General features: G+C 43.6%; 14 protein-coding genes, 3 long non-coding RNA genes, 1 other non-coding gene and 1 pseudogene across 121 annotated transcripts; 9 read left to right on the top strand and 10 right to left on the bottom strand.

Annotated features, from left to right (window-relative positions):
• Positions 1–80,273: 80,273 nt before the first annotated feature.
• Positions 80,274–88,061, top strand: SPP1 (secreted phosphoprotein 1). 4 transcript variants are annotated; one of them, XM_005667005.4, is made up of 7 exons: positions 80,274–80,357; positions 81,505–81,571; positions 81,684–81,722; positions 84,472–84,552; positions 84,839–84,880; positions 85,950–86,258; positions 87,256–88,061. In XM_005667005.4, exons 2-7 carry the CDS (start codon positions 81,518–81,520, stop codon positions 87,637–87,639), a joined length of 909 nt encoding a protein of 302 aa, XP_005667062.1. In that variant the 5' UTR covers positions 80,274–80,357; positions 81,505–81,517; the 3' UTR covers positions 87,640–88,061. The 4 variants fall into 4 exon arrangements, with proteins under 4 accessions (XP_005667062.1, XP_005667061.1, NP_999188.1 ...); XM_005667004.4 differs by having other exon boundaries at positions 81,469–81,571; positions 87,253–88,061; NM_214023.1 differs by having other exon boundaries at positions 87,253–88,060.
• An 18,198-nt stretch (positions 88,062–106,259) lies between these two features.
• Positions 106,260–162,903, top strand: PKD2 (polycystin 2, transient receptor potential cation channel). 4 transcript variants are annotated; one of them, XM_084971081.1, is made up of 15 exons: positions 106,260–106,481; positions 114,323–114,436; positions 126,669–126,802; positions 128,526–128,776; positions 132,829–133,053; positions 135,670–135,898; positions 140,603–140,770; positions 144,181–144,362; positions 145,714–145,834; positions 149,088–149,186; positions 152,705–152,826; positions 153,066–153,183; positions 154,794–154,957; positions 159,485–159,632; positions 159,965–162,903. In XM_084971081.1, the coding sequence occupies exons 2-15, from the start codon at positions 114,343–114,345 to the stop codon at positions 160,199–160,201; spliced, it is 2,292 nt and encodes a 763-aa protein (XP_084827207.1). In that variant the 5' UTR covers positions 106,260–106,481; positions 114,323–114,342; the 3' UTR covers positions 160,202–162,903.
• On the bottom strand, positions 132,704–134,126 carry LOC146401082 (uncharacterized). The gene is made up of 2 exons (XR_014813426.1): positions 133,877–134,126; positions 132,704–133,757 (listed from the first exon to the last, which is right to left on the bottom strand). It is a non-coding gene; the product is annotated as an uncharacterized LOC146401082 (long non-coding RNA).
• A 4,280-nt stretch (positions 162,904–167,183) lies between the features above and the next one.
• ABCG2B (ATP binding cassette subfamily G member 2B) lies at positions 167,184–218,006 on the bottom strand. 16 transcript variants are annotated; one of them, XR_014813409.1, is made up of 19 exons: positions 213,627–213,692; positions 212,980–213,040; positions 212,368–212,444; positions 200,948–201,169; positions 197,873–197,932; positions 196,856–196,970; positions 195,888–196,040; positions 192,059–192,216; positions 186,021–186,172; positions 184,651–184,755; positions 183,070–183,320; positions 179,760–179,826; positions 179,158–179,240; positions 177,093–177,182; positions 175,665–175,789; positions 173,721–173,875; positions 170,970–171,059; positions 168,735–168,817; positions 167,211–167,414 (listed from the first exon to the last, which is right to left on the bottom strand). XR_014813409.1 is itself a non-coding variant. In XM_084973486.1 (18 exons), exons 3-18 carry the CDS (start codon positions 212,376–212,378, stop codon positions 167,267–167,269), a joined length of 2,001 nt encoding a protein of 666 aa, XP_084829612.1. In that variant the 5' UTR covers positions 212,379–212,444; positions 212,980–213,040; positions 213,627–215,111; the 3' UTR covers positions 167,211–167,266. The 16 variants fall into 16 exon arrangements, 9 of the variants coding, with proteins under 9 accessions (XP_084829614.1, XP_084829612.1, XP_084829611.1 ...); XM_084973486.1 differs by lacking the exon at positions 179,760–179,826 and having other exon boundaries at positions 213,627–215,111; XR_014813410.1 differs by having other exon boundaries at positions 173,721–173,923; positions 212,368–215,111.
• Positions 218,007–220,546: 2,540 nt separating this feature from the next.
• ABCG2A (ATP binding cassette subfamily G member 2A) lies at positions 220,547–358,972 on the bottom strand. 26 transcript variants are annotated; one of them, XR_014811940.1, is made up of 18 exons: positions 358,525–358,972; positions 357,703–357,901; positions 344,034–344,394; positions 260,306–260,527; positions 253,542–253,601; positions 252,505–252,619; positions 251,538–251,690; positions 247,395–247,552; positions 241,055–241,206; positions 238,074–238,178; positions 236,490–236,740; positions 231,581–231,663; positions 229,778–229,867; positions 228,349–228,473; positions 226,406–226,608; positions 223,713–223,802; positions 222,767–222,849; positions 220,547–220,750 (listed from the first exon to the last, which is right to left on the bottom strand). XR_014811940.1 is itself a non-coding variant. In XM_084970952.1 (18 exons), exons 8-18 carry the CDS (start codon positions 247,490–247,492, stop codon positions 220,603–220,605), a joined length of 1,380 nt encoding a protein of 459 aa, XP_084827078.1. In that variant the 5' UTR covers positions 247,493–247,849; positions 249,942–251,690; positions 252,505–252,619; positions 253,542–253,601; positions 260,306–260,527; positions 344,034–344,394; positions 357,703–357,901; positions 358,525–358,972; the 3' UTR covers positions 220,547–220,602.
• Positions 298,892–303,454, top strand: LOC146401081 (uncharacterized). The gene is made up of 2 exons (XR_014813428.1): positions 298,892–300,223; positions 302,728–303,454. It is a non-coding gene; the product is annotated as an uncharacterized LOC146401081 (long non-coding RNA).
• A 2,594-nt stretch (positions 358,973–361,566) lies between the features above and the next one.
• Positions 361,567–386,216, bottom strand: PPM1K (protein phosphatase, Mg2+/Mn2+ dependent 1K). 9 transcript variants are annotated; one of them, XR_014811929.1, is made up of 9 exons: positions 386,064–386,194; positions 378,751–379,265; positions 378,003–378,103; positions 375,237–375,350; positions 373,042–373,232; positions 370,029–370,194; positions 369,728–369,872; positions 368,273–368,407; positions 361,567–365,681 (listed from the first exon to the last, which is right to left on the bottom strand). XR_014811929.1 is itself a non-coding variant. In XM_084970827.1 (8 exons), the coding sequence occupies exons 2-8, from the start codon at positions 379,191–379,193 to the stop codon at positions 365,550–365,552; spliced, it is 1,290 nt and encodes a 429-aa protein (XP_084826953.1). In that variant the 5' UTR covers positions 379,194–379,265; positions 386,064–386,194; the 3' UTR covers positions 361,573–365,549.
• Positions 386,217–386,545: 329 nt separating this feature from the next.
• HERC6 (HECT and RLD domain containing E3 ubiquitin protein ligase family member 6) lies at positions 386,546–539,253 on the top strand. 24 transcript variants are annotated; one of them, XM_084973482.1, is made up of 27 exons: positions 386,546–386,873; positions 393,869–393,945; positions 405,877–405,953; positions 444,145–444,250; positions 458,320–458,405; positions 474,268–474,427; positions 476,581–476,654; positions 479,199–479,426; positions 482,021–482,115; positions 483,881–484,008; positions 484,824–484,960; positions 485,840–485,907; positions 499,666–499,787; positions 500,367–500,426; positions 504,753–504,846; positions 509,565–509,754; positions 513,352–513,506; positions 516,463–516,576; positions 517,148–517,255; positions 523,601–523,771; positions 526,860–527,003; positions 530,864–531,030; positions 532,644–532,710; positions 533,735–533,805; positions 535,418–535,601; positions 535,684–535,786; positions 537,701–539,253. In XM_084973482.1, exons 13-27 carry the CDS (start codon positions 499,744–499,746, stop codon positions 537,922–537,924), a joined length of 1,896 nt encoding a protein of 631 aa, XP_084829608.1. In that variant the 5' UTR covers positions 386,546–386,873; positions 393,869–393,945; positions 405,877–405,953; positions 444,145–444,250; positions 458,320–458,405; positions 474,268–474,427; positions 476,581–476,654; positions 479,199–479,426; positions 482,021–482,115; positions 483,881–484,008; positions 484,824–484,960; positions 485,840–485,907; positions 499,666–499,743; the 3' UTR covers positions 537,925–539,253. The 24 variants fall into 24 exon arrangements, 20 of the variants coding, with proteins under 20 accessions (XP_084829608.1, XP_084829601.1, XP_084829605.1 ...); XM_084973475.1 differs by having other exon boundaries at positions 499,663–499,787; XM_084973479.1 differs by lacking the exon at positions 405,877–405,953.
• Positions 434,065–434,194, top strand: LOC146401080 (small nucleolar RNA SNORA11). The gene has a single exon (XR_014813935.1). It is a non-coding gene; the product is annotated as a small nucleolar RNA SNORA11 (small nucleolar RNA).
• A 3,845-nt stretch (positions 539,254–543,098) lies between the features above and the next one.
• HERC5 (HECT and RLD domain containing E3 ubiquitin protein ligase 5) lies at positions 543,099–600,378 on the top strand. 6 transcript variants are annotated; one of them, XM_084973465.1, is made up of 23 exons: positions 543,099–543,624; positions 546,076–546,196; positions 547,133–547,209; positions 550,061–550,282; positions 551,408–551,499; positions 551,754–551,884; positions 555,363–555,508; positions 556,655–556,731; positions 557,565–557,668; positions 558,875–558,934; positions 560,990–561,083; positions 564,485–564,674; positions 565,976–566,130; positions 571,535–571,648; positions 573,323–573,433; positions 575,281–575,448; positions 578,622–578,765; positions 579,636–579,802; positions 585,147–585,213; positions 586,791–586,861; positions 588,461–588,644; positions 588,727–588,829; positions 599,843–600,378. In XM_084973465.1, exons 1-23 carry the CDS (start codon positions 543,285–543,287, stop codon positions 600,046–600,048), a joined length of 3,144 nt encoding a protein of 1,047 aa, XP_084829591.1. In that variant the 5' UTR covers positions 543,099–543,284; the 3' UTR covers positions 600,049–600,378. The 6 variants fall into 6 exon arrangements, with proteins under 6 accessions (XP_084829591.1, XP_084829589.1, XP_084829590.1 ...); XM_084973463.1 differs by having other exon boundaries at positions 575,278–575,448; XM_084973464.1 differs by having other exon boundaries at positions 560,990–561,086.
• Positions 600,379–604,258: 3,880 nt separating this feature from the next.
• Positions 604,259–606,672, bottom strand: PIGY (phosphatidylinositol glycan anchor biosynthesis class Y). The gene is given in 2 exon segments (NM_001271967.1): positions 604,259–605,298; positions 606,398–606,672. A coding segment is annotated over 1 exon segment (216 nt). The 5' UTR covers positions 605,068–605,298; positions 606,398–606,672; the 3' UTR covers positions 604,259–604,851.
• PYURF (PIGY upstream open reading frame) lies at positions 604,259–606,672 on the bottom strand. Its single transcript, NM_001271968.1, is given in 2 exon segments — positions 604,259–605,298; positions 606,398–606,672. Coding segments are annotated over 2 exon segments (345 nt in total). The 5' UTR covers positions 606,601–606,672; the 3' UTR covers positions 604,259–605,156.
• Positions 606,673–606,773: 101 nt separating this feature from the next.
• HERC3 (HECT and RLD domain containing E3 ubiquitin protein ligase 3) lies at positions 606,774–787,976 on the top strand. 22 transcript variants are annotated; one of them, XM_084973460.1, is made up of 32 exons: positions 606,774–607,018; positions 613,298–613,366; positions 646,647–646,703; positions 660,963–661,049; positions 661,854–661,995; positions 663,725–663,868; positions 663,959–664,105; positions 678,016–678,080; positions 679,256–679,521; positions 712,932–713,091; positions 716,906–716,982; positions 717,959–718,180; positions 719,379–719,470; positions 720,490–720,620; positions 721,702–721,862; positions 724,003–724,079; positions 728,729–728,853; positions 731,208–731,267; positions 733,857–733,968; positions 734,562–734,751; positions 736,559–736,722; positions 737,072–737,185; positions 748,419–748,442; positions 748,534–748,623; positions 750,745–750,915; positions 752,584–752,727; positions 753,869–754,035; positions 757,195–757,261; positions 758,362–758,444; positions 783,335–783,518; positions 783,757–783,859; positions 786,225–787,976. In XM_084973460.1, exons 9-32 carry the CDS (start codon positions 679,296–679,298, stop codon positions 786,431–786,433), a joined length of 3,153 nt encoding a protein of 1,050 aa, XP_084829586.1. In that variant the 5' UTR covers positions 606,774–607,018; positions 613,298–613,366; positions 646,647–646,703; positions 660,963–661,049; positions 661,854–661,995; positions 663,725–663,868; positions 663,959–664,105; positions 678,016–678,080; positions 679,256–679,295; the 3' UTR covers positions 786,434–787,976. The 22 variants fall into 22 exon arrangements, 17 of the variants coding, with proteins under 17 accessions (XP_084829586.1, XP_084829584.1, XP_084829582.1 ...); XM_084973458.1 differs by lacking the exon at positions 661,854–661,995 and adding an exon at positions 616,172–616,386 and having other exon boundaries at positions 646,647–646,689; positions 663,944–664,105; XM_084973456.1 differs by lacking the exon at positions 661,854–661,995 and adding an exon at positions 616,172–616,386 and having other exon boundaries at positions 663,944–664,105.
• Positions 660,345–668,105, bottom strand: LOC102166545 (uncharacterized). The gene is made up of 5 exons (XM_084971138.1): positions 668,014–668,105; positions 667,793–667,824; positions 666,607–667,642; positions 665,907–666,118; positions 660,345–663,857 (listed from the first exon to the last, which is right to left on the bottom strand). The coding sequence occupies exons 1-3, from the start codon at positions 668,103–668,105 to the stop codon at positions 666,726–666,728; spliced, it is 1,041 nt and encodes a 346-aa protein (XP_084827264.1). The 3' UTR covers positions 660,345–663,857; positions 665,907–666,118; positions 666,607–666,725.
• On the top strand, positions 689,402–691,249 carry LOC146401079 (uncharacterized). The gene is made up of 2 exons (XM_084973498.1): positions 689,402–689,789; positions 690,792–691,249. Exons 1-2 carry the CDS (start codon positions 689,550–689,552, stop codon positions 691,116–691,118), a joined length of 567 nt encoding a protein of 188 aa, XP_084829624.1. The 5' UTR covers positions 689,402–689,549; the 3' UTR covers positions 691,119–691,249.
• NAP1L5 (nucleosome assembly protein 1 like 5) lies at positions 768,694–769,585 on the bottom strand. The gene is given in 1 exon segment (NM_001206893.1): positions 768,694–769,585. A coding segment is annotated over 1 exon segment (579 nt). The 3' UTR covers positions 768,694–769,006.
• Positions 787,977–806,483: 18,507 nt separating the features above from the next.
• Positions 806,484–1,114,082, bottom strand: FAM13A (family with sequence similarity 13 member A). Its single transcript, NM_001441946.2, is given in 23 exon segments — positions 806,484–811,239; positions 813,998–814,099; positions 814,689–814,885; positions 822,799–822,894; positions 831,800–831,883; positions 832,432–832,652; positions 833,777–833,858; positions 834,850–834,988; positions 835,494–835,707; positions 846,331–846,478; positions 855,635–855,677; positions 856,339–856,415; positions 869,840–870,026; positions 876,413–876,592; positions 879,502–879,543; positions 895,578–895,619; positions 942,326–942,489; positions 982,132–982,212; positions 1,016,611–1,016,764; positions 1,068,982–1,069,159; positions 1,092,240–1,092,449; positions 1,099,877–1,100,066; positions 1,113,848–1,114,082. Coding segments are annotated over 23 exon segments (2,985 nt in total). The 5' UTR covers positions 1,113,875–1,114,082; the 3' UTR covers positions 806,484–811,112.
• On the top strand, positions 860,848–865,976 carry LOC146401078 (uncharacterized). Its single transcript, XR_014813427.1, has 2 exons — positions 860,848–862,910; positions 863,736–865,976. It is a non-coding gene; the product is annotated as an uncharacterized LOC146401078 (long non-coding RNA).
• LOC146401077 (U6 spliceosomal RNA) lies at positions 926,960–927,050 on the bottom strand (annotated as a pseudogene).
• Positions 1,114,083–1,114,767: the final 685 nt, after the last annotated feature.

Here is a 1,114,767-nt window from a genome sequence, read left to right as displayed (position 1 = left end):
CTATTAATAATTGTCCCCTGGTGAAATCTGGAAGGTTGACAAGAATAACGAGAACAATGGGACCAGTGATTAAGCTTTATTTTATTGATTTTTTTTTCAAAGTATCCTCCTTTGATCAAGCTTTCAGGGACTTCCTTAAGGTGACAACCACAGCAGCCCACCAGAGAGGAAATGATTTGGAAAAATAACAAACCCAGTGCTAGGGAGGATAATTTGCAGTTAAGTATAATAAGTATGTATCTAAAATTACTCTGAACATACTTGAAAAAATATTAATAGCTAAACAAACTAATCAACTAACCATTTGTTGGCCTTGGAGTAAACATAGAGCCTTTCAATACTCTTTTTTTTTTTTTAATTTAGGTTTTACTTTGGGGACACAGAGTAAAATCACAGATGGAGGAGAAATATTATCCCTTTGAAGGATTCAGCAAACACTTCCTGTGTGTGCCGAATGTGAGTCCCCACTGCAAGAATCTGCCAGGGGCTCTGGCAATAGGTCTTGTGTTCACAAAGCAGATGCCCCAGAAAAACGTCAGAAAGATGTACATACAGGTGCACCACGATTGCGCCCTGTCGTTTAAAATCGAGGAAGGTGAGTTGACCATAAACTCAAGGTGAATCAAAGAGGGGACATGTCTTAAAGGCTGTGGGATCTGAAATGTAACACAAGTGAACTCATTTACAAGATAGACATAGAAAACAAACTTAGGGTTACAAAAGAGATAGCCGGGTTGGGGGGCACGTGAGGAGAGGGAAGTAATTTAGGATTTGGGGATTAACACGTACACACTACTGTATATAAAAGAGATAACTAACAAGGACCTACTGTGTCGTACAGGGACCCATACTCAATACTCTCTAATAAGCTGTATGGGAAAAGAATCTGAACGAGAATGTATATAGAGATACGTATAACTGATTCACTTTGCTATACATCTGAAACTAACAAAACATTGTAAATCAACTTATACCCAAATAAAATTAAATTATCCCATTAAACGTATACCTCTGGTCGGATTATACCTATTTCAAAAATATGAAAAGCTAATATGCATCAGGAATAGACATTATCTATTTTTAGGTAGAATTCAGCACTTGTAAGTGGAAATTAGAAGAAAGATTTCAGCCCAATAAAAGGAAGAACTTTTCAATTAAAGTAGAATTTGCTCTCATAAATTGGTAAATTCCTCCATGTCTCTCTCTATATATATAGGTTTATTTTATTTAATATTTTGGCCTTGTAAGTGGAAGTTCCCAGGTCAGGAATTGAACCTGTACCACCGCAGTGGCCAGAGCCACTGCAGTGACAATGCTGGATCCTTAACCCATTGTGCCACAAGAGAACTCCTCTGTAAGTTTAAACAAAGAATGTATGCTTCTCAGGAAATGCCAGAGGGATGATGCAAAGTTACAGCAAAAGAGGTGCTAAGGATCTGAAACTGCAAGCAAGAAAAAAATTGTATATTCTCACTAAGTTTGGTGAACACAATCTAAAACTTTCAATTCAGGTGAAGTTGCTGGAACTTACAGAAATGGAGAAAATTCAATTCAGGCTCATGGGAGAGTAGAAATCTTGCAGGAAATTGAAAATACTTACTACACTAGTTCCTCGATTTGAAATGTTTGTAATCCAATAGAAAGTACTGAATATACACATAATCATATTTACTGGCTGGATTATTTCAAAAAGTACATTATTCTGTCATTCTTTGGAAATCTAAAAATACCTGCCCCTTGAATGAATAAAATATTTTACTGAGACATAATAGTGAGGGAACCTATAGGCTTGACTTTGGTTTAAAAAGCAAAACAAACAAAAAATTTTGCTTTTGTCGGTTACAAAATATGGAAAATTGTAAGCAGTGCTGTTGGTTGCACGAATCATAAGACTAAGTGTTTCGGTTTTTCCCCTTCTCTGCACACTGCTTAGACTTGTTGCTTTGCTTTGCTAAATATAGCTGGCTTCCTGCTATTTTCACAGCCAACTGGAGAATTTCATTAGGAAGGTGGAAAGCTAACACTGTCATTCCGATGAATAAAGTGGTCAGCTGATAACTCTCCTTGCTTTAGTGGAAAAATTTACAATGACTACAGGGGCTGAAAGTCAGATGGAGTTTCATTAAAATAGGAAATTAGCGCAATAAGCAAAAGGCCTCCTTGTCCCTGTTCTTCCTTGGCAGGCAGGTGTTTAAAGCTCCTGTTAGTTGAAGGTACAAAAGGGCATAGTCTGTCTTCTTGCTCAACCCTGGTCTCAAGGATGATCTCATGCCTGCCGTGGTATGATTAGTGAGCACTCCTCCCTGATTCCATGCAGGTCAGTCTTTCCTCCTCGGATCAACCCTGTACATTTTCAGAGACTTCCTGTTTCCTTAGAAGAAAGACCACACCCCCAAACCAGGCTTCAAGGTCCAGATACAGCTTTCTAACCACACCTGCATTTCTCCCCTACACGAACTCTTCACGCCATCCAGGGTCGTCTGCTCGCCTTTGCCAGGCACACTGTTCCATCTTTGTCAGCTTCGTCTAGAATGCCAGTCTCTCCTGTCTGGTCCATGCCCATGTACCAAAGGCAAGGTCCAATCTCCCTTCTCGTCTCGGATCCTCCTGCAGCTCAAACTCACTGGGGCCTCTATCCTACTTCATATCATGCCTTAGCCCTCTGACCTCCTTCCGACTCACATGAATCAATACGAATCCCATCAATTAAGCTCCCTAATTAGTTCCCATTGTCGCCGGATAATTACGCTCAGGATTAAAAATGAGACTATCCCTCAGGATTTAACAGTTGCCACCCATCGAGGATTCTGCATGTGAATTAAATGTCCTCACAGAAATACGGCACTGACAGCAAATTCCTTTACCCCGTCTTATCTAAAGCTGTAGATTATTTTATTAGATTTTATTTTTATTAAAAGATAATATTTTCATTTTTTAAAAATTGGAAGATTGTATACAGTGCATAGTAATAAAATGCCATTTCCTGCCACGCCACACACACAGAGTTCAGACTGTAAACTCTCAATATTCGTACATAGAGATCTACTTAGTACTCTTTGTAAAAATGTCGTAGCAGTTCATCTACTATGAATATAAAATTAATCCGTATTCTGCTAATGGAAATTGAGAGTTGGCCCTCAATTTTCAAATTATAAGTAGTATTTTAATGAACAATTTGTTTATATATCTTCGGAAATTTATGGACATTTTCTATGGGATAAATTACTTAGAATCGGATTTCTAGGTCATAGGGCTTTATGCACTTTTAATTTTGAGAGATCTTGCCAAATCACACTTTAAAAAAACACCCGCTCCCTAACCAAGAGTTGCTTTCACGCTTACTCTTTGAATTGAGTAATTTGTAAGTTTTTCTTATGACTTAAAAATAACAATGCACCACATTATTAAGAAATATACTGCTTTGATTCTTGTACTTCAGGAACATAGGACATTAATTCTAAACTGAAGTTGATGGGTCAGGGAACTTGGTAAAAGTCTATGAACATTAACTCCAAGTTGTCCTGTGAAAACTTGAGAATTTCCTAGTGGAAACATGAAAAAGTCCTTGATTCTGGTCGGGAGAGGGAAGAGCGGGATGTGGGCCATTTACTGCCAAAGGGAGATTAAAGGTCACTGAAATAAATATAACATCACCATTCTGCAAGCCTAATGAATTAATAGATCTCGATAATGATCATTAATACTTGTTAGCCTTGCTAGCCAAGAGAGACAGCCAGATAACATGTGCCTCTTGATGAAACTACTTATAGAAGGATATCGTGAAATATTTATACATGAAACGGCATCATGCCCAGGATTTGCCTCAAAACACCCTGGTGGGGAGAGAATGCAGAAGAAATGAGATTGGCTAAAAGTTGTTCATTGCTGAAGCTGGTTGAGAGGTACATGGAGGTTCGCCGTCCTTCCCTCTGTGTGTCCTACACGTTTGAAATGTTCCACAGTCAAATAGTTAAAAACAGAAAGGTTTTGCATTAAAAGGTTCTGGAATATCCCTCCCTAACTACTAAGATACATTTAAAGAGGGTGGCTCTAGGAAAAGTGTATGCTCCCATATGATGGCCACAAGCTCACTACATGTTCAGCGGCTCGCTTCCAAGCCTGTGATTTTAGGCAAGAGCAGGAACGGGAGCCGGATGGTATGGAAAACATACAAACGAGGTGGTTCATAAGCCAAAAGAAGACTGTAATTTAAGGGCAGGAACCCACTGTCCTCTTTAGCTTTCAAAATGTTTTTGAACTCAGAAAGGAGCATGTATAGTGCTGCAGCACAAACATGTAATCTTTGGCCCAGACAAATGGATGCTTCTGTGGACAATGATAATGTAGAATTTGTCATCTCCTTCACATGGCATTTCTTGAGTTACACCATCTCACCACATCCTTCCTCGGGGTCCTCTTTTTCCTCTTCCACTTTATGCATTCTCCACCCCCCCAAACCTGTGCCAAAGGAAGGAAAACGCGCTATTTTCTTTGCCCAGCTATACACATATATCAGAAATTACCTTTTAAATGCATCAAACACTGGATAACTTCTGACTAGTCTTGTTGTTAATCCAATCTTTCCTCAAAGCCCAAATGGACTAGTTTATCAGAAGGCTGAAAACAGTGTCTCCCTAGAAGGTTACCAGAACAGCCACAGTTTCTTGGTTTTGTTTTTGTTTTAAAACTGAAACTCAATGTAAAATGACTTTCGAATATGCGTTTATTTTCCATTCAGTCATCATGTTACTCCTTCCACTTCTCTGTTTCATTAATTATAGGTAGGGGGTCTTTAAGGAGTCTTGGAAGTAGAGCCCAGAAAGTGTGATAGAAATTTATGAAAACGAATAAGATATTCCAAAGATAGGGATGGGGTCAGGGAATGTAACCCGGAATGGGACATGTTGGTCTCATCAAAGACTCTTTCCACAGAGCGACATAAAATCTCTTTCATGCATTTTAACATATACTTTTGCCTCTTGGTGGGTAGGGTGGAAATGCGATTTTAATCTTAATGCAACATTTTTTACAATGATACTTTACTCAGTTATCTATATTATTACATATACCACCAGCAACCTGTTCTTCTAAATAACAAATCTACCCATTTATTCCCCTGTTCGGGAATCGATTACCTCGGAAAAGTTGGAATGTACAGGAACATATAAGAAGCCCTCAGAAATTCAGTAGAAAACGGTTCAGCGCAGCTTTCCTAAACTTAGCTGCCTTTTCGCTTGCGAGATTTACTAACATCCTAAGAACACCTTTTAGACTTTGGAATTCCATCTCAATCACTTTAGGAATGCTACCAAGGATTAAGGAAAAATGGATTGAAAGAGGCCGCATAAATGAGTAAGTTATATCTTGAACCCCTTTCATGGGCCTTTTACTTTAAAGACGAATACATGCATATGGTCTCTGCTGGGAAGATGGAATAGTCATGCTTTCCATACTCTTCTCACTAAGGACAGCTTAAAACTTTGGGTATTGTATACAAGATAAACACAAGAAGATTGAAGGGCAGACTGGCTGGGGACCTGGGGACCTGGGGACCTGAAAACCACACAGTGAGTGGAAAGTTCCCTGGTTTGGGTTTGTTCTTTGTTTGTCTTTCTCATACACACCAGCCTCGGAGCTGAAGAATCCAGCCATCTGGAAAGGCCAGTGGGAGCAGACTAATAAGCTCCAAAAGGATCCCCCGTTCTTTAACCAACGTATGAAGACAACTTTTAGATAAGAACCCCTCGGCTCCAACCCGGCACCACAGAAGAACTGATGCCCTATCCCCTTCCACACCAGCAAAGACTCACTAGGATGCCTAGGCGTCCACCCTTAAGAAGCTGTAACAAGGCATGCTAAGCCCTCCACAGGGTGGTGTCAGAGAAGGTTGGGGTGGGGGGAGCCAGGGGTCAGTGGAGACTCTGTGGGGCATCTAGATTTCTACCCCCACCCAGCAGTGGTGAAGCATGACTCCTTCACCCAGGGGAGCCCCGTGGGTCCTGATGCCACCCACCGTTGATCACCTGAAACCTGTCAGAACGGCTAGTGTCAAAAAGACAGCAGAGGAGTTCCCGTTGTGACGCAGTGGTTAACGAATCCGACTAGGAACCATGAGGTTGCGGGTTCGGTCCCTGCCCTTGCTCAGTGGGTTAAGGATCTGGCGTTGCCGTGAGCTGAGGTGTAGGTTGCAGACGCGGCTCGGATCCCGCATTGCTGTGGCTCTGGCGTAGGCGGGTGGCTACAGCTCCAATTCAACCCCTAGCCTGGGAACCTCCATATGCTGTGGGAGCGGCCCAAGAAATAGCAACAACAACAACAACAAAAAGACAAAAGACAAAAAAAAAAAAAAAAAAAAAAAGACAGCAGATAGCACTTGTTGGTGAGGATGTGGAGAAAAGGGAAGCACTGTGCACCGTTGGTCAGAATGTATTTGGTGTGAAACACAGTGTGCAGGTTCCTTAAAAAATAAAACATAAAATGACCATAGGATTGATCAATTCCTCCCCTGGGTATTTTTCTGAAGGAAAAAAATATACCAATTTGGAAATGTATAATCACCCCCATGTTCACAGCAGCGTTATTTACAATAGCTAAGATACGGAAGTAAAGTTTCCATCAGTAGATGAATGGATAAAGATGTGAGATATATGTATATCTGAGATACACACACACACACGTGTGTGTATATATATATACAATGAAATATTACTCATCCATGAAAAAAGAAGGAAATCTTGCCATTTGTGACAACATTGATGGACCTACAGGGGCTAAGGCTAAGTGAAAGAAGTCAGACAGAAAAAGATATATGCTGTATGATTAGACTTACATGTGGAATCTAAAAAAAACAAAATAAATGAACAAACACAGAGCAGAGCAAAACAGATCAGACTCATATATTCAGAAAACAAAATGGTCATCACAACAAAATGAGCAGGTTGGGGTATGCATGAAATAAATAAGGGAGATTAAGAGGTACAAATATTTAGTTGTAAAATAAATGCGTGGAAAGGATGAAATGTACAACATGGAAAATATAGTCAATTACCTTGTAATATCTTTGTATGTTGAAAAATGGTAACTATATGTAACATAGCCATTATTCTGCAACATATAGACATACTGTAACATGGGCACTGGGAACTAACAGTGGTGTAGGTCAATTATTCGTCAGTTAAAAAAAAATACAGTCACTGGGAGGAAACGCATCGAAATGCATCAAAATGCTAATGATGGTTATATCTGGGGTGGGGATTATGGGATGATCGTTAATTTTTGCTTTATGCTTTATGTATTTGTAATTTTCTGCAATGAACATATATTATTATTGAAATTTTAAGAAACAATAAAATATTCAAAAATAAAATGTAGAACACGATACATGGAGATAAGTTTAAATGAAAAAATAAAGCTTGGAAAAGGTGGAAAATTTTTTCATTTTTAGAAAGTTATAAGAAGCTGAAGTTAATGATAATTTTGAGGAGCTCTCTCGTGGCACAGCAGATTAAGGATCAGGTGTCGTCACTGCGGTGATTTGGGTCTCTGCTGTGTTGTAGGTTCATTCCCTGGCCCAGGAACTTCCACATGCCATGGTGTAGCCACATAAATAAATACATAAAGGTAATTTTGAGACAGTAATCAGAAAACAAAATTTATTCTATGTTACTATTGGCTAAGGGGGGGAATGAATTTTAACTCAAGGAATTTTTGTTCCTATCAAATGGAGCACAAAATGTAGCAATTTCATAAGACCTGTTTTTTCCATGTTCCTTGGGAAGGAGTTAAAATATAACCATGAATTCTTAATCTATTAAATAATATATTCCACTGATATTAACTTCTATTACTAGGAGTATGCTTAAAACCTAAAAGTTAATGTTTATATTAGTAGAATATTAAAGTAAACAGAGGAGGCGGACTAGATTAATAATAACATTTGCATTTTAAATAGAAACACGTTAGATCAGTATAGAATACTAGTTTAGTACTTAAGCACACTTTTACTAAAAGGTTCCTGTGTGTCACTCATTATGTTAGGATCTGGAGGCAACCCATGAGTCATTAAATGGATCACCTTCTCAGGATGTATTTATAGAACTGTCTTATGAGTAAGGTTGTTATACATGTATTATTATATAGTGTGCGCAATATGTGTTATATCTATCCATCACTCAAGAGCTACAGATACACACAAAACACATCACATGCACAGACATGTTTATTTTTTTGTCATTTTTAATTTTTTTAATTTATTTTTAAAAATTTTTATTATAGTTGATTTACAATGTTCTGCCGATTTCGGCTGTACTGCAAAGTGAGTTATTTATTACAAAACATTTATTAGTTATTACTATTATTATTAAAATTATTATTTATTACAAAATAAATGAGTCGAAAGGAGGAAATGTACAACATGGAAAATATAGTCAATTATACATTCTTTTTTTTTTTTTTTTGTCTTTTTGCCATTTCTTGGGCCGCTCCTGCGGCATATGGAGGTTCCCAGGCTAGGGGTTGAATCGGAGCTGTAGCTGCCAGCCTACGCCAGAGCCACAGCAACGCAGGATCCGAGCCACGTCTGCAACCTACACCACAGCTCACGGCAACGCCAGACCCTTAGCCCACTGAGCAAGGGCAAGGACCGAACCCGCAACCTCATGGTTCCTAGTCAGATTCGTTAACCACTGCACCAACGGGAACTCTTATACATTCTTTATACATTCAATATACATTCTTTTTTCTCATATTATCTTCCGTCATGTTCTACCCACATAGACATTTAAATAGTAATGTATTTATATATCGAGTAAACACATATACTTAAGAAATCCCAGGAAGCATGAAGTGGCTTTATAAATATATTTTTATATGTATGTATAAATAAATAAATATGTATATATATATTTACATATAAATATATGCATATACATATATACATGCACATCCACATACATATAATTCTGAAAAAGGAATAAGAAATACTCTATATCATACCTACACATAGCTTAGTAAATCAAATATGAAGAAGGGAAAAGGCTTATTTTGGAGTTCCCGTCTTGGCGCAGCAGAAATGAATCTGACTAGGAACCAGGAGGTTGTGGGTTCGATCCCTGGCCTCACTCACAGGGTTGAAGATCCGGCGTTGCCCTGAGCTGTGGTGTAGGTCGCAGACGCAGCTCGGATCCTGTGGTGCTGTGGCTGTGGTGTAGGCCGGCAGCTACAGCTCCGATTAGATCCCTAGCCTGGGAACCTCTCTATATGCCACGGGTGTGGGCCTAAAAAGGACAAAAGGCAAAAAAAAGGGGGAAAGCTTATTTAAATAAAAACCTGGATACAGTCACTAAAGAAAAAGAAAAGCCACTATTTTGTAGAAATTTTATTCCATGTAATACCCACGACCACCCTAAAAGATCATCATGTCTATTCACCAAGGAGGAAAATGAGACTCGAAGAAGGAAGGGACGGACCCAAGATCACACAGTCAGACGGTATCAGCTCTAAAATTAGACAGCAGTTCTTTCATTCTCCAAGATCCTGCTTTCTTCATCACACTAAACTGCAGCACACAGGCACATAATAATATTTTAAATGCGCGAAGGTATCCGCGTATGTTGAGTTAACGAAATTTTCAAAATGATCCCACGAGTTCAGAGGGGCAGACGTCACTCTCTGTACTTTACACTTTTATTAACTGAAGTGGCAAAAATATAATGACTTGCCCAAGGTCAACTGACAAATCCGGGCTGAAGTCAGGGCCAGAAGCCAAAGTCCCAGTTTCCTGGGCTGGAGCTATGTTTCACAACATCGTACTCCCTCTGGCATCCCTTTCAAATGACAAGGTCATTGCAGGGCCAGGCGCTGTAGGGGGAAAATCCTCACCAGCCTCAGGAAGTGGCGTGGGGCTGGAAAGAGGGGGTGACACAGCGGTGACTCAGCGCTGACTGGAGCCCAGGAGCGCAGGGAAACCCACCCTTCAGGTGAGGTAAGAAGCCACATCCTGGACTATTTCTGTGAACATGTACAAGAGGTCCCCTAGGACCTTCCTCAGGAGTTTTTCTTTGACCTAAACTTGTCATTTTAGGTCAAAGAAAAACACCTGTCCGAGAACTTAAACCAGGTACCCTTTTCTTGACTTCTTGACCCGCAAGTGTCTCTCAGCCCTACACACTTTTCCTTGTCTCTGTAGCCGGAAGAGGTGGTGCTTTCAGAATATTGACACTATTCCCAGCAGTAGAAGTCTGGTAATCAGAATAGTAACAAAATGAAGAAAATGAACAGAGGAGGAGCTGATGTTTGAGGGCTGACTGTGCCAGGCGTTATGCCAAGTTCTTTTCATAGATCACCTACCTCAATGAATCCTCACAACACATTGCGAGGTAGGGGCCGTTAGCATCCTCATTTTGCAGATGGGGAAACTGAGGCTTCGAGAGGCTGGGTCAACTGCCTGAAATTACACAGCTTGCACGTGGTAGAAGGGAGATGTGAAGCCAGGAGACTCAAAAACCTTAACTCTGTTGGATGTGACATCATTTGATCACATAGCAGTGACATTCTCGCTGAGAGAAGAGACAAGTGATGACCCCTATTGGCTGAAACTAGTTCTAATATTACTCATACCAATACTCATGGTCAACATAGCTTGAGTATTTTTTGCGTGTGAAGTGCTGGGTAAAAGCCCTGCACCTACTATTTAAGCCTGGCAGCAATTCTATGAGGCAGGTATTAATGTCACGGTCGAGGAGCAAGCAAGAAAATTGAGAGGCAAAGAGCTTAATGTGCTCAGGGTTATACGGTAAACAATTAGTTTGAATCCAAGAAAATATAATACGGTACTATCGATTTTTCAAAAAATTTTTTAAGGAGACTCTGTGGTCAGGTAGCAGAACCAAGCTTATTCATTCAAGAATCACTCACATATGTGTTTTAAGAGTATGGTGTTCTCGGACTTGTGATTGCCAAGGAGGAGGGGGAGGGAGTGGGATGGACTAGGAGTTTGGGGTTAGTAGATGCAAATTACTGTATTTGGAGTGGATAAGCAATGAGATCCTGCTGCATAGCACAAGGAGCTATATCTAGTCACTTGTGATGGAACATGATGGAGGATAATGTTAGAAAAAGAATGTATATATACAAATATATGTGTGTGTGTGTGTATATATATATGTATGATTGGGTCACTTTGCTATACAGCTGAAATTGACAGAACATGGTTAATAAACTATAATAAAAAATAAATAGTATGGTGTTCTCACATGGAAGTTTTCCTAAGGTATTTATTTAGCAGTGAAGTCATTTATAGGCTGTGTGCACCACTTCAACTTTGTTAGATACTATTTATAGTTTTCGAAGACTATTATATCAATTTACATGCTTATTAGTTATATATGACAGTTTCTTCTCATTGCTCAATATACTTGTCAGCACTTGATACTGTCAGATTCTTTAGTTTTAGCCAAACTGGTAATGTGGTGCTATCACCCTGCGATCTTAATTTGCATCTTCCTAATTACTGATGAGGCTGAGCATCTTTTCATGTGTTTATTGAGCATCCGTGTTTCTCTGTGAACATTAAAACCTGGTTTCCTCAAAAACAAGGAGAATTGTGTTCTTGTGAGCTAAGTGACATAGCTCTTGACAAATCCCGAAGACAAATCTAATGGCAATCATTTATGAAACATTTCAACAAGAAACTGTCCATGTTCCATATGCAACCGAGTTCCAAGACCTCTACAAAGTACCCATCGCTGGCAAATTTTGCATATCTCCCCCTTGGTATGTCACATTCCACACTGTAATATGCTCTTTACTTAAAAATACTAGAAACTTATCACATCTACTCGGAGACAAAATCAAATCACCTGGATCTCTCATAACGTATTACAACTCAAGCATTAACCTTGCCTAAAGGAGTATCAAAGAAAAACAGATTTTCAGTTGTCTTTGGGTATTGAGATATCTCTGAGCTAGGACCTCCATATTCTTATATTGTAAAGAAAGCAGAAGGTTGAACTGTACCAGTAGTTTTCTGTTGCTCTTAGAGGTGGGACACTTTCTCTTTGGGGAGAGACTGGATTTGGCACAAAATAATAATAGTAATGAGTCTTCCAGCCGTGCAAAAGTGAATGTCGAGCTTTCTGCTTGAGGGCGAGGTGAGGGGATGAGGAACCAAACAGCTCTAAGTCTTTGGGCAGAAAGTGGTTTTCAGTGTGGGCTCTGTTACTCAGGAGTGTTCGCAATGAGGAGGAAGGTGCTAACTCGAGGGCAGGCATGCAGTCAACGTTTCCCCGGGGGATGGATAACCTGGACCACGGAAACAGAGGCGTAGCCATCTGGAATGGCACCTGGCCTGCCGCAGCAAGTGTGTGCAGCCTAGAAATAGATGCCTTTCCACGAAGGTATGAGGCTGGTAGATGTTACAGATGTCTTGGGTGGACTTGTATCTGTTGGTCTAACATAGATTTTCACGGTTTTCTTTCTTTTCACACCACCATTCTCTCTGGAATTCATGAGCCTTTAGAAAATTTACTCAATGCAACTCCCTAAATGATAGTTATGCTTTGGGGAAATGAGGAAGTGGCTCACATCCACATTGGGGGAAAATCTTTAAAGGGACAAAAAGAGAAGACTGGAAAGTCAGTTATCAGATGGTAAGAGGTGACCTAGGGGAAATGGCCAATGACCAACAATGGAGAGAGTCAGAGAAAAAGAATCTGATAAACTGACTGTATTCCTATGATCATGCCGGAGAGACTTGGATTTTTAGAGTTTTAAACAGGAGATTCCTGAAGGAACCTTGGATTGGTTTACCTTTTTTTAAAATCTTAACAGATTCCAAATTGACTATGAGCAAATAGTCACTAACGGCTCTACTCGATACACACAGTAGCCCTGAGGAAACAGGATAGAAGATAGCCGTGAGAGCATATGGTACAGGGTCAGAAAGACCTGGGTTCAAGTCCCAGCTTCGTCCTGCATTTATCCTCTCAGAACCTCCGTTTCAACCTCAGCGTGATATGGATAATCAGACCCAGTTTTATATGGTCGTTGGGATGAAAGCAAGTAATTACATAATCAATATATTAAGTGACCGAGGTTTTTTAAAAACTAGAAATGGAAAAAAAGATCTAAACAACAGGCAAAGAAAAGTGTTTTAAAAAGGAAGGGTTAGCTGAGGAAGTTCATGCAGTCAATCATCAGTGCCATGGCAAGTCCATTAGCATATGGTATTTACCATATCTCAGGAGAAACAATACCGGAAAACCTAATTTTCTTTGACAATGACTGTCCTGTGCAGTTTTTCATTTTTTCCAAAATGTGTGTGATGTACCCTGTGACTATTTCCCAGGAAACACTAGGAAAAGAACAGTCTTTCCCACGAATAAAGAACAGTCACGTGTTCCTTTCTTCTTTGTTCTACCAACGCAAGAGGAAGCATAGTTCTCTTTTAGGAAAAAAAAGCTTCAAATGATTAAGGAAAAGGGGAAAATGAGGTGACCAGGAATCTTACCTTGGTCAGGCACACCTGCTTAGATATCTAACTCTTATTTTTTTCATTAATCTTCTTATCTGAGCTCCCCAACACCACCTACACACACACACACAAAAATCTATCTTCCATTGATACAATTTTGAAAAAAAAAAAAAAACCTTTAGATCACTCACCAAAACAAAAAAACAAAAAACAACAAAAAACATTTTTTTTAAATGACTTCATTGCCACAAGCCATCACTTCATTTTGGATACATCTCATAGGATACAGAGTGGCAACCAAAACTACCTTCTTATTTAGGAACTGAACTGTGTACAAAATGAAAATAATGTAGGAGCAGGAGCTTTTCCCTTCTCATGCTCATTTTTTTTTTAAACTGTTGGTAAGGTCTTGCCTGGCCTAAACTCTTTCCAAAGGAGACAGTTAGCTGCCCACACATAAAACCAACAATTTAAAATTCCTACCTCCTCTTTCCTCATTCAAGCTTAAAAATTTACCAGTATTAATTTCAGTGCTCTGCCTGGTTATTAAATCACAAACCACACAGGCTGGTGAGAAACAAAGAAAGAAAAGAGCCATTATTCCAGGCAAACCAGACAGGCCCACAAATAGCTCCATAAAAGTCAACGACGTTATGAGTTTTCCCGCCTTCGTGAGTCAGAAGAGAAAGATTCTAACTATCCAACTCTGTGAGTTTGGGGTGGCAATTAATTAGATAAGCAAACAGTATATGTGAGGGAGATAAAAGATTAGCAGAGAAAGGAGGGTTGGGTAGGGAAAGATGTGCCACCTTCTCTTCTGCTGAGAAGGCAGCACGAGCCCGGCGAGCCAGGGAGCAGACGGGGCTCCCAGGCTTGTCTCCCACCCACTTGACCACTGCGTGGCTCTGCCCTACCTTGGGGTCACCGTGTCTTTCTTTCTGCTTCACCCTCCTCCCTCATCCCATCTGCTCTCTACCTCCTCTCCTTCCTTCCCCCAGAAACTCCCCACCCCTACCCTCCTTCAGCCTCAATGGACAGCTCCCTCTGCAGTTCTCCCAGAACTAAATCAATTGTATCACTTACCCTCATTCTTCTATCTGAACAGTCTTCTATTCATCTAGCTGGGGCATCTTCCCCCCCAGACGACAGCAAAGTCTGTGAAAATGATGAACTTGTCTTTTTTTTTTTTTTTTTTTTTTTTAGGGCTGCACCTGCAGCATGTGGAAGTCCCCAGGTTAGGGCTTGAATTGGAGCTCCAGCTTCCAGCCACAGCCACAGCAGCACAGGATCCAAGCTGCATCTTTAACTTATACCGCAGCTCAGGGCAACACCGGATCCTTAACCCACTGAACAAGGCCAGGGATGGAACCAGCATCTCATGGATACTAGTCAGGCTTGTTACCACTGAGCCACAATGGGAACTCCTGAACCTGTTTTGTTGTTGTTGTTGTTGTTTGCTTGATCCCTCATGTACTTTGAACATGAAACAGATATTAAAACAGATATGTTCTAACTTTTTTCCAGTGTATGTTCTCTTATTAGTAGGCTAGGTTTCTGCCCCAGCCCGTCATACTCCAGGTATTTTCAAAGCCCAGAGTAAGGCAGGAGTAGGAAAGATGAAATGAGAAGACAAATGTGTAGTGACCCATGGCAGGCAGAGAGAGGAAGAGGGCAAGAAGGAAGAATCCAGAAAGAGGAACAAGGACACAGGAGGCCAGAGATGTCTGGTCCAGACTCTCCTGAACTGCAGCCCAGGAGGCAAAAAGCTAGAAAACCTGGAGAAGTTTCATGCCAGGATGGAGCGTTCCTGGAGCAGAAGCAACACGTGCCTGGTTCTCCAGGGACCAACCAAGAAGATATAAAGACTCACAGGGAAACACGACCTCCAGAAAAGCCCTCCCTAGAAGTTGCAGAAAGATGGTGGTGTGCCATCAATGGCTGGCGGCTGCAGCTCCGATTAGACCCCTAGCCTGGGAACCTCCATATGCTGTGGGTACGGCCCTAGAAAACGCAAAAAAAAAAAAAAAAAAAAAAGGTTAAGTAATTTACCCAGAATGGATTATTAATACATAATGATAGAGACGCCCAACCACAAGTCTGTTTAACTTCTCATCTGTGAAATGGGGATAATAGTTCCTACCCTCCAGTATTGCTGTCAGGATTAAATTAAATTAGCTAATGGAGCATACAGAAGTCACTTAATATGTTTTCATTTTCCCCTCCCTTTCTGCGTTTATGTAATCCCTGCCTTTTGCATTCCTTCCCATTACATAAAAATTTATTAATGTTATTCCTTACTATTGCTACCTCCAAAAAGCTCCACCTTTTGCCAAGGAATTTTCTTGAGTAGAACTATTCACATTCTCCTAGAAAATGTTAACACGTAACTGCAGTATTGCCATATTTCCTGAAACACACCAAGGTAAAGGTAACTCCCCAAGTTTACCATTACCTTATGACCGTAACAGATATTCAGATCGTAAACCAAGAAACAATTCACTGGATTTATTTAGAGTCAACATACTTCTAAAAAATAGTAATTCACAGACAGAAAAATATCAAGATTGATTTATTCTTTGGAATTACTTTATAGGGCTCACTTTTCATTTTTAACCATTACAAAATGAATACATTTTAAACTTCCCCCAACCCCCAGGCAATTCCCAGGCTCTTGTTGAATTTCTCTTCTCCTAAAGCATCTTTCTGTTCTGAGGTCAGGCCTATTCCTTATTCATAAATCTGCAATGGTTTCCTGCTATCTATTAAATTACTTAAAAAATCTTTAATCTGACATTCAAAGCCATCCATGACCTTGCTCAAAACAGATTGTTCTGCCTTCATCTCACTCCCAGTTGTATGTATCTCAACCTGGACCAAACTATTTCCTAAAAATGCCGCCTACTGTCTCCCTTTATCTACAAGGTCTTCCCTCCCCAACCCATGGAAAGGCATTCCAATAGACCATCTCTGTATTTTTCCAAAAATTCTCCGTAAACATTTTACACATTTTTATTAACTCTATTCCTTTTGTTGCTATTTTGAATTGTATCATTTCTTTCTAACACATTTTCAAATAGATCACTGCCGGATAAAGGAGAATTATCGATTTTTTTTATGTGTTGATCTTGTGTCTAGCAAGTGTCTCAAACTCTTTAATGGGTCTCTTGCCAGTTTACTATAGAGTATACATTATTTTTATAATAAATTAAAAAAAAATAGCAAGCATTTGCATCCAGTCAACCCAAGCTGTTCTACATGCTTCATGTAGGTAAACTCAGTTAATCTTACTAAAGCCACACTTTAATTTTTAACCCTGGTTCACAGATAAAGAAAGGGATGCATTTAAAAAATGAAACGATTTGTAAGAAGTTCCCTGGAGTTCCCACTGTGGTGCAGCGGTAATGAACCCAACTAGTATCCATGAAGATGCAGGTTAGATCCTTGGCCTCTCTCAGTGGATTAAGAATCTGGCGTGGCTATGGCTGTGGCATAGGCTGGCAGCTACAGCTCCTATTTGACCCTTAGCCTGGGAACTTCCATATGCCTCAGGTGTGGCCCTAAAAATACAAGAAGGGAAGAAAAGAAAAGAAAAGAAAAGAAAAGAAAGGAATTCCTAATCCAGGAAGTAATGGAATTGTGATTCAATTCCAGTTAGTTTGGCTCAAGCCTCCATATTCTTAACTTTAGGGCGTATGGTCTGCTCTTAGGAAAAAGGACCACGGAGTCAGAGAGACCTGGGTTTAGGTCCAGGGTCATCTGATTTGGGAACGTCTCCACTTCTCCGTGGTTAGTTTACTCATCAGGAGGATAAAGTGAACAATAGCTACCTACAGAGTTTTTCTAAAGACTCAATGATTGTTGTGCACCTATAAATGTAATAAAATTCATTAAGCAATTTAAAAAAAAAGACTCAATGAGAAAGTAAGTGAAAGCATCATGTACAGTGTAGCATAGAAATACTGGCTATAATACCATCATTCTTTTCTCCCCAAAGATCCTTGTCCATTTTTTTCTGTTGAAATTCTACACACCTGTCTCCGAAGGCCCCAGGACTCTATGCTTCTCTTAGTGGTTATCATGTACTTTCTTGCCCACCACCTCTTTGGTACCAGTGTGACTCTCCCCGTTAGCCTGCCTCCTCCTCGGGGACAGAAACGGCACCTTATTTCCCTTGGGTTCCCCACAACAATGGTGCCTTGTCTTATGCATGGAGTTCGCTCAGCACATACTTGTAGCTGAAAGACTTTTCAAGTCATTTGCACATTCACTGTTTGTCAGACATGTCCTTGTATCTGAGTGTGGCTTGTACCAGCTTGTTTACAAAACGGTGTGTTCGTCTCAGAAACGTCCACATAGGTAGGAAAAATCCCCCAAGAAAACCAGCTTGCTTTCCTTTTACACAGCACAGGTCTTCACATGGCCTAATGCTGACAAAACATTTGTATGTTTAAATACAAATTACCAATTAGCTTCCAGGTTAAAAAAAAAAAAAATGTCCCTGGTTATTTTATGCAAAAGTGGGTGAATCACAGTCACCTGCCTGGTTTTCATGTGCAGGAGGCAGTGGTTGGTGGAGGGAAATGAAAACAGGGAAGCTGTGTGGAAACCACCGTCAGGGGAAGAGAAGCCTTCTCGGAGGGGGCAGCTGCACCGCAAGCCCAGGGAGCTTGATTCACTTCCTCCCCTCCCCTCTGCCACCCTGGCCACCTTCTCTCCTGCCTTCACCTTTCCCTGAACCCCACCACCCTTGTCACCCACTCAGTGAATCACAGAGACCTCACCCACCCAACCAGGAAGGACACCTAAGGAGGAGAAAAAAATATGCTTCCTTTTTTGTTTTTGCTGTTTTGTTTTTGTTTTCATTGTTTGTTTGGTTGGTTGGGTTTTGTCTCCTTTTGGGATGCACCTGCAGAATATGGAAGTTTCCCAGGCTAGGGGTCAAATCAGAGCTACAGCTGCTGGCCTATGCCACAGCCACAGCCACAGCCACATGGATCCAAGCTGTGTCTATGACCTACACCACAGCTCACGGCAACTCCGTATCCTTAACTCACTGAGCGAGGCCAGGGATCAAACCCAATGAACACTAGTCAGGTACATTCCCACTGAGTCACAACAGGAGCTCCTGTTTTCTTTTCTAATCAGAGCCACGTAAAGGGAACCGTCCATGGGGAAGTATCTACAATGATTAATAGAGTTGATTACACTATGCGATATAAAGATTATATTATTTTTTAAAATCTCCTTATTGGAGTATAACGCATGTACCATAAAGGGCACAAATGCTAAGTATGCAACTCAGTGAATGTTTACACATACACATAGTTCCTCCGTGTGTGTGCATGTGTGTAAAAACCATGTAATCCCACCCAGACAAAAAGATAAAATATTTCCAAAACGCGGAAGACTCATGCCCCTTCCTAGTCAATAAGCACCATCTGCCCCCACCGAGGCAAACATTCTGTCTTCTCTCACCGCAGGTTTGTCTCCCCTGTTCTCGAACTTCCTACCCCTGGAATCCAGTCCATACGCTTCCACGTCTGGCTTCTTTCACTCAGCCTGATGTCCGTGGGATGCATTCGTAGCCGTGTGCATCGCTGCGGTTTGTTCCCTGTGGTTCCTCACGATTCCATTCTAAGGATTTAATGAGTAAGCCTGCTCTGAGGAAGGAAGTACCATAAACGTTCTCGCACGTCTTCTGGTGGGTGTACAAAAACGATGTAATAGCCTTTGTCCTAATCTCCGACTTCTGCTTCTCTCCCTCGTCCCCAGCATCCCAGGAATCTCCCTAAATCTGCTCAGACCCTGGTTCCCTACAGAGTCCTCCTTCAATCCTCACTGTCTATGGAGTTGGTTAAAACTCCAGAGCAAGGCTTCCAGGCCCTCCGTAATTTGGCAACTTCCTACCTCTCCAGGCTTATTTCCTGTATAATTTCAAGATTTATTGCCCTCCCACGGCGTCCAGTCAAAACACACAACTTGCTTTTCTCCACACACGCCCCAAATTTTATTTGTGAACATACCCATCCCTCCCTATTCAGAAAGTATTTTTCTCACCAATTATAAATTAAGAATAAATATTTGAATTTTTACAAAATTGTTTGCCCCCAGATTATTTAGAAGACACCTTCCTGATAGGACAGAGAGGTTCTAAAAAGTAACAAATAACTTCAATGGAATTTTCCATTTAGTTTGGAGGAAGCTGAGAGCATACACCTGGGATGGTTTTGCACTCAGGTTAAGGTTAGGGACTGTGGGGAATGCAGGTTCCGCCACTTCCTAGCTTCGTGACCTTGGGTAAGGTATTTAACTTTTCAAAGCCTGAGTTTTCACATCTGAAAACTAGAAGCAAAAATCTTCCTCAAGGGTTGTTTTGAAGAATAAGTGAAATACTGCCTGTATCTGGCACACAATAAATAGTCCCTAAGACTCCGCCACTTATGGAGCTGCCATTATTTTTATCAACACTATTATAACTCATATCATTGATAGAACACTATAATTCCTGTGCATTTGGAGTCTTGATAGACAAGAAAAAGACTAAAGGAGATTAATCTAGAGAGATTTTTGAGAAGCGTCATTCCAAAGGAGAGAAAATTCTGTAAAGGCAGAATAGTGGACCCCAAAGCAGCAACTGTTTGACCAGAGTATGGCCAAGGAAACATGGGAACTCATTCCAGTGTCCAGGATGAATAAATGATCAGAAATGGGCATCTTTGAGAGTCCTCGGTTCTCACCGACTAGCAGAACTGCCCATTGTGCAACAGGCAAAAGGTAGGGTGCCTAGTAATTCCCACTGATGCCATCTCTGCATCTTCAGACTCATTACCAACCTCAGACTTTACAGCTGGACCATCTAGGAAAGGAGCTCCCTACCACTAGCTTCTAAATTGTTCCAGAGTGAGCCATGCTTTCGGGAGACAGGTAACAAATTAATGAGATGGAAGCTAGAGTTCAGTGCCTATGGTGGGAATATGATTCCTTATTTTATTCCAATTTCACAGATAAATCAACTGAGGGAGGAGCAAGTGAAGTAAATTGCCTATGACCAAAGAGTTCAGAAGAAACAAAGACAGGATAGAAATCCATAATCTTGAATTCAGAGCTTATGCAATTCCAACATTAAAAGCAAACCTTAAGGAGTTCCCATCGTGGCACAGTGGTTAACGAATCCAACTAGGAACTGTGAGGTTGCGGGTTCAATCCCTGGCCTTGCTCAGTGAGTTAAGGATCCGGCGTTGCCGTGAGCTGTGGTAGAGTTTGCAGGCGTAGCTTGGATCCCGCGTTGCTGTGGCTCTGGTGTAGGCCGGTGGCTACAGCTCCGATTCAGCCCCTAGCCTGGGACCCTCCATATGCCACAGGAGCAGCCCTAGAAAAGGCAAAAAGACAAAAAAAAAAAAAAAAAAAAGCAAACCTTGAAAATGTTCTATTGCTGAGGATGTGCTATTAGTAACTCTCAACAGAACTCCATAGAAAGGTAAGTTCAGATGAGAAATTCCTCCACTTTACAGTCAGGGAAAGAACCTTGGGGGCTTTCCTTTCTGTGCATTTCTCTAGGGGAGAGCTTGCTGGCTAAACAGAAACGGACAGTGGAGCAACCTTTGTCCTGCCTTCCACAGAAACAGAGTTTACTGATGCGAGGAAACAAATGACATCTCCGTGCTGAGGAACACAGATGTCGGGGGTCACTGAGATCTCTAGGTGATGTGTAGGGAGTCTCGGGGTCCTACTGTCACAGCGGTGCCCTTGGAATCTTCCCAAGTTCCTTTACTCCCCAGTGTCCTCTGCTTCACCAAATTGTTCGCTTCTCCCGAATGATTTTTTTGTCACCCTACTCAAACACTCTGAGATGTTTGAGTTGGTAATAAGATTTGAAAAGTCTGTTTTGTTTTGTTTTTTTTAAAGATGACACCAGTATTCGACTTCAGGGTTGGACACTTCCTCAATCAGCCCTGCTGTGACTTATAAATGTGAAAATGAAACGGCCACAGAAACAGACTCAGACACGGGGAACAGACTTTTGGTTGCCAAGGCGGGAGGGAGTGGGATGGACTGGGAGTTTGGGGTTAGTAGATGCAAACCTTTACATGTAGAATGGATAAGTAATGAGATCCTGTTGTACAGCACAGGGGACTCTGTCCAATCTCTCGTGATAGAACACGATGGAAGATAACATGAGAAAAAGAATATACATATGTGTGGGTACGTGTGTGTGGGACTGGGTCACTTTGCTGTACAGCAGAAATTGTACAACATTGTGAATCAACTCCACTTTGAAGATAAAAAATAAAATTAAGAAAGAAACTCCCCCTTAAATGTCTCAGTCTCTCTTACGTATGCCCAATTTCCAATCGCGAACTGAAGCGATAATGTACTTAACAGATGCTGTGTTACATATTGTTTCGAGCTCATGACTGTCTTGGGCAGAAGCTTGAATACAGAAGACAAAGAGGAGAGATGGCTAAACGGAAGTATCACATGAACTACCCCCGCCCCCCCCCCCACCATATTGTACTGTGTTCAAGAGAAGAGGTAGGAGCATCTTGTGTGCTGGGGAGTGAAGGGAATGCAGGATGTGCCTTGTTCCATCAGTCACTGGTCGAGGGAGAAGCCTCATCACCACCTCTCTGGTTTAGTAGGAGATGCTTCAGGGAGGGACGTGGGGTTTGAGGGAGGAAGGGAAGGGTTGGCAGAGACCTAGCCAAGAAGTAGAGTGTCACTGCCAAGTTTCAAGAAGACAGAAGACGATTATTATTCTGTAGAAGGGAAAGTCTAAAGTCACTTCAGAAAACAAAGTGATGGGACAAGTTTTGTGTGGGTGCGTCACCTCTCCGTGGGACCTCATTCCTCCGCACTGGCTGTTCCTAACCCAGGGCTTTAACCCTTTCAGGATATTGGTATTTTATGCATAGTGATTTCATTTCCACTGGCCATTATTCCACAACCCATCCCTGAACTTAACTGTGTTTAAACTCAAAGAATGACCATTTCAGGCTAAATTAAAATCTCTCCCAAATTGCCATTTTCCGTACACATGCAGGCAACGCCAGCTGTATCATTTTCTATTATCCCATTTTCATGCCCTCTCTTCCCAACAATGTGAATTCAGTGAAGCCAAAGAACCACAATGGTACTTCTCTGTCGAATCCATGTAACACCTGTTCTAAGCACACGGCACTTGATAAATATTGGTTAGAATAGATGCATAAATCCAAATGGCACATGTATGTCCTCCAGCAGAAACCCTAATGTTTTGTAGTCTATTTTTATGTGCTTCATATTTCAACCTATTGTTCTGAAGCCCAGACTATACAGAAATGCATGAATGTACCGAAGGAGGAAGTAAAGTATCTAAACCTAAAACATCCCTGTTTGGGGTTAACACATCAAACTTTGTGAGTATCTAACTAGGTTATATGTAGTATGGAAAATATTTCAATTTCCTTCTGCAAAGATATTTTTCCGCTGAGGAAAGAAAAATTGTGGTGTAATTTCGAAACGGGGAAGTCAAAATTTGCTAGAATGGGGCCAGAATATTGCAGAATGTTCACTACCTATTCAGATGTTGTAAGGATGACCAGGAAGCAGAGATTCTGAGCTATAAATATTCTCAAAGAACCATGAAGCATCTGCTTTTAATTTGCGCTTGGGTGGCTTATACATCAGACAGGAAAACATCCCTGGGTTTAAGAGGTTTGAACAGATGCCATAGAGTAAGTTCCCATTTCCGAGTGTTTGTTGTCATTTTGGCTAGTGAACTCCACCTACCGAAACAAAAATGAACACGATGCTCCAGTGGCTGCCCTGAAGCCCTGGGTTTTAACATTTAAAGAAAGAGAAAGGGGAGCAAATTTTTTTGCCTGTCCTGTCATGCTGATGTGTTTTTTACTAGTGATGCAGAAAGAACGGGCAACGTTTTATATGTGCAAACGATGCCATCTCTATACAGAGTTTTCATCGTGGAGTTAATTCAACCTTATTTTCATGGCTGCCATGGTTACTGTTCGATTCCAGATCTGCCTATTTTGTATTTCACTTCACCCAACACCCATTAATCTGATTAATGTTCCATTTGATCATTTTTATGAGTCATGCCCTAACAGCTTAAGAAAAGAGGGTAACTAGGGTTGGCTCTAAAAACTAGGCAGCACTTACTGTAAGAAAATTGGGTCAAATTACGAGAGATCCACTAAGCAGATTGGCAAAGCCTCTCTCAGCCCTTTCGCTCTTCAATTCTGCCCCATTTATGTCTTCCCACATTCACATTCTGTAAGTTCTAAATGATGCAAGAACCAAATCTTTGATAGGATTTCAGAGAATACAAATATTAACGTGAGCCAACACAAAGAGAGTCTTGGGAGGGCTGGGAATTGATCGGGACCATAAAGAATGGAGTGGTTTGGGAAGGTAAAAGAAGGTTGAAAGACAGGTGCTTTGGATGTAAAGGCAAAGAACAGGAAATGAGCTGGTTTTATCAGAAAAAATGGGGAGAGGCAGGGCTAAAGGGATGAATTTTCTGAGATAAGGTTCAGGTTCCTGAGATCCTTATCTCTGAAAGCTCTTTTGTTGCCTAGTTTAACTTCTCAATTCTTTTTTTTTTTTCTTTTTGCCTTTTTTTCCATTTTTCAGCTGCCTCACAGCACACAGAGTTCCTGGGTCAGGAATCAGATCCAAGCCACAGGTGCAAGCAATGCCAGATCTCCAACCCACCGTGCTGGGTTGGGGATCGAACCTGTGACTCAGCACTCCAGAGATGCCACTGATCCCATTACATCACAGCAGGAACGCCTTTAACCTCTTGATTCTTGCAGGAGGACCCCCATATGTTTTTCACTAGGGCAAGAAACAACTCTCAATGGGCTGCATGAGAAGGTAAAATGACGGAGGAGTTAGGTTGCCTGGATAGCTACCAGCCAATGAACATTTTGAACATTGTAGCCCCTTGTCTAATCTTTAAGGTGCACTATGTTGGGGGGAAGGGCAGGGAGGTTGGGAAGGGAGGGAAGGAAGAAAGAGGGAAGGATGGCCGTACCTGCGTAGTTAGTGATGACAAATCAACTTTTATTTCAGATATGAAAGATAATTGCACAGAATGTAGAAGACATGGCTACAGAGTCATGTATGTGATTCTTTTCTCAGCTTGCGGACCCTTCCCTGCCTAAATTGCTGCATCTCCCTTTGATCTGCTCCTGTCTTATTGATTAGTTCCATCCCTGTCCCAGCCTTCAGGAAATACAGGAGAGAGGCAAAGGATACATGGCTTAAATCTAGAGAGATACACTAAATTATGACACAAGAAGAATACAAAGCAGTGAAATAGAGAGAGGCTGGAGACATGATTTGATTACTGAAAGGAGTAATCAAAACCACCACCACAATTAAAAAATACTTTTGCAATGAATGGATACTCAGGATACCATGGGAAATGAATAGAACACATGGCAAACACAGGGAAAGCAGTATAGACACTAAAACCTGTGGTGGGAGATATTAGAATCATAAACTAAACATAAAAATATTGATAAGTTCCAAAAGATACATGCAACCTAATGTTCATAGCAGCACTGCTTACAATAGCCAAGCTATGGAAGCAACCTGAGTGTCCATCAACCAATGAATGGGTTATGAATGAAGATGTGGTACATATAAACAATGGAATATGACTCAGTCATAAAAAAAGAATAAAATAATGCCATTTGCAGCAACATGGATAGACCCAGAGAGCACCACACTATGCAAAGTAAGTCAGAAAGAGAAAGACAGATACTTTATGGCATGATGTATATGTGGAATCTAAAATATGGCACAAATGACCTTACAAAAGAGAAACACAGACCCACAGACATAGAAAACAAATTTATGGTTACCAAAGGGGATAGTGGGGGTAGGGGGGAAACAAATTAGGAGTTGGGATAACACATAAATATTGCTCTGTATAAAATAGGTAAACAACAAGGAACTACTATATAGCACAAGGAACTATATTCAGTATCTTGTGATAAGACATAATGGAAAAAATAGACATATGTGTATGTATAAGTGAATCACTTGCTGTACACTTGAAACTACTCCAACACTGTAAATCAACCAGACTTCAATTTGAGAGATATTGATAAGGACATGTTCAGATTCTTCTTTCAGATTCTTCTTTCTCCTCGCCCCTCAAAAATTGCCCGTGGATTCCTGATTTATCAGACCAATTTCTATGCACTTTCTCTGAAGCAGTCTGTCTCAGCCAAATCCTTTTCTAGGCTTCTGGAATGCAGAACTGGAGGACAGACAGAATACTACAGAACCCGAGAGCCAAGAGGAAAGGAAAGGCTTAGTAAGAGAGTGGGAACTGGAGTTGGCAAATGAGAATCTGGCGTGTCAAAGAGAAGGAAACGTGGAGGCACAGGGATCCGAGAAAGAGCCCAAAAGGACCATAAATTCTACGCACCTTAACGCTTTTCAAAATGATCAATTAATAATTGAACACCCGTCAAACAGGCTTGAGTGTGGACTGTGCTCCGTGAAGGGAACACCACTCTGAGACATGACCACGTGTGATGGCATCAATAAAGTCACATAAAACAGATACACCTGCTACCCTGCCCCAGGCATGTCAGTTCAGAGGTACCCACGTGTGCTTTCCCCCAGGGCGGGCCGGCAAGGGGTGTTGCAACTGGCCTGGCATGGTGTTACCCAGGCCTTGAGAGCAGGCTGACAACCATGAGTAGGCACAAACAATCCTCAGAGGCCAAAGGTGCTTTGCAGTCTATGGAAACCCCCAGGGCAGGACCTAGGACGAAAGACTGTAGAAACAAGGCACCAAGTCACTCCTCAGTCAACCTCGGTGGAGGAAAATCCATTCACACACAAGCCTGCTTTGCTGAGCCTCTCATCACCCTCACGCCCAACCCCTTCCTCTGCTCCTAGGAGAAATGAAGGGAATTTACTCGCTGAAGCCAGCAGGCCTCGAGGAGGCGGGGACCTTGACACTTCTCATTTGTCTCATTACAACCCTGAGCTGGCTGTCACATCATCCATCATGACCAAGAGGCAGAACTCTAAAGTACTAAGGATATTTTTTCACTTATCAAATTATAAGTGGAAGTAAATGTGTTCTTTCCAAAAGGTCATCACGGGTGATTTTATGTTGAATCCAAATATGCTGAGCTTGTTCCAACTGCTTCTGAAATAATGTTTGGAAGTACCATTCAGAGCTACGGTAGGCGCTCACAAGAAAGTGTCATTTTGTACTCACACCTCATTCATTATGTCTGGTGGCTACTGACTTTTAGTCGTTTTCAATATCATATTCGGCCCCAGAGGATGAAAACTGGCCATCGAAGAGTATGTGCAAAGAATAAGAAATAGCTCGGCAGTCAAGTGAGAAGGGGGACTTCAATCCCATTTTAGATACTGATCTAGTTGAAAGGACTGAATCCACTCCCTTGATGACTGATTCTAAAGGAGAAAATACTAATTTTGAAAGTCTATATTTTGGAGAGGGAGGAGACTTTTTAAATATATTTTCATTGAGATCTAATTCATATACCATGAATACTTCTTAAAAGTATACCATGTTTAGTATATTCACAGAGCTGGTCAACCATCCCAACTACCCAACTCTAGAATATTTTCATCACCCCAAAAAGAAAACTTGTCCCCCTAGCCATCACCCCCCCCCCCCATTTCCCCTCCCTCTGGCCCCAGTAGCCACTAAGGTACTTTCCGCCTCAACAGATTTTTCCTATCTGGATATTTCATTTTAATAAGCCATGATGTCCTGCTACATAGCACAGGGAACTATATCCAATCTCTTTGGATAGAACATGATGGAAGATCGTATGAGAAAAAAAGAATATAGGAATTCCTGTCATGGCTCAGCAGTTAAAGAACCCGACTAAGATCCATGAGGACGCGGGTTCGATCCCTGGCCTCGCTCAGTGTGCCAGGGATCTGGCATTGCCGTGAACTGTGGCGTAAGCCGTAGACGCGGATCTGATCTGCTCTTGCTGTGGCTGTGGTGTAGGTCAGCAGCTGTAGCTCCAATTGGACCTCTAGCCTGGAAATGGGCGCAGCCCTAAAAAGCGAAAAAGAAAAAGAATATATGTGTGTGAGTGTGTGTGTGTGTGTGTGTGTGTGTGTGTATAACTGGGTCACCATGCTGTACTGCAGAAATTAACACAACACTGTAAATCAAATATACTTCAATTTTTAAAAATGTTTTAATTGAATAAATAAATAAATATGACCATAAAATATGTGGGCCTGTGCTCTCCGAAAATCCCAGTCTCCAGTGGAGAATGTCAATGCCAGTTTTTTCTTTCAATGACAAGAAGAAACAATCTCCTCTGTAAGTTTTTATTGGGAAATGTAAGTAATAGAGCATTTTGCAATCAGACAGAAATTTTTATTCCTAGATGTCCATAACATTTCAGAGAAGTCATCAAGGAATCAGTGCAAAATAGTTATTGAGAGTTTGGGTTTTAAAGAAAAAAAACTGATAAAGAAAAAAAAAACTGATGAAGAGTTTTATTCAGTGTCAAAGCATCTCACTGGCAGAATGAAAATCATTTTCCTGAGTCTCAAACTGAAATGTATTCTCTACACGTTCCTTAAATCTGACAAAGAACCTATAGCTTATTAGAAGATTTGTTTAAATTATTTCTTGTTTACACGTATTTTCCACCATATCTCGCTTGTGGTGACACTTACAAGAGAGTCGGCCAGAGGAGTGAATAAGGAAGGGGATACAACGTTCAAAAAACAAAATAAAGAGGCTAAGATCATTGAAGACTAAAATTCTAAAGGAGGGATCCCAGTACAGGCTCTCAACCTCCTTCTGAGAAAATAAAAATATCTTAATTTCCAGAAAGTAAAAGAGAACTTTTTTTTCCCACCATACAGCGTGGGGACCCAGTTAGATGTACGTAATTTTTCCTCCCATTGTTGTGTCGCGATGTGAGTATCCAGACGTAGTTCTCAATGCTGCACAGCAAGACCTCATTGTCAATCCATTCCAAGAGCAATAGTGTGCATCCGTTAACCCCAAGCCACAAGTCTCTTCTCCAAGTCTACGATTTTCTTTTCTGTGGAGATGTTCATTTGTGCTGGATATTAGATTCCAGTTATAAGCGATACCATATGGTATTTGCCTTAAAAGAGAACTTTTAAATGGGATTCCGTATTAAGTTTTAAACGGAATTAGAGTTCAAATGCTGCCCGTACACTGCGGTGGAATGATGAGGACATTGTCGTTCGATTCTTCTGGCACCTTCAGCACCGCAGGGAAGCTGCATCATCAACTAGTTTCAAGTCTGACACATATAATGGAAAGGAAGTAGAGAGAAACTGATGTTTCACCCAAATGACATAAGTAAGCTTAGTGTTGAGTGATTATTAAGATCGACAGTCTCAGAGGTCCTGCTGTGGCACAATGGGATAGGCAGGGTCTCTGGAGCACTGGGACATGGGTTCGATCCCTGGCCCAGCACAGTGGGTTAAGGATCTGGCTGTTGCCACAGCTGCAGCATAAGTCGCAACTGCAGCTCGAATCTGATCCCTGGCCTGGGAACTTCATATACTGTGGGGCAGCTGGAAAACAAACAAACAAACAAACCACCAGTCTCTGCACCTTATATTAAAAATATCCCATCTTTTCTTCTGAGATGGCATCTAATGGCCAACAAGCATATTTAGAAAAAATTCTTGCAGATATAATCCAAGAATGATACCACTAGCCTGAAGGCAAATTTTATTTAGTGGGAGTTTTCAGTCTTTTTGAATCTTCATTCTTCTAAGAGCCAAGCTCATCTTTTTCCATCCAAACCAGAAATATTTAAAATTTTCGAACTTTCTTTAACTTCGGAGCTGTTAACATATTCTTTCTTTCTGAAATATTTCAAGTCAAAAAAGATTTGGTAGCATGATTTACCAGTATACATTGGATAAGCCCCTACGTTGTTTTCCTAGGGCTTCCATGAGTGATTTGGAGCAAGAGAAATGTCCTATCTAACAGTTTTGGAGGCCAGAAGCCTGGAATCAAGGTGTAGGGAGGGCCACGCTCCCCCTGGAACCTGCAGGGGAGGACTCTTACTGGCCTCTTCCCAGAGTCTGCTGGTTTGATGGCAAATCTTTATTCTCCCTTTTTAAAAATTTTTTTAAAAAATCTAAGTTTCAGCGATAGTTAGAGAGGCATCATTCCAGTCATCCATCTTCACGAGGCCATTTTTCCTCTACACAGACTTGTCTCTGTGTCCCCTCTTCCCCTTTTTGTAAGGACGCCAGTCCTAGTGGGTTAGGGTCCAATGCGTTCCTTTTGATTACCTCTATGTAGAGACCCTGTCTCCGCTAAGGTCACCTTGACTCCAACCGGTAATGGCCCCCAAGCAAACTGATGTATTTTTCATTGACAGTTATGTTAAATAACTAGCCTATTGAACCCACTCCACTCTGTACTGTGTAAATCACTTTGGGGGAAGGGGTTTAGAATGTCTAAGAGTCAATCTAAAAATTCCACAACTACAACTTTTCTCCATTGTTCATGAAGGGGAGCCCTAAAGAGATTAAACACAAGCTCTTAGGTCAAGTTATTGAAAAAGTTCGTGGGAATTTCCATCACGTTGAAAAGAACCTGACAACAGTGGGAGATTAATAAAGGAACATGAGTACAGCACAGAACTCAATTTTTTTTTTTTTTCTTAACATGACCTGTGCCTGTATACCCAAGTGACTTCAGCACCTAGTTTTGATGAGAAAGGTACAGTAAGACACTGGGAAATATGAGGTCAGCTCCACCAAGAGGAAGAATAATGGTAAATAGTTGAGTTCAACAAATATTTATCAAGTGCAGCTATGTGTAGCTACTAAACCAGGCAGAATGAAAATGCTAAGTTGACTGTGACATGAGCCTAACTTTAAGGAGTTTATCTCCCTAAAAGAAGAAATAAGAGAAATATTAAGATAGTTTTACCCCAAATACTTTTAAAAAACAGAGGAGTTAAAAGATTGATTCTGAGGCGAAGATTGATTCCAGTGGAGAAAAAGAGAAAATCAAACAGAACTATTAAATAGAGTATATTTCCAACAATCAAAAATAGAAGACTGGTGATTCAAATGCCTGTTTTAAATGACCCATGGTGTTTTTAAGTATTGAAATGGTAGTACTTTTGTGGTATAATACTGTAACTTAGATTTTTTTTTTTAATTTTTAAACTGAAGTCTTAATCTTTCAAAGCTTTAGGAGTAACCAAATGATTAAAATTTTAAATTGAACCAAGCACTCATTTTTTAAAGAAGTTCCATTTGATTCTCAGGAGGACAAAGAAAATGACAGTACACAAAGCAAACCTTCTATGGCAAAACCATTTTCACTCTAGCTCAAGAACTAGAAGGTAAATATGGTAGCATTTAAATTTATATAAGTAATTATGAATCAGAATTTACATCTGTATGTAACGAACCAACAAGATAAAGACCACCCAGAATATTTTCTTGGAAACAAAGACTAGCATTGACTATCATTTGAAACATCTTCAAACACACACTGGCATACAGCCACACAGATACAAAAGTTGTTCACAAAGTTGTTTTTAAACTTATTAAACAAGAGATGGAGTTAACAGACAATGTCTGTCTGGAGTTAGCATATAACTAGAGCCTCGCTATTTCCCACTAGTGCAAGGTCAGAAAGAACTTTGCACATGTACACCATTGGGAGTTCCCATCATGGCGCAGTGGAAACGAATCCAACTAGGAACCATGAGATTGCGGGTTCAATCCCTGGACTCGCTCAGTGGGTTAAGGATCTGGCATTGCTGTGACCCTGGTGTAGGCTGGCAGCTACAGCTCTAATTTGACCCCTAGCCTGGGAACCTCCATATGCTTCGGGTGCAGCCCTAGAAAAGACAAAAAAAAAATTTAACTTCTGTATATCACTGGACTCTCAGATTCCACATGTCTAGAAGCAACCCACTGCTTTAACTCACAGCCTATCCACACACTCACTATTCCTCCTGATTCCCCATCTCACCTATGACAGCTCCATCCTCCACAGCACTCAAAGGAAATGTCAGACTCTCCTTGGCCTTATTAGGTGGTCACCAAGTCCAGGATAATCCACCTTCTAAGAATCTCTAGAAACCTCCCTCTGTCCATTCCCACTGGCAATCAAAACTCTTGCCTGGACAGTATGATCATTCTCAACAGATCTCCCTGCTTCTCTGGATCTTCTACCTTCTCCCAACAATCCACTTTTCATCCTGCTACCAAAAAGGCTTTTCTAAAATGTAAATATGAGTTCATGTCTGGCCCTGTTTTAAATCACTGAAGGTAATTTTTTTTTTTTTTCTTTTTGACTGCACCTGCAGCATGTGGAAGTTCCCGGGCCAGGGATAGAACCCAAGTCACAGTAGCAACAGGAGCCACAGCAGGGACCATGCAAGATCCAGCCACCAGGAAGTCCCAAGTCATTGACTATATTTTCCATGTCTTCAAGATGGAAGAAAAGCTCCTAGGACTGAGGGGTTTCCCAGTCAAAACCAGGCCTGGGCTTTCCATGCTAAAACCAGAAAACGACCAGGCAAAAATCAGGATGAGTCAGTTACCCCAAGCCCTCACTTTTCTTCCCATACCACACTCTATTTAGCACTCATCATGCCGGAGGATAACTTATAATTCTCAGTTCTCCAGTCTTTCTCTCTTGCTAGACTATGGGCAGCAATGTACCTCTATTCTGCAGAGTCTCCTGCCTCGGTCTCTGGCACACAGCAGATAATGTGAGTGATTTTTAATGGAGCTGTTTGTGGCACAGCCCTGTGCCAGCAGCCGATCTAGGCAAAATAGAAATTTTCCATCCTGTGACCCAAACAAAAACAAAACAGAAGAGGACCCTAGACACCGGTATGGTGTGCCACATTCTCTTGGCTATGTTTTCTTCTCTCATCGGCACTCACAGACTTGAGTCAAACTAGACACTGTTTTTGCAAGAATCCACTATTCGCCATGCTTTGTGGGACACACTGTCTCCCAGCAAACCAGGCTCCACTATTTATAGCTGATTGCTTTCTGGTCTTGCCTGTTTCTTAAGTGCCCCTTGTCATAAACAAAGCAGAGGGAAAAGAGATTTTTCTGGGCATCCTATAATGTTTCTTTCTTCTCTTAAATGCTGAAGATTGACCCATTCTGAGAACTGACATATCCTGAATGTCAGCAGGAGCACCAGACCTTGACGCGCTGTGATCTCACTTCTCCTTACCTGCAGCCAACTCTGTTTACCTCCACTTCAGGGTCCTTGGGGAAGGTGCCCTGTATCGCTGCCAGAGGTCTTGGAAATGTCACTGAGGTCAGCACTAAGCAGGAAGATTCAGACAAAGGCATTGCCTAGCCGGAGCCACTAGTTCCACAGTCCCTGTTGGGAAAAAAGTCATCTCTGGTACAGAGTAAGGGACATATGTAGATGTGTGTACACACACACACACACACACACACACACACACACACGCCCTGATACCAAACATGACTACAACTATATGAATGGAAACCCTGGACAGAGCAAGAGAATGGAGACAAAAAAGAATGAAATACACATTTCTGTTGCCCATATAGATATGTGTGTGTGTGTGTGTGTGTATATATATGTATATATATATATATATTGCTTTTTAGGGCCACACCTGCGGCATATGGAGGTTCCCAGGCTAGGGGGTCTAACTGGAGCCGTAGCCACCAGCCTACACCAGAGCCACAGCAAGATGGGTTCCCAGCCACGTCTGCAACCTACACCACAGCTCACGGCAACGCCGGATCCTTAACCCACCAAGCGAGGCCAGGGATTGAACCCGAAACGTCATGGTTCCTAGTCAGATTCGTTTCCTCTGTGCCAGCATGGAAACTTTGCCCATATTTTTAAAAAAGAGAAAAAGTAGAAAATTACAACCTATTTGTGTTGCACATATGCAAACACAGAGGCTGTATAAGAAGTAGAGGAGTTCCCATAGTGGCTCAGCTGGTTAAGACCCCAACTAGACTCCGTGAGGATGTGGGTTGGATCTGGCGTGGTAAAAAGAGAAAAAAAGTTGAGACATTCTTGGGGAATGAGAAAATGAACCTTGGAGCTTTGAAATGAAGACTGACTATATTTTATCAATACATACCCAGATCTACAATGACAAGCTATGCCTTTTATATGAAATTGAGTCACATCAGAAAAGTGAAGAATTTGGTACCAATTAGAGGGCAATATTTGGAAGATTCCCCCAAATATAACACTAGGGAAAAGCAGATGCATTTCAATTTGGAAAAAATATCTTAAACTCTACTTAAGGTTTACAAGCCTATTCTTTAATGTACAATAAGGGAAGAAATCTTTTAATGAGTTTCCTCAAGAATAGTATAGCTAAATGAATTAGTTTGACTTCTCCCTGACCAGTGATAATTCGTAAGGAATTATGACGGACGAGTGACTGAGCTGCCCAAATGTATCCGAGGAAGCCCCGATTTAAATCCTGGTTGCACAGCCCTTTAAGCTCACCTATAATTTGCCTACAAATAAGTCGCTATGGTTACTGTTTTGCCTCCACAACCACGGAAGGGTCACTACCAATCAGTTTTTACTACCTCCTGAGCTGCAAGGCTGAATTTTAAAACCAGCCATATAGGGAAAACCAGGTTTTTCCAGCAGTTTGTGTTGTCACTATATGGTAATACGAAGCTACTCAAAAGGAAAAGGAAACATGCCCTCTCTTTTTCAAGGGAGTCTGGCTTTGCTACCCTGCTCCGGCAGATTAAAACTGAACGTTGAGATTAGTGAAGCTGGTTTAGAGCATCGCTTTTATCTAACCATGAAATAAACTGGAAGGCTCGACTAAGGTCATGTTAAAAGTTAACTTCTACCAGGAATTGAGGCTGAGAAGTTCTCCAGCAGAACAGGGAAGTTATGCGGTATGAGCCTAGTCACGGGCCTCTATTCTGTTTACAGGATACAGCGTAGCATTAAGAATCCAAAATGGCTAAAAATCCACAAATAATTTCTTTCTTTGTCTTCATCATATTTTGTGTGTGGGGGGGGTTCATTTCTAAATCTCTAATTAGATGAGTATTTTATGTCTCTAAGAGGTCCTAACATCTTATCTGAGAGCTTCAGATTTTTAGTTAGTAGGGATTATCTAAGGCAGTTACTCCCAGATTTTTAAATTAAACTAACTAGTTAACATTTCCCAAATGTAGTAATTGGTTTAAAGTTGCCAACTTTGTATGTTGTCTTGGTACATCCAACACAAGACACAACACACAACTACCAACTATCATCAGCATCACTTCAGAAAAGGAAAAACATTTTCACTCCAAAAGAGAATAGAAGGCTATACACTCTTGGGGGAAGGGCAAGGAGAGAGAAAAATATACTTGAATAAATGTGGTTTTATATAAAATTTATTTTAAGGACTTGGCTTATATGAGGAATGGCAAGTCCAAAATCTGTCCCATAGGTCAGCAGGTTGGAGTTAAAATGTTCAAAACTCAGGCAGAATTTCTATGGCACAGTCTTGAGGCAGAATTCACCCTTCTTTAGGAAACCTCAGCCTTTGTTTTTAAGGCCTTCAACTGATTAAATGAGGTCCGCCCATATGATGGAGAGAAATCTGCTTTACTTAAAGCCAACTGGTTGTAGGAGTCCCCTGGTGGCCTTGTGGTTAAGAACTCAGTCTTGTCACCGCTCTGGCTTGGGTGTGATCCCAGGCCTAGGGGCGTCTATATGCCGTAAGCACAGTCCCCCCCACTACTCCCCACCAAAAAGTCAACTAATTATAAATGTTAACAGATATTTTTAAAAAATGCTTTTACAGTAACATCTAGACTCGTGTTTGATCAAACAACTGGTCACTATAGTCCAGCAAAGTTGATATAAAAAAAGGATTCATCACAGCCACAGAGTTGATTAGTTTTGGGGTGGCCAGGTCTCCTGACTTCCTTTGCAGTGTATTTTATCCCACTTCTCAGCCCCACCCCTCTCCAGGGGGCCAACTTCTAATTCTTTTTATATGCCATTTTAAAGTAATTTAGAGAATTAAATGCTATTTTTTATATGTTCAAACCTGATAATACCAAGTATATAATAAGACTATAAAAATTAAGACTTTATTCTAGATCTGTAATGATTACACTTTACAATTATAGTGCTATGGTTTTGTACATCCCTATATTCAAAAGGAAAGTAATTTCAGGCAATAAACTAATTTATGAAAATGACAGATGATGCAAAATCAATGTTTTAAAATATTTTATAATAAACTTATTTTAAAAGTATTATGCAGAGTTCCAATTGTGGCTCAGTGGTAACAAATCCAACTAGTATTCATGAGGACGCAGGTTCGATCCCTGGCCTCGCTCAGGGGGTTAAGGATCCAGCATTTCTGTGAGCTGCTCAAGACGCCACTCAAATCTGACATTGCTGTGGCTGTGGTGTAGGTTGGCAGCTACAGCTCCAATTTGACTCCTAGTCTGGGAACTTCCATACACCATGGTCGGGGACCTAAAAAGACCAAAAAAAAAAAAAAAAAAGTATTATGCAAAATTGTATGAACATATCTCAAAAAAAAAAAAAAAACCTGTATCTTGCTACAAGGTATAAAAACATTATTCCAAAATAACAATGGGTTATATCTGATAGCAACATTATGGATACTTTTTACCTTTTTGAATTTTCCTATGGTTTTTAGACTTTTTAACAATGTTCATGTATCTACTTTTTGTAATCATAAGACTCCACTACACTTTTAAACCCAAAGAATAAAAATCAGTCCAACATTGTGTTTGCGTCAGTATGTTATGCCACCCTGCTCTTAAATCTTTTCTAAATAATGCAGCTGTATCCATCCAAATATGTTGGCATTTTCCTTTGGGTTTCATCTCGGTGGCCTGGTCTGATCAAAGTCCAAAGCACATGCTGCTGAGTCAGCTCGCTGACCCACAGGACCCTGCTCTGAAAAAAACAAAAAATTATTTTTTCAACTGTATAGTTGTGTTTTCACTAACACTGAGGAACATCAACTTTGGGAAGGGGGGAGCAACATTCTTCAACCAACATTTGTGTAAAATGCACATGCCAGAAATTACAACAACAAGAAAAGCTTATTATTATAAGGACCTGATGTCCAACATCTCAGCAAAGGACCCTCTGCTCTAGAAACCCTTCCACTGAGAGGAGACCATCCTTTTGGGTAGATGTGTGTTTTCTGTTTTTACAACTCAATGCAGGCAGATTGGAAAATAATAAAATAATAAAATAAATATAATAAATAAAAATAAATAAATAAATAAAATAAATAAAATAATAAGAAATAAATAAAAAATAAATAAAATAATAAGAAATAAAAATAAATAAATAAAAATAAAATAATAAAATAAAATAAAATAAAAAAATAAAATAATAAATGTGCAACTGTGTGAGCTTTTAGTGTTTAAAGATGAATAGACAGCATCGAGCTTGTTTGTAAGTTAATGGAACTTAGAAATAAGATACAAAATCAGGCCTCTTACTTCACGTCCCATGAGTTCGTCTGAAAGAGAAAATGAAAAGCTCAAACAAGTGAAGATTTTATAGGGAAGAAAAATGGAATCAAATTCTATTCTGTGTCAAATTCTATTCTGACTCGATCTCATATTAAAGAGCAAACAGATGCCTGGCTCTGTTAATAGAACTTTGGATCCCAGGCACGAACAGCCTCCATGAGGGTGAAGTGGGTTGTTTTTTGTTTGTTTTTAGTATTATTCATTTTTAATTTTCTCACAAAATCATAAAAAGATAGACCAAGAACCTAAGAGTAGAGAGGAAGGGTACAGTATAGTGACAATTGGGATTATTTGCTTTGCAGATTTTTAAAACTTAATCCAAGTTGGCTTCAGGAAAAGGAGAATTCATTGCTTCATGGGACTGAACAATCAAAGGGAGTTCTGGCTTCAGTGGTGGCTGGATTCAGACACCCATGTGATGTCACAAAGGCCTAGTCTCTGTCCATCTCCTGGCTTTGCCCTTCTCCATTTTAAATTGTGACTCAAAGCTCTCATTTGAAAACAGCAGAAGCTAACTACGGCTATTTTAGGCAGAAGACGTTATTAAAGGGTTTTAACTAGCTCACAGCATCATCAAAAAGACTTGAGAACCAGATCTGGAAACATGTAGCCAGAAACACCCCCCAAATTACATTCAAACCCAGGCCACCAGAGACGTCACTGCCAACACTGGACCCAGCAGTTCTAATCCCACCCCCTGGATGCTCCTGGTAGAACCATTACTCCTGATGCTTCTAGAAACAGGAGAAGGCAGCTATTATCCTCTCAGAATATAATCTTCCTTGCTTCATTGGCTTCTGTGTGAAAGTCTTTCAGAAGTGGGTCCCATTGGCAGAGCCTAGAACACGCATCTCTTTGGGCCAAAAAAAAGACTCGGAAGGTAAGAATCCAGCTCTTAAAAAATGTAAGTGGTCTCAAAAATCGGAATGTTCTTCCACGTAGGAAAGTTGTTCAAAGATGCTTAACGGCCCCAAAGAGGAACAAGCATATGCCCCACCCTTTTCCCCATAGGTATCACGTGCCGCCAAATGGCTTCCAGCAGCTCCAGAATTACCTCTCCTCAGGTTCATATCCTACAAAGAAAATGCCTGTGCTGTTAGGAGGAGATACGGCAAAACACTGTCTCCACTGCCTCTGATAATGTTTCCTGCCCAACTCTGAGCCCATCACATGGTCAGGGGAATGGGCTGTTTCATTGGCCAGAACAGAGTCCTCTGCTCTCCCCTGGAGCTGGAGACAAGTCAGCTCCACTTGAGGCATTAGAAATACTTGTTCTGAGAGCAGAAAGGCTGTGGTTCCCCAGAGGGAAGTTGCTAGATGGTTTCCAGAAGGGTGAGTGGATGAAAAAAAGAAGGAGGGTAAAAGCAACAGATGCTTTCTACAAATACTTTGATATCCAATTTAATCCTTTTTTTTTTTTTTTTTTTTGCTTTTTAGGGCCACGCTCGAGGCACATGGAGATTCCCAGGCTAGGGGTCCAATCGGAGCTACAGCCAACCTACACCACAGGCACAGCAATGCAGGACCAGAGCCTCATCTGCGACCTATACCACAGCTCACGGCAATGCCAGATCCTTAACCCACTGAGCGAGGCCAGGGATCCAACCTGCAACCTCTTGGTTCCTAGTTGGATTTGTTTCTGCTGCCCCATGACAGGAACTCCTAGATACATATATTTAAAACTACCATTTTTTTAAATTAAAGCATAGTTGATTTACAATATCATACCAATTTCTGCTGTACAGCAAATGACCCAGTCTCTCTCTCTCTCCCTCTCTCTCTCTCCCTCTCTCTCTCTCTCACACACACACACACACACACACACACACACACACACACACTCCCTTTCTTATATTAGCTTCCATCATGGTCTATCCCAAGAGACTGGGTATAGCTTCCTGTGCTGGACAGCAGGACCCCACTGCTTCTTCATTCTAAATGTAATAGTTCGCATCTACCTACCCCAAACTCCCAGCCCATCCCACTCCCTCCAAACTACGTACGTATTCCTCTCGGCAACTTTATGCTGTATATTTTCTCCATTTCACGAACGAAGGGACTGAGGCACAGGATGTTAAATAATTGGATCCAGGTCAGATGGTGGTTTGAATAGAAAAGCTGGGATGTGACTCTCTAGAATCTATTTTCTTACCCACATTCTGGAGGTTCTAGAAAGTGATACCTGGTGATAGATTTTTTTTTTCTTTTTAGGGCCAAAAGTGCAGCCTATGGAAGTGCCTGGGCTAGGGGTTGAATCAGAGCTGCAGCTGCCAGCCTACACCACGGCCACAGCAACGCAGGATCCAAGTCGCATCTTCGACCTACACTGCAGCTTGCAGCAATGCCGGATCCTTAACTCACTGAGCGGGGCCAAGGAGTGAATCCGAATCTTCGTGGACACTATGTCAGGTTCTTAACCCATTGAGCCACAATGGGAACTCCTACCATAGGTGATATTTAATACGATTCTGGGGATCTTCTAGTGAGGGAGATGTGAAAGATATTTTGCTATTTCCAAAAGTGATTGATCATTTTTCTCGCCTCCTCCCAGTCGGCTATATGCACTATAGGCAGACAAGGGCTCCATGAAGCACTTGCAGTCACCCCTCTGCAGCCACCACCGCAGGTTCTGGCGCACGGTGGCAGGTCAGGCAGAGGACACTGTGTTTCTCAGCCTGGCCTGGTTTGTCAATTTGTTCTAGGCTCCTGCACTGAGAGCCACCTGTGGAAGTTGAATGGCCCGCCTCGGTGTTCGCAGTTACCCCCCACTCCAAAAACTGCCCTGCAATGCCTGACCTTCAGCCAAGAGATAAATATTCTACATTTCCAAGCAGCTCCCACAGTCTAGGGCTGCTCACAGATCTGCTGTCTCTAGACAAAAGTGCTTTGCTAACCTGATTAACTCACTAACCTCTCTCACAGCCACGTGAGGCCAAGGAGGGGCCACAGAGCCTCCCCAAGCCCCTCACACAAATCTATTAGTCAGAGCACAAGTTGTGCTTGAAAGACAATCTAATGATTGTCCGTCTTCCCTTTGGGCTCTAGCAATTTTCACTTTTTTCTAAACCATTCTCATCCTGTTAAACACTGAAGCTGTGGCGGCAAAGTTGATTACAGTCTTATGTGCTATGACACACACATTGCTGTCCCCCACCCCAAAACCACTGTCAAGCGCCTTGAGTGGGGAACTGTTGTATGCAGCTGGTACGCATCAGTGAACAAACAGAAAAAGATTCCAGCTCTCCGGGGGCATGTATTCCAGGAAGGAAGGAAGGATGATATGCAACGATTTCAGAAATTATGCTATGAATTGAGTTAGCAGAACCCAACCGAGCCAGGGCATGGAATCCAATATCTTCAACAGTTTATAAGTCTGATTCTCAAAACCTATTAAGCGATTCTTGTGGCTGAATATTATTCTGAGTTACTGCCAGTGAAGGAGTTGCCAAGATTGCTTATAAGTAACTAAAAGGATCCGTCTTTCCAGTCCATCTGATTACTCACTGCTCACTGAAATTCTGCAAAGTGAAAAATCCCTCCAGATACCTACTCATTAATTAATTAATAGGCCCCTCCTTCATAAGCCTTGAAGAGAAAGATACATATGACATCACGTGTACGTGGAATCTAATAAAAAATGATGCAAATGAACGTGCTTGTAGGACAGAAACAGACTCAAAGATTTCAAGGTCAAACAGGATTTCCAAAGGGGAAACCTTGGTGGGAAGGCATAAATTGGGAGGATGGGGTTGACATATGCACACTACTAAGTAAAGGGTGGATAACCAACAAGGACTTATTGCGTAGCACAGGGAGGTCTAGGCAACGTTCTGGAATAGCCTATATGGGAAAAAAGAATAGATATACGTATATGCATATCCGATTCGCTTTGCTGTAGACCTAAAACTAAATCAACTATACCCCAGTAAATTTTTTTCTTTAAAAAAATAAAAATAAAGTTCAAAACAATTCAAAAAAAATAAGACCTTCTTTCGGATATTCTGATTACTGTGCAGCCCGAAGGAGTTTCTTATGAAGTAGAAGATCTTATGCATGAAACTTTGAACAGTTTTCCAATTCTTATTGTCCTCTATAACTAATAACACGTATTAAACTATATGTACTGCAAGGGGGCCAGGCTTGCCTTTTTGCTACCATACTGCCGTAGTAGGACCGGCATTTAGGTTGTTGCCAAGAAATGCAAACACTTCATAGCATTTGTTCAACTATCTGTGGCATCTGTTCTCAATCCCTGATGCTAATAACAGGGAGATCTATTTCCATTCGATCAGCTTTTAAAGAAATGGAGCCTTACTCTTTAAAGAGGTGAAGAACCAGGTTGATATATCAGTGTTTTCTATTTTATTTTGCAGTAGTAATGACATTATCACTGCTTTTAAGAGAAGAATTCTTAGCCTAGTAAATGCAATAACTTCTTGATGAAAGAAGTGGCTTAATAAACTACTGAAAAGCCATCACACTATTTTTGCAAATAGACAAAATAACTAGCCAAATAAAAACCAGTCTAGCACCCTGAGCGTCTTCATGGATGTCTTTGACAGCTCTGCTTGTGTTTCTTTTCTTGATTTTGATTGATCTTTGAGGCTAACCAAGAAAAATAAAACAGACATTTCTTGAAGGATGAGCGTTTTCACTATTGGCTACAATACGTCCACATTTTTAGGAATGCATTTGGTTACACACAATTTTGATCAGAAATATCACTCAAAAGCAGTGGAAGTTGTTTTTCATATGACAAGAAATATTTTGTCTTATATGTGTTGGGTTAAAATACTCCTCTAAAAAGATGAAGGAAACAGTGGAGGATTCTTGACTCCTGAATATATGATTAGATGAGTTTGGTTATTCAAGTTCGATAGCAGAGGCTAGAGAGATTTGAGTTGTTCTGCATAACAGAAATTTTTATTTGAAAAAAAAAAAGAGGACATGAGAAGCAAAGAGAGGTGGATGGAAGAGGATCAAGTGTGATGAAGAAATCTCTAGCAATGGGAGAGCCAGGAGGACTTATTTTTTAAACTGCTTTTTAAAATTGTGTCTTTGGAGTTCCCATTGTGGCTTAGCAGTAACGAACCCAACTAGTATCCATGAGGAGGCAGGTTCGGTCCCTGGCCTCCCTCAGTGGGTTATAGATCCGGTGTTGCCATGAGCTGTGGTGCAAGTCGCAGAATTAGCTCAGATCCCGCATTGCTGTGGCTGTGGTATAGGCGGCATCAGCAGCTCTGATTCAACCCCTAGACTGGGAACTTCCATAGGCTGGCTGCAGGTGCAGCCCTAAAAAGACCAAAAGAGAAAAAGAAAATTGTGTCTTTAACACACATAGCAAGTGTGAAATATAAATGTAAAATTCAGTGAATAATTCCAAAATAAATTCCCATATAACCACCACCTGAATCAAGAAATGTATTATTGGAGTTCCCGTTGTGGCACAGTGGTTAACGAATCCGACTAGGAACCATGAGGTTGTGGGTTCCATCTCTGGCCTTGCTCAGTGGATTGGGGATCTGAGCTGTGGTGTAGGTTGCAGACATGGCTCGGATCCTGCGTTGCTGTGGCTCTGGCGTAGGTCAGTGGCCGCAGCTCCAATTGGACCCCTAATCTGGGAACCTCCATGTGCTGCGAGAACAGCCCAAGAAATGGCAAAAAGACAAAAAAAAAAGGAAAAAAGAAAAAAAAAGAAATGTATTATGAAACTGATGTAGGTTTCATAAAGAACTGATATTTTCAAAATATCAACAACATTGACACACCCCTACCTAGACTAACTAAACTCCAAAAATTGGAAAGAAAATGGAGTCATTACAGAAAAGGACTGTGTCTACTGTAAACAATTATTTGCCAACAAATTGGATAACCCAGAATAAATTACTAGAATCAAGAAATTAAAAATTGGGGCAGACCTATAGCCAGTAAAATTTATCCAAGCAGTCTTCCTAGAAACATAACTCATGTTACAGCAGAACAGACTACAAAGTACGGCAGTGCAGACAGTCTTGGAAGTAGACAACTGCCTATCAACTCCTTTAGAAATTGTCTGGATCAGAAGACATCCATAACAGACTTAAAAATGTTTCAACACTTTCTACCAGAATACTTAGACTGTCAGAAATAATGTGTGGTTTGACCAGAGAAATAAAAGTTTGGCAGACACCTACTTGAAAAAATCAAATAAGACTTTCACAAAACCGAATAAGCCATACATAAGGACAAAATTTAGAAGATGCCAATACAAACATACTTCCTTCTCTCAATACGAAATAATTCTTTAAGAAATTTCTCTTTGTCTTGAGATGGTTCTGCCAACACCACGTCTCTCTTTATTCAGTGTTTGTTTACCCACTGTGTTCCAGGAAATGCATGTTCTGTGAGATGCTAATAGGATTCTCATAAAAGTATTTTCTATGCTAATTCTTTTGGGTAGCTACACATCTGCCTCTTGGAAATTTGCAATGTACGGATAAGGGCTCTGGGAATTCCTACGGTAAAGAGAAGTGCTTAACTCAGCATTTAACTAGTTATTCTGGCCACTGAATCATGAGGGCACTTCTAATATTTTACTGAATTGTTCAGCAGAATGTTTTTTTGGAGGGAGATGGTAATTTAATATCCAGAAACAATTCATTTCCAGACCCACAATGGGTTAAGGAGATAGAGGGCCCAGAACAATTTTTCCAGGAGTTGTGAATCTGACATTAGCTGTGAATGTACTCACTACCCCCTGTCTCATAGCATTTTTGCATTCCGTAAATCTGATGGAGAAGGCACCCTGCCTTACGATTAGCAGAGGTCACAGGTGTTGATTCTGTCACTAATGATCATGAATCCGTGAGGATTTTTAAAACCTCTGAACTAGTTATTTTATCAATAGAACAGAGTTAATCCCTGCTTTTTTTATTCAATATCAATAAACATTAAACCTAGTTTGGAAGAAATTTACATTTTTTAAAAGAGGGAGAATGATTAGATATATAGATAGATAGATAGATAGATAGATAGATAGATAGATAGATAGATAGATATTGATGGATAGATATTGGTAGATTGATTGATTTTATAAATGCAAAAATAAATAAGAAAATATCAGCAAGTGATATGAGAAGAGTTAATATAAGATGATGTGATAATGTTGGGACAACTACCTTTGATTGAATGGTTATGGGAAGACTCTCCAAGGAGATGAAATTTCAATTACAGGCAAGCAAGTCTTTGGGATGAGGCTCTCAGGAGCAAGAGCAGGACGGGGTCTTTCTCTGGAGAAAGTGCAGTGGGGATGAGGCAGAGTGATAAGAGATCCGTGTGGAGAAGGAGACAGAAACCAGGTCAAGGGTGGCTTTGTAAGCCATGTGGTTTGGGTTTTATTTCAAGTCCAGTGAAAAGCCATTGGAACTTTCCAATGACAGAAGTGACAGGATCTACCCAACCTATGTCATAGAGTGAGCATAAAGATTAAATGAAGCATTGTATATGAATCAGTCAGGGGCCCAGCAGGACACACTGAATCCAGGTGACCCAAGGGGAATTTTTAAAAGAGACTATTTGCCATGAGGTAGGTTTTAGAGAACCCACCAGAAAGAGTTCAGTACCCATGGGCTATTAACAAGAGAATCCAAAGCCTGAAAAAAGTGGCTATCCAAACCCACAGGAGGTAGTTGTGTGGAGAATATCAGCTGAAAAGAGCTTCATGACCTTACGGAATTGGACAGAGCCAACCTGTAGCACCACAAAAGGGAAGGAGCCACCACTCACTGGCGCAACCAATCAGGAGCCAGAGGCAAAGGGGGCTATTGATGAAGATCCACACGGAGAATGATGGGCAAGGATAGAGAGGGTACCCAGCACGCTCTGGTCCTCCTGCCTCTCAGCATCCGCCTTCATCCTTTGCCTGGGTGAAAAACTTGTGTTGCCCATCAGCTACTCTATCATCAAGGTCAATTCAGTCTTGTCACCACGTGCAGCCTAACATGGTAACCAGGAGCAGAGCTCTTCATAAAAGGCATGGGAAGCAGCATGGAGAAAAGAAACCATTACTACAAGGTAAAGCTGTACAATCTCTGCTTCTGGACACTAGACCTAGTTGTTAACATCCTGGCTTCCTTTCCAATCCCCATTCCAAGTCTTCCTTATCTTCTTAAAACACACTGGTTGGATGGATTCTTAATCTGATTGCTGAGTCAAGCTTTCCAACCTAGAGGAGCTGAGTCTTTTTGTGGTTCTATCTTTATGGCATTGCCACAGTTTTCTACTGCCAAGGGGCGTGAGGGTAATAAGAGTCTTAAGTAGCTTAGAGTCTCACTTGGGTCCCAAAAATAGTCCTCCTCACCCCCAAATGTATATCTGTGGCTCAATTTCCCCTTGATAATAAGATCATCACCCCAGATAATACAATAACCTCTTCTCCATCTCTTGCTTCCTTAGCCTACAATGGCCAGTGGGCCATCTTCATTTCTAATTCAATGGAACTACTTTGAATTCCTTCGTGGATGCATTCTTCCCTCCATTTCTGTAAACCCATTGAGACCGAGGTTGCATGGATGGGAAGAAAAAAGTTCCCCAAATTATACATTTGGTATAGTAGTTGGAAAGTCCTTCCAGCTCCTAGATACATGGAGACATGGAAGATGGTACCTTATGTTGGCCCTGGTTAAAGGTGTTTACGGAATCTCATACGTGGCATCCCGTCCTTACAGGATTTTACTCCGGATGGTGCCAAAAGTGGGCCTTCAGATGCCATCACACAATTCTATGAGCCTGATATGAATACCATGAGGGGTGTCAGACTGAGAGCTCAGCAATGGTCTTTGCCACAGGAGGATTGGACGCACGGTGGCGGTGCTGATAAATCAGTCTAGATGAGCGTGTACCCATGTTGCTGAGCCCACACACAGTTCCGTTCCTGCCACCATACCCACTGAATATACACTCGTTGACCAAGCACATCAAAGGCTAGGGGAAGAGGCTGACGGACCTTCAAGTGGAGACAGCCTCTTATCCACTTAGTCACTGAAAGCATTCACTCCCTACTGGGATACCCTCTCATGGGCATTTACATGGAACACAAATTTCCTCCCACGCGGCGCGATGCCGAGAGGCCCATACCTCATCGCTCTCCCCGAGACCCTGTAACAACTTTCCTGTTTTTCCTTCCAAAGCCTTAACCGGTGGTCTATGCAGTTTACTGATCCATGCTGTGGACTCTCTCTCCTTCCATGTTAACTGGACAAAAAGATGATTGTCCCAAGTTCTGCCCCCAGAAACTTTTTTTTTCGTGGCTGTCTTCCCGTGCCTCGGCTAAGTGAGGCTCTGTATGGTGCTACCCGTTTCTGTTTGAGGCCCACAACCTATCTGTTCATAAGCCATCCTCTTTCCTCCCATGTCAGCTGATCATAGAGAATCCCCCCGTTAGTCTGCAGGTGTCGTCTGAGGGGTGGCAGGAAAGCAGTAGAGCAGTGACCCTGGGAGCCTAAGCTACTCGTTCATGCCACTTATTTGTGCCTTCGGACTTGCCTTGGCCTGGGCTTGCATGCACCATTTTCATGTTCTATTGGAACGGTAGGCACATGTCTACATCTATGGCGCAAGGGACTCGATAACACCCAGCTCACAAGAGGCAGTTTGGGTCATATCCACTTACGTTCAAAGATCAGTTGTTCCATCTTTGCCAGGCCCAGGAACAAGTTACGAGGTGTTTTCCAAGTGGAGAATGCTGTCAGATGAAGTCAGGTTTTCCAAACACCTAGGGTTCTGCACTGTGAGCTTGTCAGAAGCTCTGTACATCTTGGAGAGTTCCCATCGTGGCTCAGCGGTTAACAAATCTGACTAGCATCCATGAGGACGCAGGTTTGATCCCTGGCTCTGCTCAGTGGGTCGAGGATCTGGCATTGTCATGAGCTGTGGTGTAGGTTGCAGATGTGGCTTAGATCCTGCGTTGCTGTGGCTGTGGCGTAAGCCAGCAGCTGCAGCTCTGATTCAACCCCTGGGAACCTCCGTATGCCCCAGGTGCAGCCCTAAAAAAAGCAAAAAAGAAGCAGCAGCAGCTCTGTACATCTCTGTCTGAAACAAATGCTTAACATTATTGGGTCGAACGGGCCATGGATGTGAGCAGCACAGGCCTGCTAAAGCGCTTTTCTTGCTTTTCTTGCTCCAAGCTCTGCTCCAAAACAGCAGCATCACAGATTTTCCAACGATTACCGAGACCAGAATCTCTATATATAGTATTTGCAGCCTCCCAGATCCAAAGAGGCTCATGAAATGTCATGCTTCTTCTTTGCAGGGGGCCATACCAGGTGCAGAGACTTAGATCTCATTTAGAAGAGATATTCCAACATTCCCAAGATGACTGGATACGTAGACATTCTGCTTGTGTAGCACATCTCGGAGAGTTCCCATGCTGGCTCAGTGATATGATCCTGGAAATCAGCAGGGTTTGTCACTCCCCCTCTGACACATATCTGTCTTACGAAGGCATGTAGGGGCTTGAGAGTTCATGCTCACTAGGTCCAATAAGCATAATTTCCTCAAAGGAATGCACTGCCATAATGTGCTATAGCGCTTCAAAATGATCAAGCTCCCTCCGAACCACGTTAAAACAGGGATGAAGTGGGCTGGCATCGATTAAACAGCCCTTAGGCAAGAGAGTATTCTGTTTTGCCTGCTACTAGAAAGCAAATGACATCTTGCGAATTTAGCTGCCAGAGATGCCCAAGAGCATGTACTAGGTCAACAACGGTGCACCAGGCTTGGAGTTATGTTTATCTCCTCTTCCAGGGAAGAAAGCATGTCCAGAATCGCAGTGGCAACGACACGGCCACCTTATTATGTCTGTGATCATCTACAGCCATTAGTAAATGGTAAGATATAAAATAAAATCTCCATGAATTTCCCCCACGGCTAACTGAGATCATTAGTAAAAGAATGGAAAGGTCATTTCCTCAAACGGAAGTAATACCTGGCTTCTCTTTTGGGAATGCTGGGTGCTCAGGCCCCGGGGAGGTGTTGATGGTTTGTGGAGTTCAAGGCTAGGGCAGGAAGGAAGTATGTTGCCCAGTGAGTGGTGGAGAGGGGATCTTGGGCTTTGGGGTCAAAGGGAGGTCTGATCTCACCCCAGAAAAGCATTGGAGTCCTTAAGTTTGAAGGGATGGTTAAGTGATAGTTTCCTTAAAGGCCAGAAATCTGTATTCTATCCAGGGTAGCTCCCCTGGGAATTGCCAGACCTCTGGGGAGTGGTGACATGGATCTGGAAAAAAAGCCACTACACACACCCTTAGGTCATTCGGTGAAAGTGCTGATGGCCACGCTCAGCACAGGGAAGCCAGTAGTTACCCCCGGAGAATGATGGTGAGAACGGGGACAAGAATAGACCCAAACCAGAGGCCAGGTCTTGGGTAATCCCAAGGGACAAGAAAAACTAAGGTCCATGAAAAAAAATGAGTGGATTTGAAGGTGCCGTTCTTTGGCAGCCTGCAGCCGAGACAAATTGCATTTATTCAGTAAGATTCTAAAAAGCATGTTGTTTTGTGCCAGAGGCCAGCTCCATTAAGTTGGATATGAATAGGGGAAAGTCCTTCAGGGTGAAATTCTTCTTATATGATTGTTGTGATTTTGTGCAATCACAAATCACCACAGGAAAATAAGAATGGGAAATAAGAATAAGAAGCAAATAATCAGGAAAGACTGGGGAAAACGGAATAGCAAGTGAAAAACAGAAAAGACTAAGGCATCCATGGAACAACCCCCACTCAGCAACACAAAATGGCAATTATTTTCTGGGAAGTTTAGTTTTCCACCCATGTCAGCAGGCGAGCCTTATTGTCTTCTGGGGCCTGTCCTCAGAATTGTGCCATGCAGGCAGGCAGCCCCTTGTTTAGGAAGCTGCCCTCGGAATTGCACGGTTCAGGCAGGCCCTTTTTCCTGATTATGAGCTTGCCCTCGGAATTGCACCATTCAGGCAAGCTCCCTTTCTGAGCTCCTTGTATCTTCTCGGGTCCCAGCATCTCCCGCTTTTTTATTTTTTAAAATGAAGGTATGAAGTTCAGTTGAAAGCTGTCAAACATTACGACCTATAAGTTTAAAGAGAACTGGGAGAGACAGCAACAGCAGAATTAGAAGTAAAGCAGACACAGCAAGATTAATGAGCATAGAGGTGAGAGATTTGTGACTCACAAAACTGTTTATGTTGTTAAATAGATCTGATGTTATATTTTGAGCCCCCTGATTTATATCCACTATCTCCTGATGTAATTTAGAAAATTCCAATCCAAAGTCAGAGGGATTCCAAACTCCTTCGAGATGATGTTTAATTTTATCCCAGGTATAACGAGATGATTTTACCTGGAGAGGAGTGACACAAATCCGTTTGAAATCTGAATGGCAACAAAGAGCCAATTTAACTTTAAGAGATATTATTTCCTCTTCCATTGCCATAACTGCTTCTCCCAAAGCATCAACCTTGTCAATTTTTTATCAATAATCTCTTGTGTAATTAAAGCTAAAGTAATATTTTTAGATAATTGATCGGCAAAAGTTGCAGTATGTACCTGTTTTGTTAAACCAACAGCCGATACTATTAAGGAAGAAATTATAGAAATCAAGGCAGTAATTCCTAATATAAGAGCAGCAACAAATCATTCGGTTTTAGTTAACTGATTGTTAAGCAGCTGTAATGCTCTTAATCCCTGATTATCATACCAGTCATCAGAAATGTTTACAGGAATCATTACATATGGAGGCTGTTTTATAATAAGCATAAATTTATAATTACCAACATTAGAACTAATACAATTTGTCAAAGTACAATTATCACATTGCATTGTAAAAACATCATTTTTTTATTAATTTTTATATTAAAAATTTTGAAAGAAGAAAAGCATAAGGAACTTGTAAACAAGCCTTTACAAAATAAGTATTTTAGCCAGGGACATTCCTTGGTCTAGGACTATAAGGAGTTAACGGCAAGGCAAGACAAATCGGCAATGTCTGAGCTTTTGAGGAATGAATAATTAAAGGAACTGGCTGTAGGAATTTCAAAAAGAGGGGGAGGAAGCCCTGGTCCCCCTAACAGGTCAGACTGATTTATATGTACTTTAATTATTTTATTTTCCCAAGTAACAGGCTGAAGACTGGGTGCATTAGGAAAAAAGGCCCAATATGAATGAGCAAACATATTACTTGTTTGACAAGCAAGAATTGTAAGCATAGTAACGAACATAGTTGTAGGATTTAAATGTTGATTTTGAGCTCTCACCAACCCCTCAGCATTTTTAGCAAGTCTCTCTATCTGGCCCCAAGTAGGTGGCAGACAGGATGGGGTGGTTGTAACCCGACCTTGGCGGCAAGACAGCCGAGTTGACTGCAGCCTCGGAGATTTGCCAAGAGAGGTTTTTCTTTCTTACTCGGGCTCAGGCGGTTTTGTTGCTGCTTCAGGAAGTTGAGAGAAGGCAGGGGAGGCAGACCGGACTTGTTTGATCAAAAGGTCAGGAATCCAAATAGGTGATGATGAGTCCTGGAGAAAAGCATAAACACATCCTCTCCCCCGTGTTAAAAGGATATCAAGCCCTTCCCATTTACCTGTAAGGAAGTCCTTCCAGTTTACCTGAGGTTTAAGCGTGTTTTTAGGATTCCGATGTCTTGACATCGGTGAGCTTCCGCAGGAATCAACATTTAGGTGATTAATAACAAACATTGTATGATTAACAATATGATGAGGAGAGCTATACTTAAAATTTTTTCCCTGTAGTTTAGTTATTTAATTTTTAATATTTGGCCTGCCCTTTTTACTATTGTTTGTCCTTGAGGATTTTAAGGAGTCCCCGTAGAATGAGATATGAAACTGGGCACAAAATGGCTGGAAGAATTAAGATGTATAAGCTGGAGCATTATTTGTTTTCAGTTGTTTAGGTATTTTTAACTGTAGAAAACAGAAAAACAAATGGTGAATAACATCTTTCTATGTCTTATCTGTTTGGGCTGAGGCTCAAATGACATAAGCAAAACTGGAAAAAAATGAGTAGCATCCATTTGTCAAAGAACATTTAGTTTGAGTCCCCATCAAAAATCACTGAGAAACACAAAGAGAGAGACTTATCACCCTCAACTTGAAAGGGGCAGGGGTTAATAGCGAAGTATTTTCTCCTGGTTCCCGTTTAGCTTTAAGGGGCATTTTATCAATATCTTGTTGAAGACCTAATACTTCTCTAATGATATACCATAATGCAAAAGCATCTACAGGCACCTCTTCTGGACCGTGATGAGTGTAATAAAGCTCTAACTGTTCCCCTACTTTGGTCCAAGTTTTAAGATTAATGGTGCCTTCTTTTAGGAACCAGGGGCATCGTTCTTGTACAAGATGTAGAAATCCAGCAATCTGAGAGTTTGTAAGTTTTACATGTCGTTTATTTAGCACACATAACAAAATATCAATAAACAGTCGTCTCTCTTGACTCCTGACCCATGGTCGTTACAATATTTTTACAGTTATTTTACAGATTACCTATCTATACAATATCTCTACAGTTACTTTAGAGATTATCTCTACAATATCTTTACAGTCATTTTACAGAGTACTTATCTTTACAATATCTTTACAGTCGTTTCAGTGAGTAATTATCTTTACAATATCTCTACAGTCGTTTCACTGAGTAATTATCTTTATAATATCTCTACAGTCGTTTCACTGAGTAATTATCTTTACAATATCTTTATAGTCGTTTCACTGAGTAATTATCTTTACAATATCTTTATAGTTGTTTCACTGAGTACTTATCTTTACATTCTTGCACAATTACTCACCCCTACTCTCCCTGCCTCTCTCTACAGGGGGGTCCTGGGCACCCCAGGTGAGATCCTAGCCGTCCCGATACTTACTTTTAATGATTACTCCTTTGGATCCCTGTTCGGGCACCACTTGCCGGAGCCCAGCTCCAACAACCGGGTCCGGCAGCCGGGGTATATACATCCTGATCAGAGAGGGATGGCGTCGGCGATGAAACGGAGACAGCTTCTTTGTCCCTTCTTCCAGGGCGCTGGACTGCTCAAGCTTTATTAGCATAAGTGGTTGATTATATAGACAGTTTTTCACTACAGATTGCATCTTAGTGTTAAAAGTACATTGGTTAACTATTAGGCTTTGTTGTTTGATCACATGGTACAGTAGCAATACATTACATTCTAAAATCTTCAACTTCACTAAATTCAATGAGTACAGTTCAAGGACAAACAGGTGCAGCATATCATGTGGGAAAGAGGAGACCCAGCACAAACCATCTCATGGCCAGCCAATTCCCACAAGCTGAAGAAGTTACAAACACAGAAAATCCTGTCTTTAGACTAGTGTCCATCTTTAAAGTGTCCTTGGCAGGGAGACAGAGTGAGAAAATACAAATCAACTTAGCCAGCTACCACTACAAGTTTCTAAAATCAAGGACAAGACTCACAGCTGGGTTTCTTTTGATCAAGAATAATATATGTCTAACCTCTATAGACCTCAGTAAAATCCTAACTCTAAAGTTTATTGTATAACTACTTCGTAGATAAACACTCTGTTTTAATTAAGTTGGATATGAATAAGGGAAAGTCCTTCAGGATGAAATGCTTCTTATATGATTGTTGTGATTTTGTGCAATCACAAATCACCACAGGAAAATAAGAATGGGAAATAAGAATAAGAAGCAAATAATCAGGAAAGACTGGGGAAAACGGAATAGCAAGTGAAAAACTGAAAAGACTAAGGCATCCATGGAACAACCCCCACTCAGCAACACAAAATGGCAATTATTTTCTGGGAAGTTTAGTTTTCCACCCATGTCAGCAGGCGAGCCTTATTGTCTCCTGGGGCCTGTCCTCGGAATTGTGCCGTGCAGGCAGGCAGCCCCTTGTTTAGGAAGCTGCCCTTGGAATTGCACCGTTCAGACAGGCCCTTTTTCCTGATTATGAGCTTGCCCTCGGAATTGCACCATTCAGGCAAGCTCCCTTCCTGAGCTCCTTGTTTCTTCTCGGCTCCCCGCAGTTTTGGAGTCTTATTTATAAGGCCCATTGACATCTTGATATAAAAATACATGGAGAGCGGACAGCTAACCATCTTCCAGCAATGAGAGCAAACCCATGGATGAAGAGGCAGAAGTGAGCTTCTAGCCAAGGGACCCCCGTTTACTTCCCTCACTGCAGGTTTGTCCTTCTCACTCTCAATGCTGCTTCCTCTCAAGTCTTTTCATAGCAGTCTTAAGGCATGCCAACATAGTGAAACTGCCAGTATGAAGGGCCTGAACCCAGACAGAACACAGATTGGAACTTGAACCCAAGGTTTTAAATTAGAATCCCTCACCCTGTGTCTGGACCCCCTGGGGCTCACGTTCTTCGTGTCTCTGCGCAGAAGGAAATCAGCGAGAGACAAAGGGATAAGCAAGAAATAGATTTATCGGGACAGGTCTATGTGAGATGCAAGCGGGCAGGCATGGAAGCTCTGCCGGAGGATCCAGTGGGCTACAGTTTTCTCACCCTAGGGAGTGGGAGTTGGCAAAGCCCGGCTCTTCCTTTCTGGGAGTAGTAGCTCCTCCTTGGTATCCAGTAAGGAGTGTTCAAATCCGCAGAAGGGTGGTTCTTAAACTCTTGCCCTTGGTCTGAATATGAATGCAGGTCTCATCCCATCCAAAGACCCAATCAATGACCTGAGGCAAATCTCAAGGCTCCACCAATGAAGCAGACCTGCCCTGCTCTGATGGTTTTTTGAGCAATGTGTTTACGTAGCGAGATCTCCCGATGTCCCCTAAGTTTCCCTCTTTAAATATGGGCCCTTATCGGGACTTCTACAACCACCTGTGTCTCCTCCATCTCTATCAACAGCACTTTGAAAATATTGTTTCAGGGGCACCAGTATTGGAAGACTGTGGTCAAGCAGGCGTTGTTGCCACATCCCTCCAGAGAGGAAGTCAATAAAATTTTATTTGAACAAGGACTAAAACTAAAATATTTCATGTCATATTTTCACAAGGAATATTTTTTAAATCACCCTCGCTATAAAAATAGTGCTGCTCACTCCATTAGGTCTTAATTTAGGGCAGACTTCTCTGCACACTTTGAGAAGTAATTTGCCCAAGCTCTGTGGCTTTCTACGTTCTTTTAGCTTCAGCACAAAAAAAAAAGGGCTCTCTCCTTGCTTTCTTCCCAGTTGCATAATGGCTAAAAAATGAGCAAGAGAATTTTTTTTTTCAGCCTGAAGTTGCAAACTATGTTCTATGGGATTTTTAAAAACACCCAAGCATTACACCTTTTTGACAAAGTCAGTGACTCCTCTTCAGTGAGCAAAACAAATGGCACCGTATTTAACTCAATAGATGTTACCCTTGAATTCTACCTGCCAGTTCACACTCTCTTCTGGGGGTCTGAAAGGATACATATCCCTAGAGAAGTTTTCTTGTTCCAGACCAAGGAATACTTACCACGAGCATATTTTAAAAACTGCAGAATTGTGCCAAAAGTAATTATATAACAAGCAGTTTTCAAATTCTACTGCAAGATAGTCATGGGAGGCCAAGAATATTTAAATCATGGCCATAAACTATCCAAGAGCCATGGCCTTCCCACCCCACCCCACCCCCCAAAAAAAGGAAAGAAAAGAAAAAGAAAATCTAGCATCCAGGTCATTACTGGGTCCATGCTGGGAAATTCAAAGGTTAAAGGGTAAAAGGAAGACTGAAAATATCCCCACTTCTGGGAGTGCTTTTTTTTTGTCTTTTTGCCATTTCTAGGGCCGCTCCCCCGGCTTGTGGAGGTTCCCAGGCGAGGGGTCCAATCAGAGCTGTAGCCACTGGCCTACAGTAGAGCTACAGCAACTCGGGATCCAAGCCAAGCCGCGTCTGTAACCTACACCACCAGCTCACAGCAACGCTGGATCCTTAATCCACTGAGCGAGGCCAGGGATGGAACGTGCAACCTCATGGTTCCTAGTCAGATTTGTTAACCACTGCGCCACAACGGGAACTCCTGTAAGTGCACTTTTGCAAGTTATTCCAATTAGTTTTTGCTTCTTTACTTGTGCCCTAATAATGATGGGATAGGTTCTGGATGTATTATTCAATAAGAGGAAGAATTCCTTTCATGGCTCAGTGCTTCATGAATCCGACTAGGATCCACGAGGATGCTGGTTTGATCCCTGGCCTCGCTCAGTGGGTTAGGGATCCGGAATGGCAGTGAGCTGTGGTGTAGGTCGCAGATGCAGCTCAGATCTGGCGTGGCTGTGGCTGTGGTGTAGGCTGGCAGCCATAGCTCTGATTCGACCCCTGGCCTGGGACCATCCATATGCCACAGATGCAGCCCTAAAAAGAAAAAGAAACTTAAAAAAAACCTATGAGAATATTATCCTCTGGTGTATTCTTCAGATCATGAATGTTCAAGACACGTGGAAACCGTGTGCTCTAGCGTGTTTTCCAGAACAGCCAGAAGTCCAATCCTGATCCCCCCACCCTCTCCACCCCCCGCCCCCTGCCAGGAGTTTGTTTCTTCTCATGTACATTTACAGCTTTTGGAAGGAGTCAATAGTCTGGGATTGCCCACGTAAGAGCTGTGGTTCAAAAGCAGGTCAAAAAAAAGATGATTTCTCCCAGAATCCACATCACTGTTCAAAAGGGTTTTTTTTTTTTTTTCTTTCCTTCAGCCAAAATTCAAAGGACTTGATAGACCTTTAAATGTTGCAAATGGAAAAGTACCACTAAAAATAGCACGATGGGGAGCATGGGTAGAGGAGCTTTTAAATCTACTACCAATAAGGCAACTCGGTAAATAGAGATAAAACGTGACCTGTGAAGTCTCTTCTATAATTACTCTAATTAAATGCTGTCCTAAATGAACCTTCAATTCGTGAAAAGAGTGTTAGAATCAGTACCAGATGCATCATCCTTAGATTATTGACCAAGGACTGAGATCCTTTAAGTGTATGTTGATGATAATCATATAAAATGCGCCTTCAGGAGGATAAAGGCTTCTTTTCAGGGTGTATCTTCTCTGTTGTACTCTTGTTGGCAAGTACACTATGTTGCAGGTTTTTGGACGGTTCCTTTGCAAAGAATAAGACTTTAGTGGCAATGGTGGGTAGTTGATGAGTTTCTTAGAGAGTGTTCTCTTATCTCCCCATGAATGGCGATGTTGAATCAAGTTTGATGACTCACAATAACCCCATGTTAGCAAATATTTTATGAGTCAAAGGAAACCACGTAGACTTTATTTCTGAGTTGAAGATGTAATCCTCTGAAATTAAAAAAAAAATGCAAAGAACGAAATTTCAGATGCTAGTTCCGGGCAACCATACCCCTGCTTTGGTCCACTGACAAGTGCCTGCAATCTCTCATGTCCCCAAAAGGGACTATAAGGCTTGCAGTTACTGCACCAAGAAATGCTAACTTGCTTCCTCTCGTTCTCCATCTCTAACCACACTTGCTCTCGTTGTGTCTGATTCCTGTTGTTACACAAGAAATATAATCACACTCAACTGTGGGTCTGACTGTGTAGTGGTGGAAGGAAGGGTGAGTTAGGGGTGCTTCTTCTTACCAGTCCGTCGCCAGCTGGAAAAGTTTGTCAGTTGATTGGCTGGATTGTTGGTTTTATCATAAAAGATGTATTAAAAGAAAAATAGGAGTTCCCGCTATGGCACAGTGGGTTAAGGATACAGCTTTGCTGCAACTGTGGCTCAGATTCAGTCCCTGGCCTAGGAACTTCTATATGCAGCAAGTGCAGCCCCCTCCCAAAAAAGGGGGGGGAAATCAAATATGTTTCCAAAGTCAAATAGTGTTATGGGTTGGAGAAGCCTGGTCTACATTTGCAATCCACTTGAGCTAGAACAGCATTCCTTTGAGAAAGAGCTCTGCTACTTTCTTCAGTTATGTCCATGCGGTTCTAAGAACAGATGCATATGACCCATCCTCCAAACTGGCAAAGCAAGTCTGAATTAAATCAAAAGAGGTCGGAGTTCCCGTGGTGACTCAGTGGTTAACAACTCTGACTAGGAACCATGAGGTTGCGGGTTCGATCCCTGCCCTTGCTCAGTGGGTTAAGGATCCGGCGTTGCCGTGAGCTGTGGTGTAGGTCACAGACGTGGCTTGGATCCCACATTGCTGTGGCTCTGGCATAGACAGGCGGATACAGCTCTGATTGGACCCTTAGCCTGGGAACCTCCATATGCCAGGGGAGCAGCCCAAGACAAGGCAAAAAGACAAAAAAACAAAAAAACAAACAAACAAAAAAATCAAAAGAGGTCCTCTCATATGTGCTTCCCAAATAATACAACTGATTTAATCAAGCCAAGTGCAGAAGGAAGTGCAAGTATAACCAAACCCAGGAGTCAAACAACTTCCTGGAATGGGTCGTTTTGGGAGATCTATTAAAATACATCAGATTAAAGACTTATCTTCTTTCTCTTCCCAAACTCACTACCATGGCCACAAAAATAGCAAAGCCTGTAAATTCAGAGAGAAAATCAACGAGGAAACGACGGTGAACCAAAGATATCAACACGACCGAAGGCTTTGTTCTTAAACCCACCTTCAACCTGCCAGGGTTGATTTCCTTTGGACTCTGGCCCTCTTGTTTTATTCTCTTGCTTCTCCTGCTGGGCTTTTCATCCTGATTCACCTTTTGAACTGTGTCTTGCTTCATGAATGTTGCATTTCTTTCCCAAAACTTTCACTAGCTTGCAGCTTCCTGGAACAGTGTCTCATTATTTACTGTCGTTTGGCCCTGATTCAGGACGCCTTCCCTTCAGGGCCTCCCCCCCAACCGCTGTGCCCCTCCTCCTGCTGTGGGGGGCCTGACTGGCACAGCTCCCCTCTCCCTGCCCAAGCCGGGAGGAGCCAGCCAACACTGCTCACCAGGACGGTGGGAAAGTAAATGCAAAACAAATAAGAGCAATCTTCGGGGATGGTGAGATGAGTGATATTCCTTCCCCGTATTCTTCAATTTTTTAAAAAAAGGCACAGGGAACATACACTTGGATAGACCTTACAGGATTCCAACATCGAAGACAAGACTAAGGGTGTTGGGAATTCGGACGTCTTGCGAGAGTTTGAAAGTAGAAGTCTCTCCTTTCTGTTATCTTTGTGCAGTGAAAGCAGAGACAGTAGGACCTGGCAGACACAGGACAAATTCAGATTCTGTTGCTAAATAGATAAGACTGAGACCTTGACCTATTAACTCTCATCTGTTATAAAGATTAAAGACAATATAGACCAACTGCTCAATTAAGATTTCTTGAGAGATGAGAGCTGAGGGTCCCCTTGAATTAAAGGGGAGTCTCTAAAACGGCAGAATTGAAGGAGAAGCTGTCGGGATGGGAGGGACTGGGGTGGGGTGGGGTTTATAGATGCTTTGGTACATTCTTTCGGCTTTTTTTTTTTTTTTTTTTTTTTGGTCTTTTTAGGGCCGCACCTGCGGCACCTGGAAGTTCCCACGCTAGAGGTTGAATCAGAGCTGTAGCTACCAGCCTACACCACAGCAACACCAGATCCAAGCCACATCTGTGAACTATACCACGGCTCACAGCAACATGGGATCCTTAAACCACTGAGCAAGGCCAGGGATCGAACCCACATCCTCATGGATACTCGTCAGGTTCATTACGGATGAGCCACAACAGGAACTCCTATTTTGGCTTATTGATGATAAGTCACAGTTATGCGATAGATAACATTTTGTTTAAAAAAAAAAATCCTGAGACCAATATATTAGCATCTGACAAGATATTTCCTTTTCTCCCTCGTATAATTTTTACAAGTTCATTTTATACCTTAAGTAACTAAATTCAGGAGAAAATACAAGGTCACTGCTGTATAGCAACAATTGGCACGACATTGTAAATCAATTATACTTTAAAAATTTCTAAAATAAGGAGTTCCCGCTGTGCCTCATTGGGTTACTAACCCAACTAGTATCCATGAGGATGTAGGTTAAAGCCCTGGCCTTCCTCAGTGGGTTAAGGATCTGGTGTTGTTGTGAGCTTGGTGTAGGTCACAGACGCAGCTCAGACCTGGCGTTGCTGTGGCTGTGGTGCAGGCTGGCCGCTGCAGCTCTGATTTGACCCCTAGCCTGGGAAACTTCCATGTGCTGCAGGTGTGGCCCTAAAAATTGAAAGAAAGAAAAAAAGAAAGGTGAAAGAAGGAAGAAAGATGAATGAAAGAAAGAAAAGGAAGGAAGGAAAAAGAAAAGAACAACATTCTAAAATTAAATAAAAATAATACTGCGGAGAGAAAGGTGAGAAAAAAAAAAAAAGATTTTAGGGTAGAAATTAGGTTGGACAGATAATGTTGAAAAATGAAAAGGTGCTACTATTGGTACCCAAAGGAAAACAAGGAATAAATTAGATAGTAATTCTCATTTTGTTTTAAGATTACCTGTAAGAATGGAAAACTAAATTTGGTGCCAAGTGCGTGCATTTTGCCCATGTAGTAAAGAGTGTCAAAGAAAAAAAAAGAGAAAGTTCGAAGAGGGAAAAACCAAGCATGTCAACCACCTCCCTCCCATTCAGTGGCCCTGAGGAAACTTGGGAACAAGGCGAATAAACCATCTTTGTCTGTCTTTGCACAAAAACTGGTGGAGTCCTGCCTTGGAACTTATTTATATTATAAGAGAAACTGTAAAACTTTCACTCTGCTGCGTGTTACTAAAAAAAACAAAGCTTTAACGTAGACATCATTTTATTTCAAACATATGGAGAGGTATTCCATGGAGAATAACATTGTTCTGCTTTGGAAAAGGAAAGGAGGCATTCCCATCATGGCTCAGCGGTTAAGGAATCTGACTAGCATCCATGAGGACGCAGGTTCGATCCCTGGCCTCGCTCAGTGGGTTAAGGGCCCGGCGTGGCTGTGAGCTGTGGGGTAGGTCCCAGACGCAGCTCAGAGCCTGTGTCGCTGTGGCTACAGCTCTAAAGCCCACACAGTTAAACAACCGTCTTGTGGAGTTCCTGCTGTGGGTCAACAAGCTCAGTGGCGCTGGGACGCGGGTTCGATCCTGCAGGTTAAGGATCCTGCGTTGCCACAGCGGCAGTTTAAGTCTCATCTGCAGCTCAGATCTGATCCCTGGCCCTGGAACTTCATATGCTGCAGGGCGGCCAAAAATGAAACAAAACAAAAACCTGTCTTGTTTAACATGTAAAACAAAGTATTATGGAACAGACTACTTATTCTAACATTTTAGTTTATTTTTCCAGCCATTAGAGGAGCATTGCTATGCAGGAATAGACCTTTCCAACAAGTGACTAGTTTTTGAAGAAAATTTTTCTTATTGAATTGCCACTAGTAATTACGATTCCAAACAACTGACCTTGGGGAGAGGGGAGCCTCAATACCGACCTTGTTTGAGGTTTCGTCTTTGTCAGTTTCAGTTAGGTTTTCCAGGGTGATTCCTAACTTCTAAGATTAGGATTTGGAGTGTGTAATTTTTGTCAAGTCAGCAAAACGTACACATGTGCTGCGGTGAAGGTTTCATCTTCCCAAGGCTATGCTTATGGGCAGGAAAAAAAACAAAGTTTGCTGATGAATAAACTGTCATTATCCCTTGGTCATAGTAGGCCTTCCTAGACTTCTGTTTTACCATTTTAACAGGAAGTTAAAGAGACAAGAGCTTTCTTCACAAACCTAACTTCTCAGACTTGAAAAAAAAAAAAAAAAAAAAAAAAACAAACCTGCATAAACTGGAACCAAAAATAACTCCTTGAACCTTCTTATTTAGCTCCAAGTGACTCCAAAGTATTAGACTTCATAACAGGAGGCAAACTCTGTTGATTACATTTTACAAAAGAGTGTGCTTTCCATGACTTTCCAAAAAAGACAAAGTTTTCAGAGCTTTCCATGACTTTCTAAAAAAGACAAAAATTTTTCAGAGCAGCCAAATTTGACTTTAGCCACTTTGATAATTAACACAATGAACACAATCCACTATTTTAATACATTTATCATTACACAATGTAAATTGTGTATTTATTTGTTAATTGTGTATTTATTTATTGTTATTCGCCATCGTTAGCCTTGCCATTAGAATTCAAACTCCTTGAAGGCAGAGGCTTTGAATGGTTCGCTGCAGTTTTGTTAATGGAATGAATGAATTCCTGAGAGTTATGGGTCTGTGCTTAGGTAGCACATTTCTTTTGCTCTAGAAAAATAATGCAATTAATCCCACCATAAAATTAAGACACAAAATAAAACACTTCGGTTACTTCATGGCTATAAATCTTAACAGAGTGAATCAAAAGATACTTTGTGCCGGCATTCCCATCATGGCTCAGTGGAAACGAATCTGACTAGCATCCATGAGGCTGCAGGTTTGATCCCTGGCCTCCCTCGGTGGCTTAAGGATCCAGCATTGCCATGAGCTGTGTCGAAGGTCGCAGATGCTGCTCAGATCTGACGTTGCTGTGGCTCTGGTGTAGGCCGGTGGCTACAGCTCTGATTCAGCCCCTAGCCTGGGAACCTCCATATGCTGCAGGTGTGGGCCTAAAAACCAAAAGAAAAAAAAAGATATTTTGGTGAGTACCTCGCTTACTACTTTCCTCTCTAGTTTTGGTGTTCCATGATTTTCAAATACAAAGGCAAAAGCATAGAAGGTGTAAATCATTAAGGTGCTTCGTAGGATCATATTTCTCTCGAGATGAGACACCAAAAGATGTGTTTTTCGAAAGTCAGTGACGCTCTTTACATATATGTTTAAGTGGAAATGCATTCATAAATTTCCATGTGCATCATAAACAAAACCAGATCAATGGATTCACTATGAAGAAGCTGCTCAAGGCTGCTGAGCTCAAAATCACAGATATGCTGCTGCTTCTCCCAGGTGATCCGTGGGGCCATTCCACTCACTGTCCCAGCCACATGAGTTCAGCGAGATGGGCACACCAGCTTATTTGAGCCAACAGTTATGGACTCTGCTCTGGAAGGGGAAGTTATGATCATAAACTCCCTGAAAGGCTGTGCGTGGCTATCTACACTTTCCGAACACTAAACGCATTTGCAAATGGCGCCACTTAGCTCTTTGCAATTGCGTCTTTCCTTTCCAGAGTCCCCACATGGGAAATCAAGCGTGGCTCCAACCACCACTGGCGTTAGCCTAGCAGGACCTCATCAGAACCCGCTACAGAACTGGTGTTTCCACAACGATGTGGACGGCATCCATGTCCACGCAAAATGCAGAGAGCAGCACTCATTGCTGGGCTGATGTTTATTCATAGGAAGGTGGGGACAACCACCCATCAGAAAGGAAGAGAGAAGGAGAGAGACAGGGACAGAGCGAGGGAGAAAGGGAAAAAGAGAAGGAGGACAAGAGAGAGACAACATTCCTATCCATTGCTTTCTGTCTAAACCTTTTTTTAAAGTTTCCATTTTCATGGAAAAGGCGATGTGGTCCAATTAAGACATGTGCTTATTTCCCTAAACAGCTCATAAGTTTCCATCTGTTAAAAAAATGTCATTTGACTTCAGTAAGCTAAAAATTCTCAAGACGCAGAGGGAACCCAGGCTGAATGCTAAGCACAGTTTCAGACCCAGTATTTCCCAATATACTGTCCGTCTAAAAATGCAGTGACTGTTCTGGTGGAGATTCCCCAACCCCAGCTATTCTGCTTTCTTTGCTACCATAACACACAGTCACTTTTCTCTTCATTGTATGTGTAGAATGAGTCTGAAGACAGGAATTTCATTTTTAATGTTTTAAATGTTTTTCTACTGTTGCCTATTTCTCAAATCTCCCAGCAGCCCCTAGAAGTGCTTTTTTTCTTCTCCTTTGGCTTGGAAGATAGAAGTCACACACCATGTGATTTCTTATATGGAATATGGTGTGTAATGTTAGGCACTTGTCTAAAGTGTGCTTCCCATGCTTTGAAGTTAACACAGTTTTAAAATCGCAGGTATCATTTCTGAGCGATAGGAACACGTAACCTTTGTTGAGTGCTTACCGAGTTCCAGGTCTAACTGCTGGTCTAACCCATGTGTGTATGCACACGTTTAATCCTCTATTTTACAAAAGAGACCCAGAGAGGTTAAGTAACTTGCTTGAGATGTCTCAGTTAGGACGTGACCAAAGCAGCCTCAGCCCTCGTTCTTGAGGCTGTGGTACACTTGAGAGCAAGAACGCCTCGGGACATTTCAGAAAGACCTTGTCTTCTTTATATTTGACGCCAAAAAGCAGTGAGTGGATCTGTGATGTACACAATTTTTGTTCTTTCTTGTTTTGTTCTTTTTAGGGCCCCACCCGTGGCATACGGAGGTTCCCAGACTAGGGGTCGAATTGGAGCTGCAGCTGCTGGCCTACACCACAGCCACAGCAAGGTGGGGTCTGAGCTGCGTCTGTGACCTACACCCCAGCTCACGGCAACACCGGATCCTTAACCCACTGAGTGAAGCCCGGGATTGAACCTGTAAACCTCATGGTTCCTAGTCGGATGTGTTTCTGCTGCGCCACAACGGAAACTCCGTACTCACACAAATTCTAATTCAAGGTTTGACCTTGCCTAACAGGTCAGCTAATGAGGCCCTTAGCTCATAAGAGTGAAGGTAAATTTTCGGGAGTGAGGTGTCTTACGCCGACACAATCCAAGGCTGCGTGACTGCTCTCCCTGTGTCAGGCGTGTGCTATTGCTGCCCACTTGTCAAGCTCACTGCAATCAGTGTGAGAGAGTTTCCTTTCCTTTGCCACTGAGAGGTAGTGATGACGAGTATTTATAATGTATACAGCAAACACTGTCCATGGCTTACGATGTCATGCAAACATCTGAAAGGTGTAAATGAACTTCAGGGTTCTGAGTAACATCTCTGAGAAAATAGATTTTTTTTAACCCCCTTTTGATCAAAGCTATTGCCTTCCTCTCCAAGAGGAGAGTTGTATTCTCTGATTGCCTGTCATCTTCCTGGTTTTTTTCCCTTAGCTCTAAACTCCCTTTTTTCCCCCATTTCCCTCTGCCTTTCTTTATTTTCTTTTCCCTTACATATTCGTTTTAAGAATTATTGGTCCTGGAGTTCCCACTGTGGTGCAAGAGGACTGGTGGGGTCTCTGCAGCGCCAGGACGCAGGTTTGATCCTCGCCCAGCAGAGTGGGTTAAAGGATCTGGCGTTGCCACAGCTGTGGTGTAGGTCACAACTGTGGCTTGGATTCAGTTCCCGGCCCAGGAACTCCTTCAGCTGTGGGGTGGCCAAAAAAAAGAATGGTCCAGAAATGATGGTGTCTCCCCTCCATTAAAAAAAAAAAAAAAAAAAAAAAAAAAAAAAAAAGGAAATTGTCTGTCTTCCCTAGAAAACGACAGAAACCTTGGTTTGAGGCAAGGCACAGGATCATGCTCTCCTAGTCAAACCTTCTTAGCAATTCTCTCTGCTCTGGAAGGCCCTGAGTGGCTTCGGATCCTTGAAACAGAAAGCATTGGTGCTAAAGGAACAGCTGTTCATTTGTTTACTTGAAATTCCCTGAAAAAGAACATGGATGCTTTTCTGACATTCTCCTAAAAATTCCCACATTCCCTGTATCAGGCAAGGTCTCTCCAGAAAATCAGAAACCAAGACCTAGAACAGAAAGGTCTTAACACAAGGAATGGGTACGGCAGAAGATCTGAGATGCCAGTGGGCTCCGTGAGACAGCATCATGAGGGGCCACTGCTCTCCCTGAGCCAGAGGAGAGAATGGGAGTCGGTCATAGCCCAGGACCTGGGGGCACCAGGTTGGCACAGCATTGTCTGAGAGGCTGCTGGGGGCAGAGAGAGAGAGAGGAGGAAGCCCCGGCTGCTACCTTCTTCCTGCCCTTCATTGACTGAAACCAGCCAAGGTGAGATGACCTGGCGACTTGGGAATGCATCCTTCAGGGCCATTCCCTCTGATCCCTCACCGAGCCCCCGAGGAGACAAGAGACTGGAGCTGACAGCAATCAGGCCCCGGAAGGCACACTTCCATTCTCTCCTCCACTTCTCTGTGGCTACACACAGTCATCTTTCCCCACCCAAGAGCTGTTACTCAATCTGAACACACGGAACTTTAGAACTCATGTGGTAATGTGTCACTCATCCAATAACACTACATCATCAGGAGAAACGTCAAGGAATAATGTGCTGAAAACTGGAAAAAAAAAAAAAACAAAAAAAAACAAAAAACCTACCAAATCGCTACGCAGAAGACTGTGATACAAAGCTCCATCTCTGGAACATTTATCGGAAATTCAGTTGCAAATTATTTCCTTATTGAGTTTTGCTTTTCTCTTTTCCTAGAATATAGACATAAAGTCAAATTTGGCAAATTTCTCCGGGTAAATCACATTCTGCAAAATTACATTACTTCTTTATACGGCCACAGAGAGGTTTCAGTGACTATTTCAGTACAGTAGGCTAGATGAAGGCGCAAAGAAAATAAGGCAACGTCTGAATTCTTTAAAACTTTTTAAAAAATTCACTCAGTTTTCAAAAAATATTCTTGTCTTAAGCATGCATTATAACTTTTAATTTTAAAAGCCTTAAGGTAAGTTAAAAACCACCCCCAAAACACTAAAGTGTAAGAGCTAAGAGACATTCACAAGAATTTGATCTGGTTTTAACCAGATTTGGCACATTCTTCCCTGCAGTCGCCTCCCAAAAAATCCTGCAACAAGTACCAGCAGAAGAAGCTTTTGAGCTTCTTGCAGAAGAAGATGGAAATGTGTTTGATTTTAAATCCCCAGCAGCTGATGCAGGGCCTCACACCAAGCAGGCATCCGTAAATATTTGTTGAATAGTCCCTGGGTCAGAAAAAGATCTTGCAGTATCTAGATGCTGATGAAGCAGGGATTGTTCCTTTTAAAATTCCACTTTACTATGGAATCCTTCTGCTCAGGAAACTACACTGCTTTTTTCATTGCCCGTAGGCTAGGGTTCCATATAAAATACAGGATACCTAGTTAAATGTCAGTTTCAGATAAACAATGAACAATATGTGTGTCCCACATATTGTATGGATAAAAACGTTTGCATACTTGAGACACATTTATACTAAAATATTATTCATTGCAGGTCTGAAATTCACATTTAACTAGGCATCTTATATTTTCATTTGCTAAATCTGGCAAACTTACCATAGAATTAAATACAGATTTCTGTTTTATCATGGTTTAAAAATGGCTTAATTGGAGTTCCTGTTGTGGTGCAGCAGAAACAAATCCGACTAGAAACCATAAGGATGTGGGTTCAATCCCTGGCCTTGCTCAGTGGGTTAAGGATCCGGCGTTGCCGTGAGCTGTGGTGTAGGTTGCAGACATGGCTTGGATCTGGCGTTGCTGTGGCTGTGGTGTAGGCCGGCAGCTACAGCTCCGATTAGACCCCTAGCCTGGGAAGCTCCATATGCTGTAGGTGGGGCCCTAAAAAGAAAAAAAAAAATGGTTTAATTACCAGATATATTGAGTAGAGATGGCCACCCAGTGATGTTAGCCAGGTATCAGCAGACAAACTCATAGCTATCATTCTCATAAATAATTTTTAATAATTTTCTGAATAAAAAACTTTAGCTATAAAGAAACAATCCAACAAATAAACAGGAAAAAAAACTATGACGTTTAGGCAAACTGTGTTTTAAGTCCTGATTCTACAATTAAGTGCGCATATGCCCCTGGAAAGCCATTTATCCTCTATAACTTTATAAAATTATCCTAATTCCTTTTTCTTCATATTGAGAAGAAAGTAAGGACCTAGATTAACCTATTAAAGTTCCTTTATACCCATTTCTCTTCACTCCTTTCCAGAGATAATCACTGCTATCGTCTGAATGATTCTGTTTTGGGTTTTTGGGTGTTGTTGGGTTTTTTTTGTTTTTTGTTTTTTGTTTCTTTTTAGGGCTGCACCCGAGGTGGCAAATGGAAGTTCCCAGGCTAGGGGTCACATCAGATCTGCAGCTGCTGGCCTACACCACAGCCACAGCAACGCATATTCGGAGCTGCATCTGCTAACTACACCACAGCTCATGGCAATGCTGGATCCTTAACCTGCTGAGTGAGGCCAGGGATCGAACCCACGTCCTCACGGATATTAGTTGGATTTGTTTCTGCAGCACTACAATGGGAACTGCAGTCGGAATGTTTCTCAACATTCTCTCAAAACTCAAATGTCAAAACCTAATCCCCAATGTGTAGGTATTAGAAGGCAGAGTTTTGGGAGGCGCTTAGGTCAGAAGGGTGGATCCCTCATAAATGGAACTGGTGCCTTGTAAGAGACCCCAGAGAGCTCCCTCGCCCCTTCTGCCATGTAAAGACCTAACAAAAAGAAGGCTCTCTACGAACAAGGACGAGGCTCTCACCAGACATCTAATCTGCCAGGGCCTTATCTTGGACTTTCCAGTCTCTTAAACTGTGAGAAATAAATCTCCACTGTTTATAAGCCATTCAATCTATGGTATCCTGTTAACACACCTTGAGCAAAGACACTAACCATTTGATCTGTATCGTTCCCATTATTTTGTATGCATTTATAGACAGACATGTATTTATGCACCTGTCCTCTTTTATTTATAAAAAGGAAGCCATATTTCACATATGATACTTTCATTTTAATCTAAATCTCAAATGCCTAAAATTAGGTATTTCATTTTACTAAATAGATCACACACACTGTTGTGACAAGCCAACTCTAAAAGGACCTCTCTATGATCCCCAGCTCCTGATACTCACGCCCTCACATAAATCCCTACCCTTGAGTGTGGGATGGTCTAATGACTTGTTCTAACAAACAGAAAAAGGCAAAAGTGATGAGATGTCCCACGAAAGTGTAGGACATAAAATTCTGACTTCCATTTTGCTGGCAGACTCCTTCTACTGCCTTCTCAGCTTGCATGCTGTGATGAAGTAAGCTGTCACCTTGGAGAGGAACAGAGGCATTATTTCGTTCTTTTTTATGGCTGAGTAATATTCCATCACACACACACACACACACACACACACACACACACACACACAGCCCAGAAGATATCTTCTTTATTTGAACTAAAATTGCTGCTCTGATCTCCATTTTTAGTGATTCTCTTCCCATCTAGAACCAAAGTTGTCCTAGAGCTAAAAGAGAGCCTCAGGTTCAGATCACCCGTCCCTTCCTCAATGCCCTGTCTTCTTGCCATCCTTCTTCCAGCTGGTTGGCAGATTCTAGGGCTAGAACCGTAATGGTAGATTGGGAAATGTTATCTTTAATAGAAATCTCCTTTTTATCTTTTGGGATTCCTACCACCAGCTTTTCTTTCAAAGATATTTTTGATTAGCCAAACAGCCACATACAATCCATATTTTTAATTTATATTGACTGAAATTAGTGATTTTAAGCATTTGTTACTAGATTATGTCAAGGCAACTAAAATTAATGTTTATAAGCCCATATATAGCCTAGACATTTTTCTATTTTTGTGCTAAATTTACTAAAACACTTAATAAGTTTTATTGGTTTCATAGCATTCTTTCCCCAAATCTCTCAACTATTGATGGTGTATTTTTATGTTGCATAGATTTTTGTTGTTTCTTTTTTTTAAAAAACAGCTCCAATCCTTCATACAAGAGAAAGAGCTACACACAGATGTGTGCGTGTTCACACATAGCTGGTACCATGGGATAAAATTTAACTGGGTTTATTTCCCAGTCTTAGTTCTCCTGCTCACATGGCTAACACCCCAGGATAGAAGATGGAGCCACAAGAAATAAACCAGTTGCCCAGTTTTACGAAAATACCATGAAAGTAAATTCTCTTTTAGAAAAATGGACTCCCTGCATGTAAGAGTATTATTCTCCTTCTTAAAAAGAACAAGGAACATGTTTCCATTAATTTACATCCCCAAACTTTCAAAGATAGGAGACTTCCCTGAAAATGTGTCACTTCCGTCTTTCTAAATTCAGAGTGCCATGGCCTCTACAATACAAACTGGATTCTTAAGTGACCAAGCTGGATGAAGCGAGATGTATATTTGAAATCTTACTAGAGGTTGAGACACCACAATTTGACTCGTGTCTGAACCAACTCCACATGAACAAAAATAAAATGAAGCCCCAGCCTGAGACGCTTTGGCCCTGGCTACAAGCGGGAAGAGGCTGCTTTCCTGACCCCAGCCTCCACTTCCTCCCAGCCCAGACGAGTGGGAGGCCCAGCTCTGCTGATGTGCCATCCAGGACCTCTTTCCCGGCCTCACGGAGAATGCTGGCTAACCCGCTGGCCAAGCTATGATCCACAAACCAAAAGCCCACTACCATGTGGGGAATCTCAATGAAATATACAGGAAAGGGTCAAAATGCCAGCTCCCATCATAAACAGTTTCTAACTTCACCTACTGCTACCTCTAATTATGGTCATCTCCATATTGGGAACCATGGTGAAATGTTTTAAAACTCTTCAAGTTTCCTAGAATTTGCCGCTTACACAATATTTGATCTGGTAAACGGCAACTAAAACTAAAATTAACCTGTAAAAGCATTCCTCGCAGGAAAGAGAAGTCATTCAAAACATTCAGAGAACATGATTTCAAGTTTTCAAATGTAACTAGATAAACTGATTTTAACTTCATCTCTACCTGCCCGTTGGCCCCTTGGTGAATAGGCCAAAAGACAAAAGGTACCCAAAAGACAGGTGGTCTAAATTAAGAAGTAAAAGCAGGAGTTCCCTTTGTGACTCAGCAGGTTAAGGACCTGGCATAGTCTCCGTGAGGACGCAGGTTTGATCCCCAGCCTCACTCAGTGGGTTAAGGATCCGGCGTTGCTGCAAGCTGTGGCCTAGGTTGCAGATGCAGCCTAGATCTGGTGTTGCTATGGCTGTGGCACAGGCTGGCAGCTGCAGTTCCAATGCAACCCTTAGCCTGGGAACGTCCATATGCCTCAAGAGGAGAGAGAGAAAAAAAAAAAAGAAGATGTAAAAGCAAATGATGCTGTGTGAACAAGCAGAAGTTGCAAGATCAGTTTATTATTTATTGGGAGGTAACTGTAGCCTCTCAAGATCAGTTTATTATTTATTGGGAGGTAATTGTAGCTTCTCTCTTCTCACAGGCAAACTAACTTAACCATATTTAACAGAACTTGCAGTATAATCACGAAAGACCTTGGGTTCCCTGGTTTCCCATACTGGACATGGTGCACTGACACCTGTACCAAAGCTAATTCTCTTCTGGTAAAAGTGGGAAAAACAAAAACAGATGATGAAGACAAAGCTGCTCTCCTAATCACTTAAAATATCTACTGACACTACACATCATCTCCTATCGCAACTGAGTGATATGGTTATTGTATACAACAAGCAACACCAATTTCAACATGTTCGTAATTTCACAAGGACTAATTCAGTGCTTTAGAAATGGAGAAGAAAAATGAATAGAAAAGATGTGATACAGATAACACCTATATAGATACAGATGTTATAATATAGAAATAGAGACATGTTATAATATAGAAATCATATACATAACACACATACACATATATGCAACTTACATGTACCTGTATACATATATGTAACTTACATGTACGCACATATATAACTTGTGTGTACACACACACATATGTAAGTTATGGCGCCAAAATTTAAATCCAATCTCATGTGTCTAATGATCTGGCACACAGATGCTAACATTCAGAAACGATGGATTGAGCATTATTATGTGTACAAAGTTGGCTTACTTAAGGTGACACCTGTTACTGTAACCGAGAACAGGGATGAAAGGCAGCAGAAGCATGTTTCTGGTTCATAAAATATCCAGTACCAGGGTTCCTGGTCAGCAGACTGTTCAAGCTACCTCCTCCTTGGACTTCTGCCCTCAAAACCCTTCGGCATCCTCTCCATCCACCCAAATGGGGAGAAGAAGTCTAGGGAGGAGATACCCTTCGTTTTTAGGCACTTTTGGCCTAGACGTGGAACACATGACCTCACTGGCAAGAACCAGTCACGTGGCCACACCCAGGTGCAAGAGAGCCTGGGAAATGTAGTTCAGCTGGGCAGCTGCTTCCCAGCAACTCCTCTGCAGAAGATGAGTCTTTGGTGTACAACAGTCACGACGGTAGGTACTACAAGGAATTCAAAGTAGTAAGACAAGGCTAACTATGAATACACGGCTTTGTCCAGCTTTGTCCTGTTAAAATATGAGGAGCAATTCACTCAAAATTTAGCTAATCAAGATAACTAATATTTAAGGTCATTATATTGTTGGGGTTTTTTTTGGTTTTTTGGGGGTTTTTTTTGTCTTTTTGCCTTTTCTAGGGCCGCTTTTGAGGCATATGGAGATTCCCAGGCTAGGGGTCTAATCGGTACCGTAGCCACCGACCTATACCAGAGCAACACGGGATCTTAGCCACATCTGCAAACTATACCACAACTCACGGCAACGCCGGATCCTTAACCCACTGAGCAAGGCCAGGGATCGAACCCGAAACCTCATGTTTCCTAGTCGGATTCGTTAACCACTGCACCATAACGGGAACTCCTATGTTTTTTTTGTTTGTTTGTTTGTTTTTTATTATATTGTTTAAGTATGAGGCTCACACTGTTAACCCCCAATCAGCAATCACGTGTTTTGAGTTGGTGATTCACAGGCATGTGAGATTAGCGGGGATGTATTTACCTTGTCTCATACTGTGTGGCCAACGACCACACCATGACATGGCTGCATGGCATATGTGGAAACATAAAGCTTTGCATTTTACTAGATTTGAACCTACTAGAGATAAGGCTGGTCACTCTCTTTACTCATCCATGTTGCTGTAGCTTATAGCTTTTTCGGCATGCTTACTTGGTTTTTGTTTTTTTCCACAAAGTTTGGTCAAAGTTGGATGCTTGCAATTTTGATTTACATCTTAGATGTTAGTCTCTAAAATCAATTCCTCTGTATTGTATTTCAGAATCCTCTTGGAAGTCTCCCATACCTATAACAGTAGAACTAAGCACTCCCTCTTCTGGGCCTCCTCTCTCCCTGAACATATGTGTATATATATTCAAGGGTTTTTCAAAGAGTGACTATAAGGACATATACAGAAGTGACTGCATGATAGTTGGCTTCTATTAAACTTAACCGAAAAATTAAGATCATGATACTGAATACATATAGTTGTCAAGCATATTAGACATAATTCATACTTTCCAGTCTAGTATATTATAGGTGCTCCCCGAAAACATATAATTTCCATGAATATTGTTATTATTTTGAATAGCTCTCCTTTTAATAAGCAAAGGCAAAACCTGGCTTTACCATAGAAAAGGCAAATTACAAGGAAGTATTTCTTCTTATTATTTTTTGTCTTTTTGCCTTTTTCTAGGGCCGCTCCCACGGCATATGGAGGTACCCAGGCTAGGGGTCAAATCGGAGCTGTAGCCGCCAGCCTACACCACAGCCATAGCAACGTGGGATCCGAGCCGCATCTGCCACCTACACCACAGCTCACGGCAACACCGGATCCCCAACCCACTGAGCAAGGCCAGGGACCGAACCCGCAACCTCATGGTTCCTAGTCGGATTCGTTAACCACTGCGCCATGACGGGAACTCCAAGGAAGTATTCCTTACAGAAAAAAACAAGCGGTAGAAATTTGTAAAGCATGAAATGGGTGAAAAGAGGAGAGAATCTGCTCACAAACTTTGATTCTTGAATAATTTCATCACATACAGAGTGAAATTAATAGGTTTCCTTGAGCGGTCCCATCCACAGATGCTGCAAATAAAAGGACATCAAGTGTGAGAAAACAAAATCTAAAAACATCTCCGGATTACAGAAAGCCTGATGTTCCTGATCTGTTTGGCAATGAAAGTGCCTCCTAAAACCACAGGCAGCAATTTCCAGGAAAGAAACAAGCCAACCTTTTCAGTTACTGTGTCCTTGATCTCATATTTTTGGTGTAACAGAATCTGAAAGAAAGTGATGGGACCCACGCTGAGAAAATGATTCTACAAAATGCATTTTTGGGGGAGGTAAGATTACAAAATTCTCAGAACATCAAAGATTAACTTATTAGTGTCATATCTTGGGAGTGATTTCCCACCATTAAAAAAAAAAAAGGTTTATTTTTGTTAATATTATTATAATAACGTACACTAATTTTTAACCATGACTTCAATATGGCCAAAAACAAACAAACAAACAAACAAAAAACCCATATGACCATTTACTCAAAAACATCTTAAAGACTGCAACTTTTCATATTAGAGATTCTTTGTGTTCACATCTTCTCTTTCTGGTTTTTAATCTGAACTTCTTTTACCATCTTGATGCCATTTCTACTTCTATACCTGGTTGCTCTTCCTGTTGTAATAGCAATACTTTATGACTCATGGGTTTACAAAGACATAATAACATTGCAGACTTTTGCAGTTGAAACTGACATCAAAAAAATTAATCTAGACTAACTCTATCAAGAAACCTCAGATCCAAACAAGTTAAAGTGCTTGCCAGAATCCCCTAGAGAAGGAAAGAAGGTCCTGGTCCTTCAAATTCTGCAAGAGCATTTTTTAAAATGTATGTATTAATTGTGGTGAGAACCCGGCAGTTGCTTCAGCTCCCTGGAGCTAATCCTAAATGCAAGTGTTACCTACAGCCTCAAACAGGCTGAAGCATGATTAAGGCAGTACTGCTTCATTCACTTGTTGCCCATTCATTTACTGAGTCCTAGTAGGAACCTATGGATGTAAACATGAAAAAGATGCAGCCCCTGCTGGAGAGAGTTGCCCTGAGCTTTGGGTAGGTCGCAGACACGGCTCAGGACTGATGTTGCTGCAGCTGTGGTATAGGACGGCAGCTGCAGATCAGATTCGACCCCTAGCCTGGGAAATTCCATATGCAGTGGGAGAGGCCCTAAAAAGCTATATATATTTTTTTAAATGAACACTGAAGACAGCAGAATAGTAGGACTGGAGCTCAACTTCTCTCTAAAAACAACAAAATCACAACCAAATGCTGATCAATCTTCAACCAAATGAACCAAAAACTTTCAAAAAGCTATCCTACTCCAGAGGACAAAGAAGAGGCCACATCAAGAAGAAGCTAACATCTATCCTTCTAAAACTATTCCAAAAAATCGCAGAGGAAGGGACACTCCCAAACTCATGCTATGAGGCCTCCATCACCCTGATATCCAAACCAGACAAAGAGACCACAAAAAAAGAAAACTACAGGCCAATTTCACTGATGAACATAGATGCAAAAATCCTCAACAAAATACTAGCAAACTGCATCCAACAATAGAGTGATCAAGTGGGATTTATCACAGGGATGCAAGGATTCTTCAATATCTACAAATCCATCAGTGTGATACACCACATTAACAAACTGGAGAATAAAAACCATATGATCCTCTCAATAGACTCAGAAAAAGCCTTTGACAAAATCCAACACCCATTTCTGATAAAAACCCTTCAGAAAGTGGGCATAGTGGGAACCTACCTCAACATAATAAAGGCCGCATATGACAAACCCAGAACTAATATCATTCCCAATGGTGAAAAGCTGAAAGAATTCCCACTGAGATCAGGAACAAGACAAGAATGTCCACTCTCGCCACTACTCTTCAACATAGTTTGGAAAGTCCTAGCCATGGCAATCAGAGAAGCAAAAGAAATAAAAGGAATCCAAATTGGAAAGGAAGAAGTAAAACTATCCCTCTTTGCAGATGACATGATACTATACCTAAAGAATCCTAAAGACTCTACCAGAAAAATGTTAGAGCTCATCCATGAATTTGGTAAAGTCACAGGATACAAAATTAATACACAGAAATCGATGTCATTTCTATACACTAACAATGAAATATCAGAAAGAGAAATTAGGGAAGCAACCCCATTTACCATCACATCCAAAAGAATAAAATACCTAGGAGTAAACCTACCTAAAGAAGCACAAGACCTGTACTCTGAAAACTACAAGACACTGATGAAAGAAATCAAAGATGATACAAATAGATGGAAAGACATCCCATGCTCTTGGATTGGAAGAGGCAATATTACCAAAATGACTATACTACCTAAGGCAATCTACAGATTCAATGCAATCCCTATCAAATCACCAAGGACATTTTTCACAGAACTCAAACACAGTATTTTAAAGTTTGTTTGGGAGCACAAAAGACCCAGAATAGCCAAAGACATCCTGAAAAAGAAAAATGGAGCTGGAGGAATCAGGCTTTCTGACTTCAGGCTACACTACAAAGCAACAGTCATCAAAACCATATGGTACTGGCACAAAGACAGAAATATAGAGCAGTGGAACAGGATAGAAAGCCCAGAATTAAACCCATGCACCTACAGCCAACTAATCTATGACAAAGGAGGCAAGAATATACAATGGAGAAAGGACAGCTTGTTCAATAAGTGGTGCTGGGAAAACTAGACAGCCACATGGAAAAGAATGAAATTAGATCACTCTCTAACACCATACACAAAAATAAACTCAAAATGGATTAAAGACCTAGACATAAGACCAGATACTATAAAACTATTAGAGGAAAACATAGACCAAACACTCTCTGACATAAACAACAGCAAGATCTTCTCAGATCCACCTCTTAGAGTAATGACAGCAAAAACAAAAATAAACAAATGGGACCTAATCGAACTTATAAGTTTCTGCACAGCAAAGGAAACCCTAAACAAAACGAAAAGACAACCCACAGAATGGGAGAAAATCTTTGCAAATGAATCGACTGACAAGGGAATACTCTCTAAAATTTATAAACACCTTCTACTGCTCAATACCAAAAAACCAAACAACCCCATCAAAAAATGGGCAGAAGATCTAAACAGACAATTCTCCAAAGAAGACATACAGATGGCCGAGAAACACATGAAAAGATGTTCAACATCACTCATCATTAGAGAGATGCACATCAAAACCACTCTCTGGTACCGCCTTACACCAGCCAGAATGGCCATCATCAAAAAGTCTACAAACAATAAGTGCTGGAGAGGGTGTGGAGAAAAAGGAACCTCTTACACTGTTGGTGGGATTGTAAGTTGGTGCAACCACTGTAGAAAGCAGTATGGAGATGCCTCAGAAAACTAAAAATAGAACTACTGTTTGATCCAGCAATCCCACTCCTGGGCATGTATCCAGAGAAAACCATGACTTGAAAAGACACATGTTCTCCAGTGTTCATTGCAGCGCTATATACAATAGCCAAGACATGGAAACAACCTAAATGTCCATTGACAGAGGAGTGGATTAAGAAGATGTGGTACATAAACACAATGGAATATTACTCAGCCATTAAAAGGAATGAAATACCGGCATTTTTAGCAACATGGATGGACCTAGAAATTATCAGGCTAAGTGAGGTCAGTCAGACAATGAGACACCAACATCAAATGCTATCACTGCCATGTGGAATCTGAAAAAAAGATACAGTGAAGTGCTTTGCAGAACAGATACTGACTCACGGACTTTGAAAAACTATGGTTTCCAAAGGAGAGAGGTTTCAGGGTGGGAGGATGTGCTTGGGGTGTGGGATGGAAATCCTATAAACCTGGATTGTGATGACCATTGTACAACTATAAATGCAACAAATTCACTGAGTAATAAAAAAAAATTTTTTAATTAAAAAAAAGAAATACTGCTAGATTCTTGAGTACTGGCAAATATTAGCTATCAATATATGATATACAGACTCAAGCATTTTGCCCATGCATTGTATTGACAAGCAAGAACTATATACCCACAATCAGTTGTTATGGATAGAGATGTGGGTGGTTAATTAACAATTGGTTGAATACTTATTAACTCTGTAACAATTATATGGGTCTAAAATGAAACCTTTTTCTTTTGTTTCAAGTGAAACTAATGTTTTCTGATAGTAAGACCATTTTTTCAGGAGCTAGATTTAGTTGACTCATTTATCAAGCAATGGGATAAAAGTTTTATATATTTCTTTTTCTGTATTTCTGAAATGTTCTAATATCATGTCTGAACTAAAAACACAACAAAACCAAACCAGCCTCTTATCTTCAGCCCTTGTTACCCTCCCCTGGTAATAATGCCATCTGCAAATGATGAGTAGTAGGCTTCTGATTAGATATAATTCCCAACTTCTCTGTGACAGATCTAAGATATCAGCTTTTTATCTGAACTTTGACTCAAGTGAAAAATAATTATTTAGAGCTGAAAGAGTTGAAATAGTTGATTTTAATTAGTAAAATACGATTAGAGATATCCAAATAAACTGGAAGTCCATATAATAAGTCCACCAAAACAGCTGGACACTTAAATTTTCCTATCATATGAGAACTTCCATGTCATTCGAGAAAGAAAATTGTTCTTTATGTTTCCATAGGTCATCTTCTAATGTCTATGTTTTATGGTCACAACCCACTTTTCATTCCAGTTTAACAACTAAACTTCCTTTCCACAAACAAGATTTACAAGGAATTTGATCATTTTGACCTTTTGCTTCTAATGACCATCAGCCTAGTCTAGAATGGAAAGGCTACAGATTCAGCCTCTGATTTAACACGCTCATTCTGACCACTGGAAAATCCTACTTTAAAAAAAAAAAAAATGTGTTGGCAGCATGTTTGATTACAAAAAAAAGCAAGAAGCCTGAGCTTCTTCAAAAATCCAACCCATGCTTGACAGACCTGCCTCTGTGACAAATCACTTTTTATCTCCTCATCTCCGAAGCATCCCAGACACATTCTTTGACCATGAATTCACTCGTCTTTCCTTTGAGGGAGACCAGCTCTTGAGCGAGTGTGGGAAGCGGGGAAGGAGCCCATCACGTCCACCTGCGGTTGCTAAAGACAACAGAGCAGAAAAGAACGCTCTGCTTCTCTTGGCCTCCGTGTTCCCTGTTAATGTGTAGCGCGTCGTTGTTGGGAAATAGTTCCTCACCTGACTTTCCAAGAAATGGAGGGCCTCACAGTTGTTTGATGGCTCGGTCATTAAATGCATGATCGTTCCGTCCTGCCGGAGTCACTGACGGAACCAGACCGTGGTCTCAGGTCCTTCTCCGAAATGCTGCCATCGTGTGGCACCTCGGAGCCATGACCGGAAGAGCCCTATGGGTCATATGGTTCAGCGCAGGGTGGCTGGACTCCAGCAGAATCTATTCCTATAACTGTCTACGTTCATATTAGACCATTCCCGTGGGCACAGAGTAAACCATAGTGAATCCTGCGGAAATCTTGGCTGTTTTTAGAATTTGTGAACTTCCCTCCACGACACTGACAATATGACAAACTTAAGTGAGTAATGTGTTTAAAGGGAAAAAACAGTTTTTAAGAGCAGAAATGAGAAATCTGGTTTTGCAACCTGATAACCTGTGTACTTTATATTTTATAGAGACAGCTGCCATCCGAATTATTAAAATGTGTGCTTAGCACTCACAAAGCAACAATATCAATTCATTTGAAATGCATCCAATTTGAAAGTGACATTTCCACCCAACAAATCTATGGATTAATTATACTAGCACTGCAAAAAAATTGCTTAACCTGTATTTATGTTAAAATGAATATTTGGTAAATAGGAACTGACTCCTTAGGACTAATAATAAATAGGACCATTTATCTTCAGTCTCATCTTACACGTGAGTCTTACAGTGGAGGTGTGAGATAAATGACTACTGCAAGCTCCTTTCACAACTGAGAAAGGGAGATGAAGAGGGTAAGTAACGTCAAACAATATTAAATGTTTCAAATGGGCTCAGAGCTCTACTACCCTGAACTTTGTTCCAATATTCAACTTTCATCTCCAGTTTTCTTTCAAACACTTTTTCAATACCCAGTAAAGTTTTTTAATATAAAATTTTATATTTAATTTTCATTTAAGTAACCAACTTTATATATCCTGGGAAAAAACACTAGAAAAAGACAGTTCAGAAACCTAATCCATTCCCGCAGATGTGTGCCAATTAGCCTGTTGATGTGCACAGTTTAAAAACGCTACATCTGGAGTTCCCATTTGTGGCTCAGCGATAATGCATCTGACTACTATCCATGAGGACACAGGTTCGATCTCTGGCCTCCATCAGTGGGTTAAGGATTCAGCATTGCTATGACCTATGGTGTAGTTCGCAGACATGGCTCCAATCTGGCGTGGCTGTGGCTGTGGTGCAGGCCAGCAGGTGCAGCTCCGATTCAACCCCTAGCCTGGGAACTTCCATGTGAAGCATGTGCAGCCCTTAAAAAAAAAACAACCAAAAAACCTTACATCTGGTCGCATTTTAATAGCCTATTCCATTTAAAGATTCACAAATCATGACTACCTGTTCCTCCTAAAAATTTTAATAATAATTAACACATTATACAGTTTAAAATATGCAAGGCATTTGCATATATGTGCCAAGTATCATTAGTTTTACACACACTAATTCACTTAAACCTCTCAAAACCTCCATGAACAAGGTAATAGCATGCATATTTGACAGATGAAGAAACTGGTATAGAAAGGCTCAGTGATTTGCCCAAAGTTACAGGGCTAATTAGCAGCAGGATGGCAGGCAAAGCCACGTCTTGTTTCTGAAGCATCACTTTCAAGCAGTAACCCTGCCCTCAGTCAGAAACTGCTTGACTTCTGCCACATTGAGAATAAATTACCATTCTTCTGTCTGACATAGCAATTATCAGATTCATCACCTCCAAACCATTCAAAAATCCATGTCCTTGAAAGGTCTCGGATTTACAATGGTAAATCCGATTTAATAGACATGAACGTGGATTTGAACGTGACCAATGCCACTTGTCTAAATGACAAGCTGCTGCACATTTGGAATCACAAAACAGAGCTTTAGTCGAAATGGAGAGAAGCTGGCAGAACTCTTTGTGTGCCTGAACAATATAGCCTTGTCGCCAGAAATAAGTACAACTGTAAGGCAAACTTGGTTGCATATATTACCTTAATCTGTTATTTCAACCAAAAGAAACAAAAATCCATCCTATTTAATTCTATTTAGGACTGATTTCTGTAATATTTTTTCTTCTAATTCAGAGTTAATATAGTCTTTGTAAGAACTAGTCATTTCTCTCCCCGCCCCCCGCTTTTTTAGGGGACCCAGAGATGCCCTTCCAGGATGCTGAGAGCCAATCCTATTCACGAAAAAGCTAGTTAATGACATTGTACATAAGTAATGTTTTAACTGCAGAGGGCGTGTGTGTGTGTGTGTGTGTGTGTGTGTGTGTGTGTGTGTGTGTTGTAACCACAAAACCAGAGGGGGAAGTGTGGGAGCAAGTGGGTTGGGCAGTGGCACAAACCTCATGACACATCTCTCCGCCCCCTGTGTTGGTGGCGGATGTCTGGTGCAGCCTTTAAATTCAGGGGAGGTCCAGGCTGTCAGCAGCGAGCGGAGGCCAGAGGGCAGCACTGACAGCCGCATCAGCATTGCTCCCGGGACTGGACTCTTCGCGGGGCTGCAGACCAAGGTAAGCCTACAGCCCGCTGATGGTTGCTGTCGTAGGTAGGCACTGTTTCATTTCACGGGGAAGGTCAAGTTGTCAGGAGAAGGGTTTAACCGCAAACGCTGGTAATCAGACTTAAAATTGTTCTAAGAGTCTTTCCAACAAGCATGTCAGATCCAGGGCAGATCTCCTGCGGGAAAGGTGACTGGCTATTTTGAAAGACAGTCAAATATAAAACTTAAAAATATGTCCACGGAGTCCTCAAAAGAATTATAACTACTTCTTGCCATCAGAAAAAAAATAAAATTCTATGCCTATGTATTATATGTAGCTACGATGGTATCTGCATCATTTTAAATGGACAGTTGATGGTGGAGACATTTAGAAGGAAAATAATATTTAGTGGTAATGTTAAGCTGGTGATAATGCTAATTTTTAATGACTTGACTTACCTGTTTTCAAGGGAAAGAAACCCTTTCTGAATATTTTCACCCCTGTATTTAGCTGTTAACATTTTCACCAAAATACCCACATGACATTATGAAGACTTACAAATAGAAAGGCTGTGAACTGCTCTCAGTGTTTAATTTTTCATTTCAAATTTTAGAACACCTTACTTAAATTACTAACTCTAGAGACAGCTTCATTTCACTTAAGTAGCACCTTTTAAATAATTTAAGCTGAAAAATCGCCCTTGAAATGCATGCTGGAAAATGGAGACAGCAAGTTTCTTTCTCTCTTTCCTTTTATTTTCCCTCTTTCTCTTTGTATTTTTCGTCTTTGAAAAAAAATGTGTTCCCCTTCTAGCTTATTATTTTAATTAAATTACTGTTGATCTGTTTTTAGGTTTAGATGGCTGGAGATATCGGGTAGTGATGGCATATCTCTGAAACTCTACATTTTAAAGGGGACTAAATAAGACTTGTATGTAATCCCCCTCTCTCTTGCCTAACAGTAAGAGATGGAAAATAGAGGTGCCCTAACAAATATTAACTCAAAGGATCATAAAATTAAAAAGAAAAAATTTTTCTCTAAGTAGTAGAGAGTATTTCTATAGGAAAAATATATATATATATATTTTTCGTGATTATTTTGTAATGTGGTGGCTTGAAAAGATGTCATTGTTTTAACCTAGGAGAAGATCAAATATTTCTTACAAAATATTTTGCAGGAAAATCATTACCATGAGAATTGCAGTGATAGCCTTCTGCCTCTGGGGCTTCGCCTCTGCCCTTCCAGTGAGTACAGCTGAATCTTAAACAGAATTCCCCCAAATAAATGAATTGTGTGCTTCAGTGTGCCAGGAACTCATTCTCACTGTAATCTTTCTTCCCATGTTCTATTTCAAAGGTTAAACAGACTAATTCTGGCAGCTCGGAGGAAAAGCTGGTGAGTATCTTTAAGGTTTATCATCTGGTTAAATTGTCGATGCCACTGGTGCAAGATATACTACAAACATACGGCAATTTTACTTATTTCATAGTTAAACAAAATAAGTTAGAAGTATGTATTGAATGCCTGCTACGGTTCTAGGCCAGTACCACGCACAGGATTGCTTTTAATTACTGTCATCTCCTAAAACCAAACTAAATATTTTAATAGAATAAAATCTTGCTCTGGGCCATTATCATTTACGTAAAATGAGTTCTATGAACTTGTGTGGTTTTTTGTTCCCATGAGTCAACACACTGTTCCAGTAGCACGAAATTCCATCTTTTGCTGTACTTGGGGGCAGGTCAAGTTTAAAATTCACCTCACACATTGGTGAGTTGGTATAACCAGAACAGTCCCAAGAGCTCCTAAGATATTTGCTGAGAAGGCCATCATAAAAAGAAAATCTATAGGCAGCAAGGTCCTACTGCAGAGCAAAGGGAACTATATCCAATCTCCTGGGATAGACCATGATGGAAAATCATATTTTAAAAGAATTTACTGAGTCCTTTGCAGTACAGCAGAAATTGGCACAACATCATAAACCAACTATACATTAATTTTTTAAAGAGAACAAAAGGAATGATATAAAATTTCTATTGATTATAGGGAAAAAAGGAAGTCTATTTATGCTGTTTATATCCGCTGTGCTTGTCAGATGACTTCAGATCACATTTTTCTCACCAGGCATAAAACCAAGGCAAACTCTTGATTACAATGATTTGTAGCGCCATTGATGTACTGCCCCTCCCACCAGAGGGGAAACCGTGCCAGCCAGGCAACAGGCGGGCATTGTCCCAGGGAGCTTGGACAAAAAGGCACACAGAGTTCAATTCCAGAAGAACAGAATAAAGGCCGGTAGAGAGCTGCCTGGGGTCACACCGCAGTGAGATGGCTTAAAGAAGATGTTAGGAGACGTATCGCTGTGTGTGTTTGGGCGTGCAAGTGGGTGTGTGTGAGTGTGTCTGTTTTCCAAACTGAGTTAAGAGCACAAGTACTGAATCACAGTAAGAAGCCAGAAAAGTAATATTTGCAGAGAAGACAGGGGTCACGCTCTTTAAGGCAGGACTTTGTGCCTTTTTAATAGACTAAACTATGGCCCAGGAAGCCGTGGCAGTGTCAGTTGTTCACTGACACTTGGGAGATAAGTAAAGAGTTGAGCCTTCTAGAATCCTAGAAATCTAGAGCCGGTAGGAAATATGGAAAGTCTCTAAAGAGAACCTCCAAAGAGGAACACTGGTTACCTATGAGTGATTTTAGTTTGTTTTTCTTATCCATATATTCTTTCTTTCTGTCATTTTAGGGCTGCACCAGCAGCATAGGGAGGCTCCCAAGCTAGGGGTCGAATCAGAGCTGCAGCAGCTGACCTACACCACAGCCACACAATGCCAGATCCAAGTTGTATGTGCAGTCTCCACTGCAGCTCATGGCAATGCCGGATCCTTGACCCACTGAGTGAGGCCAGGGATCAAACCTGCATCCTCGTGGATACTAGTCGGGTTTGTTACCACTAAGTCACAGTGGGAACTCCGGTTCTATTTAAAATTATACATTTATCCTATAAATATAGAAAAGCCTGTATTACACCTATCATCCAAATATGTATAAAATACATCGAAGATAACATATTTATGCATATAGCATTTACGTAAATCTATATTTTAAAGAAAAGAAAGAGGGAACTTGTAAACTCAACTAGGCCAGTAGGTTTCACATCTTTTAATTCCAGGAGCCCCTTCTTTGAGCAAGAGCTTTCACAGAGGCCTGATATGAAGCTGCTCTGATTGAAGCCAGCCATGGGAAACCCAAAGGGCTACCGACTGGTTTCCTTCCTGCTTGTCCCCTCCTTGGTGGCTCTGAAGGAGCTCTTGGAAACCCCGGGTAATCGTTTTCAGTGGCAGAAATGTGAAGTGATTACCCTGGGCCATGCAGCCTGCCCGATGACACCTGTTCATTGCAATTTCCGTTCCTAGCATATTATTGCCATGTTCCAGAAAAACGACTTGTCTACATAAAAGGCCTTCCCATTCATGCCTTTGGCACCTTAAAGCAGTAAAATATTAGATTTCTGACTGTCCACTGGGGTGCCACTAGACCCATGTGACCAGCGAACACTCAAAATGTAGGCTGTGCCGTGGAGGAACTAAATTTGTTTAAATCAACTTCAATTTAAAGAGCCATATGTTTCGTGGCCACCAAAGCCATGGAGAGTTTCTTCCTTGTTCCATAGAGAAAGAAAACAAGGAAGAGCAGGGCTAAATGAGGGCACCTCCGCTTCAGTTTGGCCTCATCTGAGAGGAATTTCAGCTGCCACACAGAGCACAGGAAAGCAGTGTTAGCACCAGTGTGAAGAGCCCCTGGGTTTGAACCCCGGCTCTGCCACTGACTCTCACTTGACTTCACTGTGGCTGAATGTCTCCTGATCTGCAAGATGGGATTGAGAATAATGAGGATGACACCTACTCCAGGATTAAGAGAAGGAATATTTATAAATAGTTTTGAAAGTATGCCTGGCTCACAGTCAGTGCTAAGTAAGAGTTTATTAAAGGAATGTTCCGGAAAGAAGACCTTATGACAGGTATATCTAAGGCTCTCTTTGACTGTGTCATGCTTGTTATGCTTATCCTAAGTTTTCAGGTTATCACTTAGAGATCCTTGCTTCTTTTTTCTAGAATGACAAATGTGCAACTCTTTTGTTTTTTTGTAGCTTTCCAACAAATACACAGATGCTGTAGCCACATTGCTAAAGCCTGACCCATCTCAGAAGCAGACTTTCCTAGCGCCACAGGTACTTTTGATTTTAACTTATTTTAAATATTAAAATTCTCATGGTTAAAGAACCACCACCACAAATTGTAACTACCAAGCAGGTCATTTAGCCTGATGAAATGGCTCTTTCCTGCTGGTTGGTAAACATGAACTTCGAGCAACTGATCTGCCATGTGGTCTTCCCTGCAAAGCCATCCACCAATGAGGCTAAAAAATAAGACCTGCTGTGGATGGAAAAGGCTACCTTCTGAATTTAAAAATTAAGCATGTATGATGTACACTGATCTGTGCCCTTCCTTCTTCAGAATACTATTTCCTCGGAGGAAACGGACGACTTCAAACAAGAGGTGAGTTTCACTCTGAATCCAAGGTCCGGCATGTCACAGAGGGACCAAGGAAGCCATTCTTTCTCCTAGTGACACTGCCAGGGCTCAACTCCGGCAAAATTACGTTAGCAAATGATCCAGTAAATATCACGTCTAAAATTTGCTCACCAAAAGCGCAAGTATTTCCTAAATGTCAAAAATACCAGGTTTCTACAAATACGTTTACTGTGGCAGGAAGTGTTGACTCATGTCTGTTTGAAATACTAAGCCTTTTGCAGTTATTTAAGGTATGTGGTTGATGTCATCTAATACCTAATAAGTATCTAAATAATGCCTACCAAAAACAAGATTTTGCCTCCAGGAACTTTTCTGTTCCTAACATTATAGTTTTTTAATAGCTCTTCTTTTTATTGGGACTATTCATATATTTCCTAAGCAAAGGGATAAGGTAAAGCTGTCTTCCTTAAGATTCCATTTGAAGGTGCTAAGAATCTCTAATAAGGAAAGGTAGATAAATAGCCCAGTATATTTGCTAATCAGATGTTTAATAGACACGAACTGATTTTGAGCTGCAGTATATATATATATATATATATATATATGGATAACAGAGTCACTTTTAATTATCCGGACTAATAGGGAAGGGATTTTGGGTGGGGGGGTACACATTACTGATATATGAATGCTCTGATGGCCTGAGAATTCTCATTTCAAATAGAAAAAGAAATTCCACAGTTAGTATCTGTATTTATTACATTATTGAATTCAGGAAATTGAATAATGTCTAATGTGAACAAGGAAAAACAGTGTTATTACGTACGTATCGTACTCAGATATTTGGCTTGAAAATACCAATGAAAATAATTTTTGTGAGAAAGTCAGAAAAAATGCCTGAATATGATGCCACTTATCATTGCGTTAAAAGAGAAATCAGAAGATGCTGGCTTTAGCGCCTAAGGGCCACGGAGTGCATTGTCCTGACTGCAAAGATTCTCACACGAAAGGAAGATAGTAAGCGGCAGATGCACTGTCGAGCTAAGGGGAAATTAAAAACTCTCACACCCATGTTTCTGGCCATCTCGATATTTAGACCCTGCCAAGCAAGTCCAACGAAAGCCCTGAGCAAACAGACGATGTGGACGACGACGACGACGAAGACCACGTGGACAGCAGGGACACGGACTCCGAGGAAGCTGATCACGCTGACGACGCTGACCGATCCGACGAGTCTCATCACTCCGATGAATCCGATGAGCTGGTCACCGATTTCCCCACCGACACCCCAGCAACCGACGTCACTCCGGCTGTCCCCACGGGAGACCCCAATGATGGCCGCGGGGATAGTGTGGTCTATGGACTGAGGTCAAAATCTAAGAAGTTCCGCAGATCCGAAGCCCAGGTAAATCCTGAAACAGACGCAGCCGATGGTTCCGAGGAGAGCCCTGTCCTAGGAAACCAGAATCGGCAGGCTCATGTATTCGCTCATTCAGCCAGCATGACTACTTGAACACAAAACCTGTGTTTAAATCCACATAATTTCTCCCTAATTTTGTCTCTCAATCACGAGGCAGTTTTTCCAAACCCTGGCTATAAAGCACTTATTCTATTCACTGTTTTAAATTTAAAAAGGACTTCCGAAAAGAGTAATTCTTTTTCATGCTATCATGGTCACATTTTGAAATTCAATGCAGAAGAAGACTTGGAGAGGTGCAAATTACACTGACTCCACAGTCAAAGGATCTGAATTTGGCACATGGCTTTGCCATTTACTACTCACATTACTTTTTAACTTCTTTTTTTTTTTTTTTTTTTTTTTTTTTTTTTTTTTTTTTGGTCTTTTGTCTTTTTTGTTGTTGTTGTTGCTATTTCTTGGGCCGCTCCCGCGGCATATGGAGGTTCCCAGGCTAGGGGTCTAATCGGAGCTGTAGCCACCGGCCTACACCAGAGCCACAGCAACTCGGGATCCGAGCCGTGTCTGCAACCTACACCACAGCTCACGGCAACGCCGGATCGTTAACCCACTGAGCAAGGGCAGGGACCGAACCCGCAACCTCATGGTTCCTAGTCGGATTCGTTAACCACTGCGCCACGATGGGAACTCCTACTTTTTAACTTCTGATTCCGTTTCCCTTTATGTAAAACAGACGAGACCCGCCTCGTAGATTTCCTTGCATAGATAATGGATGTGCCTATTAAAGTAAAGGAGATGACAGAGTAAAAGGACCTGGTGAAAAAAAAAAAAGTAACACACTGGTATTATTATTATTACTTCAGCCACATTTAGACATTTCTGTAGAATACACTGGCCTGAAAGTTAGAAAGCAGAAAAGAGCTACAGTGTTCCCATCCCTGGCTGTTCATTTAATTCTTCTCCCATTTTTGCTGTGATTCAGCAGCTGGATGCCACAGAGGAAGACCTCACGTCACATGTGGAAAGTGAGGAGACGGATGGTACCCCCAAGGCCATCCTCGTTGCCCAGCGCCTGCACGTGGCTTCTGACTTGGACAGCCAAGAGAAGGACAGTCAGGAGACGAGTCAGCCGGATGACCGCAGTGTGGAAACCCGCAGCCAGGAGCAGTCCAAAGAATACACGATCAAGACCTATGATGGGAGCAATGAGCATTCCAATGTGATTGAGAGTCAGGAAAATCCCAAAGTCAGCCAAGAATTCCACAGCCATGAAGACAAGCTGGTCCCAGACTCTAAGAGCGAAGAAGACAAACACCTGAAACTTCGAGTTTCTCATGAATTAGAGAGTGCGTCTTCTGAGATCAACTGAGAGAAATACAATGTCTTACTTTGCTTTTAGTAAAAAGAAAAAAAAACACATTGTAGCGAGGTGGGAGAAAATATGAAAGGCTTATTTCTCAGCTTAGTTGGTGAATGTATATGTGTGTGGCTCTGGAAACAAATAATATTTTTGATCATTAGTTTAGTGTGTGGCTTCATGGTAACACCCTTGTCAACTAAAAGCTTCAGGGTTTAGTCGACGGTCTTTCCGTATAAGAAATACAAGCCGTCACTGATTTGTAATGTTTGCTATCCTTTTATGAATAGAAATTTATGTAGAAGCAAACAAAACACTGACACACTTATAAGAGAGGATATAAAATTTCATGTCACTCTGATCTTTTGTTTTTTAAATTAGTGTATATTTTGTTGATTATTTTTGTTGGTGTGAATAAAATATCTCGAATGTAATGAGCGTTTGGTGGTGTCATTTGTGTTTCTTATTTGGTTTCCCACAGTTGTCTAGCAATTAATAATGTAACCATTTTCATGAATGTGCTGGACTTAGTAGAGAGCAATCTATGACCTGCTGGATCAACCATAGAGCCTCTGGCTGATCTTAAGCTCCTAGTCAAGGAAACAGGAGCCAAGTGATGGGTGATATTCAGCCAGATACCCTCCAATCATGCAGGGATCTGTAGACCACTTTTGCTCAGTGGGAGCAACCTTTTCTAATTTTTACCAAGCTGATATAAAAGCTAAGCAAAGCCTAGATGCAGTCACAGATCAATTTTATTGTTTCTTATCATTATGTATTCATTTTCTCCATAAATCTCTTGCTTTGTTGCCCTTGGATGGCAGAAGTTCTGAAAAAGAATTAAAGTGAAAACATAAAATCAATAGCATACAGGTAAACCAGTGATCACAGAAAATCCATAACCTTAACTTCTTGCAGCAACAACAAAATAAAAGAATACAAAGGAATATACTGAGCTCCCCTCAGAGTGAAGCAAGATAGGTGAAGGGAAAAAAGAAAGAATCATGAGCAAATAATAAAGTGTTACATACCCCTTGACAAATTTCAACACTTGTTCCTAATTTCATAATAATAGAACAAAAATTAAGGGAAACTTCCTTACCACGATGAAATATTTTATATCTTAGCCTAAAAACTATCATCATACTTAAGAAACATTATAGACATTCCCATTAAAATCAAGGACAAAGCAAGTATATCCATTCTCTCCTCCGCTATGTAACATAGTTTTGGAGATATAAGCTAATAATCACAAGCATGTAGGTGCATAAGACTGAGAAATAATTTCTTTTTTTAATAATGATTTTTATTTTTTTCCATTATAGCTGATTTACAGTGTTCTGTCAATTTTCTACTGCACAGCGAGAAGCCCCAGTCACACATAAATGTATACATTCTTTTTTCTTACATTATCATGCTCCATCACCAGTAACAGATGCAAACTATTGCCTTTGCAATGGATAAGCAATGGGATCCTACTGTATAGAACTGGGAACTATGTCTGGTCACTTGAGAAATAAGTTATTTCTTTATGTAGATTATGTAGTACTACACTTAGAAAACAGAGAATCAGTACTAAAAACAATAAGTAACTAGTTCTGATGGGTAGCATGATATGAAACTTAGCTAAGAACATACACACAAAAACTACTAGCAAGGTTACTAGGGAATTAAATAAAAACCTACAGAAAACTCTACCCAGTATTATGTGATAATCTAGGTAGGAAAAGAATCTGAAAGGGAATGAATGTATGTACAGGCACAACTGAATTCACTTGGTTGCACAGCCGAAATTATCAAACATTGTGAACAGCTGCACTTTGATAAAACTTTAAAAAATGAAAATTTTAATTAAAACATTAAAAATACTAACGGTGACGCTTTAAAATATTTAGTGTTATTTAATACAGAAACAAGAAGAAGATAAAATACTTACAGGAAATGAGCCAAAACTATTTTGGAAAACCATGAAACATTCCTGTAAGCCAAAAAACAGCCTTAACCAAATGGAAAGATACTGTTTGTTCTCATACAGGAAAATGCAACGTCATAAAGATGTGACTTCTCCCTCAATAATACATAAATGTGGTGTAATCCCCAATAAAAATTAAAGTAAAAATTTTCCCCTGGAACAATGCAAGCTAATTTTACAGTTCATATAGAAAAATAAACATAACCACAATACGAAGGAAAATCCTAAAAAAAATAAAAGCCATGGGGGAGGAGTAGTCCTAACAAATATTAAATCAGACTGCAAAGCCTCTCTAATAAAAAACACTCTGGTGCCAGCTAATAAATAGAGTAAACCAGGAGTTCCTGTCGTGGCTCAGTGGTTAATGAATCCGACTAGGAACCACAAGGTTGCGGGTTCGATTCCTGGCCTTGCTCAGGGGGTTAAGGATCAGGCGTTGCCGTGAGCTGTGGTGTAAGTTGCAGACGCGGCTCCGATCCCACATTGCTGTGGCTCTGGCATAGGCTGGCAGCTACAGCTCCAATTAGACCCCTAGCCTGGGAACCTCCATGTGCCGCAGGAGCAGCCCTAGAAAAGGCAAAAAGACCAAAAAAAAGTAAACCAAAACGCAAGTCTTCATTAGACCCCAAATCTACTGATGCTTTCATCTTGGCTGTTAGAAAGAAAGGTTTGTTTATAAGGTTCCCAGTCTTCAGCAGCCCTAAGAGACCAAGCTACCACCATCCTTGTCGTCATCATTAGTCAAGTGCACTGGGCTCCAAAGGCACTTGCTTTTGTTGGCATTTTATCACAACCAAACACAGGTGATAGCTTTGTTAATTGCGTTGTCAGCTGCCGTAGAACACACGCATCCCACTTCCCACTGGCAAGTGACTCAGCACTGTGCTCAAATCCAAGGGCATGACCAAGCTCATCCTGAAATTGCATCTTTGAATGGAGCTACCGTTAAAGAACGGTACTCTGTCAGTCACTCAGAAGGCAGGAAACACACCAGTAGTTTGAACAGGGAAAATTTTTTATATAAAGAATCATTAACTGGAAACGAAGTTAACCAGAGCAGATAAAAAGAAGAAGAAGAAACTTAACGACGCCATAGGATTGAGAGTACTCAAACAAGGGGCAATTTGGAAAGGGGGGCCCTCTCCCCAAAGCTGAGATTCGGACTTCATTAAGGAGGGTGGAGCTACAGCCCAGAGGATGACAGAGAAGTGTGCAGTGTCATCCTGGGCCCCACCTGTCTAGAGCTGGTGGGCTCAGGTTGCCAAACAGGGCACATCCCACTGCAGCACCAGTAGACTGAGGCTGGCAAGCAGGCAATGGAAACTGCCTGCCAGGGTGCCAGCAAAACCAGCTGAAGAGTCACCCCCAACACACACCCCGCACCCCTCTTTGGCTCTTTGAGCTGTTGATGGGGGCTCTGTAGGAACAAGAAGCCCAAAAAGGCTGCAGTGTCCTTCCAGCGCCCTCTGCTGACAAAGCGTGCCAGTGTGCCAGCTGGCAAAGGAAACACCTTCACTTTACAGGGTTCAAGTCCAGTACCACTAAGTGGGGAGGAGGCAACAGACTTTGAGAAGGACAACAGTAATCGGAGAGATGTCACAGGCTCTTAGAGAAGAAGCTTATTCCTGTTCTTGGGCAAAATGAATTAAAAAATGAATGTGGCAGACCTGTTTAAGCAAGGAAGCACTCAAAGATGAAATGGAGTCATGACCAAGGAACCAAAGAGCAGACTTGAAGGGGGCTTCCATTAGCCAAAACTGGAGTAATTTGAGAATAAAAAGAATAATGGCAGTAATAAATGATAACAAATTGAATTAAATTCCATGTCTATATAGTGATACTCTAGGAGAGGGTATTTAAAAAGGTTTTCTTTGCAGATGAATTCCAGCTCATAATAACTGTTGAAGAAATAACAAAATGACAAGATCATTTTGCAACTCACAGCGTAATATTGACTCAGGAAATGATCCCTAATGAATGTTAAAATCATCGCACAGATGGTTATTGGGACAAGGATAGTCACCTGGCCTCAGAACACCACCCTACTAATTGCTCATTTCAAAGGAAGAAGATGATTTTGCTTTTTTGGAGGGAAAGGGGGTGATGTCCACAGCATATGGGAAGTTCCAGGACCAGGGATTGCATCCACACGGCAGCTGCAGCCTACACCACAGCTGTACCAGCACTGGATCCTTAACTCGTTTTGCCATAGCAGGAACTCCCAGGAAGAAGATGTTTTTAACTAGAGAGATTTAGAACTCACCCTCTTCAGCCAGAGTCAAACAGCTTCACTCATGGGACTACCAGATGTGTGCCACCCACTGTGACACAGTAAGAAGTCGCACCATCACCTATGAAATGTTTTTTTAAAGATGTTTAACGGATTCAGGAGTTCCTGTTGTGGTGCATCGGAAGCAAATCCGACTAAGAACCATGAGGTTGCAGGTTCAATCCCTGGCCTTGCTCAGTGGGTTAAGGATCCCGGGTTGTGAGCTGTGGTGTAGGTCGCAGATGTGGCTCAGATTCCACAGCTTCTATTTGACCCCTAGCCTCAGGTGTGGCCCGGAAAAGACAAACAGAATAAAACAAACAAAAAAGTTTAATGGATTCAAATCAGAAGAAAACAAACGAATCTAGACATCAAACTATTCTGCGATATAACAGACCTGAACTTTCCAAAAAGTAGGGTTGCCACATAAAATACAGGACACTCAAATTTGAATTTCAGATGAACAACAAATCAGCTTTTAGTGTAAGCAAGGGGCATAGGATAGTAAAAAATGATTCATTGTTTATCTGACATTCAAATTAACTGAGCATCTGGGAAAGTTTTTATTTCCTAAATCTTTCAGTCCTACAAAAAAGTCAATGTGATGAGAGCAAAAGGGAGGGGAGTTTCTAGATTAAAAGCTTAAACAGAGCAACCAAGGGTAAAACAGGGACTTTGACTCCTGGATTAAGAAAGAAAATGATAAAAAACACTTGAGGGAGAGTTATGGTCATTTGAATTTACACAATACTTTAGATGATATTAGGGAATTATTAATAATTTCCTTAGGTGTGGTCCTTACACTATGTTTATGAAAGTGAATCAGTCCTTATTCTTAAGAGACGTGCAATAAAGTATTTAGGAATGCTTATGGGAAAACCTCTCACAGCAATCCTGAGAAAGAAAAAATAAAGCTGGAAGCATCACTTCCTGATTTCAGATTATACTACAGTACTGGCATAAAAAGTCACAGAGACCAATGGATCAGAATTAGGAGCTACAAAATAAATCCATATATATATGGTCAACTTGCCTTTGACAAGGGCACCAAAAATATTCAACAGGGAAAGGATAATCTCTTCCAAAAACAATGCTGGGAAAACAACGTGCACATGCAAAAGAAAAATCAGCCCCGAATCTTATACCATACTCAAAAATTAACTCAAAGTGCATTATACAGTGTTGGTAGAAATGTAAATTGGCACAGCCTTTATGAAAAACAGTTTGGAGCTTCCTAAAAATTTTAAAATAGAATTTCTGGAGTGCCCTTGTGACTCATCGGGTTAAGAACCCGACTATTAGCCATGAGAATGGGGGTTTGATCCTGGTTAAGGATGCGGTGTTGCCACAAGTTGCAGAGTCGGTTGAAGACACAGCTCCGATCTGGCATTGCTGTGGCTGTGATGTTGGCTGGCAGCTGCGGCTCTGATTTGACCCCTAGCCCGGGAATCTCCATATGCCACAGGTATGGCCCTAAAAAGAAAAAAGAAAAAAAACACAAAAACAAAACCTGCTGTATGAGCCAACAATCCCACTTCTAGATGTAGATACCCAGAGGAAATGAGATGAGTGTCTTGAAGAGATAGCTGCACGTCCATGTGCATTGCAACAGTACCCACAGCCACCAAACACGGAGCCATCTAAGTTCATCGACAGATGAATGGAGAAGGATGTGATATATGTGTATATATATATACATATATATTATTCAGCCGTAAAAACAACAAGGCAATCCTGTTGTTGGCAGCAACGTGGATGAACCTAGAGGACATAATGCTAAGTGAAATAAGCCAGACTCAGAAAGACAAATACTTAGTGATCACACCTATATGCGGAATCTAAAAAATTCAGACTCATAGAACTGGAGAGTAGAACAGTCATTCCCAAGGCTGGGTGTGACAGAAATGAGATGTTGGTCAAGGGTACCAACTTTCGGTAACAAGGTCAATTAGTTCTGGAAATCTAATGTACGGCATGGCGATTATAGTTAATCATACTGTATTTACGTGAAATTTGCTAAGAGAGTAGGTCTTAAGTGGTCTCAACACAACACCACACACACAAACACACGGTAACCATGTGAAGCGATGAATGTGTTAATTAACTTGATTTTGGTAATCATTGCACAATACGTATGTACATTAAATCACAATATAGTACAAATTTTTTTTAAATCACACCATACAACCTAATTATATAAAAATTTTATATGTAAATCATATCGCAATAATGCCAGAAAAAAAAATGTAAATAGATGAAGCCCCTCTGTTCAAAAGCATACTCATATAATGATAAAATAATAATTACAATAAATCTTACATCATTTTTATTCCTCTTTGTTATAAGTGTTTCCCTTATAAACAGATGCATTTTTTAAAGAATTGCAACATTACTGTCAAAGTAGAATTAAAAAGCAAATAGCATGCAATGCATCTACGAGTTTATTCTATATTGTTAAAAGTCCAATAAATATATAACTATTACGAATGATTATAGGCCAAATAACCAGGCAGCAAAATGTTACATAGCAAAAACTACTACAATCACAATAAATAATTGATGAAAACATAATAAAAGGAAAGTCTAGATGAACTGGGGTATAATGATGGTTTTTTTAGATATGATACCAAAGGCAGGATCCATGAAAGAATTTGTAAGCTAGGCTTCATTATAATTTAAAACTTCTGCTCTTCAATAACAATGTCAAAAGAATGAGAAGACAAGCTACAAACGGGGAGAAAATATTTTGAAAAAACATATTTAATAAAGGACCGTCATCCAAAATATACAAGAACTCTTAAAGCAATAATAAGAAAGTAAACAACATGGTTAAAAAATGAAGCAAAGGCCTTAACAGACATCTTGGCTGTTAGAATGGCCAAAATCCAGAATGCAGACAACATCAAGTGTTGACAAGGGTCATGGCTGATGCAAATGCAAAATAGTACAGCCTCTTTGGAAGACGGTCAGTCTTAGAAAACTAAACATACACTGACCACAGGATACAGTAATCACAGCCCTTGGTATTTACCCAAAGAAGCTGAAGACATATCCACACAAAAACATTGCACATGGATTTTTATAGCAACTCTATTCATAATTGTCAAAACTTGGAAGAAACCAAGATATCAGGTAGTAGGTGAATGGCTCAATAAACTATAGTGTTTTCAGCCAACAGCCATGAAAAGACATGGAAAACTTTCAAGCATATTACTAAGTGAAAGAGCCAATCTGAAGAGGTTACATACAATACCACTCCAACTAGATGACATTCTAGAAAAGGCAAAACTATGGAGACAGTCAAAAGGTCCGTGGTTGCCAGAGGCTAGGGATGAGAGAGGGGTGAGTAGGCAGAACTCAGAGGATTTTTATGGTAGAGATACTCTCCCTTATAGACCAGAGTAACGGAGAGATCTCATTACAAATTTGTTCAAAACCATAGAATGTACAACACCAGAACTAAACCCTAATGTAAACTAGGGTTTACATTAGTTTTGAGGGATAATATTGTGTCAATATAGATTCGTCAATTGTAATAAACGTATCACTCTGATCAGGATGCTAATTACGGGGGAAGCCATGCATAAGAGGAGGCAGGGGTTATATGGGACTTCTTGGCATTTTCTTCTCAACTGTGCTGTGAAGCTGAAACAGATCTAAAACACAGGCTTTAAATATGGGGGAAAGAACATAATAGTGGTGAAAATTTTAACACGGCACTTAAAATCACCTAGACTCACTTCGGAAAAAGACGACATACTCAACAGGCTATTTTGACGGGGAGTTACACCGAAAAGAGCAGCTTTCATTCTAGGCTAATTCAACCCCACTCCTGAGGCATTACCTTTAGGAGGTTCCTATTCAACATTCCATGTTTTACAAGGTTTTTCTACTTTCTTTTCTTTTCTTTTTTTTTTTTTTTTTTTTTTTGCTTTTTCGGGCCTCACATGCAGTATATGGAAGTTCCCAGGGGCCCCTAGGGGTCCAATTGGAGCTGCTGCTCTGGAACTACACCACAGCTCACAGCAACACTGGACCCTTCACACACTGAACGAGGCCAGGGATCAAACCCGAGTCCTCACGGATACGAGTCGGGTTCATTTCTGCTGAGCCACAATGGGAACTCTCGGGTTTTCTACTTTGGATGTTAAGAATTTAAAAAATTTTCCACCCTGTGAGAGCATCAAGAATTTTTCCACCTGCTCCTTTCTGGTAATTCTTCCTCTTTCCTCAGACAAATTCTTCAAATGCCTTGAGGACTGAAGGGCAACACCCTGGAGAATTCTGGAGCTCTTTCCTTGTGCAGCTTTCTCCTCTCTGGGGCTTTGTGAATTCTACCCACCTTGGCTTCCCCACACTCTCAACTTATTCTGTCTTCTCAACTGAGGCAGACTGCTTTGTAACCTGCAGTCATTGTCTTGAGAATTACTGGAGAAGCCATAAGACGCACATTGTTTGTTTATATTTTTTCAAAGTTTACTATTCACTGCCTGTTGTCCAGTGTTTGAAAACATTCTTCATAAATTTTTAGTTTTTTTTTTCAATTTATTTAAGGTAAGTGGTAATTATGTTTCTGCTGCTCCATCCGGACTAGAAATAGACATCCTTTAAAAATAATGTAACTTTTAAAAAATGAAAAAGACCAAATGAAATATATAACCATGCAGGAGTGAAAAGTGAGCTGGCATAATTCACAGGAGGAATTAAAGATGTTAAAGAAATAATTAGAGAAATAAAAGCCACATTTAAAACTTCCAAAACATAAAAGGTACAGTAACACGGGGGACAAGATTTGTAAAAATCCTATTAAAAGCAAAACTAGAAAAGGACAAAAAGAGAAATCATTAGAAATAAGGTCATATGGAAATTAAACAGTAGTTCCAACATAAGCATAATTGGTATTCCTGGATTAAGAAAACAAAACAAGTGAAACAGAATATTTCAAAATTATAAAAGTAGAAAGCTTTTCTGAAATTAATGAAAATTTTAATTTGCTGATTAAACCTGTACAATACTTCCCAGAAAAACTACTACGTATTCTTGGAATAGGATTTTTAAAAACTCACTAAGCAGGTAACTTTTAGACAGAAAAATGAAGTCATCAGCTAGGGCTCGGAGAAAAAAATGTGGACTTAATTGGCCCTCCTCCTTCTCCATAGCAACATTTAATGACAGAGGAAGGTGGAGAAATGTTTCCAGAATACTGAAAACAAGAGGGGAAAAAAAAAGATTGAGCCAAAAATATTGTGCCCAGCCCATTTGTTTTATGTTTATGGCAACAGAAAGGCATTCTCAATTTTGTACAGATTCTAGGAACAATGAGGCGTTAGTGAGTCCTTCTTAAAAAACAAAAACAAAAACTGCTTAACAAAAGAACATCTATCCCAAAAGCATTAAATCAATAGAGAGAACTCGGGAAAGGGCAGTTCCTATTTTAAAAGTACTTGTAATGAGTTTAAATATACAAAATAAATACATTTATTATTTTAGGAAAAATGAAAGTTTATAGGCTTTGGCTACATAAAATTTATTATTAATTTTTAAAAGTGTTTCAAGTGGAGAGTATATATTTGCTAATATCCTTAGCTTTCAGAAGAAGAGTTATAAGGCTACTGAAAAAAAAACTGATGAATTAATTATGTAATTTAAAACATTGACATTGATATTCAAATTTACATTTGTAAATTATTTCAAAATATCTTTCAAACGGAAACCTGACATAAGCTCGATACAGCTCTATGATAAAACGATGCGTACCCCTTTATGGGTCGGACCAAAGTAGAGAATGGGACCAGAAAGAATCATTGAACAAAACCATTAAAATTCACAAAATATCTTGTATAGCCAATGAGGAAGAGTGGGAGGGGAGCTACTGTAACCAAAGCAGGAAGGTAGTAGTAAAAGATTAAATACGCAAATCAAAGGAACAGAACAGACCGTCTAGAAATAAAGTCAAATGTCAATTGATTTTCAATAATGGTACAAAGATGATTTAATACAGAAAGGACCGTCTTTTCAACTAATAGTGCTGGAGCAGTTGGATATCCATGTGTAAAAAAAAAAAAAAGAAAAGCCATCTATCCATACCTCACACCATATACAAAAATTATCTCAAAATGGACTATATGCCGAAATGTAAAATCTGAAATAATAAAACTTCTAGAAGAAAATATAGACGGAAATGTTTATGGCCTTAAGTGAAGCAAAGTTTTGTTAAGTATTACACAAAATTCACAATCCATAGGAAAAAATTTTCTTAAATTGGACCTTGTCCTTACAGAGTTGTTTAGCCTACTAGCCACCCTGTATGCCCTATTTAGCCTACTCAGCTCAGATAAGGGGGCCGAATCCTGTATTGAGGTAGCATCTCATGCATATTATTAACATAACTCTTACCAGGCTGTACGATTCACTTCTATTCCAATCTATTAGTCAGTCCTACTTCAACTGCAAGAGACAGAAACTCTAACCTAAAATAAATTAATCGAAAAAGAATCCTTGGCTATCAAAGTCCAAGGATAGATAGAGATTCAATTAGTGCCAGTTTCAGGGGCTCAAATGATTGCATCAGAATCTGGTCATTCTCCATCTCCTAGGACCCACCTGACACACAGTGAATCAGAATCCTCAGGACCTAGACTCCAGACTCTTATTAAACAGCAACCAAAATCACGTCAACCACCATAACAATAAAAACCTTCCCAGATGAGTACCATATAACACTCATGGGGTAATTGCTTTATGTGAGTATGGCTTGTGTTTACAAGCTAATGACAAGCATCTTTCAGGCAAGGACAACTCCTTTTGCACCCTAATTGTATCTGAGATTATGCTAGAGGTATATAAAGCAGATATGCGATAAAGCCTGGTAGATCCTGGGAAAGCTGTAAACATCATCTACGTTGGCATCAAAGGCTTTGGGAAAAACTCTGATGTCCTTTTGGAAATCTGGGCTAGTGAAAGTAGAGTTGTAGTCAAAATGTTCGAACAACTATACCCAATTGGCGATAGTGAAGACGCTTGAGTTCGTGAAGAGAAAAGCCTCACAGAGTGTTCCAAAGAGCTCTATTCTTTGCCCTATATGATGCAAAATTCTTTTGAACGTGGATAAAGACATATGCCTGAATCTGACAAAACTGGAATATGGCAAATCTTCAAAATGTATTTCACAACGTTCTCGAATAACATGGCCCCTCAAACATCACCACCAGTTCAACTTGGGTCTTCGTCCCCTCTCCACACTATACAGGCTTTTCTTCATATATATATTGTTGGCTTCATTTTTTCCTTCAGCATAAATATTGTGGCTGCCAACTTGTCTAGACTTACATCCTTATAACTCCAAATCTAGTGCGAAGAAAAGCTTTTCCTTTCCAAGAACTCAGAAAAGACATTCTGTCCTGACTTCCATGGGACAGAACCAACTTCCACGCCTGTTCTTAAGGACCATTCACAGGTGCTCAGGGGACACGATACTCTCGTTGGCTAAGCCTGGCATCCATGCCCACCACGTGGGAGCTTAGTGGGGGTGTTGGCCACATCTGAGGCCCTCATGGACTCAGGATGGGGGAGGGGTGGTTTCCTGAGACAGTGTCATTACTGTTATAAGAAAGGGAAGTGGCTGCTAGGCTGCTAAACAAAACCCAGGTCTTACATGCCGACTCAGGAAAACCATTGCAGTAATGATGGTAAATGCTAGGCTAAGTGTTTACAAGGTAGAGGGGTAAGTTAATTCAAGCAGAGGGGCCAGGATTGTGGCTAAGCAAGTTTCCAAAAGGAGATGATACCTGTCCGGAGAGACTCACTAGTCTTTGCGAGGGCTTGGAAATGATGAAAAGATGTTTCCAGGCATCCTTTTTCATTTGTGTGTTTGTTTTATTCAGGTATAGTTGGTTTACAATATTGGTTTCAGGCGTGAGCGGCATGCTTGACTGAAAAGACTTGAAGGTGGGAATTATGTCTTATCTTTGACATCCCAGAATTCCACATGGGGCCTGGCATCTTGAGGATACTCTATAAGTGTTTGGTGAATTTATTAATATTCCCTCATTGTGTCGTCAACAAAAATTCCGTGGGATGAGTTCTCTGGTGGCCTAGAAGTTAAGGATCTGGCTCAGGTCACTGCTGTGACGTGGGTTCAATCCCTGGCCCAGGAACTTCTGCAAGCCAAAGGCCCAGCCCAAAAAAATAAATTCTGTGGGAATTTGGAAGATTCACATTTAACCTTATTATTCAGAGAAGGAGACTGAGAGAGAGGGATTAGGTCATCAAAAGCACAGTGCCAACCAACGATGGTGCCAAGGTAACCCCCCAGAAGCAGGGACATATCCAAACCAAATTCCAGACATGAAGACTACTACAGATCCTAACTTTGCATGATTAGAGCAGTAAAGTGAGAAATAAAACAAATGTTTTTGTATGGCTGGCAGTTCTTATAAAGCCCCAAACACCAAATTTTCTCCTGTTGAGTTCAGATGTCCAGTGTTAAGAATTCTATGATACAATGTGCTTGAATAAATAAGGACTGAGAAAAAAACTGCAAGGGAAACATGTTTGTTTGGGTGGGTTGCTAAGCAACACCACACATGCCAGAGATTCCTTTTGGATTTCCCCCTGGAAGGTGGAATCTGTGGGTATCCGTGGGTACTTCAGCTTGCATCTGCTTGACTGGTTCACCACGGAAAATACAAGCAAAACAGGAAACAACACAGGCAATTTTAACAACGCATAAGTCAGAAGTGTGGAGCACACCATGCATTCAATCAGACCAGACTGTTCGAAGGCTGCCTTTTCCGTGGCTCCGCTGAGTGTCCTCGGTGGCACTGAGACTAAGGGGTGAGGGTTTACAGTGTGTCCCCAGAAGAACCTACCATACAGATGAAATAAAAGCAGAATAGCAACCAGGCTATGTTATCAATCCCACACAGTATCTCAGGCCCTACAAACGACTGAAATGTGTCATAGGGCCATGAGACATAACAACCAGATAAAGAAAAATACAAGTTTGTGTACCTCGCTTATTGAATAAGAGAGAACGTCTCATGAGAAATTGCGATTTTTTCGTTTTTTGTTTTTTGGGGTTTTTTTTGTCTTTTTGCCATTTCTTGGGCTGCTCCCATGGCATATGGAGGTTCCCAGGCTAGAGGTTGAATAGGAGCTATAGCTGCCAGCCTACACCACAACCACAGCCACACCAGATCCTGGCCTCATCTGCAACCTATACCACAGCTCACGGCAACGCCGGATCCTTAACCCACTGAGCAAAGCCAGGGATCGAACCGGCAACCTCATGGTTCCTAGTTGGGTTCGTTAACCACTGCACCACGACGGGAATTCCAAGAAATTGCATTTTAAGATGGGTACTAAAGGGAAGAATCTGAGGGAAGGGAGAGAAATTTATAGGACCTGCTTGAGCAAAAGCTAGGTTCTCTGAAGCGGAAAAACCTGTCCAGGTGAAAGCAGAAAACAGAACAGCGTGAACCAGAGAGAGTGAATAAGGATTTGAACAGGATACATATTAAACAGCTGGTGAAGAATTTATGAAGTCTAGCATGGAAATTATTAGTGAAACTTCCAGAACATAGTATTTGAAGTTGCTATGGATCCAGAGTTCCCTGGTGACCTAGCAGTTAAGAATCTAGCATTGGAATTCCCGTCATGGCCCAGTGGTTAACGAATCCGACTAGGAACCATGAGGTTGCAGTTTCGATCCCTGGCCTTGCTCAGTGGGTTAAAGATCTGGCGTTGCCATGAGCTGTGGTGTAGGTCACAGATGCAGCTCGGATCCCACGTTGCTCTGGCTCTGGCTTAAGCTGGTGTCTACAGCTCTGATTAGACCCCTGGCCTGGGAGCCTCCATTTGCTATGGGTGCAGCCCTAGAAAAAGACCCCCAAAAATAAATAAATTAAATTAAATTAAATTAAAAATAAATAGGCCTTTAAAAAAAAAAAAGAGCGAGAATATGGCATTGTTGGAATTCCTGCTGTGGCGCAGCGGAAACAAATCTGACTAGGAACCATGAGGTTGCGGGTGTGATCCCTGGCCTTGCTCAGTGGGTTAAGGATCCAGCATTGCCATGAGCTGTGGTATAGTTCACAGATGTGGCTCGGATCTGGTGTTGCTGTGGCTGTGGTGTAGACTGGCAGCTACAGCTCCGATTCAACCCTTAGCCTGGGAATTTTCATATGCTGTAGGCCCTAAAAAGCAAAAAAAAAAGAATATGGCATTGTCACTGGTGAGGCTCAGATCACTGCTGTGGCACAGGTTCAATCCCTGGCTGGAGAACTTCTGCATGTCATGAGCACCGCCAAAAAATGAAGCAATGACTCAACTACTATCCAAGTTACATTACACAAATATTGCTGTGCATTTTTAAAAATCACATTTCTTTCCATGATTTATGATTCAAATTTCAGGTAAGCACACATCTGAGTCTGAACCATGTATGTGTGGACACATTTTCAATCCATGTACATTCTTTGGGGACAGGAGTTACAGTCTTCGAAAGAATATTTCATATTTGAAGTCAACGACACTGTAAAAGGGGGCATTTTATTATTATTCATTGCAGAACAAAGTCTGTCCCCCTTGCCGCGCATCTGAGACTTTCCACCATCTGGCCCTGCCTACCTTTCTCTCCCATGCCAGTCTGAGTAGGCGCTCCTTTCAACCCCTTCTCATGCTGAGAACCTTCACTACCGACTCAATGCTAAATTATTATTATATTATTATTATTATTATTTTGCCTTTTCTAGGGCTGTTCCTGCGGCATATGGAGGTTCCCAGGCTAGGGGTCTAATCAGAGCTGTAGCCACTGGCCTACACCAGAGCCACAGCAACTCGGGATCCGAGCTATGTCTGCAACCTACACCACAGCTCACGGCAACGCCGGATCCTTAACCCACTGAGCAAGGCCAGCAATCAAACCCGTGTCCTCATGGATACTGGTTGGGTTTGTTAACCACTGCGCCACAACAGGAACTCCTGCTAAATTATATTCTCCCATCTATTGTTACTTAGACTCCAAGTATGAATCTCAATGAGCAATAACTCCCTAAGGGATCTATTCACATAGTATTTTTGTTTTGCATATTCTGTCTAAAATAATAATATTATTTCCTATGCATGGTAAATGCACAGAATTTAAAGCCAATCCATGGTTAGCAATTTAGTTAATGTATTTGCTATTCCTTGGAATTGTTTTCCCACTCAGCATTCTCTTCTTCATGTCTTTGGACTCTAGGTCAGCTAGCAGAAGACAGTAAGAACAAACAAACAAAAAAAAAATGAATAAGCAGAAATCAATTGTCTTCTAAACCTTGAACTCTAGAAAATCAAAATATCCTTGGGGAACAAATAGCACAAAATTGAAAAGAGCACTTTGAGCAGTGACTATAATAGCCTCCTGAGGGCATAAGCTATACCAAGGGCGCTTGGAGACCGAGGAGAAGTGGCAGTAAAAAATTAAGTAAGTTAAAAAGAGTTCTATGTGAGGAATTAAGTCAGCAGTCTAGCTGTGTGCTTTAAAATGGTCACACCATGGAGTTCCTGTTGTGGCTCAGCAGGTAAAGAACCCAACACCTGTATCCTTTTGAGGATGTGGGTTCCATCCCTGGCCTTGCTGAGTGGGTTAAGGATCTGGCATTGCCATGAGCTATGGTGTAGGGAACAGATGCAGCTCGGATCTGGCATTGCTGTGGCTGTGGTGTTGGCTGGCAGCTACAGCTCCAATTCACCCCCTAGACTGGGAGCTCCCATGTGCCATAGGTACTGCCCTCAAAAGAAAAAAATAACTGATTGCCCCTGACTAGATCCATTCATTCTTCCAACAAATCCACGGGGCATGCAAGCTCTTTAAGGGCAGGCATTTCCCCTGTGTCACTGCTTGCACTCTCTCCTGGTGTTATGCCTGGCACCTAGTAGGTGCTCAGTATTTGTTGTGGCATCGTCTGTCCTGGTCATCAGAGTGTCCGTCCTCAAAGAGTTCACAGTTTGGCAGGACATACTTCCAAATATGCAATTATAATAGATGAAAAAAAAATTTTTTAAAGAGTACTTCTTTTTTTTTTTTTTTTTGTCTTTTTGCCTTTTCTAGGGCTGCATCCTTGGCATGTGGAGGTTCCCAGGCTAGGGGGCTAATCAGAGCTGTAGCCACCAGCCTACACCAGAGCCACAGCAATGCGGCATCCGAGCCACGTTTGTGACCTACACCACAGCTCACGGCAACGCTGGATCCTTAACCCACTGAGTGGTGCCAGAGATCAAACCTGCAACCTCATGGTTCCTAGTTGGATTCGTTAAGTACTGCACCATAACGGGAACTCCTAGATGAAAATATTTATCATAAGTAAGATACAAGAGCTAATAATGAGCACTTACCATGTGCCAGGCAGGGTTCCGATGCCCTACATGTATGTATTCACCTGATCTTCGCAACAACCCTGTGCAGGGAACACTATTATTAGCTCCATTTTCACAGGCACAACTTGGGAAAGCCACTCACCCCAGGTCACACCGCTGGGACGTGGCTCAGAGTTAGCACAGTGGCAGGCACAAGACAAAGCGCTAGTCGGACTCAAGGACCACAGACGTTTCTTCCAGACCTGGGGTTGAAGGCAATGGCATCATGGGTGACCATTAAGTGCTAGGAGTATGGCAGAAAGGTTTTATGAAACCCCATTCATTCGGAACATATTGGAGCCTCGCAAACCTAGGCTGCCCCAGAATCCTCTGAGAAGATTCAGAATTTTAGGCCTGAAATCCTGGAATTTCTAAATCTATAAGGTTGCAGTGGGGACTTGGAGTGGAATCTATTTTTTTTTTTTTTATTAGCAAGTGTCATGCATGATGCAGATAATCACATGATTAAAATACTGCACTAGGCCTACTGTTCAACAGAACCCTTTGGCTGGGATTCTGCTCTCTGTTCTCGAGCCTGGCTCTCCTGTGGCCGGGTGTCTCTTGGGAAGTCTTTGACTATGCCCTCTAGTATTGCTCTCTTGGGGGCACTGGCATCCTTAGAGGTTCCTTGGATGACAGGCATCACCCAGGACAGTTATTTCTGGTTGGTCTGTCTCTTCTTGAGGGCAGAGGCCACGTCATACTCCGCTCTACACACCAGCTCCCAATCCAGTGCATAGGAAATGTCTTCCGAAGGAATTGATGGATGGCAGGAGCCAGGCCTATGCCTCAGCCCCACCAGCTCCACCCTTGAGAAGCTCGCTGTTAAATGAAGGACACAGATACCCCAACAGGTAAATTGCATGATCAGGTGACGAGCGGCCATAATAATAATCAGGTGACAAGCAGCGCATGTTCTGAGTGCCCAGGGAACCGGTGACAGGTGCTACACATATGGATGTGCGGGATAGGAAACCAGGCAAGAAAACTAAAATTTGGGTGGTTATGGGCTGAACTGTGTCCCCATCAGAAATTCATATTTTGAGGTCCAACACCCCCATCCCACCCCATCAGAGTACCCCAGAATGTACTGAGGTAGGGTCTTTGAAAAGGTCATGAAGTTATAAGTGAGATCATTAGCGTGGGCCCTAAACAAACCTGACTGGTGTCCTCGTAAGAAGAGGAAACTGGGACACAGACACAGAGGGAAGATGACATGAAGACAGAGTGAAGGCTGTATCCCATCTACAAGCCCAGGAGCAACGCCTCAGAAGAAACCAACCCTGCCGACACCTTGATCTTAGACTTCCAGCCTCTAGAATTGTGAGAAAAATTAATGTCTGTGGTTAGAGACACCCAGTCTGTGGTACCCCATTATGACAGCCCTAGAAGAAAAAAATGTATACACACACACATATGTGTGTGTGTGCGCATATATATATTTATAAATATGTATACATATAAAAATATATATACCTTATACACACACACATAGAAGAAGGTTTTGAAAATTCACTAAATCAAGATACGGACATTAAATGTTAACCTTTAAGCTGGCAGAAGCCTCCACAGGTGTCGAAGCATCAACGTGACACAAGCAGGTTTGGTTCTGGAAACACAATTTGGAAACAGTGGGGACCCCAAAGTGAAGGATGATGGTGGAACTGACAGACTAAAACAAGCCATCGGGGTTCTGGGCTACATTACTGCCAATGGGAATAAGCAACAGAGGTCCTATCAGGGAGACATTTGTGGGGCAGAAGTAACACAAGTCGGGGGAAATGATGTGGAGGAGAAGAGGAGAAAGGTGAGGCAACCCTGCAGAAGTGGGAGTGAGGATGCCTCAGATCTCACCTGGGGATACAGGAGGTGAGGCAGGCTGGAAAGAAGAGGGGGAAGGATAAATTTAGTTTGGGATGGGTGCAGTTGGAGACAGCTGCCAAGCATCGAGCTGGATGTGCTCCACAGAGCGGGAATTAAGCGCCGGAGCTCGGACCTGGCATGCGATTCTGTTACTCCCAGGTCAGTCCCGGCTGCAGCAGATGCGGTGGTGGGAAGGGGACGGCTGAGATCACGCGGAGCACCAGCGATCCGAGAGCCCCAAGGCCGAATCCTTGCGGTTCCCACAATGTGTGGAGAGAGGAGCCAACCAAAGATTAAAGAAACCATCCGAAAGGCAGCAGAGTCGGGACGAGGAGGGCCGCCAAGCGCCAAGTTAGTCAGCGTTAGGGGCTAGTTGGTCGTTTTCAAGTCAAAGCTTTCCTTTGCCTCCGCTGCAGACCAGCGCAGGCTGGGTTTCGCCTGTTCGCACCACCGTCCCCTAAAATGGTTCACCCCTCTCCCCGCACTTTGGTAAATCGAGGCAGAAGTGGCTGGGTGGGGGGAACGGAGACCCAAGCCTTATTTCAGGGTCGCGCAGCCAGGGACAGCTCCAGAAGCCCTTGGCTCGCGGGTGGACGGACGGCTCGGCGAGTCCCTCCCCGCCCGAGCCCTTCCACCCGAAAGGAATGCGGCCGCCCGCGCCCGGGCTCAGGCTGCACTTGGAACGCGGACCCGGGCGCCGCGCGCCGAGCGCGCGGACCACGGGGGCGGCTGCCTTGCGCCTCCCCCTGCAGCGCGCGGCGGCCGCCGGGCGAGGCGAGGCGAGGGGGAGGCGGGCCGAGGGGGCGGGCGAGGGACGCGGGACCGCGGGGAGGTCGGGGGCGGGGAGCAGGAGCCGCGGGCCCCGGGAAGAAAAGAACATGGCTCCTGCAGCGGGCAGCGCCGAGCGGGGCACCGGGCGAGGGCGCGCCTGCAGCCAGTGACCGCGATGGTGAACTCGAGCCGCGTGCAGCCGCAGCAGCCCGGGGACGCCCAGCGGCCGGCGGCGCCCCGAACGGCGGGCCCCGGGCGGCTGATGGCGGGCGGCGGGACCGCGGGCGCTGGCCTCGCGGCCCCGGGCGGCCTCCGCGAGCAAAGGGGCCTGGAGATCGAGATGGAGCGCATCCGGCAGGCGGCCGCGCGGGACCCTCCGGCCGGAGCCTCGGCCTCTCCCTCTCCTCCGCTCTCGTCGTGCTCGCGGCAGGCGTGGAGCCGCGACAACCCCGGCTTCGAGGCCGAGGAGGAGGAGGAGGAAGACGAGGTGGAGGGAGAAGAAGGGGGCATGGTAGTGGAGATGGACGTGGAGTGGCGCCCGGGCAGCCGGAGGTCCGCAGCCTCTTCGGCCGTGAGCTCCGCGGGCGCCCGGGGCCGGGGGCTGGGGAGCTTCCACGGCGCCGGCCATCCGAGCGGGAGGCGGCGCCGGCGAGAGGACCAGGGCCCGCCGAGCCCCAGCCCGGCCGGCGGCGGGGACCCGCTGCACCGCCACCTCCCCCTGGATGGGCAACCGCCCCGAGTGGCCTGGGCCGAGAGGCTGGTTCGCGGGCTGCGAGGTAAGCGCGCGGGACCCGCAGCGGCTGATGCACGAACCAGAACCGCGGGCGCCGCGGGAGCCATCGCCCGCCGGGGCAGCTTTCCGGGGGCTCCACCTCGCGTACCCATTGCGTCCCCGCCTCCCCTGGAAGCGCCTTCCCCACCTCTGCTAAAGCTGCTCTATTTCCGGTGCCCATCGCTGAATTCCAGGGCGCCCTTGTTGGTGCAAACTTATTGGATACCTCCTTCTTCTAAAGGAAGACGTGCCTGCTTATCTTTACCTTTGGAAATAGTGAAAGCCGTAGTAGAGTGAAAGGGTACATCTGGAGATTTTTTTTTTTTTTTCTTGTTAGGGAAAAGAAAAACAGACTAATACAGATGGTGGTTGCAAGCACATATTTGCTCATTTTACCTAATTTTCTACCTAGTAGAAAAATTTGTCCTAGTACCCATGGTCTTCCGCCGGCCTGGATGCCCTAGTGCCCCTTATCCGATTCTGGAAAGGGTAGGCAGTTCAGCGGGAGGAGGGCCATTGAGTAGTTATTGATGGTTTGGTGTTGTGTACGGTTGTTTGCGGGAGAGGGAGCTGTTTTTTGAGAACACCACGAATAGGATAAAATAATGTCTGTTATTTGGCCTGCAATTCTAATTCTTTGTCTAAAATAGTTGCAAAGTGAATGTTAACGTTGTTAAGGATGTTTTTCAATAACTGACGTTCTTTGAAATTCCGGTGAAACAGTGACGTCATCAGATACCACCTGTGGGTAGATGTGTCGAGTTCAGTGCACCCAACCCGCCAAAAGGCAGCAGAGGCATTTTGGAATTTACCAGTGCCTGTTAACAGGACACAGTTTTTCCAAGAGCAGATGGGAGCCTGTTTTTGCAAAGTTTTGTCAGAGGCATCCTTGGAAACGAGTTGCATTGGCTCTTTCCATCCAAATGACTGTCATCTCCACTTTTAATACTTGACCATTCTCAGTTCTTTTGAAATTTCCCCTTCTCTTCTCCTGTCAGTTTTGAAAGTCTTGCACAAAAGACAATCCTGGTGTTTTTATAGACATGTGATTAACCCCAAGTCCCTCCGATACCCAAATCCCAGTTCTACCACGCGGTCGCTGAGACGTCAGGCAAACTGCCTAACCTCTCTGATCCCCAGTTTTTGGATTTTTTTCAAAAAGGGATAATCATAATACTTAGTTCTTCATTTGGGAGATTAAATAAAAGGAGCCGTTATATGTAAAGCAAGTCTCTGCCATGTTGTGAATGCTGCATAAATATAAACTCATAGATTGTGAAATGTACATTTGGGTACTTTTTTAACACGAGTGATTATGCTGGTTAATTTGATCCAGAGCATGGTAAGAACAAAAGATTCCTTTTGGGTAATCTGAGTGAATAGATTTGTAGAAAAGTTTCCTTTTTTAAGGTTTGAAATTGTATTCAAACAAATTATGTATTTTACATGGTGTTGATTGTACTTTTAAATATAGTCATTCAAATGAGAGAAGTTTCTTGTAAGTTAATACATAATGGTCAATCTTGATCCTTTTAATTTAATTGCATATATTGGTTTATTAAGGAAAAATTTCAGAAAACTTAGAATGAATACGCTAATAATAAAACTTTTGGTCAAACCTTATCAATAGTCTAGTTGGTAGGAGAGCAGACTCACGAAAATCTTTTATATAGAAAATCTTAGAATAAATTTTGTTTTATTACTGTCTTTTCTGAAGACGTAAAATTGATCTTCTTGTCACTTATGAAATAAGTAACATTTAAAAATAATTAGCACCTCCTGTGAAAATAGACTGTGCTAGGTAACACACACACACACACACACACACACACACAAAGAACTAAAATAGCACATCACCATTCTCCTATGGACAGAAACCCAGAAAAATGAAATGAATAACCATGAATGAGATGTGATTTTTCCCCCCTCTTGGGATACCAATGATAAAAACCTCATGTGCAAAAAAGAAAGAAAAGAAAAGAAAAAAATCTTACGTGCATTATCTAAGTAGTGTCCTGGCTCTAAAGAGAGAGTACCTTGAAATTTCTAAATGTAGAGCAAGTAGAAAAACTAGAGTGGTCAGGAGCTGCCTTGGAGGTCTCCCACCTTGATGCCTTAATGTAACTCACTCAAATATCCTGGCTTCCCTTCCTTGTTTATAGAGTGGATGGGTTGACCTTAATGTTCAAGGTCATTTCCTGGCTTCAACCTACAGTGTGCTGTGTAATGATATGAATCTGAGCTGGACAACAAATGATCATTTTTCTCCTTAGCAGGAGTGAGAGAGCAAAGAAGAAATATTTGAGGTCTGGTTGTGGGCAGCATTCTGTCTAACCAAGGAATTAAAAACTTATCCCAAAATATTAGGAAGCAGTCGAAAGTTTTTGAGCAGGAGCAGAACATGCTGAAAGGGAGTATGAGTCAGGCAGTGTGCTGTGCAGGAGAGATTGCAGAGGAAGATAGGGAGGTAGGAGGTAGCCAGCCAAGGGGTGAGGAAGGCCTGGACCAGAGGCTGCGAAGGATGCCCAAAAGACTGCTCCAGTCTTAAAGGTATCCCTACCCAATAATCGTGCTTACTTTTCCCTAGCAAACTTTTTAGCATGAGAGAAAATTTAACATTCTACTCCAATTTTCTGAAGTTCCAGAGTCGAACGTGTTTTATGGATGTATCAATTTATTAAAGTCACTTTCTGTTTGTTATTTCAAACATATATGCCTGAGGGGTTTTTTGTTTTCCTGGAGAAATCATAAAGAACTAGCTGTAATGGGCAGGGTGGGTGAAGTTGCTGTAACAAATAGATACCTCTTCTCCTCTTCACTATACCATATCATCGCTTTTTCATCACCCCAAATATAAGCTCTGCCCATTAAATAATAACTCCCCACATCCCCTGCTCTTCCCCGCCCCCACCTCTCTTCTGCTTTGTGTCTCCATGAATTTTCCTATTGTCGATACCTCATTCGTGGAATCATGCCGTATTTGTCCTTTCATGTCTGGCTTATTTCACTTAATGTTTTCAAGGTTCACCTATGTTGTAGCACATATCTGAACTTCATTCCTTTTATTAACCAAGTAGTAGTCCCTTGTATGTAGGTACCACATTTTGTTTATCCAATTATCAGATGCTGAACCCTTGGATTGTTTCTGTGTTTTGGCTCTTTTCCCTTTATTTTTAATTCAAACCTCACTCTATCATTTCTTCCTTTTCCCCTTTTATTTGCACTACAATTCTGAACAAATGAGATTTTATATTTTCATTGCAGTGGGGATTTTTTTTTGAGAGAGAGGTGCTACTCTGGGCGGTGTGATAAGGCTATGCTAGTAACAGAATTGGTACACCCACAAACATTTATTGAGCCTCTCCCTTGTGGTAGGTACTAGAGATTCAGAAATGAATAAGACAAGATCCCAACTCTTAAGGAGCTCAGCGTTTAGTAGGGGAATCAGAGATGTCAGTAAATAATTGTAGGGCCCGGTCCCAGGCATGAGAGGGACCCGAAGAAGAGAGGACCGGCTCTCCCTGGGGAGGTTAGAGGAAGTGAAACTTGATTATGGTTTGAGATATTAACCGATGAGATGATGCGATTACTGGGATTCATTTCAGAATAATCGAGGAGTGGGTGAGGGTTTCGATGAATCAGAGCTGGTGTTGAGTTGATTGTTGTTGAAGCTGGGCGCGGGACCCCTGCGAGGTCTTTTATGTCCTTCCTCTTTGTAATTTTTTTATGTATTGCAAAATAAGGTTTTGGAAGCATTTGGATAAAAGTTGCAAAATGGCATTTTTTTCAAGTTAATGATTAATGTTTTGAGACACCTTTGGTGTTTTGGATTATCCATGTCAAAATTCCGCCATATTCATCGTAGTAAGTAATGTTGTTTAGGTGATGTCCTCTGACTCTGGGCTTTGGCGATGCCTAAGCTGCCTCTTATACAGGAAGGAAGGTGGATATTGTCCAGTATCCTCTCCTATCACCGTCTCCTAACAGGTGGAGACATGTACTGAACAGAGGGGCTGGGGTGCTGGAAGCTATTCCCTTCACACTTGGGACAATTGCAGGAAAAGAACCGTTGCTTTTGAAGAATCCTGCCATCTTGGACGTGAGCTCCACTCTTAACCATTCTTACTTTCCTGTATCATCCCTGCTCCACATGGGACTTGGTGGGCTACAGGACAGCTGTTTTTTCTATTTGTGGATGCAGCCATTCCTCACCCATTGGGATGTGAGAGTCCCTGTACCCTAAGACTGAGCCTTACATACACCCCCACGTAGGGAAACCAAATGAAAATTTTAGAGCCATAAATACTTGAGAAGGTAGCTAGAATAACTTAGAAAAAGTAAATGCATAAAAATAAGTTTCTGTAAAATATATATAGAAGGACTTGTTCCTTTTCATTTGAAATGTTTTATTCAAGGGCTAGCATTAAGCTGCCCTAGACCGTTGACTCGAATTTGATAGGAGTGTGGTTGTTCTCTTTATAGGTCAAGCAAAACCATTTGTTAATATTAAGGACCATGACTTTTCCTTCATGCACAATTGTTTATAAACCATGGGACAGAGTGACATCCCTGACCAAGGGAGGCAGGGCAGTCTCTCCTGATGGTAAAGGGACTAGCAGTTTCCACCCCTCTGTGTATGTTTTCGGCCCAGCCTCCAAAAGAAATAGACCCACAGAAATGGTCTGGTTGTGTCCAGGGCTACTGAGCCTCATACTTGGCTGCCTCTGTGTTATTCTGAGTTGTAATTTTCCATGTCATCTAGATTTGTAATAATTCTTTAATATGATGGCGTTTCAGCGAACAAACATTCTGCTTGCTGCATTTCTTCTGAGTGAGTAATTCCCTGACAACTACCAGATCTTGGCAGGAGCCAGCCTGGTCATAAGTTTTGCTCCACTTTCAGCGTGGTGAAACCTAGCATGCGTAACACAGGGTCTTTGAATGCAGATGCTGATTTTCCTACAGGAAATTTGGGAGGGAAATGAAAGACCCCAATTTGGGCGTAGAACTAATGTGTGATGCTGAGACTTTAGAAGTACGTAAACACTGCAGATGAGGTCATTTCTTCCAAGTGGAAGACCATATACCATTTCCCCCCTCTTCTCTGTGTGGCTTGACTGTGGCACAAGTGGCTCTGTGCGTTTCTGCGATGGAAGGGGTTAAAGCCTGTGGACCAGAAGCGCAAGGTCATTTGCCATTAACAGCCAACCTAAGCTAATAGAAAAGATGGAGAGGTTTGTCTTTTTTGGAAGCTGTTAAGGATCTTCCAAGTAGCCAGCAATGTGACTTGACCACACTGTTCACTAGTGGGGGTTTGGACAGCCACCACGTCTGTCTGCTGGCCGCGTCCAAAACTGTGGGATCTCTCTCCAGCCAGCTCACCAAGGCTTATGTCATCTTTGCCCAGCGGGCCCAACACTTTTTCCATCTGCTGAGCTACAGAGCATGATTGCTGATCTTACTCTTTCTGCAAAGAGAGAGAGAGGTCGCATGATTCGTTGCTTTTAATTTAAACATCGTATGTTGGAGTTCCCATCGTGGCTCAGCAGGTTCCTGAGCTAGTATCCATGAGGATGCTAGGTTTGATCCCTGCCCTTGCTTTGTGGGTTAAGGATCCTGCGTTGCCATAAGTGTGGTGTAGGTCACAGACGCGGCTCGGATCCCAAGATGCTGTGGCTGTGGTGGAGGCCAGCAGCTGCAGCTCTTATTGGACCCTTAGCCTGGGAACTTCCATATACCTCAGGTGTGGCCCCTAAAAAGCAAACAAACAAATAAATAAATCAACATTATATGTGAATTGGCATTTTAAAAATCTGCTCAGCTAAGCGTGTCTAGTATAATCAGGCAGCATTGAATTTCGTAAAGGTCAAAAGAGGAGTTCTTGCTGTGGGGCAACAGGATCAGCAGCACCTCTGTAGCACCAGGACGCAGGTTCGGTCTCCAGCCTGGCACAGTAGGTTCAGGATCCGGTGTTGCCACAGCTGCGATGTAAGTCACAACTGTGGCTCAGATCTGATCCCTGGCCAGGGAACCCCATGTGCCAAAAAAAAAAAAAAAAAAAAAAATGAGTAGAGAGCAGAGGTTTTACACTAGTGGGTTGGAAACATGATAGAAGTTTCCATAATGAAATGATGCCCCAATCAGGACGTCTTTTCATCCGGGGTGACTTAAAAGGTACCATGTGCCATGTAGTTTCATCATGTACTAACAACGATAATTAATAAGCGCCATCATTCCTCCCGCTTGTACGAAGAACTGGTGCGTATGCAGAATAATTTAACCTTCTCTTATAGGCTGCCTGGCTTTCTCGTCTCTTTCTAAATTTTTACTAAGGTATTTTCAAAGGAGGTTGGGAGTTGGACAATGATCAGTTCGTTGCCCTGTGTTCTGTACCTCTAGGGGAACAGGAGAAGCTGATGTATTCCTAAGTTAAAGGTCCTTCTGCTAAAAGAATGTCTCAGTTGCGTTTAGAGCATGCGAATACATATATATTACATACAACATATAATATATATACATGTAATAGCATGATACATACATGCAGGAGACGCTTCCTTAAAGGTATGCTAATTTTTTAATGTTGTTTTCCTTTTCCATTCATAAGACTTTTTTAAATAAAATGACATCTTCTTTTCTTATTATTCCAAAGGTCTCTGGGGAACAAGACTCATGGAGGAAAGCAGCACCGACCGTGAGAGATACCTTAAAAGTGTTTTACGGGAACTGGCCACGTACCTCCTTTTCCTCATCGTCTTGTGTGTCTGTAAGTAAACAATTTCCTTCCACCAGAGGAAACGTTTTGAAAATATGTGACCTGTCCGATCTCGATTAAAAGGAATGGGAGCTGCACCAGAAGGGTTTTTTTTTTTTTTTTGCTATTTCTTTGGGCCGCTCCCTCGGCATATGGAGGTTCCCAGGCTAGGGGTCTAATCGGAGCTGTAGCCACCGGCCTACACCAGAGCCACAGCAACGCGGGATCCGAGCCGCGTCTGCAACCTACACCACAGCTCACGGCAACGCTGGATCGTTCACCCACTGAGCAAGGCCAGGGACTGAACCCGCAACCTCATGGTTTCTAGTTGGGTTCGTTAACCACTGCGCCACGACGGGAACTCCAGCACCAGAAGGGTTAATGCAGACATGCTCTCTCCTCTGTTATCAATTCTGAGTTAAATTTGGTGAGGCTCTCCTCTCTTCTCTGGTACATGCTGATCAAAATCCGGCGTTACCTGATTGGCCAGTTCAGTGTCACTTGTGACCATTTTCGCTGTGAGATGCCTGAGGCAACCTGCCAGACCCAAGGAAACCGAGCAAAAAGGTTACCGTGTTAGATTTTTTTTAACGATAATTACAGTGTTACTGTTCTACATAAGTATGTGTAGCAAAATGACTTTCCAAGTTTAACTTTCGGAAAATACAAATAGTGTCACCTCACGGTGCTTTTATGACAATATATGTGTAAAAGTCCTCTTCTTTTGGATTTGGATATATGGTGTGGATGCTTTCATCCTAATTCATCATTTCTTCCAAATCTTCAATAACTGTGGATTTTTACTTTACAGACAACTTACTGCAGGCTCATCTCTTTCTTTTTTCTTCTTTCTTTTTTTTTTTTTTTTTCGGTCTTTGGTCTTTTTAGGGCTGCACCTGAAACATATGGAGGTTCCCAGGCTAGGGGTCTAATCGGAGCTGTTGCTGCAGATGCCACAACAACGCCAGATCCAAGCCGCTTCTGCGACTTACACCACAGCTCATGGCAACACTGGATCCTTAACCCACTGAGCGAAGCCAGGGATCGAACCCTCAACCTCATGATTCCTAGTCGGATTTGTTCCCACTGCACCACAATGGGAACTCCTCTTTCTTCTTTCAATACATCCCTGTATCCTCTGGGAGGGTTGGGAAGCCAGAAGCAAGTCTTGGAATCCATTTGCCTCAGGTCAAGAAAGTCACAGGCAATGGATTTGTCTTCTGAATCAAAGGATGTTGGATGATGGAGTTTCCGCTGTGTCCTCTCTAAAGCCCTTTATAAGAAAAGACAGGAAGCAGACTTAGGACCACCAGGACTTCTTACCATATTCCTCGGGGAAAGGACTTTATTCTTGCAGTGAACACTTAGAAATGCCTAGCAGTTAACACTGACCTTGGAAACAGTTCCCTTGGTAATGGACAGAACTGTGATTTAATAATGCCATTCTTTTTCTTTTTTTTCTTTGTACAGCCGCATCCATGGCAGGTGGAGGTTCCCAGGCTAGGAATCTCTCATAACTTTTAAAAGCATGTTATCTAAGGCGTTCTCTTGTGGCACAGTGGGTTAAGGATCCGGCGTTGTCACTATAGCTACCTGGGTCACTGCCGTGGTGCAGGTTCAATCCCTGGCCTGGGAACCTCCATATTCACAGGTGTGGCCAAAAAAGAAATGCCAAAAGGCTAGAAGAGATCTGTTCAGTGCATTAAAAGTAATAAAGCCAGAGATGTGATATTTTTAACTTTTATGTTTCTAAGCTGTTAGAGCTTAGAAAAAATACTGAAGTGGGAGTTCCCATCGCGGCTCGCAGAAATGAATTTGACTAGCATCCATGAGGACACGGGTTCGATCCCTGGCCTCACTCAGTGGGTTAAGGACCTGGTATTGCCGTGAGCTGAGGTGTAGATCACAGACACCACGTGGATCCACGTGGCTGCGGCTGTGGTGTAGGCCAGCAGCTACAACTCCAATTTGATCCCTAGCCTGGGAACCTCCATGTGCCTCAGGTGCGGCCCTGAAAAGACAAGAAAAAAAAAATAAGTGAAGTTTGCTTCCAGCATAGAAACGGTGCTTAAATATTAAACTACAGTGGCCTTAAATTTAATAGATAAATCAGAATCTTTATTATAACTAAGGGTTTTCAAGCATGACATATGTATTCATACGTTTATGTTAGACCAAATGTAAGCATTCCTATAAGATGTCTAAAATTTCTGTGTTCCTGAAAACTGCCTGGACATCAAAATCACCCACAGGATTTTTCAAGTAATTATAGTTTTGCCCAAATCTGCTAAATCAAGGCCTTCCAGATGCGGCCCAGAGCAGCGAGTGGTCAGGTGCGCTGACAGGGTTTGGGAATTCGGCCAGCTAAATAAACTGAACGGCTAGAGTTTTAGAGAACAAGCTTAAATCATATAACTAATTAGTGTTTTCTTGTTTATGTTAGAATTCTTAAGCTTTTTGTTCTTGTTCACACTACATTTTTCTTATAGCAGCTGCACTTTTTATTATAGTTGATTTACCGTGTTCTGTCAATTTCTGCTATAAAGTGACCCACTTATGCATTTATATACAATCTTTTTCGCACATTATCCTCCATCACATTCCATTACAAATGACTCGATATGGTTCCAGGAGCTCTACAGCATGATTTAATTGCTTATCCAGTCCAGATGCAAGAGTTTGCATCTACTCACCCCCAACTCCCAGTCCCTCCCAGTCCCTCCCCCTCCCTGTTGGCAACCACACGTCTGTTCTCCATGCATGAGTTTGTTTCTCTTCTGTAAGTAGGTTCATTTGTCCTATTAGATTCCAGATATAAGTGATATCATACGGAATTTCTCTTTCTGACTTACTTCACTTAGTAGGAGAGTCTTTGGTTCCACATAAGCTACATTTTTTTTTTCCCTAGGCAAAGTTTTATTTTCAGAATATTCTAGAATCTCTGGGTAAGATGGCGTCTTGGCAGTCAATGGCTCAAACCTCCATCAAATGCTGACATTGCTCCTGCAGCATCCTTTCCGAATGGTTAGTCATCTTGCCTCTGGGCAAGAGTCCCAAGTTAAGGGACTGATGCCTTTGAAGTAGCGCATTTTATGTTTCTTTGCCTGTTTGAGGACCGTCTTCCTTGTGTGAGGCCAAGGTCTGTCCTCATCTAACGTCCCCTCTTAGTCTGCTGCTGTTGTCCCTGTTTTTAACCTTTGTCCTCTCTATCCTGGATGATTCATTTGCTGGGTCAATGATCTGTTTTTAGGGATTTAGCGAAAAACATGTAGGAGTTCCCATTTGGCTCAGAGGGTTAAGAACCCAACGCGTATCCATGAGGTTCGATCCCTGGCCTCGCTCCGTGGGGTAAGGATCCGGTGATGCCGTGAGCTGTGGTGTAGGTCGAAGAGGCGGCTTGGATCCCATGTTGCTGTGGCTGAGGGGTAGGCCGGCAGCTGCGGCTCCAGTTCGACTCCTAGCCTGGGAACTTCCAGGTGGGGAGGGCTTGGCCCCAAAAAGAAAAAAAAACAGTGTGTAGGCCCTGCCCTTGGAGGCGGTAGGTGAAGACAAAGAACACAGTTGGGGAGGAGGATTCTCCTGCAGGGAAGGCCTCTAAGGCGCGAAGCAGGAGTGGAACCTGCGGGTCGAAGAGGGGGCTGAGCCAGTGAACATTCTGAGGCAGGAAAGAGCTCAGAACATCCCAGAAGCTGCGAGCAGAGAGTGACTGGAGGGAGGCATCCGATGAGGGTGCAGAGGTCGTCAGAGGTCCGAGCCTGCAGGTCTGGTCAGCTTTGGTAAGCGGAAGCCAGGGTTATTCCTTGGGGTGAGGCGGGGGGTGATAAGATTTACTTAAATGTTAATCAAACGGTTCTGAATGCCTTTGGGATCCAGTGTCTGGACTTTGGGACTCCCAGGCACTGCCTCCAGATTGCCATTTCTCTCTTTGTTTTGCTTTTTCAAGTACAATAAATTCTTTTCATGGGAGGTTTACAGAGAGGATGATTTTTTCTTGTGCCAGCTGACAGCCAGCTTCCCTGCCTTGGGTCTCCCGGGGGTGTACAGCCCCAGTGGAAGCTAGGACGTTACTCTGACCGTGGGTTCAGCCCTTCTAGGGATCCAGAGATGTGTCTTTTTTTTTTTTTTTTTTTTTTTTATTTATTTATTTTTTGTCTTTTTGCTGTTTCTTGGGCCGCTCCCTCGGCATATGGAGGTTCCCAGGCTAGGGGTCCAATCGGAGCTGTAGCCACGGGCCTATGCCACAGCCACAGCAACTCGGGATCCGAGCTGCGTCTGCGACCTACACCACAGCTCACAGCAACGCTCGGATCGTTAACTCACTGAGCAAGGGCAGGGACCGAACCCGCAACCTCATGGTTCCTAGTCGGATTCTTTAACCACTGCACCACGACGGGAACTCCTAGAGATGTGTCTTAACATCAGGAGACTGACGTTGGCTGGCAGCCAGTCCAAAGTCAAACGATGAAACCAGGTCACGCTTCCATCGAACATGCTATAATCACCTCACCTTCAACATGAAGTTTAAAATCCTTAGCAATAGGCTGGCATGTCACTGTATGGTCTCTGCTTACTTCTGACCTACTACTCGCCCTGACTAGCTGGGACTTCGACCACATTAGACCCCTTAGGAGTCTCCAAAAAGCCTTTGACCACGCTCTCTGCTTCCTGTCGGTCTGTTTAGCTCCTCCTCGTCCTTCGAGATCAGCTCAACAGCCAGATCCAGAGGTTCCCTTTAGGCGAAACGGATCAAGGATCTGGCATTGTCACTGCATCACCTTGGGTCACTGCAGCGGCTTGGATCACCGCCTGTGGTGTGGGTTTGATCCCTGGCCTGGGAGCTTCTGCATGCTGTGAGTGCAACCAAAAAAAAAAAAAAAAAAAAAAAGCCAGATCCATGGAAAAGCCTTTACCAACGAGCCCCTTCCCCGAGTGTGCTGATGTCTGGCCATCTCTGGTCACGGGCGCCCCACCTGTCACACTGGATTGCAGATGAGTTCACGCATCTGCCTCCCTGGATGTGGGGAGGGAGCCAAGGATGCTGGGAGCCCTGACTGTGGGCAGCCTGGGCCCTTTTCAGCCGCTTGTTCACTCCCACAGCATTTTCCCGATAAGACACCTAACACAGCCCAACCTTCCCGTGATCACTGTATGGCACTTCGCATTTACATAAATATCTGTTCTTATTTTATCTCCACCGCCTCCCCGCGAGGATGTGGCACCCTCAGAGCCAGCCGGGAGGTCAGGTTTCCTATTCAAGGCGACCGTGTCCCTCGGTGTCAGGTGGCCTGGAATACGGGGACCAAGGCCCCGTGGTCCTCGTGTCCCTTTATATTTGTGCGGCAGCTTTCCATCTCTTTGGCCTGAGAGTTATTAAGCGGAATAAAAATCCTTTTGATTTCTAACTGGTTTGCCCTTGTCTGTTATCTTGATCCTTTTAAAATCATTTTCTGCCTTTGTGGTTTAAAAAGTGTTGTTCCGTTGGTTGGTTGGTTTTCGTGGAGGAGATTTCGTTTTGGGAAGTTTGGCTTTGTTGGGGGTTTTGGCTTCAAACAACGGAAGTGTATTTTCTCACCGTGCTGGTGGGTGGAAGTCTGAAGTTAAGGTGCCCGCAGGGCCAGGCTCCCCGCGACACCCCTTCCTTGCCTTTCCCTAGCTTGTGCCAGCTTGTCCTAGCTTGTCTGCAATCTTTGGTCTCCTAGGCGTGTAGCTGTATCCTTCCCAGGGCCGTCTCCCTGCGTCCATCTCCTTTTAAGGACATCTGCCTGGTTGAGTCTTAATTTTAGGGACCTAACTAGTGTTGTCTTTGCAGCTTCGAATATTACTTGAAATGTTTGAAAAAGAATGTGAGTGATTTTCTTTGATACACTGTAGAGTTTGATGTATGTACATGTTCTTTTTTTTTTTTTTTTTTTTGGTCTTTTTGTCTTTTAGGGCCACACCCGAGGCATATGGAGGTTCCCAGGCTAGGGGTCCAATTGGAGCTGTTGCTGCCAGCCACAGCCCCAGCCCCAGCCCCAGCCACGCCAGATCTGAACCGTGTCTGCGACCTACACCACAGCTCACGGCAACGCCAAATCCTCAACCCACTGGGCAAGGCCAGGGATTGAACCCGAAACCTCATGGTTCCTAGTCGGATTGGTTTCTGCTGCGCCACGTCGGGAACCCCCCATGGTCGCATATTCCGTTAAAATTCCTCATATCCCTAGATCATCTTTGTGTTCTTACTCTGTCGAAGAGTGCGAGACATAAATTTAAGTTTCCAGCTACTATTGTGGTTTTGGTAATTCTCCTTCTTCTCCTAGAAGGCATTGCTTTATATACCTTGATGTTATTATTTGATATGAAAGTTCATTCTAATTAAATCACTGTGTTAGTTATCATTTATCAATATAAAATAACCTTTTTCTGTAACACTTTACTCACCTTAAAATCTCCTGTCAGGTGATTGAAATACCACTGAACACCCATTGCATGTTAATGTACATTTTCTCACCCCTTTATTTTTGACTTCATTTTGAATGGGTCTCATAAAAATTCTAAAGATACATTTAAAATTTTTTTCTTCTCTTTTTTCTTTTTTCGGGCAGCACCTGCAGCACATGGAAGGTCCCAGGCTAGGGGGCAGAATTGGAGCTAGAGCTGCAGGCCTGCACCACACTCATGGCACCACTGGACCCAAGCCACATCTGTGACCTATGCCACAGCTTGGGGTGACACTGGATCCTTAACCCCCTGGGTGAGGCCAGGGATTGAACCTGCTTCCTCACAGACCTATGTCAAGTTCTGAGCCACTGAGCCAAAATGGGAACTCCCATTTAAAAAAATTTTAACCAATGTTTAAGACTTTGTCATCTAGTAAGTCTAATCTCCTCACATGTCATGCTTTTGTCAAATTTCTGCCACTGGAGTTCCCGCTGTGGTGCAGTGAGTTAAGAAGCAACTGCAGCAGCTTGGGTCGCTGCAGAGGCGTGAATTCGATCTCTGGTCCTGGAACTTATATATGCCAGGAGTGCGGTAATTTAAATAAACAAAAAGACAAATTTCTATCTTATTTTTTCCTCTTTTTAGGCATTCCGTTTATTTTTCATTTTTTTTTTTTTTGTTACATTGGAAATTCCATGTTTTTATTCCATGATTTGGAGTTGATATAGACCCCTTTACATAGTTTTTAATATTTCTGAGATTACATTTTTTCAACCATCATAAGAATTAGGGTGTCTGTAGCCTATTTTGAAATGAGACCATGTTTTTAAAACAGCTTTACTTCGTTCACATGGCGATTAGTTTGTGGTGCTGCGAGAATATTTTTTTATTCTGGCTTATTTTATGGAAAATCGAATTTGAGAGTTAAGACAAGGACTAACGAGCAGGAAAATATGTGTCCTTCACCTTATATTTTTAAAATATTTTTCTCTCCTTTCTGATCCTCATTTATGGTTCCCTGTTTCTCGTATTGGAACTTCTTTTCTTTACAATTCAGTTCAGTAAAAGAGGGAGTTTTACCTTCCAAGTGGGCTTTATCCATCAGGGACTGGAAGGAAAAATAATGTAACAGTCTGACGTTTCTAGCGCATTTATCAGTATACAGAATGTGCGTTCACATACATCTCTCCAGGTGAACTACACAAAAGCCCTAGATGCTATTCCCTTTTCTGGATAATGAAACTCAAGCTCAGAAAAGTTAAATAGTTGTCAGAGATCCCAGAACACTAAGACCCACCATTAGGAACCAGACTTAAGGGTGAAGCAAAGCTGAAATTCAGACTGGAATCCTCCTGACCCCAAATCCCAGGGGTCCTCTAGCTACAGCCTAAAGGACGATGCAGCTGACCCCCGGAGTGTTTGGAGCTGTCACTTGAAGATATCCAGTGGACCAGCCCATTCCCTTGCACAAGGAAGGGATGGACTGAGTTAAAGTTTGCTGATTGAGGGGAGTTCCCGTCGTGGCGCAGTGGTTAACGAATCCGACTAGGAACCATGAGGTTGCGGGTTCGGTCCCTGCCCTTGCTCAGCGGGGTTAAGGATCCGCCGTTGCCATGAGCTGTGGTGTAGGTCACAGATGCGGCTCGGATCCCGCGTTGCTGTGGCTCTGGCGTAGGCCGGTGGCTACAGCTCCGATTCAATCCCTAGCCTGGGAACCTCCACATGCCGCAGGAGCGGCCCAAGAAATAGCAAAAAGACAAAAAAAAAAAAAAAAAAGTTTTCTGATTGAATGCATGTGTTAGAATAATCACCTTCAATGCCAGACAGCATTATTACTCGGAATGTCCAGCAGGTGGTGCTGCACAGCCAAGAGCATATTATCGCTTCCCTTTTAGTGAAGCCATGAAATTCCATGTAGCTCCTAAGAGTGTCAAAAGCAGTCAAGTATTAAAAATAGAGGACACTGAGATCCTGCTTATAGCACTGGGAACTATGTTTGGTCACTTAGGATGGAGCATGATAATGTGAGAGAGAAGTGTGTGCATGCAGGTGTGGCTGGGTCACCTTGCTGTGCACTAGAGAATCGACGGAACACCGTAAACCAGCTATAATGGAAAAAATAAACATCATTATTTAAAAAAAAAAAAAAAGAGGACAAGGAGTAACTGTTGTGGCGCAGAAGTAATGAGCCTGACTAGTATCCATGAGGACGTGGGTTCGATCCCTGGGCTCATTCAGTGGTTAAGGATCCGGTGTTGTTGTGAGCTGTGGTGTAGTTAGCAGATGTGGCTTGGATCCTTCGTGGCTGTGGCTGTGGTGTAGGCCAGCAGTTCCAGCTCCAATTCGACCCTTAGCCTGGGAACTTCCATAGGCTGAAGGTGTGGCCTTAAAAAGCAAAAAAAAATTTTAATTAAAACTAGGGAGTTCCCAGAGTTCCTGTCGTGGCGCAGTGGTTAACGAATCTGACTAGGAACCATGAGGATGTGGGTTCGATCCCTGGCCTTGCTCAGTGGGTTAAGGATCCGGTGTTGTCGTGAGCTGTGGTGTAGGTCTCAGACACGGCTTGGATCTGGCATTGCTGTGGCTCTGGTGTAGGCCGGTGGCTACAGCTCCATTTCGACCCCTGGCCTGGGAACCTCCACATGCTGTGGGAGTAGCCCTAGAAATGGCAAAAAAAAAAAAAAATAGGGAGTTCCCGTCATGGCTCAGAAGAAATGAAACTGACTGGCATCTGTGAGGACACAGGTTCGTAGATCCCTGGCCTCGCTCAGTGGGTTAAGGATCCGGTGTTGCCGTGAGCTGTGGTGTAGGCCGCAGACATGACCCCGCATTGCTGTGGCTGTGGTGTAGGCCGGCAGCTGTAGCTCTGATTGGACCCCTAGCCTGGGAACCTCCATATGCCGCGGGTGCAGCCCTAAAAGGACAAGACAAAAAAAAATTAAAAATAGAGCACAATAAAGGAGATATACCTTCAAATCTATGGCTAAAATACATGTATATATGTATACGTATATATGTATAGCATATTTATAGATCAAAAAATGTACATAATTTGTCACAATGCTTTTTTAACAACAAAAAAACCCACAGGTGAAAAATTGAAGAGCAATCCACATTAATCAACCAATCCATAGCAAATTCTAATGAAGTTAATTGAAAAATCAGTTTAATAACAGTCAGCTTTGAGGAGCTGTCACTACTACGCTTGAGCATGGTGTCAGCTTTGGATCTGAAGGAGGCCTCTGCAGAGTACCCTATATGCTGGCAGCCCTCTGCGGGAGCTGGCAGGCAGCGCCCCCGACCCCAGACGCTGTGAGCGCCTCCTGAGGACAGAGGTCGCAGCTTGTTCATCTTCATGTGCAGCATCTTGCCCTTAGGTGTGAATGGCTCGAATCTGATCCCCGGCCCGGGGGCTCCATATGCCTCGGGGTGGCCAAAAAAAATTGATTCTCTTGCAGGGTACTTTTTTTTTTTTTTTTTTTTTTTTTTTTTGTCTTTTTGTCTTTCTGTCATTTCCTGAGCTGCTCCCGCGGCAGATGGAGGTTCCCAGGCGAGGGGTTGAACCAGAGCCATAGCTGCCAGTCTACACCACAGCCACAGCAAGGCGGGATCCGAGCCGTGTCTGCGACCTACACCACAGCTCACGGTAATGCCGGATCCTTAACCCACTGAGCAAGGCCAGGGATCGAACCTGCAACCTCATGGTTCCTAGTCGGATTCGTTAACCACTGAGCCAGGACAGGAACTCCTGGAGGGTACTAATTTATCTTTAAGTGATATGCATGTACCAGTATTTTTGGATTTAGACAGTATTGGCTGGGGTCGAATCAGAGCTTCAACTGCTGGCCTACACCACAACCACAGCGACGCAGGATCTGAGCCACATCTGCGACCTACACCACAGCTCAGGGCAACACCGGATCCCCCACCCACTGAGTGAGGCCAGGGATCGAACCTGCATCCTCAGGGATAGAGTTGGAAGCACCACAAATGGGAACGCCCTCTAGTGGTTATTTTTATACTTTTACATATTTAAAGTTCTACATCTTAATTCATCACATTTAGGCAGAATCTATTGAATTTCCTTTACATGAAATGAGAAGTTAGCCCCATACATGTTCCTCCGCCTCACCTCATGCCAGCCTCCAGCTGCTGTCATTCTTACAATTTCACATTCTAAGGGGTTAATTAACTTAAATCATTCTATGACTATAATAAAAAGTTCTCTGACTTTTGATAATAAGTTAACGCTAAAAGTTATAAACTATAAACTAAAGCCAGCAATAATTATCATAATTATAAAACATTATTCACTGATGATTCAAGTTGTGTGATTTACCATACAGTTCTTATCACTGTGCTGCTCAAAATTAGCTGTTTTAAGATTATGTTAAATGGGGATGGTTCTTACCGAACATAAATTAGTTACTGAAAATTACGCCACATTTTTTATTCTCATTCAATATCAGGTTTTGAAATGCATTTTATGATGCCTGAAGATTATTACAGAATTAGCGTAGCATTCATTGCTTGCTGCGTGTTGAGAACTATGGTCAAAAGAAGTTTCCTTCCTCTTGAAGATTTTTGTCAGCTCATTATAGGTATTAGAGCCTATATACCAGCAGTCATTAGAATTCAGCATAAGACAGTGCATATTAAAGTGCTGAGATTTATAATAGATGCCGTAGCGGTCTGATTAAGTGTGATGAACCGCCATTAGTGGACGTTTAAATGTCACCTCCTCTATTGGATAATTTTTCATTATTATTTTTTAAATACCAAAAATCCTTATAGCTAATTATCCCCACCTTACAGAAGAGGAAACTGAAGCTCAGAAAGTGTGAGCGACTTGCACAAGTCACAAAGCAAGTACGAGGCATGACCCAGCCTCCAACCTGTGACGTACTAAGCCTATAAATTATCTCCCCACCTTTCTCTGGGATCCCGCAGAACAGGCTGGTATGGTCAGCACGTCGTCACGGCAGGGTGTGGCTTGAGTTTAGCGTGCGCCTCAAGGTCGGATAGGTGGCAGGCAGATGTGTGTTTCAGCTGGCATCCCGGAAGGAAAGAGATGGGAAACTCAAAATGGTAACTAAAGTTTAATGAGGGCCCTGTTTACAGAGGTGTGGCAGGGTGACAGGAGCCAACAAGGGGACCTGAGGCCCTCGAGAAAGACTCCCACCTCCAGGCTTGAGAGGCGAGGTGGGGGATGCTGCGACGTGAAGCCCATGCGGCTGGGAGAGAAGAGATTCCCCAGCAGCTGTGGCCGCGGTTAGAGGGTCCCCCCTAAACCGTGTCCAGACTGTGTGGGAGCGGGAGGACCAAGCAAACGCGATTCTCACCTCCGCCCCCATCACCTGTTCCACCTCCTATTGGCTGAATGCACTGAAAACTGGAAGGCAGGGGAGCCCGGGGCGGGGTTGGTAGGGATTGGCCCCGGGGTAGCGAAGGGTAGAGAGTTGATCCAGGAGCTCCCTGGGGATGGCCTACCGTGCTCCCTAAGGGAGAGCGGGCAGCCGGAGGACGCGGAGCATCGGGCTCCCTGGCGAAGAGGGTCTATTCCGGGAGGTGGTGGGCGGTGAAGTTGGAGGCCGTGTTGAAACTCCCAAGTGTCAAGACGAGGTGCCTGATCTGAATCTGACACTCGGTAGCAAACCAGCTTTGTTGCACATTGAGCTTCATTTCTTTCGTTTATGAGCCAGAGAGCGGAGGGGCGGGGGTTATCGGGGAAGAAGGGTGCAGGAAGCGGGAGCATCCGCCGGGATGGTGAGCGGGGGTGCAGGGTCCCTTGCGAGCTCGCCCGGCTCCTTCTGTCTTCCAGTGACCTACGGGATGATGAGCTCCAGTGTGTACTACTACACCCGGATCATGTCGCAGCTCTTCCTGGACACCCCCGTGTCCAGAACGGAGAAAACCAACTTTAAAACGCTTTCTTCAGTGGAAGACTTCTGGAAGGTATTTGCAAGTGACTTCTGTATCCCTGAAACTTGTTCATTGGCCTTTGTAAATTCAGTTCAGCGGTATCTCCAGGTCCTGGTTCTACTCACTTAACATGGGGGCAGATGCTCTGGTGAGTTGTTGGTGCTTCCAGCGAGAACCCGGCAGGTGCTTTGTTTCATAGCTTACCTTATTTAACCTCCACTGTCACTTAATCAGGTGAGTACCAATATTCTGCCCCAGGTTGTAAATGAAGAAGTTAAGATGCAGAGTGCCTACCATGCCTAAAGAATAAGGAAAATGGACTTTTAGCCTGACAGATACGCCCTCACCCTAGTTTATCCTGCATTCAGTCACTCATGGCCCAATAAATGTTTGTCACGTAACTCCTAGGATGTAAGGTCCATGAGGGCAGAATATGGTTGTTTTGTCTTGCTTTGTTTCTGTCTCTTTGTTGATGGTGGCATGTACCCAAGAGCAGTACCTGATGCAAGGCAGGCACATTCTTTCAAAGACCTCTAATGTAAAATTCAGCCCAGTCCCTTTCCAAATTGTCACAAATGCCAACAGAATAATAGAGAAACGGCAGTGAGAGATACCATAGGAGAAATATTCAGCTGATCGGGGAGATAGGCTCAGAATCTAAAAAAATGGGGAGAGAAGCTGGAAATGATTGCTTCTTCCTGGGGAAATTCCTTCTGAAATTTTTATTAAACCCTGAGGTCAGAGCTGTTGTTTTTAAAGTCCGAGGAACTGGATTACAAGAACCTCAATATACCAACGAATGCCTGAAAATACTTGGCATCCAAAACCACACTTGCAGAATATGAATTTTTCCCACCCCAAGGGGACAGATCACTATTGATCATCTCATCAGGATGAAGCGCTGAGAAACAGCTGGGTCTGTTTTCCCCCTTAGACCAATGAAGGAGAGACTTCTCCCACCCACACGGCTCCGTGATAGCGTGCCACGCTGTGTAAATGGAGGGGCAGAGGGGATAGAGCATTCACCGTGGGAAAAAATAGTCCAGACAGTGGAAAGATCCAGCAGGAGTTCCTGTTGAGGCGCAGCAGAAACGAATTTGACCAGCAATCCATGAGGATGTAGGTTCCATCTCTGGCTTCACTCAGGGAGTTAAGGCTCTGGCTTTGCGGTGAGCTGTGGTGTAGGTGGCGGGCGCATCTCGGATCCGGTGTTGCTCTGGCATAGGCCGGCAGCTGCAGTTCCGATTCATCCTCTAGCCTGGGAACTTCCATGTGCCACAGATGCAGCCCTAAAAAGACCACACACACACACACACACACACAAATCCACCAGATAGCAGATGGGTCATCAAAACTATATAGTCTTTTCTTCTCTAATGGTCGCGAGCCATGACTGTGAGGGCTGCTGTTTTAATGAGGGAAGGTGAAATTGATCATGGTTATGGATTTATGCAAACGGCACCCTCTCCCCAGCCTTTAGAACCAGACTGAAAATCAGAGTTACCATTTATGAAGCCCCCACACTGTGTCAGGAGTAACAACCCTACAAAGGATAGACACTGCAGATGCTCAGGGCCTCCCAGCTACCAAGACAATGACGGGGCAGGATCCACCCACACCTCTGACAGCAAGACCCACCCTTGTCATGCTACCAGGTTCACGCAGTTGCTGAGCTCTTGGTGACACAGACCTTCCAGGAAGGAGCAAGGCGGCCTCTGAGCTGGGAGCCTCTCAAAAATGTTTCCTTTGCTTTTAGTTCGCAGAAGGCGCCTTGTTGGACGGGCTCTACTGGAAGACACAGCCCAGCAACGGAACGGAAGCCCATAACCGAAGCTTCATCTACTACGAGAACCTTCTGTTAGGGGTTCCTCGTATACGGCAGCTGAGAGTCAGAAATGGATCCTGTTCCATCCCCCAGGACTTGAGAGATGAGATTAAAGAGTGCTACGACGTCTACTCCGTCAGCAGTGAGGACAGGGCTCCATTTGGTCCAAGAAATGGAACCGCGTAAGTGTCGGTGGCTCTGGCCGCGGGCCCTGGCCTCTCAGAGATGCTCCGACCTTTCATTCTCCAGCCCCTTCCCCAGGGAGGAGATGCTGCCAGTGCTTATTGTTAAGGCTCTGGCCAAACGTCAGTGTCCCAGGTTTTCTACACCGTCTACCCCCTTTCAGCTTCTGCGTACGTATTTTGCAAAAGGCTAAATCATTGCCTCTGTGACCCGTAGGAAAGAAGCTTCTTGAGCTTTCGAAGGTTTGAAGGTTTACGAGGCCTCCATCCTGTTTCTATAGATGCAGTCACATGGTTCGCTAGGTTGTCACTGGAAAAGTTTCTGGGACAGAAATTCTTTTTTATCGGCGCTTAGAAAGAAATTTTGTGTTCAGAGTCCAGTTATTTAAAGTGTATGGTAAGCGTGTGAGGCAGGCGTCACTGTCTGGTTTAACGTCTGTCCTCAGACGTGTGTTTGTGATTTTTGAGCGCGCATCTGCTTTGTGCGTGTTGGCAGGCATTTGGGCTGCTCTTTGGTAACCATACTTAAAACATCTTGTGTGTGAAGGAAGACAGTCATTATTTCTGGAGTGACTATAGTTATTATAAAAAAATGAGACCATCTCTCAGGCTGTCCCAAGGAGGACCTTTCAGGCACCTGTCCCGAAGGAGTCACTGTGGTTAGAACTGTCTTTTAAGCTTGGCTGAGCCAGTTCTTTCACCTCTAGATCCCTTTCTCGGGAACTGAGACATGGGAATCCAGATTGGTGAACACACGGTGGGGGGCAAACCCTTTTTCTGATTCAGATTCTTTGCCTGCCATCCAGGACACACCCTTTTTAGTACGCAGCCCTATAAGAAACAAACTTCGTAAACATCAGAAGGTTTAGAGTAAAGAAGCTGAGTCTCAAAAGACGTTTTTTCCAGGTCATGATAGTGATTTTGGTCTCTTGTGCTCCTTTTTCTAGTTTCAGCAAAGCAGTAGCTTGCGCTTATCTCTTAGCGTGTCACCAAAAAGAGATTTATGCAGCCTCTGCGCCCTGCCGGATGCTATTTAAGAACTGAATCTCCTCTACTTTTCATAAAACAACTGTGAAAGGGATCTCAGCTCCGTGTTATAGATGAAAAACAGAGGCTCACTTACCCAAAGTGTCACTGCTAGAAAAGCGAACCAGGCTGGGATGTAACCCGCCTGACTCCAAAACCCCTATTTCTTCTATGTTACTTCTTCCATATGAATTATGTCGCTGGGGTGGCTGCTTCTGCCCTCCGCTTCCCATCAGAATTCAGGATTCTCGAGGGCGGGGACCCTGCTTTGTTCACTGCTGTATTTCTGAGGCTTCGAACAATGCCTGGAACATCCACTATCTGTTGGATGCACAGTGAGTAAGTGATTCCTTCTGCAGGCTGGGCTGCAAAAGGGATTCTTCCAGTGTGTATCTAAAGCATCCCTGGTCTTGCCAGGCTCTGAGGTACTCCCATTTCGCCTTCCCTTCAACCCCAGACCTCTCAAAGCATAGTCTTCACTGGCCACCGCCCTACCGTCAATTCACCCCTTCAAGCTTAAGCCCTGGCTGTCGACATCTCTCTTGGAAGCTGCCAGCAGTTTTGTTCAGTTTGCTGATCCGAGGAATGATCGGCCTTCCCAGCCTCCTCCTCCTCAGCCTCTCTGCAGGATGCAGCTGTCGATTGCTTGTGCTTTTGTCTCTGATGAGTGACCCTGAACTTGGAGTTCTCTTAATTCTGCCACCTCCTCCTTCTCTTTTGTGCCCTGATTCCATCAGATCCCTGTCTTGTCTTTCTTTTTTGCGGGGGGGAGGGAGACAAACCTGCAGCATATGGAAGTGCCTGGGGCAGGGATCGAATCCAAGCCTCAGCTGCGACCTGTGCCACAGCTGTAGCAATGCTGGGCTTTTAACCCACTGCCCTGGGCTGGGGATCAAACCGGTGCCTCAGCAGCAACCCAGTCCACCGCAGAGACAACACTAGATCCTTAACCCACTGCACCACAGTGGGAACTCCCTATCTTGTCTTTCTTTATACTCTTTCCCTTGACATGGAGAAGACCCCACCCTCATCTCTGATGATTCATTTCCTCAACGGATATACCGAGTGTTAACAGGAGCCAGGCATGTTCCTAGGGAGGTCTCCGTTTCTGGAAAATGCCCTTGGCACTGGCTGGGGTGAGAAAACAGCAGTAATCAAAGCAGAAGCAAATGCTCTGTCTTGGCAGAGCTTATGGTCTAGTGACAGAAGATAAGTCTGTACGCTACCTGCACATCCCACTGGCTCCCACAATGCACTGTGCCCCGGGCTGACCTCATCCCCTTCCTATTGGATCTGCTCTTCCTGTGTCCATGGTGCCCCCATCTTTGCAGTACCCAAAAAGAGACTGGAGACGTTTTTCAGAGGTTCCCCCCTTCCTTGCCCCAGCTTCCAGATCAGTGCCCAGCTCTGTGGACAGCCACCGAAGTGGCCCTGTCCCCACCCCCCCTTTCCCATCCCGCCTCGCTGCTCTAGTTCAGGCCTCATCACCCCTTGGTTCCTGCAGGAACGCGAACTCTGTTGAGTCGGGGTACCCAGGACCACCCCCAGGTTCAGCGATCCACTCACAGGGCTCCCGGACTCAGCACGTATGTACCCGGCTAAGGTTTACTGCAGTGAAAGAATAGATGCAAACGCAGCGGAAGTGACAGCCACGTGGGGCAAAGTCTGGAGGAGACCAAGTGCCAAAGGTCCCCTCCCAGTGGAGTCACACAGGACATGCTTTGTTCCTCCAGTCACAAGCTGTGACAACACGTAGGAAGTGTTACCTGCCGGAGGAGCTCATCAGAGACTCGGTGCCTGCTGGGTGTATGGGCTGCTGTCGCAGGCGGCCTCTGTGAGCTGTCCCCAGATCCCTGACTCCCAGGAGGGAAGCAGGCGTGTGGCACAAGCCGCCGTGTTTGTGCAGACAGCCTGGGCCAGTGAGCGCTCTGTCCAGCCCGGGCAAGTTTTATATCAGCAGAGGGAGCCGTTTATCACCCACATTCCTGATGCCAGCCACGGTCCCACCTCGCAAGCAGGCCCTCTTGAGGGAAGGTGGTCTCAGACCCGCTGTGTTTCTCCTTCCCACCCAGAAGGAAGCGTTCTCACCACTCCAGCCCTCCCCGCAGCCAGCAGAGTAACCCCGCTCTCTGCCTTCCACAAACCTTCCCTCGGGGACCGTCAGGCCCGCCCCTGGCCCTCTGACCACAGTCCACCTTCCAGCGGTCTTTCCTTCGTCACACGGGAGCCACATCAAGCTCCCTCACTAGTAGGGCCTTGGACTCCTCTGGTCCTGCTTGGCTCTGGCCCTCCTGGCCACCTGTGCCAGGCTCGCCCTGCTTCCCAGGTCCGACCCGGCTTCTTCCCAAAGCCTTCTCTGACTGCCCTTTGCCATCGCTGGACACGCCAAGAAGGCTGACTTTCCTCGGATCAGCCCGAGCAGTGTTGCTGTGTCTCCCTGCACTTCTTTGCATTTACCTCGTATTTTCACTGTTCAATTACAACTTTTCTCTCGCCGCGTATTATAAATCTGCGAGGGAAAGGGCCTTGGTTCATCTTTATAGCCTCATTAATGCCAAAGAGATATCTGGTTCCTGAGAGCTTCTGTACGTGTTTGGATTATAGTCCCAAATGCTGGAGTTCCCGTCGTGGCACAGTGGTTAACGAATCCGACTAGTAGCCATGGGGTTTCGGGTTCGATCCCTGGCCTGGCTCAGTGGGTTGAGGATCCGGCGCTGCCATGAGCTGTGGTATAGGTCACAGACACGGCTTGGATCCCACATTGCTGTGGCTCTGGCATAAGCCAGTGGCTACAGCTCCAATTCGACCCCTAGCCTGGGAACCTCTACATGCCGCAGGTGCGGCCCTAAAAAGACAAGACAAAAAAAAAAAAAAAAGAAAGAAAGAAAAATACTCACATTACCCAGCTTGATGGGAATTTATTTATTCCATACTCTTATCTTACCAGGAACCAGTTGTCTTTGTAATAGCCCCCGGCTTCCTTGATTTTATCCGTTTGGTTTGTTCTCGTTCTGTTTTTTCGTTAGTTGGATCTACACAAGCGAAAAAGACTTGAATGGGAGTAGCCACTGGGGAATGCTCACGACGTACAGCGGAGCTGGCTATTACCTGGATTTGTCGAGAACAAGAGAGGAAACGGCCGCTCAGCTGGCTCACCTCAGGAAACACGCCTGGCTGGACCGAGGAACCCGTGCAATGTTTATTGACTTTTCCGTGTACAACGCCAACATCAACCTGTTCTGTGTGATCAGGTGTGTACAAGGCCACACGCATCCTTCCCACTTCTGTGTGTTTGTGTATCCATCCTAGGGTGGAAATAGGCCAGAGCACGGCTGCCTGCTGTTGGCTAAATGAGAACGTCGCGGATCAGAGCTGACAGCAAGGCGGGGCGGAAACCAGAGCTTCCCAGGATAGGGATGTCTGGCGGAAGGAAGTTAGGATCCTTGAATATTCTAAGTTGGGAGGAACCTTAGGTCTGGTCCAGGTGCATCCCAAAGCTGGAACATTCCCAGATAAAGCACTGTGTTTGGCTAACATCTACCCTTTCCCACGTGAAGGATGATTGGTGCTCCGTGCTCTGTCACCGAGGCCCCCAGCCATCAAATCTTGATTCCGCTCCCTCAGTTTCCCACTCTCCGATGAAGCACATGCTATTAGAACACAGGTGCAGTAGGCAGGAGCGATGCCTGGGTTCCTATTCGAGGATCTGCTCGTGTTCGAGATCTACCAAGAGCGGGTCACGTTCCTTCTACAGACCCCATGACGTTGCGATCAGGACTGCTCCGGTGATAGGACGCTGGCAAAGACCCCACTGGCTTGCCTGGGGCTTCTTGTTCATGCATTCATTCAGCGAGCATTTAGTGGCCATTCAGTATGTGCCAGGCGCTGTTCAAGACTCTTGGGAGGCATCGGTGAACAGAATAAAGATCCCTGCCCTTGTAGAGTTCACATTCAACTAGATAAGAGAGGTAAGAGAGAAAAACAATAAAAACAAATGAATTAAATGGCATATTAGAAGGTAAAACATGCTCTAAAAAAGTAGGACGAGACAAGAGGAATCCTGAGTTCACCCACTTTAATCCTCCAGGTGAACGTGGCGGCAACATCCAAACGTCGCCATGAATTACTTCCGCCAAACAAGAAGGATAAATTCTCGTGATGTCCTTATTTGGTGACTATTTTTGAGGCTAAACTCAACTCTGCATTACAGAGCTCGTTGGATTTTCCCAGTCTGTAACAACTTTGGTAGAAAATAATATCATATTAAATCAAGTAAGAGTTATCACTAAAAAATGTATGAAAATCTACTGCAATTATGAATGATTCCAGGGAGCACAGGAAGAGGATTAAAAAGCAGGCAGGACGCGCTGACATTTAAGGAAATATCTATTTATAGAAGGTATAAACGAGTATGTCTTTCACTTCCTCCACATGCTTTCCGAGTGACTGTTGTCCAGGCAGTTGCTTCATTTCTCTTAACTGTTGCTTCAGTTTCTGGAGGGGGTGACAGTGCAGAATCAGACTGGAGCTGGGAGAGTGACTCAGCACACAGCAGCCACTTCCTGTCTTGCACGTTCACACAGCGGCTGTCACGAGACTCTTTGTTTCAGTGTTGCTGTCCTGAGTGTGTGGTTCTCAGCCCCGCTCTCCAGCACATCCAATAGGAAGAAGCCAGCAGGCGGATAGTGCAAAGGAAGGAAGGTGGCTCGTGCTTTGACCAGCTCTCACTGGCCATGGTCCCTACCTGTACTTGATTATTGCTCATGCTTGAACCCTAGACACTCAGCTTCTAGGAGTGGCCACCTGTCCCGCCCGTCCTGTCATGGGAGAGATGGTGACGCCTGCGTGGACTAGAGGTTTTGCAGATGTCCTAAAATTAGGGAGCTAGAGATTCTATTTCCAGTGCGATGGGGAGATTGTACCATTAAGTGGATCATGTAACTTTCTCTGTGACATCTACGAATGACAATTCGCATCTCTGTGACAATGCGAATTTGGCAAGAAACATCTTCAGTTCTGATAAAGCGCTGAAGACCGGTGCCAAGGCTATGAATGTGAAAACGTAGGTTACTGGGTCAGACAGTCAGACATTTACCAAACACCGATTGACTATAAGGCTCTAAGTCTCAATAGCCAAAGTACCCCCTAGGCAAATTATCCCGTGCTCCTTTGTTGTTACCAAGTGCATGAATGAGAAACTCAGTCGCTATCTCTATATGTATATGAAATTCTCATCCTACTTCTCATCCTATTTATGAAGATGATGTATATTTATGTTTTTCATTGCCTACTTGAATGACTGGCATTTAATAGAAGTCCTAGAAAGGCTTGTTTGTTGATTAACTTCTGCATTTAAAAAACAAGTATACGGAGTCCCCATAGTGGCTCGGTGGAAACGAAACTGACTCGTATCCATGAGCATACGAGTTTGATCCCTGGCCCTGCTCGGTGGGTTAAGGATCTGGCGTTGCTGTGCGCTGTGGTGTAGACCGGCAGCTGCAGCTCTTATTTGACTCTTAGCCTGAGAACTTCCATATGCCACAGGTGCGGCCCTAAAAAGAAAAAAAAAAAGTACATACAACATTTTGAGTGGTATAAATTTGAGAAAAGTGAATGGGAGACTGAGAAGGAAGGATCTCTTTAATCTGAGAGGCCCCAGGAAGTCTTATTCCTTTTGTGACACAGAATTCTACAAGGATGGAGTTCCTGTCATAAAAATAGTTTGCCACTCATTTGGGGTGAGTTGCGGTTGCGGTTTTATTACCTTCTCATGCAGGGACAGAATAGATGGTGTCCTTTCCTGGCTGCCTCCACGTGTTGTCAGTGCTGATGCGGCTATTGTTTTAATTGTTCTTGTTGCAACGCAGGTTATTGGTCGAGTTCCCAGCCACAGGCGGAGTGATTCCATCTTGGCAATTTCAGCCTGTAAAGCTGATCCAGTATGTCACAACTTTCGACTTCTTCCTGGCAGCCTGCGAGATTATCTTTTGCTTCTTTATCCTTTACTATGTGGTGGAAGAGATACTGGAAATCCGCATTCACAAGCTGCACTATTTCAGGAGTTTCTGGAATTGCCTGGATGTTGTGATCATTGTGGTAGGTTTGAGAACAGCACCAAACCCCCTGCTCTGTTACGAACACATGTGAATGAGTCTTTGCTTTTCTCAGTGTTGTGGATCTTGATGTTCCCGAAGGAGACTCTGAAGGCTCTTCGCTGTGACAGTAACTTCGGTGTTACTGATCATTGCCTCGTTTTGCATGTGTAACCCTTCTGCACGTGGAAGTGAAGGGACATTTGCAATAAGCTCTCATTTGGCCTTACTAAGAACAAGAATTATTCACTAATTCATATTTGGCGTTAGCATGCCCTATGCGATGTGGGGCTGAAAAGAATGTTTTCTTATTCTGTTTTTTGGTGGAGGGGGGGTGGTCTTATGGAGGTTCCCAGGCTAGGGGTCCAATCGGAGCTATAGCCACTGGCCTACACCACAGCCACAGCAACGCGAGATCTGAGCCGCATCTGCAGGCTACATCACAGCTCATGGCAACGCCGGATCCTCAACCCACTGAGCAAGGGCAGGGATCGAACCCGCAACCTCATGGTTCCTAGTCGGGTTCGTTAACCACTGCGCCACAATGGGAACTCCCCATTACCCTACTTCTTAACCCACAGTCTTCCTCCTCAACCCCGAATTCGTTTGGCTTTGTGAAGCCTTTGCATCAACTCATTATCAAAGCCTCACTAGAGTCAGTTGGTAAAATACAGAAAATATGTGATTTGATATGTTTTAATATGTTATTAAGTATAAAAATGTGTTTAAAATATATAAAAATGTGTTATTTATATGTAAGTAAAATAATGCTTAAGACATAAAAATACGTGTAAACTCATGGCCATAACAATATTAATGGGAGCAGTAATAATACTAACACTTGCTAACACTTTAGAAACCAGCTGTGCTCGGCACAGTTCCAAGCGCTTTTCCTACACGGAGGCTCATTTAATCCTCACAATAGATGAGTTCCCATTGTGGCTCAGTGGAAACAAACCTGCCCGGTATCCATGAGGACACGGGTTCAGTCCCTGGCCTCTCTCGGTGGGTTAAGGATCCCCTGTTGCTGTGGCTGTGGTGTAGGCCGGCAGCTACAGTTCCGATTTGACCCTTAGCCTGGGAACCTCCATAGGCCGCGGGAAGCAGCCCTAAAAAAAGAATAAATTCTCACAATAACCTAACCACTCTGCCACCGCCTCTCAAGCCACACCCGTGTCCACTTCAGAAATACCTTCCGCATGAAACGAACCTTCCTACAGGCTGTTCAGCGTGGAACCCACTTGACTCTGATGCAGCTGGAACTGCATCCCTTCTTTCACGATGGCTGCGTGACACCACACACTTCCTGGAGCTAAACTCTTCTTTTTTCTTTTTCTTTTTAGGGCCACACCTGCAGCATATGGAGGTTCCAAGGCTAGGGGTCAAATCAGAGCTACAGCAGCAGGCCTGCACCACAGCCACAGCAATGCTAGATCCAAGCCACGTCTGCGACCTACACCACAGCTCACGGCAACACCGGCTCCTTAACCCACTGAGCGAGGCCAAGGATCAAACCCACAACCTCATGGATGTTAGTCGGGTTCACTAACCACTGAGCCTAATATGGAAACTCCTGTATTTTGATTTATAAAGTGTGTGTGTGTGTGTGTGTGTGTGTGTAGAGGTGTAATAGGTACATTTGTAACACAACATGGAATTTGAAATATTGGGATAAAAATACATCCGAATTGAATTCTGCCACTTTCCTTTCCCTGCCTAGAAGCTTTCTTTTCTTCCCGCCCTCTGGAAACCTCTGGAAAAAATAGCTGGTGATGTTATGGACGTTGAAGTTAGTGTCTTGGCTCAGGAGCCACAGGATTTTGCAAGTATTTCTTTGAAAACGTGTTTCACTGTACTATGGTTCTTTTTTTTTTTTTTTTTTAAATCTTCCTACTGACAAGACAACAGTTCCGACAGTGTCCTTTTGTGTAGAACAAGGAAAGGCTTCTAGAATCCTCCTTCTCCTTTAGCCTTCTCTGACCCTGTAAAAATGAAATATGCTTTCTGCTCATCCCCCCAAACAAGCCCTAAGCCCCGCTAGACCTTGAAGCCTGTGAAAAGAACCGGGGCTTTTTTGGTTTTTTTTCCTGGCCCAGATGTGCTGAAGTACACCTGTAAGTTGTAAAGAAATTATACCCTAAATATAAATATTAACATCATGGGAATCACTTTGAAATTAAAAGCTTACTTAAGCATCAATCATTTGTCCTTACAGTAGCCTCTCAAAACTAGCAGAATTATTGAAAAAAAGATGACAGAAGTCTAAATTCAAATCATTTTGTGGGTGGATTTCACAGGGTGAAAATGAGTAATTCATTTAGTTAACAAATATTTTCTGAGCACCTGCTATGTGCCTGGCATTGTTCTAGGCACTGGGGATACAGGAATGAATGAAACAACCAACTCCTGCCCTCCTGAAGCTTATATCAAGGAAAGAAATTTGTTTTATAGATAAGGACAAAAATCCCAAAGAAAACTCAGAGCGTTCAAAAAAAAACCAAGTGTTCAAAAAAAAAAAATCTCTTTTCTCATCTCTTTCTCATCTCTTTTCTCTCATTCTCTATTTTGAAGAGAAAGTCTCAAGGAAATTTAGTGTGTTTATACCATGTTGATATGGCACAAATGACCATATATTCCAAATTTTTATAAACATTTGCCCTGGGCAGAGCACAAACAGGGTGCCTAGCAAGAGATGGATAAAGGGTTATTTTTTGGTTTGTTGTTGTTTTTATGTGCTTTTTTTTTTTTCTCATTTTTTTAAGTTTTATTAACGTGCAGTTGGTTTACAATGTTGGGATAATTTCTGTCCAGCAAACTGATTCAGTTATACGTAAACACACCTCCATTATTTTTCAGATTCTTTTCTAAATGATTATTTGGGGAAGTTTTCTAGTGGTGCAGTGAGTTAAGAATCTGGTGTGGCCAAAGTTGCAGCTATGGCACAGGTCACAACTGTGGCACAGATTTGAGCCCTGGCCCAGGACCTTCTGTATGCTGTAGGTGAGGCCAAAATAAATAGATAAAGGGTTATCTTTGGATGACAGTCAGCCCTTTTCTGTCAGCTAAGTCCATTAGAAAAAGCATTTTCAGGAATTCCTGTTGTGGCTCAACCACAGGACCCAACTCATATCCATGAGGATTCAGATTCGATCCCTGGCCTTGCTCACTGGGTTAAGGATCCAGCATTGCTGTGGCTGTGGTGTAGGCCGGTGGCTACAGCTCCGATTGGACCCCTGGCCTGGGAACCTCCATATGCTGCCGGTGCAGCCCTAAAAAGACCAGAAAAAAGAAAAACATCAGTGCCTTCCAGAGAATACACTGAAAGGAAATATTCCTTCCACTGGTGCGAAAATACAAGTTTCAGTCTGGAAGTGCTTCCCAGCGAAGAAAGGAAGGCCGTGAGTTTGGCTCTGGCCGTTGCGGTCAGGGGCCAGGCAGGTCTCTGCTCTGATCATCGCTGGGACAGTGAAGTGGCCTTTAATCATCATCCGTGAGAAGAGAGGTCGAATGGACAGCAAAGGTCACGGCACCTGCCACAGCCCACCTGCCTCCACGAGGCCAGGGGGCTGTGACCAACCCCTAGCCCTTTCCACACGCACACATTAATCCAGTGGGGGTGGTGCAGGTAGAGCCCCGTGTTTCCTCCAACCTGCCCAGAACCAGAGCAGACTGGAAAGCTAGCCTCTCGTGAGTTCAGGGACAGAAGCAGCCAGAGGGAGACCCTTGGCTCACATCTCAAGCCTCCGTGTCGTCATTCCCACCTTCTTTGAAGACCCAGCTCCTTCTTTGCTCTTGGGAGCCCTTCTTCCAGTACATTCTTCTTGCACCCTTCACCTGTGTCGCATGATGCCCGCTCCGTAGAAGCTCTCTGTATTATTTGTCTTTGTGCGTTTATCTGCTCTCGAACCAGAGGGTAAGTCTGAGAAGGTGCACACTGCTAACCTCTGTTTGTCCCTCCCCAGCCCCTAGCACAATGCTGTGTCCACAGATCGCCCTGTGTATTTATTGAGTAAAGGAAAGAGATGGCTGGAAAGGGGGAGAAAACCCCCAAACAAAAGCGGAGAGGAAGAGGCCTGGGGAAGAGGGGACGGTGATTGGAATGGGGGGCAGGGAGAGCAGAAGGCGCCCCTGTTTGAGTTTCAGCTTGCGATGTAGTGACATCTCTCCTGTCGGTGCGTGAGGGTGTGTATTACACACTCACACCAGTGCACATGCGCTCGCTCTGGATTTCTATTCCTCACTAAGGAAATGCAAGCCGTGCACTGTTTGACTTTTTTACGCAGGGCTCACGACTTTCCACCCGTGTGAGTGACCTTTGTGTGTGCCATTGGGTGAGTCGAATGGTGAGCCCTAGAATGAATACTGCCCAAGAAAAGTAGACCAGTCTTTTTTTGGTCTTTTTAGAGCCACATCTGCAGCACATGGAGGTGCCCAGGCTAGGGGTCTAATCGGAGCTACGGCTGCCGGCCTACACCACAGCCACAGCAATGCCAGATCCGAGCCTCGTCTGCAACCTACACCACAGCTCAGGGCAATGCCGGATCCTTAACCCACTGAGCAAGGCCAAGGATCGAACCTGCAATGTCATAGTTCCTAGTTAGATTTGTTGCTGCTGCGCCGTGACGGGAACTCCAGTAGACAAGTTGTTTTAAGGTAAGTTATATATTTCTGAGACACTGGAATAACACATACATCTTTTGTTTTCCAGCTATCAGTGGCCGCTATAGGAATTAACATCCACAGAACATCAAATGTGGAGATGCTGCTACAGTTTCTCGAAGATCAAAATACTTACCCCAACTTTGAGAATCTGGCATACTGGCAAATCCAGTTCAACAACATAGCTGCTGTCATAGTATTTTTTGTCTGGATTAAGGTAATTTGTGCATTTCCTGTTCAGATTTTTCATATTGTGTTTCTTCTTTTTATTAACGTGAGTCGCACCAAAATGTCAGAGGACTTGAATTTGTTCCTGTGGCCAAGTTTAAGAAGCCACCCCGAACTGCTCTGTGTTTCACACGTAAACTAGCGGGATGCACATGACCTGTCTTCTCGCCATGAAGGAGGCTGCCTGCTCCCTGCACTCTTGCAAGACCTGTCTTTGTAGGTTTGGTTTAACAGATGCATCAAGAGACCTTTTGGGTGTGTCCGCTGGGCCTGGGGCCCCTGCCTGTGCTACAGAAGAGACAGGTCCGAGTTTCATCTGATGGGGGGTGAGCAGGTGAAGGAAAAGGAACAAAGGGAAAGACGGGGAGAGGGAAGGCAGAGATCCTTGGAAATGTTCTCTGCAAAGATTGGCTCCTTTCTAGCCGGAGGCTGTAGGGAAGCTTTACCTAGAACTGAGATTGGAACAGACCGCTCGTTGGAAGGTACTTGATGACTCATTTCCCTCTTTTCCGAGGCATCGTGGGCATTTCCTTGTATGGGAAAGCCTAGGTCATTTCGTATACAGTGAGCCTCAATTCTGGAGATCCGGGAAATTTCAGTAATTCCAAAGCAGCTGCCAGCCTGTCACACCAGTTAAGTAATGTGACATCCAGATGGTGGCTGTGTGCCCCAAGGGACTCTTCGGATTTTAATTAAAATTACATACAATTAGACATTCGGTGCCTCTGTCACTCTGGCCCCATGTTAAGTGTTCAGTGTCTCTGTGTGTGGCTAGTGGCTCCTGTGCTAGAGCATGGAAATAGAGAGCATTTCCATTGGACAGCATCGTTCTAGAAGGTAATTTCCAACAGTTATTTCTTTTCCAGAATTGGTATTCACAGCTGGAAAGCCTGAGATTTATCTCTTGTGCTAAGTATTCAGTTACATGTTTGTTCAAGAGAAACCATCACTGGGAGTTCCCATCATGCTCGGTGGTAATGAACCTGACTAGTATCCATGAGAATGCTGGTTCGATCCCTGGCCTCGCTCAGGGGGTTAAGGATCCAGCGTTGCCGTGAGCTGAGGTGGCGGTTGCAGATGCAGCTCGGATCTGGCGTTGTGTGGCTGTGGTGTAGGCCGCCTGGCTCAGATCCCGAGTTACTGTGGCTGTGGTGTAGGCTGGCAGCTTTAGCTCCGATTCAGCCCCTAGCCTGGGAATTTCCATGGGTGGCAGGTTCAGCCCTAAAAAACAAAAGCAGAGAGAGAGAAACTGTCATTGGAAGCCCCTCATGACTCAGCAAGTTAATGATCCAGCGATGTCACCGCCGTGACCTGGTTACTGCCGTGGCAAGGGCTCAGCCCCCGGCCCCAGAACTTCCTCAAGCCTCGGATGCAGCAAAAAAGAGAGAGAAACCATCATTCATGTACCAAACCTTTATCACAAAGCAGAAATAATGATCAATATCTCAGAGAAGTGCTGCTGGGAATTGTATTACCTAATGTGATTAGACCACAGCCCTTTTTCTTATGGCCAGAAACAGCGTACAAATGTATGTAAGTAAAATTCTGGAGATTTCTTTACTCAGCTCAGGCTGAGTATTTTTTTTAGTGCTTTGCTCATAAATATCTTGCCCCCAAGACCTTGGGAAGCATTAAGTTCTCGGAGGCAGGGATGGGAACTCTGGCTTCTCAGGGTCTCCCCGTGTTCTTCCACCCCGGCTCCCTCCCAGCGAGAGCCGTTGGGGCTGCCCTGCTCTCTGGGCAGGAGCCACCCAACCCCAGCAGCATCTTCCCCGGCTCTTGTCCACGGAAGTGCGCCCTGTGGCTTTGCAGTCAGACAGAGCTGGTTCAAACCGCCCGCCTAGCCCTGCTGACTCCATAGAATATCCATATTTTGTGAAGATGGAAGGCCAGTGCCTGGCACATAGTTGATGCACGATTAAATGACAATTAATAATATACAAGAAGTTTTTTATGCATTTTTTAAAGCCATTTTTAACTAACTTTTTTGTGTTAACTCTTTGTTTTTATTGAAGTGTGGTTAATTCACCATGTTGTGTTAGTTTCAGGTGTACAGCCGAGTGATTCAGTTACATACACACACATACACACACACACATATATATATTCTTTTCCAGGTTAATTTCAATTATGGGTTATTGTAAGATACTGAGTATACAGTTCCCTGTCCTATATAGTAAGGTCCTTGTTGTTACCCTAACTAGTTTTCATTTGTGGGGTTTTTGTTTTGGTTTTATTTTAACCTTCCTTAGGGTAAAAATATCAACGGTCATCTTAATTATAATTAAAACTGTCTTCACTGTATTTTTGACCATTGTTTGTAAAATACGAGAGACATAAGGTCAGGAGCTTTGCTCTGTTCACTGCTGTATTCCAGCTCCAAGAACAGTGCCTAGCACATGGGGAGTCTCTCAACAAATAAGTTGTGAATGAGATTAAGGATCCAACACTGGCATTCAGAAGTTCCTGGGCCAAGGATGAGACCTGCACCACGGGCAGTGACAGTGCCATATCCTAACCCACTAGGCCACCAGGGAACTCCTCTCCCTTTTTCTCTTTGTTATAAAAATATGCACAACACCATTTACCATTTTAACTACTTTTTTTCTTTCTTTATTTTTTTTGTTTTGTTTTTTTGTTTCCAGCCTCCCCCATGGCATATGGAAGTTCTTGGTCTGGGGATCGAACCCGCACTGCCACAGAGACAAAGCTGGATCCTTAACCCGCTGCAACACAGTGGGGCTCTACTTGAACTACTTTTAAGTGAACAATTCAGTGGCATCAAGTCCCCTCACAATGCTGTGAAGCCTTCACTGCTGTGCATTTTCAGAACTTTTTTTCTTAATCATCCTAGCTGTAATTTTTTGCCTTTTCTAGGGCCACTCCCGCGGCATATGGAGGTTCCCAGGCTAGGGGTCTAATTGGAGCTATAGCTGCTGGCCTACACCAGAGCCACAGCAACGTGGGATCCGAGCCGCCGCGTCTGCGACCACAGCTCCGGGCAGCACTGGATCCTTAACCTACTGAACGAGGCCAGGGATCAAACCCGCAACCTCGTGGTTCCTAGTCGGATTCATTAACCACTGAGCCACAACGGCAACTCCTTTCCTAGCTGTAACTTTGTTATCCATTTCCTCCTCCTTGCAACTCCTGGTAACCTCCACTTTACTTTCTGTCTCTGTGAATTTCTCTTCTCTAGGTGCTTCATATAATTGAAGTCATGGCAGTATCTGTCTTTTTGTCTCTGGCTTACTTCACTTCGTACAGTGTTTTCAGGGTTCATTCATGCCGTAGCATGAATCCGAATTTCATTCATGGGGCTGAATAATGTTCCGGCGTGTGTATATGCTACGTTTTGTTTACCCAATCACCTGCACACATCTTCCCTCTCCTTTGCAGCTCTTCAAATTCATCAGCTTTAACAGGACCATGAGTCAGCTCTCCACAACCATGTCTCGGTGTGCCAAAGACCTCTTTGGCTTTGCAATTATGTTCTTCATTATTTTCTTAGCATATGCCCAGTTGGCATACCTTGTCTTTGGCACTCAGGTTGATGACTTCAGCACCTTCCAAGAGTGTATGTAAGTATACGTGAAATTAAGAAGAAAACTTAATCAGAGCTATCGCTGCCTTCTCCGGGTTAAAGAGCTCTTTATGGTTGCAGTTTAACTACCAAGAGTTTAAAACTAGTTGTGTAAAATGCGAATTAGGCGTTTCTGTCGTGGCGCAGCGGAAACGAATCCGACTAGGAACCATGAGGTTGCAGGTTCGATCCCTGGCCTCACTCCGTGGGTTAAGGAACCAGCGTTGCTGTGAGCTGTGGTGTAGGTCGCAGACACCGCTCAGATCTGGTGTTGCTGGGGCTGTGGTGTTGGCTGGCAGCTGCAGCTGCAGTTCACCCCTTAGCCCGGGAACTTCCATGTGCCGCGGGTGCAGCCCTCAAAAGACAAAACCCAAATAAATAAATAAAATGAGAATTCATTCTCTTTCTGAGAAACATGCACCAATGCAAAGATGACAGTATGTTCTAAAATGCTAATGTTTCAGATACAGCCCTAAAGTAATAAGATATAAAAGAACAGCAACAGTAAACCAGTTCTGTTCCAGATGCAGATGCTAACAGTTAAGGGACCATTTGCTATGTTTTTATTCCTATCAAACATGGGTTGCCACACATTTCAAACTTCAGCTTATTTTCTAAGGGAAAAAAAAGGTCCTTCTCATGTTCTAGGAGGAAGTCAAACCAATACAGGAATTTTCAGCCCTTTCTCGAATATATTAAAAACAGCTGAAAGAGCCAGAATTTTCATGCCTCTCAGAAAGTCAGTTAGCAGAGCAGATGATGATGATAGAAGGAATTAAAAGGCTTTTGTGCATGAGGATCCCTATTTAACATTTTGCTGTTGCATAAAAGTCAGTAACGGAAACAGTTTTATTGATTAAGATCCAGCATCTGGCAACATGCAGCACCCTGACCCCACTTTAAGTGCATTGAGAATATGGATCTTCAAATACACACAATTTGGGCTATCCTTCGAAAAATCTTAAGAGATTTTAAATTCAGACCCAGGATCTGGGTCTGAAGTTTGAGTTACCATTTTTTTACCCAGATTATGTATTAAATTCTTACAGCTCATGGCTTTATAACTCAGATAATAATAATAATTATATTTTCTTTTTAACCAAAGGGAAATACCATATTTAGCATGAAAGCCTATTACTTTCATTCTAGAAAGGCTTCGATTGCTCCTATTAGTAGCAGGAGTTTTCCAAAGGGATTGACAGTTTTCGAGGACTTGACCACTTTCTCCATTGATTTTTAAAAAAGGTGCAAAAGTATGCAATCACCTTTTACGAAATGTTGTGTCAAAAGAATGCTGGACGGTCTTTGTTTTTGTATTGTGGTGTTGTGTTTTTGTTTTGTTTTTATAGCTTCACTCAATTCCGTATCATTTTGGGTGATATCAACTTCGCAGAGATTGAGGAAGCTAATCGCGTTTTGGGACCAATTTATTTCACTACATTTGTGTTCTTTACGTTCTTCATTCTCTTGGTATGTACGCTTTTGTTTACAGTGCGGTGACTGAACCTTCATGAGTCACCATCATAAATCATCAGCTGTTCTCTCACGCTTCTCTCCCTGTCAGGTTTCAAAAGACGCCGGCAGTAGAAAAAGTGATGTAGATATGAGAAAATGTATTTTGTTTTACTTCTCATGCGTTCACAGTTTTAAGTCTTCAGCACCTATCACTTCCCTGATCTTTCACAGATATATATGGACTCGGCACAAACAAAAAGTGGATTGCGTGCCAATTGCTAGTTACCTAAAAGGGTGCTTTGCCCAAAAAGTAGACTCTGCGTCTGTCCTTTTTAACACTGATGTCAGCACTTTCATGATGACTTGGTTGCCTGACTTTTCTTTTCTCTTGTTCTTCTTTTCTTTTTAAAAAATAGCAACTGACAAAGCAAGCCGGATGCAGAGGGTCGGGAGTGACATTTGAGCGAATTATTGCTTGTCAAGATCCAGATAGCCTGTTTTAATGTACTCAAACTTAATATATCTAGAGACTACTTACAAAGAATACTTACATTTTAATTTAAAGCTAAATCTAATAATGAATGGAAATGCATTCAAGGTTATGTTCAAAAATAATTCTTTATTCTCTGAAAAATGAAAAAAAAAAAAGGGGGGGAGTTTCCATCGTGGCTCAGTGGTTAACGAACCTGACTAGGAACCATGAGGTTTTGGGTTCGATCCCCGGCCTCACTCAGTGGGTTAAGGATCCAGCATTGCCATGAACTGTGGTGTAGGTCACAGGTGTGGCTTCGATCCCGAGTTGCTGTGGCTGTGGTGTAGGCCGGCAGCTAGAGCTCTGATGCGACCCCTCGCCTGGGAACCTCCGTATACTGTGGGTGCATGCCTAAAAAGACAAAAAAAAAGAAAAATAGAGGCAAGAGTAAGGCTTTGTTACTCTCTGACATTGGTAGTGCTTTGAATTCTGGAGCATCCGAGTCCCTGAAACTCTCCTAGGACAACAAAGACCAGGAGCTGAGGGTTCTGCTGTGGACTCTTTAGTTGACTCCAGGCCACTTGTTTTCTTGCCGTGTGCTTCTGCCAGGGGAGGGTGGTCATCGGGAAGTGCTCAGAGGCAGACCTGTTTGAGGGTTGCCCTCTAGTAGGCGGGGCCTCCGAAATTATGCAGTCATCTTATCAGATCAGTCAGGGGAACATGAAAAGCTCTTAGTTTTTGTCTTCAGACTGAGATATTTGTTTGCACTACCGCACTGCACAAAAAGGAATTGTTCTCCCTGCGCCCTCCGGAGAGAGGAGAGGTGACATCAATACACATCGTTTTTTTTTATTTATTTATTTTTTGGAAATGGCAGGTGGAGGGCTGGCCCCCGTTCTGAGATGACTGCCAGGTGTTGATTTACTGCCCCCACTTCGAAAGCCATCCCAGTGTGTGAGGTGGCTCAGATGAGCCAGGAAGCAAAAGCCCGGCCCTCCACAGGCCATGACCCGCATTCCTCGGTCCATCCCGCAGTGAAGTGATGCGGGCGAGAGAGGATGCAGAGGAGGAGGAATTTCCGCTTCCCCGAACCCTCGAAAGCCATTCTCAGCCGCCTTCTATTTTTTGAAATCTCTTCAGAGGACACACACTTTAATCCATTTCCACAAAGGCACCTGCAGGCGTAGGTGACAATCATTTGGAAACAGAAATACAACCAGAGACCTGCGTTGGATCAGAGAGGGTGGGAGACGTGCCACCGACTGCGCCTGCCTGCCCTTAGCGTAGAGCATTGAGCCCGGACCTTTCGTGTACTTGACCTTCGGTTCTCGTTTCTGCCACAGAAGCATAAACAATACCGCTCCTTGCTGCATAGAGATTTGGCAGCTCCTTAAAATCATCGCGCTCTCATTTGTTCATTCATCCATCATTCCATCAGTATTTAGCGAGCCAGTCTATTCCAGGCAAAGTGCTGAGTGCGGAGTTGCACATGGTGAGGAAAATAGATACCAACCCTCCTTTCAGGAAGATTTCACAGACGTGGGGGGGGGGGGAACAGACATAATCAGATACGCAACTGTATAGTCACAAACTATAGGTACACGCCCAAAACGGAGAACTGGTGGCAGAGCATGTTAAAGCAGCCCTGATGGGTTGGGTGCGGTGCTTTGAGAAAGCCTGTTGGAAACAAGTGTTGGAAATACAAACCATTGCAGTGGGAAAGGAAGAGTCAGGAAGGTGAACTCACCATTACTGAGTAGTCGTAATAGCTTATCAATCATGTAGCACCTGCTCTCCATTAGGCCCTGGCCTGAGAGCTTTACACAGATTATCTCAATTCATACAGCAAATTTGTGGGAGAGGTACTAGGATTGCTCCCATTTCATAAATGCAAAACCAAAATTTTTTTGGTCTCTTTTTTAGGGCCGCGCCTGCGGCATATGGAGGTTCCCAGGCTAAGGGTCCAATCCAGAGCTACAGCTGCTGGCCTACACCACAGCAACACCAGATCCAAGCCGCAGCTGCGAGCTATACACCACAGTTCATGGCAATGCCGGATCCTTAACCCACTGAGCGAGGCCGGGGATCGAACCTAAAACCTCATGGTTCCTAGTCAGGTTCGTTAACCACTGAGCCACGACGGGAACTCCAAAAACAAATGTTACAATGAGGAGCAGAAGATTATACAACATGGTCTTGGCAGTGGCAGGACAGAACCCCAAGTTTCTTTGACTCCAGAATCTGTGTCTTTTCCACTAAGCTTTTCTGGACTGTCTTTCCACCAGGCTTGCCATGTTTCTGTTTGCAGAGGTCTTCTTAACTCCTTAACGTAGGTTGTATAAACCTCAACTATTATCATACAATAGTATTTGGAATAAGTGTACAATTCTGGTTGTCTCCGTGGACTATTGAAAGTTGAGCTATTTAGAGTTCTGTACCCCTAATAATTTATGTCAAATGAGGAAAATGTAGATGACACAGATAAGCAAAAATAATGAAATAATCCCATCACTCACAGGTAAATACATTAACACTCTGTTGTGTTTCATTCTTGTCTCTCACAAAATATATTGCAATATATGGTTTTGTAAGTGAGAATGTATATTGCATTTTCTTTTGCCATGACAATGGAAAAACTAATTTTCCCAATGACTGTGGTGGCAAAACTATTAATTGATGACTTCTTTTAACATTTCACTTGGGAAAAATTTAGATGTGTGTCAAACTTTGGATTGGTGTTTACAAAATACATTGAGGTTTCTTCTTTAATCTTTACATTCTTTGATTTACAAACAGAATATGTTTTTGGCCATCATCAATGATACTTACTCTGAAGTTAAATCTGATTTGGCCCAGCAGAAAGCTGAAATGGAACTCTCAGATCTTATCAGAAAGGTATGACAAGCCCTAATTCTCAGAATTGCTTTATTTTCTGCATAAAATGAGCATGTTGCAACCAGATGGCCAAATCAACATGGATCCATTGACACTGTTTAAAATGAGGAGTAGATTGCTATGTTCCAGGAATAATTTACATATTCTGTCCCTTGGAGCTACTTGGATATACTGCTAGCTTGGACTTAAATTCTGGGACTCCTTTCATGCCCTAGAATTCAATTTTCCATAATCTCTTTTGCCCCTGAAGAGCTGAGCTGCTTGTTTCATCCCCTTTGTTTATTTTGACACCTCCTCTAGTTGGTTTTCACTTCCAGATCCAGAGTTCAGAATAAACGGGAATAGGAAGTTCTTGTCATGGCGCAGCAGAAACGAATCCAACTAGGAACGATGAGATTGTGGGTTCAATCCCTGGCCTCGCTCAGTGGGTTAAGGATCCCGAGTTGCCGTGAGCTGTGGTGTAGGTCTCAGATGCAGCTTGGATCCTGTGTTGCTGTGCCTGCGGTGCAGGCCAGCAGCCGTAGTAGCTCCGATTCGACCCCTAGCCTGGGAAACTCCATATGCCACGGGTGCGGCCCTGAAATGCAAAAAAAAAAAAAAAAAAAAAAAAAAGAATAAATGGGAAGGGAAGATTATATAAAGACATTTCCACTTCTTCTATATCAATTGCAATTTTTAAAAAAGGGGGTGGGGCGATCCCTGGTGGTCCAGTGGTTAGCACTCGGTGCTGTCCCCACTGTAGCTTGGATTTGATCCCTGGTCTAGCAGCTGAGATCCCACATCAAGCTACTGCACGCCACAGCCAAGTGAATTAATTAATGAATTAGTTAATTAAAAGGAAAAAAAAGTTTTAGAGGCAAATATGTTGTGGTTCCCTCCTTACCCCGGACTTACCAGGGACGTTTTAAAATAGCCAAAGGAAAAGTCCCTGGAGCAAGTCCACAGCCTAAGAGCCTGAGAACTTTCACTTACGCCCCTTCTCAGGAAGTGTTTGATTGTTCGGTGGAAGGGCAGGACAGGAAAGCTGCCCAACTTTGTTCTTCGCAATGTGACTTCTCTCTTTGGTCTGACGTCTAAAATTCAAGCAACAACAAATAACTGCATCTGAAGTACACAGCTTGTTCTTTAAACATCATTCTGCTGAAGATGCAGTGTGGCTCCTTGACCGTAATATTTTTCTATTTGGTTCAAACCATCGGACAATGTTGTCTGTGAATCAGGTTGTGACAGAGAACGTCCACTTTGGAGAACAAAGTCCCTTGCACAGGACCTAGCGTTTATGTTATCCTGAGCGTTGCGTAACAGGTGATTACATTCTAGCAAATCCCCAGGGTGTCTACAAGCAGCCCTCACTTTGCACTTTGCTTCCAATGTGTCCAAACTCCAGTTATTTCAGTGAAATAACACCAGCCTCTCAACACAGGTCATGTTTCGGTTATCACAGTATCTTGGCTGTTGAGGGATAACAAAGTACAAAGGTCACCTTCGGTTACCGCAGTCTATTGCCTGTGACTAATAGCACGAAGGGCAGACCTCACTCCTATCGCTACAGATCGTTACATAAATAACAGGTGTGCAGCATAACCACTGGCTGATCGCGTCACTTCTTCCAAGTCAAGGCTTGGTCACTGCGCATCTGCCAGTCAGTTTCCACACAGAGCGCAGCTGTGTTCAGACACCTCATCTCCCCGTGATAAACCCAAGTGGCATTTTACAAACACCCAAAATTAAAAGAGACAATAGGCCAGGAAAGAAGAAAGTTTGGCAAAGGAACCAAGAATGATGACATCGGAAGAGAAATTCGAAATGAGTGTAATGCATTTATTGACTCTGTAGCTGGCTGTGGGAGTGGGGACCCCGCCAGCATTCCAGAGTTAGACGGCAGCCAGACGAACCCAGGGAAGCAAATTTACCATAAACGAGGAACGTGATTGTGACACATAGGATGAAGAGCTCTCAGAGAGAATGACACTGGCCACAAACTTCACATCAAAGGAACTTAGTGACATTTCACCACTTTGAAAGTGCCAGGGATAAAATGTTGGAAGCTGATCCAGATTAAGAAAGGATTATGAGGGAGTTCCCGTCGTGGCGCAGCAGAAACGAATCTGACTAGGATCCTTGAGGTTGCAGGTTCGATCCCTGGCCTCGCTCAGTGGGTTGAGGCTCCGGCGTTACCCTGAGCTGTGGTGTGGGTCGCAGATGTGGCTCGGATCTGGCCAGCAGCTACAGGTCCGATTCGACCCCTAGCTTGGGAACCTCCAAATGCCTCAAGCGTGGCCCTTAAAACAAACAAACAAAAAGGATTATGAAATAGAAAAGATGCCCACTCTCTATCATAAATTATACAAGAAGAAGAAAGCAAGCACTCTTCAAACTACTCTGGTTAAGTTTTTTACAAAGAAGTGAAACTTTAATTTTGAATGTTTCTACTATTTAAAATTTCAATTTTCATCTTAATATTTTAAAAATTGCCAGAGTCTCCACTGTGTGGCACAGTGGATTAAGGATCCGGCGTTGGCACAGCTGTGGCCTAGGTCACAGCTGAAGCTTTGGATTCAGTCCCTGGCCGGGAAACTTTCATATGCCCTGAGTGTGGCCAAAAAAGAAAAAAAAAAAACAATTCCCTGTAAATTTATAACCAACCCTAAGGGAATTTTTAATTTTTAACAGAAAGTTTTAAAGTTCATAGGCCAGTGGTAATTTTTTCCTTTGATTATCAACATCGCGTCACACAGTTGTCATTTGTACAGCCCCGTGCCACCAGGCATAATAGGCTCTGCCTCTAGTCCATTAGTGAACAGTACTCATCTCTGTGTCACTGAAATTCTTTTTTTTTTTTTTTTTTTTGTCTTTTTGCTATTTCTAGGGCCGTTCCCGCGGCATATGGAGGTTCCCAGGCTAGGGGTTGAATCGGAGCTGTAGCCGCCGGTCTACGCCAGAGCCACAGCAACACGGGATCCGAGCCGCGTCTGCAACCTACACCGCAGCTCACGGCAACACCAGATCCCCAACCCACTGAGCAAGGACAGGGACCAAACCCGCAACCTCATGGTTCCTAGTCAGATTCGTTAACCACCAAGCCACGACAGGAACTCCTGAAATTCTTTTATGCACGTGACATACGTAAGGAATTCCAGCTATGAGATGTATGGAAAATAATTAATCCGTTTCTGTTTTCTCAAGAACTCTGGCACATTCCTGCGTAGCCAGAGGCAGACAGCCATGGAACACATTTGTGCTTTTTCAGTCCTGTAAGCCGAGCTTGAATATAAGCCAGAGGTCCCTAGGTCTTCTTGATTTACTGAAAGACCTTAACTCTTCCCATATAATTCCCTCTCGGGAGCTTCCTGGAAAACACAGGATGCCTTCATCATTCATCCAACACATGCTTGTTGAGTGGCCCACGTATGTCAGGCACTGTTCTGGTCACTGGCTTTGCAGTAGTTACCTCTGTAGGTAGAAGGCAGCGCAGATGCAAAAGGAGGACAGATTCAATGATGGCTTTTCTTCCCCAGGGCTACCATAAAGCCTTGGTCAAGCTAAAACTGAAAAAAAACACCGTGGATGACATTTCAGAGAGTCTGCGTCAAGGGGGCGGCAAGTTAAATTTCGATGAGCTTCGACAAGATCTCAAAGGGTAAGACCCCACTCGTCCTACGGCCCCGGGAAATTCTTTATATAAAGATAAATCCCTGGTGAAAAGTCTGTCCTGGCCCAGGTACCCATAGAGACACTTGATTTTCAGAGGGGGTGTCTTTCTGGAATGTATTGCAAGAGGCCTGGCCCTGCCTCCATTCCTCCAGCGTGTCGATGTCTTATGTTTGGGTTGGACCGTGTGCATGCGTGAGTTCATCTGTAACCTGTCAATCATTTCAGGAAGGGCCATACGGATGCCGAGATTGAGGCAATATTCACAAAGTATGACCAAGACGGAGACCAAGAACTGACTGAACGTGAGCATCAGCAGATGCGAGACGACTTGGAAAAAGAGAGGGTGGGTCTAGTTTAGGAGAACATGATGGATTCTGCACCTGCGACGTTTCAAACACTATACTAAGTGGTGGGTTATTGGGAGGGGGGGTGTGTGTCTCCATTTATGTAATAGTCCCCTGCTTCCTCCAAAAAATACATATGATACAATCATGTCTTAAAATGCAATGAGTTCGCATAAATGTAAAAAAAAGGAAGAGGAAGGCAAAACAGAACTGAAACATACAATAGGACGTGAATGAAACTGAAAAATGCGTTCCAGGAGTTGAGGTTGTGGTGCAGCGGGTTGGGGATCCGCATTGTCTCTGGCAGTGTAGGCTGGATCCCTGCCGGATGCAGTGGGTTAAGGATCTGGCATTGTCCCATCTGTGGCATGGGTCGCAGCTGCAACTCAGATTCTATCCCTGGCCCAGGAATTTCGGGTGAGGCAAAAAAAAAAATGCATTCCACAAAAATACCTAAGCTTCATAAGATTGAGCAACGCCTTTGGCCCTGAGCTTTTTTGTGACTCACTTGAGGAGAAACGTGAGTAGTTAACATACATCACGATGTCCACGAGAATGGGGAAAAAAAGCTTTCTCAAAAGAGATAAGATTTGTTAACTGCTTTGTAATTATAATTCATGATAAAATGAAACTAACAGCTGCCTTCTATTGGAATACTTATTATGAAGCTATTAAAAATAAACTTGCCTGAGCTTTTGTAATGAGAAAAAAATAATTTAATATCAACTTGCAAAATAAATGGTTGAACACACCAAGGAAAAAAATCTTGGTAATTTAGGTACGGAGAATACAAAAGAATGGCACACGAAAAGTCAGTTCCCTATGAGGCAATGGTATGGGAACAGTGGTTTCTAAATACTGCTCCTACACCCCAGCTCATGACAACGCCGGATCCTGAACCCACTGAACAAGGCCAGGGATTAAACGTGCGTCCTCATGGATGCTCATCAGATTCATCGCCACCGAGCCATGATGGAACTCCTTTAGTCAAAATTCTTCTTCTGAGATTATAGCCTGCCTTCCTTTGTAGCTATGATATGTGTCAGCTGTCATGAAAGGAAGATAATATATTTCTTCATTTACTTTTTTCTTTGCTTTCCTGTGTTTTTAATGTCCTTTCTTTTCTTTTTTTTTTTTTTTTTTTTTTTTTTTTGGTCTTTTTGCCATTTCTTGAGCTGCACCTGCGTCACATGGAGGTTCCCAGCCTACACCAGAGCCACAGCAACTTGGGATCCGAACCGTGTCTGCAACCTACACCACAGCTCACAGCAACGCCGGATCCCCAACCCACTGAGCAAGGCCAGGGACCGAACCCACAACCCCATGGTTCCCTGTCGGGTTCATCAACCACCGAGCCACGACGGGAGCTCCCTTAATGTCCTTTCTTGCCCAAACAAAAAGCAAGCAACTTCTTGCTGGTCATTCAAATCCATTTTGAAAATGTGCCCATCTGTGAAAATGGAAAAGTGAGAAGCGCAGCCGGGGTTAGTGTCGCGGAAATCCCACAGGGAAAGGGCACACACGCAATTCTGCTTTCCCACGCCCTCTGTGACGCGCCCGTGGGCTCCCGGGCTGCTGGCGCAGCCCCCAGTGATCTCATGTTCTTCAGGAGGACCTGGACTTGGAGCACAGCTCTTTACCACGTCCCATGAGCAGCCGAAGCTTCCCCCGCAGCCTGGACGACTCTGAGGAGGACGATGACGACGACAGCGGTCACAGCTCCAGGAGGAGGGGGAGCATCTCCAGCGGGGTTTCTTACGAAGAGTTTCAAGTGTAAGTATCAAGAAAGGGGCAGAACTTGTGTTGACAGGCGTCAGAAGGACACCAGGTAGTTTCTCCCACCTCTCTCAGCTCATCTTTTCCATTACGAATCATCAGTTCTTCCCAATAACTGCTACTGATGTTTTTCCTCTTCATAAATAAAATAGTAGTATGTTTAGGAGTTGCCATCGTGGCACAGCAGAAGCAAATCCAACCAGGAACCATGGGGTTGTGGGTTCGATCCCTGGCCTCGCTCAGTGTTGGTCAAGGATCCAGCACTGCCGTGAGCTGTGGTGTAGGTCACAGATTCGGCTCAGATCTGGCATGGCTGTGGCTGTGGTGTAGGCTGGCAGCTGCAGCTCCGATTTAACCCCTAGCCTGGGAACCTCCGTATGCTGATGGTGTAGCCCTAAAAAGAAAAAAGGGAAAAAAAAAATAGTATGTTCTTTGTGGGAAAATTAGCTCATAATGACAAGTAAAAGAAAACATTAAAAGCTCTCACGTTCTCACCAACCCCAGATGTCACTTAACAGTTTGGTATTTGTGTCTCCATTTGCATGTGTTTATTTATTTATCTATTTTATGTTTTTATGGCCTAACACATGGTATATCCTGGAGAATGTTCCATGTGCCCCTGAGGTATGTTCTGTTGTTGAGTGGAGCGTTATAGATGTTTGCTTGTTAGGTCTACTTGGTTTATATGGTTATTCAGTTCTTTTATTTCCTTATTGTTCTACCTAGTTCTGTCCACTTTTTGAAAGTGGGATATTAAATTGTCTGCTCTTTCATTTCTGTAAGGTTTTACTTTATGTATGTTGGAACTCTGTTGTTAGGTGCCTATGTGTTTATGATGGGTGTATCTTCCTAATGGATTGAATGGTTTTCATTATAAAATGTCCTACTTTATCTCTAGTAAAGTTTTTTGTTTTAAGGTCTTTTCTGCCTGGTATGACTATAGCAGTTCCAACTTTCTCATGGTTGCTTTTCATCATGACAGTGCCTTTTTCCATCCTTCTACTTTCAGCCTGTTTGTATCTTTGAATCTAAAGTGTGTTTCCTGTGGACAGCATGTAGTTGGATTTGGTCTTTTTATCCAGTCTCATAATCTCTGCCTTTTGATTAGAATGTTTACTCCATTTGCTTTTAATGTTATTATTGAGATAGTTGGATTTACTTTTACCATTTTATTTTTTGTTTTCTGTTAATCTCATGTCTCTCTTGTTCCTCTGTTCCTCTTTTGCTGCTTTCTTTTATATAAAGTGAATATTTTCTAGTGTAACATTTTAATTCCTTTAATGACTTTTGCACCATATTTTTTAGGTATTTTCTGAGTGGTTCTAGGACTTAACATATATAAATCAACTTATCAAAAAAACAAACCCAAATCAATTTATCAGAATCTACTTCATATTTATACTAACTAAATTAACCCAATGAGATAGATCATTTCTATATAACTATTAATTCCTCTCCCTTTTTGTGCCATTACTATGCATATTTACCTGTATGTATTACAAACCTAACATTACAGGTTATAATTATCACTTTAAAAATTTTTCTGGGTCTTAATGAAATAAGCGAAAGTGTATATTTATAGTTTGTTATGTTAACCTTCTACTTGCCATTTCTAGTTCTCTTATTTTGTCCCTGTGGATTCGAGTTACGCTCCGATGTCATTTCGATTCCAGTACAACTTTGCTCTTACCCACCTCATTTGTGCCATTATTACCGAATACATCCTTAGGTTTCTATATGCTGTAGACCCATTAAGACAGGACTGTACATATTATCTTCCACAGTTGCTTCTTAGATCAATTAAGAGGCAAAAGAGAGAAGAAATATGCACTTATACCATCCATTACGGGGAAATAATCCTCTTTACCAGTGCTCCTTGTTTTCTCATGTGGATTCCAATTACTGTCTGGGATCACTTACTTTCAGCCTGAAGAACTTCCCTTATCATCTCTTCTAAGGTGGCCCAACTAGCATGAATCCTCTGTTTTTCTTTATCTGGGATTTTTTTTTTTTTTTCTTTTTTAGGGCCACACCTGAAGCATACGGAGGTTTCCAGGCTAGACATCGGGTCCGATTGGAGCTGCAGCTGCTTGCCTACGCCATAGCCACAGCAATGCCAGGTTTGAGCCTCATCTGCAACTTATACCAGGGCTTGTGGTAACACCACATTCTTTAACCCATTGAATGAGGCCAGGGATCAAACCCATGTCCACTAGTCAAGTTCTTAACCTGCGAGGCCACAACAGGAATTTCCTGTCTAGGAATGTTTTTATTTCACTCTCATTTCCTTCTGACTCCCATTGTTTCCAGTTAAAAGACAGATATTAATTTTCCTGAGATATCCTTGAATGTGACAAGTCATTTTTCTCTTGCTACTTTCAAGATTTTTTTTCTTTGTCTTTGTTTTTAGTATGGATTTCTTTGCAGTTATCCTACTTGGAGTTCATTAAATGTGTTGTTTGTCAAATATAGGAAGTTTTCAGCCATTATAGCCTCAAATATTTTCTTACTCCTTTCTCTCCTTTCCTCCTGGGACTCTCATTGTGGGTATGTTGGGGTGCTTTAATGGTATTCCACATTTCTCTTAGGTTCTGTTCATTTTTCTTTATTCTTTTTTCCTTCTGTTCCGCTGATTGCATAGCTTCTGTCCATCTATCTTCAAGTTTGCTGATTCTTCTGCTGCCTCATAGCTACTCTTAAGAACCTCTATGAATTTTTAATTTCATTTATTTTTCTTTTCAACTCTGAATTTCTATTTGGTTCTTTTTTTTTTTTTTTTCTTCCTTTGTCTTTCTAGGCCTGCATCCATGGCATATGGACGTTCCCAGGCCAGGGGTCTAATCGGAGGTGTAGCCACTGGCCTACACCACAGCCACAACAACACAGGATCTGAGCCGCATCTTTGACCTATACCACAGTTCATGGCACACCGAATCCTTAACCCACAGAGAGAAGCCAGGAATCAAACCTGCATCCTCATGGATGCCAGTCAGATTCATTTCTGTTGAGCCACGATAGGAACTCCAGAAAATTTTTAAAAATAAATAATCTTCAACAGTTATGGCTGTTTCCATGGGGAGAGGGCCTCCAGGGCCCTCATGCCACCATTCCAGAAGTTGTCTCCTATTAAATGTTTTTAAAGTATTTATGTAAGATTTTGTTTATTCAAAATAATGAGATCTTAAGTGAGTAAGCTGTTTTCTCACTGCTTGATTTACATTATAATATTCTATTTCATCATTAGAAAGTGAACATCATTTTATTTCATTAAATATTAAATGTCACAATATAATTTCTGATATCAAAATTTTATTGTGTAGATGAACAATAATATATTTAGACCAACTTCTATTAATTTTAATGTACTCATTCTTCAATGAACCACTGTTAATGAGCAGAACCCTAATGAATATCCTTGTAGCCAAAAATTACACATATACTTCTTTCCTTTAAAATTTTTCAAAAAAAGGGAGTTCCCGTCGTGGTGCAGTGGTTAACGAATCCGACTAGGAACCATAAGGTTTCAGGTTCGATCCCTGCCCTTGCTCAGTGGGTTAACGATCCGGCATTGCCATGAGCTGTGGTGTAGGTTGCAGACGCGTTCTGTGGCTCTGGCGTAGGCCGGTGGCTACAGCTCCGATTAGACCCCTAGCCTGGGAACCTCCATATGCCATGGGAGCGGCCCAAGAAATAGCAAAAAGATTAAAAAAATAAATAAATAAATAAAAAATTTCCCCAAAAATAGGAGTTCCTGCTGTGGCTCAGCGGGTTAAGAACCCAGCTAGTATCCATGAAGATGCAGTTCGGTCCCTGTCCTCACTCGGTGGGTGAAGGATCCGGTGTTGCCATGAGCTGTGGTGTAGGCCAGCAACTGCAGCTCTGATTCTGTCCCTAGCCTGGGAACCTCCATATGCCAAGGGTGCAGCCCTTAAAAAAAAAAAAAAAAGAAGAAGAAAAGAAAAAACAAACCAAAAAATTTGCAAAAAAAAAAAAAGATAGAAAAACTGAATGAAAAGATAGGCATACCTTTCTAAGATTTCTGATCCAATATTGACTTAAGTCATCAAAAGGTTGTGCCAGTTGGCATTTGCACCAGTAGGGTATGAGAGTTTCTAAAGTTTGAGACTATTTGGAAAGTATTTTAGGAGATCCCTTCATGGCCCAATGGTTAACGAACCCGACTAGTATCCATGAGGACTCTGGTTCGATTCCTGTCCTTGGAATCCTTCAGTGGGTTAAAGGATCGAGCGTTGCCATGAGCTGTGGTGTAGGTTGCAGACATGGCTCAGGCCTGGCATTGCTGTGGCTGTGATGTAGGTTGGCAGCTGTAGCTCCAATTCAACCCCTAGCCTGGGAATTTCCGTGTGCTGCAGGTGTGGCCCAAAAAAGAAAAAAAATAAGTGGTTTTGATTGTAATATTGTTTTAAGAAACAATTTTTTAGCATCTCCATTTGACAAGCCAGCTGGGCTGAAAAGCCAGCAAGACCACGTGGCTTTGCCCCTCTCACCCTCGGTTTCCTGCAGCCTGGTGAGACGGGTGGACCGGATGGAGCACTCCATTGGCAGCATCGTGTCCAAGATTGATGCAGTGATAGTGAAGCTGGAGATCATGGAGCGGAACAAACTGAAGAGAAGAGAGGTGCTGGGGAGGCTGCTGGACGGCGTGGCCGAGGTCAGTGGTCATCAGAAGCAGGGCCACCCTGATCCTATGGACCAGACGGGAGGTCATAGTGGGTAACCCTTCATCTGAGCGCTTCTTTATTCCTGCAGATCAGTGCAGATAATTCGATCATCCAGAGGTGTCACTTTCTTAATACGCCTCACACTGATGATCCTGCCTTCACTGGACTCTAGAATTAAACACAAACCTTCCTCCAGTGACTCTGAGAAGGGCTCTTACGTTTCGTCTCCAGCCTGTGCTAGTTAAAGTGACTGGTCCCAGTTGCTAAGTACAAGGTATGCATCACTCTGCCTCAACATCTTGGTCTCTCCTTCCTTTATTAGGATGAAAGGCTGGGTCGTGACAGTGAAATCCACAGGGAACAGATGGAACGGCTGGTACGAGAAGAGTTGGAGCGCTGGGAATCCGATGATGCGGCTTCCCAAATAAGTCATGGTTTGGGCACACCCGTGGGACTCAATGGTCAGCCTCGCCCCAGAAGCTCCCGCCCTTCTTCCTCCCAGTCTACAGAAGGAATGGAAGGTGGAGGTGGAAATGGCAGTGCCGATATCCACGTGTAGGACATGTGCTTTTAACGGTTTAGAAGGTGGGCGCGGTGGTTAACGAATCCGACTAGGAACCACGAGGTTGCGGGTTCGATCCCTGGCCTCGCTCAGGGGGTTAAGGATCCGGCGTTGCTGTGAGCTGTGGTGTAGGTCGCAGATGCGGCTCGGATCTGGTGTAGCCGGGGCTGTGGTGTAGGCTGGAGGCTACAGCTCCGAATGGACCCCTAGCCTGGGAACCTCCATATGCCACGGGCGCTGCCCTAGAAAAGATGCAAAAGCCAAAAAAAAAAAAAAAAAAATAGGTTAGAAGGTGAATGTCCCAAATTGCCATGACAAGTACGCTATTTATATGCCCTGACCACCGTATGAGGCTGGTCTTTGGGACCAACCATCATTTCTTCTGCACTTTAATTTATTTTAGATAAACTTTGCCCATGGATCAAAAAAGTCTTTTTTTTTTTTTTCTTTTCTCATATAAGAAATCTAGGTGTAAATATTGAGTACAGGAAAAAAAAGATCTCTGTAAAGTCTATTGAGTGGTACACCCACTTGCTTCCATGACTGAGTCTCCTCAGTCGACGATGAAGTAGCCTTTGAAGGCTAGAACTGTCAAAAGGCTTCTGAGTTTATTTCCAATCACCAAAAAAAATCAGGATTGTCATTTTTGCCGAGTGTGTGAAGGGAAAATAGGGGCATTCCTTTCCACTCAGGCTTAGCTCATGGGCTGAATGCATAGCTTTCTTTTAAGAAAGGAGCCTTGTATTTCAACTACCTTCCTGGGGTACCCTTTTCTAAAAGATGAGCTAGAAAAGAACCCCAGACCCTAGAATGGGTACGTAGTCATTATGCTAGCATTTGTATGAATGGTTACGATAAATGTTGAACACTATGCTTTTTTCTTGTCATATCTAATGCCTGTGGGATATTTTGCTTAGTTTTTATACTATTTTCACTCTCACTTGAAATGAGCTGCATAAAACTACCAAAGAGTATGGGTTAAAATGTCATTTCTGGAGAGTTCCCGTTGTGGTGCAGCAAAAGCGAATCCAACTAGCATCCCTGAGGATGCAGGTTTGATCCCTGGCCTCGCTCAGTGGGCCCGGGTTCAAGCGTTGTTGTGAGCTGTGCTATAGGTCAGCAGCTGTAGCTCTGATTCGACCCCTAGCCTGGGAACTTCCATATGCTGTGGGTGTGGCCCTAAAAGAAAAAAAGAAAAATCTCTGGCCATCATATAGGAGAACTGGAAGGAGCCAAATCACTAAATTTGACTTTTTCTAACAGTTCGTTCTGTATAAAGATTTATTCCATATATTATTTTCTCATGTGGTTGAATCTATTTGCAACTGAATTTAATGTTGTAACTAATCTAGGAAGACAACTTACTAAAATTTTTAGCATGTCCTGCAAGGTTTAACTCAGCCCTCATGTTCCTTTTAAAATAAAAATTTAAGGAAGTTTTGAAATTCATATAAAATATTATAAAACTACAGTTTGAGTTTTATACAGTTTTAAGAAAACAGAACTCAGACTTCCTGTCGTGGTTTAGTGGTTAATGAATCCTACTAGTATCCATGAGGATACAGGTTCCGACCCCTGGCCTCAGTCAGTAGGTTAAAGATCCGGGGTTGCCATGACCTGTGGTGTAGGTTGCAGACATGGCTTGGATCTGGCATTGCTGTGGCTGTGGTGTAGGCCAGCAGCTGCAGCTCCGATTCCACCCCTAGCCTGGGAACCTCCATATGTCGAGGGTGCAACCCTAAAAAGACAAAAGACCAAAAAAAAGAATACAGAACTCAAATACTCTTAATGCTGCATTTCAAAACTAGAAATTATAACCTGGGTGGAACTCAATTTAACAAAAAAGGAATTCTGATTATTGAGGGTTCCATCATTACCAGAAGGTATCAGCCAAAATCTGAGTTTGTAGCAATTGTTGTTGTTGTTGTTTTCCCAGTTGGGAGAGGGGCTCACCAAATTTATGGGGAAGAAATCTATTGTGCAACAAAACCCCCAAAATCTTATTTTTCCAAAACCATTGATTGACTAAGCTGACCTTTTGAGAGTTGATGGGACAAGTAAAAGAGACTGCAGTGGTGGTGAGTCACTGTCGCGTGGAAAACAAAAAACTCACCTAGTTGTCCATTTAATCAGTAGACTAGATCAGTCAAATCTTCAGTGGAAACATGAGCAAACAAACCTTTCTGAGCTGGTTTCTTATACACATCCGGCTTCTTTAACAGGTGTTTCCCGTGCTTTCAGCTCCATTTTTACTTTGTCTTGAATATGCTACCCAGCGTTCTTGGGTACTGAAGTTTGCCTTCCAGGGATGTCGAGTGTACATATGTGTGTATGTGTCCCATGTTACGTGTCAACAAACTTCGATTTGAAGTGCAGCCATTATGTGGTATCCATGTGTACTGACCCTGTGCCATAGATCCATATGGTCACTGGAAAGTCATTTTATGATGCTTATTATTATACTGTTTTTCATTTCACCTGTAAAATTTTGCGAAATTCTCTCTACCTACAAGTTACATATTTTTTCCTCCTTGGTAATGGAGAATCTTCTCCTTCTTATTCCTCCCCTATCATCTCCCCTCTGTGTGGTATTATTAGGAAACTGTTAGATACACAAGTCTCTCTCGACAATCAAGAATTTGATTAATGTGTAATACTGAGCACTTTACTTCTTAATAAAGACTTGATATACTAGCAGATGTAAGAGTTGTGTATTTCTTAAGTGGAAGCAGTTGGGTGATTTGTATGAAGAGACTGAAAGGAAAGGCTTAGACTTTGAAAAAAAGCATCTTTCCGTGCTCAAAGACAGTTGACATTACTTTTTCTGCAGTATGTACTGCTGGTGAATTAGTCTATGATCATGTAGTAGTTCCTGGTATACAGCCTCCACATTGTCCTCGGGCATTCCTAGAGCGAATGGTTGACTTTAGTATTTCTGCCTTTTCAAATATCTTTTATATAATTTCCTTGCTGACTTCTTATGAGTTCTCCATGGGTATGTAACAAGAGCTGGAGGACTGGGTGCCACATACATAAAGTTAGTTTTACCCAGAACTGTCAGGCAGCCCTCCAGTGTGACTGGAGCAGTCTGCAATTCCGCTAGATGCATGAAAGTACCAGGTCTACCCAGGCCCTCACGCGCACTGGTACCTCACAACCAGCTTCCTAGTCTTTGTAATGGAATGTGATTTGGGGGTTTGTTTTGTTTGTTTGTTTGTTTGTTTTTGCTTTTTAGCGCTGCACTAGCAGCATATGGAGGTTCCCAGGCTGGGGGTCCAATCAGAGCTGTGGCCTATGTCACAGCCACAACAATGCAGGATCCGGGCTGAATTTGCTACCTACACCACAGCTCACGGCAATGCCGGATCCTTAACCCACTGAGCAAGGCCAGGGATTGAACCTGCATCTTCAGGGATGCTAGTCAGATTTGTTAACCGCTGAGCCACGATGGGAACTCCAGTAATGGAATGGTTTTGAAGTGGGGTCTCATTTTACCTTATATCGTACAGTTGTTCAGCACTGGGTTCCCTTTTGGCATATTGCCCATTCAAGTCTTTAAAATGCTACACTTTGATCTAATGGGAAACAAATGTGTTCACTGTCTACTTCGCCACAGGGTCAAGGTCTTTTTTGGCTGGTTTGCGAAGTTCCTTGTGTGGTCTATTTATTTATTAGTCCCTCACCAGTTTTGGACTCTTAATATCGCTCATCCAACTGATAATGTGGTCAGTCTTTCCTTAGTTTTTACATAGCAAGGTCCATCCTTTTTTTTTTTTTTTTTAATTGTGTTTGGGGATTTTAAAGAGACTTTCATAAGGTCACAAATTTTAATTATTAAACTTACAGCTTTGGAGTTCCCATCGTGGCTCAGTGGTTAACGAATCCGACTAGGAACCATGAAGTTGCGAGTTTGATCCCTGGCCTTGCTCAGTGGGTTAAGGACCCAGCGTTGCCGTGAGCTGTGGTGTAGGTTGCAGACGTGGCTTGGATCTGGCATTGCTGTGGCTCTGGTGTGGCTGTGGCTCTGGCGTAGGCCGGCAGCTACAGCTCCATTTAGACCCCTAGCCTGGGAACCTCCATATGCCACAGGAGTGGCCCAAGAAAAGGCAAAAAGACAAAAAACAAACAAATAAATAAACTTACACAGTTTTACTTTCACACCTGATATGTCTTAAAAGTAACTGTGCATGAGGTCCACAGGTACTGTTTGCCATATAACTGAGCCAGTTTTGTAAACACTATTAGAATCAGTCATTTTTCCTTAAGAGTTCGTGGCGTCACTGATGCATTCCAGGTTCCCGTACACACGTGTCTAGACATGAGCGCTTTAGTCTTTACGCTGCTCTGTCAAGCTTCCTACACAGCGATTTTTATTATCATGACTCTGTAATGTGTCTCCATTTGTGCCAAGGTCTTCGTATGTGTCCTCCTCTTTGGCCTCCTTTGATTGACTAGGCTGTTTTTGTGAACCTTTATTTTTCCATATAAATGTTAGAACAAGTTTAATGGCCTCCTGGGTGTGAGGGGGGCAGAGGGAGGGAGAGAGAGGGAAGAAGTCGTGCTAAAATTTAATTGGAATTACACGGAATTTACTGATTAGTTTGGGGTGAACTAACATCGTTACAACTTATTCAGAACCTCCTTAATTGTCCTTCAAGTATTTCTCCAAATCTCTTAAAGATGTTATGTATTCTTTAATGTGGCTTTAGTGCTACTATGAGCAGTATCTTGTCTTCCATTATATTTTCTAGTTCCTGATTGCTAATCAAAAGGAAAGTCTCTTATTTTTTATATTAATCTTACACATATCAGACTTGCTGAACTCCTTGACTAGCGCTAAGGGATTCTGCACTGATTCTTCGGGTTTTCTCTGCAGAAGACCAGCTCATTCGTAAACAAGAACAGCAGGGAGGATGAAGCTGGGACGGAGGGAGGGAGGAAGGAAGGAAAAAAGGCCACTCACGGGTCCAAGAGTCTGGCTTCTTTTATCTTAAACCAAAGTCATCTATTTATCCTTTCCGTTGTCAATTAGTTCTTCCAATATCCAAGAAAATAAAATCAAGATTCAAAAGAATAGAGACATATGCTGAAGTAACTTTTTATAAACCAAATTTTTCTTTTCTCCTTTTAGGACTTTAACTTGCAATGTTTAAAAAAAAAAAAAAAGTTCCCAAAGTTAAAAATGGTTAAGATGGTAAATTTTATGTTATGTGTTTCTTACCATAATAATTTCTGAAAGAATTATGTAAAAAGATAATTGTGATACAAAGAGAGGATCCATATGATAGTATATACTTAAACTCTTACTAACTTTAAAAGCAGATATTAGGAGTTCCTGCCGTGGCTCAGCGGTAACAACCTGACGAGTATCCATGAGGACTCGGCTTTGATCCCTGCCTCGCTCAGTGGATGAATGATCCTGTGTTGCCGTGAACTGTGGTGTAGTTTGAAGAGGCAGCTCAGATCCTACGTGTCTGTGGCTGTGGTGTAGACCAGCAGCTGCAGCTCTGATTGGACCCCTAGCCTGGGAACTACCCTATGCTGCAGGTACATCCTCAAAATAAAATAAAATAAAAAAGTGGGTATTAATATTTTGGGCTTTACTGTTTTTTGGAAAGTATAATTTGTGTGTAAAACGCACATATTGTCCATATTGTATGTACACAGAGAACTTGTGACATAGTTCTTCCTGTGTAAGGAAGAGTATATCCAGGGAACTGTGAGTACACCTGCGTTATGTAAAAAGAAGGAACTGTCCTGAGAACAGGAAAGACTCACTAACCCTGATGGTCACAGAAAATAATCAGGTAAAAAGAAGGTGTGACAAGAGGATGCGTTAATCCACTCTCATAAAGCAAGAAGAAAGCTCCTGAAAGCCCCAAGGTGAAAACATCACGCTGTGGCCCTGGACTGGCGCTGCAACAACACGGCAGGGCAGCCGCAGATAACCCTTGATGTTCCAAGACGACCCGGCGGCTCATCTACACTCGGCTTCGGCCGCCCCCTTAAGTCCTCCGACACCGGAAAGTATGTACTTTGAAAAAGGAAATAAACTGGAGTTCCCTGGTGGTGTAGCAGTTAAGGATCCGGCATTGTCACTGCTGTGGCTCGGGTCACTACTGTGGCGCCAGTTCGATCCCTGGCCCCAGAAACCGCTGCATGCGGCAGTCACGGCCTAAGTAAGTAAGTCAGGGAGTCTGTTAAGTGGGGTCTCCTGAACCGCATCCTAGAACAATAAAGGAACGTGAACGGCAAAGCAGTGACATCTGGAAAAAGTGTACAGTTTAACAGTATTGCACCAATGCTGGAGTTCCTGTCCTAGCTCAGTGGTTAAAAAACGGGAGGAGGACCCATGAGGACGAGGGTTCGATCCGTGGCCTCGCTCAGTGGGTTAAGGATCCGGTGTTGCCGTGAGCTCTGGTGTAGGCTGACAGCTGTAGCTCCGATTCCACCCCCTAGCCTGGGAACCTCCATATGACACAGGTGCGGCCCTAAAAAGCAAAAATCCATCATCAATAAAAATAAAAGCTAAAAAAAACGTTTTGAAAAGCTTTTTCTAGCACAATGGCTTTTTCACTCCGTAAACAACACTGGGCTTTTTCACCACGGCTTGGATTTCACTCTCCTACGGCACCAGCGTACATGTTATTTAGTAGATACTGGCAGAGTCATATAATAACGAACACTGAAGATGGAGGGCAACTTACTCATCCTTTGAAAGGTTAAGGAAACCAACGCCAGAGCTATGAGTAACCTGTCACACTTCTACAGAACCCAGTTCTTCTCAGGTCAATCATTAAACTGGCTTTCTTCCCCGTGGTGGTTACTGGCGGACCAGGCGAGTGTGTCGGGCACAGTACCACTACAGCTCAGGACCGGGCTTCTCGCATACGTAACCCGGTTCACCCCGATGTCTATAAACGTCCCCACGGACAATAATCCTTGCTGAACAGCAGTCTGGTGGCAAAGGGAAATGAAGACGGACAAAACGACGTCACTCGACATGGAAACCAGAATGCTTTCTCTTTAATGGGGGGTAAGTGGTGTAACCTAGAGGGGAATTTAGGAGTATTTTTTGAGGAGTAACAGTTTCAGGTAGGCGATCGTCAGGAAAATGACCATCATGCACGCCAAGGCCACGTGATTCTGCCACAGGCCCCAAGCGGAGAGACTGATGCCCTGGTTTTCCAAATACTCGGCGCCAGTACATCTGCAATTCAACACAAAAACAGGATGACTTTATCCTCAGCGTCTGACAAATTTCATTCCACGGATCACTGATCCCCAAAGAAGCCTAGGGAACCTACAGGTAAACTATAGGTTACTAAGTCTAATTTTTCTTTATTTGGTTTTTAGGGCTGCTCCCCGGCACATGGAAGTTGCCAGGCTAGGGGTCGAATCAGAGCCACAGCTGCCAGCCAACACCACAGCTCACTGCAATGCAGGATCCAAGCCATGTCTGCAACCTACACCATAGCTCAAGGCAATGCCGGATCCTTGACCCATTGAGTGAAGCCAGGAATCAAACCTGAAGCCTCATGGTTCTTAGCCAGATTTGTTCCCACTGGGCCACAACGGGAACTCTGTACAGTGACCCAGTCTTGAATAACCATCCCTTCATTTGTAGTGGAAAGCAGTCATCCAGTGCTTACAATTCTGCCAGATGCTACGAAGCAACCTGCATATAACAGTTGAGTTAATCCCTAAAACAACCCAAATTTAAGAGTTCCCTTTTGGGGCAGCAGATTAAGGATCTGGTGCTGGCACTGCAGTGGCTCTCACGAATTAATCGTATCGAGAGCAAACCTCTAACAACGATCATTGAAAAGGAAAGTGATATTCAATTTTAAAACACTTCTAATTAAATCTGCATTTTTTTGACAGTTTTACTGACATTACACAACAATTCCTACTCAGCTCACTGAAATACGTGTTTCTCTTTAGAGGATACACCTTTCGAGAGGGAGTATTCCAAGTCTGCTTAAAAAAAAAACAAAAAAAAAATGAAAAGAAACCGGCAGACTTTGATTTCGGGATGTCTCTTAAATGCAGGAGGAAGCAGTGAGAGCCAGGACTGTGGCAGGAAAACACCCACTCCCTTTCCGCTCCCGCTGCCCTTTCAGCTCTTATTTTTGGCCCTGGGTCGGGCTCAGAGGAAGCCCTGAGATGAGGGACCCCTGCCCCTCATACTATCCATACAGTTCTGATACTGTGCCGCCTTGCTGAAACACCGAAGCGGTTCATGCAAACTCAAATGTTCGGAGAGGTACAAAATCAAACCTCCCATGCAAACAGCCAAAGGCCCTTTTAAAGGGCCCCCAACAAACAAGCCACACAAAAGAAGCCTTTCAACAACTAAAACACGATTGTGCCCATAGCAGGGTACCCGGGAGTGACAGCACCTCCAGCTGCCTGCGAGCATGACGGCTCCCTTCACAGACGAGACCATTTAGGCTCAGAGACCTCAGGGGCCCTGAAGAGACTTCGCAGCTCTAGGCAAACTCTTTTGCGACGCTGAGTGCAAACTTACATTGCGAAGCTACAGGTATTGTTTGTTGTGACGTTGAGTCCCGGGCAGAAGTTTTGTCCCAAAAACTCATTATACTGCAAAGCCTGTAACACAAGGAGGAGCAGGGCAAGGAAAAGCGTTTGACATTTCAAAGGGTCTCCAAAGAATCATCCCCATCCTGTTTTCCGAGTTTCATCTTTGCTGCCATCTCTGAAAACAAACCAGGCTTGATGTCCACAGTCTTTGTCACACCAGAGCAACTCAAATGATTTTCCCTGGCGGTCAAGAAGCCTGGGCTTGGGATTGTGGCTTCTGGGACAAAAGAAGGAAAGCGTTTGGCCAGGAGGGGAGACCTCTGGCTAAATTATCCCGTAGCTCTTTCCTTCCCTCCCCAGTTTTATAATCCCCCCCCACACACAGGCAATCATTAAAGTAACAGAGTGGCACTCAATGATCACTGCTAATTTAGGGTAACAATCTTTTTACTGTTCTTGTTTGTTCTCATCAAAACCAGTTCTAAGAAAAGACAGCCTGTTTAATAAGTAGTGCTGGGAACACTAAACAGCCACATGGAAAAGAATGAAATTAGAACACTCCCTAACACCATACACAAAAATAAATTCAAAATGGATTAAAGACCTAGACATAAGACCAGATACTATCAAACTCTTAGAGGAACACATAGGCCAAACACTCTCTGACATAAACGACAGCAACATCTTCTCAGATCTACCTCTTAGAGTAATGACAGCAAAAACAAAAATAAACAAATGGGACCTGATTGAACTTATAAGTTTCTGCACAGAAAAGGAAACCCTAAACAAAACGAAAAGACAACCCACAGAATAGGAGAAACTCTTTGCAAATCAATCAACTGACAAGGGATTAATCTCTAAAATTTATAAACACCTCCTACCACTCAGTACCAAAAAACCAAACATCCCCATCAAAAAATGGGCAGAAGATCTAAACAGACAGTTCTCCAAAGAAGACATACAGACGGCCAAAAAACACATGAAAAGATGTTCAGCATCACTCATCATTAGAGAGATGCACATCAAAACCACTATGAGGTACCGCCTTACACCAGCCAGAATGGCCATCATCAAAAAGTCTACAAACAATAAGTGCTGGAGAGGGTGTGGAGAAAAAGGAACCCTAATACACTGTTGGTGGGATTGTAAATTGGTGCAACCACTGTGGAAAACAGTATGGAGATTCCTCAGAAACTAAAAATAGAATGACCATTTGATCCAGCAATCCCACTCCTGGGCATGTATCCAGAGAAAACCATGACTTGAAAAGACACATGTTCTCCAGTGTTCATTGCAGCACTATATACAATAGCCAAGATATGGAAACAATCTAAATCTCCATCAACAGAGGAGTGGATCAAGAAGATGTGATACATGTACACAATGGAATATTACTCGGCCATTAAAAGGAATGAAATATCAGCATTTTTAGCAACATGGATGGACCTAGAAATCATCATGCTAAGTGAAGCCAGTCAGACAATAAGAGGTCAACATCAAATGCTTTCACTGACATGTGGAATCTGAAAAAAGGACAGAATGAACTTCTTTGCAGAACAGATACTGACTCACGGACTTTGAAAAACTTATGGTTTCCAAAGGAGAGAGGTTGGGGGGTGGGGGATGCGCTAGGGTTGTGGGATGGAAATCCTGTAAAATTGGACTATGATGATCACTGTACAACTATAAATGTAATAAATTCACTGAGTAATAAAAAAGCAAAAAAATTAAATAAAAATAAAAATTAAAACAACAACAAAAACAAGTTCTAATTCTTGGGAGTTAGAAACTTAATCATCCTACATTAAAGCGCAGTATTTTCTGGAGTGGGTTAGCTTTGCAAAGCCAGTAGTGGCTGTGTTATACAGTCTTTACTTTCCTCTTGCAATTTCCCTTTCAATTTAGACTACGTACGCTAGGCTCCCATCCTCTCAGGGTTCCCCTTACTGAACTGAAACACTGTTCTTTTTCTCTGCATCACGCAGTCCGTCTCTGGCCTTCACTGTGGGTTTTCTTCAGCCCCCCCACCCTCAACAGCAGGGTGACTGAGAACATCCTTGGTGATTATCGAGGTGCCCCAAGGCTTGATGGGAAACTCTCCCTCATTCTCCCAGAGCTGGCCCGACTCCGAGCTAGGGACACGAGGGGGTCAGGCTTCATGCTGGTTGTCCCCAGCCTGGGAACAATGACCCCGCCACAGGGACAGACGAGGCGAACGTACCGAAAAGCCGTATCGAGGAATGCTGAAGTACTGTAACCACGAGAGCCAAGGCACGACCGTTTTGAGATTCACCAACAGCCCCGAAAAGATCTACAAGAAGAAAATACCCGGACTCAGAACGCGTGCGGCGATTTCATGGGAATTCGAGCAGACGGCTTCCTCAGGTCCCCACAGCCTTGGTAACACATCCACCAAGGCCGCCTCTTCCTTGAATCCCGTCCCCTACTCGGAAGACCTACCCTCCCCTCGTTTTTTCGTTTGTTTTGTTTGGCCACCGCACAGCATGTGGCGCTCCCAGCTCAGGGGTCAGATCTGAGCCACAGTGCTGACCTAAGCCAGAGCTGTGGCAACGCCGGATCCCTAACCCACTCTGCCCGGACGGGGACCGAACCTGCGTCCCAGCGCTCCTAAGATGCCACCGATCCCGATGCACCACAGTGGGAACTCCTCCCTCTCCTCTTTGAACGTGTTTCTCTCCCTAGAGCTGAGGCTGTTCACACTTCTAAGGAAATGACAATCTATCTGCAGTGTGCACGCATTTGAGCCGCAGGTCTTTCACTGTCGAGGCTTCTGCTTTCTCTGTCACTGCACGCAAAGGAAGGTCACTAAGCACTGACGATTCCAGTGATACAACCAGGGTATGTTCCCACCAATAAACACACAGGAACATATCCCGAGCAGCTCATGCCCCTGTTGCCATGTTACAGTAATATTTCTTATTTACAAGGGCTTGCAGTCTGTCTCCGGATGATCTTGGGAATAATTTTGGCTTCAGGATGCATGCTTAAAATAACCCACAGCCTGGAACTGGTACATAGCACAATGCGGTGGAGCACAGCATAAAACATGGTCAATCCCTTCAGGTAAAGCTACCGAGCAGCAGCACTGCGATGGGGATCCCAGGCAGGACGGCTCCAGCAAGAGATGGCTAGTGAGAAGAGAGTCATATAAACTTCTAACTGGGCAGTTCCCATCATGACTCAGCGGTGAACTAACCTGACCTGCATGCATGAGGATGAGGGTTCGATCCCTGGCCTTGCTCAGTGGGTTAAGGACCCAGCATTTCAGTGAGCTGTGGTGTAGGTCACAGACACAGCTCGGATCCTGCCTTGCTGGTGCTTTGGCATAGGCTGGTATCTACAGCTCCGATATGAACCCTAGCCTGGGAACTTCCACATGCCCCAGGTGCAGCCCTAAAAAGACGAAATAAATGCATAAACATCTACATACAAACCTTAAATAACAACACATCAAAGCATCTAATATATCAAAAGAAACATTTTTATATTTGAAGAACAACTGATTGAGGATATCACAGAAAATATACAAGTTTCCCACTTTCTCCGTAAGGCTTAGATGGGTAGTCTTCAAACTCAGAACTGGAAGAATTAAACTTCGGCAACCGTTAGTGCAGCCTTTTCAAGATGTGGCCTCCTGTCTAACAGGAAGGGCATGTGCATTAAGTCAACAGGCCACACCGGCCGGTTCGCGTGATGTTCGTGGGGAAATGTGGGAGCTGGCTGCCTTCACCTACTGATACATCTCTGTGTCTGCGAAATGTAGGGCCGGGTCAGGTTAGGGTCAGCAGCCACTGTAAGAAGCGAGCAGAAATAGATGGACACAAGGGAGTGTCAGGAACTCGGAAGGGAGGGGATCCAGAACGGACGTTTTTCAGGATCTTTAAAACACTCCTTTGCAAAACAGAGGAGGGACCCAAGGGAGACCAGGCTACATGCTGCTCTGTTCTCATGAGCTTCTTTAGCTTCTTCCCTGGAGAGTCGTGGATCCAACCAGCATGTCTCCAGCAGTCCTCACCCGCCAGCCCCAAGTCAGACAACGAACCTATCATTTTTATGATTTTTTTTACAATTTGAAAAATCAAAATTTTTCTGGATTTTGAACTTCCAGTGGATCAAGCTTTCACCATATGTGACCAAGAAGCATCTTTTTAAAGCTCATCTATAACAACACAGTAACTAAGGTTTTGCTGCTTTTTTTTTTTTTTTTTTTTTTTTTTGCTTTTTAGGGCGGCACCTGTGGCATATGGAGGTTCCCAGGCTAGGGGTCAAATAGGAGCCATGGAGCTGCCGGCCTACACCACAGCCACAGGAACATCACATCCAAGCCGTGTCTGTGACCTACACCACAGCTCATGGCAACGCCAGATCCTTAACCCACAGAGTAGGGCCAGGGATTGAACCTGCAACCTTATGGTCCTTAGATTTGTTTCCACTGTGTCCCAATGGGAACTCCTAGGGTTTTAATAACTGTATTCGAACAGTGGCCAAAAGACTGGGTAAGATCAAAAAAGGCTGGTGGGGGAGTTCCTGCTGTAGCTCAGTGGTTAAGGAACCCAACCAGGATCCATGAGGATGCAGGTTCCATATCTGCCCTCACTCAGTGGATTAAGGATCCAGTACTATCAAGAGCTGTGGCGTATGTCACAGAGGCAGCTCAGCTCTGGCATTGCTGTGGCTGTGGTTTAGGCTGGCAGCTACAGCTCCAATTCCACCCCTAGCCTGGGAACTTCCACAGGTGCGACCGTAAGAAGAAAAAAGGAAAAAGAAAAAAACCAAAAAAGAACAAGCTAGTTCATTCTCTAATAACATAAGCTATCCTTCAATAGAAGTCCTCCTTAAAGTAAAGAGCCCAACATATAGAATCTTCAAAGCAGATTTTATATGACAGGTGATGTGTGGGGAGGAACGAGGCGGGTGCGGATAGGTCTCAGGGAAGCAGGATCCTACTCACCATCATGAACACAAACGAGATGTTCGCGAGAAGTGTTGCCACGGAGACCACGCTCTGACCGGCGGCTATGGCCAGGGCCATGGAACTGGCCGAGTACGCCACCATCATCAGGGTAAACATCATGATGAAGAAGGACCCCACCGCGGGCTTCAGTCCTTGTCAGGAAGCAGACGGGGGGTTAATCCAGCTGTCCTCGTCACCGGCTACCAGGAGGGATTTATCGTGCAAGCAACACTCAGATACTAGAGAAACTAGCATCGGAACGACGATAAAGTCCCTCTCTACACAACTACCATGGCTCATCAAGGTCACTGCGCCCCTCGGGGTAACTGTGCAAAGTTATACACAGGTCTCCTTTTTCGTCTCACTGCACAAGCACTTTTCCATGGGACGCTTGTGCTTCTCTATTGGAATTATTACCAATTTCTGAGTGTCTGAGATGGAGAGCTGCAGGCGACACAACTGGCCTAAACTCTACTGCCTTCCTTTCTAAGAAGGAACCTGCCAAGAGCACATTCATTTTACCCAGACCTCATCCGTCGCTGACGGCCGTCACCGAGTTAGTGAAGATGCTGGGAAGACCCGGTGGACTTAAAATCTGGGAGTGTGTCCACAATCCAAGCCTCCCAAGACAAATCACCCTGTAACTCTGGGCTGAGGAGGGGGTTAATTGTTTTCTTTGTTTGTTTTCTAGGGCTGCACTCTCTGCATATGGAGGTGCCCAGACTAGGGGTCTAATCAGAGCTACAGCTGCCAGCCAATGCCACAGCTGTAGCAACGCCAGATCCGAGGCACATCTACAACCCACACTAAAGCTCAAGGCAACGCCGAATCCTTAACCCACTGAGCGAGGCTAGGAATTGAACCCGCAACCTCATGCTTCCTAGCCGGATTCGTTTCTGCTGCACCATGGCGGGAACTCTGGATGGAATTAAATTAAGTTTCATAAAACTGCTTCATAAACTAAAATGGGATAATATTATGGGTCACACAAAAAGCTGAAGATTTTGGAATAGCCATGAGAACACCAGTTAAGAGTTTAAGGATCTAGATTCTAGCTCTAATTCTTTATGACATGACTCTTATTTGTAAAACAGGAAGTTTAAAGCTAAATAAGCAGTGCTCTCTCAAAAGCATTTATTTCATGCACATGTGCGTATCTCTGTGTGTATGTGGGAGAGAGAGAGGATGTGGAAATTCTGATGCAATGAGTCTGGGGTGTAGTCTAAACATGATACATAAATCAATCCATCTACATCTGTCAAACAAATACTTTTATTAAGCCAAAAAGCCTCAAAAGTCACTCTTCACCATCTTTGTACACACACAAATAAAAATATAAAATTACATAAGTAATAAATCTCCCAGCCCCTCCAACATAGTGTCAAATAGCTTTCTGAATTATTTCCATATTTATATAAGACTCATAATACCTCTTCTTATACAATATGGGTTTTTGGGATTTTTATTCTTTTTTTTTTGTCTTTTGTCCTTTGCAGGGCAGCAACCATGGCATAAGGAGGTTCCCCGGCCAGGGGTCCAATTGGAGCTTCAGCTGCCGGCCTACACCACAGCCACAAAAACATGGGATCTGAGCCGTGTCTGTGACCTACATCACAACTCACAGCAATGCCGGATCCTTAACCCACTGAGCGAGGCCAGGGATCGAACCCATGTCCTCATGGATGCTAGTCAGATTTGATAACCACTGAGCCACAACGGCAACTCGGACATAAAATACAGTTTCATAAATAGATTTGAAAGTTACTTTGGGAAAAATCTGGACAACAATCTCCTTGGAGAACAGTTATTTCAGAGCATGCATAATGACAGACGCTTCTTTACCTCATGAGTTCATTTATGGTTTTGAGAATCAAAGCATGCTTAGGAAAAGCCCCCTCATACCCAAGACTAGAGACACATACCTCTGGTCTTACTGCTTACCTAACAAGAAGTACGTTATACAAGTAAAGATAATGCTTGGTAACATCCTCATGGGTAGTAAATCCGATAACAGTTTTCCGAAGAAATAAGATGACACTCTGTAGTATCCACTGATATATTCATGTCTAAAACCAAAAAGCCACATCATGCACCCTACGTTAGCTTGTTAACAAGGCACAGAGCAGAAGATTAAACCACCTGCTACACAGATGTCTGCGGCTGCCAAGGGTCGAACAAGCACAGCTCCCACAGCTGCGAGGTTACCCCACCACCTTCACCCCTGCCAGCAGCGGGCGCGACTTAGGCACGCGCGGCCGAGGGACCTCATTCCCCAGGGCCTGTGTCCTCCTCACTACAGACCCCTCTGGAAGTCCTCCCGTCTGCCCTCTGAGCGCCCACTCCGGGCACACAGTCTGCATCACCTCCCTCTCCTCCCACGTGGGCTCTCCTCCAAGGCCAGCGCGGCAGGAGCGGATCTCAGTGGCCACAGGGCCTTTCTTTCTCCCTGCTTCTTCTTTTTCTTTTATGGCCACACCTGCAGCACATGGCGGTGCCCGGGCTAGGGCTCAAATCAGACCTGCAGCTGCTGACCTATGCCACACTCAGAACAACACCAGATCCTTAACCCACTGAGCGAGACCAGGGATCAAACTCCCATCCTCACAGAGAAATGCTGGGTCCTCAACCCATGAACCACAGCGGGAACTCCCCCTCCTTCCAGTGAAGGTGCTTATTCTCCAACCTCAAATGCAGCTTTGGATCCCTAACCTCTTCTCACTTCTTCCACTCTCAGGATAAAGACAAGAAAACGGCACTTCTGCCCACGATCACGCCTGCCAACCCTTCACGCCTCCCAACCCTACACCCCTGCTGGCTATCCAGGCCTATTTTCTCCTCTCCAAAGTTTGAGACCCCTCTTCTCCTGAGATCTTCCTCCTGTAGTTCCAAACTATTCCTCCAACAGCTTCATTTGCATGGAATTATGCAAGAACTGGCCCAGCCCACCTCAGGTCAGGGCTGCCCTGTGGCTCCTTCCAGTCCTCTTGGCATTGAGAGCGGGCTCATTCTACATTCTTGGTCAGCTTTGCCTCCTCACCTTGAATTCACTGTTCAACCCACGACCCTCCCTCGACCAAGCCCTCCCTCTACCAAGCCTTCTTCCTTGCTAAGAGCAAGAGGTCCTCTTCACCCTCTTTAGCGCCTGCCTCCTCGGCAGCACTTGCATTTGGGGGCTGTGCCCTCATCTTCACACTCCTTTTCCCTTCCCATCAGGCCCCAGTGTGCTCCAGATTCCCCCCACACCCACCCCCCGCCCTTGGCTGCTCTGCCTCAGGCCACACCAGTCATCCCCAGGAGCCAAACCAAGGCCTGATTCTGGATGGGCCCCGGCTGACCAACAGCCCCTTCCAGGAACAGAGACCCACTCACATAAAGAGTTTCTTCTCCACCACAAGGAGCTCCACGGCCGAGACGCTGCTGAAACACTGGTCAATTGTCAGGAAGAAGAGCACCCCAGCTCTGCAGTGAGAGGAAGGGAAGAAAGCAATGCAGACAAACAGGCTTAGATATTTTTCTACCTGCAAAACCACCCCCACAAATGCCATCTGAACACAGTAAACAAACTACTGCTCTGGTTCAATCAGAGGGGGCTGTGTGAGCCCCATCAGGTTTCTCTCCACTGGTGTCTCCAGAGTGGGACCCCTGGGACTCCACGTAGCACACTTGGAAATTCAAGGTCCTGGTTCGCTATGGTTTGAACCACATTCTCCTGAAATTCCTGTGTGGACACCCTAACTCTCAATGCAATGGCCCTCAGAGACAGAGACTTTGGGAGGTTGTGAGGTCTGGACCAGGTCATGAGGGTGGGGCCCCCACAACGGATTAGGGCCCTTCAAAGACAAGAAAAGAGAGGTAAGAGAGCTCTCTCTCTGCCAGCAAGGACATGCAAGAAGGCACCAAATCTGAGTTCCCATTGTGGCTCAGTGGAAACGAACACGACTAGGATCCATGGGGATGTCGGTTTGATCCCTGGCCTTGTTCAGTGGGTTAAGGATCTGGCATTGCCACAAGCGGTGGTGTAGGTTACAGACACGGCTCAGATCCTGAGTTGCTGTGCCTGTGATGGAGGCCAGCACCTGCAGCTCCAATTCGACCCCTAGCCGGGGAACTTCCGTATGTCACAGGTGCGGCCCAAAAGAGCAGGAAAAAAACAAAAGACAAAAAAAAAACAAAAAATAATACAATAATCATTAGAGAAATGCAAATCAAAACCACAAGGAGAGATGGATATTACATAGGTTAAAAAAAAAAAAAAAAAACAAACACGTATTGGTGAGGCTGGAGAGAACCTGAAACCCTGGGCACTGCTGGCAGAAATGCATGATGGCACAGCTGCTGCTGAAGACAACACGGCAGGTCCTCACAAAATTAACAGAAGTACCAAATGATCCAAACATTCCACGTCTGGGTATAATTCAAAAGAATTTAAAGCTGGAGTTCCTGTCGTGGCGCAGTGGTTAACGAATCCGACTAGGAACCATGAGGTTGCGGGTTCGGTCCCTGCCCTTGCTCAGTGGGTTAACGATCCGGCATTGCTGTGAGCTGCGGTGTAGGTTGCAGACGCGGCTCGGATCCTGCGTTGCTGTGGCTCTGGTGTAGGCCGGTGGCTACAGCTCCGATTAGACCCCTAGCCTGGGAACCTCCATAGGCCGCAGGAGCGGCCCAAGAAATAGCAACAACAACAACAACAACAACAAAAAAAAAAAAAAAAAAAGAATTTAAAGCAGAGACGCAACCCGATTTTTGCTCGTACGCTCATGTTCATAGCAGCACTGTTGGTAACAGCCAACAGGCGGAAACGATCCAGGTGTCCGTGGACAGATAAACTGAGACACCCAAGGTGGTGTGGCCATACCGTGGAGTATTACGCAGCCTTTAAAAAGAAAGAAATTCTGACACATGCTGCAACACGGATGATGCTAAGGGACACAGCCAGTCACCAAAGAACAAATGCTCTGATGCCACTGATACGAGGTACCGAGAACAGTCAGCATCAGAGACGGAAGACAGTGGCGGTTTCCAGGGGCTGGTCAAAGGTGGAGGGCACGACTGCTGTTTGATGGGTACAGACATTCGGTCTGGAAGCCGAAAAAAATTCTGGGGTCGGAGGGCGAGGTTTTTATGGCTGCATCATAATGTGAATGTGATTAATGCCACTGAACTGTACTCGAACCTGGGCAACGGGGTAAACTTTATGTTCTCTGTATTTTACTACTATATGTGTGTGTGTGTGTGTGTGTGTGTGTGTGTGTGTGTGTGTGTGTGTGTGTGTGTGTGTGAATGTGAAAATTAACTCTTCCATCCAACTTTCTATTCGCTGACTTATCTGCAGTTTACCCTGTGCTTGTCTCAAATTCAAATTCGTAATGGATTTCCTTAAGCTTGAAAACAAAGTAATAGCACCTTCTCAAAATCAAGATCCAAACTGACTTACCTGTTCTGGATTCCTGAGGGATCATTTTTCAGATCATAGAAAAAGGCACCTATAACCAGGCCCAGGGTGATTGTTACAATTATCTTTTCAAAAAGAAAAAAAAAATTTCAATTAAAGATAAAAACATATCATTTAATACTAAAATACATCTGGCCACATAATCAAATTTCTTTGTTGACATAGATATTTTAAATGGCTTGGCCATAGTTCTTGGGAAAATATAAAACAATGTATATTATTAGGATGCATTTTTTTTCTCTGTTTTTTTTCCTAGGGCCGCATCTGCGGCATATGGAGGTTCCCAGGCTAGGGGTGGAATCGGAGCTACAGCTGCTAGCCTATGCCAGAGCCCCAGCAACGCTGAATCCTTAACCCACTGAGCGAGGCCAGGGATAGAACCCGCAACCTCGTGGCTCCTCGTCAGATTCATTAACCACTGAGCCACGACAGGAACTCCTGGATTCATTTTTTCAATGGCAGCCATCCCTCAGAATTCACCTTGAGAAAGGATGATAAATACATCTGAACAAAGATAGAATAACATATTTAGGAAATTTCCTTTTGTCCCCTCTATTCAAAGAAGCCAGCTGTGCAGAACTCACAGAAGAGTCTCTTTGCTCCATCGAGCAATCTTTGGATTGCAGCAGTTTCCCTGTTTATTTTCTTTTCCTAAATACAAGAAGGAGTAACATAAATGTACCTTGTAAAAGCATATAATTACCAGATTAATCATTTTGTCATGTTTGAAAACTTTGGAAACATTTTTCGAACTTTGAAACCTTTAGGAAACTTCCTAATGATAAAACTGACAGTCTTTTAATGTAAGTTATTAAGTTTGAACACAAAAGAAACAAAGCTTATGGAGTGGCCAATGTTCAAGTCTGAACATTCAGAGTTATGCGGTGTGAAAGTATAGGCTTGTATAGGTGAGCTTGCCCACATGCTGATGGGGACGTTTTTATTTATTTGGAAGCTTGGTCTGTTGACATGAAGTATATAGTATATGTGGAAGGTAATTAAAACATGCCAGGGTGAAAACTCTTTATTCCAAATTTCTGACTGTCTTTTTAGCAAGGCAACTTTTAAGGACATCTCAAATCATATTCTTCAGAGACGGTGGTGTTCACAAACTAGTCTTCACAGATCAGAATCCTGTTTTCCAATTCTGTTTGCTTCTAGCCAAGATGTCTTGACAAATACCTCAGATCTTGATACCACTGCACTATAGTAGTACTGATATTTTTTTAAATTTTATTTATTTTTCATATCGAAGGGTCCAGGGTACCTTGGTGTGCTAGTTTATTTTTTTTAGATTATCATTTCTTATATTTTTAATACATTTAATAAAATTTAATTAAAAAGTACAATAAGTAGAATTTCCTTAAATCAATTATAACATTATCCTTAACCCTAGAAGTGAAGTGTCCTTAAGAAACATTTTATCAAACTTAAAAATGACAGTGATGTTTATCCAGGCTCTTAGGCACGTCAAACAGACCGAGTGAGTAAAGGTAGGTAGGAGTGGCTAGGAATTGGCCACTCAGTGCTGCAGTGGCTGGTAGGCTTTCTGGGCTGAGGTTGCCCAGGAAGCAGTGGCAGGAAGGTGAGTAAGGGAAGCCCCTGAGTGCCCTTAGAGACAGCTCTGTGAATGCCTTGGTGACAGTGCACTTTTCCAGAGCAGACATGAACTCTCCCCAGGTCAGATGGGCGTACCCCAGCTTACCCTGCTTCCTTATTATGCACAATTTCATTGTTGGAATTTGTGTGTTTTAAAATTTTTATTTACTTTTCTTTTTTTTATCTTTCTTTTCTTTCTTTCTTTTTTAATTTTTTTTGCATTTTTAGGGCCACACTTGTGGCATATGGGGGTTCCCAGGCCAGGAGTCTGGTTGGAGTGACAGCTGCGGGCCTATCCAACAGCCACAGCAACGCCAGATCTGAGCCGAGTCTGTGACCTACACCACAGTTCACGGCAACGCCGGATCCTTAACCCACTGAGCAAGGCCAGGAATCAACCCGCAACCTCATGGTTCCTAGTCAGATTTGTTAACCACTGAGCCACGATAGGAACTCCGGTTTTTACTATTCTTTTAATGGTTGGGAAAAAAGAGAGAAGAGTAATGTTGCTTGCCACATGAAATTCATATTGCAGCATCCATGAATAAAGTTTCATCGGAACACAGCTATGTTCACTTTTTAATCAATTATTTACAGCTGCGTTCTTGACACAACGGCAGAAGCGACTACGTGAATCAAAGACCACATGACATGCAAAGCCTCAAGTATTTACTCTCTGACCCTTTGGAAAAGAGGTCTGCCCTCTCCTGCCTTAGCTGATTAAACCTTGTATCTCCCTGAGCATCTGCCTGCGGGGGACACCTCTTCAGATGTGTCAGTACTGGAATGCCAGCTTAAGGCAGGAGTCCACTCTGCTGACCGCTGTTGCGGACTCCTCCTCAACGTAGGTCTCTTGGCATTAAGACTTAAAAGGCAGCAGCACTGAGATGGGACAATGACAGCATGTGTGGTAAGAAGTCAGTAATACTTCCTTAGAGCCAACACCATGCCATCTTTTAGGACTGGGCAGAAATTCAAGGCTAAGAAGATCAGGGGTGCCCTTCGTGGCTCATTGCTGAAGGAACCCAACTAGGATCCATGAGGAGGTGGGTTTGAGTCCCTGGCCTCGCCCAGTGGGTTAAGGATCTGGTGCTGCTGGTGAGGCCATGAACTCTGGTGGAGGCTGCAGATTCGGCTCAGATCTGGCGTGGCTGTGGCTGTGGCTGTGACGTAGGCCAGTGGCTACGGCTCCGATTCGACCCCTAGCCCAGGAACCTCCATATGCCGCGTGGGTGCAGCCCTACAAAGCAAAACAAACAAAAAAACCAACAAATAAAAACCACCACCCCCAAAATAACTGGCTACACCGATTTTTTTTTTTTTTTTTTGGAAAAGATGGTCCAATGACGTGGGAATACAAGGGTTCTGAATGGCCGAGGGCTTGAGAAAAATGGGAAAATCATGAAAGAGTCATCACCAACAACTATGAACAGAATCTACCAAAAAGACAAAGGACAGCATTTTCCATCCTAGGAGAAGAGAACTCAAGTCTGCTTATCACCGTTGTGCTAACTCTATACCGTGCCAGGGGTCCAGTGCTCTCCCACGATTAGAGCCCCTCCCTGAGAAAGGTGCACTTTTCTAAGGAGCAGCATGCCCAGGCAGGCTTTTCCTGCAGACGGTGGCTGCCTCTCCTGCCTTCGGGAGCGCCCAGTGGACCCCGAGCTGAACGCTTTGCTGCCTACGTGATGCAAGACGCAAGCCAACCCCTTTCCCTTCTCTCGCTCTCCCCTCTTCCTTCCTTTCTCTCTTCCTTTCTCCACTTTGCGGGTTATACTCTCTTCCTTGCCCCTTGACCATCTGACATGCCCTGAATTTTATTCCTGTGGGACTTTGTCATCCGTCTCTCCTCATAAGGAGCCACCCTCCCCAAGAACAGGGACCTTGTTTCTTCCCACTCATTCACTGCTGTATACAAGCTCCAGAATGCGGCATAAGATCGAGGACAACTTGGTGAACGCAGCGGGAAATGAACGTGTGTAGAAAACCCACAATGTGGCTGAACAGTAACTAAATGCGTCAACATTTTTGAAAAAAACTTTTTTCTACAAAAATTATCTATTACAGCATGTCTGAATCAACAACAATTCTGAATGAGGTACTCCAAAACCCCACTCAGAAACAAGTTCTCTGCAAGTGAAAACTGAGCTGGGTTTCCCTTGTTTCTATATGCCCAGTGCAATGGGCATAGTGAAGGAGCGTGGGTGGGAGGTAAGCACCTCCCAGGATAGACGACATCGGAGCCCGGGTCCCACACGCACAGTTCACAGCATAACCAGAAGACCCGCCGGGTACCTGGGCTACGGATGCCTGGGGATTACCCAGTAAGTTTTTGAAGGAACGCCTGGAAATCCATCGGAGCTGATGACAGAAGGAGGTGGTGTAGGTGACCTCCTTGTACACCGAACTCTTCTTCTTCTTCCGACCCCCTGAGAACTGATCTAACTCAACCTTCGTGTCCTTGAAGAAGGAGGAGTTGGTATAAAACGCAGCAAGTTTGTCTATGAGGGGAGTATCTTTCTCGGGAGGCTCTTCGGGCTCTTGGGCTGCGCAACACAAGTGGATGAAGAAGGGAAACGTCATTAACAAAATAACGGCTGATTTTGTCCATTTTTCTGTACCCCTCCTCTTAGAGTCCTCCCTAGCACCATCGTTCTAGGCCTGAGTATAAACTATTAGGAGAGCTGTGGTCACTGCTTTACAAATCAGAAAAATGCATTGGCTTGCTTGCATAAGCTTGCAGATGCAGTAAACCCAGTGACCTTTGCCGAACTATACCATTTGAACCCTGATTCTCTTTTTTGGCCCTTGGCCCCCACAGCATGCATGGAAGTCCCTGGGCCAGAGACTGAATCTCAGCCGGAGCTGTGACCACCATGCAGTTGCAGCAACACCAGATCCTTAAGCCACTGCACCAGGCTGGGGATTGAACCGGTGCCTCCAGACACGAGCCAGATCCACAGTGGGAACTCCAGACCCTAGCTCTTTTCAAATACACTTCTCATCGTATGCAGTTATAACTCATCATTAAAACCAAGACGACTCCAAAAAAATCTGGTCTTTGCTTTTCCAACACGCAAATGCTCAACTGCCAACTTGCTCATTTCAGAACATTATACAGGTGGCCCTCGGTATCTGTGGACATGGAACCCATGGATACCAAGGCCCTATTGGAAGGGACTTGAGCATCCTTGAAGCTTCTATCTGCAAGGAGGGTCCTAGGACCAATCCCCTGAGGATACCGTGGGGCCTCTGGGTAAATGAGGGATGTTTTTAAAAATGGCAACTCCCCTTGGAACTGACACTGTCACACAAATGCTCACGGACCAGTTAAATGAAAAACACGGCTCTCCCGGGGATGACAAGTTCTGTGTGGCCTGATGCCATGCGACTGAATGTTTGTGTGCCTCCAAAATGCACATGCTCAAACCCACTCCCCACTGGGACCCAATCTGAAAGCAAGGCCAGGCCTTGGAGGGATGATCAGGTCACGAGGGGGGAGCCCTCACGAGCTGGGTTGGCGCCCTTACCAAAGCGGAACCAGAGAGCGCCCTCCCCGCGCCCCCATGGGAGGAGGCAAAGAGACGGCTGCCCATCGATGAATCACAAGCAGGTCCCCAAAAGACACAGAATCTGCTGGACCTTGATCCTTGATCTTAGGCCTCCAGCCTATAGAACTGTAAGAAATGCTTGCTGCTGAAACCAGCCAGTCCACGGTGTTTTTGCAGTAGAGGCTGAATACAGGAGGACACGTGGTGCCAGAAGACGGCCGGCACGAACATAAATTCACGCAGCCACGTCGGCAGGAGCTGCCACGTTGCTAAACTTCAGCCAAAGCAACCGGGCAATCCGCTGCCATTCACCCAACGGGCTCACCTCCCTCGTCTCTGTCCGCTCTGCTTAACACCACAGCGGAGGAGTCGCCGTTAATGACGTCCAGGAAGAAGTCTGCGGGGTTGTTGTAGGGCTCACAGTTGTAACCTACAAAAGAAAGGAAGGCAGCTACACAGACTTGACAGTCTTGGGCAGTACAGAGTCCGGACGTGAGGGAGGTGTGCCTGGCAGAGACGGCATCCAACAGTTTCCCCCTCACCTTCCGGCCCTCGTCCCCCCTCACCAATTTACTCTCTCCTTTGATATAGTCCGTCATCAAATGTTTCCACACTGCTCTGCCCTGGCAACACAACAGACGCTGAACCAACCTCGGACTCTCAGAAAGTCTTCCTCTAGTGCTTGGTCCTCACGCATCATAATCCGGGAGACCTGAAACAGCTGTCAGTACGCTCTGGTGCTTATCAGAAAGGACGTCTCCAAAATCGAAAGACAGGTCCAAGGAAAAAAGCAAGCTGGGGAGTTCCCATCGTGGTACGGCGGAAACAAATCGGACTAGGACCATGAGGTTGCCCGCTGGATCCCTGCCCTGGCTCAGAGGGTTAAGGATCCGGCGTTGCCATGAGCTGTGGTGTGAGTCGCAGACACGGCTTTGATCCTGTGTTGCTGTGGCTGTGGTGTAGGCCGGCGGCTACAGCTCTGATTCGACCCCTAGCTCGGGAACCTCCATATGCTGGGGGAGTGGCTCAAGAAAAGGCAAAAAGACAAAAAAAAAAAAAAAAAAAAAAGGCAAAAAATAATACCAGTACTACTAATACAATAAATCCATAGAACCAGGCAGTCCGGAACTGACAGAAATGTTGGCCCACTGAAGTCAGACTTAGGACTAGCCACTAGGTTGACAGGTAAATCACACACATCCTATGTCTGCAATCTAATTTTACTGGAAAATCAAGCAGCATCTTCTTGAGCCCCCAACCAAGGTAGATCAACACCCATGTAAGGGAAAACCATGATAACGCCTGATGGGTATGGTCATAAGACAGAGAACTTGGCCACATTAGGCCTTTCTCAAAATACTCAACTGACAGGTAACTGGCTCTGAGGCTAATGTATGTACTGAACTGTTCCAGAAAGGTCACCAGAACCAGCAGCAGGGACAATGGATACAGACCCAGAGGAAACACACACACACACACACACACACACACACACAGGGGCAGAAAGAGAGACCAAAATACCAAGCGGGCAGGGCAAGGTGAAGAACGATCCTAGCACCAAATCAGCCAAAGACATGCTGAAGGGGTGGAACCAAGCCCATCACTTCAAAGATAAACAGCACCGCCCTCGAGCCCTCGTTCTCTTTCAGGAGCCTACGAAAGAAGGCTGCTACCGCACGAAAAAGTCAACCGTACCGATGGAGGCAAAGTATCCCAAGGCCTCCCGAGCAGGTCCATGGAACATGAGTCTTCCTGAGGCCAACAAGGTGAGGCTATCAAACAACTTAAAGATGGAGTAACGAGGCTGATGAATGGAGAAGATGATGGTCCGTCCTTGTTTAGACATCCTACGTCAAACGTAAGAAGACGAGGCATTAAACAGCTGAAACTTGCATTTCTCGGCAACATACTTAGTATCCCTGCCTTTAGAGCACCGAGTGAGAAAAAATCGCTTTGCTTTTCCCACACTTCTCAGCTCATATGATCTCTCTGATAGTTAGGGAACCTTAAAGCCAAGGCTCTCATGAAAAGCTAGGGTCTCTAAAGTGGGTTCTATGGGCAGTCTACAATCAACCAGAATATTAATCAGAAATGCAGATCTGGAGTTCCCATTGTGGCACCACAGCAGGAATGAACCCGACTAGTACCCACGAGGATGCAGGTTCAATCCCTGGCCTTGCTTGGTGGGTCAAGAATCTGGCATAAGCTGTGGTGTAGATTACAGTTACAGCTCGGGTCCGGTGTTGCTGTGGCTGGGGTGTAGGCTGGTAGCTGTGGCCCCAATTAGACCCCTAGCCTGGGAACCTCCATGTGCTGCAGGCACAACCCAAGAAAAACATAATTATAATTTTCTTAACATGCAGGAGTTCCCGTCGTGGCCCAAAGGAAAAGAATCCGACTAGGACCCATGAGGTTGCACGTTTGATCCCTGGCCTCGCTCAGTGGGTTGAGGATCTGGCGTTGCTGTGGCTGCGGTGTAGGCTGGCAGCTATAGCTTTGAATAGACCCCTAGCCTGGGAACCTCCATATGCTGTGGGTGCGGCCCTAAAAAGAAAAAGAAGTGCAGCTCCCTGGACAGTTTTCTCATACCTATTGGGTCGAGGGAATCCCTATATCTTTAACAAGCACCCAGGTCATTTGCAAGTACACTCAAGTTTGAAAACTTACTACGGATTAAATTTAAAATCGTAGTCATATGTCCCATCCCCACTGATCATTTACTTAACTCTTCTGGATCTTTAGGAACTATTTTTCATTCTCCTGCCCTAATAATATAGTGAACATTACTTGGTACTCACTATATCTTTGCTAAATACTTTATAGAAAATTTATCGTGAAATAAATTTTCACCATATTGTTATAAGGCAGGGCCAATTATTCTTACTTTTATATAACAGGTAAGGCTTCAATAATGAAGCAATGGCCCAAAGTATCAGAATTAGAAGGGGCAGGGCTGGGATTGGATCCCTGGGCTATTTCCATGGCCAAAATTACCTTCACACAGGAGTTACTACTGAATGGGGAGAAGACACAAAGGTCGAAACTCACCGTTCAAAAGCTGTTATTTAGGAAACAGTTTATGAGAAGAATCACATCAATTTAAGCATTTTCTAATCACTTACTGTATGATGACCCTGGGTACACATTTGTTCTGTCTCCAAGATGACAGGCCAGTCGATCAGTCATTTCAAAACAATGTGGAACAGAAGTAGCAATGTGGAACAGAATGTGCAAGCCAAACAGGACCTTATAACCCAGTCTGAAGATGATATAAGCAGCGTAGTAAGAGGCCAACAGGACTAAGCCAGGAAGAGAAAGGGCAGTGAAGGCGGGGGAAACTACAGGTATTTCAGTGTCACTGCAGAGCTGAGGTGACATATAGAGGCAGGCACTCAGGGACTGCATCAAAAAACAGGCCCATCAGACTTCCCGTCGTGGCTTAGCAAAAAGGAATATGACTAGCATCCTGGAGGACGCAGGCTCAATCCCTGGCCTCGCTCAGTGGCTTAAGTATCCAGCGTTGCCGTGAGCTGTGCTGTAGGGTGCAGACTCGGCTCGGATCTTGCGTTGCTGCGGCTCTGACAAAGGCCAGAAGCTGTAGCTCTGATTCAACCCCTAGCCTGCGAACCTCCATATGCCACAGGTGCAGCCCTAAAACGCCAAAAACCCCCCAAAATATATGATGGATGTAGTCTCTAACTGAAACTGAACCCCAGACTGATTACTTGACATCTTCACTTCTGTGTACAACTGACATCTCAAGCATCTTCCCGTTTCTTCTTATCTGAGCAAACAGACTTGCTTCTGAGGGCAGGGGCATCAGGGGATGCACGGTAATGATAAGGCAGGGGTGCCACATGGTTTGTCTGGCAGCTTTTTTTTTTTTTTTTTTTTTTATGGTCGCAGCCCTGACATATGAGGTTCCCTGGTCAGGGATTGAATCTGAGCCACAGCTGCAGCAATGCCAGACCCCTTAACCTACAAAGGATCAAACCCCTGCCTTCACAGCAACCCGAGCCACTGCAGTCAAGATTCTTAACCCGCAGTGTCACAGCAGGAACTCCATGTGGCAGCTTTTAAGAAATGGAAACAGGGGGTTATCCCAGAGGTGGCAGGCAGAGGGAATGGCCAGAGTGATTAGAGATTGATTACACTGAAGGATCATGTTATTTGACTAAGCAAGTAAGTAAACATATTGCCATACTGGGAGCCAAGTTTCTCACTATCTGAAAATTTAAAAACTTGGAGGGAGTGCCTACCAAGGCTCAGCGGTAACAAACCTGAGGATGCAGATCCAATCCCTTGCCCTGACCAGTGGGTTAAGTATTCAGCACTGCCATGAGCTGTGGTGTAGGTCGCAGACATAGCTCTGATCTGGACTTGCTGGCGCTGTCATGTTGGCTAGCAGCTGCAGCCACACGTCGACCCCTAGCCTGGGAACTTCCATACACTGTGGGTGTGGCCCAAAAAAGGGAAAAAAAGAAAAAGAAAAGAAAAACATGGAAACGATGAAGACTAAAAAAAACTCAAGTATTAGATCAGAATTGGAAATAGTATGACGTCATGAGCTCATGATTTTTATTTATTTATTTATTTACTTATTTATTTTTTGTCTTTTTGCCATTTCTTGGGCCACTCCCACGGCATATGGAGGTTCCCAGGTTAAGGGTCGAATCAGAGCTGTAGCCACTGGCCTATGCCAGAGCCACAGAAACATGGGATCTGAGCCTCATCTGCAAACTACACCACAGCTCAAAGAAACACCGGATCCAAAACCCACTGAGCGAGGCCAGGGATTGAACCCGAAACCTCATGGTTCCTGGTCAGATTTGCTAACCACTGATGGAAACTCCCCATATTTTTTTAATATATGTACTAACACAGCAATAGTTACAAATCCATTTACTTGTATCATTCTAGTCATATGCTATATATACACACACACAAAATATATATTTATAGTAAATACATATTTCCAAATAAAACATAGATATGTATTTCTGTTATTTATGTACACATACACATGTGCTTCTTAGCTCTGTCTGCTGAGCGGCTCTAGAAGCACTGACACTCCTGTAGAACTGAGCACACTTGAGTAACCAGATTTTGGTGTCTAAATCCTAACTACACCAGAAGGAACCAGGGGGCTCTGTGGAGAAACATCTGACACAGGAAAAGCACAAAATGAGTCTGAATCATCTTGCTCACCATAAAGTAAACACATGCCTGAGGAGTGATTCCAAACACGTCAAAAGGACACAAAAGCAGACCAAAGGGACACACGTGCTCTGGCCAAATCGGGGTGAATTTAGTCATAAAAATAAATAAGAACAACCCAAATTATAACCCTTGGAATAAAAGAAAAGTACGAACAAATACAAATGAACAGAGAAGGAGGAAAACTCCTTTACCCTAATACGGGTAGAAAGAATGACGTCAAGAGACAATCACCACTTGGCAAGCAACACACGAGCAGCTGACAGTGGCCGAAGCTGTGAGTACCGGCCACCACCGGTGCATGGAGACTTGACAGGGAACAGGAGGTCTGATCATCTTCCCTGACAAACTACGACAAAGGGGACAACACTTATGTCACCGCAGACAAAGGCACCACACACCAACAGGACCGCTGATGAAGGTTCCCATCCGCCACGACGGGAGACGCCAGAATCACGCAGCCCCTCGTGTCTCGCACTGAGAACACAGCCCCACTTCTGCGGTGTCCCTGCCAAGAGTCCACGGCCTGCGTCTGCACGTGAGGAAGCACTGGACGGGCCCGGCTTAAGGGCCTCCCTAGGAAATGTGCTGTCCACTGTGTGTGAGGACGTGAGAGGTGGGGAAAGGGTACAGAACTGCTCAGGATGAGAAAAGATAGAGTGTTTCTGCAGAGAATCCTGAGCCAAAAGGAAAAAAAGGCACTTTCTGGGGCAGATGGTGAGGTCTGACGGAGCTTACGGATCGGATGGCAGCAACGGCCCCAACGCCAACTCCCTGGCTGCCAGGCACGTGAGGTGGTAACGTGGGAACAGTGGCCAGGGCACCCAGGGATGACGGTACACGGTGTCAGAAAAAGACTATGTGGGGGAGGGCGGGGGGCAAAGAGCGTCAAAAGGCAGCAGCTGGGGAATCAAGGCAAGGGGACGTGGGACTCCTGGGCATTCCTTTAACTGTTTGGCAAAAACCATTGAAATTTTGTAAAAAGTGGCCCCAGAAAAGGCAAAAGACAAAAAAAAAAGTTTTTTTAATAAATAAAAAGATGTCCACAACTTAGCTTTTGTGGTTTCTCCTATAACCACGTTTCGCCCACCATCCTCTTTCCTCATAGAAGTAAACGGCCCTCTTGACTCCACTCTTCCGTCTCTCAGGCCCCAAACCTTAGGCATGGGTTTTTCGGGTGTAATCACACCCTGCATCCCATTCCCGAGCTAATCCTGTTGGTTCTACCCACGAAACGGAGAGAATCCACCCACCTCACACCACCACCCCAGTCAGAGCCGACGGCCTCACGTCTCAACGGAGCCAATGCAGACAGCGCCTCCTCACCGCGTCCCTGCCACTCACCCTGGCCCAACCACACAGCCTTTCCTCTAGACAGCTGCCAGGCCCTTGTTCTAAAAGGCTCTGAACTCCTCCCATGTCCCCCAGGGACCATCAAAGCCGTAGTGCTTACAGTGGCCCACGGTCGACAGAACCTGCCACTCTCAATGCCACCTCAGGTACTATCCTATTATGGGCAGAACTGCGTGCCCCCATATTCAAGTTGAAGTCCTACCTCCCAGCACCTTAGAATACACTGTATTTGGCTATTCGGTCTTTTTTTGCTTTTTTTATTATACTTGATTTTGGAGATTGGGTCTTTCAACAGGTAATTCTGGTTACATAAGGCCATGTGGGTGCCACCATCCAATAAGGACCACTGTCCTTATAAGAAGAGGAGAACTCGGGGAGTTCCCGCCGTGGCTCAGCGGAAGTGGATCTGATTACGAACCATGAGGTTGTGGCTTTGATCCCTGGCCTTGCTCAGTGGGTTGAGGATCTGGTGTTTCCGAGAGCTGCGGTGTGGGCCGCAGATGCGGCTTGGATCCTGCATTGCTGTGGCTCTGGCGTAGGCCGGTGGCTACAGTCTGATTAGACCCCTAGCCTGGGAACCAACCGCGGGAGTGGCTCAAGAAAACATGCAAAAAGATGGAAAAAAAAAAGAATCTGGCATTTTCATGAGCTGTGGTGTAGGCTGAAGATGTGGCTCTGATTTGATGTGCTGTGGCTGTGGCATCGGCCAGCAGCTGTAGCTCTGATTGGACCCTTAGCCTGGAAACCTCCATATGCCACGGGTGCAGCCCTAAAAAACAAAAAACAAAAAAAACAACGAAAAAAGAGGAGAACAGGACACAGACACACCAAGGGAAAAATGAAGCGAGGACACAGAGAGAAGACAGGCACCCACAAGCCAAGGAGAAAGGACTCAGAAGAACCAGCCCTGCCGATTTCCTGATCCTGGACTTCTAACCTCCAGGAATGTGAAAAGCCACAGTTCTGTTTTAAGCCACCCAGTGTGTTTCATTTTTCATGAGCCACTTCTCCCTGTTAGTTGACTGTTTCCCTCCAACAAAGAAGGGAGAAGTCTGTGTCTGTCGTGCTTACTACTAGATCCCCTGCACTAAGAATAACACCTCGTACAGAGCAGGTGAACAGATACTGGATGCATGAAAGCATCACAGTCGCAGAGCCTTTACCTCTTCAGGAGCAAAAGGACAGCATTTGCTGTGCTGGAGTCTAAGCCAGTCGTGGGCTCATCCAGGAACAAGATGGACGGGTCAGTAATAAGCTCCATTGCAATACTAGTCCGTTTTCTTTCTCCTCCAGACACACCACGGATAAACTGGGTTCCCACCTAAAGCACAAATGTTATCGTTATGAACAGTAACAATCAGAGCCACGATTGCTCGTGCAGCTCCTGACACGTGCCAACCCTAGCAGGGGCACTTTCTCTCATCAGCCTCGCTGATTCTGAACAGCAAATAAATGACTATGTGGGAGAAGAGCTAAGGTTGCTCTTTAATTTGAAGAATACACTGAGGCTCAGCTCAGAGCTGGGAAGTGGTTAATCCCAATAGGAAACCCACGCTTTGAACAGCTCCGTATGTTTCTTATCCCATCAAATATTTAGTTTTAAGACAGTTAAGCTCGAACACTAATAGATAAGGTTCTGACATGGTGAAATCAAGACTAAAAAGGGAGATGGGGAGAGGAGACGAAAGCTGAAAGCATTTATTATAATTTGTTAGTTTCTCATACCCTCCCCATCACCCTCCCACTGCCCAACCCCCCCAAAAAAAAGTCCAAAGTGTGGCTTGGCAGCTGGGAAAGTTCACTTTCGAAGGCAGCTATGCTAACCACTATGCCACTGACGCCAAGAACGTTCACTTGGCACAACATCACACTGGCACCTCTGAAACCACCAAAGCTTCCCTCATTGAACCCCCCTACACCCTAACTCACTGCAGAATGCCTCACTCACTCCTTCTGACAAAACCAGGAGGCAGAGTTTCTACGGGGCAACTGGCTGGGTGTTTCCAACGAGTCATGTCACTGTGTGGTGGGGGACCAGAAAGGCTTAGGGGGAGGTAAGAATTCTCCTTTTCTTCTTCTTTTTGGCCACACCCACAGCGTGCAGAAGTCCCCAGGCCAGCGACCGAACCCACACCACAGCAGCAACCCAAGCCACAGCAGTGACAACACTGGATCCTTAACCTGCTGAGCCACCAGGGAATTCCCTAGGAAACAAGTCCTACATTAAGAGTCTGCAAAGAGACACGAGCAAGTGCTACCCCTGCCCTTTACTGGTGTTACAACACCTGAGCTGGCAGGGACGCTTGGGTCACAGCTGGGGAAATGCAAATAGATAGGACCTGGGCATAGACGATAGCAAGACACCATTAATTTGGTTAGTTGATAATGGTGCTGCGGAAATGCAGGCAAAGTTCTTTTCTTGAAGATGCGGAAGTAGGATCAGGAGCGACATACCATGATACGCCTAGTTTCCTTAAAATGCTTCCGAAAACATAAGCTGAGGCGATTACGAGGTAAGATGAACACCTGGGAAATCTAGTTGTTATAATTACTAAACGTTATTAGTAATCGTACCATTACATCAATTACCTGATGGTCACGTCATCACTATGTAACAAAGACCAAATCTGTCTCCAGACGGAGTCTGTTCCTAGAGCTCTCATCTTCGGGCGCCACTGCCTGTGCTTAGTCACGCTGGCTCTGCACTGTTTGTGAAAGACTGTTGCCGAAGGCCTGAAATATACAGGGCAGCCCATTCTCTAGACCTCGACCTTTAAAGGTATACCACTGTCACTCATACGGAGTAAAAAGCTGTGGGACAGAGAGTAGCCTTTGTCTGGTTGGAGGATTATAGGAACACGGCGACCAGAGCCACAGGGACGGCTGCAAGAACAAAGGATTCTGGCACCAAGAGGCCTGCAACAACCAACCACACCTCGCCTCCTCTTTTAGTATAAAAGAAGCCTGAGTTCTTACTTGGGTGAGTTGGTTCTTTGGGACAAGAGTCCACCGTCTTCTCCATTTGCTGGCTTTCCAAATAAAGTCACTCTCCCCGACCCCAAGGACACATCTCTCAATTTACTGTCCTGTCATGCAGCGAGCCTTACAAGTTTGGACTCAGTAACAAGTAATCAGACTATTCTAATTGTTATGCTTAAATTTTAGTTAAAAGTTTAAAGATTCTGGAGTTCCTGTTGTGGCTCAGTGGGTTAAGAACCCGACTCATATCCATGAGGATGTGGGTTCGATCCTTGGCTTCACTCAATGGGTTAAGGATCTGGTGCTGCCACAAGCTTCGGCATAGGTCACAGGTGTGGCTCAAAGCTGGCATTGCTGTGGCTGTGGTGTAGGCCTGCAGCTGCAGCTCCGATTCAACTCCTAGTCTCGGAACTGCCATGTGCCGCGGGTGCAGCCCTAAAAGGAAAAAAAAAAAAAGTTAAAAAATTTTAATGTATTATTTCAACTAATTAGATAAGTAAGTTCTAAGTCAATCATACCCTTCAGCTTATTTTCCCTGGAAATCCACGCATCAAACGTTGGGCAATGACTGTCTATCAGGAGAGAACTTTTACCTAAAGGTGAAGAATGGTAAATGCCTACTGGAAAAACAAAATTAAAGAAACAGAGCCAACACAATCAAAACCTAATCACTCATAAAATGAAAATAAGTGGAAGTGGTGGCATCTCAGAGTTATTCTTCCAAACAAAATAAGCAATATATTTAAAGAATGTCAGAAAGTATCATATGAAGCACCACTCAGCTGAATATCGCCATTCTTTGTAAATCTAAGTAAAGGATATCACAGGTGGATTGAACTACCGCCATCACAATCTAAAAAGTTCATTCTCATCCAAAGTTTTAGACGTATTCCCAGCCAAAAAGCTTTAGCTGTCTTCCTGGCAAATTTTTCATACCTAGCCATCGACTGTAAAGTTTTACTCACTCATCACATTTCTTCTCTTTGAGTCTCCATAACCCACAAAAGGAATTACTTTCCTCTCTCGTGCCTACAGCTGTTATTTCTACATCCTAAAAGAGCCCAGCACATCACAGTCTGTAAGTAAACACTGGCAGAAGAAAGGGAGAGGGGAGGGGAGGGAGGGAGGGATGGGAGACAAAACTGCCATAGAACGGCTCCAGAAAAGCAATTTGGATGTACTCAAATTAGAAATACACCCTAGGAGTTCCCGCTGTGGAGAAGCGGAAACTAATCCAACTAGAAACCATGAGGTTGCGGGTTCAATCCCTGGCTTCGCTCAGCGGGTTAAGGATCTGGCATTGCTGTGAGCTGTGGTGTAGAGACGCGGCTCGGGTCCTGCATGGCTGTGGCTGTGGCATAGGCTAGCAGCTGCAGCTCCAATTAGACCCCTAGCCTGGGAACCTCCATGTGCCGCGGGTACGGCCCTCAAAAGAAAAAAGACAAAAAAAAAAAAAAGAAAAGAAAAGAAAGAAATACACCCTAATACTACTGAATATAATTTTAGAAGTCAAATTACAGCAAAGGGGAGCATACAGAGCAGGAGCCCCTGGAGGTTCACCATTTGTGAATGCCAGACGTATACCTCTCAAAAGTGATGGACCAAAGTCCCCTGGAGGAAGAGAAGCACAGCTAAAAGGGGAAAAGAAAACAGGAAGAAGGAAGGTTAGTGTGACGACACGACAGGAGGGGTGACGACACGACACGAGGCATGACAAACAGTTGGCGTGGGCGAGAAGCCAGAGCTGCATCACTGGAAAGACCACGGATGCTTTGCCAAAGAACACTCACACGCTAGAGCACACGGCCACACGGCTTTTCCAGGGTTCAATCATGCCTAGTTTCTTAAACTGGTTCACTCCCATCTTCAGGCTAGATAACCCATCGCTTTTCTCACGGTTCCAGAGAGCAGCCACTCGGGACCACGCATGTGCCAGAAAACCGCTGAAGAAGTTCCACTATCCACACAGGGCCCACTTGGCCAGCTATGACACTCTCCGTTGCTCTACATTACCTTGGAATCGGCCACTTTATCCAGACCCAACTCTTGAATGACCATGTTAATCCGCTCATTTTTTTCATGATTTGTCATGGTGGTCGGAAGCCGAAGAGCTGCCGAGAACTGTAAGTTTTCTCTCACTGTCAGCGTTCCCATCACGACGTCATCCTTAAAGCAAAATGGCATTTTCACAAGACCATCGCTCTGTAGTGCATGTACCCTATTCATAAAAACAACATACCCCGAGTTCCCGTCCCGCCTCAGCGGTTAACGAACCGGACGGGTATCCATGAGGACGCAGGATCAATCCCTGGCCTCGCTCAGTGGGTTCACGATCCAGTGTTACCGTGAGTTGTGGTCTAGGTTACAGACACAGCTCGGACATGGCTTTGCTGCGGCTGTGGTGGAGGCTGGCAACTGTAGCTCCGATTGGACCCCTAGCCTGGCAGCTTCCATGTGCCGTGGGTGCGGCCCTAAAAAGACCAAAAAAAAAAGAAAGAAAGAAAATACCCAAGTTCTAGCTAATAACAAGCTTGCAATTAGACAATTTACAATAGCTCCAGGATGCAGACTGCTGCAAAGCCTGATGAAATCCTTCTCATCCCCAATCTGCTCGCCCAGAGAGGACACAGGGGATTACCAGCACTACATTTCCAGACTGTTTAACACAAAGATCTGCCAAACACAGTTCTAAGCTCGAGGATGGAGAGAAGTGAAGTGAAGAAAGCAGAAAACAGTCATGTCCTTTAGAAATGATACGACAACAAGAATTGATATCACTGCCCTTACAGGAGTCATATTCCAGATTCTTTCCACTGAATCCTGTGCTGAATCTTATGGGAGATTATGAAAAGCTGACATAAAGAAAAACTGTTTCTATAAGGATGTCCCACAGTCAATTAGAAACACACTCCCTTGGGAGCCAAGGCACTCGCCCAGTACAGAAACAGAGAAACCCATAGTGCAAGTCCACAAATACTTACCTGTACCACGTAACCTGAGTTACATTTAAAATTGGCAGGTCGAGGTGCTCCATTGATCAAAACATCTCCAGATAATCCATGCGGATCTTTCCTTGCAGCTAAGACATCTAACAACCTGTTTAAAAAAAATGCGTTGTTCCGGGTTTTTTTCCATCCAACCTGGGTTTTCGCTCTCAGCTCACCTGAATCCAAATTCTGCTCAAGTTAGAATATTAACTTTTCAAGACTCATATTGTTTTATGTGTATATAAAGATACACAGCTCTTTCAAGGCTCACCTCTTTTCTCTTTTCTTTTCTTTTTTTTTTTAACTACATGCTACAATAAAGCCCAAAAACGTGAACGCAAGCAAAGCGCTGCGGGCTGATCCGGCACGGAGCACCCAAACTGCCTCCAGGCTGTGCGATATCCGGTCCTGAGGTCCCGAGGCAGGCCCTGTGCCCCTCGGTCTAAGACTCAAGCCCTCCCTTTCGCCTCGGGCTCCGCCTCCCCACTCTCCACTGTACCCCTTCCCTTCCCTGTCCACAGCACAAACCACGGCTGACAGCTGCATGCCAATCGCCTGATCATGTCCTGTTAGGAAGGCTGACCTAGCAAGACGTCCCCAACCTCAGGACAGAACCACTACCCAGCACAACTGGACCCAGACCTGGACCAGACGCCCAGACAAAGCGCAACGAGCACCTGCTCACATAAAGCTGATCTTTAAAGGCACACTGAAACTCGGGGTGGGGAACAGGAAGGAGACCAAGAGCTTCAAAGCTCCAGTTATACAGTCAGTGAGCCACGGGGATGTAAGACACGGCCTGAGGAGCACGGGCAGTGATGCTCCAGTAACTCTGTATCGGCACAGAGGGCTAGACGGACCACGGGGATCATGGCACCATGGGTGCCAGTGTCGAATCGCTGTGTGGCACACCTGCAACTGATGTAAGATTGCATGCCAACCCTAGCTCCATTTTCAAAAGCCACACATTAAAACTACCAAGAGAAAGCTTACTTATACTGCTATACTCACGAAGATTTGCCTCCACCTGTGGGTCCCAGAATGGCATTGAGGCCAGGTTTCATGATCCCACTGCAAATGCAAAACACACCAAGTTACTGACCCACTTTAAAAGCAAGTCTATTGTTTAGGGTTGGCATTTAACACACTCAGTGAAAACCGATGAAATTGCCGACAAGGGGGAGAAAAAAAGGCACCAATCAACTCTCAAAGGAAAAAGATACTCAATTGTTGGTTAACAGAAATCTAGCACACAAAAAATGTCAATATGTCAATCACTACTGAGGACTTAGAAGAAAACCGCCTTGGGTCTTAATTCCTTTCACCTCTTTTTTTTTTTTTTTTTTTTTTTTTGGTCTTTTTGTTTTCTTGCCTTTTCTAGGGCCACTCCTGCAGCATGTGGAGGTTCCCAGGCTAGGGATCGAATTGGAGCTGTAGCCACCAGAGCCACAGCAACGCGGGATCTGAGCCGCGTCTACGACCTACACCATAGCTCGTGGCAACGCCAGATCCTTAACCCACTGAGCAAGGCCAGGGATCAAACTCGCAATCTCAGGGTTCCTAGTCGGATTCGTTAACCACTGCGCCCCCACGGGAACTCCTCTTTCGCTTCTCTTCTACTACATTTAAATTGTTTTGGAAAAGGACACAAGAACTTTCTAGGTTCCTTGATGTCGCAGACGCTGGCGAAGCCCTTTGCTCCCCTCACTCCTCCCTCGCAGTGTAAAGTGCAGAACAGTCCTGGGTGATGCCTGATGAGAATCAGCTTCACGCCACCTCATGTGCTACCTAAGCAGCATTCCCACTGCTCCAATCCAGTCACACAAGAATCAATATAACTGAAACAAAAAGTCAGTGGCCGGGCGTTCCGGTCGGGGCTCAGCGGTAAGGAAGCCAACGAGTGCCCATGAGGATGTGGGTTCGATCCCTGGCTCTGCTCAGTGAGTTAAGGATCCTGGGTTGTTGGGGCTGTGGCACAGGCCAGCATCGATAGCTCTGATTCGACCCCTAGCCTGGGAACATCCATACGTCGCCGGTACAGCCGACAACATAAAAAAAAAAAAAGAAGAAGAAACCCAATGGCTGGAAAAAAAGCACCTCGAGGCGTTACAAAGAAAATATCCCCAATTCTTCACCCACATCAAATTCTTCATCAAATTAGAAAAGTAAAACATATACCCTCAAGATAATCTTGTCTTCTTCCTTGTAAAGTATCAGGAAAAAATGGACTGGGACATCCTTGGTTTAGAAGTAGTGGATGCCACTTTCTATTGGAGAGAGCCTTGAAGGATATATAACCATGGTGTACACACAGTATGTTGCAAACAGACGAGCAGACGTTTGAGGGTAGTGAATATCCAGATAGAAGGGGGAGTCCCCGGCCTAGCGCAGCAGAAAGGAATCTGACTAGTATCTGTGAGGATGCAGGTTCGATCCCTCGCAGTGTAGAGTGCAGGACAGTCCTGGGTGATGCCTGATGAGAATCAGCTCAGTGGGTTCAGAATCTGGCGTTGCTGTGAGCTCTGGTGTAAGTCACAGATGCAGCTAGGATCCCCCATGGCTGTGGCTGTGGCTGTGGTGTAGGCCAGCAGCTGCAGCTACAATTTGACTTCTAGCCTATGAACCTCCATATGCTGTGGGTGCGGCCCTAAAAAAATAAACAAGTAAACAAACAAATAAATAAATAAGATAAATGAGAGCACCCTTTGCCCATCCTAGACAAACTCAGTTGAAACCAGCAAATAGGAAAAAGAAACACCACTGCCTACACCAGAAATGTGAGTAAGCAAGAAAAACAACCCCTGGCATCCTCTTAATTACTAAAATTTGAAATGATTACAAGATTTGACTGAGTTTTTATGAACCTAGAAAAGCGTGTAAGGATGAACTCACCTGTTGCTGAAATGCATACCACTCAACCATAAAAACACTGTAAAGCCTTGAGCAGATGACACCTTTAGTGTTAGCAAGTTAACACACTACTAGCTTTAAAACATAAGCAGGGGAGTTCCCATCGTGGCTCAGTGGGTAATGAATCCAACTAGGAACCATGAGATTGCGGGTTCGATCCCCGTCCTTGCTCAGTGGGCTGTGGTGTAGGCCGGCGGCTGCAGTTCTGATTGGACTTTAAAACATAAGCAAGGGAGTTCCCATCGTGCCTCAGTGGGTAATGAATCCGACTAGGAACCATGAGATTGCGGGTTCGATCCCCGTCCTTGCTCAGTGGGCTGTGGTGTAGGCCGGCGGCTGCAGTTCTGATTGGACTTTAAAACATAAGCAAGGGAGTTCCCATCGTGCCTCAGTGGGTAATGAATCCGACTAGGAACCATGAGATTGCGGGTTCGATCCCCGTCCTTGCTCAGTGGGCTGTGGTGTAGGCCAGCGGCTGCAGTTCTGATTGGACCCCTGGCCTGGGAACCTCTATACGCCTCGGGTGCAGCCCCAGAAATGGCAAAAAAGACAAACAAACAAACAAACAAAACATAAGCAAGACAAATATACCCTCGAGCAGTAATATATTCAATTTACTCAACCTGCACATATTGCAAATCATTTGCTAACTTCCATTTAGCAGCAAAACATCTCAAGTGACCAGCACTTTTCTTCATTCTTTGCTCCACAAATAACCTGGCAGCTTTTCAGAAAGGTCGGTCGATGCTAGTCTGGGCATATGCAGCAAAAGATAAAAGCTTTTCACCTCCCATTCCTCTCCTTATTCTCACACTCAGGGGTCCCTCTATCGCCCACGCCACCACCATGTGATGAGTCAGTTGCTGGATGGCGGGAAGAAAAATCATAGTTTTGTACGGACTTGAATTCTGTAAGACAACCGAGTGTGTTACTTTGGGTCCTAAACTCTCTTCCGTCTCTTAGACGTGAGCTAAGCTCCAGTTGTCTTACATGTACATACATACACCCAACATCTCATCCAACTGGCTCACCGCTCAGCTCGTTTAGCCGAAAGCAATGAAGAGCGTGTGTCTGTCTACCTGTGCAGACCGGTACCTTGATCTGCACTAAGCAAAACCTGAGACGCGCACTGCACGACAATGAACCTGTTTCAGTAAAAGTTCATGGACGACGTACTTGATGTTCGTCAGTATTTCCTTCTCAACCGTTTTCCGACAAAAAAGAAAGCCACTCTTCACTTTCACTCGATAGCAGATGTCATGAAAGCTTAACACAGCTCCCCCAGCAGACGTCTTCAGCTCATTGGAGCTGGACCCCGGCAGGCCATTGGTGTTCCTTTTTGACATCGGGATTGAAACTTGGTAACTATTGGAGGACATCTGGAGTGTTTCTGCCTTTCTGCAGAGGGAAAAGCAACAGTAAGTTGATGGTCCAGGTAAATGAGCCTGCAAACAGCAGTTAACAATCAACTGAAAACAAGCTTGTTGAGAGTTCCCGTTGTGGCCCAGTGGAAACAAACCTGACCGCTACCCATGAGGATGTGGGTTCGATCCCTGGCATCAGCGGGGCGGGGATCTGGCCTTGCTGTGGCTGTGGTGTAGGCCAGCAGCTGTAGCACCAATTCGACCCCTAGCCTGGGAACCTCCACATGCCGCAAAAAGCAAAACAGAACAAGTCCACTGTGGTACAAACTTCCAGTTATAAAATGAGTAAGTCCTGGGGATATAACGCATAACATGGTGACTACAGCTAATGATACCGTATTATGTATTTGGAAGTTGCTAAGAGAGATCTTAGAAGTTCTCATCATTAAAAAGAAAAAAACTAAAAACGGTGACTTTTGTGTGTGGTGGATGTTGACTAGACTTACTGTGGCGAACATTTCACAACATATAACATCATTATGTTGCAGTTCCCGTCGTGGCGCAGTGGTTAACGAATCCGACTAGGGACCATGAGGTTGCAGGTTTGATCCTTGGCCTTGCTCAGTGGGTTAAGGATCTGGCGTTGATGTGGCTATAGTGTAGGCCGGTGGCTACAGCTCCAATTAGACCCCTAGCCTGGGAACCTCCATATGCTGTGGGATCAGCCCAAGAAAAGACAAAAAGACCAAAAAAAAAAAAAAAAAAAAAAAAAAAACACATTATGTTATGCACCTGAAACTAACACAATGTTATACATCAATTATATCTCAATTTTTAAAAATTTTAAAGAGACATCAAAAAACTTAATGCAAAATGCCTCATCAGTCACTTTTATATTGACTGCATGTTTAAGTAAAAATAGTATGGCTATACTGGATTCAGTGAACTACATTAAAAAAAACTTTAGAAGTTTCCATATTGTGGCTCACTAAGAACCCACCATAGTGTCCGTGAGAATGCGAGTTCGATCCCTGGCCTCCCTCATTTGGTTAAGGATTGGTCCTGCCCCAAGCTGCAATGTAGGTCGCAGATGGGGCTCAGATCCCGTATTGCCATTTCTGTGGCATAAGCTGGCAGCTGCAGCTCTGATTCAACCCGTAGCCTGGGAACTTCCATGTGCCATAGGTTCAGCTGTAAAAAGAAAAGAATTTAAACAAGTCCATTTAAAACTGCAGTGAAATAAACAGCTGCACTTCCAATGAACAGGTCATATCACAGCAATAACAACAACCCTGGAACTTTTATTAGGGAGGCAGACACAACTCTGAATACATAAACTCCAATCAGATGGCAACAGAACATTGCATAATAGGGATGTTTACTTCTTAGATATAAAACTACTTAAAACTCACGAAGCAGGAAAAAATGGAGTGGAGTTAGATCTGACTTGAAAAGTGTATTTTGCTACAATTCAAGATCACGGACAGACCAAGTGACCACGAATACCCCGGTTTTTTTGTTTGTTTGTTTTGTTGTTGTTTTTGTTTGTTTTTTGTCTTTTTGCCATTTCTTGGGCCGCTCCTGTAGCATATGGAGGTTCCCAGGCTAGGGGTCGAATCGGAGCTGTAGCCGCCGGCCACAGCCACAGCCACAGCAACTCGGGATCCAAGCCGCGTCTGCAACCTACACCACAGCTCACAGCCACGCTGGATCCTTAACCCACTGCGCAAGGCCAGGGATGGAACCTGCAACCTCACGGTTCCTAGTCGGATTCGTTAACCACCGAGCCACGACGGGAACTCCACTATGACCCTGTTTTTGTTTGACTCTATGACAGAATTACTACAAAAAGGGAATTGGCAAGGCAGTCAGGGACAAGAGAGATTTCTTTGAATTTAAAGCTCCAGATTTCGCATCCCTGGTGGCTATGTTCCTTCAATCCACTAAGAGGATAAACTCCAAAATCTTTGGAAAGACAAGATCATTTCCTTAATGGGTGAACAGATTTAAATTCTAGGAAGGTTTAGAATTATGTACAAAAATGAATAAGAAATCAAACCAGTAGTTAAGCAGCTAAATAATTTAAAACACAAAGGGAGTATTAGGAGCTTCCCCTGTGGTACAACAGGATCTGTGGCGTCTTGGTCTTGTTGGAACACGGGTTCAACCCCCAGCCCGACACAGTGGGTTTAGGATCCAGCACTGCTGCAGCTGCGGCTTAGGTTGTGACTGTGATTCAGCCCTGAACCCTGGCCCTGGAACTCAGTGGGGTGGCCAAAAGCGGAAAAAAAAAAGTGAGGTTAAATTTGAAATGAAGCTTAAAATATTTCAATTAACAAGTTACGAAAGGCCCCTTTAAAGGATTTAGAGGAAGACCTTAAGGTGAATTTAACAGCTTGTGAAATAGGTTTGAAATGTGAAACATCCATAAACCCAGTTTTAATTTTTAAAAATCAAAATAACTTATAAAGAACTTTCTGCCTGTATCTGGTCCAAACCAATCATCCTCCTAAAATCAACTATAGAAGCACACAATTAAAAGAACCAACTCTTGGAGTTCCCGTTGTGGCTCAGTGGGCCGTGAACCCAACTTCTATCCATGAGGACATGGGTTTGATCCCGGGCCCTACTCAGTGGGTTAAGCATCTTGCCTTGCCGTAAACTATGGGGTAGGTCACAGATGCAATTCTGATCTGGTGAGGCTGTGGCTGTGGCAAAGGCTGGCAGCTGCTGCTCTGATTCAACCCCTAACCTGGGAACCTCCATGTGCAGTGGATGGGGCCCTTAAAAGCAAAAAAAAAAAAAAAAAAAAAAGGAAGAGGTCCCTTAGTTTGAAATAAACAACAATAGCAACAAAAATGGGTTTGGAACGCTACATTTGTAGTCTCAGTTTCCCCTCAGTGGGTCTTAGAGATGCTAATAAAAACATTAGATCAGGAGTTCCCTTGCGGTGCAGTGGGTTAAGGATCCTGCACTGTCGCTCTGCAGCTCAGGTCACTGCTGTGGTGTGGGTTTGATTCCTACCCTGGAAGCTTCCCATGCCGCAGCTGAGGCCAAAAAAAACGAACACCCCCCCCGCCCCCCCCCCCGCCAGTTGGGTCAGCTGCTAACGAGATTGATTAATAGGGGAACAACAACAACAACAAAAAAAACTGAGGGGAAAGGCTAGAGACTTCTTCCCAAAAAGACGGAATTTTTTTTTCTTTTCTTTTTAGGGCCTCACCAAGGCATGTGGCAAGGCCTAGGGGTCGAATCAGATCTATAGCTGCCGGCCACAGCCACGAAGTCCACTCTATTTACCCCAGTTTAAAGCACAGACATATTTAAAGGCTGCTAGAAAATTACACTGAGCTACCTGAGCAGTGATTGCCTGGGGCACCAACTGATCAAATTAAAAAATTGACAAAAGGGCCTGAGTTCCTTGGCTCAACCTCTCCTTGGGGACCCCAAAACCATTTATACAAAGATATATTAAGTGGATTTCCCCTTGTGGTTGCAGCTCCGACTCAACCCCTAGCCTGCAAGCTAGGGGTGCAGCCCTGAAAAGACCAAAACGTCACCTAGCATGGGACTTCCCACTGTGGTGTAATGGGATTTGAAGTGTCTCTGCAGCACAAAGACGTGGGTTCAATACCTGGCTCCGCATAGTAGGTTAAGGGTCTGCTGTAACCTAAGAGCTGTGGTGTAGGTCTCAGATGTGGCTCAGATCTGGTGTTGCTGTAGCTGCAGCTCCAATTAGACCCCTAGCCTAGGGACCTCCAGATTCCTTGGATGTGGCCCTAAAAAGAAAAAAGACCAAAAAAAAAAAATTGTTTTTCCAGATGTTTGGTGACTTAAGACTGTAGAGTTTTGCTAAGTTAAATTAAATAATGGAAATTTATTAAGTGTCTAGATCATTCCCAAATAAAATAACACTGAAACATTAAGTATTCATCGTAGGAATGTGCCCTGAGGGACTCCCGGGCACACAAGCCTTTCTGGGCCCCCCATTGCTTGTTTTTAGGGGCTAAGCTTCAGCCTCCACAACCTTCCCTGGGTTCCAAAGGGCAGGTTCAAACAGCTGCTAATCGGGGAAGGGAGGGGATGCAGACAGAAAGGAGGAGCAGTCTGGAAACAATGGGGCAGCCTTGGGGCAGGGTCCTGGTTCCCCCTCAAGGGATACACATAATGATGGAGGCATCAGGAACAGACGGAAATGAATACTTGCCAGCCCTTGCTTGTGATTCTCCCCTGCTTGATCGCACCCTGCACACCACTGCTGACAATTAAAGATCAGGCACCCTGAACACAATTGCCTGTGGGTTCAAGACGGCTAAGCACCTGATGTTGTTCAGCAACTCTCCTAGTTTGTCCTAATCTCTGATCTACATGCCTTTCCTTTGTGTCATTATTCTAGGAAAGGTCAAGACTGAATCACCCAGAAGACCACCAGCAGGATCACAGGGAGATCTCTCCATGCCAGCTTCCACGACCAAGATTCCCCCGAAAGAAAGGGGAGTGCATGTTTGGACCAACCTTGATTCTTATCTGATACCCTGATTATCTCCTCTTAGACTATAAAACGCCCCCCAGTTTTTCCCCAAGCCCAAAAGGGCAAGGTTTTAGGGCATCAGCACTGGTGGACAGAGGCTGAGTTTCTGCAACAATGACACACGGAAAATTTTTCTAGAAAAAAAAGCACACGATTTGAGCTCCCTGGTGGCCTAGTGGTTAAGGATCCAGCATTGTCACTGCTGTGGCGGTGGTTCAACCCCTGGCCTAGGAACTTCCACATCCCTCAGGTACAGTGGGAAAAAAAAAAGCACATGTTTTCTAGAAATCATCAACAGTATTTGTGATTTTGCCAATCTACAGAATAATAAGAAGAAAGACAATTTATAATTGCTTACTTCTTAGTTTTTACTAAAATTAAGGTTTTAAGAAGATAGGAATTCTTGGAGTTCCCATCATGGTGCAGCAGAAACAAATCTGACTAGGATCCATGAGGTTGTAGGTTGGATCCCTGGCCTCCCTCAGTGAGTTAAGGATCTGGCTTTGCCGTGAGCTGTGCTGTAGGTCACAGACGCAGCTTAGATCTAGCATTGCTGTGGCTGTGGTGTAGGTTGGCAGCTGCAGCTCCGATTAGACCCCTAGCCAGGGAACCTCCATATGCCAAGAGTGGGACCCTAAAAAGACAAAAGATAAAAAAAAAAAAAGAGGACAGGAATTGTAGTTAATACATTAATTCTAGTTAATGCAATTGACACAACAACAGCTTGTAAGGCAAACATCTTTTATCAAAGGAAAAAGGAGAGAAAAAAAAAGGAATAGGATAAAATAGAAAGTTACGAAAGCTTGGTTTGTGAAAACAGAACCTTGTAAAGAGTTCTGTACAGATTCAGGACTGGCTAAGATTAAATAAAGTTAAATTGAGTAAATGAATTTCACTATTAAAAAAGTAAACTAGGAATTCCCACTGTGACTCAGCAGTAATGAACCTGACTAGAATCCATGAGGACACAGGTTCAATCCCTGGCCTTGATCAGTTCGTTAAGGATCGGTGTTGCTGTCAGCTATGGTGTAGGTCCCCGACGAGGCTCTGATCTGGTGTGGCTGTGGCGTAGGCCAGAAGCTGCAACTCCAATTTGACCCCTACCCTGGGAACTTTCATGTGCCTCAGGTATGGCCCTAAAAAGACAAAAAAAAAAAAAGAAAGAAAAAAAGAAAAGTAAGCTAGCATGGGAGTTCCCACTGTGGTGTGATGGGATCCAAAGTGTCTCAGAAGCACCAAGACCTGGGTTCAATCCATGGTACCGCTTAGTGGGTTAAGGATCTTGCGTTGCCTGTGAGTTGTGGTGTAGGTCTCAGATGTGGCTGTGATCTGGCGTTCCTGTGACTGCAGCTCCAATTCGACCCCTAGGCTGGGAACTTCCACATGCCAAGGGAAAGGCCCTAAGAAAAAAAAAAAATCCTACTTTCTTATTAGAGCCTGAATAAATAAAAATTAATGTGATCATTCTGTTTGTTTCGCAAGCACTTAGGGTCATCATTTGAGAAAAACTGGGATCTTTTCAAATTCTAAGCCCATGGAGTTCCCATCTTAGCTCAGTGGTTAACGAATCTGACCAGGAACATGAGGTTTCAGGTTTGATCCCTGGCCTCCCTCAGTGGGTTAAGGATCTGGCTTTGCCGTGAGCTGTGGTGTAGGTCGCTGACAGGACTCGGATCTCACTTTGCTGTGGCTGTGGTGTAGGCTGGCTGGCGGCAACAGCTCAGGTTCGACCCCCAGCCTGGGAACCTCCATATGCCATGGAGCGGCCCTAGAAAGACAAAAAGACAGAAACAAACAAATCAATACATAGTTAAATTCTAAGCCCTGCCAATTGAATTCCTTTCTGATGAGAGACTGAACCCAAACTGACACTCTAATCTGGGCCTCTAGAGTGTTTGAAATTTAAGGTGTTGCTCACCTTTGTACAGAAGCATTTGCTAGGTCACAGGTCTATTAAACCTAAGAAGCTCCAGGGAACGCCTGCAACATACCCCGTACCCAGATCTGGACTTCTTCTAACAGCCTCTCAAAAAGGGAACCGACGGTCTTGGAGAAATGGCTGGTTCCAGAGCTGGGGCATGGAAGACACAAAAACGAACCTGGAGCATTTTGTAATACCAGGAAGTAAGGAAATGCCTTTTGGGGGTGGGGTGTCACTTTCTGGGTTTTTGTTTTTTTTTAGGGCCGCACCCTCGGGGCATCGAAGTTCCCAGCCTAGGGGCTGAGTTGGAGCTGCAGCTGCCAGGCTATACCTCAGCCACAGCAGCACGGGATCCGAGCCATGTCTGTGGCCTATACCACAGCTCAGGGCAATGCTGGATCCTTAACCCACTGAGTGGGGCTAGGGATCGAACCCACAACCTCACGGATACTGGCTGGGTTCGTCATCGCTGAGCCACAACACGAACTCCCAGCAATTTTATTCTTGTTGAAAAATTCAAGCCCCTTGCATTTACCTCTGGGTTGGGGTGGCATTTTAGGAGCCAAGATAGAACACATCTTGCTGGGGGAGAGAAGAGACAGATCTAAGTAGGAAACGAGAACACAATGAGTAGTTTGTAGCTTCAGGAAACAGCCAAGCCGCAAGGATGGATCTCTACTGCAGCAACCAGGTGAGTCGGTGGGCCCTGGGGTGCTGCCTCTGTATCTGGGCGGGCCCTGGGATGCTGCCTCTGTATCTGGGGGGGCCCTGGGGTGCTGGCTCTGTATCTGGGCGTGTGTAAACACTGCTCGGGTCTGCTCGCAGCTTCCATTCTCCACGGCAGCGGTGAACAGGCTGGCATGGCAGTAACAGAACTATTCGATTTAGGTACGACGGAAATGCTACCAATGGATTTTTAACTACACTTAGCCTCCTGCTTTCCAGTGTCGGAAGCGCACGTTTCGTTGGAGGTAACTATGGCCTGAGGTCTTCTGGAAGGACATACAACAGTACCTCCACGCTATGAAACAGGACAAATGGATCAGAAAGGCTATAAATCAAAGTGGATGACAGTTTGCTGAACGCTTCACTTCTGAGTCACATAAGAAACCCAAGTATTTTCAGCACGCACTTAACACTCTGTGCTCTTACCCTGGCACTTTCGACTCCATGAATCAAACCAGATCCTTCCCATCCAAACTCCTATCGTCTCCAGTCCCTGGAAGAAACTGTCATCCAGAGGGATGAAGGGACTTCAGCAAAAACAGAAAATGAGGAGTTCCCGTCGTGGCACAGCGGAAACAAAGCCGACTAGAAACCATGAGGTCGCAGGTTCGGTCCCTGGCCTTGCTCAGCGGGTTAAGGATCCAGTGTTGCTGTGAGCTGTGGTGTAGGCCGGCGGCTGTATGTGCGATCTGACCCCTAGCCTGGGAACCCCCATATGCCTCGAGTGTGGCCCTAAAAAGCAAAAAAAAAAAAAAGGTAGAAAATGAAGAAACGGCAGCATTTATTAAAACCAAGTTAAGCCCAGACTCCCCTACTCCCTATCAACACACACTCTCTTCACGTCTCTGCCTTTACAGTGAGCTGCTCTGTGAACAGGGAGGGAAAATGTGAGACAAGTGGGATGGAGGGGCGAGGGAGAAGGAAAAAAAAATTAAACTTCAATAAAGTTCAATGTGGTCTTTTTGCCCCAGCTATTTTTAATTTATTTTTGTGAATTCTCAGCCTCTTCCTCTACAAATACGAAACCCAGGTACAACCACGAAGCAAAACAGGATGGAGAGTCCTAGAGAACTAAATACAGAACTACCTTATAAGCCAGCAATCCCACTCCTGGGCCTATGTTCAGAAAAAAAACTTTAAGTCCAAAAGATACATGCACCCCGACGTTCTCAGCACTACTGTTCACAATAACCAAGACACAGAAACAACCCAAGGGTCCCTCAGCAGATGAACGGATTAAAAAGACGTGGCACATTTGTAAAGGGGAATACTATCCACCATAAAGAGAAGAAGAATGGCACTTGCAGCCGCGTGGATGGACCCAGAGACTCTCTACTAAGTGAAGTAAGTCAGAAAGAGAAAGGCAAATACCACGTGATCTCACTTACATGTGGAATCTAAAATACGGCACAAATGAACCTGTCTACAGAACAGAGACAGACTCACAGACCTAGAGGACGAGGGCGGAGGGGGCGGGACTGGGACAGACGAGCGTTTGGGGTCAGAAGACGCAAACCATCGTTCTCAGCACGATAAACAACAAGGTCCGCCTGTCCGGCCCAGGGAACCCCGGCCCGTCTCCTGGGATAGACCATGACGGAAAGGACAGAAAAGAAGAATGTGTGTGTACACCTGACTGAGCCCCTTTACTGCACAGCAGAGCCTGGAACGATAAAACTGTAAGTCAACTATAATTAAAAACAGAGGCAACTCCAGTCTCCCAGCCCCAGCCCCACCCCACAAGGTTCAGGGTGAGCATCAAATGAGACTGCAGGTAAAAGCAAGCCCCTTGCACACAGCAAGCACTTACCACGGTTAATGGCCATGTCCCTTTATTACGCTGCGGACCTGAACACCTTGTCTTAAGGCATTCCAAACGAATACGGCATGGTGGCGGGAAAAGGGTAAAATGAGACACTTTCTGCTCCCTTTCTAAGGATTCTACGGCCCGGTAACTTCTCTCTCCCCTCTTCCCCACTAGGGTCAGGTCCGGGTGGGGCCAGGGCCAGGCTGTGCAGGACAGGGAGACAGGGGACCTACCTCCCTCGAAAAGGTGTCCCACGTGGGGGTACCTCTCAGGCAGTCTTTCCTCTCTCCTTGTAAGACCCTCAGCTCAAGCGTCCTCCGAGGGAGATCACAGGGCTTGCTGCTCTCTAGAGACTCCCAATCTTATCCTCCCACTTATGAACTCAGCGCCCCTGTAATCACAGAACTACCTAAAGCTACCTGCCCCAAACACTACCTTCCAGCCAATCACTGCTCTGAAGAGTAACCAGTCTTTTCAGCTGCAAGCCCAAGGGACTGAGATAGGGATCAGCATTGTCCACGGGGCTTCTGATCTCGCCAAGACTTCACCCCAGGCTGCTTGCCGAAAACAAAACTTCTTCACTGAAATCAGGGCCAGGGCAGCGCCTCTGCTTTGCCCGCACCCACCCACCCCAGTCTACACCCCAGAACACCCCCAACTTTCAATGCTGCGGTTCTCTGTATGTTTCCTTTCTTCCTACAAACAACCTAACTATGTGGCTCGAGACACGGTCTCCCAGTGAAGCAGAATACCTGCTTCCAAAACACTGCAGGGGGCGAGGGGACTATCATGAGAAGGGGGAGTGAGAGGGAATGGGTTTTTAGGGGAGAGGATCATGCACATGTGACGGCCGAACAAACTGACCACTCTGAATAGGTGTGAACTGTACAATGCGTGAATTCTAAGTCATGAAGCTGCTGTTGGGGAAAAACATGAGGCCCAGATCATCCAGACACTCTGTCAATATTGGTGAACTGGGAACTGATTTTTTACGGGATAGACTTCAGCTTCCTACAGGTCTAGATATCCTATCACCTCCAGAGAAGATGGCCATTCAGGTCCTTTAATTTGCACCAAAAGATCTCAACCCTCACCTCTCGCCCCAGTAGGCAACACAGAATAAAGCGTCCCACTTGACAGAACCTTCACCTGCTGCCAAACTTCTGTCAAACACACCTGAGAGAAATACCGGGTGTCTGTCCAAAGAGCCCGAGGTCCACCCACTCCGCTACACAAATCTCGATTTCGTCCCCAGCAAGCCCCAAACCATCCAACGGCAGCCTCAGCAGCCAACAAGGGCCTCTCATAGGACACAGCGAGGAAAGCGACCACCACAGCAAGCTGTCCTAGAACACGTGCCACTGCGTGGTCTATGGGGCAGGCACCCAGGAGGCGCTCCCACCGCCATCCTTCAGTCTCCTCTGCATCCTGCTGTGACGCCAGACTTGCTGGGAGAAGCTTCTCCAAGGACATGGTATATTTCCTGCCTGAATTCTCCTCTTCCCTTTTTATTTTAGCCTCCAGGATGTAATTTGACCTGCTCCCCACATCCGTTCCAATGTGCTCCCCCACAGTGACTCTAGAGGTATTTTATTTTCCATTTCTTGAGACTTATGCTCGCCTCTAAGCTTCATGAATACTTAATAAAAATAAATGCCGAGGAGTTTCTATTGAGGCTTAGAGGTAACAAACCTGACTAGTATCCATGAAGACGAAGGTTCAATATCCGGCCCTGCTCAGTGGGTTAAGCATCAGGCATGGCCATGAGCTTCAGTGTAGGTCAAAGATGCGGCTGGGATCCAGTGTTGCTATGGCTGTGATGTGGGCTGGCAGCTGTAGCTCCAATTTTACCCCTAGCCTGGGAACTTTCATATGCCACAGATGTGGCCCTAAAAGAAAAAATAAATAAATGCATGAATCCATTTTGGATGTAAGTGTATTTTAATACCGTTTGGATGCAAAAAAAAAAAAAAAAATGTGTTTCTCAAGGGAACTCTTGCTGAATACCCAGGATCTGGAACAAAGATGACCAATAAATATTTGTTACTGTGAATCTTTTTTTTTTTCTGAAAGTGGCATGAGCTTTTACATTTCTACTTTAAGCAAGAAATATAATGCGCCCTTTATAGGTATTTTTTAACTGTTTGTTAGATTTACAATCTAATTTCTTTTGTTATATATATTCCAGTTAATTTTTATTTGATTTGATTTGATTTGATTTGATTGATTGTCTTTTTATGGCCTTACCTGCGGCACATGGAAGCGATGCCAGAAGGATGTTACTGGAATCCGGGTTCTTGTTCACCCAGCTGAAGAATGAACTCCTGGAACACACAGGCAGCAAGCAAGCAAAGTCTTTATTACAGGAAAGCAAATAGCTCCAGGGCTGCTGGGAGGGGGGAGAAGAGCCCCCCCCACCACCACCATTGTCCAATAGGGGGGTTTATGCCTAGAGGCCTAGGTGCGGTGGCCTGAGCTTGGGGGCATTCCCATTTAAAGTGTCCTCTTTTCCACAGAGGAACAGAGGAAACAGGCTCCTGGCTCAGGTCTCTGCCCTAGTCCTCTGGCCTTGGAAGCTCCCCGCTGACTCCCTGTAGCTGCAAACTGGAGCCTCAGGCTTTTCTCTGTGCCTCCTCTGGTTCTCCTTTCCTTCTTCCTGGTCCCGACTATGATGTAGTTGCTGCTCTAAGGAGGTGCTGCCGGTCCTGATCAGGACCAAGAGCCAATTTTTGGAGCTTTCTCTGTATATCTGGTGCTGACTGAGTGATAAATTTGTCTTTACCATGTGGCATCTGAAAAAAGGACACAAAGAACTTCTTTGCAGAACAGATACTGACTCACAGACTTTGAAAAACTTACGGTTTCCAAAGGAGACGGTTCGGAGAGTGGGGGCATGAGCTGGGGTTGTGGGATGGAAATCCTATAAAATTGGATTGTGATGATCATTGTACAACTATAAAAGTAATAAATTCATTGAGTAATAATAAAAAATGTTTGAAAAACAAAAAATAAATAAATTTGTCTTTAAGAATTATCTGGCCCTCCGCTGATTCTGGGTCCATTGGTGTTATGTTTTCTCAGTGCCTCTGAGCCTAAGAAAGTTCTCTCTTTCCCCTTGACAAACCTCCAACAGTTTGGAGCAGTGAACAGGCTTTACCCGTGTAGCTTTTAGCCCCTCAACTATACAAGTAATAAAGTGATTTCTATGCCAATTCTTTATTCCCTCACCGGCAGACCAGTTAGGATCGCTCATAGGAACTGCCTGACACCCTCTGGGGACTCTCCTTCGTTCCTCCTCTGATCTGCCTCTGGCATTTACAGCACACCCGTCATCTCCCCAGCTCTGAGCATCTCCTAAGACTTTTTTTCCACTTATACTCAATGTCTGGTCTAGCAATAACATGACGTCCTTTCAGGCTAACTCAGAGGACTGCGCGAGACCCTGAAAGACCTCAATACGTCTATCTGGGTCATCAGCAAACTTCCCCAAATCTGTTTTTATCTACCTTAAGTCCTGAAGCGAAAAAGGCACATGGACCCGTATTGGTCCCCATTCTCCGTTAGCTACCTCCTGCAAGGGGAGCAAAGAGGGATAGAACTTTGGCACTGGAGCAGGCAGAGGAGGAGCCGTGGGCAGTACTGGAGAAGGCTGATTAACTTCGGGAGGGTCTGACCCAATCGGGCCAGGACATGGTGGGCATCCAGGTCCTGGGGGAGCTGGCATCACGCACTGAGGAAATCCACAAGCCCTCCTCAGTTCGGCGTCTTCCCTTGTTGCAAAGAAGATCTGAACATAAGGCACCTCTGAGCATTTCCCTTCTCGTCTACAAAGCAGGTCTAATTGGAGAGCAGCATTATAACCTAGAGAGCCCTGAGACGGCCCTTGCTCCCCGTCCAACAGGTTATACAGGGGCCAGGCTTTCAGGCAAAAGAAAACAAGACATTTCTGTCCCAGAGTTCGAGAGTCAAAACTTTTCCGTCTCTCAAGGCACATGTCAGAAGAGTTGCTACTGAGCCATGCACCAGGCCCCCAGGATGTGGCTCCCACCGGAAAAACAGACAAGACCGGCGTCCAGCACCTACTGTCCTTTCTCGGTTATGTGAGGGGTCCCCTCTCTTGTACGGAGCAGCTAGGCATTAGTGGGGAAACGTCCCATCCAACCTCAGTTAATCCGACTGGGATTAACCACTCTCTACCAGTGGAGCTCGTCTCCCGCTGTCCCTGCCCATTGCCTGTCTCTGGACAGAGGTGAAGAAAACCCAGGCATACAGGCCCTGTCCTGAGTTTCCGAATCCTAAGATGCTCGTGCTGACATGCCCTCTGTTAATATTAGGGAAGCGCCTACGCCACAGTTAACGGGTAAATTGGATGAACCAGCTGTCGGTTTCTTCAGCCACGGAGAAAGTAACGAGCAAAATGCAAAGCTGACCATGCCCGGGCTCTGAGACGAAACCCTCGGCCTACGTTGGATGTATATTAGTTATCAACTCCTTCTCCCCCACAGGCATGGTCTCAACTTCTAGAGGTCTGTTTCCTCTGCCCCTACAGCTCCATTCGAGGTAATAGCAAAGGAAAAAGGATTAGACAAGTCGAGCCCCTTACAGGACTCCTAAGGAGATCGGGCATCCCTTGGGAAGAAGGCAACAGTGACCAGGCCAGCAGAGGGACAAGGCCGAAGTCTATGAGCGGTGGCATCAACTGGCCTAAAGCCCAAGGGGTGTGAACTGGCTAAAAACAGCGAGGGGTGGAAGACTGGAAGGAGAAGGTAAAGAATGGATTTCTACTTCCAGGGAGCTCCCTAAACTTACAGAACTGGAAGAGGACTTTTGTCTATGGAGCCCTTAATGGTTTTTTGTCTTTTGTTTTGCTTTTTTTTTGTCCACAGGCCAGGTGGTCTCCTTGCGTCTTGTCCTCTCAGGGACGCCACTAAAAGATTTCCATCAAAATGTGGACCCCGGGAGATCCCGTCGTGGCGCAGTGGTTAACGAATCCGACTAGGAACCATGAGGTTGAGGGTTCGGTCCCTGCCCTTGCTCAGTGGGTTAATGATCCGGCGTTGCTGTGAGCTGTGGTGTAGGTTGCAGATGCGGCTTGGATCCTGCGTTGCTGTGGCTCTGGCGTAGGCCGGTGGCTACAGCTCCGATTCAACCCCTAGCCTGGGAACCTCCATATGCCGCGGGAGCGGCCCAAAGAAAGAGCAAAAAGACAAAAAAAAAAAAAATGAGGACCCTGGCTACTCTACTAACATCATTTACTGTAAAACGCTGGCTCCTAACACACTGGGGGAGGCAGGAAGGTGGAGTGAGAGGCTCTGGGAGGTCAGGGACGGCTACTTTAAATCCTTCATCTCCCTTTGAGAATTCACAAAACTACGTTTTTGCTTCTCATGTGGTCTTTCAACAATCACGAAGCTGCAGCAATACCGTACCCTGTGATTCCGCAAATGCTTTCCCAACAGTACTGCACAGAGAGGAGACGGCGGGGTGGGGGGAACGGGAAGGAACGTTTGCCTCGGGACCTGCTCCGGCCGTCTCTGGCCGTCTCCCTCTCGGGACACCCCATTTGGTGCCTCTTGGCGTGTGGCCAGACGGTATCAACCCCTGACTGGACTCCTGGCCTGACTGGACTCCGGAGGGCTGCCTTTAAGCCATATGAGGTCGCCCAGGAGCTTAAACAGAACTGCGGGTCAGGACTCGGCCCTCGCTTCGCGCCCAGGACACGTCTCAGGTTCGCACGCCCATGCACACATTCCCCTCCTTTCAGAGGCAAACGAAACCGAATAAAGTAGAAAGGGCAGGCTTGCTGCTACTTACCTGGTGAGTGCTGGTGTATTGGCTTGGATCCCAGACGAGCCCCCAAAAGATGATGCCAGAAAGATGTTACCAGAATCCAGGTTCCTGTTCACGCAGCCAAAGAATGAACTTTGCGAACACACAGGCAGAAAGCAAGCAACGTCTTTATTAAAGGAAAGCAAACAGCTCCCAGGGCTGCCGGGAGGGGGAGAAGAGCCCCCACTCTCTATTGTCCTATGGGGGTTTTTATCTTTTAAAGATGGGAGGGAACCAACGTGGGGTCCATAAATATGGTTTTCTCCCATTGGCTTTGTCCTAGACCACATTTATGGTCTGTGTTGGTCCTTGGCCAATAGGGATCTTAGGGGTGGAAATGCCCCGTAAGTCTCATGGCTTCTTTGCCCTTTTCTTGCTGTAAACTGAATCACGGGGGGTTAGGGATTAACGTCCACCTGGGCCCCGAAGATACACTCCCTATAGTCAACAAGGCCTGTGGGGGTGTTACTCTCTGGACACTTAAGCCACAAATAGTAATCAATGGCCATATCAAAGAATGAACCGGAGCCCATGCTCCTACACTGGCTATCTGAGTTACGCATCTGTCTCAGAAGAATGTTTCCAGAATACTGAAAACAAGAGAGAAAAAAAAAAAAAGATTGCGCCAAAAATATTGTGCCCAGCCCATTTGTTTGATGTTTATGGCAAAAGAGAGGCATTCTCAATTTTGTACAGATTCTAGGAACAATGAGGCATTTAGTGAGTCCTTCTTAAAAAACAAAAACAAAAACTACTTGACAAAAGAACATCTATCCCAAAAGCATTAAATCAAGAGAGAGAACTCGGGAAAGGGGAGTTCATATCTTAAAAGTACTGGCAAGGAGTACTGAAAACATTTAAATATACAAAATAAATACATTTATTATTTTAGGAAAAATGAAAGTTTATAGACTGGCTACATAAAATTTATCATTAATTTTTAAAAGTGTTTGTTAGTGGAGAGTATACATTGGCTAATATCCTTAGCCTTCAGAAGAAGAGTCAAAGGCTACAGAAGAAAAACTGATGAATTAATAAAATAATCGCTTGCTTCATTTAAAACACTGACGTTGATATTCAAATTTACATTTGTAAATTATTTCAAAATATCTTTCAAACGGAAACCTGACATAAGCTCGATACAGCTCTATGATAAAACGATGCGTACCCCTTTATGGGTCGGACCAAAGTAGAGAATGGGACCAGAAAGAGTCATTGAACAAAACCATTAAAATTCACAAAATATCTTGTATAGCCAATGAGGAAGAGTGGGAGGGAAGCTACTGTAACCAAAGCAGGAAGGTAGTAATAAAAGATTAAATACACAAATCAAAGGAACAGAACAGACCGTCTAGAAATAAACTCAAACGTTTATGATCAGGAGTTCCTGTTGTGGCTCAGTGGTTAGCAAATCTGACTAGTAACCATGAGGCTGCAGGTTCAATCCCTGGCCTCGCTCAGTGGGTTAAGGATCCGGTGTTGCCGTGAGCTATGGTGGAGGTCACAGATGCGTCTCGGATCTGGCGTGGCTGTAGCTGTGGTGTGGGCAGGCAACTGCAGCTCCAATTAGACTCCTAGCCTGGGAACCTCCATATGCTGCAGGTGCGGCCCTAGAAAAGACAAGACAAAAAAAAAAAAAAAAATTGGGGCTTTACTGTTTTTTGGAAAGTATAATTTGTGTGTAAAACACACATATTGTCCATATTGTATGTACACAGAGAACTTGTGACGTAGTTCTTCCTGTGTAAGGAAGAGTATATCCAGGGAACTGTTGAGTACGCCTGCGTTATGTAAAAAGAAGGAACTGTCCCGAGAACAGGAAAGACTCACTAACCCTGATGGTCACAGAAAATAATCAGGTAAAAAGAAGGTGTGACAAGAGGATGCGTTAATCCACTCTCATAAAGCAAGAAGAAAGCTCCTGAAAGCCCCAGGGTGAAAACATCATGCTGTGGCCCTGGACTGGCGCTGCAACAACACGGCAGGGCAGCTGCAGATAACCCTCGATGTTCCAAGACGACCCGGCGGCTCATCTACACTCGGCTTCGGCCGCCCCCTTAAGTCCTCCGACACCGGAAAGTATGTACTTTGAAAAAGGAAATAAATTGGAGTTCCCTGGTGGTGTAGCAGTTAAGGATCCGGCATTGTCACTGCTGTGGCTCGGGTCACTACTGTGGCGCCAGTTCGATCCCTGGCCCCAGAAACCGCTGCATGCGGCAGTCACGGCCTAAGTAAGTAAGTCAGGGAGTCTGTTAAGTGGGGTCTCCTGAACCGCATCCTAGAACAATAAAGGAACGTGAACGGCAAAGCAGTGACATCTGGAAAAAGTGTACAGTTTAACAGTATTGCACCAATGTTGGAGTTCCTGTCCTAGCTCAGTGGTTAAAAAACGGGAGGAATACCCATGAGGACGAGGGTTCGATCCGTGGCCTTGCTCAGTGGGTTAAGGATCCAGCGTTGCCATGAGCTCTGGTGTAGGTCAGAGACACGGCTGAGATCCCATGTTGCTGTGGCTGTGGAGTAGGCCGGCAGCAGTAGCTCCAATTGGACTCCTAGCCTGGGAACCTCCATATGCCTCACGTGTGGCCCTAAACAGACAAAAGAGAAAACAAACAAACAACAGTAAGGTACCACTGTTAATTTCCTAGTTTTGACATGTACCAGGGCAGGTGAAACACTCACACTAACGGAAGCGGGGCACAGGATATATGGGAACTTTGCACATGATTTTTACAATTCTTCTATAAATCTAAAATTATTCCAAAATGAAGTTTATTAAAGGGTTGGGGAACTTCATAATTAAGGATGTGCCAATGTGCACAGCAACACAAAACGGAGCTGGAATGATGTTCTGATGGTAGCAACAGAGGGAAGTATACAAGTGTCATTTCAAAAATAACCCAGGAGTTCCCTGGTGGCTTAGCAGTTAAGGATCCAGCACCGTCACTGCTGTGGCTCAGGTTATCGCTGTGGCACAGGGTCTATCCCCGGCCTGGGAACTTCTGCATGACACAGATGTGGTCAAAAATTTAAAAAAAGGAGTTCTTGCCTTGGCACGCTGCATTAAGAATCCGACTACAGTGGCTTGGATTGCTGCAGAAGTGTGGGTTCTAGACCCGGCCCAGAGCAGTAGGTCAAAGAATCTGGTGTTGCTGCCAGCTGCAGTGTGGGTCACAGCTGTGGCTCAGATCAGTCCCCGGCCTGGGAAGGTCCATATGTCAAAGGTGCGGCCATAAAGTTATAAATAAGTAAATAAATAACCCAGGGAGAAGGCAGGAAGCAGGTTTGGGAAGAGGAGCCTGAAGGGGGTTTCTATGCCCTGATAATGTCCTATTTCTTGACCTGGATTGGTGGCTGCACAGGTGTATTCCTTTTATAATTCACGGGACTGTACTTTTCCCTACATTACCCTTCAGTAAAAAGTTTAAAAACACTTCCCTATTACTGGTTAAAGGCTGGAATGAAGAGAAGTTGTATAAATCCATGAGATATAGATATATATATAGATATGTATATATATATATAAAAAAAAAAAAACCTGTGTAGGGCCAGTTATAACAGTTACTATATCCTAAGTCTCAAATTTGCAGAGCTGCGAAGGATCTAGGAAATGACCCAATCCTGCTGTGGACAGTGCTCTGGCCAGGTAGCCCTGGACATACTGCTGCAGTGGGGCTCGTGGAGCCCAGGGGTCTGTACTGGAGAAAAATTCCACAGGAGATGGCAACGCACACTGAGATCCAAACCACGGAACTTGGACAGAAGGTAAGTCGCCAGGTTTCCGGCCGTCGACACCTGTGCTCCAAACCCCCAGGGAGACCCCTAGATCTTGTAATTCTACTAAGGGAAACCTCAGGGAGTTCTAATGACCTCAGAACAGCTCATCAAAGGTTTCGCTATCATGGAGTTCCAATTGTGGCGCAATGGAAATGAATCCGACTAGGGTCCACGAGGATGTGGGTTCAATCCCTGGCCTCGCTTAGTCAGGAAACCAGAGTTGCCGTGAGCTGTGTTGTAGGCTGACAGCTGTAGCTCCGATTCCACCCCCTAGCCTGGGAACCTCCATATGACACAGGTGCGGCCCTAAAAAGCAAAAATCCATCATCAATAAAAATAAAAGCTAAAAAAAACTTTTGAAAAGCTTTTTCTAGCACAATGGCTTTTTCACTCCATAAACAACACTGGGCTTTTTCACCACGGCTTGGATTTCACTCTCCTACGGCACCAGTGTACATGTTATTTAGTAGATACTGGCAGAGTCATATAATAACGAACACTGAAGATGGAGGGCAACTTACTCATCCTTTGAAAGGTTAAGGAAACCAACGCCAGAGCTATGAGTAACCTGTCACACTTCTACAGAACCCAGTTCTTCTCAGGTCAATCATTAAACTGGCTTTCTTCCCCGTGGTGGTTACTGGCGGACCAGGCGAGTGTGTCGGGCACAGTACCACTACAGCTCAGGACCGGGCTTCTCGCATACGTAACCCGGTTCACCCCGATGTCTATAAACGTCCCCACGGACAATAATCCTTGCTGAACAGCAGTCTGGTGGCAAAGGGAAATGAAGACGGACAAAACGACGTCACTCGACATGGAAACCAGAATGCTTTCTCTTTAATGGGGGGTAAGTGGTGTAACCTAGAGGGGAATTTAGGAGTATTTTTTGAGGAGTAGCAGTTTCAGGTAGGCGATCGTCAGGAAAATGACCATCATGCACGCCAAGGCCACGTGATTCTGCCACAGGCCCCAAGCGGAGAGACTGATGCCCTGGTTTTCCAAATACTCGGCGCCAGTACATCTGCAATTCAACACAAAAACAGGATGACTTTATCCTCAGCGTCTGACAAATTTCATTCCACGGATCACTGATCCCTAAAGAAGCCTAGGGAACCTAGAGCGACCCAGTCTTGAATAACCATCCCTTCATTTGTAGTGGAAAGCAGTCATCCAGTGCTTACAATTCTGCCGGATGCTACGAAGCAACCTGCATATAACAGTTGAGTTAATCCCTAAAACAACCCAAATTTAAGAGTTCCCTTTTGAGGCAGCAGATTAAGGACCTGGTGTTGTCACTGCAGTGGCTCGGGTCACTGCTGTAGCATGGGTTCGACTCCTGGCCCAAGAATTTCTGTGGTTGCAGCCATCCCCCCCGACCCCCATTCAAAGATGAGGAGACTAATGTCAAACTCCTCTGTTTCCAAGTCTATGATGCCACTCTCTTCAGAGGCCAGACATACTAACCAGGTCATTTTCACTTACTCCTAGTGGGGAAAGTCTCCATTTTAGCACGTGACACCAAGGCCCTTCCTCATAGAGACGATCAGAGCTCACTCTTGAGAGAGCTTATTACCCACAAACCAGCCACACATAAGACACAGGAGGAGAATTCCAAAACTAAGGAAGAGGGTAATGACGGGCTTCCTGCCAACGGTGTACAGACTGGAATGAGCCTCGGAGATGCTGTGCTGCAAGCCAACACTGGCAGGTCCAGTGACCAGGTAAGCCTTTGTGGGGGCTGGAGCAGAGCAGGATGGAGGAGCCCTGCCACAGTTTAGAAAAGTACCTGGGGAGTTCCTGTCATGGCTCAGCAGAAATGAATTTGACTAGTATCCGTGCGGACGCAGGTTCGATCCCTGGCCTCGCTCCGTGAGTTAAGGATCTGGCGTTGCTGTGAGCTGTGGTGTAGGCTGCAGATGTAGCTTGGATCTGGCATTGCTGTGGCTGTGGTGTAGGCCGATGGCTACAGCTCCTATTCCACCCCTAGCCTGGGAACTTCCATATGCCGTGGGTGCACCCCCACCCCCCAGAAAGAAAAGCACCTGGCAGTAAAAATACTGGCACAAACACAATTATTGCCTGTACCATTTCTGTGTGACTCTTGGAACGCAGCAGTTCCCCAAAAAGGTTAGACCCAGATCAAAAGGAAGGGAGCGGAAAGGGGAAGAAACCTTCACCGAGGGTTTCTGGCCACACTTCAGACCAGCAGTTCGTCCTCCTACCAAGAACCCTCTCTCTCCAACTCGGGTGTTCACGAGCTTCAGGACACCAGCATTCTCTTTCCTCTCACTAATGAACTGTATCGAGAGCAAACCTCTAACAACAATCATTGAAAAGGAAAGTGATATTCAATTTTAAAACACTTCTAATTAAATCTGCATTTTTTGGACAGTTTTATTGACATTACACAACAATTCCTGCTCAGCTCACTGAAATACGTGCCTCTCTTTAGAGGATACACCTTTCGAGAGGGAGTATTCCAAGTCTGCTTTAAAAAAAAAATGAAAAGAAACCAAAGAAACCGGCAGACTTTGATTTCGGGATGTCTCTTAAATGCAGGAGGAAGCAGTGAGAGCCAGGACTGTGGCAGGAAAATACCCACTCCCTTTCCGCTCCCGCTGCCCTTTCAGCTCTTATTTTTGGCCCTGGGTCGGGCTCAGAGGAAGCCCTGAGATGAGGGACCCCTGCCCCTCACACTATCCATACAGTTCTGATACTGTGCCGCCTTGCTGAAACACCGAAGCGGTTCATGCAAACTCAAATGTTCGGAGAGGTACAAAATCAAACCTCCCATGCAAACAGCCAAAGGCCCTTTTAAAGGGCCCCCAACAAACAAGCCACACAAAAGAAGCCTTTCAACAACTAAAACACGATTTTGCCCATAGCAGGGTACCCGGGAGTGACAGCACCTCCAGCTGCCTGCGAGCATGACGGCTCCCTTCACAGACGAGACCATTTAGGCTCAGAGACCTCAGGGGCCCTGAAGAGACTTCGCAGCTCTAGGCAAACTCTTTTGCGACGCTGAGTGCAAACTTACATTGCGAAGCTACAGGTATTGTTTGTTGTGACGTTGAGTCCCGGGCAGAAGTTTTGTCCCAAAAACTCATTATACTGCAAAGCCTGTAACACAAGGAGGAGCAGGGCAAGGAAAAGCGTTTGACATTTCAAAGGGTCTCCAAAGAATCATCCCCATCCTGTTTTCCGAGTTTCATCTTTGCTGCCATCTCTGAAAACAAACCAGGCTTGATGTCCACAGTCTTTGTCACACCAGAGCAACTCAAATGATTTTCCCTGGCGGTCAAGAAGCCTGGGCTTGGGATTGTGGCTTCTGGGACAAAAGAAGGAAAGCGTTTGGCCAGGAGGGGAGACCTCTGGCTAAATTATGCCGTAGCTCTTTCCTTCCCTCCCCAGTTTTATAATCCCCCCCCACACACAGGCAATCATTAAAGTAATAGAGTGGCACTCAATGATCACTGCTAATTTAGGGTAACAATCTTTTTATTGTTCTTGTTTGTTCTCATCAAAACCAGTTCTAATTCTGGGGAGTTAGAAACTTAATCATCCTACATTAAAGCGCAGTATTTTCTGGAGTGGGTTAGCTTTGCAAAGCCAGTAGTGGCTGTGTTATACAGTCTTTACTTTCCTTGCAATTTCCCTTTCAATTTAGACTACGTACGCTAGGCTCCCATCCTCTCAGGGTTCCCCTTACTGAACTGAAACACTGTTCTTTTTCTCTGCATCACGCAGTCCGTCTCTGGCCTTCACTGTGGGTTTTCTTCAGCCCCCCCACCCTCAACAGCAGGGTGACTGAGAACATCCTTGGTGATTATCGAGGTGCCCCAAGGCTTGATGGGAAACTCTCCCTCATTCTCCCAGAGCTGGCCCGACTCCGAGCTAGGGACACGAGGGGGTCAGGCTTCATGCTGGTTGTCCCCAGCCTGGGAACAATGACCCCGCCACAGGGACAGACGAGGCGAACGTACCGAAAAGCCGTATCGAGGAATGCTGAAGTACTGTAACCACGAGAGCCAAGGCACGACCGTTTTGAGATTCACCAACAGCCCCGAAAAGATCTACAAGAAGAAAATACCCGGACTCAGAACGCGTGCGGCGATTTCATGGGAATTCGAGCAGACGGCTTCCTCGGGTCCCCACAGCCTTGGTAACACATCCACCAAGGCCGCCTCTTCCTTGAATCCCGTCCCCTACTCGGAAGACCTACCCTCCCCTCGTTTTTTCGTTTGTTTTGTTTGGCCACCGCACAGCATGTGGCGCTCCCAGCTCAGGGGTCAGATCTGAGCCACAGTGCTGACCTAAGCCAGAGCTGTGGCAACGCCGGATCCCTAACCCACTCTGCCCGGACGGGGACCGAACCTGCGTCCCAGCGCTCCTAAGATGCCACCGATCCCGATGCACCACAGTGGGAACTCCTCCCTCTCCTCTTTGAACGTGTTTCTCTCCCTAGAGCTGAGGCTGTTCACACTTCTAAGGAAATGACAATCTATCTGCAGTGTGCACGCATTTGAGCCGCAGGTCTTTCACTGTCGAGGCTTCTGCTTTCTCTGTCACTGCACGCAAAGGAAGGTCACTAAGCACTGACGATTCCAGTGATACAACCATGGTATGTTCCCACCAATAAACACACAGGAACATATTCCAAGCAGCTCATGCCCCTGTTTCCATGTTACAGTAATATTTCTTATTTACAAGGGCTTGCAGTCTGCCTCTGGATGACCTTGGGAATAATTTTGGCTTCAGGATGCATGCTTAAAATAACCCACAGCCTGGAACTGGTACATAGCACAATGCGGTGGAGCACAGCATAAAACATGGTCAATCCCTTCAGGTAAAGCTACCGAGCAGCAGCACTGCGATGGGGACCCAGGCAGGATGGCTCCAGCAAGAGATGGCTAGTGAGAAGAGAGTCATATAAACTTCTAACTGGCACAAGGCCGTGACAATGGTCCCAGTGTGACGACATATTTTTAAATGTGGCCTAACAGTAAGAGCCATACATGATTATTACATGTATTACAGAGTAATATATAAGTAACATTCCATATAGTAATACATGACTAATACAATGTATCACAGCAAGTAATACTTAACTCACAGTATCTGTGAGTAAAATACAGTCTTAGGACTGTTTTTAAAGGTCTATATAGTGGTTCCCATCATGACTCAGTGGAAATGAGCCCTCAAGTGTCTGTGAGGACTTGGATTAGATCCCAAGCCTATTCAGTGGGTTAAGGATCTGGCATTGTGGTGAGCTGTGGTACTGATCACAGACACAGCTTGGATTCGTCTTTCCGTGGCTGTGGCATAGGCTGGCATCTACAGCTCTGATTGGACCCCTAGCCTGGGAACTTCCATGTGCTGCAGGAAAAGACAAAATGATGCCCTAAAAAGACAAAATAAATCAATGAATGCATAAACATCTACATACAAACCTTAAATAACACATCAAAGCATCTAATATATCAAACGAAACATTTTTATATTTGAAGAACAACTGATTGAGGCTATTACAGAAAATATACAAGTTTCCCACTTTCTCCGTAAGGCTTAGATGGGTAGTCTTCAAACTCAGAACTGGAAGAATTAACCTTCGGCAACCGTTAGTGCAGCCTTTTCAAGACGTGGCCTCCTGTCTAGCAGGAAGGGCATGTGCATTAAGTCAACAGGCCACACCGGCCGGTTCGCGTGATGTTCGTGGGGAAATGTGGGAGCTGGCTGCCTTCACCTACTGATACATCTCTGTGTCTGCGAAATGTAGGGCCGGGTCAGGTTAGGGTCAGCAGCCACTGTAAGAAGCGAGCAGAAATAGATGGACACAAGGGAGTGTCAGGAACTCGGAAGGGAGGGGATCCAGAACGGACGTTTTTCAGGATCTTTAAAACACTCCTTTGCAAAACAGAAGAGGGACCCAAGGGAGACCAGGCTACATGTCGCTCTGTTCTCATGAGCTTCTTTAGCTTCTTCCCTGGAGAGTCGTGGATCCAACCAGCGTGTCTCAGCTGCTGGTTAAACACGCCAGCAGTCCTCGCCCGCCAGCCCCAAGTCAGACAACGAACCTGTCATTTTTATGATTTTTTTACAATTTGAAAAATCAAAATTTTTCTGGATTTTGAAGTTCCAGTGGATCAAGCTTTCACCATATGTGACCAAGAAGCATCTTTTTAAAGCTGATATGTAACAACACATTAACTAAGGTTGTAATAACCATATTAAAAGAGTGGCTGGAGTTCCCGTCGTGGCTCAGTGGTTAAGGAACCTCATTAGGATCCATGAGGATGTGGGTTCGATACCTGGGCCCACTCAGTGGGTTAGGTAAAGATCCAGTGATACTGAGAGCTGTGGCGTAGGTGGAAGAGGCGGCTCAGCTCTGGCATTGCTGTGGCTGTGGTTTAGGCTGGCAGCTACAGCTCCAATTCCACCCCTAGCCTGGGAACTTCCACAGGTTCGACCGTAAGAAGAAAAAAGGAAAAAGAAAAAAACCAAAAAAGAACAAGCTAGTTCATTCTCTAATAACATAAGCTATCCTTCAATAGAAGTCCTCCTTAAAGGAAAGAGCCCAACATATAGAATCTTCAAAGTAGATTTTATATGACAGGTGATGTGTGGGGAGGAACGAGGCGGGTGGGGATAGGTCTCAGGGAAGCAGGATCCTACTCACCATCATGAACACAAACGAGATGGTCATGAGAAGTGTTGCCACGGAGACCACGCTCTGACCGGCGGCTATGGCCAGGGCCATGGAACTGGCTGAGTACGCCACCATCATCAGGGTAAACATCATGATGAAGAAGGACCCCACCGCGGGCTTCAGTCCTTGTCAGGAAGCAGACGGGGGGTTAATCCAGCTGTCCTCGTCACCGGCTACCAGGAGGGATTTATCGTGCAAGCAACACTCAGATACTAGAGAAACTAGCATCGGAACGACGATAAAGTCCCTCTCTACACAACTACCGTGGCTCATCAAGGTCACTGTGCCCCTCGGGGTAACTGTGCAAAGTTATACACAGGTCTCCTTTTTCGTCTCACTGCACAAGCACTTTTCCATGGAACGCTTGTGCTTCTCTATTGGAATTATTACCAATTTCTGCGTGTCTGAGATGGAGAGCTGCAGGCGACACAACTGGCCTAAACTCTACTGCCTTCCTTTCTAAGAAGGAACCTGCCAAGAGCACATTCATTTCACCCAGACCTCATCCGTCGCTGACGGCCGTCACCGCGTTAGTGAAGATGCTGGGAAGACCCGGTGGACTTAAAATCTGGGAGTGTGTCCACAATCCAAGCCTCCCAAGACAAATCACCCTGTAACTATGGGCGGAGGAGGGGGTTAATTTTTTTTTTCTTTCTTTCTAGGGCCGCACTCTCTGCATATGGAGGTGCCCAGGCTAGAGGTCTAATCAGAGCTATAGTTGCAGACCTACACCACAGCCACAGCAAACACCAAATCTGAGCCCCGTCTATGACCTACACCACAGCTCACAGCAATGCCGGATCCCTAACCACTGAGCGAGGCCAGGAATTGAACCCGCAACCTCATGCTTCCTAGTCGGATTCGTTTCTGCTGCACCATGGCGGGAACTCTGGATGGAATTAAATTAAGTTTCATAAAACTGCTTCATAAACTAAAACGGGATAATATTATGGGTCACACAAAAAGCTGAAGATTTTGGAATAGCCATGAGAACACCAGTTAAGAGTTTGAGGATCTAGATTCTAGCTCTAATTCTTTATGACACGACTCTTATTTGTAAAACAGGAAGTTTAAAGCTAAATAAGCAGTGCTCTCTCAAAAGCATTTATTTCATGCACATGTGCGTATCTCTGTGTGTATGTGGGAGAGAGAGAGGATGTGGAAATTCTGATGCAATGAGTCTGGGGTGTAGTCTAAACATGATGCATAAATCAATCGATCTACATCTGTCAAACAAATACTTTTATTAAGCCAAAAAGCCTCAAAAGTCACTCTTCACCATCTTTGTACACACACAAATAAAAATATAAAATTATATAAGTAATAAAACTCCCAGCCCCTCCAACATAGTGTCAAATAGCTTTCCGAATTATTTCCATATTTATATAAGACTCATAATACCTCTTCTTATACAATATGGGTTTTTGGGATTTTTTTTTCTTTTTTTTTTGTCTTTTGTCCTTTGCAGGGCAGCAACCATGGCATATGGAGGTTCCCCGGCAAGGGGTCCAATTGGAGCTGCAGCTGCCGGCCTACACCACAGCCACAAAAACATGGGATCTAGGCCGTGTCTGTGACCTACATCACAACTCACAGCAATGCCGGATCCTTAACCCACTGAGCGAGGCCAGGGATCGAACCCATGTCCTCAAGGATGCTAGTCAGATTTGTTAACCACTGAGCCACGACGGCAACTCGGACATAAAATACAGTTTCATAAATAGATTTGAAAGTTACTTTGGGAAAAATCTGGACAACAATCTCCTTGGAGAACAGTTATTTCAGAGCATGCATAATGACAGACGCTTCTTTACCTCATGAGTTCATTTATGGTTTTGAGAATCAAAGCATGCTTAGGAAAAGCCCCCTCATACCCAAGACTAGAGACACATACCTCTGGTCTTACTGCTTACCTAACAAGAAGTACGTTATACAAGTAAAGATAATGCTTGGTAACATCCTCATGGGTAGTAAATCCGATAACAGTTTTCCGAAGAAATAAGATGACACTCTGTAGTATCCACTGATATATTCATGTCTAAAACCAAAAAGCCACATCATGCACCCTACGTTAGCTTAGTAACAAGGCACAGAGCAGAAGATTAAACCACCTGCTACACAGATGTCTGCGGCTGCCAAGGGTCGAACAAGCACAGCTCCCACAGCTGCGAGGTTACCCCACCACCTTCACCCCTGCCGGCAGCGGGCGCGACTTAGGCACGCGCGGCCGAGGGACCTCATTCCCCAGGGCCTGTGTCCTCCTCACTACAGACCCCTCTGGAAGTCCTCCCGTCTGCCCTCTGAGCGCCCACTCCGGGCACACAGTCTGCATCACCTCCCTCTCCTCCCACGTGGGCTCTCCTCCAAGGCCAGCGCGGCAGGAGCGGATCTCAGTGGCCACAGGGCCTTTCTTTCTCCCTGCTTCTTCTTTTTCTTTTATGGCCACACCTGCAGCACATGGCGGTGCCCGGGCTAGGGCTCAAATCAGACCTGCAGCTGCTGACCTATGCCACACTCAGAACAACACCAGATCCTTAACCCACTGGGCGAGACCAGGGATCAAACCCCCATCCTCCCAGAGAAATGCTGGGTCCTCAACCCATGAACCACAACGGGAACTCCCCCTCCTTCCAGTGAAGGTGCTTATTCTCCAACCTCAAATGCAGCTTTGGATCCCTAACCTCTTCTTACTTCTTCCACTCTCAGGATAAAGACAAGAAAACGGCACTTCTGCCCACGATCACGCCTGCCAACCCTTCACGCCTCCCAACCCTACACCCCTGCTGGCTATCCAGGCCTATTTTCTCCTCTCCAAAGTTTGAGACCCCTCTTCTCCTGAGATCTTCCTCCTGTAATTCCAAACTATTCCTCCAACAGCTTCATTTGCATGGAATTATGCAAGAACCAGCCCAGCCCACCTCAGGTCAGGGCTGCCCTGTGGCTCCTTCCAGTCCTCTTGGCATTGAGAGCGGGCTCATTCTACATTCTTGGTCAGCTTTACCTCCTCACCTTGAATTCACTGTTCAACCCATGACCCTCCCTCGACCAAGCCCTCCCTCTACCAAGCCTTCTTCCTTGCTAAGAGCAAAAGGTCCTCTTCACCCTCTTTAGCGCCTGCCTCCTCGGCAGCACTTGCATTTGGGGGCTGTGTCCTCATCTTCACACTCCTTTTTCCCTTCCCATCAGGCCCCAGTGTGCTCCGGATTCCCCCCACACCCACCCCCCGCCCTTGGCTGCTCTGCCTCAGGCCACACCAGTCATCCCCAGGAGCCAAACCAAGGCCTGATTCTGGATGGGCCCCGGCTGACCAACAGCCCCTTCCAGGAACAGAGACCCACTCACATAAAGAGTTTCTTCTCCACCACAAGGAGCTCCACGGCCGAGACGCTGCTGAAACACTGGTTGGTTGTCAGGAAGAAGAGCACTCCGGCTCTGCAGTGAGAGGAAGGGAAAAAAGCAATGCAGACAAACAGGCTTAGATATTTTTCTACCTGCAACCCCCCCCCCAACAAATGCCATCTGAACACAGTAAACAAACTACTGCTCTGGTTCAATCAGAGGGGGCTGTATGAGCCCATCAGGTTTCTCTCCACTGGTGTCTCCAGAGTGGGACCCCTGGGACTCCACGTAGCACACTTGGAAATTCAAGGTCCTGGTTCGCTATGGTTTGAACTGCATTCTCCTGAAATTCCTGTGTGGACACCCTAACTCTCAATGCAATGGCCCTCAGAGACAGAGACTTTGGGAGGTTGTGAGGTCTGGACCAGGTCATGAGGGTGGGGCCCCCACAACGGATTAGGGCCCTTCAAAGACAAGAAAAGAGAGGTAAGAGAGCTCTCTCTCTGCCAGCAAGGACATGCAAGAAGGCACCAAATCTGAGTTCCCATTGTGGCTCGGTGGAAACGAACATGACTAGGATCCATGGGGATGTCGGTTTGATCCCTGGCCTTGTTCAGTGGGTTAAGGATCTGGCATTGCCACAAGCGGTGGTGTAGGTTACAGACACGGCTCAGATCCTGAGTTGCTGTGCCTGTGATGGAGGCCAGCACCTGCAGCTCCAATTCGACCCCTAGCCGGGGAACTTCTGTATGTCACAGGTGTGGCCCAAAAGAGCAGGAAAAAAACAAAAGACAAAAAAAAAAACAAAAAATAATACAATAATCATTAGAGAAATGCAAATCAAAACCACAAGGAGAGATGGCTATTACATAGGGAAAAACAAAAAAACAAAAAACCAAAAAACAACAACAACAACAACAAAAACCAACACGTATTGGTGAGGCTGGAGAGAACCTGAAACCCTGGGCACTGCTGGCAGAAATGCATGACGGTACAGCTGCTGCTGAAGGCAACATGGCAGGTCCTCGCAAAATTAACAGAAGTACCAAATGATCCAAACATTCCACGTCTGGGTATAATTCAAAAGAATTTAAAGCAGAGACGCAACCCGATTTTTGCTCGTACACTCATGTTCATAGCAGCACTGTTGGTAACAGCCAACAGGCGGAAACGACCCAGGTGTCCGTGGACAGATAAACTGAGACACCCAAGGTGGTGTGGCCATACCGTGGAGTATTACGCAGCCTTTAAAAAGAAAGAAATTCTGACACATGCTGCAACACGGATGATGCTAAGGGACACAGCCAGTCACCAAAGAACAAATGCTCTGATGCCACTGATACGAGGTACCGAGAACAGTCAGCATCAGAGACGGAAGACAGTGGCGGTTTCCAGGGGCTGGTCAAAGGTGGAGGGCACGACTGCTGTTTGATGGGTACAGACATTCAGTCTGGAAGATGAAAAAAATTCTGGGGTCGGAGGCCGAGGTTTTTACAGCTGCATCATAATGTGAATGTGATTAATGCCACTGAACTGTACTCGAACCTGGTCAACGGGGTAAACTTTATGTTCTCTGTATTTTACTACTGTATATATGTGTGTGTGTGTGTGTGTGTGTGTGTTTGTGTGTGTGTGTGTGTGTGTGTGTGTGAATGTGAAAATTAACTCTTCCATCCAACTTTCTATTCGCTGACTTATCTGCAGTTTACCCGGTGCTTGTCTCAAATTCAAATTTGTAATGGATTTCCTTAAGCTTGAAAACAAAGTAATAGAACCTTCTCAAAATCAAGATCTAAATTGACTTACCTGTTCTGGATTCCTGAGGGATCATTTTTCAGATCATAGAAAATGGCACCTATAACCAGGCCCAGGATGATCGTCACAATTATCTTTTCAAAAAGAAAAAAAATGTTTTCAATTAAAGGTAAAAACTTAAGATATTTATTACTAAAATACATCTGGCTACATAATAAATCTCTCCGTTGATATAGATATCTTAAATGGCTTGGCCGTAGTTCTTGGGCAAAAATATAAAATAATGTGTGTTATGAGACTGCTTTTTAAATTAAAATAAAAGTATTACAGACGTTTCCGCTGTGCCGCAGAAGGTTATGAACTGGACTAGTGTCCATAAGGATGCGGGTTTAATCCCTACCCTGCTCAGTGGGTTAAGGATCCAGTGTTGCCATAAGCTGCAGCAAAGGTTGCAGAAGTGGCTTGGATCCAGTGTGGCTATGGCTGTGGCTGTGGCCAGGACCTGTAGCTCCAATTCAATCCCTAGCCTGGGAACTTCTATATTTCTCAGGTGTGGCCCTAAAAAAAAATAATAAAAAAATAATTACCTGTGTGCTGGGGAGACTAACAGGAGAACAAAGCAGAAAAGCTAAAGATTCCTCCCAGGTTTTCCAGGCACTGCCAGTTCACGGTCCAGTTCAGGCTACTGGGCCTGGGAATGCCGTGTAACATGCAGAACAATGCAAGTACCTAGCAAGGTAGTTTAGGGGTAAAATAAAACCCAAGTGGTAAGAGTTCTGGCCTGAACTCTCAACCTTTGTCCTAGTGAACATGCAGAGTCTGACAGTTCAAGAGACTCCAGTAAAAACAAGATATCTTTACTCTTAACATGAAAATTAAATAAAAATCTTAAAAACACACATAAAAATTCCAACAATGAAATTGTGCATAATAAGGAAGTAGGGTAAGCTGGGGTACGCCCATCTGACCTGGGGAGAGTTCATGTCTGCTCTGGAAAAGTGCACTGTCACCAAAGCATTCACAGAGCTGTCTCTAAGGGCACTCAGGGGCTTCCCTTACTCACCCTCCTGCCACTGCTTCTTGGGCAACCTCAGCCCAGAAAGCCTACCAGCCACAGCAACACTGAGGGGCCAATTCCTAGCCACTCCTACCTACCTTTACTCACTCAGTCTGTTTGACGACGCCTAAGAGCCTGGATAAACATCACTGTCATTTTTAAGTTTGATAAAATGTTCCTTAAGGACACTTCACTTCCAGGGGCAAAATGCTAAGGGTTATGCAGAGTGTTAAGGGTTATGCTATAATTGATTGAAGAAAATTCTACTTATTGTACTTTTCTTTTTCTTTTTCCTTTTAGGGCCTCCACAACTGCATATGGAAGTTCCCAGGCTACGGGGTAAATCGGAACTACAGCTGCTGGCCTACACTACAGCTCACAGCAATGCCGGATCCTTAACCCAAGGGATTAACCCTGCAACCTCATGGTTCCTAGTCAGATTTGTTTCCCCTGAGCCACAACGGGAACTTCTACTTATTGTACTTTTTAATTAAATTTTATTAAATGTACTAAAAATATAAGAAATGATAATCTAAAGAAAATAAACTATTCCACCAAGGTTCCCTGGAACCTTCAATGTGAAAAATAAATAAATTTTTTAAAAAGTCAGTACTGCATAGTGCAGTGGCATCAAGGTTTGAAGTAAGTTGTCAAGACACTTTGGCTGGAAGCCAACAAAATTGGAAAACAGGATCCTGATCTGCCAAGACTCTTTGTGAAGACCAGCGTCTGTAAACAATACGATTTGAGGAGTTCCCATGTGGCTCAGTGGTCAATGAATCCAACTAGGAACCATGAGTTGCACGTTTGATCCCTGGCCTTGCTCAGTGGGTTAAGGATCCGGCGTTGCCATGAGCTATGGTGTAGGTCAGCAGCTGTAGCTCTGATTTGATCCCTAGCCTGGGAACCTCCATATGCCGCGTGAGTGAGGCCATAGAAAAAATAAAAAGAAAAAAGAATATGATTTGAGATGTCCTTAAAAATTGCCTTGCTAAAAAGACAGTCAGAAATTTGGAATGAAGAGTTTTCACCCTGGCATGTTTTAATTACCTTCCACATATACTATATACTTCATGTCAACAGACCAAGCTTCCAAATAAATAAAAACGACCCCATCAGCATGTGGGCAAGCTCACCTATACAAGCCTATACTTTCACACCGCATAACTCTGAATGTTCAGACTTGAACATTGGCCACTCCATAAGCTTTGTTTCTTTTGTGCTCAAACTTAATAACTTACATTAAAAGACTGTCAGTTTTACCTTAGGAAGTTTCCTAAAGGTTTCAAAGTTCAAAAAATATTTCCAAAGTTTTCAAACATTATGACAAAATGATTAATCTCACAATTTTGTTGTTTTCATAAGGTGCATCTTCTTGTACTGAGGAAAAGAAAATAAACGGGGAAACTAAAGATTGCTCAATGGAGCAAGGAGACTCTTCTGTGAGTACTGCACAGCTGGCTTCTCTGAATAGAGGGGACAAAAAGAAATTTCCCAAATATGTCATTCCATCTTTGTTCTAATGTCTTTATCAACATTTCTCGGCGCTCCCGTCATGCTGCAGCTGAAACAAATCCCACTAAGAACCATGAGGTTGCGGGTTCGATCCCTGGCCTCGCTCAGTGGATTAAGGATCCAGCGTTGCTGTGGCTGTGGTGTAGGCCGGCAGCTGCAGCTCCAAATAGACACCTAGCCCAAGAAGCTCCAGATGCCGCAGGGTCAGCCATAAAAGCAAACAAATAAACAAACAAAAAACATTTATCAAGATGAATTCTGAGGGATGGTTATGACTGCCTTTGAAAAAATGAATCCATGGTCAAATGGTCAACTATGCTTATGGGAACAATGAATCCCCAAGAGATATGACAGCGTTTCCCATCTTGTGTAAGATGACCTACCCAAGATTGATCAACACGAAGCCATAAAAGATTTTAATAGCTCCACATTCCAACACTCAAAGAAGTAAAAGACACACTAGCAAAATTAAAAATATTAAAAGACGCTAAACCTGAAGCCAGTAAGCTATGGCCCCCAGGCCTATTTCTGTTCAGTACATGAGGTAAAAACAATTTTTAAGTATTCTTTTAACGGTTGGGAAGAAAGAGAGAAGAGTAATGTTGCTTGCCACATGAAATTCATATTGCAGCATCCATGAATAAAGTTTCATCGGAACACAGCTATGTTCACTTTTTAATCAATTATTTACGGCTGCGTTCTTGCCACAACGGCAGAAGCGACTACTTGAAACAAAGACCACATGACATGCAAAGCCTCAAGTATTTACTCTCTGACCCTTTGGAAAAGAGGTCTGCCCTCTCCTGCCTTAGCTGATTAAACCTTGTATCTCCCTGAGCATCTGCCTGCGGGGGACACCTCTTCAGATGTGTCAGTACTGGAATGCCAGCTTAAGGCAGGAGTCCACTCTGCTGACCGCTGTTGCGGACTCCTCCTCAACGTAGGTCTCTTGGCATTAAGACTTAAAAGGCAGCAGCACTGAGATGGGACAATGACAGCATGTGTGGTAAGAAGTCAGTAATACTTCCTTAGAGCCAACACCATGCCATCTTTTAGGACTGGGCAGAAATTCAAGGCTAAGAAGATCAGGGGTGCCCTTCGTGGCTCATTGCTGAAGGAACCCAACTAGGATCCATGAGGAGGTGGGTTTGAGTCCCCGGCCTCGCCCAGTGGGTTAAGGATCTGGTGCTGCTGGTGAGGCCATGAACTCTGGTGTAGGCTGCAGATTCGGCTCAGATCTGGCGTGGCTGTGGCTGTGGCTGTGACGTAGGCCAGTGGCTACGGCTCCGATTCGACCCCTAGCCCAGGAACCTCCATATGCCGCGTGGGTGCAGCCCTAAAAAGCAAAACAAACAAAAAACCCAACAAATAAAAACCACACCCCCAAAATAATTGGCTACACCGATTTTTTTTTTTTTTTTGGAAAAGATGGTCCAATGACGTGGGAATACAAGGGTTCTGAATGGCCGAGGGCTTGAGAAAAATGGGAAAATCATGAAAGAGTCATCACCAACAACTATGAACAGAATCTACCAAAAAGACAAAGGACAGCATTTTCCATCCTAGGAGAAGAGAACTCAAGTCTGCTTATCACCGTTGTGCTAACTCTATACCGTGCCAGGGGTCCAGTGCTCTCCCACGATTAGAGCCCCTCCCTGAGAAAGGTGCACTTTTCTAAGGAGCAGCATGCCCAGGCAGGCTTTTCCTGCAGACGGTGGCTGCCTCTCCTGCCTTCGGGAGCGCCCAGTGGACCCCGAGCTGAACGCTTTGCTGCCTACGTGATGCAAGACGCAAACCAACCCCTTTCCCTTCTCTCGCTCTCCCCTCTTCCTTCCTTTCTCTCTTCCTTTCTCCACTTTGCGGGTTATACTCTCTTCCTTGCCCCTTGACCATCTGACATGCCCTGAATTTTATTCCTGTGGGACTTTGTCATCCGTCTCTCCTCATAAGGAGCCACCCTCCACAAGAACAGGGACCTTGTTTCTTCCCACTCATTCACTGCTGTATACAAGCTCCAGAATGCGGCATAAGATCGAGGACAACTTGGTGAACGCAGCGGGAAATGAACGTGTGTAGAAAACCCACAATGTGGCTGAACAGTAACTAAATGCGTCAACATTTTTGAAAAAAACTTTTTTCTACAAAAATTATCTATTACACCATGTCTGAATCGACAACAATTCTGAATGAGGTACTCCAAAACCCCACTCAGAAACAAGTTCTCTGCAAGTGAAAACTGAGCTGGGTTCCCCTTGTTTCTATATGCCCAGTGCAACGGGCATAGTGAAGGAGCGTGGGTGGGAGGTAAGCACCTCCCAGGATAGACGACATCGGAGCCCGGGTCCCCCACGCACAGTTCACGGCATAACCAGAAGACCCGCCGGGTACCTGGGCTACGGACGCCTGGGGATTACCCAGTAAGTTTTTGAAGGAACGCCTGGAAATCCATCGGAGCTGATGACAGAAGGAGGTGGTGTAGGTGACCTCCTTGTACACCGAGCTCTTCTTCTTCTTCCGACCCCCTGAGAACTGATCTAACTCAACCTTCGTGTCCTTGAAGAAGGAGGAGTTGGTATAAAACGCAGCAAGTTTGTCTATGAGGGGAGTATCTTTCTCGGGAGGCTCTTCGGGCTCTTGGGCTGCGCAACAGAAGTGGATGAAGAAGGGAAACGTCATTAACAAAATAACGGCTGATTTTGTCCATTTTTCTGTACCCTCCTCTTAGAGTCCTCCCTAGCACCATCGTTCTAGGGCTTGAGTATGAACTATTAGGAGAGCTGTGGTCACTGCTTTACAAATCAGAAAAATGCATTGGCTTGCTTGCATAAGCTTGGGCAGATGCAGTAAACCCAGTGACCTTTGCCGAACTATACCATTTGAACCCTGATTCTCTTTTTTGGCCCTTGGCCCCCACAGCATGTATGGAAGTCCCTGGGCCAGAGACTGAATCTCAGCCGGAGCTGTGACCACCGATGCAGTTGCAGCAACACCAGATCCTTAAGCCACTGCACCAGGCTGGGGATTGAACCCGTGCCTCCAGACACGAGCCAGATCCACAGTGGGAACTCCAGACCCTAGCTCGTTTCAAATACACTTCTCATCATATGCAGTTATAACCCATCATTAAAACCAAGACGACTCCAAAAAAATCTGGTCTTTGCTTTTCCAACACGCAAATGCTCAACTGCCAACTTGCTCATTTCAGAACATTATACAGGTGGCCCTCGGTATCTGTGGACATGGAACCCATGGATACCAAGGCCCTACTGGAAGGGACTTGAGCATCCTTGAAGTTTCTATCTGCAAGGAGGGTCCTAGGACCAATCCCCTGAGGATACCGTGGGGCCTCTGGGTAAATGAGGGATGTTTTTAAAAATGGCAACTCCCCTTGGAACTGACACTGTCACACAAATGCTCACGGACCAGTTAAATGGAAAACACGGCTCTCCCGGGGATGACAAGTTCTGTGTGGCCTGATGCCATGCGACTGAATGTTTGTGTGCCTCCAAAATGCACATGCTCAAACCCACTCCCCACTGGGACCCAATCTGAAAGCAAGGCCAGGCCTTGCAGGGATGATCAGGTCACGAGGGGGGAGCCCTCACGAGCTGGGTTGGCGCCCTTACCAAAGCGGAACCAGAGAGCGCCCTCCCCACGCCCCCATGGGAGGAGGCAAAGAGACGGATGCCCATCGATGAATCACAAGCAGGTCCCCAAAAGACACAGAATCTGCTGGACCTTGATCCTTGATCTTAGGCCTCCAGCCTACAGAACTGTAAGAAATGCTTGCTGCTGAAACCAGCCAGTCCACGGTGTTTTTGCAGTAGAGGCTGAATACAGGAGGACACGTGGTGCCAGAAGACGGCCGGCACGAACATAAATTCACGCAGCCACGTCGGCAGGAGCTGCCACGTTGCTAAACTTCAGCCAAAGCAACCGGGCAATCCGCTGCCATTCACCCAACGGGCTCACCTCCCTCGTCTCTGTCCGCTCTGCTTAACACCACAGCGGAGGAGTCGCCGTTAATGACGTCCAGGAAGAAGTCTGCGGGGTTGTTGTAGGGCTCACAGTTGTAACCTACAAAAGAAAGGAAGGCAGCTACACAGACTTGACAGTCTTGGGCAGTACACAGTCCGGACGTGAGGGAGGTGTGCCTGGCAGAGACGGCATCCAACAGTTTCCCCCTCACCTTCTGGCCCTCGTCTCCCCTCACTAATTTACTCTCTCCTTTGATATAGTCCGTCATCAAATGTTTCCACACTGCTCTGCCCTGGCAACACAACAGACGCTGAACCAACCTCGGACTCTCAGAAAGTCTTCCTCTAGTGCTTGGTCCTCACGCATCATAATCCAGGAGACCTGAAACAGCTGTCAGTACGCTCTGGTGCTTATCAGAAAGGACGTCTCCAAAATCGAAAGACAGGTCCAAGGAAAAAAGCAAGCTGGGGAGTTCCCATCTTGGTACGGCAGAAACAAATCGGACTAGGACCATGAGGTAGCCCGCTGGATCCCTGCCCTGGCTCAGAGGGTTAAGGATCCGGCGTTGCCATGAGCTGTGGTGAAGGTCGCAGACACGGCTTTGATCCTGTGTTGCTGTGGCTGTGGTCTAGGCCGGCAGCAACAGCTCCGACTAGACCCCTAGCCTGGGAACCTCCACATGCCGTGGGTGCAGCTCTAAATAGGACAGAAGACCAAAAAAAAAAAAAAAAAGTTCGTTGGAAAAAAAAAAGAAAAAAAAACTATAGCAAGACTACTGCTCCTTAAAGCAAGGCGATAAGCAAATCCGGCTAAGGCACAGCAGGACTGTGTTCGGGGGAGGCCTGGGCTAGTTCTGCTCTCCAAGTTCACCTGGGGACTGCCAGAATGCCAATACCCACTTTAGAATGACTGCTTCTGCCCCTACGAAATTCAGGTCCCAAGTGATCATCTGCTGTTCGGCTGCCCTAATTCCAACACAGTGAACACATCACCAGAACAGCATTCTCAGGAGGACGGGGCTGGCCCAGCCCAGCACAGCTGAATGCTTACTGGACTTGCTGTGGCGAGGTAACTGGGAAGGACAAATCTGACTCCCTGTTGGATCGGCTCCTTCTGTTTTACCCTTTCTGTTCTGTTGCATTTGCTACCAGTTAGGAATGTTGCCTCTAGCCTGCAATACACAGGACAGCCGTTCTCAGGGCTCTGACCTTTAAAGGTGTACCGTTTGCGATACAAGGTTGCAGAACCGAGGATAAATTCCTCTTGTCGGAGGTTTACAGGAACATCGTACCCTAACCTAGTGGACAGCTGTAAGAACAGAGGATTCTAAAACCAAGACTTCTGCAACAGTTAACTAACCCCTCTCCTGCTAAAATTAAAGACGCTTGAATCCCAAGCTGGGGAAGACGGTTGCTCGGGACAGCCAGTGCACCATCCTCTCCTGCTGGCTTTCTGAACAAAGCCACTCTCCCTTGCCTCGCCAACTCAGCTCTCAGTTTACTGGCCTGGCATACGGCCAGGAGTATGAGCTGGGACTCAGCGACAACACCATCAGCTTGGCCTGACGTCTGACCTCCCCTAAACTCCCTAGACTCACGTGTACTTCGTAAATGAAGAAGTTTCATTTTAAATGATGGGGGAGAAAGCAATTGTTCTAAGATAAGGCCAGCAAATGTTTAAAACCATATCTGAGTTCATGGAGCATCATCTATAATCGTATCCAAGTATCTCTAAACGAAAACAAAGCGCACAAGTCTAAAAAAAGTTTTGTATTTCCTTTTGCTGTTGTTGTTTTGGTTTTGTTTTTGTTTTGCTTTTTAGGGCTGCACCTGCAGCATGTGGAAGTTCCCGGGCTAGGGGTCAAAGTGCAGCTACAGCTGCAGGCCTTCATCCCAAACACAGCAACATCAGATCCGAGCCGAGTCTGTGACCTTCGCCACAGATCACGGCAACACTGGATCCCTGACCCACCGAGCGAGGTCCGGATCAAACTCACATCCTCATGGATACTAGTTGGATGTGTTTCTGCTGCACCACAATGGGAACTCCCATTTCCGTTTAAATAGAATCAGGCAGAAGTTCCCATCGGGGCTCAGCAGAAACACATCCAACTAGTATCCATGAGGATGTGAGTTCAATCCTTGGCCTTGCTCAGTGGGTTAAGGATCCGGCGCTGCCATGAGCTGTGGTGTGAGTCGCAGACACGGCTTTGATCCTGTGTTGCTGTGGCTGTGGTGTAGGCCGGCGGCTACAGCTCTGATTCGACCCCTAGCTCGGGAACCTCCATATGCTGCAGGAGTGGCTCAAGAAAAGGCAAAAAGACAAAAAAAAAAAAAAAGGCAAAAAATAATACCAGTACTACTAATACAATAAATCCATAGAACCAGGCACTCCGGAACTGACAGAAATGTTGGCCCATTGAAGTCAGACTTAGGACTAGCCACTAGGTTGACAGGTAAATCACACACATCCTATGTCTGCAATCTAATTTTACTGGAAAATCCAGCAGCATCTTCTTGAGCCCCCAACCAAGGTAGATCAACATCCCATGTAAGGGAAAACCATGATAAAGCCTGATGGGTATGGTCAAGAAGACAGAGAACTTGGCCACATTAGGCCTTTCTCAAAATACTCAACTGACAGGTAACTGGCTCTGAGGCTAATATATATACTGAACTGTTCCAGAAAGGTCACCAGAACCAGCAGCCGGGACAATGGATACAGACCCAGGGGAAACACACACACACACACACACACACACACACACACACACACAGGGGCAGAAAAAGAGACCAAAATACCAAGCGGGCAGGGCAAGGTGAAGAACGATCCTAGCACCAAACCAGCCAAAGACATGCTGAAGGGGTGGAACCAAGCCCATCACTTCAAAGACAAACAGCACCGCCCTCGACCCCTTGTTCTCTTTCAGGAGCCTACGAAAGAAGGCTGCTACCGAACGAAAAAGTCAACCGTACCGATGGAGGCAAAGTATCCCAAGGCCTCCCGAGCAGGTCCATGGAACATGAGTCTTCCTGAGGCCAACAAGGTGAGGCTATCAAACAACTTAAAGATGGAGTAACGAGGCTGATGAATGGAGAAGATGATGGTCCGTCCTTGTTTAGACATCCTACGTCAAACAAGAAGACGACAAGGCATTAAACAGCTGAAACTTGCATTTCTCGGCAACATACTTAGTATCCCTGCCTTTAGAGCACCGAGTGAGAAAAACTCGCTTTGCTTTTCCCACACTTCTCAGCTCATATGATCTCTCTGATAGTTAGGGAACCTTAAAGCCAAGGCTCTCATGAAAAGCTAGGGTCTCTAAAGTGGGTTCTATGGGCAGTCTACAATCAACCAGAATATTAATCAGAAATGCAGATCTGGAGTTCCCGTTGTGGCGCCACAGCAGGAATGAACCCGACTAGTACCCACGAGGATGCAGGTTCAACCCCTGGCCTTGCTCGGTGGGTCAAGAATCTGGCATAAGCTGTGGTGTAGATTACAGTTACAGCTCGGGTCCGGTGTTGCTGTGGCTGGGGTGTAGGCTGGTAGCTGTGGCTCCAATTAGACCCCTAGCCTGGGAACCTCCATGTGCTGCAGGCAAAACCCAAGAAAAACATAATTATAATTTTCTTAACATGCAGGAGTTCCCGTCGTGGCGCAAAGGAAAAGAATCCGACTAGGACCCATGAGGTTGCACGTTTGATCCCTGCCTCGCTCAGTGGGTTGAGGATCTGGCGTTGCTGTGGCTGCGGTGTAGGCTGGCAGCTATAGCTTTGAATAGACCCCTAGCCTGGGAACCTCCATCTGCTGCGGGTGCGGCCCTAAAAAGAAAAAAAAATAAGTGCAGCTCCCTGGACAGTTTTCTCATACCTATTGGGTCGAAGGAATCCCTATATCTTTAACAAGCACCCAGGTCATTTGCAAGTACACTCAAGTTTGAAAACTTACTACGGATTAAATTTAAAATCGTAGTCATATGTCCCATCCCCACTGATCATTTACTTAACGCTTCTGGATCTTCAGGAACTATTTTTCATTCTTCTGCCCTAATAATATAGTGAACATTACTTGGTACTCACTATATCTTTGCTAAATACTTTATAGAAAATTTATCGTGAAATAAATTTTCACCATACTGTTATAAGGCAGGGCCAATTATTCTTACTTTTATATAACAGGTAAGGCTGAGATAATGAAGCAATGGCTCAAAGTATCAGAATTAGAAGGGGCAGGGCTGGGATTGGATCCCTGGGCTATTTCCATGGCCAAAATTACCTTCACACAGGAGTTACTACTGAATGGGGAGAAGACACAAAGGTCGAAACTCACCGTTCAAAAGCTGTTATTTAGGAAACAGTTTATGAGAAGAATCACATCAATTTAAGCATTTTCTAATCACTTACTGTATGATGACCCTGGGTACACATTTGTTCTGTCTCCAAGATGACAGGCCAGTCGATCAGTCATTTCAAAACAATGTGGAACAGAAGTAGCAATGTGGAACAGAATGTGCAAGCCAAACAGGACCTTATAACCCAGTCTGAAGATGATATAAGCAGCATAGTAAGAGGCCAACCGGACTAAGCCAGGAAGAGAAAGGGCAGTGAAGGCGGGGGAAACTACAGGTATTTCAGTGTCACTGCAGAGCTGAGGTGACATATAGAGGCAGGCACTGAGGGACTGCATCAAAAAACAGGCCCATCAGACTTCCCGTCGTGGCTTAGCAAAAAGGAATATGACTAGCATCCTGGAGGACGCAGGCTCAATCCCTGGCCTCGCTCAGTGGGTTAAGTATCCAGCGTTGCCGTGAGCTGTGCTGTAGGGTGCAGACTCGGCTCGGATCTTGCGTTGCTGCGGCTCTGACAAAGGCCAGAAGCTGTAGCTCTGATTCAACCCCTAGCCTGCGAACCTCCATATGCCACAGGTGCAGCCCTAAAACGCCAAAAACCCCCCAAAATATATGATGCATGTAGTCTCTAACTGAAACTGAACCCCAGACTGATTACTTGACATCTTCACTTCTGTGTACAACTGACATCTCAAGCATCTTCCCGTTTCTTCTTGTCTGAGCAAACAGACTTGCTTCTGAGGGCAGGGCATCAGGGGATGCACGGTAATGATAAGGCAGGGGTGCCACATGGTTTGTTTGGCAGCTTTTTTTTTTTTTTTTATGGTCGCAGCCCTGACATGTGAGGTTCCCTGGTCAGGGATTGAATCTGAGCCACAGCTGCAGCAATGCCAGCCCCCTTAACCTACAAAGGATCAAACCCCTGCCTCCACAGCAACCCGAGCCACTGCAGTCAAGATTCTTAACCCGCAGAGTCACAGCAGGAACTCCATGTGGCAGCTTTTAAGAAATGGAAACAGGGGGTTATCCCAGAGGTGGCAGGCAGAGGGAATGGCCAGAGTGATGAGAGATTGATTACACTGAAGGATCATGTTATTTGACTAAGCAAGTAAGTAAACATATTGCCATACTGGGAGCCAAGTTTCTCACTATCTGAAAGTTTAAAAACTTGGAGGGAGTGCCTACCAAGGCTCAGCAGTAACGAACCTGAGGATGCAGATCCAATCCCTTGCCCTGACCAGTGGGTTAAGTATTCAGCACTGCGACGAGCTGTGGTGTAGGTCGCAGACATAGCTCGGATCTGGACTTGCTGGTGCTGTCATGTTGGCTAGCAGCTGCAGCCACACTTCGACCCCTAGCCTGGGAACTTCCATACGCTGTGGGTGTGGCCCAAAAAAGGGAAAAAAAAAAAAAGAAAAGACAAACATGGAAAGGATGAAGACTAAAAAAAACTCAAGTATTAGATCAGAATTGGAAATAGTATGACGTCATGAGCTCATGATTTTTATTTATTTACTTATTTACTTATTTATTTTTTGTCTTTTTGCCATTTCTTGGGCCACTCCTGCGGCATATGGAGGTTCCCAGGTTAAGGGTCGAATCAGAGCTGTAGCCACTGGCCTATGCCAGAGCCACAGAAACACGGGATCTGAGCCTCATCTGCAAACTACACCACAGCTCAAAGAAACACCGGATCCAAAACCCACTGAGCGAGGCCAGGGATTGAACCCGAAACCTCATGGTTCCTGGTCAGATTTGCTAACCACTGACGGAAACTCCACATGTTTTTTTATTATTATTATTATTTTTTTTTTTTTTTTGTCTTTTGTCTTTTCTTGTTGTTGTTGTTGCTATTTCTTGGGCCGCTCCTGCAGCATATGGAGGTTCCCAGGCTAGGGGTTGAACCGGAGCTGTAGCCACCGGCCTACACCAGAGCCACAGCAACGCGGGATCCGAGCCGCGTCTGCAACCTACACCACAGCTCACGGCAACGCCGGATCGTTAACCCACTGAGCAAGGGCAGGGACCGAACCCGAAACCTCATGGTTCCTAGTCGGATTCGTTAACCACTGTGCCACGACGGGAACTCCCATGTTTTTTTAATATATGTACTAACACAGCAATAGTTACAAATCCATTTACTTGCATCATTCTAGTCATATGCTATATATACACACACACAAAATATATATTTATAGTAAATACATATTTCCAAATAAAACATAGATATGTATTTCTGTTATTTATGTACACATACACATGTCCTTCTTAGCTCTGTCTGCTGAGCGGCTCTAGAAGCACTGACACTCCTGTAGCACTGAGCACACTTGAGTAACCAGATTTTGGTGTCTAAATCCTAACTACACCACAAGGAACCAGGGGGCTCTGTGGAGAACATCTCACGCAGGAAAAGCACAAAATGAGTCTGAATCATCTTGCTCACCATAAAGTAAAGACATGCCTGAGGAGTGACTCCAAACACGTCAAAAGGACACAAAAGCAGACCAAAGGGACACACGTGCTCTGGCCAAATCGGGGTGAATTTAGTCATAAAAATAAATACGAACAACCCAAATTATAACCCTTGGAATAAAAGAAAAGTACGAACAAATACAAAGGAACAGAGAAGGAGGAAAACTCCTTTACCCTAATACGGGTAGAAAGAATGACGTCAAGAGACAATCACCACTTGGCAAGCAACACACGAGCAGCTGACAGTGGCCGGAGCTGTGAGTACCGGCCACCACCGGTGCATGGAGACTTGACAGGGAACAGGAGGTCTGACCATCTTCCCTGACAAACTACGACAAAGGGGACAACACTTATGTCACCGCAGACAAAGGCACCACACACCAACAGGACCGCTGATGAAGGTTCCCATCCGCCACGACGGGAGACGCCAGAATCACGCAGCCCCTCGTGTCTTGCACTGAGAACACAGCCCCACTTCTGCGGTGTCCCTGCCAAGAGTCCACGGCCTGCGTCTGCACGTGAGGAAGCACTGGACGGGCCCGGCTTAAGGGCCTCCCTAGGAAATGTGCTGTCCACTGTGTGTGAGGACGTGAGAGGTGGGGAAAGGGTACAGAACTGCTCAGGATGAGAAAAGATAGAGTGTTTCTGCAGAGAATCCTGAGCCAAAAGGAAAAAAAGGCACTTTCTGGGGCAGATGGTGAGGTCTGACGGAGCTTACGGATCGGATGGTAGCAACGGCCCCAACGCCAACTCCCTGGCTGCCAGGCACGTGAGGTGGTAACGTGGGAACAGTGGCCAGGGCACCCAAGGATGACGGTACACGGTGTCAGAAAAAGACTATGTGGGGGAGGGCGGGGGGCAAAGAGAGTCAAAAGGCAGCAGCTGGGGAATCAAGGCAAGGGGACGTGGGACTCCTGGGCATTCCTTTAACTGTTTGGTAAAAACTGTTGAAATTTTTAAAAAAGTGGCCCCAGAAAAGGCAAAAAGAGGAAAAAAAAGGTTTTTTAATAAATAAAAAGATGTCCACAACTTAGCTTTTGTGGTTTCTCCTATAACCACGTTTCGCCCACCATCCTCTTTCCTAATAGAAGTAAACGGCCCTCTTGATTCCACTCTTCCGCCTCTCAGGCCCCAAATCTTAGGCATGGGTTTTTCAGGTGTAATCACACCCTGCATCCCATTCCCGAGCTAATCCTGTTGGTTCCACCTACGAAACGGAGAGAATCCACCCACCTCACACCACCACCCCAGTCACAGCCGACGGCCTCACGTCTCAACGGAGCCAATGCAGACATCGCCTCCGCACCGCGTCCCTGCCACTCACCCTGGCCCGACCACACAGCCTTTCCTCTAGACAGCTGCCAGGCCTTTGTTCTAAAAGGCTCGGAACTCCTCCCACGTCCCCCAGGGACCATCAAAGCCGTAGTGCTTACTGTGGCCCACGGTCGACAGAACCTGCCACTCTCAATGCCACCTCAGGCACTATCCTATTATGGACGGAACTGCGTGCCCCCGAATTCAAGTTGAAGTCCTACCTCCCAGCACCTTAGAATACACTGTATTTGGCTATTCGGTCTTTCTTTGCTTTTTTTATTATACTTGATTTTGGAGATTGGGTCTTTCAACAGGTAATTCTGGTTACATAAGGCCATGTGGGTGCCACCATCCAATAAGGACCACTGTCCTCATAAGAAGAGGAGAACTCGGGGAGTTCCCGCCGTGGCTCAGCAGAAGTGGATCTGATTACGAACCATGAGGTTGTGGCTTTGATCCCTGGCCTTGCTCAGTGGGTTAAGGATCTGGTGTTTCCGAGAGCTGCGGTGTGGGCCGCAGATGCGGCTTGGATCCTGCATTGCTGTGGCTCTGGCGTAGGCCGGTGGCTACAGTCTGATTAGACCCCTAGCCTGGGAACCAACCGCGGGAGTGGCTCAAGAAAACATGCAAAAAGATGAAAAAAAAGGAATCTGGCATTTTCATGAGCTGTGGTGTAGGCTGAAGATGTGGCTCTGATTTGATGTGCTGTGGCTGTGGCGGCGGCCAGCAGCTGTAGCTCTGATTGGACCCTTAGCCTAGAAACCTCCATATGCCACGGGTGCAGCCCTAAAAAACAAAAAACAAAAAAAACAACGAAAAAAGAGGAGAACAGGACACAGACACACCAAGGGAAAATGAAGCGAGGACGCAGAGAGAAGACAGGCACCCACAAGCCAAGGAGAAAGGACGCAGAAGAACCAGCCCTGCTGATCTCCTGATCCTGGACTTCTAACCTCCAGGAATGTGAAAAGCCACAGTTCTGTTTTAAGCCACCCAGTGTGTTTCATTTTCATGAGCCACTTCTCCCTGTTAGTTGACTGTTTCCCTCCAACAAAGAAGGGAGAAGTTTGTGTCTGTCGTGCTTACTACTAGATCCCCTGCACTAAGAATAACACCTCGTACAGAGCAGGTGAACAGATACTGGATGCATGAAAGCATCACAGTCGCAGAGCCTTTACCTCTTCAGGAGCAAAAGGACAGCATTTGCTGTGCTGGAGTCTAAGCCAGTCGTGGGCTCATCCAGGAACAAGATGGACGGGTCAGTAATAAGCTCCATTGCAATACTAGTCCGTTTTCTTTCTCCTCCAGACACACCACGGATAAACTGGGTTCCCACCTAAAGCACAAATATTATCGTTATGAACAGTAACAACCAGAGCCACGATTGCTCGTGCAGCTCCTGACACGTGCCAACCCTAGCAGGGGCACTTTCTCTCATCAGCCTCGCTGATTCTGAACAGCAAATAAATGACTATGTGGGAGAAGAGCTAAGGTTGCTCTTTTTTTTTTTTTTTTTTTTTGTCTTTTGTCTTTTGTCTTTTTTGTTGTTGTTTTGTTGTTGTTGTGGTGGTTGCTATTTCTTGGGCCGCTCCCGCGGCATATGGAGGTTCCCAGGCTAGGGGTTGAATCGGAGCTGTAGCCACCGGCCTACGCCAGAGCCACAGCAACTCAGGATCCGAGCCGCGTCTGCAACCTACACCACAGTTCACGGCAACGCCAGATCGTTAACCCACTGAGCAAGGGCAGGGACCGAACCCGCAACCTCATGGTTCCTAGTCGGATTCGTTAACCACTGCGCCACGACGGGAACTCCAAAGGTTGCTCTTTAATTTGAAGAATACACTGAGGCTCAGCTCAGAGCTGGGAAGTGGTTAATCCCAAAAGGAAACCCACGCTTTGAACAGTTCCGTATGTTTCTGATCCCATCAAATATTTAGTTTTAAGACAGTTAAGCTAGAACACTAATAGATACAGTTCTGACATGGTGAAATCAAGACTAAAAAGGGAGATGGGGAGAGGAGACGAAAGCTGAAAGCATTTATTATAATTTGTTAGTTTCTCATACCCTCCCCATCACCCTCCCACTGCCCACCCCAAAAAGTCCAAAGTGTGGCCTGGCAGCTGGGAAAGTTCACTTTCGAAGGCAGCTATGCTAACCACTATGCCACTGACGCCAAGAACGTTCACTTGACACAACATCACACTGGCACCTCTGAAACCACCAAAGCTTCCCTCATTGAACCCCCCTACACCCTAACTCACTGCAGAATGCCTCACTCACTCCTTCTGACAAATTCAGGAGGCAGAGTTTCTACGGGGCAACTGGCTGGGTGTTTCCAACGAGTCATGTCACTGTGTGGTGGGGGACCAGAAAGGCTTAGGGGGAGGTAAGAATTCTCCTTTTCTTCTTCTTTTTGGCCACACCCACAGCGTGCAGAAGTCCCCAGGCCAGCGACGGAACCCTCACCACAGCAGCAACCCAAGCCACAGCAGTGACAACGCTGGATCCTTAACCCGCTGAGCCACCAGGGAATTCCCTAGGAAACAACTCCTACATTAAGAGTCTGCAAAGAGACACGAGCAAGTGCTACCCCTGCCCTTTACTGGTGTTATAACACCTGAGCTGGCAGGGACGCTTGGGTCACAGCTGGGGAAATGCGAATAGATAGGACCTGGGCATAGCCGATAGCAAGACACCGTTAATTTGGTTAGTTGATAATGGTGCTGCGGAAATGCAGGCAAAGTTCTTCTCTTGAAGATGCGGAAGTAGGATCAGGAGCGACATACCATGATACGCCTAAGTTTCCTTAAAATGCTTCCGAAAACATAAACTGAGGCGATTACGAGGTAAGATGAACACCTGGGAAATCTAGTTGTTATAATTACTAAATGTTATTAGTAATCGTACCATTACATCAATTACCTGATGGTCACGTCATCACTATGTAACAAAGACCAAATCTGTCTCCAGACGGAGTCTGTTCCTAGAGCTCTCATCTTCGGGCGCCACTGCCTGTGCTTAGTCACGCTGGCTCTGCACTTTTTGTGAAAGACTGTTGCCGAAGGCCTGAAATATACAGGGCAGCCCATTCTCTAGACCTCGACCTTTAAAGGTATACCACTGTCACTCATACGGAGTAAAAGGCTGTGGGACAGAGAGTAGCCTTTGTCTGCTTGGAGGATTATAGGAACACGGCGACCAGAGCCACAGGGATGGCTGCAAGAACAAAGGATTCTGGCCCCAAGAGGGCTGCAACAACCAACCACACCTCGCCTCCTCTTTTAGTATAAAAGAAGCCTGAGTTCGTACTTGGGTGAGTTGGTTCTTTGGGACAAGAGTCCACCGTCTTCTCCATTTGCTGGCTTTCCAAATAAAGTCACTCTCCCTGACCCCAAGGACACATCTCTCAATTTACTGCCCTGTCATGCAGCGAGACTTACAAGTTTGGACTCAGTAACAAGTAATCAGACTACTCTAATTGTTATCCTTAAATTTTAGTTAAAAGTTTAAAGATTTTGGAGTTCCTGTTGTGGCTCAGTGGGTTAAGAACCTGACTCATATCCATGAGGATGTGGGTTCGATCCTTGGCTTCACTCAATGGGTTAAGGATCTGGTGCTGCCACAAGCTTCGGCATAGGTCACAGGTGTGGCTCAAAGCTGGCATTGCTGTGGCTGTGGTGTAGGCCTGCAGCTGCAGCTCCGATTCAACTCCTAGTCTCGGAACTGCCATGTGCCGCAGGTGCAGCCCTAAAAGGAAAAAAATAAAAGTTAAAAAATTTTAATGTATTATTTCAACTAATTAGATTAGTAAGTTCTAAGTCAATCATACCCTTCAGCTTATTTTCCCTAGAAATCCACGCATCGAACGTTGGGCAATGACTGTCTATCAGGAGAGAACTTTTACCTAAAGGTGAAGAATGGTAAATGCCTACTGGAAAAACAAAATTAAAGAAACAGAGCCAACATAATCAAAACCTAATCACTCATAAAATGAAAATAAGTGGAAGTAGTGGCATCTCAGAGTTATTCCTCCAAACAAAATAAGCAATATATTTAAAGAATGTCAGAAAGTATCATATGAAGCACCACTCAGCTGAATATCGCCATTCTTTGTAAATCTAAGTAAAGGATATCACAGGTGGATTGAACTACCGCCATCACAATCTAAAAAGTTCATTCTCATCCAAAGTTTTAGACGTCTTCCCAGCCAAAAAGCTTTAGCTGTCTTCCTGGCAAATTTTTCATACCTAGCCATCGACTGTAAAGTTGTACTCATTCATCACATTTCTTCTTTTGAGTCTCCATAACCCACAAAAGGAATTACTTTCCTCTCTCGTGCCTACAGCTGTTATTTCTACATCCTAAAAGAGCCCAGCACATCACAGTCTGTAAGTAAACACTGGCAGAAGAAAGGGAGAGGGGAGGGGAGGGAGGGAGGGACGGGAGACAAAAGTGCCAAAAGAACAGCTCCAGAAAAGCAATTTGGATGTACTCAAATTAGAAATACACCCTAGAAGTTCCCAATGTGGAGAAGCGGAAACTAATCCAACTAGAAACCATGAGGTTGCGGGTTCAATCCCTGGCTTCGCTCAGCGGGTTAAGGATCTGGCATTGCTGTGAGCTGTGGTGTAGAGATGTGGCTCGGGTCCTGTTTGGCTGTGGCTGTGGCATAGGCTAGCAGCTGCAGCTCCAATTAGACCCCTAGCCTGGGAACCTCCATATGCTGCGGGTACGGCCCTCAAAAGAAAAAAGACAAAAAAAAAAAAAAAAGAAAGAAAGAAATACACCCTAATACTACTGAATATAATTTTAGAAGCCAAATTACAGCAAAGGGAAGCATACAGAGCAGGAGCCCCTGGAAGTTCACCATTTGTGAATGCCAGACGTATACCTCTCAAAAGTGATGGACCAAAGTCCCCTGGAGGAAGAGAAGCACAGCTAAAAGGGGAAAAGAAAACAGGAAGAAGGAAGGTTAGTGTGACGACACGACAGGAGGGGTGACGACACGACACGAGGCATGACAAACAGTCGGCGTGGGCGAGAAGCCAGAGCTGCATCACGTGGAAAGACCACGGATGCTTTGCCAAAGAACACTCACACGCTAGAGCACACGGCCACACTGCTTTTCCAGGGTTCAATCATGCCTAGTTTCTTAAACTGGTTCACTCCCATCTTCAGGCTAGATAACCCGTCGCTTTTCTCACGGTTCCAGAGAGCAGCCACTCGGGACCACACATGTGCCAGAAAACCGCTGAAGAAGTTCCACTATCCACACAGGGCCCACTTGGCCAGCTATGACACTCTCGTTGCTCTACATTACCTTGGAATCGGCCACTTTATCCAGACCCAACTCTTGAATGACCATGTTAATCCGCTCATTTTTTTCATGATTTGTCATGGTGGTCGGAAGCCGAAGAGCTGCCGAGAACTGTAAGTTTTCTCTCACTGTCAGCGTTCCCATCACGACGTCATCCTTAAAGCAAAATGGCATTTTCACAAGACCATCGCTCTGTAGTGCACGTACCTTATTCATAAAAACAACATACCCCGAGTTCCCGTCCCGCCTCAGTGGTTAACGAACCGGACGGGTATCCATGAGGACGCAGGATCAATCCCTGGCCTCGCTCAGTGGGTTCACGATCCAGTGTTACCGTGAGTTGTGGTCAGGGTTACAGACACAGCTCGGACATGGCTTTGCTGCGGCTGTGGTGGAGGCTGGCAACTGTAGCTCCGATTGGACCCCTAGCCTGGCAGCTTCCATGTGCCGTGGGTGCAGCCCTAAAAAGACCAAAAAAAAAGAAAGAAAGAAAATACCCAAGTTCTAGCTAATAACAAGCTTGCAATTAGACAATTTACAATAGCTCCAGGATGCAGACTGCTGCAAAGCCTGATGAAATCCTTCTCGTCCCCAATCTGCTCGCCCAGAGAGAACACAGGGGATTACCAGCACTACATTTCCAGACTGTTTAACACAAAGATCTGCCAAACACAGTTCTAAGCTCGAGGATGGAGAGAAGTGAAGTGAAGAAAGCAGAAAACAGTCATGTCCTTTAGAAATGATACGACAACAAGAATTGATATCACTGCCCTTACAGGAGGCATATTCCAGATTCTTTCCACTGAATCCTGTGCTGAATCTTATGGGAGATTATGAAAAGCTGACATAAAGAAAAACTGTTTCTATAAGGATGTCCCACAGTCAATTAGAAACACACTCCCCTGTGAGCCAAGGCACTCGCCCAGTACAGAAACAGAGAAACCCATAATGCAAGTCCACAAATACTTACCTGTACCACGTAACCTGAGTTACATTTAAAATTGGCAGGTCGAGGTGCTCCATTGATCAAAACATCTCCAGATAATCCATGCGGATCTTTCCTTGCAGCTAAGACATCTAACAACCTGTTCAAAAAAAAATGCGTTGTTGCGGCTTTTTTTCCATCCAACCTGGGTTTTCGCTCTCAGCTCACCTGAATCCAAATTCTGCTCAAGTTAGAATATTAACTTTTCAAGACTCATATTGTTTTATGTGTATATAAAGATATACAGCTCTTTCAAGGCTCACCTCTTTTCTCTTTTCTTTTCTTTTTTTTTTTTTTTTAACTACATGCTACAATAAAGCCCAAAAACGTGAATGCAAGCAAAGCGCTGCGGGCTGATCCGGCACAGAGCACCCAAACTGCCTCCAGGCTGTGCGATATCCGGTCCTGAGGTCCCGAGGCAGGCCCTGTGCCCCTCGGTCTAAGACTCAAGCCCTCCCTTTCGCCTCGGGCTCCGCCTCCCCACTCTCCATTGTACCCCTTCCCTTCCCTGTCCACAGCACAAACCACGGCTGACAGCTGCATGCCAATCGCCTGATCATGTCCTGTTAGGAAGGCTGACCTAGCAAGACGTCCCCAACCTCAGGACAGAACCACAACCCAGCACAACTGCACGCTCCCCACCGCACCCAGACCTGGACCAGACGCCCAGACAAAGCGCAACGAGCACCTGCTCACATAAAGCTGATCTTTAAAGGCACACTGAAACTCGGGGTGGGGAACAGGAAGGAGACCAAGAGCTACAAAGCTCCACTTATACAGTCAGTGAGCCACGGGGATGTAAGACACAGTGTGAGGAGCACGGGCAGTGATGCTCCAGTAACTCTGTATCGGCACAGAGGGCTAGACGGACCACGGGGATCATGGCACCATGGGTGCCAGTGTCGAATCGCTGTGTGGCACACCTGCAACTGATGTAAGATTGCATGCCAACTCTAGCTCCATTTTCAAAAGCCACACATTAAAACTACCAAGAGAAAGCTTACTTATACTGCTATACTCACGAAGATTTGCCTCCACCTGTGGGTCCCAGAATGGCATTGAGGCCAGGTTTCATGATCCCACTGCAAATGCAAAAACACACCAAGTTACTGACCCACTTTAAAAGCAAGTCTATTATTTAGGGTTGGCATTTAACACACTCAGTGAAAACCGATGAAATTGCCGACAAGGGGGAGAAAAAAAGGCACCAATCAACTCTCAAAGGAAAAAGATACTCAATTGTTGGTTAACAGAAATCTAGCACACAAAAAATGTCAATCACTACTGAGGACTTAGAAGAAAACCGCCTTGGGTCTTAATTCCTTTCACCTCTTTTTTTTTTTTTTTTTTTTTTTGGGTCTTTTTGTTTTCTTGCCTTTTCTAGGGCCACTCCTGCGGCATGTGGAGGTTCCAGGCTAGGGATCGAATTGGAGCTGTAGCCACCAGAGCCACAGCAACGCGGGATCTGAGCCGCGTCTACGACCTACACCATAGCTCGTGGCAACGCCAGATCCTTAACCCACTGAGCAAGGCCAGGGATCAAACCCGCAATCTCAGGGTTCCTAGTCGGATTCGTTAACCACTGGGCCCCCACGGGAACTCCTCTTTCACTTCTCTTCTACTACATTTAAATTGTTTTGGAAAAGGACACAAGAACTTTCTAGGTTCCTTGATGTCGCAGACGCTGGCGAAGCCCTTTGCTCCCCTCACTCCTCCCTCGCAGTGTAAAGTGCAGAACAGTCCTGGGTGATGCCTGATGAGAATCAGCTTCACGCCACCTCATGTGCTACCTAAGCAGCATTCCCACTGCTCCAATCCAGTCACACAAGAAACAATATATCTGAAACAGAAATTCAGTGGCTGGGCGTTCCGGTCGGGGCTCAGCGGTAAGGAAGCCAACGAGTGCCCATGAGGATGTGGGTTCGATCCCTGGCTCTGCTCAGTGAGTTAAGGATCCTGGGTTGCTGGGGCTGTGGCACAGGCCAGCATCGATAGCTCTGATTCGACCCCTAGCCTGGGAACATCCATACGTCGCCGGTACAGCCCTAAATAGACAACATAAAAAAAAAAAGAAGAAGAAACCCAATGGCTGGAAAAAAAGCACCTCGAGGCGTACAAAGAAAATATCCCCAATTCTTCACCCACATCAAATTCTTAATCAAATTAGAAAAGTAAAACATATACCCTCAGGATAATCTTGTCTTCTTCCTTGTACAGTATCAGAAAAAAATGGACTGGGACATTCTCGGTTTAGAAGTAGTGGATGCCACTTTCTATTGGAGAGAGCCTTGAAGGATATATAGACTAAGCACAGACGTTTGAGGGTAGTGAACATCCAGACAGAAAGGGGAGTTCCCGTTGTGGCTCAGTGGAAAGGAATCTGACTAGTATCCATGAGGATGCAGGTTCCATTCCTGGCCTTGCTCTGTGGGTTCAGGATCTGGCATTGCTGTGAGCTGCAGTGGAGGTCACAGACGCGGCTCAGATCCCCAGTTGCTGTGGCTATGGTGTAGGCCAGCAGCTGCAGCTGCAATTTGACCTCTAGCCTACGAAGCTCCATATGCTGTGGGTGCGGCCCTAAAAAGAAAAAAATTTAAGGCAGGGTTGACTGTGCTGAGACTCAAGAAGACGGCAAATACTTTGATCTGAGTGTAGAATGGTTGCTGGGTAGAATGGTTAAGGAGGATGGGCTGGACCAAAGAGAATGACGGGCAGGCTCTGCAGTTACATCCGCCTGATGAAACCGAGGAATTCCAGGCCCTTTCAAAACCCTGGTTACCAAGTCCAGCCTCTCTTTGGAACTGGCAGGTAAGTCAAAGTTATTCCATGGAATTCCCGTGTGGTGCAGTGGGTTAAGGATCTGCTGTTTTCACTGCAGTGGCTTGGGTCGCTGCTATGGCTCAGGTTCAATCCCTGGCCTGGGAACTTCCTCATATTGTGGGCATTGCCAGAAAAAAAGAAAAAAAGTAGTCCACAGAGAAAACACTACCCATTCCAAATGGAAGGTTTAAAGTCAAAGGCTATTTCACTCTCAGATAATTCCTGCAGAAGCCAATTGCCATGATCACAGAATTGCCGTGACTGATAAACTTTTCCATGTACCCCAGTGTTTCCATCAGGAGGCCTCCGCATATACGGACCACTGTGCGTGCACTGTCACAGCTGTGAAATGGCTGGTGCTAGGGTGACATGTACTTTTCACTTTGCTCATCAGCCGGAGTGACTCTCACTGAAACACTGGACAAATAAATGAGTTCGGTAAACCAGGAACAAGCTGTAAAACAGACAAATCTCTTATTCTTTCAGTGACCTTCCCCCACAGATGTAAAAAGACATGCTAGTGGTGAGTGAATGCTCAAGATGCATTTAGCCAAAGCGCGGTATGTACCTTCTTTATTAACAGCATTCAAGGAAGAGCTTCTGAAATAATGAGGAATAAGCTTGTTATCCACTAAGATATCATTGCCAGAAAACCATTCTAGGTTTCCAAAATACCTCCTCAAATCAAGACAAAGCAATCAGAAATGACTAACCCCAAACAGAATCTAAGTATTCTAAGACCAAGGGTTTTACAGATCCTTGAGTTGGGCTCCATGAGGCACTAAGCTCTAACACTGCAGAAAACAACAATAATGTACAATCACCATGGCAACAGTTCCAGTTTGGAGCAGTGGCTAATTCTCCCTCCATTCATTCAGCATGATTATCCAGTGTCTACTATGTCTAACAAGACACTCTTCTAGAACATGGGACAGAGCTGAGAATAAAATCAAGTCCTGGGCCTCAGAGGATTTTCATTCTTGTCTAGGGATCAGCAGTCTACAGCTGTCACCTGGTTTCTGTTTTCATAAACAAAGTGTTATTGGGATGGAGCTTTACCCACTCCTCTACGGATGTCTATGGCTGCTTTCATGCCGTAACAGCCGGCATGGGCAGTTGCAACACCAATGGCGGCCTCCAAAGCTGAACAGATTTACTCACAGGCCCTTCACAGAAAAATCTGCTGACTCCTGCTCTAGTCCATGCCAACAATTCCTTTGGTTCCCTACCCTACCCTATGCCCTACTCTCATCCCTTGAAATCAGTTCCCCACCCTTATTTATTGCTTTACAGCATTTACTTGCAGCAAAGTCCCCCTCACTACCCTGTAAAACCTTTCCAATAAGAATTATGTCAGGGAGTTCCCTTGGTGGCTCATTAGGATAAGGATCCAGTGTTGTCACTGCTGTGGCACAAATCTGATCCCTGGCCCAGGAATTTCCACATGCCTCGGGTGTGGCCAAGAAAGAGAATTATGTCATCTTGCCTTACCTCCTACCCCAACAGCATGGAGCTCAGTGGACTACTGAGTATAGAATACACATAAAGAAACCCGGTGAAAGAAGTCACATCACATGTATTACTTCTTAGTGGGTAATGGTTAATCCTTCGGTCTCGGTTTATAAAAGAGTTGTCAATGCCACTCTCAGTGCTCAGAGCACGGCCCCTCCCTACCTGCCCTACACAATCCTGCCCTACCCAGACACACACAATCTTCATTTCCTTCCTCCCCACACCCCTGAACCTCGATTTAGGGTTGAGGACATGCGCGGTGTCTCCTAATCCTTCTTCACAGTAGGATGACACAGTGAGGTACTCTAGTCCTAATCCCCCACTAGACTAGACGGTTTCTGAGGACAGAGGGCTTATCTGTGTCATCAGCATCTTGCACAATGTCAAGCACCTAGCAGACATTCAAAATTTGTGGAATAAGTGAGTATCAACACTTCTATAAATGACAAGCACTTCTGAGAAAACCAAAAGAAATGTTTTCAATAAAAACAAGTGTCGAGAAGTAGGGAAAACTTAGGGAAAAACAGGTATAGACTGATCGGAAAGAAAATCTGCATCCCCTACTTGTCACTTCATGTTCAAATATTAATACGACAGTCATTTCTATTAGCCTTCCCCTTCCCTCCTAAGGGGAAGGTGACTGAAGCGGGCAGAGGTGTAGCAATGCCAGCACCTAAGAACACAGGCTGCAAAGGGAGGTGGGAGGAAGAGAAGGCACAGCTGGAGTGACAGAAGACCATTTATGCTGAGGAATAAGAAAACTGATGGAGAAAGTCAAAGACAATGAGAATCAGGTTTTTCACTTTTTTCTCACTTTTTATGACCTTGGAAATGTGGAAAGAAGCTGAGAGTGTTAGATCTACACTGGAGGACATAGTAATGAGAAGTCACAGGTTTTAATCTGTATACACAGATAGATATAGAAAGTTCTAGATATACCGAAACACACATACCTTCCCTAGGTCTGTTCCCTGAGAAGCTATAATATCCTAAGAGCAATGAACATTCCAAACACACAGATCTTGATTTGTAAAATACGACCCTCCACAAAAAAGAAAAAAGCTGATTCCAGGTCTGACACAGGGTAAGCACACAGTCTGAACCTTCTTGCCATGCCAACAAAACATTCAAAGAATGAGAGACTATATCCAAAGAATAAGCTAAAAACACAAACAAACAAAACTAACCAGAACTACCTTGAAAGTCTCCCACTGACCAAATCAGGACTAGAAGAGCATCAAGGTGGATAATGACCATAAGGTGCAACTGACAAAAGACAAACCCATGGGCCTACACTGGTGGAAATAAATGGGTGAGAATAAGAATCTCATTTCCCTCTGTGGGGAATAAAGAGATGACGAATCAAGTTTTTCCTTTTATTAGAGTACAAACAAGTACATACAGAAGAAATGGGTGAAAATTTTAAAAATCACCTTTTTAACTACCAAATCAGATGGTTACTGCTGTTTCGGGCAGGAGTCATCAATGGGGGTTAGTGCGAGTGGGTTGAAGTTTAATGAGAAAGAGGATTTTTTTTTTTTTTTTGAGAAATAGGATTTTGGAATAATGGAATAATGTTAGAGTATCTCCCTTCATAATATTTATCAATTACAAAGGGGATGATGGTGACATTATACTAAAGAAGGCTGGCAGACCCCAACCTGGGCAGGTAATCAAGGTTAAGGGATGGGACAGAAAAACGACAGCGTGGATGAGACTGAAGAGACACAACGTGCTGAGAAGCGTGGCTGAGCAGCAGCCCCCCAGGACCCGCCCCTATGTTCAGGCTGAGGCCACCCCTGGACTGCTCCCAGGCAATGACTGAGTGGTTATATAAGGGAGAGTCCCTGTCTCTAGAAATATTTACTGGAGGAGGTGGTGATAATGGAACATCATATGGGCAGCCTGTTCTCACATGGTCCAGAAAAATATCAACAGCAGTGAGCACATAAAGAAACAAAGTGACGGAGCTCCTGCTATAGCTCAGTGGGTTACAAACCCAACTAGTATCCATGAGGATGGAGGTTCGATTCCTGGCCTCGCTCAGTGGGTTAAGGATCTAGCATTGCCATGAGTTTCAACGAAGGTTGCAGATAGGGCTTGGATCCATGTGGCTGTGGTTCTGATTTGACCTCTAGCCTGGGAACTTCCATATGCCTCAGTTGCACTCCTAAAAAAATAAACAAATAAACAAGATAAATGAGAGCACCCTTTGCCCATCCTAGACAAACTCAGTTGAAACCAGCAAATAGGAAAAAGAAACACCACTGCCTACACCAGAAATGTGAGTAAGCAAGAAAAACAATCCCTGGCATCCTCTTAATTACTAAAATTTGAAATGATTACAAGATTTGACTGAGTTTTTATGAACCTAGAAATGCGTGTAAGGATGAACTCACCTGTTGCTGAAATGCATACCACTCAACCATAAAAACACTGTAAAGCCTTGAGCAGACGACACCATTAGTGTTAGCAAGTTAACACACTACTAGCTTTAAAACATAAGCAAGGGAGTTCCCATCGTGGCTCAGTGGGTAATGAATCCGACTAGGAACCATGAGATTGCGGGTTCGATCCCCGTCCTTGCTCAGTGGGCTGTGGTGTAGGCCGGCGGCTGCAGTTCTGATTGGACTTTAAAACATAAGCAAGGGAGTTCCCATCGTGCCTCAGTGGGTAATGAATCCGACTAGGAACCATGAGATTGCGGGTTCGATCCCCGTCCTTGCTCAGTGGGCTGTGGTGTAGGCCAGCGGCTGCAGTTCTGATTGGACCCCTGGCCTGGGAACCTCTATACGCCTCGGGTGCAGCCCCAGAAATGGCAAAAAAGACAAACAAACAAACAAACAAAACATAAGCAAGACAAATATACCCTCGAGCAGTAATATATTCAATTTACTCAACCTGCACATATTGCAAATCATTTGCTAACTTCCATTTAGCAGCAAAACATCTCAAGTGACCAGCACTTTTCTTCATTCTTTGCTCCACAAATAACCTGGCAGCTTTTCAGAAAGGTCAGTCGATGCTAGTCTGGGCATATGCAGCAAAAGATAAAAGCTTTTCACCTCCCATTCCTCTCCTTATTCTCACACTCAGGGGTCCCTCTATCGCCCACGCCACCACCATGTGATGAGTCAGTTGCTGGATGGCGGGAAGAAAAATCATAGTTTTGTACGGACTTGAATTCTGTAAGACAACCGAGTGTGTTACTTTGGGTCCTAAACTCTCTTCCGTCTCTTAGACGTGAGCTAAGCTCCAGTTGTCTTACATGTACATACATACACCCAACATCTCATCCAACTGGCTCACCGCTCAGCTCGTTTAGCCGAAAGCAATGAAGAGCGTGTGTCTGTCTACCTGTGCAGACCGGTACCTTGATCTGCACTAAGCAAAACCTGAGACGCGCACTGCACGACAATGAACCTGTTTCAGTAAAAGTTCATGGACGACGTACTTGATGTTCGTCAGTATTTCCTTCTCAACCGTTTTCCGACAAAAAAGAAAGCCACTCTTCACTTTCACTCGATAGCAGATGTCATGAAAGCTTAACACAGCTCCCCCAGCAGACGTCTTCAGCTCATTGGAGCTGGACCCCGGCAGGCCATTGGTGTTCCTTTTTGACATCGGGATTGAAACTTGGTAACTATTGGAGGACATCTGGAGTGTTTCTGCCTTTCTGCAGAGGGAAAAGCAACAGTAAGTTGATGGTCCAGGTAAATGAGCCTGCAAACAGCAGTTAACAATCAACTGAAAACAAGCTTGTTGAGAGTTCCCGTTGTGGCCCAGTGGAAACAAACCTGACCGCTACCCATGAGGATGTGGGTTCGATCCCTGGCATCAGCGGGGCGGGGATCTGGCCTTGCTGTGGCTGTGGTGTAGGCCAGCAGCTGTAGCACCAATTCGACCCCTAGCCTGGGAACCTCCACATGCCGCAAAAAGCAAAACAGAACAAGTCCACTGTGGTACAAACTTCCAGTTATAAAATGAGTAAGTCCTGGGGATATAACGCATAACATGGTGACTACAGCTAATGATACCGTATTATGTATTTGGAAGTTGCTAAGAGAGATCTTAGAAGTTCTCATCATAAAAAGAAAAAAACTAAAAACGGTGACTTTTGTGTGTGGTGGATGTTGACTAGACTTACTGTGGCGAACATTTCACAACATATAACATCATTTTGGGGCAAAGCCTCCTTGTCTGCCCGCTTGCATTTCTTACAAGCATCATATGTTAATAAATCTATGTCTCGCCTATCACTTTGGCTCTCGCTAAATTCCTTCTGCGCAGAGACATGAAGAACCTGGACCTCAGTGAGACCAGACACCAGGACAGAAAGAGATATATGATGAATTTTGCTAGCTCTTCATTTGAGAGAGCAACGAAAGAAGACAGAAAACATATTAGTGCTTCAAGAAGCCATAGCAGAAGTTCCCGTCGTGGCTCAGTGGTTAGCGAGTCCGACTAGGAACCATGAGGTTGCGGGTGTGATCCCTGGCCTTGCTCAGTGGGTTAAGGATCCGGCGTTGCCGTGAGGTGTGGTGTAGGTTGCAAACGCGGCTCGGATCCCGTGTTGCTGTGGCTCTGGTTGTAGGCCAGCGGCTATAGCTCCGATTCAACCCCTAGCCTGGGAACCTCCATATGCTGCAGGAGCAACCCAAGAAAATGGCAAAAAGACAAAAAAAAAGAAGAAGAAGAAGAAGAAGCCGTAGCTTCTGGCAGATGTTGCAAGAATGAATGAGCTCATTGACCTTTTTTTCTTTTTCTTTTTTGGAGACTTGTGTCAACTTTTGAGTGGTTTCCAATTGCACAATGAGCATCTGGACAGTTCTGACATCTTTATTACACTCTCTGAATTCTTAAAACGTTACCATTTTGTTCGAAGATGATTTCTTTCAAGATTAAAACAATTATTGAACTGCTCCAAAACTAAAATAAAATCATTATGTTATATACCTGAAATAACACAATGTTATATGCCAATTATATCTCAATTTAAAAAAAAATTTAAACAGACATCAAAAAATTTTAATGTAAAATGCCACATTAGTCATTTTTATACTGATTATATGTTTAAGTAAAAATATTATGGATATACTGGATCCAATGAACTACCTTAAGAAAACTTTTAGAAGTTCCCAAAACGTGGCTCAGTGGGTTAAGAACCCCACAGAGCATCCGTGAGAATGCGGGTTTGATTCCTGGCCTGCCTCACTGGGTTGAGGATCTGGCCTTGCCCCAAGCCGAAGTGTAGGTTACTGACGGGGCTGGGATCTGGTGCTGTAGCTGTGCCATAGGCTCTCAGCTGCAGCTCTGATTCAACCTCTAGCCTGGGAACTTTCATACGCCACAGGTTTAGTCGTAAAAAAAAAAAAAAAATTAAACAAGTCCATTTAAAACTGCAATGAAATAAACACCTGCACTTCCAATGAACAGGCCGTATTGCAGCAATAACAACAACCCTGGAACTTTTATTAGGGAGGCAGACACAACTCTGAATACATAAACTCCAATCAGATGGCAACAGAACATTGCATAATAGGGATGTTTACTCCTTAGATATAAAACTACTTAAAACTCATGAAGCAGGAAAAAATAAGGTGGAGTCAGATCTGACTTGAAAAGTATATTATGATACAATTCAAGATCACGGACAGACCAGGTAATCACGATGACCCCGTTTTTGTTTTCATCTATGACAGAGTTATTACAAAAAGGGAATTGGCCAGGCAGTCAGAGACAAGAGAGATTTCTTTGAATTTAAACTCTAGGCTTTTTTCTTTTTTTTTTTTTTTTTTTGTCTTTTTAGGGCCGCATCCTAGGCATATGGAGGTTCCCAGGCTGGGGGCTAATCAGACCTACAGCTGCCGGTCCACATCACAGCCACAGCATCTCGGGATCTGAGCCGTGTCTTCAACCTACACCACAGCTCATGGCAAAGCCGGATCCTTAACCCTCTGGAGCAAGGCCAGGGATCAAACCTGCAACCTCATGGATCCTGGTCAGGTTTGTTTCCATTGTGCCACAATAGGAACTCCCAAGAATCTTTTTTTTTTTTTTTTAAATCCATAGATAAGTTTACTAGCAGTTTAAACAGATTAGGAAAGAATTAGTGAACTGAAACTACTATGTAGAAAACATCGAGATTGAAGGGTGTATGAAAATTATCACCATGGAAAAGAAACAAAAACAGTCCAGACTGAAAAGATTGGAAAAAAAATAGGCTTTTTTAAAACTACATAAAAGAGCTAAGAAACACAGGAGGCTGCTGATGAAAAAGGTCTGGCATACGTGTAAGTGGAGACCTGGGAGGGAGAAAAAAAATGGAGCAGAATCAATATTTGAACAAATACCGTCCCAAAAATGGAGCAATGGTATCAAGCCACCGACTGAAGAAGCTCCAGGAACACCTAAACAGGACACAACACGAAAGCTACACCTGAGTGTATCAGAGTAGAAGTGCCCCAAACCAAAATAACTTGTAATTGATTCTGTACCCCCAAACTTCTCTAGTATTATCGCATTTGAAACACTATTCAATTTTGGAAACTGCAAAAGCAGAAAACCTCTTAGAAAGTGGCACCCAGGAAGTTAAAAGAGCTTAGTTTTAATCTGTGAACATGAAGAATGATATTGAAATCCTACTCTCTTAGAGCAGTAAGAGCGAAGGCTCAAGGAACAAGTCATCCAGAGGCCTGACACTTTGACCTATGGAGCTTCCAGGCCAAGGATCAGATCTGAGCAGCTGTTGAGACCTACCCTGCAGCAGCAGCGGCAGCAGCAACACTGGATACTTTCTTTTTTCTTTCTTTCTTTCTTTTTTTTTTTTTCCCCGGTCTTTTTGCCTTTTCTAGGACCGCTCCCACGGCACATAGAGGTTCTCAGGCTAGGGGTCTAATCGGAACTGTAGCCGCCGACCTACGCCACAGCCACAGCAACATGGGATCCGAGCCTCGTCTTCGACCTACACCACAGCTCACAGCAACGCCGGATCCGGAACCCACTGAGCAAGGCCAGGGATCGAACCCACAACCTCATGGTTCCTAGTCGGATTCGTTAACCACTTCACCACGACGGGAACTCCAACACTGGATCCTTTAACCCACTGCGCCCAGCTGGGGATCAAACCTGCAGATTGAACCTGCATCCAGGTGCTGCAGAGACGCTGCCGATCCACTTCACCACCGCGGGGATGCCTTGACTTTCTTAACTAAGCCAGCTTCCGCGTCTTCAAAGGCCAAACTCTGCTAGCCTGACCCGAGCAATCACTTCTCCTGCTGTGACTCCCTTTTGATACTGAGCCACTGAGGACACTTCCTAACCCTCCCCAAGGCTCATGAGGAGACTCGAATATGACACTGCTTGAATTGAAACAGGTCATTGGCTCAAGACAGACATCTATGCAGACTTTGGGGGTATTTTCTGCTAAATATAAGGCACTCATTGGAATTAAAGTAGCCAAGAAAGATCATCCATGCCCACCCCTCCATACATCCAAGACAGAGGGCTAAAACGCATAAACACAACCACGTTTTTAGAAACGTGCCACTGAGCAATACTGAAATCCCACTCTCTTACAGCAGTGAGAGACGAGGTTCAAGGGACAAGTCATCCAGAGGCCCGACACCTTCACATACATGGTTTCCAGGCCAAGGATCAAATCTGTCACATTGCCTTCACCGTGACAGGATTTCAGTCTGTAATTCACACTGTAATTGTAATTCAACTGCTAGGAGGTGCTTGATTCCTGCCTAGAATTCTAATACTCTTGCTCAGAGAGACAGCAGGGCCTTAGAAGTTCAAGTATCACAAAATCAAGAGGCTGAACAGGCACAACGAAAGTACACCACCCAGCTGAAGCACCACAAGCTTTGTTTCATACCCGAGAAAACAAACTTATTTCTAACACCACTACGGAACAATAAATTACTACAAGATCAAAGAAAAGCCATATAGTAATGACTACAAAATGAAGAAAATACATCTCAGCACCCTGTTCACCTCAAAGCACTCAGCCTCTCCTTAAGACCACATCCTGGGTTTAGATGAGTCACTAAAGTAATCACCTCCAAGTAAATGTTAATCTTGACCTAAGGTCAGAAGCTTTCTGCCCACTCAGGTTGCTTCAATTAGATTTGCATTATCTTTCTATATTACAAAACAACAACAACAACAACAAAACACCCAAACCACATCTAAATTCCTTCATAAGGAAAATCAACTTTCTACCTTGTGGCTGCTTCCCTTCCAGAGCATCTGCTAGGTCACCTTCCGCGTCCTAGAACCATTTCAAAACCCTTTAGTCCTTCGATAAAAGAAGCATCCACGTCATTACACAACTCACCTGCACTCTGTCCTCTCTGTTAACTGGCCTGATTATCTTTTCACCAGCTGCAATACTCTTTCTGAACATGACTGAGGGGCTGGAACAATGAGATTCTTTCCCGCTTTCCAGCTGTTCTGCCTCTGTCACCTTTCGTCTCGTTGCTTTCTAACCAGTAAGGCCACATTTTTACTTTTTTGAAACATTTGAACAATCTTCTTTCATAGATGCTGGTTATCTATCATAAGAATGATAACCTGCATTTAAAAATACTTTGGGAGTTCCTGCCATGGCACAGTGGTTAACGAATCCAACCAGGAACCATGAGGTGGCGGGTTTGATCCCTGGCCTCCTCAGTGGGTTAAGGATCCGGCGTTGCCGTGAGCTGTGGTGTAGGTCGCAGACGCGGCTCGGATCCCGCGTTGCTGTGGCTCTGGCGTAGGCCGGTGGCTACAGCTCCGATTCAACCCCTAGCCTGGGAACCTCCATATGCCGTGGGTGCCGCCCTAGAAAAGGCAAAAAGAAAAAAATAAAATAAAAATACCACTTTTGGAGTTCCCACTATGGCTCACTGGAACCGATCCTGACTAGGATCCAAGAAGATTTGGGTTTGATCTTTGGCCCCACTCAGTGGGTTAAGGATCCAGCGTTGCCATGAGCTGTGGTGTAGGTTGCATCTGGTGCTACTATGACTGTGGCATAAGCCGGCAGCTGTAGCTCCAACTGGATGCCTAGCCTAGGAACTTCCATATGCCTTGGGTGCAGCCGTGAAAAAAATAAATAAATAAATAAACAAACCACTTTTAGGAGTTCCCTGGTGGCCTAGCAGTAAGGACCTGGTGTTGTCATTGCTGTGCTTGGATCACTGTTGTAGTACGGGTTTCAATCCCTGGCCTGGAAACTTCTGCAAAAAACAATAAACCCAAAAAACACCACTTTTTTCTATTTCACTCTTTACCGTGCCTTAATCTGAGAGTCTACTATAAATGGAGTACATAGTACAATGAAAACTGCACGTAGGTAATAAAAGCACAGGCGTCAATTCCAAAGTCCTCAGCCAGGGACCTGTCCACAGCTGTAGGTACTGCAGCTGTTGGCAGAAGCCAGAGCCGCCCCAGGTCTAGAGTCTGGGCCTTGCTCTTCCGTTTTTTTCCCCAGGGCTAATAGAGCAGAGGGAGAGTCCGCCCTGCCTTGTGGCCGTGAGGACGTGCTGTATAAGTGCATACGTCCTTCAGCTATTTCCTGTGATGCCCAGAGATCGCAATCCTGACAGGGAGTCAGGGTTCACAGGTCATGTCAGGCTTAAAAAGATCACAACCGCTCGAGGGTGGGGGCGTGGAGCAGAGCAGGGAGACCACCTGGAGGCTACTGTGATGTAAGAGCCAAGACGGGCTCCCTGTCTTCCTCCCAGCCTGTGAGGGCGAACACAAGGCAAGTGCTCAGAAACTGCGAAGCAGACAACAGTACCTGGTTTCTAAGGAAGAGTGTATTCAGATCAATACCTGAGGCCAACACACCGCCGTCTGCAGCCCTCTCCTTTACCCGTAAGAAGGCAGGGCTAGGACGGTGCGGAAGGCCCAGGGCTCCAGCAGGCAGAAGACACCTTATTCCCACAGCAAGGTCACAGCCAGCAGAGGTTTTCCTAAGGATTCTCTGCGGTTTGACCACCTCCGCCCACCCCCGCAACCCCATCCAATCCGGGAAAAACAAGGGCAAGTATAGCGAGTCCAGCTTCAGGCCCAGGAAAAGTCACTGACATCTGCACCCATTGCACAATGATCTTTACACGCAGCACGCTCAAGAGGAAACTTCGAGAGAAGGAATGTTACCTGCCATTCCAGTAAACAAAGACTGCTGCCTATCTTTCCAGTAAGTGGGGATGGAGCCATCACCCCCTGCAGCCACAGCCCCACCCCCAGGGTGCAGGCCGAGGGAGCGTACAGAAAAGGGAGGCTTTCTGTGCTCCAGGCACCGGCCCCAGAGTTAGGATGCGTATCTAAGGAATAACGTTCAATGAGCCCAGATTCTTGCATCTTCTCCAAGAGAGAAAAGCTCTAAAATCATGAACTGGAGGGGTCTGTTTTTGTGACGAGCAGTCATCTTTGATGTTCAACTACATTTTTTTTTAACAAAAGCTCCCCTATATCCTGACTCCTCCCCTAACTCTTTGGAGCGGTTCCTCAGAGCGATCTGAGAGGCTGTCTCCCGGCTTAGGTCCTCAGTAAGGTCCCCAAATAAAATTGAACTTGCAGCTTTCAGGTTGTGTGTTTTCCTTCAGCCCACCGTTCTGGACATCAACAAAGGGACCCAGAGCCAACGTCCGTCCTCGCTTGAACTCTACCAGGATCTGCAGCCGTGGTACCAGCAGGGCCCCCTTGGGTCCCACCGCCTCCGCAGAGGGTCCAGAGGAATTTAGCTGCATCTCTTCTGGTCTTGGATTTCCCGTTATTGGCTGATGATCCTAAGTTTTATTTGGTAGTGAGTAACGTCCTCACTGGAGGTGGAGGTTTTCCTTGAACTTAGTTTCTAGAAGCCGGACCTGGGTCACCCAGATGAACAACACTGGGAAGATTTTGCTCAGGAGAAAAACACTGGTGTGGAATCCTTCAAATTAGAGAGGCTTCTAAATTGGTAAATTTTTAGAGAGGTCTCATTATAAACAGGTATTTTATTTGTACCTATGAAAAGACCAAAGTAGAAGGTGGATACAAAAAAATATAACAGCTAAATTTATTTAGAACTCCCTTAGTTTAAAATAAATAAACAATGGCAACAAAAATGGTTTGGGACGCTACATTTGTAGTCTCAGTTTCCCCTCAGTGGGTCTTAGAGATGCTAATAAAAACATTAGATCAGGAGTTCCCTTGCGGTGAAGTGGGTTAAGGATCCTGCACTGTCGCTCTGTGGCTCAGGTCACTGCTGTGGTGTGGGTTTGAGCCCTGCTGCAGGTGAGGCCAAAAAAACAAACCAAAAAAAAAAACCCATTAGATCAGTTGTCAATTAGGTTAATTAACAGATGAACTAGAAAAAAAAAAACTAAAGGGAAAGTCTAGAGACTTCTTCCCAAAAGAGGGTAATTTTTATTTTCTTTTTGCATTTAGAAATTCCCAGGCTAGGGGTTGAATCAGAGCTACAGCTGCCACCCTGTGTATGCCACATCCACAGCAACGCTGGATCCCCAAAACACTGAGTGAAGCCAGGGGTTGAACCTGCATCCTCATGGATACTGGTCAGATTCATTTCCACTGTGCCACAATGGGAACTCTCAAAAAGCCGGCTATTTTAAAGAGACTTGTCCCACAAGGATAAAAATCTTGAGGTGGTTAAGAAATAGGATAGATAAAACAGATATTAATGGAGTTAAAACAAAAGTTTTGATACAATACTACCTAAGGTTGGCTGGTCAAAGGGGGACCCTCTACAATTTCCCAATATTAAAGAACCGCAAACAAGTCCACCCTATTTACCCCAGTTTAAAGTACATACATACTTAAAGACTGCTAGGGAGTTCCCGTCATGGCTCAGTGGTTAATGAATAAGACTGGGAACCATGAGGTTGTGTGTTCGATCCCTGGCCTCGCTCAGTGGGTTAAGGATGTGGCGTTGCCACGAGCTGTGGTTTAGGTCCCAGACATGGCTCGGATCCCTCATTGTTGTGGCTGTGGTGTAGGCCGGCGGCTACAGCTCCAATTCAACCCCTAGCCTGGGATCCTGCATATGCCAAGGGAGAGGCCCTAGAAAAGGGAAAAAGACCAAAAAAAAAAAGGCTGCTGGAAAATTTCACTGAGATACCTGAGCAGCAACTGCTTGGGGCAACAGGCCAGTTAATCAAATTAAAAAATTGAGAAAAAGTCCTGAATCCCTTGGCTTATTAACCACTCCTTGGGGACCCCAAAACCTTTTATGCAAAAGTGCATTAAATGGAGGTCCCCTTGTGGTGCAGCGGAAACAAATGTGACCGGTATCCATGACAATGCCTGTTCAATCCCTGGCCTCGCTCAATGGGTCGGGGATCCAGCATTGTTATGGCTGCGGCTGTGGTGTAGGCTGGCAGCTGCAGCTCAGATTCTGCCCCTTGCCTGGGAACCTCCATATGCCTCGGGTGTGAAAAAAGGAAAAAGAAAAAAAGATTTCTCAGACTCCCTGTAACATCAAGATTGGTTGATGAGATCCCAACAGAGGCTAAAGTTAAAGGTATAACAGCTAACAGAATTGAGATGAAAATTTATAAAAATTGATATATTTGAATGGGTTTTATATAAGATGGTAACCTCTCTTTCACCAATTACATCATGGGATGAGCACGTGGTCTCACTGGGGAATGCTTCCCCTGCCTGGTATAAGACAGGGCACATAGGAGTTCCCGTCCTGGCGCAGTGGTTAACGAATTCTACTAGGAACCATGAGGTTGCGGGTTCAGTCCCTGCCCTTGCTCAGTGGGTTAACGATCCGGCATTGCCGTGAGCTGTGGTGTAGGTTGTAGACGCGGCTCGGATCCCGCGTTGCTGTGGCTCTGGCATAGGCTGGCAGCTACAGCTCCGATTAGACCCCTAGCCTGGGAACCTCCATATGCCGCGGGAGCGGCCCAAAAAATAGCAAAAAGACAAAAAAAAAAAAAAAAAAAAAAAAAAAAAAAAGACAGGGCACATAAATCTGCTCCTCGGGCAATAGTGACTAAACTTACCAAGGGATATCAATAGGGTTACCTGAGCCCACACAATAAGAAATAAAACTGGGAGATAATATTCAGGGGCCAATACAAACAATAATGGACATTTTTTGCCCCTAGGGTTAATGGGTTTAATTTACACTCAGAAAGAGGGCCTTTGTTGAATGCCTTGTGCAAACTTCTAAAGGCGTGATAAACTGAATCCTAAAGTTCTAGAACATATAACTCTTTATTCCAGTGTAGCTGGAAATATTAATGATTTTTTAAAAAAGCAAATAAGGAGTTCCCATTGTGGCGCAATGGTTAAGGAATCCGACTAGGAACCATGAGGTTGAGGGTTCGATCCCTGGCCTTGCTCAGTGGGTTAAGGATCCAGCGTTGCTGTGAGCTGTGGTGTAGGTCACAGACGTGGCTCGGATCCCACGTTGCTGTGGCTCTGGCCTAGGCCGGTGGCTACAGCTCTGATTGGACCCCTAGCCTGGGAACCTCCATATGCCAAGGGAGAGGCCCTAGAAAAGGGAAAAAGACAAAAAAAAAAGCAAATTAAAGAAAATGTACTTGGACAAATCAATCTTCCAGTATCATTTAGGTGGCAGACCAAGTTCTCTGGGGAATTAAAAGCAACTGCCTTTGTCTTGCAAACCTCCACAAATCAGGTACAGAAATAGAGCCCAAGAGGACCTGAGACTGAGGCCAACTGGCTCAGTCAGATAGAACCTGAACTGTCCTCTCCACAAGAGAGAAAAAGAGGCTTTCTAAAAACTCAATCTGCTACAAAGGCTCTCTCACCAAAGCTAATTCACAGCTTCCTTAAGGAATGAGCAAGGACAAATACCAATCTTAAAAGTCTTTTCTGCAAATAGTGGAACGCTTCAGTCATCTGAACAAATAAATTTAAATTATTTCAATCATTATCTACAAACTAGTAAATTTATAATGCAATAGTTGATTCACGGCTGTTTTGAAATGAACCTATGAGAACTTTAGTTATGTCTATGTGTACATTATACATATGATGCCTTTTTTTTTTTTTTTTTTTTTTTTCTTTTTAGGGCCGAATGTGCGACAATATGGAGGTTCCCAGGCTAGGAGTCAAATCAGAGCTACAGCTGCCTGCCTACACCACAGCCACAGCAACGCAGGATCTAAGCCTTGCCGGTGACCTCACCACAGCTCACCGCAGCACTGGATCCTTAACCCACTGAACGAGGCCAGGGATCAAACCCACATCCTCATGATCCCAGCCAGGTTCCTTACCTCTGAACCACAATGGGAACTCCAACATAGGTTGTCTTAACTCCAGATATTATCAAAATTACACTGACAGTTTACTTTAATAGAGCACTTAATTTAACTGACTTAAAAGTAAGCACAAATTGAATACTCTTAAATATAATAAAAACTAACCACCCCCCAAAAAAACACCTAAACCCAAAAATTTCAAGCTCATGTGATCTGGGAAAATATCCAATATTAAATTAATATTTGGTACTAAAGTTTAAATTTGTTGGTTTAATTAATAGACATGTCTTGCTTTTATTGACCTAGGTTTAATGAAAGTTAAATAGGTTACATTATCTTACACCATTCATTAAGAAAACTAGCTTGAAATGACGGCTGACTTGGTCTAAAGTCCCAAGGAGTTTTCAAGAGTAATCTTAAACTGCAGTAACAATACTGGAGCCTTAGCCAGTTGCATCATAAAGGAATTCCTCATGAGTAATCTAAACACAATTTTAATTCAAAGGATACAAATGGGGCAAGAACTTTTAGATAAACTGTTTAGGAACAATTATGTTTTATGGTATATTTACTTAAAAATAGTTTCTCTACCAAAACTTACAAACAACTCAACAAATAACCCAAACGGGAAAAAAAAAACAACCAAACAACTCAAGTGAAAAATGGGCAGAAGACTTAAACAGAAATTCTTCCAAAGAAAACACAGGGATAGCCAATAGGCACAAGAGGAAATGCTCAACATCACTAATTATTAGGGAAATGCAAATCAAAACTACAGGGAGGTACCACCTCACAGCAGTGAGAATGGCCATCATTAACAAGTCTATAAATAACAAAGGCTAGAGAGGTGGTGGAGAAAAGGAAACACAACTTCACTACTGGTGGGAATGTAAATGGTACAACCACTATAGGGAGGTCCCTCAGAAAACTAAATAAAGAACTACTGTATGATCCAGCAATCCCACTCCTGGGCATATATCTGAACAAACTATAATTCAAAGAGATACATGCACCCCTACGTTTATAGCAGCACTATTCACAATAGCCAAGACATGGAAACAACCTAAATGTCCATTAACAGATAAGAAGATGTGGTACAGGAGTTCCAGACGTGGCTCAGTGGTTAACGAATCCGACTAGGAACCATGAGGTTGGGAGTTCGATCCCTGGCCTTACTCAGTGGGTTAAGGATCTAGCGAAGCTGTGAGCTGTGGTGTATGTTACAGATGGGGCTTAGATCCCAAGATGCTGTGGCTGTGGCGTGGACCTGCGGCTGTAGCTCCAATCCAACCCCTGGCCTGGGAAACTCCATATGCCCCAGGTACAGCCCTAAAAAGCCCTCAAAAGACAAAAGAGGAGTTCCCGTCGTGGCTCAGTTAACGAGTCCGACTAGGAACCATGAGGTTGGGGGTTCCATCCCTGCCCTTCCTCCGTGGGTTAACAATTTGGCGTTGCCCTGAGCTGTGGTGTAGGTTGCAGATGCAACTCAGATCCCGTGTTGCTATGGCTCTGGTTGTAGGCCAGTGGCTACAGCTCCGATTCGACCCCTAGCCTGGGAACCTCCATATGCTGTGGGAGCGGCCCAAGAAATGGCAAAAAGACAAAAAAATTTAAAAATTAAAAAAAATAAAATAAAAAGACAAAAGACCAAAAAAAATTAAAAATAAAAAATAAAAATAGCATCTCCAAATGTTTGGTGACTTAAGACTGTAGAGTTTTGCTAAGTTAAATTAAGTAATGGAAATTTATTAAGTGTCTAGATCATTCCCAAATAAAATAACACTGAAACATTAAGTATTCATCGTAGGAATGTGCCCTGAGGGACTCCCGGGCACACAAGCCTTTCTGGGCCCCCCATTGCTTGTTTTTAGGGGCTAAGCTTCAGCCTCCACGACCTTCCCTGGGTTCCAAAGGGCAGGTTCAAACAGCTGCTAATCGGGGAAGGGAGGGGATGCAGACAGAAAGGAGGAGCAGTCTGGAAACAATGGGGCAGCCTTGGGGCAGGGTCCTGGTTCCCCCTCAAGGGATACACATAATGATGGAGGCATCAGGAACAGACGGAAATGAATACTTGCCAGCCCTTGCTTGTGATTCTCCCCTGCTTGATCGCACCCTGCACACCACTGCTGACAATTAAAGATCAGGCACCCTGAACACAATTGCCTGTGGGTTCAAGACGGCTAAGCACCTGATGTTGTTCAGCAACTCTCCTAGTTTGTCCTAATCTCTGATCTACATGCCTTTCCTTTGTGTCATTATTCTAGGAAAGGTCAAGACTGAATCACCCAGAAGACCACCAGCAGGATCACAGGGAGATCTCTCCATGCCAGCTTCCACGACCAAGATTCCCCCGAAAGAAAGGGGAGTGCATGTTTGTACCAACCTTGATTCTTATCTGATACCCTGATTGTCTCCTCTTAGACTATAAAACTCCCCCCAGTTTTTCCCCAAGCCCAAAAGGGCAAGGTTTTAGGGCATCAGCACTGGTGGACAGAGGCTGAGTTTCTGCAACAATGACACACGGAAAATTTTTCTAGAAAAAAAAGCACACGTTTTGAGTTCCCTGGTGGCCTAGTGGTTAAGGATCCAGCATTGTCACTGCTGTGGCGGTGGTTCAATCCCTGGCCTAGGAACTTCCACATCCCTCAGGTACAGTGGGAAAAAAAAAAGCACACGTTTTCTAGAAATCATCAAGAGTATTTGTGATTTTGCCAATCTACAGAATAATAATATGAAAGACAATTTATAATTGCTTACTTCTTAGTTTTTACTAAAATTAAGGTTTTAAGAAGACAGGAATCCTTGGAGTCCCCATCATGGCGCAGCAGAAACAAATCTGACTAGGATCCATGAGGTTGTAGGTTGGATCCCTGGCCTCCCTCAGTGAGTTAAGGATCTGGCTTTGCCATGAGCTGTGCTGTAGGTCACAGACGCAGCTTAGATCTAGCATTGCTGTGGCTGTGGTGTAGGCCGGCAGCTGCAGCTCCGATTAGACCCCTAGCCTGGGAACCTCCATGTGCCAAGAGTGGGACCCTAAAAAGACAAAAGATTAAAAAAAAAAAAAAAAAAAAAAAAAAGAGGACAGGAATTGTAGTTAATACATTAATTCTAGTTAATGCAATTGACACAACAACAGCTTGTAAGGCAAACATCTTTTATCAAAGGAAAAGGAGAGGAAAAAAAGAAAAAAAAAGCAATAGGATAAAATAGAAAGTTACAAAAGCTTGCTCTGTGGAAACAGAACCTTGTAAAGAGTTCTGTACAGATTCAGGACTGGCTAAGATTAAATAAAGTTAAATTGAGTAAATGAATTTCACTATTAAAAGTAAGCTAGGAATTCCCATTGTGACTCAGCAGTAATGAACCTGACTAGAATCCATGAGGACACAGGTTCAATCCCTGGCCTTGATCAGTTCGTTAAGGATCGGTGTTGCTGTCAGCTATGGTGTAGGTCTCCGACGAGGCTCTGATCTGGTGTGGCTGTGGCGTAGGCCAGAAGCTGCAACTCCAATTTGACCCCTAGCCTGGGAACTTTCATGTGCCTCAGGTATGGCCCTAAAAAGACAAAAAAAAAAAAAAAGAAAGAAAGAAAGAAAGAAAGAAAAAAAAAAGTAAGCTAGCATGGGAGTTCCCACTGTGGTGCGATGGGATCCAAAGTGTCTCAGAAGCACCAAGACCTGGGTTCAATCCATGGTACCGCTTAGTGGGTTAAGGATCTTGTGTTGCCTGTGAGTTGTGGTGTAGGTCTCAGAGGTGGCTGTGATCTGGCGTTCCTGTGACTGCAGCTCCAATTCGACCCCTAGGCTGGGAACTTCCACATGCCAAGGGAAAGGCCCTAAGAAAAAAAAAAAATCCTACTTTCTTATTAGAGCCTGAATAAATAAAAATTAATGTGATCATTCTGTTTGTTTCGCAAGCACTTAGGGTCATCATTTGAGAAAAACTGGGATCTTTTCAAATTCTAAGCCCATGGAGTTCCCATCTTAGCTCAGTGGTTAACGAATCTGACCAGGAACATGAGGTTTCAGGTTTGATCCCTGGCCTCCCTCAGTGGGTTAAGGATCTGGCTTTGCCGTGAGCTGTGGTGTAGGTCGCTGACAGGACTCGGATCTCACTTTGCTGTGGCTGTGGTGTAGGCTGGCGGCAACAGCTCAGGTTCGACCCCCAGCCTGGGAACCTCCATATGCCATGGAGCGGCCCTAGAAAGACAAAAAGACAGAAACAAACAAATCAATACATAGTTAAATTCTAAGCCCTGCCAATTGAATTCCTTTCTGATGAGAGACTGAACCCAAACTGACACTCTAATCTGGGCCTCTAGAGTGTTTGAAATTTAAGGTGTTGCTCACCTTTGTACAGAAGCATTTGCTAGGTCACAGGTCTATTAAACCTAAGAAGCTCCAGGGAACACCTGCAACATACCCCGTACCCAGATCTGGACTTCTTCTAACAGCCTCTCAAAAAGGGAACCGACGGTCTTGGAGAAATGGCTGGTTCCAGAGCTGGGGCATGGAAGACACAAAAACGAACCTAGAGCATTTTCCAATACCAGGAAGTAAGGAAATGCCTGTTGGGGGTGGGGTGTCACTTTCTGGGTTTTTGTTTTTTTTAGGGCCGCACCCTCGGGGCATCGAAGTTCCCAGCCTAGGGGCTGAGTTGGAGCTGCAGCTGCCAGGCTATACCTCAGCCACAGCAGCACGGGATCCGAGCCATGTCTGTGGCCTATACCACAGCTCAGGGCAATGCTGGATCCTTAACCCGCTGAGTGGGGCTAGGGATCGAACCCACAACCTCACGGATACTGGCTGGGTTCGTCATCGCTGAGCCACAACACGAACTCCCAGCAATTTTATTCTTGTTGAAAAATTCAAGCCCCTTGAATTTACCTCTGGGTTGGGGTGGCATTTTAGGAGCCAAGATAGAACACATCTTGCTGGGGGAGAGAAAAGACACAGATCTAAGTAGGAAACGAGAACACAATGAGTAGTTTGTAGCTTCAGGAAACAGCCAAGCCGCAAGGATGGATCTCTACTGCAGCAACCAGGTGAGTCGGTGGGCCCTGGGGTGCTGCCTCTGTATCTGGGGAGGCCCTGGGATGCTGGCTCTGTATCTGGGCGAGCCCTGGGATGCTGGCTCTGTATCTGGGAGGGCCCTGGGGTGCTGGCTCTGTATCTGGGCGTGTGTAAACACTGCTCGGGTCTGCTCGCAGCTTCCATTCTCCACGGCAGCGGTGAACAGGCTGGCATGGCAGTAACAGAACTATTCGATTTGGGTACGATGGAAATGCTACCAATGGATTTTTAACTACACTTAGCCTCCTGCTTTCCAGTGTCGGACGCGCACGTTTCGTTGGAGGTAACTATGGCCTGAGGTCTTCTGGAAGGACATACAACAGTACCTCCACGCTATGAAACAGGACAAATGGATCAGAAAGGCTATAAATCAAAGTGGATGACAGTTTGCGGAACGCTTCACTTCTGAGTCACATAAGAAACCCAAGTATTCTCAGCACGCACTTAACACTCTGTGCTCTTACCCTGGCACTTTCGACTCGATGAATCAAACCAGATCCTTCCCATCCAAACTCCTATCGTCTCCAGTCCCTGGAAGAAACTGTCATCCAGAGGGATGAAGGGACTTCAGCAAAAACAGAAAATGAGGAGTTCCCGTCGTGGCACAGCGGAAACAAAGCCGGCTAGAAACCATGAGGTTGCAGGTTCGGTCCCTGGCCTTGCTCAGCGGGTTAAGGATCCAGCGTTGCTGTGAGCTGTCGTGTAGGCCGGCAGCTGTAGGTCCGATTTGACCCCTAGTCTGGGAACCCCCATATGCCTCGAGCATGGCCCTAAAAAGCAAAAAAAAAAAAAAAAAAAAAAAAAAAAAGTAGAAAATGAAGAAACGGCAGCGTTTATTACAACCAAGTTAAGCCCAGACTCCTCTACTCCCTATCAACACACACACTCTCTTCACGTCTCTGCCTTTACAGTGAGCTGCTCTGTGAACAGGGAGGGAAAATGTGAGACAAGTGGGATGGAGCGGGGAGGGAGAGGAAAAAAAAATTAAACTTCAATAAAGTTCAATGTGGTCTTTTTGCCCCAGCTATTTTTAATTTATTTTTGTGAATTCTCAGCCTCTTCCTCTACAAATACGAAACCCAGGTACAACCACGATGCAAAACAGGATGGAGAGTCCTAGAGAACTAAATACAGAACTACCTTATAAGCCAGCAATCCCACTCCTGGGCATATGTTCAGACAAAAAACTTTAAGTCCAAAAGACACATGTACCCCGACGTTCACAGCACTACTGTTCACAATAACCAAGACACAGAAACAACCCAAGGGTCCCTCAGCAGATGAACGGATTAAAAAGACATGGCACATTTGTAAAGGGGAATACTATCCGCCATAAAGAGAAGAAGAATGGCACTTGCAGCCGCGTGGATGGACCCAGAGACTCTCTACTAAGTGAAGTAAGTCAGGAAGAGAAAGGCAAATACTACGTGATCTCACTTACATGTGGAATCTAAAATACGGCACAAATGAACCTGTCTACAGAACAGAGACAGACTCACAGACCTAGAGGACGAGGGCGGAGGGGGCGGGACTGGGACAGACGAGCGTTTGGGGTCAGAAGACGCAAACCATCGTTCTCAGCACGATAAACAACAAGGTCCTCCTGTCCAGCCCAGGGAACCCCGGCCCGTCTCCTGGGATAGACCATGACGGAAAGGACAGAAAAGAAGAATGTGTGTGTACACCTGACTGAGTCCCTTTACTGCACAGCAGAGCCTGGAACGATAAAACTGTAAGTCAACTATAATTAAAAACAGAGGCAACTCCAGTCTCCCAGCCCCAGCCCCACCCCACAAGGTTCAGGGTGAGCATCAAATGAGACTGCAGGTAAAAGCAAGCCCCTTGCACACAGCAAGCACTTACCACGGTTAATGGCCATGTCCCTTTATTACGCTGCGGACCTGAACACCTTGTCTTAAGGCATTCCAAACGAATACGGCATGGTGGCGGGAAAAGGGTAAAATGAGACACTTCCTGCTCCCTTTCTAAGGATTTTTCTACGGCCCGGTAACTTCTCTCTCCCCTCTTTCCCCCTAGGGTCAGGTCCGGGTGGGGCCAGGGCCAGGCTGTGCAGGACAGGGAGACAGGGGACCTACCTCCCTCGAAAAGGTGTCCCACGTGGGGGTACCTCTCAGGCAGTCTTTCCTCTCTCCTTGTAAGACCCTCAGCTCAAGCGTCCTCCGAGGGAGATCACAGGGCTTGCTGCTCTCTAGAGACTCCCAATCTTATCCTCCCACTTATGAACTCAGCGCCCCTGTAATCACAGAACTACCTAAAGCTACCTGCCCCAAACACTACCTTCCAGCCAATCACTGCTCTGAAGAGTAACCAGTCTTTTCAGCTGCAAGCCCAAGGGACTGAGATAGGGATCAGCATTGTCCACGGGGCTTCTGATCTCGCCAAGACTTCACCCCAGGCTGCTTGCCGAAAACAAAACTTCTTCACTGAAATCAGGGCCAGGGCAGTGCCTCTGCTTTGCCCACACCCCCCCCCCCCCAGTCTACACCGCAGAACACCCCCAACTTTCAATGCTGCGGTTCTCTGTATATTTCCTTTCTTCCTACAAACAACCTAACTATGTGGCTCGAGACACGGTCTCCCAGTGAAGCAGAATACCTGCTTCCAAAACACTGCAGGGGGCGAGGGGACTATCATGAGAAGGGGGAGTGAGAGGGAATGGGTTTTTAGGGGAGAGGATCATGCACATGTGACGGCCGAACAAACTGTCCACTCTGAATAGGTGTGAACTGTACAATGCGTGAATTCTAAGTCATGAAGCTGCTGTTGGGGAAAAACATGAGGCCCAGATCATCCAGACACTCTGTCAATATTGGTGAACTGGGAACTGATTTTTTACGGGATAGACTTCAGCTTCCTACAGGTCTAGATATCCTATCACCTCCAGAGAAGATGGCCATTCAGGTTCTTTAATTTGCACCAAAAGATCTCAACCCTCACCTCTCACCCCAGTAGGCAACACAGAATAAAGCGTCCCGCTTGACAGAACCTTCACCTGCTGCCAAACACACCTGAGAGAAATACCGGGTGTCTGTCCAAAGAGCCCGAGGTCCACCCACTCCGCTACACAAATCTCGATTTCGTCCCCAGCAAGCCCCAAACCATCCAACGGCAGCCTCAGCAGCCAACAAGGGCCTCTCATAGGACACAGCGAGGAAAGCGACCACCACAGCAAGCTGTCCTAGAACACGTGCCACTGCATGGTCTATGGGGCGGGCACCCAGGAGGCGCTCCCACCGCCATTCTTCAGTCTCCTCTGCATCCTGCTGTGATGCCAGACTTGCCAGCAGAAGCAGGCGCTGGGAGAAGCTTCTCCAAGGACATGGTATATTTCCTGCCTGAATTCTCCTCTTCCCTTTTTATTTTAGCCTCCAGGATGTAATTTAACCTGCTCCCCACATCCGTTCCAATGTGCTCCCCCACAGGGACTCTAGAGGTATTTTATTTTCCATCTCTTCTCCTCAAAGCTTCATGAATGCTTAATAAATATAAATGCTGAGGAGTTCCCATTGCGCCTCAGGGGTAACAAACCCAACTAGTATTCATGACGATGAGGGTTCGATACCTGGCCCTGCCCAGTGGGTTAAGGATCCGGCATTGCTGTGGCTGTTGTGCAGGGATCTGACTCCTAGCCTGGGAACTTCCACATGGCACACATGTGAAAAAATAAATAAATAAATGCAGAAATCCATTTTGGATGTAAGTGCATTTTAATACCATTTGGATGCAAAAAAAAAAAGTGTTTTTCAAGGGAACTCTTGCTGAATGCCCAGGATGGAACAAAGATGACCAATAAATATTTGTTACTATGAATATGCTTTTTTTTTCTGAAAGTGGAATGAGCTTTTATAGTTCTACTATTAAGCAAGAAATGTAATTCACCTTTACCAGTATTTTTTTAACTGTTTGCTAGATTTAAAATCTCATTTCTTTTGCCATATAGTTTCTGTATTCTCATGTCTTCAGTATTATCTTAAACAAATATTGTAATAAGCCAGTTAATTTTTGTAGTTAGTTATTAAAAGTCAACTACCCACAGAAAAATTACAAAAGGGAGCTCAGTAACTTTAGCAAAACATCCAAAGTTGTGGACAAACTTTATGTCCTGGGGAGAAGAAAAAGACGTAGAATATATTGGTTAATCCCTTTAAAAGTATTAACATCAACAAATTTCTCTCCCACTTCCATCCTCAGTAAGTTTTTATCCATCCAATATCAACTGTAGCTTTACACAATTGGGAAAAAGCCAGAGTTTTACCAACCAGCTCTTTACATACACCCTACCAGACATGGAATCAGCTGCCCCAAGGCATTGTTTCCTGAGAAAGAGTCAAAATTTTCGGTCTGGGACCCCTAGACTGGGAACATCCATGTGCCACGGGTGCAGCCCTAAAAAAAAAAAAGACAAAGAGACCAAAAAAAAAAAAAAAAAAAAATGTGTTATCTGGAGTTCCCTCTGTGGCACAAGGGGATCTGAGCACTGGGATGCTGGTTTGATCCCCTCCAGCACAGTGGGTTGTGAATCCTGTGTTGCTGCAGCTGCAGCTTAGGAAGCAAGTGCAGCTCAGATCCGATCCCTGAACCAGAACTCTGTGTGCCTCGTGGTGGCCAAGAAAAAGAACACAAAATGAAACGAAAAAAAATTTTTTTCAGTCTGTTTCAGACTCACTTTCAAGTGAAACTGGAAGGAACTAATGAAAACCTAATCATTTCAGTAGTACAGTTTCCTATTGTCCACCAAATGAACACGCAATACCCACGGACCTCTCAAGCCACACACATCCCAATCGGCTTTCACAATATACTTACTCAGCTTAATAACGGTTCAGTTCAACCAAGGGCTCCAATCTCAGGAACTCTTATGCTCAGAGGCAGAGCACTAACAATCATTTATATAAACGCTGAGATGAGTCAGCGGGACCAAACATACCCTGCGGAAGCAGGTCCCACTTACAACGACATCAAGCACCTGTGCTGTGCTCTCTAAACGGTGAAGACCTTTTCCAAAAACTCCCCGGCTGCTTTCCAGGCTGCCTCCGTCCAGCGTCTCCCCAGCCAGGGAGTCCGACCGCCGGGGACTCCCTCTCCGGTCTCACGCGCTTGGGACTCGGTCTGCACCGGCGCAGGACTCAGGACACAGCCCGCGCCCGGGGCAAAGTCCGGCGGGGGCGACCCTCCCCGACCGGCGCCCACGGCCCAGCCCGAAGCCCACCCCCGCGCCCGCGCGCTCCCCGCACTCACAGGCGCAGCGGCCGGCCTGGGAAAGGGCCAGCTCCGCGTTACAATCACGGTCTAGGGCGGCGGCAGCAACCCGCGCGGTCGGGGCGGCGAGGGACGAGCGCAGGGAGCCCCGACGCCGGCTTCACTTCGCACGCTTCGGGCAGTGGGCGGTGAGTGCGCAGGACCGCGGCCCCTCCCTCGCGCCCCTGGTCCTCCAGGTCAGTGCCCGCAGGCCAGCGGAAGGCGTAGCGCCGCCTGCCCGGGGCGATAAGCGCCCGGCGCCCGGGCGGAGCGCATGCAAGTGTTGTGATCGGATCCAGCTGGGCGCTGAACCGGACTGTCTCCTGCCCGCGGGGCCCGGGTCACAGAAATGAGTATCCCAGAGCATGCAGGGACAAAGCAGAAACTCCCGCCTCGAGAGCCTGTATGAAATGGACAGTGGCGATTAGCCCTGGAAACCCCAGGACGCTACCTGGGCTGATGAACACCTGGATGGATTGGGTCGCTGCTGGTGTTCTACGCCTCTAAGCACAAGGGGACGCTGACCCCAAGGGTTTTTTTCTGTAAATATTACTATGAACAGTGTGTCTCAATCTACCTATATGTATATTTTGTCTTTTTAGGGTCGCACCCGCAGCATGTGTTGGTTCCCAGGTTAGGGGTCAAATGGGAGCTGCAGCTGGTGGCCTACACCACAGCCACAGCAAGCCAGCCTTGCCTGTGATCTTCGCCACAGCTCACGGCAAGGCAGGATCCCTGATCTACTGAGCGAGGCCAGGGATGGAACCTGCATCCTCATGGATACTAGTCAGATTCGTTTCTGCTGGGCCACTCCAGAAACTCCACTATGTACAGGTTAAATGTGTTCTTCCCACTCTTGTAATAAGTACTTCTGTTTAGTACACTGATGTGTGGAAAAACTGGAAAGCGATTGTGCAGATTCATAAAAAGGGTTCCTAACCTCATCTTAATACTTTCTCAAGCTGATCACTGCTATCGAATTCTGTCTGAAAAATTCTGACTAAAGTCAGCATTTCATAAATGTATTGTAAAGAAATGAGTCATTTTAGCTTATAAGTTAGCATTTATTTTGGGCTAATTATTTTCAAATGCTGTTTCCTCATTGAATGTTTGGGTATTTTAGGCAACAGACTATTAGGAAGGGTAGAATCTAGAGACAGCCTTCCTAATTTTATGGGTGAGTCATCGGGCCCAGAGGGGACCATTCTGCACAAGGTCAAAAGTTAGGAGGATAATGGGTGACTCACAGTTTCTCAGGCCACTCTGCTCTCTAGCTCATGACTTCTCTGAACAGAGTAACCGCCCAGTGTTTATAGAGCCTGGTTATATTGGGACTCCCACCAAATGTATTCTTAATCTGGCACTTTTCCCTTCCCATTTAACTAAACTTCTTTTTCTCTCATTACATATTAAGAAAGAATAAAATGAAAATCACCTGTAATCAATTAGTCACGTACCTTTTGCTTTAGGAGTTCCCGTTGTGGCTCAGTGGTTAGCAAACCCAACTAGCATCCATGAGGACGTGGGTTCGATCCCTGGGCTCACTCAGTGGGTTGAGCATCTGTCATTGCTGCAAGCTGTGAGGTACATAGCAGACGTGGCTCGGATTTCAAGTTGCTGTGGCTGCGATGTAGGCCGGTGGCTACAGTTCTGTTTGGACCCCTAGCCTGGGAACCTCAATATGCTGTGGGTTCGGCCCTAAAAAGACAAAACAACAACAACAACAAAAATTTTCTTTTGGTGTTTTTATATGCACGCACATTTTCTTAAAAAACAAAAACAGGCTTATATACAAAGTACAGAGATGAAAGTCATCTCTGCAGTCAGATAGGCTGTGTCTGAATCCTGGTTCTTCCAAACCCTGGAGATTTGAACTACTTATTAGTCTTTAGGTGGCTACTGGTAATAGGGGAAATCTTGCAAGGTAGTTATTACAATGATTAAATGAGATAATGTATATATAAAGCACTGATGCTGTGTATAAAGTCATTATCATTGGTTAGCACTCAAAAGATGGTAGCTATTTTTTTGTAAAACTGCTATATTGCAAACATGGTTCCCTGTCACTCATTATCTTTCTAAAACTTTTTTTTGCTTTTTGCTTTTTAGGGCCATACTCACAGCATATGGAGGTTCCCAGGCTAGGGGTTGAATCAGAGCTGTAGCTGCTGGCCTACACCACAGCCACAGCCACACCATATCTGAGCTGCATCTGCGACCTACACCCCAGCTCACGGCAACGCCAGATCCTTAACCCACTGAGCAAGGCCAGGGATCGAACCCACCACCTCATGGTTACTAGTCGGATTCATTTCCCTTATGCCACAATGGGAACTCCTCTTTCTACAACTGAACAGTATTCAGTCATTTGTTATGTACCATAATTAGTTTAAACAATCTTCCTATTATTCACAAAACATCCTTGCATGAATGTCATTGCATATACCCAGATAAATTCCAGATAGGGAATTGCTGAGGCAAAAAGTACACTCATTTAAAAAAATGTAATACACAGAGCCAAATTTTCCACAAAAAATTTGTGCCAAATTAAGTGTTCAAACAATTTATTTTTTGTTTGTTTTTTGTCTTTTTGCCTTTTCTAGGGCCACTTCCCATGGCATATGGAGGTTCCCAGGCTAGGGGTCTAATGGGAGCTGTAGGTGCCGGCCTATGCCAGAGCCACAGCAACTCAAGATCTGAGCCACGTCTGCAACCTGCACCACAGCTCATGGAAACACCAGATCCTTAACCCACTGAACAAGGCCAGGGATTGAACCTGCAACCTCATGGTTACTAGTTGGATTCCTTAACCACTGCACCACGACAGGAACTCCATGTCCAAACAATTTAAAAGATGGCTTATTGAAAAAAAAATCATTATATAAAAATACCCCACAGCTATAACGAAAAAAGAAAATAAAAATCATTACATAAAAAATAAAAATTAAAATAAAAGATGGCTTGTTCCCCTAATTCTCACAAATACTGGACAGAATACTTTTTTTCAATTTGATAACAAACGACCTATCAGTGTTTTATATTTCTTTGACTTAGCAGAGTAAGCTTTTTTAATGTTTACTGATCTCTTGTGGCTTATTTGTAAATTCTCAAATAAAAAATTTTCCCTATTTCTTTCTATTAATTTCTTAGACGGCAGATTCAGTAAACAGAGCCTGGATCTGTGGTGCTATCCTTGATCTGCTGGATTGTCTCCAAGCTGGCTGACATCACAGTCATGTTTTCTGTAGCTTGCAGTCAAACCACAGAATTGTCAAAATTAAGATCTTTTTTACAATCCTAACTGAAAAACTTTGGGGCCCTCTAGAGTCCATGCCCTTAACGCACACGTTAGAAAGCTTAAGTGGGCACTGGAAGGCGTGAGATGGCATCAGGTGCTGTGGTAGGCAGGGCACATGGACTTCACTAGACGAAACAGAAGATGCCTTCCGGTAAAGGAAACAGATTCGTTCAGGAAATCACTTTAGCCTCACTTTTGAAAAGTACTAACACAACTAGGAGGCTGTTTCAGAGGGAAGAGAGGGACCAATATTCCTTTCCAATAATCACACCAGTGAGAGTCTTGCTTATAGGGTTTTCACAAGGGTTATCAGTGCTTGATGGGATGTCAAGCACAGGGAGAGGTTACAAGTTCATTTAGTGTTGATAAAGGACATGATTTGTACAGAATGGCAACCAACGCACAATCAAAAACAGTCTTCTCATTAAAGGAATAAACTTCCTGGGCCTACAACTCCATCAGTCAGGCACCCTATTATCAAAGCTCTTCGATGGAGTTCTCTTCATCCTCTCATAGGATTTTTAATATCCTCCAAGCCTCTCCCTGCTGCCCTGAGCTCTCAGTCTATTTGCCTGTTTGGCCACCAAGTGCAAAGAGCTTGCAAGGACCCAGTCGCTTCCTTAATGCTTACCCCAAGTAGTAAACTCAGGGTCAATTTCCCCCAGCAAGTTCGGGTTTCAGGCAGGCTTACTATGAGCCTGGTGCCATGTGGGTTACATATAAAATATCTGTATTGGATACCAGCCTGTTTATTTTCATTACTGCTTAACTGAAGCAAATAAAAGGCAGTGCAAGATGCTGTATGCACCATGACCTCCCCGGCTCTGCTTACGGCTACCGGGGCCTCTGATGAAACTGGCGGGAGAACCATCAGTCTGTAATGGTTTGAGCACTGAAATGTACGTGAAGAAACAAACAGGGTGTAGACAGTTCTTCCCAAAGGTCTCATTATAAAAGGAAAGTGAGACAAAAGAGTATACCGAAAGGCTATCTTGGGGTTCAGAGAAAATATTTGTTTGGTTTAAATTAGGCCAGAGTAAGTGTGCATGTCAAGAGGACAGGCCAAAAGAAGAGGCGGTGAATTGGTATAATCAGGTATCTTGGAAAGCAGAATGGAATGAGAATTCAGAGGAATCAATATTAGAAAAGAAAAGCAAGAGGGAGTTCCCATGATGGCTCAGTGGTAACGAACCCGACTACTATCTATGAAGTTTCGGGTTCGATCCCTGCCTCACTCAGTGGGTTAAGGATCCGGCATTGCCATGAGCTGTGGTGTAGGTCTCAGGCACAGCTGGGATCTGACGTTGCTGTGGCTGTGGTGTAGGCCAGCAGCTGTAGCTCTGATTCCACCTGGGAACTTCCACATGCCTCAGGTGCAGCCCCTAAAAACCAAAGAAAGAAGGAAAGAAAGATGGAGAGGGAGGGAGGAAGGAAGGGAAAAAAATACATAAGTAAATAAAAATTTTAAAAATTGTGTCAAGAAAGAAGTCTTTCTGCAGCCTCCCTTATCTGATTAAAGGCAGAGCCCTCAGACAGTAAAGCTGGTATAAATCCCCTCTCGAGGGAACTTCACTGCTGAGTAGAAGACCAACCACTCACACCTGGATGAAAAATTGCGTAAACAACACACTGTCATCCTTTGCTTCTTTCCCCGAAAGCCATTTGTCTTTCCTAAAAATCCTTTGTTTTCCAATAGAGTCCCTTTCTCTCCACCCCTCTTTCTCCTATTAAGCTGGCAGAGAAACCCTAGGACCTTATCTTTTCTCTTTTATTTCTTTTTTCTATTTATTTATTTATTGTCTTTTTGCCTTTTCTACGGGCGCTTCCCACAGCTTCCCAGGTTAGGGGTCTAATCGGAGCTCTAGCTTCCGGCCTATACCACAGCCACAGAAACACGGGATCCTTAACCCACTGAGCAAGGCCAGGGATCAAACCTGCAACCTCATGGTTACTAGTCGGATTCGTTAACCACAGAGCCACGATGGGAACTCCATCTTTTCTTTTTTAATCTGTCTTTTCCTTTTCCTTTTTTTTTTTTTTTTTTTGTCTTTTTAGGGTTGAATCTGAGGCATACGGAGGTTCTCAGGCTAGGGGTCTAATTGGAGCTGTAGCCTCCGGCCTACACCACAGCCACAGCCACGCCAGATCCAAGCGGTGTCTGAGACCTATACCACAGCTCACGGCAATGCCAGATCCTTAACCCACTGAGCAACAGCAGGGATCGAACTGGCAACCTCATGGTTCCTAGTCAGATTCATTAACCACTGAGCCTCGTCGGGAACTCCTAATCTGTTTTTTCTCAATTAACTTTCAGCTCCTCTCCCCACTGCCCCCAGCCTAAATTGGTAGAGAAAGTTTTTCCTCCAAAGGACCTAGAGAGAGATTGCACAGCAGCACCAACAACCCCTAAGACTGGACTCTATAAACATGGTAGAATCAAAGGCACAAATGGCATGGATTTCCCAATCGCAAGGAAGGAAAGATAGAGCAGATTAGAAAGCTGAATAAATTCTAGGATGTGGCTTTGCTGGGCAGGTAAGGCAAGAGAAAAATGGAGCAAAAGATTGAGTGGGTGAAGTGATTCATCATAAGAAAGTAAGGCCAGGGAGTTCCTGCTGTGGCACAGTGGGTTAAGGATCCAGCGTTGCCACAGCTGTGGCTCAGACTGGATCCCTGGACTGGGAAGAAGAGGTAGAAAGAGAGCCTAGAGAGGGGTCACTGGAGGCTGAAGAGCTGAAACAGGAGGATGAAATTACTGAATAGGAAATTGGCATTTATTTTTACATTCCAGGGTTTTTGTGTTTTTGTTTCTGTTTTTTTTTTCCTTTTTAGGGCTGCATCTGGCACCTCAGGCATATGGAAGTTTCCAGGCTAGGGGTCAAATCAGAGCTGTAGCTGCCAGCTTATGCCACAGCCACAGCAACACCAGATCCAAGCCATATCTGCAGCCTACACCACAGTCCACAACCATGCTAGATCCTTAACCCACTGGGAGAGGCCAGGGATTGAACTGGCATCCTCATGGATACTAATCGGGTTCGTTACTGCTGAGTCACCATGGGCACTTGAGCACTGCAGGTTTTGTCAAGGTCCCAAGGTCCGAATGTGACAGTAGTATTATGAATATGGAATATTTATCTTCTGCTGAGTAAGAAATTGCCATTAGTTTAGCATTTTAAAACAATACTCGGAGTTCCCGTCGTGGCGCAGTGGCTAACGAATCCGACTAGGAACCATGAGGTTGCGGGTTCGGTCCCTGCTCTTGTTCGGTGGGTTAACGATCCGGCGTTGCCGTGAGCTGTGGTGTAGGTTGCAGACGCGGCTCGGATCCCGCGTTGCTGTGCCTCTGGCATAGGCCGGTGGCTGCAGCTCCGATTCAACCCCTAGCCTGGGAACCTCCATATGCCGCGGGAGCGGCCCAAGAAATAGCAACAACAACAACAAAAGACCAAAAAGACAAAAGACAAAAAAAAAAAAAAAATAAAAAATAAAATAAAACAATACTCATGTACTCTTCTGCAATCTGGAGGGCAGGAATCTAAGCGGGCTTGGCGGGGCTCTGCTCTGGATAGGTATCACAGGATCAAATCAAAGTATCGGCCAGCTGGGCTCTTATCTGAAGATTCTTATCTGAAGAATCTGCTTCCAAGGGCAGGTTTGGCAGAACCCAAGTCCTTGCAGTCTTGGGACGGAGGTCCCTACCCCTTTGCTGACTGTCAGTCAACCAGCTCCTGCGGGCTGCCCACCCCCTCTCCAGTGACTCCTCTCCATCTTCAAAGCAGTTCCTTCTCAAACTTCTAATCTCTTGGATCTCCTCTCTCCCACTGCCGCCCCCTCCCCTTTTTATTGTGGGGCGCTGTGGCTTGCCGTGGGATCTCATTTCCCAGACCAGGCCACAGCAGGGTCCTACAACTCCACCACCTGGGAACTGCCCTTCCCTTCCTCCTGATGTGATGACATCAGGCCCACAGTGATAATCTCCCGTTTTGGAGTAAGGTTACTTGGGACTTTGAATTACAACTGCAAAATTCCTCAGATTAGCCCCTAGATTAACATTTGGTTAAATAACCAGTGGATGAACTGGAATTTGGGGCCCTGGGGGAGAACGGGATCTTTAGAATTCTGCCTACCCCGAAGGTTAAGTCGGAACACAGAAGCTAGGGCAATGGGTTAGTCATCCAAATGAACACAGACCCTGCCAAGATAGTGACTGTCTTGGAAAGAAGAGATGTACCGACAACCAGCTGTCAATGTCTTTAATAGATATGAAGGGAAGGAGGCATGAACACAGAGAAAGACAGCACACTGTGGTTGGGGGCGCAGGAAGTGGTGGAGGTGTTGAGGCCAGATGTAGAGCTAGACTGCCTTGATTCATATAAATTTCTTTATATAGTAGACAAAAAGACCAAATAAATAATTCATTTGGTTATACAATTCACATGGTATAAATACCATTTTTAGTCAAGCCCTAAAAAATGAGCATAGCAGGGAGAAAAAATTTTATAGTTACGTACAGATGATTAGCCTGCAAAGTCAGAAAGTAGGGTAGAGGATGTAACATTTGTCCCTGCAAAACAGATTGAAAGGTTAAGTCTTGAGAGTCCACCAAACGAAATTTCACTTACCTCTAATGTCTTTTGTTTAAGTAAACTTTTTTTTTTTTTTTTTTTTTGGTCTTTTTAGGGCTGTACCTGTGGCGCATGGAAGTTCCCAGGCTAGGGGACAAATTAGCGTTTTAGTTGCCAGGCTACACCCCAGCCACAGCAATGCAGGATCCAAGCTGCATCTGCAACCTACACTACACAGCAACGCCAGATCTTTAACCCACTGTTCGAGGCCAGTGATCAAACCTTCATCATCATGGATACTAATTGAGTTCATTTCCACTGAGCCATGAGAGGAACTCCCTGTTTAAGTAAACTTTTAAAATAAGTATAACACATACATAGACAAAGTACAGAAAAATTTAAGTAAACAGCTTGATGTTTATTTCCAAAGTAAACACATCTGTATATTTGTTTATATATATACATGTGTGTCTGTGTATTTCTCATAGGTCAATTATATTTCAAAAAAAATAAACAAGCCAGGAGTTCCCATCATGGCTCAGTGGTTAATGAACCCAACTAGGATCCATGAGGTTGCAGGTTCTATCCCTGGCCTTGCTCAGTGGGTTAAGGATCCGGTGTTGCCGTGAGTTGTGGTGGACACAGCTCGGACCCTACATTGCTGTGGCTGTGGCGTAGGTGGTGGCTGCAGCAGAGGCTGGCAGCTGTAGTTTCGATTCAACCCCTAGCCTGGGAACTTCCATATAACTGGGGTAGAGCCCTAAAAAGCAAGTAAATAAATAAACAAGCCAAAAAACCAAAATAGGCAAAACTCATGTAAAGCAACAGAAGTGAGATGAGTGGTTATCTTTGGAAGGGACAATGACTAGGGAGGAACATGAGGGAGACTTCTGGGGTGTTGATAATAAACAAATATACATGTATATTTTAGAATATGTACAAACGGAGTTCCCATCGTCGCTCAGCAGTTAACGAATCTGACTAGAATCCATGAAGATGCAGGTTCAATCCCTGGCCTTGCTCAGTGGGTTAAGGATCCTGCATTGCTGTGGCTGTGGTGTAGGCCAGCAGCTACAGCTCTGATTCGACACCTAGTCTAGGAACTTCCATTACGCCGTGGGTGCAGCCCTAAAAAGTAAAAAAATAAAATAAAATATGTACATATAAAATATATATGTATATGTGGGTCCGGATGGCAGATCTACAAGTGTATTCACTTTGTAAATATACAGCAAATCGTTTACTTAGCTCTTTTTCTGTACGTATGTTATACTGCAATTTAAAAGTTTACTTAAACAAATGACTTTATGGATACGTGTTATGTGGAGAAGAGAGATGGGAGCATGCTAGATTAAAATAAGTTTATTAATTAGGTTTCATCATTGCAAAATATGTGTAGCACAGTGTTTATGGAACCTCTTCACCAAGAAACAGATCAAAGGCTGTGTATTCTCAGTAAAACACCGGCAGAATGAGGAAGTCTTGAATGCTAAACCAAGGAATGTAGCTTGATCTTGAGAGTGAGAAACCATTAAAAGTTTAGTGTAGGGGGATGACATTGTCAACAGGTGTTTTAGAAAGATTGGTCTGTTTATATATAGAATGGATGGGGGATGGGCCAATCTTGAAATGAAAAAAGTAAAGACTGAACTAGAGCAGCAGTGGAAGAAATTGGTGAGAAAAGGGACACGAAAGGAATACGGTAAAGGAAGAATTTGCAGTCCTGGTATCAGACAGAACATTGAAAGTGTGAGACAAAGGACAGAGCTGACTTACAAGGTCACAAACCTGAGAAGCTGAACGCCTTGTGGGCCATGAATGAGAATTACTAGGGTAGAAAGCATGTCCTTGTCCTCAGTGTGTTTCTTAAATATTGCCTCGCTCAAGGCCTTGAACACAGCAGATAACTGAGAAATGTTTATTGTCCAAATAGTAAAACCGAGTTTATCTTATGTAATTCAGGGGCTTATCCACCCTTACCTGTATCTGCTATGTTGTAAAAATGGAAGAGGGTTTTATCGAGACTGACCTCTTTCATATGATACATTACTGACTACTATAAACATTTTATGGTCTGTAGGGATAAACGTTTATTCATGGGAGCTGGAGTTAAAGTGTAATAGCGCTCAATGACATGTGATTCATTATAAGATGTCTTCAAATTTTTTTCACTTCTGTCAGGCTTAATATATGAGACGATGTCAACAAAGCCAAGCATGTACAGCCTCACCCAGAATTATATTTTCGTTTTCCCTATGTCATCACCCATATTAAAAACACACATTCATTATTCAATACGTAACAAAACCAACATCCAGTCTAGACGTACCCAAGATTCGCCCAACCTACAGTTTTTGCTATTTGACTCATGGGTGCCTCAATTTCTTACCTCAAATTAAGGGTGATAACACCTATGTCACAGGGTTGAATAAAGATTAAAAAATAATGTACATTTGGAAAACATAAGGGAACCTCAATTTTTACCCAATACCCATAATAACAGTTAATATTTATCGAGTACTTGCTACTTGCCAGGCAGTGTTCTAAGAGCCTTTAGGTTTTACGGGTTTTTTAAAACCTCATTTAATCTTCACAACAATGCCCTTAGGTGGGTTCTATTAAAATTGCTGTCTTGCGGAGGATGAAACTGCAACTTGCTCACGGTCATACAGACAATAAACAACTTATGGCCTTATTTTGGCTGTTTACATTAGTGCTGATGAAATAAGAAATAATGGGAGTTCCCATCATGGCACATCGGAAGCAAATCTGACTAGGAACCATGAGGCTTCGGGTTCCATCCCTGGCCTCGTCTAGTGGGTTAAGGATCTGGCATTGCCGTGAGCTGGAGTATAGATCGCAGATGTGCTCAGATCTGGCGTTGCTGTGGCTGTGGTATAGGCTGGCAGCTGTAGCTCCCATTACACCCGTAGCCTGGGAACCTCCATATGCCAGAGGTGTGGCCCTAAAAAGGAAAGGAAGAAAAGAAAGAAAAAAAGAAAGAAAGAAAGAGAGAGAGAGAGAGAGAGAAAGAAAGAAAGAGAGAAAGAAAGAAAGAAAAAGAAAGAAGAAATAATGACACTATTATTTCTTGTAAAATCTGCTTTAAAAAATTCTTTAAAGAGAGAATGTAGAATGAATGTGTTCACCTTCAAAATCGCCCCTCAGCCACAATGGATCCAAATAAAAGAAGAAAAGCAAGAAAATCTAGGCAATTGCAAAACCATGATAAATACCTCCATGAAAGAAACTCACAATAGTAAGAATGACTAGGTTTCTGGGTTGAAGGCCTTGAGTCTAGAAACAAGTAATAGTGATAAGGAATGTGGTTAAATAAAGGGAACTCAAGCCCCAGGGATGGGGCTGCCCACTTATAAAGGGTGGAGTTAGTGGGAGAAAGTGCTGCCAGCTCTGCCTAGGGTATATGGATGGGGATGATGAGGCAGAGTCACAGCACCTGGGTGGTGATGCCCCCCCTCCCCAGTCTCCAGCTCATCGTGCCTCCCTGGTGCCTCTAGGGACTTCTGTGCCTCCCTAAAGGGGCGCAGTGGACACTGGGAGCCACTGAAGTGGCCCTCTGCCTGTGAAAGACCTGCTCTCACCTGCTGCCTCTGGATAACTGCTGGATAACCTGGGGCTCCTCGTCCACTGCTCTCTGCTCAACAACAGGGCTTCCCAAATCAGGCTGTTCCTTAACAGAATGTGTGAGATTCAAGCTACAATCCTGGCCTTGCTAACCTCAGCAATTTGTAAGATTGATCATGAAATAAATCACGTTCATAAAAAAAAAAAAGTACTGCTAAGCTCTGGCTAGGGATTTAGCCAATGGACTGCTCTGTCCGCGGGAACCAGGGAGACACATATACAGTCTGATGGGTCTTCTTCCTTCTCCTCCTCTTAATCTTCCTTACATTCTTCTACATCCCCCCACCCCAAACTACACCTGGGATAATTTGCTCACATTTATCTTCCAGGTCACTAATTCTCCATGCAGTTAAATTAATTTTTCATTTAACTTTCTATACACTGGAATTCTTAATTTCAGTAAGGTTGGTTTTTTTTTAATTCCTCAAAGTAATATTTTGTTCTTCGAATTGACCTGATCATTAGACAGTCTGCTATTCTCACTCATGTTTTCAATGCTTGTTTCATTTTTTTATTTTTTATTTTTGTCTTTTTAGGGCCGCACCACAGCATATCAAAGTTCCCAGGCTAGGGGTCGAACTGGAGCTACAGCTGCCAGCCTACGCCACAGCAACATGGGATCCTACACCACAGCTCATGACAACGCTGGATCCTTAACCCACTGAGTGAGGCCAGGGATCAAACCCACATCCTCGTGGATACTAGTCCAGTTCATTACCACTGAGCCATGATGGGAACTCCTCAAGGCCTTTTTTAAATCTGGAAAAACCTCATGCAGAATTAATTTTAATTCTGCTAATTAATTATAAAGCAGAACTCTCTGCTTGATTTTTGTTTTATAATTTTTCCTTGTGACTTTTTATTGGCTGTGTCTAGAATTGAGGCCTGGTTGAGGGTATGTTCCCATCTGGGGAAGACTGTTTTCGCTTCTCTCAGACACTTGGGATACTCTTTTTTTTTTTCTTTTTTCTTTTTTTTTTTTAATGGCTTTACCCTCACATATGGAAGTTCTTGGGCCAGGGATTGAATCCAAGCCATACTGGCAACCTACATACACCACAGCTGCAGCAATGCAGGATCCTTAACCCGCTGCATCAGGCCAGGGATTGAACCCACACCTCTGTAGTGATGCAAGCTGCTGCAGTTGGATTCTTAACCCACTGCCCCAGGGTGGGAACTCCAACCTGTCCTGGTACTCCTTAAATTACAGGCTTGTGTTTTTGGACCATGGAAAGAATGTGGACTTGGTTCCAAACTACAGATCTGGCCAGTGGCTACAATTTCTCAGGGCAACACATTTTTTTCCTCCTTTAAAATGTCTTCATTCATAGCCCAGCCCAAGAAAAACTGTGTTCTTGTGGTTCACCTTTGCAGGGTGGGTTTCCTGTCCAGTCTGTCCTTTCTGAGCGTGTACCTCTCCTGGGCCTGGGCATTATGTTTCTCTTTTACGTGAGCTCAGGCTTTGTCCTCATCCCCTCTGCAATGCAATTCAGAGTCTCAACAAAGAAGACTGCAAGTCTCAGGAAACCCAAGGCTTTAAAACTTAGTTTACCTGGGAGTTCCCATCACGGCTCAGTGGAAACAATTCTGACTAGTATCCAGGAGGATGCAGGTTCAATCCCTGGCCTCACTCGGTGGGTTAAGGATCCAGTGTTGCCGTGAGCTGTGGTGCAGGTGGCAGAGGTGGCTTGGATCCCAAGTTGCTGTGGCTGTGGCTGGCAGCTGTAGCTCCGATTCTACCCATGGCCTGAGAACTTACATATGCCGCAGATGTGGCCCTAAAAAGACAAAACAAACAAACAAAAGACAACTTAGTTTACCTGCCTAGTCTCTACTCCATTCTGACCTTAGGGAACTCATCCAATCATTTGAGTGGTTTTAATATTTTATCAAGCATCTTTAGATTTTATGTAGCTGGGGAATTCCCGTCGTGGCGCAGTGGTTAACGAATCCGACTAGGAACCATGAGGTTGCGGGTTCGGTCCCTGGCCTGGCTCAGTGGGTTATGGATCTGGCATTGCCATGAGCTGTGGTGTAGGTTGCAGATGCAGCTCAGATCCCGCGTTGCTGTGGCTCTGGCGTAGGCCGGTGGCTACAGCTCTGATTCGACCCCTAGCCTGGGAACCTCCATATGCCGCGGGAGCGGCCTAAGAAATGGCAAAAAGACAAAAAAAAAAAAAAAAAAAAGATTTTATGTAGCTGGTCATTTCAGGGCCTTTAACTCTGCAATACTGCTGAAAATAGAAGTCCTCAAATGTATGTCATCTTGTTCCCTTTTTCTTGCTACTATGGAAATTTCCAAACATTTCACAAATAGAACAGTATGATGAAGCCTATGTGCTGATCTCAACTAGTGGTCAACTGTTGTTTCACTGATGCTCCCCTTTACTCCCTCTTTCCTACAGGTTATTTTGAAATAAATTTCAGAGAGCAAATAATTTTATTCATAAATATTTTAATATGTATTTCATAAATTTTTCATATGTGCAAAGATATGGACTCTATCTTGGTAATTAATTTTCATATTTATCTCATATGTCATCTTTAACCAATAGTTTAAGCTATTTACTTCTTTATATAGGCAGATTATAAATATTATAATTAAATCAAAGAGTACTGTAGAAAGTTTAAAGTAAACTTAATTTAATTTAACTTTTTCTTAATTTGTTTTATTTTTTTGTCTTTTTAGGGCCAAACCTGTGGTATATGGAGGTTCCCAGGCTAGGGGTCTAATGGGAGCTACAGCTGCCAGCCTATGCCACAGCTACAGCAATGCCAGATCTGAGCCACATCTGTGACCTACACCACAGCTCACAGCAACGCTGGATCCTTAACCCACAGATCAAGGACAGGGATTGAACCTGCGTCCTCATGAATACTAGTCAGATTCGTTTCTGCTGAGTCACAAGGGGTACTCCTAAATCTCATTTTAAATCTCACACCTTCCCTAATAATGAATTGTACTTATTCTACACCTAATTTTCTTGGAGTCACAGTATTTCTCCATGTGCCTTATCAACTGTGCCAAGTGATGGCAAACATCCTTGACCATAAAAGAAGTCAGAGCAGATAGGATCCAGGAATGAGTTTATTTTTCTATATGAGATGAGAAAGTAGTCCAGTTTAATTTTTGGATGTAGCTGTCTAGTTTTCCCAACACCATTTATTGAAGAGGTTGTCTTTTCTCCTTTGTTGTAGACTAATTCACTATATTTATTTCTAGGTTTATTCCTGGGCTTTCCATTCTGTTTTCTGCCAGTAGCATACTGTTTGGATTACTGTAGCTTTGTAGTACATTTTGACGTCAAGGACCCAACACCATTTCTTGAAAAAGACTTTTCTTTTCCCATTGAATGGAAGCCTTTGTTAAACATCAATGCCCAAGTACACAAGTGTTTATTCCTGGGCTCTCTAGTCTCTTCCACTAGGTTCTATATCTGTTCTTATGCCAACACTGTAATGTTTTGTTTTGTAAACTGTATTACAAATTACAAATTACTTTTAGACATCAATACAGTCATAGTGCATAGTTTCTATATACTTAAAAAAAATTTTTCTTTTTTTTTTTTTGCCTTTTCTGGGGCCACTCCTGCGGCATATGGAGATTCCCAGGCTAGGGGTCTAATTGGAGCCATAGCCACCGGCCTATGCCAGAGCCACAGCAATGCAGGATCCTTAACCCGCTGAGCAAGGCCAGGGATCAAACCCACAACCTCATGGTTCCTAGTCAGATTCGTAAACCACTGCGCCACAACGGGAACTCCTATATACTTAAAAATTTTTGATGACATATAGTTGACTTACAATATTATATGTTTCAAATGTACAACAGGATAATTAATATTTTTATGGATTATACTCCATTCAAAGTTATTGTAAAACACTGACAACATTCTCTGTGTTGTACATTATATCCTTGTATTTTATTTATTTTATACCCAGTAGTTTGTACCTCTTGGTCACCTTCACCTGTCCTCCCCTCTCCCTACTCCTCTCCCCTCTGGTAACCAACCACTAGTTTGTTCTCTGTATCTGTTAGTCTGTTTCTGTTTTATTATCACTCTTCATTTATTTTTTAGATTCCACATATGAATGAAATATTATTGTCTTTGTCTGACTTCACATAATAAATATAGTATCCTCAAGGTCCATCCATGTTATCACAAATGGCAAGGTGTCATCTTTTTGTGGCTGAGTAAAATTCCCTTGTATATATATATACACCATATCTTCTTTATCCATTCATCAACTGATGGGCATTTAGGTTGTTTCCATATCGTGGCTATTGTAAATAATGCTGCAATGAACATAGGGATAGGGGTGCATGTATCTTTTAAAATTAGTGTTTTCACATTCTTTGAATAATACCCAGAAGTGGAATAACTGGATCATATGGCAGTTCCATTCTTAATTTTTTGAGGAACCTCCATACTGTTTTCCATAGTGTCTGCACAAATTTAATTTGGTTGCTAATATTTTGCTGAGGATTTTTTTCATATATGTCATCAGAAATACTGGCCTGAAATTTTTTGTGTGTGTTGTCCTTGTCCAGTTTCAGCATCAGGGTAATGCTGGCCTCACAAAATGAGTTAGGAAGTGTTTCTTCCCCTTTAATTTTCTGGAAGAGTCCGAGAAGAACAGGTATTAAGTGCTCTTTGAATGTTTAGTAGAATTTCCCAATGAGGCTGTCTGATCCTGGAATTTTGTTTTGGGGAAGGTTTTGATTACTGTTTCAATCTCACTAGTGATTGATCTATTTGGATTTTTCATTTCTTCATGATTCAGTCTTGGAAGGTTGTACAATTCTAAGAATTTATCCATTTCTTCTAGGTTGTTCAATTTGTTGGTGGCTAGCTATTCACGGTCGTCTCTTACAATACTTTGTATTTCTGCAGTCTTCATTGTAATTTCTCCTCTTTCATTCCTGCTTTTATGTATTTGAGCCTTCTCTCTTTTTTCTTACTGAGTCTAGCTAAAGGTTCGTCAATTTTGTTTCTCTTCAAAGGGCCAGCTCTTCATTGATCTTTTCTATTGTCTTTTTAGTCCCTATACCATTTATTTCTGCTTTAACTTTTTTTTCCAGGCACATGGAAGTTCCTGGGCCATGGAATGAATCCAAGCTGCATCTGCTACCTACACCACAGCTGCAGCAACATCAGGTCCTAACCCACTGTGCAGGGCCAGGGATTGAAACTGCACTGCCTCAGAGACAATGCTGGATCTTCAACCCACTACATTATAGCAGGTACTCCTCTGTTCTGATTTTTATTATTTCCTTCTTTCTACTGACTTTGGGCTTCATTTGTTCTTTTTTCTGGTTCCTTTAGGTTAATTTGAGATTTTTCTTGATTCCTTTTTTCCCCATTTTTTAAAGTTTTATTGAAATATAGTTGATTTAAAATCTTGTGATTTCTGCTGTACAACATAGTGATTCAGTTATACATATACCTATTCTTTTTCTTTTCTTTCTTTTTTTTTTTGTCTTTTCTAGGGCCACACCTGAGGCATGTGGAGGTTCCCAGGCTAGGGCTCAAATCCGAGCTGTAGCCGCCGGCCTACGCCACAGCCACAGCAGCGCAGGATCTGAGCTGTGTCTGCAACCTACACCACAGCTCATGACAACACCAGATCCTTAACCCACTGAGCGAGGCCAGGGATGGAACCCGCAACTTCGTGTTTCCTAGTCAGATTCATTAACCATTGAGCCATGGCGGGAACTCCTACATATACCTATTCTTTTTCAGATTCTTTTCCCACATAGGTTATCACAGAACATTGGGGAAGACTACCCTGTGCGATGTAGCAGGTCCCCACTGACCATCTATTCTGTATGTAACAGCGCGCACATGCCTGTCCCAAACCCCCGATCATCTCTCTCTCCCCACCTGTCCCTTTGGTAACCATAACTTTGTTTTTAAAGTCTGTGAGTCTGTTTCTGTTTAGTAAATAAGTTCATTTGTATCATTTTTTTTTTAGATTCCACATGTAAGTAATACCATATGATGTCTGTTTTTCTCTGATTTCACTTACTACGATAATGAGATGTTACTTGTTTGTTGAGGTAGGCTTGTGTTACTATAAACTTCCTCCTTAGTATCAATTTTGCTGAATCCCATAAACTTGGGTATGTCAAATTTTCATTTTCATTCTTCTTCAGGTGCTTTTTGATTTCTCCTTTGATTTCTTTGTTGACCAAGTAGGACCTTACTCTTTATCCACTCCATGTTTAATAGCTTGCATCTGCTAATCCCAAACTCCTAATCCTTCTCTCCCTGACCTCCTCTCCCCTTTTGCAACCACAAGTCTATTCTCTGTATCTATAAATCTGTTTCATACATATGTTTAGATAATCCATATTTTCGATTCACGTATAAGTGATATCATACAGCACTTGTCTTTCTCTGTCTGACTTTTTCATTTATCATAATACTCTCCAAATCCATCCATGCTGTTGCAGCAAATGGCAAATTTTCTTTTTTTTTTTTATGGCTGAGTAGTAAGCCATTGTATACCTATATCACATTACCACATCCTTTTTTTTTTTTTTTTTTAGGGCTGCAGGGGCAGCATATGAAAGTTTCCAGGCCAGGGTGGAATTGCAGCTGCAGTGGCCAGGCTACACCACAGCAACAACAGCTGCAACCTACAGCGCAGCTCATGGCAATGCCGGATCCTTAACCCACTGAGTGGGGCCAGGGATCAAACCCGCATCCTCATGGATACAGTCGGGTTTGTTTCCACTGCACCACAATGGGAACTCCAGTCACATCTTCTTTATCCATTCTTCTGTTGATGGACACTTAGGTGGCTTCCATATCTTAGCAATTGTAAATAATGCTGCTATGAACATTTGGGTGCACATATCTTTGCAAATGGGTTTTCATTTTTTCCATCTATATACCCAGGAGTGGAATTTCTGGATCATATGGTAGTTCTGCTGGTAGTTTTTTTTAATATATACATATAAATTTCCATTCTGTTTTTCACACCGATTGCATCAATTTACATTCCCACCAACAGTGTGCAAGGGTTCCTCTTTCTCTACACTGGGTGACAGTTTTTATCTTTTAATATTCTGAGTATGTCATTCTACTCTCTTCTGGTTTGTAGCATTTCTGCTAAGAAATCTGCTGATAGCTTAATGGAGGTATTTAGGTTACTATCTTTTGTCCTCTGGCTGTCTTGAAAATTCTTTCTTTATTAACTTTGACAGTTTAATATAATGTGTTTTGAAGATGGTCTTTATTTTATTTATCTTTTCTCCTTTTTTTAGGGCCACACCCGTGGCATATGGAGGTTCCCAGACTAGGGATCTAATCGGAGCTGTAGCTGCCAGCTTACACCACAGCCGTAGCAATGCCAGATGCAAGCCACGTCTGCGACCTACACCACAGCTCACAGCAACGCTGGATCCTTAACCCATTAAGTGAGGCCAGGGATTGAACCTACAACCTCATGGTTCCTAGACAGATTTGTTTCCACTACACTACAACGGGAACTCCTTTTATTTTATTTTATTTTATTTTTTGGCTTGAGGAAGGTCTTTTTGCATTGAGATAATTAAGTATTCTATTAGCTTCACGGACCTATATCCAGTTCCTTCCCCAGTTTGGGGAAGTTCCCAGGTATTATTTCTTTACATAAGTTATCTTGGAGTTCCCTTGTGGTGCAGCAGTTTAAGGATCTGGTATTGTCAGGAGGAAGGGGAGAATGGGAGAATTTGGGGTCATAGGTACCTACACCACATCTGGTGTCGTCAGGTTTTCAGGCACCACCATGGGCAGGGTGGCAAGAGACATAGCTGCCTGCCACAGCAGAGGGTCTGGGATCATGGGCCCTGTAACTACTGCCCAGTTCCCCATGTCTGTGGCCACCACTGTGGCCAGGAGGCCAGAGTCATGTGCACTGCCTCCACTACTGCTACCTGATTCTCTGGGGCTGCAGGCTCAGCTGCTAAAGGAGAGGCGCTGGGATTGCAGGCAATGCCTCTACTGTTACCCCAGTTCCACCTCCCCCATGTGTTCCAAACCACTCATCTTCAGATGTACAGACTGTAGACCTCTCCAACATCCTGGTGTTTTGGGGCAGAGGAACCTCTGTTGAGTTATGTTTTTCCTTTTTTTTTTTTTTTTTTTTTGTCTTTTTAGGGCTGCACCCATGGCATATGGAGGTTCCCAGGCTAGGGGGCCAATCGGAGCTATAGGTGCCAGCCTACACCACAGCCACAGCAATGTGGGAACTGAGCCTTGTCTGCGACCTACACCACAGCTCACAGCAACACTGGATCCACTGAGCATGGCCAGGGATTGAATGCTAGTCGGGTTCATTAACCACTGCAATGACAACGGGAACTCCCGAGTTATGTTTTATTAGTTGTAGACCGAAGGGGGGGACAAAGCATCTTGCTGGCATGACATTAATGTCACTCTTCAGTAATTTTAGAAATCAGAAAGTGTAAGACCTCCAACTCTGTTCTTCATTTTCAATCTTTGGGTATTTGGGGCGAAAGAGGGGGGTGGTCCCTTGAGCCACTACAGTCAAGATACATAACCTACTATACCACAGTGGGAACTCCAATATTTTATTCTTTTTGATGCTATTTTAATGAGTACATAAGGTACTCAACACATTCACTGTTAAGTGGATGAATAAAGATTAAAGGGTTATACAGAAAAGACCTGTACATAAATCACAAATGCAAAGGAGGCATGGGTGGTTTGACGTAAGTGTGCAAAGCTAACTCTAAAATACTGAACACAATACCGTTCCCTTAACAGCATCAGTTTTATTTCTTTATTAGTATTTACAACAGTCATTGAGGTGTATTTCTAATTTTAAAGCCTGGTTTCTACAGAGTTCAGAGTTCTTCCTAACTCCTCTTTTATGCTTAAACTTTTTTTTTTAATCATGAGCCAGCAGAAAAATCTCTCTTCTTATCAGGAAGCACTGATTTTTTCACTCTGTACTCCTGCCTTAGCTGACCTGATGGCTCCTGATGCTTTGTCCTCAAGTACAAGGCATACTTCTAGTGCTCTGTAAAACCTTGGCATTGCATTTAAGCTATTCAAACACTGAGGAGTTTATTTACAAAATTAGAAGGGCATTTGGTTAATTGTAAGGTCCTTTCCGACTCCATCAGTCCATGATTCTGCTGAAGATGAGTTTAAATGCCACTGAAATACTTACTAGCAGTAAGTTTCCAATTATGGTCTGATAATCCTAGGGTACCAAGGAGAGGCTTCAGGACTCCACAAACCTTTTATATAAATATTGTTTTTAAATTATTTTAACCATTAAGAAAATGAGTGGACAAGTCACAAACTGATAGAAAATATTTGCAAATCTAAGAATTTCTACTTATAACATAGATTTCCCCACCAAAATAAATAAATTAGTAACATTTATGTGTTTTGATTCCATTCTATAAATGAAATAAAAAATGTAAATATTGCATATGCCTTTTAAAAAATGTATAGGATAGAGGAATAACTTCTATTCAGAATATATAAAGAATTTTTACAACTCAATAGCAAGAAGATAAATAACTCAATTTAAAATTGGGCAAAAGAGAGGAGTTCCCGTCATGGCGCACTGGTCAACGAATCGGACTAGGAACCATGAGGTTGCAGGTTCAATCCCTGCCCTTGCTCAGTGGGTTAAGGATCTGGCGTTGCCATGAGCTGTGGTGTAGGTTGCAGACATGGCTCAGATCCCGAGTTGCTGTGGCTGTGGCTGGCATAGGCTAGTGGCTACAGCTCCGATTAGACCCCTAGCCTGGGAACCTCCATATGCCATGGGAGCGGCCCTAGAAATGGCAAAAAGACCAAAAAAAAAAAAAAAAAAAAAAGGCAAGAGGATTAATAATTTAAAAATGGGCAAAAGATTTAAATAGACATTTCATCAAAGATCTGCAAATAGCTAATAGGCACACAAAAATATACTTGCTAGTCATTAGGCAAATAACAAATTAAAATCACAATGAGATACTACATCATTGTAAACCAGCTATAATGGAAAAAATAAAAATCATTATAAAAAAATACTACATCATGCCACTAGAACAGCTATATGCAAAAGACAACGCAACACTGTAAATCAACTATATCCTTCAATAAAAAAAAGAAAGACACAATAGTGTTTAGTGTTGGTGAGAGAATCTGAGGAAACTGGAATCCTCTCATATTGCTAGTGGGAACGTGAAGCGGTACAATTACTTGGGAAGACAGTGTGATAGTTTCTTTAAAAATTAGGAAAGCCTGAGTTCCCATCGTGGCACAGCAGAAACAAATCCAACTAGGAACAATGAGGTTGTGGGTTCGCTCCCTGGCCTCGCTCAGTAGGTTGGGGATCCGGCATTGCTGTGAGCTGTGGTGACAGGTAGCAGATGCGGCTCAGATCTGGCGTTGCTGTGGCTCTGGCGTAGGTCAGTAGCTACAGCTCCAATTAGACCCCTACCCTGGGAACCTCCATATACCAAGGGTACAGCCCTAAAAAGGACAAAAAGACCAAAAAAAAAAAAAAAGGAAAGTCACTCCTAAGACTCAATCAAGAGAAATAACAACAAACATCCACACAAAGGCCTGTAAGCAAATGCAGCATTATTTATAATAACCCCAAACTGGAAACAACCTGAATGTGCGACAACCAGTGCATAAACAACATTTAGCATATCCATAGAGCAGAGTGCCACTCGGCCATAAAAGTTAATCATTCATGTTATATGATGGGGGAGCTTCAAGAACCTGGAGGTGAAAGAAGTCAAGCAAAGAAGATTTCAGAACTCAATTTAATGAGATGCCCAGAGAAAGCAAAGCTATTCAGTCCAAAATAGATTAGTGCACAGGGTGGGAAAGAGGAAAGACTGCACATAAGCAAGAAGAATTAAAAAAAAAAAAAAAACACAACTTTTGCTCTAGTGCATTCAGCAGTTATCTGTTACAGCACCTTGTGTAACTGGCTCAGAAGAGCCCACCCTTATATTCTTATCAGTCCGTAATCCATTTGAAGATTTGTTTCTGCATTCAAAGTAACTTTTTGACTTTGCTGATGAATTTTCTAGGAATTTTCTAGGTCTGACAGGTTTGACGAATTTAAGTGCCATCAAGTTCCCAGCATACTTGGACCAATGCATAAGTCCTCTGGTTCCAGTTAGAAATGGAGGAGCCTCAACCCCTGCCCTGGGCCTGCTGCTTCCTGACAGAAGAAGAGGAGGTGGTGCTGAATGGCGATGTAAGCATCAGTCCACACCGCACAGATCTCAGCAGGGGACCTGGTCCTCTTGCTCCTCCTCCTGTTTCAGCAATAGGGTGAGCCACAGAGAACTGTGTGAGCAAAGCTGGCAGGGCAGCCTCATTTGCTAGTCAAGGAAGAAGCCTCTATAGTCTCATCAGGCTTTTGTCCACACCCAGCCTTTCTATCACGTCTTTCCAACGTATTCCAAGAAGAGACCTTAGTACATTTCGTTGTATCTGACTATCCCTTGTCACCCCTTTATCAGTGAGGTCTGCTTCTCTCCCCTAGGACCTGTTCCATACCTGCTTGGTCCACTAGGTAGGTCTCACCTGTATTTTTTTTCAAAAAAGTATTGTCACCTTATCAGCTTAAAAAAAGAGGGGGGGAGGTTTAATTCCATGGAGTCAATCTGCCAAAACAGGTTGGGGTAATGTCCTGTGTAGTGTTGCCACTTTTACTGAGGGACAAGCAGGCCAACTTTGATAGCAGTTTTGTAGGAGCTACAAGTTCTCAGAAACAGACAGAGACAACAGTTTGCAAAAGACAGCAGTTCTCCGGCTACACGCAGTAGTGAACCCGCTCACATAACGTCCAGTGTCATCATCTGGCAAGCGTGGCCTCCGTTTTGTGGGGTGTTGTAAATGTGCCTTCTGGGAGGCATCCAAGGCCACAGAGAATGTCATCTGCAGCTGGCCCCTCCGCAAGACGGCACTCCGCAGTGAGACCTCTGGACGTCAGAAGAGCTGTCCTCTGATACCCCGCACATTCCAGTTCCACACACAGCGCGCACGTCAGTACGGACTCTGCAGGACTACACAGCACACAAACCAGTCGGCCCACAGGCCTCTTAATGACAAAATCACCGTTTTATCATGAGTTTTATAGCTATATTCAGACTTCTATTTGCAGGAACAGAGATCGCAGGTCTTTTTGTACAGACACTGGCACACTGGCTTCCAGACCATCCACTCCTCCCAGCTGGAAGGTCGGGAAATACAGGAGAGAAGGCCCAGGCTCTGCACCTGGTACCAGTAAGCAAACATTTACTGTGAGCTATCTGAGGTGGTAGAAAAGGGGTACACAACTCTACAAATTTACTAAAATTCATTGACTTGTACACTTAAAATGTATGGTATATAATTTTCAAGGAAGCAATTTTAAAGTAGTTTAAAGCCAATAAACAAAATATATGTGTGTGTGTATACACACATACATATGCACATATCTATTCATTTAAGACTTTTAAGAAACTGCATAAAATTATAGGTAGTGTGCCCTCTCATACATCACACTGGAAGCCTATGTGTTAACTTGGGTCACTGTAATTTATTTTCTTTTTCTTTTTTTTTTAATTTTTGCTTTTTTAGGGCCCCACCTGAGGCACATGGAAGTTCCCAGGCTAGGGATCAAATCAGAGCTGTAGCCGCCAGCCTACTCCACAGCCACAGCAACGCCAGATCCTTAACGCACTGAGCGAGGCCAGGGATCAAACCCGCATCTTCATTAACCACTGAGACACAAAGGGAACTCCAACTTGGGTCATTTTTATATGTATCTCAGAATAAATCTTCTCTTGTCATCTCTGTTTAATCAGAGAAAAATCATAAAATTGTAAGATGAACAAAACAATACAAAAACCTGAACTATCTCCAACTACTCATCTGAATCAGATTTTTCTCAATACTGTATGACCAAATGCAGAAATAAATTTATTTCAGAGGCTTTCTGCAACTATAATAAACCCTTCTCACAATATTTCTGTGCTCATCAAAAATACTGTTTTTATTGACTGACTTCCTAATAGTAAATGTGTACATTTTAATATATAAATATTAATAAATATATTTTAATATATTGGAGTTGTGCATTTATTTTATTTTTATTTTTTTTTATTTTTGTCTTTTTGCTATTTCTTGGGCTGCTCCCGCGGCATATGGAGGTTCCCAGGCTAGGGGTCGAATCAGAGCTACAGCCACCAGCCTATGCCAGAGCCACAGCAATGCTGGATCCGAGCCCGCGTCTGCGACCTACACCACAGCTCACGGCAACGCCGGATCGTCAACCCACTGAGCAAGGGCAGGGACCGAACCTGCAACCTCATGGTTCCTAGTCGGATTTGCTAACCACTGTGCCACGACGGGAACTCCATGTGCATTTATTTAAAAAAAAATTTAACTGTTTCTGGTGTGAAGAAAAAAAAAAATCTAGGGATTTCCCATCACGGCTCAGCATGTTATGAACCCGGCTAGTATTCATGAGGACGCACACAGGTTCAATCCCTGGCCTCACTCAGTGGGTTAAGGATCTGGCATTGCTGTGAGCTGTGGTGTAGGTCCCAGTTGCATCTGGGATCTGGTGTGGCTTTGGCTGTGGTGTAAGCCGGCAGCTATTCAACCCCTAGCCTGGGAAATTCCATATGCCGCAGGTGTGACCCTAAAAAAAGCAAAAGCAAAAAAAAAAAAAAAATCTAATTCTCCTGGGCAACAGGTGTTACAAAAAGATTAAGCTTAACTACATTTTTACTAGTAGGATGTTTAGAAATACATTTGGTTTAAAGTAGCACTTTATTATCATTCCCTGAGGCTCCCATGAAGGTAGATGGGATTTTACTTAGACAGCAAACGTTTATCTTCAAAAAACCATTTTTTAAAAAATCAGATGTTCCATTTCCTCTTTTACCCAACATTTCATAGAAACATAGAGTGTTCTTTCTCTCTTCCTCTTTCCTGTTGGCTGGAATCCAAACATGACTGGAGTTCCCATCACTATTTTGGAGCACGAGATGACTGAGCATAGAAGCTACATGTGGCAAAGCAACAACATAGAAGGAATGAGAGTTCCTGAAACCCTGGAATTACTACACTGTCTCTGGAATGTCTACCTCTGGGTTTCTTGAACAAGAGAGATAAACACCCATCCTGTTTTATATCACGGTCTTACAACTAAACTTAACTGTAATGAGTAGACTGAGATCACAGTAGTGCTACAGAGGGAGCAGTAGGCCAAATCTCTGAGTTTGGAAGTGCTTGGCATCTTCAGGGCGCAGCAAGGTAATCGAGCTAAGGTATCAGTAATGAGAGGGAGACAGGGAGGAGACTGGGAGGTAAATGCGGAGGCAGATGGTATAGGGTTCGTTGATACTTTGAGCTTTTGTTTGTTTGTTTTTCTTTTTATGGCCATACTTTCAGCACATGGAAGTTCCCGTGTAAGGGGTTGAATCAGAGCTGCAGCTGCTGGCCTGTGCCACAGTCATAGCAACAGGGGATCTGAGCCACATCTTTGACCTATGCCACAGATAAGGCAATGCCAGATACTTAACCCGCTGAGCAAGGCCAGGGATCAAACCCGAATCCTCACGGATACTAGTCACATTTTTAACCCACTGAACCACAATGGGAACGCTTGAGCATGTATTTGGATGTAGAAAACCAGTGGAGGGCTTTGAGAAGAAAAGTGACTTGATTGATTTATATTTTAAAAGAATTCCTTGGCAGAGAATAGACTGATGCTAATATATTAAATCCATACAATGGGAACATAACTATTACAGTATTCTCTATACTTCTTTTATGTGTTTAAAATATTCTAGTGTTGATCTTAAAAATGAAAGTCAGCTATTTTACTGGCAAAATAAATGGACTTACCTGGGAATAGCAGAGAATTATAAAACAAAATGGACCAAAATGGCAAATACCATAGGCAAGTCCAATGAACAGAGGAAAGGAACATTATTTTACATAGAAAATAGGAGAAGTTGGGAGAGGTAGTTTAGAATCAAAGTCCATTGAAGAAAAGTGAGAATTTGAAGTGATGACATTTTCTCATTGGCTGAGTCACTAGTGTAGTGGGTTTTTTTTTTTTTAATATTTATTTATTTATTTTGTCATGTTAGGGCCACACCTGCTGCACATGGAAGTTCCCAGGCTAGGGGTCGAATCAGAGCTGCAGCTGCCAGCCTACACCACAGCCACAGCAATGTGGGATTCAAGCCACGTCTATGGCCACAGGTCACAGCAATTCTAGATCCCCAACCCACTGAATGAGGCCAGGGATTGAACGCACGTCCTCATGGATACTAGTCGGGTTTGTTACCCCTGAGCCACAACAGAAACTCCTTAATTTTTATTTATTTAGTTAGTTTTTTAGGGCCACACCCAAGGCATATGGAGGTTCCCCGGCTAGGGGTCGAATCAGAGATGTAGCTGCTGGCGTACACCACAGCCATAACACCAGATTCTAGCCGCATTTTCGACCTACACCATAGCTCCAGGCAACACCAGATCCTTAACCCACTGAACAAGGCCAGGGATCGAACCCGCCACCTCATGGTTCCTAGTCAGATTTGTTTTCGCCATGCCACAAAGGGAACTCCTTAATTTTTAATTTTATCTTTTTCTTTTTATGGCCAAACCTGCAACATGTGGAAGTTCCTGGGCCAGGGGTGGAATCGGCGCTGCAGCTGCAGGCCTACAACCACAGCTCACAGCAACATCAGATTCTTAACCTGCTAAGCAAGGCCAGGGATCAAACCTGCATCCTCACAGAGACATTAGAGTCTTAACCCATTGAGCCACAAGGGGAACTCTGAGGGTGGGTTTCTTAGAGGAAGATGCAATGTACACCTTCTCCTATTGGGGACAGTAATTGATTCTTTGGGGCTCTGTAAACAATTCTTCCTATAATCGATGTGCAGTTGTACTGCGTGACAGCTCCCCCTTCTGGCCTCCCAGCTCCATTTTAGTGAGGTTTTGCTTTATTAATTTTCACACTAGGTTATAAAATTTCATGGAAAATCTTTCACAGTCGCCGTTATTAACTGGCCAAAACTAAAACCAAATCACTCCTAACTAGTTTTAGAGTAACCTATCCGGAAAACTAAGGTGTTAACACAAGGATTTGGTCTATAAAGAACCTTAAAAAAGGTCTAAGAATGGCTAAGAGTCCATAGAGTGTATGGTGGTCTCAGAGAATACTCAGTTTGAACCCTGCCTCTGGGTTTTACTAATTGTGTGGGTGAGCACGACTCAAATCATTTAACCTCCCTAAGCTACCAAAATGTAATCATCTTTATCTCTGATGATTCTGTGAGGATCAAGTCCTTAGCACAGTCCCGGCACAAGAAGAATCGGCCCATAAATGGTGCCTTTATTCTTACTAATCACGATTACTAGAGTTTGAAAATACCTCATTACACTTTTAACACGGGACTAAGGCAATATGACAATACCAGCCCCTAAAGAGGTTTTTCTCTGTTGGCGGTTGAGACAGCTCACACAAGCATTTTCCATTATATGGATGAAAAAACTCTCAAGTGTATATACTTCTTTACTCTGATACCAGAAGCGCTGCATGTATGACTTGAGTACCTCGGTCATAGAAAGGAATGTCCCATAAGAAAATCAATTCATTATCATTGTGACTCATACCTCAATTTCTTGAGTTTAATTGTCATGAGTCAGCAACGATGAGCTCCAACAGCACAAGTGCACTGAAAAAAAATCCAGTTTCTGGGCCCACATAAGCGAGGCCAACCTCTTTACTAAGTTAATCTCATCTCAGTACTGCTTACTGCTAGGGCTCAGCGCAGGCTATCCTCCTTGGTTCAATGGCATAATGATTATTTTGAATTAAAGTTACCTGAAAAACAGCTGTTGAGGTAAAAAATGATATTAAAAGAAAGTACCCAGGCCCTCTTTCTCCCTAAAAGTAGGAAATAAATCTCTGCTTGTGAAGGTAGCATCCCTATACCAGGAGGCTAGAAAGCATCCTTATCAAGAGACTTAGAGAGGAGTTCCCACCGCAGCACAGCGATAACAAAACTGGCTATTGGAGTTCCCGTCGTGGCGCAGTGGTTAACGAATCCGACTAGGAACCATGAGGTTGCGGGTTCGGTCCCTGCCCTCGCTCAGTGGGTTAAGGATCTGGCATTGCCATGAGCTGTGGTGTAGCTTGCAGATGCAGCTCAGATCCTGCGTTGCTGTGGCTCTGGCGTAGGCCAGTGACTACAGCTCCGATTCGACCCCTGGCCTGGGAACCTCCATATGCCGCGGGAGCGGCCCAAGAAATAGCAAAAAGACAAAAAACAAAAACAAAAAACAAAAAACAAAACAAACAAACAAAAAAAACTGGCTATTATCCATGAGGTTTCGAGTTCAATCCCTGGCCTCACTTGACAGGTTAAGGATCTGGCATCACCATGAGCTGTGGTGTAGGTCACAGATGCAGCTTGGATCTGGTGTTGCTGTGGCTGTGGTGTAGGCCAGCAGTTGCAGCTCTGATTCAGCCCCTAGCCTGGGAACTGCTATATGCCATGCGTGTGGCCCTAAAAAGAAAAAAAGAAAAAAAAAAAAAAAAAAAAGAGAGAGAGAGAGAGAGGGAATTCAAGGCTAAGAAAGCTGTATAAGCCTTGTTACTTCTTCATTAGTTTGCTGCCCCAAAAACAAGCCTCTTTGTTTTGTTAAATCTTTGCAAATAGTCATTTCTTGGTCTAAAAATTGATAGATAAATAGCCTGCTTTAGTTGCTTTGGGGTCCTTTCCATGAGGCCTTCTGCATACGAATTGAATTGGTTTTTTTCCTCATGTTCATCCACCTTGCGTCAATTCAGTTATTAAACCAGCCAAAAGAACTCAAGACAGGTAAGGGGGAAATGTCCCCTCCCCGGCAGCTGGCACAGTTGACAAGACACGGGCTGGACAGCTGGATGTGCTGTGTCCTCTCACCCTGCCCCAAGGCTGAGGCAGAGAAATCCTGGGATCTTTTGACAAAGGCCAGAGGAAGGTAAGAGTTCTCACATCAGCCGCCCAGATCTCTGCCTGCAGGGCCCATCGGAAGAAAAAGTAGTGAGAGTCTTTTTTCTCGTTCTAAACGTAGATTCAGAGGAGAAAATAGTCATGGAACTGCTTCCTCAGGACACAGCACCTCCGGTATCTGGTAATTGAGTACTTTGATCTTCACTGATCCTTTCCTCCCAGAGATGGTCACTCTTTTTGTCTCTGTTGAGTCGTCTGTCAAAAGGACAAACCAGAGGACAAACTAACAGGCAGAGGCCCTCTGTGAGCCAGCTGTTTGGCCTCACAGCCTGGTGAGTTGACAGTCCTCATCAGACCAGAGTCTGTGTAGACAAACTTTGCTCTGGGTCCCCGTGTAAAAACTGGATGGGCTTTTCTTCCATCTTATTCTCTGTCCTGAGAGCCTGGCTTTCTAACCAGTGAGCATATTCTCTCTGGCCCCACCATCTCCCAGTGTACTCGCTGGGGGTGCAACAGCCAGTTGACTATTCCGGGGTTCCAAGACACAAAGTCATACGCAGCTCTCTCTACAGCCATGACAGCTCTCAGGGGAACTGATCACAAGGGACCCTAGTCCATAAGGGGCCTGCGTTGTCTCAGCCTTCACTGCTGTGGTGTAAGCTGGCAGCGACAGCTCGGATTCCACCCCAAGCCTGGAAACTTCCATATGCTGCAGGTGTGGCCTGAAAAATGGGGAAAAAAAAAAAGGAGTTCCCTGATGGCCTGGCAGGCTAAGCACCCAGCACTGTTGCATGGCAAAAAAAAAAAGAAAAAAGAAAGAAAAAAAAAAAGACACTCAAGTCTTTTAGATATTAAGAGTTAAGGCCTTTTGAAACAATTGAACTTGCTGTACTAGTCTAAAATATCTTTGTCATTTTGACTAAATGGATAACTATTGATTCACAGTGACCTATGACCCTATTTGATTTTTTTGTTTTGTTTGTTTTTTCTTTTTACAGGTGTATCTGCAGCATGTAGAAGTTCTCCGACTAGGGGTCGAATCAGAGCTGCAGCTGCAGGCCTATGCCATAGCCATGGCAACACTGGATACGAGCTGCATCTGCAACCTACAACCTATGCCAAACCTTGTGGCAACAATGGATCCTTAACCCACTTAGCAAGGCCGGAGATGGAACCCACGTCCTCATAGACACTATGTTGGATTCTTAACCTGCTAAGCCATAGAGAACTCCCTATAATCCAATTTGACCAAGTGCTTTATTTAATTATTTTGTTTATTTATTTATTTTAAGGCCACACCTGCAGCATATAGAAAGTTCCCAGGTTAAGGGTCAGATCAGAGCTACAGCTACTGGCCTATGCCACAGCCACGCCAGATCCGAGCCACATCTGCGACCTACACAGCAGCTCGTTTGTGGCAATGCTGGATCCTCAACTCACTGGAAAAGACCAGGGATCGAACACACATCCTCATGGATACTAGTCAAGTTTCTTTCTGCTGAGCCACAAAGGGAACTCCTTCACCAAGTGTTTTAAAACCTTTTTGATTTTTTGACAAACTTTCCAAATGTCATAATTCTAAATGAAGTCTTATTGACCTAAGAATAATTTTGGAGTTTTCCAAAGAGTCCTTGGAACACCCCAAAATATTTCTTTTCTCTTCTTATAAAAGAGATTTAAACTTAGGTTTATTTGGTGTGATACATCACACGGGAAACAGTCAAATAAATGATGTTCAACCTGCTTAGGTTATAATGTGTGGGTAAATGTTACTAACATAGGCGCTCCAAAAATTATAAGAAACTCCTAAAATTTGGACATGTCTTAATGTCATCAGTCATAGTGCTAGTTACTAGCTTAAAAAGTTGTGTCACAGAGATAAACAAACCTCCTTGTCAATTCCACTACAGTGAATCAGATCTTTAATAATAGACATTTAAAAGTCTTTTACTATTTGTAGACTGCTATTGTTTTACTCAAATGCTTTTATAAAAGCTTCCTGCAAATGTGCTTCATCTTTATAAAGATATTCATGCAAAGGAAGTTAACAAATTTTCTAGAATACAAGTTTCTGGTGATTGTCAAGTCATACACTGAATTGGATAAGAATTTACAGAATAGAGAAACTGATAACTTCATAAAGTGTCTAACAAAAGATCAAGCAAAATAACAATTACATGATTACATGAAATGAGGAAGATTATTATGATTTTTTATGATTTTAAGAATATGACAAGATGGGATTAAGATGGCAGAAAAGAAGGACTAGAGCTCAACTTCTCTCCTAAAAATAACAAAATTTACAAATAAATGCTGAGCAATCTTCACCCAAACAGACCAGAAACCTTCAAAAAGATATCCTACTCCAGAAGACGAGGCTACATCAAGAGGTAGGACATTTTAGGGGACAAGGAAGGTCACAACCTAATGATCAAAAGATCAATCCAAGAAGAAGATATAACAATTTTAAATATCTACACACCCAACATAGGTTCACCACAATACATAAGGCAACTGCTAACAACCTTAAAAGGACAAACCAACAATAACACAATCATAGTGGGGGACTTTAATACCCCACTTACAGCAATGGACAGATCATCCAGACATAAAATCAATAAGGAAACACAGGCCCTGAATGAAGCATTAGACCAGATGGACTTAATAGATATTTATAAAACATTCCATCCAAAGGCAAAAGAATACACATTCTGTTCAAGTGCACATGGAACATTCTCTAAGACTGATCACATCCTGGGCTACAAATCAAACTTTGGTAACTTTAAGAAAACTGAAATCATATCAAGCATCTTTTCCGATCGCAACGCTATACTACTGGAAATGAACACCAAGAAAAAAACCGCAAAAAACACAAACACGTGGAGACTAAACAACGTGCTACTAAACAACCAATGGATCACTGAATAAATCAAAGCGGAAGTTAAAAAATACCTAGAAGCAAATAACAACAAAGATACGACACTCCAAAACCTGTGAGATGCAGCAAAAGCCATTCTAAGAAGAAAGTTTATAGCAATACAAGCCCACCTCAGGAAACAAGAAAAAGCTCAAATAAACAAGCTAACTTGTCCACCACTGAGGTGGTATATTGAAAATCTGCTGGGGTCTCTGGGAGACTTTTCAACCATTTTGTAGAGAAGAGCCCAAGACACAAATAGCTTTGGTGACTGTGCTTCAGGAAACAGGGCAGGCTGTCAAGCTCTCTGCCAGGGCAAGTCGAAGGAAACAGAACTAAAGGAATTTTTTGGCCATTTCCTTATGTGTTCTCACTGGTAGACGTGCTTCAGGAAAGGGAGAACAGCTCCTGGCCAAGGAGGAAGCACCTTTAAGAAAGCAAAGCCAAAACGAAGAATTGGCATCCTCTTAAGAAGCTGGGTAGCATTGTTCAGGCAGCCTGGCCTTCCTGTTCTGTGGGATCACAAACATATTTTGTAGGGAACTGACAAATACTGAAGCAGCTTAACACCTGGATTTCAAGTCTGTTTCCATGCAGAACCAACTACTCCTAAAAATTATGAAATCAAATATTCTTTTTTTGTTGTTGTTGTTGTTGTTGCTATTTCTTGGGCCGCTCCCGCGGCATATGGAGGTTCCCAGGCTAGGGCTCGAATCGGAGCTGTAGCCACCGGCCTACACCAGAGCCACAGCAACGCCAGATCCGAGCCGCGTCTGCAACCTACACCACAGCTCACGGCAACGCCGGATCCTTAACCCACTGAGCAAGGGCAGGGACCGAACCCGCAACCTCACGGTTCCTAGTCGGATTCGTTAACCACTGCGCCACGACGGGAACTCCCAAATATTCTTATTAGCACTCTAATCTTCACAGCCAATGCCTCTAAAACAATGCAGTTAATCTTTCTCTGATGGAGACAATAACCAACCTCTTGCCACCAGAAGCAACAAAATGCTCTGCTCCTTCTACTGTCAACTACCCCCTTTATTTGTAGGCAAGAGAACAAATAAAACAATACCGAATTTTCTTGCTCTGCCAAATGAGGTCATCTGATCCAGAACCCCAAACGTGCTAAATATGCACAAAACTGTTACAAACGCATGCACCCCTCTGGCGATAGTGGGTGAGCAACCTTATGCCCACATTTGCTATTGAACATCTATAGCAAAGTCATTCTCTGGACCCAAATAGGACACTAAGCAAACACAGTCAATATCCCACATCTGCTCCTCTTGCAGGAGGGGACTGCACTGCTTGAGTTCTTTCTAGGTAGAGTATGTTCACTCTTTCAGAAGCAAACAAAATTCTTTCCTACTTGAAGAGAAGATTACAGAAAAAGAGAAGTCTGCAAAGTGATTAAAAGGAAATACGTAATTTTATTTAGAAGGTTGGTTATTTTCTCTTTACATGTTTAGAACAGAAACACCTTTGGTCCAGCTTCTGCTTTAAGGCTTTCTGGTACAATAAATATGTGTTTATTGAATGTCGCCTATGCAAAATACAGTGCTGTTATGTGCAAGTTATGGTACTATTTCTCCTGATTAAACAAAAATAAAATAGATAATTCTGCACTTAAAAAAAAAAAAAGACTTTCTGGTACAAAAAGAGAAAGTAACGTATCTCTGGGTAATCTGTAACAATTAACCTAGTGCCACTGGGATCATTTTATTTTGATCCCACCAATGACATTCAGTTACCCTTTTTCTTTATGAAGTCTAAAGAAAGCCTAGTTCCTCCGGTTAGCTGTTAAGTCGTTTTGGAGTTCCATATCGGAATGCTAATTAAGCCACTTTGAAGAAATCATCCTACCATTTGTTAAGGATGATTTTCTTTGAAAACCAGCCATGGCAGTCACTTAGAGCAGCTCTGGATCATTGAATTCAGTGGCCAGAATCCAGCTGTCATTAATAGTTTCACAAAAACCAAAAAGAACAAGCAAGTATTTACTTTTTCTGGTCTTCCAGTTTTTTCATTTCTTTACCTCCTCCTCACTTCCATCCCCCCCGTTCTGTTCCCATCTCTTCAGTTCCTATATATATTCCTATATATAATCTGCCATAAAATCTTTTGAATCACCTTGTATTTTCATTGGTTATGAATGGAGTCTCATTTTGCTGAATATCAAACAGTTTGGGGTTTGTTTTCCGTTTCGTTTTATTTTGTATTTTTACAGCCGTATCCACGGCATATGGAAGTTCCCAGGCTAGGGGTCAAATTGGAGTTGCCGCTGCTGGCCTACACCACAGCCACAGCAACACCAGATCTGAGCCACATCTGTGACCTACACCTTAGCTTGCAGCAATGCTGGATCCTTAACCCACTGAGCAAGGCCAGGGATCAAACCCACATCCTCATGGACACTAGCAGTATTCTTAACCCGCTGAGCCACATAAGTCACTCCCAAATGGTTTTTTTTTGTTTGTTTGGCCACACTTGAGGCATGTGGAAGTTCCTGGGCCAGGGATCAAACCTGTGCTACAGCTGCAACCAGAGCCAAGCAGTAACCCAGTGAGCCACGAGGGAACTCTGACTAATTTTATTATAGACATATTTGAATGGAAACCTACCCTCCTAGGGTAAGGAATCTGGGTGGGACTGAAAGAGAAAAGAGAAACTGAGGAGAGTTTTATGTTACTAAACAATTGAAATAAATAATTCTCTATATATGATCTCTTTACATTGTTGAGGGGCATTAATGGATATTTCCCCATTAGTACCATGTTGGGGGCAGCCCACAGAATACTGCAGTTGATGAAGACCCTCTGAGCTAAACATGATAGTACTGTACCCAGATTCATGATAGTACTGCACCGTGGCTTTTAAGATCTCTTTTCAAATTTAGCTAAAATTTAAATAGCCTGGGGAGCTTTTAAAAACTCCAATGTCCAAGCTAAATCCACACAATTAAGTCATAATCTCTCCTAGAGGATTCTAACCTGCAGATAGGTCGAGAACTAATGCTGCTCAACACTTCGTGTGCATATGACACCACAAGGGATCCTGATACAAATGCAGACTCTGACTCTGTAGATCTGGGAGCTGGGGCACAAGAGTCTACATTTCTTTTGGGGGGGATATTATTATTTTTTTTATTTTATTTATTTATTTATTTATTTTGTCTTTTTTAGCTATTTCTTGGGCCGCTTCCGCAGCATATGGAGGTTCCCAGGCTAGGGGTCGAATCAGAGCTGTAGCCTCCGGCCTATACCACAGCCACAGCAATGCCAGATCTGAGCCGCGTCTGCGACCTACACCACAGCTCATGGCAACGCCAGATCCTTAACCCACTGAGCCAGGGCAGAGACCGAACCCGCAACCTCATGGTTCCTAGTCAGATTCGTTAACCACTGCGCCATTATTTTTTTTAAATAGTTATTTCCCCAACACGATTTTTTTTTTCTACTGTACAGCATGGTGACCCAGTTACACGTACAAATACCATATGATATTACTTATATCTGGAATTTAATATAAGGCACGAATGAACCTTTCCACAGGAAAGAAAACCACGGACTTGCAGAATAGACTCTACATTTCTAACCCGCTCTTAGCTGATGTTCATGCTGTTCCTTCCTGGCCCTGAAGCAGCAAGGAAAAGATCAAACTTTGGTCCTTATCGCAATGACCTGGGAAATTTGGTAAAAATACAAAAACCCAGACCCATTCCTGCTTCAAGGAACCACTTAGTAGCATCAAGACACAAGAACCACTGGTCTAGACCATGTATCACTCTGCCCTGCCTGCTGTAGCTTTGTTGTTGCCTCTTTTGCTTCCTTCTCTATACCTTCTGAATTCCTAGAACACAAATATCAGAAGAAAATAACAAATGAAAACAATAGAGTCTTAATATGGTTCTTAACGTTGGATGTACCAAATACATTACTCGGAGTTCCCGTCGTGGCACAGAAGAAACAAATCCAACTAGGAACCAGGAGGTTGAGGGTTCGATCCTTGGCCTTGCTCAGTGGGTTAAGGATCCAGCATTGCCGTGAGCTATGGTGTAGGTTGCAGATGCGGCTCAGATCTGGCATTGCTGTGGCTGTGGCATAGGCCGGAGGCTACAGCTCTGATTCGACCCCTAGCCTGGGAAACTCCATATGCCAAGGGTGCGGCCCTAAAAAGACAAACAAAACAAAATACACTACTCAATCCCCACCCCACAAAAAACAAACAGTTCATAGAGCAGATATATCCTACCAAACAACCCAGTACAAGGCTCTCTGAACTAATATGGTGTTTGACGTTTTCTTTGCAAAATCTCCCTTTGGTTCATGTTGTCCAATAATCTTTATCTCCCTCAATTTTCATAATTGTGCACCTCCTTAACCTGAATCTCATATATGATGTTTTTGCTTTTTTTTTTTTTTTTGTCTTTTTTGGGCTGCACCCGAGGCATATGGAGGGTCCCAGGCTAGGGATAAAATTGGAGCTACAGCTGCCAGCCTACACCACAGCCTCAGCCACAGCCACACAGGATCTGAGACTTGTCTGTGACCTATACCACAGCTCACGGCAATGCCGGATCCTTAACCCACTGAGCAAGGCCAGGGATCGAACCTGTGTCCTCTTGGATATTAGTCGGATTCACTTCCTCTGAGCCACGACAGGAACTCCCTGGTTTTGCATACTTTAAGGATCACTTGGCTTAAAACTATGACAGTGTTGCCAAGTAGCCTTATTTATTAATTAAGTATCTCAGAAGAGACTATCCGATCTATGGACCATATTTTGTCATAATATGTATCTTCTACCATACTTCAGGGCCTACACTTGTGATATACTAAGAAAATGTGTACCTTTTTTTCCCAACAGACAGATATGATGTCTCCTGGCATGATAAACTTTACAAAATGCTGTGCTGGTTTTCTTCTTTTAATATTAATGATAACAGCTAACATTTATGATGTGCTACTAACTGCCAGACATGTTTCTAAACACTTGGCATGGTTTAACTCACTTTGTGCTTCCCACACCCTAGAAGATTGTCTCTTAGAAGATAGGAGGCTCCTTTATGACCGATGAAGAAACAGCAACTGGTCAAGGTGACAAATTACGATGTAGGAGAACCAGGATCTAAATAAAGCCTGGCATTCTAGTGAATTATTAAGTTCATAATTTCTGTGTCATGCTGGTTTGGGTGGTGTTGTTTACATGTATATACCTCGTCAATAAATGCATGTATGTTTTCTTTTTTTCTTTTAAATAGACTTTATTTTTTGGAGCACTTTTAGGTTCACAGCAACACTGGACAGAGCTCTCACCCTCTGCCCTCCATAGGCACAGCCCAATCCACCATCAGCATAATGCTCTGGAGTGAACACCTCTTACAATTAATGAACACGTTTTGACACATCGTTATCACCCCAAGTCCAAGGTTTACATCAGGGTTTACTCCTGGTGATGTACGGCCTATGGACCTGCGGGTTTTGACAAATGTGTCTGCCACTATGATGCCACACAGAGGCGTTGTGCTGCCCTAAAAATCCTGAGCGCCACGTTCTTCCCTTTCACATTCAACTTGGCAACTACTGACTTTTTTTTTAAACTGTTGGCATAGTTTCACCTTTCCCTGAATGTCAGGTGGTTGGAGTCATACAACATGTAGCCTTTCCAGATCGGCTTCTTTCACTAATATGCATTTAAGTTCCCTTCATGTCTTTTCATGGCTTGATAGCGCATTTCTTTTGACACTGAAAAATATTCCATTGTCTGGATGTACCGCAGCTTATGCATTCACCCACTGACGGACATCGTGCTTGCTGCCAGGTTGTGGCAATTTTTTTTTTTGTCTTTTGTCTTTTGTTGTTGTTGTTGTTGTTGTTGCTATTTCTTGGGCCGCTCCTGCAGCATATGGAGGTTCCCAGGCTAGGGGTTCAATCAGAGCTGTAGCCACCGGCCTACGCCAGAGCCACAGCAACGCGGGATCCGAGCCGCGTCTGCAACCTACACCACAGCTCACGGCAACGCCGGATCGTTAACCCACTGAGCAAGGGCAGGGACCGAACCCGCAACCTCATGGTTCCTAGTCGGATTTGTTAACCACTGCGCCACGACGGGAACTCCAAGGTTCTGGCAATTATGAATAGAGTTGCTACAAACATCTGTGTTCAGGTTTTGGTAAGGACGTAATGTTCCAACTCATTTGGGTAAATGACAAATGTCACTACTAAATCCTGTGGTAAGTGTATGTATAGTTTTGTAAGAAACTATGAAACTGACTTTCCAAGTATCTGTACCAATTTGAATTCCCACCAGCAATGAATGAAAGTTCCTGGAAAACTTTTCATGTTGTCAGTGTTTTAGAGCTTGGTCTACTACATTCTTGTTTTAATTTGAAACTCCAAGAGTTCCTGCTGTGGTGCAGTGGGTTAAGAATCTGATTATAGTGGCCTGGGTCGCTGCGAAAGTGCAGGTTTGATCCCCGCCTTGGCACAGTGGGTTAAAGGATCCAGCATTGCCACTTGGATTCAATCCCTGGCCCAGGAGCTTCCATATGCCGCAGGTATGGCCATTAAAAAAAAAGAAAAAAATTGCAGAGTTTCCGTTGTGGCCAAGCGGAAACAAATCTGACTAGTATCCATGAGGATGGAGGACTAGGGTCCTGGCCTTGCTCAGTGAGTTAAAGACCTGGCGTTGCCACAGCTGTGGTGTAGGCCAGCAGCTCCAGCTCCGATTTGCCCCCCAGGCTGAGAACCTCCATATGCCATGGGTGTGGCCCTAAAAAGACAAAAAGAAAAAAAAGAAATTCATTAATTTTTGTTAAGGGATATAAGTTTTGCATCTTAGATTTTTTTTTTTTTTTTTTTTTTTTTTTGCATGTGGCCGTCAATTTGTTCTACCACCATTTGTCCAAGACCACCTTTACTCCACGGTATGCCTTTGCTCCTCGGCCAAAGATCAGTGAACTAGATCTACGCAGGTCTTTCCCTTGGATCTCTATTCTGCTCTATGATTTGCCTATTCTTCCACTATTATCATACTAATATAAAGCTGATTCCTGCAGCTTTACAACAAGTCTTGACATCAGGTAGTCTCAGTCTTCCAACGTTGTCCCTCTCCTTCAACAGTATGTTGGCTATTCTAGGTCTTTTGCCTCTCCATATAAACTTTAGAATCAGTATGTCAGTATTCATAAAATAACTTGCTGGATTTTTGTATAGGGATTTCATTGAATCTACAGATCAAGTTGATAAAAACTGACATCTTGACAATAATGAATCTTCCTATAAACATGGAATATCTGCATTTATCTAGTTATTCATAGATTTCTTTCATCAGAGTTGCATAGCTTTCATCATTCAGATGTATTCATGTTCTGTTAGATTGATACCATATTTCACATTTGGGGATTTAATAGCAAATGGTATTGTGTTTTTAATTTCAAATTCCACTTGCTCACTGCTAATATATAGGAAAATGTATATTAACCTTGCATCATGAAATCATGTATTAGTTCCAGGAGCTTTTGTTGTTTTTGTTGATTCTTTGGGATTTTGTATATAGACAATCATTCCATCTGCAACCAAAAACCATTTTATTTCTCCCTCAACTGGCATGACTTTTATTTCATTTCCTTTTCTTAGCTTAATGCATTGCTAGGACTTCTAGTGTGGTATTTAAAAGGAACACTGGGAGTTCCTGTTGTGGCGCAGCGGAAACAAATCCGACTAGGAACCATGAGGCTGCGGGTTTGATCCCTGGCCTCACTCAGTGGGTTAAGGATCAGGCGTTGCCATGAGCTGTGGTGTAGGCCACAGACGTGGCTGGGATCCCATGTTGCTGTGGCTGTGATTTATGCTGGCAGCTGTAGCTCCAATTTGACCTCCAGCCTGGGACCCTCCGTATGTCGCAGGTGAGGCCCTAAAAAGCAAAAAAAAAAAAAAAAAAAAAAAAAAAAAAAAAAAAAAAAATTAAAAATTTTAAAAAACAAAAAAGAATATTGAGAGCATTCTTGCCTTGTTTGTGATCTTGATGGGAAAGCTCCTAGTTTCTCACCATTAAGTATGACGTTGGCTACAGGCTTTTTGTAGATATTCTACAACATGTTGAGGGAGTTCTCCTCTATTCCTTGTTTGATGAGAGGGTTTTTTTAAAACCGTAAATGAGTATTGCATTTTATCAAAAATTTTTAGCATCTATTGATATATGATCATGTGATTTTTCTTCTTTAGCCTCTTAATGTGATAGGTTACAATAATTTAGTACAAATGTTGAACCAGCCTTGCATACCTGAAATATGCCATGTTGTATACAATTTTTGGTGTATAATCCCACATAGTATATAATTCTTTTCATGCATTGTTGGGTTCAATTTGCTAATATTTCATTGAGGATTTCTCTATATTACAGGAGATACTGGTCTGTAGCTTATTCTTTTCTCATAATGCCTTTATCCAGTTTTGGTATTAGGATAATGCTCATAGGAGTTCCCGATGTGGCTGAGTGGCAATGAACTCAACTAGAATCCATGAGAATGCAGGTTCTATCCCTGGCCTTGATCAGTGGGTTAAAGATCTGGTATTGCCATGAGCTGTGGTGTAGGTCGAAGATGCGGTTTGGACCTGGTGTTGCTGTGGCTGTGGTACAGGCTGGCAGCTATAGCTCCAATTTGATCTCTAGTCTGGGAACTTCCATATGCTACAGGTGAGGCCCTAAAAAGAAAAAAAAAAAAAAGGATAATGCGGATAATGCTCATGGAAGTATTCCCTTGTCTTCTACCTTCTGAGACTGTAGAGAGCTGGTAGAATTTTTCCTTAAATGTTTGGTGGCAATCCCCAGTGAACTCACCTGGGGATTAACTATTTTTTTTCTTTCCATTCTTTTTATGGCCGCACCTGCAGCATGCGGAAGTTTCCAGGGTTGAATCAGAGCTGCAGCTGCCAGCCTATGCCATAACCATGGTGGCACCAGATCTGAGCTGCATCTGCGACCTACACCACAGCTTGTGGCAATGACAGATCCTTAACGCCCTGAGTGAGGCCAGGGATTGAATCCATATCCTTACAGACACTATTTTGGGTTCTTAACCTGTTGAGCCAAAATGGGAACTCCCAGGAAGGTTTTAATTACTGATTCAAATACTTTAAGACATAGGTCTATTCAATTGTTTGTTAGCCCTTTTTCTTTTTTTAAAGAAGGCAATTTTATTGCTTTGAGTGACATCAATATACATAGTCTTAACTCCTTATTTAAAGAGGAAATTTTTTTTTTTTTTTTGTCTTTTTAGGGCCATGCTTGCAGCATATGGAGGTTACCAGGCTAGTGGTTCAATCAGGAGCTGCAGCTGCAGGCCTATGCCACAGCCACAGCAACACCAGATCCAAGCAGCATCCTCGACCTATGCCACAACTTGGGTCAACACCCATTGAGTAAGGCCAGGGGTCAACCCTGCATCCTCAAATATACTTGTCAGGTTCTTAAACCACTGAGCCACAATGGGAGCTCCATGAGAGGAATTCTTAATATTGTCATAAAATTAAAATTGTTATCTTAGACATCTAAAAAATCTAATTTTTGCCTAGTAACTGAATAAGCTAGAACTAATAACTAATTATGGCTAATATAGTAGACATTAATTAGACATGAATTCATATATATTCCTTTTGCTGATCATTCAGTTTTTAAGTTCACTACCATGCTGCAATGTTTTAAATTAAAGTTAAAACAGATCATTATAGAGCTGTTTCCATCGACCCAGAAGTTAACAGAGCCAGCTTGGAAAAAACATCGCTAGATCAAAATCTCCTGGGGTGTATTCTTTGGCTCTTTTGTCAGGTCTTGAATATAGCTATCAATACACTATAAACTTAAGCTGATACAACTAATTACAAAACCATGACAGCTTGTTTAGGATACATCAGAATAACTTGGTGCTTTTTAGAAATACTCTTACTAAACACACACACACAAACAAGATTCTGATTCAGTAGATAAGAAGCCAGGAATCTGGACTTCAAAAAAATATCACCAGGTGATTCTGACTCTGACACAGGTGGACTGTGGTCAACACGAGGAACAATGTGTTTGAGGTTAGATAAGGTAGATTTGATCATTTTTGTCTTTCCCTGCTTTTACCATGCTCAAATGAACCCATAATTTAATCTGAAGAAAGTATCTGGCTTTGCTTTGTAAGGCCTTGTTACCTTAACATCCCTAAAAGGACTTCAACATTACATAGTGAATATCTGTGGCCCACGTAGTGAGGAGAATTTAAATTTCCTCTTAACGGCAATGAATGAAGAGAAAAACCATCTCTGTGTTGGTCAGGAAAAGGTAGAATGGGGGAAGCAGAAACAATGCAGTAGGCCATGCTTTCACTGGTAGAGGAATGCCAACTGCTAGGATGCCGTTAATGAGTCATGTTCATTTGGGCCTAGTTAGTACGCCTATGGCTAGATCTAAAGATCCAGGTGCAATTTTCCAAAGCATTTGCCAGCATGAAATGAAAATGAATCTATTTGCACTAGTAGTTCTTTTTTTTTTTCTTTTTTGTCTTTTCTAGGGCCGCACCTGCAGCATATGGAGGTTCCCAGGCCAGGGGTCCAATCGGAGCTGTAGCCACTGGCCTACACCAGAGCCACAGCAACGCGGGATCGGAGCCGTGTCTGTGACCTACACCACAGCCCTTGGCAAAGCCAGATCCTTAACCCACTGAGCGAGGCCAGGGATCGAACCTGCAACCTCATGGCTCCTAGTCGGATTTGTTAACCACCGAGCCACAACAGGAACTCCTGCACTAGTAATTCTTCAAGTTGAGCCTTTTCAAAGGCACCCTCTAGAGAAGAAACTATTAATAAATGTACACATTTAATGACTGACTACAAGTGTTTTTCAGTAATGTTATATAAATTCTAACTACAGTAGGAGGGAGAAAACACCCCCATAACTTTGTGTTTCATTTCCAAAATAATTCACTCTTAAACAGGTTGTCTCCTTGATAGTCTATGGACACTATACTCCAGATTAAAGCCTCTCTTAATTTAACAAAGTAAAACCACTACTCTGAAAAGAAATACTACTGGTTTGCTACAAGTGGTCCTTACAGTCCTTGTCCTAGCCCCTCAGTCTTTCCACGTGCCCATACAGCCACGTACCGTTTGCTCAGTAATCCATTTCGGAATTCTGAGAAGCCAGCTCACCACCTGTGTCTCTTGGGCCATGTACTCTTGGCTATTGGTATAACTTTGAAATTTCTCTAAGAAGCACCAGCTTGGGGGGGTACGTGTGAGGCTACAGGGATGGTGATTATCTGAATTTCACTGACGGATGCCTCTCTCTCCATGACGCAGGACCTCCAGCTTCCAACTAGTTTCTGGGATCGCACTCTGACACACATCTTCCAAAGCCCTTCTACTGTGTCCCCTCCCATGTCTGATGTCCACAAGGCACGTGACATGCTGCTTTGTTACTGCAGCTGACTTACACGGAAACACTAACATTCCCTGGCAGGGTGCTTGTCTTTCAGGGCTTCAGAATCTGAATGAATGCCCCAAAGGATCAGGAGGAGGCTCCATTTGCTTTAGTCCCGATATACTGGAAAGCTCTGGGTGGCCCACGGAAGCTCAGAGATACAGCACGCCTTGCTTGTTACCACATCTGAACTGCTTTTACTCACAATCTTCTGACACCAAATACCTGGGGGTTTTCTTACACCAACCAATTCTCCAAGTGGCAGCAGTCCAGACACCAACTGGAGGTGCTACAATTCAATTCAATTCTGATATCAACTTCCCAGAATTAACATAGGTTGCACAGGTTAAGGGTCGATCTTGCAAAACTGCTCTCACTTCTGACACCAGTTGCAAGTCCTACATCACCAGCTACAAATCAGGTGTTCCCAAGGTCCCCTCCAGTTGGACAACTTGCTAGAACAGCTCACAGAACTTGGGCAAACAAGTTACTAGTTCTGGTTTATTATAAAGGATACAACTCGGAGTTCCCGTCATGGCTCAGTGGTTAACGAATCCGACTAAGAACCATGAGGTTGCGGGTTCAATCCCTGGCCTTGCTCAGTGGGTTAAGGATCCAGCGTTGCCGTGAGCTGTGGTGTAGGTGGCGGACGAGTCTCAGATCCCATGTTGCTGTGGCTCTGGCGTAGGCCAGTGACTACAGCTCCGATTCGACCCCTAGCCTGGGAACCTCCATATGCTGCGGGAAGCAGCCCTAGAAATGGCAAAAAGACAAAAATAATAATAATAATATAAAGGATACAACTCAAGTACAGCCAAATAGAAGAGATACATAGGGCCAGGATGGAAGAAGTGGCTTGGAATTCCATGCCCTCTCTGGGGACACCACCCTCTCAGCACCCTGACGTGTTCAACCCTGAAACTCTCTGAACCCCATCATTTAGAGGGTTTTATGGAGGTTCCATTATGTAAGGCATGATTGATTATATATTTGGTCACTGCTGATGAACCCAACTTCTAGTCCTCTCCCCTCCCTGGAGGTTGGGGGGTGAGGCTGAAAGTTCAACCTTCCAATCATATGGTTGGTTTCTCAGGCAACCAACCCCCATCCTCAGATTCTCCAGGTGCCTAGAAGCTGATGGTCTGTTTTCAAGAGTGACATGTGAAATACAGTAAGAAATATATATTTGGTCTTTGTCCTCGGTTCCTGACACAGCTTCTAAAACTCTTGTAATGTCTTGAGTGACAGGAGCATCTTTTGTTATTTACAACCATCCCCTTTCAACCATACTCGAGCTTATGATAATAAGATGACTCCTGAATCTTGTACCCATTTGAGATGATAAACTTTTTGTCATAACACTTCATGATGTATGTAAATCAAACCACTATGCTGTAAACCTCAGACATACAGTGCTAGATGTCAGTAATATCTCAATAAAACTAGAAGAAGAAAAAAAAATAGCCGTTTTCTTTCTTTTTTTGCGGGAGGGGGGGAAGGGGAGCGGGGGCCTGCCTCTGTGGCATATGGAAGTTCCCAGGCTAGGGGTCAAATCACAGTTGCAGCTGCCACCCTACGCCACAGCCACAGCAACGCCAGATCTGAGCTGCATCTGCAACCTGCATCACAGCTCAAGGCAACGTCAGATCCTTACTCACTTAGTGAGGAGGGGGATCAAACACAGCTCCTCATGGACACCAGGTCAGGTTCCTAACCTGCTGAGGCACAACAGGAACTCCCCACCCCCGCCAAAAAAAAGAGCCATCTTTACTATCTGTATTTTAATCTCCTCAGCGTGTAAATCATGTCTAAAAGAAGAAATAAAACAAGTATAGGAATAATTATCATATAATATAGAAGATAAAAGATAGGCAGAAAAGAACTATGGGAATTCAAAGAACAGTATTAGACCACTTTCAAATGACCAAGAGATATTACTTATTCTGAGGAATAAAGCAATTCTCTTGAAGATATAGTCAAACCAGGATTGCACTGAGGGGAAAAACAGGATGGACAATACAAATCACTAGGGAAGTGGGTGGAGGAGAAAGTCTTTCTTGATCTCCAAGATAAAAGCCAGCTGGGTCACTTTTCTCCTTCTACTCTGTGTCATGATTTGAGGGAATGAGAGCCTTTGGCGTAGAGCTAGATCATAATTAACCTGGCTGTGCTCTATTGTGCCAGGCAGCGTGTGAGCTCGTGTCCCGGTTTGCAGAGGAGGAGTCCAGCTTAAACGTATTGCTCCAAGTATCTTTTAATTGTGCTCCTCTCATCCTCCGAAGTAAAGATGGTTGCCCCCGCTTGAGATGAAAAACAAAAACAATCCTTTGCCAGAGGCTGGTGCCCTCTTGTGACGAGAGTACGAAAAGCCATTCTAGAAACAAGAGTCTTCCTTCAGGTTCCACTGGGGAACTTCACGTTGCTTATTCTGAGAGAAGAAACCGCCGCAAGATGCGAACATCCCAAGTGGATCATCTACCAACTGGCCTCCTCATCTCCGCGTGGCGTCAGACTGGATCGCCGACTGCTCTTCGTGGGTGCTGCTTTCTGCGGACTCCAGGACCTCTTCTCCCGTTTATCAGTAGCTGGCACACTGTCACTCTCTCTAACTCTCCCCCGTCTCACTTCCTGTGAGTTCACTATACACACAGGTTATTTTTCCAGCCCACTGGCTTCTGCCAACCTTGAACTTCTCCCGTCCGATCTTCCTGTTCTTCGCTCTGCCTCAGCTATGCCCTCCCAGCTCATGCCACAGACGCTGTCATCACCCATCTCATCTCTGACCCCCTTTTCCCATCTTTCCACCTCGCTACCTCTGGGAATCCAACTCCCACAACCCCCCACCCCAAAGCCCTATAATCATTACCTTGACTAATAGTTCACTATGCCCTGTCCCCTACTGCATCCTTTCATCTCCTTATCAGCTGAAATTCCATGATCACTTCTTATGCTAACACCCTTGCAAACACCTTCGACTCCCTTGCCCCTCTTCTGCATTGCCACTTGCTGGGCAAAACCAGAATCTCTAGTTAAATTCAAATCTCCCCTACTCTGCGCCTACATCCTTGCAGCTGAATGTGGGTGGAGAAAAACACATAAAAACAATTATGGTAAAAAATCAGATATCTGATTTTTTAAATTCATGATCAGGAATCTTTTTTTTTTTTTTTTGCGTTTTAGGGCCACATTCGAGGCATATGGAGGTTCCCAGGCTAGGGAACTACAGCTACCAGCCTAGATCACAGCCACAGCAATGTGGAATCCAAGCCACATCTGCAATCTACACCACAGCTCACGGTAATGCTGGATCCTGAACCCACTGAGCAAGGCCAGGGGTCAAACCTGTGACCTCATGGATGCTAGTCAGGTTTGTTAACCACTGAGCCACGACGGGAACTCCATGATCTCAAATCTTAATGCTGGGAGCCCAAGTGGTGCCTCGCAGCTCACACTATGTTTCCCTAGCCCATTCACTTCTCTATTTTCCTATTTCAACAAGTCCTGGTTTCTTCTGTCTCCTCACCTATAGTCATTCTCAGCTGGTAACCTTATTTCCTGTTTAACTAAGAAAAGAGAAGTAGGAGTGACATCAGAAACATGGTAGAGTGAAAAACAACATTTGTCTCTTCCCTTCAATCTACAACCAATAAAACACCCACGACTCAACAAAGGTGCCTCTGCCCAACACAACAGGACACCAGAGGATGCCACACATTTGCACACCTAAAGCTGAGTAGGCTGGAAACAGAGGCATAACTGAGGGAACAGAAGGGTCATGCCTGCAATCCCGTCTTCTGATTGTGGCAGCAGAGCCCACAGCTTCAGAGAACTGAGTAGCAGGACAGGACCTGACACATGTGACTCCAGCCTCCCAACAGCACTGGTACCCATGGCCACAGGTAACTGGGCAGCAGTGACAGTGGTACCTGTGACCCTGTTTCTCTAGCTGCTGAAGCTCCCAAGACCCACCTCCATCCGCGGTGGCAGAGCCCCCAAACCTTATACCACACATGGCAGAGATGCCTGTGGGACCCTGGCTCCCCCTACACTGTTCCCCTCCCCCCACTGCAAAGCCTGTGTCTCAGGGATCCTGGACGCAAGGAAAGAGCCCACCATCCGAGGAACAATGGCTCCGGCAGAAGCAAGGCAGCAATCACCCCGGAGCAACAAGAAGCGACAATGAAGGCGCAGACAAATCCCTAGTACAGAGACCGGGACAGTACTTAAAAAGCTCCCCACGACAAAAGTCCAGGACCAGGTGGCAGATTAATTCTATCAAACATTCAAAGAAGATTTAATACCTATCTTTTTCAAAATATTCCCCAAACTGAAGAGAAGGCAAGACTTCCTAACTCATCTTGAGCCCACCACCCTGACAGCAAAAGAAAAGACGCCACAAAAGGAGAAAATTAAAGGCTAATATCCCTGATGAATAGGGATATAAAAATTCTCAGCAAAATGTTAGCAAACCCGGAGTTCCCGCTGTGCCTCAGAGGTAACAAACTCTAGTTATGGACTGGTAGCCATGGAGGACACTGGTTTGATCCCTGGCCTCGCTCAGGGGGTTAAGGATCTGGTGTTGCCATGAACTGTGGTATAGGTTGCAGACTCAGCTTGGATCCTGCCTTGCTCTGGCTGTGGCGTAGGCCAGCAGCTATAGCTCAGATTCAACCACTAGCCTGGGGACTTCCATATGCCACAGGTGGGGCCCTAAAAAGACAAAAATAAGTTAGCAAACCAAATTCAACAATATATCAAAAGGATCATACATCATGACGAAATGGGGTTCTAGGGACTCGAGGATGATTCAACATTTGCAAATCAATCAATGCAATATACCACATTAACCAAATGAAGGATTAAACCATATGATCATCTCAACGGATACAGAAAAAGCTTTTGACAAGACAATACCTATTTATGATTTTAAAAAAACCTCTCAATAAAATTGGTATAGAAGGGACATACCTTAATGTAACACAGGCCACATATGACAAACCCATAGCTAACATCATATTCCATGCTGAAAAATTGAAAGCTATCCCTCTAACATCAGGAATAAGCAAAGGATGCCCACTCTTTGGACCCCTATTCAACGTAGTAGTGGAAGTCACAGCCAGAGCAATTAAAAAGTGATAACAGGTAGTCAGTTTGGAAAGGAAGACATAAAACTGTCACTACTTAGAGATGACATAAAACTTATATAGAATATCCTAAAAATATACTGGAATATAAAAAGCTAATAAATGCCCCAAAACAAGATAAGCGCAACAGACAAAACACACATACAGGGTCCAGAGTAGAAGTTCCCAGGGGGAAAGGCTGAGGGGGAGGGAGAAACGGGTAAAGAGGATCAGCTGCACAGTGATGGTCAGAAACTGTATTTTTGGTGGTGAGCATGTTGTAGAGTGTATAGAAGTAAAAATATACTGTTGTACACATGAAACTTTTACAAGTCAAAGTTAAGTGAATTCAAAAAAGAAAAGAAAAGGAGTTCCCATCATGGCTCAGTGGTTGGCGAATCCAACTAAGAACCATGAGGTTGAGGGCTCGATCCCTGGCCTTGCTCAGTGGGTTAAGGACCGGCGTTGCCCTGAGCTGTGGTGTAGGTCACAGGCACAGCTCAGATCCTGAGTTGCTGTGGCTCTGGTGTAGGCCAGTGGCTACAGCTCTGATCAGACCCCTAGCCTGGGAACCTCCTTATGCTGCAGGTGCGGCCCTAGAAAAGACAAAAAAAAAAAAGAAAGAAAGAAAGAAAAAAGAAAAACTACAGCAATCAAAAAAGAAACTTCTAGATTCCTTCCACCACACCTGCCTACCTACCAGCACATTCTGCCTTCCCTTCTCTTACTCTGGCCTTGACGAATGTTCCATGCGCCTATCTAAGGCCTAAGGCATCATCTCCACTTTGAAGAAAATCCCATCCCTTTTTCTGCAACTCAACAACAGGCTTTCGGAAATTTCTGAAATTTTTCTTCCAAATATTTTTTTTATCTGAGATTGGTTGAACAGGTGCTGAATCCACAGATACAGAAGGCTGTATGTATGTTTATGTTCATGTCCCAGGGCCACGTTCTGTCTCCTGCCATCATAAAAACAGTTAGGAGGAACTTGATCATCTTGCTGTTTCACAAGACATCATACTGGTCTTGTATATTAATGTTGCTATACCAACTGGCTCTGGTAAGCAAAAATACCTTACAGGAAAAAAGCATCAAAAATACCTGCAGCTCAGTGGGTTAAGAATCCAACATGGAGTTTTTGTTGTGGCTCAGTAGTAACCAACCCGACTAGTATCCACAAGGACACGAATTCAACCCTGGCCTTGCTCAGTGGGTTAATGATCTGGTGTTGCCGTGAGCTGTGATATAAGTCACAGACGTGGCTCAGATTCCATGTTGCTACGGCTGTGGCGCAGGCCTGCAGCTGCAGTGCCGATTCAGCTCCTAGCCTGGGAACTTCCATATGCCACACATGTGGACCTAAAAAGAAAAAGAAATACCTTACATATATGAGTACCGAGGGGAGGGGAGTTAAACCCTGTAAAATTTAATAGGTCTATGGCATCTGTGCCATTTGTAGAGGCTTCGTCATCTGGCGTGTTAGGATAGCCCTTCTAAATGAGATACAAGTTGCTGTACCTTGTGCTCCCCGCCATGAAGGAAAAAACCCCACCATACTTTGTGGGTCTCTGTTAAATCTGGAGGTGACATTTGCAGTATTTGAGTATACTGCTCCAACCCATTCATTTGATAAGTTTACAAAGCTATCCTTTTTGAGTGTGGCAAGTATACAAGAAAGCCTTCCAGGCTTCAAGAGAAGCTGCCCCAATACTTGGGCCCGGAAACCCAGCAGACCACATGGTATTAGAAGTGTCTGTTGCAGAAAGAGATTATGTGTATGGCTTGAGTCAAGCTCCAACAGGATCATCACGGCACAGACATCCTCCTCTGATAACTCTCCTCTCATAACAAACATTCTCCCCTTGAAAAGCAGCTCCTGGCTTGCTACTGGTCCTAATGTTTAAGACCAAACACATGGCACCAAGTGACCATGCATCAGGAACCACAACAGCACCATTTTTCCCCCCTGTGGCATATGGAGCTCCCAGGCCAAGGATCAGATCTGAGCCACAGCCTCGAACCAAGCCACAGATGCAGCAACCCTAGATCCTTAACCTACTTTGCCAGACCAGGGATCAAACTGTCGTCCCAGTGCTCCCAAGATGCTGCCGATTCCACTGTGCTACAGCAGAAGCTCCAAAAGCAACACTTATATTGTAACACGGAAGCAGTATAAAGGAGACTGAGCCCCAGCAGGTGCAGAAGGCACAAGTAATATGTACGACTAGTGACATGTGTGTACCTTCCAAGATACCTTTTCCTACCACTTCTCTACCCTTCTCTCAAACCTACAGGGTATCCTGTTGGAGAATTTCCAATGAGCAGTTTATGGAGAGAATAAAGCACAAGGCTTGCTCTCAGAGAGACTGACAAAAGGAGATGTCCCCTGAACAACCCACTCAGGCATCACCAGGAAGGACCACGATGAAGGAAACCCTCCAGGTGGACAGAACTGTGAGGGGTATATCTGGGTGTTTATTCCATGGCCCGGGGTACAAAGATCTATAATGACTTATGGGCAGGGGCTACTGGATTGGCTGGCTGGTTGGGGACTTAGAAGGAACTGAAAAAGCGGTGACAAGATGGACCATGTGTGGGCCTCGTGGCGTGGACTCGAAGTGTGAGAATCTCTGTGTGTCATGTACATACCCAGGAGAGGGTATCTATGACGGTGGGGATGGTCAAAAAACCAGACGACTGGAGTTCCCACTGTGGCTCAGTGGCAACGAACCTGACTAGGATCTGCTGAGGATGCAGGTTCAATCCCTGGCCTCACCATGAGCAGCATTATGGATCACAGACACGGCTCGGATCTGGTGTTTCCAAGGCTGTGGCCAGCAACCTCTAGTGTGGGAATTTTCATATGCTGCAGGTGCAGCACTGGGAAAAAAAAAAAAAAGGAAAAAAGAATCAGATGATTGAGTAGATCTATTTTGTGAATGTCGGGAAGCCTCCTCCTCCAGGCATGCCAGTGCTTGCTCAACAGGTCCATATACAAAGTGGCCGTGGCAGCACAGAAGAACGTGAGAGCTAACGGCCCAGTTTTCACTTCCCCGAAGGCTGGTCTGGCTATAACTACTGCTAGGTGCCCAATGTATCAACAGCAGAGGCCAGTACTAGGCCACTGATATGGCACCAGGGTCCAGGGTGACAGGTGACTGTTCCAATAGCAGCGGATGTGCTGGACTCCTTCCACCATAAAGAGAACAGCTTTTTATGCCTTCAGGGATGGCTGCATATTCTGGGTAAGTCTGCTTCACTGCCTGCAGAGCTTCTGAGAACACTACTCTCACGACGTCACAGAATGTCTCGTCCACGGTCATGATGTCCCACACAACACTGACTCTGACCCTGGGCGTGTTTATGGTCACAAAGATTTGGAAATGGGCTTAGGCTCTAAAACTCCACTACACACCCCTGCCATGAAGAAGCAGCTGGCTTGACAAGAGTGAACTGGCGTGATGAAAGCTCAATGACAGTGCCAGCTGGGACATCATGCAAGGCTGGGATGCGACCCTACGGCGTGGGGTATGTGCCTTAAACCAGCAGCCAATATTATACAGAGCCAGAAAGCATAGGTGTGGGGACCTCAGAGAGGAATAATTCCTCCATCCACAGCATTCTAGACTTACTCCTGAGTCCATTCTCTCTATCTAAATGCTTTCTCCTGCTCTCTTTAAAACTGCAAAATCTCCCTTGGCCTTCCTGATAACCCTTTCCTTCACCATGCCTTTCTCTCTAGCATTCCTCACCCTCTAATGTACTATACTATACAGATTTAGTTACTGTTTATTATGTCTTCTCCCACTAGAAGGTGAGCTTTATTTTATTTTATTTATTTCATTTATTCTATTCTATTTGGCGGTCTCATGGCCGTCCCAGGCCAGGGATCAGATCCAAGCTGAAGCTACGACCTACACAGCAGATACAGCAATGCTGGATCCTTTAACCCACCATGCCAGGTCCGGGATCAAACCTGCCTCCTGGTGCTATGGAGACACTGCCAATCCCGTTTTATGCCACAGCAGGAACTCCTAGAAGGTGAATTTTATAAGAGCAGGGTTCTATTTCATTCACTGCTCTAGCTCCAGTGCCTAAGATACTGCCTGAAACAGAGTAGGTGCTCAATACATATTTCTAGACTCACTTGAATGAGTATCATTAAAGTTCGTGGAGAAGAGTAAACAAATGTCTCTTGTCTATCATCTTTATCTACACAAGGGACTGGTTGGTAGGCTTTTTCCGTAACAGGCTAGATAGTAAATATTTGGGGCTGTGGGCCATACCCTTGCTGTCACAACCGCTCCACTCTGGCAGTGAAGCACGAAAGCAGCACAGGCAGCAGGTAAATGATGGATGACACATGGAGAGACAGGAGCTAGCGAAGTCCCAGATGGAAGGAAGTCCACGTGAAAAGTCGGCGAAGGGAAATGCTTTGCGCAAGGATGTTGCATTGATTTCTCCTTCATTCCTCTCGCTCCACCATCACCACTAATACTACTGACGCTGAATGTTTAGTCTGACTTCGGCTTTTGAATATTGTGTATTTCCCACTCCACGGAGTACAATTACTAATACAACCTCCAGGTGGAGCCCTGTCTCTTCTCCTCACTAAGCTGTTTTTATTAGCTTATTTAACTGCAGAAGAGTGAAAAAAGTTTCCTCTACTGTCCTAGGTTCTTCTAGGTATTAAATTGGCATGACAGATTAACAGGAGAAAAATCAAATTTAATTATGTATGTAAGAATATGGGGAGTTTCTGCAATGGCACACTGGGTTGAGACTCCAACTGCAGGAGTTCCCGTTGTGGCTCAGTGGTTAATGAATCCCACTAGGAACCATGAGGTTGTGGGTTCAATCCCTGGCCTTGCTCAGTGGGTTGGGGATCCGGCATTGCTGTGAGCTGTGGTGTAGGTCGCAGATGTGGCTTGGATCCCGAGTTGCTGTGGCTGTGGTGTAGGCCAGCAGCTGCAGCTTCGATTGGACCCCTAGCCTGGGAATCTCCATGTGCCGTGGGTGCGGCCCTAGAAAAGACCAAAAAAAAAAAAAAAAAAGAATCCAACTGCAGCCAGTCAGGTCACTGTGGAGGTGCAGGCTCCATGGGCGCAGGTCGCAGCTGTGGCTCAAATTAAATCTCGGGCCCTGGAAATTCCATGTGCCACAAGTGTGGCCATACAAAAAAAAAAAAAAAAAAAAAAAAAAAAGAATGAGGCTGGAGTTCTCATCGTGGCTCAGTGGTTAACGAATCCGACTAGGAACCATGAGGTTGCGGGTTCGGTCCCTGGCCTTGCTCAGTGGGTTGAGGATCTGGCGTTGCCGTGAGCTATGGTGTAGGTCACAGATGCGGCTCGGATCCCGAGTTACTGTGGCTCTGGCATAGGCCAGCAGCTGCAGCTCCGATTCAACCCCTGGCCTGGGAACCTCCATATGCCACGGGAGCGGCCCAAGAAAATGGCAAAAAGACAAAAAAAAAAAAAAAAAAAAAAGAAGAAGAAGAAGGCCAAAGGACAAGTCAAGCAATTGAAGCTTTCTGTCATCTGAGAGGTGAAGGGGAGGGTTGGGACTTCAAAGGGGCAGAAGGCAATTCACATGGAGATGGAGAACCAAGGGTTTGGTAGCCTCACCTACCTACGTATCTGCGCCCCACAGAGACAAGAGAGTGCAGAGCAAACCTTGGTCTCCAGGCCTTGCCAAGTCCCCCATCACCTCTAGCCCATATTCTTTTTCTTTCTTTTTTTTTTTTTTCTTTTTTGTCTGCCCTGAGGCATACAGAGTTCCTGGGCCAGGGATCAGAGCTGAGCCATAGCTGAATTTGACTGCTATGGGTACTGCATATAAGTGAAATCACACCATATTTGTTCTCTGATGTCTGGTATATTTCACTTAGCATAATGTCATCATAGTTCATCCGTGTTGCAGAACGTCAGAATTTTTAAGGCAGAATACTCTCCCATCGTATGCCTATGCCACATTTGATAATCTTCATCTGTCAATGGACATTTGGTTTGCTTCTACTGAAAGCAATACGACTACTGTGAATAATGCTGCTATGAATATGGGTGTACAAATATCGGTTTGAGGGTCTGCTTTCAATTCTTTTGGTATAGACCCAGAGTGGAATTAAACATAGGAATCCTATGTTTAATTTTTTGAGGAAACACCAAATTATTTTCCATAGCAGCTACACCATTTTACAGTCCTACCAGGAAAGCACAAAAGGTTCCAGTTTTTCCACATCTATGCCAATACTTGTTGTTTTCCTTCTCTCTCTCTCTTTCTTTTTACGGCCATACTAGCGGGTATGAAGCGGTATCTCACTGCGGTTTTGAATTGCTTTTTTTTTTTTTTTTTTTTTTTTTTTTTTTTTTTTTTTTTTTTTTGGTGTGTGTGTGTGTGTCTTTTTGCCTTTTCTAGGGCCACTCCCTCGGTACATGGAGGTTTCCAGGCTAGGGGTCGAATCAGAGCTGTAGCCATTGGCCTACACCACAGCCACAGCAACGAAGGATCAGAGCCGCTTCTGTGACCCATACCACAGCTCCCGGCAACTCCGGATCCTTAACCCACTGAGCAAGGCCAGGGATCAAACCTGCAACCTCATGGTTCCTACTTGGAGCCATTAACCGTTGAGCTACCATGGGAACTCCAACTTACATTTCTAAAGATTAGTGATGTTGAACATCTTTTTAGGTGCCTCTTGGCCATTTGTATCTCCTCTTGGGAAAAATATCTATTCAAGTTCTTTGCCCCTTTTTAACTGGATTGTTTGGCTTTTATTGTTGTTGAGCTATAAGAGTTGTTTATATATTCTAGATACTAACCTCTCATTACACATACGATTTACAAATATTTTCTCCATTCTGTGAGTTGTCTTTTTACTCAAAATTTTAATAATAATGTCTTTTTGGAGTTCCCGTCGTGGCTCAGTGGTTAGTAAATCCGACTAGGAACCATGAGGTTGCAGGTTCGATCCCTGGCCTTGCTCAGTGGGTTAAGGATCCAGTGTTGCTGTAAGCTGTGGTGTAGGTCGCAGACGTGGCTCAGATCCCGTGTTGCTGTGGCTCTGGCGTAGGCTGGCAGCTATAGCTCCGATTTGACCCCTAACCTAGGAACCTCCATTTGCTGCGGGTTCGGCCCAAGAAATGGCAAAAAGACAAAATAAATAAATAAATAATGTCTTTTGATGCATAAAACCTTAAAATGCTGATGAAGTCCAGTTTATCTAGTTTTTTCTTTTGTTGCCTATAATTTTGGTGTCATATCCAAGAAATCACTGCCAATCTAATTCATGAGTTTCCATCAATGTACTCATCTAAGAATTTTATACTTTAAGCTCTTACATTTCTGTCTTTGGTTTTTGTTTTTTTTTTTTTGCCTTTTTCTAGGGCTGCACCAACCGCATATGGAGGTTCCCAGGCTAGGAGTTGAATAGGAGCTGTAGCCATTGGCCTATGCCACAGCCACAGCAACCCAGTATCCGAGCAACATCTGCGACCTACACCACAGCTCAGGGCAACGCCGGATCCTTAACCCACTGAGCAAGGCCGGGGATCAAACCCGCAACCCTACGGTTCCTAGTTGGATTTGTTAACCACTGAGCCATGAAGGGAACTCCTCTTTGATCAATTTAACTTCATTTTTGTATATGGTATAAGATAAGGGTCTAACTTATTAATTCTTTCGCATGCGGATATCCAGTTTTCCCAGCACCATCTGCTGAAAAGATGTCTTTTCCTCATTGGATGGTTTTAGTACCCTTGTAGAAAATCTTCTGGCCATACATATATGAGTTTAATTCTGGGCTTTCTAGTCTATTCCATTAGTCTGTCTTTATGCCAATACCATAGTTTCAATTACTGTAGCTTTGTTGATGGTAGAGTTTTTGGAAGTTTATTTTTTTGGTTTTTTATTTTCGGGGTCACACCTGCAGCATATGGAAGTTCCCAGGCTAGGGGTCAAATCAGAGCTGCAGCTGCCAAGCTATGCCAAAGCCACAGCAACACGGGTTCAGAGTACATCTGTGACCTACACCACAGCTCATGGCAATGCCAGATCTTTAACACACTGAGCAAGACCAGGGATCAAACCCAAAACCCCATGGATACAAGTCAATTTGTTTCTGTTGTGCCACAATGGGAACTCCCAATGGTAGAGCAGTAAATCAGCAATCACAACAATCCCAAGGAACGAGAGCAAAGAATTAGCAAACTTTTTCTGTAGAAGGTCAGACAATAAACATTGTGGGTTTCATAAGTCAGTTACTCTACCCTGTATTAAGCACTAAAGTAGCCATAGATAATACATAATCAAATGGGCGTGCCTGTGTTCTAATAAAACTTTATAAAAATAGGCAGCAAGAGATGCTCAACATCATCAGGGAAACGCAAATCAAAACCAACATGAAATATCACCTCACACCTGGCAGAATGGCCATCCTCAAAAAGAACACAAGAGTTCCCATGTGGCTCAGGGGGTTAAGTAACCAGCATTGTCACTGCAGTGGCTTGGGTCACTGCTATGGTGTGGGTTCAATCCCTGGCCCGGGAACTTCCACAGGCCTCAGGTACAGCCCAAAAAAAAGAACACACATAATAAATGTTGGCAAGGATGTGGAAAAAAAGAGAATCCCTCTACTCTGTTGGCAGGACTATAAATTAGTGTGGAAAACAGCATGGCGATTGCTCAAAAAACTAAAAATAGAACTACCATATGATCCAAAAATTCTACTCCTGGATACATATCTGAAAAAAAACAGAACACTAACTGAAACAGATACATGCGCCTCATGTTCATGGCAACATTATTTGTAATTGCCAAGACAGGAAAACGACCTAAGGGTCTGTCGGCAGATGAATGAGTAGAGAAGATGTGATACACACATACATATAATGGTTACTACTCAGCCATAAAAAAGAATGAAATTTCTGGCACAGCTAGAGTTGATTTGTAAATCAATTATATTTTAATAAAATTTTTTAATGTATTTTTTAAAAGAATGAAATTTTGTCATATGCAGCAACATGGATGGACTCGGAGGGCATTCTGCCAAGTGAAATAAGTCAGACAGAGAAAGACAAATACTGTATGCTATCACTTATATGTGGAATGTAAAAATTACAACAAACTAGTGAATATACCAAAAAAGAGGCAGACTCACAGATATAGACAACATACTCGTAATTACTAGTGGGGGGAGGGGAGGAGAGAGGGGCAATATAGAAGGAGAGGATTCTTTTCTTAAAAGGAGTTATTACGGGATTATATATTATATTATGGGATTATATATATAAAGTTTCATATGTGAAACTTTTGAAAATTATAAAGCACTATAGAATTTAAAGAATCATTCAATTATAAAAAATAGGTAGCAAGACAAATTTGGCCTAAGGGCAGTAATTCGACACCCCCTGGACTAGAGGTGACAGCTGGACATTTTCAAAGGCCTAAAGGAAAGCCAGTGTGATAAGAACAAAGATGAGAGAGATGGGATGAGGTTGGGGAGAGACACAGGGGGCAGATCACATAGGCACCTGTACCCACAAGGAGGACCTGATTTATTCCCCCTCAGCCCGACTCACCCAACATCCATCACGGACCTGCTAGGCATTAGGGGCTGGGACCACAGAGGAAGGCTCAGTCCTCAGCTCCCTGGAGCTTTGATGAAGAGAAGAGGCATAAGGTAAGGGGTCTGAATACAATATCACTTTTCCTTTCTGAGTTACATCGTGAGCTCCCTTCCATCACCTGAACCACGGTATCCCTGCTCGGAGCTTTCTGCTCCTGCCTTTGTTTGAGCCTTTGTTAATTCTCTCAGGATGACTGCAGCTGTCTATTCAAACAGCTCTCTGCCTCTAGTCTCACCTTCCAAACTGGCCTCCACACTGCAGCAGGAGACACTTCTAAAATCTCGAGAGTTCCCATTGTGGCTCAGTGGAAAACAAACCCCACTGGTATCCATGAGGATGCGGGTTCCATCCCTGGCCTCGCTCAGCGGGTTAAGGATCCGGCACTGCAGTGAACTGCGCTTTAGGTTGCCGACTCGGCTCAGATCCTGCATTGCTGTGGCTGTGGTGTAGGCTGGCAGCTGTAGCTTTAATTTGACCCCTAGCCTGGGAACCTCCATATGTCATAGGTGCAGCCCTGAAAAACAAAACAAAACAAAACAAAATGCAAATCTGATTGGATTCCGCAGCTTCCAACTCTGTCGATGGCTTTCATCACTGTCAGAATTAAGTCCAAGCTTTTAAGATGATACATAAAGCCCTGCGTGACCAGGTCATCATCTACTGTCTCTCCCCTCAGTGGAAAGAGCTAGCTCACAGCCCAGGACATCTACTCACACACACATAGGAACATGCTTAACTTATGATTAAGCCCTGGGGAACATCTACATCAAAAAAGAACATTCGATACCTGTGTGAATTCTTCATGGTGGTGTTAAAGTGTAATTATGAATTGAGCAAGGCTCAGTAACAATAACAGCAAACACAGAGAGGGATAGTCTGTGCCTGGCACTGTTAAGTCATTTCATCCTCACACACACCACATGAGGTAGATGGTATCATTGTTCCCATTTTACAGATTAGGAAACAAAGGCACAGACTGTTTAACTTCCTCAGGAGAGTAGAGCTTATATGTGTGATGGCATCAATACTCAAACCCAGGAATTCTGCCCCTATACTCTGCGTTATTAAGCCCACAAAGCCTGTTCACTAAACCATAAATACGTTATATTAAAATACTGACTGAAGCCGTGCCTGTAGTCTAAAGGCATGGTTGCTGGATGGTAGCATTAAAATTACCTGGGAGCTGTCAGATTCTCAAATTCTCAGGCCTGGGCCCTGGCCTACTGAATCAGACTGCTGGAGAGGGGCCCAGAAATCTGAGTTTTAGTAAGTTCCTCAGGTGATTTTTTTTTTTTTTCGCCATTCCCACAGCATATAAAAGTTCCCGGGTCACAGATGGAAACCCACACCACAGCTGTGACAACGCTGGATCCTTAACTACTAGGCCATCAGGAAACTCCTCCGTAGGAGATTTTTAATCATAACAAAGCTTGAGAAACCCCGCTCTCAAATATTTATTCTTGGGGAGTAAAGGCCTTAATGGATGCAAAGGTTATGACGAACGCGTGAATAATGCTGCCCAAAGAAACAGAATTAGGATCCTTTTTAATGCACAAAGGTTTCAAACTTTGACATAAAAAGCAAACAAATGCCAGAAGAGAACAGTAAGGGTTGTCACAGGTCTGAGGAGGATGCTTGAGAGGATGAAGAAAAGTACAGGAGAAACCTGAACTTAGCGCAAACAGGCAACTTAAACCCGGCTAACTAGCAGTCTGACATTTCACAGGCTGCTTAACCAGAGCCTCAGGTGCTTCACTGACGGGTTAAAATAATACTCCTCTTGACCTGTACCCCTTGATGAGGGAGAAAAATCAAGCAGGGTCACGATGCTTTGCACGCAAGGATGGAGTGGTTGACCGTTCCAGTTTCTGCTGTAATTCTTTTCTAAAGAATACACGCATTTGCCCTTCTACTCAGGTAGGATTCCGAGTCACCTGCAGTGATGTAAGAGAACTCGAGGGAAGGCTGCAGAAGCTACACAGCCAGAAGGAGGGGATGCTCTGGGCCTGAAAAGACAGCGAAGTGGCCTCACCTGAGAGAAGGGGCCCAAGCGCTGACTTCAGTGAGAGGAATACGATGATGTGATGACATGTCATCTGTACTTTACGGTTTCTGCTCCTACAAAGGTTCATGAAAACCTGAGACGGTTTAGGCTGACATTCAGCCCCGAGCACTTCTTACAGCCCACCAGGAGTTTGCTGTTACGCGGGCTATTTACAGTAGCTTCTGTTCTGACCGGTCAGTGTTTGTGCCACATCGGTTGTTAAATTTTTTTTTCTTTTTTGGCTGCCCCAGGGCATATGGAGTTCCTGGGCCAGGGATCAGATCCAGCTGCAGTTGTGACCTACACTGCAGCTTCAGCAACACCAGATCCTTTAACCCACTGTGCTGGGCCAGGGATCGAACCCGTATTCCGGCACTGCAGCGATGCCACCGATCCCGCTGCGCCACAGCAGGAACTCCAGGTTGTTAAAATTTTAAGTAACACCTCTATTATCCTCCATGACAGAAAAGAATGTTATATGAAGTTTATTTCAAACAGAAGGAACTCCCCTCTGTCTGGGATGGCTGAAAGGGTTCACCCAAGGCCTCACCAGGCTCGTTGACACCACTGACCTTTGATTACTGATTGTCCTTGACTCAGCCACAAATAGTTTCAGTACGTTCACTGAGACAACACAATTTTTATTTTTTATTATTTATTTATTTTTGCTTTTTAGGGCTGCACCCACAGCATATGGAGGTTCCCAGGCTAGGGGTCTAATCGGAGCTGTAGCCACCGGCCTACGCCACAGCCACAGCAACGCCAGATCCTTAACCCACTGAGCAAGGCCAGAGATTGAACCTGCAACCTCAGGTTCAATCAGATTCGTTTCTGTTGCACCACGATGGGAACTCCAAAACAACCCAATTTTTAATTGACTTATTCTGTCCCAAGCACATGGCTCTAGCTGAGGAAGACACAAGCTACTTTTGTAGAAAAACTCCCATGCCTGATGAATCCCATCAGGCTGCGGCTTCTTTTATTCATTTTGCAAAGCTGTGACTTCCTGGGCCACCTCTCTCCTCCTTCTCCCTTTCTCCTCCCGTGGCTGTTTTTTCCCACAGAACAGATACACTTCCCATCACTCTTTTATTTTTTCCCTCTTTGCTTGTCGCTTTTGGATTAAAAGTGGCTTTCAGAAAAACAGGGAGCATCTAGAACAGGGACGTACTCAAGTGAAAGAGCAGCACTCTCTCGGCCCTCTTTCCACAAGGTAAACAGACGGCCTACCTTCCTCACTTGAACTGACTTTCAATCGTGTCTTAGAGTCACATGCCTCACAATCTTTCCCCAAATGGCAGGAGGCAGACACCAGCTATTTTTCTAGATGCATAATTTTCACCTGAAGCGGAAATGTTCAAGTGACCACGGCTACACTAGCTGTGTTCAAGCTGAGGCATGAACGGCTCCTTAACCCCCCACATGATGAAAATACTTCTGGCTCCGCTCCAAGTGGCCCACGCGATCTAAGAGCAGCCCGACATCCTCTTCACGTGCGAGACGCGGCTTACCACAACTAGGAACTAGTTAACACAAACCCCAAACTCCAAGATGATCCATCACAGGAGGTACAACCAGGGCAGGGATGACGTCTGATTTTTCTCCCAGGCTCACTACATAAATCATGTGCCCAGCCAAATACCTTCATTCTGCCAGCATCCCCTGCCCCCTTCCCCCCCATAAAGCCATAAACCCAGAGGGTTTAAGCCCTTGTTACTCGCGTGTCACGGACCTGCAGCACCGAGGTCACCTTGGAACTCATCAGAAATGCAGAACCCCAGGCCCACCCCACACCTCCTGAATTCTGCTGCCTTTTAACAAGATCTCCAGGTGATTCATACTTATGGTCCAGCATGAGATGTGCCAATTTAACCAACCCACTTGTGAAAGCACACACCAAAAAAGAGTCAAGATTCTCAGTATGAACTTTAGGAAAAAACAACTCACCTCAGTTATGATCCGTGGCACTGGAAGGACAACAGCCCCCACCTTGCCAGCTTCCCCATAAAGACATCAACCAAGATCCACGTCTATTAAGGTCCAGGAGCTTCTCTTCATGACAGCTCTCCAGGCGCCAGAGAAAGCACCAGAGAGCAAACTTCTCGGGCCCAGGCCCTAGTCCAGCAGCTACCAGCAAGACAGAGGCTCTCCAAACAAGCTGGCCCTGGGGAGATGTCCAGGTCTCACAGCTCCCCGGGGTCCTTTTTTCTCCACCAAAAGCTGGTTATGACCAGATTTCCTTCTCGATCACTGGGCTTCACACGGATAACCAATGTCTGAAATCGGCTGGGATCCTTTTCCGGCGCTCCTGGCAAGGGGGTGGGAAAGGAAGACATTCACATGTCGGAGAGAGATTTTTATATCTTTCTCTTAGTGCAACAGAATCCTGACCCACAGTATCTCCAACTCTAACGGCAACTTCAGTAAAGATCAAAACCAGTTCTAGCAAATGGTTTTGCTCTGTGTAAACTTCCTGTCTTGGGCTGGAGATGACAAAACAGGGGTCTCCTCTCAAGCCCTGCCTTCTAGCAAGAGTACAAGCCGGAAGACAGCACAGATTTGGAGAGGAAGTGAAAGAATCCCCAGTACAGTCAGCATCAGGTTTCAGTGCAAAGACCCACTAGAGATTTGAAGGGGGAGCTGTATTTGAACCATGCTGTCCTGCTAATGTTCTCTTTGCTAAACCAGAAGTAGAATCGGAAGTTAAGTCTGTATTCAATAGGCAGGTTATAGTCTGAAAACATGAAGGATGTCAAGTGACAGAACAGGACATCTGCTAAGAGCTTCTGGCTCCACTCTTCACCAGCCTTGACAAGTTGTTTCATCCAAACCTCCCCAGCAGACAACGGAAGCAACCATAATGCCTTCCTTACAGAGCTGTCATGATGATAAAGCGAGATGAGTGAAATGCCCATTACTTTTCTTTTCTTTTTGGCTACATCCACAGCAAGTGGAAGTTCCTGGGCCAGGGATGGAACCTGAAACACAGCAGCAACCTGAGCTGCTGCAGTGACAACGGGGGATCCTTAACCCACTGTGCCACAGGGTAACTCTGAAGGGCTGATTACTGAACTTGCCTTGCTGTTCAGTTCTCTTTACAGTCACATCACTGTCCTGATTCTTCCTCCTCTTACGCCCACTGAGGCATGTATCAGGCGTTCAATATTGAATGAAGTGAAAGATGAAAAAATTTGGACATTGTTAAGAAGTTCTTTTTTCTGGGGGGGGGGGCGCTTTTTAGGGCTGCACACATCTAGGTTCCCAGCCCAAGGGCTGAACCAGAGCTGTAGCTGCTGGCCTATACCACAGCCACAGCAACACAAGATCCGAGCCACCTCTGAGACCTAAACCACAGCTCACAGCAATGCCGGATCCTTAACCCACTGAGCAAGGCCAGGGATGAAACCCGCGTCCTCATGAATGCTAGTCGGGTTCGTTAACCACTGAGCCACAATGGGAACGCCTTTATCATTCTTTATTGTGGTAAAATATACATAAAATAACTTTTGTCGTTTAAGCCTTTTGTTTTTTTCGCTGTGCCTGCAGCATACAAAAATTCCCGGGCCTGGGATCAAACATGCATGACAGCAGTGACAATGCCAGATTCTTAACCTGCTAGGCCACTAGGGAACTCCGATTTTAGTCATTTTTAAGTGTCTGATTCAGTGGCATTAATTATATTCACAATGTTATGTGGCCATCACCACCAGCCCTTTCTAAAACTTTTTCGTCACCCCAAAAAGAAACTCTAATCATTAAGAAGTAACTCCTCCAGGGTTTTTTTAAAAATGTGAGGATCACTTTTTAATTTAGGGGGATCCCTTTTCCCTCATGGTTGCACTTTAAGTACCCCGAAGAGAAAATACATAACACCAAGAATAACATAGATAGCTTTTTAAAATAAATCTGCATTTTAATCTTATAACACAACAAATCTCTGCACATCTGAAATAAGTGTGACAGTATTCTTTTTCTTTTTTTGCTTTTGAGGGCTGCACCTGTGGCATATGGAGGTTCCCAGGCTAGGGGTCAAATCAGAGCTACAGCTGCCGGCCTACACCACAGCCACAACAACACGGGATCCAAGCCTCATTTGCAACCTACACCACAGCTCATGGCAATGCTGATCCTTAACCCACTGAGTGAGGCCAGGGATCAACCTGCATCCTCACGGATACTAGTCAGGTTCGTTACCACTGAACCACGGCAGGAAACTCCTGGGTAAGAATATTCTTTACTCCAGCTAGTTAAAAGGTTTAGAACAAACCCTGGAATAAAATTCCTGCCATCTCTGTGAATATACCCGAACTTCTTTAAACTGGTCTCCCTTTTAAATTCATAAGCCTAATTATTTCCTTCCAAAGGGAGAGGACAGCAACTAGCATTTACTGACAGCCACTGGGTACTAGTAAGGATTCAAATCTCATCTCATTCTTTATCATACACATAAATAAATGCGAAATTATTTATATGATATTACCGTGATAATTTTCCAGTTATTGCACAGTTGACCATTTTGCTGTGATGTAAGCATGGGCAAAGCAGGGTTACCTGTCTTCTGCCTGGTATTTAAGTGAACAAAGCATGTGTGTACTATGCTAGCAGTGCAAAGCCTGGGTGTGAAAAAAAACAGACCAGTGAAAAATGGCAAACTTAAAAGAAGTGCCGATATTCCATGGCAGAAATTTTAACCCAAGCTTTGTTCTAAACCAAATAAAATTTACTTGGCAAATACAATTTTAAAGATAATTAAAACATACATTAAAAATAACGTGAGTTCCCACTGCGGCTCAGCGGTAACAAACCCGACTAGTATCCATGAGGTTATGGGTTCAATTCCTGGCCTTGATCAGTGGGTTAAGGATCTGGCGTTGCCCTGAGCTGTGGTGTAGGTCATAGAAATGGCTCCAATCTGGTGTTGCTGTGGCTGTGGTGTAGGCAGGCAACTGCAGCTCTGATTAGACCCCTAGCCTGGGAACTTCCATATGCCATGGGTGCAGCCCGAAAAAGATTAAAAAAAAAAAAAAAAAAATGATCCTAGGGCTCAGCTGATCAGCTGGACACTTTGGGAGAAAAAGGAGTGTAAGACATGGTCCCTGCCCCCAGAGGCAGACATCAAGGTTGGGAAGACAAGACTCACACACATGAGCCAGCAACAGAGCTGGCTGAACGGTGTACAGGTGCAGGCTATAGGCAGTCATAAAAAAGAGAGCCCAGCATAGAAGAAGCAGATCGCGGATGCTGGTTCCTCACTTTCTACTGACATTGACCTATGGCTAAAGACCTGAGTGTACTCTCAGCAAAGCTCAGAGTAACTGGGCTCCAGCTCTTATGATTCCCATGGATTCCTGAACAGTAAACGTTAGACAAGTCCTTGCCTAGGAAGTCATTGAAGCCTCTTTTCCATTGAGATAAATCTAAGTGATTCCAATTTAGGAAACATATATTGCTTTTCTGACAGAAGGCAATATAAACTTTTTTTTTTGCATATGGAAATTCCCAGATTAGTAGTCAAATCAGACCTACAGCTGCCAGCCTACACCACAGCCACAGCAATGCAGGATTAGAGCCACGTCTGTGACCTATACCATAGCTCATGGCAACCCCTGATCTCTGACCCACTGAGTGAGGCCAGGGATCAAACCCAAATCCTCATGGATATTAGCCAGATTTGTTTTCACTGCGCCACAATGGGAACTCCAATTTTTTTTTTTTTTTTTTTTTTTTTTTTTGTAGGGCTGTACCTGCAGCATATGGAAGTTCCCAGGCTACAGGTCAAATCAGCTGCAGCTGCCTACCTACCTACCACAGCAACCATATCTGGACAAGTCTGCGGCTTACACCAGATCCTTAGCCCTGTGAGCAAGGCCAGGGATTGAACCTGCATCCTCATGGATACTAGTCGGGTTCTTAACCAGCTCACCCACAATGGGAACTTCCAAACTTTAATTTTTGTCCTTTTGTCCTTTTTAGGGCCACACTGGGTGCGGCACATTGAGGTTCCCAGGCTAGGGGTCTAATTGGCGCTGTAGCGGCCAGCCTACGCCACAGCCACAGCAACACCGGATCCTTAACCCACTGATCAAGGCCAGGGATGGAATCTGCAACCTCATGGTTCCTAGTTGGATTCGTTTCCGCTGCACCACGACGGGAACTCCTAAACTTTATTTTATTTTGGGGGTTCTTTTTGTCTTTTTAGGGCCACACATGCAGCATATGGAGGTTCCCAGGGGAAGGGAGGATTCAGAGCTACAGCTGCCGGCCCATGCCACAGCCACAAGAGCTCAGGATCTGAGCTGCGTCTGTGACCTACCCCACAGCTCATGGCAACGCCAGGTCTTTAACCCACTGAGCAAGGCCAAGGATCGAACCTGTGTCCTCATGGATGCTAGTCAGATTTGTTTCCTCTGAGCCACAACGAGAACTCCTAAACTTTAATTTTTTAATTTCCTTCCATGTCTCATGTAACATTTAACTTTATGTTATTAAATATAGATTAAGACAATAATAATTCAATATGGAAAGGAGGGAGGAGAGAAATTAGAATCTAAATACTTATCAATAAGGATATAGTTAAACAAAATGTAGCCTATGCATAAAATGAAATATTATGCAATAGTTAAAATGAATGAGATAGAAATATATGTACTGTCTTGACAAAGAAAGTTATCCAAGACATATTAATAATAAAAAGCAAGTTGCTAATTAACACAGGGCATGTAAGTTCATTTATGTTAACATGCATGCATGTAGACAGACAGACACACAAGCCCTCATAAAACAAAACCATGTATTTCTATACGTACCCATGTATGTATGAAATCACAAAGAAAAACCTTTGGAAAGGTGAGACCCAAACTGATAGCAATACCTGGGAAGCCTAGGATCAGGAAGTGGGGATACTCTGTTGAAAATATACACGTCTCATGTTTAAAGACTTCCCAGCATGTATTCATCTATTTTGTATTTCTCTTAGAGCAAAAGCTCAAGGCCTTTCCAATCTGAAGGTCCCACTCCTACTTCTCTGATGTCAAGTCCCCCTTTACTATTGGGATGTAGCAACATCTACCTCCGTGTTATACCTCATACCTACACTGACCCACCTCATGGCCTTTGCCCTAGTTGCTCCTTTTGCCTAGAAAGTTCTTCCTCTATTTTTCTATTTGGCTCATTCTTTCAGTTCCTTCAAGTTTTTCCTAAAATGGTAACTTCTTATGAGGCCTACTGAACCTCCCAACTTAACACTGCGGCTCCTCCTCCTAGCATTCTTCATCTGCCACATCTCATTTTTGTTGATAGCAACTATCACGTTATAATATAGTATGCAATGTCCTTATTAGGTTTGTTTTTCTCCTTCCAGTAGAATATAAGCTATAAAAGGGCACAAATTTTTATTTGCTTTGTTCACTGATATAATCTTAGACCTTAGAATTACATCTGATATACCAGTAGGTACTTGATAAAATGTATTAATTAACAAATCTTCATAAAAATATGTTCATGGTTTGGGGGGGGTTGGTTTTTTTAGGGCTACACCTGTAGCATATGGAAGTTCCCAGGCTAGCGGTGGAATCAGAGCTACAGCTGCCAGCCTACACCACAGCCACAGCAACAGAGGATCCAAGCCTCATCTTAACCTACACCACAGCTCACGGCAACACCAGATCCTTAGCCCACTGAGCAAGGCCAGAGATCGAACCCACATCCTCATGGATACTAATCAGGTTCATTACTGCTGAGCCACGACGAGAACTCCCGGAAGGAAGCTTTTTGACTGGAAGCCTTTCTACTAACTTAGGCATGTTAACTAACAATGCATATTATCTTATCCTGAAACATCTAAGTTTCAAACCACTAGGAATAAACCAAAGAAATTCTGTGAAATCCCTAGCTACTTCTTTACAAAGGAAAAGAGCCAGTGAAGATCCCTTATTTCTTATAAGGGAAGCTTGTGCCTGAGTAAAGAGTTGTAGCAAAACTCATGTTTATTAATTCTTAGAGGTCTCAAACTTTGCTTTTCAAATATGTCCCGGAGTTTCCACTGTGGCTCAGCAGTAAGGAACCCGATTAGTATCCATGAGGACACAGGTTCCATCCCTGGCCTCGCTCAGTGGGTTAAGGATCTGGCATTGCCGTGAGCTGCAGTGTAGGTTATAGACATAGCTCGGATCTGGCGTTGCTGTGGCTGTGGTGTAGACCAGCAGCGACAGCTCCAAAGCGACCCTGGGAACTTCGAGATGCTGTGGGTGCAGGCCTAAAAAGACAAAAAAAAAACAAAAAAACAAACAAACAAAAAAAAACACCTCCCAACTAACACAACATTGTAAATCAACTGTACTTCAATTAAAAAATAAAACAGAGGAGCTCCTGTTGTGGCTCAGCGGTAATGAACCCGACTAGGATCTATGAGGATATGGGTTGGATCCCTAACTTTTATCGGAACCCACAGCATGGAGTTAGGAGGATGCCAATCCAACCTCTCAAGGTCGGGGGGTGGGGAGGACGGTCCTCAGGCATATATGTTACCAGTCCTGCTTTCTCCCTGACTTTACTTCTTAGCTTAGCCATCTAAAAAATGATGGGAGGGCCTCTGATATTATCCCCAACTTGTTTTCCAGCCTGTACTGGTTTATAATGGAATCTTCAGAATTCTCTAGAATGAACTTAGGAAAATTTATTATAATATATTCTTATGCTCCAGAGTATGGAAAAGTGGCTCCAAATTTTCTTTTAGGTTTAGAAGCAAACTCAAGGCTTAGCAATTGTCTACAAAGAGTCAAAAATTTTATGTTGCATTTCTTTACTATTAAGACTACGTGTCTTCCTCAGCTAGAGCCATGTGCTTGGAACAGAATAGGTAAATTAAAAATTGGATTGTTTCAGAGTTCCCGTCGTGGCGCAGCGGAAACAAATCCGGCTAGGAACCATGAGGTTGCAGGTTTGATCCCTGGCCTTGCTCAGTGGGTTAAGGATCCGGCGTTGCCGTGACCTGTGGCGTAGGTCGCAGACGCCGCTCGGATCCCTCGTTGCTGTGGCTCTGGTGTAGGCCAGTGGCTACAGCTCCAACTGGACCCCTAGCCTGGGAACCTCCATATGCCATGGGAACGGCCCTAGAAAAGGCAAAAAGACAAAAAAAAAAAAAAAAGGCACACTATGATTTACAAGTCCCTCAGCACTCACGGTTTGGGTTTCTCACTTAACTAACTGTGTTATAAATTTCTCAGAGTTGAGGGCCACACCTTGGGCTTTTGTAGCCCCATGGTCCAGTGCTGCTCACATGGTAATTATTGAGCCAAGGTTTATAACCATCATTACGAACCAAATGATAATATAAACTGATCCAATAAACATTAGCTTATGGAACCACACTTAATGGAAAAACTCTGAAATGCTAAATCTCCTTTAAAATTTGGCTGCTTCCAAAATTTAAAAGCCAAACACCACAACAGAAACAAAGTAATGGTGACAGATTTTCCTTATAAATTCTTCTGGATTCTGTATGTACTGAACCAGTGACAAAAGAAGCTCCAGGAGAGGGAAACTCAAATCAAAGCGAGCATTTTTTACTGGTCAGACCAACCCCAACCCCACCTCTCTTTACTGCCCTGCCGGTTTCCGTGGCTGTTAAGAAATGATTAGAGTTTAAGAACTCCAAGTACAATAGTTTATGACTGGTACCTCGATCAGCTCTTTAGAGAAAAGAGACTCTCAGGAGAGCAGCACTGCCTGGTTTTACTTTTTTTCCACAAGACTGAAGATCGAGACAACAAATGCAGCAAATTTCATATATTTACATGATTATGCTTGCACGTGTTTGTATATACCTTATGGAGCAGGGAAGGTAAAGCAAAGTGTCATGAAGGAAGGAGATATTTTAAGAGTAAAATATTAGATACAAGGAGGGAAGGTGACAAACTGTGGTACATGACACCATCATCGTAAAAATTAACAAGCACTGGAGTTCCCATCGTGGTGCAGTGGTTAACGAATCCAACTAGGAATCATGAGGTTGTGGGTTCAGTCCCTGGCCTTGCTCAGTGGGTTAAGGATCCAGCGTTGCCGTGAGCTGTGCTGTAGGTTGCAGACACGGCTCGGATCCAGCTCGGATCCCGCACTGCTGTGGCTCTGGCGTAAGCCAGGGGCTACAGCTCCAATTAGACCCCCTAGCCTGGGAACCTCCATATGCCGAGGGAGCGGCCCAAAGAAATAGCAAAAAGACAAAAAAAAAAAAAAAAAAAAAAATTAACAAGCATATGGTCTACCTTGATCATGGCTTATGAACTACGTGGGAAGGAAAAAAACTTTTGCTCCACCCTCTTAGGTTTAGTTCCTGGGGATTAAAGTGACAAAAGACAAATTAACACAAGAAAAAAGCCTTATTCATACTTAGGAAGTAGCTAGTAGCTAACTGGTTCCTAAGAGGTTAGAGGCTTATCTACCTAACTTATTAGGGGAAAGAGGGAGATGAGAAAAGCCTTCTATGGAGTTCCCGTTGTGACGCAGCAGAAACAAATCCAACTAGGAACCATGAGGTTGCGGGTTTGATCCCTGGCCTCGCTCATTGGGTTAAGGAGCAGGCATTGCTGTGACTCGGATCTCGCGTTGCTGTGGCTGTGGTGTAAGGCTGGAGGCTACGGCTCCGATTAGACGCCTAGCCTGGGAACCTCCATAAGCCTCGGGCGTGCCCTTAAAAAAGACAAAAAAAGACAAAAAAAAAAAAAAAAAAAAAAAAGCCTTCTATGGAAAGAACAAGTAAGCTTCTTTAGGAAAAACAAACACATTTTTAGGAGAATAAACTTGATATGAAAAAAAGTATGTAAAAATAGAAACAGACTCAAAGATTTCGAAACCAAATTTATGGTTGCCAAAGGGGAAATGCTGGGGCTTGGGATTAACATATCCACACCACTGTATATAAAACTAAGGACCTACTGTATAGCACAGGGAAATCTACTCAGTACTGTGTAATAACCTATATGGGAGAAGAATCTGAAAAAGAATGGACATACGTATATAAGCATAACTGAATTGCTTTGCTGTACACCTGAAACGAACACTGCATTGTAAACCACCTACACTCCAATACTCCAGTGGAATTTATTTTTCTTTTTTTTTGTCTTTTTAGGGCCTCACCTACCACTTACGGAGGTTCCCAGGCTAGGGGTCCAATCGGAGCTGTAGCCACCGGCCTACACCAGAGCCACAGCAACACGGGATCCGAGCCAAGTCTTTGACCTACTCCACAGCTCTTGGCAACCCTGGATCCTTAACCCACTGAGCGAGGCCAAGAATTGAACCTGCGTCCTCATGGATACTAGCCAGATTCGTTTCCGCTGTGCCATGTCGAGAACTCCTCCAGTGGAATTTTTGTAAAAGTTTGTGATAATATTAGTTTATAAATATGCAAGTGATCTTTGCTGTCTTCTTCATGGCCATGAAACTCCCAGAGAGGGGATTTACGCTCCCTTTGCTTTTGGTCTCTTGTCTAAGAGTTAAGCCCATGCTGAGGAGAGAATTTATGACAGCCTCATTTCTCAGAAGTCTCTGCTCTCAGTCAGATAAAGGGAAATGCCAAGAAGGCTACTTTCTACATCTGTTGATTCTTAATTGCCTTCAGCTTAAAATAGTCCTCATGCCAAAAGAGCATACGGGGGCGGGGTAGGGGGGACCTTCTGAACCCCTTCAGTATAAAGTTAGATGATGGGGAAGAAAAGCAGAACTAAATCAACATGAATATATTCACTGATCTATAAATATTTTTTAAAATATGCAAAAATATGGCAGAGGCCAGAAATCAGTTTGGAAAAAGGAAAACAGGGTTTTAGTAGTTACTATTAAGTTTATTTTGTAATTTTTGCTACATTTGTAAATTTACTAAATTCATAGTCATTAGTCATTTTTAAGCATGTGAGGAAGAAGTATGAGAATATTAAGAAGAAATTCAGTCAGGCAGGGAGAGAGAGAGAGTTAAAAAAAAGTAGAGAAAGACAAAAGAGGGAAAAAGGCACGGAAGAGGAGGGGAAAAAAACACAGAAAAAAATATTTACCAAAAAGTAAATTGACACCTAGAGAGATAGTAATTGGTGGCAAGAAAAGAGATATACTACTTTGAAGGTTGTATATTAACTATTCATGTCTCTCAACAACCCTAGTTGTATTATCACCCCCATTTTACAGATGGCAAAACTGAGTCATTTGTTAAATGACTGGGTCAAATACTTTGCTCAGCTATTCGGGTAGGAAGGGCAACTCCAAACTCCACACGGAACCATTCTGCCCTAACACCTCTTATGCCAACATTTCAGAAAAAAATGCGCCATCGTCCTCCGAAACAGCGACTGCTGATTCAGCAACTCGACAGAGATCTTTCTGATATCCAAAACATTTTTTTGGCTTTTTGTTGTTGTTGTTGATAAGGTTTACTTCCGAAGTAAATACAGATTCCCCCAAGAAATTCTAAAGCATTCCATCCTCGGAGAAATGCACGTCCTCCCCTCTCACTGACCCCCCTGTGGTAAAGCAGGTGCCCTCCTTCCTTCATTCTAATGCTCATTGCCCACTGTGGCAGGACCACGACCCGTGCTGTGTGTGTGAGACTAAGTAAAACCACCAGGCCCTGTCCTCAAAAACCACACAGCGACCTATGGCGTGCAGCGCGTGGAACAACTCCCGGCTTGACATCTAACAAACGGTGTGACCTCGGAAACGAGCTTTTACTGTTAGAAACCCGAAGCCACTCTTCGCAAACAAACTCTGGGGCAAAGATTCCCTTTCATGAACTTGGCTTCAGGCTTTGGCAGGGGACAACCTTTCCCTTGTCTTTGGTCCTTATGAGTATGTTTCACGTTAGGGAAACATCACAGTGTAAAGATGTTTGTGGCAGGACCTAGAGAGACCCTCACACTTGGACCTTCTTACAACGTTATCATCGTTTCCTACTTCGAGATCACTGTCACGCTTTCTCAGCAGTGCCAGCCTAACTTGCTAGAACCGACTGAACAAGATCTTAACACAGTGATGCTGGGCCCACCTGCCCACTTTGGTTGTAACTAAAAAATCTGGGGCTTCATTTCTCTTAGTAACACAGTGACTCTTATTCTATGATTTATCATCTGGGACGGGTGTACTTTCAAGGGCTGGACAAGGCTCAGGAACGAGATAATCACGTCTCTATTTTAAGCACATCATTCATGCATTCCAAACTTTACTGAATGCCCACCGCTGTGTTCGAATTACCTAGAAAAAAAAAAGCCCTAATCCCTGCCCTCAAGGAATTCACAGTTTAAGGTGAAGAAAGGGAAAGAAACAGCACGTTATGATACAGGGTGATAAGTGTTAGCAGAGAAGGAAGTATTGAACATCACAGGAATAAATACAAGGGAGACTTAACCTAGCCTGGAGGAATGTCAGAATAAACATCCCATGAGAAGCTTGGGGTAAACAGAGGAAGAATGTTGCCTTCGGGATGGATTCGCAATGGGATCCAGCTGTGTGGCACTGGGAACTCTGTCTAGTCGATTATGACAGAACACATAACGTGAGAAAAAAGAATGTATACATGGGAGTTCCCGTCGTGGCGCAGTGGTTAACGAATCCGACTAGGAACCATGAGGTTGTGGGTTCGGTCCCTGGCCTTGCTCAGTGGGTGAACGATCCGGCGTTGCCGTGAGCTGTGGTGTAGGTTGCAGACGCGGCTCGGATCCCGCGTTGCTGTGGCTCTGGCGTAGGCTGGTGGCTACAGCTCCAATTCGACCCCTAGCCTGGGAACCTCCATATGCCGCGGGAGCGGCCCAAGAAATAGCAACAACAACAACAACAACAAAAGAATGTATACATGTATGTGTAACTGGGTCACCATGCTGTGCAATGGAAAAAATATATATATAAAGAAATAATAATAATAAAATCCTGTGAGAAGTGACACCTGAGCTTTAAAGTCTGCCTGGGAAAGAAATGGGGAGACGTGTTACAGGGAGAGAAAAACGTACCCAGGCTGGGAGAGAGCTTAAGAAGGAACGTTACACGTGGGGAAAATGACCCTGGAGTAGAGACAGGGAAGAGACCAGGAAGGAAGGGTCTTTTATGCAATGCGAGAGTTCACCTCATCTAGGCGGGGAGATTCAAAGAACACAAACATGAGTGTGTGATCAGCAAGTGCGGAAGGGACGAGGGGTGACCCTGAAAGCAAGGAAAGCAGTCGGGAAGCCGCAGCATCAGTTGGATCTAAGGAAATGGCAGTGAGGATGGAGCAGAGAAGAAAACTGCAGACGTGAAGGAGGAAAGGGGTCTGAGTGGGAGGCACTGCCATCCATCAAGATGCTCGGAGTTCCCGTCGTGGTGCAGCGGAAATGAATCCGACTAGGAACCATGAAGTTGCAGGTTCCATCCCTGGCCTGGCTCAGTGGATTAAGGATCTGCCATTGCCGTGAGTCGTGGTGTAGGTCACAGACACAGCTTGGATCTGGTGTTGCTGTGGCTGTGGCATAGGCCAACAGCTGTAGCTCCGGTTCAACCCCAGCCTGGGGTTGAATATGCCACGCATGCAGCCCTAAAACGCAAAAAACAAACAAAAAAACCAAACGGGGACTAGAAAGACTGGTTTGGGTGGAAATCCCACTTGGGATATATCCACTTGAGTTGAGGTGCCTACGGGACCTCTGAGTGGTCACTTCCAGCCCACATTTGGAGATTTGAGTGTGGAGCTCAGGAGAGAAATCTGGACTCAGGACAGTCAGAAGTCATCAGTATAAAGCTGATGGGTGAAGTCATGAGCATGCAGTGGCTTCAGCGAGGACCGTACAGAGAGAGGAGGGTTGGGTTTTTGTTTGGTTTGTCTTTGATGAAGAAGTACAAATTACTGATTTGATTAAATGTGGACTCCAGAGTACATGTTTTTCAATATTCCACGTGAGGAAATGAAAGCACTTTGCTGCTGCCTGAGTTTGATGGTTGTTTCTTTTGTTTCTTTCTTTTTTATACTTGTCTCCAACTTTATACCATGGTTGTTGTTAGGAAAAACACCTAAAGGAGTGGAAAGGGGGGAGGTGGTTATTGCTTCAGCTGCAAGCTGAATTAGTTGGGTTTTTCCCCCCAGAGGTTTAGTGGATCATAACAGACCCAGGAAACACCAACAATCAAAAGGCTGGAGACTAATAAGCAGGTGCTGAATAGTTAGACAGAAAACCAGAAAAGAGGTGACAGGAAAGCCTGAAGAGATTGTTTCAAAGAGAGAGAAGTAGCCAGGAATCTTGAATGCAGAAGAGAGGTCAAGTAAGATAAAAACTAAAAAGAATCACTATGTTTTGCCAACAGGTCGTGGTGCATCTCTGAGCTACCTGTTGTGCTGGTGTGGTGTAGTCGAGTGGCAGAATGCAATACATGAGAGATGGGGAAGCAGGAGCCTCAAACGTGGTCAGGAATGTGGTCTAGGAGTTTGGTTACCTTCTGTCTTCGTCTGGATCTTAGTCCCGAGGTGCTTTTACTACCTCCTTTCCTTCCCCCATCACATTTTGCAATTATTCTCTGGTTTCCAACCAATAGCTGCCGTGTTCTCAGTTTCCCGCTAGTATTTTTTTCCCCACCTAACTATTAATGTATAAGTACTCATTAACCTTACCTGACCCCTGCAATGGAAATGAATCAGCTTTGGGATGAAACAAGGCTGGGGTTGAATCTCTAGCCAGCAGCACATCCAGGCTCTTTGCATGTCGTCAATCTGCAAGCGTTTGGGTCTGTACCAAAATTCTCTCGAGCTACGGGGATGGAGGCAGCTCTTCCCTCCACTTTTCTGTTACTCTCTGGGACCTAGCTCCACTCTGCAAAGTCAAAAGTGTGCACATTATATAGAAATGGCCTTGCCGGCTGACCTGATCGCTCCAACTTGGCTCCTCCCATTATACAACAGGCGCGCCCCTTCATCCCTGAGCAGGGATATTTAAGAGAAAAACCTGGTTGTTTACGAGGTTGGCTCAATTTCTGTCGTCCAACCAGGGCATCTGGGACACACGTGGCCACCAAGGGCGAATATTTAAGCCACAACCAGGGCAGTTCCTGGGAAGGAGGGTCCGAGCTGGGACCTCAGACAAATCGCTCGATCTTTTCAGTCTTGTCTGCAAAGGGGAATTAAGAATTAACTCCTAGGAGTTCCCCTCGTGGCTCAGCGGTTAAACCTGACTAGTATCCATGAGGTGGCAGGTTCCATCCCTGGCCTTGCTCCGTGGGTTACAGATGCAGCGTTCCCGTGAGCTGTGCTGTGGGTCACAGGCCCGGCTTGGATCCAGCGTTGCTGTGGCTGTGGTGTAGACCGGTGACTACAGCTCCAATTCGCATCCTAGCCTGGGAACCTCCATATGCCACCGGGGCGGCCCTAAAAAAAGAAAAAGGAAAGAAAGAGAGGATTAACTCCTAGCAAGGCTGCGTTGTGCTGCCCAGAACCTACCTCCAGGACGGAAGGAACTACAGCATCCTCCCGGCTGCGGGGACATTGCCAGGGGACAGCGCCCATCTGCTCTCCTCGCCAGGATCTCTCCGAGCAGAAGAGCGACTTCCTCTGTCCAAGGACAGCCGGCCTCCAACGACCGCCGGGCTCTGGGGGCGGGGGTGGGTGGCCAAGGCCGGTGCCCCGAGCCCACCGCGGGCGCACAGAGGAAGACGAGCCCAGAGGAGCCCAGCGGCGGCGGGGCCCGCGGCGGCTCGGCGGGCAGTGCTCTCAGCCCGGGTGTTCCAGACGTTTCTGCCGCCGCCGCCGCCGCCGCCGCGGTTGGGGGGCGGGAGGAAGGAACGAGAGAGGAAAATAAGGAAAATAAGCGAGAAAGAGGGACGCGAGGGCAAGGAGCCGCGCGGACCTGCTTTCGGGTGCCACAGCGCCGGGTCTCCGGCGGCTCCTCCGGAGGCGCAGCAGCCGCGCGAACGGCGCGGGGTCGCCGGGCGGGGGCCGCAGGGTCTCGGCGCAGCCCCGCCCCCGCCCCCTCCCGAGAGCGCGGAGGGCTCCGCCCCCCGCTTTCCCCACCGAGGCCAGTGGGGCGGGGGCGCCAGGCGGCTGGGAGACCCAGCGCCAGGCTGCATCTTATTCCAGATGTGCGGCCAGCACGGGGGAGAGGCTTTAGCAGGGCGGGGGATGGGCCCCCTTCTTTTTTCTGTGCGCTGCATTAACTTGCAGCGTTTGCTCTGAGAGTGTCTTCCCCCTGGGTAGGGGTGCAAGACCTGCAAAGCTGCCCAGGCCCCAGCTCTTAGAGGCCCAGTATTTGGTTTAGTGCTCAGCAGTTGCTGTCTTGAATAAGGTCCTGGCATTTTCGTTTGGCACCGTATGTAACGAGTCCTGCCTTTGGCTGTCTGCTTCCTGAGACATGACATAGGTCTTCTGGTCCTTGATAGGAACCTACCCTTGCCATGTAAACAAAGGCTCAGGGACTTCACTGGTTCGATCTCTTCTGGTCCCAAACGTCGTTGCTCACTCGTCCAGGTGAATACTGATACCTGGTATGACTCACTTTCCTCTGTCTCCTGGCAAAGTTCTAGGGAGATATTAACCACTACCCCGTGCCCCGCTAGACCCACCCTAGTGTCCTTTACAGACATGCATAAAGTTCTCCAAAAATGCTTATCGTTGGTAAACTGACCTCAGGGGCGTCCGTAAGGGATCCTCTAACCCCTGTACTGTTGAAAACATCTCTCTTCATTGATTCACACTTGATCCCCAGTTACACTTTTTGCTTGGACATAATTTTAGTTTCACGACTCTAGTTTTAGGTGACAAATGCTTGGTTACTATGTTTAATCCTCTGCTCAGTTCCTGGATCATATCCAAATGACTCCGAATGACTCCTTTTTCATGTCTACCAGAGAGCCTTCTGGTAGACATGAATATTAATAGATGGATATTAATAGATGATATTCAATAGCAATGAGTTGCTTTTGCTGTTACATAAGGGAGGTGTGGCAAGATAGCAACATAGACTTTTAGGTCAAAGGGTCTGAATTGGATCTTGCTATTATTAGCTACTGAAAGGCTCCAATTTTCTCATCTATAAAAACAATAACTAAAAAGGCTTCCCTGCATACAGTTGAGATTAAATGATATCTACAAAGGGCAAAGCACATAAGAGACCCCTTATGTTTATTTCCCTTTCTCCACCTTCTAAAGAAGCAAGGTCAGTCATTCCATGCAACACTGCTCTTTAGGTTTTGTTCAAAACTAAGTTCTGAATCATATTTATACTAACTTGTTCTTTACAAGGCATAACTGGTCATTGTCTTAGAAAACACCAAGAGGTGAAATACTCTTCCTTCACCATTAAATACTCTGTTTGGCTTTATGTTTAAAATATTTAATACCCATTTCCCCACTAACATAAAATTAATAAGTATCATTTAATGCATTAACTCACTCATTCAATGAATATTAACGATTCAGCAAACATTTTATCCTCATTCCTAAATGTATAGAAAGCGCTAGGTCAGGAGTTTGAATAAATGTAAATAGATCTCCGCCACTGTGGAGGTGACAGAGTTACCTTCAGTGGATATTCTAGAAGAGATCCTTGTGCCAAGAAATTCCAACTATGACATTTTATTCAGTCAATGACAGGACATTAAAAATTGCTTACGGGGAGTTCCCATTGTGGTAGTGCGGAAATAAATCCGACTAGTTAGTATCCATGAGGATGCAAGTTCAGTCCCTGGCCTTGCTCAGTGGGTCGGGGATCTGGCATCGTAGTGAGCTGTGGTGTAGGCCACAGGAGCGACTTGTATCCTGCGTTGCTACGGCTGTGGTGTAGGCCAGCAGCTGCAGCTCGGATTCTACCCCTAGCCTGGGAACTACCACATGCCATGAGTAAGCCCCCACCCAAAAACACAAAAAAAAATTGCTTTCATTAAATGCATAATGCTGAGTTCTACAGTATCGCGGCCAAACACTTGTTTCTAATTTTTAAGACATGGAGATACTGAGGTGAAATATACTACAGGCAAAATATTGTAGAAATCACAACCATTTTCTTCTGATATGCCAACAATATTTTAGAAGAGAGAAATGAGACAAAGCTAGTTTTAAATAAAAAGATTTGGAGCTCCCATCGTGGCACAGCAGAAACAAATCCGCCTAGAACTATGAGGTGGCAGGTTCGATCCCTGGCCTCGCTCAGTGGCTTAAGGATCAGGCGTTGCCAGTGAGCTGTGGGTCACAGACACGGCTCGGATCCCACGTTGCTGTGGCTGTGGTGTAGGCCGGCAGGTGTTCTCCGATTCTACCCCTGGCCTGGGAACCTCCATGTGTCATGGGTATGGCCCTAAAAAGACAAAAGACAAAAAGACAAAAAAAAAGGAAAAAAAAAAAAGATTTGACTAGATAAGTGTGTGTGTTTGCAAACAGCCAAAATTTGGCTGCTCAAAAAATTTCCAAACCATTCATTGACTCCTTTGTATCAGTGTTAACAGGGTCACATGATAAATGTTGGAAAGTCTGGATGCCAAATAAACACAGTTTTAAAGTGTTTAATGCATTTCCTTTATTCGAATGTTGTTTTGAACACCGAGATATGTGATTTCAGTATGCGTGCAACTCTAATACATACATTTAAAACAATGGTCCAAGCAGTGACGACATCAACCCGCTGCAGAAGTGCTCTACCCCCAATTAGTACTTTGGCAAATTACAAAACCAGTGTACACAAGAGCACTTCGGCAGAAATGAAGCTAATTTAGGACACAGCAAGCTGCTAAATCCTATACAGAAATCTAGCAGAAGGTGAGTCATTCTTGAAGATGGGACAATGCCATGATTCCACAGCCCGAAACACTCAGCTGTGAGCATCAACGAACCGTTTCAACCATCTACCAACCAAGGGGAGCTGCCAAAAAGTCAAGCAGTCTCATTCCAACAAAAGCAGGTCATCACAGTTTGGCTTCTAAAGACGTGAATTTTTATTTCTGTTGCAGTCATCCAGATAAGTGAATCTAATAAATACAATAAAATGTAACTCGACCAAAAACTTAGGTCACTTTCCACAGACATGGGTATGTGAGCAACTGAAAAGCTAGAGAAAAATACAGATACGTATTTGTGCTCAAGGGTTCAATGGTGGAGTTCCCATCATGGCTCAGAGGTTAAAGAACCTGACTAGTATCCATGACGACACGGGTTCGATCCCTGGCCTTGTTCAGTGGGTTAAGGATCCAGCATTGCCATGAGCTGTGGTGTGGATCACAGACTCGGCTCAGAGCCCGAGTTGCTGTGGCTGGGGTATAGACCAGTGGCTGTAGGTCTAATTCAACCCCTAGCCCAGGAACTTCCATATGCCACGGGTGCGGCCCTGAAAAGGCAAAAAGGGCTCAATGGTAAACTTTAACCATTCCTTCCCCCATCTGCTTTGATGCGTTTTCTTATTATCATATTACCGTGAAATTAAACCCCTGTCCAGCCTTAGAAAGGAAAGTAAATGTCCTCTGATATTGAAGAGTTAGCCTAGGCCTACTCATTCTCCACCAAGATTCATTTCAAAAAAATTAAATTCCACTTTGAAAAAATAACTTGTTTAAATTACATGCTAACAGTTCTCCGAAGTCATTTTTAAAATGGAACTTGAGACACGTTCCCAGCACAGAGCATAGGAATTCAAAACTGATCCCTCCAAAAAAAAAATTTTCCCCCACAGAAAAAATGGATAAAACTTTGAAGCATTTAACACAAGGGTCTGGAACAAATGAACGGTTGATGGAAAGTGGGATTACATTTACACTTGAATATATAAGGTACTTAAGAATTTATACGTGTGAAAAATGACAATGATTTTAAAGAATATTTTGCCAAATCAATGTTGGCAAATAAACTTTGGCAACACATTTTAGAAAGGTGATTTATATGCTACATGTAAATGAAAGGCAAACAAATACAATTGATTTAAGTTTAATTACATTAATATAATTTACGCCACACCCACATGGTCATAGCCACATGGCAATTTCACAGTTATAACTGAAAAAACTATTCAGAACAGTCCTTTTCCCCCCACTATTTGCATAATTTCCACTAACAGACCTAGAAGCCTAATACAAGTATGGGTATCTTTTCTGGATTATAACAATCTATACATTGTACTTCAACATTGTAACTTGAAAAACAAACCCTGCTGTGTTTTTAGGCTTTAGTCAACACTAACGAGTTCAGGTTTTGAAGACTTTCTGGGGGGGGGGCAAAGCAAAGTCCAGCCCAGACCAAGACCTACAGGCCCTACACATTCCTCTTTGTCGCAGCTGGCAATCCGCCCAATGCATCCGTGCTTTTAGACCTTAAAAATCCACACCGTCCCTACCCTCCCTAGCTGTTAAAGAGCAGAACAGCGATGTGAAGAATTCGAAACAAAAACAAAAGCTGCATTTTCAGAAGGTCATTTTGCGCTCTAGAGTTTCCACTTGCTTGTGAGTTTGGAAACGCCATACTCCTAAATGTAGCTTCCATACTTATGTCCCGAGACCCTACTCACAAAGACGGCGAACGTTCTCCAGCTTTCTTAGCCTACCTTTGGTTCCTCGTTTCCCAGGCCATGAAAAGGAGACTGCGTTCTTTCCTATAATGTTTTTCTTTCTGTTACCAAACTTCCTTGAAAACAAAACAAAACAACCTTGAAATGTGTCTTTACCACTATTTTCCAAAGGACATTTCCTGATGAATACCGGCAGGAAAACTCAAGATTTATTTTCTTCCCAAAAAAGGTGAGGAGAAAATGTGAATATTGCTATTTTGCCCTCTTTCTTCTACTAAGCCTCTAAATAAAACTTAAGCTAAGAGTTGAAGGTACATCACCTTTACTGTTTTGGTTTTTCTTTTGTTTCCATAACAAACTTCCATGTCATTCTTAACACTCCCTATTTTTCTCACATCCTGTTATTTTACATGCAAATTACCATGCAGCAATGTAGCGTCAACACGCTGGTTCTGTTCCTAGGCCTTCCACATAAGTTACCCACCACAAAATATCTCCTATAGCCATTTTTAATAGTCCTTTATCTGACAGTAGCCACAGGTTCTCCACTATAAAACTTTCTTCAGTTTGTCAAGAGTGCTTAGAGATAAACATATCAATAATTTAAAGCTAACTGGTGAAGGAGCTATGCAGAATTGTTCCCTTTCATTTTCCATTAATCCAAAATATACATATGTACATACACATAAAAATTCACATTGCCTGCAGAAATAAGCTGCAGATACAATCTCATACGCACATTTAGAAATTCACATTTTAACAGCAAACTTACATACAGATATAAGGAAATATAGTTTTACACTCCTAAATTACATAGCAAGCTGAAATAGATAATGTTTTATTATTTTTCATAGATTTACTCTCTTAGGAGACAGGACCCTCAAGCTATGTTTGTAGCAATTATCAGTCAGTGTAGGATTATTTTTACTGACAAATTATTTGACTTGCTGACTCTATACAAAAAGCGATATAAACATACTATTTATGAAACACAAAATAATTAGAGATAACAAATGGAAACATGATACAAAATATTGGATATTATTTGTATCACTTTGACCAAAGAACTCTTAGCCTGGATATTCTTTTCTGATATGAAGGAAAAGTCACATCTATATAATAACATTCTTAGCTACAGAAAAATAGGAATGAATTGTGTGAGGGCAGAGGAGACCTGGTGACACGGTTGAAATATCTAAGTGCACTGTTGTACATTTGTATGCAGTTTAGTGGTGTCTTATCAGCTGAATTAATTTCTTCTGCATTGGTACATTTACCAATAAGTGATCTGGACTACAAAATACAAACAGAGAACTGTTTTCATATGTACTCCTTGGTACAGTTATTAAAAATAAACACTTGCAGATATCACATTGAGTAGCTGTCAAAATACTCAGTTTGTAAGAACTTGGCAAGAAACTGGTCAAATGAATAAAGATCAGAAATGATCATGAGAAACTCATAGCTGCCTAAGAGTTGTAAAGATTAGAAATTGAGGGGTTGCTAAATTCAACTGCAGCAGCTAGGGAGGCTGCAGAGGCACGGGTTCGATCCCTGGGCCCAGCACAGTGTGTTAAAGGATCTGGCGTGGGCCACAGCTGTGGCTCAGATTCAATCCTTGGGCTGGGAACCACACATGCCGCAGTGGTGGCCATTGAAAAAAAAAAAAAAAAAGAAAGAAATAGAAATTTAGCACTCAGTAAGTGTATCAAAAACATTTTTCATTTGCTCACTCAACTCAGAGACTCACTCACCATAGCTGAATTACACATCTATTCATACTAAGTATGTACAATTGGCTAAACATAAATATGACAAGTATTTATGAAAAACTACCACGTAAATGGTTACGACTTTGACACTGATCTGTGTGCTGGTCTACAGTCCTAGAGTTACCCCAGTACAGGTGACTTCTGTGATCTCATCAGTTTCTTGACACACTCAGTGAAAGCTGTCACACAGAAACTCTAAGTCCCAGCAAGTGTCAGGCCCATCGTCCGCTGGAGGCAAAGCTTCTGCTGAACGAGAAGGTGACTTCAGAGTTCTTGTATTTTCCCCAAGCGCCAAAGGGCACCACTACTGCGGTAGTGTTATCTTCAGTACCATAATGGATTGCCTGCAAGGTATGGCAGGAAGGAAGAGGAGATCAGTGGCAATCAAAGTCTGCACAAAAAGGAGTCAGTCTTCCTCAGGAAGGTCAAACCGGTTGAACACACAGTCACTTCTCAGTTATTTCTCAGGGGCTTGTGATTCTTTCACCACCTTATCAATGCCCAGTTTTTTAGACTGCGGATAGAATAACTGATGACCCCAAACAACTGCATTAACTATAGGCCTCTGTAGCAGTTTTGGCCAGAGATACACTAGTGGACTAAGGTACAAGATACGTAGCTCCTGAAGAAGAAAATACACGTAAAGCATTCAGCATAGCAATTCTGCAATTTAGCTTAAAGAAATAATAACCTAAGGAAATGGATGTATAGAAAGATACAGAACAATAAGGAAGTTGGCTATGGTCCATACGAAATGGAAAGTTGGCATAAACTAAACTTCCTCCAGTAGAATTGTAAATCAACTTTAGGAACCAATGCAAAGAGTAAATGATATGTCAGTGTTACCAAGTGCTGAATAGTCAAAGTATTTCAAAAGACTTCATGGCCTGAGGTCAAAACTCTGAAGGAAAGGATTAAAAAAAAAAAAAAAAAAAAAAAAGGCCCTAAAAGGACAAATAAATAGTTTAAAAATATGTGATGGAGTTCCTGTCATGGCTCAATGCTTAACGGATCTGACTAGGAACCATGAGGTTGCGGGTTCGATCCCTGGCCTCGCTCAGTGGGTTAAGGATGCGGCGTTGCTGTGAGCTGTGGTGTAGGTTGCAGATGCGGCTTGGATCCTGAGTTGCTGTGGCAGTGGTGTAGGCCAGCAGCTACAGCTCCGATGAGATCCCTAGCCTGGGAACCTCCATATGCCACGGGAGCGGCCCTAGAAAAGGCAAAAAGACCAATAAATAAATAAATAAAAATAAAAAATATGTGATATAAAAAGCCTCAAAGAATAAAAAAGTTTTACCACACATTGAAAGAACAAACACATATATATATTTGCATTATTAGACAATATACTTAATATACAGAAAGTTCTTACAGTAACTTATAGACAAACATGTCTCTAAGATAACAGAAAAAAGAGCTATGCATAGACAAGAAGTATACATGGCTAATAAATCTGTGTGAACGGTTAGGTCCACCAACAAAGAAAAAGATGCAAATATAAAACACTAATGTGGCTCAGCAATGAACCTAAGGAAGCGGGTTTGATCTCTGGTTTCACTCAGTTGCTGCTCCGATTCAACCCCTCGCCGGGGAAGCTCCATATGCTGTGGCTGGTGTGGCCCTAAAAAGACCGAAAAAAAAAAAGAAGAAAGAAAAAAAGAAATTAGGAAAGAAGTAGTCACACATGGAACTGGGCTGTTTCCTTAATCCTGTGAGCACGCACTGTAACCAAGTGAATAATTCATGCTTAGCCATTTGTTTTCAAGCAAATAATGCTTTTTAAATAAGGTCTTATATGGTAATTCCAAGTATTAGCCCTTAAAAAAGTTTGGACCAAATTTGGTTCCCCATTTGCAAATGTAAAAATTGGGCGATGCAAAAAGAGCTGTATGAATTAACGGGTGCCTCTAACCATCAGTGATGTTATAACTTAAGAGAACTCCCTATCCCACAGAGTATTAACACATGGAAATTTTACCTTTTTTTTTTTTTTTTTTTTTTTTTTTTACTGGATATTATCCAGCTTCCAAATTTTAGCTCTGGCTGGCTGACACACCACTCATCCATGTATCTTTTTATATTTGTTTGTCTTCACACGCCCATTTTTATAAACTAGAAGTTGACTATGCTATAGTGTTTCTATATTGGGTACTTCCGTGGAGCAGTCTAGTTTAAAACGGTCCAGTGGCTAAACCATTGGACCATCTGTCTGGGTTTGAAGCCCAGTTGGGCAACAGGACAGTTTTGTGATCGTAAATAAGTTATTTAATGTCTCAGCCTCTGTGCTTCTGCTCTTCTCCCCTCTGAAGGAGGAATAATTCTAGCTCCAGCCTTGGCGAGTTATGGTGATGCTTACATGAGTTAAACAGATATGAGTAGAAGAGTGCCTGACACATAGTCAGTGACGTTAGACTTTACTGTGGTCATAATTTACCAGCACAGTTACTGTCATCTCAAGAAGATGTGTACAAAGGCCAAAAAATAAACATAGCTCATTTCCTTGACATGCTAATTTTATTTAATGACTTGGGAGAATTGTAAAAAAAATTTTAATTGGAACTAATATGGAGTCAAGTGTAAAAAAGGCATTCATTGTAATACTGCAGCTAAAACCCAAGATTTCCCTTTTTTTGCCTACACCAAGGCCACAGCAGTGTGGGATCTGAGCCACGTCTGCAACCTACACCACAGCTCGTGGCAACACCAGACCCTTAACCCACTGAGTGAGGCCAGGGATCAAATCCACATTCTCATGAATACTGGTTGGGTTTGTTAACTGCTGAGCCACAGTGGGAACTCCTAAAACCCAAGATTTCAAAGAAACCTCCGGCCAGTGGTAGCCCATCTAAGCTGCACCGAGACTTGCAGCCGACTCTGGCCTTCTCTCCTCCCCCACTTCGGACGGACTTTTCTAGCAGAAGCTCTGCTGTGTCACCTGTTCAGTCACTGCATGGGCTGCTTCACTGGGGTCGTGGCACTGGTTGACAAAGTCACAAATCTCTTGACTGTTCACCATGAAGTTAATTCCATCTGTGGTGAGGACCAGGAAGCTGTCATCAGCGTGATGTAGCTGCAATCAGAGCCAAATACATAGCATTATAAGCTAGATTCAGCTTGGAGTTCCCGTTGTGGTGCAGAGGAAACAAGTACGACTAGGAACCATGAGGTTGCAGGTTCGATCCCTGGCCTCATTCAGTGGGTTAACGATCCAGTGTTGCCCTGAGCTGTGGTGTAGCTCGAGGACGTGGCTGGGATCTGGTGTTGCTGTGGCTGTGGTGTAGGCCGGCAGCTGTAGCTCCGATTCGACCCCTAGCCTGGGAACCTCCATGTGCCGCGGATGCAGTCCTAAAAAGACAGAAGACAAAAAATAGAATAAAATAAACTAGACTCAGCTTTAGAATAATCTTTATAATTCAAAGATTTTATCTGCTTGCTTAGTGGTCATCTGTGTTTCAGAGATTGTAGGCGAACACAGTGAAAATGGAAGGCCTGTATTTAGGGCCAAAATAGCAATAAACCATGGAGGACAAAGCTACCATTTATTACTAACAACAGAGAGGAAGAAGCCAGATAGCCAAATGCTGATGGGATAGCTGAGAGCGCTATCTCTGGAGCCAGGCTTTCAGGATGTGAAACCTGCCTCTGTTTTTCAGCTGGGCAAACAGAGCTGAGTTCTACACGCTCTAGATTTGCTTTCTCTGTAAAATGGAGTAGGAGTAGCTATTTTGAACAGAGCCTGGCACATAGCAGACCCTATAGAAGTATCTGATAGACAAAATGAATATAAATGGGATAGCTACAAAATTATTCAATTAATTAACCATCTTTGCTGCCATTATTGGGAGGCTACACTATAAAATGCCAGGCGCTAGAGCAGGCCGGGGGGCGCACAGGTGAAGTGTCAGGGTACCATAATGGTTAGGAGCAAGCGGAAGATGTCACAGAGGGAGAAGTAGGTAGAAAAGGGAAGTCAGGATCCGCTTCCCCGTAACGGTGGCGCTGGATGACCAGGGGCAGGTGAGGAAGGGCAGTAGAGCCACGTTTCCAGACAAATTCCACAGCTCAGTGGAACAAAACCAACACTTACGCCAGGAAAGTAGTTTCTTACTTTATCTGAAGAGTTTATCTTTCCATTTTGGGGGTGGGGGCCACACCCACGGCATGCAGAAGTTCCCAGGCCAGGGATCAAAGTCACGTCACAGCAGTGTCCCGAGCCGCTGCAGTGACAGTAACAGATCCTTAACCCACTAAGCCACATGGGAACTCCTAATTACTTATTTAAAAAAAAATCATGTTGGCTTCAGTTGAGGCTTCTGGGAAAGCCTGCAGCTGGAGACAACCGTGCATTCATTCCTCGCCTGTGCACAAGTGTTTGCAAGCCCTTCCTTACCTTAATCCTTCTTGTTTCGGGTTCTGCTATCACACCACTGGTTTTAAGATCCAAATCTCCAAGACTCCTGGTCATCGCAAGCCTGCCATTCACGTGAGGCTGCCCCAAACTATTCCAAGCTACAAAACCTCCGCATTTCTTGATCCTGCTCAAGAAAAAGTTTCAAAACTATCATGTGATACTTAGAAAACCAACGTGGTTAAACTTAAGCATGAAATCAGTTTAAAGTGCAAGATTTCATTTCTATCTCGAACTACATAAATACCACCCTCTTAGAAAGACTGTTGAGTTGAAGTGGTACCTTTCTTTTTCATCTTTTCTTTCCGGAGTATGGTCAATGGTCAGCTTCATGGGTTTTCCTTTTCTACACAAAATAGCTCGGCTGTCCCCAACACTGGCTACAACCAGTTCAATGCCATCTCTCAACAGGGCTACTGTTGCAGTAGTCCCAGAAGTCAGAAGGGTTGCTGCAAACATTATGATAAAGAGTACAGTCAGTGACAGTCAAATGATTGGCAATGGAATTATTATTACAAAATAAAACACAGGCATGTCAAACTAATGCTGAAATGCATCATTCTAATTTAACTAGAGCTATGCAAATAAAATGCAAATGAACTATGTAAGTAAGAGCATGCAGAGAAAGAAGTACTTAACTCAGTAACAAGGCTCCATGCAAACAGAAAAAGTTGATAACTAATCCCTGGCTGGGAACTCTATATGCCTCGGGAAAGCAAAAAAGGAAAAAAAAAAAGAAAAAATTGCTAACTTAATTTGGTAAAAAAAAAATGCACCACTGTCTTCAAATGGCTTCCACTTATATAGTCAAGTTCAGTTTATTATTATGACACTTTTGTGTGCATACCACGTGTCACAAATAAGAGTATTACAGTTAATTAGACTGACTAACATGGCACCATGCTCTAGCTCTGCGGAGCCCATTCAGGAAAGCCCACTTTTCTGTAATCTATGCGCTTCGGTTTTCTCTTACATTTCTCATCCCCATCCTATGACAGTATCCTTCGTTAATGGGATAAGCAGGCTATGCCGAGTGCACACCACTGGCTCTTCGAGTGCTATATTTTATCTTCTTTCCTTCTACAACTGTTTTAATTTTACGAACGTTCAACAATGGAATTCCCGTTGTTGCTCAGGGGTTAATGAACCCAACTAGTATATATGAGAACACAGGTTCGATCCCTGGCCTCACTCAGTGGGTCAAGGATCTGGCATTGCTGTGAGCTGTGGTGTAGGTCGAAGATGTGGCTGGGATCTGGTGTGGCTGTGGCTGTGGCTGTGGTATAGGCCCAGGGCTACAGCTCCGATTAGACCCCTAGCCTGGGAACCTCCATATGCCGTGGGTATGGCCTTTAAAAAAATTTTAAAAGTTCAACAAAAAATCCTAAAATGATTAAAGGTTCACATTCTTTTCTTATTTATCTTTGTCCTCCCCAAAATTGAAACAAAGTTACAGCCATCATTACATTAGGAGAACATGTGCAAGGCAGAGGAGGAAATTCATTCCAGTTTCCCATAAGCCAGGTTACAGGTCACACTTCTGGTCCAGGCAGGATCTAACACCATCAGTCTGTACCCAAAGGCAGGACAGCACTGCCTGCTTCTGTGGTCACGCCCTGGGCCCACAGCATTCCAAGAATAATTTCCTCCGACCAATAACAAAATTATATGTTGGTTGGCTTGAAGGCGCCACTACTTCCTCCATCCAAAGTGCATTCTTCCTGGAGTTCCCTTCATGGCTCAGTGGTTAACAAATCTGACTAGGAACCATGAGGTTTCGGATTCAATCCCTGGCCTTGCTCAGTGGGTTAAGGCTCTGGCGTTGCCGTGAGCTGTGGGGTAAGTCGCAGGCGCGGATTGGATCCCACATTGCTGTGGCTGTGGTACAACAACAGCTTCGATTAGACCCCTAGCCTGGGAACCTCCATATGCCGCGGGTGTGGCCCTAGAAAAGACAAAAAAAACCAAAACAAAGTACATTCTTCCTCTTTTGTAGGTTTATTCTAACAGTGTCTGCCCTAAGTTCTTTACTACTTCTTAAAATTTTTAAGGGTGCATTGAGCCTTGTCCAAGTGAGAATACTGGAAATTATGGGCTAAAAAGTAAAGGAAATTCAAGAAATTGAAAAAGATAACATTTAAAGCAGGTATTGTCTTTAGTAACATGGTTAACGCTTTCCAGCATCTAAGTAAAATACTCAGGTGATCATCTAAAGATGATTTTGATTACAAAAGCAGATTTACGAAAAACGAAGTATGCTATTAATTTGACTGATTGAGGCTGTCTTTCTGAATTTTTTTAATACTTTTAAAATATATTTTTATTTTTAAAATGTTTTACAAATTTTATTATTTTGGCCTCGCTCACAGCATGAGAAGTTCCCAGGCTAGGGATCAAACCCGAGCCACAGCAGTGACGATGCTGGATCTTTAACCACTAGGCCACAAGGGAACGCCCCAATTTTTTTTTTTTTTTAAGAGAATTTTAAAAACAGCAGTAATGCATTTTGGCAAGATATACATGCATACATTTTCCAATCAGTATATTGAAATGCCTGCTTTAATCAGATAAGTAAAATGGAAAGGAAAAAAGGAATAAACCTCGCTTAATCTTTTATATCCATGCTGAATTTACTTTATTGAGAAAGAGCGTTTGTAGTTGCACTAGCTTCCCACTCATCTCTTGATTTTGGAACTGTTGTGTCAAAGGAACGTTATCTTGGCAATGCTAAATTTTTTCATTGTACAACACAGATGTTTTAGTACATCAGTTAAGTTTATATTACAAATGTCGGCCTGAGCTCCCGAAAACCCTATGCAAAGCAATCTTTGCAGTTTAACCACTGTAATCCTTTCAAATGATTAGAAGAGGCAGGCAAGCAAACACGGGCTTTTGCCCAGATGCTGCCTGTCCAGGGAGTTTCGTATCCCCCTTCCTTGTTTAAACTGTCAGGGGCAGCTTTTTACCAAGTGGGTTTTAATTGGCGACATCAGAAGAGTTAACATTTCATAAGAGAAAACTTCAAGTTTAGCTCCTCAGGATTGTAATTCACAGCTCTGCCACGTAAGAATTTAAAAGAGCTTGAGTTTTTAATCAACCCAACCTCACAGTTCCAAAATCCCAGGATTTATGGGAAAGTTTTTAAAACCGTTGGCTCTGGTTTGCTAAGCATCTAACAATATAAGTATTAAATCAGCATTTATTTGCATTTAACATGGAAGTAAAAATTCTCACTTTTTTCCCTAACAACAAAACTATAAAACTAAGACATCTTTCAATAAGTTCTGAACACTCACTGGACATTTTCTACTGCAAGTCATCTCAACTAATGGGACAAAGAGGATGTGGGAACCTTCCAGTAGTCCAGGCTAGGAACCGCTGGACTGCATCACCTGGGACAAAATTAAGCAGGTCTCTCTTGCCACTGAAGCCCAGCATATAGTGTCCACGGGCTCCAGGTCTAGAGCTGCTGACCCGGCACTGTTCTCTGCCACAAATAACACGCACAGAGGCAAATAGGAAATTCACCCAGGAATTGTGCTCAAACGTTACAGACCTGCAACACAAGGGAAGGTAGAGAAAGAGCTGCAAAATAAGGCCAAGGGTTTTTATTCTGGTGAGAATTTCACTAGCAATTGTACCATATTCCAGGAGATGCCAAATCAATGATTCTAAAGCTCAGTTTGTCCAGGTTGATGGTATTTTGTAGCTGAGTCTACGTTTTCATCATGGAGTAACACTTAGTTGTGTGGCTTCCGAAGGCAGGAAAACTGATGTACAAGTGCATGTGCACTAAGACCCATGTGTGGTGACATAGGCACACATCTACATACTCACACTCACTTAAATAGTTAGTCTTGAAGAGTAAATTAGTACCTTTACTGAGTTGGAAAAAAATGCACTGTCAATTCGTTTGGCATCCATATCACAATTGTCCCACTAACCAAAGGGAAAATTCGTGGGTAGAACACTAAATAATTTGTATCTGACAAAGTATATTAAAAAGAATGCAAACTACAATATACCATCAAATTACTGGGACTTACATATAAATCAAGAAGGAATTAAAGCACCTCCTTTACCAGATAACAAGGAATGTCTTATTTGTTAATGGTGCTTAATGCAGGATTGCAGTATCTAGAAGGCTTTTTTTCTTTTTTTGAGTAGAATGACTAAATCAATTGCCTGAATAAAGGCTAGTAAGACTTGAGGTCTAACCAATATTTACAATTTCATGTAATTCATCAAATGGGAATTTCTGCAGCTCTCTCTTTCCCCCAGTGTTGCAGGTTGACATATCAAAAGAAAAACCATCAAGATTTTGAATGGCAACATAAAGAGTAAAAGCTGTACTTTTCAAAGTTAAAACACCCCCCCATAATTATTCAACTGTGTAAACAATAATATGTATAAACCCATACAGTTTCAGTATTTATTAAAACGGTTGCTCTAGACAGGAATGAAAGAGAAACACTAAATCAAATTCATGAGTTGAAGCAGTGACAGCCCAATAAGAACATCTCTTCAGTACTGTTTCTATTGTTTTGTTTTTTGGCTGCCTCCAGCCTGAGAAGGGAAATCAAAAACACTGCATTTCTCACACTGGTTATCTTGTACTTTAATTCTTCCATAAAGAGATCAAGTCATATGAAGAGCATGGAAGTTTCCAATGAGACTCACAAGGCTGCCACCAACGTCTCCCACTCTGAACGTCAGAGTAAGTCTTCTCTTTTTGATCCATTTGTCTCTTGGGGAGCTTTGTTGCTTTCAAATCTTAAGCAATCTAGAAACACTTTGAAGAGTTTATAGGATATATGGGATATCATCTAAGTTTTCTACCACCTGGTTTAAGTGACCATTTGTTCGTCAACCATAGACTCAAGGGATATCATTTGACCTTACTGTCTGGTTTCATTAACTGTAAAAACACACATGACTGGTCTGTAATGAATATGAAATATTTAAAGATGATGAAATTAGCTACTCGTAAATTATGGTCAGTTCAAAAATGCGTCTACAACAAATCAATAAAAATAGCCAGCCATTTCTTATGGCCATTTCTTGTTAAGTGGCATTCTCGTTTTATCATCCTCAAACTACCCCCCATTTTCAACTGAAGCAATAAATACTTTAAATGCTTATGAAATAATTTGAAGTATTTTATACAGATATGACAGCTTTGACCAAAGTCTTAAAAAGATGAGAGTTTTATTTTCCCCTTATTATTTCCACTTTCTCTTAAGAAAGCTGATATACGTGGGGCACTTCTCCCTACCTGAAATTCCACCATTAGTGATTCATTCCTATGGCTTCACCAATCTCTGTTCAGGTTTCCTTACTCAAAACTCAAAACCCCAGAAGTGATAACTCATACATTATATGAATAATTTGGTTACATCAGCTACTGGATAATCAAGGAATAAGTAATAACTTTGGTAAGAAAGAATAGCCAATGGAGATCAGTTTAATCCAAATAATGATGATGGAGTACCTTCCAGATTCTCTGCAGGATGCTGAACACTAGAGATTTGAAAATGAATAAGCCATGGTCCCTACCCTCAAACTTCTCACAGGAAGGGTTCGAGGAGGGCAAATGGAGCTGAAGCTAAAAGAAAGGGGGAAAGAAATTGGAGAGGGCCAACTACACTTACGTCACAATCATGCTTAACTGGCACTGATCCTACTCATAGCTATGCCAAAAAGAATATTATCTACCCTTATGATACTGACACTGCTTCAGTTCTTACTAAAAACTGAAAGAAAAAAATTGCTTAATTTAAATAGTGACTTTGAAACCTGCAGTGCTATTTTTTTTTTAATCCACAAATTGAGAAGTTAAACATAGACAGCATTCTATTTTTAGTGGCTTTAATAGATTTGATAAAATAGGCCCCAAATATCAATCTTCGCCATCTTTGAAAGCCTTGGCAACTTATTAAAAAAGTTTATAGTTGTTCTCAGATGGAGTTCCTGTTGTGGCTCGGCTGTTAGAGAACCCGACTAGCATCCATGAGGACGAGGGTTCGATCCCTGGCCTCGCTCAGTGGGTTAAAGATCCCGAGTTGCCGTGAGCTGTGGTGTAGGTCGCAGACGTGGCTTGGATCTGGGGCGGCTGTGGCTGTGGCACAGGCCTGTGGCTACAGCTCCGATTCAACCCCTAGCCTGGGAGCTTCCACATGCCGCAAGTGCGGCCCTAAAAAGACAAAAAAAAAGTTGTTCTCAGAATACTTACTTTTAAAAAACCACACAGACTAATTGATCTATAAGAATACATGCAAAATAAGCTTTAAGAACATCATAAAAGACCCTCTCTCTTTTAGTTGCCCACTAAGCGTCATTCTGTCATGCCCTGTTATAGCTGCAAGCAAACAGCCATTGAATGAAAAATAAATTCTAGCGTATCCTACGAAAGTTCTGAGATCACTGACTCTTTGAAGTATATGACAGAGGAGCTAAGTTGAATAAACACATTTTCATGTCATTTTTAGAAATGAAGCATGTGACTTCTTTGCACAACTGACTGGTATCTTTACAAAGTTTCTTTTAAGGTAGACAAGTAAATTCTCTCCCTGTAATTTATTATTTAATAAATGAAAGGCGTCCTCGCACATCTTTAGACCAAATTTATCACTGCCTTAAGCATCTTCGCCAATTAGATCCTTTTCAAAAAGGCTGACTCCGCTTATAACGGGGTAGTGTTTTTTTGACGGTTGGCCACATTCCCATGATAAGCTTGAATCTGAAAACCTTGCCCAGTAAGCTCTACCTGTTTACAGAACAGCTGGGGCACACCACCTGCGCTACAGCCGATCAACTGCATGGCGTGAGATACGGCCAACCTGGCTATGGATGAAATAAGAGCACACCAATATTCAGCTATAAAACACTAAGAAAATGTTTTAATGTATTCTTCGCCTTCGTATGTTTTACTCATTAAGAACAGAATCTTCTGTTAACAATTACCTTCTCTCAACCCTTATTTTCCTAAGGTAAGAGGCCAGATGGAAGGGGAAAAGTCCAAAGGAATGAGGAAGAGAAAATGAGCCTGAAAAACGTACAATGAAAAAATAAATCCCTGAACAAAGAGAGTGGACTCCAACGCTTTTCAGAGAAGTATGGTGATGAAAAGGTTCTTGAAAAAGAGGAGAAAAAATCCCTGATGCTGGCAAATAGGCCATCCTACAGTCATCTTCTCTTATACTTAATCATTAAATATGCCCATGAGAGAGGCCTCAGTGGGTGCCAGGAAAATCCCAGGCCTGTTTCTGAAGCTAACCTTTTACTTCTCTGAGTTTCAGTTCCTTATCTGTAAAGAGGAGAATTTCGCTCCCTAGCACTGAAATACGCACTGAAAATTATAAAAATAACACTGCTGCGGTCCACTTTGATCTCCTTTAAACAAAAGGATGAAGCAGACACAGATTTATGTTACTGCACAATTCATTTTCAAATCCTTAATGTTAAGAGGCCTACAGGCATATATTTAAATGGTTGCTACAGAAGTTTCCCATCTTAACATTAATGAGCAATAAATTGGGAGGCCAGCTAGCTAGAAACCATGAGCTACATTTTCCTGAAACGGTTTGGATACATTTATTCAAAATCCAAAACATTTTATTTTCAAAATTTAAGGATGTAGAGTAAACAAATTCTGAAACTCAGCTGACATGTCCTTGTGGTTAAAAAAAAGCTGCAAGATCAAGCTTTTTTAAGAAGTGGAAGAAAAAATATCTTCCTTCTAATTTTACGCAGTAGTGCATATTACCCACTGTCCTTTCCTACCAAGGACCAATTAGCAATTTTCTTCTTGTCTCTCTGGCAATCACTCCCTGGCTAACCGAGATTACCCTGTAGTGTATTTCAGTACTTGCTCATGGGATTCCACTAAAAAAAAAAAAAAAAGAAAAAAACCCAAAACAATAAACCCTCTCATAGTATGGACCTCTTGTCCATAAAATGAGTGATCAAACAGATCAAAAATTTTTAAATCTTTTTAAAATTGAAATGCAATTATCAGAACCATTTTGGAGCTTCAATTTCTAAAACAATCTCCAAGATACTTTATTTAAAAGTGAGGTACGACCATTCGTTTGGATTCTAAACGGCATTTAAAGTGACTATTTTTTAAAAATCATTTTCAACATAAGCATCCTTACAAATACATGGACATTGAAATCCCCACCCCTAAAAGGCTTAAACTGTTTCCTTTGCACCCCAAATTCCCCAGGACCCTAAGGAATGACACTGTTTTACTTACCATCAGCAGAGAGGTGGGCGTGCCTTGCAAAGGCTTTATCTATTTCTAGAAAAGCCAAGGTCAACACAGTCTCCAAGTCCTGCTCCTTAGGAAGCAAATCCCTTTGTGGAGAGGAAAGGAGAATCATAAAAAACCATTTTACAATCTATTTCTTGCCTTCCTCTTGGTCCCTCCAGTTAGCAGAGTCAGTCCACACAAAGGACCTCCTCTGAGACTTGCCCCTCTGATGTTTAAAACCCACATATTACCCAATCAGATTGAGAAATAAGGCACAGAGACAAGCCTTTAAAAAACAATAAAAGCTCAAGACTCCATTCTTTAAAAAAATGAATCCTGGAGTTCCCATCGTGGAGCAGAGGAAACAATCCAACTAGGAACCAAGAGGTTGTGGGTTCGCTCCCCGGCCTTGCTCAGTGGGTTAAGGATCTGGCGTTGCCCTGAGCTGTGAGTCGCACACACGGCTCGGATCTGGCGTGGCTGTGGCTGTGGTGTCGGTCAGCAGCTACAGCTCTGATTAGACCCCTAGCGTGGGAACCTCCATATGCCATGGGAGGGGCCCTAGAAAAGACAAAAAAAAAAAAAAAACTTTCTGAAATGGTAATAATCAGTAATAAATGGCATGCTTGAGCTTCTGCAAACTACTAAGATAATTATGGTAACTGCGAACATCCTGGCCAAAAGACGAAAATTTCAGCAGGAAGCCTAAGGCCAACTGCAAAGAGGGCAGGTCAGTGTTCATGGTACCTACAGGATGCACTGCTCCATGTGGGTGTGGCAGAAATCGGCAGCGGCGGGCCCGCCGTGGCCGTCATACACCGCAAAGTACAGGATCTGGTCCGTGAGCTGAGCGAAGTCAAAGCGGTCTTCGTTCTCTTTGCGTTTGCCGATCTGCGAGGCGCCGCCCACGTTCGCCAAGCTGACTTTGGGAATCGGCTTGCCGTACTTGATGCTGGGCGGCAGCAAAATTGGCTCGTCTATGCGGTTATCCCAGAAGCCGAAATTATCCCAGGTGGCCGGCCGGCCGCTACCATCGGGATCAAACCGTGAACACCTGGGCTCCGACGTGGAGCCGGGGCACGTGGGCGTCACCCCCCACCTGCCGTCCTGCAGCAGGCGGCCGCTGAGCAGCGCTCTGCTTCTCACTTGGGTCCCGCCGCGTCTAACCAAAGTAATTAAGGCGGCTGTGGACATAACTCCAGCGGGCTCAGGAATGAAGAAAAAGGTCAGTGGAACAACGGGCTGTCTTCCAGAAAACTGATGCAACTGAGTGGAAAGAGACGGAGAGAGAAACTCCCATCAGTAATTTCAAATCTAAATTCGAAATTACATCATCAAATATCAACAAGAATGAAGTCTGGTAAAGGTGGCACCTAACAGCCTACTTCTAAAAAGAGTGGATCAAAAATGGATGGATTCAGTGCTTATATTCTATCCAAAAATCGCCCAGGTGCCCGTATGTAGAACAAGGGCTTCTGCAACTTTGACCTGCAATCACCTGGGGAGCTTGTTCACCTGTAGATTCAGATGCAAACCAGCTCCCTGGTGATGGCAGGCCCAGACTTTTGAGTAGTGAGACTATAGAAAACAGATAGATAAAGTCTTCCCTTCATCGACTCCATTGCTCTAAAGAAAGGGTGGGCAGATATTAGCAAGAACAAAGTCTCTTAGGAGAGTTAAAAAGAAAAAAAAAAAAAACTAGTTAATGGAATATTTCTGATAATTTTGTACTCAAAGAGGGCCCATGTCCTGGCAAAGATACAACCTAAGATCTAAGCTGTTTGCTTTAAGATATGTCAGCTTACTAAACTTGACATATTCTGAAACTCTGGTTTATGTAAACCGGCTCAGGCGAACACTCCCAGATATGCAAGGATAAACCACTTGTGACAGGTGGGACCTCAGGGACTGGGTGGAAGGACATTTATGACAAGCAGCCCTTATGAATGAGCTGCTGATCTATGCATTTACATTAACAGTTGCAGTTCGTCTGAAAGCCTCCCCAGGGTGTTGGCAGGGGAACTCCTGCAACCGTGCAGGAAGGGCTGTATTTCTGGCAGTTTGCTATACAGATAAGGTCAGAAGTTCATCTCCACAGGACTTTGTTCTATCACTTTAGGAATTAAAAACCATCCTGGGAGTTCCTATCACAGCTCAGAGGTAACAAATCTGACTAGTATCCATGAGGACACGGGTTGATCCCTGGTCTTGCTCAATGGGTTAAGGATCTGGCATTGCCATGAGCTATGGTGTAAGTCACAGACATGCTCGGATCCTGCGTTACTGTGGCTGTGGAGTGGGCAGGCAACTGCAGCTCCAAATGGACCCCTAGACTAGAAACCCTTCCATGTGCCAAGGCTACAGCCCTAAAATGCAAAAAAAAAAAAAAAAGGAAAAAAACCATCTCGAAGATGGTAAATCTGACAATGCTGGTGGAGGGTGTGCAGGTGTTATGCTAAATTCAACACTTGAATTACGTATGAATTATTTCACAATAAAAAATGAACTTAAAAAAATGTGCCTCTGAGAGCTTTCTTGTGGCTCAGCAGGTTAAGGAGCTGGCATTGTAACTGTAGCAGCTTGGGTCACTGCTGTGGCTCAGTTTCCATCCCTGCCTTGGGAACTTTCACATGCAGCGGGTGCAGCCGGGGGAAAAAAAAAAAAAAAAGAATCTCCCCAAAAGGCACAAACGTACACACATAAAGAGCCCAGCTTGAGTGCATCTGTAAGAAAATGCATTACAGACATCAATCACTTTCAAGTAAGTTTTTGGACATCAGACGAGCGATGGTGTAGGAAAAGCCATCACTCCTTTCAGTAAATAAAGCAGTATTAAAATTTGAGAACACCCTTAGACACCTAAGCAATGGAAGACGTCTGAGGCCTGTCTTCTCAAAATTTAGAATGAAGATGGCCTCCCAAACAATTAATGGATCACAAAAGACTTAGGAGGTCACTCCTTCTTGGATACATATCTTTTAGATAACATGTACTAAAGACTGAAACTTGGGAGTTTCCAGCGTGGCTCAGCCCTTAACGAACCCCGCTAGGATCCCTGAGGACAAGGGTTTGATCCCTGGCCTCTCTCAGTGGGTTAAGGATCTGGGGTTGCCGTGAGCTGTGGTGTAGGTCACAGACTTGGCTCAGGTCTGGTGTTGCTGTGGCTGTGGCATAGACTGGCAGTTACAGCTTTGATTGGAGCCTACCCTGGGAACTTCCACGTGCTGTATGTAGGTGCAGCCCTAAAAGACCAAAAAGACTGAAATTCTCTTCTATGACAATACTGGGGGCAGGGAAGACATAGCAGCTCTGGTTACCAAATATCAAAGGGAAGCAACATATTCCATTCAAAAAAAAAAAGGTGGTAACGACTTCAATTTGAAAGTCACATTTTATTCAAAAACAAAAACTGTCATAGAAGGGTGACCTTGTGGAGAACTTTGACAATATAATACAATCTAGCAAGTAAGAGAACACGTATTAATTACCGTTGGAGATAATTCGCAAAGCAGCTTTATACCACATAGAAAAAAATAAAACTTTAAATATGTTTATCAGACAACAGTCACATTTGAAGAGTGCACCAGAAATTAGGAAAGTAGTTGGCTTCTTTTGGCTTCAATCTGAAAGCATGTATACCATATTCAGCCTTGGGCCATTTTGTTATCAGGCTAAGCAAGAGTTGTAGAATTACAAACAAATAAATATTGAGTAAAGTTTTTCTGCAGCTCTTCTTTTTTCCCTATCTTCCAAAAGTAAAATAAATAAAATGAAACAGCTGCATTTCTGTCATGGAACATATATCCACTGGAGACATTATTTAAGAATGTTTAAGAGGAGTTGGAGTTCCTGTCATAGCGCAGTGGTTAACAAATCCGACTAGGAACCATGAGGTGGCAGGTTAGGTCCCTGGCCTTGCTCAGTGGGTTAAGGATCCGGCGTTGCCCTGAGCTGTGGCATAGGTTTCAGACACAACTTGGATTTCATGTTGCTGTGGCTGTGGTGTAGGCTGGTGGCTACAGCTCCGATTAAACCCCTAGCCTGGGAACCTCCATATGCCGCGAGAGGCAGCCCTAGAAGAGGCAAAAAGACAAAAAAAAAGAATGTTTAAGAGGAGTTTAAGTTTGCAAAAACTGAAATCAGTACCCAGCTGGGCCTCTTTCCTCATTCATTATCTGCATAATCATCTCAGAAAGTAAGCAGAATGGTCACAGGGAAACATTTACTTTAAGGCATACTTTAAGGCTATTGGCATAGGTAGGTAACCCAGTTAGACAGATAGCTTAGGTCAGCATCATTTATGCAAGCAGGGGAGTGTCTAAAAATGTGGTTCCATCTCCTCTGTCAAATGCAATGTCACTAAATCATACTAATTTCCATATTCCCCAGGAAAACAATTCGAAGACGACCTGTGTTCCCAAGCTAAATAACAACTTTGAATTAAAACCTGCGCATCAAGAAAAGTTTCCTTCAGAGCTTCAAACTATGAATCAGCCACCATAGGCCCCCAGCTTTCCAGATGCCCATGGAAATAACTAGGCACTGACTAGCAGGTCAAAATTATACTGCGGGAGAAAAAACAAAAGCCTTCAAAGAAAAATGAAAGAAAGGAAGAAAGAAAGAAGAGTGTTCTTTGTAACAAATAGAGAACAAACTAAAAAACACTTAAGAAATATTACATGTCAGTTCAGCAATTAAAAATTGGCACCCATTTTTGCCATCCTGCAAATCAAAAAAAACCAAGAAAAAAAAACGTTATTCAGGAACCCTGTGTATCAATCTCTCAATCAGATACCGAGACTGGTTTATTTTCATTTTTCACATATTTATCCAATTTTTCAAAGTAATCCCAAAGGGTCAAAGGTGGAAGTAATTCTGCTTGAAAACCATTTGGAGACACACAAATGTCAGAGCAAAAGTTAAATAAACAAAGAGCCCAAGAACACATTATGCTTCACAACACATTCTACTAGGAAAAATAAAATTTTAAAACTAAACTAAGCAAGAAAATAAATAACTTTATTGGAATCCTAGCTACCTAGCAGATTATTTACATAAGCAACCTAGGAGTTCCCGCTGTGGAGAAATGGGATGGTGGCGACTTGGAAGAGCTGGGTTGCAGGTTTGATTGGCGATCCCTCGTTGCCACAGCTGTGGCTTAGGTTGTGACTGTGGCTCAGAACTGATCCCTGGCCCCAGGACTCCATATGCCTTGGGACAGCCAAAAAAAAAAAGGAAAAAAAAAAAAAAAATGGTAGTACACTGGCGGTCATATTCCATAGGGAAAAAAATTGACAATCTGTCACCTTGCCCAAACCGTTTTCCAAAATGTGTGGCTCAGAATTGACTTTACTCACATGATTTTTTTTTTTTAATTTTTTTGGCTTTTTGCCTTTTCTTGAGCCACTCCTGTGGCATATGGAGGTTCCCAGGCTAGGGGTCCAATCAGAGCTATAGCCACCAGCCCACGCCACAGTGACAGCAACGCAGGATCGGAGCCGAGTCTTCGACCTACACCACAGCTCATGGCAACACCGGATCCTTAACCCACTGAGCAAGGCCAGGGATCGAACCCGCAACCTCATGGTTCCCAGTCGGATTCATTAATCACTGCACCACGATGGGAAATCCACATGATTTTTTTTTTAAATGTGTGAGTGCCTATATGCTACATACTCTCAATATATACATGCCGAAAATACTTTCCTTTGTCATCATTTTAACATCCATCTGTCTGACCAGGCCTGCATCTTCCTCTTCCTCAGTGCTTTGGTTAATGATACGCTAAAGTTCTGACACAGAATGAGGACTACTGAACAAAGCTGACCCCTGATTGGCTGACCCCTGATTGAAATAATGACCAACATGGGATTCTCAGCAAAGAGGGTTAAATGCAATACGTTGTGAGTCTACGTAAGCGCACTGGTGAAAAGCCACATTCTGAGAGTAGGAACTCTCAGGTGAAGAGCATTGGGAAGGGAAAAAAATACGTTTGGTTTGTAGCAAACTTTGAGGTATACCCTTGATGTAAAAATAAAATTGGGGGAGGGAGTCGTGCAGAAAAGCCATTTATGTATCTACAAGATATCTATGCCAACTTTATAATCCCACAATGCTTTCAACAACACAGAGCTATCCAAATGTATTTTTGGACAAGGGAGGCACTCATGGTTTCTGGCAGGAGGCACTTGGGATCTGAGTTAAACTGCCCTTGACTGTTGAAATCAGGTCAAAAGGACAGCTTACTGCCATCATGTTAAGCACATGCCAAAATTATCCAAGAGTTATGAAGACCAGTACTACTGAAAACTGCTTACATCTATCCCTTGAGCAAAGACATTTTAGGAAGTGTTCATATCTGTCCATTATAAAGTGCCACTCGGGTATCTTTACATCAGTAACTTCCACAATGAAAACACAGGCAGTTTTAATATTCTGAAAATATTTCCTAACGACACTATAAAAAAATAACAAATCCACCCCGATAAATTCAAATGCTCTGGAAATCTCCCAAATGCACTTCAGGAAACGTGGACTCCACTATCCTCTTTATTAGCAAGAGGAAGAGATATATTAGTCTACAGGAGGTGAAAAAAAAAAAAAGGATCCCAAATGAATCCCCTTAGGTTTGTTGTGGATATATATTTAGATGTGGGAATAGAGAAACGAACAGGGGAGCAGTGAAAAATATTCATTAATTCTAATTCCACAAATATCTTTTAAAACATTTCAGTAAAGGTGGATCCAACTCACAGATCACACTCCAAACCATCATTTAAGAAGAATTTTCCTGTACATTCTACACTACATCACCAGCACCTCCCTCCTCTTCTCTAAGAGTCCAGTCAAGGGAGGTGCCTACCTCGGTGGTCTGTAGAAAATGACTAAGGTGGGGAAAAAAAAAAAAAAATCAGCGAGAACGCACTACCGAACAATTATAACCGAGATCTTTTATACGCAATGGTACATTTATTTTTCTCCTAGTCTACGACACCATAGCTGTTTTTCAAAACCATCATCATCTGTCACCTTAGTTGCTCAGTCCGAAACCACCGACAGCCTCCTTCCTCCCCCGCCCCGGAGGATGGTGCCGAGGACTGAAGGGGCCTTGCTGCACATTCCCAGTCTGAAGCCCAGAAAAGCCAGTGGAGCTTCAGAGACTCCAAATTCCTTGGCTGCTGCAACCCGGAGTCTCGTCTTTGTCACGCCCTGTGAAATCCCTACCGAAAACGGCTGCTAAAAGAGACAACAGCCACGAGGCCTTGAGATTACAGTGCTCTTCTGGCAAAGCAAACCCCACGTCCTCAGATCGACACCACCCAGGGCTCTGCATCCTTCTCTATTCTGATCCCCTGAAAAGCTCACCTTTGGACAGTTGGCGATCCTGGGCGCGGCTCCCGGGCTCAGACAGATGAGTGGCCAGGGCAACACGCGCAGGAAGCACCGCGTCCGGACCGCGCGGCACTGCAGGCGGCTGGGGTACCGCACTTTCCGCCGCGCGGTCTCGCCTGCCAACCACCCGCTCCGCGTACAGATTCCGGCTGTCGCCCCGTCGCCCTCAGCCCTGCCGCGGCAGCAGCGACGGCGCGGAGCTCGAGCCCCGCGGCATCCTCGCGTCCGGGGTTTGCTGCTGGGCGACTCTGGGCCGCGCGAAAGGGAAACACGAGCAGGCAGGTGCTGTCTTCTCGCGTCCGTCGTCCCTTCCGAGGTCTCTTCCTCCTTCCGACCCAGCCCACCACATTCGCTCCGCAGGCGCCTCCAGCCTGCGGTCAAGTTCAGGCCGAGCGCAGAGTCTGTGCAGGAAAGGCCTGCAGCCCGAGGCTCAGCCAGGGTGAGGCTGAGCCCCGCCCCGACACGCTGCTCCAGACCTCGAAAGGGAAAAAAGCGGCGCACAGAGCACCCAGACTGACAGCCGGGCTCGGACGCGTTCCTCTCCCCTCCCCGGGGAACCCTCCTCCGTTTACTCTCCATTCCGCGGATCCAGAGCGGTGGGATGCGACCCCGCCTGTAAATAATACCATAAACGGTTAACAAATAAATGAAGGACACGCTCCAGGCTCTTACCTCGTGATGGTAATGTCCCTGGGAAATTTTTAATGAGCCAGCGGACGGCTGGAGATGGGCTTTCCGTCAATACGACTGCCTTCTCCGTTGTTTCCAATCTCTGGAGCAAGCAGTTAGAACAGCCACCGACTGGCTCCTCAGCTGGAAAACCTCGAGAATTTGTCCCCGGTTTTGGGCTAGTGGGAGGGGGGGAAAGGCTGTTCCTGCTTTCTGACCGCCGCTCTGGCCAATCCGCGTTTGGCAAGGCGGGGCGCCCGCCCTCAGTCTCAACCAATCACCGGTTCCGATGGGACCGAGCCTCCCCGCGAGTGCCGTTTGACTTGGCTGCCTTTCAGCCCCTCACGGTAGAGCGACGCAGACTTGGACCAGTAGCTGCCGAGGGAAGATATCCGCCCTCCCGAAGGCGTTGGTGAGCTGGCCAATGAGAAAGCGCCCCCGCGATGGGTGGGGTCGAGACATGTGGTACCAAACCGGCGGCTCGCGGAGAGGGGGTGTGCCGCCTGAGGCAATAAGGCCCTAGTGTGACGACCAGGAAAGCAAGAACGGAATGCCAACACTATGCCAGGCAAAAAGGTTGAAAGGCCTCTGGTGCCATTGCTGTTCTTTGAAAAACTCACCGTGCGACGTTCTTCGTGACTGAACAGACATCTCGGGATCCCTCGAGAGAGTCGATTCATCATTCGACAGGTGTTTCCACGTGTGTGGAGGACCTTTTGCATACCAGGCATGCGATTTTGACCCAAGCAGACTTGATAGCTACCTTCATAAAGCTCCCAGTCTAATGAGGCGGAAGAGGGAGAAAACAAAGAGGTAAATAAGCAAATAACATAATAAATCAAAGAAGGAAGTAGACAAGGTGTAAATATAGAAAATAATAGGAGGTTGAGGTTCAATATGGAGGGTCGTTATATAAGAACGTTATAACATTTAAACAAAGAGTGGGGAGATCAGAAGCCTTGGAACCTGGAAGGTAATGATTGTCCTGGGCAGAGGAGACGGCAGAGCAAAGGTGTTTAAGTGGGACAGCTTGACATTTTGGAAAAACAGAAGGCCAGTGTGGTTGTAGTTTAAGAGGGAAGGAGAGCGCTGAGCCCAAGGACTAGAGGCTCTGTGGTCATCAGGCCTGACAGTGTAGCCAAGATTTGGAATTTGCATTACATTTTAAATTTAATGAGACTCTCAAGGCATTTTAAGAAAAGGAGTAAAAGGATGGGGTTCAGACTTTAAATCACTTTGGTTGGTAGAAGAGGTTACTGGGAGACAGGTTAGGAGATAGGATCAGAGGGGATTCAAGGTGGAAGACGACCTGGTTTACACTGGCAATACCACTGGAGATAGAGAAAAGCAGAGAGACTGGAGACTTTAAAGATAAATCACTGGCTTGTTTTGACCCATTCGGTATCCTGGTCCTGGCACAACTGTTTGGAATCCTGTTCATTGAGTACTCTATTTACAGAGTGATTCTCACCTTGACGGCCCCCAAGTTCTAGTAATGAGATTGAAGATTGTGTTGGGTTGAAATTCAGTTTTCATGGGCTTCCTGGAATTTTCTGTCTTTGAGGGCCACACTCACGGCACATGGAAGTTCCCAGGCTAGGGGTCAAATCAGAGCCACAGCTGCCCGCCTACAACACAGCCATTGCAAAGTGGGAGCCAAGCCACGTCGGCAACCTGCACCACAGATCATGGCAACGCCAGATCCTTAACCCACTGATCAAGGCCAGGGATAGAACCTGTGTCCTCATGGATACTAGTCAGGTTCATTACTGCTGAGTCACAGTGGGAACTCCTGGACTTTTTTTTAACTTTATTGAATTATACACACACACACACACACACACACACACAGAGAAAAGTGCACATATCCCAAGCTGTTTATAGCTCTATGAATTTTTACAATTTGAGCACATCTCTGTATCTGCCACCTAAATCAGGAAAAAAATCATTAACAACAAAGAACCTTATAATACTGCTTTCCGGTTGTTGCCTAACCTGACTTTCAACAACATAGCTTAGTTTTGCCAAATCTTTGACTTGGTTTTTATAGAATTGTTTCAGGAAGAGGGAGGCCTTCCAGAGCCCAAGAATGAGCTCTTGTCTAACACTTGGAAATGAATTGTTCGAGGAGACACATGAGCTGACAAGGAAAAAGACTTTATTGAGAAGGGAGAGCTGCAGGGTGAGGGAACCCAGGAGAAGCGCTCTGCCAAGTGGCTCACAGTCTCAGGTTTTATGGGAATGGGTTTAGTTTCCCAGCTGTCTCTGGCCAGTCGTCTTGCTCAGTCCATACTTGGTCTGGCGCAGGGACCTTCTTGGTGGTGGGCACCTACCTCCCTCAGCCGAGACTTGGTCCAGCACCAAGGATTCTGGGAGGTTGGTTGTCTCCTCCCTCCCACTGACCCCTCCCTAAGCCTCCCTTTGGTCTTCAGCGCAATGCCGCAATGCATTATAATATAATATATATTATAATATATTATAATATATATTATAATATAATTATAATATAATTATATATATATTATATATATTATATTATATAATATATATATAAAATATAATATATATAATATAATTATAATATAATATATATAATTATAATATATAATATAATATATATTATAATATATTATGATATATATTATAATATAATATAATATATATAATATAGGAGTTCCTTATCAGGGCCTCCTATAGTGAGACAACTCAAGGAAGTAGCTATTACTGTGGCCTGGGCAAGGTGGGCCCTTTCAGTCAATGGTCCCCTAACAATAGCATAAAGTAAGCATTCTTTTTTCTTTTTACAGCCGCACCTGTGGCACATGTAAGTTCCTGGGCTAGGGCTCGAATCTGAGCTGCAGCTGAGGCTTACACCGCAGCCTTGGCAACACCAAATGCAAGCCTCATCTTTGACCTATGCCTTGGATTAGAGCAACGTGGCATCCTTAACCCACCGAGCAAGGCCAAGGATGGAACCCGAATCCTCACAAAGGCAACGTGGGATCTTTAATCCGCTGAATGCATTCTTTTTTTTTTTTAATTATTACTCATATGAATTTATTACATCTGTAGTTGTATAATGATCATAACTGAATGCGTTCTTTTGTTTGGCTTCTTAATGCTTGTGAGATCCTTCCATATTGTTGCAGGTAGTTGTAGATTATTCATTTTACTTCATTCTGTGACTATACCACAATTTTGAACTCATCCGGATGGAAGTTGGGGTAGTTTTCAGTTTGGCGCTATTACAGATAGTTCTATTATGAACATTCCAATATCTTTTGGCGATGGCCTTTTCTTTGGTAGAGCATTTTGGTGGCTGAGTTTTAAATACAACGAAGTTATTTTTAAAGCTATTCATCATGATTGCACTACCTCAAACATTTGGACCAGATAATGAAGGGCTTTGCTCTCACAAATGCGAAAACTTTTGGCCACAAGGAACTGTTGACATGGGAAATTTTAAGTTTGGAAATCTAAAACATTTTGAATTATGTCTGGTTGTTTTGACTTTCCTTTAAGCAGTTGCAGACTACATGTCCAGCATTTGATACTATGACTTTGCTACATCCTTTTACTATAATAGACAATAATCCACAGTCCTATAATAAGCAAGGTCAGTTACACTGTCCTGAAAAATAGGCCTATGTTTGGTGCTAGTACAGTCCTTGGTCTTATATTTGAAAACCATACCATTCCACATCCAATCACAGGTGAATAAGAATAAAGCCAGCAGTTGCCATCTTCTGAATTTTATACTTCTGCTTTTGAATCTCTAAATCGTGGCTAAAGGTGGTATAAAGGTACTCGGCATGGGGGAAATCACTGCATAATATCCAAAAGAATGATGTGGATGCAACGCTCAGTACCTTCGTTAACTTGAGCTTCTTTTTATTTCACTTTATACTTTAAAGAATTGAGCTATTTGATAGTGGTGACTGTCAGGAAATTACATCTGGGACAGGTCATAAGGATGTGGGTGGGTAGGTAGCATGGAGCTTTATAAACTGTCAAGTGAGAACATAAACCATTTGAGATTTAGGCTAATGAACCACTTGAATGAAACTGAAACTGACAGCACTAACGGCATGAACCCAGCCAGAACACAGACTGGGGCTTGAACTCATGTGCTGGGACTCGAACCCAGCCTAAACCCAGATTGGGACTTAAACCCACAGTTTTAAGTTAGAATCACTCACCCGGTGTTTGGGTTCACTGAGGTTCAAGTTCTTCATACTTCCACACAAGGAATTCAGCAGAAGACAATGTGATAAGCAAGAAATATTTTTATTAAGACAGGACACTTGTGGAGTTCCAGTCGTGGCTTAGTGGCTAACGAATCTGACTAGGAACCATGAGGTTGCGGGTTCGATCCCTGGCCTTGCTCAGCGGGTTAAAGATCCGGCATTGCTGTGAGCTGTGGTGTAGGTCTGTGGTGTAGGTCGCAGACTCAGCTCAGATCCCGAGTTGCTGTGGCTCTGGTGTAGGCCGGTGGCTACAGCTCCAATTTGACCCCTAGCCTGGGAACCTCCGTATGCCGCAGGAGAGGCCCAAGAAATGGCAAAAAGACACACCACACACACACAAAAAAAAGATAGGACACTTTCTTTTTTTTTTTTTTTTAATGATCCTTTGACAGCTTTAATTTTTTTTTTTTTTTAATTTTCCCACTGTACAGCAAGGGGGTCAGGGAATCCTTACGTGTATACATTACAATTACATTTTTTTTTCTCCCACCCTTTGTTCTGTTGCAACATGAATATCTAAACAAAGTTCTCAATGCTATTCAGCAGGATCTCCTTGTATATCTATTCTAGGTTGTGTCTGATAAGCCCAAGCTCCCGATCCCTCCCACTCCCTCCCCCTCCCATCGGGCAGCCACAAGTCTTTTCTCCAAGTCCATGATTTTCTTTTCTGAGGAGATGTTCATTTGTGCTGGATATTAGATTCCAGTTATAAGTGATATCATATGGTATTTGTCTTTGTCTTTCTGGCTCATTTCACTCAGGATGAGATTCTCTAGTTGCATCCATGTTGCTGCAAATGGCATTATGTCATTCTTTTTTATGGCTGAGTAGTATTCCATTGTGTATATATACCACCTCTTCCAAATCCAATCATCTGTCGATGGACATTTGGGTTGTTTCCATGTCCTGGCTATTGTGAATAGTGCTGCAATGAACATGTGGGTGCATGCGTCTCTTTTAAGTAGAGTTTTGCCCAGATAGATGCCCAGGAGTGGGATTGTCATATGGAAGTTCTATGTATAGATTTCTAAGGTATCTCCAAACTGTTCTCCATAGTGGCTGTACCAGTTTACATTCCCACCAGCAGTGCAGGAGGGTTCCCTTTTCTCCTCGGCCCCTCCAGCACTTGTTATTTGTGGATTTATTAATGATGGCCATTCTGACTGGTGTGAGGTGATATCTCATGGTAGTTTTGATTTGCATTTCTCTTATAATCAGCGATGTTGAGCATTTTTTCATGTGTTTGTTGGCCATCTGTATATCTTCTTTGGAGAAATGTCTATTCAGGTCTTTTGCCCATTTTTCCATTGATTGATTGGCTTTTTTGCTGTTGGGTTGTATAAGTTGTTTATATATTCTAGAGATTAAGCCCTTGTCGGTTGCGTCATTTGAAACTATTTTCTCCCATTCTGAAAGTTGTCTTTTTGTTTTCTTTTGGGTTTCCTTTGCTGTGCAAAAGCTTTTCAGTTTGATGAGGTCCCATGGGTTTATTTTTGCTCTAATTTCTATTGCTTTGGGAGACTGACCTGAGAAAATATTCATGATGTTGATGTCAGAGAGTGTTTTGCCTGTGTTTTCTTCTAGGAGTTTGATGGTGTCCTGTCGTATATTTAAGTCTTTCAGCCATTTTGAGTTTATTTTTGTGCATGGTGTGAGGGTGTGTTCTAGTTTCATTGCTTTGCATGCAGCTGTAGATAGGACAATTTCGAGAGATGCAAGGAGGCAGGCACAAAGGCTCTGGCCTGAGAATTAGGTGGGCTACAGTTTTATCATCCAAGGGCCCTGGGGGTTGGAAAGGCCCGCCTCTTCCTTTCTGGGAGTAGTAGCTGCTCCTTGGTATCTGGTAAGGTGTGTATTCAAATGAGCAAAAGGGCAGTCCTCTGAACCTGAATGCAGGCCTCATCCCATCCCCCACCTGCACTGGTCGAGCAAACCTGCCTTGTGCTGATGACTTTCTTGAGCAATTACGAACTTACAGTTACAGTCATCTCCCCAAGTCCCCTAAGTTTCCCTCTTTATCTGTGGTCCCTTGTTGGGGCTCCTACAACTACCTGTGCCTACTCCATCCCTTTCAGAACTGTTACAACATAAACTGAGGCATAGTACACATTTTAAGAATTTGAGCAAAAATTGATAAGAATTGGTCAGCACCAAACCAGAAGTGGTTAGGAATACACCTAGAGGCAGGATTTTATAGAGATGTGAAAGCCAAGCAAGAAAATGATTTGATTGGCTACAGCTTAAGCAATGACTTCATTCGGGAAAGTCTATTTGGCTTTGTGATTGTCCATTGCTAGTTCCCTTTTCCATTTCTTGTCTTTTTAGAGCCCTACCCATGGCACATAGAGGTTCCCAGGCTAGGGGTCTACGCTAGATCCGAGCCACATTTGGGACCTATACCACAGATCATGGCAACGCTGGATCCTTAACCCACTGAGTGAGGCCAGGGATCGAACCCGCAAACTCATGGTTCCTAGTTGGATTTGTTTCCTCTGCGCCAGGACCGGAACTCCCCCTTTCTGTTTCTTAGCCGTAGGGCACTGCAGGCTCAGGTTCTGGTTTGCTTACTTAGGCTACTGCGGCCTTAAAACCATCTCAGTCCCATGGCCTCCTTGTTTGATTAATTTAACACTACGCATTTTCCTAATTAGTTACCAATGCTCCTGGGAGCCAAATGCTTTGTGATAATGAACTGATCATTTCATTAATATTCACTAATGAACCATCAACACTTTTCTTGTTAAAACGTTAGAGGTGGATATTTTTGTATACTCAGAGAAGTGCACCAGAGCTTGCAACTCCTAAAATATGCCCCTTGGGAGGATTTTGAGCTAAAGGCAACTGAGAACCAGGGAAGGTGAAAAAAAAAGGCTTCACCTCCCCTGGCAGAAAAGAGAGTACTAATTTCCCCTTTAGTAAAAGAAATTTACATTTATAAGGGACATTTCCAACTTTAATGGTGGTACCAGGAAGAGGGCTACTCCCAGAGATAACTTTTATCACCTGAGAGACTCTTTATCTACATAACAAGACAACCCTTATTTACTGCCCACTTCTTCCTCTCATTCCCATAACTTGCCTCCCCCACTCAGAAGCCCAAATCCTTTTTTCCTTTTGTTTAGCCTAATATAGTACATAAAATAAAATAAAAATAAAATAGTATATAAACCTCTATCATCTGGTCTCCTAGGATCTCATTTTTTTTTTTAATTCTATTTTTGGCTTTTTTTTTTTTTTTAGGACCTCACCCTCAGCATATGGAAGTTCCCCGGCTAGGGGGTGAATCTGGGCCATAGCTCTGAGCCGTGTCTGCAACCTACACCACCAAACATGGAAAAAAGTTCAGGGCAATGCCAGATCCTTAAGCCACTGAGCGAGGCCAGGGATAGAACCAGCCTCCTCATGGATACTAGTTAGGTTCTTTACTCCTGAGCCAAAACGGCAACTCCTAGGGTCTCATTTCTTCATAGAATTTCTATGCATACTTAGGTAATGAAAACCGACCAGGTGTTTTTTTTTTTTTTTGGTTGTTAATTTGTCTTTTCTCACTTTAATTTCCAGGGCCCCAACAGGAGAATCTTGCAGGGGAGAGGGAAACATTTTTTTCTTTTCCTGAATTAGAATCAGCAGCTTTCCAGGTAAGAATCTGTATGCTATTTCGGGCCGCATGCCTAAAACATGGGATGCCAGGGTGTATTTTTTCCTTCAGGCCATTCTATCTGGAGTTGCTAGCCCAGCTGTCACTTTTCTATGTCACCAGAATAATTGCCAAAGCACCGACACAAAGAGTTTTTACATCTTGTCTTTGGCCCCTATTAAAGGTTGTTGGAGTGATTTTATTTTAGAATATAACTGTTAATTTTTTCCACAAATGTGGAATAAATGAGCTTCATCCAGTACTCGTGTTATAGAGATTGGACTTATCTTTCCATTCCGCCTCTGATTTTAATCAAATACTTGACTTTATTCATATATTTAATTTCACTGTGCATCATTCCCAGAGAGTGCTGTCATAAGCAAAACTGTATTTTATACATGTATATATATTGTAGGGAAGGTTACAAACAATTGCATTTTGTTACTTAAATTGCAAAAGCTCAAAAGCAAGGAAATGAAATGTGGTCCTTCATTAGCACCATTTGCTAAGTATTCCCTGCTCTCTGCCTCCCAGGCAGTTTCTGGTCCCCTAGTGGCTGGTGCTACAGGAAGGCAGAGCACCCATGACTACTTTAGGTCAATGAATTCTGAGTGGCGGTGACAGGGTTTCTGAGTTGGAGAGTTGAACGTTCCTCTGCAAGCCCTGCAAGGCTTACTTCCCTCTGCCATTGCAGCCAGCAAATTTCCAGACAAGATTGCTCCTTCAATCTGGGTTCCTGACTAAGTCTGAAGGGCAGAATTCCTCTGCCGACCCATCATGGCCACATAGCTTGAGCACGAAATAAACCTTGGTTGTTTTGAGCCACTGATACTGTTTGTTACTGCATCTTGAGCCAACTCAACCTAGACTGTCTTGACTAATACAGGTAATAGCTCCAACTTAAGATCATTTGGTTGAAGAGTCCCTGTGGTGGCCCAGTGGCTTAAAGACCTGATGTTGTCTCTGTGAGAATGCAGGTTTGACACTGGTCTCGCCCTGTGGGTTAAGCATCTGGCATTGCCACAAGTTGTGGCATAGTTCGCAGATGTGATGTGGATCCAGTGTTCCCATGGCTGTGGCGAAGGCCCCAGCTGCAGCTGCAATTTGACCCCTGGTCCGGGAACTTCTGTATGCCACAGGGGCCGCCATGCAATAAATAAATAAATAAATAAATAAATAAATAAAAATAAATTTAAAAAATAAAAAAATTTAGATCATTTGGTTGAGTTTTTCTGAGGCAATTTTAGTCAAAAAGAAATTTTCATTTTTTTTCAATAATATTCATGAAGTTCCCTTACTGGGCTTAAAGCAATGAACAAACAATATGTCTCTGTTCTCATGAAAATTGAGAAGGGGCAGAGGAAACAGTGGGCATACATCTAAGCATGATGAACGCTATAACTGGAAAAGTGTGGCTTTCTCTAAGGTTTATCCTAGGAGCCTTGTGTTTCCATCATCCCATTTCTGTCTCTGTCTCTCTTAAGGATTACTGAGTTACTGAATATTATACAAGGCTAGAAAGAATGAGAAAGAAAAAAAAAATTTCTAACTCTTGAGAAATGTCTTAGAATCGTAGAACATAAACTGCTTGAGTCTGAAGCCTGGGTTCCAACATTGCTTTTGACCAATGGACAGTCTCAACAAGTAGCTAGCTTGGCTGTGCCTCTGTTTCATCAGACGTAAAATAGCACTAAATATAACCTGTCTTGGCCCACTTTCATAATTGCTACAAGAATTAAATTAAGCAGAGAATTAAGTGTCCCATAAAAATAAAGTGTTATTCTTTGATGATTTTACTTGAAGTGCATTAGAGGAACCTATACATAGCCAGTTTAAAAAAAAAAAAAAAAAGTTGGAGTTCCTGTTGTGGCACAGCAGAAACAAATCCAACCGGGAACCATGAGGTTTCGGGTTCCATCCCTGGCCTTGTTCAGTAGGTTAAGGATCCAGCATTGCTGTGAGCTGTGGTGTAGGTCGCAGATGAGGCTCAGATCTGGCGTTGCTGTCGCTGTGGCGTAGGGTGGCAGCTGCACCTCCAATTAGACCCCTAGCCTGGGAACCTCCATATGCTGTGGGTGTGGCCCTCAAAAGACAAAAGAAATTTAAAAAAATGTTTGGTCTACCTATAAAGCAACATATAAACAAATTAAGATTATACCCTTCTAGCCGTGGGGAATGGTACAGAGGAACATGGTAAAAATTATATCTTCAAGAATCTAAAAGTCAATGTTTATTGCCAAGTAGCATCTGCTAATGTACTGCTATTAGGATATGGTTGAAGGAGGCCAGAAATGCCCTTGCAATCTTCATAAGGAACAGTCAGTACTTTTCTTGACAGTAGAATGAAATGAATATACAAAAAGCTAGTCTCATACAAGTGGATAAACAACAGAAAAATGCTGGCAAGTTTAAAGAAAACTGCCATTGTCTTTGAAGTCTGTAATTTCTGAAGTGTATAAGCTTATAACCTATTGGAAATATCGAGTTTTCTAAACTCATTCTTTTCTGAGTCTCATTTAGAGTCAGAATCTCAAGGTAACATCGTAAAAGATGTTGAAAGGCAACGTCTGTCACTGGTTGTCAGGCAACCCACAACAGGAGTTATTGGCATATACAAGCACACATCCTTATTTTTTACAGAGTGGGTGTAGGTGCTGAACTGCCTTTCTATTGGTCAGTTTCTGCTCCAATGGCAGAAGAGAAAGTATTTTTTCCCCAGCTAATTAGCATATTCTGGGAAAGTACCCAACTATGTTTCTTTTGCTGGCTATGTTAAATATAGACTTGAAAACCAGCTTAGCATTTACCATTTAAAAGTTACTTTGGCTTTGGCTGTTCTACATTTTATATACAAAAAAAAAAAAAAAAAAAAAAAACCACCAGAAAAAGTTTTGAAGATTCAAAAAAACTGATAGCCCATAATGATTATACTATGACAAATTAGAAGAGAGAGATTGGTTTTCTTGAAGATACTTTCATCTAAATAAACTCATAAGATGTCCCCAGGTCTCAACAACAGAAATACTGTCATCCACCCCCACCCCACCTTTGTATAGACTCCAGGGAAGAGGTAGGAAGCTGAGACCTGGGAAGAGGGCAGAGTTGCAGCAAAGGAAAAAATGGAAGAGACCAAGGGGGAGACATCAGCCTGTCTACACAAGGGCAGTCATGGTCATTGGGAAACTACCGCACTTATGGGTTGAACCTAGAACACAGATTGGGATTTGAACCCATATGCTGCAACTCGACCCAGTTTAAACCCAGATTGGGACTTGAACCCAAAGTTTTTAAATTAGAATCACTCACCCAGTGTCTGGACTTAACAGAGGTTCGGGTTCTTTGTGCCTCAGCACAGAAGGAATTCAGTGAGAGACAAGTTGATAGGCAAGAAATAGATTTATTAAGATAGGACTATGTGAGAGACGCAAGCAGGCAGGCAAGGAGGTTCTGCCCCAGGATTAGGTGGGCTACAGTTTTATCATCCACGGGGAGTGGGGGTCGGAAAAGACTGCCTCTTTTTCTTTGAGTAGTTGCTCTTCCTTGTATCTGGCAAGAGAGTATTTGACCCTATAAGGTCAAACTAGGACTGTCATCATGCTTATCCAAATCAACAGAAGGATGGTCCTTAAACTCCAGCCCTAGGAACTGAACCTGAATGCAGCCCTCACCCTGTCCTCATCCAATGACCTGAAGCATATCTCACGCCTCCACTAGTCAAGCAAGCCTGCCTTGTTCTGATGGCTCTCTTGAGCAATTATTAACCTACAGTGATCTCCCAAAGTCCCCTAGGTTTCCCTCTCTATGGTCCCTTACTGGACTTCTGCAACCACCTGTATAACTATCCTGCTCCACCCCTAAAAGATGGCCTGAAATGTGACCCAAGGAGAACCAGATGGACACAGATGCTTAGTGTTCGTTAAACTGTATGTAACTGCCTGATGCAAAGTTATATAACATTTTCTACATGTTATTTTATTCCCTGGTTTCTCCCTCCTCCTAATTCATCCTGTACCCCCTGGTACTGGTTTTTTGTTTTTGTTTTTTTGGGTTTTTTTTATCTTTTTAGGGCCACACCTGTAGCATATGGACATTCCCAGGCTAGGGTTCGAATCAGAGCTACAGCTGCCGGCCTATGCCACAGCCACAGCAACACCAGATCCTTAACCCACTGAGCAAGGCCAGGGATCGAACCTGCATCCTCATAGTCAGGTTTGTTACTGCTGAGCCACGACTGGAACTCCCACTGGTACTGTTTTTGATCTTACAACACTGTTGCACAAATCTTCCAATAGGAAAAAAAAAAAAAAAAATCCTGAGCTTCTAAGGCTGGAATTCATACTTGTCTATGGGCTGATCCGGCTCTTCCCCAACCTTCTGACCCACTACTTCCCTAAAGAGACACTCATTGCTAAACCGCCCCCTTGCTCCCTTGCCTCGGTTGAAGGCAAACCTTAGTTTTCAGCTTTCAGTTTTCTTAAGCCTTCAGAAATGAAAGGATTAAAGTGAAAGTTTGACATGTGATTCCTGATTGCTTGTTCAGTCAGAATAGAGCATCACTTTGTGCTGCAAACGAAAATGATAATTGGTAATTGTATTAAGGTTTTCCAGAGAAACAAGCAATTTGTGTGTGTGTGTGTGTGCAGATAGAGACTGAGATTTCAGGAATTGTCTTGTGTGATGTGAGGGCTGGCAAGTCCACATCTGAAGGTGAAATGGAGTTTTAACTAAAGAACAGGCCCCCCTTGGCTAAGAAGGCAGCTGCAAGCCTTTCCAGCTGTGCTCATCACTATGCCACCCTTCTTGTAATAATGTAACAACTGTGTGCCCTCTGTCCAAGCCAGCAGCCCTGCTAATCAGGTACCCAGCATTGCTTATCAGTTCTGCTTCTGGAACCTTGCTGGCTCAGTCTCTTAGGGAGGAACACTGTCTGCTTGGGGATGGGGGGAGGTCCGGGATGCTTACATGGGAAAATCAAGACCTTGTAGTGCATAAAAGTTACTGAGAACAAAGACCTGGTGCTCAGACTCTGGAGGTGACTCCTCTGAGCCCGCACCGGTGCTGAATAAACCTTGCTTTTCCATATCTCCGAGTGCTGTTTGTCTCCTTCCATTGCCACGGTTTTTGCGGTTTCTGCAACATTTTGGTGCGTTGGCCGGGAAGCCGACAACCAAGCTGGCCTCTTGTGCCACCGTTGTCGGGGAACCGGGGGAGGCCACGGTCACCGGCCTCGGTGACAGGTGGATAGTGCGCACCGGCCATTTTTGTCGGATCCAGACCCTCACTCGGGCCGTGGCCTTGGCCCACACCGCTTCCCGAACGGACTCAGAAGGAGAGTGGAAACAGGTTCCTGGACAGGACGTCAGACTGGTGAGTGCCCCGGGGACATCTGCCCAAGTCAGGACCCGCCATACGGCGGAAGGAGAGACTGATCACCTCTCAGTGACCAAAGGGTCACTCAGGTCAGGGTTTGCTCCCTTGGGATCGGGAGGCTTGTCAATTCTGGTGTGTGTGTGTGTGTGTGTGTGTGTGTGTGTGTGTGAGTGACTGGAGAGAATGAGAGCCTGTGCTCCACCGTCCTTGGACTACGGAACCAGAGTGAGTCCTAAGCTGCAGTTCCGCGGCGACCCTCATACGGCTTATGGTGGCCGTCTTCGGGGGGATCCTGACTTTGGGGTTTATACAGTCCCACCTATGCTAAGAGGTGCCTGAAATATCTCCTCTGGGGGAGCAGTCAGGCGGACGAAGCGATCGTTACCTGAGGCCTTGTCCTCACTGTTTGTCCTGCGTCACCGTCACAGGGTGGGACTTTACACAATGGGTAAATCGGCTTCCAAGCCCACTGTCTTAGAGTGTATGGTTAAGAATTTTAAGAAAGGATTTTCTAGAGATTATGGTGTTAAACTGAGTCCTGGAAAACTGGGTACCCTCTGTACCCTAGAGTGGCCCTCCTTTGGTGTTGGCTGGCCTCCAGAAGGGACCTTAGATGTGTTCACAGTTGCAGCAGTATATAATGTTATAACAGGAGACCCTGGACACCCAGACCCATTTCCATATATTGATCAATGGTTAGAAATTGTCTATTTGAGGCCCCCATGGGTTCGGTTCTGCACCACAGACCAGGGACCATGTAGGGTGCTAGTAGCCCAGTCCAAGAAGAAAACCTTGTCTCAAAAGAAGGTGCCACCTATTTATCAAGGGGAACCTGAGGACTCACCCCCTATGCCACCACCTTATGTGCTGCCAGCCCCACCTCCAGGAGCTGAAGGTCCCCAGATGCCAGATAGCCCACTGCCTTCTGTTTCTCCTCCTCCTTCTGCTTCTGAAGTTCCCGAGGCGATATCACCCCTGCAGCCAGATTCTCCAGAACCTATGAGCAGGCGTCTCCCTTCAGCTCAGGGAGCAGCCACTCCAGCATTACAAATGCCCTTACGGGAGACACGGGGACCACAGCAAGTCGCCCCCGATGGGACCATACAAGAGGGGGGACGTTTTTATTATTACCAGCCCTTTTCCACTGCCAGTTTCCTCAACTGGGAACACCATACTCCCTCATATTCTGAAAAGCCTCAGGTGCTGATTGATCTCTTAGAATTCATTTTCCAGACACACTGTCCCACCTGGATAGACTGCCAGCAACTCCTTTTTACTCTATTTGACACAGAAGAGTGCTGGCGAATTGTCACAGAAGCCCAAAAATGGCTTCAGGCCAATGCAGGGGGTCGAGCAGACTTGCAAACTGGGTGAGGGAAGCCTTCCCAGAAGAAAACCCCCACTGGGACTATGACACTGAAGAAGGGAAACGTAACCTAGAGAGGTACCGGCAGGCCTTCCTACAGGGGGCAAAAGCTGGGGCTAAAAGGCCTACTAATATAGCTAAGATCAGTGAGATACTACAAGAGCCGAATGAAAGCCCAGCCAAATTCTATGAGAGACTATGTGAGGCTTTCCGAACCTACACCCCTTTTGATCCCGAGGCCCCTGAGAACCAACAGATGATAAATGCTGCCTTTGTGGGACAAGCCCAATCAGATATCCGTAAAAAGCTACAGAAATTAGAAGGATTTGCAGGCGAGAATGCCCCTAAACTGTTGGAAATAGCCAACAAGGTTTTTATTAACCGAGACCAGGTGGCCGGCCGTGATGCAGAAAAGAGAATGAAACAAAAAGTGACCCTTCTGGCAGCCGCCCTGTCAAAACCGGTGCCCCCAGTGGGACCACCCCATAGGGGACAAGGCACAAGGCCAGGGAAAAGGAGTCCCCTGGAACATGACCAATGTGCTTACTGCAAAGAAAAGGGACATTGGAAAAATGAATGCCCCAACCGTCCTGAGAAAAAGACCAAGGCCCCACCTAGCCGGTACCGATCTGAGCCATTCAGCACCAACCCGATCGGCCTAGCTGAGTCTGATTAGGGGGGACCAGGCTCTCTCCAACTGGGCCCCCGAGAGCCTATGGTCAGAATTCAAGTAGGGGGCCACCCATAGACTTTATGGTTGACACAGGTGCCAAACTTTCTGTGGTTATACAACCTGTGGCTCCCCTCTCGGGGAAAGAAACCACCATTGTTGGGGCCACAGGTAACCAAACCCACAGGCCCTTCTGCGGTCCTCGACGATGTCGGTTAGGAGGCCATGAAGTAATACATGAATTTCTTTACCTGCCTGACTGCCTAGTCCCCCTGATGGGAAGAGACCTGCTGGCTAAAATGGGGACACAGATTTCCTTTTCTACTGATGGATCGGCCCAACTTAAATTGACAGAACCCCCCTCTCCTTTAATCATGGCTCTTGCTGTAGAAAGGGAAGAGGAATAGCGCTGTACTCTTCCCCTTCAGAAATGGGGACCATTCCCCCAGAACTAGAGACTAAATACCCATTGGTTTGGGCTGAAGGAAACCCACCAGGACTGGCAAAATGCCACGGTCCTGTCTTGATTGATCTAAAACCCGGAGCTCAACCGGTAAAGCTACGGCAATACTCAATTCCCAGAGAAGCTCGACTGGGAATCCAGGTTCACCTGGATAGGCTGCTTCAGCATGGACTGTTAATAAAATGTCCGTCCCCTTGGAACACCCCTTTACTGCCCGTGAAAAAACCGGGAACACAGGACTACCGCCCAGTACAGGACTTGAGAGCCATAAATGAAGCAACAGTCACATTACACCCGTCCGTCCCTAACCCATACACCCTGCTAGGGCCGATCCCCTCCACTGCTAAGTGGTTTACTTGCCTGGACTTAAAAGACGCTTTTTTCTCCCTCTGGGTGGCACCTGCCAGTCAGCCCTTGTTTGCTTTTGAATGGGAGAATCCACATACAGGGACAAAGGAACAGCTCACCTGGACTAGACTCCCACAAGGATTCAAAAACTCTCCCACTCTTTTTAGCTGCGCCTTAGCTGCTGACCTGGCTGAATTTCCTGGACAAAAACTGGGCTGTGTTTTGCTACAGTATGTTGACGACCTCTTACTAGCTGGCACCACGGAGGCTCAGTGCCTAGAGGGAACAAGAGCTCTCCTTTCCCTACTGATGGAGGGTATCGGGTATCAAAGAAAAAGGCACAATTCTGTAAAAAACAAGTCAAGTATCTGGGCTTCAACATCATGCAGGGCTGGCGAATGCTGGGGACTGAAAGAAAGCAGGCAGTTTGTGCCATTCCTGTCCCTACCACCCGCCGGAAGGTTCGTGAGTTCCTAGGGGCAGCAGGATTCTGCCGGATATGGATCCCCGGGTTTTCAGACCTGGCCAGGCCTCTGTATGAGGCTCTAAAAGGGGAAGAAAAGGCTCCCCTTAAATGGGGACCAAGCCAGGAGACAGCGTTTCAGACAATCAAAACCAAACTCACTGAGGCTCCAGCCTTGGGACTTCCTGATGTAACCAGAGAGTTTAACCTTTTTGTTCATGAGAAAAATGGGATGGCTTTGGGAGTCTTAACTCAAGAATTTGGGCCTTGGCAGAGGCCAGTGGCATATCTGTCTAAACAAATTGACTCAGTTGCTGCCGGATGGCCTCCCTGCCTCCGAGCACTGGCAGCTACCACCTTGTTGGTAAGAGAGGCTGACCAGTTGACTCTGGGACAAAACCTCAATGTTAAAGTCCCGCACTCAGTTGTAACCCTAATGGATACCAGGGGCCACCATTGGCTCACACATGCACGAATGACTCAATATCAAGGGTTACTATGTGAAAATCCACGGGTGAAACTGGAGGTTGTACGAACTCTGAACCCAGCCACCTTTCTGCCAGATGAAGAGGGGCCCCCAGACCATAACTGCCTGGAGGATGGGTAGAGGCCTTCCCTACCTGAACTGAAAAGACAAGGAAAGTAACCAAGGCACTCCTGAGAGACATTATTCCCAGATATGGAATGCCTCTGACCATTGGGTCAGATAATGGACCAGCATTTGTGGCCGAAACAGTACAACAGGTGGCAAAAGCTTTACAGATCCACCCTCAAAGTTCAGGGAAAGTAGAACGCATGAACCAAACACTTAAACAGACCCTGGCAAAGTTATGTCAGGAAACTGGCTTGCCCTGGATAGACATGTTGCCAGTGGCCCTCCTAAAAGTGAGATGCTCACCCCGAGAGGGAAGAGGATTCTTGCCATTTGAAATCTTATATGGAAGGCCACCTCCACTAATCAGTTTAAAAGGAAACACCCGGGAGTTGGGAGACTTGGAATTACATAAACAACTACAAGGACTGGGGCTCACTATTTCTCAGATACATAAATGGGTCACAGACAGAATACCTGTGTCCTTAGGTATAACAGTACACCCCCACAAGCCGCGGGACCAGGTGTGGATAAAGGACTGGAAAAAGGAGCCTTTGAGGCCGGTATGGAAGGGCCCCTATACTGTAATTCTAACCACCCCCACTGCTCTTAAAGTAACAGGAATAGATGCTTGGATCCATCATTCTAGAGTAAAACCGGCTGGCACAGCTGATGACCGTGGAGAGTGGGAGACTGCCCTCGATCCGGAGAGACCTCTTTGTCTGACAATACAGAGAAGGAGACGACGATCTCAAAGCCCTGCTCTGACCACCCAGGAAGCTGGTCAGTCAATGCATGGCTGAAGCTTGAGGAATCCGGCTGCCTGTGAGCCCAAATGGAAGGAGGGTTTCAAAATAAGCATTCGCATTGACGGAAGAGGGCTTGACCCTGCAGCTGTGCTACATTTCCAGAGAATCACGTTTGCGCTCCAAGCTGCCTCTCACAGTGTCTTTCATTCCTTTTATGAAGAGATAAAAAACACCCCACCTCCCATTCCGGCCACAACTAAGAACTTGTTCTTAGCCCTGGCAGAAACTATTGCACAAACTCTCAAGGTCTCCTCTTGTTATGCAAGCGGGGGAACGAACACAGGAGACCACTGGCCTTGGCAAGCCAGAGAACTGGACCCATTAGAGCCTCATAATGAGACTGCATACCCCCAACTCACCGATGGGGTATGGCTCCTCAGAACTGCTATTATAGGGAGAAATTGTCTTGCGAGGCGGGGAGGATGGTTTAATGTTTCAGTTGGAAGCCTAACATGTTTAGGCCTGAGGTATTATACTCTGACTGCCCAAGAGACTCAATGGTGGTCATCTTACAATCGCTCAGAGCCCAAGTCCAATCCCTTGTCTAACTTTTCCCACCTTCGACAAGCATGGGAAGATATCAGTACTAATATCCAGTGGCGGGCACCAAAGGGATTATATTGGATTTGTGGAAAAATGGCCTATTCCATACTCCCCCCAACTTGGGCTGGGGCATGTGTACTGGGAACAATCAGACCTTCCTTCTTCCTGCTCCCACTGTCACTAGGGAAGCAACTGGAAGTTCCTATATATAGGGCACAGGGTGCCCAGAGAGACCGGAGGGCCCTTCAAATTGGAGACTGGGAAGATGATAAATGGCTCCCAGAATGGATAATTCAATATTATGGGCCTGCCACCTGGGCAGAGGATGGCTCTTGGGGATATCGCACCCCTATCTATATGCTGAACCACATCATCAGACTACAGGCGGTTTTGGAACTTATAACAAATGACACTGCAAGGGCCTTGACTATATTGGCCCAACAACAAACTAAAATGCACAGTGCAATCTACAAAAATCACTTGGCCTTGGATTGTTTACTTGCTTCTAAAGGAGGGGGTTTGTGGAAAATTTAACTTAAGTAATTGCTGTCTACAAATAGATGACACCGGAAAGGTGGTAGAAGAAATTGCTGACCGCATGACTAAACCAGCCTGTACAAACTTGGAAAGGATGGGATGCAGACAGTCTCTTTGGTAAATGGTTCTCTTGGTTGGGAGGAATTAAGACAATGGTCGGAATAGTCATGGTTATACTCACAGGGTGCCTACTTGTTCCCTGCCTTGTATCTCTCCTGATAAATATTATAAAAGGTTTTATAAGAACCATGGTTGAAAGAAAAACAGCCTCCCACCTGCTACTTATCAGAGGCTACCAAAGGGTTATGACTGATGATGATCTCTAAAGGGTGCAGATGCACCCTGAACATCAAGAGGGGGAATGAAATGGAGTTTTAACTAAAGAACAGCCCCCCCTTGGCTAAGAAGGCAGCTGCAAGCCTTTCCAGCTGTGCTCATCACTATGCCACCCTTCTTGTAATAATGTAACAACTGTGTGCCCTCTGTCCATGCCAGCAGCCCTGCTAATCAGGTACCCAGCATTGCTGATCAGTGCTGCTTCTGTAACCTTGCTGGCTCAGTCTCTTAGGGAGGAACACTGTTTGCTTGGGGATGGGGGAGGTCCGGGATGCTTACCTGGGAAAATCAAGACCTTGTAGTGTATAAAAGTTACTGAGGACAAAGACCTGGTGCTCAGACTCTGGAGGTGACGCCTCTGAGCCCGCACCGGTGCTGAATAAACCTTGCTCTTCCATATCTCTGAGTGCTGTTTGTCTCCTTCCGTTGCCACAGTTTTTGCAGTTTCCGCAACAAAGGGAGAGAACAGACAGTGCATCTATTCGGGGAAAAGTCTTCCAGGCAAAGAAAAGGTGAGCACAGAGGCCCTGCAGCTGAGTGACAGGCTGGAGACCCAGAAAGAGCTCATGTTGCAGCTCAAGTCCCAAGGAGGCAACGCCTTCTTCCTTGGGGGATGTCAGTCTTTCTCCTAAGGCCAAAGTAAACTGGATGGCTGAGGCCCACCTACATTGTGTGGATAATCTGCTCTAATCAACCTATTGATTTAAATGTTAATCCCATCTGGAGTTCCTGTTGTGTTGCGTGGCTGTGGGTAGGCCAGCAGGTGCAGCTCCCATTCAACCCCCAGCCTGGGAACTTCTGTGTGCTGCTGCAGGTGTGGGCTGTAAAAATAAATAAATAAATGTTAATTCCATCGAAAAATACCTTCACAGAGACATCTAGATTCAGGTTCGACCAAACACCTTGGCCTAGTCAAATTAACACATAAAATTAACCGTCACACTAACCCCTACAAATGCTTATTCTCTCCGGGCATGGTTCTAAATTCTTTACATGTATGAACCCATCTACCCCTAACATGAGATAGGGTTATTATTATTTCTTCTTTTAAAGATGAGGCACATGGAGTTCCCGTCATGGCTCAGTGGTTAACGAATCCAACTAGGAACCATAAGGTTGTGGGTTCAATCGCTGGTCTCGCTCAGAGGGTTAAGGATCCGGCATTGCTGTGAGCTGTGGTGTAGGTCGAAGACACAGCTCAGATCCCAAGTTGCTGTGGCTGTGGTGTAGGCCAGAGGCTACAGCTCCGACTAGCCTGGGAACCTCCATATGCCACGGGTTCGGCCCTAGAAAGGACAAAAAAAAAAAAAAAAAAAATTCTAAAAAAAGAAAAAAAAGATGAGGCACAGATTAGGTAGTTGGCCTGAGGTCATACAGTTTGTAAGTGCATCCTGGAACTTGAATCTTTATGACCCGGTCCCAGAGTTTATATTATTTACCTCTCAAGAATAGGAAAGTGAAAGCTGAACTCATTGATACCTTATATGTTCTTCCTGCTGCCCTATAAATATCTTTGCCTGTATTACTACCTGTTAGAAATCAACTTTTTACAGAAACCTTACATAAGTTCAGACAATAGCCCTTTGATGTGATAGCGTTATCTTTATTTTACAGCTGAGGAACCTTGGAGGCACAGAGCCATTAATAACTTTGCCCCAGGCCACACAGTAATAAGTGGAATAGCAGGGATTCAAACCCAGGACTCTCAGTTTCCAAAGTCTGTCCCCCCCTCACCACACTGTCTCCCTGTACATAATTCATCAGTGTTAGAATTACTTATCTGTGTTTTGAAGATTTTACTCTAACCAGAGTTGGCTTTGCCGATTAACAAAAACTTTGATTCTGCTTTGCTGCATTCCACAAGTAAAATACACTGTACACTTGAGCATAAATTTCTGACTCCTTCGTGCACTAGGAAAGAACGTAGGTGGTAGCTAAAGTAAACGGAAAGAGAAAAAAAGAACATTTCCTGCTTTACCAGCTAGGGTTTAGACGTATCAGCTGCTAGGGGCCCGCAGCGTTTAGAGAAATTGCAAGGAGCAAGCACATCACCCTGAGGCACTCAAGCAGGAGAAAATGAAGAGTTAGCCTAGAATTTACGTTGAACCCGAGTAGTGAATTCCCTTCAACTCAGTCTGCTGGCAAGATCATCGGTGGAAAGGAAAACATTCAACAGAAATTGCCCCTTTTGCATTGTTGGCCCTGGAATTAGGTGAACTTACTGTGAGCCTGTTTGGAAATGAGTGAGAGAGAACGTTTCATTCAGGAAGAGGCCTGCTTTCCCGGTGGGAGAAGGCAGAGCACACTGTTGGTTGTTGATAAGGATCATACTGGAGTCGTGTTCGCCCACCATGGACTTTTCACCTCTGCCTTCCTAACTCACTGACTGCATTTACAGTTTGGGGGAGGAAAGGCCCCAGAAGTTTTTCGACCATTCCAGAAGTCATTATGATCCAAGAATTTTAGAGCTGGGAGATATCTTTGGACTATTTTTCTCCTCTTCTTCTCTCCTTCATTTTTCAGAAAATTAAATACAGACTTTGAGAGGCAAAGAGATGTGTCCAGCACCATAGGGCTGGTAACTACAGGCTGGGATCTAGGCCAGATTTCTAGTATCTTAGCCAAGGATTCATCCTACTTCTTCACACCATATGAGATCAGAGTCCTTCTTGACTTTAGACAATCTATCAATGTTAGGAATTTTTATTATTCCCTGACCTTGTCTAGAACACTCTACCTAGTTCTGAGCTTGCTTGTCTCTGACAGGGTTTCCTGCTCACAGAAAGTCTCTTCTTTCTTCTCTCTTTTGTTTGTTCAATAAGTGGCTGTTCACTCATTCAAATAATTTTTATTTAATCCATCCTTCTATACACCAGAAACTATTCTGGGAGCTATAGCAGTGAACTAAATAGACAAAATTTTTGTCAAAATTTTTGTCTATGCTCTCGTGGAACATACATTCTAGAGAAAGGAACAGAAAACAAGACGGATAAATGTATTCTTCAATAGCTATAACCACGAATGGTCAGTAGAAACATAAACGATGAATAATGGGCTAGAGAAGGGAATATGTGCTCTTTGAGGGGCACAAGCCAGGGAAAGCCTGGCATTCAGGGGGCAGGAACCCTAATGAAGGGAGGGAACAGACCCTGCGTATATTTGGAGGGAAATTATTCCAGGCGGAAGAAAAGGCAAGCACAGAGGCCCTGCAGCCGAGGGGCAAGGAAGCCAGCAAGACGGGAACAGAGATAACGAGTGCAGTTATGCAGAACTGAGCTCAGAGAGAAGGCAGAGTCGGAGTTCCCGTTGTGGCTCAGAGGTTAACGAATCCGACTAGGAACCATGAGGTTGCGAGTTTGATCCCTGGCCTTGCTCAGTGGGATAAGGATCCAGCGTTGCTGTGAGCTGAGGTGTAGGTCACAGATGGCTACAGCTCTGATTAGACCCCTAGCCTGGGAACCTCCATATGCCAAGGGAGAGGCCCTAGAAAAGGCAAAAAGACAAAAAAAAAAAGAAAAAAAAAAAAAAAAGAGAGAGAAGGCAGAGTCTGTAAGGCATCTATAAGACCAAGAGAAGATAGGAAAAGGAAAACAAAGGACAGGATAGAAAAGAAAAGGAATTTGGGCTTTATTCTCAGTGTGGAAAGACCTGGGGAGAGAGAGTAGGTGAGTGTTGAGAAGTGTTTGGATCACTCACGTTGCTGTGTAGAGAAGGAACCGTGAGCAGGCAGGGGTAGCAACTAGAAGATTAAATAGACAAAATCCTCCAAGCGGAGCCGGAAGAGAATCAGGAGTTTCACCTTGGGGGTGTTAAATTGTGATGCTTGGCTTATCTACGAGGAAGGTCTTGCATAGGACTTAGATGTATTCATCTGTGGTTCCAGGGAAAAGTCAAGGCAAGAGGCATCAGTGTGTAGATGGAATCTAAAGCCCTGTGGATGAGATTACCCAGGGAGCGAGAAGGATGGAGAAGAGAGGAGCCTGGAAGTCAGAGCCCTGGGATTTCTGCAGAATTAATTAATTTATGTATTTATTTTGCTTTTTAGGGCCATACCCAGGCAGCATACGAAGGTTTCCAGGCTAGGGATCTAATCTAATTGGAGCTACAGCTGCCGGCCTACACCACAGCCACATCAGATCTGAGCCGTGTCTGTGACCTACACCACAGCTCTCTGCAATGCCTGATCCTTAACCCACTGGGTGAGGCCAGGAATCGAACCGGCAACTTCATGGTTCCTCGTCGGATTTGTTTCCACTGTGCCACGACAGGAACTCCGGATTTTGCAGAATTTAGAAGCTGGCAAAAGGAAGAGTTTTGGGCAAAGGAGACCAAGAAGGAGTAGCAATGAGGTAGGAGGAAAGCCAATAAAAAGTGAGAGGAAAGCAATAGAGAAAATTTCAAGAAGGTAGATGTAAGCAGCTGTCTCAAATGTAGTTAGAGATTAAGTAGATTGAGGCCAATGAACTGATTAAACCTGACTGCATAGAGGTCATTGAAAACCCAGTCAAGACTTGTGTCCGTGTGGTGGGGCACATAAACCCAATTGGCATGAGTTCAAGAGAGAATGAGGAATAAGGGAACAAATTAAAACCCTCCCGTTCTGGGAGTTTCCTTCGTGGCACAGTGGTTAACAAATCCGACTAGGAACCATGAGGTTGCGGGTTTGATCCCTGGCCTCACTCAGCAGATTAGGGATCCAGCATTGCCTTGGGCTATGGTGTAGGTTGCAGATGCCACTTGGATCCCACCTTGCTTCGGCTGTGGCTTCGGCTGGTGGCTACAGCTCCGATCAGACCCCCTAGCCTGAGAACCTCCATATGCCACAGGAGCAGCCCCAGAAAAGGCAATAAAAATAAATAAAACCCTCCCATTTTAAGGTTTTAAGGTGGAATAGGAATGAACTAGTAACACAGGAGTGTTTGTTGAAGATGTGGAACATGGCCGCATGTATACATGCAGATGAGGATAATTTTGAAGCCAATGAGTGACTGACTTGCAAGAAAAGCAAAGAAGAAAAAAAGGAGCAAATTAGTCATCTAGGATAGTGGAGAATTTAGGACACTCAGGTGAGAGAGCAGCATAGCCAGACAGCTCTAAGGACCCACTTGAGGTTAGGTTCATGAATTTGCTGTGAGACCTGCTAGCACGCGTTTATGTCCTCCTCGGGCCATATTCAGCTACTTGCATGCAGCTGCTGATTTAGATGAAGAGTTAGATTTGACCAGGTTCGGATTTAGCGACATGGGTATGACAAAGCAGGAGAGGGGCAAGGAAGGTGAGAAATTATAACAATGGGACCTGGAATCCAAGCTGGATAAACAGAGAAGAGAGGGCATGGGTGGTGCCATGGAAATTAAAAAGCTGGCAAGGAGTTCCTGTCGTGGCTCAGTGGTTAACGAATCCAACTAGGAACCATGAGGTTTCAGGTTCAATCCCTGGCCTTGCTCAGTGGGATAAGGATCCTTGCTGTGAGCTGTGATGTAGGTCACAGATGCCACTCAGATCCCACCTTGCTGTGGCTCTTGCGTAGGCCGGTGGCAATAGCTCCGATTAGACCCCTAGCCTGGGAACTTCCATGTGCTGTGAGAGCGGCCCCGGAAAAGGCAAAAAGACAATAAATGAATAAATAAATAATTTAATTAAAAAGCTGGCAAGATCAATAGATTGGAGATACTGGCCATTGTACAAACCCACGACAGTGTCTTTTTTTCCCCAAAATACTCTAAAACGTGAATGACCAGTGAATAGCATATAAAGATACTCCCTCCATGCATTTAATGAGAAGATAGATGCTTATTAACACAAAAAAATGAATTTGTAATAAGAGAATTCTAGGGGTATCTGACAGAATAATGGAGGACTAGAGAAGAAAAGAACCTTGATAATACTATTTAAGAACTTTTCACTTGACCTAAGTGTAAGGCCGACAGTATTCCTTGGGGTCCAGAATACATGGTGACCCATTGCTTTCTTTGTACCAGGAGGGAGTTATTCATCAACCAGAAGTCTAACAAGGTGAAGTGGAGATCCACCTGATCCTGAAAGGTCAAGACGGGTTATACACACAATATAGGAACTGGAATTTCTATTATGAACTTCTTTATTCGTATATTTTCCAAAGAACGAACATGAGGAAAGGTGGACTGTCTTAATAGTTGACTTCAATCACCATTTAGATGTAGTGAGTTCTGTGGATATATAGATACAGATATATAAACATACATATATGTGTGTGTTTGTACATATATATATATATATATATATAGAGAGAGAGAGATGTTCTCTGCCTTCAAGGAATTTGTAAATCCTAAGCGTATAGGAACTAAATATGAATGAACATGAAAAATGATGATATATACATATATATACATAAGAAATACCAAACAATTAATCAAAGTGATGACAATAGGAATAGACTACTAAAAAAATTAACAGATTTACTAGTATAGCCATTATTGAGAAACTAACATAGTTGCTCCCAGAAGATAAGCTCCATTATGTATTGTGGTAGAGACAGCCAAATGCCTAATTCCATGTCTACGCTACCTTCCTTCTTAGTAACAGACCCTGATTTTTTTTTAATTTTACTGAAATATAGCTGACTTGCGATGCTGTGTTAATTTCTGCCATACAGCAAATTGATTCAGTTATACATATACACGTATCCATTCTTTTTTAGATTCTTCTCCCACGTAGGCCATGACAGAACACTGAGTTTCCTGTGCTACTCAGCAGGTCTCCAATGACCATCCATTCTAAATACAATAGCGTGCATGTGCCAAAAGCAACTCCCCCCTTTCCCCTTTGGTAACATAAGTTTGTTTTTGAAGTCTATGAGTACAGACCTCTGGTTTTGGTTTGTGTGTGTGTGTGTGTGTGTGTGTGTGTGTGTGTATCTTTTTTGTCTTCTCTAGGGCCACACCCATGGCATATGAAGGTTCCCAGGCTAGGGGTCTAATCAGAGCTGTAGCTGCTGGCCTACGCCAGAGCCACAGCAATGCCAGATCCAAGCCACATCTGCAACCTACACCACAGCTCATGGTTAAGCCAGATCCTTAACCCACTGAGAGAGGCCAGGGATCAAACTTGCAAGCTCATAGTTCCTAGTCAGATTCGTTAACCACTGAGCCACAGTGGGAACTCCATGGTTTTGTTTTTTTGTTTTATTTAGGGTCATGTGGAGGTTCCCAGGATAGGGGTCAAATCGGAGCTACAGCTGCAGGCCTACACCACAGCCACAGCAACTTGGGCTCCAAGCCACATCTGTGACCTCCACCACAGCTCACAGCAACACTGGTTTCTTAACCCACTGAGTGAGGCCAGGGATGGAACACGCAACCTCATGATTCCTAGTCGGGTTTGTTTCTGCTGCACCACAATGGGAACTCCAGACCTCTGGTTTTTATTTGGACATACTGCTGGCCAAAAAAAAAAAGTATTGTTTCCAGGCCTCCCTTATAATTAGTGTGGTTGTGCTGTTAAATTCATGCCATAAGATGTAATTGGAAACATGTGGACTTGCAGAAAGTTACAATACAAAGGACAGAGGCACGCCCTTCTGTTATTCTCCTTTCCTGGACTAAGGACATGATGACTAGAGCTTAAGAGTCATCTTGAATCGTGACACGACATGGTATAGATGGCAGAGCAGTAGGGTAGGAGGTCAGATCTTTGGTGAACATAGAGCAACCATGACAGCCCTGGAAGGCTCAGCTCTGGACTTCTTTCATATGAGAGATAAACCTCGATAGCCTTTAAGTTATTTTAATTTGGGGATTTTCTGTCATGAGCTGCCAAATCTGATCATAACACACACACACATTTGTCATTGTAGCTACCACGGTCTCTAGCATAATATTTTACAAGTATTAGTCATTCAGTAAATATTTGATGACTCAATACCATCATTTGTGATGGTGATTTTGCTTCTAAAAGTGCTGCTTTTAGTGGAAATTTTGATGATGTTTCCCAAGTTATAGCAGTTTTTTCTATTGTCTGTAACCAAAGGAGCCTCTGAAAGTGATATATATATGCTTATATTTATTTATACAAATATAAGTATATATACATATATATATTACATATATATTTGCTCACATTTATATATGTAAGCAAATATAAGTAAGGCTATAGATTTTATTCACAAATATTTACAAAATATTTGCTCTTAAAATTGCCCTATGGGAGTTCCTCAGGTTAAGAACCCAACATAGGGAGTTCCCATTGTGGCTCAGCGGTTAACAAATCCAACTAGGAATCATGAGGTAGCCTGTTTGATCCCTGGCCTTGCTCAGTGGGTTGAGGATCTGGCATTGCTGTGAGCTGTGGTGTAGGTTGCAGATGGGCTCAGATCCCACCCATCAGTGCTGAGAAGCTCCAGGGCAAACAACAATCCAGGTGGGATCACAGCCCTGCCCCTCAGTAAACAGGCTGCCTAAAGACCCCCCCCAGGCACACAGCCACCTCTAATCCCATCCAGAGACAAAGCCCCACCCACCAGAGGGATAGGAATCAGCTCCACCTACCAGTGGGCAGGCATCAGTCCCTCCCATCAGAAAGCCTACAGCAAGCCCCCATACCAACTTCAGCCACAGCGGGGGCAGACACCAGAAGTAAGAGAGGCTACAACTATTATCTGTAAAAAGGTCACCACACCAAAAACCTATAAAAATGAAAAGACAGAGAACTATAACTCAGATGAGGGAGAAAGAAAAAACCCTAAAAAATCAGCTAAGTTATCAGGAGATTCTCAGCCTCCAGAAAAAAGACTTTAGAGTGTTGATGCTGAAGATGATGTAAGACATTGGAAATAAACTGGAGGCAAAGATGGATAACTTACAGGAAACACTGAGCAAAGAGATACAAGATATAAAACTTAAATAAGAAAAGATGCAAAATACAATAACTGAAATAAAAAAGTCACTAGAAGCAGCCAACAGCAGAATACAGGAGGCAGAAGAACAAATAAGCGAGGTGGAGGACAGATTAGTGGAAATTATAGATGTGGAACAGAAAGGAGAAAAAAGATTGAAAACAAATGAAGAGAGTCTCAGAGAACTCTGGGACAACATTAAATGCACTAACATCCATATTATAGGGGTGCCAGAAGGAGAAGAGAGAGAGAAGGGGACAGAAAAAATATTCCAAGAGATAATAGCCGAAAACTCCCCTAACATGGGAAAGGAACCACTCATTTAAATCCAGGAAGCACAACAAGGACCATATAAAATAAACCCCAGGAGGAACACACCGAGACACATAATAATCAAACTGACCAAAATTAAAGACAAAGAGAAAATCTTGAAAGCAGCTAGGGAAAAGAAACAAATAACATACAAGGGAACCCCGATAAGGTTATTGGCAGATTTTTCAGCGGAAACTCTGCAGGCCAGAAGGGAGTGGCATGATATTCTTAATGTGATGAAAGGAAAAAACCTCCAACCAAGATTACTTTACCCAGCAAGGCTCTCATTCAGATTTGAAGGAGAAATCAAAAGCTTTACCGATAAGCAAAAGCTGAGAGAAGTCAGCAACACTAAATCAGCTTTACAACAAATACTAAAGGAACTTCTCTAGGCAGAAAAGAAAAGGCCGCAACCAGAAACAAAAATACCACAAATGACATGGCTCACCAGTAAAGGTATATATACAGTAAAGATACAAAATCATCCATGCACAATTATGCCACCAAAATCAGAAATCATGAGAAGAGAAGGGTACAAATGCAGGACACTTAAAACAACCTCACATATACATAGACTCTTACATCAAAACTTCAGAATAACTGCAAACCAAAAATCTACAATTGATAAACAAACAAGTAAGAAAAATCAACTCCAATACAGCATTAAAGATAGTCATCAAACCAGAAGAGGAGAGAACAAGAGAAGGAGGGAAGAAAAAAGAGCAACAAAAACAAATCCAAAGCAATTCATAAAATGGCAATAAGAACATACATATCAATAATTACCTTCAATGTTAATGGACTAAATACCCCAACCAAAAGACACAGACTGGCTGAATGTATACAAAAACAAGATCCATATATATGCTGTCTTCAAGAGACCCACTTCACTTCTAGGGACACATACAAATTGAAAGTGAGAGGATAGAAGAAAATTGTCCATGCAAACGGGAATCAAAAGAAAGCTCAAGTAGCAATATTCGTATCAGACAAAATAGACTTTAAAATGAAGAATATCTTAAGGGACAAGGAAGGTCACTACCTAATGATCAGAGGATCAATCCAAGAAGAAGATAGAACATTTTAAAATATCTACGCACCCAATATATAAATAAGGCAACCCAATATATAAGGCACCACAATATATAAGGCAATTGCTAACAACCTTAAAAGGAGAAATCGACAATAACACAACCATAGTGGGGGACTTTAACACCCCACTTACAGCAATGGACAAATCATCCAGACAGAAAATCAATAAGGAAACACAGGCCCTGAATGAAGCATTAGACCAGATGGACTTAATAGATATTTATAGGATATTCCATCCAAAAGCAGCAGAACACACATTCTTCTCAAGTGCACATGGAACATTCTCTTAAGATTGATCACATCCGGGGCTACAGATCAAGCCTTGGTAACTTTTAAGAAAATCGAAATCGCATCAAGTATCTTTTCCGACCACCACACTATGCAACTGGAGATCAACATGGAAAAAACTGCAAAAAACACAAACACATGGAGACTAAACAACAAATGGATCACTGAAGAAATCAAAGCAGAAATTAAAAAATACCTAGAAGCAAATAACAACAAAGATATGACACTCCAAAACCTGTGGGATGCAGCAAAAGCCATTCTAAGAGGAAAGTTATAGCAATGTAATATCCCCTACACCTAGAACAGAGCCAATTTCTCAAAATATATTTATTAAATAAATGGGTGAATGGATGAATGGATGAATGAGTGAATCCTTCCTTTCCTTGCAAAGTCTTTGCTGCATCAAGAACTGTGCCGTGGGGAGTTCCTGCTGTGGCTCAGTGGTAACAAACCTGGCTAGTAACCATGAGGACATGGGTTCTATCCTTGGCCTTGCTCAGTGGATTAAGGTTCTGGTGCTGACATGAGCTGTGGTGTAGGTTGCAGCTTGGATCTGGCATTGCTCTTGGCTGTGGTATAGGCTGGCAGCTGGAACTCCGATTTGACCCCTAGCCTGGCTGCGGATGCAGCCCTAAAAAGACAAAACAAAACAAAACAAAACAAAACAAAAAAAAAAACAAGAACTGTGCTCTGGGAAACTGCATCAAGGAAATACCATGTGAAATTGGCCCCTATCAAAAAATTCCTAGGCATACTAGTTAGTTCACCTCTGAGTCATGGAGGCAGAAAAGAAAACAGAACTTAAAATTAACCTAAATAATTCTGTTCTCATTTGAGAACATGGTTTTGGTTCCTTTCTTCTTCAGCAGTTTTGACTTTTTAGACCTTTCAACGTTTGCTGTTCTTTACTTCACACCTTGTATGGCACAAAACAGAAGGGCTGATTAAAAAAATTAGTAAAACAACCCTCAGATCCACCAAAGCCTTAATTATCGGCGCAAAAAAGAGTTCAGCCTGATTATTTCAACCACAATTCTTTGAAAATTTCCAAATCCCCACGGGCAAGTGTCTACCTGGCTTTCCCCTCCATGTCTTCTTTGTGTGAACACTGGTATCTTTGATCTGTTTTTAAAGTCCTCCTTTTCATCTCTTTTCATGTTTTTCATTTGCCCCCACTTTCCCCATCTTCTGCCCCTATTTGAATTCATGGACTGGTGGAACAGCTGGAGCAGGAGATGCCTATACTTTTGTGTCCCTTTATAATTTCTTCCACATCTTTTAGTTACTTTCTTATCTCAGTTCAGTTATATTGAGCCAATGTTTGTGAAGTAGCTACTGTGTCAGACACTTTCTAGGCCTTGGCAACACTGAAATTATCAAACAATTCCTGCTTCTGGTATTTTGCAGTTTTAGCAGTCTCCATCTCACTCATTTGTGTTAGGATTGTAAGCTTCTTGAAGTTTCTCTATGGGTTTAGAATAGCTTACACAGGAGTTGCCATTGTGGCCCAGCAATTTAAGAACCTGACTAGTATCCACAAGGATGTGGTTTTTGATCCCTGGCCTTGCTCAGTGGGTTAAGGATCCATCGTTGTTGCAAGCTGTGGCAAAGGTTGCAATTGTGGCTTGGATCTGGTGTTGCTGTGGCTGTGATATAGGCCAGTAGCTGCAGCTCCAATTCAACCCCTAGCCTGGGAACTTCCGTATACAGCAAGAACCATGGTAAAAAGAAAAAAAGAAAAAAAAAAAGAATAGCTTACACATATGTAATGTTTATTCATATGGGAAATGAATTAAACAGAATTAGTAATGAACCTGGAATTTGTTTTCTTTCTTCTACTCCTGTTTAATCTAATTATGTCTACCTGTGATACAATAAGAAATACATATTTGGTCTTTGTCCCCAGTTCCTGACACAGAGCTCCTACATCCCTTGGAATTTCATGAGTGATAGGAATATCTTTTGTTCTAATGGGGTGACTCTTGCTGGCCACAAAGATAGCTTCATAATTTGGGCTGGTTGCCAGAAAGACCAAGACTTGATTACAGGCTTAGAATTTTCTTTCTTTCTTTCTTTTTTTTTTTTTCCTTTTAGGGCTGAACTCATGGGATATGGAGATTTCCAGGCTAGGGGTCGAATGGGAGCTACAGACGCCAGCCTATACCACAGCCATAGCAAGGCCAGATCCGAGCCGTGTCTTCAACCTACACCACAGCTCACAGCAACGCCAGATCCTTAAGCCACTGAGAAAGACCAGGGATTGAACCCACAACCTCGTGGTTCCTAACTGGATTTGTTTCCACTGTGCCACGACAGGAACTCCAGAGGCTTAGAACTTTCAATCCCACTTCCAACCTCCAGAGAGGGAAGAGGACTAGAGATTGAGCTTATCACCAATGGCCATGATTTAATCAGTCATGCCTCCACAATCAAAATCTCCATGAACACCCTTAAACAGTGAGGTTCTGGAAGCTTCTAGGTTGATGAACATGTGAGGTTCTAGAAGGGTGGCGTGAAAGCTTGCACCCTTTCCCCCCTGCTTTGCTCTGTGAATCTCTTCTACTTGGCCATTCCTGCATTGTAACCTTATAATAAATCAGTAGCAGAAACTAAACTATTTTCCTGGGTTCCATAAGCCATTCTAGCAAATTACAAACCTGTACGGTCATGGGAACCTTGATTTGTAGCTGGTTGGTAAGAAGTACAGTGGTAGCATGAAGTAAGGGCAAGCTCATGGGACTTTGCTAACTCCAGGTTAATTAGTATCAGAATGGAATTGAGTTGTAGAACACCTATTTGGTGCCCAGGGAGAACTGGTTGGTGAAAAAAAAAAACCCTCACATTTGGTGTCAGAAGTATTGTGAGGAAAATGTCTTGAGTATATACCTAGGAACTGTTGGATCATTTGCATTCAGAATATATAAAGAACTCTAGTAATTCAATAATGGAAAGATAACCCATTTTAAAAGTGGGAAAAGGGGGTGTTCCTGTCATGGCTCAGCGGTTAACCAATCTGACTAGCATCCATGAGGACGCAGGTTTGATCCCTGGCCTTGCTCAGTGGGTTATGGATCCGGCATTGCCATAAGCTGTGGTGTAGGTCACAGATGTGGCTCGGATCTGGCATTGCTGTGGCTGTGGTGTAGGCCAGCAGCTGCAGCTCTGATTCAACCCTAGCCTGGGAACTTCTCTATGACTCAGATGTAACCCTAAAAAGAAAAAAAAAAAAAAAAAAAAAGACTGGACAAAGGGAGTTCCCATTGTGGTGCAGTGGAAATGAAGCTGACTAGTATCCATGAGGATGAGAGTTCGAACCCGGCCTCACTCAATGGGTCGGGGATCCAGCTTTGCCATGAGCTGTGGTGTAGGTCACAGACACTTGGATCCAGTGTTGCTGTGGCTGTGGCATAGGCAGCTGTAGTTCTGATTCGACCCCTAGCATGGGAACTTCCATATGATGCAGTTGTGGCCTTAAAAAGCTAAATTAAATAAATAAATAAATAAATAAATAAATAAAAAGTGGGAGTTTCCGTCGTGGCGCAATGGTTAATGAATCCGACTAGGAACCATGAGGTTGCGGGTTCTGTCCCTGCCCTTGCTCAGTGGGTTAAGGATCCGGCGTTGCCGTGAGCTGTGGTGTAGGTTGCAGACGCGGCTCGGATCCCACGTTGCTGTGGCTCTAGCATAGGCCGGTGGCTACAGCTCCGATTCGACCTCTAGCCTGGGAATCTCCATATGCAGCGGGAGCGGCCCAAAGAAATAGCAAAAAAAAAAAAAAAAAGAAAAAAAGCCAAAAAAAAGTGAGCAAAGATCTGAGTAGATATTTCTCCAAAGACAATATACATTGCATTAGGGAAACGCAAATCAAAGCCACAATAAAATGCTACTTTCCACCCACAAGGAGAGCCATCATAAGAAAGATGGACATGTAAACCAGCTATAATGAAAAAATAACAATCATTAAATAAAAAAGTGTCTATAAGCATTTGGAGAAATTTGAACCTTCATGCATTGCTGGTGAGAATATAAAATTGTGCAGCCACTGTGGAGAACAATTTGGCAATTGCTGAAAGTGTTAAACATAGTTACCTTTGACCTAGCCATTCCTAGGTATATACCCACGAGAAATTAAGATGCATCCTCACAAAAGCAGGTATATGCATGTACACAGCAGCGTTTTTCATAACAGCCAAAAAGCAGAAATAGCCCAAATGTCCATCAGCTGATAAGTGTATAAAGAAAATACCGTAGCCACACACTGGAGTATTACTCAGCAATAAAAGCACATGCGCCGTACATGCTATGACATAGATGGTCCTGGAAACCATTCTGCTAAATGAGGGAAGCCGGTCTAAAAAGACCATGCGTTGTGTGATTCCATTTATATGAAATGGCCAGAACAGGCAAATCTATGTAGATTGAAATTAGCTTCATGGAAGTTCCCAGGGTGGCTCGGCAGTTAACGAACCCGACTAGTATCCTTGAGGATGCGGGTTCGATCCCTGGCCTCGCTCAGTGGGTTAAGGATCCCGCATTGCCGTGAGCTGTGGTGTAGGTCGCAGACATGGCTCGGATCCCACGTTGCTGTGGCTGTGGTGAAGGCTGGCAGCTGCAGCTCTGATTTGACCCCTAGCCTGGGAATCTCCATGTGCCACAGGTGTGGTTCTAAAAAGACAGACAGACAGAAAGGGAAAGAAAGAAGCTTCATGGTTGCTGAGAGCTGACAGGTGTGAGTTTTGGGGAGCAGTGGAGAATGAATGCTGATGGGTCCAGGGTTCCTTAGGGGGTTGATTAAAGTGTCCTAAGGGTGATTGTGGTGATGGTGGCACAACCCTGTGAGTATGTTAGAAACCACTGAATCGTGCACTTTCAATGGATAAATTTTACAGTATGTGAATTATGTCTCAATCAGCTTGTTTAAAAAATGGGATCAGCCCACCCAGGGAACAGGACAAGGTATGTACCTGCAACAGCAGGATCAATCTGACCCTTCTCGGTTCATCTGCTTTGCTATGGGTTGGTCGCTGTAACCCACACTAACAAGAATCACTAGTCGTCAGAGAAGTACAAACTGAAACATGCACAGGGATATCACTTCGCACTTTTCAGGCTGACAAAAAATTAGAAATGTGGATCCTGCCAAGGGTCGGAAGACATGTGGGAAAAGAAGGCCACACTGTCCTTCTCTGCTGGTGGGCATCTCTCCTCACTCATCTTTCTGCCATTCTGGAGACTAATCTGGCATGATGTAGTCTGATCAAGAGGACGCATAACCTATGACCCAGCAATGCAGCTCCTGGTATATGTATTAAAACATTTTTTTACATGGGTCTATGTGGGGACCTGTGCAAAGATGTTCCCTGCACTGCAGCCCCGGGGTGAAAGGAATTGGAGTCTCTCTGGGCACTCAAGCCGTGGGCTAGCAGAGAGGTAAGATGCGCTGTCCATGCCGAGGTCTAATGGCTCTGTTAGTGACGTCAGGTTAGATGTAGGTAAAGCTGCGTGTTGACTCCTAAATACATGGTGCTGAGTGGGAAAATATAAACACTGGTTGGAGATATATAACACCATTTCCGTAAATTTAAAATAAGCATGCATAAAACAATATAGCCTGCAATAAACTGTTCAAATAAAAAGTCAGCCCCCTCAAATAAAATGGCAATTATCCCTATGCCTGCAGGCTCCTCCACCAATGATTCATAAAAGGTCAGGATTTATAGAGCTAGTACAGATGAAAAAATATCCACAAATAAATCTCTAGGTGGGATTTCTGCCTTGGCTAAGAGGTAGTGTCCAATAGTCTAGCGCTGGAGAAGCCAAAACAACTCCATAGATAACAAAGTTTGCAAGATTATGGCCAGATCTTGAAATGACCCAATTTACTGACTATTTTGAAGGTCAGTAGCTGGCGTCCTTTTTCCAAAACAGGATTTTAACCTTGGCTGTCTGATATGGAAAATGGTTGACTTTGCTCTTTACTGAGGTTGAACTGTTGATTCCACAGTGTCCCCTCCCCCAGCGTTTCCTTTGTTTTGTTTTGTTTTGTTTTTCCCCAGCGTTTCTACTAGCTCAGCTCTGTACACAGTTTCCTTAAAACCAGTGTACCCACAACCCCAGCTTTTGCATCATTCTGCCAATGGCTCCTGGCATTTCCTCGCAGACTGTCCTACTTAATGTTAAGATGGACTAATAAGCCAGGTTCCATGCCAGATGGACTTGGTTTTCACTCTCCTGGCTGCACCATTTACAGCTGGTCGTTTTGGGTTAAGTCATTTAACTTCTCAGAGCATCTGTTTTTCCACATACAGTGGGGATGATAGTAAAGTGTGTTACATATCCTTTCTAAGTATTTTCTATGCAATTATAAATATACATATTAAAGCTCAAATGATATCCTATTTATTATGCATATTCTGTTAATTTTGTTTTTACTATTATGTATATATGAACATATATACATATATACACATGTATATAACAGACACATACACATGTATATGTAATGAATAGCTTTCCGTGTCAATAGATAGATTGATGACAGTAGCTCCCTTGCAAGTGGCGGGGCAAATGGGAAATCTCTGTACTTTCCACTCAATTTTGAGGTGCACCAAAATCTGCTCTTAGTCTGTTTTTATGGAAGTAGCATAGTAGGCATCTTATTTATTTATTTATTTTCTTTTTTCACAGCCACGCCTGTGGCATATGGAAGTTCCCAGGCGAGGGGTCAAACTGGAACTGAAGCTGCCAACCTATCCCACAGCCACAGCAACACCAGACCTGAGCCACATCTGTGACCTACACCACAGCTTACAGGCAATGCAGATCCTTAACCTACGGAGCAAGGCCAGGAATTGAACCCACACCTTCAAGGACATTAAGTCAGGTTCTTAACGCACTGAGCTACAATGGGAACTCTGAATAGGCATTTTATAAAAGAAGACACATAAATGGATAATACAAAATGAGAAGTCACTCAATCTCATTAACAATCAAAGAAATGAGATTTAGAAAAAGACATCATTTTTGAGAGACATAGATTGGTAGAGATGAAAAAGATTGATAATATCTGGGCTGCCCTGCTATAAACTGAAGGTGGGAGGGTAAATTGTTGCACCTTCAAAGAGGGCAAATTAGAAATATGTAACAATAGTCGTAAGAGACAAAGCTTTTCAATTATTTTTAACTTTTTAAAATCTGTGGTAATAGTATTATTGCTATGTTAAATAGTTCTTATCTATTAGAGACAAATATTGAAATATGAATGAAATTTTGTAAGGTGGATTGCTTCAAAACATAGTCTGGTGAGGAGTTCCTGTCATGGTGCATCCGAAACGAATGCAACCAGGAACCATGAGGTGGCAGGTTCGATCCCTGGCCTTGCTCAGTGGGTTAAGGATCTGGCATTGCCGTGAGCTGTGGTGTAGGTCGCAGACACAGCTCGGATCCTGCACTGCTGTGGCTGTGGTATAGGCCGGCATCTGTAGTTCCAATTCCACCCCTAGCCTGGGAACCTCCATATGCCACGGGTATGGCCCTAAAAAGATTAAAAAAAAAAAGTCTGGTGAGGAGTGGGAAAAGTGGGCAGAGGTATGGAAGAAGCAAGAGGTGTTTTTGTGTGTTGAAGCTGGCTATGATGAATCTATACTTGGTCTTTAATCCTTGGTTCCTGGTATACAGCTTCTAAGTCCCTTGAGTGATAGGAGCATCTTTTGTTCTAATGAGGCCACTCTTGGGGACTTCGGGATAGAGGCTGATCATCCTAAAGACCAAGGCATGATTAGAGGGTGGAAAGTTTTAGGCCCACCTGTGACCTGCTTGTGTCCTTCAGTGGTTTACAGAAGAGACAGACTCCGGTCAGAACCTGAGATGGTGATATTCTAAGGGAAGCAGCAGGTCCTTGCTGGGACTTACAGGGGAAAGGGTGGGTAGTTAAAAGCCTTAGACTGAGGGTAATGCTTGGAGTTACACCATCAGAGTTCCAGGCCCCACAGCACCTCATCTTCAAACCCAAGACCGCCTGCTCCTGCTCCTTCTTTCTCTGCACCCTCAGCCTGCTGTGGGCTCTCACATAAAGCTCCCAGCATTTCCAGGGGGAGTACCACGGCTTAGCAACAGACACCAGTACCACTGCCCAGCAGCAGTGACCAGTACCACTCCCCAGCAACAGCGACCTTTCAGGAGAAAAAGTCCTTGGAGTAGAAGTGGCAGGTGGGGCTGAGGGGATGTAAGTGCAGAGGTGGGAGAGAAGATGTGGCCCTGGCTCTCCATTTTGAATTAATGAATGTATTTCTCTTGAAAACATCTCGCCCTTGACTGCCAGACCCTCTTGGTGCCATTGCAGGATGGAAAGATTTGTGGGCTGACCAGTGAACTAACTACCATAACTCCTAACATGACTTTTAAGGAAAATGCATGCAGAGTTAGAAACAACCAAGAAAGGAACATAACAATTCATTCCACAGCTATTTACCAAGAGCTTACTAGTTTCTTTTTTTGTTTGTAATAAAAATATTAAGGTATAGTTGGAGTTCCTGTTGTGGCTCAGTGGTTAACGAATCTGACCAGGAACCATGAGGTTGCAGGTACGATCCCTGCCCTTGCTCAGTGGGTTAAGGATCCGACGTTGCCATGAGCTGTGGTGTAGGTTGCAGACGCAGCTCGGATCCCGCGTTGCTGTGGCTCTGGCGTAGGCCAGGGGCTACAGCTCTGATTAGACCCCCTAGCCTGGGAACCTCCATATGCCGAGGTAACAGCCCAAGAAATGGCAAAAAGACAAAAAAAAAAAAAAAAAAAATTAAGGTATAGTTGACTTAGAACTGTTACTGTATTGCCGTGTTAGTTTCCAGTGTACGGCACAGTGATTCAGTTATACATATATATGCATATATTTTCTCTTTCATATTCTTTTCTGTTATGTTTTATCAGTTATTGAATGTAGTTCCCTGTGCTATACAATAGGACTGTGTTGTTTATCCATTGTATATATAATAGTTTGCATCTGTTAATGCCAAAGTCCTAATCCATCCCTCCCCCATACCCCTCCCTCTTGGCAACCACAAGCCTGTTTTCTATGTCTGTGAGTCTGTTTCTGTTTTGTAGATAAGTTCATTTGTGTCACATTTTAGATTCCATATATAAGTGATATCATGGGGTATTTGTCTTTCTCTGGCTGACTTACTTCACTTAGTATGATAACCTCTAAGCCCATCCATGTGGCTGTAAATGGCATTATTTCATTCTTTTTTATGAGCCTACTAATTTCAAGCCCTACTTCTAGGTGCTAGTAACACAGCAGTGAAGAAAGTAGAAAAAATATTTTTTATTTAGAAACTTGTGAACCTTGGAAATAAAGCAAAAATGTGAGTGGCGTGTCCTTTGAATGTCATGGGAGAGCACTGTTTATCAGGCACACCCAAGAAATATTTCATATTCTAGATGGGATATACCTTGTTCAAATTACTATTTACTCTTGATTAAAGGTCCTAATCTTAGTGAAGTTGAATGTTTTTTTCCATAAAGATGCAAATAATTTTTATCCAATAGAAATAATAACCCCAAAGGTTATAATTATTGCCTTGAAGGACATTAACCAGTTTTGTATCTAATGTTGCAATCTTATTCTAACAGTCTTTCATTAAATGGAACCAGTTTTACCATCTTGCGGACTCCCTATTAATTAACTGAATAAAACCTTTGGCATGTGTTCATTATGTATTCATTTGAGAATGATATTTTTAACTTTTTGAAACTTATACTTTGACAGTCTCTTTATGGAGTTTATAATCTGGTTATGCCGTCTCTCTTTTCTTTATTTTTCTAGTTTGGGTTTCAAACTGGTGGACTGAGATGGATTAATTCTTTCCATTCATTTTTCTCCTTCTCTTAGCCTTTTTTCATAGTAAATGAAAGGGACCAGAATATGTTACCCCCAAAATGCCTCTTTGACCTAAAAATTATTTGGAGATTAAAGCAGTTAAAAACAGTGAACAGGAAAGGCTCTCCCTACCTGACCCTTTTTCTGCCTGCAGACAGGATATAAATTCTCCATTTTTGTGGATATAAACTCTATGAGCCCTGAGATGGAAGCAAAGGAATCTGCAAACAAACCTTACTTCGTTACTTTGCTCCCATATATCTACCTTCCCACAGTTTGGTGCACTTGGAATCCTAAAACTATTTTCCTTTGTCCTATGACTTTTCTACAAATGTATTATTCTTTATTGAACATGCTATATAAGCCAGAGTTCTAAGCCTCCACTTCCAGCTACTCTTTTTCTTTTTAGGGCCACACCCACAGCATAGGGAAGTTCCCAGGCTAGGGATCAATCAGAGCTATAGCCGCTGGCCTACAGCACAGCCACAGCAACATGGGATCCCTGCCCCATGGAGTGAGGCCAGGGATCGAACCCTCATCCTCATGGATTCTAGTTGGATTCGTTTCTACTTCACCACAACAGGAGCCACCCACTTTGAGCTACTCTTCATTTTAAAATTTTCCGCACATGATGTGCACTGTATGCATTAATAAACTGTTTTTCTCTTATTAATGTGTCTTTTTTGTTAAAGAGCCCCAGCAGAAAACCTAAAAACCTAAGAGAGGGAGAGATGAAGCTTTGCCCCTTCTCCTCATACATAAAGAAACAAATCACTTGCAAAGAACTGAAAGTTTATACCCCCTCCCCCTGCTCCGCCTCCCAAACTCATAGGTTGAAACCCTAATCACAGTGTGATAGTGTTTGGAGGTGGAGCCTTTGGGAAGTAATTAGATCATGAGGGTGGAGTCCTCGTGATGAGATCTGTGCCCTTATAAGAAAAGGCCAGAGAGTTAACTCTCTTTCTGCCTTGTGAAGATAAAATGAGAGGTCAGCCAACTAGAACCCAGAAAGGGTTCTCATTAGAACCTTACTTAGAGTTACCACTGTGGCACAATGGGTTAAGGATTCAGCATTGCTGCATCTTTGGCTAGGATTTGAAACCTGGCCCGGGAACTTACATCTGCCATGGGTGCAGCCAAAAAAGAAAAAGAAAAAAAAACATGCTGGTCTGATCTCAGACTTCCAGCCTCCAGAACTGTGCAAGGTAAATTTCTGTGGCTGATAAACCACTCAGTCTGTGGTACTATGGTATGACAGTGTTAAAGCAAGACATCACCCTTACACATCTCATTTTGACTCTGGCCCTGAGATGCAGATGACAGGTGATTGCTGAAGACATGATTATATAGGTTGCAGGTAGGCATGCAAGTACTTAGAGTTTGATTTTTTTCCAGATCAAACTAAGGACCAGAAAAGGTGACTTTGGCAGGTCATGAGTCCATGGACTGAAGAAGAAAACACAAGCTTCACTGGTTCTTAATGTCTTATTATTAAATCCCTCCTGGACTCCTCCTACACTATTGGTGGGAATGTAAATTGGTACAACCACTACAGAAAGCAGTATGGAGGTACCTCAGAAAACTAAATATGGAAATGCCATATGACCCAGCAATCCCACTCTTGGGCGTATATCTGGACAAAACTTTCCTTGGAAAAGATACATGCCCCTGTATGTTCACTGCAGCATTATTCACAATAGCCAAGACATGGAAACAATATAAATGTCCATTGACATATGAATGGATTAAGAAAATGTGGTATTTTTAAAATTGCACCACAAAAATCAAATACCTCGGAATACACCTGACCAAGGAGGAAAAGGACTTACATGCCAAGAACTATAAAACATTAATCAAGGAAATTAAAGAAGATGTAAAGAAATGGAAAGATATTCTATGTTCCTGGATTAGAAAGATTAATATTGTAAAAATGGCCATACTACCCAAAGCAATCTACAGATTCAATGCAATCCCTATCAAATTACCCATGACATTTTTCACAGAACTAGAACAAACAATCCAAAAATGTATATGGAACCACAAAAGACCCAGAATTGCCAAAGAAATTCTGAAGAACAAAAACCAAGCAGGAGGCATAACTCTCCCAGACTTCAAAAAATATTACAAAGCTACAGTCATCAAGACAGTGTGGTACTGGTACCAAAACAGAGAGACAGACCAATGGAACAGAATAGAGCACCCAGAAATAAACCCTGACACCTATGGTCAACTGATCTTTGACAAAGGAGGCAAGATTATAAAATGGGACAAAGACAGTCTCTTCAGCAAGTGATGCTGGGAAACCTGGACAGCTGCATGCTGTGAAACTAGAACACAGTGAAACTAGAACACACCCTCACACCTTGTATGAGAATAAACTCAAAATGGCTGAAAGACTTAAATATAAGACAAGACACCATCAAACTCCCAAAAGAGAACATAGGCAAAACATTCTCTGACATCAACCTTATGAGTATTTTCTCAGGTCAGTCTCACAAAGCAACAAAAATAAGAGCAAAAATAAACTAATGGGACCTAATCAAACTGACAAGCTTTTGCGCAGCAAAGGAAACCTAAAAGAAAACAAAAAGACAACTCACAGAATGGGAGAAAATAGTTTCAAACGATGCAATGGACAAGGACTTAATCTCTAGAATATACAAGCAATTTACACAACTCAACAGCAAAAAAGCCAACCACTCAATGGAAAAATGGGCAAAGGACCTGAATAGACATTTCTCCGAGGAAGATATACAGATGGCCAACGAGCACATGAAAAAATGCTCAATATCACTGATTATTAGAGAAATGCAAATCAAAACTACCATGAGATACCACCCCACCCCCGAGTCAGAATGGCCATCATTAATAAGTCCACAAATAACAAATGCTAGAAGGGTTATGGAGAAAAGGGAACCCTCTTGCACTGTTGGTGGGAATTTAAGCCAGTATAGCCACTGTGGAGAACAGTGTGGAGGTACCTTAGAAATCTCTACATAGAACTACCATATGACCCAGCAGTCCCACTCTTGGGAATATATCTGAACAAAACTTTCCTTAAAAAAGACACATGTACCTGCATGTTCATTGCAGCTCTATTCACAATAGCCAAGACATGGAAATAACCCAAATGTCCATCAACAGATGATTGGATTAGGAAGGTGTGGTATATATACACAATGGAATACTACTCAGCCATAAAAAAAACAACATAATGCCATTTGCAGCAATATGGATGGAACTAGAGACTCATACTGAGTGAAATAGGTCAGAGAAAGACAAATACCATACAAAGAGGGAGGGAGTGGGAGGGATCGGGAGCTTGGGGTTAACAAATGCAAACTATTGCTCTTGGAATGGATTTACAATGAGATCCTGCTGTGTAGCACTGAGAACTATGTCTAGATATTCACATCACAACACGACAATGGGAGGAAAAATTATGTATACATATATATGTGTAACTTGGTCCCCGTGCTGTACAGTGGGGAAAAAAAATGTGGTATATATACACAATGGAATACTACTCGGTCATAAAAAGAACAAAATAATGCCATTTGCAGCAATGTGGATGGAACTTGAGACTCTCATACTGAGTGAAGTAAGTCAGAAAGAAAAAGATAAATACCATGTGATACTTATATCTGGAATCTGATATACGACACAAATGAACGTTTTCACAGAAAAGAAATTCATGAACTAGGAGAACAGATTTGCGGTTGCCAAGGGGGAGGGTGAGGGAGTGGGATGGACTGGGAATCTGGGGTTAATAGATGCAAACTATTGCCTTTGGAATGGATAAGCAAAGAGATCCTGCTGTATAGCCCTGGGAACTCTATCTAGTCACTTGTGATGGAGCCTGATGTAGGATCATGTGAGAAAAAAGAATGTATGTGTGTGTGTGACTGGATCACTTTGCTGTACAGTTGCGAATTGACAGAACACTGTAAACTATCATGGAAAAAATAAAAATCCTTAAAAATAAAATTAAAATAAATCCCTCCTTGTATACAGTACATCTTTCCTCCTCACTGTCTTTAAAATGAACACTTTGACCGAGGCGTGCAAAGTTCCCATGAGGATTGAATAAAAGGTTCAGGACCTCTAAGTACACCTCATCACCCAGCCCAGTGTTGAGGACCTGAGGTGACTTGGCCACATCGGTGTTCTTTGTGCCGAATGCATTCCCATGTGGCCTTTTTAGTTTTTCATTCTCTTCCCTTTTGTTCTTTTTTTTTTTTATTACTTTGATATTCATTCAAAAGTCTTTACTGAGTGGCTCTTCTCCATGGAGCACTGTAGCAGATGTAAGGAATGAACTGGAAACGCAAGGCTTAGTCTCGCTCTTGTGGAGTTTACAGTGATTCTCTCTCTTCAAACAACAGCTAATATATACAGAGTTCTTGCTATATGGCAGGTACTCTTCTAAGCACTTTACATTTATAAATAAATTTAATCATCACACAACCATAAGGGTTTATTGTTGCCATTTTGTAGATGAGGAAACTGAGGCACAAAGAATAAGAAATTTGCCCCAAGTCACAAAACCCAAGTCACAGTGGTGGACCTTGAATCCTATTTGCTACTTTTTTAAAAACTGTATTTACTCTCCCATCAATGTCAGTGTCACCTGGGGTGTTATTCTGATCCACTCATTTATTCGTTCATCCACTCGTCACACTGTTTCTAAACATCTTTGATGGGCTAGGCATGTGGGCATGGTTGTGGCAAACACAGTAGTAGTCACAGCCTCTGTCACTGAGTAAATCACAGGCTATTGAGAAAGACCCATAAAGACATAATTCCAGTATAGCCTGTTAACTGCAAAGGCAGGACCATGGACCAACTAAAATGGAAAGAGAGAGGAAGAAATGACAAACTTTGCCTAGAGTTGCTGAGAAAAACTACAGAGAAGGAAGATTTTTTTTATTAGTGTCTTGAAGGTAAGTAGCAACTTACTAGTTAAAGAATAATAGGAAGATCAATCCAGAGAAAGACGATGCATGGAAAGTCCTGGAGTCATAACAGTGCAAAGTGTTTGCTGATAGTGATGACGTAGATTGATGGAAAATAGCAGGCCTTGAAAAGGTCAGAGGTTGAGTTGAAAAGAGTGGACTGCTGGAGTTCCCACTTGTCTCTGTGGCATTGCCAGTTCGATCCGTGACCTGACGCAGTGGGTTAAGGATCCAGCATTTGCAGCTGTGACGTAGGTCTGGCAGAGGTCATAGATGTGGCTTGGATTTGATCCCTGGCCTGGGATCTTCCATACGCTGCAGGCTAAACACAGTGACTGTTGACATACTCAACGGGGTTTAAGCTGAGGAGTAAGGCATACAGATCTATACTCCAGAGAATCTCTAGCACCATTTTGAAGGACCTCAGGGCTAGACGGTCCTGAGGAAAGGAAGAGCAATTGGTGACTTTACCAGCCACCTGTGGAAGAGTCAATATATCAACTAAGGCATTGGAGAGGAAAGGGTGGAAGCATTTTAAAAGATGGAGCGACAGAACTTGGTGACTGATTAAGGCTGGGAGATGGTGGTCACCTCATTTGAAATAGTAGCTCAAATTCTACAGGACTGGAGTTCTTGTCGTGGCTCAGTGGTTAACGAACCCGACTAGCATCCATGAGGACACAGGTCCAATCCTTGGCCTCGCTCAGTGGGATTAAGGATCCAGCATTACCCTGAGCTGTGGTGTAGGTCCCAGACGTGACTCAGATCCCGCATTGCTGTGGCTGTGGTCTAGGCCGGCAGCTACAGCTCCGATTAGACCCCTAACCCAGGAACCTCCATGTGCCAAAAGTGCAGCCCTAAAAAGACAAAAAAAAAAAAATTCTACAGGATTACTTTTGAGCCAGTCTGCTCAGGGTACATTAAAAGCAGCTTTAGTTGGACTATGAGGGCTCAGAAAAACAGTAGCTAACTCATACATAGCTGTGTAGCTCTTACAATGGGCATTGTTTCAGTGATGGAACAGGATTGATTCAATTAATCCTGACAACAAAAGCGGCGTGACCACATCCCTGTTTTACAGATGAGGAAGTCAATAAACAGGGAGGTAAATCAATATTTGCTCAGAGCCACACAGCCAGTAAATGGAGGACTGAGGTTTTTGGAGGTTTGGGAATAAGGGTGGAGGGCTGCACTGGGGTGGGGCTGGGGATGCAGCACCTTACAGGGCAAACTTTCCTACAAATCCCCTTTAGACACCCTGCCAAATTTACACTCAGCTGCTAATCTCTCCTCTGCTCTACGGCGCCGTTATTGTCACCCTGCTCTTCCTGAGTTTTCTCCTTTTGCCTGGCTGACTTCCATTTGGCTCTGCGAATGTGACCTTGGTCTAGTGCCTTCCTAGAAGCAGTGAAATCCCCTCCAGATCTGACCGATATTCCTGGAGAGAATCAAGCTCAGCTTTTAATTCCAGGGTGAAAGGAGAGGAGGAGGAAAATTCTGGGAATGGGAAGGAACTGAGGTTGGATTTGATTTGGGCTAGTTTTTGTTGGTGTCTCAAGGATATTCAAGGGGAGATGAGAAAAGAAACCACAGGGAAAGAAAACCAGAGGTTTGAAATTCTTCTTTTGAAAAATTAACAAATGATCAAATGTTTGGTTTCAGATACCTCACTGGAATAGTCAAACAGCATCTGCCTGGTCATTACTTCTAGAATTTTGGAAAGCAACCTTGTACACAGCTAAATGTTTTTTCCCAACAACTTTGAAAAGGAAGCTAAACCAATTATGGGTCATGGCCAGGGTCTTCAGGCCTTTTTTTTTTTTTTTTTTCTTCTTTTTTGCTATTTCTTGGGCTGCTCCCACGACATATGGAGGTTTCCAGGCTCGGGGTCGAATCGGAGCTGTAGCCACTGGCCTACGCCAGAGCCACAGCAACGCAGGATCCAGGCTATCAGGCCGCGTCTGCAACCTACACCACAGCTCACGGCAACGCCAGATCGTTAACCCACTGAGCAAGGGCAGGGACCGAACCCGCAACCTCATGGTTCCTAGTCGGATTCGTTAACCACTGCGCCACGACTGGAACTCCAGGCCTATTTTTTTTACATAGAATTTTTTCTGGAGTTAGATTATGGTCTGTATTCTGAAACTGCCATTTACTCTAATTTGAAGACCCACATAGGAATATGCATCATAATATACTTACAAAAGTCGATAAATCATGTATGTATAGATTGTAATTTTAATTTTAAAAATTTCCTAATTATGGAAAAATTCATGTTAACCATAGAAAACATAAAATACAAAAGTAAAAAAAAAAAAATCATCTTATAATATGATAAGCGCCATGAACATCTTGGAAGTATTCTCTAGAAAACTACCTTCCTGGGAGTTCTCATCGTGGCTCAGTGGTTAACAAATCCGACTAGGAACCATGAGGTTGCAGGTTCGATCTCTGGCCTCGCTCTGTGGGTTAAGGATACAGCGTTGCCGTGAGCTGTTGCGTAAGTCGCAGACGCCGCTCGGATCCCCCGTTGCTGTGGCTGTGGTGTAGGCTGGTAGCTACAGCTCCAATTAGACCCCTAGCCTGGGAACCTCCATATGCTGTGAGTACAGCCCTAGAAAAACAAAAAACAAAAACAAAAACTACCTTCCCTCTTTTTCTTTCTTTTTGACTACTGCAGTTCTTTTATTTTATGGTTATAATTAGTTGCTGTGTTTTCATTTCAAACACAGCTATCTTGTCTACATGGTGAACAACATGCTAATGAAAAAAAAATCTTTGTTTAAAAAGTTGTACGGGAGTTCCCGTTGTGGCTCAGTGGTTGATGAATCCGACTAGGAACCATGAGGTTGCAGGTTCGATCCCTGGCCTTGCTCGGTGGGTTAAGGATCCGGCATTGCCGTGAGCTGTGGTGTAGGTCACAGATGGAGCTCGGATCCCGTGTTGCTTTGGCTGTGGCATAGGCTGGCAGCTACAGCTCCGATTCGACCCCTAGCCTGGGAACCTCCATATGCCATGGGAGTGGCCCTAGAAGTGTCAAAAAGACAAAAAAAAAAAAAAAAAAAAAGCTGTATGGGTGGACTTTCCTGTGTGGTGTGGCGAGTTAAAGATTGGATATTGCCCCAGGTGTGGTGCAGGTTGCAACTTTGGCTCAGGTTTGATCCCTGGCCCAGGAGAAATTTCACATTCAAAAGGCATGCTCCCGCCCACCCCCCCAAAAAGTTACAGGGATGTGTTCAGAACAGGGGTCCTGAAGAAATGACCTCTCTGTTTACAACACACCCAACAGGAATCTGGGTTCATGGTGACAAGGGGCACAAAACTCGTGGCCTTCCTGTGAACAAATACCCAACAGGTGTCCTGCTGAACCTCCACATGGCTGTTGGGCAGGACCGAGGGACAGGGCTCAGAACTGGAAGAAAAGCTGCAACATTTAGTGGGGGAGTTTGCCACTGAGAGCCTGAACGGTCCGTGCATGGGTGGGCCATGGGTGGTCTCATAGACGTAAAGGCTTTGAACCTCTCTTTTCAAGGAAAAAAAGAAAAATAGATTCCAACTACATGCCATCCTGGAAAAGGCAAAATGATGGAGACAAGAAAAAGACCAGTGGTTGCGAGGAGTTTGGGGGAAAGGGGAGATGAATATTCACGGAGTACAGAAGTGTTTTAGAGCAGTGAAAATACTTCTTATGACATTATAATGATAGATACATATCATACTCATGTCCACACCCACAGAACATGCAACACTATTCACGTCATTAGAGTGAACCCTCGGGTGAAGAAAAAATTATAAAAATAATATATTCCTATTGTAAAAAATAGCAGCAATTAAACATCACGCAATACAAGAGTATATAGAGGAGTTCCCGTCGTGGCACAGTGGTTAACCAATCCAACTAGGAACCATGAGGTTGCAGGTTTGATCCCTGGCCTTGCTCAGTGGGTTAAGGATTCGGCGTTGCCATGAGCTGTGGTGTGGGCTGCAGACGCGGCTCAGATCCGGCATTGCTGTGGCTGTGGTGTAGGCTGGTGGCTACAACTCCGATTGGACCCCTAGCCTGGGAATCTCCGCAGGAGATGGCTCAAGAAAAGGCAAAAAGACAAAAAAAAAAAAAAAAAAAAAAATAGTATATAGAGCCAAATGTATAAATTTCCCTTCCTTTCCCTGGTCTCATTCCTGGAGGTACTTGAAGCAATAGTTTGATGAAATCCACAGGTATTTCCAGAAGTAAAACAATTATTGGGGTTAATTTTTCTTTTCATATTTGTCATCTAAGTCACTATAAACATATTTTATCTAAAATGTTTTAGTGTTTTGGGAGTTCCTGTTGTGGCTCAGCAGTAATGAGCCTGACTATCTGGTTTGTATCCATGAGGATGTGGCCTTGCTCAGTGGGTTAAGGACCAGCATTGCCATGAGCTGTGGTGTAGGTCACAGACACGGATTGGATCTGGCATTGCTGTGGCTGTGGTGTAGCTCTGATTCGACCCCTAGCCTAGGAACTTCCACATGCTATAGGTATGGCCCTAAAAAGAAAAAAAAAGTTATTTTTTTGATTGCTTTTTTGTGCAATATTTCTAACAATTATGTCTTATGGACTGTTCCTAAAACCCTGGAATGCGGAGCTCCCGTCGTGGCGCAGTGGTTAACAAATCCGGCTAGGAACCATGAGGTTGCGGGTTTGGTCCCTGCCCTTGCAACCTACACCACAGCTCACGGCAACGCCGGATCTTTGGTTAAAGATCCGGCGTTGCCGTGAGCTGTGGTGTAGGTTGCAGACTCGGCTCGGGTCCCATGTTGCTGTGGCTCTGGCGTAGGCTGGCAGCTACAGCTCCGATTAGACCCCTAGCCTGGGAACCTTCATATGCCGCGGGAACGGCCCTAGAAATAGCAAAAAGACCAAAAAAAAAAAAAAAAAAAACGAAAAACAACCTGGAATGCCAGTTGACCTTGCTTTGAATGACCAGGAGGAAGATTTTATAATGAGGAGGTTAGTGGTATCGTTGGACTGCAATCATTCCTTGAATAGAGAGTAATTATAGACTAGATTCTCTCTTCCTTCTTGACCTTTCCTAAAAATAAACTTCTTTTTGTTTTTTGTTTGTTCGTTTGTTTGTTTGTTTGGTCGAGCCCACGGGCATGAGGAAGTTCCTGGGCCAGGGATCAAACCTGTCCCACTGCATTGACCCAAGCCACAGCAGTGACAATGCCAGATCCTTAACCTGCTGAAACATCAGAGAACTTGTAAACTTCTTTTTGGAGGGGAATAATTTTATTTACAGAAAAGTTGCAAAGCTAGTACAGAGTTCCTATGTACACTTCATGCAGCTTCCCCTGATGCTGGTATCTTATATAACAATGCTATGTTTGTCAAAGCTAAGAAATTAACATGGGTACAATGCTATTAACTAAAAGCTCTATTTGTATTTTATCAGTTTTTCCTCTAATATCTTTTTTTTTTTTTTTTTCTGTTCCAGTATCCAATTCAGGATACCTGATTTTTTTTGTTTTTAAATGGCTGTACCCATGGCATATCAAAGTTGCTGGGTCAGGGATCTAAACCAAGCTGCAGCTGCAATTTATGCCACAACTGTGGCAATACCAGATCCTTAACCTGCTGTGGCACAGCAGGAATCCTCCAGGATACCTGACTGTGTCTAGTTACTTCACCCCTTTAATTCCATTGTTTCATTGACTAAGAGGGATTGTAGGGAAGGAAAGGGGTTAGAAACAGAACACATCCTGACACATTTGAGATCATGTTAGTGAAATGAGGTTGAAACATAGGCCAAACACTCTCTGACATAAACAACAGCAACATATTCTCAGAAAAACAAAAATAAACAAATGGGATCTAATCAAACTTCAAAGTTTCTGCACAGCAAAGGAAACCCTAAACAAAATGAAAAGACAATCCACAGAATGGGAGAAAATCTTTGCAAATGAATCAACTGACAAGGGATTAATCTCCAAAATTTACAAACACCTTCTGTAGCTCCATACCAAAAAACCAAACAACTCCATCAAAAAATGGGCAGAAGGTCTAAACAGACAGTTCTCCAAAGAAGACATATGGATGGCCTAAAAACACATGAAAAGATGTTCAACATCACTCATTATTAGAGAAATGCAAATCAAAACCACTATGAGGGACCACTTTACAGCAGCCAGAATGGCCATCATCCAAAAGTCTACAAACAAGAAGTGCTGGAGAGGGTGTGGAGAAAAAGGAACCCTATTGGTGGGATTGTAAATTGGTGCAACCACTGTGGAAAGCAGTATGGAGATTCCTCAGAAAACTAAAAATAGAACTACCATTTGATCCAGCAATCCCACTCCTGGGCATTTATCCAGACAAAACCATGACTCGCAAAGACACATGTACTCCAGGGTTCATTGCAGCACTATGTTCAATAGCCAAGACATGGAAACAACCTAAATATCCATCGACAGAGGAGTGGATCCAGAAGATGTGGTACATATACACAATGCAATATTACTCAGCCATTAAAAGGAATGAAATACCGGCATTTTTAGCAACATGGATGGACCTAGAAATTATCATGCTAAGTGAAGTCAGCCATACAATGAGACACCAACGTCAAATGCTTTCACTGACATGTGGAATCTGAAAAAAGGACAGACGGATCTTCTATGCAGAACAGATGCTGACTCACAGACATTGAAAAACTTATGGTCTCCAGAGGAGACAGTTTGGGGGGTGGGGGGATATGCTTGGGCTGTGGGATAGAAATCCTGTGAAATTGGATTGTTCTGATCATTATACAACTACAGATGTGATAAATTCATTTGAGTAATTAAAAAAAAAAAAGAAATGAGGTTGTAGTCATTGGAGTTTTTGGATTCTTGGTGAATGTTATTTTACTTAGTCATCTCACCTCATTTGGGCGAAGATACTTGAGGGGTGGCTGCACCAGATGTCATTCGTGAGTGGATATCCCCATGGTGTGGTTTAAGAGATGAGTGATGTCGCACATGACTCCTGCTGTCCAAAATAGCCCCCACCCCACCAGCCATTCTCTTGAAAAGTATAGCAGCAGGGATATGTTTACCACTCTGGACAACAGATGCCTCCACATGTCTTGATGAGAAGCGCAAATCTTCATCTTGATTTATCAGGTCTGTTTCTTGGCTGGTTGTCAGGCCAGATGATGTAAGGGAAAAGCTTGGGTAGGTGTGTAAGGGAGACGCTGATCCGGGACTTGGGAAGATCCTGGAACACATTTAGGTACAATGTGTTCCTTCCTTTCTTTCTTTCTCTCTCTCTCTCTCTTCCTTCCTTCCTTCCTTCCTTCCTTCCTTCTTTCCTTCCTCCCTCCCTCCCTCCTTCTTTCTTTTTCTTTCTTTCTTTCTTTCTTGCTTACTTGCTTGCTTTCTTGCTTTCTTTCTTTCTTCCTTCCTTCCTTCTTTCTTTCTTTTTTTCTTTCTTTCTTTCTTTCTTTCTTTCTTTCTTTCTCTTTCTTTCTTTCTTGCTTTCTTGCTTTCTTGCTTTCTTTCTTCCTTCCTTCCTTCTTTCTTTCTTTCTTGCTTCTTTCTTTCTTTCTTTCTTTCTTTCTTTCTTTCTTTCTTTCTTTCTCTCTTTCTTTCTCTCTTTCTCTCTCTCTTTTTCTCTCTTTCTTTCTTTCTAAGACGAACAAGAGATTTATTGGGGAGAATACCTGAGGGGAAAGGGGAAGAGAGCCAGAGGAGGCTAGGAGAGCTGCTAGATGGCAATGCAAGGTCTAACCCCTGTGGAGAAGAGAAGGGAGGCAGGGTGGCTCAGAAAAGTCTTAGACCTCAGTGCACGTTTGAAAAACCTTCGGCAAAGTCTTTGGGGAATTTTTGAGCCAAGGTGACATGTCAGGTGAGTCCTCCCCCTTCTCCTAGGAACAGGCCTGCCTTAGGTCTCTCTGCCCTCAGCCATTGGCTGGGAATAGTCCAGGGGAAGCGTGGTCTCGGTGTCAACTGGCAATTTCAGAGTACGATTCAGCTGGGTGTGGTTTCCTACATCCACCGAGCCTTTTCACAGATAAATTGCACATAAATTCAAATTTTGCATTATGCTCAAATCATTTCCTAATAAATCAATTGCACTGGAATAAATTCTCACTTTCAAAACAAGTGTTATAGCAAAACTGACAGAATAGCAAAGGCTAGGGAGTTCCCGTTGTGGCTCAGTAGTAACGAATCAGGTGACTGTTGAACTATACTCATGGGGACTGGGCACCTAGGGGTGTGTGTATGGGGATCCCTGGCAGGTAGGAAGGTTGGAGAGGAGGAAAAGTGAAACTGTAGAGGAGATGTGTTTCTGTAAGATGGGCTAGGAAAAGGCAAATCCAGCTTTCCTCATAAGCTTTCCTGCAGCAAAATAGGTGCTAGAAATAGAACACAGTGCTCAAAACACCCAGGAATGTTGCTGGTGTTCAGCCAGTTTACGCAGATACAGTCAGACCAGTTCTGGACATGTTAAAACCCTTGCATTTCAGCTGATAAACCAGTTGCTCCCCTGAATGCCCACGTGCCCTTTCACTTCCCTGGATGCCCCACCCCTCCCCCAGGACCTCTGCCAGAAGGTTTCCAGCTGGCACAGCAGGAGTCTCCAGAATCCTGCCCCAGCGCCAGGGGCCGGTGTCCTTTCTGATGACTGTGCCTGAACGGGGAGCAAATATTTGCACAACATTCCTGCTGATAAAGACCGTGTCCCTGATCATTTGCCATGTTTTAAGTGTTGAGGGGATTCCAACTAGCAAGGCTTCCAGATGCAAACCAAATTTCTACAAAAATTATGGATAGAATCCCTCCCCACAGGCCTTAACTTACTTTTTTAAAAAGTTGTAAAATACACCTAACACAGTGTATCACCTCACCATTTTAAGTGTAGCAATTCAGTGGCATTAAGTTTTTATAGTCTTATCACCAACGCAATTTTTATTTTATTTTTTGTTTTTTTAAATTACCTGTGCCTTCATGGATACTGGTTGGGTCCACCACTGCTGAGACACAATGGAAACTCCCTAATAATGCAATTTTTATCCTATTCAGACCATTCTTTAAAAAAGGATTCCTAGAGGTCCCAGGGGTCTGTGCTTTGGCTCAAGCTGTTTCCTTCACTTAGGATGCTTTGCTCTTTTTCATCTGCCTATAAAAGCCCAGAACACATCTCATTATCACCACCAAATCTTTGTTAATGTCTCACAGTGGAGACTAAGCCAGGCTTGCTCTACTCAGGAGCACACAATTTGAAACCCTCTAATATTTCCACCTATCCCTTGCATCGTTTTTTTGTGTGTGTTCATGTTTATGTGTTGAAAGCTTTTATACTTGTTTCTCAAAGTATCGTTCAGTGATCACCTGCTTTAAAACAATGATGACTCCCAGACTCCAGAGCCAAAAATTCATTTAATAAGTCTGGAAGAGGGCGCAGAACCTGCATTTTAAACAAGGTCCCTAAAAAACATTATGCACACTGAAGTTTGAAAGCAAAGTTTTCGACAATTGCTCCGAAAGACGAGGAGCTTTGCCTGGCTTATCTTTGCATCTTTTGCAGCACCTAGTGCTCAGCGCTCAATAAACCTTGGACTGAGCAGCCTGGCTGACTGTTTATCAATAACGAGAATGTGTTTTCTCTTAATCTCCGTGAATTCGACAACTGGGTTTTTTTTGTGTCTGTGTGTTTGCTTGTTTTTGTGTAATTGTTTGCCCTGGAGCACTATTCCCTTCAAGTATTAATTACACTGTGCAGTTCAGATATAGTTAAATCTACTTATTAGCTCTAGAAGTAGGAACATTAGCCAGGCCAGCCTTGGAAGAATAACAGGTTCTCCTGGGCACAGTGATTTGTTCAGAGGTGTGCATACAACACAAGCTGAGAGAGGGGGTCAATCTTAGCACTTGATTGTGGCAAGGTCTTTTCTAAAGCTGAAAAGACAAGAAAACGGATTCTTCCGGAGGGCCTCCTGAAAGGAATGCAACACAACTCTGCTAACAAAAAGAGAATAATGATATTTTTTTAGGAGTTCCTGGTATGGTGCATTGGAAATGAATCTGACTAGTAACTGTGAGGTTGTGGGTTCCATCCCTGGCCTCGCTCAATGGGTTAAGGATCCAGCATTGCCATGAGCTATGGTGTAGGTCACAGACACTGCTTGGATATGATGTTGCTGTGGCTGTGGCCGGCAGTTGTAGCTCCGATTCGAACACTAGCCTGGGAACCTCCATATGCCACAGGTGAGGCCCTAAAAAGGCAATAACAATAATAATAATAATATTTTAAAAAATGAAATCAGGTATCACACAAAATGCTAATATGCTAATTATGTGAGGATGTGGAAATGTTAACCAATCTTACTGTGGTAATCATTTTGCAATTTATTTATTTACTTATTTATTTTGTCTATTCTAGGGCCGAACCTATGGCCTATGGAGGTTCCCAGGCTAGGGGTTGAATCAGAGCTGTAGCTGCCAGCCTACACCACAGCCACAGCAACACAGGATCCGAGCTGCATCTACGACCTATACCACAGCTCACGGCAATGCCAGATCCTTAACCCACTGAGCAAGGCCAGGGATTGAACTTGCAACCTCATGGTTCCTAGTCAGATTTGTTCACCACTGAGCCACAACGGGAACTCCCTCATGTTGCAATTTACACATGTATCGAATTATCATGTTATAGACCTTATATGTTATTATATATGGGTAACATCTTTATAAAGCTGGAAAAAAGGAAGTCAGGGAAAAATTGAGCACTTGACATATTTAGAGTCTTTAATATTATTACTTAGTATTTTCAAACATCTTGTGTGATAATCATAAAGAATGAGAAACATGGGAAAATAAGTGACTTGCTTTACAAGCTCGTAGTGAAAAAGTCTTATGTCTACATTGGAAACTAGGTCAAGGTACAATGGAAAGTTGTTTAATACTTCCGATTTTACGCTGACACGTTGCATCTCCAAATGGGCCTTGTTCCAGGTCATAGAGAGGAAGCTAAGCTGTGCTTCAAAGCAATTCCTGAAATTTACATTTTGTTTGAATTAGAATATCCCTGTTCAACAGGAAATATGTCCAGTCAGGCAGTGTGGGGGAGAGCTTCCCATAATCTGAGATATTAGACATACTCTTTCCAATAATGACTAAAAAATTTAAATCGCAACGTACACACCTTTAATGAAAACTTCCATCGAGAAGAATGACATTCTTGAGACCCGGTCTTTTAAAAGCACAGAATAACTAGCACATCTGAATCTCAGGACTGTTTCAGAAGCTCTCTTGTTTTAGCTCTGGCTTGGCTCTGACTGCTAATTTCTGAGAAAGATTTGACCTTACTGCATCTCCACTTCCTGTGAACTAAATAATGGCATTGTATTCATTGCTGTCTGTGCCCCACAGGTAGTTTCCACTGTGAAGAATTCCCAAATAAAAAGTACTATGAAAATAACAAGTATGAATAAAGATAGCTTTTCTTGTGTTTTCAAATAGCAGTTTGTCCCCAGTCTCTGTCTGTATTTCCTCTCTTTATTTTTAGTGCTACTACTAAAAATTTCATGGGCTGAGGGCAGTTGTCAACGGCTTCCAATTTGTCAATGAAGATGGTCTGATACTATATCCAGAGACAAGGGTTTTCCAGTAAACAGGCACTGATAAAGAGGAATGCTATAAGATTTTTTTTGTCTTTGAGATTAAATTCAGGAATATCATGCTGTATCGTGTTGATAAAATGCAGGAGGTAGGAGTTTCCTTGTGGTACAGCGAGTTAAGAATTCAGCATTGTCACTGCAGTAGCTAGGCTTACTGCTGTGGTGCGGGTTTGATCCCTGACTGGGCAACGTTCACCTCCCCTAGGGAAGGCCTAAAAAAAAAATGCAGAAAGTAAAGATAGAAAGAATTACAGTTGGCCTCACTTATCCAGTAGACTTTAGATAATGTATTATGGATTACAATTTTAAAAACTTGTACTGAGGTATAACATATATAAATGTACATATGTAAATATGCATAACTTGTGTTAATCATAAATAATACAAGTATTTTTATTATGTATACATTTATAACCTTCATCCAAATAAAGATGTAGAAAAATTTCAACCCTCCCAAAGATAGAATGTTTATTGCATTTTAAAGTAATATGTTTAAATTACAATTAAAATAAATGAAACACTGTGATTGACATAAATAATAATACTGATAAGTAAGTAAATAATAAAGTTTTTTAATTAAATGTGATCACGCATTACAGAAAACTTGAAAAATAAGGAGAAAAGAGTCCATTGTTTTACCATCTTAATAAAACTAATTTTTGATAATTTCATTCAAGACTTTTTTTGCATTTTTTTAAAATTGTGAGCAAAGGAAGTTCCCACTGTGGTGCAGTGGGATCAGTGGTGTCTCTTCAGCACCTGGACACAGGTTCAATCCCCAGCCCAGCACAGTGGATTAAGGACTTGGTGTTGCTGCGACCTGGTGCAGGTCGCAACTGCAGCTTGGATCTGATCCCTAGCCCGGGGACACCACATGCCCCAGGGTGGCCAAAAAATAAAAAATAAATAATTGTGAGCAGAGTATTATAATTTTCTTAACTATTTCCCAACTATTAAAAATGAAGTTTGGTCTAGCATCTTGCTCTTTGCTGTGATGAAGATTTTTGTGTATAGGGATTTTTCAGTTTAGTAGTGGGTTTTCAAATATTCATTTTACTAAAAACAAAGAAAATCCACCTTTTTTTCATACCTTTGCCAAGAAGCTAACTTTACTTGACTTTCTATTCAACAAATAACAGGATCATTGTGCACAAGTCTGAAAGAGACCTTAGAAATAATTTGCTCCTGCCTAATCTCTATAAAATTTCCAAGAGCTAGTCATCCACTTTAATTTGATCATTTCTACTGGTTTGAGGATTGCTATTGCCATATTATGATGGACATATAAAACTAACGTGTGGAGTTCCTGTCGTGGCGCAGTGGAAACGAATCCGACTAGGTACCATGAGGTGGCGAGTTCGATCCCTGGCCTCGCTCAGTGGGTTAAGGATCTGGCGTTGCCGTGAGCTGTGGTGTAGGCCGATGGCTACAGCTCTGATTAGACCCATAGCCTGGGAACCTCCATATGCGGTGGGTACAGCCCTAAAAAGAAAAAGTACAATACAATACAATAAAACGAATGTGTAACTTTTCGAATCAACCTCTTGGGCTTCCTTATATGAAACCACTGCCCCACCCTCCCTCTCCTCCATGACTTCTGTCCATGGATTTGGGTCACTGACTTGCCTGTCCTCCTCTTCACGCTGCTGTGCTTTGCTTCTCCAGGTCCTCCCTGTCCGTCTCCACCTGCCTTCTGACCTGGGAGGCTGACCTGAGCGGCCTGAATCAGCTCTTGGCTGATGGGGCTCCAGGAAGGGGCAAGGAATGTGAGGTGAGGGTCTTTGCTTGTGGCTTCCCTACTGGGTCTCTTTTTTTTTTTTTTTTTTTTTTTTGTCTTTTTTTGTCTTTTTGTTGTTGTTGTTGCCATTTCTTGGGCCGCTCCCGCGGCATATGGAGGTTCCCAGGCTAGGGGTCCAATCGGAGCTGTAGCCACCAGCCTACGTCAGAGCCACAGCAACACGGGATCCGAGCCGCGTCTGCAACCTACACCACAGCTCACGGCAACGCCGGATCGTTAACCCACTGAGCAAGGGCAGGGACTGAACCCGCAACCTCATGGTTCCTAGTCGGATTCGTTAACCACTTCGCCATGACGGGAACTCCCCTACTGGGTCTCTTAAAGCTGGCAGGATCCCTGCATACAAGAAAGATCCCAACTCCTCTCCAGGAGAGCTTCGCCAGGCAGCTTTTTTTGAGTTCCTCTCTCTGGGTTTTGTTAACCATTCTCTCACTCACCTCTTAAGGCCCAGGCCACCGCGCCCTCCTGACCCCTTCCTCTGTCCGTCCCTCACTTTGGTACAGAATCTTTACTTAATCTGTTGGGACTCTCCTAATTGGAGCGAGCCATCTGTTTCCTGTTTCCTGCTGCGATGTGTCTGACTCAACTCGACACACACTCTTAATAGAGGCAACCAGATTGTCACCAGACTGTAGTTGGAATGATTTGCTCTGTTGATCCTGGTGGCTGAACAGCCCAGATATACTGGTCTGGCTGACAGGCTCACTGCTCCTGTTTTCATCACCACATGGCCCAGCAGCCTCTCAATTCCCCATCCCAAGGAAAAAGAAACTTCACGGATGAACTTAGGGGAACAGTCATCCTCAGGGGCTTACGAACTGAAACAGTTTGCTTGCTTGCTTTTAAAGTTCAGATTTGTATCTCACAAAAACCCTCATGTTAAATAAGCGTCTGTGCCAAAGCTATTTTTAATAACAGCATGGGCTGGCGTTCCCACTGCGGCACAGTAGGTTAGGAATCCAACTGCAGGTGCTCGGGTCACCACGGAGGCGCAGGTTTGATGACTGGCTTGTGCGGTGGGTTAAAAGATCCCACAGTGGGTTAAAGGTTGCTGCAGCTGCAGTGTTGGTCACAGCTCTGGCTCAGATGTAGTCTCTGGCCTGGGAACTCCTATATGCTGCAGGTGAGGCCATTACAAAAAAAATAGTGTAAGTAGATGGCGTAAGAGCTAGATGTGTATTTCTCCTTGGTGCATTTTCAATGCCCAGCAGGCTATGGATGAAATCATGGCTCTGGTAATCACACCTTTAAAATAAAAAAGAGTTTGGAGTTCCCTGATGCGCTAGCAGTTAAGGAGCTGGTGGTGTCACTGCTGGGGCTCACGTTCAATCCCTGACCTAGGAACTTCCACATGTTGCAGGTATGTCCAAAAAAGTTAATTAATTAAATAAAAGAAACTAAGATCAAATAAAGAACAATCGACCTTTCTGGGTGCTCAAGTTATTCCATATCTGTAACACAAGCTCCTGCAGAAACTGCAGTAATTCTTCCAAGCTTTGGGGAGCCTTATTTGGCAAGTTACTTTCTGCGTGTTCATTTCTAAGTTTTCATTGTATAAGAAAAATGCATTTTGGAGTTCCCATTTTGGCTCAGTGGTTAATGAATCCGACTAGGAACCATGAGGTTGCAGGTTCGATCCCTGGCTTTGCTCAGTGGGTTGAGGATCTGGCGGCATTGCTGTGAGCTGTGGTGTAGGTCGCAGAGGTGGCTCGGATCCCACGTTGCTGTGTCTCTGGAGTAGGCCGGCAGCAGCCTGGGAACCTTCACACGCCGAGGGTTTGGCCCTAAAAGGACAAAAGACCAAAAAAAAAAAAAAAAAAAAATGCATTTTGAAGCCTGAGATACTAAGGGCTTAAGACACAATAGAACTGCTGGGTTAGCTATTTCCTTTGAGAAGGACTGCCTCAAGCTGGATAAAAGGTGTCCCCAGTGTTAACTCCATTATCGTTTTCTTGGTGTGATTCTCCAGTTGGACTTGTTTTGCTCTCACAGAAGCGGGGATGTGGATCAATGAGTGAGAAAAGGGGTGAAGGGCTGAATCAAGGCCAAGGAAAATATGGGTTTCCTCCCCGGCTGTTAGGTAACCTCACTCCTCCCTCTCCTTTGCTCCATTTCATCCGTTCCCAGTGGCCACTTACCACCGCTGGCTCCCAGATCCACATCTCTCACCCAGACTTCTCTGAGCTGCAGACCCACGAATACACCTCTCCTCTTTCTTTCTTTCTTTTTTCGGTTGCATTCACGGCCTGTGGAAGTTCCTGGGCCAGGGATCAAAACTGGGCCACAGCCGCAAGTCCAGCTGCTGCGTAACATGGGATCCTTAACCTGCTGGGCCATGAGGCAAAGCTACAGCTGTCTTCTTGAGCTTGTCCACTGGAAATGTCTCCACGTTGCTCAAAGTCATGACCTTGTTCCCTGTGCCCGGGTTTGCTCCTTTTGCTGTGTCCTCTACGACAGCGAGAGACGTTGTCCTCTGTCCAGGTAGACAAGCAGACACCGAGGGATCATTCTTGACACCTCCCTCTTGTTGTCTCTTCATACTCCTCATCCGCTGTCCCTCCAAGATGTGTCTCAAACACGTCCACTCTGTCCTTCTCCAGGGCCAAGCCCCTGGTCCTGTTAATATCACCATTGGCTTTTGCCCACACGATAGCAGTTACCTCCCGGTGTCTCAGTATCCACTGTTCCCACCCTTTCGCCTAGTTTTCATGCTACAGCTCAGATGAACATATGCAAATACATTTGTGTTAACACACACACACATGCACGCACACAGGGCTTTCCTACCTCATTAACACATTAGTGGCTTCCTTTTTCTCTTACCATAAAATCAAAATGTTAGAGTTCCTTTGTGGTGCAGTGGGTTAAGAATCCAGTGTTGTCACGGCTGTGGCTTGAGTCACTGCTGTGCCTCAGGTTTGATCCCTGCCCTGAGAATTTTCACAGGCCATGGTCATGGCCAAGAAAAGATCAAAATCACGGAGTTCCATTCTGGTGCAGTGGAAATGAATCCAATTAGTATCCATGATGATGCATGTTTGATCCCTGGCCTCATTCAGTGGGTGGGGGATCTGGCATTGTCATGAGCTGTGGTGTAGGTTGCAGACTTGGCTCAGATCCTGCATTGCTGTGGCTGTGGTGTAGGTCGGCAACTGCAGCTCCAATTCGACCCCTAGCTTGGGAACCTCCATGTGCTGAGGGTGTGGCTCTAAAAAGCCAAAAAAAAAAAAAAACAAAAAAACCTCAAAATCCAAATGTTTAATTTTGATGGTCTATGAACCACTGCATATCCTGGTCCTATCCTACTCCAAACAATTCTCATTTCTGCTCTACCACTTACTATATCACTTTGGATAGGTTACCTCTCTCTGTCTCTCTCTCTCTCTTTTTTTTTTCTTTTTGGCTATACCTAGGGCATGCAGAAGTTCCTGGGCCAGGGATTGAAACTGCACTATGGCAGTGACAGTGCTGGCTCCTTAACCAGCTGTGCCACCAGGGAACTTCCAACTGCCTCATTTTTTTTTTTTTTCAATCTTTAGAAAGGGAATAACAACACATCTTCCACTTAGGATTGTCATGAGGATCCGTGTAAAGTACTTAGCAGTACTAGTAGGTACTCCACAAATGTGAGCCCTCATTAGCACGTTTTTGGTCTGTTTGGTTTTGCTTTTTTTTAAGGCCCACACCTGCAGCATATGGAAGTCGAATCAGAGCTTCAGCTGCTGGCCTACACCCCAGCTCAAGGAAACGCCAGATTCTTAACCCACTGGGTCAGGGGTCAAACCCTCGTTCTCATGGGTACCAGTCAGTTCCTGCTGAGCCACAACGGGATCTGCTCATTAGCGTGTTTGAGCTCTCTTCAAATACTGATAGTTTTTCCTCAAAGGTGTCATTCTTCTTTCCATCATAGGACCTCTGTATGGCCTGCAAAGCCTAAGGGCCCTATATCTAGTCCTTCAAGATACAGAAGCTTATTGACACCTGACATAGGCAGTTGTACTTCTCTTACTGCTATTAAATGGACAAAAAACTACTTGGAAAATACATATATAACTTAGGGAAAGAGAGGGAAAAAAATCAGTAGCGAAGAAAATTGGGGGAATATTTAAGGCCATATTGGAAAAGTATATATATTGATTATGCCTTCCACATAAAAATAACTTAGATGTTTACATATTTAATAATTATCAGCATAGGTACAATACGTGGGGTGATGGGAAGATACATTCTTTGGACAGGTTGCAAGTAGGAAAAAAGACCTTTGTTTCTGTAACTAAGACTAAGGATGGAGGAGTTCTGGTCGTGGCTCAGTGGTTAACGAATCCGACTAGGAACCATGAGGTTGTGGGTTCAATCCCTGGCCTCCCTTGTTGGGTTAAGGATCCAGTATTGCCGTGAGCTGTGGTGTAGATTGCAGACATGGCTTGGATCTGGCATTGCTGAGGCTGTGGCATAGGCCGCGGGCTACAGCTCCGATTTGACCCCTAGCCTGGGAACCTCCATATGCGTGGGTGCAGCCCTAGAAAAGGAAAAAAAAAAAAAAAAAAAGGCTAAGGATGGAAACTTTAGGGTCAGGTTCAGCTTACTCCTTCCTTCTTCACATGCCCCTACACATAAGGCCTTTAGCTACCTAGGGGGTTCCAGGCAAGCAGCTGCTCCTTTGCCTGCCAGGCTAAAATAAGCAGGGGCTTAATGTGAGAAGGAGGATTAAAAAGTGTGAGTGCACAAGCTGACTGACTTATGGGTGATTCTGGGCAGAATCAGCACGAGAATTCTGGCTTGCAGATGGATCACCTCAGCCCAGAGCAGAGAGGCACACATGATAATGGAGCCAAGGAAAATGTCAAAGAAGAAAAAAAGACATTTTTTATAGCTAAAGAACACAGAAATGACTGATTTTCCTTTTCTGTAGAAGTAGCTCTCAAGTTGGCTATTGTGATTAAAGGGACTCTTGGAAAAAAGAAAGCAGTGAAGTTAGGATTTTGCAGAAAGTTACCAATTTCAAGAGGAAGAAAAACTGAGTGTCTGGAAAACCAGTCAACAGGTCAAGGTGGCAGCTGTGAGAATTTTCACATTTTGGACACTGTCATTTTTTTTTTTTTTTAAGTGAGAAGCCTCTTTGCTCACTGTTAGTGGCAGTGATGCCTAGACCCTAAAACAGAGCAATCATCTGTTTGTACCATGAGTTCTACCGGATCTGTTCAGTCAACGGTTGGGTTGGGAGAGGGTGCTAGATACCGAGGCATTGGGTATCCTTAATGGCAAAGCAGACAGAAATCCTGCCTTCGTGGAGTATGCTGTTGGGCAGAAGAAGAGGACAACATAAACCCAGTAAATCAGTATATTCTATAGTATTTAGAGGCTGAGAGGTGCAATGTAAAAAATAAAACAGGGAGTTCCTGTCGTGGCTCAGTGGTTAACGAATCTGACTAGGAACCATGAGGTTATGGGTTCGATCCCTGACCTCCATATGCTGCAAGAACAGCCCAAGAAATGGCAAAAAGACAAAAAAATAAAATAAAATGAAAAATAGAAGACTAAGAGGGTGGTGTCTAACCTTAAATAGTGTGGTCCGGAGAGGCCACTCTGAGAAGGTGACATGTGAGCAAAAACTTGAAGGAGGTGAGAGGTCAGCCCCGTGCATGTCAGGGATGAAGTTTCCAGGCAGAAGGGGTGAGAGTGCAAAGGTTCTGAGATGACACACGCTTGGCATGATGAAGGGACTATAAGGGGTCTGGGCGGCTCCAGGGAGGAAAGCAAGGGAGCATCTGGGACTGGGATTGGAGAGCTGAGCTGGTGGCTGGACTGTAGACCCTCTGAGGCTTTGGCTTTTACTGTGGATGAAATTGTCTTCCTCATTTATTACATTATTTTATTTATTTTGTCTTTTTATTTTGTTTTATTTTTATTTTTATTTTATTTTTTTGTCTTTTTGCCATTTCTTGGGCCGCACACAAGGCATATGGAGGTTCCCAGGCTAGGGGTCAAATCAGAGCCACAGCCGCCGGCCTACGCCACAGCCACAGCACTCGGGATCCAAGCCACATCTGTGACCTACACCACAGTTCACGGCAACACCAGATCCCTAACCCACTGTGCAAGGCCAAGGATCAAACCCGAAACCTCATGGTTCCTAGTCAGATTCGTTAATCACTGAGCCTCGACGGGAACTCCTGTCTTTTGTCTTTTTAGGGCCATACCCGCGGCATGTGGAGGTTCTCAGGCTAGGGGTCTAATCAGAGCTGTTGCTGCTGGCCTATGGCACAGCCACAGCGGCACAGGATCCGAGCCACGTCTGCGACCTACACCACAGCTCATGGCAACGCCGGATCCTTAACCCACTGAGCAAGGCCAGGGATCCACATCCTCATGGATACTAGTCAGGTTTTTAACCCACTGAGCCACATTGGGAACTCCACAAGGATGCTCTTTTAAAAGTGCTGTGTTCTCACCTCTTGTGGTGGCTCAGCACCTCCGGTTTACTACCGGGCCTCTGTGTTTGGCCCACACTTTCTACTGAAACTTGTTTTCTTCTGCTCCAAATACAAACTTTGTGTGGAACCAGACTCACTGTCCCCTCGACACACGAGGTTAGTTGTTGGCTACCTGCTTTTAACCTTTTTGCTTTTTCTGCCTAGGATCCTCCCTCCCTTCTCTCTTTAGCATCCCTGCAAGGCCATTCTTTTCTAACCCCACTGACCAGGAGTGGCCTCCTCTTTTTCTCTGAATTCCTGCTGCAGTTGCCAGTAATGCTCCATTTAGCCCTTAACTCTAGCACATCCTTCTTTTCTCTGTGTTATGTGTGTCTGTACTGTGTTTCGGAAGAGATTGTATCCCCTGTGAATCCTTCGGCGCACCTGATCTAGGGCTGAGCATAGGGTGGAGGCTTGACACTCAGAAACCGACCAACTCTACCTAGTGTTATATCTTCTCTTAAAATCAACCTTCAAATAGTCAAATGGGGAGCTCCCATTGTGGCACAGTGGCAACGAATCCGACTAGGAACCACGAGGTTGCAGGTTTGATCCCTGGCCTCGCTCAGTGGGTTAAGGATCCGGCGTTGCCGTGAGCTGTGGTGTAGGTTGCCGATGTGGCTCAGATCTGGCGTTGCTGTGGCTGTGGTGTAGGCTGGCAGCTACAGCTCCAATTAGACCCCTAGCCCAGGAACCTCCATATGCCATGGGCGCGGCCCTAAAAAGCAAAAACAAACAAACAAACAACAGCAACAAAAAACCTCAAAACAAACAAATGGTCAAATGGGACTGATGAAATTCTTCCGGACATGCCTTCTGAACCTGAGGGGGCAATGTTCAGATGGGATGTAGAGATTCCCTATGCTTTACCCTGTGCTTAGTGGCATATTTGTGCTTTGGGATCGCTAAGATTGCTATCTCATTGCCTTCCGATGTATTTCTGTCATAGCCTCTACTTTTTCCTGATTCATCAATTTACTAAAAGAAACCCTCAGGTTAAACAGAGACCTGTTGGGCCACTTTCAGTTAGTGGAACAGGAAAAAGGAAGTCGTTATTAAACACCTGCTTAGGCAGCAAGCAGTCTGCTGGGGATTTGACATAAGGTAGGGAATTATTCCTGGTTTTCAGATGAGAGGACAGGAGTTCAGCAAAGTTCACTAACTCATCCGAGCCTCAGTGGTGAAATGCAATGAAACACTTGGGAGGCAAATGTAAAGAATTTATAGACGTTTAATCTCACCGATAAGACTGAGGCATCAGCTTTCGTTCTGAATTGGCCTCATCTCCATATCTTCCCCCCACCCCATTTCTACCAAACTGTCCAATATTCATGCTGCATTGATGAGACAGTCTGTAAAGCTCATGGCAGTCTGACACACGACACTCGCTCCAAAGGTGTCCTGTTTCCTTCCTCTTAAATCTCTTCTACTTCTGTCTCCCAACCTCTTTAACACTGAATGGCTATTTAAAATCTATACCTAAATTGTAACTGAATGACGACAAATAAAATTACATTAAAGTAGGAAATCCGAAGGGTAACTATTTAAACGTATAAGCTCCTGAGCATGTAACCTTGGACCTGGTATTCGTGGTTGGCGCTCTGCTAATTCTTGTTGAGCTAAATTGGCATTTGAGAAATTTCTCTAGATTGAAATAGAAAATAATCAGGTCCCACATTTGACTGAAATCTTGGTGCGCCTCTGTTCCATTCCTCGCAGTGTTGCTTAATAGAAATCTTGGTGCGCAGTGTTCCATTCCTCGCAGTGTTGCTTAATAGACTCCATCTGGAGGGCCTGACCCCCCAAACCTACCAGGCCTCCTATCTCTCTCCATCTGGTTACTGTACTAACATGTCCACGCCAGGCCCCAGGTGAATTGGCCTAGTCAACCTCCTCAGAGGAGGGGGTTTAAAGATCCTTGGCATTTTGACTTTAAAATCTGAATGTTATTTAGGAACCCACTCTACATATCTCACCCTACCTATGTTTCTTTGCTCATGCCAATTCTCCATGTCCAATTCCTTTGCATCCATTTCTGTAAATTAAAATTCTCAATTCTCCACATTCTCTCATTTTCTCTCTCTCTCTCTCTCTCTCTCTCTCTTTTTTTTTTTTTTTCTTTTTTTGCCACACCCCAGGCACACAAAAGTTCCTGGGCCAGGGATCAAACCACACCACAACAGGGACCCAAGCCACAGCGGTGACAACACTGGATCCTTAACCCCATGAGCCACCAAGAAGGTCTCAAATTCTCCACCTTCCTTTTTTTTTTGTTTGTTTGTTTTTGTCTTTTGTCCTTTTAGGGCCACACCTTCAGCATATGGAGGTCCCCAGGCTAGGGGTCTAATCGGAGCTGCAGCCACCGGCCTACGGCACAGCCACAGCAACACCAGATCTTGAACCCGCTGAGCAAGGCCAGGGATTGAACCTGCAATCTCACGCTTCCTAGTCAGATTCATTTCCGCTGCGCCACGAAGGGAACTCCCTCTCCACCTTCTTGATGGTACTTCGCAGCGGCAACATACATCCTCCAGGAAACTTACCCTGACCTCCTTGGCCAAAATGAGAGAGGCTTTGCCTCTCTGAGTGTCTGTAATCCTTTGTTCGTTCCTATCCATGAGCCTCTTCATACACAGCCTTTCCTGTGGTTACTGGTCTACATATCTCATCTGATCTGTGAGATGTAATCACCTCGAAATGGAAATTCCGTGACATTTCTCAAGCGGTACCTTGTACAAGCGGGTTACTCAGTAAATGGAAAGTAAGTAAATGAATGGGAGTGTTCCCGTCATGAAGCAGCAGGAACAAATCTGACTAGGATTTGTTTTACTTTCATAAAACAGTTTTTAAAAGCGTTTATTCATTTTTTCTCTTGTATTGAGATATAGTTGACATATAGCGCTGTGTAAGTTTAAGGTGTAGTACAGCATAATAATTCGACTTATATACATCATGAAGTGATTATCACAAGAAGTTTAGAAAACATCCTTCATCTCATGTAGATACCAAATTAAGGAAATTAAGAAAATGTTGTGGGTTTTTTTTGTCTTTTTTTGCTATTTCTTGGGCCGTACCCATGGCATATGGAGGTTCCCAGGCTAGGGGTCCAATCGGAGCTGTAGCCGCCGGCCTACGCCAGAGCCACAGCAACTCGGGATCCGAGCCGAGTCTGCAACCTACACCACAGCTCACGGCAACGCCGGATCGTTAACCCACCGAGCAAGCACAGGGACCGAACCCGCAACTCATGGTTCCTAGTCGGATTTGTTATCCACTGCGCCACGACGGGAACTCCCTAAAAAAATGTTTAAATTTTTAATTTAAATTAAAAAATTTTTTTTCTCTTGTGCTGAGAACTCTTAGGACTTACTGTCTTACGAATTTTCATGTATAGGGGAGTTCCCTTCATGGCTCAGCAGTTAACGAACCCGACTAGGAACCATGAGGTTGTGGGTTCCATCACTGGCCTCACTCAGTGTGTTAAGGATCCGGTGTTGCCGTGCCCTGTGGTGTAGGTCACAGACTCGGCTTGGATCCTGAGTTGCTGTGACTGTGGTGGAGGCCGGCAGCTGCAGTTCCTATTCAACCCCTAGTCTGGGAACCTCCATATGCCACTAGTGTGGCCCTAAAAAGCAAAGAAAAAAAAAGAATTTTCATGTATAATACACAACAGCGTTGACAATATTTACCATGTTGTACATGTGAGTAGGCACATTCCTAGTTCTTACGTATATAACGTCTGGAAGTTTGTACCATTTGCCTGCTTTCATCCTCTTCTTTCTTGCCCACTCCCTGCCTCTGGGTAACCGCAAATCTGATCTCTTTTTGTATAAGTTTGTTTATATGTTTGTTTTTTGAAGTACAGTTGACCTACATACACCACTATGTTAGTTCCTGGTGTACAAGGCAACGATTCGATGTTTCTATACACTTCAAACTGATCAGCACAATAAGATTGGTTAATATGTCACCATATAAAGATGTTATGTAGTTACTGACTACGGTCCCCACACCGCATATTTGATACCTATTACTCATTTATTTATTTTATTTTATTTTATTTTTGTTCTTTTCTAGGGCCACACCCGCGGCATATGGAGGCTCCCAGGCTAGGGGGTCGACACTGAACTGTAGCCTCCAGCCTACACCACAGCCACAGCCACAGCAATGCCAGATCCTTAACCCACTGAGTGAGGCCAGGGATTGAACCCACAACCTCATGGTTCCTAGCTGGATTTGTTTCTGCTGCGCCACAACAGCAACTCCTGCTCATTTATTTTGTGGCTAAAAGTTTGAACCTTTTCATCTCCCTCGCCTATTTCTTGGCTCCTCCACCTGTTTGTTTTCTGTATTTATAACTCTGTTTTGGTTTTGTTATGTCTGCTCCTTTGTTTCGCTTTTTAGATTCCGCTTACAAGTGAAATCATGCTGTATTTTTTTTCTCTGCCTGAATTATTTCACTTAGCCTAATACCCTCTAGGGTATTATGTCCATGTCGTGACATCTGTGTTGTCACAAATGGCAAGGTTTTATTCTTTGTTACGGTTGAGTAATGGTTCAGTTATATTCCAATATTACCACATGTTCTTCTTTTTTAAAGATGTTAATTTTTTCTATTAGAGTTGATTTACAATTTTCTGTCAATACCTGCCATACAGCAAAGTGACCCAGTCATGCGCGTGCTCGTGCACACACACACACACACACATTCTTTTTCTCACATTATCCTCCATCGTGTTTCTCACAAGTGACTGTAATTCCTTATGCTATTCAGCACGGTCTCCTTGCTTAGCCACTCCAAATGCAATAGTTTGCATCAACTAATCCCAAACTCCCGGTCCATCCCCCTCGCTCCCCCTCCCCCTTGGAAACCACGTGTCTGTTCTCCAAGTCCATGAGTTTGTTTCCTTTCTGTAAATGGGTTCATTTGTGCCATCTATTAGATTCCATATATAAGTGATATCTGGTATGTTTGGTTTTGATTTGTGGTTGCCCTATTTTCCAAGTATGTTAACCCCTTCCTATATATGCTTGCTTTAGCCTGAGAGTCATAGGCTCAAACACATTCTAAAAACAAAGTCTAGATTTTTTTTACTTTTCTTCCCCACCTTTTATGATTTTGAAGTCCTTTTTTAACATCTTCATGTTTGTTCTTTTGCTGCTCCTTGTGTTTATCGTCACTTTTACAGTAGGATTTTTTTTTTTCCTTTTAGATTTGTATACTGGCTTATTTAAGTGATTGCTTTCCAATTGTGGTTTCCTCCATCCTATTTCTTCTTACTTCTTTTTTATTTGGAGAAGTCCTTTCAGTATTTCTTTTATAATGTGTTTCGTATTACTGTACTCTTTTAGTTTTTGTTTGTTGGAGAAATTCTTTATTTCTCCTTCTATGTTAAATAATATTCTTGCTTGGTAGATTATTCTAGGCTTAAAATTTTTCCTTTAATTTGAATATATCTTGCCACTCTCTTCTGGCCTGTGTTTTTCTGTAGAGAAATCAGCCGATAGCCTTATGTGGGTTCCCTTATAATTAACTCTGTGTTTTTCTCTTGCTGCCTTTATTTTTTATTTATTTATTTTTTTGTCTTTTAGGGCCGCACCCATGGCATATGGAGGTTCCCAAGCTAGGGGTCTAATTGGAGCTGTAGCCGCCGGCCTACACCAGAGCCACAGCAACACTGGATCCTTAACCCACTGAGCAAGGCCAGGGATCGAACCTGCCACCTCATGGTTCCTAGTCGGATTCGTTTCCTCTGCACCACGATGGGAACTCCTCTCTTGCTGCCTTTAGAATCCTCTCTTTAACTTTGGCCATTTTTATTATAATATGTCTTCGTGTGGGCCCATTTGGGCTCAACTTGTTTGGTCCCTCTGTGCTCCCTATATCTTAATATCTGTTTCTTTTAGGTTTGGAACGTTTTCAGACATATTTTCTTCAAATATATTTTCGATCCCCTTTTCTTTTTCTTCTCCTTCTGGAATCTCTATTATGCATAGATTGGCCTGCTTTATATCATCCCATAGATTTCCTATATGGCTTTCAAGTGTTTTCAGTTGATTTTCTGCCTGCTGTCCTGATTGGGTGATTTCCATTATTCTATCTTCCAAGTCACTAATTCATTCCTCTGCATTATTCTTCTGCTCTTTAAGGCCTTTAACTCAGCTTGTGTCTCTGAAAATGAATTTTATAATTTTTCTTGACTCTTCCCAATATTTTCTAGTTCCTTTCTAAAATAATCTGCACTACTGTTCATATCTGTTCTTAATTCCTTTATATTCACTCTTAATTCCTTCAGTATTCTCACTATCTCCTTTTTGTTTTTTTTTTTTAATGATGATTTTTATTTTTTCCATTATAGCTGATTTACAATGTTCTGTCAATTACTATCTCCTTTGCGAACTCAGTGTCTGTTAGACTGCAGAGGTCTGTTTCATTGTTTGCGCCTTCAGATGAAGTCTCCAGTTCTTTTAACTGGAAATGGTACCTGAGCTTCTTAATTTGGCTTATAGTTTTCTTATTCTGTGAGTCTCAGGAAAACAACTACTGTAGTCTTAGAGGGCTATTTATATGCAAGAGCACCCCTGGGTATTTTGTGAGAGCTTATTTTTTTATTTTTAGGGTGCTGTGCATGCTTCCAGGGAGACAGAGGCAGTGGGCAGGGGTAGTAGCCAGGGCCTGGTTGCTGGGCCCTTGAGAGTGGCAATGACCTGTGGGAAGGTGGCACAGGCTGCTCCTAGTGGCAGGGCCTAGGAGGCGACAGTGATCAGGCAGATATAGGTGGAACCTGGAGAATTTGGCAGCGGCAGCAGCAAGGCAGGTGCATTCCCAGGGAGTGAGAGCAAGGACACGTGGTGCTCGGTTGCAGCGCCCTGTTTTTTGCTGACTTCTAAGTGACTGGGGCCGAGAGTGGTGCCTGTTCACAAACCCCTAGTGGTGGCTGGCCACACCGCCCAGGTGACTGAGATGACTGCTGTGGTTTGCCACCTGTATACCACTCAAGAGGCGCTGCTTCACACTCAGCTCCCGTTGCCCTTAACCCACGTAAGAGATGCCGAGCTACCTGTAGCCTGCACAGTTGGTGCCTTTCCACTCTCTGGGAGTCTGCGTGTGTGCAGGGAGAGACATTCCCGTGCTGGTCCACGCCTCCGCCTCCTCCTCTCCCCTCCCCAGCAGTGGCCCCTTGCTTCTCCTGTGGGCCCAGACCTCCTCCCAGCTTCCCTCCCCTGGGGCACCTCTCCCCAGCCCCTCAGGCCGTCTCCACACAGCCAGCCCTAGTTCTCTCCCCCGCGCTTAGCCCCAGAGCCTGAGTCTCAGCACCCAGCCCGGGCTGCCTGAGCGTCTCAGGCTGTGGTGTCCAGCCGGTGCTGCAGAGGACCCGTGCGGCTCTCACTCTGCTCTGCCCTCCTCGGTCCAGCTGCTGACCTTTTCTCGGAGATTTGAGGTCCCTCCCTCTCGGCAGAGCTCCCTGTCAGTTAGGCGGCTTCCCAGGATGTGGGTTCCTTTCCTCAGGAGTGCTAGTCCTATCCTGATTCTTTTTTTCTCTCTTTTTTTCCTTTTGTTCCGACCAGTAATGTGGACGATTTCCTGGCCTCTTTGGAGGTTTAAGATCTTTCGCCAGTGTTCAGTACTTCTGTGCAAATTGTTCTACATGGAGGTGAGTTGTTTATGTGTTTGTGGGAGAAGGTGAGCACCGCATCCTGGAGCTCTTCCCTGCCACATGATCTTAATCAAGGCTCGGATCGATGGGCACTGTGGTTGCTTCCATATCTGGGCTATTGTAAATAACGCTGTCGTGAACTTAGGGGTGCATGTATATTTTTGAATTAGTGTTTTTTTTGTTTTTGTTTTTGTTTTTTGTTTTTTTCTTTTTAGGCCACCCCTGCGGCATATGGAGGTTCCCAGGCTAGGGGTCGAATCGGAGCTACAGCTGCCGGCCTATGCCACAGCCACAGCAACGTCAGATCCTATCTGGGTCTGCGACCTACACCTCAGCTCACAGCAATGCTGGATCCTTAACCCACTGAGTGAGGGCAGGGATTGAATCCACATCCTCATGGATTCTAGTCGGATTCATTTCTGCTGGGCCACAATGGGAACTCTCTGAATTAGCCCTTCTACTTCTTCAGAAAAATACCAAGGAGTGGACTTGTCAGATTATACGGTAGTTATGTTTTTAATTTTTTGGTAATATCTCCGTACCGTTTTCCACAGCGGCTCTGCCACTCGCATTCCTACCAACATTACACAAGACCTCCCTTTCTCCACATCCTCACCAGCACTTGCTATTTGTTATTTTTTTGGGGAACAGCCATTCTGATAGGTGAGAGGTGATATAAAATTGTGGTTTTGACTTGCATTTCCCTGATGATTAGGGATGTCGAGCATCTTTTCATGTGCCTGGTGGCCACATGTGTGTCTTCCTCGGAAATATCTATTCCAACCCTCTGCTCATTTTTTAAATCAGTTTGTTTATGTTGGGGTCTATGTGTTTGTATATTTTAGGTCATAATCTCTTTTTTTTGCATTTATTTTATTTTTTTTATTGCTCAATGAATCTGTTACATTTGTAGTTGTACAACGATCATCACAATCCAGTTTTATAGGATTTCCATCCCACACCCCCAGCGCATCCCCCAACCCCCAGGTCAATAATCTCTTATCAGATATATTATTTGCAAATATCTTCTCCCATTCAGTAGTTGTCTTTCTGTTCTGTTGATGGTTTCCTTTGCCATGCAAAAGCTTTTAAATTTAACTAGGTCCAATTTGTTTATTTTTGCTTTTGTTTCTTTTGCCTTAGGAGACAGATCAAAAAGAGAATATGGTACAATTTATGCCAAAGAGTGCTTTGCCTGTATTTTCTTCTAGATGTTTTATGGTGTCTGGTTTTATATTTAGGTCTTTGATCTCTGAGTTTATTTTCGTACATGGTGATAGAAAATGTTCTAATTTCAATCTTTTACAGGCAGCTGTCTGTATTCCCAGCACTGCTTATTGAAGAGACTGTCTTTTCTCCATTGTATATTCTTGCCTCTTTGTCATAGAATTATTTTATTTTTATTTTTTTTTTTAGGGCTGCTCCCTCAGCATATGGAGGTTCCCAGGCCAGGGCTACAGCTGTGGGCCTACACCACAGCCACGGCAATGAAGGATCCAAGCCGAGTCTGCAACCTATACCACAGCTCACAGCAATCAGATCCTTAACCCACTGATCAAGGCCAGGGATCAAACCTGCAACCTCTTGGTTACTAGCTGGATTTGTTTCTGCTGCGCCACAGTGGAACTCCTGTCATAGATTAATTGAACATAAGGGCACAGGTTTATTTCTGGACTCTCTACTCTGCTTTGTTGAACTATGTATCTGTTTTTGTGCCAGTACCATGCTGTTGTGATGACTGTAGTACAGTCTGTGCTGTACTACATACTATAGTGCTATAGTCTGCAGCTTTGTAGTGTAGTTTGAAATCAAGGAGTAGGATTCCTCCAGCTCTGTTCTTTCTTTTTTTTTTTTTTTTTTTTTTTGTCTTTTGTCTTTTTGTTGTTGTTGTTGCTATTTCTTGGGCTGCTCCCGCGGCATATGGAGGTTCCCAGGCTAGGGGTTGAATCGGAGCTGTAGCCACCAGCCTACGCCAGAGCCACAGCAACGCGGGATCCGAGCCGCGTCTGTAACCTACACCACAGCTCACGGCAACGCCGGATCCTTAACCCACTGAGCAAGGGCAGGGATCGAACCCGCAACCTCATGGTTCCTAGTCGGATTCGTTAACCCCTACGCCACGACGGGAACTCCTGTTCTTTCTTGAAATTGCTTTGGCTCTTATGGGTATTTTCTGTTTCTATACAAATTTTAGAATTATTTTTTCTACTTTGAAAAATGATTTTGGTATTTTGATAGGGATTGTGTTGAATCTGTAGTTTGCCTTGGGTGGCAGAGTTATTTTAACCATATTAACTCTTCCAAACCATGAATACATTATATCTTTCCATCTGTTTGTGTTCTCTTCAGTTTCTTTCAACAGTCTTATAGTTTTCTAGGTATGGGTCTTTTACCTCCTTAATTAGATTTTTTTTTTTTTTTTTAAGGGATGCACCTGTGGCATGTGCAAGTTCCCAGACTAGAGTTGAATCAGAGTTTCAGCTACCAGCCTATGCCACAGCCACAGCAACTCAGGATCTGGACCCAGTGTCTGCAACCTACACCTCACAGCAATGCCAGATCCTTAATCCACTGAGGGAGGCCAGAGATCACACCCACCTCCTCAGATACTAGTTGGGTTCATTACCACTGAGCCACAATGGGAACTTCCTGTTAATTGTTTTTGTACTTCTTTTTTCTTTCTTTCAACTACTTTTGTTCTCTTCTTTGTGATGTGATAACTATCTTTTTTTTGGCCACACCCATGGCATATGGAAGTTCTGGCCAAGAGTGGATTCCGAGCCACAGCTTGGCATAGTCCACGGCTACAGCAATGCTGTATCCTTAACCCACTATGCCAGTCTGGGGATTCAAACCCACACCACTACAGAGGCAACATCAAATCCTTAACCTGCTGCACCGCAGTGGGAACTCCTTGATGACCATTTTTGTGCTACGCTTGGATTTCTCTCTCTTTTTCTTTCCATTTTCTGCATGTGCATCTATTATAGATTTTTGTTTGGTGGTTACCCTGAACTTATATGTAGCAATCTCTATATATACATGATTATTTAAGCTGCTGATCTCATAATTTCTTTTTTTTTTTGAGTTTTTTTTTTTTGTTGTTGTTGTTTGTTTGTTTTTGTTTTTGTTTTTGTCTTTTTGCTATTTCTTTGGGCTGCTCCCACGGCATATGGAGGTTCCCAGGCTAGGGGTTGAATCGGAGCTGTAGCCACCGGCCTACGCCAGAGCCACAGCAACGCGGGATCCGAGCCGCGTCTGCCACCTACACCACAGCTCACGGCAACGCCGGATCGTTAACCCACTGAGCAAGGGCAGGGACCGAACCCGCAACCTCATGGTTCCTAGTCGGATTCATTCACCACTGAGCCACAATGGGAACTCCTGATCTCATAATTTCTAACATTATTTTTAACAATCTTGCATTTTACCCTTCTCTTGTGATTACTGTTTTTGACATCATTTTACTGAATTTCTATATTCTGATTTGACTTTTCCCACATATTACAAACTACTCATGGTTAAGGGTTACAAGAGCGGGAAAAAAAATCTCACAAAACTTCATGATACGAAGATAAAACTCTTCTGGTGAACACTACAAAGAGAAACGCCTTCTATTTCAATTTGAATCCATTGCTTTACCTTTTCCCTCCCACCTTTCACTGTCGTTCCTATATTGACACATGGCTGGGGGCGGTGGAAAGGAAGAAAGTGTCTAAATATGGAGTATTTGCCTGAAAAACGAAAGTTCAAGCAAGAAGAAATCGAGATAGTTAGATGATAAACATCAGATCTTTGCCCACCCCTAGCACAAAGGCTGGAGAATAAGTCTGGATAGGCTCCAGAAAATGTTCTCCTGAGTTATTAGCGCCAACTTCATAATTTGTGGGGCCCAAGGAAAAATGAAAATTCTGAGCCACTTGTTCAAAAAATGCAAAAAAGGGGCAGTTAAAGATGCTAAAATATGAAGTCCTTTCTTTCACAATATTTTTTCCCCATCTTTTCATTTCAAGGGTAAAAATTTTTATTTTTGAGGAACTCATGCTGCTCATTTTCAGGGTCATATAAGAAAGCAAAATATTATCCTCGCTTCAGTCTAGAAATTAATAAGAAGGGCATAATTTTCTTTTTTAAAATCATGAAACTTGGAAGTCTACCCCCAGCATCCAAAGTGAACAAAAGAGGGGGAAAAAGCATTTAGTACATATTTCAGATTTCTTTATTTGACGGGTCTCCACATGTGGTATTAATACTTCTTCTTTGGTTCATATTACCAAAACAGTAAAATCCCAGAAAAAAAATAATAAACCTAGTGGTTTTTGCTGAAACCGGAGAGGTCGCTCTCTGGCTCTGTTCATGCACTCCTGGGATCTCAGTTTGCTAGAAAAGTTTGCTGACATCTTCCTTTTGCAGTTGTTTGTTTTGTAAAGAATAGCAGTAAACATTCTGGTGTTCACATCTTGGTGATTTGTCTTCCCCTTTGTTGCTTGGATATGTCTTTGGCTTTAGTAAGGTCATCTTCCACAGTCTCTTTTTCAGTTTGTCATGGTGTTTTATTTGCTATTTAATGTTATTCTAGGTGTGAAAAAATAGAATTTTAAATTATCTGCATGAATTTTACCATTCATCTTTACATTGCGCAATACAAGTTTTAAATGCAAAACAAGAGGGTTCCCACTTCGACAGAGTGGGTTAAGAAGCCAGCATTGTCTCGGGAGGTGTGGGTTTGATCCCCAATGTGGCAAAGTAGGTGAAAGATCCAGCATTGCCACAGCTGTGGTATAGCTCGAAGCGATGGCTCAGATTTGATCCCTGGCCCAGGAACATCCATGTACCGTGGGTGTGGCTGAAAAATAAAATAAAACAAAAATGAATAAAGGCAAAAGAAGCATTTGATTCCTATGTAAAATTGTCGAAATTATGCCGTTTATATTATGTATCTCTTATATGCAAATGTATTTTGTTCTTATCAAAATAGCGGAAATACCGCCCAAAAGGAACCCAATTGTTTTGTTTTATTCCATTTCTTGATTCCTGCGTGTTCTACCAACACTCTAACATTTGGCCTAATGATAAGGAAGGACTGAAAGGAAAAGGAAGTACGGGTTGCCTGCACTTTCTGTTTCTTCTATATCATCATTTTCAAGCATAAGCAGTTGCTTAACAATGAGAACAAGAATAAGAAATGATGCTGTTTCTGCTCCTTTGTGTTTTTCAGAATGCCACTGCCTTCTTTCTCTGTTGGAAGTCCACTTCTAGTTCAAAAAGAAAGTGTAGTCTCTAGAGGCTCTTTAGTGTCCCTGCTTACTCAGTTGTAGGTATAACCTGTGTCACATAGGTTAACGAAACAAGTGAAGCAATGTTTTAAGTACAAACTGTGGGTCATCCTCAATTTGTTATTGGGTAACAAGTTTAGAAGCCCTTGGTTTGAACGGCAACAGTTTCTAGGATTCAGAAGCATTTTTCTTCTTTCTCCTCAGTTCAGGACAATGAGCTTGCAGGTGGACTCCAGATAAATGTAGAGTTATAATGTATGCATTACGAAGTAACATAGTAATAATATACTAACATAGGAGAATAGCATTTTGTCATTTCTTCCCTAGGTAATTTAAATACCAATATCTTGCAATAAGCATGGGTAATAAAATCATAAACATCTTGTGGATAATTATAAGATTACCTACTGAAAAGAAATGTCAGCCATAAAAAATAAACCAAGTTGTTGCCTAAGAGTAAAGAGACCAGGTTGACTAATACTGCCACCTGGCGTTAAAATTTAAAACTACCATTTCTTGTCTCTAGGGAGCCTGAAAAGTTGGGGTTGGAGCAGGTGGTTTCTCCTCCTGCTGACTTGTGCTGGCCGTCCTAATTGTCTTGTCCCTTTTTGAAGAGCTACTAGATGATATTTTACAGAGAGCTTCCTGGAGGTATCTGGGACAGCAGCTGGAGTGTAATCACAAACCACGCTAATACATGGAGTGCGGTCCATTTTCCGTTTGTTCTAAGAGCTGTCCTGGCTAAGTACCATGGTGATGGGCTTTGAACTCAGAAGCATAGGGGGTTAAGCATAAGTGGGTGTAGGAAGGGGATGACAGGGGAAACGCACTGGAAATGCAATACCCCTCCCTCCCTCTTTTCAGATGTCGTTCCAGCCGATCAAGTATTGACTGTGGGCCCACTTCCCCCTAACTGGTTTGTTCTGTTTTCCTCAAGCCCATGTGCCACATGATGACCTGTGGTAAACTCATCCTCTCTCTCATCCTCTTTCCAACAGCCGTCTCACCTCCCTGTGTGAAAGTGCAGTTTGGTGGAAAGAGGGCAGAGAAGGCGCAAAGTTTGAATCTGGTCCCCCATTTATCTTACTATTTATCTTAAACAAGTCACTACAATTTCCCCAGGACTCCAGTTATTCATATCTGCGTGGGGTATATAATATGAACCTTATGAGCTGGTTGTCTAGCTTCAATGGGGAAGTGTGTTGTGAGAGAAACTGGCAAGCGGTTACAAAGTTAGGAAACTATTTTCTTCCCCTTTTCTCATTCTCTTGTCCTCCATAAATCACTGTTAGGGAAAATTAGTAAAAAACGAAACCTAGGCTGTTGGTATAAGATATTAGGTATAAATAATCTTCAAAGTTCGATTTTATTATTTTATTTTATTTTATTTTATTTTATTGTTTGTCTTTTTGGCTTTTCTGGGGCAGCTCCCGTGGCATATGGAGGTCCCCAGGCTAGGGTCAAATGGGAACTGTCGCTACCAGCCTACACCATAGCCACAACAACATCAGATCCCAGCCACATCTGCGACCTATACCACAGCTCACGGCAATGCCTGATCCTTAACCCACTGAGCAAGGCCAGGGATTAAACCCACAACCTCATGGTTCCTAGTCGGATACATTAACCACTGAGCAGCCAGAGCGCAACTGACCAGTTTCGTTTTCCCGAGGAGCCTCGGGTTTGTTTCGGTTTCTAGTAGTTTTATTTTCAAAAGGAAACTGAAAGCCAAACTAAATTGGACTGCCTGCCTCTGAGCAAAGTTGCCTTTCGAGACCAGTCCTTACCTGCGCGAATCTATCTGAACAGAGTAACTTTCCAAACGTGCTTTGTGCTTTGGGCACCTGTAACTCCCTCAGAATTACTGTAGAGCCTCTTTTTTTCCTAAAATTAATGTACCTAATAGTAGTTAACATATGTATTATGTAAATATATGTGGTAGCGATTTTACTATCATTGTAGAAAAATAGGGAAAGAAATCGCTAATCATTGCAGTTCCCGTCCCGGCTCAGTGGTTACAACCCCCCCACTAGGATCCAAGAGGATGCAGGTTCCATCACTTAGTGGACTAAGCATCTGGAGTTGCCAGTGATGTGTGGTGTAGGCTGCAGACGCTGCTGGGATCCTGCATTGCTGTGGCTGTGGTGTAGGCTGGCAGTTGCAGCTCTGATTCAACCCCTAGCCTGGGAACTTCCATATGCAGAAGGTGCGGCCCTGAAAAGCAAAAACAAACAACAACAACAACAACAAGCAAAAAGAGAAATCACTAATAACAACAGCAACAACAAAAAGAGAAATCACTAATAATTCTAGCACCAGAAGACAACTCCTAATATTTTGATGCATTTCTATTTTGCCTTTTTTTATTATATTTTTAATTTTTATAAAATCTTGTCATTATACAGTTTTATATATGCAGAGCTTATATAACTGTAAGTTGCTTTTTCACGAAACATAATATCATGAACATATTTACCTTTTTTTTTTTTTTTTGTCTTTTTGCCTTTTCTAGGGCTGCTCCCACAGCATATGCAGGTTCCCAGGCTAGTCGGATTCATTAACCACTGAGCCACCACGGGAACTCCTAAAGTTCGATTTTAAAGATACAATGACAGTCAATGTCCGCTGCTTTTCTGTTTATCACCCGTGTGTTCTCTGAGAAAGGAAAGCTTATCAGACTTGGTTATTTAATGGAAAGAAAAAACCAGGAGCTATTCCACTTACTGATCTATAATTTAGACCAGTCACCTTCACTTCCCTGAGTCTCGCTTCTTCATCTGGGAACAGATAGTTTCCTTCTTATGACCATTTACTCTGTGCTTGTGAGGACAGAGGGTGAAATAGCTGGAAGGATTTTGTAAAGTCTAAAGTAAATACTAATGTAGGCGTTCCCGTCATGGCTCAGTGGTTAACGAATTCGACTAGGAACCATGAGGTTGCGGGTTCGATCCCTGCCCTTGCTCAGTGGGTTAAGGATCTGGTGTTGCCGTGAGCTGTGGTGTAGGTCGCAGACGTGGCTTGGATGTGGCGTTGGCGTTGGTGTGGCTGTGGTGTAGGCAGGCAGTGACAGCTCCGATTAGACCCCTGGCCTGGGAACCTCCATATGCCACAGGAGTGTCAAAATGTAGAATCATTTTGGCAAAAAGACAAAATAAATAAAATAAATACTAATGTAGATAATAATTATATTTTCTTTGTTCCTTGTTATACCCCTCGTGGATATTTGGTAAATATTTTAAAAAATTAACTGCAAGCTTTACCTAATTAATTCATCTAATAGTTATTGGGTATTTACGAAGGGCCACGCGCTGTTTTGTGTAACAGACCCGTCGCTAGGATTTGGTGTGGCTGCACAGGCTGGCTGGGCCATGGTGACACAGCAGAGCGGTACGGAGTGAGAGCAGTGTCACGTCGGGGGGAGCGTGGCTTCGGAGGTCATCGTCCGTTGCCCAGAAAGCCGTCCTGGATGTTGTGGAGTCCACGAAGCACTTCACAGAGATGGGGCATTTGAGACACACATCGTTTCATAAACAGAAAAGGCGAGAAGAAAACCCTCTTCTCGGAATGATACAGAATGAACAAAGGCGTGGATTTGGAAAAAATCAAGTAGGAAAAGGCGAGCTGTTCATTGTGACAGTAAACTGTGTGTGTGTGTGTGTGTGTGTGTGTGAGAGAGAGAGAGAGACAGAGACAGAGACAGAGACAGAGAGAAAGGGAGAGAGAGAATGAATGAATGAAATTGCAGTTACCAGCGAATCACAGAGGGCCTTAAATTACACACAGAAGATTTTGCGTTTATCATTCCATACCATTAGGCCGACCACCCTGCAAAAAGTTAAGTGACACGATCAGAACTGTGTTGACAGTCCTTGTTGACAGCACTTCCTGAAATCAGCCGTGCCGACAGGCGTCTCCGTTATGTGACCGTCAGAAGAGGCTAAGGAACACCCCCCAAAAGCTCAGGGGCTTATAAGAACAAAGATTTCTCTCTCATTTATAGTACATCGATTAGCTGCAACCCTGTTGAAGCTTGTTTGTTTTTTTTTTGTTTTGACCTGGGACCCAGAATGATGGAACAATCTCTATCTAGAAAATCACCAATTATTGTCATGGAGGAAAAAAGAGAGTAGGGAAAATAAGAACTGGCCCTTTTGAAAATGATTTTTATTTTTTCCACCATAGTCGACTTACAGTGTCTGCCAAGTACTGGCTCTTAAATGGTCTGCCTGGAAGACATTTCCTGCTTGCATGCCATTGGCCAGAGCAAATTCACATGCTCCAACTTGACGCCACAGGGTGGAGAGGACAGCAAATATTTTTGAATAATAACAATACAATCTACCAGTAAATTTCCCTTTTGCTTAGGCGAACTTAGGTCATGTTTTCCGTCACTCGCAACCCACAGAACCTTAACTGAGAAAACCCCTTGAAAGAATCAAATTAGATATTTTATATAAATTAGTCAACCCATGGTAAACATGATTATAGATGGGAGCTACGGTTTCCAAGTGCGTGAACACAGTCAACTGAGAATTCTACTTTTTCTAGAATTTTCTCTATTTCTTTATTCACTATCTCGCTGACATTTGAGTTCTTTTACTGTGGCACACACTGTACTTAGTACTGGGGACAGAAACTGCACATTACATTTACAGTTTTGTTCTCCAGGTGATTTTTTAAAATAAATTTATTTATTTATTTACTTACTTATTTATTTATTGCTCTTTAGGGCTGCACCTGCGGCATAGGGAGGTTCCCAGGCTAGGGGTCGAATCAGAGCTGTAGCCACCGGCCTGTGCCACAGCCACAGCCGCAGCCACGCCAGATCTGAGCAGTGTCTGTGACCTACACCGCAATTCACGGCCACACCGGATCCTTAACCCACTGAGTGGGGCCAGGGATTGAACCTGCGTCCTCATGGATGCTAGTCTGTTCGCTAACTGCTGAGCCATGACGGCAACTCCCAGAGTAATTCTTTTAAAGTTAAAGATCATATCACTTCTCTGCTCAAAAGTCTCCAAATGCTCCACTTCACCCTTCATCCCAGATATGAACATGACTCATTTCACTCATTTCCTTTCCCAGGCCCTTGGCTCTCTGCTCAAATGTCACTTCATCAGAGAGCCCTTCCCTGATATCTTATCAAAAACGCTAATTCTTTCTGTCCCTATCCTCTGTTCCTTTACTGTTTTATTTTTCTTCATGTGGCCACTTGACATTTTACTGTTTATTTGCATGTAAACAGGAGAATGAATACAAGCATCACGAGGATTTTGCACTTTCAGTGCCAAAAACAGTCTAGAAGAGGCATGCTGATGCTTTTACTAAGTACTCTAGGCATTATTCCAACACAATATTATCTATTAAATTATGTTAGATTTGCTGTATTACTGTCCACATTTCATTGGCATGGTAGCGGAGGCACAGAATCGTTAAGTATCTTGCTCAGAGTCGCACAGCTTGTAAACGGCTTAGCTAGGATGCAAATCCAGACGCTTTTCTTTTGGGGTCCCTCTGCTCCTTAGCACTTGCCGGCTTACGTTTGATTCCGAAAGCGGTTCGTGGGGAGGCGTCGGGATGACGAGTGCCGGGGCAGTGCTGGGGACAGAGGGCGGGGAGCGAGCTGGACCCCAGCGCGCTTTCAGCAAGGGCGCGGTTCACTTAGCCTGGTGTTTTCCGGAAAGTCAGCGCACATCCGTCTGACTTGCTGGCCGAGCGGGCAGGAGCGCAAGGACTCGGGCAGGCGGCTGTGTGCGGGAGCGCGATGTATTTCTGCTGGAGCGGGGACCGCCCCAGGTCGCAGAACCCGGGGCCGGCGGGCCCGGGAGGCGACGCGCTGCTGCAGGCGGCCAGCGGGGAGCGGCACTCTCTGCTGCTGCTGAGCAACGGCGCGGTCCAGTCGTGCGGGGACAACAGCCACGGCCAGCTGGGCCGGAAGGGCGTGCAGCGCGGGGAGCGACCAGGTGAGCGCCGGGACGCAGGTGCGGGGCGCGGGGTCAGGCAGGTGGCGGGGCTGGGAGCCTTGGGTCCGCCTGGCCATAGGAGCCGGGAGAACGGTGCTCCGCGCAGCCAGAGCGCAACTCACCAGTTTCGTTTTCCCGAGGAGCCTCGGGTTTGTTTCGGTTTCTAGTAGTTTTATTTTCAAAAGGAAACTGAAAGCCAAACTAAATTGGACTGCCTGCCTCTGAGCAAAGTTGCCTTTCGAGACCAGTCCTTACCTGCGCGAATCTATCTGAACAGAGTAACTTTCCAAACGTGCTTTGTGCTTTGGGCACCTGTAACTCCCTCAGAATTACTGTAGGGCATCTTTTTTCCCTAAAATTAATGTACCTAATAGTAGTTAACATATGTATTATGTAAATATATGTGGTAGCGATTTTACTATCATTGTAGAAAAATAGGGAAAGAAATCGCTAATCATTGCAGTTCCCGTCCCGGCTCAGTGGTTACAACCCCCCCACTAGGATCCAAGAGGATGCAGGTTCCATCACTTAGTGGACTAAGCATCTGGAGTTGCCAGTGATGTGTGGTGTAGGCTGCAGACGCTGCTGGGATCCTGCATTGCTGTGGCTGTGGTGTAGGCTGGCAGTTGCAGCTCTGATTCAACCCCTAGCCTGGGAACTTCCATATGCAGAAGGTGCGGCCCTGAAAAGCAAAAACAAACAAACAACAACAACAAACAAAAAGAGAAATCACTAACAACAACAACAAAAAGAGAAATCACTAATAATTCTAACACCAGAAGACAACTCCTAATATTTTGATGCATTTCTATTTTGCCCTTTTTTATTATATTTTTGATTTTTATAAAATCTTGTCATTATACAGTTTTATATATGCAGAGCTTATATAACTGTAAGTTGCTTTTTCACGAAACATAATATCATGAACATATTTACCTTTTTTTTTTTTTTTTTGGTCTTTTTGCCCTTTCTAGGGCCGTTCTCTTGGCATATGGAGGTTCCCAGGCTAGGGGTCTAATTGGAGCTGTAGCCGCCGGCTTACGCCACAGCCACAGCAACACAGGATCTGAGCCACATCTGCAGTCTATACCACAGCTCACGGCAACACTGGATCCTTAACCTACTGAGCAAGGCCAGGGATCAAACCCGCAACCTCATGGTTCCTAGTCGGATTCGCTAACCACTGAGCCATAATGGGAACTCCCATGTTTACCTTTTATTATGAATTTTTTGAAAATAAAATTTAAGTTGTCACCTAACATTCTAGGCTCTGAGAGTACAATTTAATCATTCCCCTTTCATGGAAATTAGGTTTTTTTCTCATTAGGGACTTTTATAAATAATGTTAAGATTGACATTCTAAGTAAATATTTGACCAACTTTCTGATTACTTACTTGGAATAAATTCCAAGGGATGTGTCGGAGAGGAAAAACTTTTTCTCTACCCTCTTAATTCTTGTCATGAGGGTTAGTGAACTAAACTGACAAAGACAGATAAACTAGAAAAAAACCCACAACAATTTTATCAATATTTTATGTGCACAGGAGTTGACAGAAAAGAAGTGAAACGCAAGAAGTGGTTAGACTTAGGAGTTTATATGCCATTTAACAGCGAACAAGGGGCTTAGGTTTTGAGGGGTGATCTGTTTTGGGAAATGACTGAAATATATAGGGGATACTAATGGGTGGTAGCTGTTATTTTCACTGAGGTCTGTTTATGCATTCATCTCAGTGCCAGCTCTGGTGACTCTGCTCTTTCTGGTGGGAAAGTGATGGGGGGTGGGGAGCGGCACACCTTCACAAATCTATGCTCTATGTTGCGAAGAGGAAGGCAGAGAACTCTTCCTGCATCTGGTGATTCTCAGTTGCCTCCAGCTGAGAATAATCCTTATGCCAAAGTGGCACATTTTCGGGTGGCACATCCCGAACCCCTTCAGGTGGAAACAAGGGACAACATGATATTTAAAGCCAAATTATTCTCTGGGAAGGAGGCACCAGTTTCTACCTCCATCAGTGTACGAATCTTTAGGAATTTTTATTATTGTTGCATAGTTGGAAAAATAAATCATTGAAAAGGAAAGATCACAAGATTAAAAAAAAAAAAACAAAAAAAACACCAAACCTTAAGTATTAACAAGAACTTTCCTGGTAATGAAGTACCTAACTCTCTAACAATTCAGAGATGCACCCTTGGGGGAGAACAGTTTGTCTTGTAGGGAAATGTGATCAGGTTTTCAACTGTGGGTCCTTTTGGCCCATCGGAGCCAAATTACCGCAGGCTTCATTGTGAGAGCATGTAGCATCTGCCTCTCACAGGAAGGCAAGGCTTCCTGCCCTTTCCTTCCTGAGCAAAGACTTCATCTGTTCTCACTCTTGAGGGCTGGGAAGAGCAGTGGAATAGAGGTGATCCCTGCTAGCGCGCAGGAGAGAAGAAAAGGCAGTCGTCTGGAGCAGTGAGGTCCCCCGGGCCAGTTTCATTGACCGGGGCATGGCTGGGAGCACCGAGAAAGGAGAACTCAGGCCCCCCGCCGTTTAGGGAGAGTGAAGTTCTACAGGGCGGAAGTGGTGTGTGGAGTCACATCGTCATGGGATGGTGGTTGGGGTCTGGTCCAGGCAGGAGGTTTCATCTTTAGCTGGCCAAAATTTAAACAGACAGAAATGTCCCACGGTGTTCTCAGGTGGTGACAAGTGCAGGCTGGAGCAGATCTATAGCTCATGGTGACACCTTTGTGGCTGTTTGGTTGTTCAGAGTTTTCCACCTAAAAATCTCATCTTCTCTCTGGCTCCCCTTGTCTGGCTGGGTTTTGCCTCTGCTGTCACAGAGAAATGTTAGGCCAAAGCATCAGGTCCTTACAAGTTCCCTCCTTCACATGCCCACCCTTTTATTTATTTATTTTTTCTCAGTGAATTTGATTACAGTTATAGTTGTACAACAATCATCACAACCAGATTTTATACCATTTCCATCCCAAACCCCCAATGCATCCCCTCCCCCCGCAACCTGTCTCCTTAGGAAACCATACGTTTTTCAAAGTCTGTGAGTCAGCATCTCTTCTGCAAGGAAGTTCATTGTGTCCTTTTTTGAGATTCCACTTTTTCTTTTTTTTTTTTTGGCCATTTCTTGGGCCGCTCCCGCGGCATATGGAGATTCCCAGGCTAGGGGTCTAATCGGAGCTGTAGCCCCCAGCCTACGCCAGAGCCACAGCAACTCGGGATCCGAGCCTCGTCTGCCACCTACACCACAGCTCACGGCAACGCCGGATCCTTAACCCACTGAGCAAGGCCAGGGATCGAACCCACAACCTCATGGTTCCTAGTCAGATTCGTTAACTACTGAGCCACGACGGGAACTCCGAGGTTCCACATTTAAGCAATAGCATTTGATAGTGGTGTCTCACTGTCTGACTGACTTCACTTAGCATGATCATTTCTAGGTCCATCCATGTTGCTGCAAATGCCATTATTTCTTTCCTTTTAATGGCTGAGTAATTGCCCACCCTTTTAAATAGCAGCCCTGCAACCATATAGTGTCACACATTGATTGAGCCTATTTCCTTCACACCTTTGGGGTGGACTTTAGGTTTTGATTTATGAGTCGTTGGATAGAGTTACTGTCTGATCCAACGATCCCACTCCTGGGCATCTATCAAGAGAAAACGCTAATTCGAAAAAATACATGGGCCCCCATCTTCATAGCAGCACTTTTTACAATAGCCAAGACATGGAGGCAACCGAAATGTCCATCGACAAATGAATGGATAAAGAAGGTGTGGTATATATGTTTGAGGGAATATGACTCACCCATATAAAGGAATGAACTAATACCATTTTCAGCAACAAGGTTGGACCCAAAGATTATCAAACTAAATGAAATAAGTCAAAAAAAGACAAATATCATATGATAGCATTTATATATCGGATCTAAAATAATAATATAGGAGTCCCCTCATGGTTCAGTGGGTTAAGGATCTGGCATTGCAACTGCTGTGGCCTGGGTCGCTGCGGTGGCTCAGGTTCAATCCCTGGCCCAGAAACTTCTGCATGCTGCCAGTGTGGCCAAAAATAATAAATAAAATAAAATAAAGATACCAATGAAGTTATTTTCAAAACACAACTAGACTCACAGACATAGAAGATAAATTTATGGTTACTGAAGGGGAAAAGGGGAGGGAGGGATAATTAGAAGTTTAACATATATGCAGTGCTATGTGTAAAAGAGACAAACAATAAGTCCTACTGTAGAGCACAGGGAACTATATCATATAATAACCTATAATAGAAAAGGATCTGAGAAAGATTTATATAGATTTATGTATTTATAAAGATTTATATATAATATATAGAGATTATTATATATTCTATATAGAAGTGTATAGATTATATAAATAGATTTATATATGTGAATGTGTGTGTGTTTATGTAACTGAATCACTGCTGTAAGTCTAAAACTAACACAGCGTTGTAAATCAACTATACTTCAATAAAAAAATTGATATAAAAGTCACTGCAAGAGATGAGAAATCCGTGACTCTTCTTTCTGAAGAAAAGCACGTTCTTAAACTTGTTATTAAACTAACAGTCTTGTGGGGGGGGGGATTTGTTTTGGTTTTGTTCCTAAAGAGCGAATTCCAGCCTTGAAAACTCTTCCAGTTCGTCTGGTGAGCTGCGGCAAAGAGCACTCCCTGGCTGTCTGCCACAGAGGAAGGGTCTTTGCGTGGGGAGCTGGTTCTGAAGGACAGCTGGGAACTGGAGACTTTAAGGAAGTAAATTTTATACCTAAGTAAGTATTTTAATTCCTTTATTTATTCCCTCAATATTTTTGAGTTTCATATGCCAGGCCCCATGCAAGATGGCAGAGTACAAAGATGGTCATGACAGGCACAGACCCTCACCTCCAGGGTTACAGGTGCAGTGAAGGGAGGGGGCAGGGAAAGCATGTAACGCCAATCCTTATTTAATTTGAGTCCTTTGAAGGAGAAGGATGGTGTGAAGTGAGAACGTATGATCCTGTGATTTTTTTTTTTTTTTTTTTGTCTTTTTGCTATTTCTTTGGGCCGCTTCCGAGGCATATGGAGGTTCCCAGGCTAGGGGTCTAATCGGAGCTGTAGCCGCCGGCCTACACCACAGCCACAGCAACGCCAGATCTGAGCCGCGTCTGCAACCTACACCACAGCTCACGGCAACGCCGGATCGTTAACCCACTGAGCAAGGGCAGGGATCGAACCCGCAACCTCATGGTTCCTAGTCGGATTCGTTAACCACTGCGCCACGACGGGAACTCCTGATCCTGTGATCTTAATCTTATTACTGGAAATAACCGGTCTAATAACTTGGACCTCCAGAGTTGGTATAAAGATTATATTAAAGTGAAAATATTTCAGCCACAGAAGATGCACAAAGACATCTTATCTGACTAAAACAGAGCCTCCTGAAAATAGAACTATCATTAAACATCCTTGGAGGGAATTTCTTATGAAGACAGTTGTTGGGAAGACAGAGTGCCCACTCAGCATCAAACAATCCAACAGAACTTTCCATGTGCTCCCATTGAAACTCTTAAAAACAAACAAACAAACAAAACCCTTTTGCTAAGTTAATCTATATAAACCTTTAGTCAGGCTGTTGCACAAATTTTCCATTACTGGGAGCTCTCGTTTGTACGTATAAATAAACTTTGTCTTTTTTCCTGTTATATCTGTCTATTGTCAGTTAATTTGCAGGTCCTCAATCACTGGACACAAGTTGGAAAAGGAAAGGTTTTCCCCCAACATAATCTTTTGGCTTGTCATAAGCCACTGAATCCATATATATTTTGCCTTTTTCCAGGGCCACACCCGCGGCAAATGGAGGTTCCCAGGCCAGGGGCCCCATCGGAGCTGCAGCCACCGGCCTACACCAGAGCCACAGCAACTCGGGATCCAAGCCTCATCTGCGACCTACACCACAGCTCATGGTAACACCGGATCCTCAATCCACTAAGCAAGGCCAGGGATCGAACCTGCAACCTCGTGGTTCCCAGTCATACTCGTCAACCACTGAGCCACGACAGGAACTCCCTGGATCCTAATATTTTATTTAGTAAAGTTGGGGAAAAAGTCATGACCTCACATATGGCTTCGTAGGACAATGACATGACAAGGAGTCTGAATTGTGTGTTCATGGATTATGTGCTTTGGGAATTTTCACAAGCAGGTTTTTTTATATGAGTTATCTTTTGTTAGCTTCTCAGTCATTAAATTGTACAAGAGATCACTGTGGCTTGGGGGAATGAGCATTGAACTTGGAAAGAAAAGACCAAAGTTTGAGTCTAGTTCTACAACTTGATACCAGTTGACCTCTCTGAGTACTTATGAAATTGCTGATAGTGATGGCTTTGATTCTCAATAGCGACAGTTAAATTGGAATCCACCTAATGTTTCTTTGTCTCTCAGGTCTTAGGTGAGGTGGGCAACAGTGCTTTATAAATTCTAAAGCCCTCTACTATATGTGTATGAAGAAATTTGTTTTTCTTTTAGGATGATAAGTATAGCATAAAAGTTAGTACATTATAGGAGTTCTCTTGTGGTGTAGCGGTTTGAGGATCCAGCATTGTTGCTGCTGTGGCTCAGGTCGCTGCTGTGACACAGGTTCAGATCCTGGCCTGGGAACTCTCACATGCTGTGGGCAAGGTCAAAAAAAATAATAATCATGTTAGTACATTATATAATCCATTAAATGTCCATTAAAAATCACCTTTGCACTATATACTGTTTTGGTTTCTGATCTGTGTCTTAGTACATGTTCATATTGTGTTAAAAACAGTTTGAGGGCTTTGGAATAAATGTATTACAGAAATGAAAGAAAATTTTTTTCCCTAGACCTGGGAGAGTTTGAAATATCTAGGTGACCAACTCTTAAGAAGGATTAATAGATTTTGTATCATTTTAATTATAGGAAGATAACTCTGACTGATATAAAAATTATACAAGTTTCCTGCGGACACTACCACTCCCTGGCATTATCAGAAGGTAAAAAAAAAAAAAGCCTTTTGGAACTCCTAAGCGTCATTAAGAAGTCAGTTTTTGAGTATGAATGATATCTGTTGATTTTTAATGCACCAGGCTTCATTTTGATGCAAGTAAATTTAAAAAGAAAACCTAGATATAGTAACTTATAGAAATCTGAGGTGTGTTGGCATTCCTCTGTGTAAATAATTATGCATTAGAAGAGCTTGATTTTTTTTAATTTTTATTTTATTTTATTTTTTTTATTTTCCCACTGTACAGCAAGGGGGTCAGGTTATCCTTACATGTATACATTACAATTACATTTTTTCCCCCACCCTTTCTTCTGTTGCAACATGAGTATCTAGACAAAGTTCTCAATGCTTTTTTTAATTTTTATTTTATTTTTTATTTTTATTTATTTTTTCTTTTTATTTTTTTTATTTTTTTAGAAGAGCTTGATTTTTGACCTCATGCCCGGTATCCTTCTCTGGTCAAGTTCAACATAAAATGTTGGTTCCCCCACCTCCCCAGAGTCATTCCACAAGTATTTTTTTGAGTGTTTGCAGTGTTCCCAGCAAAGAGGATATAGCAGTGAACAAACCTCAGACCCTACTTTCATGGAGCTTATGTTCTGGGGGGATGTAAGGAAAGTGAGCCTTAAACACACAGACAGGTGGTTGTGTGGCATAACCGATAAGGCAGTGAAGACAAGTGAGGCCAGACAAGGGGTCGAGAGAGGACATGGATGGAGGGAAAGGGTCTCTATTTTATTTTATTTTTTTTTATTTTATTTTATTTTATTTTATTTTATTTTATTATTATTTTTGTCTTTTTAGGGCCGCACCCATGGCATATGGAGGTTCCCAGGCTAGGGATCTAATCAGAGCTGTAGCCACTGACCTACGCCAGAGCCACAGCAACATGGGATGCGAGCCGCATCTGCAACCTACACCACAGTTCATGGCAACAGCGGATCCTTAACCCACTGAGTGAGGCCAGGGATGGAACCTGCAACCTCATGCTTCCTAGTTGGATTCGTTAACCACTGAGCCATGACGGGAACTCCGAAAGGGTTTCTATTTTATAAAGGAGGTCAGGGAAGCTATCTTTATAGGTGACGTGTGAACAAAGACCAAAAGAGAAAGAGACATGGTGCTAAGGCCATGGTCCAGAGAATGATCCAGATGCAAGCCATGCCCAGAGGCGTGCTCAGGAGCAGCAGAGGGTCTGGAGAGGGAAAAGAGGGAGCAAAAGGAGATGAGGTGATCGAAGTTGTTCTGGGAATCCTGGTGCCAAGGCGCTCGTGAGCCGTGGTTAAGAATCGGCCTTTGGGAGTTCCCGTCGTGGCGCAGTGGTTAACGAATCCAACTAGGAACCATGAGGTTGCGGGTTCAGTCCCTGCCCTTGCTCAGTGGGTTAACGATCCGGCGTTGCCGTGAGCTGTGGTGTAGGTTGCAGACGTGGCTCGGATCCTGCGTTGCTGTGGCTCTGGCGTAGGCTGGTGGCTACGGCTCCGATTCGACCCCTAGCCTGGGAACCTCCATATGCCGCGGGAGAGGCCCAAGAAATAGCAAAAAAAAAAAAAAAAAAAAAAGAATCGGCCTTTGATTGAGTGAGAGAGCAAGCTCCTGAAGGGTTCCATCTGACTTCTCTTTTTAAAAGAACACTCTGGCTGCTCTTTGGAAAAGAAATTGCTGGGAGCAAAGGTGCAACCTGGGGGCACAGAGAAGTGCTGCTGTAACTTTCCAGAAGAGGAGTGATGGTGACGGGGCAGTAAGGTGGTAACAGTGGAGGGGTGAGACGTGGTTGGATCCTGGATAGATTTTGAAGATAGAGGCTTTAGTATTTGCTGGGTTGAAGGGTGTAAAAGTCAAGGTCGACTCCAAGATTTTTGATCTGAGCACCAGAAAGAACTTGGTTACCCTTCACTGGGAGGGGGAAGAGCGGATGTTGTGGGAAGGGACTTTTCAACGTGACCTTGACCATCCCCTTTGCCTTTAGTGAGGATACTTTAACCTCCTTTAATCTCTAAAGGAGAATATTCTTCCTTTTTGTTTTTTTTATTACTCAAATGAATTTATCACATCTGTAGTTGTATAAAGATCGTAACAATCTAATTTCACAGGATTTCCATTCCACAGCCCAAGCACATCCCCCCACCCCCCAAACGGTCTCCTCCGGAGACCATAAGTTTTTCAGTGTCTGTGAGTCAGCATCTGTTCTGCAAAGAAGTTCTGTCTGTCCTTTTTTCAGATTCCACATGTCAGTGAAAGCATTGGATGTTGGTGTCTCATTGTATGGCTGACTTCACTTAGCATGATAATTTCTAGGTCCATCCGTGTTGCTAAAAATGCCAATATTTCATTCTTTTTAATGGCTGAGTAATATTCTATTGTGTGTATGTACCACAGCTTCTTGATCCACTCCTCTGTCGATGGACAAGGAGAGCATTATCCTTTAAAGTATTATTCTCTAAAGATTTTAAGAATTACGGCGATAGTTTTTCCTTGAATTTGGTATTGCCATGGGTTTGCAATTCTGAATTTCTCCTCTTTATTTTTATAGATGGCCAAGTGTTTTCATGGGGGAAGAACAGCGACGGGCAGCTGGGCCTGGGGAAGGAGGTCCCCTCCCAAGCCAGTCCGCAAAGGGTGAGGTCCCTGGAAGGCATCCCGCTGGCACAGGTGGCTGCAGGAGGGGCCCACAGCTTTGCCCTGTCTCTCCCTGGGACCTCATTTGGCTGGGGAAGCAACAGAGCAGGGCAGCTGGCCCTCAGCGGGAATAATGTCCCAGGTAAGGAGATAGTCTTGTACTTGTAATAAGTCCTTCTTCCTTTCTAGTTGGAAAACCAGCTCTGCAGAGGGGATACTCACAGTTAGGACAATGGTTCCCAAACTCTGTGACATATTAGTATCACCTTGGGGAGTTCCCGTCGTGGTGCAGTGGTTAACGAATCCGACTAGGAACCATGAGGTTGCGGGTTCGGTCCCTGCCCTTGCTCAGTGGGTTAACGATCCGGCGTTGCCGTGAGCTGTGGTGTAGGTTGCAGACGCGGCTCGGATCCCGCGTTGCTATGGCTCTGGCGAAGGCCGGTGGCTACAGCTCCAATTCGACCCCTAGCCTGGGAATCTCCATATGCCGCGGGAGCGGCCCAAGAAATAGCAAAAAAAAAAAAAAAAAAAAAAAAAAAGAATCACCTTGGGAGCTATATCGACTTTTGGTTCCTGCCGTAACAAATTACCACAAGCCTAGTGGTTTAAAACAACATAGATTTTTGAGTTCCCTCTGTGGCATAGTGAGTTAAGAACCTGACTGCAGCAGCGTGGGTTAGCAGAGGTGTGGGTTCGATCCCCGGCCCTGTGCAGTGGGTTAAAGGATCCAGTGTTGCCACAGCTGGGACATAGTTCGTAGCTGCAGCTCAGATGCACTCCTTGGCCTGGGAACTTCCATCTGCTGTGGGTGCAGCCATTGAAAAAACCCCCCAAAACCAAAAAACAAAACAACATCAATGGATTATCTCGTGGTTCTGGCGATTAGACGTCTGATGTAGGTCTTACTGGGCTGCATTGCTTTCCAAAGGCTGGAGGGGACTGGAACATTTTCTTGCCCTTGCTAGCATCTAGAGGCACCTGTGTGATTTTTTTTTTTTTTTTTTTGGTCTTTTTTGTCTTTTGCCTTTTCTAGGGCCGCTCTCACGGCATATGGAGTTTCCCAGGCTAGGGGTCTAATCAGAGCTGTAGCCGCCAGCCTATGCCACAGCCACAGCAACGCAAGATCCGAGCCACATCTGCGAGCTACACCACAGCTCACGGCAACGCCGGATCCTTAACCCACTGAGCGAGGCCAGGGATCGAACCCACAACCTCCTGGTTCCTAGTTGGATTCATTAACCACTGAGCCACGACAGAACTCCAAGGCACCTGTGTTCTTGACTCAGCCTTCTTTCTTCTTCAAAGCCAGCAATAGCTGGTTAAGTCTTCTTCAAGTCACATTACTGTGACATGGATTCTTCTTCCTCCCTTTTCCTCAGTTAAAAGACCCTTGAGATGACATTGGGCCCCACTGGGTAATGCAGGCTAACCCCCCCTATTTTAAGGTCAGCTGATTAGCAACCTTAATTCCATCTATTTCCTTAATTCCCCTTTGCCATGTAACCTAACATTTTCACAGGCTCTGGGGAAAGGACATGGATGTCTTTGGAAGGCCTTTATTCTGTCTCCTCTAAGACTGCTTAAAAAATCGTAATGCGCGGGTTGGACCCCAGACCAATGAAACGAGACTGTCTGGGGATGGAAACCAGGCATCAGTGACAATTAACGACCCACAGCTGATTCCAAAACGCAGCAGAGTTTGGGAACCACTCGATGCGAAGACTGCTAGCCGTAGGGGAAAAAACTAGTTGTGCTGGCAGCCTTTCAGCAAGACTCACTGTGAAGTCTCCCCCAAGAATCCCTCTGTTCAGTTCTTTACATTCTGTTCACATGCATTTAGCACCTCTCATGTGCCAGTACGGTGCTGAGCTCTCACATCTCATTGAACTTCGTCAACATGAAGCAGGTCCTCTATTTTCTTAATAATCATTCCGTATTCACAGAACACCTGATATGTGACAGAAATGAATACAACATAGTGGAAGTATTGTTGGGAAGGTCTTAAAACTCAGCTTTCATGTGGTATATATACACAATGGAATACTACTCAGCCATAAAAAAGATGACATAATGCCATTTGCAGCAACATGGATGCAACTAGAGAATCTCATACTGAGTGAAATGAGCCAGAAAGACAAAGGCAAATACCATATGATATCACTTATAACTGGAATCTAATATCCAGCACAAATGAACATCTCCTCAGAATAGAAAATCATAGACCTGGAGAAGAGACTTGTGGCTGCCTGATGGGAGGGGGAGGGAGTGGGAGGGATCGGGAGCTTGGGCTTATCAGACACAACCTAGAATAGATCTACAAGGAGATCCTGCTGAATAGCATTGAGAACTATGTCTAGATACTCATGTCGCAACAGAAGAAAGGGTGGGGGAAAAACTGTAATTGCAATGTATACATGTAAGGATAACCTGACCCCCTTGCTGTACAGTGGGAAATAAAAAAAAAAAAGAAAGAAAGAAGGAAAAAAAAAAACAAAAAAAACAACTCAGCTTTCTGGGCCACTAGCCTTCATCATTTCAAAAGGTTAAAACTGTTTCCGGAAACAAATGCTCAAGGACCAGTTTTCCAAAGCAAGGCTTTCTTCCCTCTGTTTTATAATTGTTCATTTTTTAAGATCCTGTTGATGAATTATAAGATGATAAAAATATTGAAAGATATGAAAACTCACGGAATGTGAGTCTGTTTCTCACACTCAAGAGACTGCTTTCTTTCAGCAGCGCAGGCCTACAAGCCCCGATCCGTTGGTGCCCTGAAGAATCTCGGTGTGATTTACATCAGCTGCGGTTATGAGCACACTGCTGTGCTTACCCAGGTAATCCAAAATGTCTTGCTTTTTTTTTTTTCTCTTTTTTTGGTCTTTTTTCTAGGGCCGAAACTGAGGCATATGGAGGTTCTCAGGCTAAGGGTCGAATCGGAGCTGTAGCTGCTGGCCTACACCACAGCCACAGCAACACGGGATCCGAGCCACGTCTGCGACCTACACTGCAGCTCACGGCAACACCGGATCCTTAACCCGCTGAGTGAGGCCAGGGGTCGAACCCGCAACCTCATGGTTCCTAGTCAGATTCGTTAACCACTGCGCCACGACGGGAACCCCATGTCTTGACACACATAGTGCTTGTACTGATGATCACGGAAAGCACTATGTGTGTCAACATCTGAACACATCTGTTCATTGTACGGGTCTCTACAGAGGAGAAAGCCTAATATAAACCATGGAGTTTTTAAGGTCCTGTCGTAAAGGCTGATTTCCGCTTTAGGAAATGCTTTTAGATACTTACTAAATTGGATTTATATAGGAGCTAATCCTTTAGCGATTACTCATTCAAAATGTAGTTCTACACCTGAAAAATTATTATAGGAGCAACGAAGTAGTTTTTTCAGGTTTCGGTGGCCCACATTACAGACTAGAACATCTTTGTTCCATTTCTTGCTCGGCACAGTTACGAATCTATTTCCTGAATGTTTTCCCACCTTTGCTTACACCAGCCATACAACACCTTCCAATGGGGTGGACTCTCCTTAGCCCTGATGAAAAATAGACTTGAAGACTATTTGTGTGGTTGAAATGTTTATTTAAAAACTAAACATCTGGGAGTTCCCGTCGTGGCACAGTGGAAATGAACCTGACTAGGAACCATGAGGCTGAGGGTTCAATTCCTGGCCTTGCTCAGTGGGTTAAGGATCCAGCATTGCTGTGAGCTGTGATGTAGGTCGCAGAGGAAGTTCAGATCTGGCGTTGCTGTCGCTGTGGCATAGGCTGGCAGCTACAGCTCCGATTCGACCCCTAGCCTGGGAACCTCCAAATGCCTCGGGTGCAGCCCTAAAAAGACAGAAAAAAAAAAAAGACGACAAAACACCCCTAAGCATCTAAAATAATTTACATTGTTCGTTTTAAAAGCATGTTTGGGAGTTCCCTCTGTGGCTCAGCAGTTAACGAACCTGACTAGGATCCATGAGGATGCAGGTTTGATCCCTGGCCTTGCTCAGCGGGTTAGGGATCCGGGATTGCTGTGAGCTGTGGTGTAGTTTGCAGATGCGGCTCAGATCCCATGTTGCTGCAACTGTGGTGTAGGCCAGCGGCTACAGCTCCCATTCAACCCCTAGCCTGGGAACCTCCATATGCCGAGGGTGTGGCCCTACAATAGCAAAAACTAATAAAATAAAATAATAAATAAGTAAAAGCATGTTTGGATTGTATTATTCTTAGTTGGCAGGAGAAAGCTAGAGTTGTTTTAATTTAGAATTATTTTTTGAAGGAGCTTTATTTTCAGAGAAGGACCCAGATAAAGCGACCCTGTGCTTAAATGTTAGCGTTACTCTCGAACTAGTTAATTGGTCCATCAATTCTTTCTACAAATGTGTATTACATGCCTAGTTCTTAAGGGAGTTCCAAAGATTTTTCAAGTTTTATGTGTTAATTCACTATTAGAAATAATAAATATTGACCCCTCCTCTTTATATAGAGGTTATATTTCCCATAGTGCTCTCATACAACTCTCTCATGCTACTTGATCTTTCAGTTTTTAGTTATTTTTTCAACCTGAAATTAGTCTGATCCCTCCTTTTTTAAACAGGATGGGAAAGTGTTCACGTTTGGCGACAATAGCTATGGACAGCTGGGACACAGCCCCACTGCTGAGAAGAGGGGTCCACGACTCGTGGAAAGAATTGAGGGCCTGGTTTCACAGATAGATTGTGGCAGGTAATAAAGTTGTTTTTTTTTTTTTAAAAGCATGAGTAGAAAGTGTTATACTTTATTACTCACAGGTGATTCTTGTGGAATATTATCAAACCCTAAACTCTAAAATACGTGATTACTCTTTTGAGAGACCATTTTCCTTTCTGCAAATTTACCTCTCTCGAATATAGTTTTTCCATTTTTTCTTCTTAGACATTTCATTTATTTAATAAGAATTTATTGGGTGTCCTCTGGTGGTCTAGCAGTTAAGGATCCGGCGTTGTCACTGCTGTGGCCCAAGTTCAGTCCCTGGCCTGGGAACTTCTTTATGCTGCAGATGCGGCCATAAAACAAAAAAATTATTGTAATTTTTACTGTGTATAAACCACCTTCCTGGGGTGGGGGTGGGGATGGGTGGAAACTGGTTTATAACAAAGATAGTGGTATTTGCCTACTTGAGTTCATTAGATAAAATTAATCTCATGCAAGTAGAAGAGGATGTATATTTGCATATATATTCAGAGTTTGGCATAACTTAATTATGAGGACACTGGGAATATTATCTATCCAATTCATTAAGAAAAAGAAAAACAAAAAAGCTTCTATTTAAAGCAAAGGATAGAAACCCTAATAAAGACCCATCAGTAACATTCTGCCTTTCAGGTGAGCACTGAGTTAACCGTCACCTACCGTTTGTCTAGCTAAATGCTTTGGCACCTCTGACCCTGACACTGTGATGTGGAGTCTGGGTACTTAGTATAAGATAAATCTGCTGTTTGTGTTGAGACATCACCTTTCTCCAAAAGCACGATTCGTATGATATATTCTCTCTTCTGCAGTTACCACACCCTTGCATATGTCTACACCACTGGTCAGGTGGTGTCTTTTGGTCGTGGACCAAGTTGCCCAGGCAGCTCACTTCATCCAGAGGCTCTGGCAGAGGACTTTGACATTAGCTGCCTCATTTCTGCTGATGGTATGAGTGATCCCACTAATTTGTGCTTTTGTGTTAATTGACACCCCTGGAGGAGGAATATTATTTAGCTTCCTTTCAAAGGAGTGCATAGAACTGTGGTTCTTTTAGTCCTGTTATTTTCAGTTTGTGCACTGTGCGTTTTTTCCTTGTGCAGTGCTTCCTAGAGGATTCGGTAATCTTTTCTAAAGATTAAGGTAATACAAAGGAAGAACCCAAATCGTTACCTAAGCTTCAGAACAGTACACTTTTATATATTTAATCAAACCCTTTCTAAAGCAAATCAGCCTGGCTTCATTATGCAAGTGTGTGAAAAATTAAATTTTAAGTGAATATATGACATATACTCAGATCAAAAATCATCTTTTATGCTATTTATAGTCAAAATCCATTTAGAAGACTATGATCCCCAATAAAGAAGTAAATTTAGCTTGGTAATATAGGAAAACATTTTAAAGACTTATTTAGAGCAGTTTTAGGTTTACAACAAAAGATTTGGTTTTTACTTCTAAAATCAATAATCGTGGAGTTCCCGTCGTGGCGCAGTGGTTAACGAATCCGACTAGGAACCATGAGGTTGCGGGTTCAGTCCCTGCCCTTGCTCAGTGGGTTAACAATCCGGCGTTGCCGTGAGCTGTGATGTAGGTTGCAGACGTGGCTCGGATCCCGCGTTGCTGTGGCTCTGGCGAAGGCCGGAGGCTACAGCTCCGATTAGACCCCTAGCCTGGGAACCTCCATATGCCGCGGGAGCGGCCCAAGAAATAGCAACAACAACAACAAAACAACAACAAAAAAAAAAAAAAAAAAAAAAAGACAAAAAAGACAAAAAAAAAAAAAATAAAAAATAAAATCAATAATCGTGGATTTATGACTTTCTTTTAGATCTTGCAGACAGTCAAGTCAAACACATTTTTGCTGGAACATATGCTGATTTTGTGACAACTTGCCAGGTATCTATGACATATTCTGTTTATTTTAAAAATCATTTTTTTCTGCTAGATTTCATAGCAGTACTTGAAACATTGTATCATTTATATATATTCAAAGTTTTTACTAAAACAGTAAGCTCCTTTGTTAGAATGCTTCCTTAAAAGCAGAAATTCCTGGAGTTCCCATTGTGGCGCAGTGGTTAACGAATCCGACTAGGAACCGTGAGGTTGTGGGTTCGATCGCTGGCCTCGCTCAGTGGGTTAAGGATCTGGTGTTGCCGTGAGCTGTGGTGCAGGTCTCAGAGGTGGCTCGGATCTTGTGTTGCTGTGGCTCTGGCGGAGGCCAGTGGCTACAGCTCCGATTCGACCCCTAGCCTGGGAACCTCCATATGCCGCGGGAGCGGCCCAAGAAATGGCAAAAAGACAAAATAATAATAATAATAATAAAACACAGAAGTTCCTGCTGTTGCACGTGAGGCAAGGATCCAGCACTGGCACTGCGGTGGCTTAGGCCGCCGCAGAGGTGCAGGTGAGCTTGTGATTCTCACTCACTTCCTCGTTTGGCTTCCTAACCGATACCGATGGTGATGATAATAATGATTAGTGGTGGTTGCCGGTGAGAAGCCACCAAAGTCCTCTAAATGAATCAACACATTTAATCCTCGTGTCAGCTCCAATTGCCATTAAATTCTGCATTTTACAGAAAAAACACTACGTCTCAGGGAGGTGGACTCACCCAGAGTTTCACTGCTAAGAAGCAGCAGAGCTGGTTTCAGACCTCAGCAATCCAGCTCCAAAGCTCACCCCATTACCCACCATGTTCTAGTGCCCTCTTAATTATTAACAGAGAGGATTTTATTTTTATATTTCTGGGTGACTTCCGAAATGTTTGTAGGGAGACAAAAGTATACATACTTATTTTTGTAATTTGAACTTTCTTCTATTATTGGGAATGTTTTAAACTTGACATCCATATGGACTCTTACCGTGTGCCCTGGGACAGAAGATGGTCAGAAGCCAAGGTCTCTGGGCTCTGGGGAGAGTCAGGAGACTGTGCTTGGTTGCTCTCTTACAGGCAGCACGTCAGCAAAGGCCTCCTGTCTCAGGCTCTGCTCAGGGTGCTTGTGGTAACGTGACTAATACCCTCAAGCTTATCTTCATTCATGACATTTGGATTCTATATGGAAAGACAGGCAAGAAACACAAAATGCAAAATAAATACGATTGTATTAGAGTGTGGCGAGTGCTCCAAAGACAAAAAAGGAACCATTTGAGACTGATGAGGTGGGCGCCTTTAGAAACGTCAGTCAAGGAAGACGTCCTGGAGGCGGTGACATTTGAGCTGAGATCTTGGCCGTGATCCAGAGAAAGAGTGTTCCAGGTGGAGGGAACCGCACAGAGAAAGGCCCTGGGGCAAGAAGAAGTGTAGCGTGCGGGAGGGGCAGAAGGGGAGCCAGTCTGGCAGAGCATAGTCCGGAAGGGTGAAGAGCTGTGTGAGGCGGAGCCACGTGGGAGAAGACTTTGGAGAAGAGATCCAGAGTTTTAGTTGCGTGTCCAAATCTGGATCCAGGGCTAGCACTGGAATGCACACCTGTGGTTATTCAGCATGGTGACGCAGCGGCTTAAGGATCTGGTGTTGTCACTGCTGTGGCTCGGGTTGCTGCTGTGGCTCAGGTTTGATCCCTGGCCTGGGAATTTCCGTGTGCCACGGGCGCAGCCAAAAAAACCCAAATGAAATAAATAAACTTCAGATGGTATTTGAAGTCAGGGTCCTGGATAGAGAGTCACCTTACCTAGAGTGCGAGTAGAAAGGAGAAGAGAAAAGGGACAGAATCCTTGAGGGACTTCTCCACTAGGAGGCCAGACAGTGAGGAGGGGTCAGGAGAAGAACCGAGAAGCACCAGTTTCTGCGGTGGGGGAAAACCAGGAGAGGGTGGCGCGTGGAGACAGGAGATGACTGTGTTCTAGAAAGAGGAAGTAGCCAAACCTTTGACCTCCTGCAGAGAGGTCAAGTGAGACAAGCCCAGAGCTTGCTATTGTTTTGTCAAGGCTGAGTCATCACGGGGGAGAGAGGGTGCCACCTGCCTGAGGGCGACGGCCGAGACTAGAGCGGGGTAAGAGGCCACAAGGACTGTGACAGCTCCGAGCAGTTCTGTTGTGCGGGGAGGAGAGGACCGTGGGAGGGTTTTGTGGGTGTTTAGAGAGGCGGTCTGAAGGCATGTCCGTATGCCAGGGAGAAGGATCCGACGCAGGAGAGCAAAGCAATGATGCATGAGAAAGAGTGAATCGTGGCAGAGTCAGAGAAAAGGGAGCGAGGTCCAGCGTAGAAGGGAGGGCTTCGGACAGAAATGCTCATTCAGTTCTGGGGAACAGGGGAGCGAGGGGAGGCAGACTGTGGGAACCTGGTCAGCTCTTGCTGGGTTGCTTCGGTTTTCTCAGTGATGCCCAAGGCACGGTCCTCATCTGAAAGTGAACGATGTGGAGGAGAACTGGTACAGATTGAGGAGTAAAAGGAAGAGGAGCCGTAGTGTCTCTGCGTGAGAGAGAAAACACTGGGGGAGATTCCCGGACGGGAGAGAGTGCCCATTTGAAACTGGGGGTTGGAGACTTATGGTGCAATCAGTCAAGCCTAGTTGTTTGGTTTTTTTCCCTTTGATGTCAAGCTGCTTGGATTCCCTTGGCGTAGTTCGGAGCTGAGGTTAATTACACATGGATTTTTGCTGGGTAAATACGATAGGAAAGGGGCAGAAGACTTAGAGGTATTTGCAAAGGGCCACAGAATCTAAGCTGGGTAAGAACGACATGAGGAGGGTGACGAATAATGAACAAACTATGGTCAATGGATTGGAGAGCCCAGGGGCCTCAAAGAACTTCGGAGTGGGTTCAGCTATAACGTGTTCTAGTCTGCTCAGGCTGCTATAACAAGACACTATGGATTTGATGGGTTATAAACAGAAATTTATTTCTCACAGTGTTTGGAGGCTAGGAAGTCCAGAATGAAGATGCCAGCGTGTTTGATGAATGATGAGGTCCTGCTTTCTGATTTGTAGATAGCTGTCTTCTCAGTGTTCCTCACATGGTGGAAAGGGCTTAAGAGTTCTCTGGGGGAGTTCCTGTCACCGTGGCGCAGCAGCAACGAATCTGACTAGGAACCATGAGGCGGCGGGTTCAGTCTCTGGCCTCGCTCCGTGGGTTAAGGATCCAGCATTGCCGTGAGCTGTGATGTAGGTCACAGCCGCAGCTTGGATCCTGGGTTGCTATGGTTCTGGCGTAGGCCGGTGGCTACTGCTCTCATTGGACCCCTAGCCTGGGAACCTCCATAGGCCGCGGGTGCAGGCCCAGAAAGACAAAAGACAAAAAAGAAATTTTTTTTTAAAGTTAGACTGGGAATTCTACTCTAAAGTAAATGAATTGGAAAGACGGTATATGACGATTACAGAGGAAAATGTTTCTAACAGAAATTTAGTAGGTGGAACGATTATTGATGATTTCAAAGTACAGGATATCATGTGTATTTGAGGCAGAAAGTTTTAAATTAGGATGGTCCCCCTCCCCCCGCCCCCGGAAACATTTGGCACTGTCTGTGTGTGGTCCTTTTAGTTTGTTCTGAGGAGGGGAATATGCATTAGGGTGGCTGCTACTGCCATCTGGTGGCTAGAGGCCAGGGATGCTGCTAAACATCCTACCATGCACAAGACTGACCTGCACAACGAAGAATTATCTGATGTAAAATATCAACTGCATCCATTTAGAAACCCTGATTCAGTGGAGTTCCCGTCATGGCTCAGTGGTTAACAAATCTGACTAGGAACCATGAGGCTGTGGGTTTGATCCCTGGCTTCGCTCAGTGGGTTAAGGATCCAGCGTTGCCCTGAGGTCACAGACGAGGCTCGGATCCGGCGTGGCTGTGGCTGTGGCGTAGGCTGGTGGCTACAGCTCCGATTAGACCCCCTAGCCTGGGAACCTCTATATGCCACAGGTGCAGCCCTAGAAAAGGCAAAAATACAAAAAAAAAAAAAAGAAAAGAAAAGAAAGAAAGAAACCCTGATTCAAGGCCTGGGCGGCTGAGGGAGAGCAGAGGAAAAGAGTGGAGATGAGATCAAGAATTGACAGACCACTTCTCATTCCTTGCTCTATGCATCCATCCCTCCTGAGTTCTTTGATCATCTTTGGGATCATTACTGCGAGCTCTTTGTTGGGTAGGTTGCTTTTCTCCATGTCACTTAGTTCCTCTTCTGAGGTTTTATCTTGTTTCCTCATTTGAAACATATTCCTCTGTTGCTTCATATTGTCTAAATTGCTATTTATGCTGTTTTATGTATATGGTAGGTTGGTTATGGTTCTCAACTTTGGCGAAGTGGCCCTCGCCAAAAGGAGATATCCTGTGCATTCCTGCAGTTCACTCCCCTTTTACCACCCAACTGCTTGGGACAAGCCAGTCCCAGGGTAGTATAATATAATATGAAAAACAGTAATTGTGAGTGTGTCTAAAATACATTTGAAATTAAGAGATCAGCAACTTAAAGCAAGCACATATAAATAGAGACTTCTATTAAAAAAAGATCTCGTGGTAATTTCAAGACAAAAATCTTTAATAGATAAACACACCAAAAAGAGAAAGGAATCCAAACATAATGCTAAAGATCAAATCACAAGAGAAGAGAACAAAAGAAGGCAGGGGAAAAAAGACCTGCAAAACCCAATCCAAAACGATTAACAAAATGGCAGTGGAAGCATACTTATCAATAATTACCTTAAACGTGAATGGACTAAATGTTCCAAGCAAAAGACCCAGACTGGATACAGTGGACGCAAAACAAGACTTGTATGTGTCCTGCCAGAAGAGATTCACTTCAGTTCTAGAGACACATACAGATGACAAGTGAGGAGATGGAAAAAGATATTTCATGCAAATAGAAATCAAAAGAAAGCTTGAGTAGCAGTACTTATATCAAAATAGACTTTGAAATAAATACTGTTACAAAAGACAAAGAAGGAGACTACATAATGATCAAAGAATGCACCCAAGACGAAGATATAACAATTGTAAATATATGTTCACCCAATATAGGGTTACCTCAATATATAAGGCAAGTGTTAACATACATAAAAGGAGAAATTGACATAACAGTGGGGGACTTTAAAATCCTACTCACTTCAATGGACAGATCATTCACACAGAAAATTAATAAGGAAACACAATCCTTAAATGTCACACTAGACCAGATGCACTTGATATTTATAGAGCATTCCATCAAAAAGCAGCAGAATACATATTCTTTTTGAGTTCACATGGAACATTCTTCCAGATAGGTCACTTGCTGGGCCACAAAGCAAGCCTCAGTAAATTAAAGAACACTAAAGTCATATCAAGCACCTTTTCTAACCATAATGCTATGAAGCTAGAAGCCAACAAGAAAAAAAAAAAAAAAAAAACTGCAAAAAACACAAACACGTGGAGGCTAAACAATATCCCACTAAATAAACAATGGATCTGAAGAAATCAAAGAGCAAACTTAAAAAAATACCTAGAGATAAATGAACACTAAATCATTATTGTCTGAAGCCTATGCAGCAAAAGCAGTTCTAAGAGGCAATTTTATAGCGAAAGAAGGTTACCTCAGGAAACAAGAAAAACCTCGGGAGTTCCCATCATGGCGCATTGGTTAACGAACCCGACTAGGAACCATGAGGTTGTGGGCTCAGTCCCTGCCCTTGCTCAGTAGGTTAAGGACCCGGTGTTGCCGTGAGCTGTGGTGTAGGTCACAGACTCGGCTCAGATCCCACGTTGCTGTGGCTCTGGCGTAGGCCGGCGTCTACAGCTCTGATTAGACCCCTAGCCTGGGAACCTCCCATATGCCGTGGAAGTGGCCCAAGAAATGGCAAAAAGACGAAAAAAAAAAAAAAAAAAAAGAAAAGGAAAACCTCAAATAAACAACCTTACCTTATCCCTAAAGCAACCAGAGAAAGAAGAACAAACCCAAAGCTAGTAGAAGGGAAGAAATCATAAAGATCAGAGCAGAAATAAATGAAATATAGACAAAAAAATAAAAGCAATAGAAAGGACCAATGAAAATAAAGGCTGGGTCTTTGAAAAGATAAACAGCATTGATAAACCTTAGCCAGACTCATCAAGAAGAGAGGGCCCAAATCAATAAAATCAGAAATGAAAAAGTTGGAGTTCCCGTCATGGCGCAGTAGTTAACGAATCCAACTAGGAACCATGAGGTTGTAGGTTCGATCCCTGGCCTTGCTCAGTGGGTTAAGGATCCAGCGTTGCCGTGAGCTGTGGTGTAGGTCACAGACGGGGCTCGGATCCTGCGTTGCTGTGGCTCTGGCGTAGGCTGGCAGCTACAGCTCCGATTCGACCCCTAGCCTGGGAACCTCCATATGTCGGGAGAGTGGCCCAAGAAATGGCAAAAAGACAAAAAGACAAAAAAAAAAAAAAAAAATGAAAAAGTTGTGACTGATACCACAGAAGTACAGAGGATCATAGAGACTACTATGAGCAACTAAACACAAATAAAATGGACAACCTAGAAGAAATGGCCAAACTCTTAGAAAGGTACAATCTCCCAAGCCTAAACCAGTAAGAAATAGAAAATACAAAGAGACCAATTATCAGTCTTGAAATGGAATCCGTTAAAACAAAAACAAACCCTCCCAACAAATAAAAGTCCAGGACCAGATGGCTTCACATGTGAATTCTACCAAACATTTAGAAAGGAGCACAAACGTATACTTCTGAAACTTGCAAAAAATTGCATAGGAAGGAACAATTCAAAACTCATTCTGTGAGATCACTATCACCCTGATACCAAAACTATACAAAGATAACACACTAAAGGAAAATTATAGGCCAGTATCACCAGTGAACAAAGATGCAAAACGCCTCAACAAGATACTAGCTAACTGGAGTTCCCACTGGGCCCAGTGGAATTGGCAATGTGTCTGCAGCACCAGGATGCTAGCTCAATCCCCAGCTTGGCACAATGGGTTAAAGGATCTAACATTTCCACAGCTGTGACGTAGGTTGCAACTGTGGCGCAAACTGATCCCTGGCCCAGAAACTCTATATGCCATGGGGCAGCCAAAAAAAAAAAAAAAAAAAAAAAAACTAACGAAACAAATCTAACAATGTATTAAAGGATCGTATACCATGATCAAGTGGAATTTATCCCAGGGATGCCAGGATTTTTTAATATCTGGAAATCAATGTGATACACCACATTCACAATTAAAAAATAAAAAACACACCATAATCTCAAGAGATGTAGAAAAACTTTTGATAAAATTCAACATTCAGGGAGTTCCTGTTGTGGCATAGTGGAAATGAATCCAACTAGTATCCACGAGGATGCGGATTCAATCCTTGGCCTTGCTTAGTGGATTAAGTATCCAGCATTGCCATAAGCTATGGTTGTAGGTCCCAGATGCTGCTTGGATCCCGCATTGCCATGGGTGTGGTGAGGCCAGGAACTGCAGCTCCTATTGGACCCCTAGCTTGGGAACTTGCGTATGCTGAGGGTGTGGCCCTAAAAAGAAAAGAAAAAAAAATTTCAACATCCATTTATGATAAAAACTCTCGAGAAAGTGGGCATAGAGGAAAACTACCTCAATATAATAAAGACTATATATGACAAACCCACAGCTAACATCATACTCAATGGTGAAAAGCTGAAAGCATTTCCTCCAAGATCAAGAAAAAGACAAAGATGTCTACTTGCACCACTTTTAATCAACAGATTTTTGAAAGTCTCAGCCCCAGCAGTCAGAGAAGAAAAATATGAGGAATCCAAATTGGAAAGGAAGAAATAAACTGTCAGTGTCTGCAGATGACTTGATACTATACATAGAAAATCTTGGAGTTCCCGTCGTGGCTCGGTAGTTAACAAATCTGACTAGGAACCATGAGGTTGTGGGTTCGATCCCTGGCCTTGCTCAGTGGGTTAAGAATCCGGTGTTGCTGTGAGCTGTGTTGTAGGCCAGCGGCTACAGCTCTGATTAGACCCCTAGCCTGGGAACCTCCATATACTGCAGGAAGCATCCCTAGAAAAGGCAAAAAGACAAAAAAAAAAGAAGAAAATCTTAAAGATGCCACCAAAAAACTACTAGAGCTCATCAATGAATCTGGTAAAGCTGCAGGATACAAGATTAATATATGGCAGTCTATTGCCTTTCTATATACTAAAAATGAACTACCAGAAAGAGAAATTAAGGAAACAATCCCATGCACAATCACATCAAAAAGAATAAAATACCTAGGAATAAACCTACCTAAGGAAACAAAAGACCTGTACTTGGAAAACTATGACACACTGATGAAAGAAATTGAAGACAACATAGATGGAAAGATATACTGTGTTTTTGATTCAAAGAATCAATATTGTTAAAATGGCCATAATACCCAAGGCAATCTACAGATTCAATGCAATTCCTATCAAATTACTAATGGCATTTTTCACCAAACTAGAACAAGTAATTTTAAAATTTATGTGGAAACACAAAAGATCCTGTATAGTCAAAACAATATTTAGGAAGAAGTACAAAGCTGGAAGAATCACACTCCTTGACTTCCGGCTATACTACAAAGTTACAGTCATCAAAACAGTATGGTACTGGCACAGAAACAGACACATAGATCAATGGAACAGGATAGAGAGCCCAGAAATAAACCCATGCAGTTACTGTCAATTAATCTACGACAAAGGAGGCAAGAATACACAATGGAGAAAAGATGGTCTCTTCAATATGTGGTGCTTGGAAAAATGGATTGCTACATGTAAAGAATGGAACTAGAACATTCTCTAACACTATGTACAAAAATAAGTTCAAGAGGGATTAACAACCTAAATGTAAATGCAGATCCTATAAAACTTCTAGAGGAAAACATAGCAGAACACTTTTTGACATAAATCACAGCAATATTTTTTGCATATCCTTCCTACAATAGGAGTTCCCGTCGTGGCGCAGTGGTTAGCGAATACGACTAGGAACCATGAGGTTGAGGGTTCGGTCCCTGCCCTTGCTCAGTGGGTTAATGATCCGGCGTTGCCGTGAGCTGTGGTGTAGGTCACAGACGCGGCTTGGATCCCACGTTGCTGTGGCTCTGGCGTAGGCCGGCGGCTACAGCTCCGATTGGACCCCTAGCCTGGGAACCTCCATATGCCGCGGGAGTGGCCCAAGAAATAGCAAAAATATATATATATATATTTTGCATATCCTTCCTACAATAATAGAAATACAACAAAAATAAACAAATGGGATCTAATTAAACTAATTAGGTTTTCACACAGCAAAGGAAACCATCAACAAAACAAAAAGACAACCTGTGGACTGGGAGAAAATATTTGCAAATGATGAGACTGACAAGGGGTTAATTTCCCAAATATACAAATAGCTCATACAGCTTAATATCAAAGAAAGAAACAACCCAACGACGGGAGGAGTTCCCGTCGTGGCGTCGTGGCGCAGTGGTTAACGAATCCGACTAGGAACCATGAGGTTGCGGGTTTGGTCCCTGCCCTTGCTCAGTGGGTTAACGATCCGGCATTGCCGTGAGCTGTGGTGTAGGTTGCAGACGCGGCTCGGATCCCGCGTTGCTGTGACTATGGTGTAGGCTGGTGGCTACAGCTCCGATTGGACCCCTAGCCTGGGAACCTCCATATGTCATGGAAGCGGCCCAAAGAAATAGCAAAAAGACAAAAAAAAAAAAAAAAAAAAAAAGCCAAGACATGAAAGCAAACTAAATGTCCATTGACAGATGTATGGATAAGGCAGATATGTGTATATATATATCGCTCTATCTATCTATCGATCTATCTATCTATAGTAGAGAGAGAGTATATATATGTATATGTGGTGTACACAGTATAATATTACCCATAAAAAAAGAAAAATAATGCCATTTGCCCCAATGTGGATGGACCTAGAGATTACCGTATTAGTGAAATAAGTCAGACAGACAAAGATAACTGTCATATGATAATCACTATTTGTGGGATCTAAAGGATAATGCCAGTGAACAAAATGGACTCACAAAAATAGGAAATAAACTTATGGTTATGCAAGGCGATAGTGGTGGTGGAGTGGGGCAGTAAATTAGGAGTTTGGGATTAACACATAGACACTATCGTATGTAAAATCGATGAACGACAAGGACCTAAAGCACAGGTAACTATACCCAATATCTTATAATAACCTATAAAAGAAAAGGATATGAAAATACTACGTATGTGTGTATATGTATGTATAGCTGAATCACTTCTCTGTACACTTGAAACTACCACGACATTGTAAATTAACTAGACTTGAATTAAAAACAAGCGATCAAGGCAGGAAATGAACTATCTTCATTAATTCTGAAGTTGCCAAGAATGATAACAGATATGGTTGTGCCGAGGAAGGCAGTCAGCAGAGTGTGAAGTTTTCAATGATTGAAGGGTAGTGACTAGGTGATCACAGAAGGGGAAGCACATGACGTGGTGTGTTGTCATGCACGTCAGAGGAGCCGGGATTTTGAAGTAGAAAGTAGAAGAAATGGCATCTAAGTGCCAGTAGGGAACACCTCATTGTCCTAAGGTTCCTGGGGTGTCAAAGAGAAAAAGCTTCCTCCTGTTTCAACCCAGGGGCCCCCCAGGATTCAGATCAAGGCGAAGAGAATCGGGGGAGTCATGGTTACATATCTTTTTCAAGATATCTTTATTTAAGCATTAAACACAAGTGATGCAGAATTTCCTTAATTATTATATAAGTTTAGTGGAAGCAAGGTATAATATGGAGCAGAGCACCAATGTCTTTGGAAAACTGTATTAAAAACAGGTCTTTCTGTCCTTCCTTCTTCCTTCCTTCCTCCCTCCCTTTCTTTCCTTCCTTCCTTCTTTCTCTCTTTCTTTTCTTGGGGCCACACCCGCAGCGTATGGAGGTTCCCAGGCTAGGGGTTCAATTGGAGCTGTAGCCCCAGCCTATGCCACAGCCACAGCAAGGCAGGATCCAAGCCGCACCTGTGACCTACACCAGAGCTCAAGGCAACACCGGAGCCTTAACCCACTGAGCAAGGCCTGGGACCAAACTGGCATCCGCGTAGATACTGGTTGGGTTTGTTTCTGCTGAGCCACAACAGGAAACCCAAGGACAGATTTTTCTTTTCAGTGGTTTCTGACACCTTGGCTGAGCCATTTAGTTCCAAGTATTGTACACAACCGTGGTTCTCAAAGTGTGGTTCCCACATTGGCAGCATTTGCTTCTAGCTCCACTCCCGATGTGTTGAATCAGAAACTGCGGGGACGGGCTCAGAAATTTGTGCTTTAAAAAGATCACAGGTGATTCTGTTGCATGCTCAAGTTTGAAAACCACTGATATAAAAGCAAAAATCTGTGGGTGATTGGAGTTCCTGTTGTGGTGCAGTGGAAACAAATCCAACCAGGAACCCTGAGGTTGTGGGTTCGATCCCTCACCTCGCTCGGTGGGTAAGGATCCAGCATTGCTGTGAACTGTGGTATAGGTTGTAGACATGACTTGGATCCTGTGTGGCTGTGACTTAGGCCAGTAGCTGCAGCTCCGATTTGACCCCTAGCCTGGGAACCTCCTTATGCTTTGGGTGCAGCCCTTAAAAGGAAAAAGAAAAATTCATGGGTGACTAAAGAGGAGAAAGGAAATACTTATTGAATATTTACTATAATCCAAAGGTTTTGTATACCTAATATCTTTAAATCTTAACAAGAGCCCAGAGAGGTAGGAATTTTTATTTCATTTTTTAATGTGATAAAACATATATAACATAAAATTTGCTATTTCAGGAAGATTCCTGGTGGCCGAGTGGTTAGAACTTGGCACTTTCATTGTTGCATGCCACAGCCAAAAAAAAAATTGCTATTTCTTTCTTTTCTTTTTCTTTCTTTTTACTTTTTTTTTTTTTTTTTTCCCTGATCGTGTCAGGGGCATGCAGAAATTCCCAGGCCAGGAATTGAACCTGAGCCACAGTAGTGACAACACTGGATCCTTACCTGCTGTGCTACCAGAGAACTCAAAATTTCTATCTCAACTGTTTTAAAATGTACTATTTATTCAGTGACATTAATTGCATTCACAGTGCTGTGCAACCATCACCACTGTCCATCTCTAAAACTTTTTCATCACCCCAAGCAGAAACTTTTTTCCCCCAAACAGAAAATCTTTTTTCTTTATTTTTTTATGGTTTTTTTTTTTTTTTTTTTTGTCTTTTTGCTATTTCTTGGGCCGCTCCCACGGCATATGGAGGTTCCCAGGCTAGGGGTCCAATCGGAGCTGTAGCCTCCGGCCTACACCAGAGCCACAGCAACGCAGGATCCGAGCCGCGTCTGCGACCTACACCACAGCTCACGGCAAGGCCGGATGCATAACCCACTGAGCAAGGACAGGGACCGAACCCGCAACCTCATGGTTCCTAGTCGGATTCGTTAACCACTGCGCCACGACGGGAACTCCTATTTTTTTATGTTTTAATTATAGTTGATTTACAGTGTTCTGTCAGTTTCTGCTGTAAAGCAAAGTGACCCAGTTATACACATATATGTTCCTTTGCTCATGTTATCTTCCATCGTGTTCTGTCACAAGTGATTGGATATAGGTCCCTGTGCTATACAGCGGGACCTCATTGCTTACCCACTCTAAATGCAACAGTTTGCATCTACTTACCCCAACTCCCAGTCCCTGCCACTCCCTCCCCCTCCCCCTTGGCAAACACTAGTCTCCAAACAGAACCTCTTAACCATTAAATAATAACTCCCCATTCCTCCCTATTCCCTACTCCCCAGGTAATCTCTGATATCCCTTCTGTCTCTGAATTGGCCAGTTCCATATAAGTGGCATTATATAACATTTCTCCTTTTCTTGGAGCTTATTTCCCTTAGCATAGGGTTTTCAAAGCTCATCCATGTTGCAGCATGTGTCAGAACTTCCTTTTGATGGCTGAGTAATATTCTATTGCATGTATTTACCGTATTCATCTGTTGATGGGTATGGGTTGCTTCCATCTTTTTGGGTATTGGGAGTCATGCTGCAATGAATATTGGCATACAAGTATCTGAGTCCCTGCTTTCAATTCTTCTATGTTTTGTTTTTTCTTTTGTCTTTTTGCCATTTCTTGGGCCATTCCCATGCCATATGGAGGTTCCCAGGCTAGGGGTCGAATTGGAGCTGTAGCCACCAGCCTATGCCAGAGATAAGCCAGGCAAAGCTCCTCGTCTTTAGGAGCAATTGTCCAAAACTTTGCTTTCAAACTTCAGTGTGCATAATGTTTTTTTGTGCTTTTGCCTTTTCTCGAGCCACTCCTGCAGCATATGGAGGTTCCCAGGCTAAGGGTCTAATTGGAGCTGTAGCCACCGGCCTATGCCAGAGCCACAGCAACTCGGGATCCGAGCCACGTCTGTGACCTACACCACAGCTCACGGCAACACCGGATCCTTAACCCACTGAGCAAGGGCAGGGACCGAACCCGTAACCTCATGGTTCCTAGTCGGATTCGTTAACCACTGCGCCACGACGGGAACGCCAGTGTTATGTTACTTTTTAAATGAAAAAACTAAGGCTCAGGCCAAGCAAGTGCCCACAGCTTGGAAATGGAACAGCTGGACCAGTCTGATGCCATAGATCCTCCCGCCATACCCCAGTGTCTGAGATGGTGAGGCCTGCCTCCCACCTGTGCCACAAGCTTTACTCTCTTATTTATTAATTCATGCGTGTGTTTTCCTGATCATTCTTTTTTTTTTTTTTTTTTTTTTTTTTTTACCTTCCTAGAAGGATCCTAGTTCCAACGGTGTTCCCCGGAAAACTCTGCCGGAAATCAGCCGAATTCATCAGTCCCTGACAGAAGAGTGGATGGCAGTGGCAAAAGGAAGTGCACAGTTTGAAGCGGCTGAGAGGTGACTCTGTCTGATACACTGGAAAGCACTTTTATTTGGTTCTGCAGCCTTGGTCCTTTTAGCCTAGCCGTAAGGAAGAGGGTTTGGTTTTGTTGTGAAGGAATCTGCGTTTTAACCCTGATGCTCTTCAAACCATCTCTTTGTTTGACAAAGTCACCGATGTGTTCATTCCTTCATCATTGATTTAACAGAGGTACATTGAGGGTGTACAGTAGTCCAGGCACTTTGATAGGTAGGGGGATACAGAGAGGGTCAAATGTGCTTTCTGCCCCACGAAGCCTTAACCAAGGCAGACTGTCTTTATAGCTTCAGAGTTTATTCTCTAGAGCTCTATACATTTCCATTTTCAGAAGGATGGATTTTATTTAAATCTAAATGACTTGATCAAGTCAACTACGAAGGGTTTTGGTGAAATTTTGAGTCACATGCACCAAGTATACCCAGAATTTGGAAGACTCTTAAGAGTAGTTATTTTCATTAATAATGATTCCGTGTCTTCAGTTATATATATTTCAGGAAGTTAAAAGGGACATGCTTTATTGTATGTTATGACTTATCCCTAACTTATTACTTTTGCAGTAAAATTAAAGCGGTATTTTCATCTCCTGCTTGTCTGACTGCAAGTTTTTTAAAGAAAAGGTAATATTTACATGAGATTTATCTTTATTTAAAACATTGGGGAATATTTAAAATGAAATGTTTTGATTCAGCCTTTTATTTATTTATTTATTTATTTGTCTTTTTAGGGCCACACCCGAGCCATATGGAGGTTCTCAGGCTAGGGGTTGAATCGGAGCTGTAGCCACTCGTCTACACCGTGGCCACAGCAATGCCAGATCCGAGCCACATCTATGACCTACACCACAGCTCAAGGCAGCTCCGGATCCTTAACCTGTGTCCTCATGGATGCTAGTCAGATTCGTTTCCGCTGAGCCACGATGGGAACTCCCGATTTGGTCATTTTAATTTGTGACTTTTGCTATCTTTGAACAAAAAAAGTCTAACATAAAACTCCATAGGTTGTTACAAAATTCTTCTACTTTGTAATTTCCTCTTGGAGCACTACAGGTTGTAGCTTCTAAATTTATATTGTTCACTTTCTTTGCCCTGCTTTCCTTTGGTATCTGAGGTTTGGTGTTTTTCAGCATCTTTGTGTCTAGGAGTGACCAGTTCATCCTCACATTGCTTTAATACTTGGAGGCCAAGGCTGCCCTTTGCAGTTCTTATTGTGAGACGATTACGGAAAACAGATCCCATTTATTTTATCTCTAACTAGTCTTACTACCACAGGGGGATCTAACTTCTCTCTTACTTGGTTTGCTACTTGGCCTAATCCAGTAGTTTAAACACTGCCTCTGTGAAATGCTCCGCATTTGGGCTTCTGTTTCTCCCCTTTTGTCTGCGCTCCCCAGTACTGTGCTGGGAACTGTTAAAAGATAGTGAGGCATATTACATGTTTTAAGTTTATTTGAACAAACCTCGACTTGAATCGTGCCGCACTAATTCGGAAGTGGTTGGCAGTACTCCACCGACGTGAGCTCAGGGAGCGACATAGAGAGAAGGTGCAGAAACAAAGAAAGGAAATTATTTGATTGACTATAACTTGAAAACCCTGGGGGCTGTTTGTGATTGGCCGTCTCCAGGTTTTGGTCACATAACTTTGAGGCATTTATAGACCTAGGTTTTGGTTTTGCCGCCACAGTGTAATGGCCTCCGGGTTTAATTAATCCAGCAGTTATATGGGGGGGGGGGATAGTGTTACCCAGTGCAAGTTCTTATGCCCAGTGCGCAAGGAGGCCAAACCCGCCAAAATGTGGGAGTTTGGAGCAGAAAAAGATTTATTGCAGGGCCATGCAAGGAGAATGGGAACAGGGGTGGGGCTTATGCCCTCCCCAACCCCCCCAACTTCTGGAAGGGTTTCATCAAAGCATTTTTTTTTTTTTTGTCTTTTGTCTTTTTGTTGTTGTTGTTGTTGCTATTTCTTGGGCCGCTCCCCCGGCATATGGGGGTTCCCAGGCTAGGGGTTGAATCGGAGCTGTAGCCACCGGCCTTCGCCACAGCCACAGCAACGCGGGATCGGAGCCGCGTCTGCAACCTACACCACAGCTCACGGCAAGCCGGATCGTTAACCCACTGAGCAAGGGCAGGGACCGAACCCGCAACCTCATGGTTCCTAGTCGGATTCGTTAACCACTGCGCCACGACGGGAACTCCTCATCAAAGCATTTTTAAAGGCAAGGTGATGGGGGGGAGGGATTGCGGAGTAAGTGACTTCTGATTGGTCGAAGGTGGGGTAATAAGACAGTGTCACAGGGGTTGACGTCATCCGTCCTTAGGCCCTGGGAAGCCTGGGGCCTAGGTGCTCCTGGTCAGCAAGTAGTTAACTTCTTCCCTTTAGGGGGGTGGGGGGTGGGGGGTTCACATTTGTGAAACAACTCGGGAAATATACATCAAATACTGTTATCAAAGTGCTTGGAGAGGAGTTAAAGCAGAGGGTGGGGGGACAGGCCTGCCCATGAAAGGCCCCATAGGGTCCTGCTTGGTTACAATAGCTGCAAAAAGGGACCCTTAGGCTGCCTTCTATTGTCTCTGGAGGCCGGTGTCCTGCAGGTGTGTCTGCAGCTGATATAACTCATCCCAGTCCTTCTTTGCCAGGTCAGGTCCTGTCTCTCTCCGTTGATTTGGCCTCAGGTTGACTCACTGGTTCAGAGATAGCTGTACAGGAGTTCCCGTTGTGGTGCATCAGAAATGAATCCAACTAGTATCCATGAAGATGTGGGTTCGAGCCCTGGTCTTGCTCATTGGGTTGGGGATCTGGTGTTGTCGTGAGCTGTGGTGTAGGTCACAGATGAGGCTAGGATCTGGGGTTGCTATGGCTGTGGCTTAGGCCAGCAGCTGTAGCTTCGATTTGACCCCTAACCTGGGAACCTCCACATGCTGCAGGGGTGGCCCTAAAAAAGCAAAAAAACAACAACAACAAACAAACCCTCACAGAAGATAGCTGTACACATCTAGTACCCAGTCCTGGCCACTAGGTGGTACTTGCTTAACCCCTGTCGCAGGTATTTCTTAGTTGTCCCTTTGATTCTCAATGCAGCCGTACTCCCAGCCCCTCCTCAGGGACACTGGAGAAACTCTTGGATCCAACAGCTTCGCTTGGGAGCCAGAGAAGCTCAGGGAAGCTGAATGTCGTGGCTTCCACCCCACCTGGCAGCTCCTGAGGCAGTTGTCTTTCTAGAGTCCACAAAGGCCTCTGGTTCATTTGTACATATTCCCGACAAAGGCAAGAGAAGAGAAATCAAGACGCGGCTTCCCTCTGCTCGCTCTCCCTCCCATTTGCCTTCCTCTCCTTGCGATCCTTCCAGCCCAGATAAGTGGGACTCTGCCACACAGCGCGTCCTCTCTTCCCCACGGTAGCCTCAAGTGAAGTCTCACTACAAATAGGAGAATCTTTGCTACACTAAGAATTTTATCTTTCTAGGATAACAAACCCGTCTGGTATCCATGAGGATGCCGGTTCAATCCCTGGCCTCGCTCAGTGGGTTAAAGGATGCGGCAAGCGGTGGTGTAGGTCGCTTGGATCCGGCGTGGCTGTGGCTGAGGTGTAGGCCAGCTGCTGCAGCTCCCATGCCACCCCTACCCTGGGAACTTCCGTATGCTGAGGGTGTGGCCCTAAAAAGCAAAAATACATCTATGTTATCTTTCTAAAGTGTCAGGTATCCATGCCATCCTCCCAGGAGTGATAAAACCTTAAGGTTTGATCATAAGATGCCAAAGGTTGCAAAGGAGAATTGATGTTAAAGGGAAATTTACATACAATCTTTTTTTTTTCAGTACTTGCACAAATGTTTTAGCCCTAGTATTTCAATTGATTGGTTAATCCAGCAAGCATAAAGTCTTTCCTTCTTTCTTTCTTTCTTTCTTTCTTTCTTTCTTTTCTTTCTTTCTTTTCTTTCTTTCTTTTCTTCCTTTCTTTCTTTTTTTGTCTTTTCTAGGGCCGGGAGATGGAGGTTCCCAGGCTAGGGGTCTAATCGGAGCTGTAGCTGCCAGCCTACACCACAGCCACGTCTGTGACCTACATCACAGCTCTCGGCAACTCCGGATACTTAACCCACTGAGCGAGGCCAGGGATCGAATCCGCAACCTCATGGTTCCTAAATCAGATTTGTTAACCACTGAGCCACGACGGAAACTCCCGAGGTCTTTCTTAATAGTACATTGTAAAAACAAATCATTCGACAGAATGAGGGCTTTTCAAGTTATTACCAACAAAGTCCAAGGAAATGCCACACCTAGACAAATCCTTGGTAGTATTTCTGAGGGGAATGGCCAGGTCCGAATTTTTTAAAAATCCAGTTTAGATTAAGGCAGCATCTTCAGTGTGGGAGAGGGAGTTAGGATCAAGGAAAGAAACCACAATCCAGAAGGGACGGAAACTGCAGGGCAAGGCTTTTGAGACGAGAGATTCAAAGAATTATAGGGCGTAAACTGTTGATTGCTTTCCTTGCAAGAGTTAATGGGTCTTTTCAGGAAGTTCTTACAATGAACAATCAAGCCATTTGCCTGGGCAAGAGTGTTTTGGAACAGTAAAGTCATGCTAATGAAGCCCAAAGTCATGTAAACAGATGGTAATTTATGTGGAGGTTTGGGAATTTCAGTGCTCGGCGTGCTGGCAGAGTGTGAGAGTGCCTGGTTTCAGTCCTCAGGTGCAGCATGTAAATTTTTGCTATTTTTGCAGCCCAAACTTGAGAAAATAAATTTGTACCTACTCTCTTTTAGGAGACCATAAATTTTATAGAATTTTTTTTGTTCCGAGTAAATTGATTATTTTGAAAGGAGGCGAGCTTTAAGGAAAAAAGATAATATCTGATATATGTAGTAAAATAAAATGATACATAAAATATGTAAAGTTAGAAATATCCCTTTCCATCTGTTGATTCTTTTTTTCATTTCTTGCATCCAAAGGGAATGTGGAGAAACGAATTCCATTTACGTGGACTTACAAATGGCAAGAGATACCTTTGAGAAGTTAACAAAAAAGGATTGGATTTCTTTCCTGGTAATAACCAATACTCACTTAAAAAATAGAGCAATAAGATTTCTTTACAGGAACCACCATGATTGCAGTTTTATTTTGTCGGGTGCTGAGCGAGATGGAATTGTGAGTGGGGAGGAGGCTAGTGTTATGAGGTTACTGTAAGCCAGATACTGTATTTATTACACATTCAATGTGCAGTAGATACAGTATTTTAATTTTCAATCAGAGAATACCAATGCTTGAGAGGTATGAGTTACAAAAAGAGCACTAGTTGGGGAAGCAGGATAGCCTTATCCTGGACTGGGAGACAGAAAAGCCCTTTAAAACATATATATATATATATATATATATATTTTTTTTTTTTTTATGGCCGCACCTGCGACATATGGAGGTTCCCAGCCCAGGGGTCGAATCCGAGGAGCTGTGGCCTCTGGCTTATGCCACAGCCACAGCCATGCCAGATCTGAGCCTTGTCTGCGACCTACACCACAGCTCACGGGATGCACAACCCACTGAGCGAGGTCAGGAATCGAACCCACATCCTCATGTATACTAGTCGGATTCGTTTCCGCTGCACCACAATGGGAACTCCCACATATATTTTTTAGCCTGTAAATTGAGTTCATCTTTAAGGTCTATTCTAGCTTAATCTTCTGTGATTCTGGGTTATGTTGGGAGGAAAGCTTTCCCTCTACCAATTTCAGTTCATATGGTTGGAGGCTTTACCAAGTAGCAGGAGACAGACTAACAGGGGGAATGAAACGTCCTTTTGTGCCAAGCAGCTAGGGATGAGGGCTTATATACCAACTTAGGGAAGGGGGAGAGAGCCTTTTGTGGGAAAAAGGCAAATTTCCTTCTTAGGGAAATAAATGGGCTTTTAGGGGGACAAATGGAAGATAGGATAGCTTGTGATAATGTTTGTTTATGCAATTTCTTTTTTTTTCTTTTGTCTTTTTAGGGCTGCACCCGAGGCATATGAAGGTTCCCAGGCTAGGGGTCTAATCAGAGCCACAGCAATGCCAGATCTGAGCCTCATCTTCGACCTTCACCACAGCTCACAGCAATGCCAGATCCTTAGCCCGCTGAGTGAGGCCAGGGATGGAACTTGTAACCTCACGGTTCCTAGTCGTTTCGCTGCGCCACGAAGGGAACTCCCTGTTTATGCAATGTCTCATTCAAGGGCAAATGCGTGGTCTTCTCCCTGGCTGTGAAGCTGGCTTGCCCACCAGGAGGGGATTTATGGGGCTTTGCTTTCTGAGGGCTCTGCCTTTAGTCAGATGTGGGAAGCCCTGAAGGCATCTTTCTGTATCAACTGTATCTCACATGTCTTTAGTTTAAAATCCCAGCATTCGGAAGGGAAGGCTGAAGAGTGTTCCTTCATATGCAATAGAGGCCTCGTGCCATTTTCCAGTATTCTTGAACAAAAATGAAGCCGTCTGGGTAGCAGCAGTTGTGTTCCATAGGAGGTGCCCTGGAACTTCTAAACTGCAAGGGTCAGAGTGCCCCAACGGCCTAGTGGTTAAAGGATCTGGCATTGTGGTTGCTGTGGCTTGGGTCACGGCTGTGGGGTGGGTTTGATCCCTGCCTGGGAACTTTTGCGTGCCACAGGCTTGGCCCCCAAAAATATGGGGTAGAAACTATTTTTATTTTCAAGATGAAAAAGTGAGCATAGTAAATGTGTTTTTTTTTTTAATTTTTTAATTTTTATTTTTTTGTCTTTTTGCCATTTTTTGGGCCACTCCTGTGGCATATGGAGGTTCCCAGGCTAGGGGTCCAATCAAAGCTGTAGCCGCTGGCCTATGCCAGAGCCACAGCAACACAGGATCCGAGCCACATCTGCAAGCTATATAACAGCTCACGGCAACGCTGGATCCTTAACCCACTGAGCAAGGCTAGGGATCGAACCCGCAACCTCATGGTTCCTAGTCGGATTCGTTAACCACTGAGCCACGACGGAAACTCCGAGCATAGTAAATTATTATCAAGTATATTTTTAAAATAAATGTTTAGGTGATGTGGGAAGTCACTGGGGGTATTCCCGGTGTGAGTTCTAAGAAATATCGGTTTTGTACAGTGCTCCATAAAAATGGATTCTTAATGAAGCAATTTTGGGAACACTGCATACTATTATGGAGTCATGGCACACTTAAGTAAATCAAAGATTCTATGATGTCATATGCACTGAAAGAAATCTAGCTTTTCTGATCCTCTCTTTCTCAAAGTTGTTTGACTCTGTAACACTATTTCCCTGTATACACCTACGAGCATTTCACAGAAGTCACATCCTTCTGGACCTATGAAAACACTGATTTTAAGAATAGTAATGTAATAATAATGATATACACTACTTCACAGTTTATTGTTGCATATATCATCTTACTTAACCCTTACAACACACAGAGGCAGGAACTCATAGTTAAGAATATCTAAGGAATGGAGTTCCTGCCATGGTTCAGCGGAAACGAATCTGACTAGTATCCATGAGGACACAGGTTCGATCCCTGGCCTCGCTCAGTGGGTTAAAGATCCAGCATTGCCGTGAGCTGTGATAGGTCACAGGCAGGGTTTGGATCTGGCATTGCTGTGGCTGTGGTGTAGGCCAATGGCTACAGCTCCAATTCGACCCCTAGCCTGGGAATTTCCACATGCTTTGGGTGTAGCCCTAAAAAAGGCAAAAAAAAAAAAAAAAAAAAAAGACCATCTAAGGTCTTTTAGAGGGAATAAATAAGCTTTGTTTCAAGAACTGACCCCTCTGCTCTGAGGACAAGGAGAGACTGAAGAAAGAGTCAGCCTCCAGGTTGGAAGGTGCCAGGTTTCTGTTGTTGTTTTTCTTTTTAGGGCTGAACCCTAAAGGAAGTTCCTGGGCTTGGGGTTGAACCGGCACTTCAGCCCAGGCCTGCGCCACAGTCACAGCAACACAGGATCCAAGCCACATATTCCACCTATGTTGCAGCTCATGGCAGTTCTGCATCCTTATCCCACTGATGGAGGCCAGGGGTCAAACCTGTGTCCTCAGGGATACTAGTTAGGTTCTTAACCTGCTAAACCCCACTGTGAACTCCGGGAGGTGGCAGGTTTAATAAGCAAGGGAACTTAGGAGGTCTGTCTTGGGTGACCAGGAGATGAGTCCATCTCTTACACCCACCTCCAGAATCTGGAAGTCTACATAGTGGCATTAACAGCTGGGTTTAGTCACATGTAGCATCCAGATAGTCTCAGCAACACCTGATTTCCTCAAGCCTGCATGCTTGGAACAGCTCCCACGATGGGGACAGTGGGCAGACCTCCATTCCAAAGCCAGCGAGGGGCTGAGGAGCCTTTGATTGCCTACGTCTAGCTGCAGGGTCAGGGGGCAGTCCCTTGAGTACCTTCTCCAACAGAGGCTGTTGAAGCAGCCGCCTTCCAAATCTCGAAGGCTCATTGACGCAGTGGGGATTTTTTCCCCACACCGTAATCCAAAGAGGGTTGAGAGGAGGGACTTGTAGGGAAGCAGAAAAATGATTTTTCCTCTCCATATCTTAGTTTCATCGGCTGAGGCCCTAAAAATCACACTGAGAAAAGACAGATGAACGAGAGGGGAAACAAGTTTATTACCATGTGCGTCCTGTATATACACAAAAGCACTCAGTGATGAGGAACTTAAAGTCGCGGATAGAATGTGGGCTTCCATTGTACAACGATAAATGTAATAAAATTCATTGAGCTAAATAAAAAAAATAAAAAATGTGGACTTCTATAGCATCTTCGCGAAGAACGGTTCTTTTATAGAGAAGTGAGACATCAGAGGAAAAGGACTTTGAGCTTCTGGGGGCAAATTGTGGGAAGGCAAATATGTGAAGAAAGGATTGGTGGGTAAGGGCTAGTTAGAAGGTTTGTTGTGTGGTCTTCCTCTGTGCCAGCTCATCTCTGCTGATAAAGCTGTTGTCCCCTTCCTGATACAGGAGGTTGGGGACAGGAGGACACCTTCACAAGGGGGGGTTTAGGTTCTGTTTTCAGATGGGGGAGGTCAGAAAGCTGGTCCTTAGAAAGCCTTTTCTTACTTGCCTTCAGCGCAGAACCATCCCATGTCAGAGCGGCATACTTGGGGATGGCACTTCTATGTCGCCCCTCTGCCTCGGTTCCCTCAAGGGTCCCTCAGACTCTGTCTCTCTGGTGTTCTCAGCCCCAGGCCCATGAAATTCTCCAGTAGATCTTTTGTGTTTGTCTGGCAGATTAGCAAAGAGAGTATGAAAGGCCACAGGAGAGGCTTTAGGGGCCGAGCCTGGAGTGTCACCTTCACTCCCCTTCCCTGAGGGAGAACTCAAGTCACGCGGCCCCACCCAACTGCAGGGGAGGCTGGGAAGTGCCATCCTCCTGTGAGCCCAGGAGGGAGATGAAACAGGATTATCGAGGTGAACATGCGGTGTTCTCTCTGCCATGTGGATTTTAGGTCAGGTATTTCTGGGTATGGACCCCTTCTCTTTGAGCAGCGTTGATGGTTTATTCAGTATGTCCATGCATATGAGTTCACTTTTTACTTTTTCCTTCATTCTCCCCCATATAAAATAGAGAGGACAGTTCTCACTACCTCGGGGGCATCTGGGATACAAGGAGAGATGGAGTTTGAAGAGGAGGTTTCAGGCAAAGTAAATGATTATTCCACGTGGAAGGTGGTGGAAGTGAAACCGCTGGTCTCCCAGCCTTACAGTTCCCTGTATCTAATCTATCTTGGACTTTTCCCGATCCTGTTTCCACCACAGATAACCACAAGTCTCAAGGATAATCTGCTCCCTGCTCTTCCCCACCGTTCTCGGCACCAAGAAGCGCTATCTGTTTTCCTTCTGCTCCCAGAGTGTCCTGTGATGCATGATGCTAAGAACTGGATGGCTCTGGTGGTGCCATTTGCAGAGGCTGTTCGTAAAATGACGAGCCAGTCTTTACAAGTCTTGAGTAAGTTTGATTACTTTTATGTCACTTGATCTGTGTTCTCGTTAGAGAGTCACGGTCTGATGTAGAAGTCACAGCAAATTTTAGATAAACGATTTCAAAATGTGACACAGGTTCGTAACTGCTGAGCCACGACGGGAATCTGCCCTCTGGAACTCAGGGAAGGCCTAGGAGGCTGAAATCCTTTTTCTGCAAACAAGAAATGGGGGACACAGGAATGCTTTAGTACCCAGGATGGCCCCACAGGGTCCTGCTCAGTTTCAAAACTATTATAATCATTACTCTTATCATTACAAAATATGAAATTCTTAGAGTTTTGGTCATGGCTTTGACATCAGAGTTGAATAATCACAGAGTATCCAGTCAAGATAAATCCATACCCGAAAACATTTTGTTTATAATGTTTTAAAATTTTAGCTATTTTGACCACAGGTAAGGGGGAAAATATTTAACTTTGCATTCTTGTTTTTTATTTTACCCAGTGCTCTGAGATTTCCTTTTATTTTATTTATTTATTTATTTATTTGTCTTTTTGTCTTTTCTGGGGCCACACCCGCGGCATATGGAGGTTCCCAAGCTAGGGGTCTAATTGGAGCTGCAACTGCTGGCCTACACCACAGCCACAGCAACGCAGGATCCTAGCCGAGTCTGCGACCTACACCACAGCTCACGGCAATGCTGGGTCCTTAACCCACTGAGCAAGGCCAGGGATCGAACCCGCAACCCCATGGTTCCTAGTCGGGTTCCTTAACCACTGTGCCTCGTCGGGAGCTCCGGATTTCCTTTTACAACCTCGAGCTAATATTCAAGGTCCAAAGCTTAAGAGGTACCAAGGTGAAATATCTGGTGAAATATAAACCACCCACATTCTCTCCCAGAAAGCAGTTAGAGAATAAGGTTTATCGTGGAACTTTTGAAAGATATTCCATCTGTATAAAAACATATAGAATGTGTGGTTTGTTTTTTTTTTTAAATAAATGTTAACATACAGTCCATTTAACAGCGTACCATGGAGGTCATTATGTTATAGGACTTACAACTGCCTTGTTCTGTTCAATGACTAAATAGTCTTCTTTGGGGAGGATATACATGAATAGTTGTTTCTAAATTTTTGCTATTATCATAGTTCTAACTAAGTACTACTACAGTGTATTTCTTTGTACATATATAAATGCACAGAGGCAGGGAAATTTCCAGAAAGCAGCATGACTGAGTGGAATTGTATGTGCATTTTAAATGTTGAGAGATTTTGCCAAACGAGCCTCCGCAGAAGTCAGGGCCGCCATGCTGCCCAACTGGAAGTGGGCACCGTTCACACAGTCACCCTTGGAATTCGGCAGCAGGGCCACCCCGACAGAAATGTACCAGTACCAACCACTGAGGTGTACCACCTCATCCACAAGTATGAGCGCAGCGGCCCGCACGCTTTTCCACGGGGTTAACCAAACTTTGGTCTTTACCATTCTGAAAAGAAGACTCTCTCAATCCGAATCTGAATTTTCTCATCGTGAATGAAGTTGTGTCAGTTTTCCCGTATCACAGTTCCACGTGCATATCGTATTCTAGGAACTATCAGTTTCTCCCCTCTTACCTATTTTTTCATTTGTTGCTAATATCTTTCCTTTTTATTTAGGAGTTATTATTATTATTTTTTTGCTTTTTAGGGTCGAACCCATGTCATATGGAAGTTCCAGGCCTACACCACAGCTCATGGCAATGCCGGATCCTTAACCCATTGAGCAAGGCCAGGGATCAAACCCGAGTCCTCATGCATACTACTTGGGTACATTAACTGCTGAGCCACGAAAGGAACTCCCTATTTAGGAGTTTTTAGACCACTGAGAAAATTCATTCTTTCTTTCTTTTTTGGCCACACCCATGGCATGTAGAAATTCCTGGGCCAGGGATCAAACCTGAGCCATAGTAGCAACCTGAGCCATTGCAGTGACAATAGTGGATCCTTAATCTACGGCACCACAAGGGAACTCCAAGACAATTAATTTCTTTATCAATAATATGAGTTGCAATTTTTTCCTTTAGGTTGTTGTTTTACTTTGTGGTATTTTTACATACACAAATATTTTTAAACATTTTTTTTTGCAGCCTATGGTATTAATATTTTCTTTCATGATTTCTGAATTTTGTTCCTACCTCAAAAAATTTACTTATGATGAAATCTTAAAATTTCCCATGCTCTTTACTAGAATTTTTATTGTCTCATTCTTTTTTTTTTTTTTCCCAGTCTTTTTAGGGCCACAGGTTCCCAAGCTAGAGATTGAATTGGAGCCACAGCCACCAGCCTACACCAGAGCCATAGCAACGCCAGATCTGAGTTGCACACGTGACCTACATCCCAGTTTGCAGCAATGCCGGATCCTTTAATCCAATGAGCAAGGTCAGGGATTGAACCTGCATCCTCATAGATACTCATTGGATTCTTAACCTGCTAACCCACAACGGGAACTCCAATATTGTTTCATTATTATGTTTAAATCTTTGAACTATGTGGAGTTTATCTTGATTAAACTTCTTTTCCTGGGGGGGGGGGAGTCAGTTTCCAGTTGCCGCACATTTATTAAATGATGTTTCATTTTCCGCTAATATGCAATGACACCTTCATCATACAGTAAAGTCTCATGTATATTTGGGCCCATTTATGAAATCTCTGCTATGTTAGCTCCCTTTCATGTGTCTGGGTCATACTATTTAATATATATTAGCTTGAAAATATATTCTAACATTTGATATATTTATTTTCTGAGAATTGTCTTTTAAAGGTACAAAAATCCAGTTTGTAACTTCGGTGAAATTAAAGTATTTTTATTGAGCTAATGAAAAAATACATCCATCTTGGAGTTCCCGTTGTGACTTAGCAGTTAACGAACCCAACTAGCATCCATGAGAATGTGGGTTCGATCCCTGGCCTCGCACAGTGGGCTAAGGATCCAGTCTTGCTGTGAACTGTGGTGTAGGTCACAGATGTGGCTCGGATCTCATGTTGCTGTGGCTGTGGTGTAGGCTGGCGGTTACAGCTCTGATTCGACCCCTGGCCTGGAAACCTCCATATGCCACAGGTGCAGGCTTAAAATAGCAAAAAGACCAAAAAAAAAAAAAAAAAAAAAAATCCATCTATAACAGGTGTTCAAAAGTCTGAAAACATAGATGATATTATTTTATTTTTTACAGATTAAAAATGTCCTTGATGACATTATATTTCTTCTGTGTGTGTGTGTGTGTGTGTGTTTGAGTGTGTATATTTGTGTATTTGCTTATGTATGTTTTTAGACTTTATAGATACCCTATGGAATTTTCACTTTGAAAATCATGTACTCAAGCATGAATATGAACTATCAACAAATGTTTTCAGAAACTTGCATTTGAGCTTTTAACTCCAATGATAGTTAATTAGGGAAAAATTTTTTTCCACATCTGTGAGTAATAAATATTCTCTAGGATATTATCCTTAGAAAAGATATTTCTTGGATTATGCCACAAGAAATGGAAAATATGAATTATTTCTTACATTAAAGAACTTAGAAGCTGAGGGAGTTCTTTTGTGGGGGGGATGCGTATTTATCATGGCTGTTTTATACCCTTCAGAGCAATGTTGGGAATCCTTGCAAGAATCTTCTTTCAACGCACTGGTCCAGATGCTAAAAACGGCCATATTCTCTCAGCTGTATTATTGGACTGAAACCATTCAGAGTCACAACAATCTTAAAGCTCTTCTCAAAATGATGAAAGAAGTGTATAAGGTAAGGGCTCAGCCAAAGGAATGTATATACCACTTTATTAAGTCAGGATCCCTTTGAACCCTCCTACACTGTTGGTGGGAGTGTAGATTGGTATAACCCTTGTAGAAAACACTATGGAGCTCCCTCAGAAAACTAAAAATAGAATTACCATATGATCCAGCAGTCCCACTCCTGGGCATATATCCAGAGGACACTCTAATTCAAAAAGATACATGCACCCCAGTGTTCACGGCAGCACTGTTTACAATAGCCAAGACATGGAAGCAATTTAAATGTCCACTGATTAAGATGTGGTACATATATGCAATGGAATATTACTTAGCCGTAAAAAAGAATGAAATAATGCCATTCGCAGCAACATGGATGCAGCTAGAGAGTATCATACCAAGTGAAGTAAGTCAGAAAGAGAAGGAGAAATACCATGTGATACCAGTAGTATGTGGAATCTAAAATATGGCATAAATGAACCTATCTACAAAACAGAAACAGACCTACAGACGTGGAGAACAGACTTGTAGTTGCCGAGGGGGAGGAGGGAGGGAGTGGGGTGGACTGGGAGTTTGGGGTTAGTGGATGTAAACTACCTTACACAATTACCTTTTCTTTATTTTTTTTTTGTGGTGAGAACACTTGAGATCTACTCTTTTAACAACTTTCAACTGTATAGCCCAGTATTTTTAACTATAGTCACCATGCTATACATTGGATCCTCAGAAATGATTCATCTTGTAACTGGAAGTTTTTACCCTCTGACCAGCACCTCTCCATTCCTCCACCCCTACCCACCCAGCCCCTGGCAATCACCATTCCACTCTGTTTCTATGAGGTTGGCTGTTTTAGATTCCAATATAAGTGATATCCTACTGTATCTGTCTTTCTCTGTTTGGCTTATTTCACTTAGCATGAGGTTCTCATGGTCCATCCTTGTTATTGCAAATGGCAGAATTTTCCTGTTTTTCATGGCTGAATAATATTCTACTGTGTTACATACCATGTCTTCTTGATCCTTTCATCTGTCGGTGGACACTTGGGTTGTTTCCCTGTCTTGGCTGATCTAAATAATGCTGCAGTGAACATGGGGCTGCAGATATCTCTTTTAGATGGTGATTTTATTTCCTTTGGATATAGACCCAGAAGCAGGATTGCTATTTTTCATTTTTTGAGGAGACTCCATACTGTTTTCCACAGTGGCTGCACCAATTTACATTCCCACCAACAGTGCACAAACATTCCTTTTTCTCCACATCCTTGTCAACACTTATCTCTTGTCTTTTTTTTTTTTTTTTTTTTTTTTTTTTGCTTTTTAGGGCCACACTTGTGGCACATGGAAGTTCCCAGGCTGGGGGTCAAATTTGAGCTACAGCTGGCAGCTTGCACCATTGTCATAGCAACGCCAGATATGAGCCACGTCTGCAACCTACACCACAGCCCATGGCCATGCCGGATCCTTAACCCACTGAGCGAGGCCTTGGATACTAGTCAGGTTCATTACCGCTGAGCCACGGCGGTACTCCCAACATCCACCACTGAGCCACCATGGGAACTCCTAGTATCCAACCTTTTAATTGTTGATCTTCTGTACATCTCCTTTTTTATTTCCTTAATTTATATTCTTAAATTTATTTCCTCTCTTCTAGTCCTTGGATTAATTTGATGTGGCGAAGCTTATTTAGTTCATTGATTTTCCAGCATTGCTTTTTCTGGGAAGCCTTCTTGAACCCCTTAGGTCCTTCTCCAATCAAAACTGTATCCTGGAATTCCCACTGTGGCTCAGAGGGTTAAGAATGGTATTCATGAGGATGTGGGTACCATCCCTGGCCTCGCTCAGTGGGTTGTTGCCGTGAGCTGTGGTGTAGGTCACAGATTTGGCTTGGATCTGGCGTTGCTGTGGCTGTGGTGTAGGCCAGCAGCTGCACCTCCCAATTCGACTGCTAGCCTGGGGACTTTCATATGCTGCAGGTTCGGCTCTTTAAAAAAAACCCAAACCTCCCCCAACCCCTGTATCCTAGGTACCTGATTACTTGTTATTTTTACTACTAGACCATAGGTTGGGTATCTATGCCCATAGACAGCCTCCTATTTTCAAAAATATTAGTTTTATTGGGACACAGCCCCATGCACTTATTTGCATATTGTCTATGGGTGATTTGTGCTACAAAGCTGCAGGGTTGAAGAGCTGCATCAGAAACTGTATGATCCCAAGCTAAAAATATTTACTCTCTGGATTTAAGAAAGAGCTTGCTGATTACCCTGCTAGACAGTAAGCGATATATATAAGCCAGGACAGTTTTTAGCTTATATTTTGTCTCATGCCTGACAAATAGTGTATGCTAAATTAATATTCATTGATTTCTAGAGAAAAGGAAGAATTTGTTAAAAGTATCTTGGTTTTTTTTTTTTTTTTTTTTCTTTTTAGGGCTGCACCCACGGCATATGGAAGTTCCCAGGTTAGGGGTCATATTGGAGCTACAGCTGCCAGCCTATGCCACAGCCATGCCAGATCTGAGCCTCATCTGCGACCTACACCTCAGCTCACGCCAGTACCGGATCCTTAACCCACTGAGCGAGGCCATGAGGATCAAACCCGCATCCTCATGGATCCTAGTTGGATTCATTAATTGCTGAGCCATGAAGGGAACTCCCAGTTTGGGGTTTTTTGGTTTTTTTTGTGTGCTTTTATTCTCAAGACCTGGAAACTGTTTTCTAGTGAACCTGCGCCCTAGGAATTGGCTTACTAATCTCAGCTGCTGATATTTTATGCCTTTTATAATATTTATGAATATTGGAGAAATTACACATCAAAAAAATGGAAGTTTTATAGAACTCCCCCTCATCATTGACCAATGCATTGGGTTTAGGGAGCCTATTCTAATTATCTATATACTAGTCACATATAAACATAGGTTAAATCATTTATTCATAGAAAATGAAATTCACAGGTCATATTCTCTTTTAGGTAAACAAAGCTAACTGTCGACTACCGGAAAATACTTTCTACATAGATGAACTCCACTTTTTATTGAACTTTTATGCAGAGAGAAGTAGAATGATCTTTAGGAATAAAAGCCAGGTAAGAGTAACATTTTTACTTTCTGAAATTTTTCATACTTTAAAGGGGGTCATATCAGTAGCTATGTAGACATCTCTTTGGTAAATTGAGTTGAAAATGTCTTTATTGTAATGCTGAATTTGCTAAATTAGATGATCTTGGAAAACTTAAACCTCTTTCAGTCACAAAACGAATGCATTTTCTTAGAAATTTGTTTCTAGGTGATTTGGGTTCCTAAAGACAATTTCTAAAAAGTATGGGGGCGTTCCCATCATGGCATAGTGGTAACAAACCCGACTAGTATCCATGAGGATCCCTGGCCTCACTCAGTGGGTTAAGGATCCAGCGTGGCTGTGGCTGTGGCTGTGGCTGTGGCTGTGGCTGTGGTGTAGGCTGGCTGCTACAGCTCTGATCCAGTCCCTAGCCTGGGAACCTCCATATGCCATGGGTGCAGCCCTAAAAAGACAAAAAAAAAATATATATATATATATTCTAAAATGTGTGGAGGGAAGTAATTTAAGGAGTGAGGTAAAGGAATGAAGTTTTCCTTTTCTTTTGATTATCAAAACTGTTATTTCTTTTTAATTTTTAGATATCTGCAGAAAACTTTGATTTCATTATTTTCAGTGATTTTCCATTTGTCTTTAATTTGCCATCCAAAATTAAATTATTACAAGCGGATTCCCATCTAAAAATGATGGTATGTATGTCTTTTTTTATTATGTAAAATTTTCAGACACATACAAAATAGGTATAATGGCATTTGGAACCACAGCACAGAGTTTTAGCAGTCATCAACATTTTGCCACACTTTCTTCTTTTGTCATTTTTTACTGTTTTTGTGGTTGTTACTATTTTTACTAGTCTTTTTTTGTGTGTGTGTCTTTTCAGGGCCGCACTAGTGGCACATGGAGGTTCCCAGGCTAGGGGTCTAATTGGAGCTGTAGCTGTCAGCCTACACCACAGCTGCAGCCACACCAGATCCCCGTATCTGCGACCCACACCACAGCTCAGGGCAACGCCGGATCCTTCACCCACTGAACGAGGCCAGGGATCGAACCCACAACCTCATGGTTCCTAGTTGGATTCATTTCTGCTGCGCCATGATGGGAACTCCTTTGCTAATCTTTTAAAGCAAATTCCAGGCCCGATTTTTTTGCACCTGTCCATACTTCCATGCATTATTTCTTGCTTCACTTTTGTTTATGCTGTGATTCATCATTGGGTTCCAGTGATGACCACATAATTCTTCCGTTACAAAGTTTTCCATCGACCTTTTTTTAAAAATTGAAATATAGTCCCTGTACAGTATTATATAAGTTAAAAGTGTACACTATAGTGATTCATAATTTTTAAAGGCTGTACCTCATTTATAGTTATATAAAACATTAACTATATTCCCCGTGTTGTAAAGTATATGCTTGTAGCTTTTTTTTTTTTTTTTTTTTTTTTTTTTGTCTTTTTCTAGGGCTGCTCCCATGGCATATGGAGATTCCCAGGCTAAGGGTCTAATCGGAGCCGTAGCCACCGGCCTACGCCAGAGCCACAGCAACACAGGATCCCAGCCATGTCTGCAACCTACACCACAGCTCAGGGCAACACCGGATCCTTAACCCACTGAGCAAGGCCAGGGATCGAACTTGCAACCTCATGGTTCCTAGTCGGATTCGTTAACCACTGTGCCACGACGGGAACTCTGATTGTAGCTTATTTTATATGTAATAGTTTGTACCTTTTAGTCCTCTACCCCTATAATGCCCTTTTTCTTTCCCCCTCCCCACTGGTAACTGCTAGTTTGTTCTCTATATCTCTGAGTGTACTTCTTTTGAATTTTAATCTCTAGTTTGGTGTATTTTTTAGATTCCACATATAAGTGATATCATACAGTATATGTCTTTCTCTATCTGACTTACTTCACTTAGCATAATGCCCTCCAAGTCCATCCATGTTGCTGCAAATGGTAAAATTTCATTCTTTTCTATAACGGGGTAGTATTCCATTGTATATATTCTATATATGCTACATCTTCTTTGTCCATTTATCCATTGATGGACACTGAGACTGCTTCCATATCTTGGCAATTTTAAATAATACTGCTATGAGAAGAGTGAAACAGCTATCCTTCTCCAACTATTTCCAAAAACTGCAGAGTAAGGAACACTTCCAGATTCATTCTATGAGGCCAGTGATATCTTGATACAAAAACAAGACAAAAAGAATCACACAAAAAGAAAATTACAGGCCAGTATCACTGAAGAACATAGGTGCAAAAATCTTCAATAAAATACTAGCAAGCCAAATACAACAATACATTAAAAGGATCATACACCATGACCAAGTGGGGTTTATCCTAGGTATACAAGGATTTTTCATTATCCACAAATCAATCCATGTGATGCATCACATTCACAACTGAAAAATAGATAGCATAGAATCATCTCAATAGTTGCAGAAAAAGCTTTTGATAAAATTCAACATCCATTTATGATAAAAATTCTCCAGAAAGTGGGCATAGAGGAAACGTAAATCAGCATGATAAAAGCTGTATGTGACAAACCCACAGCTGACTTCCTACTGAGTAGTGAAAAGCTGAAAGCATTTCCTCTAGATCAGAAACAAGACAAGGATGTCCACTCCCACAAGGTTTATTCGACATAGTTTTGGAAGTTCTAGCCACAGCAGTCGGAGAAGAAAAAGAAATAAGAGGAATCCAAATTGGAAAGAAAGCACTAAAACTGTCATTGTTTGCAGATTACCTGATACTATACGTAGAAAATCTTAAAGACACCACGAAAAAATACCAGAGTTCATCAATGAGTTTGGCAAAGTTGCAAGATACAAAATTAATATACAGAAGTCTGTTGAATTTCTATACACCAAAAATGAACGATCAGAAAATGAAATTAAGGAAATAATTCCATATACCATCACATCAAAAAGAATAAAATATTTAGGAATAAAGTACCTAAGGAGGCAAAAGACCTGTACTTGGAAAACTATGACGCTGATGAAAGAAATTGAAAACAACACAAACAGATAGAAAGATATACTATGTTCTTGGGTTGGAAGGATCGATATTGTTTTTTTGTTTGTTTCTTTGTTTTTTGGTCTTTTTGCCTTTTCTTGAGCCACTCCCGTGGCATATGGAGGTTCCCAGGCTAGGGGTCAAATCGGAGCTGTAGCCACTGGCCTACACCAGAGCCACAGCAACACAGGATCTGCAACCCACACCACAGCTCACAGCAATGCTGGATCCTTAACCCACTGAGCAAGGCCAGGGATTGAACCCACAACCTCATGGTTCCTAGTTGGATTCATTAACCACTGCGCCATGACAGGAACTCCAGGATCAATATTGTTAACATGGCCTTATTACCCAAAGCAATCTACAGATTTAATGCAATCCCTGTCAAAATACCAATGAAATTTCTCACGGAACTAGAACAAGTAATTTTAAAATTTGTGTGGAAACACAGAAGATCCTAAGAACCAAAAAGGTCTTGAGGAAGAACAAACCTGGAGGAATCAGGCTCCCTGACTTCAGTCTATACTGTAAAGCTATAGTTACCAAAATGGTATGGTAGTGATACAAAACGAGAAATATAGATCAATGGAACAGGACAGAAAGCCAGAAATAAACCCATGCACTCATAGTCAATTAATTTATGACAAAGGAGCCAAAAATATAAAATGGAAAAAAGACAGTCTCTTCAAAAAGTAGCACTGGGACAACTGGACAGCTCCATGTAGAAGAATGAACTTACTATACACACACACACACACACACACACACACACACACACACTTTTTTTTTTTCATTTTTTATTTATTTTATTTTTAGGGCTGCAACCACAACATGTGGAAGTTCCCAGGCCAGGGGTCACATTGGAGCTGCTGCTGCCAGTCTATGCTATAGCCACAACAACACCAGATGCGAGCCACCTCTACAACCTCTACCACAGTTCTCATCCGTGCTGGATTCTTTTTTTTTTTTTTTTTTTTTTGGTCTTTTTGCTATTTCTTGGTCTTGGGCCGCTCCCACGGCATATGGAGATTCCCAGGCTAGGGGTCCAGTCGGAGCTGTAGCCACCAGCCTACACCAGAGCCACAGCAACGTGGGATCCGAGCCGCGTCTGCAACCTACACCACAGCTCACGGCAACGCCGGATTGTTAACCCACTGAGCAAGGGCAGGGATCAAACCCGCAACCTCATGGTTCCTAGTCGGATTCGTTAACCACTGCGCCACGACGGGAACTCCTTATTATTATTATTATTATTATTATTATTTTTTTTTTTGCCGTGCTGGATTCTTAATGCACAGAGCAAGGCCAGGGATCAAACCTGCTTCCTCATGGATACTAGTCAGATTCTTGACCTACTGCATCACAATGGGAACGTCCATGAACTTAGAACATTCTCTAACAGCATACACAAAAATAAACTCAAAATGGATTAAAGACCTAAGTGTCAGGCCGGATACTATAATTTCTGAGGCTTGTTTCCTAGGCCTTTCCTCAAGAAAGACTTGTATCTATTTATGTATAGTATTTATAGATTCAAGATTCATTGGAATCAGAAGTCATACCCATTATTTTTATGAATAATTCAAAGGAGATAGGCCATCTGGGTGAAGCACGGACAAGTCTGGGACAGCACACGCGCAAAAGAAGCCTTGTCAGTCATTAAACATTTCCTTTATACACCTTATTAATTATTTAGCTTACGGGACATTTTCCAGTGAGCCATGCTCCATAAATCTATAAAATCTAGGTTTGTTTATTTTTGGTTTTGTTTCATTTTGTTTTCTTTTTAGGGCCCTGCACCTGCAGCATACCAAGGTTTCCAGGCTAGGGGTTGAATCAGAGCTGCAGCTGCCAGCCTGCGCCACAGCCACAGCCATGCAGGATCCGAGCTGAGTCTGTGACCTACCCCACAGTTCACGGCAATGCTGGATTGTTAACCCACTGATCGAGGCCAGGGATCAAACTCGCATCCTCATGGATACTAGTTGGGTTCATTACTGCTGAGCCACGATGGGAACTCCTGTTTTTGCTTTTTAACAATTTAAATTTTTTTTTTTTTTAATCTTTTGGGCTGTTCCCACAGCATGGGAAAGTTCCCAGGCCAGGGATCCAACCTATTCCACAGCAGCGACCCAAGCCATTGCAATGACAATGCCGGATCCTTAACCCACTGCACCACAAGGGAACTCCTCTAGGTTTATTTATAATAAGCAACCCGGATGGACAAGGTAGATCCATCTGCTAAAGCCATCTTGTAGATAAGGACTCTCCCTCTTGTTGCTGTTAAGAGGGTCTGCATCAGCTTATTTACAGGGAATTTGACTGAATCGTCTCTTCTTTTGTTTCCTAGCTACTCCTTTTAAACATTTTCCTTATACCCCTGGTAATGGGAGAAGATAGATTATCTTTCCTTACCAAACCTAACTGCTCCTTAAAGTGTTCTTTAGGCGAGTCCTTCTGTGCGTGGTATCTCTTTCTACAGCAGCGCTCTATCTAACCTGTTTACTGTGTTAGTGAGTGTTGAGTGGACAGTAGGCCCAGGCAGGTTGCATATCATGAAGCATAAGGGCAGATGTGCGGACAGGAAAACTCTAATTATAGTCGTCAAGGGTGAAGTTAGAAAGCAGACTCTAGAATCCTGTCCCTCAAAGGATAGATGATGGACGGAGTTAAAACTGTGAGCTCCGAACAGCAGTACCAGTTCAGATGCATAGATACAGAGAGGGGAGACCAACACGTGGAAAATGGGAGTAGAGAAACTGGAAGGTGAAATACGCTGTAGGTTTCCAGTCCAATCTTGGGTTAGTTGAGAGAAGGGTGGGCCCACAACAGGCCACATACACTTCTCCCTACGAGAGTCAGTGGAGGACATTGCTGGTCACTCCCTGTCACTCAAATCCAGGGGACCTGGTGCTTGCCAGTCAGTATCGCGAAAGCGTCCCAGAGCTGCAGATTCCTAGGCCACAGGAAGAGAAGACTCACCACCAGGAGGAACCAGCGACGGTACTTGGTCTGCTTCCCTATGAATCTGGAATAACATCTTAAGGAAAAACCGGAAGAATCTAGTGGCATCACACGCACATTTCCTAGTACTTGGTGGCAGAGATCTTGTGCGGAGCTTTCCCAAGCCCAGAGCCTCAGGCACACGTCTCTGAGATGCTTGCAGAGGGCTTCTATGGGCAGCCACACTCAGCCTGGACACCTGAAACAGGATAGCTCTTGTCCACCTGTCTTCCTGTCACTGTTGCACGACAGGCCCCAAGAAGACTGCATTGGTTTATAAGTCCTTACCACCCCTTTATTGTTCTTGGAATAAAGCAGAAGTCCTAGAGGAGTGTTGAAGGTCAAAGCGAGGATAGCAAGGCCAACACTCAATTCCTCATCCAGGGGAGTTCAGCAGAAACAAGATCAGGGGACTCAGTTGGTAAGGAAACACTGAGAATTCAGAAAAGCTAAACGGAAGGCCAAGAACAATGCTAGGTATGAAATGAGGCCACCAGGAGCATCTTTTTAGGGAGTTCCTGGGCAGAGACAGTAGAGGGATCATAGGTATTTGAAGGAGAGGCGTGGATCTTCTCTGAGCAAGTCTTTCCTCAAGTTTTTTCCTGTGCCTGACATTCTATCTGAATCCTCCACTGCCTTATATTCTTGAGGCCTGTGGTGCCAACACTGCTAAGTGGATAACACTGGACCAATGTCTCAGCGTGGCCAGTATCACTCCAGTAGTGCCTTGAAGAATTATGGTGCTATAACCCATGATCTGAGAGGCTCTTAATTACTTACGGGCACACCCGTGGTGACTAATCCTCTGTACACAATTCCTGGGGGTCACAGTCGCACAGATCCTACGATCTCTTTATCTTCCGTAATGTAGAAATGGTTCTCTTTTCCTTCAATAATGATGAGCATATATCGCAATGGTGGGCGTAACTATATGCTTCGTAAAATGTATTTATTTGAACTATTAAATAATGCCTAGTAGTTCTACGAGGCGTCCTAAAATATTTCTTTTTTTTCTAGGAATTAGAGGGGAAAGCACACATGGATTTTAACCAAGTAATTCTGCAAAGAAAGGACGAATTCCCTCCATCACCTATCTTTACCCTTAAAGTCAGACGAAGTCACCTGGTTGAAGATACTCTGCGTCAGTTAAGCCAGGCCGACGCCACCGACCTCCGGAAAGTATTAGTGGTACGGTAAAAAGTCTTGCTGGACGTTTTTACCAATATGGGAGGGAAATAGTTATAACACGTGGCACAGAAAGAGCCTGTTTTTGCAGCTGTAGTTAGCAGCCTAACGGTTTCCAGGATTCCCTGCTTACCTTTCAGAGAATTGGATGTTTAATTGAACACTGGGGTTATATATTATCTATAGCTACAGAAATGCTGCACGGTGGACCATCCCAAAGCATAATGACTTAAAATGACAATACTTTTACATATCTGCAGTTCAGCTGATGGTCTGCTGATCTAGGTCGAATTCATCTGGGTGGCTTTGCAGATTTCTTTCTTTTCTTTTTTCTTTTCTTTTTTTTTTTTTTTTTTTTGTCTTTTTGCCATTTCTTGGGCCACTCTCGAGGCATATGGAGGTTCCCAGACCAGGGGTCTAATCGGAGCTACAGCTGCTGGCCTACCCCACAGCCACAACAACGTCAGATCAGACCCACGTCTGCAACCTACACCACAGCTCACGGCAACGCGGGATCCTTTAACTCACTGAGCAAGGCCAGGGATCGAACCCACAACCTCATGGTTCCTAGTCGGATTTGTTAACCACTGAGCCACGATGGGAACTCTGGCTTTGCAGATTTTGTCTGTACTTGGTTACATATTTGGGAATTGTCTGAAGATTGGCTAATCTAGGCTAGGCCTGGCTGGAACGGTTTGGCCCCGCTTCCCATGTTTTCCACCTTCTTCCTGGGACCTGCAAGCATGTGTTTCTCGCAGCAGTGTCAGAGGTAGAGGAGAGCAAGCCCAGTCACACAGAAAACGTGTTTTAGTCAAAGCAAGTCCTGTGGCTGAACCCAAGTCAAGGCCTGGCAAAGTATACTCAGCCTCTTCCATGGGAAGAACTGAAGAGTCACATGCCAAAGACACAGATCAAAAAGGGTGAAGAATGGGGGCTGTGAATGCCATCTGCAAGCGGCAGGTGGAAAAGATCCTTTTTTGCATGTTAGCCCTAGATTTAGTCATAGACTTCCCACTATATTGGTTTCAATTCTAGCCACATCCTTCACTTTATCCTTTGTGGGCACTGTAGGGGCTTTCACTGTGGGTATCTCAGATTGTTTGCTCACAGAATAATGACAGATTTTATAGGTGAGAGCTGGAGTCTATCCAGAAGAGAGTGGATTTTCCAGATACCTGCCATGAAGGGAAGAGTTAGGTTCTCAGAGAAGAAATCAGAACCTGAAGGGTAGGACTCAGAGCAGGAGTCTGTCTCCCAGTGTGGGGCTCTAATGCAAAACAAAGATTTTTTTTTTTTTTTTTTTTTTCCTTTTTAGTGCCGAACCCATGGCATATGGAAGTTTCTGGGCTAAGGGTCAAATCAGAGCTGCAGCTGCTGGCCTATGTCACAGCCACAGCAATGCTGAATCCAAGCCATGTCTGTGACCTACACCACAGTTCACGGCAACCCCGGATCCTTAACCTACTGAGCAGAGCCGGGGATCGAACCTGCTTCCTCATGGATACTGGTTGGGTTCGTTACTGCCGAGCTCCAATGGGAGCTCCCAAAGAAACTGTTTTGTAAGCCAGACTTTCTAGTTGTTGTCCCCCTGGGACCCTATTTTCCTTTCAATCCCAATTCTGAGGAAATCAATAGAAAATGAATTTGTCTGCAGAGATGCCAGAGGTAAGAGGGTAAACTCCAAGACAGATCCAATCAAAACATAGACCAAGGTGGTGGTGTCAAGGCCCTTCACCAGCAGGACCTGACGTGGCAAAGGCAGACCAGCTAGTGTAAATGAGCAGAAATAAGAAAGCTGGAAACAAGCCGTATTTTTTCTTTTCTTTTGTCTTTTTGCTATTTCTTGGGCCGCTCCCGCGGCACATGGAGGTTCCCAGGCTAGGGGTCGAATCGGAGCTGTAGCCCCCGGCCTACGCCAGAGCCACAGCAACGCGGGATCCGAGCCGTGTCTGTGACCTACATCACAGCTCACGGCAACGCCGGATCCTTAACCCACTGAGCAAGGCCAGGGACCGAACCCGCAACCTCATGGTTCCTAGTCGGATTCATTCACCACTGAGCCATGATGGGAACTCCAAAATAAGCTTAATTTGTTAATGTGAGGCAGGCTCTTGGAAATGATGGATGGTAGCCAAGGAGCTGGTTGATCAAAGTACCAGGAAATAAGATCTTCTAGGTGAAGAGAAGAGAAAGAGGACTCTTCATGAAGCTTGGTGATTTTATATTAAAAGATTAAAAAAAAAAATAACCAGGAAAGGAAGTATAGGTGTAGCTAGTGAGGTCAGAGGAAAACCAGGATAGCATTCAGTTCAAAGGACTTTAGAAAGGGGGACCAGTTCTGTCTTATTATTATTTTTTAATCTTTTTTTAGCCACACCCATGACATATGGAAATTCCCAGGCCAGGGATGCAATCCAAGCCGAAGTTGCTGCCCACATCACAGCTGCAGCAACGCCCGATCCTGAACCCACTGCTTTGGGCCCGGGATCACACCTGCGCTCCCTCAGAGACAAGGTCAGGTCGTTAAGCCACTGCACCACAGCGGGAACTCCAAGGGACTAGTTCTGATTGAGTCCCACCCAAGGGCTCTGGGCAGTCAGGTCTAAAGGTCCCTACAAAGGTGCCATGCCCAGGCTGACTGGGAGAGCTGTTTGTCAGAGTCCTAACCGGGGGAGAGGCAGGGGAAACCAAGTCATTGCTGACAGGAGCCCAAGCTGTAAAGCCTGAATGATGAGGTGAAGGTAGACAAGATAGAACAATCGAGGAGTTCCGTGGCCCAGGGGTTGGAAGCACAGCAACATTTGGTTCAAGACACTAGTCAGCATTAATGGTGAACGCCAAGTCTTGCTAGAATCCTGCTTCCTTTGGTTCATGCGGCCGTGGAAGGGACCCATGCACTCGCCTTGCCGTGATCCGATGGTGAATAGGTACATGGCATCTGCTACTCAGAAGCAAAGTGAGGGAGAACAGAGACAGTGGGGTAAGGACGGAAGATTCTGGAAATTCTGGGAACTGCAGGTTTGAAACTTTTCCCTAAGGGTCCGGGCCTTATGTTTTAATCTGGACCTGCGAGTGTGTTCTCTTTCCTCAGGTTGAATTTATTAAGGAAATTTGTTCTGTGGGGGAAGGGGTGAAGTCTGAGTTCTTCCACTGTATATTTGAAGAGATGATCAAGAAAGAATATGGCCTGTTCATATATCCTGAAGATGGTTCCTGCATGTGGTTTCCTGTCAACGTAAGCCTTTCATTTCATCTCTTTTCTTTTCTTTTTTTTTTCTGTCTTTTCTAGGGCCACACCCACAGCATATGGAGGTTCCCAGGCTAGGGGTCTAATTGGAGCTGTAGCCGCCGGCCTACACCACAGCCACAGCAATGCCAAATCCGAGCCTCGTCTGCCACCTACACCACAGCTCACGGCAATGCCGGATCGTTAACCGACTGAACAAGGCCAGGGATCAAACCCGCAACCTCATGGTTTCTAGTCAGCTTCATTAACCACTGAGCCACGACAGGAATGCCTCATTTATATTCCGATGGGTTTTCAGAACAGAAGAAGCATACTATATACTGTCACATGAGAACAATACATAATAATGTCAAATTCAGTCACAGAGAGCTTTGCTACTCAAAATGTGGTCCACAGAGCAGATGTTCCAGCATTCCCTGGAGCTGTTAGAAGGGTACAATCTCAGGCCCAGTTCAGAATATGTATTTTCTAAGGTCCCCTGGTGGTTCATATGAGCATCAAATGTTTAAACAGCTTGACTGAAGTGTACTTGGCACATAAAGTGTCCGATTTGATACGTTTGGTTGTACAGCTATACCCAGGAAACTCACCACAATTAAGATGGTGGACATAGCCGTCACCCCCCAACTACTTCTACTTCTTGCCCTCTCCTGCCTGAGGTGACCTGTGTCACTATAGAGTCGGTCGAATTTCCTAGAATTTTATTTAAGTGGAATCATAAGCAGTCTTTCTGTCTGCCCTGGTTCCCTCAGCATGATGCTCTTAGGACTCACGCCTGCTGTTATGTGTCTCGTAGTTCATTCCCTCTCGCTGCTGAGTAGTAGCCCATTCTTAGATGTACTCCATTTTCTTTATGTAGTCTCCAGCTAATGCATGTCTGGGTGACTTCCTAACTTTTAAGAGGCAGGAATCAAGAATGTTTCAAATTAAGAGAGAAATTGTTAATAGAATCCTGGAGATAATTGCTCGTTCTAATAAGGTGATTCATTTTTGCAGTGATTATATTTTTACAAAGACCCTCAATATGTAAACATTTTCTTAAAATAACAGGAGTTCCTGCTGTGGCTCAGTGGGATTGGCCTCTCTGGAGCACTGGGATGCAGGTTTGATTTCTGGTCCCGTACAGTGCATTAAGGATCTGGTGCTGCTGCAGCTTGTGGCGTAGGTTGCAACTACAGCTCAGATCTGATCCCTGGCTCAGAAACTCCATATGCCTTGGGGCAGCCAAAGGGAAAGAAAATTAAGAGCAGAAAAACACCTCGGCTTATTTCTCTGTTAGTAAAGAGCAAATAATTCTAAAAAAAAAAAAAAAAAAAAAAAAAAAAATCATGTATTGCGCTTCCATTTATTTACTTATTTATTTATTTTTTGTCTTTTTGTCTTTTTAGGGCCACAACCATGGCACATGGAGGTTCCCAGGGTAGGGATCTAATCGGAGCTGTTGCTGCTGGCCTACGCCAGAGCCATAGCAACGCCATATCCTTAACCCACTGAACAAGGCCAGGGATCGAACCCACATCCTCATGGATACTAGACTGGTTCGTTACCACGGAGCCACAACGGGAACTCCTATTGGCTGTTTCTTGAAGTCTGCCCATTGTATTAAATATTATAGAAGATTCAAATGAGTATATGACATAATCTCTTTCCTCTTGAAACTTTGTATACCTGTGGATGGAGCAATAAGACTAAAACCACCTGGAACTTTAGCCATTTGTTGACATTCTGTACGGCTGACTCTGAGCTTTGCAGCAGTTGTTGGGAAACTCGGTAGGGTGGGGGAAGGAGCTCTCCTGCGGGATCAGAAGCCTGGTGTTCTAGCCTTGAGCAGTGGGGGGTGGGGGTCATTTAGTTTTCAGTTCCCTCTCCTATAACGTGGCTGTCATAATTCCTGCTCTGCCTGCTCTGGAGAGCTGTGATGAGATTAAAACAAGGTATGTTGTTGCCATGAAAACGTTAGGGCACGACACACGTTTAAGGAATTCTTTGTTAGCAAAGAAAGAAGTGAAGGGAGACTGAAATGATTGGAAAAAGGGTCATGGGAAAGTGGAGCTCTGAGGACGAAGCTGAAGAGTAGGGACGAAATAGATCCGAGAGCTGCAAGGAGGGAATGGAGAGGAGAGAAATAAACCTTCCATCAACTCTGTGAGGTTGTTCCCATTTTATAGATAAAGAACCTGATGCTCGGATTCAATAAGCTGTCCAGGGGCATTCAACTTGCAAGTGCCCAAGCCAGAATATGAATTTGGGACTCTCTGACCCCAAAGCTCTTACTCTTAAGCATTATACTATCCTGGTGGATAGAAAACACAGAGACAGAAGTCTGATTTGTGTGTGGCTCAGTGAAGAGACAAAATCAACTAGAATCAGGGGACGCCTTATAAATACGGGAAACAAGACGGATTAGGGTAGAAGAGGTCACCTTTGGTGGGTACTTGTATTGAACTTTTCACTCATTTTCGAAATTCAAAGGCATTTTGAACATCTGTCCTCTCCCATTACCCTAAGAAATAAATAAGGCGAGGAGACCGAGGCACAGACCCTTATGTGGCTGACCTAAAGTCATGTACCTGCCAACAGCAAAGCTGGCACTGGAATTGAGATGTTAGAATTTTTAGGCTTAGTGACCTCTCGGTCGGGCTGCAGTGATGGCCTGGCCAGAAGTGGCCAGGGTCTTCTCACATCCCGGACCACCAAGTGCAGAGAAGGCTGAAGCCACTTTCAACAGGACTCTTTCCGTCTTCCTTTCACTGCCCCTCGTGGTCAGTGGCATTAGTCACCTTCCCTGAGCTTGTCTGTAAGCACACCGAAGTGGAGGGCTGCAGCGCCCAAGGGGGTGGCGCTCCCGACACACACCTGACAGGCCTGGTGCCCACTGCGAGTGTAGGTAAAGTGCACCCTGCCTTCCCAAGTGTCGCTTTTCTATGTGAATTTGAAGGCAAAGTCTGCAAAATTAAATAGTGGAAAGCTTGGTTTATAAGGCTGTCTGTGCATGTTTCTTTTTCATAGTCCGGTTGTGCTATTAGTAACAAAAAGCAAATTCAATTATTTAATAATCGGAACTATTAAAAATAAATATATATATATATATATATATATATATATATATTTTTAGTTCTTTTAGGGCTGCACCTGTGGCCTATGGAGGTTCCCAGGCTAGGGGTCTAATCAGAGCTGTAGCTGCCAGCCTATGCCACAGCCAAAGCAACACAGGATCCGAGCCCCATCTGCGACCTACACCACAGCTCATGGCAACACCGGATCCTTAGCTCACTGAGCAAGGCCAGGGATCGAACCCACAACCTCATGGTTCCTAGTCGGATTGATTTCTGCTGCGCCACGATGGGAACTACTAAAATTTATATTTTAACTTATGGAAAAATTTATGTTGTATTATAGCCTATATAAGAACCTCAAATTTTGATTTTCCTAAAGCTCATTTTGTTTCTAATTTCTGACTTTTAGGAGAGGGAACCAAACCATTTTTTTACTAATCTAGTTATCCCTTTTTTTTTTTTTTTTTTTGTCTTTTTTCCTATTTCTTGGGCCGCTTCCTCGGCATATGGAGGTTCCCAGGCTAGGGGTCGAATCAGAGCTGTAGCCACCGGCCTACACCAGAGCCACAGCAATGCAGGATCCGAGCCGCATTTGCAACCTACACCACAGCTCACGGCAATGCCAGATCATTAACCCACTGAACAAGGGCAGGAACCGAACCCGCAACCTCATGGTTCCCAGTCGGATTCGTTAACTACTGCGCCATGACGGGAACTCCTAGTTATCCCTTTTGATTATTGGTTATTTATAATACATTAATCTTTTTTTTTTTTTTTTTTTTCCTTTTCTAGCCTACACGTGGGAAGAAGATGTATTTCCTCTTTGGGATTTTGTGTGGACTCTCCCTATACAATTTAAATGTTGTCAACCTTCCTTTCCCATTGGCTCTGTTTAAGAAGCTTCTGGATCAAAAACCATCACTGGAAGATTTAAAAGAACTCAGTCCTCTTTTGGGGAAGTAAGTAAATATAATTGCTTTTCTAGGGCTATATATCTAGTCAGTCTCAACTGTTCAGGCATAGATAATGTTACACGCACAGACACATAGATACACAGACACACAAAGAATTCAGTTTCAATAAATTCGTATGCTCTTTAGAGGAATTTGATTTTTGCAAAATTAAGTAAACCCTCAAAGATGGAGAAAAGCCAAATGCTCCTCTGATTATCAAGCTGTACAATAAACTGAGCTCTGGCCTGATCTCTTGAATCTATCCAGATGGAACAGTTGCTTTGGATGGTGCATGATATGCTTAATGAGAATCATGCATGTGCTATCAATTTTAAATAAATCATATTTAATTGTATTGAATTTATTTTCACAAATTAGCTTGTCATCAACTTTCTTCTTTAAGAATGGAAAAATACTTGTTCTAAATTCAAAGGCAGACTGTATCCTGTGAGGAAAATACTGGCAACACATATGATAGACAAAGAATTAATATCTCTGATGCATAAATATATAGATATAGGTATAGATATGGTTATATATGTGTGTGTGTGTAGATAGCTATGTGTATAATCAAAATATGAAAATATGCTCAACCTTACGCATAATCAAGAAAATGAAAATGAAAATGAGATATCATTTCTTTGTTTACAGATTGACAACTGTTAAAAAGTATTTCATTTATGGAGTTGCTCTTATGGCTCAGGGGGTTAAAAACCCAACATACTGTCTGTGGGGGTTTGATCCTTGGCCCTGCTCAGTGGGTTAAGGATCCGGTGTTGCCACGAGCTGCAGTGTAGGTTGCCATGAGTTGCAGACGTGGCTCAGATCTGGCGTTGCTGTGGCTGTGGCGTAGGCCAGCAACTACAGCTCCGATCAGACCCCTAGCCTGGGAATCTCCATATGCCGCAGGTGCAGCCCTAAAAAAGCAATGTGTGTGTGTGTGTGTGTAGCTGAATCACTTTGCTGTATGTACCAGAGAAAATAACACAGCATTGTAAATCAGCTATACTTCAATAAAACAAATTGAAAAAAAAGTGTCATAAGATAGAGTTGGCAGCAGGTGGAGGAAAAGGATTCTTTTCTCAGGTGCTGTAGAAGAATACACTGACTCGGTTTACACCATTCGCTCTGACAGTCTGGAGCAGTTTCCCAGCCTTGGCAACACGGACGTTTGGGGCTGGATAACTCTTTGTTATGGAAGACTGATCTGGACCTTGCGGGATGTTTGGCAACATAGGGGGTGACTACCCACTAGATGCCAGTAGCAACTCTCCTTTTAATCATGACAACCAAAGTTGGCTCCAGATTTTTCCAGATGTCCCCTGGAGGCCAAAATTACCCCCCCCCCCCCCCGTTGAGAAACACTGGCCTAGAGGAAGGAGCTTCTTTTTCTAATTTCCACCAAGACACAGCAGCAGCTATCTATGCGTTAGCCGTGGGTTGACCAAACTGTAAGCAGACGTTAACTCTGGGAAGAGGGAACGGGAAGGTGGAGACGAAGGTCACGTGGCATTTTATGTATTTCTGCATTGTCCACAGTTTTTTCCATTGAACATTGACTTCTTTTAAATTTTTCTAAAATCAATAAATGTAATTTTTTACACCAAAATTTTCATTAGGAGTTTGCAAGAAGTTCTAAATGATGAAGCTGATGACATCAAGGAAGAACTTGGCCTGTGTTTTTCTGTGAGTACTAATGAAAGCCAGGTCAGAGTTGAAATGAATGGGGTTGTGTTGTTGTTGTTGTTTGTCTTTCTAGGGCCGCATCCACGGCGTGTGGAGGTTCCCAGGCTAGGGGTCCAATCGGCGCCATAGTCGCCCGCCTGTACCAGAGCCACAGCAATGCTGGATCCCTAACCCACTGAGCGAGGCCAGGGATCGAACCTACATCCTTATGGATGCTGGTCAGATTTGTTTCTGCTGAGCCATGACCGGAACTCCTAGATTTAATGGTTTTTTAAAAAATATTTTCTATTGGGAATTCTTTGTGGTGCAGCAGGTAAGGATCCAGAGTTGTTACTGCAGTGGCTCAGGTCACTGTGGTGGCATCTGTTTGATACCTGGCCTGGGAACTTCCACATGCCACAGGAGTGGCCCAAAAAAAAGAGTTATTTTTTATTGTAGTGTCTTAAACATGGGGTTGCTTTTTTGAAGGGTATTTGACTTCTGTCCTATGAGACTTCCCCCACTTGCTCTGCATTTGATACTATATGTCTGTATCCTCTCAATGAAAGTGAAAAGACAGCAATTACAGTGAACAGTGTAAACAATCACATGGAATGATATATGTTTAAAAGCAATATACAGGAAGTTCCCTTCTCGGCTCAGTGGTAATGAACCTGACCAATAACCATGAGGACATAGGTTTGATCCCTGGCCTCCCTCAGTGGGTTAAGGATCTGGCGTTGCCATGGCTCTGATGTAGGCCAGCAGCTGCAGCTCCGATTCAATCCCTAGCTTGGGAACGTCTATATGCTGTGGGTGTGGCCCTAAAAAGCAAAAAAATAAAAATAAATAAAAGCAATATCCAACACATACTAGGGTATGTTTTTATTTTTATATATATTTAGAAGACTGAACTACATAAATAATTATTTAACTCCTAGTTATTTAACATTTTATAGGGAAGACTATACTAGCAATAATGGTATTATGATTGATAATTCATATTTTCTTTCATATTTGATGCCTGAATATATTTTGGTTACAGATATACTGGGACAAAGAGGCTGTTGATTTAATTCCAAACGGGAGCTCTATATCTGTAGACCAAAGCAACAAGTAAGTTTTGAGACCTAGTATATCTGCTTTGAATACACATAAAATGTTTACATCGCTATACTTTATGAATGTGTTTTATCTTCTCAAATGATCATTTCAGCTCCTGATCTCTTTCAAAAGATAAAATGCTACAAGGAAAAGAAGGGGAGAGAGGAGGCAGGATTAAATACTGCCTCGGCAGCACTTTTCACTATTTATTTAACAACTATTTTAGAGCTCTTGCTCTATACCAGACCCTATTCTAGAAGCCAGAGATACAGCAGTGAAAAAGACAAAATCTGGAGCTTAAATTCCAGTGGGGCAGAAAGTCAGTACACAGAGAAATTATTATGTAATAGGATGTCAGATAAGAAGAGCACGCTGAAGAGAAAACCAATTAAGAGTCTAGAGAGGAGTTCCCATCGCAGCACAATGGAAACGAATCCGACTAGGAACCATGAGGTGGTGGGTTCGATCCCTGGCCTCGCTTAGTGGGTGAAGGATCCGGCATTGCCGTGAGCTGTGGTGTAGGTCACAGACACGGCTCGGATCTGGTGTTGCTGTGGCTGTGGTGTAGGCCAGCGGCTACAACTCCGATTGGACCCCTAGCCTGGGAACCTCCATATGCTGTGGGTGCAGCCCTAAAAGGGCACAAGCCAAAAAAAAAAAAAAAGTCTAGAGAGTGACAGATAGCGGTATGCTGGAGCTTCTGAGAGCTGATTGGTAAATTTTCAGAGATGTTGAGGGTTATTAAAAGTGTAAGTAGCTTGAAATCAGCTATGGTGGGAGTAGGAATTGGCAAGTGGGTGCGAATGAGAGTGTCTTCTTTTTCTCTCTCCTTTTAAGAGAGCTGCTTGTAGAACAATTAGCAGCATACCACTGGTTACCGGGGAGGGCAGAGGGGGCTGACTTGGTACGGTCCACGAAGGGTACTCAGAGGGTGGGGGACTAGCATGTTGCCGGGGGAAAGACCTCCAGGAGCAAACCTGTGATTAAGACATCATCACGGGGTGGCGAAGACAACCTTTGTCGAAACAGATCCTCATGTAATGATGCGTCATGAGAGGGGAGAGAGGGAGCAACGTGATGCGTCGTGTTCATTTTGAATTCTGATGAGTGACAGAAGTTGGCAGGTGAAGGTGAAGAGCAAACTGCCTTCTGTGGCTCAACTGTAAGAGAGACAGTGAGGCCAGGGAACTGAGGGTCGGCGTGGCTGGAGGGTCCCGCAGAAGTGGGAAGGGGCTGCTGAGTCGGGCAAGCCTCACAGCACAGAGGCCTCGTCCATCGGGCTGAAGAGGTCTGAAATGCCCCCTAAAGGCGGTGGAAAGCCTCTGAAAGAGTTTAAGCAGGGGAATGACACATTCAGATGCGTGTTTTGAAACCATCAAATACCATCCTGTCTGCAGCCCGGGGAAATGGGAGCAAAAGCAAAACAAAGCCTTCTGCTGGATCCCCAAGTTCCCTTCTTGTAGGCGACCGAGTGCTTTCCTAGCCCTGTGTCCTCTGGGGTTGTGTCTTATGCTAACGTCATTTACTCTTCCTTCTCAATAGCAACGGCAAACAGGGAGAATATTTTAATCATTGGTATATTATCCGCCTTTTTTTTTTTTTTTTTTTTTTGGCTCCCCTCAAGGAAAGACTATATTTCTAAGTATGTCAATTACATTTTCAATGCCTCTGTAATGGGAGTTTATGAGGAATTTCAAAGAGGATTTCATAAAGTCTGTGACAAGGAGATTCTGAAGCTTTTCCACCCTGAAGAACTAATGACCGCAATAGTTGGACATACGGACTATGACTGGCAACAGTTTGAAAAGGTAGGTGATAATTCAAGTGCCCCCGGTTCTTCCTTCTCTTTATTCCCCTAAAAACCAGTTCACTCCTTCTTTTCTTTTCAAGAATTCAGCATATGATCAAGGATACCATGTATCACACCCTACCATAGTGATGTTTTGGAAAGCTTTCCATAAATTAACTTTGGATGAAAAGAAAAAATTCCTCTGTAAGTATTACGGTAATGGTTTGATCTATAATTATATCTTGTAACGTATCTGATTTGAGTGGAAGTCGTTATTAATGGTGCATCACGTATGTTAACGGCAAAGCAAGGGTTAGAACCCAGGTCCCCACCTTCTAGACCAGTATCTTTCTCTCACATAGCCTGTTTTCCCATTTTTTAAAAAAATTTAAGTTTTAAAAAAATTTTTTTGGCTGTGCCTGCAACATGCTAAAGTTCCCTGGCCAGGGATCAGACCTGAGCCACAACGGTGACAACACCCAATCCTTAACCTCCCTCATTTAAAAAAACAATAGTAATAAAGATACTGCTATTTTATTACCTTGTCTACACTGATTTATTCCCACCTCCAATTTCCACTTGTGTCCTCTTTCTTCACTCTAGCTGGCTCCTTATAGAGCTTTTAGCTCACATTTCTACCTTATTTAACTGTCTAAGGTCCTGTGGAAATAGGACAATGTAAACTGTCTCAAATACTATTGTCTTTTTTTTTTCTTTTTTCAAATATTATTTTAGAAATGATAAGAGCAATAACTTAGAGGATAATAATAATAATGGCATTTATTCTGTTTGCTTATTCTATGCCAGGCATTATACTGATCACTTTGTATCTATTACCTCCCTTTATCCTAACAGCAACCTTACGAATTAGGTAAAAAGAGAGGCTTGAGGCATTTAGTAGCTTGCCCATCCATGTTCAGACAGCTCGTGAGTGTTAGAAGGAGAATTTGAACCCAGCAAGCTAATTCAAAGCCCCAGGCTCAGGACCACTAAGCCCTGTGACCTTGGCATAAGAACTTCTCTGGGTGCAGTTTCTCTTCTCTGTGGTTTCCATAGGACAGGCCTAATGACTTATTTTCTTACCTTTTCATCCCATTTCTCAGTTCCTCCTGAGATACACGTTTCTTCTTGCTACTTTTGTTGTGATGGCGGATGTCTGAGGACAATTCCGATTTCTCATTAGCCTAACCTATTTCTCTACAAGCCCAGACTATCTTTCCAACAATCTTCTCTCTTAATGGGAAACTTCTGCTTCAGCCCAGTCGTTCCATTGGCTGCAATTTCAGTGAGTTCACAGACAGTTTCCTACATTGGGCTTTTTCTTGGGCTTTTCCCCCCTCTGCCTAGAAAGGTTACCCGGCTCCTTTTCTTGAGAGCTGACTAGCCAGATGTGACCTCCGATGCTTCCCTGGCACCCCAGCTTGGTGCCTCTCTCCCTGCCTGGGGTCTCGGGGTCTTCGTGAGCTCTTCACGTCCTTGTATCTTGCTGTTATCTTTTCCTGTGTGTAATCTCCCCCAGCCAGATCATGAACTCACCAAAGACAAAGACCAAACATCATGATTTTTCTTGGGAGTTCCCACTGTGGCTCAGTGGGTTACAAACCCCACTAGTATCCGTGAGGATGTGGGTTTAATCCCTGGCCTGAAGATCTGACATTGCCATGAGCTATGGTGTAGGTCGAAGACTCAGCTTGGATCCTGTGTTGCTGTAGCCGTGGCGTAGGCCAGCAGCTGCAGCTCCAATTTGACCCCTAGCCTGGGAACCTCCATACGCTGTGGGTGCAGCCCTTAAGGGGGGAAAAAAAAAGTCATGATTTTTCTTGACTCTACATGGTCTGTGTAGTTTTCTCTGCATAGTGAGGTATTTCTTCCTTTTTATTTATTTATTTATTTATATTTTTGCTCTTTACAGCCTCACTCAAGGCGTATGGAAGTTCCGAGGCTAGCGGCTGAATCAGAGCTACAGCCGCTAAGTGAGGTCAGGGATCGAACCTGCATCCTCATGGATGCTAGTCGGATTCATTTCCACTGAGCCACAGTGGGAACTCCCTCTTCCTTTTTATTTTAAGTTTTGCTCTTTCTCTGAAGTATCTTGACCAACGTTTATTCCTTTTTTAGTTTTTCTTACAGGAAATGACAGGTTGCATGTACGAGGCGTACAGAAAATGGGAATCTTATTTCGTTGTCCTGAAACTTTGAGTGAAAGAGATAACCCAAGGCCACTGACCTGTCATAATATTCTGGACCTCCCTAAATACTCGACAATGGAAAGAATGGAGGAAGCACTTCAAGTGGCCATCAACAACCACAAAGGGTTTACCTCACCCAGAGTCACAGGGTGACAGTGACCTCGGAGAGGCTCAGGTTGCAGGTCCTCACCCTTTGATCCTTCTGTTCTTCTTTAGGTCTAATTAGCACAAAGAGTCGATGGACTTTAGTTGGCATTAGTTGACAAGTGCTGGAACACAGGTGATGAGTCAAAGATAATATTTTTAACGAATCAACATTTCCTGACCCCTTAACTTGCTATTAGAATGCTTGCTTTTTACGGAATTATTTCCTGAATAATAATTATCATGTGAAAATAAACTGGATATGGAGGTCTCTTGTGGTACAGTGGGTTCTCCGGAGGTTAAGGATCCAGCGTTGTCACTGCAGCGGCTTGGGTTGCTGTTGGCATGAGTTGGATTCCTGCCCTGGAAACATCCACATGCCACAGGCATGGTCAAAACAATTTAAATCAAAATAAGATGAATATTAAAAAATAACAGATATTTTAAAAAATACTGTATATTGAATATACACTGCTTGCAAATATGAAAGACATGCTGAAGTTTGAAAAAAATACAACTACAAATTAATTCAACGTGTTTTTGAAACACGTAGAGATTTTTATATTCTGGAATGGCTCTAGGGTTTTTATTTTAGCTAGACAATTTATGTGAAAAATCTAAACGTTAAGGGATTCATTCATTTATGGAATAATGACCTAGGCTCAGTGCTACAGTCCAAGAATCATTCTAATTGCAGATATCATTATTTTGGTTAAACGCTGAGCTCAACCAGGAACTTCTAATTACAGTTGAGGAAAATGAGGAATATGAAGCATGTTTCAGCCTCAGGGCTATAGAATGACTTGAAGGAGAGATAAAGTGTGTTGGAAATGATTTTTGTGGCCCATTTCTATCTCATAGGAAATTTTAAACTGTAAGCTGTTCTATAAATGCCTATTGTCATCCCCAAACCTTACACAGAAGCCTTGTGTCACCGGTACTTTGGGAAAGGAGACTCTCAAGTGAAATCCACACTGGGGTGCAGATGTGGAAAGGGGGCAGGCATGAGGAGCCACCGAGGACACTAGCAAGTGAGGGCTTAGCAGAAACATAAGCCCCACAAGAATCCTTATAGTGTAGGAGAAAATGCCCCGATAAAAAGGTAGAGACACCCCGGCCATGATGCCAAAGCAAAGTCCAGCCAGCTGCCCCTAACCACCCTCCTGCACGCATCCGCTTCTGTACACCTGCTTCCGCATCTACTACCTTGCCTGTCCGTCCCGCCAAGCATGGACCTGTAAGAACTAGCCCGTAAAAGCCTTGTGAAACCCTTCCTTGGGGCTCAGACTCTGGAGAGCGATCTCCTCTGAGCCCACATAATAAACCTGAGTTCTCCAACTCTCCGAGGGCTCGCTTGGTTTCTCGCCGGTAAAAGAGCCGCTGGAGCTGATACACTGCGGCCACGGGGCTGCTGCGCAGCAGCCATAACAATCGTTGTCGTGGACATTTCTGGTTTCTAGAAACATAGAAGGAAGGTAAACCATTTGAATTTTATGGAAACAGGTAACCTCTAAATCTTGGGGATCCTTAGACACCTGACTTTTGGGTTGTGTTTTTTAGGCCTTTCAGCGCCAACATTACTTTTTCAATGCAAATGGGTGAAATGTGCAAACCCTCTTAAGAAGAGATGATATCAATTCTTTACACACCCTTTCAGAGCATAGAGGAAGAGAGAACACTTCCAGATTAATTCTCACATGCTAACCTTAATACCAAAACCAGATGAAGGCATTACAGGAAAAGAAAACTAAATATCTCTCTCATGTGAACACAGATACAAACATCTTTTACAAAGCTTTAACACATCAAATATCCAGCGAAATAGAAAAAGGATGCTACCTTGTGACCAGCTGGGATTTGGTCCAGAAATGCACGTGAAAATCCATTTTATTTTGCCATAATAGACCAAAAAAAAATATATCATATAATTACCTCCATACAGGTAGAAAAAAATTGATAGGCGTCAACAGCTCCTTGTGCATATGACCAATACTCTTAGCCGACTAGGAACCTCCTCAACCTGAAGGAGCCAACACACAGCTAACTTCGTATTCAATGGGGAAAGAGCAAGTGCTTTCCTCCTAAAATTGAGAGCAAGGCAAAGATGTCTCTCACTGCTTCTATTCACCATAGGGGTATGAGTCCACAAAATAGGGCAAGCGAAGAAAAAGAAAAGGCATAATGATTGGAAAGTAAAAAGTCAAACTATCCTATTTATAGACTACATGGTTATCTGTAGGCGATTCAAAGGAATCCACTAAAAAATACCAGAACTATTAAGTAAATATAGAAAGGTGTCAGGATTGGAGGTCAATACATAAAAGTCAGTTGCACTTATAATATACTCACACCAATCATAGTCTAAAATTTTAACGTTCCATTTGGAATACCAAAAACTAAGAAAATACTTAAGGATAAATTTAGCAAAATGTTTGTTTCCTGAACACTAGAAAATACTGCTGAAAGAAATGAAAGAAGCTTTAAATTAATGGAGAGAGAGATGCTCATGGTCAGAAGAACCCATATTTTCAGCCTGTCAGTTCTTTCCAAATTGATCTAATTTAGCGCGATTCAAAACGCTTGCAGTCTGTTTTGTAGAAATCAATAAACTGATCCTAGAATATATATGGAGATGCAAAGGACCTAACACAGCCAAAACAACATTGAAGAAGGGCAGTGGTGGAACCCTTGAATGAGTTGATTTTGCGACTTAATTAGAACCTACAGTAATCAAGGCAGTGTGGTACTGGCGTAAAAATGGACATACAGATCAATGGGATACAATAAAAGTCCAGCAATAAGTCCAATCACATGTGCCCAACAGGCTTTTGGCAAAGATGCCAAAAGGCAAGTCAGCAAGTAAAGGCAAACTGGAACAGCTGGTAATCCCTTAAAAAAAAAAGAACTTCTTCCCTTACCTCACACCATAAAGAACAATTCATCTGAAATGTAAGAAAGACCTAAAGGTTTTTACAGAAGATAACAAAGAAGAAGATCCTTATTATTTGGGGTTAAGCAAAGAGTTCTTAAGACAAAAGTCATGAATTTTGTAAAAGAAAAAATGGATAAATTGCATCACAATGAAAACTAGCTCTTCAAATGACATTCTTTTCATGTAAACATTTTTTTTGTTTTAGTTTTATCATAGCTTTCTTTTTATTGAAGTATATATTTGATTTACAATGTTGTGTTCAGATGCTATTTTTCTTTTTTTCTTTTTAGGGCCGCACTCGGGGATATGGACGTTCTCAGGCTAGGGGTCCAATCGGAGCTGCAGCCACTAGCCTAAACCACAGACACAGCAACGCTAAATCCGAGTCACATCTGCAACCTACACCACAGCTCACGGCAATGCGGGATCCTTAACCCACTGAGCAAGGCCAGGGATGGAACCTGCATCCTCATGGACGCTAGTCAGATTCGTTTCCACTGAGCCACGATGGGAACTCCCAGATGTTATTTTTAATAAAGTTAAAAGCTTACCCACAGACTGAAGAAACATTTCAAAACATATATCTAATAAAGGACTTGCTCTAAAACACAAAGAACTCTATATTAAAAAAAAAACTTTTAGATAATAAGCCACCATTGTGGCTCAGTGGTAAGGAAACCAACTAGGAACCATGAGAATGCGGGTTCAATCCCTGGCTTCTCTCAGTGGGTTAAGGGACCCAGTCTTGCCCTGAGCTGCGATGTAGGTCTCAGATGCCACTGGGATCTGGATCTGGCCTTGCTGTGGCTGTGGCTAGGCTGGCCGCTACAGCTCCTATTGGACCCCTGGCCTGGGAACTTCCATATGCCCCTGGGTGTGGCCCTAAACAGATAAAAATAAATAAATAAATAAATAAATGGACAAAAGATGTGGACACCTCACTAAAGAGAAAAGAGAACATCATTAATCCTTAGGGAAATGGAAAGCAGAACTGCATTAAGATAGTACTACAGACCACAGCAATTTCTGCAATTAAAACACTAACAATCCTGAAGGTTGGCAAGGGCACAGAGACTGGAACTCCTGTAAATTGCTAGAGGAAAATGCAAAATAGTATAGCCTGGCACTTTCTTATAATGATATAAAATATTTATGTACTTACCAGCTATTCAGCAACTGTTTCTTAGTTATTTACTCCAAAGAAATATAAACATTTATCCACTCAAAGACTTGTTCACAAACATTCATAGCACCTCTACCTATTCATTGGAGCCCCAGACTAGAAAGGGCTGAAATGCCTGCCTATTGGTAAATGCATAAATTGTGGTACATCCATATAATTGACTACCATTCAGCAGTAACAAAGAGGGGGGAGTTCCCTTCGTGGCTCAACGCCTTAGGAACCGACTAGGATCCACGAAGATGCTGGTTGGGTCCCTGGCCTTGCTCAGTGGGATGAGAGGATCTCGCATTGCGGTGAGCTGTGGTGTAGGTCGCAGACGCTACGGATCCCGGGTGCTGTGGCTGTGGTGTAGGCCGGCAGCTGTAGCTCGCATTTGACCCCTAGCCTGGGAACGTCCATAGGCCCGGAGTGCGGCCCTAAAAAGCAACAAAACCAAACCAAACCAAACCAAAGAGGGAACTGATTAAACACAATAGGATGAATCTCAAAAGCCTTATGCTAAGTGTAAAAAAGGCAGACACAAAAGACTGCACAAGTTCGATTCCACTGGTACACAAATCTAGAGAAGGCAAAAATATATCAACGGAAAGCAGATCACTGTTTGCAGACACCGCAGTGTGGGCCCTGGGGATGACCGTGGTTTTCTTTGGTTTCACCGAGAGGTTGTGGATCAGACCGTGGAACAGGATGCTCAGCAAACGTTAGCTTTCCTTGCCACAATACTGTGGAAATTCTGCCAGTCCGCCGGTTTCAGGGCTCTGCCTGTGTTAGGGCTCCTCCTACTAGAATCGAGTGTTTCTTCGAAGGCCGTCCGGTCCAGGGCTTCAGGTGGCCACTGCCACCCGGGGCCACCTTCTCAGCCCTGCCCAGCCCACCTCTTCACCAGCCAGCGCCCTGTTTACTTTGGCCGCCTGCCAAAGCCAGTCCTGAATCGGTCGGGTTTCCCTTTTCTTTTCCTTTTCGGTTCCGCCCCCTTAAAAAAAAAAAAAAATTCAGTTTCGTTTCTCCCCGGACCTGCCGGCTCCGCCCCCAAACAGCACGTTGGGAGCCCGGCGTCGGGGCAGGGGCGGGGCAGGGAGGCTGCGGGTCTTCGACGGCGCGGAGCGCTCCCCTCGCTCAGTCTCCGCACGCACCGCGACGCGGGGGGCCGGTGGGCGCTCCCGGGCCTGGGCCTTCTCGCTCCGGCGCCTGGCCCCTGGGCGGGCTGGAGCCCCGGAGAGCGGAGGCGTGGACCTGGAACCCAGGAAAGCGGCGATGGAGCGGAGACCACGGAGGAGGTCGCGGGGCGGCGCGCGCTCGGCGCCCGGGCGGGGCCCCGCGGCCGGGCCCCCCGCGGCCCGGCCCCCGGCGGTCCGCCCCCCGGCGGTCCGCCCCACCGCGTCCGGACGCCCAGGGTCCCGGCCCGCGGAGCCGCGGGGCGCGAAGCTCTGGCTCTTCCCCAGCGCCCCGGGTCTCCGCAGCGCGCTGGCCGGGAGGACCGAGGCGACCCGCCAGATGTGCTGCACGGGCGGGCGCCTGGCGGTGCTGGAGCGCGGCGGGGCCGGCGTGGAGGTCCACCAGCTGCCGGCCGGGAGCGACGGCGCGAGGAAGCCGAGTGAGTGGGGCGGCGCCGCTCCCGCCTCGGGCCAGGGCTGTGAGTGAGGTGGGCGGCCGGGGTCCGAGCCTGCGGGGTCGGCGTCGCGGTCGGGCCGGGCCCGGACCCTTCTCTCCGGAGCGGCCCGGCTTGTGGGTACTCGGTCCTTCTCTAAACGGCCCGGGAGACTCAGCAGAGGCCCCGACGCCGGCAGCGGTCCGCGGGGCCGCAGAAACGCCCCCCGCCCCCCGGCCCGGGCCTTTTCGGCGTTTGGCGCGTGCAGCGCCCCTGGGCTCTGCCACCCCGCCACTCGCGGGCTCGGAGCTTGGCGGGATGGGGACCAGATATCGCTGGTCCGCGCCGCCCTCGGACCCCGCGGGGGGGATCGACCGGCCGCGTCTTGTCTTAGCCCGTCCGCCTCGATCCTGTTCAGAGTCCGGTTTCCACGTAACTCCTCTTTAGAACGTACCTGCTCCAGTTTTGCGTCTTTGGAGAACCTTGTTTTCGTGACCTTGTTCGCAAGGATTCTGTCCTACGTTAGCGAGTAGTTTAAACAGGGTGCTTAGGGTGGCGCTTCTCCGCGGTCATCCCGTGTAGAGATCAGGTGGGGTAACGTGTGGCTCCGAGTTTACAGGTAGGGGGCAGACAAAGGACCACATTCTTTATCTTGAAAAATGTGTTCCTCTTTTGAGTGTCGAGAATGATATTTTACCTTTGTTCGTTTTCTGTTAATTTCAGCGACGAAGATCTTTTTTTTTTCCTCTTGGTCGTTTGCATTTCCTTATGGTGACCTACCTGCCTGTTCGTTCATACCTTCGCCTGGCTTTTAAATAAATTGCGCTGCGAATCTTTTTCGTAGTAACTTGGAAGGGTTTTTAGAATATGGAGTAAGAGTAGCCCTTTGTTGGCCAAGTACGTTGTAAAACTTTTCCGTTCATGTTATTCGTCAGTCTTTTCTTTTAAGGAGGCTTAGAGCTTTGTGTTACGTTAGAAAGCGATTCACACTCCAAGGCGTTCTGTTTCATATTCTCATCCTTATAGTGAGCTTTTTTTAAGGGCCACACCTGCGGCATAGGGAGGTTCCCAGGCTAGGGGTCGAATGGGATCGACAGCTGCCGGCTTACACCACGGCCGCAGCAACACCCGACTCGGAGCCGCATCTGCCGCCTGCAACTCCGGATCCTTAACCCACGGAGCCGGGCCAGGGATCTAACCCTCGTCCTCCTGGATCCCAGTCGGGTTCGTTAACTGCTGAACCACAACGGGGAACTCCATCTTTACCGTATTTTTTAGTTTTTATTTTTAAACCTAAACATTTTGGTACAGTTGGATGTTATTTTGACGTAAGGAGTGAGATGGGGGATCTGGATTGATTTGTTTCTCCAGAATGGCTAGCCTCATGTCTCAGTACGTTTTTGGAATAGCCCCCTCCCCCCCTTATTTTTCAATTGATTTGAAATGCTGAGTCTCTGAAAAACTTCAGCCCGTTGGGCCATTTTTTCTTTGTTATCCAGCTGCTTTGGTTTCTCTTAGCATGTGTATGTTGAAGTGATTTGTGCTTTGATATTTTTATATGAATAGATTTTATTTCGTTAGAACTGAAAAGTGAAACAAGGTCCCAAATCCTGCTTTTTGTGAACGAATGAAACGCGATCAGTGTAAATGGTACAGAGGACAATTTTAAATCTTTAACTTTTAGAAAGGGCTGAATATGTATTAATGCCAATAAAAATTCTCTTAACAGCATCCTTTTTAAGAATCATTAATCAAATACAATTACCCCTTTTAAGGATGTGGACCTTGGCTTCTAGATGGAGCAGTCAGGAGGGGGCTATTTTATTTTATTGTCTTTTTAGGGCCACAGCGGAGGCCTGTGGAAGTGCCCAGGCTAGGGGTCGAATCGAAGCTGTAGCTGCCGCTCTACAGGCAATGCCAGATCCTTAACCCTGAGCAAGGCCAGGGATTGAACCGTGGTGTCCTCCTGGATACTAGTCGGGTTCATTTCCACTGGGCCAGGATGGGAACTCCTATTACTGTTTTTTGGTTTGTTTTAGGAAAGAGTATATCTCAGAATACACAATATATTTACTCCTAAAATGAGTTAGGTTGTCCAAAAATTAAGTGATATTTTCTTACAGATGTTTTTCATTCCTTTCAATTCAAATTTAGTTTCTCTGTCTGAACTTATTAAACAGAAATTTAACGGTAAATGTTATTTGGCCAATTTAAAGGTGCAGTCAACAAAGTATGAATCAGTGTTTTCCCAAATCAAAAAAAATGCATTGTCAAGACACTAGTCCTTGCTAAGTTGCTTTCCACACCTGAATTTTCTTTAAGGAGAAGTTCGTGTTAAGTCAAAAGTGGTCCAGTAGAAATTTTTTCCAAAGGTTTTAAGTGTATTATAATGAAGTGAATAATAAGCGTGGGTAACGCTCGGAGTGATGGTGGTTTCTGGTTGGCTTTGCTCTGCAGAGTGCATTAAGTTAGGAAAAAAAATGAAGATACATTCCATGGACCAAGGAGCGGAGCACATGCTGATTCTCTCCTCCGATGGAAAACCGTTTGAGTACAACTACAGCATAGAACATGCAAGGTAGGGAAGTTGTCTTTTCTTTTATTAAAGATTATTTAAATCTTACTAAAAGGCAATGATAATTTTTGTAGGACCACGTTACTGTGTATGACCCTTGCCCCCTGCTGTACTTTGGCATCTTAAGTAAATGAGGAATTCTGAGCAGATTAGTGATTTCTGTCAGTAAACTGTAAATCCGTGTCTCCCAGGGCGCGGGCCACGTGTTCTTCTGGCATCTAAGGGAGAAGAGTGGGTAGTCCACGTGGCCCCACATTGGGCTTTCACATTCATTAACTCATTTACCCCTCATGATAATGCTGTATGTTAGATTTACCAAAACAGGTTTCAACCTAAGGAAAGAATGCATTATCATGGAATGATTTGTTATACTTTTTCCTAGTAGATCATGTGAATTAGAACTTTTTTTGTTGTTGTTGTCTTTTTAGGGCTGCACTGGCGGCATATGGTGGTTCCCAGGCTAGGGGTCCAATCGGAGCTGTAGCTGCTGGCCACAGCCACAGCCACAGCCACACCAGAGCCAAGGTGCGTCTGCGAACTAGACCACAGCTCACAGCAAGGCTGGATCCATAAGCCACTGATGGAGGCCAGGGATCGAACCTGCCTCCGCATGGATTCTAGTCAGATTCGTTTCCACTGAGCCACGATAGGAACTCCCATGGAACTTATTTTCATCCTGTATTATTCCTGCATCATATTCCTGTCTGTCTGCAAAAGACACTTTGACTCATCATACTGCAGTTTTATAATGCACCTTCTTTTCCTTTTAAGCCACTCATCGAAACATGTATTATTTTGATAATAGTTTTAGATGTGCTAAATGCAAAGCAGTAAACTTAGTGTTTTTCTTGAGCTTCGATCCTAATTAGTTAATATTTCTTATATCAGTGTAGTGACTTTTATTATGTGATTGACATAAAATGTATTTTCTCTCATCAGGTTTCAGTGCATTTTACAAGAAAAAATTATAATTCAGATCACATGTGGAGATTATCATTCTCTGGCACTCTCCAAAGGTACTTTTCTGGGGTCATTGTCTTTCAGAGGGAGCAAATGTGTGTAGAACTAGTAGAATGTGTGTGTGTCTCTTTGTAACAGGTCAGAGATATGGTTCTAGATCTGATCGGGTCCAGCCCACTATTCGAGGAGACGCAAAATTCGAATCCTCGGACCTGTAAAGCCTGCAGGTGTCTGCAGTTACTATTCCTCCGTTTGGTTCTATCAAATAACAAAACTGAGACAATTTAGTGATGTGTTTGACATCCTTTATTTAAGGGATTGAGCGTGTATAGGGCCTCACAAGCAGTAGAAGCCTTGGGATTTTGGACAAGGGTGAGTTTTAGAGTGCTGGAGGCCTTAGCCCGGGAACTGGCTGAGGCTGCACATCTGACCTCATTGAGAAAGATCAGGGAACAAGGAGATAAACATAGAGCCCACAGCAGACGAGGTGTTTGGGGATTGGCCCGCTGGCTATACTGCATTTTCGGTCAAGCTAAGCATTCGCGGGAGCATGACAGTTGGGTTTGCTGAGGTGGCGCCCTGGCGGGGGCAGCTCCCTGTGGGACCTCGAGATGTATTTCGACAGTGCCATGTTTTTTTATTTTTCAAATACAAAACAGTGACCATATGCTGAATAATCAGAATCATCCTTTCTGAAATCAGGACCAGGCAGGGTCCGCCCTTTCCAGAACTTTCTCCCCTGTCGTAGGGCTCTTCCAGCTCCCACGGTGGGAGCTCCGAATGGCTCGGGTGCGTGTTTCTGGCCAGTTTGCAGACCACTGACACGCTTTCAGCATTACCTCTTGAATTCGGGGTTCTCTCCAGCCCGTTTTTACTTCCCGTTTCTTATCAGACACCGCGCTGGTGGGGAAGGGAAGTGGTGAATGGGGATTCTTTCCTGAGGAAACTTGACCCTGGAGGGCTAATGAGGACGGGAAGGCGCAGAGGGGAATCCAGGGTCAAGGGAATTTCTTAGATACATAGGACAGATGCAAACATAAACTGAAGGAAAGCTGGGACTCCAGGGACGTTAATGAGATCAAGGATTTGACCTCTCCTGAAGGCCCCGTGAAGGTTTGAGTGTAGAACTTGGAGAAAACGGGTTGTTTGGCTTCATCCATTTACAAATAGATGTCTTATTTGGCGAATCTGCCACGTGCAAGTTAGGAAAATGAAGCAGACACATTGTGCCTTTAAGAAGCCTAGGACCTAGTGATGTGGGGGAAGGGGTGGTTCTGGGGTTGTTATTGGCGAATCAAAATCTAGGGGAAGACAACAAGAAAGGCTCCTTCTGCTCATCATGGTGTCCTGGTGGCCTGTAGGCACGTGGTAATTTCGTTTGAAGGAACCTCTCTTGCCTCCACCAGGTCCTGCACAGAATCTTACAGAGCTGTGCTCAGTGAGCACTAATTCTCTGATGTGTATATTTTCAGACTCCACTTGATGCTATACAGACACAGCAGCTCGGGATCCGAGCCGCGTCTGTGGCCTACACCACAGCTCATGGCAATGCGGGATCCCCAACCCACTGAGCAAGGCCAGGGACCGAACCCGCAACCTCATGGTTCCTAGTCGGATTTGTCAACCACTGAGCCACGATGGGAACTCCTAAGAACTTTTCTTTAAAAATATGTCTCATCTTTCCAATTAATGGAAGACGATGCTGACTCAGCATGCCATGCTACAAGTTCAGATGCATCCTTAAGTTGTTTATTTGGCATCTTCAGGCACTTGGGAGGGGGAGAGAAAGAAAACAGTAGTTTTCTGTTTTATTTTCCCAAATGTAGAATGTTTCTGTCTTTCATGGGCCCATCCGTGGGTTTTTAAAAATAAGTATTTTAAAAATGTGCATATAGTATGTTCAGACAGCTTTGTTCTCCCTGTCTTTGTCCATTCAGGCTGCTATAATAAAAATAGACTGGGTGGGGCGTTCCTGTTGTGGCTCAGCGGCTTACACGAATCCGACTAGTATTCACGAGGATGCGGGTTTGATCCCTGGCCTTTCTCAGTGGGTTAAGGATCTTGGTGTTGCCGTGAGCTGTGGTGTAGGATCGAAGCTGTAGCTCCTATTCAACCCCTGGCCCAGGAACTTCAATATGCTTTGGGTGTGGCCTAAAAAGTAAGAAAAAAAAAGAAAAAAGATGTGGGAGTTCCCGTCGTGGCGCAGTGGTTAAGGAATCCGACTAGGAACCATGAGGTTGCGGGTTCGGTCCCTGCCCTTGCTCAGTGGGTTAACGATCCGGCGTTGCCGTGAGCTGTGGTGTAGGTTGCAGATGCGGCTCGGATCCCGCATTGCTGTGGCTCTGGCGTAGGCCGGTGGCTACAGCTCCAATTCAACCCCTAGCCTGGGAACCCCCATATGCCACGGGAGCGGCCCAAGAAATAGCAAACAACAACAACAAAAAGACAAAAAAAAAAAAAAAAGATGTGGCTTAAACAGCAGATGTTCTGGAGGCAGAAGCCCAGTTCACAGTTCTAGCAGATTCGATGTCTAGTGGGGGCTGGTCTTGTTAGAGGTGGAGACGCCAAGCGAGCTCTCTGCGGTCCCTTGCGGTCCCTTTCCAAAGGGCGTTGCCCCCAGTCACGGAGCTCCGAGGTCCCGAGCTCATCTCGTCCCCCTGCAGGGGGGGTTAGTTAGGTCTTCGACCTGGCATTTTCCGGGGAGGAGACACAGACGTGGGAGGTGAGGGAGTGTAAGCGTTGCTGCCCAAGAGGGACGTGCTTGTCGTTGCTGGGACTGCGGCGTGAGATCTCGGTGTGGCAGGAGGGACTTTCGAGACGGTGTCGTCTGGGAGGCGGACAGGGTGCGGGGGGCTGGCTGCTGCCTTTTAAACCCACTAAGACGGCCTTTGCTCTCCTCACGTCCAGGTGGTGAGCTTTTTGCGTGGGGAGAGAACCTGCACGGCCAGCTGGGCGTCGGAAGGGGGATCGCCTCGACCCCCACACCCCAGATGGTGGAGCATCTCTATGGGGTCCCCTTGGCTCAGGTCTCTGCCGGCGGAGCCCACAGCGTGGCCTTGTCCATGTCCGGAAACGTTTACTCCTGGGGAGGAAATGATTTTGGACAGCTGGGCCTGGGCCACACTGACGGTACGGACGTGCGCTTTCCTCCTCGTGTCGTCGCCACGTGTGTCTGTGACTTGAACCCAGGCCTCCCTGTCAAAAATGGCTCACAGCCCCGCTTTGACTCGCACTGTTCTCGGGCTTCAGGGCACACTTGGGCTAAAGGACCTGCCCCGTGTGGCGGTCAGGCTGTCACTGAGACAGGTGTCAGAGCCGAGTGGGAAAAAAAGGGGACACAGCCCTCACCTGGGGACCTCGGCACCCCTGGGCTGTGATTCCCACTTTGGGGGTAACTCGCTGCCCGGCCTCCCCGGGTCGCTTCCCTTTTCTCCAGGTCTTACTTGCTTTCTGGGAAGTGACGCGTTTGGGTGAAATGACTTTCCAGGTCCCCGTGCACTGACCTGTCTATTCATACTTAGGACTGTCGTGTGACAGAAGGCTACTCACATTCTGTGTAGGAAGTCCCCTAGTCTCATCTCACTCGATAAGGTATACTGACATCTGTACACTCGCTCAGGTAACACACCCTATTGAGCTCCTGCTGCAAAGCAGGCGGCAGTATTTCTGATGACCCCAAGCCCCTTGTTAGAGATGGCAGGTGGGGCAAACTCCACGGCTTCATCAGCTGTGATAATATTACACGCCCCCCTCGCCCCGGGCTGGGGCTCAGACCACAGGCCCAGGGCTCCCTCGTCAGGAGAGCACATCAGTCAGTGCTGGAAAACTACTCGGAGGAGAAAAAGGAATCGGGCCATTTAAACTCACTTTAGCTGAACTCTAAGCACTTGGGCAAGAAAATAATCATGAACTCGGGAAGCGGGGGCGTGAGGCCAGGACACCGTGGTGGAGAATTGGAAAGAAAGAACGTGTCCATTAGGAGGGCCCTTCTGGGCGGGCACTGGAGTTAGCAGATGGGCTGCAATTGAAGCTAATCCAGCCGGGCTAAAAAGAGACCACCGGGCTCGGGGGAGAGGCTTGACATCTCCACCTCCATGTTGAGTCTGGCGTGGGCTGATGGACAGCTCCTGTTGTCCACGTCCTGGGAGCGCCTGTGCTGGGCTTCGCCGAAGTGGTTTGGGTATTTCCTCTGGAGCTCCAGGTGGGATTCTGCCTCGCCTTCTGGGCCCTTGAACTCTTCTCTCCCTGGCGTAGATGCAGATTTTCCTTCCCGTATCGAAGCACTGGACGGTCAGCACGTTGAATTTCTCGCTTGCGGAGCCTCTCACACGGCCCTGCTCACAAAGGTGCGTGCGCCTTTGTCTCTCCCACGGCAGCACCTGAAGACCTGCCCCCGTCACGGTGGGAAAGCACTCGAATGTGGAGGTGGGGACACTTCCGGGGGGGGAAGGTCAGCGCTTCCCACGTGCGGGATGGTCCTGCTAACGGCGGGGCTTTGCTTTGACGGTGGTTTTTATTAATTACCCACTGATGCGTGGGTATCCGGGGATATTCTGTATTGTATTTCTCTGGCATCTGATACGAAGTTCTCTTGCTCTAGGGTGGGCTGGTGTTGACTTTTGGTGATGGAAGATGTGGGCAGCTCGGACACAATTCAACACAGAATGAGTTAAGACCCCGTTTGGTGACTGAGCTTGTTGGGAAGAGAGTGACCCAGATGGCGTGTGGAAGGTAGGTTGTAAAGTGACAGCGCACGTTGATAAAATAGATACCGTGAATTTAGAGAGCTAGCTGAATAAAATTTCCGTCTGTTTCTTAGATTGAGATGAAATTTCAAATACTTCCAGATGGGTGCAGATGCTTAATTTACATTATTAAATAATCATAATAAATCTGTATTTTGGTATCCATATTTGCTTTCATTAATTTTTTTTATTTTTTTTTAATTTAAAAAAATTTTTTTTTATTTTTTTTGTCTTTTGTCTTTTTGTTGTTGTTGTTGTTTCTATTTCTTGGGCCGCTCCCTCGGCATATGGAGGTTCCCAGGCTAGGGGTCGAATCGGAGCTGTAGCCACTGGCCTTCGCCAGAGCCACAGCAACGCGGGATCCGAGCCGCGTCTGCAACCTACACCACAGCTCACGGCAACGCCGGATAGTTAACCCACCGAGCAAGGGCAGGGATTGAACCCGCAACCTCATGGTTCCTAGTCGGATTCGTTAACCACTGCGCCACGACGGGAACTCCCATTAATTTTTTTTAAATGAGCAGGTACATTCACTTTTTTTTTCTTTTCTTTTTTGCTTTTTAGGGCTCTATCCGCAGCATATGGAGGGTCCCAGGCTTGGGGTCCAATTGGAGCTGTAGCCGCCAGCCTACACCGCAGCCACAGCAACGCAGGATCCGAACCGCATCTGCGACCTACACCACAGCTCACGGCAATCCCGGATCCCTTAACCCGCTGAGCGAGGCCAGGGATCGAACCTGCATCTTCATGGTTCCTAGTCAGATGCGTTTCCTCTGCGCCACCATGGGTACACCTGTATTCACTTTCTGTTGCTCCCGTAGTGGAAAACCTTTGTAACTGTTCGAATGTGCTCTCATCTTTAAGAAAAATACCTTATCATATATTGGGGGAAAAGTAAACAAACATGAGTTAGAAGGGGTTATTCACTGATATAATCATCCTTTCTCACAAACTTCTCAGGGGTCAGCATACTTTGTTGCCAGTAAGTCTTTCAGAGTGACCACCCTGTAAGACAGTCTTTGCTGATTGGTATAGAATATTCTGAGAAATTTGATTTCTACAGATTTTTCCATCAAAAGTAAAGTAACTCAAACTCCTTGATTTACTATACTGTTTTCTTTCTTTTTTTTTTTTTTTTTTTTTTTGTCTGTTGTTGTTGTTGTTGTTGTTGCCATTTCTTGGGCCGCTCCCGCGGCATATGGAGGTTCCCAGGCTAGGGGTTGAATCGGAGCTGGAGCCACCGGCCTTCGCCAGAGCCACAGCAACGCGGGATCCGAGCCGCGTCTGCGACCTACACCACAGCTCACGGCAACGCCGGATCGTTAACCCACTGAGCAAGGCCAGGGATTGAACCCGCAACCTCATGGTTCCTAGTCGGATTCGTTAACCACTGCGCCACGACGGGAACTCCCTGTTTTCTTTCTTGATCATCAGTCAGTCCACTTCTCGTTAGTGGGATGATGGGTCTTGGTGTGGTTAAGAAATATTTTCACCCAGATACATTTATCCTTCCTGTGGGCAGTTTTTCTCCTCCCTAAACAGAAATCAGACTGTATCTGATGATTGGGTTCATTTTGTTTGTTTACTAAAACCTTTACTATAAAAAGCTCGTGTATTGGAGTTCCCTGGTGGCCTAGTACTTAAGGACCTGACATTGTCACTGCAATGGGGCACGTCACTTCTGTGGCACAGGTTTGATCCCTGGCCTGGGAACTTCCAGATGCCACGGATGCGGCCAAAGAAGACAAAATGAAACGAAACAAACCAAACTGGTGTATGTGCTTTCGGTCTATAGGCATATTCTCTTACGATCTTGCAGCAAAATGACATAAGTGGGTGTCGTTAAGGTACCCAGGCTCCTGGAACGGGAGAACCCTCTGCCTTCAGAATCTGCGTGACCCGGAAGAACGTGGTCACCCCTTTGGATTTTTCATAACACACTTCCTCTGAGTAGCGGGTCACAGGAAGACTCGTCACTTTGGAAAGGCCTTCATGCAAACCGGGGCCGTACCCTTACTAATGCAGGAGAAGTCCCTGGAAAGGCCACAAGACTCAGCGAAAGCTGTCACACCGATGGTCATTTTTATTACAAGAAGAGGAGACAAATCAGAACCAGTCAGCGGAAGAGAAGCATGGGACCGAGGCTAGAACGGGGGCAGATGAGGAGCTTCTGGTGTCCACTCCCCTCGGAGCCAAGGACCTCCCCCCGTCCTGATACTTGACTGTGTAGAGTTTTGCCAAGCAGGGACACCCACTCAAGGCGAGGGTTGTTATCGGGGCTTCGTTGCTTAGTCGCGATTGGTTGGATCCGGGCCCATGTGGTGGAACTGAACCTCCAGCCTCAGTGTACCCAGAGACTGGGCTTGCACACAGCTGGGGGAGCCTCCCTGAGCCCCCTGGCTGTAGTCTCAGGGGCCTGCCACGAGTAACAGACACTGCCGTCACGGGAAAGTCTAAGCCTTTAGACGTTCCCTCCCAGGAACTGCGGACAAAGGCCAGACCTCTGAACAGGGCCAGTCTTCCCTTGCACCTCTGCTTAGTGGGCGAGGCCTTCCGGCAAATCAGTGAGCACATCAGCACGGCGGAGGTCTTTGGGAGACAGAGTGGGTCACCTCATCCCATCTAGGACGGAGAGAGGAGGGACTCAGAGCCTCCCGGAGGGGGTGTGACTCAAGCCAAGGCTTAAAAAAGGAGTAGATGCAACCTGTTGCATTTGGGGCGGACAGGCAAGGAGGGCCTGCTGTGTAGCACAGGGAACTGCGGCCAGTCACTAGTGAGGAAACAGGATGGAAGATAATGTGGAAAAAGAATGTGTATGTCTACATATAACTGGGTCAGTTTGCTGTACGGCGGAAATTGCCAGAACACTGTAAATCAGTTATAACTGAAAAATTAAAAGAAAGGAGTTCCCATCGTGGTGCAGCAGAAACAAACCCGACTAGGAACTCTGAGGTTGCCGGTTGGATCCCCGGCCTCGCTCAGTGGGTTCAGGATCCGGCGTTGCCGTGAGCTGTGGTGAGGGTCGCAGACACGGCTCGGATCTGGCGATGCTGTGGCTGTGGTGTAGGCCGGTGGCTATAGTTCCGATTGGACCCCTAGCCTGGGAACCTCCATATGCCGTGGGTGAGGCCCTAAAAAAAGACAAAAAGACACACACACACACACACACACACAAAGAAAAAAAAAGGAGCTGAAGACGAGAGAAGGTGCTTGCTCTGACAAAGGGCCCATCATTTGCCAGGGGGCAGCATGGTGGCCTTCAGCAGACTTCGGGGTTTCAAAGTCAATTCAGTCATGCCCTAGGGACTGCTTAGTTTCCGGATGGCAGGTTCACCCACCGGGAGCTGGTTAACTAGTTTCCCTCTCTGGTAGCGCAACTCCTGCAGTTGTTGACCATGTTGCTGATACTCTCACTGTGGATAATGGATAATTGAGAACTGACTCTGTGTGCTTTTATTTAACAGGGAGCACACACTCGCCTATGTTTCTGATTTGGGGAAGGTGTTTGCTTTTGGTTCTGGAACAGAAGGACAACTGGGAAACGGTGGAACACATAATCAGCTGATACCACGTCCCATGAAATTGCCATCAAATGAAGAGCTCAAATTTGGTAAATTCTTTAGGAGCACAGGGTTTGGCATAAATAAATACCTTTGTGGAGAAGCTCATTTTTCTAAGTGTATAACGTGGGCAAGAAAAGAAATATTTGGCTATGAAGGGAGTATTTCTAAACGCTGGTTTCGTGGGTTTTTTTCTTTTTTTTTTTATACTTGTAAGCTGCTTAACATATGCAGTCTGATTTATCAAGTCAAAATAACTATAAGTTTTCTCTTAGCCCTTCAGATTAAGATTAACGTGGATTTAAAATAATATAAAATAGAGCATGTGGGTTCAGAGGCCGAGGCAGCCTCTGATTCCAGTTTGCAAGGGCCCCAGTAGTGGCATGGTGATTCAGTTGTCTCACCTGGGGAAACTGACTCACCATCACATAAACCCGTCAGAATGATGAGCAGCTGACATAGGCCGGGCATGGTAACTGTGCTTAGCAGTCCCGTCTGTTATCTCACCTGTCCCAACACACTTCCCGGGGTCCATATGCTCAGTCCTCTTTTTCTGGAGAGGTGCAGAGCCTTGTCGAGTGAAGGGTTAGCCAGTAGTAGGTGGTGTGGCTGGATTTGAACCGTCCCCTGCACGCCTTCAGAGCGCGAGCTCTGAAACCTCCCCCTACCGAAGTGCCTCGGAGCTCTTGGGTCGTCCCGGGTTTCTGAAAGCCAAGTGGTGACCTCAGGTATCAGGATGCTCCGCGTTCTGCTGGGGGATGCACGGTAGGGCCCTTTGCGTAAGCGGTTCATTTATCACATGGAGTTTCCTCACACCCCTTACGTAGACGTTTGAAGGACTCATTTATGTTCACAGCCAGTGGTCCTTGATGAAGTTGTCACTTGTAGAATACGGTTTTCAGTGCGGGGAGTGGAATTAAACCAGGGAGCAGTGACCCTTTGACTGCTTTCTATATAAGCCTTTATATTTTGTATATTAAACTGAGACCACGTGTCAAGCTTGCAAATGAGCTCTGCAAATGAGCTTGCAAATGAGCTCTGATGCCAACGAGCCTTCCCCCGAAGTAGATGGGCCTTTCTGCTTTGTGAGAAAGATAAAGGCCTCTGTTTAAAGAGTCTGAAATTATTTAAGTTGGGTGTGTATATGTGGACCAAATGAGTTTTTAAACGCTTATCTTTTTGTGAATCCCTTTCAGAAAGCCGCACCTCAGAAAAGGAGTTAATAATGATTGCTGGAGGGAATCAGAGCATTTTGCTTTGGATGGAAAAAGAGGTAAGAGTAGATCTCTAGATGTTTTAGGACTTGATATTTTAGGCAAAACGAAAGGTTCCAGAATCTAGATTTAGTCCAGATCAGCAGGTTACTAGGCTGACTCTGGAGAAGGGCTGGACGTTACTGATCCTTTATTGTCTGAGGTACACACATAACTTACTCACAGAAATCAGTAGCTTTACCCTTCGTGGATGTCAAGCAAGGATGATTTCCTTAGGCTCCCCTTACCTTTGCTGAGGCTCCTTGCCAATGACATTTTGGGAGCTGACGCATTGGGAAGTGACTTTGCCAGACAGGACCAAGAGAGACCCGGCGTCTGTAGGCCTCTGAGTAATCGACCCATAACTTCCCTCTCCTGCTTTGCCAAGGCTGAGTTCCTCCTGCTTCTCTCCCCATTGCGTGTAGGATCTCCCCACTCGAAGCTGTCTGACGTTCAGTTGGACCTGATCGTACCCGTGGAAAGTGTTCAGTGGGTGGGGCACTCAGAGAAATTTACTTTGGGTCTAAACCCCCCCCTTGGGTAAGAAGTTGGCAGCAGGCAAATGACTGATCGCTCCTTGGTAGAATCTTTGTGATTTTCAGAGTTATCCCATCCCTATTTAGTCGTGTTCTCCATCCTTAGAATGTGCCTACAAGTTGGTTACCTATTTCAGTTGTGTCTGAATCACTGTATTTTACTATGTGCTTGGCTGCCCTCGAGGCGCGTGGCCGTTCCCGGGCCACGGATTGAACTTGCCCCATCGGGGCGACCCACGCTGCTGCAGTGCCAACGCCGGATCCTGCAACTGCTGTGCCGCAGGAGAACCCCCTGTATTTTACTGTTTTGTTTTCAGAACTCCTATGTTAATCTGAGGAGGAAAATTCCTACCTTAAATGAAGGCACTGTAAAGAGATGGCTTGCTGATGTGGGGACCAAACAGTGGCAAAACACAAAAAGGTACCTTCCGTGTGTCTGTCTGCTCCTACAGCTCCAAAGCAGCGTTTCCCCAGCTGCTGCTGCCCCACACAGAGAGAAAAGATTTTGCGTTCCACTAGTGGTTGGTTTGTCGGAAACTTGAGAGAAACCGAACTTACAGGGTATGTGTATAAAGAAAGAGATTTTAAGGATTGGCTCGTGCAGTGGTCAGGACTGGCACGTGCAAAATCTGTAAGGCAGGACAGTAGACTGGAGACCCGGGGAAGAGTTGCAGCTTGCGTTCCAGAGCAGTCTGGGGTCTCCTCAGGAGACCTGGGACTTTGTCTCTTGTGGTCTTCAACGGATTGCATGAGGCCCACCCACATTATGGAGGGTCGCCTGCTTTTCTCAAAGTCTGCTTGCTGATTTGAAGGTTCATCTTAGCTGAAAAATATCTTCACAGCACTGGCTAGGTCGGTGTTTGGGTACCACGGCCTAGACAAGTTGACACATAGACTTAACCATCACACCTAGCATGTAAGCTCCAAGAGGGTGGCTTTCTTTGCTGCAGGACTTCTCTGGGCCTTTTGATATATTTGTGTTTGGGACTCTGAGCGGGAAATATAGCCTACAGTTTGTTTCCCAGGACTCCTATTCACAGCTGAATGGCTTGGGCAGCCTTGCTCTAAATGAGCGGACGCCTGCCATCTGTACAAATTATACTCATTTTTACAGCCATTTCCTCGTAGAGAAATTTTTAGGTGTGGCTCTCTAATTCTGGAAAGTAGTTATATCAAGTAGCCGCATCATAATGTGCAGAGAACAAGTGAGCAAGAACCATGTGTGCAATTCCTTCCATAAGTAGAGCTGAGTGTCCCTTCCCCATTTAATTTCTGATATTTTGTTTGTTTGTTTCCACTTCAGTGGAATAGAAATAAATAGCACCTGGAAAGCTTGGGTGGGTTGGGATGTTTTATTTATACAAGAAGATACTGACCATAGGTCAAGTCTTCCCTTTCCCTGTGGCTTTTTTGAGTACGGATCTTTTTTTCCCGTCATGTGTGCCTTTGAAATTTTGAGATTTCACAAATGAAATAGACTTGCAGATGCCCACAGTAATATGCCCATAAATCAGAGACAGAGGAAGGCGTTCGAAGGACAGTCATAAGGTGTTTTACTTATCCTGTCTCCTGCTCTAAGGAGGGCATACCCTGATTTGTTTTAACCACCCTCTTATTCCTAATGCAGGGAAATCAGAGAGATATTTTCATCTCCTGCATGTCTGACTGGAAGCTTTTTAAGGGAAAGGTAATATATATAATACATTTAAAATTCTGTTTAAAATACTATGTCCAGAGAGCATTGTGGCTATGGGTAGTAGTACAGTGTTGTATACTTGAAGGTTGCTAAGAAAGTAGATCTTACAGTTCTCACCACAAGAAAAAGAATTTGTGGGTGAAGGATCCAGCGTTGCTGTGAGCTGTGGTGTAGACCGGCAGCTACAGCTCCGATTAGACCTCCAGCTTGGGAACCTCCATATGCCCCGGGTGCGGCCCCAAAAAGACAAAGACAAAAAAAAAAGAAGAATCTGTAACTGTGCTGATGAATGATAACTGGACTCAGGGCGGTGATCGTTTCACAGTATACACCATATGTATGCATACCCAAAAGTAATGCGAGACGTCGGTGAGATCTCAATTTTAAAAACTGAATGGTTGTGAAGAAAATGGTTTGAGGGTAAAATAATTATCTATGTCTTTATTTCTTTGTAAACATTACCTTTTTTTTTTAAAGCAAAACCACATATATGCTTACTGTAGAAAATGTGAAAAATGCAGACATGAAATAAAAATGTGAAAACCAGCCAAAATTTACCACTTTAGAGTAATAGCTAGCATTTGCATAAATCTTCTATGTAAATTTTTTTTACAAAAAAGTGATTCTGTTGCTTTATACGTTTCCTTAATGTATTTATTCATTCTCCATTTTATGCAATTTCTGTATTATTCAGTATTTTCCTGTAGCATTTTAATGGCAGTATAGTATTCCGTAGGAAGGATATACCTTAATATATTTGATTATTTCCTTATTGCAAGATACTAAGATGTCTATGAATTTTTTTTTTTTTCAAGGGATGCACCGGCGGTGGCGGCATATGGAGGTTCCCAGCCTAGGGGTCAAATCAGAGCTGCGGCTGCCGGCCTATACCACTGCAGATCCCAGCCACAGCTCACGGCAATGCCAGATCCTTAACCCACTGAGCAAGGCCAGGGATCAAACTTGCGTCTTCATGGATGCTAGTCAGATTTGTTTCCACTGAGCCATGATGGGAACTCCTCTTTGAATTTTTAAGTATTATGAAAGAAGGACTCTGCACTTCTTTCCTTTAATATTGGTATTGTATTTATTTAAAAGAATTTTTTCTATTTTCAGACACTAAATATATGTATTCTTTTACAAAGTATCTATTTTTAGACCATACACTCAATTCAGTCCAGTATAAATGTAATTCTTGGGTTAAGATACTTAGACATTTAGACATTTCACTAGTAATTTTCTTTTCTTTTTCTTATTTTTTCTTTTTTTGGCCTCCCCTTATGACATTTAGAGTTCCCAGCCTAGGGACCAATCTGAGCTACAGTTGAGACCTATACCACATCTGCAGCAATGCCAGGTCCTTAACCCACTGTATTGGGTTGGGAATTGAACCTGTGTCCCAGTGCTGCTCCAGAGATGCAGCTGATCCCATTGCACCCCGGTGGGAACTCCTCACTGGTAATTTTCTGTTGGATTACCGAAAAGTTACTACTCTGAAATCCCATTTTTGGTCCCTGCTTATATAGTTCATGTACCTGGGAAACAAGGAAAACCTTTTTCTTTTTTCTCTCCCCGCCCCCCTTTTTTTGGCCACACTTGCAGCATGCAGAAGTTCCCAGGCAAGGGATCCACTCCATACCACAGCAGTTATCCGTGCCACAGCAGTGACAATGCTGGATCCTTTAAATGCTATGCCACCAGGAAACTCCTGTGGCCAATATTTTTTAAATTGGGAAATAAATATTTATTGATTACTCATTTAGCATAAGACAATATCTGGCTTCATGTCTAATAGCATATAGATTGCTAACACAGCCTTGATTTTTTTTTGGCATTTTAAAAATAATCATGTGCTGTCAGCTTCCTTTTCAGTTGTCTTTGTGTTCAGCCAAATTTTTATAGTTATTGTAAAGGTGAGAAAAAAGTAAATTTTATAAAATGAAGCAAGCCTTCGAATAAACCGGAGAAGATAATCTAGTAAAATAGTTACTCTTGAAGTGTCATGCTTCACTTACTTTCCATTTTTCATTCATCTTCCATTCGCAGAATAACCGGAGGAAGGACGTCTGTTCATCTGGACTTAAACACAGCAAGGACCGCCCTGAGCGAGCTGGCCCGGAAGGACTGCATCACCAACACGGTGGTACTCTGGGCTTGTTACACACTCAAGTATTTTCGCGAGAACGCGAGAACGCGAGAACGCGAGAACTCTGGGCTTGTTACACACTCAAGTATTTTCGCGAGAACGCGAAATTCAGAAGTATCCTGTTTGGGAAGATTCCCTGAGGCCCTGTGGCATATACGGCTTGAGTCACACCCCGTTGCCCACTAGGCTGAAGTAGTTGGTAGAGTAGGCGCATAGGTTCCAAATAGTCTACTTGGTTCATCTGTGTGTGTACACACACACAGACACACACACACACACACACACACACACACACACACACACACACACACGCACATCTATTCACAGACACTCTCCGAGGGAGTGTTTTCAACTCAGGGTTTTAGGGAAATGATTAAAGTACCTGTCGAGAGAGTTCCCACTGTGGCACAGTGGGTTAATTGTTGCGGCTTGTCTGTGGTGGCGCCGGTTCAATCCCTGGCCTGGTGCACTGGGTTAAGGATCCAGCGATGCTGCAGTTGTGGCATAGGTCACAGCTCCAGCTTGGAGGTGATCCCTGGCTCAGGAACTTCCAGGGAAAAGGAAAAAAGGAAAAAAAATTTTTTTGGTGAGACTGGTATCCTAAAATAAGAACAATGTTTTACTTGCGGTCATTGTAAACATAGTAGAAATGAAAAGACTTTCATGTCTCCAGGACCAAGGCCTGCCTGGATTCTTCCCCTGTGTTTGCTGCATTGCACTTCCTTCCTGTTCTAGAATGTTCTTGTTTGTTTCAGCACTGTAATTACTACCTCTAAGACTTCCCAGGTGGAGGCGCTTCACACATGCTTCCTTTATTATTTTCCTTCCTTTATTATTTGTTATTTTAATATTCCTTTATTATTGCCTTTCTGGATGCAGCTTTTCTTAATTTATTTCCCTGTTCTTCTGGGCGGACTGGTCTTGGGGTGGTGCTGTGCCCTTCTCTCCGCCTCTTTCTTCCTGGCCTTGCTGGGGTTCTTTGTCTTCTCTCGCCTCCTCTTCGCCCCCCCATCTGTCTTTACCTTCTTTCTGCCTCGGTGGCTCTGGCTCCCTTTCCCTCTGGGTCTCGTGCTCGTTCCATCCTTGCTGTCTGGCTCCGCCCTGTCTGTCACGGTCAGCAGTCTGTATCTTAGCTGCAGCTGCTCTGACACACAACGTTCGTTTTTCTCAAGGAGAGATGGGAAATTTCATTACGTTAACTTTGGCAGAACCAGATCCCAATGAGGCGTCAGAAGACAAACGGATTCCTAATTATGCCCCGTTACCAGGCCTCCGCAGCACTTAGTGGGACCATCACCGAAAACAGAAGGGGCCGCTTCTGCATCTGTGGAGGGAGGAGGGTGGGCCGGGTCGCCACGAAGGCTGACTGTACCTGGAGGTGCCAGACAGTGTCATACACGGTGCAGGTGACATGATGGTAGCGCGGTCTTGCATTGTTTCCGGCGGGATAGTTGGATCGGAAGAGCTGTAAGGCTTCTTTCTATTTTGAGGTTTTTGTGGTACGGGTTTGTCGGGTTTGGGCCCGCTGCTCTGCGCGGGGGGGCCCCGTGGGGAGACTCCGGCTGGAGATGAGAGAGACACGCTTCCTGACTCCAGAGGCCCCTGGTGTAGCAAGGGAGGCAGATCCCTACCTGCAGGTGTCCGTGCGAAGGCTGGGTGTGCTGGTCACTCTGCTCTCTTCCCTCGTGTCCGCCGTAGAACACAGTGGTTCTCGTCTAAATAATTTGCAAGCGTGACCTCAGTCATTACAAGGACAGTGAATGGTTCGCTCTCCGTAGAGTCAGAAAGACGGTGCGCCCAGGCAGAGTGGGAGCTCAGCTCGCCAGGCGCCCGAGGGGAGGCTCATTCCAGGCAGGAAGGTCAGGCCCAAGGTGTGAGCAGTGTGGCTGGCTGAGAGTGTGGCCGTGGTTCCGAAGGGCAAGGACGTTTGGGAGAATGAAGAGCAGAGGAAAAGCACTGAGATGGGTTGCAGGGCGGTCATCAGGTGTAAATAACTCCGTGGCCTGAAGCTTACAAGGGGAACCAGATACAGTGTTTTGATGTAAAAATGGCTAATTATAAAAAGGTGTACATTTAGAGATACCATTTAGCAAGTATCTCATAATTTAGTGGTTGAGTTTGAGCCTTGGCATCAGACAGGACAGATTCCCCCTTCGCTCTGTGACCCGGAGCAGGTTAGTTTCTCTCGTGTGCAGAGTTCTCATTTATAAATTAGGGCTAATAATACCTTCTGTGTTCCAGAGAAACTGCAAGGATGAGTGACCTCATGTGTAGCACACTATCTGGCAAATGATACGTACTCCGTAAGCACTAGCTTACCTTTTTTAGTGGGCTCTTAGGTAAATTGTCACTGTTACCTAAGCCCACGTAACACATAAAAATTTAGAATTCCATTTGAATTTTTTCCCAGCACTTGTGTTCTGAATTGGGAAAACTGTAAGGAGATTGGAGGGGCTAGAACCTCGAGTTTGGTGGAGAGAGTTTGTGTTGAGACAGGTGATTCTTGGAGAAGATAACAGGAAACCATGTCGATTTTTATTGTTGCAGTTGTTCTTGTTTGTTTTTAGTTTAGTTTTGTTTTTTATTTTATGGCCGTCCCTGTGGCGTATGGACGTTCCCAGGCCAGGGCCTGAATCTGAGCCACAGCTATAGCAAAGCCAAATCCTTCAAACCTCTGCACCCTACGGGCATGGAGCCCAGGTGCCCTCAGCAACCTGAGCCGCTGCAGTCGGGTTCTTAATCCACTGCACCACGGCGGGAACTCCTGTTTTTAGTTTTTAATCTGTCTTGCCTTTGAGGATTCTGACACATTCTTCTTTAAAAAGTGAGGTGTTGGAGTTCCTGTCGTGGCTCGGCGGTTAAGGAACCTGACTGGCATCCATGAGGAAGCGGGTTCGATCCCTGGCCTCTCACAGTGGGTTAGGGATTCCGAGTTGGTTGTGGCTGTGGCGTAGGCTGGTGGCTGCAGCTCTGATGGGACACCTAGCCTGGGAACCTCCATATGCAGCGGGTGCGGACCTAAAAAGACAAAAGACAAAAAAAATTTATAAAAAAGCAAGGTGTGATAGTGGAACCAGGGGAAAGAATGTGGAACTTTTTGGGAGGGCTGCCTTTTAGTTCGGAATCCATTGTTCCTCCAATATAATCGTGCACGTGTGATTTCTTCTTGATTTCCTTCCTGGGCCCCAGCAATTTGGACAGAAAAATACTCGTTACGTAGCTACGCCCAGAGGCTGGGGAGATGGGGTGGAAACCTGGGTTTTAGAAAGACTCAGTGATTGTTCCCATTTCATGGTGCAATGAAACTCCAGATCCCACTCTCTTTTCTTACAATAAGTTGCACCTGGTTCCTGCTGTGTTTTGAGTGTCTCTTCCTGGATCCTTTTGGCCCACAGATAACCGCATGTCTCAGGGAGAATCTGCTCAAAGCACTTCCGTGCCATTCTCCACACCGAGAAGCTGTCGAGGTTTTCTTCCTTCTCCCGGAGTGTCCCGTGATGCATGATGACAACAACTGGGAGAGCCTGGTGGTTCCATTCGCAGAGGCTGTTGGGAAGATGAGTGACCCGTCATCCGGGGTCCTGGGTAAGACCGACCATTTACACTTGACGGCGTACGGCGGTCCTCCACGGAGCCACATGCCCAGTAAAGTTACGGCAAAGCTTGGGGAGTGATGACAAGCATGCTCGTGGTTTTCGCTCATCGCTTAGCCTGTTCTACACGTGCTGTAACAGTTCCGAGGCCGCCCACACCGATCGCTCCTGTTCCTCTGCAGCGTTCTGGTGGTGCCGCATGTGCGGCCTGGTGGTCACGAGGTCCTTCGTCCCCTCCTTTCCGTTAGGAAGGACTTTATGCGTCGATGTTGAAAGCGTATCCCTGACAGTCTCTCCCTGAGAGGCGGAGCAGCTAGCCTGTGGCCCTGGGTGCGTCCTCCCTCTGGGTGCAGAGGTTACGTTTTATTTTTTCTGAGCTATTGGAAAGCGAGTTGGAGACATGATAACATTTCACCCACAACTGAGCGGGTGTCTCCTAAGAATGTGGAGTCCGGCGTTAATTCCCACGGCATTGTTACCGCACCTGTCAGATGAGCTGTGGTTCCATAATATTACCTAATATCTAGGCCATATTCAAATTTCTGCACGTGGCCCCCCCAAAGTATACTACAACCTTTTATTTTATTTTTTTGCCTTTTAGGGCTGCACGTATGGCGTAAAGAAGTTCCTGGGCTAAGGGTCAGATTGGAACTTCAGGCCTACGTCACAGCCACAGCAACACCAGATCAGAGCCATGTCTGCAACCTGAGCCACAGCTCACGGCAACACTGGATTCTTAACCCACTGAGTGAGGCCAGGGATTGCACCTGCGTCCTCATGGATGCTAGTTGGGTTTTGTAACCCGCTGAGCCACAGTGGGAACCCCCTCCACTATGGTTTAGCACAGGATACTGAATCCAGTTCCCTGGGCTGTGCAGTTGTTGTTTATCCATTTTATATATAATACTTTGCATCTGACGACTGTGTTTTAACTCTGATATATATAAAAATATTCTATAAGTTTTAGAAAATATTGACAACTTTTTACCTTTAAGAATCCAAGATGAGATCCTTAACGAACCCGACTAGTATCCATGGGGACATGGGTTCAGTCCCTGGCCTTGCTCAGTGGGTGAAGGATCTGGCATTGCCGTGTGCTGTGCGGTAGGTCGCAGATGTGGCTCGGATCTGGCGGCTGTGGCTGTGGTGTAGGCCAGCCACTACAGCTCTCATTTAACCCATATCCTGGGAACCTCCATGTGCTTCGCTTATGGCCCTAAAAAGACAACAACAACAAAAAAGGAATCCAAGAAACATCGCGTGCTAACAGTTATTCACCTTCGTTTCCCTCAGAGGAATATTGGGCATCTCTAGGAGAATCTGCTTTCATCAGACTGGTCCAGATGTTTAAAAGAGCCATCGTCGCTCAGCTGCGTTGTTGGACTAAAAGCGCCGAGAGTAACTGTCACATTAAAGCTCTCCTGGAACTTTTGAAAAAGCTGCACAGGGTAAGGGTTCTTTTAGAAACGCACATAGCGGAGTTCCCGTCGTGGCGCAGTGGTTAATGAATCCGACTAGGAACCATGAGGTTTCGGGTTCGGTCCCTGCCCTTGCTCAGTGGGTTAAGGATCCAGCGTTGCCATGAGCTGTGGTGTAGGTTGCAGATGCGGCTCGTATCCCGCGTTCCTGTGGCTCTGGCGTAGGCTGGCAGCTACAGATCTGATTCAACCCCTAGCCTGGGAATCTCCATATGCCGCGGGAGCGGCCCAAGAAATGGCAACAACAACAAAAGACAAAAGACAAAAAAAAAAAAAAAAAAAAGAAACGCACATAGCTTTATTGTGCAATAAAAATCCCCTTGGTTTCACCTGGCTTGAATCTTAGGCAGACTCTTAGGAAACATGAAGTGTATGTTGCTGTGTGAAATTTTCTGCTTTTTGTGACTTGTCATGCAAATGAAGGAGTATGTGTAGTATCTATGTATAGTTTAAAAAAAGTAATAAAACAGGCATCAGTGTCACTACCGCGCAGGTTACAAAAGAAAATATTTTTAGTACTTTAGAAATGCCTGTGTGTCTCTCACAGAGGGGACCCCGCACCTCCTGGAGGCAGCCAGAACCTTGCATTGTGGGTTCATCATTCCCTTACTTTTCTCTGTTGTAGAAGAAGAGTATATAAGTGGATAGATCTCTAGAGAATATGCTGTTTGAAGTTGCTGGTTTCAAAGTTTAGTATGAATGGATTACATGCTGCTTATGCAACTTCGTTTTATAGATTTGTCCGAATTAATACTTCTCTCTGTCTTTCATTCCTTTTCACTTCTGTGCCATGGTCCGTAGTACGAATCCACCATCATTGTCTGTTCCCGCATTGGTGGGTATACAGCATGTGTGCTTTGCAGTTCTTGTTGGTGGGGAGACAGTTCTTCTACGGGAAAACATTTTTTTTGTACACATCTCTTGGTGTTCATGTGTCAGGAGTGAGTTTTCAGGTTCCGTACCTAATTCTGGAATTGACAGGTGGAGGAGATGCCTGTGTCCTCCCTGGTGGTGACAGACTCTCTTCCAAAGTGATGGGACTGACGTAAATCCTTTCCAGGAGCTGATGAGAATTCTCTTGCTCCATGTCATACTCTAAAATTTGGAAAACATTTTTAGTACTGTATTGAAATGGTGCCGGATTATGATTTTAATTGTAAATGCATGAGAGCTTTTTTGTTTGTTTGTTTTTTAGAGTCGCACCTGTGGAATATAGAAGTTTCCACACACAAAAAAGTAAAATAAAATAAAAAGGAGTTCCCGTTGTGGTGCAGTGGTTAAGAATCCGACTAGGAACCATGAGGTTGTGGGTTCGGTCCCTGCCCTTGCTCAGTGGGTTAAGGATCTGGCGTTGCCGTGAGCTGTGGTGTAGGTTGCAGACAAGGCTCGGATCCCGCGTTGCTGTGGCTGTGGTGTAGGCTGGTGGCTATAGCTCCGATTCGACCCCTATACTGGGAACCTCCATATGCCCTGGGAAGCAGCCCCAGAAAAGGCAAAAAGACAAAAAAAAAAAAAAAAAAAAAAGAAGTTTCCAGGCTAGGGGTCAAGTCGGAACTACAGCTAGTCCAGGGATCGAACCAGTGTCCTCATGGATATCAGTCGGGTTCGTTTCCACTGAGCCACAACGGGAACTCCCATGAGAGCAGAGTTTCATGTTTATAATTACAGTATTTGTTTTCCTCTTCTGTAAAATTCCTGTTCTTTTGCTTAATTTAAATGTGTTTAATTTTTTGTTACTGATCATAGGAGTTCTTTTTATTTTGGATACTAGTCCTCTGTCAATTATATGTGTTGCAAACAACAAGTCCCAGTTTGTAGCTTGTCTCAGTGGTTTTTGATGAACCCACATTCTAATTTTAATATAGATAAATTTGTCACTCCATGCCTTTATAATTTTTATTCCATGTGTTTTGTTTTAAACCTTTTTTTTTTTCTCCTCAAGGCTTTAAATTATTATCCTAAATCAGGGATTGGCAGGGCCTCTTTTTAGAAAGAACCAGATGGTGAATATTTTAGGCATTCCTGAGACTTTCCAGATAAGCAGGGGGCCAGATTTGGCCCCTAGAACTGCCCTGAATCGTCTTCTAACGGAGATGCTAGCCAGGATCCAAGGACGGTACACACCGAGGCCCATGTACCTACCGTATGTCTGATATTGGAAAGGTTAGAAATCTAGGAGTTCCCGTCGTGGCGCAGTGGTTAACGAATCCGACTAGGAACCATGAGGTCGCGGGTTCGGTCCCTGCCCTTGCTCAGTGGGTTAACGATCCGGCGTTGCCGTGAGCTGTGGTGTAGGTTGCAGACGCGGCTCGGATCTGGCGTTGCTGTGGCTCTGGCGTAGGCTGGTGGCTACAGCTCCGATTCAACCCCTAGCCTGGGAGCCTCCATATGCCGCGGGAGCGGCCCAAGAAATAGCAACAACAACAACAAAAAAGACAAAAGACAAAAAAAAAAAAAAATAAAAGGTTAGAAATCTAGCTGACAAACAGCCTGTTAAATGAGATAAAATACACTCTGTCCTCCTGCCTTGACAAATAAACCTTCCCAATGATAGGGTTTGAATTTAGAGGCTAGGTTTGAATAGAACTGTTGACCCCATACTGAGTTCTGCCCTGAAAGCAGAGGCTCAGACAGAGCCCCCTCCTAGGCCCTGTGCCTTGCTTCTCTCCCACCCTAGGGCCATCGCATGCCCATGAGTGGACACCCCAGCCCGTTTCTAAGTTTTGTCACCGCCTCCTGCATTGTTTGTTTGTTTGTTTGTTTGTTTTTAGGGCCACAGGTGTGGCCTATGGACCTTCCCAGGCTAGGGGTGGAATCAGAGCTACAGCTGCCGGCCTACACCACAGCCGCAGCAACAGAAACACCAGATCAGAGCCGAGTCTGTGACCTACCCCATAGCTCGAGGCAACACCCAATCCTTAACCCTCAGAGCCAGGCCTGGGATTGAACTGGCGTCCTCATGGATGCTGGTCATTTGTTCCCACTGAGGCATGACTGAAACTCCCCTGCCTCCTGCAACAGTCGCTTCTTGGCCAACCCTGGAGCCCTGGGTCTGTGCTCCCCAGAGGGCAAGTGGGGAGAGCTGGCCTGGAGCCATGTGTGCAGGGACTTCAGACTCCAGAGCTCAGACTCCAGGGGGATATGGTGGCTGCATGTAAACAGGCCCCCTTGACCCAGCAGAGCCCTGTGGGGAGGGAGCTGGCAGGAGGAAGGCTGGAGCAAGGACCTTTAAATCCCAGACCCGGGACAGAGGCCACTCTTGCCCACATTCAAAGGGAGTATTGAGGTTAGCGTTGCCTTTCATGATTGGTGTTTAATCCAATTGAAAATTTACTCTAAATTTATTGGTATTAGTTCCCATAGGAAAACAGTTACCTACCACCACTTAACCGAAATTCTGTCTTTTCTGCACTAATGTTTGTCCTTGGCTGTTTTTCCCAATTTTGTACAAAAGAGAAAGACGAAACAAACAAACAAAAAAACAGTTTGAAAAATGAGGGGCTTTGCCGAAGAGCTCAGGGAAGGGATATTGTCATGAACTTTCGTCACTTACGAGGAGAATTCCTAAAGATACCGAAGCGACAAGAGAAGAAAACCCTGGTGGGATCCTGACTCTTTTGTCAAGCTCCCCCCACACAGTGTCAGAAGGGGCGTCACAGTCACAAGAAACCATGAGAATGAAGCATCTCCTTTCTCCAGTGGGGATGCTGAGGCTGCGCCCGCGCAGGACTGCGGGCAGCAGGGTCCGGAGGACCGTAGTTACAGGACAAACGTCACTTTTCAGCAGTAGGGCAGACTATTTTTTTTTTAAAGCATATATACAGGATAAACTGTCAACCAATTTTTGTGTGTGTGTGTCTTTTTGCCTTTTCTAGGGCCGCTCCCTTGGCATATGGAGATGCCCAGGCTAGGGGTCGAATCGGAGCTGTAGCCGCCAGCCTATGCCAGAGCCATAGCAACGCAAGATCCGAACCACATCTGCGAGCTACACCACAGCTCACAGCAACGCCGGATCCGTAACCTACTGAGCGAGGCCAGGGATCGAACCCACAACCTCATGGTTCCTAGTCGGATTCGTTAACCACTGCGCAGTGACGGGAGCTCCTCAACCAACATTTTTTGAGGGAATATTGATTGCACGTGGGGCCTGGGGGCCTGGACCATTTCGGGTCTGGGCCAGAGCCACTAAGGATCTTCCAGGTGCATGGTCTTAGCTGTCATGGCCGCGAGGGGCCTTCGGAAGACGTGCTGAGAACTCGACATGTCGGCCAGGGCTGTGCCCACCAGGTCCGACACTGATGGTGACGCATGTCCGAAGCATCTGGTGTTACCAGTGTCTCCAGTGACCAGTGATTGGCGTGGTGCCGTGTTTCATTCATGCGCATGTCGTAATGACCCTGCGCATCTCAGGGGATGGAAGGCTGGCAGATTCCCCCACGGTTTAGGGGGAGGTGTCCACATGTGCCTTGCCAGGAGGAACCTCTGCCAGTGAGGTCAGCGTTAACCTTTAAAGATTAACGACGGAGTTCCTGTCGTGGCGCAGTGGTGAACGAATCCGACTAGGAACCATGAGGTTTCAGGTTCGATCCCTGGCCTTGCTCAGTGGGTTAAGGATCTGGCGTTGCTGTGAGCTGTGGTGGAGGTCGCAGACGCGGCTCAGATCCCATGTTGCTGTGGCTCTGGCGTAGGCTGGTGGCTGCAGTAGCTCCGATTCGACCCCTAGTCTGGGAACCTCCATATGCCACGGGAGTGGCCCTAGAAAAGGCAAAAAGACAAAAAATAAAATAAAGAATAATGACAGAGTTCCCGCTGCTTAGCAGGTTAAGAACCCAACATAGTACCTATGAGGATGCGGGTTTGATCCCTGGCCTCACCCAGTGAGTTGCAGATACAGCATTGCCGTGAGCTGCGTTATAGGTCACAGATATGGTTCGGATCTGGTGCGGCTGTGGCACAGGCCAGCAGCTACAGCTCTGATTCGACCCCTAGCCTGGGAACTGCCTTATGCCACAGGTGCAGCCCTAAAAAAAAAAGAAGACCAAAAAAAGTAGTGACATGAAGTATTGGGCCCCAGAATCATTTGGATTCATGTCACACTGTATTTTTCTTTGGACTTAAGTTTCTTTAAAACTTATGTATGAATTAAAAGTACCTAGAAGTTTATCATCCTACCATCAGTTTCTACTATTAAATCTTAGGTATTTTTATGTTCCTGGAAGTTTGGGGCTTTGGCAGTGGAGGATTTGGGTAGAACTTAACTCTGGTCCTTAAGAGTGTGTTTAACTTGCTATTTATTCTGATAATCTAGTTAATGGTCATTAAGCAAAATTGTGTTTACATATAAAATGTTCTCACAGGTTGTGTTTCATTTAAGGTCAACCAGACTAAGTGTCACCTGCCTGAAAGCATCTTCACAGTAAACGAACTCACAGACTACCTTGACTTTCATGAAGATGCATATAGGAGGTCCTTTTGGAAAGTGAGCTCAGTAAGTATGGCGTGTTTAAAGAAGGTACGGAGCGCTGGGATGTGGGTAGAGGCATTTGTGCTGTAACTTTGCACAGGAGTTTCCAAAACTTCTTGCACTCTCCAAAATTGCCCAATGGAAACAGCAAGGCTTAAAAGCCACAGAGATGCCTCAAAATCTCTGCAGCTTTGTAACCAGAGCAGCGACAGAAAAGAGTTTGTTGCTACCTGGGGAAGCAGCTCAGATCAGCCAGGCAAGCCGCTTGTGGAGAGTGCCACGAAAAGATGAAAAAAGCACAAAAACTGCAGGGTAGAAATCTGTCCACACCCTAATTTGAGGACCAGTGGTACTGGGAATAAGCCAGATGGGAGAGGAGTTCTGCTCTTAAGGTGGGCATAGGAGGCAGTGCTGGCTTATACCTTCTACTTCTGGTATAAGCCAGAAGCCCGCAGTGTAAGGCTGTGACTTTGGGGAAGGCTGCCTAGGTGTAAGTACTGTTTTTTTTTTTTTAAATTTTCTCATAACAGAGTTAAAAGTGAGTTCCCATTGTGGCTCAGCAGAAATGAACCTGACTAGTATCCATGAGGACATGGGTTCAATTCCTGGCCTGGATGAGTGGGTTAAGGACCCAGCATTGCTGTGTGCTATGCTGTAGGTCACAGATGTAGCTCAGATCCTGACTTGCTGTGGCTGTGGTGTAGGCCAACAGCTGCAGCTGGGACTTGACCTCTAGCTGGGGAGCTTCCATATGCTGCAGGTGTGGCCCTAAAAAGCAAAATAATTAATTAATTAATTAATTAAAAAAATAAAGTTAAAGGGCTCATGTTGCCAACCCAGCGGCTAATCTGATATATTTTTTTTTCCTCTTTTTTTTTTTACCTTATGGTCACCCACAAGGCATATGGAAGTTCCTGGGCCAGGGATCGAATCCGAACTGCAGCTGTAACCTACACACAGCTGTGGCAATACCAGATCCTTTACCCACTGTACCAGGCCAGGGATTGAACCCATTCCTCTGCAGCAACCCAAGGTACTGCAGTCGGCTTCTTAATCCAGTGTACAACAGTGGGAACTCCTTTTCCTCCTTTTAGCTGAAGTTTATAATTCTCTTTCTAGCATGTCAGTCTTTGCGTGGCAAAAATCATATCTGAGCTAACCAGCTGTCTACATTATATCATTCCCCTGTTTTCCAAACATGTATGAACTAATTTACATGTCAGAAGTGCAGGTGGTGGAGTTCCCACTGTGGTGCAGCGGGCTAAGGATCTAACTGCAGCGGCTCAGGTCACTGTGGAGGCACAGGTTCATTCCCTGTCCTGTCATAGTGGGTTAAAGACTCGGCATTGCCACAGCTGTGGCACAGGCTGCCGCTGTGGCTCAGATTTGAACCCGGGCCTGAGAAGGTCTGTATGTCGTGGGCGTGGTCAAAAAAAAAAAAGTACAAGTGGCAGCAGAATAGACTCTGAGAAAATGTCCATAGTTTATAATGACTGGCTAAATTAAATGAGCACTGAAAATACTAAATTTCTATGCCTTTCATTGATGTATATGAAACACTTAGAATTACATAGTTCTGAGTACTCCTGACGAGCAGTTTGGATTGCTTTGGCCTTAAGTACTGGTAAGGCTAAGAGGTAAGACGTGAGATTTCTCTGTCCTTTCATTTATCAGAATTGTTGTCATTTCCGTTTTTAGGACACTTCAGTAGACATCCAGTATCCTGTCATATTCAGTCACTTTCCATTTATCTTTAATATTCTGTCGAAAATTAAACTCCTGTATGCAGATTCACTTTTAAAAATACAGGTATGCCTGCCTATTTCTTTGTCTTCCTTAGCAAATGAACTACGCTCTTCCATGTACGATATTTGGGGGGTGATAAGGGTGCCACCCATTAGTGAAGCCAGTGGTTCTAGCATTCAGGGAGCTTATATTCGAATGAAGAAGGTGAGACAGTGTGTAATTTGGGCTGGGTTGGCCTTGGGGGTATCTTAGGGCCTCAGTAGCAAAGGACAGAGCTTAGGACTCATGGTAGGGCTTTTACCTGGAGGCTGGTGCGTGTAGTCTTCTGAATGGTACGCGGAGCCCTTGGGCTTGAATGATATTAGCCCCCATATTTAAGAAGGTCCAATCTAATGAGAAAACAGAGAAGAAGGAATGAACGGATGTGACAGAGGATTCTTGAAATTTACACCCAGATAAATGGCTGGTAGTCTGTGACGGTGCCGTCCTAAAGATTTGTAAAAAGTACTTCCTTTTCAGATGCACCTGCTGGGACCAGCTGAGTTGGTTCTGTTGGCCAGCATATCCAGCACAGTCCTTAAAATTGGACAGTTGAAAATGCCTCAGGAAGTGTACCTCATTGCATTTTTTGCCCATGTTTTAAAAGTCTATTGAAGTATAGTTAACTCACAGTGTTGTGTTAGTTTTGGGTGTAAAGCAAACTTAATTCAGTTACACATATACACGTGTGCATTCTTTTTCAGGTTCTTTTCCCACATAGGTTATCGCACACTCTCGGGTGGAGTTCCCAGGGCTCTGCACCAGGTCCCTTTTGACCATCCGTTGCACATACAAAAGTGTGTGCTCCTCAGTGAATTTTTAAAAGGGTGAAATTTGTTCATATGGGTAAAGCATTTAGAATAGTGTCTCGCACCGAGTGCCCCAAAATGGTAGGTCTTGTTATCACTTTTATGCTTGTATACGCATCTCTGTATGTATATACATGAATAATATTCAAATATATATCATAAAAGTAGATACTTATACATAATGCAGTTAATTAAATATTAATGAAATATTTAACAAAGGAAAGTAGAAGAAAAAATATAAGACCTTCATTTTACTTCAACTCCTCTCTCTTGAATTTTTTTTTTTTAGGGTCGCACCTGTGGCCAATGGAAGTTCCCAGGCTAGGGATCAAATTGGAGCTGCAGCTGCCAGCCTACACCACAGCCACAGTAACGTGGGATCCAAGCCATGTCTTGGATCTACACTGCAACTCACCACAGTGCTGAATCCTTGACCCACTGAGGGAGGCCAGGGATTGAACCCACATCTTCATTGATACTAGTCGGGTTCATTACCACTGAGCCATGATGGGGAACTCCTGTGTCTCTCCTGTTAACTTCCTAGATTATCTGTCCCCTAAAATCTTGCCTGGATTTTCCTCCTGGAAGAGGGCATCTTTAGGGAGGTCTCTCATCCTGCACTTTTCCTGCCCCCAGCTTCTTTTCTAACTTCTCATCTTCTCTTGCTGATGAGAACAGATCGTTTCAGCGCACTGCTCTAGGCTCACGAATCAGTCTCTTGGTCTATTGATGATGATTGGCTTGGTCACGGAAATGTTTGTAATTGTGTTTTCTCAGGATAAAGTGGTCCAGCGGAGCCTGCAGTTGGGCCCATTCCTGCTCACCCAAGTTGGCCCCACAAAGCTTTGCATTCAAGCTTTGCATTCCCCAGGTCCTGTGTTTTTGCTGCTCGCTGGGGCTGAACACTGAATATGCAGCCTGTCTCCTGCGGGGTATTAGGGCTTTTTCCATCAGTGCCTGTGACATGCGCTTGTAATAAACGGACCCAGTTTATTCCACTTTGTACATTTCTTCTTCGAGCAAATGGCAACCTAACGGGAAACATCCCTCTCTTCGCAGCAGAAGAAAATACGAGCCTATATGCCGTTGGCCGGCATCCTGGGACAAGAAGGGTCTGAATTAGCGCTCCCGCCCACCTTGAATCTGCTAGTGAGAAGGGGTCACTTGATCGAGGATGTGTTCAGTCATCTAAGTCGATACGAGAATGAAGATCTGAGGAGAGAGTTACTGGTGAAGTATAAGTCTCACTTAATGCTCTTGCTGCAGAGAGAAGGGAAGCAGAACAGAACGTAACAGTGGGCTTCCGGAGGGGGACGTAGCTCCTTGCTGGCTGGCGCTGTCTGCAGGGGTGTTCCCCTGACTCCCCCCTCGCCTCGGCTGAGGACTGTCAGTCCGCTCCGGCTGAGGAGCAGCAGGTGGCAGGGCTGTCCTCCCCGACCCTGATCGGGTGGAGAGCCTGCTGCTCGCCCCAAGGGGTCCGGTCCGTCCTGAGGCTGGATCCAGCCGGGCTGGTCATCACTTTTAAGGGTTCCGGTGAGATGGGGTTGGCACAGAGGAGAAATGAAGGTGCATTTCCTTTCTCACGCAGCAGCCCAGATGGCTTTGTGGAAGAGAGGAGAGTCTCTTTATTAACTACATAGCTTTTTTTTTTTTGGTCTTTTCCCCTTTTCTAGGGCCATTCCCACGGCACATGGAGGTTCCCAGGCTAGAGGTCCAATCGGAGCTGTAGCCGCCGGCCTACGCCAGAGCTACAGCACCGTGGGATCCAAGCCGTGTCTACAACCTACACCCCAGCTCACGGCCACGCCAGATCCTTAACCCACTGAGCAAGCGCAGGGACCGAACCCGCAACCTCATGGTCCTGGTCAGATTTGTTCACCACTGAGCCACAACGGGAGCTCCTGCATGGCTTTTTGAGGCTGTCGTTGCAGACGTCACCATGCTCTGAACGTTCGGTAATGATCTTTGGCTTCAATGCTGTGCAGCTTGTCTTACGAAGAGGTGTTCGACACAGAAGACTAATGATGGCTCGAGGACCTAATGAATGTTTTCCTCGTGCCAGGAACTGTTGCAAAAGCTTTACACTTGCTTGTGTAACCCCTTCAACCAGACTGTAGGCGGTTCTGGTTTTTCCTCCTTTAACAGACGGGGAAACTGAGGTACAGAACCATTCAGTCATTTATCCCGGGGCAAGACAGCTGATGAGTATCAGAGCCAGAATTTGGGCCCTCAGGCTCTGGACCTTCCACTTAATCAAGATGTTCCTGATAATATTTATTAGAGTGTGTTTGTTTCGGTGGGAGACATCAGTTTGTCACCTGTCCTTGGATGAGACTTGTCCTGCCATATAGCACAGGGAACTACCTCCAGTCACTTGTGGTGGAACTTGATGGAAGATAATATATGAGGAAAAGAAGGTACATATCGGTATAACTGGGTCACTTTGCTGTACAGCAGAAATTCACAGAGCATTGTAGATCAATTATAAAAAAATTTTAAAAACCGTCAGTAATAAAGCAGAGCTTTGACTTGAAAAAGCAAAATAACAATTGACTTCACTAAAGCTCAAGATACTATTTTAAAAGTATGTTGCACTGCAGTCTGCAGTTAGAGTTGGCATTTCTGCAGAATTTTTGCACGTAGATAATTTTTTTTGGCCGTACCTGCGGCACGCAGAAATTCTGGGGCCAGAGATTGAATGAACCCAAGTCACAGCAGTGCCCCAAGCTACAGCAGGGACAATGCCAGATCTTAACCTGGGAACTCCAAAGGTTTTTAAAAACCTGGTGACCTCAGTATATGATTTTAATGATTTTGTGTCAGCCGGGCAGTCCACTCAGGTATTTTAGCTCCACTTTTATATTTCATTCATCCTTTTTTGCCGTTTGGGTAACATTTGATAAGCATTTGCCAGACCGTGAGGCATTTTACCGGTGTCATCCCACTCAATCTTTCTGGTAATCCTGTGGGGAAACTAAGGCTTTGTAAGACTGAGGAGCTTGCCCATATGAAGGGGCGAGGTAAGGGTTTGACACTTGGTCTTTTTATGAAGATTTCTAATAATTCACTTAGGTTTGAAACTTGCTTCTCTGCAAAGCGGAGGAGGCATTCATCCACATAAACCAGGAAGAGGAGCTTTTGGAAGTGCTGTGGGAACATCCAGATAAATGCCGAGCGGGCATCTGGAACGAGTGTGTGTCCATCAGGAGAGAAGGCAGAATGGCTATGAGGGTTCAGTGCCTGCAAGTGATGAATGAGGTTTAAATAGTAAAGCGAGCATTTGGGGAGAGAACAGAAAGGACAGAGGGGCCGGCGTAGAATCGCAGGGAATTTCTAGTGGAGCAGCAGGAAAAAGACAGAAGTAAAAGCCGAAATAGTGCGTCATCAGAGAGAGCAAAGCAAGGGCGAAAGACGGCGAGCAGAGAGAAGGCAGTCAGGTGTCAAGTGAACTGGGAGCATCACGGAGATGAAACGTGAGAACTTAGGTCCTCGGAATTGAGGCGTTTGCACGTTCCCAGTTCTCTTAGAGAGAAGCACAGAAATAGAGAAATGGGTTTAGAAGTTGGTGTCCATTGGCGTTCCCATTGTGGCTCGGCGGTAACAAACCCAGCTAGCATCCGTGAGGAAGCCAGTTTGATCCCTGGCTCCCCTCAGTGGGTTAAGGATCCGGCGTTGCTGTGGCTGTGCCTTAGCCTGGCAGCTATAGCTTTGATTGGATCCCTAGCCTGGGAACTTGCAAAACTTCCATGTGCTGCAGGTGCAGCCCAAAAAAAAAAAAAAAAAAAAAAAAAAAAAGAGGTTGGTGTACATAAAGCTCTGAAAGTTGGCAACCTAGAGGAAGCCAGTACTGTTGGAAACAGTGGCGTTGAGATTTTTTTTATTCTTTTAAGGGTACAAACTTAACACGTTTATACACTTAAGTGAAGCTTCCCAAGAAGGAAGAGCAGCGAGGGGGCGAGTGATGGCAGAGCAGATTGGTCGTGATCGAGTCTCTCCAGGAGGGGACACCACTTTCTCCTGGAGTCAGCAGCCAAGCTAATAAATGCTCCGTGCGGGCTTTGGCTTTTCAGTTTTTTGAAAAACCTCATGTTTATGATTTCTTTATGTTTATTTTCATCTTCCTTAACGTACTTACGATTATAAAAATGAGGTCCATTTCATGCACGTTCTCAGGTTTGAAAGATACAGGATGAAATCGAGGCTGCGCCTCTGGGCGACTGTGTAACCTCAGGAAAGTTAAATGCTCGAAGCCTCGTCAGCCTCGTAGAATGAATGGGAGAATGAAAGACGCTGACAGGAGTAATTTGCTTATGACCCTAATACCTCCTGAGTGCTCGGGCCCATAGTTGATTATTAGGTGGGATCGAACACGCAGCATCCAGAGCGCGGCCCTGTCTCCTCAGGTGTCCTTCAGTGGAGAAATCGGCTATGACTTTGGAGGGGTCCGGGCAGAGTTCTTCCACTGTCTGTTTGAAGAACTGACCCAGCCGGAGTACGGCTTGTTCACGTACCCCGAAGACGCTTCCTGCATGTGGTTTCCTGCCAGGGTGAGTCCTCGTTGCTTGGCTTCGGTGTTGCCTGAGAGAAAGGGTGCGGGGCTGGGCCGTCGGAAGTTGGGTTATCTCCGCTGTTGGATTGCAGGAGAGGAGTTGCAGGTGTAATTGTGGAGATGCGTCTTCATTCTCTGACGTGGGGATCCTCTTTCCCTGAGTTCCCGTGTCCACCCGGGAGAACCTATGCCAGGGATGCGTCTGACCATGCGTGGAATTAGAGGTGTGAAAAAGGAACGCCTGCTTTCTCAGGCACTCGTTCTTTGTTTATGTTCTGTTTTCCCCAGTGAATTTGAAGATGAAAGGCTCTGAAAAGAAATTGTGAAAACTGACTTTATGAGAATTACTGAGCCTCTTCCTCTTAATACTTTTACTGTTTCTTACTGGACTATTTGACATACAACGTTGTATAAATTTAAGGTGGACGGCATGTCGATTTGATGCATTTGTCCCGTCATTGCCGTGGTGGTGATGGTTATTTCTTTTTAGTGGTCAGGATAACAAGGTCTAGTACCTGCGCAAATCTGAGGGCTCTAACACACTCTTAGTGTCCATGTCCTTTACACGGTGCGTTCCCTCTCTGGGGCGAGTCTGCTGCTCATTGCAGTTTTTCCCCCTAAGCAACAACCCCCCTGTCCCCTCACCCCCACCCTGGTAATGCTTTTCGTACTGAAACCGTGGCAGGGATTTAAATGGACCTAATGATTGACTTTAAACCCTTTACGTATTTTCATCTGAAGATTTTTGCTCTTAATTTGTGATTCTGTTTTGCGGAAGGGGAAAAAATGTTTACCTAATATAAATGTTCCATTGCACTGGTAAAAATACATAATACATTAAGGTTTTTTTTTTTTCTTCTCTTTTCAGCCTAAATTTGAGAATAAGAGTTATTTCTTCTTTGGGATTCTTTGTGGACTTTCTTTGTTCAATTGCAATGTTGCCAACATCCCTTTCCCACTGGCTCTGTTTAAGAAACTGTTGGACCAAGAGCCATCGTTGGAAGACTTGAAAGAACTCAGCCCTGTTTTGGGACAGTAAGTTGACAAAGTTGCTTTTTCAGAAGCCTGAATGACGTTTGTGTGACACAACCCCATTCACAGACACGACACATAACATATGTTGAACACACACCCCAGTAATATTTTCATGTTCAACAGTAGCATTCTAGGTAGTTTCACCAATTTTAACTTTGGCAAGAATTGTTAGATGGTAATGTAACTTTCTAAAATTAAAAAAGTTGACTTTTTGTATAATTAGTTCGCACTGCTTCTATTAATCTTTGGAATTAATTTCTGTAGAGACAGACACGACAGAGCACAAGTTACACCTTGGTGCAAATCCTGCAAGCGATGTTTATTTATTTATTTATTTTATTATTATTATTTTTTTTTTTTTTGGTCTTTTTTTTGCTATTTCTTGGGCCGCTCCTGTGGCATATGGAGGTTCCCAGGCTAGGGGTCCAATCGGAGCTGTAGCCACTGGCCTACGCCAGAGCCACAGCAACGTAGGATCCGAGCCACGTCTGCAACCTACACCAGAGCTCACGGCAACGCCAGATCGTTAACCCACTGAGCAAGGGCAGGGACCGAACCCGCAACCTCATGGTTCCTAGTCGGATTGGTTAACGAATCACTTAACCACTGCGCCATGACAGGAACTCTGCGATGTTTATTTTAAAAGTTGTTTTATATCATCACTTTTAAAATGAAAACTAATTCATAAGTTAAAAGACAAGCTAGCCCCTCCAAAAACATACTGATGACATAGAATAGAAAGGCTTCATGACCCTTCCTGCTGTATAAAGTGTTCCTGCACATCCGTGAGAAAAATCAGCAGTCTACAAGAAAACAACCCACAGAAGAAGCAATGGAAATGGCTCATAAATTAAAAGATGGCCCGTCCTCCAGTGACCATGGAATGCATGGTGACCTGAGAGGCCAGTATGGACCAGGTGTGGTTGGAAATACTGATGCTGTGTAGTGTCAGCAAGGGTTTGGGCAAAGTTTCACTCAAATTTCAGGACTTGCTAATGAAAGTGGAGGTTGAGCAGTTCCTGTCGTGGCGCAGCAGAAGCGAATCCGACTAGGGACCACAAGGTTTCGGGTTTGATCCCCGGCCTCGCTCAGTGGGTTAAGGATCCAGCGCTGCCTTGAGCTGTGGTGTAGGTTGCAGATGCGGCTCGGATCTGATGTGGCTGTGGCTGTGGCGGAGGCGGGCACACACACCATACGTATATATACCAGGTTTTGTCTTATGTATATGTACTTAAGATAAAACCTAACTTATAAATTCTGCCCAATATGAAATTAATAATAATAATAGTAAAATACAGTAATTATAAGATACTCTAGCAAAAGTTAGGCGAGTGGGGTCTCTCTCTCAAAATATCTTATTGTACAAGTCTAAAGTCTATTCCATCCTTTTAAGTTTATATGATCTTTATTTTTTCCATTATAAGTTGATTTACAGTTTTCTGTCAATTTCTGCTGCACAGTAAATTGACCCAGTCACACGTACATATATATACTCTTTTTCTCACATTATCCTCTATCATGTTCCCTCGCAAGTGACTAGAAACAGTTCCCTGTGCTATACAGCAGGACCCCATTGCTTATCCACTCCAGCAACGCGGGATCCAAGCCGTGTTTGCGACCCACATCACATCTCACAGCAGCGCTGGATCTTTAACCCACTGAGCAAGGCCAGGGATCGAACCCGAAACCTCATGTTCCTAGTCGGATTCCTTAACTACTGTGCCACGACGGGAATTCCAGATTTCTTTTCTTTCTTTCTTTCTTTTCTTTTCTTTTTTTTTTTTTTTGTAACATTTTCACTTAGAGGAAATACTTTATGTTTTTTCTTTGGTATACCTGAATTGCCAGCATCACTACTCTTGCGCTTGGGGGCCATTATTCAGTAAAATAAGGGTGACTTGAATGCAAGCACTGTGATACTGCGGTGGTCATGGGACAGCTGCTAAGTGACTAACAGGTGAGATAGGTCAGAGAAAGGGATGAGTCTCGTACAGGCAGATAGAGGGATTGTGTGAGATTTCAGCACGCTACTCAGAACGGCATGCAGTTCAAAACTGATGAGGTATTAACTCTGGAATTTTCTGTTTAATATGTTTTTCCAGTTGTAGTGGGTAGACCACAGATAACTGAGATGGTGGACAGTAAAACCATGGTCCAGGGGACTCCTGTGCTTAGAATCCCAACAAATGTGCTCCTTTGACCCAGCAGTTCTACCCCTAGACCTTCCACATTCAGAAATACACAAGCAGGAGTTCCCTTCGGGGCTCAGCGGAAACGAATCTGACTAGCATCCATGAGGATGCAGGTTCGATCACTGGCCTCACGTGGTGGGTTAAGGATCCCACGTTGCCGTGAGCCGTGGAGTAGGTTGCAGACGCGGCTCGGATCTCATGTTACTGTGGCTGTGGGGTAGGCCATTGGCTACAGCTCTGATTTGACCCCTAGCCTGGGAACCTCCATATGCTGCAGGTATGGCCCTAAAAAGACAAAAGACAGAAGACAAAGAAATACACAATCATGCAAAGATGTATGTATGCTAATGCAAATTGTATTAGATAGTTTATGATATGTAGACCTCTGAAATGTTCTACAGTTAAGAGAATGGATATTTTTGGTGTATTTAAGCAGTGGAATGCTATGGAGATTTTTAAAAGAAGGAGAACAATAGTATGACCCTCTTCTTCTTATTATCCCTGTTTTACAGATGAGGAAACTGAAATGCAGACAAGTTAGGTAACTTGCCCCATAGTGACTGACAGATCTGTCTGTGATTGGAACACAGAGTCTGGCTCCAGAATCCAACCGTTACTTGTTATGCTACTTACACTAATAGGACGAGGAAAAAAAAATTAGTGAAACACAAGATTTGGAAAGGAGGAGACAAATGTGTTATTTTTTTCACTGAAAACCCAGAAATGACTTAAATAATGCTTATGCCAGGGAAGACCTAATAAGCTAAATACTTTAATAGACCTAGTAAAGACCATTAAATCTATATTATTAGCGTTTCTCAGACTTTTAGGTCTCAAGACTCTTAAAAATTAAGAGAGGAACCCCCCAAAGAGTTTTTACTTACATTGGGTACATCTGTCAGTATGTACAGTATGAGAAATTAAAAGTGATAAATATTTTCAGTGCAGCAGTGCACTCTCGTTCTGTTAGCTATCAGTAGCCTCTAGAAGACTGTTCCGGATTCATGACAGAATGTGAAGGAGGGAAATGACATCTTATGAAAACAGTTTTGACCTTGTGGACCGCTCTGTAAAGGCCTCAGGGATTCCCTGAGTCGTTGGTCTGGATCACACTTTGAGAATCACTAATCCCCATATTCAGTAAAATTTCTATTTTAATCCCAGCAGGCTTTAAAAAAAACTTGATAAGCTGACTTAAACTTTATACAGATGATCAAAGGCCAAGAATAACCAGAAATAATTTGTGAGGTGAATAAGGATGGGGAACTTGGCCTAGCAGATATCAAGAATCACTAGAAAGCTGGGAGTTCCCATCATGGCTCAGTGGTTAACGAATCCGACTAGGAATCATAAGCTTGCGAGTTCGATCCCTGGCCTCGCTTAGTAGGTTAAGGATCCGGTGTTGCCGTGAGCTGTGGTGTAGGTTGCAGACATGGCTTGGATCCCGAGTTGCTGTGGCTGTGGCGTAGGCCGGTGGCTACAGCTCTGATTCGACCCCTAGCCTGGGAACCTCCATGTGCCGCAGGAGCGGCCCTAGAAATGGCAAAAAGACAAAAAAAAAAAAAAAAAATCATTAGCTATATTAATTAGGACTGTATGGTATTGATACAGGCTTTCCAGTGGGCAGGGGCTATAGAAACTGACCCCTATACTCATGGCCCTTTGTTAAGAGGTAGCATATCAGATCAATGGGAGTAGCAGTACTGCTCAATAAATGCATGTACAAAAATCAACTGCATGTGGGTAAAGGACTTAAACATTGGATGGAAAAGTGATGCAATTATGGACAAATGCTTTTCTCACCAAAGGGATTTCTTAAGCAAGACAAAAAAGTACAAGATGGAAGGACTGATAAATTTAAAGTAAGATGAATGAAGTTCTGTGTTCATCAAGAAATCATCTGAGTGAAGAGAAATGATGATCTTCCAACCGTAGATGCTCGTATAGCGTTTGGGGGGTGGTAGACAAATAGGCTAAGGGAGGGGCCCCCTGTGGGTGGGTGTAAGATGCGGACAACGATTCAGTCGTTCTCTGGGGAGGCAGGTTCACAGGTGTTCTAAATAGACACCGTAAATACGCAAATAAGCCACACACGGACATGTACTGACAGAGTATCACGTGTTATGTGATGAATCCAGTTCTGTCACTTGAGTCCCCGTTCCTCTCCCTCAGCCCCCCCAAAACACAATAAATAAAACATGATCTGTTTTATTAAGAGACCATAGTACAAGATGCAGTGTTTTGTCACAGCACAGTAATAAGAAGTCCAGCAGGCCAAAAAAAAAAACAAAAACAAAAAAAAACCACATCAACTTGAATTCCTCCTTCTCCCAGAGACCTTCCCCAGTGATGTGCCTCCTTGAGGAAGAGTCGACCAAGCTCTCCCAAGCCGGACCTGTACCTTTTGCACCGTTTCTGGCTGCATGTATCTGGCCTCGCTGTAGCAGGCTTGCATCAGCATGTGTTACCTACTCCTCTCAGGGTTTATTGATAGTACTGTCTCAGTCTCAACTTGGCATCCCTTGTCAGGTACTTAATAAATGTTTGCTGAGTGTAGGGGCACATGATATAATACGCAATGTATCACTGTTAAAGTATTTGTAACGACGGGATTATAAAGGCTGGCTGCTCTTGGTCCTGACATAACCTCTGTTCTCACAGATGCCCTGCGGTAACTAAGGTAGTCAAATTTTAGGTCCGTCTTACGCTTGAGGATATTGGGACAGGAGGTACAGAGAAGGTCCTTGGACCCGCGAATCCTCAAAGATGTTAAATGGTACCTGATTATTAAATCTGTTATTCTGTAAGGTATAAAAGCTTGATGAGAGGTAACACCAATTTGAACGCATTCTAGTATCTGTAGGCATGTCGGCGATCCTTTTCTGCATAGAAGGCTGCAGTCTCTGAGTAAAGGCAGGGTGGAGAGAAGAGAATTGGTTGGGGAGCCTGCAGAATAGCAAAGAAACCTCTTAAGCTCACACTTGTAGTTGAGATCTGGCCGTAGTCAGACTGTCAACACACAGAAGCAGGTGCGGTGAACTGAACCTGACCTCCCACCTTGAGAAGAGGCGTGACCTTGACATTTATTTGAGGAGAGCTATCTAGCCGTCGTGATTATTGACTTCTTAAGAGTACAATTATTTGTTCTTTAGGAGTTTGCAAACACTCCTGGATTATGAAGACGACGACTTTGGAAAAATATTTCATGTCCATTTTAACGTGAGTAACAGAACTCAATCGTAGATCATATTTAATCTGATTCACCCTCATATACTTCAACTTTCATGGAAAACTGCAAAAGTTTGAATTACTAGTAGAAAAGGTGTTTTTCCCTCTTTTTCATAAGCTGGACATATCAGTTAGATTTTACTATGTGTAACAGACAACACGTAACTTGGTGGCTTAACACAGCAAACAGGAGTCTGTGGGTCTCTGGGCTGGGCTGACTTGGCCATGCTGCGTGGTCCTCAGTGGCCCTGCTCACATACCTGGTCATTAGCAGGCTGCTGGTTGAGGGCTGTCGGCGGGGGCGGCTGTCTCCGTTCTTGTGGTCCCTTATCCTCCAGTAGGCTAGCTGAGGCTTGGTCACAGAGGGGTCTCAGGGTTACAGAGAGCAGAAGGAGATGGCAAGCCCCAGCACACAAGCTTCTTTTCCAGCTTTTGCTCCTATCAGATCTTCTTGGCCAAAGTGCTTCAGGTGGCCGCACCCAAGTTCAAGAGCGGAAGAGACCGACCCCGTGATGGAGGGGTTGCCAAGTCACATTGCCAAGGGGCCTGAATAGCAGGATGGGAGAATTCGTGGCCGTTTTTTTGCAGCTATGCCACACTAGGTCTGTACTGTGTAAAGAGAATACTGGGCATGGCGATTTTCCAATTAATTTTTCCATATGATCAGTTAAAATAGACAAGTCAGGCTTTTACAAAAATTCATTTTCTGGAGTTCCTATCATGGTGCCGTGGAAATGAATCCGACTAGGAACCATGAGGATGCAGATTCCACCCCTGGCCTCGCTCAGTGGGTTGAGATCCGGCGTTGCCGTGAGCTGTGGTGTAGGTGGCAGATGTGGCTCAGATCTGGCATTGCTGTGGCTGTGGTGTAGGCTGGCAGCTGTAGCTCCCATTAGACCCCTAGCCTGGAAACCTCCATGTGCCACAGGTGCGGCCCTAAAAAGACAAAAAGACAAAAAAAATTTCATTTCTTTCTACATGATAAAGGTGTTAATTTCTACACCACAGCTCACGGCAACGCCAGATCCTTAACCCACTGAGAGAGGCCAGGGGTCGAACCTGCGTCCTCATGGATATTAGTCAGATTCGTTTCCACTGTGCCACATGGGGAACTGCAGAGGTGTTGATTTTTATTTGTACATTCCTTATGATTTTTTTTTTTTTTTTTTGGCTTTTTGGCTTTTTGCTATTTCTTTGGGCCGCTCCGGCAGCATATGGAGGTTCCCAGGCTAGGGGTCGAATCAGAGCTGTAGCCACCAGCCTACACCACAGCCACAGCAACGTGGGATCCGAGCCGCGTCTGCAACCTACACCACAGCTCACGGCAACGTCGGATCGTTAACCCACTGAGCAAGGGCAGGGACCGAACCCGCAACCTCATGACTCCTAGTCGGATTTGTTAACCACTGCGCCACAACAGGAACTCCCCATTCCTTATGATTTTTATGTCAAAATGTACACTTCGACAGATTCTTGAGGAAAAGAGGTGTGTTCCAAAGTATTTTTGCTGATAGTAGATTGATTGGGGTTATACTGGAGATACTGTCTAAATTCGTTTGTGGTTCCAGATGCACTGGGACAAAGACAGCGTGGACCTAATTCCTCATGGAAGTGACGTCATCGTTGACCAGAGTAACAAGTAGGTACAAACAAGTGAAATACTCGTTTTGTTTATATACTGTAGTTATGCACTGAGCTCTTAAAATTCCTCGTGATTATAATTTTTCTTTCTTGATTAACCCTTTCTCGGTAAAGCCGTTGTCACGCGTGTGTGTGGTAGTACGCGTGTGCCCCCTGGCATTTGTGTGCTGGCGGGGAGGGAAGGGGCTTTCTGGGAGGGGCTGTTCCCTAGCTTCCTGTTAGATCACTGACCTCTCTCGCTGTCCCCATCCCTGTTACTTCTTTGCTGTCTGTCACACGTTACCTTCCTTTAGGAGGTCTTGCTGAGTGTTTCCCCGGGTTCTTAGGAGCTGCATGATGGCAGGGACTTTGTCGCGTTCACGGTTGCGTATCCAGTGCCCGCATAGCCCGTGGTGGTGCCTGGTCCACAGGAGACACTGGTTTAGTTACCAGTAGTAGATGTCACTGTGGTATCTTGACCTCCCAGCACCTCATGGGATGCCATTTAGAGCCACAGAGTTTGGGATCATACACCGTCCCCCTGACAGTTGGTCAGAGTGGCAAAGAGATAATCTAGGGAGTATTCTGGCCTAAGCCAAAGATTTTTCTTTAATTTTTAAAATCGTTCTTTTAAAAACCTTTGTATTGTGGTGTAACATACAGAAAATACACCAATTCTAAGTGTGCAGATCAAGAAATAGAACCTTTCTGGCTCAGGGGGTTACCAACTAGTATCCATGAGGATGCGGGTTTGATCCCCGGCCTTGCTCAGTGGGTTAAGGATCCCACGTAGCTGTGGCTGTGGTGTAGGCCTGTGGGTGCAATTCTGATTCAGTCCCTAGCCTGGGAGCTTCCATATGTGATGGGTATAGCCCTACCAAACAACAGCAACAACAAAAAGAACATTTCTAGTTCTATGGCATGTTCGATGAATGTACCCCAGTTTATCCATGGTGTTAGTGATTGCCCCACCCCTTTCCCTGAAAGAACTGGCAGATGTACCCAAAGGAAGAAACTACACATAAAGAGCTGGGCTCACCCCAGGGAGCTCCCCTCTCTTAGATCCAGAGTCTGGACTCAGATGGGGAAGCCTGGAGCTACACGTGCTTGTGTATATTACCTGGCCTTTTCTAATTCTTCTCCCTGGGAACCTTGTGACCAGCTGCTCCATCGTAGCGAGATGTGTACATCCCCTCTCTGTGTTTAACCATAAATAAGAATTATTCACTGTGAAAAATTCAGACGGTACAGAAGTGTGTAAAATAAAATGGGAGGCTTCCCCGTATCTCCCGAGCCCACTCCCTGGAGATGGCAGCGCAAGTTTTATTCTTCCAGCCCTTTGCTCTTCATGTCTGTTCTCGTAACCGTGTGACCTTGAGCTCTCATGTACCTTCACCGTGTCTGTTTCCTCGTATCCAAAATGCTGTAAGAAGCTGCCTGATTTATCAAGATATTAGATAATATATGAAAAACAGCGCAAACAGTTCATGCCACATGGCAAGCACCCAATTAATAGCTATTCCAGCTCTTACTTTTTTCATCCTTCTTTTTACTCCTTCCTCCGATATTGTCCAGGGTATTGCAGTAAAAGCTGAAATCCTTTTTTGCTTCCTTAAAGGAGAGAGTATATTTCTAAGTATGTTGACTACATCTTCAACATCTCTGTGAAGGAAGTTTATGAAGAGTTTCAAAGAGGATTTTACAGAGTGTGTGACAAGGAGATTATTGAATTTTTCCATCCTGAAGAACTCAAGGATGTCATTATTGGAAATACAGACTATGACTGGGAAACATTTGAAAAGGTACATCGTAAAGGCCTTGTAATTTGCATTAAAATTTTTGTTTGTTTCCTGAATACTTTTTCTTTTTTTGATTTTTCTCTAGAATGCACGTTATGAGCACGGGTATGACAATTCACATCCCACCATAGTGATGTTTTGGAAGGCTTTGCATAAACTTACATTGGAGGAAAAGAAGAAATTCCTTGGTAAGTTTTTGTTTGTTTGTTTCTGCTTTCCTTTTTTTAAAAACCGAGGGATTTCTTTTCACTTGTGAATTGGATACAGTCTTAAGCCCTCATTCAGTTCTTTTGTGTTTTTATTTTTAAAATTTTTTAAATTATTTTTTTAATAGTTATTTCCCCAATACAATTTTTTTTTTCTACTGTACAGCATGGTGACCCAGTTACACATATATGTATACATTCTTTTTTCTCACATTATCAGGCTCCATCATAAAGTGACTAGACATAGTTCCCAGTGCTACACAGCAGGATCTCATTGCTAATCCAGTCCAAAGGCAATAGTTTGTATCTGTTAACTCCAAGCCCCCCCTCCATCCCACTCCCTCCCTCTCCCCCTTGGCAACCACAAGTCTGTTCTCCAAGTCCATGATTTTCTTTTCTGTGGAAAGGCTCATTTGTGCCATAAATTAGATTCCAGATATGTGATATCATGGTATTTGTCTTTTCTCTTTCTGACTTACTTCACTCAGTATGAGTCTCTAGTTCCATCCATGTTGTTGCAGCTGGCATAATTTTGTTCTTTTTTATGGCTGAGTAGTTTTCCATTGTGTATATATACCACAGTTTCCTAATCCAATCGTCTGTCCATGGACATTTGGGTTGTTTTCAGGTCTTGGCTATTGTGAATAGTGCTGCAATGAACATGCGGGTACATGTGTTTTTTTTCAAGGAAAGTTTTGTCCGGATGTATGCCCAAGAGTGGGATTGCTGAGTCATATGGTAGTTCTATGAATAGTTTTCTAAGGTATCTCCATACTGTTCTCCATAGTGGTTGTACCAGCTTACATTCCCACCAACAGTGCAGGAGGGTTCCCTTTTCTCCACAGCCCCTCCAGCATTTGTTATTTGTGGACTTATTAGCGATGGCCATTCTGACAGGTGTGAGATGGTATCTCATGGTAGTTTTGATTTGCATTTCTCTAATAATCAGGGATGTGGAGCATTTTTTCATGTGTTTATTGGCCATCTGTACATCTTCCTTGGAAAAATGTTTATTCAGGTCTTTTGCCCATTTTTCCATTGGGTTGTTGGCTTTTTTTGCTGTTGAGTTGCATAAGTTGCTGGTATATTTTAGAGATTAAGCCCTTGTCTGTTGCTGCCAAGACCAGCTCAGCAGGATGGGGCTGAAGAACGGGTGCTGTGAAATTTAAGGAAAAAAGTTAACATAAAACAAGACACAGAGACATTTATCTTAAGTAAAGGTGGGAACCGGGGGATTCAAGGTCTCAGGGACCTAGAGCGCCACCTCAAGAAACCACACTGCTTTTATTGTGCTCTTGAGGATTCTGTCAAGTGAGGAGGGGGTTGTAGGTACAGGATATAGCTTTTTTTAAGTTATTTTAAAAGTCACATGGCCAGTTTCTGATGAAGCTTTTATTCTGACCTTAAGGCATTTAACAGTCGTTAGCATTTGAGAAAGCTTGGCATCATCTGTCTATGCTTAGCATCCAGAGAGTCACCATTGTGCTTCTGCAGACTGCTTGCCTATCTGCAGTAACCCTAGGTTTGCACCTCAGTTCTCCTTGCTAATGCATATCCTGCTAAAGACACCTCATAAACCCCTTGGGGCCAGGAGGCTCCTCTTTCTTTTATTCTTAAGAGGATGTATCATGCTGTGCCAATCTGCACAGGTCCCACGTGCCTAGACCAACGCATTAAGTCCCCATTCAGCTGACCCTATGAATAACTTATGCCTTTAGGTCTTTGTTCTTAAGCTTAAGTCATTTACCAGCACTGCGACTGTTTTCCAAGCAGGAAGATGGGGTAAAGTTAAGCGGGACAAGATGGAGTTTTCAGCAAAGAGGCTAAGAAAATATTGTAGAAACGTGTCTCTTGACACATGGCATCATTTGAAACTTATTTCTCCCATTCTGTAAGTTGTCTTTTTGTTTTCTTTTTGGTTTCCTTTGCTGCGCAAAAGCTTGTCAGTTTGATTAGGTCCCATTGGTTTATTTTTGCTCTTATTTCTGTTGCTTTGGGAGGCTGACCTGAGAAAATATTCCTAAGGTTGATGCCAGAGAATGTTTTGCCTATGTTCTCTTCCAGGAGTTTGGTGGTGTCTTGTCTTATGTTTCAGTCTTTCAGCCGTTTTGAGTTTATTTTTGTGCATGGTGTGAGGGTGTGTTCTAGTTTCATTGATTTGCATGCAGCTATCCAGGTTTCCCAGCAATACTTGCTGAAAAGACTGTCTTTTTCCCATTTTATGTTCTTGCCTCTTTTGTCAAAGATTAATTGACCATAGGTGTCTGGGTTTATTTCCCAGTTCTCTATTCTGTTCCGTTGGTCTGTGTGTCTGTTTTTGTACCAGTACCACACTGTCTGGATGACTGTGGCTTTGTAATATTGCCTGAAGTCTGGGAGATTTACGCCTCCTGCTTGGTTTTTGTTCCTCAGGATTGCTTTGGCAATTCTGGGTCTTTTGTGCTTCCATATAAATGTTTGGGTTGTTTGCTCTAGTTCTGTGGAAAATGTCATGGGTAATTTGATAGGGGTTGCATTGAATCTGCAGATTGCTTTGGGTAGTATGGCCATTTTTACAATAATAATTTTTCCCACCCAGGAGCATGGAATATCTTTCCATTTCTTTGAATCCTCTTTCATTTCCTTGATGAATGTTTTATAGTTCTCAGCATATAAGTCTTTCACCTCCTTGGTCAGGTTTATTCCCAGGTATTTGATTTTTTTGGGTGCGATTTTAAAAGGTATTGTATTTTTGTATTCCTTTTCTAATGTTTCATTGTTAGTATCCAGAAATGCGAATGATTTCTGAATGTTAGTCTTATATCCTGTTACTTTGCTGAACTTGTTGATCAGTTCGAGTAGTTTTTGTGTGGAGTCCTTAGGATTTTCTTTATATAGTATCATGTCATCTGCATACAGTGACAATTTTACCTCTTCTCTTCCTATTTGGATGCCTTTTATTTCTTTTGTTTGTCTGATTGCTGTGGCTAGGACTTCCAGTACTATGTTGAATAAAAATGGTGAGAGTGGGCATCCTTGTCTTGTTCCAGAATTTGGTGGGAAGGCTTTCAGCTTTTCTCCATTGAGTATTATATTTGCTGTGGGTTTGTTATAAATGGCTTTGATTATGTTAAGGTATGTTCCCTCTATACCCATGTTGGTGAGAGTTTTTATCATGAATGGATGTTGGACTTTGTCAAATGCTTTTCTGCATCTATTGAGATGATCATGTGGTTTTTGACTTTTCTTTTGTTAATATGGTGTATGGTGTTGATTGATGCATATGTTGAACCATCCTTGTGCACCTGTGATGAATCCCACTTGGTCGTGGTGTATGATCTTTTTGATGTTGGATTCGGTTGGCTAAAATTTTGTTGAGAATTTTTGCGTCTATATACATCAAAGATATTGACCTATAGTTTTCTTTTTTGGCAGTATCTTTGTCTGGTTTTGGAATTAGGGTGATGGTGGCATCATAGAATGTCTTTGGGAGTGTTCCTTCTTCTTCAACCTTTCGAAAAAGTTTAAGGAGGATGGGTATAAGTTCCTCTTTGTATGTTTGGTAGAATTCACCTGTGAAGCCATCTGGTCCTGGACTTTTATTTGTAGGGAGAGTTTTTATGACATATTCCTTTTCATTTCTAATGATCAGTCTGTTCAGTTGATCTATTTCTTCTTGATTCAGTTTTGGCAGGCTGTAGATTTCTAAAAGGATGTCCATTTCTTCTAGGTTGTTAAATTTGTTGGCATACAGATGTTCATAGTATGCTCTCATGGTTTTTTTGTGTTTCTGTAGCATCTGTTGTGACTTCTCCATTTTCATTTCTTATTTTGTTTATTTGGGTTTTTTTCTCTCCTCTTCTTGGTGAGTATAGCCGGAGGTTTGTCAATTTTGTTTACCTTTTCAAAGAACCAGCTCTTGGTTTTATCGATTTCTTCCATTATTTTTTTAATCTCTATTTTATTAATTTCCTCTTTGATCTTTATGATTTCCTTCCTTCTGCTGACTTCAGGTTTTGTTTGTTCTTCTTTTCCTAATTCATTTAGGTGGTGGGTTAAGTTGTCGATTTGAGATTTGTCTTCTTTTTTTGAGGAAGGCCTGTATTGCTATGAATTTCCCTCTGAGCACTGCTTTTGAGGCATCCCATAGATTTTGAGTGGATGTGTCTTCATTATGATTTGTCTCAAGGTATTTTTTAATTTCCTTCTTGATTTCCTCATTGACCTATTGGTTTTTTGGTAGCATGTTGTTTAGTCTCCATGTAGTAAGTTTTTTTCATTTCTTTTCCTGTGGTTGATTTCTAGTTTCATGCCATTGTGGTCAGAGAAGATACTTGAAATCATTTCTGTATTCTTTTTTTTTTTTTTTTGTCCTTTTAGGGCCGCACCCGGGGCATGTGGAGGTTCCCAAGGGCTAGGGGTTGAACTGAAGCTGTAGCCGCCGGCCTACACCACAGCCACAGTAACACCAGATCCAAGCCGCATCCGGAACCTACACCACAGGTCTTGGTAATGCCAGATCCTTAACTCACTGAGCAAGGCCAGAAATGGAACCTGTGTCCTCATGGATGTTAGTCAGATTCCTTTCTGCTGAGCCACGACAGGAACTCCAATAATTTTTGCATTCTTAAATTTGTTGATGTTAGCTTTGTGCCCCAGTATGTGATCAATCCTTGAGAATGTTCCATGTGCACTTGAGAAGAATGTATACTCTGATTTTCTTGGATGTAATGTCCTGAAAATGTTGATTAAGTCTGACTTTTCTATTGTGTCCTTTAGGGTCTCTGTGGCCTTATTGATTTTCTGTCTAGAGGATCTGTCCATTGATGTGAATGGGGTGTTAAAGTCTCCTATTGCGATTGTACTCCCATCATTTTCTCCTTCTATGTCTGTTAGTATTTGCTGGTAGTCCTGTATTAGGGGCATATATATTGATGATTTTAATATCCTCTTGAATGGATCCTTTAACCATTAAATAGAGTCCTTCTTTGTCTTTCTTTATGGCCTTCACTTTAAAGTCTATGTTATCTGATATGAGTATTGCAATTCCTGCTTTCCTGTCTTGTCCATTGGCATGAAATATCTTTTCCCATCCCCTCACTTTCAGTCTATATGTGTCCTTTGCCCTAAGATGAGTTTCTTGTAGGCAGCAGATTGAAGGTTTTTGCTTTTTTATCCAATCTGCCACTCTGTGTCTTTTTATTGGAGTATTTAGTCCATTGACATTTAAGGTCATTATTGATAGATATGTATTTATTGTCATTTTAAACCTTGTTGATTCTATGTTTCTCTTTTCTTTTTTGGGTTGGATGGCTTCCATTTGTTTTATGCTTGAGTACTTTTCTTTTCAGTTTTTGTGAATGTGATGTTTGGTTTTGATTTGTGGTTGCCCTGTTTTTTAAGCACATCAAACCCTTCCTATATCTGCTTGCTTTTGCCTGGTATTCATATAGGCTCAAACATATTAATAAAATTAAAAAAAAGAATATGTTTTCTTACTTTTCTTCTCCACATTGTATGATTTTGATGTCTTTTTTTTTTTAACATCTTTATGTTTTGATCTGTATGCTGGCTGATTTAAGTGATTGAAGTGATTGCTTTCCAGTTGTGATTTCCTCTATCCCAATTCTTCTTTTTCTCTTTTTTTTTTCCTCTCTCTTTTTTTTAATTTAAAGAAGGCCTTTCAGTATTTTAGAATGGGTTTAGTATTGCTGTACTCTTTTAGCTTTTGTTTGTTGGAGAAATTCTTTATTTCTCCTTCTAATTTAAATGATATTCTTGCTGGATAGAGTATTCTAGGTTGCAATTTTTTTCCTTTCAGCACTTTAAATCTATCTTGCGGCTCCCTTCTGGCCTGTAGAGAAATCAGCTGATAGCCTTATGGGGTTCCCTTACAATTAACGCTTTGCTTTTCTCTTGCTGCCTTTAGAATCCTCTCTTTAACTTTTGCCATCTTTATTATAATATGTCTTGGTGTGGGCCTGTGTGGGTTCAGCTTGTTTGGGGCCTTCTGTGCTCCCTGTATCTTGGTATCAGTATGCTGTAGATTTGGAAAGTTTTCAGCCATAATTTCTTCAAATATATTTTTAATCCCCTTTTCTTTTTCTTCTCCTTTTGGAATCCCCATTATGCAAAGATTGGCCCGCTTTATATTATCCCTTAGGTCTCTTATATATTGCTTTCATGTTTTTTCATTTGGTTTTCTGTCTGCTGTCCTGATTGGGTGATTTCCATTATTCTATCTTCCAAGTCACTAATTTGTTCCTCTGCATTATTCATTTTGCTCTTTACTGCCCTTAGCTCAGTTTGTATCTCTGCAAATGGATATTCTAGTTTTTTTTTTTTTTTTTTTTGGCTCCTTCTTATATTTTCTAGTTCCTTTCTGAAGGAATCTGCATTACTGTTCATATCCTCTCTTAATTCCTTCAGTATTTTCAGTATCTCCCTTTTGAACTCAATGTCTGTCAGACTGCAGAGTTCTGTTTCACTGTTGACTGCTTTAGGTGAATTCTTCTGTTCCTTTAACTGGGAATGGTTTCTGTGCTTCTTCTTCTTGCTTGTGTTTTTCTTTTTCTGTGAGTTTGGGGACGCCAAACTGTAGTCTTGTAAGGCTACTTGTATGCAAGAATAACCCTTTGTATTTTTTGGGGGGGGGTTACTATTTATTTTTGGTGTGGGAGTTTGAAAATTTGCTGTCTCTTTCTTTGGTGTGAGCAGGCTGTTATTCCCAGGATGCTCAGTGTGTTTTCAAGGAGAAGGAGGCAATGGACAGGGCCAGCAGTCCATGCCTGGTCGCTGGGCTCTCAACAGCAGCAAGGACCTGCAGGAAGGCAGCAGAGGCTACTCCTAGTTGCAGGGCCCTGGGAGGTGGTAATGAGCTCCAGGCAGATCTGCAAGGGGACAGAGCATTTGGCAGTTGCAACAGCAGAGTGTGTGAGTTCCCAGGGGAGTAAGAGCAACAACAGCTTGTGTTTGATTGCAGTGCCCTCCTCTGAGGGGATTGGAACCGCAGGTGGTGCCTGTTCAGGGGCCCCTACTGGGAGCAGGCCATGGCCATCTCTAGAGTCTGACAACTACTGTGGTTTGCCCCCGCCACCTGTAGACCATGCATGAAGCAACCGATCTCACTTAGCCCACATATGAGGTGTTGCAGAGGGTGCTCCTGGTTGCAGGATCCTGGGAAGTGGCAGAGATCAGGCGTGTGGGTACTGTCTGGAACGTTTGGCAGTGGCAGCAGCAGGGCGGGTGTGTTCCGGGAGATGGTGGAGCACCAGCACGTGGTGTTCAGTCACAATGCCCTCTTCTGTGGTGCCTTTGAGGTGAATGGGGTTGCAAGTGATTTTTGTTCAGGTATCTCCAATGGCAGTGGGCCATGCCCACCTCTGGAATCAGGGATAACTGCAGCGGGTTTGCCCCTGCCGCCTGCAGGCCACGCAAGAAGCACCCCGTCCCACTTAGCCCACACAGGAGGTGCTGCACCAGTTGCTCCTAGTTGTAGGGTCTTGGGAAGGGACAGTGACCAAGTGTCTGGGGGTCACCCAGAGCGTTTGGCAGTGGCAGCTGCAGGGTGGGTGTGTTCCCAGGGGAGAGAGAGCAACAGCGGATGGTGCTTGGTTGCAGTGCTCTCTTTTTTCTTTTTTGCCAACCCCTGAGCCCCTCATGCCAGCCCCAGCCCCCGCCCGGGCGTCTCGGGCTGTGGTGTCGGGGCCGGTGGTGCAGCCGGTCTGCGCGGCTCTCGCTCTGCTTCGCTGCTCTCGGTCCCGCCGACTCAGCCCACCTGGTGTCCGAGAGGTGGCTTCCTTTGCTCCTTCACGGCTCCCTGTCGGGAATGCGAGTCCCGGCCTGATGCCTTGTCTCTCTTTTTCTGGCGTCCTACTCAGTTATGCCAGGAGTCTCTTGCCCTTTTTTGGAGTTGATGTCCTGTGCCAGTCGGTTCACATGGAGATGTGGGTTTTTGATGCGTTTGCGGGAGAAGGTGAGCGTGACCTCTTCCTCCTCCACCGTCTTGCTCCGCCAGTGTCAGTGGTTTTAAATGATTTTTACCTTGCTGAGTTCTTACATCAGGAGTAGATCTGAAATCTTACATCATTTGTGGGATAAGAAAACCTTGTTTGTCGTGGGCACCGCATGCAGCAAATCATAGTGTCGGAGCCACTTATCCACTTGAAGGTCCTGCCTCCCAGGTTATCCCAACAGCAAAAGTAGATGTTACTATAGGTCTTTCCCCTGTGAGTCCCAGCTCTGCCTGCTGCTTCCAATTTTTTCTTCTTGAGCTGAATATAGACCCTTCTTTCTGTTGTTTTGTCATCATTCATTTACCCAGGCCCTGTGGGACTAGCCAAGCTGTGCACTGTCACTTGTCTGCACTATTTCACTGCACCTTCAGATTTTGGTCTCAGTTCTGTGTCTACTTGGTGGTTTTTCTTTGTTTAATGACTTACTCATTTTCTTACTCAATTTCCTTATTTATTTTTGAGAAACATTTATGTTATTTTTGTGGAAAACACGGTGGTTGGCAGATACTCAGACTTCTCCAGAAGCTCCACTTAACTTTCAGTCTTAACTCTTCTTTGCTTTAATTTTGTTGTATGGTTGACTTAGAGTGTTGTGTTCATTGTAAGCGTACAGCAAAGTAAATCAGTTATATGTGTACATATATCCATTGCTTTTCAGGTTATTTGCCCATGTAGGTTATTACAGAGTATTGAATAGATATCCCTGTGCTATACAGTAGGTCCTTTGCTACTTAATCTATTTTATGTATCATAGTGTGTATATGCCAATCCCAACCTCCTGGTTTACCCCTCCCTGCAGCGTTTCTCCTTTGGTAACCATAAGTTTGGTTTTCAAATCTTTTGAGTCTATTTCCGTTTTGTGAATAAGTTCTTTTATATCATTTTAGTTAGATTCTATGTATTAGTGATCTCATATGATAGCTGTCTTTCTCTGACTCACTTCAGGTGGTATGATGATTTCTAGGTCCATCCCTGTTGCCGCAAATGGCATTATTTTGTTCTTTTTTATGACTGAGTAATATTCCATTGTATGTATATACCATATCTTCTTCATCCACTCCTCTGTTGATGGACACTCGATTGCTTCCATGTCTTGGCTCTTGTTGTTAGTGCTGCATTGAACACTGAGGTGCACATATCTTTTCAAATTATGGTTTTCTGGAGTTCCTGTCGTGGCGCAGTGGTTAACGAATCCGACTAGGAACCATGAGGTTGCGGGTTCGGTCCCTGCCCTTGCTCAGTGGGTTAACGATCCGGCGTTGCTGTGGCTATGGTGTAGGCTGGTGGCTACAGCTCCAGTTGGACCCCTAGGCTGGGAACCTCCATATGCTGTGGGAGCGGCCCAAAGAAATAGCAAAAAGACAAAAAAAAAAAAAAATTACGGTTTTTCTCCAGATATATATATATGCCTTTGGAGTGGGATTGCTGAATCCTGTGGTATTCTGTATTTAGTTTTTTAGAGAACCTCCATGCTGTTTTTCATAGTGGTTTCAACCCGTTTGTATTGCCACCAGCAGAGTAGGAGGGTTCCCTTTTCTCCACACCCTCTTCAGCATTTATTGTCTGTAGGCTTTTTGATGGTGGCCATTCTGACTGAAGTGAGGGATACCCTCGTTGTAGTACTGATTTGCACTTCTCGAATAATGAATGATGTTGAACATCTCTTCATGGGCTTTTTGGCACATCTGTATGTCTTTGAGGGAATGTCTATTTAGATCTTCCGAACGTTTTTCAAATGTAAAAGCTTTTGCACAGCAAAGGAAACCATTAAAAAAATGAAAAGAGGAGTTCCCGTCGTGGCGCAGTGGTTAATGAATCCGACTAGGAACCATGAGGTTGCGGGTTCGGTCCCTGCACTTGCTCAGTGGGTTGACGATCTGGCGTTGCAGACGCGGCTCGGATCCCGCGTTGCTGTGGCTCTGGCGTAGGCCGGCGGCTACAGCTCCGATTCAACCCCTAGCCTGGGAACCTCCATATGCTGCGGGAGCGGCCCAAGAAATAGCAACAACAACAACAACAACAAAAAAAAAAGACCAAAAAAAAAAAAAAAATGAGAAGATAAGCCAAAGAACAGGAGAAGATTTCTGCAAACAAATCAGCTGACAAGGGATTAATCTCCCAAATAGACAGAGGTCACATGAAGCTTTATATCAACAACACAACCCAATTTTAACTCTTTTTTTTTTTTAATTTTTCTTTTATTTATTTATTTTTGTCTTTTTGCTATTTCTTGGGCCGCTCCCGTGGCATATGGAGGTTCCCAGGCTAGGGGTTGAATCGGAGCTGTAGCCCCCGGCCTACGCCAGAGCCACAGCAACGCGGGATCCGAGCCGCGTCTGCAACCTACACCACAGCTCACGGCAACGCCGGATTGTTAACCCACTGAGCAAGGGCAGGGATCGAACCCGCAACCTCATGGTTCCTAGTTGGATTCGTTAACCACTGCGCCACCACTGCCCCATGACGGGAACTCCCCAATCTTAACTCTTACAAGAGTTCTTCGTTTTGGCCAGATGGTTCTCTTGTCTGTACGATCCGGAGCTCACCGGGCGCCTCCCCCTGCAGCTTTTTCTCGGAAGCTCCTTCCCTGCCCTGAACCTTCGCCTGCGTCCTTGTTGCCTCTCTCAATTTTTCCCTCCTTAAAGGTGCAACTTATTCTGAACTGTGGGGCCCCTGCCCCTGCCCCCAGCATCCCCAGCCTGGCTTTCTCCCTGCTCCAAGCAAGGCACTCACACTCACTTGGTGCATGATTCCATGGCACCTTGTTTGGCTGTCTCACACCCTCTTCGTTTTCTTTTGCTGCTTTTCTTTCCTGCACAAGAATCTGATACTCCACCCAGGCTGTAAGCTGCTTGAAGGCAGTGACTGTGTGTCAGACTTGGTCCGAACACTGGTCCCCAGGGCACGAACGTGGGCCCTCGGTGTTTCTGAGTAAACATTTTTCTTGCCATAAATGTTGGTCTCTTTGAAGCAGATCACTCACTTAAATTCTTCTTTTTAGTGTTTCTCACAGGAACTGACAGAATTCAAGTAAGAGGTTTAAAGAACATGAAGATAACATTTTGCTGTCCTGAAAACATGAATGAAAAAGACCCCATCAGAGCACAGACCTGTTTCAGTGTCCTCTACCTCCCGAAGTACTCCACGATGGAGAGGGTCGAAGAAGCCCTCCAGGTGGCCATCAGCAACCACAGGGGATTTGGCTGAGCCTCCCTCACACTCCACCCCTTTGGAGGAATAGCTTCAGAAATTAACATTAACTCAGAACTTAACCAAAGAGTCTTGCTGACTGTTCGGTGTGTTTTCCTGTTTTTGTTTTTTTTTTTAGAATTGCTGTTTTTGCATGTAAGTTGTATTAACATGGATACAGATAAGGCTGTTAAAACAAAGTGACCCTGAAACATAGGGCATTAAATGAGACTGAAGTTGTTGGGGTTTTTTTTCTCCTAAATGCCTGGGTAGTTTGTCCAGGGTTGGTTTTTTTCTCCCTCTCAAACTGCTCTGATAAAAGTCAACAGGTGACTTTATTGTTGCAAATTGCTTTTTTCTTTTTTTTTGGCTGCGCCTGAAGCATGCAAAAGACATCAAAACCTGCGCCACAGCAGTGACAATGCTAGGTCACTACCCACTAAGCCACCAGGGAACTCCCATGTTGCAAATTTCCCTGGAAACGTTTCACTTCCATCTACAGTGTATGTTTTGCATTTGAAACCGCTGACTCCTTTCTCCTCAGTTCCCGGGAGCTGTAGCCTTTCTCTTTCTTGGCTGCTCTCCCATTTCCTTTGCATGCTTCTCCTACACTCGCTTGACCTAAAGTGCTAGTGTAGCCATCCTTTCTCTGCACCCACAGCTACTCCTTCCCGACGCCATGGCGTCAGTTACCACGTCCATGCTCGGGTAACCTCTCTCTTCCCTGCAGGAAGTGATGTGTTCCAGCACCACAGCTGTCTTTCTGTGTAGTCTGTGTGTCTACCTGCACTCCCCTGGGCTCTTTTACCCCAACATGTTGACAAAGAAAATGGTTATCTTCCTTGTATTCTGAAGGTTGGAATGGTGCCACCAGTATCTCCGGCAACCACCTTGCCTTTCTCCCTCTTCTTCACCCTCCACATGGAAAAAAATCAGTCGAGTCCGGACAGTTGCCATTCTCCATCTCCTTCTGAGCCCACTGCCGGTGCTGTTTAAGTGCTCCTCACCTCCCACCCCATCGCTGCAGTCATCTCTCATTTGTGCTCCTTGTGTCGAGACAGCACTGTCTACCAGAACCTTCTGTGAGCCTAGAAATCTAGATAGACCTGCACCATTGAAGAAGACAGACCCCTGCTGTGGGTACAGCTTAGGTTTTGAAGAATTCTGAAGAGAGGAAACTTCACTTGGGAGGAGGGGGAGAAAAAGAGTGTGGAGCTTTGCTGTCCAACATGTGGCTATTTAATATTAAGTGAGATTTAAAATTCAGCATCTGGAGTTCCCATTGTGGCTCAGAGGGTTAAGAGCCCAACATAGTATCTGTGATGACACAGGTTCAATTCCTGCTTGCTCAGTGGGTTAAGGATCTGGCATGGCTGTGGAGTAGGCCGGCAGCTGCAGTTCTAATTCAACCCCTACCCTGGGAACTTCAGTATGCTGCAGGTGCAGCCCTAAAAAGAAAGGAAAAATTGTTTTTCTTTTTTTTTTTTTGTCTTTTTGAGGGCTGCTTCCTGCGGCATATGGAGGTTCCCAGGCTAGGGGTGGAATCGGAGCTGTAGCCATAGGCCTACGCCAGAGCCACAGTAACGCGGGATCCAAGCCGCATCTGCAACCTGCACCACAGTTCACAGCAATGCTGGATCGTTAACCCACTGAGCAAGGGCAGGGATGGAACCTGCAACCACATGGTTCCTAGTCGGATTCGTTAACCACTGCGCCACGATGGGAACTCCAAAAATTGTTTCTCTATACCATCTGAAAAGTGGCACTGCCTGTGGTCCAGTGAGTTAGCCACAGGTGCCACCTAGTGGCAAGCGCAGAAGATAGCAGTCATTCACCACAGCTCTGCTCCCAACCCTTCACTTCCTTTGTGCTGTTAGTGGAAGATGCGGTAAAGATCCCAAGACAATTTTTTATACGTATCGTCCTGCAAATAAATAATAAGCCTTTTGTCATGTACACTTTTATAATTCTATAATTATTCTTCATTCGGCTGGTAGCCTGTACCTCGTGGGAAAACACCCTGCCCCTCAGGTGGGGGACGTGGGGGCCCTGTGCTCTTGGCTGCAACCTCCTCAAAAATCAGCCAGATGAGAGGAGGGACCTGCCTGCTGGTGCAGATGTTACAAAACGGGTCCTTAACGAGTTTGTCTGTTTCCTCGCAGGGCTGTTTGCCCTTAGGACAGTTTCCAGGCTTGAAAGGGTCTTGCCTACCGTTTTCACCAGTTGGGGTTGTTGACTGGGGAGCTGGTCTCCAGAGCCCCCCATGCAGCCGTGCCATCTGTCGGTGCCAGAGTGCTTTCACACGGAGTTAGCTTGTTCCTCGGTTTTACAAAGGAAGCGGGGAAGGATTCGGGGGCCTGAGGATGACGCGCCGAGATGTGAACTTGCCTAGTTAGAAGGCTTGTCGGAGCCATGCGTTCACGCCTCTCGGAAGTGCTTACTGCCTCTGCCTCTCGGAAGTGCTTACTGCCTCTGGGCTAAGCATTCGGTTAAAAACCAACAATTTACTATCAAAAACAGGCACTTACGTGCAAGGTTAAGTGCTAGAATAGAGCGAAAAACATACGGGACTTAGGAAAACAGTAAGGGCGTCAGGCTTGGGCCAGAATTTGAATCTAAGCATTTTGATTCCTCATTCCATTTTTCACATAAATAGAAAAGATGAATTTGCTCAAAATAAAGCTTCGCTCTGCAGGGACTGAGAAGGCAAGTCACACCGCCAAGTGGTTTCAACTTCAGTTCAAGTATTAATTGTTACTCTGGGTAAACCACTTAATCTCTGTGCTCTAGTTTCCCTACCTGTAAAATGGTGCCGATACTTCCTACCCAACCCCTCATATTTGTGTGTGATATGCTCATTAGAACTATCCCTTATGTAGCTTGTACTATACGAGTGATTGCTAGAGGAATTCTACTAGTGAAAGGATAGAGTTAACACTGAGGTCCCCCAGGGAGACACTAGTCAGTTTCCTCCAAAATGATTAAAATGCTTAACTTTTGCAAGCTGAAACTGACTTTTCAGAACAGGGTGCTTGTTCTTTCAGCAAAATGGTTTCATTTACACTGACTATAGAGATATTTAGGGCAAATTAAAAAGAACAGTAATACCATTTCAGGAAATGACAGGTACTTCTATTGTCTCCTGATTATTTGTATTTTTCCCCAGGGCAATTTTTTTTTTCTTTGTAGGGCTGCACCCAAGGCACATGGAGGTTCCCAGGCTAAGGGCTGAATCAGAGCTACAGCTGCCAGCCTACACCAGAGCCGCGCCAGATCAGAGCCCTGTCTGCGACCTACACTACAGCTCACGCCAACGCCTGATCCTTAACCCACTGAGCGAGGCCAGGGATCGAACTTGCAACCTCATGGTTCCAAGTTGGATTTGTTTCCGCTGCACCACGACGGGAACCCCCCAGGGTAATTTTTAAAACGTGACTTGCACTATAGTGTATACACTGAATTAATGCAACAGAAAACACATCTAACCTTATACTTTATTTTTTTCTAGGGCCGCACATGCGGCTTATGTAACTTCCCAGGCTAGGGGTCTAATTGGAGCTGTAGCCACCAGCCAGAGCCAGAGTCAGAGCAATGCCAGATCTGCTCTGCATCTGCGACCTACGCCACAGCTCATCGCAACACCAGATCCTTAACCCACCGAGAGAGGCCAGAGATCAAACCCACAACCCCCCAGTTTCTAGTTGGATTCATTAACCACTGAGCCACAACAACGACGACGGGAATGCCTAACCTCATGTTTTAAATTTTCTTTTTAAGGGGAAGAATCACTGTCTAAAGCTTCTTTTACACTACTTTAAAATTCTATTAAGAATCAGTTAAGGTTACATTGAGTTCTTAGGCTTCATGAGGGTAAATACTGAAACATTTGTTATACTTCTGAAACAGTTATTGTACTAATCAGTCTTATTGAAAATTCTGGAAAATCAATAACTATTAATGTGTCAAATGCTCATGCCCTTAGTATTGCTAAATAAATAGGTCTCTTATGGCAGAAAAATAAACTGAAATGTGGCTCAATAATCGCCCTAACTAAACTCAACAGGACACAATCAGCTATTTGCCAGTCTTTCAATTCCACCTCTCCTCACAGCACATACTTTCCTGGGAAATTCTGTTCTATTTTGGGTGCCTCTCTAAACATATAATTTCCTTGTCTTTGAATTATATTCTTGTGACCAAAAGGAAAAAAAAAAAAAAACCAAACACAAAACTGCAAATTGTTTTATGGAAAATGTCAATATCTTATTAATAATGTAAGCCATCTGATGCCAAAGAAATGAAGGCAATTTTACCAACTCAGAATTTTGGCAAGTACATGAAATTTACATTTTATTATAGTTTTATATCACACTAGTCCAAATGCATTTCTCTACAATTACTCCCCATAGCTCCTTGGAATTATCTCAGTCATCCTTCACATGTGGCTTTACCAAAGGCTTTGAACCTAAAAACAAACCTACAATTTCGAATTAGTAATTTTTAATTATGAATGGGATAAGAACAAGCCATCAGATGATGGCTGTGGGGGTGCTAATTTCCAACAAGCCACTTTGTTGAAATGTTTCTTCCGAGAGACCAGGTATAAATCAGAACCTTCAAAAAGCAGGGGAAGAACCAAAATACAAGAAAGAAGCCTCTTGCAGCTTAAACGTCACATAGTCCTAAACCTCTGACAAAGGCTAATAAGCAAAGCCTCTTTCCTGCAAAGTCTGGGTTTCCAGTATTTCCATGTGGCGGAGCTTTCGGACACACTCACTCAAGCATATCATGAGTTTAAATACCATCGTGGCTCCGGCTGCGTTAATTATGCCGGAAGAGTTTAATACCCATCCAAGTCCAGAGGTGGAAGAACACGTAAACGGGGATGGTGATGGGCAGGAGCAGACTGTAGAAGCACAGGCTGGCTGTGCTGGTGCAGCCCTGGGGGAAGCTCTCTTCCACGGAGGCGGAGTACAGCAGTCCTCCCAGAGAGACCAGGGGGACAAGGACAGTCAGCGTGGGAAGAGACAGAAACATTCTTCTCTCCCACCCACCACCCGCCACGCTGGCTTCTTCGAAGGTGGATGGTGTTTAGAAAATTTCCTTGTGTTGTGTTTACGTATGACCTAGTGCTGCTTCATTTCTTCTTGCTTCTTATTTTGATGTGTCATCCTAGCTGCCTGTGGTATCATATTAGGAATCCCGTCAATAATCGGATAGGCTATTCCCAGCTCTTCATTAATCAATTCATTTGTCGATGGTTCATATCTGAGGGGCAGAAGAAAACCAAAATGAATCCCGGAAGAGTCTGAGGTTCAATAAACAGTAACATTTATCCAATTCTTCACACAGTTAGAGCCAGAAAAGCAGAATTAGACTGTTTTTCATTCTAAAAGCAGCAGTAGCCAATTCAACCATTTCTCTTAGAAAAGGAATCTCTAATTGTTCCCATTTTAGTCTGTTTCTCTCATTTTCTTTTTCACGTTATTCTTAAGCTATGCCTTAGTGGAAAAAAAAAAAAGAAAAGATCTCTCCTTTTCATCCAAATATTCCTTCATGACTCTTTTAAACCCTCAAACGATCCCAGCTAATTTACTACTGGAACAGACACGAGAGGAAAATTCAGCTTCTTCGCTTATCAGAACACCTGCCTCACTGATCCATGAGAAGGAAACCACGGAAGCAGCAATCTACCACCCAAAGGCAGCCACTGATGACACTGCGGTGTTTGCTAGTATTGTCCACGTTCAGGTTTAGCAGCCTGCAACTGCAGAGATGTTTATCCTAAAGAGTCTAGGTGAAAGGTTAAGAAGGCCTTTACAGAACCGGCTGGTCGAGAACTAAAAACCAAAGGGCCGCACACGTAGCTGATGCGCTTAAGATCCTACCCGGCGTTTTCGCAACAATCTGGAAGCTATCACATTTTTCATCGCCTTGCCTTAAAAATCTGAATGCCATGGATTAGTCTTCCGAATCCCGAGTTCATAACCCTGGCTGTACAGGAAGATCACTTGGGATCCTTTCAAGAAAATACGCAGTTGCTCTGGCTCGGCCCCAAGGCCTTCGGATTGAGCCCGGGTGGGGCGTTGCCTAGAGATCTGCGTTTTAAGAAGGATTCCCCCGAGATTCTAAAACGCTGCCGGCGGAGAAGCTGCCCGCCAGGATCCAGGCCTGCGAGTGGCCGGTTTGGTCCGGGAGGCCTGGGGCTCGGCTGGGGCCTCCTCCCGCCCTTCCCGCGGCGGAGCGAGTACCCGGGAAGCTGGCGGGCCCGGGTCCAAAACATGGCAGCGAAGAACACCCGGGTGACCTGAACGTCTCCCCGGCGACAGGGGGCCACCAGGGAAAAGCCGCAGCGGACGAATCTTACCTGAGCGGCTTCTTGGACAGCGGGCACACCAAGAACTCCAGCAGCGCCGGGTCGAAGGCGCGTGGCGGTTTCCCCTCCTTCTTGTTCTCGTCCGCGGACGGCCGCGAGCCCGAAGCGTGCAGGCACCTCCTGGCGACCGCGGACGGCGGCGCGCGTGTCCCTCGCAGCGCTAAGGCGAGCCGACCGCGCGCTCCGCTCAGCATGGTCTGGCCGCCGGCGCGCGGACCTCCGCACCCCCTGGGCCGCTCCGGCCGCTCCAGCCGATCCCGGGGAGTCCCGCCCAGGCGGCCAGGCCCCGCCCCCCGGTGCTCGGGAAACGCTGCCCCCGACGGCTGGAGGCCCGCTCTTTGGTTCCGAGGGCGCTCGGGACCCGACTGCTTTTCCCGCGGCACCGCTCGGTATGGAGAGCCCCGCCTGCAGCCTGGGCTTTCTGCGGCTCTTCCTGCCCGTTTGCAGGTTGCAGACAAAACCCACGCTCAAGTGGAGGCGTCCTGAGTTTTCACCAGGGCCTGTCGCAGGGCCTCCAGGAAGCCAGTGGCCGGACCTCAGAGTCACACAGTGATAGACTTGGACCTCCGTGGTTATCACCAAAAGGAGGTTTCCAACACACTGTCACACTGGGTATGTTAAAAAGCATTACTTGTTTTATGTGTATCTGTCAGTCTTTGCAGTACCACACTTCCTATAACCTTGTTTGGCTTTTTTTTTTTCTCCTTTCATTAAAAAAAATATAAGAACGGGAAAAGAATGGCTTAGTCCTCTTAAACTTAAGATGCCCAGTTTCTTACCCTGGGCTCAATGGCATAATAATAGCACCACTCATTTGCTTCTGTAAATGAGCTTGGAAACCGCAAGGAGTCTAAGTAACTGTGTCCTTTAATTAAGTGGGTGATCCACACAGTGGTTTTTTTCTCGCCCCGCATTTGCTTCTGACTCTCCCAGAAAATGATGCGGATTTGATCTCTTTCTTATAGTGTAGGAGGTAAGTGCCGGGGGTCCGGGCCTGACACCTTGGTCCCAGGTGCATCGTTTACTAGTTGTAGGGCTCCCGCAAATCTCCTAACTCCCCAGCTTTCTTTTCTTTTTCTTTTTTTTTTTTTTTTTTTTTTTTTGTCTTTTTGCCATTTCTTGGGCCGCTCCCGCGGCATATGGAGGTTCCCGGGCTAGAGGTCGAATCGGAGCTGTAGCCGCCGGCCTACGCCAGAGCCACAGCCACGCGGGATCCGAGCCGCGTCTGCAACCTACACCACAGCTCACGGCAACGCCGGAACCTTGACCCACTGAGCAAGGGCAGGGACCAAACCCGCAACCTCATGGTTCCTAGTCGGATTCGTTAACCACTGCACCACGACGGGAACTCCCTCCCCAGCTTTCTTATCTGTGTAATTAGATTAATTATTGTTCCTACCTCATATAATTCCATCCTGGGGCTTAAAATGTGCTAATGAATGCAAAGAGTATTTAGAAAAATGCCTGTGGCAAATGAATGCTCAGTTAATGGCATATGTTGTCATTTTTATTTTCTCTATTCTTTGCAGCCCAGTATACTAGAAGATTCTTGGTTAGTCATCAAAATCCACCCCCTTTTTTTGTCCTTTTAGGGCCGCACCTGCAGCACATGAAAGTTCCCAAGCTAGATAGAGCTCAAATACGAGCTGCAGCTGCCAGCGTACACCAGAGCCACAGGAAAGCCAGATCCTTAACCCATTGAGCGAGGTCAGGGATCAAACCCGCATCCTTATAGATACTAGTTGAGTTCGTAACCTGCTGAGCCACGAGGGGAACGTCCAAAATTTTCTCGTTGTCTCGCTAAATATTGAATCTTTTCTTGCATCGTTGGGGCTTTACCACTTCACACTTTGAGCTCCTGGGAGGTGGGGATAGGAGTTGAGGGATATATAGATACACATACAAGATTGTATGTCCAAATTTCTCTTCCACTCAGCAGTGCAAAAGCAGAGGCAATTTTGTGTTGTCTGTTCACTCTACTTTAAAAAATCTACTACATCATTGGATGCTCTTTGTTCACTAATGTGCAAAAGATTTCAGCCTGAGGCAGCTGTCAGGGATGTAGCCTCAAGAGGTCCCGTTGTTAAGTTCCTATGTTATTTCCCACTAGACCATAGTAGGAATTAATTTTTCAGGTGTAGTTAGTTGATACCTTGGGCTCTAGGGAAGGAGTGAGGTATAGGAAAGAGGGTTCAGCAAGGTATTGCAATGCAGAGCTTGACTTTGGCTAGCTCTGGGTGGGCCAGGCCGGAACCCCAGCCCCCAAGGTAGGAGCAAGCACCCATGCTTAAGACAAGCTTTTTAGTCTCAACTCACCTCACCTGGCTGATAGAGCCTCATCAACTGAGTTTTCTAACCAGTTATAAATAGCTTCAGTGTGCATCCACGAAGAAGGTTGGAAGCAGATCAGTTTAATTTATATTAGTATTGGGGAGAAATGGAGAGTACTAGCAAAATATCGACAATATCTTCAAGTTTATAACACCCCAAATCAACATCCAGTATTTAAGGAACATCTGAGAGTGTGAAGTATTAGCCGAAACCATGTAAATATGAAGTTGCAAGATGTCAAAGCAAAAATGTTTCTCAACAGCCCTCAGAAATTAAGGAATCCAACTTATTTCTGCATGGTAGTATCCTGAGCTGAATGTATAAAATTGTATAAATTGTATAAAATTGTGAAATGGGTCCTTTTTACTATTGGCATGGCTCGGATCTTTCCCATCACAGAGCTCTGGGCTTAGGTACCATATTAGCTGTGTGACCTCTGAAAACTCTTTGCCTCAATCTTCTCATCTGTAAAATAGTATCATCATACTACCTACCTTATTAGGGTCGTTGAGGGGATTAAATCAATTCATACAAGTCAAGCAGCTAGCATGGGGGCTGGTACAGAGTACACATTATAAGAATGTCAGCAGATCGGTGGAATTCCTTATGCTGAAGATGGAGAAAATTCTGATAAGAAAGGAAATCACAGTATACCACTGGGAACCTTTAGTTTAACTGAACGTGGAATTTTGATAATTTCCAGTGTGGATAATACTGAAACATAACTCTTAGGTTATCACACCCATTACGTGAGTTAGAAATCTCCAGGCAGTGGAGAGGCTAGAATATACATTTTAAGCGAGTTCCATAGGCATTCCTGCTGTGGTGCAGTGGGCTAAAAATCTAACTGCAGGGGCTTGGGTTGCTTCAGAGGTGCAGGTTCAATCCCCAGCCTGACTCAGAGGGTTAAAGGATCCAGGGTTGCCACAGCTGCAACTGGGATTCAGTCCCTGGCTGGGGAACTTCCACATGCTGCAGATGCAGCCACAAACTAATAATAATCAAATCCCTTGGAGTTCCTGTCATGGCTCAGCTGTAGCAAACCCAACTAGTATCCATGAGGACGCCTGTTTGATCCATGGCCTCGCTCAGTGGATTAAGGATCCAGTGTTGCCGTGAGCTGTGGTGTAGGTCACAGACATGGCTGGGATCCTGTGTGGCTGTGGCTGTGGTGTAGGCTGGCAGCTGTAGCTCCGATTCCACCCCTAACCTGGGAACCTCCATATGCTGTGGGTGTAGCCCTAAAAAGAAAAAAAAAAAAAATCAAGTCCCATAAATACCAAATTTGGGACACTGAAATTTGGGAATCTCTGATTCAGAGAAGTTAAAATCACTTTTCCACTAGATGGCATCATCCAGTATCTGAACTAACAGTCACTGCTGTCTGTACGTTTCTTTCTGTGATTACGAAGATTTGCTTTGATTTTGACAGTTGTTTCCTTAATTTGATGACCATTATTTTAGGAACAAGTCACAAAAATTTTATTAATAAATTACAATTGGAATGGGTTCATTACAATCAAGAGTCCAACAGATAAATGGACAAAAAGTATGAAAAAAATCACAGAAAGTACAGTTGATCAATAAACATAAAAATTTCATCCCCAATAGTAACATAATGCCAGCATCAAACAGCAAATAATTCAAACATCAAAGAAATTTCCATCTCTCACCAATAAAAATTGTAACTATTTTCAAAGTGTAATTTTTTATTTTTGCTTTTTTTTTAGGGTCACACGTGTGGCATATAGAAGTTCCCAGGCTAGGGGTCAAATTGGCAAAGTGTAATTCTTTTTTTTTTTTTCTTTTTTTGTCTTTTTAGGGCTGAACCTGCAGCATATGGAGGTTCCCAGGCTAGGGGTCCAATTGGAGCTGCAGCCACTGGCCTATGCCACAGCCACAGCAACGCCAGATCCGAGTCGTATCTGAGACGTACATCACAGCTCAGGGCAATGCTGGATCCTCAACCCACTGAACGAGGCCAGGAATCAAGCCCACATCCTCATGGATGCTCGTTGTGTTCGTTAACCACTGAGCCACGACGGAAACTCTGGCAAAGTGGAATTCTTAATATTTGCCATTCATTTATTAAATTATTCAGTGCCCACTCTGTGACAGGTACTGTCTGAATTACAGTTTTCCAGAGAAACAATTAATTGTGTGTGTGTCTGTATATAGGGTTCCTTATGGGGAACTCACTCATTGGATTATGCAAGCCGAGAAGTCTTGAGAGGTACTGACCGAAAGCTGGAGACCCTGGAAAACCAAGGGTGTAAATCCAGTTTGATCCCGAGGGCCAGAGGAGTGGACAGTGTAGATCCAAGGCCAAGGGCGGGAGAAGACAGATATCCCAGCTCAGCCAGCCAGGTAGGAAGCAAAGGCATGAACTCCGCCTTTTTGTTCTGTGTGGACTTTCTTCAGACTGGATGATCTTCCTCCGCTTTACTGGGGGCTCTGTTTTACTGAGTCCTCTGATTCGCATACTCGTTTCATGGGTCCCTCCCAGACACACCCAGAAATAATTTGAATCTGGACACCCCTTGACCCAGCCAGGATGACACAGAAAGTTGACATCATACTGTCCTAAAGGCCCCAGCTGTCCTTTGGATATACTGTTAAACAGTGTTAAAAATACAAACTTGGAGTTCCCGTTGTGGCTCAGGGGATTTGGAATCTGACTAGCATCCATGAGGACGTGGGTTCAATCCCTGGCCATGCTCAGTGCGTTAAGGATGTGGCGTTGCCATGAGCTGTGGTGTAGGACGCAGACAACAGCTTGGATTCTGCGTGGCTGTGGCTGTGGCTGTGGTGTAAGCCAGCAGCTGTGGTTCCCATTCGACCCCTAGCCTAGGAACCTCCATATGCTGTGAGTGTGGCCCTAAAAAGACAAAAAAAAAAAAAAAAAGTTTGCTGGCAGAGATAAGTATGATGAACCATCAAGACTACATAGCAGGAGTCCTGTTGTGGCTCAGTGGGTTAATAAATGAACTAGTATCCATGAGGTTTTGGGTTCAAAGCCCAGCCTCACTCCATGGGTTAAGGATCCAGTGTTGCCACAAGCTGCAACATAGATTGCAGATGTGGCTCAGATCTGGCGATGCTGTGGCTGCAGTGTAGGCTGGCAGCTACAGCTCTAATTTGACCCCTAGCCTGGGAACTTCCATATGCGGAAGGTGAGGCTCTAAAAAGAAGAAAAAAGAAAAAAAGACTACATAGCAACTTAGGGAAGAATGAATAATAAGGATTTGAGTGGGTATTGAATGGTTGCATGTTAATGTATGTTTTAAAAGATTTTTTTTTTTTTTCTTTTTATGGAAGTTCCTGGGTTAGGGGTTGGGTTGGAGCTGCAGCTGCAGGCCTGCACCGCAACAACACTGGATCCGAGAAGTGACCCACGCTGCAGCTTGTGGATCCTTAACCCAGTGAGCAAGGCTAGGAAATCCAACCGAAATCCTCTGGGACACAACGTTGTGTTCTTAACCCACTGAGCCACGAGGGGAATTGCAAAAGATTTTTTGAAGTGTAGTTGATTTACAATGTTGCATTCGTTTTTTTTTTTTTTTTTTCTGTACGGCAACGTGATTCAGTTATACATCTATATTCTTACTCATATTCTCTTCATTATGATTTGTCACAGGATGTTAAGATAGTTCCCTGTGCTACACGCAAGACCTTGTTGTTTATCCATCTTGCAAACACTAGTTTGCCAATGCTAATCCCAAACCCCAGTCCCTCCCTCCTCAAACCCCCTACCTCTTGGCAACCACAAGTCTGTATGTTCTGTGAGTCTCTTTTTGTTTCGTAGATATGTTGATTTGTGAATGTACATTTTAAATGGCTTCTGTATATAGCTATCACGTTTCAAAACTTCCAGTGATTACAAACGTGGCCAGGTTTGGTCTTTAGCTTAAAAGTTCAACATAATTAGTGAGTTCCCGTCGTGGCGCAGTGGTTAACGAATCCAACTAGGAACCATGAGGTTTCGGGTTTGGTCCCTGGCCTTGCTCAGTGGGTTAAGGATCGGCGTTGCCGTGAGCTGTGGTGTAGGTTGCAGACGCGGCTCGGATCCCGCGTTGCTGTGGCTCTGGCGTAGGCCAGTGGCTGCAGCTCTGATTCAACCCCTAGCCTGGGAACCTCCATATGCCATGGGAGCGGCCCAAAGAAATAGCAAAAAGACAAAAAAAAAAAAAAAAAGAAAGAAAAGAAAAAGTTCAACATAATTAGGATGCAAACATGGAAGGAAGAGTAGTATTTCTTTTTTTTTTTTGTCTTTTTTTTCTCAGCATGTGGAGGTTCCCAAGCTAGGGGTCTAATTGGAGCTGTAGCCACTGGCCTATGCCAGAGCCTCAGCAACTTGGGATCTGAGCCGTGTCTGCAACCTACACCACAGCTCATGGCAACGCCGGATCCTTAACCCACTGAGCGAGGCCAGGGACTGAACTCGAAACCTCATGGTTCCTAGTCAGATTCGTTAACCACTGAGCCACAACGGGAACTCCCAAGAGTAGTATTTCTTAAAGAGACTCACCACCACTATTTTGTTCTTTCATCTATTTATAGATATTATGAAATACTCCAAAAATAAGAAGAGAGGTCACTAAAACTGTGTGTCAAAGAGGAAGTATCCAGGTAAGCAACTCCCCGTAATATTAATTCGACAGTTTAGAATAAAGGAAGTTAAAGGAAAATGGCAGGCAGTTCTTTCCAACTGGGCTTTAAGTTGGGGTAGTAATAGTGCCTGTCTGTGCCGTGTACTTTGGCCTTCTTGACCTCCGTTTCCTCCTCCTTCTATCTGGAGGAGTTGGCAAGCTAAAAGTGCATCTTCCAGACTCTTTTGCAGCTAGGGTTGTGGAAGTGCAGGAAGTTCTGTGCACACATGAGATTTGAAAGAGAGATAGAGGCAGGCTTCCTGCAGCAGGGAGAGCTGACAGGTAGGCTCTGACAGACACAACATTTGCGTGGGTAGGGTCTCTGTAGCCCTCTGGGCATAGCCTCTACAATGTGAGGCAGCTGTGGCAGCAACCGCAGTGGTAGCAGCAGCAGCCTCCTGCCCCCCGGGTCACAGCTATGAGGGTGTGACCTTAATGCCAAACCTCCAGAGCAACACCTGTCTTTCTGACCTTCAGCTCCTCCAGTGAATTTATATGCATGTACTTCCCTGTATTAAATTCCTTTAGGAGTTCCTGTTGTGGCTTAGTGGGTTGAAAACCTGAACCTGACATAGTGTCCCTGAGGATGTGAGTTCCATCCCTGGCCTCACTTAGTGTCTTAAGGATCTGGGGTTGCCACAAGCTTCGGCATAAGTCACACATGCAGCTCAGGTACCACATTGCTGTGGCTGTGCTGTAGGCCTGCAGCTGTAGCTCTGATTTGACCCCTGGCTGGGAGCTTCCATAGGCCTCAGGTGTGGCCATAAAAAAAGAAAAAAAAATTCCTTTTTACTGGAAACACTTGGAATCGTTAATTTTTTCCTCTCTGAACCCCGAGTGATAAACTGCCCCGGAGTGTTGATGTGAGAATGAAGTATAATGACACATGCAAGTTACTTAGAGAAGTACCTGACCCTTTCATGCAATATATGCTAGTTATTTAAATTTTTATTAGGGAGATAAGTGCAACTAAAAAGAACAGTCCAGGCCAGAGGTTGAAAACTACAGCTCGAAGGCCAGGTGCCGCCCCCCACCTGCTTTCACGAATGACGTTTTATTGGAGCACAGCCTCTGCTGTTCGTTTACACGTTGTCTGTGGCTGCTCTCACTCTTCAAGGTCACAGTTGCAACAGAAACAGAAGAAACCACAAAGCCTAAAATATTTACCATCTGGCCCTTTATAGATGTAATTCACTTGCCTCTAATCTGAACTATCAAAAAGAACGAGGCCTTGGAGTTCTCCTTGTGGCTCAACAGTAACAAACCTGACTAGTATCCATGAGGATGCAGGTTCGATCCCTGGCACCGCTCAGTGGGTTAAGGATCTGGCGTTGCTGTGAGCTGTGGTGGCACAGTTGAGGCTCTGATGTTGGCTGTGGCTTAGGCCGGCAGATGCAGCTCCGATTAGACTCCTAGCCTGGAAACTTCCTTGTTCCTCGGGTGCGGCCCTAACAAGACCACACACAAAACACCAAAAAAGCAAAACAAGGCCTCTGAGGACTGGGAAGCATTCATGAAAACAATTCTCCTCCTGATACAGAGCTGTCGTATTGAGGAAAAGTAGTTTGGGAAGTTTTCTTCCTGCAAGGGTTCAAAGTAGAACATTGAGGAGGGGGAAAGATCCTTACATTATGTGCAAAATTCTGATTTTATAAGTAAAATTGGAGGGCAAAAAGGAGGCAAAACTGACGTCATCTGAGTCCTCAGCAAGTAATCTGGTAGCACTCAAAGCACCACCCCTGCCTTCTCGGGGTTGTCCTCTGATCACACAGCCCAGCTGCGAAAGTGACCAGCATCGTACCCAGAGTCTGTGTTACCGTGTTCACGCCAGGTCACCAGTTCTTAGAGTACCTTTCTTCCTAAGTCGTCTGGCATTCACCCACTCTGATCTTCAGAGTCACTATTCTAATCTAGGTCTCAGGAATTTCAAACTGTGGTCAGTTGAATATAGTCCTAAGTTCCTTGTCTTTGTAAGTTTTTTTCTCCTTTAAAATTCCAATTTAGGATTTCCTCTTGTGGTTCAGTGGCAACAAAGCCTTCTAGCATCCATAAGGATGCCGGTTTGATCCCTGGCTTCGCTTGGTGGTTTGGGGATCCGGTGCTGCCATGAGCTGTGGTGTAGGTGGCAGATGTGGCTCGGATCTGGCATGGCTGTGGCTGTGGTGTAGGCCAGCAGCTGCAGCTCCGATTCCACCCCAAGCCTGAGAACGTCCATGTGCCACAGGAGTGGGCCCCCCCTCCACCGCCAAAAAAAATTCTGATTTGTCAAAATTTCACCAAAAGAAAAATTATTTATGTCTGATTTATGATTTTTTCAAAAGATGTATTAACAAGTCATAATCACCCCAAATGCATAGTTTACCTTAGGGGTTCCCTCTTGGAGTTGTGCATTCTATGGGCTTGGACACATGCATAATGGCACAGACCTGGCCTTATGGTATCGTACAGGGCATTTCCACCGCCCTAGATATCCCCTGTGCTCCACTTACTTTTGTGTTTGACTTTAAAGCTCTATGTGTTTTCAACTTTTACTAAGTTTCTTGGCTTTTCTGTCTCTCTCTCTCTTTTTCACTCCTCGTCTCCCTTTTTCTATCCCCCACCTCCACCTCTTTCTTCCCCACTTCCTTCCTGCTGCTGGATAAATATGACCCATATAATCTGACAGTGCTTTTCAAACTTGAATGTGCCAGTGAGTCACCTGGGAATCATGTTCAAATGCAAATTCTGATTCAGAATGAGTGAGATTATCCTGGCCAGGCGGCTGGAAATCGTCATTTCTTAAAAGCTTCCAGGTGATGCTGCTGAGTTTCCTCGACTCTCTAGAACAGTGATTCTCAAACTGAGATGCTTTGGGCCTCCAGCGGACACTTGGCAACATTGTGGAGACATCTCTGATTGTTACAACTGGGGTGGTGCAACGAAGCGGAGGCCAGCAACGCCGCTAAGCATCCTACCATGCTCGGGACAGCCCCGCATGACAAAGCAGTGTCTCGCCTAAAGGTCAATAGTGCCGAGGCTAAGAACCCCGCTCTAGAATGATCTTAATCATAAGTACCCAGTGTGTATCTTCTGTGACTCTAACAGGGATTGTTTGTTGTTGTGGTTTCAGCAGGAAAAAGCTTTCCAGGTTGCTGCCATTGACACCTGGGAGGTTCCCTCTTTTAGCCCGTTCCTGTGACTCAAAGAGTTTCTTACCAGGAAGAATTGTTTCTTTCTTCTTTCAAAAGTTTACTAGCCCTCGGGTCATATCCTCTCCCAATTTATTATGTAAAAATTATGAATGGGATTTTTCGTGGTATTAATGTGATTTTTGAAAGCCCGTAATCCTAGAAAATGATAAAAAAAATTCAGGGAGCAAGTTTATAGGCTTGAAATAGGTGATCTTATAGGACTTTTGTATTATCCATATTTAGGCTAGTGCTTTAAGGTGTCTTAGAAAACCACTGAAGCGATTCTCAAAATGGAATCAATACAGATTTTACTCTGTGTATGTTTCCAATGAATCTTCAGATTGTATCAATCAAATAGTGCCTAGTGTAGACAGGCGTGCACCTTAAAAGAAGCTTTTCCTGGAGTTCCCTTGTGGCCCAGTGGGTTGAGGATTTGGCATTGTCCCTGCAGTGGCTCACGTCCCTGCTGTGGCTCAGGTTGGATCTCTGGCCCGGGAACTTCCACATGCCCCATGAGCGGCCAAAAAAAAAAAAAAAAAAAAAAGGCATTTCCCTGTATTTATTTAAGGAAGATGGGCACTAGTTCTGCAGTTCTTCGGTCTGCCTGTAGGAAGGTGTGTTTTCCGTGGTTGAAGAGATTCGGGAATTTGATAACTCTCCTTGGATTGAACTCTTCAGCGACATGGCCACACAAAAGAACTATGGCCTATAAGAATATGATGACTTTACCAGAATCATGATTAAACGGAAGTAACCACAGAAGTATTTTTACTTAAACTAGGGTCACAATTCCAAGTTTTTGAAAGTCTGCTTTTCCTGATATTCTTGGCCACTCAGGCATCTCTGGCTGACTCAGCCCACTGTTGAGCTTCCTACCTGGCCTGCCGGCACCTGGGGCTCAGCCCTGGGATGCATTCTGCCCCGATTTCTTCTTGATTTCCTTTCGCGGGAAACTAATTCCAGGTTCTTAACCAGGATTTGGTCTTGTCGCTGAGGATGTTTTAATGGAAGGATCTCATTGAAGCATAATGTGTTCACCCGTGTATAGGATCCATCAACTGCAAAAGGTTATATAAGGTGATCACATCAGATAGCATTAGCCTCTTATTATCCCACTGCCCCCACAACGCTCCCTCCTCTTCCCTAAACTCCATAGAAGATACCACCATCCACTGAATCACCTGGGCCCCAGTGCTGAGGTCATCGCATGCTTGTTCCTCCCCCGCCACCACTGCAGTCCGTCCTCAGGGCCCTCGCCTAGGTCCTCACGACCTTCTGCCCTATTTTTCACCAATAGTCTTTTGATAGGTCCTGCCCCCAGTCCTGCCTTTTTTCAATTCATCTCCCGCGCTGTTGCCAAAATATTCTTTTAATGTAAAAATTAATCACAGAACTTAACAAGTAAAAGCCTTTGCTTAAAATGTAGTTTCCAGGAGTTCCCGTCGTGGTGCAGTGGTTAACGAATCCGACTAGGAACCATGAGGTTGCGGGTTCGATCCCTGGCCTTCCTCAGTGGGTTAACGATCCGGCGTTGCCGTGAGCTGTGGTGTAGGTGGCAGATGTGGCTCGGATCCCATGTTGCTGTGGCTCTGGCGTAGGCTGGCAACTACAGCTCCAATTCGACCCCTAGACTGGGAACCTCCATATGCCATGGGAGCGGCCCAAGAAATGGCAAAAAAAGGAAAAAAAAAATGTAGTTTCCAAAGCCTGAATGTGACTGCCATAGGGAATTTTGGCTTTAATTCTTCTGGTGGTATCTGAATTTATATATTAAATATAAATTTATATATATGTGTATAATATATAAATTTAATAGACCATAGACTAAATATATAGACTATAATTAACAGACTTAATTTCTAGAGCAATTTTAGGTTTGCAACATGGTGGAGTAATAAGTATAGAGAGTTGCTGTCTATCCCCTCCCCGCCAAACGCACACAGCCTCCCCCACTAGCAACAGCCCCCACCAGAGGGGAACATTTGTTAGACTCCGTGAACAATCGTTGTTACCCCAAATCCGTAGTTTACATTACGATTCACTCTTGGTGTTGAACACTCTGTAGGTTTGGACTAATGTCCAATGACAGGCATCTACCATCATAGTCTCCTACAGAGTATTTTCACTGCTCCCCAAATCCCCGGCGCTTCACTTGCTCATCCCTTCCCCAAACCCTGGCAACCTCCATCTCTTTTCTTTTCTTTCCTTTCCTTTCCTTTTCTTTTCTTTTCTTTTTTTTTGCTTTTTAGGGCCGCACCTGCTGTATATGGAGTTTCCCAGGCTTGGGGTCGATCGGCAGCCATAGCTGCCAGCCTACACCACAGCTCACAGCAATACCAGATCCTTAACCCACTGAGTAAGGCCAGGGATTAAACCTGCAACCTCATGGTTCCTAGTTGAATTCGTTTCTGCTGCGCCACAATGGGAACTTCTATATGTATTTTTTTTTTCTTTTTTTTTTTTTTTGTCTTTTGGTCTGTTGTTGTTGTTGTTGTTGTTGCTATTTCTTGGGCCGCTCCCGCGGCATATGGAGGTTCCCAGGCTAGGGGTTGAATCGGAGCTGTAGCCACCGGCCTACACCAGAGCCACAGCAACGCGGGATCCGAGCCGCGTCTGCAACCTACACCACAGCTCATGGCAACGCCGGATCGTTAACCCACTGAGCAAGGGCAGGGACCGAACCCGCAACCTCATGGTTCCTAGTCGGATTCGTTAACCACTGCGCCACGACGGGAACTCCCTATATGTATTTTTTTATATGGGGGTAAATTAAAATGTAGAATCCTGGGACAGATAGGAATTAGAAATATTTTCTAATTCCAAATTAAAAATGTTTTTCGTTAAAGATGTTTTAGTTTTAGTCCAAATAATCTTCAATAGCCAACTTCCATTTCCTGTACTCATTGCTCAGTTTTATTAAAAAAATTATTTATTATTATTAGTAGTAGTACAATTTTTAAAAGTTACACTGTAGAGAAAGACAAATACTGCATGATCTCTGCTCCTCTCCCTACTGGTAAGTTAGTTTGTTTTCTATATTTGAAAGTTGCTTTCTTCTTGGTGATATTCACTAGTTTGTTGTAATTTTTAGATTCCACATGTAAGTGATAGCATACAGTATTTGTCTTTCTCTATCTGACTTATTTCACTTAGCATAATACCCTTCATCTCGGTTTTCTTTCTTTGTTTTTTCTTTTTACAGCCACATCTGTGGCATATGGAAGTTCCGGGGCTAGGGGTCAAATCAGCTGCAGCTTCAGGCCTACGCCACAGCCATGGCAATGCTGGATCTAAGCTGCACTGCAGCCTACACAGCAACTTACAACAACGTTGGATCCTTAACCCACTCAGTGAGGCCAGGGATCTAACCTGCATCCTCAAGGAGACGACGTCAGGTCCTTAACCTGCTGAGCCACATGGGAACTCCCTCCACCTCAGTTTTCTGATTGCAGAGTCCTTCGCTGCTAAACTCTTTCAAAGATGTAAGCAGAGACTTTTAACTCCTTGTCACCCTGATTTATGAAAAGCAAGCAAAAAGGAGGTGCATACAAGGTCAAACACTGCCATCTTGACCGAGTCACTGTTTTTCTGTCAAGATAATTGACAGTGATGACGCCGAGTTACAGTCAGTTACAGTCTGAACTTCCTCATTCAGGCGCATTGAGACTGAACCCCCCCGGTCTCTTACTGGATATTGTGATATCGTATGAGATGGAAAGAGAGCAGAACATTTCATTCTCAGTTCCAGTCCCTTGTCAGAATGAACACAGATCACCTCATGGGAACGTAATGACCTACTTCAGTGTCCCTGGCTTTGTATGTGACAGCCAAACAGGTTAGATATTCACAGATGCAGGCAAAAGCCAGGAACTCCCAACCCCACTTCCTTAGGCGTGTGCAAACTTTCCTGGCTGACCAGGCCCTCACGGAAGTGGCCTCTGTCTCTCTCTAGCATCTTTCCTCACGGTGGCCACTCCCCTTCTTGGATTCAGCCAAGATTCTGAATCATGTGTTGTCTTACTCATACTCTAGGCTCTTTTAGAGCTTCGCATCCTTTGCTCATGCCATTCCACCTACCCCAAATATCCTTCCCTCCATTCGTCCCTCTAAACCACTGTTTGTCTTTTAAGACCCAGTTTGAACACACCTTCTTTTAGGAATATTACTCTAACCCTGTCCTTTTCCAGGCTCCCTGGGAATTGGCGAATCCATCCTTTATGTGCAGTGGTGGGTCACACAGATGCACGCACACCACCTGTACGACCTCATTGCCTGCATTCCTTACATGGCTGTCTCCCCCACTAATCTGTAAGATCTTTGAGGTTACATGTCATGTATTTTTTTTCTTTATCTCTGCATCTAGCGCAGTAACTGGTATACAGCAGGTTTTAAATAAATATTGTAAAATGAATGTAACACATCCAGTACAAAAAGTTCGGTTGTTTCTCTAAACTTGCCAGCAGAAAAAAAAAATTATTATATAGTCATAGCGCATGCTGGGAATATAACTACCAGCGAAAAGAAAAGCACAATTCACTTTTTCAGTTTAGAGAAATTCTAGACTTATAACCTCTTCTCCGATCTGGTTATAATTTTGAGCAACATGAGTTAGGGTGGCTGTGCCAGAAGGAGTACTGTGCCCTATCCATCTTCTAAATTCTTTTTTATTTGAGGTTATATATATATTTGAAACTTTACATAAAAGTTACAAAAATAGAACAAAATTCTGTGTCCTCATATCTAGCTTTCCTGAGCTAATTGCTGTCTATGGCTAGATTTAAAAAAAGTGTTTGAGAGTAACTTGCAGACCTAAGGCTTAAACGCTTCTAAACAAAAACAAAAAAATATTACCTTACATCACCACAGTGTAATTACCCAAATCAGGAAATTAATATTGATGCATTATTGGATAATGTACAGATTTCACTTTTGCCACTTGTCCCATTAATGTACTTTTATAGCAAAAGAAAAAACATTTCCGGTCCAGGATCCAGTCCAGGATCAAACATTACATTTAGTTGTCATGTCTCATTTGTCTCTTTTCATATGAAATATGTTTGATTTTTTTTTTATCTTTCATGCTCTTGACATTTTGAAGCAGTCAGCCTGCTCTTCACAGCAAGTCCATTCTTCGATTTGACTTGTCTGATATTTCCTCATCATTAGATTCAGGTTATACCTTTTTGCCAGAACTATCACAGAGGGATGTTATGTCGTTCTCAGTGAATCAACCAAGTAACTAACTCTAAACGTTTTATTAAGATGGTGCCCGTAAGTTTTCTCTGCTGTGAACGAGTTTTTCTCTGCATAGTTAATAAGTATCATATGGGGATGAGGTTGTATTTTAGGCTGAACAGAAGAGAGAGAGTGCAAGTTGTCCCAAGTAACCTCATGGAACATTGTTTAGCTCTGTCATTTGACCTTCCTAGAGATTACATTCAAAAACTAGAAGACTGTTTAAAATGGCAATCTTCTGACTCTTTTAGTGCTTTAGCTGCAAAATTATTTACGGGAACAAGATGTAGCTTGCAATTCCGTAGGGCTGAATATCACAGCCCTAAGTAAATGGGAGCTGTGCATTCAGCAACTCCTCCAGGGGATGAAGCCTGAATAGCAGCACAACTGTTGTTTCTGTAATGTTCTGCGCATTTGGCTCACTATCGGATCACTCTTCAAAAACCTCTGACAGGAAGATGATGTCCTAGGCTGCTGTTAGTCACACTTTACAAGCAGCAGAACAGATTTATGCTGGTGTTAAAGTGATGAGTCCTTTCAGTCTCTTTGTTCAACCCACGTATTCGTCAAGAGAGAACTATGCTGAAATTATGCAGGTGATTTCATCCATGTTTATATATTTTTCAGAAGTGTAAGTCTAGCACAATATTTAGAATGCTTTTAACTACTCTTTCAAATGGCTCCATGTCATAGTTAAGGAATCATGTGGGTTTTTTTTTAATGCTAAATTGTTAACTTTTGGCTTTATTGAAATATGATTGATAAATAAAAATTGCATATCTTTAAGATGTATAATGTTGTGTTCTGATATACACCCCAAAATGATTACCACAATTAAGCTAATTAAGATCTGTTACCTCATCTAGTGTGTGTATGCTAAGTAACATATATGTTATCTGACATAGTTGTGTGTATAGTGAGACTATATAAAATTTACCCTCTTACTATCGAAACCCAAGTTTTTACAGAACTAGAATAAATAATTTTAAAATTTGGGTGGAAACACAACAGACTCCAAATAGCCAAAGCAATCTTGAGAAAGAAGAGCAGAGCTGGAGGAATCATGCTCTCTGACTTCAGACTATACTACAAAGCTATAGTCATCAAAACAATATGGTACTGGCACCAAAATAGACCTGTAGGTGAATGGAACAGAATAGAGATCCAAGAAATAAACCCACATGGTTATGGCCAATTAATCTGTGGCAAAGGGTCAAGAATATACAATGGAGAAAAGACAGTCTCTTCAATAAGCGGTACTAGGAAAACTGCACAGCTCCATGTAACAGAATGAAATTAGAACAGTCTCTCACGCTATGTACAAAAGTAAACTCAAAATGGATTAAAGACTTAAGTGTAAGACCGAAAACCATAAAACTCCTAGAGGAAAACATAGGCAAAATATGTTTTGACATAAATTATAGTAGGTTTTTTGACCTATCTCCTAAAGCAAAAGAAATAAAAGCAAAAATGAACAAATGGAACCTAATTAAACTTAAGTTTTCCTTTAAGAAAAGGAAACTGACAACTTAACAAAAAGACAACCTACAGAATGGAAGAAAATATTTGCAAATGATACGACCAATAAGGGTAAGGGGTTGATATTCAAAATATATAAGTAGTTCATACAACTCAACCTCCAAAAAGTAGCAACCCAATTAAAAAATTGGCAGAAGACCTGAATAGACTTTTTTTTTCAAAGAGCACAGTCAGAAGGCCAACTGGCACATGAATACTATTCAGCCATTAAAAAAGAATGAAATTTTGCCATTAGTAGCAACATAAATGAACTTTGGCAGTATTATGCTTAATGAAATAAGTCAGAGAAAGACATTTGTATATTACTTATATGTGGATATTACTGTGTGATATTACATATATGTGGAAGCTAAGAAAATAAAATCAATTAGAAAATATAACAAAAAAGAAACAGATTCACAAATATAGAGAACAAACTTGTAGTTACCAGTAGGGAGAGGGAAGTGGGGAAGGGGGATTAAACTAATATTTATAAAATAAATAAGAGGGAGTTCCTGTTGTGGCACAGCGGAAATGAATCCGACTAGGAACCATGAGGTTTTGGGTTTGATCCCCAGCCTCACTCAGTGGATTAAGGATCTGGCATTGCCGTGAGATGTGGTGTAGGTCACTGACGTGGCTCAGATCTGGTGTTGCTGAGGCTGTGGTCTATAGCTCCGATTGGACCTCTAGCCTGGGAACCTCCACATGCTGTGCCTGTGGCCCTAAAAAGACGAAAGAAGAAAAAAGGAAAAAGTGGGTGGGGGGGGAGAAAGAGGAAGGAAGAAAAAGCAATTGTGAATCAGCGTGTTGTATGCTTGAGGCTTAGATAACATTGTACAGCAACTATTATCGAAGAGATACTCCTTTCCTCATTGTGTGTTCTTGGCTCCCTTGTAGAAGATCAATTGACCATAAATATGTTGGTTTTTTTCTGGGCTTTCTATTCACTTCTTTTTTCTGTATGTCTGTTTCAGAAAGTACCATACTGTGTTGATTACTACAGCTTTATAACACAGTTTGAAATCAGAATGTGTGATGCCTTCAACTTTGTTCATGTTGCTCAAGTTTGCTTAGGATATTTGGGGTCCTTTGTGGTTCCACGTGAATTTTAGGATTTTTTTTTCTATTTCTGTGGAAAATGCCATTGGAATTTTGATAGGGATTGCATTAGATCTAAAGATCTCTTTGGGTAGTTACATTATTTTTCTCATATTATTTTCTATCATGTTCTATCACAAGTGATTGGATATAATTCCCTGTGCTATACAGTAGCATCTCATTGCTTATTCCTTTTAAATGTAATTGTTTGCATCTACTAACTCCAAATTCCCAGTGCATCCCACTCCCTCCTGCTTGGCAGCTGCAAGTCTGTTCTCCATGTCCATGAATTTGTTTTTGTCTTGCAGATGGTTCATTTGTGCCATATTTTACATTCCACATGTAAGTGATATCATATGTGGATATGCTATCCCTTTCTCTTTCTGACTGACTTCACTTAGTATGAGAATCTCTGGTTACATCCATGTTGCTGCAAATGGCATTTTTTTTATGGCTGAGTAGTATTCCATTGTGTATATATACCACATCTTCTTAATCCATTCATCTGTCAATGGACATTTAGGTTGCTTCCATGTCTTGGTTATTGTGAATAGTGTTGCAGTGAAAATAGGCTTGCATGTATCTTTCTGAATGAAAGTTTTGTTCGGAATATATGCCCAGGGGTGGGATTGCTGGATCATGTGGTAGTTCTATATTTAGTTTTCTGAGTTATCGCCATTCTGTTTTCTATGGTAGTTGTGCCAATTTACATTCCCACCAACAGTTCCCTTTTCTCCACACCCTCTCCAGCATTTGTTATTTGTAGACTTAATAATGATAGCATTCTGACTGGTGTGAAGTGGTAGGTACCTCATTGTAGTTTTGATTTGCATTTCTCTAAGAATTAGTGATGCTGAGTATTTTTTCTTGTGCCTGTTGGCCATTCATATGTCTTCTTTGGAGAAATGTCTATTTGGGTCTTCTGCCCATTTTTCAATTGGGTTGTTTGTTTTTTGCTGTTGAGTTGTATGAGTTGTTATATATTTTGGAGATTAAGCCCATGTTGGTTGCATTGTTTGCAACTATTTTCTCTTATTCCATAGATTGTCTTGTTGGTTTTTTCTTTTTGGTCTTTTTGTCTTTTCTAGGGCTGCTCCCATGGTATATAGAGGTTCCCAGGCTAGGGGCCTAATTGGAGCTGTAGCCTCTGGCCTTCACGACAGCCATAGCAATGCCAGATCTGAGCCGCATCTTCGACCTACACCACAGCTCACAGCAATGCCAGATCCTTAAACCTCTGAGCAAGGACAGGGATTGAACCTGCAACCTCATGGTTCATAGTCGGATTTGTTAACTACTGAGCCATGACGGGAACTCCCTTCTTGGTTTTTTAAATGATTTCTTTTGCTGTGCAGAAGCTTGTCAGTTTGATTAGGTCCCATTGCTTTATTTTTGTTTTTATTTCTATTGCCTTGGGAGGCTGACCTAAGAAAACATTTGTAAGGTTGAGGTCAGAGATTGTATTGCCTATGTTCTCTTCTAGGAATTTGATGGTGTCTTGTCTTATGTTTAAGTCTTTCAGCCATTTTGAGTTTATTTTTGTGCATGGTGTGAGGGTGTGTTCTAGTTTCATTGATTTGCATGCAGCTGTCCAGGTTTCCCAGCATCACTTGCTGAAGAGACTGTCTTCCCCCATTTTATATTCTTGTCTCCTTTGTCAAAGATTAATTGACCATAGGTGTCTGGGTTTATTTCCGGGTTCTCTCTTCTGTTCCATTGGTCTGTATGTCTGTTTTGGTACCAGTACCACACTGTCTGGATGACTGTGGCTTTGTAATATTGCCTGAAGTCTGGGAGAGTTACGCCTCCTGCTTGGTTTTTGTTCCTCAGGATTGCTTTGGCAATTCTGGGTCTTTTGTGCTTCCATATAAATGTTTGGATTGTTTGCTCTAGTTCTGTGGAAAATGTCATGGGTAATTTGATAAGGATTGCATTGAATCTATAGATTGCTTTGGGTAGTATGGCCATTTTTAGAATAATAATTTTTCCCACCCAGGAGCATGGAATATCTTTCCATTTCTTTGACTCCTCTTTCATTTCCTTGATGAATGTTTTATAGTTCTCAGCATATAAGTCTTTCACCTCCTTGGTCAGGTTTATTCCCAGGTATTTGATTTTTGGGTGCGATTTTAAAGGGTATTGTATTTTTGTATTCCTTTTCTAATGTTTCATTGTTAGTATCCAGAAATGTGACTGATTTCTGAATGTTCATCTTATATCCTGCTACATTGCTGAATTTGTTGATCAGTTCGAGTAGTTTTTGTGTGGAGTCCTTAGGGTTTTCTATGTATAGTATCATGTTATCTGCATACAGTGACAATTTTACCTCTTCTCTTCCAATGTGGATGCCTTTTATTTCTTTTGTTTGTCTGATTGTTGTGGCCAGGACTTCCAATACTATGTTGAATAAAAGTGAGAGTGGGCATCCTTGTCTTGTTCCAGATTTTAGAGGGAAGACTTTCAGCTTTTCTCCATTGAGTATTATATTGGCTGTGGATTTGGTATAAATGGCTTTTATTATGTTAAACCACATTCCCTCTATACCCATTTTGGTAAGAGTTTTGTTTTATCATGAATGGATGTTAGATTTTGTCTACAGTTAGGATTTTTTGCCATGGTGTGCAGAGGCTTGATGTGGGGTCTCATTTCCCAGACCCAAGGACTGAACAGGGGCCAGTGGCAGAAATGCTGAATCCTAATCACTAGAGCAACAAGGAACTCCCACAACTTATTTTTATATATAAATTTTGTATCCAACAATTTTACTGAATTTATTAGTTCTTACACTTTTTTTGGTGGAGTTTTTAGGGCTTTCTATATACAAGAATATGTCATCTGTAGAGAACATTTTTCTTCTTCCTTCCCATATTGGATGATTTTTATTTCTTTTTCTTGCCTAATTGCTCTGTCTAGGTCTTCCAGTCTTAATGCTGAATAAAATTGGTGAAATCAGGCATCCTTAATCCCGATCTTAGAGGAAGAGCTTTCAGCTTTTCACCATTGAGTAGGATGTTAGCTGTGGACTTGACATCATGGCCTTATTATGTTGAAGTACATTTATTCTATACCAAACTTGTTGAGCGTTTTTTTTTTTTGTTTTTTTTTGTTTTTTTTTTGTTTTTTTCTAAATCGTGAAAGGATGCCAAATTCGTCAGATTTTTTTCTGAGTCATCTTTATATCTAAAGAGTAAGTCCATGGTGTATGACCATGGTGTATGATCTTTTGACCATGGTGTATGATCTTTTTAATATACTGCTGAATTCAGTTTGCTAGTATTTTGCTGGAGTCTTTTACCGTGGCCTGTAATTTTCTTGTACTCCCCTTTGCTTTGATGTCAGAGTAATGCTGGCCTCATAAAATGAGTTCAGAAATGTTTCCATCTCTTCAGTTTTTTGAGGACTGGCATTTATTCTTTAAATATTGGTAGAAATACCCGAAAGCCATAAGGTCCTAGGCTTTTCTTTGTTGAGGCGTTTTGATTACTGATTCAGTCTCCTTTGTTTTTACTAGTCTGTTCATATTTTTTATCTTTATTTTTTTATTTTTGGCCATGCCCATGGCATGTGGAAGTTGCTGGGCCAGGGATTGAACCTGTACACAGCATTGACCCAAGCTACTGCAGCCTTAAACCACTGTGCCACAAGAGAATGCCACAATTTTTAAAAATATATCTTCATAATTCAGTCTTGGTAGGTTATGTTTCTAGGAATTTATCTCTTTCTTGTAGATCATCTTATCTGTTGGCATGTTCATGTAGTCTCATGATCCTTTGTATTTCTGTGGTATCAGTTTTAATGTTTCCTGTTTCAATCATAATTTTACTTATTTACGTCTTCTCTTTTTTCTTGACAGCCAAAGTTCTGTCAATTTTGTTTATCTTTTCAAAAACCCAACTCATGTTTCCATTGATCTTTTCTATTATTTTTCTAGTCTCCACTTCATTCGATTCAGCTTTCATCTTCATGATTTTCTTTTTCTTTTTGCTAATTTTAGGCTTAGTTTTTTCCTTCTTTTTCTAGCCTTGAGGTGTAAACTAGGTTGTTTGATATTGTTTTCTTTAACTTAGGTATTTATTGCTATAAAAGTCCATCTTAGACCTACTTTTGCTGCATCTGATAAATTTTGGGATGTTATGTCCCCATTTTTCTTTTGTCTTGGATACTTTTGATTTCTTATTTGACTCATTGTTTATTAAGGAGTATGTTGTTTAATATCCACGTATTTGTGAATTTACAATAATCCTTCTGCTACTGATTTCTAGTTTCATAACGTTGTGGTCAGAAAACTTACTTGATATGGCTTCAGTCGTCTTAAATTTATTAAGACTTGTATTGTAGCCAAACACACTGTCTATCCTGGAGAACGTTTTATGTGAGCTTGAAAGGAATGTGTATTCTACACCTGTTGAATGGAGTACGCTCTATATGTTGAGACTATCTTTTTTATAACATTGTTCAAGCCTGCTTTATTTTCTGTCTGGATGCTCTATCAGTTGATGAAAGTGGGGTATTGAAGTTATGTACCATTATTGTATTGCTATATAGATATCCCTTTAGTTCTGATAATATTTGCTTTATATCTTTAGGTGCTTTAATATTGGGTACCTCCTCTTGCTGAATTGATCTTTTCATTATTATATAATGCTCTTTTTCTTTTATGAAAATTTTTGACTTAAAATCTTTTTTGTGTGATATCAGTAGGGCTGCTCCTCTGTCTTTTGTTTACTATTTGCATGGGATATCTTTTTCCAGCATTTTACTTTCAGCCTTTGTGTGTCTTAAAGCTCAAGAAGTATCATTTAGGCAGTAGTCGGGTATTTTTTTTTTAATCCATTCAACGTCTTTTCATGGGATATTTTAATCCATTTATATTTAAAATCATTATTAGTATGTAAAGACTTACTATTGTCACTTTTTTAATTGTTTCCTACTATTTCTTGTGTTCCTTTCTTCCTCTCTTGTATTCCTTTGTGGTTAAATGATTTTTTTTTTTTTTTCGTAGTGACATGCTTTGAGAATTGTGTAGTTCTGAGTACAACGCTTCTTTCCCTGACTGGATTCCTGCTACTGAAAACCTCTTTCAAATTGGGATGCTCTTTAGGATGGCACTGTACAATATAAAGATAGCTGCCGTATTCGTTTTCTAGGGGCTGCTATGACAAATTGCCACAGAATGCATGGTTTAAGCGATAGAAATTTAATTCCTCATGGTTCAGTTTGCTAAAAATCTGAGATCAAGGTTTTGGCAGGGTTGGTTTCTTCTCTTTGGCTTACAGATGGCTATCTTCCCCTGGTCTCATCACACCATCTTCCTCTGTGTAAGTCCATGTCCTACTCTCTTCTCATAAGAACCTCAGTCATATTGGATTAGGGCCCGCCCATATGACTTCATTTTACTTTAATTACCTTTTTAAAGGCCCTGTCTCCAAATGTATCATCATCTTCTGAGGTCCTGGGGTTAGGACTTCAAGATATGAATTTGGAAGAAATACGTTTCAGTCCATGGCATTACTTTTCCAGTTCCATGGGTTTGGCCCAGAAGCTTTGCAGTTATTCTGTGGGGTTTAAAGGATGGTGTCAAACACCGTAAAGTTCCTTAATAGATGTTACGGTTTGCCGGAGGCCAGCTCCGGCGGCCAGCGAGTATACATCCCGATCCGAGAGGGACATGGTGTCAGCGAATGTACAATTACGTAGACAGCCTCTTTGTCCCTTCTTTCAGGGCGCTGGACTGCTCAAACTTTATTGGCAACAGTGGTTGATGATAAGACAGTTTTTCATCACAGATTACATCACAGTGTTAAAAGTACATTGGTTAACTATTACATGGTATAGCAGTTATGCATCCTGTTGTAAGATCTCTATCTTAACGAAACTTAGTGAGTACTTTGAAGAGGCCATAGACACAAGCATTTGGCATTCGCGAACCTTGTTTGTAGACTGGTGCTTATCTTCAAAGCGTTAGGGCAGGGAGATGGTGTAAGTAAATATAAACCAACTTAATTAAACTAGCTATCACTAAAAAGCTTTTAAAATCAAAGACAAAACTCACAGCTAGGTTTTTTTGGATAAGATATGGCTAACTTCTATGGACCTCATTAAAATTCTAACTCTAAAGTTTACTGTATAACTAGTTAATAGATTAAACACTGTTTTAACTAAGTTGGATTTAAATAGGGGAAAGTCCTTCAGGATGAAATTCTTATTATATTATTGTTGTAACTTTGTTAAATCACAAATCACCACAGGAAAATAAGAATGGAAAATAAGAATAATAAGTAAATAATCAGGAAAGACTGAGGAAACCTGAATAACAAATGAAACAGCAGGAAAGACTAGGTCACCCGAGAAACAATCCATGTTCTCCAGTGCAAACATGGAAATTGCTTTCCCAGGAAAGCCCCAATTCTTCCCCATCAACATCAAAGTGAGAGCTGTGTAACCTGAGGCCTGCACTCAGCTTGTACCTTGTACCATGCAGGCAGGCTTTTATCCTGACCAGAGGCCCACCTTCGGCATGTACCGTTCAGGTGAGCTTTTTTCCTGACCAGAAGCCCACCTTCGGCTTGTACCGTTCAGGTGAGCTCCCTTTCTTGGTTAGGAACCTGCCTTCAGGTTTTCTTGCCATCAGGCAAGTTCCTTTTTTTGAGTCCCTGTATTTTCTCGGCTCCCTGCAACAGTACATATTTAAGATTGTTTAATTTTTTAAAGGAAGTAATTTGCAGAATTCTTAATGTATAGGGAATTATGTATGAAAAACATTAATTTTTTAAGTAATGATGGCTCCAAGGGAAATAGCTGTTTTCTCTTTGTATACGCTTGGAGGTAACATGACTATAAAGAGCTTTTGTAGTTTAAACTAAAATTTTTTTTCAGAAAAAGTTCTAAACTGAAACCTAGTGTAAAGCTCTCCTAATGTAAAGATGTAATAGTTCTCAAGGATCAAGGTGGTGGAGGAGTAAGATGTGGTGCTCACCTTCTCCCACAAACACATCAAAAACCCCGTCTACCTGCAGAACGGCTGGCACAGAAGATCCCCTGAACGTTGGCAGAAGACCTTAAACCTCCAAAAAGGGCAAGAAACCCTCCACATAACTGGGTAGAACAAAAGAAAATAGCAAGAGAGGGAGAGAGAGAGAGAGAGAGAAAAGGAATCAGAATGGAACTAACATTCGTGAGAGGGAGCTGTTAAAGAGGAAAGGGACCCACACCCTGGGAGCCACCTAGCGATGGGGAGATCAGCTGAGATGGAGGGACCTCAAAGTTATGGAGAAAAGCACAGAAGCTGGACTGAGGAGGGCAAAGTGGAGCAAGAACAGCTCAGATCATCTGTATCACCGCCCCAGATACCGCAGCCTGAGATGCTTGGGTGGGGGCTGGGAGCCGAGACTCAGGCTCTGGAGGTCAGTTCTGGGGAGAGGACTAGGGTTGTCTATGTGGAGACAGCCTGAGGGGCTGGGGAGCAGTGTACCGTGAGCTGGGGAGCTAAGCACCACAGCTGAGGGAACCTGGGAGGAGGCCTGAACCTGCAGGAGAAGCAAGGTGCAAGGCGCCATTGCTGGGGAGGGTGAGAAGAGGAGGGGCAGACCACCGTGGGAATCTCTTTCCTTGTGCATGCATGGGTTCTCAGGGGGTGGGGTGCCTCAGGCGCAGGCTATGTGTGGCAAGGCATCACTTGCTTAGGCTGTGGGCCACGAGTGCCTCTTGTGTGGGCTATGGGTGGCCAGGCACCTCTTGTGTGAGCTAAGGTCAGCAGGGGGCTAAGTGTGACACAGCACCTCTTATATGATCTACAGGCAATGGGGACAAATCACAGCAGTCATCTCAGAAATCAGAGGGAGGCATGGCCTGCCACCACCAGGGATCTGTGAATGGACTCCACCTGCGGCCCCAGTCCCTCTCAGAGAACGGCCAAGAAGAGGCACTGCAGCCGAGCACCACCCGTTGTTGCTGTCACTCCCCTGGGAACACACCCGCCCTGCTGTTACCACTGCCAAATGCTCCAGGCACCACCTACAGATGCAGATCACTGTCACTTCCCAGGGCCCTGCAACTAGGAGTAGCCTGTGCAACACCTCATGCATGGGCTAAGCAGGACAGGATGCTTCTTGTGTGGGCTGCAGGTGGTGGGGGCCAACCACTGCAGTTATCTCTGTCTCCAGAGGTAGGCGTGGCCCACCACCACTAGGAGTCCGTGAACAGGCACCATTTGTGGCTCCAGTCACCACAGAGGGCACCACAGAGGAGGGCATTGTGACTGAACACCACCCGTTCCTACTCTCACTCCTCCGGGAACTCACACACCATGTCGCTGCCACTGCCCAATGCTCTGGGCACTGCCTAAATCTGCCTGAGGCTCATTACCAGGTCCTAGGGCCCTGAACTAGGAGTAGCTGGCACCACCTTCTGGAACGTTCTTGCTACTGTGAAGAAGCCAGCAACTACGTACTGACTACTAGCTGTGCCCATTGCCTCCTTCTCCCTGGAAACACAAGCAGCACCCTATCAAGGGGATAAGAACCTGCTCACACTGGGGAAAGAGTCAGCAAATATCCAAACTCCCACACCAAAAATAAAGAGTAATCCCCCCCCAAAAAAAAAGGGGTGCTCTTACATAGAAATAGCCCTCCAACACTACAGTAGTTGGTTTCCCTAAAGTCACAGAAGAGGAAGAATATAAGCAAAATGAAGACGCTCAGGAACCATTCCCAGTTAAAAGAACAGGAGAATTCACCCGAAAGAGCAAACAATGAAACAGACTAAAGCAGTCTAGCAGATACTGAGTTCAAAAATTAGGTGGTGAAAATACTGAAGTAATTAAGAGTGAATATGAAGGAATTAAGAGCAGATATGAACAGTAGTGCAGATTATTTTAGAAAAGAACTACAAAATATTGGAAAGAGCCAAGAAAAATTATAAAATGCATTTTCAGAGACATGAGCTGAGTTAAAGGCATTAAAGAGCAGAATGAATAATGCAGAGGAATGAATTAGTGACTTGGAAGATAGAATAATGGAAATCACCCAATCAGGACAGCAGGCAGAAAACTAAGTGAAAAAACATGAAAGCAATATGAGGTCTATGGGATAATATAAAGTGGGCCAATCTATACATAATAGGGATTCCAGAAGGAGAAGAAAAAGAAAAGGGGATTGAAAATATATTTGAAGAAATTATGTCTGAAAACGTTCCAAATCTAAAGGAAACAGCTATAAAGGTACAGGAAGTACAGAGGGCCCCAAACAAGGTGAAGCCAAACAGGCCCACACCAAGGCATATTATAATGAAAATGGCAAAAGTTAAAGATAGAGAGGATTCTAAAGGTAGCAAGAGAAAAACAAAGCATTAATTATAAAGGAACCCCCGTAAGACTATCTGCTGATTTCTCTACAGAAATACTACAGACCAGAAGAGAGTAGCAAGATACATTCATAGTTCTAAAAGGGAAAAATTCGGTCTTCCCATTTGGCTGACAACATAAAACGGAAAAATTTGCAGCCTGGAATACTCTACCCAGCAAGAATACTATTTAACATAGAAGGAGAAATAAAGATTTTCTCCAACAAACGAAAACTAAAAGAGCACAGCAATACTAAACCCATTCTAAAGGAAATGCTGAAAGGGCTTCTCTAAATAAGAAGTAAGAAGAAACAGGATGGAGGAAATCGCAATTGGAAAGCAATCACTTAAATAAGCCAGTATACAGATCTAAAAGGAAAAAAGAAAAAGAAAACCTATTGTAAAAGTGATGGTAAACACAAGGAACAGCAAAAGGACAAACATGAAGATGTTAAAAACGGACTTCAAAATCATAGAATGTGGGGAAGGAAAGTAAGTGAATCTAGACTTCAGTTAGTTATCTTTTTAGGGCTGTACCCGTGGCATATGGAGGTTCCCAGGCTAGGGGTTGAATTTGAGGTGCAGCTGCCATAGGCACAGCAATGCCAGATCCGAGCTTCATCTGCGACCTACACCACAGCTCACAGCAATGCCAGATCCTTAACCCACTGAGCAAGGCCAGGGATCAAACCTGTGTCCTCATGGATGCTGGTCTGATTCATTTCCACTGAGCCATGATGGGAACTCCTAGATTCTTTTTTTAGAACGTGTTTGAACGTATATGACTATCTGGTTAAAGCAAGCAGATATAGCAAGAAGTTAACATACTTGAAAAACAGGGCAACCACAAGTCAAAACCAAACATTTTATTCACAAAAACTGAAAAGAAAAAGACACAAGCATAAAATAAAAGGAAATCATCCAACCAGAAAAAGAAAGGAACAAAGGAGAAACAATAAACTGGAAAACAAGGTTAAAATGGCAATAAATACATATTTATCAATAATTTAAATGTCAGTGGACTGAAGGCTCCAATCAAAAGACATAAAGTGGCAGATTGGATACAAAAACATGAGCCTACAGTGTGCTATCTACAAGAGACTCACCTTAGGGCAAAGGACACATTTAAATTGACAGGGGATGGAAAAAGACATTTCATGAGAATGGAAAAACAGGAAAGCAGGAGTTGCCATACTCGTATCAGACAATGTAGACTTTAAAATCAAGGCCAGAAAGAAAGAAAAAGAAGGACACTATTTAATGATAAAAAGGATCTATTTAAGAAGAGGATATGACAGTCATCAGTATAGATGCCCCTGATATAGGAGCACCCAGATAAAACAACAAATACTAACAGACATAAAAGGAGAAATTAATGGGAATACAATGATCTAGGAGACTTTAACACCCCACTCACATCAATGGACAGATTCTCTAGACAGAAAATCAGTAAGGCAGCAGAGATCCTAAAGGACACAATAGGAAAGTTAGACTTAATTGACATTTTCAGGAAACTACATTAAAAAATCAGAATGTAAATTTTTTTTCAAGTGCACATGGAACATTCTCAAAGAATGACCACATACTGGGGGCACAAAACTAACTTCAACAAATTTAAAAGTATAAAAATTATTGCAAGTATCTTCTTTGACCACAATGGCATGAAACTAAAATCAACCATAAGAAAAGAAATGAGAAAAAACTGACTAAAATGGAGATTAAATAACATACTACTAAAAAACCAATGGGTCAATGAGGCAATCAAAAGGGAAATTAAAAAATGCCTTGAGACAAATGGTAATGAAAACACAACCATTCAAAATCTATGGGATGCCGCAAAAGCAGTGCTTAGAGGGAAGGTCATAGTGATACAAGCCTTCTTGAAAAGAAGAAAAATCTTAACAACTTAACCCATCACCTAAACGAATTAAAAAAAGAACAAACAAAACCCAAAGTCAGCAGAAGGAAGGAAATCATAAAGATCAGAGAGGAAATCAATAAAATAGAGATCAAAAAAATGATAGAAAAAAATCAATAAAACCCAGAGCTGGTTCTTTGAAAGGGTAAACAAAATCGACAAGCCTCTGGCCAGACTCACTATGAAGTGGAAAGAACTCAAATAAACAAAATAAGAAACGAAAAGGAGAAATCTCAATGGGTATTGCAGAAATACAAAAAACCATAAGAGAATACTATAAACAATTACATGCCAATAAATTTGACAATCTAGAAGAAATGGACAACTGTCTAGAGATGTACTGCTCACTAAAACTGAATCAAGAAGAAATTGATCAATGGAACAGTTGATCACTAGAAATGAAATTGAATATGTAATAAAAACACCCCCTACAAACAAATCTCCAGGACCAGATGGCTTCACAGGCAAATTCTACCAAGTATACAAAGAAGAACTTGTAGTATCTTTAAACTTTTCCAAAAGGTTGAAAAAGAAGGAACACTCTCAAAGACATTCTATGTAGCCACCATCACTCTATTACTAAAACCAGACAAAAATACTACTAAAAAATAAAATTTTAGGCCAATATCTTTGACGAATATAGATGCAAAAATTCTCAAGAAAATTTTATCCAACCAAATCCAATAACATATAAAAAGGGTCATACACCACGACCAAGTGGGATTCATCCAGGTTCACAGGATGGTTCAACATATGCAAATCAATCAATGTCATACACCACATTAACAAAAGAAAAGTCAAAAACCACATGATCAGAGTTCCCATTGTGGTGCAGCGGAAACAAATCTGACTAGGAACCATGAGGTTGAGGGTTCGATCCCTGGCCTCACTCAGTAGGTTAAGTTGAGAGCTGTGGTGTGGGTTGCAGACATGACTCAGATCTGGCATTGCTGTGGCTCTGGCTAGGCAGGCAGCTACAGCTCTGATTAGACCCCTAGCCTGGGAACCTCCATATGCTGCAGGTGCGGCCCTGAAAGGCGTACCCCCCCCCCAAAAAAAAAGCACACGATCATCTCAACAGATGCAGAAAAAGCATTTGACAAAGACCAACATCCATTCATGATAAAAACTCTCACCAAAGTGGATATAGAAGGAACATAGTTTAACATAATAAAAGCCATTTACAACAAACCTGCAGCCAATATAATACTCAACAGAGAAAAGCTGAAAGTCTTCCCTCTAAAATCTGGAACAAGACAAGGATGCCCACTCTCACCACTTTTATTCAACATAGTATTGGAAGTCCTGGCCACAACAATCAGACAAACAAAAGAAATAAAAGGCATCCACATTGGAAGAGAAGAGGTAAAATTGTCACTGTATGCAGATAACATGATACTATACATAGAAAACCCTAAGGACTCCACACAAAAACTACTCGAACTGATCAACAAATTCAGCAATGTAGCAGGATATAAGATGAACATTCAGAAATCAGTCACATTTCTGGATACTAACAATGAAACATTAGAAAAGGAATACAAAAATACAATACCCTTTAAAATCGCACCCAAAAATCAAATACCTGGGAATAAACCTGACCAAGGAGGTGAAAGACTTATATGCTGAGAACTATAAAACATTCATCAAGGAAATGAAAGAGGAGTCAAAGAAATGGAAAGATATTCCATGCTCCTGGGTGGGAAAAATTATTATTGTAAAAATGGCCATACTACCCAAAGCAATCTGTAGATTCAATACAACCCCTATCAAATTACCCATGACATTTTCCACAGAACTAGAACAAACAATCCAAACATTTATATGGAAGCACAAAAGACCCAGAATTGCCAAAGCAATCCTGAGGAACAAAAACCAAGCAGGAGGCGTAACTCTCCCAGACTTCAGGCAATATTACAAAGCCACAGTCATCAAGACAGTGTGGTGCTGGTACAAAAACAGACATACAGACCAATGGAACAGAATAGAGAACCCAGAAATAAACCCAGACACCTATGGTCAATTCATCTTTGACAAAGGAGACAAGAATATAAAATGGGGGAAGACAGTCTTTTCAGCAAGTGATGCTGGGAAACCTGGACAGCTGCATGCAAAGCAATGAAACTAGAACACACCCTCACACCATGCACAAAAATAAACTCAAAATGGCTTAAAGACTTAAACATAAGACAAGACACCATCAAATTCCTAGAAGAGAACATAGGCAATACAATCTCTGACCTCAACCTTACAAATGTTTTCTTAGGTCAGCCTCCCAAGGCAATAGAAATAAAAACAAAAATAAAGCAATGGGACCTAATCAAACTGACAAGCTTCTGCACTGCAAATGAAACCATAAAAAAAAAAAAAACAACCTAAAGAATGGGAGAAAATAGTTCCAAATGGTGCAGCTGACAAGGACTTATTTTCCAAAATGTACAAACAATTCATACAACTCAACAGCAAAAAACCAACAACCCAATAGATAAATGGGCAGAAGACTTGAATAGACATTTCTCCAAAGAAGATGTACAAATGGCCAACAGTTGCATGAAAAAATGCTCAATATCACTAATTATTAGAGAAATGCAAATCAAAACTACAATGAGGTACCTACCATTCACACCAGTCAGAATGGCCATCATTAATAAGTCTACAAATAACAAATGCTGGAGAGGGTGTGGAGAAAAGGGAACCCTCCTACCCTGGGTGGAATGTAACTTGGTACAATCACTATGGAAAACCATATGCAGTTACATCAGAAAACTAAATATAGAACTACCATATGACCCAGCAATCCCACTCTTGGGTATATACCCGGACAAAACTTTCCTTGAAAAAGATACATGCAAGCCTATTTTCATTGCGGCACTATTCACAATATCCAAGACATGGAAACAACCTAAATGTCCATCAACCATGAATGGATTAAGAAGATGTGGTATATATACACAATAGAATACTACTCAGCCATAAAAAAGAACAAAATAATGCCAGTTGCAGCAACATGGATGTTACTAGTGAAGTCAGAAACAGAAAGACAATTACCATATGATGTCATTTGTATCTGGAATCTAATATACAAAACAAATGAATCTTTCCACAGAAAGGAAACTCATGGACTTGGAGAACAGACTTGTGGTTGCTAAGGAGGAGGGGGAGGGGCTGGGAATTTGGGGTTAATAGATGCAAACTATTGCATTTGGAGTGGATAAGCAATGAGATCCTGCTGCATAGCACAGGGAACTATATCTAGTCATTTGTGATGCAACATGATGAAAGATAATGTGAAAAGAAAAATATATATATGTCTGAATGGGTCACTTTGCTGTACAGTAGACACTGACAAAACACTGTAAATCAACTATAATGCAAAAAATTAAAATCATAAAAAAGAGACAATTTTAGGTTCCTCCTTATAAGGAATACCAAGTAATATTTGGGGGGGTAATAGATGTGCTTATGACATAGATTATGGTGATGGTTTTACAAGTGTACTTATCTCTAGACTCATCAAGTTGTATATACTAAACATGTACGGCTTTTTGTATGTCAATAAATTGGTCAAAAAATATGCAATAGTTCAAGTGGTCTTTCTCATTCCTCCTCAATAGTGGTATAAATGTAAATGACAAGCGGATATTTTAGAAAGGACTTCCTTGCCCTTTGGCAAAAGTCAGGATAGGATAGATTATGGTACAATGATAACCACCCCCAAAATCTCAGTGGCCTAAAATAATGAGTTAATTTTTTATCCATGCTCTTAGTTTAAATTACATGCATTACAAGTATTTTATCATTTTTGACTTTGTTTGTTTTTTGTCTTTTGTCCTTTTAGGGCTGCACCAGTGGTATATGGAGGTTCCCAGGCTAGGGGTCTAATCTGAGCTACAGCTGCTGGCCTACACCACAGCCACAACAACATCAGATCTGAGCCACGTCAGCTCATGGCAACGCCAGATCCTTAACCCACTGAGCAAGGCCAGGGATCGAACCCGCAACCTCAAGGTCAGTTCCTAGTCAGATTTGTTTCCATTGTGCCACGATGGGAACTCCTATTTTATCATTTTTGAACAAGAGGTGTCACAGGTTTGCATGGATAAACCTAATCGCTATCAGTCACAGATTGAGTCGGGTATCTCCTCCTTATTGTCTTTCTTGAGGGGTACAATTTTTCAGAGGTTTCACCAGCTAGGATATTGCTGGTTTACCTTTGCAGAAGGGATGGTAGCTAAAAAAGTATGCAACACTGGGCAGTTCTGGTTGTGGCACAGTGGGTTAAGAATTCAACTGTGGCAGCTCAGGTCACTGTGGAGGCACAGGTGCCACCCCCCAGCCTGGTGCACTGGGTTAAAGGATCCAGTGTTGCCATACTGCAGTGTAGGTTGCAGCTGCGGCTCTGATCCCCTGGCCCAGGAACTTACATATGTTGTGGGTGTGGCCATACAAAGAATAATTTAAAAAGTATGAATATTCTACTTACATTAAAATATTGATTTTAAAAAGTCATAAGGCTGTGTTTAACTTCAAAGTGATGGGAAGTGCATCCATGTGCCAGGAAAAAGGCCAACCTGAAATAGTGGTGACTATCAAATCTGATAACATTTCTGTCAATGTCAGTTAGTAATGATTCTTTTATGTATTTTTCTAGTCCTTTCATGCACTAGAGAACCTGTTTTTTAGAAAGATCACATGCCTTAAGTATGCAGATGATTGTTTCTGGTTTTGTGCATTGTAAAAATTGAAATACCCTGGACATTGCTAATCTCAGATGAATCTGAGTTTTTTTTTTTTTTTTTTTTGTCTTTTGTTGTTGTTGTTGTTGCTATTTCTTGGGCCGCTCCCGCGGCATATGGGGGTTCCCAGGCTAGGGGTTGAATCAGAGCTGTAGCCACCGGCCTACGCCAGAGCCACAGCAACGCAGGATCTGAGCCGCGTCTGCAACCTACACCACAGCTCACGGCAACGCCAGATCGTCAACCCACTGAGCAAGGCCAGGGACCGAACCCGCAACCTCATGGTTCCTAGTCGGATTCGTTAACCACTGCGCCACGACGGGAACTCCGAACCTGAGGTTATTTAAGCTTCGTCACAGAGTTTTAGAAATAGTTTTTTGGGGGAGTTCCCATCGTGGCTCAGCAGAAACAGTTCCATCTAGTATCTGTGAGGCTGCAGGTTCGGTCCCTGGCCTTGCTCAGTGGGTTGGGGATCTGGCATTGCTATGAGCTGTGGTGTAGGTCACAGACATGGCTTGGACCCTGCGTTGCTGTGGCTGTGGCATCAACTGGCAGCTGCAGCTCCGATTCGACCACGCCTCTAGTAATAGTTTCTGAACCTTGCTACGGTTAGTCTCTCAATAATTCTTTAATATTATGTCATGTTCCCCTATAACATGTAATATAATTCTTATGCTAGAGCTAATTTCACAGATTTTTTTCTAGATCTAGAATTGGAATTTCACAGCAAATAATGATTAGGCCATATTTCAATAGTTGCTTTACTTTTTTTCCTTTCTTACCCCAAAGGTGCCATGTAATATTTCAGATAATATCCATGTTTAATAATGAAATAGCTGATATCTTTGTTAAATTGGTTGGTGTTATGAACCAGATAAGAATTTACTGGCCTAGGAAAATACCAGTTCTATTTTGTTTTCTTTCCTAAAATAGTGGTATAAGACTTGTTTTATATATATTTTTTTTTTTGGTAAGAAAGCATAACAAGTATCGAGTTAGTGTACTATGTTAACCAACATTAATAGACTGTGTATTTATTATTTTACTTTATTTTATTTTATGCCATGCCATACCATGCTGTGCCATGCCAGCAGCATGCTGAAGTTCCCAGGCCAGGTACTGATACATAGCAGTGACAATGCTGGATCTTGCTGAGCCACCAGCGAATGCCTGTAAATTTGATTTAATAACAGCTTTATTGAAATAAATTCACATATATACAATTTACCCACCTTAGGTATATACTTCAGTGGTTTTTAGTATAGTCACAGGGTTGCACCACAGTCACCAAGGTCAATTTTAGGACATTTTCATCATCCCAAGAAGAAACCCCTTACCTATTAGCAGTTACTCTCCATTTCCCCAATTCTACCTTATCCCTGGCTCTAGGGAACCATTAATCTCCTTTCTGTCTCTGCAGATTTGCTTATTCTGGATGTTTCCAGAATCATACAATAAATGGAATCCTACAGTATACAGTCTTTTGTGAATGGTTTCTTTCATGTTGCATAATGTTTTCAAGGTTCGTCCACGTTGTAGCATTTATCAGTACTTCATTCCTTTTTATTGCCAAATAATATTCAGTTGTATAGATATACCACATTTATTTATCCACGCATCAGTTGATAGACATTTGGGTTGTTTCCAAATTTTGGCTGTTAACGAATAATGCTGTTATGAGCATTTGCATTAACATTTACCTGTACGTAGGATTTTATTTAGCTTGGGTATGTAACTAGGAGTAGTTGGTAGATCATATGGTAACTGTGTTTAACCTTTTGAGGAAATTCCAGATTGTTTCTAAGCACCTGTACCATTTTACATTCCCACCAGTAATGTATGAGGGTTTCAATTTTTCCACATCCTTACCAAAACTTGTTATTTTCTGTCTCTTTGGTGATAGTAATTTTAGCGTATGTGATGTACTTTTGCGTGGTTTTGATTTGCATGTCCATGATGGTTAATGAGGTTGAGCATCTTTTGTCATGTGTGTATTGGTCATTTGTGTATCCTTTTTGGAGAAATGTCTGTTCAGATCCTTTGGTCATTTTTCAGTTGTGTTTTATTATGTTGAGTTGAAAATGTTCTATATATATTCTGGATACAAGTCCCTTTTCAGATATTTGATTTGCAAATATTTTCTCTCATTCTCTTGATTGTCTTTTCACTAATTGGTGGTGTGCTTTGAAGTACAACATTTCTTCTATTCTTTTCTTTGGTTGTTTGTGCTTTTGGTGTCATATCCAAGAAATTATTGCCTCACCCAAGTCACAAAGATTTACACCTGTGTTTTCTTCTATGAGTTCCATAGTTTTAGCTCTTACATTTAGGTCTTTCAGTGATTGTTAGTAAAAATTTTTTATACAGTGTGAGGTAGGAGTCCAATTTTATTTTTCCGCAAGTGAATATACAGTTGTTCCCAGCACCAGTTGTTGAGAAGACTATTCATTACTCCCATTAATTTTTTTGAGAACTTAGTTAAAATAAACTAACGGTAAATGTAAAGGCTTATTTTTGGACTCTCAAGTCTATTTCCTTAACCTATATGTATGTACATATGCCAGTCGCACACTGTCTTGATTACTGTAGCTTTGTAGTAAGTTTTGAAATTGAGGTGTAAGACCTCCAGCTTTGTTCTTCTTTTCCAAGACAGTGTTTTGACTACTTCATGGTTCCTTGAAATTTCATATGAATTTTAGGGTCAGCTTTCTAATTTCTACAAAGAAGCCAGCTGGATTTTTGGTATTGAGTATTGCCATCTTTATACCATAATGTATTCATGTGTTTCCATTTCTTTATTTAACCTTTTAAAATTTCTTTAAGAATGACTTGTAGTTCTCAAAGTATGAGTTTTTTTGTTTGTTTGTTTGTTTTGGTCTTTTTGCCATTTCTTGGGCCGCTCCCGCAGCATATGGAGGTTCCCAGGCTAGGGGTCAAATCGGAGCTGTAGCCACCAGCCTATGCCAGAACCACAGCAATGCGGGATCCGAGCCACGTCTGCAACCTTCGCCACAGCTCACGGCAATGCCAGATCCTTAACCCACTGAGCAAGGCCAGGGATAGACCCCTATCCTCACAACACTATGTCAGATTCTTAACCCACTGAGCCACAACGTGAACTCCTATGCTGTTCTTTTTGATGTTATTACAAGTGAAATTATTTCCTTAATTTCATTTTCAGTTTGTTCTGAAACTATCGCTACTGTATAGAAATATAAGTGGTTTTTATATGTATCTTGTATTCTGTAACCTTGAAGAACTTGTTCACTAGTTTTTATTTTCAATTTTAATTAAAAAATTGAAATATACTTTTTTACCATATAAGTCTCAGGTGCACAGCATAGGGATTCACAGTTTTTAAAGGTTGTTCTCCATTTATAGTTATTATATAATATTGACTGTGTTCCCAATATTATATACTACATCCATTTTTTTTTTTGTTTTTTTAGGGCTGCACCTGCAGCATATGGAGGTTCCTAGACCAGGGGTCGAATCAGATCTGTAGCTGCCTGGGTTGCACCACAGCCACAGCAACACCAGATCCGGGCCACGTCTGCCACCTATGACCTACGCCACAGCTCACGGTAACAGTGGATCCTTTAACCCACTGAGCAAGGCCAGGGATCAAACCCGCATCCTCATGCTTCCTAGTTGGATTCCTTTCACTGAGCCATGAGGGAACTCCCCAGTATTGCATATCTATATCCTCGTAGCTTATTTATTGTATAGATACTAGTTGGTACCTCTTAATCCCTTACCCTTATTTGCCCTTCCCCGCTTCCCTGTCTCCACACAGAACTACACTCAATAGCTTGTAATAACCTATAACGGAAAAGAATCTGAAAAAGAATATATACATAAAACTTAATCACTTTGCCATATACTTGAAACTAACACAGCATTATAAATTAACTATACTTCAATAAAAAACAGAGATGCAAATGATTTATTTCTCATCTTCATATATTTCTCATTTGAAGCCACCTTTTCACTACCGATGGGGCACATCTCTAAAGACTGAGTTCATTCTACACAGATTTTAAATATGCAGGCCGTTTTTTGCTCCAAATGATTTTAATTAAATATTTAATTAAAATATAAATTGAAAAAAATTTTAATTTTTCTTGTCTTGCCTTAAAATATGAATTTTATTTCATCAATAAGAATAAGGAGAAAGGAGAATTACAGTGAATGTTATTCTATAGGAAATTGGCGGTCTGTTAAGCTCCAGTGAGACACTTCGAGTCTGGTAAACGTACCTAAATGAGAGAATAATCCAGGCTGACACATTAGATGAAGTTAATATGAGTGGGAGCCTCTGACTTATATTTGTAATAGGACTGGACTGGGGACGATGGAAAAGAACAAGCGTTGAAAGTCAGACTCAAATGGGAGGCCAGGGGCTTTGAAGTGACGATACCGGGAGGTGTGAATGTGTGAACAAAGAACCGTGGTTATTTTTCCTTGGTTGATGCTAACTTTCCACACAGCAACTCCTTCTAGCCTTATCCAGCATCATGCCATTTTCCAATATTCTGTAACAAAAAATGAAGCAGTCTGGGCAGCAGCCGTTGTGTTACATAGTCGGTGCCCCGGAGCTTCTAAACTGCAAGGGTCAGGGTTCTCTGGCGGCCTGGGGGTTAAGGATCTGGTGTTGTCACTGCTACGGCTCAGGTCACTGCTGAGGCACAAGGAAGTAGGATCCCTGGCCTGGGAACTTCCCCATGCTGCAGGCATGAGGGAAGGAAGGAAGGAAGGAAAGAAAAGAAAGGAAGGAAGGAAGGAGAGAGAAAGGAAGGAAGGAAAGAAAGAAAGAGAAAAAGAAAGGGAGAGAGAAAGCAAGCAAGCTGCAAATATCATTGTAATTTTAATATCAGCACTCTTTAGCTGACCAAAGCCTTTGTGCAAACATTTGCAATAGTGCATTAAAACATGCATGAAATGGTAGTAAACCCTAATAACTCTCAGCCACATTTTTGCAGCAGTATCTCAACCAAATACTCATATCTTGGAAGAATTAGTGGGTTGAGACATATCTTGTCAAAAGAAATAAGTGATATAGTTACATTCCGTCAACCTTTATGAGTGCCTATTATGCGCAAATAATCACTGTGGTAAGAGCTATAGAGCAGGCATTCTTCAACTACTTCTGTTTCTAAAACCTCCCCATCAGATCGGTCACAAGTCCTGTAAATTCTGCCTCTTTATCCCAGCCTTGACCTAGACCCTCCCTGGCAATAGTTGCACTTCATTCCTGATCTTACTTGTTCATCCTTCTACAACCGTCCTCCATTCTGCCACCACAGCTCTCTTTCAGACACACCAATTAAGCCATGTTGCCGGCTCGTCTAAATTTCTTTCCTTCCTTCCTTCCTTTTTTCTTTCTTTTCTCCCCACTCACGGCATATGGAAGTTCCCAGGCTCACGGTCAGATCACAGCTGCAGCTTCTGCCCTTCGCCACAGCAATGCCAGATCCCAGCCACATTTGCGACCTACACTGCAGCCGCATCTGTGACCTACACCACAGGTCACGGCAGTGCCAGATCCTTAACCCCCTGAGCGGGGGCAGGGATGGAAGCTACATCCTCACGGATCCAGTTGCATTTGTTACCACTGAGCCATCACAGTAACTCCTGATGCTGGCTACTGTTTGTTACCTACTTACTTTGTGTCAAACCTTTAATACTCTCAACTCACTTAATTCACACATCAACCCTGTGAGGTAGGTACTGTTATTACCCCTATTTTAGAGATGAGGATAAGGAGGCTTAGGGAAATTAAGTATCACAGCTAGTAAACAAGTCATCTATGGGAATTAACAGGTAATATACAAATTAGTGATTGGCCTGTCCCTAAAGCTAAGTGGGAAGACTCACACTTTAGAGCAATCGTAGCCTCTGTGGACTTTGAATGTCCATGGCTCTAAACTAAGTAGCAAGAGTAGAAACACCACTTTGGTTTGAAAATATTCTTGGGAGTTCTCTGATGGCCTAGCAGGTTAAGGATCCTGCGTTTTCACTGCCATGGTTGCTGTCCTGTAAGGCAAGGTCGATCCCTGGCCTGGGAACTTCCACCTGCTGCGGGTGTGGCAAAAAAGAAAAACAAACAAAACCCAAACAAACAAGAGAGAAACTGATGGCAACTCTCATTAAAAATATATGTGTGTATATATATATACTTTTTTTTTTTTTTCCCCAAAGGTTTTTTCTGTACTCTGATTCACTCTCTTTGTTTTTTTCCAGGTCCTAGAGCCTAGGAACTTGGTGTGCCAACTGCAGGATTCAGGTACAAAGTCTCAGGTATATCTAACCAAAGTGTTTACACATTCAAGTGTTTAATTTCCATTATAACCGGGACCCTGTTGTTCCTGATAGGCCTTTGATATCCTCGAGCTTGTGAAATTTATTGGTCCAAAAGGCTGCAAACTTTAACAATAATATTTAGGAATTACCCAACAACCTATACCTGTGCTGTAATCTGACTCCAGCTTGAATATAATTTAGATATAATTTTTCTGTATAGAAATGGTTATCTGGGGTGACTTTTTCCCACCTAAACCAAAGGAAAAACATGGAAAGTCTGATTTTTTTGTTGTTGTTGTTGTTAAAATTAAATACAGAATGGAGACTGGACTTGAAAATTTCCTCACACAACCATTTATGCCACATAAGCATGTTTATTTCTTAAACATTACTAAAAGTTAACTTAGGTTATTTCTTGTAAATGCTTCTGATAATCATAAAAGAAAGTCATTATCATCCTAAATATGGTATGAGATAATCACTTTGAACCAGCCCCCAACCATCTGGAAACCTCCAGTGAAATAACCAGTCATTGTAAATGTTGAACAACTCCCTCTTTTTACTTTATAAACCATCCTGTAATGCCGTGTCCTTGAACTTCATATCAGTTTTAAATTTGAGAGCTCCCAGTTCTCAAACTATTCTCACATGCGCAATAAAATCTTACTAAATACCATCTATTGGAGTTCCCATCATGGCTCAGTGGAAATGAATCTGACTAGTATCCATGAGGATGCCGGTTCGATCCCTGCCCCCGCTCAGTGGGGTAAGGATCTGGTGTTGCCGTGAGCTGTGGTGTAGGTTGCAGACGTGGCTCGGATCCCACGTTGCCCTGGCTGTGGTGTAGGCCGGCAGCTTTAGCTTTGATTCCACTCCTGGCCTGGGAACCTCCATATGCCATGGGTGAGGCCCTGAAAAACAAAAAAACTATCTACTGATGTAGGCGTTTTAAATATTGCTATTTCTGGGTTTTTTGAGAGTGTTAGGGGCTGAATTGTGTCCCCCAGAATTCATGTTGAAGCCCTAACCCCTAGTGCCTCAGAGTGAGACTATATTTGGAGACAGGATCTTTTTTTTTTTTTTTTTTTGGCTTTCTGTCTTTCCTAGGGCTGCATCCGCAGCATATGGAGGTTCCCAGGCTAGCGGTCGAATCGGAGCTGTAGCCCCCAGCCTACGCCAGAGCCACAGCAACGTGGGATCTGAGCCGCGTCTACAACCTACACCACAGCTCACGGCAATGCCAGATCCTTAACCCACTGAGCAAGGCCAGGGATCGAACCTGCAACCTCGTAGCTCCTAGTCAGATTTGTTAACCACTGCGCCACGACGGGAACTCCAGGAGACAGGATCTTAGTGAGAGAGGCGAGCAAGTTAAAATGTGGTCCCCAGAAAGAGCCTTGATCCAGTCTGACTGGTGTGATAAGAATAGGAAAGTAGGACAGAGACGCACATAGAGGGAGGACCACGTGGAGGCACAAGAAGTCGGCCATTCGCAAGCCAAGGGGAGAGGCCTCAGAAGAAGCCACCTTCCGCTGACACCTTGATCTCGGACTTGCAACCTCCGGAACGGTCAGAGAACGAGTTTTGGTTGTGTAAGCCTCTCTGTAGTACTTTGCTATGGCAGCCCTAGCAACTAGCACAAGTAGCTTCCAAGTATGCGCTGAAATGGCTATGAATTTCCAATTAAACACATTCAATTCAGGTAATATAATAGAGCATGAAAGAAGGAATCCTTCAAAATACTTGATTTTGACAATGTAGCTTTTCCGATAATGTCGGTTACACCCTACCACGGAATAAGACTCAGAAATCCAGGGTCATGGACCCTGTTCAGTTGGTGGCACTTAATGAAGTGTATGTGGCCTCAACCTATCTTCTAACCAAAAGCTGATTTATCCGTTTGTAAAAATGGTAAAATTGCAGTCACCTCCTTTATGAAGCCTATAATTAAAGTTATATGAATGGGGAAATTTTAATCAGAAACTCTACAATCAAAATAAAGTCAGTAATTTAATATTGTTTTTTGTAAAATTGTATTTTGGCGATACTTCTTGGGAATTGGATGCAAAAATAGGGGGCAAAACTATTTAGGGAGGAAAAGAGCAGGAAAAGCGTTCACTGGGTTTTAATGAAAACATTATTTGTTGAATGTTGCACTTAACTAGAGGGAGAGATATGTATATGCTATAAAAGCCAATTTAAGACTGCTTTTTTACTCACAAAGAGAAACAGCTGGGTTTTAGCATTTGTGTGTATTCAGGAGCAGTGTTCACTGAGAAAAAGAAAATCTATAGCCATTTGGAGAAGAGAATGGAAATTTGGCTTACTCATCAGTCATTAAAGACATTCTCTGTGTGCACATGGACCATAAAGCTCATCAGGTTTGTAATCCAGCCACTGCCAGTCCTTCGAAAGCTTAATCTCTTGATTAGATGCCATTTTTAGTTGAATGTTTTAAACCTGAAATTGGAAATTTGTGCAGTATAACCCTTTATTCACATAGCTACCAGGCAGTATCACCAAAGACTCATACATCATGGACCATGCTCTTCCTCTGACTTCTGGAACTCTAGAATTATGGGAAGTTCTGGGCTAGGATGATAGAATGGTGACCCAAAGAATGCACGTTCCCTCCACCCCACCTCTTTGCATGGATTTAAAATCAAATTCTGAGTATCTGAGCAAAGGAAAATCCTCCCTACAAATTCGCTGATCACCCCAAAGCAGATTCCTGGGCTTTAACCTACACTTTCCAAAAATAAATCAGTACAGAGAAAATAATGATTTTATAGAACACCTTACTCGCAGCCCGGATAGCCTTTGCTAGCTGACAGTGAAAAGACCTGTGATGTTCCAGAAAAATGCAAGCCTCAAACTCCCCCTCCAAAAATGGTAGCATTTCTGAAGCTCTCCACCAATCCACCAAAAAGAATTTCCACCACCCGGGAAGCAACAAAAATAACCCAAGAATGACAATCGTTGATAGACCATGTAATTACACTGCCAGGAACAGAATGATCCTTCCTAGTTGAAAGTGGGTACAAAGACCCTGTCGTCTCTCCCCACCATGCCTTGAGTGTGCAGGCGCGACCTCCTGGGGCGGCCAGATTGTAGGCTCCCCCGCCCCATGCCCCCAAGTCAGTCAGTAGCCCTCCGAGAATTACAGCTCCAGAATCCTAAACTCTGAAAAGATGGAACGTACATAAAGCTGCAGCCTCCCCGTGGGCACTGCCACAAAGGTCCTTTTTAACCTTGTCTTCTCGTATAGCGCTCTGGGGGTGGGGGTGTGGTGGGGCTTAGACATCTCAGAATGCATGGTTGAGAACCACTGGAAGAAGGCAACCAAAGACGTAATTTAAGAATAGACTGTTGAGCAGAGAATGGCCTAGGTGTGGAGATCAAAACAGATCCCTGAGCTCTAGGCAAAAATCTGTGATTGCTGATAGTTCTTGGAGCTCATCGCATGCCAGGTGCTCTTCTAAGTGCTTTAGCACATTATTCATTTAACCCCAGACCATGCTATGAGAGGGGTCCTATTATCATCTCCAAAAGAGGTGGAGACACAGAGACGTAAGGCAAGGGCTCACCCTTAAGTCAAACTGGATCAATTCTGATTCCATTCCAGACAGTCTGACTCCAGAGGCAGCTATTTAATCGCTAAGTGAGATGCATGTACACCTCTACAGCCCTTTTATCAATTGCAGGGCCCTTGCCCAGTTTAGTCCTGCCTCTCTCCCCGATTCACCTGTATTCCATGATGCTTTCTTCCTATCAGTTTAACCTCACGCAGGTGGAGAGTCTGTCTTGAACAAGGCAGCCGTAGTGTTGCTGCACCGGACCCATCAGCTGGGGCCTGGCATTCATTTTAACGCTTTTGGGCCAGAACCTGGAATTCCTGGGTTGAGCCTCAGCCTTCCTCTCCTTCTCTCTACATTGGTCCCTACTTCATGTTCTTAAATTTCCAATAACCTGAATTCTATCCACTTGGGGCTGGGACCGTGATCCATCTAGAAACACCTGCCTCAGCGGTTGCTTTCTAGTCCCATGCCCCAGCAGTATCTGAGAGTGCACTTTTGAGGTGTTGCTTCCCTCGTGGGAGTGACCTGTTTTAGTTAGAACGCTGACCATCAGGAGTTCCTGTCGCAGCTCAGTGGTTAACAAATCTGACTAGCATCCATGAGGATGCAGGTTCAATTCTTGGCCTTGCGCAATGGGTTAAGGATCCAGCGTTGCTGTGGCTGTGGCATAGGCCGGCAGCTATAGCTCTGATTGACCCCTAGCCTGGGAACCTCCAAATGCGATGGGTACGGCCCTAAAAAGCAAAATCAAACAAACAAGCAACAAAAAATACCGAGGACACTGACCATCATCCAGCCTAATGTGGTTGTGCCCTTTGGTCCACAGTGTTTGGGGTTCATACTGCCTTACTCTCAGAGACGAGCCCTTAGGACAGCCAGTTCCTCTGGTTCTGGACCCTCCCAGCCCAGGCTTCCAGCTCCCTCCCCCACGGAGCCCTCTAAAAGTTCATGCCTGATTTCTGGCCAGTCGAGGTAGGGAGGCTGTTAGCCTTCTTTTTTTGTTTTCTGTTTTCGTGTGTGTTAAAATGTTATTTTGATCTTCCAAATCCTTTGTGTCGCGAACAGGGTATATCCTATCATGCCATTTGAGCAAGGCCCCGAAGAGACTTTGCCTAATGCTCCGGTGCTGCCAAAGAGGCAAGGCCAGGGCTTCAACCCAGGCCGTGAAACCGTAGATCTTCAGGGCTTGAAAGGCCTTTAGAAGTCACCTAATCCAGCGAAGGAAACGAAACCTGGATCTCCTCCATAACCTCTCCGCCGAGGGGGTAACTGGCCCGTGCGGAGCCTTCCCTCCAGGGACAGCTCCGTTTCCTCTCTGGCTGGTTCTGACACTCATTTATGTAGCCATTCGCACACGCTTCAATTCATTGAACGAGTACTTCAGGAACTAAAATGTGTACCGCCCAGGGGTTTCGCGGCTATTGAGGCATTTCTGGAGGTAGCTTTACTTAAAGATAGAAAGTGGAAAGTTCTGCAGGACGGGTACTGATCACGTGCTATGGAAACTGCTGGAGAGTTCCTCCTTCTACTGACCTGTAAACTGTCTTACTGTGTACCTCCCAAAACTGGGTCTTCCTTCTGCTCTTCTCAGCCATAGGGAAACAAAATACCTTTCTGCATTACAGCTAGTGTGTCATCCTTCCGTTGTTTCTCATAAAGGATTTCTCAGATCTTTTTTCTCTCCTGATTATTCCTCCCTGAACTCATATTTCAGTTTGTTTATGATTCTCTGAAAAGGTTTCCCCAGAGCTGAGCAGAACATGGTGTGGACTGGAGGGAAGAGAAGTGAGCTATTTTCTCATCCTAGATAAAAGAACTCTCTAGGGCATTAAAATTATTTGGTAACCATACTCATCCATTATTGTTTCAAATCGACCTTACTGGAGTTCCCGCTGTGGTGCAGTGGGTTAAGAATCCAACTGCAGCGGCTTGGGTGGCTGCTAAGCTGTGGAGTGGATCCCCGTCCCCAAATTCATGTGTGTTGTAGCCTGTGTCAGGATTTACTTCATTTTTAAGGCTGTATAGTACTCCACTGTACATATGTACCACGTTTTGCTTATCACCCACCTGTTGATGGACATGGGTTACTTCTAGCTTTTGGCTATTGAAGATAGTGCTACTGTGAACATGGGGGTACAGTTATCTTTTTGAGATCTTGTTTTCAGTTCTTTTGGGTGTATATCCAGAGTAAAATTGCTGGATTGTAAGGAACTAATAACTATTTTTAATTCTTTCAGAATATTTAAACATACATTTTTTGGCTATCCTAGAGTGTTTTTGTTTGCTTGTTTGTTTTTGTTTTAGATCTCAGGCAAGATATAAAATTTCAGGTCTGGATATATTTAACTGAGTTCGAAATCTCTCTTATCAAATCTGATAGTCAATAACACCCAGTGCCAATTTTTTTTTTTTTTTTTTAGGGCCACATTTGTGGCATATAGAGGTTCCCAGGCTAGGGGTTGAATTGGAGCTGCAACTGCTGGCTGACACCACAGCCACAGTAACGTCAGATCTGAGCCTCATCTGCAACCTGCACTGCAGCTTGTGGCAACACCGGATATTTTAACCCACCGAGCGAGGCCAGGGATGGAACCCACATCCTCATGGATGCTAGTCGGTTTCTTAACCTGCTGAGCCACAACAGGAACTCTAGTAGTGCCAATTTTTGAAAAGCCTTTCTTGGAACAGTAAGGATACTAGATGCCAATTACTTATGGAAAACTATTGAAGATACTAGGTATCTTTTGGCAAAACACCAGTGAAGATATACTCTTGTATCCTTTTGTATAGGATTTCTCCTTTTCACACAATGAATGGCCCATATTCTCGTAGAGCTGGGACACGGCAACATCATGTCACCGTAATTACGCTAAACACCATGTTGCCTTCGGAGTTTAAAAGTTGCACATTGACTTGGTCTCTGCGTCATTGGAGGATTCCTCCTCAACCTGTTAAATCTGACAGGCATCAACGGTGGGCATGAAGAGGATGTCACTTGCTCTCTTGTTTGCTCCCCTGTCTACTGACGCTAGAGGTGCAAGGATGCCATGACATTAAGGGTCAAAAGCAATAGACTTTAAGAGCTTCAAGTAATTAATAAAGTGGTCTCACACAGTGAAGTTCTTACAGCTTCTCAGAGGATCAGTTGATGGCATCAGACTTTCTTTTTCTTTCTTTTCTTTTTTCTTTTTTTTTTTTTTTGTCTTTTTGCCTTTCCTAGGGCCGCTCCTGCAGCATATGGAGGTTCCCAGGCTAGGGGTCAAATCGGAGCTGTAGCTGCAGGCCTTGTGACAGAGCCACAGCAACGTGGGATCCGAGCCATGTCTGCAACCTACACCACAGCTCAGGGCAATGCCAGATCCTTAACCCACTGAGCGAGGCCAGGGATCGAACCCGCAACCTCATGGTTCCTAGTTGGATTCATTAAGCCCTTCGCCACGATGGGAATTCCCGAGCATCAGACTTTCTTTACATCAGATATTCAATAAAAAATGTTCTTTGCTTTACATAAGGCTCATACAGTAACTTACCACTGTCACTTCATGTATAAATTGGAAATGTCAATCCTTTAACTATATCCTATGTCTGTTTCATATTTCATTTAAATGCGCTGAATCCCCTTTTATAAGCAGTGAGTCATCAGGATGTTACATGATTGTTATCAAACCCAGTTCAGTTGTATTCCCCGTGTCAGGCGGTGTGCTCCGTGCTGGTGTGTCCTGGGAAGCAAAGTTTAAACCATAGACACTCCCTCAAGGATCTTAGGCTTTTAGAGAACAGTCTTCATTTACTTTCTAAAACCTGTTCATCTCTCAATGTTCTTCACCTTAGTAAAGGGTCACTGCTGTGTAACCCTCTGTTCCTGCCACGCCGGGAATCTAGGACTTCTCCTGGATTTTCCCTCTCCCACCTCTAGCTCCCTTCTCTGCTACCCCCAGAATAGATCTTGGCTACATCCACTTGTCTTCATCTCTCCTGCCCTTATCTGAACCCAAGCCACTGATATTTCTAGTCTGCATGATTGTAGTAGCTTCAATAAGCTCCTAATGGTCTAATTCTGCTATTGTTCTTCCTATCCCTGGTCACCTATCTGGGAGCCAGTCATCTGTTCACAATCTCCCAGTGGCTTCTTCTTCTTCCTCCTTCTTCTTCTTCCTCTTTCTTCTTCTTCCTCTTTCTTCTTCCTCTTTCTTCTTCTTCCCCTTTCTTCTTCCTCTTTCTTCTTCCTCTTTCTTCTTCCTCCTTCTTCTTCTTCCTCCTTCTTCTTCTTCCTCTTTCTTCTTCTTCCTCTTTCTTCTTCTTCCCCTTTCTTCTTCCTCTTTCTTCTTCCTCCTTCTTCTTCTTCCTCTTTCTTCTTCTTCCTCTTTCTTCTTCTTCCCCTTTCTTCTTCCTCTTTCTTCTTTTTCCTCCTTCTTCTTCTTCCTCCTTCTTCTTCTTCCTCTTTCTTCTTCTTCCTCCTTCTTCTTCTTCCTCCTTCTTCTTCTTCCTCTTTCTTCTTCTTCCTCTTTCTTCTTCTTCCTCTTTCTTCGTCCTCTTTCTTCTTCCTCTTTCTTCTTCTTCCTCCTTCTTCTTCTTCCTCCTTCTTCTTCTTCCTCTTTCTTCTTCCTCCTCTTCCTTCTTCTTCCTCTTTCTTCTTCCTCTTTCTTCTTCCCCTTTCTTCTTCTTCCTCTTTCTTCTTCCTCTTTCTTCTTCCTCTTTCTTCTTCTTCCTCTTTCTTCTTCTTCCTCTTCCTCTTTCTTCTTCTTCCTCTTCCTTCTTCTTCCTCTTTCTTCTTCCTCTTTCTTCTTCCTCTTTCTTCTTCTTCCTCTTTCTTCTTCCTCTTTCTTCTTCTTCTTTCCCCCACTCCTGCAGCATCTGGAAGTTTCTGGGCCAGGGATTGAATCTGAGTTGTAGCCGTGACCTACACCACAGCTGTGGCAACACTGAATCCTAAACCCACTGTGCCACCATGGGAACTCCCTTCCCAGTAGCTTCTTGTTGCACTTAAAACAAAACCCCTATAAAACTATTCGTGAGAGGTTCCCACCGTGGCTCAGTGGGTTAAGGACCCAACATGGTGTCTGTGAGGATGTGGGTTCCACCCCTGGCTTTGCTCAGTGGGCGAGTGATCACAGTGAGATGCTGTGGCTGTGGCATAGCCGGCATTTGCAGCTCTGATTCGATGACCATAAAAACAAAAAAATCTTTACGTGATGTGCCCGTTTTTCCCTTTGAAGATACCTCTTGCTGTGCCCCTGTCTGCTCACTCTGTTCCAGCTACACCAGCAATCTGGCAATCCTTTCAGTGCCGTGACAATAAGCTCTTCTCAGTCTTAGAACTTTCACACATGCTGTTCCCTCTGCCAGGGCTGCTCTTACCCTGCCTGGCATCTCTTTACATCCTTAACATTTAACCTTACGGGTTTTCTCTTCAGAAGGGAGTTCCCTGAAAATGCTGGGTAAGGCTGGTGTGTGTGTGTGTGTGTGTGTGTGTGTGTGTGTGTAGGGACAGTGTAGACACAGTGTGACAGGAGTGACCTGTGCTGGGCCAGAGTGAGCTAGAGTCAGGGTCTTGGAATGGGTGTGGGGCCAGGATGAAGAGCGAAGTCTGGATGAATATTAGCCAGTTAGGAAAATGTTGAAGCAATGGAGGGGTACAGATAAGGACCAAAACTGGGGTTGAAGAAGAGGTGTAGAGCATGGCAGGCTGAATAATGGTCCCCAAAGACGTCAGTGTCCTAGTCCCCACAACCTGTGCATGTGCTCTCTTGGATGCTAAAAGACACTTTGCAGATGCGATTAAGGATCTTGAGATGGAAAGGACCCTGGACCATCCAGCTGTGTCTAATGTAATGACAAGCGTCTTCGGAAGAGAGAGGCAGGAGGGTCAGTGTCAAGAGACGGCAAGGTCACTAAGGAACAAGAGATTGGCGTGACACGGCCACAAGCTCAGCAATGTGGGCAGTTTCGAAGCTGGAAGGGGATAGAAACAGATTCTTCTCTGAAGCTTCCAGAAGGAATCCGCCTTCTCACCACCTTGATTTTATCCCTGTAAGACTCATTTGGGACTTCTGGCCTCCAGAAGTGTAGGAGAATAAATGTGTGTTGTTTTAAGCCGCTAAATAGACGGTAATTGGTCACAGCAGCAGCAGGAAAGCACCACGCAGAGGAAGAGACAGATGTGAAAGACATAAAGGAAATGGTGGTATCTGATGAGATATGGGGAAAAGAATTGAGCATCGCACTAATTCCAAGATTCAGAATCTAGATGATGAAGGCAATGGGAGAATTCATTTCTGGGGGACACGTGAGTTCAATTTTATATATTTTGCTTGGGTTCCAGGGAGAGCATCCAAAATTAAGTTTACCTTATATGAGGGTTTGCTTTTAGGGTCAGGAAGGCGCCCTTGGGAGGCAGAACGCCCCTCTTGCATTCCAGTGACAGTTGCATCAGTTAGCAGAGAAGACATCTCCCTTAAAATTCTCTTGGAAGGAGAGCATGGCCAGGCATTAGGCTTTATTGCAATTGAGTGTGAATGCGCTTATTGGATTCTTAGATTTGGTAAGTGGTTGAGGCAAAGAGTCCATGAATACTCTTGGAAGGCCTGGATGCTCTTAGAAATCTTATACAAGTTATTATTAAATCTTATTTGAGTGATGACTTGAGTATATACATCTTTTGTGTGTGTGTGTGTGTGGTGACAACATCTCATCAGATTCTCAAAAGGTTAGAAGTCAAGAAAGCTAAGAATGATGCTGTAGGAGTTCCCGTCGTGGCGCAGTGGTTAACGAGGAATCCGACTAGGAACCATGAGGTTGCGGGTTCACTCTCTGGTCTTGCTCAGTGGGTTAAGGATCAGGTGTTGCCGTGAGCTGTGGTGTAGGTTGCAGACGCGGCTCGGATCCCGCGTTGCTGTGGCTCTGGCGTAGGCCGGTGGCTACGGCTCTGATTAGACCCCTAGCGTGGGAACCTCCATATGCCGCTGGGAGTGGCCCAAGAAATGGCAAAAAGACAAAAAAAAAGAAAAAAAAAAAAAGAAAGAATGATGCAGTAACAGTGTGGGGTATCAGAGGCCAGAAGAGGTAGGCAAAGGGTACAAGGAAGCAGAAGGGCAGCACATCAGTAATAGACTCCTGGACACAGAAAACAGACTTTTGGTTACCAAAGGGTATAGCAGGCGTGGCGGGAGCTAAGTTAGGAGTCTGGGATTAATATGTATACACCACTGTATATAAAATACGTGAAGTGACAGGGAGCTGTACTCAATATCTTCACCTATAATGGAAAAGAATCTGAAAAAGAACATATATAATTTAATCACTTTGCTGTATACTTTAATGCAACATTGCAAACTAACTATACTTTAACAAAAAAGAAAGGGCAACACATGACAATTCTATAGTCATTAATGCTAACTCCTGCTTCTCTTCTTCTTCTTCTTTTTTTTTTTTTTTTGTCTTTTTAGGGCCACACCCTCAGCATAGGGAGGTTCCCAGGCCAGGGGCTGAATCTGAGCTGTAGCTGCTGGCCTACACCACAGCCACAGCAATGCAGGATCCAAGCCACGTCTGCGACCTACACCACAGCTCGCGGCAACCCCGGATCCTTAATCCACTGAGCAGGCCAGGGAGCCAACCTACATCCTCACAGATGCCAGTCAGATTTGTTTCTGCTGAGCCTCCACAGGAACTCCGACTTCCCTTCCTCTTTACTAGACTCATTTCAGGGCTTCGTGTGTTTCTAGAACCAGCTTTTGCAAAGAGGCTGCAGAATTTCTGTTTTGGTGTTTTACAGAATATTTCATCTATGTTTCTTAAAGTAGTTTTCTAATATTATACATACTAGTATTTCCACCAAGTGAATATTAAAGTAATTCAATAAATAATTATCACCGGTAATCTCTTTTCATAGATGAGACCGAGAAAGCTTAGGTAGCTTCTCATGAGCTGCAATTATCATTTTTTTCAGTGAACTAAATCATCAAGCGTTGCCTAGCTGATCTCTAAGTAAAATATTTCTGTGGTTATAGCTCCACATAGCTTAGATTTAGCAAAGCCAAGACCACTGAATGCTCCAGGCTGACCCCGGCTCAGAATCTCTCGCCTCAGTGATTTATTTCGGTAACTGGTTTTCTTTCTCTGTACAGATCAAAATGAGAGTTTCCATTTTGTGTAGAGTAACGCTGACTTCTAAGAAAATAAAAATTATCGATGTCAAGATTTCCTTTTCATAACAGAAAGGAATGGACTAGGTTTGTACTTAACGGAGTTTCCTGTGGTTGTGATTGATTGTCCTGGGTCCACGCCACACACAGGAAGTTTCACTTTAATTCAGAGCCTTGCTTTATGGGGTAAATACTAATTTAAGAAGAGTAAACGAAATATTTTTCAGTTTCTACTATTATAGTCCAGTCATAAAGGATACCCTCTCCGCTGCAGTGTCAGCGAAAATGTAATGATTTGTCTTTGAAATGACGAGAGTTTCACCAGAGTCGAGGCTTGTATAAGTTCAGTCTTCTGTAATTTATGTGTTTTCTGAGTGAAACTGATAGGGAGCTCTGACCTGACTGATGGGACAACAGAATATCAGGTGGAGAGAGGTACTGTGTGGACCAGATTTGGCTAACCTCCTGCATTTGCTTGCAGAGGGCTGTCAATGCTTGCTGGAAAGATGCAGCCGGGGATCAGAACTCCCCATATATCCTGACTAAGAATAGACTTTGTCAGTTTGGCAACGTCATTCTTTTTGAGTTGACACTTGGGAAGAACATACATGGAACTCTCAGAGGAAGGGAATTCTGGACTAAGATGCCAGATCAGTCAGTCAGTCCTGGCAAATCAGCCTGGTGACAGATGCCATAGCTAGACTACATTAAAAGTCTTATAGATTTTTTTTTTTTTCTTTTTTAGGGATGCATGTGTGGCATGGGGAAGTTCCCAGGCTAGGGGTCAAATAGGAACTGCAGCTGCCAGCCACAACTACAGCAACTCCAGGTCCAAGCTGCATCTGCGACCTATACCACAGTTCATGGCAACACCAGATTCTTAACCCACTGAGTGAGGCCAGGGATCGAACCTGTGTCCTCATGGATACTAGTCCATGACCACTGAGCTACTCCTATGGATGCTTTTTGTAGCAACATACTTGACTCAGTACCACAAACAGGCCTAAATCAACAGAAGTGTATTGTCTCACAGTTTTGGAGGCTGAAGTTCAAAATCAAGGTGTTGGTAGCTGGTTCCTCCTGGAAGCTCCGAGGGAGAATCTCTTCTCTCTGCCTTTTCCCTCACTGCTGGCGGCCGCTTGGCATTCCTTGGCTGCTAGATCCCTCGCTCCCGTCTCTATCTCCATCTCCACGTGGTGTTCTCCCTGTGCATCTCTGTGTATTCGCAAGATCTTTTCCTTTTGCTATTTTTTATTTATTTATTTTTGGTCTTGTTTGCCTTTTCTAGGGCCGCACCTGTGGCATATGGAGGTTCCCAGGCCAGGGGTCCAAGCGGAGCCGTAGCTGCCCGCCTACACCACAGCCGCAGCAACACAGCTTCCAAGCTGCGTCTGTGACCTACACCGCAGCTCAGGGCAACGCCAGATCCTTTAATCCACTGAGCAAGGCCAGGGATCGAACCCACACCCTCATGGTTCCTAGTCAGATTTGTTAACCACTGAGCTGCGACGGGAACTCCTTTTTTTTATTTTTTTCCCCCTTTTATGGCTACATCTGTGGCACCTGGAAGTTGCTGGGTTAGGGGTTGAATTGGAGGTGCACGGTCTACATATGCCCCAGCCACAACAATGCTGGAGGCAAGCTGCACCTGTGCTGTGCAGATCCTTAACCCACTGCGGATCCTTGACCCACTGAGCGAGGCCAGGGATTGAACCCCCCTTCTCAGGGACACTATGTTGGGTTCTTAACCCACTGAGCCACAATGGGAACTCCCACAAGGTCTTCTTCTAAAGACACGAGTGGTTGAATTCAGGGCCCTCCTAATCTAGGATGATGTCATCGTAATGAAATTATTTACATCTGTAAAGACCCTATTCTGAGTAAGTTCACATTGTGAAATTCAAGGTCAACATGAATTTTGGAGGGAAACTATTTAATAATTCACGACAGCCTCCAGCCCATTTACCCTCAGAAGCATCAGTACAATTCATCAGAACGTAATGCTAATAATAAGGCCCAGGCTCCATGTTTCATTCCAGGTACTGAGCAGGTCATTTTACCTGGCTCTAGGCTGACAGCTGCATACGTACCTTGAAATTTTATACAGTTACTTAAAAAGGGACTCAGACAAGAACTGGGATGAAATAACACAAATCCACCCTTAGAGCTACGGAAGACCCCAAAGTTCGTGCCTACACAAGGGTTGGTCCATAAGGGCATTTTCATCTATAGTCCCTGGAATACACTGGTACACATAACAACGCGGCTTATGGCAAAGGTGATTGGACCACAGTGGATATTTTACATCATAACATTGTGTTCTTTTTATGACGTGGACAGTACAATGCCTTCTCTGGCTACCTTCTGTTGCTGGACGATACAAATTCTGACACTCTGTCTGCTTTTTAGTTTGCTCTGAAACTTGGTGAACCATCAGCTTTAGTGGCTTGTGCATGTGTACCGGAGATGAAAATGATGAGCAGTAGTTTGAGTTTGTACAGAACTTCCTTTCTGGAATCTTGTATTTTTGGCAGGTGTGTGGAAGGACTGGGGGGAATTACGTGGCATCGAATAGAATTTCAGCAAAGGACCAGCGACTCCAATCATGTATTTTTATGCATGTAGGTAATTTTTGACATGAATATTTAGAAACATCTTAGCTAAGCTAATTTTTAGATGTGCACCACATGGCTTTTTATTTTGTGGAAGTTTTCTTTTTGTTTTATTTATTTATATCCCATATGTTCTCGTTGAGACTTCAGGTGGCTGACAAAATTAGTACAATGAAAAAGATAAAATGTAAACCAAAACGAAACAACCTCATTACTGGTGAGGGGACTGGACAGAGGCCACTTAGAAATTGTGTGTATATTTAGTTGGTGTTATTGTTAGGGAAAACCGGCACATCTGCATTCAGTCTAATCTAGAAATTCCACTTTTAGGAATTTATCTTAAGGAAATAATCAAGAGTGAAAGCAAGTTTAGCTGTGTTCACCATGTGTAGGTATGCTGCACCATTGTTTATAATGGCAAAGGAGTGAAAAGAATTTAGGGGTTCCTGTTTTGGCTCAGTGGTAGCAAACCTGACTAGTGTCCGTGAGGGTGTGGGTGGATCCCTGGCCTTGCTCAGTGGGTTAAGGATCCTGCATTGCCCTGAGCTGTGGTGTAGGCTGCAGACGCGCCGCAGATCTGGCCTTGCTGTGTCACAGGCCGGCAGCTGCAGCTCTGGTTTGACCCCCTAACCTGGGAACTTCCATATGCCACAAGTGAGGCCCTAAAAGCAAAAGAAAGAACGAAAAAGAAAATAATTTAAACATGCAACAAGCAGGAAATTGGTGAAGTGATATCTGTTTTGTGGATATGTGCAACTGTTGTAAAATCACATTTAATTCTATTGAAGAGGCTCCATATATTGTTAAATTCAGACAGCGTGGTGTAAAATGATATTAAATGGACCACTTTTAGAAATGCGCACACATACATGAGGAAATGACAAAATATGAAGAACTAACGTGGGCACCAGGAACTGTATCTAGTCACTTGGGATGGAGCAGGATGGAGGATAAGGTGAGAAAAAGAATGTATATATGTATGTGTGACTGGGTCATTTTGCTGCAGAGTAGAAAATTGACAGAACACTCTAAACCAACTATAATGAAAAAATAAAAATCATTAAAAAAAAAAAGAACTAAAATGGGTGGTGAAAGACCAGATCATTTTTATTTACTTTTTTTCTTGTTCTTTCTTTCTTTTTTTAATGGCTATACTCACAGCGTATGGAAATTTCTGGGCCAGGGATTGAATCCGAGCAGCAGCTGCAGCATATCACTTAATTCTTTAACCCATTGCACTGGGCCAGGGATCGAACCTGCACCTCCACAGTGACCCGAGCCTCTACAGTCAGAGGCTTCACCCACTGCACCGGAGCAGGAACTCCTGTTTTCTTTTTTTCTGATACATATTTTACATGTCTTACATAGTGTGTATTTATTGCATTTGTGAAGATAAAAGCAAGCTTTTTTTTTAAGTAGGTAAGAAAATGAGTACAATGGGAAAATGACATAGCAAAATGAAAATGAACCTTGAAATGAGGTTACGTCTCAAAATGCACGCAATGTGATTCTGTACAGATGGCACATACATTTTCATCTAGGCTTTCAAAAGCCATTGGGAAAAGGGAAACAAAATCAGCTATAGTATCTACAAGATGAGGTCCTATATATAGTATTTTATAAGTATAAAGTAAGAACAGTTTGTTGCTCCACACCCTAGAAGTAAATATAATGGCTGATTTCACTGAGCATTTGCTTACACACAGAATGAAAACAAAGTGCCAAAGGCCAATAGAAAGTTAAATGCCACTTAGAAGTTCTCCTGTATCTAAATGGTAGCCATAAAACTTAGAAATACAAACAGTACTATTTTATTTTTTCACAGATTTATACTAAACAAATTAATTATGTTATACGGTATATATCAACTTTACAGATAGAACCCCCTTGATTATTCCTCTGGAATATGCTAAAAGTTTGGGCTTATTTGGTACAAATGAGAGAGAAAAATCAGGCAGCACAATGCAGATGCTTCTGCTAGGATTAAGGAAAATCCTGTATTAATACACCACATTCACTGCGACACGAACTACGCATGGCTGCAAGGCTCTATTTCGTGCAACCTTCAGGGACAGGCCAAAGCTCATCCTAAAGGCTTTCTTAGGAGATGCTCAACTATCCAATCTTGTTGATGTTAATTTCATCCTCTATGACATTAGTGAGTTTCTCGTATTTAGGGTAAGGTGCTTGGGCCTCATCCAAATGGCTTGATAAGAGAAAAAAAAAGCAAACTTAAACTATGAATAGTTTCAAGAAAAATGAATGGTCAGAATGGCTGTAAGATCTTTGTCGTCAGGAATGATGCTTCTATCCAGCAACACTGCATATAGAAGACCTTCAGTAAATACTTAATAGTTATTTGAGTGATAGCAATATTGACTTGCCATATCTTTCTTCCAAGTTATTTTCCAGGTTCATAAATTAATGCTGTGTATTACAGAACAGTTGTCAATAAGCTTAGATAATTTAGCCTGAGAAGAGAGAAGCCTCTTGGATAAATTCTATTAAACCAGCCAAAACAGTGAAAAATATTTTACAATTAATTTTTCCCTTGAATATGACTTGACTGACACAATGATTCATTTGTTGGGGCTGCAGGGAACCAAGAAACACTGTTGTGATTGTGTAGTTTTTCAGGATGCACACTCCTTATCTGTCAAATAATCAGTGCTTTCCATTCCTAGAGATGAAGACACTTATTCTTCAAAAGTATACCTGGAAGACAGACTGCAGTGGCTGACCTGGTTTTCTTCCCTCACTTGTGTCATCTGATACCAGAAGTCCGTCTCTTTCTTCGTTTACCAAGTGGATGTTTGTCTGCAGGGCAAGTAAGTAAACACAGAGAACAATCATTATTAAGCAGTATTCCTGCTGTTCTGAAAATTCCTTTCAATTCAAAATAGGCATATGCATTTCAGGAAGTGAGCTGTGAAGAATGTAGCAAGTCCACATCTGTTCAGCTGGCGGTGCAGCAGCCCTGGAATCAGCCCCTGTCCCTGGGGCCACCTCATCCACCCAGTGCTGGAGCTGGACTGCTTGAGCCTTTCTGCCAGTCAAAGGCCATGGTTAGAATCTCTCACTTTATTTATTTATTGGTTTCCAACTTTTTTTTTTTGGCCAAGCCTGCGGCATGTGGCAGTTCCCAGGCCAGGGATCAAACTGAAGCCACAGCAGCAACTTGAGCAACTGCCGTGACAATGCCAGATCCTTAACCCTCTGTGCCACAGGGGAACTTCCTTTCAACATATTGCACTGTAAAATTTTCAAACACACAGGAAAATTGGAAGTCATGTACAAAGAACACCCATCTACCCACCACACAGAATCTAAAATTAACATTTTGCTATCCTGGATTGATCGTATATCTACCCGTCCCTTTACCCATCCTCCGGCCATCTTTTAAACATTTCAAAATAAGTGGCTGATTTCAGACACTTCCTTCTAAGTAATTCTGCCTACATAGCATTAGCTGTTTACAGTTCTTGTTGGGGTTGAATCTTTTAACATGAGTGTTCTTCTTTTATAAAATTTATGATTAGCTGCTCTACATAGTGCTTGGTATGGTTATGTGGTTAATGTGGGCCTCCCCTTCCAAGGCAAAGGGACTGTGCTGTTTTGTTCACCAGCAAAACCGGATGACCCGGAGATGCTGAGTATATAGTTCATTTGTCACGGAACATGTGGGAAGGCAGAAAGAAATGGGTGGAAGATGGAGCTACAGAAACGGAAAGGAAAGGGAACTATGTCTTCTCCAGGCCAGACCGTTGGTGGTACTGGGGCCGGTTAAAGCCCTTTTGGGAGATGGAGCAGGACATGCTTGCTGAGGAAACTGCCATTTTATGTTGGTTCAATTAAGAAAGTAAAATGAAGTACTGTGGGTATCTTCACGGATGGTTCTACTATGAGTAAGTTCCTAGGGTTCTGGCTGTTTATTTGGTAAGGATGCACATAGTACCTCCGTTTGTAATTTAGACATGTCTCCTGTCTCAACTCCAGGCTCCGTTTGTAATTTGGACATGTCTCCTGTCTCAGCTCAAGGCTCTGTTTGTAATTTGGACATGTCTTCTATCTCAACTCCAGCTCAACCAGCTGGAGATAAAACTTCTGATGAAAAACTCATGAGTTATGGGCCAGAGATACTGACCTCATATTTGACACATGAAAACAGAATCTCATTCTCTCCTTCTCAATTATGGGGAACTTTCTTTCCCACCATGACTCCTCTTTGGCCATCCCTCCAGTTCTTCTTGGTGATACCACCTCTGAACTAAGATTATGTCTTTTTTTTTTTTTTTTGTCTTTTTGCCATTTCTGGGGCCACACCTGCGGCATATGGAGGTTCCCAGGCTAGGGGTCGAATCGGAGCTGTAGCCACTGGCCTACGCCACAGCCACAGCAATGCAGGATCCGAGCCACGTCTGCAACCTACACCAGATCCTTAACCCACTGAGCGAGGCCAGGGATTGAACCCGCAACCTCATGGTTCCTAGTCGGACTCGTTAATACTGAGCCACGACGGGAACTCCTAAGATTACGTCTTTGTGAGACCTCGACTTCTGTGAGATGGCTACACCTCCAGCATAAATGAATTGTGTTTATCTTGTCCCCAGTGTTTCTGGAGGTGTCCAGTGTGATTCAAACTTCAAAGGTTGGAATTATTTTCTTAGAGGACGTCAGCTACCAGACAATTGAGATTCTGCTCGCTTATCTTGCTTGTCTCAGGAGCATGTGGCAACTTGCCTTATGTCCCTGAGAATACATATGCCAGCCAACAGGGCCCTGGCCCCAGGATATGCTACTTCCCCAAACTTCTTTTCTGCTTGATCAATCTATTAAATTCTCAGAGAAGGTAATTGCAGACCTGACCTGATTTGAACATCCTTGAGAAGAATCTGGCCTCAAAAGACCTTCGCCGGTTCAAATGGCAGGTGACAGAAATTCTTCCACTAGTAAAGTCATTCTTTTGGGTTAAAGTAGTACTTTCCCAGTATTCTGCTTCTGTCTTGCAAATTGGGGGGGGGGGGGAAACGCAGAAGATTCCTGCAGTCACCTTTGCCGTGTTTTCTTCCCAAGATTTTCTGTGGATCAGAAGAGGACCAAGGGAAGCACCGTGACCTTGGGGAGGAGGAGGAAGCCAGGGAAAGTAGGGGAGGGCAAACTTCTTTATCCATTATTGGGCTTTAGGTCACATGGTGACTTTGAGACAGAAGATTTTACCATCTCCCGATCCGCGACTTCTCGGCATGCTCCCCCAGCCCCCTCCTCCAATTTCCCCCAAGCCCCCCTTGATCTGTAGAGCCTCTCTTCTCTTCCACCCTTGTCTTCGAGGATCCCGGGCAAGCGCCCACCTCCTTCCCGCCTCTCCAAAGGCGCAGCCGCGCTTTCGGCTCGGAGCTTCCTCCCGTCCCCCGAAGGCGAGGGAAACAAGACACCTCCACCGTGGGTGGAATAAGACACTTTATAACTCACCCTTAATTGTCACCCTCTAGCTTTTCCCCCTATGCCCAAGGTTTTTGGTCCCCTCTGCACAGAGAATAAGACAGAGCCTAGAACCGGAAAAACGAACCGCTGATCCGTCCCGACCGCTTCCACCCTGTTCCAGCGCTAGCGCTCTGCGTCTTGCAGCCGGATCGTGGCCGACCCAACACCGGCGCCGCTGTCCCCTCCCCGGGCCCGCAGGTCCTGTCACCTCGGGCCGCCCCCGCCTCCCTGCCGAGCCTGGGCCTCGCCCCGCCTCCAGCCCGCGGACCCCGCCGCCCCGCCTCCGCCTCCGCCTCCGCCGCGGCCGCCGTGGGTGCGGGTCCGCCCCAGAAGGGCGCCCATTGGCCGGGCGGGCCGTCCTTCACCCAAGCGCATTCCGCCGCCCGCAGGCTTGCGGGGAAACTTCCTTATTATTGTGACGCCGAAATCCGAGAAACCCCGAGCCGGGCCGGTGGCGCTCTTACCGTCGGAATCCCGAGCGGCGGTGCGGCGGCCGCCAAGGTGCGCGGGGAGGGGGGGCGGTCCTGGGAAGGAGGGCACCGCGGGGCTGCAGCCGCGCGCCCGCCGCGTTCCGCGCCGCCCGGCTGTCAGCGCGCGGCTCCCGGCGGGGCGGCCGCGGCTGCTGGGCGCTTCCCGCGGCGACCTGGGGCCCGGCGCGCGGGGCGGTCGGGGCGCGGTGCCGGCGGGGCGCGGGCGGCCGGGCTGCGCGGGGTGCCCCTGGGCCGCGCGGGCGTCCTCGGGGCTCTCGCTCTGACCTAAAGAGCCCTGGCGCCCGGAGAGGCCGGAAGCCGCTTGGAAAATCGGAGCGCCCCCCACCCCGACTCGGCTGCCTGCAGGCTGGGAGGGATTGCGACGCAGAAAGTCAAAAGAGGATCCTCCCCTTCCTCCTCGCCTGGCCCGATTTAAATTCCGGGGCTCCGGTGACCCCGTTGCGGTGAGGGGCGCGCAGCCTTGGGGGCGGGCGGGGCCTCTGCGTTTGGGGGAACCGGGGAGGCTGCGAGGAGTTTGCGCTGGAGCCGGGGGGCTCCGTGGCCTCGGTGACAGCGCCGGTGGGGCCGCGGTGCCCGGCACCACCCACCTCGCGGAGGCCGGGCCGGGCTCGCCCGGTGGGAGTCCGCCTCCTGGGCGGAGCCGGGGCGAGGGTGTGTGTGGACACGTGTGTGTGTGTGCGGACACGTAAGTGCGCGGACGGGCGCGGGGGTGTCAGGAACTGGGACGTTCGGGGGCAGGTGGCACTTTGAGTCATTTGTGAATGTGTGGAGTGGGCACACCGGGACAACTGACCGGGAAGAGCATGTGTAACCTGAAAAAGACCAAGCCGGGGAGGGCTGTGGAGACCGCACCTAAAGCAACAACTATGCGTTGATTCCGGGTCTGCACCGTGGGCTCCGGGAGACGTGCATTTGAACTTTGCGTCGGGTATGTCAGTGTTTCTGGTTGTTTTCTGATTCCATTTTACTGTAGCTTTTAAGTTAGCTTCATTAGGAAGTACCTTAAATTCAGAGCGCAGCCTTCCAGGATTTTTTTCTTGCATTCGGAGGCACGGAATGCTTCAGGAAAGACAATTCGAGAGCTCTCTTTCATTTTGGCGTGTCTCCTGGCTTTTTCCACAGATATGAAGCTGTTTCTAGGTTCCTTTCATCTGATGGTTTGATAACATCAAGTGAACTGCTCTCTCAACTCCAGACTGAGAAGAGTGGAATAAAATGAGAATTAACACCCTTTTACAATGCAGTGACTCTGGAGAGAGAGCCGTCGTGTTTTAGCGGCAGAATACTGCGAAGCTCTCTGTTCCTCCTGTCCTTTACCCTGGAGCAGCAGGGTGGCATTAGAAGTCAGAAAACGGGGGTAATATAGTTAACCCCCCTTTTAAAGCAAAACAGATTAAGTACACAGCCTTGAGCGCATGGAGGCTAGGAACCTTCTAGAGAAAGGATGCAGGAATCTAGGAGGAAGACTTGAAACCTCTTTGGCAGATCCTCCTCTGGCATGAAAGAAAGAAACAGTTGGTTTGCAGGCAGTTTTTACTTTTTCCCTAAGTAGTTGAGTTTTTATTTTTGAAAAAAGAAACAGAGACTCCAGAATGCTCCAGATGCTGTTGTTGGAGCCATTGGTTTGAGCATTTCATTCCTCATAACACATTTAAATTTCTCAAGATTTGCATAATAATTAAAAACATTTTTTAAATATATAATGAGGGTTACCCCCCTCCTGGAGATGCCAGATAGCTTTGCTCCAGTGTCAGAATTACAAGTAATATTCGTAATATTCTCCAAATTGAATGGAAGTATCTTACATTGTATAGAAATAAAGTTATGATGACCATATCTTAAAATCATGCAAGACTTTTTCTTCTGAGAGCTTAAGGTGCCTCTCAGTCCCATCTTGTTTTGCACGAAAGAGGATGTGGTCATGAGAAGAAAGGAAAGATACAAGAAAGGCTTCAGAACAGTTGTGGCAAAATAAGCTGTGTGTGTGGTACATGGACAAATGGAGGAAAAAAATGGACGTGTCTTTCCCAACTTTATCTTTCTCACCTAGACGGAAGATTTTAAAATCACTTCACTTTTACATCTCTTACGATTGCTAGGTGTTTGTAAAGCCGCTGTCTGTGTCTCTTAAGGTCACTTTTAGAGGTGACATCTTCATAGTTGGCTTGTGGTTGTCTTCATGAGATTTAACCAGACTCTGGTCTTGGGAGAGAATGGGGAGTATTCAAGCGTGCATAGTATAAAGATATTCTCACCTTCAGACGTCTACTTTTCGTTTTCAGTGGCCCCACAGCACTTTGTCGCGTTCTGTACCAGCGTTGTTATTTCTTCACTTTGCAGATCTGCCACGCGAGGCGGACCCATTCTGGCCTGTAGTGCAGATGCCGAGTGTGTGACCTGTGGTGAGTTACTACACTTCTCTGCACCTCAGTCTCCTCATCTTGGGCTTGAGGATAACATCTGACTCTCAGAATTGAGAGGAGGGTGAAACAAGATCATCCGTGGAAGGAATTCAGACGAGGGTAGCTGCCTAGAGAGGGCCCTTGGATCAAATCCGTACGGATTTCCTTCCGCTGTGAGGTAGTGAGGAGAACAAGGTGAGCCTTAGGAAGTAGGAGACCTAGTTTCTGGTCTCTGCTTCAACCAGTTACTTCTCAGAGGACCAGCAGTAACTTCAGCTGCCATGAAAATGAGGTTAAGAATGTCAGTCTCTTGGAGTTCCCATCGTGGCGCAGTGGTTAACGAATCTGACTAGGAACCAGGAGGCTGCGGGTTCAATCCCTGTCCTTGCTCAGTGGGTTAAGGATCGGGCGTTGCCGTGAGCTGTGGTGTGGGTTGCAGACACGGCTCGGATCTGGCGTGGCTGTGGCTGTGGTGTAGGCCAGCGGCTACAGCTCCGATGAGACCCCTAGCCTGGGAACCTCCCTCCATATGCCGTGGGAGCGGCCCAAGAAATGGCAAAAAAAAAAAAAAAAAAAAAAAAGTCAGTCTCTTACCTACAGGTTGGATCAAATGGACTTGGAAGGTCTCCAATAAGATGACCCCCTGCTGCTACACCTCTGGCCCCCTTTAAACATTTAGCACCTTTAGAAGGAGTACTTGGCCGGTATCCGGGGCATGTGCTTCTGGGTGGGAGCCAGCAAGTGACTGGTTTTAGTCTGTGTCAGGGTGGGTGTGGAGGCAAGTCTGGCCACCTCTGTTGAGATCGCCTCCTCAGCCCTTCTGTCTCTGGCTAACGTAGGTTCCTGTCGCCCATAAACATCGAGGTGATTCAGCTGATGTGAGCTCCCTTACTGTGTGCAAACGTCGTCTTGAAACCTTTGTTTTCAAGATTGGAGAAGAAAGGTCGCTGGGCCTTGTTTTCTTGGACGGAGGGTGGAGCTTCATGTTTAAGGGCGTGGAGTCTTGGGAGATGAGCTCCGAATCCTGCCTTTGCCGAATCCTGCCTTTGCCGCAGCTGGTGCTTCTTTTTCGTGTTCTTGGGCCAGCGACTTCACCTTGCTACGTCTCGAGGTTACTGTAAAGGGCAAATTCAGTCGTCTAGGTAGAGTTTTTCTTGCAGACCCAGACCCATAGCAGGCTTGCAATAATCGGAACTGTTGCTTTTTCTTTCTTTCTTTTTTTTTTTTTTTTGCCTTTTCTAGGGCCGCTCCCGAGGCATGTATAGATTCCCACCCAGGCTAGGGGTCCTTTCGGAGCCTTAGCCTCTGGCCTATGCCAGAGCCACAGCAACTCGGAATCCGAGCCGCGTCTGTGACCTACACCACAGCTCGCGGCAACGCCAGATCCTTAACCCACTGAGGAAGGCCAGGGATCGAACCTGCAACCTCATGGTTCCTAGTCGGATTCGTTAACACTGAGCCATGACAGGAACTCCAACTGTTGCTTTTTCTTTAGGCAACAATTATTTATCGAGCCCCCTTGTGTGTACCAGACACTGTTCTCGTCTGGGGGGGGGGGGTAAAGAAATGAACAAAGAGGCGCAGCCCTTCCTTCATGGAGCGGACATTCCTCAGTTTGTAACACTGGGAAACGCCACTGTTTGATGACAGCTTGGGGTGTAAAAGGCATATTCTGCTTTGAGATCTGCTAACATGGGGCGAGGGGAGAGTCCACTTTAGAATGGAGGAAATTCATTGCTGCTTTTTGTTACTGCCTAAGGAATGTGTATCTGACATCACCTGGCACACCAAACTGTTTGCAAGTGTAGATTGTGGGGGTTCTGGTGGTCTCAGATTTGGGTTTAGTTCACCAGGCACTGATGAAGCAGCTCCTGTGCTCCTGTGTTAGGCTGGGAACTGGAGGTACACAGGTAGGTGAAATCTAGTTCCCATCATGGAGAAGCTCTCAGTCTGCACATGGATGGGAATCAGAGGGTGAGATGCTAGAAGCAGCAATCCTACCTCAATAGTACCTTTTTTTTTTTTAAACTCTGAAGTATCTGTAATATATAGATGCTAAGAAACAGTGATACAGGGACAGGAGCAGAACATCAGCCATGCTATTGAAGCTCCCTTTATGCTCCTAGCAGATGGTACCCTCCATTGCTACATATCCAAAGAGCTCTCTCTATCTTTGTATTAATCATTTTTTTGCTTTTCTTCATAGCTTTACCACCAGTAATGTTTTTAATCTCCAAATGCTTGTTATACTTGTGTTTGGACTCCGTAAGAATGCATCACACTCTGAATTCGTCTGTGACTTTTCCCCTGCCTCAATGCTGGTTTTAAGATTTAGCTGCAGTGGTGTTTGTAGATGGAATTCATTTATTTTTCACTGCTGTATAGTATTCTGTTTTATGCGTGTGCTGCAGCTTCTCCATTTTCTTACAGACAGACATTTGGGTTGTTTTTGTTCTGTGTATTTCAAGCAGTCCTGAAATGAACATTCTTGGGCATATATCTTGGGGCATAGATGCGTGAGTTGCTTGCTGCATTGTATAGTAAGATAGCCACTGGCCATATGTGACTGCTTCTCTTAAAATAATTTAAATAAAATTACAGTCTCATCTTCTGAGTCGCATTAGCCATGTTTCAGATGCTCACTAGCCACATGTCGCCACCAAAATGGACAAATGCATAGAGGTGACAGCTCCATCAGCATAGAAAGTTCTCAGTTTCCAGGCTTTACCCCTCTTGGTAGCTCCAGGCCTCAGCATAGTGAAGGAGTACCAGGGTTACTTGTTAAGTCAGACAGTGCTGGTCATATGCCCAGGAATGAAATTCCTGTGCCGTGGGGACATTTCAACTTCACTCGAGAATGCCCACTTGTTTTCCAAAGTGATTCTGCCAGTTTGCACGCCGGCCAGCTGTGGGTACACGTCTTGGTTGCCCTGTATCCTCGACTCGCACCGTCAGTCTGTCTCACTCTTGCCAGTCCGGTCCAGTGTCTTTTGAAGGCAGCCCACAGCTTATGCAGACAATGGAGAAGTCATTCTTCTAGTTTTACCAAGCCCAGCACCAGGTAGTAAAGGCACCACCCGTGCGGGGAGCGTCAGCAGAGGGTGGGAATGTTTGCGTGTTGGTCAGAGAACCAAAGTCCAGCCTAAGTGAAGGCGAGAGAAGCCAGCAGGGAGGGGCTTCGAGTTGCTGAAATCTTCTCCCTGGCTTCTCTGCCACTTCTGCCTATGGCAGTAAACTTTGGGACAATAAAGTATGTCACTGGAATAAGTCTTGCTTGTTACCGGAGTTAATTCTGCAGTTGAGTTTTGGCTTCAGATTTGTTTAAAGCCTGGCTTTGCGGAGTGTCTGCGGAGCCCCCAAGCCTGGGCTGAAAAAGACCCTCCCTCCCCCAGACACCCTTTAGGTAACGGCTTCTGAGCTTGTCTGTAAGGATGCTTATGTCCATTATACATGAGATAGAAAGTCCTGCCTGTTTTTTAGGTTTTAGTGAGTTTCAAACAAAGAAATAAGAATCCGTCATTAGGCTGAGGTTTGCACGGTCTGGTTAATAAGACAAAGGTTAGGAGTGGCAGCTTGTCATTTAGCGTTCAGCTCACTGGGACTGATAAAAGGAGGTCTCTCTCCCCGCAAGTCCTCCCCGGAGTTTAAAAGGAGACACTTGCAGAAAGCTTTGCCTTGCAACCTCAGATTGGCTTTGCGAAAGTTATGCCTGCCCGGGGGTGGGGAGGGGGTGGGGGGGGTGCAGGCTGCTTTGCTGTAGTGCAGATTTGGCGGAAGAGCAGATGCTCCCCAGGGGAAGAAGGGAGTTCCCCCCTCCCCCAGGCTGTTGGGGAGCCACCCAGTTTGCAGAGGTTTCAGGGAGGAGCACAGAGAGTCGCAGTGACTGTCCTACAGCAGCTGAGAGTTACTGTCCCTTACCCTGTATGCCGGGCATGGGCTCAGCACCCTGCCTCACAACAGCCCCGTCACTCTTGCCTCTGTAGGGACAGAAGACAGGCTCGGAGTGTTTAACCCTCTTCCCCAAGGCTTCACAGCTAGCACGTGATTAATGCGGGGCTTGAACTTTAGTCCTTTGGACCCTTAAGCCCTGCTAAGATTATCCGGAATCTTTCACCCAAAATAGATGAGAAGGACTGGGAGAGTCCCAGATGTGACGTGGAGGGAAGGAACGGCCGTTCGTCTTTCTTTCTTTTGCTTTGTGATGGGGAGATGAGAGGCAGGAAACAGAGGGGCTGGGCTGAGGTGGCACGGGGCAGCCCCGGTGGCTGGGGCGGGTGCTGAGCCAGATCAAAGTGACAGGTGATGGAGAACATTGCTCAGGCCAGACCTTCAGATTCCTGGACCCCAGGGGCTACTAGATTCGGGGGTTTCGCCAGAGCGCACCTCAAGTGAAAGCTGTCTCCACGTCTGGCTTCTTTTCCAGACACTGAACTTCTCTCCTGAGGGCGAGATGGTTTGAGTGCCTCCTGCTCTGGTTTTGGCAGAGCGTCCTGATGGGCTGGACCAGGTCTCCAATTAGGGCTATAATCCATTCATGGGAATGCATCTTATGTGTCGTTTGCTGTTTTGTTATCTCTGAGTAAGTCGTTTTCATTTGATTATGTGAAGATTGCATTGCTATGGCTCAGGTGGGGAGGATTTTAACAATAGTCCTTTTACCTTTTCTCATAAATGGTTTCTACTGGTCCATCAGGGCTGAGGCCATGCTTCAGGCTGCTTTCCTAGGCTTGTTGCTGGCCAGAGCACCCAGAGTTCAGCTGATTCTCTAGGATTGACTCACACTAAATAAACTTACAGAAACTGAGAGATCCAGGACCCCAAATTAACCATGAGAGGCAGGAATACTTAGAAGGCTGGGCTTTGGTCGGCTGGTCACAGTATTCTTTCCCTGTAGTAGGATCTGCCTTGGAAAATAAGTTACTCAAGATTGCGTATGAATCATGGAATCTCAGCAGGGCACGCGGCTGGGTGAATTTAATGATGAGTGTTACCGAGTCCGATATACCCATCCGCCATCTCATTCTTGGGCAGTAATTATTTAGCAGGTCACATAGTCACCTATGACTATGAGTGTAGAGATACTGGGACATTCTGACCATTTCTAGGCTCCTTCTTATCAAGCACACTGGTTAAGAGCACCTTCTCTGGGCTCAAAACCCTGCTCTGCTACCACCTCGTTGTGTGATTTAGTCAAGTCACTTCAACACTTCATCTCACTTTTTTATTTTTCTACATCCTTTTTTTGGGGGGAGGGGGCCTTCATTTTCTTCTTTTGCACATTAGAGGTAAGAGCAATACCTGCCTCCTCGAACACCTAGAAATCTACCTCTGTGAATCACCCAGAAAAGCGTCAGACTCAGCAAAAGCTCAAATGAAATCTGGCCTTCTGTTATTATTAATAATCTAATACTAATGTTATTAGCCGGGAGGTTTTTGGGTTTGTTTTTACTTCAAGTAATAGAAATCCAACTCACACCACCGTAAGCAAAGAAAGAAAGAGGGGACTTATTAGACTGTGCAGAGTCCGTTCTCATTGGTCGTGGTCGTTTCAATCTACAGAGTTGCTGGGAGCAGCCGATGAGTAAAGACCGAGCCACTGCTCCTGGGGAAACATGGGGTTTGTTAGGTTCCTGCGGAGAGCCTCTGGTCAGCAGATCAGTTCATAATCTTGTTTTATGTGGTTTAAGTTTCGACACCTTATTTGATAATGTATTTCTGACAAATGATAACGCTACACAAAGTTTCTTTATAATAAAACACTGGTCAGGAAAAGTTTTTGCCAATTTCCTGGCCCTGGGTAATGTGACAGTAAATTTCTCTGGTCTTCAGCCTCCTGGCAGTGCTGCTCACTCACCAGGTGCTGCAGTCAGGCAGAAAGCCACCGGTAGCTGCTTTCTCGTCTCTTCTGTAGCTTCACTGTGCACCATAGGTGTTGCTTCAGCACTTTCTGAAGTGGCTGCATGTACAGATCAGTGAGTTTCCCCTTTTTTTCATTAGCATTGAGCTCACAGCCAACAAACAACACCGGAACTTGAACGACTCTCACCCATCGCATGTATTTTCTTTGCGAGGCACATCGCAGCCTTCTCGTACTTAGGAGCACCAGGCAGTACATTAGCTTTAAACTGCGAAATCACCACGCAAAACATGTAAAAGTGTGAAAAATGTGGCACCGAGTAGATTCGAAAAGATCCCTTGCTTACAGCCTGCGAGTTGAAACGAGAAGCTGGAGCGTCCTGTTGTTTGACACCCACTGGGATGTGCACAGACGGGGCGTGCATTGTTCACCTCTGCAGGTCTGGGAATGACTGGGAAATGGCTCTGAGCATTGATCTTGGAGGTTACATGTCAATTGCAGTGAGTGGGCAAATTCACAAGTGTGGAATCCATGGGCAATGAAACCCAACTATACTCAGGAAGAGCGAAGGTGGCAGAGCTGGCCCCTGGCAAGCGGGGGTCCAGGGCTCAGTCAGCACCCCGGGGTCGTGGGGGGGGGCAGGTCTTTCTGTCTCTTGTCTTTGAAGCTCTAGCTGGCAGTTTCATTGTGTTTTACAAGTGTCCTCTATGTGCCAGGGAAGGTGGCTGCTTTTACCAGCCCCAGCCATCCTTCAGAGGCAAAAGGCAGGCTCCCATCCTTGGAACTTAATGGGGGGACTCTGGCCCAGTTGAGATCGTGACCTTGTCCCTACACCAATCCCAGTGATTTAGGGGTGGCCTTTTCTGATTGGCTCGGCCAGGGTCGTGCTCACCTCTGTGCTGGAGGCTGTAAGGTTTGTTCCCAGATAAGGAGGGACTTGGGAAGAGAGATTAGATGAAAGAGCAGTCGATAACACCTTTGAGGAGTTTTTTTTATTTTTATTTATTTATTTTTTTTGGTCTTTTTGCCTTTTCTAGGGCTGCTTCCCTCGGCATATGGAGGTTCCCAGGCTGGGGTCTAATCAGAGCTGTAGCTGCCGGCCTACACCACAGCAATGCGGGATCCGAGCCACATCTGCGACCCACACCACAGCTCACGGCAACACCGGATCCTTAACCCGCTGAGCAAGGCCAGGGATCAAACCCGCAACCTCATGGTTCCCAGTCGGGTTTGTTAACCACTGCGCCACAATGGGAACTCCTGAGGGATTTATTTTAAACTAACCTTTGTTCTTCTGGGTTGCAGCTTTCCTTTATATTAAGAGCATTTCAGTCACGGCCTGTTTTTAATTGCCGAGTATTGTATTTTATTGCTCAGCAGTGTCCGTTTGGATGGACCTTTGGGTGGTTGCCATGTTTGTTTAGTGTGAATCTGGCTGCTGTGAGCATTGTTTATAGAGCTCTGTATAGCTTGTTGTTTATGGACCATTACGGCTTCTCGATACCATATTTCCAGACACATTGTTCAGGGGATGGCTTAACGCTACAGCTGACTAATCTCCTCCTTTATCTCTTCACTCTGACTACTTTCACTCTCAGAGGGCAAGTTTATTTTCAAGTTTCCGAGATATCCTGTGTTGTATGCTGACTGCAATTTAGTCGATCCGTATTTTTGCGTTCTTGCTTCTGGAGGTGACATGTGCGTCCACTTGGGCGGCCGTGTCGCCCGGTGGATTGGAGGGTGGGCATTGGCATCAGGCCGAGATTCATAGCCTGCTTTCTGGTCCTTGCAGCTTTGTGACCTTGGGCCTGCTGCTTAATCTCTCTGAGCCTTTGCTTTATCTGAAAATAGTACTTGGGGCATGGACTTGTGGTGCAGATGAAATGCGATAATGACATAAAATGCTTCTTAGCAGTATAGTAGTCACCAGGATGGCGTTCATGTAATTATTGGTAAAAGAGGTAAGACAAACTCATGAAACATTAAAAATGAAGAGAGAGGCGTTCCTTTCACAGCTTAGTGGAAACGAATCTGACCAGCAGCCATGAAGACACAAGTTCGATCTCTGGCCTCGCTCAGTGGGTTAAGGATCCGGTGCCGCCGTGAGCTGTGGTGTGGGTCGAAGATTCGGCTCGGATCCAGTGTTGCTGTGGCTGTGGTGTAGGCTGGCAGCTGCAGCTCCAATTGGACCCCTAACCTGGGAACCTCTACATGCCGCAGGTGCGGCCCTAAAAGAGACAAAAAAGAGGGAGAAATTGGTGGGAATCCAGCAGTTGAGCAAATTGGGAAAGCTAAATTACAGCTAGATTATGTGATCTTGCTGCGCCTTTTAAGTGTCCCCCCATCCCGTCCTCAGCTTGCATGTTCTCTCTCCTCCCCTCCTTCCAGTCCTTGCATTTAAGTCAGAATTAACATTCAAGGAGTTCCCGTTGTGGCTCAGCAGTTAATGAACTAGTATCCATGAGGACACGGGTTTGATGCCTGGCCTCGCTCAGTGGGTTAAAGATCCAGTGTTGCTGTGGTTGTGGTGTAGGCCGACAACTACAGGTCCGGTTTGACCCCTAGCCTGAGAACCTCCATATGCCGCTGCTGTGGCCCTAAAAAGACCCCCCCCAAAAAAAGAATTAACATTCAAGCTTAATATTTTATTGTAGTGTGAGAGTCTACACACGAATAAAAACCAGAAGCAGAACTTTGTGGTTGAGATAGTAAATTAAGATTCAATGTTTCTATTTTATTTTCAGCCTTTTTATGCCTTTCCTGAAAGCCTCGAGAGTTCAGAGAGTGAGTCAGATAGTAGCTATTCCAGGTAATCGAATGGTACTCCACTGTTTGGAATGCCACACTTCATTTCGTTAATTGATGGGCATTTGGGTTATTTCCACATTTTGGCATTTTGAACGATGTTGCTATGAACATTCCCGTACAAGGTTTTTTGTGGCCGTATGTTTATAATTCTCTTGGATACATACCTAGGTGTGAAGTTGCTGGGTCCTAAGGTAACCGCCTTTCGCCTTTTGAGGAACTGCTGGACCACTTTCTGTGTGTGTATGTGTGTGTGTGTGTGGGGGGCTCCAATTCCGCCACATCCTCGCCAGCACTTGTTATGATCTGTTTTTTCGGACTAAAGCCATCCTCGTGGGCACGGACTGGTAGAGATGAGCTTTTGGGTTTGTTCGTATGAATGGGAAGCATGAATTTTTAAGGGGTGGTGAAACTTTGGGCTGGTCCGCTGTCATCAGTCAGCCGCAGGGTGATTGAGCACCTGCCACATCAGCGCGCGGTACTCCTTGTGCCGTGCTGTCTGTCTGAGGCAGCTGAACACGGGCTGAGGAGTTCACTTATAAGAGGCAGAGGACGTTTCCACAAGGCAGTAGAGCAGATGAGCAGGACGGATGCAGGCTCGCTGTGGCTGGCTGGTCCCCAGAGGCTCTCAGGGGGGACGTGAAGCCTGGCATAGATCCCAAAGGATGTCTAAGGGAGAATGGCAGAGAAGATAACTCGCCCCCCCATTTCTCATTTTCGTTTTAAGTGGAGAATCACTACTGTGCAAGCTAACAGGCTACCAAAAGGAGTTAATGGGTTCAAAATTTGAAAAAAAAAAATAAATAAGCAGAAGACTCAAAGGAAGGGCATGATGAGAAGGGCCCAGGTGGAGACACAAGGGTGATTTCAGAACAGCCATTGCCTGGATGGTTTGCAGAGACTGTCTCAGCAGGTCTCCTGTACTCAGTTCTTCAGCAGGGATCTGGAAACCACATTCTGTCTGCGTTCGGTGTTCTTCGCACCAACAAAATTTGTTCAAAAACTGATTTTTTAAACTCTTCCTGAGACACAAACTATCATTGTTGTAACTACTTTCAACAGTATTAATAGGCATTATTATGAGATGCAAGGTATCGGGGAGGGTTTGTTTTTTAATTGATGGCATTTATGACTTGAAGTGATTTTTCTCTAACCCCCCCCCCCCCCCATTTTACAAAGCTGTCTTCTAGGCTGCATGACTCCCTGAAGGACGCAAACCATGTTATGCTGGGGATATTGGTCTCTGGGCCAGCCTGGGATCAGCACTAACCTGCAGGGGATCGTGGCCGAGCCTCAGGTGTGTGGATTCATCTCGGACCGAAGCGTCAAGGAGGTGGCCTGCGGTGGAGACCACTCCGTGTTCCTGCTGGAGGATGGCGAGGTCTACACCTGCGGTCTGAACACCAAGGGGCAGCTGGGCCACGAGAGGGAAGGAAACAAGCCAGGTGAGTGCGCCTCCTCGGCCTGCGGGGCTGGCGAGGCAGCCCGAGGACCGGGAGAGCTGGTCCAACGTTGTCTCGCCAGGCGTTGACCTTGCGGCCTTTCGGGGGGCCTCCCTGAACCGTGCAGGGATCCCCTCCTGTTCGGAACGTCTGGGTCTCATTCAAGCCTGTTGGTGGAAAAGCCGACTCATCCTTTTTCATCCTCTTAGAGAAGCCGGGTGGCATCAGTTAGCAGGGGAGGGCGAGAGGTGGTTGGTTCGGAGTTAAATAGATTTTCCCCAGTCGTCGAAGGCTGGCACACGAGGATCCGTTGGCGGCCAGGCGGTCATCATCCAGTGGCTCAGAAGCGGTTTCCCCCACATTTCCCACCTGACTGCCTATTCACGCGTCTGTTTCTGCAACACGCTTTTGTTAGGCATCTTGGGCTAAGCACGCTGCTCGCTGTTGGGAGCAGGAGGATGAGTGGGAGAGCGAGGGGAGGGGGCTGCAGGGCTCCCCTGTGGCAGGATGTGTGGGGGAAGTTGAAGAATATCCTGGGGGACGAGGGGAGGGGGATTCAGTCTGCCGCGGGTCGAGTAGGCAGCATGAGTAGGACTTCAGCAAGTGTGTGTGTGAGTGAAGGTGGCTCGAGCACCAAGCTTATCACACACACATGAGTGTATTAAAAAAGGCACAGGAGTAACCATTGTGGCGCAGTGGTTAATGAACCTGGCCTTGCTCAGTGGGTTAATGATCTGGCGTTGCCGTAAGCTATGGTGTAGGTTGCAGACACGGCTCAGATCCTGTGTTGCTGTGGCTGTGGTTTAGGCTGACAGCTGCAGCTTGGATTCGACCCCTAGCCTGGGAACCTCAATATGCCACAGGTGCAGCCCTAAAAAGACCAAAAAAAGGGGGGGGGCACGGGTGTCAAAGTGCAGTCCTGCTTCAGGGAATGTTGACTGGCCCGGCGGGACTGGTGATGGAGGGAGAGAGAATGAGCTGGAAAGGCAGTGGGCTAATTAGATTCCTCAGGTTTTAGTGTCTTGTTTATAAAAGTCGCTGGGTGTATTTAAAGCCTGCTAGTTTGAATTCTTTTTTCTTGCCACTTTTTCTCAGTTTGACCTTCAGCAGCACGGCTCCGAGGCACCTTCTCAGCCTCGGATTTCAGCCGCATTTGTCGTCATCAGTCTGCTTTGGGGGAGCCGTGCTGAGGGAGGGTCTTGAGTTGTGACCGTGTCGTTTCTTTCCCACTAGCGTGAGCACGTGCCACTTTCTGGGTTGCTTGCTGTCTTTTTCAAATTCAGTCCCAATCAAGATAGAGAAGCGTCGTTAAAGAACAGACCTGCTGGTTTTCCTAGATGCCTTTGCTCTTTAGTGCTCATTTAGGGAAGGCATCAGCATGAGCAATTTTTTCCTGTGATCCTCTTTTCTCACATTTATTCCCTCCCATAGCAAGTGCCTGTGTTCCCTGGTTCGCCTGCCCAAATGCCAGCATTAATTTATGATTATCAATTTTTACGCTGACCCTTGGAGAAAGGGCTGCAGGGCTGGTCTTGATGCTCAGCTGTCAGGTTGTGGGCACCTCATTCTTTGCTGCCAGGTTCCCTCTGCAACACCCCACCAGCCCTGCTCACCCAGGGTTCTGGCCAGGGTTCCTCGCCTGTGGGTCCTGGACTCTGAGGAGTTCAAGGGAGGGGTTTATAGCACGAGCCAAAGGTAGGTACACCTTTGTACAGTGCACCTGCAACTCCATGTTTGTATTTAAAATTTTTTTAACTATAAAGAGATGCACCATTATTTGCTCTATTCCCAGAGTCTGACACAGTGCTGAACACAGCTTAAGGACTCCGTAAATATTTGCTGGATGAATGGATGAATGAATGAATGAATGAGAACAGGTGTGTGTAATAACAGAGAGTACGAACAGAGTAACAGTGTAATAACATATGTGTATGAATTTCCTAGACAGTTAAACCAGAAGTGAAATCCAGGAACCCGAAGTCCCCCCCTGCACTGTCCTAGGTTCTAGGACAATCCTGCAGAGTCCTGACATGGAGGGGGGGACATGAGGGTGTGACCGCACCTGTCGTGGGGTAGGGCCCCTCCCACAGGGCCCCGCGGGATCTTTGGAGGAGCGGAGAATGGCCAGGACGGGCAAAATCTTGTCTTTCTTCCTTCCACATTCAACCCGTCAGCTTGTCCTGCTGATGCCGCATGTTTTTAAACGTAAGTAGATGCTGTCGGTCCCTGACATAAACGTTCAGTGCCGCCAGTTCATAGAGTGAGTTCGTTTAAATCGTCATCATTGTGTGTTTAACCCATTAATCTAATACAAAACTGTAATAGAGAACTATTTTGGAGGTGGCAGGAAGGTTTTTGACTTCTAAACATGATTTTCATGTTGGAAAAGATGAAAAACTAAGGTCTTCCTTCCCCTCCTCCTGTTAAAACTCACCTGGGTCTTGCTTGGAGCTCCCGGGTGAGAGCCAACAGCCAAGGCCTGTAGAGGGCTTGATGGCACGTCCCAGCCCAGCCGCCTGCTCCTTCTGGGGGGTGTCTGCATTTAAGACCCACTTTGAGAGACACTTAGACGTTACCCCTGTGAGCCTCGAAGGGCCTGTCCCCCCTTGGAGCAGTCTGTGGAGGGAGTGGTCTGTTGGGAGCCCAAGATCTTTCTGGCACTCCTGCAGAGACAGGGTTAGGGGGACTCTGGAGTCAGATACACCCCGTGGAGGCGTTCTCTCTCTCTCTCTCTCTCTCTCTCTCTCTGAGCCTCAGTTCCTCTCCTGGAGGAGGCTCCGTGCTGGCCAGTAGCCCCCGATGAAGTCGATTCAAATGGTCAAGCGGTCCCCACAAAGTGACCTGGGTGTAGCCTGGGAAGGCGAGTTCTCCCACCCTCCTGCCTTCTCTGCGACTAGTGTGTGTGTCAGTGTCAGCGTCAGGCTGCCTCTCACTGCACAGTGTGTGTGTGTGAATCTGTGTGTCAGGCTGCCTCTCACTGCACACTTTGGTCCTAGAAGGGGAGGCGAGAAGATTCCTCGCCGGCCCCCGGGGGCTGGGGTGCAGGTGAAAGAAGGAAACACACACCTCGCAGGCCAGTGATAGCGGAAGGCACGGCAGCGAATACACCTGAGGGCAATTTGACGGCCTTCCGCCACCGGCCCTCCTGCCAGAGCCCCTCAGGGTGGGGCGGGGTGGGGGGATGGGCTGGCCCGGGGGGCCTTGGGGAGTGAGTGAGTGGCCTGGGGGCACGCAGCCCCTATCCCCCCACCCCAGCTCAGCCCGTCGGAGCTGCTCTGAGAGATTGCCAGAGGCTGGAGCCAGAGGTGCTCCAAGAAGGCGTTTGGATTCAAGCACAGAATCCAGCCCAGGCTTGTAACCTAAATTTGGAGACTTCAAGGCTCTAGTGTAAATTACAATGGATTCCAGAAATTTCCGTTGCTGGCTAAGCTTGTCTGTTAATTATAAACTGCATAGCAGCTGCGGAATAGTGCCTCTTTGAATGGAAAGATTATGTGGGTGGGCTCCTCCCTCTCTTAATTTTTTCATTGGTAGGTGTGTTCTAAATCTGGGAACCCATTGGGTTTATTTTGAATGAGTGGGAAACAGAATGAGCGTGTTTGCTATGTGTGTTTGTTGAGAACTGCCACTCGGGGAGCTTCTCCGCAGAGAGGGGAAGCCAGGGACAGAGGGGCCCTGTTTTGCTGGACCGTGCTGGCCCCGACCCACCGGAATGCTGTCCCCAAGCAGCCCCTCTGTTCTTTGGGGGAGGGAGCTTAAGGCCGCCTCCCGGGAGAGCCTGTTTCTGGGGGCAGTGGGCAGGTCTCCGATTTCACGGCAAGGTCATTGCCCAGACCCAAGGATGTAGCAGCAGGTGGGATTAAGGGGTTGGGGGGCGGGAGGTGGTGGTGAAGGGGATGCACGTGGATGAAAGTCTTCGCTTTGCACGTGTGCCCTCAGTCTGTGCCGCCGGTCATGAAGTACCAGCATCTACACGTCGTCTCTACCTGGCACAGTGGCAAGGCGCCTGATTCGCGTGTTGGGGAGGAATCTGTACTTGCCACAAGGGCCGTGGTATAAAGCCCTCCGCAGCGACTTTCAAGGATTTCTTTTTTCCCTTCTGAGACCATCTCACAGCTTCCTCTTGCTTTTGCTGCTTCCGAGGCTACAGTGCGTCTTTCCTTGTGCTCCGACTTCTCTCCTTCGTGCTGCCCTTGGGTGACCGGGGTCGGTATGTGTGTGTGTGGGCAGGGGGGAGGGCATTTCGAGGACATGTCAGGTACTGCATCCCTGGTTGTGCACCCCGGATGTTGTCTCGGTGTGTTGGGCAGCCTAGGGTTCCTGCTCAGGTGTGTCCGTGACTCATTCATTTGTGCTTCGCCAAAGGTCGAGAGGTCTGGGGTCCCCAGACGCGTTTTTCCTGGGCAGAGTATCAAAGCCCCCTCTAAACTCCATGTCCGGCTTCTGGAAAAAGTGTGGGATTGTTACTACTTTGCGTACTCCTCTCCCTGAGACTCTTCCCCTCCCTCCTCCTCTCCCTCACACTGTGAGAGCAGCCTTATCTCCTCCCCCCATCAGGGATGGTTTCAGTGCCTGGGACAGTGTAGGGTGATTCCTAATTAATTTCCTCCTGTTTTTGCTGCGACACCATCTCATAGTGTCCGAAGACACACAGTTACAGAGCTGCGTCACAGGCAGACATGTGTGCCTCCTTCCTTTGTTGTTGTTGTTTGGTTTTGTTTTTGAATAAAGCAAGCAAACCAGAGTTTTTTCCCCCTAAATGATGACTTTTTAAGTGAGTATTCGTCTGTAACTGAACAGTCAGCAAATCTTGAAATGTTTTATTAAACGGAAATAGAAGCCGGTTGCCCATAGGAAAAAATTCAAAAGTTTTACCTCAATTTACTGTTTCTCTTATTCCCAGGCATCTCCATTGTCAGCCTGCCCTTCAGCTAAATGGACAGTACTCTGATTTCCCATATTGGGATTTTAGAATAAGCTGATCGTTGTGTTATTAGGGGTGTCTGAATTTATGTAAACTTTCTCTAACCTTTCTTCCTGTCTTGAGTAGGCAAGAACTGTGGTAGACTCAGGTATTTATTTGAATCTAAGTGGACGGTTATATTTAAAAAAATTCTATGTAGACATCCCAGGAAAACTTTGCATGGCAAACCCCATGTGATACACAGACTCACATGTCTGTGCGGTGCCGTTTGATTCACACCTGTGATTGGTTCCTTTGACCTGCTCCTGAGTTAGTTTCTCTCTTCCTTGTAGGTAACTTAATCGAATTCACGTTCACGTTTTGTAGTCAATCGCAGTATTTCCATGATGCCCATACCATATGTAACAGCTCTCCTGCCGTTTGATAAATGAAGTTTATAAAGCAGAGCATCTCACAAGCCTCCCTTCCCGGAGCTGTGCCTACTGCTGACCCTGGTAGAAGCAACCCTTTCAATGGGCTTATCAGGGTGCTCTTGGGCAGCTGAAGGACGCGGGAGCTCTGCCACGTTAATCAGCTTTTGCCGGGAAGCAAACCAGCCGAGCCGAAAGGGAACGAAGGAGTCCTGGAGAGACGTCCTAACGCTGAAGTGCGGGTTTCCACGGGCAGAGCTCTGATGTAAAAGGCAGAAGGTGCCACAGGGAACGTTCAGATGGCAGCGCTGCCTGGGTCAGAGCCCCTCCCCTCCTCCTCGGGAGTGGGAAGGGCAGGTGGTCTGGGAGGCGCACGGCCCTTTCTCATCATCATGAGACTGCTGCTCGTCAGAGCCCGTGGCTGGCGGAGTGGACAGCTTTCTGGTGCAGAGGCCCAGGGGTCGGGAACAAACGTCATCGAACTGTTTTGTTTTCTGGTGTGGTTAGTCACAAGTCACTTTTTACTGAGCCTGTTTCTTTAAAAGCATTTGAATGTTTCAGAAAATATATACTTATTAATGAGCATACTCTTCAATGCGGGATGTTATGGGTTTGGGTTTTTTTTTTTTTTTTTTGGTCTTTTGTCCTTTTTTAGGGCCATACCCGTGGCATAGGGAGGTTCCCAAGCTAGCGGTCTAATTGGAGCTATAGCTGCTGGCCTACACCACAGCCACAGCAACGCAGGATCCTAGCCGAGTCTGCGACCTACACCACAGCTCACGGCAATGCTGGGTCCTTAATCCACTGAGCAAGGCCAGGGATCGAACCCGCAACCTCATGGTTCCTAGTCAGATTTGTTTCTGCTGCGCCACGACGGGAACTCCAGGTGTTGTGTTTTAAAAATTTGCAGTTTACTTTTAGGTCATTAACACAGAGGTTTGCATTGTGATACCTGAGTCTCAGTTCACTGGCTCGTTGTGGAAGTGGTTGACTCTGTATGTTACAAGCCCTCGTCATCGAAGCGCTTAGCATTCTTAAGCGGATTAACCCTCAGGATAGTTGTGTAAAGTAGGTCAGTATCGTTACCCCAGGTGTGTGTAAAGAAGAGCAAAGAGCTGAGTTTGAGTCTTGCTTGGGTACCGCCCGTCTGGCTTTAAAAAATCCTAGAATTTTGTCCACGAACATCTTTTTAACTGCAAGCCGATTGGGAAGGCTCAACAGAATTCTGTTTTCAAGATGTTTTTCTTGTTCGCGTTTGATTTCCATGCAGCCCTTATAAGAGAAACAAAAGGGACATTAGCGTGGCCGCCAAGAAGCTCGTATTCTTTCATTTGCTGGTTGAATACCACATACGAGCAAGGTGCTTTGATTAAAGGTACAGAGAAACAGTTCCCTTTCATCTATAAAGTCATTCGATGACTGGCAACCTGTTCTTTTATGTTCTTTTTCTGGGGAAACGAGCACATGCTAATTCATAACTCAGGCAGCTAGATTTTGCCTCACAAATAACCTCTCGTTCTTTGTTTCTTGATTTCTTTGAACTGCTTCCTTCTCATTCAGCCGTTGATGCAGCAGATTTGTATGGAGCGATTAGACTACACGCTTCCTCATTTGTTCTAGATGCTGTCAAAACACAGCACGGTTTAGCGCCGAGCTGCCCTTTGGGAGCGGAGAGGTTAGGTGGCAATTAAGATGCGCTCCCTCCAAGGTAGCGTAATGCAGTTCACCTTGTGCTGAGCAGGTGATAACCGCCTGAAGTGTGTCAGGCTCAGAGCTGTAATGGAGCGTTTGGTCTGAGGTCACCCGCAGTGCTGAATTCTGATTTCGAAGAAATGCCACCTTTTCCTCTCCCACGTGTATAAAGTTCTTCTTAATTTTGTGAACTTGCGGGAGGATCGAGCTTTGGGAGTTCAGCTTTGGTGATGGTGTCAGCGCTGCAGGGATGGTCCATGATTTTGGTAAGTTCACCCTTGCATTTGTGTGGTGCCGTAATGATCTTGTTGTTTGGCGATTTCAGTGAACTCTTGAGTAGCTTGGTGATCTGTGATCTTGACACATCTAGGATAGGAAAAATGTTCCCACGCTTAGCACCCTGAATGGGGTGTATCTAGTCAGCTGCTATTTCACAGTGACTCAAGAGCTACTGGAATCTTTGTCTGAGTAAATGTCCTTTGGTAGCATGTAACGTGGAAATCTGTGGTGACCCTCCGACAGATACGGTCGCATATGCTTACGGACTTGAAGTCATTTTCTTTTTCTCATTCAGACATGTTCCGCAACTTCTATTATGCATAATTATGAAATAATCCATAGCAGTTGAAACCACTTTTTTGAATGACTTTAATTTAGAGCATTAGCTAATCATGCAGACAGTAGAATGAATAAGAGCGTGGACTCTGGAGCCAGACTTATGGGTTGAATCGTGGCTCTGCCACACACTGGCTTTGTGACGCTGGGAAAGTTGCTTAATCCCTCTGCATCTCAGTTTTCTTAGCTGTAGAATGGGGATAATGTTACCATCTACCTATTTGGGTTCTGAGGATTTAGTAAGTTGTAAGTCCGGTATTTGGAATACTGCCTGGCCCAGAGGAAGCACCAAGCTCTTATTACTAGAGCGAGTAGTTTGTAACCCCTTCCGTTACGGTGTTTGATCCTACTATTCCAGCATGTAAACAAATCAATAAGCTCATTATATTGTATGTATAACATGTAAATCATTGCATTAATCATTTTTACAGGTTCCCTTAGCGCTGTAGGGTCTGATGAGTGGTATATACACCCAGGGGAAGGAGATGATGTGGGCTAGGGCCGTTAAGAGAGACCTCACACAGGTTGCTTATTTTTTATATTTTGAGGGTTTTTTTGTTTTGTTTTTTTAGGGCTGCACCTGAGGCATATGGGCGTTCCCAGGTTAGGGGTCGCATTGGAGCTGTAGCTGCCGGCCTGCAATGCCAGATCCAAGCCCCGTGACTGACACCACAGCTCACGGCGACACTGGATCTTTAACCCACTGAGCGAGGCCAGGGATCGCTCCTGTGTGTCCTCATGGATGCTAGTCAGATTCATTTCTCCTGAGCCACGACAGGAACTCCTCTATTTTCTTTTGAATTTTAAAGGACAGTCTGATTTCTTTTTTTTTTTTTTTTTTTTTTTACCTTATTAGTCTAAAGAAAAGTACCTTGCATATATTGGGAACTCGGTAAAAAGTGATTATCCATGTATGGACATGCATACATATGTCGTATCTCTATGCCATGGTTAACTCTGGCTCCAGCGTTCTGGTCCAAAATTGCAAAGATGGGGAAACAAACGAGGCCGCTGGGAACATGACGGTCCACCAAGGGCTACTTTGTGCTGCTCCTAGAGGACCTGAAGTGGTTTGTCACTTCACCGTGGCCGGGTGATTTGATCCTGCTGCAGGTTCAGCAAACAGACTGCAATCCATTGATGCCGGGCCCAGCTGAATTCTGTGGGCGGTTACTTAAGCTTCCGGTTAGCTTTGATGGGCGTGCATCTTGGGACAGGGATACATACATGACCGGAAAGAAGGCGAGCGGTTTTCTTTCTGCATTTTGCAGTTACCTAAGAGATCACTCTGGAGTCTGAACCTGTCTGATCCCTGTTTTTTGTTTGTTTGTTTTGTTTTTTTAATGAGTCTATATCAGCCAGGATGCTTTCGGCTCCAAGTAACAGAATACTCAACTACATGTGGCATGAACAGTGACTAAAATTTCTGCTCTCGCGTGAAAAGTCCATAGAGAGCTATTTCTGGGATTGGTTAAATCAGGGGCAAACTGACGCTTTCAAGCACTCAGGTGCTTCCCGCCTTTCTATTCTGCCATCTTTATTTTGTTAACTTCTTTCTTGGGCTTGTCCCCTGGTGGTCGCCAGATGACTGCCACAGCCCCAGGCATCACATCCTCACACAGCTGTGTTTAAAGGCAGAGAGGAAGGGGAGTTTCTTGTGTCACCTTTCAAACTAGGGAAAATCTTTCCCAGGAACTCCCTAACCTGTATCTTCTTGAGTCTCATTGGCCAGGCCCCGGTTAGGTGCCTCCTGTGGACCAGTCACGGGCATGCCTGGTAAGTGAGATAATCATCTGATTGGCACAGTCGGGGCTCATCGTCTAAGCCTGGGGAGGGTTCTGGTGCAACTGAGAAGTGGGTGACGGCTGCCAGGTGAACGGCGCGTGGTGGCGGATTTCGTATTGGGTGTTGCTTGTGTCTTTGACAGCCTCGTGTGGAATCACTGAGTCTCTATTTTGTTCCGTATTATGGTCTGTAGTTCCTTTTAGGAACCCAACACCTTTACATCTGCTTTTAGAACAAAACTAGTGGCTGTTATCATGAGGCAGTGGTGTTCTCTGTAGTGTTTGTTAGATCATAAATGTTGTGGGGTTGTGTATTCAGTTAGTACTGGATTTCTCCTGCGGCGCAGCAGGCTAAGGATTAGGTGGTGTTCCTTCAGCAGCGTGGGTGGCTGCTGTGGCAGAGGTTCGATCCCTGCCTGGGGACTTTCACAGGCCGCAGGCGAGACCGTAGAAAACAGCATCGCTTATCGCTCTTTGTGTCTTAGTCCTAAGCACAAGGTCAGTGTAGGAGATGGGTGAACGGACCTTCTCCTGGGTTTTATTATTTTGTTGCTTTGCCGTGTTCCGTGTGGGCTCTGGGAGACGGCCGGGCTTCGGTCAGCCAGGATGAGAGTGAGCTGGGTTCAGAGAAAATCGCTGCATGTGAAGGACGAAGGATGGAAGAGTGGCTTGAATGGTCAAGATTTCCGCTTACGAGGCTTCGCAGGACTGAAAGTAGATGCGATGCCGCCCAGCAGGACACCTCCCAGGGCAGCTGCGGGAGACGCGGCGGCGGCGGCAGCGCTGCAGAGCGTGGTGCCCAGGTGCAGAGAGACGGCGAGGATGGCGAACCCGGTCTCGCAAGCGGTACCACCTGGTCTACAAACCCGGCGTTCGTTTGTTAGTGGCCCCTCCTCATTTAGTTGTCAAACTGATGAAAATCGGAGATGAAGCCGTCTCCAAAGCACCGCCTTTATGACACCTCCCGAGCCTCGCAGTTCCCGAGCAAATTCCCGGGTGAGTGTGAATAGCCATTTGGTCACGCGATCGATAAGGATCTTCCAGTGATAAGAGATACTTCATTCTTTTTTTTTATTTTTATTTTTTTTTATTTTCCCACTGTACAGCAAGGGGGTCAGGTTCTTTATCGTTAGTTCTCCGGTGCAGTTTTCTTTTCTTTTCTCCAATGCACTTTTCTTTTCTGCTGTACTGCACGGTGACCCAGTTCCACATACATGCATACATTCTTTTTTCTCCCTGGTAAGAGGTATTTTTTCCCTAGAATGAATGGCTATGAGGTGATGTATACAAACAGTGAGGGGTGGCAGTGGGGTTTGGTAGCGATGCCGAGATTTCATTCTTTCTGTCAACTCTCTGTCCCATTAAGGTGGTTGCCGGGTTCGCTGGGCCCCTCTTAAAGCCTGCATTTATTCCTCAAGTGCTTTGCCAGCGAGGGTCCTTCTGCCACTCGGCTGCGCTTTCTCGGATGCCACAGTCGGCCGGTTCCAGTGCCAGTGTGATTTTCTCCCTCGTGGTGTTCTTCTTTGGCCCTCTCAGCAATTGAAATGGAAACGTTTGCGGTGCACGCAAAACTCTCAAAAGAAATGTGATTGACCTCATTAAAATTTGAGAGTGTCTGAGGACGTCCTGTGAGGTCTGGTCACAGTAGCATCTCAGCCCATTAACTGGGGTGCGGGGGGCGGGGGGTCCTACTCTTAGGAAGAGAGTCATATGGCTCCTTGCCTCCTTTCACAGTCATGCCACGTTGCAGAGAGTCCCTACCTGTTGAAAAACTCTGTTCCCCGCTTCGAATAGATTGGTGATCTGCATATTTTATCACGTGAAAGGAATCTTGTGTCCCGGGCTCAGAATGGGCCTGGTGCTGCAGGAGGAGCCCCGGACACGGGTGGGCGGATGGTGCTAACCGGGTCGGCAAGGGCTGCTTTCTGCCTGGACGCCGAGGCTGTGTGGGCACAAGGTCACACCGGGAGTCTGCGTGCTGGGCCCGTGATGCTCTGGGGCGGCGAGTCCCCCGGTCCCTTCCAGGAGGGGGAGGCAGCGGGTCCAGGCCCGGCTGAGAGCCGGAGGCTTGGGAGCCGGGAGGCGAGCAGGGAAAGCAGCAGGCAGACCCGGCTCACCACAAGGCACGAGTCGAACCCTGTGCTGGTCCCTTGGTCTGAAGCAAAGAAGAGGTAACTGGGGAGTGTTTCTGTCTGCTGCGGGGTAGCCCAGAGAGGGAGGCCTCGAACCAGCTGGTCGCCGGTGAGAAACGGAACGTTTGCGTGACCCTCCCGCGTGGTGGCCCGTGTTTCGGCCATCCTTCTCGCTCCCATTCCCCCCTGAAGCAGCTTTGAAGGTAGAAACGCCCTGGCACATGCCTTTAGCAGGTGCGACCTGCAGACCTGAGCGATGAGCCCTGTGTGGTCATCCCGGCTCCTTCATGCTTCCCCGTGGACACTGAGGCTGTCCTTCAGATCAACCACGTAGCCAGCCGCCTCCTTTCTTCTTTACTGTTATTTATTATAAACCATCTCCCATAGAGGGGAACTCACCTTTAGGGTCTGTAAAGAGCTGCTTTTTATGTATCGAAGTTGACAAAACATGATTAGGAGTGGGAGGGGGCGGCCAGTGCCTGGAGAGAATGAGCAGCACTTGTTGCTCCCTGTCTGTCTGTCTGTCTGTCCTTCTCCCACCTGTGCACACACACCCAGGCCACCAGGCTTAGGTCGAGAGGGGGAAGTACCAGCACGTTTCCTCCAAGGCGAAGCAGGACCCCTGCCCTCCGGAGTGTCTTTGCCTTATCCTTTTACGAGCTCAAGAAAAAGCAGACTCCGGCCGCTGCCTCGCTGCCGTCTCTAAGTCACTCTATCAATACCGTTTAACTGCCCTGATTTAGACATTTGGGGTCAGAAAACCGCCAGCACTATTTCAGGTTTGTCCATGGTTGGAAAGAACCGCGAACGCAGGCAGTGATGAGAGGACGCATCTGGTGCAGCCAGCGCAGGTGTCCAGCCAGCGGGAAGCTGCCGGCTTTAGCGCAGGAGACTGAAACCCGCTAGCCAAAGCCTTGTCACGGGAGAGGCTGGAGGGAGCCAGAGACTTCAAGATGGTGCATCCTTTTCTGTTTGTAGTTACCTGCCTACCCTGGGTCCCTGGCTCCGGGTGGATCATCATGGGGAGGCCCGGGCCCTAAATCCCGAAGGAGCCATGATTCTGTCGTGTGGTTTCCCCTTTACTGATGTTCCCTTTCCCTGAAGGCCTTCCTGGCTCTGAATTTCGCATGTCACTGCTCTGTGTAATTTACATCTCTCTGTAAAGTACTCAGGTGCTTTGACTTTGTTAGGCTTTTTCTGCAGAATTTGTTTTTCTGGTCGGGATTGAATGGCTGCACGGGTAAATCAGGCGTAAGATAACGGGCACTTGTGTGCGGGCAGGAATGGTTTGCTTAATAAATGCACTCGATGATAATTGGCTCTTCACCTCCAGACACACGTAGTCTCCTTAGCTTGCTCTGTATTCAAAAGGAACTTCTAGATGAACGAAAGACACGCATGTAAACGGGAAAATGACCAGAAGTACAGGGGAATGTGTTTAGAACCTTGAGAACCAAGTGAGAGAGCTGGCTCAGACGCCGCAGAGTGAATGATGGGCAGATCTACGTGAACGTAAAAACTTTTCTATGCTATGAGGCATTCACACACGAAGCCAAATGATGAGTTACAGGCTGGGAGAAACGATTGCCCCAAGCTACCAGATAAAAGGCGTCATATTTCTAACAGATCAGAGCATTTTCAAATTGATAAGCAACCCTGTAATAAAATGGATATTGTACAAGGCTGAGTGCTTGCAAATGGCCAATGAACGCATGCAAGTATGTTTTGGGAAATTAAAACAAGATACCATTTTTTCGTCCATCTGATTGACATACAATTTAAGAGTAATAGCCACTGCTCACTGGTCTGGGAAAATGAGCTCTGTCATGTCCTGATGGAGGGAGTGTGAGCTGCTCCATTCTTTTGTAAATCAGCCGGCTGTCTTGTAAAATTTAAAATGGTCTTACCTTTTGAATCAGCAGTTCCATTTTTAGGAGGCTTCCTTACTCAAGTAAAAATGTCAGTATGTAGCAGAAGGAAATATGTCTAAGGCTGCTTATTGCATCAGTGTTTTTAATGGCAAAATAACAGAAGAGCGCTTTCATCCTTGGGGAGTCGGTTGGACTAAGTGTAGCGGATGGCCCAAGAGAAAGCTTTAAGCATCATCTCTATACTGTTGGCGCACAGATGCTTTCCAGCCTCCACGGCACCGAATTCGAGGCGTGCTGTCCAATGAAAAGCTCCACTCGGATGTCTAATTGGCATCTTTCATTAACATAGCCGAAGGCAAACCGATTTCTTTCCATAAACCCATCACTCAGCCTGTCTTCCCAGTTTGCAAATGGCAGTTCCCTTCATCCGAAGGCAAACTGATTTCTTTCCATAAACCCATTCCTCAGCCTGTCTTCCCAGTTTGCAAATGGCAGTTCCCTTCGTCCGGGCAGAACCGTTAAAGTCATCTTTGATTCCCTGCCCCTTCTCCACCCCTCCCTCACTGTGCCTTTCCTACCCCGATCCCCAGTAGCTCCGGATTTCTGTTCCCTGCTTCCTTTTCCTTCATAGTCTATCCCTCTCTGATACACTGCATTCATGTTCATGCATGTATTTCCCCCCCCACCCGGCGCCCTTCCCCCCCCCAACCCCTGACACGCACACACTTGTTTAAGCTCCGTGAGGGTCAGGGCTTTGTTTTGTGTCCCCAGTACCTAAGAGCGTTTATTGCACCAAGTGCGACCTTTAGGGATTATTTTTTGAATAAATGATGATATTGTGAAAAGAGACCCAAAAAAGTTACCCATTTAAGAGTATAGGATCCCTCTTCTGTACAGATGAAACCAAGCCGAGACTTTGTTTTAAGAAACTGTGTGCCTTTCCTTCATCCTGCCTGCGTTTGCTCTGTGGAGTTCATTTCTGGGCAGGCTCACTCGGCTCCAGCCCTCGGGCATTTGCTTGGTGGCTCTCATCACCTGCGTGTCTGCAGGCGCGATGCTGCTGAGACAGAAAGGTCACCCCTAGAAATCCTGCCTGCCCTCCTGCGTCAGGTTTGCCGGATTTGCTTTGGGGGTCTTAGGTACTAGTGGATCAGTTGCAAATAGAGTGTCGGTACTAGGGCCCCACATTTATTCAGCAGACGTAATCCTGCCCTCGGTTAGTTCCTTTCCCAGATAAGTACGGAGTTGCTCTTGTAATCCTCAGACTGTAAGTGTCCAGAATGAGAAGCCATACGGTTGACACATCTGTAGTAGATAATTGCACGTGTGACAAGCCTATGACAGCCTGCTGACTAAAGTTTGGACCCACCTTCTACCCTGACATTTTTTTTTTTTTAGGGCCACACCTGCGATGTGTGGAGGTTCCCGGGCTAGGGGTCCAATCGGAGCTGTAGCTGCAGGCCTACACCACAGCCACAGCAATGCCAGATCCGAGCCACATCTGCGACCTCACCACAGCAACGCGGGATCCTTGACCCACTGAGCAAGGCCAGGGATCAAACCTGCGTCCTCATGGATACTGGTCAGATTCGTTTCCACTGCACCACGATGGGCACTCCTGTTTTTGTTTTTTAATGATAGCTTTATTGAGATAGTCACACATTAAGCAGTGCATCCACTTAAGGTGTACAGTCCAGTGGTTTTTGGTATATTTGCAGAGTGGTGCTGTCAAGTTTAGAACATTTTCATGACTCCAAAAAGAAACCGAATTCCCATCAGCAGTCACACGGCTTTGCCCCCAACCCCTAGCCCTAGGCAACTGCTAATTTACTTCCTGTCTCTAAAGGTCTTCCTGTTCGGGACTTTTCCTATAAATAGAATCATACAATATGTGGTCTTTTGTGACTGGCTTCTTTTAACTTGGCATAATGTTTTCAAGTTTCATCAGTATTGCAGCGTATATATGTATTTCATTCCTTTTTATTGCCAAATAATACTCACATTTTGTGTATACTTTCATCGGTTAGTTGATCCTCTGGACGTTTGTGGACAGGTTTCTGTGTCGATAGATGTTTTCATTTCTCTTAGATATATACCGAGAAGTGGAATTGTTGGGTTATAGGATAACTCTCTGTTTAACCTTTTGAGGAGCTGCCAACTATTTTCCAAAGTGGTTGCACCAGTGTGCATTCTTGCTAGTGTGTGAGGGCCTGAGACCTTTTAAAAAATGCAGGTCGATTCCTAAGAGGGCCTACCTCACAGGGTTGTTGTGGCGATGAAATTGGATAAAACACATGTAGCGCTTAGAACCGTTTCTGGCGCATAGGAAGCAGACAGTGCTGGCTGTTTTACTCCTACTCGTATAGCGGGCACTTCATGTACATAACAAGTTCAGAATCAATCCAGTGTTTCCCTTTTTTATTATAGTGAAATATGCATAACATAATTTTACCGTCTTAGCCATTTACCAGCTCAGTTCAGTGGCGCTGAAATACTCATAAGGTTGTGCTGCTGTCCCAGCATCTCTCTTCACAGCTCTCTTCCTTCTGTAAATCTGAAACGGTGACTGCCCGCTTCCATTCTCCCCTGGCAGCCAGCACTCCGCTTTCTGTCTCTGTGAGTCTGACCACTCTAACCGCATCCTTCATACAATCCGTGTTGTCGCTTGTGTCACACTTTCCTCTTTTAAGGCTGAATAGTGGTCCAGCCTGGGATAGACTGCGTGTTGTTGATGCGTTCATCCCTCAGCGGACACTTGGGTTGCTTCCTCTTCAGCTCTTGCGAGTAATCCCTCCAGGAGCATGTGTGTACAGATAATCTCTTGAAGACCCTGCCTCTCACTTCTCGTGGGTGGACACCCAGAAGTGGAATTGCCAGACCTTTAATTTCGGGAGGAACCTCCGTACAGTTTTCTCGTAGGGGCTGTACTATATGATGTTCTCAGCAGCAGTGTGCAGGGTTCCTGTTGCTGCACATCCTTACCAAGACTTGTAGTTTTTGTTTGTTTGTTTTGTAGTAGCTGGATGTGAGGTGGCATCTCATTGATTTGCATTTTTCTAACAATTGTGGTGTTGAGAATCTTTTCATATGCGGATTGGCTATTTATATATGTTCTTTGGAGAAATGTCTATTTAAGTCTTTGGCCCGTTTTTGAACTGGGTTTGTTTTCTTGTTGAGTTTTAGGAGTTCTCTATATTCTGGATAGTATTCCTTTTAGCAGATATATGCGTTGGAAATATTGGCTCTGATTCTGTGGGTTACCTTTTTACTCATGTCTTTTGATGCACACAATGTTTAAATTTTCATGAAGTCCAGTTGCTCTGTTTTCCTTCTTTTGTTTCCTGTGCCTTTGGTGTCCTGTCCAAGAAAATCACTGCCAAATCCAGTGTTGCAAAGCTTTTCAATGCAGTGTTTCTTAATATCAGAATCAGCTGGGCAACTTAAAAAAATGCAGATATCTCTTTTTCTTCCCTAAATTATCTGATTCTAGGGGCTGTGGGATGGACCCAGGTATGCATGTTTAGAGAAGGGTTCCTAGGGGGTTCTGCTGCTCATACCCTGTGAGGAATCACTGCTTTAGAAACTCCTCTCTGGGCGTTTACTCCTCAAAAGCTTTCCCTAGACCCTCTCAGGCTGCTTGGATTCCTCATCCTTTGCCTTCTTAGAATGTGATCTCCACGTTTTTGTCATTGAGTTGACTTCATGCTGATGTAATCTTTAAATCTGCTGTTAGAGACTTTGGATCCCCGTGGATGCGTGGGTGAATGAATGAGTGAGTAACTAGCTTTTTATCACTCAGGGCACATCTTGGCTGTCACATCTTCCAAGCAGCATTTCCTACCTCTCCCTTCCCTCCAGCGAAGGCTGGATTAGATGCCACCTGCGGGGGCTGCCTTCGTACCCCTCACGTGCCTCATGCATCACACCGCTCCAGCATCATTCACTTGCCTGCTGGCCTCTTCAGTGAGTGTGAACTTGTGCAGAACTGATCTTTTGACCCCTCGTAGCTATAAAGAATCTTGTATATGATAAACTTAGACTTTTTCTGGCGTGTGTACTTCAACAGCTCTGTTGAGCTCTAATTCACATACCATAGGATTCACCAGTTTTAAGTATGCAGTTCAATAAGTTTTGACAGTCCTAGAGAAGCAGGCAGCCACCACTGCATTCGTGAGAGAGAACATTTCTTTCAGCTCCTCCAAACTTCTCTTAGGCCCTTTGCAGTCCGTTCCATCTCCACCAACTACTTTCCCCGGATCTACTTTTTGTCACCATAGTTTTGACACTTCTGGGGTTTTATATGAATTGAATTATGCCTGAAGTAGTCTTCTGTGTCTGGCTTCTTAGAAGAATGTGATTCTTTTTCCATTGTTGCATCGGTAGTTTGTTTTTGTTTGCTGAGTGTCATTCCATTTTTATCACCTTGTTTATCCATTAACCAGTTGATGGACATTTGGTTTTTTCCAGATTTGGGCTATTTCGAGTAAAATTGCTACGAATCGTTGAGTAGAAGTCTTTGTGTAGACATGTATTTTTGTTTTTTCTTAAGTAAATTCCTAGAACCGGGATTTCTGGTTCATAAGCTAAGTGTATGTTTAACTTTGTAAGAAACTGCCAGATTTCCAGTGACTGTGCCAGTTTACGTCTCTCCCAGCAGTTTCTGAGACTTGTAGCTGCCCCTCATTCTCACCATCACTCGGTGTAGGCAGTCTTTTTAATTTTAGTCATTCCCTTGGCTGTATAATGGAATCTCATTATGGTTTTGAGAGGCATTTCGCTAATGACTAATGATCTTGAGCAACTTTTCGTGTGCTTATTTTTAGCCATTCGTAAGATGTTATTTTTGGCAAGGAGTATGTTCAAATATCTTGCCCATTAAAAAAATCAAATTGCTTGTTTTTGAGACGTAATAGTTCTTCATATAACCAGTATACATGTCTTTTATCAGAGGTACAGTTGGCAGATATTTTCTTTTGATCAGTGGTTTTCCTTTGCCTTTTCTTGCCAGTCTTTTGAAGAACAAACATTTTTGTTTGGAGGAAATCCAATTATCAGTTTTACCTTTTATGACTTTCTGTGTCCGAAGAATTTTACCTAGTTCAAGATGCCATGATTTTTTTCTCCTGAGTTTTCTTCTTCAAATTCTGTACTTTAGCTCTTACGTTTAAGCCTATGACCCATTTCGGGTTAGGGTTAGGGTTAGGGGTTAGGGTTAGGGTTAGTTAACATTTTGTATGTGTGTGAGATAGTGGTCAGCGTTCATCTTTTGCACGTGGATATCCAGTTTGCAGGACCATTGTTGAAAATTACCTTGGAGGAACAGCTGGCCGTGTGGATGCTGGTCTATCTCTAGACATTCTGTGCTGTTCATCCCCAGGGCCCTCCTTTGTCAGTCTTACACTGTGTGCATTACGATAGCTTTATAGTGAATCTTCAGAGCATGTAATGCAAAGAGTCTAAGTCCTATCCTGTGTCTGTTTTCAGAACTGTTTCGGCTTTTCTAGGTCTTTGGCTTTTGAGGAGAAATTTGAGACTCAGCTTTTCCCTTTCGATCAAAAAACCTGCCGGGATTTGCATTAGGGTTGCATTGAATCTATAGATCAGTTTGGTGAGAATTGACGTCTTAATGATGTTGAATCTTGCGATTTATGAATGTGGCATGGTCTCCACTTGGGGGGGTCTTTAGTATTTCGTAGCAATATTTTGTATTTCTCAGTGTATATCTTGCATATATTTTGTTCCTAAATTTTTAATATTTTTTGACATTATTGCAGGTGGTAATTTAAAACAATTTCTCATTTTTTTTTTTTGTAGTTTATAGAAATAGGGTTAACTTTTTGTGTGGTTCTCTTGAATCACCTTGCTAAACTCACTTAGAAATTTCTTCGTGAACGATAATGTCAATAAATCAAGTCAGTTTTATTTCTTTTTTTCTCAGTCGGTATGTCTTTTGTTTTCTCACCTCATTTTACCGAATAAACTCTGGTACGGTGATAAATAGAGGTTGTAAAAAAGGCCATCCTTGCCTTGTTCCTGATTTTAGAGGGAAAGCATTAGTTTTCACCATTAAGCGTGATGTTAGCAGGGGGTTTTTCTTGGATGCCCTTTATCAAACTGAGGATATTCTCTGATATTTACTGATTTTTGAGTGTGAAATTTTGTTAAATGTGGTTCTGAACTTACTGAAGTGGTTGTAATTGCTTTTTTTTCTTTTCATTTTTAGTCTGTTAAGGTAGTGGATTACACTGAATTTTTTTTTTTTTTTTTTTTTTTTAATGACCACACCTGCAACTTATGAAAGTTCCCTAGCCAGGGGTTGAACCTGTCTCTGAAGTGACCCCAGCTGCTGCAGTTGGATTCTTAACCCACTGCTCCACAGAGGGAACTTCTGCATTGATTATCTTTAAATAAATATTAAACCAACTTTGAACACACGGAATAAATCCCACTTGGTAATTTTTATGTGTTGCTGCTCTTCATGTCCAAAAATTGGACAAGGATTTATGCACCAATGTGTATAACGATTCTTGCTTCCTTTTTTTGTAGTGTCTTTGGTTTTGTTATGTGGGTAATGAATGCTAGCCTCAAGAAAATGAATTGGGGAATGTTCCCTCTTCTGTTTTCTGGGAGAATTTGTTTATATTTTGTATACATAGATGTATTATAGGTTATTATTTTTTTACCCAGATGGGTGGTAGAATCACCAGTAAAGCCATCTGAGCCTAAAGTTTTCTTTGTGGGGACATTTTCAGTTATAGTTTCAATTTTTAAAAAACATGTAAGGGAGTTCCCATCATGGCTCAGCAGATGACAAACCCGATTAGTATCCATGAGGATTCAGGTTTGATCCTTGGCCTCACTCAAGGGATTAAGGATCCAGCATTGCCGTGAGCTGTGGTGTAGGTCGCAGATGTGGCTCAGATCTGTTGTGGCTGTGGCTGTGGTGAAGGCCAACAGCTGCAGCTCCAATTCTACCCCTAGCCTGGGAACTTCCATATGCTGCAGGTGTGGCCCTAAAAAGAAAAATTGTAAAAAAGATGTAGGACTAGTTAGATTATCTGTTTCATCTTAGGTGTTTTCATAGTTTCTGTTTTTCAAGGAATTTGTCCACTTCCCCTAAGTTGTCAAATTGACTGGCAGGAAAAATAGTTCCTAATATTCCCTTATTATCCTTTTCATGTCTGTAAGAACTATTTTTCTTTCTTTCTTTTTTTTTTTTTTTTTTTTTTTCCTTTTCTAGGGCTGCTCTCGCGGCTTATGGAAGTTCCCAGCCTAGGGGTCTAATCGGAGCGGTAGCCACCAGCCTACACCACAGCCACAGCAACGCGGGATCTGAGCCACGTCTGTGACCTATATACCACAGTTCACGGCAACGCCGGATCCTTAACCCACTGAGCAAGGCCAGAGATTGAACCCGAAACCTCATGGTTCCTAGTTGGATTCTCTAACCACTGAGCCATGACAGGAACTCCTGTAAGAACTGTTTTTCTGATGGAGGTACTTTGTGTCTTTTCTGTTTCCTGATTAGACTGGATAGAGGTTAATATATTTTATTAATATTTTCAAAGAAAATATTTTGGCGTCAGTGATTATTTTTCATCTTTTTTGGTTTTCTCTGTTTCATTGATTTGTGGTTTTATATTTATTATTTCCTTTTGTTTGCTTTGTGCTTAATTTATTATATTTTTTCTAGTTTTTAATGTAGACATTTAAATCACTGATTTTCTACTTCGCTTCTGTTTTAATAAGCTTTTCATGCTAAAAATATCCTTTAAGCTTCACTTGAGCTGTATTCCACAAATTTAAATTGGATGTTTTCATTTTTATTCAGTTCAAAATATTTTATAATTTCCTTTATGATTTCTTCTTTACTTAGAAGTGTGTAGTTTAATATCCAAATATATAAGGATTTTACTGATATTTTTCAGTTAATGATTTCTAGTTTAATACTCTGGTCAGAGCACACATTTCATATGATTTCAGGCCTCTGATATTTGTTCAGATTTGTTTTGTGGCCCAGAATATGGTCTATCTTGGCAAATACTCTGTGTGCAGTTGAGAAAAGAGTGTATATTTTGCTGTTAATGCATAGAATGTTTTATAAATGTCAGATCACAATGGGTGGTGTTCAGATCTTAGGTATGTTTATTGATTTTGTGTATACTTGTGTCAGTCACTTAGAGAACAGTGTTGAAATCTTTGACTGTTGTTGCTGATTTGCTTATTTCTTCTGGCTCTTTAAGTTTTCCTATATGTATTTTAAAGCCGTATTATTAGGTATGTACATACACATTAAAGATTGCGAGATCATCTTGATGAATCACTTCTTTAACATCATGCAATACCATTCTTTATCCCTCATAATATTACTTGTTTGGAAATATACCTGGCCTGATAGGACTATAGCAATTTCAGGGTTCTTTTGATTAGTGTTAGCATCGTATATCTTTATCCACCCATTTGTGTGTGTGTTTATGTTTAAAGGTTTTTTTTGTTTGTTTGTTTGTTTTGGTCTTTTTGCCATTTCTTGGGCCGCTCCTGCAGCATATGGAGGTTCCCAGGCTAGGGGTCAAATCGGAGCTGTAGCCACCAGCCTACACCAGAGCCACAGCAACGTGGGATCCGAGCCACGTCTGCAACCTTCGCCACAGCTCACGGCAATGCCGGATCCTTAACCCACTGAGCAAGGGCAGGGATCAAACCTGCAACCTCATGGTTCCTAGTCGGATTCGTTAACCACTGCGCCACGACGGGAACTCCGGGTTTTGTTTTTGTTTTTTTTTTTTTTAAGATTGCATAGAATTGGGTCTTGCACATCAGTCCAGTCTATCTCTGTGTTCTGATTGTGGTTTTTATGTACATGCATGTTTTTAAGGGGAAATAGAGGACTACAGTTCGATAAAATAGATGGATTCGGTGCAGGGATGTTTTGCCTTCTGTGATAAAATTTTATCCGAATCTATAAAAATCAAGTGGAATTAACTGTCTTTAGGAAGCTCGTCCAGAAGCATCCCATCTTGCATTATGATGGCACCGTGATATTGTTTATAGGGTAGTGGATAGTCTGAAATAGTCAGTAAACAATCTGCAGTCTTGGAAATGGTCTCCCATCGCCGCCTCGCATTGAATGGAAAAGATGCGTGTTGTTGGAAAAACATGAACAGGAGAGGGAGGGAGGAAGAAGTCTCTTTAAAAAAGCTTAAAAACCCGGAGTTCCCGTCGTGGCGCAGTGGTTAACGAATCCGACTAGGAACCATGAGGTTGCGGGTTCGGTCCCTGCCCTTGCTCAGTGGGTTAACGATCCGGCATTGCCGTGAGCTGTGGTGTGGGTCGCAGACGCGGCTCGGATCCCACGTTGCTGTGGCTCTGGTGTTGGCCGGTGGCTACAGCTCCGATTGGACCCCTAGCCTGGGACCCTCCATATGCCGCGGGAGCGGCCCTAGAAAAAGCAAAAAAGACAAAAAAAAAAAAAAAAAAAAAAAACTTAAAAATTTTCCACAGAGTTCCCATTGTGGCTCAGCAGTTAATGAATCTGACTAGCATCCAGAGGACCCAGGTTTGATCCCTGGCCTTGCTCAGTGGGTTAATGATCCAGTGTCGCCGTGAGCCATGGTGTAGGTTGCAGATGCGGCTAGAATCTGGCCTTGCTGTGGCTGTGGTGTAGACCAGCAGCTGCAGCTCTGATTCGACCCCTAGCCTGGGAGCTTCCACATGCTGTGGGTGCGGCCCTAAAAAGACAAAAAAAAAAAAAAATTTCCACGTTACAAAAGTAATACATGTGTGTTGCTCATAGTTTAAATACTCATAAGCAAAAAAAACAAGTAAGAGTGTTTTACTTTTTAATTCTGCCACTCTAAACAAAAAACATTGTTATCACTTAGAAATATATCCTTCTAGAATTTTTGAAACATCAGTGTAATTTGCAAATTGCGTCACATCATAATATTTCTTTGTAATTTTTTTTCCATTTAATATTTCATGAATATTTCTCTGTGAAGGTGTTCCCACTGATGTGTGTCAGTCTTTTTAATGACTGCACGTTTCCATTGGTAGTGTATCATCCCAATTTATTTGTTAATAGCAATGCAGTGTGTGACATTTCCCAATTTATTTGTTAATAGCAATGCAGTGTGTGACATTTCCTTAGGCTGTGTCTTTAGAAATTCAGCATTGTATCAAAGAACATGCAGAATCCAAGCCTTTTGGAATATCGTCAAAACGCCTGCCTTGTACTGATGAGTAGTATACTGACATTAGGTAGCTCCTGTTTACTTTTTTGGATTTGTTTGATAATTTCAATTTTCTGGTCCTTCATTTTTTTTCTAAAAGCTCATCCACTTCTCTCTATAATTTTTGATGGACTCAAAGACTATTTTTACATTTCCTACAGTTTACATGGTAAGTAAAAAATAAGAGACTTTTAACATAGCCTCTTTGAAAAGAAGCGGAGTGGAAAGTATTCTATTGTGAGTGCGCAGTTAAAACATGTCAGCTTCTCAGTGTATTTGGTGACTTTGTATAGAGGGCTTTTTATTCTCTTTTGGGTCAGTCCGTGGATTTTGGCTGCCTTCCAAGGAGGCCAAAGTTAAAAGTTTGAGCTCTGAGGAGGTAGAATAGTGCTAGTGTTAAGCATAGTATGTGGTGGAAATTGGGAGGGTGGATTTTAATTCTGGATGAGAATGAATGTGAGATAATTGCACGCGCGCACACACACACACACACACACACACACACACCCCTTTGCCTGTGCCATCTGTTCCTTTGCGTGGGGCTCCTGAAACCCTTGTCGATTGCCAAGTGGTAGGAACGTCTTTTCTTCTAAGGAGGTGACTCCGGGTGGGCTCCTGGGTGGGGGCTGGTCCCTAGAAAGACCCAGTCAGGATTGGAAGCTTGGCATTTTCAGCCCCACCTCTTATCTTCTAGAAGGGGGAGAAGAGCTGGAAATGAAGGTCGTGACTGATGACACGGATAAGAGGAAGCCTCGGGTAATAAAGAAAGGCGGGGAGGGGCTGGGTTTTCTTAACAGTGTTCTCGTGATATCAGTGGATCTAGCACAGGTTAATTTATTTTCTAAATGGATCTGTCATGGTTTTGTCACTTCTCTGATGCAGGCATCTCTTGAAAATGTTTTAGTGTCTCCATTTCCACATAAAGGCGGATGCTGCCTGGAGTACCCTTGAGCTTCTCCGGTGATGTTGAAACGACCCGTTGGTCCCCCCCTTAAATAGGAATCGTAGCACCATCATGTGTGCTTTCTTTGGCAGTCGTTTGAGACATCTTCAAGCCTGACCTTTTTATTTGGATGCGAAAGACTGTATGTTCAACTGGTTTTCCTTAGCATTTCTTAAGATGAGGCCGGCTTCCTGGAGCCGGCACTGTAGCTCCTGTATGTACCCGAGCAGGTGCTCTGGTGCTGTCCTTGTGCGGAAAACAAGACCTGGGAGGCAGAAAGCGTTCGCGGTAACCTGTGCACCGACCTTTGAGAGACCGTTGGAATTTGGTGCTGGGGATTAAGACTGCAACTCCTCTTGGGAGGGTTTTGAGTGATCACCTAGAAGGTTTAGGAATTTAACGATTCGGAGTTAGATACACTCTGGATCACCCCTGCCGTGGTCCCTTCTGCTTGTAGGATTCCCTCTACCTGAGCTGTCGGGTAGTTTGCAGGTTTACAGTCCTTCTCTCTTAAAATCCGTTGAAAGTGTTGGGTGGCGCCATGGTTGGCAGTTTTGAGCTCCTGAAAATAACTGAGTCATTGTCGCTGATCTTACTCTGATAGTGAAATGCTGATAACTCAGAAACACACCGCCTTCTCTCCTCCCTGTGCCTGTGACAGGCCTCTTCTGTTTTCATTGAATTGGGCTTGTTGCATCTAAAAGCATCCATAGTAAATTTAGATTTAGGGCTTTAAAAAATATTCTCAGACGTTCTTCGTGGTAAGTGTTTTGAGGCTCTGTATGTGTACGTTAAAACCCAACATTAAAGTCACCTGGCCCTGAACTGAGATCCACTCCTCTGACCTCTATCGTAGCTAATCTTTCTCTCTCATTTTTTTTTTTTTTAGTTGAAAGGATTTAGTTTCATTATTGTGTGAACTTGGGGTGTCATACATAGGGTTCAGCAAATCAGTGTTTAATATGCTCAGGTAACTTAAATGAAGCATCAGCTGCTCAGAGACGCTGCCCGCCACCAGGAGTCCAGCCCTTCACTGTACATTCTGTGGGAAGGTTAAACCCAATTGTAGTTAGAGCATTTGTGAGAGAGCTGTGCCTTTGCCTTTTTTTTTTTTTTTTTTAATTCAGCCAATGAAACAAAGAGTTTGTGGACTTTCTCTGCTAAAAAAAAAAAAACAAAACAAAAAAAAAACAAAAACCCATAGCAGGAAAAAAAATAATGTTATTTTAAAAATCAGACTCTGGGTTTCCAGTTGCAGGCAGGACAGAGTAAGCACATTCCTTGCTGTCTGTCCTACTGAATGCACCCGTAAAACTTGGACCGAATACATGCAGCAGCTGTTTGAGGACTCCGAGAAGCAAATAATGGCAGGTGGATTGGGAAAGAAGACTAGGAATTCAGAGTACCACTGAACTGGCAATGAGTTGACCATTTTCCCCCTCTGGTCCTCCTGCCGTTTGGCCCAGAGGCAGGCTCAGCTGTGGAAGTACAGTATGTAGGCTGGAGAGCTGAAAAGGGAGAGATCTCAGAGAAGCAGGAGCTTGGAAGAGCAACTCTGTAGTCATCTCGGAACTCTTGGGCTCAGCTGAGCTGTATGTGTGGATCTGACCCTGCAAAGCATGTGAGTGACTCTGAGAATTTAACCAACAAATAGACTACCCCTCAGGTTCCACACTGGCCACTGTGAGGTGCATGCAGGACACAAATCCAAGTAACACTGCAGAAGCTTTGAAAAATGAAACAAAATTTCTGATGTTCAGCAAGGATTAAAATGAGACCCAGAATCTTTTTCTTTTTTGGCCACACCTGTGGTGTGTGGAAGTTCCCAGGCCAGGGATGGAATCTGAGCCACTGCTGTGACCTACACCACAGCTGCAGCAACACTGGATCCTTAACCCACTGCGCCACAGCAGGAACCCCAAGACCCAGAATCTGATCATATGCAAAATGTTCACGATACAGTCATGGTCAGCATATAAAAACCCAGGGAAATCTCCGTTAGCACGGGGAGAAACAGTGTTGCCAACGCTGGAAGGACAGAGGTGTTGGGACTGTCTGAGAAGGACGTCCCTATTATGGGGACGTCCCAGCAAACCGACTCAAAACTGCTGTGAAACAAATGGAAAACTGAAATTCTTTGCAAATAAATAGATGATGTCAAGAACCAATACAGTAATCAAAATGAAAATCTCACTGGATGGTTTCAGTACAGAATGGAGATGACAGAGGAGGGAATCCGTGAAGTTGAAAATAGATGAAGAGAAATTATGCAATCTGCATAACAGATATTTAAAAACAGATTGGGACGAAAAATGAACAGGATTTCGGGGACTCACAGGACAAGAACCACAGGTCTAACCTCGTGTCATTGGAGGACTAGCAGGAGAGGAGGAAGCACGTGGTGCTGAATGTGGTAATGGCTGGAAAGTTTCCACATTTGGCAGGAAATGTCAATATACAGATCAAGAATTCCAGTAAACCAAGCAAGACAAATTCAAAGAAATCTACACTGAGCTAGGTCATAATCACATTTCTGAAAACCAGAGGCAAAGAAAATACTTGAATGTCGCCAAAGAAAAACATCATATTACCTACAGAGAAACAATGATTCAAAGGTCTCTGTAGGCTGTAAGTGGCACGGTGTTTTTAAAGTGCTGGAGGAAGTCAACCCAGAATTCTGTTTATAGCAAACTAACAAACAAACAAACAAAAAAAAGCCTTCATGAATGAAGGTGGAATGAAGTCACTTTGAGATGAAGGAAAAGGCAAAAAATTCACAGCCGGCAGACCTGTACTAAACAGGAAAGTTCCTTGGACAGAAGGGAGACGATACCAGAAAGAATCCGGGAGAGAATATTGGAACATCAGTAATGAAGGCAGAGCAACAAGTAGCAGATACCTGGGTAAATATAACAGACCAGTCTCTCCTCAAGGGCTTTATTTATTTATTTTGTCTTTTTGCCTTTTCTTGGGCTGCACTCGCGGCATATGGAGGTTCCCAGGCTAGGGGTCTAATCGGAGCTGTAGCCACCGGCCTACGCCAGAGCCACAGCAACGAGGGATCCGAGCCGCGTCTGCGACCTGCAGCACAGCTCACGGCAACGCCGGATCCTCAACCCACTGAGCAAGGCCAGGGATCGAACCCGCAACCTCGCAGTTCCTAGTTGAATTCATTCACCACTGCGCCACGACGGGAATTCCTCGGGTGCTTTAAAATTTTTTGACGATCGAAAGCAAAAACTATAACATTGTGATAGAGTCTTCAATCTATGTGGATGCAGTAGTTAAGATGACTATATATGTATATATTATATAATATATATATGTTATTATATGTAGTGTTATTATATATGTATGGGAGAGAAGTAAAGGGACCTGTATGGTCATAAAGTTTCTACATTCCACTTGAAATGATAAACTCTTGATTCTCAGTTGGCTTTGAAAAGCTGTTTATACTGTACTCTCTAGAGCAGTCAAATATACCAAGATATAAAAAACACAACTAAAATGGAATGCTCGGACATGTTTAATGTAAAAGAAGGCGGGGATGAGGAAAGCAAGCAATGAAAAGCAGGGAAGAAATAGAAAGCAAACCATCAAAGGGCATACGTCCAAACATATCAATACTTCCATTAAATATGGTTAAATCACACAGTGAATGCAGATATTATATTAGAGTTTAAAAAATAACCCAATGGTATAGGAAGGTTAAAATACCCACTTCGGGGTATTTACTTCAGAGAAACGAAAACTTATTTTCACACAGAAACCTGTGTATGAGTGTTTATTGCATCTGTATTTATAATCGCTTAGAACTGGACTCAGTGCTTTGTGATACATCCACAGCACAGCGGAATCCTGTTCCCTAACGAGAAGGAACACACTCTTGGTGCATGTGACAACCTGGGTGAATCTCAGAGGTGTTAGATGGGGCGAAAGAATCCAGTTTCCAAAGGTCAAATACTCTATGACTCCATCAGTGTGACGGTATTGAAAATATAAAACCACCGTGATAGAAAGCAGATCAGTGGCCACCAGGAGTTGGGTCAGTGGCTAAGGAATGGTACGAGGGGCTTTTTGGGGGGTGATGGAACTGTTCATGTCTTGACTTTTGGCCCTGGTTACGTGTGCTTAAACTCAGAGTTGTGCACTAAAAAAGCTCATCAGTTTTACTCTTTGATCATTAAAATTAAAAACAAAGCAAACACTGACTCCGATTGGGGTGCTTTGGCTGAGGAACACGGTAGAATTCCTTGTACGGAAGTGACTGTGTCAGGGGAGGGGCAGTCACTTTAAAGTGAGTTGGGTTCTAGAGTTGAGGTCCCAGGTCCTCCGAAATGTCTACCTGGAAATAAGAAAGTAGCTTGGACTATGGTTTAGACCAAGGACCTTTCACAGACGCCAAGAAAATGAGGGAGAGTCTGGCTGTATTGCGGGAGCCCGGGGGACCCCAGGAAGCGCGTCGGGCACGAGGAAATTCTCTTTGTTGGGGTCTGCAGGGGGACCCGGGCGGCGTTCTGTCTTGGGAGGTTGGCTGAGATGAGGTTTATCTCCTTCCCCCCAAACCCGGAGCAGAAGTCCGCCGCAGCCCTCAGCCGAGGTTGGTGGTCCTTTGGAGAAAGACTTCCCCGGGGGGAGCAGGTGGGGCCGCAGGAGGCAGGACGGGAGCTAGAGTGAGTGTTCGGTGGGAAATGAAAGAGTTGGGGTGACTCTCGGGGCTTGGGATCCACAGAACGGCCGTGCAGAGCCTTCTGCTTTCTTATGTTAAATGTACTGTTTGGGGGGACATTTGGGGGCAACTCAGAAAGGAGACATCTGAGGATGCAGGTTGAATCCCTTTTGCCACACTCACTGCTGACATTGATTTTATTTTAGTTTAGTTTCCTTAAGAATTTATTACCAAATATTGACCATGAATTTTGTATGTTCTGTGTACTTGCCACCCGGCTGCTCATGTTGTTCCCTGCAAACTGGGATATAGTTTTTACTGGAACAGACAGTGAGCGGAAAGAGACCGGTTCCTGTTAATCCATGGCCAGACTCTTCACATCATCGTTCGCTTTCACGGATTTAAAATCCACCTCATCCTTTTTTCACGAGGAGAGACGAGACAGACGTGTGGGTGTCATGGGCTTTGAAATCGGAAAGACCTGGGCTCCAGTCCTGGCACCAGCACTCAGTAGCTGTGAACCTCGGTCACAGAACAGACTTTTTCTCAGCTGGGACTTACTGTTGAGCCGTCGCCAGGATTGGAGGTCACCCCAGGCGCATCCCTCTGCCCTCCGGCTCCTATCATCCTTCTCTGTTACCTCCCTGAGATGCTTTGCTGCCTAGTTTCCTATTGACTTGAAAAGACATTAAAAAAAGATGATGGGCTCAAAGCCACGTCGCAGTGCTCCTGACAGTGTCGGTGCACTTGGACCTGCTCCGGGCACCATCCTGCGTTTGCCACTTCTCTGCCCTCTGCCCTTGGCTCATTCAGAGCTGATAACGTTGCTGAAGACGCCGAAAGACCTTAAGGAGTTGCTATGAGAGGATCAGAGAGAAAAGATGCTTTTACCCTCAGAACACGCCAAATGTTTCCTCAGTGTGTTTTACTATTTTAACACGTGGGTTGAGGTTCTGTCAAGATCTGCAAAATATAGCGTCGAGTCTTGACAGAATGAATCCGAAGAGATGGTGCGGGCACATGTGCCCTGCAGCCTGGGTGTTCCCGGCGGGGGCAGGGGGGTGCTCAGTGCCAGGTGTGCAGGAAGCACTCCCAGTCGAGCTGGGGAGTAGATTCTTAAAGAGGGATTCCGTTTTCACTTCAGCACATCCCTGGTGTGAATGGGAGGAGCTTGGTTTTCTGGCCAGAAGACATAGAGGAAGCTGGATTCGTGACAAGCCCTGGTTTAATTCTCCGCAAATCTTTGCATCGCTAAATGGTACCTCTTGTTTTGGGGCCGCAAGGTGGGTCGTGGTGTCAGCGTGGTTCCATGTCTATCTGGTGGCTGGCACGTGATGGGGCAGGAATTGGTTTACCCAGAGCCGGACCCGACAGGCGGTAAATGGTAACTGGAATCTAGACTTGCCGCTTGGACACCACTCCGCTGCGGTAAACCACGTCAAGCAGGATCCATCGACGGATTTTGAGCCAAGTGTCCCGTCAGGCCTTGGAGAAACTTCCTACTGTCGCGTAAGGCTGTGTCCTGCCCTCCGTCGGAGGTCAGGAGTTGGGGGACAGGTCTCAGTGCTGGCTGAGGTACCAGCCTGGGCCCCTAGACCCAGAAGAACATAAAAGCTGCCCAAGTCCTAAAAGGGTGTGCGAGGTGGATATTTTGGTCAAAGGAATACGAATCTGATGCACTTGAGCCACTTGGGTAGGAATTTCTTCGTTTTTTCAGCGTGGAGGCAGGACTGTTACTTTGGGGGGGGGGTGGGCAAGGCTGGGTGGGGCGCTGGGGTGGGATGGTGAGTGGAGGTGAAAGGCGGTGGGTGTGGGAATGGAGGAGTAACAGCAGCCTTCAGGAGATGGGCGCCGACTTGAACATGTTTTCAGCGGCTTCATTTTAGAAACACACTTTTTTTTGTTTTCCAGTAGTTTTTTTTTTTTTTTCTTTTTTCTTTTTCATGTCGCACCTGCCACTTATGGAAGGGCCCTGGCTAGAGTCCACTCAGAGCTGGAGCTGCCAGTCTACACCACAGCTACGGCCACGCCAGATCCGAGCTCATGGCAGCACTGGATCCTTAACCCACTAAGCGAGGCCAGGATCCTTAACCCTCTGAGCCACAGTGGAAACTCCTCGAGGGATGTTTATACAGACTCTGTTTAGGTCAGACAGCAGCCAGGGAGTTGCCGCCCCTGACCCCATGCTTGACTTTCACCTGCAGAGGCCCTCGCTTTTGCACTCTTTCAGCGTCTTCTCTTGGTGTTTATATTTATAAACAAGATGCTTGTAATTCTGCTTCTTGATTTCTTTTCAATATTGGACATAATCTGGAGGCGTCCCACTGGGGAAAGGTAGCAGGCCCTTCATATTTTCCACTCACTCTCCCCCCCCTCCGCTTATCTTTCCCCAAATAGTTGATTTTTTAAAATCAGTTGACAATTAAAATTTTAACTGTGTAAATTATACTGATTTGGTTATTAGGACTTTATGTGCCATGATTGCTCTTAACTTCCTGTAAAGCCATTTAGCGTTTCCTGGAGTGAATAATTACTGTTTTTTCGTTTGCATAGTAATCTCTAGTGTCTGAAAAAGCGTAAAACTCCTGACCTGATGAGATGGGATTCCATTTTTCCCCTGGGAGACATCCCTCCCGCTTTGGCTCATCGCTGTCCAGGAAATACTCTTCACCTGTTCCCCATGCGAAATTCCTCTTTCCTGGATCCTGAATCTTGCTTTGTTTTGGAGGCATATTAGGTACCTTAAACTGAGAGGGGCAGCCTGGGAGGTGAAATATTTCTAGAGCCTTCCATCCTTGAAAATTGTCCTCTGTCCTCCCTCTCATGTGGTTCCTGGTTGGCTCGGTAAGGAATTCTCTGTTGGGAGTCATTTTCCTCCCGAACTGTGAACGCAGTGCTCCATCGTCTTCTGATTTTCAGTGTTGCTCCTGGGAAATGCGATGCTGTTCTGATCCCTGCTCTGTTGTATAAAAACTGTTTTCCTTTCCAGAGACTTTGAGAATCTTTTTTGGTGTTCTGAAATTTCAAGTGTAAGTGCTCTGAAGTGGGTTTTTAATCAGTCATTATGCTGAGATTTTAATAGATTCTTTCAACATGTCTTTCACTTATGAGCAATTTTCTTGTTTTTCTTCTTAATTTTCTACTTTTGCATTTTTTCCATTCTTTTTGGAGTTCTTATTCTTCTGTTGTTGGACCTCCTGGAAGAATCCTCTCCTTTCTTTTCTTTCTTTTTTTTTTTTTGTTCTGTTCTTTGTCTTTGCAATTTCTTAGAAAATTTCAATTCTTATTTCCTATCCTGCTTTTGAAGCTTTTTTCCTTTAAATTTATGCTGCCATATTTTGATTTGCCAAGATAATTTTGTTTTCTGAATGTTTTCTGAATATTATTCCTCTGGTAACTTTACATTTTTCTTCTGTTCCCTGTGTGATCTTTTTTTTTTTTTTTTTTCAGAGTTCGTTTCCTTCTGTTTGTTTTGCTCTTTAACGTCTATGTTAAAGTTTCCTCAGATATATGTCGATCCTTGAGTGACCTTCTGTATTTCAAGAGTGGGGGCGGAACTGTGAGCGGAGCTATGTGTGGGCAGGAAGCTGGGCATTTTATTGGGGGACCCGCAAATGTCCATTGCTGTGGGTCTTTTCTTTCTTTGGGGCCGTTTTCTCAGAGAAATCCTTCTGTGCCCTGGCTCTGTGTGTGTGTGTGTGTGTGTGTGTGTGTGTGTGTGTGTGTGTGTAGACTGAATCCTGAAACTGAGGGAGGAAGGTGGATTGGGAAGAAGACTGCAGCATGAGGGGGTCTCGTTATTCCCACGTGGCATTTCACTCAGTCCCACTGCTTTTCGTAGCAGGCCTCATTCCCGCTCACACGCGGGCCTGTCTGGGTCCACGTCTGCAACTAGTAAAAACCTTCAGCTCCTCCTCGGAGAGAAGCACTGGGCACCCGCAGGGCCGCCTGGGACGTGTGCACCCCCATATGGCTGGGGTCTAAGTTGACAGCTTCGAGAACCATGCACCATTTATGATCTCTGTAAATATCCAGACGTAGTGGTTCCCTTTGCAAAACAAGACTGCCTGGGAAGCGGATTTCGTGTAACTCCTGTTGCGGGAATTTACCTTTTCCTCCTTGGGTTTGTTTTTCTTTTTTCCAGAGCAAATTGGAGCATTGGCAGATGAGCACATTGTCCATGTGGCGTGTGGCGAGTCCCACAGCCTGGCCCTCAGTGACCGGGGCCAGCTGTTTTCTTGGGGTGCAGGCAGCGATGGTCAGCTGGGACTCATGACGACCGAGGAGTCGGTGGCGGTGCCCAGGTGAGGATGCCACTTGCTCCGGATAGTATTTCTGCGAGTTTCTCTGTTCAGCCCCTCGTTTCTGGTGCTGCTTTCTCCTTTTCATCGCGGCTTCCTTTGTGTCAGTGCCGTGCCTTCTGCTTTAGAACACTTGTCAGAAATATTGGAGTTATTTATCAAAATGTCCCTCTCCAGTTAAAAAAAGGTGAGTTATTCAGAAACTGTACTTTATTCATTCGAGTCGCCGTGTTGCTCGCAGAGTTCTTGGAACGCAATGAACATTTGGAAAAAAACAAAACAAAACGTCTTTTCACGTGGTGAACGTCTTAAGCTTTAATTTAAAATCGCAAGCCTAAATCATAAGGCTGACCTGTTACTCTAATAATAGGCCAGATTACCAACAGCTAATATACCAAATATACAGGAGTTCTTTCACACAAAAAGTACTCATTCTAATTCTTAAATGATTTGGCTGAGTATCTAACAGCTGCTTCGCCACGAAGAAAATGTCTACAATGTTGAAGGTACTCTCAGGGATTTTTTGGAGGTGGCATCTGTGATTGGGAAGGTTGTGACAAGGGTGACGGCCACTGACAGAGGGAGAACTGGGGGGGAGTTTGAGTGGGAAACTGGCCAGGAGAAAGGGCTGTTGCTCTCCCGGGGTCAGAAACATTGGTCCCCAAGGCATTGTTACCTTTTCTGATCGAAAACCACCGTGGGTTCTACCCGCTGTTGATCTGTGCAGCAGTCTGGACAAAAGTCCAGGGCATTCCTCAGAGTGAAAAAGAAGCCAGTCCCCGGAGTGCCTGTTGTGGCGCAGTGGTTAATGAATCTAAGAACCATGAGGTTGCAGGTTTGATCCCTGGCCTCGCTCAACGGGTTAAGGATCCGGTGTTGCCGTGAGCTGTGGTGTAGGTTGCGGACGCGGCTCGGATCCTGTGCTGCTGTGGCTGTGGTGTAGGCCAGTGGCTACAGCTCCGATTCGACCCCTAGCCTGGGAACCTTCACATGTCGTGGGAGCTGCCCTAGAAAAGGCAAAAAGACCAAAAAAAAAAAAAAAAAAAAAGAAGCCAGTCCCCAAAGGCTGTCTGTCTACTGTATGGTTCCATTTATATAACGTTCTGGAAGCGACAGCCTTTCAGATATGAAGGGTGGGTTGGTGGTTGCCAGGGGCTCCGGGGCGGGGAGGGAGGGCAGGTTGTCGGAGTAGAGCGCCCGGAATCTGGCCGCTGTGGCTCCGTTGCTGAGGATCTTGACTCAGGTGGATACGTGACGCTGCACACGTGGTAGAAAGACTATACATGCAGATGAATCCGCGTGAGACTGGGGAAGTACACCATCGGTAGGTTGTATCAGTGTCGGCATCCTTGTTAGGATATTATGCTGTAGTTTTGCAGAACGCCACGACTGGGGGCAGCTGGCCCAAGTGTACAAGGGAGCTCTGTATTATTTCTTACAACAGTATGCGACTCTGCAGTTATCTCAATAAAAAATTGTCGGGTTCCATTTGGTATTAAATGCATATGTGACTGTTTTATAAACTTTTTTATATCTGAGAAAATAAGCCCTTCGCAAAAGCCACGTGCACCCATCACTCTGAATAACCCCCCCCCCCCCCCCCGTTGGATGTCTGTCTTCTAAAGTGCCCCTCTTCCAAGAGCCGGCCCGCCTGACTCCTTTCTTCCCCTGCATACACTTAATAAAGAGGAACAGAGCAGCTCGTGAATTTTTTTTTTCTTTTTTAGGGCCGCTCCTGCAGCATATGGAATTTCCCAGGCTAGGAGTCGAATTAGAGCTGTAGCTGCAGGCCTACCCTACAGCCACAGCAGCACCGGATCCTTAACCCACCAAGCAAGGCCAGGGATCGAATCCGAATCTTCATGGACAATAGTCGGGGTTTGTTAACCACCAAGCCACCACGGGAACTCCCTTGTGAATTGTTCAAATAGGGAGCAGGAGACAGCCCCAGGCTGTCCAGCTCCAGGAAGTGCCACGCATGCTTTTTTTTTCATTTACTTCTCACCACCTCCTGTGCATAGGTACTGTTCTTATCTCTGTTTTTCACCTGAGTGAAATCTCGCAGGAGTGGGATTTAAAAGTTATCGTAACAATCTACCTCTTTACCATCCCAGGGAATCAGAGTTTTGGAGGCAGTGAGTGTGCCCTTCCTAATTTTTAAAAATAAACATAACAGGAGTTCCCATCATGGCTCAGCAGAAACGAATCTGACTCCTATCCATGAGGACGCAGGTTCGACCTCTGGCCTCACTCAGTGGATTAAGGATCTGGTGTTGCCGTGAGCTGTGGTGTAGGTCACAGATATGGCTTGGATCTGGTGTTGCTGTGGCTGTGGTGTAGGCCAGTGGCTACAGCTCTGATTGAGCCTCTAACCTGGGAATGTCCATATGCCTCGGGTGTAGCCCTAAAAAAAATAATAATAGTAATAAAAAAAAGAAAAAGCCCCCATAAAATTTACCATCTTAACTGTTTTTAAATGTACAGTTCAGCAGTGTTAAATATACTTACACTGTTGTGTCACCCATCTCTAGAACTTTTTTATCTTGCAGAAATTTAACTTACATATTCATTAAAGATGGGCCCCCATTTCTCTCTCCCAGCCGCTGGCAAACACCATTAGACTTTTCAAGTTGTATGACCTCGACGAGCTTAGATAATCTCACATATATGGAATCATAGGGTCTTTGTCTTTTTGTTGTTGGCTTATTCCACTTGGCATAATGTCCAGGGTTCATCCCTGCTGTAGCATATGTCAGGATTTCTGCTCTTGAAGGGGGTGGATACCCCACCGCACACATCCTTCAGATGCAGGCACCACGTTCGGTTTTTCTAGTCACCAGTGGAGGGACACTTGGGTTGCTGCCACCTGTTGGCCATTGTGAATGATGTCGCTATGAATGTGGGTGTGCAGATGGCTCTTTGGGACCCTGCTTTCAGTTCTTTTGGATAAATACCCAGAAGTGGGCTTGCTGCATCGTGGCATTGCCCGCGTTGGAAAGCCACGAGACACCGTGTTCTTTGCAGTCTCTCCTCTGTAGCTTATTCCTTTTGTCCTTGAATTGGAGATGACCGGGCGGAAAGTAGCAGAAGGTTGTGGTAATGGGTTTAAGGGCGATATCTATTTATTTCCTTTTAGGGCCGCAGCTGTGGCATATGGAGGTTCCCAGGCTAGGGGTCTAATTGGAGCTGCAGCCTACCCCGCAGCCACAGCCACAGCAATGTGGGATCCGAGCTGCATCTGTGACCTACACCAGAGCTCAATGCAGCGTGGGATCCTTAACTCACAGAGTGCAGCCAGGGATCAAACCCACAACCTCATGGATTCATGTTGGGTTCATTACTACTAAGCCACGATGGAAACTCCTGCAGTTTTTCTTTTTTTTTTTTTTTAAATACTAACTACCTCAGAGGCAGGAGGTTAGTGAAAGACATAGTAGAAATGTATAAGATTAGGGAGTTCCAGTCATGGCACAGCGGAAATGAATCCGACTAGGAACCATGAGGTTGTGGGTTCGACCCCTGGCCTTGCTCAGTGGGTTAAGGATCTGGTGTTGCCGTGAGCTGTGGTGCGGGTCGCAGACGCAGCTCGGATCCCGTGTTGCCGTGGCGGTGGTGTAGGCTGGCGGCTACAGCTCTGATTCGACCCCTAGCCTGGGAACCTCCATATGCCGCGGGTGCGGCCCTAAAAAGACGAAAAAGAAATATATAAGGTTATATATCTGATTTTAAAAAGTCTTCTGCCAAAGATGTCATTTATTAGAGGTGTTTTGTTTAGTTGTGAATGCCCTTCTTAAGAGGAAAGCCTTTTCTGTTTTAGGTTAATACAGAAGCTGAACCAGCAGACAATATTACAAGTTTCCTGTGGCAACTGGCATTGCTTGGCTCTTGCAGCTGGTAATGTAACAAAATATATGCTAATGTTACAGTCATTCGGGCACCACTCCTCTTTGCATTTTTGTGTGCTGTTCTCTAACTAGATACTGTTAACTAGCTAGTTGGGGTCTGTGCCTTCCTGTGAGACAGTGGCAGTTCTCAGGCAGCTTTCGGTAGCGCATACTTTGCTCAGTGTGTGGCTGAGGCAGGGATCATCATTGCTGCTCCATTTCTTTCTCGGGGGCGGGTGAGCAGGAGGCAGGACTGCGCTGCAGTGTTCTTGAGCAGAAGATTGGTTTTTCTTAGCTTCAGCTCACTCTTGCGTTACATTCCACCATGCAGCTTCCAAATACATAAAAAACAAGGAGTTAGAAAAATGGCATATGGAGGTTCCCAAGCTAAGGGTCGAATCGGAGCTGTAGCCATGACGATACTGCATCCGAGCCTCATCTGCAACCTGCAGCACAACTCACGGCAATGCTGGATCCTTAGCCAGGGATCGAACCCACGTCCTTGTGGACATTCGTCGGGATTCATTGCCTCTGAGCCACAACGAGAACTCCAGCACTAACATGTCCTGCTTGATTCTCTGTGCTGTAGGGCGGGTCGTAGCCGGACCCCATGAAGTTCTGGGTCTCTGATGGTCCCAGTGTGGTCAGAACTAGTTCATCTGGCTTAGTGGATCCAAGCCTGGCAATTGGCCTGTTGAAATCTGAACTGGCTGCAACATTTAATTTTGTCTTTGCATAAATGTTAATAGCCTTGGAGGGGTACTGAGACTCAGTTTCTCTCTCTGATGTCATGGCAAGTGGGAGTTTGGGACTCTTAAGAGCATGCAGTGGGTCTGTTCCCTTGCTCTTGTGTGGGCTGGTGTGGGGGCGTGGGGGGCAACTAACAAACCAGCCTCCTGGGCAGCTGTATTGTTCTGACGAGATTATTTTTGTGGCTGGAACTTGTGTCATTTTTGGTCATACCCGTTGTCCTCTTCTTATTTCAGATGGTCAGTTCTTCACATGGGGCAAGAACAGCCACGGGCAGCTGGGCCTGGGGAAGGAGTTCCCCTCCCAAGCCAGCCCGCAGAGAGTGAGGTCCCTGGAGGGCATCCCGCTGGCGCAGGTGGCTGCAGGAGGGGCCCACAGCTTTGCCCTGTCTCTCTCAGGAGCCGTTTTTGGCTGGGGGATGAATAACGCAGGGCAGCTGGGGCTCAGTGACGAGGAAGGTACGTAACTTTTGGCTTCATTGATTAACTCTGGGCTTCTTTCTTTTTCTTTCTTTTTTTTTTTTGTCTTTTTGCCTTTTCTAGGGCCACTCCCGCAGCATATGGAGGTTCCCAGGCTAGGGGTTGAATCAGAGCTACAGCTGCTGGCCTACACCACAGCCACAGCAGCACAGGATCCGAGCCGCATCTGCGATCTACACCACAGCTCATGGCAACGCCGGATGCTAATCCACTGAACAAGGCCAGGGATCGAACCCGCAACCTCATGGTTCCCAGTCGGATTCGTTAAACACTGAGCCACGACGGGAACTCCGACTCTGAGCTTCTAGAAGGTCTTCTGTGCGCTGGCCCCGTGTTGGGCACACAGGGCACAGCAGGGACCCAGACAGACAGCACGCTTGGCTAAGAGGAGTTTGCATGCTCGTGGGCAGAAGCAACCAACCAAGCGGTAAGGATACCGAACGCCAGGGGATTTAAGGGGAAAGGTTCCTGTTTCTCGTGAGGTGAGAAGATGTTCGAGCTGAGCCCTGTGGGACGTCAGGTAGGAGAGGAGATGTGTAGATAAGCCGGGTGAAGAAGGTTCTGGTCAAAGGGAACAGGGCGGGCCGAGGCTCTGACGCGGGAGGGTGCATGGGGTGCTCAGCGGTGGGATGAGCAGGGGGCGCGTAGCAGAGCTGGACTCAGAGAGGTCGGGAGGCCCCGTTCTGAGGGGCCCCGGAGGGGCAAGGATTCGGGCTTCTCTCAGGGAGAGGGGCGGACCCCGAGGGTGTTGAGGCGAGGCGTGAACTGATCGGACTTGGGCTGCAGTGGGTCCCAGCGGAAGCCCGAAGGCCAGTTTGGGGGCAGTGGGAATAAAGATGGATTTTAAATACATTTTGAAGGTGGGGCCGATTGGTTTTGCTCGTTGTTGGATGCGTAGTTTGAAATAAAGAGAGGAACAGCTGGAAAGATGACGTTGGATTTATGAAAGGAGGAAAACTGGGGGGGGGGCAGAGTTGGGGAGTTTGGGGAACCCATAAGTTAGCCTTTAAATATATTAAAAATGAGTTGCCTGTGAGACACCCACGTGGAGGTTCAGGCAAGGAGCTGCAAACATGAGTCAGGAATCCAGGGGGCCCCGAACTCGGGCAGACGCAGCTGCGTATGTTTCATCTCACAGGCAAATGGTAGTGAGATTCTGATATTACTCTCATTCCAGACCGAGAGTCTCCCTGCCATGTGAAGCTCCTCCGAGCACAAAAAGTCGTCTATATCAGCTGTGGAGAAGAACATACAGCCGTTCTCACAAAAGTAAGGGACTCGGACTGTTCTGGGTTGTGCTCTGGGGCTGGGTGATTATCATTGCTCAGTTATTTTTGAGAGCGTCTTTTATTTATTTATTTAAGTTTAATTTTAATTAATTTATTTTTGCTATTTTAGGGCCACACCCTTGGCATATGGAGGTTCCCAGGTTAGGGATCAAATCAGAGCTGCAGCAGCCAGCCTCTGCCACAGCCACTGCAACTCGGGATCCGAGCCTAGTGTGCAACCCACACCACAGCTCCTGGCAATGCCAGGTCACTGACCCACTGTGTGAGGCCAGGGATCAAACCCACATCCTCATGGATCCTGGTCAGGTTTGTGTTAGCCGCTGAGCGACGAAGGCAACTCCCGAGAGGGTCTTTTAGAGCAGTGTTGAAAAATAGCTCAATATATATAACCTTAAAATGTATACAGTGGTAGTCTGTGTTCCTTTAAAACAAGCCATTTAAATATATGTAAAAAGAGAAAGAGCAGCGTAATTAATGTTTTTCAGTTGTCACCCTGTTTCTTTTGCTTCCAAATGAAGCACATCTGGAGAGAATGAAAAGGTATTTTCATGTCAGACAAATGCAGTTATAGATGCACTTTAATAAAATGCATTTGTACAAGTACAGCTGTAGAAAAGTCTTACTTATCAAGGAATCTGGAGCATTCGATTTCTTATAGATGCAGGATCATGCAAAATCATCTCATTTCACCTGCCTTTATCTCCTTCTTTTGTTTTCTTTCTTGTTAATACATCGTTGTACTTTTATTAAACAACTTTCAGAATTTATAGATGACACCTCTGCCCTTGAGAGTGATGTCTTTGGTAAAGATGTGGTCTTAAGTTCGTTTTTATTATTTTTCTATTTAATGAACCTTCCAAAGAAACGGTTGGCCTAAGTATCGAGTGAGCGTCGTGTTTGTATACAGACCCTTGTGATAGGAACTTTGTATACAGAGCTTAGAGGGTGTCCCCAGGCTCAGAGCTGCAGTGCACTCATGTGGCGTTTGTTCCTTGCTAGAGTGGAGGTGTGTTTACCTTTGGTGCTGGTTCCTGCGGGCAACTTGGCCATGATTCCATGAACGATGAGGTGAATCCGAGAAGAGTTCTGGAGCTGATGGGCAGTGAAGTCACTCAGATTGCTTGTGGCAGGTGAGTGCCCCTCATGCTTGCATCTCTTAAGACCCAGAAATGGGTCTTGTTGTTGTCGTGCTGGAGAATGCCATTGAACGTAACCACCATCATTTTAAGAAATGTTACCTGCATGTACACCTACGGTGAAAGTGGAGAGATTCAGATCTGAGCAAGGCGTGGCAAGGGAGAGTGTCAGAGAAGCAGAGCAACACGGAGCAGTGTGCTTCTTTGGGGATAAAGCGTAGCAGGACGTTCCCATTGTGGCTTAGTGCTAACAAGCCTGACTAATATCCATGAGGATGTGGGTTCAATCCCTGGCCTCGCTCAGTGGGTTGAGGATCAGGAGTTTCTGGTAGCTGTGGTGTAGGTCACAGACGTGGCTCGGATCCCGCATGGCTGTGGCTCTGGCGTAGGCTGGCAGCTGTAGCTCTGATGAGACCCCAAGCCAGGGAACTTCCATTTGCCGCAGGTGCAGCCCTAAAAAGCAAAGAGGATTAGTGTGATGTGGGCGAGACATGAAGACAGGAAAGTGAGGAGTTCCCATCGTGGCGCAGTGGTTAAGGAGTCCGACTAGGAACCATGAGGTGGTGGGTTCCATCCCTGGCCTCGCTCCGTGGGTTAAGGGTCCGGCGTTGCCATGAGCTGTGGTGTAGGTCGCAGACTCGGCTCGGATCCCGAGTTGCTGTGGCTGTGATGTAGGCTGGTGGCTACAGCTCTGATTCGAGAACCTCCCTATGCCGCGAGTGCGGCCCTAGAAAAGGCAAAAAGACAAAAAAAAAAAAAAAAAAGGAACGTGAGAGAGTTTCTTGGACGTTTTCCTGGTCCGCCCTGCCTCTTCCTACCCATCCAAGGGCAGCAGGCCCTTCACCCTTTCCGGGTCTTGCCGTCCTCCCTGTGACCTAGGTTCTCGGCGAAGGAGGGTGTCAGGAAGGGCCAGCACGACAAACACAGGCACGTGTCAACCCGAGAGGGTGGGTTTCTCGCGGTGCCCCCTAGGAACTGCCGCTCGCACGTGGAAGTTCGCAGTCAGCATCGGGACGTGTGTTCATTCAGATCAGGAGAAACAGTGCTGGTGAGCTCATCCCCATTGCTTCCCCAGACAACACACTCTAGCCTTCGTGCCTTCTTCTGGACTCATCTATGCATTCGGCTGTGGAGCAAGAGGTCAACTGGGAACTGGACACACTTGTAACGTGAAGTGCCCATCTCCTGTGAAGGGTTACTGGGCTGCCCACAGTGGCCAGCTTTCAGCCAGAGCTGGTAAGGGTGCTTTCCGTTGGAATTTAATGGTGTTTTAACTGCTGAACACAGTTGTTTGTAGAGCATGTGTTTACTCTTTACCTTGAGGTCTTTTGGAGGGAATGAGTAGGAGGCGTTGAACGTCCATCAACAAGCATTTGAGCCCTTCCTGTGCACGTGGCTCTCTGGTTGAGATTCTGGAGGACAAGGCAAAAATTGGCCCTAGGATCTTGACGATGCTGAATACATGTTATTCGTTACTGTTGCTGATAATGGAAGGTCATGTTTATTGGACGCTTAGCCAAGGTCCATGACTGGGCTCAGCCCTGAATACCACCTTGAGAACAATGGGTATTATGCCCATGTTGGAGATGAGGAAACGGAGTCTTAAGGACGTTAAGTAACTTGCCCAAGACACTGTAGATGATGGGGGCAGGTTTAAACCCAGGTCTGCCTCATTCTAAAGTCTGTGCTCTTTTTTTTCATTTTTAAGATTTTTATGCGGTTTTTAACACTTGCACTCCGTTGGCTCTATTCCCTGTGCTGTGCGTTACATCCCTGTGGCCTGTCTTACACCCAATGGCTTGTACCTCCCACTCTGCACCCTCTGTCCCCTCTTCCTGCCCCGCCCCTTCTGGAAACCACTAGTTTGTTCTCTGTATCTGTGGGTCTTCACGCCTGTGCTTTTAGTGTGTCACCTTCCCTTTGTGATTGTGATTTTGGTCGTAACATGATCTCTTTTCATGCCTTTTTTTTTTTTCTTTTTCAAACATAGCTAAATAGCACAGTGTTCATTTCATTGGAAATCAGAATAAGGCCCTCATTCAGTAAGAGTGACTTGAAATAACAAATCCCGAAGCTTAAATGGAGCTGGAGAGTCATTAAAAACAAGTGGGATTTAATAAAGTGTTGATTTTGAAGACCGTGAATGACACACATGACTTGATCAGAGTTTTAGTTTAACAGTCATAAGCTCCCTCCTGGGTTGTAAGAAACTTAAGTCTAGGGACTGAGTCTGGTGCTCCTGGTGAACCTGGCATATAGCACAGGGCCTGGCACAACGTCCCACTCAGTAAATATTTATGGAATGAATATATAAGCCTCTAAAAGCATAGTGGAATTTGAACTATAAAATAAACAAGATTCTGTTTTGGTGAGGTTCTCCAAAGTGGAAGAATGGCTTGCTAGCCTCGTATCATTTGTGGGTTTCTTTTGCTCTAAGGCATTGTGCTCATGTTGGGAATGCATGTATTTCAGAAGTACACCACTTTTAAAAACTCAACTATTTTATAGGTTAGTTTGAAGCGGCCGCATTCTTCAGTTTAATGATAGCATAACGTCTGTGATCTTACATTTGCGCTTGGATGTTTGCCAATATGACTTTATAACATACGTGGGTAAATTTGCATTTCCTCCGTAAATGCTGTGGGTTTAGGAACCCTCATGGGAAGGTGGGAGCACGGAGGAAGGCCTCAGGGAGTATTCGGGTTAGAGGACATTTGAGCTGTGTTAAGGAAGATTTGGGGTTCGCCAGGAGGAGGGCTGTGAGGGAGAGGGCGGTGGTGAGTTCCCCCCCTGGGGTCACCCAGCTCCAGGAGCGCTTTTCCACCTGTGCTACAGGAGGCGCCACTGGCGTAGTGTGTGCCGCGGTGGTAGCAGGAAAGGGCACGGTCCCCCCGTGGATTAGACATAAGAGCGTCGCAGTGGTGCACCTGTCACCACGGGCACAGTGTGCTGGGGGACAAAGGGAGTGGTCACGGAAGTGCCCTGCGGCGGCTTCGTCCCGAAGGGGCTGCGGTCCACCCCTCGGAGGGCAAATGATTTCGCAGCGTAGGTGATGGTTCATAGTCGTGGCTGCTTCACGTTTCAGGTCAGCGGCATGACAGTTCGAATGAAAAATACAGAAAGGAGGTCCGGACTGGTGGGCGGTTGGGGGGAGGGAGGGCGGGGTGGAGAGGAAGATACCGGTTTCTATATTTAATGCAATTGAGGTAGAAACGGTCGAGGGAAGAGAGCTAGGATAGAAAGTTCCGTACGTCTCTGACGTAATTAAAATGGATAGGAAGCCGCTCTGAAGCGTTGTTTTGGAATTTTAGAAAAGGCGAACAAGGCAAAACTTTTAATGGTTGAAACATATACTCTTGAAACTCTTTTTTGACAGATCGCTTCAAATATCATATTGTTAAGCAGATCTTCTCTGGAGGAGACCAAACTTTTGTACTTTGCTCCAAATATGAGGTACGGTTTTCTTTTGATTGTTATCGGGGCAGGTGGAATGATGGGGAACCAGTAGCTCTTGGCATCAACAGTTACCTGAGAGCAGCATCACTCTTTGTGTTTCTACCGATTTCATCTTCTTAAAATAAGCAGGCTCAACCTTGACGTAATCTCCTTTTTGCTCCCTTGAAGTGCCAGTAGTTTTCTTGTTTTTTTTTTTTGTCTTTTCGTCTTTTTGCCTTTTCTAGGGCTGCTTCCACAGCATATGGAGGTTCCCAGGCTAGGGGTCCAATCGGAGCTGTAGCCACCAGCCAGAGCCAGAGCCACAGCAACGCAGGATCCGAGCCGCGTCTGCGACCTACACCACAGCTCACGGCAACACCGGATCCTTAACCCACTGAGCAAGGCCAGGGATCGAACCCGCAACCTCATGGTTCCTAGTCGGATTCCTTGTTAACCACTGTGCCACGACGGGAGCTCCATTCTTGGTATTGTAATCCCAGAGTTCCAATAACGTAAAAGTATTTATTTATAATGGATTTGTCCCCAGAGAGATTTCAGGAGGCCTTAGAGAGTTGATGCTTTGCTTTGGGATTATTTGACTTTCCATTCTTGCCTTCCCTGTGAAGGAGCCACAAACTGGAGGAATTTGAGAACTTGCCGGACTCATTTGATGTGATTGAGGACATACTGAATGTAAGAGATGCCGCAGTATTCCCACATCCTTAGTCTTTATCATCCGCTCGTGGCGCCCCACCAGGATCCCCTCAGGCAGTCTCCTGCGTCACTGTGGTGGGCAAGCCGGGAAGAATGTGCCCGGATCTTTCGGGGTTGGAGGTCAGCGTGCATGTGGGCCAGGTGTCTACGGCAGAGCTTTCCCTCCTTCCCCTCTTCCGGGACGGGGGAGTCTGTCTGAAATCAGCACCACAGTTTGGGTTTCTGCCTTCCAGCCCCGCCCCTGCTCATGTGTCCTCTCCTCTCCCTCCCCCCTGATTCAACAAGCCCCGAGGGAGGACCGACCATCTGTTGTGCGAGCATCCTGTCCCCCCCTGGAGGAGCAGGGAGGGCCGCAGGCGATGACGGGGGAAGCGGAAGAGACTGGGGAGAAATGCGGGTCTGGGGACAAGGAGCCCTTTCTGTGCTGGAAGCGCTCCCCGTTCCTCTGATACTTTGCCATCTTTTAACACGCAGTGTTTGTGTCTTCTGGTGTCCAGTCATATTCTGTGATTTGGGTACAAGAGGTTGTGGTGCAGCCTGAGGCTGCGGGTTGCACAGCTGAAACTGACAAGTAGATATTTTCCAGGTCAGGTTCCTGGAGAAGGTTCTGTGGAGTTGAGCCATCTGGGCTGATTTGGAACTGTTGCCTTAGACCTATTTTAGGCCCAGCTTCCGTGCTTCACAGAGAAACCTGGAGAAAACTGAGACAATTCTTTGTTTCTTCAAGATGCCACTGAAGTGGAAATATGAAAAGCATGGAATCTCTGCAGGATAATAACCTCAGGTCCACAAGTAATAGAGTTTGAAGTATTCATTTCCCTAAGAAATTGGCTTGACTGACCAACTTTCATTTTTCTGTAAAATTCAACACAAACCTTAGTTTCATTCCTTTTGTAAATAATGGTATCTGAGGTATATAGTTGGATTTGAAATTTATTGTAGTTAACACTGTTGGGACTGGCATACAGAACATTCCTGAGAAGGTAGTGAAAGTAGCATATTGCTGGAGAAATAGGGCAGATTAAAGTTGAAACAACTGGGAGTTCCCGCCGTGGCTCAGTGGTTAAGGAATCCGACTAGGAACCATGAGGTTGCGGGTTCGATCCCTGGTCTCGCTCAGTGGGTTAAGGATCTGGCGTTGCCGTAAGCTGTGGTGTAGGTTGAAGACTTGGCTCAGGTCTGGCGTTGCTGTGGTTGTGGTGTAGGCTGGCAGCTACAGCTCCGATGGGACCCCTAGCCTGGGAACCTCCACATGCTGTGGGTGCGGCCCTAGAAAAGACAAAAAAAAAGGTTGAAACAACTGGTAAGAGTGGTATGCTTTACACATATAAACTAACAAAAAAGAAACTAAAAATAGAATTTGACTTAGGAAGGTGTTGCTCTTATAAAAACTGAAACCATACACTTTTACTTAATCTATTAAGTGCTGATATAGAGATGGATCAAGATATGTCTTTATTCTTTTGCCATAACGCTTGAAGAATCCCTTAAAGACCTAAGAAAAAGCACCTGTGCAGTGACAGGCTCCGTTTTTATAAAATGCTGGGTCATTCGTTAGAGCCAGGCCTGAGTGGAAGGAAGGAGGGCGGCAACCGATCAAAACTCCTTTGCTTGTTTGCTTTTAGGTTTGCACAATTCAGTGAGTGCAAAACCTAGCCTCTCCTTTTCCTTTCCTTTCTTTCTTTCCTCCTCTTTTTTTTTTTTTTTTTTTTTTTTTTTTTTTTTTTTTTTTTGGTCTTTTTAGGGCTGCATCTGCAGCATATGGAAGTTCCCAGTCTAGGGGTCTAATCGGAGCTGTAGCGGTCAGCCTACACCACAGCCACAGCAACGCCAGATCGTTAACCCATTGAGTGGAGCCAGGGATCGAACCTGCATCCTCGTGGATACTAATCAGATTTGTTTCTGCCGAGGCAGGACGGGAACTCCTCCTTTTCCTTTCATCTTGTTCCCTGGATAGGATTGAAGAAGGGATATAGTAGGGATTGTGTGTGGGGGGGTGTCTGCCTGCCTGACTCAAAGCCTGCTAGTGACATAATCCCCCTTTTCCTAGAATAGTCGTTCTCACCTTGGTTGCCTGTTGAAGTCACCTGTGTGCTTTATTTTATTTTCTCTCTTTCCAGCTTTGTTGAGATGTAATTGACATATAGCACTGTGTAAATTTAAGGTGTCCAGCAAAATGCTTTGACTTACAGTGACTACCACAGTAAGTTTAGCATCCAGCATCTCATGTAGACACCAAACTGAAGGGAGTTCCTCTTGTGGCTCAGTGGGTTAAGGACCTGATATTGTCTCTCTGAGGATGCGGGTTTGATCCCTGGCCTCACTCAGTGGGTTAAGACTCTGGCCTTCCTGCAAGCTATGGCGTAGGTTGCAGTTGCAGCTCTCATGTGATCTTTGGCCTCGGGAACTTACGTATACTGCAGGCGTGGCTGTAAAAAGAGAGAAAAAGTAGAGAAAAAAAAAAAAGGTTTTTTCCTTGTGATGAGAACTCTTAGGATTTATTCCCTTAACACCTTTCAGGTGTAACATACAGCAGTGTTAATTATATTTATCATGCTGTACCTGACTTCCCTAGTACATATTTAAAAATAACCAAGAAAATTTATTTTGAAACTTATGTTTTTATGTGCAGGTACAAAGGAAAAAAGATGACCATCTGGTTAATGCTTTAATATTACTTTTTTCCTCTTTTCTAATAATAAGTACAGGAAGCATAAAGCACTTTCAGTTTTTTCTCAGTTCTAGGTCAAGAATGGTATTTGGGGAAAATAAGTTGAAAAAGAGCAATTTTAGGAAATTAAAGTGCACGTATAGTTTTATTTTTAAAAATCTCACTGAAAAAAGGACATACGGTACATTGCTGGGCAACATTTGAGATTCTCACGGCCAATTTTACATGTCCTTTTTGTCACCTTTCTTATAAGTTTGTAGCTGTATTCTCTGAGCAAGAAATTAAGAGGCATTAAGTTTTCATAGATGATTTGCAATACAGGTTATATCTGAACTCTGACTTGTGTGGTACATTTTGTTGGAGTTCCATGAACAGTTATGGCAGATAATTAGTAGTTTAAAAGCCTTAGAGTTTCTTGGTGGCCTGGTGGTTAATGATTCAGCATTGTCACTACTGTGGCTTGGGTTTGATCCCTGGCCCAGGAAGTGTCTGGGTGCTGAAGGCGTGGCCAAAAAAATTTTAAAATCCCTTAAAAAAAAATTTTTTTTTTAATGGCCACATTTGCAGCATATGGAAGTTCCCTGGATAGGAGTCAGATTGGAGCTGCTGGCCTCTGCCACAGCCACAGCAGTGTGGGATCTGAGCCATATCTGCAACCTACACCGCAGCTTAAGGCAACGTGGAATCCTTCACCTATTGAACGAGGCCAGGGATCCAACTCACAGCCTCATGAACACTCAGTTGGATTCTTAACCTGCTGAGCCACAGCAGGAACTCCCCCACCAAAAATTCCTATTGTTATGATTCAAAGCAGAGGGGAAAGAAATCTGGAAAAGTTACAATGGTTTGGTTTCTCTGGCAAACAGACTCTGAGCCAGAGACTTACATTCAGAAATTTTTGGAGGGAGCATGCTCCAGAGCAGTATTGCCTAAGGGGTGCAGGAGGCAGGACTGGGCAGGGGGAGAAGCTGAACAGCTGTTCAGTGTAGCAGAGGCCTCAGCCAACCCCAGGGAATGGAGCTCTGACGTTGGGAGGCCAGGGCTCCAGGCCTGGGTACCACACCTCCGCCCACCTATTGCCCAGAGCAGCTCCTGAGGGCAGCACAGCTGGGGCTAGGGCTGGGGGTGCCTCTGTTCTGAAGGGCACGGAGCATCTGGGCAGTGTGCCCCAGCTCCTGTCCGTAAGTGAAAGACAGAGTCGGGCATGTGTGGGGAGAGGGAGAGGAGGAAAGACCCCTGCTCTTGCGTAATTTCTCTTCTACCGTTGTATTTAATCCCCCAGAATTCTTCTCCTGCTGTTGACTTCAGGACAATGAATCAAGCACATTACACCAGTTTAATAAATGATGAAACCATAGCGGTTTGGAGACAAAAACTCGCAGAACACAACAATGCCAATACCATCAAGTACGTGGTTGCTCATTTTCATTTTCTTCCCAAAGTATATTGGAACTTCGTAGCTTCGGGGTTTTCCCCACTTCCATATTAAGAGTGTGAATATAAATGGAATTTTCACCTTTTTTTTTTTTCTTTGTTTTTTAAGGCTGTACCCAAGGCTTATGGAAGTTCCCAGGCTAGGGGTCACATCGGAGCTACAGCTGCTGGCCTGCACCAGAGCCGCAGCCACGTGGGATCCGAACCGCATCTGCAACGTACACCACAGCTCACAGCAACACCCAATCCCCGCCCCAGTGAGCGAGGCCAGGGATTGTACCTGTGTCCTCATGGATGCTGGTCGAATTCGTTTCCACTGTCCCACAAGGGGAACTCCGAATTTTACATTTTCAGAAATCATTTTTGGGCACATATTTATTCAGGGTTTAGTGTTCTTAGCTCCAAGTAACATGATGGGCTGTTTCCGCATTTTCTCACCCAGTGCACAGGCTGACCTGCCTCACTTAGGTCTTAAAAATCCCGACTGGCTGAAGGCCTGACCTGGCCTTTCTGCTTAGAAAGCTCAGTGTAGTTATTGCTTAATCCCAAGAGTTTCTTCCTGTACATATTCCAAAGCATCACAAATCTAAGATGAACTCTTATTTTACCTCGTCTGAGTAATTTCTAGCATTTTCACATTCAAAATCATTAGTTAAAATAGTAGTTCATTGCCAAGTAGAGAAAAAGGTATAGTTAAAGGATTGTAGGGGCTCCCGCTATGGTGCAGTGGGGTTGGTGGCGTCTGTGCAGTCCTAGGAATGCAGGTTCGGTCCCTGGCCTGGTGTAGTGGGTTAAAGATCTGGCATTGCCACAGGTGCACCATAGGTCAAAATTGTGGCTCAGATCTGATCCCTGGATTTTCATATGCAACAGGGTGGCCAAAGAAGAAACAAAAAAAATAACTCCAAAAAAAAAAAAAAAGGATTGAGGACTTTCAGCTAATTTTTGTTTTTATTTTTGTCTTTTTAGGGCCGTTCCCTTGGCATACGTAGGTTCCCAGGCTAGGGGTCAAATCGGAGCTTCAGCCGCCAGCAACATGGGCTCCAAGCCGTGTCTGTGACCTACACCACAGCTCACAGCAATGCTGGATCCTTAACCCACCGAGCGAGGCCAGGGATCAAACCTTCATCCTCGTGGATGCTAGTCAGATTCGTTTCCACTGAGCCATGACGGCAACTCCTATTTTATTCCTAAAATAGTTTTTTTTTTTTTTCTGATAGTTTTACACACTTGGCTTTCCTCACAGTTGCCATTTTTCTGGAGTCTAATTGCTGGCAATCAGAGAATCATGCTCTGTGAACTGGGTGGTGGTCGTTCTAGAAACGTGTATAAAACATCTTGCCTTATGATGGGGGTGGGGGGGGAGCTTTGGCCACACCAGGTAGTGAATTTTTGAGTGCGGGATGACTGGGGATGCCCCAGGGCACCTCCACCGTGGTCCCCAGAGTCACCCTAAGCTTTGGTGGCCCTTTGGGGATTCAGGCTGAGCTTTTGGTGGCCCTTTGGGGATTCAGGCTGGAAGTTGGCAGGGAAGAGGGAGCGGGGGACTGGCTCACCCACCCCACCAACCCCAGGAAGGTGGGGAGAGTGAAATTGCCCTTGCTGCGACCTTGACACTCTAGGAGGTCTCAGTTTTCTTATTTACGTGACAAAGGGCCCTAAGGGCTGATCCCTAAGATCTTCCTGCCCAGATTCTGTGAGTAACCCAAGTTCCTGGGACCCCCTCCACACCCTCTGTTTGTTTTGTTCCTTCTCATTTCCTTCTCCCTCCAGCTTCACTCGGACCCTCAGAAACTAGCTGTTTTTCCCAGACCCTGGGTCAGCTAGGTCATAGGAATACACACTTCATTTTTTTTAGTTTCTTCCTCAGAAGGGCAAAAAAAAGAAAAAAGAAAAGAAAAAAAGAAGGAAATGTTTGTTCAGTGATCCATTCGCAAAGATACTTTGTGTTTTTTCGTTAACAAGAGCTTAGCTTCTCTTTCTGTTGGTTTTATTTTGTGTTGGTGTTTGGGGGTGAGGGGGGTATGTCTTAGATGGTTGCTGGGAGAGGAAAGTTCGAGATCATTATTAGGCCCAAGAATTTTCTTTTGGTAGCTTTGATCCTCTTTTTTTTTTATTTTAACATGACTTATGTCATGAAGCTTAAGTTCTGGTCCATTTTGAGATGCGAACAGTATCTCTCTAAGCAAATGTACCTTTTCCAAGGCTTCACCCAGGTGAGAAAGAGCAGCTGTTAATGAAGTAGATGACTAATCTTTTGCTGATGCTTAATTAACCATTTATTTGTAAGTATTAAAGCCTCCCCTCCCTTTTTCTTTTCTGAGCAGTGGTGTTGTTCAGATATTATCTTCTGCAGCCTGCTGGAATGGAAGTTTTCTCGAGAAAAAGTAAGTGACTTAGAGAGTCTTAAAAAAAATACCCACGTGTGATGCAGATACTTACTCAGCAAAGGCCGGGAGAGACGCCTCTTCTCTTTGATGGGGGCGGGGGGGGGGTTGGCCTTAATTCAGTGGCTAAGCTGATGATGTGTGCAAAAAACTGGATCCAAATGATGATGAGTGAGAGGACGTCAGGAAGGGCAATGCCGATTCATGCCTGGTTGGCAGAGAAGCAGATGACTGAGGAGAGAGACAGTATCTCGAAAGGGTTGGTGCAATTTCAAAAGTAGGATTTGGGGGGGGGGTATTCTAAAGTGTTACCCCCACCACGTGGATGGTGTTTGTTCTTAAATTCTTAGTTCCATAAATCTTCTTGGTTTCTCTGGTTTCCTTTCCCATAGTTTTTTTTTTCCTTTTCTCAGAAAGGGTGAATTTAGGGAAAGCTGCAAGGAGCTTCAGGGACTCGTTGGACTCCGGGCCAGCTCTGCCCACCAGGAGATGACATTTGGTCTGAACCCCCAGGGAGTAAATAGATGTTTCTTTGCTAGGGCTTCTCCCTTCTATAGGAATCTTCTCCCTTCTGCAAGGAACTTGCTGCAGCTGAAGGGTCTTGTCATGGGTTTTGATCTTCGATGGTCCCAGGTCCCTGACCCCATCCTTTTCCTGCCAGTAAACAAGGTGCATGAATTCCCCCAAAGACTGAGCCTTTGGTTCTGGGTGAATCCCATCCTGCCCATTCCCCCTGCCCTAAATTCTGTCCCGAACTGGGTTCAGCCTGAGGTCGCTTCAGACTCTCCCGTTCGGTTGCAGTTAGAGATTGCAAAGTCATTCTCTTGTGTCACCGGGGCAGCCGACGTGAGCTCATCCAGTTCCTTTCAGAGCCAATACTCAGCCTTTTCCTCCAGGGAGAAATACTCTGTCTTGTGCCGATGTTGGTCTTTTAGAGCAGTGGTTCTCAGCGAGGCTGGCTGTGCTTCCCAGGGGACAGGCATTCGGTGACGTTTTTGATTGTTACCGTGGCGGAGAGTGTACTGCTGGCGCTTCGTGGGCAGAGGTCAGGTGTGCTGCTGAGCATCTCACAAACCCACCACCCAGCAAAGAATTAACCTGCCGCCCAGTCAGTAGTCCCAAGGTAGAGAAACGGTGCTCTAGAAGGACAGCTTTTATGAAAGTGGAGAAGGACTCTTGGTCAGATTTGGGAGGTTATCCATCCTGGGTGTCACGGAGTTTATAGATTTGTGAGTAAAACCTCTTATTTTAAAAAAATTTTTTATTATAGTTGATTTATAGTGTTCTGTCAATTTCTGCTGTACAGCAAAGTGACCCAGTCAATCACACACACACACACACACACACACTTTCTCACATTCATTACCCTCCATCATGTTCCATCGCAAGTGATGGGATTTAGGTCCATGTGCTATACAGCAGAATCTCAAAACCTTTTTTTAAAAAAACGGACTTTTGTGCTATTTCAGAAATCCCGCTCCAGCTTTACGCAGACTACTTCATGGGAAACCAGTGAAAACGAAGACCAGTTTAACAAAGCAAAAATACATGAGACAAAGTATTTTGTTTTTTCTTAACAGCATAGCAGAAAGAAGGTACTTATAAGCATAAGGAAGGTTACATCTGGGACATCAGAACTAATTTCTATGTTTCGGGCAAATTTATCTTTAGAGTGATAGCAGCAAAAGATCCACCAAAGAAAGCCCAAGTATTTCTTCTTGATTTGGCTATTTGGGTTCCAGTACATATAATTATGATTTTTTTTTAAATGTTAGAAACGCTGCCTCTGTTTTTATAAGTTATAACATTGCTGTCAGGTATATTAAAACTATCTGAATATGTCTCTTACACATAAGCAGAAGCCTGTTTTGCAAATAGATAATAATTACAACAGATAGTAATTACAACAGATAGTTCTTTTGTAATTACTGGATGTGCTGTGTTCAAGAGTGGGAATTTAAGAGAGACGTTCTCTGAGTCTGTCAAAGGCTAAGACTTTATTTAAGGTTAGAAAAATGATTATTAACTAGGACGCTAAAAACAATAGCTGTGAAATTAGTCCTTGAATGAAAATAATTATATCCCTTGTGTTAACCGAGAGAGAGATTAACTTTGCATTTGTTGTAGTTCTGATTTTTTTAGAGAGATAACTGGCTTTAAACCTGGCATTTGTTGCTAAGTGGGCTGGTTTGCACAGGGGATGTTCGCTGCGCCCAGACACAGCATCTGCGTCTAGGTCCGCATAGCACAGTGACAGAAAGAGGCCACAAAATGCGAGAGGGAAGCAGGGACATAACCCTCTGCTTAGAAGCTTCAAGACAACCCGAAATGGAGGGGATGATCCTTGTACTTTGACTTGAAGGAAAAAAGGCTTGAAGACGTTAAGGTCACCTTGAAGAAGAGATTCCAGGGAGATGTAGCCTGTCAGGCTTCCCCCGAGTTAGTGTCTGTGTGCATCTTGTCTACCAGGTCAAATTTACATCTGATCAGTGTGTGCAAACTGTTGGGTTTGCCTGTTGATACTTCCTATCAGCGTGTTGGCTTGGTTTTTCTTTTATTACACATTTTGGTTTGCTTTGGTTTGTTTAGAATTGATGAGCATTTTAAAACAAGTCCCAAAATCCCTGGGATTGACCTGAACTCAACTCGAGTGTTATTTGAGAAGTTAATGAACTCTCAGCACTCCGTGATTCTGGAACAGGTGAGTTGTTTACATCTACAAAGCGCATGCTTCAAAATGCATTTTTGCATTTTTATGCCCTGATGACATACGTTATATTTGGTTTAAATTTTTCTAAGGAAATGTGACTCCAGAGTGTAAGATCTGCCTGGGGCAGGGATCTTTGTTTTTTCTTTTCCTTTTTTTGGTCTTAGGGCCACATCTGCAGATTTGGAGGTTCCCAGGGTAGGGTCGAATCCGAGCTGTAGCCGATGGCCTACGCCATAGCCACAGCGACACAGGATCCGAGCCATGTCTTTGACCTGCATGTGTAGACACCACAGCTCACGGCAATGCCGGATCCTTAACCCACGGAGCGAGGCCAGGGATAGAACCTGCGTCCTCATGGATGCTAGTCAGATTCCTTTCCGCTGAGCCACAGCGAGAACGCCCTGTGTTGTCTTTTCTCTGATGTATCCTCAGTGCCCAGACCAGCCCTTGGCTCGTAGAGGCCCCCGAGTGACCTCCTGAATGAATGAGAATTGGGAGTCCCTCCAGTTGTTTCTGAATTTAGAGATCAGATGACTAGGTTTCAGCAGCGTCTGAACTTCTCAATACTCTTTTCTCTCCTGCAGATCTTAAATAGCTTTGAAAGCTGCCTGATTCCTCAGTTGTCGAGTTCGCCGCCAGATGTCGAAGCCATGCGAATCTACTTGATACTCCCGGAGTTTCCCCTGCTCCAGGATTCCAAGTATTACATAACGCTGACTATCCCCCTGGCTATGGCCATTCTGCGTCTGGATACAAACCCCAGCAAAGTCTTAGGTGAATTTCCCCTACTTGACATCGGAGGTTTTGTGCTGCTTCTTTTTTGGTGTGATCTTTGGCTCTCGGTGGGCTGAGATCCAAGAATCCCTATGTTGCCATTTAATATCCTTAGCATGGAAACGTTTCTTTCTTTGCTGTTAGTGTCTAACTAGCCACATTTGCAATGTAAACAAGTCGAACCATTATTTAGGTTAGTGGAAATGACTCAGGCCCCAGTAACCTGGGTTTTTAAATAGTCACAGAGTGAGGTTAGTTGACATTATTTTTTTTCTCCTCCTCTACTTGCTAAGAGTTAAGAGTGCCTCAAAAACAAGTGTCCATCTGTTGGCCTTTCGGCTACACCGGGCTTGGGGGGCGGGAGTGCAATGAACAGTCGTGGTGTGACACAAGGGTCTCCGGAACAGGAGAGGACGTAGTGGAGACTTACCAAACGTTTGTTTTGTTTTTCTTTTTTAGGACAGTTGAGTCCACACTGATTTTTGCAGGCCTCGGATACTTTGCTGAGATAAGAACCTTCTGTTCCTCAGTGAACTGGAGAGCGCCTCTCATGGGAGTAGCGCCTGAGATGTTTTTATTAATCACATGCGCACAAAGTCTGTCGCCTGGCTTTTTCCTTTTGGCTTTTTTGTTTTGTTTTGTTTTTCCTGGTGATTTTTCATGTTTTTAGGTGTTCCCTGCAGCTCAGTAACTTCTGCATCCCATATGGACCAGGGTGTTAGTTGAGTGTGGTCCCCCCGTGAGGAAAGAGACCTGCGTGGCTGAGGATGGCATACTGGCAGTTCCATGATGCTGCTGCCTTTGTGGAAGATACAAAAACAGACAGGCATGAAAGCAGTAGTAATATGCTAGTCCTTAGTTTTTTTCAAGATCAAAAGCCCTTTGGGGCATATGTGCCCAGGTGGTCGAATAGACCACGAGGTAGAGATGGCTCTCTCTGAAGGAGCATTGCCTGACTTTGAAGTTGGGAGGGTTTTTTTTTTTTAGTTTTAATTTTTCCAGGTAGGATAGCACAGAGAGATCAGAACTGTTCCGTTTTCCATTTCCTTTGTTTTTAACTTCTAACTATAGCACTTTAAAAGAATACCGCAAAGTAGAGAGAACCCCGCAGGTAGCCATCCCGCAAATCCAGGGATCAGTATTTTGCCTTCTTTGTTTTGGCCATTCCCCCTGCCACTGCCTTTTTACGTTTTCGGGAATATAGTTTAAAAACCTTAGGCCTTATATTTCCTCCTCCTGTAAATATGTTCGTGTGACCAGGCTTGTTCCTGGCAAAGTGGGAAGCAGTGGTAGGGTCTTGTCTGGTTAAGAGAAAGCATTGTTGAGTAAGAAACAGAAATAAGGGTTTCCCCCCTGACAGTCCTCCTCCAAGAAAGGACTGGTTGCTGTACGGGTGCTGCTTCCGGGGCATGTGGTCCTCAGCATTCCTCGGCCAGGGCTTAGGTGGTGGCTGAGAAGAAGGCTGAAAGGACCAGGGTACGAGGACGCTCCTGCCCCAAACAGGTGCCTCAGCATCTTGGGCACATGCGCCCTTGGAACCGAACTTTGCGATGGGTCTTCTGAATGAGGTCCTTGAGGGAAAAAAACTCAGATAAAGCTTGAGAAAAAAAAGCTCCAGGATTCTCGTGCACCTGCTGCTCTCTGCAGAAATGCTCTAATGGCTTCTTTGCCAAGCCAGTGTGGGGAAACTGTATTTTAGACTAATGCTTACCTTCTAGCTGGAGCAGTTTTTAGCTGGTAGGCAGAAGGCATACACGCTCGCCTCAAGATGACGTGTTGAGACTATGTCTTTCCTTTCTTCCTAAAGATAACTGGTGGTCTCAGGTATGCCCGAAATATTTCACGAAGCTGGTAAACCTCTATAAAGGGGCTGTCGTGTATCTGCTGAGAGGAAGGAAGACGTTCTTAATTCCTGTGCTGTTTAACAATTACATCACAGCCGCGCTCAGGCTCTTGGAGAAGTTGTACAAGGTGAGCCTGGGAGTTCCCGTCGTGGCGCAGCAGTTAGCAAGTCCCACTGGGAACCATGAGGTTGCAGGTTCGATCCCTGGCCTAGCTCAGTGGGTTAAGGATCCCGCGTTGCTGTGGCTGTGGTGTAGGCTGGCGGCTACAGCTCCGATTAGACCCCTAGCCTGGGAACCTCCATATGCCATGGGGGTGGCCCAAGAAATGGCAAAAAAAAAGGTGAGCCTAGAGAGGAGCCATGGGGAGATGGGCAAGGAGATGCGGGTAGGACGATCCACCCAGATGGTCTAGGGGGAGCCTTGAAGGAAGACCCAGTTGCCCGGGTCTTAGGTGTCCTTGTTTTGTCCTTCGTCAGGTCAATCTTAAAGTGAAGCATGTGGAGTATGATACGTTTTACATTCCTGAGATCTCCAGTCTCGTGGACATCCAGGAAGACTACCTCATGTGGTTCTTGCATCAAGCAGGCATGGTAAGAACTCGTGTAAAGCGTATCTGAAAGCTTTCATCTCTTCTCCGAGGACAAATAAGGACAAGCGATGCGCCTCCGCACTCTCTAATTTGCCCTTGGCTTTGATGTTAGGGTCACATCTGCGTTTTAGCCCCCGGCTTTTGTGTTCTTCAGACACTGAAGTGCTTTGAGTAGTTGTGAACGGTCACAAGCAGGCAGAAGTGGGTAGTAACCTGGGATGGTGTAAGCGTTAGTTAGACATTTACGAGAAGCAGGGTGTCTGGAGTGGTCAGACACAGAGACAAAGTACAGCGGTGGTTGTCAGGGTCTGGGGGAGGGGAAATGGGGCACAGAGTTTTCAGCTTTGCAGGATGAGAAAGTTCTGGAGATCATTGCACGATGGTGTGAACGTAGCACTAGTGAACTGTCCACTTCAAAATGGTAAAGATGGCAAACTTTGACTGTTATCACAATTTTTTAAAATGTGTTTAAATGATTTTTTTCCTTTATAGCTGGTTGACAGTGTTCTGTCAGTTGTCTACTGCACAGCAAGGTGACCCAGTCACACATACATGTTTTTTCTTACATTATCAGGCTCCATCATAAGTGACTAGATACAGTTCCCAGGGCTGCACAGCAGGATCTCTTTGCTTAGCCATTCCTAAGGCAACAGTCTGCATCTGTTAACCCTAGCTTCCCAGTCCATCCCACTCCCTCCCCTTCCCCCTTGACAACCACAAGTCTGTTCTCCCAAGTCCATGAGCTTCTTTTCTGTGGAAAGGTTCATTTGTGCCCTATATTAGATTCCAGATACAAGTGATATCACATGGTATTTGTCTTTGTCTTTCTGACTTACTACACTGAGTATGAGAGTCTCTAGTTCCATCCATGTTGCTGCAAATGGCATGATTTTGTTCTTTTTTTATGGTTGAGTAGTATTCCATTGTGTATATATACCACATCTTCCTAATCCAATCATCTGTCGATGGACATTTGGGTTGATTCCATGTCTTGGCTATTGTGAGTAGTGCTGCAGTGAACATGCAGGTGCATGTGTCTTTTTCAAGGAAAGTTTTGTCCGGATGTGTGCCCAAGAGTGGGATTGCTGGGTCCTATGGTAGTTCTATGTATAGTTTTCTGAGGTATCTCCATACTGATCTCCATGGTGGTTGTACCAGCTTACATTCCCACCAACAGTGCAGGAGGGTTCCCTTTTCTCCACACCCCTTCCAGCATTTGTTATTTGTGGACTTATTAGCGATGGCCATTCTGACAGGTGTGAGGTGGTATCTCATGGTAGTTTTGGTTTGCATTTCTCTAATAATCAGGGATGTGGAGCATTTTTTTCATGTGCTTGTTGGCCATCTGTATGTCTTCTTTGGAGAAATGTCTATTCAGGTCTTTTGCCCATTTTTCCATTAGGTTGTTGGCTTTTTTTTTGCTGTTGAGTTGTATTAGTGGTTGGTGTATTTTAGAGATTAAGCCCTTGTCGGTTGCATCGTTTGAAACTATTTTCTCTGATTCTGTAAGTCATCTTTTTGGTTTTGTTTTTTATGGTTTCCTTGGCTGTGCAAAAGCTTGTCAGTTTGGTTAGGTCCCATTGGTTTATTTTTGCTTTTCTTGGGAGCCTGACCTGAGAAAACATTTGTAAGGTTGAGGTCAGAGAAGTTTATCATAATTTTAAAAAGTCAAGACACAAGATGAATTTCTGGCTTTTCTTGAGACTTGGAAGATCTAGCTTCGTGACCTGTCTTCCCAGATGGCACCAGTTGGCTGGCATTGAGTACAGGCTCTGTGGACAAGGCTTCTCTGTGCCAGAGTCCCCACTGCAGCTTGATTTTGATATGGGGAGAGGGTCATTTGCTGATTGTCCTCATCTCACAGCTCGCCTGCTGCAGTCGTCTTCTGTTACCTGCCTGAATCCTCCAGGCGACCTCTGATTTGGGGTTAACATGCAACCCTAAATGTAGCAGGTAACCCATCCGTGAAAATATCACGGATCCCTGACCTAGTTCCCGCTGTAAGAACTGCAGGTTTGCGCCTGCCGCCCCCAGCCTGACTCTCGGTTTGGTTGCAGACTGGCGTGGGGTGTGTGTAAGGCTTCTTAGCATCCCTATCTGTGGATTATGTGCAAACTTCCATGATGTCAGAAAACAGGGATAACTTGGTTCTTATATGAGGTCAGAAAACAGAGGGATAACTTGGTTATTATATGAGGTGAAGCCACACACAGCAGCTGCATCCGAGAGGAATCCTTGCCGGTGGAGCTGATTCATCACCAGCATGAGACAGTATTTCCCTGCAGGGCTTTTGGAGGTCAGCACTCGTGTCCAGAAGCAAGGCATTTAAATGGGTTTTTTTAATTAAGGGAGATTATTTTCTTTGTCAAATAATAGATGATCAATGCCAGACGCAATATTGCATTTTTAATAAGATTTTTGATGACCTTAAAAAACCAAAATACTCTCTTAAAAAGTGGGTGAATTTTCTAAATGAGTTTACGTGGGAAATTTCACAGAGGCTAACAGTGAGCTCTGTTTCCTTCTGTTCATTTAGAAAATATAAAGAGAGAAGCTCTTCTGTTTTATCAATTTGTAAATAAATATTCACTGACTCATAAAATGTTAAGAGCTGAAGTACTCCCTGTGAATTATTTAGCTGACTGCTTTGTTGCTGCTCCTTGAGAAATTGGAGGCCCAGAGAAGTTAAGCAATTTTTCCATCAATTCAGTTCGCTGTAAAAGCCAATCTTTCTGAGTTTTAGTCTACCCTTTCTGTGACTGGTTGCTGAATAAAATAATTCTAATGAGCTCTTAATTCTTTTTGACCCCGAAGAAGTTGCTGGCATTAAAACACAGATTTTCACGACTGTGGTATGAGGTCCTTAAGTGAGCAACTTAGATAACTTTTTTATAGTTCCTTTCTCTTAACATTTGATAAGCAAATAAAAGTCTTAAATACCAGATGCTCATTTCCCCTTCAATAATTAAGGTAGTTATAGAAAGATAGAAAATTAGGTGAAGTTACTGTGTGACTTTTTGTGATTTCTGTGGATTTTTTTTCCGTTTTATACAATACTATTAGAAATTGAAGTTTAAATTTCTTGGTAGCTTGGATTTTAAGCTAAAATGCTAAAGCTGTTTCGTATATTAATTTTTTGACTGATTTTTTTTCGAGGTTTCATTGACATGGCATTGTGTTCATCTCGGGTGTATGCCATAACGACTCGGTGTTGATATACACTGTGAAATGATCACTACCTTAAGTCTCATTCTGTCGCCACACCTAGTTACAAATATTTTTTCTTGTAGTGATGACTTTTAAGATTTATTCTCTTAGCAAATTTAGCAACTAGAACACGCAGTACAGTTTTATTATCTGTAGTCACCGTACTGTGCATTACATCACTGTGACTTGTTTATTTGATAACTGGAAGGTTATGTTTTTGACTCTCTTCACCCACCCTCCATCCCCTCTCCCCTCTGGCAACCACTAAACTTTCTTGCCTATGACCTTGTTTTTTTGTTTCGATTTGGTTTATCTGTTTCGATTCCAAGTACAAGTAAAATCAACATTTGTCTTTCCTCGTCCAACTTATTTCACGTAGCATAATGCCCTCCAGCGCCATTCATGTTGAAAATGGCAAGATTCCATTCTTTCTTTTTTGTTTGTTTGTTTTCATTTTAAGTTTTGGTTTTTTGGCCATGCCCATGGCATGTGGAAGTTCCCGGGCCAGAGACTGAACCTGCCGCACAGCAGTGACAGTGCTGGATCCTAACCCACTGAGCCACCAGGGAATTCACAAGATGCCATCCTTGGTGTCTAAGTGTGAAACCCGAGTCTGCTCGCCTGGGTGCAGTAGAGCAAATTTTTGATGCTGGGTTTTAGTGAAGGAAAGGGCAGCGTATTTCAGGGCGCCAAGCAAGACGCCCAGGGCCGCTAGTGCTCAAAACACCCCAAATCCCCCGTGGGCTTCAGGAATGCATTTTTAAAGGCCAAGCGAGGGAGGAGAGTCCGGGCTGTGATCAGCTCCTGCGCGGTTCTCCGATGGGCTGATGGCGAGGTAACAGGGCAGGGGCTCACATCTCCGCAGGGGGGGCTCGTAGGTCTGGGGGCTGCATACTCATCAGGGCGTTAATCCTTCCTTTTGGAGGGGGTCTCGGCATCAGCAAAGCTACTGGGGAAATTGACAGCAGCTGCTATTATCCAGGTACCTCAGGGAGGAGCTAATAAAGCAGAGGCTGTGGGGCAAGCGTCTGTCCCGGGAAAGGCTCCGTGGGCTCCTGCTTGGTTACATGAGAACTGTTCCATTGTGGGGCTAGATATCCCCCCATCTTCTTTATCCATTCACCCATCTATGGACACCTGGGTTGTTTTCCTCTCGGCTAAATTTTATATGTTTTCCTATAAGGCTGCGATGAATATAGGGGTACGTATATCTTGTTGAATTAGTGTTTCCCTTTCTTTAAATGAATACCCAGAAGAGGCATTGCACAATCATATGGTAATTCTGTTTTTAATTTTTTTGCGTGACCTCCAAACAGTTTCTCCAGTGGCTGCCTCAGTTTACATGCCCAGCATCCCTTTTCTCCTTGCCCCCCCCCCCCAAACCCGACACACTTGCTATTTGTTGTCTTTTTGGTAATAGCCATTCTGACAGGTGTGAGGTGGTAGCTCGTTGTGGTTTGGATGTGCGTTTCCCTGATGATTAGGGATGTCGAGCATCTTTTCATGTGCCTGGTGGCCACATGTGTGCCTTTGGAAAAAAATCTGTTCTGATTCTCTGCCTATTTTTTAATTAGCTTGTGGTTTTTGTTTTGATACTGAGTTGTATGAGTGCTTTGTATATTTTGGACATTAACGTTTTATCAGATGTATTTGCAAATACCTCTCACATTCTGTAGGCTGCCTTTTCAAATTTTGTTGATGATTTCCTTTGCCATGCAGGAAAGCTTTTTAGTTTGGTATTGTTCCATTTGTTTATTTTTGTTTTTGTTGCCTTTTTTTTTTTTTTTTTTTTTTTTTTTTTTGCTTTTTAGGGCCATACTTGTGGCACATGGAAGTTCCCAGACTAGGGGTTGATCAGAGCTATAGCTGCCGGCGTACACCACAGCAACTCAAGATCTGAGCCACATCTGTGACCTACACCACAGCTCATGGCAATGCCAGATCCTTAACTCACTGAGTGAAGCCAGGGATTGAACCTGTGCCCTCATGGTTACTGATCAGATTCATTTCCACTGCACCATGACAGGAACTCCCCTTATGTCACTTTTGATTTTGAAGTCAGATCCAAAAAACTCATTGCCAAGATGGATGGCAAGTTGCTTATTACTACCTGTGTTTTCTTCTATGAGTTTTATGTCTTGGGTCTCACATTCAAGTCTTTCAATCACTTTGAGTTAGTTTTTATGTATGATAAGTAAGATAGTGAGATAGTTTCATTCTTTCGTGTGCGCCTGTCCAGTTTTCTCAACACCATGTGTTGAAGAGCCTGTCCTTTTCACATTGTGTGATCTTGCCTCCTTAATATAACCTAATTAGCCATATATCCATGGGTTTATTTCTGGACTTAATCAGTTGTAAATGGTAGTAATGAACAATAAGTGAATTTCTCCCCCAGCTTCACTGAGGGGTAATTAACAAACAACATTGTATGTATTTAAAGTGTGCAGTGTGATGCTTTGATATACACACACATTGTGAAGTAGCTACAGAGATCAAGGTAATTAACCCATCCAATGTCTCACACAGTTAACTTGTTTTTTATGGGTCTTGCGGATGCTTAAGATGCACTCTCAACAAACGTCCAGTATGTAATTCTGTGTCATGACCTAGATCTCCAGGACTGACTGACAGCTGAAAAGGTTGTGCCGTTTGACCTACATCTCCCCTTCTGCCTGCATTCCGTCTCCCCACCAGCCCCCGGCAACCACCATTTTTCTGTATCTATGAGGCTGGCTGGCTTGCTTTCTTTCTTTCTTTCTTTCTTTCTTTCTTTCTTTCTTTCTTTCTTTCTTTCTTTAAAGACTCCACATATAGGTGAGGTTGTACAGCATTTGTCCTTCTCTGTCTGGCTTATTTCACTGAGCATAAACGTCCTTCAGTTTCACCCATGTTGTTGCACATGGCAGGATTGCCTTTTTCATGGCTGAATAATTTTCCTATGTGTGTGTGTGTGTCTCACAATAAATGATTTTGATGTGTTAAATTTTTTAGTGTGGTCATAGTCAAGGCTGCTCAGAGCACGTGCTTTTGTCAGAAAGAACTGGATTCAAAAGTCTCAACTGTGGCCCACGACCTATGCGACCTTGGGCAGGTGTTTTCGTTTCTATAAGCCTAGCATCCTCATTTATACATAAGAATTATAATGACATTATGAAAATTAAATGGGAGAAAGCATGGGAAGGTCTTACTTGGCAACGAACCTGGTGCCTGGCATGTGGCAAGCCCTTTTTAAGTGTTTTTCAGGAAGCAGTCTGTCCCGTGCCTGGGAACAGAGACACATATAGGACGTGGTGGCTGCCTCTGTGAGGTGTTCAGCGTAGTGAAAAGGTCATTTCAGGGACGAAACACTTGTGTGCACAAGGTTAGGGAGCACAAAAGGAACATTTTGAAGTGGCGGACTTTTATTTTAAAGCATAGGTGGTAGTGGTTTATTTATTTCAATTAATAAACTGCCATCATCTACACTTGGAAACTGACTAGAACGTAGAGTGAGTAACTCTGTGACCTGCCCCTAGAGGGCAGCAGAGGTGAGGAAGTCAGTGACACCAAGTAAATGCTTCAAACCTGAAGACTCAAGTCGCTGTGACCTTGTCTGTGTGTGTCATCCTGGGCAGGGACCAGCACATCGTGCATCGGGGAGGTGAGGCCCCAGTCTTTGCTGGGAGCCGGATCTGCTCAGCGAGGTGCAGGGACCCGTGGTGCCAGACAGGCCCCAAGACAGAGGCTCCCGTGTTTGTGTCCTACCCGTTGTCCCCAGTCACAGCCCCATTTAGGAAATGCTGACTTAAAATTAAAAAAAAAAAGAGGAAAAAGATATTCCCAGTTTCTCAGTTGTCCAGTTCTGAACCCGGTATTTACTCATTGGCTCATATAGTTTTTAAAAAAATGAACTAAGGTCACGGCGCAACCCCATTTCGAGCAGCAGCACTTGACCCATGATGCATCACTAGCACCTTTTGGCTTTAGGTGTGTGAGACCCCCTGGTGGGGAAGGGATGGCCCAGGACACGCAGCCTCTCAGGGGGATCTCATCCTCCTAGGTGAGGGAGAGCAGTCAGGGAGCAGAATCGGAATACTGCCGTTCTGCTCTTCAGTTCATGGAGTGCGAAAATGCCAGTATTAATATCATTTCTAAAGTGTTTAGCATCTGGAGTTACCGTTGTGGTGCAGCGGAAACTGACTAGGAACCATGAGGTTTGATCCCTGGCCTCGCTTAGCCAATTAAGGATCCGGCGTTGCCATGAGCTGTGGTGTGGGTCACAGACACACCTCGGATCCTGCGTGGCTGTGGCTGTGGTGTAGGCTGGCAGCTGTAGCTCCGATTCAACCCCTAGCCTGGGAGCTTCCACATGCCACAGGTACAGCCCTGAAAAAAAAAAAGCAAATTAAAAAAAAAAAATTAGCATCTACAAAATAGAAATCAGTGAAATGAAATTCTTATATTTCAAATCAAAGCCCCATAGACTTGTCAAAAAAAATTATAGACCTAAAAATAGACGTTGAAACAGGTCTGCTGCGTCTTTTTCTGAACACCCTTGCCTTCTTCACCTTCCCAGAGCCGGCGCCGCAGTCCTCCCCTGGGGTCGGGGTCTCCTGGACCCCCATCCTCTGGCCTTGGCTCTGGTTCCCAGCTGGGTTTCTTTCCAGCCGACTTCGTCATCCGGTGACCCTACCTCCTCTTCCCGCTCTCCTTCTCCAGAGCAGAGATCAGCCTGCCTCCCAGAGCACCCTCTTTCAGGGGTGGGGTCGGGGTCCGGCAGGGGGTGATGGGAGGACTACGAGCTGCAGAAGGGGAGCGGTAAAGGGGTCGGGGGGGCTGGTGGTGGGCGTTGCAAGGAGAGGGGGCTCGGAGGGAGTTGCAGAACTGGGGAGAGCCGAGAAATACAGTCTGAAATCACTGTATTGCACCAATCAAATCACCAGTATTTAAGGCTGCTAGGTCCACGGGGGGTTGGTTCCTTGAGCCCGGACCCGCATGGCAGAATTCTCCACACTCAAGTCTCTCGTCCGCAGTGGTGTCACATTTGCATACAACCTGCCTGCATCCTTTCATATACTTTAAGGGTCTCTTGATTACTTATCATGCCTAACGCAGTGTAAATGCTATGGACATCGTTGCCCGTGTGTGGCAGATTCAAGTGTTGCTCTCTGGAAGTTTCTGTAAGTCCCCCCCCACCCGGTATTTTCCATCTGAGGTTGATGACTCTGCAGATGTGGACCCTGTGGGTCAGGAGGGCCCACTGTACACTGGGACGTTGTAATTAATGCCCGCAGCTGTTTGTACCGCCACTGTTGTCACATCTCCCATAATCATTCTTACATTGGAAGCATTCAAAGCTTTATCTTGCTGTACAAACCAACACACGTTATAAAGGTCTTTGATTTGCCTTGAGGGTAGGCAAATGATGCTTAGAATAAAATCTCTGCTGAGAAGATTCGAAAATTCTGGATATTGGCACCAGTCTTAAACACGCTTTCCCAGGACACGCGTACCTTCTGTAGGGACCTAGGGCAGAAGCCAGGGTGCTGTGGTGGGGTGTTGTGTGTGTGCGTGTGTGTTTATTCTAGTGATTTCAGTTCCAGAATTCTAGTAATTGGGGAAGTGGGCCTGAGAATGAGTCCAGTCAGCTTGGGTTTTAGGTGCAGGAGTTCATGCCTCGTCTCCCTGCACTGGAATCCTCTCTCCACTTGGCGTTTCTCAGTCCAGGGCAATGGTCCAAGATCCCTGACGGAGCCTGTTTCTAAAGGATAAAGGGTGGATTTTAATTCAAATTGCTCTAAAATGATGCCATGGAAATAGTCACAAACCCAAAAGGAGGTAGGTATACACTTGTTCTCCATAGAGCTTTTAAACATTATAAACCCAAACCAAGTTTACACATTAAATACGAACAAAAGTCCAAAATCAGCAAAACACCAGTTAGCCTCACTGATTTGGCCTGAAACCAGACCGCATTTGCGCTGCCGTCAGGACTGCCTGCAGCCAGGCCTGGGGACTTGAGCCCCGAGGCTGCGCGCCCTGGGGTGACTCAGCTCGCTTTTGTCCTTTGAGCTGCTGTTAAACTTCATTCAAGCAGTGAGCCAGGGCTGCTCCAGCCTTTTCCTGGGCGCAAATGCATCACTTACAAAGAAGTCTGCTTTCCCTCTTCGCTTATTACCCTTGGACAGTTCAGTATAACGCAGCACCAGTGCAGTCATTAAAATAAATGCAGGAGTTCCCCTCGTGGCTCAGTGGTTAACAAACCCAACTAGAATCCATGAGGAAACGGGTTTGATCCCTGGCCTTGCTCAGTGGGTTAAGGATCCAGCGTTGCTGTGGCTGTGGTGTAGGCCGGCAGCTACAGCTCTGATTCAACTCCTAGCCTGGGAACCTCCATATGCTGTGGGTGCAGCCCTGAAAAGAAAAAAAAGACACACACACAAAAAATGCAAATTATATGCAACACACCATCAGAAGGAAGCCATTCAGAATGTATTTTTATTTTGTTTAGAATACCATAAAAAAAAAAACCCACAGAAATTAAAAAACAAATGCATGGAGGGAGTTCCTGTTGTGGCTCAGCAATAACGAACCTGACTAGTATCCATGAGGATGTGGGTTCAATCCCTGGCCCTGTTCCGTGGGTCAGGGATCTGGCATTGCCATGAGCTGTGGTGTAGGTTGCAGACATGGCTCAGATCTGGCGTGGCTGCAGCTGCGGCACAGGCCAGTGGCTGTAGCTCCAATTGGACTCCTCACCTGGGAACTACCATGTGGCACAGGTGTGGCCCTAAAAAAAAAAAAAAAAAAATCGTGGCGCACTCTCACACCTCTGGGAATAAACACATCGTTTTCTGCTTGAGATATTCTGCTACGGGTCAGTGTGATCTGTACCATTGATTTTTTGTTTGTTTCTGTTAGGTTATGTAGCAGACATTATTTATTAACTTAACAAAGCCTTTCAGGAGAGAGTTCTTTTTTTCTCCTGATAAATGAAACTAACGTACCTCTTAGATACGTTTATGGTTGTGAAATGTTTTGAGTTTGGTTCTGCACCTCCACAATAAAGCAAATATGGCAGTAATGCAAGTCATATGAATTTTTTTGGTTTCCCAATACCTATAAAAGTTATGTTTATACCATGCTGTAGTCTGTTAGGTGTGCAGGAGCATTATGTTTAAAAAACAAAGTACAAACCTTAATTAAAAATACTTTGTTGATAAAAAATTCTCACCATCACCTTAGCCTTCAGCAAGTCATAATCTTTTTGCAGTAGTAACACCAAGATCACTGGTCACAGACCATAACAAATGTAATAATAATGAGAAGGTTTGAAATTTGGGGAGAATTACCAAAATGTGACACAGAGACTTCTATTGGAAAAATGGCATTGATACACTTGCAAGACTCCGGATTGCCACAAAACTTTCCATTTGTAAAACAAGCGGACACACCCATGTGGTGTCTGTGAAATGCAGTAACGTGGAGTAGAATGAAGTACACCTGTCCTGTTAGTGTCCTCAAAATTTATTCAGACTTCTTCCATGAATTGATGGAATGTCTTCTGTAGGCCAAACATTGGTGTAGATGCCTAATTAGGGACAGTTTTCTAAATACCTGGTTTCTCCCAAGAGTAACTGGGTGTGTTTGTGAAGAAGGCTAAACATCTTGACACATGAAACTTGCAGTATCCACTTTGCTCAGCAAAATTAACCTCTGAAGTCTTGGTTGTAAAGCTCCTGTTTTGGGATGAGATTTCTTAGAAATGAGAATTCTGTTAACGCTGTAAAACACGGAGTTAGTGAAATGACTTATAAAGCTCCTTTAAAATTTTTTAAAAAATCGTTTTTAGTGTTTTTCTCAGTCTGTGTCCATCAGCGTCTCTGGTGTATTCCATCCAGACTCCAGTCAGCTGTTCAAACGGTGTTAGTTCCATGGCCACATGGTCAGATAGGGTATCTGGTTTTGTTCTTTGTTTTTATTTGTAAGGGGTAAAAAGTTCCAGTTTTGCAGTCCAACTAAGAGACTTTTTATTTTTCTTTACGCAGAAAGCTAGACCATCTATAATACAGGTAAATGATCCTTTTAAAAATTTATTTATGTGTTTTTCCAGCAGCATTCTCTCTGGAACTATAATATTGCCAATAAAATGTTTTATTCTAGGATACTGTAACACTCTGTTCCTACCCTTTCATCTTTGATGCCCAAGCCAAGACCAAAATGTTACAGACTGATGCTGAACTGCAGATGCAGGTAACATATTTTAAAAATTGTTTTCTTGCGAGGTTTCTTTCATCTTACACATTCAGGTATAATTTTTCCTAGGAGAAAATAGGAGAAAGTTTATTTAGATGAAGTTCCATTGTTACTTTTAGAACTATTAGAAATGTTTTCAGCAATTTTATATTGAATATAACATGTATATGTGAATGCGCATTTACATAAACTGAGGGTTGGCAAGTGTCTCCTTTAAAAAAAATTTTATTAGAGTATAATTGATTTACAGTGTTGTGCCAATGTCTGCTCTACAGCAAAGTGACCCAGTCATACATCTATATCCATTTCTTTTCTTACATTATCTCCCATCATGTTTTTTTCCAAGAGACTGGATATAGTTCCCTGTGCTGTGCAGTTAGGACCTCATTGCTTATCCATTTTATTTTTATTTTTTTGTCTTTTTGCCTTTTCTAGGGCTGCGCCCGCGGCATGTGGAGGTTCCCAGGCTAGGGGCCGAATTGGAGCTGTAGCCGCCAGTCTACACCAGAGCCACAGCAATGCGGGCTCCGAGCCGCGTCTGCAACCTACACCACAGCTCACGGCGTTGCCGGATCGTTAACCCACTGAGCAAGGGCAGGGACCGAACCCGCAACCTCATGGTTCCTAGTCGGATTCCTTAACCACTGCGCCACCATGGGAACTCCACTTGTCCATTTAACTGTAATAGTCTGTGTCTACTAAACCCAAAATCCCAGTCCGTCCCACTCCCTCCTGCTTGGCAACTGCAAGTCTGTTCTCTGTCCATGGGTCTGTTTCTGTTTTATAGACAGGATCACTTGTGCCATATTTTAGATTCCACATAATAGTGATGTTATGGTATTTGTCTTTCTCTTTCTGACTTACTTCATCTAGTGTGAGAATCTCTAGCTGCATCCATGGCAAGTGTCTTAATAAAGGGTCGCATAGTAAATATTTGACCTCATGGACCGAACAGTCTGTGTCAAGTATTCAACTCTGTTTTAGCATGAAATTTGAATTTTATGTAATTTTCACATGTGGTGAAATATTCCTCTTTTGATTTTTTTTCCCCCTCCTTTTTAGGGCCAAATGGGTGGCATATGGAGGTTCCCAGGCTAGGGGTTGAATTGGAGCTGTAGCTGCCAGCCTATATCACAGCCACAGCAACGCCAGATCCGAGCCGCATCTGTGAGCTACACCACAGCTCACCGCAACACTGGATCCTTAACCCACTGAGCAAGGCCAGGGATCGAACCTGCAACCTCGTGGTTCCTAGTTGGATCCATTTCTGCTGCACCACAACGGGAACTCCATGATTTTTTTTAGCCATTTAAAAATACAAAAACCAAAAAAAAAAAAAAAATACAAAAACGATTTTTAGCTCAAGAGCTGTACACAGACAGGCAGCAGGCTAGCCTGGGTCTGTGGACCATTGTTTGCTCACCTCTGACAGGTGATTAAATGGAGCTTGGTAACTTTTCATTGAGCAGAAACTTAAGTTATAGAGGTGTATTTAATTTATTTTAAATACACCTTTTCATTGTATAATAGAATTGGTTTTGACCAGCCTACGAAGACATTCGTGAGTCAGCTGTCCACATCCACCTGTCCCTACGGTTGGTGGCGCTGTACCTTCCTTCCCTCCCTCTCCCCATCTTCGTCTCTCTCCAGCTCTTATCTGTATCTGCAGCTCTGTGTTTTCACAGTGGTATACCCATGATACTGACAATTTAAAAGTTTCCAGAGAAAGCGGACACTTTTCCAAGGACAGAAACTATACTGCAGGTGGATATTAGGGTTTTCTTCCTTTCCTGTTTGTCGCCAGTCTCCGTCATCACCTTCTCCCACTGCGATCTTATTTCTGCCTTCCTCAGCTTGGTCTAAACCGTTTTCCCGAAACGCGTTATGGATCATATGGTTTCCAGAGGGTCTCCGTTACTCTCTTTGGGTTCAGAGTAGAAAGATGTGTGTGTGTTTTGTAAACAGGAGTAGCTGAGAAGATCTGCTGGAAAGGTCCAGTAGCTGGCGAAGCGGTCAGCCTGCCGCACACCCGCCCTGGGCGGCAGGCACGGCGGGCTGCTGTCCCCACGCGCAGGTGCGCTCCGAGGGGTAACCGAGCTCTCGGCTGCGCTGTTGCAGGTGGCGGTCAACGGGGCCAACCTGCAGAATGTCTTCATGCTTCTCACCCTGGAGCCTCTGCTGGCCAGAAGCCCCTTCCTGGTCCTTCACGTGCGCAGGAACAACCTTGTTGGGGACGCCCTGCGAGAGCTGAGCATCCATTCTGACATCGATCTGAAAAAGCCTCTCAAGGTGAGCCCTTCACTCTCTTCCTCTAAGCACCTTCCTGGCTTTTCTTTAAACCGTGTTGATGAAGCAGCAGCGATCTTATCACAGTCTCGACGGGCAGCCATTGATTATTTTTTCTTACTCATTTTTATGAGAATTCCCCCCCCTCCTTCTGTCAGATGAACACGCAGAACAGCCAGCATGTCATCAGATAAAACTGCCAGTGGATTCCTTGGGGGAGTGTAGGGCCGTCCTTGTCTGCTGTCTGCAATGTACCTGCTCCAGCTCCACCAAACACGAGCAAACAACAGCACAGCTAAGGCGTCGCCTAGGTAAACCTATCAAGCCAGCATCCGGACATCTTTGGATGGCAGAGATTTAAGAGAAAGAAGGTAGAAAAAGAACGGAAAGGCAGTGAAATCGTCTGGCTAGCTGGTAGCCTGTTTGGCTAGGCGCTCTTCATACTCTGAAATGATGAAGAAATTGTCTTTCCGAGTGGCCTATGCCCGTTTGTGTTACTCCGTAGGGTATTCCCAGGGCGTAGCACAATGCCTGGTATGTGGTAGGGGCTCAGTCAATCCTCCGTGAGTTATTTGCGGTGTTAAGTCGCTTACCTTTCCCTTCAGAAGAATTGCCAACTCTATTTCCAGTCCTCTTGCAAACCCCAGTTTGTGACGTGTAATGGGCAAGAAGCTGATGGTCTCTGTGACACTGTCCCCTTTTTCACGCTTTCCCGTGAGCATCTTCGGACCCATCAGTCTCCCAGGGAGTTCTCTCTAAAACATCTGGGTTAGCTTTTGATATGGCAGAGAGAGGGGGCCGTCCTTGCCCCCTGTTTTCTGTCGGTAAGTCAGTCGAGACCCTTCTGGCTTGGTAGCATGTCTGAGTTAAGTCTTCCAGGGCATCCATACAGTCAGGAGGGGCCCTGCCTCTGTCCTCACCTTTCCTCTCCTCCTGCTCTAGGCAGCCTTGAACGCAGCATCAGGACAAGCTTTCTGAAACGATGCATCAGTTAGTTCAGAAACCCCATAGCTCTGTGCCTGAAACCTGGAAGTTGGGGGTCAGAACAGCAACCCCTGTGCCTGAGATGGTTCAGAGGATGAGGTTGGTCAGTGCTGGCAGGCGTGCAGTAAACACTCAGTAAATCTCCCCTGTTAGTTTGCTGTAGTTGTTAGTGTGGTGGGCCCAGCCTGCGCCACATGCGTCTGTGATGGGTCTGTTCACGCCCCCCACAGAGCCCAGGTCCTGTCTGCTCAGAAGGCTCTCCTCTCTGGCGTATGCATCAGTTCGTTGAGAAACCCCATGGAGAGCGGTTTCTTCCTTTACTCAATGTAATCACTGCTTTTCTCTGTATGCCCAGACATTGAGCTCTCAGTGTTGTGCCTCTCTGAAGATAAAACTATCTCCCCACATCGGTTCTTTTATGTTTGCCTTCCTGCCCCCCAAAGATGCTAAACGTTCTGTGGACATAGGGTAAACTGCTGACTTTCTTTGTAGGCTGCCGAACGTCTGGTAAAAATTTTGTGTGTTTGTCAGTGCCTTGTGAATAATCAGCAGATACACCTTGCGTTTTCATTGCATCAATGTTCTATCTTCCGTTCTTGGTCCTGACTTTGGAAAGAATTTACTAAAAAACAGACAACATAAAATGCCCACAATTTCCCTGAGGTATTCTGCTTTCCTTATTTCCAGGTCATTTTTGATGGCGAAGAAGCAGTGGATGCCGGTGGTGTCACAAAGGAGTTCTTCCTTTTACTATTAAAAGAGCTGTTGAATCCCATCTATGGAATGTTTACCTACTACCAGGACTCCAATCTCCTGTGGTTTTCAGATACGGTAAGTTAGTGATGTCATCTTTCAATGGACGGATTCAACTGAGCTTCCTTTTTTTTGTTGTCAGACCAGTCCCCAGACTTAGGAAACGTACAAAGGGGGACGTAACAAAGACAGTCCTTTAAAATGTCTAAATCATGTGTCCAGGCTTCATTTCTCACCTGTTGTCAGGACCGCATGGACCGTTTTGTCCCCGCCAGCCCCATTTCCATGTCTAGTAGGTGAGCTCCAAGCTTTGTAATCCATGAAGGGTGGAAAGCGTATGAGAAAGATTTTTATGAGATCTAAAAAGCAGCTGTCACATGGGTCTGTTTTTTTCAAAAGAGTTTAGATTTCTTTAGGGAATGAAAGCCAGTGGTTTCATGGCATCAGAATCTCTCTCTTTTTCCTGCCAGTATTCTTTTTTTAAATTGAAGTATAGTTGATGTACAATGTTGGATCAATTTCTTCTATATCTAATGAAGAAATGAAGTGATTCAGTTATACATATATATACACAGACATACATGCTTTTTCTAGAACCAACGTCTGATTTTAATCACAGTGATAATCTGTATGTGAATACTCATACACGTAGACACACACTCTTCATTTTTGGAAATTCAGTTGGAGAGCTGTTTTAAAAGGCGTTTCCATTTCAAGCCAACTCTAGCTTAGGTTTTTTTTCCACTGGAGTTTTCTCCCTAGATCTGCACTGTCCTAAGAGGTAGCCGGTAGCCTCCTGTGGCTATTTCAGTTTTTCTTTAATTAAAATTTGATGACACGAAGGAGGCATTTCCTCACTTGTCTAGCCACTGTTCACGTGCTCATGGACACATGTGGCGCGTGGCTGCCGCCTGGGCTGGCACAGAAGAGGCTGTTGGCATCCTTGCAGGACGTCCTGCTGGCCGGTGTTGCTGTCCTCGAGGAGGAGCTGGCCTCTGTATCACAGAGGAGCTGTAAAGGCCTCACTTTGTCCTCACGGCATCTTTTGGGGGACAGTGAACTTGGGTCGGGGGTGTTTCCCTGTGGCAGAAGGTCCCTAGATGGTACTGAGCTCCTCATTCTTTCACCCCGAAGCTCCCGTAAGGTAAATGGCAGGTTGTTTTGAGGGCCGGAGCCACGGCTTTTGGTTTTCCTAACGCCTCTGCACCCGTGCTGAAAGTGTTTTGTAGAGCACAACTGGTTTCACTTGATTGGCATAACCTGCGGTCTGGCCATCTACAACTCCACGGTGGTCGACCTGCACTTCCCGCTGGCGCTCTATAAGAAGCTCCTGAACGTGCAGCCCGGCCTGGAAGACCTGAAGGAGCTGTCCCCCGCGGAAGGAAGGTACTCGGCGGGAGGAGAGCCGTCGGGGCTGGACATGCACCGGCTGGTGTTTCGTGTTTCGCGTTAGGCGGTGCTGGGTGGGCCCTGTCCTAAGACGCAGCTGCGCAGCCCCTGGCTTGAAGCATCGCCTGTGTCCCTCTGAGGGCAGACGACGAAAGCGAAACAGGGAAGTCAGAGCTGCCCCGGAATCCAAAAGAGCCTCTGCTTTTCTCATCCCGAACAACCAAAAAGCATAAGGACTTGGAGATGTGTCGCGGTCTGTAAATACAGGAGAGAACGTTTGGAAAGGGGAGCCTGTATGTCTAAAGACAGCTTCAGGTTTTCCCTGACCTCCTGCTCTCCTCGTTCCTGTGTCCCCTTGACGTGGACACGGCGAGCACGCTCACGGCACTCCTGGTCGCACCCCGCACCACCACGTCATTGCCCACGACACCGGCACCAGCGGGGTGGCCTGTGATTGATGGTTCTGACCCCATCCGCCTGGAGATAGCGTCGCATCCCACAGGTTGAGGGCCGGCTCCCTTAAGACTGTTCCCGCTCTTTTTCCAATGCCCATTGTCAGCAGTAGGTGCCCAGGCTCCCCACAGCTTCCACCCCATTTGGCGGCAAATCAGTGTTCCCACGACCCCCTCCTCAGGTTTGACTAACTCCCTAGAGCAGCCCCCAGAATTCCAGGAGACACTGGCTTAGGTTCACCACTTTTTTAAAGGGCATGATAAGGTGTACAGATGGGGAGCTTCTGGCCCCCTGCAGTTGGGGTGCAGCACCCTCCCCCTCCCAGTGGATGGATGTGTCCACCAGCCTAGCAGCGCCCTGAGCCCCGTATGATTGGGATTTGATGCAGGCATCCTCACTGTGGCCTGACTAATTAGCACCTCTGTCGCCAGCCCCTCTTTCCTTTCTGGAGATGGGGGGTGGTCGGGTTGAAATTCCAAGTTTCTCATCCTGACTGGGTCTTTCTGGTGACCGGCCCCCGTCCAGGAGCCCACCCAGAGGCACCTCGATAGAATAAAGATGCTCCAGGTGCTCTGATCACTTAGGAATTTACAAGGGTTTGGGGAGCTCTGTGCCAAGGATTTATATATATAAATCTCCCAGAGCCTTTTTTAGAAACTACTTTAATTGAGATATTAGTCACATACCGCACGATTCATCCACTTAATGTGTATAATTCAGTGACTTTTACTATATTCATAGAGTTGTGCCGCCTTTACCACCGTCAATTTTGGAATATTTTTATCACCTAAAAAAGGAAGCTGGTACACCTTAGCATCCCCAATTTCCTCATTCCCCCAAGCCCTTGGCAACCACAGGCTGCTGTCTGTCTCTACAGACTTGCCTGTTCTGGGTATTTCACATAAATGGAATCAAACAATATGTCGTTTTTGGTGTCTGGGTGCTGTCACAAAGCGTGCTTTCAAGGTTCAAGTCATTTGTAACTTGCACGTGTCTTTCACTTCCTTTAAGGCCAAATAATATTTCATCACGTGGATATACCACATTTTCCTTATCCTTTCATTAGTCGATGGGCATTCGGCTTGTTTCTCCCTTTTGGTTATTGTGGAGAGTGCTGCCGTAGATAGTGTTATGTATGTTTTATGGAGATGAGAGTTTTCATTTCTCTGGGGTATGTGCCTTGGAGGGGACTTGCTGGGTCAAGTGACCAGCTCTGTCTAGTCTTCCAAGGAACCCCCAGACTGTTTTCCAAAGCAGTGCCGCCATGTTTTTATGTTATTTTCTTTTTGGCTTTTAAACATTACTTTTATTTTGAGTTTCCCTGCATTGATTTTAGGTAGTATACGATGAAATAGATTAAAAAAAAAAAAAAAACCCACCATATCTTTGGCTTTCTGTAAATAATACAGTTCTTTTGACTTAAATAGGAAGCAACACCCCTTCTTTATGGAGACAGGGTACCCATTTTAAGAGGGTCATAGAGGAAGTCTCTTTGAAAATGAGACTCTCACACCCCCTATTAGGATAGGGTTCCAACACTGAGAGACCACAGAGGATCCGGGCTGGGGGCCACAGAGAGAGGAAAAGGTAATTGAAAAGAAATATATATTAAAAAAAAAAAAAAAAAAAAAAAGGCAAAGGAGACCCAGCAGGGTCACGCTTTTGGTCACTAAGAGTGACTGAAGTGTATGCTGTCAAAGCAGTGCTCCATTTCTTGGCCAGCCTGGCTGAGAAGGATACATGTCCAGTGATGCTTTTGGCTAGTTAACTGGAAGCAGCTCTCAGTTCATGCCAATTTTCTTCCTGGGCAACTTTTTATGGAACCGCCCGATTCCGAGCTCACTCAAGAAAAAGCGTGAATGAGGTCTCACTGCAACAATGCCGTCTTGCGAGAGCTGCCATCTGACCGTTGTTGGCATAAGTGTGTCTCGGGTGTTCTCTCGTGTGGCGGCTAATAGAGTGCTCCGCCACACAGAGCCCCTTGCCCTGGCAGGCTAGTCACCGAAATTCCTAAGTGGATGCAGTGACTTTGTAGCTGTTTGAATGATGGAAGGATTGTCCTGCTAATACCTATGGCTAGAGCCAGTCTGCAGGACCCCTGCAATACCATTACCCCATAGACCTTCCAAGGCGTGCCCCGCTTCACACGAGTGTGTCAGTTATAAATCCACCCGAATCCTTCATTAATTCAGTCGGCTTTGTCAGTAGCAACAGAGAACAGGTAACAGGTGTCTTAAAAGCGCAGTTCCCATTGTGGCTCAGCCGTAATGAAACCAACTGGCATCCGTGACGACATGTGTTTGATCTCTGGCCTCGCTTAGTGGGTTGAGGATCCGGCATTGCCGTGAGCTGTGGTGTAGGTCACAGATGTGGCTCGGATCCTGTGTTGCCCTGTGTTGCCGTGGCTATGGCATAGCCTGGCAACTGTAGCTCTGATTCAACCCCTAGCCTGGGAACCCCCGCATGCCGCAGGTGCAGCCCTAAAAAAGCAAAACAAGCAAAAAACCCCCCAGCATCTTCAAAGTAACTACCATATTTCTTTTCAAGATGTAGTTGACAAGATTTTCTGCGAGTCTGGGTTTATGTTCATCCTAGAATCTTCTTTTACAGCTGTTCCTTGCAAACACGCTGGACGTGTGCCTGAGAAACACCATTGCCATGTCTGATTTGCTGCTTTCCCTTTCACTGTCTTTCTGTGACTAGGAGTCTTCAGGAGCTTTTAGATTACCCCGGGGAAGATATCGAGGAGACCTTCTGCCTCAACTTCACGGTAAGCATTGCCGCCGTGCACTTAGGATCGTGGCTGTCTCTTTCGTCGTGTTTATGAGTCAGAACTATCATTAATTTGTCTCCAGATAAAAGAATTCAGAGACATCTCTGAACCAAATTAGTTGAGTCATAGTCTTTTTTAAATCGAAGTACAGTTGTACAATATTATGTAAGTTACAGGAGTACAACATAATGATTTAGTAATTTTTGAAGGTTATACTCTAGTTATCATAAAATATTGGCTGTATTTCCCTACAGTATATCTTTATAGCTTATTTTATACCTAATAGTTTGTGGGTCTTAATCCCCTGCCCCTAAATGGCCCCTCCCTCCTTCTCTCTCCCCCACTGGTAACCGCTTAGTTTGGTCGCTGTATCTGTTACGTCTGCCTCCTTTATTGTTATTTTCACTGGTTTGTTGTATTTTTTTATATTCTGCATATAAATAACATCATGTAGTATTTGTCTTTCTCAGTCTGACTTATTTCACTTAGCATAATGCCTTCCAAGTCCATCCATGTCACTACAAATGGCAAGCTTTCCTTTTTCATGGCTGAGTAGTATTCATGTGTGTGTGTATACACCACATCTTCTTTATGCATCCATCAGTCGATGGACACCCAGGTGGCTTCCATATCTTGGCAGTTGTAAACAATGCCCCTGTGAACACTGGGGAACACGTATTTTTTCACATTAATGTTTTTGGTTTTTCAGATACATGCCCAGAAGCGGAATGGGTGGGTCATGTGCTGCTCAGCGTGTCTTGGATGTTACAGGAGTTCAGGAATGTGTTGAATATGAATGAGTGATTAATCTGTGCACTTAAGGAAATTACCGAGGCATTAACTCTTCTATAGCTATAATTTCTTTTCTAGAATTTGTATCATTTTCTCCTTGAGTGCATTTCTTGGCCACTCCCTGTCTTAAAAGTTATCTTTTAACCCGTGTTTTCAGGCTCCTTTCTCCTCCAAAGAATGTTCTGTGGAAATACGGAGTCATTAGGCCACCTTCGTTCCCAGGGCTGTTGTCTCAGTCGTTTGGGGTTGAGAAAGATAAGTGGTAAGCAAAGTTGAAAAGTTTCTTTCTTCCCCCTTGAATGTAGATTTGTCGCGAAAGCTATGGCGTCGTTGAGCAGAAGAAGCTGATACCCGGGGGAGACAGAGTCACCGTGTGCAAGGAGAACAGGTCAGTCCTGCCCTTGATGTCTCCACACGTTCACTTTTGAGACCAAGACGGAAGTTGAATCTTAATCCCTTCTTCCAAGGAAGTAAAGGTGGTAGGAGGAGAATTGGCAGATTTAATACTAGGGGAAGCGGCAGCCTGGATTCTGGAGATAACTCTTTTCGCTCCGGAGCTCCAGCGGACTGGCTGTGACCCTAAGCGACCCACACAGACTGTCCGACCTCAGTTGCTCATCCGTCAAATGGGGGTTATAGTAACCCGCCCCCTCCCTCCTGGCAGGGCTGTGAGACTCCAGTGGGAGAGTTTATAGAGGAACATTTGGGGATGAGTAAACGCCTAGCATCTAGCACAAGGCTTCCAATATCCAACAGAGTGCCTGGCACAGAAATTGCTCCCAAAATGTGTGTGGCATAAGCAGATGTTATAAAGATGCTCGCTTCGATTGTGCTTTTATTGTTGGAGCACTTGTAATATAAGTTTTAAATTAAATTCTTTCTGCTTCATGAAAATTAATTCAAGTACATCTGATTTTTCAGGATGATTTCCTCTGTGTTATCTGTTTGGAGGAGGGAAAATTTAATTTTGTTTGCTTTTGTATTAAATTAGGAGCGAGGTTGTTGGTCGTCCGCACATTAATTAATCCGGTTTATAAACACTGCGTGTCAGCTGTTCCAGGCCTGTTTCTGGGCCTAGGAAATAAGTAACCTTTATCCTCCAGACGGGCTGGGACGGGTCGGTGCAGGGAGTGATTATGCACAATGCACTCGGTTGTGGTGTGTGTGATGGGAAGGTGACGGCCCGGTGCCCTGGAACCAGGGCAGGAGGCCACACCACCGTCAGTGACTTGGAAGAATTCAAGTGGGGGAGGCATTTTAGGCCCACGGAGCAATGTGCATCCGATCTCACATTTAACACCCATGAGAGAGAAGGATGAGTACCTGTGGGGGGCTAGTGTCTGGATGGAGAGTAGGGGCGGGTGGTGTTGGGTGGCGCTTGTCAAGACCTCGAATGAGTTTGAATTGGGACGTGGCTGATCTCTGCTTTAGAAAGAGAGCTGGTGGTTTGGGGAGGCCCCTTAGACTGCAGAGGCGCTCAGGCGGAGGTGGTGAGGCCCAGAGGCAGGGAGGCGGGAGACAGAGTCAGCTGCGTGTTGGTTGTGCCGTCCACAGGAGTTGTGTCCGATTGTCTAGGGGTGGTGTGTCCTGAGGACGACACCGGGGTTTCCAGTTTGGACAGTGACGAAGAGGAAACAGAATCTGTAGGGCCAGGTGGAGGGGGAAGAGCGAGTTCCAGTATGCATATACTGATGTTGACATAGCTGTGTGATACCCAGGTGATTATGTTTGGAGCTGAAAATGTATGTGTATCTCAAGAGAGAAGTCTTTTTTGGGGGTGGGGGGGGGGATCAAGTCATGGGTTTTTAAAAAAAAAAAAAAAACGGGATGTTTTCTCGTTTTTGCATGACAAATGAATACAATTTTAAAGGTTCCTTTTCATTTACAGTTAGTATAAAATATTGGCTCTATTTCTCATGTTTGGCAACACATCCTTGAGCCGGTCTGACACCCAGTGGTGGGTACCTCCCCCCCCACCCCTGCATGGCCCCCTGGGGACCCCTCGTCGGCTCTCTCTGTGAGTCTGCTGCTTTTTTCTTACATTCACTAGTTTGTTGTGTTAGGAGAGAAGTCTCCTCTCCATCGTTTATTTGCTTAGTTACTTATGTCAACCTGCATCCCCAGTGAATTTGGGGCCACCTACAACCAGAGCCACAGAAAACAAAGCGGTGAAATAAATAAAAAACAAGGACAGGGAAAACGTACCTTCTTGGAGGAACTATGTATCATTAGCCTCGAAGGCAGTCTCTTGAGATGGCGATTTGGGGATCATTAGCACATGGACTAGAAACTTCCGCTTCTTAGCTCAAGGAGGTGGAGGGCGGGGTGGGGGGGCGGAGAGGAGGAAGGCTCTCTCCACTTGGGGTGCGGTTTGTGAGGGAGGGAGGCTTCACGGAGGAAAGCAAGCTTTCACTGAAGCTGTAGAGAAAGTTACAGGTGTAGAGAAGTTGGGTGCTCTTTTAAGCAGGTTGGGAAATGAAAGCTAATTCTCTGGGCTTGAGGTGGCTTCATACTGTAAATGGTTGTAAAGCCACCAGTGGAAATCCTGTGACATTCACCCTACGCACGTGATCTCCCCAGGCTTCCTCCCAGAAACCTTCTTTTGAAAATGAATGAATCACAGAAAAACTGACAGGCCGCTTGCCTCCTTTTACATTTTTAAAGATAGCCAGAAGCCAGGAGCGTCTAAGGTAACTTTCAGTCGTCTTTTTGGTCATGTGAACCTGCCAGACTCTCCAGGCAGCCTTGGCCTTGCCGGGGCTGGGAAAGGGGGGGTGGGAGGGGGGGTGTGCACTGTCACACCAGAGGGCAATGATGCAGAAGTGGCCAGGTACCCAACAGAAATGGCTTCCGGTTTGGGGAACCTAATCTAGAGGCTAGTCTGGTCTCAAGTAGGTGTTTCAGTCAAAACTCTTACTGGATGAGAATCTCTTGGAGCCGAAAGCACTGTCCTTGCTTTATCTGTGTGTCGTTGGCACTGTAGTTAACAGCAAATGATGGGAAAACAAGAACAGCCTTGTTTTTCCATAGAGTCTGATAACGCTTTTAGACGTTGATGGCAGACCATAAAGTAATTTGGCGGCCCAGGTGATTTCTCTTCCCTCCTGGTTTTGATGATGGGCGTATGTATGCAGATGCCCCCACAGCCTTTGTCTTTCAAAGGACATCTGAGCTTTCGCATCAGCCCTTGGACAAGATGACGTGGGCCTGGGCCTCGTTGGTTAGGCGCTGACCGTGGGCTAGGCAGGCAGCCTGAGGAAGAGCGTGTTTGGGGATTTCTTCACGTCCTGGTGTGTCACCCTCATGCCCTGTGTGCTGGCTCCCCTGGGCCGGGAAAGGAATGATCACTTTGTGACATGGTGTGCAGATGAGGCAGGTGTGGGCACTTAAAACTTTTTCTATCTTTATAAAACTCTTTAGAATTTCTACTTTTGTCTCTGCCTCTCTTTTTTTTTTTTTTTTTGGCTGCCCCTGCAGCATGCAGTAGTTCCCTGACCAGGGATCCAACCCGCGCCATGGCAGTGACCTGCACCACAGCAGTGACAACACCGGATCCTTAACCTGAGCTACCAGGGAACTCCTGTCTCTGCCTCTGTTTGCTTTCTGTCTCTTTCTGGGTCCGAATTTTGCTTTCTGTCTCTCGACTTCTCCCTCCCTGCCACTCTCGCTGTTTCTCCTTACTCAGGAGACGTTTCTTGGAATGAGCAAACGAATTAACCATTGAGAGGCAAGCTCTGTGGGAGTACCGAAACCTAACACAGGGTGTTTAAAGCGGTAAGCTGTTCTCATAGGCAGCCATCAATGGAACATGAAGACAAAATTGATGAATCGAATTGGAGGGAGACATCCACGTGGACGGATGCTTCTGGTAGGATGCATCCAGGACAGAGCTGTTGGGAAGCCCCCTAAGAGTGGGATACTGGAAAGTAGAGATGGGGACATAATGAAAAGTGAAAGGTGCCCTGTAAAGTGATGGCCAAATCCCAGCGGTTACTTCAGGCTGGGAACAGTGCGTGAGGAGTGGGGTCTGAGTGCTGGACGGGGCTGTTTCTGGGGGACGCGGCATTGGGAAGCCTGCACTCCAGCTGAGCTGGGGGATCAGATGGTAGACGGCTTTGGAAATGGGAGAAGTTTAAGTTCATTCAACAGATGTCACAAAGCCAGCATTTGGTTTGGGAGCAAAGGAGTCGGTTGTATGATGGACGCGGGTCCCCAGCACACAGTTTCCTTCTTCATCCTCTTTTATTTTTCTTCGCTGTTGATGTCTGTTGCTGGCGGCGGTTGGGCTGCACCCCGAAGGCCTGCAAGCCTTGTACGTGCCCAGCCTTGAGGCCAAAGAAGGAGCCCGGTGTCAGCAACAAAAACATCGGTGGTTTGATGGATGGGGCAGCTTACACGCCTGAAGCAAGGTCCTGCAGCGTCACCCCACCGTGTGTGTGTGTGTGTGTGTGTGTGTGTGTGTGTGTGTGTGTGTGTGTGTGTGTGTGTGTGTGTGTGTGTGGTGGGGGGGACACAGCGGCAGTCTTTGCTCCTGGGCGCCGGGGGGTTGACTTGGGGGCAGTTACCGGTTATCGGGGAAGTTGGTGTCCGGATGCCCCCAACCGACCCCTTTGATACTTCAGCTATCTTATCAGAGATGTTCTGATCTAAGGCAAGAACAGTCATTAGCTGGGACCTGGGGCAAGTATGTAGGAAGGTCAGTCCTGTGAGTAGGCGGTAGGTGAAGCAGGCGCAGGTGGAGCAGGGGATGACAGAGCAAGACAACCGCCATCTTGAGCGGCCTGACCACACACGGACGCGAAGGCGCTCCTGGACATTGCTGACCCATGAGGGGTCCTCCGAGTCAGTGTGGAGGACATGCTCTCCTTTGAAGCGGGGAGGATTCCTTTTCTCTTTCTTTTCAGTTATTTGCTACTCATTGACTTCAGGGCTGCTTCTGCAGAAGATTTTCTGTAGGGATGTTCTGACGACATACAGGTTCCTTAAGAGAAAGACAGTACATACATTTAAAGGACTAATAAGGGAACCTCCCTTATTCTTTTATTTGTATTACAAAACTCCATTATTCTGTTACCACGACTTTCTAAACAGTAGCTTTGAGAAGTTTTGTAATCTTTGTGCAGTGAAGAGTGCTGTTGTTTTAAATATTGCCAGGCAGAGGGAGGAATTCCTGTTTTTTTTTTTTCTCAATTGATTGTGTTTGAAATGAAAATATGGAATAGCTTCTGTGCTAGGTGGAAAGTTAGGTTTTGGATTTTCTGGGTCGAGCAGTGAACTCATCCACACCGCCTTAGGCACTGTTGTCCGCGCCTCTGTGCCTGGTGACGGGAGGCAGCCCCCCTTGCTGTCGCCCATACCTGTTGGGCAGGCTTCTCGTTAGTGCTGTATTACCTAGTATCGCCGCTGTAGTTAGGGCGGCCAGAAACACAAGCAAATTGCTTGCCTTTATCTTTAACATGGCAAAAAGCAGAGATCTTACCATCAAAGCATGTTGAGGTCCTGTTACGAAAGGCTGTGTCCAGTGGTACAAGATGAATCACAGCTGCTGCTGTTTCCCTTTGTCTCTTCTGTGGCATCATCTCATCACTGGTGGTCCTTTTTGGGTAAATCTCATAGATCAGTCTGAGGAGATGAGGCAAAAGAACTCAGAACATTACCTGTTGGATTTCGAACTTAGGCAGTTGTGTGTACAGATGCACTGAAGCTGTGTTTTTGAGTTAATAGTAAGGTATTTGCTGTCACCACTGCCCGAGAGGAAAATGTCGCAGGGTATCAATTCTCTATCCATAATTGATTACATCCCATTTGCTCTTAAAATTGCTTTCTTTCTGTGGCCAAGAGCTGCAGACAGACAAATGGATTATAAGCATCCAGGTAAAAGAATATATCCCTGGCCATTGCCGGGCCACATCTTTGCTAAGTCTTGCCACAGCTGGTAGTCACACCTGGATAATAGTGCATTACCTGACGACTCATGGCTGAGGGTTTCTCACCTTCTGTAGCCTGGTGTCACGATCACTAATGAAAAACCCACGTATTATTCTAGCTTCCACCCAGTTTAATTCTCTGTATTAAAAAGGGGGTGGGGAGAGGGAATCGTAAAAAGGAAATGCCTGGCTTAACCTAAGTGTTCTCAAGGGCACCTGTGTTCCTGAGAAAATCTGAAAACCTGCACGTGACAGACACTTCTCGCTCCTAAAGATCTCCTAGAATCGGGACTTGCTGAAAGCCTTCACTCGCTCTCTTGAGCGAGTCCCTGAGAGCTGTCATCACGATTTGCGTCGTGCTTGCCCTGGACCCTTAGAGGACTAGCAGGCAATTAAAATGCCAGGCACATTTCTCAAGCGCTTCCCGTGTGTCAGGCGTTATTCTCAGTCCCTCCCATGCAGTCCTTCTGACGTTACGGGGAAAGAAGCTAAGGCACAGAGAAGTCTAAGTCACTTCTTTGAGGCGACGCAGCCCGAAGTCCAGGGTTCGAACCCAGGGCCAGGATTCAAAGCCTTTCAGTTTGAGTGCCAGCGTTGTGCTCTGGGCACATTGCCCCCGACAGGCCAAGGCCAGGGCTCCAGAGTTCCCATGGCCCCCTACCCCCTGGAAATACTTTGAAGAGTTCGCTGTTTTCATTTCAGGCAGACTGTGTGATTTTTTTTAAAAAACACAGTTGGCATTGTTAAAAACATATGATATACGTATAAAACTGTGTGTCTGGATGTTTGGACTTAGGCTGAGACGGTGCTTCGGTTACCCTGAATAGTGGCTGCACAGCCTGCTCTGTGACTGTGCATTTTCTGTTCTTTTGCTTTGGGGTATTTGGCTTGCTTCTCTCTTCTTCCTCCCCTCCTCTCCCTTTTAATTTCTCTTCCCTCTTCTTCATTTTTAATAAGACTGTATCCAACATCTTATGTCTAAAGCTTTGTGTGTCTTTAAAATTGCTTTTTAATGATAAGGTCCCAAGGGTGAAATTGAATTCGTGTCTGTCATTTTGAATCTGTTGATATTTTTGCTAAATTGATTTTGCTAATGAATTATGCCAGCTTATACGTTATCATCAGTGTATTTGCGTATTCATTACACCTAATCCTTACAAATACTGAGTGTTCTTTTTTTTTTTTTTTTTAAATCAACCTCATTTAATAAGAAATTGCATCTCAGTTGTCAAATTTTCTTTTCCTTCCATACTTAGGCTGCTTTTGATACATTTTGCTGATGTTTACCTCTGAAATACTGTGTTAAGAATCAGTGAATTAGATGGCAGTGGTCATGGGACAACATTGTTAATTTATTAAATGCCACGGATTTGTTCATTCACAATGGCTAATCATGTGTTGTGAATTTCACCTCAATAAAACAAATGTGTTTGTGTCCGTGTGTGCACATGCAAATGCGTCTGCAGATGCTCGAGTGCACGCTCGGAGCCGGGGAGAGCGGGGTGCGGGGCGCAGCCGCGGGCTGCAGTCCCGAGCGTGATGCTCTCGGAGACCGAGCTGAATGCGTGGCGCATATGCTGCCTTTCTGTCCGCCAGCTGTGTTGTGCCTCGCTTACTAATTCGGGCCTCTCGTGGATTGAAATGGTTGATGAGGGAGTGCGTTTGACCTGCCTCGGAGGGAGGGTATCCTGCTACCTGTTAAAATGCAGCTTTTATGGCTGCCCCAGGAACCCTCGAATAAGCAGGGCAGGGAACAGAGGCGGAAGATCCATGCGGAGAGCAAATGGTGCAAGTTCCCTGACGTTAGGAAGGGGCATCAGAGACGTGCCCGAACCCTGAGAAAAGTGGCCAAGAGTGGCCTGACAGGCAGCTAGAAAACCCCACAGCTAAAGTCTTCTGGTTAGTTTGAGAACCACGGTCAGAGCACACAGCTGGGCACGTGCGGGTGCCAGACCTTGCCAGAGGCCTGGGGTATCCAGTGCTGCCCTGCCAGCTCTCAGACCCGGCTTCTGCCCCAAACTCGGTGGCAGCATTTCCCCTTTTTGAAGTAGTCTGCTGATGTCCTTTATGCATTTCCCTAAGACTATAGGGATTTGTGATTTGTCTATATTCCTTATTATATAAAGACCATTAGCCATTTGTCCTGGTTATTTCAGATTTTATTCCCCCATTGCTGTTTACTTTTAAAAACATGGAGTGTGTTTACATCCTTATAATTTCTTAATTTTTGTGTTGTCCTATCTATTATTTCTTTTGGTCTTAAATCTCTCCAAACGTAGCCCTTCCTTGTCCAGTAATTGATACTTAATAATGCATTTTCTTCATTAAAATTTTTTTTTGGGGGGGGAGTTTGTAGTCTAAGGTAAAAATCTTAATTATTTCCATCATCTTACAGGTGAAGATTAGGGGCATTATATAGTTCCAGATCCAGTTTTGGTTTTGATTGGAAGTGTAATGAATTCGAGGTTAATTTGGGAAGAATGGACACTCTTGTCATATTCAGTTTTACCGTCCAAAGGCCTTTCTTACATTTGTGATATTGTTTTCTTTTCCCTCATAGGCTATATACATTTAATATTAAGGGTTTTTATAAATATTTTGATTTATGTCTACTGTGAAAGAGCCTTTTGCATGTATTTTTATCATTATTGATGCCTAGAAATAGTTATTAGTTTTTATATACTTACCTAGTAACTGGTCCATTCCTCAATCTTTTTGAAGGTGACAGCTTTCAGTTGATTCTCTTGGGTTTTCCATATATAATTACATGTCTGCAAAAACAAATTTTTCCCCACTAATTACACGCCTTGTTTCATTCACTTTTGCTTTTTTGTTGGACCTAGAAAAATATTAGATAACAGTCTTATTCTAGGGAAAAGAAGGAAATTTTGAATTTTACTAAATTTTTTTTTTTGCTTTTATTTCAGATAATCATATGATTAGGATAATCACTGACTTCTCATGTAACACATAATTTTGATTTTCTCTTTTTGTTGGCCTGGCCCTAATGAAGATGAATACTACCTAAGGTTTTGCTCAACTATTGCCATTAGCAACAAGTTAGAGCTTCCTTCCATTCCCTGGGGTAAAGCAGTCTGGTTTTGCTTCTGAGTGATTTTAACCCTTAGGGGAAATGGGAAAAAAAACACATCCGTGTTTAAAATTTTGGGGGAAGTTTTAAATTTTATACTTCATTTAGAAAGCCCAGATATAAAGCTTCAATAGCCTTCTTTATATATTCATTATGTTATATTAAAGTCTTTTATCCTTTCTGGGAGGAAATGAGAACTTGATTTTTATATTGAAGAAACCAAAACAAGAGAGCTTATTGAATTTCCTGGGTTTTCCGATGAATTAAAGGCCACAATCTTCTTTAGCAATAAAAATCATAAGCTTAAGAATAGAAGGGTGTGCATTTTCTCCCCTTTTGTAACTTATGGAGGATTGAATTTCAAATCATCTTTTATCTTTCATATAATAGTAATAGTCATAATAAGAAGCGCTAACATTTCTTGAGCACTCAGTGTCAGACACGGGTCTGTGGGCTTTATGTGAGTTCACCAATTTGTTCTCCATAACAACCCTGTGCGGAAGGAACTGTTACCATCCATCCCCTTTGATAGATAAGGGGAACAGGAACACAGATTAACTGAATTGCCTGAGGTTCACTGCTAACAAGAGCCAGAGCTGGGATTTGATTCCAGTCAGAGTACGAGTCCTTTTGTTTTTTGAAAATACTGTTTTATTAACACCACAGTGGTAAACAACTTTATTCGCATGTTTCTTTACAGATCACACAATTCAAAACCCACAAGGAAGCTAAGAGCCTTTCCATTACATGTGTCCTCCTAAAACTCCTTTACTGTATGCCAGTCTGTTCTCAAGCAGTAAAATTTGATTATGCACCATTTTATATTTAATCTATCACATGTACATAGCAAAATAATGAAGGCACAGCTAACACAAGCAAACTGAAACCCTTTCTACTTCTGAGCTGGGGGTGGGGACACACAGTTGGATTGGTTCTTCAAGTATATATTTTTTCTGAACATTAGCTTCAGTGAAGAGTTCTGATCATTTTCACAGCTACCTCCTAAAAGCTACAAGACAAAAAAGACTTCACAAGGATTAAACTACATAACATTGGATACACATGCCTTACAGAATTTACTAGATTCTACATCGTTTCAATTAAATTAAGATTTCTACAATGCTAAATAAAGGGATTTAATACTTAAACATCGGGGGGGGGGGTTTACACCTTTGTAAGTAGACACGCTCAAGAAAACACACATAAACACGAGACTCTAAATAATGCACACGTATGTTGACAATATTGTACAGGTTCTACACCCTCCTTCTCAGAACCACGTTGTTTCACTACATTCACATACTCAGCACAGTCTTTAGAATTTGAAGTGGCAGTTTTCTTGGCCTCATTAACAGTACTGTCATGATCTCTGGCACCGGCTTCCTGCATTCCATCACGCTTCTCGAAAAGTGTGAAGCTGAGGTCTAGGTTATAAAAGCAAAGTCTTAAAAGATGAGATTTTTTTTCTTGGGTTCTTCTTCTCTGCGCTGGAAAACTGCAGGGCTAAAGAAATGGAAGAATTGGGCTTTGGAAACACGTTCCGTCTCGGCTTGTGTGTGGGTTCAGTGCGTGGGGCGATGATGGTGTGATGAAAGGGTTTCAAAGTGACGTCTTTACTTCATATCTGCTTGACACCCTTCGTAAGTCTCAACTCCAGTCCTCGCAGAAGAGATCATGAAAACATCATTTTAAATTTAACTCCTTTTCAAGACTTTTCGATGTTTTTGTGTTCCAATTGGAAATCACATTTGAAACGGGCTGGCCAGAATCGGATTGCATCAATTTAGTATTGTTTCAGGAATGTCAGAATTGATTCACGTTGAATTTTGGTGCAAAACCTGAGCCTTTTCAAGTCCACCAATATTAAAAAAAAAAAAAAAAATCTGGGTTTTGATCTGCATCGTCATTCTCCTCTGCCATCTCGGCCCCCGCTTATTTCTTGGCGTCATCAGACACTGCAGAGTGGGGACCCTCGTCTTTGGCAGCCGCCCCCGCCGCAGCCTCTGCCGCAGGCTCTTCCTCCTCCTCCTCCTCCTCCTCTCCCTCCTCCTCCTCCTCGTACTCCTCCTCATCGTCTTCCTCCTCATCCCCCTCTAAAGTCCATGCACACCCCTCCATCTCACCGGTGAGCTCTTGGATCTTGGCGAGTAAGGGCTTATAGATGTCGTTGTACTTTTTCTCCAGCGCCTGAAATTCCTTGTCGAATTTGGCTTCGATCTTATCGCACCGCTTCTGCAGCTTTTTCAGGGCCAGGACCCGGCATTTCACCGAGTTAGGCAGGCTCTCGATAAAGTCATTTCTAGGCTTGGGTGCATTCTCCGCAGGGGCCTGGGGCTCCTCGGCCGTCTGGCCGACCGCACCGTCCGAGTCTCCGGACGCGCTGTCCGAGTCCCCCCCCTGCGCACCGCCTTCCGCCATTACCTCCTCCACCGCCGCGGCCGCCTCCGCTGCTGCGGCCGCCGCGGCCGCCTGGCCGGGCTCCGCGGGGCCCTGGTTCTCGGGATCGGCCATGTCAGAGCAACCGCGCAGGGGTCTGGGTGGCTCCCGCAGAGGCCGGCACCCGAGCTGCAGCGCAGTGATGCTGCGGCTGCGGCAAGCGGCAAGTGGCAAGCGGCGCTGACGTCGGCGGTGGCGGCGGTGGCGGCGCGGCCCCGCCCCCCCTCCCGCGGGCCCTTGACTGGCTCCGCGGCATCAGCTGACGGTCGGGCCCTCGAACCGCACCGGCCGCCTCCTGTTGCTACCCTGCCGTCTCCCCCGCACTGCGGGCGGCGTCAGGACCCGTTTCCTAGATACTCTCCCCCCCCCCAGCCCGCAGCCCTCCCCCAGTGGAGTGCGGCTGGGGATGGCAGCGGGGGTCTGCGGCACGTCGGTAGCAAGTGCGTGGACGGCCTCAGCCGTTTCCACTTGGCCCCTCGAGCCCCCCTGGGTGCTTGGGGACATCTGGCCGTGCATCTGGCCTGGTGTTTGTCTCCATCTCCCCGGCGCTGGCGTTGGGCTGCCTTGGTGGGGCGCCTCTGGCTTTCTCTGGGGGTGGGGGGGAGTCGGCTTTGGTCACCTCCGATTCCAGTGAGTGTCTTCCCAGACTGGTGGAACCGACGCCGGTCCACCCTCTGTGGGACCCGGATGAGGGTGCGTGGGGGGTGGGGACAGTGCAGGTTGCACGCCCATCCCCCCTCACCCGCCCCCCCAACGTACCCTCTGGGCCATTTCTCCGCCCAGCAGCGTATTTACCAGGGACAGAGCCTTTTCTCAGCTAAACGGACCCTGGAAGCAGTTTTGGACCCCTAGGGATAGGGAATCTCAGGAACCCGGGTATCCTGGAATGTTCCAGAAGGTTCTTCAGAATCCTTGTCCTGTGGGAAGGAAAAAGCTGGAGGCCGGCCCAGGCGCACAAGGCCTTCTGACCCCTGGGGCCCAGGGCGAGAGCCCCTGACTGAGCGGAGCTGAAGCTTGTGTTTAGGATTGCTGTGCCTTAGGGACGCACAGACACACACGGGTGTATGCCAAGGCGCACCACGGTTCGGCATGTGTTGTGTGGGTCTTGCCGGTGATTGGCAGCATCTGAGAACATTAAAAAAAAAAAAAAAGTTAAATATGGAATTCTTGTTTTCTAGTAGTGAAATGAGTAGACATTTTAATTGCTCATTTATTAAACCAAACCTGCAGCTTCTTGCACAAGGACCAGGGCAGAGATATGGAAGACAAACGTTACTGCGAGGGATTCCGCAGGCATGTTTTCAGATTCAGCATTACTGATGTAAATGTTTTACTTTCATTATATTGGGAGTTGCTGAAGCTTTTTTGTAAACACGTGTGAATGATAGGAAGTTACTCCCCAAAGTGATTTGGTGTAGTCTTTTGGTTCTTATGAATATTGAATTAGTTAATAATAATGTAAAGCACTTAGTGCTGACGCTTAGCAAGCACGTGTTAAAATATTTTGTTTACAAAATAATTAAGTTGCAGACATTATTACGCAACGGTAACGTGCAATAATATTCCCTTTTAGAAAAGGACATGTAATTTACGGTTTCCATATGAGACAGGTTGGGGTGTGGGGTGACGCACTGAGGGTTTGGGATGAAAATGCTATAAAATTTGTTTGTTGTGATCGTTGTACAACTATAAATGAAATGAAATTCATTGAGTAATAATAATAATAAAAAAGGACATCTTTCTGCTCTTCCCCAAAGAAAGAAACTGTTTACAAAACGCCCGCTATAGTCCCATTCATTAGCAAACATCCTAGTTTTCTGGGTACTTGTGATCCTTTATTTTGCTTTCTTAATTCTGTTTCAGACAATTTACTTTCTTCTTCCCTTTTACCATTTGTGATGATTGAGTTTTACTGTTTAAGGTTGACATTTTAATCTCAACCCTCTCTGAATTTGACCTAATAATATATCTATATTCGGTTGTATTTTTCCTGTACATATTCTATTTATTACCAACGTACTACATATATCATCTCTTGGTGGATGTTGCTGCCTTGAGGTTAGGCATGCGTTTTCTCCTTTTTAAACATAAGGAACTTGGAAGCAGAAAAATAAAGTGAGATAAATATTCTCTTATAATTTGTATCATTTCGTTGGCACAATCAGGGGCAGAAACCAGGCCTTCTAACTCCTAGAATAGAGCAGCTGTGATACACTTTAGAAAGACAAAACAGGGATGTCCTGGTTGCCTAGTGGTTAAGGACTCGGCACTATCACTGCTGTGGCTTGGGTTTGATCCCTGACCCTGGAATCTTGCATGTTGTGGGTGCGGCCAAAAAAAGACAAAGCAAAACTGAAACTTTGCTCAAATCCATTTGACCAACTTAACTTGCTTGAGACATCCAGGGTGTGCCTATCTTTAAAAAAAAAATCTTTAAACTTTGTGTTAAGCTAGGCTACTCTCTCTCTCTCTCTCTTTTTTTTTTTCCAAGTCTGTATTGAGCTATAACTTACATGCAATAAAGTTTACCCTATAAACATACAGTCAAGTCATGTAAACCCTGCAGTCTGCAGTTGTAGAGCCGTCATTCCCTCATGGTCTTTCCCTTCCCGCCAGCTCTGGCAACCACGGATCTGTTGTCTGTCTATAAAATTCTGTGAGTTTTTTTTTTTTTCCCCCAGCACGTCATATAAATGGAATCATATGTGTGTAGCCTTTTGAGTCTTGCCTTTGTCACTCAGCGTAATGCTTTTGTGATTCATCCGTGGTGTTGCATCTGTTAGTAACTTGTTCCTTTTTATTCCTGGGTAATATTCCCATTTGAATTGTTTCCAGTTTTTTTGTGATTAGGAATAACGCTGCTGCGACCATTCACCAACAGATTTCTGTGTGAGCAAAGGTTTTTATTTCTCTTAGCTAAATACCTAGAAGTAGAATTGCTGGGTCGGATGGTAAATGTAGGTTCAACTTCATAAGAAACTTCCATGCTGTCTTCCAGAGTGGCTGTACCATTTTGCTTTCACACCCAAAATGTATGTGCCGCATTGTTGCTCCACATTTGGCACTACTGGGTTTTTGCCCCCTAATCTAATGTGGTTTTGTCTCCTAACCTAAAAGAAGCGTTGTGTGTGATGTCAGTAGTGATTAGTGACACTGTCTTTCACGGTGCTTATATGTCGTTCATAGAGTTTCTTTGAGAGAATGTCTGTTTAGATCTTTTGCCCGTTTTCTAAGTTGAAATGTTTGCTCTGTTACTAATTTTTAAATGTTTTATGTATGCTGGGTATAAGTCCCGTGTGAGATAGGTGTTTTGTAAATGTGTTCTTCCAGTCTGTGGCTTGTTTTTCGTTTTTGTAAGTGTCTTCAAAAAGCAGACATTTGAAATTTTAACAGATGTATTTTATTTGTTTTTTTCTTTATAGATGATGCTTTTGGTGTCATCTTTATGAAACCTTTGCCAAATCCAAGGCCTTAAAGATTTGGTCTTGTGTTATCTTCTAGAAGTTTTCTAATTTAAAGTTTCACTTTTAGACTCTGATCCAGTTGAGTTAACTTTTATATCGGTGTGGGGTTTAGGGAAATGTGCTTTTTGCATGTGGATAGTCTGTTGATAGAGTACCATTTACTGACAGTACTGTGCTTTCTCCAGAGACCTGCTCATGTACCTTTGTCAAACATTAACTGGCCACGTACAGGTGGGTCCGTTGCTGGGCTTTCTGTTCTGTTGCATTGATGTGTCTGTCCTTTCACCAGTACCACACTTGATGACTGTGGCTTTACGGTTATGTCATGAAATTAGGTCATTCAAGTCCTCTGACTTTGTTCTTTTTCAGAATTGTTCTGCTCTTTTAGTTCGTTTGCTTTCCTGTTTAAATTTTAGAGCTGGTCTGACAAGCTTTTAAAACCATCCTTATTACACTTTGGTTTCAGACCTCTCAACACCCTTGGCAATGCATGTGGTGCCTGCTTTAAAAAACTTATTTGTTTAAAAGTTATCTCAACTCCTTAAGAGCTGTCTCATTTTGTGGGCTTCGTGGACTCTAGTGCATGATTGCTGCTGCAGTAATACACAGTTGTGAATAGCATAGCTGAGCTGTGATGCTAGAAAGTCTTATTCGGTGTATTATAATTTCTCATGCAGCCGTCACATTGGAAATGAAAAAGGCCAGGCAGGGAAGGGGGGGGGGGCTCTTCAGTGAGGTGGCTGGGTGCTTGGGAACACAGGTCTGTACTCAGACGTCTGGCTTCAGTTTCTGTCCCTGCCCATTTAGGAGGTGTTTGTCTTGAATTCAGTTCTGAAATTAATAATGATCACATCAGCCTCAAAAATTGTTTTTCCTTGATTTCTCAAGTGTTTTATTTGTATTGTTCCATAATTCTCATTTATATCAAGTTTACTCAAAGGGTAGTCTTGAGTGTTCACGGAGCGAGTGTGTTTGCAAGTACTTATTGCAGGGACTAGCGCCTAATAAACATCCGTAACTGTTCATGGTCCTTATTAAAGAAAAAAATGGGTTGAGAGCAATACTAATGGTCAGGTAGGGATTACAGGCTGTGTATCAGTTTGCTGGGCCTGCGGCAACAGAGTAGCACGGACTAATTGGTTCAAATGATGGGAATTCATCACCTCACAGTTCTGGAAGCTGGAACTCCAATATCAAGGTGTTGGCAGGTTTGGATCCTCCTGGGGGCTGTGAGGAAGGAATTGTTCCGGGCCACTCTCCTGGGCAGGTAGATAGCTGTCTTCTCCCTCTGTGCATGGCCGTGCCCAAATCTCCCCCTTGTATAAGGATGCCGGGCCTGTTGCATTACGATCTGCCCTAATATCCTCATTTGAACCTGATAACTTCCGTCAAGACCCTATTTTCAAATCAGGTTACCTTCCAAGGTATTGGGAATTAGGACTGTAATATATGGAGTTTAGGGGAATATAATCCAGCCCGTAACATAACGCTTTCTGGTCCTCTCCAGATCCATGCTCTTCTCACCAATAAAATACATTCACCCAATTCCAGGATCCCCCAGTCTTAACCCATTCTAGCATCAACTTCTAGTCCAAAGTCTCATCCGTAATGGTTAGTTTTATGTGTCAACTTGGCAGAGTCGTGGAGGACAGCGATAACTCGGTTAGACCTTACTCTTAGGTGTGTGTGAGAGGATGTCTCTGGATGAGATTAACATTTTTTTTTTTTTTTTGGCTTAAACCATAGACATTTATTTTCTCACAGTTCTGGAGACTAGAAGTTCAAGATCAAGGTGTCTGCATACTTGTTCCTGGTGAGGCCTCTTTCCTTGGGGTGCAGACGGCTACCTTTTCTGTGTCCTCCCATAGTACTTGTGGGGGGGGGTGCTACGGGGGGGGGGTAGAAAGTGTGCAAGCTCTGTGGTGTTTCTTCTTATAAGGGCACCAATCCCATCATGGGGTCCCCATCCCCATGACCTCATCTAACCCTAATTACTCCCCAATGGCCCATATCCAGCCCATCACATTGGGAGTGAGGACTTCAACGTAAGAACTTTAGGGGGACACAGTTCAGTCCGTAGCAGGATTTTGGTTTTTTTCTTCTTCTGTATGTCCTGCTCGTTGCCCTGGCATCAGTCATTGAATCAGCTGTCCTTCCCCCACTGATTTATAATGACAAAAGGGTCTGTGTCTCGAGTCTTAATTTTTAATCATTTTTCTTTGATGGTCTACTACCATACAATCTTAATGATGATAGTTACATAGTAAAAAAAAAAAAATTAAAAAAAAGAGATTAACATTTGAATCAGGAAACTGTGTAAGGCTGATTGCCTTCCCTGATGTGGAGAGGTCTCATCCAGTCAGTCAATGTCCTGAGTAGAACAAAAAGGCGGAGTACGAGGAACTCCTCCGGCTTGCCTGCCTTTGAGCAGGGGCATCCGTCTTTTCTTGCATCAGTCCTTCCTTGGTCTCTCGTCTGCCTGTTTTTTAACTACATTATTGGCTCTCCTGGGTCCCCAGCTTGCAGATCTTGGGGCACGTCAGCCTCCGTAATCTCATGAGCTAATACTTTGTAATTTCTCTCTACCTCCTTCCCTCTCTCTCTATAGATAGAGCTGTAGATATGGATATAGGTATGCACACACTCCCTGCTTTGGTTCTGTTTTTTTGGAGAATCTGGACTCATATATCATGTAAATATCATTTAAGTCAGGTATAGTTGGGACTCGAGGTTTGATTCATCCTAAGACAAAATTTTTTTTTTTTTTTTTTTTCTTTTTAGGGCCGCACCTGCAGCATATGGAGGTTCTCAGGCTAGGAGTCTAATTGGAGCCGTAGCTGCCGGGCTACACTACAGCCACAGCAACGCCAGATCCGAGCCGAATCTGTGACCTACGCCACAGCTCACGGCAATGCCCGATCCTTTACCCACTGAGCGAGGCCAGGGATCAAACCCGCAACCTCATGGTTCCTAGTCAGATTCATTTCCACTGTGCCATGACGGGAAGTCCCAGAATTCTTCTATAGAGTGTGAGCCCGTGAAACCAGACCACTTATTTGCTTACAGGTACAATGGTGGGACGGGCATTTGGAAAGACATTCCCATTCTAAAAAGGAGACATCAGAAGGAGGGAAGGGGACCCAAGCAAATCCTAGACTTGGGCAAATGTCGTTAGGTTTTAAGGCTTGGAGAATTACCCTCTTTGGCTCCATGCTTGTCCTCTGGCCCACTGGGGTGGAAGTCCTGCCTTCTGCGGCCGTGGAGGGGCCAGCCCTGGTTCTCGGACCTATGCCCATGGTGGCAGTGACAGCTCAACTGGACTCTGACCTGCCTTTGGGGTCCTTCTTCCCTTTTGTTGAAAGGTAACACCTGGTTGCAGGTGGCTTTACCGGCTCATGGCACACCTGTGGAATCCTGACAGCCGTCTTCATTTTGTCCCATCTCTGCCCCTTCAGTGCAAAGCTGGCCTTGTTTCTGCTGGTGTAAAATTCTTACAAACCTTGTTGGTCTCCAGACCATTCCTAAGGGTCCAAACCGTCAGACAAGCGGGTCCTCCACAGACCTTGCCTGGAGAACCACATCTCTATTCCTGGCTTCTGATGAGATGCTTGCTGGGATCCAGGAGTCACGTGCCTGATCTCTAGCAAACCGCTGTTCAGCCACACCCTTGGCCTTAGTTCCAGAGCAAGCTCTCAGGATGGGCTGAGAATTTTCCAAACTCTGAAGTTCTAGTTCCTTTTTGCTTAATAATTATTCCCTCTTTAATGTATCTCTTTCCTCTTGCACTTTCTGGTAAGCAATAAGAAGAAACGAGGCCACCCCTTCAATACTTTGCTCAGAAATCTCCTCCGCTGAATAACCACATTTACTACTTACAAGGTCTACTTTCTTTTTTTTTTTTTTTTGTCTTTTGTCTTTTGTCTTTTTTAGGGCTGCACCCTAGGTATATGGAGGTTCGCAGGCTATGGGTCCAATCGGAGCTGTAGCTGCTGGTCTACACCACAGCCACAGCAACGCCGGAGCCGAGCTGTGTCTGCGACCTACACCACCGCTCGTGGCAACGCTGGATCCTTAACCCACTGACCGAGGCCAGGGATCAAACCGACAACCTCCCTGGCTCCTAGTCAGATTCGTTTCCATTGTGCCATGATGGGAACTCCAGGTCTACTTTCTATAAAACACTAGAATGTTACTCGACCGAGTTTGCTGCCACTTGATAACAAGATTGCCTTTCTCCAATTTCCAGAAAAGAGCGTGTTCTTCCTCTCCGTTCGAGACCTCGGTGGAGTACTTGAACATTCTTAGTTCCAGCAGTGGTCTTTTTATGATTTATGTGTATTTGCTAAGACAGCAGACGCTTTCTCTATAGCCATCCTCTTTGCTCTGCGAGTTCTCACCAGACTCTCCTTTAATGTCCGTGTCCTTTCATGTCTGTCATGAAAGAATGTCCTTTCATGTCTGTCAACAGTCTCTTCACGGCAACCGAGGCTTTTTCTATCACTGCCTCGGGCCCTTCCAGCCTCTACCTGTTACCCAATTCCAAAGTCATTTCTGCGTTTTTAGGTATTTGCTGTTGTAATACCCCCCTGCCTGGTACTTAAGTCTGTCTTAGGCTCCAGAAAAACAGAACCAGCAATAAACACACACATACAGAGAGACTGATTTTAAGGAATCTGCTTGGGCAGTTGTGAGTCTGGCAAGTCAGATATCTTCAGAGCAGGACGAGAGGCTGAACGTTTTGGCAGGAGTTGGTGTTGCAGTCTTTTTTTTTTTTTTGCCTAGAAGGGCCGCTCCCATGGCATATGGAGGTTCCCAGGCTAGGGGTCTAACCGGAGCTGTAGCCGCCGGCCTACACTACAGCCACAGTGACATGGGATCCAAGCTGTGCCTGTGACCTACACCACAGCTCACGGCAACGCCGGATCCTTAACCCACCAGGCAAGGCCAGGGATCGAACCTGCAACCTCATGGTTCCTAGTCGGATTCGTTAACTACTGAGCCACGAGGGGAACTCCAGTGTTGTAGTCTTGGTCAGAAGGCAGTCTGGAGGCCCAGGTCCTTCTTCTTTGGAGGTCTTCAGTCTTTTAAAACCTTCAGCTGATGGGAGAAGGCCCCTCAAGTTATGAAGACTATACTGCCTTACTCAGAGTCTGCTCATTAAAGTGGTAATCACATGGAAAAATGCCTTCCCAGCACGATTCTGAGCGATGCTTGATCAGACAGCTGAGCACCACAGCCTAGTCAAATTGACACATAAAATTCACCATCGCAGTCTTTAATAAAAACCATACTCGTGGTGCTTCTCTTGGGCAGTTGTATCAGAAAAATGTTGTTGGCTGTTGACAGAATCAGAAAATGCACGAAATGAGAGCTGTGAGTTTCAGTTTTATTCAGGGAACTTACTGAGGACTATAGCCCTGGAGACAGCTTCTCACAGGACTTGCTCTAAAGGGATGAGGGAGGAGCCAGTGCATCTGAATTCTTTTTGGCTGGGAAATACATGCAGTTAAGCCTACGTCTTGGTGAAAGATTACTGCTAATCACACACAGAAAGTGCTTGTCTGTACATGAGAAGATGCAGTCAGCTAGGGTCACTGAATTTCTTCCTTAACTATGTGTCTTATTAAAGAGACCCGTCATCCAAAACAAAGTGCTTCCTTCTGGTTTTCATCCTGATTTCCCTTCACAGTGTTCAGTGGCTGCAGCAGCTAAGGACTTGATCCTTGTAGAACTGGATGGCGGGCAATAGTCTTTGCTTTGTAACTCCCTCCCTTTTAACCATACATTTGACCAAGACTTGAGAGACATTTCATGGCCAGTTTGTCCCCCGGCACTAAGAAGGCTCATTCCAAGGTCAGGCAGGGATGTCGTTGATAGGTCATTCTGTGTGCTCTTCTGGATGAGGCCCTGTTAATAACTTACAAATTCTCCAGATTGTCTGTTTTATTAGTCTGTTATAGTGCCGGAAATAGTTTTCCTTACAGTTAATTTTGTACAGGGCTGTGTATGTGATCAGTTGCCTCAAGACGTCGAGCCATCATTAGTGTCGAGAGAGACCTGGTAACGCAAGAAACGGTGATCTTAGACATGCTGTAAGTAACACAGCCAGTGACATTAATAAGGTCATAAATAGGGATTCGAGCATGAGCTTCCGGAACCAAACCAGCTCCTTAAAAGACCACCACAACCAGGAAGTGGATCTCTCAAGGCAGAAATTGCGTTTTCCATGTGCGTTATTAAATGGCTTGTATTAGAGAGTGTTCTGGTATCGAAAGGCAGCGTTCAGTTTGAAGGCTGGCATAGGCGCCCGCCTCCTTGAGATGCTGCAAGATCTTGAGGACATGTGTTTTCTAACACTGCTCGTTCTCGTCACAGAGACCTCCGGAGTCAGTAGGCTAAGTTGGATTCCTCTCGTTTAGGGCCTCCTGGGTGAGTTTAGTCAAGGCTCGCATGTGGGTGATTACAGTCCTCCTGAAGGCATAAAAATAGCTGCTGAATGGTCATACCAATGCAGTGCACATCCCTTAATCCATCAGGCTTGTATTAATGGTGAGTTTGCTGGAGTCAGATCTGAATTGGTACACATATGGCCTTGAGCCCAAAGGACCCCTAGGGTACATCTTCCCAACCATCCTGGCAGAAGCCAGGGCCACAGACTGGTTCAGCAGAGCCATTGAGTCCCCGCATATTCCTGGTCACCTGATCCAGTTTGTACTATAGCACCTCCCCCCGCCCAGTCGCTATCTTTAAGGGAAATGATATGTTGGCATTTCCCATAAGCCACTCTCAGCCCGATTTTCTAATATTATTTGGCTGATTATCTTTGGCATGATTTTAATTGTTCCCAACATAGGCAGACTCTTAAAAGGACCATAGCCTGGCGTTAGCCATATACACCCACCCCATAACTGAGGGAAGGCCCCTTCTAATAATTGGAAAGTTGTGTTCTTTGACTGACGTTTAGCTCATTGGAAAGTTGTGTTCTTTGACTGAAGTTTAGCTCATTGCTCTCACTGAGCTTGAGTAACTTTCAATGAGAATTCACATTCATGGCCAGGGCCAGAGAAAGTATGATTGATTCAGCGAGTGACGGATTCCCAGCTAGTGGCCTTACAACTTTTTTCTTCTAAAATAAATTTTCTGAGGGCCATCCACTTAGAGCCTTGGAGATTAAGAAATGCACCATGGTAAACCAGAAGTACTGAAGGTAGATAATTGAAGATACACACTTACTAAGTTCTGAGTATCTTCGGTTTCTCTGTAGAAGGGAGCCTATGTTCAGTGATTGATGTGTCAGTATCTTGGGGGGAGGGGGTGATTTAGATATTTAGTAAATTTCCATCATTTAACCTGATTTAGCCAAACTCTAAAGGTTCAGGTAACCAAATATTTGGAGAAACTGATTTTAAATAGACATTCTATAAAACCGAATTACTCCCAAAGTGATCCCCTAAAACCTTTTGTCTCATTTACATTTAAAAGTGATCCCCTAAAACCTTTTGTCTCATTTACATTTAATTTACTTATATTTCATCATACCGAGTTATCATCCTTGCTGACAAATTTTGTAGCAGAAATAGTAAGATTTTATGTGACTTGTAGTAAATCTAGGTATAATAAATTTTGATACCTAATGTTGAAGACTCTGAAGACATGTCTATATTAATTAAACAAACCTAAACTAAATTCAGTGCTGAATAGTAATTTAATACTGACTGTTTCCTAGATCATGTGAACCTGAAATTCGTTTGGGTTAGTTTTGTTTCTATTTCTGAGACTTTATATAAGCACTTGATTTCCTTCAAGCCACTTAAGTGGAGTTCATTTACATATTAATTTTGGTAGTACCACTGGGAAGTAGAGACATATCTATACCATACACACAGACATGTAAACAGAGATCCCATAGCTTCATTTTAAAACTTAGTCGTGAATCGGGTATTATAACAATTGGAATAAGCTTACTCACTTGAATTTAAAAGGCCTCCTTTCCCTTTGGATCCCCTCAGTCCAGGAATTAGACATGGTCTAGATAAGAGTCCTGGAAGCCCTGATAGAAAATTTTAGATGCAGGGAGAGAAATGCAGGCTCGTCCTAGAAGGACTCTTGTGTTCCCTTTGGGTCAGAATTCTGAAAAGCTGTGTCATCAAGCTGGGCTTCTCTAACTGCTTATGCAGAAAAGTTGTTAGTTTGTTTTGTTTTGTTTTTTTGAATGTCAAAAAGAGCCCCGTCTTGGCCATTTCAGGGTGGTTTTCCTTCGTTCCTAATTAAATAAGCACGTGCAAGTGTGGGTTCTGTATGTATGTAAACCCGTTGGGGATATTAGGGGTTATCTGGCACCACTTTTTCTGCTGTTTGCGAGATTCTGTTTCTCATTTTGAAGTTGGTTTCTTGGAGTAAAATCGCTCTAGAACACGGTGGTGGGCCATTGTGCTGCTTGTGAGCTTACTTCTTCTAGCTGTCACTCTGCAGTTGTTCCAGCTCTTGATATGTCTCAGTTTCTCCTCCTGGCGGTCTAGCACTGCTGTGGGGGCTCTGAGCACCAAATGGCCAATTTTTATATGTGCATCCCTGGATGAATGAGGTTTTTGTTTTGTTTTGTTCTTCTTTTTAGGGCCACACCTGCAGCGTATGGAAGTTTCCAGGCTAATGGTCCATTCGTAGCTGCAGCTGCTGACACATGCCACAGCCTCAGCAGCATGGGAGCCGAGACACATCTATAACTTATGCTGCAGCTGGTGGCAACATCAAATCCTTAACCCACTGAACAAGGCCAGGGGTTGAACCTGAATCCTTATGGATACTAGTCAGGTTCTTAACCTGCCGAGCCACAGCAGAAACTCCTGAGTGAGTTTTAAAAGGAATGAGTGGGTTTCCTATGGGACTGCTGCACGGTATGAGGACTTGCCTCCACCACTCCCCAAAATTGCTCAGTTGCCTGAAAAAACTGTAACTGGCTGGGAGGAGCTGTGTCCCTTACTTTGGAGCTGAAACCTCTCATGGTATTCCAACAAATCTTCTTAAGGTCGATGATTTAAGGGACGACACCAGGTCAGCCTCCTGGCTCATCACCCAGTGTGGACCTTGCCAGCGTCTCTTCAGCTGAATACACCCTTCCCGTTCTCTCTCAACTGGACACTTCCTCCATCTCTTACAGACGAGAAGTCATTCGTTTCCCTTTTTATCCCCCGCTGAGTAAAACCTCAGGATGTTCAGCTGAGACAGGATATCCGAGGCCAGGACAGACTTACCCAAATTAATCTGGTCTCACCAAGGAGGCAGACAGGGCTCTTCCTGGTCCCAGTGTCCAGATCCTCAGAGAGTTCAGGCCAAAGAGAGAAGTCTGCTCTTGGTCCCTGCGTGGTTGCCAAAACTGTTGACTGAAAAAAATTTTGAAACACACAGCATGAAAGCCGTGATTTGGGGGCTTATTCAGGGGCTTTACTGAGGACTGTAGCCTGGGAGAGAGCCTCTCAGATTGCTCTGAGGAACTGCTCTGAAGAGCTAGGAGAAGAGCCAATATAGGCATGATTTTTTTTTTTTTTTTTTTTTTTTTTTGGCTGGGAAAAACATGTAGTCAAGCAAACATCTTGGTAAGAGATTATTGCTAATCACAGAAAAACAGGTATCTCAAATTAATGATTTAATGGCTTATTTATGTACGGGAAGGCGCAAGAATCTGGGGTCATCGAAATTCTTGTGATATGCATTAAACATCTGGGGGCCTGCATATCCCAAACACAGAATGATTCATGCCCTTTTCATCCTGAATTCCTTTCAGGGTATACAGTAGGTCAGTGACTGGAGTGGCTAAAGACTCGATCCTTGTAGAATTGGATCGGTGGGCAACATTCTTCGTTTTACAGCCTTTGTCTAATGGAATCCGGGAAAGCAGTACATGGCCTGCAGCCTGAGAACGTTCAGCATCTATGGTTAAGATAATAAGTACAATACAAGTACAATAATCTTTTTATATTAGCGGCTTTTATTTTAAAAACTGAACTCTTACCCCATTTTAAAGATGAGAAAACAGAGGCAACGTTTTTTCTGAACTCGCTTAAGTAGGACCATAAACAAGATGAGAACTGGAGCACTTCAGGTTAAGTAAAGTCAGTCGTGTGGACACACCTGCCTAGTCGCCTCCTCTTGCTTCCTGCCTCCCCTGGCACAGATCACCTGAGACTCCTTGGTGGAGTCCTAGGGCCGGATGGGCGGCAACCTACAAGATGCCATAGGATCCCTCGGGTGCGAGACTTGGGTGAGATGGTTCATCTCACGCCGTCTCCGTGGAGAAGGGGAACCTGGGACGGTCTCCCAGGCTTCGGCTTTCACATCCTCTGTTTCTTGGGTCTCCGGACAGGCAGGAGTTTGTGGATGCTTATGTGAATTACGTCTTCCAAATCTCCGTTGGCGAGTGGTACACAGCTTTCTCCAGCGGCTTCCTCAAGGTGTGTGGCGGCAAAGTGCTGGAGCTCTTCCAGCCTTCCGAACTGAGGGCCATGATGGTGGGGAACAGCAACTACAACTGGGAGGAACTGGAAGAGGTGAGCAGCAGAGATGCCCGCGGTTCCTCCCGAGGGACGGCCACCTGGGGCGGGGGGGACCCGCAGTTCCCCGAGCCGCCTCTCTCTCTCTCATCCTCTGTGATGGAGCAGGATTGGGAGGCCTCGCGCGTGGCAGTGCTTGTGTCTTGCTGTCCACTGCACGTGGTGTGCAAACATGCCCTGTAGCAATTCTTCTTTTGTAAGATAAGTTTTTGCCTTTTCGTCTTTTTTCGGGCAGACCGCCGTCTACAAGGGTGACTACTCAGCCGCACATCCCACGGTGAAACTGTTTTGGGAAACATTTCACGAGTTCCCTTTGGAAAAGAAGAAGAAGTTTCTCCGTACGTATCAGTCACGTCATGGTGGTGTGTCTGTCCACATTCCGGGTTTGCATGTGGTGTAGGGCAATGCACTCCGCCGGGAAACGTTCAGCTCTTACGGGGTAAAGAGTGAGTGAGGGATAGGCTTACACTCGTTTGCTGAGGGCTGTCTCGGGCACAGGAGAGGGTGTGAATCCTCATCCGTGGCCTCACAGGATGAGGTGCATGAAAGGGAGCAAAGAAGCATTTCACTGGCGTTCCTGCTGTGGCCCAGCGGGTTAGGGATCCCGCATGGCTGCAGCTGTGGCCTGGGTTGCAGCTCTGGCTGGGATTTGATCCCTGCCCTAGGAACGTCCATACACTGCAGGGGTGACGGGAAAAAAAAGAGAAGCAATTCACTGATGGTTAACTGCTCTCCAAATACTAGTCGTTTTATATATACGCGGTTATTCAAGAATTACCCTGATAAAGCTCAGTTGTTTGGATTAACGCCCCCTTCTCTCTCTAGTCTTTGGAAAAGATTAGCGTGTTCTCCTCAGAGGTAGCTGGGGACACGTGCTTCAGAACAGTTTCAGTGAGACGTGAGTCCCGTAGGCATCCCCTACGACTCACCCACGTGAAGCGTACAGTTCGGGGCTTTTCGTGGACTAAGAGGTGCGAGGCTGAGGTCGGCTTTGGAACCCGTTCCTTAGCTCGAGAAGAAACCTTGTGCCCATTAGCGCTCATGCCCCCTTTTCTCCCAAGCTCCTGCTCCTTACCAGGCTGCTTTCTGTTGCTGTGGATTCACCTGTGCTAGGCATTTCATAGAAATGGAACCATATGATAAGTGGTCCTTTGTGACTGGCTGGGTGACATGTGACAAGGGTCATTTGGAAAGGAGAATGAAGTAGGCAGTGTACATGAACCAACGCAGCCTTTTAAAAATAGTTCACATCTTTGTGTCCGTGTATAATCAGGGTCAGAAATGAGCCAGTGAACAGTATAGAACTTTTATCTATATAAAATGAAAAACCAGCATTTGAAAGGCAGTGTCTTTTACTTTGTAAGAATGAGCATATAATAGTATGAATGCAAGATTTGCTGCTGGATTCTGCTGCTCTCATGGAGTAAGGGTGAGAGGAAGCAGAGATCTTAGAGAAGAATTCCCGACAAGAGCCCTGTTCTCCTCTGCCCAGTTCCATGGGCGTTTGCAAAGCACTGGCATATAAGTCAAATGACGGTCAGATTTGCCTGTGGATTATAGAGCTGTGATGAGAGGAGCCTGCTCTGGGTCCAGGGAGTTCCGTAAAAGACATTTTTCTCTTTAGAGACCGTTAGACTTACATTAATTCTTTATTCCCGCTACAGATTTTGACAAGGATGTTTATATATATTGCAGTCTTGGGTAGTGGCGTGATGTTTGAAAGTGCTCCGTCACTAATGATTTCTCAAGTAATTTTCCCACAATTCAACAAAGAATCTAGTGCTGGAAAACAGAAGACAGCTGGGGTTCTCTCTCTTTTCCCCAAGTCACACAGTGTGTTGCAAGAGGGAGCTGTCTCATCTCAGTGTCAGCTCTTCCAGTTTAAGAAAAAAGGAGAGACGGGGAAGGGCAAAAGCACAGATAACAGACGGAAATGCACCAGCCAAAGGGTGTTAGCATCAGACAGTCAAGGGGAGAGGAGACCCTGAGGCCACATCGACTGTAGGCTTTTTCCCGGTTTCCCTGAAGTCAGATCTTTTCCTCTCTGACTTCAGCAGTTCCCTTCCTCTCTGACTGTGTGAGGGCTCATAGCACTTACGAGGGCTACATAGGTGGAGGCCATTTGTTGTGGGGGGGCATTTTTGAGCATCATTCCCTTCGATGGCTTCTTTGTGTCAGTGTATAATTAGGATCTGAAATTAGCCAATGAAAAGTATAGGTTTGTTTTTTTTTTTTGCTTTTTAGGGTCACACCTGCGCCATATGGAGGTTCCCAGGCTAGGGGATGAATCGGCGCTGTAGCCCCCAGCCTACACCACAGCCACAGCAACGTTGGGAGCCGGGCTGCATCTGCGACCTACACCACAGCTCACGGCAACACCAGGTCCTTTAACCCACTGAGCGAGGTCAGGGATCGAACCCACATCTTCATGGATCCTAGTCTGACTCTTTTCCGCTGAGCCACAGAGGAAACTCCGAAAAGTATACTTTTTAATCTATGTAAGACCAAAAACCAGGGTTGGAAAGCAATCTCTGGCTTTCTAAGCGTGAGCATAGAGTAAATGCAGTACCTGTCGGCGCGTGAAAGTGGTTGCACTTCCCACAGGGGCCACAGGGTGTCCCCCTTGCCCTCTGGTCCCCCCAGAGCGGCAGCGAGCCGCTGGATGGGGGGGCGCAGCTGGTAATCGCCTTCTCCCCGCTGCAGTGTTCCTCACGGGCAGCGACCGGATTCCCATCTACGGCATGGCCAGCCTGCAGATTGTCATCCAGTCCACAGCCAGCGGGGAGGACTACTTGCCTGTGGCCCACACGTGCTACAACCTTCTCGACCTGCCCAAGTACAGCAGCAAAGAGGTCCTGCGCGCCCGGCTGACCCAGGCCCTTGACAACTACGAGGGGTTCAGTCTGGCCTGAGGCTCCGCAGCCTGCCCCCCGATTTCCCTTCCTTCCTCACCGTCCACATCGAGGCCCATACCATACAGAAAATCATGGGGAGTGAGTTCTATTTTTTTATGGTCCAAGTGGGTTGCAGCTTTGGAATCCTGAACCCGATGGGTGAGTGTCTGGGGTGGCAAGCAGTAACCTTTTGGAAAAATCAGGGGTTGGGGATGGGGGTGACAGATGGGCCCTGGAATGGGAGGTGTTTTTGTTTTTCAGCCAAATCCCCCAGGTTCCTTGCACTCGTGGCCGTGTTGCACTCTGCTGGATAAAATGCCAGTGGATTTTGACACTCCCGTTTCCCCAGTGTCTCTCTCAGCCCTGATCTCTCCTCACCAAGCTTCCTTGCCCTTGGCTCCTCCCTTCTCCCTCCTCTGCAAGAGCAATCAGACCCTCCCGTCCTTGCCCACCTGCACATGCAGGACGTCCTTCTCTGCAGCCTTGGCAGTGCTCCCAGCTCGTTGCCGCCCAGCCATAAGGACTAAGGCGGAAAGGACTCCTTCAGAAATTCCCAAGTCCAGCAGGCTGAATCGGGATCCATTACTCTGGCGGAACTCGTGAGAATTTGTTGGAGAATTTAATTTAAAAAAAAAAAATCCTTGCTTTAAAAAAAAAAAAAAAAAGTTGTCGAGGGACTAGCCGTCTCCCTCTGGCTCTGCCTGTTCCCGGCTCCCCTTAAAGGCGTGCAGAGCCTCTTAGATTTGCAGCTGAGCCAGATTTTGTCTGGTTACTCCGCCGAGCCTTTTGACAATAAGACGAGGTAACAGGCCCCCACCCCCTCCCATCACTGTGCTTTTGGAGCAAGTTGCGTTCATTTTTTAAGGAGTAATTCCTCCCAGAAAAGTAGAAATAATAAATTTCTTATCCTGTTCCCTGTCACTTCCTGCCTCTACCACTGTCCCCCCCCCCTTCTCTCTTCCCCTCATCCCATTCTTGGTGACCTGACTCTGTCCCCTTCCTCTCCGCTCCTTCTAGTGGATGCATGCGGTCTGCTTTAGTTTTTATTTCTATTTAAATTGCAAAATTTCTACTCAGATTTTTTTTTTTTCTCCTCTTCCCTAACGGTTAAGACTCAAGGACATTCTTTATTATGGAACTTTTGTTTTATTGCATTTGAAATGTTTGTTTACAGTGGGATTTCGGAGGGGGGGGATTGTGTTTAAAGCAAATATATGTATTTCAAGAATCATGACATGCTCACCTTCTTCACCACGGATAAGAACATGCTACATGAGCAAAGAATCTATGTCCGCCTAATTCCTAGTCACTAGAGAAGAGACTTATTTATATAAAACGAAGTATTTATGAACCGTGAGACAGCATCAAATCTCAATGAAGGATTGTAGATTTTGGCTTTTTCTTTTTGTTTTTAAAACTTATTCCAATTGCTAAATTGGTAGTTTTTCAGTCTTTATAATACAAGATTAAAAAAAAAGATATACTGTTATACGAAATGTTTATTTTCTATGTGTGTGCATATAGTTCACTATTATGCAATAAATTTGGTGTTTTAACGTAACCAGAACTATTTCTTCTTGTGCTTGCAGAATGGGTAGCTTGCTTTCAGTAGAAGCATTAAGTCATCTACCCGAGTAATCGAATGGAAGGTCACCTTTGGCTCCTGCCCCAAGCAGGTAGAGCCCCCTGCTTGGGAAATGAAGAGGAAAGCAGGGTAGGAGAAGCAGGTGGCTTTTAGGACGGGTGGGATGCGGGAAGGTTGTCATGGCTACAAAGGCATTTCCCAGGGAGGGGAAGGCCTTAGCACAACTTGAACATGGGGTCATGTTTAGTCAAGGGCCAGGAAGAATTTGAAGGGAGCAGCAGAGGAAACAGAATAATGGTAAATAAGACTGAGGAAAAAGAAGGTACGTTTGGGGCTGAGGAACCAGGCTAAGCCTTGGAATTTCAAAATGTGCAGGAACTTGGGAATTCCTGTTGGGGTTCAGCAGTAATGAACCCGACTCACATGCATGAGGATGTGGGTTCGACCCCAGGCCCTGCTCCGTGTGTTAAGGATCTGGCGTTGCCATGAGCTGCCGTGTAGGTTCCAGATGCGGTTCAGATCCTGCATGGCTGTGGCTGGGGCGAAGGCTGACGACTGCAGCTCCGATTCGACCCCGAGCCTGGGAACTTCCATATGCTGCGGGGGCGGCCCTAAAAAGAGCAAAAAAAAAAAAAAAAAAAAAGCTTGGACCTTGGGATGGGGAAAGAGGCTATGATATGACCTGAGCCTGGTTTGAAGAAGAAACTGTGGATGGGGTATGTGTGGAGGAATGGCCTGGGAAGGACGGCAGCTGAGAGCAGAGGGCTGGCAGCTGTGGAAAGAGAAGAGCACAAGGCCAGGAGACATGGGGGGAGGCCGGTGAGGGGAGCCTTGAGAGGAGAGGGGAAATTCAAGGTGCAGCCAAGCCTCACTGATCTAATGGCTGGTGCTGATTAGCCCACTTAGACCTAGCAAAAGTGAGACACAGCAAAAAAATTTTCAGTACTTTTTTTTTCGTTTTTGGCCTCCTCCATTGCATATGGAAGTTCCCAGGCCAAAAAACTGAATCCAGGCCAGAGCTGTGACCTACGCCCCAGCTGTGGCAACACCAAAACCTTAACCCACTGCACCGGACTGGGGATTGAACCAGCGACTCCACAGAGGCAAGCCAGATCATTAACCCACTGCGCCACAGTGGGAACTGCAGCTTTTCAATACATTTTTAAGAACAATTACCGTGTTCTCTTTTACCAGACTTAATAGACGGTTTCAAGTTGGTGAAGAGGAGTTCCTGGTGTGGTGCAGCGGGTTCAGGATCCAGCATTGTCTCTGTGGCAGCACGGGTTCAATCCCTGGCCCAGTGCAGTGGGTTAAGGATCTGGTGTTGCAGTGGCTGTGGTGGCGTAAAAGTCACAGCTGCTGCTTGGATTTGATCCCTGGCCCAGGAACTTCCATGTGCTGTGGGTGCAGCCGAAAAAATAAAGAACAGTAGCTTTCCAGTAATAAGTTCCATTTAACAGGCAGTTACTAGCATACGTATGTGCTCAGTTTGAGGGACAAAAAAAGTCTACTATGTTTGATTTTGAATGGAAATAGCCAAGTTGTTTTAAATGTCTGGTCTCAGAATCTTCATGTATGAAATCAGGAGAGTGGACCAGATAATTTCTAAGGGCCCTTTCAACTCTAAAATTCTAAAATTCCATCACCACAAGCAGTGCTTGCATATAGAGAGGCTCCATAAGTTCTTCTAAATATTTGTTGCATGAATGAAAGTCTTTTCTAGAGACTATTTCTCTGGCCTATCTTCCTCTTTTCTCTTCATTACTGCTTTAGAAGAAGACACCTTAGATGGACGTTTCTAGATTGACCTACCTACCTCCTCTCCCTCTTGTGCAAACGTTTAGAAATTTCTTCACTGTTTTCAGAAAAGTACCAATGTAATGAAAAAAGAATTTCATTAAATTAAGGCAACTTTTGGTGAGTGGGATTTAACAAAAGTGGAACCAGGCAATTTAATCAAGTTGATATCTCATCTCCCTGTGCAAGCTTTTGGTGACTAGAATGGGTGCTTCTCTGTTGATAAATCCTGGAGAGCTGAGGTTGGCAAACGATATAGCCCATAACCTAAAATGGGTTTTACTCTCTTTAAAAAAGGATTGGGGGGAAAAAAAGGATATGTGATCACAATTGCCTGGCCTACAAAGCCTAACATTTGGCCCTTCACAGAAAAAGATTTGCCCCCGGGTTTTTGAGCCTAGACTTGTAGAAATCACAATACGAGTGGGTGACATACTAACATCTTAGAAGGATCTTTGTCACAGTTGACACTGAACCGGAGAGAACAAGTGTCTGGGCCTTGCTGCCACAGGGAGAAGAAGAATCAAGTTTTGTCTAAGATTTAACCCACAGAAATTGTCATCAAGGTTTTTTTTGTTTTGTTTTTTTGGGGTTTTTTTTTGTCTTTTTGCCATTTCTTGGGCCGCTCCCGCGGCATATGGAGGTTTCTAGGTTAGGGGTCTCATCAGAGCTGTAGCCGCCGGCCTACGCCAGAGCCACAGCAACGCGGGATCCGAGCCGCATCTGCAACCTACACCACAGCTCAGGGCAATGCTGGATCCTTAACCTACTGAGCAAGGCCAGGGAGCGAACCCGCCACCTCACGGTTCCTAGTTGGATTCGTTAACCACTGAGCCACAGGAACTCCCATAAATTGTCATCAAGGTTTTGACTGTAATATTACCTACCGATGGTGCCCAGGCCCTGCACAGGCGTTCCCTGTGCACTATTCACTTTACTTGTCACCACTGCCCTCCGGGCCTGACCACTAACTGGCTGTGTTACCTTGGGCAGGTTTCTTAATCTCTCTGCACCTCATTTTTTTTCCTGTTTAAAATGGGGTTATAAATAGTGCCTTCTTCATGGAGTTTTTGTTTTTTGTTTTTTATTTTTTTTTTGAGGGCCGCACCCTAGGCATATGGAGGTTCCCAGGCTAGGGGTTGAATCGGAGTTACAGCTGCTGGCCTACACCACAGCCACAGCAACGCCAGATCCAAACCGTGTCTGCGACCTACACCACAGATCACAGCAACGCCAGATCCTTAACCCACTGAGCGAGGCCAGGGATTGAACCCGCAACCTCACAGTTCCTAGTTGGATTCGTTTCTGCTGCGCCATGACAGAAACTCCTTCATGGAGTTGTTATGAGAAGTAAATGGGTTAGTTAGTGGAAATCACACAGAACAGTGCCTGGCATCCAGCAAGCTCACAGTAAATATAATTACCATATTTATCTGAATTTTTCACATGAAGAAATGAATTTTTAGATGCAATAACTTGCCTCACTATCAAAGTGGTGGGACATGGACTTGACCACTCATCGGTGTTATGGTAGCTACTAGAGGTGGGCAGCAAGTTTGGGTAGAGATGGGCAGCTAGAGATGAGGTTGCCTAGTGGCCAAAAAAAAGGAGACATTGTGATACACCGGGTAACTTCCCTGACCACTCATCTCCAGAGACGTTGTAGTGACCTTTGTTTTCCTGCCACTGTGCAGTTCAGTAGGGCATTCTATGCCACTGCGTCGCTGGGTAAGTTGGGGGGGGGGTACTCTGTGGGCATTTAATGGTCAGCCTAATGTCTTACCGTAATATAATTTGTAACATCATGACCTAGTGTCACAACTTCTCCCAGACCATGGTTTGCAGTTGATGGTCGAGAGGTAGCTTCCAAGTTGGTGAACATGTAGAGGTGCTGGGAGAGTGTCATGCCTGGAAAGGGCATCACAGGGCTGTTACCCCCCACATACTTTGCCCCATGTGTCCCTTCCATCTGGCTGGAACTGAGTTACAGGACTGGGGGTGATGTCACCAAAATGGCAGTGTAGGATACCCAGCCTCCATCCCCATACACAGATCAGCAATTAGCTACCCAGGACCAAAAAGAACTGCTCTGGGAGAGCTCTGGAGTCCACTTAAGAAACTTCAGCAATGCAGTGGAACAAAAAACCTGAGAATAACCATACAAAGAGGGGAAGAGAGCGTCATTCTGCCTGTATTGTCCCATCCCTAAAGCCAACATTGCTCCATGCCCATAGGGAGCTCCCAGCTAGAAAGAGGATCCTTCTCTAGGAAAAGGGAAGTGGGTTGAGTCACCAGCTTCCCCAGCCTTTCAGGGCACCACAGGAAAGTCCCGCTTCAATTTCACCCCACCCAGAGACTGGCAAAGCTGAGATACACAGAGATGGCTAGGAACAAGGAAGAAAAGCACAGGCTACCAGAGCAGGCACATATGAGGAGCAACCACTGTTCGAAGCCACCTGCTTTACAGACAAATTCACCAGCGTTCACCCCACAGGTATTTGCATTCACTGACATCAGCCACTTTCCCTACTATTTTCTCCCCAGCCTGTGCTGCTCTGGCCCCTCCTACAGCCGAGGTACCACAACAGCAGCCAGACCAAGCTCTATAGAAGTACAAAACACAAGCCTAGACAGCCCATCACTATGTTTGCACTTACAGCTAGGCCCTCCAGCTGTGTGTGTGCACACTGCCAGCCTGACACCGGCCACTTGCCTCCATTGCTGTGCATGCACCTGACACAGACTGTGCAGCTACAGGAGAATATGCAGACTGCCAGAGACTTTTGCAGCTGCCTATAGTTGGCCCTGGTTCTTGCTGCTTGCCTTGGCACTCACCACTAGGTGTTTGTCTGCAACTAGCCCCTGCCATTACATAGGCATCTGTAGCTGCCCCATGTAGCTGAGTGTGTATACACCACTAGCTCCAACCATCACTACTGTCTGTCCTGGCCCCTGGATCTGGAGGTGCTGCTGAGGACCCAACAGCCATTGCAGCTTTAGTGGCCTCCTGCAGCATTCATCAGGGACCACACAGTTGTTGATGCCATGGGCCCCAGCAATCTGAGCCCAAGAGAAATCATGTTCTCCTACACCCATTGCTGCACATACACACATTTGGTACCCTGTAGCAGTAGACCTGGGGTCACAGCATGTTGTAGTGTGCCCTTCAAACATTGCAGATGTGGAAGTCTTCACTTACCAAAGTCAGTCCATAGTGTCCAGAAGAGGTGACTGCTGCTTCAAATGCAAAGACACCTACATAAGGCTGCAGGGATCATGACGAATCAGGGAACAGGTCTCCACCAAAGGAATACAGTAAACTTCCAGTAACTGGCCCTAAAGAAATGGAGATCCAGGAATTGTCTGATAAGAAATTTTAAATAATTGTCTAATGATGCCCAGAGAGCTACAAGAGAACAGTTCAGTGATATCTGGAAAATAGGAGAAGAAAGATGTACATAAAGGAGACGAAAAATCTAAAAAATTTTGGAGCTGAAGTATACAATGATTGAAGAATTAAATAGAGAGCTTCAGACTTGACTAGGAAGAAGAATCAGATCAACTAAAATTATTCAATCAAAAGAGTGGAAAGAAGAAAGAATGGAAAGGACTGAAGAACATTTATAGACACCATTAAGAGGAACAAAGTACATCTCTTTGGAGTTAGAAAAGGAGAAGCAATGGAGGAAGAGGTAGAAAGCTTATCTAAAGAATAATGGCTGAGAATTTCTCAAACCTGAGAAAAATTTGGACTTCCAAGTTCATGAAACAAATAAGTTACTCCAAAATTTCAATCTATCTGCAAGATACATAAAACACTGTCTAAAGTAACAAAACAATTTTAAAGCAGCAAGAGAAAATAATCTCATACAAGAGAACCCCCATAAGGCTATCAGCAGATATCCCAGCAGAGACCTTACAGGCAAGGAGAGAATGGGGTGATATGTTTATGTACTGAAAGGAAAAAAATTACCAACCAAGAATACTATACCCAGCAACGTTGTCCTTTAGAAATAAAGTCAAGACAAAGACTTTCCCTAACAAACAAAAACCAAGGGGGTTCACCATCATGAGACCTTACTTACAAGAAATACTAAAAGGAGTTCCTCAAGCTGAAATGAAAGAACACCAATTAGTAATATGAAAACATATGAAAATATACAACATAAAGGACAGTCAGATTCAGAATACTCTAATACTCTAATATGATGGTGTGTTGATCATTTAATCTAGTTAAAGATTAAAGGACCAAAGTATTTTTAAAAAAGCTATAGCTGGAAATTTCCACTGTGGCTCAGCAGTAATGAGCCCATTGAGTATCCATGAGGATGCTGGTTCAATCCCTGGTCTCACTCAATGGATTAAGAATTTGGCCTTGCTGTGAGCTAAGGTGTAGGTTGCAGACATAGCTCAGGTCCAGTGTGGCTGTGGCTGTGGCATAGGCCAGCAGCTGTAGCTCTGATTTGACCCCTAGCCAGGGAATGTCCCTATGCTGCAAGTGTGGCCCTAAAAAGCAAAAAAAAAAAAAAAAAAAAAAAAGAAGCTACAGCAACAATTTGTTAAATATATAGTATAAAAACACATACATTGTGATGTCAGAACATAAATGAGGAAAAGCAAAATGATACAAGTGTTATATGCAAAGTTAAATTATCAACATAAAATAGACTATTAGAAGATGTAAGCCTAATGTTAATAAAGCAAAAACCTACCATAGATTCATGAAAGATAAAGAGAAGATAATTAAAGCTTATCACTATTGGAAAATCATCAACTCGAAAAGATAGGCAGCAAGTAAAGAAAGTAACAAAGGGACTACAAAATAGCCAGTAAACAGTAAGATGACATTAGTAAGCCTTTACCTACCAATAATTACCTTTACCTATAAAGTATCATAAGTGGATTGAATTCTCAAAAGAGTGGCTGGATGGATAAAAAACCAAGACTCAACGATATGCTGCCTACAAGAGACTCAATTTGGCTTTAAGAACACACATAAACTCAAAGTGAAGGTGTGGAAAAAGATATTCATTTAAGTGAGAACCACATGAGAGGAAGGATAGCAATACTTGTGTCAGACAAAACAGACTTTAAGCCAAAAATTGCAACAAGAGACAAAGGTCATAATGACAAAAGTGGTCAATTTATCAAGAAGATAGAACAGTTGTTTATATATGTACCCAATATTGGAACTAAATATGTTAAATATATTAAGAAAATACTAACAGATCTGAAGGAACAAATAGACAACAGTACAATAATAGTTGGGAACTTCCAATATTCCACTTTTAGCAGTGAATCGGTCTATCATCCAGACAGAAAATTAATAAACATTGGGGAGTTTCCTTCGTGGCGCAGTGGTTAACGAATCCAATTAGGAACCATGAGGTTGCAGGTTCGGTCCCTGCCCTTGCTCAGCAGGTTAACGATCCGGCGTTGCCATGAGCTCTGGTGTAGGTTGCAGACGCAGCTCGGATCCCGCATTGCTGTGGCTCTGGCGTAGGCCAGTGGCTGCAGCTCCGATTCGACCCCTAGCCTGGGAACCTCCATATGCCGCGGGAGCGGCCCAAGAAAGAGCAAAAAGACCAAAAAAAAAAAAAAAAAAAAAAAAGAAACATTGGACTTGAACCATACTTTGGACCAAATGAGTCACACCTACATACATAACATTCCATCCAACAGAAACAACATACATTCTTCTCAACTTCACACTAATATTCTACATGATAGATAATATGATAGGTCATAAAATGGGCCTTAGCAAATTTAAGAAGATTGAAATCACACCAGGTATCTTTTCTAACCAAAATGGGAGGAAACTAGAAATCAGTAACAAGAAGAAAGCTGAAAAATTCACAAATACGTCAAAATTAAAACACTCCTGAACAGTGGGTCAAAGATACCCATACCAAAACCTCTGAGATGCAGCAAGACCACTTTTAAGAAAAGTTTCCAGCAGTGAATGTCTACATTAAGAAAAAAAGAACGATCCCCCCAAACCTAACTTAACCCATCAAGGAACTAGAAGAACAACCGAAGCCCAACGTTAGCAGAAGGAGAGGATAACAAAGGTCAGAACATAAATGAAACAGAGACCAGAAACCCTATAGAAAAGGTCAAGGACATTAAGAGCTGTTTTTGAAAGATAAAATTGAAAAAATTTGAGCTAGATTAAGAAAAAGAAGACTCAAGTAAATAACATTATAAATGAAAGAGGAGACATCACAATGGATACCACAGAAATAAAAAGGGTCATAAGAGACAATTAGGGACAATTAAACACCAACAAATTAGATAACCTAGAAGAAACTGATAAATCTTGAGAAACATACAATTTTCCAAGACTGAATCATGATTAAAAAAAAAAAAAAGACAATCCAAACAAAGTAGTAATGAGAAAGGAGATTGAATCAATAATCAGAAACTTCCCAATAAAAAATTATAACAAATATTTAATCTTTTTTTTTTTTTTTTTTGCTTTTTAGGGCTGCAGTCACAGCATATGGAAGTTCCTGGGCTAGGGGTCTAATTGGAGCTACAGCTGCCACAGCAATGACAGATCTGAGCCAAGTCTGTGACCTACACCAGAGCTCACAGCAACACAGGATGCTTAACCCACTGAGTAAGGGCAAGGATTGAACTGCAACCTCATGGTTCTTAGGCGGATTTGTTTCCGTGGCACCATGGCAGAAACTCCCCTACCAGACATTTAAAGAAGAATCTGTGCCAGTTCTTTTCAAACTCTTCCAAATAATGAAAGCAGATAGAACATTCCCAAACTCATGTTGTGAGGTCAGCATAGCCTTGGTACCAAAGCCAGATAAGGATGCTACAAGGAAAGAAAACTACAGACCAATATCCCAGATGAATAGAGATGCAAAAAGACTCAACAAAAGATTTGCGAACTGAATCCAGTAGCACATTCAAGCAATTAAACAACATGAGCAAGCAGGATTTATCCCTGAAATGCAAGAATGGTTCAATGTATGTAAATCGACAAATGTGACACACCACATTAATAGAATGAAAGATAAAATCACATGATCCTCTCAATAGATGCAGAAAAAGTATTCGACAAAAGACAACATCCTTTCATGACAAAAACTCTCAAAAATAGAAAGGATATACCTCAACGTAATATATCATAAATCCACAGCTAGTATTTTACTCAATGGTCAAAAGTTGAAAGCTTTTCCTCTAAGATCATGAACAGGTCCAGAGTGACCAAGCTCACCCCTCTGACATGGCACTGGAGATCCTAACTAGAGAAATCAGGCAAGAAAAAAGGGCACCTACATTGGAAAAGAAATAAAAAAATAAAGCCATTAAATTGTCATTGTTTGCAGATGATATGATCTTATAGATAAAAAATCCTAACACTTCCACCAAGAAAAGCTAGAAGTAATCAATGATTTCAGTAATATTATAGGATACAAAAATCAACATACAGAAATCAGTTGTGTTTCTATATACTGACAATGAAAAAGAAAATAATCTCCATAATAATATCAAAAACAATAAGATATTTAGGAAACTTTTTTTTTTTTTTTTTAAGGGCTGCACCAGTGGCACGTGGAGGTTCCCAGGCTAGGGGTCCAATTGGAGCTACAGCTCCTGGTCTACACCACAGCCACAGCAAGGCCAGATCTGAGTTGCATCTGTATTCTACACCACGGCTCACAGCAATGCCTGATTCTTAACTCACTGAGCAAGGCCAGGAATCGAACCTGCAACCTCATGGTTCCTGGTCGGATTCGTTTCTGCTGCACCACGACAAGAACTCTAGAAACTCCTCTTTCAAGGAGATGAAAGATCTGTACACTGTAAACTGCAAAACCTTGATTTAAGAAACTGAAGGGGTTACAAAGAAATGGAAAGATATCCTATGTTCATGAATCAGAAGAGTTAATATTGTTAAAATGTTAATATTGTTAAAATGCTATAATCTATAGATAACTAACCAAAGTTATCTATAGATTCAATGTGATCCCTGTCAAAATCCCAATGGCGTTTTTCACAGAAATAGAAAAAACAATACTAAAATTTGTATGGAGCCACAAAAGACCCTAAATAACCAAAGTAATCCTGAGAAAAGAAGAATAAATTGGAAGCATCACACTTCCTCTTTCAAACTATACTACTATAGCTATACTAACATTTATTTCAAACTATACTACAAAGCTATAGTAATTAACACAATACAGTAGTGGCATTAAAAAACAAACAGACCATTCTCTCTCTCTTCTCCTTCTGGCACTCCTATAATATGGATGTTGGTGCGTTTCACATTGTCCCAGAGTTCTCTGAGACTCTCTTCATTTGTTTTCAATCTTTTTTCTCTTTTCTGTTCCGCATTTGTAATTTCTACTAATCTGTCCTCCACCTTGCATATTTATTCTTCTGCCTCCCGTATTCTGCTGTTGGCTGCTACTAGTGAATTTTTTATTTCAGTTAACTGTATTTTGCATCTCTTCTGGCTTAAGTTTTGTATCTTGTATCTCTTTGCTCAGTGTTTCCTGTAAGTTATCCATTTTGCCTCCAGTTTATTTCGAATGTCTTGCATCATCTTCAGCATCAACAGTCTAAAGTCTTTTTCCTGGAGCTTGAGAATCTCCTGATCACTTAGCTGTTTTCTGGGTTTTTTTCTTTCTCCTTCATCTGAGTTATAGTTCTCTGTCTTTTCTTTTTTATAGGTTTTTGGTGTGGTGATGTTTTTACAGATAATAGAGTTGTAGCCTCTCTTACTTCCGGTGTCTGCCCCCATGTGGCTGAAGTCGGTATGGGGGGCTTGCTGTAGGCTTCCTGATGGGAGGGACTGATGCCTGCCCACTGGTAGGTGGAGCTGATTCTAATCCCTCTGGTGGATGGGGCTTTGTCTCTGGATGAGATTAGAAGTGGCTGTGTGCCTGGGGGGATCTTTAGGCAGCCCATTTACTGAGGGGTGGGGCTGTGATCCCACCTGGATTGTTGTTTAGCCTGGGGCTTCTCAGTGCTGATGGGTGGGGCCAGATTTTCCCTGAAATGGCCACCTCCAGAGAAAGGCAGCTGCTGAGTATTCCCGAGAGCTTTGCTTTCAATGTCCTTCCCCCACAACAAGCCACATTCACCCCTTTTTTCCCAGGAGGTCCTCCAAGAACTGCAGGCAGGTTTGACCCAGATTCCTATTGGAGACTTTGCTTTGCCGTGGGACCCAGTGCACGTGAAAGTGTGTGCACCTTTTAAGAATGGGGTCTCTGCTTCCCCTAGTCCCGTGGAGCTCCTGTTCACAAGCCCCACTGGCCTTCAATGCCAGATGCTCCAGGGACTCTTTCTCCCAGTGCCAGATCCCCACATGTGGAAATTTGATGTGGGGCTCAGAACTCTCACTCCTGTAGGTGAGTCTCTAAGAACCAGTTACTTTCCAGTGTGTGGGACCTCCTGCCTGGGAGGTATGGGGTTGCTTATATCATGTAATCACCCCTCCTACCTCTTGATGTGGCCTCCTCTTTGTCTTCTGGAGTAGGATATCTTTTTTCAAAGACAAATACACCAATAGAATAGAATCAAGAGCTAGAAGGAAACCTTTGGATATATGGTTAAATAATATTTGACAGGGAGCTAAGATTACTCAATGAGGGAAGCGTAGTCTCTTTAATAAATGGCATTGGTAAAACTGCAGAAGAATGAAATTGGACCCTTGTCTTACAACTACTCATAAAAATTAACCCAAGATAAAGATTAAATATAAGACCTGAAACTAAAACTCTTAGAAGAAAACACAGGGAAAAGGCTTCTTGACATTGGTCTTTGTGATGATTTTTGGATATGATACCAAAAGCTCTAGCAACAAAAACAAAAATTGATAGGTGGGATTACAGCAAACTAAAAAGCATCTAGCCCTAGGAACTATATCTAATCACTTATGATGGAGCATGATAATGTGAGGAAAATGAATGTATACATGTATGTGTGACTGGGTCACCTTGCTGTACAGTAGAAAATTGATAGAACACTGTAAACCAGCTATAATGGAAAAAAATAAAAGTCATTTTTTTTAAAAAAGCTTCTGCACAGCAAAAGAAACGACATAAAAATGCAACTTATGGAGTGGGAGAAAATATTTGCAAATCATCTATCTGATAAGGAGTTAATATTCAAAATATGTCAAGAACTCACACAACTCAATAGCAAAAATAACCAAACCATCTGATTTAAAAATGGGCACTAGAACTCAACAGATGCTTTTTCAAATAAGACATACAAATGGTCAACACGTACTTGGCGTGGCACTTGACATCACTAAACATCTCGGAAAGGCAAATTAAAACCACAAGGAGACAGTCATCTCACACCTGTTCAAATGGCTCTCAGTGCTGGTGTGTACTGTTGGTGGGAGTGTAAATCAGGACGGCTACTGCGGAAAACATTATGAAGATGCCTCAAACAATTAAAAATGGAACTACCGTGTGATCCAGCCATCCCGCTTCTGGGTATTTATCCAAAGGACGTGAAGTCGCGATGGTGAAGAGAGGATCTGCCTTCCGTGGTCCCTGAAGCATGATCTACAGTGTCCAGACTATGGACATGACGGGTCTGCAGTGGATGAGTGGACAGAGAAAGCACAGTACACACAGGATGGGATGTCACGCATACGGAAGAAGGAAATTCTGCCATCGGAGACAACATGGATGGACCTCAAAAGGATTACGCTCTGCGAAATAAGTCAGATGGAGAGAGACAAATAGTATATGATCTCACTTACATGTGGAGTCTGAAAAGCCTAACTAACTCATAGAACCAGAGAGCAGAATGATAGTTACCAGGGAAAGTAGGGAGCTGTTGATCGAAGGATACAAACTTCCAGTTATAGGTGAATACATTCTGGAGCTCTAGGGAACAACATGGTAGTTCTAGTTAACGATGTTGCATTATATACTTGAATGTTGTTGAGAGAGTAGTTCTTTTTTTTTTTTTTTTTTTGTCTTTTTGCCATTTCTAGGGCTGCTCCCGCGGCACATGGAGGTTCCCAGGCTAGGGGTCCAATCGGAGCTGGAGCTGCCAGCCTACGCCAGAGCCACAGCAACGCGGGATCCGAGCCGAGTCTGTGACCTACACCACAGCTCATGGCAACACCAGATCGTTAACCCACTGAGCAAGGCCAGGGATCGAACCTGCCACCTCATGGTTCCTAGTTGGATTCTTTAATCACTGCGCCACGAGGGGAACTCCGAGAGAGTAGTTCTTGCATGTTCTAACAGCAAAGAAGAAATGATAATTATGCGATGTGATGGCAGTGTTAGCTAAGGCTAGCATAGTAATCATTTTACAACCTGTGTGTGGATCAACGCACATACTGCAGACCCTAAACTTACACAATGTTACATGTCAATCATATATCTCACTAGAGCTGGAAAAAATAAAGGGAAAAAATAGCCAAATCACAGTTAACCAGATGAGGTCGATAAAGATGGAATAAAGGAGGGCATACAACACCGTATCAAAACAGATTTCATAGAGTGTTTTGTGGTAGGGTCAAGCATAGAAGAGAGTAAATTAAAATCAAGGCTAGTCTGCAGGATTTTATCATTTCCTCTCAAAAAGAAATAGAAGTGTGGGTTATCTCCAGTTTTCTTTGGTTCTCAACAACAGAGCCAAGCAGATTTTAAACCAACTGTCAAGACTCTAAAATATCTAAGAACACGATGCCCGTGTTGCCTTTGCACGTCTCTGTTGGTCGCCAGGGTTGCTGGCGTCGTGAGTCTTCTGGTGTGGGAACGTCTCCATCTTTAAGAGACGCCTTTGTGGGGCATTGATGGGGGCGGTTGGCAGCCTCCAGCAGGAGCCTTATCTTGGGGATCAGTGTCTCAAATGGCTGAGGAAGCGCTTGGGAGGAGGAGGAGGGAGTAGATCCTCATGAATTCTGGGAAAGGTGGATGTTTTCTCCTATGGATTAGATCCAGGGAATTCTCCAGCGGGATGTGACGGAAGCTACTGCCACACCCTTCCGGGTCGGGGTGACCTGACAAGAGCAGACCCTGCGTAGGGCGTGGCAACTGCTGGTCTCTGACGTCAAGGATGCCAACCTAGATGGACTCAAACGCTTGTCCACACTGAGTCGGGCATGGGTTTGGGTTTCCCTCTTAATGCCCTTTCCGTGTGGAGTGAGAAACCGGGATACGCGAGAGAGGAGGTGCTGGAGAAGGAGTCCCACCCCCTGGTGGAGGAGTCTTTGCATCTGTATAAATAAACCAGGCTCTGGTCCTTTATTTCCTTCTAAAAGTCACGGAGTGTGTCCTCCTCGGTTATGTGTGGAGAAAATTAGTTCAGTTGTCAGCTTTTTTTCTTTTTTTCTTCCAAGAGTGGCTGGATGCTTGGCAGGCCTCGCAGTCACATGGTCTTCAGATCTTTTAAAAGCTGATTTTCCTGGGCCTAATCCCAGGGAGTTGGATACCATCTACGGTAATTATTGATTCAGCTCCCATTGGTATTGAACTTCCTGAGAAATTAAGAACTAAAACACACAACACACACACACACACACAAACACACACGCACCTCAGATGAAGGCAAACCCTAAATCAGATGAAGTGTTTGATGGTCAGCTTTTCTTGAGGATTAGGAGACAGAGCAAGCCAAAGAGCAGGTTCAGAAATAACCCCAATCACCACGGGGTCACAGGAGGCCGGAGCGCTTGAGGGGCAAAGGTCAACATCAAGTGCCAACTAGGTACTGGCTCATGGGCCCGGCAGAACCAGCCTGCCCCTGCCAAAGGCTTCTAGTTGTTGAAAACTGGTCTTCTGACCTTTCGTGCCTGGGCGCTCTCGGGAGCTCAGATGTTGGCCCCAGGACTCTCAAGTTCAAGTCACAGGCAGACTGTTTGCCGAGGAGACTTGGAGTCTGCATTTCTGAGGTAATGGGGGCAGGGCCCTCCTTCGATGAGTGTGTGAGGTCATTTGAACCCAAAGCTTGCTCCATTGCTGGCACTTTGCCCCCCTGGGGCGGATGGGGCAGAGAAGGAAGACCCCAGGCCCTCGCCCCTTCCCAGCCTTGCCCTCGGGCTGGATGAAATGCAGTCTGCTGATTAGAGCTTGCCAGAACCCCAGCAGCTCTCCTCCCTGGGGTATGCTTTGTCTTTAGTTGTTTAAAAATATAGCCTGAGACAGAAACTTCAAGACACCACATGACCTAGAAATCTGTTCAAAAGTTTTTCCCTTCCTTCCCTGAATGCATCTCAGGCGTTGCCACCTCTGTCTCCACTGCTGTCTTGGTTCCTTCTTTTGTACGTGTCTGAGCCCATACAGGCCTCCCAAGATGCTTTAGGGAGAAGGGGCCTCTGGCAGGGGAGGGACTGAGCAAGCAGAGATGTTTGGAGAAAGCCGCACACAGGTTTTGAGGCAAACTCCTTGAGAATAGTCCAAATTTTACTTTTTTTTTTTTGTTTTTTTGTCTTTTTGCCATTTCTTGGGCCGCTCCCCCGCGGCATATGGAGGTTCCCAGGCTAGGGGTCGAATTGGAGTTGTAGCCGCTGGCCTACGCCAGAGCCACAGCAACACGGGATCTGAGCCGTGTCTCCGAATTTTACTCTTTCTGCAAAGAGAATCCAGAAATCTTGCCCACCGGTTGGTCCTGACTGGTGCTTGAAGGGCTGGAGGTACCTGTGCTGTTTTTCATGCAAACGAGGGATCAGAGGGGGAGGGCAGTGGGGGGGGGGGGGGAAAGCACCATGCCTTTCCTGTCCTGCTTCAAACATGCCTTTTTTGGACGTCAACCTAGAAAGAATCCTTGTCTCTGTGCTGATGACAGTAGCACGCTGCCCCGTGTGCTGAAGCCTCACTGTGTGTTCCTCCAAGTCAATTCACAATAACCCCAATAAGGTGGGTACTACGACTGTTCCCGTTTTTCAGACGAAGCGGCAGAGATGGGGAGAGAAAGGACTGTGCCCAGACCGTGGAGCTGGGCCATCCGTCCACATCAGGACCTTAAACATCAGGCAGCCCTTGGCCTCCGCTGGCATCAGGTGCGCCGGCTTCTGTCAACCTGGGATTTTGAACGGATGGGAGCTGCTCATTCCCCGAAATACCCAGGGTGCAGTCTGCACCCTCTCCTTCAAGTAAGGTCTTTGGTCCAGCAGCATCTTGGCACCTGGAAACTTGTCAAAAATGTAGATTGTGGAGTGTCTGTTGTGGCGCAGTGGAAAGGAATCCGACTAGTATCTATGAGGATGCAGGTTCGATCCCTGGCCTCGCTTAGGGGGTTAAGGATCCAGGGTTGCCACGAGCTGTGGTGTAGGCTGGCAGCTAAAGCTCCGATTGGACCCCTAGCCTGGGAACCTCCATATGGGTGTGGCCTTAAAAAGCAAAGAAAAGCAGATGGTTGGCACCTGCCCCCAGCCTGTATCCACCAGGACTACTTCCCGCATTACCCATGGTCAGTATTCCAGTTGGAGAAGCCTGGCGCTCTGCTACCAGGGAGAAATGTATCCTTCATCCTATCTCTACCTTCCCTACCTTTGGTCTAATCTTGCCCAGAACTTTTAAGTTCTTCAAAAGTAAAGTAAACCAGGAGCTACCCTATAGCACAGGGAACTGTATTCAACGCCCGGTAATAACCTATACTAGAAAAGAAGCTGAAAAGGACTATACATATATATTCGTACCTGAATCACTTTTCTGTACTCCTGAAACATTGTAAATCAACTATACTTCAATTTTAAAAAAATAACAAAAAGACCAAAACAAAAAAAAAAATTAAAAAAATAAAACAAATTAAAAAAGTAACACTTCCAGAAAAATTACAATATCTCAAAACATCTTACCAAGATGTACTCAACGCTGCAGAACCAGAAGCATGACCAGGACTTCTCAGCCTCTTTGAACTGCCTTAGAGAAATTAAATGAAGATTCACATGGGGAGAAGGTTGTGGGTTTCAAAATTCACAGTAACATATAGTTTATACACACAAAGGAGACATGGGGGGTCCAGAGGGGTCAGACGCGGTTCTCATTGTGTTTTGGACTGGGCTGCATCCCCTGGCAGGTGCTGCAAAGCTCGGAGCCGCCCTGTGGTGTAGGTCTTGTTGGTGGAGAGAAGTGAGAAGCAAGCTGTCAACAAGCCTAGTTGCTGCTAAATCCCGTTTGTCGGCCTGCCAGCCGGCATTCTAAAAATGCATTTGGGAATTTTGACTTTTGGCTTTTACTGAACATGAAATTCAACTATGTATTTATAGCCTTGGTAAGCTGACCCAGTTTAGGGATAACGCTGATGTATTTTCGTATCAGAATCCAAGTCTAAGAGGAGGCGAGAATGAGGCCACGGAGAGGCCTGAGAAGGACAGTCCCTCTCCCTCAGCCTCCCAAGGTGGACCCTGTTCTGAAATCCCCACTCGGGCCTCGCACAGTGCCTCAAACTGATAGGATTCAGAGCAAAAACACTTCCAGGGGGCCCCGGGGGAGGCTGTTCCCCGCCCGGGCTTTGTCACAGGCTGTGGAAGCTGGTGTACCTGGGCCAGCATCACTTTCTGGTCCCTCCTAGGAACCATACCCAAGCAGGATTTAAGAAAATGGAGGGTCACCGCATACTGCCCCCCACTTCTGCCTCCATTTTATTACTTTGGACCCAGTGTTTCAAAAAATTAAATCATTGGAGTTCCCTGGTGGCCTAGGGATTAAGGAGCCGATGTCGTCACTGCTGCAGCTTGGGTTCAATCCCTGGCTCCAGAACTCTTTCTGGGCTCAGCCAAAAAAAAAAAAATTCAGGGTGAGCTTCGATTTTGGCAGAATGGCAGGAGATCATGCTGTCAGCATGTCAGCAGTGCTGGACTTCCTGCTCCCAGGTTAGACCCATCTCTGTTCCTGATGTCAAGTCCTGGGACAAGGGCCTTACTCCGAGCCTTCATTTTTTGAAATTTGAGGTTTAGCCTATTTTTTTTTTTCTTTCTTTTTGATCCTTTTGGGGCCTCACCTGTGGCATATGGAAGTTCTGAGGCTTAGGGGTCGAATCAGAGCTGCAGCTGTCGGCCTACACCACAGGCACAACTCGAGATCTGAGCTGCGGCTGCGAGCTGCACCACAGCTCGTGGCAATGCCAGATCCTTAACCCACTGAGCGAGGCCAGGGAATGAACCTGCGTCCTCTTGGATACTAATCAGATACATTTCCATTGCGCTACAACAGGAACTCCGAGGTTTAGCATATTTTGAACGTGAACTTGAGTCACTTCGAGCGTCTATAACACGTGCAGCTTAAAGCACACGTTCAGGCCTGGCTTGCACCAGGGGCGAGCCACTTACCTGCATGGCTGAGATGTGCCTCTTCTCCTGAGTCACAGTTTTCTGGTGGCCTCTTTAGCTTCAGAGCGGTGAACAGCTGGTGTATTTACCTACGATGGCCTCCTTGCCTTTGGAAATGTACTTGAACAACTGTTTGCCTTAACGCATTTCTCTCTGCCCCCTCCAGCCCCTTCCAGGAGTTGTTTGAAAGGCAGCTAAAGCACAGAGCAGAAACCCATTTCCCTACGACCATCCCGGGCCTGTCTAGCTTGGACTCAGTTTGTTTCACCTTCCAGGGCCCTCCCTGGAGACAGAACAACCAATCTCACTCCCCAGGAGCTCAAGGGAGTAGCTTGATTTTTGACTGAAGGGAAAAGTCAGACCCCACAGGGCAGGTTCCATAGCACGTTCCTGACGCTGTCAAAGATTTGAGAAACATGTATGATGAAAAATATTTTATTTAAGTTTCTACAAAATACAGTCATGTACAAAAATGTACATAACATGTTTTCACTCAGTTTCCATTTTAAAAAAGGAACACCTGTAACTGCAAATACTTTCTGCTTATACATCATGTAAACATTGCTCCGGGCCCAGGTGATTGTCTGACATTGTATCCATCCACTCTTGGAGATGTTGGTGGCCCTGTCGGCGGTGCTTTCAGATCGAGAATGAGATCTGCCAACATGACATCTTGAGCTGCGTGCATGACCACGACTGGCTGGATTCCAGGCGGAACGAGACCCTCCAGCGGCATAACTGCAGTTTCATAGCGACACGGAAGCTGCAGATGCAGATTGCATCTGTGGAGACCTGCACCCGACCTCAGCCTATCCACATACACCTGTTATGAAGGATCGCAAAGATGCCCCCAAGGGCTCAGGCTCTACTCAGGAAGGTGGCCGATGCCCCCGTGCAGTGGCTGCCTCTACATCACCCGTCTTTGGCACCTGCTGGGTCAGCCACCGCGTGAAGCAGCGTCAGTGAGCACCACGTCACTACCTACAGATTTCAGAATATGCTTAGCCCAGCTTTTCACAAAATGTACTCTACAGTAGATGTTTGAGAGTCACCTGGGGAAACAAATAAAAGGAATGAAGGAAAGGAAAGGAAACACATCCTGGCTTTTGCCAACTCATGGGCTTCCGAGGAAACACTGCTTCAGTGTTTTAGTCCAGGGCTCTTCCTATTGGTTTAACCTAAGGGATGCTCTGAAAGAGAATCACGGAGCTGTGGATCTTGGCGCAGATCAACCACCCCCTGCCCAAGGAAGCAGCGTCTCAGGAAGACCCGTCCTGAAAGCAACGCCAATTTAGACCACGACCAGATTCTCACAGAGCAGTTAAGAGCCTTCAACTGTAAATTATCATCAAAGGTACTGAGGTCTAAACCCTTAAGACAAAATGGCATCTTCATGCTCAGATGAAGAATCTCTTAAAAAACGAATCAACAAACTTTCAATTTTGACTGTCCTTATACCTCTGTGATCATTTCTCGATACAGGGCTCCAGTCTGTCTACCGAGAACCAGGCAGCCTGAGAAGCAACCAGCTTAATCGGCCACATGGCTGCACTTTGAGTCCCATAATAAACCTTAATATTCACCTTATAAGGAATTCTACGCTCGACCACATTAATAAATGCCCAGTCTTGGGGCGGGGGCGGGGGGGGGGGCTCCAAGATTGCTGGCCTGGGGACATCTCTGTGCCACACTGATGACAACAAGCACAGCCCTGAGGCATTTGTCCCCAGGCTAGAGATGCCACACCTGGGAGCAGGCACGCCCTATAATGGGTTCTTCCACCACCAAGCAAATGTTGCATCAGAATGAGACAAAGCACAAATCCCACTGACGTCACAAACAGAGGCATAGCTGATCCCTGCCTAACAAATAATCATCTTTTGACCTCAGACTGGCGCCCAAAGGGGTCTAATTACTAGCTCACAGTGAATTAGAGCTAGCAATTACAAAAATTAGTTCTCTAGTTTGAAATTTGATTTTTTTTGTAGAAAATTTCTCAGACTCGGAGAGCACCGAGACTGCGCGGGATTTCCTTTACCAACACGCGTCTTGAGAAACTTCTCAGCAAGCCTTTACCCTCAACCTTGCACACGGGTATCTAAAAAGCGAAATCCAAATGCAATGTTTCGAAGATGAAATGCAGTCATGACAGACACGTACACCTCTATTTCAAGGTTCACTCCAGACCGCAACACCATAAGAGCAAACGCTGGCATTCCTGCTGCACTGCAGCGGAGATGAATCTGACTACTACCCAAAAGGATGTGGGTTCCATCCCTGGCCTCGCTCAGGGGGTTAAGGATCCGGCGTCGCTGTGAGCGGTGGTGTAGGTCACAAACCTGGCTCGGATCTGATGTTGCTGTGGTTGTGGCGCAGGTCAGCAGCTACAGCTGCAGTTTGACTCCTATAGCCTGGGAACCTCCATATGGAGTGGGTGCGGCCCTACGAAGCAAAAAAAAAGAAAATGCTGGTGAAAAGGACAAGCCTTTGCTCTAATTCTTACAATCATACCATCAAGTTTCTTCATGCTTGACTTTTCCTTATCATTGCTATTAAGTAATCTTTGACATTTCTTTTGTTGGCATGTGCTAATAAACACACATTCCCAAGAGAGCAAAGCCAAAACCGCAGTCCAGAGTATTCTGTGGGAAGCCAATTAAGCCACTGCCTCTGGGGCCCTGAGACTCTGGGCTGCAGAAACGGTTGCTGTGGAAACAAATTTACCATTTCTGGCAGGGCCAGAACCTCCTATCTAGTGTAAATAGGGCTCCCCCTGCTTAATTCTGGCACCTTCTAGAAAGCATGCTCATTACTAGAAATCACAAAGGAAACACGACATTCTGTACTGTAACGTGGTGTTTTATTCAGTCGCACAATTTGGAATGGGGATTCCTGAATAAATCTGGTACTTAATTTACCTTTGGCAGAAACAATGGATTTCAAAACATTTAGTAGCTTCTCACGTACACAGAGCCTTTTCCTCTTTAAAGTTCTGAGCATATTAGTATTTTTCGAAACAGTACTCAAACAGATGTGCTTTGAAAGTTAACTGGCGATGATGTGATTTATAGTATAGCTTAGTTAAGAGAATAATTACTCAAAAAGGACAAACTAGACATGTATTTCTTTTAAAAAATACAATTTTTGGTCATGTGAAATGATTCATGTTCAGATTTCAAAAATAGAAAACGTTCTAAAGTGCATCATTTTATTTATAATATAACTCCTTGAAATTATAAGCAATCTGCAATGTAAACAGTAGAGCAAAGAATACCATATATATATATATACATATATATATATATATGTATATATATATATATATATGTTGTAGGGTTATGTACCGTCTTTAAGTGTGTGGATTAAACCGGGGCACTTCCGATACACAGCTCCTGCTTCTAGAAGATAATTTTTTATGAGCAAGCCTACAGGTATTATTTTTTCTTCTACTCCTGATTTAAACAATGTTCAACCAACAGAGAGCTGCTACCTCACTTCAGCAATGGAAAATGCTACTGCACATTCAATCTGATCAGGCAATTCCTCGAGAACCCATTTGGGAAACTGACAAACAAAACAAAATGGTACCCTTTGGTGTCCTGTTCAACCCGCGACATTCTCTTCAAAAGGCAAAGTCTGCTGAAGCACCATCTCTGGGCAACCAGTGGCTGCTGTGTAGACACCTGTGCTCGACCTCAGACAGTACAAAGGGGGACTTGGATGGGCAGGCAGAGCCAGAACTCCTGCCTCAGTGTGGATACAGAGCGTCCGAAAGTAGCAACCAATGACAAGATGACATCAGCCCAGAGATGAAGGATTTGGGGTCTTAAATTTCCTGGTCCCTCCAACATGTCTAATATAGACAGCTTTGTGACACAGTCTTTGAAGAAATTCTAATCACATTTGGCTACATGTCATTATTTTTCCTCTTTATACATGATCTTGAAAACAGTATGATGGAGATTCTGCCTTGGGTTGAGTTCTGAGAGCTACACTTACCCCTCAGTTTGATTTTTAGTGCAGGTTCACTTAAAAAAAAAAAAAAAAATTGAACTCTGGTAAGTACTCAGGAGGTTTAGAATACAGACTCTTTCTCTCCGATGATCCTTTACACTGAAGCTAAGAATCAAGCAAGACCCTTTTGTTTGGCTAGAGCCCAAACCACACCTAACCTTCAACAGGCTGCTGGCTTCCTCCCTCAGCGCTGGATATTGAAATCGGAGGCTCACAAGTGCAGTCAACGTTCAGGGAGGAACTCTCCAGGCTCTCCACCGGTGCCTAATTTAAAAATCAGCACAAACACAGCCGCTGCTCCAGCCCCCGCCCCGACCTCCACCGGTGGTCCAGCCCCGGTCAGGGATCCAAATTCTATCCGCTGAGCACATCTTGGAGAAACACATGGTCGCCTGGAGGATGCGCTGCCATTCTGGGCAGATGCTGCTTCCATCACCTGAGAGCTGAACGGGAAGCAACGCGCACGACTGGGGAAGACGCAGCTCCGAGGAAAGGTCATGAGAACCTGGCCGAGGCAGCCAACGGGGCTCTGATGCGTGTTTCCACGTTACCGGGGCCAGAGAGAACGCGCACGCGCACTCCAAGTCCGCTCTCCAAAGTGAAGTCCTGAGCTTGTTTTTGTCACAGTTCGAGGACGGTCTGCTTCTCAGTGACCCAGGGAAGAACAGTGTGTATTCTCCGTAGATGAGTGTGTTTCCACGTCGTGAGGCATCGCGGCTGCTGTCGGTGAAGCCTCCGCCGCCGCGGCCGCATGTCTCTGCGCACAAGGATGCGGGGGAACGTGACTTTGCCTCCCAACATCGCTGCGAGAGGCAGGTGGCCTCCTTCCTCCTAGGGGGTTTCTAAGGCAGGCGAAGGGCACTGGAGCTGACCCCAGTGGCCTGGAGGCAGAAGGGGCACATGCTTTGCAGGTCCGGCTCCGAGGCTGCCTTCCAGTTTCTGCAGCGCTGCTATTACACCAGGGGAGGCGGCGGCGGTGGGGGGCACATTCACGCTGCATCCCCAGCCCCCTTTGCTTGGACAGGGCTGCCTCCTCACATGGACTTGGAATCCGTGTCCCTCTTGCTGATGAGCACCTCCAGGAGCCTCAGTTTGGCCTTAATGTGCTTATATTCGTTGTACTCTTCGGCCATGGGAGTGCGATCTTCCTTCTGGACGTTTCTAAGGGAAACAAAGGGAAAAGGGGCTGCTGACCACCTGCTGTCTCTCCCAGAGGATGCTGTTTCTCAGGTGAATTATCATCATGGGGAAACCTGCAGTCCCCATAGAATCGGTGCTGCCAAGCATCGTTTGGTATCACGGCTGGAGCTGGGTGTAGACAAGCGGTGACAGGCACCAGGCAACTGAGTTTTTTTCGTGAGCTACCCTGGCATCTCGCGGAATGAGAGGAAGGAACATACAGGTCTCCTCTCTCTGCTGTTCCTACCTGGGAATTCACACTAAGTTTCCATACCCTGAAATCCTTGATTTATACTTAATACTTGGCTGTATTTCATCTAATGAACTGTTAAATTTCTAACTAGGTATTGGTATATCCATGATTCAGTTTTTTCAAAAACAGATAGTTAATATGCCTACTTCTTATAATAACTAGTCTTAGAATTCAGCAATGGGATCCCAGAATCCTAGTAAATAAGGCTTTACAGTTTACTGAGTAATCTTATATGCTTACCTTTTATAGGCACACGTATTAACTGGGAGCTGATTACAGGGTAAGCGCTGTGCTAAGTGCTCTGAATCTGGGCTCTAGTACAACCCGCAGGAGAACCTGATGGAATGCCGCTGCTACCCACAGGCTTTGCCAATCGTTCTGCATGCAGATGGGTTTTCCTGATGTGTTTGAGGGAGAAGGTGGCACCACGTCTTACTCCGCCACCATCTTGATCCCGCCTGCTCCCCACATTCTTCACCACCCTGCGGAACTGTCCTGCTGCTCACCCCACTTTGAGACACAAGGGTCAAGCATTCAAAGACCAGTCTGCCTTCTCTTCTTACTAAAGAGCCAACATGGGAAAGGCGGTCGCTTGGGGTTCATTTCATGGTGCTCAGTGAACAGATTTAATGCCTGCTCGGCCTGTCCAAGGAAAGGGTCCCAGATGGCTCCCCGAAGAGGGGAGGGAAGGGGGCGTGTGACCCCAGCCCTGGACGTGCCCTTGAAGGGCTTTACTCACCTCTGACCCAAAGTGATGAAACCAGAGTTTGTGACATCTGAGGTCCCCCCAACAGGTCTACGGGTGCATGATGGTTACTGATTCCCATCAACTGTATTTTCTTAAAACGTCTGAAGGGTACGTAATTGTAGGATATCTATGCATCACGTGACTTTAACCATATGGGGAAAATGAACAAACCAAAAATACGCTTGGAAAGAAGGCTGGAATGAACCATATCGAAACCTTAGTCCTGGCTTGTCTTTGGTTATTATTAATATTGTGTGTATTCTTTCTTTTATCTGGTTATCTGTATTTTCCAAATATCCTACAATTCATGGAGAAAGAAAAGCAAATATTTAGGCATAAAAATTTATAAACAAAATTTAAAAAACTTGAGAAAGTCCTTATAGGAGAGATTCAATTCAGGGACCCTAAAAATAAATATATACAATAATTGAAATAAAATGAAATAGAGAACATTTTAAATGCCAAAGTTAATTTTTATAGTACTTTTCTTTCCTAGTACTTTTGAGAAGTATGAAAAGAGATGTAAAGAGAAACTGTATTTACACTGTTTAGATTTTTTTTTCCTTTTCTCTCTCTCTTTTTTTTTTTTTTTTTTTTTTTTTGCCTCCTCAGGGCATATGGAGTTCCCAGGCCAGGGATTAGATCTGAGCCACACTTGCAACCTCTACCACAGCAGCAGCGTGGCTGGATCCTTTCACCCACTGTGCCGGGCTGGGGATCGAACCTGAGTCTTTGCACTGCAGAGGCGCCGCTGATCTGTCGCACCATAGCAGGAACTCCTCCACTGTTTCAGTAACTTGGATTAAAATAAAATCATTTAAAAATGATAAAACTTAATTCCAGTGTCAGAAACAGAAATCTGTTCTCTGTTCTACCCTTGTCTGATGCTATGACTTGAGTAAGACATTCTGGATGGCCACCTGCCAACTGGGAACACTAGTCCTCAGTATAATTCTCTGCGGTGATGATTCCATTATACCTTAAAACTCAAGGTGGACTTACTGCTTCTTGTGAATTTCTCACTCCACTTGACAACACAGGTTTTCAAATGAACTTAAAACCTAAAAAGATCTACAGTGTCTCTTTCCTTATTTCTCCTTCAAGCTCATTAAGACAAAAAACCAAAAATCAAAACCAGCGCTGCCAATGAGAAACTTCGCTTTAGGAGTTCCCATCATGGCACAGTGGAAACAAATCCAACTAGGACCCGTGAGGTTGTGGGTTTGATCCCTGGCCTCGCTCAGTGGGTTAAGGATCCGGCATTGCCATGAGCGCGGGTGTAGGTCGCAGACTCAACTTGGATCTGATGTTGCTGTGGCTGTGGTGCAGGCTGGCAGCTGTAGCTCTGATTGGACCCCTAGCTTGGGAACCTCCATATGCCGCAAGTGCAGCCGTAAAAATCAAAAAAAAAAAAAAAAAAAAAAAAAAAAAAGAGAGAGAAATTTAGCTTTAAGCTACTCACTTTAGATCAGCATTAGGTTAGTTTTACAATTATTAGCCCAAAACCATATCAGTCTTGGATACTGTCCAATGAGCAATGAGCATTTCTTCCTGAAGGACCACACGAACCCCACTGTCTCACATCCACCCCAAAGGGGCCCTGGGCACAAACCCAAGGACTGGGCTACAGGAAGGATGCAGGGTGGCACCCAGGGTGGGGGGCGGTACTCAGATGTGACTGAGAAGCAGGAGGCTGTGTGGGTGGGGAGGGGGAGGGGGAGGAAGTCCCATGTCCTTACCTTCCATTTTGTCTGAAAAAATTGTCTTCAAAATCACGCAGCTTCTTTCGAATCCTTTTCTTTTCTTCTCTCATTTCCTGCAGGTGTTCCAAGAGTTCTGGTCTAAGAGGAGCAGAAGCATTTCAAGAAAGCGTAGTTAAATCAGAATTATTAGAAATGTAATGAATCAGCGACTTGATGGTAGTTGTGGGGAAAGGGAAAAAAAAGCATATAAAGGCAGAAACTGCTGAGGGAGCTGGACGTCAGCAGAAATGGGTGTTTTTTATCACCCAGAAGCCAAAGCACACTGATGACAGATATGGCTCCTGGGGCGCCTGCAAGGCTCCAGCTCCTTAGGAATTCTTCAGGCTTGTGAAATCCCATGGCACTTTGTCATATTTTGCTTTGAAAGGAAGAGAGGACATCTGTGCTTAGTGGGTGTTAAGTGGTGAGCCGTGGAGCACAGACCCCCACGATGCCACTGTAGTGCCCTCCCGATTGCTTGGGCAAGATCTCGGACGCCCCCTCAAATAAAGTGGGATGAAGCCCAGAAGACTGCTGAACCAGAAATGAAAACGCACACTGTTTTATCCACATACACCCCCGGGAAGTCACCTGTGTTTTGCCAGCCAATTTATTTAAACACAAAGGCTAATATTTCAGAAAGTTATGTTTACCGAAACATGTCAGTACCACCACCAAAACAACATACATTGAAGCTGCATGAAGATTTGAAAGTCCGGTGTCCTGGCTGCATTTGGATGGCATTTTATCATCCATGGGGGAAATAAACCCATCAGCATCATCGTCGAATTGGTCCAGAAAACAACGTGCGCTGAACTCGGTTTTCAGGGTGACTGTGAAGTCAGGCTTTGTGTTATTATCATCTTCTGAACCCTCCTCTTCTTCCTGGAGATATAGGAAGCAACCCCAATAAAAATCTGGTTACGTTTTTGAGCCCTCGTTCATTATAAGTATGATATAATGATCCCTTAAGTACCCAGATCCCATAAAGAGTCTCTGTATATCTATGTTTAGCCAGACATGTGCACATGATAGACATGTTATGAATATCTCTACATGCACAGTAAATAAGACAAACACTAAACACAGATACACTCAAGAGGGAAAAAACTATGAAAAAATAAGTGCACAGCACAATTAAGAGCTATCAAGGCCAAGGGTAGGAAGGAACAACCACCATAAGGTACAACCCAAATCAAATGATGCAAATGGATTTAAAAATCCCAGCGCTGTGATAACACCTAATAAAATCCACCCCCAGAAACCAGGGCTTTAAGGATTGATTCCATTACTTATGTACCTCAGAATTTTAAAAATTCATCTATAAACATTTTCAGAAATGCAACAATATAGCCTTTCTATTTAAAAGCTGAGATTATAAAATATGTGGGGTTGCTTGATGCACAAAATTTTAGGAAACTTTTGAGAAGATTTATCTTTCCACGACTGGAATCATAAAATGTTTGTTTTGGCAAAGAACTCCCAAGGGGGATAGCTGTATTTTTCGGCATCCAAGATTCTAAGAAAAGTGTGATATTCTCTGTCTTGATAATGATGCACTCAGAAAAGCAATGAAGTCAAATGAGAATTTCTTCATGCCAATTGAAAGCTGTGAGTCTAAGAAATAATATCAGAGTCTGAAAGAGATTTAAGTTTTAGTAATTTTAAAATTTTTATTTATTTATTTTTTGCTTTTTAGGGCTGTACCCGAGACATATGGAAGTTCCCAGGCTAGGGGTTGAACTAGAGCTACAGTCGCTGGCCTGCACCACAGCCACAGCAACTCGGGATCGGAGCCACGTCTGTGACCTACACCAGAGCGCATGGCAGCACCAGATCCCCGACCTACGGAGTGAGGCCAGGGATCAAACCCGCATCCTCATGGATACTAGTTGGATTCATTTCCTCTGTGCCATGATGGGAACTCCTTTATTTTTTCATTTAATTTTTTTTTTTCTTTTTAGGGCCACACCCAGAGTATATGGACGTTCCCAGGCTAGGGGCTGAATTGGAACTACAGCTGCCAGCCTCCACCACAGCCACAGCAACGCCAGAGCCCAGTCTTATCTGTGACCTGCACCACAGCTCACGGCAACGCTCAGTCCTTAACCCACTGAGGGGGCCAGGGATCAAACCCACATCCTCGTGGATACTAGTCAGGTTTGTTTCTGCTGAGCCATAACGGGAACTCTGGACAGATTTTGAAAGAGGTAATTTACTGCCAAAATGTACAGTCAGACCAGAAAAGAATATCCTAGTATCTTGAAAAATCAAAACATTGGTTAGGCATCCAGCGGCATGAACAACAGGTATGACCTCAGCTGTTAGTTCAACCCAGTGGCTTCAGTGGGGGTGCGGCCAACGGCCACTGGGAGCCAGGAGTCGCCGCCAGTGATGGGCAAACACAAGGATTCAAACTCTCTGCGGTGGATTTTCTCACCATAAAGTTTGGTATGTTTATAATGGTGTCTCTGAAGAGAAATAATGCAAATAATCAAACGGGCAAAACCAAAAGACTAACCCACAACTACAACACCACTGCTGCTATGAAGGAATGAAGGCAACCCTGGCAAAAACCAGGGGGCCTTTCCAGATTCTGCAGTGACTTCAGATCTTCCGTCTCTTAGTCAACGGACCTAAATGCTTTGTTATTAACTTTTTAAAATTAAAAGCATTTTAAAATGTACAGAGTGAAAGTGGCTTTTAAGTCAATAAACATTTCTCTTCTGTCTAAGAGGAAGTAGCAAGTCCTGTCTACGCTGGCTTTATACGAATTGAGATAAACAGGTGGAGGACGTGAGCAGGTGCACCAGGCACACGGGCAGCGCCGTGACCTCTGCTCCCCGCCCCTTCCCTGGAAGAGGAAGACCAGGTGAGACCACCTGGCGGTACACTCTGCAGAGGCAGGGGTTTGGGCCTGTGTCACCTGCTGTCCCTGGAGCTCAGCCAATGCCCGCCTATATTAGATGCTCAATAAATGTCTGTTAGCTCAGTGATTCCAGTTTAAAAGCGAAATACAAATTCCTACGAGGAGCCTGTTAAAGCCCAAGACAGATAAGAAATGAAGTCAGGGGTCTAGGCCTTCACCAGTTATAACCCAATTCCCGAGAGAACTCAAAAATGTGAGCCTGTGTCTTGCCCATCCTGAGAACTCAATCTTTTTAAGATGAAGCTAAACAAAACTATTCTCAGCGAGCTGTGAAAATCATCGGAAAGAAGAAAACAGCAAAACAGAGCTTCAGATCATAAGACCATCAGGCTGTTGTGGCTACTGAGTAGATTCTAGAAGGAATCGGCATCTAGGTAACATACGAGGAATTGAAAAAGAATGGGTGATCAGCACTGGCTCCTTGAACACAAAGGGTGAAAACTGACCATTTTTCCTTTTTTGATAGGATTGGCATAGTATCTGGCTTTCAATAAAGAAGGAGGTATGCTGATTTGTGACCGGAAAGCAGGCTGTGAAAATTTATGCAGAGCGCCCCTGCAATGCTGCTGAGCATTTGCAGGGGAGGCTCTAGCAGCCTCTTTACCTGACCCGCTTTTATCTGTCACTCGGAGAAGGTGCCAAAGGCAGAGTCACAAAATGGGTAGACAGACGTAGTAGGGTTGTCTGGTGTGCTTACACAGAACCTAGATTTCATCTATTTCATCAGGCTGGAATCGAAGGATGCATAGTAAAATGGAAATTTAAGGTACTGTAATTAAATTAGGAAAAAAAAAAAAAAAGCTGGACACAAAGTCACTAAGCAATCCCTGGACATGGGAGCTTGGGGGTTGCATAAATCAACAGTGAGGTGGGGCCATCAGCCATGGTCCTCACCTGGGGGCAGGCTGCTCCCTGGGGGACCTTTAACAATGTCTGGGGGCATTCCGGGTTGCACACTGGGGAGGGGGTGGGCCTCGTGCAGCCCTGGCATCCAGTGGGTGGAGGCCGGCCTGTCCTCCAACGAAGAGTTCTCTGGCCCAAACATCTACAGAGGGTGAGACGTCCAGCCCAAGAAAGACTGAGATGCACTCACGGCATACTGGCAGCCATGTTGGCATGCACTTGCGGAACTGAAGGGCCTTAGTCATCCAGGTCAAGGTCAGCACTAGTCTTGGTCCTCTGCCTGCTGGTTACACCATGTCTAGAATCATGTACAGTCCTGGGGATCAGTTTTTAAGAGGGATATAGACAGATGGGTGTGTGCATGGACAGCAGAGCCACTGGGCTGCCCGAAGGTCTGGAGCCCAGATCACATGAGAAAGAGTAAGAAGAAGCTGGAGGAAAACTGTTCACGGGGTGTGGGTGGGAGTGGGCAGGGCGGCGGACTGTTAACACACAAAGTGCTCTCAAGGATCTCGAGGAAGGAGTTCCCATCGTGGCGCAGTGGTTAATGAATCTGACTAGGAACCATGAGGTTGCAGGTTCGATCCCTGGCCTTGCTCTGTGGGTTAAGGATCCGGCGTTGCCGTGAGCTGCGGTGTAGGTCGCAGACCAAGGCTCAGATCCCGCGTTGCTGTGGCTGTGGTGTAGGCTGGTGGCTGCAGCTCCAATTAGACCCGTAGTCTGGGAACCTCCATACGCCCTGGGTGCAGTCCTAGAAAAGGCAAAAAGACAAAAAAAAAAAAAAAAAAAAAAAAAAAAAGGGATCTCAAGGAAGAAGCAGTAGGCTCGTTCCATGTTGCTCCAGAGGCAAAACTAAGCCTATAGGTTGAAAGTAATACAGGGACAACTATGAATATTATAATTTATTTTCATTAAATATATTTTATAGTTATTCAGCTCATACATTCTAAAATTACATACAATTACTATATCTGATAATTTAAAAAAGGATAGTTGTAAAACGAATAATGTAAGTTTTAAGCTATTCCTGATGCTTAGCCCTTGTAGCGAGCAGCCTTACTCTCTTCATGGCTGTAAACTTTTCAAGCTTGAGGATATGGAATCCTTCTTAGGGACAATGTCTCCAATCTGTCAGAAAAGTTCTAGAGAAAATTCCAGGAGGAGAACTGACTGGATGATCTGTAGGATTTGGGGGCTGGAAGATCTAGGGCTTTGAGACTAGAGCTGGCTCCCTTTGCACACAGCTGGTATCTTCCCATAAGCATTTAAAGCCAGGAACGGTGTTTAAAGATATCATTTAGATCCAATCCTCTAATCTGTAAACACACCAAAGTCTAAATTGTATTAGAGAATTGCCAATTAGTATAATCCAAATACATGCTGATAAGCTTGGCCAACTGGAACAAAATGAACTGAAAGACAACACTATTTATTAAAGCCATGCACTCATCGCAAATTATCTGCAATTTTGGCCATCATGAGGGCCATGGCCAAAACATCCTTGTGAAAAGAATAAACTAAGCTAAAGGATAAGATTTGGAAGAACGCCCTCTTTTAAAAAGAGCATCATTTGTGTATCTTCCATTTGATTCTTTAGGCAATTGTTAAGTGTCATATTTTGGGTGTGTTTAAGAACACCTTTCATCTAGGAACAGTTTTATCACATGCTTCAAAGAGAACTATGCTCATTTTCATACATACACTTGCCCCAATGTTTTCAATGATGGAGATTCATACTTGTGTGAAACTACCAGCTAGCCAAAATGGGTCTTCTTTCATGGACATCAAGCCTTATTGTAAGAAAAGAGCTCTGATTTTTAAAGATACAAGGTAGCATATTTGCCTACATTTCCAGTTTACAGGCCTCTTCTAAAACAAGTTTTATTTAAAATAATATGAATAGTGACCACAGTCCCTGGGTAACACCTGAAAGCAAGACCTGCGATGTAGTGAAGACCCTGAGAGGTAAGAAAAGGGACAGAGGGAACCGAAGAGGGGGCCCTGCAGCCTCTGGTTCCCCATCTGAGTTGCAGTGGAGAGATGCAGGCAAGAAAGTGGGGGGGGTGGTTCTCAGCTGGTGGCCCTCCATGGGAGCAAGGCCTCCACAATTCGAAACATTTGCTCCGAACTACAGTCAACAGATGACACTCCAGGCTTGGGACTGCCACGGAAATATGACAAGTGAAACTCTTACCACTCACTTCCACTTGGGGTTTTACTCCCCCTTCCGACTGAACTGCTAAAAGACCATCACGGATTTTTAGAAAAGACTGACTTTTCCCCTCGAGAGCCCTGTATATGGTAGTCCAGTGTGTTCAGGTGTCTAGAACCAAAAACATGAAAGAGGCGGATCCTAGCCCAGGCTAATTAGGTCCCTACAGATCTGTGGGCACAGATGGTACCTCCCATTCTAGCAAAAGAAACCACTGGGGACAAGGATTACCTGTTTGGTCCTAGTGACTGCTGGTCATAACGCTACATTCACAGATCAAGAACAGAGGACAATATTAGCACAGAGGACGAAATGTGGGGCCGGGGGCGGGGGCAGAGGGGGAGTGGTGCAGCTGCAGCACCTGCAAATCTGTCAGAGAGAACTAAGGTATCTCTCTATAAAATGACCATTTGGGGGAGTTCCCATTGTGGCTCAATGAGTTGTGAACCCAACTAGTATCCATGAGGATGTGGGTTCAATTCCTGGCCTTGCTCAGTGGTTTAAGGATCCAGCATTGATCCATGAGCTGTGACATAGGTCACAGATGTGGCTCAGATCCTGAGTTGCTGTGGCTGTGGTGTAGACTGGCAGCTGTAGCTCCAATTCAACCCCTAGCCTGGGAATTTCCCTACACTAAAAAGCAAGAAAAAAACCCTCAAAAAAACTAAAAACCAAAAAGCGACCATTTTTAAATCATGTGCTACAAAGACTGCTTTGGTTAATTTTGGTTTTTCTATAAACTCAGTACATGAATTTTTTTTTTTTTAAGTGACCCAATGAGTTGATTTAACAAAATTTTGGAGTAAGGAAAATCCACTCCCCCAACACGGGGGGAGACAAATGCAAACAGAAAACACTGTGAAAACAAACCCCAAATCCCTGTGAGCAAAGCAAAAACCAACCAAACAGCAGCGAAGGAAACCAAACAAGAAAAGCGAGGGACTGAGATCAAGCTAAGGAGATCAGCTGGTCTACAGCATGAAAGAGGGTTGTTTAAAGTGGGTTCGCAGCAGCTACTGATTTCTGGGAGGGCTGCAGGAAGCATCACCACCGGGGCCCAATCACAGCCCCTTTTCATCCCCGGGGAGTGGGGCTGGGGTGGGGGGGGTGGGGGAGGGGGTGGGGAGTGGGGGAGGGGCACAGACGCAGACTCAGCAGCGAGGGGTTAGCAGCTGGAGGTCTTCACCTTTATCTCCTTGAAGAAGGACGCAGTTTCGCCCTCGATAATTGGCTGCAGCAAAGGGCTTCTCCGCTTGCTGGAGGGGGACCCCTGCGACAGGTGTTAATAGGCAGGTTACATGGCGAACCCCTTTTCCCGTCCCCTTCTGCCTCGCCAGGACTTATTTCTGCCTCTTAACTGCAGACTCGAACCCCTCCCCGCCAAGAATTCCCAGGAAAACCACAAACAACGGAAGCTCTTGTCCAAGTGGCTCCTTCACTTCAGAACCCCCCACCCCCCCCAGCAACCGCAGAGGCCACATGAGAGCAAGGGCAGCACGAGAGTGGGTTAACCAAACATCCAGAAAAATCCTGAGGAGAAACACTCGCCTCCCCTGCCTTCCCTCCCAATCATGGAAACTTCCAGAACCACTCCAGTCACATAAAAGCATCAAGTGATGCAAAGGTTCTCGACAGGTTGTACGTTCACTCTATCGGAGGGACACTAAAGGCCCCCGACTGGAGCTCGAAAAGGATTCCTCAGACCTGCTTTTGGTGGGGAGCTTACTGATTGATTCTGCGGGAAATTTCTAGAAAGGTAGCTTTCTTCAAACACACCTGCCTGAGGTCTCTGGACCCCCGCCCTTCTTATGAACACACACACTGTGAAAAGACATACAAAGACCACGTACTGGGCCTAGAAATAAACAAGAGATTTAAAGCAGGAAGAGAAGAGCAGCCACTAAGAAAGTGCACTCCAGCCCCAACAGAAAAGCGAGGCTGAGCCTGCTTCCCACCGAGCCAGAAGCACAACGCCTGAAGGCCAGCGGAGGAGGCCCCCAGGCTCCCCCCGAGTTGGGGGCACTGAAACAGAGGCAGCTGTCCCCCACGGGATGGACAGGACAGGACAGCTGCCCTGGCAGCTGGGCCGGGACCAGGGAGGGGAGCTGGCCAGGGCCCTAGAGGCGTCCCCAGAGCTGAGGGCAGGACACTGCTCCTTACACCTGAGGAAATCCAAATTCAGAGCCAAAGGCAGCCAAGTCCAGGGATGGTGGCCCCTGAGCGAGGGTTCACATCTGTTACCTGCGCTCCCTTTCCTCCCACTCAGCCTCCAGAGAGAGGTGGCCCCCTTCCCGAGTCCCTTAGGGGATTTCGCCCTGGCCAGGGTTCCAGCAGGGCGGACCCCTCTCTGGGAGGCCCAGAGAGGACTCTGAGCAGAGGCCCCTAGGATCAGAGAGGCCCTCTTGGAGGGGAGCCTGGAGAAGGCACAGCCCTGTCCCCTTGTGCTGTGTTTGGGGAAAGCACAGGGCCGGTGGGCCCAGCACAGGTCAGGGGGAGTGAATATGGCCAAAGCGTGTCTCCCAGGGGGAAACCCACATTCTTTCAGCTTCGGGTTTTTTGCTCATTTCTGGCAAAGGCGGCCTCAGGAGTCTTTGATAAAGTTCCTTATTCCTCAAGCCTAGGGGCCATCCATATGAATGGCAGGTTCAATTATCAAAGACTGTTCGTTCACGAGAAGGCAAGTTAGGGTCCCATTAATCAAGCCGGGGCCCCATCCAGCCAGATGGTCAACGGCGCGGCGGTGGATGGACTCACGATGATGGGGACGGCGGTGGCTCGGGACAGGATCTGTTTGACCAGGCGGTACCTGTCGTACAGCGGCTTCATAATCTGACGTTCGTTCTTGCTCACCTGCAACGCAAGAACAGGGGAGCTGAGAAGCCTGCTCCTGGTGGCCAGGCTGGCTATGCATGCTCTGGGCCTAGACAAAGTACAGATGACCCGACCCAAGTCTCACCATTCTTGCCAAATTTATTTAAACCGATAACATCAGTCAATGAACACTCGAAGTAACTGCTTCGGAGTTCTCGCTATGGCTCAGTGGAAACAAATCTGACTAGGACCCATGAGGTTGCAAGTTCGATCCCTGGTCCCGCTCTGGGGGTGAAGGATCCGGCATGGCCATGAGCTGTGGTGGAGGTCGCAGATGTGGCTTGGGTCCCACGTTGCTGTGGCTGTGGTGTAGGTGGGCGGCTACAGCTCCGATTAGACCCCTAGCCTGGGAACCTCCATATGCCTCAGGTGCGGCCCTAGAAAAACCATACATACATACATAAATAAACCGCTTCAGCTGTGGATCACTGGCAATGACTCCATCAGCAGCACTGCTTTGCCTATGATCACTGTTTATTAAAACTATGATCATTATTCATGATCAGTTCTTTATTCACAACTCTTCAAAGTTCAGAGTGCCCAGATGATCCATTACTCTCTAGGTCTAGGAAAGAAGACAGCATGCATTTCTACGATACTACTTCCCATGCCGCTCTGCAATCATTAAAAAAAAAAAAAAAAAAGGTCTCTCTTCCCCTGGGAATTGTTGTGTTTTTAGGGACATGTTCCGGCCAACAGTAGGTATTCAAGGAACACACGCCTGCAGAATACAGGGATCAGTTCATCTCCGCATCCTAAAAATCTGGCGCAGGGCTCAACCATATTTAAAGGATTGATGCTCTAGGCAGTGGGGAGAAACCAAGGGCAGATGATGGGGATGGGGCTGGCTTCTTCATCGCCTGCCTCTCCTCCCCCCATCACACCTCCAGCTCCAGAGAGAAACCAGGCTGTGTCGCGCCCCCTTGTCTAGTTGCTGGAATGGCCTCCCCTCTGCTCCTGGGTTTGGCAAATTCCAGCCCAAGAGCCACCTCCCTCCCCTGTGCAGCCCTCTTCCAACACGCCCTGTCCCGGGAGACCTGCCTGCGCTGATTGTGCGCCCTGCCCACCGCCCAATGCATATGCCGAAAACTATCCCCCCTCCCGCCCCCGGATGTGCTGGTATTTGGAAGTGGGGCCTTGGGGAGGTGATCAGAGCCTGAGGATGCAGCCTTCGGGAACAGGATGAGCACCCTTATAAAAGAGACCCAGGGGCTCCCTCGCCCCTTCTGCCACGTGAGGCCAGGGAAAAGTCAGCTGTCTGTGAGTGGCAGGTGGGCCCTTGCCAGACGTCAGCACATTAATCTTGGACTTCTCAGCCTCCAGAATCCTGAGAGAGAAATTTCTATTGTTCAGAAGCCACCCAGTCTACGATATTCCATCATAGCAGCCCCAGTGGATGACACACTTTTTTCAGCTGCATCCATGGCATATGGAAGTTCCTGCACCAGGGATGGAACCCAAGCTGCAGCTGTGACCTATGCCACAGCTGGGGCACTGTGGGATCCTTAACCCACTCTGCTGGCCTGGGGATCAAATCAGTGCTGCCACAGAGATAACGCCTTATCATTAACCCACTGTGCCACAGTGGGAACTCCTGGATGACACACTTTTATACTCTAGAGTAACTCTTTGTTGGTACATCTGTCTCCTCTTTAGACTGTAAGTCCCTTGAGAGCTGGAGTCTGTGCTTTGTATCCCTGGTAACTCTATTAGTGCCTGATATGATAAAAACAATTCCATAAGTGTCTGCAAAATGAGTGAAAGAATATTTCAAATTAAATAGGTCTGTCAAATTTATAAGTATGTACTTGTTTACCTAAATGGAGAAAGAGATGAAGTAGCTTTGTTTCAAGGCTGCTGTTGGTCTTCTGCATTTTATTTTCACTGTACATAGTGGGTGAGAGTTACAGAGGGAAGGACGGGCAAAGGTACAGCTTTGACCAGGTCTCTTTTGGGCCTTCAACTTGAAGACAATTCTGGATTATGTATGACTTGATTATCCTTTGCCATTTTTATTTACTTTTCTCAAAGCGATCAACAATCAGTGAACTTTGGATAAACCTCATAAGCCCAGGATAGGATACTGCCATTATGTAAAGTCATTTTGTGGATTTATTTTCTGTTATCAGCCCTGATAATAACAATGTCTTCTATCTCTTTCTGTTACCATAGTATCAAGAGGCAGGTAGCATTTTCCTGCTTTTACTACCTACCATAACAAAAGGAGTTTTAAAATTGCTCTTTCAATGAAAGAACTGGCTGGGAACACAGAACTGGAAGGGGACACAGAAGTTATTTCATATAAAAAAAGAGTGACGATTGAACCACAGGTGTTGCTACCACACGCCCACAACAAAGGCAACATGCAGGACAGAGAGTGTCAGGTGTCAGAAAGAATGCTGAGCAACTGGAACTCTCACTGCTGGCAAGGCTGGAACCCTCTGGAAAACTTTCTGGCCGTACCTCCCGGAGCTGAACATGACTCATCAATGCCACTCTTTAAGTACACGCCAAACAAACATGGCCTTAAGTGCACGAAAAGACATACATAAAAATGGTCACAGCAGGACTCATCCTGATAACCCCAAACTAGAAACGCCCCCATGCCCAACAGCACAATGAACACTGTAAGTTCCCCAAAGGGAACACTACACACAGCCACGGGAAGGAATGAGACAGAGCTGTATGCGACGTCATGGACTAATATCACAAGATAAAGCCAAGGAAAACAAGTCAGACACCTAAGAACACATCCAGTAAGGTTCTAATTACGTAAAGTTCAAAAAGAAGCAAATCGAATCCCCCGCGTGAGAAGCCAAGATAATGGTTTTTTCGGTGGCGGGGTGGAAGGTCATGGTATTGACGAGACTGGGACATGCTAAGGGCTTCCAGAGCTTTGGCAACATTTTATTTTTTTGATCCGGAAGCTGGTTACCTGAATTTGTCTACCCTGTGAAACGGCATCAAGATATATATTTATAATTTGGGCTCTTTTCTGTGTGTGTGTTATACTTCAACAGGAGTTCAACAGTGGCCACAAATAAGTGTGAGGAATAGAAATGAGCAATGTGTCCAATCTCACATGTAATTTAGGACTGAACACAAGGAATAATCTTTTTCATACAGGATGCAACCATTGAATGTGCTGCAGATGAGATTAAGGCACATCCGAATTGTCAACACATGGGGAAAGATAAACAGGAGATGTTCAGTGACCAAAAGACATGAAAAAAAAAATAATAATAAAGAGCCAGCACTTCCCCATTGTGGACCAATATCCTATTACTACATCTGACCCTTGAACAACATAGGTTGGAACTGCATGGCTCCACTTATACATGGATTTTTTTTTTTTTTTTTCAATAGAAAATTCTACATCACTAGATGATCCGAGGCTGGTAGCATCATGGATTCAGAACCTTGGATATGGAGGAACCGTGGATACAGAGGGCTGGCTCTTAGGTTATACACAGATTTTCCACGATGCTGAGGGTTGAACAATGCCCAACCCCTCCCTGCATTGTTCAAGAGAAGACTATGGTTTCTTGGTAGAAGCCCCTTTGGGTTGTGAAAGGAGACTTTAGATTCTGGAAGGAGACCTACTGGTGAAATTAGCCAGAAATCAATCTCCTTTCTACTTCTTTGTTTGGCAACATTTCTAGTTAGAGGGGATGAAGAGGCTAGCTGGCTGATATCTGGCTATGACACTATATTTAGATTTTCTACAAACTGCTCATAGGAAAAAATGAATAAGCCTGAGAACTAATCACTGTGAGTGATCCGATAAAGTCCAGTTTTTGACTATGGAGAGTCAAAACTCATCCCACGATGCCGCTAAAGTTCATGTCGGCATCAGAGAGAAGCATCCAGACACTAGAACTATCAATGATCTTTACATGTGAGGTGTTGGGAAGAAAGCTGCTTGATTTACACAAGGATTATTTTCATGATAAATGTCTGAGGCCAGAGGCCTGGTGATACCAAAGGTCAATGCAACCATCACCCAACATAAAGCTGTGTCTCAGGTAATTATCGGTGCTGGACTGGCAAGTAGAGCCAAAACCTAACCAACTGTTAGAGAAACAGAGCAGCACTTCGGGTCAACGGTTAAAAAAAGGGCTGCTGATGTGAAGTGGATCACGGGAAAATCAGAATCCCTTATGCTCAAGTCATCAGCTGCTCAGGGATCCCACTCCCAGCCAAGCACAGGCCCTTGAATGAGCCAGTGAGGTTCTGTGAGCCGTGATTTCTTGATGGGTAACCTGCAGAATTCAGATGAACAAACCTCTATGATCCATAACTGCTTGGAGACGACTTCAGGCCAAACCTATAGTCTATGGTCTTCTCAACATATGTTTATTCTGATTCCCACTGCTTCAAACTTGTACTTAGTTTTCATTTAAGTTGTAGCTCTGAATGGCTTTCAACGTGTGGAGATGGGTTGGAGACTGAAATACACTTTTGCACACAAATCAAGACAATATAAAAATCTACCTGCAAAGAGCGCATGGGCGAAGGCAGCACTTTGCACTCAATCTCTGCTTTTGATGAAAAGAAATTTGCATCTCTGGTCTCTTACGACCCTATCTGGTTGTTAAGTCTTAGATAATCTAGCAAAGGACGAAGGGGAAACCAGCCAACACTCTCCACACGTAAGGAGAGGCGAGACTTGAACAGAAATCACAGAGGCCCGATAAGATGAACGCATCTGTCTTCTGTGATGGTGTCTGTCTTAGCCTTGAATAAAGCTTCTCTATAGAAACATCAATTTGGTGGCTGTTATCGTGACGGTGCAACAAAGATGAAAGATAAAAGATTGATGTTTTTAATCTGAGGAAAAAGATAGCATGTGAACCATGGAATATTACAGCTGCAAGATCCTTATGGTTTAATATGATGAAACCAAGCACTAGAGAGGGTGATGATTTTGCTCAAGGCTACAGAGCTGAGCCAAGAACCCAAGGGGGCTGACTTCCATCCAGCCCAGTTCTTGTTCCACCACAACTAAGCAAGACATGAAGTGAAGGAGAGTCTTAACACAGTGACCACAAGACGTACTAAAAACGGCACAATCGAGCATTTTCTTCTAATCAAGTTTGGCCAAGTTGTCACCTTAATGCCAAGAATTCCAGCTCCAAGCTCGGAGGTCTTCTCACACTGAGTCCACAGTGACTCTAGTTCAGGGAGGCAGCGTGGATGCACCACTTTGTGAGAAATTATGCCACAGAGAGACAAAAAAACTACACGGCATCAGCATCTCCTCAGTAAAAGGAAAAAAAAAAAGTGCTGCTCTCCAGCAGAAATGGACAGAACATTGAAAATCAATGATAATAAAAAATAATAAAAAATCTTAAAAACAAAGAAAAAACGGTCTGAATCTGGGTGTGGAGGGCTTATCTCTGAGTCATAAAAGTCCTGGTGGGAGAAGAGAAATGAAATGGATTCGTAGCACTGCTGCATTCTTGGCCCGTTGACTTGGAAAACGGTGACTCTCTTTCTTATCAGGTAACAACGGTAGGCTGACTGGGCAAAGACCAGATAATCTCAAACAGCAGATAAACAAAACTCTTTATACATGACTTGAGAATTTGCATTGAAATTTGAATATGGGGTCATCTTAGTTTAGGGTCATCTTAGTTCCCTGGATTTTAAAGCACAAGATTAAAATCCATCAAGGAGGACCCAGAAGCTCTGAGCAAGCCACTGGCTCTCTCTCCTCTGTACTGTCATCAGGGTCTATAAAGAAGGTCCCCTATGAGCTGCCGTTACCTGTTGGACTTCTGGGCACGGTCTTCTGATGAGACCCTTAAATGCTGATAACATAATTCATAGAGAATTATGTGCCAGTGTGTAAACGGACGTGTTTTTGTTTTTGTCTGCAGGGTGTCTCGTTCAAGCAAACAGCTTCGTGCAGAAGCCGCAGGTAATTATTTTGGCCAGTGATTCTGCTAGAGTCCTTTTAAATCAGAATCTGCAAACTCAGCAAAAACCCCATCAGACTCCAAGCTTCTGCTTTTCTAAAAAACTTGGGGTTTGGAATGACAGTCCAGCAATGCAAGTACGAGTATTTTTCCTTGAAGAAGCCTGTTGCCCCAAATGGTATTTATACGTTCAGGGTCCATGGCGACACTGCAGATCTAGGAATGAAAACTTCACTCTGACTTTCATACTGGCCAGGTATCCAGTGGCCTCTGCTTTTCCTGAGGAGGTTGGTGTATCATGTTTCAGAGGGAGGCAGGGAGCCTGACCCAGGACCAGGAATAAATGGCATTCAGAATTCCTAGGGCATGTGTCCCCTGCCCTGTGAGATGCCAGAATGCAGACCCCAATTCCTCATGAAAAAGACGCTAAAACAGGTGCCTTTCTCCGGAGTCAGTCATTTAATGAGAAGCGGGCAGCAGAGAGCAGAACGTATCATTGCACCAGGAGTGAAACCTTTCATTTCCCAAGGAGTCCCACTTACCTGCCCCCGAAGCCACTCTGCTCCACTTCCTCAGTGTCAGAAAGCCCAGGCAAGTATGTGTGTGTGTGTGTCATGTCATTTAGTCTCCATGACAACCTATACCAGACATCTATTATACACACAAAGCACTGAGGCTCTGTTACCTAAGCAGCCCCAAGTCCCAGAGCCAGTCTCAGCAGGGCTGGGGTTTGAAAATAAATCTGCTGATCCTGCTGCCTGGCTACTGCTACAGTCCAGGCAGAATGGGAGACACTGCCTGACTCAGAGCAACACATATCACGACACACACACCCCTGGACAGGCAGTAAGGGTAAGACTAGATTGCAGCTGAAAGATCTCGGGGCAAAGCAGTCTTTAAAGGGATCTGTCAAGGTGAAATTCACAGAGTGAAAAGAAGGTCTATCGACCTGAATCCTCAGTGAAAAGAAGGGAAACACACAAGCCCCTGCTCCTTCCCGAGGCCTGCCTGGTGGCCGTGAGGAGACCTACACTTCGAGGCTCTGAGTCTGGCGGAGAGCAAGGTTTCCTCTGTTAGAAGAAGTTCAATTCCATCTGTGCAAGTTCTAAACACCCCAGCGGAGAAGGACAGCGTTTCACAGTATATCTGAGCTGCAGTGCATTTCCTATTTGGTTCAATGCCTTTAAAAAATCCAAAACGAAACTTGGCTTGAAACACGACCACTATCCCAGAGCACCAGTAATCTCCCACGGCAGGGAGGGGCCAGCAAAATCAATTCTCATCAGCTCCAACCTTTTTTTTTTTTTAACTTAAACCTAATAAATTCAGAAGCAGCGCACCATGGAGGCTCATTCAACAGAGAGTTAATTTGGTGCCTGCTGTGTGTCAGGTCTTGTGCTCCATGCTGAGGGTCAGATGCACCATTAGGTAGACACAACCCAGAATCCCTGGAGCGCCCTGCTGGCTCAGTGGGTTAAGGATCCGGGGTTGTTGCGGCTGTGGCTCGGGTTCAGTCCCTGGCCTGGGAACTTCCATATGCTACAGGCACAACCAAAAAAACCATCCAGAATACCTGCCCTCACAGACCTTATCGTCTAGTGCATTATTCTGGAAGCTTCTTTACCTAAAAGAACATATTTTCGATGACAAGACTGTGTCCATTATATAGCAATGGCTGAGACTGGAAAAGAGACGTATGTGTTGGCGATATAAAAATTCATCTGCGATGGTAAACTTCGCGCTTCTTTATAGCTGCTTTTTTTTTTTTTTTTTTTTTTTTTTTGTCATTTTAGGACCGATCCCACAGCATAGGGAGGTTCCCAGGGTAGGGGTCTAATCAGAGCTGTAGCGGCCGGCCTACACCACAGCAACTTGGGATCCAAGCTGTGCCTGTGACCTACACCACAGCTCACGGCAATGCCGGATCCTTAACCCACTGAGCGAGGCCAGGGATTGAACCCGCAACCTCATGGTTCCTAGTCGGATTCGTTAACCACTGTGCCACGACGGGAACTCCACTTTATAGCTGCTCTTAAGAACTTGTGTTGTTGTTGGAGTTCCTGCTGTGGCTCAGCAGTTAACAAATCCGACAAGTATCCATGGGGATGGGGGTTCCATCCCTGGCCTCGCTCAGTGGGTTAAGGAACCAGCGTTGCCATGAGCTGTGGTGTAGGTTGCAGATGTGGCTCGGATCCTGTGTTGTGGTGAATGTGAGGTAGGCTGGTGGCTATAGCTCTGATTCAACGTCTAGCCTGGGAACCTTCATAATACTGTAAGTGCGGATCCAAAAAGCCAAAAAAAAAGGAACTTGTGTTGTTGGGTTCCTGACAACATTCTTTACAGAAGGTCACTAAGAGTCAGTGAAAGGAGATTTGATTACAAGTTCCCGAAGGAACAGAGCTAGGCCTGTTGTGCTACTGTCTCCCCCAGGACTGACAAAAAGTGTTCAATAAACACGCTTTGCTGAAGAACAAATCGCCTCAAATGCTTCCACGGCCACACTTGGGATTTCTCACACTCTTGGTTCTGGACGGCAGCTGCAACGTCCCTAGGGACTAACACTGGTTGCGCACTGCACTGCAGAGAAGCTCAGTTTTAGGGCAGAGCATTCCAGCTTAGCGCCTTTATGTCATGGGTAAGAACGCCCAGAGCCAGGGGCAGCTTAGGCAGGGGCGGCCTGAGGGACAAGCCTGTCTCCTCTCTCTAGGGCTCTGGGCACAACCATCTCCCCCTTGAAGCAGGACCCTGGGGACAACAATTTTTCTTTGGAACTTAATTCAACTCAGCACCTACCAGAGGGTGGAAGGCTTATCCCAGGTTTAGCCCTCGGAAAGCTAAGTTCTGGTGAAAATACACCGTAATCTAAACATCAGGGAACCTCATCTGCAAAATCCTGAATGCGGAAGAGTCATTCCTAAAGCCAGATCATTTACCCCAAGAGAAAATCCAGCGTATTCACATACCGGCCGTCCATGAATGCTTTCATAATATAAGAGCGCTTTCTGCAGGGCCACTTTCTCATTAGCAATCTGGTCTTTGGTCATATCCTGTATACACACAAGGACAGAGAAATGAGATGGGGCGGGGGAGACAGCTGTGAACAGCTCAACTTCTTTATTTAGTTAAACCAACGTCCCCAAGTCAGGGTGCAAAGACTGCTGATACAACAGCTCTCTCTAGCTCTTCCTGGACCTCCCTGGAGGAGTCAGCTGTTCCCGACCTCTTGCTAGAGACACAGCACAGCAGACTCTCCACCTCCTGGTGCCCGGATCGCCCAGGCAGCGGCAGAGGCTCGCTGCGTATGGAGGTAAGGCAAGGACCACGGTTATGGGACGCACCTTCCCAGAGGCTCCACTCTCATCATCTAAGCTCAGAGAGTCACGAACCATCTGCTAACCCAAACTTTGCAATCGGGACAGCAGGGGTTTCTGCTTTCCATCTGGATGGAGGGTGGAAGGGGAGGGCGTGGGAGGTTTAAAAAGGCTTCTCTCCATCACCCTTCGCTGGGACCCTGGGGCGTGTGTCCTGAGAACCTGCCCTGACTGCAGTGGCTGAGGATCAGCGCTCAGCTCGGGGGCCCTTCGCAGAATCGCACCTTAATGTCCTCTGGGCGGCTGGTTTCTGCCCGCTTCTCCTGGAGCTTCCTCTGGATGGACTCCAGTGTGGCCTCGACGCTCGGCTTTATGGCTTTATCTACCAGCTCTTGCTTCTTCTCTTCTTCTTTCTCAAGCTGGGACCCGAAACTCTTGGGGAGCGTGTGGCTTCGCTGCCGCATCCTGGGGGCGAGGTCCTCTTCCGAGATCTTCAACTTTGACTCTAGTTGAAAAGAGTTGGGGGTGGAGAAGTGGGGAGGGGACGGATGTCCTCTAAACCCAGATTGTTTTCCTGTGGCTTTAGCAACAGCTTAGCCCCATATTTCCCCCTACCCCCGAAAGTATCTAATTATAATATTAGTTGAAATCCCTGGGTTATTATGTAAAAGCCAAGAAAATGACAATGGCTTCCAGAATTATCAGGCATGTTTTCCTAACCCTAAAACTGAGAAAGTGGCATTTTTTTTTTCTTTTTTGCCATATTAGGGCTGCACCTGCAGCACATGGAGGTTCCCAGGCTAGGGGTCGAATCAGAGCTGTAGCCACCGGCCTGTACCACAGCCACAGCAACGCCAGATCTCAGCCGCATCTATGACCTACACCACAGCTCATGGCAACACGGGATCCTTAACCCACTGAGCGAGGCCAGGGATCGAACCCGCATCCTCATGGATCCCAGTCAGGTTCGTTAACCGCTGAGCCATGATGGGAACTCCAGAAAGTGGTATTTCTTTACATCCATACTTTAGCCACACCAACCTGTTTGCTGCTCTCAGAGCAAGGTGGATGTCTTTCTCTACTGACTCCCTTAGTGTCTACAGGTATTTGCAGATCCAGTGCCCAAGTTTTGGCTAACTTTTTCTGTCTGACTTACAGACCTCACTTTGGAATTATTTTCTCCTTGTATTCTATTCAGTTGTTGACCAAACTCTATTTCCTGAAGGACAGTAAGCTCTTTGAAGGACAGGGGCCAAATCCTTTTCGTATTCATCTCTGTGTCTGCATGTTTTCTCCTAACTCCATAGCAAATAAAGCTTTGGATTAAACTGGTACTTAATCCATGTCAAGCTGAAATCACCATCCTTAGAGCAGTGATTGAGGGAAACAAACAAACAAAAATGCTGCAGAATTGGCATCTTAGCTGGTTGGGTTTCCCTGTGACTGAGGCTGTGGGAAGATGTGAAGAGAGTGCGCCCTGAATACTCAGAGCCCCAGGGAGCAGCTTCCAGGAACTTGTCTTTCCCGGAATATTCTAGCAGTGGCCCTCAGCCTGCCGTGAGAGCACGGCTTCTGCACCTGGCTTGCTCTCTGGAGCCCGTGCCATAGTAGGTCTAGAGCTTTACCGACCTTTAAGTTGCTTCCGGAATTTGGCAAGATCATTTGTCCACTTCAGAACCTCTGGATTGGCTGCTTTGTCGCTGTGGGAAGGCTAAGAAAGAAATGTCTAGAGTAAATGTTTTGGAATTAGGGCAGGACGAAAGAACAGCTGGATGATCCGTTTGTTTTAAACAGGAAGGAAAAGTTGAGTTCCACAGGAAAAATAAATGAGCCATGATTAATCGGAGCAACCTCACAGGTGTAATTTCATTATTCTTCTTTATATCGGGTTAGTTTTTGATGCTTTCAAAGAATTCCTCAGAGGCAAAATGCTGGATTTTTATAACCCTGGACTTCTATGAGGCCCATGGCCTCTTTCCCATCATTTGCAGGGCTCAAGCTGTCATGCTAACAGGATAGACAGCAAAGGGGTATATGCCTTTTTGCCACCCTGTGGGAAATACTAAGGACAGGGCTGAGAGAAGAATGTGGTTGGTACTAGCAGAATATTCTAGAAGATGATCCTGGATTAGGTTTTAGTCAAACAAAAGACTTCACTTAATGATTTTTCCCATCCCTGCTCAACGGACAAAACGTGGAAGAAAGCATTCCGATTCATCCGTAAGGATGCAACTGTGTAAGGAAAATGCTGATACATAATGTTTGGAGCTTATCACCCTGTTTTTATTGCCTTTTTGGCTTTTGTTTGTTTGTTTGCTTTGTATGACCACACCTGTGGCATATAGGGTCGAATCGGAGTTGCAGCTGCTGGCCTACGCCACAGCCACAGCAAGGCGGGATCTGAGTCGCATCTGAGACCCACGCCACAGCTTATGGCAATGCCAGGGCCTTCGCCCACTGAGCGAGGCCAGGAATCGAACTCGTATCCTCATGGATACTAGTCAGGTTTGTAACCTGCGGAGCCACAGTGGACAGTGGAACTCATTTCTTTTTTTTTTTTTTAATAATTCTAGAAATTGCCTTTTTGTTTAGAGAGTTCCTGGAGCTCGCCCTCACTGTTAACGCTTCTCCGAGGGGCTGATGCACTGACTCGTCATGTCAGGGGCTGGCAGGGACAGACAGCCCAGGGAGGTGACACTTACTCTGTACTTTCTCTCTTCTTCGAATCTGTCTTCGAACTTCCGGATCTTCTTTTTAAGGCTCTGAATCCTTCGTGTGAGCTGGGCAGGCGTCAGCTCCTCTTGCTCATCATCGTAGGAACCCAGAGAGGAGCTGCGGCGCCTGCAAGGGGCACAGTGCGGGTCAGGGGGCTCAGCTTCCCTAGAGCCGCTGGCACCTGCTGGGAGGGGCTCTGGGGATGAGGGATGCGGATGGCGGTGGGGGGGGGGGTCCATATGCCATCCGTCCGCTCGAATAAGAGAAAGCTGCCGGCTAATTCATTTTGTGACCTTGACCTCCGTAGGTCCATCCTATGAGACCCAATCTCCTCTAGGTCCCTTTACACTTGGCAAAGCCAGGACTGAAAGGTGCACAGGGGACCTTACAGTTACATTCGAGAGAGCTCTGGGAAGGAGGTGCTGATGGAAATTCAGTAGGCGATGCTGTGGGTGGGCCACAAATCAAGAGAAAAGTTAACCACAGAGCCTGTGTGCCAGGAGGGAGACGTTCAAATAGGTTCCTCCAGCTACTTGCAAGTGAACTTGAAAAATGATGGGCCACCCGCAGGACTCCTTTCTAACGTGACAGAGCGGATGCATTTGCGCATCAGCGAGGTAGGAGAACACACCTCATGAAAGAATGGGCATTGGGGGGAGAAGGGGGCACTTCCGTGTCGTCCAGGTACTGCCTGCTCTGCCCATAGGCGTAGAAGCGGGGAGAGAGCAGGGGGTCGCTGTCCTCGTCCAGGAGCTGCCGGATCAGGCGCCCGGCCTGCGGGGACAGGCGTGCTTCGTCAGCTTCCACGCTCTCCGGCGGCCACGAGGAGAAGGCGGGGATGGGCTCTGGAAAATAACAAGGGGAAGAGGGCAACGCTGGTCTTTATTTGTTTCTTTTTTTGTTTGCTGTTTTTTCTTTTTATGGCTGCACCTGCAGGCCTATGCCACAGCCACAGCCACAGCAATGAGGGATCCAAGCCGCATCTGTGACCAATGCCACAGCTTGCGGCAAGGTAGGATCCTTAACCCACTGGGCGAGGCCAGGGATCTAACCTGCATCCTCACAGACACTCTGTTGGGTTTCGAACCCACTGAGCCACAATGGGAACTCCAAAATTGGTCTTTAGAGCACACTCAAGGACTTCCTGCTGTGACTCTGCAGAAACGAACCTGACGAGCATCCATGAGGATGCATCTTTGATCCCTGGCCTTGCTCAGTGGGTTAAGGGTCCGGTGTTGCCGTGAATTGTGGTGTAGGCTGCAGACGAGGCTCAGATCTCGTGTTGCTATGGCTGTGGGGTAGGCCTGCAGTTGCAGCTCCGATTTGACCCCAAGCCTGGTAATAACTTCCATGAGCCGCCTTTGAGACTCTGAAAAATGAAAAAAAAAAAAAAAAAAAAAAAGAAAGAAAGAAAAAAGCACACTCATTTCCCAAGTTTTCTGAGTGCATTAGGAAGCACTGAATTAAGGAGGCATTGGGTGGCTTTGCAGTACAGGTTGAAGGCTCAGCCCTGGGACGCTCCACCCTGAGTCCAATCAGCAAATCTCCCGAGAGCATCATCGACCCTGTATTTCCATCCTCACTTGCTTTCAAAACAGGATGTGCTAGCGCTGCCCCGAGGAAGAGCCACAGTGTGTGCTTGCAATGGCCCACTGCAGATTGCTGACGAGCGCTCCTCCACCCAAGGGCCTCAGGGAGCAGGGAGGGAGGGGTTGGGCATCCTGGCTGGACAGCCTTCACTGAAACGAGTCAATTATCAGGCGAAGGAATCACGTTAGTCTTGGGAGAGCCTGTTTGATTAGGCATCTGTGCCCTCTGCTAAGGTCATTCCGTAAAAGCTGTTTTGTGTGCTTCTGCTTAGTGTGTTGGGATTTAGCACATTTCAAATGTTACCTGAAACTTCAGAAGCTACTCAAGGCTACAGTGAAAGTAAGATACATACACCCGTGAGTAAGAAAAGAAAAGAAGAAAATGCCTTACAAAGGACAAATCAGTATCGACTTTGTTTTTCAGTTTTTCCCATTTGGGCCATACCTGGGGCACGGACGTTCCCAGGCGAGGGACTGAATCTGAGCTGGAGCTGTGACCTACCACCACAGCTGCAGCAACACTGGATCCTTATTAACCCACCGCACCAGGCCTGGAATTGAACCTCCACAGGGACAGGGCAGATCATTAACCCACGGCACCACAGCAGGAACTCCCAGAATGAACTGTCTTAGGTAACCTTTAGGAAAAAAACCAGACTTGGCACCACGTCTTGAATTTTCATTTGGGGAGGGAAACAGGTGATATTTATTTCTTTTCACTGCGAGGCCCACCTCAATGTATTCCTTTTCTCTAAAAAGTCCTAGCTAACATACATTAAAGATAGATCTCTGATGATGTAGGGTATTTCATTTGTAATACTCTCTTCATTAAAAAAGGTTATGCTTTAAATACATTTGTGGGAGTTCCCATCGTGGTGCAGTGGTTAACGAATCTGACTAGGAACCATGAGGTTGCGGGTTCGGTCCCTGCCCTTGCTCAGTGGGTTAAGGATCCGGCATTGCCATGAGCTGTGGTGTAGGTCACAGACGTGGCTCAGATCCTGCATTGCTGTGGTTCCGGCATAGGTTGGTGGCTACAGCTCCGTTTAGACCCCTAGCCTGGGAACCTCCATATGCCATGGGTGTGGCCCTAGAAAAGACAAAAGGACAAAAAAGAAAAAAAAAAAAGATAAATACATTTGTGGATATGCTGATTGACACAAGGCTGGAATTTTGCCATAATCTTAACTTCTGGGAATCCTACACTTTGAATCATGGAATGATCTCAGAGTACTTATAAAATCTACAAACTTATCTGCAACAAGTACTTACTCAGTATTTTATTTAAAAGAGATCAGATTGTAATCATAGAACATTAAATTAGCACGGCTGAAACTTCACACATCATCTAATCTAGAGATTTTTCAACCCTGGCTGCATATTAGAGTCACAGAGGGAAAAGTAAAAAAACTCCTAACTTACAGGTACTCACGACACCCCGATAGACAGAGTTTTGAGGGGAAGGTCCAAATCTGTAACACACACACACACAGACACACACACACACACATACACACACAGACACACAGACACACACACCCACACACACACTTTTAAAAGCTTCCACAGTGATCCTAAAGGCAGTTAGGTTTGAGAACCACGGATTCAATCCAACAGATCACAGATAAGGAAACTGAAACACAAAGACGTCAAGAGCAAACCCCTCATCAATGACCAGAGTTGGATCTAGAAACTCAGTCTCCTCTCCTCCAGGGCAGGGCTTCAATTTAGAATGTGCCAGGTGCTTCAACAACAAGGATGGCTGTCTCGAAATTCTTATAGACCCCCACAGTGTAGTAGGAACGTGAAGCACATTAATAAAAAAAAAAAATTTAACCTCCTGTGGAAGGAGGTCCATCGGTTCTCAAAATGGAACGACAACGACGTTTTCTGGGAACACAGATAATAATATAAAAACTTTGAAAAATGAAAGCAGTGCTAAAGACAGAGCCTGGCCTATTGAGTCTCAAAAGTGGCAGAGAATGTGCTGGTGGGCAGACATGGCTAGAGCAGGAGACGAACAGGAGCTGTCGCATCATTTGTACGGATGCTGTGGGCTAGCCCCTGCTAAGTGGCAGGGCTTGGCTGCGAGCAGTTCAGAAGTGCCAACGGGACACAGGGAAAATGGACTGAGAGGTGAGGGGGGAGGAAGGAAGGAGAGGGTGAGCAGAAAGCCATCCCTAGCAAAGGAATAAAAATGAAGTGTTAAGTTGCAGAAAATGGAACTATCCAACTGACCAGATGGCATCTTCTAGTCCATGATGTTTCATGAGACAGCCGGGATTTTCTGAGGACTACAATCAATGGAGCCTGGACACGCAAGGGGTTAAGATGGCTCAACCAGCAAAGCACTGGGCACTTGGCACAGAGGGGCAGAGGAGCCAAGCACCCTGGGGGAAGGGCACGGTGGTTGGTGGGGGCAGAGGGCACTGGCAAAACAGTCTGATGTGGACATTGGCATGTGCATGTGCTGGCTAGTTTGACATTTCTGCTCATCAAAGCTTAGTTTGAAAAGGTGTTACTTTAGATCCCCAAGCCCTTTCATCTGCCTGAATCTAGCAGAACAGCTCTTAAAAAATATTACAACTAGTCTCTGCTTTAAGTTTTTTTTACTATGTGGTCTCTGTGCACCAAAAATTTCTGCAAAAACAGCATGTGTTTGGGACCATTAACCAAACATGTCTCCAGTGAAAAAATGCAGTGATCCTGAATTAACTAGGAAATACTCATCCTGGAACTGAACTGTGCTCATTCGCTGCTTCGTGACCAACATGGGGCCTTCCCTCGGATTGCCCTCTGGTTAACACAGCTGGCACTTGTGGTTCCATTAACTGACAAGGAGACCAAATATGTCATTTTCCTAGTGTCACCAGGGGTACATATGAAATACATGGCTGAAGAAATTCTAGCTTATGGGTGACACTGTTTCTTGAATTCACTTATTTTTTATTTTTATTGTATGATTTTTTTTTTTTTCTTTTTAGCCTCCCTGCGGCATACGGAGTTCCTGGGCCAGGGAACTCCAACGCCAGATCCCAGCCACAGATGAGACAACACTGGATCCTTAACCCACTGTGCGGGGCTGGGGATCAAACCTGTGTCCCAGTGCTCCAGAAATGCCGCCGATCTCATTGCAGCATGGTGGGAACTCCTGTAGGATTATTTATTTATTATTGAATAATAGTAATTATTTATTTCTTATTGTAGTTGACTTACAATGCTGTCCTAGTTTCAGGTGTACAGCAAAATGACTCAGTTATACACACACACACACACACACACACACACACATTATATTCTTTTCCATTTAGGCTATCATAAGATATTGAATATAATTCCTCATACTATGCAGTAGTTTATTTTATATGGAATAGTGTATATCTGCTAATCCCAAACTCCTAATTTATTCCTCTTCCTTTCCCCTCTGGGAACCATAAATTTGTTTTCTATGTCCATGAGTCTAATATGTTTTGTAAATGAGTTCATCTGTATCATTCTTCAGATTCCACATGTAAGTGGTATCATATGATATTTGTCTTTCTCTGTCGGCATTACTTCGCTAGGAAATTCACTTATTTAGAAATGAGAAAGGGAGTTCCTGTGGTGGCTCGGCGGAAATAAGTTAGATTAGTATCCATTAGAACACAGGTTTGGAGTGCCCGTTGTGGCACAGTGGAAACGAATCCGACTAGGAACCATGAGGTTGCGGGTTCGATCCCTGGCCCCACTCAGTGGGTTAAGGATCTGGCGTGGCCATGAGCTGTGGTGTAGGTTGCAGACGTGGCTCAGATCTGGCGTGGCTGTGGCTGTGGCTGGTGGCAGCAGCTATGATTCCACTCCTAGCCTGGGAATCTCCATATGCCACGGGTGCGGCCCTAAAAAGACAAAAAAAAAAAAAAAAAAAAAAGAAAGAAAGAGAGAGAGAGAGAGAAATATAAGAGCATTAAGAATTTCACCCTTAACAAATAAAAAGACATGTTTCATCATCAGCTGCAGGCAGAACAGAAGTGAAGTTTCTCATCCATGCAACACGAAAGGCTTCCGTGAGTTCTCTCTCCTTCCTTTTAATCTTTACAGTCTTATTCACGGCTCCTATTCGAAAGGTTACATGTAATACATAGTTCAACATAGCTAAAGAATTTTAAGGCCAATGGTTCCTCTGTTTTAGTTTTAAATTATCTACAAATACAAGGCTACCGATCTCATATTTTGATACCTGGCAAACAGAGTAACAGGAATGAACCAAGGCCTCCTGCTGTAGAGCACAGGGAACGATACCTAATCACTTGTGATGGGACATGATGGAGGATAATGTGAGACAAAGAAGGCATATATTTATATATGTGTATAACTGGGTCATGTTACGGCACCGCAGAAATTGACAAGTGTAATTTAAAAAAATGAACCAAGAACAGCAGTGTGGTCCATGATAGGTTTCCTAGGCACCACCTGCCTAGAAAGCCAGGCTGAGGATGTGTTCACTGACCATTCTTCATTGCTGGCTTGGGAAATACACTATATTTTAACCAGTAATTCTGGAGCAATGAAACAGACAGGGGTGTTGCAAGGCAATTATTCAAAGGGAAAAGAGAAAAAGATCCGAGGCTTCAGCTCGGATGTTTGTCTCCAAGGACCACTTAAAACATTCTCCTATCTGGACCAGGATTCCTTGGGCATGGTGGTTTTGATTTTAGCTAGGTGTTCTGTCACAAAGAACTCCGGACATAAGTATGGCACAGCTATTAAAAATTAATCCGCCCAGGTTAGCTGACATCACAGCTGGTCAGAAATAACAGAGATAAAAGCTGTATGCTTGCTACCTGAGTCGTGAAGAAGAATAGGTCCTGGGGGAGGTGTAGTTCAGACAGCACACGTGGAAATAAAGGAGACGCACTGTGGGGAGAGGGAACACAGCCCTGACCAACGCTGGTGTGACTGTGGGGCTGCAGCTCTTCGCTGCTTAGCTGGCTGGATGCATTTACTGCACAAAAGAAAACCAGCTACTGAGATGATGAATTTCTAAGAAACCTGCACAGAATTAAGGGAGTGGACGTTTTCTCCATCTTACTTCCAACTATGTCTAGGTTACTTAGAGTCATTACTACTGAGCAGGATGTCACATTGTCTTCTAAGGAGGCTACTTGGTAGCAATGAAGATACCTGCATGTCCCAGATACAGAAACAGGGAAGCCCCATGGGGGGAAGGGGTGGCTCTCCTGGGGCGAGCTTTTCATAAAAGTGTTCCAAAATTTAACCTTAGGACAATGGCTGTCCTGCTAAATTATTCCAGTAGTCTCGCCAACTATCAGAGTTAGAAGGAAACTTAGGAGCCAGCTTTAGCAACCCAAGCTTCATCCTTCAATTTCAAACATCTGCTTTGCCTCGATTTGCCAATTTACAAGCAGGCTCTCAGTGCTCCACTGAGTCATCAATAAACACGTGGAGTGGGGAGGGCTGAGGCGGTGACTGATGACAGCCCCTGACGTGACCAATGACAGCTGCCCATGTCGACTTCGATCCAGGCAGCCACACATGGGAGCGTGGGGGGCCTCGTCCACTCCTAATTCGCTTTCCTACTGCCTCCCACCCCTCCTGCATCTCAGGCAAGCTAGCACAAGTCCCCGAGAAAGGCCCCGCTGGGCCTCTTCAAATGCACCATTTTCTTGATCCAGAGTCGGGGGAAAGGAGCCCGGTATGAGATGGTGAGTCCTTGGTAGACCTGTTGAGGACCACACAGCTACCAATTTTTCTGATGTGTTCAAAGAGGCATCTATGCTCACGAGGGAGGACTGACCTCGGGTTTCAAAAAAGGCAAATTCGGGCTGTGCTTTTGCCCTGAAACTATACTTGGAAACATTAATGAAAGATACAAGCAACCAACACACACGCACAGTAGCCATCGTGTGGCTGTGCTGAGCACTCTGCATAGGTCCGCTCACTTAGTCCTTGCAACACACTCCCTAAGAAGACACACCAGAGCTACTGTTCACTACTATGTACTGTTACCTACTTAAAGATGCGGAAGCAGGACTTGCTGTTGTGGCTCAACAGAAACGAACCCCACCGACTAGAATCCAGGAGGACGTGGGTTCGATCGCTGGCCTCCTTCAGTGGGTTAAGGATCTGGAGTTGCTGTAAGCGGTGGTGTAGGTCACAGACATGGCTCGGATCCCAAGTTGCTGTGGCTGCGGTGTAGGCTGGCAGCTGTAGCTCCGATTTGACTCCTAGCCTGGGAACCTCCGGATGCTGCACCTGTGGCCCTAACAAGCAAATAATAATAATGATAATAATAACACTAATAAAGATGGGGAAGTTGAGGCCCAAAGTGAGACACGCTGGCTAGTTTGTCCACAAAGCTGGTTAAGTGGTAGAGCCACAGCTGGAACTCAGGATGTGTCTGCCTCTTAACCATCACGGTCCACTGCTGACGATGATACTTACCGGGCGTTGCGTAGAAAGAGGCATCCAGGTGGAAGTCAAGAGACACTGTGATCTTGAATCACCATTTTGCCTCTTTGGGCCTCAGTTTTCCTAGCTGTACAGTGGGACCATTTAATTGGAAGATTTTTAAGATCTTCTCTACCATTTTTTTAAAGAGATTTTTTTTTTTTTTTTTGCCACACCCGCGGCATATGGAAGTTCCCAGGCTAAGTAGGGGGTTAAAGCAGAACTGTACCTGCCGGTCTATACCACAGCCACAACAACGCAGGATCCAAGCTGCATCTGCAACCTACACCATGGCTCACGGCAATGCCAGATCCTTCACCCCACTGAGCAAGACCAGAGATTGAACCTGCAACTTCATGGTTCCTCGTTGAATTTGTCTCCACTGTGCCAGGATGGGAATGCCTTACAGAGACTTTCTTAACCAAAGGTATTTTCAATAAGCAGCAAGTGATGAATAAGGTATCTGAAGTGGTTTACGTCCTTTCAAAAATGTGCTTTAAAACTTAATTTCACTGGGACTAAACGCACAGAGTAATTGGATGTTTATATCTCAGTACTTCCACAAACGGGAGCCCCCAATCAACATGAACTGGCTGATTAGGAACATTCTAACTTTGCAACTTTCAAAGGCTTTAGTAACTAACACTAGTTCATTTGCTTTGCGCATTCATTTCATTTTGGAGCATGGAGACCCTAATAATTAACTGTAATAGTAGTAATGATAGGATGATGACGGTGGGGTCACTGTCACGTGGACAGATCACGCAATGGGCCCCAAGACACAGCCGCACGTAGAGGACAAAAGACCAAGAAGCATGGATTATTTAGGCTCTGAGCCTATGTTCATGCTGAGAAGATTCCACTCTGTGTAACCTATGCTGTCTTTATCAGCTTTATTTCTCTTTTTGCTTCCCTGATACCAAATGCCCCAGGGGCCAGAGGGCATCATTTCCATACGGGAGCACACACCCGCAAGGCAGGTACCAGCAGCCTGCTCATTAGGTACCATCTCACCTGACCGTCTATGACTCTACACGGATGAGAGAGCACAAATTACGGCTCAGGGATGCGGAACAAACAAGCAAACCAAAAAGGGGGCTGCAGGCCATGGTGGTCTGGAGACCAGTGAGAGAGATATAGATGGATACTGGCTCATCCGGTTCGGGGAGCTGCTCCTTCTGCTTTCAATATTTTGCGGCATATTAGCTTCACATTGACAGTTTCGATTAGCGCCAAGTTTATTCCTTATTGGAAAAGCCACCACTTTGTTCCTAACTGAAGCTGCAGAATAAGGTGATAGTTTAGTGACTGGCCTTATTGCTTTCCTCTTAAATACCCTTTATACAACAACTTCTTTATTTTGACTATACTTACAGCTATGGAACCGCTATACCATCACTTGGACATTCAGTAAATAAACATACACTGAATAAAAAAATAAACATAAACAAATATACTGAAAGCAGGGACCAAATGATCCAAGTTTCTTGAAATGAATCTGTGTAGATTTTTGAGATATGCAAGTTCAACGACAGATTCAGTTATTGGCAAAGAAAAAAGAAGTTAAAGCAAGTCATTTTGTAAATTACCTTGGATAACACAATTCACATTCCAATGCTATTAAAATGTATTTTCTCTCCCCATAAGCTTTTAAAATTTCATCTAGTTTCCCAATTCAAAGCAAAATGTTGGTTCCTTCATATTATTATTTTCTATCTGGCAGAAAGCTCTTTATATTAAGCAGTGAAACAGTTTTAAGAAAACTCTAACTTAGCGTTCAACTGCTATGGAGAGAATTTGTTGCTTTAGGTGTGCTGGAAGAGAGACTCTTGGTTAATTTATGATTAACCAAGACAAAAACAATCCAACACCTGAGTCTGCTTCAGGAGGGTACACCTGTCCCTTTCCTGAGTCAATCATTAAGATTCCGTGGCTAATTCGAATTCTGACCAAAAACTCCAGTTTTTATCTTGAGCTGTATGTTAATGATATGAAGAGACCATATTACAGAAACCCAAATACATCATTTGTTTTGGCTACTGCTTTAATTTGGGTGACAGTGGCTACCATGGGACTTTTTTTTGGGGGGGGGGCGGGAGGGTGAAGGTTGTTTTTAATATATGAATTAAAAGCACACCTAATTATTTCCAACTATGCAAAAAAGAACAACACACAAACTGCCCAGGAATGTTATCAGTTTAAAACAAAACAAAAAACCCTGCATTTTTTTCTCAATGGATACATTGTGAGCTGGGCAGATTGGACCAAATCTCAGATCCGCTGCTTAATTATGTGAAAAGCACCAGAACGTGTTTCTTAGATTGCAAAGAGGGAGAATTAGAATAAAAAACAGTTTTGTTTTCGCCTCACTGAGCCCTGCCTGGGGGCAAGGAGCTTAACGGGGCTCCTGTTTTTCACCTGGTGGTCTTTGGCGATCATCTTTTGGTCTCTCATCTGAGATCGTTAATATAATGCATACTTTTTGGCTCAAAAAGGGGGAGGGGCAGAAGACAAGGAAACCAGCGCTTTTGAAAAAGATTGATTTTTTAAAAAAATAGCTGTGATTCTCTGCTAAGTCATTGTGTTAAATCAGGCTGCATTTCTGCACTCAGGAACACAATTTTTTCGTCTCTGGAGTCACACACACACACACACTGTCTAGAGGCAGATGGACATTTATTTTGGCTATACAGGGATATATGTTTGGAGGCAGACACATCGATAATGGAATAATAGCAGCTTGACTACTGCAAGCTCCTCCCTGATATACAGTTTGGACAACACAAGGATACCCTCTTCTTCCACAGAAGTAAATTGCTAACGTTTTTGTCAAAATGCTCTAGACGAACCAATCTAAAGCACTGTATCATGGGCTTTCAAGGGGAGGCACTTTTATCCAGTGTCCTCTTTGACAAGCGAATTCCTTATTTTTGCTAACCTGGATTTAAAAAAAAAAAAAATCTGTCCATGAAAACAAACACAGAAGCAAACCAAATCAAAATATTCTTCTTGAAAAATGGCAATGAGATTTAATGAAAGAGGTAGGTGGTTGGCATGTAGCGGGGTGGGGGTGGTGAGGGGAGATCGGTTACATAGCAGGTCCTTATTGCTCAGCCTGGTACTCCTTGAGGGAAAATGCACTCACACATCAGCACCCCCGCGAGTCAAAAAGGAAAAAAAAAAAAGGACTGCAAGGTGACACTATAATAAAGAGCAAGCACATTTTCTTTCTTAGATGGCAATTACTCTTGGCAGCACTTAGCATGACACATTCCTATATCGGGGAAGGATTTTCGGTCACTTAGAAACGCAGTCACTTCTGCACACATAGCTCTCGCTCTCACCCATCTATCCACGCGGTTACATGCTCCTTTCTGCTAATTTACATACGCTTTTCCGACATGCAACCACCCAAATACCAGGCGACCCTACCTTCCCAGCTCTTCTCATCACACAAGGCAGTCAGGTCCAGCTCAGGCACTCCGGAGACAAAGCTCTCCTGCGGGTCGTCGGCATCTGGAGTCCGCGGCAGCTTGGCGTCAGGCAGGCTGGGATGCTCCTGGATCTTCATCGCGGGGCTCTGCAATAACAGCACAATGTCCCCCAATCTCCACTGCTCACCAAGACCCCCAAACGTCTGCAGCAATTTCACTCCTGCTGGATGAACCCTCCCAAGCCGCAGCTGCTGATGTCCGCAGCACGGAAGCCAAAATCATAGCTTGATGCCCCCCCGGGATGCTAGCTGGCCACCTGCGTGCAACTGTCCACCTGCGCTCCTTTAACTTTTCTTCTGGGAGAAAGACAAGACGATTTCTGAAGGCTGTTCTTCCTGATAACTGCTGGCAGCTGACGGTCTGGCTGATTACTGACTGGGGCCAGGAAGGAGGGAAAAGGAGTTCGTGTTTCCTTAAAGGAGCATGGCTCTCCGGACTGTAAACAGCAACCCAACCCCAGCTACTGCTGTTGCCAAGGCTGGAGAAGCAACATGGTGTCTTCTGCCCGCAGACTTCTCTGGCCCTTAGGTAAACAGTCCTGCACGGCCAGGAGCAGAGGCTGTGTACACGTGTGCTCTCCTGCTGGCCCTGCAGCTTTAGATCAATTATGTGGGGCGAGCTGCACATTCCCAGATTTCCTGTGGTTGTTTTCGCCCGAGTGTGGGGAGAAGAGACTATTTATGGAGGAGCCCTGGGTATGAAAGCATTGTTGCGCAAATTCAAACGGCACAGGGGTTTGGTGTGGCAGCTAGCAGCCAGCAGTGAGGAATACAGACTCTGGAAATGGGCCAGAATCACACAGGGAGCACGACTTTTTTAAGTAAAAAGCCAAGAGCTGGCAAGTCAGCGATGCACAATTTATATCTTACAAATATGCAACTGTCACCTGTTTTCTTACCATTCATCTACTCTGAATATTAAGCACTCAGCTACCCTTGGTTTTGTGTATTGGTGGCACCCACACCAGACTAGGATGTCTGGGGAATGGGGACACTCTCCCCTAAAGGCTGCTATTTTAACCGAGTAATTTTATGTTAAAAAAAAATGAAGTCTTTTTTTTTTTTTTGCATCAGATAAAACCAACCATTGTCATACTCTCCTCTCTCATAAAATTATAAACAAAAGTGTTGACTCACAAATATACTTCTCAAGTGGCACAGATCTGTATGAAAGATGTTCCTTACGAAAATCTGGAAATTGATGTAGGCAAATCTATCACCATTAAATAAAAAAGCCCCAAACATCTGGAAATCATCAATGATTCCATTAAGGTATGAGAAATGCTCTTCTACTTAAAATAAAGCACTACTAAGTCTCCCGGCTACTTTTAATAGCTATTCAACCTACTTTGATATCACCAGGGGAATAGACAGAGCTTTTACTACTATATTTCCATGAGACGAAGCATTTTCTTCACATTTGGGATAAAATGAAATATCATCCATCAGTTCATGACAAGCTACTAATGTCAGATGGAAACACCAAGTTAACCTAGGGTTTAAGACACTTAAAAAATTCTGCTCATCTATTGCAGGGGGGGGAAGAAAAAAATCCCACATTAAACAATTATGCCACAAAAATCATTTGTTCCCTGGGCTGAATCCTAAGAGGACCGGGGTTGAATGACTGACCAAATCTGGTGCTCAGTTTTTTAAGTTACAGAGTCAATTAGTCACCAATCTATGTGTGTGTGTGTGTGTGTTAGAACCTCATACAGCAAATAATCGTTTTCTCAGTAAGTATTTCTACTACTTGTCACACTTAGAGGCATAAAAAAGGGAAGAGTATAAGAAATACGATTGCATGTTTCTTCATGAGGAACATCTATCAAGCCACGGGTGCTGTGCAGGGTGCAGAGTGAATTTTCCTTCCGGGCAGACCGGGGTTTGAAGTACGACTGACATTTACTAGGTCTGTGCCCCGGCTGAGCTGTTTCCCTCCTGAGCCTCCAATTCCTAATCTATAAAATGGCATCAGTAATACCAGTCTTGCAAGGTTCCTTTGAAGATCTGAGAGAAGGTATGAAAGGCCCCTAGCATGGTGCCTGAAGCAGAAGAGATGCACAAATGGAAGCAAACCTTCTTTTTATTTCTAGTAGGAACCACGGGAAGACAAGTAAAATACCGCGGTACCTCAAAAAGCTGAAGAAGCTGGCGAGGAGGCACATATAACTGCAAGTCATACAGGGTGTAGCAGAGCCTTACTTAGAGTTATGATGAAAACATTAGAGGACAGTCTCTCGTGTTCCCATCACGGATCGACAGGTGCATTGGTGATTTGGGGCCCTGTGGGGTCAGAGCATCAGGGAGGGGCTCCCATCGCACAGAAGAGGAGGAGGCGCATGTGCAGAGGCGCGCAGAGGCGAACCACCTGGACCACAGCAGAGCAGCAGCCCCGGGGGGGGCCCTCAGCGCGGATGAAGAGGCCATCAGCTGAGCAGATGCTGGGCTGACACCGGCCGTGCAGGCTGGGCCAGGTTCGGGTTTTGCCATGTGGCAGATAACGGAAAGCCACGGAAGGATTTAAAACAACTAAGCGTGGACGAATGGGTGTTTTCCAGACTGATGCCTTCCTCGGGGAGATGCGCGCCGCTGGGAAGACCCGCAGACCTAAGAGCTGGGTTCCCAGGCAGCCCGCATCCTTCCTCGCCCTATCGTTGGCTCTGCTCCCCGTGGTACCTGGGTTCCCTCATGACGCTGGAGAGTCCTGCAGTGCTTGACACGACATGTGTAAAATCCTGGAATTCCACATACACACCAGCTGCTTTAAAATGTGTACTCTTTATGACTGCCACATCTGAATGAGCACCGACTTCGAAGTAAGACAATTAGATTTTCCTTAATTGTTTTCTCCAAAATACACGGATTGATTCATTTCTTTGACAAGACGGTTGGGGGCGCCCACTCCGTCCTGGGCTCTCTGCCAGACACGCAAGCTCCCGCACTAACGGGGCTGACCTTAGCGTGGAAGGGACTCAGTGTGCTCAGGGAAGCTCTGAACCCTCGATTTTGGTGCCGTGCAACAGTGGACCGCCTTGTGATTGTCGAGCTGCTTTTCCCAGTGTTCAAATAAGGTCTGGGGGTAAGGAATGTAGCAGCAGGAGAGATTACCCCCCCGGGGGCAGGATGTTGGGATGGACAGTCTTTTGTAAGATTCTATTATTCGAACAGAGAATGAGGTCAAAATTTTATTAGCTTATTCAACGCTGATAATATATAGCATATATTATATACATATAATAGAGCTGTCTATTATATGGCAGGTGCTAGAGAGATACAAATATGAAATTTACTTACACATTTAAGAAATAACTTTTGAGGACCTACTTTGGGCTAGACAGCATTTTAGACAGCGGAGAAACTTTCGTGGACCAAATAAAGCCTTTGTACTTAGAAGCTTTATGGAAGAGGACAATTAATACAGAAAAAACAGCCAGGGAGTAATCTGGAGTGTGGAGAAAAACAGAGCAGGGTAAGGAGAAGGAGGGAGGTAGAGGCCACAGCCTGCAATTTTATACTGGGTGGCCAGGGATGGCCTTTCCAATGAGGGGACATGTGAGTGGGGACGTGAAGGAGATGTTCTTCTGTGGGAAGAGCATCTCAAGAAGAAGGGAAGCATGTGCAAAGGCCCTGAGACATGGTTTTCTCGTATATGCTGAGGAACAGCAAAGCGGTCACTGTATCTGGAGTCTGAGCAGAGGCCTGTCAGGGATGCTCTGTGGGGGTGTTCAGAATAGGGACTGTGCTGTTTATAACAGGCATCATTCACACTGCAGACCTGTGTTAAATCACACGAGCTTCTGGACTTCCCGGCTGATCTGCGTGCAGTGGAGAGATGCAGCCGACATAAACCCATAGCAGCTGGTGCAGCCACAGGCACACTCGGCATGGCTCGCCCACCAACAAAGCCCTGTGCTCAGTGCTCTGATCAGCCCCCGGGGCTGCTCTTCCACTTGCCTGCTGCAGCTGGAGGCCCAGTTCCCAGCGTCTGGCCCCGATGATCTCTGAGCCCGACACAGTCGCCTTGCCTGTGGTGGCAGAGCTGCTGGCGTGGGCCCCGGGTTTACGGGCATATGGAGCTGAGGACACTGCTCGGTGGCTGTAACAATCCACTGGCAAACACCTCCTCATCCTTACACATATTTGTCAGCCTAGCCTGGGTGAGGCGCTCTGCCAGGGTATTTCACACCCTCTAAAGGTGCTTACTGTATAGTATTCACGCCTCTCTTACCATATCAATGTCAGGGACCTTCTTTAATACCAAAATAGTTTGGTTTCAACTTTTATTGTTTGCACAAATGGTGCCTTAAGTTAAATCAGAGTAGCTACAGTAACTGCACAATTTTCAAGTCAGAGATGCTGGTGCCATGCTGTCGCGCACACCAAACCCTTGTGGAAAATGTTGCATCATGTGAAAGCACACGAAATATTCATGAAATGAAATAAACGGAGTGTCTGGCTCTTCAGGAGAGACAACAAAGGATGGCAGGTAGGGGCTGCGGCATCAGAGACCCGAGTATAAATACCTGGGGACCAGCTGCAAGATTTTAATGCGTAAACTTCTTTGTACTTGAGATTGTTTTTCCCTAATGCAGAAATACAACTGCATAAAGTTGTGAAGATTAAGGGAAAAGCCATGCAGCATTAAAAACAGCTAGCCCATAATCACTGGACAAGAAATGCTCTTTCTATTTATACACTATTTCCCCTTCCCATTCATTTGGCAACTGTTTATTGAACACATACTATGTGCTAGGCACTGGAGTTGCAGGAATTAACAAGAAAGGGGATTGAGTGTGGATGAGATTGACTTATCACATAAGTACCAGGTCACAGCCATGTTATAAAAGAAAAAGACAGGGTGCTAGGCAGCAAATAAGACCACTCGCCTTGCCTGGGGCCACAGGCAACATTCCACATTCAGGTCAAGGAGCCATCAACCACGGGGTCTATCCACCTGATCTTTGTTGAGACTTGTTGCCGTCTGGCTGGGTCTGGATCCTTCTACCCCAGCTTTATTGACCCTGCTTCTTTCCTGGTTTGGAATGGCTGGTGACATTGTGTTCCACCTCCTTCCCCTCCACGCACAGGGTCTGGATAAGTGGCTTAACTACCAGCTCACCAGAGCCGGGAGAGACAGTATCAGCGTGCGGTGCGTGCGTAAGGCCACGTGCACAGGACGGAGCCACACAGAGTGAACAGAAGAGCCACATGCACGTACACACATTTACTGTTTGGCCCGACAATAAAGGAAAATGAACACAACAGATCCCCAAATTCATGTCAATTATGAAGCTTCGGTAGCCTTTCGAGACTGGATGGGACTGGAAGCGAATCTAAACACATTTTTTTGGTTCTCATATCAAAGCCAGTAACAAAATCTTACAGCTTCCACGAAATACAGTGAAGGGGAAATAATAGAGTCATCTATTTCAGAAATACTTGCTGATGGGATATTTCAGCATTTATCTCAAACCTTCTCAGGGCACATAAAAGCCTGCATTTAAGCTCTTCAGATCATTAATATTAATTCTCACGCTTGATTAAAAAGTTTTATCTTCTCCCCTTCTCTGAAGCAGGATAAGAAAAGGGGAAATATAGTCTTTTGTTTATTATGAATGTCCTGTTTGTTATCAAAGGTATGCTCCTAAGCTCTTCTAAGCAGCAGGCTTAGAAAGCATAAAGAATGTAAAAATATCTTGAAAGAATTTAACACTTCATTAACCTTATGCTTCTGATTATAATGACTTCTTCCAGATAAGGGAATAGCCTCCCATGTAGTTAATGACTTTTCCACGTTTTCCCTTTGTGACAAAAAAAAAAAGATTAAGGATGAGGCTGTAATTGGCATATTCTGGATTTTATACGGAAGCATGAAATAGCTCCACAAGAGAAAATAACTTATCGGGAGGAGTGAAATGGAGGCGTCAAGTATAAACTTCATTGCAGACAGAACTCGGAAAATCCATACTCTTTTTTTTTTTTTTTTGTCTTTTTGTTGTTGTTGTTGTTGCTATTTCTTGGGCCGCTCCCGCGGCATATGGAGGTTCCCAGGCTAGGGGTTGAATCGTAGCTGTAGCCACCAGCCTACGCCAGAGCCACAGTAACGTGGGATCCGAGCCGCGTCTGCAACCTACACCACAGCTCACGGCAACGCCGGATCATTAACCCACTGAGCAAGGGCAGGGACCGAACCCGCAACCTCATGGTTCCTAGTCGGATTCGTTAACCACTGCGCCATGATGGGAACTCCCAAATCCATACTCTTGAGTGTCTGCTTTCAGAATCTAGACATTGCCAGTTTTAAAAACCACCTCTCTCCTGGATCCTTCTAGTTGTCAAATGAGTTTAAAGACAAACAGGAGAACAAAGACTCCGAACTCCACTCCACGTGCTCAGGAAACAGGGTGCTAGGCTTTTGCACATGTCATCTTATTTCATCCAGTCCAAGCAGGAAATTTTACTAAAATGTCAGCCTCTCTAAAACGGAGCTGAAGAAATTATACTTTAGTTTTTGGCATTTTGAAGTGCCTCTAACTCTTTCCCCATCGCCAATGTGTCACTAAACAGATTTTTAATACAAACCACGTAAGAAATGCGGGTGAACCAGAAATGGATAACTCTGACCATCTGAGATCTCAGCTTTGGGATAAGATTCGTTGTATAATTCAAATAAATTAAAAAAAGACAGGCAACAAAGGAGAGGCCCCCGTTTCCTTTTCAATACATGCATTCAAACAAAGCACACTTGATACTGCAGAATGATGCTTTAAGAAACAAAGCCACAGATGTGCCTGCCTTTGCCTTTGAGCAGCAGCCTGGGAGACAGCCTCTCTCTGCTCAGGTACCCCTGAGGATCGTTTCTGAGGCTCGAGGTTATAATGGTCCTCATTCAAATGAAAATATTAGTCAAACGAGAAAGACAAACCACCTTCCTCCTAGAGCGGTCATCTGCGGCGCCATCCTGTATGAATCTGGGCATTTATGGGCAAAAAATTCAAAGGGCAAAATTCATGAGGACGAAATCTGCCCTAATGGAAAATAAAGCTGGAAACACTATCAGATCTATTCATAGGGGACAGGTGCCTTAGAGCATCTCAATCTGATGCTATCGGAGACACGGGAAAAAATACCCAAAACACTTCAACAGAATTCTAGGAGAGGTAACCCAGCTCCAGACTGACTGACTTTCCAGCTCTGAAATTTAGGAATGATTGCAGTATTATTAGAAAACCAGATTGACTATGTGGGTTGTATCAATTCTAGAAAGTACTACATATGTGAAAAGGTACAAAATTATAATACGCAGTAAACAAGGGAAAGGGCTTTAAAAATGAAAGCCGGGCCTTTTCATGGTCCTTCATTAATAATAAAACATGTTTCTTTCAGGGAAAGAAAGTGGGAAATGATTCTTGCTTGGTGGAGGGATGTCTTTTTCCCTCTCCTTTGGAGCAGTTGCGAGAGCAAGACGACACGGAGGGCTTAGTCTAGATTTTAATTCACTGCCTAATTTTATCTCCTGGCTCAAGGGACCATGATGACAATGATTATTAATGGTGAGTGTGTCAGGAGTGCCTGCCGTGGGCTGGGTGCTGATTGGTAAATGCTCACAGGCGACACATGGCAGGAAAGGTCCTGGCCCGTGGAAGAAAGATTTGAGATTCTTTCCCCATGACGCCGCCACTGCCATGGGAGCCGGCGCCCCAAAACACCAAGACAAACCGAGTTCAGCGTGGGTTTCGTTTGGGTACCACTTGGAACTTATGAGTTAATATGACGAAGTTCTACCACGAAGGTTGCTTCCTACCCTTTTATCTCCTACAGGATGAGAGGCACGAAAGGCAAGCACAGAGACCTCTCCGGGAGGCTGGCAAAGCCATTTGCTTTAAAAAAATTTGCAATGGCATGTCGAGCAGGCGCTTGCTGGGAACAGAGGAAGAGGCAGAGAAAGGATGAAACAGAAGGAGAAGAAAAACACTGTCTCATGGAGACACCCCTCTCTGAAGAGAGCTACCCAGAGATAAGGACAAAAATGCCCATTTGGTGCCTGGGTCCCAAGGAGGGAAGCATAAAAGGGATGAAAGAAGTGGCTTAGAGGCTGTGAAGTCAGAGAGAGGAAGCCTCTCCTTCCTACCATCTGGCTGGATTAATGAAGGCATGAAGATGAGAAATTGTATATGAGGAGGCTAGAAGCCGGGGTTGGGGTGGGGGTGTTGTCAGGCGGCCATTCATTTCCAGCAATTTTATGCCCAATTTTACCTGGGTGTGCTTTTTTTCTAAGAAGGGGCTCCAGAGCTTTCAGATTCTTAATCTGCTAGGTACGAAAACTCTATGGAGGCAGGAACTGCAGCTGTTACTAAAGACCAGCTCCTAGCACAGCACCTGCACATAGTAGGACTCCATATATATGACTGAGGTCAGAAGGGAGTGTCCAACAGGGATTAAGAATCACTAGGGTAGAAGACGAGGTCTGTGGATAATTAATATATCCAGAGTCAGAATCCAAGAACAGGCTGAGAAAAGCTTTAATTCTTGCCAAAAAGAAAGCTGATAATAAGACTGAAGGTGGAGTTGGAAGCACTGAGACGCAGAGGATAACATACCCATGCATGAATGAAAAATGGAGCTGAGCACACTGAATGGAAGCCAGCTTTGGGAGCAAAGGAAATCAGATACTTAGGTCAATGTGGCAATGCCTCAGAGGACCACAGGGAAGCCAGGAAAGTAACTGAAACTTTAAGATATGGACAACAGAAAGGAATTAGATTTTTTTTTTTTCCCTCTGCAGGTTACTTAAAACAAGATCCAAAGGTCAGAAAATGCTTTGGATTTATTAGAGTGAACTGATTTTGTGTTAACTTCAAAATTAATGAGATAATCTCTGTGACAAATCCACGAAGCCTCACCACCTATTTATTTATTTCAGTCACTTAAAAAATGCATGAAAAAATGGAAAAATCTAACCAGCAGCTTTGCTTTTTTGTTTTGTCTTATGGTACAGAAAATCGAAGGAGAAATCGCCAGGCTATTAAAGTTTATCTCACACTCAAAATAAAAGAATTTCAAGAGCCAAGGAATGAAATTTTTGCAATTTCTCAAGAATTGTGCTGGCTCGGTATTTGCCATTCTCACCAGTCAACATCCCATCACTTAATCTCTGCATCCCTTACTGATAAGCAAATCACACCGCCCATAGACTCTCACGAATGTCACGGTCACAGTCTGCCTCGTTCAGCTACTCACCTCAAAATGCTGCGTGTGTCTGCCGTCTTTTTCATGTTCTTTGCTACAAATAACAGCAACAACAAAATGTCATAAGATATCACTCCGTTTTATAACATTGCTTCTCATCCACCACAGTGAAGATTTCAGGTATTTTAAAAGTAGGCTCGGTAGCTTTACATAAAATTCTTATGACATTCAACACCAAAACAAGCAGTTCCCATCGTGGCGCTGTGGTTAACGAATCCGACTAGAAACCATGAGGTTGCGGGTTCAATCCCTGGCCTCACTCAGTGGGTTAAGGATCCGGCGTTGCCATGAGCTGTGGTGTGGGTCGCAGATGTGGCTCAGATCCCACATTGCTGTGGCTCTGGAGGAGGCCGGTGGCTACAGCTCCAATTAGACCTCTAGTCTGGGAACCTCCATATGCCGTGGGAGTAGCTCAAGAAAAGGCAAAAAAAAAAACCCCACAAAAAACAAAAAAACAAAACAAAAAATGAAGCAAAATAAAAATTGAGGAACATAAAACACACACACGGTTATCTGCCTTGAAAAGCACCACGGGGGAGTTTCCATTCGAAGCATTGTCCTTGCTATAAAATACGGTTGGTAAACAGAGAGTCCCTTAGTTCTATTCTTTTTAGTCCTTAAACATTGTATTAAGGGAAAAAACAAAATCTATTCATGGTCTTGTAAACACCGTTAGGAGAAAGCTCTAAAATTACCTCTCATTGGACATCAACGCCACATCCTGAGGTCCAGGCCTCTCCTGAGACGGTGTGGGACTGACGCTTTCCATATTCTGTAACAAAAACACTGTGGGTCGCCCGGTAGGAACAGAAAGAAATACACAGCAACAGACCTTCCTTTCTTTAAAATAGAAAAATCAGAGAATATGCAGGCATCAATGACTTCTAGTCCTCGGATGCCTATCTTTGTGAAAACCGGTAAAATCGTGACAGTTTATTATATGCTGCTGGCCTAAAATTGTGTGTTGAACTTTATCGGCCCATTCACAAAGCTCTCTGGCAGCAACGCAGCAAAGGTCACTGTGCCCTATAACGTCCTTATGGGGTATTATCCACATTTTATAGCTAAACATAGCAAAGCCCAGACTCTTAGACCACCAGGGGCCCTGAGGACTAGACTTGAGGAATCTGACCTTGACTCTAATCAGAAGCCACGGCAACATTCGTTGCTTATTTAAACATCTTTTCATCTGGGGGAAAATGCAGCTTATACCTAAGCTGTCAAATATCCATGAATAGAAATGGAGGGAAGAGCCTTCGTAACTGTGATATTGAATGTTAAATCTTTATATTAACCAAGATGGGAACAAAATGAAAAGAGGGAACTTATTTGAAACAGCATGTATTTCATTCGGGCCGACCAAGAGGGCCTAATGCTTATCAGGAAGGCTATCTGTAAGGTTTTTTGACCACCTCTGTGAAAACGGCCCACAGGTTCTACACACAACTCAGGTGGCTGAGCACAGAAGTGAAGCCGTCCCCACGCAGGAAGAGGCCAAGAGGCAAATAAGAGCACGTTTACATTCGGCAGACTCCAACACACAGGGGTCTTGGCGATTTGGGCCCAAATTTTGTTGAACTCAAAGATTCATACCTGCATTAAAAGACCACTAAGCAAAATCCATGTACGTGTGTTACTGAAATAAAGAACACACACCGAAGCCACGTGTTCATCTACATATTTATAATCTCCCGTTATGAAAAGCCCATTGCAAAGTCAATCTCATTAGGTTTCGCAATAATCCCATGAAATTGACACACATAAAAATCTCCATGAAATAAGCATATAATTAGAGGGGATACTTCATCTTTGGCTTGGTAAATGGATACACTATTTTCTGTTTGGGATCGTGTGGGCCACTTGTCTGGAATTCTTAAAATTTAAAACCCGAGGCTCCATCAAAGAACAAAACCCAAGGGAGAGAACGTGCCGTTGACAGCTATGACAACGGTTCTGGTGTCGGGATGTTTGGGTCTGAATCCTAGCTCCACCGAGTATGACCCTCTTTGACCCTCAGTTTCCTCCTCTAGAAAAGGGGGGATGGCAACAATACCTAACACAGGACGAGACTGAGGGGTAAATGAGATAACACACGCAAAGCACTAGAAACACACGTGGTACACATTTAGTGAACATGTGGCTGGTGTTATTAGTATGTCTAAACTGTGCCGTGAAATCTTCAAGGAAATATCTTCCGGCTCTTTGCCCACAGGTAAGATGATGCCCCAAGACCTGGAAAGACAGTGTGTGTGTCGGCCACCACTGCACACCACAGTGTGCACCTGAGGTTAAGTCGCAGAGTTCATTTTCGAATGCAATCTGAGCAATTTTTAAACATGACGACACGTAACTATTTTTACATTTTTATACCTCCAAAGTTCGCGAGAGAAGAGGCCACTCTAAAACAGCTCTCAGTAAGTCACGGTTGCTCTTATTACCTGAATGTGATCTTCCTGATAAAGAGGGGATCTCCTGTGACAGGGAATCTTTGTTCCCAATGGTAATCTTCCAATAGGTTATCAAAATCTTTAGTGTAAGATCTAGTGCAGCAGCATCAGGTTTTCCTGACGCTCTGAAACATGAATGCCCAGGGAAAGCACCTACTCACTCCCTTCAGATCCCACTGTTAGTGAAATACCTTCACAGCTACATGCGAATGACAGTTTCAGAAGAAAGAAAAATCTGCAGGTTGAGGCTAAGACATACTCAGGAGAGAACAGAAGATAAATCAAGTCAAATTATGCACTTAAAGGTATTTCAGTTAGAAGAATGTTAGAAGATGGATCTTTTCCTAAACAGAAAGAACCAAGATATAATCAATATAGGTTTCGAGAATTCTAGAGAAAACGATAAGTCACGTTCTACAATAGAAAGCCTTGCAAAAAGTGGTTGTGAAATGTGAGAAAGTTTAGCTGATCTTTGGGGTTAAAACAGGTAACTTCAACTCCCTAGCCTGCCTCACTTTTTACATACTGTTTGATGCTTATGAATAAGGAAACTCTCCAAGGACCTGAGTTTTTATAGATGGAATTGACAAGGGGTAACCCTCAGTATCATGCGATATTCTTTCCAGAAGCTTTGTGATAATTCCAATTTTGATGCCGTCTTCCACACATCTGAGACGACTGAATATTCATAGTTTGCTTTCACCAAAGCAGCACACGAGGACACAGTGTTCCTTTGCTAAGGTAGCTCCGTTGCCCTCCTACCTTTTGGAAACGGCAACATGTGAAGAATGTGTTACAATTGGCAAGCAAACTACCTCCATTTTTTTCAAAATGAACCTAACAAAGGGAGCTAAGATCTAGAAGCACAGCAACAAAAGTACCTATTTCCATGGGTGCCAAACGTTTTATAGACGGTAACTTCCATCCTTTGCCTGAGGGTTAAGGGAGGGAAGATTAAGAAATAGAGCAGCAATTCCCCACTTCCCTGAGATGGGGAAGGGAAAAATGGAACCTACAGGTCAAAGGAACAGGCTGGAATGTAGAAAGCTTCCATTGCAAGAGAAGTGAGCTATCGGACTTTCAAATGCTCTGCAGTTGTGAATAGCGCCGGTCTTAGGAGAAAATACTAACTCAATGCCTCTGGAAGGTTTTGAACTGTTTTATGTCCCAAACACTGAGCAGTTCATTAATGTTTTCAGTTATTAAAGGTTGAGGTAATAGAACTCTTAGAAAACATGTTTTATTGCATTAATTTTAATTTTAATTGAGTTAGGATATTTTACAGGTAATAAGTTATTTTATTTATTTTTTCTTGCCTTTTTTTTTTAGGGCGGCACCTGTGGCATATGGAAGTTCCTGGGCTAGGGGTTGAGTTGGAGCTGTTGCTGCTGGCCTATACCAGAGCCACCACAACGTCAGATCGGAGCTGTGTCTTTGACCTACACCGCAGCTCACGGCAACAATGGATCCTTAACCTACTGAGCAGGGCCAGGGATTGAACCTGCATCCTCATAGGTACTAGTCGGGTTCGTTACCACTGAGCCACAAGGGGAATTCCTGGTAATGGGTACTTTTAAGAAATAGCAAAGAATGGACTGTTATCTTTAAGTAATTTGATAAAACTGCTTTTTGAACTGCATTAAAGAAAGATAAAGCCTAGCCAATAATCCATAAAGCACTGTCTCTCAGAAAGCCTACTGGTGACTTTCAAAACATACAGATTTGCTATGATATAATTTATTTGGACAATTTTTGGGTGTCAGAAGAAACCAAATTTTAAGACCCACCCTCCTCAATTATAAAAATGACCTCAAATCTATAGAGAGCAAAAAGCCTTGAAAAAATTAGCTTTAGACTTTAATTCTTCCCCCTCTTGGCCCCCTCTCTGTTTTGGCATTAACATCTAGAATCCAAACCTGTCTGACCACTGAAGCACTTAAAAGCACTTGGAGCAAAAACACATTTGTCTTCTAAAACTATAAAATGCTGACAAAGCCTTTATAGAGGACACTAAAAAAAATATATACCTTCTCTCAATATATAAACAGCTCAGTTTGAAGGCTGCAGGGAACACTGCTAGTCAAAACAGGTTCATTATTCTAACCTTGAGTTCTAAAAGAAGGTGAATTTTTGATATATTCTCATTAACAAAGGACTCATGGCAAATTTGAATTTCTTTTTGTATCTTTCTGTACGTTTTATGTTTTACAGCTTAAAACTGTATAAATGAAACTATATGCAAAAAGAATCTCTGGTACTGGGGGAGGATGCTTATGGAAGAGCTCGCCAGCTGTCCACCCAAACCCATGCCTTGTCTGTAATGATGGAGCCACGTGCCCAGGAACAACACCCCCCCTTCCTCCAGCCTCTCTGGCCATTAGGTAGGGCCCTGCGACTGCCTTCTCCCCGAGAACGTGAGGGGTGGTATACGTGCTTTCCAGGCCTGTCTAATAACTTGCCTCACCATGTTCATGCCTTGGTGCCCAGTCTCTCCCCTCGTGAGCTGGGATGGAGAAGAAACCCATGAGTGCCCTGGAAGCTACTTGCTGAAGACAGCAGGGAGTCAACTGGCCTGGGTCCCTGAAACACCACGTGGAGCGAGTCTTCTCCCTCCTCTTCCAAGCCCTAAATTCCTGCCTCAGGTGGTCATGGGAGAAAGAACTTTTATGCGTTTAAGGCCTTGCATTTGGGGTCTTTTTGTTACCCAGTTACCCTAAGCAATATGGCAATCTTCCACTTGCTCACGTTTCCAAACACTTTTTTTTTTTTTGGTGAGTGCTGAGCTACGGTGTAGAATGGTGAGTGGTGAATCAGACAGACACCTGTCCTTGCCACCGTGACTTCTGTATTTTGGTCACTGCTCCATCTGTAGTTTGCCACACTGTTAATATTTTCTTCGTTTTTAAGATAAGTTCTATCTGAAGAGCCCTCACTTCCCTTGGGCTATTCTTAACACCGTTGCCAGAGTGATTCTTTCAAAAGATACTTCAGAAAATGACTTTTCCCCCTTTAATCCTCCAATGGCTCCTCCTGTCACTCAAGGTAAATGCTCAAGGTCTAAAAATGGCTACAAAGTCTTAAGTGATCAGCCCCTTGCTCTGTCTCTGACTTCATCTCCTACAGTGCTTCTCCCTCAGCTCTGCTCCAACCATGGCAGCCTCTTGCTCAGCCTCAAAAGACTAAGGCTGTTGCTCCCTCCACCTGAAAAGTCTCTCCCCAGATACCCTGATGGCTCCCTCCCTCCTCTCCTCCAGGTCCTTGCACCAGTACCAACCTCAGGGACACCTGCCGCGAAAACGCAATCTGCGCAACATCAGTCATTCACCACCCACCCAATGCCCATCTTGTTTACCCTCTTGTTTCTTATCGGTCTTGTCCCTTGAGAATATAAACTCAGGATGGCAGAGAGTGTATCTGTTTTGATCACAAAGGATCATTTTGTCCTTAGTGCCTGAAACAGTGCTTGCCAAATAGCTCGTTGTATGACTGAAAGAATGGATACTTTTAAATCAGTGGCTCACAATGGTGAGCTTTTTTTCCATTATACTGACACCACTCAGAGAATCCCTGTCAGGTATTTTCTGATAGGAGTTCTTGCTGAGTTGTCTTCCATTAAAAACAAGAGCTGATGAGAAAGAGAAAGACAAATACCGTATGATATCACTTATATGGAGAATCTGAAGTGTGGCACAAGGGAATCTATTTACAAAACAGACCCAGGCACATAGAGGACAAGCTTGTGGTTGCCAAGGGGACGGGGGGTGGGAGGTGGGATGGACCGGAAGCCTGGGGTTAGCAGATGCAAACTATTACATTTAGAGAGGATGAACAATGGGGTCCTGCTACATAGCACAGGGCACGATAGCCAATCTCCTGGGATATACCGTGATGCAAAAGAATATAAAAAGTGTGTATATATATGTATAAATGAGTCACTTTGCTGTACAGCAGAATTTGGCACAACACTGTAAATCATCTATCCTCTAATAAAAAAATAAAAAATAAAAGAGCTGAAAATTTCTGCCTGAAATAAATGAGTGGTTCTCAGCAGCAGATAAAATGGTTTGGAGAAGGACAGGGGGAGCGTAGAGGCATGAAGATAGGCGGGGTGGCCCTTCGGATTTTCCAGACTAGTTATAAAAAGAGCCTCGGCTACGTGATGGTAACACAAAGTGAAAGAAGGGACAGACGTATTTTCCAGTAGAATCAACTAAATTTGCCAAAGGATTGAAAAGCTGGAAGAAGGACTGGGAAGAGGGAAAAGGCGAGGGCTTAGGAAATGGCTAAGGAGATGATGAGTGGATGAAATCGGAGGGATACACGGAGTGAAAAAGAGACAGGAGGAAAAGATAATGAACCTGGCTTTCACAGGTTGACTGCGAAGCCCCGTCTGCGGTGAGCTGCAGACGGCATCATGTAAATGCTGATTTGGAAGTCACCTGCAGAGAGGGGACTTCTGACACCATGGGAGTGGAGAAGCTCTCCCGCGAAGAGCAGTTGGAAAAGAGCTACGAGACACTAACCTGCACGACCTTCACACCTAAGCATGCTTTGCAGGAGATAAGCCAGTGACGCTCCAGCAAAGAAGGATATAGTCATTATGGTAAAGAGGACAAGGAGAGGTCAGCACCAGAGAGGCCACGGGACGAGTTCTGAGAAAAGCAGACAACCTTTCAAGCACCACGAGGCCTTTGGGAGGTCAAGGACCAAGCAGGCAATAGCTCAGTGCTATTTTTTTTTTTTCATTAAAAATTTTTTTTTTTTTTTTTTTTGTCTTTTGAGGGCCGCACCCATGGCATATGGAGGTTCCCAGGCTAGGGGTCTAATCTGAGCTGCAGCTGCCAGCCTACACCACAGCCACGCCAGATCCAAGCTGTGTCTGCAACCTACGCCACAGCTCGTGGCAACGCCAGATCCTTAACCCACTGAGCGAAGCCAGGGATCGAACCCGCCATCTCATGGTTCCTAGTCGGATTCGTTTCCGCTGCACCACAATGGGAACTCCAATAGTTTAGTGCTCTTAAAAGACCAGTTCCAACCTCATATCCACCCAGGGACACAGAGAAAGCAGCTTCTTCAGAGAAGTGGGGAGTAGAATCTGGATTACAGGGGTTAAGCGAGTGTGGGAAGAACTGGAAATGCAGACTGTTCAAAATTTTTGATGGCAAGACGGAGGGGAGAGACGGGACATCAGAGCAGAGAGAATAGAAAGGATCTAAAATATGGACTGTTTTTAGTTTTTCCTGTTCTTTAGCACATTTCACTGCATGTAAGGTGCACAAAAGCCCACAGAGAGACACTAATATTCCTTCGTTACAGATGAAGTCACGGAGGCTAAATAACATGCCCCCTTGCCGTAGCTGCTATGTGACAAAGCTGGAATTGAAATTCAGGTCTGCTGATAAGGCCTATGCTCCTTCCTTGAACCCTGCCTATGATTTCAGAGGGTATATGTCACATTAAATAGATGCTCGTGGGCATGCCCGTTGTGGCTCAGGACTAATGAACCCGACGAGGACGCATGAGGACACAGGTTCGATTCCTGGCCCAGTGGGTTAAGGATCTGGTGTTGCCGTGAGCTGTGGTGTAGGCCAGCAGCTTCAGCTCCGATTGGACCCCTAGCCTGGGACCCTTATATGCTGCAGGTGCGGCCCTAAATCCACCCACCCACACACACACAAAATAAAATAAAATAAAAAAATCAAGAGAGGCTCTTTATGAATAAGAGAGCTACTAGACTATGTTTTTTATATATTAAATGTAATGAGACTATTAATAATAATAAGTACCTTATGGAATAGTGGGAGGATTAAACTTGATAACGTACACAAAGCACTTAAAATGCAGCTTGTCAAACATGTTTCAATTTATCACAGTCTTCGAAACCCTACTTTGTTATTCTTGGCCTAATAATATTTGACTGCATACAAAGGTTACTTATCTGGTCTCCTACTTTTGAATATTTAAGTTGCTTCTAATTCTCTGTGATGATAGAGAACTACGTGGCGAGTAAATTAATACCGATGATCTTTCCTATATTTTTGATTCTGTCTCGGGAGCAGAGGGGCAGCGGCCGGATTACTGGCCCAGGATCAGGCCTGAGTTATAGCTTTTGATTCAAACGGTGAAAGTGTGCCCCAGAAAGAACATTTTTAGAGCCAGAGACTTTTTCTAGGCCAACAGAAATGAGCTGATGGAGAGGAAGACACACAAAGTGTACGTGGGAGTGGGTGAGCACGTGGGTGAATGTTTGTACATGGACACAGGCTGGGGAGATGGAGGTAGAAACAGAATTTCCAAAGATAACCGTAGAAATTCTTAGGATTGAGGAAAAAAACGTTTATCATTTGAGCAGGTAAGAAAAAAAAAATGGATGGAGATCTAGAGAGATTTTTGAAGCAGGCGTGAGGCAAGTGTCAGAAACACAAGCTGGCTGTCTGAGCTCTTCAAAATTCATCAGGGGACAAGACTTCCTTCGGAGACAGACTGAAGAGTGCAGGTGTGAGCCGGCAGTGTGAGGACAGGCGAAAAGGGGGGGCCACAGCTATCATTACAGATAAGCCAGAGCACTCGAATGCCACTCACTGCCACCGATTTATCTGCAGGCTGATGTATCTGAACTATCTGTGGTCTCTCGGTCTCGGCTGGTCACGACAGCCTCTCGAGGGAAAAGGACAAGGCGGAAAGTACGCAGCCTCTTCCCACTTGTGAGATTCCAAATCTGCAAGATGCTTTTCCAGGTCTCTTTGGCCGAGTGTTGTGCGCGGTGAGATCATTGTGATATTATCACTCAAACCCTTCACTTACCCTCCTCTTATTTTCTCCAGAAAGTGGTTTGCTCCCACCTCTCCACCCAAACTGCTCTTTTTAAGAGATCTCCAGCTTGCTGATTCCAATGGCCCAGCTCTGGGTCTGCGACTTGGCCAATCACGTGACCCTCTCTCCAATTCGAGGCATTTGGTTTGCTTGGCTTCCAAGACACCAAACTCACCTCGTTTTTCTTCCACTTCTCTGGTGGCACCTTCCTAAGTCTCTTCGGCTGGTACCTTCTCATTTCCCCACCCTCACATGCTGGCGTGCCTCCGGGCTCACGGTCCCCGAGGCCACTTCTCTTTCTGTCCACACTCGCTCCCTTGGTTATCTCATCCCGTACACTGGCTCTGATATTCCCATACACAGTCTCTGCTGATGACTCCTAGGTTGCCCCTCCAGCCAGGAAATCCTCCCTAAACTCTCAGCCCAGACATCTGGTTGCCTTCCTGGTTTCTCCCCTTAGATATTTGATGGGCAGCTCAATCTTAACCTGTCCAACAATGAACCACGATCTTATCACCCAAACTTCCGTCTTCTCCATCTGAGTTAATGGACAATGCAAATCTTCTAGCTGCTCAGACCCCAAACCTCGGCGCCATCTCTGACTCGTCTATGACGTTCATGGCCCACAGGTGATGTCAGGAAATCCTGTCAATTCTACCTTCAAAATCGATCCAGAATCCATCTATGGTCTTGGGTTTCCTGCAATGCACGACTCCAGGAGGGTCCATTCCTATTTTAGTCGATGTGGAACAATGCCCCCTAGAGGGGTGCACCGTGGCCTGCAAGGCACTATGTGCTGGCTCTGGTATCACCTTGGTTCAAACCATCATCCACGCAAACCTAGATTATGGCCATAGTTTTCAAACTGCCTCCCCTGCTTCTGCCCTGGTCTGCTTACTATCTGCTCTCAGCACAGGAGTCAAATGAGATTCCAGTAAGTCATGTCGCTGTTTGACCCAGAATCCTCAGATGGGGTCTCACCTCTCCCGGAATAAAGGCAGAGTCCTTATGATGAGCTACGAGGCCCAGCTTAATTGGCTTCTTCCCTGCATTACCTCTGTGACCTTGCTCATTCTCCTCCAAACATCATGGTATCTCTTTGCGGTTTCTTGGAACATTCCAGATGAACGATCATCTTGGGGGGTCTGCACCTGCTGTGACAGCAAGGCTTCCTTCCTTCCTCTAGGGCCTCATACTCAAGTAAGTTCTTGGGAGGTGGGCTCTGACCACTCTCTTGAAAACAGCTCCCCCTGCCCTCTCACCGTTTCTATCTCCGTTTCCCACTTTATTTTTCTTCCTAATGGTTATCACTCTCAATATGGTTAATGTTTTCCTTGTTCACCTTGACTACTGTCTGTTTCCCCCACTAGAATGTAAGCTCCATGAGGGCAGTGCTTTTTGCCTGTTTTTCCCACGGCTGTATCCCCAGGGTCTGAAATATTTCCTAGCACACAGAAGGCATAGACGTATGTATTTTTTGCAGTGATGGAGACAAAAGTTTAGCTGGCATGTAAAGAACTTGAAGTGGAGTGGGAGGAAGTTTTGGAGGAGAGTGTGGGGAAGGTAAAAACAGGTGGTTAAAAGTAAAAGGCAAGCCGAGACGCACAACTTCCCTTGCAGGATGCTGTCTAAATACTAGGCATTGTTATGTGTGCCCTGGCTCCTTGCTCTGTGGTTACCTGTGAAGATGAGATTTCAGATTCGTGGAATATGAGAGTCAGCAAAGATCCAAGCGAATACCCTCCCTTCACAGATGGGGAAGCTGTGCTTCTAAGCTGTGTTGGCAGGGCTTTAAATTACTCACTGCAACAAAGACATGGTCCGCTCAGCTCCCTGATGTTAACAGGTGAACTGCACAACCGGGGAATGCGGAAACTGGCAGCTAAGGTGGCGGCAGATCCTTTCACAGAGAATAGACCACAGTGGAATCAAGCGCTCTCATCCAAATGTTTTTAAATAAAGACCATGTCCAGAGTTTGTGCAATCAAACACCGCTCTCATCCAAATGTTTTTAAATAAAGACCATGTCCAGAGTTTGTGCAATCAAACACCGCTCTCATCCAAATGTTTTTAAATAAAGACCATGTCCAGAGTTTGCGCAATCAAACACATAATCTAAGGAAGAAATGCACTTTTCTACTTTTATTAGCACCTGGCTAATTTAAGATTCTACTCCTGGTGGAAAGCACATATTGATGAGTTAAGTTCCTTTTAAAAGGGATTCAAACAGAGAAGTACATTCTTTTCAGAGAAGCCAAGTACCAGACTCTTAGTCACTGTAATTCTCTTCGGCAGATAACAAATCAGGACCAAATAAAGAGCTGATGGAGTTAGTATCATTTGGTTTATTAAAAGATTTACTTTTCCCCCTTAGACAACCCACAGAAGGGGAGAAAATATTTGCAAATGAAGCAACTGACAAGGGATTCATCTCCCAAATTTATAAACACCTCCTACCACTCAATACCAAAAAAAAAAAAAAAAAAACAAACAAACAACTCCATCAAAAAATGGGCAGAAGATCTAAACAGATAATTCTCCAAAGAAGACATACAGATGGCGAAAAAACACTTGAAAAGATGTTCAACATCACTCATTATTAGAGAAATGCAAATCAAAACCACTCTGAGGGACCACCTTACACCAGCCAGAATGGCCATCATCAAAAAGTCTACAAACAATAAGTGCTGGAGAGGGTATGGAGCAAAAGAACCCTCTTACACTGTTGGTGGGATTGTAAATTGGTGCAACCACTGTGGAAAGCAATATGGAGATTCCTCAGAAAAATAAAAATTGAACTACCATTTGATCCAGCAATCCCACTCCTGGGCATCCATCCAGAGAAAACCATGACCCAAAAAGACACATGTGCTCCAATGTTCATTGCAGCACTATTTGCAATAGCCAAAACATGGAAACAACCTAAATGTCCACTGACAGAGGAGTGGATCAAGAAGATGTGGTACATATACACAATGGAATATTACTCAGCCATTAAAAAGAATGAAATACCAGCATTTTTAGCAACCTGGATGGACCTAGAAATTATCATGCTAAGTGAAGTCAGTCAGACAATGAGAGGTCAACATCAAATGCTTTCACTGACATGTAGAATCTGAAAAAAGGACACAAAGAACTTCTTTGCAGAATAGATACTGACTCACAAACTTTGAAAAACTTATGGTTTCCATCGGAGACAGTTTGGGGGGTGGGAGGATGTGCTGGGGCTGTGGGATGGAAATCCTATAAAATTGGATTGTGATGACCATTGTACGACTACAAATGTAATAAATTCATTGAATAATTAAAAAAACTTACTTTTCCCTCAAATAATAATTAAGTTAGTATTAAAAACCATTTAATGTGTAATGGTTCCAAAGCTTACATTCTATATTTGGAGAACTGTGTCTGACATGGATCTGTCTGTTCTAGTTGAACAGTTTATTTCCAGAAACAGGGTATCAAGACATTTTGGGAAAAATGGAATAAACATGTTTTCCATAGATTTCCATTTATGTATATTTTATTTAGGGAAAAACTGGGAATCTTCTCGGGGCACACACAGAAATTGGCAATGGGAAAGTAAGTGGCCCATAATTTTTGCTAAATTTATGGAAAATCCAGCATGGAGCTAAAAACCACTCAGATAAAGTAGAAAAGAGGTGGCACACACTGTACAAGAGGATATTAACTAGTACGTATTTTTTTTCTTAGGGACTCTGCTCCTGTTGTATTACAAAATTTATCTTCAGCATTTTTTTCTTTTCTTTTTTAAATTTCTTGAAACTACAGGGAATTAGAGACTCTGGTTCTTTTCAGAGAAATGGAAGCCTACGCCAAAAAGGATAATGGATAGTTGGAGTTAAATGGAATAAATATTTAGTCAGTGACTAAAACCAACTGCAGTAACTTACATATCAAATTAATGATCCAGAGTTCAGGTCTGAAGTAACTGTATGAAAGATTAATTTTTCACTTTCTGGAGTTCCCGTCATGGTGCCTCGGAAGTGAATCTGACTGGGAATCATGAGGTTTCGGGTTTGATCCCTGGCCTTGCTCAGTAGGTTAAGGATCTGGCCTTGCTGTGGCTGTGGTGTAGGCCGGAAGCTGTAGCTCTGATTGATTGGACCCTTAGCCTGGGAACCTCCATATGCCGTGGATGCAGCCCTAAAAAGCAAAAAAAAAAAAAAAAAAAAAAAGCAAAACGATACATTTTCACTTTCTGACTAATGTAGGAAAATAACTATTTATAGAGTATAGCTTTGAATTAAATTTTTTTTTTTTTTTATTATTTTCCCACTGTACAGCAAGGGGGTCAGGTCATCCTTAGATGTATACATTGCAGTTACAGTTTTTTCCCCCACCCTTTCTTCTGTTGCGACATGAGTATCTAGACATAGTTCTCAATGCTATTCAGCAGGATCTCCTTGTAGATCTATTCTAGGTTGAATTAAATTTCTGAACACAAAGATTGTTGCTCCTCTTTCCCTAAATAGTCTTCTTCCTCCTCACTTTAAGTTCATTCACTAAAAGAAGTTTTCTGACATATTCATACAGACAAAAACAAGTAAAATGGAGGAAAATAAGAGAAAATGCTTTATTGACAATTTCATTCCAAAAATAAAATTTAAAAATGCTCAAATGAGTGAAATAAGAGTCAGACCAATTTCAGTAACATGGAAATCAAAGTGTGATTTGGTGTCCCTGGTTCCTTTGGCAAAATGTCATCGTTCCTGGACTTAATTTTTATATCTTTCAAAAAGAAATGATAGTGTGTACACTTAGCAGCTATAAGGTCTCCTTCCGAAACCAGGCTCTACAATTCTGTGAAGCTCAAGATTGAAACTACATTTTATTTTTTATAAAGCAAGGGAAAGAGAGTGCTATTTCCTAACAGGCTACAAGTAAAACTTTTATAAGATCATTCACTTACCGGAAGACCATCTTGCTTTTCACTGAGCGCAGTAAGTGTGGAACTGGGTTTCTGACGTTTAGGTTTGCCTCTTTCTCCAATATAACCGGAAGTATTTTCATGTAATTTTCCCACTTCCTGAGCATTCAGAATACATTCATCAAGGTTGCCGAGCCCAGAAGGAATATTTTCTTTGTTGAGAAGTCCCCTTGAATTGAAAAAAAAATTAGCTCGATTTTTCTTTAAGAGGTAAAAGGGACATTTTTATGACACTGCCACTGTATCACACAGAAAGTCAGAAGAGTGCCTAGAAATTCCAGGTTGCATCGTTGATCAAAATCTGACCTGAGTGCTACTCCTGAGACTAGCTGGTGCCAAAGAGATCACATTAAAAGAGAAATTATTCCTAGAGGCAAACTGGCAAGGGCTGTGTTTTTACCAACGAACAGCTTTAGAATATTTGCACAAAGAGTAATTTACATTCAAAACCAAGAGAATAGTGCAAACTTAGACAGTTCCCATCATTCACAGATTCTATACACACACACACACACACAAAATAATAACAACGTATGAAGGAAAATCTGAAAAGGAAATATGATGGTTTTTTTTCTCTAGAATAGGACTCACTGATTTTCCCAATCGATACTGACATTTTAGCATAATAAAAAATACATTAATACTGAAGTCTGACCACACTGGATAATCTTGGTAGAAGGTGTATAATAAAAACTATGGAATCCAAAGCGTTTCAACTGAAATATGGATTTGAAACTTCCCTGTACAAGGAGTTTCAGGATGTAAACTTATAATCGAAGGTCCTCTGTGACTTAGTTTTAGAAGCTGATGTGAATGTCGTAATTACAAAATTTAATTCATTTAAATATTCCCTGTTAAGAAATGTTCATAAAATTAAATTACTAGCAAAATATTTGTCTTTTACTGCATCACAGAACCAATTAAACCATTAGCAGAAGCACCATGGCTTGGTCACGTACAAATGAATGAGACTTTATCTCCCTCATGCTATGATCTAAAAGGTTCCTCCCTGAATATCCAAAGCTGTATCTTGAAATAAATGAGCTCTAAAGAGTAAAAATAGACGTGACCATATGTTACCATCAGTTCAGTCTTATCCCCAAAGGAAAGACAATGTGAAATATTTATTCTGCAATTTAAATTCACATCCTATCGTAGGTAGGATGATCATGGAGGCAAAATTATGAATTAAATAATATCATAACATTTTCAAGGCTATTCTATCTTTGGTGACTTTTAAGACTCCATATTTAATGTAGTCTTCTACAACTTTCAATGTACAAACATACTGATTTAGTAAAACTGTGCAAAAGATGCACGCCACATTTCTAAGAAATATTCTAAGTATAAAATAATTGGAGACACGAGGAAAAGTTGATAGGGTCTAACATGCCAGCACATAAATAAGGATTCTTTTTTGATTACTCAATGAATTTATTACATTTATAGTTGTACAATGATCATCACAATCCAGTTTTATAGGATTTCCATCCCACACCCCCAGCGCACCCCCCAGCCCCCCATATATAAAGATTCTTAAGTCTCTCTCCTCCCTGCACCTTCTGTGGATGGCTGGATAAGTCTGGTCTCAAATACACAACTATTTATTATTTAAATTCTGTCTTCTTTTTCTTCTTCATATTTTCCCCAGTTCCTGGGGTCTCAATCCAATTATAATTTTTAATGGAGGAGGTTTTAAGTTTGAGAGCTTTGAGGTTTTAAGTTTTAAGTTTGAGAGCTGTTATGGACCAAATGGTGTTGCCCTCAAATTCATATGTTGAAGCCCCCCCACCAAGTGACTGTATCTGGAGACAGGGCTTCTGAGGAAGCAATTAAGGTTGCATGAGGTCGCAGAGGTGGGGACTCCATCCAAGACGAGGCAGAGACACCAGAGAGCTCAGACGGAAGGCCAGGTGAGGACATCCTCCCTGAGCAGGCACCGCCCGCAGGTCAAAGGGATGTCTCAACCAAACCACCCCGCCAGGATCTTGATCTTGGACTTCCAGTCTCTCTGAACCGTAAGGAAATACATTTTCTGTTGTTTAAGGCCCCCTCCCCATCCGCAGTACGTTATTATGGTAGCCTGAGCAGAGGGCTCACAAATGCTAAAGGTTATTTTTAGAAATTCAAAGACCAAGTTTATTTTTGCATCTTTTGGACGAATGAATGAATGACTGGAACACATCCTGTCCAAATAAATACAAGCAAATCTGATTGTGCAGTTGTGTTCAGGTGGAAATCCTGTTCTCCTCAAAGGAAGCTCTGCTCTCGTGTGAATCAGGGCCTCGCAGCCACAATGCCCATGTGACCGTGAGGAGTGGCCCCGGGGCCGCTCTAACAAGTTTCTGTCACACCTGACATCGCGCCATCTGACCTGCACTTAGAGCTGGGTGGCCTCTCAGTTTGACTATTTACATCTTCGTTCTGGTTTTGCTTTTTCTTTCAGATTTTCCTCCTCACACCTACACGCACACGTAATGTTCTAGCAATATTGACCCGTTTATTACTCTCCTAAGAGCATGCTTTTGTTTTCACTTTTCAGTAGGAATTTAATATAATATTTACATGACAAGAAACTGAGTATAATTCTCCAGTTCATTGTGTTTCAGAAGATTGAAACCATTTTCACTGAAGTCATGCTTTTTTTGGGGGGGAGGGTACCACGCCTGTGGCAAGCAGAAGTTACTAGGTCAGGGATCAAACCCATAACACAGCTGTAACCAGAGGCACAGTGACAATGCTGGGTACTTAATGCACTGAACCACGAGGGAACTCCATGTTCCGCTTCTTTAAAAAAATTCATTACGAAATTTTCAAACATATAGAAAAAAAGAGGGACTATATCACCATGAAGTGCCATAGAGACATCACCAAGATTCAACATTTCTATGCTCCTGGCAGAGGGTCAATTTTTAAATTAGAATTAAACTGAATTAAATTGAACCTTTTCGGAGTTTCCATCGTGGTGCAGTAGTTAACGAATCCGACTAGGAACCATGAGGTTGCGGGTTCGAACCCTGGCCTCGAACCCATGAGCTGTGGTGTAGGTCACAGATGAGGCTTGGATCCCGCGTTGCTGTGGCTGCGGGGTAGGCCAGTGGCTACAGCTCCAATTAGACTCCTGGCCTGGGAACCTCGGTATGCCTTGGGAAGCGGCCCTAGAAAAGGCAAAAAGACAATAAATAAATAAATTGAACCTTTTCACATAATGAATATATCCCTTAAATGTTTACATTTTTATTGTAACAAACAATAATCTAAACCTGACCACGCTTCCTTATGAATTTAGACCAAAAAAGAAATCCTGCTCACTAAAATGAAGTGTTTATGGTTTTAGTCTGTCTTCTGCAATGTTTATTTTAAAACTCTGGGAGTTCCTGGTGTGACTCAGCAGAAATGAATCTGACTAGGATCTGTGAGGATGCGGGTTCCATCTGTGGCCTCGCTTGGTGGGTTAAGGATTCAGCGTTGCTGTGAGCTGTGGCAGATGTGGCTCGGATCCTGAACTGCTGCAGCTGTAGCATAGGCTGGCAGTTGTAGCCTTGATTTGACCCCTAGCCTGGGAACCTCCATATGCTGCAGGTGTGTCCCTAAAAAGACAAAAAAAAAAAAAAATCTTTCATGACAATGTTAGTATAGATTTTTTTGACTCCTTAATCTCACGTTGAAATATGGTGACCCTGGGCTTAAAAGATATATATTTTTAAAAAATGGCTGCAGCTCTAAGATGTTACATGCAGAATAAAACATCATAACACAATGGGTTTTTATTTTTCAAAAGATTTTTTAACCATTCCATAGGGCTAAAGTTTTTGAATTGAATGTAGGAAGGTCTTGCTTTCATCTTTCCTTATTTTTCAAGCAAAACCGGATGAAAAGCCTAGATAAAATGAATCAGTTATATGTAAGCAAATACTGAGAAAAACATACTTACTATTGGCTATAATAGTGATTCTCAACCTTCCCACAATTGATGCTCTGTTAGTGCATCTCCTTCGGACATAACATTGAAGACTTTCATGGGGGCCAAGGGGCAGGTCTGGAGCCCTGAGAGATAAGGGCTTTGCTCCTAGGAGCCGGGGAGAGCTCAGTGCAGCTGTTCAGTATGGGCTGAGAGCAGAAGGACTATCAAGACACAATATGGCCAAGGTGTCAGGGTAGGAGGGGGCCTTACGACCAGGAGTCCCAAAGGGGACTTCTGAACGCCTAGACCACATGCTAGGAAAAAGGGTAAGGCGAGACTGTAAATTCTTTAGCCACGAACAGGTAAACACAGCTATTTAGCTATGAACAGTCTGCCCCCCATGGTTCTCTCACTCTGCACATCTGTGGTCAGGGCATGAGTGACCAGAAGAGTGAAGGGACGGCCAGAGAGAAAATATGAAGGGAAAGCCTGGAGCTTCATGGGTACCTCTTCAGATTCTTAGTCTCTACTGTTCTCCCTTCTCCTTCTGGTCCTGATGTTGCCAGTAAAAAACAATCAAGAGAAGGGATACCAGAAACATCCCCCGATGTGGGAGACTCTATTTCAATTCTGCAGGAGTGGTTATGCCCTGTTCTGTATTTGACCCTGTTTGTTTTTGCCCTTGCCCCTGCTGTGCCCCTCCCCTGGCTGCCACCCTGCACCTGCCACGGCCACGACTGCTGTGCTGCTTTGCTCTATCAGGTTCCCTCCTGCTTCCGACCTCTCTTGATGCCCCTCTGTCCACACAAACAGGGTGGAAAGCATGACATCATGGCACACAGAGGATTGTAAAAATGCCAAGGGTTGCTACATATTATTTGGCGAAAAATGAGGCAGAGAATAAGAGTCGGGTTAAATGAAGAATTTGCACTTGCTGTATAACACACTATAGGCAGTACACGAACTGATTATATTCCTAAATCCTTTCTAGAAAGCTTCGCTACTGTTAAATGTAAATATCGCCCATATTATAATTTACTCATTTTCTAAAGGAATTATTGAAGCACCCCCTCCTAGCCACCGACTCTAAGACAAATGCTTTTTTAAAAAGTGCTGCTCATACCACTTGAAAATTCAGTGGGTTCTGTTACTGATACTTTTTTATTTCTAAAATTACATTAGTTAATATAGCTGAAACATCTCAATAATGCACAGCATGGAATCTATTTATACTCTATCTTATGTATCTTTTTTTTTTTTTTGTCTTTTGTCGTTTTTAGGGCTGTACCTGTAGCACATGGAGGTTCCCAGGCTCGGGGTCTAATCAGAGCTATAGCCTCCAGCCTAGGCCACAGCCACAGCCACACCAGATCCAAGCTGTGTCTGCGACCTACACCCCAGCTCACAGCAACGCCAGATCCTTAACCCACTGAGCAAGGCCAGGGATTGAACCCGCAACCTCAAGTTGCTAGTAGGATTCGTTTCCACTGTGCCACAACGGGAACTCCATGTATCTTTCTTTAAGCAAAGAGAAGTTTCTTTCCTTCCATAAACATTTTGCTGTAGATTATGAGTCCAGGGGAAAAAGAATGAGGGGAACTAGGGTCTGGTTTAGTCTTTGACATTTGATAAAATATTTCCAAACAATTAACTTTATATATAGAGACTAAATGCCATAGTAGATAAAACACTTTCAGGGAAAATATGGAAATACAGTTCATTACATGGAAATATCTTCCTTGACAATTTAAATCATGATTATTCAATAATATGAAAGATAACTGTCCATGTGTATTTTAGCAACTCTTTTAATGGAGAATAAAATTCATTGTAATACTACTCTTAAAATTCATACTGTGAGAATGCCTTAACATTAGTAGTTATAATGATAAGGAACTGGAGCATCTCTCCTTTTGTTAGAATGCTCTCATACAAAACATAATCAACTGTCAGAGCTTTACAGCTACGTTCTGGTATTTAATCAGGTCCGTATAGTAGAGAAATCTGCTGGTTCGTAAACAAATCTAACAGTCACCTGAATGTTGTCTAACAAGGAAAAAAACACCTCTGGACAGACCTGTGGCAATTTTCTCCTCCGAAGGTTCGGGATCCCTCCAAATAAGATGTTCAGGAGGAAGCCACAAAATGTCTAAAATCAGAGGTAGCTTCCCACAACACACCAAACTGCTAGATGAAGCTGAAATATTTATCTAAACACCTATGAATTTCCAAATGTTAGCTAACTTTAGTTGGTGTTTGTTTTGTTTTGTTTTTTGCTTTTTTAGGGCTGCACCTGTGGCATGTGGAAGTTCCCTGGCTAGGGGTCGAATTGGAGCTGTAGCTACAGCAACGCGGGATCCGAGCCCTGTCTGTGACCTACACCACAGCTCGTGGCAATGTCGGATCCTTAACCCATGGAGTGAGGCCAGGGATCGAACCCACGTCCTCATGGATACTAGTCGGGTTCGTTACCACTGAGCCACAGTGGGAACTCCCATGTTAGCTACGTTTCGAATGGTCAAAATGAGAACTTCCAAAGTTTTAACCCGAAAGCTGAAATGGGAGTGACTATAACACAGTCGCTAATTCGAGGGTGTATTTTTTAAAAGAGGAAGAGCAAATGCAAACGTGAAGTACCAAGGGCAACTCACATATCTCTGCTGTGTCGAACTTCATCCTGCTCCTTGGACTGGCGCCGTCGCTGTTTGGCGGACGTGGAGGAAGATGCTGCTGACGGTCCAGATTCCGAGTCCTCTGAACTTTGACCTCCAGGACTATTCACATCAAAAAGATGCTGTTCCACAGCAGAGCGGATGGTTCTCTCTAAGAGTCTGTAAAAAAGAGTGCGAGGCCCACCAGGCAATCAAACCATAGTTTGGAAATCTCAGCATTTTCAATGGAACGTCTGCTATAACTTCATAAGCAAATTCCGTATATGAGGCATTAATCCTCAAATATGTGCACTGGGCATTAAAAACCGAAACTAAACCGAACAAATTCCACCAATCTGATTATTAGTGCAACAGTTGTAACAGGCATTCAGGAAATAAGCACCATTTAATATCAGGCAGAATGAGGAAATTTCTTCCTCCTCATACAATACTAATGGACCTATTCTTATAAAAGTGAGTTTCCTCCAGATTTCACGCCAGTTCTGCAGAGGAAGCTAGCACAATTTACAAAGCAAAGTGCCACAAATAATTTTATGATTCCCATTATCTATTTGGCATCTTTTTAGAGGTAAAATTATATAGGGAATAATGCTATTAAAAAAGAGTAACAAAAAAGTAATTGTTCACCAGAACAATTAGTACTCATTACAGAATGGCAAGATCTTCTAAATGTTTCTTCAGTGAAATTGGGATGGGGCATTCCCCTGTGGCACAGTGGGTGGGAGGGAGTGGGAGGGATCGGGAGCTTGGGCTTATCAGACACAACCTAGAATAGATTTATAAGGAGATCCTGCTGAATAGCATTGAGAACTATGTCTAGATACTCATGTCGCAACAGAAGAAAGGGTGGGGGAAAAAACTGTAACTGCAATGTATACATCTAAGGATGACCTGACCCCCTTGCTGTACAGTGGGAAAATAATTAAAAAAAAAAAAAAAAAAGAATGCAACTGCAGTGGCTCGGCTCGCTGTGGAGGCGCGGGTTCGATCCCTGGCCTGGTGCAGTGGGTTCAGGGATCCAGGGTTGCTGCAGCTGTGGGGTAGCTCAATCCCTGGCCCAGGAACTTCCATGTGCTGCAGGCGAGGCCTACATGCATACACAAATAAAAAAATTGTGATGTGTAACATTGAAGCTGTATTCATCCAAATATCCCAGTATATATTATTGAAGACGGAAGGATAGATTGACTTTGTTCAGCCTGAAGAAAACAGGGAAGCGCAGGGGCTGAAAAGAGGGCATGACAAGACATGTTCTTTTCTGGGTGGGTATCGTTTTTAAAGCTACATAATCTTTCAATGTGTCCAAACCCTCTTTTACCACCTCACTATTAAATTCTGTACAAGCAGGCATGAAACATTCTCAACGGACATTCTTCAGAGTCTCTTTTCCTTCACTTGAAAAAAGAATCGCATCCAAACTCATCAAATTGTAAGAATTAAATATGTCTGTAGTTTTTTTGTGTATTAATTATGCCTGAAAAAGCTTACTATGTTTATATTATGTTACAGTTTAAAAAAGGGGGGGATTCTTCATTGTGGCTCAGTGGGGTATGAACCTGATTAGGATCCGTGAGGAGGCAGGTTTGATCCCTGGCCCCGCTCAGTGGGTTAAGGAGCCGGCATTGCTGTGTCTGTGCCATAGGCTGGCAGCTGCAGCTCCGATTTGACCCTTAGCCTGGGAACTTCCATATGCCACAGATGTGGCCCTCACAAGCAAAAAAGAAATTAAAAAAAGAACCGCAAATGTATTTTTTTAATGGTCATATTGAGAAAAACATTCAGTTAGGTACAATGCGTTTTGAACATTTAAGAACTTTAGATTTCCCAAATGTAGTTTTAGAACAGATTCATAGAAATTTCATTAGGACAATGAGCAAGTATAGTCAGACTTGGGCATCAGACTTTTATATTTAGAACTCCACATTCCAGCAATTAGAGAGTACCTAACCGTGGTACAAAGAAATGTGAAATAATCACTATATACAAACACACACACCCACATCTATTCCACACATTATGTAAGACATATGAGAAGTAAAGGTTTTTTGGAAACCAAGAGGCAAGAACACATCAGTCTTGGTATAATTCTGGAATCTCTTTAAAATTCACACAGAAATAAGAGCGGTCTAACCGGCTCTCTGACTACTTCCTCACCTGACAAAGAAGAGAAAAAAAGTCTCCATTGGGCTCATTAGCTCCAAGTTCATACCGATTACTGTTTCTTCTTACTTTTTTTCTTTTTAGGGCCACACCGGCAGCATATGGAAGTTCCCAGGCTAGGTGTTGAATTGGAGCTGCAGCTGCAGGCCTATGCCACAGCAACAGGAACAGGGGATCCAAGCTGCATCTGCGACCTAACGCCGCTGCTTACAGCCCTGCCAGATCCTTAACCCACTGAAGAGGCCATGGATCAAATCCACATCCTCATGGAACCCCAATATGTTGGGTTCTTAACCCGCTGAGCCACAACAGAAACTCCCCATACTTTCACTTTTAACAGCATCTTCTTTTTTTAAAATTTTATTTTTTTAATTTATTTTTTACTGTTATTTCCCCCAAGAGACTTTTTTTTTCCCCCACTGTACAGCATGGGGACCCAGTTACACACACACGCATACATAATTTTTTCTCCCATTGTCGTGCTAAGTTGTAAGTATCTAGAGACAGTTTTCAGCGCTGCACAGCAGGATCTCATTGTAAATCCATTCCATGAGCAATAGGTTGCATCCATTGACCCCAAACTCCCAATCCCTCTCACTTAATAGCATCTTCTATTGCCAGACACCTCCCAGAGGGCAGAGATTGCTTTGCACATATGAACTGACTCGAACATTATTTTGAGCGAAATAAACAAAGATTTCATGTGTTCAAGTGGTTGAGCTGTCTCCATTCACACATGCACACAGGCTCAAATAGAAACACTTTTTATTTAGCTCCCCCTCTGAATGGTTTTAAAAACCATCACTGGTTGCTTATTCCAATACTACACACCATCAGAATAGAATAGTTTTTTACTGTTTAACGAATGAGGGGCGGTGGGGGGTGGGAGCCCAATCTGGATCACTTACTCTCCAGTCGTTGACACGTTGCTGACTTGAGATACGTGGGCGCTGTGGAAAAGAAGCAAAAGAAAGGAAGTCAGATTAGACCGACAATCAGAGGCGGTGAATCCAGCACCTGAAGCTATCTTGGGCCGAAAGCATCAGCCAGGCCCTGAGCAACCCTCACGAGACATTTAGTTACCCCCGACAGCTGCTCATGTGCACCTGCCTCTAGATTAGAGATGGCCCTGGGTGTTTAGTCCCAAACGGCAATTTTCCCTCCCTTTTAAAGATGTCCGTGATAGATCATTTCAAAAGTGACCCCCGGGAACCGTCCCGACGCCTCACCCTGCGGAAACAGAGTGTGGGGTTTTTCCATTCTTCCCAAATGTTAATGCAGCTCCTGCTGACGGCCTTCCCGCTACCCGCTTCCCCTTCCCCCGCTCTCCCCAGCCCAGGTCCATCTCTCCCCACCCCTGGCTATGGGCTAGAAGCATCTTCCCAAGACGGCTCTGAAGGTACAGCAGGGGCTGTAGGGGACAGAAAAACAAGGAACCAGCAGTTTCCTCAACGACTCTATCGGAGCCACCTTTTCTGCCCAAGGTTCTCATGATGGAAAATACCTCAAGCTCTATAATGTGTTGTCTTGACACCGAATTTATAGCCCTTTTATTGAGCATCTATAAACGTACTTTACATTCCCATTTTCTCCAAAGCCCGAACTGTGTTGATGAAAAACTAGTCAGTTAAAAATAAAAAGGCAGGCCGTATAAAATGAGATGGTACCATCAGAGAACCCTACTTAATTAGATGCTTCAGAATCGGGTCCCTTTGCACACCCTCTCTGTTCATGTGGCCACAGCGAGGGTGGAGGCTGGCAGCTGGTTCGACTGCATCAGTACCACTGCGTTATCACATTCTGCCTTAGAGTGCTTAACTGGCCTTCTAAATCCAGATTCCAAAGTGTCTATGTTTAAAATGAGATTGAAAAAATCTTTAGGGCACGACAAACTACAGTTTCGCCTAATAGATATAATAGGTCTTTCCTTCTACTTCCTTCTCTGTAGAAGAAACCTGAAGAAAATAAAAGCTGTTAATGACCCACAGTGATGGTTGTCTTTCGATCACGCCAGGCATCCTCATTTACACTTTAGAAATTTCAACACAAGAACACGTTGCTTTGGAGTCAACAGGTCCGGCTTTTTTCCCAGGTACATGTCTATCGCATGCCATTCCATTTAGAATCTAAGGGCCTCAAGGGATCGTATGGTATTTCTCAGGTTCTCCCATCACAAGATTTGGCCGAGTGATCAGTTTGGCTCATGATCACCCAGCTCCACCCGCAGCATCCCAGCCAGCCTGGGACTTATTATCCCAAAGTTGATCAACTCACCAGAGAATGTCCTTTACCTACAGCCGTAGCTCTTTGTCATGGCCACACACCAAGCCCAAATCCCTGAAAAACTGCATAAAAGAATGCCACGGGGAGTTCCCATCGTGGCGCAGCGGAAACGAATCTGACTAGGCACCATGAGGTTGTGGGGTTCGATCCCTGGCCTTGCTGAGTGGGCTAAGGATCCCACGTTGCCGTGAGCTGTGGTGTAGGTCGCAGACGTGGCTCGGATCCCAACGTTGCTGTGGCTCTGGCGTAGGCTGGTGACTACAGCTCTGATTAAACTCCTAGCATGGGAATTGCCATATGCTGTGGGTGCGGCCCTAGAAAAGCCAAAAAAAAAAAAAAAAAAAAAAATGCTATGTTCACAAGGGAAACTGATGAGAAAACTCTTCATTAGTAAAGGAATGCTTACCGAGTGCTTGCTATGTTTCAGACACACTGCTAAGTGTTCTTTACACAGATTTTCCCACTCACAGTTTACAGTAACCCTATGACGTAGTACAGTTGTTTTCCTTTCCCTATTCTCAAATGAAGAGGCTAGAGAGGTTAAATAACTCACTCGCAGCCACACAGCCAAGAAGGAGAAGAGCTGGGATACGAGCCAAGAAAGTTGGAGCTTAGAGTCTAAGCTCTTAATCACTACAGTAGACTTTCAACCCATCACTCACTAGAAGAAACACGCATGAGAACCATCTCTGTACTCGGAGGCCTGGCCTTAGGTATTTAACTTTGCTTTTAATTACAACCATTTGTGCCTTACAAAGCCTGCTATTCATAGAGGTTCCCAGGTTACACAACCGACAACTCCTTTGCTGCTTGCTGTCCTCAGCTGGAACAGGCCGTCCCTGATTTTGGCGCTTGGGGGCTCACCCTCTGTAGATTCAACACCGTATAATGAACTCCTGGACTCAACTTCTCCATGCAGTTATACCACCTTGGTTTGGGGAGCAGGGGCCAGTGTGAATAACGACTGGAGGAGAAGCTAGAGGAGGGAAAAGAATATAGATCTGCTAGATACTAAAAACATGCCAAAGACACAGCGGTGTCATCAGGCAATCAGTTTCCGGTACCATCTTAGAAGGAAGAGACCTACTGCCTCTCCTCCCTTCTAACACTTTGACCTGGACTTCGTCTTGCTTATTAAAGGGCACCCGGATATTTTTATGTTCCTTTTAGGGGGTAGGGAGGAGAAGAGGAAGAAAGGTGAGGAAGAGAGAGATGAGGAAATGACAACCAACGGACCAGGTTATGCGATTCCTGACTCTCTAACCAAGTGCTTGAACTCTAATGTGCATCAGAAACACCCAGCATCTTGTGCAAACATAGATTTGGATTCAATGAGTCTAGACCTAGGGAAGGGGAAGCGGAGAGTTCTGCATTTCTAACCAATTCGTCTATGATTCTGATGCTGTCATCTGTGGAAGTCATTGATCAGCAAGGCTCTGAATCCTTGCAACTAAAATTCTTCAAGCCTTCAATGACTTAGACACCACAATTGCTATTTTTAAATACTCTAAGTTATGAAGGTATGGTCTGGAAAACTTATGCTGAGTGAATAAAGGCAATACATCAAAATTTCCCCCAGTGCTTAAAGAAAAATGCCCTGGCAGTCTAAATTAGTCTTCAAGAGCCTTTCTCAGAATGCAAAAATAAGTGAATAAATCAGTAATAAGTCTAAGTAATTAAATCGTATCCATTTTTGTTAATATATTGATCTTGGGTCAAATTTCCAATAAAGTTATGTTTTTTTGTGTGTTTCTTTAACAGTTCTTTGGAATTTTTGGTATTACTTAATGTGTCCATACTTCCATGCTTTTAAGAGAGACTTTTTCTTTTTTTTATTGTCTTTTTGCCTTTTCTAGGGCTGCTCCTGCGGCATATGGAGATCCCCAGGCTATGGGTCTAATCGGAGCCACAGCAACTCGGGATCTGAGCTGCATCTGCAACCTACACCACAGCTCACGGCAATGCCGGATCCTTAACCTACTGAGCAAGGCCAGGGATCAAACCCACAACCTCATGGTTCTTAGTCAGATTCGTTAACTACTGCGCCACGACAGGAACTCCCAACTGACTTTTTCTAAAGAAAGCGTTCAGAGAAGAGAATGTCTTCCACTGGAAATCAGAAAAGAGAAGTTCTGGTCTTGGCTCTGTAGTTAATTAGCTGCAGGCACAGTCAGATTGTTGGTTAGCTTGGTTGCTTTGGGTTGGTTTCTTCGTACAGAAAATGAAAGCCTTGGTTAGTGATCTCTGTTATTTTCTTTAGCTCTGAAAGTTTATAAGACCATCTCAGTTTCAAAGTTTATTGCCCTAAAATTATTACAACAGGTTATAACTGCATATGTAGTTTTATGACAGCATCAGAGTTAGGGCTTATGAGATACCAAAATGGCTTTGGTCAAGTATCTAAGCATCTCCATAGTTCCTGTGGGATGTGCTTAGCAACACATCAGTAACAAGATTTCTACAAATACTTAATGTCAGAAACAGGGACTGTTTCTATTGCTGTAACTTGATTGTGGAGCTAATTCTAAGACACTGATGAAAAGGCAATAATACACCAATAAGTTAAAGTGAAAGATACTGATTTTTTCATCTACACATAATTTGCTTTTTTTAAAATCCCCTGCAGAGGGGGATTTTAAGACCAATGAATTTTTTTCAGAGCCCTTGACTGATGTGCTAAGAAAACGTCTTACTTATGCAATAAGTAGAGTTCATTTCCTAAATGTTGACACAGCAAGTATTCACAACAAGAGAAGCAAGCACATGGGCAGACTCCAGCTTTACGGTCAATTGCATTATCCAAGCCCCCTTAGGTGATGATGCAACTCAATTTCCTTCTGGTACAGTCCTTCAAAACAGATTCTAATCCCACTCTGAAATACATCCTGTGACATAACTAAACATTCTTCATCTTTACTCCTATTAGAGAAACATTTCCGTAAGGTGATTATGCTCAGCCCATCAGCCAATAAAATTTGCATGTGATAAGATGCACAGAATGCCTGTTGACAAGTGATTCTTTAATTAGATCTCTTAATTGGAAATTAGGGAATCTTTCAAATCTACTGAAACCAGACATCTTGAAAAAGCACGTGTTCTCTTTTTCTATCTGTTCTCTTTGCCGTGCTGTATAGATTCCTGTCTGGAAAATACCGTCTTAATAGGAATCATTAGGTCTGATGGCATTACCTTCATTCTCTAGAAAATCATATTTACGTTTTATTCATTTTTTAAATGAGTGAGGACTTAAAAGACAATTATGTGATGTTTGTTTAGGTCTAGGGGTGAAGATCCTGTAACTAATCATTAAAACAGAACAAAACCTTTAATTTGTCTAGTTAATGGGATATGGGTTTTTTTGTTTGTTTGTTTTTTTGGTCTTTTTGCCTTTTCTGGAGCTGCTCCCTCGGCATATGGAGGTTCCCAGGGTAGGGGTCCAATCGGAGCTGTAGCCGCCGGCCTATACCACTGCCACAGCAACGCAGGATCTGAAATACATCTGTGACCTACACCACAGCTCACAGCAACGCTGGATCCTTAATCCACTGAGTGGTGCCAGGGACCGAACCTGCAACCTCATGGTTCCTAGTCGGATTCGTTAACCACTGTGCCACGACAGGAACTCTGGGATATGGTATTTTTGCATCATCTAAAAACACTAAAAGTTGATATGCAGGGTTAATATTATGACTACATTTTTTCCTTGTAACTGCATAATGAATTTCTAAATTAAAATACTTCCATGGGAATTTCTTGGTGGCCTGGCTGTCAAAGGATCCGGCATTGTCACTGCTGTGGCATGGTTTCCATCCCTGGCTCGGGAACTTCCTCATGCCATGGGTGCGGCCACAGATATATTTTCCATGATTTTAGTTCAGCTCTCCATAGCATCACATATTAAAATACATATACTCCATCCTCAATATTTATTCATTGTGCTTTAACTTTTTGTTATGATTATCATATGCAGAGATTTATAGGTATTAATTTGTGGTGGTGTTATAGACAATTTGGATTACATTTTGTCTTATATTATATACTATGCATATACACAGAACATAGACTGAAAACATATTACATGGATGTGACTCAGTAGGAGGAAAATATTTATCCTTGCATGTTTTTAATGAAACTCACATTCTATTCCTTTAGATATTAGGACTGTCGGGAAGAAAATAAACTTATTCTTCATTCCTATATCTTGATATTCTATCAAATATTTTCTAACAAATGGAGCCCATCAAAATACCAAAATACCTTTCATAAGCTTCTTTCAGGCCCTGATTATACTAGAGTTTTCAGTTTTAGATATGTGGCACATTTTACGTAAAAAGAAATGCAGAGTTTTTTTTTTCTATTTTGGGGACTAAGGTCTTTACAAAGCAAAATTAAGAAAGGAAACAGAGAGGTCACTATATATTCCATACTACTTGCAGATGAGGAAACAGAGGTTCTGAGAGGCTTAGTATCTCACTCAAGTTTATAAAACTCTGATGTCTAGCTCATGCAGCCCATGGCTTCATCCAGACTATGTCCTTAATAAAAAAAATAGTCCTTATTCTGCTATTCACATAAATCTTTGGCTACACATCTATGTAATGTCTTAGAATTAGATTACCAAAAGTACTTTTTTGGATTCAAATGAAATTTTCTCAAAATTTATGCATTCCAGATAACTTTATTTCATCTCTATTTTCATGTTTATTATGATAAAATTGCTTGAAGTTTTACATAATCTTTTAAAAACAAATATATCCTTCACAGCAAACTTCACTTCTGATTATTAGTTTGTTCAATTTTTTCTTAAATTTACCAGCAGTTTTCTATTTTATTCTTTTCATTTTTACTCTCAAAGACCATGTTGCTGGATTCAAATATCAGTTCTGCTCTTTTTATGTTTTCTTTTGCTATTAAATCCTTTTAGGTTTCCAAGAGGTTACTTTTCTTCCCTCTTATACCTTTTTATTTTGAATGCGTGGTTTATTTATTTTGAACCTTTTCAAGAAGGTACAGTTACTTCTTAAAAAGAGCGTAGATCTCATTCTACAAATTTTGATATGTACTTTTTTTCCTTTTTATTCCACATAGCCTGTACTTGAAGTTTTTATTTCCTATTTGAATTTCTTCCTCCCTTTAGGAGAGTTTTCACTGGTGGATCAGAAATTTTTTGTTATTAATTACAAATGTAACTGTTGATATTTCTATTCTTCAAGAACTCTTATTAGAGACAGCTGAGTAATTTTTTAGAAAGTAACAGGAATGCTTAAGCCCTATTTATAGGTTGCAAAGTTTAGTATATATGATGTGCCCTCATTTTAAATCTTACTAATTTTATCAAATATTTATAAAGTTTGTTTTATGGACATAGAGTGATAAATGATTCATATGTCAAATGCTTGTATGTTTATTCCTGTTACAAGTTTAAAAATTTATATGATTTGATGCAATCTTAAACATGCATATTATTTATAACCTTCATATTTTTAGTATGGATTTTACCTAATAGTCAGTCTAGGTTTGTCCTGTTTAACGGACTTGGCTTTGAACTTTGCTCTGGTGTTGATATTGCTATTTCTGCTTTCCTTCTGTTCACATTCAGAGATAAATCTTACATTATTAACCCTCTGTGCCAAAGGTTATATTATTAACTTATTATATAATTCCTATATTATTAATCTTATATTATTAACCTTGTTTTTGCTCAAAAGAGCAAAACAGTTCCAGCAGTCATTTTTAAAAAATTACCTTTAGCTTTTACCAAAAGATTTAATCCATTTATACTTTTTGTCATAGCTGATAGATTTGTTTCAGTTTTGTGTTTCTGCTTTATGTTTTCTAATTTGGGAGTTTCCTGTTCCTTTGATTTCTGTCTTTTCTCTTGTGTGGTGATTTGAGACGGAGGAGCCCTATGCACAATTCTACCAGTTGTTGCTTCTCATACCCACTCCTATCTAATTATTAAAACTGAAACAAAACCCTCAAAAATGAACCCCCCAAAAAACCCAAGCCCTGAAACTCTTGACTCTTGCTTCTATTCTCCTGTGTTTTATGCAAGATAATACATTTCCATTGGTATGGTTTTCTCCCTAGAATCATAATTTTCAGGTTGGCTTTCCGACCTCTGACCGTCATACCTAACGTTATTTTCCTCATAGTTTTTTATCCTTTCCTTCTTCATTTTGAAAGATTGTTTCAAGTTTCTCTCTCAATATATGCTTGATTTATTTTAAATAATTTCTGCTCTTTACTGCTTTCCAAAATTTTAAAAATCTTTGTAAATACATTTCTAGGCCCTTTCTCCCTCATTTCAGCTGTTCTTCTGTGTCCCGGCCTTTTAATTGCAACCTTTATTCTCCACTTACAGGTTCCTACTCAAATTGCAAAGAGGTTGGTTATGTCCTTGAGCACTTTGGGAGAAAAATAGCAATATTACTTCTCAAGTTTTCCTCTGAATCATATAAAAAACGGTTCTCTGAAATCTGTTTCTACTCTGAGTCCTTAGCGCAAGGCACCCTTTCCCTTAGTTTGTAATTTCTCTTCATAGGTCCCAGATAGTTCTTTGTGTTTAGTGAGTGGTTGGGTTCGTAAGGGGAAACAATCAACAGGCAGAGCCATTATCCAAACCCTGGCTAGGTAGACAGTTCTGAGTTTATTTCATCGTCCCTTGGCTGTGGGCAGATGTCCCCTCCTGGATTTAGGCTTTAAAAACCAGGATACGGGTCTGCCCTCAAACAATCTACAACGCATACTTGAGTGGACTTGCTGCTTGGTCCAATTTTACGATGAAACTGGAGAATCAGAAACAACCTGCAGTTTGTCTCTGTGCAGTGTACACTTGAAAGCATGCATTCAATCCAATAAGCTTTTTGCCTTTATCCCTTTCTCAAATGCTTTTGTTAGGTAACTGAGCATCCCAGGGGCTGTGCCCCCTCTTTGTTGTCTTATATATTTAATGTACTAGTCTCTCAGTGGGAGGTGAAAAACAATGCATGACTCAGTTCTGGATGGTTCAGAAAATAGGTCTGCTCAGTTGGGGGAATGGGAATGTCACTTGCTTTTCTGGTCAGTGCAGTAGACATTGGAAGGAATCCAAGTCTTTTTTTTTTTTTTTTTTTTTTTGCCTTCCTTGTCTCTTTGTGGTCACTGTATTGTTGAGATGAGAGAACATGAAGCCTGCAAAGCAAAAATGTTTCTCAGATTTTCCCCATTGATGATGTGACCTTAACGGAGTTTTCTTCTTTATCACTGGTATAAAACTGTATCTAGTGTTTCTTTTACCATATCATTACAATTTAAATGGGAAGGTAGGACTAGTTCTATCAGGGAAAGATAGTCTGCTACTTGTTTGACCTAGAGGTTTATGTTTTATTAAAATCTTAAGTTCTCTCTCTCTCTCTTTTTTTTCTTTTTTAAGGCTGCATCTGTGGCATATGGAAATTGAATATATAGGTTGAAGCAGAGCTGCAGCTGCCAGCCTATGCCACAGCCATGGCAATGCCAGATCCAAGCCACATCTGTGACCTATGCAGCAGCTTGCAGCAACACCGGATTCTTACCCCAGTGAGTGAGGCTAGGGATCTGACCTGCATCCTCATGGATACCAGTTGGGTTCTTAACCCGTTGAGCCACAATGGGAACTCCTAAAATCTTCAGTTCTTATAAACAGAAATCGATAGGGAGGCAGGGAGATGGAAAATTGAGGCACAAGAGCTCTAGAGAGAATGGCTACGAAGACATCATTTTCTACCAGTAAATTTTTCTTTTGCTTTTTCATGCTAAGAGAAGATACGAAAAGAAGTATAAAAATATAAAAATTACATATAATTTATCTTTCTCAGTATAGCCTAAATATATATCTAATATTTTAATTAACATTGATAGCATTACACCTGGAACCTGTACTTAACTCTTACTATGCAAGAACTAGGACTAACGATTCTCAGATGTCAAGAACTCAGGATCGAATCCCCAAAGAAAGATCTGGTCAACAGTAGCAAAATTTATAATCATTCTAGTAAAGCCAATAACCATTCAGTATAAAATTATACTATTGGTCTGGTTCACTCATTTTCAGTGAGGGGTGTCCCTCCAAACCTCCTACGACACCTTTCCCTGAATTTTTTTTTTACCTTGGTAAAATACACACAATATAAGATTTACCATCTTAATCTCAACCATTTTTAAGTCTACACCCAACGGCATTAAGCACATTCACACTGGTGTGCTGCCACCACCATCATCTATCTTCACAACTCTTTCCATCTCACAACTGAAACTCCATATTCACTGCATGAGAACTGCCAGTTCTCCCCCCAACCCTGAGCCCATGCGACCACCCTTCCATGTGATGTCTCTATGAGTCTGACTGCATTAGGTACCTCCTATAAGTGGAATAATACAGTATTTGTCTTTCTGTTTTTGGCTTATTTCACTTAATACAGATGTCCTCACGATGCAGCCATGTTGTGTCTATGTCAAAAGCTCCTTCCTTTTTAGAGGCTAAGTAATACTGAACTGTATTTAAAAGCGAAATGCCTACTCCACTGTGTGTATCTACTGTATTTTGTTTTTTCCATTCATCCACTGATAGACCTCTGGATTGATCCTACTTTGTGGCTCTTGTGAATAACACTGCTGTTACGAACCTGAGTGCAAGGACCTCTTTGGGGCCCTGCTTTCAGTACTTTTGAATATATCCCCAGAAATGGAATTCTTGGATCAGAGAGTAAGTCTGAGTTTAATTGTTTTGAGAAACTGCCATTACTATTTTCCCTAGCGGCTTCACCATTTCTATTTTATTATTTATTTATCTGCTTTTGTTTTTTTGGTCTTTTTGCCTTTTCTAGGGCCACTCCCGTGGCATATGGAGGTTCCCAGACTAGGGGTCGAATCGGAGCTGTAGCCACCGGCCTATGCCAGAGCCACAGCAATGCGGGATCCGAGCCGTGTCTGCGACCTACACCACAGCTCACAGCATCACCGGATCCTCAACCTACTGAGCAAGGACAGGGATTGAACTCGCAACCTCATGGTTCCTAGTTGGATTCGTTAACCACTGCGCCAAGATGGGAACTCCACCATTTTTACATTTCAGCCAGGAATGCACAAGTGTTTCACTATCTTGTCATCTTTGCCAATACTTATTATTTTCTGCCTTTTTTTTTTTTTTTGTACAGCATCCATCCTAATGAGTATGAGGTGGTATCTTACTATAGTTTTGATTTGCATTTCCTTGATGGTTAGTTATGTTGAACATCTTTTCATTGCATATGTTCTTTGGAGAAAAACCTACTCAAGTCTTTGCACATTTTTAAATTGGGTTGTTTTTTTTTGTTGAGTTTTAGGAGTTCCCTCTCTGTTCTAAGTATAATCCCTTATCCGATATATGGGTTGTAAATATTTCCCCCTATTTTGTGAATTATCTTTTTACTCTGTTGATAATGTCTTTTTTGATTCAAAAAAATTAAATAAAATTTTAAGAAGTCCAATTTACCTGTTTTATCCTGTTTCCTATGCCTTTGACGTCATACGTAAGAAATCACAACCCAATTGAATGTCATGTGCCTTTTGCCCAATGTTTTTTTTTCCTTTTTCTTTTCTTTCCCTCCCTCCCTTCTTCTTTCTTTCCTCCCTTTCTGACCCTCTTGCGACATGGGGAACTTCTCAGGTTAGAGGTTGAACTGGAGCTGCAGCTGTAGGCCTACATACACCACAGCCACGGCAATACCGGAACCAAGCCACATCTTTGACCTGTTATTTGCAGCTTGTAGCAATTCCAGATCCTTAACCCAATGAGCAATGCCAGGGACCGAACCCCATCCTCACAGAGACAACACTGGGTCCTTAACCTACTGAACCACAACAAGAACTCCTTTTTGAAAATATGAACACCCAGTCCACTTGAAACTCAGTATCTTGGCTAGTGAGACCCAGGCATCTTTAATAAGCTCCATGTACTTCATAACATAAAAATAGTATTATTAAAAACCAGAAAATAAGCCATATTGACAAGAATGTAGAGAAGCTGGACACTTGTGCATTTCTAGTAGACATGTACTTAAAAATGATTTTAACCCATATATTTTATAACAATTGAAAAATAATTAAAAACGGCAAACTTTATTTTATTTGTATTTATCACCACCCACCACCAAAAAAGAAAAAAAAAAAAAAGCTACACAAGCAGAGGTGGAGTTTAGAAATATCGTTCTATTTACAAGGAGATCCTGCTGAGTAGCATTGAGAACTATGTCTAGATACTCATACTGCAACAGAACAAAGGGTGGGGAAAAAAATGTATAAATGTAAGAGTAACTTGGTACTCATGCTGTACAGTGGAAAAAAATTAAAATAATAAAACAAGAAAAAAAAAAGAAATACCATTCTCGTCTAAAAGGATAAGGAAAAAAATTTTAAATACATAATAATCTGTGCCTAAAGACACCCAAAATATCTAGTGACGTTATCATCTTGGGGAAAACAAAAACAAAAACAAATAGATAATTAAATAAACATCCTGTCTGTTTGTTCTGCTTTTTTCGTCAGTAGCCTGAAACAGGTTTGCAAACAAATGCAGTGTGTGATGTGACACATTTCTCCATACTATCACATCTGATAATAAGAGCTTTTTACCTCAAAATGATAATTTAGAGAACATACATTATGCCTAAGGAGAAAAATCATTAAAATTTAATTAATATTACCAAAAAAAAAATACAAAACATACAAACTTCTAGCACGAGTTGTTTGGAAAGGTAATCTCCCCAAAGCTATCTAAAGATGGGATAGCAGGGATTTTTCTACGTATCAAGACAGGAGTGGTATGACTAGATTCCATGTCTATTTAAATCTGAAGTTACTGAAAGCTAACTTTTTTGCTTCAACATAAATTCTGCAGTTAAAAGATTTTCATAATGGAGTTCCCGTCTTGGCACAGCAGAAAGAAATCCATAAGGTCGTGGGTTCGATCCCTGGCCTCGCTCAGTGGGTTAAGGATCTGGCATTGCCCTGAGCTGTGGTGTAGGTTGCAGACTTGGCTCAGATCTGCCGTTGCTGTGGCTGTGGTGTAGGCTGGCAGCAACAGCTCCGATCTGACCCCCAGCCTGGGAACCTCCATGTGCCATGGGCGCAGTCCTAAAAAGACAAAAAAAAAAAAAAAGAAAGAAAAAAAATCATAAAATTGATTCTTCTTAGATTCTAGAAATAAGAAAATGAACAAAATCCTAAAGAATGCGTTTGTGCACCATACAGCTAATTTAGAAGTAAATCTAACTGATGTTACTGATTTAGGAAAAGCAGAAAACATATGAAATACTGCAACTGACTTTAAGCAGTTCCAAATCTGCTACAATAGTGATGTAGCTTCAATTTGCACCATGGACATTGAAACTAGGGCTGAAACTGATAAAGACTGTTCATCTCAGGGGCACAGTGAAGCACAAAATGAGAAGGGGAAAGCAGAGGAGGCTTAGGGCGGATGACAAGTGTTGGGAAGCGAGGAGCCACCTCTAGAGGCCAGGTGAGCTGTTCAGAGCCCAGTGAGTAAGACTGGTTACAGGTACGTAGCCCTAAGCGCACATTCAGAATTTTCATGACGCACAGGCAAAGACAGGCTCTCGGTGCACAAGCGCTACATGTGACCCAGGGATTTGGAAAGATGCAGGAATTCAGGGATCGAGGACAGACGGGAGGGAGGAGGACAGGACCTGATATTGGCCGTAAGGAGGGGCGTGTAGAGAGATGGGAGCAGGTAGAAGAGGAGGGCTAGACGGAGATCCGGAACCGAGTCCCGGGGGAAGTAAACACCGCCACCAAAACCTGGGCTTGCAGCCATTTCAGACCAACAGAAACAGAATGAGCGACAAATCCCAACCAGATGTGATGGATGCCAGGCCAAAGAATTCAGACAATAAGAGGCCGAGGGTGGCACGGAGGAACGCCTACCAGCAGGCTGCTTTCACGCTAATCTGAGCAACTGGGGGAGGGCTCCTTTTCTGGGCTTCCAGCCTAGACTATGAAAGAGGCCAGGGTCTGGGCATCTGTGCCAGGGGCGTTCTTCACCTGAAGTGTCTTGGTTCACGGTTATTCCGTGGCAGTCAGGCTAATGGCTTGGCATCACCTGTCCTTCCCTTTCGCTTCTCTCATCAGTTCAGCAGGGGGGATAATCTCGAATGAGCACCTGGGGAGCAAGGACACCTACTGTTTGAGCCACCGCAGCTGCAATAAACTTGACACCTGGGATGGTGGCAGGTACAGAATGGTCGCTACTATTTCTTTCTCAAGACGACAGTATTAATTTAGGTAATTACAAAACTTATCACCCTCTAAAATGTAATTATGTGTTCTTGAGGACTGACTTACGATGTATAAGCCCACTTTCCCCATCTGCTTCTTACACTTATTTTATTTTTATTTTTGTGGCCACACCTGTGGCATAAGGACGTTCTCAGGCTAGGGGATGAATCAGAGCTGCAGCTGAGGCCTACACCACAGCCACACCAACAATGGATCTGAGCCTATCTGTGACCTACACCTCAGCTTCGGGCAACGCTGGATCCTTAATCCACTGAGTGAGATCAGGGATCAAACCCGCATCCTCACAGAGACCATGTTGGGTCCTTCACCCTCTGAGTCACAGCAGGAACTCCCCCATCTGCTATGTATGTATGTATTTACTTATTGTCTTTTCTGGGGCTGCTCCCGCGGCATATGGAGGTTTCCAGGCTAGGGATCGAATTGGAGCTGTAGCCACCAGAACCACAGCAACACGGGATTCTGAGCCGCATCTGCAACCTACACCACAGCTCACGGCAACGCCAGATCCTTAACCCAGTGAGCAAGGGCAGGGGCCAAACCCGCAACCTCATGGTTCCTAGTCGGATTCGTTAACCACTGCACCACAACGGGAACTCCCCCACCTGTTTTTTTAAGACAGTGGTTAAAAAAATGAAATCCAACGCTATGTAAAATACAGACTGATGTTACAGAGAGTAAGCGACGTAAGACATTCGGAGAAGAGTTCTCATTAGCTGCCACAATCTGGTCCTGCAGTCTTCTGCACTGTGTAAAACTTAATTTCCATGAATAGATGACAATCACCTGTTTGAGATTACTGTGGGTATTTACACAACGAATACCAGAGTCACCGTGTACTCAGCAACAAACTCCTCATGTGTTTACAGTAATTGCACAGTTGAGATGGCCTATGAACCAGAAAATGCTGATGTGGTTGGCAGGAGAGCAGGCTGAATCAAATGGACCACCGTGTTGTCTCAAACTGAAACCGCCAATGTTCCCTCTCTCGCCACAAAGTGATTATGCAACGAGCTTCAAGTCACCAAAGGGCAGAACACCACTGCACAGCAGTTACTTGGCCAGACCTGACGTTGTAGGACACACTTCTGAACTATGGGGCTTGCATTAAAGTCTAAATCTAACCCGGACAGCACTGCAACAAATCACACGCACAAACAAACAAAACATGTATCTCGTATCCTGATGCGGCTTTTTAAAAAGCAGAATTCCAAGTCGAGGAAAGGTAAAAAACAAAACCACACAAGACACCTCCGCAGAGGAAACCTGAAGTTAGATGATCGTATTATTTTCAAGTATATTTTCTAAGCCTTTGAAGTGGGAAGGCAGTGAGGAAAGAGATGCAGTAAGAAAGACCTGTCTCTGGGTTATTACCTAAGTGGGGTGGTTCAGGGAAAAAAATCGCATCAATACGATAACTTTTTAGTCTGGAGGGAAGTGATTACATCTAATAGCTACTTTGAACCTGTTTTAATAGTTGTCATTCCGGCTTTATAGACTTCAGGGCATCGTCCTGAACTCCAGGAACTTGCTAGATAGGAGGTTCACACGCCACTACGATATAGGAAAGGATCTAATCTACCCAAGACTTCTTCAGTAGTGAGCTCTGTGTTCAGTCCTTCCCACCTGCATGTACAAGGAGAACCGAGATTTTTATTTTTTTTAAATTTATTTTATTTTATTTTTAAGGGCCACACCCGTGATATATGGAAGTTCCCAGGCTAGGGCTCAAATCGGAGCTGTAGCTGCCAGCCTACACCACAGCCACAGCAGCGCAGGATCCGAGGCACATCTGCAAATGACATCACTACTCGAGGCAATGCCAGATCCTTAAACACGGAGCGAGGCCAGGGATTGAACCCAAGTCACGGATACCAGTTGGGATCATTACCTCTGAGCCATGAAGGGCACTCTGAGATGTTTAAGTTTTCAATGTATTTTATTTCATTTTGTTCTTTTTTTGGCTGCATCTTCCACATGGGGAAGTTCTGGGGCCAGGTATCGAACCCACAGCCCAGCAGCAACTCAAGCCACGGCAGTTAACAATGCTGGATTCTTAACCCACTGCACCATCAGGGCAACGCGGAGATTTTTAAATTTAGGTGACAGCCTAATCATCAGGCAGTTTTTGAAATTAAAATGTCAACCTTGATACCTCTGAATTTAAAACCAAAGATTGTAGTCTTTTCAACTATATTAAATTTTAAGATTTCTTAAACACAAGAGAAGAAAAACATAGCATGAACTTTATGGTGAGGGATTCCGATGAGCTTAGTTTGCCACAATAGAGAATATTCTATCGAAAAGCATTAACGTGGGCAAATAAACTCCAAGAAGCCTTAACCCTCCTCCAGTCCCTACAACAGACCAATAAAAATCAAATAAATACCTCAAATAGAAAGGTGACATCGGTCTTTCATCTTCCTGTGAACTAAAAAGAAAATAAAATTTGTATTAATTTCGATTAATGTCAGAACATGTCAATTTTACTAAAACTCTGTCCCACCTATCACTAATTTTGTTTCAATACATTAGAGCTCATCTCATCACGGATTAAAAACAGTAAAATACACTCTACCTTGGACCTAGCCAAGGTCAAGTACTTCTTCCAGGGAGACGGTCAAGAGAGGTTTCTTTCAAGAGTAGCCCAGGGCAAAAGCAATTCACATCCCATTTTCAAGAGGAAGGATTTTACCACCTTATTCCAGAAGCCCAATCCAAGTATTCATATATTGCACATAAACTCTTAAAATGATTACATACTCAATGATCTCAATGAAGCTCATTACAGCTTATTAACATGATGATGAAAGTAAGACACAGCCAACAACATTTCCCTGCTAAGTGGAAGCCACTTCAGGAATGACTCCCTAGCAATGAAAAAGCACATCACAAAGAACACTCAGGCTCTCTGCCTTCTGTAGTTACGCAGTGTTAACGAGGGTAGGTAACATGGCAGGACATACATGAAATTATAAAAAGAACTTAGGTTCCTCAAACAACACAGAAGCAGTATGAAGCTTGATACAAAAGCAATCAATTAAAATATAAAATATAACTGTAGGAAAATATTTTTCCCTTCTTTAACATGTTTATTTTTTCCCTAATAAATGAACTCAAAAACAAAGAATGAGTCTCACCCCTTTAGTGTCTATTGGAATGGTCTCTGAACTTTCTTGATTACACACACATATAAAATTTGCTTTTAAGCGGCCACTCCCCTTAATGTATGACTAAGTAGCCCTTCATGTTAATTATGTACATCATTAAACAGATTCAAGCAGAAATGAAAAGTATTAGATAAAATGAGGAAACTCATATTTTCTTTGTGTACCTCTGTGGTAGACCACAGGCATCGCTGATAAAAAGAGGAAAGTTTGCTTCAAGTGACAATATTATTCTGGCCATCACCCCAAATCTTACAGGTAATAGTGTAACACACACACACACACACACAGACACACACACAGACACACAAAGTCTGTCTTGGAAGTAGAAGAGGTCTCAACATTTTAGTTGAAAGATGGCACATAAAATTTGAAACACTATTTTTCAGTCTCTCATGATTTTGGTTTCCAATTTCAGCCTCACTTAGCCGTTCTACTGCTTATGTTGCCTAAGATTTTAAGGTTTGTAGTTGACAGTGCCAATTCTTCCCAAGTGAAGGTTAAGCGATAGCTGAGCTTTATTGTTGACTCTGATGTTGATGGGCCGAGCGCAACGCTTGACCAGTTACAGGTGCTAACACCTGGGAAACGTGCAGGTGTCTTGGGAGACATTACAGGAGCAGCGACTACTTTAAGCCAAAGGGCTTACACAGTGACACAAGGGGCTTACACACTGACTTCAACATAGTCCTTAAAAACACCTAGCAAGTTACAAAAATCTTAGAATTGGGTTTGTTTCCTCATCAAGGTTTTGGTGTCAAAAAGTACCAAGTATGAATCACAACGCAAAAAGGCGGCAACAAAAAAACCTATACTAATATTATTATAGGAAAATTGCCTCCATGTGCTATAAAATGTGCACTGTACTAAAAGCTTTTTTTTGCCTAGAATAGATCCTTAACTCTGACATGCAACGCATTATAATCAAAATGAACACAGGTACTTTCATGAACATTCAATTCGCCATACAACTGGTTTTCTTAGAATTTAGAAGGGCTTGGGGGGATTTGCTGCTATAGATTTCTGACTCCAGCTATGCACGTGCTTTGGCTAAGACTTTTTTGTCTGTGCATGAAACCTTCCTTGTAGGCTACAGAGTATCAAAAATCAGTCTGTTCTTGCTTTACACTCTCTTTCTCACGCACGTTTATTCATCAGCTGGGTACTTTCAGGTCCTTGACATTCATGATCTCGTGTAACCCTATGGGTACCTGCCCCTCACTTGAGAACAGCAGGCTCAGGGCGGACACATAACTTATCCAGGTCACGTGGCTAGTGATGTGCTAACTGCCATAGTCCAAGTTACTCCACTTTTGCGGTTCGCTGCCTTGCCTTCAATGTCCAAATATGGTAGATGAAACAGTCCTCATTCCAGCAGCCCTTAATAAGATCTTGTGGGCTCTATAAGCTCCACGTCATGCTTCTGATTAGAGCAGCTCCACAGTGACCTTAGTCAAAGTCCATTCACAATGCCGTATGCCTGAGAGTGATTAATTTATTACAATGGACCGGCACTATGTTAAGAATATCTCTTGACAGAAACACCAGTTATGATCACAAGTAAATATTTTTCAGGCTGCATTTGCACAAAGTACATTTGTCAACGAAAGACAAAATCGGAAATCCTTAAGTTGGATATGTCCCTGAATTTTGAGCAGGTTTAGGTGTTCCCCCAAAGAAAATGTAAATCCTGAAATTTAAATAAAATGCAACAGGCTCAGTATTAGATTTTACTTCGTCAGTGGCTGTCCACAGGGCAGCAATTTGTGCCTGGTACCCAAGAAGACCAACATAAATGGAAAAGAAAATGAGGATGAATCATTAATTTTGATAATTAGCATATTTCTTTTGGCCCTTTCCTAAAAGTATTTTTCCCTGAGGTTTAGTAATATCATCTTGACAACAGGATAAATTCTGAGACAACCAAAGCATTGATTTCAAATTGATTAGCTCAGTTAATTCTAAAAATCCATTTCACACACTGCTTTTAAGGACACTTTAAAGGAAAAACGGCCAAGGATGATTCCTCCAAACAGAATGGAGAAAATAAACTTTCCCATAAAATTCACACACCCGAATGCAAAACATTTTTAACAATCACCATGTCTACGTGTGCAAAAGGAATACTGGACTATCGTTACATGCCCCCAAACAGCTATTTATAGAAGTTACTTACACCTGTTTCTAGCTTTACGTCCATCTCAGGCATCTCCAATGCTATTAACGGAGTCATAATTTTCTTGCCTACATTTTAAATGGCGAATTCATTCAGATGCATTTCCAAGTTTCAAAAGGAAGCTCATGTCCCGAGAAAGAGACACGGGGTGTGTGTCATGAAATGAAACCAACGACAAACGGTAGTGACTTGGCATTCATTCACTTTCCTCCCTGGTTACTAGAATGAGCCCCATGTTTTAATCATTTCCTGTTTGCTGACCCTGAATCACAGTCAAGCTTAAGTAGCCAATGAGTTGGCTTTTTTTTTTTTTTTAAAGTTCAAATCCATTGAGAGATTTGGGCAATCACCTCATGTATTGGGTGTTTAATATTCTCAGACCTGTGGCCTTATGGTCTCTCAAAACTGCTGGTGGTGGAAGAACATTTATGCAAAGACCCAATAGCAGCCTGAATCTAAGAGGCTACAGTTGAGAAGCCAGGTAACAAAGGTGTGAGGGTTCGGGGGCATCCAGCTTATTTGTTTATGCGGCTCAACACTGATAAATGCATCTCAATGGATGACACCTCCACTTACAATCTCTTTATGAGCTGTGCTCATTTCTAAAGGGAAGCCACAGAAGGCAATGCCTGTCGATTTAATCACACAGCAAGCTAACTGAAATCAGAAGAGCATGGCATTTTCTCTGTCTAAGAAAAACCAAATACTGTTGGGAGACGTCCCAGAGTGAGGTATTCAGAACGGACCCTCAATTACTGGATCAAACCACCAGTCCCGCCCAATTCCCTTTTGAACCACCCTGATACATGGTCCAATGAGTCCAACTTTCTAATTGGTTAATGTGGCTGGCTACCCCCCAGTGAACACAATCTGCATATTTAGCTACACACTTTTTTTTTTTTGGTCTTTTTGCCATTTCTTGGGCCAGCTCCCGCAGCATATGGAGGTTCCCAGGCTAGGGGTCGAATCAGAGCTGTAGACTCTGGCCTACACCACAGCCACAGCAACACGGGATCCGAGCCGTGTCTGCAACCTACACCACAGCTCACGGCAGCACTGGATCCTTAACCCACTGAGCAAGGCCAGGGATCGAACTTGCAACCTCATGGTTCCTAGTCGGATTCATTAACCACTAAGCCATGACAGGAACTCCTAGCTACACACTTTTAACTACATTTTACAGCGATCTGAGAGAGAAGAGCTAGTTTGTAAGTGTTCTTGGGTACCAAAAAGTACAGCAAAATGGGTAAATGCCAAGGATTTGGTTCCATTTGTTGGAAAAAAACTAGAAAAACCATCTCTTGGTGGTGAGAAAAGCACAAAGAGCAAAGGTGGGAGAGAGAGAGAGAGAGGGAGGGACAAGGGAAAGGACAAAATGAAAAGAATTAAGTAAACATTTTTTCTGGAACTCAGATTTTTCCCTCGTGCTGCAACAGCAGGTGTTAAGAAGAAGAATTTTCTTAGGTGAGTTTTCTTCAAGAATGATGAGATGAGCGAAATTCGCGCCTTCCCTTTCCTTCCTTCCTCTGCAAAATATAAAGAGCCACCACCCTTGAGCATTTTCAGTTATCCACAGTCTCAGGCACGAGCATGTAGAACCTCTGTTTATAACATTTATCGCCCTCTCCGGGGGGGGCGGGTGGTGTGTATGTGTGTGTGTGATGTAGCAGCTGGCGCTTTGCCACTCAGATGTTTGGTTCAGCCCCGTTCAAGAAAATGGCAAAAAACCTTCTCCCCCTTCCTTTTGGAAAACAAACGTGAACGTTTTCAGATCCGTTCGTAGCCGAGTGCCACTGTAATGTGAAGGCGGACATTTTTGTAGATGTTTTTGATGACACACCCAAGCAACTTTGTTTACAGTTTTATTACTCGGATGTTGTAACTGAGAAGGCAACGCTTAGCCGGCAGAAATAAAGACGAACTGAAGTTCAAGAGCAAATAGATTTTCCTGACCAAAGTCTCAATGCCAAGGACTGAAGCGGTCCATGTTCGCAGGACAAGAGATTTCAGCGCATCTGAAGAGGTCCTGGGCTTTGAAAGCAAAACAAATAGATTTCAAAAATTTGAGAACTTCCCCCCGCCCCAATTAAGACAGGAAAATAGTCTACCATTTTCTTGATTGCTTAGTGGAAACGGGAAATAGATTCTTATGGACTGAATTGTGTTCCCTCGAAAAGATATGTTTGAACCCTAGCTCCCAGAAACTCAGAATGTGACCATATTTGAAAACAGGGTCTATGGAGAGGTGAAGTCACTGGAGTGGCCCTGATTCGGTATGACCGGCGCCCTATAAAGGGAGGGTATCTGGACAGAGGGGACATGCACGCAGGGAATGCGCCACGTACAGACTGGTGTTGCGCTGTCTCAAGTCCAGGACCCACCAGACGCAAAGAGAGATGCTGGGACAGCTGATTCCCCGGCATCTTCAGAGGCAGCACCGCCCCACCTACGTGTTCTAGGCTCCCCATTTGTGGCCCTTTGTTATAGCGGTGCTACGAAACTAACACATCTATTAAAACTTATTTTTTTGGAGTTCCCGCTGTGGCTCAGCAGCTTAAGAACCTGACACAGTGTCTGGGAAGATGAGGGTTGGATTCTTCGCTTGGCTCAATGGGTTAAGGATCTGGCTTTGCCGAAAGCTGTGGCATAGGTTGGTGTCACTGTGGTATAGGCCACATCTGCAGCTCCAATTCAACCTGGAGCCTGGAACGTCCATGTGCCACAAGTGCAGCCTTAAGAAGGAAAAAAGCTTTTTCCTCCAAACCCAGAGTGAAGAGCCTCCCTAACCAAAGCGTCTCCCTCTTACAAAAAGGCTGTGCTCTGAGAGTTCATTTGTAGAGATGCTAAGACTAGAACGGATGTCCCATCCTGACACGGGGATGTGATTTCCAGGCCTGTACTAACCTCTCATTCCAACAAACTATCCTCAATAAGCAGTCCAGACAGAGTGTCTTGAAAAACTTTGGGCCACGATCCAGAGAGAAAGACATTTTACATACTGATAAATGCACGTAAGAGGGATGCACATTCCATGAAATTATTCTCACTTCGGATATTTTCCATTTTGTTCTATTTCACTTAGATAAAGTTATATAAAATACTGGTCACATTTTGCTCAGTTGGTTTTATGATCACGAATAGGTCATGAAAACTCATCCTCCTTGCTTGACGTGTAATTAACACTCAAGGAATACGGCTGGCTGGCTGGAGATCTACGCTCTCACAGGACAGAGAGAAAACACTCTTCCCTTCTCCGCTCCACGGGCAGGACCAGCTCTGGGCCACTGAAGTGCAGATTTTGTTGAGCCTGGATGGCAGAGAAAATGAGAGAGGAAGCGGGTCCAGGTACGCACAGCGGTGGCCGTGAGGATGTAGCTGCAGGTAGATGACTGTCAGGGAGCTGATGGAGGATTCCAGGTCTCTTTTAAATGTGCTTGGCCTGCTCGTGCCACAGGATGGTGTCAAGAAGACGACTCAGGGACACATGGTCTCTTTGGACTACCCCTGTGACATTCTTTATCACCTGCATTGTCTGTCTTTGATTGTTTTTCCAGCCACACCTGTGGTTTATGGCTGTTCCCAGGCTTTGGGGTCAAGTCGGAGCTGCAGCTGCCAGCCTACACCAGAGCCACAGCAACACTGGATTGGAGCTGCGTTTTCAACCTACACTCCAGTTTGCGGCAACACCAGGTCCTTAACTCACCGAATAAGGCCAGGGATTGAATTCGCATCCTCATGGACACTATGCATTATTAGGTTGGGTTCTTAACCCTCTGGGCCACAATAGGAACTCCGCAGTATCTTTCTGATTCAAAGAATTATATACTTGGAGGGACCTTGGGAGCATCTTATTCTTTCACTCCCTCTACCCAGCTAGTTCCATCCCTGGACGCCCTTCTGATAAACACCTTTCAATCTCTAGGGAACTGGGGGAGGTGAAGGTGTGCGCCTGTCAGGCAAGGGGAACAAAGTTTCTGAGCAGGGACGGGGGGGGGGGGTGCCTTACCTTCTGTCTCTTTCGCATCTCTCACTACAGCGAGAGGGTCAGAGGGTCCATTATCACCCTTGGGCTGGCACACGGCCCACAGTCTCATAGGGGATCCTGGCTGGAGATGTTTAGAAGTCACGGGGCAGAATATTCATTCCTGTTATAGTATTTCATTTGCCTTAACAGGTCAACTGTTCTTAACAAGAGTTTATCCGTCACCCCTCCACGTGGTCAATCACCAAACCGTAGCACTGACTGCATCTCAGAAAGAGACAAGTCTCCTGAATCTGATCTTTCCACTTCCACTGTCTCGATATGTCTCTCACGGGTACAATGCTCTGTTTCCCCGCCACTTAGAGCCGTTTATCCTCAGTACTCACTCCCATCAGGTTTATTGTCCAAACCTAAAAGCCTCTCCTGCGTCCCCTCTGTCTCTGGGGTAAAACCCAGATGTCTAAACCCGGCACACAAGAGTTCTCCAGCTCAGGGCAGCGCGCCGCGGTCGGCCTCTCCCTGCACTTGCGTAACTCCGTCTGTACGTGCTGTTCCCTCGATCTTAAATGCTTCCTCCACCTCTTTCTGCCTGGTAAATACTTCATCTCTCAGCTCAGATGTCATCTGGTCTGGGACACTGAGAAGGGGCGCGCCTTTCTCCCGCCAGGCTCTGAACACTCGGTTGACAGCCACGAGCCAGTGCTTAGCACACGGCACTGGCACTGAGATTCCCGACTTCTGATGCCTGCCTCACCTCCTGGATCTGTTCCCCCCCCCTGCCCCCCCGTCACCTAGCAAGGTACCTAGAACATTCCGGGTGCTCAGTCAGTGGCTGTGGAATAAAATTAGCATCATCAAGACCATGCTGAGTGCTGACACTAGTGTGTGATTGCCTATTTTGACAACAGGCACGGTTTCTAATTTGCAAAGTGAATTTTGCCAGCTAGAAGCCTGCTCAGATATCCGTATGTTGATTATTTCAAGTGATCTTGTTCTCTGCTACTCAAAACTGAACGGAACTGCAAGTGTGCTATGGGGTTTCTCCCATCCTTGTTTAGAAAAGCAAAATGATTTTCTCCAAACTGCACAGTTAGAGGCGGGAGCTCTGCCATTGTGCCAGTGATAGAAACACTGTACTTTCTGCAGGGTACAGTGAACCCAGGAAAGGGTATGTCCGGGCAAGGCCTTGTTTGAATAGGGCCCCGTCACAAGCTTTATCTGTTTGTTCTGGCTTGAGAGCAGGAAAAGAAAATTATTTCACTTCATTGCAAGCCCAAAGGTTTGTGTGGAGCTTAAAGAAATTCTTGGTTCAGTCACAGAACTATTTTCAAGGCAGCTGGAAGCTTTCACTTGTCTTGGGGATTCTTGCTCAGAGGTGCTGTTTATCATTATTATAGACATAGAAAGAGCACCTTAGGGAGGCAGTCATTTCGAATGTAAAATACAGCAACTTTCTTTTTTGGGGGGTTGATCTTAGCGGATTGAGAGAACATTTTTAGAACATTAGCAAGCCAAGTTAAAATGTTTTCTAAACTTTAGTTGCTAAGACAAACAAAAAAACAAAACCCCATCAGAAATAGACTCATAGACTTTGACAACACACTTAGAGTTACCAGAGGGCACAGGTGGGGGCTGGGAGGGATGGACTGGGGGTTTGGGATTGATTGGCCTCTGCACACCGAGGTACATGTAATGATGGGCCAGCAGGGACGTGCTGTGTAGCCCCCAGAACCCTTATCTGACATACTGCGATATTCTATTTAGGAAAAGCATCTGAGAAATGGACATGCATCTGCAGAGATGATCATAACAAGTAAATCAACTATACTTCGATAAAATGTAACACATATAACATGGAGACACCTGCAGAAGGGAAGAAGGAAATGGTAAACCATTTTTACCAACTTCTTTCCCTCATTACCTTCATTATAACATTCTTAATGGCTTGTTAATATCGTTTTTATTTAACAGATATATACTTTCCTAAGTCCCTAAACTCGGAATGTGGATTTCTTCAGGCAGACAAAAATGTGCAGAAAGCGATGCACCTGACCCGGTCACCTTCCCCCCAAGAAACCCTCCCTCTGCCAGAGGAGGGCTCTGCACAGAAAGATGAGGCCAGCACTTGCTTCTACACTGCCGTGACTTTACACGGGTTTTTGGGAGGATGGGCAACCACAGGGTGATGTCTGCCCACGATGGAACATGCATCACCACGTGCAGGTGCTCCCTCGGCCTTGTTGGAGGGTCCACTACTCATCGGAGCCCGTGACAGGTGCTGGAGATACACAGGCTGTTAAGACAGGGGCTCAGCCTTCCCAGAGTTCCTAGGAAACATGACATCTGATCAGAATGATGAAAACGGGGGTCCACGGCTACCATGTACTGAGCGCTGACCCTAACAAGCCCGGCTTTGGGCTAAGAGCTTCATGCACAGTATCTCAGTCAGTCCCCTGTGACATCTTTGGAGGAAGGCATATTACTCATCAGAGGTTTCCGATAAGAAAAATACGTCTTAGGTTAAGCAACTGGTTCAAGGTCACGGGGCCAGGCAGGGTGGAGATTCAACGGCAGGTCTGTGGAAGCCAGGGCCCTTACACTCCGAAGCGTGGTGCCCAACAGGCAGGGTAGGTGAGCTTCGGGGACGTGGGTGACCCTGGGGGCATTATTAGGAGAAAGGTAACGGACAAGAGAAGAACTTGCCAGCAAAGGAAGGGGCTATGTGGAGGCAGGAGGAGATGCGTGGGGAGCGCTGTGGATGTAGTGGGGCTGCTGGGCAGGGGCCACTAGAGGAACTGAGTTGGGGGGAACACTTGCGTTTTCACCGAGTTAAGGAGTTGAAAAGTGAACGACAGTCCTACAAAACCACAACAAACACAGTTTATCAATGGTCTCCGCTGGCTGGCTCGGGCTCCTGATTTCAGGTGCAGAGGTGATGTGTACCTGGCCAGTGACGTTACATTTCTTCCCATTGTCCTTTCCCAGGCAGCAAAATCACGGATGCGTCGTCGTTCGCTTTTTCTAAATGCTTCTGAACTTTTCCTAGCACTCTGGTTCCATTCCACGTGATCCGAGAAAAGCAGTTCAGTTCTTTGTTCTTATTTCCATTCAGTTTGAGTTGTCCAATGTTTATTCTTACATTTGATGACAAGATACCATGTTTTCCTGACCCTAAACCTTGTAGGTTTTATAAAAAGTATCCTGGGTCTCTCCCCTCTCTGAGCACTATTTTTATTCTTTACTTGGATAACTTAATTTAAAAAATCGACTCCTAGGGCTTCCTATTATTATTATTATTTTTTTTATAACCCTTTTCCCCATTTTCCCCTACCAATATATCTTTTTTTTTAATGCAGGAAATAAAATCAGTTTCCACATCTGGTTTCTTGATGATCTGTGCAACGTTATAATGTAGTGTCCAGAAGAGGCAAATCCATAGAGACTGAACGTGGCTGCCTAGAGCTGCGATGAGAGCTTGAGGGTTGCTTAGATTCAGTCTGGGCTGTGAGAACACGATACCACAGGTTGGGTGGCTTAAGCAATGGGAACATTTATTTCGCACAGTTGGAGGGACTGGAAGTCTGAGACCAGGGTGCCAGCATGGTCAGGTGCTGCCGAGAGGTCTCCCTGGCTTGCAGACTCCACCTTCTTGCTGTACCTCCCACAGGGGTGGGGGTGGGTGGGGGGGAGAATGTGCTGTTCCCTTCACCGCCCTGTAAGGGCACCATCCCATCATGGGAGCTCCATGACCTCATCCAAACCTAATTACCTCCCAAAGGTCTCACCTCCAAATAGGATCACACTGGGGATGACAGCGTCAACATATGAATCACTGGGTCACATAAGTAGGTGAACTGCACGATATGTCAATTACATCTCAGCAAAGCTATTAACAGGTGGGGGAGGGGGGTCTGAGGGTTTGAGACGGAAACGTTCTAAAATTAGGTTGTACGATATAATAAACTTCATTGAATTCTTTTTTAAAAAAGCTATTACTGAAAAAATTATTTCTGGTTAAAAGGTTTTATACATTATGAACCGTTTCTTTGGCAATTCATGTTGATCGGCACATAAATATATAAAAGCATCACAGGAAAAAACAGGGTAAAAAGTTCTGAGAGTTTCCCGAAACTCGATGCTATGCTATTTCCAGCAGCTCTTCCCCCAAATCAGGCTCTAGGTCATTTTCTAACATTCGTCCAATGCCACGGAAAGGCATCACCTTAACTGCATTAAACATTCCGGCGTCAAGAAATGGAAAGATGGTGCCAGGGTAAGAATAACGAAACCAAAAGAAGAGCAAAACACTACTACTAGTCGTTACTTAGGAATAGCTTGGTCATTTACAAAGAACTATCATATTCTTTAATCATAAAATTTCCCCTCTAAGGTGGTATGGGAGGTATTATCATCCCATTTTAAGATGAGGAAAGTGACCTGCCCAAATCCACCTGGACAGCTGGCTTTCAGTGCCTGGAAATGTTTTTGGCAGGTGTCGCACCTTCCCATGCCTTTCCCGACTGTCCTGTGCGGACTTCCTAACGCCTCTCCTTTTTTCAATGGTTTAGACAGGACGATCTCTTTAAATTTAAGACTATCCTCACCTTAGTTCACTATCCTCTTTATTTGGAGTAATTAGCAAATATTTAAATGCCAGAGGTACTGCAACCTTCCTGTGAGAACAGGGCCACAGAGATCTTACTTGGTCTCAATGACTTGTCACTACACATACAGACCCTATTGGCGATGAAGTCTAAATTCAGACACTCAACCCTGGAAGGGTTAACCCAGCCTTGAGGTGAGGGAGCTTCTAATTCCCTCTTAGACTGTGTGTGTGGAGGGGGAAGGTGGGCAGGGCAGGGAGTGCTATCAAGGGGCCAACGAGTTCTCAACCACATGGCTTTATCGATAACTTCACTGAAGGTGTCCCCACAAGCAGTAGAGGGCTCTCTAACATCACACAGAAGACTACGAGGAAGCCCGTCATTAGCTGGGCTGCTCCCTGGTTAAGTCCCCCAGCAGCCCCCTGTTAGCAATGTTTACTTGTTGGCAAAGAATATTCTAAAGGCCAGTCCTTGGAAAGACCGGGTGAATCCTGCTGATCAGAAGATACAGTGAAATTTTCCCATGTTGGTGCTAATACTTGTTAATTACCCCTGTTGCTCTAAATCTTATTAAAGAGCCACTGCAATTTGGAATTCTGGTGCATTTCACCATCACAGTGGGCTTGATGAAGAAATGAAAAAGAGGGTTAATCATTAATCTCAGTTTCCCACTGAAACAAATAAACCAAGGGGAGAAAAAGGATGCTAAACAAGTGAAAGCAGATGCCGATGCATTAAAACCAAGGCAATCTTGATTCATCATTAGTGCTTTTAACTTCATCCTCCACTGTCCGTCTTGGCAGATGTAAAAAGAGCGAGTGACTATTGAAAGTTCCTCCGGCAAATCAAAATACTGCTGTAAAGTTGAGAGTTTTGTCATCGACATAGAGTGAGGGAAGACTTTATTTCTTAGCTTACTGAAGTCTTTCTATACATACAATAGAAATCCTTGACCTACGGACCCAAGGAAAGACATCCAGTGGAACATAAATCATGCAAAGAGACGACGGCATACACAAAGCCTGGAATCTAACAAAACAGACTATCTCTTCAGTGACAGGAGGTACATTTAGTAGGTGAGACAACTTTATTGCACGTCTTAATACAGTTTCTCTATTTATTTCTATGATTATTTTATTTCTTTGGGGGAACTTTTTCAGTTGGCAAGACTACCTACACAATGCCCTACAGCGTATTGAGTTTTATCATTAAGTATAAGAATTAACACATACCTGTTTCAGTATTTTTAAAAATAACTGGGATACTTTAACGGCCCCAATAGATAGCCCATCATTAATTTAAGCCATTCGAAGTGAACTTTAAGAACGAAGGTATTTACCTACAGAGGGTCACATTTTAAACATTGCGCCTCTGCAGTTTTTTTCTAAAGATCCCGAGTTTCCACATAGTCCCTTCCATCCTGGACAGTCTGCAGATTACCTTAAGTGGTAAACAGATGGCAAAGGACATTAAAGGCAACCAAAGCATTTTATTTCACTCTTCACCTTCGACCTCATCTGTTACTCTTATCTTCGCGACAGATCAGCAGTAACAAATTGATGGTCTACCTACTTTCACAATACTCTAAGAAAGGCTAACAAGTCACTCATGGGACTTATAAGCTAAGCAGACACTGGGTACAAACGTGCCCTCTCATAAGATCACGTGCTTATATGAGGTTAAATAACACATAGGGTTATACTATCCGTGCGGGCACCCTCTATTATTATGCTAATTATACCATCCATTACTGAAGTCACCACACGTACTGTAATTGTCTAGTAATGTGTCTGCATCCTCACTGGCCTGTGGCCTTCCTGAAGCAGAGGTTACGCCTTAATTCCCACAGGGTCAATGGCAGTGCAGAGTCGACTTTGGTCATAAAGGAAATAGGAAAAAACACTGTGTGTTTCGTTTTACCAGGTAACACCGACCATGTAGTAAACGAAAGCATCCATTATAAAAAAAAAAAAACAAAAAAAAACCTCACATAAGGTACTGATGTTATTTGGGGACACGGAACAGCGCAGTGTTAGAATCCTACAGGTACCTGCTGTCAGTGGCTTGATACAAGCTGTAATCATTAACCAGAATTTAGATCAGTGTTTGTCTGCGTGTGTGAACCAGTTGTACCAGACTTGCTTTCAGGAAGCTTGTTACCATGTTGGTACTTTCCCTGTCACACCTAGATGCAGATTCAGTTAAGTCGAGGGAAGGCAGGCAGCAGGAAGAAGCTGATTTTAAAAATAAGTCCCCCAGGTAATTCGCATACAAGCAAAGAAGGATTGCCCTCTTTGCTTAATACAATGAGCATGAGTTTCTTTAAGTGGTATCTAAAGCTTTTCTTTCACTCGTCTGCTTTTAATTCAGTTTCCAGCCCCTCTGTGCCCTTAAACAGAACAGAGTGTGTTTACCACAAGGCTCTGCGACCTTCCTGCTCCAGCGGGATAACACTGGGGGTGGCTGGCACCTGTCATCTTTCCCAGAGAGTCACAGAAATCCTTGGCCAAAGATACTGAACTGGGATTGGAAGAAGCAATTGCATACAGGAAGAGGAAATTTTTCTGCGTAGGCACTTAAATTCACAAGAGATCCTTCATGACGAGAAACACACACACCTACCCACTCCTTGCCTTCAAGAGGTTTATAATCCAAGGCAGGCACAGGCTAGATGTGAAGGCGGCAAGGTTATCAATCAGTTTCAATCCTCCAGACACAGGGAAACAGCAAATGCATCTATCCGCATTTTTTTTTCTTTTTTTTTATAATTTTTTTAAAATTTTCCCACTGTACAGTAAGGGGGTCAGGTTATCCTTACATGTATACATTACAATTACATTTTTTCCCCCACCCTATCTGCATTTTTTAATGCAAATTCAAAGTATTCCTCTTTCATATGTTTACTAAGCAGGACTGTCAGGGCAAAGTAATTTTGGAGGCAACTAAGCTGATTCTATTTTAGCTTTCATCAGCTTAGCTCCCTAAACAATATTTAGCCGAATAAAAATCCATTTTCTTCTTAACAGCTATTCTGTCATTGAGCAAGCTTATTATAGAGTTCAGTAATACAGCTAATACACTTATCTAGAAAAGGCTTGCTTAAGACACTTGAAAACTGACATCATCAGAAAAAAAGTCCCCAACGTTAAAGTTGGAAACCAAGTCAAAGTTCCAAAAAGTGTACATTAGTTTCTAGTCCCTTGCAAGTTTCCAGCATGTGGATTTTGCCACCAAATTAATAGAGAAAAACTTCCAATTTATCCATAATTCACTTTCTGCTCCACTGGGGTGTCAATTTTAGAAAAGGAATCCTGAGGACACCTCCGTCAAGTTCTCATTACAGTGCACTTGTCATTACAGGGCAAGAAAAATAACAACACTGTTTTATCTTGCAGGGCACGCCTGCAGGAACTATTTGCAAACAAACAGTACATTTTTGTTTACCTTACTTTGGCTGTTAAAACATGAACATCCGGGAAAATACTGGTGACATGGTTTTTAAAACTCACTTTTATCTAGGTTTTTCCAATCTTATAGATAAACCATATTTTTTATTATTTGACTTTCATAATCACTTTTACGACTAAAACCCTCTATATAGTTTCCTTAAAGGAAGCATTTATATGGGATCAAATGCCACTGCACGAAGAGCAGCCGCAGTTAAAACAGGATAATCACATTGGGAAAAGTGATTTTAAAAATCCTAAAACGTGACCTTGGGCAACTCAGATTTCTTCCAAGCCTCAGTTTTCCTGCCGTGAAACTGGAGGGCTGGACTCGGTCACCACGAGGTGACTTCCATCTTCAACATTCCTGGATATCTTATTCACGTATTCGTTCACCAGCAAGCAGTGTTCTTTTTAACAAGCCCTTTGCTTAAATTTACCTTTTTTCTGCCTTGGTAAAACTCCTCCAGCCACCCTCTGCAATCCACATTATACACGTATTCGTTCACCAGCAAGCAGTGTTCTTTTTAACAAGCCCTTTGCTTAAATTTACCTTTTTTCTGCCTTGGTAAAACTCCTCCAGCCACCCTCTGCAATCCACATTATAATCATTAACGAACAAAACAGAGCCTTGCGCTCAATCATTCTTACAGATCTGCTTTTTTTTTTTAGGGTGTCATTTGTGTAATAAACCTATCTGGAATTATTCATGGAGAAATAATATCCTTAACGTTTATGTCCATGTACTATAAAGTACTTATTGATAGAAAGTCCTTGCCTAGATCTGAACTCCAGAAGATAGGGCTCCTAAGATGCATTTTGAAAAGGCTTCTAGCCTATGGACATCCTCGCCACAGCTTCCCCAAAATTGCTAGGAAGCTGATTCAGCTTTATTTTAAACCTGCTCAATGCCGTCTTCAGTTTCTGCATTTCTTCAAGTGTCAAGGCTACTTTCTTACATTGACTTTCTTTCGAGGAAGGAAACAACTGACCAGACGAAGCATAAAAGATAAGACGGTGGGCATAAATATCAGTAAAAGAGGCAAGAGAATATTTGCATTTCTGTGGTCTTAGGAAAGAACATTTTGTCCAACGGACCCGACACAGCTTGCAGCCTATTACCGAAAGATGCCAAGTGGTGGCCAAGTTAACATGGTTTTATACCACGCAGAAAACACAGACCAGAAAAAAAGACCTGAAGAGGAAAGAATACTACCTTTGCAGAGGCATGATTTCGCAAGCCATCCTTGTCTGGCAGTTTGCAAGGGACCCTCACAACTGTCTCTTCCGCGCCAAAGTTGGTCTGGACGGGTGAGCGGCTGCTCGGCGGCTCACCGTGGCTGAGCTGGGCTTGGGGCGTGAGGCGGCACCTCACCGCTGCCGCTGCCACCGCCACCGCCGCGGGGGGGAAGCAACTTGGGCTGCCGTCAGCCAGCGTCCTGCGGCTCTCAGCCTGCAAACTTGAGCAGTGCGATTCGATCGCAGCCTCTTGACTTTAACACCGCAGTCCACTTTGACCTTTGTTCCAGGGAAGCAGCTGAACCAGCCAGCCAATCAGAGCCGCAGCTGCTTGCAGGGCTTAAAGGCGCTGCTGCTTTGGCCTCTGCGGCTGGGCTGCCGCTCCTCCTCCGGCTCCTCGGGAGGCTTGCCTAAATCTGGTAACTCGAAACTCTCTGCCGAGCTGGTCCCCAGACAAGCCTGTCCGTCCGGGGAAAGCAACCAATAACTGCAGCAAGAGCACAGAGTCCCTTGACTTCCTAACATTACTGAGACAGCCAACAAGGAAATCCATTTGTCCGGGAGAGACTCTGCCTCTGAAACTAAAGGTTTCTGTGACAGAAGGCAAGTTACCCGGCCCCCTTACGTCCTGAAAAAAAGAAAAATTAAAAAAAAAAAAATCAAACAACCCACTAGCATGGGAAGGCGTGATACTTTTCTAGAAGGAAGGCATGCTTCTAGAACCCTGCCCTACCCATATTTATTTCCTGCTGATGTTTGTTTACATTGTGGGGGTTACTAGTCACTGGTGACATCTCCCAAGGCACGTAGCAGCTCTCATTTCTGGGGAGAAAACACGTCCCAAGACTGCCCATGGTCTCAAGGGATCCAAGAAGCCACTCCCACGGAAGCTATTTCGACGTACAATTTTGGCATTTCATCCCTATAAACTTGAATGTGTTTGTAGAGTAATTTTCCTCTAAGAACACCCACAGCACTTTTTTTTTTTTTTTGGTTGGTTGGTTCTTCATTTAATTTATCGATTTTTTTTTTTAAGGTAACAATAAATCAGTGTCTCCTAAGGTCTGCCACAGGCCTGTTAACTAAGCTTCCCCTTAGGGGCCTCCTCAGCGAGGAACACCACGCTTTATTTTGGGAACATCATTGTTAATCTGTAGATGAACAGAATAGGAGAAATATATTTTAATAAGAGTTCTTTCATAGCCCAGGACTTGCCGGGAGCTACAACAAAGCCCAGAGCATTACGGTTGGCAGAAGAAAGGGCAGAGAGCCAAGACCAAGATGTTCAGAAACGGGGTTGGGGGGGGTGCAAGACGACCAAAACGGTGTCCTCTTCTCTGTACTTTTTCCCAGATTTTTTTTTTTACAGACCAGTCATCATTCTGAATTTAGAACACAAAGCCCATTGCAAGCGTCTACTTTCTGTTGCTATATCTGCTAGTAAAAACATTTCATTGTCTGACTAAATCCTCTATCACATTTATGAAATGGATTAGTCACCCTGAAATGTAGGTTCAGACCTCGTGATAGCATATCAATAACTAAAATCAGCCTTTTAAAACAACGGAAGTTGACTTAAGTCCAGAATTTACTTCAATCAAAGTTGTCCTCAGAGTCTGTTTTGATTCGACATTTAGAAACTCCAATAATAATAAATCCGTTCTCTGTATTTGCTTAAGGTTTTATCTTTCAAAAATGTATCTTTATATCTTGCTTAATACTTCAGTTAACTTCTTGAGTTAGGAAATCACTATTATTTATCACAATATTTTATTGATGAGTAAACTTGATACTAGAAAATTAGGTAATTTGTTCAAATTCATATGGGAAGTTAGTGGCAGAATAGAAATGGGATTCAGAATTTCTCAAGTCTGCCCCAGAACTCTGCTACAAGGCATACTGCTTACTCTATTCTACATGAGTTTTTAAAATATTTCATAACAAACATTTTTAGAAATGGTTAAAACTCAAATGACAGAACAATATTTTGTCTAATTTGGTGGACACATCAATACTATATGGCTAACACAGATATATGAGTTCAATAATAAAGGACCCATCCAATCTCTTGGGCTAGACCATGATGGAAGTTACTATAAGAAGAGGAATGTGTGTATATATAGTGGTGTGTATATATTGTCATATACGTGTGATCGGGTTATTTTGCTGCACAGCAGAAATTGGCACATCATTGTAAATCAACCACACGGTAACAAAAAAATTAACAACAAAAAATCAAAAAAAGGACCTAGCAGGAGTTCCCGTCATGGCGCAGTGGTTAACGAATCCGACTAGGAACCATGAGGTTGCGGGTTCGGTCCCTGCCCTTGCTCAGTGGGTTAAGGATCCGGCGTTGCCGTGAGCTGTGGTGTAGGTTGCAGACGCGGCTCGGATCCCGCGTGGCTGTGGCTCTGGCGTAGGCCGGTGGCTACAGCTCCGATTCAACCCCTAGCCTGGGAACCTCCATATGCCGCGGGAGCGGCCCAAGAAATAGCAACAACAACAACAACAACAACAACAACAAAAGACAAAAGACAAAAAAAAAAAAAAGGACCTAGCATTATAAAAATATGGTACATCCAACTACAATTTACATTCAATACAGACGACAGGTAAAATACTGATGAATAGGAGCATTCAAGATTTCCCATCTGATTCCACATATATTTCCTGCTAAGTTAGGTCTTCCTTTCAACACCCCTCTAACATATGCCACATTACCAATGAGATGTCGATGGTCATTTCTGTAAGTCACCGAAGACTATATATAACTCAGTCATCCCCTGCCTTTGCAAGTGTTGGTTATTTATTTCTAACAACTCCTCCTCTTTTTCATGTTTGGTGGGTTTGCAGGACATGCCTTGATCCTTTTTGAATCTGCACCTGGACGGCAGCTCCTTCTCCCAACCACACCCACTACAGAGACCTTCTAACTTCTGTGTCTCACATCCTCACGCCCGTTCCTCATAGTCAGGTAGCAGGAGCACCACGTCTCGCACTCTGCCGGTTCCAACGTCTCCAACACGGATAACCTGACTGCCTTTCCCCCGCACCGAGCCCCCTGATGTGCATCCCTCGTGACCCCCATATTCCTGCCCCCACCCCTATTCTCCCTCCTTTTCCTTGGCTCTCTACTCAGCTCTGTCTGTCGAGGATAACCTGCACCCAACCACGTGCCAAGCAGCTTTAAAAACAGGCACATGCCTGGCGCTCCTCAGCATTTAGTTAATTCTAAGACAGGTTCACTAGCATCCTCCACCTCTTCACCCCGAAGACATGCTGCCAGCTGGGTGCCTGACTGCCAGACCGCCAGACACTGCAAAAGAAAGTCACAGAATCTTGGCAACGAGGTCGATTAAAAAGCCCTGCCATTTCATCTCGGCCAGAATCTCAGTACCATGTGGCAACCCTTGTAGTTGTCTTTGACCGGGAATCTGAACCTGCCTCAGTTGCTAACTGCCTAGCTTCCTAAATTTTCTAAGAAAGTCAAGATTATCAACTATGAGTGAGCGCCTTTGGTTTTCTTCGCATTGAGGGTTGAAGTACCCCCCCCCCCCCACCGCATCTCCTCACACACCTCTTGCCTTGTTCTTTGTGACGTCTTCCTATTCTGGGGGACCATATCCCCACTCATAGGATACAAATCTCATATCCATGTATCGCATCTCATTTTCTCTTTCCTCAGGAAGAAGCCTGATCTGGCTGTATCTTCAATCTGTCTTCCTTCTGAGAGGCACCCAAGTAAGTGCCCCCCACCCCCCAGCCCAGCCTTGAAAACTCTTTCTCAGGAGTCCTATGCTCTGGTGACTGGTGATGCAGTGCCATGTCCCTCCCCTTCCCCCTGGCAAGCTCCCCAAAGCGCACGTCTGCTGCTCCCACTTTCTCAGAAATTACTCCTCCAACCCGATAACACCAATGGAGCGCAGACGTCACCACGTTTCTGAACGTGCTTTTAGGGCCACGAATGCTCTTTTGGCCACTATATCTAAATGGGTTGTCTCGGATCGCTCTCTCCTCTTTGATTTTTCTGAAACCCCCACCTTTGGTTTTCTGAAAGTCTCTGGCTCTCTGTGGTCTTTCCTGGGAATGCTCCAAGCTTCCCTGATGATGCCGTCCGCCTTTTATTTCATCTGTCTTTCCTCCTCTCTTAACGCCCTTCTGGCCTCGCCTTCCGGGCCCCACGCCTTTCAGTACAGGCATTCTATCAGGGCTTAATAAACTGCGCTCTGGAAACAGGCTCCCGGGAACTGGATCCTGACACTACCGCAGACTGGCGGTGTAAACTCTGGCAAACTGTTTAAAAGCGCTGAGGTTGCTCCGAGGAATAAATGAGATCATGCATGTAAAACACGTAGAATGGTGCCTGCAAATAAGTGCCCAGTGATTATTAGCATTAGCACCCTAATCAACACGTTCAAAGCCGCATATGATCTGATTTCCCAAATTCTCCTCCTCCTGGCCCCTTGTTAATGATGCTATTATTCTCCCCATGAATCAGATTTGAAGCATGAGTCATCTTTACTCCTCCTGTTCCTCTCTCCTGCCTAGATGTGTGCATTGTGCTGCTGAGGTCGCTTTCATCAGCTGGCCTTAGTCATTGGCAAGAGCACGATAACCTTCTGCCTCCATTCACTCTCTCTCCAATGAATACATTTCACAATCAGAGCGACTTTCCTATGGTGGGGGTGATCTGGTCATTCACTGCTCTTCCCAAAGGCTTCAATAGCTTCCAACAACCTCTTGGATGAACCCGGGTCTTTGAATGGGATGATGAAGACTCTCCATTGATGAACCCCAATATCCCCCTCCTGTTCAGCTGCTTATACGTCCTAAGGAAACCACTGCAGATACACCTGCACGTCATTTTCAGACACGCTCTGAACTTTCTACCCCCAAAATTTACCCTCCGTCTAGACTACTTTCCCACGCCACTCCCTCCTGGCAAAATTCTATGCATACGCAGGCTTAGGCCAAATCGAACAAATATCCTGCCCCCTTTAACTCTTAGAGCCCTTTGCATTTCTTATGACATTTATCTCCCCTCCTCCACAGTTTCATTATTATTTGCATCTAAATGTTATCTCCCTATTGGAATGCAAGTTCTCTTTCCTGCAGCCACTGCACAGAGCAGACACACCACAGATGTGGAATGAATGAATTGATACATCAATCACTCTTCACCAGAGACTGAAGCATCGCTCCTTTGATTAGATTTTAACTTATCAAGGAACATTTTGACTTCCTTTTAACAGTCCCATTGTCGGCCTGCACTTAAGATAAACTGGATGCCTCTTTAGTTTCAAAATGAAGGAGAATGATAACCAATAACTGACTAAAGACATAAACGGCTAGGGTTATACACTGAGGTGCAATCACAGAGATGAAAAAGTCAGGTCCTATCCCAAACTTCCAAAAATTTTTAAAGCATTTTACGTTACCCAATTTCTCCTAGGTTGTCCATTTCCTTCTCTACCTTTCAGCTGACTTGCAGACTTCTTATTTTCTTAACATAACTTCTTCAGCTGATTCCAAATGTTTGGTAATAGCTGTGTCTGCGCTTGTCCCATCAAGAGCAACAATTGCTCCAAAAAATGATGTGGCTTCATTTGTTTTAATTTCAACATCCACTTGAAGCAACCAAGGAACTAAGAACATTTCTTGGCCACGTTAACTTGTTTTCATATATTGTTTTAACACCAGATAGATTTGTTTCCTAAGAAAAATGACATATTACAAGTTCGATAAAAGGTGCTTCTCGGGCATATACTTATGAATCTTCCTCATATACTTATGAATCTTTTTTTAAATTAGGCTTTAATTTTTTTCTATTATAGTTGATTTACACTGTTCTGTCAATTTCCACGGTACAGCAAAATGACCCAGTTATACATCCATACATCCATATATACATATGTTTATATGTACACACACATTCTTTTTTCACATTATCCTCCATCATGTGACTAGACACAGTTGACTAGATACAGTTCCCTGTGCTATGGAACAGGATCTCATTGCTTATCCACTCCAAATGCAATGTTTATAAATTGCACCAAAGAACAGTAACTTCCACAGAACCCTTGCATAGTTTGCACCAAGGGTAATGACTAAATCAGCTAGGAGTTTTCATAGTCACAGAGCCAGGATTGTGAAGGTACATATAATGCAGATATTCTGGTATTACTGCACAGGATCCTGATGAAACTTGCTCTTTGGCCATCCGTGTTGGAACACCAGGGCTCTTCAGCAGACAGCATCATCATTTCAACAACACCACACGTCGAAAATAAAAGAGGGGGTAAGAAGAAACTGAAAGGGTGGTATATGCACGGCAGCTAGCAATTATTAAGAAGCTATGTTGTGTTCCTTTTTATAGATGTGGAAATGAAGAAGTTAATTAACTTGAGCACTCAGCAATTAAGCAACTGACATGAATGCCATAGTATTTCCACCATAAAAAGCTTTTAAAGATAATAAAATATGATACTTGCTCATCATTAACTTTATCACTTTATCAACCGGCTGTAGGAAATAAAGAATGCTTTCTTTTGGCTTGAGGTTTATATTTACATGAGTGCATATACATTAAATGAGGGCTACACAGTCTTATAAGGCTGCCTGAATCAAGGACACAGAGTGGACCAGAGCAAGCCTCTTTTGCTACTTAGGGCATATGGAGGTTCCCAGGCTAGGGGGCGAATCGGAGCTGCAGCTGCCATCCTATACCACAGCCACAGCAACGCCAGCTCCGAGCCACGTCTGCAACCCACACCACACCTCACGACAACGCCGGATCCTTCACCCAGTGAGCGAGGTGAGGGATCGAATCAGCATCCTCATGGATACTAGTCAGGTGTGTAACCTGCTGAGCCACAACAGAATTTATTGTAGAAAGCAAAATAGTGACATTCAGAACAGGTTTATGCTAATAGAAATAAGGAATTTCTAGCTAGGTAAATTGTTTTTCTTCAGTAACAGCAGCAATAAATATGTTTGCTTTACTTAAAGCCAAAATAAAAAAAAATAGCTAATAAAATCAACATAATTAAAATGTTTCCTCCAACATGTATTAGACTTATTTAGTGTATATTACAAGATTGCTAGAAAAAAATACCGTTGGGGGGGATAGAAATTATACAATTGCTTTTCCAAAGACACACCTCCAATTCTTCTTCCCTTGCTTTTTTGGGGGTGTGCCCATGGCAAGTGGAAGTTCCCGGGCAAGGGACAGAAACTGAGCCACAGCAGTGACGACACTGAATTTTCAATCAGTAGGCCACCAGGGAATGCACACACTCCTCTAATTCTTATGATGGATCTCGCTTTAAAAACTGTGTATGGGGCTTTATTTCACCAAAATATTTCTGAATCTCACAGGGTTCACTTATTCAGGTTCTAAAATGTTGCAGTGCTGCAGGTGGGGGGCAGAGGAGATGCTCCAACTGTCAGGCCAGGCTGAAAAGTCTCCACGGCCGGAGGGGCACTATTCAGAGGTCCCCTTTCCACCTTACGAACTCCTTGATTTCACTAGCTGGTTCCGGCACCCCCAAATTCTTCGCCAGAAAGTGTGAGTAATGATGTCAGATCAAGAGACGAGTAAAATTTACAGTTGCTTAGAATTCATAAAAAAGCTCTGCTTTTTTTCTTTAAAAAAGTGCATTTCTTCTAACAACAGAGGGACGGCAATTTCCTTGTAAAAAGTGGTTAAAAATAAATTTCTTTGAGACAACTTACATAATTGTTCTCCAACTTTCTGGGACAGGGAAAAATCCACATTTTTGCCAGATGGAATCTAAGTTAGTGATCACTGCCAATAAATAAGAGCTTGAGCACATTTTCCTGGAATGGGACTCCCCGGGCATGAATTTCTCCAAATATCCCTCGGGAGTTCAGATAATAGTGTTTCTGTTCTCACAAAATAAGTCATGTCCCACACACCAGCTGCTACCACACCTGAGATCAGCTGCCTGAGACTGTCCCAGTGACTTTTCACCCTGCTAAATGCTATTTCCTGGCAGAGGAGAAGCAGGTTTCAGTGGGGTTTCCTTAGAGAAATGTCAACGTTGCTTCGTGGGATTCGGTAACGGCCCAGAAATCACAGTATTTGTATCCTGCAAACGGAAAACGAATCCTTGCTATTTTGGAGACGTGAATTACTGAGCGTAGCGCATAAACCTCTCGGGGCCAGTGCTCTGGCTGGTAAAATTAATTTATTTTAGCACAAAGGGGCATGCTTTGCTTTCAAGCAACTCAACAAATGAATCAGTGAAAATATATTAAGAAGGAAAACGGGAGAAAATAGTGACTATTTGTGTTGCCAAGAACAGGACACACCACACACACACACACACAAAATCACAACTAAAATAAATTAGTAAACAAAATAGAAACAGACTCACAGATACAGATAAAAAATTTGTGGTTACCCATGGGGAGAAGGAAGGGGGAGGGGCGAGACAGGGGTAGAGGATTAAGAGGTAGAAACTGCTAAGTATAAAATAAGCTTGGAGTTTCCATCCTGGCTCAATGGTTAACTAAGCCGACTAGTATCCATGAGGGCATGGGTTCGATCCCTGGCCTTGCTCCGTGGGTTAAGGATCCGGTGTTGCCGTGAGCTGTGGTGTAGGGTCGCAGAGGTGGCTCGGATTCCGTGTTGCTGTGGCTGTGGTATAGCCTGTGGTATAGCCTGGCGGCTACAGCTCTGATTTGACCCCTAGCCTGTGTGGCCCTAAAAAGACAAAAGACAAAAGAAAAAAAAAAAAAAAAAAAAAAAAGAGAGAGAGAAAAAGCTGTATGGGCAGTTCCCATTGTGGCTCAGTGGAAATGAACCTGGCTAATTCCATGAGGACACAGGTTCGATCCCTGGCCCCACTCAGTGAGTTAAAGATCCACCACTGCTGTGAGCTGTGGTGTAGGTTGCAGGTGGGGCTTGGATCTGGCGTTGCGGTGGCTGTGGTGTCGGGTGGCAGCTGCAGCTCCAGTTTGACCCCTAGCCTGGCAACTTCCATATGCCACACCTGGGCCCTAAAAAAAAAGAAAAAGGAAAAAAAAAAAAAAAAAAAAAAAAACCAAACCTGCAAGGATATATTGTACAGCACGGGCAATATAGCCGGTTTTACAATAACTTTATAGCATATTTTTAAACTGCTATGTTGTACACCTAAAATTAATGTAATACTGTAAATCAACTATACCTTAATAAAAAAATACAAAAACTTAAAAAAAAATCATAGTAGTGGTGCCTTAAAATGTCAACATCCTCAGAGCATTTTAAATGATCTTATTTTTGTTGTTGTTCTATTTCAGGGCCGTACCCTCGGCATATGTACGTTTCCAGGCTAGGGGTCCAATTGCAGCTACAGCTGCCGGCCTACACCACAGCCACAGCAACACGGGATCCAAGCCTCATCTGTGACCCATACCACAGTTCACAGCAACTCTGCATTGCCAAGCCGCTGAGCAAGGCCAGGGATCGAACCTGCACCCTCATGGATGCCAGTCAGGTTTGTTACTGCTGAGCCACAATGGGAACTCCTAAATGATCTGATTTTTAATAAGATCCTTTGGAATTCAGTGTCTCAGATAATGGGTCCCACTGCATTAAATAACTGTAGGTATCATATCTTTCCTTTCTAGGGCTATACATGGGTAGAGCATTATTAGAATTCATAGTAAATCCCCAAACTTTTTCCTCACTGAATTTTAGTGAAGAGATGTAGAAGCTGGACAAAGAAATTTTAAATAAATTAGGAAATAAACTAGTATTAAAAATAAATTTGTTACATACAGCTTTGCTACATAAAAGCAATGCCCCCCAAGAGGCAATGCAACTAATTCATTATTTAAATAGATGAAGAAAATGCATTGAAAAGTGAATTTTAATTTCATAGTAAGTTTCTAAAATGTTACTTCAGCAAGACAACCCTAAAATACAAATCAATCCAATTTGAAGAGTCTAGAAACAACCTAATGAAATATTTTTGACCAAATCCGAGGACTCCTGGAAATACTCTCAGCCTAGACTTCACATCACGGATGTGAAACAGATAAATGGTATAGAATCTGGCCAAACCAAGGGATAACCAAATGGATACGTCGTTACTAAGATTACCTTAAATGAGATACTGTTACCTCTTTCATCCCTGGTGAGTTCAATAGGAGTATCTGTCCTTTTCTACCCCTCTCACTGCTTCCCCAGTTAACATATTTATCACTTAACTTCGGGATTGTAGCTTTCATAATAGGTTTTACTGATTTTGGTCGTTCCCACCCATAGATCCAGGTTGTATAGAATTCATCTTCCCGAAACACTGCTCTAATAATATCCAGAACCTCTGATTGCTCTTCATAGCTCAACGAAGAAAAATTCAAATTCTACACACACCCCGGGGCCCTTCTACTCCTCCACATCCACACATATTATCACTCTCACCTTCACACAAACTGGGGGTCCAGGCAGGCTGGACTGCTCTTGTCTACTGCTGCGTTCAGCTGTCCACTTTTTCCCTGTCCTGTGCCACATTTCTTCAAGCCTGGAATCCACCTCCTTGACCCCATCCATACCCACTCATTCAAACAAAACTCTGCCTTTCTAGGCTTCTCATATGCTGACCATTCTGGGGGCTTTATCCTCTTGAATGAATGAAGGTGTAAATGTGAAGTCCAAAAAGGAGTTCAGCTGTCACTCTCTAGGTGATTTCTCCAAAACCTGGCAGTTATATGTCTCCCTTGAAACATTTACCATCATTTATTTAAAATACAACAAAAACGTTTTTTTATTACAAATTATAAAATCTAGGCTCACCTAGAAAATTTAGAAAATATAGAGAAAAAGAACGTAAAAGTCAAACACAATTCCGTCACTTATGTAACTAGTATTTAATAGGATTCTATATTTTTCCATTTTCTCTATTTATAATGATACATAAAGATGGCACAGTTTGAAGGTACTTAATGCCACTGAACGGATTAGCAATGAGATCCTGCTGTGTAGCCCTGGGAACTATGTCTAGTCACATGATGGAGCATGACAATGGCAGAAAAAAGAATGTATACATGTATGTGTAACTGGGTCACCACGCTGTACAGCAGAAGAAAAATTGTATTGGGGAAATAACAATAAAAATTAAAAAATAAGCAAAAAAATAAAATGGCTGAGATAGTAAATTTTATGTTATGTTTATTTTATCACAATAAAAATATGGGATTATGCAGCGTGTCCATTTTATAACATTAACTTTCATTTATAATCAGTAACATATTTCTGTGACATTTCTAATCCTCAAAACACATATATATTTTAGTGGCCGCACCTGTGGCATATAGAAGTTCCTGGGCCAAAAACTGAATCTGAGCCACAGCTATGACAGCTGTGGCAATGCCAGATCCTTTAACCCACTGTGCCAGGCTGGGGATTGAACACATACCTCTGCAGCGACCCAAGTGGCTGCAGTTGGATTCTTAACTCACTGAGTCATAGTTGGGTCACCAAATCCTCAAAAATATTTTTTATGCTTGTCTTACCATATTTTTATCCACGGTAATAGGTTTAATCATTTGTCTCAAGTAGTGACTGCTAGATTTCTCCATTGGGAAAGAAGCTTCCCCCTTTGTAATGAGAAATTATCTGTGAAATGATAACTTGAGACAGAAAATTTAGATTCCAGATGTTTGAGCATGTATTTTGAAAATAGAGCCAGGGCTTGCTGATGAATTGGTTGAGAAAAGTAGAGGAATCATAGGTTTTTGGCTTGAGTAACTAAATGGGTGAATGGTACAAATTATTGAGATGGGGGAAAATCTAGGTAAAAATAGGATTGTCTTTTTTTTTAAGGCAGGAGTGTAAATTAGGTGTTTTGTTTATGTAGATTGAATATGACATACTCATAAAATATCCAAGATGCTTGTCAGGTAGCCAATAGGTGAGGCCAGCCTCATGGGCTTATGAAATATGTGGTCCCACACTCAGAAAGCCCCATATTTGGTTGAATGCTCTGCTGTTGACATCTTGAAACTCTCCATAATTTCAAACAGAGGGCCTCACGTTTTCACTTTGCACTGGGGGTGGGGGAAAGTGCACCTCAAAATTAAGGAGCTTGCTCTGCCAGTTGGATCTAACAATGGGAAGTATAACAGAGAGGTTAGAGCTGGAGGTATAATTTTGGAGGTTCTAAGAATAAAGATGGGTATTCAAAACTGTGAACCTGGATGAAAGGAACCAAGATTGAGCACAGCTTGAGAAGAGGTCAGAGGACTGAGCCCTGTATACTGCAACCTTGGGAGATCTGGAAAAGACGACAAATTTTACAAATAGAACTAGGAAAGGATGTCGCATAAGACCAGAGGAAAACCAGGAGAGTGTAGCACTGCAGAAGCAAAGTAAAGAAAGTGCTTCAAAACCGACTCATGAGCTGGGTCAAATCCTGCTGAGAGATGGAGTAAGATGAGAACAGGAGACTGACCTTTAGATTTGGCAAGATGGAGACTGTTATTGTCCTTGACAAGAACAAGTTCAGTGGTGTGTGGGCTGAAGAAAGAATGGGAGGAAAGGCTATGAAGACAGCAAGTACATATAATCTTTTCCCAGAGATTTGCTCTAAAAAAGAAGAGCGGTATCATTTACAAAAAGGGATTAAAAAATATTGAGAGCTATTGTAAAATGTTTCTATGTTGATGGCAAGAACTCGGAAGGGTGAAACTGTTGTCACAGATGAAGGAGGTGGTAATTTTAATTAGTCCTTGACTGAGATGAAATGGGGTTCAAGGTACCAGCACAGGAGCTGACCTCAGAGAGGTTCAAGTTCAGTTCACCCACTGTGAAAGGAGAGAAGGCAGAGTGGAAGGATACAGATATGGATACACTGGTAAATTTGGGAGGAAGGAAGATAACAGCAGTCTTTCCTGATTGCTCTGTGACATAGGATAAAATCTTTGGATGGTGCTGTAATATTTTATAACTCCAGGCCATGCTTATTTATCTACTAAACTGAAGTTCATGTTTTTAGAAAACAAAGGTAGCAAGAGAAGAGAAGAGCTAGGATGTTTAGCTTTCCCTCCCTACCATCAGACTCAGATGTTTGATGAGGGAACCAAGAAGACAATTCAATGGGAAAGGAATAATCTTTTCAGAAAATGGTGCTGGGACAAATGAGTATCCACATGCAAGAGAATGAAGTTGGACCTTACCTCACACCGTATGTAAAAATTAAAGTGGGTGAAATATCGAACTATAAGAGAAAAACATAAAACTCTTAGAAGAAAATCACGGTGATAAATCTTTATGACTTTTGATCAGGCAATGGTTTCTTAGGACATCAAAATCATAAACAACAACAACAAAGATTAATTGGACTTCATAAAAAATAAAAAAATTTGTGCTTCAAATGACATTATTAAAAAAGTGAAAAGAGAACCCACAGAATGAGAAAACATTTGAGGGATTTTCCGTCATGGCTCAGTGGTTAACAAATCCGACTAGGAACCATGAGCTTGTGGGTTCAATCCCTGGCCTTGCTCAGTGGATTGAGGATCCAACATTGCTGTGATCTGTGGTGTAGGTTGCAGACACAGCTCGGACCTGGAGTGGCTGTGGCTGTGGTGTAAGCCAGTGACCACAGCTCTGATTAGACCCCTAGCCTGGGAAGCTCCATATGCTGTGGGTGGGGCCCTAGGAAAAAAAAAGACAAAAAGACAAAAAAAAAAAATTGAAAATCATATATCTGATAAGAGTTAGTATCTAGAACATATAAAGAACCCTTCCAACTCAATAAGAAAATGACAAATAAGACAATTTATGAAAATGGACAAAGGATTTGAATTGACATTTCTCCAAAGTAGATAGAGAAACGGCAAATAAACACATGAAAAGATATGCAACATCATTAGTCATTAGGGAAATACAAAAACCACAATGAGATACCATTCTATATTCAGCAGGATGATTATAATAAAAAAGATAGACAATAGCAGGTGTTGGTAAGAATGTGGAGAAACTAGAAACATCAGAAATTGTTGGTGGGGATGTAAAATGAATCAGCCACTTTGAGAAAGCTTAACAGTTCTTCAAAAAGTTAAACACGGAGTTACCATATGATAACCCAGCAATTCCACCCCTAGGCATATACCCAAGAGAACTGAAAGCACATGTCCATAGAAAGGCTTCTACACACATGCTCATACCAGCATTATGCATCATAGTTCCACAGTAAAAGCAACCCAACCCGATGTCTATCGACTGATGAATAAAAAAATGTGTTGTGTACATACAATGGGATATTATTCAGTCATGAAAAGGAATGCAATACTGACCCATGCTGTGATATGGATAAACTTTTAAAATGTATGCTAAGTAAAGGAAGGCAGGCCAAAAGGATATATATCCGGTGATTTCATTTACACGAAATGTCAAGAGTCAGTGGATCTTCCTAGAGAAGATGAAAAGTGATCACTGACAAAGGGGAACAAGGACCTTTGAGATGAAGAGAACATGTCAGCGAAGATAAAGATGTGTGAAACCACTCCAGACATTTGGGTGATGTGGTTACAGTGTAGCCTGTGGAAGAGTAAGTCAGGAAGATAAGATGAACCAGATTTTTAGAGGTTTTTAATGACCTGACATTTATTCAGTAGGTCCTTCTTGCTTTTCTAGCACAGCTATTATGCCATTTTTAACCAGCCCTTGCAATTTTATATCACTGTTAACCACATAGAAGTTTGTCTCTCTTAATGGCCTGGGAGATCCTAAAGATTAGAGACCACACTTTAGTTCTCTTTGGCTTCTCAGGGCCCAGTGCAAAATGTGCCGTAGAAAGAATGCACCCGATAAGAGTTTGTTGACTTTGAATTACTAAAATAAATTCACTTAAGACCATAGCAGTCCAGATATACCCTGATGATTCATATGCTTCTAGAAATGATCTGCAAACATGATCATAAATTCATCATGACCTACCTTCTTATTCACCAACCAAACTATAAGTAGGGTGTAGAAAAAAAATTAAACTTAAATTTGCGCTCCAGTGGAAGGCCACAATTTGAATAGAGCAAATGTATGGAGTGGCAGATTTTGGTGACTGGGTAAGCCATTTGCTTTTGAGTAATCAAAATAATTAGAGAAATATCAGAGAATTTCATTTTTCAATTAATTAAGTAATTTATTTAAAATATGGAACGCTTCATGAATTTTGTGTCATCCTTGAGCAGGGGCCAAGCTGATCTTCTTTTAGTATATGTGCTGCCGAAGTGAGCACAGAGAAATTCATTTTAAATTATGGGAATAAAAGGAGACTGAAATTAAACACTGAAAATACATTTCATAGTTATTCAGCTTATATGAAATCCTTTCTCTAAGATGACTTTAGAATATTCATCCTGGGAGCTAGCATTGATTAAGAATAGATTAGAGGAGTTAACGAATCCGACTAGGAACCATGAGGTTGTGGGTTTGGTCCCTGCCCTTGCTTAGTGGGTTAAGGATCCGGCGTTGCCGTGAGCTGTGGTGTAGGTTGCAGACGCGGCTCGGATCCCGCGTTGCTGTGGCTCTGGCGTAGGCCGGTGGCTGCAGCTCTGATTCAACCCCTAGCCTGGGAACCTCCATATGCCGCGGGAGCGGCCCAAGAAATAGCAAAAAAAAAAAAAAAAAAAAAAAAAAAAAAGTAAAGGATTCCTTCAAAAAAAAAAAAAAAAAAAGGAATAGATTAGAAAACTATCCGTAGAAAGAGTTTGATATTTTTTTTTGTAATCCAGTCTGGGGACTTGGGGACTTTTTCAAACCTCCGCTTCTATTCATCTTTGCTATGATGAGGGCCAGAGAGTTTATCACTATGCCCTTCACAAAGTGGTTTTAAACTCTCTTTCCGTATATGGGAGTTATTGCAGGAAACCTTGCGGAGTCAGCAGCACATTTATATTTGGTAATTTTTCCAAGCATGTTGTACACGAAACGGTTATGAATCTTGTAGCCAAGAATCCTCACTCATTTCAGCTTCACTAGTTGGTTAAAAATCCTGAAACCTTTTTTTGAAGGAGCAGAGAGTGAACCACCACAGGGAACACACACAAATTCAGGAAGTCATCAGGTTTCCTTTATGAAGTGCAAACACAGGATAATGGTGGCTGCTTTCTGCTGCTGGCTGCACTTCAGAAATGAAGATCATATTGAATTGCTCGAGCGAAGAGACTGGACGTCGTGAAGGACAATGGGTGCAGTGAATATTGTTGAGGACTGATTCACTATCAATATCATGGGAAGCCTGAATCTTGGGAAGATGTCCTATTGTAACATGAGACTGAAAAACAAAGTGTCATTCGGCAATTATCACAAGGCACACTTTCTGGCGCAAGGGTAGGGAGCTGCACAGAGATGTGATGAACCTCATAAAACAATGAACCTCTGCTACATAAATAAGCAGCACATGACAAATAGGAAGGTGATAGATGTCAGGGCCAGAGCCCTCAGGGTGAGATGCCCAGAGATGAAGTGGGGATGATTAGAGGGCACAGCTGTTTGGAGTTGTGTGGCATTTCCAAGAGTGGGCAGTACAGGCTTACCTGGGGTGAGCATTTTCCAGGGACCTCAAGAAAGAAAATTGAGACATACGATTCTCCTATTTTAGAATCAGACCTCAACCTCAGAAAGGTTTAAGTCAGCTGAGACGGAGTAAGTAGAATTTACTTGCAAATGAAGCACATGTAATAATATCACAAGAATAATGACTCTGGCAACAGCAGCCAAGTATGTGCCTGCTAGGTACTGTTGCAGATGCCAAAAACCACATAAGACAGAGTTCTCTACTCGAGGAGGTCACCATCAGGTTGAATCAAGGAGTGTAAAGACATGAAAAGGAAGGAAATAACTAGAAAATAATCCAAATATTTGTTAACTTCATCCTGGCAACTACGTGATCTTGGATAATTCGCCTAACTCAATAAATACCTGTGAAGTGAATAATCTTTTCAGAAGCATGGTCTCTTCAACTGAGATTACTTTTCAGATGTGAAATTCTTTTTATAGGGTTACCTGACAAAACTGTGATATAGACAAAAATGGTACATGTAGGGTTATTATAATTTTTTTTGAGCCCTGACACTCAGGAGGTTCCCTAGCTTGGCTATTATAAATAATACTGCAAACATGGGACTGCAGATTATCTCTTTGGGAGATGATTTCATACAAATATCCAGAAGCGGGACTGCTAGATCACTTGGGAATTCTCTTTTTATTTTTTGAGGAAGCACCACACTCTTTTTCTTAATGGCCATAGCAACTTACATTCCCACCTACAATAAACAAGAGTTCTCTTTCCTCTACACCCTCACCAATGCTTGTTATCTCTTGTCTTTTTGATGACAGTTATCCTAACAGATGTGGTTTTACCTTGCATTTCCCTGATGATTGGTGATACTGAATACCTTTTCATAGATCTGCTGACCATTCATAGGCCTTCTTTGAAAAAAGGTGCATTCAAGTCCTTTGTCCAGTTTAATATGGTTATTTATTAATTTTGCTGTTGAGTTGTATGAGTTCCTTATACATTTTGGATCGCAACCCCTCCTCAGGTATACAGATACACTTTTTCCCAAAATGAAAGTTTGCCTTTTCATTTTGTTGATGGTTTCCTTGGCCATGTAGAAGCGTTTTAATTTGATGTAGTCTCACTCGTTGATTGTTTTTGTTGCCTATGCTTTTAGAGTTGTATCAAAAAAAAATCATTGCCAAGACTGAGGTCAAGGAGCTTTCCCCCCAAGTTTTCTTCAGGCAGTTTTATAGTTTCAGGTTTTACATTTAGGTCTTTAATCCATTTTAAGCTAATTGTCTTTTTTTTTTTTTTTTTTTTTTTTTTTTTTTGCTATTTCTTCGGCCGCTCCCGCGGCATATGGAGATTCCCAGTCTAGGGGTCGAATCGGAGCTGTAGCCATTGGCCTACGCCAGAGCCACAGCAACGCGGGATCCGAGCCGCGTCTGCAACCCACACCACAGCTCACGGCAACGCCGGATCGTTAACCCACTGAGCAAGGGCAGGGACCGAACCCGCAACCTCATGGTTCCCAGTTGGATTCGTTAACCACTGCGCCATGACGGGAACTCCTCTTTTTTTTTTTTTTTTCCTTTTTCATCTGTAGTGGTGACATATGGAAGTTCCTGGGCCAGGGGTAGAATCCAACTTATGCCACAGCTTTGGCAACATCAGACCTTAACCCACAGCACTATAGCAGGAACTCCTCAAGCTAATTTTTTAGTGTAATACAGGGAATCCAATTTCATTCTTTTTATGTGGATATCTAATTTTCCCAGCACCATTTATTGAGGAAACATTGTAACACAGTTTGATAGCAGAAATGCAATGCCTCCAGCTTTGTTTTTCTTTCTCAGGATTGCTTTGAATAATTTGGGCTTTTGTGTTTCCATACAAATTTTAAAATACTGTGTTCGGGTTCTGTGAAAAATGTCCTTGGTAATTTGATAGGGATTGCACCGAATTTGTAGATTGCCTTGGGTAGTATAGCCATTTTGACAATATTGATTTTGCCAATACAAGAGCATGGTATATCTTTCCTTCTGTTTGTTCATCTTTGATTTCTTTTATCGGCATCTTATAGTTTTCAGAGTATAGGTCTTCTGTCTCTTTAGGTATGTTTATTCCTAGGTATTTTTTTTTTTTCTTTTTGATTCAATGGTAAATGGGATGGTTTCCCTAATTTCTCTGTTAGTATATAGAAGTATAGTCAATTTCTGTGTATTAATTTTGTATTCTGCAACTTTACCAAATTCAATGATAAGCTCTAACAGTGTTCTGGTAGTGTCTTTAGGTTTTTCTAGGTATAGTATCATGTCATCTGCAAACAGTGATTGTTTTACTTCTTTTTCAACTTAGATTCCTTTTAGTTCTTTTTCTTCTCTGATTGCCATAGCTAGGACTTCCAAAACTATGTTGGATGGTAGTGGTGAGAGTGGACATCCTTATGTTCCTGATCTTAGTAGAAATGCTTTCAGTTCTTCAACATTGAGAATGATGTTAGCTGTGGATTTGTCATATATGGTTTTTATTATGTTGAGGTAGGTTCCCTCTATGCCCACTTTCTGGAGAGTTTTTAATCAGATACAGGTATCGAAGTTTGTCAAATGCTTTTTTTTTTGCATCTATTGAGATGATCATATGGTTTTTATTCTTCAGTGTTGTTGATGTGGTGTATCACAAGAACTGATTTGTGGATATTGAAGAATTCTTGCATTCCTAGGATAAATGCCACTTGATCATAGTGTATGATTCTTATAATACATATTTGGATTTGGTTTGCTAATATTTTATTGAGGATTTTTACATCTACTTTCAACAGTGGTATTGGCCTGTAATTTTCTCTCTCTCTCTCTCTCTCTCTTTTTTTTTTTTAGTGTGGTATATATAAAAGAATGGAATCAGAATACTAACACCATACACAAAATTAAACTCAAAATGGATTAAAGACCTAAATATAAACCCAGATACCATAATACTCCTAGAGGAAAACACAGGTTTTGAATGCTCTTTGGCATAAATAATAGCAACATCTTATTGGATCCACCTCCTAGAAAAAAGGTCAAATAAAAATAAAAATAAACCAATGGGACCTAATTAAACTCAAAAGCTTCTGAACAGCAAAGAAAACCATTAAAAAAATGAAAATACAACCCAAAGAATGGGAGAAAATCTTTGCAAATGATGCAACAGACAAGGGTCTAAGTTCCAAACAGTACAAACGACTCATACAACTCAATAACAAAAACAGCAACAAAACACGAAGAACCCAATCAAAAAATGGGCAGAAGACCTAAACAGACATTTCTCCAAAGAAGACATGCAGTTAGCTAGTAGGCACATGAAAAGATGCTCAACATCACTAATTATTAGAGACATGCAAATCAAAATTACAGTGAGGTACCTCCTCAAACCGGTTAGAATGGCCATCATTAACGAGTCAACAAGTAACAAATGCTGGAGAGGGTGTGAAGAAAAGGGAACCCTCCTTCACTGTTGGCAGGAATGTAAATTAGTGCAAACACTTTGGAAGACAGTATGAAGATACCTCAGAAAACTAAATATAAAACTACCATATTATCCAGCAATCCCACTCCTGGGCACATATCTGGACAAAACATTCATTCGAAAAGATACATGCACCCCTATGTTCACTGCAGCACTATTCACAACAGCCAAGACATGGAAACAACCTAAATGTTCATTGACAGATGAATAGATTAAGATGTGGTATATACACGCAAGAGAATACTACTTAGCTATAAAAAAGGACAAACAATGCCATTTGCAACAACATGCACACAACTTGAGATTTTCATTCTAAGTGAAGTAAATCAGAAAGATAAAGACACACAACTTATACAACCCAACAGCAAAAACGCCAATCAATGGAAAAATGGGCAAAAGACCTGAATAGACATTTCTTCAAAGAAGATACACAGATGGCCAGCAAACACATGAAAAAATGCTCAACATCGTTGATTATAAGAGAAATGCAAATCAAAACTACCATGAGATACCACCTCACACCAGTCAGAATGGCCATCATTAATAAGTCCACAAATAACAAGTGCTGGAGGGGCTGTGGAGAAAAGGGAACCCTCCTGCACTGTTGGTGGGAATGTAAACTGGTACGGCCACTATGGAGAACAGTTTGGAGATACCTTAGAAATCTATACATAGAACTTCCATATGACCCCGCAATCCCACTCTTTGGGCATATATCGGGATAAAACTCTATTTAAAAGAGACACGTGCACCCGCATGTTCATTGCAGCACTATTCACAATAGCCAGGACATGGAAACAACCCAAATGTCCATCAACAGATGATTGGATTTGGAAGATGTGGTTTATATTCACAATGGAATACTACTCAGCCATAAAAAAGAATGACATAATGCCATTTGCAGCAACATGGATGGAACTAGAGAATTTCATACTGAGTGAAATGAGCCAGAAAGACAAAGACAAATACCATATGATATCACTTATAACTGGAATCCAATATCCAGCACAAATGAACATCTCCTCAGAAAAGAAAATCATGGACTTGGAGAAAAGACTTGTGGCTGCCTGATGGGAGGGGGAGGGAATGGGAGGGATCGGGAGCTTGGGCTTACCAGACACAACTTAGAATAGATTTACAAGGAGATCCTGCTGAATAGCATTGAGAACTTTGTCTAGGTACTCATGTTGCAACAGAACAAAGGGTGGGGGAAAAAATGTAATTGTAATGTATACATGTAAGGATAACTTGATCCCCTTGCTGTACAGTGGGAAAATAAAAAAAAAGAAAGATAAAGACAAATATCATATGATATCCCTTATATATGGAATCTAGAATCTAAAATATGGCACAAATGATTCTATCTACAAACAGAAATAGATCATGGTCACGGAGAGCAGACTTGTGGTTTCCGGGGCGGGGGCTGGGATGGATGGGGAGTTTGGGGTTAGTAGATGCAAACAGTTACATTTGGAATGGATAAGCAATGGGGTCCTATTGTACAGCACAGGGAACTATGCTCCATCTCTTGAGTTGGAACATGATGGAAGACAGTAGGGAGAAAAAAGAATGGACATACATATATGACGGGGTCACTCTGCTGTACAACAGAAATTGAAGAAACATTGTAAATCAACTATACTTTAATAAAAAAGTGATAAGTCTGGTAGAATATGTAATCAAACTCATGATAACATTTATTTCCTGGAGAAGGGGGGGGCAATTAGAATTGTAGAGCAAGAGAGTCAATGGGAACTATAGTCTTAGCAGCGGTATTTTGTATTTTTTCTAAGAAGGATGCATTTCTCATGTAATTCAAAAGTATTGAAAAATGGAATAAAGAGACAAGACTTTTAGAATGTGACGATTCTTTCAGTCCAAACATGCTATCCCACGGAAAGATTTGTTTTTACTACATATTGACAAGTGATTTATTGTAGTTTTCCTCATTTACCCATCAAATAAAGAACACCTCTATAACATGAGCAAATACATTTCAATTCTATATTCTTCATATTACTTTAGGTAAAAGACTGGCATAATGGTAGCCATTATTCCTAATAGAGAAAATGAAAGCATTTTAATCACTCTTGACTGCTCTCTTCGTCTAAGAGCCAAGTACAAAACTTTTATTAATTGTCAACATGTCTACAGGACACTCACCTACAGGAAAGGCAACCATGAATGTCTATTCACACAGAATTAGATTGGATAACCTTCCTGCTTATGAACAATGGACCTATCTTGTGTGTGTGTGTGTCTCAATCTCAAGATGTTGGAGCTTCTCTTTTCTGTTTCTACTTCTCCCTGAAATACTTCAATAAACTTTTGATTATAGCACAATAAACCACAACCTGAAATCATTCCAAGGATGAAACACAAAGAGTTTTGCTTTCTCTTCCTTTCCCTCCTTATGAGTCACCTTTCACGAGGACCTGACCTTTATTCCTGCCACCATGTTGTCCTAGTCAATGAAAAGTACAAAGGAACAAATTCTCCTAAAACGTCACAAGCACAACTCTCTGCAGAGAGCATCTACTTATAACAATAGTTATATTTCAGCAATTCACAATCAAGTGACTTTCTTGTGAAAGAATATCCACTTCTCCTTACCCCAAATCTTTTCTGTATTTGTATTTTTAAATTTTAATGATTTTAATTTTTTCCATTATAGTTGGTTTATAGTGTCCTGTCAATTTTCTACTGTACAGCAAAGTGACCCAGTCACACATAACTTATATACATTCTTTTTCTCACATTATCCTCCATCATGCTCCATCACAAGAGACTAGATATAGTTCCCAGTGCTATATGGCAGGATCTCATTATTTATCCATTCCAAATGCAATCGTTTGTATCTATTGACCCAAGATTCCCAGTCCATCCTGCTCCCTCCCACTCCCCCTTCTTGGCAACCACAAGTCCATGAGTTTCTTTTCTGTGGAAAGGTTCATTTGTGCCATATATTCGATTCCAGATATAAGTGATATCATATGGTATTTGTCTTTGTCTTTCTGACATATGTCATTGAGTATGAGAGTCTCTAGTTCATCCATGTTGCTGCAAATGGCATTATTTTGTTCTTTTTTATGTCTGAATAGCATTCCATTGTGTATATACACCACATTTCTTAATCCATTCATCTGTTGATGGACATTTAGGTTGTTTCCATGCCTTGGCTGTTATGAACAGTTCTGTAATGAACATATAGGTGCATGTATCTTTTTCAAGGAAAGTTTTGTCTGGATATATGCCAAAGAGCAGGATTGCTGGGTCATATGGTAGTTCTATATTTAGTTTTCTGAGGTACCATCATACTATTTTCCATAGTAGTTGTACCAATTTACATTCCCACTGTACTTGTATTTTTAAAAACAGTGTTATTGAGGTACATTTTACATATTATAAAACCTAACACTTTAAGTGTACAGTGCAATGATTTTTCATAACTTTACCATGTGGTATAAACTACCACCATCGATCAGTTTCAGAACATTTTTATTTCCCCAAATAAGGTCCCTCAAGGCACATACAGTTAATATCCTGCAGATGCACAATCCCCTTCGGGCTCCTCACCCCCAGACAGTCACAACTCTTACTTTCTGGTTCTAGAAATTTGCCTTTTCTGGACATTTCATATAAATGGAATCATACACTAAAGGTTTCTTGAGTCTTCCCTCAGACTTTACAGAACCAAACTGGCAGTTTGCCTGTAGCCTTTAAGAAAATCACACATTTAAGGAAAATTTATAACCTTTCAAATAAAACATTACAATAAATATTGTTTAATATGTAAAAGACTAAAAACACTAATCCTATTCTTTAAGTTATAAAATTAAATTCTGAAAGTCAACATAGAACATCATAGAACAAAAACATGAAAAAAAGAGACATGAAAAAAATGATCATTTATCTATTGCACACATTGAAATAGATCATTATCTAGATGGTGAAACAGACACCTGTACCTATATCACTGTAGCTTCAAATCATTTTAACACTTTAAACTTTACATACAGTACGTACATATCTTTTCCTTTTTTTCCCCCAGCCACACCTGCAGCACATGGAAGTTTACAGCCCAGAGATTGAATCTGAGCTGGAGCTGCAACCCACACCATAGCTGCAGCAACACTGGATCCTTAACCCACGGTACCTGGGGCCAGGGATGGAACCGGTACTTCCACAGAGACAAGCTGGATCATTAACCACTGCACCACAGGGGGAACGCCTCCTTTTATTCTTTGAGGATGGATGTGTAACTTTCCCTTCCAGGAAAAACTTTAAATGGCCTATTTATTAACAAACTAGTTAATATCTACAATTTAGTTTCTGTGTAACGGATAAGCAAAGATCTTCCTCAATATTTTTAAAAGGAGCAAGATAAGATTACTACATGTAGGAAGAAGGACTGACATACTCCGGTCTTGCTGGACAGGGGCGCACCTGCCCAACATCATTCTCATTTCTGGGTGTGCCTCTGACCCACCAAACTTGTGCACCGTACTTACACTGGGGAGAAAGACAGGCATTTACTCCTTTAAAGCAGACATTTCAGGTTCAAAGTCACACCTTCCTGTTTACTGTGAATTTTGGTAATACAAATATTTTGATTAAAAAAGAATTCTTAATATTTTAGGAATTGTCGCTGCCAGTTTTAGATGATTAGCTAAATGCTTTCATTGGATAAAGTGAACCTGTCACAAAGCACTTCTTTCCTTGTCTGGGAATCCAGTATACAACAGTTCCACTGAGCTCTAAAAAAAATCAATGCATAGCTTTTTTTTTAACTAAAGCATAGTTGATTTACAAGGTTGTGCCAATTTCTGCTGTACAGAAAAGTGACATATATATATACACACACACACACATATATACGCATATATATATTATTTTTCTCATATGATATATTCTTAAGCTCTCCTCATGAAGCCAATCTAATCATAAGAGAAAGATTCTATGAAAATGGATGCAACCAGAGACTCTCATACTGAGTGAAATTAAGTCAGAAAGAGAGAGACAAATACCATATGATATCACTCATGTCTGGTATCTACTATACAGCACAAATGAACCTTTCCACAGAAAAGAAAATCATGGACTTGGAGAATAGACTTGTGGTTGCCTGGGGGAAAGGGAAGGGAGTGGGAGGGATCAGGAGCTTGGGGTTAATGGATGCAAACTATTGCTCACAGAATGGATTTACAATGAGATCCTGCTGTGTAGCACTGAGAACTATGTCTAGATACTTACAACGCAGCACCGCAATGGGAGAAAAAATTAAGTATACATGTATGTGTAGCTGGGTCCCCATGCTGTACAGTGGGGAAAAAAAAGTGTGTTGGGGGAAATAACAATTAAAAAATAAATTAAAAAAAGAAAAAAGACTGTTTATAATGATTACATCCTCAATGCCAATTTTAGACAGCTATAGAAATAAAGGAAAATATTACTCATCTAAATAAATAATGTTTCAAGAGAGAAGTCATCCAATAAGCAATAAATGAGAGCGTACATCTCTCTGAACGATCAAAACACCACATTTTAAAATGTGTTACTCCTTTAGGCTTTCCTTTTTACTGCCGCTATCTGAAGAGGAGATAAATAACGAACACTTGCTGGTAAAAATTCATATTTCTACTACGTGTCAAGACGCAACAGGACCAAGTATAAGATTGGCAACTAAGAAGAAAATAAAAAGTCAGTCAACCTGGGAAAAAACACTGAACACGGTCTAAACTCCAAAAATTTCAAGTTATCAAGAACACATCGTTAGCCAAAAACCACTTCTCAAAGCCTTGGAAATCAAACCAACTATTGAAAAATCATAGGCCACTTCATCATTCTGGACATTTCAGTCCCAAAGGTTCTTTCTTGGCTTTATCTTTGCTGTCAACTGATATGGCAACTGTTATGTATAAATGTGTTGTAATAATTTTCAGAAGTACAAACGGAATGACTTCTTTTGTTCTGTAAAGTAAATCAAACTTACCAGACCATAGGTCAAACAAAAATAGATTTTGCTGAATTATGTTTTTTCTTTTAATAAGAGCAACTAAAAAAAAAAAATAAATAAATAAATCAACACTATGAAAAAGTCGGATGAATGCTTCTTGACAATTCCTTGGAAAAGAGGTGGGAAGCCAGAGCAAATAACATTTGAGAGCCCAAGGCATAACAATGTACTTAACACACAGGCTTAACTTTGTGGTCACAACCTCAGTGACCAATAAACGGTGAAGGAGAAAAATGGAAAATTCCCTGAGAGAAGACGGAGAGGAAGTTGCGTGTGTGTGTGTGTGTGTGTACAAAACACACCCACACTTTATCATCTATTTAAAATTTATGAACTAACCAATAACTTGGTCCAAAAAATAACTGCAAATGAAAATGGCTTTATGAGTTCATTTATGAAATAAAAATGGGCCTCATAATCTATTCTGTCACTTTAAAGACTCATAGAGGAGTTAAAATTTATTTTTAGTTAAATTTATTTATTGTAATTATCTCCACTTCTCTCTCTCTCTCTCTCTTTTTTTTTGGGGGGGGGGTCTTTTTAGGGCCGTACCTGCGGCATACGGAGGTTCCCAGGCTAGGGGTCCAATCAGAGCTCTAGCTGCTGGCCTACACCACAGCCACAGCAACACGGATCCGAGTCGTGCCTGCGATCTGCACCACAGCTCATGGCAACTTCTGATCCTTAACCCACTGAGCGAGGCCAGGGATTGAACCCGTGTCCTCACAGATGCTAGTCGGATTCGCTAACCCCTGAGCCACGATGGGAACTTGGATCTCCACTTGCTTTGATCATTTGTCATACAATATATTAAGAGGTATACACAAAAATTGGAAGTAAAAATCTCTGCACAGACGTTAGAGACTTACGGACAGAGACGAGAGACTGAATGAGTTTCCGCATGACGGAGGGAGTGAGTTTTGACATGGAGGGTGTTGCTCTATCTTAACCTTTAAGGTTGCCCAGTGGGAAGAAGTCAGTTCTTCAGGACTGTACTTAAAAAATTATAAAGTTTAAAAGTAATTCAAAAATCCTAGTATGCTTTTGTTTTCACTGGATATGTGCTAATCAGAGGGACAGACAGAGCCTTGAGCAATGTTAGCTGAACAATCTCACCTCTCGAGTTGTGTCTCTGAAACACACACTCACCCTCCAAACAGGAAGGGTGAATGTTTCTTGTTGCCTTTAGAAGCAGGGACCTGTTTTTTTTTTTCTTTGCTTTTCTGAGTGGATGAAGAACAATAATAATAATAAAAAAACCCAAAACACCTTTGCAATTTTCTTTCCTCTATTTCACTCAAGGCATTCTTGGCATAACTAAAAAGTAATTTGGGAAAATAGCATGTCCACTAGCTCTTGTCACCTGGCTATACATGGCCCTGCTTTTTAAAATAGAGAAGCACATTTTGAAAGGCCCAGTGTTTCGTATCTGTGCCTTTGATTCTTTTCTGGATGTTTCCTCCCTGACTGATGCTGGTTCCCATACATCCGTGCACCACAGCCTCAGGAGCTGCGGGTCACAGAGCGTGCCTGCGGAACAGGGGATGTGATGGGTCTCAACCTGGTTTCTGGATTCCCTCCCGGGGGGTCCTTGCTCTTTATCTCCTAGCTTGGAACATCGGCTGCTTTCTCTCCATGGACACTACATGCACATGACCTGCCTACATTTCATTCACTAAAATATCATAATACCCCACATGATGCAAAACACACAAGCAGAAAGAACCCTGAGCCCCTGTGGACCAAGTCCGCTCCACTGAGCAACAACAGCTACTACTCCCTCCCTTCTCTTCCACGCACACACCTGCCCGCACCTGCTGGTCCTCAGTGGTGGGAGGCTCTTGTTTGCACAGGGTCACCCTCAGGGCCTCCAGGCTGGTCTCCCTGCACCTTTTACTGCTCCTGTGAATCCTTCCTTCTGCACAGCTGCTGTGGATCTTTTATAAAGTGCAAATTTGCTTATATCATCTGTTTTCTAGCTCATAGTTCTGTAATCACCCTCCAGCATTTTTAAGAGAAAATCCAAACTCCTGAACACGCGATTCTGTTGGTCACAACCAGACCTATGCATCTTCGTCCCTTCCCCCACCTCTGGCCCCTCCTCCTTCCTCCGCTTGGAACTGCAGATGTCCTGACTTCTCGCTGCACTTGCCCTTGTCCCGCAGGTTGTCCTCACCACGCTGCACGTCCGTGCACACGTGGCTGGTTTTTCCAAGCGCGCCCTTATCTTGATAGCCCTGCCCGGTATCCTAACCAGCCTTGGTTCAAAAGTCACTCTCTTTCTGAAACCTCGGACCCTTCTCTCCCCACGTGGTCGGTGCCCTTCCTCTGTCCTCACACAGTAACCTGCTGGCTGTTTTTGAGGGGTCTTAAGAGGAGCACTTGAGGGAAACTTGGGGGGGGGGTGATAAATCAGAAGTTTGAGATGAATACATAAACACTACTACATATAAAATAGATAACTAACAAGGACCTGCTGTACAGCACAGGGAATGCTACTTATTCTCTGTAATAATCTACGTGAGAAAAGAATCTGAAAAATAACGGATATGTGTATGCATATAACTGAATCACTTTGATGAACACCTGAAACTAATACATTTCAAGTCAACTGTACTCCAATACAACTTAAAAAAAAAAAAAAAAAGAAGAAGAGCATTTGAATCTTATGCATGACTTTACCACCAGCCCCTTTCACCGTCCGTGCCGGGTATGTAACAGGCACTTAGTTAATGTACATGTAAAGATAATTAGTGAAGTTTTATTCACTTATCCTCTGTCTCCCCAAGGGTAGGACTCAGGTTTCATTCTCTAAATCGCCAGCACCTGGGCAAGTAAACGCCACATTACTAGAGCTCAGTAAAAGGAGAACTGCTGAGGGAACTCACACTGTCCCAGCCACCAAGCTCTTCCAATCCAGCCTGCAGGCTGATGGAAGGTTGGTTTTCCAATACACCAACTTACCATTGTTCCCATCATGTTCCCCTACCCCACTGGAACTTTCCCTGGCTTCCCGTTACCTGGAGGAAGAAGCCAAGCTTCCCTCCTTCAGTTCTTCTGCACAGAAATGCTCTTAAGTTGACCTTCAAAGTCTCTCTTTTCCCTGTCTTCTTGCCTCAATTCAGGCTGCCCCTGCCTGTGCAAACTAAAATGGTCTTTGGATCAGTCTATTATATCAACCTGTTTTCATTTCTTTTTGTTTGTTTGTTTGTTTGTCTTGTTTTTTGGTCTTTTCTAGGGCTGCACCTGCAGCATATGGAGGTTCCCAGGCTAGGGGTCTAATAGGAGCTGTAGCCACTAGCTCATGTCACGGCCACAGCAACGCAGGATCTGAGCCGTGTCTGCGACCTACACCACAGCTCAAGACAACGCCGGATCCTTAACGCACTGAGCGAGGCCAGGGATCAAACCCGCAACCTCATGGTTCCTAGTCGGGTTCGTTAACCACTGCGCCACGACGGGAACTCCTGTTTTCGTTTCTCAATACCCCCATTTACTAGAGTCGAGTCGAAGTGACCTTCTTCACAGGCTTTTTTCTACGTGCCTTGCTATTGCCTCCCGCTCCAGAACGTAAGGTGCATACACACCAGGGCCTGGCTGGCTTTGTTCACTGCTGCATCCTTTGTCCTAAAGCACTTCCTAGAACCAGAGTTTGAGTGCTAACCCTACATTTAGTGAAGACAAGACTGAATGCAAAAGAACTTCAGGCTGGCATTCAAGGTCCTTGATGGCCTGGCCTCCTTCCACCTTCCCAGCCTTTTTTCTCATTAATTCTTTGCATGACCTTGTTTGCTACATCCCCAATCTCTTCCATAGAACAACCTAGAGTGGTAAGCTCTTTAGCCATGTTATTATGTCTTAAAAATCTCTCCATTCTTTAGAGCTCTCTTATACTTGCAATGACTTTTAAACAATATAGAAATAGGTTTTAAGTTATAATAAAAGATGAAAAACTTTTAAAAGGGAAAATTCTTAATGTTAGGAGTAAATAAGATTCAGACCCCCTTTTATGCATTTTAAGATTGTTTGCTTTTTTCTTCAAGTACATTAAAGAAGTTTGCTCTCAGGTATAATGTGCAATGTAATGGTTACAAGGCGACATTCAAAATTTGTTCATGAGACTTGGTTCTGGTAACAACTGTGAAGTCCACGTTAATTGCAGATGCTATTGGCCACCGAACATACTAGGAGGAAGCATCCAAAAAAAATAACACTTCCAACTTTTAATGTGAGTTGAGCATAGTCCAACTGACTAAGTAATCTGTCTTGATCCAGGAAATAAAATTTAACAAACCAGGGATACTCCTGTGATAAGAACTATCAGTCAGAAAATCTTCGGATGTTAGAACGAAGTTTAAAGAGATTCACTGCTCTGTATCCTGATGACCTCAGTGGTGGATACGTGCAAACATGCCGACATATGCAGACCTATACACCAGCACAGACAATGCAGTACTTAGCGTGTAAACACAGGAAACATGCCAACCTGGATAGCAACGTGGCCACATTAGCATCCTCTGATGAATTCATGTTATCCCAGCAGGGTTTTCTCTGACTCAGGCGCAGGCTGACCTGAGGAAGGCTCTCAGACAGTTCTGGATGCGGTACCCTGTGGACCCGAAGAGATCCCTCGCTCCTGGATTTGGGGATCTAAAAAGTAAAATAAACGAGGAATTAAAAAAAAAAACCCATCTTTTCAATCACGTTATTGAAGATAATTTGTTCTAATTCATTACTAATCTAATTATGACTCACACTCCAGAAAAACATCAACAGAGGTATAGAATTTAAAATGCATATATAACAATTCTTACGTAGCAATAGGCGCAATCTCAATATGTCTAAGGGGAACTTTCAAACCATATACGGTCCACATGCCTCCCCTGGATTCTCACACCTATCTTTCCCAGGTCTTCTCCTTAGAATAATTATTTTATGTAATAAGAGCGGATGAGAGTATCAGATTGCAACTTAGAATGAAGGAAAGAGGCACGAGAAAAAAAAAAAAAGGCGGAGAACCAGTGAAATAAAGAATGCCAATATTAGGAGTTCCCACTGTGGTTCAGTGGGTTAAGTATTCACAAGGATGCAGTTTTGATCCCTGGCTTCACTCAGTGGGTTAACGATCCATGCTGCTGTGAGCTTCAGTGTAAGGCGCAGATGAGGCTCAGATCTGGTATTGCTGTGGCTGTGGTGTAGGCCAGCAGCTTCAGCTCGGATATGACCCTTAGCCAGGGAACTTCTGTATGCCAGAGGTGTGACCCTAAAAAGAAAAACAAAAAGGAATGCCAGTGTTAGAAAGGTGTCCAGAAATATTTACTGCCAACAAGCAAATTACACACAGGTTTGTGTTTCTATTGTAATCCTCTTTTGTAAAGAAAAGTATGGTATAATGAATTTGTAATCAAGGAAATAGGAGTTCCTGTGTGGCTCAGTGGGTTAAGTATTCAGCATTGTCACTGCAGTGTCTCCAGCCACTGCTATAGCATGGGTTCAATCCCTGGCCCAGGAACTTCCACATCGTCCTAAAAAGAAAAAAAATTATATTGTAATCAAGGAAATAAATGGAAAAACACCACCTTTTTATTTTCCTTTTAGCTCTGGAATCATGGGCAACACAAGTGCTAAATGAATACTGGGTACACAGATTTCTCATGTTTCAGGTCCCTCCGACCCCAGAAACACCCTCATGCTTCTTATTTTAGGTCAGAAGGAATGGGAATACAAGCCATATTCTTTTCCTAAAAATGTGTAAAAATCGTGTCCAAACTGCAGGAACATGTCGAACGCTTGGATTAATTGTATTTATTATATTGGAAGCTTTTTCTCATTGCAAGGACTTTTCTCTTGCTTGTCCTTTCACCTAGAATGTCATCTCTTGATCACCAGCCAATCACCAACCAAACCAAATTCTAACTTCCTTTGAGGCTGAGATAAGAATCCACTGCCCACAGAGCTTCATCAACTACCCTCAGGTCTAAATAACCTTTCCCAACTCTGAATTCCTGTAACTCACCACCACATAATCTCCACTTGATTACATGCCATCTGATTCTGTAATCTTAGTTGTTTCAAGTTTCTAGGTCATGTGGCCTCAACCAGATCGCCCGTCCCTTCTACCCCTTCCTTCTCTTCTTCTTCTTTATCTTATTATTTTAAACATTTTTACCAAAAAGACCAGAAGAGTTTTGAACCCATTAATACTTGTTGTCAGACAAACACTTTTCAACTACAAGATATTCCCAAGACATTGATCAAGAGGCTGGAACAATGGACAATTGTAAAAAAAAAAAAAAAAAAAAAAAGTAATTCAGGGACAATTATGAACATAAACAGTTAATAAATGCGTACCACTATGAGGATTACATGAAAACAATCTAGCAAAGAGTTACATTTAACATAAACACTAAATAAAAGCTTTTATTAACGTTTGTGTTATGTAAAATATGCCCAAATCTGATGATTACCAAGTAATTGCTCAATTGCATTTCTATGTGGAACATGCATTAGCTTATGAAAGACGAAGGACAATTTAAAAAAAATTACAAGCTAACTATAGTTCATAGCTATATTTGCCAAGAATACTTCTAAAATAAATACTCAAACAGCAAGAAAACATGCTAAGTATAAAATGCAGTGTTATATATTTCATAAAGGGGCTCCTTTTGCATGTGATTTTTTCATAACACACACGAAAAATCAATTTAAAAACACTTAAATAGCAGTAAGATTTCCAACTAGTTAAATAAAAAAAAAAAAACTCACATTCATACTTAATTTTCTCTCAACATTAAAACAAATACGAGAGCAGTTGTTTGGCAATAATTCTTAGTGTTAAAGATACGGCATCCCAGATTCAGTGATAATTTTGGATCGAAGTTTGATTCAACAATGTATGTAAAAAATATTCTAAGGTAAAAAAAGGTAACGTTCAACTTATCCCATCTGGCCAGTTTACAGTAAAATAGATTCCACAATGCCACGATAAGCTTCATATGCCATCAACTACATCGGCTACATTTATCTAAATATATTTCCTGTTTTAATTTCTGCAGAAATAACAGACATGATTGTCATTAACCATTAACTTTGAAACGTCAATTCATTATTGCCACCAAAGGAGTGCAAGGAATTGAGCCTGTGCACAGAACATGGAAATACCACCTGAAGTTCATGAGAGAACAAAATTGATAGAAAACAAGTAGCTCAGGAACTCTGAGTTGCTAGACCTGTGTAACATAAAAACACTTTTATAAGGACTGCACATTTTTAAAGGTCATTAATGATGTCTTCTGGAAGATGCAGTTCTCGCTCTTTAGCTAGAACTGAGCTTTTGAGGAACACAGTGCTTAAGCCTTGGCCTCGTGACGCTGGTAGAGGACTAGTTTTATTTTGCTGCTTCTGGGTGTTGGTTTCAGATTGTACACAGTTCAGTGGTGGACTCCGGAATGTCGTTCAAGGCCCCTTTCATCACAGAACACTCTAGGGAGTAAGACCAAGGCCAAGGCCAACACTCTGGGGAGAAAAAGACCAAGGCCAAGGATACAAAGGGACCGGTTACTGCCCTGTGGCCTTAGAACAGTGGTTTTCACCTGGACCTGATTTTGTCTGAGACACTGTTGGTTGTCAACACCGGGCGAGGCTATGGGATCATGGAATCTAGGGAGCAGAGGCCGGGGATGTGACTAAAAACTCTCCCACGTGTGGGACAGCCTGCCGTGAGAAAGAGCTAGCTGGTCCAAACGGTCAGCAGAGCTGAGGTGGAGAAATCCTGCCTTATTTAGAGGGAATGGTAAGAAATCTGTACGGAGTCAGCTCCTCTCTACACACTTTTCTTGTGGTTCTAGAAAAGTTCTCCCGTCTTGCCATTGGCGTGTTACGATTTGAGGCCAAGATCAGCTCTGAGATTAGCGGGCCAAGGAGGAGGCCACGTGGGCCTGCCTAGTTTACGCAAGAGTTGCTAGTGACTCCATGAGGTTCTGCCAAGCTCTGTGGGGCGAGGACGAACTGTAATATAAAGAACAAGCCTTTCTGTAACAAACAGGGTGAGTGTCTTGGGGGGACCCCCCCCAGAGCCTCCTTGGAACCTGTGGCTGTGGTAGGAAAACGGCCAAGGGTTGGGATCCTGACGGGTAGACAGCTTCCTCGTTCCCCTGGAGATGCCCCTGGGGTCACACCACATGTTGCTCCTTTATGTGGGGGATCTTCATGATAACTTCTGTACTTGAAGGTGAAAATGGTAAAAGACCCCCAACCATTCACAAAAAACATTTTTTTTTTTTTTTTTTTTTTTTGCTGAGAATTCTGCCATCGGCTGTTCAAGATAAGCATCCAGGCACATGCTGTGTGATTTACGTGTACATCTCAAATACTAATAAATCTAGGCATCGTACAGCACATTCAATGCATGTATTTGCAGGTATGGAAGAGTCTAAGAAAGTCGTTTGAGACTCTGTGATAATCTACGTGGGAAAACATCTCAAATACTAATAAATCTAGGCATCGTACAGCACATTCAATGCATGTATTTGCAGGTATGGAAGAGTCTAAGAAAGTCGTTTGAGACTCTGTGATAATCTACGTGGGAAAAAATCTGCAAGAGAATTAATATGTGTACACATATAACTGAATCACTTTGTTGTACAGCAGAAATTATCACAACTTTGTCCATCAACTATACTTCAGTAAAACTTAAAAAAAAAAAGAAGTACTTTGACATAATTTGCAATGCCAGGGGAGTAGAAACCAAGGAATAACCTTTGAAAATGTAAAATTAAAAAACAGTCTCTTAGATGCTGCTTACTGTTACAAGCAAACATTTAGTGAGCATTTACTCTGTGCTGGGAAGGGTTTCAAGAGATTTACCTTGGATAAATGAACCCTTTTGAATCTCACAACAATCTGAAGAAGCAGAGACTATTAATATTATTACCATTTCACAGCTGAGGCAACGGAGGCATAGTTTGAGTTATCTGTTCAGTGAGGACAGAGGCAGAGCCAAAGGTAAAACCCAGAGAGGCCTCTGCACCTGTGCTTACCCCTACTCTCTGCATTTGGTCCCAGGTTAAAGGTTAGACTTGCAAGAAGAAAGGGCACTTTTGGATAAAAGTCATGTTATGTCTCATAATGCAACCCATTCTTTTTTGGGGGGCATTAATAGTTAAAATTTTCTTTATCTCTCTGGCACTCATGGGACTATGCTAGCAATATAATCTTAGGTGAAAAAAATCAGACATGAAGCAATCATATGGAAAAAATGTTCATCATGCTTTTATTTATAAAAGGCCCCCAAAGTAACCAGTCTCAGTAGCCAAATTACCATAACTGGCAACTATGGCTCACCTCTATGATGAAAGAATATTCAGCCATTAAAATACCTATAAAGTTTTTATAAGACTGTGAAATAATTTTATGATGTATATAAAGTAATGTGAGCTCGATTAACAAATAAAAATGTATAAAGATACTAAGATATATCTTTAGTACCATCTGGAACATCAACATACTTAAAACATACATGAAACAAATTTACGGTTACCAAAGGGAAGGGGGGGAAGAGTGAGAAATTAGGAGTTTGGGAAGAACATATACACACTACTCTATATAAAACAGATAACCAACAAGGATCTACTGTATAGCACGGGGAACTATATCGAGTATTTGGTAATAACCTACAAGGGGAAAGAATCTGAAGAAGAATGTATTTATAAAAAACAGAATCACCTTGCTGTACACCTGAAACTACCACAACATTGTAAATCAACTATATTTCAATTAAAAAAAAATACTCGAATGCATTTTAAAGGCCAAGAAACCAAATTCTGCCAGTCAATGCAACAAAGATTTTAAGATGGTCTCACATCTTCAAGAATTCCGCACCAGAAAAACCCATGTTGGCGATATCAGCCTCTGATTTACCCTGATACACTGATGTGACTCAGAATAAAAGAGATAAAAAATAACATGTGCTTTAATATTCATCCATATACATCTGTCACTGCGTGGACACAACAGTGCCCTCTGGCCCATGGGCGAGTGTGGGGTAGGACTTGTCTGCCCTGCAGGACTGAAACAAAGGACTCAAAGGGCGAATCCTGAGCAGGAAGGACTCAGTATGTCTCCAAAATTCGTAGCTCCCTTTCCTTTGTGTAGGTGAAGTGTTTCCTGATTATTATATATTTCCTCATGGTGTGTGTCTGATCCAACTGCCAGAAAATGTTTAATAACAATAATTTAGTATACTATTATGAAATAGCATTATTAACACATAATTTTTAAAAGTGTAAGTGCAGGAAACGTTTACGTTTTGGTCTTATGAGTCACCCTAAGCACGGGTCATTGCTGTGCTTGCGTTTTGAAATGGCAACACTGAAAAAGTCTGTTCTTTTCATCATCAAGTACTTTGGGAGGAGATTAGAACAGGACGGAAAATTATATTTAAGGCTCAATGATGAAGGAAAATTGTGACAGCAGGATGAAAGCAGAAAAGTTAATTTTTAACATTTAGACTTTCTAAATAAAGTCCATTAGACCGTCTCAATATCCTTGACCTTTTCTGTCCGCCACTTGTCATCTGCATCAAAGAGGACAAAGCTTTTTGCTCTTCCTTCATGCTCATTAAATTTGTTATTTTCATAAGAAGAAATGGTGAAATAACTAAATACCAGATAAGGAATGTTTAGCTTTGATATTTTTTTTAAAGGTAGGTAGGTATTTCTAGCTTAAAAATTTTTTTAAAAATCCTCTAAATCAGAAAAAATTTAAATTAGATAAACTAGAAAGAAGCCTTTGCTTTTGCTCATAAATGTTTATTAAATTTTGCTTTTCAGAACTGAGGTTTGTTTACTAAACAGGAGCAATAAATTCTGAGCATCACACTTCCAGGCCCCAAACTATATTACAAAGCTATAGTAGACAAAACAGCACAGTATTGGCATAAAACAGACACATAGATCAACGGAACAGGATAGAGAGCTCAGAAATGGACCCATGTATATCTGGTCAATTCACTTATGGCAAAGGAGATAAGAATATACAATGAGAAAAAACAGTATTTTTAATACACGCTGCTGGGAAAACTGGATAGCCACACAGAAAGGAAGTAAACTGGATTACTATCTTATACCACACACAAAAATAAATTCAAAACAGATCAAAGATGTGAAAGTAAGACATGAAACCAAAAAACTCCCAGGAGAGAACATAGGAGGTAAGCACCTTAACAATGGCCTTGAAAGTGGTTTCTGGATTTTATGTCAAAAGTAAAAATAGACAAGCAGGACTATATCAAACTAAAACGCTTCTGCATAGCACAGAAAATCAATGAAATGAAAAAGTAACGTACTGGATAGGAAAAAAAATATTTGCAACGTGTGTATCTAACAAGGGGTTAATATCTAAACTACATAACTCATATAGCTCAATAAAAAAATCCAATTAGAAAATGGGCAGAGGAGCTGCGTTTTCCCAAATACAGACAGATGGCCAACAGGTACTTGAAGAAGTGCTCAGCATCAATGATCATCAGGGAAATACAAATCCAAATCACAACTGAGAGAGTATCTCAACACCTATTAGAATAGCTATCATCAAAAGACAAGGAATAAGTGTTGCCAAGAATGTGGAGAAAGGGGAACCCTTGTGCACTGTTGGTGGGAATGTAAATTGGTGCAGTCACTATGGAAAACAGCAGGGAGGGGTCCTCAGAATATTAAAAATCGAACTACTCTATGATCCAGCAATTCCACAGCTGGGTATTCATCGAAAAAAATGAAATCACTATCTCAAAAAGATTATCTGCAAACCCACGTTCATTGTAGCACTAATAGCTAAAACAAGGAAACCATCTAAGTGTCCAGACAAATGAATGCATAAATAAAATGTGATACACACACACATGTGCACACACAGTGAAATGTTATTCAGCCACGAAAAAGGAAATTCTGCCATTTGCACCAACATGGATGGACCTTGAGAGCATTATGTCAAGTGAAGTCAGAAAGAGAAAGACAAATACTGTATGGTCTCATTTACATCTGGAATCTAAAAAAAAAGAAAAAGAAAAGAAAAGAGAACCCATAGATAGAGAAAGCAGAAGAGTGGTTGCCCGACGCAGGTGGTAGGAGGTGGGTGAAGAAGGTAAAACCGGTGAAGGTGGTCAAATGATACAAACCTCCAAGCACGTGCTAAGTCAGTGCCGAGGCTGACAGCACAGTGACGACAGTGAATGATATTGCGCTGTGCGTTTGAATGTTGCCAAAAAAGGTAGATCTCAAAAGTTTTCGTCATAAGAAAAATTTTAACAATGTTTAACTCTGTGTGGGGATGGATATGAACTAAATATGTTGAGGTAATCATTTCAAAACCTATACAGCCGACTCTTGCACATTGCCAGGGTGAGGGATGCTCATGAAAATGTGAGTTTGACTTTACCACGGGCTTTTCATATCTGCGGTTCCATATCAGTGATTAACCATGGGTCATATGGAACGGTATGGAGTACTTATTTACTGAAAAAAATCCACATATTGGTGAACCTGAGCAGTTCCAACCTGCGAAGTTCAAGGTCAACTGCATACGCCTCAGATCATTATGCTGTATACCTAGCAGTGCTATATGTCAACCGTATCTCCATACAAAGAATTAAGTGAAATATCAGCTTAATTGTGGGGCTCTGTTCAGCTGCTGAGGGAAGCAAGGCGTCAGCAGCCTATTGGTTTTCGAGAGGGCTGGGATTTTAAGGAGGCAGATACTAGATTCTTTATTCTCATGCTGTAAGGGCTTATTTACCTGACCTGCCATCAGCCTTATCAGACTGACTGATGCCTGAGTATCTGTCTTTCTCATTGCTGTCTCCTCTGCCTAGAACTCTTTGACAGAGAAGAGGTGGTCAGTGAAGGGTTCATATATAAAATTTTCTTATGAAAAACTTATTTATAAATTATTTGGCTAGTTATTATCCCTCCTCAAAACACAGTTGATGAATCAGCTAGATTTGCTTATAAATGATGTATTATAAAACTATCATCAATTTGCCCCTACAAGATCTTTATATTGAATAGAAAAAAAAAAAGTTTCAGAAAGTAGTTATATTTCCATTTCTGAGAACTAATCAAAATGAGTTCACCAAAAAATGAAGCAAACATGAAAACATCTTTTGACAAAGTCATGTGTGAATTCTTAAAAATATTATCTTATTCTTCTAAGCGTTACCTATGGGCAGGGGAGGGATAATGCGGCCTAGGTTTGTTTTGTTTTGTTTTGTTTTGTTTTTTTTAAAAAGAGAGTTACCTCTCCAGGGAAAGAGAAGTATTTGGAGGATTCCAGGCTGTGAGACTTGGCATGCTCTTCAGCCATGGCTGAGCTTCTTTCTCTGGTAAACGTTGAGAAATCATTCTTTTAAGTCTGTGAACAGTGACTACCGCTGTTATCTGGTGATCTGTTTGCATTTCTATGATAAATCCATAAGGAAAGGTACAGTTTTCAGGGGAGGGAAGAGCACCCCCCACATCAAAAACTGTGCAGGACTCACGTTTAAAGCTCTCGTGAAGGTGCCGTTTTGGTGAGCAGGGCAGCACACGTCTGCCTGTGTGTATCTGTCAGGGTGCGTTATGAGCAAGGCTGCCAACAAATGATTAAAGGGATAAAAAAATGCTATTTGTGGTCCAAGCTTTCTTTCAACCTAGTCCTTACTATAAACAAGGAAAGCTGATGGAATGTTTTGCACTCTTTCTGCCAAACTCTGAAACTAATGAACCCTCGTCCACACAGCCACCTGGGAACTACAAGGCCTAGAGTCAGTGGGGTCTCTTTCCCTTGGCGAGGGGGGGGGGGGCTCTGTCGGGCTTTGCTCAATGGCACAAAGCCGCGAGGCATTCCTAGGTATCTGGTTTTAGTAAAATACCCGTTCTCAGCAGATTACAAACCATTTTCATTGTCATACATTTAAGTAAATAAATTTTATTTGATACGGCACAAATGTAAATATTTTATTTGATACGGCACACTATCTCCAAAACAGCAACAGACTCACGGACATGGAGAACAGACCTGTGGTTGCCCAGGGGGGAGGGGGTTTGTGAGTTTGGGGTTAGGAGATGCAAACTATGACACTTAGAATGGAAACCCAATAAAGTGCTACAGGACGGGGAACTACAGCCAGTCTCTTGGAACAGACCATGATGGAAGGTAATCTAAGAAAAGGAATGTATATACACATATGACGGGGTCACTTTGCTGGACAGTAGAAACTGGCGCCATATGGCCAGTCAACTATACATTAATGAACAAAAATAAGGAAATATTTTATTTTACAACACATTCATCTCTGGGGAAGAAATTGGCTTTGAGCTCTTATTTTTTTCCTGCTGCTGGTTACATGACTGTGGGCACGTCTCCCAACTTTTCCACAGCTGCATGGCTTCGTCTGTATAATTAAGAACCTACACCTCATGAGACAGGACGGAAATTAAATGAGATAATTCATGTTCCATTAGTGCCGGGAATAGAGTAAGCACCATAAAAAAGGAGAGACGCGAGAGCGATTAATTGGAATCATTAACGCACATAATAAAGGACTTCAGAACTTGGGATGACATGTCACTACCACCAAATTAATCTAGTGATTTAGTCTTAGACCGCATTCTTCACTTTTGACACCAATGCCATTCAAGAAGCATTTATTGAACAATTAGGACATGCTGGGCCGCAGGCTAGGTGCTGGCGTCAGTGACGATACTGGCTGCCATGGAGAGTCTAGGAGGGAGACAGACACGCAGACTCCTGCCTCCAGGAATAAGCACAATTGCAGGAACAGCTACCTGCTGGGTGCTGACTAAACAGGATACATAATATGTAAGCCCTGCATGTATATTTCCTCGTTTTCAATGAAAAACAATCCTACGAAATTGGTCCAATGACTCCCATTTTATCAATGTGTGAAAAGAGATACAGAGAAGGTAAACTCGCCCAAGGTCACACAGCTAGCGAGTGATGAAGCTAGGACGTGAGTTCCTGGTCATCTCACCAAAGAGCCAAGAACCTTGACTATTCTGCCACCTTGCCTCTTATATTTATAAAAACATGCAATAGCAACAGAGATTTACTGAGCACTAAGGATAGGAGGGAGAATACATCAGGCCTGATTTCTGCACCCTGGAGCTGGCAGTACAGTGAGGAAGACAAAGATGAATCATATGGCTGCATGAATACACACACAGGAATTATGATAAATGCTAGAAAATATCGTGTTAAGTAAAGAATGTATAATGTATGCAATGTTATTTGAGAATGTATACAGAGCACACAATTAATTCCACTTGAGGCAGAAAGTGGTGAGGAGAGAAGGCCTTTCAGATAACAGGAGCAGGAACAAAGGTACAATTAAGAACCCTGAAAGGACTGGGTGCGGAGGGCAACAGAGAGGTGGTGGCCAGAGCCGAGGCTGAAGGACTGGGCTGGAGTCAGACTGTTAAAGGCATGTGTACTGGGCTAAAGGGTTTGACTTTTATTCAGGATTCAGTGGTGAACAAAGCATTTTACGATAGCTATTCTGACTACGGTGAGGAGGAAAAACTACTGTGATACGAATAGATTTTTGGACAGAAACGCCCCCAAACATTAACCTTTGTTGATAACAGAATGCCCTAGATTACATTCATACTTCTGTCACTTTCTAACTTTGATATTCATTAAAAAGCGTGTGTGGGAGTTCCCATCATGGCGCAGAGGAAATGAATCTGACTAGGAACCATGAGGCTGTGGGTTCGATCCCTGGCCTTGCTCAGTGGGTTAAGGATCAGGCGTTGCCGTGAGCTGTGGTGGAGGTCAAAGATGCAGCTTGGATCTGGCATAGCTGTGGCTGTGGCATAGGCCAGCGGCTACAGCTCTGATTAGACTCCTAGCCTGGGAACCTCCATATGCCACAGGTGTGGCCCTAAAAATGACAAAAGACAAAATAAAAAAAAATAATAAAAATAAATAGCGCGTGTGGAATAGGCAATTTCCCAGTGCTCATATCTCTTTCTCCTCTGCCTCTATTCCCAATTTCTAGTGGTGTTCCCTGGGGTTCCCAAGAAAGTGACTCCTCTCCTGGCTCAGGGGTGAATTATGCGACCTAAACTGAGCCAATCAGTATACTCTACTCTCCTAGTCACAGTAGATTCAGGAAGGTCAATCTCAGCAATTCTCCTGGGAGGCTAGGAAAGAAGGTTCTCTCATTTCAGCAAACATGGTAGTGCTGGGAGAGGATTCTCTAAAGGTCTCTTATGTTTCTGCATATCTTGAACAGAGGCACTGACTGCTTTTGCTCTGGACTATCTTTTCAAGGTGTCTGTAAAATGAACGACCTTGGAAGATAAGACAGACGTTGCATCTGAAGCAAAGGCTGGTTGCCTCATAGCCTTGGGAAGCCAGAGATAGTTTCTCCCCTGGAGCAAAGGGCAGTCATGCTTACTGCCCATTATAAAAGATTCAGGTCCCCTGAGTTCAGAATACCTCTCGGGTAACACAACCGACTGCTAAACGAACCTCTTTACATCACTCTGTAGGAACTGGGTTTTGGGTAACTAGGGTGAAAAATGCTAGCCATTGCTACTGCTGGGAGTAATTAAGCATGCTTCATCTCAGACCTAGGAGTCTCAGTCTTCTAGTAGCAGCCACGAAACTGGCAGGTTAACGTGTCAGCTTGCAAACAAGGTAAAACCTTTGCAGTTCTCAATTGGTAGCACGTGGCTCCAGAAGCCATTGGCAGCCGTCTTGGGGAAATAAAAGGGATTGGTCCTAACATGAAGCCAACACTGTGGAATTCAAAAGGGTGGAAAGAAATGGGGTGCTTAGTAGATTTTATTAAGCTATGCGGTAGAGCTCTGACCGAAGTCACAGCGTTTCCAGGGTTTGTGGTATATGAGTCAAAAAACTCCTCTTGTTGCTTTAGTAAGCTGTACTTGTGTTTGCTATTTGAAACCAAAGGTACTCTGACTGGTTCCACCTGAATTATGCTCTTAATTCGAAAATATATCTGATTTAAACACCAGCCAAATGAACTCTGGAATAATTACATATGACTTTGCTGCTGAAAGCTAAAGCTAGTATCAATTTAAAGGCCACTGATTAATCTGAGTGCTTGGCAGAACTGGTATTGGCAAGATCACTTTCCATAAAAGCCCTATTTAGTAAAAAGGACTCAGAAAAGCTTTTTGGGCATATGAGACTACTATGAGTTAAAAGCACTAGTCTTTTTTTAGTTGAACTCTGCTACCGTGTTTTCAATTGTTTGGCAGGTCTAGCAGTTTATAGACTCCCATTTAAGAGGTGTGGGTAGTTTTAAGAACTGCTAGGCTAGTTACCAGTCTTTATTATTCTGTGTAACATAATACAGTCACAAAGAGAAACAGCGGACCGGGGATATGATGGGCATAAATAACTGTTTGTTCGTTTGTTTTTTCTTTTTCTCTTCCCTCATTTAGAAAAATAGAAGAGAACAGGATAAAAAAATGTGAGGCCCCTGTTAACAGGATGGGTAAATAAAGGCCTGGTTAAAGTCATCAGGGTAAACATCTGAACATGAAGCAGAGAACAAGTTCAAGGACAAGTTTTCATGGTGTTCTCAGATCCCAAAATGTAAATCTGAAAAAGAGAATCGAATAGTGTTGTATTTAAGACCAAGAAGTGAACCAAAAATGGGAGTAAACTGTGATAACAGAATTAGAGAGGGAGAAAAAAAAATCATTCATTCAAATAAGAAGCATCTATTCAATGTCTACGCCAGGCAAGAGTCTGACTCTATGGACACAAGGATGAAAACCACTCAGACTTATTCTGAAAAGAGCCTGTATTCTACGGAAAGGCAGACAGAGTAGTAGACCAAGAAAAAGCCATACTGACATGGGACACAAAAGTTGTGGTCATCTCTGTCAGGGAGAGTGACACCAGGAAGGGCTCTTCTGATACCAGAAGTCACTTGCAGGACAAGACAGTATTTATTTGATGGGCAGAAGTGAATGTTGGAAGAACCCCAAACATATTTCTTTACTATTTCCCCTGGATCATGCCTAAATCAAGATAACATCCTTTTATTTGTGATATCTTAACAAGGAGTTATCTAAACATATGTGCTAACTCTCCTGACCTTTATAAAGAGCATTGCCGTGGGGTTATTTCCTAGTGTTTCTTCAAGAAAGAGAAAAAGCTTGAAATGTCGCTTTCTCTGTCATTCATAGCTATCAATGGGCCTCTGATCACATTCTCATCAACTGATCAATATATAACCTTGTTTTATATATGTTTATGTTTAAACACACTTCATTTAATATATGTGTTGATTTATTAACATTGAACTCACAACCAACAGCACTGTAACTCAGGCCTGAACAATACTGAGGAATCTGTCTATCCTCTGTAAGGTACATCATAGCCTTCCTGTGCCCCGGAGCACTAAGAGCTTGGATGTTTTATCCAGACCAATATAACAAAACCCAAATCAAGCAACGTTACAAAGATTACTCACAATACCCAGGATACGATAATAAATTATCAGACATATGAAGACACAGGAAAAAAGAAAAAGGAAACTGAAGGAGTCTGATCTGAGATTATCCAGCTATAGGATTTAGCAAACAAGGAACTTTGAGTAGCTATTCTAACTATAAAAGCTCCAGTGTATTATAATTGCATAAGCTCAAGGGCTTAAAGGAAAATACGCTCTTGATCATTATGGTCAAATAGGAAATATCTGCAGGAAAAGAGAATCTAGAAAATAAAACCACCAAATAGAATTGCTATAAATAAATTTAAAACAGTATACCTGAAAGAAAAATTCACAAGATAGGGTTCCATCAGATTTGAGATAGCAGAAGAATCACTAAACTTTAAGACAAAACATTAGGTATAATCCAATTAGAAGAACTCAAAGCACCTGTGGGGCAATATTGAAAGGTCTAACATAAAGCTACTAAGAGCCTCAGAAAGAGGTAAGAGAGATCGAGACAGAAAAAATGCTTTAAAAGAATTAATTGTTTAAAACTTCCCACGTTTGTTGAAAGACAAAATCCGCAGTTAAATAAAATTGTAGCAAATCTCAAACAGGATAAAAATAAAGAAAACCCACTTAAGCACATCATAGTCAACCTGATTAAAATCGATGATAAAGTGAAATATTAAAAGCAGTCAGAGAGACAAGAGACATTTTAAGAATACAGCAACAATGTCACAACAATTCAGAACTTATGAGAAAAATAAAACAAAAAGAAAATGGAAGACAAGGGAATGACAATTTTAAAGGGCTGAAAGAAAAAAAAAATCGAACAATCATAAACGTAGAACTCAGTTTGTCAAACATATTTTTCAAGAGGGAGAGCTAACTGAAGTCATCTTTAGATAAACAAAATATTTCAAAATATTTCATCACCAGCGGAACTGCACTATAAAAAAATGCTAAATGAGATCCTCATAAAAAATGCTAAATAAGATTCTGCTGAAAAGAAATAAGAGAAACTAACCACTTCAGAAAGGACTGAAGAGCACTAGAAATGGTAATTATGTATGTGTGTAAATACAGAAATGTGTTCCTCTTGGAGGTCCCGCCGAGGCACAGTGGGATGAGAATCTGACTGCAGTGCCTTGGTCACTGCAGAGGTACGGGTTTGATCCCTGGCCCAGCACAGGGGGTTAAAAGATCTGGTGTTGCTGTAGCTGTGGCTTGGATTTAACCCTTGGCCTGTGAACCTCGGCAAGTGCAGGTATGGCCATAATTTTTTTTTTTTTAATGTGTTTCTCTTGATTTAACTGAAACACAGGACTCTTTAAAGCAAAAATTTAAACATTATGTTGTGGAGTTATAAAGATATAATACACCTGAGAATTACAGCACAAAGAAGGGAAAGGACATAAACAGATCTAGATTACAAGGTTCTTACATTTTATGTAAAGTAGTAAAACATTAACTGTGTAGACTGTGAAATGTTAAGGCTATATAGTGTAATAACTACTTAAATAATGATGCAAAGAGCTATAGCTAAAAAGCCGATAGATAAAATGAAATTTTTAAAAAATTCAATAACCCCCCAAAAGGCATACAAACAACAACAAACAAAACCTGGAAGAACAAACAGAAAACAAATGATAAAATGGCAGGTCTTATGTCTAATCATATCAATAACTGCATTACTGAAAGGCAGAGATGAATCAGAATAAAGACAAAGACAATAAAGATCCAATTATAAGCCGTCTCTATGATACGCACTCTAATAAAGACACAGAATTTGAAAGTATGTAGCAGAAAAAAGATGTAAACGTAAGCACGAGAAGCATAAAAGATCAAGCAGATTTGGAGACAGAGTATTACCAAGGATAAAGATGAGTGTATCTTTATGATAAAAGGTAATTCATCAGCAACACACAGCAATCTACAAATGTGCATGGGCCTTAAAACAGAATATCAAAATAAAGGAAGCAAAAACGGACAGAATTAATGGAAGAAACGCTAGAGATATTAATACCTCTTTCTAAGCATTTGATAAAATGTCACAGGAATATCTATATAGACACACAATGGTGAAAACAATTACTACAACACAATCCACCACTTGGATTTCACTGATACTTATAAAATACTGTAATAAAATATTATAAGAAGCATCCTTTTTCACATGTACATGCTACAATCACCAAGATGGATCATATCTAAGTCATAAAATAAATCTCAGTAATATTAAAAAGGACTGAAGTCATACAGAGTATATTCTCTGACCACTGTGGAATTAAACTAGAAATTAATATCAGTAAGACTTGAAACACGCCTAAATTTTTGCAAATTAAATACTGTACATCTAAATAATCCATTGGTCATTCAAAACTGATTATAATGAAAGTATAAAATTTTTGTGATGCAGCTAAGGAAATGCTTCTATTAGTGAAGAAGAGAGAAAAATGTATGTTCCATTATTTTATCTTAAGACGGTACTAAAACAAGTGCTATGTAAACCCACAAATAAAAGTTGAAACTACAAAGTTTCTAGAAGGAAACAGAAGAATATCTTTGTAACTTGGAGGTAGACAAAGTTTCTTAGAGAGAACAAGGACAGTACTAACTGCAAAAGAAAATTGTCATAAATCAATGCTGCAGGAGCGGCCCTAGAAAAGGCAAAAAGACCAAAAAAAAAAAAAAAAAAAAGAAAGAAAGAAAGAAAATTGTCATAAATCAGATCACCAAAATTAAAATCTTTTAATTAGGAGCTCCCTTTGTGGCTCAGTAGAAACAAACCTGACCAGTATCCATGAGGATGAAAGTTCGATCCCTGGCCTCGCTCAATGAGTTGATAATCTGAGTTGCTGCAAGATGCAGTGTAGGTCGCAAACCCAGCTCGGATTTGACCCCTAGCCTGGGAACTTCCATATGCTGCACCTGGGGCCCTAAAAAAAAAAAAAAAAAAAAAAAAAAAAAAAATCTTTAAATTTTAAGAAAATGAATAGTTAACTTGAGGGAGGAGAAAACAGTCACAAAACATATATCTGACAAATTCTTTGTATCAGGATATAAGGCACTCCTACCAAAAAAAGAAAAAAAAAGAAAAAGAAAAAGAACCCAGTAGACAAAGTAGGCAAAAGATGTGAATAGACACTTCAAAAATATATATATATAAACACATACATGAATGACCAGGAAGCACATGAAAAAGTGCCCTAAACTATTAGTCATCAAAAAAATGCAGATTAAAATCAAGTAAGATACCAATATACATTCTCCATAGCGGCTAAGATTAAAAAGAAGTCCTGGAACGGGAACACCTAATTAACGCAAAAATAAATTGAAAAAAGCTATTCCTGGGTGGTAGGAATGGGGTTCAACTGAGGGGGGCATCAAGGAACTTTCTAAGGTGTTGCTGATGATCTGCATCTTGAGAAGAGTGTGGATTATATACAGATGCACACACTTTTAACATTCGTCAACGACATTGAAGATCGCGCATTTCACTGCATGAAATTTTACATCAAAAAGGTAGAGCAAATAATTGAATTCTAATGAACCGCACGCTCCAGTGTTGAGAGGTGAAATGTATGGATATACGCAATTTACATCGAAATACACCAAAAATAAGATGGAATGGATGATGGCTAAAGGATGGACAAGTAGATCATTACATGATAAAATACATGGAGTAAAACATTAAATAAAACATTAAATAAAACATGTCGGTAATATACATGTGTTCACTGTAAAGTTCTTTCTACATTCTATCTTAAAATTTTCATACTAAATGTTGGGAGAACTATATGTCAGAAATCAATGTAGTTGTAATCACATTAAAAACCTATCTAATATACCTGATATTCCTTTCTAAAAATATATTTTCCGCTAAAAGGAACCAGGTCTCCTTGGAGAAATGGCTCATTCCAGGTCCATAAGAAGAAAAGCAAAAAGTAAGCTCAAGATGAATGAGTACATATTAAAAGTACACAGGAGCCAGTGTGAAAAGTCTCCTCTGGCCAATGTGAGACATTTTAAGCAAACAATACATTTTTATTTTAATTTTTTCTTTTTAGGCCCGCACCTGCAGCACATGGACCTTCCCAGGTCAAGAATCCAGTCGTGGCTATAGCTGCCGGCCTACACCAGAGCCACAGCTGCATCGGTGACCTACAGCACAGCTCACGGCAACGCTGGGTCCCCAACTCACTGAGCGAGGCCAGGGATCAAACCCGCATCCTCATGGATACCAGTTGGATTTGTTTCTGCTGTGCCACAATGGGAACTCCCAATAACTTTTTAAAAAGGCTAGTAATTCATTGAACTATAAAGGAGTCCATGAGTCCATGATGATAGGAAAAGATAACTGGGATGGACGGAAGGGACACTCTTCTTCACAGAAAAGGGAATATGGATAAGAAGGAATACTAAATACAGAAGGAATGTAGAATTAGAAAATGACCATTTTGTACTGAGCAAAATACCTGATTCAGATAAGGATGATCAATATATGCTCACAACATTATCACATGAGGGGAAAGGAAGCTTACTTGGTGTCAAAGGTTACCTGCCAACTCCACATGGAGAAAGGTTGTTCTCTGATGGAGGGAGCTGGCAAAGACACCACCTCAACCAAGTGACCAACCTGAGCATCACCAGATAAGGAAATAAGTAGACCTGTGCTTCATTGAAAAGAAAACCAATGGCTCAAAGGGCAACATCTAACAGAAATTTTCTTGAAAACTGTAACTGCTTTTTGACACCTTAAGAAAGGGAATCACATGTTATTGGACAAAGGACCATTTCAACTGCTTCCAAACAGAGAAGATCGATTTTGCCAAGGATGTTAAAATACGGACACCAAAACGGCTGCCTTGTTTCCACTTCCTAATCTTGCAAAAATGACGGGCCACAGGCAGCCTTGATGTTTCGCTAAGGCGTAATCCGTAAACATGATGCTATGCTTGTATCTGCCCGTCAAACTCTGCAATAAATGTTCAAAATGTTTTTATGTTAGTCTTAGCCCTTAGAGAAACCCCCTCTATGTTTTTCCCAAATATCTTAAACCCCAGAAGGCCCAAACAAAACCCATCCTCTTTCCTGCCCTCAAGTAAGCTCCTTTTATTTCTCATTTTGAAAGAGGCAGGAAAAGTCTACCCAGTTGGATCTGGAAGGCATGCCTCTGCTTCCTGCCATGTACCTAATCCTGAGGTCTTTATCCATTTACTTTCTTCCTAGCACTTTCATTTAGGCCCTTCCCAGTTCTCATCAGGACTAGAGCTTTTCCTAAGTCTCCTCCCTTTTAATCCACTTTCTCTTAGTAGGAGCGATCTGATCGATCTGATCTTATTTCCCGATTAAAACTGTTCAATGGCTTTCCACTTCCTATAGTCTATAATCCAAATGCTTTGACTTTGCAGAAATTGCATCAGACTATTTCTGCATGTCCATGTCCTGCCACTTCCCCGGACATGCTGCCTTCTGAGAGATGGAGATTTTTGCAAGTTTATAAACACGCATGCTCTCTCCTTCCCTCCTTCCCTTTGCACATGCTGTTCCCTCTGCAGCACGCCCTCTTCCAAGTTCTGTCTTGTCTACTCATACACAATTTCTCTATGACTGCAACACAGACAAAGCAGTAATTGCCTACCTTCTCTTGGTTTTCCTGTTATAATACAGAGAAGATTACGGTACCTTATTTGCGCACCAAATTCCATCAATATTCTAATGACTCTTAAATTTCCTCTCTATCCAGATCTCTCTCCCGACCGCCAAACCTACATCCAACCGTGACCTTCGACGAACATTCCCAGTTGGAAGATAGTGAAATGCAAGCAGAGAGCTCGCAGGGCGCGCAGCAGGGTTGGGGATCAAACCATCAGGTTCATGGTCTCCAACCAGTTCCTTCCCCCAACCAGGAACCTGGGAGTCATCCCTTTCCTTTACGTCTCCCGCCAAATCCCCCACCAAGTTCCAGTTCTGTCATTAAGAAAGATCCCAAGGACGTCTTCTCCTCTATCCACTCCAGGCTTCCATTCATGACCGCTCTGACAACCCCAGTTGCTTCCTGACTGGTTTTCCTACTTGCACGTTTGTTTTCTCCTGATTCGATTCACCACATTGGAGCCAGATTTATACTTTCTAAATGTAAATTTTGTTACAGTTTTCCTGATTTAACATTTATCAACGATTTCTCTTTTGTTTGGGAAAAATGCCCAAATTCTTGGGGGGAGTTCTTTTCAGGGCCACACCCATGACATATGGAGGCTCCTAGGCGAGGGGTCAAAATGGAGCCGTAGCTGTCTGCCTATGCCAGAGCCACAGCAATGCAGGATTCGAGCTGCCTTTGCAACCTACACTGCAGCTTGTGGCAACGCCAGATCCTTAACCCGCCGAGCAAGGCAAGGGATTGAATCTGCATCTTCATGGATACTGTCAGGGTTCTTAATCTGCTGAGTCACAACAGGGACTTCAAAATGCCCACATGCGTCATCTTCTTCTGTTTTGGTGGTTTAGCATTATTTATTTATTATTATTAAAGTCTAGTTGATTTACAGTGTTTCGTCAAGGTCTGTTGTACAAGGAAGTGACCTAATTCCACACATTTCCCTGCGCTGTACAGTAGCATCGCGCTGCCCATCTGTTCCAAACATAACAGTTTGCATTCCAAAAAACCCCAAAATGCCCATCCACCCCACTCCCTCCTCTTTTCCTTGCCAGGAACCCCAAGGTGGCTCTTCTTGGCCGTGATGTGTTTCTGTTTTTTTGTTTTAGATTGGATCATCTGTTCCGTATTTCAGATTCTATAAGTAAGTGATACATGGTATTTGTCTTTTTCTTTCTGGCTTGCTTCACTGAATAGGAGAATCTCTAGATACATCCATATTGCTGCAAATGGCATTAGTTTGTCTCTTTTATTGCTGAGTAATATCCCATTTTGTGTGTGTGTGTGTGTGTGTGTGTGTTGCATCTTCTTAATCCATTCATCTTTGAGGGACATTTAGGTTGTTTCCATGACGTGGCTACTGTGAATAGTGCTGCTATAAACACAGGGGTGCATGTAACTTTTTCAGTGAAAGTTTTGTCTGGATAGATGCCCAGCAGTGGAATTGCTGGGTCATGCGGTAGTTCTGCATTTAGGTGCCTGAGGTATCTCCACACACTGTTTTCCATAGTGGTTGTCGCACTGTACATTTTCATTACAAAGGAGGAGGGTACCCTTTTCTCCACACCCTCCCCAGCACTGGTTATTTGTTGACTTATTAATGATGGCCATTCTGACTGGTGTGAGGTGGTGCCTCATTGTAGTTTTGGTCTGCATTTCTCTAACAACTAGTGATACTGAGCATTTTTTTGATATGCCTGTTGGCCATCCATCTGTCTTCTTTGGAGAAATGTCTATTTAGGTCTTCTGCCCATTTTTCAATTGGGTTTTTTTGTTGTTGTTGAGTTGCATGAGTTACTTGTATATTTTGGAGATTAGGCCCTTGTCTGTTGCATTGTTGGCAAAGATTTTCTCCCATGCTGTGCCTTGTAATTCTTAATAGCCTGGAAAGCCCTCCTCCAGCCTCATGAGGAGGTACTTTCACTGGGTTCAGCCTCCTCCCAGTGGCCTGTTCTAGCCCCAAGCCCTTCTTACATGTTCTTAACACGTTTGTAAATTCTCCACCTCCCACCCCGCATCCCTTCCTCACCTACTCTCACTCATCTTTGGTCTCAAAAGAAACGTAACTCCTTTGAAAGTTCTTCCCTGCGTGCATCAGTTTAAACCAGGTACCACTGCTAGATGCTGTCAGTGCACTCTTTTCCCTTCTAGCAATTTATAAAATTCGCAATTAAATATTTGAGTGCTAATTTATGTTCCTCCCTAGATTGAAAACTTCATGTACCAAGTTTAATATCTAAGTGCTTAGCTCCTAGTTCAATGCCTATTATGTGGTAAACAATTAGTATTTTGAAAAACTAAGTAAGTAATGTAGGCTATAATATTACAGGCTAAATTCCTGGTAAGACAAAGAGAAGAAAATCAAAACAGACATGACTAAGCATGAAATGACCAAAGAGACTAACGTCAAAGGGCAAAAAATTCAGAACACGAAAGCAAGATCACTATGTGCCCCGAGGAAATCAAACCACTTGCAATAATATGCGTAATTCATATATTTACATTCTCTTTAATTATGCCAAAATTCAAAACCCAAGATTAACTCTAAACTGAGATTCTGGCAGTCTAAATTTAGGTTTCTATCCTGAGCCTGTGATCTAAAGCAAATGTTTCTCTGTGCTTCCTTCTTCCCTAAGGACAGGTAAAGTTTCTATTGTGAAAAATGAAAAGTAAATGATGAAAATTTAAACTTAAGAGGAAAACACTTTGAAAAGTACAGTATTATCATTCTGTAGTATGAATGCAATGGAGGAATAAAAAACAACTCTGTCCAGTGTCAGACCAGTATTATCATAAAAAGTAATGTAATACGAATTTTTCTTCCTGGGATTCAGTTCTAAAATCTATTCAATAGACCACAGGCAGATAAATCTTAATATACACTGGTCCATTACTTCTTAACTCAGAAATCTTCACTGCCAGCACTTTCGATGTGTAATTAATTCACATGGCTTCTTAAGAAGAACACTGAGATTGCAATTAAGTGCTAAATAGAAAAGTATTTTGAATTGAAAGCTACTTCACAAAAGAGGGAATGTAAATAATGGCCTAAATACAGAAATACATAGAATTTCATTAGAAATAGGTAGAGCATGCAATTTAGGACAAATCTTAATTTTAGACCTGTTTGCTCACAGGCAATGATTAAATTATAATACCTAATGCTGATGAGGATATGCAGTTTGCACTCTCATATTTCCCAGTGGCTGTGTATATTTTTATAACTCTTTAGTAAAAATTTAACTGAGCAATATGTTTTAAGGGCCCTAAAAATATTTACCTCTTTTAAACCGGTAAAGCCCCTTTTATCAGTCTATCCCTAGGAAATAGTTCTAGCTAAGAAATAAAGCTTATGCTAAAAATGTTTAACCATGCGGTATTTACAGTACTGAATATATCACTAAAAGCCTGAAATAAAATGAGAATGATCATTACTGCTATTATGAAGTCTGTACGAACACAGAAAATGCTTAGAGTAAAAGATTAAGGGAAATAGAAGGAAATTGTTTATGAAAGGTGAATATATCTTTCAAACACACCCACATGCATGCAGGACAAGAAGCAAAAACATGTACCAAAATTCTAACAGTGATGAACAGAGGTAGAAAGGGGGGTTGGATTTTTGCTTTTTTCCTTCACTGTGTTTTTTCAATGTATTTGACTTTTATAATAAACAACAACATAAAAATTTCAATGGCTCCTCACTGTGGATTTAATAAGGTTTAAATTTATGAGTATGGAAAAAGAAAAGGAGTTCCCTAGTGGCTCAGTGGGTTAAGGGTCTGGCATTGTCTAGAACTGTCCTGCATTGTCCAGCTCTAGTTATTGCTATGGTGAGGTTTTGATCCCTGGACCGGGAATTTCTACATGCCGAGGAAGTGGCCAAAAAAAAAAAAAAAAAAATGAGTATGAATCTCCTATTCAAGGTCCATCTCCATTTGCCCTGGAATCTTACCTTACACCTCTTACTCCCTGTACTGTATCCGTCCCTTAACAAGGCCCCTTATCATGGGACCAGTGGTGGCGCTCATTCCAAGACGGCTTAGTTGAATAAACAAATCTTTTCTCTTTCTGAGCATTTCCTGATCCACTCCCTGCTAGAGAGATATTTGAGCTAAAGCCATTGGGTACTTTGAGGAGAAACTGTATGTCCATAAAAAGACTGTTCATAAAAGTAGTAGCCTATTTGGAAGCAGGAATTAGATAAAGTCAATGGGGACACTCTACCCGTAATTTTTTCTTTTATAAACATAGATGAACTAACTTTTTTCTACATATCATATGTCTCAAAACAGAAAGTATAGATGTTTCGATAAATCATTTTAAAGGAGTCAAGTTATAGCCCACCTCTGGAATTTTGTTCTTTTATTGAAAATGCATTCCATTAACATTTGAGAGGCAAAGTAAACTAAATAGTCTCTCAGTGTTGGTTTTCAACACAATTACTAGATAAAGCTAATTATTTAGAATTATGAGAATTAAGGCAGTATCGAGTGATGGCTTTAATCTTCGTTAGCATTTATAAAGCTATTTAATGCCTATAAATTCTGGGTATGAGGCCTTAACAAACAAGGACAATCACAATGAGGAAAAAGTCCAAACTTTTTCTGATGTGACACTTCACCTGTAACTTTCCAATGCAACAGCCACATTATTGGTAACGCTTTGGATCCCTGGGATACCCCTTTAAGCCTATTTAGTTTATTATATGAAGAGTTTGGTAGAACAGTCTGATGGAGTCCAGTATTCCAAAAGATTGAGTGTGTGCTGGTGATACAGTGGTGACCAGAGCTGCCTTCTAGGAGCTTAGTTGACTTAGAAAACGGTTTTCAGAATGCCTGATGAGAACAAGAAGTCATGTGCAACTGGATGCCTTTACACACAAAAGGTGTCTAATGTTGGTAACTGAGAACAGCTGCTGTCCTGTCATCACAGAGCAAACACACAGTCACTATAAGAACAGTGTAGAGCTTTCGCACTTAAGACAGACTGAGTTAAGACGTAAAAGAGAAGGAAAAAAGCTAACTTCACTAGGTCCTGCTTGCTTACGACTCCACGTGCCGGCAGTTTACTAATTACTCACTTATCTTTAGTTCTCACGACTTCAGTGCAAAGGAGGCAGTATAACACAACACAGCGTGTAGGACTCCAGAAATGGGATAGGGGCTACGAGGGTGGGGAAGTTGAGTTTTAACGTCAAATATATCTGGATTGTCATATATATCCGGATTGTCAAATATATCCAAGATGTCATAGAATCTTGGGGAAATGAACTAGCTTCTCTAAGCCAATACTTTTTTCATCCATGAAGAAGGAAAACAACTTATTGACGTTTCTCCTGGACACATCACAGGGCTGTATTTCCTGTTCCCAGTGTGGCTGGGTGGGGCAACACGATTAGTCCTGGCTAATGAGTTATGACCAAAAGTGATGGACTTATTTCCGGGCCAGGGCATCTTACGGTCAATGCAAGATCCTACAGAACCCTTTCTTCTTCCTCCGGCACAGTAACTGGCCACGTTTGGGAGGGGCTGCTGTCAGAACGGGTCCTCAAGGAACCAGCATAAGCAGCGCTCCCTTGTCAAGTTCAATTGGACAAATTGTGTGAGCAAGAAAGAGATGTAGTTTTAAATCACTACGACTCTGGGATTTCTTTATTACTGAAGTGTAATCAAGGCCGTATGAGGTTATTTCTATCCTATAGTGCTATGAGGATTTCATAAAGTAATATTAGAAATATTTTTCACAGTGTCTAGCAAACGGTAAATAGTGACATCCACATGACTGTTATTAGGTTATTTTTTATAATTTAGAATACCAAGATTGCAAAATATTCTGTAATGTGCCTCAGGACAAACGACTCAAATGACAGGGTTGCTTCTGTCACACGGTAAAGCCAACAGTTCATTCTGTTCATTAAAGCCACCCGCCACCCTTCTCTAGTCACCTGATAGGACGAAAAACAAAACCAAAAAAACCCCCAACCCCCCAAAAAAACAACACTCTGATAATTATTATCTTTTCTTTGTGTTCCTATATATGCCTGTTTTTACTGTTCTAGAACTCTGTCCCTGTTGCACAAAAATTAATTTCCTTTTATTCTTAGATTTTTTTCTGCATATTTCCTGTTTGTTTAATAAATTTTGTCGCATAGCATGACAACCTTGATGCAAGATTTAATAATCACACCCATTAACAATCTGGCCACAGCCCATCTTTCAGAATTTATCTCCCTCTCCTTTCCCTTCCTAAACCTTCCACCCATGTCTGGCCGATAAACAGGGATCAAAATACGAAATGCTCCTTTTCTCCTTCTAGGCTTGGCTTATGCCGTTCTCACTGAAACTTTTCCTCTGTCAAGTCCTCCAATTCTTCTTTTGAAAAATTGGACTTAAACTCTGTATCTTCCACAAAGTCAGCACTAATCAATTTAATCATCCTACTGCTTTGAAACAGGTTCATGTGATTTTATAAGACAGCTGTGTAATGCAGGGGTAATAAAGCATGGAGACTGCATTTCCCAGAATCCCTTGCCAGTAGGGTTCTGGTTAATTTCTTCTAATGAACAAGAATTCCCCCGAGATCTGAAGGCAGAGGAGGAAACAACATACTTGGAGGATTTTAACTGCTTCACGGAACTGGCTGAAAGCAAACAGATTGGACATCAGTTATGTTTCTACATTTTGAGGGCATTTACTGTCAACCCCCCTCACACTACAGCAAATGAATCAACAAACCACCATCCCCAGCACAAAAAAACTCAGCCCAGACTAAGGAAAAAGTCTTCGCTGTCCAAGAGGTAAAATAATTGCTGAAACACCAAACTTCCATGACCAGGAGGCAAGCTGTAGTTTAAGGAAGACATGGTTGCTATATCTACTTTGAGGGGACTAATGACAGAGAAGGGAGTCTAAAAGGTAAAGGCAGCTATCAGAGAGAAAAAGGATAGTGGAGTTCTTCACAGAAGCAGACTCAAGGCCTAATCAAATTGCCTGCACTACAGGAAGATGTGGTATATATACACAATGGAATACTACTCAGCCATAAAAAAGAACAAAACAATGCCATTTGCAGCAGCATGGATGGAACTGGAGACTCTCATCCTGAGTGAAGTCAGTCAGAAAGAGAAAGACAAATACCAGATGATATCACTTATATCTGGAATCTACTATACAGCACAAATGAACCCTTCCACAGAAAAGAAAATTAAGGACTTGGAGAATAGACTTGTGGTTGCCAAGGGGGAGGCGGAGGGAGTGAGGCAGATTGGGAGCTTGGGGTTAATAGATGCAAACTATTTCCTTTGGAATGGATTAGCAATGAGATCCTGCTGTGTAGCCCTGAGAACTATGTCTAGTCACTTACGATGGAGCATGATAATGGGAGAAAAAAGAATGTATAACATGTATGTGTAACCGGGTCACCATGCTGTACGGTAGAAAAAAAATTGTACTGGGGAAATAACTATTTAAAAAATAAAAAATAAAAAAAATAAAGATCAAAGTGGCTGCACTACTTCTGTGCTCATGCATGTGTTCTAAATGGGGTACAAATGGGGCTGCTTTGTGTCTGCTCTGTATCTGGGGTGGAGGGAGGGTGGACAACTTGTCTTCTCAGACAAAGGGGAACCATGTCTGGTCTTGATGGAGCATTGATGTGTCTCTCAGGTATTTTGGAGATTGAGCTGGTTGTAATGCCTGGTTGGTTCTTTGGATTTTCATCCTTGCAGAAGGATTGGGTGTGCTTTCTGCACGGTACGAGAAATGGGAAAAAAATGCATTTTTAAACAGAAAGGCAGGCTGTGGCAACAACAATGTTATATATTCATCAATTGCTATTTCATCTTCCCCTTCCTGGGCACACTGGAAAACATTTCCCAGAGTCCCACAAATGTTACTGAGTCCTGGAAGTGACCAGAAGGCGGTAAGAGTTGCTTCTATGCTAAGGTGGTTAAGTGCCTATGAACTTTGCACACACTTTTTCTTTTTCACTCTTCATATTAGACATCACCCTCCTTTTTTTTTTTCTTTTTTTGTTTTTATGGCCACACCTGCTGTATATGGAAATTCCCAGGTGAGGGGTAGAATTGGAGCTGTAGCTGCCAGCCTATACCACAGCCATAGCAACGTGGGATCTGAGCCATGTCTGCAACCTACCCTGCAGCTCATGGCAATGCTGGATCCTTAACCCACTGAGCGAGGCCACGGATTGAACCTGCATCCTCATGGATGTTAGTTGGGCTCTTAACGTGTTGAGCCACAAGGACAACTCCTAGAAGCCACCCTTTTAGATGACACAGTGATTGGTATCACTGCTTGGAAGCTTAATCCCTAGGAACCCTACCCCACCTACACTGGACTATGACAGGAGTGAGAAATAAACTTTATGAACGAAGCCAGCAACATTATGGGGCTATTTGTAACCAAAGTTGATGTTAATAACCTTGATTAGACTTTGGTCACAACTGTAGAACAGGACAAACCAGGGGAAAGTGGAACAAAACGATCAGTGAGATATTTAGGGTTACTGAGAAATCAGGGCAACCAGGCTAAGATTTGGTGGCTTGCAAAATAGGATAGTGAAGATCCGAGATCAGAAAATCAGTCTAGCACACGTGCTGTCTTAATTCAGTTGCTTGTGTCTGGGTTCCTTCAGCTAAGAGTCAGTAGCTTTTATTTCTTATCTTTCCTTCCCTTTTCTTTCCTCTCCTTTCTTCCCTCCCTCCCTTTCTTTCGGCAATAGACATTCCCAGGCTAGGGGTCTAACTGGCACTGCAGCTGCTGGACTACACCACAGCCACAGCAATGCCAGATCCGAGCCGCGTCTGCGACCTGCAACACAGCTCACAGCAACGCCAGATCCTTCATCCACTGAGTGAGGCCAGGAACGGAACCTGCATCCTCATGGATACTAGTTGGGTTCGTTTCCACTGAGCCACAACAGGAGCTCTTGAGACAGCGACTGGCTTTTCAACTTTGCATCCCTAGCAGCTGGTGTAGGACAAATGTCATGAAATGTCCCAGTGGAGCATACACTCAGGGCATTTGTCAAGGCAGGGAAGGTAGGCAAGAGCAGGTGAATGTGGCTGGGGAAAGCCTGGGATTGGGTATCTATACCCAGTCTTAGGAAGCTGGGTACTCATGACCAGTGAGTGCACATCACAGCAGAGCCAGGCTGGAGAGAGCTCTTAGGGGACCTTCCATTCTTTGGCCTGGGGTCACAACTGCTCATAGCATCTGGAAAAAGGCTAAGTATAGAGGCCAAATGAGCCAAATTCTTAGATTAAGTGATTAGGAAGGTACACCCAGGTATACCACTATATTTGCATTATTATTTAAAATAACTATTTAACCAGGTATTATTTTTTACTTGAAAGTATATATGTATGTTATAAAATATCATAGAACATAGGAAAATACTATCTGAATAACTGAATTTCCATGTCATTAATTTTAGAGAGATTCCAGGAATTCTTCAAATAGATTAGTGGTGATTTAGGAAACAAAATAATGAATATGCTTATAAAAAAATAAAAGATGTAGTCACAGAAATAACTACAGCGATAAATGAACAAAGGTATTCACTTAAATTTTTTTTTTAATCACCCAGCACCTATAGGTGAGATGGAAAAATATGGAACATTTCCTATCTAGTGAAATAAAACTATATTCATACACATATCAGGGTAGGACAAGTAGATGGGAAATTATTACAAGCAAAGCTCTAAAGAGACAAATCAAGAAAAGAAATACATAAACCCTAAATCTTAAATTCCAGATATAATTATGTGTTTAATGGTTATTGAGCCCTTTTCAAAGAAAAATGTACTAAATTTTACTAGATTTTTACAAGAGCAAATTCTACATAACCAGACACACAGAGGCATTCACTGCTTTCATAAGAAGTAAGAGAGTACTTCCTGTCGTGGCTCAGCAGTTAACGAACCTGACTAGCATCCATGAGGTTTCAGGTACGATCTGGGTTAAGGATCCGGTATTGCTGTGAGCTGTAGTGTAGGTTGCAGATGCGACTCAGAGCCTGAGTTGCTGTGGCTGTGGCGAAGGCCAGTGGCTACAGCTCTGATTCGACCCATAGCCTGGGAACCTCCTTATGCCATGAGTACAGCCCTAAAAAAAAAAAAAAAAGAAACAAACAAGAAAAAAGTGATTGACAGATTCATTCTTTCTCAAATATTTATTGAGGTTGTACTATATATAGAGGTTAAATGAGCCAGATGTACCTGGCATTGTGAAAGCATTCTACCAAAAAAGGGAAGAAAATGACATGATTCTTAAAGAGTTCTCTAAAGTAACAAAACATTCAATACATCAGAAGAGGCTGCTTATTGGAGTTCCCGTCGTGGCGCAGTGGTTAACGAATCCGACTGGGAACCATGAGGTTGCGGGTTCGGTCCCTGCCCTTGCTCAGTGGGTTAACGATCCGGCGTTGCTGTGAGCTGTGGTGTAGGTTGCAGACGCGGCTCGGATCCCGCGTTGCTGTGGCTCTGGCGTAGGCCGGTGGCTACAGCTCCGATTCAACCCCTAGCCTGGGAACCTCCATATGCCGCGGGAGCGGCCCAAGAAATAGCAACAACACAACAACAACAATAATGCCGCGGGAGCGGCCCAAGAAATAGCAACAACAACAACAAAAAAAAGACAAAAAAAAAAAAAAGAAGAGGCTGCTTATAAGCAGGGCAAATACATTTAAAAGAATCGGCCATCAGGCTTCAGTACCAAATCACATGGAAAACATATTTAAAATATATTTTTATGGAGGAAAAGTGACAGACATTAGAAAAAATTTGATCTTATAAATAAAAGATATAGAGAAAACAGGAAATAATAACAGAGATATTGAAATGGGCAATGATACAACACAGAATCAACAAAACTAAACTGTAAAGACTAAGAAAATACACAAATTTCTGGCAAGCCTAATCAAAGTAAAACAGAAAACATCCCCAAAGGTAATATTAAAAATGAAAAAAGAACTATAATTACAGATAAAATAAGTATTTTAAAAATAAGAGGAAACATCACAAATCATTAAAGAAATGCAAATCAAAAGTACAATGAGGTATTACCTTACTCTGAAAGGCCATTATCAAAATAATTGTTGGAGAGGGTGTAGATAAAAAGGAACCCTCCTTCGCTATTGGTAGGAATATAAATTGGTACCATTACTATAGAGAACAGCATGGAGGTTCCTTAAAAAACTAAAGATAGAATTACCATATGATCCCACAATCCCACTCCTGGGCATATATCCAGAAAAGATGAAAGCTCTAATTAGAAAATATACATGCATCTCAATGTTCACAGCAATGCTATTTACAATAGCCAAGACACAGAAGCAACCTAAATGTCCATCAACAAAGGGATAGATAAAGAAGTTGTGGTATATATATATATCAGAAGTTGTGATATATATATATATCAGAATATTACTCAGCCATAAAAAAGAATGAAAAATGCCATTTGCAGCAACATGGGTGGACTTAGAAATTATTCTAAGTGAAGTAAGCCAGACAGAGAAAGACAAATATCATATCACTTATATGTGGAATCTTAAGAAGAAAAAAAAGACACCAATGGACATATTTAGAAAAATAGAAATAGACCCATAGATATAGAAAACAAGCTTACACTTACCAAAGTAGAAAGGGCAACAGAGGTATACATTAGGAAGTTGGGAATTAACATATACACAATACTATATAAAAATGGATAAACAACAAGGACCTACCATAGGGAACTATACTCAGTGTTTTGTAATAACCCATAAGGGAAAAGAGTTTGAAAAAAGAATACATACGTATGTAACTCAATCACTGTGCTGTATAGCCGAAGCTAAAATGACATGGTAAACCAACTTAAGGAAAAACTACAAAAAAAGAATGTTAAACTATTTTATGCTAATTAGTTAAAATAGACAATTTCCTAGAAAATATAACATGAAAAAGCTAAAAAAAGAACTCCTAAATGATCCAGCATTTGCACTCCTGAGTATATACCTAAAGAAAACAAAAACACTAATTTGAAAAGATACATACATCTCCAATATTCACAGCAGCACTGTTTACAATAGCCAAGACATGGAAGCAACCTAAATGTCCCTCAGCAAATGAATGGATAAAGAAGATGTGACACAAATATATGTGTGTGTCTGTCTGTATAGACACATACACCCCACAGACAGAGAGAGACACACAGACATGCATGTACAATGAAATACTACTCAGCCATAAAGAAGAATGAAATTTTGCCGTTTGTAACAATATGGATGGACTTTGCCAGTATTGTGCTTAGAGAAGTAAGTCAGAGCAAGACAAATACTCTGTTATTACTTATATGTGGAATAAAAAATATAAACAAATGAATGAATATTTTTAAAAAAACCAAAAGGAGACTAAGAGGTACGACGACTACGTATAAAATAAATAACCTGCAAGGATATCGAATGAAGCACAGGGAAGAGAGTCGATACTTTATAATAACTTTAAATGGAGTATATTTTATAAAAATACTGAATCGCTATGTTGTATACCTACAAATGATGTAATATTGCAAATCAACTACACTTTAAGAAAAATCTAATTCAGAATAAATAAAAAACATGAATAGGACTACAAGCACAAAATAAATTGAACCAGCAGTTAAAAATCAACTTGCCAAAACAAATATAAAAACAAAACAAAATTAAAAACAAATAAATCAATAAACTTCCCTATGCCCAGACATGTTTACAGATTAATTCTGCCAAATTTTGAAGGAACTGATAAATCTCATCTTAAACTGTTTCACAGATTAAAAAAGATTCTCCCGAAATCATTTAATTAAGATAGCATAACCTTTATGCCAAAAGTAGGTAAAACAAAAATCATTTATTGACCTAGATGCACAAATACTGAACAAAATATCAGCTATCCAAAACTTACAAGATATTTAAAAATATGCATGAAGGCCAGGTTCAGAACTGATTTAGTCCAGTGATTTTTTTAACCTTGGTTTAAGGTTAGAAAATCTTTGATTATAACTCCCCACGATAAAACAATATGGGAGAAAAATCATGCAATTATCTCAATAGATATAAAAGAAAATACTTGCTAAAATTTAATATTCACTCAAAATAAAAATCTTAGCAAAATGTAAGTTTATAAAACATACCTACCAAACATCTACAGCAAACATCATAAACCTAATAACTGCATCTATGAAGAAAACATACTGACACTATTTTCATATGAAAAAAAGAAGCAATTAAATAATTTACATGTTTATTTTCAAGGCTTTATTGAAGGTCTGCTATGTGCCTGGCATTGTGAAAGAATTACCCCCATCTGGAAAAAAAAAAAAAAAAAGGAAAGAAAGGAAAAGAAAAGGAAAGAAAAAGGCCATGCTAATACATAAAAGCTACATGTAGAAACTTTCCCTTAAAATCAGGAAGCAACTCAAGAAGGTATGCTATCATCATTTCTATTTACTCTTATACTGGGAGTCTTGTGAAACATAGCACAAGAAAAAAGAAATTAAATGATAAAAGGCTTGAAAAGGAATAAACAGTGCTCATTATTTCCAGATGATATGACTGTGTACAAAGGAAGGCAAAGAGAATTGCTCAACAAAATGTTAAAACTAATGAGAATTTGGCAAGGTTTTCAGCTATAAAGTCAACAAGAAAAATGAGTTTCAACACTAAATATCAGAAACAAAGTTTGAAGATACAATAAGTATTCCATTTATGATATCTCCAAAATGGAGATTTGGCAAAAATTATAACTTTTAGAGGAAAACTATAGTTTTTTTTTTTTTTTTAACTCAAAAGACATTTAAAAAGACCCAAGTAAATGGAAGGTCACATGAAGGTCATGGTTAGAAGTGATGCTCATGAAACTAATCTATCAATTCAATTTAAATTCTAACCAAAATTTCTCATGAAACTAGACAGTATTCAACTGCAAAAGCAAAGGAACAAGAAGGGCCAAGATAATTTTCAAGATGAAAAACAAAGTTAAAGAGGGGAGTTCCCATCGTGGCGTAGTGGTTAACGAATCTGACTAGGAACCATGAGATTGTGGGTTTGATTCCTGGCCTCCCTCAATGGGTTAAGGATCAGGCATTGCCCTGAGCTGTGATGTAGGTTTCAGATGTGGCTTGGATCCTGCATTGTTGTGGCTGTGGTGTAGGCCGGTGGCTACAGCTTCGATTAGACCCCTAGCTTGGGAACCTCCATATGCCGCAGGAGCGGCCCTAGAAAAGGCAAAAAGACAAAAAAATAAAAAGTTAAAGAAACTTATACTACCAGATATCACTAAGACACGGCTAAGAACATAAGATAAACACAGAAAAAGCAACAAATGATATGGTCCAGAAACAGACATAAAAACATTTGATGTATAATGGAAATGATATTTCAAAAAGTGGGGAAATATGAACTATTGAACAAATATGCTGAGATGACTGAATTTCATACATAAAATTAGTGTCCTACTTTATGTGCTACATAAAATTCAATTTCAAATGGATTAAGACCTATCTGTACATACGCAAAAGAAAATGTAAACTTTTAGGAAATAATAAAAAAGACTTCCCAAATGAGAATTTCTTAAACAAAATGTAAAAAAGCACAAAAACTAAAGACTGATCAGTCTGACTTTATTGAAATGAAAAGCTTTCATATATTAAAGGACATTGTATTTAATACGGAAAAAAAATCAGATAATTGGGTGAAAGTATTTGGAACACATATAGCTGACAGTAACTAACAAACTCTTACAAATCACGTCAGAAAAAAGCAAAAAACCCAATAGCTAAATTTGCAATGATAGGAGAAATCAGTACACAGATTAAGAATCACAGGGATGGAGTTCCTGTCGTGGCACAGTGGTTAATGAATCCGACTAGGAACCATGAGGTTGTGGGTTCAATCCCTGGCCTTACTCAGTGGGTTGAGGATCCGGCGTTGCCGTGAGCTGTGGTGTAGGTCACAGACGTGGCTCAGATCCCACGTTGCTGTGGCTCTGGCGTAGGCCGGTGGCTACGGCTCCGATTCGACCCCTAGCCTGGGAACCTCCATGTGCCACGGGAGCGGCTCAAGAAATGGCAAAAAGACCAAAAAAAAAAAAAAAAAAAAAAAATCACAGGGATGACCAAAGTTTAGTAAATATATGAAAATATGAACACATGAAATACACACTGTCGACATGGTGGACAATATTATACTGAAAGCACAAATTAGCTCAGAAATCTCAGTGGCTCAACAAAACAGAGGTTTATTTCTCAGTCATGACACAGATCCAATGCAAGCTGACAGGTGACACTGCTCCACTCAAGTCCCTGGAGGACCCATGTTCACTGTCTAGTTGATGTACTGTAAGAAAGTGCTAGAAAAGTTTTGAATTTCTGCCTTTGAAGTGACACTTGTCACTTCTGCTCACAAGTCTACTGGCCAAAAAGTGGTTGGCTGGCCTCATCTACCCGCAATGGGGCTGGGAAGCTTCGGTGAAACAGATGGATATTCAGTGAAAAATAAATGTCTCGGTGATGATGAGAAATTAAGAGAAATGTGAATTAAGGCAATAGCAAGATGCATCCCACATTCATTAGACTGTGGGAAACAACAAGAACTCTGGTTCACCAAGATTTGTAAAGAGGTGCAAAACGGCAACAAGCACGCAGCTGCTGGGCATGTAAATTGGAGTAACATTTAAGAGACCACGTGCAATTCCTGGACAAAGACGTACTCATTTATGTCCCGATGTCCATGGGGGCATAAACGGTGTCATGTGAAAATCATTCACTTAAAATTGGTCTGTAATAGCAAAATCTTGGAAATTATCTAAATATTGGCCACAACCTAAATATCAGAAAAAGCTAGAATACCGAATAAACTGTACTATAGTCTTACTGAAAGTGAACATTGAAAGAGCACACTGAACAGAAGAAAACAAAGTTGCAGAAGGTGATACACTATATACTTTTTAATACAAACTTGTCAAACCTGCAAAACTATAACATATGCTGTGTATAGATACAGGCATATGGTCAGCCTAAAATAACATGCATAGAAATTATAAGCAATTTCAAAATAGGGAGGAGAGATGGTGTGTTGGGGAACATTAGTCACTCCACAATTCATATCTGTTAATTCTACTATAGGTAATAAAGCCTAAGAAAATAACACTGTTGAATAATGCAAAGCTACTCTGTACTAACACTTACCTAATAGAGCTTGTTATAGTCATGATAATTAGAAGCAGTTCCATATATTCAAAATAGCTAAATATGGTATGACTACATATGAGATGTTAGGATTATGAGATAACAAGAAACGTAGTAGTTAGTGTGGAGTCTGGCACTTGATCAATACTAGCTATCATCACCATCACTATTCTGCCACTACTACCATTAGTTTAGTAAAAGAAGAAGCATGCAAACTAAGCTGATGTGCAGAAGCATGGGATGAAACAATGCTAGCTGGAAAAAGCAGAATACTAAAAGCACGTGTACACACATGAATTAAAGTCCCATAAAATATATTCACATCCATTAATAGTGATTTTAAAATAATTTGGAATCTTGGTAAAATTGAATGCTTATTACTCTTAATTTGCATATTGAAAATAAATGATGTTCTTACTAACATTTCTCAAAACCCTACATCATTTGTTTCTAGTTTGTTTGTTTGCCTATTTTTGCCTTTTAGGGCTGCGCCCGTGACATATGGAAATTCCCAGGCTAGAGGCTAAATTGGAGCTACAGCTGCCAGCTTACACCACAGCCACAGCAACACAGGATCTGAGCCGCATCTGCGACCCACACCACAATTCACGGCAATGCCAGATCCCCGACCCACTGAGTGAGGCCCGGGATGGAACCTGCATCCTCATGGATACTAGTCGGATTTGTTTCCCGTGCACCACAACGGGAACTCCTGTTTCTAGTTTACTTTGATAATAGACATCAGCATCTTAAGCACCATTTAAGAAAAGTCAACTGTGACAATTTGTCTCATAGAAGAAAATCTCCTTCATAAATGATGCCAGGTCCCTAAAATCATTAACCCCTGAAAAGAAAAATAATTTAACAGTTGCTGCTATGACATAACTGTTTACTTGATAACTGCATTACCTTTATCACACATTTTATAGTTAATATGACTTGGTTTGCTAAAGGAAATGTTTGTAAAAGCATTTGGAGAATCCAATGACTAAGTAAAACTATTACGTGCTTATAACTTTAATTTTTATTAGGGCAATTTTATCCACTGATAAAGTCAGGAAGGGAAAGAGATTATCCTTTGTTTGCTACCTTCATCATAGCACTGAATGAAATCTGACTTACATCTTTAAACAAAGACCTGACCTTTAGTTGTTTTTATCATGGTCAAGAACACAGCAAGTGCAGTAGGAAGTCTAGATCATACGCCAAGAGGGGAGAGAAGGTAGTTTTCTTCCTTCAGTTCCTGAATCCTCTGTAGGGCTTACACTGGGACCAGTGAATATGGGTTATTGAGAGCCATCGGCACTTGTGTTAGGTAGAAAGAGACTTAGTCTCCTCTTCTCTGATCATGATATACTAGGTCATAAGGAGCTGTGTCTATGTTCTGCATCTCTTTTAAATAGTTTCCTTGATGCTCCTTCTGTATCATCTGTCTCAATGATTTGTTGGCATATGTAGCCAGCACAGTACTGGGCATGAAATGGTTATATGAGCATGTCGCTGAGCTAGCAGGGCTGGTGATCATTGCTCATCCAGGAAGTGTCATGGCACTGTGTACTGGAGGTATCTCCTCCCACCCCAGCCTGGACCCAGGTCAAGAAGTAGCTTTCCTTTATAAGGGAGAGAAATACAATCCTCCCCATTGCCTAAGAGTAGAGACAGCAGCTAGCAGAGGGAACACAGATGGGGACAGATGGCATGGACTGGAGAGACATCTCCAGAGCCAAAGGACACATGCCATTTCTGGATTACCATTTTACATGTCCCCCCATATAGGGATCAGAAATACTGAGCTGTCCAAGGCACACACAGCTGCAACTAGAGAGGTCTGAGAAAGACAGCTATGGAGGCCAAACGAAGTAACATGAGTACCAAGGATACACATCATTGACATAGCTCACTAAGTCACTCGAGAAAGGACACACCAACCATATTTTTGTTTGCTTGTTTGTTACACCAATTATATTTCGAAGGTGTTCTCAGCTTCAGCTTTCAAAGATCAATCGATGGAAAAAAGATCTTAAGATACAAAAACTTAGTGAAAGAGTTAGGGCCTTATAATCTCTTGCCGCTCACATGCTCTGCCTCATTTCTGGGGATTTGAAATTACAAGGACTTTAATCACCTCTAAACTAAGCAGAGCTACGCAAAGCTTAGTTTGCTCATGTAAACTTAAACTTGCTCCTGTAAGACCACAAAGAAGCTAAAGTTACAAACTAAGGATTAACCAGTGAAGTAATTTCTATAGTGAATTAGCTTGGTCATGAACCATACAGTGAAATGGAAAAAGGATAATCAATGCACATTAATTATTAATTCTCTATATGCCTGAAATATTCCAAATGGGGTTGATTTCATAAGAATAATAGAATCCCTTCAAAGAATTTTTACAAGAGGTTGCAGGATGGTCTTTCATTTACCTAGTGAGTCCTCTAAGGTATTCTCACCTCAAAGTAGTTAGGCCAATATAAATGGAGTTAATGAGCAAATATTATCTAAAAATGTCCCTCGAATCCTACGTTTTTTTCAGTGCATTTGTTTGGTGAGTATTTTGTTGTTGTTGTTGCTTTTTTAGGGCTGCACCTGTGGAATATGGAAGTTGCCAGGCTAGAGGTCAAATCAGAGCTGCAGCTGCTGGCCTACACCACAGTCACAGCAGGCCAGGATCTGAACCGCATCTGTGACCTACACAACAGCTCACAGGAATGACCCTGACCCACTGAGTGAGGCCAGGGATTGAATCTGTGACCCCATGGACGACAGTCAGGTTTGTTACAGCTGAGCCACAATGGGAACTCCTGGCGAGTATATTTCGACACTGAATTTTTATTAATTCATAGTAAACACGATTTCTAATAAAAATTTGAATTAGTTGTCTGTAAGTTGTATACACAAATATTTCAGTGAAAAAGGTACAAAAGTTGCTTGAATTTGGAAAGGAAAGCATAATAATTAAAATAATTTTCCAGAAAAAAAAAATGAAGGTGGAATAAGTTTTAAACAGGTGTTTTTATTTCTTGTAGAAATAAACTGTAGTCTCTTACTACAAATGAGACACTAAGTAATTACTCAATACTTCACTTGATTTGCCTTTAAAAATAAAGCCACAATTATAACCTGCAATTAAAACCAGAGACCAAAATTCTTTTAAATCTTGCCTAAATTGGACTCCAGAAAGTTTGGAAAACATTTTGTCTTAGAGCTGGAAAAAAAGCCGCTCTCTAAATATCATAGTGGCCAGATAGGAATATTATAGACATCTAGTAAAGAGAAGTTCTACTCAAAAGAAAAGTTAAAAATTTGGAAAGGGGCTCTAAAATTAATGTAATCACTTTTCTGGTAGATAAATGATAAAAAATTTTCACAACGTATTTTGGATTAAAGGAGTTTTTCTTTTCACTGGCAAAACAATTATGGGCATTTTGGAATTACCTTAGTAAGGAAAACAAAATTTTACACATTGGAACCCTTTATTCTATCATATGTATGATGGTTTTAATTTTTTTTTGTTAAAATTTACTTAAATAATTTCCACTGATCATGTGCTATTTTTATAATCATGAAAAAAAAATCAATGAAGTGATTTCTATTTTGCAAAAGAAAAATTACAGTTGCCCATTTTATTTCACCCCCGGAAGTAACCTTCCATTACACCTGAGTGGCCTCTATGTCATAGGGAATACAGTGGAAACAATTCTGATTGAGCAGAAGTAAAACTGTCTACTAAAAAATATCACTGTCTGTTAAATAACAGGAGTGTCCTAAGAATTTATCAATAAATATAACCTTGAATTAAATATACTACATGGACAGTGAGGTCCAAAAAAAAAAAAAAGGTGGAAGGGGAAGCGCTGAGGGAAACCCAAGCAACAGAGCATGAAAACACAAAATAAAGAATTTTGCTAAACGTTTCACACAGTGAAAGAACAGATAAAACCTACCCTGGTTTTTGGAGATGGCTTCTGAGCATCTCTTTCAAAGTCCTTTTTTAAAAGGATGGGTAAGTTCTTACAGTTGGCCTCCTATAAAAGAAATATGAAAGAAACTTTAGAGACTGAAGAATACTACCCTAATAAGAAATTACAATGTAGTGAAAAGCATTTCTGGATTGAGCTGTTTACACTGGAAGCTAGTCAGACAGCAATGAGGAGTCCAAATTTTTCCTTTCTTCGTCTCCTACAACAGTGAAGTAACATAAGATGGCAAAGGCATGGGACATACAGGGCATATAAATTCAGAGATGATTATTAAAAAATCTCATCTACACTCTCATGACATTACATATCCATAGACAGCTCATCTTTCCTTTGGAGAATTGAACAGTAATTCTCCAAGAATCAACCATCTAACTAGGAGTGTCCTACCTTCCCCAAGGGTTCTGATTCTGTAGATATTTTATCAAAAAAAAAAAAAAAAAAAAAAAGAAAAGAAAGAAAGAAAAGAAATTCCTTCACGTCATTTAGCAAACTGCTATTGAACAGTGATAGTTTCACACCAATATTCTGAGGACAAGTATCTGGGTATCTGTCTCCAAAATTATTAAGCTTCTAAGTCCTTGGTTCATGCCAAAATAGTACATGCAAAAATCAGAGCAGAGATGACAAGGGGGGCAGCTTACTTGGGGTTGGCAAGATTTACTATTTACTTCTACATGATAAAAAAAACCTACAATAATCTTGTGTCAAAAAATAATGTAGGTCTCACTTCTGAAGAGCCATTAACTTAAATTTTCCACAGATGATTCTACCTCCAAATCAAGATAGACTAAAAATACATGCGGAAGATTACAATCAACAATAAAGCTATGGGGAAGATAAATCCATACCCTTTACTTCTGTATCCTGTTTCGTCCTTCATCATGCCTACTGTTTAATCACCTAAATAATGAGTTGTTTTCCAGTTTACTTTAGGGTTAATTACTCATCATTTTTAAAACAAAACTGTAGTCTACCCAGTTTATAATATTATTAAATATGCTGGATTTATATTCATTTCTTAAGGGAAGAGTATATTATTAGGATAAAATGTCCCTCAAGGAAATCACAACACTACTTACTACTAATAAATAATTACTGCATCACAGATTCATCAGGCACTGTGCTAAAGACTTTGCATTTACAATATGCCATTTCCTCCTCGACAGCCCGATGAGTTAGGTATTTTTGTCATCGTACAATCATCATTCCCCTTTTAAGTATCACACGATGGAAGTTTAGGGAAGTTAAGTAAATTGTCTCATGTCACACTGGACTCAAAGATGGTTCTGAATGACTTTTAAGACCTGAGCTCTTATCTTTCTGTTCTACGTCCCATCCAATATACTCGACATCTTACTAGGTGGTACAACCGTAGCACTTTAAAGCCAAAGATCTGCTAGTCCATCCACACTCCCCTCCACCACAATTTTACAGATGACAGGTGTGGATCTTGAGGTGATGTGCCCCCGATCACACATGGGATGGTGGAGCTGAGACCCTTGCCTGGACCCCAGGGCTGGACACGACGCCTGTTCTCTGCTTTGCACTAAGGAATAATATGCCCAGACACAGAGGGGATCCAGAGCCTCTTGTGAGCTCAGGAGTAGCTGCAGTGCTGCCAACACGCTCAGCTGCCTGAGGCCTCATGCACAGCCCTATGTAAGAACTAAGGGTACATTTCTGAGATCAAATAAGTGTGTGTTCCAGTCTGACCCTTTCCCATCAGTCACAACACCTGCTGGTGGTAAGCCATTTACTGGAAATAGTGAATGGACCCATTCCTGCTTCTGACTCACTGTGAGAAGGATAAACTACATCTAGCATGACATTTAAAGGATCCAAGCGATTAACTACATAATCCGTTGCGTAATTGGGCTATACTTGGATAATATAATTACGTACAATCCTTATACCTCTTTTTAAACTACTGGTTAAGTAAATGTTAGAATGTAATGAGAAGAAAAAAAGGCTGACTCTAAAGGGAATAGAAATAACTGACCTTTGTTTATGTCGCTCTGAATTTATAAATGCCTACAATTCTTTCTTCCTTATGCATCAACGAAAAGTGACGGTATTTTAAAAGTAATGATATCACTCCTATTTTGCCTCCCTGTCCCTGTGAATTCATAAGAAAAGGCTGATAGTCGGCTTTTCCCTCAAAGACTCAGAAAGTATTTTCTATAAACTTTAAACTGAAAATGCCACCGACATAAATTATGTTTATTTTTTGTTTTATGACTTTAAATTCAGACAACGGAGTCAAAGTGAAGTTGAACAGTCACAGCACCGAACTGAGTCAAGAGATCTTGGTTTCTCATACTAGTTACCTAACTAACCAGCTCAAGGGACCCAGGCAAGCATTTTAACCTCTTGGGCCTCTCCCTCAGTTCAATGATCTATAAAACAAAGGGATAGGATTAGATGGGTTCCAAGAATCCTATTTAGTTCTTAAATTTCAAGATTTTAAGACGTTATGATTCTTCCAGGAAGCAACAGTTATTGACAAAAAGGTAAGCGATGCCCTGTTCAGAGCTGCATTCCCAATGCCCCATCAGAGTGCTGCTGACATGCTGGCACCCAGCCATGCAGTGCGGTGAGTGACAGAAGCCAGGGGGCATTTCCTGTGGGGCCAGTGTTACTCAGCTTCCTGGAGAAGAATGAAGTAATTCACCTGGTAGCTTAAATAAGTAACTGGTAATAACTTAATGTATTGTTTTGAAACAGACACATGATGGAGTTAAGTGAGAAATATATAAAGATAAAGCCTTCTTAAAGTTGTGCTCTTAAAAAGCCATTTATATTTATAGGTTTATACTTGAGAATCAAAAACATATGTCTGTGGGGTTCCCACTGTGGCACGATGGGTTAAGAACATGGCTGCAGCAGCTTGGGTTGCTGCGGAGGTGCGGGTTTGATCCTTGGCCTGGCACAGCAGGTGAAAGGATCCAGTGTCGCCGCAGCTATGGTGTAGGTCGCAGCTGTGGCTCGGATTCAACCTCTGGCCCGGGAACTTCCATATGCCAAAAGAGCAGCCATAAAAAACCAAAACCTAACATATGTCCACATAAAAAAATTAATATGAGTGCTCATTGTAACATTACCCATAAGAGCCAAAAAGTGGAAACAACCCAAATGTCCATCAATTGATGAGCAGATAAACAAAACATGGTGGATACACACAATGGAATGTTGTTTGGCTATAAAAGGAAGGAGGTATTAAGACTGCTAGGGGGTGTCTATAAGCCGGAGGGAGAATACCAAATGGAGGAGGTAAAACAACCGTACCACCAAGGTCCCATCTAGGCTCCAAAATAACAGGAAACAGACCCCAGCACAGATGAAGGACCCAGGACCAAGATAATTCAAGGAGCTGTTAAACCTCAGAATAAACAGAGCCAAAAGGACTGATAAGATTCACTCTTGACCTAAATCCTCTTTCCCTGTTTCCCAAGCCCCCTTCCCCTCGCTCCCTGAGACCACGTGACCCAGCACATGACACCCCGACTATAAAAAAGCCCTTGCCCCAAGGGCAGGGGGCTCTGAGTTCTGCTTGCTCAGTGCTCCCGGCCACTCTGCTGGTCAATAAATCTTGCTTGAGATCTCACTGCTCCAGTCAACTTTCTTTCCCACCTTCCTAACAAAAACCTGCCAATCACTGAGATCAACTTTGAAAACATTACGGTCAGTAAAAGAAGCCAAACACAAAAGGACACATTTTGTGATTCCCTGTGTGTGAAACATGCAGAACAGGCAAATAGTGACAGGAAGTAGATTAGAGATTGCCAGCACCCGGGAGGAGGAGCCACTTCATAGCAATTTCTCATAGCACCTGTCTATGTGGGTTTTGTTTTGTTTTATCTTTTTAGGGCCACACCCGTGGCATATGGAGGTTCCCAGGCTAGGGGTCCAATCGGAGTTGTTGCTGCCAGCCTATGCCACAGCTACAGCAACACCAGGTCCAAGCCACGTCTGTGACCTATACCACAGCTCACGGCAATGCCAGATCCTTAACCCACTGAGCAAGGCCCGGGATCGAACCCGTGTCCTCATGGTTCCTAGTTGGATTTGTTAACCACTGAGCCACAAAGGGAGCTCCTGTATGGGGTTTTTTAGGAGGTGATAAAAGTGTTCTGGGAATTCCCATCATGGGTCAGCAGTTAAAGAACCTGATTAGTATCCATGAGGATGTGGGTTCGATCCCTGGCCTCGCTTAGTGGGTTAAGGATCCAGCATTGCTGTGAGCTGTGGTGTAGATCAAAGATGAGACTTGCGAGTTCCCACTGTGGCGCAGTGGACACCAACTGACTAGGAACCATGAGCTTGCGGGTTTGATCCCTGGCCTCGCTCTGTGGGTTAACAATCTGGTGTTGCCGTGAGCTGTGGTGTAGGCCGCAGACGCGGCTCGGATCTGGTGTTGCTGTGACTGTGGTGCAGGCCGGCAGCTGCAGCTCTGATTCCACCCCTAGCCTGGGAACTTCCATATGCTGCAGGTGCGGCCCTAAAAAGAAAAAAAAAATGTTCTGGAAGTAGGTAATGATAAACACTGTACAACCCTGTGAACATGTTAAAACTCAATAATTTATATACTTTGGGTGCATTTTATGGTATGTGACTTATAGCTACATTGAAAAAAAAAAAAAGCCTTTTAAATCAAATCCCCACATTCCCAGGGCAAAGGGAAGAGACCTCAGGTTTGGGTTTGAATTGTTCTGTTCGAAGAACTTCTTTGCAAAGATATGAAGGCGGAGTGTTTTGTGTTGCTAAGCATTAAACTATAGGGGGGCATGGAAGTTCTCTCAATGTTAACTGAAACCCCCGATGTGTGGCATTAGACATGAATATATCATACAAGGTATATTTCCATTTATTTTAAACATCACGTCCACTTGAATGAGACTTCAGACTGAACTGATCACTCCTAATGACTTTTGTGCAACAAGCAGTTGCTTAAACCCAATGCGTCACTTCGGTATCAAGAAAGCACCATCTGAAAATACAATAGGGAAGGAAAAAAATACCTTGTTTATCACAGGCCTTACTATTCACCTATGAATGACAGAAAAACACTGGCTGTTCCCTCAGCCCAGCCCAGGGCGCCAGCTCTTCACAGGTCTGTGCCCTCACTTCATCCAGGTCTGTCTTCAGTTCTACCAGAGAGGATGCTACGCCTGGACCATCTTACCTGAAACGCCACTGCTCTCCTCTTCCACCGGATGCTCTATTTCTTCATTGCACTCAGCAATAGCTGACTTTAATACTTAGTGGGTTTATTTATTTATTTTTTTTTATGGCTGCACCTGCGGCATATTGAAGTTCCCGGCCTGGGATTGAATCAGAGCTACAGCTGAGGCCTACGCCACAGCCACGGCAACTCCAGATCAGAGCCACATCTGCGACCTATGCCGCAGGTTGCAGTAACACTGGAGGCCAGGGATTGAAACCACATCCTCACAGACATTGTGTCAGGTTCTTAACCTGCTGAGCCACAGTGGGAACTCCCAGTACTTAGTGGTTTTAATTCCTTACTGTCCATCTCACCCTACTGTATGAGAAGACTTGATCAGGCTCACAAATATATCCATGGGGCCTAGAACAGTGTTTGGCACAGAGCTGAAGCACATTGTTGCAGTCAATGAGTAAACCAAATCACTGAACAATATTCCCTTTTAACCTTTCACAATCGCTTGTGCATTCCTCCTGTTTTTAATTCCTTCCTTAATCAGCTTACTTCGAGATCTTTCATTCCTTTGCTAATGCCTTCACTGCCTTGCTCTGGTTGTCAGTCATTGCATTCATCTTCCACAAGTACAACCTTGGTGGAATTTGGCTGTCTGCCTTCCCTGGGCTGGAAATAGAGCAAAGGAACGTGGCTGGAAAAAAATGATAGAATTGGTTGACTGTGTCATGTTGCATCTACTGCCATAAATCTTGAATCAACCCTCTCTACTGCTCAGCAATTCTGCTATACTCCTTCAGCAACGTGACTTCCCACTCTCCAAGATGGTATCGCACGTCTTCTCTCGTCCTAAGCTCCTTTCCTCCCATTCTCACGTCATGGGAAAAAGAGACGCATCAGAGACGCTACTCATTATCCCACCATTTATAAACCACTCAGTGTCCCTCCGGGTACAATGGAAGACTCCGAGCCTATCCAACAGCCATTCCCTCTGCCAGCACCAGGATGCCATCCCCTCTGGCCTTCTCCAGGACATCACTCTTTCCATTAGTCCCACCCACTCCCTCTCCACGAGCTCATCCCCACAATCATGGGCGCGCTCTGTCATTATCTCCCTCTTTAAAATTTCTCTTGCAAACACCACTGCCTTCATCTCGCTTCTCAAACTAGCTGTGGTCCCATGACTTTGCTTTCCTCCATAGCACACGCCTCCACTTTCTCTACTTCATCGAGAACGCCCCCCCACCTCTGGGTGTTTTGGGTCCTGACGCCACAGACTTGGCTAAGAGCAGTCCCAGTGTGGACTCCATCTTACTTGGGTTCTTGGCAATATCTGACCCAGGTGATGCCTGTTAGCTGTCACCTCATCACTGGTAGAAAAATAAAACTTGCCTACCTCACTGACCAACTCCACACGGTCTCCTTGGCTGCTTCTCCTCTTTACAATGAAGTTACACATCCGTTGGTTGGTGGTTTGTGTATCCTCCACTCAGTAGAACTTCTACGAAGGAAGGTCATCAGTCTCTCTTTACTCACTACTGAAACTATAGTGCTATTGAAGAGTGCCTCGTATGCTAAGAGTTCAATAAATGTGCTGAATACATGATTGAATGAAGTTGGAGTGACTCAAAGGTTGATGCAGAGAAGTCTTTTCTCAAATGATACAATGATCTCATTGTACGTCCGTCACTTTTAAACACGACCAATATCCTAATGACTCCCAAATGTGTGTCATTATCTTTGACCTTTCTCCTTAACTACTTCTATCAAACGGCTCGCTTGGCAATTCCACTTTGTCATCTAATAAGCATCTAAATTTACTATGTCCAAATCTGAGCTTTTGACTTACCAGCAAAACCATTCTGGCAGCACTTGAGTTTCTTCCCCAGATTAGCAGATGTAGCCAGTTGCTCGAGCCATGGTATCCAGGTGCTCAAGCCCGTATCTACCTTGATTCCTCCCTTCCCTAGACATCTCACCACCAAACCTCCCATCGGGTCCAGTCAGCACGCTCCAAAACACCCTGGGATTCATTCACTTCTAGGTACAAGGCCGCCCTGGTCGTAACCATCACTGTTCACCTCAATCTCCTCAATCATCCCGCCTTCTGCAGGCTTTGTATAAGGAAATCAGATGATACTACTCCTCTGTCAATGCCTCATCATTATTCCTGGAACACAATCCAAACTCTTCACCACAACCTACAGCACCCTGCAGGATCGAGCTTTGTCTGCCTCTCCAACCTCATTCCACACCATGGGCCCCCCGCATCACTGTGCCTCCACCACAAGGGCCTTCTTTTTGACGCTTCAAATACTCCAAGTCCCTTCCCGCCTCCAAGCATTCGCCCTGCACATTCGCTCTCCCTGGATCGCCTCACCCCCGTTCCTTTAGCACGGCTACTGTGTTCTCATCCTGCACGTGGCAGCCAGGTCACCTCCTCACAGAGGCCTTCTTCAACAAGCCCATTTAAACTGGCTCCCTGATTACAGTCTTCTCTTACGAACGTGCTTTCTTTCAATCAACAGGCCTTACTCTAATGTTTAATCCACAATTTTCTCTTACATGTTGACATCCTGTATATCACCCTAAAGAGACTCTGAGCTTCATGCGGGAAGAACTCGATCAGTATATCCCCAACAGTCAGTGGATATTTTTTTAGATATTTTTTAAAAGGAATGTCTGACTTAAAAAATGTCATTCCTTAAAAAAAAAAAAAAAGAAGTGTCTGCCAACGTCTATGTTTCACTTCTCTTTAGTATTAATTTCCAATCGGAGCTCCTGTCATGGCGCAGTGGTTAACGAATCTGACTAGGAACCATGAGGTTGCAGGTTCGATCCCTGGCCTTGCTCAGTGGGTTGACGATCCGGCGTTGCCGTGAGCTGTGGCATGGGTCACAGACGCGGCTCAGATTTTTTAAAAGGAATGTCTGACTTATCACCTACTTATCAGGGTAGGTGATAAAGTAGCTGTTATTATCAGGCAGAAATTGTCATAGAGAGCAGCAAATTTTTTTGGTCACACCTATGGCATGTGGAAGTTCCCAGGCCATGGATCAGACCCCAGCTACAGCAATGACAATGCTGAATCCTTAACCACTAGGCCACCAGAGAACTCCTCAGTTGGTATTTGTTGAATGAATAAAGAAAGCAATGTCAACTCCTATGTTTCATTTCTCTTTAGTATTAATTTCCAATTGGAGTTCCTGTCATGGCGCAGTGGTTAACAAATCCGACTAGCAACCATGAAGTTGCGGGTTTGATCCTTAGCCTTGCTCAGTGGGTTAAGGATCAGGCGTTGCCATGAGCTGTGGTGTAGGTCGCAAATGCGGCTTGGATCCCACATTGCTGTGGCTCTGGTGTAGGCCGGCGGCTACAGCTCCAATTCGACCCCTAGCCTGGGAACCTCTATATGTCACGGGAGCGGCCCAAGAAAAGGCAAAAAGACAAAAAAAAAAAAAAAAGTATTAATTTCCCATCACTCAAGACATGTGATGGATCCCCATTAAACTGAGAATTGGATAATACATTTTCCCATTACCTGGGTGATATAATGATGGGTCAGGGTGGGTGATAAAGTAGCTGTTTATGACAGGCAGACATTGTCACAGAGAGCAGCAACTGGCACGTTGGAATTAAACTACAACAAGTGATTTGGTGAAATGTAGTGACCTGGAGAGCAGATGAGACAGAGCAATGCTGACATGACACGTGGAAGTAAGAGCCCAAGCCTAAGGCCTCTTACACGAAAGAGCTACTTTGCACACAACCAGGATCCCGTAAATGTCACTGCAGATTACAGACCACGCCTTACACCGCCACAAAGCCCCCTCTTCAATTCAGCTGTATCTGCAAAATGAATCTGCATTTGATTGACTGTAACAAACGAACAGGATGTTTTCTTCAAGCTCAAAGGCAATATGATGTTATCTTTACATAAATAAAGGGAACAAATTGAGTTAAAATACCATTTAACAGATTTTCATTCTATAAACTTTGAGGAAGAAATCTGTGGTTTTGGGGCTTGGACCAGGGAAATATAAATGGAGGAGGCGTGACTTTTCGTTGATAAACTGCAACTATGATAGTCACAAGCACAATCTCAATTATGAATAAGTCTGCTAAAAACTGCCTTTACAGAGAACGGCCACCAGTCATTTCTACTTAAAAGAAAATGGAATGAGAATGAGGGTAGCCAGAAATGGTTAAATTAAATCAAAGATTTAAGCACCATCAGGCATTAGAATCTACAGACTTCTGATCTTAATATTACAAGCCATTATAGTTTCTTTTTTATCGGCTCCTCTGTCACCTCTTTGGAAGAGGCTTTTTGTAACAACCTCATCAAGACCTGCTTTCCCCAGTTAGTCTCAACTTGCTTTTGCTTCTGTCGCAGTACCTACTGGTCTAAGACAGGCTTAGGTGTCCGTATGTTGTGCTGGTGATTTCACATCTATTCTTAGCATCTGTGCATTTCTCGGAGAAGTCAGCCCACCCTGCTTTCTGGCTTCACCATCTTGACTTGACGAGGCTCTGCTTTTTCCTGATGTGCACAGGAAATCTGAATCTCTTGCCACAGGTGAGCAAGCGAGTGCCAGATTCAGGCCTTTTCCCACCGGCCCCTCTGCCAGGGATGCTCTTCCTCCTCGTGTCTACATGGCTGACTCCCCCACATCATTTTGATCCCCTCTCACCTCAGAGGGGCCTCTCAACTCTCTATATAAAATAGTCCTGCCAATGTCTCTCTCTCCTCTCATACACCATTAATCTCAAGTCCTTATCTTGGCTTAAGTTTCTTCACAGACTGTATCATCGAATGGCATATTAATTTCCTTACTTTCTGCATGCCCCTACTGAAGAGTCAAACTCCATGAAAGCAGAGATTTTTTTTTTTAATTTAGTGCTACTGCTTCAACTCACAGAATAGTGTATGTTACATAGTAGGTGTTTAATAAATGCTAGTTCAGTGACAATAGACTGATTGACCAAAAAACCCTCTTCTGATTACTCTCCTCCAGTTTATCTTACACACGTATGTCAGATCAATTTTTCTAATTTATGACTCCAAGTCTCTCCTTTCCTGAAAAGCTTTAGTTACGTCCACCTACCAGATCAAATTTACACTTACACCCTTCTTGTTTTATTTATTCCGCATGTTCATTAAAACCTGGATCACGTGTTGCTTGTGCAAGTTGCTCATGTGCTTGTCTCATTCCCTCATCTCTAACTCCAAAAACAGGGGTGTTTCAATCCTTTCTGTCTCTACAGCATCTGAGTGGACAACTGATATTTTTGCATGTCCAACATCCATTCCCACTTCTGTAGGAAAAGACTTAATTTTAGGAAACTATCCTTCTCAATCAAGTGTGTTTCTGATCAACACGTGGCATGTCTCCCAAGATACTTCCAAGTACCACCTAGAAATTCAATCATTGTCATACCAGGAATACAAAGACTCAAGAACTGAGAACAGGTGAAACCAATTTATGCCAAAAGCCGTTCTATGAACAGACTGTCCTGCTCTCACATTGCAGGCTGCCCAGGTAAATGTCCTAAGAGATAGCTAGTTGTCACCTGTGCTCACTTTGTTTTTTATTCTCCAGTTTTATTCAGGTATAATTGACATAAAAAGTGTATCTATTTAGGGTGTACAATTCAATGTTTTGAAATACATATTCACTGTGAAATGAGCATTAAATCAGGCTAATTAACATAGGCATCTCTCACATAACTACTTTTTCCTTTTTTTGTGATGCAAACACTTAAGATGTATACGCTTAGCAGACTGCAAGTATGTAACACAGACAGGTACACTGCTATACATTAGATTTCCAGAACTTACTGATTTTGCAAAACTGAAACGTCGTACCCCTTGAACAACATCTCCCCATTTCCCCTCTGCCAGATCCTGTCAACCACTGACCGACCCTCTGCATCCATGAATTCAACCGGTTTAGATTCCACATCTAAGTGAGATTATGCAATATTTGTCTATGCCTGGCTTACTTCTCTTTTGTTTGGATTTCCCTGGTGATTAGTAACGCTGAGCACCTTTTCATGCACTTGTTGACTAGCTGTATGTCTTTAGAAAAATATCTACTTGGGTCTTCTACTCATTTAAAAGTAAATTTTTTTTTTTGACTATTGAGTTGTAAGAGTTCTTTTTATATATTGGATATTAGCCTCTTAACAGGTATATGAGTGGCAAATATTTTCTTCCATTCTGCAGGCTGCCTCTTCCTTTTGTCGATGGCATTCTTTTGTTGTACAGAAGCTTTGAAGCTTCAGGTATTCCCACGTATTTATTTTTGCTTTTGTTGCCTGCGCTTTTGGTGGCAAACTCCAAAAACCATTGCCAAGACCAATGTCAAGAAGATTTTCTTCCTATGTTTTCTTCTGAGTCTTATGATTTCATTGTTTCACTTAAGTCTTTAATCCACTTCAAGTTAACTTTTATAGATGGCATAAGAGCACAATTTAATTTTTTTGGGGGGGGCAGGTGGATATCCAGTTTTCCAAGCACCACTTATTGAAGAGATGATTTTTTTCCCATTATGTATACATGTTATTCTGTGGAAAATCAGTTGACTGTAGATGCATGGATTTATATCTGGACTATCTATCCTGTTTCAATTGGTCTATATATCTGTTTTTTAAGTCAGGACTATACTGTTTTGATTACTATAGCTTTGTAATGTATGTTGAAACTAGGAGAAAGTATGCCTCCAGATTTGTTCTTACTCAAGACTAAGGCTTTGGCTACGTGGGGGGTTTTGTGGTTCCATATGAAATTTAGGATGTTTTCCCTATTTCTATAAAGAATGCCATTAGAACAACTCACAGAATGGGAGAAAATATTTGCAAATGAAGTGACTGACAAGGGATTACTCTCCAAAATTTATAAACACCTTCTGCAGCTCAATACCAAAAAAACTAACAATCCCATCAAAAAATGGGCAGAAGATCTAAACAGACAATTCTCCAAAGAAGACATATGGATGGCTAAAAACACATGAAAAGATGTTCAACATCACTCATTATTAGAGAAATGAGAATCAAAACCACTATGAGGTACTGCCTTACACCAGCCAGAATGATTATCATCAGAAAGTCTACAAACAGTAAGCGCTGGAGAGGGTGTGGAGAAAGGGAACCCTCTTACACTGTTGGTGGGAATGTAAATTGGTACAAACTCCATGGAAAACAGTATGGAGATTCCTCAGAAAACTAAAAATAGAACTACCATTTGATCCAGCAATCCCACTCCTGGGTTATCTATCCAGAGAAAACCATGACTCGAAAAGACACATGTACTCCAATGTTCATTGCAGCACAATATACAATAGCCAAGACATGGAAATAACCCAAATGTCCATCGACAGAGGAATGGATAAAGAAGATGTGGTACATATACACAATGGAATATCACTCAGCCATTAAAAGGAAAGAAATAATGGCATTTGCAACGACATGGATGGACCTCGAAATTATCATGCTAAGTGAAGTCAGTCAATGAGACACCAACATCAAATGCTATCACTTAGATGTGGAATCTAAACAAAGGACACAATGATCTTCTTTGCAGAGCAGATACTGACTCACAGACTTTGAAAAACTTACGGTTTCCAGTGAGACAAGTTGGCAGGTGGGGGGATGCACTGAGGGTTTGGGATGGAAATGTTGTAAAATTTGGTTGTGACGATCATTGTACACCTATAAATGTAACAAAATTCATTGAGTAATAAAAAAAAGAATGCCATTAGAATTCTGATAGGGATTGCATTGAATCTGTGTATCACTCTGGTCAATAGGGGCATTTAGATATATAATTCTTCTAATTCATGAATATGGGATGTCTTTGCATTTACCTGTATTGTCCTTAGTTTCCTTTATCAATGTTTCATAATTTTCAGAGTAGACATCTTTCACCTTTTTGATTAAGTTTATTCCTAAGTATTTATGTTTTGTTGTTGCTAAAGTGAATGGGACATTTTAATATCCTTTCCAGTGTGCTGTTTGTGTATAGATACATGATTGATTTTTGCACGTTGATTTTGTATCCTGCAATTTTACTGAATTTGTTCCTTGGTTCTAAGAGTTATTTTTATTTTTTGGCTTTTTTTTTTTTTTTTTGTCTTTTCAGAGTTCACCCGTGGCATATAGAAGTTCCCAGGCTAGGGGTCTAATTGGAGCTGTAGCCACTGGCCTACACCACAGCCACAGCAACACATGATCCGAGCCACATCTTCGACCTACACCACAGCTCATGGCAATGCCAGATCCTTAACCTACTGAGCGAGGCCAGGGATCAAACCCGCCACCAAATCGTTCCTAGTCAGATTCGTTTCCGCTGTGCCATGACGGGAACTCCTAGTTCTAATAGTTATTTTGCAGAGTTCTTAGGATTTTTTATATGTTAAGAGATCACACCATCTGCAAACAGAGACAATTTTACTTCTTCGTTTCCAATTTTGATGTTTTTAATTTCTTTTTCTTGCCTAATTGCTCTGGATAGGATTTCCAGCACTACACTGAATCAAAGTGGCATTCTTGCCTCATACCATATCTGAGAAAGAAAAGCTTTCAGTTTTCCCCCATTGATTACGACATCACCTGTGAGATTGTCAGATATAGTCTTTACTATGTTGAAGTTCTTCCATAACTATGTTGTTAAGAGTTTTTTTTTTTTTTTTTAATCATAGATGAATGAACTTTGTCAAGTGCTTTTTCTATGGAGGGGACCATGTGTTCCCCCCTCCTTTTATTCTACTAATGTGATGTACTGCATTGATTGATTGTGTGCTGAACCATCCTTACATTCCAGGTATAAATCATATTTGTTGGTCATTGCATACGATCCTTCTAAGGCACTGTTGAATTTGTTTGCTAGTATGTTAATGAGGACTTTTGCATCATGTTTATCAGTGATACTGGGCTGTAGTTTTCTTGTTGTCTCTTTGTCTCTTGTTTGATGTCAGAGTTAACAGTAGCTTCATAAAATGAGCTTTGTAGTGTTCCTCCTTCTACACATTGGAAGAGTTTAAGAAGGACTGGTATTACTGCTTTGAAAGCCATCTGATGTTGGACATTTTTTGTTGGGAGGTATCTGATTACTGATGCATTTCAATTTATTTGTTCTGGCTTTCTACTGCTTCTTGATTCAGCTTAGGTAGGTTGTATATTTCTAGGTATTTATTCATTTCTTCTAGGTTATCCAATTCATTGGCACATAGTTCGTCATAATAGTTCCTTATGATCCTTTTATTTTTGAAGTCCCCATCATTGTAATGTCTTTTCTTCAGATTTTATTTGAATCTTTTTTCTTAGTAAATCTGGTTAAGGTTTTGTTGATTTAAAAAAATCTTTCCCAAAAAACTCCAATTTTTTATTGACTTTTCTATTAGTTTTCTATTCTATGTTTAGTTTATTTCTGTTCTTTCATAAATTATAGTTGATTTACATTGTTGTGCCATATTTCTGTTCTAATCTTCATTATTTCCTACCTTCTGTTAACTTTGGGCTTAGTGTTTATTCTTTGAATTGTAAAGTTAGGTTGATTGAGAAATTTCTTATTATTTAATGTAGGCATTTATTAGTGTAAACCTTCCTCTTAGTACTAATTTGTAGTATTCCATAAATTTCAGTATGCTGCATTTTTGTTTTTGTTTGTCTTGAGATGCTTTTTAAATTCCCTTTGGATTTTTTCTTTGACCCACAGTTCCTCAAGAATATGCTGGTTTAGTTTCCACATATTAATTTCCTTTGTGAACTGTCCTACTTTCTTACCATTATTGGTTTCTAGTTTCATTCAGTCAAGATACTTGGGATGGTTTCAAACTTGAATTTGGTTAAGATTTGTTTTGTGACCTATGAAGTGATCTATCCTGGAGAATATTCTGTGTGCACTTGAGAAGAATGTGTATTCCTCTGCTGTTAGGTTGAAAGTCCTGCCTATGTCTATTAGGTCCATTTAGTCTGTAGTGTTCTTCCAGTTAGTGGTTTCTTTACTAATTTTTTGTCTGGATGTTTTATCCATTACTGAAAATTGAGTATTTAAGTCTCCTACTATTATTGTATTGTTGTTGTAAGATCTGTAAACATTTGCTTGATATATTTAAGTCCCCTGATGATGGCTACATATATATTTATAACCATTAAGTCTTATTGTTGGGCTTACCATTTTATCATTATAATATGATGTTCTTTCTCTCAGAGACAGTTTTTGACTTAATTTTTTATATAAGCACAGCCACACTTGCTTTCTTTTTTCTGTTTTCATTTTTTAAAGTTTACTGAAGTATAGTTGATTTACAATGTTGTTTCTGCTATAGAACAAAGTGAGTCAGTTATACATGTATATACATCCATTCTCTTTCAGATATATATATATATGCCAATCCCAGCCCACCAGTACATCCCTCCCACACCCCACCTGTCCCCTTTGGTAACCTTAAGTTTGTCTTAAAAGTCTGAGTCTGTGTTTGTTCTGCAAATCAGTTCATTTGTATCACTTTTTTTTAAAGATTTCACTTGTAAAAATTATCATATGATTATCTCTAACTTCACTTAGTATGATAATCTCTAGGCCCAACCATGTTGCTTTAAATGGCATTATTTCATTCTTTTTTACGGCTGAGTAATATCCCATTGTATATACGTACCACATCTTTATCCATTTCTCTGTTGATGGACATTTAGGTTGCTTCCATGTCTGGACTACTGCAGATAGTGCCACAGTGGATGTGGGGGTCTTTTTAAATTATGGTTTTCTTGATAGATGCCCAGGAGTAGGCACACTTGCTTTCTTTTAGTTACTATTTTCATGGAATAATTTTTTCCATCTCTTGATTTTTAGCCTCTGTGTATGCTTATATCTAATGTGGGTCTTTTGTAGATAGCATATAGCTGGATTTTTTTTAAAAAAGAAATCCATTTGCCACTCTATGCCTTTTTTATTAGTGAGATCAATCCATTTACATTTAAAGTAATTATTGACAGATGAGGACTTACTACTGCCAACTTGTTCACTGTTTTCTGTTTAGCTTGCATTTTTCTGTTCCTATCATCCTCTCTTGATCTGTTATATGATGACTTTTGGAAATGATTTGCTTTGGTACTTTTCTCTTTATCTTTTGTATATTGATAACAGGTTTTTTTCTTTGTGGTTACCTTGAGGCTTGGATAAAATATTTTATAGTTGAAATCATTTATTTGGTAACAAATAATCATTATTTGGTAACAAATTAACTTTCATTGTGTACAATAAATACACTTTTACCACCTCTCACATATTTTTGTTCCTGTAATCGGTTTGCTTCTTTAAAAATTGTGTATTCATTAACACATTTTTATTTTTTAACTTTTATATTAGAGTTAATTTCACACTGTAATATTACAGTGTAATATTATTTAGTATTTATCTATATTTTTACCTTTACCAGTGAGATTTATGCTTTCATATATTTTGCCTTGCAGTTCTATTTGAAAAATCCCTTTAAGCATTTTTTGCAAGGCAGGGTTAGTGGGGACAAACTTCCTCAATTTTTGTTTGTCTGGCCTCAGTTTTTCTTTGGTTTGTCCTTTCATTTACTTTTCTCTCTTTAAAAAATTTTTTTCCAGGTAAAATGTTCTTGGTTTGTAGATTTTTTTTCTTTCAGTATTTTGAATACATCATTCTACTCTCTCCTGGCCTATAAGGTGTCTGCCAAGAAATTCACTGATAGTCTTTTGATGGGTGGTTCCCTTATACGGGATAAGTTGTTTTTCCTCTTCCTACTTTCAAAATTCTGTCTTTGTCCACAACTTTTGACAATTATGATGTGTCTTAGGGTAGTGTTCTTTGGGTTGATCCTATTTAAGACCCTACCGGCTTCATAAATCTGGATGACCATTTCCCTTCCAAGATATGTGGAATATTCAGCCATTATTATTATTTTTTTAAAATAAGCTTTCTCTTCTCTCTCTCATCTCCTGGAATTCCCATCCTGCATATATTGGTTCACTTGATGTCTCATAAATCTCACAGACTTTCATTCTTTTTCTCTCTTCTGATTGAGTAACTTTTTAAATAACTTATCTTTGAGTTTGCTCATGCTTATTGAGTATTCTGTTGCTATCTATTGCATTTTTTAAAATTTCACTTATTGTATACTTTTGCTCCAGAATTTCTGTGTGGTTCTTTTTAAAAATAATTTCTCTTTGTTGACCTGCTCATTTTGTTCATGTTTTGTTTTCCTGATTGTGTTGAACTGTCTATCTGTGTTATCTTGCAGTTTGCTGAGCTTCTTTAAAATAATTACTTTAAATTATTTGCCAGGCAATTGATATCTCCATTTTGGGGTGGAGAGAATCTGCTGCTGGGTATTAATTGTGTTCCTTTGGTAGTGTCACATATCATTGATTTTTCATGTTACTTGTTGCCTTGCATTGGTGTCTGCCCTCAGCTGCTGTAAGCATCAGCAAAGACTGTGGGGCTCTTTAGTGGTAAAATTGTGGGTATTCCTGGTAGCAGTAAAGACTGTTGGCCTAATTTTTCTCCTTTACCTTCACAGAAAAAGATCACAGTCAAGGGGCTCCTTCTTGGTGACAACCAGTGCTGCCCTGTGCGATGGGACAATGCACGTAAGATGCTTTCTACACGTATCTATGTGGCCACCCTTGATTTTTGTGTTCCACTGGGTTGCTGGAGCTTCTTAATTGTACTCTGGAGCTTTCTCAGAGCTGTTTTCATCCATTAGCCATTGTCAAATTGTTGTTTTGGTGGGGGGTGGGGGGGCAACAATGGTCGGGAGAGCCTCCTGGTCAGGCATCCTGCGGATGTGCTTTCCTTTCTATTCTGTGAACTACCCCATGTCCTCCAAAAATGCCTTTACCTTTTCTTTCCTGTTTAGTCTAATGTTAGCTGGTGCTGCTTTTTGTCTTCAGCCAAAGTACTTGAAGTTACACAAATACGTGCTGTAGTGTCACTTCCAGGATGGTCACTTGAAAACTGCAGAATTAAAACTTATAATAATGTTGATGATGACAATCAAAATAATGATACTAGCTATTACCTTTATAGCATTTGCTACATGTGTGGCATTTTTAAAGTGCTTACTATACTTTTATTCACTTGATGCGCACAAGAATCCTCTAAGATGTGTACTTTTTCTATCCAAATATATTGTATATGAAAACTGAGGCACAAAGGATAAGCAGCTTGTTCACTGCCGCACACTTGATAAGGGGCAGAGTTGGAAACTGAAACCAGGCAGTCCGTCTCCAAAGGCCTGCTCTTAACTACACAATAATGCCTTTTTAGAAGAAGCCTTCCTATTTAATTAGATCAGGGGACCCTCAAAAGTAAACTAAAACAAGAAATTTAAAAAAGAGGCATGTAAATAATACTTAATTTTTTTAACGTTAAAATGTTCGAATGTTCATTTATTTCCCAGTTTTTTGATCTAGGCTTTTGTTTGAGATAATCTTGTATTTCACACCTTCTTCTCTTATAGCCTATGTGCAGTGAAAACATAACATCTTTCTTTCTTTCTTTTTTTTTTTTTGTCTTTTTAGGGCCGCACCTGCATCATACGGAGGTTCCCAGGCTAGGGGTCGAATTGGAGCTACAGCCACTGGCCTACACCACAGCCACAGCAATGCCAGATCCAAGCCGCATCTGTGACCTACCCCACAGCTCATGGCAACGCTGGATCCTTAACCCACCGAGTGAGGCCAGGGATCGAACCCACAACCTCATGGTTCCTAGTCGGATTCGTTTCTGCTGCGCCATGACAGGAACTCCAAGTCTTTAAGCTTTACTGAGTCTTTTCAATGTATTACTTAGTTTTTGTAACAGAAATAATCCTTTGTGAACCTGATACATTCTCCTTACATCCTGTATGTCCTCTCTTGAGGGACAAAAAGACTTCACGTCTAGCCTCCCTGACAGTTAGGCTGGGAGACTGAATCTGACATTGAAATGTGAACAGAAGTATTAGAAAAGCCAGTTTCAGGTGTAAAATAAAACTGTTACATGTTATTGTCTGCCTTTTCTTTCCTGCAGAGGCAACCTAGGAGCACAGTTGAGACAAAACAGAGGAGGGCTGCTCAACCCACTGAACTGTGAAGTACGTAAGAAATAAAGTTTGGTTATGTTAAGTCACAAAGAACTTCAGAGTCTGTTACAGAAGCTTCTATTAATTACGCTGACACCATTCTCCTGGAAATAGCTATAACCTCACATGCATGTTACATGTATTTAATTAAATACATACCAGAAAAAAGCTGGCATAAACCGTTTTAGAAACAAACAGAATTGACTCTTAGTTAGCACAGAGTAAAACTAGTAATGAACAAGTCAATAAAAGAATAGCCTTTTAGCAACAAGCCTGCAGAGTTGCCATGGACAGCAGTCAGTGCTTTAAAAACAAATGGGGGTTTGGGATTGGCACATGCACACTGAGGTATATGGCATGACTGGCCAACAGGGACCAACTGCATAGCACAGGGAACTCTACCCAATATTCTGTGAAAATCTATACAGGAAAAGAATTTGAAAAAGAATGGATGTGTGTATATAATTAAAAAAATCATTAAAAAAGTTAAAAAAGGAAAAAATAGCAGTAACCCCCCAAAACCAAAACAAAAACCCCCAAAGCCAAAAACGAATGCAGAGAATTGATTATCTAGCAAATTTGTTAGGTGGAGTTCTGTTAAGCAAATTTTTACCGTATACTCCAGAAACTGAACCATTACAATGCCCAGAGTAGTTACTATGACTTTCTGGAAATCAATTTGAGTCAACTTTTATTTAGACATACGTGGTGCCACTCAATGGATATTTTCGAGTAATCATGAGGAACTAGCCTAAGTGCTTTGGATACGCAAGAATCTATGAGTTACGGTACAACTTTTAGAGACAACCCAATGTATATGCAAATAGGAGCTATTTTTCTTAACTTTGAAGAACTTATAATGCAATAAAAGAGAAGAAAAAACACAACTCTTCCAAGGCAGAGTGTAGGACTTGTTCTTACAGAAGGAGAAAGAGGCGACCCTAAGACAGAGGAGATGGGGATTAGGTGAGCCTGGGGGAGGAGAGAGGAGACTTCACAGAGGAAAGAGAAGTGGAGATGTCTTACTTGGATCCTCACCTACCCAACCAGACCCTGCAACAAGGATGGTGGGCAGGCAGTTTATGTGGGTAGTTCAGCAGGGGAATGGGACAATAATGGAGACAGAAGGTCATCCGTAAAGGGTATTATTATTGTTATTCTACTAGAGCTTTTTCAGTGGTTCTGAAGTTGAACCTTCAATTCTGGGGGAAGCTCTGGGAAACTCTATACAATACACACCCCAGAATTGTTCCATCCAAAGAGCAAGGAGCTGGGAATTTATAGCTCCATATTCCTCAGGCACTGGGTAAGAGTGGCCCCTGGAAGGATATTACTTTTCCAGCCACTTAATGGTCCACTGAAGTATAACTTCTATTCCTAGGAGACCAATTGAAGAAAAGAGTAGAAATTCAGGTCTAAAAGCAAACACAAGTAATCTTTGAAGATCTTCAAAAACGTACTTGCTATTTACTGAGTGCTATTTGCCAAATACACACAATATAATGATTTCAAGTGGGCAACTGCTGAGGTGTCAGGGCCAAAGTATTACTATTTCACGCTAAGTAGTTTAAAGGTCACACAGCATAAGAGTGTTTTTATAAGCAAAAGCAATTTAGGCTATCTTCTGTTAAACATTCCACATAATAGGAAAGAAGGAATTGAGTACCTGGCACATATATATCTAATCTATTCCAATGATTCCTGAGCAGACATGACCTTTTAGTGTTTATCTGTAAGCACTCTGCAAAACAGAATGTCTGGGGAGAAGAAATTAACAGCAATCTGAATTGTAAATATGTGACCATGATCTAAAACCGAGAACCATAAAAGCACCCCAAGCTAAGCAGTAACTTTTAAAACAACTTTTATTACTTACTGTTTTATACTTATTTATAATCTAATCAGCTTCCACTACTAGAAAGTATCCAGCTGAGTCATGCAAGCAAACAACATTCTATCCTGCTATTTCAGCTTTGCTTTTCTTAAACATCCCTGAGTATTTTTCCACCTTCAAACTTGGAACCAATCTAAAAGGCACAGCTCACGATCCAAAGAAAGGTTAAGTCTGAAGAAATAGGCAAATGAATTTACGGCTGCCTCTTGAGTTCCTAGGTGCTCAAAGTGATAACCTACAGATTTTGATGGGTGCGAATTAGTCATTCTCACTATGTAAGCTCACCCACACGAGGTGATAACACAGCCAAATCAGAACGTATCAAACAACAACATAGAAACCCAAACATTTTTTAAATTTCTTACTATGACTCTACGGCTTCCCAGCTGGAAGTGTTCCAGAAGGGTTACAGAAAGGCTGGGCGTAGAAAAGGCCACGCAGGAACAGAGTCAGAAGAACAGACTTCAAGGGCTTCCCTGATACTAAACTGCTACCATACATGAAGTAAGCATGTAAATACGCATGGCACTGACACGCTGGTTTAAAACACTAACGTTGGTCATTTCTATATTTTGCCTGCCATCAATATTTTGAGTTGAAAACGCAGGTGTCATTTACTGCTACTGACCTTGAATAATTTTTACGCCTTGGTGATCCTCATTTGCAAAAACAGAATTAGGATCACTTCGTTTCCAGGATTACTTTGCAAAGTAATGAGATAACACATATAGAAGAACCAAACAGGGTATCTGGCATCAAGTCCCCCTTCTCCTTTTCACCCTCTGAAGGACACATGGATTTGGCTTGTGTGCTTTAGACTGTAAATTCCCTGAGGAACAGAGATAGGTCTTTATTTTCCGGAAAGGCCTAGCACTTAGTCCAGATCTGTGCAAAGAGTAGTCATTAAATAAGGAAAAAAACGAACAAACAGGAGCTGAAGTTAATTTTAGTTTGTAGCCCTGAATGCAAAATGGAGATGCATGCAATGTTTTTAAACATGAAAAAGTCATGGGAAACGTTCTAGGAGGTGTCTGTGATTTATCAGTTTCTGTGGGAAATGACTCTATAGGAACCGCCTGAACTTTGTTTTTGTTTTTTTTTTTTTCGTCTTTTTGCTATTTCTTTGGGCTGCTCCCGCGGCATATGGAGGTTCCCAGGCTAGGGGTTGAATCGGAGCTGTAGCCACCGGCCTACGCCAGAGCCACAGCAATGCGGGATCCGAGCCACGTCTGTGACCTTCACCACAACTCACAGCAACGCCAGATCGTTAACCCACTGAGCAAGGGCAGGGACTGAACCCGCAACCTCATAGTTCCTAGTCGGATTCGTTAACCACTGCGTCACAACGGGAACTCCCCCGCCTGAACTTTGTAATCGAACTTGCCAAAACATATACGGATAAGTGAGCACATCCCTCAAACTAAACACTGCGGAAGGCCTTCTAAGATTTTCCTTTTGCTCAGAGTATTTTAAAGCAACTGTTTTAAGAGGTTGCACATATGTCACACAGGAAAATCAACACAATTATTTCATAGCCAGACTTCCATTCTATAACCCCAAATTAACATGTAATCATAACTCCCTAAGTTGGTGATCTGCTGTGGCTCAAAATGACTACTGATTACTTTCCATCATCAAATAAAACATTACAGTACAAGGATTTCCCAGTCCGATAATGCATAGAAAAATACGACACTTAAGTGACATGTAGTTGAAGATGATTTCAAAATAAATTTCCAAAGATTACTAAGCAACAGCAACACTGTCTCGTAAAGACAGTCTCACAAAATGCTTATTTGGAACAGAGCCAGACCCACCTAGGGACTTCGAGACAGATATTTCATGGCATTGTTTTGTGTACATACATATATATGAGGCTCTACATTAACCCTATTAAATATATATGCTTCTAATGTATGCACAAAGTAAACAGAGAACGTGGCTATACTGGGCAAACCAGGCTCCCAGCCTTCCCGTGCACCACAGTACCTGCCAGGCTCCTGGCTACATTTAAGGCCATCCTTTAACCATCTCTTTTCCAATGACTTTTTCTTGAGTTCCTCCACTTGAGTTGCCCATTCTCATAAACACAACTTAAACCTTATCATCCGTCCAGATCGCGCCACCTCAAAATGACTAATGCAAGCATCCCACTCCCTGTTCACAGCGCCTAACTTCTCTCACGTGCCCGCTCCCCCCACTCATCTCACACCTTCTCCCCCAGGACCGGTGTCTCCAGGGCCTCCCAGGGGGTTGCTCCTCCATAGCCTCCCTTACCTTTCAAATCCTCGCACCATCTTCCCTGCCACGTGCCAGGGCCAAGCCACCACCATTTCTTAACCTGACTGTTGTGATACACTGCCAGTGGGTCTTCCGGCTTCTGCCCGGCCCTCTGGGCAGCCTACCCTCAGCCCGCAGTTAGAGTTGTCCTTGGGGTAGATAAGGCCTATCACGGTGCTCTTTGGATCGATCCTGTCTCATCAGACGCAGAAGAAAAAGTCCAAGTTCTCGCAATGGCCTGGAGAAGGGTACACAGTCTGGCCCCTTTTGCTATGGGATGCCTTTCACTGTCCCCCTTGTGTTCTGTCATCCAGCCACACCAGTCTCCTCAACTCTGCTAAGCACACAGACATGTATCCTTTCATCTCAGGCCTCCGTACAGCTGGCGGTGGCTCCTCACCGTCTGCTCCTTCACCTCCTTCAAGTCTCGGGTCAAATGTCCTTTGCCAAGGAAACATTTTGCCCGTCCTGTTTAAGTGAGCAAAGAACACTCCCCTGTCTCACCAGCATCAGTTCTCTCCTCCCCTGCTTCCTCTCCACAGAACCTCCCCCCATCGGACAAACTATATATTGCCTTAATTGGTTCCTGTATCTTCATTAGAATACGAGCTTCAAAAGGGCAGACTTTCATCTATGGCTCACTGATACAGACCCCCCTGTTCCTAGAATAATGCTTTGTCCACAGTAGACACCTGAGGATTATTTACTGACCGCAGCGTAGATGTCAGGTCCATTATTTCAACCATATTTTTGCCCTGAAATCTTATATGGATAAATATATAGGTGATTAAGTTAATTCTTGACTGCATATGAGGGAAAAGCTCCACGAAAGTGTGGACTTATTTCCTCTTAAAAGAGAAACTCTAAAACTATTCTGAAGCTGGAGAAATTAAACTATGGCTATTAGAAGCCTACTTGAAAGACGGGATCCTCTTAACCCAGTTATTCATAAATACAGCTTGGATCTCCAGTTTGGCAAAACAAAGGCACTCCCACTTTGACTCCTCATTGAAACAGACAGTAAAAATAATGAAAAAGAGGAAAGAAAGCTTCGCCTTGACTAAGAAACAGCCGTGACTGCAGACAACCAATTATGAACCCTACTAGTCAAATTCAACAAAACATGGGCTAAATGGCCAACAGTCAACACAGGTGTTCTGAGACCTCCTGCAGACTACACATTTCCCCTAATGTCACAGACCTGAGAGGTCTATATCTAAAATTCACTTGATGGAATTAACTAGATCTGGTGGACCTAGCCAAACACTGCAAATTCTGGAGAAATCTACAGAGCCCAAGGTTCACTTCCAGAGAATGGCAGGGGAAACGGAGCTGAAAGAGGAAGCACGCAGGAAAACCTTCTTCCTTAACTTTGCTTTGACCTCCTGGTAAGGGAAGCCTGGCCAGAAGTGAGGCTGATGAACGTGCTGCAGAAGCCACCAGCAGTTTTGCAGCTTTGTCCAGGGTCAGATGAACAGAAATAGGTACAAGGCTTCTGCCCTGATGGCCTGTTACAAAAATGCTTCACCAAGTCATGTCAACTTCCTGCTTGTGCCAAAGAGATAAAGTGAAAAATCTAAAGTCTAGCTTATATACACAATGGACTATTACTCAGCCATTAAAATGAATGAAATACCAGAATTTTTAGCAACCTGGATGGACCTAGAAATTATCATGCTAAGTGCAGTCAGTCATACAATGAGACACCAACATCAAATGCTTTCACTGACATGTAGAATCTGAAAAAAGAACAGACGGAACTTCTTTGCAGAACAGATGCTGACTCACAGACACTGAAAAACTTATGGTCTCTGGAGGAGACAGTTTGGAGGGTGGGGGATGTGCTTGGGTTATGGGATGGAAATCCTGTGGAACTGGATTGTGATGAACATTATGCAACTACAGATGTGATAAATTCATTAAGTAATAAAAAAAATAAAGTCTAGCTTAAACCAAATCCATCCTGTTCTTAAAATCTTTCAATGTTCTTTCATTCCTATAAGTTTTAACTACTATATACTCCATACCAACTTACCTCTAGTATCTAGCTCTCTCCTGCTACTGCCTATGGTCCAGTCAGAAATATGTGGTTCCCGGTACAAGAACATTCCATGATCTAAAGGATACTTTTCTACCTAGAAGGTCTTCCGTTCCCCACCCCTCTTCCTCTTCCCACCACCTTACTGAAATCCCAGGCATTTTTCACAGAGCCACTCTATTCCACATTCTTCTATAAAATTTCCATTTAAAAGACTTTCATGGTTTATTAAATAACTCATTTTTAAAAATCAGATCTGGAGAGATACCTTAAACACTAAAATCACACACTTCTGTCTGCTGAGGATGCAATCAGATGCTTGCTATCCGAAGACAAAAGGATGCTTAATTTGACCATACCGAGAAAACTAGAATAGTGAATAGTAAGGAAAGTCTAGAAGCAGGAACTGTTTTGTCATGAGTAAACATCTGATTGGCAACTTCATTTTTCTGCTTTTGTCTGTTTGCCTTCTATTATCAGGTCTGATTTCCTTGAAGGTAAAGGAAAGGAAAGTGATATCATACAGGTGATGCGACCATTATAATGTTTTTCCTTGTTGTTTAGGGCTGAAGGTGTGGCATGTGGAAGTTCCCAGGCCAGGTAGGGGTCAAACTGGAGCTGTAGCTGCTGGCTTATGCCACAGCCACAGCAACGCCAGACCCTTAACCCACTGAGGAGGACCAGGTATTGATCCCGCATCCTCATGGTTCCTAGTCGGGTTCATTTCCACTGAGCTTCAAGGAACGCCTTAATAATTTAAAGAAAAAATTTATTGAAAACTTGCCATTATCTCATTTAGTCATAACAAACAACAGCAAAATTAGTTAGATGTTTTTCCTGTTTGACAGATGAGGGAATCAAGGTTAAAGAAGAGATTGAGTAGCTTGCCCAGAGTCACACATCTTATATTAAGTCAATCTGATTCCAGAATGGGAATTTGTTTTGTTTTGTTTTTGGCAGCACTTGCAGTATGCAGAAGTTCCTAGGCTAGGGATTGAACCCACATCACAGCAGCAACCTTAGCCACAGCAGTGACAACACCAGATCCTTAACCCACTGAGCCATCAGGCAATTCCTAGAATTTTTAACTCTGTGCTCTAAGCTTATAATATATCTACTGCAGTATCTTAGACAAGGTTGTTTCCAAGTAAGCCAATGGCTTTATCAGTTACTCTTCACCCTCTATTATCATCCCAGCCCCCAAATGCAATAGTGTACATTTCTCCAGACCCAACTGGCTTTGAAAATGTTTTCACAAGCATTACTGGTTTAAACTTCGTAACAAATCTATAGCGTTTTCCCCATTTTATAGAGCAGGAAAGAGGAGCAGAGGCATAAATTATCCAGTCACATTGCTGAGCAGACAGGTTACAGGTGTAAGCCTTCTATCAGTGCTTGTTTCAGAACAACGGAAGACGTCAGAACTATCTAGGACCTTTTCTTAGACACGACAGTCATGAAATATTCAGTGAAGTGTCATGTTTTCTAGTTTCATTCAATTACTTTGAAGACAGTTGTCACTATTTCTCTCATCCTACGTAGAAATTATGATCCCAGACCCCCCCCCCCTTTTTTTTCCAGTTAAATAATGACTCCAGTCGTTGATGAAGGAATTTTCCAGGTTGGGCACTGCGTTCACCGGCTGGACAGACAGGAGCCCTGACATGGTCTGGTTCCTACAATTTCATCTGCCAGTGACCGCTGGCACATCACATGTGTGGGCAGGAGTGGTGGGAAAGAAGTGTGACTAGGTAAGGTAGGTTTCAATCGTGAGAAGTCTTGTTTGCCAGGCTAAGATTTCCATGCAGGAGATAGACATAGGTGAAGAGGAACCACGGAAGAGTTTTGACCTGGGAGGGAGTATGTGCACGTCTGTATGACAGGAAGTGACGTCGGCAGCAGAAGAGGAAAGACGGCATCAAGAGGCCACGCAGAGTCGGTTGGGAAGCAGAAAGAGGCTATTGTAGCGGTCTCCTGAGGATCAGTCAGGTCCCAAATCTGGCTGATTACTAGAACTGCCAAGGAAGACTGAAAACACAGGTTTTGGAGCCCTGCCATGAGTTGTCTTGTCTTTTCCCTTTTTTTTTTTTAAAGGGCTGCACCTGTGGCACATGGAAGTTCCCAGGCTAGGGATCGAACTGGAGCTATAGCTGCTGGCCTACACCACAGCCACAGCAATGAGGGATCTGAGCCGAGTCTGTGACCTACAGCTCACAGCAATGCCAAGAGATCCTTAACCCACTGAGTGAGGCCAGGGATCGAACCTTTGTCCTCATGGATGCTAATCATGTTCGTTTCTACTGCGCACCAGAGGGAACTCCCCACACCAGGAGTTTTCTGACTCAGTCTGGGTGAATCTGGTGAATCAGATCACGAGCCAGGTGTTGAATTCTCCTGCCTGGATAAGAGACCATGAGGACAGGAGAGATTTATGAGATTCATAAGCAGTAGAATTAACAGGTTTTCATGATGGATGGATGTCAACCTGGAGCAACTGTGTGGAGGGATGGGATTAAGCCCCAGAATCCAAATGGAGCATTCGGACCGCAAGGGAAGATGATGCGACAATCCGTGGGCCATGGAGGCACAGCTGAGCTCTAGGTAGTCAGACACAGCTCTCAGTCGGGGGAGAGCTCTGGATTGAGACCTAAGAATAAGGCTAGGAAATAACATTTAATTCTGACAGAGGAGGAAGAGTCCCCAAGGAAGATGGAAGAGAGGCCAGAGAAACAGGCAGAAGATAAGCACCATCTGATATTCACTCAAGCATTTGATGGGGAACGAATGGTTTGGGGACAGAGTATAAGGGCCTAACTTCCAAGTCAAGTCTTGCTTGTTATGTTTTCAACAAACCAGGTAGTGGTTGAGGGAGGGACAAAACGCTAACAGCAAAGGGTTTGTGTACTTAAACAGGACGACGTTATGATCTTGTTTTTCTTTTCTTTTAGGGCCACACTTGTGGCCTATGGAAGTTCCCAGGCTAGGGGTCAAAGCAGAGCTGCAGCTGCCAGCCTACCCCACAGCGACAGCCACGCAGGATCCAAGCTGCACCTGTGACCTATGGCCCGGCTCGCACAAACGCTGGACTCTTAAGCCCCTGAGTGAGGCCAGGGATCGAACCCACATCCTCACGGACACCACATCAGGTTCTTCACCTATGAGCCACACCCGGAACTCCCTGATGTCTGGCAACACCATTGCGTCCTTGGTGGAAAGGAGACGAAGAGAGGGTGAGACCAGTCTGAAACTGTGCGGCTGTGATAAGAGCCTCATTGCAGGCAACGGGGGTGTGGACAGCAGACACCTGTTTCAAGAGAGATGTCTGAGCGTGAATGTGGGTCCCAAGGGCACAGTAAAGAAAGCTCTAAGGGCCGACTGGACCGAGGCGTCTAGCTTGGCAGGCCGGTGGCTGGCAAACTAAGGTTGGAGAGGGCAGAACACAGACAAAGATATGGAGATGACAGAGCGTGCAAGAAATGTGAGGTACCACGTGGTGTTTTTATGGGTGGTGAGAAATACAGCTCTGCTGCTCTTCTTTTTTTTGGTCTTTTTTTGTCTTTTGTTGTTGTTGCTATTTCTTGGGCCGCTTCCACGGCATATGGAGGTTCCCAGGCTAGGGGTCGAATCGGAACTGTAGCCACCAGCCTACGCCAGAGCCACAGCAACTCAGGATCCAAGCCGCGTCTGCAACCTACACCACAGCTCACGGCAACGCCGGATCCTTAACCCACTGAGCAAGGGCAGGGACCGAACCCGCAACCTCATGGTTCCTAGTCAGATTCGTTAACCACTGCGCCATGACGGGAACTCCTCTACTGCTCTTCTGATAGGTTGGGGCTAGAGTTGTGATTTACAAGGCAGCAGCAGCATGGTAACGAACGTAAAAGACAGTCATCCAGGCAAATGTATATTTAATGAGATTAAATGACAGCCAGCAGTGACTGTCAGGCGGCTGTGAATGCAGTACTCAGACCGTATCTTGCAGGGCAGGTACTGCCTGACCTATCAACACCGAGGGCAGCAAGACATACCTTCTGTATTCGAGACGTGAATGTAAACTCACAGTGAACCAATCTGTGGGGTTTCCGGTTTGTTTTTTATTTTGGGCAACACATCGCACTGACACCTGGCACTGAGCTAGACGGTAACGAAAAGCCACGCACGATTTTCCACTGAACTGCAATCACTTTTGGTCTCCCTCGGCTTTGAACTTAAGTACAGGACTTTCGAATTACGCTGAGTCCATGAGAGAGGGTGCTTTTGTTGCAGGGAACAGAGCACCGCACTAAACGCGGTGTCTCCTGGGACGGCATTTATTTCCCCCACTACCTGAGAGTCCAGAGGCGTGTACTCTCAGGGGTGGCTCAGCAGATGAGCAATGAGGAGGAACTGAGGCTTTTTCCTCCTGGAGCTGCCCACCTCGGTGTGTCAGTGGTACATTCATCCGGGGCAAAAGGCAGGGGCAGCATTTGGCCTTCCCATGAGAACATCCGAAAACAGACAAGGGCATATTGACCCAGAGGCCTACTCTCCTCCTCTTCTGTGATTCAAATTAAAACAGACTTTACGAGCGGTAAAACGCACCAATCCTAGGAGTACACTGCAGAGAGTTTTGACACACGCGTACGCCCATATAACCCACTTCCCTACTGAGAACGTGCCCATCCCCTCAGAGGGCTCCTCTGGGTACCTTCCAGGTCAATCATCGCCGCTGCCACCCACTCCAACCCCACCCGCAGGCAACCACAGCTCTGATCTCGTGAATCATTCTTTTTGTTATCAGGGATAAAAATATTTCCCCAGAAGCCCTCTGTCCCCAGCGCACTTTCCCTTACATTTTCCTTGGCCCGACGTGTGTCGCACCCAACCTTTCAATCAATCACTGACGAAAGCGCAGAGTGTCATAGACCAGGTGTGATTCACTGTTTGCTGGGGCGGCGGGAGGGGCCCGTCTGACCTCCGCTCGTCGCTGCAGGTCCGAAGAAAACAGGTGTTGTTTTTAAAGGAAGACTATGGAAAGGGCTGGACACACACACACACACACACGCACGCACGCACGCACGCACACGCCACACTCCACTGGGTTGCCCTACATATGGAGCCATCCGATATCTGACCTGTTCTTCTAATCTGATTACACTCCCAAAAGTGCTAGGTACGTGCTCACGGTCAGTCCATGATGAAAATACGCAGAAGGACCCAAACAAACGGCGAGACCTCCCCTGAAGGAAAGAGCAATCTACGTTCCCACACTCTGGCCAAGCTGCTTCATCCGGGTCCACACACAATCAAATTGGACCCCCAAAGCCCAGGTTGTCCTTCGCCCACAAGGGCAGCACGAGAATGGCATCCAATGCTTTGTCTTCTACTCTGGGGTACACAGGGGTGTGTACCCCAGTTAGTTGAGTGCTTTTTCCCTTTAAAAGCCCTTCTCTCTAAGGACTTTTCATGAGTCTCAGCTTCCTCTCAGCTCTGATATTTCATGTCTCTGTCACTCTCGGGTATTTATCACTTGTTTTGTGCCCACGTTCTCTTTTTGTATACACCTTTCTATTTTCTTTTTCTTTCTTTCTTTCTTTTTTTTTTTTTTAACCTTCCTTCCCCCTGCCCCACTCAGAAACTGGTTTATAATCAGCATCAGTGATTTTTTTTCTCTTTTCTTTTTAGGGCTGCACCCTTGGCACATGGAGGTTCCCACACTCGGAGTGGAATCGTAGCTGCAGCTGCCAGCTTATGCCACAGCCACAGCAACGCAGGATCCGAGCCGCATCTGCGACCTACACCACAGCTCATGGTGACACCGGATCCTTAACCCACTGATGGAGGCTAGGGATCGAACCGACGTCCTCCTGGATACTAGTCAGGTTCTTTAGCTGCTGAGCCACAACAGGAACTCCCTGATCCAATGATTAACCTCTGTGCTTCTTTGGTTTCCAGACATCTGGCTTGGGGAGCCCATTGGTATCACCACCTTCTGAGAAGTGATATTGCAAATATTCCACGGAACTGACCTGTTCTTAGAACTAAGAAACTGGTCCCATGAAATGGAGGCTCTCTCTCTCTCTCCCTTCCCAAACTACCACCTCACTTCTCTCTCTCTCTCTCTCTCTCTCTCTCACACACACACACACACATGCACAGTCACCAGCTCTGTTTTTAGTATGTGAAAGTTCTAGGGAACTGTTGGGGTCCAGCGCAGACCACCCCAAAATGTGCCTCCAGGTCCTGCTAATTATTTGGAATTAAAGTGACTTATGGTCTGGCCACTGCAAAAGGGACTCTCTGGCCCTCCTTTCCATCTCCCTGGAAGCAGGAGATAAAAGTCTCCCGCAGAGGAAGCCAGCCAGTGGAGATGTCCACGCAGGGACAGAATCCTCCAACAGTTCTGTGGGCTTTCCTGGGTCAGGATCGGGCGGAAATGGCCAAGGCGTGCTCCCAGCACATCCATCCCACCTCCCGCCAGGATGTCGGTTTCTGGAGACTTCCTTCTCAAAGCTGCCTCGTGAGGATGAGACCTTGTTTTGTGCAGCTGCTCTCCCATTTTTCCTATTTTTTTCAGTGTGTTAATGATACCACCGTGAGCCTCCCAATCCCCTTTCAATCCAGCTTCCTTTTGGCTTATATCTCATGTTTCTCTGAACTTAGGGTTTTTTTTTTTTTTTAAACTGCATTCTAAACAACATCCAGGTTTCCAGCTCTCACCCTGGCTCGTGCGTTCTTTATTGTTAACGGATCCTAAAATGGCACTGGCACATCGCAGGCAACGAATTCCCATAACATCCATGCCATCCCTAACGGGGATAATTAAGGCCAGGAATCCATGTTCCTTGTTGCACGATTTGCCATCTCAGAGGTCAGACTGTCAGCATGGTCAGTAAAAGCGCATTAAACATTCTGCTTTAGCAGGATGACGCTTCACAGAGTAGATACGGGGTTTCCAACCACAATATTTATCTGCCTCTAGGCCAGCTCTGAAGCTTGCCTTAGGAAAACAGCAGGCATATCCATCCACTAAGATATCTGCCGTTTGGCTCCCCCGGGATTATCAGTTTATGTGTCTTGTACTCATGCTTAAACCTAGTAGCGCAAGGATTTCCACGCAGGGCGCTCTTCCAAAGATCTCAACAGGTGTTACTTTATCTGCCCAGCATGCAAGCTCCTATGGGTGTATTCCAGTGATTATCTGAATGTCAGCAAGTGTGTCTTGCCTGGGAGATCCTATTTATCTATTTTCATTCTATTTGAGCTTTACCGCATTATTTCATCAGTCCTAGTTAAAAGGTATGGGTGTTAAAAAGTATTTATCAGAGACCGAGCTGAAACAAAGTCAATCACTTTTTAATAGTTTTAAAAAGAGATTCTTTGCAAAGCCCTACAGGAATCAGAGAAGCACATTTAAGCTAGATTTTTTTGTTCTATTTAGAAAATTATATTAATTGCGGGGGGGGGCAAAACTGATACTTTTTTTCCCCCCTTTAATATTGTCTTGTGAATCACAGATATTTTCTCTGCTACTGTGCTTCTGCCGCCTCAGGCTGTGGTTGATCTTCTCCAAAGCTGCTTGTCTTCTCTGAGCCCTATTCTTCCCTTCCCTCAAATTTCAGTTGAAAGTTCCCTTTAGTAAGGTTGGAAAGATTCCCGTTAAACGCATTCCTCTCATATGTATTCGATCCCTCAGAGGGAGTCTGGTGTAGAGTCACACATAAACTCTAGTTTAAGAAAAGCTCATTTTGGTCTGCTGCTGCTGTTTTCGTTAGGAGCTACATGATACCTGCTACCTTTCATTGCTTCTTCTAAGTCATGCCTCACCTGGAAGAAGAAATGAAAACACCCCCTCGCTGCCCAGACTAAGTGCCTCTGGTTGTACCACTCACCGCCATATGAATCAGCAAGAGCAGAGTGTGGTCTGTATTGGGGTCAGTCTCAGGAACCCCCCACCACCACCTCCCCGAGAGACCCTCCCATATTAGTTCCATGAAGATTTACCTCGATATGAATGAGAAAGAAATAAGATGCCTTCCCTCTTGTCCCACATCTGAAGGATTTGGTCTGGATGTTTAGACTCTATCTCTCAACTGTAAATCTTTAGAGACCTACATGCCAACCGAACGTGTAAAAGATATGTCATAAATGATAAAAATGTATAAAAAGATTTCACAGGATTGGCTAGGATTCCTGTATAGGTTTTAAAACTACTCTCCTTTACTGGTGATAGTTACGCAGGACCGCAGAGCTTGGCCTTACAATCTGAGGCCGAACTTCAAAGTGTGCCAGACACAAGAGAGACGGAAAGTCAGAGTAACACTCTGTCTTCAGGAATCTGCAGTCTATGCAGTCAGCGAACACCTCTGGACAGAGGACAAGATAGATCCCTGCTGATGCCAGGCTTCCCTAAAAAGGTGGTGAGCTTAACTGACCACGGCGCTGGGAGCACATAAATGCTTTTGTGAGGATTTTGTAGCAGTGAGGAAACATCTATCCACAACTCTCCAATCTTAGGAGAAGAGATCTCCATTTAAAAAACCCCTGATATGGAGGATCATTTCATAAAAAGAATTCCATAAACAGAGGAATAATAATCTGAAGTTACAGCCATAAGGTTTTTCTTTCTTTCTTTTTTTTTTTTAACTTTTTAGGGCTTTTCCTGCAGCATATGAAGAATCCCAGGCTAGGGGTCTAATCCGAGCTACAGCGGCCAGTCTACACCACAGCCACAGCCACAGCAATGCAGGATCCACCCTGCATCTGAGACCTACACCACAGCTCACAGCAATGCCAAATCCTGAGCGAGGCCACTCAGGATTGAACCTGCAACCTCATGGTTCCTAGTCAGACTCATTTCTGCTGCGCCACGACGAGAAATCCCCATAAGGTATTTTTGTGACAGAGAATGATTTAAGTAAAATAGCTTCCATTGATGATACAGTGATAGTGAAAATTAAATACCAAAGTTACTCACTTTTACTATGATAAGCCTCGCCAGGTTTTCACACCTCTGGGCATCATTTTCCGTATACTCTACTTCAAACAGGGTATTGTAATTTTCAAGTATTTTAGCCATTATCTTGTTGCAGAGGTCTTGCTCTTTCATGCCTTCAAGCCCAGGTGGCACACTAGAAAGAAGGGGAAAAAAATACAGCACTATTTACAATAGCCAAAACATGGAAACAACCTAAATGTCCATTGACAGAGGAGTGGATCAAGAAGCTGTGGTACATATACACAATGGAATATTACTCAGCCATTAAAAAGAACGAAATACCAGCATTTTTAGCAACCTGGATGGAATATTACTCAGCCATTAAAAGGAATGAAATACCCGCATTGTAGCAACATGGATGGACCTAGAAATTATCATGCTAAGTGCAGTCAGCCATACAATGAGACACCAACATCAAATGCTTTCACTGACATGTAGAATCTGAAAAAAGGACAGACTGACCTTCTTTGCAGAACAGATGCTGACTCACAGACACTGAAAAACTTATGGTCTCTGGAGGAGACAGTTTGGCGGGTGGGGGGATGTGCTTGGGCTGTGGGATGGAACCCTGTGAAATTGGATTGTTATGATATTATACAACTACAGATGGGATAAATTCATTCAAGTAATTAAGAAAAAAGAAAAAAATTGAGAGGAATTACTTTGTAAAAACAAAATTGTAGCATAGCTGACTCAGGCTTATACTTGGACATTTCCTGAATGACTGATCAGGCTTCTTATAAGGACACGTGGTATTTTCAATAAGCTCTATAGTGACACATAGGATGTTGCTGGGACAACTGGAAAGTTCCCAAGATCGGAATTTATAGCTTGTGCTGCATAATAAAAGTACACATTGTTCAGGAAGCAGGTATAGGTTAACGTGGGAGCAATAATCTTTGTATATATTAAAAATTGCTACACATAAGGTAATGCTTATTTAAAAAAAGGAAAAGCAAGAAAGAAGAAGCGTTATGACAAAAAGAAAGAGTGTTTTAGCATGACAGCCACACAAATAATAGCAACACTACTTGAAGGATTTCTGATGGTGCACAAAAGGTACAAAACTTAAAAGATATATGCTTCTGGGAAAAAATATGGATAATTTTTGAAGCTGCATGATGTGTACATGGAAGATTTATTATACCATTCTCTCTTTTTTGGTAATGCTTAACATTTTCCATAATTACAAAAAAAGGTATACAAGTTTTCAGAATGCAGAAGACACCATAAATAAAATAGAAAGATAAGCTCAAATAGGAAGAAGAGAAATCTCTTCAGTAACATGGACGGCTGACATTGGATTAGTAATTAGACTGAAGAATTCTTACGAATCAATAAGAAAGTGAATAATAATTTTTAAAAAAGAGACAACAGAAAAACTCACAGAAGAAAATACTTGGGTAGTCAAGAATCTTATAAAAAGATACTTAACCTCATTGAGTAACCAGCGAAACGCATTAAAAAAGCAACACTGAAGTATCATATATCGTCTGTATCTGTTTCCTGTGTATTAGTTTCCTATGGCTGCTGCAACGAAACTGACCGATTGGGTGGCTTGCAACAAAATTTATTCTCTCCCAGTTCCGGGGGTCAGAAGAGTTCCATCACCATCAGTGGACAGAAATTAAAGCACGAGCAGGAGCATACACTCCACAGAGGCTCAAGTGGGGAGAATCTGGCAGCATTTCTGGGTTGTGGCTGCCTCCCTTCAGTCAAGGTCAACATCTTCAAATTTCCCTCTACTCCACCTTCACATGGTATTCTCTTCTGGACACATGTCCCGTCTCCTTTTGCCTCCTTCTTATAAGAATACACGTGATTGTATTTAATGCCCACTCAGATAATCCAGGACAATCCCTTTATTTAAAGATTTCTATCATAATTACAACTGCAAAGGCCTCCTTTTTCCCCAAATAAGATAACATTTATAGTTTCCAAGGCTTGCAGCCTGCTGTCTCTGGAAGATACAGCTCAGTCTACTATACCATCTTTGGAGCATCCACTCTAAGGTGATTCCCAGTGAGTGATACTCCTTTACTCCTCTACAGTGTAGACAGAACCGATGACCTGCCTCTGATCAAGGTCATAGGATGTCACTCTCCTGATGATGTCACACTGTATAAGACTCAATCTTAGCAGACGGCAGAGGGGATTCTGCTCCTGGTCTTGGAGAACTAAACTGCCATGTTCGGAAAGGGCCTGTGAGAGCGCCCCTCAAGCACCCAAACAGTACAACAGTGGCCTGATGTGGACCTGAGGCCCCTAGCTCACAGTCAGTAAGAAGCCGCGGTCTTCACGCAGCTGCAAAGAAATGAGTCCACCAACAACTGTAATGAGCTTGAAGACAGATTCTTTCCCTCCCTAGGAAGGAGGTATCCCCCAGCTGATACCCTGATGTCAGTTGTGTGAGACCCAAGCAGAGGACCCAGCCAAGTTGTGCCTGGACACCTGAGCTATGGAAAGCACGAGACAGCAAACTGTTGTTGTTTTAAGGCACTACATTTGTGGTGACTTGTTACACAAGTGCACACTAACAGAGTTCGGTATCGGAAGTCGGTTGCTGCTATAACAAATACCTTAAATAGAAGAGTCGCCTTGGCACTGGATAGCGAGAGGAGACTGGCAGAATTTGGGTAATATGACTGAGAAAGCTTAAAATGCTTTCAACAGATTATCAGTGGAACTCTGGATGGTAAGGACACTACCACAAGCGTTAGCCAGACAGTCACAAGGAAGAGGTGAGGTCAAGTCAGAGGACGTCCTATCTTACACAAGCAAAACATCAGGCAATGGGAAAAGTTGTAACATGTGCTGGGCAAACGTAGGTTGAGAACCAAAAGATGAATTTTAGAACCCCTTTGAGTTCTGTTTACTGATGATTGGAGGAAAGATCAACTATGGCCTCCTAGGTCTTCCTGTGAAAACAAAGAAGAGGTAGGTCTGGGTAAATAATGATTTTTTAAATGGAACAAAGAAGGCAGGAACAAATGACTGTTATCGGGTAGGGGAAGTCACCACAGCAAAGATAAAACATCAGTCATAAAGACGCCCAATTCTGCTTCAAAGGCAAAAATCAGCCTGAAGCTGTTTTGCAGGATCCAAACCCCCTCAAGCACCCGACCAACACATTAACTGGAGCCTGAGGCAGGACCACACGGACCACTGCTGTCCCTCAAGACTTTACTCAACCAGGTACCTGAATTGTCCATCTAGAGTGACCTCTGCCTTATGCTAATGCTAAAATCTCCACCCCAAGGGTGGGAACTGCTGGTATTTTTTTTTTGGGGGGGGGGCTGCACCTGCAACATCTGGATGTTCCCAGGCTAGCGGTCAAATCAGAGCTATAGCTGCCGGCCTACACCACAGTCACAGCAACGCCAGATCCAAGCCACATCTGCGACCTACACCACAGCTCACGGCAACACTGATCTTCGACCTACCCAGTTAGGCCAGGGATGGAACCCACATCCTCATGGACCCTCGTGCGGTTTGTTAACTGCTAAGCCACAAAGGGAACTCCCTGCTGGTATTTTTGAACATGAAATGTATGTTGTACTGTGCAAACCCATCTCGGACTCCACTTCTAAATGGATGATTGTATCTGTCCTTTTATGAATATGCATGTACCCATAGCTTAAAACTTCCTGCTCTCAGAGTTCCTAGCGTGGCTCAGCAGTAATGAACATGACAAGTATTCATGAGGATGTGGGTTCGATCCCTGACCCTGCTCAGTGGGTTAAGGATCCGGAATTGCTACAAGCTATAATATAGGCAGAGATGCAGCTTGGAGTCGGTGTCACCATGGCTGTGGTGTAGGCCAGCGGCTACAGCTCTTACTGGACCCCTAGTTTGGAAACTTCCATATGCCACAGGTGTGGCCCTAAAAAGAAAAAAAAAAAAATCCTTCCCTGATTTTGATGTTCTAGGAGAGAGAGTGCTTTGAGAGCATTCTCCCTATCGTCTTACTGGTCACAAATAATGAATGTTTCCGCTTTAATCAAAACACTTGGTATGTTCACTGGCTAAGCACCTCAAGTGATGGACCCACTGCATCCAGTAACAGAAGGAAATTTAAAAATGAAATGTTGGCATTCCTATTGTGGCTAAGCAGTAACAAACCCAACTATTATCCATGAGAATTCAGGCTTGACCCCTGGCCATGCTCAGTGGGTTAAGGATCCGGCATTGCCACAAGCTGTGGTGAAGTTCGCAGATGTGGTTTGGATCTGGCATTGCTGTGGCTGTGGCGTAGCCAGTTGGATGCCTAGCCTGGGAACTTCCATATGCTGCAGGTGTGGCCCTAAAAAGGAAAAAAAAAAAAAAAAAAAAGAAAGAAAGAAAAAGATTTTAAAAAATGTTTTTGGAAACAGAAAGAAGGGAGATCCTTGCTTTACTGGCAGAAAGCTTAGTGAAACTGTCTCTTGCAGTTATGTCAGCAATAGTATTTGTAAGCAACAAGGTTGCATATATAATCCAAAAAACTTCCAAGCAATGTTTTGAAAGCATGACTTGGTTTCTCCTTGCCAGTTATAGTAAAATGCAAGAGGAGGGGGGAGTGAGGGAGGAGGAGACAGAAATTGAGATTAAAACTGTTAAGTAAAGAGGAAATAGGACTTGATTTTAAAATTGACTCTACAGATGGCAAAAGACACTGAAAGTAAGAGATTCTCTGCCAGGCAAGCAGGATCAGTAGAAAAGGTAGAGAGGGTGACAATAAAACCTTGTGCTAAAACCTCAGAAAGACCAAAAGCTCCGATTATTCAGTTGGACCAGGAAGGGTGTGTCTCACAGATCCTTTCAGTCAAACCAAAGGGCCTTTAGGAGTTTCAAGAGATTGCACCTCAGCCATCTCAGCAGGAGCCTGCAATAGAGAAGGGATTATCTGGGAAAGACCTGTGGATGTGCCTTTTTTCTAATGGAGTGAATCCCAGTGAAATTCACAAAAGACATTAAGATTTTGAGAAATGTATTTCAGCAGAAACACTGCCAACTTGGAATGAAAGGGACAGAAAGGGTACAAAACGAAAGGAGGCCATCAGATTTCCAAAATTATATTGGCAGGAAGCAGGCTGATAAAATTACTCAGCTGCAAACATGTGCTGCCTTTCATCAAAAAATGAAGGATGACTCAGGGCAGAACCAAGAACCAAGAAGGTAAAGCTGAAAACCATGGAGAAGTATCCCCAGGCTTTGAAATCTAGTCAACAGATTCCCAACATTTGCTAGGCTGGATATCAGAAAAGCCATTAGCCAGCGACTTTTTTTTTTTTAATCTTTAATTTCCTTCTGTTTGAACCAAAACATCTATAGCTATCATCCTATGTTTGTTCTGTCATATTATGTCAGGTGTGTTGGGCAAATAACTTTCCTCTTCCATTTTATCCTTCCATTTTCTGTTGTGACAAAGCAGAAATTTCTGCACATTTTGGCTTATCTTGAGACTACATTAGATTCTAGATATTCTATATAATACATCTACTCTCAATCCTTTGTATTACAATATATTTCTGTAGTCATTTGTAAGGGTAAAGCTTCAGTTAAGTGAGAGCATCCATACCTTTCTTTAAGACCTTTTGCATCAAAGCTGCATCAGTCTGTGGAAATAGCTGTGGCAATTACAACCTGCTGTCATATGGTTACTTTGATTCATAGAAGCTTATCAATTTTAAATTTACCATTTTTTAAAAATAATCAAGGCAAAAACAAATGAGAAAAAAATATAAGGAGAGGATTCTGGGAAAATAGTGGAGTAGGAAGGACCAGAAATCAGTCTCCCTACCAAGACAACAATTATACCAGCAAAAATTGTCTGATGAAATTGTTTGGAACTTGAGTGTATTGAAGAGTTACAATATCCAGGGTAGGCAGTAAAGTGTGGTAAATTTTGTTCAATGTTAGCTCTTAGCACAGTAATCACTCATCCCCCACTCCAGCCATGTGGCAAGAAGCTATTCTCAAGTTCTTTGAGTAGCTTCAACACAGATTGTGAGAACCAGGATAAGCAAGCAAACAAACAAACAAACAAACTCAACACCCCCCACCCCTGTCTTCCAAATACTGGGGATGTATGCTCTGAATGTTGACTACTGCTGCTGAGGTGCAAAAAGGTGGGCAGCCATTGCTGCTGCACATCCTTCCCTGGCTGAAAGCCCCTCCCTTTTGGCTGATGTGACTTCTAGAAGGGCTAGAAGTCACATCAGCCCTGGCACCCCTTTTTCTGCTACTCTGACTTTTTTTTCTTTTCTTCTTATGGGAGGTAGGCATGAGAGACTAGAATATTCAGAAACAACTGCATATATAGGGAAAATTAGAAAGTGTGCATGCACACAGAAAGGCTAGAAAAAAAAAAGACCTGAGAAGACCTTGAATTTACACTTAGGGTTGATCTTAGTAAAAGATGGTCTACAACAATCAAAAACAAAACAAAAAACAGTTAACCAAAAACATTAAAAATAGCATACCCCAGGGAAGAAAGAGAATCTGACTTTCAGAGTTACCACATTATTAGATTTGAATGACCTCTGTTCAACAAAAATTACAAGGCATACAAAGAGACAGGAAAGTACGGTTCATTCAAGAAAAAAATAAATAGAAACTTTCCTGGAAAAAGACCTGATGGAAGAGATACTAGATAAAGACTTTAAAACAACTGTTTTTGAAGATGCTCAAAAAACTAAAGGAAGAAGCCAAAAAAGTCGAGAAAATAATGTGTGAACAAAATGGAAATACCAAAAAAGAGAAAAAACAAAACAAAAGAAATTCTGGAGATGAAAAGTATAATTGCAATGAGAAATTCACTGGAAGGATTCAAAAGCAGATTTCATCACACAGAAGAAAGAATCAGTGATGATGAATCTAGAACAATGGAAATCATTGAGTCTGAAGGACAGGAAGACAAAAGTTCAAAAAAAAAAAAAAAAAAGGAAACAGAGCCTAACGGACCTGTGGGATACCAGCAAGTGAACCAACATACATACTATAGGAGTCCCAGAAGGAGAAAAGAAAGAAAAAAGGGTAGAGAAAATATTTGAAGAAATAATGGCTGAAATCTTCAAGATGAAAGATATGAATACGAATATCCAGGAAGCTCAAAGGATTCAATGACCCACACTGAGATACATTATATTAAACTTTCAAAAGCCAAAGAGAAAGAGAAAATCTTGAAAGCAGCAAGAGAGAAGTGACTCATCACATACTAGGGAGCCTCAACTAGATCATCAACAGATATCTCATCAGAAACTCTAGAGGCCAGAGACCGATAAATTCAGAATGCTAAAAGAAGGGTTCCCATTGTGGCTCAGTGGTTAACAAATCCGACTAGGAACCATGAGGTTGTGGGTTCGATTCCTGGTCTTGCTCAGTGGGTTAAGGATCTGGCGTTGCTGTGAGCTGTGGTGTAGGTTGCAGACGTGGCTCGGATCCCGTGTTGTTGTGGCTCTGGGGTAGGCCGGTGGCTACAGCTCTGATTCGACCCCTAGCCTGGTAACCTCCATATGCTGTGGGTGCGGCCCTAGAAAAGGCAAAATACAAAAAAAAAAAAAAAAAGAATGCTAAAAGAAAGAAAGAAACCATCAAGCAATAATCCTGTATGTGGCAAAAATGTCCTTCAAAAGTAAGGGAGAAATTAAGATATTCTCAGATAAACAAAAGCTGAGGGAATTAGTTACCAACAGACCTGCCCTGTGAGAAATGCTTGAGGGAGTCCTCCACGCTGAAATGAAAGGCCATGAGGCAGGAAATTGAAGCTGTGCAAGATATAAATATTTCAATAAAGATAAATACCCCAGCAATTATAAAACCGTGTGTTATTGTAACAATGGTCTGCAACTGTACTTTATTTTCTAAGGAATTTAAGAGACTGATACATTTAAAGTTCAAAAAAGTTATTAGTTTAAAAGCTAAACATAGTGTAACTTGGCTTATAATGCCAAATCGAAAAGACTAATCATTTAAAACAACTATTAGGTACCCCAGTGTCAAAACCAGACAAGAACACTACAAGAAGGAAAATTACAGGCCAATAGCCTTGACGAATATAAACACCAAAATCTCCAACAAAATATCAGCAAGCCAAATTAAACAATACATTAAAAGGATCCTACACTATGATCGAGTGGGATTCATTCCAGAGATGCAAAGATGGGTCAATACCTGCAAATCCATGTGATATACCACATTAACAAAATCAAAGACAAGAACCATATGATCATATCAATAGATGCAGAAAAAAGCACTTGACAAAATTCAACGCCCATTTTTGACAAAAACTCACAGCAAAGTGGGTACAGAGGGAAAGTACCACAACACAATAAAGGCAATAAGCCCACAGTTAACATTATACTCAACGGTGAAAAGCGGAAAGATTTTCCTCTAAGATTGGGAATAAGACAAGGATGCCCACTCTCACCACTTCTATTCAACATGGTACTGGAAGTCTTAGCCAGAGCGATCAGGCAAGAAAGAAAGACAAGACATTCAAATTGGGAAGGAAGAAGTAAAACTGTCAATCTTTGCAGAGGACGTATTCTATACAGAAAGCCCTGAAGATTCCACCAAAAATGGAACTATAAAGAAGCAACATTTTTGTATGTTATTGAAGTAAAGTTGGTATTTATTCAGATTAGAGTATTAAAACTTTAGGGCAGAAGATGTAATAATCTCCACGGGAAATACAAAGAAAAGAGCCATAGAATGTACAGAAAAGGAAATGGGAAAGGAATGTAAACATTTCAGCACCAATCAACTAAACACAAAAGGAAATACTAATGCAGTAACTGAGCTACAAAAAAGCTATAACGTTTCCAATTACAAGATGTATAGGAGTTTCCATAGTGGCTCAGCGGAAATGAATCTGACTAGCATCCATGAGGACACAGGATTGATCCCTGGCCTTGCTCAGTGGGTTAAGGATCTGGCATTGTCATGAGCTGTGGTGTAGGTTGCAGATGTGGCTCAGATCTGGCATTGCTGTGGCTGTGGTGTAGGCCCCTGGTTACAGCTCCAATTCTATCCCTAGGCTGGGAACCTCCATATGCCATGGGTGTGTGCCCTAACAAGACAAAAAAAAGATGTATAAATATTTGGGACATGAGGTACAGCATGATTAATATAATTAACACTGCTGTATGTTATATAAAAATATTTTAATAAAATAAATCCTACGTGTTCTCATCACAAAGAAAAAATTATTCTTCTTTATTTTGTACTTATACGAGATGATGAATGTTCACTAAACTTATTGCAGTAATCATTTCATGATGTATACAAGTGAAACCATTAAGCTGTACACTTTAAACTTATCCAGTACTATATGCCAATTATATCTTAATAAAACTAGAAGGAAAAATAAAGCTGCAAGGCACATAGAAAAGAAATCCCACAATGACAGAAGTCCCTCCTTATCAGTGAAGAAGTGTAAATGGATTGAATGTAAATGGAATGAACTCTCCAATGAAAAGATGGATTGGCAGAAACAACAAACCAAATAGATTCACAGATATATACAGAATATTCTATCCAACAACGACAGAATACTCACTATAATCAAGTGTACGTGTGATATTTCTAGGTAGACCATGTGTTAGGTCACAAATTAGTCATAACACATTTTATTTATTTATTTATTTATTTATCTTATTCATTCATTCATTCTAGGGCCGCACCTGCAGCATATGGAGTTTCCCAGGCTATGGATCCAATCAGAGCTGTAGCCACCAGCCTATGCCAGAGCCAGGGCAACACGGGATCCGAGCCGCATCTGCAACCTACACCACAGCTCACAGCAACGCCAGATCCTTAACCCACTGAGTGAGGCCTTGGATGGAACCGGCAACCTCAGGGTTCCTAGTCGGATTTGTTAACCACTGAGCCAGGTCAGGAACTCCATATTTTAAAAGATAGCTACCATGCAGTGTAACTTCTCTGACAGTAATGGGATGAAGTTAGGGATCAATAACATAAAAAAATTGGAAAATTCATTAAATTATGGAATTAAAGCATGTTTAAACAATCAATGATTCAAAGAAAAAAAATCTCAAGGAAATTAGAGGGAGTTCCCATTGTGGCTCAGCAGATAACGAACCCGACTAGGATCCATGAAGACTCAAGTTTGATCCCTGGCCTTGCTCAGTGGGTTAAGGATCCAGTATTGCCGAGAGCTGTGGTGTAGGTCATAGACGTGGCTCAGATCCCACACTGCTGTGCCTCTGGCACAGGCCGATGGCTACAGCTCCGACTGGACCTCTAGCCTGGGAACCTCCATATGCCACGGGTGCAGCCCTAAAAAGACAAAAAAAAAAAAAAAAAAAAAAAGGAGAAGAAAATTAGAAAATACTTGGAGATGAATGAAAATAAACCACAACAAACCAAAACTTATGTGATGTAGCAAAATGAAGCTAAGGAGGGAACATACGGCTATAAACACATTAAAAAACAAGTCTCAAATCACAAACCTAACTTTACAACTTAAGGAACTAAAAAAGAATTTTTTTAAAATCAAAAGCTAGCAGAAAGAAGGAAATGATAAAAGTTAGAGCAGAGGTGTAGGTCACAGCTGTGGCTCGATTCAATCCCTGGCCCAGGAACTTTCACATGCCATGAGTGAGGCCCTCACCCTAAAAAAAAACAGGAAAAGAAAAAGAACAGTGTTCACATACACACACACACATACATACACATATGCACTATATATATCACTTACATATAAATATATATATCACTAAATATCACATATATACTGTATATGACTATCACTCAGCCATTAAAAAGCAACGAAATATTGCCCTATGCAACAATGTGGATGGACCCGGTGAATACCATGCTTAGTGAAAAAAGAGAAAGACAAATATTGTATGATATCACTTCTATGTAGAATTTAAAAAATACAAATGAATGTGTATGCAAAACAGAAACAGACTTACAAATACAGAAAACAAACTTGAGGTTACCAAAAGGGAGAGGGAAGATGGAGTGACAAATTAGGGGTATGAGATTAACAAATACAAACTAGAGTATGTAAAACTGCTAAGCAACAAGGATACACCGTATAGTACAGAGGATTATATCCATCATCTTGTAATAACATATAGTGGAGTATAATCAGCAAAAATATGGAACCGCTATACACCTTACACCTGAAACTAACACATACTGTAAGTATCAACTATACTTCAATAAAAAATTTATCTAAGAAAATACTAAAGAGCACACAAAACTGTTAAAATAATAAATGAATTCAGGAATCAAAGCCAACACACAAAACTCAATTGTATTCCTATACACAGTGGTCAATCTGAAAAGGAAATTACAAAACAATTCCATTTACAAAAGTACAAAAAAAATCCCCCTTAGGAATAAATTTACCAAGGAGATGGAAGACTTACACAGTGGAAACTACAAAACGGTGGTGAAAGAAATTAAAGACATAAATAAATGAAAACACATCAAATGTTTATGGATTAGAAGACTTCATATTATCAAAAGGTGAATAGTACCCAAAATAATTTACAGATTCAAAGCAATTCCTGTCAAAATTTCAATGGCATTTTTCAGAAATAGAAAAACCCATTCTAAAATTCATATGGAATCATATAGGACTTCTAATACCCAAAACCAACTCAAAAAAGAAGAAAAATTGAAGACTTACACTTCCTGACTTCAAAATTTACCACAAAATTACAGTAATCAAACAGTTTGGTATTGGCGTAAAGACAGATACATAGACTAACAGACTAGAATAGAGAGCTAGATATTAACCCTAGCATGTATGCTCAAATGGTTTTTGACAAGGCTGCCAACACCATTCAATGGGAAATGGATAGTCTTTTCAAAAAAATTATACCTGGAAACCTAGATATTCACATGCCAAAGAATAAAGTTGACCCCTTATCTAGTGCCATATATAAAAATTAACTTAAAATAGATCAAATGGATCAAGGATCTAAAATAATAAAACTCTCAGAAGAAAACAAAGGACAAAGGCTTCATGACACTGGATTCGGCAATGATTTCTTGGATATAACATCAAAGACGCAAGCAACAAAAGAGTAATAGAAAAATGGACTTAATGAAAATTTAAAAATTTTGTTCTCCAAAGACACTACTGATAGAGTAAAAATGCAGTCCAGAGTGGGAGAAAATACTTGTAAATCATGAATCTGATAAGGGGTCAATATCCAGAATATATAGAGAACTCCTAAAACTCAATAACAACAGCAAAAAAAACCCCCAACCAGTCTGATTCAAAAATGAGCAAAGGATTTGAAGAGACATTTTCAAAGAAAAGAAATGTACACATGGCCAATAAGCACATGAAAAGTGTTCAACACCTCTAATCATTAGGGAAATGGAAATCAAAGTTGCAATGGGATACCACCTCACACCCCACTGGAGTGGCTGAAAAATAACAACAAACAAAAACCGCATAAAGCAATAATTGTTGGTGAGGATGTAGAGAAATTGTTCCCTGTGCACTGCTGGTAGGAATGTAACCTGGTATAGCCACTTCTGGGTATATACTCCAAATAAATAAAAGCAGGGTCTGGAAGAATATTTGTACGCAAACCTTCATAGCAGCATTATTCACAATAATTAAAACATGGAAGGAACCCAAATGTTCATGGATGGATAAAGAGAAAAACAAACTGTAGTACAGTGGCCCCTGAACAACGAAGGGTCCCCTAAGGGTGCAGACCCCTGGGTAGCTGAAAATCTGTATACAACTGTATCGTTCGCCCTCCACATCCATGGATTCACCTTCGTGGATTCAACCAAGCTCGTGTGGTATAATAGCATTAGCATTTACTGAAAAGAAAATCCATGTATAAGTGGATCTGCACAGTATCCATCCATGCTGTTCAAGTATCCAGTGTTCATACATAAAACGAAATATTGGAGTTCCCGTCGTGGCGCAGTGGTTAACGAATCCGACTAGGAACCATGAGGTTGCGGGTTCGGTCCCTGGCCTTGCTCAGTGGGTTAAGGATCCGGCGTTGCCGTGAGCTGTGGTGTAGGTTGCAGACGCGGCTCGGATCCCGCGTTGCTGTGGCTCTGGCGTAGGCCAGTGGCTACAGCTCCGATTCAACCCCTAGCCTGGGAACCTCCATATGCCGCGGGAGCGGCCCAAGAGATAGCAACAACAACAACAACAACAAAAAGACAAAAGACAAAAAAAAAAAAATTAAAAAAAAAAAAAAAGATGCATTTGGGATAATCATATTCACACTAACACGCTAAGCTGTACATTATGTCCATGATGGCACTTAACCAAAATAAGACTGATATTTATTCTTTGATACAACTACTGTGGTCACCCTATTATAGGTTAAAGTCTGGATCTACATTAAAAGCCAACTTAAAAAAAATTTCTTTTTTAATTAGCTTAGACATATTTTAACTTCTCTTGTTAAATAGCATTTGGAGGTTATGTCCAATGGCTGATTTTACTTACTTATATGTTCTTAAGACTCTTTCATGAAAATCATGCCAAAAATCTGCTGTGCTATTTTCTAAATTTTCGGTGTTATGAAAAGTTGAATATGACCTTGAATGTGTCTCACACTCACTCAAGTACCATGTGTCCTGCAGGCTAGGGGTCGAACGGGAACAGCAGCTGCAGGCCTATGCCACAGCCACAGCAACACAGGATCCGAGCTACACCGCAGCTCATGGCAATGCCAGATCCTTAACTGAGTGAGGCCAGGGATTGAACTTGCATCCTTATAGATACCAGGCAGGTTCGTCACCACTGAGCCATGATGGGAATGCCTTGACCATTTTAGTTCTAATGTACATATTCTCAGGGGGGACTACACTGCCCCAAAGAGGGTATATTACTTGGGGGGGCATTAAAAAAAATCTTACTTTTTATATTATAAAGTAGAGATATTACACACACATACACAGATAAATAGTATATCTATGGCATTAAAATTTAATTGAGGAGGGAATGTGATTAGGAAAAAAGTTCTAAAATGGCCCTTTCTGAGAATACAAAGGGAAAAAATGCAGAGAAACCCTGGTCTAGTCCTTTCAGTGTTACTGTGAATGTTCAATGCTGGCTCCTAACATAGGATCCACCCGGCGGCGACCGAATGCAGGGAAGAGTGGGGCTCTTGGAGGAAGGGGTAGATGGAAGGAAATGTTTGAGATTTTGAGTTCAGGTCCTGGATTTATACAGTGCAGCTTTCAGAAAGTTGCTTAACTGAACCATAGCTACTTCATTTATAAAATAGCCATATTGGGAATAGATGTTGCAGAGGTCTTATGCAAAGTATAAAAGCTTAGGTGAAAAATGCTTTGCAAAACTATGGAGTCAGAAAAGGATCAGGGGTTACCAGAGGCTTGGGTAAAGGGAAGGGTTGACTTAGAGGGACACAAGGGAACTCTTTGGAAAGAAGGAAGTAGGCTACATCTTAATAGCACTGGTGGTGATAGGATTGTAAGACCTTGTTGAAACTTAGAACACTATACTAAAATGGATATGCTTTACGCTACATAAACTATGCCTAAATAATCCCCCAAAAATGTTTAAAGTGCCTTACAAACTCTAAATAATCATACCCACATTTTCTACCATGCTGAGTAAGAGTCTAGCTCTTGAAGTACCAGTGTTGGCCTACACTGAACTGGCCACTGCCCAAAATGCTCTAGTCTTTTTCATAGGAATTGCTATTAAACTGGGTCTTTCTAGTCCCAATCTCCCTGGAGAATCAAAAGTCAACAGTAAACATTTATTTACTGTAAATATCCGTCTCCTAAATCTCCTTTTTTTTCCACCTATGATAAGAAGAGACAACCTATATTTTGGAAGTAGTCTTCCCTCTTTCATTTCTAACCATGCTGTCTGTCTTCTTAATTGTTCTTCTCAGCTTTCTTTCACTGACTAATTTCACATGCATCAAGTCTTCTATATCTTAAGCTAAATCATCAATGAAAGGTTTAAGTGGGTAGGGAGCAATGCGATACTTCACTCGTAAACTCGCCTTGGACTGTCACCGTTTTATACCTCAACCCCCTTAGAATATGATTGCTCAGCCGGGCTTGAACGTAACTAAATTCATTATGATTAGATCACATTGCCCAATCCTGTCCACACACATTATGTGCAAACACTGTCCTCAACTAATTATTTTGCAATAAAAAATGTTGACATGCTGAGACATTCCCCCTTGTGCAGTTCCTTGAAAAATTAAAAAATATATTATTGAAAGTAATGACTGGAGGCCAGGTTTAATAACCACTTTAAAAGATATCAAAGTTTCCAAATGGGTACCTCCTACCCATGAATCTATTGCGATTGACCTATATTCATTTACGTGTTATAAATAAAAAAATTCATACAAATGAAAAGCTGGTCTTCAAAGATAACATTCAATAATAAAGCACCTACTGTTTCTTGGAATTGAGGTGAGGAAGTGGAAACAAAAATTTCCAGACCTGTTTTTGTACCTGCACCTCTCCACCCAATCCTCCGGCAATCCTTCCCGTCTTAAGAACTAAGATGTTAGCCTTTCCGGGTATTCAATTTCTATTATGTACATCAGCTTCCATTTTTTTCATCCCATATTGCAGGTTTTATAAATAGTGCCACTTAACATTAATCCAGTTGATGAGAACTCATCTTTTCCACTCAAAAGAACTAACAGAACATAAAACTTCCTCCATGAAGGTTCTAGACGCCTACATCAATAATTACCCAACCATGTCTATATAACAGACACAGATAAATGTTTGGCATAAACAGAACAATTTTAAATGAACTACTTGGATATTTTTAAACATCCAGATGTTTGACACTAAGTTAACAATTATTTGGGTAGATAAGCAAGTTTTTAAATAATTTATATTGCACAACCAGATACGTTTCAATCTATTTTAGATACATAGTTTTAACCAAAATAGCAAAAAATAAATAACTGACTGTCACTAAAGATAGTTATTATTAAACTTGCAACGATAAAAATCAGACAGAAATTGATATACTTAAACACGAAGACTGGGATATTGATACTATCATTTTCAAGAGCGCTTCAAAACCTGCCATGTTACATTAAAACAAAATATATCCTAAGTATCTAAAAAAAATCTGTCCATAGTATAGTGGCAAGGAGAATACTGAGGTAAAGGCAAAAGGGCAGATGGAGTTCTGCCATTACCAGAATTAAAAGAGATGAAGTGTTGGTGTTTCAAAGAAATGGTTTGCCTAAAAAAGGGTTGCAGATTCAGGGAGAAGAGAGGTGACCCAATTTAAGATCTGGGTGAACTTGTCCACGACTCCCACTTCTCTATGAGGATGTGGCAGATATTAAAGCAGCAGATTGACAGAGATGGCTCGTAATTCTACTCGGCACCTCTTAAACTGCGAGACCCAGAAGCAGTCAGGGTCTCTCTGGGGTTTCAGATAACCTGCACTAACAGAAGCGCTAAAACATGACAAGACAAGACATCTAGTGGGAAGTGGGGCTTGCGTGCAACGGTGGAAACTTTGGCAGACTCCTCTGCAGCAGGCCGGGAAGGGCCCTGGGCTCAGAGCCAGTGCACCTGCGCTCCCGGGCAGCTCCTACCCATCACTACACGCCACGTGGGCACCGAACTACACCGGACACCTTCTCACTTTCCACATCTGAGTTTTGCCCTCTGAGGTATCTTGGATATCTTCCATTTCTATAATCCTACTCTTCTTTTTTCTTTTCTTTCTTTCTTTCTTTCTTTTTTTTTTTTTTTTTTTTTTGTCCTTTTGCCATTTTTTGGGCCGCTCCCAAGGCATATGGAGGTCCCCAGGCTAGGGGTCGAATCGGAGCTGTAGCCTCTGGCCTACACCACAGCCACAGCAACACACGATCCGAGCCTCGTCTGCAACCTACACCACAGCTCACGACAATGCTGGATCCTTAACCCACTGAGCAAGGCCAGGGATCGAACCTGCAACCTCATGGTTTCTAGTCGGATCCATTAACCACTGAGCCACGATGGGAACTCCTATAATCCTACTTTTCTGAAGAAGCTCCCTGACGAGGTGAGGCCAGTGCCGACGCCTGATGGCCTGAGAACACAAGTGAAGAGCAAAGCGGGGGGCGGAGGGGGCGAGGCGGGGTGGGGGAGGCTGGATGTATGTGAACACAGCACGAGGATTTTGTAGAAACTCAACTTTAGGACAACTTCTCATTTTAAAGCAGGAGGGGCGAAATCTCACGTTTCATTGAAAGGATTCATTTCTGGGCTTTCCCTATAGAAGCGTCCCCATGCCAGCAAGTGACAGCACTCTCAGTCCCGAGCGTGGGTATAAATTTTATACCCACCCAAAGTGATCAGGATCAGATTGTTAGCAGGGTGAACGCCTCACGTCGCTTTTAATCATGTCCTCCCCTGCCCCTCTGGGTCTGGTAACGAAACAATACATTTTCCACCTCAGAGCTTCGACTCACAACATACATTTTTTCTTGGAATGTGCCTCCCTCACTTAGAAAAGTCTGTTTATCCTCCAAGGTTCAACTAAATTATGTGCCACTTTCATCAAACCATTCTTTGTTATTCTCACAGAATTCATGCAATCTTCTATCACAGCGTGTCTAAGTATCTGTTTTGTTTTATAATTGCCTGTGAAGGTATTTGTCCCCACTGCACGCGGAGTATCTTAAAGGCAGGGAGTTTACCCAAATCATCTCAAATCTCCCACAGAACCTGCTGCTACACCCGGCGAAGAACTAAAAAAATCTGTGTTCTCCGAGAAGCAGAATCGATCTCCACGGTTCCTTTTCAATGCAATTAAAAGTTACTTTCCACTTTCACTTATAAGATGAACAAGTGCCAGGAATCTAATGCGCAGCAGTGATGATGCTTAAAAACACTGTACTATATACTTAAAAGTTGCTGAGAGAGTAGATTTTAAATGTTCTCCCCACAAAAAAGGGGAATTATGGGATGTGGGGGAGGTGTGAACTAGTGCTATGATGCTAATCATTTGGCCATATTTCACGCTATCAAATCGACACACTGTACACCTTAAATTTACAAATGTTATATGCCAATTGAATCTCAGTAAAGCTAGCAAAAGATAAAGGGTGACTGGCACCCCCAAAATTAATGTCTTCTTTGTATATAAATGGACCACGTGCTTATAGGGTAGAGTATAAAATAGAGTGTAACGAGTGTAACGAACATATTCAATGTTCTTGCTGTTGGCATCAGAATAAAGAGCATTTATGACGTTTTTCATCTCCTATGGGAAGCAGCTCTCCCCCCATCAGCAAGGTAGAGGCAAACGCAGCCATCTCTTTAATCTCGATAACGCCTGGGATGGAGCCATTAGCAGGCTTCCCAATGGGCTCAAGGAACACGGGCAAGGCCTTTGGGGAAATACACAGCAAGAAACACAGGGTCTTTACCGAGAGCTCATATTGTCATGTTACCGAACATGAAAGGAAAACCGGAATCCTTCATGGTTCTAGTGTTAACCCATGTTCAGGTCCCAGTAGGGGTGCTTAACGGTGGGTCTCAAAAGAGTAAGAAAACCTCTGAGAGTCTCAAAATCATCTTTATAAAAGTTTCAAGGAAATGGTTTTGATACCATGCCCAGCTTCACGGTATCGGACAGCAGCCTACCTTAAGACTGGCAAAAGTCTCAGGAATCTTTGTGAAAACGTGGTAAAAAATGTAAAGGAAAAAAAAGGCAACCATCTTATTCTCATTTTCTTCTGCAGTATGTGTAGATACAGGTGCTTTATTCTAAAACTGAGCCCACTGAAAACTTCGGAAAAGATTCTTCAAGTAGTGAACTTGACCTCAAATGTCAGCTCCTTGCCTCCTCCTCTGCTTTTTTCAAATTGTAGAAAATGCATACAACATAAAATTGACCATCTACTTAGCATTTTTAAGTATAGAGGTTCAGTATAAGCATATACATGTTGTTGTGAAACTGATCTCCAAACCTTTTCCACCTTGCAAAACTGAAACTCCATAACCACGAAACAACTATTTCTCCTTTTCTGCCCCCGAGGCTCTGGACAACCACTATTCTACTTTCCGTTTCTATGAATTTGAATCCTACACACGCCTCACAGGAGTGTCATCATACAGGTATTTGTCTTTCCGTGGGCTTATTTCATATGGGCATGATGTCCTCTAAGTCCATTCATGTCGTCTGTCACAAATGGCAGAACGTCCTTCCCTTTTAAGGCTGAATATTCTTTTGTATTTCTATGCCACGTCTTGTTTATCCATTCATCCATCGATTGGTTACTCCAAACTCTTGCCTAGCGTGCTTTGCCTTTTTCTTTCTTTGTTTCCTTTTTTTTTCTTTGAAGGGCTGCATGTGCAGCATATGGAAGGTCCCAGGCTAGGTAGGGGTCGAATTGGAGCTGCAGCTGCTGGCCTACAGCATAACCAGAGCAGTGCTGGATCCGAGCTGTGTCTGGGACCTACACCGCAGCTCACGGCAACGCAGGATCCTTAACCCACTGAGCGAGGTCAGGGATCAAACCCTCACCCTCGTGGATAGGAGTTGCATTCGTTTCTCCTGAGCTACAAGGGAAACTCCGCCTTTTTCTGTTTGGAAGTGTTAAACAGCAACCAAGTGTTTAACGAGCAGAAGGAATGGAATAAAAACAATTCTTAAGTCAGACTTTACCCAATTGAAATGAGCCAAAATGTTTGGAAATGATATAAACATTCAGTGAGGCTGTTTACTTCTTAAACAACTGAAGAAAATGTTTGACTTCCTGAACTTAGCTGATGTACTTACAACTAAGCGAAAGCGGGTCTGAAAAGAATCCAAAATAAGGCAACTTAATTTGTACAACACATAAAACCTTATGAGGTCCTGTCTATGTTTGCATTCTTCCGCCAAAGCATTATATCCATTTTCAGGAAAGCTAAATACTTCATCAGTAAAAAAAATGAAAACCAGTTCACTACCATGAACTTACTCCCTTTATCTGTGGGGTTTTTTTTGGGGGGGGTCAGTCCAGGGGAACACAGGGGAATGTTATTGTCCAAGAAGAGTTAGAATACTTTTTCTAAGCACTAAACTGTCAGCTGTCATCCAACCATGCATGCATCCATCAATGGATCAAAGTATCAGAAGCAAGGCAAGTCACTGACACGTCTAAGATGGATAGATCAGACTCCTGCCCTTCAGAAGTTCACCAGTGGGATCAGGGGAGGAGTCATGAAGAAGCCAATGTGAGCAGGCTTCAAGAGCCATGCAAAAGATGGTGGGCATGCCAAGCAGAAGAACGCGAAAAATGCCACAATACCTCCAGAACCGTGGCTGTTCTTTGGTCTTCCCACCAACAGCATTTTCTTCTTTTCTGGATCTTACTCTCTTGATTCAAATCCCATCAGGGTATCCGTCTGAGGGTCAGAATTAAAGAAGGGCTAGAGGGCTCCTTTAATACCCCTCACGGATTTGTGATTTTCCACGAAGAGTTTCTTAAGACGGGATGCTGTTTAGTCTTTCTACTTCCTTTCAGTTTTGGTGGCAGTAGAGCAGCAGGTAAAAGACCTCTCTTAATTTCCAAGTGCAGAACACTCATCTACTGGCACACAGAGAGCACCGAAGTAGTAAACCATTAGGCTCTAAAAATTCACTCAAAGTCAGTCACCGAGAATACAGAACTTATTCTCTTGGAAGGGAAGAAAAAGTATGTGTGGTGTTTAGGTTCTTTTTTTTAAGATTTATTCTATTATAGTTGATTTACAATGTTCTGTCAATTTCTGTTGTATGGCAAAATGACCCAGTCATATATATATATATGTGTATATATACACACACACACACACACATTCTCTTTCTTACATTATCCTCCATCATGTTCCATCACAAGTGACTAGATATAATACCCTGTGCTATTCAGCAGGATCTCATTACTTATCCACTCCAAATGCAGGTGTTTAATTTCCTATGCCATTGTTAACTGAAAAAAAAATGTAGTCCCTAAAAGTTGAGAGTTATGGCTTATTCAGTGGACAAACCTGAGGACTGAAGCCTGGGACACAGCATCTCAGCTAACTGAGAGACTGCTCCAAAGAGGCATGGCTGGGGAGCCAGGAGATGGAGGAGTTTTTGCAACAAAGACCATTAGTCAGAACATCAAAAGATTACTGTGAATAAAAGGCAACCAGATACCTCAAGGAATTTAGCACTATTCTTTATATGGGAAGATGCAAGATATGGGCTCACTGATACCATTCCTTTGATGTGCAGCTCAGCCATCTGGGGCCAGAATCCTGTGCTTTCTCATCCTGAGTCTCCTCAGGATGCACTGTCAGGGATGGACGTAATGTGGTGGCTTGTGTCATCCTTTATTTACTGATGTGGCAGGCAATCGTTCTCATTCACACCATCCCCCCAAAACCAATTTAACCCATAAATTAGATTTACATTATTCACTACAAAAATAAGATGAGAAGGGCAACGGTTGCATTGTGTGTTAAAATAGATTTTTATGAATTTGTTCAGGAAGCTGAAAACAGTAGCAAAAAGAATAACAAGCAGTAGAAGTAGTAGAAAAAAAGGACACTTACTGAACACTTAACTGAATTCAAAGGCAAAACACTCTGAATCCACAATCTGATTTAATTTTCACAACAACCCTAGGAGGACGGACGGTCCTGCTCTAACCTCTGTTAGACATAAAGGAGTATCATGCAAAGTGAAAAAAAAAAAAAAAAAAAAAAAAACAGACACGGGAGACCCCATACTGTATGATTCCATTCATTTGGAAGGTCAAGTAAAGGAAGATCTGTAGAGACAGAGTAGACTAGTGGTTGCCTGGAGACTGCGTTCACCATAAAGGAGCCATGAGGGGGTCTTGTGGGAGGAGTAAAAATATGTTCCCAAACTGATCCGATAATGATTCTGTCACTCAGAAAAGTTACCAAGAATCACTAAAGTGTACACATCAAGTGGGGGAGTTGGATAATATATAATATATAATATATAAAGCTGCTATGAAGAAAAAAAAAAAAGATGAAGAAACACAGGCTTAAAGTTTAAGGAACATACCCAAGATCATTATACTAGTTTCCTATGGCAGCTGCACCAAATTACTAAAAACACACCGATTTTAAACAATCCATACTTATTATCTTAGAGCTCTTGCCAGAAGTTCACAATGGGTCTCACAGGGCTAAAATCAAGGAGTGGAAGCAAAACTGAAGATATACAAAAAATGATGAGTAAGTTTAGCTATAAACTAAAAGAAAAACAGAGGGCTAAAAGCCAGCCTGGCCCAATGATCAGAAACAGTCCTTCGTTTCAATGCTCTTAAAATCATCTGCTTCAGAGGGAGAGAAAATACACAAATGAGCAAAATGATAAACTGAATTTCTTTTCTACAACAAAGGGATTAAAATGACTGAGCACTCTCATGGAGAGAAAAGGAAGGAAATAGCAGGTAAGAATAAATACATAGAGGTATCCCCAAGACCTCTTACTTTACTTAACAATAACTTTTTTTTTTCTTTTTAGGGCTGCACCTGTGCCATATGGAAGTTCCTAGGCTAGGTGTCAAATCAGAGCTACAGCTACCAGCCTGTGCCACAGCCACAGCCACGCCAGATCTGAGCCATCTCAGTGACCTACATCTTAGCTCACAGCAACAGCGGATCCTTTAACCCACCAAGTGAGGCCAGGGATTGACCCGAATCCTCATGGATACTAGTTGGGTTCTTAATGCACTGAGCCATGACAGGACCTCTCAACAATAACTTCTTTATCATGATTATTGGAACCTTAAATTTTAAAAGGAGAATACTCATCTTGATATATTACCACATTCTTTGATCCATTGCCTGGCCAGACCTATATTTAATACTGTCACTGCTGATTTTCTGAGTTTTGTTTTTTTTTTTTTTCAACCTGGCTTCCCCAATTCCTTTGTAAACTGCAACCCAAATGTAGGCATTGTCTCTTGTGAAACTGCTTCCTGAAAAATTTTACAGGATTATTGTTGAACATATATGTACCAATTTATATTTGTAAAGCAAAAGTTTTGTGCAAGTTTTAACACAAGGTACGGTTACTACTTAAAAAAAAGCATAAATGCTCGTGAGAGGAAAATTCATGAAGAAACCTGAACAAAGCCATACTTCTTACGGAAACTCATGAACTTTGAGCAGCACAGAAAGCACATCTGTACTAATTATTAACACTTCTTTAAGGAGGCCTCTGACAGCTGTATTCCAAAGTTCATTTTAAGTCAGTGTTAAGAATTAAGAACACAGTTTCTGATAAACACAATGGTTAAATGCTGATTTCACTCCAGGTTAGTTTAGAGCAACCGACACAACCCAAAAGAGTTTTGAAATCCCATACACTTGAAATGGAAAAACCAAAAACAAGAAGACAATATAGTGGGAACGAAAGCTTTAAAACACAACACCCATTATAAAAATGAAAGAGAGTCATAAGTTATATTTTACCTAAAACTCACTTATTCATTCCACAAGGAGTTTCTACATTTGCCCAAACTGGAGAAACATCAAAACAAATGATTGTGTTTGTGGAACTTTGGTGGTGTGGCAGGGAGGCAGTGAGGACAGATGAATGGATGAAGACATCACAGACCACGTTTCTAATGCATCTCGAAAATGGGTACTTGAAGGACCGATTCAAATGGAAACATTCTGGATTCAGTCCGTTTGAAGGGCTATAAATACAGCTTTTTACTTTAATGCTGTTTAATTCTACTTGAGAATTGATGGACTCTTTTTCTCTGACATATAGTAGATGCTTTATCACATCATGGAAAGTGCAGGGGGAAAGAGCAGGTTAGGGAAAGGGCGGGAGAGAGAATGAAGGAGGGCAGGAAAGGGGGGGTGGATCAGTCAGAAGAGAAGAGGAAAGGAGGAGAGAGATTAAGATCCTGGACCAGCACGTATGTGACAAAAGATTATTTAAAGAAGAACAAACCAAGTTATGGCCTGTGGAAATGCAAGATGAGGGGGCTATATCCAGTCACTTGTGATGGAACATGACGGAGGATAATGTGAGAAAAAATATATATATATATGTTCTCTATATATATTTTCTATATGAATGTAGGACTGGGTCACTGCTGTACAGGAGAAGTTGACAGGACACTGTAAATCAACTATAATGGAAAAAATAAAAATCATAAAATAACGAAAAAAATGTTTAAAAAAGACATGGAAGAAGAATGCAGAATTTGCACAAAAAGAAAAGAGGGGACAGAAAGGAGGTGGGAAAAACACTGGGAATCAGAGTTTCTAAGATTGGGAGTTTAAATGCAATCTGAGTAAGGAGTGGGCTTCTGGGGGGAGGCTCCCAGGGGTTACTGGGCTGTGTCACCAAGGAGATGTTGCTGTTTGATTGTGTGTGTACGTGTTACATAGGTATGTCTATATATGTGTCAATCACGAAAGAGTCATCTAAAAACCAGGTAGATATTATTTTTATGACATAACAAGAAGTCAGTGAAATATGTCTGGGATGTATACCATTCACACAGAGGAACCAACCTTCCTGGACCTTTCTGGCCACTGAAATGTGAGGGGATAATATTCTGAACTTGAAAGCCTCCTAAACCTTGATCAAGAGAGAATAAGGCAAATTATAAAGCATAAAGGAATACTACAATAACTTATGTACACACCTGATGGTACAGGTGAAAGTTTGCTGACATAGAAAGATGTTTATGGCAGATTATCTAGATGATAAAGTCAGTAACGTTTACGGCAGATTATCTAGATGATAAATAACAGAAGAGCAAGCACGAATAGTTCTTTTACGTAAAGGGCATTTAAATCTCTGCGTAGAGATTTCTAAAAGGATGTTCAGAAAAGTGTGAAGAGCCACGGGGTCAGTGGGTACATTTTTACTTTTTCTTTTTGCCCCTTTGAGTATTATTTTAGTTACTGAACAAGGAGTATCATTTTAATGGGATCATGCTAGTTAAAAACATTGAAAAGCGATGCAAGTCTATGCTTCTGAGAAGCTCAGCCATCTGATAACAGTATCATTACCTCGCTAGACCAAACACATAACATTTAATAACACGTTTCCTTATTCTGCAGCCACAGGCTGGCCACCCAGCGAGATGGCGAACACCCTAACAGGTTCATTTGAAAGCTTCTTCTTAAAGATGAGATAATAATTTCACCTCAGTGTTAGAGCCAGAAAAACAACTTTCATCAGCCAAAAGTCATTACTAGACATCAGACTATATACACCACGTAATAATTTTTATGAAAACGTGTAATAAAAACATACTATATGAAAGGGAAGGAAGCCTCTTTTTCCTGTGGCACTCCTGGAGTTCCCGCTGTGGCGCAGCGGAGACGATCCGACTGGCATCCATGAGGTTGCAGGTTCGCTCCCTGGCCTTGCTCAGTGGGTTAAGGATACGGCATTGCTGTGAGCTGTGGTGTAGGTCACAGATGCGGCTCAGATCCCGCGTTGCTGGGGCTGCAGCTGTGGACAGCAGCTCTAGCCTCAGATTTGACCCCTAGCCTGGGAAGCTCCATAGGCCTCCGGTGTGGCCCTAAAAAAGCAAAAAACCAAACCAAGCCAAAACAAACACAAAAAAAAACCAAGTGGCGTTCTTGCAGGTGACTCTTTAGGTACATACTTAACCAGTATACTCTTAGATCGACTAAACTAAAATCTGTTGCCTCTAGCACTGAAAATTAATTTTATACCAAAGTGTCATGACACCGTAGGTTTAACCTTAAAAAAGTATGTATATACTGAATAAGAAATGTTTATGTCTGAGTGTAGTCTTTCTACAGGATAATAGCAAATTCCCTAGACTAATACAATGGCCAGGGTTTCTTTTCAGAAGTTTTTTTTTTTTTTTTTTAAAGATAATTACATTTCATAGCTCCTTATTTATATGTTTGAGGGTCCAGACAGTCTTGCTAGTTGTGCTAAAACATAAATAATATGTTCAGATACCTCTATCATTTGAAAGGGACCATACTGGCACGAAGGCTATTTCAAGCATGCAGACATCCGCATTTACTTAATAGGTACAAGCAGGACATGAGTCATTTGATGACGAGCCAATTAATAAATGAGTGCTTAGGGTAGACTGTTTGGTGTACCGTACACTCCTCAGGCAGGTCTCGAGAAACAATAGCACCAAGGAAGACGAGAAGCTGTAAACAACTTCCCATTTGCCAGAAAACTCAATAGGTTTGACTTTCAACACAAACAAACAGTCCCTGGTCAACAAGAAACGAAGGCAGCTGTGATCTGCCTACTTAGGTTAGGCAACAGGAGACAGGTCGTAGGCATATCTTCCATACGACCGAGAACTAACCAGAACAGTTAACTGAGTGAATATGTAAACAGTGGGCTTAGTTGGATCCAACAAATATTTACTAAGCACTCACTGTCTTCTTTGTGGGTGGGAAGTACGCCAGCCAATCTCAAGATAAAAGGCAAGACAGCCCCTACCCTAAAGGAGTTTATATAATGGGGAAAGGAGAAGAAAATTATATATGTATCCTAATTAAGAGAATATTTCCATAAGAAGGGTACAAACTGGTGCAAGATAGAATTAAGAGTTGTGTTAAGAAATGTGTATTTTGGGGAGCTCCCATCGTGGCGCAGTGGAAATGAATCCCACTAGGAACCATGAGGTCGTGGGTTTGATCCCTGGCCTCACTCAGTGGGTTAAGGATCTGGCGTTGCTGTGGCTGTGGTGTAGGATGGCAGCTGCAGCTCCAATTTGACCCCTAGCCTGGGAACCTCCATATGCTGCGAGTGCAGCCCTAAAAAAAAGACAAAAAAAGAAAAGAAAGAAAGGTGCATTTTGAGGAGTGGTTTGTCTGTTTAGGAATCAAAAAGTATTATCATTAGGAAAGGTCTCCCAGAGGAGGTGGCATTTGACACAGGACTTAAAGACTGACTGGCTAACATAGGCAATGCAACTACAGTGCTTCTGGAATCTCCTTCACAGAGAGCGCCAACTAGCAAGCATCACAAAGCTAACACGCACTCTACTTTCAATAAAATATTTCACAGAACATGCACAAAGACGTATTTGTACGCGGGTGTCAGTTTTCTTACTGCCTCCTCCGACCTAACGGGAAAACAAGCGCACAGGGCAAGTGATGTCTTCGGCGTCTTCTTTCCTTTCACAATTAAACCAGCAACACTAAGGGGAGTTTAGATGTGGCCTTGAATAAATAAAAACTGCTGCCCGTGGAGCGGCTGTAGCATTCCTGTTCTTCTATGGGATAAGCATTCGGTTGCTCCATGCCCTCAGTGAGACAAACTGTGCCTTTCACTGATGAAGAAACATCAACAGGACGGATATCTTGGAAGATTCGTGAACCACCAAGGTGACTCAAAGTGGACTCTGAGTGGGCTCCCTGTGTGCACACACGGTGCTTCAACTCCAGAATGACCCTCTATGAAAAGGAGACGGCAGATTTTTTTCTCCAACAAAATGTCACTCCCTACATTATAAAGATCACATATTGGGACAGAATGGAAAATAAACAGCATCCACATGGAACGTGATGAAAAAAGCAAAAATGCTCAAATGTTTTTGCTACATCAAACACTGAAAAGGAAGCTTCATATAAGCAAAATTATCATAGGGGAGGATTTTTTGAGAATTGGGGGGGGGGTAGAAAAACACGTCACATGAAACTGACCAGCTTTGCCATTTCTAAGCACAGGGTTCAGGAGCACTCAGTACAGGCATCGTGTTGCAAAGCAGTTCTCCAAAACATTTTCATCTTGCAAAACCTAACTTCTGCCGCGATTAAACAACAGTATTCCATCCTTCTCACCACCTAGCCCCTGGCAACCACCCTTTGCTTCTATGAATTTGTTTCTATGAATTTGAATATATGCCTCAGATAAGTAGAATCATACAGTACTTGTCTTTCTGCAACTGGCTTATTTCACTTAGCACGGTATCATCCAGGTTCACCCAGGCTGAAGCCTGTGACAGTATTTCCTTCCTTTGTAAGGTCAAGTAATCGTCCCTTTATGTATATACCCCATACCAAGGATAGACACATGGGATGGTTCCACTCTTGGCTATCGTGAAGAAAAACATGGACGTGCAGATGTCTCTTTGAGACCCTGCTTTCCATTATTTCAGATACATACCCAGAAGTGGGAGTGCTGGATCATGCAGTAGTTTTATTTTTAATTTTTTGAGGAACAGTTAGAAAACTTTTGGACAACTAACGTGGTTTCCAAACTGGACTTCTATTTATTCACTGTGATGAAACAGATATCAGTATAGTTTAATTCTGGGTGATTGCTTTTCCCTGAGTAATTAAACACTAAACGCTTGCGGGCTCCGTCCCTCCCCTCCTTTTCCTAGAGTATTAGAGACAAAATTCATCTTTCGTATTCATTCATTCAACAAACACACATTGAGGGCCTATGATATGTTGGGCATTGTGTGCTAAGCCCTGGTACCAAACAAGAGTGAAGTCTTCCCCTGTCCCCCCAAACACCTGGCCTTCAACAAAGAATTACGGCAGTGGGGGAGCCATGATTCATCCTTCTGCCTAGAGGTTGGCCTATGTGTTAACATGCCCAACAAAAAGCTATTTATTTTCCATCTAACTTATGATCCACTTTATAATTATTTAAACAATGTAGGTTCAACTCAAGTTGAATTCTTGACATTCAGTTACAACAGTCATCACTTTCCATCTATCCAGACTTCAGGTCTCTTACGTTAAAAGGAATCGCTTCTTCCAATGAACTACAAAGAAAAAAAAATGCTTATAAAGTTAATCAGGAATGTCATATTTATTTATTTATTTTTATTTTTATTTTTATTTTTTTTGTCTTTTTGCTATTTCTAGAGCCGCTCCCATGGCATATGGAGGTTCCCAGGCTAGGGGTCGAATCGCTGTAGCCGCTGGCCTACACCCACAGCAAGCAGGATCCAAGCCGCGTCTGCAACCTACACCACAGCTCCCGGCAACGCCAGATCCTCAACCCACTGAGCAAGGCCAGGGATCGAACCCGCAACCTCATGGTTCCTAGTCAGATTCGTTAACCACTGCGCCACGACGGGAACTCCGAGGAATGTCATATTTAAATAAGTCCCCCGGCCCATCTCCAACACGTGCAAAACAAAACACGGCAGTTACTGAAGCAGAATCTAAACCTTGACCCCACTAGACAATGGTCATCCTTTCTGTTCAGCATCCTCGGCCTCGGTGCCTTGTTTTTCACGAGCGCGGGCCTTTGTTATGCTTGGTAATTCAGTCGTGTTGAAGTTGAGGATTTGGACTCTGAGTTTGGTATCCAGGTTTAAATCTTGGCTGTTTATATTACCAGTTACCTGATATGGCATAAGTCACTTCCCCTATATGTGCGTCTGTCTTCATTTGTGAATTTGAGATAACGTTACCTAGTTTATGGGGTTGTTAGGACTAAATGAATTACTACTTGTCATTGGGTTAGCATACTCATTATGCGCGACAAAAAGCTATTTATTATTATTATTTTACAAAGCCTGACCCCTAAGAAACACTGGGACCCATGACTTACTGTAGTTATTGTTTGTGTGCTGTTTCTGCCTGTCTCCTTTCACAGAAACGTAAGCTCCCCGAGGGCAGGCAGCATGTCTCTCTGGTTCATCTGGTGTATACCCAAGGCACAGGATCGTGCCTGTGACAGAGGGATGTGCTCGATACACGTATAACCTCAATTCCTTCCAAAATTTTAAGTTTTTTTTTTTTTTTTTAAAAAACAGGAGCTTTCTCTAATACCTCCAGTATTTCATATGTAACCATCTCCAGTGTAGACAGAATGTACCAAATTCCTTTATTTGTGCTTTTATTAGTATGTTCTATGCTCAACATTTTAATTCTTCTAGAGGGTCAACTACCAATACTGTCAGGCCTTCATATTTATCTTAACTCATAGGGCAAGCCGTCTGAGACGAAGCCTAAGTGTTGGGTCTTGCCTTTGCTTGTTGCAGAAATGACAAGTCATCTTCCATCTGGCCCGCCACGTGGGAAAGAACAGTGGAAAGACAAATCAGTGGGGCACGTGTAGGGCCAACACAGCTTTAGGAAGAGCAAACCCAACTCCACTCACCAGGCAGTTATTCCCACTGTGGGCAGGAGGAAGGTTAGGGAGGAGGAGGGAAGGAAAATTCTTTCAGAGACTACACATCAGTTGATATCACTGGCCTGTTCACAGGAGCTTTATGCGGCCACATGGAGGGGACTGGCTGGGGGACAGAGTCCATGGTGGCGCATGTGGTTGCTCTCCACAATGAAGTCCACGGTGTACTTGCTTTTCCTGTTTATTCCTTTCCGCAGGGACCTGGCCTGGCATTACATCTGTGCTTATATGGCTTCAAGGTTTGTTGACTCAAGGTGGGAGGCTGGCTGGGTGCAAGGGCCGAGAAGGGCGGATCGTGAGAACTGTCGGAATTATCTGATACAACTGCAAGCACAGGACACACCTTTGTGAAGTTTCAACTTCACACCACTTCTGTTCTAACCCAGGGAGAGGTGCAGGGCTGACAACTATTGTTGCCCACGGAACAAGTATGAAAATACAAGCAGCAGGAGCAGGGGAAACTCGACTCTGAACATTTCTCCTGGCCCTGACTAGGAATCAAGCCGTGCTGAGGTGAAGGTACAGTGATGGCTTATTCTACAATGAGACACTTTGTTTTGAGTTTAGAACACTTGGCAGTGGCTCTCAACCTTTTTGTCTCCCCGCCTTACTTGCATGACAGGGTATATACAACAACCGTTGCAGGTGAACCACTGACTTAATTTTCAAAAGTCTTTTGGAGGTTTTTATCCTGTCCCTGCCTTTTCCCATTTTTTTTCATATTTCTTACTACACGCCGTTTCACCTCATCCAGCATAAAAGGTATTTACATTTCAGGGTATGTCAGAATAACTGCCTTACTTTTTTTTTTTTCAAAGGATCAAGTGGTATGGCATCAATTCACCTTTGCCTCTTCTAATTAGTATTTTATTTATTCAAGAGAAATCCGTATATCACTGTCAGGGGCTCTGGGGTGACATAACGAGATACAACCAGCCTCCGCCATCAAAGCAGCATGTATTTTAACTAAGGGGACATGAAAGACCTGTGAAGAAATTAAATAATAATGTCACCAAAGTGAAAGATGTTCCAAGGAGGTCATTTAACTGAATGCTGTAACTTGTTAATGACAGCAGTAACATTTAAAGACACATCGTTTTTACATGAGTTCATAGATTTTAGGCTCATGGCAAGTCTCTGCAATAACTTTCATAATTTCTATGCTGCACATAGGCAATTGTGGATTAGAAAGGTTCCATGACTTATCCAGATGGCATACTTTTTAAGTGGCAAAGATGTGTCTCCACCCAGGCTTAAGTCTGGGCTCTCGATTGCCTTCTGACGCAGATGGAGAGCTTGTGGGTAGGAGTGGCCAGAAAAAGCTTCCTGGAGGATGCTGGGGAAGAGCCTGGCTGCCCATAAACTCATAAGGTGGTTCAGGGAGAAGGTAGGGAAGGGAAAATAAGGGTACCCCTGCCTGGAAGAGAGATGCGAACAATGCATGTTAAGTGGCAGAGCTTGGACCTGAATCCAAGTCAGTCAGGCACCGATGCTGAGGCTCTGAAATACTACCTTTTATTTTATTTCAATCTATTTATTTATTTTTTGTTCTTTTGTCTTTTTAGGGCCATACCCGCAGCATATGGAGGTTCCCAGGCTAGGTAGGGGTCTAATCAGAGCTACAGCTGCCAGCCTACACCACAGCCACAGTAACACGGGATCTGAGCCTGCCTACGACCTATGCCACAGCTCCCCACAACACCGGATCCTTAACCCACTGAGCAAGGCCAGGGATCAAACCCGCAATTTCATGGTTTCTAGTTGGGTTCATTAACCACCGAGCCATGATGGGAACTCCTGAAATACTTTCTAACCTGCTCGTGCTTCTTTTCTTTGCTGGGCTGACTTCAGATCTCAGTCACCTGTACAAAACGGCCATCTCTGCCTTCCTGATCAAAGGTGCTCATCCAGTCCCCTGCTGTTCTGCCACCCTCTCCTCTGCCATAAAACAGTGCCCGTCATAGAGCAGGCACTCAACAACATTGGCCGAAAGAGTGAGCATTAAGAGAGGTATTATAATTACTAGAATTTCGGAGCTGTAAGGTGCCTTTGAAACAATGTAACTCAATTTCTTCTTTTGTATGTGGGAAGAGCTGTTCCAGGGCTATATTGAATTGCTTCAAGAAATTAGCCACACAGTATTAAAGTGACGACTTGAACCCAGAGTTCCTAACAGCCAGTTCTTTATTTGCTCATCTTACTACTTTGCTTCCAAACTTCAGAGACTTTTGAGAGTGTATCTGCAATCAAATTTTGATGATAGAAGCTTTATCTTGTGCTTACTTAAGGGAAAGATGCAAACTAAAACCCATGGATATGGAAAAACTGCTCATTTTATGGGCTGATTGATGTTTTTGAGTGAGCGAAACTGGTAACATAAATGACTAAAATGGTATTTTACTTTTCTTTGAAGTCATTTCCAAAAGAGAGAAGTTGCTATGCTGCAGAAAGAATAACTCTTTGTTCCCCCACTTCCATATCTACTTAAAACGATGGCTAGTCTTTAACTCCCTGTCTGCCCATGCTACCGTCATTCAGACTGCATGGTACAGCAACGCAAAACTCAAACTCAACGTGGTAGAGAAGGCTTGGCACGTGCCAGACTATTGGCACAGTCCTCTTGCTTAATCTGACCCCACCATGTCTCAGGAGCATGTCAATGCTCCTAATAAGGAAAGCACTATCGCTGCCTTTAATTTCTTTGGGCAGAGCTGTTTTTATAGGGAGAGAACTAGAATAAGTACTCGACTGACCACATGGCATAAAGGAGGGTGAAGTCAGGGCAGAGCTGAAGATGATGAACTACTATTTAACTGAGGCATCGTGGTTTTCATTAACTTCGAAATGGGCCATTAGTCCATTAAAGGCTGATGAGTTTTTACCAAACAGTGACAATGTTTGGGATCTCAGGATTCCAAGATCCAAAAAGCAAGCTGGACAAAATACAATATTGTATCACCAATTACAGCACATCAGAAATCAGTTTTAAAAAGGTATGGGTTGTGGGTACATTTTAACCTGTTCTAGGGCTTTCAAAAGACGAGAATTTACGAGACCTAGGAAAGTCTTTGGAAAAGTGGAAAAGAGAAAAGGTCTAGAAAACCAATACAGTGAAGTAAATGCAAGGGATATTTGCCATCTATTTTTAAAAGTACATCTACAAGCAAGATTTGGGTCTCTTTGCTATACTGTAGAAAACTGACAGAACACTGTAAACCGGCTATAATGCTAAAAATAAAAGTCATTTTAAAAAAAGGACTGAATCCCCGAGATTAATCCCAGTACAAGGAAATTATATTAGTATGTATTAGAAATTAATGTCATAATTACATCTAGAAAATAATGGTGTCTCACCTTTTATATGCCCCTGGATAGCTCTCTTTCTTCCAAAACATACACTTGTTTCCTGTTTCAAGGACAAATTTGCTGTTGCAATACCATCAACTGACTTGAAACCCCAAGATGGAAATAAAAACTAAAAAGAATCTGTTTTTCTAGAAAATCACTGAACTATAATCATATATAATATTAGTAGATTCCAGGACTGTTCTAAGCTTCATGTATATTATATAAATATGCATACTGACATGTTCGTATGTATACACTTATGTACATATGCATTCACAACCACTACACAACACGGCTAATATTGCTATCTCTACTTTATCAGTGAAGGAATGAGAAGATAAATAACTTGTTCAAGATCCCACTCTTAAAAAGTAATGAATGACTAGTCTACTCATGGCATTCTATAGATTCAATGCAATCCCTATCAAATTACCAATGGCGTTTTTCATAGAAAAAGAAAATTTTTAAATTTGCACGAAAATACAAAAGACCCTGAAGAGCCCAAGCAATCCTGAGGAAGAAAAACAGAGCTGGAGAAGTCAGGGTTCCTGACTTCAGACTATTCTATAAAGCTACAGTTATCAAAACAGTATTGTACTGGGGCAAAAAGAGAAATATAGGTCAATAGAGCAGGTTGGAAAGCCCAGAAATAAACCTGTATACCTATGGTTAATTAATCTACGACAAAGGGGCAAGAATATACAACTCAGAAAAGATAATCTCTTCAATAAGTGCTGCTGGCGAAACTGCACAGCTCCATGTAATAGAATGAAATCAAAACATTCTAACAGCATACACAAAAGTAAACTCAAAATGAATTAAAGACCTAAATATAAGGCTGGATACTATAAAACTCTTAGAGGAGGAGTTCCTGTTGTGGCGCAGCAGTAACGAACCCAACTAATATCCGTGAGGATGCAGGTTTGATCCCTGGCCTTGCTCAGTGGGTTAAGGATCTGGTGTTGCCATGAACTGCAGTGTAGGTTGCAGACACAGCTTGGGTCTAGCCTTGCTGTGGCTGTGGTATAGGCCAGCAGCTGTAGTTCCAATTCAACCCCCAGCCTGGGAGCATCCATATGCTTCAGATGTAGCCCTAACAAGACAAACAAACAAAACCTCTTAGAGGGAAAACAAGCAGAACATTCTCTGACATAAATCACAGCATTATCTTTTTGGATCCACCTCCTAGAGTAATGAAAATAAAAACAAAAATAAACAAATAGGACCAAATTAAATTTCAAAGCTTGTGCACAGCAAAGGAAATCATCAATGAAATGAAAAGACCAACCCCAGAATGGAAGAAAATATTCGCAAATGATGCAGCTGACAAGGGATTAATCTCCAAAATACATAAGCAACTCACGCAACTCAATGTAAAATAAAACAATCCAATAAAAAATGGGCAGAAGATGTAAATAGAAATTTCTCGGAGTTCCCGTCATGGCTCAGCGAGTTAAGAATCCAACATACTGTCAAGAGGATGTGGGTCTGATCCCTGGCCTTGCTCAGAGGGTTCAGAATCCAGTGTTGCCACAACAACATAGGTTGCAGATGCAGCTTGATCCCACATTGCTGTGGCATAGGCCAGCAGCTGAGGTTCTGATTTGACCCTTAGCCCCAGGACTTTCCACATGCTACAGGTGTGGCCGTAAAAAGAAACAAAGGGGAAAAAAAAGAAGTTTCTCCAAAGCAGACAGACAGAAGGCCAAAAGAGCACATAAAAAGATGCTCTACATCACTAATTATTAGAGAAATGCAAAAAAAAACTACAATAAATGTTGGTGAGCATGTGAAGAAAAGAGAACCCTCCTATACTGATGGCTGGAATGTAAGCTGGTACAGTTCCTATGAAGAACAGTATGGAGGTTCCTCAAAAAAAAAAAAAAAATGAACTACCGTATGATCAGGCAATCCCATCTCCTGGGCATATATTCAGAAAAAAAAATAATTTGAAAAGATATATGCACCACGATATTCATTGCAGCACTATTACAAAAGCCAAGACATGGAGGCAACCTAAGTGTCCATCCACAGAGAAATGGATAAAGAAGATGTGGTACAATATATACAATGGAATATTACTTAGCCATAAAAAAGAATGAAATAATGTCATTTCAGCTCCATGGATGGACCTAGAGATTATCATACTAAGTGAAATAAGTGACACAGAGAAAGACAAATATTACATGATATCACTTAAACATGGAATTAAAAAAAAGTGATACAAATGAGCTTATTTACAAAGCAGACTCAGAGACACTGAAAAGCAACTTATGGATACCAAAGGGGAAATGTGAGGGTAGGATACATTAGGAGTTTGGGACTAACATATACACTCTGCTATATATAAAATAATCAACAAGGACCCACTATATAGCACAGTGATCTCTGCTCAATATTCTACGATAACCAACATGGGAAGAGAATTTGAAAAAGCATGGATATGTCACTCATTATATTGTACACCTGAAATTAACACAATACCATAAGCAAATATACACCAATATAAAATAAAAATCAAAAAAGTAATGAAGCCAAGTTTAAACCAAGACCGTCTAGCTATGCTGTCTTTCTATACAAAATTATATGAAACCTGAACCATGTCTTATTACATTTTGATTTATCACAGAAATGTTCCCATGATTCATGAAGATAACTCTCTAGGTTCCTTGGGGGAACACATTTTGCTTGTTAGTCACACAAGGAGTACGAGATACCATAGGACCAGTCTGCCTTTAAATATTCTATTAATCTTTAATTATAAATGGTGTTATTTCTTTTTTTGGCTTTTGTCCTTTTAGGGCTGCTCTCACGACATATGGAGGTTCCCAGGCTAGGGATCCAGTCGGAGCTGTGGCTTCCGGCCTATGCCAGAGCCAAGTCGTGTCTGCAACCTACACCGCAGCTCACTGCTACACCAGATCCTTAACCCACTGAGCAAGGCCAGGGATCGAACCCATAACCTCATGGTTCCTAGTCGGATTCATTTCTACTGTGCCACGATGGGGAACTCCTGTTATGTTATTTCTAATTTTAATAGTTAAATCTTTAAAAGCCAAAGTGATTTAACCTTCTGAGCCCAAACTAACACAAAAAGAGTCTGATCAATTGTGTATATAGCAAACATGTTATTCAATCACAGATTCTATAGAACACATCAAAAATTAAGTCCTCCATCACGCTACGTGGGTACCTAAACCAGAAAACAAACCTACCTGCATTTCCCCCCTTTTGTTCTCTAATAGAACATTTAGAGGAGGCATGCAAAATTTAACAGAGACTGCAAACAAAATTAACAGAGACTGTGATGGTAAAAAGTTGGTAACTTCAAGTTGAAAAATTAAGACAGTCATACTTGACATTAATATATCTTAAAATGACTATCATTCTAGGAAGAGGGCTTTTTCCCTAATCTGAGAGGTGGTTATTTTTTTTTCTGATATCACATTATGCTTATTATATTCTCTGAATGAGTGTTATTCAGAAAACTGTTTTTTAGAAGCAGTATAATCTGTCATTACGTGTCTGCAATTAATGATTCAAATGATCTCTATATCTGCAAATCCAGGATACTTTTCTCAGTTCTTTCTCCTTCATTCCCCTCTGTAGTTCACCCTCTCTTGAAATTCCATTTTCTTGGGCTTTGATGATGCTACACTAGTTTACACTCCTTTGATCTGGCCAACTGTTTCTTCTTATCCCTTAGCTGTAGACATTTCCCAGGATGCCCCTTGTTTTGGGGGAGTCTGTCCATCTTGTCTTTAAGAAGTAAATCAGAATGAATGACTTTCACACTCGAGCTCAGCCAGACTGCCCTCTCATCGAATTACAGGTGCCTTGCTCTAGATCCCTGATGGATAGCTCTTGAGAAGAAGGAGAAGTGAGGCTACATGAAAAATTTTGGACCAAATGATTAGAAGGCTTTGAATGTCAGGGTGGAGAAGAGAAATCTTGCATGAAAGTCGCAAGCAAGAGAGTGAGAGATGGTTTGATTTCTATTTTAAACAGGTAATCTAGCAACTGTGTGAATCTGGACTGTAGTGGGTAAGAGCCAAAAGGGAAACTCGTTAAGAAGTTATCAAAATCAGTCAAGGAAGAGTTAAGAACTCAGGGGATGCAGATCACAGCAAAAGGGGGAAAGAACTCGGCGTCAACTAAGTTTGAACGAGTCACAGGCCACTTCTCTGTTACACACACTCACACAATCACATGAAAGCGATCTCTATTACAAACCCTCCTGAAACACTTTTCACAGCTGACATTCAGAAATTATTTAAGGAACCTCCCCCTTCACCCAGAGGGTATGTGCTCCCTGAGCATCTGAACCAGGCTGTTTGGCTGAGAGCTGGCATGCTGTCTGCTGGCCATATAGTATATACGCAAAAAATAATTTGGTTAACAAACTTTCCAAATGAATAAAAGTTCTAGAAAACTACAGTCACAACAAAATCTTAATGCTAAGCAACGCACATATCACCTGGCGGCCAATGAAAGTTAGAAAAACTAAATGACTTGCTTAAAGTCACAAAGGAGGAGGGGGTAGAATTCTGCTCCTTCAAGACCAGAGGAAAAGAAAAGACACTGCATATGTAGAAGGCAGATACAGGGGTGTCAGATAGTAATTCTGGAGATTATTATATAAGTGTACATATGTACACCCACAAGTAACATTGAGAATATAAATTACTCACTGGATTTTGTCCAGGGTCAGGAAACATGCTTCAATATATATATATTTCTATATTTTTGCCTGTATGCCTAAGTTTGCTGCTTGTCCTTACTGGATGATGATGCCAAAAGTTTAAAAGGTCAATGGCTAGTCTCAAGATGATGTTTGAACCAGACATATGGCACTAGACTTTACTTGAAATGTGACAGACAGCAGCCATCGCATCAGTAAAATGATTTCACCTTGACTTGAGGTTTCTTTTAGAGGTATGACAAATGAGAAAGTGGGATTATCAGAGTCTGCCTGTGCTTCTTTTCCCTCCAAAGATGTTTTAAATGCTTTCTTCCATTTTGAAAAGTTATATTACAAACCTCACTACACACATAAGGGCCCCAGCAAGGCGAAGGATACCATGGTTATTAATGTCACAAATAACCCATGACTGCTGCAATCAAGTACCGTGCAGTAAATCACAACATCTCTGGTTGAGAAAGAATGTGCTCCAGTGGAAACCACAGCAGGCCAGGAGTCAGGAGACATCCTAGTCTTGGTCTGCCTGCCAGTTATTGACCTCCAGCCACCAGCCACCCCACGGACCCTCATGACAGCCTTTGTGAAATAACATCATCTGGCCATCCCTCTTCCCCAGATTGACAGAATAAACAAGATCATGCATTTAGAAGTCCTCTGAGAGCCTGTCTGAAGGAAAAGGTGCCATTTCATTTTTCAAAGCAGTATTTAACACGACAGTATGGATGCCTTTTGGCTGGATATTTCTCTTTAATAAATAACTGACTGACTTAAAGGACCTCAAATTTACCCTGGACTGTATATTTCCCCAGCTGATCATTAACTGTCAGGCAAATGTTATTGCTGAAACACTGCATTCCCACAGAGACTAAAGGACTCAAGAGATTATTTTTTAAAGAATGAGCTTTTTTTTTTTTTTTTTTTTCACTCTGGCCCCAATCAGTAATGTTTAACTATTGAGCCTGGTTATTCTCTAAAGAGGTATATTCCAGAGAAGGGTTCACGTAGTTTAAAAACATTGCATCATACTGTTGGGGAAAAGGACCTGCAAAACCGTCTAGGTCACCTTTTCCCACATAAGCAATGATCTTAAAATGTGCTGACCTGAGAGGTCGAGGGAAAACAAACAAGCAAACAGACTCTGCTTCTTGCAATGTAAAAGTAAATTCGTATTTCGCATAAGAAAAGATGCAAATTACTCCAGATATTTTTCAGTACTATGGGCTGCTTCTCTCATACATTGTAAGCAAGCACTCTATTTCTATTTTTGCAGCCACTTGCAGATCTAGGGTTAGTACACATTCCCTTCTCTTCGGTGAGATCAAGGTCAAAAAGCATCCTTTCTAATTACGTTTCATAAAAAAAAAAATCAAGGCTTCATGCATCGTTATTACCACTAATTGGAGTAATAAACTTGACCTTCCTACATTACTGGGAGGAACACGATGTATGGGTTGCATAAAATTATAAACTATAATGACTCCTAGAAAAAATAAGCAAACATCTAATAGAGAATTTGTCGTATCATTTTCAATAGGTATACTGATTTCTTATGTAATTCAACTCATGTTCTTAGCTGACAATAAAAAGAGTAAGAGACTCGAGCTTACCATTAGATTTAATTATATGTAAATGTGACATCTGACCATTTTGAACTAGAAAAATGGCAGTTTTATATGGTTTGACCTATACTTTTATTCATCTGATCAAGGGACAATGATTATGTAGAAATCTTTCTGCACCAATGTGTGTTTTGTTTTTTTCTCTGAAAAGCAACTGATTATTCTCTTGCCTAGTTCAGAGTTTCAATTAGAAAAGACCAAAATAAATTTCAGTTCTGATTTAGCTTCTATAATCCTAAAAATTACTCTTTTGTACACTCCAGCTTTTTATCCATAAAAGTATGAAAGTACCAACTATGCTATGGATTCACCATAGGAAATAGATGACTGAAGAACAAACTTTTTGAATGCACACAGAATTTAATATGCAAGCCCATCATCTTTGGTATAAAAAATAAGCAAATAAACAAGATGCAAACTAAAGGATTTAAATGGCATGGGAAACATTTATAATTTAATCTTTTGTAACAAAAAAAAGGTCTATAAAATGTAAAACTGATAACATTTTATAAAAGAAAATATACATGGAAAAAAGCTGGAAGGAAATAGATAAAACATTTAATGTTAGTATTTGGGGGTATTGTGTACAATTAGCACATAATTTTCACTGTATACTTTGCAGTTCTACATATTTTTTCAAGTTTCTACAGTTTTACAAAAAGAAAATACTGAAACGCTGGACTCAATGGGGAAATCTGCTGTTTTACTAAATGACTCAACATTAAATATTTCAACTACCCCTGATTAAACCTAAAACTCAATAGGAATTTTTTTTTTAAGATTTTAATTTTTTTGATTATAGGTGATTTACAATGTTCTGTCAATTTCTGCTATACAACAAACGGACCCAGTCATACATATATCTACACACACACACATATATACACACATACACACACACACAAACACATACACATTCTTTTTCTCACATTATCCGCCATCATGTTCCATCACAAGTGACTAGATACAGTTCTCTGTGCTATACAGTAGGGAATTTTTAAATCTAGAAAGATATTCTGACGGTCTGTGAGAATATACACACATAATTATCCAGGAAAATCCTGGAAAAGAAAAAGAAACTGCTAATGACATTAGAAAGGGTATGAGACTAGCCCTCATGTATCAGAGAGGTAGCTACATTAGTGTGGTGGAAAAGAGCCCAGAGAAGGCTAAAATACATTTTAAAATTTGATGCAGTAATGACAAAAGTGACATTTTGAATCACCTGACAAAGAATGCACTACTCTTTCGATGTTGTTTGGTTAGCAGCTAATTATTTCAATGAAAAATTTACATTCTTTTTTTAAAAATAAACTTTATTGGGGAATAGGTGACTTAAAACAGTTGTGCTGGTTTCAGGAGTACAGCAAAGTAAATCGGTTATACACATGCTTATATCCATTCCTGTTCAGACTCTTTTCCCATACAGATTATTACAGAGCACTGAGTACATTTCCCTGTGCCATGTAGTAGGTCCTTGCTACCTACCTGTTTTACAGATAGTACTGTGTAGGGGTTCCCATCGTGTCTCAGCAGATGAGAATCTGACTAGTATCCACGAGGATGCAGGTTCGATCCCTGGCCTTGCTCAGTGGGTTAAGGATCCGGCATTGCTGTGAGCTGGGGTGTAGGTCACAGATGTGGCTCGGATCTGGAGTTGCTTATGGCTGTGGCGTAGGACAGCGGCTACAACTCCAATTCGACCTCTAGCCTGGGAACCTCCATATGCTGCGGGTACAGCCCTAAAAAGACCATATATGTGTGTGTGTGTGTGTATATACACATATATACACACACACATATATACACACACATATATACACACATACATACACACACACATATATATACACACATATATACATATATATACACACACATATACACACATACATATATACACACACATATATACACACACACAGACATGCACATATATACATATATATACACACACATATATACATATATATACACACACACAGACACACATATACATATATATACACAAACACATATATACACATATATATATACACACATAGACACACACATATATACATATAGACACACACATATAGACACACACATATATACATATACACACACATATAGACACACACATATATACATATATACACACACACATATATACATATACACACATATAGACACACACATATACATATATATACACACACATATAGACACATATATACACACACAAACATATACATATATATACACACACATAGACACACGCATATATACATATATATACACACACATACAGACACACATGTATACATACATATACACACACACATATATACACACACACATAGACACACACATATACATATATATACACACATATAGACACACACACATATAGACACACACATATACATATATATACACACATATAGACACACACATATATACATATATATACACACATAGACACACACACATATACATATATATACACACACACATATATACATACACACACACATATATATATACACATAGAGAGAGAGAGAGAGGTGTGTAAATGTTAATCCCAGTCCCCTGATTTATCCTTCCTGCCCCACATTCCCCTTTGGTAACCACAAATTTGGTTTTAAAATCTTTGAGTCTGTTTCTCTTTTGTAAGTTCTTTTGTATCATTGAAAAAAATTACATTCTCAAATCACATCTTATTCCAAAGTAAATTTCACTAGAATTCTGTATTCAAAAATTTTTTTTGTTTGTCTTTTTGCCTTTTCTAGGGCCGCTCCCGCCGCATATGGAGGTTCCCAGGCTAGGGTCCAATGGGAGCTGTAGCCACCGGCCTACACCCCAGACACAGCCACGAGAGATCCAAGCCACATCTGCAACCTACACCACAGCTCACGACAACGCCGGATCCTTAACCCACTGAGCAAGGCCAGGGATCAAACCCGCAACCCCACAGTTCCTAGTCAGATTCGCTAACCACTGTGCCACGACAGGAACTCCATGTATTCAAATATTTTAAAAAACACAAATATGCTAAAAAAAATCTAGGAATATTTAATAACTTTTAGATTCTCGTATCATAACTTTTCTAATAGCCACATACATTCATGATTTAAATATGAAAATATCAAACTGCAAAAATATTGAGACAATATAAACAGTAAATATTCTTATAACTGTGAAGTAGAAGGCCTTTTACGGATAACATTAAACCCAAACAACACAAATTGTTACACAGAATTAATAAAATTTTAAACTTCTTCATGGCAAAAGAATTATGAGGTTTAAATGCAAATCCTAAGCTGTATTTCTAATATATGAGTAGGTTAACAGTTGTGCTACCAAAAGACTTCTTCCAAGTCAATTACCAGAAAAAAAAATCTCACCAGCTCAGAAAAACTGAAAAAGCAAACAGGCAATTTACAGACGAAAAACTCTATGGGAAAACAGGCTTTAAAATATGTAAAAGCTCACGACTGAAAAATAAAAATTTTTAAAAGACACAATATTCACTTCTTATATGGGCAAATGTGGAAAGGAATCTTAACATCAGTACTGGAGAAGGTGTTGGAAAGGGGGCACCTTCTGACTGCTGCTCAAACCATGAACTGGTACAACCTACGCCTGAATCAAAACTTGATGCTACGCCTATGCTTTGACGAGGCAAGTCTACCTCCGAAAGCACATCCAAAGAAAATAATTAGTGAAGTGAAAAAAAAATGTATGTTCAAGAATAGTCTTGGTGACGCTGTTTATGGGGCCAACAGTGACAGAGGGGTGATTAAGAGCTTGGAGTGGAGGAGCCAGGCTGTCTGGATCCAGACTCCTGACGCGAACCTCTACCGAGCATGTGACCTTCGGCAAGTCAAACGTTCTATGCTTCGGTTTCTTCATGGATAAAGCAGAGATAATAATAGTATTTGCCTCAAGGGGTTTTAAGGATAAAATAAGCAAATAAATAAAGTACCTAGAACAGTGCCAGGAACTTAGTAAGCACTCACTCAATGTTACCTATTATTATTATTGCTGAGAAAAAATTGTGAAATGCCATTTATGGGGATGGCTTAAGTAAAGAATATTGATCCAAAGATCCAAACACTATGCAATCATTAGAAATGATGAGGTAGAATTCTATTTAGAAGCATGGAAAATTGCCATGGTAGATGACATGAAGTTTTTAAACAAAAGTTATAAAGTAGTATCATTTTGCTAACCCATCTTTAATCAAACAAATATAAACATACAGGTGAACATGCAGAGGAAGGAATACAGAAGCACAAAAACCAAGGTATGAATAGTGACTGCATCTGGGTATAGAATTACAGATGATTTTAATTTTCATCCTTACGCCGGTGGTTTTCTGGTATTAAAAAATTCTTTTTTATAATTAATACATGTTACTTTTATAATAAAAATAAACATACCCATTTTTTTTTAAAAAAAGGCAACTGGAGAGTTAATTATAAAAATTGGAAGTGACAGGGGAACGGATAACACAGAATTAAAAGGCAATGAATTAAACCACGGGAAAGGGCTGGCCCAGGTTTTAGCAGAGAAGGACCAAAATTTCCCGTCACTCATTCTTCAAATACCAAAAACATGATTAGGGAGGATGATGGCAATATATGTAATTGTACAAAAATAAATAAATAAATGAGCAACTTGCATTTTGTAAAAAGACACGCTAACAGGTTATAAATCTATGAATATGAGACTAGGGTGTGGGCTTAATTTTTTTGAAAATCAAGTATCTACATTTTTCAATCCAAATCACCAGTTTCCCAAAAGTAACATTTGGGCTCCAAACTAAACAAAGCTGCTTAGTAGCAGTTAGCAGATAAGGTGACAGTAACATTATAGACTTATCTGGTTACACATCCTGTTTGTGTCTACAAATTTAGCTGATCTCATCTAATATTAACTGATGTTGTCCAAATACCTAATCCCTCTCACGCTGACACACACACACACACACAAACACACACACATACACACGTGTGCGCTATTTTTCTGCAAGATTTAAAGGAGACCAATAGAAGCTTTACAGCTGTTTTTATGCTACCACTAAGGAAAAATGTAACATCTGGGATAGAAGTACATGTGACACACCTTAACATTCAAAATCTAAAACGGGTTTCTCTCTTTAAGCTTCAGAAACACCTATAAATGACTGATTACCTTCTTAACATTGAAATATTTGTTTCAAGGGACAGGATTAATTTACAGATCTGTAAACAAAAGGCAAAGGAAGCAAAGAGATGAAGCAGAACTTGATCAAAACGGCTTACTTATCAGTAGCAAGTAGATTTGTTTTAATTACTGGAGACTAAAATTTGATGTTATTGATATTATTATTATTATTTTTTTTTTTTTGTCTTTTTGCTATTTCTTTGGGCTGCTCCCACGGCATATGGAGGTTCCCAGGCTAGGGGTCGAATCAGAGCTGTAGCCACTGGCCTACGCCAGAGCCACAGCAACGCTGGATCCGAACCGCATCTGCAACCTACACCACAGCTCATGGCAACGCCGGATCGTTAACCCACTGAGCAAGGGCAGGGACCGAACCCGCAACCTCATGGTTCCTAGTCAGATTCGTTAACCACTGCGCCACGACGGGAACTCCTGTTATTGATATTATTAAATGATGGAAACTAGGGGCTTAGTGCAAAATGTCAAGAATATTAACAAACTATCCGAAACAACTCAGCTAAAGAATCATCAGGCTGTCTTTGGTCTTTATCAATGTCTATTTAACAAATAGATTTTTAATTTTTTTCTTTACTTAAAAAAAAATTTTTAAGCGCCACACCCACTACCTATGGTGGTTCCCAGGCTAGGGGTCCAATTGGAGTTGTAGCCACCGGTCTACACCACAGCCACAGCAATGCCAGATCCAAGCCACATCTGCGACCTACACCACAGCTCACGGCAACACCGGATCCTGAACCCACTCAGCAGGGCCAGGGATCAAACCTGTGTCCTCATGGATATTAGTAGGATTCACTACCATTGAGCCACAATGGGAGCTCCCAATAAATTGATTTTTAAATTAACTCTGAGTAATAGTAAATACAAGTATGTAGGTTTTTCTAGAATCGTTTCAGCTTTAAATACCTTTATCTCAAAGGAAACTTCAAATTCAAAGGATAGTAATATCCTTTGAATATTACTGGGGGATAATATGAGAGGGTAAAATGTTTACGGTGGTGTTGCTGTTTATGAGGAAATTAGGTTCCAAGATCCACATGTGAAAAAAAAAATCGTGCATAGCCAACATAATCCTTTAAAATTCTTGGAGGACATCATCTCTCCCTCTATCTTAAGAGAGTGGATTTCCTCCTGAATTGGAACAGCCTGCTGTATCCTCAGGTGCACAACGCCTTAGAGCAGATTCCCAAAAAAGTGGAGACTGGGACACGGATGGGGACGTGGGTGCATTATTTTGGGAGCTGGGGACAGGGCGGCACTGGTGAGGAAAAGAGGCAAGTGAGAATGTGAAACACTGAAAAGTATGCACAGCCATTTCACAAAGAACCTCAAGATATAGCAGTTCATTTGAAAGATGCTGTGTTTGATGGCCTGGAATTCACTGCTGTGTTTGATGGCAGAGAGAAGCCATAGGATGGAGCATTCCCTGGGAGGGTGAAAGAAGAGACCTTTCTAGTTTCTTCCCAATTCCTCTTGCCCATTGTTATGGTTCACTCAGAGGGATTTCACTATTATAGACTTCCAGGTCACCTTATCCAGCCCTTCTGGCAGTCCATCGGGAATTCAGATCTAGTCCAGGGTCCAAAAGTGATGGGGAAAGCTCCAGGCAGGTGTCTGGTTGGCCCAGCTGCAAGGCAGCAGTCAAGGAGAAGGATCCAGCATTCTCAAGGCAGGTGAAAGGTCAATGCTTAGTGGCAGATTGGTCTGGGAGGTGAGGAATGCCAAGAGAATCTGGGGAGGTCATAAAACATGTGTCTGATACAAGGACTAAGTTGAAGGAGCTGGTTTGTATTAAGTTTTTTTTGGACAAGGCAAAAATATTTTATTTAAATAGTGAAAAGCATACCCAATATGGTAATATCATAATATATGTAAGAAGATAGTGAAAACTAAGACAACTGCAGTAAGGAGACTGCCATGTCTTCCATTTCACATTTCTAAGGAGCTCCCTTCTTTAAGTGGTACGGTGAGCAAAATGTATAACACCTGCTCTCTCCCTTCTTGCACCTATAAACATGCTCAGTTGAATGGCCATGTATTTCAACGCCGCTTTACCAGGTGTCTCTTTCTCAGGACTTTCTCTTACGGTCTCACTTAAGCATCAAAGCGAACTCTATAGGTCTCTTTTTACAGAAAACTTAACAGAAAGATAAATAATGCAGAAGGTCAAACCCACCAAACAGCAGAACAAGGACCAGAATAACTTTATTATGTCATCCTATCCAAACTACTAAAAATCTAGGACCCATTTTAACAATTATCAAAACCTGGGGAAAGCAATTCCTATTAGTCTCTAAGGATAATATTCTTTAGGAGGATTTATATTTGTCTTAGAAACTGGAATGTTAGGGATTTCTGTAGAAAAATCATCTAATATATATAACATAGTCTAAAGTATGCTGAATTTTTCATAGGAAAGTATTTATTATTGTATCCTAATGTGTTATAAAAATATTATCATAATATTAAATTATTATAGAAATGTAGTGGCTTCTGTGGAGTGCTACTCTCACAAGCCCCTTCATACCAGAAGTATCCATTACTTCAGTGCTGGGAGTGTTATCTACTTTTGGCTCATAACTGAGTTTCCCCCGCTAAGATTATACCATCTCTGTAGACACAACTCACCTCCAGTGACTGACAGAGATGGGGTAAATGGAACAACCCCCTCAAGTCAATGTAGGATACCTTGGAAAGGCCATTCCAGCTTCTAAGTAACCTGGGGACTGAGTGAGGCCTTTGTTACAACTGTACAGCAGTTCAATTTCTGCCTAATCTTACTTTCCTCTATTCCTTACAGGTGTAGTTCCCAAGAGCACTACCCAGTCAAATCCCTGCTTGATACACAGGCCTTACGACTTAGACAAGAAGAGATACAATAATATTGAAAGTGATGTGACAAAATGGTACTGAGAGGAAATTAGAGTTTTAAATGTGTCTCTACCAGGGGGAAAAGAGACCAAAAATAAATATCCAACAAGAGGAAAACAAACAAACAAACTCTGAGGATCTAACAGGAAAATGGGCAAAAGACATAAACACACATTATCAAGAGAGATATACCAATAGCCCCTAGACACAAAGTGTTCAAATTCATATATAATAAAATAAATGCAAACTCAAAGTATGTTAGCACTAGCCATAAGCAAACTGAGGAAAAAGTTAAGAAAACATTTTTAGAATAGCATCCAAAAGAATACCCATTTGAGAATCAATTTAACAAAAGAACAAAACACTTTCGCATTTCAAAACTTACTAAAAAACCACAAGAATCAACATAGTGTGGTGATGGAATAAGGATAGATATCTCACAGATGAATGGAACAAAACTGAGAGTCCATAAATAAATCCTAATAATATGGTTAGCTGATTTATGACAGGAGTTCCAAGGCAATTCAGTGGGGGAAAATAGTCTTTTCAACAAATGCACAAACAACAAATGGACAACTGCACACCCACACACAAGGAATAGAGTTGGATTTCTTCTTTATACCACACAAAAATTAACTCCAAATTAACTCCATAGACTTAAATATAAGAGTTAAAACAATAAAGCTCTTAAAAAATCATCATAGGTTAGGCAAAGCCTTCTTAGATTCACACCAAAAACATAGGTGACAAAAGAAAAATCATCATAGGTCAGGCAAAGCCTTCTTAGAGTCACACCAGAAACATAAGTGATCTATATATATATCAGATTATCAAAATGAAACATTTATGCTTGAAAGGACACAATCAAAAAAATGAAAAAGCAACGCATAGGAGAAAATATACGAAAATCCTATACCTGATAAGGGACTTATAGCCACAATATATATGGGAGTCTTGAAATTCAATAATAGATACAAATAATTCAATTAAAAATAGGTAGAAGATCGGAATAAACATTTTTGCAAAGATATACAAATGGCCAGTAAGCACATGAAAAGATACTCAATGACAATAATCATCAGAGAAATGCAAATCAAAACCAAAATGAGACACCACTTACCCAGGAGACTCCAAAATTCCTCTGAAAGAGAAAATGTAACGGAAATATGGAGAATAGGAGAAAGCCTTACAAATATAAGAAATAAATTCATGTACACGTAGGACGTAAATATGTAATAGAATTGGCATTGCAAATTAACAAGGAGGTGTCTCATTCACGGAGTGATTTTGTAACAATTAGCTATCTGAAGAAAAATCAAACTGACTTTATATGTGAAATATACAGAAATAAGTTCTAGGTAAAGTAAAAACCTCATCACAAAGGCTTATGAATACAGCAAAAGAAAAATACATGTTTAATATCTTTGCACTGTTATTATTAAGCAAGACCACATTATTAATATTACTTAGAAACATTATTAAGACCTAAATCCTGACAAAAAAGAGGAAAAGTTGACACATTAAGTAAATTAAAATTGAAAAAATTTAGTAAAGCACCATAAATAAAGCCCAAAGGCAAGCAACAGAATAGCAGAAAATGTCATCTTTATAATGGATAAACGATTATTCTCTAAAAGACCTAAAAAACTCCCACAAAGCAACAAGAATGATGTAAAGAGTTACACACAGAATGTTCACTGCAACTATTTTAACATCAAAAAATCGACAACCTCAATGTTCATTAAGTTAGAACAAATCCACACTATTTAACAGCTGAAAGAATGACGTATATAAATACTTTGACATTAGAAGTTCTAGTGCTACCATAAATCAATGAAGATTCATAGGCATCTTGATCCCACTTACGTGTAAAAACAGATTTGTGGGTGTATCCCCAAAGAAGGAGCAATATACCTGGGGCGGCCTATTTTATCTCCAGAGGGAAGAGGAGGAGTATGTTAATGAAAAATGTCCGTGCCATGTGGACAAAGGATGTTGCAGTCATCAAACATCACATCACAGCTGCCCCAGTGGTGAGCCCCGAAACAGGATGCCTGTCCTCTAGCAGTCAACTGCTGCAACTACCCCCAATAGTGGGGGACACTCAGGACAAAGAGGTACAGGATCCGGGCCCCAGACAGCTGAGGTGCCTATCAAAGGAATGATTTCGGTGAGCCCAGACGGTTGCACCTTCCCACACAAAGCAAAGTGCTACGTTCCTTAACTTGAGATATCTGTTTTTGTTTTTCTTTTTGCATTGACGTTCCTCTTAGGATGGTTTGCCTACCTAGTCGTCATTGCAAAAACTCCTCTACCTCCTGGCTCCGCAGCCAGGCCTCTTTGGAGCAGTCTCTCAGAGTTATCTGAGATGCTGTGTCCCAGGCTTAAGTCCTCAGGTTTGTCCACTGAATAAAACATAGCTCTCAACTTTTAGGTTGTGCATATTTTTCAGCTGACAAATGGGAGGAACTAAAGGAGGAGATTTTTTTATTCTATATACCCATATTATTTGAACATTTTACAATGACACTATTATCCAATCATCTAAATTTAATACCCTATAACTGGAAGTACATGTTGAAAACCTGGTAATGAAGAGCCACCTATAAGCCCAGCATCCAGAACGCCGATCATACATTATTGGTGCATTTTCTCCTACTTTTATGATTGTATATTTCACAGTAATATCATTTTGCATCTAAAAGGTACAGCTGTTAAAAAAATGAACCTTATTTTATGAAGCTTTCCCCTTACCAGAAAAAAAGTCCTCATCTACTGACCATACGGTGTATACACAACTGAAGTTATTAAGAAAAGCATTTCCCTTGTCTTTCAATGGTTCATGGGGACAGAAGTGTCCTTAAATGGCAGGCTTTCTATTGATAATCATTGTAACATTTATGAACTAACTGTAGTCACTGACTTAACTGTGGTCATAGGAATTGAAGTATCTACTTTTTTCGTGATCGAATCAGGGGACCTTCCAAGTTCAAAATAAGCTACCTCTGTCTCTTTGGCATCAATCAGAGAAATAAGCTCAGTACCTAGTAAGTGCTCAATGAACACTATCTGTTCTAAGTATTATACTCTGTTTCAGTGAGGAAAAGTAACCAGTAGTGACTTCTCCATCCCTAAGTTTAGAAAATACACATCAACTGTCATCCCGACAGTGTGAATGTTCTTTAATACGCTGATCTGCATATTAAAAAGGGTAAACTTTATTTTACCACAATCAAAAAATGTGACAGGCTATACGGATTGGTAGAGTATAGAATAAAAACTCTTTTCTTATTTGATATTGTGATTAAATGAAGCAGGTGACCAGAAATTCCACACCAAGCCCAACAATGCGGCGTGGACCTGTATGTTGTTAGGTAAGCGTTCTATTTACAAATGCATTTTCACCTCTTCTAGAATCTAGGGTTTCAAAATTACTGAACACTTTTCGATTTACCTTTCTTTCCTACATAGAGGGCACCCAACGTTTACACTGCAGATAGGTGTAAAAAGAAACACTCTAACCTTTTTCCTACCACAGAGTTCCTCAGTAACCTAAGGTATCAGTGGAGCCCCTGTTTGAGATTCACCCGCAAGAGCCGAGCATAGCTTCTGAAATGAAATTATTTAAAATGGAAATGTCTAAAGTTACAAGGGGGAAGGAACTTCTCTCCACCATAGGCTGCAAATGCCTTAGAGCCCTGTCGTCACTAGAGAGTTTGTCTTTAGAGTTTATATTTAGAGTTATTCCGAGGGCTGTAATATTACAGTTCTAGGCAGCCGAATGCGTCTGGAGGTTAATAGAGTGGATCAGCAGAGAAACTATTTTTAAAAAACTTGCTGAGAATGTCTGCGAGCTTTAAAGAGTGAGCGTTCTTCCTTTCTCTCTCCTTCTAAGTAGAAGGAACATGTTTGATATCACATGTCCTAATAGGAAAGTGAAAAACAAAATCTCTGGTGCGCAAGATCGTGTTTCATGTATCAACAGCGAACGAGTTTTAAGGCATAACAGAGAAAATATTAAGATTTACAAGAGTTCTTGTGGCTAGTGACATAGCACCCATCAAGGAGAATAGTTTATTTCTAGTCTGGTGTATTCCTAGAAAATAAATCAATGTAGCTGAGGTGACATTTTTCTCTTACTGACATAGTCTGCTTGTTATTTTCCATCTATTGGCAATGGTCTGAACTTTATACTAATAAAAAAAAAAATTATGCACTGTATCACACACCTTCCCTTCTTGCTAATCAGTGTGGAAGATTAGACTTTTTTTTTTTTTAAAAGGTCCTTTTTCACGAAAGTAAAACTTCCTCCCAGAACTTTAAACAAAGTTGTTTGAAACCATTACAAATATGGTTTCATAAAAAGGCTCATAAAATGCTCAGTACCAAGATGGAACTCCCGTGAAAACTGGGTGACGTTTTAGAGTGAAATACACGTCTACACCCGAGTGCTGTCAGGCAGCTGTAAAGGGAAAGGGCTACGTGACGATGTGAACAGCAAAACTTCGCCAACTTACTGAAAGCAGTTCGGCCCAAAGACCGTGGCGAGATTGTGAAGGTTCATGCGGTTCTGCACGTGGTGCTTGGCTACTTTTGTCAAGAACTGGCAGAGGTACTTGAGAAGGCAGTAGTGGGGGTCTGGCAGCTCTTTTATTAAGTCTCGTAAGCTGCTCTCCTGAGCATCATGTCTGTCATCTGGAAAGAAAAAGAACAACAAAAAAATTGTTCTCAGGCATAGTTTATAGTAACAATAGCAAAGGCACACAAATACAGAACATTCTCACCTTTAAATTCAGAAAATCACTACCAGAGACCGAGAGGCCCCACTGAAAAAGAGGCATTTTTACCTCTTCTTTCATCCTCAAGGGTTTGACTTTTTTAATATTAAAGAACTGCTAATGTACTGAAGACACCTTGAAAACCACAAGCACTTTATTCAGTGCGTAAAATAGGTTTTATGTTCCCTTGCCACAAGTTAGGATAATGGTTGGTATTTTTTTTTTTTTTTTTTATCCATAGTGGAATCTTCCATTTGATTTTTGTTTTCAAGTCTGTTCCAAACAAGAATCTCCTGGTTGAATAAAATCTGATACAAGAGACCCCCCTGGATAATCATGAGTGACACCAAACTCAGTCATCAGGAATCTGTGCACAGAAAAAACTCAAGAAAACTTTTAATTTTTACATCATTTTTTTAATCATTCACATGTCATAGAGTTTAGGATTTGCTCTGTGCCTCCTATAAGAGCCTAGTAATTTGGGGCTTGTATAAAGCCAAAAATAGCCAGCAATGTGGCAAACTTTACAGGCAGACATCTCAATTCTCAAGAGATTTGTTTTGTCGATATTTAAATCCAGTCGAGTTGCTCTCTTAAGCAATTTTGACTCCTACTTTCTATCAAGAGGAAAATACAAATCTTTCACAGCAAATACTTGAGGGGAATAATGACAATGGATCCTTTAGACAGATGTCTAAGAGAATGAAAATTTAATCCAGTTATATTTAACACACATTGGATTCTTTAATGTAGACAGGTCAGCTGCTTTAGCCATTCCAGAGTATAAGAAACAGAAAAGCGAGACAAATAGGACAAAAAGGAAGAGGATTAGTCAGCGTAACAAGATACACAGATGATGTGCAGGAAGTGAAAACACAGAAAACAAACAGAGAGTCACAGGGCGGCCCTGAGTGGCTACAGGCATAGGATAAGAATGCAGGCTTGGGAGTCACTTCCGGGGTTGGGATCCTGTTCCGCCACCTGTATGACCTTAGGCTCTTCACTAAACTGTTTTCTTATTTGTACATGGCAATATTAACTATCTCATAGGGTTGTGATGAGGATTAAGAGTTGACAGTTGTAAAGTACTTAAAATAGAGCGCTTGACACAGACTAGACGCAATGTTAAGTACTCGTTAGAAAAACAAAGTAACTTCCGCTTTGCCTGCATTAATTTGATTTTATGACCACACGGAGGTTTTAGTGAAATGTCTTTTAATATGAGCCATTTCGCCTTTATGAATGTTAGTGATAAATAGACGCACAAGTGATGCCGCCAAAGTTAGCAATGCGAAAAACGTGTAGATAGCAATCTTTGGTACAATCGTATTGTAGAGCATTCTATTCGTGATTAGAATAATTATCTCTTACAGATCACAAACAATGTAATCCAATACTCTATAATGTTTAGGGCAAAACAGATTTTTTTTTTTTTTTTTTTTGCTTTTTTAGGGCCTCATCCCGAGACATATAGAGGTTTCCAGGCTAAGGATCTAATCAGAGCTACAGCTGCCGGCCTACACCACAGCCACAGCAACACCAGATCTGAGCCACATCTGCGACCTACACCGCAGCTCACAGCAAGGCCAGATCCTCAACCCACTGAGCGACGCCAGGGATTGAACCCGCAACCTCGTGGCTCCTAGTCGGACTCGTTTCTGCTGCGCCACGACGGGAACTCCAGAACAGATTTCTTGATACTAGAGGTTTTTCATATTAAGTTATATTTAAAGCAGAAAGAAATAGTATCCAAATATTTTGATAATCCATAAAGACACATGGTATGGCGTTATTTCCTACTGTACTATGATCCAGCCTAGCAGGAATATGTAAGAAATAGAAACAAGTCCACAGAGTTCCCACTGTGGCTTAGTGGGTTAAGGACCTGACATAGTCTTCCTGAAGATGCGGGTTTGATTCCTGGCCTCGCTCAGTGGATTAACATTCCAGCACTGCCACAAATTGCAGCATAGGTTGCAGACAAAGCTCGGATCTGGCATTGCTGTGACTGTGGTGTAAGCCGGCAGCTGCAGTTCAGATTTGACCCCTAGCCTGGGGGCCTCTAGAAGCCACAGATGCAGTCATAAAAACTTCTTTTAAAAAGAAATGGAAATAAGTCTTGAGTGATTAAAAATAAATCTAAGACCCATTTCTCACAATTTTACATTATAAAGAATAAATATGAACTAAGAGAAAATGTACCTCTATTTGCCTTTTTCTTTCCTTTGTTTCTTTTTTGGCTGCCCTCTGACACATGGAGTCCTGGGCCAGGGATCACCCTGAGCTATAGTTGCGGCAACGCCAGATTCTTAACCCACTGTGCCTGGCCGGGGGTAGAGCCCACATCCCAGTGCTCCCAAGAGGCCGCCAGTCCCATTGCACCACACAGGAACTCCTGCCTTTGTCTTTTTTTATGGTGACTAATCCAAAGTTTTCATGGGTGTGTGCTCTCTTTTAAAAATTGTGGTTTAATGTCCGGCATTTCAAGGTTCAAGCAACAGCTTTCCAACGGCCTCGACAGTGGACTTCTGGCCTTCTTTCTGGCTCTGAAATGAAACCTCAAACCCTATCTATGGTAGGCCGGGTGTGAAGATGCCATGTGTGAAGATGCCAGGTTAAAAAAAAAAATTCAAAATAATTCTGAATTTATGACAATACCATCTGTGAAAAAGAAGCAGTACTTTGACCACTGACATCCACTCTCTTGAAATACAACGAATAATTTCCCCAGGAAATAAAACTTACCAAAAACAATGGGAAGGGAGACACACATATCCAGACAATCTCCAGCTTAACCAAAGTAACATGAAACCCCTTATGGCATGAATGAAAGACTCACAAAACATGTTCTCCAAAAGCAAAAGTAAATATGAGGGAACATACATCTTTCTCCTTCTACCCCAAAGCAGTTCTGCTTGTTCTGATGGAAGAGAGACTCGCTGGCGCCCCCTCTGGGCGAAGACATGAGCGCCCTTGACTTCAGTGGCACAGACAGCAGCACACCGCATCTGACCTTAAATATTCCTAATTCACCTCCTGCGTCTCTGTTCAAACACACTGACAGTGCAGTCAAGACTTTATTTTATTAGCATGACATTTCCTCTCCCCTCTTCTCAGATGCCTTAATTACTGAGCATCTGCGATCCGCATCGCAGCTCCAGAAACACGTGGTAAATATCGCCATTGCTGCCTGCCTGCAGCGCCGTGTAGACAAGACTTCCTACATGTAAGATGAATAACTACTCCACACCTTCAGAGGGAGCCTGGGGAAGAGGCCCAGGGGAGCACGGAGTGGGAATGTGCCAAAGAGGACGATGTCTTTTGATGTTTTCTAGAAACAAAAGTTCATGATAATTACATTATTGCTTGTATTATTTTCTGATCCACTGAGACCTCAATATAACAAACACCACCATAATTCATTCATGTTCTTGCATGGATATTGGTTATCACAACGTCTCCCTCAAGGTCTCACGTCCTAAATAGGAGTTAGCAACGCTTCTATCTTGGGTGCATTTTTCATCACGTATACTTATTGCACACTACCTATGATACTATGTGCTTTCCGCGTGTCTGACTCTAATACCAGGGATACGGCACAAAGTAAATTTCATATTTTTATTAAACATATTCTAGGAGCTCCCGTTGTGGCTCAGCGGGTTAAGAACCTGACATAGTGTGCATGAGGATACAAGTTTGATCTCCGGCCTTGCTCAGAGGGTTAAGGATCGGGAGCTGTTGCAAGCCTCGGCATAGGCTGCAGATGTGGCTCAGATCTAGTGTGGCTGCGGCTGCGGTGTGGGCTGGCAGCTGCAGCTCCAATTCGACCCCTAGCCTGGGACCCTCCATATGGCACAGATGCAGCCGTTAAAAAAAAAAATTTCTATTTGAGGGGAGACAGACAATAATCAAATAAGTACATATGTGATGGGGTAACAGAAGTGCTATGAAGAAACACAAAGCAGGATAAGGGGAGCAAAGCAGAGTGATACAGGAGCGGGGGATGCTGAGGAAGGTCTGCTTAATAAGGCAGGTACAGTGTTTAGCTTGCCAAGGTCGAGGAGCCCTCTCTGCTGTGGTGACAACCGAGCAGAGCTGAAGCAAACAGCGGATGCCAGGGCCCCGGCGGATCGTGGGGCTGAGGCCAAGTGGTAGTAGGTGAGGCGATGGCAGGAAATGCCATCAGGGGACAGGGGGGTGCGTGGGGACAGGGCAGACCACTGCATTCTTCTAAGCCACGTTTTTGTTTTGGTTTTTCTCAGGTCAGGGTTTTGAGCTCTGGGAAGACTCCAAAGGACCACTCTGGCTGCTGTACTGAACCCCAACTGTGGGAGGCACAGCAGAAAGCAAGGAGACTATAGTTAGGGGACCGATGTGACAGTCCCAGAAGACAAAAGCCAGCTGGCCTGGACCAGGCTGACAGTGGTGAGACAGTGAGGACACAGGCAGACGGTGGATGGAGTTTGAATGTGTCTTATTTGTTTTACACATGAAACATATGTGTCTGGTGGAGTTCCCGTTGTGGCGCAGTGGAAATGAATCTGCTAGGAACCATGAAGTTGTGGGTTCGATCCCTGGCCTTGTTCAGTGGGTTAAGGAGCCGGCGTTGCCGTGAGCTGTGGTGTAGGCTGGCAGCTACAGCTCCGATTCAACCCCTAGCCTGGGAACTTCCATGTGCTGCACATGCAACCCTAAAAAGACAAAAATAAATAAATAATAAATTAATTTAATAGATTGATACACACATAAGACACACTTTTAAGACACGAACATAGTAAGATGTAATAGTATGTATCAACTATATCTCAACGATATCTAAAAGGAATGTGAAATAATTTAGTCCATTTATGGAACTAGCCGCGTCAGAATGTTACATAGGAACTGGGAGTATTTTAATGAGAAGAAACGGGTCATCTGATGGTCAGAGGGGAAAGATACTGAGCAATTAAACTCCACAGCTCAGAAATAGACGTGAAATGCACCCCCGCAGATGTATTACGACATTTTAACTGTTTTCAATTTGCAGTTATTTCCAGAATTAAATTGGAATAAAAATTTAGAATATGTATAATTCATGAACCCAAAAGGCTTACGAAACCTGTGCAGATGGAATTTTGATTAATAATGGAAAGAGTCATCATTTTCCCTCTCATCAATCTTTTCCGAGGACAAGAACTTAGCTTCTCCATTAGTGAAAAGTGCCCCTGCGCATTCTCCAAGCTTCTTGAGAGATTTCATTCATTGTGGGCTACATTTCACCCATTTTTCAAGCTACATCACGAATAAACACCTAGCAAATAGCATGTGTGGTATACAGGTAAACCACTCAGCCGTTGAAGAACTTTGTACTGCGAACTAAAAAGACCACCTGATAGGTCAGTCAACGAAGGACATGACACCCCTCAGCCACTAGCCACCCCCAGATTGCACCCCGAGATTGAGGATTTAAAAAAGCAAGCAAGCGAACGAGCAAGCACAGGGCTCTGGGCCCCAGATAGCTGAGGAATCAAAGGAATGATTTCAGTGAGCCCAGACTGTGCAGCTTTCCATACACAGAAAAGCACTCAATTCCTTGAGATGTCTGGTTTTCTTCAATTAACAGTCATCTTTTGATGGTCCATCTGGTCTTTGTTGCAAAAATTCCTACATATCCTACTCCTTCCACCCCCCCCCCCACCCCGCTCCTCGGCCTCTTCTGAGCAGTCTCTCAGGGTTATGAGAGATGCTGTGTCCCGGGCTTAAGTCCTCAGTTTTGTCCACTGAATCAAACCTAACTCTCAACTTTTAGGTTGTGAATTTTTTTTTTTTTCCCCAGTCGACAGTACCATGAAATCTTTTGTTACAGATTAGGCAGCCAACCCTGGACCCTGCAACAAGTATTTCCTCTCATTAAAAAGAGATTATGATTGCTGTAATTAGCAATGCCAGACCCACCCACATCACAGGATGGCACCTAATGCTAATCTGGACATTTATCCTAGCACGTGTCACGGGCTTTGACTTTTCAATGGCCATAAAGTGATACTGTCCTACTGTACCCAGGATCTCAGGCTCAAGAAGAAAAAAGGCAAAACAATGGACAAAATGCTAATCTCTCCTCCAACACATCTCAGGGCCATGAGAAGGTCAGCCATGAAAAGAAGCAAAATATTTAGCTTCACGGCACCAGGTTTATGGAAGTAGCTTTTTATTTCCTGATTAAGTCTCTCACAAGGATTTACGAAAACTTGCTAATCTATCAGCTGCTGCTGACTCAAGATGGAGAGCGGTCACAAGCCCAAGAATGTGGACAGCCTCCAGAAGCCAACAGGGACCGCAACCTCATGACCACAGAACTGAACACTGCCAACAACTTGAATGAGCCTGGAAGCAGCAAAAAACCCATGCGGATGGACACCTTGGTTTTGACCTTGTGAGATCTAGAGGAGAGACACCAGCTGAGCTGACACCCTTCTCACAGGACAATGAGATAGTAAGTGTGGGATGTTTGAAGACACTAAATTTCTGTTACTCTGTCACAGCAGCAACAGGAATTGAAAGCACCCCCTGTTAGGAACGACGGGACTGAAACAGAGAGGTTAACTTGTCCATGTTCACACAGCCACCAAGTAGCTGAGCTGCAACTCGAATCAGCATGACCTACGAAATGGACTCCAGTGGACTCCAACAAAGTTCGCTGTTACTGGCATCACTGTTATACAGCACACGTCTCAAACACCTAAATACTTAAGAAATGTTTCCTCAGTTAACAAACAAGCAAAAATTGGTGAGTAATGGGAGGGGGCATAGAATCTCCATTCATTTACAGTGAATTACAGCCTTTTAGGTACTGTGGGGAACAGCATTTTCATAAAAGCCTAGAAGAATGGGCACAAAATGTTTTATAAAATACATAAGAATAAAACAAAGCATGAATTAAACTACTATGAGATACCACCTCACACCAGTCAGAATGGCCATCATTAGTAAGTCCATAAATAACAAGTGCTGGAGAGGGTGTGGAGAAAAGGGAACCCTCCTATACTGTTGGTGGGAATATAAATTGGTACAACCACTATGGAAAACGGTATGGAAGTTCCTCAGAAAACTAAATATACAACTAAAACTAAATATAGAACTAACATATGACCCAGCAAACCCACTCTTGGGCATATATCAGGACAAAACTTTCCTTGAAAAAGACTCACGCACCCATATGTTCACTGCAGCACTATTCACAGTAGCCAAGACATGGAAACACCCTAAATGTCCATCAACAGATAAATGGATTAAGACAGATAAATGGATTAAGAAATATATATATACACACACACACACACACACACACAGAATGGAATACTACTCAGCCACAAAAAAAGAACAAAATAATACCATTTGCAGCAACATGGATGCAAATAGAGAGTCTCACACTCAATGAAGTCAGAAAGAGAAAGACAAATACCATATGATATCACTTATATTTGGAATCTAACATACAGCACAAATGAACCTGTCCACAGAAAAGACACTCATGGACTTGGAGAGGAGACCTGTGGTTGCCAAGGGGGAGGGAGTGGGGTGGACTGGGAATCTGGGGTTAATAGGTGCAAACTATTGCCTTTGGAATGGATAAGCAATGGAATCCTGCTGTATAGCACTGGGAACCATATTTAGTCACTTATGGTGGATCCTGATGTGAGAAAAAGAATGTATTCATGTATGTGTGACTGGGTCACCATGCTGTACAGTAGAAAACTGATGGAACACTGTAAACTAGCTATCATGAAAAAAATACAAATCATTTTAAAAAATGAATTATAGTTCTTTCTCAATCATAAGATGCCATATGTTGGATGAGGTTTTACTTCTGCTTTTCATTCCCCAGGAGGGGAATCACTTCTTTAGAAGGATGAGAAGCCTATGTACACAATTACATCTTATGATTAACGGAATTGGTATTTTTCCCTGTAAGAAGGCGGCTATCGTTTTACAGCTTTCTTATAACCCTTGCCCATGACAAAGTTCGCAAAGGCCTTCCACAAATTTCTCCAAGAGCAGGATGATAAAGTGACTAATAAAAACTAATAAATTACAGTCTATTCTCAGACGTTATTAATAAAACTACAAATCTTATCATTCTGATTGGCTTCTGCAAGATGCAGAGGGGTGGTTATTGCCAAATTAGCCAGTATCTACACTGATACTCCCGCTCCCAGAATGAACTTGCATGTTAAGGCAGAGGCAAAGGACACAGGAGGAGCCAAGAATTAGGGGAGACTTTACACTTCAGTCCTATAGCCAACAACTAACTCCCATGTCACCGAAACAGTAAAACCTATTCTGTGGGTATTCGCTGAGTGCTGACTGCTTCCGTGGGGACACAGACGTAGAGTAAAAATATCACAAACAGGTAAAAGGGTCTATCTTAACATCAAAACTGGGAGCTCACAGCTAGATTCCATGTCAGACACAAACACCTTACGGCAGGAGGACCTGTTTATAATATGGGAATGCCTGTGCACAGGCAAAAGGGAGAAACCATAGCATCCAGGAGGGGCCACCTCCCCACAATGACACGGATCTTCGACAATATTGGCAATATCCCCGATAATAACACTCAGCTTTCTCCATAAATCTAGTGCTATATTAAGTGGGCAAAGTACAGTAAGTTCAGTGCAAAGCGTATTACTCTTCTATCCATCCCCACATCCCCCGCTACTGATCCAGTGGAGACTACTGCTCAGCTGTAAGTGGACTGCATTAATCTGGTGACTTAAATATCAAGCCCAGAGTTCTTTAGAACTGTTTTGGACGTCCCCTCCTTTGCCTTCAGTCTTCAAATAGTTTATCGACGCGGCGTAAAAGTTAATTATGGCCACAGACTCAGCAAAGCAGGGGTTCAGAACAGGGTTTAACCACTTCAGGCAGCACTGCAGGTGGCTGGCAAGCTCATGACTTGGCACCCCTTCAAACTGATAGTCTTTAAACACATTTTCAATATGTATCTTATGTGAGTTGATACTACCGATTCGCTTCTTTGTAAATAACTCCTTTGCTGGCTGTTCTCTCTGTTCCTCTTCCAGCTCAATCGAAATAAGATTCTCCTCATATAAAAGCATTCAGGAAAAATGCAGAAGTTACTGAGGATTGCACTCAGGTCACAACAATTCATTCCAAAAATCTCCATCAGACATTATCTTATTGGCCTTGGAGCTACTAGATCTCTCTTTTTCTTCTTCAAGCCTGTAATCTTTATGCTATTTCAAAACTCTACCGCCTAGACTATGAAGACACCAAAAATTAAACACAGACAACAATGTATTGTCAACAATAAATAAAGGTATTGTCAACAATGGAAAGAAAAGACAACTTCCATTCATCACTGGAAAATTGTTCCTTAAATTGTTTTGTTTTGTTTTTCTTTTTACAGCAGCACCTGCCGCACATGAAAGTTCCCAGGGCAGGGGCTGAATCGGAGCTGCAGCTGTGGCCTACATCACAGCCACAACAGCACTGGAATCCAAGCCACAACCGCTACCTACACTGCAGCTTGCGGCAGTGCCATATCCTTAATCTAGTGCGTGAGGTCAAGGATCAGACTCGAATCCTCACAGAAACAACTTACACTGTGGAGTCACAACAGTAACTCCATTTAAATAGTTAAAGTCACCATTTGATGCGGCGACTCCACGGCTAAGTAGATACTCGAGAGAAATTAGCATGTCTGTCCATACAAGAACTTGTACACAAATGGTCACAGCAGCACTACTCATAATAGCCAACAGGTGAAAACAAGCCACCTGTCCCTCAATGGTTGAATAAGGATAAAGACAACGGAGGAACAGTCATACAGCAGACTATTAACCAGCTATAAAAGGAATGAAGTTCTGGTATATATGTTCCAACATGGAGGAACCCTGAAACTTAAGCTAAGTCAAAGCAGAGAGTCACAAAAGTCACCTATGGTGTGTGATTCCATTTCCAAGGCATGGCAATAACAGGCAAATCTATCTAGACAGAAAGTAGCTTAGTGTTTGCCTAGGGCTGGTACAAGTGGAGGGGGAAGAAGGGGAAGAAATGGGGAGTGCCTGCCAATGAGCTTGGAGCTTCATGCTGGAGTGATAAAAATAGTCTAAAACCAGAGGGGAGGGATGATTGCCCTCTGTGAGTAAACGAATCCCCACTGAACGGTACACTTTGAAAGGGTCAGTTTTATCGTGTGTAGACTCTATCTCAATAAAGACTAAGGACCCCCTTGCTGTACAGTGGGGAAAAAAAAAAAGAAAGAAAGAAAGAAAGAGAAAGTAAAAAAAAAAAAAAAAAAAAAAAAAGACTAAGGAAATTCTGCTGGCTTTAAAAACCAGGGCAGGACAAAACGTCAGAAGAGCAGTTTCAGTTAAAGATGAGTTTATTTATTCTTCCTCTTCATACCCCACTAGAATGATCAGAATTTTTAAAAGCTATAAGCCATCAAGGACAAAGAGAACACAGCTGAAAAGGCGATGAAGGATTTCAGCAAATTTACATAAATACACATTCACACACATCCCTGGAGACTAGTTGTTCTAATGCGGAACAATGGCTCCCTCAGGACCTGTTTCCAGATCTGCCTAATCCCACTCCCTACTTAACGCAACCCCAGCGTGTCAAAGGCCACTACGAGGAAGATATCTCTGTGTGTACCTAGCAAACAAAAGGTCAACTAGTTATCAGGATGGATCATCTTAGAGATCACAGGGGATTATAAAGGCAAATGGGGTTTTTCCTGTCCATGGATCCGGATGGAGGCAGCACTAACTGATGGTGAATCAAGTCACAGGTGGAACCCTGGGTTTCCTGGCACCACTTTTCCAATTTATTCCAGGGGAGGTTTCACACATCTGATGGACTGGCAGCTTGGGCAGATATGCAGATGGCGATGCTTTAATTCTCCTCTGGGGTTAGGCCTTTTACTTGAAAAAATGAATAATGTATATATTTGGTTTCTCTTAGAGAAAACCTACAAGGCACATACGGACAATGGAAAGGGCTTAAATTTGGAGTTTAATATAATGATTCTGTTTCTCACAGAGACAAATGTGTGAGGGTTGACTAATCTCAAAATAAAAGGAATTTCTCAGGAAGAAGGAATTAATCTAGGGAAGGAAGTATTTCCCTACATGAATCCCTAGGAAAGAAGCCTATGGAGCTCATGCTCCCAAGGAGTGATGACTTAATAACTACTATTAGAACCAGCCAGCATCTGCATTGCCCTTTAAAACTGGCAAGGCAAAACCACTCAGCTAAGTGGCATGATGATGCATAGAATAAATAAAAAACCGTCGTCACTCAAATTGACCTAGTGAATTTCTCACATGTTGAGGAAAGACAGCCCAAAGCACAAATGCAAGTTAGCCTATTAAATGCGATTCCTTTACAATCAGGCATTGTACTGGTGACCATGGCGTTCCCAGGGTGGTTTTCTTAAGAAAAACGGTTGCTGCCTAAATTATCAAGTGCTCATAAGCTAAAATTCACAGGCACTTAACTCTCACATACTGTTTGCACAGCTGCTATTATAAAATGCTATTCCCAGCATTGACAACTATGTCTAGATACTCATGTTGCAACAGAACAAAGGGTGGGGGAAAAAATGTAATTGTAATGTATACATGTAAGGATAACCCTGACCCCCTTGCTGTACAGTGGGGAAAAAAAAAAAAATGCTATTCCCTTTAAAATCAAGCATGGGGGAGGGGGAGGCCAAGGAAAATGCCCATTTAAAGAGACAGACTGATCACATAGTCTTCCCAAGCCCCCATGAGAATGACAGTAAAATAATGTTTAAATAATATAAGCACACACGAAAAGAACAGCAAAGAGGACAGAAGGAGATAAGATTCCAAAGCCATTTGGAAGTGAATGCAAGTGACAGAAAACAGACTGTTTGAACGCCTGTCAAGCTCCAGGGAGCCTCTGCCACCCTGCGCACCCAGGCAGGCGTGCTGGCAGGCAGGCGTGCTGAGATTTAGTCTCTGCATCACATCAGCGGATTCTTGGACATCTGAGATAGCTAAGGGCTAGAGTGGGGAACAGTTGAAAATGTGAAAATTAGTGAAAATGTGCTAAGGAATAATGGGCCCATTAGCATCCTTCCCACCACTCCCCTCCCATTCCTGCTCGTGAAGAACTCAATGGCTGAAAAGAAAAACATGTCCACATATTGCTATGTGTGAGTGCCCAAACCAAACAGGCTCTCCTCTACCCCCACTATCTAATCCTCCTAACGTGAAGGACACCCGCAGACGAGCCTATCAGTCTCCATGCAAAATGTTATTCTGTGTTGCTTTTTAGGGCCTCACCCACGGCATATGGAGGTTCCCAGGCTAGGGGTCCAATCGGAGCTGTAGCTGCCGGCCTACGCCACAGCCACAGCAACACCAGATCTGAGCCGCGTCTGCGACCTACACCACAGCTCACGGCAGCACCAGATCCTTAACCCACTGAGCAAGGCCAGGGATCGAAGCTGCAACCTGAGGGTTCCTAGTCAGATTCGTCTCCACTGTGCCACGATGGGAACTCCAAGATGTTCTTCTTTTTTTTTTAAAGATTTTAATTTTTTTTTCTGTTATAGTTGACTTACAATGGTCTATCAATTTCTGCTGTAAGTTGACCCAGTTTTATATATATATATATATATATAATTTTTTCACATTATCTTCCATCATGTTCCATCACTAGTCAAAATGGTATTCTTAAATCACAAAGATCCTGATGTTTGAGTAAAGCGATACAGAAAGAAATCTTGCAAACAGAAATGAAAGAAGAAAACCAAACCAAACCCCCCAAAGCTTGACTTGAATCTCAGAAAGAATAAGAATAGAACGTTATAAAACAAATAGAGTACTTTGGAAAAGAAACAGAGCATGAATATGCTGACTATTAAAACTGAAAAGCTAATACTATTAAGAAACAAGGTTGGACAGGAAAGCTGATTACATTTTACAGAAAACAGAATGAAGAGACAACAACCAAACACTAACAGAACCATAAAAGAGAGATAATACAAGTGCATTTCCAAGACCAAAAGACAATATTTTGCAAATTTGCAGGTGGCAGGCACCTGCAGAGCGTCCAATGGAAGGGAACGGCAGGTCCAGGCTGCGGAGGGAGGCTCAGGCTGACACCTGCTACTGGGGTGCAGGTGGGAGAAGAAGAAAAAGGGCCGAAGGGGAATCTCCCCAGAATAAAGAATTGGTAAATTATTCAATACTTTTTTAAAAAGAGGTACTAGTGGATTTGTTGGAGCAATTTGAAAAAAATCGCAGATAGGTTTATAGAAAATCGTATAAAGGAAAACATAAGACAGACAGTAGCATCAGACAATACACCTAACACACGTATACACCCTCACATAGTCATAACAAGGCAAACGTTAATCATGAATTCAGCCAAAATTGTGATAGAGCGATACTGGGGTAAGTTAACAATATCACAGAAATAATGCTGCATATTTCCCAAGCGGAAGCAACAAGATAATGTCTGAAAGCGAGAAATCAAGATACAACACTATATTATCAAATGGAAGCAAATGTTGAAAGAACAGCTGAACAAAACTGATTTCCTCTGGGAAAGAAAATTAAGGGCTGCCAAAGGGTATGTATGAGTTTTCTCTATCAATCTTTCAATTTTATCTGATTTTTTAATAAAATTGGATTCATGTATTAATTTGAAAAAATATTTCTTTAAATAAAAATATATCAAAAACAGTAAGATGATACATTTTACTGAGGATAATAATTATTTAAGAATGTGCCACTTCAGTATTTGATGAACAACGTTACTGAAAGATCACCAAATCCAACTGTATTAGCCACCCCCTCCACCCCCCTAACACACACACTATGCTCACGGTTGCAATCACGTACCTGTGTTTTTCAAACACCTCTGTTCATGCAATCCTGTCTTCCTAAAGCACACTCCATCTTTGGGAATTCTACCAGTCCTCCAAAGCCCAGCTCAAGTACTACCTTCTTTTCCATAAACCCTCCTTATCATGGACTTGGAAATGATTCTTCCCTCTCAACCCCACTTTATTGTGTGTATCCTGGCTCTCTGTGGACATGTTCTACTTCTCCCATAGAACTGTAAGCTCACTGTTGGCAGGACAGTATCCTCATTTTCTATGTGAGCAATAAAATACCAAACAATGCCATCACTTCAATTTAATAACTGAAAATTATTCCTATTAAAAAAAAAGAGTCCTGGAGTTCCCATGGGGCTCAGTGGGGTAAGAACCCTCCATAGTCTCCGTGAGGATGTGGGTTCAACTCCTGGCCTCGCTCAGGGGGGTAAGGACCCAGCATGGCTACAAGCTGCAGCAAAGGTCACATATCAGGCATTGCTGTGGCTGTGGTGTAAGCCGGCAGCTACAACTCCGATTGGACCCCTGGCCTCAGAACTTACACATGGTGCGGCTATGGCCATAAAAAGAAAAAAGAAAAAAAAAAAGAGTCCTGTGCTATATATAACATGCAATATTTGCAGGCTTACACTGTCATTAAAATTATGTAAAATAATTTAAAAAATAAAAATTGATAACTAGTAGCCAATCTCAAAATATTCTCAAATGAATTGTGGAAGACTTGGACCATAGTGAAATTTATCAGCTCAACCAACAGTCGAAAGTCCGCCCAGTTTCAACTAATTTGGCCAAGAGTTGTGAAATTTTCAGGTAACTCCAAACTGGAACTCATTTTTTCCCTTTTCCTTCCTCTTCCTTAATCACTAGGCAGGCGAGGAGACTTGTTCTTCTGTAACTCTTTAACTTTTTTTTAAAGACAGGGAAGTTAGGATACAGAAAGGTTAAAGAGACCAATTTTAAAGTGGAAAGTGGAAAACTTGAGGGAATCACACTAAATGGTGTGTCTTTGCATAACCAAGAAACCAAAGGGCAGAAGCGAGGGCCGAGGACAAATTGGGACATGAGCACAGCAAGAGAGGCTGCCCTAAAACTATGGACACCTGGGTCTCGTCTCTAGGGATGATGATTTAATCAGCCTAGCATGTAACCATCTTCGGGATTTTTCAAGTGGTCTGCCTCAACCGAGAAGCACGAACATAACATTTATGAAGTAGACATTATTTGTCTGACATTGTTCTAAGTGCTGTAATGGATAACTTCAATACCCACGATAAGCTCAGGAAGCAAATATCACTATGTGTTGGTGGTCTTCAAACGTCCAGAAAGTCTAACACTTCTTTCAAAAGACAGGGCCTAATTCCTCTCCTCTTTAATACAGGCTGGATTAAGGACTCAGTCCTAACAAGTCCAATATGGTACAAATGATGCTATGTGACTCCTGGGACTAGGTCATTGAAAGGAAAGCTGCCATCCCTCTCGATGTGCTCACTCCGGGGGGGAAGCGAGCTACGTGTTATGAGAACATTCAAGCAGCCACCTGGAGAGGCCCCTAGAGAAAGAAAGGAACCCTGGCTTCTCACCAAGAGCCAGCACTAAATTGCCAGCTGTGTGAACGAGCCACCCTGGAAGCTGTTTTCCTTGCCTCAGTCAAGCCTTCAGATGACTGCAGGCCTTAATGACTCTGAGAGCAATTTCCTGAAAGACCCTGCACTGGCACTGCACCGCTAAACCACACCTGAACTCTGAACCCACAGCAACTGTGAGGGAAAGCAAATGTTTACTGTTGTTTCAACCCACTGAACTTTTGGAGGAATTACGGTGCCGCAAAAGATACCTAATATACTAAGGCACAGAAAGGTGACCTAACCTGTCCGCACTAACACAGCTAGCAGTGGGCACCCAGGTTAGAAACTAGTCAGAATAGACCTGAAGTCTATGCTCTGAGCACATGCTAACAATTTCTTTCTTCAAAATGAAGATTATCTTATCTGTACTTCACAAGAGTTGATCCTGGGATCCAAAGAGGGTATATAAATAAAACATCTTCTAGATATTAAGCAGTGAATAGTCACTGAATAGCATCGACTATCACTAAAAGGAATAAATTCTTAAAGAGAAATCAGTATCTAAATACAAACAAAATATACAGAAAATTACCTGTACAAAAACCAAAAACACACCCTGGTAATATTTTTTACCCACAGTCTGTCATTTATTTTAAACTCATTCCTTATTCCTAGTTCTGCCAGTCATTAAAGATTTCCAAGAGGAGTTTCTGTCATGGCTCAGTGGTTACTGAACCTAACTAGTATCCATGAGGATGTGGGTTCGATCCCTGGCCTCACTCAGTGGGTTAAGGATCTGGTGTTGCCATGAACTGTGGTGTAGGTCGCAGACATGGCTTGGATCCTGCATTGCTCTGGCTGTGGCATGAGCTGGCATCTGCAGCTCCAGCTTGACCCCTAGCCTGGGAACTTCCATATGCCAAAAAGGTTCAGCCCTAAAAAGTCAGAAAAAAAAAAAAAAGATTTCCAAGTAAAAACATCAATCCTGTAATAACGGTATCTATCCTAGAGACCACCTAATCAGTACCCACTGTAGGTATTTTACTAATTAATTTTTACTCATACATTTACCAAACTCTGCTAAGTTTTTAAAAAGGAGTGTTATGGACTGAATGTTGTCCCTACATAGTTCACAGGTTGAAGCCCTAACCCCTCCAGAACTGTGAGGAAATAAATTTCTGTGGGTTAAGCCCCCAGTTCACAGACGGGATTCTGGTACAGCAGTCTGGGTGACTCACACACACGGTGTGATCAGAAAAGCCTGGGCTTTGGCGTGAGGCAGGTCCTAGCTCTGCACATTCCAGCTGCTTGCTCTTTGGTAAGTAACACCCTCCCTGAGCTTCATTTTCTTTATCTATGAAGTATTTGTAGGAGGAGCCGTAACGGAGTTTGGAAGCCACGTGCATATAAAACATCTAGGTACAGAAGGGGCAAGCAAATCGTGATGAAAGGTATATAAAATTAGCTTGTTATCATCTGTTTACAGCTGCAACAGCATCCAAACACAGCAGATGCTCTGGATGTTCAGTGAGAACACTGCGAAGTCTACAGAGATGACTGCGAAGCTCACCTCTTCAGCCCTTATCCCCTCTCCAAAGCACTGGCATTCATTTCATTCATTTAAAATGAGCTCCACATCATGGCCCCGCAATCCTGACATCCACTAATTTTATTAATGGACCAACGGTCAAGATGCCACATCAGGATCTCTCCTCGTTCTTCAATAAAAACAGCTGGATCTCTGAGACGGACAATTAAAAAGTCCCCTCCCGAACCCCGACCACCAAAAAGAGATCATCAATCCTTCCAAGCTAGTAGCCTCTGAGCCTTTGGACAAGACCCAAAGTCACCTGGAGGCAGAGAAGCGCACTGGTCAGTCACAGAACATTCCTAGGAGGCTGAAGACTGCTTCTTCATTGCAAGACAAAAGATCAAATCTGACAGGCTGAAGCATTTTATTAAATGTTAAGACCCATCCTTAACAGATAGGTACAGATGAAAGAGATTTGGGTTACTGAAGACAAAGGAACACCAGTTGCTTTCGGCCTTGTCAAGGCACAGCAGGTGGCAGGGAGCTCTCTTTCTTGCTATTTCAACCTTGCCTCGAAATGTCCTTCCTTATTTGTCTCCACTCACAAAAGTTTGATGGACACTCTCCACCTCTGTGGCCTTCCCAAGTCCCTGCTCCACAGCCACCATACTAGACCTCCCACCGTTTTTCAAGTCAGCGAGAGTTGTCTTTGACTCTCTTCCTACACTCATCATCTAATCATCAGCTATTATGTTCTGTTCATGGTTTCTTTCTAAGGTCTCTGTCTCTGGCAACCTTCCTTTAAAACTCCATCACCAGATGCCGTTTGGGGTGATGAAAACGTTCTGGAAATGGACAGTGGGGATAGTTGCACAACATTGGGAATATACTCAAAGTCACTCTGTCGTATACTTTAAAATGATCCCTTTCCTACTATGTATACTTTACCACAGATTTTTAAAACTTTTGTTGACAATTACTTATCAAATACAGGTTCTTAGGACCAGGACTTAGATTTCTGCCAGCCTTCTAGATGTTTCTCCCCGCACTCACCATCTTACTGCCTGGAATACCGCTTCCATCATAAGACTTGAAAAATTGACTGGGTTTTGTTTGTTTGTTTGTTTGTTTTGTTATGGCATGCGGCAGCTTGATGTGGGACTTAATTCTCAGACCAGGATTGAACCCAGGCCGCAGTGGTGAAAGCGCAGAGTCCTGACCACTAGACGTCCAGGGAACTCCCAATAAATACTAACTCTTCAAGGCCCTCTACCATCCAGTCTCAGCCTACTTTTAAAACGACGCATTTTGCAAACCTCCTGTAGTTAGGGACAACTCCATCAGACATTGCTGTCTTACACGGACAGTCTTTTTACTCATGCACTTTCCTCCTCGGGAATGTTTTCCTCTTGGTCCTTAATTTTATATACCCCAATTTTATTTTCTCCTCCAGGTATTCTCTGACTACCAAACTTCAGATGGATTTCTTTCTCTCTTTGTTATCACTGATTGGATGTGCTGATTCATTTGAAGAACTAAATTAAAGAATGTATACAACACACATTCTATCTCTTCAATGAAACAGCACATTCCTTGAAGTCAAGATGGATGTTTACTCTTTTATTTCTTGGGACCATCCAGCGTGTAAGTAGCTGGTATTACATAAATATCAATGGGTCGATGCAAAGTCATTGAACAATAAAAAATATTGCTATGAGACAAATATTTTCATTTGTATTATAGAAGGCTTCTCAACAGAGAGAATTCCAATAAAGGAATTTCTAGTTAATCCTAAGCTAAATGGATCCTATCCTAAGATCTTTTTATTGCTTGCAGTTCATATTAGTTCCCCAAATATACCTGAGATTATTAAAAGTAAAAAAAAATATATCTTACTGGCCCACCAAGATAAGGATAAAATATCGAGTAATGGAATATAGCCAAACTGAAATAACTACACTGGAAACTTCAACTAAGGAAGGCAAGCTGGTGCAACCAGAGATAAGTTTAACACGACAACAGAAAAGGACAATCCCTGATGGTCCTTTGAGTCGCTCTCTTGAAGATGAATTGTCTAGACCAGGCCGTTGGACAAAAGGTTTTGGCAGAAATCACCTTCAGACAGGTGTACTTGATGACACCTGCTATGCAGAGAACTGGTTTTCTAGTAACTAAAAAATATATAATCTCAGAGCTCTAGACAAAATATAAAGTAGAAAATTATCTAGAAAGCTGCTAATGTCTTATACAAAAGGAAGACCCTAAATGGTGTTCATTAGGGTCTTCAGAGGGCCACTGTTGGTCTACCAGATAACGGTGACCTTGGTGGCACAGGTGGTTAAGCTTAAATACCTGAAAAAAACACTAGGTTGGGGCTCCAGAAGGCCATCCTATAATGCACGGAAGAGATGAGCTTGAGTTGAAAATTTTTCCATTATATTCCATTACAAAACAGCTTGCTCTTTACAGAGGATATAATTTGAAGGCCCCTAATATTAAAAAAAGGAGAAATCTGGCACTGAGTTGTGACAGAATATCAAGAAAACTATTTATCCTGTTGTCATGAGGACTGAAATATGAAAGTAGGGTAGTCTTTCCCAGGGAAACAGGTGTAACTGTTGCAACACCTGCTTAGTGAGTCTACAGAGAGTCTTCCCACCCCTGGCTTGAGAGTGACCAGCTGTAGCACGTACCTTCTACAGTGGGACTACTGCAGGCAGGATGAGCCAGCAGAAGCCCAGGAGCCCTTTCTGTGTGTTTTCTACCTGGACTATTAAAGAGAGAAGGTTATTTTACAGAGGCTGTACCATCTGGCATCTAAAGCATTCAACACTCCCTATACTTAGCAGTTTACATAACTTGTAGGTGCTCCATTAGTACTTTCTTGACTGAACTTCTCAGATCTAACCCCAGAGGTTCTCAAGGAAGGAGAGAATACTACCAATAAAGCAAAATTTTGTTTCTCTGCCCCAAAATTGTTATCTCTGTATAATCACATAACCGCTAAGGCTGACTAAATAACCAGTTTTACTTCTAGAATGATCGTCCTTGCTTTTTCTGATGCGTATCAACTACTTTAGCCAACAAGGAAACATTTCGTAATGATAATTTACAAAGAGGATCTAAATTTTAGTTTTATAGTAATGTAAAAATTACAAAAATATCACTGCATTCTCATCAAATGAAAGCTATTCTAGGAAATAGGAATTTTAAAAGTGTTCATCACAAGTATTCACAAGTACTAGCAGTAAGATAATATTATGATTGCAGTATTATAAATTATGGTAGTAAGATATAAAGATTCTTAGTAATACTAAATATGTAGCTACTAAAATATTTTCTGTTAAGCACATAATATTTAAATCTTCAACTAGCTTTTGCAGCAGTTATTTAAAATGTCACTTACTGATAAAGCTTAAGAGCACTGAAGATAACCTAAAAAATAGCTCTGCAAATTTTGCTTTTATAATTTATCCCTTCTTTTCAATAGAATTCAACATATGACATGGCCTTCTCACTCACCCATTCTTTACAAAAGCTACCGTCATCAAAACAGTATGGTACTGGCACAAAAACAGACATATAGATCAATGTAACAGAACACAGAGCGAGAAATAAACCCACACACATATCATCAATTTATCTACAACAAAGGAGGCAAGAATATACAATGGATAAAGGACAGCTTCCTCCATAAATGATGCTAGGAAAACTAGACAGCTACACGTAAAAGAATGAAATTGGACCATTTTCTCATACCATATAAAAAATAAACTCAAACTGATTACAGAGCTAAATGTAAGACCAAAACTCTAAACCTCCTAGAAGAAAAAACATAGGCAAAACACTGACATAAAATTGCAGCAATATTTTTTCAGATCTCTTTCCTAAGGCAATGGAAATAAAAGCAAAAACAAACAAATGGGACCTAGATAAACGTAAAGCTTTAGCAGAGCAAAGGAAACCATTGACAAAAATAAAAGACAACCTACTAAATGGAGGAAAATATTTGCAAATGATATGACCAATATGAGGTTAATATCCAAAATACATACATAGCTCATATAACTCAATATCAAAAAAACAATTAAAAAATGGGCAATAGACCTCAATAGACATTTTCCCATAGACACAGTGATGGCCAACAGGTGCATGAAGATACTCAATATTATTAATCATCAGAGAAGCACAAATCAAAACCACAAAGCGCCATCACCTCACACCTCTCGGAATGGCTATCATCAAAAGGAACACACATAACAAATTCTGGTGAGGATACAGAGAAAAGGGAACTCTTGTACAATGTTGGTGAGAACGCACATTGGTGCAATCACTATAGAAAACAGTATAGAGCTTTCTCAAAAAGTAAAAAGAGAACTACCATGTGATCCGGCAATTCCACTCCTGGGTATATATCCAAAGAAAATGTAAACACTAATCTGAAAAAAATACATGACCCCAATGTTGGCAGTGGCATTATTTACAGCAGCTGACGTATGTGAGCAACCTAAACGTCCACCAATAGATGAATGAGTGAAGAAGACGTGGCATATACACATACAACGGAACAGGAGTTCCCGTCGTGGCGCAGTGGTTAACGAATCGGACTAGGAACCGTGAGGTTGCAGGTTCGGTCCCTGCCCTTGCTCAGTGGGTTAACGATCCGGCGTTGCTGTGAGCTGTGGTGTAGGTTGCAGACGCGGCTCGGATCCCGAGTTGCTGTGGCTCTGGCATAGGCTGGCAGCTACAGCTCCGATTAGACCCCTAGCCTTGGAAACTCCATATGCCGCGGGAGCGGCCCAAGAAATAGCAAAAAGACAAAAAAACAAAAAAAAACAAAAAACACTACTCAGCCATAAAATAAGAATGACATTTTGCCATCTCCAACAACATGGAAGGACCCAGAGGGTATTATGCTTCATGGAATAAGTCAGACAAAGAAAGACAAACACTGTCTAAAACAACAACAACAAAAATGAGTGAATATAACAAAACATAGACTCACAGATAGAGAGAACATACTAACAGTTACCATTGGGGAGAAGGATGCGGGAAGGGGCAAGACAGATTTGGATAGAGAGTAACAAGTACAAACTACTATGTATAAAATAAATGAGCTATAAGCATATACTGTAGAGCACAGGGAATGCAGCCAGTATTTTATAGTAACTTTAAATGGAATAGAACATACAAACATTTTCAATCACTATTTTTACACCTGAAACTAATATAATATTGCAAATCAACTATACCTTCATGGAAAAAAGATGTTTAAGAACCTTTAAAAAAATCAATATTGGACCTCGATTATGTCAAACGGGCCTCCACCTTGCTTATGAGAAAAGGAAAGCACGCTAGTGCCTTTTCGATCTCAGAAGTCACTGACCAAACACAATTTAATTAATTAAAATTTCCTACATAGAATTTAATGTCTTATTCCTCGTACATTTATGGCAGTTACTAGTCAGAAAAGAACTTCTTTTGCCCAAAAAGCATCATGGCTTTTTGATATTATGTTATTTATATATATATATACGCCCAGAGTCTTAGAAAATACATTTACTATAGTATTTCATAATCAGTTTGTATTATTTTAGGGTAGAAGATGAGGATCTAGAGTGAAATAGCACGATGGGGGTTATGGAGAAATTGCATATATTTAAAATCTTGCTTTAATATTTTTTTGTCTTTTTTTTAGGGTTGCACCTGCAGCATATGGAGGTTCCCAGGCTAGGGCTAGAACCAGAGCTGTGGCCGCCAGCCTACGCCAGAGTCACAGCCACACCAGATCTGAGCCCCGCACTGCAGCCCACGGCAACGCCAGATCCTTAACCCACTGGGCAAGGCCTGGGATCGAACCCTCGTCTTCATGGATGCTAGTCAGGTTCGTTAACCACTGAGCACGACGACAGGAACTCCTGACTTTAATATTTAAAACTTGAGTATTTAAAGTTTAACAGCTTAGTTGTAGCCGAAAGTAAAACTGCTTTCGTTCCTGGAGGGGACGCAGTGTACTGACCCTGGAAGAGCTGAATGAAGCGAGGATGCAGCGCAGAGGTGATCACACGCTCAGGCAGCTCCCGCAGGAAGAGCTTTAACAGGCTGGCGGCTGAGCTGACGTCCCCGTCTGTCCCCAGCTCCACGGGCGCCCCGCTCTCAAGCTGCCACCGGAGCCGCTCCACCACCTTGACGTTGCCATTCACCCGAAAAAGACCTTCTTGCGTGAGTCCTGGAACAGCGACGTCGGCACCCACAAAAGAACAGAGGAGTCTCTCACAAACAGATACACACTCGAAAGAACAGCAACATAACCGAAGTCTCAGGATGGAGTTTTCTGAATAATGATCAAGCACTGGAAGGTTTTCACATCGTATCAAAATGTTCTCTTAGCCTCACAGACTTTCACATCTACTACTTATCGATGCACAAGATGATGAGTGTTATAAAAGCTGACCTCGAGAAAGATGCTTAAGACACAGATCAACACAGAACACATACTACCCGACAAAGAGGAAATTTCATTCATATAACCTTCTCTGGTATATAACTTACCCCGTGCTCCAAGAGCAGCTTCGCATTTTGGGAACAACTATTTAAAAAAAAAATTACATGTATGGAAGACACTTGTTAACTATCTGAGATTACCTTTGGAATCATCTGATAAGCAAGCAATAGGTCTTCAGTAATCAATAAATTCAAAGTAGAAGACCACAAAGTAGCATAGGACAAGACCCTTGACTTTGGCCAATTGATTTGTGACTATTCTTGTGGAATATTCTTGACTATTTGTGAATAGTCCCTGGGGAGAACACAAGAGGCTTCACGGAGGAGACTCTGGCTCCTCGGCATCATCTGTGGCTGAAGCACAGACAAGACGGAAGGGCTGGGGCGGATGGACCGCGACGCTAATGCAGTTTCAGCTTCAGGGCCCCTCATTTATCGGGGTCCTTTTCCAATGCTGTGTACTCTTAATTTGGGGTCCTTTTTCTTGAAGAGAGCCCCCACCCCAAGTGAAGCATCAGGACCCACAAAACCTTGACCGATCCCTGACCAAGAGAAACAAACATGAACTGAGAAGCAGGGACAGGAGAGCAGAAAGAAAGGTAAGCCGATGAAAATGTGGCGTGTTTGGGTCCCAGGGATGGGGCCAGACCACGGAAGAAATCCCCAGGGTAGGGCCTTGAACAGCAAGGTACAGCGTGAGGACTTTATCAGGAGTTATCATTGGAGCCGTGCATGTGTGGGGGGAAGAGAGATACAACATAATCAAAGTTCAAGGGAGACCTAGCCGGCCAGGAGAGAATGGAGAGGGCACAGAACGTGCCTTAGGGGGTCTACAGTCTACTTGAAGGCAGTACGACAGAGACTGTGGTGGGAAGAGGAGAGAAACAGAGAGAAGAAAGATGATCTAGTACAGAGGGACGTACGGAAGAGAATGGGTTAAAAGCAACGTCAGGGTTGGAAAACTAAGACTCCAGGAGAAAGCACTGTGAAGGCCAAGGGGAAGTGGGCTGAAGGGTGGTAGCTGGGTTAGGGGAGAGGATAATGACTGCCAGCTCTGGGTGCTGGGTTCGAGGCCACAGCAAGTCAGCCAGACCACGGAGGGATGCTGAGGTGTAAGGAACAACCAAAGAAAAGAGTCACCCATGGATTCGACTTGCCTCCGTCTTTCTGGGAGCCTACTGGAGAATTCTGGCAAAAGCACCGAAGCCTATTAGGATTATTCAGATGGGAGGGTTTTTTTTTTGAGAAAAAACTTCAAACATCATTCAGTTTGTCAGTATGGAGTTTGTCGACTGGTAAGGTGATTAGGTTTTTCCATATACACACATGTTGTTCAGTTATGAAGAACTGTATGAGCATCAAAAATGAACATGAATTTCAGTTCCGATTTTGACAAAAATATGTCAAATCAGAAGTGACATTAAAAACATTTCCCGTCATGGCTCTGTGGAAGCAAACCCGACTAGGATCCATGAGGATGCAGATTTGATCCCTGGCCTCGCTCAGTGGGTTAAGGATCTGGCACTGCCGTGAGCTGTGGTGTAGTTTGCAGATGCGGCTCAGATCCCACGTGGCTGTGGCTGTGGTGTAGGCAGGAAGCTGCAGCTCCAGTTAGATACCAAGCCTGGGAACCTTCATATGCCACAGGTGCCGCCCTAAAGAAAAAGGAAAAAAAAAAATTAACCAGGGATTTCTATTGTGGCTCAACAGGTTAAAAACCTGATATTGTCTCTGTGAGGATGTGAGTTCAATCCCTGGCCTGGCTCAGTGGGTTAAGGATCTGGCATTGCCACAAGCTATGGCACAGGTCATGGATACTGCTGGGATCCAGTGTTGCCACCGCTGAAGCATAAGCCTCAGCTGCAGCTCCAATCATAGCCAGGGCACCATGTAATCAGAAGAAGCACCAGTCAGCACGTATGCTAGGCAGCTCCCCAACTGGCCCCAAGGATCCCCACCTCTCAGGATCCACACCTATGTGTAATCCCCTCGCCCACCTGAGCTGGGCTGGACCTCGTGATGGGCTTCTAATCAAAAGGATATAGCAAAGTGATGTAATTAGGTCCTAAAGTCACTTCTGAGATAAGGTTATGGAAGATTGACGTCCACTTTTCTCGCTTAGGTTCTCTTCCTGTCTCTGGTTCTTTTTGCTTGCTGGCCTTGATGAATCAGCTGCTATTTTGTGAGCTGCCTGATAAAAAGGGCCAACTGGCAAGAAACTGAGGGTGGTTTCTGGACAGCAGCCAGTGAATAACTGAGACCCCTGGGTCAACAGTCCACAGAGAACTGAATCCTTCCAACAACCACGTGAAGGAGCTTGGAAGTGAAGCTATTCCCAATCAGATCCTGGTATGACTGCAGCCTTAAATGAGACCCTAAAACGGAAGACTAAGCTGTGCCCAGATTCCTCGCCCACAGAAGCTGTGAGACTAAAACCACGGTTTTCATCTCCTATGTATGGGGATCATCTGTTTTGCAGCAACAGATAACTAATTTGATGCCATTCCTTTAATACCGCAGAATATCAGTTACTATTGGGAGACTTTAGCTTAGTCATTTTTAAAGCCTCAAGGTCTACTTCCACTGCTCTACGAAGCTTCATCTGAAACTTCAGAAGCACAGACGGGCATCCAGCAGACAGCACCCAATAAAAGATAATCCCATCCCTGGTCAAGGCCCAAATTCTGAAAATTTAGAATTTTATATCATAGTCCTATTATACCTACCCAGCTTCTGAGCCTGTCTTTGGCCCAGCAAATGTCCCTGGATCTGATTTCACTGTGTTTTTCTAGCTTTGACCTGAGGTTCCCTCTTCCAACAAGGTTGTGTGACCCTTCCCTCAAATAAATATATGTTCGGTTATCCAAAAATAACTACCCAGCTCCGAGAACTGGCTTTGAAAATTCCTGATCCCACAGGACCTCAAAGAGAAGCTCTAAATAGAAGTCATCAAACTCAACGCTTCTCAACCTTTTTTTTTTTTTTTTCCTGCCCCTGCTCTATTTACTGGCACACCTCTCTTCCCTCGGAAACATCTCTCACCCAAGCACCCCCTAGGATACGGACCGATTTCCAATCAGGAAATGTTTACCCCTGGACGTGGCTATATTACACTCCGGGAAAAAGAATCCATACAGTTTTTAAAAGTGCCTTATGAACTTATAATGTATACAAGACCCAAAGGAGAGTTACCAGACTATAAAATCTCTAAACTTTCCTACTCTAAACTTTTGGGAAGTAAGTAAGTTGAGAGGGAGGAAGTAGTTAAAGGCTTTATGGAGTTACTCTCATATATTGAGATTCTGTTATACGTGATTTGCTGAGATACAGGTTAATTACCGTGAAATGGCAACTGAATAGTTCAGCCATGCCAAAAAAATATATATATATATCTCTAACATTCGCAGCTACTTTTGTGCACAACTGAATTATTTACTTCAAAATTTGATGAATCCATGAGTGAATGTGAATACATCAGCAGAAACTACGCCAGAAGTCAGACTTGCCCTCCCAGCACGCTGGCGCGGAGATCTGCATGAGAATCTGTAAGTATCTTCTGCCATCTGGTGGCCAGGGGCGAATCCTACACCGTGTAAATATCCCACAGTGTCTTTCTGCTCAAGTAGGAGTCCAGGAACGTGGTCAGCAAGATTGGGTAATTTACAACAGTATAAAGATGATAGGCTGCCCTAACTTACAAGATTTTCCTTTGAATGAAAAAATACATGCATATTTTTTGCTTTTCCAAAAGAAAAAAGTCCATGAAATCCACTTAAAAGGCTTCAATATCACTTTTATAAAAAGGTTGCTGTCCTAAAGTTCCTTTTTAACAAAAGGTTTCCCTTATGTCAAGTTGTTATATAACTACATTTACATTAAATGACAAAGTATAACCACAATATCTACATACGGTTAATTATGCAACCAATCAGGCTTCTGCCCCATTCCTGACAGAGAAACCTGACTGCATTATAGGTGTACAATAAGTGCTTGTTGACTGAAACTAAAAAAACAGTTAAATTAAACTAATTGAAGTATCCTGCCCTCAAACTTCATGACCACTCTTTAAACTCAGACAGGGCTCTTGGGTTTATTAACTAAAGCTATGCTAAGGAGAAGCAGAAGAAAAGCAATCGCTAAATTTTCCCTAGATTTTCAAACATTGCTGGTGTGAATATAAACCAATTCCACCACTTGGGTTGATTATAAAGTGCATGTATCTTTTTACCCAGCAGTCCCTTTCTAGAAGGTTAGTCTGTAGACACATCACAGTGCTTAAAATGACACGTTAAAGGTTAGGCACTGAATCATTGTTTGTAGACATCAAAAGACTCGGAATGATTTGACGTTATTATGACCTGATACTTAAAGCAGTGATACAAACATATCTATGGTGTAAGAGCGTGTGTGGGGGGGGAGAATTAAATGAGGAAAGCAAAATGCAAAATGGAACAGCCTCCAAAATATACTGCTGAATGATTTTTTAAAATAGGATTCATAAACAGTATGCATAGCGTGCTATAAAGGAGCTATGTTAGAAGGAAAAATGAGGAGTTCCTGCCATGGCTCAGCAGTTAATGAACCCGACTAGTACCCATGAGAACTCGGGTTCGATACCTGGCCTCCCTCAGTGGGTTAAGGATCCGGTATTGCCATGAGCTATGGCGTAGGTCACAGACATGACTCAGATCTCATGTTGCTGTGGCTGTGGCGTCGGCCAGCAGCTACAGCTCTGATTCGACCCCTAGCCTCGGAACCTCCATATGCCACAGGTGTGGCCCTAGAAAGACCAAAAAAAAAAAAAAGGAAAAAGAAAATACACATATATGCTTACGCATTTAAATAACTTTATAAGAACACATCAGAAGCTAGCAAAACAGTATTGTTTCTGGGAGGAGAGAGGAATGGTCAGAGGACAGGGTTTGGAGGGAGAGACTTTTCATTATACACCCTCCTGAATTCTGAACCATATGCATATGGTCATTACTCAGTATTTTTTTTTTAATTAAAAATGAAAATGATTTTACATGAGAGATAACCTCAAATGGCTATTATTCAATCCTAGTCAGGTAAAAAAGGTCAGAACACCAAGAAGGCCAAAATCCAAGTATTTTTGCAGGTTGTCACACTTCAGCATCCAAACGAGGGGTACCGAACAACTCTATTTAGGATGTGAACTGGGTCATCGAGAGATCCGTCTGTATCTCAGTCGGCAGGAGAGCGTTTTACTCCAGGCTGAGTGTGTAAACCAGTCCCGTCAAAGCTCTAACTCAGCGACACCCGGCCTTAGCATTCTGCAGGCCAGGGGCCCGTCTTCCTGCCACGCTGCACGTAACACCTTTGTGTTTGACCTGCTTCAAGTACTTGAGCAAATCCAGGGCTGTTCTCTAAGAAACCTCGCCCTCCTGCAGCAATCTTGCTCCAGAACACAAGGAGATAACGCCTAGGGGGTGAAGAATGCATAGGTGGCTCTTCAGTTTTCAGGACAAAATATGATTTTGTCATCTACACAGCAGGCAACTTGGGCCAGGAGCTGTTTCTGACCGACCACAAACCACCTGACAACCTTCTGAACTCTGACCCATCTGTCAGAGTCCCTGTTCTCAAAGCAGATACACATTCCCACAGAGGGAGGGGGAGCCACGCTCCCCAGGAATTCCCAGCACAGCCCTCTCCTGGGGTGGGGCTGGGGGATGGACTCAGAATCACAGCAAGAAACAAACCACACAAAGTATGGAATTCCTTCCGAGTCTCAAGTTTTACCTTTAAAACGGCCCACAAAATTGACCTTCTACTCTGCAGTGAGTCTTATCTTAGTATAAAGTGTTGTTTTGGCATAGAAAATGAAAATTCCAAGCTCTTCCCTCAAAATATCTCCTTCCCAAATCTCTTAAAGCTTATTGATATATATATAAATAATAAAACATATTTTATATATATATATATATATTTTTTTTTTTAACAGCTTCCCTTGAGGCATGTGGAAGTTCCCCAGCTAAGGATCAAATTGGAGCTGCAGCTGGCCGGTCTATGCCACAGCCATGGCCAACACGGGATCCGAGCTGCATCTGCAACTTACACTGCAGTCTGCAGCAATGCCAGATCCTTAAGCCGCTGAGCAACGCCAAGGACCGAACTCACAAACTCACGAAGACCATGTTGGGTCCTTCACCTGCTGAGCCACAACAGAAACACCTGGATATATCCTAGATAGTTTGACATTCTCCCACCATCCTGCCCTAGCTTGGGAAGCATCATTCTCCCAAATTATCCAGGTTTTAAAGTCCTATTATAAGGAAAATCACAAAAAAGCTATAGAACATAGCTCTCGGTGACTGAGAGAGGTATCATTTATCTTTTTATCATGCAGTGTACTATGGTCCTCTGCAATTATTTTGCACAATTAATCTGACTAATTCAAAAGTAAATGATCTCCCGTCCCCCTACCACACACACCATAGAAGGTTTATCTTCCATACTTTTTTCGGCATTCAGCAAGTCCATGCCTGACCTCAAGCTATAAGAGATACTTGAAAAGTATTCTTACATTAAAAATGATGGACTGTCAGTGGGAGCTTAATGAGCCAAGAGAACTCACAATTAATATTAGAACAACGTGGAGTTCCCGTTGTGGCTCAGTGGGTTAGGAACCTGACTCGTGTTCATGAGGATGCAGGTTCAATAGCTGGCCTCGCTCCGTAGGTTAAGGACCAGGCATTGCTTCCAGCTGCAGCACTGGCCGCAGATAAGGATGAGATCTGGCGTGGCTGTGGCTGTGGCATAGGCCTGCCACTGTAGCTCCAACGCTACTCCTAAGCCTGAGAACTTCCGTGTGCTACTGGTGTGGCCCTAAAAAGAAAACAAACAAACAAATCAGAACAGTGCATTTTAGCACTTTCAAAACCAGGAAGGATTCCAAACCAGAAACCTTCATGATTAAAGTGACTGCTCCATGGGGCGCTGAATGCACATTTTCAAAATCATGTGAAGCAGTCCTAGGCTCTTCGTGTCTTCTTACATGGTGAAAGCATATTGCGCCATAATTTGATGTTCTAATTAAGGGGTTTCAGGGAAGAGTCTAATAATACGCTATGAAGTCATTCATATCAAAACATTCTGCAAAAAACAGAATTAAAACACGACTGGACCTACCGTGCATGGTCAGGTATTCCACGAGGCTCCTCACTACGGCTGGAACGCCGTTCTCGGTGAGACCCTGCTGGTGAAGCTCCTGCAGGCTGACTCCAAATAGCTTTTTATAGGTGGAATTCCTCGGCTCGGTGAGTGGCGCTGCCACTATCTTCTTCATGTCTTCTTTCAGCCGAACCGTTGCTTTGCTTTGCTTAAAATAGCGCAAGAGAAAAGAGCAGTCAGTCACTTTCACCACGGGAGGTTGCATGGTTACAGCAGAACCATCCGAATGAAGGGGTAAGTGTGTGGAGGCTGGAGAGCAGGTGTCTTCCCCTCAACTCCAATCTAAATCCCTACCACCTCTCACTTGGTGCCCAGCGTTGGGAAGGGCACACCCGGAGGTAACACTTCAAGGAGGGAAAAATAAAGAGAAACCTCAAGCCACAACTTAACCGTAGCTAAGCGAGGGAGCAGTACACTGCAGTATCTAAGCTCTGTGACTACAGTAACCAGGGGTGTGACTCCTGAGTACCCGGTTAATGGGAAATCAAACATTAATGAGAATATCGAAACTCCATGCAGATCCTGAAACAATAAGATCTTCCTAAAGGGAAAAATTTATCTAGAGGTCATTTGAGGGTGGCTTTAACTTGAAGGATTCGAAAAATATGTATGTGTAGAATGAACATTTATTTCTCTGATTTGATTGATCATATCTGAATATCTCAATAATACTTTGGCACATAAAATCAATTTTTTTTTTTTTTGGTCTTTTCCAGGGCTGCTCCCGCAGCATATGGAGGTTCCCAGGCTAGGGGTCAAATCGGAGCTGCAGCTGCCGGTCTACACCACAGCCACAGCCACGCTGGATTTGAGCCCCATCTGCGACCTACACCACAGCTCACGGCAACGCCGGATCCTTAAGCCACTGAGCAAGGCCAGGGATCGAACCCACAACCTCATGGTTCCTAGTCGGATTCGTTAACCACTGAGCCACGACAGGAACTCCTAAAATCAATTCTCACTGACGTTCAGAATGCCATAATCTCTGAAACAGCAATGTCTCAGGTAATCACAACTTAAAAAATTTCAACAAGACTGGACATATTTTAAATTTAAAAATGCAACCTATATTCAGTCAATTTGAGGCAATCACCACAGTGAAAACTACATACAAATTTGGATGTAGTTTCTTCCTTTTAATAGAAAAATTTTCCCCAAGGATGTGTTTTTAAAAGATAAATTTTAATATAGTTTAATTAACTAAATGAAGGATTTTTTTTTTTCTTAAAGCATGTGTCCTGGAGTTCCTGTTGTGGCTCAGCGAGTTAAGAACCTGACTAGTATTCATGACGCCATAGGTTCGATCCCTGGCCTCACTCAGTGGGTTAAGGATCTGGCCATTACCTATGGTGTAGGTCACAGACACAACTTGGATCTGGTGTTGTTGTAGCTGTGGTACAGGCTGGCAGCTGCAACTCTGATTCGACCCCTAGCCTGGGAACTTCCATAAGCTGCAGATGCAGTCCTAAAAGAAAAAGGAAAAAAAAAAAACAAAAAACAGAAGAACAAAAACATGAGTCATATAAATGTCTGTATCTGTAAGGCTAAACACTGGAAAGATAGCAAAATGCAAACCGTTTTATTTGGGGACAGAGGAAGCTGACTGGGGGAAACATTCGCTTTTTGAGAATAAATGCAGCAACTAACAGTGTCAGTATTCTCAGTGTAGACACATATCGCTGTTACTAGAAGTAAACATTGTTTCCATTGGAGAGTTAAGGAAACAAAGATCAAAGAGTTAAGAAGTAATTTGGTAAAAATCATGGAGCTGGTCAGAGACAGTTTTATCCTACTCTAAGTCCACAATCCCCTCCTTAATTTAAATTTATATTAAAGTGATTTGTGTCAGAGTTCCCCTTGTGGCGCAGAGGAAACGAATCCAACTAGGAACCATGAGGTTGTGGGTTCGATCCTTGGTCTTGCTCAGTGGGTTAAGGATCCAGAGTTGCCATGAGCTGTGCCATGAGCTCAGACCTGACATTGCTGTGTCTGTGGTGTAGGCCGGCAGCTGCAGCTCTAATTTGACCCCTAGCTTGGGAACCTCCATATGCCACAGGTGTGGCCCCCAAAAGACAAAAGAAATAAATAAATAAAGTGGGTTGTGTATAATTTTAGTAATAAACTATGGTAAATACTATATGTGACACATAACAATTACACAAAGATTAGACACATATATTTTATGGCCACACCTGTGGCATATGAAAATTGCCAGGCCAGGGACTGAATCCAAGCTGCAGCTGTGAACTGCACCACAGCTTCAGTAACAGTGTATCTTTATCCCACTGCACCAGGCTGGGGACTGAACCCTTGCCTCTTCGTCAACCTGAGCCACTGCAGTCGGATTCTTAACCCCTTACCACAGCAGGAACTCCTACCACTGTGATTTTTAGAAGAGCCGCTGTAGTTTGACTTTGAATCTTATAATCTACAGAATCAGACCAAACTTCATAAACACGTTTGCATCTTTGTATAGGTCACATTTGAAAGTCAGATTCCCCTAGTGAAAAATCCAGCAAAGGTAAAGTTACACCATAGATTTAATATCCATTCATATTATAAATAAGACAAGGCTTTAGCTACTACAGCGCTGTCTGGGCAAGAACTATCATCGCTGTTACCAAGGAAGTTACTAAGTCAAATTTGGTAACAGCTATTGTTGTGTGTGTGTTGTGTGTGCAAGTGTAAAAACCTATCACTCTCCTTCAAATGAACACATGGGACATTTCAGTCAACCAGGTCTACCTGGGAAGTGAGCAGCCAAAAAGTAGCTGTAGTAATAAAACTTTGAAAATGGTCTCAAATGGAGCATTAGAAACAGCTGACAGTACAAGGTTAAATCATTCCGATTTTATCTTTTATTTTCTTATAGACACAATTCAGCATTGCGGTTTAGAGCATACACTACAGAACCAGACTCCTTGTTTTGAATCCCATTCTGATCTTATTAGCTGTGTAACCTTGGACAAGTCACTTACACTCTGTACACCTCAGTTTTCCCATCTATGAAATGGGGATACCAGGAGTTCCTATCTCATAGGAGTATTACAAGGCTGAAAGAAGCTCATAGACATACAAGAATAAGAATGTCTGACATTCTCAAGTATTTGTTGCTATCCTCATCATCATCCTTCTTCCAGGAAATTATACTGATTTCTTTTTCAAAAAAAAAAAAAAATTGAGAGATGCTTAACCACTCCTATACTCAAATGTGTGTGTGGACTACAGACTGATGTTTAAGAAGGAACCATGGCTGGGGTCTGATGACCTAATTATTCTCCGTGTATCTCAATCCCTTAAAATAATAGCTATGACTTTTAAAAGATAAAATCATTTTGCACTTTAGTATCCAAATTTCCCAAGTTTTTATTAGAAATTCAAGGTTTTCTTTGAAATCCTGCCTATATGTGAGTTTAAAAGGTAAATGAAAGTTCTTTCTGCTAAGAGCTCTAGTCTTTACTCTGTCTTTTAATTAGTATAGTCAATATGTTGTGTCTCCTGTTAATAGACTGTGTAAATAAGCAATCTTGGCATCATGGTTCAATATTTTCAAGGATGAGAGGTAATTAACCTCCCAAAGAACTGATTGAAAATTAAACTGTTTACTCAGTCAAGAGCTATACAACGTAGCACGCTGATGTGTAATCATAGCAATAAAAGAACATCTGATTATTGTTTTTAATTGGTAATCTAATTTAGGCGAGCACTTTTTAAGAAGTAAATATTGCTTAAAAACAACCACAATGAAACAAAACGGCTACATTTTCAGAGACATCCAAATCAATTCTTCACTGACAGGTTTAGAACAGAGGTAAAATATGCTTTCTGCTAAGTAATAAAAAATATTCTAGAGTTCCCTAATCACAGAAAAAGAAAATAACTAAGGAAATAGAAATCTATTTATAATTAAGTCCATTTAAACTAAAATTACATTCTACTTTTGTACAATGATTACAGCACTATCTCTTTATCAATGTCAGTATCTGTGGAATTTCAGCTTCAAACACACAGTTGACCTTTCTTGACTTAAGCTAAAAAGTTACTACAGGAGGGAGTTCCTATCATGGCACAGTGGTTAATGAACCCGACTAGGAACCATGAGGTTGTGGGTTCAATACCTGCCCTCACTCAGCGGATTGAGGATCTGGTGTTGCCGTGAGCTGGGGTGTAGTGTAGGCCACAGATGTGGCTCAGATTCCGTGTTGCTGTGGCCCTGGCGTAGGCTGGTGGCTACAGCTCCGATTGGACCCCTAGCCTGGGAACCTCCATATGCTGCGGGAACAGCCCAAGAAATGGCAAAAAAAAAAAAAAGAAAAAAAAAGTTACTAAAGGAGATGTTGTGTGTCGAACTTAACTATTTAAACTTTTGTTTCATTCCCATACATCACTTGAACTGGAAAACTGGCGTGTGTGTGTGTGTGTGTGTGTGTGTGTGTGTGTGTAAAAGCAGTATAGGCTCCCACATTAAAAAAAAGAACAGAGACAAGGAAGGAAACTTCAGGTTTTACTGCTAGAACAATCTGTGGGGTCACTGAGTGCTTATAACATCCCCTAAAGAATAAAGAAACCAGGACCCCAAAACCTGTGGTGAACTCAGTGAGAAAGGGCGAAGACTAAAGCTCACGTCACCCGCATTTTCTACCAGTATTCATTTTTCTTTTTCTTTTTAGGGCCACACCCATGGCATATGGAGGTTCCCAGGCTAGGGGTCAAATCGGAGCTGCAGCTGCCAGCCTGCAGTTGGCACAGCAACAGCAACACGGGATCTGAGCCGCATCTGTGACCTACACTCCAGCTCACGGCAACACCGGATCCCTAACCCACTGAGAGAGGCCAGAGATGGAACCCACGACCTCATGGATCCTAGTCAGATTCGTTAACCACTGAGCCACGACGGGAACTCCTCATTTTTATAATTAAATGCTGGCAACCTTGTTTTTCTACGCTTTTATTTATGATTAAAAACACAGTTTAGATAGCTCACAAAATGCACGGACCAGGACAGAAGTATTTGTTGATGTGAGGCCACCTAGTCTTTAGCTCCTCTTTTTTTTTTTTTTGCTTTTTAGGGCCACACTTGAGGCCTATGGAGGTTCCTAGGCTAGGGGTCGAATCTGAGTGGCAGGTGCCAGCCTACAGCACAGCCACAGCAATGCAGGATCTGAGCCACACCTGCAGACTACCCTGCAACTAAGAGCAACACTGGATCCTTAATCCGCTGAGTGAGGCCAAGGATGGAACCTGCAGCCTCATGGATTTGCATTCACTTCTGCTGCACCACACAATGGGAACGCCCCTCTTTTTTCTAGTGACAAATCCTGACTGCCTTTGGGGGAATGACCGCACTGTCGCTGGTGAACAGCTTTGATGGACAGCACTTACAGCCACTGGCCAGCCTTCAGCAAAGGCTGGGCTTGGGTGCCCTACCAGGTCAATCAGTCACCTGTTCCTCCAGGCCACTGAAGCTTGAGTGGACTGTCACAAGGACAGAAAAATGGTTGGAGCTAATTTATTCCAGGTAGTGCTCTCACAAGATGGTTAGATTAACGAACCATTACACGAACTCTCGCCGCCTGCATCACTGGAGCTGCTAGAGTCCTTGAGCTGTCCTTTCTGACACTGGCCCTTCAGCTCTTCCTTCTACATGGCGTGCCATTCCATGACTTTCCAGTAGTTTCTTTGGGCTTAAGTTAGCCAGAACCCATTCCTGTTCTGTAGCAACACACACACCCACACAGACACACACACTCACCTCTGATTGATAAAAATACTCCGAGAAAAAAAAAGGGGGGGGATAATCAGAACAAACAGAGAACCAGGGTTTTAGATAACAAGAGAAAAATCAGAATAATAAGGACAGTTAACTTTGACAGAGTGTTGACTGACTGTATTGGGCATGGCTTAAATACCTTTGATGTCTTCACTTGTTAAATCCTAATAAACACTAGGAAGGAGAATACTTTTGTGAGCTGTTTTACAGAAGAGATCCGTAATGTGCTCCTGGTCCCATCAAGGATGCAGTGTGGCCACGAGTCACTCGAACCATCTGAGTGACTAATGCTGTCTCCAAAAAGAAGTGACGGGAATCAAAACGCATATGCCAGCAAGTCCTGTCCACTCGCTAAAGATAAAATAAAATTTTTACTCTTTCTTTTTATGGCTGCGCTCACAGTGCATGAAAATTCCCAGGCAAAGGACAGAATTCAAGCCACAGCTGTGACCTATGCCGTAGCCATGGCAACACCAGAGCCTTTAATCCACTGCGCCTGGCTGGGGATTGAACCCGCACCTCGGCAGGGACCCAAGCCACTGCAATTGGATTCTAAACCTACTGCGCCATAGCAGAAACCCCCCCAAAATTTTAATTCTTATAGCAGAGGAAAATAAGATTATTTATATGTTTTGGGTCTCCTTAAAATAAAGATATGTTTTGCAATATCAATACTTCTGACACTAGAACCTGCTAAGAGAGGCTTTCATCAAACTAATAAATAGGATGAGGTTCAGAAGCCTGAGTTTTCATAATAGCTAACATTTATTGGGCGTTGCTTTTGTGCCAGACTCTACTGTAAGTGCTTTTAACATTAACACCTGTAAATTTCAAAGCAAACTTACCGGGAGGAATGCTTACTATTCCCATTTGGATAAGAAAACTAAGGCACAAAGAAAAGGAAACTGGCTTAGGAAAGTTTTAGAGCCAGAATATAACCCCCAGGTGCTCCAGCTCTTAATGTGGAGACTCTTTACCATGACAGACTATACTATTTCCAGGACCTTTCAAGTTAGAGGTTCTATGAGGCCCCAAGGGGGACAATACTACATGCAGCACTCTATTTGCAGAACTTAATACAAAGTCAATTTCAGGCTGTTGAATTCCATTGCCTGTTTTTCCTTAAGGCAATCCTCTAAGAATTTAAGCACCATGATTGTGAGGTACTTGGAAGGACAACCAGGTTACACAGCTGGTAAAATTCAAAGCCGGGTACCTTAAAAGTCTTTGCAACTGGGGCTAGGACCAATCCATCTAAGCAAGAAGGTGTAGAATAGTTTCCATTGTGGCACAGCGCAAGTAAGAAAAGTACATGACACATTGTGTAAATAAAACCCCCTGAATCCAGGAGTTCCCGTTGTGGTGCAGTGGTTAATGAATCCAACTAGGAACCATGAGGTTGCAGGTTCGATCCCTGACCTTGCTCCGTGGGTGAAGGATCTGGCGTTGCCATGAGCTGTGGTGTAAGTCGCAGATGTGGCTCGGATCCTGCATTGCTGTGGCTGTGGTGTAGGCTGGCGGCTACAGCTCTGATTAGACCCCTAGCCTAGGAACCTCCATATGCGTGGGAGCGGCTAAATAAATGGTAAAAAGACCAAAAAAAAAAAAAAAAATCCCTGAATCCACAGTGATAATAAGAGGCATGAATAAGTTACAAAAGTCTGCTTTATAGAACATGCTGCAACTATAGAAGGAATTACAGAATTAGAAAGTCACCACTTTCTGCATATCATTTAACCAATAATTTTGTCAAAGATTGTCAGTGGATGCGAAAACATCAGGTGAAAAGTTGTTGGAGAAGAGGATTTTCACAGCCTCAAAAAAACCACATAATATTTGCAAAGATAAAAGGATTACCTTCACAGTTCACATCTGGGTATAGCTAAGCTTAAGGTGTGGTACCTCGGTGGCGCGGGGGGCGGGGGGGAGTTTCTGGAGAAAAGGCAGTAGGCTCTCCTGACCCAGGTTAGCTTCTGAGAGGTCACACTGAAGAAATGACTCCTTTGTAGAAGTAGAGGAGGGAGGCCCAGGCCTGGCGAAGTTGAAAAGGGACCTTGCCCTCTCACCACTATACCTCACAGGAACCTCTTGGTGCTGATGCCGCAAAAGTTCATCTTATTGAAATGTGAGTAAGAAGAAAGGAAAACAGCCAGCCAACTAAACACACACAGTACTTTTTTAAAAGTAGCAAAGAGCATCAAGACTTTCTTGAAATAATTCATCAGAAAAATGTTGCCAGGAAACAGATGAAAACTGTAACCTAGCTTCACAAAAATAACCAGCAAAAGTTAATACGGAAATGCTATCAAAAAGCACAGGCAACATGGACAAAAATAAACTGTTTCATTAAAATGAAAAGCTTTTGTGCATCAAAAGACTATAGTGAAAACAGTGAAAAGACAATCCACAGAATAAGCAAAAGTATTTGCAAATCATATATCTGATTTATGTTTAATACCCAGAGTATATTTCAGAATGCTAACTACAACAGTAAAACCCATTTCAAAAATGGGCAAAAGACTTGAAGAGGCACTTCGAAGAAGACATAAGTAGCTCATGAACACACACAAAGATGCTCAATGCCACTCGTCACTAGGAATATGCAAATCCAAACCCCAGTTAGATACACGTCACATGATAGCTAGTATCAAAAAAAAAAAAAAATCAGAAAACAAGTGCTAGATAGGATGTGGAACAACTGGAACCCTTATGCATGTTGGTGATGACGTGAAATGATAACAGCACGATGGCAAACAGGTGGGTCCTCCAAAAGTGACACATAGAATTACCTGCGATCCATCAGTTACACTTCCGAGTATATACTCTAAAATCAGGAACTCAAACAGATACTAGTACATCAGTGTTCATAGCAGCATTATTCATAATAGTCAGAAAGGAGAAACATCAATAAATGAATAAACAAAATGTAATGTACACACACACATATATACACACACACACAATGGAATATATTATTATATATTATTATGTATTATATACATACACATGCAATGGACTATTATTCAGTCTCATAAAGAAATGAAATTCTCGTAACATATATAATATAGAGGAACCTTAAAAATATTATACTACATAAAATAAGCCAGACACACACACACGCAAAACCCAAAATGGTAGGATTCTGTTTATATTTAGTACCTAGAACAGGCAAATTCATAGAGACAGAAAGCAGAACAAATGGTTCCAGGGACCCAGGGGGAGAGGGACGGGGAGTGGAGGGTTAGTACGTTTGGTGGGTACAGAGTTGGGGAAAAGAAAAACGTTCTGGAGATGCATGATGGTGACGGTCACGCAATACTGTGAATGTACAAATGCCACTGAATTGTCAACCTAAAAACAGTTAAAATGGTAAATGCTGTGTTACATATGTTTTACCACCATTTTTATTAAAGTTAATGACTCGATCACAATGATGAAAGGACACCACCAGGCAGAAACACACAAATTTAGGGACGAGATCGTCAGCCAGTAGGAGGATGTGAAATGGAGATTGGCCGAAATCCACAGAGGAAGAAAAGGAAAAGACACAAACATTTCAGAAGCGAAGACTACATTCTGATGAGCACAAAGGAGAACAGGAACCACAGACAGCCCAGGAAGGCACAAGAAGATATGAAAGAGAAAAACAGGCATCATCAAACCTGTTGACAAATCACAAGGATCTGACAGCTATTGAGAGCAGTTACATGCACCCCAATGTATGTTATTGAAGTTCCCAAAGAAGAAAACTAAATAGTATCTTGGAATAGAGTCTTTGATGAAGTAGACTATTTAAAGATGTAATTCACACCAAAAAAACTTTGTTTATGGCACACCATTGTAAATCAATTACACTTTAGTAAAAAAAAAAAAGAGAGAGAGAAAAAAAAACACAAAAACTTTGTTTAAATAGAAGCCTTAAATCTACCATGTGACTGTGAAACGGCACGTCATGACTCAGAACAGTCCACACAAAGATATTTTCTAAGGAAATTATGAGACTGATAATATATGAATAATCCTTTGGGGAGCCAGACAAAAATTATGTCATAATAAGGAAAGAAAGTATCAGTGGCCTCAGGCTTATCAACTGCAGTAGTATTTAACAGTGGAAGACAACAGACTAAGGCTTATGAGACAGTTAAGAAAACTTGAGTCAAATTTAATAACCGATCAAGCTGTCCCCTAGCGATAAAAGCTACAATTTGAATATACAAAAGCTAAGAGAATTCTGTACACATGAGCTTTCCTTGAGAAAACTACCAGATCACAAACTTTAACCAGTTTATAGATGACCGAAGAGCTTTGGATGAAAGGACCAGCAGAGAAATTTTTTTTTTTAATTTAGGAAATTAAAATGTTTTCATTTAAAACATTTAAAGTAAAAAAGTAAAACAAAAGAAAATAAAATGTCAAAGCATCATCATGTTATGCAAAGAAGGAATGAAGAACCTGCAACAATTACACTCAAAAGGGAGAACCCGGGTTAAAACACTTCCCAATTATAGGAAAGTTGCCATGTCATCCAGAAGACAAAACTAGAAAGTGAATGGTAGTTACCTGGAGACAGATTTTAAGATACATAAACAAACGGTCACTTCTAAAGATGGAACAGGCGTTCCCGTTGTGGCTCAGCGGTTAACCAACCCGACTAGCATTGTGAGGACGAGGGTTCGATCCCTGGCCTCGCTCAGTGGGTTAAGGATCCGGTGTTGCCATGAGCTGTGGTGTAAGTCACAGACATGGCTGGGATCCCGTGTGGCTGTGGCTGTGGCTGTGGTGTAGGCCGGCAGCTACAGCTCTGATTGGACCCCTAGCCTGGGAACCTCTGTATGCCGCAGGTAGGGCCCTAAAAAGACAAAAAGGCCAAAAAAAAAAGAGAGAAAAGAAAGATGGAACAGATTTTCTAGGACGGCAGTGAAGTTCCTCATGATCAAAGACAGGTAAAAACACTAGTGTGATGCCATTTGTCATCCTTTACACTCATAGAAAACTTTTTAAAAGAAAAGACGACATGGGTAAGAAGCAAGGAGCTTCAATTTTCTGGAAAGCAATCCAGAAAAATATTCCTGCCCTCCCTCTATCCAGACCTCCAAGCACAGAAGGGCAAGTCACAATGAGCAGGACTCATACAAACAGGAACCCCAGACAGTCACACTATACTGTTAATCAGGGAAAAATGCTATAGAATTAAGGTCAAGTGTGATTTGTGTTTATAAGTTTATATGCTCCTAGAAAGAAAGACAGGACTTAAGCAATAAATAAGTATCTATTTATTTCTGAGTTATGCAATCTTAGGTGATTCTTATTTTCTCCTTTTTAGTTATTTGCATCTCCTAAATTTTATACACTAGATGGGTACCACCAAGAAAAATTAAAAGTTGCTATAAAAAGCTATACTGTCTATATAAAAGAAAGCCAGCGAGTTCCTGCTGCAGTGCAACGGGATCGGCAGCATCTCTGCAGGAGCAAGATGCAGGTTGGATGCTGGTCCAGCGCAGTGGGTTAAAGGATCCAGCTGCTGCAGCTGAGGAGGTAGGTTTGATCCCTGGCCTTGCTTGGTGGGTTAAGGATCCGGTGTGGCCACAAATTGTGGCAAAGGTTGCAGATGCAGCTCGGATCTTATGTTGCTGTGGCTATGGCGCAGGTTCAACCCCTAGCCTGGGAACCTCCGTTGAAAAGAAAAAAAAGAAAAAAAGAACCTACACATAGCCCCCCACACGCTTTTCTTTATCAGTAGACCATGCAAACTCTGCCTTCTTAGCCCACTTCTCTTCCAAATGACCACATGCCTCTTTGGGGAAAAAACAACCTGAGCTGCAAGGAATCCAAAAGACTCAGTATTCGCCTAAGAAAGCTTGGGTCATCCCCAAGTGTATTTAAAACTAGAAGAGACTGGAGTTCCCTGGTGGCTCAGTGGGTAAGGGACCTGATGTTGTCGCTGCTCTGGTTCAGTCTCTGACTTGGGGATGTCTCCGTGCCGTGGGTGCAATCAAAATAAATTTATTAATTAATTGTAAAAAACTAGAAGAGACTAAGCTACCAGTTGGCATGTATCGTCTCCTATTCTGCCTGGGAGTGATGTGCTGAGGAAAGATAGCTAGGCTCCAGCAAAAAACCTACCTCTTCTTTGTAATGTAATGTACGTAAATTTGTGAGGCCATTGCAGGTTTATCAACAGCACTAGCACTTTGGGAAAGAGAAAAACAAAAGCAATGAGGAAGAGAAAGTTGGTGAGTCAACGAAAGTAGGAAGTGAAAATCTTAAAGCCAGTCTGTGCCCCACTTCAAGAATCCATCAATACACAAACACACACTCTCTCTAAATCTCTAGCACTCTATTACTTTGTAATGACTGTCTTCAGCAGCAGAATACCTGAGCAGGTAACACATCTATGTCTGAGTAGAGAAGTCCTTCACTAAAGAAGTATGTGTGCCCAAACCATCTGTTCAAGTGTGACTTCATTTTCACTTTTCCACCACATACATAACCATTTTGTTCTTCAGTCACTCTTCTTACAGAAATACTATGCCATGATTCCTAAACATGTAAATATTTCTTCTACAGTAAAACTGGGACACGGCACAATCGCAGGCCAAGCTGAGGGTGAAGAAGGGTAGGAATGATTGAGAATTACGCTTCCACTGGAGTAAATGATCTCTTCCATGGCATAATTTTATGTCAGCCTTCAATGAAAGTTTGTCATGCTTGGATCAAAATTAAGGAAAAATACAGAATTTCATACATGGGTCCGTCTGCATTTTAGTCGAGGTACATACAGGTCAATACACGCAGACCAAGGGCAAAAGCAGTAAAGATCTCATCAAACACGCAGATATCTGTCCATCTCAGGACAAAGAGGTCAGTCTGCTGCTTTACTCTACACACTGCCAGATTGTAAGTTTTTTTTTTTTTTTATAAAGCTGGAAAAATGCAGACCTGTGTCTGTAGGAAAATGAAAGCTCAGTATGTTCCCCTTAGGAAAGGAACCTCTTTGGAAAAGGAAAAAGATCAGCAGCTGAATCCTACAAGCTTGGGGCTGAAAGGAAGGGAGTCAGGAAGACGGGCTCACAGGATGCTGAGAAGTTCTGAGCGTGGACATGAGGGTGTCACCTTGCAGTCTTAACTAAGAAAATTCAACCTGTGGGACTAAGCCACCATCTGGTGGCCATTCAGGGCCTAGGTGTCAAAAATTACCCAGCTATGTCTGGTAGGATGCCATCACAGCCTACAACAAAACGCAGCTCTTGCTGAAACCTGAAAAACACATTGGATCTGACCTATATGTGATGACACGTGGGAGAAATGAAAGGTGATAATACAGAATAAGATATTTCTCATGTAGTACCTCCAGGGACAAATATAATGCCCACCTAGAATACAATATCAACTTGAGATTTTATTTATGCATTTGCTATACACTGAAATTAAAAAATTTAATTACAGTATCCTGAAGTAATTGAAGATAAATTTGGTTACTGCAAAAGCTTACACGTAAGCACCAACGGAAGTGCTTTGAAATTCATGAATTTCAGCCCTAGACATATACACATTTTCCCATAGATTTTTAGATCAGTGTTATTTACTGCTGCTACAGTATTACAACCAGTGGTTTCTATAGGTGACTCAGGATTCACACACATTTATTAGCTTAGTTAGCTCTTTTACCATCACTTTTAGCAACCCTCCTGAAACAAAAATTCTAGAATTACTAAATGAAAACAAAAATGTGGAATGAAAAAAAATGTTACATTCTCCGAGGGAAATTAATGAATGGTTACTTGAATTCTTTTAATTCATGCTCCATCTAGGCACAAGATATTTCCAGTAGCTACAAGGAAGCGTTCGTATTTAACTCTTTCAGAACAAAAAATGTCTTACAAGGCTTGAGACTGATGGACAGTAGATCAAGTTCACGGACCCGAATGAGCTCCGCATGCATCGCTCTCACTTTTTTTTGAAAAAGGAAAGTGGACGAAAATACGGACTGCCCCCCCCCCCAATCAACGTCCATGTGAATAGAAAGGAATTTAAGGGAACCTTCCCCCCACCTCCTAGGAAGGGAAAAACTAAGTGACACAGGCATCGCAAAACCGGGAGGGCCGAGGCCTCTGCGCGCCCTGGCAGGGCGCACGGAGGCAGAGGTGGCCTGTACTCACACAGATGGCGAGAGCGCCCGCCCCCATCTCGCAGGAAGTGCCCGGTGGCCCTGATGGAGCCGGGTTGGAACCATCAAGATCACGGCACAGCCCTCAAATTCCACTCTGGCGATGTGCGCGGATGTGAAACCCAGCTCCGGATCCGGAGTCCCCGCGGAAGGCGCGGAGCGGCTCCTAACATTTTCGGAAGTGTGGTTTGGCTTCTGATTTGGCGAAACCCACGTGGCCGGGAGGACTGCCTGGAGTTGAAATTTGATCCAGAGCCTCTAGTACCAGCGAGCGGAAGGAGTCATGTGACCTGGGCCTTAAGTTGCTGACATCTTTTTCGGAAACCTGGCTCGCTAGAGGTCACACACTGGCGCCTTCAGTTTGGAAACGCCAACCACCTGGTGATTGTCATCAATAGGACTTAGCTTAGTGCAGAAAGCAAAGCGAAACACACACCTGCTTCCTGTCGCTACTCATCCCGAAGAGAAATTCACGGAGTCACCCGCCGGTTTCATCTGCAGGCATATTCCTCCTTCTCCCGAGGCAGTTTTCATTTCTATGGCTCCCTAGAAATCAGTTAAATTCTATCAACATTTTCTTCCTTTCACCTTTATCAGGATTGTTCTACGTGCAGATGCTCTATTTTATGTAGCTGTTACTTACTGCTTCTAATTACATTCAAATTATCTTGCATATACTGGGGATAAACATAAAAGCCCATGTTTCTAGACAGCCATAAATCTACATATGTGATTTACAGTCTGGAAAATTAGCCTCTGGCTGAACCTTCAAGAATTTGCTACTCCATATGCTGTGTCATTAGAAAGTCTGATTTGACAATTTCCAGAACAGATAGCTAAAATATCCATTTCATATAAATCAGAAGGAAACTGCCCTATTTTTTATTATTATTTTTCTGTCAAATCTTTTTT

Source organism: Sus scrofa, chromosome 8 (genome assembly GCF_054392235.1).
Source record: "Sus scrofa isolate SSC_HxYL_T2T_F1_AM1 chromosome 8, Sscrofa_HxYL_maternal_Yorkshire_Landrace_v2.0, whole genome shotgun sequence".
NCBI classification, from domain to species: domain Eukaryota; kingdom Metazoa; phylum Chordata; class Mammalia; order Artiodactyla; family Suidae; genus Sus; species Sus scrofa.
The sequence above is the reverse complement of the archived record's forward strand: the minus strand, read 5'-3'. Positions and strand labels throughout refer to the sequence as shown.

Coding starts and splice junctions, on each gene's coding strand:
- SPP1 (XM_005667004.4), top strand. CDS start 81,518: ATGAGAATTGCAGTGATAGCCTTCTGCCTCTGGGGCTTCGCCTCTGCC. Junction 81,723..84,471: donor GCAGCTCGGAGGAAAAGCTG/GTGAGTATCTTT, acceptor GTTTTTTTGTAG/CTTTCCAACAAATACACAGA. Junction 84,881..85,949: donor CGGACGACTTCAAACAAGAG/GTGAGTTTCACT, acceptor CTCGATATTTAG/ACCCTGCCAAGCAAGTCCAA.
- PKD2 (XM_005667011.4), top strand. CDS start 107,077: ATGGTGAACTCGAGCCGCGTGCAGCCGCAGCAGCCCGGGGACGCCCAG. Junction 126,803..128,525: donor CAGTGGAAGACTTCTGGAAG/GTATTTGCAAGT, acceptor CTTTGCTTTTAG/TTCGCAGAAGGCGCCTTGTT. Junction 159,633..159,964: donor TGCTGGACGGCGTGGCCGAG/GTCAGTGGTCAT, acceptor TTCCTTTATTAG/GATGAAAGGCTGGGTCGTGA.
- ABCG2B (XM_084973485.1), bottom strand. Junction 186,173..192,058: donor GTCCTTTTGCTCCTGAAGAG/GTAAAGGCTCTG, acceptor CGTTTGACGTAG/GATGTCTAAACAAGGACGGA. Junction 184,756..186,020: donor GGGATACTTTGCCTCCATCG/GTACGGTTGACT, acceptor TTTCTTTTGTAG/GTTACAACTGTGAGCCCTAC.
- ABCG2A (XM_084970944.1), bottom strand. CDS start 260,508: ATGTCCTCCAATAGTTACCAAGTTTCAATCCCGATGTCAAAAAGGAAC. Junction 231,664..236,489: donor CCCAGGCGTCCGTAGCCCAG/GTACCCGGCGGG, acceptor CTTTTTGAAAAG/ATAATTGTGACGATCATCCT. Junction 223,803..226,405: donor TCTCGTTTGTGTTCATGATG/GTGAGTAGGATC, acceptor TTCTTCTTGTAG/ATCTTTTCGGGGCTGTTGGT.
- PPM1K (XM_084970827.1), bottom strand. CDS start 379,193: ATGTCCACAGCCGCCTTAATTACTTTGGTTAGACGCGGCGGGACCCAA. Junction 373,302..377,998: donor CACCTCTCTGCTGATGGTAA/GTAAAACAGTGT, acceptor CTTGTGTTGCAG/GTCTGTAACGTTTGAGCACA. Junction 368,408..369,727: donor CCGAAACAAGAAGGATTAAG/GTAAGGAAGGGC, acceptor CTCTGATTGCAG/CTACATCACGCTGATGACAG.
- HERC6 (XM_021100759.2), top strand. CDS start 469,449: ATGTATTTCTGCTGGAGCGGGGACCGCCCCAGGTCGCAGAACCCGGGG. Junction 482,116..483,880: donor ACACTGCTGTGCTTACCCAG/GTAATCCAAAAT, acceptor TTTTTTAAACAG/GATGGGAAAGTGTTCACGTT. Junction 484,009..484,823: donor TCACAGATAGATTGTGGCAG/GTAATAAAGTTG, acceptor TCTCTTCTGCAG/TTACCACACCCTTGCATATG.
- HERC5 (XM_084973462.1), top strand. CDS start 543,285: ATGGAGCGGAGACCACGGAGGAGGTCGCGGGGCGGCGCGCGCTCGGCG. Junction 573,434..575,277: donor ATTCACTTTTAAAAATACAG/GTATGCCTGCCT, acceptor CTCTCTTCGCAG/CAGAAGAAAATACGAGCCTA. Junction 585,214..586,790: donor TATTTCATGTCCATTTTAAC/GTGAGTAACAGA, acceptor TTGTGGTTCCAG/ATGCACTGGGACAAAGACAG.
- LOC102166545 (XM_084971138.1), bottom strand. CDS start 668,105: ATGAAAGAGAGCTCTCGAATTGTCTTTCCTGAAGCATTCCGTGCCTCC. Junction 667,825..668,013: donor GGCTGCGCTCTGAATTTAAG/GTACTTCCTAAT, acceptor GGTCTTTTTCAG/GTTACACATGCTCTTCCCGG. Junction 667,643..667,792: donor CTTCCCGGTCAGTTGTCCCG/GTGTGCCCACTC, acceptor GGCTCCGCCCAG/GAGGCGGACTCCCACCGGGC.
- HERC3 (XM_084973455.1), top strand. CDS start 679,296: ATGTTATGCTGGGGATATTGGTCTCTGGGCCAGCCTGGGATCAGCACT. Junction 720,621..721,701: donor ACTCAGATTGCTTGTGGCAG/GTGAGTGCCCCT, acceptor TTGCTTCCCCAG/ACAACACACTCTAGCCTTCG. Junction 754,036..757,194: donor CTGTCCCCCGCGGAAGGAAG/GTACTCGGCGGG, acceptor TTCTGTGACTAG/GAGTCTTCAGGAGCTTTTAG.
- LOC146401079 (XM_084973498.1), top strand. CDS start 689,550: ATGAGAGTGAGCTGGGTTCAGAGAAAATCGCTGCATGTGAAGGACGAA. Junction 689,790..690,791: donor CGAACCCGGTCTCGCAAGCG/GTACCACCTGGT, acceptor TCCCGGGCTCAG/AATGGGCCTGGTGCTGCAGG.